The sequence below is a fragment of the Pleurodeles waltl genome, chromosome 11, assembly GCF_031143425.1.
Source record: "Pleurodeles waltl isolate 20211129_DDA chromosome 11, aPleWal1.hap1.20221129, whole genome shotgun sequence".
Lineage (NCBI taxonomy): Eukaryota > Metazoa > Chordata > Amphibia > Caudata > Salamandridae > Pleurodeles > Pleurodeles waltl.
The window spans coordinates 330,169,553-331,322,985 of NC_090450.1; the positions used below are offsets into that span (position 1 = coordinate 330,169,553).

The following is a 1,153,433-nucleotide window of genomic DNA, read 5'->3' on the forward strand; positions in this document are numbered from 1 at the left end:
TGTACAAATCCATGGGGATGGAATCCTGGCCCGGGGCTTTATTACTAGCACTACTCTGGAGTGCATCAATAACCTCCTGGAGCGAAAACCTGATCGCTAGATTGGGAACCACAACACACTCTTTTTCCCAGTTATTTCTTAGGGGGATTCCCTCAAATATTCAACAAAAATAAATTACCCATTCCTCCGGGCAATATTACAGCCCAAGCCCTCAGATGTCTCTGTTGCAAAAGAACCTCTATTCACCACCTTCCAAAACAGACGAGTATCCTTCAGACTGTAGTGCACTCCAACTCTTCCCAGGCTTTTTCTTTAAATTTTATCTTACTCTCCCTCAAAGCCCTTTTATACTTAATTCTTGCTGCTTTCACCGAAGCCCTATCTCTGGGGTATTTCTTAAGGGCCGTTTTCATATTTGCCCTAGCATCGTAAAAGGCCTTATCAAACCACCCACCTCTGAGCTTGTTGGTATGACTGTCCATTGAAGATAAACAGTCTCTAGCTACTATGTTTACTTTAGCTATTGCATCCATAACTTCCTTAGGGCTCGGAGTCTCTCTCAAACGTATATCCATAAACACGGGTAGGTTGCCCCCCACCACCCTCTCTATAACTTGTTGGGCATCTACCTGTTTCCAGCCAAGTCGCCGACCCTGGTCTCTTATCTTCACAGATCAGGGTCCACCCCGTCCTGATTTACTTGGAGCCCCTGGGAGTTTAAAGCACCCTGTAAGGGGGTTATGATCACTTATACATTCCCCAAGCACCTCTCCTCCAATTATCAAATCTTTCAATAGTGGAGACACAAAAATGTAATCAATTGTGGTGCCAGACCCTCTACCCACAAACGTTGGGAGCTAATGAATATCTACTACTTCAGTGTCACGGAAATTCAGAAGGCCCAACTTCCTAAGTTAATTAATCAGAACCATGCCTCTGGAATCCTGAACATCATCCGCCGAGTAATCCACACAGTCATAGTCAAAGGGATTTACCACTGTACTAAGTCGACCCAAGTTGGCATTGAAATCTCCCGACATAATGGCACAGAATTCCAGCCCCACCTACTCCATTCTACACTTCAACACCTGGAGAACGGAGAAGAGGATCCCATTTGACACCCCCCATCCCAGACAGCATTATAAAAATTTACGAACAGAACGTTAAAATTGTTAGAAAAAATTACCTATACAGGCAATATACCCTGGTGGTTACAATTAATTTGAAAAGCAGCCACTATCTTAGAAAAACGGATTAAGGTAACCAGGCCCCCTTTTGAACGACCTCCAAGGGACTGAACAGCTGGGATAGAAAATCTATCATACCCATCCCAAGCAGCCAGCCCATCAGACAAGGTTTCCTGGAGCATAATAATATCATAATTAGCCACACACCTAACCCAAGCCTGATCAGATAACTTGGCATCATACCCCGCAATATTCCAGGAAATAATATGACACTTCGAGCTCACCCCCTCCAGCGCAGTCAAAGTCTTGGGGCACTGTCAATCCACCCCTACCAAGTCAGAGTTTATATTGTTATCTGTTCTCCTGCAAATTTGCCAAGGGCATTCTGGCCTTGGGGGGGGAATCCTGTCAAAATCAGGAGAGGGATCAGCACCCAGTCGCATATGATTGTAGAAAAAACCCAGAGTGGGCATACCAATTGTTTCTGCCCTTAGAAAAGCAGGACTATATGAGGAGAGAAGCCGTTGTGCCAGGCCTGGGTATCTAACATTTATAATAACACAATCCTCATTCCCCTCTTTTTTTCTAGGCCCAACCCAGTCAATTCTTCTAAGAAACAAAACATCCTTGAGATCCTTACATGAAAAATTGCAGATTTTGCTCAGCCAATAGCCAGTTTTATTTTTTAACTGAGCCATAGATTCATTTACCCCAGGGGCCAAAGCAGGGCCATTTGTCATCACCACTACATAAGGGGCACATGCCGGGGGGAGATCCAGACGGACCAACAAAGACTTTTTATTCAACGGTTTCTTGTTAAACTTCCCATCCAGCTGTTGGCAAACCCCCCCAGCCACCACAGATTCATAGTCAGGTTGCCTGCAGTGGCTGGATCCATTCATGGCCCCCCTGCCCATTGATGGGGCGGTAGTTGAAACCAACACGGACTGAGCACAGGTACCTTGGCCCCCAGAATTTGTCGGGTTATCCAGTTGCTGAGGCATGTTCCCCAGGGACCCAGCATCTTCCTCCTGTAAATTCACCTCCTCGCTTGGTTGAGACAGACAGCACAGGGCCTCACATCCCCCATAGATTGGCTCCCTTGGCTTCTTAATTCACATAGCTGAGAAACTGCTTTTTCTATCACCAATAGTTTTGCCATCAAAGTAGACAGAATACCCTCAATCATCTCCTTAAACTTTAACAATAAATTGGTTGCATCACAGCCCATTAACTCGCTGGATTCAGGGCCACCATACAGTTCCTTGGAATTAACCACAAGAGATGCTTTCGTTTTAGGGGGCAATTTTCTTCAGTGTCTTTTTCTTCCTCGGCGGAGGACTGCACTTATCCATATGGCAGGCCGGAGGAGAAGACAGCAAGAGCCTTTTACTTCTTCTTCTCGAAGGCCCTGGGTCGCCGGAATCCCCTAATTTCTCAGCATGGTCACGCTCTGAATCAACACGTTGATCTCCCCCAGGATGGGCCGCCACCTCCTCCTCCTCCAAGCCCACTGAGGGATCACTAACTATTGGGACATGACGCCAATCCTCCATCTCCATAGATAGCCTCCTCTCCACCAGATCAATTTCCTTAGTCACAACCCCAACAGCCCTAGTGAGAAAGGAGTCCAATGTGGTATTTACGCTACCCTCCCTGCCACCACCACCACTCATAGCTCCAGATAGCTGGTAATTTTTCCGCCCCATTATGCAAGCGGTGGCCCCTCACTAAACGGGGCAACAGGAGTCACAGTTTAAAACACAGTCTCTCAGGGCAAAAGGGTCTCAAGTCTCTTTAAAAACACATAGGAAACACAAAACTCACCATCCACGGCAAGATGAAAGGGGGGTGGCCCAGCCAAGCCTCTGACGTGTGCAATGTTCTAATTAACCAACAGCGCTTTTATGAAATAATGCATTTACCAACAATTACTATGACTTCCACTTGTTTTTCATTTAAGATTTATATTCATCCTATGTGTATTTACCTGAAGGTGAAAGGCCAACTAAATAGCTACACAATATGTTGCTCTTTTTCATAAACTCTGGCTCTGCCCTATTGCACTCATGATGGCAGTTCTAGTACTTTTTTACGGATGTCAACCATTCCATGACCTGCCAAATTCTTTGTACAATGCTGTTGCTAGAGATTTCAATAAAAAATAAATTACATTTGATTATTAACCAGTATATGTGAACTGTAGAATTAACTAAATGCTGTATTTTAAACATGCATTTCCCTTACTGAATCCTTCCTTGACTTGCCCTTTCTTGCTCAATTTGCTAACTTTAACAAATTCCAAACTATTTTAGCTCTGCAGAAATGTTTCTATCATGACTTTTGCATGGCTTCACATAACACAAATGTCCTATGCAAACAAAGAAAGTTACATTTGTATATTCTTTTTAACCATTTGACATGCAATGGAATCTCAAAGCTTGCTAAACTAATGTTAAATGAACTTCTTTATGAATAGGCTTCAAGTGTGAAGATGTGTGTGAAAGGAGATGATGTAATGTGGCCATACATGAAACTTACACACCTGTCCTTTCTTTCATAAACACAAGTGTATAAGAAGATCACTGACTGTTGCAAAGTAGTTAAAGTTTCTACAAAATGTATCTTGTATTTAGAATTCTCTTTGTTTACACTTGCCTTCTCATTGGAAACCGTTCCTGTGTCGTGATATTCTTGTTTCCTCACTGGGTATCTGCACAACTTCTCTAAAACATTTCTTATACTATTGTATCATTGTATTTCATATAAAAAAATGTCCCAGGGAAAGAACAGTGGGGAACCCTTAGAGATAAGAGCTTTGAGAAGCCTCAGATCGCTCTCTATCTCTCTCTCTCTCCAGAGACTGATATCTCTACTGGCGAGACTGACTCTCAGACACTTGTTCCTTTTTGCTATTTTACATGACATTGCTTGATATTTCCTGACTCAGATGATTTTTTATTTCTGAGCCCTGAATGCTCTTCTATTAGAAACTCTCAGGAGTTACTCAATTTCAATGTGCTTTTCTGACATAGAACTATAGAATAGGGATCAGATTTATGGCACATGCTTTATGCTATTTTCTGTAACGTATGCTTGATAAATAAATACAACGATCTAAGAACTAATGGTTAATAAAACGTTAAAAATGTGACTACAACTCTCATTATTGACTCCAGAGAACGTATGAATATGTAATAATGTTTGAATTTCAGTTTCCTATTTTCCCTACTTGTTTCAAAGATGCCCTACTCTGTATTCTAAGAGTGACGGAGATTTGAATACAATTTGGGAAACCCCTCGCTCCCAAAGTCATTGAGGCCCAATATACAGTGCAACCCAGCACAGCCCCAGAAAATAAATGTGTGTGCCCTGGAAGCTGAAGCAGTCTGAGTTAGACACAAAAAGGATAGGACTAAAGCTTTTTTAGCACAATGGGCGCTGCACACCTGTGCAGGTGCCTTCCGTTGCAAGAGATGTGCGCACAGGAAACAGTAGCCATGCTCCAAAACATAGGCTGAAACACGGGGTGCAAGGAATAGCTCACCAAGCTCGCAACCGCCTGTTGCATGGCATGAAGCATAAGTAGAGTCTAGGCAGTGGTAGGTAGCAGATATGTTTTAAGGCATGGGCAAAGTGGTCTATTGCCTTACAAGTGGCCCTGGGAAAGTGATTTTTCTCCCTGTTTTAGGTCGATCTATCCTATCTGAACTGTGATTACATGGTCCCCATCCTGATGAAACTTGACTGTCTCCCCTTGCTGGCCTGAACCATCTTAAAAACCAGCTGAATCATTTGAAAAGTCGTCATGACCAACATTCCTCTTATCTTGAAGTCAAGCTCATCAACTTTGGTGTCTTTCAGCATACCCACACCAACTGGTGACTATGAAGTGTAGAAAAGAAAAAGCAAGGCAACAGGCCTTTTGCAACTATGCACCAAGGATCACATTATTTGGGACTGCCCTAACATTCCTCCAATGTAGAAAAGAGAAGAAGACACACCTCTTGAAAGAACACATCAAAATGCTTTAACAGTACACAGCTGTTCGCAGCTACCTCTTCTCTCATTTGTTGACTGTAGACATTCCTTTGCCCCTGCAAAATGTTCCACTGCCTTTTGGCTAGGTTTGCTCTATACAAATACCACATACATGCATAGGTACAACTGTTTATTTTTTTCTCTACAGTTAATCGCACCTTTAATTCAACGAGCAGAGCTCAGGTTAGATAACATAATGGATCTGACAAGACTCACGATGCACCAACTTAAGGTATCCAACAGCACTCAGGTTGCACCAACTTCATGGAATCCAAGGAACTCTGGCTGAACCAACTTAGCATACTACGGGGCATATTTATACTCCGTTTGCGCCGAATGTGCGTCAAAAAATTTTGACGCACATTCAGCGCAAATGTTGTCCCATATTTAAACCCTGACGCCCGAGCCGGCGCAAAAGGAAAATGGCGCTATGTGCGTCATTTTCTGGAAGCGGCACCCCGCCCTGCGTTAATGACATGCAGGTTAGGCGTTCCCGTCCAAAAAACGACGCACACAGCGGTGCGTCGTATTTATGCTTCCGGGCAAAAATGACTCCCGCGCGGTAGGCGGCGCAAAAAAATTACGCAAAGCACGAATAACGTGAAATTTTAACGCCTGGGTCAGGGCAGGCGTTAAAATGGGGCAAACACACCTGTACTTAATCAGAACACACAGAACAAACAACAGAGCAGCAGAGCAGCAGAGCAGCAACAGGGAGACATGGAGGTGCTTTTTCTTCAGCGTGCACGTAGACGCAGAGCCCTGCAGCAACAACAGCAGCCACAACAACAACAGCAGGGACCCCAAAGACAGCGCAGAAGGCAGGAGAGGATATTCCGCCCAAGAACAACCCTGCATGGCCTCAGGGAACGGGACATCATCCAGAGGTACCGGTTGAACTGGCAGGCCATTCAGCAGCTGCTGAGAAATATTGAACAGCAGTTGGCCCCCACTTTAGTGACTCCCCGCACTATCCCAACAGAAACAAAGCTGCTTGCCGTACTTCACCTGCTGGCAAGTGGCTGGTTTCAGACAACTGGTGCCCTGGTTGGTGGAATATCCCAACCATCATTCTCTGCATTCCTGCCAAAAGTACTGGATGCCATCATTCGCCTGACACCCCTCCACATCTGCTTCCCTAACACACTGCAGAAGCAGCAGGAAACAAAACAGGGGTTCTACGCCATCAGTGGCTTCCCGCACGTCCTTGGTGCAATCGACTGCACACACGTACGCCTTGTGCCACCTGCTGCGAGTGAACACCTCTACCGCAACAGGAAGCACACACATTCAATCAACGTGCAGGCCATAGTCAATCACCAAGGATTGATTAGCAACATTGTGGCTAAATATCCTGGGAGTGTACATGACGCATTCATCTTCCGTCACTGCACCATCAACCAACACTTCTAGGATGGACGGTATGGCAATGGACTACTTGTTGGTAAGTACAAAAACCCAACTTAAATACACACTGCACAGCAACCCTCTAGGACAAACAACACATACACCACAATAGCAACACCTAGCCAGGAACACACTGAGGTACTCACATCACTAGCCATGTTTCTGAAGTCACCATTGAACCTGTCACACATTGGAATTTACTCTACAGCTTAATGTGAAGACATTAATGACTGTGGTTGCATAAATGTCACCTTGCTAATTGGAAGTCTCACAATAACCTGCACACCAATACAATGCATAAGTTTAAAGGTATGGGATGGCCTGGGTATGTACATATGAACGTTTCAACTACACTTTCATGTTTCAACTCTGCATGGAACTATCATCACACCCCCAGTGAGGACACACGGACACCTGTATCACAAGTCACAATGCTAGGGAGGACACACTGTACTGGAAAAACCAATACATCCTGCTGACAACCAGTTAGGCAACAAACACTTGCTCAGCCAAGGAAAAAAACTAAATGCAAAAGTTTTCACCAACAACCATAGGTTGTCACATTAGTACACAAAAGAGTCACAGACAACACAAGACAACTACTGCCATCAAAGATCCGTACAACAGTGCCTCCTACATCTAATTGATCCCATTCTGTGTTTCTCTTTCAGCTGATCAGGGGTATGGCATCCAGCCTTGGATAATGACACCATTTGGGAACCCAAATACTGCTGCAGAGTGGGCATACAATGACGCCCACAAGAGGACACGCAGCATTGTGGAGCGGACCTTTGGGATCCTAAAGTCAAGGTTCCGCTGCCTTGACATAACTGGCGGTAGCCTATTCTATTCCCCAGAGATGGTCTGTAAGATCATACTCACTTGTGCCATATTGCACAATATATGTGTAAAAAGGAATATTCCCCTCCTTGAGCTGGACCCAGACATGCCTGAGGATGACGAAGAGGAGGATGCTGGCCTGCAACAGGAGGGGGAACAACCTAACACGGCAGCAGGAGTGCGTAGGCGCCAACAGCTTGTCAACAATTTATTTTCTTAATGTATCTTAATAACTTGTATAGCACAATTGTAAATAAAAACAGATAACAAACACCACATCATGCTTTGGCCTATGCATTTCTGACCACCTTTAGTTTGAAATTGCTGAAGAAGAATGTCGTCTCATTGAGCAATAATGCTATAACAATCAACACAACCAAAATTAACATCACAAATGTATGCACAGAGAGTAGGATGTGACATGATACATTACCATACACAGAGGCCAACAGGAGTACAAATGTGGCAATTACACATGCCGGATCCAAACACCTGAGACAGTCTCTCACCCAGCCCATAAATTTAGATCATTTGAAAGTCACATCACACGTGTTCAGAGACAGGGTGGGACCATCCATGTGTACGTGACCATGTCATCAATGGCTTCTCTCAAGTGTGTGAGATGAGCAATACACAATTGGAACAACATTAGCTGCCACTAACTCAGGAGGAGACCTTGAAGTCACAGTGACAACATACACCCAGACAGGTGATAGTGGATCCACATTCCAACACACATGTACACATATGTCATACAATCAACCTAATATTTGAAAGTAGACCATCACAGTTGTGTCCCAGTTTGAACCGAGCAGGAAGAATGTAACATGCCACTAAACTAGTTAATGCAGAAAGGGACACAGACAACAACTAAATATTTTTCATCAGCACATCAGGAACGCTGAGAGTCTTACAAACATAGTCATTGGAAAATGTTATGCAAGTTTGCTCAAAATCATCATTACTGCAAACGTCAAATGGGCTAATGAGATGAATGAATGGTCAACAATCATTCATACCATATGGCCTTACATTAGCCTGCTGCTGCAGGTTTGCCATAATATAATAAATAAAACCCATGGATACAGTAGCTATTCTGGATGGTCAAATCCTAGGGTGCTGGGGGCCTAAGTCCACCTCTACCGCCCCCCAAACATACAAGAATCTTGTACTTGTGAACTAAACACATGCATAAGGCACATGTGTGGGCTACATGTCAAAAGTCCAACACAAATCAGAAACACAAAATCATAATGGGACATGGTTAGCCCCATAAAAACTGTAAGTGACTATTGCACTCCCTGTTAGGACTACAGATAAAAGCATCACCATCATAATTGTGCACAAATTTTGGAGAAGGAATACATCATGGTATCCCATCCATCATTTCAAAATAGCCATCAGCAATTACCAAAAATATGTTGACAAATATGGTCAATACATTTTTTAACGTATCCTAAACATTACAGTGTGAATGCCCTCTATACATACAACAACGGACATGTGTCATATCCAACCACAAATGTGTATCACATAGCACCGTTTGACCATGACAAATCACCTTCCCCAAGTGAAAAACATGAAGACATAATAAAAAAATGTGCTCAAAATTCTACGCATACAGCATGGGCGTCATAATTTGTTCATGTACATGAGTGCACAGAATGCAGAGTCAATTATAAATGTATCCAAAAGTTTCACATATTTAGCCATCAAAGTATAATTTCCATCATATATTTTTTTGACTCATCACCATGTGCATTACTGTACGTGGAAAAAATATGACGCCCATGATGTATGCGTGGTAAAATTGACGCAACATGGACAATATGTTGGTCATCTCGTACATTAAAAAATTATTAATATTCATATCATATTTTTTGACTCAGCATCATGTGCACTACTGTACGTGGAAAAAAATGACGCCCATGATGTATGCGTGGTAAAATTGACGCAACATGGACAATATGTTGGTCATCTCATTTACATTAAAAAATTATTAATATTCATATCATATTTTTTGACTCAGCATCATGTGCACTACTGTACGTGGAAACAAATTACGCCCATGATGTATGCGTGGTAAAATTGACGCAACATGGACAATATGTTGGTCATCTCATTTACATTAAAAAATTATTAATATTCATATCATATTTTTTGACTCAGCATCATGTGCACTACTGTACGTGGAAAAAAATGACGCCCATGATGTATGCGTGGTAAAATTGACGCAACATGGACAATATGTTGGTCATCTCATTTACATTAAAAAATTATTAATATTCATATCATATTTTTTGACTCAGCATCATGTGCACTACTCTACGTGGTAAAAAATGACGCCCATGATGTATGCGTGGTAAAATTGACGCAACATGGACAATATGTTGGTCATCTCATTTACATTAAAAAATTATTAATATTCATATCATATTTTTTGACTCAGCATCATGTGCAATGTTATGCGTCAAAAAAAAATGACGCACAATTGTGTATGCGTGAAAATATGACGCATAACGGGAAAATAAAAACGGCGGCCATTTTCTGCAGGAAGTGATGTAATAGGATATCCTGTTTACAAAATCTGTACTGGGAGTTAACTTTCACTTTCACTTTGCAGTCTCAGATTTATCTAGACTGTGTGGTTGTGTGAAAGGTGTTGTCCTGTGTTTTACTGCTTTTGTGTCCTGTGTCCCTTGTATTTTGTCTTTTTGTGAATCTATTCTTGTTGCATAACATTGTCTCAGTCTGTTTAGTCTAGTTTTGTCTATTCCTGTGATTGTTTGTATTGTCTGTGGGAGTCTGTTGTAGGTAGCATAGTTTTTGGGGTTAGTTGGGCTATTTTTCTCCTTTTTCCTTTTCCTTCACACCTCTACCTTTCCCCATTTCCCACTTTTACTTTCTAATTTCATTTGGCAATTACTCTTGCTGTCAGTATGTCAGGTAGGCCTCGCCTGTCCAGGATGGGTGAAGATGAATTGGGGGGATTCATATGGCTAGTTAGCCATTTCCTCCCACTGATGCTGGAGGCTGGGGGCCGTGTGATACAGGGGTATCACACGGAGGCAAGGAAAATCCGGTGGGAGAAGGTGCGCCATCACCTGGTCCGGGTCTACGGGAGCATGCGCAATGTCCATCAATTGAAGCACCGCTGGGCAGATCTGATAACCAGGGAACAGGACCTGCTGGACCACCTGGGAATCAGGATTGGTGGCCATGTTGGTGAGTACAAATCAATTACATGGGAATAATAGAAATCTGTGTGGGAACATGTGATGATTGTTACCCAATCTGCTAGATAAGTAGCTGACTGTGTGTAATGCTAGGGAAACCTAGGCCCATGTTTATAATCATATATCCCCATTTTTGCAACACATTTTCACGCAATAACAGCAGCAAATTGCAACATATATCTGTATTTTGCTATTTTGGCCCCTCTCTGCGTGACAAAATGATGCAAATGCTGCGCTACAAAGGTATACATATGTGCCCTAATGTGTATTTGTTGCAGAATGTGTATGAAGACCAATGCTAGCAGTCAGATGGCTCATTTTTGCAACACATACCAGATGCCTGTAGCTGTATGTAATGTAGTGTTGCATTTGTGTCAGACAAGCAACACGTTAATGGCTCTATTTGTACTCTACAGGTCATAATGGCCAGTAAGTCATGTAGAAACAACATACCTACATATGTAGACGCCATAGCTAGACAGAAAATTAGAAACCCATGATGATGCTATACATGTGTGTTGCCTTCACGTCACATGAAGTTAGATATGTTGTCCACACATATGTCACATGTGTGTGTGGTTGCTGTGGGTTGAACATGTCCACCTAGCCTGTTTGATTGTGAGTGGTCATGCAGTCCTCATGGAACCAGTTTTGGGATGTCTCTCTGGGATGCACATGCTGAGATGTATGGATAACATTATTGTTGGGGCATACTAATGGAGGGTTAACTTGGACGACACATGACTGTCCTGGCCACTGCATGTGTGTAGTAGGGTGTGTAACTGTAGCAGGAGACTCATCCAATGTTAATGTTGAATACAAAGTCAGCCATGCAGTATGAGCATGTGGGAAAGTGTATCATTACCATGTCATATTCACACAGTGTCATTGTAACTGAAATTATTTGTCAGTTCACCCAGTCTGAGTATATTCTTCCTTTCATGCTTTACAGGTTGACCTGCCCCGTACACCGTGGGAGAGGTGGCACATTTTGACGACCCCGATACCTACAGTGAGTGTCGCCTGAGTGCTATTTTCATTTTTTGGTAATGAAGCATGATGGATTACTGTGTGTTCAAGAGAATTCATGATTTGATGGGCTGGCCGTTCATTGACATTGTTGTTTTAGTGTGATATCAAATCGGACTTATGTTTCTGTAAAGCAATACCTAGCCATCTCTCAGATTGAGGGGCTGTAGGTCATTCCAGTTGGGCCGCAATGGGGAATGGGATGACTCATTAGGAATACACTGGTCAATGTAAGACTTGGTCAGGGACTTGGCATGAACTGAGTCTGCATATCAGACTGACAGTCTCCCAGATAGCTTAGGCACATGGCTTTGATGACAAGTGCTTCTTCCTAGTTGAGGATGGACTGTGTACACTGTAGGTTGGATCTTCCGGGGGCATGTACTTCCACAAGGTGAACTAGAAGTGTGTGTGACTTGAGTGCAATGGCCTAGGTGTTCTGTCAAATCATAAGAATGGGTGTTCTACCTCCTCTGTGTGTGTTGTAAAACATGCCTCACTGATAGTATGTCATGTTGGCCTAAGTCATATCATTTTGACATGTGTGGACCTGGGATGTGACTATGTTTGGCTGACTACAACGTGTTGCTAGCCATTCATAGGTGTTGTGTGTGAAGGCACATACTTGTTGAACTTTCTATACACTCCTGGGTGTGCATTGAACATGGGATTGTTGGTTGTTCTTCCCACACCACCCTCAAAGACTGGGATGTTACTGTGAAACAGGGTACCTAGGACTGTAGCAACCAGTATGTTACACGTACTTGACACCTTTTGTGACTTGAGTTAGTACCTAGGGCCAGATGTAGCAAACTGTTTACAAGTTGGAAATGTCATAAATTTCTGTTTGTGAGTTGCAAACGTCTGTTTCCTATTCCGAAATGTATTTGGTGATTATGAACATATCTGCAAAATGCTTTTCCAAATGCAAAATATGAAGGGGTTTTCCAGACCTACTTGCAACTCACAGTGGTAGGCAATTCCATTTGCAACCGAGTACGTGGTTGCAAAGTGAGTCGCAGTTATCATCCACTTGAAGTGGATGGTAACCCACTTGCTAACTGGAAGGGGTCCCCATTGTAACCCTTCACCTTTGTGAGTGGACCTAAATAATCCTGTACAAAACAGCCAGTGGTCTAAGGAACCACTAACTACCGTGAAATTATCCAAGATTGAAGTTGTTGTAATTTATTACTAAGTGCAGCTCATTTTCCTTTCAGGTAAACGGCCTACACTTGGGGAAAAATAACCTGCTTTATTTAAAAGCAGTCACGTCCATGGAGGTCTGCTGTTCCCAGCAGGCCTCCATCCCCGTGAGTGCCCATAGTCGCTAAGGTGGCGCAACTTGGAACCCACATCATTGATGTTCATGAGGTGGGTCTTAGCGACCCCATAGCGACTTGCAGACGGTGTCAGAGACACCGTTCTGCATTGCAAATTGCTAGTTGCATTTTCCAAATTCCTACATCTGGCCCCTAGTGTTGACATTTGGTTATGGCCCATGGGTTCAATCTTAGCACACAACTAATTCCAAATGGCATTGAGTGAGGAGTGTGATTGTTATCACATAGAGTGACATATGTAGTGAAGTCAGTATGCGGAAGAGGTGCTGCCATGATGTCAAATGCCTTAGGTATGATTTGGATGAGTAGTTTAGGGTGATGTCATCCATCATGTAGAGACATGGATATGCTAGGTGTGATATGCCCTTATGTATGCATGTTTCACATGTACTTCCTCTGAGCCTTTCCGTGAACTATGTTGTGACAATTGCTGCAACCAATACATTTCTAGTAATGGACAAATAACCCATTGTGCTATTCCACCCAATGCAAATCCAAAGGTAAATATTTGCCTTTTCTCTTCACAGCTGCAAACCTGAGTGCCGCAGATCGCAACCATTTTGAGCGCCGTGCGATGAGATACAGGCACATCCTGCAGGTGCAGTGTGGGTATCGGAGGATGGGCCGCAAGTATCATTCTGATCGGGCCTCTGGGGCGTGGTGGGCCACACCACAGGCTCCCCCTACAGTGCCACCACCAACCACCAACACCACATCCACCAGGTCTGCCCAAGTGGACCCAGCAACGTCTGCAGCAATGGACCCTGCATCTTCCTCCAGACCTGGACCCAGCCGTGTGGTGGTAGCAGGACTGTCCCGTGGCCAAACAACTCCTGCCACAACATCAACCTCCACCGGCACGCAAACCAGCACAGACCCTCCTGTGGACCCAGCTGCCTTCCTGGCATTGTCCCGAAAATTGGACAAGTTGGTGAAAAAGGTGGACAACCTGAGGGAGGACATGAGTTACGTCAAAAAGAGGGTCCGCTCCATCAGGCGCACACTACGGAGGGCAAATCCGTAGTACTTTTGCCCTCTTGAACTTTTACCCCTCCCCTCTCACCTCTTTCCTATTTTATACTGTTAGTTGGGTTTTGGGGATTAGTTATAGGATAAGTATAGGTAATTAGCTTAGTTAGTGTTAGGGAAGAGGGTGGGGGGTCCTTATTCTTTCTATCTTGTATTTTTGTGTGGGTGGGTGGGTGGGGGGCAATGTTGGGATTCCTGTTTAAAAAAAAAAAAAGAAAAAATATCAGAAAATTACAAAAAAATATATGTTTGTTTAGGATAGTATAGTATGTGTGAGGGTTAGTAAGTGTTGTCCTGCATGTGTCTTGTCTCATAATGGTGGGTGGGGGGTTGATGTTTAGATCGTTTCGTTACATGTGTAGAGTAAGTTTAGCTTAGGTTAGTTAGGGACAGTTGTGGGTTAGTAGTAGTCAGGTTAGATTAGTGTAGGTTTACCTTTCCCTTAGTTGCCTCTTTTATTACTTCATTGAAATAAAAAATTTAGTTAACCCTTTACATGATGCGTTAGGTGCTACATTATCATGGCCTTGACATCAGTGTAGCAGAATGTTTTAGTATGACATTTGTGTCCTATGCTCGCCATCCCCAGGAAATTGAGGTTTAACATGCCAGCTACCCGTGTGCTAACTTGGTAAGTATCCACCATGTGGGAGACCCACCATTGGTAGTGTGCATTGATCACCAAGGGTTTGTTTCGGTATGTATCCTACTTCACAAAGAGTGCTTCCAGACTTGTTATTGTGGGTAAATTGATAGGTCGGACAGCAGTGTGAAGTTCAGGGAGATCTTTGTAGATGAGGAATTGTTCACACTCTTGTCTTGTTGCTTTCATTGCTGACCTACATCATGTGTGTACTGATTCAGCATGACTTTCCTTGATGGAAGTATACTCCGTAAGGGTGATTGATGCAGTGTAATTTGTTAATGATTCCTTACATTTTGCGGCATTATTTCTTATTTAAGTATTGCATGGTGCCCACATTTCTCAGCCACCATTAGTTGTCTAGAATAGCTATAGATGGTGCATCATTCTGTCCAACACAGCATGATTGTGTGTGCTTAGTCCCTTCATCAGTTATTTTCCTCAGTATGGTAAGGCTATGATGCAATCCTGGCCACTGCACAGATGTTTCAGTATACATGAAATCAGGACAGTAGTATAGAGAATCAACATGGTTGCCACACAGCCACTTTGGAGTTATGTACTGCACAGTTGAAGTGTGAAATAACACAGAGACACAATAGGTGTGCAAGTGATATTTATTTATAGGTGGTGTAGTGCAAAATGTCCATTCACCATGTTTGCTGAGTCCGTTCTGGTGCATTCTTACATGGTGATCCTACAGAAGGGGTGTGGATGATGCTCCTGACATGCTGGGGTGATGTCACAGACAGTGCAGAGGAACAGGAATTTGCAAATAGTTGGAGAGAGACATTCACTGGCAATGGGGACAAGTCATACAGTGGATTGCCAAACAGTCATTGGGTGTAGTTGTAGTGAGACTGGCCTTTTACAAAACGTAGGACCTTGGTCAGAGTAGGCCATGGTGCAGGGACTAGGGCTTCCGGGTACTCTTGCGTGTGAATGTTATCTGTTCCATGTCTTCTTCTTCTGATGTGTGTGTTGCCTGGTGTGTCCTTGTTGTTGTTGGTTGTGAAGGGGCAACACACACCTCAGTGTTAGAAGACATGGAGGCAGACATCCCGGCGGCTGATCCCTGTGGAGTAATGAAGGGCAGTACTGCAGCAAGGAGGGCCTGCAGGTTTTTCAGAATGGCAGCCACATCACGATGGTAGGCAGCCAGGTTGGCCCTGAGGGGTTCTATGTTAGATTTGTGCACACGTTGACTGGCTTGCAGTTGTAGTTGTTGTGTCAACTGGATGACAGCTGTGCAGATTTCCTTCTGTGTTTTTAAAAGTTCCTGCAAGAGCGATGTTCGGGCTTGCATTGCAGCTTCCTGATCAGCAGTAGACATCATGCACGAACGCACCCCCTCAAGGCTGACTGCCATAGTTTGCATCCCCACCCGCACCTCCTTGGCCAGCTCCCGCTGGACCCCAACGACGGTTCTTTCGAAGCTGGTGCCAGTGTCGTCAGAGTCCTCAGCTGTGTTGGAGCTGGCAGGTCTTACAATTGGGGTGGCGGGTGGTTCTCCTGTGGTGGCTGCTTCTTCTGTGCTCCTCCTTGTGACTGAAGGTGGGGTTTGGAGGCTTTCAAGGACCATTTGAATGGTCTCTTGTGGGATGTTTATGGGCTCGTCATCCATGTCATCAGGGAACTCAGGGACAGGCATATCGGCAGGAGATCCGTGTTCCTCTGCAATGAAACAGGGTACAATTAGTGTGTCTGTGTTGTGACAATTTTGCACTAAGATACAAGCCTTTGGATGCCTTAACTTTGTGCTCTGTGTTTGTCTTGGTATCTGCTGTCCGTCATAGGGCATTGTTATAGGCCTATGGCCCACCTGTGTGTCACATGTATGATATGGAGCTATCAGACATGTCTGCCTGATCGCCTCTAGGTGTTGCTTTGTAATTATTTAGGAATGTGCGTGTTTTTGTCCTACTCCTCCCTCGGTGTTTAAGTATTGTTATGGAGGGACATTTTGTTGGGTGGGCTCTCATTATCCTACATGTGATTACTGGCTTTCTAGGCAGCAGGATAGCTAATGGTGTGGGGGACTAAGTCTGACCCACTTGTAAATAACTCTGTCACCCTGATATTTCATTTTGCTCAGACTAACTAGCAGTGCCTCTGGTCTCCCACATCAAAGGAATGTTTAGACATCCGAGCGCATGACATCTTTGGAACTTCTCAGGGAAGTCGTGGTCACTCAGATCCTACACAATTATGTCTTTTCCGGTATGTTCCCATACACAAATGAGAAAGACAGTATTTGTTTAATATGAGGTTTCATTGTACAACTGACTTGTTGAAATTTAGGTGTGAGCCACAATAACCCAAACAATACACACTGTTAGAATTGAAATAGTCCGCAGGAGAGTAATACATTAGTACACAGCTATCATGGTGCCTCACAGTTTGTACTGTCCCTCTGCTTGTTCTATGTATAGCACAGCATGTTACGTTTGGAGCTTGCCTGTCGGAATCACTGGGGAGACATCATCCCTCATATCAGAGGAATGGCCTGTGATCTGGTTGTGCATCAGCAGCAAGGCAGGCAGCATCTAGTTGTGTTTTTCTGTTTGGAAACTCCCTCTTGCATATCTTGGGACAAGGAAGTGATTTTATAAGTCATATGTCATCGTGATGACAAAGTTTCCCTACGCAGGAATGCCAAACCTTAACCCCTACCACATCTATCAGCAACGTACCAGACTGTATCCTTGACTGGGGCACAGAGTGAATATGTTCTGGCAAACTCCAGTGCAGAAGTAGGCAAAACAGTGTGATTTGACTAATTAACAACACCTTAGGCCTGGCTATTTGCTAAATTAACTGATAGGAAGGCAATGAGAAGCATTTAGTGCAAAGTTCTCTGAGGCTCTTAGATGTGAGCAAATGAGTATAAGTACATTCAGGGTAAGATGCACAAAGGCCTCCATCCTGAGGCTAATGCGCAAAGTATACGTTACACTTGCCACAATACACTTTGACTGACTGTGGGTGTTGTGACTGCCCTGCCAGCACACTTGCCTCTCAGGACCTGCCCCATACACTTTTTATTCACATTGCATGAACTGTACATGTTACGTGGCATTACCTATGCATATCAATGTTAGGATGTGGTATGGATGTAAACATTGTTGATGTTTGAAGATGATGTTGGGTCATGTGTGTTTAATTGGATTGGCCTGTTTATCGTATGAATGTCCTATTTGGTTGTCAGACTTTGCAGGTGTGTTTCAGTGACCAGTTGCCTGTGTCCCCTCCTCAGGTGTTGTCTGAGCAGTATGACATTAGTGATGTAGCCTTGTTAGCCAGGCACGTGAGGGACCCCGACGTATGCAGCATGTGTGTGTCGTTAGTGCTGTGTGGCTCCTATTGCTGTTTAGTTTGGCTTATGTATGTGTCACGTATGGACATTCGGCATTTGAGTGTACTGGTGCCTTTGTCTTATTTCTATGAATAGTTGCGGATGTCATCCTCATCCCCTAATTTGGGTATGTATGTTCCATGGGGAGGTTCCTGCCATTTGGTACTATAGCTGCACAGAGATGAGAGGTATTATTGTCAACTGTTGTGGCAGTTACATTGCAGTTGTTGTTTTGGCTACTGCATTACTGATGGGGACCTAGTTGATGTAGGATAGATTTTGCAATACAAGTGCCTGGATGTGAGTTTGACGTAGTGGCCTTCCCACCTGTCGCTGCTTTCCCTTGGCTCTATTGTTGTAATTACAGGATGGCCCCATGGGACTGTTGTTGGTGCTGTATTTTGTCGTGCCCCAGATTCAGTCTGTGCTGGCCATGCCCCCCTGCCGTGCCCCTTTACCCTTGCCACTTCATATATGTGCTGACTTACATGCATTGTGTAGTAGGTATCCCCCCCCTGCTTACATTCCCCATTATTGCAATTTAATTCCCCATGCGACTTACCCTGCATGTGCGTTGTGTCGTGGTAGTCTGCGCTGTCCTGTCCTTGAATCCCTGTGACGATCTCCTCCGGGATGACGGCTGTGACCATCTCCTCCATGTGGTCCAGGGCCTCCTGTTGTGCTGGACTCCCCCCTCCAGTCTGCATTGCTGCCTTCCTGTTCCTGGCCATTTTCTCTTTTGTCCTACGTTTGCAGTCATGCCAGCGTTTCTTACACTCAGTGACTGTGCGGCATTCTTCAGCCACACTGTTGATCTTGTCCACTATTTGTTTCCATATGGCCTCTCTCCTACTGAGTGGCAATTTAGAGGAGATGAAAAGTTGGTGCTGGTGTTCCGTCACCTCTTTCACCAGGATTTCCTGCTCCTCTTCACTGAAGCAACACTTTCTTTTTTTTCTAAAAATTTCCTGGTTCCTGTATGGATCCTCCTGGCTGGTTCCTGGTCTGCTCTCATCCTCCTGGGGTCTGTACTGGCATCTGGGATCCATTTTGGCTCTCCTCTGCTGAGAGGGCAGTTTTCGCGCAAAATGTTTACGCAATAGCGTGAAAAAAACCAGCGCTTTCTGGATTGCGCTGTCGTAAATCGACCCACAGTGATGTGCGTCGCCTTTACGTTGGTTTCCTTTACGACGGAACGCCGCTGTGTGCGTCACGAAATAATGACTCCCACCTGTTGGTTGCGCCGCCGTACGTCAAAGTATAAATTTGGCGCCCGCACGGCGCTTCAAAATGGCGTTAGACGGCGCTAATTTTTTTGACGCAAAACTGCGTTAGCGCACTTTTGCGTCAAAAAGTATAAATATGGCCCTACATTATTCTACATATTAAACTGAATACATGTCTCCTAGCAGTGCTAAAATGGTAGTGCAACCAAACTTTGTTGGACTGCAATTTTCTAATTGAGAGTTGTGCATCCATGTACTCCTGCAAAGAATTGAAGTTGCCACAGTTTCATGCTGTCCAATAAATTGCTCTGGGTCCTTGCATCTCCACAGGCTGATCACACTCCATGAACTGCTGAATTTACCGTAAATATCCCTGTGAAAAGTTCTAGGTATTTTCATTTCTGTTGAGAGCTCAAGGTCTGTGAATTCAATCACAAAATATTACACCATATATTAATGACAAGTTGAATCTTGCTCACTTTCTATCTAAAGAAAGCGATGCTCTACTTTCTCTTCTTAAACGTTTACTTTTACTTACAAGTAAACTGTCAACTCTGAAGTCTTTGTTCTCAATTCCGATCTCCTTACTACAGTCATAATCCTAACCTTTCTCTCTGCCCTTCTGGCAACATCCTGACTCATACTTCCATTCCTCATTTGAGTGTGCACTGTTTTCAGCCCCACCTGAATATGCTGCTGCCTCCAAGGAACAAGCAGTGACGTGGACACGTAGGGCCGAACCGATCCCATCAAAAGCAGCAGCTCCCAGAAATGACCAGACAGCGTTAGGAGAAGCCCCTAGACTAGCAAGGCCAGGGAAGGCACTCAACGAGCTGCCGCAATTAGTCGCTGTGGTTGCACTACTCTTTCTCGAGCATTACTAAATTAAGCCAGTTTAGGGCCATGCAGATGAGATAGTCTCCTTTGCCCTGAGAAGTGAGTCACCAGCTCACTCGTTTGGTAGCTACAGGTGCTCTCTGCTCCAGTGATGCCACCCAGTCTCCAGGTTAGATGTGTGTACGTTAGGTGTGTGGCGGCCTGTGGTAATATAACAACTTTCTTTGCTTTGTTTTGGAGGCTTCCATCCCTAAGAGCCGATTTATACACTACCTGAATCAACGTAACTGCTAAATACTTGAAGAGGTAAAGCTGCATTTGCCATTTCTGACAGCTGGAACTCCCAACGTCTACAAAGTTATAGCTTCTAATGGGGGGTAGTCCTGGTGCTCTTTCTTTGGCCAGTAAGGCAGCCTAGGCCCTATCATTGCTAGCTGGCACTGGCCCATTCATAAATTAACCCATTACCTTGCCGACTTTTAATAAGCATGCATCAAAGTTTTTCCAACTCAATAAGGAAGATCTTCCTGGAGTCATTCTGAAGTCATCCGATGACTTCAGCTGGGCTGTTCTTGTAATTAACTGATGAAGTCATCACAGGCCATCCTGAAGTATGCCTATAGGGTGAAATATTTAAGTGAGATGACTCTAGAGTCATCAGAAAAACTACAGTAGGATGGTGTTGTGATGACTTCAAGGTGATGATCATTTACTACTGTAGGATGGCCTTCTGATTACTTCAGAGGAAAGCCTTTGATGATATTTTACTATTCCAGGATGATTCCCTAATGACTTCAGGGTAAGCTAGTATTGCTTCAGAATTATAATAGGATGATCTCAGCATGACTTCAGGATGGAGTGTTACTACACCAGGATTGCTCCCTGATGACTTCAGGATGAGGTTTTATTACTCTAGAATGATAGCATGATGATTTCGGGAGGAGGCTGTTACTACTTCAGGGTGGTGCCCTCTTAACTCCTCTATGTAGTTGTTTTACTCCACGATGGTCCCATACTGATTTCAAGATGGGGGTGCTATGCCAGGATGATCTCAGAGTATTACTGGGTGAACACTTTTGCGAAAATTACAAAACCTGTTTTTGTGCGAAAAGCGTGGATCATGGTCACAGAAACACCAGAACTGCTTTGCAGGCAAAGTAGAAAAAGAGGTAAAGTCCCTTATTTCCAAATATGGGAAAACACATGTCAAGCTGCCTGCATTACCTTGTGCTGCAAAATGATCGAAGAAGTCACTGGCTACCCACTGTTATTCTGAAAGTTTTTCCAGTGGCTAATCATAACTATCTAGCAACAGACTGACTGGTTGATGGGAACCAACTTGATGTGTATAAACAGCAAGCAGTGCAGTTGTTACACCCTTGTAATTAGCTTCTCAGAACCCATACTAGCCCTGTTCCTGCCTGCTCATTCCATCATGTAAACAATCTTGCAGCAACTCATTTTTCACTAGAGGATATAATTGGTCATTGGCGCCTTTTCTGTGCATCGTAATTGGAGGAGGAGGCGACAGAAAATAGCAGGTTCCCACTTACCATGTAATCTTCATCCAGACCCTCTCATGAGTGCTGTAGGATATGTACTGGTACTTCAGAATGATTTGACAATTGCTAAGATACATGACTACCACTCATCCTATTACAACGTAAACGCAAAGAAGTATGGTTAAGCTAATACACAGCAACAACCACAAACCCACCTGACAATGTGGAGAAGTGTGGCATAATGGTTAGAGAGGCAGACCCTGATGCAGAGATCTGGCCCGGGACCAGGGTTCCATTCCCACCTCAGTGGGTCTTGGGCTCAATTCCCTTGGACCAGATAATTCTTGCCTCGGTGCCTAATCTAATTAATGGGTCCCACTCTGTAACTCTGGGCAATAGCTTGCTTAATCTCCACAACGGCCCTCACAGCGCTTGGATGCTTGGCTTCACCCAGGGGCTGCCCAGGAGTGGGTACCTCACAGGGAAAAGCCAGGAGGGGTTCCACAGCGGTATGCGTACAGTGCCTTGAGACCCTAACGGGTGAGTAGTGCACTATACAAGTGCAAAGTTTACAGGTTTACAGGTTCACTTCTCCACTCCTTGTAGTCCTGCCTCCATATTGTTCTGTGACTCTTGGTAGTAGTGGAAAGGCAGGAGAAAGTGAGTGATTGTAAGTGCCTGCGATAATGCAACAGGTGGAGAATTTGTGTGAAGAGAGTCAAGGTGTCTAGGTATGTGTGACTGTGTGATCGGGATTTTGTGACAAACAGTGGTTGAGGCTTGTAACTGAGATTCAATGTAATATTGGGTACAGCAGAGCAGGATACTGCAATTCAATGGAGTTGGGTTTGAAGATAGTGTAAAAGATTAATGTCAGTGGGTTTTGATTGGTGCTGTGGTGGTGAGTAGGTGGCAGTACCTGATGAAAAGTGGCTTGATCAGATGATTTCTGTGGCTCGCAATCCTACAAGTGAGGAAAGAAGTGTTGGTGTGACTCAAAGGTATTTAGAGTGGTTTCAAAAACATGGTGTCAGGGAACTTTCATACATAACTAAGTAATTGGTTGAATGGCTGAATGCTGTGAGTGCAGAATGCTGTGAGAACGGAGTGAGCCTCTGAGTATCTTCGGATGAGTAGCTGTTGGCAGAGAGATGAACAGGTAGTGTTGTATGAAATGATGGGCATGCTATAAGTGGATGATAAAGTGAGGTATAAATGACTATAGTCTGATTTAGAGTTTTGCCATCTGATTACTCAGTCACAAACGTGACGGATGTCCCGTCCACCATATTATGATTTCCATAAACTATAATGGAATCATAAAACAGCGGATGGGATATCCGTCACATTTGTGACGGAGTAACCTCATCCTCCAAACTCCAAATCAGGACCTAAGTATGATTACATGGAGCATATGAGTAAAGGCAAGGCAAGTAATGTTTTGAGTGGATGCTGTGAGTAACTGAGCATGTATCTAACGCAACAGTGTTGTTTTGTGAATCTGGATGAATGGTGTGGGTAATATAGAGAGCAGTGAGTGATACAAGTAACACTCAGTAGTAGGAGAGGGGTTTGAGTTTATACGGTCCAAGGCGGCCCTTTCTCACTCCCCCAACCAGAACTACAGGGGACAGAGTTCCTGCAAGGACTTCCTCATTACACCAATATAAATTAGAAATCAAGTTGGACTGCAACCTATACACAACCCACTGAGCAATGGAAGTGTTACTGGTAACGATAAGCCCCACAAGATAGGTTCAGCGACACAGTGGAAATCCAAACCCCCTTGCGTAAACATATAACACACTCACAAAAGCACAAAGAAACAATACATGTATTTTAAAATGTTTATTTTAAAATCCAACCCAGTGCATAAAATATGAATGGTAAACACACAGGACGCAAAAAAGTAATGCAACTAACCATGTCACGATCAGAAAAACCAATACAAAAGTCTCTTACATGGATGTTTAGTTCTTTTCATCCTAATATCCTAAGGCTCTTTGCAGCTTGTTTGGAGCTTTGGTATAAACAGCGACTGGCCCACAGCATGTTTTCCAGTGTTGCTTCAAATTGAGGCTGGTTGGTGCTGCAAACCGGTGTGACCTCTGATGTGATATTGCTGTAGGAAGTCCCTCTCCAACTATGATCCATTACCTGGGTTTCTGTAGCATCTGAGCCCCTATTTTATCTTATTTTGTGAAGATAAATGCAATGCTTGCAGACAGTAAAGCATCTAGAAGGCTAACAATCATGGCAACAAATTTGTCAAATTGATTCACATATGAATTAGATGCATTTAGAACTAAAATGCACGTGAGGGTACACAATAAGAGGGCATGATGTTATGTGAGCCTAAATGGACACAATGTCAACATTTCTATGCATGTCTTAACAACTTTGCACATTCTAGAATAAAGATAAAAGTGTCTGAAACAAACAAAGAGCTGCTACAGTGATCACAAAAGAGTGTGTTGTGAATGGTTGCAGACATGTTGTGAAGGATGGGTATGGCAACTGGCTATGGGAAATGTTACATGAGGTTAAGCAGATATATGAGAAGGGTGTTACTGAATATGTGTTGTTAAATGCTGGAGATAAGTGGCTGCTGCTGTACAAAGTGATGTGTTGAATGAGTAGTGCAAGTAGCTGAGGCAAATGTTCTGATCGATTATAGGTTTGCAGTATCAGATGTGAGCAGTAGGTTTTGCTGTGCAAGGCTGAAAGGGTATGCATCTGACTGTGGGTGAGAACTAACTGGTATGAGTGACTGGTTATGTTAATGAGTGGTGTTTAAAATGGTTGAGAGTGAGTAAAAGGTGTGAGAAAGTGGGTGAGGGTGAATGTCTGCACATGACTGCTTGCAAAAATGAAGACTATGATTTAAAGAGTGTGGTTTGTGGGTGATAGTATTACTGGTGTAGCAGAATAGCTGTGGGTGTATGTCAAAGTGGCTGAAGGTGAGTAGCTTGATGAAATGGTGTTTGGGTTGTGCTAGAATGTAGCTGACGTGCTGTGAGTATTGGGGTAGTGAATAAGTACTCTAAGTGCTAAAGAGGAGTGGTGTTGCAAGTGACTAGGAATGAGAGGTGTGGTGAAAGTGATTCTGTGAACAGACAAATTATGAGAATGGCAGGGCAATCTAATCACTGTCCAAGATATTTGAGGAATAGTGATCTGTTGTAGAGTGGGCAAGATATATTGTGCCTGTGTGATAGTGTGAGTGATTGGTGTTAAAAGTAAGTTCTGCTAACCATCTGAGTGCGAGTGATCAGTGGTGTGACACTGAGCGCAAGCTGCATATTGGTTTTCTCAATGGATCACCGGTGTTACATGTGGCTGAATGTGTGCTGTGTTGTGAGGTTGAGAGTGATTGGTGATGGCATGGATGAGCGATATTGCATCTGGTACGCGTTCTTAGTGTTGCAACTGAGTGGTATATGTGAATGATGGTAAGTGAATGGTATAAGCAGATAAGTGTTGTGGGCTCTATTACTAGTTTAAAGTGGTGCCACTTAGTAATGTTGCAGGTGGCAGTTCGGTATTGTGAGAGGCCAACTGGTATGATTAGAGTCCAGTGGTGTACCAAATTAATGACTGTTTGCAGGGGTGAGTTACTATATGAATCAGTGAGACAAGTGATTAATGTTGTGAGATATACAAATGTTGCAGAGGCTGGAGGCAAATGAAGGGTGGTGTGAGTAGTGTAAGCAGCTGAAAGTTATTATATGGTGTAAAAGGCAGCAGATAACCATGTGTGGTAAGAGATCAGGGGTATTTTGAACAGGTGGTGTAAGTGGCTGTGTACGAGTTTAAGAGGGGCATTATAATATGTCAATGTGTGTAGTTCAATGTCATAGTGAGTGGCAGGCTTTGACTGCGTGCCATGCTCCAATATTGTTGTAAGTAACTAGAAAACACAAAATATTTGGAGATGAATCATACTGTGAGTGAGAGATATTATAACAAGCTGTGTGGAGAGACAGTGGGCATGAATACTTGCAAGAGATCCTGAGTGCAGGCTGTGACAGGAACAAGCCAAGTAGCACTTACCCTCCTCTATGTTGACATGAGGCACTGGTCATGTGCTGTGGCCACTTACGTTATCCAAGGTATCGCAGTCCCTGCTCTCTTGAGGCACACAGCCCTGCTCTCTGTCTTTGAATGTTGCTTTGAAAAGGCTCCTTTGATTTTGAAATGTAGTTTCAGCTTTGTATACACATGTGCTGGGAGAGGAAAAATACTTTAGATGGTTACAGAAGTACATTATAGGTTTTCTACAAATTAGCATTATGTACACCACATCTTGTCACGATTACTCCCCTGATTACACACACCATCCTGTCAAACCTCCCTTTCATCTCCCTCCAACCCAGCCGCCTCCTTTTTGCAGCTCCCTTCTACCACCCATCCCATCATCAATTGCTGTCCTTTGGTGCCCTACATGCAGCCCAGATCAGATTGCTCACTCCCCTCATGCCTTAACCTGTCCACTCCGGGTACTCAACCTCTTTTCCCTCTGGTCATGCCACCAAACCACCATGCCCTTATATCATACTTATCTCCTCCAGTCCTTCTATTCCCCCTTTCTGTGTCACCAAACACCTGCCCTGACCAGTCGTCCATTCCCTCCTTTCTCTTGCTCCGCCTTTCAAACCCCCGTTAGACATTCCAGGTTGATTCCTATTATCTATATTGTGTCCCTTTAAATAACCGTTCCATCCTATCTGATTATCTCCTTTCCACTGTCGCCCATCAACTTTCACAGTTTGTCCCTTGCGCCCTGCCACCTTGCTACCTCCTCGAAGCTGTGATTCATTCCGTGTATGTCCCTCATGATATGCCATTCATTCACAGCCCTGTCCTACCTCATATGCACCTGCTCCCACCAAGTCACCCCAACACCCATTCCCTCCCTCAACTATAATTTTCTTCTACTGTCACCTATCCCAGATACACTGTGTTACCTATTGTCCCAATTTCTACAGTGTCACACACCTTCTCACTTGACATTGGAAAGATGATTCAATGAGGGAATGTTTGTCGCCGAGTTCTGGTAGTCTTCAGGACATAAGTCTGGATCCCCACAGTGCCAGCTTAGTCGTCCATCCTTCTAAGATCAGTAAAATGAATGCCATGCTAGAGTTAAAAAGTAAGCTGTTATTTACAGCACTTGGAAATTAACACAACTACCTCTGCCATCTATCACCAGACATAGTTATCAAATGTTAATTAAGTTATATTGTATGATGATATCTGGGTCAGAAACCGCACTATAATTTCTTCTGATCAGAATTCCATGTTATTTGGTATTTTTGGCCCAAGGCTGACGCAGTGGGGTTCTAGTTATTTTAACAGAATGCTATATATTGGTATTGAAATCAGACAAACCCTCAGAAAACAATTGCTAGTATGTTTATGTAAGCTTCATAGAAGCGGATTACACATCTGTCTCTTGCAAAGTTAGTAACAGTCCCTTAATGTAAGAGGGGAGAACCATGAAAGACGGGTGAGAGAAGGATATGGAGGGAGGTGGTCAAGTGGGAGGTGGATTTGACAGAGAAGGGATGGTGAGGGAGGAAGAGAAAACTGAGGAAATTAAATTGAAATGAACATTGGGGTGGAGAAGGGACGGAAAATACAGACAGGTGGGAAAGGAAAATAAGAGGACAAGGGAGTTAAAGAGGACACAGTAAACCGAGAAATATGCATACATGTGAAATGGGAAAGAGTAAATCATTGGTGGAATAGCACAAAAGGAGAGTGGAGGGAAGGGAATGGGGGAGCAAAACAGGAGAGTGAAGAGGAAAAGCAGACTGACAGAATCTTTGGCTCTGGGGCTAGAGGTGTGTGTGTGTGTGAGAGACCAAGTTTGGGACTTTGCTGGGTCTGCAAGTCTAACAGTGTGTATGTGCTACATCTTCATGTCAGACAGAACGGTAAGTCAAGGGCAGCTTTTCACAATAGCTTTGCCTGTGGCAGGTATGGCAGCACTATCCCACAATTCTCAGACGCCAGAGAGACCCTTGCATTTGCCATAGAACACGTTTGTGAAATATATAGGTGGCAGTGATTGTCATAAACCTGTTCTTTTTACTGTCCAAATTCGGTAGTGATACAAATGTACATCATACCTGCAGGTTCTATCAGGTAGTACGCTTCTCTCTTCCTGCTGCACACTAACATATACAGAAGAACACTACCATATACAGAAGAATGAAAAACGGAAATGCATTACTTAAATGTTGAATGCACAATAATTACAAGTTTACTGTTACTGTGGAGTGTCTAGAAATCGAGAACACAACTACAGGTGATGGGGACACACAAGCTGTACAGAAATGAAATGCATTCATTTTTAAAGGATTAACTTTGCAGATGCCTAGATTTGGGTAGATTTGTGTGCACTCCTCCACAGCCAAGCCGTGCGCTCAACTTCAGTTGCAACATGAAATGAAAGCCCTGTTAGATTTCTTCACATAAACCAAAACAACGGAGGCTGCTGCAGAAAGTTGCAGAGTTTAAAACAGACTCTGCTCACCATAGCAAAGTAACACACCCCACAATTATCATCCTACACGCATTTCGAACAAAGATCCGACCGGGCTGATTGTTGCTGTCTTTTGCATAACTTCCTTGGAGCAACAAGTGCTGGTGCAACTTGATTTTGAGGCAAACAGAAGAGAGTCAAAAGTGCTTGAAAACACGCCATAATTCATCTCCATAAAACATCTCCTGTCGTAAACCCCCTTACCCTCGAGGTGATTTTCTTACACGGTGACGTGACGCAGTGAGTGACGAACTTTCGTCGCCACCGGATGTGCGTACCAAAGCGGAGGCTTTCTTTGAAGCCAGTGACAGCAGGCTTTTTATCATTTTATGAGTTACTTGTTTAGAGGTTCCTTGAAATAAAACCCTTTTAAACTTGTGTATGGTATTTTGGTGCACAAACATGCGCTTTAGAAACCGCAAAGATCATTGGTGAGAAGTATGCAAAATAGTAAGTTGTGTACTGTGATATTTGCAGAGGTTGTTTTAGGTGAGGGTACATAAATAAATGTGTAGGGCAATTAAGGTGTGCTCCAGCAGTCACAAACAGGATCAAATTAAACTGCTTTTTTTTTTGCTCAAAAACACATTTCATTGTGGGACTTGTATTTTCATTATTTGCATTCTTTCTTGGATTAATAATAACAGAATGCAAAGCAACACATAGGAGCATCCTGTCCATTAAAATGTTTTTGACCTCAAGTAAATGATCACCCAGTGTCTAAATATGTTTCTGCCTCCCCCAACCTTATTTGTATGAATAAGTACTTGCTTTGCTTCATTTTCTTTGTAACATGCCCACCATGCCAGTTGCCAGGGCACAAGCCCTATATTCTGTAGGTCACAGGAAATTAAATCTGTCAACCCCCCCTTTGTAAGCGCTACAAGCCCTGGGAAGTTTCCCAGGCCCATGCATGAAGTGCTGCTCTACTCTAGGATTTTTATTGAAATTCTGGCACTTGTAGTTTTGTTTATCACACTATAAAACACGACTTCAAGTTCCAGAATTCAGAGGGGAAAACCTGGACTGGAGTAGCACATCATGCATGGAGCTGGGAAACTTGGCAGCTATATGCTACCTATTTCAAGCTTTGCATTATGACTTCTCATACCTGGTTATTCACTGCTGCTAAATACAGCATTCAGTTGCCCACTGCTGCTAGATCCATTGGAGGCAGAGTAACTGAGACTGAGAATTACGTGCAGTAAGCAGAGAGAGTGGCTAATGCTCAGCATGAGTTGGACAGAGCCTGACTGGGTCTGAGGATGAAAAAGACTGGCTGAAAGAGCTTGAGGCTGAAAGAGACTGAGAATGACAGACTCGGAGCGACTAAGATGAGGATAAATGGAACCAAGGTTTGCACAGTGTCTGGGACTGAGAGTGACAGATTGAGAGCATATGGGAATTGAGAGGCTGGGAGTGACAAAGTGAGAATAACTTGGAGGATGCCTGAGTCTTAGGACCAGATTTAAGCGGGCCTAGCACCTCCTTGCCCCACATTAGCATCATTTCTTTTGACGTTAATGTGGCGCAACAAGGCCAAAATTGCCGCACCAGATTTACAAAGTGGTGCAATGCATGCATTGCACCACTTTGTAACCCCTTGCACCACATTATGCCTGGGCTAGGCATAATGTATGCAAGGGGGGCATTCCCCCGTTAGGGGGCTGAAATAATGGCGCAAAGAAATCTAAAAGATTTCTTTGTGCCATTTTTTTCAGCATTTTTTAACGCCTGCTCAGAGCAGGCGTTAAAAGGGGGGACACCATTATTTATAATGGGCTCCAATGTACTGTTCATGTTTAGCACCAACATTTTGGCCATTTTGGCCCAAAAAGTACATCAAGAGCATCAAAGGTTCTACTAGTGCCCCCTTCGCTGTGCCATGGTGCGCTGTATTTTAAGTACAGCGCACATATGGTGGTGGAAGGGGGCGCTAAGGGGTGCAAGAAAAGTGACGCTGCACTGGGTGCAACACCACTTTTTTTAAATCTGCCCCTTAGATTAAGAGCCTGACTAAGAACAAAATAGATTAAGCATGAGACTGAAAGAGATTCAGAGTGAGAGTTACTGAGGCTAAGAGTGCCTGGGACTGATAATAGTATCAGAGACATCTTAAGGATTTGGGGGGCTGTGAGAAAGTAGCCTCTTTCTAGCATGGTTACCCCCACTTTTGGCCTGTTTGTGAGAGTGTGTGTCAGTGTGTTTTTACTGTCTTACTGGGATCCTGCTAGCCAGAACCCCAGTGTTCATTGTTTGTGGCCTATGTGTGTGTTGTCAGTAGTGCTCAACGTGTCACTGAAGGTCTGCTAACCAGAACTTCAGTGCTTATGCTCCATCTGCCACCAAGTTAGTCACTATAATTTAGTGACTTCATATACAAATTCCAATTTGCACACTGTCTCCCCCCCTTAGAAGTCCCTAGTATATGGTACGTAGGTACCCAGGGCATTGGGGTTCCAGGAGATCCTTAGGGGCTGCAGCATTTCTTTTTCCACCCATAAGGAGCTCAGACAAACCCTTTCACAGGACTGCCACTGCAGCCTGCGTGAAATAGTGCACACACTATTTCACAGCCGTTTTCACTGCACTTAAGTAACTTATAAGTCACCTATATGTCTAACCGTCATTTACTGAAGGGTAGGTGCAAAGTTACTGAGTGTGATAGCACCCTTGCACTAGCAAAGGTGCCCTCACGCTGTCCAGGGCCAAATCCCCAGACTTTGTGAGTGCGGAGATGCCATTACACGTGTGCACTACATATAGGTCAATATCTATAGGTAGTATCACAATGGTAACTCAGCATATGGCCGTGCAAGGAGTCTAAGATCATGGAAATGTCCCCCCCATTTCAAATCCGGTATTGGGGGGCAATCCCATGCATGCTGGGGGCTCCACCGTGGACTCCCAGGATTGCCAAACCAGCTTTCTGAGGCTTACGCTGCAGCTACAGTTGCTGCCACCTCACAGACAGGGTTCTGCCCTCCTGTGGTCTGGGCAGCTCAGTCCCAGGAAAGCAGAACAAAGCATTTCCTTTGGGAGGATGGTGTTACACCCTCTCCCTTTGGAAATAGGTGTTACAGGCTTGGGAGGGGTAGCCTCCCACAGTCTCTGGAAATGCTTTGAAGGGCACAAATGGTGCCCTCCTTGCATAAGCCAGTCTACACCAGTTTAGGGACCCGCAGTCCCTGCTCTGGCGTGAAACTAGACAAAGGAAAGGGGGGTGACCATTTCCCTGTCCATCACCACTCCAGTGCCCAGGGCTCCTCCAGTGTGTCCCTGGTATTAGCCATCTTGTTTTCCAAGGTGTGGGGACATTCTGGAGATCTCTGAGTGGCCAGTGCCAGAAGGTGATGTCAGAGAGTCCTCCTGATAGGTGCATACCTGGTTAGGTAGCCAAGCCCCCTCTCAGGGCTAATTAGGGTCTCTCCTGTGGGTTCCTCTTCAGATTCAACTTGCAGGTTTCCTCCAAGAATCCTCTGCAACTTCTGCTTCAGCCGCAGACTGCTACAGGAACCGCTGTAACTGCAGCAAAGTATCCAGAAAGGCTACTGTGACCCTCAACTTCAGCTCCAGCCAGCAACTGCAACAGTTTCCAAGGTGTGCACACTCTGATGACTCCCTGCCTTCATCCTGCACCAAAAGAACTGAAGGAATCTCCTGTGGAGTGACAGAGTCACTTCCCTGCTCCAGCAGGCACCTTCTATGATGACGACCGGTTCTCTAGGATTCCTCTCCTGCCGACGAGAGTGCTCACTGGAACACAGGTGGTGAACCCCTAAGGTCCAGCTGTCCAAATTTGGCAGAGGTAAGAGCTTGCCTTCCCGGTTTGTGACAGTACTCCTGTGAACTGCGTTATCTGTAGCTCCTGACGCCTCTGTGCATTATTTGCAAACATCCGTTGTGCTCAGCGTGGCCCAGGTCTCCAGCACTCCATCCTGTGACGCACAACTCGATGAGTTGTTCTCCGGCGGCATGATGCCTTCTTTTGTAGTGCTGCAGCAACCGCAATTTGCACCTTCTTTATCCCCGTACTCCTGTGGGTGCTGTCTGGTCATCTGTGGGTTCCCTCCAGTGTTGAGAGCCCCCTCTCCCCCAGGTCCCTCCTGGGTCCAGGCAGTGCCATTTTGACGCAAACCGCAACATTGGTTGAACCAAGGCTTGTTGGACGAATCCAGCGCTGCAACTTGCCTGCAACCAACATCTCGACATGGGCCATCTCCTGCACCATGCATGAACCCACAGCCATCTTCTTTGATGGTCTTCTGCAGACTTCCTCTAACTGGAAAATCCTCTTTTGCACCATCTTCTAGGTTGGCAGGGGTTCCTGTCCTTCCTGGAATCTTCCGTGACTTCTGGACTTGGTCTCCTCTCTTCACAGGTCTTCAGGTCCAGGAATTCACCATTTGTTGCTTGCAGTCTTGCTTGGTTCTTGCAATAACTCTTATCACAACTTGTAGTGTGACCTGAGGAAACTTGCAGTACTTTACTCCTACTTCCTGGGCACTGGGGTGGGGTATTTTACTCACCTTTGTGGTTTTCTTAACTCCCAGCGCCCCTCTACACACTACACTTGCCCAGGAGGGAATTTGTGATTTGCATTCCAATTTCTTAGTATATGGTTTGTGTTGCCCCTAGACCTATTGCTTCCTATTGCATCCTATTGTATTTTCTACTGTTTGCACTATTCTGTGACTATTTACTTACCCGATTTTGGTCTCTAGTGTATATATTGTGTATAATACTTACCTCCGGAAGGAATATTGCCTCTAAGATATTTTTCACCTTGTGTCCCTAAAATAAAGTAACTCTGGGTATTGTCTTTTATTGTGTATAAGTACTGTGTAACTAAGTGATATTTCAGGAGCTTCACATGTCTCCTAGTTCAGCCTAAGCTGCTCTGCTACAGTTACCTCTAGACAGCCTAAGCTGCTTAACACTGACTACATTTCACTAATAAGGGATAACTGGACCTGGTGTAAGTACGTAGGGTACCCACTTCAAACCAGAGCAGCCTACTACAGGGGCCTTGAGCCAAAGGTATTTTGGAGACCCCTTTTTGGAACAGCTTTGAATTTATGATCCAGTTTCAGCTTTCATTACATATTTGGCCAGGTCACTGACAGTGCACAGACATACTCATCCAAATTCAAAATATTTCTACATCTACTATTCAGGGATAGAGACATGTTTTCAGTATTGTAACAGCAGCAGCTCACTAATAACACTGCAAATGATCTCTGTGACACCTTCCCTTTTCTCATATATCATGTCATGTTTTGATCTAAAAAAATAAAAAAAAATATGGATGTTGCATAAAACATAATCACAACATTTCTCTGCAAAATGTCTGTAAAAGACTCACACATCACCCACATTAAAAATAAATGAAATAAATTAAAGGAAAACAATATTTAATATATTCTGTTTAAGTATTATTCAAGGGCATCATGGCATGACTCTCTGCAGAACAGAGCTGACTCTATCAGGGGGCCCTCTGAAAGGTTGGGGCCCTGGGCCAGAGCCCACTTTGCTCATGCTTTAAAGCATGTAGGTTTCTTTTCTGATGAATGCAACTCAATGTATGTTGCTAGAAGATCCCTTTCGCCAGTGGATCCCCCAGGGTCCATTCTTGTTCATAGGGTCATTTTAACCTCCTTAAGTAGTCCCTTGACCATGCCACAAATCAACATCATCGAAATTCCCCAGCAGGACGATGACCCACAGTCATCCTGTGCTCTAGCCATCCAACACCTCAAACACTGTCTTTAATTCTTCAAGATATGGATGTCGAACATATATCTGATGCTCAACCACACCAAGACAGAACTCCCACTATTTGTCAAGAACAACAAGCAACAACTAGTGGAAATCTGGCACAGTGACATGAGCATGGACGTATTTGAACCCCAATATTTGCTTGAGTCATTCAGATTTACTATGGACACCGACTTCACTCTAAATTAACTGATCGCTAAAAAAACCAAGATGGCCAGGTCCATCTATCCATACTGAAGGAAGTGAAACCATTCTTAAGAGAAAGTGACTTCAGAAATGCTATCCGAGTTTTTGTCCTCTTACATCCAGATGGTTGTAATATCATTGTGGTGGGGTGAGCGGCGGTACAAAGGACTCTGGGCCGTATGTTAGTGAGAGAGTTTATTTTTAGGATGTTGAAAACAATAGGTAACGGAAATCAATGAGGTAACAAAAGTTTGATAGCTGGACTCCAACGGATTTCTTCTTTAACGCCTCTGTTCTTTGTCTTTATAGGTTTCTGATGGACGGCGCCGGATCACGTGAACTCCCAGTTGGAACCGAAAAAAGGAAAAAAAACAGGAGCGAAAACAAAGGTAAGTGGGTTGTGGGGATACTGGAGTAGTTTTAGAATTTAGACATGCAGGGAGAGGGAAAAACCCTTGAGATAGAGGTAGAGAGGGTATATAGAGATAGACCCGGCTGTGAGTGGGTGAGAGGATTGATGCACTTGTGGTAAAAGCAACTCTCTCCGTGCTCTCCCCAAGTGTTCTACTAGATCTAGACACACTCTCTCCAGTGTCCCCGTTCTCAAATACCCTCCTCAGTCCCCTCCCCTCTTCTCTCAGCCCCCTCTCCCCTGTGCCCCAGTATTGAAACGGGTTTGCGGTGTCCTTGCAACAAGGTCCGTACCTTGTAAACCCCCAACCCTCCGGGGTCGTTGCGAAAGTGCTCTTCTCCGGGACTCTGGTCTTCTCTGGATGTTCCCTGCTGGTTCCTGGAATCTCGTCAGGTTCGATCTCCTCGTCTTCCGTACGCAGCGCCTTGCGGTCTTCCTCTGTCAGTGTAGTTCTCGGAGAGAACTCCTCCTCCTCGTCCCTGGAGTCAGTCTTTTCTTTTAATTCTGGAACCCGGAAATCCAGGTTCCAAGCGTCAGTAGTCATTCCCATGTCTCCATGGGAACGTGAGATTCCTCCGGCTGAGGCGCGCGAAAGGCGCCAGTCAGAGGAGCTGGAAGGCGAGGTCGAGGAGACCCGTCTACACTCCCCATCCCATGATCAGGACTGGTAGAGGACCGAAGAGTCGGGAAGCCGGGACAGAAAATCGGCAGGACCCTGCTGGGTACCCGGAATGTGGCAGACCTGGAAAGTTAAAGGTTGAAGCTCCAGAAACCAACGTAATACCCTAGTATTCGTGTCTTTATGTGAGGCTAACCAGGTCAACTGGGCATGGTCGGTATATAGGATGAAAGGTCTGCCCAGTAGATAATACTGTAAATTCTCCACGGCCCACTTAATAGCCAGACACTCCTTCTCAATAACGGGGTAGTGGCACTCTCTGGGAAGTAGTTTTCTACTGATAAATACTATGGGATGTTTGTGACCCTCACTGTCGGGTTGAGTGAGGACAGCACCTAGACCGACGTTGGAAGCGTCCGTATATAAGTGAAAGGACTTGGAAAAGTCTGGACACCTAAGAACGGGCTCGGTCGTGAGGGACCGTTTGAGCCGGTTAAAGGTGATGAGTTGAGAGTCGGTGAATGTTGGTAATTTGGTGGGGTAGTATTTTTTTAGGAGATCAGTGAGAGGGGTGGCAATCGTGGAGTACTGGGGAATGAACCTGCGATAGTATCCCACCAGACCTAAAAAGGATCGAAGTTCTTTCTTGGTTTTGGGCATGGGCACTTGCAATATAGCCTCAATCTTGTCTTTCTGTGGCCGTAGAATCCCGTTACCAATAAAGTAACTGAGATAGGCGATTTGTGTGTTTCCTAGGACACATTTTTTTGGGTTGGCCGTAAGGCCAGCCTCATTTAAGGTGCAGAACACTTTCTCGAGATGTTGTAGATGCTCAGTCCAGGTGTTGCTGAAGACTACAATATCATCTAAGTAAGCCACTGCAAACGCTTGGAATGGTTTTAAGAGCCGATCCATTAAGCGTTGAAATGTAGCTGGAGCCCCGTGAAGGCCAAAGGGAAGGACAGTAAAATGATAAAGGCCTGACTGGGTTGCAAAGGCTGTCTTCTCTTTGTCGGAAGAGGCGAGTGGGATTTGCCAGTAACCTTTTGTTAGGTCCAGGGCGGACATATATCGGGCATTTCTCAATTTCTCCAGTAAATCATCCACTCGTGGAATGGGATATGTGTCAAAGAGAGATATGTCATTTAACTTATGGAAGTCGATACAAAACCGAATAGATCCATACGGTTTAGGAACTAGAACCACCGGGGAGCACCAGGGGCTTGTGGATGGTTCGATAACCTTTAAGGCTAGCATTTTCTTTACTTCTTCTTCAATAAGATGCTTTCGTGCTTCGGGGATCCGGTATGGCCGTAGGCGAATGGTTTGGCCCTCCGGTGTTCTAATACGGTGTTGGATTAATGTAGTTCTACCTGGTGTACCAGAAAAAAACTGTGAATGATTATGTAACAGGGTTGATAGTTGGGTTTTTTCTGCTTCGGTAAGAGAGCTGTTTATACGTGGACCTTCCCGCTGTTCTTCGCTATTGGTGGGATAGAGGTCCATATCTAAAGCAGTGGTTGGGGTTATTAAGAACCCGGTAGCAGAGGGGTTGGGAGTGTCTTCTGGTTCCTCCCACTTCTTCAGTAAATTGACATCGTATATTTGGGTCCTTTTTGGGTGCTGATTTAATTTGATTAGATATGTGACGGGGAAACCGCTTTTATCACTTTGTAGGGCCCTTGCCATCTAGCTAACAGCTTGTTTTCGGAGGTGGGTCGCATTATCAGGACTTGGTCATTAGGGTGGAAGGACTGTAGCTTGGTCCCCTGATCATAATAAGTCTTTTGGTTCGCCTGTGCCTTCTCTAGATGTTTCCGTACATCTTCCCATACTAACTGTAAGTGTGATTTCAATTTACTGACATACTCTAATAGGGGTTTTTCTTCATCTCCTTCTTCTTCCCACATTTCTGCGGCCATATCAAGTAAATTATGGGGTTGCCTCCCAAACACTAGTTCGAAGGGACTATGTCCCGTGGAGGATTGTTCATGAGTCCGGATGGCATAGAGAACCAGCGATAGTTTCTGGTCCCAGTCCTTTCCGGAGTCTTCAACTGTTTTCCTCAGCAGAGTTTTGATGGTGCGGTTATAGCGTTCCACTAAACCGTCAGTTTGGGGGTGGTATACTGAGGTTTTTATCTGTGTGATCCCTAGTATTTTACAGATCTGTTTCATAAGGGCCGACATAAAAGGAGTACCTTGGTCTGTTAGTATCCCCTTGGGAAATCCTACCCTAGAGAAGAAGGTTATCATGGCTTGGGCTACTGATTTCGTGGTCATACTAGGTAAGGGAATTGCTTCCGGATATCTGGTAGCGTAGTCTACCAAGACTAGTATATAAGTGTGACCCTTTGATGATGGCAAGAGTGGTCCGACTAGATCCATACCAACACGACAAAATGGAATCTCAATAATGGGAAGGGGTTGTAAAGGGGCTTTCCTCAGGGCTCCTGGGTCTATTAACTGACACCTAGGACACTGTGTGCAGTATTTTCTGATTTGAGCATAAACCCCTGGCCAATAGAATCGCCTTAACAGATATTCCTCAGTCTTTTCCCGACCGCAATGTCCATCCCCTGGCTGGTTATGGGCTAAGAATAGGACCTGATTCCGATAGGGTTCGGGTACCACCAGTTGTTTCTTCTCTCCGTTTGTGGACATGGTGATTCTATAGAGAAGGTTCCTATGTATTGAAAAATAAGGACCCACCTCCTTTGTAGATCCCGTTTTGGCATTTTTCCATGCGTGACATAGAGTGGGATCCTCTCGCTGGCTAGCTCGGAAAGAGATAGTGGTGTTGTCTGTACTGGCTACTAGTTTCTCCGGGTTTTGTCCGGACCTTGAGATTCGATATTTTTGCTTCTCTTGTCTTTTCTCCCTTCTAGTCAGTTTTATGCGAACTGGGGACCCCTCAATATGACTGTTAGAAAACGGTGCTTCCGACCACCAATTAGGAGATGGCACAGGGAACCTTGTTTTATCCAAGAGATCAGTGAACCTGATATAGTCTGTACCTATGACACAGCCTTCTACCAATCGGTCCATAATTCCTACTGGAAGAAAATCGTGATGCTTTCCCCACTCTATTCTGACCAGCCCCAGTGGATAGTTCTCTTTATCCCCATGAATACAACAGATAGTAACCCACTGGTTCGGGGTCCGGTCCGCTTGGCTTAACAGGTCTCTGCGTATTACTGACTGACTACAGCCCGAGTCGATCAGCGCTTCTATTGGGGTTCCGTTTACTTTTATAGTCTGTTTGAACTTACGGTTTCCTCTACCAGTACACAATACCCCTGGTGACCCCAATTTCCATGGGTTCTACCTGGTCGCCTTTTCTTGGGCACATCCTTGCAATGTGTCCCCACTCCCCGCGGCTAAAACATTGGGGTTGTTGCATGGGGTTTGCCTCTCCGGGTCTATGAGTCCCTGGTTCTTCTGGTGGTCGTCGTGGAGAATATTTGAGGGGTCCCACGGGAGGCTTGACATTGTTCCTGGGGCCTAGAGTCTTAACGTCAATAGACCTGTGATAGGCGCAGGCCAGGTCTACAGCCAGTTCCGTATCTATCTTGGGGTGCTGTCTTATCCAGCTCCTTGTACTGCCTGGGAGGGAATCTAGGTACTGTTCTAGAATAACAGCTTTAATTACATCTTCTCTGTCTGTTCCTAACGGCCCCAGACATTTCAGCCCCAAATCCTTAACCCTGAAATAGAAGGTACGGGGATCCTCGCTCTGTCCCCATTTCACCTTCCTGAACTTCATCCTATAGTACTCTGAGTCATGTCCCACCCTTTCTAGGATACTTCACTTAATATCCTTGTAAGGGGTAGTACCCCCGGGATTAGCAGCCTGGTATGCTGTTTGGAGGATGCCCGTTAGGAGGGGAGCGATATATTGTCCCCAGCGTTCTTCCGGCCATTGGGCCGAGGATGCCACACGTTCGAAATTTGTGAAGAAGGAGTCAGGGTCTTCACCTTCTTGGAACCTTTGTAGGACAGAGCTCGGGACATTAGGAAGTACTTTGCTGGCTGCGATGGTATCAGTTAATTTCTGGAGCGCAGTCTCATGCACCAGCTGATTATTGGCCATGATGGTGGCTTGGCTTTTTAATGCCGTTTGTAGGGCCTCTCGGTCTTCTTTTGCTTCCCTTTGATGAGCCTCCCACACCAGTTGAAGGTGTTGCTGACCTTCCGCCAATTGCTTAATCATATCCTCCAGCGTGCGTTTCTCCCTCATCCTGTTTGCCTCTTTGTACCGCCTATGGACTCTATCTCACTTCTGACACCACTGGGGTGAGCGGCGGTACAGAGGACTCTGGCCCGTATGTTAGTGAGAGAGTTTATTTTTAGGATGTTGAAAACAATAGGTAACGGAAATCAATGAGGTAACAAAAGTTTGATAGCTGGACTCCAGCGGATTTCTTCTTTAATGCCTCTGTTCTTTGTCTTTATAGGTTTCTGATGGACGGCGCCGGATCGCGTGACCTCCCAGATGGAACCGAAAAAAGGAAAAAAAACAGGAGCGAAAACAAAGGTAAGTGTGTTGTGGGGATACTGGTGTAGTTTTAGAATTTAGACATGCAGGGAGAGGGAAAAACCCTTGAGATAGAGGTAGAGAGGGTATATAGAGATAGACCCGGCTGTGAGTGGGTGAGAGGATTGATGCACTTGTGGAAAAAGCAACTCTCTCCGTGCTCTCCCCAAGTGTTCTACTAGATCTAGACACACTCTCTCCGGTGTTCCCGTTCTCAAATACCCTCCTCAGTCCCCTCCCCTCTTCTCTCAGCCCCCTCTCCCCTGTGCCCCAGTATTGAAACTGGTTTGCGGTGTCCTTGCAACAAGGACCGTATCTTGTAAAGCCACGACCCTCCGGGGTCGTGGCGGAAAGTGCTCTTCTCCAGGACTCTGGTCTTCTCTGGATGTTCCCTGCTGGTTCCTGGAATCTCGTCAGGTTCAATCTCCTCGTCTTCCGTATGCGGCGCCTTGCGGTCTTCCTCCATCAGTGTAGTTCTCGGAGAGAACTCCTCCTCCTCGTTCCTGGAGTCCGTCTTTTCTTTTAATGCCGGAACCCGGAAATCTAGGTTCCAAGCGTCAGTAGGCGTTCCCATGTCTCCATGGGAACGCGAGATTCCTCCGGCTGAGGCGGGCGAAAGGCGCCAGTCAGAGGAGCTGGAAGGCGAGGTCGAGGAGACCCGTTTACAATCCTATTCAACACCCCCCAGATATCATACTGCCCCCAGCAACCCCCTGCTGTGCATCCTGTATGCTCTAGCATTCCTCATTGAGGCCTCAAAAAATATGACAACATCACCTTCTACCCTGATGGAATTCTATTGGTTCCCCCTTGCCAGCTTGTACCATCCTCAAAGTCAGCTGGCCAACATGCTCACCACCTCCAATGACTCTCAGCACACATGTAGTCAGGACACCATCAGGATGGAGGTAATGTAGTTAAAAAAGAAAAAAACAATGCCGCAGGCCTGCTACATTTGTCCACTCAGTATCTAGAATGACATCCCTAGCGCCATCAGGGCTACCCCAACCATGCTTCACAGCTGAAGACACACCTCTTTAAAAAACACTACATCATGACAATAACAGTCCACCTCTACTGCCACAAGCCAGCTTTTCCTCCACTACAGTCTTTTGACTGTATTCTTGCCTTTGCTCCTGTACAGTGCTCCTCTATCTTTTGGCCAGGTTTGTGCTATATAAGCTTCATATATATATACTAGGCCTGCGAGAAATTTGTATTACAGCGACATCATTCACCTAATTTGGGGAATTATGTGTTATGCTTGCAACACGAAATTGCACCTACAATTGATAAATTATAACATTTTGAACATTTTATCACAATATACATTGTTAATAGCAGCTATTAGAAATAGAAATTATGTAAATTGTGTTAAAGGAAATAAAATAAAAAACTATTTACCTATGACTTCTCTCATATAGTCTTATTAACACACTGTATTTCAGTTAATATTTAAAGAAAACTGATGTAATACCTATATAGTGCTCACTAAGTAGTAATCATCAAAAAAAACTAAAATCATAGAGAAAGTTGGACCTTTCTGCCAAAAAATGAAACAAACCAGTGGGCATACTCTCGGGGTAATCAGCAAATCTGTCTCAAAACATCAGGGGCAGTTTCATCAAGTTAAGAATAAATTATGCTTGTGGAATCATCAGATGTTTATTTGCAAATTACCCCCAAATCATCAAGAACAATTGGATCTGATGAAGTGATCAGATACTCAGTTTTAAATCCTCCTAAAATCAGTGGGAATAGTCACACCTTGTGAAGTAGTCAGATACTCTTTTTTAAATCATTCTGAAGTCATCAGGAATAGTCACACCTTGTGAAGTAATCAGATACTCATTCTTAAATCACCCTGAAGCCATCAGGAATAGTCACCCCTTGTGAAGTAATTGGATACTCGTCTTTAAATCATCCTGAAGTCATCAGGTATAGTACCACCTTGTGAAGTCATCAGATACTCATTTTCAAGTCATCCACAAATCATCCAGCACAAGTTTCTAAACTTTGCTGATGACTTCCAGAGCTTGATGATGTCTGATGATGTGAAAATGACTTCTACAGTAGTTAGATGATCATCTGATGACTCTGGGATGGCTTCTAAAGTAATCCTGTTTGCCATTTTGTTGGCTTATTGTCTTTCTTCGTTATGCATGCATCGTCATCGTTAATGGCCATAGGTAAGTCTGTGAGATATTGGCGCTCTGCTCAGAAAGGGCATTCATCTTGGGGATCTCTTGTCAAAGCGCTGGCTGTTTCTGAGAACAGACAGGTCCTGGCAGTCTCTCTTTAAGACCGTGGCCTGTATAAGTGGCCTAAGTCGTGGGCAGTTGGGTGTGGGTTGCGATCTTCAAGGACACATGGGAAACGTGATGTCAGGGAGGAAGGGGCACTTGTAGATACCTCAGTGCCTCCACTCTTCATCAGATCCTGGGGTGCATCCAGGTGACAGCTGCTTGCTGCACAAAGCAGTCGGCTCACTTCATGTTTCACTTTAGCATGTTTGGTTAGGGATTACTAGTGTTTGAACAAGGGTTAGGCTTGTTTGAGTCCACAAAAATCAACGTGACACACCCCTGGTGATTCAGTGCACAGATGGGAAGCGCTGTGCACATGGTAGCAAGCTCGCTCGCGCCAGGAATATCCTACCCCTTTCTTGGCAGCAGCGAAGAGGAAAGCAGCAGTGGCGGAGTGAGGCTGTAGCCTGGGACCTGAGGGACGAGGTAAAACTCGCGCATTCTCTAAATTGTTATTTTATCTGCCTTTATATGTAACGGACGCTTTATCTGTTCGTCCACTTCGTGTCGTCTCTCTCGTTCTACTTTTTTGATCATGTTATTTTCTCATTCTGATGGGTATCGTTGCACCTCAACGTGAAGCTTGACTGTGATAGAACACAAGCTATCACACTCAAGCTTCCCGACTCTAATGTATATGGCAAGTGTCTTTATCAGCCACACAAAACACTTGATTATCCGTAACTACCCGCCGCTCTCATACACCATTGATCACTGCCTCTAACATACATACACTCCCTTTCTCCGTTTCTCACGCGTACGTTCACTTGTTGCCTGACAGACACCCACTGGACGCACTCCTCCCTCTGTCTTCACACATATGAAAAATAAACATACGTGGTTGTTTCACACACTCACACTTCCTACTCGTGTTTACTCTGCTGCCTTTTTCTCATGCTTGCTGCTTTTACAGCTATACTCAACACACATTCTTCCTGGCTCTCTCACGCATGCACACACTTACATGGGAAGTTACTTACCTGATGACCCGCTGCAAACATGTTTCCAGCGATTCATTCACCGGATTCACCAGAGTAGGTTTCAACTAATTCCACTCCATTACTATCCCCATACCAAGGACACCTTGAGCCCAATTTTTGTTCGACGATACAGAATTACAACTTGACCCAACCTGGACCCTTATTTAATCAAGTCCGCCCTTTATCTGTGCCTCGTTGGCCCATGCCTCTGCTCTCCCCAATTAATGATCCCCGTACACCATTCCTCTGATCTAGTTACATTTCCGTTGTTCCCACATACACCCCTATCTCAACACCAAAACATAGACTTGCTGGCCTCGTCACTATGCTCCCCTAGAGGGAATGGGTAAAGGATCAAATCCCTCTGTTCTCGTCTCTCGCATGTACCTTCGCTCTCCTCCACACGATGAACCTTGACTACAAATCTCAGATCTCCAACACCAGCCAACAGCTCTCAAACCTGTTGCACTGCTTTTGCCACACACCATGGGCCCTTGAAACTGCCAAATGGTCTATTCCACACAATGGACAAATGCATGATCTAATTGCTCCGCTATCCTTCTTTCACCAAGAACGCCTGACCACATTCTTCTACTTCCCCAGCTCACCCTAAACAAAGGCTTCTTACCTCGGTTTTTCAAAGTACCATGGACCCCTGATCGCATCTCTGCTCACCCGAACACTGCACATTTCTTGCCCCGTCTCTTTGCATCCTGCCACTCCTGGTACTTACTGCACCCTCATTCTGCACATCCCTTTCTGGAATGGAGTGCTGGGTGACTAATTGAATTTCAAAGATTAGGACTGCTTCTTTGTCCGTGCTGCAGTCGGTATTTATGCTGGATGATGACAATGTTTTCTGGAGATGAGAGTTAGTTTCAATTGATTTTTTAAATCTACTCCAAGCGTCATTTGTCTTACAGTTATCAATTTAGTCTGTATGGCTTCAATTAAGTTATTGATTGTTTAGTTTATCAATAGATTGCTCGGATATTTGGTCTATCACTGATTAGGTTAGATTTCTACTTATTTGTTTTGTAGCATCAATCATAAATCTCATTATGAATGTATGAGTAATCTCGTCAGCCAACATAAAATACATCATTTGTGCAGCAAAATTAGGCGATCAATTTAATAAATGCCAAGCATTGACACAACTGTTCCAGTTTTCATGGTTGTCACATATATTGTTACAAGTCTGAGATTGGTAGGCTTCTGGGTAGAAGGTAACCTAGAAACATGGAGGCTCAGATTTTCAAAAGTTAGGGATTTTTGTCTTGAGCAGCTTCCATTTTTTGCAAGTAGCGTTTTGTTGGTGCTGCAGTCGACTCCTGGTCAGCTTCTGCAGTTTTCATTGTCATGGTCTCTGTTGGGGATACCTGCTTTGTTTGTTTTTATAGTTCTGAGGATATGATTCAGATTTGGGAGACGGTGGAAACTAGGATGCTGCTACATGATTCTGGCTTGGCCTGCTAGACATGTGTCTCCCTCAGGGTAGAGGAGTCACAACTCTAGCATTGGAGTTGAGGAGGAATGTTGGTTTTACTGGGAGGGCAGGGAACAGCACAGTATCCTGCATAACACTCATCTGGGACTGGACAAAGCTGATCCTGTTGTGTGAAGGACACAGAGCAACTGAGCCGAACTAGCAACCAAAATCTGTCCTGGAAAAAGTGTTCAAACCAGCCCCACACTATAGGAGGCCATGATTAGAAACATATTACAGAAACATGACTGAGTCTGCATCCTATGAGGCAAATTTCAGAGCGGGACAATGCCCAATGCCCTGCCAAGTTGGGCAGGACATTGATCAACTCTAACCTGCCACTTTTTTGTTTGCGTTATTTTCTTCTTGTTATGGAAATCTCATTCAACATCTGCATACCCTCGAATTTTCAGAGTCAGAGAAAGGGTAATGATAATGGAAACCAGGCAAGTGGCAGGCTAAGCAGATGAAAATCTCTGGTTTGTGCTGCCTGCATCATGCAGTTTTTGGTGCTGAACTCCATCATTGTAGATTCCTGGCTTCAACAGCTCATCTTGTCTTTGGTTCTGTAGGAGGATGGCCTGGTTTGTAGTGGGTACCAAAGGTACCTACACCTTATACCAGGTCCAGTTATCCCTTATCAGTGAAATGTAGTCAGTGTCTAGAAGCCAGGCTGTCTAGAGGTAGCTGTATGCAGAGCAGCCAAGGCTGAACTAGGGGACATGCAAAGCTCTTTCAATACCTCTGTAGTCACACAGTACTCACACACATGAAAGACAATACTCAGTGTTACAAAAATAAAGGTACTTTATTTTAGTGACACAATGCCAAAAATACCTTAGAGACTATACTCCCTTAGGAGGTAAGTAATATATACAATAAGTACACAAGTAACCAAAAACACGTAAGTACACAGTGCAAATAGTAAAAATCACAATAGGTTACAATGGGCCTAGGGGGAATACAAACCATATACTAAAATAGTGGAATGCGAAGGTCGATTTCCCTCCTAGGCAAGTGTAGTGTGTAGAGGGGCGCTGGGATTGTAAGAAAACACCAAAGGTAAGTAATAGAATTCACCTCAGAGCCCAGGAAAGCAGGAGTAAATCACAATAAGTTTCCTGAAACACACAAGAAGTAATGATAGAAGATTATGCAAGTGCAGGGGTGCCCTCACACACAGGTACTTTGCACCCAGCCTTCAGGGCTGGAAGACCTGACATATAGGTGACTTATAAGTGACCTGGTGCAGTGAAAATGGCTGTGAAATAGTGTATGAACTATTTCACACAGGCTGCAAAGGCAGCTCTGTAGGAGCCTTTACATGGGCTCCCTGTGGGTGGCAAAAGTAATGCTGTAGCCAATAGGGATCCCCTGGAACCCCAATGCCCTGGGTACCGAGGTACCATACTGAGTTACCAGTATGTAAGTTCAAATTTGGAAACAGAGAGAGCACGAGCACTGGGGTCCTGGTTAGCAGGACTCCAGTGACAATTTAGAAAACTGTGAAATATACTGACAGGCAGGCAATAAACCATAAGCACTGAGGTCCTAACTAGCAGGATCCCAGTGACACAGTCAAAAACACACTGACCTCACACAGAAATTGTGGGTAACATGCCAAAAAGAGGATACTTTCCTACAGGTTCTAGTTGTGGTACCACATGCTACAGGAGAGAGGCTTTTTTGCTTGTTCCACTAGGGTAATGCTCTCTCAGGCTGGGAATTCATTGTGGAGATTCCTGAGCCATGCCCATTTATAGTTTGAACTGCATGAAGGGAGCGGATGCAGGTGCACAGACACCAGAGCCAAGTGATTGAAATTTCTAGCATTGTGTTGGTTGGCATAGCCATCTACGTATTAACAGACATCCCACTGAGCCTGCATGCTCCCAGGGTTAGCTGTTAAACTTGTCAGCTTTTGAAAGATTCATGTGTGGGTGTATTCCACTCAGTATACACCCACTGATTACCCACAACAAGACAAACATTCTTTTTCCCACACTTCCCCGGGGCAGCTGAGATAGAGTTGACTCAGTGTCCTTTGGCATCTTGGAAGAACACAGACTCTAACATCAATTACCGATTGTACTCACTTGAGTGTTGTAAAAAACTGGGTTACTGGCTGAAAGGGATGGAAGCCCCGCTCAGGCAACAACCACAATCCTTGTGAAGGTAAACCCAGTGACATAACAAAGGCCTCTGCAGCCCCGAGGTGCAGAGGTTCGAGCCTCAGGGGGCCCCTCAGCACACTACACTGTGTATGAGTGACAGGCCTCTGCCTGGGTCCAAGGGTAGGGGGCCCCCTCCAGTTTCGTTACACCACTGGGTAAACCACAAAAGTCACTAAATTAACCCGTGCTTTACTCTCTGATAGCTTGGCACAAAAACAGTCAAGCTTAATTTAGAGACCCTGTGCAAAATATTTATGCATCACACTTACATTAATAAAGTGAAAACACAACAAAATAAAAATATCAAACCAATTTAGAAAAGTAGAGAAAATGTAAGGAATAAAATGCTACCAAAATAAATTAAATCCAATCAGTAGAACACAAGTCATGATTTTTTAACGTTTTTAGTGCAAAATAGCTCATAAAAGATAAAAGGGCCCGATGTTCGATGCCTTTTTGCAGTCACAAAAGGCAAAAATTGCCGTTTGCGACTGCAAAATGACCAGGTACGATGTATCATCCCTATTTTGGAAATCACAGTGGTATGTATGATTGTTTTGTGACTGTGAATGCGGTTGCAAAACATTTGCAGTTAACACCAATTTCAAATTGGTTTTAATCCAATTCTCAGATGGGAAGTGGTCCTCATGAAACCCCTTTAACCTTTGTGAATGCATGCAAAAATATTCCCATGGACCACTGCCTACTTGGAAAAAGCGAAAAGAAAACTTTTTCATTTTTCTTTTCAAAATACAGTCCTTAAAGGAAGACGGGCCGCGTTATTGAAAAGCAGTCACAGACATGGGGGTCTGCTGAGCCCAGCAGGCCACCATCTCTGTGAGTGTGGCCATTCCCAAATGGGTCGCAAATTGCAATCTGCCTCAGAAATATTAATGAGGCAGGTCCCTTGAGACCCATTTGGGAATCACTTGTTTTGAGACACGCAATTTGCGATTCTCAATTTTATCACAAATTGCGAGTCTCAAAGCAAAAGGTTGTACATCGGGCCCAAAGTGGCAACTTCAGGTATCTGGTCGCACGCGACTAAAGAAAAATCAAAAGTTAAGGCCTACTGAGATGGAGCACGTGTTAGATGCACACGTTGGAGTGGATCCAATCTCGGCTTGCCTTCAGACTTAAAAGAAATTTTAAAGAAAAGTTTGTGAGAAGTTCAGGGGGCAAGACAGCAGGCGATGCCCAAGCAGAAAGCATTGTCTTGATGGAGTCGCGGGACGAAGTCCCAGTGAAGATATCTACCTTTAGACTTATGGCCTCATTGCAAGTCTAGTGGTCTTAAGACTGCCAGACTCACAGTGGCGGTGGGACGGCCGCACTCCTGGCAGTCCGACTGTCAGATTAGGACCCTGGCGGTCAGACTTGCCCCACCACCAGGAACATGGTTCCAGTGGGGTGGTGGTGGTCGAAGTCATGGTCAGGCACAGCAACGTCGAGTTCAGTGCTTCCATCTTGATCATGAGTCCTCTTTCCGCCAGTCTTTTCATGGCCGGGTCCCCGCCATAGAAAGGCTGGCGGAAAGCCAGTGCTGGTGGCTACAGGGGGGCCCCTGCACTAGCCATGACCATGTCGTGGGCAATGCAGGGGCCCCTCTGCCCAGCGTCCTCAGAATGCACACTGTCTGCTACGGCATATTTTCCGATTTCAGAGGTTTGCGCTAGTCAGCCCAGTGATAATCTTGTGATGGGGCTGTGGAGGAGCCCACCAGGCTTGTAATGAGGCCCTTGAAACATTTTTGGAAGTGAAAAATCTCCAGTTAAAATAAGCTGCAGACTGTAACCATTGAGGGCTCCATGGGGCCAAATACCTTCGCTGAAAGATCCCACTGAGCAGAATTTGTTACTGCAGAAAATAATGCAGTGGGATCTAACTCAAAGTCAAGCAATCTATTATTTGTATTTTACCAAGTACTGTGTGTTAATTTGTTTAGCTCATAGTAAAATGCATTTGTGCTTTCCTAATTGTTGATTTCCTTTTAAATATGTGTGTATTTCCTTCACAACTATTTAAATGTTGTTGTGTGTCATAAAAAATGACATACTACAACCTTGTCTTTTACACCTCCTGTACCCCAGCAATATTGCCACCTATGTCACTTTCACAAAATCCTCTCACTTTGCAGTAACAGAAATAAAAGTAAATACCAGTTTCTGAATTAGCAGCAGTTTGTCGGAAGACATAGCCTGGCATTTGACCTTTGTCTTGGAACATGCAGCAAATGTGACAAGATAAATGCAGATGTAAAGGCATCTTTAGTGCTCATTTACCTTCTGACCACCAGATTGGGTATTTGTGGGGGTGCTGCAGCACCACCAACACTCCTGATTCCATCGCCTATGTCTTCTGTCGGTTCTCAAGAAACCTTTTGGAAAAAACATTTCTAAGTTCCAGGTCCTTGGAGGAGCACCACCCACATCACCTCCAAGGGTCCAGGACCTGGGGGCATCACTTGGGGGGGCAGGACTCACTCCGGCAGAGGCCAGGTGCGGGGTGCAAGGCCCCTGGATCTTGTTAGGTCCCTTTAGCTCACACAGGAGGCCAGTCAACTAGCCCTTGGAGTCACTTCTGCTAGTCCTGGGTTTAAGTAGATGGTCCAGTTCTCCTTCAAGCAGCAAGGCAGGCGTTCAAGCACTAGAGCAGTCCTGAGTATTTAAGGCAGTCCTTTTGAAGTCTTTCACAGGTCCAAGTGTAAGTTGTGTAGGTCCAATATGTATACCTGCTGCCAGCCTTGGAAGTAGGGGAACATCCTGGGCTATCCCTACATCTGGTTCTGAAATATTCTTCCCTTCCGCTGCAAAGGCACCAAGAAGTCTGGGGTGACAAAACACTGGTGTTAGGTTCCCTTGTATGTGCTGAAGGCAAGCATTTTGAAGTATAAGTGGGGTAGGAAACTGCTCCGCCCCAACCATCCTCCTACCCCTTGCTTATTTTGTCTCACTGTCTGGCAAGAATACAGAAACCCCAACAGCGAAGCCATTCGTAGTCATATGACCCAGAACTCTGGCAGCAGGAACCAAACGGTTAGGGTAAGAAAAAAACAACTTTCCAAATGCGGCATTTGTAGAATTGTGACTTAAAATCTGACTTTGTCTTTAAAGTGGATTTTAAATTACAATTCGTTTAAGTCCAAATATGCTCTCAATCAAGCACTCCCACATAATGAATGTAATAAGGTAATCCAATGTTATCCAATGGGAGAGACAGGCCTGACAGTAATGAAATACAAATTTAGGAATTTTTCATTACCAGGGCATGCAAAACCTAAACCCACATGTCCTTCCTAAATACAATGCACTCTACTGAATGGGCCTTTAGGGCCAACCCTAGGAGTCATCTATATGTAGTAAAAAGGAATGTTTAGGTCTGGCAAAGGCTTTATTTTGTCAAGTTTAAAATTGGACTACAGCATGCTATGGTAGGCCTGAAACATGTTTTAAAATGCTACTTCAGTTGGTGGCAAAAAGAGTGCTGCAGACCCACTAGTAGCATTTATTTTACATACCTTGGGTACATGTAGATGTACACTTTCGTATGGACTTACAAGTAAATTAAATGTGCCAATCAGATGTACGCCAGTTTTACCATGTTTTAGGGAGAGAGCATAAGCACTGTAGCATTGGTTATCAGTGGTAAAGTGCCAGGAGTCCTAGTAGCAATAACAATTAATTCAGAAAACAGGAGGGCTAAAGGCGTAACATTTGGGGGTGAGGATAGAAGTGCCTGAAAGAGTTCCTGCTTTGTAAGGAGGACTTTAAAGTCTTAGCTGTACATCTGTACTAAAATAGAATAAAATAATAGATTGGTTGCTAGAACTGTCATTACTGGTACAAGACTCTGACTGGCATGTGAGCAATTGTCAGACATGACTGCAGAACTTGTATAGTGCTGTGCTTGTATATGCAAGTGTGCGGCTACAGTGGGGAGACGATTAGTGCATACTGCTCAAGACGATAAAACGGGCAGTGTTCATGGTTAACAGTGCATAGCATCTGCCTACTCTTGCCCACCCAGCTTCTGTTACCTTGACAGCACAAATGGTGGTTCTGCCTTCTCTTGTGATGTGGGGTTTCTGCTTGTAAGCTAGGAGAATAATTGATTGGATGCCTGGTAGTGCAAGGCCAAGCACCAAGAGCCTTTGCTAAGAAAATATTGTCTCCATGCACTCCTTATCATGTCTACGGGTACATGACAATATGTCTGTCTCTGAATCTGCTCCGTGCAGTACAGCAACTAAAAGCTGTCTTCAAATTCATGATAGGGCTATTCACTTAGTCATTATAATACATTGGAGCTAGCAATCACTAGATGAAAGCCTGTCTCCTACTTTCATATTATGGGTGACATGTGACGCACCTAGTCGCCTGTAATAAAGAAATGACATAGATGCTTAAAAGTAATAACTTATTAAGTTGAGTTCTGACTTCACAATGCCTTCTGCCAGCAGCCAGAAGAAAGGCAGAACATAATAACAGCTGAAATTTCAAAAACATAAACCAAACTGGCTTTTCCTTCATCTGCTCAGTTCTCCTAGATGAGCAGGATAAGCACAAAGGAGATTTAAGGCAACATGTTTATTTTTCTGCTTTTGGTAATTATAGGAAAGATAGAATCTCTCTGCATGTGTCTACACATTTTGAGCTATAGCATTTTTTTTTTAAACTAACTTTGATTAACCTGATTCTAATGTTATTCTGCAATTACTATCTAACTGCTTTTTGGTGTGCTTAGCATTAGAAATTCTATTTGTTTCTACACATTTACAAACGTCCTATCTCACATGAAAAGACCAAGGATTCAAGTAATTTTGGTGTGGCCGTATATTATAAGGAATAAAGTACTCTCTGCTGTACATTATAAGGCTACTGCAAGTCTCCTCAGAGTTTCATGACTTCCACTTAATGGTCATGCAACTCCTCGGTCACTTGCAATGTCCTTCTAATGTATCACAGTGGTTACTCTAGCCCATATTTAGCAACTACTGAGGTTAATATTGGGAAAAGTAAAAAGTAAAATACCAGTTATGAAAGAAAAAGGTTTCATTTGAAAAAAGTATCTGTCTTAAGTACACATGTCTTGTGTCCATACTTTGGTATGTGGCGTGTGGTATTTAAAGATTTATACTGTTTGCCTCTAGTTGATAATTTCAATTGCTGATAATGAGGGATGCATGTAATACTTGAAAACTCATTTATTGAAGACCAATCATTTATTGAGCCACTTCAGAAAAAAAGGAAAGTCCTTGAAAGCTGGTCCATTCAGCTGCCCTGGACTGTTGCTACAAAAGAGAATACATGAAACAGTCCCTTAAAGTGTGAGTCTTTTTTCACGATCCACTTGATAAATGTTTAGAACATACTGAGTTTTCTGTACAGGACAATCAGGGTTTCAGTGGTGTTATTAGACTCTTGAAAGACCACTATGTTTTCTATAGTTCCTAGTGAAGTTTAATTCACAGTCTAATATTTCCAAGATTGCAATTTTTTTAATTCTAATAATTCACAGCAATATAATTGTTACACATTTATCTGAAACTGCTTGCTAGACCTAACATTCTCTAATGGTAGTCCCACAAACTTTTTTTCCTTCACCCCTTCTGTTTTGCTGAATTCGTTTTTGTTGTCTTTAGGACTCTGTACAGTATACCACTACTAACCAGTGCTAAAGAGCTTGTGGGCATTCCTTTAAACGTGATAACATTGGCTTACACCCAATTGGCCCATTTAATTTACTTGTAAGTCCCTAGTAAAGTGGTACTACACATACCCAGGGCCTGTAAATTGAATGCTACTAGTGGGCCTGTAGCAATCATTGTGCCGCCCACTTATGTAGCCTCTTTAAACATGTCTTTGGCCTGCCATTGCAACACGTATGAAGTTTTAAACTGCCATTTTGTCTTGGCAAAAAACTCTATTGCCAGACCTAAACCTTCCTTTTTAATACATATAAGTCACCCCTTATGTAGGCCCTGGAGAGCCCATAGGGCAGGGTGTTTGGACAAAATATGTAGATCCAGAAATATCAAGTTTCAAATATTGTGATACAAAAATATTGTGATGCAGAAATATCATTGACAAGAATATTGATTTTTTTAGGTTAAGTAGTATCGTTTTCAAGAATATCTTTGTCGTTAATGTTGTTTCCTATAACACAGTTGCATATCTATTGTTTTTCAATTATCTTTATGTGCTTTAGTTCATGTATTAATTTTATATGTTAAATATTGTTTGTATAATTATTGACAACATTTTAAACAGTTTGTAATTTTCAGTGATTGATCATTTTTAATTTAATTGTTGATAGTAATTTATAGTGTCCTAGTGGGTTGTGAGGTTTGTAGGGCTAAATAAAGGGAAGTTAATTACAGGTAATTAATTAACATTTAATCATTAATAATAATTATTAATTCATTGTTAATTATTTATTTGCTTATTATGGAAATTGCGTAGTTATATTTTTAGTTACGTATTAGGTGTGGGCTGCTGGCTTTTTAGGAGCGTAGAGTGGGAAGTTAATTACATGATAATATTTATTGTTTTATTATTCATTGTTTGTTGATTATGTAAATTGTGTAATAATTATATTAAGTTATATAAGCTGGTACTAGGTATAAATAGAAGACTCACATCAAGAAGAATTATTCAGTAGTACTGCTGGTGTAAGGAAGTCTGGATGCCTCCTTGAACCCAGAACCTCCAGAGCTGGTCCAAGGGCTAGCTGACTGACCTTCTGTTCTAAGCTACAGGGACATAACAAGCTCCAGAGACCTGCCATGTATCTGCCCCACTGCCCCATACTCAACTGGACTTGCCTATGCCCATCTGTCCAGTTTCCCAGCTGCTCAGACTCTACTAGACTTGCCTATGCCCTGCTACTGGCCTCTACAGGAGTGAGACCTGATCTCTCTGAACTGATGTAGTGCAACGCAACTTGACACAATACGATGCAGGACCTCACATCACACCACCTCTCAGCTCCTGATTGGCAGAAATGGCACACCTTAATGCAGGACCTTGCGTCTCAGTCCAAGTAACCAGGTACACTGTCCAGTGGCCAAACTCAGTCTTGTACTCAACCCTCTTTTTATCCCAGTTGGTTTGAATTTGTGACTTTGTCCCAGTCTGGCGTGAACAGATAATCCCATTTGGCGTTTTGTGCTTTTCAGTGCTATACTTACTTAAACCTTTGAAACGGCATATCTTCGGTTTCACTGATTGGATTTGTTATTTTAGTGTATGATTATTTATTCAAATGTACTCTATTTTTTAAATTGACATGGGATTATTCCTGTTTTGTGTTTTCACTTTGTTATTGATTGTCTGCTTTATAAATATTTTCAACATTGCCTTTGAGTTAAGCTTGATTGTTTTTGTACCAAACTACCAGAGGGTTAAGCACAGGTTGATTTAGTAACCTTTGTGGTTCACTCTGACAAGGATTGCAGCTGTTGCTTGAGAAGGGCTCACACTAACCCTCAACCAACAACCCAGTTTTTCACATTGCTAACAAGCACTGGCAAAGCCAATAGGGCTGACTTGTTTCTGTGTATGCCTGTTACTGTGTGCTATTTCTTGATGCAATAACAGAACGTTCACAGAGAGGCATCAAAATGCTGGTCGAGTGGCACACTATGAAAAGCATAGAATTTTACTATACATGTTTTAAGCCATGCACTTATTTACTTAGGCCACGCCTCCTGGAAAGGCTTACTGGTTTTGCATTGTCCTATTGAAAGCTTTGATCATATGGAACTGATAACGCGTCCCTTTATGTCAGTTTTATACACACTAGGACTCGTTTTAGGCCAATGAATCTTTGGACCCAGTGGTGAGACACCGCAGGACAAGATAACTGATCAGTATGTCAAGCAATATATCAATGACGTCATCAATATTTATCACCACAATATATTTTACTTTGGAATAAGACAATAATCAAGTTGTTGACGCGACCATGACCTTTCAGCCATGAATAACCACACCTTTGTTAGAATTTCTATGAGTTTTATTCCCTATTGATTACAATCTACCAATAGAAGTGTCAATCTCAAAACCAAGAAGCAAAAGAGCATAGCCATAATATGGCAACTGTGATAAGATTTCATTAATGCAAAGATCACAAACATAAGGGCATAATATTGAGTAAACATAGATCAGAATACATAGAATATCATATAAGTCTCAGTTCAGCATAGCACAATGTCAGGCTCGTCTATTTGTGTCAGTCAGGGTGATCACCTAGCCTAACCACTAATTAGCATCAGCATGTTGGACTTCATGCAAAATAATTTCAAACATTAATTTAGAAAACATCTAACTATGGTCTCTATTAAAAAATACAGCAGTTGGTACCTAGAAAGGAAAAGCAAACAGACAAATTACAGTAGCATTGTCATAATTACCCTCCAAGGATTAAGTCAGCACACAGGATCAGTCTTCGACTTCAGGACATCAGTTAGATCGCCGTCAATATACTTCGACTAAAGGCAGGGGACACATCCCTCTTAAGGAGGAGAAGTGTAAGGGCAGTCTAAGGATGAGATGGTTATTTAAGCCTCAAATCACCAAACAGAGTGACAGAGTTTCTGGATGAAATCGATAGCATTCCCTACCTAATTCCTTACGTCCCTTTGTGACATGAGTTTTTATCCCCTTTTCGTAATCCCTTCCCCCGAATTTCCATTGGAAATTCACTATACCCCACTATCTTTGACCTATCAAATTATACATTAGGTAATCCCAATTGTCACCCCACGATAAGTTATAACACTTTGATTGGTCTTCATAATTGACGTCTTCGTAGGTGGCACATCCGGGTGTTTCATCACCGTCTTGGCACGTTTCTCGGGTCATGAGCCTCTTTGTTCACGGTTAAATGTCCTTGTACATTCTTTTGTATACTTTTGTTTCAAAATCTGTATAAAATGTATACTAAGGCAACTAGCATGCGGATGAGAACAGGATGAAATTGGCTACATGAAACAAAGGAAAAGAACAAATGCAGGGTCATGGCCTTTACGAATCAGCACACTGAAAAACAGAGAAAAATGCTTTAACATGAGAGCTAGGCAGCTAAATCCGCAGCTCACGCTAACTTAAGGCCTATGGGTTTAATGCAATATTGTAAACGCTAATATAAGCTTGATTAATTATAATGCAATCAATCATTTTTATAACTAACATTATTTTGTGCACACAATGGTATTTTCACGTTTAATTTGCATAATTCAAATACACGTTAAGCAACTACTATTTATTGTCGTTTTCTATGCAGCATTGTTAGGCATTTATATAGCATTTCATGTTTAGCATATGTAATATTTAAACTACGCTCTCTCAGTCCCTCCTCTGATGACGCTCGTCATCACACAAACCTTTCACCTTGCGCATAATACGCATTTCAACATCTTGCCCTTTATGTGAACTTTCCCAAATTTCGTTGAACATTTTCTCTCTTTCACTTTCTTCGTTTCTCCTGGTTCTTTTAGTCCAATTTCTCTTTATTTTGCCATTAATTTTGCATGCCCCCCATAATCCTAATAGACAAACCAGAACAATTAATAGACTCATCAAAATTTTTGCAAGTACCCCATTCCAAATATTGGTAAACCAGCTCCCAACCCTGGCAATTCCCTCCCAAACACCAAGTTCTTTCAAATCCTTCAAATCTGTACTATCTCTAGTAAGGTTAGTAAGCATACTTCTAATCTTTTTACTGTTATCTGGAATGAATGAACAACAATGACGCTTGTTGAGCATCTTGCAGACCCCCCACTCTTTGCTAAAAGAATGTCTAAAGCAAGTCGATTTTGAAGAGTCATAGCTCTTTCGGCAGCAAGTTCAGTATCCATTAGGAGTATAGCCCCTGTAAAATTAGTCAACATGTTATCCACAATAGCAGACAACTTCTGTATCTTCATAGAATTTAGGATAACCCCTACTGAAGGGATTATAGCTCTAAATATGTCACCAATGACAGCCGCCACTGATTCTCGTTTTTGTCTAGGATGTTGTAATTCAGACGTCTTAGGTATCTGTTTTAAGTCATCAATCTGGTAAATCTTTGGGAATACTATTCCCAAATAACATGTCCCATACCATCCCTTAGTTAGACGGTAATAAGCATTTAGCCCACAGATGTAATAGATCCCATAGATCGCTGGATCCTGTCCATTCAGCATAAAGGTCCATTTACTCTGAAACAAAAACACATGCCTGCACTCACTCGTTCCCACAAACTCGTTCGGATTTTGGCCTATATATACAAAGCCTACCTACGTGTAATGCACCTATAGCTAATTTTCCTTGTGTCTTGATTGCGGTGTAAGCATAATCATTTGCGTATGTGCGTTTCCCTAACCCTTTTTCTAATCTTTCTTTCAATGCTTTGCGTCTATCATCAGTGTGGTCTAAAAAGCTTTTCTCAACAGGTGATAATAAGCAAGTCAAGTTATTGCGATGTGCATAGGCTATCCCAAATGTAAGCGTTGGCTCAAAGAATCCTCTAACTATTTTTATATCATGTTCTTTAGCTAATCTATTTAAAAATTCAAGCACAGGCACAAAAGAAAGCACAACGTCTAAGTTTGAATAAAAGTATTGCACATGCTCTTGATTGTAAAACCTTGTTAGTAGCAAGCTGCAGCTAATTCCGTAAGTAAGAGGGAGACTATGGTATGTACTCCCTCCTGTACAGATGAAGGAATTTTAGTACACACATAACAATCTTTCGCATCCATAGTTTCCACATACTCATTTAGTAAGCGATAGAAGACATTAGTAGAAAGTTCCCCTTTTGCATTAGTTCCTTCATGCATGTGTCTTGCATCCTGCTCAAATCTTTCCCACGGTGTTAGTGTGGTAGTTTCAGGTTTTAAAGTAGCATTAATGGTTTCTTTCTCTATCCATGGCATTCCTACAATCACTCCCACAATTATCACTGCACACACAACATCTATTATAAGTCCTAGCCAACCACACACTTTACTTCCCTTGCTACTACTTCTATTGTAAGCCATTCTGTATAGAATCAGATAGCAGAATAATAGTCAACTAGAGTATGATTTAAACTCTTTTTTTTTTTTGTGTATTTACAGCGTTTTCACTCGCAGCAGGATCCCTTTTGTCAAATCAGGTTAGCAGTTTGTCGTAATCGGGTTTCTCAATAGTCAAATCCGGTTCTAGTGTCACTTTAGGTAACTTATAAAGTCTCTCTTTTCTTTCAATTTTCAGTTTCAGATTTTAACCAAGATTTCCTCAAATTCGTTCAGGTACCGTAGTATTGGCCTGGTACTTCTCGATCAAAACAGAATGCCAGGAATTCTTGTTGCCATTCAGATGTTGTAGCATATGCCCATTCAGGACCTGTATATCTCCTGTTTGCAATTCTTTATCTTTTCAACTTTCGTTCACCTTGTTGTTCTCCTTCACTTAAGTCTTCTACTCGAGATGTATCACTTTCCTCTATTACTGTGTCTCTTGGTACACCTCTTATTTTAGAAAGCGGTTAGTTTGGTCTGTCATCACCCTTATGCATCTGATGTGTCTTTTCAGGACTTTGGACAGCATCCTCCTCTTGTAGTATGGTGTTTTCGCTTGATGGACCTGCAATTGGCTCAGGAGATTTCGACTCACTCTGACTTCTATCTGCTATTTCTCCTTCCTCTTCTTCTTCTTCTTCTGGGTCTGAACCAGGTTCAAGTTCTAGCCCGTATCTGTCTATTTCTGGGAGAACTTCTTCTTGATCTTGTCCTCTTGTCGTTTCTACTGAGATAGGCTCTCTGTCACCTCTCTCAAACTCATTGACTGTTTGGGGGACAATGCTGTTCTCAGCGAGTTCTCCAGCAGTCTCAGTTCTTTCTTGACTGTTTTTTAGACCTGAGACTTCTCCTTCTGAAACAGGCGTGCCGGTAACTCTTAACTCTTCTTCATCTGGACACGTTACCCTTTTGGTGTGGCTGGCATGTATCCAGTTTGGAATTCCGGCACACTTTACAGCAGTGGTAGTTGTCAAGATCACTTGATAGGGCCCTTTCCAGCGTGGCTCCAGACACAACTTTCTCACATGCTTTTTGACAACCACTCAGTCACCAGCTTGCAGAGAGTGGCCTGGATCCCCAATCGGTGGCAAAGTGTTAGCTTCCACCTGGTGAGAGAAAGAGTGAATCACATCAGCCAAACTTTTGCAGTAATCCAACACCATATCATCTGTAATATTCACTAGAGCATTTGCAGGTACTGCTGGTAACCTCATAGCTCTACCCATGAGGATTTCATGGGGGGACAATCCCGTTTTCTTATCTGGGGTGTTTCTCATTGACATCAGCACTAGAGGTAATGCATCTGGCCACTTCATATTGGTAGCTGCACACATTTTTGCCATTCTCGATTTCAGGGTACCGTTCATCTGTTCTACTAGTCCTGATGCTTCAGGGCGATAGCTACAATGCAGCTTCTGTTCGATGTTAAGTGCAGCACACAGAAGTTTGATCACCTCATTGTCGAAGTGTCTGCCCCTATCTGACTCTATAGAGACCGGAAACCCGAATCTTGGTATTAGTTCCCTGAGTAGTAATTTTGCAACTGTGAGACTGTCATTTCTTGGTGTAGGGTATGCTTCAGTCCAGTGACTGAAAACACACACAATCACCAACACATATTTCAATCCTCCGCAAACAGGCATCTCAATGAAATCCATTTGCATCTTCCTAAATGGACCTCCAGCTCTCCCAATGTGGCTCAAAGTTACCACTGTCCCTTATCCCGCATTCATCTGTTGACAGATGATGCACCTGTGACAAATTACCTCAGCCGCATGTCTGAATTTTGGATTGAACCAATCAATTTTAAATTACCTGATCATTGTGTCCCTCCCAAGGTGAGCCTGTCCATGGTACAATCGAGCAAATTGTGATAAAAGGCTATTTGGTAGAACTAATTTTCCTTCCTCTGAAACCCATATATCATCAGCTCTCTGGGTACATTGCAGTTTTTGCCAAGAACGTTTTTCTTCTTTACTTGCACAACTCTGTAATGTTTTTAACTCATCTAAGGTATCAACTACTCTTAATGCAAGATTCAAACATGTGTCATTTTCAGTCAGTGGTAATAGTTCCCATTGCTCCTTAAACGATATACAGTTCAATGCACAAAACCTTGCGACTTGATCTGCATAACCGTTTCCCATGGACACAAAGTCTTGTGATCTGGAATGAGCACTGCATTTCATCACGGCAATTTCAAGAGGTAACTGAATTGCATGTAACAAATCTTTTATGTGTTCACCATTTTTCACAGGTGAACCAGATGAGGTCATGAAACCTCTCTGGGACCAAAGATGGCCAAAATCATGCACGATTCCAAATCCGTATCTGCTGTCGGTATAGATAGTAACTTTCAAATTTACAGCTGCGTGGCATGCCTTAGTAAAGGGAATTAGTTCTGCCACTTGTGCGGAAAACACTCTTTCGAGCCAGGAAGCTTCAACAATGCCGGTTATAGTACATACCGCGTAACCAGCTCTCAGCGTTCCTGCAGAATCTCTTAAACAGGACCCATCAACAAACATGATGCAGTCATTTTCTTTCAATTTAGTATCCTGAATATCTGGATGAGGTTTGGTACACAGTTCAGTTACTTCAAGACAATCATGTTCGAATTCTTCTTCATTTTTAATCTCAGTGTTTTCAACAGGAAGTAAAGTTGCCGGGTTCAATACACTGCACCGTTTCAAAGAAACGTTGGGTGACCCCAATATGATCGTCTCATACCTAGTGAGTCGTGCATTTGTCACATGTTGAGTTTTAGTTCGAGTCAACAGAATTTCAACTGAATGTGGAACCATTACTGTTAGGGGATATCCCATAACTATGCCTTCACATTGTGTGAGGCTATAACCAACTGTTGCAACTGCACGCAGACAACCCGGTAAGGCTGCTGCGACATGGTCCAAGGTAGCTGAAAAATATGCTACAGGGCGATTCGCATCTCCATGGACCTGTGTTGAGACAGACAAAGAACAAGCATCACGTTCATGACAAAACAACAGAAAAGGTTTCTCATAGTCTGGCATTCTTAACGCTGGTGTCCTGCACATACATTCTCTTAGCTCCATAAAAGGACTCAAGTTCTTCCTTAGACAAAGTTATAGTATATGGCTCATCCTTGATCTCTTTGCCTGTTAGCTTTATCAATGGTTTTAAAATGATCGAGAAGTTGGGTATCCACTGGCGACAGTAGCCCACCGTTCCCAAAAACATCCTGACATCTCTTTTTGTTGTTGGAGGGTTCATTTGCAAAACAGCTGATATTCTTTCCTTTGATATTCTCCTGGAACCCTTTTCAATCAAATGTCCTAAGTATTTCACCTCCTTTTGACAGTATTGTAGCTTTCTGGGTGACACCTTTATGCCCATTCTTTCCCAGATGATTCAGTAATGCAATGGTATCGTATTTACAACTGTCTCTGGTTTTAGATGCAATGAGCAAATCATCAATGTACTGCACAAGAGTTGAATTAAAAGGCAGCAGCAGTGGCTCCAAATCCTTCTTCAATATCTGATTGAAGATAGACAGTGACTCAGAGAACCCTTGAGGAATTCTGCACTAACTGTACACCTTATCCAGGAATTTGAAACTGAACAAAAATTGGCTGTCCTCATGAAGAGGTATCGAAAAGAAGGCTTGTGTTAGGTCTACTACAGTAAACCATTCAGCATCACAGGGGACCTGAAACATTATTACTGCTGAGTTGGGTACCACAGGGCAACATTTTATCACAATTTCATTTATTTTTCTCAAATCCTGCACAATTCGAACCTTTCCACAGGGCTTCTTCAAACCCATTATTGGAGAGTTACATGGACTGCTCATAACCTCCTTCAAAACCCCTTGTCTGAGAAAATCTGCAATTATTTGTGATACTTCGATGAGAACGTCTTGAGTCATGTGGTATTGTGGCACTTGAGGGAACACTGCATCCGGTTTTATCTGGACTTTAACTGGTTCTACCCCTTTTATTAGTCCTACTTCTTTCCCAGTCAGGTCCCACACCTTCTCCGTTACCGTTCCCTGAAGTTCAACAGGCAAATCAATCAAGGTATGCATCGGGAATAAAGTAATCAGAGGGTAGTCTTCATTTGTTCTTGTCTCTTCCTCTAAAAACTGACTTTCATCTCCCTCATCATCACTATTTGTCTGTACTTCAATTCCGTCATTGGAACAGGTAATTGAACATTTTGTTTTACACAGTAAGTCTCTTCCCAGGAGGGATACTGGGCTCGAGTCACAGACTGCAAACCTATGTAGCCCCTGGAAGTTGCCAATCTCAACCTGCACTGGATCTGTAATCGGGTTAGTCAGAAACTGATTTGCTACACCAACCACTCTTATGGTATGCCCTGAGAGAGGCAATCTTGGAACCTCTGCCCTTCTAACTGTGGAACGTGTGGCTCCTGTGTCGACCAGGAATGAAACCTTGTAACCCATCACCTTTCCTTCTACATATGGGCCTCTTTGATCCACCTCTCAGGATGCTGCAAGCCTGCACTCCTCACTTTCTGAGCTTTCATCTGACCAATCCTCATTCATGCCATTTTCACCTCGTAATGGGAACTGTTGTACATTGTTATTTTGACTTGTTACCTGGCCTGTGACCTGCTGAGGAAGCATCACCTGTTGCTGTCCCATCGGAGCCATTGGTAATTGCATTTGCTGTCTAGGCACCATAGGAATCTTATGCTGTACTGGTTGCATTTGTTTTGACTGAAAACGCTGAATTTGCATCTGCTGCATGGGCTGTACCCCTTGCATTTGTATCAGATTGTTCTGAAAATTAGGGTTTTTTTGTCTCATTTTCGGACCTCGTGAATTTTGTAATGTACCGACACTTGTACCCTGCTGAACAGCACCATCCTGCACCATATTCGGGCACTCCCGTTTCCAGTGCCCCACGCCCCCGCACGTGTGACATGGTGACATCTTTTTCACCCCTTGAACATCATTTTGAATTACAACAGTATTCATGTTTGAACCACGGTTCACAAACCCTCGACCTCGACCCCTCGGTTGGATCTGAAACACTCCGTTCATTTGCGGTTGCTGCTGTATCATCTGTTGAACTCCATTTCCCTGTATTCCTGCCTGTGCAGCCCTTATCTGCATCACCATCACCTTTTCTTTCAACTTTTTCTGTTTCAACTCAATCTCGTCACTACAGTACTTTGCATACTGCAACACCTCGTCAATTGGCTTTGCTTGCCAACAAATCAAATGGTTCTTAATCATCGGACTGACTTCTGGTCTCAGCCCTTCGACGAACCTAAATACAAGATGATTCATATCCTTTGGTTCAATTGTCTCAGTACCACTATAGTGTTTGAATGCCTTTAACAATCTTTCGTAATATGCATGTATTGACTCTTTAACCTCTTGAGAGGTCCGGTCGATTTTCTGCCAATCAGTCACTTTCGGCGACACCTTTTGTTTCAAAAACTCAATCACCTTATGATAATACTTCATCACCTCTTCAGAGGGTGCCCCGGTCACCTTGTCTCTTGCCGGCTCCTTCGTCGGCCAATCTACCCCTCTCTTGCACTCGAGCCACAAATCAGGCGGAACAATGATCTCAAATAAGGTATTCAAGTCTTCCCAAAGGCACTTCGCAAGTTTCACAAATCTATCTGTTTGCTGGTATCACTCGATCGGTTTCTCTCTCAATCTGGGGTAATCATTAGTAAAGGATAGAATATCTCCTCTGGTCCATGGCACATGAACTAGGACACCACCAGCTGTTTCTCTCATAGGTGATATTTTTACCGATTCCAAATCAGGTGAAGCCTTAGCTTGATTAGACCCTGGACTGTCTCCTTTTCCCTTGTCTCTTTTCTTTGCCCATCTGCCTTCCCATTTTTCCAGTGCCCCCCAAATTTGTGCGCTTTGCAACAATTCTCTCAAATTTGCCTTCATTCCCGCAGACCTCATGTGTTCAAAATCTTTTGAATCAAAGTCTAATCTGTTACTTCTTTTCAAATGTTTAGTGTTTCCAATATCAATATTGTATTTATCTGCCAGATTTGCTAATCTCTGATGCACCTTGCCCACTTCTTTTGTAATCTTAGGGCATAGGTATCTCAGTTCTGCCTCCGTGTATGACTCCAATCTATTTACTCCTATTGTACCTTCCACTAGCTCAGCAGCTTCTGCCCCTAGTCTTACAAAGTTCAGGTATTTGTCTTGTTATTCTTTTTCTGGCTCGACTGTAACTACTGCAGTCTTCTGTGAAGTATAAGTCTTTTCTAACCATTCGTTTAACTGTTGGACTGTAAAACCCTGCAACAAAATGTTCCCTGCATGCATCATTGGGGTATGTGAGGTATTCGTACTCATTGTTTGCAGAGTTAAAACTCCCAACCCTGCTTGACGCATGGCTTCGACGGGTGCTCCCACCGGACTAAGGTCCATCAAGGGCCTCAGCTGTTCAACTGTTTGTTCTCCTGAAGCCATAATCTGTGGAGTTCCCATAGACCCTCCTCTTATCACATCTTGAGTCATCACTCCCTGATCACACATGCCTGTTTTGCCCTGTGCATACAATGGTACCGGTGGACCAACAGAAATTGGTAACGATATGGCGGCAGGTGTTTGACCCGGACCCAGACTCCGTGGAGCAGAAACTCCATAGGTCTGTTCTAAGGTACCCGGAATTGGTACTAATGGCGGACCAGCTACAGGGTTGTACCCTGGTATCAGCTGTGGCTGTGGTTGGGTTAGCAATTTCGGAGCTGATTCAATCTGTATTAGCTTTGGCTTTGTGTATATCAGGTCTGGGGGCACTATCAGATTTGTAGTCGTCTCAAGTACTGGAACATCTGGGTAGATTCTCTGTATCTGCGGTGGAGACTGCAACTGTATCGGTATGTCTGGTGCAGTGGGTACACTGACACCATTCTGTATCGAAGCAGTATCACTAGTCTGCTCCGTATCAGTAACTCCCTTTTCCTGCGTCTGGTTCCCAGGATCCATGCTAGTACTCGGAGCACTTTCGCTCACTGCATAAGGTGGCGGACGATCATGTAATAATCTGTCCATAAATTCCTCATCGTCTGAATCGTCTTCCTCCTCCCAAGATCTTTTATTCTCTTTAGATTTGTTTGAGTCTTTATCTGTTTTACAAGAAGCTTTCTTTCCTTGCGTCTCTTCTCCCTGCGCTATTGCTGGAAACAATTTGAATCCGTCTACAATTCCCCATCTCCACATTTTGTTCTCGTTATCCCACCTAGCCTCTGCATAAGATTTTTCTGCCCTTCGCAATCTTCTCTGAAACTTTTCTTGTCTATGTTTAAGTGCCATCAAGTCCCAGATTGCTAACGCCTCATACTGAGCTGGTCTCGGAGGTGGTTTCTGTGTACTTAACATCCACCTCAAATTCTCTAGTACCTTTGGATTGAATGTCCCATGTTCTGGGAATGCTAGACATCCTTCTTTCTCTGTTAATTTGCGCCACTGTTTCAGCCATAAACAAGGTGCAACACCTTTCTCTTCCATGACTATATAAGCTGGAGTCTCCTCAGGTGGTGTAGGCTACCCATCAGTTGCAACAATATACACATCTCCTTTTAGAGCACTTTTGAATGCTTTAACAAAATTCATTTTTGCGATTCTCTGTTAGTTTTGTATTTAATCAGAAGTGACTTAGTTCCCAGGATTCTCTTCACCCGCCTTTCTCAACCTATTGCTTCTCACGGACGGCAGCCTATCTGTGCGCAACCCCTCTCGACAACTGACCTATCTCAGCGCAGCACTACTGACGTCACACTCACATACACACTGCAGCTGACAAAGTCTTGCGGCTTGTCCGATCCTCACTGAACCCATACAAACCCACACAAACTAATGCAAATTATTGCGAGCTCCTTAAATGACAACACAAATCTGGAGGTTTACTACAGGAAGGGTAACACATTCGCTTCAGAATTTTACAGAGATTTCACTTGAACCCTCGGCCGCTACTTTCTCCTTATCAGTTCCCGCATACGCAAGCAGAATTCGACCCGCAAATCCTACTCTCGACTTGTCAATGACTCCTTCTAGTGCACTTTAGAATTTGTCAAATCTCCATCGAAGGTTTCATACACACATTACAACTCAAACTTGACTTGTCAACCACCCCCGATTGACCTATTAAACCTCACATATTACAACATAAACCATACTTGTCTTCATACTCCGGAGTCTTAGACCTCAACAGGTCCGTACATAACAACCAACCACGTGGATAATTTTGAGCATTTAAGCGCCACACTTACATGAAGTACACCGACTTCCCTACTCTCATACGGTGGAGGACGCCAACTCCTAATAAACAACACTTAATTTGGCCTAAATACACACGAATCTTCACAATCACCTGCAAAAAGGCATAAGCTAAGCAAGCGCAAACCACATACATTATGGCACCGAGAACATTCCCAACTCACTTAGGCAGGCTCCGAGATCCCGGGAAAGTCATGGTGAACTTAGAAACCCATCATAGCTCCAATTTGCATTATCAAAGAAAAACAATTTAAACAATAATTCTCTGTCCTGGGGCCCCCAAGGGCCAAACCGTGGCTCTGCTACCAGAACTGATAACGCGTCCCTTTATGTCAGTTTTATACACATTAGGACTCGTTTTAGGCCAATGAATCTTTGGACTCAGTAGTGAGACACCGCAGGACAAGATAACTGATCAGTATGTCAAGCAATATATCAATGACGTCATCAATATTTATCACCACAATATATTTTACTTTGGAATAATACATTAATCAAGTTGTTGACGTGACCATGATCTTTCAGCCATGAATAACCACACCTTTGTTAGAATTTTTATGAGTTTTATTCCCTATTGATTACAATCTACTAATAGAAGTGTCAATCTCAAAACCAAGAAGCAAAAGAGCATAGTCATAATATGGCAACTGTGATAAGATTTCATTAATGCAAAGATCACAAACATAAGGGCATTACATTGAGTAAACATAGATCAGAATACATAGAATATCATATAAGTCTCAGTTCAGCATAGCACAATGTCAGTCTCGTCTATTTGTGTCAGTCAGGGTGATCACCTAGCCTAACCACTAATTAGCATCAGCATGTTGGACTTCATGCAAAATAATTTCAAACATTAATTTAGAAAACATCTAACTATGGTCTCTATTCAAAAATACAGCAGTTGGTACCTAGAAAGGAAAAGCAAACAGACAAATTACAGTAGCATTGTCATAATTACCATCCAAGGATTAAGTCAGCACACAGGATCAGTCTTCGTCTTCAGGACATCAGTTAGATCGCCGTCAATATACTTCGACTAAGGGCAGGGGACACATCCCTCTTAAGGAGGAGAAGTGTAAGGGCAGTCTAAGGATAAGATGGTTTATATAAGCCTCAAATCACCAAACAGAGTGACAGAGTTCCTGGATAAAACCGATAGCATTCCCTACCTAATTCCTTCCATCCCTTTGTGACATGAGCTTTTATCCCCTTTTCGTAATCCCTTCCCCCGAATTTCCATTATATATTCACTATACCCCACTATCTTTGACCTATCAAATTATACATTAGGTAATCCCAAATGTCACCCCACGATAAGTTATAACACCTTGATTGGTCTTCATAATTGACGTCTTCATAGATGGCACATCCGGGGGTTTTATCACCGTCTTGGCACATTTCTCAGGTCATGAGCTTCTTTGTCCCCGGTTAAATGTCCTTGTACATTCTTTTGTATACTTTCGTTTCAAAATCTGTATAAAACTTATACTAAGGCAACTAGCATGCGGATGAGAACAGGATGAAATTGGCTACATGAAACGAAGGAAAAGAACACATGCAGGGTCATGGCCCTTTACGAATCAGCACACTGAAGAACAGAGAAAAATGCTTTGATATGAGAGTTAGGCAGCTAAATCCACAGCTCACGCTAATTTAAGGCCTATGGGTTTAATGCAATATTGTAAACGCCACTATAAGCTTGATTAATTTTAATGCAAGCAATCATTTTTATAACTAACATTAGTTTGTGTACACAATGGTATTTTCACGTTTCATTTGCATAATTCAAATACACGTTAAGCAACTACTATCTATTGTCGTTTTCTATGCAGCATTGTTAGGCATTTATATAGCATTTCACGTTTAGCATATGTAATATTTAGACTACGCTCTCTCAGTGCCTTATATCATGTAGGCTTTACCACTCAGATAAGAACCATGCATTCTACTATTAGATATGTTACAATGCGGGACTTTACCACACACTTGTTTATGTGTGTATACAAATACATATGCATGTATAATAATGCCCTTATTACGAGTCTGGTGTTACTGGGGCTGCCAGACTCGCATTGGCGGTGAGACCGCTGCCAAAGCAGCGGTCCAGCCTCCATGTTATGACTGAGGCACAGCCGCCACGGTCCAACCATCAGCAATGCCAGGTTGCCGTCGAATGATAACGTGGCGGTGCTGGCGATCGTAATCCCTGGGGATTATGATGCCCTTCTCCACCAGCTTTTGCATGACGGTTCCACCGCCATACAAAGGCTGGCGGAGACAGGGTGCCGGGGGCCCTATTGGGGACCCTGTACAGCCCATGCACTTGGCAGGGGCAGTGCATGGGACCCGATGGACAGCCCGTCCTGTTTTTCACTGCCTGAATTACAGGCAGTGAAAAGCGTGATGGGTGCTGTCGCACCTGAGCCACCGCAACATTGCCGGCAGCTCAGCTACGAGCCGGCATCAATGTTGTGGCCTGTTTCCTGCTGGGGCCAGCGGGTGGAAAACCGGAGGGGTGGTTTTCCATCCTAAAGAGTTTGGCAACCCCTCTCGACAACTGACCTATCTCAGCGCAGCACTACTGACGTCACACTCACATACACACTGCAGCTGACAAAGTCTTGCGGCTTGTCCGATCCTCACTGAACCCATACAAACCCACACAAACTAATGCAAATTATTGCGAGCTCCTTAAATGACAACACAAATCTGGAGGTTTACTACAGGAAGGGTAACACATTCGCTTCAGAATTTTACAGAGATTTCACTTGAACCCTCGGCCGCTACTTTCTCCTTATCAGTTCCCGCATACGCAAGCAGAATTCGACCCGCAAATCCTACTCTCGACTTGTCAATGACTCCTTCTAGTGCACTTTAGAATTTGTCAAATCTCCATCGAAGGTTTCATACACACATTACAACTCAAACTTGACTTGTCAACCACCCCCGATTGACCTATTAAACCTCACATATTACAACATAAACCATACTTGTCTTCATACTCCGGAGTCTTAGACCTCAACAGGTCCGTACATAACAACCAACCACGTGGATAATTTTGAGCATTTAAGCGCCACACTTACATGAAGTACACCGACTTCCCTACTCTCATACGGTGGAGGACGCCAACTCCTAATAAACAACACTTAATTTGGCCTAAATACACACGAATCTTCACAATCACCTGCAAAAAGGCATAAGCTAAGCAAGCGCAAACCACATACATTATGGCACCGAGAACATTCCCAACTCACTTAGGCAGGCTCCGAGATCCCGGGAAAGTCATGGTGAACTTAGAAACCCATCATAGCTCCAATTTGCATTATCAAAGAAAAACAATTTAAACAATAATTCTCTGTCCTGGGGCCCCCAAGGGCCAAACCGTGGCTCTGCTACCAGAACTGATAACGCGTCCCTTTATGTCAGTTTTATACACATTAGGACTCGTTTTAGGCCAATGAATCTTTGGACTCAGTAGTGAGACACCGCAGGACAAGATAACTGATCAGTATGTCAAGCAATATATCAATGACGTCATCAATATTTATCACCACAATATATTTTACTTTGGAATAATACATTAATCAAGTTGTTGACGTGACCATGATCTTTCAGCCATGAATAACCACACCTTTGTTAGAATTTTTATGAGTTTTATTCCCTATTGATTACAATCTACTAATAGAAGTGTCAATCTCAAAACCAAGAAGCAAAAGAGCATAGTCATAATATGGCAACTGTGATAAGATTTCATTAATGCAAAGATCACAAACATAAGGGCATTACATTGAGTAAACATAGATCAGAATACATAGAATATCATATAAGTCTCAGTTCAGCATAGCACAATGTCAGTCTCGTCTATTTGTGTCAGTCAGGGTGATCACCTAGCCTAACCACTAATTAGCATCAGCATGTTGGACTTCATGCAAAATAATTTCAAACATTAATTTAGAAAACATCTAACTATGGTCTCTATTCAAAAATACAGCAGTTGGTACCTAGAAAGGAAAAGCAAACAGACAAATTACAGTAGCATTGTCATAATTACCATCCAAGGATTAAGTCAGCACACAGGATCAGTCTTCGTCTTCAGGACATCAGTTAGATCGCCGTCAATATACTTCGACTAAGGGCAGGGGACACATCCCTCTTAAGGAGGAGAAGTGTAAGGGCAGTCTAAGGATAAGATGGTTTATATAAGCCTCAAATCACCAAACAGAGTGACAGAGTTCCTGGATAAAACCGATAGCATTCCCTACCTAATTCCTTCCATCCCTTTGTGACATGAGCTTTTATCCCCTTTTCGTAATCCCTTCCCCCGAATTTCCATTATATATTCACTATACCCCACTATCTTTGACCTATCAAATTATACATTAGGTAATCCCAAATGTCACCCCACGATAAGTTATAACACCTTGATTGGTCTTCATAATTGACGTCTTCATAGATGGCACATCCGGGGGTTTTATCACCGTCTTGGCACATTTCTCAGGTCATGAGCTTCTTTGTCCCCGGTTAAATGTCCTTGTACATTCTTTTGTATACTTTCGTTTCAAAATCTGTATAAAACTTATACTAAGGCAACTAGCATGCGGATGAGAACAGGATGAAATTGGCTACATGAAACGAAGGAAAAGAACAAATGCAGGGTCATGGCCCTTTACGAATCAGCACACTGAAGAACAGAGAAAAATGCTTTGATATGAGAGTTAGGCAGCTAAATCCACAGCTCACGCTAATTTAAGGCCTATGGGTTTAATGCAATATTGTAAACGCCACTATAAGCTTGATTAATTTTAATGCAAGCAATCATTTTTATAACTAACATTAGTTTGTGTACACAATGGTATTTTCACGTTTCATTTGCATAATTCAAATACACGTTAAGCAACTACTATCTATTGTCGTTTTCTATGCAGCATTGTTAGGCATTTATATAGCATTTCACGTTTAGCATATGTAATATTTAGACTACGCTCTCTCAGTGCCTTATATCATGTAGGCTTTACCACTCAGATAAGAACCATGCATTCTACTATTAGATATGTTACAATGCGGGACTTTACCACACACTTGTTTATGTGTGTATACAAATACATATGCATGTATAATAATGCCCTTATTACGAGTCTGGTGTTACTGGGGCTGCCAGACTCGCATTGGCGGTGAGACCGCTGCCAAAGCAGCGGTCCAGCCTCCATGTTATGACTGAGGCACAGCCGCCACGGTCCAACCATCAGCAATGCCAGGTTGCCGTCGAATGATAACGTGGCGGTGCTGGCGATCGTAATCCCTGGGGATTATGATGCCCTTCTCCACCAGCTTTTGCATGACGGTTCCACCGCCATACAAAGGCTGGCGGAGACAGGGTGCCGGGGGCCCTATTGGGGACCCTGTACAGCCCATGCACTTGGCAGGGGCAGTGCATGGGACCCGATGGACAGCCCGTCCTGTTTTTCACTGCCTGAATTACAGGCAGTGAAAAGCGTGATGGGTGCTGTCGCACCTGAGCCACCGCAACATTGCCGGCAGCTCAGCTACGAGCCGGCATCAATGTTGTGGCCTGTTTCCTGCTGGGGCCAGCGGGTGGAAAACCGGAGGGGTGGTTTTCCATCCTAAAGAGTTTGGAAGGCGGCCTCCGCCGCCCACCAAACTCCAAATGACGGCCTAAGTATATACATATATATATATATATATATATATATTTACAGGCGGATCGTGGACCGCTGGCATTTGTGTTGTGTTGTGGTATACACACACACACAAATATGTAAAATACTTATGTCACATAAAAAATAGGAGTTTATAGATTTCATGGTTAGAAGGGGTAAGAAATAAGGTTTTTTTTTTTTATTGTACTGTGAGGGAAGAGTTAAGGGACTTTTACAGTTCGGGGATAGATAAGGAGAAGTAAAGTATTTTAGGATAGGTAGGAGAAGGGGTAGTAAGGAGTCTTTAGAGTTTAGGGATGGGGAAGGGATAGTATTAATGGGGAAGAAGTGAGGTATAGTTAATTTAGTCTGGAAGGCGAGTTGACAACACTCTTTATGGAAGTTAATGAGTTATAGTATGATTTGGGCAGGGGTCATATTATAACTTTAAATTATAACTATGACTTTAGATTTCTAAGGTTTGTGTAGTTTCATTTGGTTTTGTATAGAAATAATATATTACGTTTTCCTAGCTATATCTCATATTAAAACTTGGTGGCATATTTACAAGAAAGTGGGGCATCAGTCCCGATGTACAATTTACTTGTGTCACCCCTGCCCCACCTAACAACACCATGGTTGCGCCAAATTTACAATAGGGTTTGATGACGCTGAAATGAAGGTTTTACATTTATTAGCGCATAAATGTAGTGTAGCAATAATCAAGTGTGACTTTAATCGAACTAAATAAGATTGTACGGGGACAAATGTGCCCTCAGAGTAGTTTGCCAACATTTATAAGCGTGCTTCATATAACGTGATGTATTAGAATCGTACTAGTTTGACATAATCGTAAACGTGTGCCATGATTTGCTTGTTAGCAATGCTTTAGCTTAGCATAACTTTAGTGGAGGCTTTGGCCTAGCTGCCTTGTCTCACGGTTTAGATGCCCGTATTTTTCCAATGTGCTAATAAACGTGTATTCTTGCCTGAAGCTGTACTTTTCCAGTGAGATCGGTTCACATGCTTATCTTTAAGGTTTCGTGCCAGCCTGGCATCTTTTTCTTAGCTCCAAGGTCAATCTGCAGGTGCAGACAATGGACGCTCTGAAAGTGAGTTAATTGGTAAAATATGTTGCAACTTACGTTCCCGACTCCAAGGATAATGTATGCCTAGGTAGAAGCTTGAGAACTGTTGTTTTTGATTGGACAATTTGAAGCCAACCTATGAACCCTCCAATGGAGACCCTACTGGATTTGAACTGTTGTCTATTTAAACCAGGTGCACAAGGAGAAAGTAGCCATAGCAGCCATTACCCATCGGACATTATTGCCTATCTTCTACGATGCCAATTGATGTTCGACGCCATTTTGAGAGACTTTGATGCTTTCTCTAATCGAGAGAAAGAGACTTTAAGTAATTCTCGCCCTAGAGACTTTAACTTTGATTCGTCCCTTTGCATGAAGTAATAGTTGTCCTTTTATCTTGCCGCTGTGAGGCAACTGCCCCGTCCACCCTGCCCCTTTGCCCCGTCCCATGCTGATCGAAACCGGTACCTGTGAGACGAAGACTTCCTTGAATGCTGATTGAATTTGGTAAATATGAAAGGAAAATTGTACAATTGCATTGTGTTTCTTTTTAGGTAACCAACTGCTGATTTTTGATAAGAGCCCTAGTTAGGAGTTTTTCTAAATTAATGTTGCTAAATCGTTTTTGCATGAAGTCCCACATGCCGATGCTAATTTGAGGTTAGATGAGGATTCATTTGATGCACGATGCAATTTGAGACCTTGTTATACTGACTAAATGTATGCAATTAGCCCATTACAGATTGTAGTTTTAGTGGTTTGCGTTGCCATCATAGAAGGCATTGTTATTCAAATGCTGCATAGATTGCATCTTTTTCGTCGTTATGGACAGCTATTAATGTTCATTTACATATATCATTTGGTGTTGAGACACATTTATATTGTGCTAGCTTTGTTAATATAGGGAAATAAATGCACTAAATTTGAATAAACTGGTGTGGTTATTCATGACCGAAAGGTCATGGTTTCGCCGAAATGTATTCTGGATTAATTGTGAAGTGTTATGTTGATCAGGGCATCGCTTATGTTCGTTATTGATTATTGATTGTTGATTTTGATTGATTACGCTCGGGTGAGGAGAGTCCCACTTGGTCAAAAGATTCATCGACCTAAGAGCGTCCAAACACAGGTAAATTATTAGCCTGGAACGCTCTATCAGTAGATGGTAGCAGAGGATGGTTCCGCCCTTTTGGGACCCCTCACTCTTAAAGTACATGGTGTTGAATTAACGGTTATGCCCTTTGAGACCCCACTCGAGAAGTTGAATTAGATTTTTCTTGGGTAAAACAGATTGAGAGAATGATGATGGGCTAAGTCCCCCGCGACTTTCCCGGGATCTCGGAGCTTGCGAATGGAGAGAATGGAGGTGTGGAATCGGCGTTGGTGGTACTAGTGACGGTATGAGTGAAGTTAGGGTTTTGCGCTTGCACAGCTTATTGCCTCAGATTGTGTGAAAAGGTTGCGAGGATTTTAGAGAATAGCGGAGGTGCGACTCCGAGTGTAGAAGTAGAGAAGTCGTCGAACTTCATAGAGAATAGCGGAGGTGCGACTCCGAGTGTGAGAGTAGGGAAGTCGTCGAACTTCATGTGCGTGTGGCGCTTTGTGCAGAAAAAGGTTCACGTGGTTGTTGTTGTTGAGACGGGCCCTGCGAGGTCAAGAGACTCCGGAGTATGTTGAAAAGTGTATGAGACACTTGTTCTATGTTGTGGTCTGGTCGGTTTAATAGGTTGATCGGGCGTGGTCAACGAGTCGGTACGTGTATTAAGGGAGTGAAAGAAAACTTCGACTTCGGGCTTTGACAAATTCTAAGTGCACTAGAATAGATCACTGACAAGTTGAGAGCAGAGTCTGCGGGTCAGATTTGCTTGCGAAAGTGGGGACCGAGAAAGATGGAATAACTGCCGAGGCTAGTGAAAAATCCCTAAGGTCCTGAAGCGATTGTGTTACCCTTCCTGTAGTAAACCGACAGATCTGTTTTATTATTATTTGGTTGCTCGCGATACATGCTAGAAGTTGTTACGAGAGGAGCTGAGTGAAGGAGGACAAGCCGCGAGGCTTTGTCAGCCGCAGAGTGTGTGAGTGTGACGTCACTAGGAGCCGCGCTGGGATAGGTTGGTTGCAGAGAAGGGTCGCGCACGGATTGGACGCAGTCCGTGGGGCTCGATTGGAAGGGGAAAGGCAAGCGAAGAGTATTCCGGGAATTAAAGTCACCTATTGATTACAAACTTTGTGAAATAAAAGACGAGAAAATGAAATTTTTTAAAGCATTAAAGAGTGCGATGAAGGGAGAGTCTTATATTAAAGCGAGCGTAGGAGAGGAGACTCCACCCGAAGGTACACCAGCTTACATTGTAATGGAGGAAAAGGGGGTAGCTCCGTGTCTTTGGCTAAAGCAATGGCACAAGCTGACAGAGAAACATGGGAGCGTAGCGTTCCCGATCCATGGGACATTCAATATAAGGATCCTAGAGAATTTGAGATTTGCGATGTATGACATGAAGGTACCTCCAAGACCAGCACAGTTTGAGGCTCTAGCGATTTGGGAACTAATGGCTAGACAGCAACAGCAAAAGAAGTTTGAGACCAGGATAAGAAAGGTAGAAAAGACACTAGCGGACGCTAGGTGGGATAATTCACAGAAGGTGTGGAGGTCAGATATATTGCAGGGGATAAAATTGTTTCCCGCAATTACTAAGGAAGAAGAGGCGACAGGCAAGAAAGCTACCTGTAAGACAAACGGGAGGTGTTCAAAAGATAGAGAAGATGAGTCAGATGATGAGGAGTTCATCATGCAATTGCTGAACGACCGTCCACCGCCTTATGCAGAGAGTGGACAAGGTCCAAGTACCAGTTCTGCACCTCCGGCACCAGTACAGAGTAATGAAACTCCAGATTCAGAAACGCCATCGGGATATAAGGACCCGAGTTTACTGTTCACCCTGCAGATACCGCAGGTTAGGAGAATATACCCAGATGTGCCTATGTTGAAACCAGCAGAAAACTATCAGCCGCAGGTCCCAAGGTACTACAGCAGTGACAACAGTACGGGAATGATTCTAGATCCAACCGTAATGGGAGTACAGAATGGTCACAACCCAACATTGGCACAAGCTGAATCAACCCAGTTTTTGATGCCTCAAAAGCAGATGCAGGGAGGAACAGCACATGCTCAGATGACGGGGAGTCAGACGGGCATGCCGGCAATGATGACCCATAGTGTGGGAATGAACATGCCTCAGAACATGGGGAATGGACAGAACCCAGATGCGATATCCCTACCCATTACTGTAGGTCCTCCGGTACCTTTGTACAGTCAGCCTAACTCAGGTATGAGCGGTCAGGGATTAATGGTGCAGAATGGGACGGAAAGGAGGTGCATAGAAAACACTCCAGAGATAAAAACCGATAGCGGCTCAGCCAACTGGATCTGGGTCCTTGATGGAGTTTAGTCCCATATGTGCTCAGTCAACAGTGGTGAGGTCGAGTCCCCCACTGATAATACCGCTATCATCGAACACTGAAAAGTTGCCGCAACCATCAATGGCAGTCGATGTGAATGCTACACTGATGGGGTTGAATGCACAACAGCTAACACAGTGGTTCAACAGTCTGAATTCCACACAAAGCTCAACAAGTGGGAAGGGGGAAGACTACCTGAATAGGGTAAGGTTGAGCATGGAAGCAGAAGAGTTGGTGGAAGGGACTATGGGTGTGAATAGGCTAGAGTCCTACTCGGAAGAAGAGCTGAGGTATCTATGTCCCAGGATTACGAGAGAAGTGAATAAGGTACACAGAAGGTTGCAAGAAATAGCTGACAAAAACGGGGTTGAGATAGACAAGACAAAACACTTGAGCAGGAGCTATATACTGGATTTTGGGACCACAGACTTTGAACACATGAGGTCAGCAGGCATGAAGACGCACCTTAGAGAATTGCTGCAGAGTGCACAAGTGTGGAGGTGCTTAGACAAATGGGAAAGTAGGTGGGCAAAGAAAAAGGAAAAGAAGAAAGACAGTGTCCCAGAGCACAAGGAGAAAAGACCACAGAGTAGTGATGCAATAGCTATGTTACCAATGAGGGAGACAGCAGGGGGAAAATTAATACATGTACCGTGGCACAGAAGCGACATTCAGTCTTTTACGGATGATTTTCCCAAACTGAGAGAGAAACCGATTGAATGGTATCAACAGACTGATAGGTTTGTGAAGCTCGCAAAATGTCTTTGGGAAGACCTGAACACCCTCTTTGAGATTGTGGTTCCGGCAGATTTGTGGGAAGAATGCAAAAGGGCTGTAGGTTGGCCGACAAGTGAACCAGAGAGAGACAGGGATACGGGTGCACCGTCACCTATGGTGATGAGCTTGTACTATAAGGTGATTGAGCATTTGAAGACGAAGGTTGCCGCGAAAAATGTGGATTGGCAAAGGATTGATCGAACTGCCCAAGAGGCTAAAGAGTCGATTCATGGTTACTATGAGAGGTTGTTGAAGGCGTTCAAGAACTACAGTGGCACGGAAACAATAGAGGCGAAGGACATGCTTCATTTTGTGTTCAGATTTGTGGAAGGGCTGAGGCCAGAGATAAGTCAGATGATAAAGACGCATTTGATTTGTTGGCAATCGAAACCGATTGATGAGGTGTTGAATTATGCGAAATACTGTAGTGACGAGATTGAAGTGAAACAGAAAAGGTTGAAAGAGAAAGTGATGATGATGCAACTTAAAGCAGCTCAGACAGGTTTGCAAGGGTTGCAAGGGTTCCAACAGCAGATACCGCAGCCGCAGCCGCAGGGAAATATGGTGTTTCAGCCACAGGCGAGAGGCAGAGGCAGAGGAGGTTTCGGGAGTAATGGTCCGGATTTGAACACTGTTGTGACTCCGAATGGTATGCAGGCAATGAAAAGGGTGATGCCTTGTCACGCGTGCGGAATCGTCGGACATTGGAAACGCGAGTGCCCGATGATGGTGCAGGAAGGTGCAGGTGTTGGTCAGCAAAACAATGATGTCAATGCATTCCAGACAATGAGGGGACCGAAAATGAGAGGTCCAAATCCAAATTTTCAGACCATAAACCAGCTGCAGGGATTACAGCCATGCAACCGCAGCAGATGCAGATGCCTCGTATGCAGATGACGCAAATGCAGCCAATGCAACAGCAGTTACCCATGGTACCTAATCAGCAAATGCAAATACCTTTGGCACCAATAAATCAGCAGTAAGTGATGGTTCCTCCACAGGTCTCGAGTCAGGTGATGAGTACAAACGGCACAGTACAACAGTTCCCATTACACAGTGAGAATGGAATAAACGATGTATGGGAGAGTGAAAGTTCAGATGAGGAGGGAAATTGTGTGCTTGCAGCATCCTTGGAAGTTGATCAAAAGGGTCCATATGTGGAGGGAAAAGTTATGGGTCATCGTGTTTCATTCTTGGTAGACACAGGAGCCACACGTTCAACTGTTAGGAGCATTGAAGTACCAAATTTGCCCCTCTCAGGGAGAACAGTTCAAGTGGTGGGAGTAGCAAACAGGTACCTGACGAACCCAATCACAGACCCAGTACCAATCAGCATTGGTAACTACCAAGGGTTACATAATTTTGTGGTATGTGACTCAAGCCCGATAGCACTGTTAGGGAGAGACCTATCGTGCAAATTGGGATGTTCGATTATGTGTTCGTACGATGGAATTAGAATTCAGACGAGCAGTGATGGGGAAGAAGAGGACAGTGTAGAAGGGGACGAGATGGAAGTTGTCGATGAAAAATATCCTCTGATTAACCTTCTTCCGATGTTAACTGAAGAGGATATTCCAGCTGAATTACGAGAAACAGTCGGAAAAGAAGTGTGGGATATGACAGGAAAGGAGGTGGGATTGGTGAAAGGAGTGGAACCAGTGAAAGTGACAGTAAAACCCAATGTAACCTTTCCCCAGACCCCACAATACCACATGGCACAAGACACCCTCATGAAAGTCGCCCAACTAATTGACGAGTTCGTAAAACAGGGAGTACTGAAAGAAGCGTTGAGCAGTCCATGTAATTCACCAATCATGGGACTAATAAAGCCGAGTGGAAAGGTCCGAATAGTGCAGGACTTGAGGAAAATAAATGACATCATAGTCAAATGCTGCCCTGTAGTACCAAATCCAGCTGTGATAATGTTTCAAGTCCCTTGCGATGCCGAGTGGTTCTCAGACATCGACTTGTCACAAGCATTCTTTTCAGTGCCTCTTCATGAGGACAGCCAATTTCTCTTTTGTTTCAAATTCTTGGACAGAGTTTACAGTTGGTGTCGAATTCCTCAAGGGTTTTCTGAGTCACCGTCAATTTTCAATCAGATTCTAAAGAAAGACTTGGAAGCGTTAGAATTGCCATTCGTGTCAGTCCTAGTACAGTACATTGATGACTTACTGATTGCATCTAAGACAGAAAGTGGCTGCACAGCCGACACCATTGCCCTACTGAACCATTTGGGAAGGAATGGACACAAGGTGTCTCCTTCAAAATTGCAGTTCTGTCAGAAGAAAGTGAAATATTTGGGTCACCAAATACAGAAAGGGTCACGGAGAATAATGAAGGAAAGAATAACAAGTGTACTTCAAATGAGTCCACCAAAGACGAGGAGGGAGGTGAGGAAGTTTTTGGGGATGGTGAGCTACTGTCGCCAGTGGATTCCCAACTTCTCGACTCTGGCAAAGCCTTTACTGAAACTGACCCAGAAGGATACATTGGATGAAATTGAGCTGAAAGGAGATGAGATGGATGCTTTTATTGAATTAAAGGAATGCATGTGCAGGGCTCTAGCTTTAGGTATGCCTGATTACACAAAGCCTTTCACATTGTTTTGTCATGAACGTGATGCATGTTCTTTGTCTGTCTTGACCCAAGCCCATGGTGGCATAAACAGACCAGTAGCGTATTTTTCAGCTACTTTGGATCCGGTCGCAGCAGCACTGCCTGGGTGTTTGCGCGCCGTAGCAGCAGTTGGTATCAGCCTCACTCAGAGTGAAGGAATAGTGATGGGACACCCATTAACAGTCATGGTCCCTCACTCAGTTGAGATACTTTTGACCCGCTCCCGAACGCAACACATGACTGGAGCAAGACTCACAAGGTATGAAACAATAATTCTGGGCTCACCGAATGTGCAGCTGAAAAGGTGCACTACGTTGAATCCAGCAACCTTGCTTCCCGGTGAAAATGCTGAAATTGAGAACGCTGAAGACGTCGAGCATGACTGCCTTCAGGTGACTGAATTTTGCACAAAACCCCGACCTGACATTAAGGATACCAAGCTTGATGAAAATGACCAAATTGTTTTTGTTGATGGGTCATGTTTAAGAGATGCATTGGGAATATTGAAAGCAGGATATGCTGTGTGTACTGTAACAGGTGTCTTGGAAGCGTCCTGGCTCCAAGGAGTCTATTCTGCACAAGTGGCAGAGCTTGTAGCTCTTACAAGAGCATGTCAACTGTCTGCATTGATGAAGGTTACCATTTACACTGATAGTCAGTACGGGTTTGGAATCGTGCACGACTTTGGGCAACTATGGTCACAGAGAGGTTTCCTGACATCTTCAGGGTCGCCAGTGAAAAACGGGGAGAGAATAAGGGAATTGTTACACGCCATTCAAATGCCAGCCGAAATTGCAGTGGTAAAGTGTAGTGCTCATACAAAAGGACAGGACTATGTTTCCCTGGGAAATGCGTATGCGGATCAAGACGCAAGATTTTGTGCCTTGAACTGTATATTGCTCAGGGATGAATGGAATTCGATAAGTGAGCCAGAGCTTGAACCAGCTGAAGCATTTGCCTTGAAGGTCGTGGATACAATGGATGAACTAAAAGCATTACAGAATAGCGTCAGGGAGGATGAAAGAGCTTCCTGGATTAAGTCACAGTGTACACAGAGACCAGATGAGTTATGGGTTTCAAATGAGGGAAAATTTGTTTTACCAAATTGTCTCTTATCGCAGCTAGCGCGGTTCTATCATGGGCAGGCTCACCTAGGGAGAGATGCCATGATAAGATTGTTCAAAACTGACTGGTTTAACCCCAGATTTCGTCAAGTTGCAGAAGCAATTTGCCATCGATGTGTCGTTTGTCAGCAGATGAACCCAGGAAAGGGAACGGTTGTGAACGGGAGCCACATTGGCAGGGCCGGTGGCCCGTTCAGCAGAATGCAGATGGACTTTATTGAGATGCCTGTGCATGGAGGTCTGAAGTATGTGTTGGTGATTGTGTGCATTTTTAGTCACTGGATTGAAGCATACCCCACACGTAGAAATGACAGCCTTACAGTTGCAAAACTATTGTTGAGGGAGTTAATACCACGTTTCGGATTCCCGATCTCTTTAGAATCAGATAGGGGAAGTCACTTCAATAACGAGGTGATAAAGTTACTTTGCGAAGCGCTGAACATTGAGCAAAAACTGCATTGTAGCTATCGCCCTGAAGCCTCAGGACTGGTGGAGCAAATGAATGGTACACTGAAATCAAGAATGGCGAAAATATGTGCATCAACAAATTTGAAATGGCCTGACGCATTGCCTTTGGTGTTAATGTCAATGAGAAACACCCCTGACAGAAAGACTGGATTGTCCCCGCACGAAATCCTCATGGGCAGGGCCATGAGACTTCCTGCAGTTCCTGCAAACGCGCTTTTGAATATTACAGATGATATGGTGTTAGACTACTGCAAAGGTCTGGCTGACGTGGTTCGCTCTTTCTCTCACCAGGTGGAAGCAACCACCTTGCCACCGATCCAAGGTCCAGGACACACACTGAAAGCACTGGGTCGTGGTAAAGAAGCACGTGAGGAAGTCGTGTCTGGAACCCCGTTGGAAAGGCCCTTTCCAAGTGATCCTGACAACAACTACCTCTGTGAAGTGTGCGGGGGTACCCAACTGGATTCACGCCAGTCACACAAAGAAAGTGTTGTGTCCCACCGATCAGGAAGTTGAAGCGCTGAAACTGCCAGTTCCTGATACAAAGTGCCGAGCGCTGAGACAGAGCAAAACAGAACTAGAAGCGAACAGGCAGAAATAGAGGAGAGAGAAATATTCTCTGAGGACGAAGAAACTGATTCACTTGGGGAAGACCAAGGAGAAACCTCAGACAGCGACGAAGCAGCTGAGGGTGACAAAGAGCCTGAAGCAGCTGAGGGTGACAAAGAGCCTGAAGCAGCTGAGGGTGACAAAGAGCCTGAAGCAGCTGAAGGTAACAAAGAGCCTGAAGCAGCTGAAAGTGACACAGAGCCTGAAGAAAGTAACAGTGACAAAGGGCTCGAAAGAAGTGAAGAAGCAGGAGAGCCTGATCAGAGGAGGGCTTTCCCAGAAGCAGACGGTACAGAAAAAGAAAAGCAAAACTTGATTGACTCCCCAGAAGGAGGGGACAAGGCACAACAGAACGAAACTGTTCAAACTTCTTCAGAAGAAATCGCAGGTCCATCAAGTGGACACAGTGCAAAGAAAAGACCAAGTACATCACCAGTAAAAGTAAGAACTAGAGAAAAGTTGAACGACAGTGAAGGGCCAAGAGTGAAAGAGAAAAGAAAGGAAGTGTCTGTCGTGACACCAACATCAAGTGAAGGAAAAGACTTGGCCAAAGAGGAAAGTACCAGTGAGGCAGAGTCAAAGAGAGATGCAAAATTGAAAAGGAAAAGGATACCGAACAGGAGATATTCCGGTCCTGAATGGGCATATGTAGTCCATGACGATTGGACTGACGAATTTGTATCTCTTAGCCTCGAGAACGAAGAAGAAGAGATACCAATAGAAAAGAAAAGTTTTATGGACACTGTTGATTGAAAAGCTGGTAAATGACATTGCTTGCTATAATCTAACGTGATACAACCAGCTGAGACATTGCTAAACCGGATGAGACATTTGCTAACCTGATAAGACTTTTGAAAACCTGATTGACTCTTAAACACGATTTGAGACAACGTGCCAACTGAAAAAAAAAAAAAAAAAAAGAGAGTGAGTTATTGAACTTTGAAAAAAAAAAAAAAAAAAAGAGACTGAGTTATTGCCGAATTGAGACTGAGTTATTGCCGAATTGAGACAAATGCTGCTAACCGAAAAGTGACTTGGCTCCTGAAGAAAACTGTGTGAACATTGCGCTCGTTCAGCTTTGTAACTGATTGCTAAATCATTTCTTTTTACAGGTGCTTCTAGCTCTCTGATTCTATACAGATCATGACTAGGTACGCTACACAAAACAGTAGAATGAAATATTGTAAATATGCGTGTATAGGCTTGGTAATTGCATGTGTACTAATAATAATGGCAATAGTGCTTGGAATGCATGGTAAGGGTGAGAATGAGAAAATTGATGCTTCTACTTTTGCTCCTGTTACTGTCACTGAACTAACCGCACTGAAAAGACTAGAATTAGATGAGAGACACTTGCATGATAAGAAGGAGCTTTCGTATAATGTTTTCTATCGCTTGCTAACAGAATATGTTGAGACTATTGATGCGAAGGATTGTTATGTGTGTACACAGATACCGACATCGGTAACGGAAGGGGTGACATATCATCACATGCCTCTTACATATGGGATTACATGTAGTATAGTAACTTCTAGATTTTATGGTCAAACCAACATACAGTATTTTTACTCAAATTATGATGTTACCTTTGCATATGTTCCTATAATCACGCAGCTTAGCCAGATTGCTAAAGATTGGGATGCTAAAATAATGAGGGAATTTTTCGAGCCAATGCAACCTTTTGAAACAGCTCACGCTCATAGGGAGAATCTTACCTGCTCCCTCTCTGCAGTAGAAATAAGCTTTTTAGATCGCACAGATGATAGAAGGGCACACATGAATGCGAAATTAGAAAAGGAACTGCATAAGAGGACTTCAGTAGATAATTATCCTTTTGCCGCAATAAGAACACAAGGGAGAATAGCTTTAGATGCTTGGCATGTAGGGAAATTTTGTATATATCGAGGTGAATCTTATTATGACAACATTTTTGTGGGTGCGAGTGAGTGTAAACATACGTTTATCTTTAAGGCCAAATGGACATTCATGCTGAACGGACTTGACCCTGTCATACCAGGTGTATATTACATTTGTGGGCATAATGCCTATTATCGTCTTCCAAAAGGATGGTGGGGGAGATGTTATTTGGGTATAGTGTTCCCAAAGGTTTATCAACTGGATGACCTATCGATGATTACAAAGACATCTGGATCCCATCGTATCCAGAAAAGAGAGACCGCAGCTGCTGTGGTAGGAGATATATTTGGAGCCATGATTCCTTCATTGGGAGTTGTGCTGAATTCCATCAAAATAAGAAAGTTGTCTACTATAGTGGATAACATGTTGACAAAGTTTTCAGGTGCTATAATCCTGATGGATGCTGAACTTGCAGCGGAAAGAGCTATGACTCTTCAAAACAGGCTTGCCCTAGACATTCTTTTAGCAAAGGATGGCGGCGTTTGCAAAATGCTTGGTGCACGACACTGTTGCACGTATATACCAGACAATAGTGTGAAGATTAAAACAATGCTTGCTAATCTAACAAAAGAAAGTGCAGACTTGAAGGAATTGAAAGAACCAGGAGTTTGGGAGAAGGTTGGAAAGGGAATTGCGTCAGTGGGAAATTGGCTTGGTGGCATTTGGAATGGAATACTACTAAAAATAATACAGGGAATTTTAATAGTTCTAATTTGCATATTTGGAATTTGGGGAATAAAAAGGGGAATAATAATGATCATGGAAAGAATTAAAAGAAGGAAGGAAGAGAAAATGATGAAAAGAATGGCAGAAGAATACAAAGCAAAAACAAGGGGAACTAAAAGGCAGAGGGAACTGACAGAATTTTAATGGAATAAAATTTGTGGGATTAGTTTGTGTGATGACAAGTAGTCATCAGAGGAGGGATTGATGACGCTGAAATGAAGGTTTTACATTTATTAGCGCATAAACGTAGTGTAGCAATAATCAAGTGTGACTTTAATCGAACTAAATAAGATTGTACGGGGACAAATGTGCCCTCAGAGTAGTTTGCCAACATTTATAAGCGTGCTTCATATAACGTGATGTATTAGAATCGTACTAGTTTGACATAATCGTAAACGTGTGCCATGATTTGCTTGTTAGCAATGCTTTAGCTTAGCATAACTTTAGTGGAGGCTTTGGCCTAGCTGCCTTGTCTCACGGTTTAGATGCCCGTATTTTTCCAATGTGCTAATAAACGTGTATTCTTGCTTGAAGCTGTACTTTTCCAGTGAGATCGGTTCACATGCTTATCTTTAAGGTTTCGTGCCAGCCTGGCATCTTTTTCTTAGCTCCAAGGTCAATCTGCAGGTGCAGACAATGGACGCTCTGAAAGTGAGTTAATTGGTAAAATATGTTGCAACTTACGTTCCCGACTCCAAGGATAATGTATGCCTAGGTAGAAGCTTGAGAACTGTTGTTTTTGATTGGACAATTTGAAGCCAACCTATGAACCCTCCAATGGAGATCCTACTGGATTTGAACTGTTGTCTATTTAAACCAGGTGCACAAGGAGAAAGTAGCCATAGCAGCCATTACCCATCGGACATTATTGCCTATCTTCTACGATGCCAATTGATGTTCGACGCCATTTTGAGAGACTTTGATGCTTTCTCTAATCGAGAGAAAGAGACTTTAAGTAATTCTCGCCTTAGAGACTTTAACTTTGATTCGTCCGTTTGCATGAAGTAATAGTTGTCCTTTTATCTTGCCGCTGTGAGGCAACTGCCCCGTCCACCCTGCCCCTTTGCCCCGTCCCATGCTGATCGAAACCAGTACCTGTGAGACGAAGACTTCCTTGAATGCTGATTGAATTTGGTAAATATGAAAGGAAAATTGTACAATTGCATTGTGTTTCTTTTTAGGTAACCAAATGCTGATTTTTGATAAGAGCCCTAGTTAGGAGTTTTTCTAAATTAATGTTGCTAAATCGTTTTTGCATGAAGTCCCACATGCCGATGCTAATTTGAGGTTAGATGAGGATTCATTTGATGCACGATGCAATTTGAGACCTTGTTATGCTGACTAAATGTATGCAATTAGCCCATTACAGATTGTAGTTTTAGTGGTTTGCGTTGCCATCATAGAAGGCATTGTTATTCAAATGCTGCATAGATTGCATCTTTTTCGTCGTTATGGACAGCTATTAATGTTCATTTACATATATCATTTGGTGTTGAGACACATTTATATTGTGCTAGCTTTGTTAATATAGGGAAATAAATGCACTAAATTTGAATAAACTGGTGTGGTTATTCATGACCGAAAGGTCATGGTTTCGCCGAAATGTATTCTGGATTAATTGTGAAGTGTTATGTTGATCAGGGCATCGCTTATGTTCGTTATTGATTATTGATTGTTGATTTTGATTGATTACGCTCGGGTGAGGAGAGTCCCACTTGGTCAAAAGATTCATCGACCTAAGAGCGTCCAAACACAGGTAAATTATTAGCCTGGAACGCTCTATCAGGTGCACCAAGGCAGTCGTTAGAGCAATAGCATCAGCATTTTTTATGCTATTGTGGCATTTGCTGCATTAGCGTCAAAGATTTTTGACTCTAGTTCAGCAAAGTACGGGGAGGCCCATTAAATAAAATGGGTGCGTCATTTTAGCACTTGCTCTGAGCAAGCATTGAAAATGACAGAAAAAATGGCTCAGTGAAATGTTGCAAAGTTCACTGCGCCATTTTTTTGGGCCTGCCTGCATGTGAACGCCCCCGTTGTATACATTATGCCTGGTGCAGGCATAATGTGATCCAAGGTTTACAAAGTGGCTCAATGCAAGCATTGCGCCACTTTGTAAATATGGCGCAGGTGAAAGGCCCCCTTAACACAGCTTTAGTGTAAAAAAGAATTACGCTACGATGGTGCAAGGTGGAGCTAGGGACTTGTAAATATGCCCCTTCGTTTTTTTCATTGATTTTTGTATAATTTGTTTCTAATGGTATATTGTTGTTTAATATGGTATTAATTATTTTACATTTATTTTGGTACTCAGTACTTTTGAGAAAGGTCAAACTTCAACATGATCATTAGCGTCGTCTGCATGATGGTTTTGCTTTCACTAGCGGATCCTGTGTAGTACTGTGGGAACCCCCACAAACGTTTTAAATATATATGTACACCAAACAATTCTTTTAATTTACAATATGGATTGAAGGTTTTATGGCTAGCTATGTTTATAATGGTATATGTGTTAGCATTGTAACAGTAGTTGTGTTTGTGAACTATGAGTACAGCGATAGTGATGCAGCAGTATTGAGATACGACTGAGGCACTTCTGCTTTTCTAAACCAGCATTTCAATGGCTTAGAACTCATTCAGCAGTCGGAGGCAGGAAGTGTATACCCCTTATCCTCAGTTAATTTGATATCTTCAAAGAAGAAAGCTGTGCTCTTTGGAAGAGGGAACATCTTTTGTTCAAAGCCACCTTGGAAGTTTTGAACAACTGCAATAGCTGAAGAAGATGATCTTGCGCTGTTGTAACATGAGCAAGACGAAGTGGTGCGCGAGGAAGAAATTAAAAGACTCCCTAGTATGAGAACTTTTTTCTTTGCCACCTGAAGGGAAAAATGTTAATTCTGAACTTGTTACATGCAATCCACGTAGAAAACTTATTATCCATTAGAACATGAAACAACACTCTTTCGGTACCACAGGAATGAGAAAACCCCTGCAGGCAATCCTTTCCACCAAGTTGAGCATATGTAAATGAAGCATCAAAAGGAGATAGAAGAGCCTTAAGTGGGAAGATTAGCAGGGGCCACTTCTTCGGTTACTGCAACACCTTTGAATTCTTCTGCCTAATCAGTACCTCTACCATCTGCTGCATCTGTCCATCAAATAGCACCTTCTACTTCTTCTGCTCCATCAGCACCTCTTCCAACAGCCATTGCACCTGTCCTTCCCGCAGTACCTGATCCTTATATCCTAGTGCCAATAGATCTTTTGAGTCAGAATCATAATATAGTAGAGTAATCAGCAGTACAGCTAACTGTATCCTACACCATACTGGCATTATTGTGGGAGAGAGAGACATGACCCTCCATTGTGGACTTATCAAAGATCACTAGTGTCCTCCCCAAAAGCCTTTGTGTTATTTACTTTTTTGTCCTCCTGTTTCCTGTTGAGAATATTTTAGTGGGTTGTGTTGAACTAGTTAAAATAATTCCAGAAAAAAACCCAAACAAAAAAGCAAATCTCAAAGGGAACGACAGGTGGAACAATTTTTTATTAAACATACCTGTTCCTGTCACCACCGCCTGCCACATTGCTCCTCAAGCTTAGCATGAGAGCAGCACCAGGATTGGTTTGAGAGGCTTGTTCTGCCACTCACAAACTGTGTGGAAGCCTCTGCAGTTTCTCCAGCCCGGCTGTGCTACACAGCCGGTATGGAGCAACCTGAGTGCGCATGTGTGTTTGGCCGGCCTGAGATAGACTGATTAACACACATGTGCAGATTCCACTCCCCCCTTCCGTGGCCCAGCCCCGCCCCTCCCTGCACCTGCTGATGTCTGAGCCAGCAGCTGAAAGATAAAACGATAATGAAATAAATATGTCACAAAGTCAATATATCATTGTTTTCCTTTTTATGTGTTTCCAGACATAACTACCATTTCTGTTACACTACTATGTCATCATTTAGAACATTTACAGTTCAGGATGATCACACAGCAGTAGCCATCAGGGGGGATAAACAAATCAATTGGATTGTGCAAAAACCCCATAAATGCTGTGCAGGTCCACTTTCAATATATCTAAGTAAGTAATAATTTGATATGTGAAAGCATAGAAAACAACAAGACTCAGAGCAGATTTATGAAAACATCATCACCCATGCCAGGCCTCATTATGACATATATCCTAAATTAACTAACTACAACTCATAAGTACCATTTCTCAGAACAGCCATACAGATCCATACAGAAATGTACATGTTTTATGTAGAAATAAACAGATGGAGCTGACGAGGTATGGTTTTCAATTTCTCTGGTATTTGTGTGAAGAAGAAATAGAGCTTAATTGCTTTTTAACAGGAAGCAGAGTCTCTATAGTTGCTGGTGGCATGTGGTAATATTGGGCTGCATTATGAATCCAGGTTTCCAAGTTTATTGACAGATTGAACATAATATTTAATTCTCAGAACAAACAACAAGCATATACAATTCATCAACAGTAATACAGTAAAACAAATAAATAAAAATATAAGAAAAAACAGCAGTTTCAATAATTAAAAACTGAACACCTAAAACATTAACAAATAGACTACAAATTGCACTAAGAAAAGTGCATAAACAGTTCCCGAGTAGGTGTTGATCTAAGATAGAAAACAACAAAGCGAGAGAGTGAGAATAGAAAAAAGCTTGCCCCCCCTTATCAAGTACAACAATCAGTGAAAGCAAGCTTGCTGCCAATGTTCAAAACATCATCTGAGGCTCCTCACTTGCATGAGTAGAGAAACCCTTTAGGTTTTGAAAAGAACCCTAACCCCACTAACAGTAGTAAGTGGCATGCTTCATCATAGGGTTCCCACCCGATACGCTTTGTGCATCTGGATTGCTGCAACACCTGAAATGCAGCGGAGCGGGCCTCTATTGAGGATCAGTGAATTACAATTACTTCAAGGTTGTCCACCACTCAAGGCAATTTTAATAATGGAAACCTTGGGTAAGATTAATAACAATAGTGGATGTGATGCAAGATACTGATCATCCCCCACATCCAAGCTCTACATTTCCAAGCCATTACTTTTAATGCCCACTGGGACAATATAGCTTTCTTCAGGACTGAGTCGGTAGTTTGTCATTCTTAACTGGTGGTCACATGCACGCTAAGGTGCTGGTGTATCAATTTGTGACATGATTTTTTCACTACTCTGCGCAATTGTCTGTGGTGGATAAAATGAGAAAGACATCAGTCGAGTTAAAAGAGTAGCACATATTGAAGATAGAATGCGAGCATAGCTATGGCAGTGCGCCTATGTCATTCACTCTGATCCAAACATGCTGGAACATATGTATCTTCACTCAAATATTAATAGTGACTAGTTTGTGAACTCACCTCATTGGTCTTCATACAGTAAGTTTTTTGCCTACAAAGGGAGCATGGGCATCTCCCTGAGTAGCGTGAGCCTACTAGTGTTCAATCTCAGTCAGGGTGATACAAGTGATCATGGTTTATGGCAAGGCTTTAAGAGAACATAAACAATTATTTAAAGACATGGTGGTTTTCATGTATTGCTGTTGTAAAAAGAAGATATCTTCCACCTACTTATATTCCGGTGTTCTCTTTCGGCATTGATACGCTGAGGGGGGTGGACCCTGTAGTCACATGAGTTTTGTCAAGTAATTCCCCTGAATGTCTTGGAGCATAGTAGCAAAAACACCCTCCCCCGACTTACTTCATCAAGGTGTCTTGCCCACATACTACTTCTGTCATCCTCATGAGATCCATTTGTTGCTCTACCCCATTTTGCTCGGACTAAACAGTGTAGCTAGCATCTCGTGGGGGGAGGCACTTCCATGTTTGCACGTCACATGCACATGGGAGCGTCTATACTAAACATGTTGCCCGATGTCCACAAGCAGAGACTCCTGGCTGTGGTGGCCTCTGTGCAAGCCTCTTTTCACCCCCCCAAAAGGTGTGATGTCTCCAACCTTCCTTCCATTCAGTGTGGCTCCATTCTAGCACGTTGGTTCATGTTGACATAAACTAATCGGCAAAGCAGAATTGTTTTTTAAAAATGTAAGTGCTCATTGGTGATTAGTACAGTGCATGGGTTTTACAATTATTGTGCTGGCTCACAAAACTGATGGGAAACATCAAGCATACTATGGTATGTGACCGATTGTCCAGTTACTCAGTTGTAGCCCTGGCCTTCAAAAGTTGTTAAATGGGCATAAACGTTCATACCCAATGTGGATTAATTTGCCCTAAATTCCAATGACCTGTATATCTGGTGACTTAGGGCCTCATTATGAGTTTGGCAGTCCATCGACTGCCATGGCAGTGGTCCAACTGCCGTCAGGATGGTAATCCGAATGCCGTATTATGAGTCATGCTGGGCTATAGAGCAAAGACCACCACAGTTCTGCCCACACTGCCAGTCAACACAGACCTCTGCAGTGATGAGGCAGCACAAACAGACCTGCGGTCCCTGTGTTTCCTGCGGGCACATTACGACGTTGCACACCGCCAATGGGACCATGGTGGCCTAACTACCACATCTCCACAGTTGGAAACCAAGAGTATAAAGGGAGACACTCACCTGCAGGCAGCCCTACACATCCGGTGCCACCATGGAGCCCATCACACACATTCTGCTGCTGTTGTTGATCATCAGTGGAGCACAACATCCACACGGCCCAGGGCGCAACCAACCATAAGTATACACACCTACTTGTGTTATTAACCGTAACAACAGATTGTTGTGCCATCGTCAACATCATATGAGGGTCACGCAATGGGCACCAAGTACACGTCGCATAATGTACACAGACCAACTCATACATAAAGATGGACACATTCACAATCACAATACACTCCCTTTGGGCGGGTCACTCATGCTGCACAGCAAAACTACACAAAAACACATATCCACACATCTCAGGCACTGGGATAATGAAGGCTACACAACATTGTCTCACACATCACCAACATCACATATAAAAATGTAACTCACTCATATTCCTCACAGGCCATAGACTGTCATCACACACAACAGGCATATGTATGGATGTGGCATGGAACACAAATGCCACACCCTGTAAACAGCCCTGCAATGGACACATACACTACCCACACCACAGCACAATGGAAGGACAAAGGCATGCACAATAGGCAGAGAGACAAATAGACAATGAGTACTATGCTAACAATGCCTGCACACTTGGAATGGGGGCATCAGGAGCACTCACGGAAGGAGGCTGCACTGGGACACCTATCACTTTGCACACACCCCTAAACCAACATGTGCACAGGATATGGCCCCACATGTGTCACAGGGACAAACAGTACTAGACCCAAATGACAAGCCTTTCTACACAATGCGGAAGTGCAAGTCAACAAAGCACATACACCTCCAACTGCATGGGACATACGTCTACATGAAGTAGCTGCAAGGTACACACAGCTAAATGGGCACATGCACAGTCAAATGCAAACAAAGGTGGCCCAATTGAACACACCCCATGTCTGCACAAACAAAACTGAAGCTGACACACATTAGATGAATCCATAATCCCTATGAGGGGGACAAGTCTAACACCATATATGTTCACTTTGGACAACACAAGATGAAATAGATACCATAACAAACAGTGCATAATGCTATGACACCACCATTGCATTTTACACCCACATATCCACACATCCATACACTCAACATATACATTTGTTTTGGGAAACACCAGCACTGCCCACAAAGTCAGACATGCAAACAACACCAAATGGATCAGCAAGCAGGCTGAAACAGACACAACTGTAGACACACAACATAAGCTACTAAGGAAAAACATCCAGTTTGAAAAGGAACAACTCTGTGGGTTTATGATATAGTGGAGCTGAAGAGTCCAAGGCCATTGGCCAGTCCATTCAAATCACAACAATAGCACAGTATTGTGCCAACACTTGACTCCCAAATGCCAGGGAACCTCCACATGAAGGGGCATCTAGGGGGCTGGCAGGCACCTTAGGGATCATCCTTGGGAAAGGAGGGGTCAGATTTGGGAGGGGGTTTGGATTTGGCAGGGTGGTCTTCTTTTGGGAGGGGTGGGCTTCTTCCTGGGGGAGAGGTATAGGTGCTTGCAGGGAGGGCAGTGGAGGACCTTGAGGTGGATAGGAGGAGCTGGGAGGTGGTTGGGGCCTCCTGGGTTTGGGGCGGGGGATAGAGGAAACAGGGGAAGGTTAAAGTCAAACAAAAAAACTTTCTTAGGGACACGGGGACGGTCATCAAAAGGGGGGGTGCGATTTGAAGGTCGAGGGAGTGGTTGTCTGCTGTGTTGCTGTGGATGTGTGTAATTTCTTTATGGGTGTGTGCTTCAGGGAGATATGCGTGTGTTTGGTGAGTGTCTGTTGGGTGGGTGAGTGAGTGCGTTTGTGTGTCTTGGGGATCTGGGAGGTGGAGGTGCTGGGGATGGAGTGGTGGATGTGTGGTGGCTGCTGGTATGCTGGATGTGGTGTATGTCTGTACTTGTGGTGTCTGCAAGTGTAGTGCTTATGTTGGATGTCTGGGGGTCTGCTGCTGTGGTCTGCGAGTATGATGGATGTGGTGGGTGTATCACTGACTGTTGGTGTGGTGCCCGTGGGCATTCTAGATATTGTGTGTATGTGATGCTGGGGTTATCAAGGGAGGTTGTGACTGTTGTTGGGCCTGTGTCTGTGGGTGGCTGTTGTTTGCTTGCCTGCTGGTGTGTTTTATGGTGTTTGTGTGTGCTCTTCTTGTGTGTTGATGTGGATGCATGCAGATCTGTCTGTGTGCTTTGGCTAGAGAGGGGAAGAGGGTTTGGGGTGGGAAGAGGGAGGTGGAGGGAAGGAGGGGGTGACAGGCTGCTGTCAGTGTGGAGGCCAGAGCCTGAAAAGATCTCCGTAGGCCAGACATTGCACCATGTATGCCTTCCAGGAATGCATTTGTCTGTTGCAGCTGACTTGCCAATCCCTGGATGGCATTCACAATGGCTGGCTGACCCACAGAGATACTTCTCAGGAGGTCAATAGCCACCTCACTGAGGGCAGCAAGGGTAACAGGGGCTGGGGCAGAGGTGTCTGTGGCAAAGGAAACGCCCACCCTCTTGGGTGAGTGGGCACGGCCAGCCGGGTGAGGAGCAACAGAGAGGTTGGTGATAGAATAGGGGGTGGCAGATATGATTGGTACAGGGAGATGCCCCAGTGGGTCTGCAACCACTAGGGAGTGTCCACTGGAAGAAGAATCCGATGATGTTGCGTCTCCCCCGTGGCACTCCCCTCACCCTCCCGGCCACTGGGTTCCTCTGTGTTGGTGGTGTCTTACCTGAGGTCCTGTGGCCAGATGATTCCCCACTCGGCTGTGCCCCATCTTCTTTGCTTGCCGGAGTTGATGCTGCAAATACAAAGAGAAATATGGTCACCACCTGTCCATTATCACACTTGAAAACCAGCTCAGATTAGCATACAGTACCATGATGTCAAGTAGGCCCCAGCAACAAACTCCACCTAAGTGGGCCATACATGTGCTATAACATATGCATGCATGCCATCTGAACTGTCAACAGTTGCCCACAGAAAATCATCATCTCAGACAACTACAATTACAGGGCTGAAGTTGTGTAATCACAATGACCATAGAACAAGTAGGAGACATCATCGTCCTCAAAGCCTTGTCCCCCGGAGCAGACCACAGTCACCTGTTGGCATACAATAGTAGACCAATTCAAAATGCATTTCCACAGATCCCACACAAGGTCATGTACACATCTATTTGTCACGTACATGATGACCCCACAATGAGAAATGATGATACAAAGTCAAGCTATGTTGATGATAATAATACAATATCCTGGAGACGGTGACATGGAAATGCCCATTTCACAAAGGAAACATATTGACAATGTACACTCCATTAAAGTGAAATTTGTCCCAATAGAGTCATGGAGGTAGTATTAATGTTGCTCAGATAGGCCACACATGTGGCATGGAAATAGACACTGTAGACATCATGTGCAACATGTCAGGGAGAGATGTCTTCAAATTTCACAACACAATGAATCACAAGCCCCAGGGTAATCACCACTAATGTCTGGTACCTCTTACTATGACATACTATGAGTGCATCAGCAGAAGCCAGTAGTCCCTTGAATGTTGGAGTGGCCCTTAGACTTGAAAATACCTGTTGAATACCTTCAACATGTTGCCCAGTCGGAAGCCACATCACTCTCCACATTTTTGTCATGCAAACCCAGATGTCTGTCTGTGGATAAATGCCTGTATCCAAATAAATATATTTTCTAAATAACTGTAAGTGACTCTATTATGCGTGCCAACAGCCAGGGCACAAATCTTAGCCATTACACATGTGCAGTGCACTTTTCCATCTGATGCCACACCAAGGGGCCAAATAGCATGCTATGACGGATGAGGGTATGTGCCAGCATATGAACAATGGTGACACACTCCTGTATGTGGCACAACATGAAATGTATCCCCATTGTAAATGTCCTATTGCAAAAACAGTATGCCATGCACATATATGTGAGGAAATACAGACATCATCCCATCAACATAGGTAGACCATGCATGAAACTGTAGCTCACAAATGTTTCCTAAAGAGAAAGGGCCACAGCTGACATGTAGGCACAAAGAATGTTGGCAACAGAGATTACACAGAAATCATGTCAATGGGCATTCCCCACTTACCAAGGGAAATTAGTGATCCAAAGAACAATGTAAGCCCTGTCACATGGATGTTGGACATCTTCACATTACAGACTGCAGTGAGGCACCAGCACCCATCATATGCTGAAGACAGCTAGCTCCTCGGTGGCAGATGTCTATATACACATTTGCCCAGACTCATGGCAGAGGACAGTGATCCATCACCTACTTACTTTTGGCCTGGAACTTTTGGGAGTAGTGGCCTGTTGCATAGATATTACACACACTACAACATGTACTTGATTGATCAATGTACCCAGCCATGTGTCGCCCCTGGAGATCGAGTGGTTTGAGGATTCCACCCAGTTTTGTCCTAGGTCCCTGGGACAATAGGCAAGGCGCATCAGTGTACAACACATGACATGAATACACAAACAATCACTCATTTAATGTGTGACACGTGGCAGAACCCTAATTGTCAGGGGGATCTGTCAGAACCAACACAATCACTTGACAATGGGACAGGCAGGAATATGCCCTGTACTCACCCCCTTGCGGCTGTTGTGCTGTCCTCAAATACCCATCAAGCTCCCAATAGGCCAGCACCAGAATGTGGGCCATTAGGTGGTTAAGGTTCGACCAGCACTCCACCCGCTCTGGGAGGACCGCCCCAGCTGGGCCTCCGTGATTTCATAGGCCCAGCATGTCAGGTCCTCCCACCTTTTTCTGCAGTGGGCACTGCGCCAGCTGTGGCCCCCGAGGGTCCGCACCTTTTGGTGATGGCTCTCCATATTCTCTTCTTTTGATGCGCGTTGATCTGCATGGATGCAAAAGACAAATCAAGAGATCATGTTTACAAGTCTCATCACAAATGGTTGAGTCGCATACATGCCAGTAACATCAAGCTTGAACTTTCCAATTTGTCAATACAATAAGTGTGACACATACAAGCCAATAAGTACAGGAACATGACTACAGACATACATTTCTAAATCTGCAGACCAATCCAGCACCCTGCTCAGGCCCTACAATGATTAAGCAAGCTTACTAACATCATGTGGGCCGTGGTCTAGCAACCTGACTTAGATGGGAGCCTCTATGAGATACATCACACCTCTTTGGCTTCTGAATGGTAAACACCTTAGGCATGAATGGACCAACACACTCATACTACGTGAGGATGACTCTACATGCAGTCCCCACAGCCAACTGCCAGAGTACAAACTCAAACATTACACATCAGTAACAATGAAGGGTTCTGGCATGGTAGATACAGAAAGTGTCTACCCTGTCCATGTGTGGACATGTGGCCTAACAAATACAGATTTATGCCACTTCACGTGTTGGGGTTCTGTGTTATGTACCTGTCTCACAGAACATGCTTTTGGACATATGTGTCCATCCTACACAGATGACATCCAGCAAACAAACGCATGCAATGTCCAGTTTCTGATATGTGGCCAAGCTACTGAATCACATATCATGGGCTCACAGGAATCAACACACTGGGGGTTATTCTAACTTTGGAGGAGTGTTAATCCGTCCCAAAAGTGACGGTAAAGTGACGGATATACCACCAGCCGTATTACGAGTTCCATAGGATATAATGGACTCGTAATACGGCTGGTGGTAAATCCGTCACTTTTCCGTCACTTTTGGGACGGATTAACACCTCCTCCAAAGTTAGAATAACCCCCTCTGTCTGCACTGCCATTTATGCAATAAGCCTGCACAGGACAAATATGACCTGTGTGAAGGTGACAACAGGGCTGTGGAAGTGAAGGACCTGTCATGAGTCAAAGACACACATTGACAATTATGCTAAGTACACATGTGAACTAGATTAGTAACCTACCTATGGGCTTATTCAAAATCGAATCAAAGGATTGAGGGATTCTGGGTAGGACTTTACACAAGAGCCTCATATTGCCTGCATGACAGGATCTGCTGGGTTACAAAGAGTGGGCACAGTGTCACAGTTGTAAAGCCAGAGTGACTCCACCCCAGCCTAAACTAGGACCCATACTGGGAGATACCTGTGAGAGCCGCTGGTTTCTGCAGGCTGAGGAGACAGAAACACTCCATTTCCATCACTTCCATGCATGTCAGTACATCATGTAGCCAACAGCAAATTGGCATGTGGTGTGTGTGGCCACCTAAAAGGCAGAGAGAGTCATGACATGTCTTCTAAACAATACTTTAGCAAGGGCAGGTGTGTGAAGAAATCTCTGTGGCACCATACACATTTCTCACACTACTCACAACTGAATCATATAACATGCATACTCAGCTCATGCTGCCATGCGCATACATGTTGTCTGACATACAACAATCATAAGGGAAGAGACGTCAGTGGATGGCAGTAAAGTATCCTCTCCTATTTATGGACATCGAACACAAGGAGGATCTAGGTACCCAAAAACCCACACAACACAATATAAATGTATTTAACATATTACTGGCCACCAATACCTGCACCTTGTCCCTTCCATTGATGCAACACAGAGTGCACCTACAGGCACATGAGTAGTCAACCTGCCTGACATGGCCAAATTCTAGCCTATAAGGAGGGCTAAAGATGGTGAAGTACAGAGAAAACTGTGCCCCTGAGCAGGAGATGCGTTGGGAGGAAGGTGTATGAGGAGTCTGTAAGTTTTGTGATGATTGAATTCAAAGTCATTGCATCTTTGCCGCATAGAGCCTCACTTCCATAAGATATGTTTAGGAATAATTTTGCTTCCATTACCTTTCAAAGTTGTGTAAAGCTTGGGCCATCCAAAGATCTCTGTTATGTTCTAAATGTCAGGGTTAGAGCACTACCCTTCCTTTGTAGCTCCTGTCTATGTTGGTGAAAAGACATTTAACAATGAATAAGACATCAAGGTATCTGTAGGTGTTCACCAATTCCAGCTGGTGGCCTTGTAAATACCATTGGTACCTTTTTCTGTATTCTAGTACTCAGAACCATGATGTTTGCTTTCTTTTGGTTTATTGTCATGCAGTTGCTTACTGAGTAATTGAATAATTTGTTGATGAGCCGTTGTAGGCCGCCTTTCGTTTGACTAAGAAGAATCACATCATCTACGTACAGAAGGTTAGAAATGTGAAAGCTCCCAGCCTTAGGGCATGGGCATTTACCTCATCAAGTCCCCGGGACAGGTCTGCCAGAAATATATTGAATAAGTATAGCATCAACACGCAAACATCTTTTAGAACGTGATAGGCGTATAATTTCCTGGATAAAAAGAAGCCGCCTCCAGGCGTCATGATGATGTTTTTTTCCTTATGGCCAAAGAATTAGCTCTGTTAATAGAAGGCCTGCAGTGTGCTTTACCTCAGTGCCTAGGAGGGTAATGAGGTGATAATTTTCAGGTTATTGCCTTTTCCCTCCTTTGAATACCTGATTGATGATTGATGATTACTGATTGCTCCTTTCCATGAGTTAGGGGTACTTTCTAGTTGCACAGTACAGTTAAAGACCTCAGTCAGTCTATTTGCTCAGAGGGCAGGTTTAGTTTTGTACAACGCCTGCAGAATACCAGTTAGGTCGGAGGCTCCATTGCGTCTGGACTTCTGGATGGACGTGCATTCTTGGTCTTCAGAGAAACTGAGCACATGCTCATCTAGAATTTAATTAATTATTGGGGTTATTGGGATTATTATTTTTGGCACATTCGAAGATGGTTGTAGTTTCATATGAAGAGTGATTGAAATATTGAATAAAAACTTGGCCCATCTTGTTTCAGCGAGGTTTGAATTATTTATGCATTTGGGCCCTCTTTAGGCTTTTCGCTATCCTCCAAAAGTCTCTTGAATTTTTCTTCCTGCTGAGGTACAGGGTTTTTGCCCAAAATGTCTGTCTTGCTGTGATTTTTTCCTCCCCGACCATCTTCCTATAAAACTTTTTTATGCACTTCAACTTGGTGTGAACCAGTGGCTTACTAGGCTGCTGCTCCACCATTCTCCGTGTTCTATTGAAATACCTCTTTATATTTGACATAAAGCCGATGTCTGGTTCCTTTTTAGACCTTGAGAGTCCTTCGTAACTTGGTATGTGATTGAGCGGTTCTTGGGTGTGATTGAGCCGTTCTTGGGTATGTATTTGCTTAATATATTTTTTGTAAAGAGTTCCCAATTGGACATTATAGTTAGATCTTTGTTATTAGAGCAAAGTCCAAAGAGGTCTGCTGCCAGGAGCGGCTTGAGGAGCGTAGAAGGGGCTGGCGGCGCGCCTGGGGGGGAGAATAAACATTAAAATAAATGAAATTTAAAAAACAACAGTTACCTTGCTTCTCGCCGCGCCGCTCCTTTCTTCCATCTCACTGCAGGCACAGCCTCCCAGCCTGCCAATCCTGCGTCAGGATTGGCCGGGAGCGCCCAGCCAGGGTGCTCCCAGGCAGATTGGGAGCCTGTGCAGGCTCTCTTCCTGGGCTGGCGAGAGCACACTGCGCCTGTATGTTTGGCCAGCCCGAGAGGTTCATCCGCAGTGAGGGGGAGTGCTGTGGACTCCCCCTCACTGCTCGTCACCCACGTGGCCCTCCCCCTTTAAAAGAAAAGGATTATAAACAAAGTTTATTATCCTTTTCTTTTAAAGGTTTTGCAGCTGCGACTGCCAGCGTGGGGCAACGCTCCTCCGCCCTAATTGAGGAGCCAATCCTGTCTGCTGCTACTTTCCTAATGTCACCTATAGTTACTTCAATCCACCTTATCTTCTTATAGTTTACAGTTCCATTTCCCCCAGCAGGAATACTTGCCTGCTGATGAAGGAGGCATTTGACTTTATGCTCTATAATTTGTAGGCCATGATTGTTTTTGGCCCTTTTGGCCGCCATCAAGTAAGGAGGTGGAGGGGAGGAGAGGACAGTTGGGAGGAGGGAGCAAAAAAACAGAGTGAAAAAGGCGGGCCGTGGGGGCAGCAGCGGCAAGAGAGAGAGAGAGAGAGGGTGGAGAGCGAAGTGAGAGAGCGGAGTGAGAGAAAAACAGGGAAGAGTGAATGCAAAGCAAAAGGAGCACAACAAGGAACAGACACAGAAGTGAAAGCAGAACGGAGTGCAAAGTAGAAAATAGTAGGAGAGAGGCAGAGGACAAAAGGAGCACAACAAGGGACAGATACAGAAGTGTAAGCTGAATGTAGGGCAAGGCTGAAAATAGGAGGAGAGAGGCAGAGGGCAAAAGGAGCACAACAAGGGACAGACACAGAAGTGAAAGCAGAGCGGAGGGCAAAAGAGAAAATAGGGGGAGAGAGGCAGAGGGCAAAAGGAGCAAAACAAGGGACCAGACGTGAAAGCAGAACTGAGGGCAAAGCAGAAAAAAGGAGGAGAGAGGCAGAGGGCAGCCTAGTAGGAAAGTAGAGCTCTCCCACTAGACACCAGGGATGAGGCGCAGGTAGAAGCCTGCGGTTGGAGGAGGGCCTCAAACTCCTGACAGGCGTCAGGAGTTCAGAGCAGTGAGGGATGAGTGCTCTATTTACCAGGTGGAGCCACAGGAGACAGAGCAGTGCACTGATCTGGTCAGTGATATTGCTCCCTCTGTTGCTTTTGATTCCTTTGGCTTGATTAGGAACAAGCCAGAGATGATCCTGCTGTGCGATGTAGTCATCAGGAGGAAAGGGCAACAGTAGGTTCATATTAAAATCCACTGTTGCTATGATATCTGGAAAAAAGTTGGTCATGTAAGCTGTTTAAAAGAATGTTTGATATTTTAAGTGATAGGGCTGTCCTTGATCCTGCATCCAGGTGAATATATAGGTTAAATAATAAGAGGTATCCGTCGAGTTTTGAGTGCCACTTTCCGAGCTTAACCATTAGGATATTTTCATCACCCAATTCCACCAGTTCCCTCTCTATCTTAAGTGAGGTGGCCACAAAGGTTGCCAGGTGGCCACAAAGGTTGCCAGGTTCCCCTTTGTATGGCCAAACCTCCTGATTTTGTACACTGGGCTGAGCTTGCGTGCCTTAAATCCCTTTATGGGGAAATGTCAGTGTTGTTCATGTTTCTTGCAGCAGAATGATTTGCAAGTTCCTCAATTAGTATATCAAGTGCTTATTTCCATTTTTATCATGAAAGTTGTTTATATTCCAGGAGCAAAGTTTCATTAGATCAGGTGATTTATCTGTCATGCAGCTTTGGGTGTCAATGTGTCAAAACTGTGTTGGTGCACTTTTAGCAGATATCATCTGCATGGCTCATTGGTCATCGGATTCTGTGTTTAAGGCATTCTATTATAAACCTGTAAGTAATCATTTTTTTACTTGTTAATAAGCTTTAAACTTTACATAAACTGAATCCTCTGGTCCTGTCAAAGAATCGAAAGTTTCATAGCATACATGAAGAAGAATTTTCAATTCTATTAAGGGCACCCTCTTTTAATACTGTAAATTGTTAATTTGTTTATTACTATAAAGTCAACCTGATTCTTTACCCTCCCTATTATTTAAGCAATTCAATGATCACGGTTACTTAGCACTTTAATATCCTTTGGGCCTTTAGTTTCAGACCACAAGTAAGAATACCACAGGGGCTCCTTCCCAATGGTGGAGGAGCGTTACACCACTGTCTAAGAGACAGCAGCAGAAAAATAAAACAATACTTGAATATCGTTTTTATTTTTCTGCTGCTGGCTCAGCCAGCATGTGATGGGAGGGGCGGAACAGGGCCACAGGAGGTGGGGGGGTGAGGAGAGAGTGCACTAAGTGTGCTTGTGTGTTTGGCCAGCCTAAAACGGCCATCTAAACACACATGCACACTTAGGTTTCTCTGTGTTGAACAGCCGGGCTGGAGAAACTGCACAGGCCCCAGGGTTGTGTCTGAGCGGCAGTCACTGCTGCTCAGACCAATCCTGATGGTGCTTACATACTATGTTTAAGCAAACAAACAGAAATGATGGACGGAATGCGGAACTAATCATACATACACCCCTAGTCACAGATCTGGGTTTAATCCATCAATTCTTTTGCTCACCATGCCATACTATGTTGAGCATGTAATCAGCACCTGGATTGCTTGGGATCCTGTTCTTGTGTCCCAGCAAATGCTGGGACACCAGAACAGACAAGGAGGACGAGCACGGCTGCAGGAGAGGACAGCTGCGGCAAAGACAAACGGTAAGTCATTTTTTGTATTCATCTGTCCCCTTCCCCATCGTCCCCCCACCCCTCCCCTTGGTGTTTGCCGCAGCTGCCACTAAAGAGTACCTCTCAAGGTTACAGCTTCCAGATGACATTACAACTTCGCAGCAAGACGATGCAGATTTATATTGGACATGATTATTTACATGGACAGCTGAATGTTAATTGGTTATACTACTTGCCATTCTTAGACATGTAGTTTCTCTTTATTCATGGGTATTGTAGTTTTTCCATGAATACAGTAAATGTATGTATTTTTACACGATTGATGAGAGTAAAAAGTGGAGAGGAATCTGCTTAATCTTTACCTCTGTGTTGCATAATATAATTGAAAATTCTTATTCGTGTATGCTATACACTTTTCGATTACTCATACAGCATGTAACAAGCCCTGGGGTTGGTGCTGCAAAAGACTGCAGTGGAAAGAGTGTCTGGGTGCTTTAAAGAAAAGGTGATCACATCGTTCCTAACATATTGGAAATCACCTCAGCATATCTAGGAGACCGCACACTGCCAGCATAGATCACTGGGATATATTTACAGTGCCAGCATATGGAGTTAGAAAGACCACCTCTGATACGAAGATTGGCTGATTCACTGCCAACGCCAGAAGGGCTCATTCCCGTAATGGTCGCTTTGGTAATGAACCCTCATCTGCAGGGAGTTTAAGATGTGGCAGATTTCCCAATGTCAGTGTGGTGAAGTAGCGAAATCTGTGGCAAACGCTTTGGATTGCCTGACTAAATGAGCAGTGGGATGGCATGAATGGGCTGCATTTCTGCTCTGTCTCAGGAAATACCAGCAATTCTCTCGTGCCACTGCTATACAAAGAATCGAATAAAGGTTTTGGTTCATATTTCCGAACTCTTGCGAAATGTCCAAAACACCTTATTGTCAGTGAAACTAGAGCTGAGGGGTGGCGACGGCCGACAGACTGAGGTATTTCAGAGAGGTTATGCTGTAGGCTGAGGCTCAAGAATACATTTCACTTCACCTGCAAGAGAGATTGAGCTCGCTCAAGAAGGCCATGGGATTGACTCAACTTGCACTCGTGCTGCCAGATTTATCTTTCCTTGGTAAGTCTTTAGGGTTGCTAGAGCTTGTTGTGAGTTGAGTGGAGAGGAGGCAACGGTCAGAGGAGAGTTCACCTAGATGACGCTAGTGCAATTCTGCGGCAGCTTTTCCATATTACATTATGTTACATAAATTGGATTGGTGGAAGCTACATCTAGGAACCAACATTTGCAATCTAGACAAGGCAAAAAGGACCTTTGCACTAATCAGAGTAAAAACGACATTTTACACTAATCAACGCAAAGGCCGGTAAAATGTCCTTCTCGAATAATGCAAGCTGTGGAATCTGGTAATGGTGCAAAAATGCATCTGAACGAGTGCTTTATAGGTAGTTCGCACAAAACAAGGTAGGACGTGTACAACAAAGTTTACTCATGATTTCCCTTTAATGCAAAGTGTTTTGAAAGCTTTACCACACGCCACCTCACTGCCACTTGAGAGCACAGTTATTGGGGTAATTGTTCGTTGATGACTTTAGGTGAGCAATGTATTGTATGGTGTTCGTCGTGACCACTGGCATTAGCAGGAGACGACGAAATTAACTTGTAAGATTTGCTAAATAATACGGCAAGAAAAGGCACATTATGTAAGGGAGTTAGGCACATTATTTGATCGTTTTACCTCATTAGTTTGTCGTTTTTTTCACATGTAAACACTATCTGGGCAAATGTTTCAGCTCATTGCTTCCAGCCTGGCATCCAAACTTGTCAATAAGCAACAGAAAGATGAGCAGTCAACCTGTGCAACGGGTCTTCCACACGTTGCTGCGTTTTTCCTAATTTTTTATTTGCTTCTTTTGTTAAAATCTGCAGATTATGCAGCAGATGATAGGTTACGCGTCACATTCTCTAAATGTACTTGGCCCTGCTGTTATTGGGAAAACATCAGCAACAGTGCTGCCATTTCAGAATCCCTGCAAGCGTCTTCTTTCTATGCGCCACTTCTATTGCTTTTCACGATTGCCTACACGTTATCCCATATTGGAAGTTCCATAGTGGCTAGACAATATAACGATTTATTTTGTTGAAAGGTAAAAACATAATATCTAATTACCCCATGTTGATGCAACCACCTCCGCACGCGGCCAAAGGCGGGGGTGGCTGCAGGGCCTGTGGCCAACCCTCCCCACATGCACCCAACCCCTAGCCGCACAAGACCTTTGGGTTTTTTCTTTCAGTGTATTTGGATCCACAAATGCTTTGCATGTTTACACGGGGCTACGCTGAGTGCCTGGGAGGAACAACGGATCCACAGTTCATCCAATAAAAAATGGGCAATTTTCCCCCAGGAGGGGTCCCTCAGAGACCACTCCATCTCTCCTATGTGATCAGGATACCTGTATCCTGAGCTCTTCTGTCAGTTTTTTTGTGTTTTTATCTCGCCCGGCCCGATTTCAGAAATAAAACTGCAGCCGCAACTTTCCTCTCAGGTTGCAGCCAAACAATCAGGGATTTGCTTTCCCCCGGGATCCACAGATCCTTCGTGAGTGTTTCCTGAAAGATCCACATTCCTAGAAATCTATATTTCTTTTACCTTTAATAACTGCAAAACTACTGAATGGATTTACACAAAATAACAAAGAGGGCTCTTTCTGGTCCAAGAGCTAGCTTTCTGCCCCCTTTTTCTCAGTCCCTGCTAGAGCTGGAGAGAGAGAAATATGTCGTGTCGACACAGATACCCACATCAGATCCAGGGCTGACGGAGATACAGAGATGTGTAGCACACCTATGCAAAGAAATGTGCTAGTGATGATAGTAGAGGAGGAGGTGGCACGTGGATAACAGGTAACATTCTGCCCATGTGTTAGACCTGACAGCCTTAGGGTAGTCACCCCTAACTTTTTGCCTGCCTCCCTCCACTTTGTGGATACTGTTTTTGCTGGTTTTTAGACTCTGCGCACTTTACCACTGCTAACCAGTGCTAAAGTGCATATGCTCTCTCTCTGTAAACATGGTAACCTTGAATCATACCTGATTGAACTATTTAATCTACTTATAAGTCCCCAGTAATGTGCACTCAAGGTGCCTAGGGCCTATAGATTAAATGCTACTAGTGGACCTGCAGCACGGATTGTGCCACCCACTTAAGTAGCCCCTTTTCCTTGTCTCAGGCCTACCATTGCTAGGCCTGTGTGGGCAGTTTCACTGCCACCTCGACTTGGCATTTAAAAGTACCTGCCAAGCATAGAGCTCCCCTTTTTCTACATGTAAGTCACCCTTAATGTGTGCCCTGGGTATCCCCTAGAGCAGGGTGCTGTGTAGGTAAAAGGCAGGACATGTACCTGTGTAGTTATATGTCCTGGTAGTGTAAAAAACCCTCAATTCGTTTTTGCACTACTGTGAGACCTGCTCCCTTCATAGGCTAACATTGGGGCTGCCCTCATACACTGTTGAAGTGGCAGCTGCTGATCTGAAAGGAGCAGGGAGGTCATATTTAGTATGGCCAGAATGGTAATACAAAATCCTACTGACTGGTGAAGTCGGATTTAATATTACTATTCTAGAAATGCCACTTTTAGAAAGTGAGCATTTCTTTGCACTTAAATCCTTCTGTGCCTTACAATCCACGTCTGGCTAGGTTTAGTTGACAGCTCCTTGTGCATTCACTCAGACACACCCCAAACACAGGGTACTCAGCCTCACTTGCATACATCTGCATTTTGAATGGGTCTTCCTGGGCTGGGAGGGTGGAGAGCCTACCCTCACACAAAGGACTGCCACACCCCCTACTGGGACCCTGGCAGACAGGATTGAACTGAAAGGGAACCTGGTGCACTTCTTAGCCACTCTTTGAAGTCTCCCCCACTTCAAAGGCACATTTGGGTATAAAACAGGGCCTCTGCCCTACCTCATCAGACACTTGCTGGAGAAGAAACCGGAACCAGAAACTACATCCTGCCAAGAAGAACTGCCTGGCTGCTCAAAGGACTCACCTGTCTGCTTTCTACAAAGGACTGCTGCCTTGCTGTTGCCCTGCTGCCTTGCTGAACTCTTGTCTGGCTGTGAAAGTGCTCTCCAAGGGCTTGGATAGAGCTTGCCTCCTGTTCCTTGAAGTCTCAGGACCAAAAAGACTTCTTCCTTTCACTTGGACGCTCCGTGCGCCGAAAATTTCGACGCACAGCTTGTTTCGCGGCGAGAAAAACGCCGCACACCGACGCTGATCGACGCGACGCCCTCGGGACGATCGAGACTTCGACGCACAACCTCGCAAGGACAAAGCCGCCCGACTTTCCAGGAGAAATCGACGCGACGCCTACCGTGAGTGCGAAACTTTGACGCACGGCCTCGCAAGGACAACGCCGCCCGACTTCCAAGGAGAAATCGACGCGACGCCTGCCGTGAGACCAAACTTTCGACGCACGGCCTCGCAAGGACAACGCCGCCCGACTTCCAAGGAGAAATCGACGCGACGCCTACCGTGAGATCGAAACTTCGACGCGCAGCCCCGCAGAACGACGCGCAGCCGGAAAACAAGCAGGAGAATCCACGCACAGACCCGGGACATCTGGTAATCCCCGCGATCCACAAAAAGAGACTGTCTGCGCGCCGGAAAACGACGCCCGACTTCCCCGCGTGGAAAGGACCGACGCAAGTCTTTGTGTGCTGAGAAGAAATCGACGCACACACCCTTTTTCCACGCATCCACTTTCCTGTGGCCCTCTGAGGAGATTTTCCACCAGAAACCAGGTACTTTGTGCTTGAAAGACACTGTATTGCATTCTAAAGACTTAAGACACTTTATATCACTTTCCTGTGATAGTTCTACAATTTTCCATTGCATCTTTATTCTTTTTGACCTACAAATATCCTGATAAATATTATATATTTTTCTAAACACTGTGTGGTGTATTTTTGTGGTGTTATATGGTGGTATTGTATGACTTATTGCACAAATACTTTACACATTGCCTTCTAAGTTAAGCCTGACTGCTCGTGCCAAGCTACCAGAGGGTGGGCACAGGATAATCTTGGATAGTGTGTGACTTACCCTGACTAGAGTGAGGGCTTTTGCTTGGACAGAGGGTAACCTGACTGCCAACCAAAAACCCCATTTCTAACACCATGTGTTTCTGTCCATGTGGAGGAGGAGCAATGCTGGAAATGGAAATTAAAATGTAGTCTGGAAATCCATAAATTAGGGGCCTGGTGTGGCACGGGAGAGGGGGGTAGTCATGAGAGGCGAAGTCATGAAAAGAAGAGTCTAACAGAGAACTTATACATTTACTTAAAAACAAAAATCTGCTACAAAGTAATATTCTAAAATGAAAACAAATCTTTGTGTGCCCAGCAATTTTCAGTAGATAATAACAATAAGATAACTGTGGTGATTAACACACTTGCTGGAGAGACCTGTGCTTTCTATAGTCACAGTCTCGACTAATAAATATCAAAAAGGATAAATGTGCTTACTGCAAAACACATTATGTAATATGCTAGTGACACATTTGTATTTTATGTAGATAATTTGGTGTGTCAGTGTTTTTGTCACAGAAATCCTTTTGTTACTTGAAATTCATAAGTTGCAATGCTTCTAGAATAGCATAAAGAAGTATGAACCAGCAGCAAGGGGTTGCATGTAAATTGCAAATCATGAGTTTAGTCCCTTATTATTTTTTCTCACTCATTCGTTAATCTGAGGTTGCTGAAAGGGGTTCCTGTTGGTAGTAATAAAGTCTTAATAGTTACAGACTTTAGAGACATCCCCAAACACTGTGATTTTGTAAATCCTGACTTCTGGTCTATCGACCATGTACCTTTAACAATAATGCCTACCAATATGGCTGACATATGGCTCCTGCCCTTTGTAACCTTTAGTTTCTTATGAAACATAACCTGTACATTGATTTATACACTTGTATGATTTATTGTTTTTGTAATGCATGTGGGTTATGTAAAGCGCTCTGACACCCTACATTAGGATGCGTAGTACTGGAAAAGAAATTATATACACAAATAAATTAGTAGATTGTTATTAGTATAATTACTCATACAGACAGAATCATCTGACCTTCTTACAGTACATGGATACCTCTTGCTTACAGAGGTTCAACAAAGTAAAATACCTGCATCTGAATCACATTTTCTCCTACTTGTGAAGTGATAACAAGGTGATTGTGTGCCTTTGTTTTCCTCTGTTGCACTGACATCTAGACATTAGGTTCTAAATAGCTCTCACCCCTCATAATGCTCGAACAATAAAAGTGCTGATGGCTCTATAAAAACTATTGTGTTAGACCCAAGCTTGAAGTGAAAATAAGAAAGGACCCTCAAGGCCTCCAGGTTGCTGCTCCTTATGAAAGCAGGCAATGTGCAGGTGTTGCTGATGGTGTTTTGGGTTGGCAAATGACACCAGGACACATTCAGCAAATTTAACTAGGTATAGGGAATCCCAGATTTGGTTGGTAAATGCTGCCAGGTTGATTTCTCCCACCACCACATTTCTTGCACTGATGAGAAATGGCAGGCAATATTCTGCTGTATTTTGCATGAGTCTGAGAGGAGGAGTGTGCATCATGAGTATGGAGGAGATACGTGTGGGCAGTGAGGACAGGTGTGGTTAAGGGGGAACCTGTAAGCGCTGAGAGATGGATGGTGTGTGGCTAGCGGGGACTTCTGAGGCTGTAAAATGGGTGGTGAAGGACTAGTAGGGCTCTGTGAGGGGACTCATGGGGCCCACTACATAGGCAGTGAGGGTCTAGTGAGGGTCTGCGAGATGACTCACAGAAATTGGGGCCTTAAAGTAGGCTTTTGAAGGGGTTTGAGAGTGGACAGTCTGATTGTTTGGGAGGAAGGAGTACGAGGATCTTGCCTGGGGGTATAGTAGTGTCATTGAGGGAACTCATTGGGGATGTGAGTGGGGTCATTGGACATTTGGAAACCTACGAAGGTGCTCTTTATGGCCCACAAATATGATTCAGAAGGTCTATGTAGAGGGATCTTGAGAGGTTGGTGAAGGAGGTAGCAAGGGACTGTCAGAGGAATTGTTTGTTTTTGTGTTTGTGAGCTCTGACATGAGGTTTGTGGAATCTGAATGGACGTGGGTGTGTATTTGTGTATTAGAGAGAGGACAGAGAGCAGGTGTTATTTGGTAGGTGTGTGAGGTGTGGGTCCTGTAGGGGTTTGAGGTAGCATTGGAGGGCTGTGAGGGATGGGCTTTGCTTTGTGAAAGTCTAGGATGAGAAAGTCAGTGACCAAGAGTAAAGAATGTAAAGGTGGTCGATTAGGGGCATATGCAGGACCGTGAATAGAATTGTATAGAACTCTGGAGTTGTTGTTGTCTGTGAGGAGGTCTGTGGAACAGCGTATGGAACTTAGGGTGTATTAAAGGATGTGTTTGTGGGAGGATTGTGGTGGCTCCTAAATATCCTATGATAGCCTGTGAAAAGATAATGAGATTTCTTCTGAGACAGCGGTTAGGGGCAGACAAAAGACAGCAATGGCAGATAAACTTTCTTGCACTGATAGCAAAATTGAAGACCCACTTTCACCCCTACCATCATACAACTAGCAGTGTTCAGAAAGAAGTAATCATCACCCTGTTGTTAAAAAGGTTCATGGATCTGCTAAAAGTAACTCTTTCTTCATCCTACTCAATTTATTGCCTGGGTCTCCACCCTTGAGCCACAAGAATGCAGGCAATACAATTGTCCTTTAGAGAGAAGCTATCCTCACCCATATCTTCTGCCATGCCACAACCAGGGATATCCAAAATGGATTTCACTTTGTTTTCGCCATTAAAACTGAGAGCCAATCTATAAGGGTGAACATCAGCAGGCATCTGCTTCAGCATTTGCAGAATCTCCTTTTTGATGATTGCATTATTTACCTCATATGCTGTTTTATGTTGCAATGACCATGAGGTTTCAGCATTTGATTGTGGTCTACACCTGTCTATATTTCCTTAGATATGTACCCAGCCATTATTTATACTTCCAGCCCTAAAGGTGATCAGCTGCTCTTGCTAAAGCAGTTGTCTAGCTGTAGCCTTTTAGGCGATAGGCAGTTTGCCTGGCTAGAGCTTATCAAAAGTACATGCTAATTGCATGTGCCATATTTTGATTTTAGGAACGTTTGATAAGCACTATAATTGTGCCCCAGCCAAGGAGGCCTGGCCTAACACAGAGGCGAGTGGGAGGACAAGTGAGGCCTAGCCCTGCCCGTTGCTCCGGTCATCGGAGCAGGACCCTGCCGAGGTGTGGAGTGAACCTCTGTCACATGAAAGTGGGATCGGGGGTCCACCTGGCCACAGACCGGTCAGTGAAAGAGCCTGGGGGTGCTGGACCCACTTGGACAACCAGCTCGACCAATGACTGTTCTCATCGGAGGAAGAAGTGCTGCCCAGCAGAGAGGCGAATGGGAGGAGAACTAAGGCCTGGCCCTGCCCCCTGCTCCGGTCATCGATGCTGGATGATGCCGAGGTGTGGAGTGGCCATCCCTACTCAGGGGGAGTAGCCAGGGTTCTATCGAGGGGGGCGGCAGCGAGACTCACAACAAGGAGGTGAGGAGCGCAGAAAGGAGTGCAAGGCAAGTGGATGGGCTCTCTTGAGTCAACGCAGGGGACCCTAACTCTTTGGAGGCTACCGGTGAGGACCCAGCAAGGGCCGTGAGGAGAGGTCCCTGTAGGGTTTGGAGCAGGATGGCCTGATCGGGGGAGGTGCTGGATGGATGAACCCCCCGTTGTAGAAGGCAAGCACATGGGGACAAGCGCTGCTGTGGATGGGCTTGAGCTTCGACCACAGCACCGCTTACGGCCTGGCGAGAGAGCAATGATTGGCCCCCCTTGGTCCAGTGAGTTGAGACTGAGGTCCACAACAGGAGGAGGGCCCTGCAAGAGGACCCAACAGCCAGCGCTGCTTTGGGGGTGTGGTACACCCTGGGCTCCCTGACGACGGTCGGCCCTCCTGTGCCTGAGCTGTGTCTGCAGAATATTGGGTCACTGACACCCACAGAGTTACTGGTCTGCAAGAGGCACTCAGAGCAGACGGAGGAGTGGAGCACCCCTGGAGACCTACCGGGCCCTCTGTGGGGAGACATGGGGGTACCAGGGTTGCATGTGCATGGGGGCTGGTGTGCTCACAGGACTAGCCCCTCCTGAGGGGGTTATTTTTGGGGCTCTTTTGCTGTGCTGGAGGCAAAAGGGGCACGCAGGACGGAGAGCTGCTGGAGGCCTGTGCTGTGAAGTTAGCCCAAGCAACTGAATTCTAGAGGTGGGCGTGATAGCTCTGGGTTCCACCTGTTAACTGACACATGCTGAATATGGGGAAACCCAGACCCAAGTCACAAGGGGCGCACTTACCAGCCCCAGACCCAATCGCCCGCCGATAGACAGAGAAGCCAGGAAGAACTTGGCGCCCTCCAATATGCAAATCACCCGAAACAGAATACTAGGGGCAATTGAGGATACTAAATTGACTCTGAACCCAGAGATAGGCAAGGTGTCTGCTGAACTGAGCCACCTTCATACTGACCCCCTCAAGCTGCACGACAGGGGAAAGACACAGAGGCGGCCTTGGAGGAACTACATACTGCCTGCCAAGCAATTAGGTCCCAAATTGCCCACCTCACGGAATGGATCCAAAAAATTGAGCATCACGCTAAGGATGCAGAGGGCCGCAGCCGGCACAATAATGTGCGTATTGTGGGGATTTCAGAAGGACTGGAAGGGCCTGACGCGGTGAACTACCTGGAATTCTGGCTGCGATCACTCATGGGCAGAACACCCTCATGCTGTTTTTTTGCACTGGAAAGAGTGCATCGAGTCCCGGCTCATAGGCCAGAGCCGGGGAGACCGCCTAAACCAATTGTAGCAAAACTCCAACACTATATAGCGACTGCGACTTTCTGCTGCAGAGGTCCCGTGAAGCGGGCCCATTTGAGATTGTGGGTGGCTGTCCCACCCTATTTCCGGACTTCACAATGGCAGTCCAGTCCAAACGAGCTACCTCCATGGAGGTGAAATGGGCTTTACGGGAGGAGGGAATCAGCTACTCCTTGATGTTCCCCTCTAAACTGAAGCTCATGCTAGAGGACACCACTCACTTCTTCTGAGAACCAGATGAAGTATGTGCCTGGCTCGAGACGCACTGCACAGGTCCAGATGAAGCCAAGAGCACGGAACACAGACTGCCCCGGTGCCGTGGCAAGAGAAGGCACACACAGGATTCTGTGAAAAATAAGCAGGTGACAAAGCCCGCACAGCAACAGGCACACCAAGGGAAGAGGGCTGCAGTCCAGGCGGCGGCCTCCCTGGCAGAGGTCAGAAACTCAAACAAGGAGCTCGGGTCTGGGCCGGACCACTTAGACATAGGAGAATCCACTGACAAAGTTAGTGCAATGGAGGGACTCCCCACGTAACACCCCAGACATTGGACGACATTGCTTGAGAGTGCAGGGCCCTACCTTCACTTATGGCCTGCTATTAAATTTAGGATGTGGGTCAACCTGGTCCCTGGTGGATCCCTCTAATATTCCTGTTGTCTTCCCCTGATCACTCACCTGACATTCCAGTTGGATGATCACAATACACATTTACACATTGGTTTCTATGGTTTGGGTGTCCAGCAGTTGCTTGACTGCTCTTGGGAAGGGGATTTGGGGTTTGTTTGCTTTGCCTGTCCTAGCCTGTGGTCACTTCAGGGAGCACAACACATTGTTGATGTGCCCTCTGGGGAGCCATGGGGGAGGCAAGGACTATTTTACCTGACGTTTTCATTAGATGGAATGGCTGTCACACATCTCTCCTTTAAAATGTCTTGGAACATCCGGGGCATGGTCTCAATGGCGAGACGCCATAAAATGTTCTCATACATGAAACACAGGGGGATACATATTGCCATGCTGCAGCAATCACACCTCACCCAGGTAAAGGCAGACCGCCTCTGCAGGCATTGGCGTAGACAACTGTTTGCAACTACATATTCAGCCTTTGCAACGGGGTGGCAAAAGGGGTGGTAAAAGTGGGGGTACCCTTTGACGCCTCCACAGGAGCAGTGGACAAAGATGGTCACTAAGTATTGGTAGAGCGCCGCCTCCACAGCAAACCACTAGTACTAGGAAGTGTTTATGCCCCGAACCAAGACCAGATCCAATTTCTGCACTCCCTGTCTGCCCAACTTGCGCGATTTACTGACGTTCCATTCCTTAATGGAGGGGACTTTAACTGAGTCTTAGACTTCCTTCTAGACGGATCAACCCCGCCGCTACGAGGTGTGGCAACAGTTATAGTGGCAACAGGTATGCCGACATGGATATCCCAATGGGATATGGTGGACGTCTGGTGACTTCAGAACCCACTTGGTAGGGACTACTCATATTGCTCACACCTTTACCGAGTGCACACCAGACTAGACCGGATCCTCTGCACTGCCTCCCTTACAGCAATGATGACGCAAGCGGACTACTTAGGCCGGACCATATCTGACCACAGCCCCCTAGTGATCTATTTAAAAGTGACAGAGACTCGCCAGTCTGTCTCGACATGGCGGTTGCACTCCTCTGCATTGAAGGATGATGCCTATTGGGAGGCGTTGATCAATAGGATGACTGAATACTTGGAAATGAATCCTGGTCTGGCATCTAGTCGGTGTATCTAGTAGGAGGCCCTAAAAGTGGTAATACAGGGGCATTGCCTAGGGCAAAATGTGGGTATTAGGCAAGACCTCGAGCAGGACATGAGGCGACTAGAGGACAGTCTGCACCAGCACGACAACGGCCTTGACGATACCCCAGAAGCACAGGCAAAGCTGCTGGAGACCCGAGAACAATATAATCTAGCACTGTAACGCCTTTGATGTCATGACTAGAAGAAGTCAGGGAGGTTACTGTTCCGGCTAGTTCATCCAGGGACCGTGTGGACGCCGATTACCCGACCCACTACCATGGAGGGTGCTATACTATACTCGCCCAACCAGATAAAAAATGAATTCATGACCTACTACACATATCTGTACAGTCCATTGGAGGTGGACAAGTCTGACAAAAGGGGGTGCTTCTTGGCTATACTACCCTGGAGCACTCTCTCTGACACAGACAGGGACACACTGCGGGTGCCTCTGTCAGTGGAAGAAATCAAAGCGGCAAGAAACGGGTAATACTCCGGGCACTGACGGCTTGCCACCAGAGTTCTATAAACTTGGCTGTGAAGTTCTGGAACCGCAGCTAGTAGAGATGTATGCTGAAGCCTATGAAACCATAACATTACCAGCCATGATCCGGGAAGCCATGGTGATCCCACTATCCAAATCCATGCAGGGTGACAGGAAGGTTACCGACTTTCGGCCATTGTCTATGCTTAACATTGATTTCAAGATCCTCAGCAAAGCCCTGGCCACTAGATTGCTGCCTCGTATGAGTAACCTCATACATGAAGATCAGAATAGGTTTATTCCCACCCGTAGCACATCTAATAACCTCCGTAGACTATACTCCCTGCTCCCCAACAACCTCCACGCTCCAGATCCAACAGCAATGATTGTGTCGAGAAGGCCTTTGACACTGTGAGCTGGGACTTCCTAAGGGCCACCATGTTGAGGATGGGGCTGGGGAGTGCTTGGGGCGCCTGGGTCAGATGACTTTACACGCACCCAACCGCATGTGTTAAGACAGGACAGACAATCTCTCACAGCTATAACATATATAGAGGCATCCGACAGGGGTGTCCGCTGTCGCTGTTGTTTTCCGCTATTGCCATAGAACCCTTGGCAGCAAAATTCAGGGAAATGGGCCAAGAATGAGGTATATACCGACACGGGTAGTTTCACATAGGGCCTGATTGCAACTTTGGCAGAGGGGGTTGATCCGTCCCACATGTGACAGATATCCCGCCTGCCGTATTACAAGTCCATTATATCCTATGGAACTCGTAATTTGGTGGGCAGGATATCTGTCACATTTGGGACGGATTAACCCCCTCTGCCAAAGTTGTAATCAGGCCCATAGTCTCCCTATAGATGGATGACCTTATTTATCTCAAGAATGGGCTGGCAATGTTGCCACAGGTGTTTACACTATTAGAGGACTTTGGTGACTGCTCAGGCCTTTGTTTAAACCGTAGGAAGACATATGTCTTCCCTATGGTCCATGGGGTGGCCCACCCAGACTCTTGCCCGGAAGATATTACATGGGCGCCTCTCTCATTCCACTACCTGGGTATTCAGGTCTACCATGAGCTGCAAGATATCCGGGAAGGCAATCTGGGGAAAGTGATTCGAGCACTGCGGTCCACAGTCACTTTTTGGCGTTCCTTTTGCCTGCCTACTATGGTACGGGTCTTCCTCATTAAGAAGGTGATGCTCCCCAGGTTGCTTATTACCTTACCAAGGTCCCCATTGCACTCCAAGCCTCCTGGTTTCACTCACTAGATGGACTCCTTAGGGAATTGCTGTGGAATGCCAGGCGTCATTGGGTGGCCTTGGCCACTCTCCGCCTAACTCCGGAGGCAGGGGGCTAGGAGTCCCTGATTTTGACCTCTATTTCTTGGTGGCCCAGCTCCAATGGCCTTCGCGTTGGCTCGGTGAGGTGGGGCTTTTAAAGCGGATGGCCCATGAGGTAGACCCAAACCAAAATAGACTCTGAGCCAGGATGCTTAAATGTAAACTGCGGGGCCCCAAGCTGGGTATATTACTATCAACGGCCATAAACAATTGGCGGAGAGTACTCAGGAAAAAAATTAAGGCCCCCTACTCACCAGCTACCTCCATGGTGGGGATCCCTCATAGAGATCCGTCTTCATGTTTTACAAAAAGACAGCTTTATCACTGGATGGCTGTAGGAATGCATACTCTAGGTGAGATATATTGCCAGGAAATGCTGATCCTGTTCGACGACCTCATGGCCCAGACCGGACTACCCCAAGGGCAATTTCTGACTTATGAGGCAGTGGTGGGAGCTATTCAGGACCTTTGGAGCAATGCGACCAGGTGGGAGACAGAACTAAACGAGACCCTTATGGACACAGACTGGAGCAAGATTCTAGCATACGCACCCTCAGTCTCCCGAAACACACGACAAAAGTACATACAGTAAAACTATACTAACAGGACTTATCTTACCCCAAACCGGCTTAGGCTCATATATGGAGGCAAGGAGATAGGCTGCCCCCGCTGCCTCCTGCCCGAAGTAGGATTTGGCTATATGACATGGGGATGCCCAAAGCTGCAAGAATTCTCCGATGGGGCCATACAAAAAAATAATCATGTGCTGAATAGGCAACTTGAGAACACAATAGCGACTTGCTTGTTGGGATTTTTTAACAGACCACGCCCCCCAAAAAATGGTAAAAGATTTGTGGACTTGGCCTTAGTGCTGGCTAAGTGCAGGGTGTCGACGGCTTGGAAACACAACAGGGGACCCAGCTTGGCTGTATGGATAATGGATGTGACAAGATGGACCAGAGCAGAGGAGAGGGCCCTGAGGAGAGAAGAGAGTAGGGGGATAAGGCACAGACTGATTGCCCCACTGTGGACAGAGGTGATTGATAGGGTTGGCCTTGTGAATAGGGTGATTCCATAGAGGTCAAAAGGTCCCGGTCAGGTGATACCTCCCCGCCCTCCCTTGTGGGACTACCCCCACAGAGCATCTGGGCGACACCACATAGAAGGTGCAACATAATTTTAGTGCTGTCACTTTGGTCATTCAAAATATATACCACAGGCAAATTACCAGTTACTAGTTTTAAAGTTGATTAGTTTCACACAGGTGGCATGTGCTGACCAGATGTAATGGAAAAGTTGTAATGTGACTTGATTACTTACTCTGAAATGCCAATAAAATAAAAGTGTTAAAAAAAAATCAGAGGTAGTAAGCGCCATATAAATGCAGTTACAATATGACACCTGGGCCATAGTACTAATACCATACACTCAGCATTTGGGCAGTCATATAGACTTCATCATAGTTCTCTTATACTACTTGCCACTCTAACAATCAAGACAAAACTGCCATAGGTCATATCCGTCACCCAGTATTGTACCAGTCCCAAGCAACAATTCATTCATCAACTGAACCGGCGTGGAATAACTGATGGTGTCTGCCACATGCTGCTGATCAACAGAGGACTTAGTTTAGTCCATCACTATAATTCCAAACAAGCTACATACTATGACCATTTCTTGTCATCTCACAATGGCACCCAGATATGAGAGAATACTAACAAAGGGTGTCCCAGCACTACTCTACATCATTTCTTTTTCCAACCTATGCCTGCTTAGACCCTCAAACTTTACACAAAAGATCACAAAGTGGACATCTCTGTGAAGTAACCAGCAAGTTGAACTATGATAAGGAGAATGCCATAAAGGGACCTTCAGAGCTGTCCACAGCTGTCAGTTTACTGAAAACCATAAACTGCATGCATCTCTGTCACACTTCTTCATCCATGTCTTTCAGCCGTCACACTACTAAGCACTACGTTTCATAACATGTTAACCGCAGCGCGATGTAATCACTCATGACATGGAAACACATAGGATCAAAATAAACACAGTATACATCCAACCACGCATTCCACACAGTGTACCATGCTACCCATGTAACATAAGACCAAACAACACAAATCCAATAAGGGGAACCAGAGATGTGATTTTCCTAAAATGTAAATGAAATTAGTTCCAAAAAGCATGAAGTACCAATAATACCCTGTGGAAGTAATAGACTGGAACCTAAGCTCAATTTGAGGCACACTACAGCAGAGCCTGTGTCAGGTACAAAAAGTGGATTTGTCCCTGTGAAAGTCTGGAAGTCAAATAGTTTGAAAATGTTCCTAACTCAGCAAGGGGCTGTCACTTTTTAAGGAGAAAAATAATCCTTGAGTGGGCAGCTGCTGATATTGTAGCAGCAACCGTGGAACTGAAGTCTAGATTCTTGAAGCAGGTTGTTCCCTCTAGAACCCTGGAACTTTTGACATTTCTCACTGAAATGTTTCTAAATCTCAATGCAGAACAGAACTTAAGTGTTTTTTTCACAGGTGCAGGAAGACTTGACAGGGACAAAACTGCAGTTCAATCTAAAACCGTAGAACTGTTGGTCATATAATTTCTTCTGCAGGCGCCCCTGAAGGTCTGGAGGAAAAGTTTTTCAAAGTTGCATAAACAATCACACAAGTGCACTTCAAAATCCACAGGTCCTCTGGGGAGGGTACTTAAAGTCACTCAGGGTGTCAGGCAGAGGCAAACAGGAAAGTACAATCCAGGTCCAGTTGCCACCGGTCAGTTAGCCATTCGAGAAAATGCCTTTTGCAGCTTGTTGTGTCCATGCAGCCACACAGGAGGTCAATCAATGGACCGTTGGAGTATACTTGTTTGTCATTGGTATAAGAGAGGGCAGTTTCAGTCCTTCAAGGCTTCTCTCAGGTCACAGACAGGCCCAGTCCTCTTTTGATCTTTCACAGGGCCAAAATTGTAGTAAAGAAGGATCTTATGGGTGCCTCATTTATACCTAGTACAAGTTAGTGGGTGAAGATGACTCTTGGACATTCCCTAATCTGTTGGGTAAATGTTCCCAGGTATGACACTACTCACCTTTGCAATAATTCCTGTTTGCCTTTCTGCGTACGGTCCTGAAGTACAAAGCACAAGGGTTATTTCAAGATGATGAAGGTCTTCAGGGACAATATTCTTGGGCTCTGAGGGTTGTGGGTGTGTAGGGGAGTGCACTATGGTAATTGCAAGTGACCTTCCACATCTAAAACTAAAATCCAATTTGAAGAAGGCCCTGTAACCACAACAAACCAGGAAGCAGAAGTTGAGTAAGACAAAATCAGTGTCCTGCAACAACCAGACAGGGGATACACAAGAATTGTCCTGGCATTCTGTTCACGTCCTTTCAATGTGCCAAAGTTTAACACGTAGCTCAGAAAGGCATGCCAGGATGTTAGCCCCACTTCTCTGCTGAACTCAGAAGGGCCATCCCTACCTGTCAAACACAGTAACCTATTGTGTAGTTCTTGAGAGGAATATCACATCTCATTAAAGGCTCAGGACCGGCTAAGAATTGGAAAAGACTAACGTCCCAAAAGTTACATTTCAAATACATTTAATAAAACTCTTACATTACCATTACATTGGTTTTTATTAATTTTAAAATAATTATTTGAATAGAGTTTTTAACTAGTGCAGGGCAAACGTTAGAAATTAAAATATATAATCTACACTTCGACTTTTCCTCTGTACCATTTTACAGCCTCACCAGTGACAATGTTGTTTTGGGTGTAGTCCCTAGAGGGAAATGCAATTTCTAGTGTCACACATGCCCCCTCTTCAATATTATGTGATTTTGACAGGTCTGGGCAGCAAGGTTCAGGCTGTGGTCAGGCTGCACAAGGTCAGCCTGAAGCTATGTTTTTCACTGCCACTATAGTGGATGGAACAATATATACTATAGTCCACAAATAGCATTTATGCCTAGGGTTTGTATTTCTGCACCAGATTATCTGGCCTTATAGGAAAGGTAAATGTACCAATCAGGTTTTAGGGCACTTTCAAAATGTTTTAGGGTCAGAGCACATACATGGGGCATTGGATAGCATTGACCAAATGTTAACGTTCAAGATTAACTGGGGGTGACTATCCAAAATGCCATCGCTTTGCAACATATATACAAATCCATCCTAGGTGGTTAGTTATAATTGGGACCATGTTGCCAGAAAAAAATACATTTTGTGGTTTGCCAATATATTTGGTACTGGTTCATGACTCTGCATGAAACTCTCCCAGAAAAAGTTCACCCAATTCAGCTCCTTCCTGGAATGTTTTGGAGGTGATCTGTCAAGTCTGGGCTGAGAAAAATGGGAGGAGGGTCCCAAAACATGTTTTTCATCTGTGAAAGCCTTTGTTATGGTTAAGAACTGCCAGGGATAGAGACCTAACTTTCACAAATCAATAATGCATGGAAGAGGATGCTCCTAACAAGGTTCCGGCTGGGCTCCATTAGGTGTAATCTTTGTTTCCCATTGGGGCTGTTTGACTCAAAATGTATTTCTGTGTGCCCTTGTGATGATATCTCCCCTCAGACACTGTTGCACTTTCCCCTGTTTTGCAAATTTGGTGAAACGTTTAGACGTAGATTTGTATTACCTAGTGTAAAAAGGCAGGGGTTTTAACAATACGGCCCTGCTTTTTATTTTCTGTGCATTGCAGCAAATGTTACTATGTGTCTTGAGGTGGGAGCTTTGCTTAAAAATGCAATATGCTGGCTTAACTCTGTGAATTTTATATGTATTTTTATTGATGTTTTAGCCTATTTATCATCATCTGATTGTACATTATATGTGATGTGTATTCTGTTATGAGTATTTGTAATAGTTGAATAAAAAGATTTGACTGACTGGCTGACTGTTTTCTCCATATATTTTTCAATAGGAAAGTTGAACAATGATACCACAAAAACTACTCAATGAAATTACACCACGTTTTGCCTGCAGTTAGATCATGGCCCAGGACTCTGGGACCCAGTCCTCTGTCCTAAAAAAAAGTATAACTACCATATAGGTGGTGAGGCGAGGGATACACTGTCCCCCTAAGCCTGGTGGGGAGGTCCCAGAGGGACAACCCAGTGGCCCAGGACTATAGCTTTTTTTGTATGTGTGGAAGATCCATTGTGGATCCGCGGATCTGTGGTCTCAATAAAAAAAAAATGGGAGGCTTTCTCCCTTCATAAATGTGAGCCACCTCCCCCCCATGAGGTGGGTCAGGGAAGGGGGTCAGTGGTATTTATCTTTTGAGGAGAGATCTTGCAGGTCCCCTCCTTCCTGAGCTTTGCAGATGCCCCATTGACCCAATCCCCCAGGAGGAATTAATAGATTATGGGGCACAGGTGTGTGGCCCCAGTCCTCCAGCCTTGCGAGGACCCTAGGATGCCATCTACCAGGCCGATTTATAGATTTAGGCTTCTTGAGGCCGTAGGGACCTCATCCCCTAGGAAAGTGGTATTAAGTTTGGGAAAGGGACATGCAGCCCACCTCTCTGAGCATTTGATCAGCCTAGTGGTTGCCATTCTCTGAGGTCTGATAGAGATGAGGTGCCCCCAAAACAATAATCATTGTTGAGTGATTGATTTGGGGGATGGAAGATTATAATCATGTTTGGCATATCGATTCACACTAGATTTTGGATTCAGAAACACTGTGCAGGCCCATCAGTAAAAGTATACAATGAGATGGGTGAAGTACCTGTTTCAGCAGGCACTGTACATTAACAATGATTATATCTCCATAAAAGCACAGCCCTGCCAAGTACCACACATTAGGCATTTGACTAAAACATTTCAGTGTGAGGGTCCGCAACACCGCACTGAAATGCAGTGTCATGCATTATAGCGTCTCCTCAGTCATCAAGCTAGAGCACTGCTATAATATTGCACCATACAAGCTGCAGTGGCAGCCTGCGTTGCACGCTGCTTCCGGCAGACTTGGGGGCTTTGGTTCAGCTGCTAGAGCTGTTCAGTGCCACAATGCAACACTAAGGACACTCGACAATGCGCAGTATTAGCATTCACACTGATTCTCAAGATGGTCAGAGTCAGTGTCCAATGGCTACCAAGATAAGACAGTGTGAGTTGAGACACATGACTACTTTATAGGTAAGCCACTCCTCCCTCCTGAGCTGTGAGCAGGTGGACCGCAGCAGTTCTCATAAAGTTTTGGCTGAGCCAGAAACAGCGTTGCGGCGGGAGTCAGTCAGTCCACTGCACAAGTCGTAGCCGCCAGAGGCAAATTGCGGCAGCAAAGTAAGTGTGCCTGAGTCAGTGAGCCAGTATATCTAGTAGTTACAATGTTATGGCTGCTCTAATAAATATATTTTGCTTTATTCTGAGCTGCCTGCCCCTGTACTGAGAACGGTCTAGTCTGCTCAGTTTTCAGCTGCGTTAGCGCACTTACTTTAACTCATTGAGTCGTTTTGGGTTGGGCTGGTGCGACTAGCCACTGTGCAGTTCATCTGGTTATAGCCCCGCAGGGGGCGTGCTGGAAACAACAATCTCCTCAGCACCTGGTGGCAAAGCTGCTGCACCACCATTTAGCTTTGTGTGTTTGTAAAAACTACAACACATGATTCTAAAGTCCTGAGCATGAAGTCAGAATTTCTGAATCACAGTTTCAGGAAGGGGCGAGAGTGATTTCTCAACCATAGACCCAGTGGTGGCTGGCTTATATTTATGGTGGGGAGGTGGGGTACAATAACAATATTTTTTTTAAAAAGGGCACTTACCTGACAGCGTTCTCCTCACTGTGTCCTCGGCTCTCCTGGAAGCTCCAAAGCATGTGGGACCCAGGAGACAACAAGTAACTAACAAATCCTGGTGTTGCTTTCATGCTGGTAATAGCAGGAAAGCAATGTGAGAATTGGAGGGAGCAACCTCTCTTAGCGCTCACAAGAGCACTGGAGGCCTGTGAGCTCTCTAACCTAGCTGTCTTAAGATAGCTGGGTTAGAGAAGTTTAAAGTGCGCATGTGTTGGAGTGTAGTTTTATAATCAAAATTAACATGAAATGTTTACGAATTAATGCATAATGATGCTGCATAGAAAATGTATCAATGTGCTTTTACTAAACATGTGTTTGAAATGTGCCCACGGGGAGTGGCCACCAACGTATATGATGATTAATGAAATTGACTAATAATTAATTATTAATGTACTAATGTATGATTTTGTATTAGTATTAGAAGTTATGTGTTAAGGTTTTGCTAATTAATCACTAGGCCTTAGTTAGCATGAGTCGGGCCTAGCTGTCCGGTTTCATATTAAAGGTGTTTTTCTAACGTGCAATGTGCTGACTTGCTGAAGGACATGTAGCCGTACTTTTCCAGAAGCTAGAAGATGTGTGTAACCGTAGTAAATTTTCTCATGAGAACCCGCCTTACTTAAGGAGACATTCTTGTGGAGCGCAACAGTGTAATTCTCAACAGGTACAAGGTCACTTAGACTAGGGAAGACAATGGGACTACTGACTTGAGTAACAAATGTCACTTATTCCTCACCTGACATTCTACCCGTTGGAGGCGTCAAACCCAGGAACCAATGGGCTGCGTGAGAACTGTCGAAAGTGGAAAGCTCTAATGGGGTGACCGTTGGACTATTGGATGGAGATAATGATGCACCAAATATTGCCCAAATGGAAATTAGGGGACTGTACAACAAGATCGATATAATTCTTGGACACAAGGGGAAATCAGCCATTATATGCCATTCCAAGCCATTTTCTATACCCAATATATGCCATTCCTTTGCCATAGCCATTACGTGCCTTTACTATTGCCTAGACACTTTGCCATTCTGTCTTAAAGACTTTGCGGTTAAATTCTTCGAACCATCCTTATTCTGCCTTGCCCGATTCATACTTTTCCTCCTTATGAGGGAAGGGTCTCTTATTACCCGTCTTGCTGAACTTTGCTGTGTTTCCCGGCTGATGGTGAATCAACTGATGTCCTGAGGACGAAGACTGACTCTGTATGCTGACCCATTATGGAGGGTAACTATATAATGATAAAATTGTAATTGTCTGTTTGCCTTTTCTTTCTAGGTACCAACTGCTTCTTTTGATTGAGACCATAGTTAGATGTTTTCTAAATTTGTGTTGTTAAATTGTTTTGTATGAAACCCAACAAGCTAATGCTGATACAAGGTTAGTTAAGGAGTTCACTAAACGGACGCAAATAGACAAATGACTGAATCTATGCTTTGTTGAATAATGCACTATTGAAACTCGGCTAAGATTAACCCAGGTTGACGTTGTGCTTTGTTCTAATGTTTATGATTTTGCTTTGATGAAATCCTACTCGAGCTGTCATATTATAACCGTGTTGATGTGTTTTCTGGTATTGAGACTAATAAACTTGCTAGTAGAGTGTTATCAATAGGGAATAAATATCATAAATCTTACAAAACATTGTGTGGTTTTTCATGACTGAAAGGTCTTGGTGTGATTTGATTCTTACTTATGCCATTATATAAAGTGGAGACCTAGGCACACGTGAAACATTAAAGTCTATAGAAATCACTATAAAAGTTTATACAGAGTACACATAAATCAATAATTATAAATCTTCATGTTTGAGTGACGAATCCATCTTTAATATGACACAAAAACAGCCAACACGTGTTTCGTCATGGGAGTGGATACTCCCCGTGACTTTCTCAAGGCTGAAAGAAATATCAAACACGAGATATTTACGTATCTCAACCAAAATTTACAAATATAAAATACAAAGCTAACATGACTAATATAAGTTAACATATCCAAAATAATAATTAGCAATACTAACTTGTTAAGCTCACATAGTCAATATCAAAATGAATGACTAATCATTAATTATGTTATAACCATTAAAATTATTTACATCATGTTCATCATGTTTATCCTAAACCAGTGTGAAAGGTGAGACAGGGAAACCAAGGCACAAACCCAGAGCAAGCCAGAATACTAATATTAGAAACTCAATGAAACGTGCAGCAAATAATAATGCCACGCGTGTAAGAAACCGTGAAGTAAAGAAGAACCAGACTCACGTGGTGAACCATAACCCAAAACGGTGAACATCACATGATCTATCTATTGGGTGACAAAATCCGCACGATATCTCTATACACTAATCCTAAAGTAAACTATATCATACCTCAATCGGGTACAGTACAAACACTAACAGTAATTCCACGATGCTTGAACATTAAGTGAAATCCAATCTGTAAATGAACAGTAAACAAGCGTATAAGAGAACCAAAAGAAAGAAAACTATATATAACCATGTGCTCCACATACTTCAACAAGGGGCACCTACCCGTTTCTGGCCATCTAAAAATGGCCACATGTAGAAACGAAAAAGTATCCTCGACACCTAGAATACCAAATATGTCATCGTAAATCAGAACATTATAACAATATAATCATGAAAACAACTGCTATTAACTAAGGCCCTAACGTGTGTGGCCATAATCCTATGTCACTCACCTACTTCCGAAGTGCATGAACGCATGAATTTTTATATAACACTGTAAGACCAGATATTAAATGAGACTTTTGTGGCCTTCTTCATCTGTATATGTTCGGTATAGTTACTGTTGTTGTATAGATGGTGATCAGTGTTTTATGTATTTTTGTCTGATTAGTTTGGTACTACCATTGTTAACTGGTGAGGTGGGGGCTGAGGCACAAACGTTTGTTGTCATTGTTTTTAGATGTAGGTTGTGGTATCTGTATGGGGTATATACCATGGTCAGTTATGTAGGGCTATGGAATATGGTTGCTTATGGCAGGTCTCTGTTGCATGTGAAACACAGTGACGGTAGTCGCCGTTTTTTGTTTCTTTTTGTTTTTTTTCGTTGGTTTCTTTGTGATGTTCGTAGTTTACTATATATTTTTTATGCTGGACTGCCTTTTTCTACAACTTCGTGATGTAAATGAGTGGCCGTGATATTTTATAATTATGGGTTACTGTGATATAACGCCTGTTATATTTATTAATCAGCTTCTCTTCCACAAAGATGGCGCCCGCTTTCTGCCATCCGTAATATGTGACTCATACGATGCGGTCGCGCGTCTATTTGTTACGCGCGCCGGATGCGGTCACGCGTTCATTGGTTACGCGCGCCGGATACGAATAATAGGCAGCCTAGGGAAATATTTGTTTGATTTTCAAACTCTTGTATCGGTAGCTTTGGCTCCGCTATGCGTGCGTTCATGCACTTCGGAAGTAGGTGAGTGACATAGGATTATGGCCACACACGTTAGGGCCTTAGTTAATAGCAGTTGTTTTCATGAATATATTGTTATAATGTTCTGATTTACAATGACATATTTGGTATTCTAGGTGTCGAGGATATTTTTTCGTTTCTACATGTGGCCATTTTTAGATGGCCAGGAACGGGTAAGGTGCCCCTTGTTGAAGTATGTGGAGCACATGGTTATATATAGTTTTCTTTCTTTTGGTTCTCTTATACGCTTGTTTACTGTTCATTTACAGATTGGATTTCACTTAATGTTCAAGCATCGTGGAATTACTGTTAGTGTTTGTACTGTACCCGATTGAGGTATGATATAGTTTACTTTAGGATTAGTGTATAGAGATATCGTGCGGATTTTGTCATCCAATAGATAGATCATGTGATGTTTATCGTTTTGGGTTACGGTTCACCACGTGAGTCTGGTTCTTCTTTACTTCACGGTTTCTTACACGCGTGGCATTATTATTTGCTGCACGTTTCATTGAGTTTCTAATATTAGTATTCTGGCTTGCTCTGGGTTTGTGCCTTGGTTTCCCTGTCTCACCTTTCACACTGGTTTAGGATAAACACAATGAACATGATGTAAATAATTTTAATGGTTATAACATAATTAATGATTAGTCATTCATTTTGATATTGACTATGTGAGCTTAACAAGTTAGTATTGCTAATTATTATTTTGGATATGTTAACTTATATTAGTCATGTTAGCTTTGTATTTTATATTTGTAAATTTTGGTTGAGATAAGTAAATATCTCGTGTTTGATATTTCTTTCAGCCTTGAGAAAGTCACGGGGAGTATCCACTCCCATGACGAAACATGTGTTGGCTGTTTTTGTGTCATATTAAAGATGGATTGGTCACTCAAACATGAAGATTTATAATTATTGATTTATGTGTACTCTGTATAAACTTTTATAGTGATTTCTATAGACTTTAATGTTTCACGTGTGCCTAGGTCTCCACTTTATACTTTGTATATTTGTGTTTACACAGTGTTGGGGGTAGGGGAGATTCCTCAGAGGCCGGGAGCACCATGTCTATCAATTTGTTATTATTCTTTTGTACACCTATAGGGGACTGTTGGGAGCGCTGTGCTTCCTCTAATATTTCTTCCTTACTTATGCCATTATACAAATTGAGTCAATTTGTTATAGTGAATATTGATGATGTTATTGATCTATTGATTGCTATGATGATTAATTGTCTCGTCCTGAGGTGTCTTTAATCAGGGTCAAAAGATTCATTGGCCTAAAACGAGTCCCAGACTAATTAATTATTTAAGACGGACGCGTTATCAGTTCTGGTAGCAGAGAACAGTTTAGGCCCTTTGGGGCCCTAGGACGAGGGACCATTGTTTTAGAAGTATTTTTTAAATAATGCAAATTGGAGGTATGATGTGCCCCTAAGTACCAAATGACTTTCCCGGAATCTCAGAGCTTGCCTAAGTGGGTTGGGTATATTCTTGGCATTCTAGTGATAGTATGTGTGACGTAGAATTTGCACTTGCTCAGCTTATGCATATCGCAGGTGAATGTGAGGTTTGTGAGAATTTAGGCCAGGTAATGTTTTAGTAGGACTGGGCGTACTCTGCAGTATGGGAGTAGGGAAGTCGGCGAACTTCATGTGAGTGTGACGCTTTGTGCTCAAAAATTGTCCACGTGGTTGTTGGTGATGAACGGACCCGGCGTGGTCTAAGACTCCGGAGTATATTGATAAGTGTATGAGACACTTGGTTTATGTTGTAATTTGCATGGTTTAATTGGTCAATCGGGCATGGTTGACGAGTCGAGTTTGAGTCAAATTGTGTGAGTGAAACCTTCGATGGAGATTTGGCAAGTTTTAAAGTGCACTAGAACGAACCATTGACAAATCAAGAGTAGAAATTGTGGGTCAAATTCTGCTTGCGAGTGCGGGATTTGAGAAGGAGGGAATAGCGGCCGAGGCTTCAAGTGAAATCTCTGTAAAGTTCTGAAGCAATTGTTTTCACCTTCCTGTAGTAAGCCAGCAAATTTGGGTTTTGTTGTTAAAGTGCTCGCAATATATTGCATTCGTTTTTGTGTGATTAGAGAATGAGGAAGACAAGCCGCAAGACTTTGTCAGCCGCAGTGTGTGTGGGTGTGACATCATTGGAGCCGTGCTGGAATAGGTTAGTTGACGAGAGGGGTCGCGCACCGATTGGCAGCCGTCCGTGAGAGGCAATTGGTTGAGAAGGTAGGCGAAGAGTGTTCTGGGAGTTAAAGTCACTTCCTGATTAGATTCTAAACAAAATAAAAGACGGGAAAAAATGAAGTTTTTCAAGGCTTGAAAGAGTGCTTTGAGAGGAGATGCGTACATTACAGCGAGTGTGGAGGAGCCCTCACCGCCAGAGGACACTCCGGCTTATGCCGTAATGGAGGAAAAGGGAGTCGCGCCATGCCTTTGGCTAAAGCATTGGTGCAAATTAACAGAGAAAGATGGGTGTTTGGCGTTTCCAGAGAATGGAACATTTAACGTAGGGGTTCTAGAAAAGTTGCGAAAATCGCTAAATGAACATAAGCCGCCTCCGAGACCAGCTCAGTTTGAGGCATTAGCAATTTGGGAATTAATGGCCGTACGACAGAGGCAACAGAAATTCGAGCGGAGAATGAGGAAAGCAGAAAAGACCTTAGCAGAAGCTAGTTGGGATAGTGAGACCAGGATGTGGAGAAGAGAAATAATAGACAGAGTTAGGATGTTTCCGGCAATAACTCAAGAAGCCGAAACACAGGGAAGAAAGGCCACTTGCAAAATAGACAAAGGCTCTAGCAAGCAGAAGGAGACTCAGAAGTCTTGGGTAGATGCATACGATTCTGATGATGATGAGTTTCTCAATCATTTGTTACATGATCGACCGCCACCATATGACATGAATGACAATAGACCGAGTACTAGTGCAGGTCCTGTAAATTCGACACAAAGTCAGGGGAACACAAATACAGCACAGGCAACTAATGTTATCACATCAGCTCCGATACAGAATGGTGCTAGTGTATCCACTGCACCCGAGACGCAGATACAGTTACAGCCACCACCAGTTCAGAGGCTCTACCTTGATGTCCCAGTATTAGAGATACCTACGAGTTTGATGGTGCCGCAGTGTACACGAGATCAAAATTAGTGCAGATTGAGCCAACTCCACAATTGCTGCCCCAGCCGCAGCAACAGGTGGTCCCAAATCATACTTCGGTCACAGGATCGCAGTCAGTTACAGCACCTATGATGAATCAAGCCATGGGAGTTAACGCTCCACCGGGATTGGGAAACAGACAGGCACTAGCCACTATATCATTACCGATTACTGTTGGTCCGCCAGTACCGCTATATGCGCAAGCAAAGCCTAGTGTTACCAAGGGGTAATGACCCAAGGGGTGATAAGAGGAGGGTTCACGGGAAGTTCCCAAGGGACGACACCAGGAGAACAGACGTTCGAGAGATCTAGATCTTTGCTGGACTTCAGTCCGATTGGGGTTCCTTTAGAGACCATGAGACAAGCAGGTTTGGGTCTATTGACTCCACAGGTAATGAGTGCAAACACGTCGCAAACCCTGATGGTGCAGGCTGGAAATATCTTGTTGCAGGGCTTGACAGCGCAACAACTGAATGAATGGTTAGACAAGCTTAACACTCCACAGACTACTCCTGCGACAGCAGAGCGGTCAGAGAGAGAGGAATACCTGAATTTTGTGAGGTTGGGTGTGGAAGCAGCGGAGCTAGTTGAAGGGACTATGGGAGTGAACAGGTTAGAAACATACACTGAGGCAGAACTGAGGTACCTGTGCCTGAAAATAACCATAGAAGTGAGTAAGGTCCACCAGAGGTTAGCGAACGTAGCAGATAAATACGGTATAGACTTAGACAATACTAAGCATCTGAAAAGGAGTTGTAGGTTAGACTTCGGCCTAAAGACTTTGATCACATGAGGTCTACTGGGATGAAGGCACACCTTAAGGAAATACTGCAGAGCGCTCAAGTTTGGGGAGTGTTAGAGAAGTGGGAAGGCAGATGGGCAAAGAAGAGAGATAAGAGGAAAAGTGACTGCCTGGAACCGCAGCAGGCGAAAGCTGCACCAGACACAGGAACAATAAAGATGTTACCAATGAGGGAGACAGCTGGAGGGGTTCTAGTCCATGTACCGTAGTCTAGAGGTGACATTTTGTCATTCACAAATGATTATCCCAGATTGAGGGAAAAGCCAATAGAGTAGTATCAGCAGACAGATAGGTTTTTGAAGCTTGCAAAGTGTCTCTAGGAAGACTTGAATACCCTATTTGAGATTATAGTTCCAGCTGACTTATGGCCTGAGTGCAAGAGGAGTGTGGATTGGCCGACAGAGGAACCGACAAGGGACAAGATTACTGGAGCACCGTCTCCTGAGGTGATGAGGTATTACTATAAGGTGATTGAGTTTCTAAAACAAAAGGTGTCGCCAAAAGTCACTGATTGGCAGAAAATTGATCGAACGGCACAAGAAGTCAAAGAATCGATACATGCTTACTATGAGAGGTTGTTAAAGGCATTCAAACACTATAGTGGCACGGAGGTCATAGAACCGAAAGATATGAATCCCCTTGTGTTCAGGTTCGTTGAAGGTCTGAGGCCAGAGATCAGCCAGATGATTAAGAATCATTTGATCTGTTGGCAAGCGAAACCGATTGATGAAGTGTTGCGGTATGCGAAATACTGTAGCGAGGAGATTGAATTGAAACAGAGAAAGCTGAAAGAGAAGGTGATGGTGATGCACATTAAGGCAGCTCAGGCAGGGATGCAGGGAAATGGAGTACAGCAGATGGTACAGCAACAGCCTCAAGGGAACGGAATGTTCCTACCGCAAACAAGAGGCAGAGGTCGGGGAGGTTTTGTGAACCGTGGTCCAGACTTGAATACTGTTGTGGTTCAAAATGACGTGCAAGGAATGAAAAAGATGCCGCCATGCATGCATGGGCGTGGGACACTGGAAGCGGGTGATGGTGCAGGATGGTGTTGTTCAACAAAGCAATGATGTCGGTACATTTCAAAATGTGAGGGGTCCAAGAATGAGGGGTCCAAATGCGAACTTCCTGAATAATATGGTTCAGATGCAGGGTCTCCAACCTATGCAACAAATGCAAATGCCACGAGTTCAACCAGCACAGTTGCAGCAAATAAAACAGCAGATTCCCATGGTACCTAGACAGCAAATGCAGTTGCCTTTAGCACCGAGGGGACAGCAACAGGTGATGCTTCCTCAACAGGTCACAGGCCAAACAATGAGTCACAATAATACAGTACAACAGTTCCCATTGCGTGGTGAGAATGGAATAAACGATGAATGGTCGGATGATTGTTCAGGTAGTGAGGAGTGCAGGCTTGCAGCGTCCCTAGAAGTAGATCAGAGGGGACCTTATGTGCAGGGAAAGGTGATGGGTCACAAGGTTTCATTCCTAGTTGACAGAGGAGCTACCCGCTCCACATTTAGAAGTGCAGAGGTTCCGAAATTGCCGCTTTCAGGGCGTACTATAAAGGTGGTAGGAGTAGCAAATCAGCTCATGACAAATCCGATTACAGATCCGGTCCAAGTTGAGATTGGTACCTTCCAGGGATTACACAGGTTTGTAGTCTGTGATTCAAGTCCTGTATCCCTACTGGGAAGAGACTTACTGTGTAAAACGAGGTGTTCAATCACCTGTTCCAATGAGGGAATTGAGGTGCAGACAAACAGTGATGATGAAGGGGACGATGGTCAGATCTCAGAGACGGAGACCACAGATGAGGAGTACCCTTTTATAAGCTTCTTCCTGATGTTCACAGTGACCGATTTGCCAACAGAATTACAGGGAACAGTGACAGAGAAGGTATGGGACTTGACAGGAAAGGAAGTGGGACTGATCAAAGGAGTAGAACAAGTCAAAGTAGATGTGAAGCCAGATGCTGTGTTTCCCCAGGTGCCACAGTACCACATGGCACAAGATGTTCTCAAACAAGTGACGCAGATAATTGCGGACTTTGTGAAGCAAGGGGTGACCAGCCCATGTAATTCACCAATAATGGGACTGAGAGAGCCTTGTGGGAAAGTTCGAATTGTCTAAGACCTGAGGAAAATTAATGAGATAGTGGTAAAATGTTGCCCCATAGTGCCAAATCCAGCCGTGATCATGTTTCAGGTCCCATGTGATGCCGAATGGTTCATGGTTGTGGACTTGTCTCAAGCATTCTTTTCAGTGCCTCTTCATGAGGATAGCCAATTTCTATTCAGTTTTAAATTCGTGGACAAGGTTTACAGTTGGTGTCGAATTCCTCAAGGGTTTTCAGAATCACCTTCCATCTTCAATCAGATATTGAAGAAGGATTTGGAATCATTGGAACTTCCTTTTAATTCGACTCTAGTACAGTACATTGATGATTTGCTGATTGCATCCAGAACACAAGATGACTCCAGGTATGATACTATTGCCCTACTGAACTATTTGGGAAAGAACGGACACAAAGTGTCCCCAAAGAAGCTACAGTACTGTCAGAAAGAGGTGAAGTACTTAGGCCACCTGATTGAAAAGGGGTCAAGGAGAATATCCAAAGAAAGAGTGACAGCCATATTACAGATGAGTCCCCCGACATCCAAAAGAGACATGAAGATGTTTTTGGGAATGGTGGGCTACTGTCACCAGTGGATTCCCAACTTCTAAATTATCTCTAAGCCGTTGGTGAGGTTGACTGTCAAGGAGGTTAAGGATGGCCCGGATACCCTAACTGTGTCCGAGAAAGAGATTAGGGCATTCATTGAACTGAGAGAGTGCATGTGCAGGGCTCCAGCTTTAGGTATGCCTGATCACACAAAGCCTTTTGTACTGTTTTGCCATGAACATGATGCTTGTTTTTTATCTGTCCTGACACAGGTCCATGGAGGTGCAAACCGGCCAGTAGCATATTTTTCAACTACTTTGGACCCAGTCGTAGCAGCCTTACCGGGTTGTCTGCGTGCAGTTGCAGCAGTTGGTCAAAGCCTCACTCAATGTGAAGGTATTGTGATGGGACATCCCTTAACAGTAATGGTTCCACACTCAGTTGAAATACTACTCACCCGAACCAAGATGCAGCACATGACAAATGCCCGCCTGACAAAATATGAAACGATTATATTGGGGTCACCTAATGTATCGCTGAAACGCTGCACTGTGTTAAACCCGGCAACTTTGCTTCCTAATGAAAATACAAATGTTGATGATGCTGAGGAAGTTTAACATGATTGTCTTGAGGTAACAGAACTGTGTACCAAACCAAGACCTGACATTAAAGATACTCAACTGGGAGAAAATGATTACATTATCTTTGTTGATGGTTCATGCCTGAGGGACTCAGTGGGAGTACTAAGAGCCGGATACGCTGTGTGTACAATCACCGGTATCCTAGAAGCATCTTGGCCTGAGAGAGTGTATTCTGCTCAAGTGGCTGAATTAGTTGCTCTTACTAGGGCATGCCATGCCACTGACAAGTTGAAGGTCACTATCTATACTGATAGCAGATACGGATTTGGAATTGTCCATGATTTTGGCCAGTTGTGGTCACAGAGGGGTATTATGACTTCTTCTGGTTCTCCAGTGAAAAAAGGTAAAAATTAAGGAGTTGTTGCACGCGATTCAGTTACCTCTTGAAATTGCCGTGGTGAAATCACAAGACTTTGGCCCTCATTCTGACCCTGGCGGTCTTTGACCGCCAGGGCGGAGGACCGCGGGAGCACCGCCGACAAGCCGGCGGTGCTCCAATGGGGATTCCGACCGCGGCGGTAAAGCCGCGGTCGGACCGGCACCACTGGCGGGGTCCCGCCAGTGTACCGCGGCCCCATTGAATCCTCCGCGGCGGCGCAGCTTGCTGCACCGCCGCGGGGATTCTGACCCCCCCTACCGCCATCCAGATCCCGGCGGTCGGACCGCCGAGATCCGGATGGCGGTAGGGGGGGTCGCGGGGCCCCTGGGGGCCCCTGCAGTGCCCATGCCACTGGCATGGGCATTGCAGGGGCCCCCGTAAGAGGGCCCCTACATGTATTTCACTGTCTGCTGCGCAGACAGTGAAATACGCGACGGGTGCAACTGCACCCGTCGCACAGCTTCCACTCCGCCGGCTCGATTCCGAGCCGGCTTCATCGTGGAAGCCTCTTTCCCGCTGGGCTGGCTGGCGGTCTGAAGGAGACCGCCCGCCAGCCCAGCGGGAAAGTCAGAATTACCGCCGCGGTCTTTCGACCGCGGAACGGTAACCTGACGGCGGGACTTTGGCGGGCGGCCTCCGCCGCCCGCCAAGGTCAGAATGAGGGCCCTTGTGTCAATGAGAAACGGATGTGCAGATCAAGTCGCAAGGTTTTGTGCATTGAACTGTATATCATTCAAGGATCAGTGGGAATTGTTACCGGAAACTGAAAATGAGACATGCACAGGTTATGCATTGAGGGTAGGTGACACAATGGAAGAGTTAAGATTGTTGCAGGGACGTGCCAGCAGAGAGGAGAAACGCTCTTTGCTCAAAATGCAATGTGTACAAAGACCTGATGATTTGTGGGTTTCAGATGAGGGGAAAATGATTTTGCCAAACAGTCTTTTGTCACAATTTTCAAGGTTTTACCCTGGTCAAGCACATATTGGGAGAGACGCCATGATCAGGTTGTTCAAAATTGATTGGTTCAATCCAAAATTCAGACAAGCTGCAGAAGTAATCTGTCACAGGTGCATCATCTGTCAGCAGATGAATGCAGGGAAAGGGACCGTGGTGAATTTGAGCCACATTGGGAGAGCAGTAGGTCCATTTAGCAGGTGGATTTTATTGAGATGCCTGTGTGTGGAGGTCTGAGGTGCGTGTTGGTGATTGTGTGCATCTTTAGTCACTGGATTGAAGCTTACCCTACACATAGGAATGACAGTCTCACAGTAGCGAAGTTGCTGCTTAGGGCGTTGATACCGCATTTTGGGTTTCTGATCTCTTTAGAACCAGATAGAGGAAGTCACTTCAACAACGAGGTGGTTAAGCTCTTGGGTGCCTCACTGAACATTGAACAGAAGTTGCATTGTAGCTACCGTCCCGAAGCCTCAGGACTAGTGGAACAGATGAATGGTACCTTAAAGTTGAGAATGGCAAAAAAGTGTGCAGCTACCAATTTGAAATGGCCAGATGCATTGCCCTTAGTGCTAATGTCAATGAGAAATACACCCAACAAGAAAACAGGACTGTCTCGTCATGAAATTCTCATGGGCCGAGCCATGAGATTGCCCGCAATGCCTGCAAATGCTCTTGTGAATATCACGGATGATATGGTGTTGCACTACTGCAAAGGTCTGGCTGACGTGGTCCGCTCTTTCTCTCACCAGGTGGAAGCCACAACACTGCCACTGATAAATGATTCAGGTCACAACCTGAAAGCCGGTGACTGGGTTGTTGTCAAGAAACATGTGAGGAAGTCGTGTTTGGAGCCACGTTGGAAGGGGCCGTATCAAGTGATACTGACAACTACAACTGCTGTGAAATGTGTGGGAATTCCAAACTGGATCCATGCCAGTCACACAAAGAAGGTGACGTGCCCAACTGATGAGGAAATTGAACTGTCAAAAATTACAACTACAGAAAAGGAAGTCTCAGGGCCGGAGAGTAATCAAAGGGGAACTGAGACAGAAGGAGAGCCCATTGAGGATGGCTTGGTCACTCCAGCAAGAGCTGAGACCCGGAGGGGTGACAGTGAGCCTATCTCAACTGAGGCGCCAGGAGAACCGACGCAAAGAGAGGTTCTCCCAGAAGCAGACGGATACAGGTTTGAAGTTGAACCCCTGACAGACCCAGAAGGCGAAGGAGTTGAGGCGGAAGGTAATCAAAGTGTTCAGACACCTCCTGAGCCACCTGCAGATCCATCAAGAGAAAACACCATTGCACAAGAGGAGGGCATTGAACAGCACCCTGAAAAGCCAAACCGCAAAACAATACTGAACGGAGATAAGTGGCCAGAATCACAAGTAACCAAAGGAAAGGTGGTTGTTAACAAAAGTAAAGAAGAGGAAGTCGATACGACCAGGAAAGATGGTCTTAGTGATGGAGTGCAGGGCGAACAAAAGCTGAAAAGAAAGAGGATAGCCAACAGAAGGTACGCAGGTCCTGAGTGGGCGTATGCAACTTCAGCTGAGTGGCAACAAGAATTCTTGGCATTCTGTTTTGATCGAGAGGTTCCAGGTCAATACTACGGCACCTGAACTTTACCATAGAGAAGAGAAAGATTGTGTTAAATTTGAAGTAAAGCTGAAAAGCTGAGAGAAAAAAAAGAGACTGATAAATTACCAGATGTGACACTGTTAACCTGAATTGACTTGAAAAACGATTTTGACAAGCTGCTAACCTGATATGACAAGGATCCTGGGAGTGAGTGAAACGCTATAAATACTTGCTAAAGAAAGACTTTGCTTGAGAGAAGAGAAAAAAAAAGAGAGCTTTAGACCTTCCTCGGTTGATTGTTTGCCTTTATATTGCTCTGCTTTTTCGATTCTTTACAGACCATGATTAACACTAGAGATAATTTTAAGGGGAGTAGGATTTGTAGATGGTTGGGTATTATTTTGGGAGTTGTGTGTGCGATAGTAATCATAGCTGTGATTGTGGGAATGCCATTGTTGGATAAGAGTGAGACTAACAATGCTACAATTCCTGAGACTGCTACACTAACACCATGGGAGAGATTTGAGCAGGATACAAAATATTTGCATGGGGGAACTAACACAAAAGGGGAACTATCTACTATGTTTTCTATCGCTTGTTGACTGAGTATGTTGAAACAATGGATGCGAAGAATTGTTATGCACAAAAATTCCTTCGTCAGTACAAGAAGGGGTTACCTATCATAGTTTGCCGTTAACCTGCGGGATAAGTTGTAGTTTGTTATTAACAAGGTTTTATGATCAAGAATATATTCAGTACTTCTATTCTAATCTAGATGTAGTGTTTTCTTTTGTGCCTATAAATGAATATTTGAGTAAGGTAGGTAGAGATCATAATATAAAAATAGTTAGGGGTTTCTTTGAGCCCACACTGACATTTGGTACAGCTTATGAGCATCGCAATAATCTAACCTGCTTATTAACGCCTGTAGAGAAGAGCTTTTTAGATCACACTGATGATAGAAGAAAGGCGTTAAAAGAAAAGCTAGAAAAGGGATTACAGAAACAAACGTTTGCAAATGATTATGCTTATAGTGCAATAAAGACACAAGGCAAATTAGCTTTAGATGCATTACACATAGGAAAGCTTTGTATATATAGGCCAAAATCGTACCATGACACTTTATTTGTGGGAACGAGTGAGTACAGACATGTGTTTTTGTTTCAGAGTAGGTGGACGTTCATGTTAAATGGACAGGATCCCGCTATCCCAGGGATCTATTACATATGTGGACTTAATGCTTATTACCGTCTTCCAAAGGGATGGTATGGAACATGTTATTTGGGAATAGCTTTTCTAAAGATTTACCAATTTGATGACTTAAGGAAGTTTCCTAAAGTGTCTGAATTTCATTATACTAGACAGAAAAGAGCGATAGCTGCTGCTGTCGTGGGTGATATATTTGGAGCAATAATTCCTTCAGTGGGAGTTATCTTGAACTCCATAAAGATTCAAAAGTTGTCTACTATTGTGGATAACATGCTGACAAACTTCACAGTAGCTATACTCCTGATGGATACTGAACTTGCTGCGGAGAGGGCTATGACTTGAAACAGGCTTGCTTTAGACATTCTTTTAGCGAAAAGTGGCAGAGTCTGTAAGATGCTTAATTAGAGGCATTGTTGTGCCTATATACCCAACAATAGTAATAAGATTAGAAGTATGCTTACTAACCTAACAAGAGATAGTATAGATTTGAAGGAGCTAAAAGAACCTGGAGTTTTGGAAAAGGTTGGAAAGGGACTTGCTAAAGTGGAAAGTTAGTAATATTTGGCATGGGATATTTGCAAAAATAATAGAGGGAATATTGATTGTTTTAGCTTGTTTATTCGGACTATGGTTATCATGTAAAATTAGTGAAAGAATTAGAGACAAATTGGCAAAACGCAACATGAGGAGAGAAGACAAGAAAAGGGAGAAAATATTCAAAGCAAAATACGAAAAGTCAAAAATGGGGGAACAAATTGAAATGAAGGAACTAAGAAAGTGAAATATTGTGAAGGGAAAGGATTTGTGTGATGACAAGTGTCATCAGAGGAGGGATTGTTGGAGTGTAGTTTTATAATCAAAATTAACATGAAATGTTTACGAATTAATGTATAATGATGCCGCGTAGAAAATGTATTAATGTGCTTTTACTAAATGTGTGTTTGAAATGTGCCCACGGGGAGTGGCCACCAACGTTTCCGATGATTTATGAAATTGACTAATTTTGAATTATTAATGTACTAATGTATGATTTTGTATTAGTATTAGGAGTTATGTGTTAAGGTTTTGCTAATTAATCACTAGGCCTTAGTTAGCATGAGTCGGGGTCTAGCTGTCCGGTTTCATATTAAATGTGTTTTTCTAATGTGCAGTGTGCTGACTTGCTGAAGGACATGTAGCCGTACTTTTCCAGAAGCTAGAAGATGTGTGTAACTGTAGTAAATTTTCTCATGAGAACCCGACATGCTCAAGGAGACATTCTTGTGGAGCGCAACAGTATAATTCACAACAGGGACAAGGTCATTTAGACTAGGGAAGACAATGGGACAACTGACTTGAGTAACAAATGTCACTTATTCCTCACCTGACATTCTACCCGTTGGTGGCGTCAAACCCAGGAACCAATGAGCTGCGTGAGAACTGTCAAAAGTGGAAAGCTCTAATGGGGTGACCGTTGGACTATTGGATGGAGATAATGATGCACCAAATATTCCCCAATTGGAAATTAGGGGACTGTGCAACAAGATCGATTTAATTCTTGGACACAAGGGGAAATCAGCCATTATATTCTGAGCCATTTTCTATAGCCAATATATGCCATTCCTTTGCCATAGCCATTACGTTCCTTTACTATTGTAAGGAAATGCCTCCTTGGCATGGTTACCCCCTGACATTTTCTGCCTTTGCTTATGCTAAGTTTTGATTTGAAAGTGTGCTGAGGCCTGCTAACCAGGCCCCAGCACCAGTGTTCTTTCCCTAACCTGTACTTTTGTTTCCACAATTGGCACACCCTGGCATCCAGGTAAGTCCCTTGTAACTGGTACCCCTTGTACCAAGGGCCCTGATGCCAGGGAAGGTCTCTAAGGGCTGCAGCATATCTTATGCCACCCTGGGGACCTCTCACTCAGCACAGACACACTGCTTGCCAGCTTGTGTGTGCTAGTGGGAATAAAAAGACTAAGTCGACATGGCACTCCCTCAGGGTGCCATGCCAACCTCACACTGCCTACAGGTATAGATAAGTCACCCCTCTAGCAGGCCTTACAGCCCTAAGGCAGGGTGCACTATACCATAGGTGAGGGCATAAGTGCATGAGCACTATGCCCCTACAGTGTCTAAGCAAAACCTTAGACATTGTAAGTGCAGGGTAGCCATAAGAGTATATGGTCTGGGAGTCTGTCAGGCACTAACTCCACAGCACCATAATGGCTACACTGAAAACTGTGAAGTTTGGTATCAAACTTCTCAGCACAATAACTGCACAGTGATGCCAGTGTACATTTTATTGTAACATACACCCCAGAGGGAACCTTAGAGGTGCCCCCTGAAACCTTAACTGACTATCTGTGTAGGCTGACTAGTTTTAGCAGCCTGCCACACACCAGACATGTTGCTGGCCAGATGGGGAGAGTGCCTTTGTCACTCTGTGGCTAGTAACAAAGCCTGTACTGGGTGGAGATGCTTATCACCTCCCCCTGCAGGAACTGTAACACCTGGCGGTGAGCCTCAAAGGCTCACCCCCTTTGTTACAGCACCCCAGGGCATTCCAGCTATTGGAGTTGCCCGCCCCCTCCGGCCACTGCCCCACTTTTGGCGGCAATGCCGGAGGAGATAATGAGAAAAACAAGGAGGAGTCACTGTCCAGTCAGGACAGCCCCTAAGGCATCCTGAGATGAGGTGACCCTGACTTTTAGAAATCCTCCATCTTGCAGATGGAGGATTCCCCCAATAGAGATAGGAATGTGCCCCCATCCCCTCGGGAGGAGGCACAAAGAGGGTGTAGCCACCCTCAGGGCTAGTAGCCATTGGCTACTAACCCCCCAGACCTAAACACACCCTTAAATTTAGTATTTAAGGGCTCCCCAGAACCTAGGAACTCAGATTCCTGCAACCTAAGAAGAAGAGGACTGCTGAGCTGAAAAACCCTGCAGAGAAGACAGAGACACCAACTGCTTTGGCCCCAGCTCTACCGGCCTGTCTCCCCACTTCTAAAGACACTGCTCCAGCGACGCTTTCCACAGGGACCAGCGACCTCTGAAGCCTCAGAGGACTGCCCTACATCTAGAAGGACCAAGAACTACAGAGGACAGCGGCTCTGTTCACCAAAGACTGCAACTTTGCAACAAAGAAGCAACTTTGAAACAACACGCGTTTCCCGCCGGAAGCGTGAGACTTGGCACTCTGCACCGATGCCCCCGGCTCGACTTTTTGGAGAACAATTACTTCAGGGAGGACCCCCCGGCGACTGCGAGACCGTGAGTAGCCAGAGTTGACCCCCCTGAGCCCCCACAGCGACGCCTGCAGAGGGAATCCCGAGGGTCCCCCTGACCGCGACTGCTGCTTCAAAGACCCTCCACCTGGTAGAGGCACTGCATCCGCAGCCCCCAGGACCTGAAGGATCCGACCTCCAGTGCAGGAGCGACCCCCAGGTGGCCCTCTTCCTTGCCCCTTATTCGAGTTGTCATATTATAACCGTGTTGATGTGTTTTCTGGTATTGAGACTAATAAACTTGCTAGTAAAGTGTAATCAATAGGGAATAAATATGATTCATCTTACAAAATATTGTGTGGTTTTTCATGCCTGAAAGGTCTTGGTGTGATTTGATACTTACTTATGCCATTATACAAATTGAGTCAATTTGTTATAGTGAGTATTGCTGATGTTATTGATTGCTATGTTGATGAATTGTCTCGTCCTAAAGTGTCTTCAATCAGGGTCAAAAGATTCATTGGCCTAAAACGAGTCCCAGAATAATTAATTAATTAAGACGGGACGCGTTATCACATGTCAGGTGGCCATTGCAAACTGGCCGGCCAAAGGGACATGCACACTTTAAACGAAAGTGCACACTGCCACTCAGCAGGAATTGTCCCGCCCAGTCCTGACACTCAATTCAGGACTGGGTGCTGAAAAATAAAATGGCCAGGCCGCTCAACTATTTTTATGAGCTTATTTCTTTTTAAATACAGCCTGCCTGGTTGTGACCTACGAGAGCCAGAGAAAGACTTGTTTTAATGTTTAATATCATGGTTACACATTTTGTTTAACAGTGCGATCAGGTTGCAAGGGCACTAGTTTAGTGTCATTTCATTTCTGGTGCTTTACAGCAGTTTTAAATTTCTCCTTGCTTAAATGGGTGTAATTTATTATATTTACATGTTTCCCCCATCTTTACTGCTTGATTTTGCTTCCGAGAATGTTAAACTCATAGTCGTTAAAATGTCACTCATAATTATGCTGACATTATGACAATGTCACACATAGCAGTCTGAAACCTTGGCAGCTATGGAAGCAAAGGAGGTAAACAAGATGATGAACTTTGATGAACTTGGCTGCTGAAGGTCAAGGAACCTTTGTGAAAAGCTTTTAATTAGTGGTGCATTAGGAGGCTGCACAGACTGTTTGAAAGAGCTGTTTTGATTTTTAAAAGTTGTCCATAGGCACGTTGGATCCGACTCTGTATCACACGAGGATTGCTTGGAAGCACGGAATTACAACGAACAGGTGTGCCCCTAGGGTTGTACTCTATTTCATGACAAAACTCAGGTTTTCAAATGTTGACCAGTGCACATTTCATGATTTCGAGATATTAAGCATGTATAGGGCACGAATTGTTATCTGACATATTGGTTTTATAAGATAAGACTCAGGTTTGTAGAGTGCCCATGCGCACTCCATGATATTTTGTTATTCAGCAAAACGGCATTGATTACGTTTATATACCCTATTCGGTTTAATGTACATGCGCCATTGATATATTGGTCTCAGTCAGCGTCTGAAAATGTTAAAAAGAGATTTTTTTTTAAACTTGTTCTCATTAATTGAGTGACCCTGATTTGATAATACGTCATTTCGAGTGTGGTGATTGATATGTATATAAACCTTGCTGCTAATATGACCCTGACAGTATTTCCTTTATGTTTATCCGAAAGAGGAGTATATAAGTTGTTAACAAAATGGCGCTCATTAGGTGACAAAGGCTGTTTAACAGCTGAAGTATGTCCAGGCCGGAGTGGCCTGATAAAATAACAGGACTGACGTTCCTCTGTCTCAAAGTGCTGCCTTCCTTCTCAACTAGGGGAGGTCTCCTGTGACATTTTGAAAGCGCTTACAACGTGCACCACCAGTGATTATGTGCAGGCTGCACAACCACAACTTGGTGAATATATATATAAATGTATATAGGAAGATGCAGGATCACAAGAAAACAACAGCCAGCCAGGGCAAAAATCTGGATCCCAAAGGATACAAAGAGTGTGTCAGCTGTGTAGCCACTGAGCAAACCATCTTGTACTACCTGAGGAAGGCGGAAGCTGAAACGTTGTAGTAGAAATATATTTTTGTTCTTTAATGAGATCATCTGTTTGAGTCACTTCTTTCTTGGATATAAATGTATATATATATATAATTTTTTGACTTGCCTATATCTTTGCTCGCTTGGCAAATCTTCCTGAAATGTCCCCAAAACAGTGTGCTGGTGATTCTTGTTGCGCATGGCAAGTTTTGGGGTGATCTGTCAAGCGGAGGCTGAGAAACGGCCAGGCCGCAAAAAACGTGCGTTTCCCATGTTAATTCCCAGAGGAGTTTTGAACATGACTACAGCCCGAAAAGCTGGACGGAATCACACCAAATTTGGCAAAAAAGCTAGCTTTCAGTACACAGATTATGCTTTTAGCTATTTAGTGTACATCTGTTCAGTAGTTATACAGAAATTTAAAGAAATCCAAATTTGTATCTGCAGGGAAATGCGGAGCTCTGATTGGCTGCCAGCACTTCAACCAGGAAGTGTTGGCAGACATCTTGTGGCTCAGCTTCAGCCCAGTCCCTAAATAAAAGTGAAAAAAAAGAAAAGGAGCCAGGGTAGGGACACACTGACATCTTAGCTATGGTTCTGGGGTACCAGCGGGACCCAGTCAGGGCAAAAAAGCACTTAAAAAAAATGTAGCACAAATTTGAGATGATGCAGCAAATTTGTGGTACAGATTTTAAAAAAACAAGTGCGGTCTCCCACACTTGTTTGATTGAAACCCCTGGGTGGGAAAGGTCCCGGGGGCATGGTTAAAATGAGGAAGGGGGTGCATGGGGCTACCCTCCTAGGCTTATTCCTGCCCTAGGGACCGCCTCCTCCCTGGGGTCTTTTTTCATAATATGCGGGGGACAGCATGCCCCCGGTGTGCTGGGGACCACCACCTCCCTAGGTCAAAATGTATTAATTGTACAGGAGGGGTCCTGTGGACCCCCCAAGCCACACAACCTCCATCTCCCCGGGACTAACATAGAATTATGCAGAGGGGCTGCATACCACCCCCCGCCCGGGGCAATTTATTTATGAGAAGGGGGTAGGGGCGTGCTCCCCATGCACCTACCTGGGGCTGATTTCAAAACTAATGAAGGGGTCATTTGGGGGCCCCCAACATCAGGGACCACCACCCCCCTGGGGCTATCTTAACATTGGAGAGGGGCCACACAGCCCTCCTCGTGGAGGCTATGATGGCCCTATGCACCGCAACTCCATAGGTCCGGCTCCTGCAATGTCCTGGGGTGCCCACCCCCGGACATAGCTGTTTGCTGTGCCTTGGCAGGAACTTTGACAGTTCCGGCCAAGTCACAGTAAACACTGTGATCTCCTCAAGTGAGAGCTGTCAAACAGCTCTCACTTCCTGTGAGTGGAGATTTCCTCTCTTTCCCTGCCCACGGGCACAGAAACAGAGGAAACAATTGCTTTTGCAGAAAGGGAGCTACATCTTTAGCAGCTCCCTGTGAGCGAAAGCAATGCTGGCTCCTGCAGGAGGCGGGGAGCTGGCTGGGGCCACTGGGGCCTTCAGACTCCCCCCGTGGTCCCCAGCACATACTGGGTGCCCTGCAGTGCACCCAGGATTGATGGCCGTCCCCGGGGCCGAAATCGGGCAGGGGAGTGCGGCCGCGTGGCACCCCCTCCACCAAAAGAAAAATGTCAATGGTAGGGCCAAGCCCAAGAGGATGGGGTCCCCGGTGCCAAAATCAGCCAGGGGAGGGTGCCTCTTGACCCTCCCAAAAAAAAAAAAAAGAAGACCTTCCCAATCTGGTCATGATCCTCATTTCACAGAAATTGAACCTCAACAAGAAGCACTTACAAAACTTACAAATGTAAATGTAGCAGGTGTCCCAGTTAAAGCTTCACTTCTGGAAAGGACAAATGATCCTAACTCCTGGGCTTGCTGAAGGCAAACCAAGTGTGTTTACTCTACAATTCTATATTAAAAACGATCTGAAATCCTTTGTGGAGGTGAATGGACATTTCGTCTCTCCCACCTACTCTCACACCCAGACAGACACTCTCACAGCCACTCTCACACCCAGAACTATGTATTCTCACACCCAGAGAAACAGGATGTGTGCAGCATGGGGTTGAGTGGTTGGGGGGGTTGGCTGTAGGGTCTGGCCATCCCCCACCATGAACAGCCAAAGGCCGTGTGTGGCTCGGAGTTGGGGGTTTTTAGGTACATGGCCAGAGGCAGTGCGCGACGGTGGTTGGATTAACGTATAGTAATGAAAATTCCTTTACGTTAAAAATACATAGAAAATCACTGAAAAAAACAAAGGTTACAGGGATGGTAGAGTTAGGAAGTAGAATTTAAAAAGCCATAGAAATTCACTTAAAAAAACATAGGCTACAAGGGCGCTGATAATTACCCCAGATATTACAGCACTCATAATATCTTGTGAGATGCTCGTGAGAATAGGACACAGTCCCCTGCGTGGACTCTCAGGGGACTGTACTTCATGTTAGGCTCTTGAGAACCACTCGCAAGATTGTATTTTTCGAAGAAAGTTATTAACATCGCTTTTTTTTTGTAATTCTGAACAAAGTAAAAGATTAGAGATGTTGATTACCTAAGAAAAAGGTATATTGTATTGTTCCTTTCAAGATAAAGAGCACTTTTATGATGGTCTCATGAGATGCTCGTGAGACACTAGTGAGAGGTAACACATCCCAAGGAAGGATTGTGATTGGTTCATATGGATGTCTTTAGCAAAAGAAGATTCCATCCCTTTTGATTTATGTCCCTGTTGGGTGTAGACTTCTTGTCTTGCTCTCTTTCCTTGTTTGTCTTTGTTAGAAATGGGGTCTTTGGTTGACAGTCAGGTTACCCCCTGTTCAAGCAAGGACCCTCACTCTAGTCAGGGTAAAAGAGAATCACCCTCTCGTCCCCCCCTCAGGGGCAACTCTGTCCACCAGGACAGCAAGCCACGGTGGTCCCGGACAACTGTCAGGGATAAGAGCCCGACCTCAGGCCTCTCCAACCACTGTGACTGCTGAGAGTGGGGGGCGGTAGCCCCAGGTGCCTGGCACTCTTTGACCACTCTCTCTTCCACCAGGTCAGGGACGACAACCTGACCCTGGTCCTCCCCTCTGGGGCTCTGTACCCTCCCTCCGGGAGCGGCACCCCCGGAGTCAAAAATTGTCAGGGTGCTTCTAGAAGCAGTCCTGCACAATTCTTCCACCAGTGCAGGGCTGTTAACCTGCAACTGGTCCTCCCCCCTGGGGTCTGTACCTTCAGGTTGGACTAGGGCCAGGGGTGAGGCTTCCCTCCACCTGCCCTCCCTTCTGGGGTCCTGCGCCCCCCAACTAGGAGTGGCCCCCCGAGAAGACAACATGGTAGGGGCACTGTTAGCAGTAGCCTCTTCCTCCAGGTCAGTGGGGACACCCTGAACCTGGCCTTCCAATCCAGGGTCTGTACCCTTAGATTGCACTGGGGCCAGGGGTGAGGCTCTTTCTCCCCTGCCCCTACTCTCAGGGTTCTGCACCCCCCCCTCTGGAAGAGTACCCCTTGAAATCACACCAGGGGGGGTGATTAGGCAAACCGCCCACCCCTTCAGGTCAGGGTTTACCCCCTGCACCTGATCCTCCAGTCCAGGGGCTGTACCCACAGACTGGACCACCGCCTGGCAACCCAGGACTTTCTGGGAGGCATACCTACCCCCCACTAGGTCAGAGTTTACCCTCTGAACCTGGTCTTCCAACCCAGTGTCACCACCCTGCGGTTGAACCACTGCCTGGTGCACCAGGACTTTCTTGGGAGCACTCCTACCCCCATAAAGGTCAGAGTTTACCCCCTGAACCTGATCATTCAACCCAGAGTCACCACCCTGCGGTTGAACCATTGCCTGGCACACAGGGACTTCCAGGGGGGCACACTTACCACCCTTAAGGGACACACCGTCCCCAAGGGCCACACAAGAGTCTGGCTGGCGCAAGTCTCCTGACCTCTGCCCATCTGACAGAGTCTGGATTCCCCCCAACCCAGAAATGGTTTCACCAAGGTCATTCCTGGGGGGCTCTGCTCTCAGAGCTGACCCCTGACCCTCCAGGTTCTCCACTGGGGTCCGCAACCCCCTCTCAACCCTCTGTCTGGACTTCTGCACCCCCTCACTACGAGTGGTACTGCCAGACACCTGAACTGGTGGGACGCTGGCTACAGCCGCCCCACCAAGTTCTCCTGACACTGTGGGGTCTCCCTCAACAGATGGCCCTATGGTACAGGCTAGGCTCCCCTCCTGGTGTTCCCTCGTGGAATCTTCCAGGACCTGGGACCGGATCTCGGGCACCTTGGGCCTCAACCCATCCCCATTCCCTCTCCTCTGAGACTGGACATGGGGTCCCTCACCCATCCCACTACACTGGGACCTACCTGGGACACTACAATCCTTCCCTACCTCACCTGGTTGGGAACTACCTAGACCACTCCTCTCAGGAGCACCCTCAAATGCCTCTTCAGACTCTCTGGTACTCACCCAGAAGTCTGCCTCCATTGTAAGCTCCCTGGGGTCAGAGAACTCACACTCAACCTGGTGCTGGCATAACTCTGGAAAATAAGGACTAGACATATGCTTTCCAGCAATTACATCACTCAGCCCTTCACATGAATTAACCAAAGTACCCTTCACCCAACCATCCAGTGACTCTGCTTTGAAAAAGCACCCCACATCACCCTCCTGAGACTGATGAGACAGTACCTGACTGTCCCTGACACTCAACCCACACTCTTCTGGGATGTCTTCACACTCCATAACCAGGACGTCTACCTGGGGGGAACCCCTCTCCCTGTCACTCTCACCTAGAGTCAGTAGAGTGTCCCTCCCACCAGTAGGAATATGACTGTCCATGCCAGTTCCCCAATCCACCTCAGGGACCCTGTGCATCACTGGAGCTACCTCATACCCCTGAACCTCCTGGCATGTGCTAACTCCCTCCCTCAAGTAGGGCACCACATCTCTGGGCATGTGCACTTTTTCAGCAGCACTGGATATAAAATTGTTGCTGCCACCATTCCAGCTGGACTCAGCCCTTATGACTTCCAGCTCCTTCATTTTGAGCTCATAAGCCCAAATCCTCTTTTTTATCTCTAAGTCCCTCCTCCTTTCTTCCAACTCCTTCTCCCTTTGCATCCTCAACTCCTTGAACTTCAATCGGCGAGCCCTCTCTGCCTGTCTGTCCTGTAACTCTTCAGGAGTCAGACGCTTGGATGACACCCTGCTACCCCTCCAGGGCACCCTCCCCCCAGGCGTAACAGGTACCTCCACTACACCACCGTGTATCCTCTGCACTTCCCCACCCACATTCTCCTCCTCAGTGTGCCCTCCAGCCTCCTTGACTGTCTCCCAGGCCCTCTGTGCCTTTTGCAGCTCCCCCTCCCTGGTGGAGCTCTCAGTGGGACAGTCAAGATGTTTAAGGAACTGTTTCAATTGAGCAACTGAGTACTCCTTCAGTTTCTCTATTTCAAACACAGCTCCAGCTGTTGCATCTCCAGATTGAGACATGATGGTCACAAGTGCAAAGTTCCAAAGGCAGGAAATAAGTTCCCAAGGAAGTAAAAGGAATCCGTCAAGGGATCAGCAAAATCATGGAAGTAGAACAAAAAGGAGTCCTTAAGAGAAAAATCAAAAGATCACCAACCAAGTAGTATGTGGTCACGTAGTGGTCTGCACTCAAAATAGTAGTGTACACTTAATCACTGTATGTCAAGTACAAATACAAGTCCAAATCCCAACCGCTGATCACCAATGTTAGAAATGGGGTCTTTGGTTGACAGTCAAGTTACCCCCTGTTCAAGCAAGGACCCTCACTCTAGTCAGGGTAAGAGAGAATCACCCTCAGGTAACCCCTGCTTACCCCCTTGGTAGCTTGGCAGAGCAGTAGGCTTAACTTCAGAGCGCTAGGTGTAAAGTATTTGTACCAACACACACAGTAAATTAATGAAAACACTACAAAATGACACAACACCAGTTTAGAAAAATAGGAAATATTTATCTAAACAAAACAAGACCAAAACGACAAAAATCCGACATACACAAGTCAAGTTATGAGTTTTTAGAGATTAAACTAAAAAATAGCGCTTAGAAACAAAAATGCTTCGATGAGATGTTAACACAGCGTCGTGACGGAGTCGTTCCCAACAAGCCGACACCAGTGGCGCCGGACACGGAGTCGTGTAGACCCCCAAGTACAGTACCTTTGGTGAAGAGTGACAACAAGCCGATGCGCGAAGTCGGGGATCGCGGCGTCTGTGCGAAACGTTGAATCCACGCGCTTCGAGCGGCGTCGGTCGCGATGGGGTGCAGCGACTTCCATGGAGCTGCGGACTTCAGTGGGGCTGCAGCGGCGTCGGGCCTGCGAAGAGCGTCGCGTTCCAGCAAAAGTCATGGCGTCAGGTGCAGGCGGCGTTACCGGATTCAGCAGCGGCTTCGGTCCGGAGTCGTCCGAAGTCGATTTTCTTGGATTTACACCAGCTTTCCTTTCACGGGCCCAGGGACTGGAAAGGGCACCACTTGGCAGAGCAGGAGTCTCTCCAGAGACTCCAGGTGCTGGCAGAGAGAAGTCTTTGCTGTCCCTGAGACTTCAAACAACAGGAGGCAAGTTCTAAATCAAGATTGGAGATTTCTTCACAAGATGGAAGGCACACAAAGTCCATTCTTTGCCCTCTTACTCTGGCAGAAGCAGCACTGCAGGAAAGCTCCACACAGCACAGTCACAGGCAGGGCAGCACTTCTTCCTCAGCTATCAGCTCTTCTCCAGGCACAGGTTCCTCTTGGTCCCAGAAGTGTTTCTAAGGTCTGTAGATTTGTGTGCCCTTCTTATACCCATTTTAGTCTTTGAAGTCACCTTTCTTCAAAGGGGACTCACACCTACTTGTGAAATCCTGCCTTGCCCAGGCAAGGCCTCAGACACACAGCAGGGGGTTGGAGCTGGCATTGTCAGAGGTAGGCACAGTCCTTTCAGATGAGAGTGACCACTCCAGCCCTCCCTCCTAGCAGAGATGGCTAATCAGGAAATGCAGGTTACACCCCAGCCCCCTTTGTGTCACTGTCTAGTGCGAGGTGAAAAACAGCCCAACTGTCAAACTGACCCAGACATGGAATCCACAAACAAGGCAGAGTCACAGAATGGTTTAAGCAAGAAAATGCTCACTTTCTAAAAGTGGCATTTTCAAACGCACAATCTTAAAATCAACTTTACTAAAAGATGTATTTTTAAATTGTGAGTTCAGGGACCCCAAACTCCACATGTTCATCTACTCTCTAGAGGAATCTACACTTTAATCATATTTAAAGGTAGCCCCCATGTTATCATATGAGAGAGACAGGCCTTGCAACAGTGAAAAATGAACTTGGCAGTATTTCACTGTCAGGACATATAAACCACATTACTATATGTCCTACCTTATCCATACACTGCACCCTGCCCTTGGGGCTACCTGGGGCCTACCTTAGGGGTGCCTTACATGTAAGAAAAGGGAAGGTTTAGGCCTGGCAAGTGGATGCACTTGCCAAGTCGAATTTACAGTGTAAAACTGCACACACAGACACTGCAGTGGCAGGTCTGAGACATGATTACAGAGCTACTTATGTGGGTGGCACAACCAGTGCTGCAGGCCCACTTGTAACATTTGATTTACAGGCCCTGGCACCTCTAGTGTGCTTTACTTGGGACTTACTAGTAAATCAAATATGCCAATCACGGAAAAACCAATCACATACACATTTTACAGAGAGAGCATATGCACTTTAGCACTGGTTAGCAGTGGTAAAGTGCTCAGAGTTCAAAAGCCAACAGCAACAGGTCAGAAAAAATAGGAGGCAGGAGGCAAAAATATTGAGGATGACCCTGCATAAGCAAAAAAGTCTAACAGTCTTCTAGTACAAAGATGTCTTCATCAGATTCTGATGAGCAGCCAGGTGCAGTTGCACCAGCTCAGCCACCTCCGCCTGCCAAGTAATCCTTGGTGTGGCAGCTTTTTGATATGGTGGCAAAACGTTTCTGCAAGGTATGTGATCTGCAAACTTTGCAAGAAGGAGTACAGCCTGAGGAGTAGAAACAAGCAGCACAAGCATGTGGAGGTATATTAAATCTATGAATCCACAAAGACATGCTCGGACAGAGTTAGCTCGTGCTGCAGAGCTAGATCCCTCTTCAGGGGCTTCCACATCATTTGAACCTGGAAATACTGTGCCGTAGCAAGTACTGACTGCTGAAGCAGACAACAACCCTGCTTACCTTAATAAAGTACTTTCTTGCTGCTTATGTAAGCAGATACATTTTTCATCACAGACAAACAGGTCAAGGACAAGCTTGTTTAAGATCGCAAATTCCCCCATGACAGTACTTTTATTTTATTTGAACAGTTATTTTTTCCAGATTTTTCTCCATTTTATTTTTAAGGAGATGTTGCTGTTCCCACAAAGTTGTATGTTTCAGTTATCCTCTATTATAAAATAAATACAAAACGTTAGAAAACACAAAAACAATTTAAACTTGTTGGACAACTTTAGCTAATAGAGGCTCTTTTTAGAGCTACCCTATAACTTTATTATCTATGTTGTTTGTGGTATGTTTCACTTTTTTCTTACTTATAAATTCTCGCAAGACTCCTGCCATGAGAAAAAGTGAGGCAATCCATTGCACGCTGTCCAAGGTGGCAGTGTTTCCTTGTTTGCTCTTGCTGGCCAATAGTGAAACTGTAGCTTTTTTTTAAATGCAGTTTGCATTTTTCACTGAACACATCCCAATGTAATGTGTATAATTTACATACACCAGAACACTAACAGTGTGTTTAGTTTAATGAAATGCAATCCATTATATATTTGTGGGGAAAAATAAATCAACCAGATTTATGAAAAACCCACAGTTTCATGTGCATGAGACCAACATAGGTACGTAGCACACATTGATGCTCATGTATTTGTTTTAAGTTCATTGAATAATATTAGAAAAAGTTCAATCATTATATAGTAATTTTTCTTGGGAGGGCATATAACAAAATGAATATGAACTTTAATGCTTTTTCTCCATTTATATTTACAGAGACGTTTGTAAATATGATTTGGTTGTAGAAATATAAGATAGGATTTTAGAAGTTTTCCAGGTTAACCCATTGTTAGAAAAGGGGTTTCTGGTTGGCTAAGGTATTCACCTCAGCTAGGCATTCTAGTCAGGATGAGTAAGTAAAACACCAAAGATAACCTGTGCTCGCCCCCAGTAACTTGGCACAGCGCAGTCAGTCTTACCTCCAGACTTGCCTCCGTTCGTTTTTAGGTTTTTGGAACTCATTGTGGATTCTTCACTTACTTTTAAACCTTTTAAAGATCTGAAATCTCAGAACATTTTCACTTTCTTTAACTTGGATGCTTGTGAACAATGGGATGTAAGCTGATATGAGACCATAGAGCTCCCACAAATTATCGTATTCTATCACACAAGATGAGTCAGCATTGACTTTTCTCTCATTAAAATCAAGAATGTGCACCCCTAACAATTTCGGCACCAGCGATAAAGCAACATAAGACATTTTTTCTTTAAAGACTGCGTGATCTATATCTATCTCTGCTGTATCCAAACTTAGGGCCTGATTTAGATCTCAGCAGAGGGGTTACTCTGTTGCAACAGTGATGGCTATTTCATCTGCTGAAATCTAAATACCATGGAAAACAATGGTATTTAGATTTCGGCAGATGGGATGTCCATCACTCTTGCAATGAAGTAATCCCTCTGCTGAGATATAAATCAGGCCATTATTCCTTGAGGCTTGTGAGTGGTCACTGCATAGTCAAAATACAGAGGAAACATACAGATCATTCACCAGGAGAAATCTGGAAGTGCACCTTCCACATTTCTTCTCCTTCCTCAATATGATCAAATGTAATCAAAATATATTCAGAGTCTGCTCTTTTGGGATATATAATGAAGTACTTCACATTCCCCATTGCACCATTCACTAATCACCCCTTGATGTTAAGAATTTGTCATGAAATTATTCTGCAATTTTTACAGAGTGTTAGAACCTTTTCTAAACTAGCAGTATGTGACATTGTTTTCTCTAATGAACCTAGTTGATTACCACTGATAGATAGTGGTAAGTTTAAACCATGATTTTCCATTTTATCTTTACTAGTAAGAGTTACTATCGCCTGTTCCTCCAAAGGAAGTTGCCATTAAGCACACAATCTGTTTCTGAGTTTTCATAAGGTGATTCATTATATTTTGGCAGTAGGCACACAAGCTTTTTCTGAGTTTTCACAAGGTGTTTCTAATGACTTCTTGAATGGGTATAGAGATCTACCAATGTGTAAATAACAGCTTTCTTAGCTTCTTTGCTAATTATTCCTATTCTTAAGTCCTTTACCATATTCCCATACTTTATATCTGCTGTCTGTTTCATATTTTCTGTCAAGACAGCGTATTGACAAAGTAACGCATATTAACATTTCCAATACTTCCTAATAACTTTTTTGTTTCTTCATTAAGAACTTTTTTTAAAAACATGGTTGATCTTTGACAAGAGTTAACTGTAGAAGGTCACCCAAATCTATGACATGTTTACCACCAAACAGAAGGTCATGGTCAGTTGTTAGGACCTTTTGCATCTTCAGATGAATGAAAGCTAGCTGGTTTGATATTATGCTGATCTCATCAATAATAAGACTCCTCAATTTTTTGAGAACTATAGAAACTTCATGACAAGCATCACCAGATCACTTTAGGTACTCTAGTTTATTGCCATGTACCACAGGCAACATAAGTAGACTGTGTTATGTGATTCTTTCAATGTTGTGAGCAGATAGTCCAGTACGAGCAGTCACAATACATGTTAAATCAAAGCTAGTTTTTCTGTGAACAAATGCATTCAGCACTTTATCAGAAAACGTTTTCCTGTACTTGCCTGACTACTAACATAGAAAAGTGTCAGCTTGAATGTTTTACAACTACATTCAGACTTAAAATGAAGCAGTCTATGCTATACAAATGTTTTTATTTGCGCACAAATCTTTAGCTGTTCTTTATTTAGTTGAGAGATCAAACTTGTTAAAACAATGCTCTCACTGCTCCGTGACCAACATTTTTTTACCTCATCCATAGCTATGAACACCTAATTTTCAATGATAGAGTGTCCAAAGGGATCTTGACTATTAGGCCCTGAGCTGTGGCTATCTTGTAAACTGTGCTTTGTAACTTCTAAGACAATTGTTTCCTTCTGTTGGATTTCATTATTTAACATTTTCTGATATGTGGGAAACTCTTCACATTGAATTGTATCTTTTATGGCATTGAAAGCTTGTTCCTAACAGTAATAGTCACCTACAGTTCCGTTTCTGAACACCAAGGTTTAAAAACTTGCAAAAGAGCCAGGTAAAATACTTTTCTCACTTGTTTGCAGCTTCATTTACAACGATTAATGAGACTGGTTTTGAATGTAGCAACACAAAAAGGATGCTCCCTGTGCCACTTGATTCAAGCTAGTCTGGCTCATGAGGGGGGATACCCTAAAACGGGTCCCAGGATGCTTGTTTGTGGTCTAGGGAGGACCTGGCTGGCAGTTTGGACTAAACTTTTCCCATGGGGAGCAGGGTCAAGACTGATTTGCATATGGCTGGGTCCAGACTGGGGTGGCATGGTGAGCAAAATAATGGTGGTTTCAACCCAGATCTGCTACTAGGGGTGAGTGAAACATTTCAGCACCCCGTCCATCATCTTCTTGTGTTGCTTAGTTTTGAATGTCTTACTAAACATTCATTACATCCCATCGCCCCAAACTTTCCTTGGTCAATGTTCTCATCTATATTATTGCTGTATGTATATTATTGCAGTACATCATACAAACAGAGGTTTTCTAGATGGACACTTAGATTTGGGTAATAAGTGTCCATCATATTTGGTTTTAGCAGTTAATTGCTTTCTGGATCAAACTGACCAAGATATGCGGTTTCAAGAAACAGCCTCAAAGCAATGTTTTGTGTTTTTGCCAGGCCTAAACTAGGCTAACTTACTGTTTTGGACTTCCCGTATAAGCTTGAAGAACTGAGTTTGTCATAAGTTTTATAAGATCCAATTTCACTGTGCAGGAACATCTTTAAACTGAAACTGTAAAGCTTCTTAATTAAAGACTTCTATGCGGCTATCTGTTCCCACGCAGCCTTAATTTCTGTCTTTTCTGACTTTGTTAGATATGAAGTGACATACTGAGTTACAGCAATAGAATTGACTCCTACAAACTGAATATCCCTGTGGCACATCACAAGGAGAGGATTACTGGATTGTAATCATTGATACGTTTTAAAGCCTCATTTCTTTTCAGGTTACATGTATTTTAGGAGCTTTCCCAGTAACAGTGTGTCTGACTGCAAGCACAAAACTGTTCACTCTTCCTTTGGAGATTACAGGCCTAGGGAATCCAAAACAGGAGGACACCATTACACATACAATCTAACCTGTCACACATATGGCCCACCAATCCGTCACCATTGGCACACACATCGGCCAGCGCACACCATATACACCACCAAAAGACATTCCCCCATGACACAATGCTTGCACACACATCTCTATGCATCCTTCCCACATGCATCGTGCCCAAGGTGTACTCACCTGTTGGTCTGGTGACCTATACAGCAGTCCGTACTGGGGTAGGACCCCATCCATCAGTCGCTCCAACTCCTCCGAAGTGAAGGAAGGGGTGCTTTGCCCGGTCACCCGGGCCATGGTAGGTTCCAGACACAGGTCACAGCAGCACACGCAGTGTAGGTGTTCTCCTGTTGAAGGTCAGGAAACAAGTGAGGAATCAGATAGAAAATGGCGGTCACGTCCGAGGCAGTGTACACCGTTACTATCATTGCGGATCCCCATTGGCCACTGTACTCCATAGAGCCCTATATTATCCAATGAGGAATTGCATGGCGGTGCAAGATGGCCTTCTGCCACAATGCCCAATGTCAGCGGAGTTACCTCACTTCCACCTGTCCCTACGTACAGGACAGGTGGTCGCCGTTTCATGGTGGCAGACAAGGGTCATATCAACCTTAACTGCGTCATAGTCTAGATTAGCACATACCTCGCCATTCCCACTGTCCCTCACAGAAATGCCCTATGTACACTCAGGATGGGGTTCCATTGTTCAAATTGTGACAGCCTACTCACTCTTGTGTCCCTTAGATACCTACCATTGTGCATAAATAGGAGGAGGAGACATACCCACGTGTACAGACCCCTTGTGGATTTGGCTACACTGGAGGACAGGCACATTAAACTCACCTATAGACTGGACAGGGCCACAATCACAAATCTGTATGCCCAAGTGGAGCCTGAGCTGATATCTATTATGTGTCATCCGACTGGGATACCCCCTCTTGTGCAAGTGCGTTCAGTACTCCATTTCCTGGCCACTAGTTCTTTCCAAGTGACAGTGGCTTGGCAGCAGGAATGTCACAGCTAATGTTCTTAATCATGCTGGCAACTGTTTTGTCTGCCCTGGCGAAACACATGTGCAGCTACATAGCTTTCCCTCAGGTGGAAGATATGGACACTGTGAAGACCGGATTCTATGCAATGGGACATATCCCCAATATTGTTGGGGCCTTTGACAGGACACATATATTACATTAGTCCCCCCCGCCAGAATGAACAGGTGTTCCGGAATTGGAAGAGTTTCCACTCACTGAATGTGCAAATGGTGTGCCTGGTGGACCAGTACATCTCCCACGTCAATGCTAAGTATCCTGGGTCAGTGCATGACGCCTTTGTTCTGAGGAATAGCAGCATCCCAAATGTGATGGCCCAACTAGATGCACAGGGTGTGGCTAATAGGTGAGCCATGGTCCCCGCCCACTGTATGTTAGTGTATGTCTTCAGGTGTCATCCCCAAATCATTGTGTGAGGCTAAATGTTGTCCTACAATACTTGCAGGTGACTCTGGATACCCAAACCTATCGTGGCTGCTGACCCCTGTGAGGAATGCCAGGACAGGGGCTGAGGCATCCACAGTGGATTGGCGGCCCATCAGAGATCGATTCAGGCTTTGGTTTCCTCTCTGATGGAAGCCATTGTGCGTGTTTCTACCGTCCCCCCCTCCAGCTACCACTTCCCTGTCCCAGGCTCCTCAACCCCAACCCATCCCATGCACACATACAGATGAGCATGCACACAAGACAATACACAAGAGCGGCACAGTCAAACACAGGCAACACACTTCATCCCACAAGCATTCACGCAAACATCAGACATTTGCAGACAGAACCACATCACAGTTCAGCCCTTACCTCCAGCAAAGGCTGCCCAGGAGGCACCTTCACCTGCTGACACTGTGCAGCCCTGACTTCCCCACCTGAGAGGCTGTGACCTTGCACTCCCCAGCAAAGAGAAAAGGGCATGGAGCCCCCTCCAGAACCAGTGGGAAAGTCACCCACTCCAGAGACTGTGGCTTTGCACTCCCCAGCAAAGAGAAATGGGCATGGAGCCCCCTCCAGAACCAGTGGGCTTGTTCCCGTATTTGTCTGAGGTGCCCCCCATCCCCCTGAGGTGCCTGCCCACTTGCAAACTGATGCCCCTGCAGAGTTCTATACAGATGAAGTCAGGATTGGAGATAGGCCTTGGACTGTGCCCTGTGGCCACGAGGGCCCTTAGTAATTTGGACTGGGCATAGGCATTGGTGTACATTTGTACATATCTGTACATGTAATTTGGTAGATGTTTATATCAATATATTCTCATTACTACATTCTTGCTGTACTTGAATTATTCTGCTGTGTATCATGTGCCATTGTTTTTCGTCTGCAGCTGGTTGTGTGTATGGTGTGTGTGTGTTGGGTGTGTGTCGTGCGTGTGTGTGTCACTCTTGTCTTCCTCCCTCCCTCACTTGTGTGCAAGGCAGCTGTACTCACCGTCGTCGTCTTTGCCGGCATTGGTGTTCCAGGTGGAGCATGACATAGATGAGCATCAGCAAGACTTGCAGTTCCGGTTCCATGGCGGGGTTGTTCTTCCCTGTGTGTCCGATGGTGAGTCTTTGTTCTTCTGTGGCTTTTGATGGTGTTGGTACCACCCCAGAATTCCTGGTGGATTGCAGGGTCAAAATATGGTGGGCGGTACTTTGTCTTCCGCCCGGCTGTTGTTGGCTACCGCCGTGGTCAGTGGTTTTAACGCACTGGCGGTTGGTGTAGTACATTGGCTGTCTATGGGTGTTTTCTCTGCCATGGTCATAATTTGACAGTAATTATCACCGGCCTGTTGGCTGAATTACCGCCACTTTATCACTCACCGCCAGGGACATAATGAGGGCCTTGGTGTAGTATTTCCCTTTTGCTCTACATCTCCGTCAACAGTATTTGCCACATTTCTGGGACTGGAATCGCAAGACTTGTTGCTTAAGGGTACTGCTCTGAGACACTTCTGGAATGGCACAAGTTACATATTGCTCAATGAATGACAACACCGAGTAATTAGTATCTTGACCAAACATGGCGCATATTTCGCCCACAATAAAATATGTATATGGGGTGCTCTTCTAGCTTGTTATTTTTCTTCTCCAGAAGAAATCCAGAACCTTACCTAGTGGGGGATTCTTTTTGTTGCTGATAAAATGAAGTACGGCTTCAAATCTGTGCCTGAAGTATTTACAAACATTTGTAGGATCAGTGATCACAGTTCACACGTAGACTTAAAATCAATCACTGGAACGTTTGCATTAGATTGCCTGAGAAAGTCATGAAGATCATCCCACACTTGCTCTGCACACCTCAAAGTAACAAACCAGGTAGGTACACCTAGATTACATACACTTTAGCTCAGAGTGAGGACAAACCCAATACTCCTCAGTACCACGTTAGTAAGCCATAACATTAATCAAATTACTTTGTACTACCTCATCTTCACTATATACATCTTCCACAACATCTCTCTCAGTGATGTGGTTAAACTGTGTCCCTGTCCTGATAACATGGCCCTACACATAAAATAGGACTGATAGATCACTCTCAAACATAAGTTTGAAATGAATTGTATACTTTGCCAAAAGCAGGAATCTTCAGAATACAATCTACTAGATCTATAATCTGATGCAGGAATCTGTAGTGGAAGTTGATCATAACAACCATCTTTACCTGCAGGAGACAGTATTGGAATACACTGTGCTTCTAAGCTCTTTTTCCTCACACCTATTGGTTCTCTTTTTGCTTGCTTCATTTGGTACAATTCTAAAGCATCACCCATCATATCTCCAGAATGTAGATGGTGAATACTGCAATATTCATATATTTCATCTACTTTATCTAAGGAGCAGATATGGAACTGCCTATTCTAAGACAGGTAACATATTCCTTTACATCAATACCTTTGTAAAACAGATTTTGTAATTTAAGATATTGCAAGCTTTTTTAACCCTATCAATGCTCACAAGTTCCTGTCAAATTGTTTTCTCTTCGGTGGCTACACCATTTACTAGAACCACTAATGGTTGTTCTTCTTCTCAATCTAACCCTATAGCTTCAATATATCTCCGTCGTATTCAAAGGCAAACACACAACCTTAATTTTCAGAACTTTTAGTAGTTCAGAAGGAGATAACTTCTCATTTTGAGTCATCATGCTAGCAATGGCCTAGAAGAGATGTACTGTTTGTATAATTATAGTCTCATACATATTCAGGTTTTGAATATCAGTAGGAATTGGCAAAACCTCCACTTTGTTATGAATTCCTCTAGCAGGCATATTATCGTCCCGTTTGTCAATATAATATTGTTAGACCTGACCCTATCTGCAGGGTTATCCCTAAACACTTTGCCTTCCTCCTTCCCTTTTTGCTGAATTTGTTTTTGTTGGTTTTGGACCTCTGGCTACTTCACCACTGCTACCCAGTGCTAAACTGCAAGTGCTCTCTGCTTAAAATATGGTGACATTTGCTTATCCACAACTTGCATATTTAATTTACTTATAAGTCCCTAGTAAAGTGTACTACATGTGCCCATGGCCTGTAAATTAAATGCTACTGGTGGGCCTGAAGTATTGATTGTGCCACCCGCTTCATTAGTGCTTTAAACATGACTCAGGCTTGCCATTGCAAAGCTTGTGTGTACAATTTTAAACTGCCATGTTGACCTGGCAAAATAACCCTCTTGCCAGGCTTAAACCACCCATAAGTGCAGTGTATTTTAAAACATGTACATGGACATGTACTCCTAAATCCGTTTTTTACTACTGCAAGGCCTGACTCTCTTAGAAGTTAAAGTAAGGGTTAGTTTATAACATTTTATAATTGTAACTTCCAATTGGGAAGAGATGGGACCCCCACATTGCGTGTCTCTGGAATAACAATTTGAAATCACAAATTATGGTATAGTCAGATTTTAAATTGTAGTACAGAAAATGCCACTTTTATAAAGTTGATTTTTTCTCACTTTAAATCATCTAGTGCCTTCTGCCTGTCTCTGAATACACTTCTGGGTGGGTGATAGCTGCACTCTTGTGCATTCCTTTCAGACAGATAGGGAACTTAGATGTGACTGAGTGGCCATCTGCATGTTGATGGCCCATCCTGGGCAGGATGGGAGGGAGGAGCTGACACACCTGAATGGGCTGTGGCCTGAGCCCTCACAAAAAGCAGCATAACCCTCTGTAGAGTGTCTGGAGCCAGGGCAGCAAGGACAGGGACTTTGTGCACTTCAAATGCACCTCTTTGAAATCTCTCCCACTTTAAAGGCACCACGAAGTATAAGAATTGGACTTCTGACCCCACCAAATTAGTAATCTGGTCCTGAGGACATTCTGCCAGGAAGAAGGTCTGCTGTGCTGTTGGACGGACTGTCTCTCTGTTGGACTCTGCTGGACTTTGCTGGACTCGTGCTTTGCTGCGCCTGCCCCTTTGCCTGCTGCCACCATTAAGACAATAGACACAGTAATCTGGGGGATCTCTGTTTCCCATGACTCCTGTTGAGGACTCAGACTACATGCTGGCTCGCCCCACCAGGGAGTGTTGCCTCGGGTGGGGAGACAGGACATGGCATAAAAGAGTGGGCTGAGTTTAGTACACTACAACACAGAGGCAATGATTGGCCTCAGTGCCATGATTCCTGTGAGGGTCACTCAGTTTACACACTGTTGCGCCCTACCAGGAAGTCCTGACTCAGGCAAGTAGGTTTGACGCTCTAGAATAGCACGCCTTGCTGACTGTGCAACTACACTGTGGGTGTTGATTGACCTCAGCACTGACCTTCACATGAACAATATGCACACAGCTCTGCCAGGTTATAACAATTGGTAAGGGGGAGTAGCCAGCCAATAGGATATATATATAAAGCAGCAGCACCAAGACTCCCTTCTTCATTGGGAGAAGCAGCCAACATGAATAGGTTTATGGAGAGGAATGCACCTTGACGAAGTAAAGGGTTAATGTGGGGGCAGAATCCTCATTTTACCCTCTTGATGATGTGATGAAAGTGCCTGGAAATGGGGTCTGACATACATTTAATTGATCCTTTCCATATGTTTAGTGTGTGACTACAGGGGTTCCATAACCCTTTCTGCATAGAATGCAGATGACCCAAAGTGGGGGTAAGATATTGTGAGCTGGTCTCACAGTATATTTATGGTCTATATATAATACACTAGTGCAGTGTCACTGTCACTTTGCATGTGAGTGCTGCATGCTTATGGGTTGCCTTCCCTTGTAGGTCAGCCTATATTGAATCAAAAAGCATGCATGTATTATTATTGTATTTTCAGGTACTTATTGATAGAGGCATAAACTAGGGGGTGTGCTACACAGAGCTACACAGAGATACCATGTTTCTGTCCTGCAGAATTCCACGGTTCGTATGATCCAACAGGCAGAAACATTTTGACTGTGTGATTGGTGATGGGGTACTAGTTCCCCTTATATCCATGTTGGTTTTTATTACCAAGTGGTATTCCATGTTATATAAAGCTCAGTTTGAAATCTCACATTGTTTATTAATTAAACTATGTCACACGTCCACACATAGTTAGATGTGCCTCCCTGAGTTCAGGTGCAGGCCCGTTCTTCATCAGACTGGGTTTTTGAAGAGTGTGGGGAGTCCTATGATGAAGCATGACACTTGGTGGTGTGTAAGGACAACCCATCACATTTCTGTGCATGCCCAAAGGTAGGCTGATGGAAGGTGTACCAGTGGTATGTAAAGTTACTCAGGTGGCTTTGTTGTGCTTAAAAATAACTTTCTTGCCAGGCTTAAACCTTCCCTTTTAATATATATAAGTCACCCCTAAGTTAGGCCCTACACAGCCCCAAGGACATGGTACAGTGTATTTTAAAAGTTGGACATGTACTCCTAAATTTGTTTTTCACTATTGCAAGGCTTATCTCTCCCATGGGTTAAAATTAGGATTACGTTATTACATTTTATAAGTGTAATTTCCAACTGGGAATAGATGGGACCCCCAAGTGTGGTGTTTCTGGAATCACAATTTAAAATCACAACTTAGGGTGAAGTCAGATTTTAAATTGTAGTACTAAAAATGCCACTTTTAGAAAGTTGGTGTTTTCTAACTTTAAATCATCTGGGACAGATGTAGCAAAGGCTTTTACCCATTCTGTGTCTATGGGAAAAAGTGTTCGTACATATGGCCCCTGGTGCCTTCTGCCTGTCTCTGAATACACATCTGGGTGGGTGACAGCTGGGCTCTTGTGCATTCTCTTCAGACAGCCACACACAAAGGGAACTTAGGTGTGATTGATCTGTCATCTGCATGCTGATGGCCCATCTTGGGCAGGATGGGAGGGAGGAGCTGACACATCTGAATGGGCTGTGTTCTGAGCTCTCACAAAGGGCTACATAACCCCTAGTAGTGTGTCTGGAGACAGGGCAGGAAGGGCAGGGACGCTGTGCACTTCAAAGACCTCTCTTTGTCTTTGAAGTCTCTCCCACTTTTAAGATATCAGTGGGTATAAGAACTGGACTTCTGACCCGACCAAATTGGTACACTTCTGGACCTGAGGACATTCTGCCAGAAAGAAGGACTGCTTTGTTGCTTAAAGGACTGCCACTCTGCTGGACTCTGCTGGAGTTTGCTGGACTCCTGCTTTGCTGAGCCTGCTCTTCTGCCTGCTGCCCTCCATGCCTGTGAGTGGAAAGGACTGGATCTGCATCTCTACATCTCCAGAACCAAAGTGACTCCAAAGGCTTGCCTCTTGTTCTGAAGTTTCAGGGACATCAAAGACTTCAATCTACCCTGTTAAAGCCTCTGGACTCTGCAAACTGTGTGTCCTGCCTTCCCAACAGCTATTATCTGTAAACATCCACACATTGTGCCAATCAGAACCAACGCATTCCCTTTGATGCCACCGCAGGAGAAATTGCATGGCCAGCTACATATCTTGACAATGACACATCACCTACATCCAAGGGGTTCGACATTGATACAACTCCTATTGCAAGGCTTGGAACTGCCACATTGCCTACACTGCCTGGATCAACGACGGCACACCAACACCGCTGCTCCTTGCATCGCTCCTCGCATTACTCCTTGACGTCAACACAATCCCAAACTTAGGTACTGAGTTTAGCGGGACAATATTGGTACCTGTGTCTGGCCCACTCTCCTTCTCGTTAGGCCTGACTTTTCAGACTTCACCTGGTTGAGCACAACGAGATAGCCCCGGTTGGCGCTTTATTCTTCTAAGCACTATATTTGCTGATACTATTTAAAAAATCATATCTCAGCTGCTACCTACTGCATTTTTGTTGTTTAGGTCTTGTCTTGTTCATTCAATTAAGCTCTGTTTTTCCAATCTGGTATAGATCATTTTTGTGTGGCATTTTTGCTGTTTTACTGTTTTCACTGGTTTCACTGTTGCACAAATACTTTACACATTGCCTCCTAAAGGAAGCCTGCCTGCTCCATGCTAAGCTACCAGAGGGTGAGCACAGGTTAATTTACGGTGTGTATCTGACTTACTCAGCCTACAATTGTGGTTCAAGCTTGGACAGTGTGCATACCTCTGCCAACCCAAAACCCAATTTCTTACAAATATTTACAGACAATCTGGCTTATGCACAAGTCAAGCCCATCTTCAGTGATCAAATAAAAAGCAAGTTTAAACCACTGCACAGTCTTTTCTGTTTTTTCACAAAAATCATTTTTTTACATGTGGCTTACAGTGAGTTTGTCTGCAACAAACACACACTTTGGGGGTCATTACAACATTGGCGGTATAAGGCGCTTACGGCCGTGCAGAAGACCGCCAATACACCGCCACGACCGCGGTAGACCGCCACAGCTATTATGACACACATCACGGAATCTGCCGAAATTCAGACACCCACACAACGCCGCGACACCAAAGGTCAGCGATAAACAGGCGGAAACACATCCTCCACCTCCACGCCAACAGAAACACGCCCATGCTATTACAACCCACGAATCCACGGTATTCCATTGGCGGTACACACCGCTGCGCTCAAAATACACACACATATACAAAACACCGCCACATTGGACAATTCCAAATACACGCACCTGATACACATACACACACCACTCCCACACACCCAATACTATATAAAACACACACCCACATCACCCACAAACCCCTACGACCACAATTCACGAACGAAGGCCAGAGAGATAGCACAGAACAGACAACCCCATCATACAGAGGCACACAACACCATCACCCACGCAACATCCAAGCACAAAAAAACCACATACCACTACACTCACCACACTCATCAACACATACACCACCCCACACATCACACACACCACCCCATGTCACGCCAAAGACACCCCCGCTTCTCCGAGGAGGAGCTCAGGGTCCTGGTGGAGGAAATCATCCGGGTAGAGCCACAGCTATTTGGCTCACAGGTACAGCACACATCCATAGCCAGGAAGATGGAGGTATGCAAAGAATAGTGGACAGGGTCAACGCTGTGGGACAGCACCCAAGAAATAGGGAGGACATCAGGAAGAGGTGGAACGACCTACGGGGGAAGGTGCGTTCCACGGTATCCAGGAACCATATCGCGGTACAGCGGACTGGCGGCGGAACCCCACCTCCTCCCCCTCAACTAAAAACATGGGAGGAGCAAGTCTTGTCCATCTTGCATCCTGAGGGCCTCGGAGGAGTTGTTGGAGGAACGGACACTGGTAAGTCTAATCTTAACCATCATAACCCCCACCCCACCTGCATGATATCACACACCCCCACCATCACACCCTCCCCTATCACCCCAAATCCTCACCTATCTACCCATGACACCAACCACCCATCCCAACCCCAAGACCTGCATGACATAACTAAGCATGGACACCCATCACCAAAGCATGCCCACTGCACAGACCCACAACACCCCCCAACCATCAGCACACAAGCCCCCACACAGGAATGCCTGCACTGGGGTTCACGAACACCCAACCATTGCACACCATAAAACACACACATGCAATAATCATGTACTTATACCCCCGCAGGAACCCGAAGGAACGTCACCACACCAGAGGGTCCAGACAACACCACTCCACCCCCAGAAGAGGCCCACAGTGACGACAGCAGCTCTGCCCCACTGGATCTTGATGACCAGCCCGGACCATCGTGGGCCTCAGGACAGTCGGTTCCCCTTGCCCAGCCACAGCCCAACACCGAGCTTCCACCCTCTGGTAACACCAGCACAGCACCCAGCCAGCGGGCCCAAACCTCCCTACCCAGGACAGGTCAATCAGCAGTGTGTACACCACTACAGGGCACCCAGGCTAACCCACCACCCCAACAACAACAGGGACCTGGGGGCAGTGGTAGTGGGCACACAGTCCAGGGGACGGAGGCACAGGAACACAGGGGAACTGGGAGGGCTGCTGTGCGACAGAGGGAGGACAGGCCAAGGGAACCAACTCTCAACGAGGCCCTCTCCTCCATCATGGGAGCATACCACCACTCCCAGGAGACGATGGCCATGGTCCTGGACAAGTTGCAGGAGACCCTGCGTCTGCAGGAGGAACAATATTTGGGGTTCAGGGAGGAGCTCAGGACCATCGGCTCCGCCCTGGGCACCATCGTAGGGGTGCTGAAGGACATACAGCAGACCTTGAGGGACACCGTGGCACTCCAAGAGGCCCCTGACACTAGCCACGACGATGAAATGCCCACCACCTCCGCCGGCGCTAGTGGACAGGACGCCCCGCCACAGGACCACCACACCAGCCCCCCATCCCCTGCAGACGGACAACCACCACGCAACCGGGCCCTGAGATCCAGGAACAGGACAGAGCAAGATGGCAAGACCCCCGCCAGGAAATAAGACCACCCTGTTTGTCCCCACACTGTCCCACTTTGTTACCCTGCCCAAATCGGAACTGACCTAGCTCCACTTCCAATGCCCAGATGTTCAATGTACCCGTGAGACTAATAGACTGGACTCTGCCATGGACATTCCTCCACCATCACCCATCACCATTTTACAACCCCCCTTCATTTTTTGAGCCCTTACATAAACACCCTTGAAACACTAAAAACAAATGGAGATTTGTAAATCTGTATTATCAATTACAGTTTCATAATGGGTTACCCATTGGAAGGCTAACATACCTATGTCACACATCACAAGCCCTTCAAGGATGCAAACAGTTGACACGTAGGTTACCACATTTGTGAAACTGAAATGGAAGGGGACAACTCAGTTAACAAACAGTGAGTGAAATGTCGGTACAGGATAGAGGTAGATGTGTGAAAGTTAATGTAATTGTAAAAATGAAAATTTTCTCACCTGTGTCTCACTGGAAATATTGCTGTATGACTGACTCCCTGTTGTTGTTTTCGTCTTCCTCAGCTTCATCCTCATCACTGTCCACAGGCTCCACAGGCTCCACAGCTGCCACAACACCGTCATCTGGATCATCCTCCTGCAGTAAAGGCACCTGGCGTCGCAATGCCAAGTTATGGAGCATGGAGCAGGTGATGATGATGTCGCACACCTTCTTTGGTGAGTAGAATAGGGATCCACCTGTCATATGGAGGCACCTGAACCTGGCCTTCAGGAGGCCGAAGGTGCGCTCGATAACCTTCCTAGTCCGCCCATGGGCCTCATTGTAGCGTTCCTCTGCCCTGGTCCTGGGATTCCTCACTGGGGTCAATAGCCAGGAAAGGTTGGGGTAACCAGAGTCCCCCAATAGCCATACACGGTGCCTCTGGAGTTGACCCATCATATCAGGGATGCTGCTATTCTGCAGGATGTAGGCGTCATGCACAGAGCCAGGGAAAATAGCATTTACCTGCGAGATGTACTGGTCTGCCAAACAGACCATCTGGACATTCATTGAATGATAACTCTTCCTGTTCCTGTACACCTGTTCACTCCTGCGGGGGGACCAGAGCTACATGGGTCCCATCAATGGCACCTATGACGTTGGGGATATGTCCAAGGGCATAGAAGTCACCTTTCACTGTAGGCAAATCCTCCACCTCAGGGAAAATGATGTATCTCCTTACATGTTTCAGCAGGGCAGACAACACTCTGGACAACACGTTGGAAAACATAGGCTGGGACATCCCTGATGCCACAGCCACTGTTGTTTGAAAAGACCCACTTGCAAGGAAATGGAGCACTGACAGCACCTGCACGTCAGGGGGGATTCCAGTCGGATGGCGGATTGGTGACATCAGCTCTGGCTCCAACTGGGTACAGAGTTCCTGGATTGTAGCACGGTCAAACCGGTAGGTCACGATTAAATGTCTCTCTTCCATTGTCAACAGGTCCACCAGCGGTCAGTACACTGGAGGATTCTGCCATCTTCTCATATGTCCCAGCTGACGGTGCCTGCGAAGGACAACAGCGAAGAAACAGTCACTATTCCTCCAGGTATGTACCCACAGTTACACACAAGACTACACCAGACACAAAACCCTTCCTGTATGTGTGTTGAGTGTAGGCCTCAGTATGTGTGACGCAGTTGAAAATGAATCCATGTGGGCCCCTGAAATGGCGGCTGCCTGACCTCTAAACTGGGACAATGGGATTGTGGGGTAACAGCGCTGGCGTTGCACACCGTCGCGGTAGGCGGTCGTAGAGCGCGGCGCAATGCTGCATTGGTTAACATTGGACCCTATGGGTCCCAGGAGCCAATGAACAGGTGCGCCGGCGGTGATGATGCGCCCCGCCGCGGACGTCAACGCCGCGGACGTCAGCACCATTTTCTATCTGTTCAATCACTAGATACCTGACCTTCGACAGGAGAGGACCTACACCGCTAGTGCTGCTGTGACCTCGGTTTGGAAGCGACGATGGCTGCTGCGTCTGGGGAAAGGGCCCCTGCCTTCACTACACAGGAGTTGGAGAAACTTGTGGATGGGGTCCTCCCCCAGTACATGCTACTCTACGGTCCTCCAGACCAACAGGTTAGTACACAGGGAGCACGTTGTAGGGGCTAGGCCTGGGTGGACAGGGCTGGGTGGAAGAGGGAAGGGGGCAGAAGTCATACTACAGTAAAGCATGGGAATAAATGGGCCACATGGTCAGAGTATGGAGGGGGACACACACATTGATGGTGCAATTGGTAATGGCTGTTACTCTTCCCTTGTGCATATCATGTAGGTCAGCGCCCACCAGAAGAGGGACATTTGGCGTGCCATCGCCAAGGAGGTCCGGACCCTGGGGGCCCACCAGGGACGGGGCACCCACTGCCAGAAGAGATGGGAGGACATTCGCGCTGCAGCAAGAAGACGGCGGAGGCTCAGCTGAGGATGGCCTCCCAACGTGGGAGGGGTGCCCGTTATACCATGACCCCTTTCCGGATCCTGGCGGTAGCCTACCCGGAGTTGGATGGGTGCTTAAGGACATCACAGCAGACACAAGGGGGTGAGTACAACCTCATTCTGCGGACTTTGCGTGCAGTGGAGGTGTCTGGGTGGGGGAGGTGGGCTGTGGGTGTCCCTAGGCCAGGGCGAGTTAGGTAGGCAAGGCCCCTCCGTAATGTAGGCCATGTGGCACTCTACCCCACCTCAGCAGAGTGCCAAGTCGAGGTATAGTTGCCCCTGTGGCATCCATGTGCGCAGATGTCCACCATTGCCATATAGGCCATATCCCAGAAATTGCATGTGCAGAGGGCAGGAGCGCGGCGTAATGCAGGGGGCAGCTGCGTTTGTCTTGTCCGCCAACGGTAGCTGTATGCCATGCACTAAAACCCTCTTTCTTCTGTCTCCCCCCTTTTTCTGCTCTCCCTGTCCTTTTGTACATCAGCATCAACAGGCGGAGGTACAGTGGCACCGGAGCACGAGGGAGCTGCATCCCACATGGCCATGGAAGGCCACACCACAGACTCTGAATACACCAGTGGGACGGAGGGCGAGGGGAGCTTCACGTCGGCCACCGGAACACCAACCAGCGACTCGTCTGCCGATGTGAGCTCCCCTGTGGTGACGGCACCATCTGTGCGCTCCACTTCTACAGGTACAGCCACAACCCCCCCTACCAGCACCGCCCTCCCAGCAGCCCCTCAGCGTTCGCCCCGTGCCCGCTCACCCAGGAGGGTGGGCATCACCTTCGCCCCAGGCACCTCAGGCCCTGCCCCAGTCACCCCTGCTGCCCTCAGTGAGGAGGCCATTGACCTCCTCAGGTCACTCACTGTTGGGCAGTCTACCATTGTGAATGCCATCCAGGGTGTAGAAAGGGCGTTGCAACACTGTAATGCATTCCTGGAGGGCATTCATTCTGGTCAGGCTGTCCTTCAGCGAACCCTGCAATCTCTGGCCTCAGCACTGATGGCAGCAATTGTCCCTGTGTCCAGCCTTCCCCCTCCAACTTCCTCCATCCAGACCCAATCCCCTGTACCCCAGCCCATCCCAAGCACACCTACAGACCAGCATGCACACAAGTCAACACACAAAAGTAGCTCAGGCAAACACAGGCACCACACATCCCACAGGCACTCACACAAGCATCACACCCATACAGACACAACAACATCCACTGTCTCCACTGTGTCCCCCTCCTCCTCTTCTCCCTCCTCCCTCCCAGTGTCGTCTACACACACACCTGCATGCACCACATCTATAGGCACTAGGACTCGCACCAGGACACCCAGCACCACAAGCCGCTCACCAGCACTCACCACCTCCACTGCCATTTACACGTCCCCTTTGTCCTCTCCCAGTGTGTCTGTGACGCCCCCTCCCAAAGTACCCAAATGCCGGCAATCACTCACCCAACATCCATCCACCTCACAACAGCCTCCAGTACCTGCACCCAAAACAGCTAAGGTGACACCTCGTACAACCACGTCCTCTTCCTCCACTCCCAGACCCCCTCTAGCTACCCATCCCAGTGTTCGTCAGAAACTGTCCCTCTGTCAAATTGCCCCCACCCCACCCCCTCCAATTCATCAGTCCCGTCGTAGCGCCTCAGCCAAAAAGCCTCCAGTACCAGTGGTGCGTGTTCCAGGTTTTTGGAGTGCACCGTCCACCAGGGCAGGCAGTAGGACCCGGAGCCAAGGCAATGGCAGCCCACCCCCTGTAAAGGCTCCAAAATTGGAGAGTGGACGACGGGACCGTGTCAAGACTCCTGGTGGGACAACAAGGGAAATGGGATCGAAGGTGATTGGTGAGTCAGCTGTAACTCCAAAAAAGGTGGGGAAGGTCCAGAGGAAGTCTGCCCAGCCTGTTGTGAGTGTCATGGCGGAGAAGTGCGCCATCATTTCCGGCGGTCCAGACACAACCGCCAGCACCGTCGTCACTGGTCCAGAGACCAGAGTCAGTGCCCAGGAGGGCCCAAGTGTTGTCACTGGTCCTGAGACCACCGCACAAGACACAGCCCGGAGGGCCCAAGTATCGTCACTGGTCCAGAGACCACCGCCGCAGTCACAGCCCAGGTGGGGCCCGGATGCCACAGCCCCGCTGGGCAATGATGGAACGTCACGCCACACACCAATGTCCAGTATGGAGATCGTCATGCCACACACCAATGTCCAGTGTGGAAATCGTCATGCCACACACCAATGTCCAGTGTGGAAATCGTCATGCCACACACCAAAGTCCAGTGTGGAAATCGTCATGCCACACATCAATGTCCAGTATGGAGATCGTCATGCCACACACCAATGTCCAGTGTGGAGATCGTCATGCCACACACCAATGTCCAGTATGGAAATCGTCATGCCACACACCAATGTCCAGTGTGGAAATCGTCATACCACACACCAATGTCCAGTGTGGAAATCGTCATGCCACACACCAATGTCCAGTATGGAGATCGTCATGCCACACACCAATGTCCAGTGTGGAAATCGTCATGCCACACACCAATGTCCGTATCAGAACCGCCATGTCAAAGCACCGCTGAACAGGGCAAAGACCGCCATGTCAAAGCACCGCTGAACAGGGCAAAGACCGCCATGGCAAAGCACCGCTGAACAGTCCAGAACCGCCATGGTAAAGCACCGCTGAACAGGGCAAAGACCGCCATGTCAAAGCACCGCTGAACAGGGCAAAAACCGCCATGGAAAAGCACCGCTGAACAGGGCAAAGACCGCAATGTCAAAGCACCGCTGAACAGGGCAAAGACCGCCATGGCAAAGCACCGGTGAACAGGGCAAAGACCGCCATGTCAAAGCACCGCCGAACAGGGCAAAGACTGCCATGTCAAAGCACTGCTGAACAGGGCAAAGACCGCCATGGCAAAGCACTGCTGAACAGTCCAGAACCGACATGTAAAAGCACCGCTGAACAGGGCAAAGACCGCCATGGCAAAGCACCGCTGAACAGGGCAAAGACCTCCATGTCAAAGCACCGCTGAACAGGGCAAAGACCGACATGGCAAAGCACCGCTGAACAGTCCAGAACCGCCATGTCGAAGCACCGCTGAACAGTCCAGAACCGCCATGTCAAAGCACAGCTGAACAGGGCAAAGACCGCCATGTCAAAGCTTGTAAAACCTTATTGTTGTGGGAGCTGCCAGGCCCTCACCTTGGTAACAAACATTGGCAAAAAGCAAAACAATCTCCAAAAGCGCACATTGTCACAGTAGTTCCAGGCACTGAACAAAACTACTTTATGTGCGAATATGCCTATTGTAAAAGAGAAGAATGCTACGACTCATAGTAAAGCCAGCTGATAGATGATTGAGAGAGAAATAGAATTTTAATAAAAACAAAAAGCCTAGGTTAACGCCCAACCTAATTAGGAGTCCAATTCTTAAAGAAAGTCACAAAAGTATTCCCATGGTATGGATCTTTGCATTGTTGCAGAATTATGGTGTTCATAAATTCACAAGAATTTACAGAAGTGGACCAGGGAAGTGTACTCCTTGAAAATATTTGTGCACGAGTAAATATGCAGGTGTAGATTTGCTCATGTGAAATTCTATTGAGTGTTCACAAGTTCGCTTTCCCTCCAACCACTTTTTCTCAATCCCGGAAGAACACCTAATTTGAGCCTTTTCAGGGGTAAACCTTTCTCAGTATGGGAAAAGATTTAAGAATAGCTTGTGAAATCAAAGCATTTCAACCCTGTAACTATTGCTTACTGCTTCCTCCAGCAGCAGTATGTAGCTCAGCAAAAAGGTGGCAGCGTACGAAAATTGCTAGGATTCAAACCTGCTATAGAATTAGCCCTGGCATCAGAGAGGCTATTATTAGAGCTTTTATATGAGACTGTTGCCATAAATTGTCACTGCTCAACATGGCCCTAATGGGACCAATACATTATTTTGCAGGACAATTAGATTTATGAAGTACCGTGACCCATGGACAAGTAGATGTTTTATTAAATTCCACAACCCTGAGAGGGTAAAGGTTGATGTAAAAGTGTTTAGTGAGTAAGTTATACCTCCACAAAGGCATCTCTTCTGACAAAATATGGTGTATGAATGAATGAATGGGTTTCCAGAAAGCAAAGTCTCTAGTGACACCTCTGAAGAAAGTAAAGGGTTAGTGTAGAAAGTTTTGGGCAAACACTAGGCATTCTTCTATCAAATTTAAACATGGTACAGTTTGCTTGTAATACTGTTTCATGAACTATTTCTTCTACAAGTCCATACAAAGCATGCAAAGTGACTGGTTGAGTTATATAAGAGCATACCATATTTCCCGACACTCCTCTACAGTACAAGTCAAAGACATTACTAACAAAATGGCCTCTCTACCAAGACCTCTGCACATGTTAAATTGTAGCTGTAAAAGATTGTGTAAGAAAGCCATCCCTCTGCAAAGTCTTTTTCTTTCAGTGAACCACATGTATACTTACTTTATAAAACACAACCCTACATATTTACAGCACATAACAGAACATATGTTAACAGTGTACACATTAAATTAAGTGCAATTTGACAAACCGTTGAGAGAACATCATACAACTTTATAGACCATGAATGCTCCACTTTAATTTCAACATGCACTCTCTGCAAAACACCTTTGTGAAGGGTGAAACCTCAGTGTTAAACAGTTTAGTACTGAATTAATTTGTTATACAAACATATTTTCTCTGAGTGAGCTGTTTCTATGATTCAATTCACTTGAATGCACACTCTTTAGTGCAAAAACACTGTAGTATATAGTTAGCTGCATTTACTACACCCACTGTCCGATAATATATTTATATATATATATATATATATATATATATATATATATATATATATATATATATATATATATATATATATATATATATATATACATCAACCATGCTTGAGAAACACTTATATCATACAACAAAACTTAGCCATTGCCACCTATTAACTCAAGAATATATAAAAGGTGCAATCAGCTAACATTTAATAGCAACCACTTTGAATTTCTATTTAGCATTTTAAATACTCAAATAATTAGTACTGGCATTGTAAACAAATATTATTGAAAGTTTTTCAAAATATATTATTTATGTGACTATTTCGTCAGAGACTTTACAATTAAATTACAGTACATTTTTAATTTCTGGAGGGGAAAGTCAACTATTGGTTGACTCTAAGATAACCTAAGTCTTGAATTCCACACAGAAGAAATGTATGTTTATAGTACATTTACTACATTTACCATAATCCTCTTTAAGGATTTTTGTAAGCTTTCATTTTAGCTTAATTATTAACATTGACTAACTGTGGTTTACCTCTATTGCTTCATGGTTGTTTTAACCAGTTAATGACACTTCTACTGTGGAAATACATGTTCTGTTCTCTCCCTGCACAATCTGATTCACAAGACTCCTGCAAAATTGAAAAAAGACCTTGTGGCAGGATCACCCGGTCAAGTGTCATGCTTCTCTCATGAGAGTTTTGCAGGATTGTGTGAGGCCCCCAGCTCAAGTTTTACCCATAGAAGGTTGTAAATTACTCTGGCGATACTTTCTAGTGGCTTATTTATACAACTCTTACAAGACTGACGAGAGCTCCAAAATTCAACCTATATTTCGTGCATGATAGCTTTGTTTTGCAGGCAGTGTGTTTTAGACCGTACAAACACACAAGGCTCTGCACTTAAAATTTCTCTCTTGGGAAAGATTTTCTCTACCTCCCTACTTTTTTATGATCCCACAAGAGTCTTTTGAGAGCATAAAACTGTTAGGGGGTGAATGTACACTTTTCTTCATTACAGTACTTATAATTTTAATCCCCACTAGTAGGGTATGGGGGAGCTTTTCACAGTATGGCATGAGTGTATAATAGAGTGTGAGGAGAGTCTGAGTTCTTCACTAACGCCTCTCCCCAGGGTAACAAGTGGGTATAGCAGGGTGTAGGGAGAGACAGACTTTCCAATACCTTGCATCAAGGTGACCAGTGTGTAGAGTAGGGAGTAAAGAAAGACTACCATTTCACTTACACCAGGCTAAGCAGTATGCATAATAACATGTGGGCAGTACTAACCTCACAGATGAGACTTCTCTATTGTAAAGCAAGTATAAGAAGTATTGGCTTCTTCACTAATACCTATCCCCAGGGTAACAACCATGCATATTAGGGTGTGGGAATAGATGTGTCTGTCCAATGACACCTCTCCCCAGGATGACAGACATATGCAGTAGTGTGTAGGGAAATATTGTCCTCTCCGCTAAGATCTATGTCTAGACCAACATAGATGTGCAGAGCGGTGTAGGCAAAGAGTTGTCTCCTTGCTAACACTGTTCCCTAGAGCAACAGGGATGCACAGTAGTGTCCCCTGGGGGACAGTTGTCTGTGGTATGCTATGGGGAAAACTGATCTCTCTGCTCTTAACCATGTTGACAGGTATACGTAGTAGACTGTGGGGAGGATCTGCGTAGTCAAATGTGGGGAGAGAGTAGCCACTCTCCTGTGACCGGTATCTTGGATAATTGGTGTGCAAATTAGGGTGTGAAAAGGTGCTTACCTCTCTGGTCACATCTCTCCCCAGGATGACAAATGTATAAGTAAGGTGTGGAGATGAAATTACCTCTGTACTGAAAAGTTTGTCTTGCAACTTTACAGACTAGGGTTTGGAAACACACTGCTCTGTTTGCTCAGAAAACTCCCGAGAGTGAAATATATGCAAATTAGGCTGTGGATAGAGGCTGCTATCTCTGCTCTCTGTTCATACATCTCTCCATAGTCATGAATGTCCATAGTAGAGTATAAAATGGAGTATCCTCTCTGTTGACAACTGTGTCTTGAAAAACTGGAGTCCATATTTCAGTGTGGGGACCTACTCACTTCTTTCAGATGTCTCCCAATGGGGACAACCATGTGTAGTAAGGTCTGTACTTGGACATACCTCTCATCTTAAACCTCTTTTCAGAATCACATGCATGTATGCCTGTGCAAAACAACTGCCCTCTCCACAACCACATCTCTACCAGCTGTAGTAGAGTATGAAGATGTACTGACCTCTGTGGCAAAACCTCTCTCTTGTATCAGAGGTTCCTATACTACATTGTGGACATGGACTGATCTCCCTACTGACATGTATAGGAAAACAAATCAATAGTAACTTTAAACTTTTTAACTACAATAAAACAATGTACCAACAATGCACAACTACAACAGCCATTTTAACAAACTATACCAACAACTGTAAGACAAACAAAATAACCAACTTTAATAACTTATTAAAAAAAATTGCTCCATTTGCCATTTGCCTACTGCATTGTGATGTTGGTTGACCTTCTTTTCTTCCTCTCTTTCATCTACCCTGGCCTGACAAAGAACTTTCAGTGTGGTTCTTTTTACATAGCAGGCTAAGTGGCAAAATAGTCTCCCCAGCAAAGTATCACATCTGAAAACTTTGTAAAAAGAAGTTCAGCTGAGAAAGTAGAAAGAAACAGTATACTATATCCAGTATAGGAATGCGGAAGCATTTCAAATCCAGGCATTTGTATAGGCTAGCTCAGACAAACTTAGCTTGTGCAGCCAAACTATATTTTTATATTAGGTGCCTCCATGTTCTTTTAAGTGGCAGATACCATAATATCTCTCCCCATGTACTTACTGCTCAAGCAGACCATAGCCCACCTTACCTAAATAAAGCTCTTTTTGCTATTTAAGTAACCAGATCATGTTCTTGTCAGAAACAAGTAGACCTGCACAGAACAAGCTTATGAAAGACCATAATATCCCCTAAGTAAAATCAAAACCAGTTCACCAATTAAGCTTTTTTCCTGACTTTCCACGCCTTTATTGTTTCCTGTTTCTTCCAAAGTGAACAAGATTTATCTCCTCCATTTATCTGCTGACATCTACTTCTCTTTCTCACAACCTCTATTTTCCATTTTCCTTCTAAACAACCAAAATAAGCAAAAACATAAAAGTTACATACTGATCAATAATTGCTACCAGTGATACATCACTAGACTCTCTAAGCTTTTCTAAATTTTTCACCCACAATCACATATTTATATCTAGTATACCAGTAACTTGTTATTCCTTTCTCCTGAAAGATTCCATACCATCAACACTTCCTCCCTTACATACAACCACCTACAGATTGAAAACTTCATTTCTATTACACCATTCAATACTAGCTCTTCAGATCTGGCATCTTTAGCGTAGTTTCCCCTAACATTTTTGCCTTCTGACATCTTGTTTGGCTTACCTAGTTTTGCTGGCTTTAGGACTCAGGGCACTTTACCACTGCTAACCACTGCTAAAGTGCATGTGTTCTTAACTTGAAACATGGTAACATTGGCTTATCCACAACTGGCATATTAAATGCTACTGGTGGGCCTGCAGCACTGATTGTGCCACCCACTTAAGTAGACCTTTAAACATGACTCAGGCCTGCCATTGCAGAGCCTGTGTGTGCAATTTTAAACAGTCAACACAACCTAGGAAGGTTACTGTTTTGCCAGGCCCAAACCTTCCTTTTTAATACATATGTCACTCCTAATGTTCCCTAGATAGCCCCCAAGGGAAAGTTGCAGTATATTAAAAAAGTTGGACACATACTTTTAAGTTTTACATGTCCAGGTAGTGAAAAACTCTTTTAATTTGTTTTTCAGTACTGCAAGATAAGTTTCTCCCATAGGATAACATTGGGATTTCTTTATTACATGATATAAGTGTAAACCCAATTGGGAAGAGATGGGACTCCCAAGTTTGGTGTTTCTGGAATCACAATTTAAAATCACAACTTAGTGTGAAATCAGATCTTAAAGTGTAATTTTGAAAATACCATGTTTAAAATGTTGCCATTCTCTTACATTGGCCATCTTGTGCTTACTGGCTGTCTCTGAATACACGTCTGGATGGGTGACAGCTGTGCTCTTGTGCACTTCCTCGAGACAGCCACACACAAAAGGAACTTAGGTGTGATCGATGGACCATCAAACTCCTGATGCCCCATCCTGTGTAGGATAGGAAGGAGGAACTGGCACAGCTGGATGGGCTGTTTCCTGAGCCCTCTCAAAGGGCTGCATAACCCCCATGTAGTGTGTCTGGAGCCAAGGCAGGAAGGGCAGAGACTTTGTATACTTCAAAGGCCTCTCTTTGAAGTCTCTCTCACTTCCCTTGCACCACCAGGTATAGGAACAGGACTTCATACCCCACCAAATCAGTACACTTCTGGACATGAGGACATTCTGCTATGAAGAAGGACTCCAATGCTCCTGAAAGGACTGTTACTCTGCTGGACTCTGCTGAACTTTGTTGGACTCCTGCTTTGCTGTGCCTGTCCTTCTGTTTGCTGCCCTCCTTGCATGGAAGTGAGGAGGACTGAATCTGCATCTCTACATCCCCAGAACCAACGTAACTGCAAAGGCTTTCTGGCTTGCCTTCTCTTCTGAAGTCTCAGTGACATCAAAGAATTCACTCAGCCCTACAACAGCTTCTGAACTCTGCCATCTGTGAGTCCTGCCTTGCCAAGTTGTGCCAATCTATTCCTGGGCCCTTGGAGTGCATGCTATATGATGCCCCAGGAGACATTGCATCGCCAGCTGCGCAGCTTGACAAAGATGTATCACCTGCATCAAAGGAATTCAACATCAATGCATCTTCATTTGCATGGTTTGGAACTGACACACCACCAGGGTCAACGATGATGCATCAACACCGCTGCTCCTTGCGTCACTCCTCGCATTGCTCCTCAACATTGATGCAACCAGAAACCAAGGTACTGATTTTAGCTGGACAAGGTTGATCCCTGTATCCCATCTACTCTCTATCGCAGTATGTGAATGTGCTCTGCCTTGATCCCAAACAAAGGGCTGCTTTACCCACTGTAGTGAATCTGGAGCCAGGGCAGGAAGGGCAAAGTCTCTCCCACTCCAAAGGCACCAGTGGGCCTCAGACACACCAACTCAGTACACTTCTGGACCTGTGAAATTATTTGCCAGGAAGAAGCACTGCTGTGTTGCTGAAAGGACTGTCACTCTGCTGGATTCTGCTGAACTGTACTGGACTCCTGCTCTGCTGTGCTGACCTACAGCCTAAGTTGCACTAAGGTAACTATAACCTGAGCCCCCTCCATGCACAGTTTTTCATCAAAAATTGTACTGCAAATATTATGTTGATATTATCAAAGATGTCATGAGTACCGTAAGTTGTGGGTAATTAGCAGTACATGGCGAGGGGGCTAGTTATAGTTACCGTAGGACACGAGTTATAGTTACTTGCAGTAATTCTAACTATACCTAGAAAATTTCTATGGTTTTGTGCATTTAAAATGTGAGTGGAACTATAACGTCTTTGTAACCTTTGGTTCTTTAAGTGAATTTCTACATGTAAAGAAAATTCTATTTCCTAACTATAACTTCCCTATAACCTTTGTTTTTGGCTGAGAGAGTGTGCTTTTTGTGACTTTGGGTAAACTTGTACAGTAGTTTTTTAGAAATGAAGTTGCAAAAGTATCCCAAAAATATATGTTTTGGGCTCATTGGATGAAGTCTCTGAGGCTAAAAGTAGCTTGGTTATGGCAAGGGGTTGCTTGCCTGCGATTTAGCATTTTGAATTCTGTCTCACTGCATAGATCATCCCAATTTACAAGAAGGGCCAACAAGGTGTTCCGAACAATGTCTGACTGATAAGCCTACATGATGCTTAACAGAAGATCTTCTGTAAGCACATTTTAGCACATCTCTTAGATTGGATTGAGGAGATTAAAGTATTACCAGAATTCCAGGCGGAGTTAGGAAGTGGTACCAGCACGATTGATCAGATTTTTTGCTTTCATTTTATTTTTTGGAAGGCTGTAGCAGTCAACAGGGACTGATTTTCTGTTGCATTTGCATGGCACTTATGATTATTGATCAGCTGGTTTTAGCATGTTTTGTAGTTGTACTTTTATGATCCTTGGTGATCAAAATTAAGTTTTTTGATGATGATGGAAAAAACACAGAAATTCACCAGTTATATTTAAGCATTTGCGATGTCATCAGTGATGTTATAATTTATGTCATAGATCATATCAAGAGTAATGAAATATGTGAGTTCCTAAGCGGTGCATACTGAGGGAGCAAACTATAGCTAGATCAGCAAAATATACATGGTGCATTTCTCTGAGTTTTTTTTTGTTTTAAATGTTCATGTTGTCACTGACAAATGTACCTAACTGTAATGTTACTTTTAGTTTTGTTTTTTCAGTAAATTACTATGTTTTATTTAAACTAAAATTTATCTTTTTTATCACAGCTAACTATAATGTTACTTTTCCTGGTCTTTTTTTATCATGCCTAACTACTATGTTACTTTAATCTTTGTTTTTTTAGTGAATTTATAGGGTTTGTCTTAATGTAAGTTGATTTTTTTATTACTGTATGTAAAGCGAACACCCTACGGCCTGGCCCTGCAGCTACCCCTCGCAGAAAGCCAACCCCATGCTTTGCACAGCTTTTTGCCAGGCGAGGCCAACCCGCGCATGCCACCAACTCCATGCTGCACATGGCCTTTCATGGTGCACTGCGTGGGGTTGGCCCTGGGCCTTGCTTGCAGCCAGGCCCTACATCCAACTCTCTGAAAGACAGCCACCAGGAACAACGTAGCCAACCCCATGTCACATATGACCTTTGGTCATGCATGGCGTAGGGATCGCTGCAGGGCCTAGCTTCAGCCAGGGCCCTTATACAAAAATCTACAGGCAGCCATCCCCACCCTGCACATGGGTTTTGGCCTTGTACAGCAGGAGTTTGGCCACAGAACTTGGCCTGCTGCCAAGGCCTAAACCCCCAGCAGGCAGCCAATCCCAAGCTGCGCACATTCTTTGGTGACTGTGGTATAAGGTTGGCCTTCAGACCTCAGGGACCATATCTTCTGGGACCTAAATATTGAAATTATGGGGAGGAAGTTCACTCTGTCCGAGCTGCGTTAGGCCTTTGGACTCCATCCGCAGAGCCATATATCAAATCTAAAAGGGGATGGGGGACCATGAGGCCCCCTTATCTGACTTCTTGGATCCCCAGGAACCCATTCTTTGGGGTCAGAGGTGGGTTCGTTGGTGCCCACCCCAGCCACCCACATGCCATGTGTTGGAGGCTGTAGGGTAGCTCCTGGACATTGTTCCCACCCAGAGGAAGCAGCTATTTATGATTGCTCCATCCGAGAGGGAGCGATATGTGTTCTGTGTCCTTGCCTGCATCTGTGCGGGCAGAGAAACAGAACACAAGTCTGACCCCAGCCAGTGGGTGCATCTTTAAATCCCCCTTCGGCTGGGAGCAGACTTTCAGGATTGCTCCCGTTTGGCAGGAAATTTAAAAATGCTCCCACTAGACGGGAGCAAACATGTTTCCCTGCCCGCACCTGTGTGGGCAGAAAAACTGCTGTGTCCTGGGGTTGGGTTCCCTGGAACACAGTCACTGAGCTGTTTGTGCGGGATTAAGTCCCTGGGGCCTTTATAGCCTTAGGGAGGGATCAACCTGGTTGCTCCCTCCCTTTAAACATTATTTTGGATGCAGGGGATGGATTCCCAGGGCCACATAGGCTTAGGAAGCGGGTTATGCTGTACCCCCTTTCATTTTGATTTTGGCCCGAGGGATTGGATCCCATCGGCCTACAAAGGCTCAGGGAGGTGGTGGCGTCCCCCCCCCAATTATTACATTAGACTCCGTGGGATCACCGAAAGAAACATTGATTGTTTTTTTCTGTTTTGTCCCAGAGGAGAGATCCCTTTGGGTCACCCCCACAAAGCCTGGGGTGGAGGTTATCCATACCCTGCCCCCATATATTATTAGTTTTTGGAATTTCACTAAGACCCGAGCCCTGTAATGGCTGCCAGCAACATTTTTCTCATGAGCGCTTGCTCCAGCAGAAGTATGACTCCCCTAGGAGTGAATTGGCCCAACAGCAAAGCTCCCTGGGCCAATCAGAATGCTTGACTTTTGAATTGGCGCTTCTGTGAGACTCTTGGGGGGAGGCTCTCAGACCAAATCGTTCAGATATATAAATATTTTCAAAGCTTAATGTTTAAAAAAATGGCAAGCAGATTTACAAATTTGGTGTAACTCCACACAGCGGTAGTGATACTCAAAGAAGTCAATAGAAAATGCTTGGGGAAATTTACTTTTTGGACCCCACTTTTTCCTTGGCCCAGACTTGGCGAATCTCCCCGAAACTTTCCAGAAAGGAGCTGAGGTAGATTAACTTTTTTTTTAAAGGTTTATGAAGATTCATTAAACAGTGCCAAAGTTATTAGCAAACCAAAAAGTGCTCCATCTATGGAAAAGCTATATATATATATATATATATATATATATATATATATATATATACACAAAACAATATGATGAGATGTTTTTGGGTGGCGCACTCCACTGCCGGTGCCAGGTGAAGGACGAGACCACTCTCGTAAGTATTGTTAACCAAAAGATTCACCGCAATCATTAAAGACCAAAATTAGCGTGTACTGTTCACAAGAGTCCTTGAGAGTTGAAACGCGTTGGTGGTTGTTGCTTTGAAATAAATACATGCTAATTTTGGACTTTATGGAGTGCGGTGAATCTTTTGGTTTACAATATATATATATATACATATGTTGAGATATAGGCCTTCATTACAACCTCGCCAGTCTTTTAAAAAGAAGCCAGCAGCAGCAGTATCCTAGAAGGGGACTCGATGTCCCACAACCTCTTCACATGCCCAGGGGGCGGGCCTGAACTACCGAGCACTCATATCGCTACCGGATACCTGCGTCGTGGGACACGCGCAGGCCACGCCCGGGCAAAGCCCGGGCCAGGAGCGGGCCCATCCCACGCCCGTCAGCGAGCAGATGACACCGGGCTGGGCCACCCCCCTGAAAAGTGCTACTTGAGGAGGAGAGCAATAAGTAACATGATAGGAGAAAATAGTTTTTGCTAAGATAGATATAAGCTGCCTCCACACTCTGTGATGACAGTCCCTTTTATTCTGGTTATTCTGGTTAGGCTCTGGGTGACCTCCATTTCCCCCTTTACATAGGGATAGGAGACAGTGTCCAGTGTATAGTGATATTACACTGGATACTTAAGGGGTGCAAATTACGGATTGCAATGGGCAAGAGGAAGATAAGTTCACAAAAGGGTGAGGGTGCCCAGGGTCCTTTGATACAGCCATCAATTCCCAGCTACTTGTCATCCTTCATTGTGGCCATTGAAACTGAATTAGTGCAGGTCGAAGAACAAACTGGGGCTGTTCATAAAACAATTCAGAATTTACCTCCTACTATTTCAATTAAGTCTACTCATGGGACCCCACTGACAGCCCCTATAACTAATGCACTACAACCTGGTACAGGAGCTCTTTTTATGCAAGCCCCAAGTGCCCCCAATGAGCCTATCATTGCTTGTTCCCCCACCCAAAAACAGGAAAGCGGGTGGCCGCTCTAAAACCACCAAACGTGACGTAGGGGCTAAGAGGAAATCTACACCACGTTCAGAACATTCTGCTTGTCAGCAGGCGGCTCCCGATATAAACTTGGATAATTCCACATTCGATAAAAGAGAGAAGGGAGCAAGGAGAGACAGACTTATATATATAGTTGATGTATACTTAAATCATTTTGTGATTCGGTGGCTCTCTTACCTACAATCCACTTTCCGGATTTTAGGCTTGGAGAATATGTTTACTCATCCAGAGTCGTTGCCTTTGAACACTAAGGATCTGGTTAAAACTCAATATTCTGAATATATTTCAAACAAGAGATTACATGGGGCCTTGCATTTGAAAACCTTTGGGGGCATATTTATACTCCGTTTGCGCCGAATTTGCGTCATTTTTTTTGACGCAAATTCGACGCAAAACTAACTCCATATTTATACTTTGGCGTTAGACGCGTCTAGCGCCAAAGTTCATGGAGTTAGCGTCATTTTTTGGCGTGAACACCTTCCTTGCGTTAATGAGATGCAAGGTAGGCGTTCCCATCTAAAAAAATGACTCCCAGGCATGTGCGTGGTATTTATACTCCCGGGCAAAAATGACGCCCGGGAGTGGGCGGGGCAAAAAACCCTGCATTTGCGCCTGAATTTAACGCCTGGGTCAGGGCAGGCGTTAAGGGACCTGTGGGCTCAGAATGAGCCCAGAGGTGCCCTCCCCTGCCCCCAGGGACACCCCCTGCCACCCTTGCCCACCCCAGGAGGACACCCAAGGATGGAGGGACCCACCCCAGGGACATTAAGGTAAGTTCAGGTAAGTATTTGTTTTTTTTTTTTTGTGGCATAGGGGGGCCTGATTTGTGCCCCCCTACATGCCACTATGCCCAATGACCATGCCCAGGGGACATAAGTCCCCTGGGCATGGCCATTGGGCAAGGGGGCATGACTCCTGTCTTTGCTAAGACAGGAGTCATGTTAATGGGGGATGGGCGTCGTAAAAGAATGGCGCAAATCAGGTTGAGGCGATTTTTTTGACTCAACCTGACTTGCCCGATTTTGAGACGCCCATACGCCATTTTCCCCTACGCCGGCGCTGCCTGGTGTACGTGTTTTTTTTTCACGCACACCAGGCAGCGCTGGTCGGCTAACGCCGGCTAACGCCATTCTATAGATACGGCGCCCGCATGGCGCTTCAGAATGGCGTTAGCCGGCGCTAATTTTTTTGACGCTAAACTGCGTTAGCGCAGTTTAGCGTCAAAAAGTATAAATACGGGCCCTGATCCCTATGTCCAGACTTCAACAATGACTTGGATGGAACCTTATCTAACTTGGTTTTCGAACTTCCCAGATTACTCTTATCTTGTTTTATTCAGATTACATTTGATACATTTTAGAGTGGCTTTTCCTAAGCAAAGTTCTTGGCAAAAAGTGCTTCTGAATTGTCCTTGTGACACTGTTTCCAAACAATGCACATGTCACTTTCTTTTATTTTGTTCACTATATTCTGCTCCCAGACATATATTTTTATTGCCACTTTTATGGAAATTACAAATTACATCCTATAATGATGCTTTGTTGTATGTACAACAATTGAACTCTATTGATATTTGTTATGCTATTTTAAACTTTTTAAAGGTAGCTATTGCAATTAGAAAACATTATGAATTGGAGGAGGCAGTTGTACAATAACCTAGAGTGATAGTGTATAAGAACTGATTATGATCAGGATTACACTATTGCTTTTAGCGTTTTATGAGAATATGGAATTTATGAATTTGAAGTTAGTTTGTACTCTATACAGTTGAGGCATTTTATTATTATCGCTGTTTTTATACCTGCATGAATCATGTCTTAAAATAATATTATGTATAATGAATTTTGTGCTTTTATGGTAATTTGCCAAATAAAGAATTTTGACTGACTGACTGACCGCCGAGGCTGCGAGAGCCAGAATACCGCCAGTGCCGGCGGTATTCCTGGCTCCCTGTTATGACTTTACCGCTGGGCCAGCGGACGGTAACAGAGTTACCGTCCGATGGCCCAGCGGAAAAGTCACATCAACATTGCTGCTGGCTCGTAATAGAGCCGGCAGAAGTGCTGATGTGCAGCAGGTGCAGCGCGATTGAACTATGCCTGGGGGCCTCTGTGCTGGCCATGCCACGTGCATGGGAAGTGCAGGGGTCCCAAGGGGCACCTCAAGTCCCCCTTACCGCCAGCCTTTCCATGGCGGTGTTTAACGCTGTGGCCAGGCTGGCGGTCGGAGACTGCACTGCTGCCCTCGGGATTATGACTGCCAGGCGGAAGCCTGACGTTATGTTGGAGGGGCCGGCGGTATGGCCGTGGCTATTGCGCCACAATCATAATAGCTGGTGGAACACCGCCAGCCTGTTGGCAGTGTTACCACCAGCTTATCACTGGCCGCCAGGGTCGTAATGAAGCCCATAGTAGGGTAAGAATACACTGAACCCACGGCATGGTGGTGGGGTCCAAAAGGCACCCCTCCTGGGGCCAAACTTTTAATGTTGCTGCAAATTCGCATGAGATCCACAAATCTGCAGCAACAGTTTTTAAAAAGTGGGGTCTCTCTTTTTTAATCCATCCGGATGGTCCAGTTCCTGAGGGGGAACATTTTTATAATTTAGGAGAGGGGGCATGTGTGGCCTCCCTACCCAGTCTGATTTTGGCCTGGAGACCACATGTAGCCCCCATCCCTAGGGCCAGACTGAATATAAAAAGGTTGCATTGCTCTTTTCCTTGAGCAATTAATGTCCCTGGGAACCCACACTTCCAGGGCTGGCGCATGCAATTGCCCTTCTTGCACTGGCACAGGTACAGAAGCCCATGGTTGCTCCTGCTTGGCAGGAGAAATTAAATCTCCCACCAAACGGGAGCAAACGCTAAGTCTGCTCCCAGCGGGTGGGAGCTTGAAAAATGGGAGCTGGGAGCAGACTTTAGTTCTGTGTCCTTGCCTTCAGTGATGTAGGCAAGGGCACAAATCCCATGTTTGCTACCACCCGCAGGGAGCAGCATGTTTAAACTGCTCTTTGCTGGTGGGACCAATATTGGCTCCTGCTGGATGCGGGGAGCTGGCTGGCACCGAAGGGACCTTAGGGCTCCCCCATGGCCCCTAATGATCATGCACCCACCCTTTGTTGACAGGGTCCTGGGGGATGAGGCCCCTGGGGCTGAAATTGGCCTGGGTAGGGAGGTCACATGCTCCCACCCCCTTCACATGCTGCTGGGCGAGGGGGTGAAAGTCCCTGGGCCAAAAGGAATCTCGGAAATAGACCACATGCTCACCTCCCCATAAAAATCTCTGCGGGCCCCAGGGAATGGGATACCTATGGCCGAATCCAGCACAGGAAGGGGGGGCAGAGTGCCACTCCCCTCTATTTTAATTAGTGGCCCTGGGCGATGGAGTCTCCAGGGCATTTCAAAGCTTTGGGATGGGGTTGGTGCGGCCCTCTCCTCTTTAAAAAAAAGCAGGCCTTGTGGATTAGCCATGTGCGGTGTGGAGTTGGCTGCCTTTGGGAGGTTGGCCACTGGACCTGACAGAAGGCCAAGCCTCATGGCCAATCCCCCTCTGTGCACAGCCAAAGGCCATGTGCAGGGTGGGGTTGGTTACATGTGGGGGTGAGCCACAGGCCAGTTCTAGTGACCAACCCCTCAAACGCCTCGTGCAGCTTGGGGTTGGTTGCATGCGGGGGCCAAGCTCAGCGGTTGTTGAATTAAAGTATGGAAATTAAAAATGATTTTACCTTAAACAAAAACTAGAAATTCACTGAAAAAATGGTTACAGGGACATTCTATTCAGGAAACAACATTAAAAACATAGAAATTCATTGAAACAAAACAAAGGTTACAGGGACAAATAGCTAGGGAATTGAATTTTTAGAAAACTTAGAAATTAACTAAAAAAACAAAGGTTACAGGGATGTTATAGTTTGGTTCAAATATTACACACACAAAACCATAAAAATTCAGCAGTTATAGTTATCTCAAGTAACTATAATGCGAGCCCTAAGGTAGCTCTCTTGCCATGCGCTGCTAATTACCCCACATATGACATCATGACATCTTCTATTACATCATTGATAATAGCAACGCAACATTTGCAGTGCAATTATTGATGAGAAAACTGTGCATGGCCTGGGCATGAGTTATAGTTACTTGAAATAACTAGAACTACAACTACTGAATTTCTATGGTCTAGCGAATATATATATACATATATATATATATATATATATATATATATATATATATATATATATATATATATATATATATATATATATATATATATATATATATATATATATAAATATATCTACACTGTTCAATCCTCAAATAACGATTCCTCCCACAGGATCGATACAGACATAGGATATTGCTCTTAATCTCATTTATTGCCATAACATTTGCCATATTGCGTTTTGGATGCAACTGACGGCCTTGATCACACAACCTATGCGCAAACAGAGAAAACATATTGCGTCACCATGCACCATGTAACACTTCGCTTAAATAAAGAGTGCTCAATCTTGAATTCCCATCCTTCATTACTCATGATTCCAAGCAATCGTGTGTACGGTGGCATTATTCCATGGTAATATCTAGCCAGCGTCATTGAATATCTTGTGCACAGATTAAGCATTTCAACTCCCTTCTAAAATAGTGATAACTCCTAATAAATTCAAATCATGGTTCTACTTATGCCCAAGCAGACGGTTACCTGATTAATTAAGGCTGCATGAAATATATTGTGCATTAACAAAAATATTAAGAGCTCATGAATGAAATTATATTTACATATCATCAAAGTTGAACTTCACAATTGGGCTAAGTGGACAAATTAAGTGTTGCCAAGTTTCTACTACTACTTGGGATGTAATGCAAACTTGGCTGATTTATATTGCTGCCACATTTTACATTTCCATGATTACTCGTTAATGTAGCATAACAAGCTACCACAAAATAAATGTGCATACTCAACCAAACCAAAACAATCCTGTTAAACTAATTGGACAAAATGTGCACCTACAGGGCCAATTCCCAAGTTATAAACAAGTAAACAGTTCCTCATTGATATTAAGCCCATGAGGGGACTTCGAATCTAGGTTAAGGATGTGCTTAGTCTTGAGCTGCTTTTGTGCTTTAGCATGGTTTCACTTCGTATGTTAGTAGGAATTGCATCTATCACAAAATACCTCATCAGCATCACATTACTGTCATTAAACTCAGCACGGTACATAGTCACTGGGTATGTCTGATCTACGATGGTGATTGTGCGCATGTGCACTGCAGTGTACGGTTATGGAACTGTAGCACTGTGCTGCCTACATTCGCAAATATGCAACTGCACATCAGTACATATACAGCATACTCAGTCTTGCAGTTGAATGTGCCCATGAGTTGTATCATGGAAGGGGGTTTGATATTTTGAACAATTTATATCTATCATACATACTTTGCACCTTTGAAAGATCCTTTCTTCAAAGTGAGACAACTCTTTCACTTACTTACTTCAGGGCTACTCCTTACCAGGGCATCCCTCATTGAATAAGCTCTACAATATGAGATCACAGGATTTTTAGGTACAATTGAACCTATAACTTGATCTAATTGAACAATATGCCTCTTTTTCTGACTCAATTATCTTAATGCTTTATCCTGATTGCTGTAAGGCATAATCAATGTGATTTCTCCTTAGCCCTGTTTGTTGGCTTTCCTGGCAAAAAGTAAAGTGTCCCTTTTATGTTTGTTCACAACCTCCTCTTTTTGTCTTAACAGCCCCAAACTGTATTCCCTTTGCCTACATTTACAAATCATACCATTGTGATATGCAGTGGTGTCAGCGCTCATAATGCATTTGTGCTTAGCTCGAATCATTTTGCCATAAAAGATACTCGCCTTAAGGTGCGGGAGTGAAAACTTCAAGCATGCAATATTGTGTTGCCTGTAATCTTTTTTCTGTACAATTTAGTCTCAATTTTGTCATTGCAATGAAAACCCCCAAATCCAGAATATTAACTCTTGATCTGCTAATTTGACTGGTGAAGTGCAGATTCAGGTTATTGACATTCAGTTCCTCAACAAACCTCACAACACTTTCTTCAGAACCTTTCAATACCGCAAATAAGTAATCAAAAAAGCATAACCAAATTCTCGCATGTTCTTCCAATGCTATTTTATGGTCACTGCGGAGCACCTGCTACTCCCACAGCCATTGTGGGGACATGCATAGCTGGGGGCGAAACAAGTCCCCAATTGAGGTGCTCCGCATTTGGTGGAACAATTGGTTGTCAAATAAAAAATAGTTATTTTAAGACACCAACGTATCATTGCTAGTAACATATGAGTATTCTGTACAGTTTTTAATGGATGACTTTTGAAGAAATGCTGAACCTCCCTCAACACATCCTGGTGGAGAATACTTGTGTATAATGCTGTTACATCAAGAGACATGAGCAAGTAATCGTCATCCCCTGGAATGTCATAGATTTTTTTTTTTAAGTCCAAAGTGTTTTTATGAACAAAGGTAAGTTTAGAACATAATCCTGTGAAAGCAATCAATCTATTGACGTGTTTTTAAACAAACTGCCTGCTGCAGATATTATTGGCCTGCCCGGAGGCATCACCAGGTCTTTGTGAACCTTGGAAAATAAATACATGACAGGTATCCTGGGGTGATGATTTCGTAAGAACATGTACTCCTCCTGACTAAGTAGGCCATTGTTTCAGTACTCAATTAGTTCAGACTTGAACTGCACCTTCACTTGGAGCATGTCCCTATGATTACATTTGAAGTAACACTTCACAATGTTCACTTGATTGTATGGCTCTTTCTTATATGTATCTACAGACCAAAGAACAATGTTGTTCCCTTTGTCAGAATTTCTTATTTCTTCATTATCGTGTGCTTGCAGCTTCTTAATTAAGGCTTGATACCTCCTCTGATGTACATTTCGAGAAGGCACTTTGTTATTGACAGCCTTGTATAATTCCTTGACCCCTCCAATCATTAACTCATGGAAAACCTCCAACTTACCATTTGGGGCTGTAGGTGTAAATGTGGAGGTGGGGCTAAAAGGTGATTCAGCCTCACCCCAAACTTCCAGCTGATGCATGTCAATTAAAGGTTGTTCAGACTCTGTTCTATATTACCCAGGCATTCATTCTCAAGCTCCTTAACCCCCTGGGTGCTGGGGGCGAGCTGGTCTCGTCCTGGCACACAGATCCTGTGTGCCTGGGACAAGACCAGCTCGTCTTGCACCCGGCCCACAGGGGGAGCGCTAGTGCTCCCCCGTGGACCTCCCTCCCACACCTCCCAGTCGGAGATGGAAGGGGAACCGCTTCCCCTTCCACCACCAACCCCATCCCCCAGTGATGTCTGATGACGTCAGCGCGCAAATCGCGTCACCTCTGATCACGCTGGAAGCATGCTTCCAGCGCTATCCCGGAAGAGAAATGCAAAAGCATTCCTCTTCCGACCAGGAGGTGGGGTAGGAGGGACATGAAAGGAAAGGAAAGACCTTTGCTTTGCGATCGGGCAGCAGAAATGCCCACTAGACACCAGGGATTTTTTTTTAATGTATTTCAATAAAAGGAGCGGCCCCTTGGGCAAGGGTCGCTTCCTAGGGGGAAATATTCTTTTTAGGCCATCTCTGCCCCCCCGTGGGCAGAAAACCCCTAGACACTAGGGATAGTTTATATATTTATTTTTTATTTTATTTTTTATGTGTGGCGAGCGACGCCTTTGGCAAGGGTCGCTCCCAGGGGGGCAAATTATTTTTAGGCCATTTGTGCCCCACCTGGGGGCAGAAACCACTAGACACCAGGGTTTTTTTTTCATCAATACTTACGCATAAGGGGAGTGGCCCCTTGGGCAAGGGCTGCTCCCCAGGGGGCCAAATTATTTTTAGCCTATTTCTGCCCCCGGGGGGGCAGAAAACCCCTAGACACCAGGGATAATTTTTGTTTGTTTAGTTTTTTTTTATACGTGGAGAGCGACCCCTTAGGCAAGGGTCAATTCGCGGGGGTCCAATTATTTTTAGGCCATTTATGCCCCACCAGGGGGCAGAAACCACTAGACACCAGGGAATTGTCATTGTTTTTATACTTATGCATAAGGGGAGTGGTACCTTGGGCATGGGCTGGTCCTCTAGGGTCCAAATTATTTTTAGTCCCTTTCTGCCCCCAGGGGGGGGGAAAAAAAACCTAGATACCAGGTATATATATATTTTTTAATATGTGGGGAGTGACTCCTTAGGCAAGGGTCGCTCCACAGGGGCAAATTGTATTTAGGCCACGTTTGCCCCCCTTGGGGGCAGATCAGCCTATTTTTGTTTGGCCAATCTGCCCCCAAGGGGGGCAGAAACCACTCGACACCAGGGAATTTGTATTTTTTTTATACTTAAGCACAAGGGGAGCGGTCCCTTGGGCAAGGGCCACTCCCCGGTGGGGGGCAAAATATCTTCAGGCCATTTTGGGCTGATGAAATTAGGCCGATATGCCCCCTGGGGGGCAAAAAAAAAACCTAGACACCAGGGATACATTTTTTTTTTAATATGTGGGAAGCAACCCCTTAGGCAAGGGTTGCTCCCCGGGGGCCAAATTATTTTTAGGTCATTTCTTCCCCTCCTGGGGCCTATAATTAGGCTGATCTGCCCCAGGGGGGCAGAAACCACTAGGCACCAGGGATTTTTTTTTATCATACTTATGCCTAAGTGGAGCGGCTCTTTGGGCAAGAGACACTCCCCGGTGGGGCAAAATATTTTTTGGCCTTTTCTGCCCTCCCCCGGAGGCACAGCGGCCTAATATAATTAGGCTGATCTGCCCCCTAGGGTGGGCAGTAACCTCTAGACACCAGGGATATATATATTTTGTAATTTTTTTTTATGTATGGGGAGCGACCCCTTAGGCAAGATTCGCTCATCTGGGGTGCAAATTGTATTTAGGCCATTTCTGCCCCTCTTGGGGGCAGATCGGCCTATTTTTGATAGGCCAATTTGCCCCCAAGGGGGGGCTGAAACCACTAGACACCAAGAATTGGTGTATGTGTGTCTTTTGTTTGGGGGCAGCCCCTTGGGCAAGGGTCGCTTCCCATGGGGGCACATTACTGTTGGCCATATTCAGCCTATTTCGGGAAGGCCCATCTGCCCCCAGAGGGCAGAAAGCCCACCAGAGGCCAGGGAAGATTTGTATTTTCAAAATCAGAAGGTTAGGGTATGGAAATACCCCCACCCCAAATAAATGCGGCCAAAGTTGTTCTGCCCACCAGTGGGAAGATTGGGCAGTTACCGATCCACAACCCGGGGCGGCGGAACGTCTATTAATTGCCAGGGAATCAACAAAAAAAAAATGTGGGGTGGTGGCCACCAACCAGTATGGGCCTGGTTATGCCCCCACCCCAACTGAAGGGGTAACAGTCTTTCAGCTCTCCCCCGCACACCAAAACAACTTATCCATGGCGAGCAAGGTGACAATTGATTATTTTGGGTTTTATTTTTACATTTGGGCCATGAGAGCTTGGTAACTCTCACAATTGTCCCACTTGGAATGATGAGGGCTGCACTTTTTTGACTTTGGGAAGCTGCTATGTGAAAAAAATCCACAAGGCCTAGACAAATATGAAAGCTAAACATCTGGTTGATTCCAGGATGGTGTGCTTCAAATGCACCGCACCATTTTCTTACCCACAGTGCCCTGCAAACCTCCAACTTTGCTAGAAATCACAAAATGTTCCCACATTTTTGTGATGGAACCTTCCGGAAACTGCAGGAATCCACAAAATTCCTACCACCCAACATTGTCTCATCTATACCAATAAAAATTCTGCTGCACTTTAAAACCTACAATTTTTTTCTTCAAACTGCCCTTTTGGACCCCCTTTGGTTCCCCCTCCATTTCGATAAGTTTTGGGCTCTTCCCTGTCACAGGCACTTAGCCCACCTACACAAGTGAGGTATCATTTTTACCGGGAGACTGAGGGGAACGTCGGCTGGTAGGAAATTTGTCCCAGTGTTGTGATCCCACTCAGAAATGTGGGAAAAATTTGATTTTTTTAGCTAAATTTGAGGTTTGCTGAGGATTCTGGGTAAGAAAACATTGGGGGATCCACACAAGTCACACCTTCCTGGACTCCCTCGGTGTCTAGTTTTTAGAAATGCGTGGGTTTGGTAGTTTTGTATTTGATAATTTTGATGTGTCCAGATAGTGTTTTGGGGCATTTCCTGCCCCAAGCACTAGGACTACGCACACAAGTGAGGTATCATTTTTATTGGGGGACTTGGGGGAATGCTGGGTGGAAGGAAATTTGTGGCTCCTCTCAGATTCCAGAACTTTCTGTCACCGAAATGTGGGGTAAAAGTCTTTTTTTGGCCAAATTTTGAGGTTTGCAAAAGATTCTGGGTACAGAACCTGGTGAGAGCCCCACAAGTCAACCCAATTTCGATTCCCCTAGGTGTTATTTTTCAAAAATGCTCAGGTTTGCTAGGTTTCCCTAGGTGCCGGCAGAGCAAGAGGCCAAAACCCACAGCTAGGCACTTTGCAAAAAACAGCTCTGTTTCCTTTGGGAAAATGTGATCTTTCCACTTTGTGTTTTGGGGCATTTCCTGTCACGGGCACTAGGCCTACCCACAAAAGTGAGGTACTGTTTTTATCGGGAGACTTGGGGGAACGCTGGGTGGAAGGAAACTTGTGGCTCCTCTCAGATTCCAGAACTTTCTGTCACTGAAATGAGAGGAAAAAGTATTTTTTGGGCCACGTTTTGAGGTTTGCAAAGGATTCTTGGTAACAGAACCTGGTGAGAGCCCCACAAGTCACCCCATCTTGGATTCCCCTCGGTGTCTATATTTCAAAAATGCTCAGGTTTGCTAGGTTTCCCTAGGTGCCGGCTGAGCTAGAGGCCAAAATCCACAGCTAGGCACTTTGCAAAAAACAGCTCTGTTTCCTTTGGGAAAATGTGATCTCTCCACTAGTTTAAAAAAATGTGCAGGTTTGGTAGGTTTCCTGTAGGAAAGTACCATCTTGCCTGGCATGTTTCCACCATTTTTACTTGTGTGTCAGTTTGTTTTTGCCCGTGTCACTCAGATCCTGCTAGCCAGGACCCCAGTGCTCATAGTTTGTGGCCTATATGTGTTCCCTATGTGGTGCCTAACTGTGTCACTGAGGCTCTGCTAACCAGAAGCTCAGTGCTTATGCTCTCTCTGCTTTAAAAATTGTCAATGCAGGCTAGTGACCATTTTCACCAATTCAGATTGGCACACTGGAAAACCCTTTAAATACCCTAGTATATGGTACCTAAGTACCCAGGGTATTGGGGTTCCAGGAGATCCCTATGGGCTGCAGCATTTCTTTTGCCACCCAAAGGAAGCTCAGACAATTCTTACACAGGACTGCCACTGCAGCCTGAGTGAAATAACATCCACACTATTTCACAGCCATTTTACACTGCACTTAAGTAACTTATAAGTCACCTATATGTCTAACCCTCACTTAGTGAAGGTTAGGTGGAAAGTTACTAAGTGTGAGAGCACCCTGGCACTAGCCAAGGTGCTCCCACATTGTTCAGGGCAATTTCCCCGGACTTTATGAATGCGGGGACACCATTACACGCGTGCACTACATATAGGTCAATACCTATATGTAGCTTCACAATGGTAACTCCGAATAAGGCCATGTAACATGTCTAAGATCATGGAATTGTCCCCCCATGCCAAATCTGGTACTGGGGTGTCAATCCCATGCATCCGCTGGGCTCCACCGTAGATCCCGGGCACTGCCAAACTAGCTCTCTGGGGTTTTCACTGCAGCTACCGCTGCTGCCAACCCACAGACAGGCTTCTGCCCTCCTGGGGTCTGGAAAGCCCAGTGCCAGGAAGGCAGAACAAAGGATTTCCTCTGAGAGACGGTGTTACACCCTCTCCCTTTGGAAATAGGTGTTATGGGCTGGGGAGGAGTAGCTTCCCCCAGCCTCTGGAAATGCTTTGAAGGGCACAGATGGTGCCCTCCTTGCATAAGCCAGTCTACACCGGTTTAGAGATCCCCCAGCCCCTGCTCTGGCGTGATACTGGACAAAGGAAAGGGGAGTGACCTCTCCCCTGACCATCACCACCGCAGGGGTGGTGCCCAGAGCTCCTCCAGTGTGTTCCAGACCTCTGCCATCTTGAATGTAGAGGTGTGAGGGCACAATGGAGGCCTCTGAGTGGCCAGTGTCAGCAGGTGAAATCAGAGACCCCTCCTGATAGGTGCTTACCTGGTTAGGTGGCCAATCCTCCTCTGAGGGCTATTTAGGGTCTCTCCTGTGGGTTTCTCTTCAGATAACGAATGCAAGAGCTAACCAGAGTTCCTCTGCATCTCTCTCTTTGACTTCTGCCAAGGATCGACCTCTGACTGCTCCAGGACGCCTGCAAAACTGCAACAAAGTAGCAAGAAGACTACCAGCAACATTGTAGCGCCTAATCCTGCCGGTTTTCTTGACTGTTTCCTGGTGGTGCATGCTCTGAGGGCTGTCTGGCTTCACCCTGCATTGGAAGCCAAGAAGAAATCTCCTGTGGGTCGACAGAATCTTCCCCCTGCTAACGCAGGCACCAAACTTCTGCTTCACTGACCTCTGGGTCCCCTCCCATCTCGACGAGCGTGGTCCTTGGAACACAGGAGCTGGATCCCAGTGACCCCAACACTTCAGTGATCCTTCTGTCCAAATTTTCTTGAGGTAAGTCCTTGCCTTCCCACACCAGACAGTAATCCTGTGTACTGCGTGATCTGCAGCTGCTAGGCCTTCTGTGCACTTTTGCAAGGAATCCTTCATGCACCGCATAGCCCAGGTCCCCAGCACTCTGTTCTGCATCGCTCAGCTCACTGAGTTGACCACCGACTTCGTGGGACCCTCCTTTGTAGTGCTGAGATGACCGCTGTGCTAAGATTCCGTGAATGCCTGTTCAAGTGCTTCTGCAGGTGCTGCCTGCTTCTGCGTGGGCTCTCTGTGCTGCTGAGCACCTACTTTGTCTCCTCCTCCAAGGGGTGATCTCCTGGTCCTTCCTGGGCCCAGGCAGCACCCATTTTCTTCAACCGCGACCTTTGCAGCTAGCAAGGCTTGTTTGTGGTCGTTCTACATGGAAACAACTCTGCATCCTCCAGCACACCGTGGGACATCTTCTGTGCAAAGGAGAAGTTCCTGGCATCTTCAGTTCTTGCAGAATCTTCAGCTTCTTCCCCCCAGAGGCAGCCCTTTTGCACCTTCATCCGGGGCTTAGTGGGCTCCTGCCCCCTGGACACTTTCATGACTCTTGGACTTGGTCCCCTTCCTTTACAGATCCTCAGGTCCAGGAATCAGTCTACAGTGCTTTGCAGTCAGTTGTTGCCTTTGCTGGATCTCCTATCACGACTTTAGTGTGTTTCTGGGGATGTTGAGTCACTTTACTCCTACTTTTCAGGGTCTTAGGGTGGGGTATCTTGGACACCCTTAGTGTTTTCTTAAGCTCCCAGCGACCCTCTACACACTACACTAGGCCTGGGGTCCATTTGTGGTTCGCATTCCACTTTTAGAGTATATGGTTTGTGTTGCCCCTAGGCCTATTGCATTCTACAGTGTTTGCACTACTTTTCTAACTGCTTACTTACCTGATTTTGGTTTGTGTGTATATTTTGTGTATTTGAATTACCTCCTAAGGCATTATATCCTCTGAGATATTTTTGGCACATTGTCACTAAAATAAAGTACCTTTATTTATAGTAACTCTGAGTATTGTGTTTCTTATGATATAGTGCTATATGATATAAGTGGTGTAGTAGGAGCTTTGCATGTCTCCTAGTTCAGCCTAAGCTGCTATGCTATAGCTACTTCTATCAGCCTAAAATGCTAGAACACTACTAATCTACTAATAAGGGATAACTGGACCTGGCACAAGGTGTAAGTACCATCTGGTACCCACTATAAGCCAGGCCAGCCTCCTACATTTCCCTAGGTGCCGGCTGAGCTAGAGGCCAAAATCTACAACTGGGCGCTTTGCAAAAAAACACATCAGATTTCAATGTAAAAATGTGATGTGTCCATGTTGTGTTTCCTGCCGCAAGCATTAGGCCTACCCACTCAAGTGAAGTACCATTTTTATCGGGAGGGTTGGGGGAACACAGAATAGCAAAACAAGTGTTATTGCCCCTTGTCTTTCTCTACAGTTTGTCCTTCCAAATCTAAGACAGTGTGTAAAAAAGATGTCTATTTGAGAAATGCCCTGTAATTCACATGATAGTATGGGCACCCTGGAATTCAGAGATGTGAAAATAACTACTGCTTCTCAACACCTTATCTTTTGCCCATTTTGGAAATGCCAAGGTTTTCTTGATACCTATTTTCTACTCTTTATATTTCCGCAAATGAATTCCTGTATGCCAGTTATAAAATGAAAACCCATTGCAAGGTGCAGTTCATTTATTGGCTCTGGGTACCTAGGGTTTTTAATGAACCTACAAGCCCTATATATCCCCGCAACTGGAATAGTCCAGCAGACGTAACAGAATATTGCATTTAAAAATCTGACATCGTAGGCAAAAGTTACAGAGTAAAATGTGGAGAAAAAAGGCTGTTTTTTTCCCCTCAATTTCAATATTTTTTGTTTCAGTTGTTATTTTCTGTAGGAAACCCTTGTAAGATCAACACAAATTACCCCTGCTGAATTCAGAATTTTGTCTACTTTTCTGAAATGGTTAGCTTTCCAGGATCCAGCATTGGTATCACACCCATTTCTGTCGCTAACTGGAAGGAGGCTGAAAGCACATAAAATAGTAAAAATGGGCTATGTCCCAGTAAAATGCCAAAATTGTGTTGAAAAATTGGGTTTTCTGATTCAAGTCTGCCTGTTCCTGAAAGCTGGGAAAATGGTGATTTTAGCACCGGAAACCCTTTGTTGATGCCATTTTCAGGGGAAAAAACGCAAGCCTTCTTCTGCAGCCCTTTTTTGAAAACAAAAATCACTGTATTTTGGCTAATTTCTTGGTCTCCTTCAGGGAAACCCACAAACTCTGGGTACCTCTAGCATCCCTAGGATGTTGGATAAAAGGACGCAATTTTGGTGTGGGTAGTTTTGATAACGCGTCCCAATCTAGATAATTTATTCACTCTGGGACTCGTTTTAGGCCGATGAATCTTTTGACCCTGATTGAAGTCTTCGTCCTCACGACATCAGTTGATTCGCCATCAGCCAGGAAACACAGCAAAGTTCAGCAAGACGAGTAATAAGGGACGCTTTCCTCATAAGGAGGAAAAGTAGGAATCAGGTAAGGAATGAGCTGAGGATGGTTAAAGTATCAGAAGAATAAAACGGCAAAGTCTCAAAGAATAATGGCAAAGTGTAGCTTAAGACAGAGTAATGGCTAATAATCGCTCGGTGGAATGGTGAAGAATGGTGAAGAATGGCGAAGAATGGCTGATTTCTCCTGGGTCCTGCGGTTATATTAAAATTGTCGAACAAGTCACTAATTTCCAATTGGTCAATATTTGGTGCATCATTATCTCCATCCAGTAGTCCAGCGGTCACCCCATTAGAGCTTTCCACTTTTGACAGTTCTCATGCAGCTCATTGGTTCCTGGGTTTGACGCCTCCAATGGGTAGAATGTCAGGTGAGAAATAAGTGACATTTGTTACTCAAGTCAGTAGTCCCATTGTCTTCCCTAGTCTAAATGAAATTGTACCTGTTGCAAATTACACTGTTGCACTCCACAAGAATGTCTCCTTGAGCAAGTCAGGTTCTCATGAGAAAATTTACTATGGTTACACACACATCTCTAACTCCTGGAAAAGTACGGCTTCATGTCCTTCAGCAAGTCAGCACATTGCACGTTAGAAAAACACATTTAATATGAAACCAGGAAGCTAGGCCCGACTCATGCTAACTAAGGCCTAGTGATTAATTAGCAAACCCTTAACATATAACTCTTAATACTAATACAAAATCATACATTAGTACATTAATATTTAATTATTAGTCAATTTCATTAATCATCATATACATTGGTGGCCACTCCCCGTGGGCACATTTCAAACACACGTTTAGTAAAAACACATTAATACATTTTCTATGCGGCATCATTATGCATTAATTCATAAACATTTTTATGTTAATTTTGATTATAAAACCACACTCCAACAGTTTATGTGGACAAAAAGTTATGAGGGCCTAAGCGTGAACTGCCTCAAATAGCCCAAAAACAGGTCTGGCACCTGAAGGGGAAAAGCCCTGGCAGCAATGTTCACCATTGAAGGGGTGCTGGCAGACTTACCCAACACCATGGGGGAGGCAGTGGCACACCAACGGGCCCCTGACATTAGCCACACCGATGAACCGCCCTCCACCTCCGCTGATGCTAGTGGACAGGAGGCACTGCCACAGGATCAACAGGCCTCCAGTACCCCTCCCCCTGCAGAAGGAGAAACACCCCGCAAACGGTCCCTGCAATCCAGGCAGAAGCCAGAGAACATTGCCAAGACCCCTGCCAGGAAAGAAAACTCTCCTGATTGTCACCGTGTGTCTACTCTGTCACACTGTCCACCTTGAACTGCCATTGCTCCACTTCCTATGCCCCCTTGGACAATGCACCTGGGATACAATTAGAATGGACTCTATCCTGGACTCTCCTCCACTATCACCCAAGCCCACTGCACATCCCCATTAACTTTTTAGCAATTAAAAAAACACCCTTTGAAAGTAGTATGTCAAATGATTTAAGTATGTATTCCTTTCACAATCTGTAGACTTTGCAATTAGACTGTATAGTTATGTATTCATAGGTATGACCTGATTTGTGCTGCAGTCAATACACCATGAGCCAGAGTAGGGCACAGATATCTGTGAAAAGACATGTCATAGGGTACAGTACCAGCCATAGTAGTGGGAACAACAGCCTGCCAGTGGAAATTTACAACACAAAACTGCAATGGAAGGTGAAGTTACAGTGTCTTACCTGTGTGTCACTGAAAGTACTGTTGAATGATAGATGTTCTGTTGTCCACATCCTCATCCTGTGCCTCCTCTTCGACACTGTCCACAGGCTCCTCCGCTGCCACATGCCCATCTCCAGCCTCATCCTCCTGCAGAAAAGGCACCTGGCACCTCAGGGCAAGGTTATGCAGCATGCAACATGCCACGATGATCTGACACACCTTCTTGGGTGAGTAGCACAGGGATGCACCTGTTGGATGGAGGCACCGAAACCTGGCCTTCAGGGGGCCAAAGGTTTGCTCTATAATTCTTCTTGTTCGCCCATGTGCCTCATTGTAAAGTTCCTCTGCCCTTGTCCTGGGATTCCTCACTGGGGTCAGTAGCCATGAGAGGTTGGGGTCACCAGCTGTGTGTGAAGGCCTCGTGTAAGGGGGGTGGTTGAGGGGTCCTGGGCAGCGTGCTGCATGTATGGTGGGTAATGTATGTGCGTAAGGGGATGGGACGGATATGGTGGGCAATGAGTGCAACAGACCGGACGATATGACTGATACCATTTTCTATTTGTATTTTCAGCAGGTCAGTGCCCATCAGAAAAAGGATATATGGGGTGCCATTGCCAAGGATGTGTGAACCCTGGGGGTCTACAGCAGACGGACCACCCACTGTCACAAACAGTGGGAGGACCTGAGATGCTGGGCAAGGAAGACGGTGGAGGCCCAGCAGGGGATGGCCTCCCAGCGAGGAAGGGGTGCCCGTCAAACCCTGACCCCCCTGATGTTCCGCATTCTGGCGGTTGCCTATAAGGAAAACGGGTTGCACTTTGAAAAAAAAAAAAATGCTTTATTTAAAAGCAGTCACGGACATGGAGGTCTGCTGTTCCCAGCAGGCCTCCATGTCTGTGAGTGCCCTGAATCGCTATAGGGTCGCAAATTGCGACCCACCTCATTAATATTGATGAGGTGGGTCTTTGCGACCCCATAGCGACTCGCAGAAGGTGTCTGAGACACCTTTCTGCATCCCAAATTGCGACTTGCAATTTGCAAGTCGCAGGGACTCGCAAATTGCAAGTCGCAATTTGGGACTTTGCTACATCTGGCCCTAAGTATATACTCCTTAAGATGCCGGGGTAACTAATAATGTCCTCTGGGTGTACCCAGAGAACCCCCTCTGTGTGCCGAAGACCCTTCAGAGTGTGTTTCAAGGGATTTTGCTGGCCTGGTCAAATTTCATACAATCTTTGATAATTAAACTGGTAAAGTGTGTCTCTATATTGGACCAAACAGAGTGCCATAATAAGAGAGGTTTGGTTTCAAAAGTGTCTGATATGAATCCATCTCATTGTGAATGATAGTGTCTGGAATTGATTGGGATACCCTAGAAGTCTTTTAAGGAACTTCTGTTCCTGTTTTTGTATAGTTCTGTTACTCCTAGACCCCGCATTCCAGCTGATATGTTGCAGTTGAGATTGATTTAGCATTTTATAAGATTAGCAACTCTCTAGTTGGTTTAGAACCAAGCTTGGATGCAAACCTAAATAGGCCTATATTATTTCTGGTCATAATTGATACATATATTTCACTATGGTGCTTCCAGTCCACTTTTCAGGAGAACTATATTTCTAGGTAATTAAAATTTTGTGTGCTTTGTATTTTTCTCCCCTTAATATAAAATGTGTTAGACATTTCCCTTGTTTGGCCACAACTCCTGGGAAAAGTTTTTGCTATGTTAACTTTCAGATCTTTCCCTTCCATATAGTCAATAAAGGAATTTATCAAGTTGTTCAGGCTTTATGGGGTTAACACCAGGATGGCCGCACAATCATCATATAGGAGTATGAGTATTTGCTGCCTCACATCTCTGGAGTATTTGCACCTACCACCTGGAGTTTGTTGTCTTCCCCATTTACATATAGGGAGATGAGGAAGGGAACCTACACACATCCTCACCGGACAGGAACCTTGCTTACATTTCGTTGGCCAAAGTGGTTTGGTTTGGATTTGTAAAATCTTCCATAAACTCTATACAACATTGACCATCCTGCCCATAGCTTCAATCCAAATTGACATTTATCCATGAAATGCTGCTCTATAATAATTTTGTCATTTTAAAAGAATTATTATTTTTCTTTATTATTATTATTATTATTATTATTATTATTATTATTATTATTATTATTAAGTTTTGTAGAGTGCAAAGCTACCCCAGTAGGGTTTCCCAGTGCTAGGCAAGCAACAAGGCAAGAAACAGGGTTTAAAAGAGCCAGGTTTTTTCAAAGTTTATGAAAACCACAGAAAGATTTGCATGCTCTCAGACTGACAGGTAGAGTATTCCATAATTTGGGACCCAGAAAGGAGAAGGACTTCCCACCCTGTCTGGCCCTCCTGAATTGGGAACTGTAGAAAAATTCAGGTTGCTAGAACTGAGGGGTCATCTGGGGCAGTAAGGAGACACAAAGGATCTGATGTAGAATGGGCCCTCATTTGACATAGCCTTATTTATTAAGCACATGGCTTTAAATTGGGCTAAGTTCTCAATGGGGAACCAGCGGAGGTCATGTAGGAAATTAGAGTCTAGAGAGTGCTGAGGAAGATGAAACAGCAGCTGGGCCACCGCATTCTGGGCTACTTGAAGGTGTTTAGGAGAAGCCTTAGAGGGCCCTAAGTAGAAAATATTCCCATAGTCCAGCCTGACTATGCGGTCTGAATTATCGTCCTTTGAGTAGAGACCGGGAGCATCTAAAGTATTTTTTTAGCCACTTAAGAACACAAAAGCAGGTGGTGGCTGCCTTGGTGTTAGGTGATTCATTCGAAGTTTGTCACCAAAAGCCCAAGTTCTTAACTATTGAGATGGGAGAGGGGGCAGTTGCCAGCGCATCATGGCAATAATGGGACATGCAGAGATGAGGCTCATTACCCACCAGCAGGATTTCAGATGTATTTCCATTAAGCTTGGGAGAGTTATTGTTCATCCAGATTGCCACCTTCGTGAGGCAGGAATTAAGGGTATCAGCATTGCAGTCATCAGTGACAAAAAAAGAGAAACAATGATCAGCGTATTATCAGCGTAGGAAAACAGAGTGTGACCACAGCTTTCCAATAAATTAGTCAAGGGACGCACATACATGTTAAACAGGGCCAGACTGAACATTGATCCTTTTGGCACCCTAGAGGACAATGGAAAGGAGTTTAAGGTACGCACTTTGGGGAAGACCTGGAAAGAGCAGTTTTCTAGGAACAATCCCAACCAGGCCAGGGACAGGTCAGGCTTCTCTCTCTCAAAGGTAGTTGCAATTTATTCTTTCTGATCTTAATGTTCTTTCTCTCTCTGTCCAAAGTCAGCATATCATGTTGTTTAAAGACATTATTCTAAAATTAACCATGAACATTAAAATTATAAACATCTTTATAGACTCTATTCTACCACATCTATTCTACCTCAAAATCTCAGAGGTATTTCTTTCTATAATTTGTTCTAATGTGTTCTTTCATTGACAGTAAATGCGTTAGAACATTTCCTCAAGTTCTTTTGACTTCATATTCTCAGATTTAACTCACTCTCTTTTTCGTCATACCAATTCCTTATGAATAAACACTGCTACTAAGATATTTTCCAATCCCCATTAATTTTGGCGGGTGTCAGCTTGTCAGCCTGTTTGTTTTTTGGCCTGAGCATGAGAGGCTTCTCAATTTGCCCCACAGTCTGGGGGGGGCACAGACCGCAACTGGGTTGGGACTACATCTCCCAGCATTCTCTTGGCCAGAGGTGGGGCAGCCAATGCCATAAAATCTTCCACCCAGCACCCAACTTCCAACCCAACATCTCCTGTATTACAATATTTTTGGCATAGCCCAATGATGAAAGAAGGGAATTATAGGCAGAGCAGAGACCATTTCTCAGCCAATGGTCAAGTTGGTTAAAAAGAAATAAAGGAAAAAAGATCAATATTCATTGTTGAGGGGACTTTCTAAACCATCCAGTATTCTTCAGTTTGACCCAGCTTCTAGCCAGAACTCAATCAATAAAGAGAATTCATATATTTCAGGTGGCCCTAATCCTCTTATGGAAAGTCCATCTGAATGACATAGTGACTCTAATGCAGTGGGGAGCTGCCAGCAGAGAAGTGTGCACATTCCTACTTAGCATCCACGTCTGCCCTCCATGCAAGTCAATTTGTTCAGTCCAGAGGCACTAATTACTGAGCTTCATTCTCTCAAGGTTGAAATATGTGAGTTAAAATCTCTGGAAATGTCATTAGTGGGGATCATTAAGGTTGCCAAATCAGATCTACCAGGGCCAAGTTCCTCCTTACCTGTCACAGTCCACAGTACTAACATTGCTGCTACTCTCAATAGGCTGAATCACCAACTAGCGTTTGCACTGCAGAAAAAGACTAAGGCCCATATTTATACTTTTTTAGCGCTGCATTTGCACCGCTTTTTGACACAAAAGCGGCGCGAACGTACTTACGCTTGTGTGTCAAAAAATGATGCAAATGCGGTGCTAAAAAAGTATAAATATGGGCCTTATTGTGGGACATCTTCTAGCAATGGCATGGAGGAGTTAGTTCAAAGATCAACCATACAACCTTCAGGCAGATCAGGATCAACATTACCTCCATTTACTGTGAGTGCGGCTATAGTGGTTGGCAATAGCCTGGGGCGCTAACAATGGAATATCACATACTCCCTGCAATATATCTGGACCTCCCCCCTGAAGCTACTCCTTTTGTTTTAGTGGCTAAGAACATACCTAAGCCTACCAGGCTTGAGTCATACAAATGGCTTGAAAAATAAAAGCGTTAATTGGCTTGGGCACTACATTATGTCTATAACTACCCTTAGCAATGAAGTTATTATGGCAACTCGTCTAGCTTGGATTGGTCGCTCAATGAAAGACTGCCAAGGGGATGGTGTGAATATACATTTTTGTTCACTGTATTTTATGTATCATATTCTAAAATCTTACTATGCTAAAGCACCCGAGTCGAAAGGTCGCTAACTTGTGCCACTTGGCTAATTCTATAAACCCTAACATGACAACAAACCAGTTCCCGTGCACCCTGTGCCTGGAGGGGACCCTACAAGCTTACCATTAACTAACCATTTCCAAAAACTATCTACCTATGCAATGACAGATTGACTTGTGCCAGCCATCTCGGGGTGTGTAATACAAAGGGGGAGTGGGGATTCACAGGCTCCTTCACTTCTCTATGGTCAAAAAAAAGCGTTTGACTCCCTTAATTCGGTCCATACTGATAAGAGTAGTAATGTCTTGTCATTAACAAAGACCAATGGATACTGGGGGTTTTAACACTTCTGCTCCGCTACCTAATTTTAAGGAGTATATTAGTTTTGTTCCCCCTGGGGTAGATCTGCAAGCGCAGTGTGTAACCCCCTTAACCAGTTACATTCAGGAAAGAGTATTGTTGGCTCTGTTCACATTCTAGTGTCAGAAACCTAAAGGGATAGTAACACCACTTCCTCACTACCCGAACAAATAGAGGATAGTGGCTTAGCTATCTCCCTAGCAAAATGAACTGGCCCACTGTATTGATAATAGAGATATTACCACCAAGCTAGTATTGTGCAATTTAGCAGGATTACCCTCAGTTCATTGATAAGTATCATATCTGTCACTTTCAGGACACATGGTCATTGATGTCCCATTTTGTACAGGCTGTGTTAACTTTAGTCAGGCTGCTAAATATTCAGGGAGGGGTAGGCCATCAGGAGGGCAAAATATCTCAGTGAAAACCTCTTTATCTGGTGTGATTAAAGAGACTAAGGGCCTGATTTAGATCTTGATGGTGTTACTGTCAAGCCACGTCGGCGGCAGACCCAGAAAGACTGCTAAGTGAACGGTGTTCCACCCGCCGTATTTAGGTGTTCCAGCTCCGCAAGCATTGTACTGGTGACAGATTGCTTACGGAAGGCGATGATGACTGGGCCAAATGGACTTCGTCCAATGGCAGGGTGTAGGAGGCTGGACTGGCTTGTAGTGAGTACCAAGGGGTACTTGCACCTTGCACCAGGCCCAGTTATCCCTTATTAGTGTATAGGGTGTCTAGCAGCATAGGCTGATAGATAATGGTAGCTTAGCAGAGCAGCTTAGGCTGAACTAGGAGACGTGTGAAGCTACTACAGTACCACTTAGTGTCATATGCACAATATCATAAGAAAACACAATACACAGTTATACTAAAAATAAAGGTACTTTATTTTTATGACAATATGCCAAAGTATCTTAGAGTGTACCCTCAGTGAGAGGATAGGAAATATACACAAGATATATGTACACAATACCAAAAATATGCAGTATAGTCTTAGAAAACAGTGCAAACAATGTATAGTTACAATAGGATGCAATGGGGACACATAGGGATAGGGGCAACACAAACCATATACTCCAAAAGTGGAATGCGAACCACGAATGGACCCCAAACCTATGTGACCTTGTAGAGGGTCGCTGGGACTATTAGAAAATAGTGAGAGTTAGAAAAATAACCCTCCCCAAGACCCTGAAAAGTGAGTGCAAAGTGCACTAAAGTTCCCCCAAGGACATAGAAGTCGTGATAGAGGAATAATGCAGGAAAGACACAAACCAACAATGCAACAACGATGGATTTCCAATCTTGGGTACCTGTGGAACAGGGGGACCAAGTCCAAAAGTCACAAGCAAGTCGGAGATGGGCAGATGCCCAGGAAATGCCAGCTGTGGGTGCAAAGAAGCTTCTACTGGACAGAAGAAGCTGAGGTTTCTGCAGGAACGAAAAGGGCTAGAGACTTTCCCTTTGGTGGACAGATCCCTCTTGCTGTGGAGAGTCGTGGAGAAGTGTTTTCCCGCCGAAAGAACACCAACAAGCCTTGCTAGCTGCAAATCGTGTGGTTAGTGTTTTTGGATGCTGCTGTGGCCCAGGAGGGACCAGGAGGTCGCAAATTGGACCAGGAGGTAGAGGGGACGTCAAGCAAGACAAAGAGCCCTCTTAGCAGCAGGTAGCACCCGGAGAAGTGCCAGAAACAGGCACTACAAGGATGCATGAAACGGTGCTCACCCAAAGTTACACAAAGGAGTCCCACGTCGCCGGAGACCAACTTAGGAAGTCGTGCAATGCAGGTTAGTGTGCCGTGGACCCAGGCTTGGCTGTGCACAAAGGATTTCCGCTGGAAGTGCACAGGGGCCGGAGTAGCTGCAAAAGTCGCGGTTCCCAGCAATGCAGTCTAGCGAGGTGAGGCAAGGACTTACCTCCACCAAACTTGGACTGAAGAGTCACTGGACTGTGGGAGTCACTTGGACAGAGTTGCTGGATTCGAGGGACCTCGCTCGTCATGCTGAGAGGAGACCCAAGGGACCGGTAATGCAGCTTTTTGGTGCCTGCGGTTGCAGGGGGAAGATTCCGTCGACCCACGGGAGATTTCTTCGGAGCTTCTAGTGCAGAGAGGAGGCAGACTACCCCCACAGCATGCACCACCAGGAAAACAGTCGAGAAGGCGGCAGGATCAGCGTTACAGAGTTGCAGTAGTCGTCTTTGCTACTATGTTGCAGGTTTGCAGGCTTCCAGCGTGGTCAGCAGTCGATTCCTTGGCAGAAGGTGAAGAGAGAGATGCAGAGGAACTCAGCTGAGCTCTTGCATTCGTTATCTAAAGTTTCCCCAGAGACAGAGACCCTAAATAGCCAGAAAAGAGGGTTTGGCTACCTAGGAGAGAGGTTAGGCTAGCAACACCTGAAGGAGCCTATCAGAAGGAGTCTCTGACGTCACCTGGTGGCACTGGCCACTCAGAGCAGTCCAGTGTGCCAGCAGCACCTCTGTTTCCAAGATGGCAGGGGTCTGGAGCACACTGGAGGAGCTATGGACACCTCCCAGGGGAGGTGCAGGTCAGGGGAGTGGTCACTCCCCTTTCCTTTGTCCAGTTTCGCGCCAGAGCAGGGCTAAGGGGTCCCCTGAACCGGTGTAGACTGGCTTATGCAGAATTGGGCACATCTGTGCCCAAGAAAGCATTTCCAGAGGCTGGGGAGGCTACTCCTCCCCTGCCTTCACACCATTTTCCAAAGGGAGAGGGTGTAACACCCTCTCTCAGAGGAAGTCCTTTGTTCTGCCATCCTGGGCCAGGCCTGGCTGGACCCCAGGAGGGCAGATGCCTGTCTGAGGGGTTGGCAGCAGCTGCAGTGAAACCCCAGGAAGGGCAGTTTGGCAGTACCAGGGTCTGTGCTACAGACCACTGGGATCATGGGATTGTGCCAACTATGCCAGGATGGCATAGAGGGGGCAATTCCATGATCATAGACATGTTACATGGCCATATTCGGAGTTACCATTGTGGAGCTACATATAGGTAGTGACCTATATGTAGTGCACGCGTGTAATGGTGTCCCCGCACTCACAAAGTCCGGGGAATTGGCCCTGAACAATGTGGGGGCACCTTGGCTAGGGCCAGGGTGCCCTCACACTAAGTAACTTTGCACCTAACCTTTACCAGGTAAAGGTTAGACATATAGGTGACTTATAAGTTACTTAAGGGCAGTGTAAAATGGCTGTGAAATAACGTGGACGTTATTTCACTCAGGCTGCAGTGGCAGGCCTGTGTAAGAATTGTCAGAGCTCCCTATGGGTGGCAAAAGAAATGCTGCAGCCCATAGGGATCTCCTGGAACCCCAATACCCTGGGTACCTCAGTACCATATACTAGGGAATTATAAGGGTGTTCCAGTAAGCCAATGTAAATTGGTAAAATTTGTCACTAGCCTGTTAGTGACAATTTGAAAGAAATGAGAGAGCATAACCACTGAGGTTCTGGTTAGCAGAGCCTCAGTGAGACAGTTAGGCACCACACAGGGAACACATACATATAGGCCACAAACTTATGAGCACTGGGGTCCTGGCTAGCAGGGTCCCAGTGACACATAACAAACATACTGAAACCATAGGGTTTTCACTATGAGCACTGGGCCCTGGCTAGCAGGATCCCAGTGAGACAGTGAAAACACCCTGACATACACTCACAAACAGGCCAAAAGTGGGGGTAACAAGGCTAGAAAGAGGCTACTTTCTCACACAGGGGATATGGATTAGAGGTAGGTGACACACACACAGACACTGTCCTTTGGCCTTATGTGTCCCCCTGTACTAAATACTACACAACACACAACATACACAGCATCATCAGCCCAACACAACACAACATGTACATGCCGAAAACAGACATTGACATACATCATGACACAACATACACACACCATTGACACTGCACCCACACACGACACAACAACCTACACAACTACACACCCATGTACACAAACTCAAACACAAGTACAACTACACACATCACGACAATGTCCACCGCACAACAACACTCACCTGAATGTGTCGCACAACATACAAAACATCAATCTCACATGCAAGTGACACACATACAAACACATCTACCCCATTCACTCCAGCTCCCTCTACCTCAGCCAGCCAATCCACACACACACACACAAACACACACAAAGACATACATGTACTGACTCACATACACAACAGATAGCACAAACCTACCAGTAAGCCTGCTTTGCAATGCACACACATGGACACCGTCGACAAGTGTGAATGTACGTCATTGTGGTTCTAGCAGTCATTTGGCAATAAATAACACCAAAATTATGTGTTTATGCATGCGATATGCATGTTGTGCGAGTGTATCTCCAGAAATGTGTGACACAAATGTCTCGCAGACATTTGCATGGCACAGTGATTTAAATAAAATACCTGTGACATGTATATGCCTGAAGTGGCCCAACCTCCCGTGCAGTGCCCACCTAATGTACCCTGGGAATGTGGCATCCTATCTTCGCAACAGGGCAGAGGGTTGTGTTTTCTTTGTGGGTCGGTGGCAACAGCGACAACAGGTGTTGCCCAGTTGGGTTTAGTCAAAAACAGAAGTGGAATTGGAAAAAAAAGGTGAGTTTTCACCCTCTCCCCCTCACAATCTGCCCACTCAGAAGTGGAGGTCGGACCGCCACTTTTTTCTTGGCAGTAAGGCACATCCAAATCTGCACAGAGGAAAGGGTAGCTGGGGTTCCACCAGCATCCAAATTTCCCTCTCCCACCATAAGCGCAGGCAGTATTTCTTGGCAGAGACAGCAGTTCAAATGCAGGCGTTTATCTATTTGACCCGCAACACCTAAATACGGCGGACAGACCATCACGGCTGATGGGTTTTCAGTTGAAAACTCAACAACGGGAGTACAGCCAACACCCACATCAAGCCCTAAATTTGGATTCCCCAGACCTAATGTATATTAATGTGACCTACAACATATGTAATGTGTATTGTAGATCAGTGGGCCACAATTCTGAGTTCCGGGTTGTAGATCTTCTGAACTCACATCTAGCAGCCTTACCTGTTGGTGTATTTAAAATGATGGCGGGACCTCAACTGTCAGTACGAAATGTTGAACTCCAGTGGTGAGGACCTTACAAGTAAGGAGGATAATGTTTGCTCAATTAAGGGTTTTACAATTCCTCCTATTAGGAAATGGTCCGCTTTGTTGGTCCAAATAAATGCACTTGCCCTTAATCAGGGCTTACAAGCCTGTAATGACAAGACAGATAGAAATCACATATTCTACTGCATGCATAACTCTAGCCTTATTGATTATATATTGCTAGATGTAAGGTTGTGGCCAACCTGGTTGATATACTTGCACTTCCACACCAAGATAGTGACCAAAACGTTCTTGTCCTTACTCTTAGGCCACTGGGTTTAACCATCTCTAAAAAATGTACGGAGCCATTCAATGGAAGGTGTAGAATAGCAAACAATTGGTGCAGAATTTAATGGAGTGTTATGGAGCAGCCACCGGATTCAGACTGGGAGGTTTATAAGACGGTAGCTAACAGCATTGGAGGCTTGGTCTTGTTGGATTTGTCACTGGTACATCAGGATTCCATGGGTAGAGTTAGCGCCATCCATAATGAGATGTGCCAGACTTTACAGAATCATTTACATGTGGAGATCAAGCAGGCAGTAGGGATAAAAAGACCCTCCTTCTTGGTATCATAATCATTTTATTGGTACCTGTGTAGCTCTCTCAGAAGCCATAAAACAGCAGAACAGACCCCAGGTCCAAAATGATAGAGGGGTTTACAAATCGACTTTAATCATGGGCAAAAGAAAATGGAAGGAAGGGAGATAGAAAGGCTTGCTAAGTGCAGTTCGGGCAAAGGACCACTGCTCCTTCTAGAATATATTGGCTACTGGAAATAGTGAGGGTCATTGACCTATTGAAAACAATATCTCAGCAGTGAGCTGGATGTTTATTTTTCAAGTCTGTATTTTCGCCGACTGAGTTGGCAGACCTTCAAAGTGAATCAGCAGGGCTTATGGTGCAAAGGGTGTGTCCAAGTGGTGGACTGGTAAGGTGGTCAACCAAAAGGCAGGACAAGACGAGCAGAGTCAACACCTAGATATCATTTACCTGCCTCCTACCAAAATAACCAGAGCAATTCAGAAAACTATTCCTAACAAAGCACCAGGACTAGGCAAAAGTCTTGGGAACTTATTTTTACATGACATAGATGTCTGGAGCCCCTATTTTTCACTCCTCTTTAATACCATCTCAAAAGGGGCACCCATTCCCCCAACTTGGGCTGAGGGAGAAATTATTCCGATACTTAAAAAGGGCTCTAAAGCTCACCCGTCTTACTACAGACCTATGAGTATAATAATAGATAGTTCTCAAAACTATTTAGCAGGGTTATGCTGGATAGGCTACATGAATGACTAACATCTGTTCCTCTGCAGGCTGGCTTTAGGGAATGTACTGGTACCATCAAACCTGGTGTTTTGACTCCAGTTACTCCCCTGGAAAGCTGTCACACTGGGTGGTGGTCATGTTTATGTGGTATTTGTAGACCTTCGGTCTGCGACTGATTTAATACCAAGATCTACTTTATGACAGGTGCTAGCTGGAATGGGTGTCCCAAAGTACTTACTGGACAAACTTTTAGCATCTTTGCACAAGTTAGGTGTGGTCAATTGAGAACTGACAGATCCAATTCCTGTAATTAGAGGAGTTTGACAGGGATGTGTCCTTGCTCCCACATTATTTACTCTGTTTATTAATTACTTGGTAGCTTACGTGGAACAATGTGAGGAGTAATGCACCAAGGATAGCCAACATCAGAGTCCCGTCCCTTTTGTTTGCAGATGATATGCTACTGTTTTCTAAATCACCTATGCAAAAACTACTAGATCGTTTTGAGTGCTTCTGTAAAATGAGTTTGGCGATAAACATTGGGAAAATAAAGTACATGGTCTTCAATCCCTGTCACTCTACCAGAACTAATCCCATGCTGAAAGGGGTACCACTAGAGTGGGTACATACCTTTGACTGTCTGGGCCTCACCCTGAGTACTTTAATTAGCACACCCATTTAGCCCATTGTTGGCTAAAACTGGAACAACTAACTGAAGGAATAGTTAAGATGCAACGAGGTTCTCAATTTGGACCCATCTCACCAGCCATTCAAATCTATAATCTCCAAGCTTTGAGTGCTGTCCTCTATGGCACAGAGCTGTGGAGCTTAAGGGGTGTGCCAGCCCTGGTGGCAGTAGAAAATCGATTTATGAGCTCATTGACTGATTTCCCTATTAGTACTCCATTGGTTAACCTTACACTAGATCGAGGGCTAAGATCGATTTCGGAAAAATGGAATTGAGGCCTATGTTGTACAGGAGAAGGATGTGGGCTACCCCTGAGCTGTCCTCCTACCACCAGGGTCTAGGGGAAATACTAGGCATTCCAGGGTGACTTAACTTAGCCTCGATCAGGTATATAAAATGTGCCTCAGCCAGATTGGGAACGAGACCTTGTGGACAGACCCGGGGGAGCCACGTGTGATATTGAAATCATCCATTAGATCCAATTACAGGCAATATATACGTTGTAAGCTCTACTTGGCCAGTCCAATCCAGGGGCCAGATTTAGGAAGCCTTTTGTATGTCGCAAACTGCGAAAAACGCAGTTTGCTTAATGCAAAAGGCCGAACGCGATGCTCATCCTCAAATTGCGAGTCGGTACCGACTCGCAATTTGAGGATGCGACTCGCAAATAGGAAGGGGTGTTCCCTTCCTATTTGCGACCGCATCGCCATGCTGAGTTGCTTTGTGACCACGAATGCGGTCGCAAACCAACTCGCAGTTACCACCAGTGTCACACTGGTGATAACTCATTTGCAAAAGGGAAGGGGTCCCCATGGGACCCCTTCCCCTTTGTGAATGCCGAATAAAATATTTTTTCAGAGCAGGCAGTGGACCTATGGCGCACCGCCTACTCTGAAAAAAACAAAATCAAATGGTTTCGGAAGGTTTTTCTTTTTTTGCAACTCGTTTTCCTTTAAGGAAAACGGGCTGCTAAAAGAAAGAAAAAAACTGCTTTATTGAAAAAGCAGTCACAGACATGGAGGTCTGCTGACTACAGCAGGCCACCATCCCTGTGAGTGCAGGGACTCGCTATGGGGTCGCAAACTCCGACCCACCGCATTAATATTAATGAGGTGGGTCTTTGCAACCCCATAGCGAGTCGCAAAAGGTGTCTGAGACACCTTTCTGCATCCCATTTTGCGAGTTGCAATTTGCGAGTCGTCAGACTTGCAATTTGCAAGTCGCAAAATTTTCCTTTCCTACATCTGGCCCTTAGTTCCTTAACCGCTTTCTTTCTTGAACAGTAGGATGATTTCATAGAGGAATCTTTTTGGATGAGATTAAACCTGCAGAAGCTAAAATAATCTAATTGAAATTTCGGTGAAGAACACTGCTCATCCAATCTTCTACTGCCAAATGGCTACCAGATCCCACGGAGACTGATTGGCAATGTCCCTTCTGTATTAATTCCTAAGAAACGGTTGATCACGTGTTACTCTTCTGCCAGGGGTATGCAGCCACTAGAGTGAAATGGATTCCCCAGCTGTGTCGAAATCTGGGTATTAGGGATCACAGAGAGGCAGGCAATCAGAATGTTGAAATCCGATACAAGACAGACTATTGTTTTTTGCAGTTTCCCTTTTTCTGATTCAATCTGGAGAGCAAGACAGAAATTGAGTACTCACCCAACAGGCCAAGGCTGTGATATGTAGCTAATATTGCACTTTCCACTACATTAATGTGTATGATTTTAACTCGTTAGTAGGTGAATATTTACTAAGCGAAGTACTTAGGACCTGTTTATTGGATTCTATAATTACTGGACAGTTTAAATATTTTTTAATCAAATGGTTATGTTAAAAGGTTAACTCGATGAGTTTTATCGTATTTGTACTTATTGTAAATTTTTATGGATGTGTTGTTCATATGTGTGCTTTCGTGGCTATATAGCAGAATAAATATATTTTGATTGATATTACCAATACATATATATATATATTTTTTATTATATTTCAGGAATAAACATTTTGGCTCTGGAAAAATTTGGATGCCTGAAACTTTGCTATTAAGGTAAATTCTTCTAATATCCTGATTCTGCCATACGCATTCACTCACAGAGTCTAAGAACAAGACATGATTCACTTGCCAAATAGGGTTTTGTGATCAATTAACATAAAGCAAAACTAAAATAATGTTAAATGAAATCCTGAAAAAGCCAGTCCACTAAAACTGTCTCATGATCTCCATTTAAAAATGTTTCTCTCTATCTATGAAGGGTGCACGTCGATGGCCTCTGCTAAAAACATCCTCCATCTAAATCCAGCCCAATCCCAAAGATAGCAGAAGCCTAATATTTGTTGTTGGTCAGAGATGTAAAATCTCAGGCCATGTTTATAAGTATAAATTTCCAGATTAGCATCACTACACAACACTCATATGTACAGTTTGTAATATTTTGTTAGACATCAATCCACCTACAACCCAATACCTCAAAGTGCATAAAAAAACATTTTGTGAACTCATGGTTTGCACTGGTTCCCTCTGGAAAATATGACTGTCAAAAGGCCCCCTAAGAGCCCTCCTCAGAGCATGAACTGGGTAATCGCTCTTTGCGAATCCTTGGAGCCACTCACACCAGACCAAACCTACCTGGAGCACCTTCCACATCCACTGGAGAGCTAGTGGACAAGTTGCTGGACAACTGGGCCATGTTTTAGTCCCTTGTCACAGACCACATTCCCCAACAACCCTCAAAGGGCCAATTTTCAGTAGTCTCAACTGCACATTCGTGAGAGGTGGGGAAAGGATGTGAAAGTGTCAGACCCAACCTCCCCGCCCAAATTGGAAACTGTTTAATAATTGCTGCATACACCACCTTGAGGCCCAGGTAACACTGGTGTTCTGTGTGCCTACCTTCATGTGAGATGCTAAGTGACCTGAAGTGTTCCCACCAACCCTGTCTCACTTCGCCTAAATATAACAAAAGGCACAAAATAACAATATAACTCAACATAAAGTGCATCTACCCGCAACTAAAAAGAATTGGAGGCAGCTGCTGCTCGCAATACCATTTTATTTTGACAGAAAAACATGACATAAAATAACTCAACGCACCTATGCCAGAACCAAGCTACTAACTACAGGGATAGGTGGGTGGGAAAAATAAGATCACCCACCTAACTGGTGTCTGGGTGGTGCGGGTCTCATGGTGGCTTGTTGTGACAGTCTTCATGGCGAGGAAGGCAGGAACAAAGAGTCCGTGCCCTGCCTCGCTGGACCTTTTGACCAGGGTTCACCCTGTCTCTAATTCTTTCATTACACTCTTAAACCATGAAAATAAAGATTACAGTACATCATTAACGAGATGCATATGTTTTTACTTTCAAAATGTTGTCACTCTTTGAAACGCATTTGATGTATGATTTCTCATATTATTGACGTGATAAATCCGTTTGTTCAACAGAATTCGTAGAGAAAGTACCCCAAAATTCTCATTTTGATATAATATAACTGTCACAATTTCACAGGGAAGGCATCAAAGCCACATATTTTCCCCTTTACTCGTATTCTTCATCAAACTGTCAATGCCATTGTCACTTACTTTTATATCAAGAAACTGAGCATCATACTTTGATATTTGGAGTAAGCCTGACAGAAAATTATCAACATCTACTTCATTCACCGACACATGGTTTATAAAGGGAGTTTTAATGTTTAGAAAACAGCTAATTTATTTTCGTTGTTAAAAACAAAATATTATTGGTGTTTGTTAAGCAAACTGGCACTTTGTTTTAGGATTCAATCCACCACATTACCAGTGGATAAAGACATAGGCCCTCATTACAACACTGGTGGTTGGTGATAAAACAGCGGTAATACCGCCAACAGCCCAGCGGAAAAAAAATGGAATCATGACCATGGCGGAAACCGCCAACATAGACAGCCACTTTAACACTCCGACCGCCATGGCGGTAGAAACAAACACTGCAGCGGTAACTGCCAATAGACAGGCGGAGGACAAAGTACCGCCCACATTATTACAAGTGGCCTATCCGCCACCTTTTCCGGGATGGTGCCAACGCTATCAAAATCACGGCGGAAACAGTACACAGAAGGGAAACCACTCACCTCTCGACACCCAACGAGGAACCAGGACGCCCTGGAGCCCGAACTACAGGTCCTGCCCATGCTGGTCTTCCTCCTCCTGTAGCAGACTGCTACATCCTGGGGAGTGCAAAGCCACAGTCTCTCCAGTCTTTCCAGTGGGTGGTTTGCCCACTGCTCTATCCTGGGGAGTGTAAAGCCACAGTCTCTCAAGTCTTTCCAGTGGGTGGTTTGCCCACTGCTCTATCCTGGGGAGTGCAAAGCCACAGTCTCTCAAGTCTTTCCAGTGGGTGGTTTGCCCATTGCTCTATCCTAGGGAGTGCAAAGACACAGTCTCACACATCTTTCCAGTGGGTGGTTTGCCCACTGCTCTACCCTGGGGAGTGCAAAGCCACAGTCTCACAAGTGGATGTGATTCTCCACTGGTTCTGAAGGGGGCTTTGTGCCCAGAGTGCTTCATTCTGCCAAGGACTGAGGTAGTGGCTGTGGATGTGATTCTCCACTGGTTCTGGACGGGGCTTTGTGCCCAGAGTGCTTCATCCTGCCAAGGACTGAGGTAGTGGATGTGATTCTCCACTAGTTCTGGAGGGGGTTTGGTGCCCAGAGTGCTTCACATGCAGTGTGGTAGGTCCCATTCCCTCACATGGGTGTGTGTGCCACAAGATTGCTTGGGAACAGGTAGCATGATATGGCATGGAGGCAGAGACACACTCCACTCTGCTGCGACTTCTTCTGCCAACTGCAGGTACAAACAGAGCTGAGAGTCATGCCTCATGGACGCTGGGCAGAGTCCAGGACGTCTCCTGCAGCCTCGGACGGCTGCCTAGTGGGGATGATTGCCATGTCAGCTGTGGTGGCACTGTCTGAGCACGTTGCGGGGCTGGTGGCGGTGCTTGCGGCTATGTCTGTGGCGGAGGTGCTGGCGGTGGTGCATGTGTCTGCACCTGTTGAGGGACACAGCAGGACGTCTCCTGCAGCCTCGGATGTGTGCCCACTGGTGATGATGCTGGGGACTGTTGCTGAGGCAACAGACGTGCAGGTGGTGGTGCTGGTGGCGGTGTCTACCGCCATACAGGTTGGTGTAGTGGTCGACAGAAGGGGTGACTCTGGTCCTTCAGTCGGAGCCACTGTGCCCTGTCCTGACCTGCTCTTCGGCTTGTGTCCCTTCCCCACCTTTGATGTTGCTGCTGGTTTCTTGCCACTGTCCCCTTTTGGGTTGGAGGAGCCCTTGCTTGCTGGTAGGTGTGGCTTCTCCCTCCGGCATGTGGACACCTTCTTCTCCTTGGCAGGTGGTGAAATGGCCTGCTCCTTGGCCTCGCTAGGTGGCACACTGGCAGCCCAGATGGGTGGCGCCCGCGATGAGACCGGAGTTGCTGAGACCACTGTGCTTGGGGATTTGCTGGCTGAGGTGCTGTGCTGGGACCTGGACAGCCTGGCCCTAGGGGAAGGACGGGGGGGAGGTGTAGGGAAGAGGTCAATGTTAGCCAGGAAATGTTTCTTAGACAAACTGGGATGGGAAGATTGAGGGGGTTTGGGAGTGGAGAAAGAGGTAGTGGTTGTAGAAGGTGTACGTTTGATGAATTTGGGTGAAGGCGCATGGGCCATAGGGTGTTGTGAGTTGGATGGCTGTTGGGTGGGTGTGTGCCTGCGTTTGTGTACTTTGGGAGGAGGGATCACAGACACACTGGGAGAGGACACCGGGGATGTGTGAATGGTAGTGGGGGTGGTGATTGCACGTGAGCGGTGTGTGGTGATGGGCGTGCTGGTGATGGAGGTAGTGGCTGAGGATGTAGTGCATGCAGGTGTGAGTGGAGACGAGACAGGGAGGGAGGAGGAGGACGTGGAGGCAGTGGATGTTGTTGTGTCTGCATGGGCATGGTGCTTGTGTGAGTGCCTGTGGGATGTGTGGTGCTTATGTTTGCCATGTCCACTCTTGTGTGTTGAGGAGTGTGCGCGCTGCTCTGATGGTGTGCTTGGGATAGGCTGAGGTACAGGGGAGTGGGTCTGGGTGGAGGAAGTTGGGATGGGGAGGCTGGACACAGGTACAATGGCTGCCATCAGTGCTCAGGCCAGAGCCTGAAATGCTCTCTTTTGGGCTGCCTGCCCAGAATGAATGCCCTCCAGGTATGCATTTGTTTGCTGCAAATGTCTCTCAACACCCTGGACGGCATTCAAAATGGTAGACTGCCCAACAGTGAGGGATCTCAGGAGGTCAATAGCCTCCTCTCTGAGGGCAGCAGGGCTGACTGGGGCAGGGCCTGAGGTGCCTAGGGTGAAGGAGATGCCCACCCTCCTGGGTGAGCGGGCACGGGACACACACTGAGGGGCTGCTGGGAGGGTGGTGCTGGTAGGGGGGTGGCAGCTGTACCTGTTGATGTGCTGGGCACAGAGGTGCCCGCCACCGCAAGTGAGCTCCCATCAGAGGAGGAGTCGCTGTTGCTGGTGTATGCTCCTGTCCCCCTCGTGGAGCTTCCCTCGCCCTCCGTCCAACTGGTGCCTTCAGACTCCGTTACTTCACCCTCCAGGGCCATGTGGGATGCAGCTCCCTCCTGCTCCGGTGCCACTGCTCCGCAGCCAGAAGATGCTAATGCACGCAAGAACAGGGTGACAAAACAAAAAGGGGGGGGAAGACAGAAGAGACACATGGTCAGTACATGCAACACCACTACCGTTGGTGGACACAACACACAGGGAGCAGCCCTATGCACTAAGCCATGCACTAACAGTGCATGGGAAAAGCACATGCCCAAGGGGGACTCTGTCTAGACCTATTTCATGCACAGCTGGCACCCATGGGAGCCTGACTAGGTGTAGAGGACAAATACCACCTTTGGGGTTGGACTGGGAATGAGGCTGCAAAACAACGGATCTACCTTTGCAGGTATGCCCTTGCCTAGGGGAACCCACAGGCCACTACCCCCACCCAGACACTTCACAAACGCGCAGAGTCAGCTGAATGAGAGTGTACTCACCCCCTTGTGGCTGCTGTGATGCCCTCAAGCGCCCATCGAACTCTGGATATGCCACCGCCAGGATCAGGTACATCAGGGGGGTCATGGTGCGACGGGCACCCCTTCCACGTTGGGAGGCCATCCCCAGCTGGGCCTCTGCCGTCTTCTTGCTCCAGCGGCACAGGTCATCCCATCTTTTCCAGCAGTGGGTGCTCTGTCTATGGTAGACCCCCAGGGTCCACACTTCCTTGGCAATGGCACGCCAAATACCCTTCTTCTGGTGGGCGCTGACCTAGAGGAAAAGTGAAGTAAGAATGGATGTTACTATCCCGTACAGTTCTTCTCAAGCGTTGCCTACAAACCTCCCACCCTGGCCCAGACATACATACACACACACTACCCTCACATGCTGGCCTGTCCCCCTCCCCTCCCTCTTCCATCCACGACACTCCATACAATCATGTGCCATCCAACATGCTCACAGTGTACTCACCTGTTTGTCTGGAGGACCGTACAGTTGCGTGTACTGGGGGAGGGCCCCATCCACTAGTTTCTCCAACTCCTCCAAAGCGAAGGCAAGGGCCCTTTCCCCAGACACTGTAGTCATCGTTGGTTTCAGACACAGGTCACAGCAGCGCATGCAGTGTAGGTCCTCTCCTGTTGAAGGTCAGGTATCAAGTGAGTGAACAGTTAGAAAAAGACGGCAACATCCGTGGCGGTGCGTATCGTCACCACCGGTGTACATCATCATTGGCTCCTGGAACCCATAGGGCCCAATGTTAACCAATACTGAATTGCGCCGCGGTCTTTGACCGCCTACCGCAACGGTGTACAACACCAGCGCAGTTACCTAATTTCCCCTAGTCCCACCTTACAGGTCAGGCAGCCGCCATTTCAGGGGGCCACATGGCAGGCCAAATAACTAGATCACACCTATTTAGGCCAGGAATCCAGTCAGACAAAGGCACATGGAGAAATTGTAACATTTTTGCAAAAAAACATTGTGATACCTAAGTCTTGTATGACCCTCTGCTCACCGTTCTCCTCCATAGGGCACGTCCCCTGGGGCAGGTGATGAGATGGCGGCATCCTCCGGTGTACAGACCCCTGGTGCTGGTGGACCTGTTGACAATGAAAGAGAGACACATAATTATCACTTACAGACTTGATTGTGCAACAATCCAGGAACTGTGTGCCCAGTTGGAGCCAGACCGGATGTCAGCTATCCGCCATCCCACAGGAATCCCCACTCTAGTGCAGGTCCTGTCAGTACTCCATTTCCTGGAAAGTGGGTCCTTTCGAGCAACAGTGGCCATGGCGTCAGGGATGTCACAGCCAATGTTCTCTAACGTGTTGTCCAGAGTGTTGTCTGCCCTGCTGAAACACATGCGCAGCTACATAGTATTCCCCCAGGTGAAGGATTTGCCCAAAGTGAAAGGTGACTTCTATGCCATGGGACATATCCCCAACATCATTGGTGCCATTGATGGTACACATGTGGCATTTGTCCCCCCGCAGAAATGAACTGCAAAAGCTACCATTTAATGAATGTGCAGATGGTGTATTTGGCAGACCAGTACATCTCCCATGTGAATGCCAAGTATCCTGGCTCAGTGCATGATGCTTACATTTTGAGGAATAGCAGCATCTCTTATGTGATGGGCCAACTCCAGGGTGTGGCTTATAGGTGAGCCCAAGGTCCCAACACAGAATACATAGGTGTCTGGCTATGGTAGAGTCCCTAATGGTTGGTGTATGTCTCACAGTTGTCCCTCAATATTTGCAGGTGACTCTGGTTACCCCAACCTGTCATGGCTACTGACCCCAGTGAGGAATCCCAGGACAAGGGCAGAGGAACGCTACAATGAGGCACATGGGCGAACTAGGAGGATAATAGAGCGCACCTTCGGCCTCCTGAAGGCCAGATTCCGGTGCCTCCATCTGACAGGTGGATCCCTATACTACTCACCGAAGAAGGTGTGCCAGATCATCATGGCCTGCTGTATCTTGCACAACCTGGCTTTGCGACGCCAGGTGCCTTTTCTGCAGGAGGATGGGCCTGATGTTGTTCTTGTGGCAGCTGTGGAGCCCGTGGACAGTGAAGAAGAGGAGGCAGAAGAAGATGTTGACAACCGAAACAACATCATCATGCAATACTTCCAGTGAGACACAGATAAGAAGATGGAACTGCTTCCTGCATCTCATACTATTGTAGGAGCTAGCATGAGTCTGCCTTTTTTGCACTCTGTGTATGGACCCTGACTTGTCTCTTTGGCTTTCCATTTCACAGATCTGGGTCCCAATTTCTGCCCTCTGCTATGTTTACTCCTGGCCTACAGCTGTGTAATATTGGTATGTGAACAAGTATATTGACATTGCTATATTCCCGAGATTTTGAAATTACACATTTGTGAAAGCACAGACTGACTCAAGATTGTTTTGTTATTCAAGGGTGTTTATTCCTGGGCAAATAAGTGGAGGGGGGTGTGAAATGGGCTGATGTGATGGTGGATGAATGTCCATGGCAGAGTCCAGTCTCTTGGTCTCACAGGTGCATTGTCCAATGGGGCAATGGAGCATAGGAAGGGGAGCTATGGCAGTTTAAGGTGGACAGGGTGACAAAGTGGGACAGAAGGGTAACATTCAGGTGGGTCTTATTTCCTGGCGGGGGTCTTGGCAATGTTCTCTGTCTTGTTTCCTGGATCTCAGGGACCGTTTGTATGGTAGTTCTCCTTCTGCAGGGGGTGGGGTGCTGGTGGCCTGTTGGTCCTGTGGCGGTGCCTCCTGTCCACTAGCGCCGGCGGAAGTGGAGGGCTGTTCATCGTCCAGGCTAGTGTCAGGAGCCCGTTTGTGTGTCACTGTGTCCCTCATGGTGTTGACAAGGTCTGCCAACACCCCTGCAATGATGACCAGGGTGGTGTTAATGGACTTCAAGTCCTCCCTGATCCCAAGGTATTGTTCCTCCTGCAGCCTCCTGAAACTTGGCCAGTACTGTGTCCATGGTCTCCTGGGAATGGTGGTATGCTCCCATGATGTTGGAGAGTGCCTCGTGGAGAGTGGGTTCCCTGGGCCTGTCCTCCCCCTGTCACACAGCAGTCCTCCCAGCTTCCCTGTTATCCTGTGCCTCTGTCCCCTGAACCGTGTGCCCACTGCCACTGACCCCAGGTCCCTGATTGTCTTGGGTTGGTGGGTTTGCCTGGGGTCCCTGTAGTGGTGGACACACTGCTGATAGACGTGTCCTGGGGACAGAGGGATGGACCCGCTGGGTGGGTGGTGTGCTGGTGTTTCCTGAGGGGTGAGGCTCTGTGGTGGTTTGGGACTGTGTCAGGGGAACCGACTGTCCAGAGGTCCCTGATGGGCCGGGCTGGTCCTCTTGATCCAGGAATGCAGAGCTGCTGTCATCACTGTGGGCCTCTTCTGTGGGGGGACTGGATATGTCTGGCACCTCCTGTGTCTGTGACGTTGGGTATGGGTCTCGCTGGGGTGTAAATGCATAATTTTAGTATCTGTGTGTGCCATCTTGTGCATTGGGTGAGGTACCGTCTACTCCTGTGCTTGTGTCATTGTGTTAGCCCTTTTGTGATAGTTGGTTTGGGGTCTGTGTGGGTTTCTGTACTGGACATGCTTTGGTGACAGTGGTCCATGCATATGTGTTAAATGCAGGGCCTTGGTATTGAGATGTTTGGGTTGTGATTGTGAGACACATGGAGTTGATTGTGTGATGAGGGTGAGGGTAAGAGTGGGGGTATGTGATGGCATGCAGGTGGGGTTTGGGGGATATAGTAGTAAAGATTTGCATTACCAGAGTCCAGTCCTCCTGCTACTCCTGCGAGGCCCTCAGGATGCATTATTGCCAAGACTTGCTCCTCCCATGTTGGTAGTTGTGGGGGAGGAGGTAGGGGTCCACCACCAGTCCTCTGTACAGGAATCTGGAGTCTGGATACCACGGAACGCACCTTCCCCCATAGGTCATTCCACCGCTTCCTGATGTCATCCTGTGTTCTTGGATGCTGTCCCACTGCATTGACCCTGTCGACAATTCTCCGCCATAGCTCCATCTTCCTTGCAATGGATGTCTGCTGCACCTCTGATCCGAATAGCTGTGGCTCTACCCGGATGATTTCCTCCACAATGACCCTGCACTCCTCCTCAGAAAACCTGGGGTGTCTTTGAGGTGCCATGATGTGGTGTGGATGATGTGTGAGGTGCTGTCTGTTGTGATGTGTGAGGGGATGTGTTGGTGTGTTGTTTGAGGTGTGTGGATGTGGTATAAGTGATGGTGTTGTGTGTCTGTGGATGCTGGTGTTGTGTTAGCTAATCTCTCTCTCTGGCCTTCTTTCAAATTTTTGGTTGTAATGGTTTATGGGTAATGTGGGTGTGTGCTTTATATTGGATTGGGTGTGTGGGTGTGGTGTGTGTATGTGTATCAGGTGTGTGCATTTGAATTGTCCAATGTAGTTGTGTTTTGTAAGTATGTGTGTATTTTGAGCGTAGCGGTGTGTACCGCCAATGGATTACCGCGGTTGAAAGACCGCCACGTTGATTCATGGGTCGTGATAGTGTGGGCGTATTCTTTTTGGACTGACGATGTGGGTTTTGCTATCTCCAGTTTATCACTGACCTTTGGTGTGGCGGACTTGAGTGGGTGTTTGTATTGTGGCGGATTCCAAGCTGTGGGTCGTAATACCTGTAGCGGATTTCCGCTGCCGCAGCGGTATGTTTACAGTCTTCAGCATGGGGGAAAGCGGGATTTACCACCAGGGTTGTAATGAGGGCCATAATGCGCCTGTAATAAGATAGAAATGACATGTCATGTTTCTGATGGAGTATCTGACTGTAAATTAGGCCGTAGAATCTCCGGTTAAGCTTGTTTAATTCTTCAGATTAATTTTCTCATCTAAGAATAACATTGCGACTCTATTATCCTTGCCCCTTGCTGCCTTGTTTAACAGAATGTTTGAGACCTGCTCACATATGACCTGAACAAACTGGTATACCTTCTCACAATTGTCAGTTTCCTTAATATTACTTTGACTCATGTTACTGTAATTCTTATATCTTTATTTTCAATCCCAAATAAAAAATAAAGTACTCTTAAAAATGTAGTCAATACAGGAAAAGCTAGAATGGAATAATGTAAAGAATGTTAAAATTCTATATTTGGGGTTCTGGGCTGTCCATAAATCTGCAAATCATGGCTCAGTTTTATTTATTCTCGCCCCCTACTAATGTTCCTACAGCCCAGCTGCCTATCAGTAATCTATCTAACGTATCATCTAGGTCAAAGGGAAAATAGCTTCTAACGGCTTCATTACCTGACACTAAATTTAATATACTTTAGTGGATTGTGCGACTGATATTCTGTTGTTTCATACCATCATTTGGTTTTGAGGGTCCACAGGTCAAAATAGTTGGTTTGTATAGGCAATCCAGAAAACTAGATTGACTACCACTGTTGGGACAGAAATGTCTCTTGAATAGTGAGGCATGTGACTCCCTGCCCTGAGTGCCCCATGTATAATGATATCTGGATCCCCAATACTGGAATTTGTTATCATGGGCAAACATGGATCATGCAAGTACACCATGACACAGATGCAGTCTTTTTAGACCGGGAAGGGTACCAAAAATACTACCTTCGTAGTGGTGAAAGACTACTGCATTTACCAGGAATTAAGAAGCACAGCAGCATACCGTGTAGTGATCAGTAGGAGAGAACAGGTCCTTTTTACATGTGTCACTGGAGGGAGGACTATACACTCACTCATTTAAAGTTCAACTGTTGCGTGCTTAACCCACCTTTGGCCTACATTGGTTTGGTGTGGAGTGCAGTGCAGTGCAATGCTGTGTGTATAGGTGCTTGTGAGTGGTACAATACAAGGATAACACAGTGGTGTGGAGTGTGTATATTATACGCATGTTCTGGGTGTATGTGTATCTGTGAATGGTACAATACATGAAGCATGTAGTGCTGTGTAGTGTATGTATACCATATGCATGTGCTGGGTGCATATGTGCCTGTGAATGGAAGACTCTGGGCTCCATTTTGAGATGCCCAAGGTCAACTGGAGGAACATGGGGAGAGGAAGTATAAGAACATCACCCTCAACAGATTTGTGGATTGCTGCATTCTTATAGGCTGGGTGGGACACACTGGAGGAAGGGAGACAGACTCACCAGTGTACTTCAAAATTTGCTCTTTGATCCAGTGAGAGGTCATTGGGAAGGGTCCTGGGCACATCTCATGAAGGAAATGGGAATGATAAGAGAATCGTAAAGAATAGGGGTGAAGTTCTAGGATAACCTTTTAATGCACATATCACTGTGGCTGACATCCAGGTGTGACCCTCTAGTCACTCCTATAGCTTGTGTTGTGGGCTGAAATTGCCACTGCTGTGACAGACTGATTTCTAGAGGAAGGGGAGGGCAGAGAAAAGGGCATTTCAAAGGGAACTAGACCCTCAACATAAACCTCAAACACTCAGACTGTAAACATTTAGGGGGTCATTACGACCCTGGCGGCCGGTGGTAAGGTGGCGGTAACACCGCCAACAGGCTGGCGGTGTTCCGCAAGCAATTATGATCATGGCGGAATTGCCACGGCCATACCGTCGGCCCCTCCAATATCCTGCCAGGATTCCACCTGGCGGTGCACCGCTGCCCTGGGGATTATGAGTCCCCGACCGCCAGCCTGTCCGTGGCGGTAGACACGGCCATTGAATGGCTGGCAGTAAGGGGACTTGGGGTGCCCCTGGGGGCTCCTGCACTGCCCATGCACTTGGCATGGGCAGTGCAGGGGCCCCCAGGCATAGCCCGTCGCGCATTTCACTGCCCGAATTTCGAGCAATGAAATGCGCGACGGGTGCTACTGCACCCGCTGCACATCAGCATTGCCACCGGCTCTATTACGAGCCGGCAGCAATGTTGATGTGACATTTCTGCTGGGCCAGCGGAAATGTCATAATAGGGAGCCAGGAATACCGCTGGCAATGGTGGTATTCTGTCTCCCGCGGCCTCGGCATTCTTTTTACAAGACCGCCGAGGTCGTAATGACTCCCTTAGTGTCTGGAAATGGACTATAAGAAAGGGAGCGCAAGGCACCCAAAACTGTTAACTGGCAAGCAGTCAGGCTGGGCAAGGAAGAGAAGCTCTGCAAGATTCTTTCCTGTGACTAGGACTGGGGACCCAGCGCTACACTCTCCCAGCTTTGGTGAGAGGACATCACCCAGGACATTCCAAGACCACCTGCCTCTGGAGCCTGGAGCAGCGCAGTCTGTCTGCTTGCCAAGACCACTGTGCCCTTTGATGTAGAAGAGAGCGTTGGAGGGAGCAAGGTCCATTGGGGGATCCTGGTAAATAGATCCCAGTAGCAATGTGTGAAGAGTCGGCTGCTGCAGCAATTGGGTTGTTACTTGTGCTTAGGGGAAAGTCAGCGACCACTGCATGTTAGAGAATAGCCACCATGAAGTGAGCTGTTAACGTTGCTGCACTGAACTGATCATTGCCCATATGCAGGTTCTAAGTTGGTAACCCCATATGCCAGGTGGGGCCATAGTAAATAGTGCTGCTGTGCTGTTCAGGCCATAGCCTGTGTGAGAAGCTAATTCGGCAAACCCACGTTCCAGGTGGGGCCGCTGTGAAGAGTGCTGTTGTGCTGATCGGGTTGTAGCCCAAGTGCGTAGCTAAGTCGGTGGTCCCGTATGCTAGGCGGGGATGCTGTGAATATTGCTGTTGTGCCTATTGGGTCGTAGTCCATGTACAGAGGAAGAATGTTTTCCCTATATGCTGGTGGGGGGCATCAGTACAAGGCAAGGAGCTTGGACTGGTCAAAATTATTGTTAGAGGAAGGAGGTCACCTTGGTGACCTGAGCAGGCCCAGGCCACGACTGTGGATCAGCACCAGGAGCATAGCACCTCTCCCATGCCTGTGGAGAGGATTGCAAGGAACTTACCAGAATCTGAGGATCATTTAGAACCCCTTGGCCAACTCAAAACTGTGTGAGAGGTGCTCAAGGACCCTGACCGCAGCCCTCCTGGGCCATGTGTAAAAGATTAATTTGAGGCTGATGTTGCAGCTCCCGCGAAGTGGGCACACTCAGATACTCCTGTCGCTCAAATCCTGCTGGTGTGGGTAAGACAGATTTAGTAGTTAGATGCCCCCAGGGGAACTTGCCTGCTAGATAGTGCTTTGGCACAGGAACACTTTTGACTTTAAGAAAGAGTCAGAGTGGGGCGCCTGACAGTTGGACTACTAGTGGTGCTTATCCTGGATGTCACCTATAGTGAATGGGGATTAATCACTACCACTAGAGAGAGCAGATTTGGACTCAAGGCCCCATCTATGAAATACTAGTGCCCTAACCTTAGTGGACTGTATGTATTGTTTGTGAATGTTGTATTTGTCTTGGTGTTTGTATAGAAATACTTTTTTTTTCTTAAAAACAAGTATTTGACTGGACAATCATTAATTGCCTCTGCTGAGCGTATTTTGAGTTGCAGGCCTGTGTTCACCCCTTGGGTCTACCTTTCCTTCAAGATGCCTTGGACTGCTCAACCTGCTCTACCACTGAGAGTCAAATGCTGAAGGGATACTTGGCCCAGTTGCTCAGGATCCATAGTAAGTCAGGCCCAACAATGTCAGGAGTAAAAGACATCAACCCCAACGGTTGCCAATTAGCGGCAAGCGGGGGCGAATAATATTTAGGAGAATTAGATACAGGTGTGGCACGGGCCATTTCCAAGATACACCAATAGTACAAGAAGTCTACTTTTTCGCACAAAGTTGACATGCATACACAATGGAAAACACAGGGTTGAGAATAGACCTCAGCACCAGGTCCATATATCAGCTGAAGGATTTATATGGGGACAGAGGTTGGAGAGTTCCCAAGAGTAGGTACAGAGAGGTTCTTACTGACTTCATTAGGGACCAGTTTGGCACACTAAGCAAAAGAGAGAGCTATGGGCTATGACTCCAGGATCTCCTTCAGACAGGTCTAACCCAGACACCTACAGAGTGTGTCCCCTAAAGCATTTTGTAGAGTTTCACAAAGACACTCACCACCATTAGTTTCTAGAATGTCCCATATGTGTACAGCATCTCAAATTTCTAGGGTACCAGTGTCACCAATTCTAGAAGTAAATCCCTTGGGTAGATTGAGTCTAGCAGAGACCCTGGCCTTGCAGCTGGTGCTTTATAAAGCTAAGGTTGAGGGAGTAGAGAAGGCCAGGCAGTTGGAGAGGGATGAGCTAATACTAGCTCACTGTGAACAAAAGGAAAGGGGGTGGGAGTTGCAGAAGAAACAGGCCCGGGAAGAGAAATCGCGAGAGAGGGAAGAGAAAGGAAGAAGAAACAGATAGAGCGGGAGGAGAAACAGGAAGAAAAGAAAGAGAGCTGGAGAGGCAAATGATAGCCTTTGAAAGAGAGAAAAACTAAGGATGCCAGCAATGATAACTTCTTCTGGGATAAGTGACTTTACAACCAGTTCAGGCCAGGTTGTGCCCAAGATTCCAAAGATCTTGTGTGTGTGTGTGTGCAGAACGTCAGGACATCTTGGAACAGTTTGTAAACTTTGAAGTCACTTGTAATGTGCAGACCTTGAATGAGCTGTTTAAGTCTGCCTTAGTGGGGAGCATGTCGTTGGAAGGGACAGATGTAATTGAAAGGATGCCCGTAGCAAACCAAATGGTCTACAAGCGAATGAAGGAGGTTCTGATTAGATGGTTTGGGCTGAAGCCAGCTCAATACCTTCAGAGACTTTGGGAATTCAAGAGAGCAGATGGTGTTCCGTTTATTATTTAGAATCATGAAGTATTGTATGGTTGCAAAAAGTAGGAGAGAGGTATGGAGGCCAAGGACTTTGAGTTCCTTAACCAGTTGACGATGACAGAGCGACTCAAGGTAGAGTGCTGTACCCCACTTAGCTAATAACTGTCTGATATGACAGAGCGAGACCTGGAGAAGCTTACAAGTGGTTAGCACACAGGGTTCACAAATGGCTAGAAAGGCACATTTCTAAGCCAGAGGGGAAGAGGAACTCTCCACAGACTGGTCCCAAACCCAAGGGAAAGGGGTGGGGTAATTCCCATGGGACTCAAAGGGGGTCATGTCAAAATTGGAATGGTAATGGTGTGTCCAGGAAGGAGCATCATGAGGAGGGAGGACTGGGACGTTCTTAAAAGTCCAAGATCCAAGTTAGTGACTTGCTATATGTGGCATAAGGGAGGACACTTCATGAAGTATTGTCAGGTGAAAAACCTGGACCCAGAAAGAACTGTGATAGCAAGCATGATACATGTGGATGAAGGGACCCATGACAGCCTGGTTGCACTCAACCTAGTAGCTATGGAGAGCTGGGAGTGGAACCCAGATGCTCTAAAACACATTCAGCCTAACATGATGGAGTTTGTGCAGGAAGTTAGTATCAATGGGAGGAAAGTGTCTGCCCTGAGGGATACCAGGGCCTTCCACACTGTGTTTGATAAAAAGTACATTATGCCTGTGGTACTCCCTGATACCAATGATACTGGTATGGTAGCCAGTGGTGAGGGCATGGAATACCACATGCAAAGGTTGAGATTGAATTGAATGACAAGGCAGCCATGGTTGATGCGGGAGTAAGGTGCTGTCTGTCTCTTGGGCAATGATGTGATTGTCCCTGGCCTGGTGCCAGGACCGGAAACCTTTATGTCTTGGACAAGGTCAGCTGTGTTTACCAAAGTACAGGCTGTAGATCAGTCTCAGGTTGGAACTGGGATCATTCCTGATTTGCATGGACAAGGACAAGATAGTAGGAAAGGGCAGACTTTGGAAAGGCAATGGCCATGAAAGACATTGCTTCTGCTCCAAAGGGAGGGGAAAATGAGGCTCCTGAAGCAGACCAGGAGCTGTAGTCAGGGTCGATTCCAGCACTGCATGGTTTGGTAGTTACTGGAGGGCCTACCTATTAAGATTTCTGCAAGACACATGTGGGATGCTCTACGTTTGTGGGTTTTTGGCAGGAAACCCAGGAACAGGTCAGTAAAGGAGTGGTAAGGAAACACTATGTTGACTGAGGGGATGGCCTATTTTATAGTGAGCCAATGAATTCTAAGCCAGGGATTAGCAAGAGGCTAGTGGTTCCATTAGTGCACAGCAATTTCCTATTGTCAATGGCCCATGAAAGGCCCTTATCAGAACATGTAGGGATTAGAAGGACCCAGGATAGGTTGGACTCTCTTTTCTATTGACCAGGGATTCTCAGAGACACAGAGAGGTCTGTAGAACCATCCTTCTTGCAGCTGAGTTGTAAGACAGAAGGGACGACTAAGGCACCATTAGTGCTACTACCATTTGTTGGTGTTTGTTTTGAGCAGGTAGGAATAGATATCATTGGTCCATCTGAGCTCCTCACAGTCAGGCAACAAGTATATCTTGGTTATGGTGGATCATGCCACCACTTACCAGAAGCTACATCTCTGAGAAGCACGACTGCACAGGTAGTAGCAAGAGCTCTCCCAGGGATCTTTTCTAGATTTGGGTTCCCAAGGATGATAATTGCTAACTACGGAACTAGCTCCATCTCCTCTTACTTAAGAGAGAAATGGGAGCAACCTGGTGTGACATATCACTCTGCAATGGTTTGCATCCACAAACCATTGGTTAGGTGGATCGGTTTAACAAGACACAAAGAGCATGACGGGAACACTGACAGAAAACTTCGGAAGGAAGTGGAGTTTTCCCCTGTCATGTCTGTTGTTTGCCTGCCAAGAGATTCTGCTGAAAGGGGTAGAGTTCAGTCCCTTTGACCTTCTGAATTGACACCCAGTGTGGGGTTTATTCACCTTATTCAGAAAAGGGAGGGAAGAAACCTCGGAGGATCCACAGAAGGATGTGGTGGACTGTGTGCAATACATGGGTCAAAAGAAAACCTTCAGGCCAGCCAAGCGCTGATGAAGTGGTGTGACCAAAAAGCTATGCTCATTGGGTATCAGGAAGGTCAGGAGGTGTTGTTTCTAAGCCTATTTGTCCCAGGGCTTTGAAGGACAAATAGTGTTGCATACAAGGTAGTTCAGAAGATTTTTGAGGTTAACCACTTGGTGGACACAGGTGCTACAAGGGTAACCAAGAGTGTGTTCCAAGTGAACAGGCTGACACTTTACTTCTGATAAGATTACATAGTGGATATGTGGCTATGGCACAGGAACTTAAGGTAACAGCAATCCACTTCCTTCCTTGCTACATAGGGACATGAGGGATGGCAATGTGGAAGGGGTTTGGCTAGCTCCTGAGTTAATGCTTTTGAAGGAGAGTAAATGTAGAGAGGTGCTGAGATGGTTTGCCAATCTCTTCTTGCTTGACTCCAGGGTCGACGTCAGAGTGTGTGCTTGACATAGGCACAGAAGACAGTCTGCCAATAAAGGACAGGATATACAGAATGTATGACTGGGCTCAGGGATGCATTAAAACTGAAGTTGCCGAAAAGTTGGACCTGGGTGTCACTGAGATCTCTTGTGGTCCGTAGTCTAGTCATGTGGTGCTAGTGCTCTACATACTTGGGGTGCAGTGTGGACTACCAAGCCCTCAATGAGGTAACCAAAACTGATGCTCATCCAACCACAAGAGCAGATGAGCTTGTGGATCAGTTACATGCTGCAATGTATTTGAACACCTTGGACTGACCAGTGGGTACTGGGAGATTGCTTTTGCATCAGATGCAACGGTAAAGTCCGCGTTTGCTATGCCAGAGGGGCTATATCAGTTTATGGAGCTGCCCTTTGGATTGAAGAATAATGCTCCTGCCACTTTTCACCACCTGGTGAACCATGTTATTGTAGAGCTGGAAGAGTTCTTTGTGGGTCACCTAAATGATATAGCGGTGTTCAGAAATTCATGGGAGGTCTGTCTGGGACACCTAAACAGATGCTGACCTGGACATGGAGGCGAAAGTGACCAAGGCAACCATGTGTCAGGTGGGACAGTCCTCTGTCATCTGCCTTGGGCTTTAGGAAGGGAACTGAAAGATTTGCCCATTAGATGCCACGATCAAGTCTATGAAGGGGTGGGAGTTGCCTACTACCTAGACTTTTTAGGACTTAACAGGTAATACAGGAACTTTGTGGCTAATTAAGAAAGGATAGTTGCCCCTTCTTTGACCTCAAAGCCAGCCCAGGAAAATGATATGGACTGAGGAGTGTGAGAAAGCATTTCAGGAACTGAAGACAGTACTACGTACTCCACCTGCACTGAAAGCACCTAAGTGTAGTCTGCCTTTTGTTGTACAGAAAGATGCCTCTGGCAAAGAAGTAGGAGCAGTGTTACCTCAACTGCATGACAAAGGTAGAGGGCATCTGATAGCATTTATTAGTTGGAGGTTACTACCCAGAGAGCAGAACTGGGCAAAGAGTGATTTGCCAGAACTTTAATAAATTCTGACCTTAAGTGTTTGACACTAAGGGCCTGATTTACATCCCCATTGTGACGGAGCAACCCCTCCACCAAGATTTAAATCAGGCCCTAAGTTTGTAGTGCAAAGGGATCATAAGCCACTGAAATGATTGATAGTTGTGAAGAGAGAGAATCCCAAGTTGTTGAGATGGGTCTTCAAGAAGAGTGCTGTCTTGCTGATCAAGCCATAGCCCATGCACAGAGCTAAGTCTGTGACCCCCATATGCTTGTTGGTGCCACCATGAAGATTGCTACTGTGCCAATCAGGCCTTAGCCCATGCACACAGGAAGGAACTGTGACACTATATGCCAGGGTGTGCCACAAGAACAAGGTAAGGAACGTTGTCTGGTTGAGAGCATCGGAGGAGAAAGGAGACCACCATGGTGACCGAGTGAGTCCAAGCCAAGACTGTGGACCAGCACTAGGGGCGTTACACCTCCCTGTTACATGTGGAGTATCCCAAGGAACTTAGCAGCATCAGAGGCGCATTGGGAACCCCCTCGGGCACTGCCACTGCAGGACCACGTGTGAGGAACTAGAGAACACACAACAGCACCCTTCCTGAGTCACATGTGAAAGACTTACCGGAGGCAGCAGATGCAGCTTCAGCACCCACAAAGTGGGCGAGCTCAGGGACTCTGGTTGCTCGGATCCTGCTGATGCGAGTAAAACTGATTTACTGGTCAGTTGGCCCATAGGGACGTTACCTGCTAGGTAATGCTTTGGCGAAGGAACACTTTTGACTTTTATTAAGAGTCACAGAGGCCCATCGGAGACTCAGGGGGCTATTGAGACTTAACCTGAATGTTGTGCTTAATAAATGGGAAATAACCATTACCGCTAGAGAGAGGGGAGTGGGACCCATCAACCTGCCTATGAAACCCAGTTACAGTTGGGCCCAGTATCATATGCTTGCCCTATGCTATTCTGACGACCACTTAAAAAATCTAAATCTAGTTGCTTACTAGAGAGAAACAATTTGATATTATGAAGCAATTTGTTTTTCCTCTACTTTCATTTCAGTGTATGAGATTATAGGGTAATGTGATTGTGTGGTGTGTTTGGTTCCTGCTAATTTTAAGGGAAGTGCTGGCATATGTTTAACATGGAATATAAGTGGTATAGCAACCAGGAGCCTATTTAACAAGGTATTGTCACCTTGAATCTGTAATGACTGTAAAGTGTATGAGAGGGCTCAGCGTTATAGATTAGTGTAGGCTAGTAGTAGGTAATTGAATCATGCTTTAACTGCATTTTTGTAAGACAGTACCGTGCATACTACTCATTTCTATTTTTGCTGGTATCTACCAAATCTGTTTTTTGTAAATTGTTTTTTTTTTCAGTTTCTGACCAAAAACCATCAATTCTAAATGAATGAGATGTGGAAATTGATGACTATTGCCCATTCACTGCTGTTCAGCAAACCTAACTAAATTCGAAATTGTAAGTATATTAAAATTCTACGGTGACATTTTTGACATTTTAATGTACTGGATCGTTCTATGTATTCTAGACTAAAATCGGATTTGCAAGAATATATTTTCTAAAATCCTTTCTCTTGAATGAATCTCGTCAAATCTAAGAAAGTAAATTGCATTTCTCGTTCAGTTGTAGCCACCACTGCACTGCCTTTCTGCTGTTTTTTCTGTTGTTTAAAATAGTTGTAATCGCTCCTCCTTATGTAGATGCCCTGCAATAATGGTGTTGATTGTATAGCGTGCTGATGCATTCCGATCTGTAAACTAAATAAATATGTAATAAATATTACATACATGTAGGAAAATCCAGAAGAGGAGGAAGCAACATTAAACTAGAATGAGATACTGGCTCTGGAGGACATGCTACCTATGGCAAACTCTGCAATACGCGGGAAAACATGGCCAAATCAAAAGGAGTCTCTCCTTCAAACCAAACTCTACAACCATTTGATGCACTGCAGGACGGGACAAGTGCCAAATGGCCATTGGCCTATTGGAAGGTCGCATTTGAGACAGGTCAAGTCAAATGCCAAATTATATCTGTCTATTGCTAGGTATAACAATGATTGTTTTGCTCCAGAGAACCAAACCAGTTCCATCCAAATAGTATGGCCTGGCTATTCCCTGGGCTGAATGTGGTTTGCAGCCCAGAAACCGAAGACAGTGAAAAAGGCAACAACATCTCCAAGGCACAGACCCTAGGGTCTGCTCCTGGGACTAGAAACCACAAACTGGCATGAACCCTTATGCAGGGAGCATCCAACATATACCACATGTGACATGTATTCAAAGAAAAGCACATTCACACAGCACATGTTTTTGAAACAACCACAAATAACAGCCACACAAAACTTACTCAGGGGAAATAAAGGATCCACGTTTTTGGGGACTAAACTGATCTTCATAGAAAGAAGCAGTAGACCTTTCGGCCAGAGATACGGGTAAAAGACTTATATCTGTAAAAATAAATCAGCTGCCTCCATCAGTTTCCCTAACGTTTGGGTTGGGGAAGCAGCAGCATCCACTGCAGATCTCAAGGGGAGGGGTGGTTGGGGGACAGAGACGGGGGGGGAATAATAAAACAAAATCTAATGAACTTACCTTTACCACGATGCTGCTGTCTCCTGCTGCCTCGCTTGTCGCTCCTCTTTCTCAATGTGGTGTCCCAGCATTCACTGGGACACCAGCACAGGCTGTCCGGTAATCCTGGAACTGTGTTTATGCTAAACCTAGCATGATAGCAGCATCAGGAGTGGTCTGAGCTGCTTGGACAGCTGCTCAGACACAGCCGGCCAAACACACATGTGCACTTAGGAGCACCCGTTCTTCTCCCCACTCCCCCACCTCCCGTAGCCCAACCCCGCCCCTCCCTTCACCTGCTGGCTGAGCCAGCAGCAGAAAACTAAAACAATAGTGAACTATCAATTTATTTCTTTGCTTCTGGCTCAGCCAGGGGGACGATGCTCCTTCAACATTGTGAAGGAGCCGCCTCTGTGGTACAGTAGCCAGAGTCCACTTGGTGTTTGGAGCACGATTCAGATGCATCCTCCATTCAGCAGTTCTTTGTGGTATTAAGGTCTTGCTCAGTCAGAGACTGATACCATACTTTAGCAGACCCTGCATCATAAAGCTATCTTGGCAGGCAGGGTGAATTCTGGGAAGATTGGATCCATATCCTGAATAAATGTGGTATTTCCTCTTTGTGCAGTGCCTTCCAAATTCCAAACACATTAATAGCCTTCAGTTAAAATACCAAATATGATTACTCTGAGAGAGCAGTAAATGGATGACTTCATGTAATCATCTTGAATCTTGTTTGACTTGAATTCTAATCCAGTTGACTGGCAGTTGCTAGTCAATTAATCAATAATTGACAATCATTCCTTGTTGTAGAATACAAATATATCTGGCCCTACTACCCATTTATGTGGCTTAGATGACCTGTGAAAAAAGCATAGGTTCCTCTAAGAACTCACCCGAATGTCAGGATCATGCTGATTAACAGTGCATTTCTCTTTTGCCTTCACTAACTCCAGTTGTAAAGAATTGTACATCATTTTGTCTTTTGACATGTTGTCCCAAATGGTATACAGAACATGTCCATGAGCTCTGAGTCTGGTCACGCACAAGTGCAATTGCACACAAATCGCTCTCTTGCTAAAATCTCCAGTTCGCACTACCTTGAGTACGTGAAATGGGGCTGCATAATCTGTTTAGCGTCTACAGTTCTTATTTTATTGAAAATTCCCCTCTCAAAAATTTTGCTGCCCCTGTTTATGTCAATCCCGTAGCAGTGCCTAATATGAGCTGGTGGTTTCAGGTGTGTGGGGGGGGGGGGGGGGCAGCAGCACTTATTTTGCAGCATCAGGCATTTACTGCGAGCAAAAAACACATATGGGAAAAGCGGAGCAAGAGAAAGACGGAAAAATGCACTAAGGGAGAAAGCAGAAAGCTGCAAGAGTGAGCTGAAAGATATGGAGTGGCTGTAAATGGCTTAAAGAGGCCCGAGATGGCTATAGGATTACGATGCCTCAGTATTCTGTGCTGACACATTTAATTACAGCAGCTGCATGCTTCAGAGGAGAGCTTTGGGCACCAGTACATTTTAAATTACAAATTAAGGTGCAAATTTATACTCCATTTGTGCAGAATTTGCGTCATTTTTTTAAAGCAAATTCTGCGCAAAACTAACTTCACATTTAGATTTTGCTGTGAGACACATCTAGCATCAAAATATTGGAGTATGCACCATTTTTTAGATGCGTGAACCTACCGTCTGTTGATGAGATGCAAGGTAGGCGTTCACATCTAAAAAATTGTGCTATCCCCATAGCCCCATATTTATCCCCTGCGCTAAAATGACACACAGGTGGGCGAAGAAGCTAAATAATGGTGCAAAGATTGTTTTGCACCATTATTTAATGCCTGGTTCAGACCAGCCGTTAGGGGACCTGTGGACCCATTTCCATGGTTGAACACCATGGAATGGGTCCACAGGGTCCCTCCCCAAGGCCCAGCTACACCCCCACCAGAGGTACACCGGAGGATGGGGGACCTCATCCCAGCTGTGTAGGGTAAGTATAGGTAAGTATTTTTTAATTTTCTTTGAAAGTGCCACTGGGGGCCCTATCTTGAGGCCCCCTGCATGCCTGCATGACACAGGGTGCAATGGCCATGCCCAGGGGACACTTGTCTCTTGTGCTGGGCATTGGAGTGGTGGGCATAACTCCTGTATTTTATAAGACAGGAGTCATGTGTTTGGTTGTTGTACGTCAGGAATTGGCGCTAGTCTGGTTAGAGGCAATTTCTTTGCCTCAAACCGGGCTAGCGCCATATTCTAGTGCACAGTCCCCTCCTTCCCTACCGCCACCCTCACTTGACTAGCATCTTCTTCTAAGACGCTAGCCCAATTGTACTGCCTGCTTGTGCCATTCCATAAATATGGCTCCCGGCTGGCACTGTGGAATGGCGCAAGACGGTGCTATATTTTTTGCCACAAAACTGTGTTTGCGCAGTTTTGTGGCAAAAAGTATAAATATGGGCCTAAGTGCTGTCCCGCAGTAAATTAGAGTCATCAGCATAAAGATGTTGCACAGACTGGTCTGCATAAACACACACTGGTATTACCCATGATCGACGGGCCATATCATTTCCAATCATTCAAGTAGTAAAAGCAGCCTTCCAAAATCTTTGAAACCAAACTTCTCTTTATCTCATATGAGGGTTATGTTCATCTTTAATTATTCACAGGGTCCCTACCACATTCAATTTAGCTATTGTTAAACAAAAAATGTAGGAAGTTCCAGGTTCATGCCTAAACCATTATTCACTGTAAGGGAAGGGAAAGGATTGCATATTCTAATGAAACCCATGAATACCCACATTATTTGTCCTAACCCATATTGTTCCTTCATACTGGTTACCCGGTGCACATTCTCTTACTTTAAATAGATGAATTTGTTAATCTCATTTAACTTTCAGTGCATGCGTCATAAAATCAATCACACAATCAAACAAATTGTATTACATTTTGCCAAAACAAATCATAAAAGCAAAGATTCACATATACATCGTATAAGAACATAAAATGATCTTCAGGATGAGGCCACAAATAAATGTACAGTTAGATCTGCCTTTGGATTTTAAAATACCAGATAAAAACCAGAACAGCAAAAAACATGCATTGGGAGTAGATAAAAGTTGTAAAAACAGTAATGCTGATCTCACTTGTTTAAAATTCATACATAACTTAAAAGGATGATGGACGGAGTGCTCAAACTTTTCAAACAGACCCCCACTCACAGATCTGGGTTTAATCCATTGTTCCTTTGCTCACTATGCCATGCCAGTTTGGACCCAGCCATATGCAAATCAGTCTTGACCCTGTTCCCCATGGAAACAGTCCAGCCCAAACTGCTAGGCCAGGTCCTCCCTGGACGGGCAACAAGCATTCTGGGACCGGTTTCAGGGCATCACCCTCATCAGCCAGCCTAGCTTGAATCCAGTGGCACAATGAGCATGCAGGAACTGGACCAAGGTCACTGAAGCCCAGCTCACCTCCACTCTCCCCCACTCCCCACCACCAGACAACACAGACACCAACGCTTTGGCCCATAACCTCCAACAATGGATCACTGACTGTACCAACATCCTAGATCACCCTAAGGAAACCAACCAGCAATCAACATCATAGGAGACCCAGCAGGATCTCCTCTGACCTCCAAGAATCCAAGAGCACATGCGGACAACTTGTGAAAAAGTGGAGAAGCAGTAAAAGCCCAACAGACCACAAAGCATTCAAAGACACCATCACAACACAAAACTGTCTCATCAGATCAGCTAGAAAATCAGCCATTCAGGAATGAATCAACACCAACACACACAACAGCTAGGAACTTTTCACCATATTCAAAGAATTCACAAAATCTGGCATGGGCACAACAGACATTCTGCACTCACAAGACCTCTGCGACAAACTTGCTACCTTCTTCCACCAAAATATTCAGGACATCTATGAAGTGTTCACAAGCAAATGTCCGCCCCCCACCCGCCAGCACCACCACAGACTCCAAACACCAGCCAATCATGAACCACTGGACCCTCCTCACCCTGGAAAACAATCTGATGCTCATGAATACCATCCACTCTGGGTCACCCTCGGACCCATTCCCCCATCACATCTTCAATCAAGCTAGCGCCACCATTGCACCCAAACTATGCCGGATTATCAACCACTCCATAGAGACTGCCACCTTCCAGATGCCTGGAAACACCCGCAGATAAACCCCCTATTGAAGAAGCCATTTGCAGACCCAACGGAACTGAAAAACTACAGACCGACCTCACCGCTCCCTTTTCCACCCAAGGTAATTGAAATAGCGATCAACGCACAGCTCACCCACTTCATTGAGACCAGCCACATCCTCGACCCCTCCCAGTCCAGATTCAGGAGCAACCACAGCACCAAAACCACACTCCTTGCAGCCACGGATGACATCCGCACTCTACTAGACCATGGCAAAATAGCAGCCCTCTTCCTCCTCGACCTCTCCGCCACCTTCAACACCATCTCCCACACCATTTTGTGCACCAGACTCCAGAATGCTGGCTTCTGTGTCAGAGCCTTGGAGTGGATCTGCTCTTTCCTCACCGGCCGAACCCAGAGAGTCAGGCTCCCACCTTCACCTTGAAGCCAACAGAAACCAGATGTGGAGGTCCCCAAGGCTCCTCTCTGAGCCCAACCCTCTTCAATAGCAACATGACCCCACTCGCCAAGATCATCAGACACATTAGCCCTCATCACAACCCTGGCGGTCGGTGATAAAGCGGCGGTAATACCGCCAACAGGCCAGTGGTAACAAAAATGGAATTATGACCACGGTGGAAACCGCTCAGACAGACAGCCACTTTAACACACCGACTGCCACGGTGGTAGCAACAAGCACCACGGCGGTAACTGCCAACAGCCAGGCGGAAGACAATGTACCACACACTGCATTATGATCAGCCTATCTGCCAGCTTTTCCGGGGCAGTACCAACAAAATCAAAAGCATGACGGAAGCAGAACACAGAAATCAAAGGACTCACCTCAGCCCGAGTTGTACATATTTCCCATGCTCGTCTACCTTTTCTTACATTATGAATACCAACACCGGTGAAGATGACCACGGTGAGTACTACCGCCTAGCACACAAGGGAGAAGGGAGGAAAAAGAGAGTGACACCCCCACGCAACACGCAACACCCCCACCCCAAACACCATACACATAACCAGATGCAGTAGCATTACATATCCACCAGGTACCTCTCAGGAATAATGCAAGGACAAAATGAGTGGAAGAAAGTGAGTGTAATACGATTGAATAACGCGAATAAGTGCATTCAATTTCAAATGTATATACATATTTACAAATGGAGGGCCACAACACATAGGCCAACGCCCCACCTCACTCCTGCAACAACACGGAGAGAACACTGCAGGGGCATCAGGTCAAAAATACACAGGCACCTCAGGGGGACAGAGAATGGGAGGGCACCTCAGCCGGATGATGGTACAACACCACTGGTCCTGGAGGGGGCTACATGCCCTGTGCGATGTCCTAGGGAGTGCAGAGCCACAGTCTCTCAAGTGTGTGGTTTGCCCACTGCTTGGTCCTGGGGAGTGCAAGGCCACAGTCTGTCAAGTGGGTGGTTTGCCCACTGCTTGGTCCCGGGGAGTGCAAAGCCACAGTCTCTCAAGTGGGTGTTTTGACCACTGCTTGGTCCTGTGGAGTGCAAAGCCACAGTCTCCTAAGTGGGTGGTGTAGGACAGTACCATCTTCCTTGGCATGTTACCCCAATTTTTACCTGTATGTCAGTATGTTTTTGCCTGTCTCACTGGGATCCTGCTGGTCAGGACCCCAGTGCTCATAGTGTATGGCCTAATGTGTGTGTCTGTGTAGTGCTAAACTGTGTCATTAAGGCTCTGCTAATCAGAACCTCAGTACTTACGCTCTCTCTGCTTTCAAATTTGTCACTGTAGGCTAGTGACTTCATCTACCAATTTCAATTGGCATACTGGACCCCCCCCCCCCTTATAAGTCCCTAGTATATGGTGCCTAGGTACCCAGGGCATTGGGGTTCCAGGAGATCCATATGGGCTGCAGCATTTATTTAGCCACCCATAGGGAGCGCGGACAAACCCTTGCACAGGCCTGCGATTGCAGACTGCATGAAATAATGCACAGATTATTTCACAGCCATTTTCACTGCACTTAAGTAACTTATAAGTCACTTATATGTCTAACCTTCACTTGTTGAAGGTTAGGAGCAAAGTTACTAAGTGTCAGGGCACACTTGCACTAGCAGATGTGCCCCCACATAGTTTAGGGCCATTTCCCCAGACTTTATAAGTGCGGGGACACCATTACACGCGTGCACTACATATAGGTCAATACCTATATGTAGCTTCCCAATGGTAACTCCGAATATGGCCTTGTAACATGTCTAAGATCATGGAACTGTCCCCGAATTCCAAATCTGGTATTGGGGAGCCAATTCCATGCATCGTGGGGGCTCCACCAGGGACCCCCAGTACTGCCAAACCAGATCTCTGAGGCTTGCACTGCAGCTTCAGCAACCTCAGCTCCAAGTCAGCAACTGCAACAGTTTCCACAGTGTGCATGCTCTGAGGACTCCTTGTCTTCATCCTGCACCTGAAGGACCAAAGAAATCTCTCGTGGGGTGATGGAGTCACTCCCCTGCTTCAGCAGGCACCTTCCAAGATGATGACGGGTACCCTTGGACTCCTCTCACAGTAATGAGCATGCTCGTAAGGACACAAAGGGTGGACATCATCGACATAGACCCTCCTGAGGTCCTGCTGATGCGATTTGGAGGAGGTAAGACCTTGCCTTCCCAGAGAGCGACAGTACCCCTGTGTACTGCATCTTCTTCACCTCCTGAGGCACTATTTCTAAAATTCCTTCATGCACAGCTTAGCCCTAGTCCCCAGAACTCCATCATATGATGCTCTAATTGCTTAGTTGTTCTCCAGTGGTGTGGGACCTTCCTTTGTTGTGCTGCATCAACCGTATTCTGCACCCCCTTTGTCCCCATGTCCTGGGACCTACAGGGGTGCTGTCTGGCATCCTGAGGGCTCTCTAAAGTGCTGAGAGCCACCTCTTCCTCCTCACACAGAGTTCAGGCCCCCAGGTCCCTCCTAGGTCCATCCAGCACCATTTTGACGCAAAATGCACTTTTGTCGTACCCGAGGCTTGTTGGTGACTTCCAACACGAAATCACATCTGAAACAATCTTCACGTCGTGGGACATCCGTTGCATCATGCAGGAACCTGCTGGCATCTTCCTAGGGTGCCTTTCTGCAGTCTTCGACTAACCGTGGACTCTTATTTTGTACCCTCTTCTGGGTTGGCAGGGGCTCCTGCCCTTCCTGGAACTTCTTTTGACTTCTGGACTTGGTCCCCTTCCTTTACTGGTCTCCATGTCCAGGAATCCAGCAGTTGTTCTTTGCAGACTTGATTGGCTGCTGCAAAAATCCCAATCACGAGGTGTAGTGTGTCCTAAGGAAACTTGCAGTACTTTACTCCTGCTTTTCTGGACTCTGTGGTGGGGTAATTTACTTACCTTTACTGTATTCTTACTCTCCCAGCGATTCTGCATACACTACACTTGTCTAGGAGAGAATTTGTGATTGGCATTCCACTTTCTTAGTATATGGTTTGTGTTGCCCTCAGACCTATTTTCTCCCATTGGAAACTATAGCATTTACTATTGCTTACATTGTTCAATGACTATTTACTTCTCTAATGTTGGTGTCTAGTGTATATATTGTGTATAATACTTACCTCCAGAAGGAGTATTGTCTCTAAGAAATTTTTAGTACTGTGTCACCCAAATAAATACCTTTATTTTTGGTAACACTGAGTATTGTCTTTACTTGTGTATAAGGACTGTATAACTATAAGTGGTATTGCAGGAGCTTTGCATGTCTCCTAGTTCAGCCTAAGCTGCTCTGCTATAGCTACCTCTATCAGCCTAAGCTGCTAGAACCCTACTATGTTTCACTAATAAGGGATAACTGGGCATGGTATAAAGTGTAAGTACCCAAGATACCCACTACAAATTAGGCCAGCATCGTACAGGTGGTTTGCCCACTGCTTGGTCCTGGGGAGTGCAAGGCCACAGTCTCCCAAGTAGGTGGTTTGCCTCCTGCTTGGTCCTGGGAGTGCAAAGCCACAGTCTCTTAAGTGGGTGGTTTGCCCACTGCTAGGTCCTGGGGAGTGCAAGGCCACAGCCTCTCAGGTGGGTGGTTTCCCACTGCTTGGTCCTGGGGAGTGCAAAGCCCCAGTGTCTCAAGTGGGTGGTTTGCACACTGCTTGGTCCTGGGGGGTGCAAAGCACAATCTCTCTAGTGGGTGGTTTGCCCACTGCTTGGTCCTGGGGAGTGCAAAGCCACAGTCTCTCTAGTGGATGGTTTCTCCACTGGTTCTGGAGGGGGCATTGTGCCCAGTGTGCTTCATCCTGGAAAGGATGCAGTGAGTGGATGGCTTCTTCTACTGGTTCTGGAGGGGGCATTGTGCCCTGTGATGCAGATATTGGGGAGTGCAAGGTCACAGTCTCTCACCTGGGTGTCAGACCCACTGGATTTGCAGGGGCCAAGACGCACAACAATCCATGGAGGCAGGACTACACACTGTCTGCCGGCGGTGACGGCTGCTCAGTGGTGGCAGTGGCGGGGCTGGTGGCGGTTCTGGAAGTGGTGGGAGAGGCTGCAGCCCATCCCCTGCAGCCTCAAACAGCTGTCCACTAGGCCTGCTGCTGCTGGCAGTGGTGCTGGTGGCATTGCTGGTGGCGGTATTGGCAGTGGTGGGGGGAGGCTCCAGCCCATCCCCTGCAGCCTCGGACGGCTGCCCACTGGGGCTGCTGCTGTCAGTGGTGCTGGTGGCAGTGCTGGTGGCGGTCTTGGTGGCAGTGCTGGCAGTGGTGGGGGGAGGCTGCAGCCCATCCCCTGCAGCCTCGGACGGATGCCCACTGGGGCCGTTGCTGCTGGCAGCGGTGCTGGTGGCGGTGCTGGTGGTGGTGCTGGCAGTGGTGGGGAGAGGCTCCAGCCCATCCCCTGCAGCCTCAGATGGCTGAACCACCATGGTTGGTGGTGGGAGCTCCGAATGAGTTGCAGCACCTGGTGCAGGCACCCTGTCAGTGTTGCTGCCTGGTGCCCGGGATCCTCTCCCACCTGCAGTAGCTGTCGACACTACTGTGCCCCTGGACTTGGTGGGTGAGGTGCTTGCTGGGTTTTCTTCACCCTGGCCTGACGTGAAGGACGGGGGGAGGAGGGGTAGGAAAAAGGTCAATGCTGGAGAGGAAAAGCTTCTTAGGGACATTGGGGTGGGAAGAGAATGAAGGTTTGGAAGTGGAGGAAGAGGAAGTGGCTGTAGAAGGTGTCTGTCTGCTGTGTTTGGGTGCAGGTGTATGGGTTGGATACTGTTGTGAGGTGGATGGCTGTAGGTGTCTGAGTGCTTGCATTTGGGTACCTTGGGAGGAGAGGGCACAGACACAGTGCGAGAGGACACAGGGGACGTGTGCATGGAAGTGGGGGTGGTGACTGCCAGTGAGGGGTGTGTAGTGGTAGGCGTGATGGTGTTAGTGTATGAGGATGTAGTGCATGCAAGTGTGAGTGTAGACGCTACTGGGAGGGAGGTGGACGAGGAGGAGGAGGGGGACACAGTGGAGGCAGTGGATGTTGGTATGTCTGCATCTGGATGGTTTTATGTGAGTGCCTGTGTGATGATGTGTGTTGCTTGCGTTTGCCTGAACAACTCCTGTGGGATGTCCTGGGTGCATGCAGGTCTGTTTGTGTGCTTGGGATAGGTTGGAGTTGAGGGGAATGGGATTGGGATTGGGCAGAGGAGGTTGGAGGGGGGAGGCTAGAAACAGGAGCAATGGCTGCCATCAGTGTGGAGGCCAGAGCCTGGATTGATCTTTGTTGGGCCGCCATGCTAGAGTAAATGCCCTCCAGGAATGCATTTATTTGTTGCAAATGGGCTCCCAGCCCCTGGATGGCATTCACAATGGTTGACTGCCCAACAGAGATGGATCGCAGGAGGTCAATAGCCTCCTCACTCAGGGCAGCAGGGCTAACTGGGGTAGGGCCTGAGGTGCCTGGGACTAAGGAGATGCCCACCCTCCTGGGTGAGCGGGCATGGGAAACACGCTGAGGGGCTGCTGGGAGGGCAGTGCTGGTATAGGGGTGGCGGCTGTACCTGTAGTTGGAGTGGGCACAGAGGTGTCCACCACCACCAGGGAGCTTCCATCGGAGGAGGTGTCTGTGCCCTCCAGTCTCCGCTGTGGTGCTCCCCTCGCCCTCCGTCCCACTGGTGCCCTCAGCGTCAGTAGACTCTGCCTCCTGGGTCCTGTGGGATGCAGCTCCCTTCGTCGCCGGTGCCTTTGCTCCTCCGCCAGTTGATGCTAATGCACATAAGGATAGGATCACAAAACAAAAGTGGGGGAGAGACAAAGGATACACTTAGTCAACGGCTGCACCAACACCACCAGGGAGCTTCCATAGGAAGATGTATCACTGTCAGAACTGTCCCCTCCAGTCTCCGCCGTGGTGCTCTCCTCACCCGCGTCCCACTGGTGCCCTCACCATTGGTGAATTCGGCCTCCTGGGCCCTGTGGGATGCAGCTCTCCCTGTCGCTGGTGCCTCTGCTCCTCCGCTAGATGATGCTAATGCTCATGAGGACAGGGTGACAACACAAAAAGAGGGGGGGACAAGACAAAGGATACCTTTGGTCAATGGCAGCAACAACACCACAGTTGGTGTCAACAACACACTCACGCACAGGGAACAGCCCTACGCACTAGGTCACAATGCTAGTCACCAGCCCATGGACAGGGATACCTAACGCCAATTGCACCCTACCTGAGACCCACAGACCCCTGCCCAGTAGTGGAGGCCTACTAGCTTGTTTGGAGGAGGGTAACTTCAGATCTTGCCGAACATGGGCCCTACTCTGCACTGGCCTGCCGGGCCTAGGGGCCCCCACAGGCCCACATCCCCACCCGGATGCCACCCCACCATGCGCAAGTAGTATATTGGGGCACTGTACTCACCCACTTGTGGCTGCTGTGATGCACCCAAGCGCCCATCCATCTCCAGATAGGCCACCGCCAGTATGCGGGACATCAGGGGGCCAGGGTTTAACAGGCAACGCTTCTTCATTGAGAGGCCATCCCCAGCTGGGCCTCCCCCGTCTTTCGTGTCCAACATCTCAGGTCCTCCCACCATTTGTGACAGTGGGTGATCTGCCTGCCGTAGACCCCCAGGGTCCCCACATCCTTGGGGATAGCATGCCATATACCTTTTTTTTTTATGGGCGCTGACCTCCAGAGAAATACACATGGGAAAAGTTATCAGTCAGACCGTCCTGCCTGTTACACTCATGGCCCACCATAGCCCTCACATCCCCTTATGCACAGACATTGCCCACCATACATGCAGCACACTGCCCAGGGCTCTTACCGCAACCCCCCCTACACGAAGCCCTCACACACAGCACTACATGCATTTATGCCCCATTCATCGTGCTCACAGTGTACTCACCTGTTGGTCTCGAGGCCCAGACCTCGTTCGGTACTGGGGTAGGATCCCATCCACCAATCTCTCTAACTCCACAGCAGTGAAGGCACGGGCCCTTTCCCCACTGACACGACCCATGGTCAGTTCCAGACACAGGTCACAGCAGCACTTGCAGTGTAGGTCCTCTCCTGCTGAAGGTCATGTAGCAAGTGGGTGAATGGATAGAAAATGGCGATCACGTCTGCGACGGTGTGTACCTTCACCTCCGGCGTACATCTCCATTGCCCACTATAACCCTTTAACAGTTGTCCCTCAATATTTTCAAATGACTCTGGTTACCCCAACCTCTCATAGCTACTGACCCCTGTGAGGAATCCCAAGACCAGAGCAGAGGAACGTTACAATGAGGCACATGGGCGAACAAGAAGAATAATAGAAAGGACATTCGGCCTCCTGAAGGCCAGGTTTCGTTGCCTCCATCTAACAGATGGATCCTTGTACTACTCACCCAAGAAGGTGTGCCAGGTCATTGTGGCATGCTGTATGTTGCCCAACCTTGCCTTTCGTTGCCAGGTGCCATTTCTACAGGAGGATGAGGCTGGAGATGGGCGTGTGGCAGCAGTGGACCCTGTGGACAGTGAAGATGAGGAGGCAGAGGATGAGGATGAGGACAACAGAAGTGCAATAATACGACAGTACTTCCATTGACACATAGGTAAGACACTGTAATTACACTTTACATTGACAGTTTTGTATTTGAAATTGTCACTGGCAGGCTGATTTTCCCACTTCTATGGCCACTTACTGTACCCTTTAGCATCTCTATTTTCAGATATTTGTGCCCCACTATCGTCCCTGGTGTGTTGACTGCAGCCAACTACAGGTCATTCCTATGTATACATTACTGTACAGTTATATTGCAGTGTTTAAAGCTTGTTAAACTAATACATGATTAAATGATTTGACAGACTCCATACTTGTATTTATTTAAATGGTGTTTATTTAAGTGCTAATGATTAGAGGGGGATGTGCAATGGGTTGGGGTGATGATGGAGGAAAGTCCAGCAGAGTCCAGTCTATTTGTATCACATGTGCATTGTCCAAGGGGGCATAGGAAGGGGAGCAATGGCAGTTCAAGATGGACAGGGTGACAGAGTGGGACACAAGGGGGACATTCAGGAGAGTCTTATTTCCTGGCGGGTGTCTTTGCAATGTTCTTTGGCTTCTGCCTCGATCGCAGGGACCATTTGCGGGGTGGTTCTTCTTCTGCAGGGGGTGGGGTGCTGGTGGCCTGTTGTTCCTGTGGCGGGGCCTCCTGTCCACTAGCAGCAGCGGAGGTGGAAGGTTGTTCATCGGTTTGGCTAGTGTCAGGAGGCCTGATGGTGTGCCACTGCTACCCTCATGGTGTTGCCAATGTCTGCCAGCACCCCTGCAATGGAGACCAGGGTGGTGTTGATGTCCTTCAATTCCTTCCTGATCCCCAGGTACTGTCCCTCCTGCAGCCCCTGGGTCTCCAGCAACTTGTCCAGTATCTAGCCCATCTTCTCCTGGTAATGGTGGTATGCTCCCAGGATGTTGGTCAGTGCCTCTGGGAGGGTCGGTTCCCTGGGCCTGTCCTCCCCCTGTCCCACAGCAGTCCTCCAAGCTTCCCTGTTGTCCTGTGCCTCTGTCCCCTGAACCAGGTGCCCACTGACACTGACCCCAGGTCCCTGATCGTCCTGTGTTTGTGGGGTAGCCTGGGGTCCCTGTAGTGGTGGACACACTTGTGATTTACATGTCCAGGGGACAGAGGTATGGGCCAGCCGGGTGGGTACTGTGCTGGGGTTTCCTGAGGGGGAGGCTCTGTGGTTGTATGGGACTGTGCCTGAGTTACCGACTGTCCGCAGATCCCTGATGGGCCAGGTTGGTCATCCAGATCCAGGCATCCAGAGCTCCTGTCATCACTGTGGGCCTCTTCTGGGGTGGACTGGAAGTTGATGGCACCTCCTCTCTGGTGACGTTGTGTGGGGGACCTGTGGGGATGTAAATGCAGTGGTATTGTTTCTGTGTGTGTCATCTTGTGCATGGATGTGTTGCCCTGTATGGTTGTTATGTTCCTGGCAGCTTTGCCTTGTGTGAATAGTGATTTTGTGGGCTAGGTGATTCTCTCTAATGGGCATGCTTTAGTGATGGGTGTCCATGCAGGTCTGTGAAGGGTGTCCTTGCATTGGTTTTGCATGCAGGGCTTGGTAGTGGGATGAGTGGGTTGTGATGGTGTGGTATGTGGGAGGTGGTGAAGTGATGGGAGTGAGGGTAAGGGTGGGGGTTTGTGATGGCATGCAGGTAGGGGGGTAATAGAGAATTGACTTACCAGAGTCCAATCCTCCTCCTACTTCTGCCAGGCCCTCAGGATGCATGATTGCCAAGACTTGCTCCTTCCATGTTGCTAGTTGTTCAGGAGGAGGTGGGGGTCCACCGCCAGTCCTCTGTACAGATATTTGGTGTCGTGCTGTTGTGGAACGTACCTTCCCCCGTAGGTCGTTCCACCGCTTCCTGATGTCATCCCTTGTTCTGTGGTGCTGTCCTACAGTGTTGACCCTGTCCACAATTCTCCGCCACAGCTCCATCTTCCTAGCAATAGACATCTGCTGCACCTGTGATCCGAATAGCTGTGGCTCTACCCGGATGATTTCCTCCACCATGACCCTTAGCTCCTCCTCAGAGAACCTTCAGTGTTGTTGCAGTGCCATGGGTGTATTGTGAGTGGTGTGGGTGAGGGTGTGAGGGGTGCTGTGTTGGGGTGTGTGATGTAGGGTGCGTGGATGGTGTATAGGTGATGGTGGTGTGTGTAGGTGGTCTTGTCTGTGGTCTTGCTATCTCTCTTGTGGCACTTGTTTGTATTGGTAAAGGGTTGTGGTAATGTGGGTGGGTGTTTTATAGTGGTGTGTATGTGTGGGTGTGGTGTGTGTATGTGTGTCAGGTGTGTGTAGTTTGAATAGTCCAATGTGGTGTAGTTTTGTTAGGTTGTGTGTATTTTGAGCGCGGTGGTATGTACCGCCAATGGTTTAGCGCCATTGAATGCCTACTGTGGTGATTCGTGGATCATAATGCTGTGGGCATAGTTCTGATGGCGTAACGAGGTGGGTTTTGCTACAACCAGTTTATCAGTGACCTTTGGTCTGGCTGACTCATGTGTGTGGTGGTATAGTGACGGATTGCTATGTGTGGGTCATAATATGGGTGGCGGTAATCCGCTGCGGCGGCGGTATGTTGGCGACAGTCAGCATGGCGGTAAGCGTACTTACCGCCAATGTCATAATGAGGGCCCTTGTCTTCTAGGCCAGTGACACGCAGCTCATTCTCTTTTCAAAATGGAGTGAAGGCAGTCGCTGACTGGATGAGCAACAGCTGCCTCAAGCACAACTAGGACAAGATTAAAATCATCATCCTGGGCCCCACTACTACTGCCTGGGATGATTCCTGGTGGCCTAGTGCCTTCAGAACTTCCCCAGCTCCTACTGACCAAACTTTCAAACTCTGCATCATTCTCGACTCGTCCATGGCCTGCCAAGTCAACACTGTCTCATCCTCATGCTCCCACACTCTCCACCTGCTCCTGAAGATCTTCAAGAGGATACCCATAGGCGCAAGAAGGAGAGTCACCCATGCACTTGTCAGCAGTAAACTCGACTATGGCAATGCACTCTATGCGGGAATCAACAAGAACCTCCAAAATAGACTTCAGAGAATGCAGAGAATGCTGCAGACAGATAGATCCTGGACATTTCTGCCACAGCCGCATCTTCGCCTACCTGAGAGACCTACACTAACTCCCCTTCAACAAACGCATCACTTTCAAGCTCCTGACATACGCGTACAAGCCCCTTCACAACATCAGAACCTACTACCTTAACCATGGCCTGTCCTTCTACACACCCTCCAGACAACCTAGCTCTGCTCAAATAGACCTCACCACCATCCCCAGGATCCAGAAGGATATGGCTGGAGGAAGATCCTTCTCCTATGTCATCGGGCATACCTGGAACACAATGCTTCTCCACCTCAGGCAGTCCCCCTCGCTGGCTCAGTTCAGGAACGACCTCAAGACCCGACTCTTCGACCCACCCACGTCCCCCAGCTAGTGCCTTGAGACGCCCTGGGTGATAAGTTGTGCTTTATAAATGCTGATTGATTGACGTACGTCTGGGCATTCCCGGCCATTGAGCTTCAGCTACACAAAAGGATGATGGACGGAGTGCTGAAACTTTTCAAACACTCACCCCCAATCACAGATTGGGGGTCCTGTGCTCACTACACCACTGGTTTCAAGCTAGCCTGGTTGATGAGGGGTAATACCCTGAAAGTGGTCCTAAGATATTTGTGTTCCAGTCCAGATAAGACCTGGCCTTGGTAGTTAGGGTTGGACTGTTCCCATGGGGAACAGGGACAAGGATGATTTTCATATGGCTGGACCCAAACGGGAATGGCACAACAAGCAAAATAACAATGGTTCAAATCCAGATCTGCGATTTGGGATGAATATTTGACAATGTTCAGCATTCTGCCCATCCTGTTTTTGTGTTGCATTTTCACCCTAAGTGAGAAGTGTATGTTCAGACATGGGTCCTGTGCTCACTGGGCCACTGGTTTCAAGCTAGCCTGGCCGATGAGAGGTGATACCCTGAAACAATTCCCAGGATACTTGTATTCAGTCCAGGGAGGACCTGGCCTGGCAGTTCAGACTGGACTGTCCCTTTGGGTAACAGGGTCAAGGTTGATTTGTAGATGGCTGGCTCTAAACTGGAATGGTGTGGCAAGCAAAATAACAATGGATTAAACCCTGATCTGGTACTCGGGGTGAATGTTTGACAATGTTCAGCTTTCTGTCCACCGTATTTTTGTGTTAGAATTTGTGAGTAACAGAAGGGGGCTGAATAAATCTGGAGTGCTGAACCTGGGACAAATAAGAACACTAAGTAGATAGATACATTATCACAGGTACATGCAGGTAATTTAGATTCTTGAAGTCAGCCATAATTTGCAAACAAATGTTGAGGGATCAGATTCAATCTGAAGTAGGTCAGCAACCTTCTGTGGTAGCTAGACATATCAAGGGTCAAATACGGTTCCAAGCCACTCACATATTTAACTAAAGTAAGGTGGCTCATAGAACGCTTCATCACAGTAAAGGCCTCAATCTCCGCTACCACATTGGAGATAAAGGTCCTCTTGAGTCAGTCAATATCCGCTTTAACAACACAATCATGGTTAAAAAAAAGGACTGTTCTGCAGAGGCCTCTAAAGTTATTCATAATATAGTACGATCAAGGGATGTGCAGCATATGATCCAAACCCATACAGTCCTGTGCAATTAATTTGCTCAGCTTAAGCTCCTCTTTCAGCCAAATTGAAAGCCAGAATAGAAAAGGACGGTGTATAAATCCAAAATATATCCCAGACCCACTTCTTTGTGAACAGTCTCAGAGAGAATATTTTGTGGGAGCTTTAAAAGACCCCTCAAAATTGTTTTCCGCAGTCTGGATGGAAGTAATACTCGCATACCCCCAGATCTCACAGCTGAAACTGTCTATAGGGATACATTTGGCCTTGAAAATATAATTAACACTCTTCATATATGTATGTCCCTACCGCTGTGAGACGTCACCAATACTATGTGTGACCCCATAGAAGGACATTACATTTTTCTTAATCAACAATTGCCAATTTAGGTAAGAATCCAGCAAGGTACCCAAATAGCGAAAATTATCTATCCTACCAATGTGATGTCCCTTGTTCAGAAAATTCCTGGACTTGATGCTGATGCCTTTAGGGCCAATGATCATAGTGTAAGATTTTGCAACGTTGGTGGTCAGATCCAGCCTGTTCATAAAACTTATAAAAAGATCAAGAAGTCACTGCAGGTCCCTAACGGTACATGCATTCAAAACTGTATCATTGTCATTTAACAAGGCAGGTTCTAAGCGACATCCTGATACTGTTCACTTAAAAAATATTCTAATTGATTAATACAAAGAATAACAAGAAAGGAACCAGGATACAACCCTGGCAAACCCCTCTCTTCAAATTAAAGTGCAGACTACATTCCCCTTTAGGGCCATATCTAACATAGGCTGAGAGCCCATTGTGCAAAGTGCACAGAAAAGTGACAAGTGCAGACTCAAGCTCAATGGACTTCAGCAAGGCCCAGAGCTTGACTATTAACTCTTTCCATCGCCGAGTAAAGGTCCATGAAGGTCAGATGGATGCCACCCCCCTTTGCTCTAGTATATTTGTTTATGAGCAAGTGTAAGTTCGGATTCTGTTCAGTAGTTTCCCAGCCTGACCTGAACCTGTATTGCAAATCCAACAGAATTTTGTGCTAATTTGCCCAGGATGATAAGTGATCGAGCAATACCCGACCAGTAATTTTCACCTCTGAATCCACCAAGGAGATTGGTCTACAGTAGGCTGGGTCTGCTTTATTCCCATTTTAAATACTGGTACCATCACCATCTTTTGCCAAGATGACTGGATAGGGCCTCACACTGCAGCGTTTAAGTCCAAAGTCAGAATAGGGAATAGGGGCCCAAAGATCAACAAATTATTTGTACACATCTACAGTGACCCCGTCAGGGGCTGGGGCTTTACCTGCGGGAAGGGTTAAAATAGCTTATTTCACCTCCTTTCACTGAAAAGTCAGACTGTTATCCCCCCAAGTGCATGGGGAAGGGGAATTTGGGCCACCATTATTATAAATAGCCTCAAAGTGGGCGTTCCAAGCTAATGTGGTTGCAGTCAGTACCTGGTTGGACAGATGCTACGAACCAAACAGAGGGTGGCTCACCCCTCTCCAAAAGGTAGCACTGTCCCGCAAGGTACTAGCAGCAAGTAGGTTCTCCCAGGCCTCTCTCTTAAGTTCACTTTTTCGCTCTTTACATGCCAAACTATATGACGCCGTAGCCATCCTCACCTCTTCCTGGATGAGCAGCATTTTATGTGAGGCCACTATCAAGAGCCCTGGAACACTTCTTGTCAAACAACTTACTGTAAGTTTCCTATTTTCCTCTCTTTTTAGGTCTTAATTTATTAACATACCCGTCTTTTGTGGTAGCAACCTGTGTGGCCGGGTCTCTCTTCCCTTCCGTATCTGCATTCGTGGAGTGAAGGTTGCATTGTCTTCCCTTTGTGGTTTCACCACCCTCACATTGTTTTTACCTGCTCTGTGTTTTTTCTGTAGTGTTAATGTTTCCTGCTATATTAAATTTTGTGTGTTTTCTTCTTCATTTCCTCTTCTTTTTACTATTTTTTCCTCCTTTCCGCTTCCTATTTCTATTTTCTCATGTTCATAGTTCTATTCTTCTCTTTCTGTATGTCAAATTATTTCTTTTGGTTCAATTTCTCCATAATAATAGTTGATTTATATGCATTAATTTATGGTTATCTTACTTATTCTTCATATTAAATGACAATTAGATTTATTTCATGGAATGTTGAAGGTTTTTGATCCTCAATAAAGCGTCAAAGAGTTTTAACCCCTTCGGCGCCATGGACGTAATGGTTACGTCCATGGCTGCGCCCGTGTGGCGCCATGGACGTAACCATTTACGTCCATCTACTGGCCTTCGGGGGAAGCGCTAGCGCTCCCCCGAGGGCCTTCCCCCACCTCCTTTCCTTTAATTTCTCTGCAAGCATTAAGCTGCCCGATTGCATCACGATCGGGAAGCAGAAATGCCCACTAGACACCAGGGATTTATGTTTTTGGGATAATGAACATAAGCGGAGCGACCCCTTGGACAAGGGCCGCTCACCAGGGGGGCAAATCATTTTTAGTCCATTACTGCCCACTAATATAATTAGGCCGATCTGCCCCAGGGGGGGGGGGGGGGGGGCGGAATACCCCCTAGTCACCAGGGATTTTTTTTTTCTTTTTTCTTTCTTTTATGTTTAGGGTGCGACCCCTTCAGCAAGGATCGCTCCCTTGGGGCGCAAATTGTTTCTAGGCCATTTCTGCCCCCGGGGGGCAGAAACCACTAGACACCAGGGATCTTTTTTTTTTTTTATGACCATAAGGGGAGCGGTCCCTTGGGCAAGGCCCAGTCCCCGGGGGCAAATAATTTTTAGCCCATTTCTGACCCCCTGGGGGCAGATCAGCCTAATATAATTAGGCCGATCTGACCCCGGGGGGCAGAAAACCCCCAGACACCAGGGATCATTTCATTTTTTATTTTATGTTTAGGGAGCGACTCTTTTGTCAAGGGTCGCTCTCTGGGGGGCCAAATTGTTGGAAGGCCATTTCTGCCCCCCCCCCCGGCGGGGGGACAGTAACCACTAGACACCAGGGATTGGTGTGTGTGTGTGTATGTGTGTGTTTTGTTTGGGGGGACTGCCCCTTGGGCAAATAAATGGGGCCCAAGTTGTTCTGTCCACCAGTGGGCAGATGGAGCTATTATCCCCTTTCCACACCCCGGGGGGGGGGGGCTGAATGTCTACTAGATGGCATGCAATTAAAAAAAAAAAAAAAATAGTGGGTTGGTGGCTACCAACCAGTATGGGCCTGGTTATTCCCCCACCCCAACTCAAGGGGGTAACAGTCTATCAGTTCTCCCCCGCACAATAAAACATTTTATCCCACAGCAAGCAAGAAGACATTTGATTATTTTGGGTTTTGGTTTTACATTTGGGCCATGAGAGCTTGGTAACTCTCAAAATCGTCCAACTTGGAATGGTGAGGGCTGTACTTTTTTGATTTTGGGATGCTGCCATGTAGAAAAATTCACAAGGCCAAAACACATCTGAAAACTAAACATCTGGTTGATTCCAGGATGGTGTGCTTCGCATGCACCCTGCACCATTTTCTTACCCACAATGCCCTGCAAACCTCTAACTTTGCTGAAAATCACATATTTTTCCCACATTTTTGTGATGGAACCTTCCGGAATCTGCAGGAATCCACAAAAATTCCTACCACCCAACATTGTTCCATCTATACTGATGAAAATTCTGCTGCACTTTTCAGCCTAATTTTTTTTTTTACAAACTGCCCTTTTGGACCCGCTTTGGTTCCCCCTCAATTTCGACAGGTTTTTGGCTCTTCCCTGTCACAGGCACTTGATCCACCTACACAAGTGAGGTATAATTTTTACTAGGAGACTGAGGGGAATGTTGGGTGGTAGGAAATTTGTCCCGGGTCAGTGTCCCACACAGAAATGTGGGAAAAAAGTGATTTTTTAGCTAAATTTGAGGTTTGTCGACGATTCTGGGTAAGAAATCATTGGGGGATCCACGCAAGTCACACCTCCCTTGACTCCCTCAGGTGTCTAGTTTTCAGAAATGTCTGGGTTTGGTAGGTTTCCCTAGATTGCTGCTGAGCCCAGGACCAAAAACGCAGGTTGCCCCCCCACCCCCAAAAAACAGGTAGTTTTGTATTTGATAGTTTTGATGTGTCCAGATAGTGTTTTGGGGCATTTCCTGTCGTGGGCACTAGGCCTACCCACACAAGTGAGGCGTCATTTTTATCTGGAGACTTAGGGGAACACTGGGTGGAAAGAAATTTGTGGCTCCTCTGAGATTCCAGAACTTTCTGTCACTGAAATGTGAGGAGAAAGTGTTTTTTTAGCCATATTTTGAGGTTTGCAAAGGATTCTGGGTAACAAAACCTGGTGAGAGCCCCACAAGTCACCCCATCTTGGATTCCCCTAGGTGTCTAGTTTAAAAAAATGCACAGGTTTGCTAGGTTTCCTTAGGTGCCAACTGAGCTAGAGGCCAAAATCCACAGGTAGGCACTTTGCAAAAAACACCTCTGTTTTCCTTGGGAAAATGTGATGTGTCCACGTTGTGTTTTGGGGCATTTCCTGTCGCGGGCGCTAGGCCTACCCACACAAGTGAGGTATCATTTTTATCGTGAGACTGGGGGAACACTGGGTGGAAGGAAATTTGTTGCTCCTCTCAGATTCCAGAACTTTCTGTCACAGAAATGTGAGGAGAAAGTGTTTTTTAGCCAAATTCTGAGGTTTGCAAAGGATTATGGGTAACAAAACCTGGTGAGAGCCCCACAAGTCACCCCATCTTGGATTCCCCTAGGTGTTTAGTTTAAAAAAATGCACAGGTTTGCTAGGTTTCCTTAGGTGCCAGCTGAGCTAGAGGCCAAAATCTACATCTAGGCACTTTGCAAAAAACAAATCAGATTTCAATGTAAAATTGGGATGTGTCCCTGTTGCGTTTCCTGTCGCGAGCACCAGGCCTACCCACACAAGTGAGGTACCATTTTTATCGGGAGACTTGGGGGAACACAGAATAGCATAGCAAAACAAGTGTTATTGCCCCTTGTCTTTCTCTTCATTTTTTCCTTCCAAATGTAAGACAGTGTGTACAAAAGACGTGTAATTCAGAAATGCCCTGTAATTCACATGCTAGTATTGGCACCCCGGAATTCAGAGATGTGCAAATAACCACTGCTTCTCAATGCCTTATCTTGTGCACATTTTGGAAATACAAAGGTTTTCTTGATACCTATTTTTCACTCTTCATGTTTTAGCAAATGAATTGCTGTATACCCAGTATAGAATGAAAACCCATTGCAAGGTGCAGCTCATTTATTGGCTCTGGGTACCAAAGGTTCTTGATGAACCTACAAGCCCTATATATCCATACAACCAGAAGAGTCCAACAGACATAACGGTATATTGCTTTAAAAAATCTGATATTGCAGGAAAAAGTTACAGAGTAAAACGTAGAGAAAAATGGCTGGTTTTTTCACCTCAATTTCAATATTGTTTCATTTCAGTTGTTATTTTCTGTAGGAAACCTTTGTAGGATCTACACAAATTACCCATTGCTGAATTCAGAATTTTGTCTACTTTTCTGAAATGTTTAGGTTTCTGAGCTCCAGCATTGGTTTCACACCCATTTCTGTCACTGACTGGAAGGAGGTGGAAAGCACAAAAAATCGTAAAAATGGGGTATGTCCCAATAAAATGCCAAAATTGGGTTGAAAAATTGGGTTTTCTGATTTAAGTCTGCCTATCCCTGAAAGCTGGGAAGCTGGTGATTTTAGCACTGCAAACCCTTTGTTGATGTCCTTTTCAGAAAAATAACCACAAGCCTTCTTCTGCAGTCCTATTTCCCATTTTTTTTTTTAAACAAATGACATTTTCACTGTATTGTGGCTGATTTCTTGGTCTCCTTCAGGGGAACCCACAAAGTCTGGGATGTTGGAAAAAAAGGACGCAAATTTGGTGTAGGTAGCTTATGTGGACAAAACGTTATGAGGTCCTAAGAGCGAACTGCCCCAAATAGCCAAAAAAAGGCTTGCCACCTGAGGGGGAAAGGCCTGGCAGTGAAGGGGTTAACATATATTTTTAAATTGAGAGATGATATTGCCCTATTGCAAGACTCATACAACAGGTGATGAGGTACCCACACTTAAAAGACAATGGATAGGTCATGTTTTTTGCGTCTCTGGGTACGGGGAAGAAAAATAGAGTTAGTATAGAGTGTCATAAAGCTTTGACCATTTCTGATATTTTTCAAGAATTCAATGAGATGGGTAGGTAGGATATAGTTTCAATGAATATTGATAAAGTACCTTTAACTATATTTTATGTTTATGCTCCAACCCAACCTGATAAATGTTTCTGGAACAAAATATTAGCTAAGTTAATGACTCTTTCAGACAAATATTTAATTTTTGGAGGAGATTGTAATATAGTTGTGGATCCTTTTATTGATCGTAAATCCAATTCTAGATTCGTACCATCCACCATATTTTCACAGTTTACCTCTATGATTAAACAAAGAGCATTAATGGATGTTTGGAGACTGTGTAACCTCACATTTTCAGGAATCTTCCTTTTTTCCCCCCTTACATTCTTCACAGTTAAGGATTGATTATTTATTTGTCTCACAGCATCTAGTACAAAATGTTTTGAGTTTGGAAATTGGCTCCATATTAATTTTGGATCATGCTCCAGTGAGTATGAATCTTGATCTATTGTACATAATCAGCCAAGTAATAGATGGAGATTTAATAATTCATTACTGCTTGATACTAATTTTACCCAGCTTTTTGAGAAGTTTGCAACACAATTCTTTGTTGAAAACGATACCCCTCAGCTATCTGTTCAGGTCATTTGGGACGCTTTCAAGGCGGCCTCTAGGGATTTAGGGCCAGATGTAGGAAGCAGTTTGCACGTCGCAAACAGCGAATTTCGCTGTTTGGGACACGCAAAATGCACTTTGCAATGCACAAAACCCGTTTTGCGATTCGGCAACCTGGTTACCGAATCGCAAAACGGGTTTGCGAGCCGCAATTAGGAAGGAGTGTCCCCTTCCTAATTGCGAGTCGCAGTGCAATGCAGGATTGCTTTGTGACCATGAACACAGTTGCAAACCAATCGCAGTTTGCACCCTTTTGAAATGGGTGCTAACCCATTCGCAAAAGGGAAAGAGGTCCCCGTGGGACCCCTTCCCCGTTGTGAATGGCACTGCAAACATTTTCCAGAGCAGGCAGTGGTCCTATGGACCACTGCCTGCTCTGAAAAAATGAAACAAAAACGTTTCATTTTTCAGTTTTGTAATGCATCTCGTTCTCCTTTAAAGAAAACGGTCTGCGTTACAAAAAATAACTGTTTTATTAAAAAGCAGTCACAGAGAGCAGGTCACCATCTCTGTGAATGCCACCACTCGCAAGGGGGTCGCAAATTGCAACCCACCTCATGAATATTCATGAGGTGGGCCTCTGCGACCACCATCCAACATTCCGAATTGCGACTCACAAATTGCGAGGTGCTACGACTTGCAAATTTGAGGGTCGCAATTTGGAATATTGCTACATCTGGCCCCTAATTATTTCTTATGTTGCCAATAATGGGAAAACGGCTAATAAAAAATTACTTAATTTAATGGATCATATCAAACAATTAGAAAACCTATATTACTCTTCCAAGTCTACAAGTTGTCTTAATGAATTACTTCAAGCTAAATTTACTTTCAATAAAAACTTGACTGTTATTGCTAATTCTTATCTTCTTAAATCCAGTGCTAAGTATTAAGGGGGCCAAAATAAATCAGGAAAACATCTAGCAAATTATCTTAAAATTAACAAAGATGGAACAAAGATAGAATCTATTTATAACTCTATCAATTTTTTATTACATAAGATTGAAGACATGTTGGATGAATTTGTTCATTTCTTCACACAGTTATATACTCCTGAATCCTTTCCCATGAAGGATCTTATTGATCAATATTTGTCTACCATTAATCCACCTGTACTTCTTTCTTCTGGATTTTCTGCACTTGATAATTATATTTCCATTAAAGATATTCTCAATGCACTAAATCTAATTAAGAAAGGTAAAGCTCCAGGCCCAGCTGGCTTAACTATTGAATTTTCTTTATGTTTTTCGAAATTCTTAGTTCCACGATAATTTAAACTTTTTATCTATGTTGCTAACGAAAAATCCTCTGGAGGATCTTTTCAAGAGGCTTTAATAGTTCTTATACCAAAAGATAACAAAGATCCAAAGTTTTGTAAGGATTATAGTCCTATATCTCCAGTAAAGTTGGACTATAATATTTTTGCTAAAATTATTGCTATGCATTTAGAATTAGTTCTCCTTAAATTAATTGGTAAAGAGCAGTCTGGCTCTTATTACACTTATTATCTGACAACACACAATTATTTTTTAATATTTTTATTTTGTATAAAGACTCTCTATCTGCAATTGCTCTAAATGCTGAAAAAGCTTTTGATCGTGTTAATTGGGTCTTTATTTTTTCAACGCTTTCATGGTTTCGCTTTGGAACATAATTAATAAATCTGATCTTATTATTGTATTCTTCTCCTAAGGCTGCTATTTTTCTAAATGGTCTCATCTCTCCCTCGTTCTAACTTCATAGAGGAGTTTGTCAGGGATGTCCGTTGTCACCACTTTTATTTGTTTTTGCCTTGGAACCCTTTTATTGAAACTGAGAGCGAATCCAAATTTACATGGTTTCCGGTATGGGGAAAGACAGATACAATTTTTGGCTTATGCTGATGATATCTTACTTTTGATCTCAAATCCAAAATCTTCACTTCCTTCTTTTCTATTCGAAGTACATAATTCTATTTCAGGGTATAAATTAAATAAAGATAAGTGTGAAATACTTTTTTAAAATAAATTCTGCCTTCCTGAAGATTTTAACTGTTCAAGTGAAATACTTAGGTCTTTTGTTTAAACCTTCTTTCAAAACTACAATTTCTTGTAATGCAATTCTTTCCTATTCTTGATTCTCTTATCTAAATGGAAACCTTTATTTTTATCCTGGTCGGGTAGATTAGATTCTTTTAAGATGATGTTACTTCCTGTAATTCTCTTTTACTTATGAAACATTTCAATTAATATCCCAAATATATATTTCAAGAGGCTGAACTCTATTCTAACCAAATTCTTATGGAATAATAAGAGACCCAGAATGTCCCTCCTAAAATTGATGAGACCTAAAATCTGCGGAGGGGTTAATTTTCCGAATCTTCGCTCTTATCATATGGCTTTTTCTCTTAAACAAGTTTCTTGTTTATTGAATGAAGATGATTCTGCTATTTTACCATTATGGGTTGAAGTTGAAAAGTAATTTGTTGTCCCCTTTACCTTTCCGGAGGTATTAACTCTGTCAACTAAACCAACATCTATATCTCTTCCGATTTTGAAAAATTCATGCAGAATTATGAAGCCTATTTTTGCTTCATGCAATGGAGATAGATACAGTTTCTAAATTCATCAATTTGGTATAATAAGCACATCAAGTTGAATAATAGACCCATCTACTGGAAATCGTGGCATTCAAAGGGGTTAAGATGGGTGCATCAACTATTTGAAAATGTATCCCCTCTTTCTTTTGAACAGGCACAGCTTCTTTTTTCGTTTCCATCCTCTTTTAGTAGAAAATATGATGCTTTAATACATGTTGTAAATAGTTCATATCAATCTTTTCCAGTTCAGTAAGCACCTTCTGTCTGTCCTTCTCCAATTAAGATTAAGAATATGCTATTACAGTCTGCATCAGCTTCTTGTATTTATCAAACAATTACAGCTCTTCCTGATGATAGACCTAAATCAGCAATAGAAAACAATGGGAAAAAGATTTGGATGTTTCATTTTCACTTTCTTTATGGAATAAAGTGTGGATTAAAATACGAAAATCCTCAAGAGCAGCTAATGCAATTCAAACTTTATTTTGTATATATAATAGGTTATTAATTGCACCTTCATCTTTACATATAATGAATTATAACCTTTCATCCTCTTGTTGGTCCTGTAATAAGCCAGTCTCAGATCTTAACCCCTTCGCTGCCAGGCCTTTTCCCCCTCCTGTGCCAGGCCTTTTTTTGCCTATTTGGGGCAGTTCGCGCTTAGGCCCTCATAACTTTTTGTCCACATAAGCTAACCAAGCCAAATTTGCGTCCTTTTTTTCCAACCTCCTAGGGAGTCTAGAGGTACCCAGACTTTGTGGGTTCCCTTGAAGGAGGCCAAGAAATTGGCCAAAATACAGTGAACATTTCGTTTTTTTCAAACAAATTGGAAAAAGTGGCTGCAGAAGAAGGCTTGTGGATTTCCCCCTGAAAATGGCATCAACAAAGGGTTTGCAATGCTAAACTCAGCAGCTTCCTAGCTTTCAGGAACAGGCAGACTTGAATCAGAAAACCCAATTTTTCAACACAATTTTGGCATTTTACTGGGGCATACCCCATTTTTGCAATTTTTTGTGCTTTCAGCCTCCTTCCAGTCAGTGACAGGAATGGGCATGAAACCAATGCTGGATCCCAGAAACCTAACCATTTCTGAAAAGTAGAAAAAATTCTGAATTCAGCAAGGGGTCATTTGTGTAGATCCTACAAGGGTTTCCTACAGAAAATAACAGCTGAAAAAGAAAAATATTGAAATTGAGGTGAAAAAAACATAAATTTTTCTCTACGTTTTACTCTGTAACTTTTCCCTGCAATGTCAGATTATGGAAAGCAATATACTGTTACGTCTGCTGGACTCCTCTGGTTGCGGGGATATATAGGGCTTGTAGGTTCATCCAGAACCCGAGGAACCCAGAGCCAATAAATGAGCTGCACCCTGCAGTGCGTTTTCATTCTATACCGGGTATACAGCAATTCATTTGCTGAAATATAAAGAGTAAAAAATTGCTATCAAGAAAACCTTTGCATTTCCAAAAAGGGCACAAGATAAGGTGCTGAGGAGCAGTGGTTATTTGCACATCTCTGAATTCCGGGGTGACCATACTAGCATGTGAATTATAGGGAATTTCTCAAATAGATGTCTTTTTTACACACTCTCCTATATTTGGAAGGAAAAAATGTAGAGAAAGACAAGGGGCAATAGCACTTGTTTTGCTAATCTATGTTCCCCCAAGTCTCCCGATAAAAATGATACCTCACTTGTGTGGGTTGGCCTAGTGCCCGCGACAGGAAACGCCCCAAAACGCAACGTGGACACATCCCATTTTTTTTAAAGATAGCAGAGGTGTTTTTTGCGAAGTGTCTACCTGTAGATTTTGGCCTCTAGCTCAGCCGGCACCTAGGGAAACCTACCAAACCTGTGCATTTCTGAAAACTAGAGACCTAGGGGAATCCAAGATGGGGTGACTTGCGGGGCTCGGACCAGGTTCTGTTACCCAGAATCCTTTGCAAACCTCAAAATTTGGCTAAAAAAACACATGTTCCTCACATTTCTGTGGCAGAAAGTTCTGGAATCTGGGAGGAGCTACAAATTTCCTGCCACCCAGCGTTCCCCCAAGTCTCCCGATAAAAATGATACCTCACTTGCGTGGGTAGGCCTAGCGCCCGCGACAGGAAACACCCCAAAGCGCAACGTGGACACATCAAAAATTTTGGAAGAAAACAGAGGTGTTTTTTGCGAAGTGCCTACCTGTAGATTTTGGCCTCTAGCTCAGCCGGCACCTAGGGAAACCTACCAAACCTGTGCATTTCTGAAAACTAGAGACCTAGGGGAATCCAAGGAGGGGTGACTTGCGGGGCTCGGACCAGGTTCTGTTACCCAGAATCCTTTGCAAACCTCAAAATTTGGCTAAAAAAACACATGTTCCTCACATTTCTGTGGCAGAAAGTTCTGGAATCTGAGAGGAGCCACAAATTTCCTTCCACCCAGCGTTCCCCCAAGTCTCCCGATAAAAATGATACCTCACTTGTGTGGGTAGGCCTAGCGCCCGCGACAGGAAACACCCCAAAGCGCAACGTGGACACATCAAAAATTTTGGAAGAAAACAGAGGTGTTTTTTGCGAAGTGCCTACCTGTAGATTTTGGCCTCTAGCTCAGCCGGCACCTAGGAAAACCTACCAAACCTGTGCATTTCTGAAAACTAGAGACCTAGGGGAATCCAAGGAGGGGTGACTTGCGGGGCTCGGACCAGGTTCTGTTACCCAGAATCCTTTGCAAACCTCAAAATTTGGCTAAAAAAGCACATGTTCCTCACATTTCTGTGGCAGAAAGTTCTGGAATCTGAGAGGAGCCACAAATTTCCTTCCACTCAGCGGTCCCCCAAGTCTCCCGATAAAAATGATACCTCACTTGCGTGGGTAGGCCTATCGCCCGCGACAGGAAACACCCCAAAGCGCAACGTGGACACATCCAAAATTTTGGAAGAAAACAGAGGTGTTTTTTGCGAAGTGCCTACCTGTAGATTTTGGCCTCTAGCTCAGTCGGCACCTAGGGAAACCTACCAAACCTGTGCATTTCTGAAAACTAGAGACCTAGGGGAATCCAAGATGGGGTGACTTGTGGGGCTCGGACCAGGTTCTGTTACCCAGAATCCTTTGCAAACCTCAAAATTTGGCTAAAAAAACACACATGTTCCTCACATTTCTGTGGCAGAAAGTTCTGGAATCTGAGAGGAGCCACAAATTTCCTTCCACCCAGCGTTCCCCCAAGTCTCCCGATAAAAATGATACCTCACTTGCGTGGGTAGGCCTAGCGCCCGCGACACGAAACACCCCAAAGCGCAACATGGACACATCAAAAGTTTTGGAAGAAAACAGAGGTGTTTTTTGCGAAGTGCCTACCTGTAGATTTTGGCCTCTAGCTCAGCCGGCACCTAGGGAAACCTACCAAACCTGTGCATTTCTGAAAACTAGAGACCTAGGGGACTCCAAGGAGGGGTGACTTGCGGGGCTCGGACCAGGTTCTGTTACCCAGAATCCTTTGCAAACCTCAAAATTTGGCTAAAAAAACACATGTTCCTCACATTTCTGTGGCAGAAAGTTCTGGAATCTGAGAGGAGCCACAAATTTCCTTCCACCCAGCGTTCCCCCAAGTCTCCCGATAAAAATGATACCTCACTTGTGTGGGTAGGCCTAGCGCCGGCGACAGGAAACACCCCAAATCGCAACGTGGACACATCAAAAATTTTGGAAGCAAACAGAGGTGTTTTTTGCGAAGTGCCTACCTGTAGGTTTTGGCCTCTAGCTCAGCCGGCACCTAGGTAAACCTACCAAACCTGTGCATTTCTGAAAACTAGAGACCTAGGGGAATCCAAGATGGGGTGACTTGTGGGGCTCGGACCAGGTTCTGTTACCCAGAATCCTTTGCAAACCTCAAAATTTGGCTAAAAAAACACATGTTCCTCACATTTCTGTGGCATAAAGTTCTGGAATCTGAGAGGAGCTACGAATTTCCTGCCACCCAGCGTTCCCCCAAGTCTCCCGATAAAAATGATACCTCACTTGCGTGGGTAGGCCTAGCGCCCGCGACAGGAAACACCCCAAAGCGCAACGTGGACACATCCAAAATTTTGGAAGAAAACAGAGGTGTTTTTTGCGAAGTGCCTACCTGTAGATTTTGGCCTCTAGCTCAGCTGGCACCTAGGGAAACCTACCAAACCTGTGCATTTCTGAAAACTAGAGACCTAGGGGAATCCAAGGAGGGGTGACTTGCGGGGCTCGGACCAGGTTCTGTTACCCAGAATCCTTTGCAAACCTCAAAATTTGGCTAAAAAAACACATGTTCCTCACATTTCTGTGGCAGAAAGTTCTGGAATCTGAAAGGAGCCACAAATTTCCTTCCACCCAGCGTTCCCCCAAGTCTCCCGATAAAAATGATACCTCACTTGTGTGGGTAGGCCTAGCGCCCGCGACAGGAAACACCCCAAAGCGCAACGTGGACACATCAAAAATTTTGGAAGAAAACAGAGGTGTTTTTTGCGAAGTGCCTACCTGTAGATTTTGGCCTCTAGCTCAGCCGGCACCTAGGGAAACCTACCAAACCTGTGCATTTCTGAAAACTAGAGACCTAGGGGAATCCAAGATGGGGTGACTTGCGGGGCTCGGACCAGGTTCTGTTACCCAGAATCCTTTGCAAACCTCAAAATTTGGCTAAAAAAACACATGTTCCTCACATTTCTGTGGCAGAAAGTTCTGGAATCTGAGAGGAGCCACAAATTTCCTTCCACCCAGCATTCCCCTAAGTCTCTCGATAAAAATGGTACCTCACTTCTGTGGGTAGGCCTAGCGCCCACGAAAGAAAATGGCCCAAAACACAACGTGGACAGAACATATTTTTTCACAGAAAACAGAGGTGTTTTTTGCAAAGTGCCTACCTGTGGAGTTTGGCCTCTAGCTCAGCCGGCCCCGGGGGGGGGGGGGGCAGAAATGCCCTAAAATAAATTTGACCCCCCAAGCCCCCCCTGCCCCTGCCCGGGAACAACCCCTGCCTACGGGGTCGCTCCCCCTGCATGACATTGGCGCCAAAAAACAAATCCCAGGTGCCTAGTGGTTTCTAAAATCGGCCAATCTGCCCCCAAGGGGGGCAGAAATGGCCTAAATACAATTTGCCCCCCAGGGGAGCGACCCTTGCCTGATGGGTCGCTCCCCAGCTCTAAAAAAAGAAAACAAACAAAAAAAAAAAACACAAAAAGAAAATTGCCCTGGCGCCTACAGGGTTCTGCCCCCCCGGGGGCAGTTCGGCCTAATAATAGGCCGATGTGCCCCCGGGGGGGGCAGAAATGGCCTAAAATAAATTTGCCCCCCCAACTCCCCCCCACACCCCCGGGAGCGACCCTTGCCTACAGGGTCGCTTCCCCTGCGTGACACTGGCGCCAAAAAACAAATCCCTGGTGACTAGTGGTTTCTGCCCCCTTGGGGGCAGATTGACCTAAAATCGGCCAATCTGCCCCCAGGGGGGAAGAAATGGCCTAAATACAATTTGCCCCCCAGGGGAGCGACCCTTGCCTGATGGGTCGCTCCCCATCTCGAAAAAAACAAACAAACAAAAAAAAAAACACAACAAAAAAATTTGCCCTGGTGCCCTGAGGGTTCTGCCCCCCCCTGGGGGCAGTTCGGCCTAATAATAGGCCGAACTGCCCCCAGGGGGGGCAGAAATGGCCTAAAATAAATTTGCCCCCACCCCCACCCCCGGGAGCGACCCTTGCCTACGGGGTCGCTCCCCCTGCGTGACATTGGCGCCAAAAAACAAATCCCTGGTGCCTAGTGGTTTCTGCCCCCTTGGGGGCAGATTTACCTAAATTGGCCAATCTGCCCCCAGGGGGGCAGAAATGGTCTAAATACAATTTGCCCCCCAGGGGAGCGACCCTTGCCTGATGGGTCGCTCCCCATCTCTAAAAAAAGAAACAACAAAAAAAAAAAAACACAAAAAAAAATTGCCCTTGCGCCTAGAGGGTTCTGCCCCCCCCCGGGGGCAGAAATGGCCTAAAATAAATTGCCCTCCCCCCCAGGGAGCGACCCTTGCCTAAGGGGTCACTCCCTTTGCGTGAAATTCACGCAAAGAAAAAACTCCCTGGTGTCTAGTGGTTTCTACCCCCCTTGGGGGCAGATTGGCCTCATCAAAATAGGCCAATCTGCCCCCAACGGGGGCAGAAATGGCCAAAATATAATTTTCCCCCAAGGGGAGCGACCCTTGCCTAAGGGGTCGCTCCCCACCAAAAAAAAAAAATAATTAAAGACAACAAAAAAAAAAAAAAAATGGTCCCTGGTGCTTAGAGGTTTCTGCCCCCCCTGGGGGCAGATCGGCCTAATAGTAGGCCGATCTGCCCCCAGGGGGGGCAGAAAAGGCCTTCCCGAAAATATGTCCCCCCTGGGAGCGACCCTTGCCCAAGGGGTCGCTCCTTTTTGTCAATAACAATAAATAAATAAAAAATCCCTGGTGTCTAGTGGTTTCTACCCCCCTTGGGGGCAGATTGGCCTCATCAAAATAGGCCAATCTGCCCCCAAGGGGGGCAGAAATGTCCAAAATATAATTTTCCCCCAAGGGGAGCGACCCTTGCCTAAGGGGTCGCTCCCCACCAAAAAAAAAAGAAATGAAACATAAAAATAAAAAAAATGGTCCCTGGTGCCTAGAGGTTTCTGCCCCCCCTGGGGGCAGAAAAGGCCTTCTCAAAAAAATGCCCCCCCTGGGAGCGACCCTTGCCCAAGGGGTCGCTCCCTTTTGTCAGTTTCAATAAAAAAAAACAAAATCCCTGGTGTCTAGTGGGGTTTCAAAAGCCGGATTGCAAGCAATCCAGCTTTTGAAACCCTCGGAGGGACTTCAAAGGGAAGGAAATACTTTTCCTTCCCTTTGAAGCCCCTCCGGGCCTCCCAAGTGATTGAAAAAGAAATGCTTTTGCATTTCTTTTTCAATCGCGCTGGAAGCAGAGCTTCCAGCGCGACTAGGGAGGCCCCTGTGACAAATCAGCGCGCGCTCGCGCGCTGACATCACAGGGGGTTGTGGGGGATTTCGGGGGTGGAAGGGGAAGGTCTTCCCCTTCCATCCCGACTTGGAGGGGGGAAGGGGGGTGCACGGGGGGCGCGCTAGCGCGCCCCCAAGTTCCCCTGTGCCATGGACGAGATGATCTCGTCCAAGGCACAGGGGAACTGTAGCCTTGGACGAGATCATCTCGTCCAAGGCACAGAACCGGTTAAACATGTGCTTTTTGAATGTCCATATACATCTCAATTTTGGGTAAAGTATGGAGTCAAATTAATTCTATTTTTAAAGCTCAAGTCACCTTAAGCTTTACAAATATATTTTTAGGCAGCCTTGCAGACATCTGGCCCGTCTTCCAAAAAGTTCTATCTTAATCTCAGATTTATTATTGGCTGTTGCTTTTAACAAATTACAAAAACGCAGAAGGACTCTTCTAAATTATCCTTTCAAGCTTGGTGGTATGGTGTATGTTATAATCATAGGCTGGATAGAGCTTATGTTTCCCCCATATGCCTTGATATTAAAAGAGATAGTTTATGGTTACCTATTACTAATTACCTAAACTCTTTAGCTTATTCTTTGTGTAATCATTCTCCTAGAAATGAATGAAGAGGTTTCTAAACCACCATGAATTGTTTTTCTTTACCTTTTATTGTACTTACTTACATTGTTTATAACTTCCTATTCTAATATATTTAATGTATGCATATATTATTATGTTTTAAAGTAGTAACATATCTATTATGTTCCTTCATAAGCACTTTTCATGAAATTTAACTGTTATTGTATTATTTCACTCCTGTCATCAAATGTATTTATAGCTGTTAATTGTTGTATTAATTATCCATACATTTTCTCTTTAAACTTAAAAAGAGAGAGAGAGATGAGCTAGCACTCAGTTATAATATAACTGTCAATAGCCTTAAGCAGAGTGAAATGGGCATCTGCACAGGGAAGGAGCCGTCTACAGTGGTTATTGTGGGAAATGGTATGTAAAGGAACCTGGGGTAGCCTTCCATTTTAGGAAGTACATCTCATTAGCACTGTGGCTTTTCATCTGATGTATGAATGTCAGACCGGAATACGGCTAGCATTCTGCACTTCCTAGTATTAAATAAACCAGAGTTTTGAACCTCACCCAAAACATGCTTTCTGATCTTCAACCTGATCAAAACATTCCAGGTGCCTCGTATCCTTTCATCAATGCAAAACATACTGTTTTCTGCCTTGTTAATTTAAAACATAACATGTGCTCCTTCCCTCTCATCACATCAGAAACACTGCTATTTGTATCCACCCTCAAACTTTATTCTATCCATCTACTAGTCATTCCAAAACATACCTCATTGTCTTTCTTGACAGGAATGGTGGAATTTAACAAGTCGTGCCTTTACTTAGAAATAATACTAAGGCATGCAACACAGAGTACTGATCACAATATGTCACAACTTAAAATTCATATTGTAGTTGTAACAGTTGCAATAAGGGGTTGTAAGAGTGTGGCTTTATCTATAGCTTGCAGAAAGACTCTTGAAGTAACATACTTATATCTGACAAGTTCCAAATGTTCTTCCTGTCAGTCTGGAGAACTTCAACCTATCAAATATAACTACGCGAAGGACAATTTTCTTTTACGAATGTGGTGTGGCATTGCATGACTACTAGAAAACATTTGGTGTTGAACAAAAAGATAACAAGCTTGCAAGAAAATATAGTATGTCACTGAGTATGACTGTTTGAACACTCTTGATATATTTGGGCGACCCTTCTAGTTTATTTGTCTCGTTACTTCTCAATGGCTGCCTTGTGTCTTTTTTGGGGGGAACTGTGTTAGCCAGGATGCTAAATGGCAACATTTTCATTTTTTGCTGCAGATAGAGGAATAAGGTAAATGGAAGTGCTTTAGTTATGTGCAGGGCCACTGGGATTATGTGGCAGGAAAGGACCAAATTGTGAACCAGGATTTAACAATTTATGTGTCAAAAAAAGTCCAATTAGGTATTTACAATGGCAGTAGCGCTAACTCTCACAATTGTGAGGCGTATTCCATTGCAAATGCTTGTTATTATTTTATGATTTAGTGCAATGTTGGTTTTTTTCAATGTAACATTTGTTTTATGTCTGTTTTGCCTTGTTGGCAAAAATATTCAACACTGAATAATACCAATGCATAGTAAAACAATGATTTTTTTAAACCTTATTTGGAATTTTTTTATTTAAATTTCAGAGTTTAGAGGTTCAATGCACAAATTATTTTAATAGTGAAGTAGCACATTTTCTTTCTTACACATTGAAAATAAATATATATATATACAATATTCAAATTAAAAAATATTTTTACTATTTTTGTTCTGAGTTGAATCCACTTTTTTTTACTTTTCTCTATACTTTGCCACAGATAGACTCTGCAGTTGAGGCAGAGATTCCCCTATGATAAAGGATAGGGAACAGTTAGTTAATTAAAAGTTGTGATGGACTATTAAAATATTTTATGTTATGTTTAATAATGTAAGTTTATTTTATATATTTATTTTGAATGTAGAGCAACATTTCAAAAAGCCTTTACTATGCAGACATCTGTAATTTTAAATGAGCTGATATCTCCAGTCTTGTTACTAACACATAAGGGAAGAGTCCCATAAGATTACACTCACATTCTTTCTTCAGTTCAAAACTTTGAGATCTCTTGTTCTTCTGCATCCAAGGCAAGTGCCTTGTCATTTTGAAAGTTTTCTAGGTGTATTAATCAATCAATCAAACTAGATTTGTATAGTGCGGCAAATCACCCATGAGGGTATCCAGACGCTGAGGGTACTGCTGCAGGTGGTCTCATTTGAACAGCCAGGTATTGAGTCCTTTTCTCAATTCCAGCAGAGAGGGTGAGGTCCACAGGTGAAGTGTGAGGTCGTACCAGGAATTTGCAGTGAGGTAGGAAAAGGAGCGTCCTCCACTGTTGCTGCACTGGATGGGAAAGGCAGAGGGACGCAAAGTGCAGGAGTCTAGAACAAACGTGGAACTTCATTCGGTGGTTGATGTTGGATGGTCCCTGGCTGTGGAGGGCTTTGAAGGTATGGATCAAAATCTTGAATTGGCATCTCTTCTGAATGGGTAGCCAGTGGAGCTCCTTGTGGTGAGGGGTGATGTGTGACCCTCAAGGGAGGTCTAGAATGAGTCTGGCCACTGAATTCTGTATTGTTTGCTGTCTCTAGAGGAGGTGTGAGTTAATTCTTATGTAGAGTGCATTGCCGTAGTCCAGTCAGCTGGAGACAAGGGCTTTTGTGATGGTCCATCTAGAGTTAATGGGGAGCCAAATGAAGATCTTGCAGAGCATGTGATGGGTGAGGAAGCAGGCAAATTAGACTGCTTTGATCTGCCTTTCCATGGTGAGCTTACTGTCCAGAATGATGCTAAGGTTGCAGGTGTGGTCAGTTGTAGTGGTTGAGGGACCTATTTCAGGAGGTCACCAGGCTTCTTTCCAGGGGGAGCTGTTGTTCCCGAAGATCAGCTCTTCTGTCTTGTCTGTGTTGAGTTTTAGGCACTTATTTCTCATTTAGTTGGCGATGCTCGTCATTTGTCCACAGAAGTTGGTCAGTGTAGGGGCGGGGTCTTCTGACAGTGAGAGGATGAGCTGGGTAACTTTGGCATAGGACATGATGTTCAGTCCATGCGATCTGACAACGTTAGCCAAGGGAGTCATATAGGTGTTGAACAGGGGAGGGATCAGGGACGAACCTTGAGAGATGCCGCAGATGGTGATCTTGGGTTCTGAGGTGAAGGGGGGCAAGGTGGATTTACTGGGTACTTGCAGTGAGGAAAAAGGCAATCCACTTGAGGGCGTTGCCTTGGATTCCAGTGTTATAAAGCCTTTTGATCAGGGTGTGGTGTAGGAGTAGGCAGCAAACTCTGCTCCTCTAGCGGAGTTCACAGAGTTTTTGGCACTTCACACTCCGCTTGGAGAGCGACATTTTGCAAAACTCTGTCATACACTGTGTAGCAAAGTTTACTGGTGTCCAGAGCCCTTTAACTGTGACTAAAGAGGAATCAGATGTTTTTTTAAGACTACATTTGTAAGACTGCTGGAGGCGGTGTGCCATGCATGTGAGAGCGGCTGGCATTCACAATCCTAGAATCCCCGGAAGAAGGGCTTGAATTATTATAATGACTTCCCCTGCCTGCTGCTCCAGCTTTTACTCGCTACTGAAGATGTGTGACCCACTGCTGTATCATCTGATTGGGGAACAGCCCGGCCTCGGCCAATACTCCTGAGTACTGAAGTTGCCTCTGTCTGTGGTAACCATGGCGGTGGTACTGGCACGTAGTCTAAGGGTGGGTGACATAAAGGACCCTGTGGCACTCTTCAAAGCTTACAGCACAGAGAAGATCCATGGGTTAGAACGACGTGTGCATGACGAGATGGAACAGAAAAAGAAAGAGTTGAGGCAGATGGTTGGGGAGCGCTACCGAAAACTCATGCAGGTGGCAGATACCATCGGAGACATGAAGCTTTAGCGCAGCAAGTGGTGGCTCCATGCAGGACATGCAAAAATAATGCACTTGTTTGTGTGTCGTGCAGCATCAGGACCGTGGGCTCCTGCATGCACCCCAGGTAAAGTAGTTCTCTCTTCAGGTTACATTTATGGCACTAGAAAGAATGGCATGATGCTGACTGGGCTGTGACTGGAGACTGAAGGGGGAATCCTGGAAAATGGCAGAGTTGCAGTTGCTGGTCTACAAAGAGCTCTGCCATCAAGCAAGTGCTGATTGAGAGCTATTTTGTATCAAAAATGGCTACCTAGGGTGGCTGACTACTGCTACATGAAGGTAAAAGAGGATCGTTTAGATTTTGAATGTAAACCCGACGGAGTGGCACAGGATTAATTATAGCCCATGAGCAATTCATTGTAGTTTGGAATGGAATTGTGGAATGTTCTAAAAGAATGTCAGATCAGTTTTATTGCGTTGGTGTGATTGCACCCAGCTAAATCTCATAGCCCCGAAGCCATCAATGAGCTCCAACAGGCCTACTTCCTGCGAGAAACCAACAGTGAGCGCCAGATCAGTCAGAAGATGATTGGTCTCATTGTTGTTGCAAGGCAGAATGCAGAAGGTAATGGAGATAAAAGTAAATCACCCTGTCTGGCTCATGTGCACCGCCATGAAATCAAATGGACATAACTAATTGGGGCAGAACTCCACAGAATCCCTCTGAGTTTTTTTGTAACTGTGGAATTCTGCAGAATGCAACTCTGCGAGTTTTGTATCCTCTAGAGTGGTGTGATACCATGTTGATCTCTACTGAGAGGTCGAGCAGTATCAGGACGGTCATTTTTACTAGGTCGAGGAGGGATCTGATGTCATCTGTGGCTGCAACCATGGCAGTTTCAGTTCTGTGGCTGGTTTAGAATTCAGATTTGAAAGTGTCCAGAAGATTGTTGTTCTCTACATGTGTTGTGAGTTGGCAATTGATGGCCTTCTCAAGAACTTTGGTGAAAAAGGGGAGCAGAGAAATGAGGCAGCAGTTCTTGAGTTTGTTGGGGTCGGCAGATGGTTTCTTGAGTAGGGGGCTTGGCTTCTGCATGTTTCCATTCTTCTGGGAAGGTGGCCATGGAAATAGATGGATTGTGGATGGCGGTGATCTCTCTGCTGGTCGTCTTACTCCAGAGGTTGTAAATGTGGTGAGGCAGGGGTCTGTGGGTGCTACTGAGTGGACGGAGTTCATGATGGCTGTGATGTCTTGCGTGGTGAGCTGGTCCGCAGTGGTAAGCAGGTGGTTGTGTTCCTCGTTCGTGAGGGTCAGAAGTCAAAGGGTGTCAGTGGGTTGTGGTATGAAGTTTTTGTACATGGTAGAAATCTTGCTGGGGAAGAAGTCTGCCAGGGAATTGCACAGCTCCTGGTAAAGAGTGATGACATTTTCCATGGCGGAGGAACTGGAGAGCTCTCTGATGATGTTGAAAAGTTTGTTGCTGTGTTTTGAGCTTGCCTCAATACAGTCGGCCAGGACACTTGTTTTAATCTTTTCAGGAGTTGGTGGGATTGGTTGAGGGCAGCTTTGAAAGTGGTTCAGTCTGTATGCTTGAAGCCATTTCCTTTCGAGTCATTTGCAGGTCCGTTTCATGGTTTTTAGTTCTGTGGTGTACCAACTGGCTTGCTTGGAGGACCGATTGTGCTTGGTGGGTGTCCCGGGGTGGCTCTATCAGCACAGTCTGTGAGCCAGGTGGAGAAGTTAATGAACACCTGTTCTGGGTTGGTTGTGGTATGAGGGTGGAAGGTGTTGAGGGCATTGGCCCATTGGCTCTCTGAGACCTTGTTCCAGCTGTGGTGTGAAGTGCTGGGCAGCTTGGTGTTGGTGGTGGGGGATCTTGAAAAGGTGAAGTGGATGATTGTGTGGTCCAGTCCAGTTTGAGCTTGGTGACATGCCTGTACTTGGCTCTGTCTCTGTTTGTAAAGAAGGGGTTGAGTGTGTGTACTGCGATGTGAGTGGGGTTGGTGACAAGTTGGGTGAGGCCGAAGTTGCTCGTGCTTTTGAGGAGATTGGCGGTGTTGGTACCTTTGGGGTCATTGAGGTGAAAATATAGGTCGCTGAAGAAAATGTTGTTTTCGGAGTCGATGGTCAGCAGAGTGATGAAATCAGGAATGGTGTTTCAGAACCTTGGGCGAGGTCCTGGAGGTATGTAGGCGAGGGTGCCTCTGAATTTGGTTTTGCTGTTGGTTTGGAAGTTGATTTTATTATATTGTTAATGGGGCTGTTCTGTGTTTCTGCTCTTCTATGGTGACTTTTATCTCTCATTTCTCCAGGATAGGTGTGAAACTGGTATGCTACTGCAATGCTTGGTGTATGTTTCTGTGCAGAGAGCGGGTTGTGGTGTCAAAGCAAATAATTTTGTTGCACCACCTGGGTTTACAAAGCAGCACCATATTCAGAGCATCTCATCTATTGTAGCCCAGCTTTTTAGTAAATATTGGGTGCAATTGCAACAATTTAAATGTAACGTAACATGCCTCTGCATATTTTTCACAACATTTTCGCCAGAGTTGAGTTTGTAGGTGTGAGGATTTCCAAAGTCAGAAGTTGACACTATTTATCTCTAAAAAGGTTCGAAGGAAAACAAAAGAATATAAACAATGATAATATTACAATTTTAAGTATTGCCACACTCTCACTTTCTCTCTACTTCACTTTCTCTTTGTTTCTCTTGCACTTGCTCCCCCCTTGTTACACTCCTTGCCACCTTTCGCATCTTCTCCTGTTTCCTTCACCTCTTCTCTGTAGCCTGTCCCCATCTTTCTCTCACCCTTCACTCTCATCCCTTCTCATATTCCTTTCTCTTATTCCCTATTCATCCTTTACTTACCTCTTCACAGCTTTTAGCTTGTTCTCTCACCATCAAAATGGTGCCTGGATTTCTCAGTTACTCACACAAATCTGTTCTTTTGGTCTCAAAACAACTCCTTTCCTTTATCTTTCTCCCACTAACTTTCTGGTTGTTTCTCTCTCTCTTTAAAATAAACTGCCTCTCTCTTCATCTTCCCCTTCGCCCTCTCCTTATTCCTCACTAATCATGTAACACTTACCACTTTTTCTCCCATGGTGTTTCCTTTCACCTTTCTTGTACTTTTATTTTGTTATTCACCATGCTTTTTTCTTCTTCACTCACTCCCTGTCACTCGCTCTCTCACAGTTGTGGATACCCCATTTGAGTCGTGGTTTCCCATCATTTTATCGCGGCCACCTATGCACATAGTAAACTAGCTAAGGGTCTGCCTCTGAAATGCATACTGCATGTAGATGGAAGGGATTGGAGCAATAGCCATGCTTCCGTGTGCAGGGACCTATAAACAACGGCCCACTTCATTACCTGCCTGAAAGATGGTGTATTCTTCCTTATACTGCAGCCTATGCACAAGTACCTCACCTAGGCTACATTCTCCTCTGCTGATTAGCTGACACTGCATATCATTTTCAGCTGTAAGGTAGGGTGCAGGTCAGGTCGAAGATGTTAATCTGAGTGTTCTGGAAATCTCTGTGGCTTTATCTGACAGATTGGTGGCCCAGGCATAATATTTCTTTCTTTGACATTCTCTGGCCACTATAAACATATTTATGGCATTCCCTCAGCACAACAGTGCCCAAAGCATAATGGCATCTTATTGACAAATTGTGGGCACATTTAAATATTTGTAGTTGCCCCTGCCATAACTGTGACCATGATTAAAGGTGATCTTGAAATGTTAGTGCACTCTTGATATATTTCTGGCTTTTGTTGGTATAATGTTGGTCCTGGCCTAAATGGTACCTATCATTGACATTTTGTGAGCATTCTCGAATAGTTGGGCCAATCCCTGCCACACTGGTGCACCTAACTTAAAAGTGGCCATCTTAGCATATTGGCACATTTTGTGGCATGATGCTGGATATCTCTGCAATAATAGTTGTGGAAATATCTGCCATTTGACGGATATCTCTGGTTCTGATAATGATGATAAATGGGGTTAAAAGAAAGAATATGTCTCTGGGGCAGTGGTACATACAAGTAATTAATAAAAGTGGCAGGTGGTTGTTTTGGGTCCAAATATGCATCTACTAATTAGAATAAAGTCAATTTATACAAAATTCAAAGTCTGCATTTGAAAACAAAATGTGTGTGTTTTCATACACTGAAAGATACTGTTTGGGAACATAATCGTTGTACTTGTGAAATGTTTTAAAATCTAATGTTTGCAAGATATTTCGTGCTGAGATTGGAAAGTTTAGTGGTGATAATGAGTCCTTGGTACCGGAGGTCACTCACTGCTTTGGATATTATTCCATGGCTTGTTTTTCATCATCTAGATTAAAAAAGCTTTCCGTGTTACCATTACTGCTGACTGAAGCCCGAAGCCTGAACATGAAAAATTGTTGAAACACATCTGGTCTCTAATCAGGCAAGGCATTGTAAACTGAGTTCTAGAAATGCTACAAGAGCCTAAAAGATGTTTCCATTTCTGATATCTGTAGCGTATGATTGTGAGGTGTGCGTGTATTTTGAGTTTTCCACGGTGCCCCTTCTAAGTAAATTGTCAGGCTCATAAGAGAATCTGATTGAAGTGGGCAAGATGGATAGGTGACTTGAATTGGGATGTAGAAGTGAATAAAGCTGCCTTTTGTAAAATGATCGCAAATGTGAACGTTGCCGAGATCTGTTTAACTCCCCTGAAATAAACATGTCTCTTTAGCGAATTGTTTGTATGCTGAAAAAGTACTCTTTTGGCACCAGTTTTCTTATTGTGGTAATGGGGCACTATAGGAATAGTGGTATATTTGATGGGTGCCCCTTCAGGGCCACAGGATGGATTTTTCATCAATGTATATGGAAATTGTGTTGTTAAAAAAACTCCTCAGAGGAAGTCAGACTTACCTGTTTCACTCGCTGGCTTGGTGCATCAAAGATAGATATTCACACCCAACCACTTTGACGTTTTCCCAGTTGCCCTTACTTTATTTTTCTCTTTTCCTTTCTGCCCCCGCCCCCAATATCTTTATCATAACTCTTAAGGTTATACCTCTTAACTTTTTTTTAATTATAACCTCTTATAATCTATATTATTATAATTATAATTATTTTAATTATAATAAATATAACCGTAACTCTTTTTTCATTATAACTCTTAAGACTATCAGATCATAACTCTTAATATTATTTTTTCCTCCGTCTCAAGTCACCTTTCTTTCTAACTTTTACTCTTGTTCCTTCTTTCTTTCTCATATGGGCTTGATCTGAAGATGCTCTGTTTTAGCATATTTCACTCTTTGTCATTTGCTCTATGGCAGCTGTAAGAGAGATGGAATTTCTCTATCTCCATTCCATACGGAGATGAAGCAATATGGATGTGTTTCTCTCACTTATGCAACTGCAGGGTGCTGAAACCAGTTTGCATTGTCTGCTTGATGTCAATGGTTCATCGCGGCTCAGTTGGTGGAGACCTGAAGCAGCATGAGAATCTTTCGCAGAAAGCCAAGGTAAGGGGAAGCAAAGTATAATGTTAATGTCAATCTCCATTACTGACACCAGTTCGCTTGTCACTGTGTATATCTTAGTGTAAATTGTGTATAGGAGAGTAGATAAGGTCTTGCAGTGTGATGATACTGCTGAGTCTGCAGTTATCGGAGTTACAATGTTCCCCCTCTACTGATCATGTGGAGGCGTTTTATTAACTCATCCCCGCCAGAAGAACAAGATTAAAATTGTAACTTGACTATTTTGTATTTTAAGATATGCTGATCAAAGGTCCTGGGATGAACGGAGGAAAATTATGAAGGGGAGGATGCATCCTTTTGCCCCCTAAGTTGGAGCAAACTCTTATTAGGAGTAATACGTTTTCCAAATAATTAATCTTTAGACATCTCTTCTTATGGCTATTTTGTCTGCAAGCTAATTAGCCACTTGCTTTTACATAATGAAAACTTTAAGCCACACTAATGAGTTTCCCTGTTGGAATTATTTCGAGGTTGGTGAACAAATACTGAACATTGTAATTACAATCAGAATTCTTCATTACCTGAACATTTGAGACTGCTGCTTCAGAAATCTCTCACTTATATATTCAGAATGTGCTTATTAGCACAGCAAAACACGTGTATTATGGTCTAGCAAAGCCATATAAGGGTTATTGTGACTGTTTTAAACTTCTCCGCCTTTGGCCTTATGTGTATTTATGTGTGTGTATGCATGTGGAAACATATTTACATAGAGTTGGAGCAGTGCGGTGCTCCGCCAGAACTGGCAGTGCCACGCTGCATCAGTTCTGAAATGCAGGAATGTGGCATATTTACACCCCTGTGTTTCCCCTAGCGCTGACGCTACATTTAGCTTCCAGCGCAGGCATCCTTGCACCATAGTGCAATGGTATCTGCGTTGAAGGGAATGATTGTTTATGTGCGGGAAGGTGTCCCTAAACAATCTACATTGGCGATTTGGCACTTCTATGTGTGCTGCAGCACACATAGAAGTAGCAAATCGTCAGTATTAAATGTTATTGTTTATGTAGAGGAAGGAACACCTTCCTGCACATAAACTATCATCATTGGCCTTTTGCTCTTTCTATTTGTGCTGCAGAATGCAGCACACATTAAAAAAGCAAAAATTAGGAGAAATAAAAGCATTTCTCCTTGTTGCGCCATGTTAACGCCACCCCTGGGCAATCCACCACAACACTCATTGCTTTTGACCCTGTCCCAGATTTATAGAGAAACGTAAATCTGAGGCAGCGCCAAAAGCTAACGCCACCAGGTGTGGGGGACAAAAGGGGATCCTCATGCCCAGCACCCCTGAAATGTGCACTGCCTGCAGTGTGCATTTCAAGGGTGCTGGTGCCCCCTGCGAGCTGCAACATTATCACCAGCTCTCTTATGAGCCAGCAGCAATGCTGCTGCACTTTTCCCACTAGGCTGACCGGAGGAAACCCAGTGGGAAACTTGTAATGCGTCCAGCAGGGAGGACGGACGGATGTTTCCATCCCCCAAACTCGTAATCAGCCCCTTAAGAATCAAATAAATAATTAATATTAATTTTAAAATATGTTAATTAGATGTACTTAATTAACTTCCCACAATGTGCACCTACAAACCTCACAACCCCACCACAATATAAATTACTATTTTACCATTACATTAAAAATATGAATAACTTTAAGTACAAACTATATTTAAAAACATTACCAACAATTATAAAAACAATATAACACATAGACAATAAAAAAAATATTTACCCATATAAAGAAACTTAAAAAACAATATTTCTTACCTTCAAACATTGATATTTTTGTCAACAATATTTTTGCATGCAATATTTCTGTGTCACGGTATAAAAAAATTGATATTTCTGCAACTCGATATTTTTAAGTCAATATTTTTTCCGAACACCTTAGTAGACAACTTTACTATAGACCTATAAGTAAATTAAATATGCAAATCAGTTATAAACCATTTTTACCATGTTTTGGTGAGTGAGCACAAGCACTTTGGGGTAGCCTGGCAAAGAAAGCCAAGTCCAACAAGCTTTAACGGCATTCTTGTCACGTACAGTCAGTGTGACTAAGAATTAGGGATACAATATGGTGCCCTCACAACAACATTCAGTATCCTTTTTACTTAGACATCAAGGAGCATGTTTACAGGCCACATGTGCTGCCATAGCATCATTTTCTCACGCTAAGTAGGTGTTAAAGAGACCCCCACAGTGCACCATATTTATAAAGTGGCACAATACATGCATTGTGCCACTTTGTAACTCCTTGTGCCACATTATACCTGCACCAGGTATTTTGTATGCAAGGGGGGGCGTTCCCATTGAGGGAGGCCAAAAAATGGTGCAGTAAAATTGACAAGATTTTACTGCGCCATTTTTTCTGTCATTTTTAATGCCTGCTCAGGGCAGGCATTAAGGTGACACTCCCTTAATAAGCTATGGGCTTCCCTGTACTTTGCTGGACTAGCGCCATAATTTATGGTGCTAATCCAGCAAAGCACCACAATAGCGTCATAAATTATGAATTTATAGTGCTAATGTGCGCCATGGTGCACTGTATAGTAAATGCAGCGCTACCATGGTGACTTTAGGGGAGTGCAGGGTGACTCAAGAAAATATTCCCCTAAGAATCACATTCTAAGTTTGTCAACAATCAGGTGTGAATTTCAAGAATAAAACAGAGATCATTAATGTGGTTTTCTCGTTTGATTATAATTGTTTGTGCTGTGGTAGACAAATAATTGTCGAAATCACAGTTTCAGCACCAATTTTAGCAGTATCCTCCCTCGAATTTTCAACATTCACATTTTGCCATTTTTTCAGTGTAGGCCCTCGTTTTAACTGCAACGGGAATTCTAATGCAGTAAAATCATTACCAATACAACACGGAGCAGTAATTTAAAAATGCAACATCAGTTTTGTATTCCGAGCTGTTCCCTAAAGATTGGTGATTACTCGTGAAATGGTTGTTACTGCACCGATTTCAGTACCTAATCACTATTCTAGGGCTGCTTTCTAGGTGCAAATTTCCCAACGTTGGATCTGGCTAATATGTCCCTGAAAACCTCAGTGGAGCAGTGAATCGGCATGCTGTAAGACTCCGTCCCTCGATTTCCTAATTCGACTGGTAACCACCGTCAGCGAGTGAATTTGCATTTTGCCTCAATTTAGAATGATGGCCGAAGCCTGTTTGTCAGAAAACTTGAAGATGCATGCATTCCTGCTGAAATGAGAATCCTGGTTTGGCCATAATTACAGGTATAGAGTTAAATTAGAATGAGCATAATCCTCTAACCCTATACCACTTAGGTTTTTATATTTATATTGCCGTATTTCCTGTGATAAAGCACTGTCTTTTTCACTTTCAGTACTCACAGTGGTCTGGTGGTAGGATGCGCTCATACTGCACTTGGGAGCTTTCGGAAATGAGAACAAAATGTTTTAGGACATGATAAGCATTGCTGACCATTAGTTCTGATCAACCTTTAACCCAGTGCCTCAATTACATGATCTTTATTTACTTGTAGTATAACGCCTGGATGTTAGGGGTCCTAAGCAGATAGTTTGATGCCTAAATTACTACCTATTTTCAACTAATTGAGGCCCTCACAATGCCAAAGAGTTTCGAATTGTAAGATAAACTCTAGGAATGGGGCACACAAAAACAGCCACAAGTTCTGTTTGGCCATTAACTGCCAGTCAAGTGGTACCAGCAGATAACTGAAACAGGAATTATTAAGACCATTTATTTTCATATTTAGATCAAATTTTTTGTCTAAGCTTGGTTCTTGACGGGGACAGACAGGAAAACAACAGACATTGCACCATCCACCCTAATGAAGATGGCAGTGAAACACTGCCTACTCTGATGAGTCATTGGAGGAAGTATTAAGATCCACCTGTTTCTAAAAGAGGTGGGCGGATTGAGGTTTTGGCAGCAAGGATAATCAGGCAAGTTTGCAACAGAGTTGCCTGTCTGCCAAACTCTAAATAAGGCCCTTAGGGTACATATTTACAAGCCCCTAGGGCCATCTTGCGCCACCAGAGTGTGTTTTTTTTTTTAACGCTAAGGCGGCGCTAAGGTTCCTCCCCCCCACGCAGTATTTACCAAGTGCCACAATGCTTGCATTGTTCCACTTTGCAACCCCTTGCCCCACATTATGCTTGTGTCAGGCATTATGCATGCAAGGGGAGCTTTCCAACATAGGAAGGCCAGAAAAAATGGCGCAGTGAAATTTACAAAAGTTCACTGCGCCATTTATTTCTGTCATTTTTAACGCCTGCTCAGAGCAGGTGTTAAAATGACACATCATTTTTAATCAATGGGCCTCCCTGTGCTTTGCTGCACTAGCGTCACATTTTTTGACGCTAGTGCAGCAAATTGTCACAATAGCATCAAAAATGTTGCCATTATTGTCCAAACGACAGCCATGGTGCACCGTACTGTAAATACGGTGCAACCATGGTGTCATTAGGTGGGGAAGGGAGCGACACAAGAAAAGTGTCCCATCGGGATCAATGCGCTACTTTCATGTGAATATGCCCCTAAGTGTGCCAATTAGCTATATACAATCAAACAGTAAAATCACCTCAAAAGATTATTATTATAGCACTGCAAGTTTACATCTGCAGCTATTCACTCAATTCAATGGAGAATTTCATTCTGTTTTTCATCTCTCTGTGCTGACAATTTGCACTGTTGTTCGCCTGGCAATGATGAAAGATCGCATGAAGACATCAAGACCTTATATCTTTTTTTTTTTTAATAATAATTACGAACGGAGAAACGCAATGATTTTTGTCTTTATATGTAAACACGGAAACTTGCGAGCGTTCGTTATAAAGAAGGGTTTAAGATAATGCTGGAGGGTTTTTCATGTTCAGTCTTCCTCCAAGTGCGCGAATGCATAGTATTCCTATTGCCAACGGGGAAGCATCCTCCAGTCCGCCTGGTGCTGCCAACTGAGTCGCCAAACTCTTGAGGTCTGTTACCATACCTTACCTCACACTCCCTAGGTGATACAATCTCCTTGGCTAAAGACTAGTAGGTACTACCACACACATACACGTGCCTCCTTATTTTCCTTGTCATTGCTATATATGATTCATGCATTGAATGGTATCGCCAGTAACTTAAGGGAGCAAAGACCGCAGGGTGCACTGAGATTTACATTCTTGGGACACGGAGAAAAATCATTCCAGATTCACCTGGATATAGGTACACTAGCCCTGTATAACCACGTCTTACACCTACAATGACCTAAGTCTAGCTCTAGGTCATTCAGTAAAGAACGAATAATAACAATAAATATATTTTTCTATGGCACCACTGACATGCACAGGAAACACATGAAACTTATTTCCAAGGACCCTGCCTCAAGTGATTATAGAAGAGAGCAAGTAAGAAAATGAGGTGGTATTCCAGCTACTAAGCTTTTGCTTCACAATTTTGCAGTCTTGTGAATTAAGCACTGTCATTCAGTCTGGGTTCTGTCGCTGCTGTTCTCAAGTCACAAGTGTTTTGCCTTTTGCTTCTTCAAATGTTAATGATAAACTGCGAAGTTCTCCTCGCCCACATGTAAGGCATGTTTTTTCTTAGTAATGGCGCATGGTGCCAGCCATCGAAATAAATGTACATTTTTTGCACTCTGCTGTTTATCTTTAGGAGGAGGTTAAAACGTATCAGCTGGAAACGAACAACACTTGTCTCCGCTTATGAAACTGCAGCACCCTGCCAGTTAGTGAAGTCACTAAAGCAGACCCAACCACGTGGATAGAGTCAGTTTGCCAACTTTGGGGCAGATTTACTAATTGTTAAAGCAACGCAGTGTAGCATCCTAAATTGCTGCATTGTGTTGCATGAGCGAGAGACAGCAGGATAGTGGCATAGCTTCTAAACTATGGTGATGCTGCTCTCTTCCAAAGAGATGGTGCACTTTCAGGCTGCCTACTGCTATTCGCTGTGCACATACCTTTGCACCCAAAAAGTTTTTACACTGGGAAGTAAATAGTTTATCAACACGTTGGGGGTCATTATGAGTTTGGCGGTACCAGGACCATCATGTTGGTGGAGGCCGCAGCACCGCCAATGGGCCGGGGGAGGAGACTGGCGAATTATGACTATGGTGGTCTTCCCAACAGAAGACAGACAAACCGCCGCCTGTACTGCCAGTGCGGACATGCTGCCACAGACAACAGTATCCACCTTCAGGCCAACGGACACCATGTTCCCAACAAACATAGTACAAGGCTGAACACCGCCAAGGTTTCCGCCTCAGACACACCACCAAGAAAACCCTTGCAGAAACCAACTCTATAAAAGGAGGCACTCATCCTTTGGGACACATACCTGTCTGGAGCTGTAGGAGACTGGACAGGCTTGTAGTGAGTACCAAGGGGTACTTGCACCTTGCACCAGGCCCAGTTATCCCTTATTAGTGTATAGGGTGTCTAGCAGCTTAGGCTGATAGATAATGGTAGCTTAGCAAAGCAGCTCAGGCTGAACTAGGAGACGTGTGAAGCTACTACTGTACCACGTAGTGTCATATGCACAATATCATAAGAAAACACAATACACAGTTATACTAAAAATAAAGGTACTTTATTTTTATGACAATTTGCCAAAGTATCTTAGAGTGTACCCTCAGTGAGAGGATAGGAAATATACACAAGATATATATACACAATAGCAAAAATATGCAGTATAGTCTTAGAAAACAGTGCAAACAATGTATAGTTACAATAGGATGCAATGGGGAAACATAGGGATAGGGGCAACACAAACCATATACTCCAGAAGTGGAATGCGAACCACGAATGGACCCCAAACCTATGTGACCTTGTAGAGGGTCGCTGGGACTATTAGAAAATAGTGAGAGTTAGAAAAATAACCCTCCCCAAGACCCTGAAAAGTGAGTGCAAAGTGCACCAAAGTTCCCCTAAGGACAAAATAGTCGTGTTAGAGGGAAAATGCAAGGAAAACACAAATCAGCAATGCAACAACGATGGATTCCTGACTGAGGGTACCTGTGGAACAAGGGGACCAAGTCCAAAAGTTACAAGCAGCTCGGAGATGGGCAGATGCCCAAGAAATGCCAGCGGTTGGTGCAAAGAAGCTCTTACTAGGCTGAAGAACTGTGAATACTGCAGGAACGACAAGGGCTAGAGACTTCCCCTTTGGAGGATGGATCCCCCACGCCTTGGAGAGTCGTGCAGAAGTGTTTTCCCGCCGGATGGACGCCAACAAGCCTTGCTACACGCAAATCGTGCGTTTGGCGTTTTTGGACGCTGCTGGGGCCCAGGAGGGACCAGGAGGTCGCAAATTGGACCTGCAGAGAGAGGGGACGTCGAGCAAGACAAAGAGCCCTCACTGAAGCAGGTAGCACCCGGAGAAGTGCCAGAAACAGGCACTACGAGGATGCGTGAAACGGTGCTCGCCGAAGTTGCACAAAGGAGTCCCACGTCGCCGGAGACCAACTTAGAAAGTCGTGCAATGCAGGTTAGAGTGCCGTGGACCCAGGCTTGGCTGTGCACGAAGGATTTCCGCCGGAAGTGCACAGGGGCCGGAGAAGCTTGCAAAGTCGCGGTTCCCAGCAATGCAGCCCAGCGAGGTGAGGCAAGGACTTACCTCCACCAAACTTGGGCTGAAGAGTCACTGGACTGTGGGGGTCACTTGGACGGTGTCGCTGGATTCGAGGGACCTCGCTCGTCGTGCTGAGAGGAGACCCAAGGGACCGGAAATGCAGCTTTTTGGTGCCTGCGGTTGCAGGGGGAAGATTCCGTCGACCCACGGGAGATTTCTTCGGAGCTTCTGGTGCAGAGAGGAGGCAGACTACCCCCACAGCATGCACAAGCAGGAAAACAGTCGAGAAGGCGGCAGGATCAGCGTTACAGAGTTGCAGTAGTCGTCTTTGCTACTATGTTGCAGGTTTGCAGGCTTCCAGCGCGGTCAGCGGTCGATTCCTTATCAGAAGGTGAAGAGGGAGATGCAGAGGAACTCGGCTGAGCTCATGCATTCGTTATCTGAAGTTTCCCCAGAGACAGAGACCCTAAATAGCCAGAAAAGAGGGTTTGGCTACCTAGGAGAGAGGAAAGGCTACTAACACCTGAAGGAGCCTATCACAAGGAGTCTCTGACGTCACCTGGTGGCACTGGCCACTCAGAGCAGTCCAGTGTGCCAGCAGCACCTCTGTTTCCAAGATGGCAGAGGTCTGGAGCACACTGGAGGAGCTCTGGACACCTCCCAGGGGAGGTGCAGGTCAGGGGAGTGGTCACTCCCCTTTCCTTTGTCCAGTTTCGCGCCAGAGCAGGGGCTAAGGGGTCCCTGAACCGGTGTAGACTGGCTTATGCAGAATTGGGCACATCTGTGCCCAACAAAGCATTTCCAGAGGCTGGGGGAGGCTACTCCTCCCCTGCCTTCACACCATTTTCCAAAGGGAGAGGGTGTCACACCCTCTCTCAGAGGAAGTTCTTTGTTCTGCCATCCTGGGCCAGGCCTGGCTGGACCCCAGGAGGGCAGCTGCCTGTCTGAGGGGTTGGCAGCAGCTGCAGTGAAACCCCAGGAAGGGCAGTCTGGCAGTACCAGGGTCTGTGCTACAGACCACTGGGATCATGGAATTGTACCAACAATGCCAGGATGGCATAGAGGGGGCAATTCCATGATCATAGACATGTTACATGGCCATATTCGGAGTTACCATGGTGAAGCTACATATAGGTAGTGACCTATATGTAGTGCACGCGTGTAATGGTGTCCCCGCACTCACAAAGTTCAGTGAATTGGCTCTGAACAATGTGGGGGCACCTTGGCTAGTGCCAGGGTGCCCTCACACTAAGTAACTTTGCACCTAACCTTTACCAGGTAAAGGTTAGACATATAGGTGACTTATAAGTTACTTAAGTGCAGTGTAAAATGGCTGTGAAATAACGTGGACGTTATTTCACTCAGGCTGCAGTGGCAGGCCTGTGTAAGAATTGTCAGAGCTCCCTATGGGTGGCAAAAGAAATGCTGCAGCCCATAGGGATCTCCTGGAACCCCAATACCCTGGGTACCTCAGTACCATATACTAGGGAATTATAAGGGTGTTCCAGTAAGCCAATGTAAATTGGTAAAATTGGTCACTAGCCTGTTAGTGACAATTTGAAAGTAATGAGAGAGCATAACCACTGAGGTTCTGGTTAGCAGAGCCTCAGTGAGACAGTTAGGCACCACACAGGGAACATATACATGCACACCTATGAGCACTGGGGCCCTGTGTGACAGGGTCCCAGTGACACATACATATAGGCCACAAACCTATGAGCACTGGGGTCCTGACCAGCAGGATCCCAGTGACACATAACAACCATACTGAAAACATGGTGTTTTCACTATGAGCACTGAGGCCTGGCTATCAGGATCCCAGTGAGACAGTGAAAACAGTGACAAACACCCTGACATACACTCACAAACAGGCCAAAAGTGGGGGTAACAAGGCTAGAAAGAGGCTACCTTCTCACACAACCCCCCCCCAAACGAAGGACAATAAGGCTAACCTTGGCCAGTTGAGACTTTATTGTCTAAGTGGTGATAAGTAGAGAGTAGCTCTGCAATAGACTGGTTACTCCCTTTATCATCCACTATATGGTTACTTCCCTGTGGGGATGTAAACCACCCTGTTTGAAGTTTTTTAGCTAAGCAACAATGTGAAGATGTATTTTCAGAGTTTCTATCAGTAAGTTTTAGTTTAGAGCAGTGGGAATTGTCCACTGAACCTATTTGTAGTGATGGAAATGCCAGACAGGGATGCTGTCTCAGAAAAGCCATGGCTGGGCAAAAACTTTGTCCATTTGGCTGGAAGAGAGAACAGGGATGCTGTTTCTCTTGAGTTGGAGCAGGGCAGGGATGCTGTCCTATGAGCTCCACACTAGGGCAGGGATGCTGTCCTAAGTGTTGTGAGGCAGTACAGGGTTTCTGCACTAAAGTTTCTCTGGGAGGGTTGGAGGGATGCTCATTGTTAACTAAAATGGTGCTCTTTTTGTCACCAATGTTAGTTATCCCACAGAGAGGTACTTCTACCTCAGGGAGTCCAGCTATGCCAGCTGATGATTCCCTTGGAACAGGTGCCACCCGAGGAGAGGTTTCTCCCACCACAGGAATGGTATCCTGAATGGTAGGGTGGTTAGGGGATACTGTGATACCCTTTTTACCTGTTGATGGAGAAGGATCCTGAGTTTTCAGGCCTTCTCTCCTTTGCTTTTTCATTTCAGTAGAAATGAGAGGGAACAATTCCTCAGGGATGCCCAGCATGGCTGCATGGGCATAAAACTCTACATCAGCCCAACCTGAGGCCTCTAGGTCATTACCTAAGAGACAGTCTACAGGTAAGCTAGGTGATACCACCACCTGCTTAGGGCCAGTAACTCCACCCCAACTAAACTGAATTATAGCTAAGGGAAGAAACTTAGTGGAGTTATGGACATCAATAATCTTATACTGTTGTCCAATGATGTGTTGTTCAGGAGGCACTAGGTTTTCAGTCACCAAAGTGAAACTGGCACCTGTGTCCCTGTAGGCCAAGGCCTCAACACCATTTATTGAAACTGTCTGCCTGTACTTATCCATTGTAAGGGGACAAGCAGCCAGTGTGGCAAGGCCAATGCCACTAGGTGTGACAGAAACTGTCTTGGGACTGATTACATCAGTTTCCACTATGGACCCATAAGTGAACCCAACTACACCCTTTGCTTGACTGTTGCCAGCAGTCCCACCACTAGTACCACTACTGCTAGGGGCACTAGAGCTTGATGTATTAGTGGTGGTAGGCTCAGGGGGTTTACCTGGACAGGACTTATCCCCTGGCCTATGGCCTCTGTTTTTACACACAAAGCACCAAGGCTTTTTAATGTGTGCAGGTTGGGAAGAAGAGGAAGAATTTGTTTTATCCCCACCCTCTGAAGAGTGTTTAAGATTTGAAGTGGGATTTTTGGTTTTATCCTTATCGCCATGCTTATCTTGAGATTTTTCACCATCTTTCTTCTTATTGCCATCTTTGTCACCCCCTGTATGAACTTTTCTGTTCACCCTTGTTCTGACCCATTTGTCTGCCTTCTTTCCCAATTCTTGGGGAGAGGTCAGATCAGAGTCTACCAGGTACTGGTGCAACAAATCAGACACACAATTATTAAGTATATGCTCTCTCAGGATTGTGTTATACAGGCTTTCATAATCAGTAACTTTACTGCCATGTAACCACCCCTCCAAGGCCTTCACTGAATGGTCAATGAAATCAACCCAGTCTTGTGAAGACTCCTTTTTGGTCTCTCTGAACTTTATCCTGTACTGTTCAGTGGTTAAGCCATAACCATCCAGGAGTGCATTCTTAAGAACTGTAAAATTATTGGCATCACTTTCTTTCACAGTAAGGAGTCTATCCCTACCCTTTCCACTAAATGATAGCCATAGGATAGCAGCCCACTGCCTTTGAGGGACATCCTGTACAACACAGGCCCTCTCAAGTGCAGCAAACCACTTGTTAATGTCATCCCCCTCCTTATAAGGGGGAACTATCTTATGCAGATTCCTGGAATCATGCTCTTTTGCAGGATGACTATGGGGAATACTGCTGCTGCCACCATGGGTTTCTAAACCCAACTTCTGTCTTTCCCTCTCTATTTCTAAAGACTGTCTATCCAAATCCAGCTGTTGCTTCTTGAGCTTCAGTCTGGTTTGCTCCACTCTCAATATATTGAGCTCCCTTTCTAACAATCTGTCATCAGGGTGGGTGGGAGGGACATTTCTAGATACAGAGGTATGATGGGAATGAACAGAAGGAGACCTGTCCCTTACAGAGGGCACCCTAACAGCTTGGCTACCAGCATAATGTGAGAGCACATCATCAGTATGATGTGATTCAACCTCTGTACCAACTATGCTAGACTGTCTAGTAATGGGCAGGCTGAGAAGTTTCTTTCCTGAACCTTTTCCTGGGGGAGTCCCTGGATCAGATTGAGAACCATTAGCTACTTTTTCTACAGATTGGGCACTTATGGCCTTATCCTGTACTCTAAGCATATTAATTAACAGTTCTAAGGAAGGATTCTTCCCTACACTCAAACCTCTCTCTATGCAGAGACTCCTTGCTCCTTTCCAGCTAAGGTGATCATATGCAAGTTTGGACAGTTCAACTTTTTGGCCTGTGCCAGACATTTTTTAGAGAGAGTTAAAGTGATAGACAAAGAGAAAAAAGTTTTCAGAACTTTTTGGAAAGACAGAAAAAACTTTTTAAACTTTTAAGAACTTTTTGAAAGTTTAGAAGTACTTTTCAGCACTTAGAAAAGAGTGAAAAGAGGAAATGCAAAACTTTTTGGCTATGTGTATATACACTGACCTTGTTTTGTATATTTTTCTCTTATGAAAAGTACAATGACAAGAGTGGTAAGTAGTCTCAAAGCACTTATCCCACCACTGCACAACCAATGTAGGAGACTGGACAGGCTTGTAGTGAGTACCAAGGGGTACTTGCACCTTGCACCAGGCCCAGTTATCCCTTATTAGTGTATAGGGTGTCTAGCAGCTTAGGCTGATAGATAATGGTAGCTTAGCAAAGCAGCTCAGGCTGAACTAGGAGACGTGTGAAGCTACTACTGTACCACGTAGTGTCATATGCACAATATCATAAGAAAACACAATACACAGTTATACTAAAAATAAAGGTACTTTATTTTTATGACAATTTGCCAAAGTATCTTAGAGTGTACCCTCAGTGAGAGGATAGGAAATATACACAAGATATATATACACAATAGCAAAAATATGCAGTATAGTCTTAGAAAACAGTGCAAACAATGTATAGTTACAATAGGATGCAATGGGGAAACATAGGGATAGGGGCAACACAAACCATATACTCCAGAAGTGGAATGCGAACCACGAATGGACCCCAAACCTATGTGACCTTGTAGAGGGTCGCTGGGACTATTAGAAAATAGTGAGAGTTAGAAAAATAACCCTCCCCAAGACCCTGAAAAGTGAGTGCAAAGTGCACCAAAGTTCCCCTAAGGACAAAATAGTCGTGTTAGAGGGAAAATGCAAGGAAAACACAAATCAGCAATGCAACAACGATGGATTCCTGACTGAGGGTACCTGTGGAACAAGGGGACCAAGTCCAAAAGTTACAAGCAGCTCGGAGATGGGCAGATGCCCAAGAAATGCCAGCGGTTGGTGCAAAGAAGCTCTTACTAGGCTGAAGAACTGTGAATACTGCAGGAACGACAAGGGCTAGAGACTTCCCCTTTGGAGGATGGATCCCCCACGCCTTGGAGAGTCGTGCAGAAGTGTTTTCCCGCCGGATGGACGCCAACAAGCCTTGCTACACGCAAATCGTGCGTTTGGCGTTTTTGGACGCTGCTGGGGCCCAGGAGGGACCAGGAGGTCGCAAATTGGACCTGCAGAGAGAGGGGACGTCGAGCAAGACAAAGAGCCCTCACTGAAGCAGGTAGCACCCGGAGAAGTGCCAGAAACAGGCACTACGAGGATGCGTGAAACGGTGCTCGCCGAAGTTGCACAAAGGAGTCCCACGTCGCCGGAGACCAACTTAGAAAGTCGTGCAATGCAGGTTAGAGTGCCGTGGACCCAGGCTTGGCTGTGCACGAAGGATTTCCGCCGGAAGTGCACAGGGGCCGGAGAAGCTTGCAAAGTCGCGGTTCCCAGCAATGCAGCCCAGCGAGGTGAGGCAAGGACTTACCTCCACCAAACTTGGGCTGAAGAGTCACTGGACTGTGGGGGTCACTTGGACGGTGTCGCTGGATTCGAGGGACCTCGCTCGTCGTGCTGAGAGGAGACCCAAGGGACCGGAAATGCAGCTTTTTGGTGCCTGCGGTTGCAGGGGGAAGATTCCGTCGACCCACGGGAGATTTCTTCGGAGCTTCTGGTGCAGAGAGGAGGCAGACTACCCCCACAGCATGCACAAGCAGGAAAACAGTCGAGAAGGCGGCAGGATCAGCGTTACAGAGTTGCAGTAGTCGTCTTTGCTACTATGTTGCAGGTTTGCAGGCTTCCAGCGCGGTCAGCGGTCGATTCCTTATCAGAAGGTGAAGAGGGAGATGCAGAGGAACTCGGCTGAGCTCATGCATTCGTTATCTGAAGTTTCCCCAGAGACAGAGACCCTAAATAGCCAGAAAAGAGGGTTTGGCTACCTAGGAGAGAGGAAAGGCTACTAACACCTGAAGGAGCCTATCACAAGGAGTCTCTGACGTCACCTGGTGGCACTGGCCACTCAGAGCAGTCCAGTGTGCCAGCAGCACCTCTGTTTCCAAGATGGCAGAGGTCTGGAGCACACTGGAGGAGCTCTGGACACCTCCCAGGGGAGGTGCAGGTCAGGGGAGTGGTCACTCCCCTTTCCTTTGTCCAGTTTCGCGCCAGAGCAGGGGCTAAGGGGTCCCTGAACCGGTGTAGACTGGCTTATGCAGAATTGGGCACATCTGTGCCCAACAAAGCATTTCCAGAGGCTGGGGGAGGCTACTCCTCCCCTGCCTTCACACCATTTTCCAAAGGGAGAGGGTGTCACACCCTCTCTCAGAGGAAGTTCTTTGTTCTGCCATCCTGGGCCAGGCCTGGCTGGACCCCAGGAGGGCAGCTGCCTGTCTGAGGGGTTGGCAGCAGCAGCAGCTGCAGTGAAACCCCAGGAAGGGCAGTCTGGCAGTACCAGGGTCTGTGCTACAGACCACTGGGATCATGGAATTGTACCAACAATGCCAGGATGGCATAGAGGGGGCAATTCCATGATCATAGACATGTTACATGGCCATATTCGGAGTTACCATGGTGAAGCTACATATAGGTAGTGACCTATATGTAGTGCACGCGTGTAATGGTGTCCCCGCACTCACAAAGTTCAGTGAATTGGCTCTGAACAATGTGGGGGCACCTTGGCTAGTGCCAGGGTGCCCTCACACTAAGTAACTTTGCACCTAACCTTTACCAGGTAAAGGTTAGACATATAGGTGACTTATAAGTTACTTAAGTGCAGTGTAAAATGGCTGTGAAATAACGTGGACGTTATTTCACTCAGGCTGCAGTGGCAGGCCTGTGTAAGAATTGTCAGAGCTCCCTATGGGTGGCAAAAGAAATGCTGCAGCCCATAGGGATCTCCTGGAACCCCAATACCCTGGGTACCTCAGTACCATATACTAGGGAATTATAAGGGTGTTCCAGTAAGCCAATGTAAATTGGTAAAATTGGTCACTAGCCTGTTAGTGACAATTTGAAAGTAATGAGAGAGCATAACCACTGAGGTTCTGGTTAGCAGAGCCTCAGTGAGACAGTTAGGCACCACACAGGGAACATATACATGCACACCTATGAGCACTGGGGCCCTGTGTGACAGGGTCCCAGTGACACATACATATAGGCCACAAACCTATGAGCACTGGGGTCCTGACCAGCAGGATCCCAGTGACACATAACAACCATACTGAAAACATGGTGTTTTCACTATGAGCACTGAGGCCTGGCTATCAGGATCCCAGTGAGACAGTGAAAACAGTGACAAACACCCTGACATACACTCACAAACAGGCCAAAAGTGGGGGTAACAAGGCTAGAAAGAGGCTACCTTCTCACAGGAGCCGCCATGGAATCTGAACTGCACGTCCTCCCACTGCTCCTGCTCGCACAACGACTCCGGAACCAGCAACGACATCAACCTTGAGTTCACACATCTACCTGACACTGTAGGGAAAACCCAAAGTACACACACACACACACACATCATACACATCCGGGATGGCAGACAATGGTGACACACACATACGTAACCACGCACCCATACACGCACATATACACACGCACACCTTTGTACACCCACCACTGCCAACAGACACGTACAATACACACACCACCCCGCACACACACAGCACACGCACAGTTCAACAAAATAATACACAACACCACTGATTCACACAACTACACCATAACTGCAACAACACAAATGCTACAGCAAGCTAACACATTAGACACCTCCACATGACACTACATACATACAACAACAAGTTACAACACCTGACCACCAATATACACAATCACACAGGCATAAAACAAGGCATAAGTCATACCATGCTAACACAACACACAAATACCCATCACCACACACACAGACGCAGAAAGACCACACAAGGGCAAACAACACCACCATTACACATGTCAACACAAACAATACACAAATAATCAACACACATGCATGTTGGAAACACAAACATATCCTACGCACAACACACAGCCATAACAGCGGGGCACATGGCAGGGCCACACCCACACATGCTCCCCAAGCACAACAACCAGCACAACCAACACACACACACATGTCACTCACACACAAACCAAAGCAGGCAAGACCATGTGGAAAGAAAGGCAGAACAAGTATGTTACCATCGAACCAACAACTGGTTAGCCCTGATATAATAAATGTAAATATATATATATATATATATGTCAATAAATAAATAAATATGAACAAACAGAAGGCCATTGGCCAGTCCAAAGTGCATGAGGCACAAATGGTACTTCTCTGTGCCCCCACATGACTCCTGACTGCTAGATGACCTCCACAGGGTAGGGGCATCAAGGGGTCAGACAGACACCTCAGGGTTGGGGGGTGGAGGTGGTCAGCTTGAGTTTGAGAGGGGATTCTTTGAGCTTGGGCTTGGGAGGGGGGACTTTGAGCTTGGGAGGGGACAACGTCTTGACAGGGGAGGGGCATGGGTACTAGCAGGGGGGTGGGGGGTGACTTGTTGATGGAAGGGCTGGACCTGGGGAGGGACACAGACCATTTGTGGGTATCACAGGGTGGGAGAGTAGTGGGGAACAGGGAAAACTCAGAGATGAACACCTTCTTAGACACACCGGGGTGGTCATGGCAAAAAGGTTTGGGAGCAAAGGTAGAGGGAATGGTTGTAGGAGGTGTCTTGGTGGATGTCTTGGGTGCATGTGTGTGTGAGGAATGCTTGTGGGGGCTGGGAGTCTGTTGGGTGGGTGAGTGCACATGTTTATGTGTCTTGGGAGGAGGGGGAAGAGGTGCTGGGAGATGCCATGCTTGATGGTCCTGTCAGTGCTGCACTTTCTCGCCTCAGCCTCCTTTCAGAACACAGTGGGCTTGACAGCAGGGATATCACAGCCCATGTTCAGTCTTGTGTTGAAGGATGTACTGTGTGCATTGATGAAACACCTGGACAGCTACATCAGGTTCGCCCAACTTCTGGATTTGGCGTCTGTGAAGGCAGACTTTTATCACATGGAACACAACCCTCATGTGATAAGGACCACTGATGCGAATGAACAGGTATATAGGTACAGGAAGAACTATCACTCCATAAATGTTCAGGTGGTGTGTCTGGCAGAGCAGTACATCTCACAGGTCACAGCCAAGTTGCCTGGATCTGTGCATGACTCCTACATTTTGAGGAACAGCAAAATATCACACATGATGGCATGACTACAAAGAGGGCATGACTCCTTGGTATGTATGCATATGGAGGTGTTTCATTGTTGTGGCACCTGTCTTCACAATCGTACCTGTCGCTGTTCCTGTATTTTCATTGATCCGACATTTTTTCAACACAGGTGACTCTGGATACCCTAACCTTCCCTGGCTGTTGAAAACAGTGCGGTACCCTGCCATGGATGGGGAACTCTGTTTCAATGAGGCCCACGGGAGGACGAGGCATGTAATCAAAAGAACATTTGGCCTCCTGAAGGCTAGATTCACATTCCTGGACCTATCTGGAGGTGCCCTCCTCTACTCACCCCAAAAGGTATGCCAGATAATAGTAACCTGCTGCAGACTCCACAATCTAGCCCTGAGACACCAGACACCATCGCTAGCTGATGAGGGTGAGGCAGCTGGACCAGTGAATGGTAATGCTGACATCACAAGTGATGAGGAGGCAGAGGAGGCAGATGCAGCGGACTCTAGGACTGAGCTCACCAATCAGTACTTCCAGTGACATACAGGTATGGTGAGTGTGGGTCTACAAGTGTTGTATATCCACATGAATTGCTGACCATAGTCCTCCTGAGTTGCCTCATCAGTGGGGGTGTAATGTGATCCTATCCCTATGTGTGTGTTGGGGGAGCTGACTGATTGAATGTAAGGTGCACAGTAAAAGTATCTCAACTGTTGCAAGTGTACTTACTGCAGTTTTCTACATTCACATCTTCACTGTACAGCCGACTATTGAGTTATGTTTGCTGCATTCTCCTGTTCTCATCTCATTCCATCCACTGACTGTGGTATTAAAATATGTGCCTCTGCTACCTGGCTGGAGGCATTCATAGTCATTAGCCATAGCCAAATGATTTGAGAATTGAGGGTTGTACATGTCAGATGGCAGCTAAAGTGATTTGTGATAAATATTCTGTGACTGGGGATGAATAGGTAATCTTTGGAGGGCCCTGCTTAGGAGGTATTCCATATTGAGTACAACATCTATGAGCTGCATTTGTGCTTTGTATGGCTCCATGCCTTCCATCCAGATGGTGCAATCTGTCATTATCTTTTAGCAGGTTGGAATACTGAGTTTACTCTTGTGTGGCCCTGGATTTTTGTCTCACTGCACAACTAAATATTTATGAGGTGGGTCTTTGCGACCCCATAGCGAGTCTCAGAAGGTGTATGAGACACCTTTCAGCATTTCCTTTTGTGAGGTACAAATTGCGAGTCGCTGGGACTTGCAATTTGCACCTCACAAAAGGAAACCTACCTACATCTGGCCCTTAGTTGGCTATGATTGACCTTCTACATTCTTATGATTGAGGTGTGGAGATGATGAGATCACTCTATAGGTCATAACCACTTTCGTTATGAGCCTGTCTCCTTATGGAATAGGTGGTCGGACATGGCATAGGTCTGGGAGCAGACTGAAGTAGGTGCTCAAACATGATGCACCCTTTGACAAATGTGTGACTACAAGGGGCATTGTCCCTGCCCCAGACTAGAAGCCTGAATCCCTATAATTTAGGGTATCCATAATCTATTGCTGCCACTCAGGTAGGTCTTGAGTGTATGGATTTAAAATACTCCTTTCCAATAGTGGGATATTACAGTAGTCAACTCACTGATGCATGGTTAAGGATCCTTGGCACTGAAGGATACCCCAGACCAGGTCAGGCTCGTTGTGAGGCCAGAAACATGATGGCTTTGTCTTAAGATAGGGTGATCCATTGCACTCACACAAACCGTTGACTTATCGTTTTAACCTTACAAACGGACACCACTATTAAAGGTGTACTAACACTGGTTGTCTGCTAGGTATTTTTAATTCAACTGAATCCCATTATTATCCACAAAACCTTATATAAGAACTCCCTCAGGGTTAGTTCTCCATAAGATTGAGTCTGCCCTGGTGACACTGTCCTCCTAGGGTGGTGATAGGTGGTCTGTGATAAAGCACAACAATATTAAGTGTGTCAGACCATCCATTCCATAAAGAGGAATCCTCTGCATAGGTTCCAACAAAACAATCCACAGTAGAGACCCAAAACATTAACAGGATCACAACCAAAGTGGTTATGACCTATAGAGTGATCTTATCTCTTCCACACCTTTTGTGTATGCTGTTCTCATGTTGGGAGGATGTGTGGAGGTTTTACCCCTCATCCTTTTTGTGTAAGGTAAAGTATTTGTGCAATTCTTCAAGCAGCAACACAGTTAAAACACACTAAATAAGGAGCCCACAGCAGAGTTAGGAAAATGGAGTAATGTGTAATAAATAAAACAAGACAAAAACAACAAACATCCAATCAGTAGAATCAGAGATATCCAAATTTAAAATGTTTAGGGAAAAATAGTGTCAAAAGGCAAAAAGCATCAACTGTGGATATCTGATCATGCTGGAACAAGACTAAGGGGGTTATTCCAACTTTGGAGGAGGTGGTAATCCGTCCCAAATGTGACGGATTTACCACCAGCCGTATTACGAGTTCCATAGGATATAATGGACTCGTAATACGGCTGGTGGTATATCCGTCACTTTACCGTCACTTTTGGGACGGATTACCACTTCCTCCAAAGTTGGAATAACCCCCTAAGTCACAAATTCAGGCTTATGCAGTGGAGGATGGGCCTGCTACAGGGGCCTAGTTAGGCCCACTGAACAGAGTACCTAAAATCCAGGTTTGCACAGAGTTGCGAGGATCTGCATCGAAAATGCATTGTGCAGCCTAAGTGATATATTGGTTCCCAGATGGGGTAAGGCTGCGGTGTGAGGTCCAGCTGCGTCATCATTGAGGATCCAGTTGGTGAGGACTTGTGATCAAAATTAGGAGTTGAGGATGTGTCATGCAGTTAGTGCATTTACCGGTTCCAAGGAGCTGCAGGGCTGCGATGCGGAGTCCAATGTAGTCATGCCATCAATGAGGAATCTGAGGATGCATCCTGCAGCAGAGGTTCCGATGTGGTGACAGGCTGCGATGTGATGAGGGTCTTTGTGGTGGTTCCAATCCATGCAGTAGAGGCGATGCGTTGGTTCTGCACAGGACTGCGCCTCACAGCAGGGGAGTTGCATCAGTTCAGCTGCATCCACAGAGGCTGGCTGAGCACCTTAGGCTTGCTTACAAGAGTTCAGGACTGGGGTGGCCCCACATGGCAGGGTAGACTCACAGGTGACAGAGTCCAGGTGCAGGCGCCAGGTTGTTTGAAGCATGTTATGTTATTTATGCTTCAGATCAGGAGACTAGCCAACTGTCTCATGGAGTTTCTCTGGGTTCTGGGTTCAAGAGGTGCAGATCTAGTCCTTCTCACACAGGCAAGAGGGTGGCAGACAGCAGGTCAGCACAGCAAGGCAGCAGCATAGCAAGGCATTAGCCCAGCAGGGCAGCAGTCTAGCAGAGTAGCAGTCCTTCAAAAGCTCAGCAGTCCTTCCTGGCAGAGTTTCCACAGGTCCAGAATTGTATTGAACTGATGATGTCTGAGGTCCAGAATTTATACCCAGTTGTCCCTTTGCAGTAGGGAAGAACCTTCTAGAGGTTTTCCTTTGACGTCCCCAGGCCTCCTGCTTTTCTTGTCCTGGACCTAGACTAAATTCGGGGGGTACGTAGCCCTTGGTGTGGAGGCAGGACTCAGCCTATTCAGGTGTAAATCAGTCTGCGCCCAGCTCCTCCCTCCCATCCTGCCAATAATGGTCCATTTTGGAACACATAAGCTCCTGATTGGGTGTGGCAGATTAGAAGAAATGCAAAGTCAATTTCTCTGCTTCATCCAGTCATGTGACCAGAAACAGGCTATGGGCACTAACTGGCTAAGGCAGGAAAATGCCAACTTTCTAAAAGTGGCATTTTCAAAACTGTAATATTAAATCTGACTTTATCATAAATTAGGATTTTAAATTAGGGTTCCAGAGTAGGGGGTGGGAGGAATTTGCAGAGTTTTACTCCACAGAATTCCATAGAGGTACATTAAAATTCTGTTAGGTTCTGCGGAATTCTTCTCACCCCTAGTTGTCAAGGATTCAACACTCCCCAAAATATTCAATACATAGTGTCCCTCCCTGGTGTTACTCCATAACAGAAAGTACAAACAAGAAATGTGCTTCTCAAATGCATCAAACTTTCTGCTGCAAGAAGAAGTTTGTACTTTTGCACGTATCTACCAATAGTAGTGGCAACTGGTGAAAGTGTTTACCAAAAAGTTACGAGGGAGGGATGGGCATCGTGAATCTCAAACTAGATATCCCATGCCAAGTTATTGAACAATTTCTGTGATGCATCCTAACTGTAAACATGGCCTGCGTGGGAAGTGGGAAATGGTATGATTCAATTGTTACCACAACAAGTTTGCTCTTGATGCAGGGCTCTAACGTGCTGGCCCCTCCCATTGCTGGTCACATGTAGAAGCAGAAAGAAGTCTTGTGACTGGTGATCAGAGAGAATGAGGATCCTGTTCCATTAGGTCTACATTTAAGCAGACCCCTGCTGGATAGCAATGTGCACCATATGGTACTCGATCTGTTACCTCTACCCATACACAGTGCAGTGAAGCACGAGCCACTACACATAGTTAGAAGTCGACACTTTTTCTAAAACGTGCCAGGGCACAATTACCCACCTCAATATGGTGCAACACATTTGTTACGTAAAGCAGATCATAAAAACACACACAGTTGCAGCCTTTCCCAGCAACAATTCAAGGATTGATGATTAAATGTATGCTACACTCTGGTTTGTTTTTTATGACTTGGGGAGCTTACTAATGGGGACACACATGATTTTCTTGTGCTAGTGCAACAGAAATATAATTTGAATCCTTCCATGATGCTACAATCCCCATAGCGCAATTAAGTTTTGGTACAACGACCATGCATTTCCCAATCTGGTGTGATGTTTTCCGATGGCCCTATAAAATAGAGGGCATCTTTGCAGTTTGCACATTTCTCCCTTATGCATCCATACAAGCTGAAGCCGTTGAGTGTAGCACTTACTGTGAAAGTAACCCAAAATACTGATATAGATGGTAAACATTCTTTCACTAATTCATTCTTAAGCAATTGGCCATTAAGTCATCTGTATCCATCAAAGTAAATAGATTGAAGAACCTAGAGGTGTGTGGTTACGTGGGGTTCACTCTCCGATTGTTAATATTCATTCATCTGTGCTTTAATTCATGGAAAAGCATTAATTCCTCCCGCCACCAGCCAACAACTGTGGCATCTTGAAATGGTAAGATGTTTGACAAGCACACTATAAAATTGAATAGTCATGCAGATCACCATTTACAAATTCACTGTGTGGGCCTCCACTCACCTGTACCAGCTAAAGCCCTTGTTATATTTTCTGTTGATGAAGTGGTGATCGGCCCCCACCGCTCATATGTCAGGTAACACTTGCAGCAACTCCCACAGAGTGCATGTTCCCTCCTTTTTCACCCCAATGAAGTGGGCCTGGGGGAACTTCTGGCTGCCTACCCCATTGTAGAAACTAGAGATGGACCAAGGCTCTCAGGGCCTTGGAGTAGTCCATCTTGCCAGTTGGCATTGGAGATGGGGTCTGATGCGGAATCATGTCCAGTGGAGTTCATATCAGCAGGAGCCTAGTGAGCAGCCCTCTCTGGCCCTTTTGGTCCTCGGGCTTCTGCACCAGCACCCCTGGGTGCAGGGAGAAACAGTTAATTCCAGTGGAATGGCATCTGCGCAGGTTCAGTCAGACCTGCTACAGCGCAGAGCACACCTCCTCAATCTCGAGCAGGAGTCAACAGAGTTAGGCTGAGAGTGCGTGCCTGTGTTCTCACAGGTGAACACGCAAATTGGGTGGAAAAACAAGGTAAAAACAAGCCTAACCCACAATGACATGAGCCTGGTAAAGTCAGGAGCAGTTGAGTGTAGCTGCAGTACAACAGATATTAACCTTACTACCAGGATGAGCGCTGGTAAACTTCACCACGCCGCGGTTGGTGGATTTTTTGCCCAATTCTGAGCTCCAAGTGGAGTGCAAAGTGGCAAAACTCTGCAAACTTTCCCGGCGGAGTGGAGTTTACCACCCACCCCTATTCTACAGACACCAAACATGACCTAGTTATCTATTCCCATTTGGAAATTACACTTACAATAAAGTAATCCCAATATTATCATATGGGACAGGTAGGCCTTGCCATAGTGAAAAACTAAATTATGAGTTTTTCACTACCAGGACATGTAAAACTTTAAGGTACATGCCTCACTTTTTATATACACTGCAACCTGTCATCTGAGCTGTTCAGGGCCTACCCTAGGGGTGACATATGTATTAAAAAGGAATGTTTGCCTGGTGGAAGTGGCAGTTACATATTGCACACACATGCTCTGCAATGGCAGGCGAGAGATATGTTTAAAGTGCTATTTAAGTGGGTGGCACAATAAGTACTACTGGCCCACTAGTAGCAATTAATTGGCAGGCCCTCTGCACATTTAGTGCCACTTTACTAGGGGCTTACAGCTAAATTAAAAATGACAATTAGGGGTTAGGCAATGTTACCATGTTTTAAGCAGAGAGCACAAGCATGTTAACAAACACGAGGTCAGAAATACGAAGAGGAAGGCAGAAAGTTTGGGGATGACCCTGCAGAAAAGGACATTTTCCAACAAGGAGCTTTTAAATTAAGAGATGAGTAGGGTATAGGAGTAGAAAGACCATTAAGGGTTCAGGAATGGGTGGAATTTAGAGGTCAGAGATGAGTTTAGGTGTGGTCAGGGGTTTTTAAGGTTCAGGAATGGGTGGAGTTTAGGGTTAGAAAGGGCTTTTAAGGTTCAGTGATCTGTGAAATTTGGGGTCGGGATGGGTGTAGTTTATGTGTAGGCAGCCAATTTTAGGGGACAGAAATAGATGGTGTTTAGGGGTGGTGAACATTCAGCGAATTAAAGAGCAATTGACAATGTAAAATATACAAATCCGAACTAATGTACTCTGATATAAAGGACTGAAATAAATACATTCAACAACAATGTTTCTTAAAGTAAGGCCTGCAACCATTTCATTTACACCTTAAAAAACAGGTATTCAGTAGCTAATTTAAAATACAAAAAGACATTCTATGAATTGGTTCTGAAACAATAAATAGCATTCATGTTAAAAAAAGTCTGTTAAACTATTTAGAATAATTGGTTTTTCATTAATTGTATTGCATTAAATTGTTTTTCTATGAAACCACATACAACCTTGGTAATTGCCATGAGCAACCAAATTAGGATTTCCGCTTAATTGAGAATGATGGTGAAAGTGTCAGTGCCAGGAAACTTGAAGGTGCAAGTATTCTTACTGAAATGAGAACCCTGATTTTGCCACAATCATGCATCTGCACAAGTATACGGTTAATGAAAGGCCAGTTGTATATTTGTGATAAGGGGGTACGGGAGGATGTGTTGGCAAGGTTAAGAAAGGAAAAATGAATGAAGAAAGAAACTCCTTTGTGCTTATGGGATGAAAATTTGATGGGAGGTGCAAATTCCAAACTGTGCACGGAGGATGGAAAATATTGGCAATGGTGATGTGGACTCTTCAAGGTTCTGCAAGCTTTGACGTGGTATTCAGTTAGTTAAGTGAGTCAGACCCTTTTTACCCTTTGACTATAGCAGATCCCTAGAGATGTAGAGTTATATAGCTCTTTCTACTTTACTTTGGCTGAAGTGGGTTTCTGCTGCGCACATCTCTCTCTTGCAGAACTTCTAGTGAGGTTTCTATTAGCTGACACTTTTTTTATATTTCTATTCCCTACAGTTACAGACAAAACTTTAGGTTTTCTCTTAGTTAATTAGAATTGGTAGAAATAATTTGCTTACATGTATGTTTCTGAGAACCATTGACATACTTATGGGTTCGAATTTGTAATAAAGATCTTGAACTAGACTTCCGCCCACTGAAATTCAAGGTGTGACCAAATGGCTTACACTGTTTAGTGATTGAAGGTGTTGATGTGTCTCTCCTTACCTCTCAAAACTCCTAAAACCATCCATCAGAACGAGAAAAACTAGAAAATGGGCCAGATGCATCAATATAATTCACAAGGGTTTTGCAAGTCCAGTCTCGCTCCAAGAGCATGGTCTATACGTAGGCCCTCATTACAACATTGGCGGTATAGACCACCTACCCCCACGGCGACGGCAGCCAACATATCATTGCCGTGGCTACCAGCCGCCCACCCGCATTGTGACCGGTAGGTGGACTTCCACCAGAAGGCTGGTGGAATACAGTCGACGGTCATGGCGGTGGACGGCGGTAAAGTGGCGCTGCTGTCAGCAGCAGCACCACGCCAGCAATACACAAGCTTGGCGGTGTTTTGCTGGGGGACACTGCTGCTGCCAGTAGCGCCGCATCCCGTTTCCTGACAGAGGACCCCCTGCAAGCAGGTAAGTCAGGTTCTCTGACAGGAGAGCGGGATGGGGGTGGTGTGTGTGTAGGGGGGTGTTTTGTGTGTGTGTGTGGGTGGGTGAATGTCTGTTTTTGTATGCGTGCTTGCAGGTTTGAGTCGCATTGAATGAGTGCGTGAATGACTGTGAGTGTACGTGTATGTTGTGTGTTGTGAATGCGTGTGTGCGACAATGTATGTTGGTGTGTGTTGCGGTGTGTGGGTATGTATGTGTGCATGTGTGGGTGGATGTGGTATGCATGTGTGTATGAGTGTGTATGTGTGCGCGTTTAGGTATGTAAATGTGTGGGGGGCAGGAGATGGAGGGGGACTCTGGGGAGGGGTGCAGTGGAAGCCCTATCAGTGACTGGGAAAGACTTCCCAGTCACCTAATAGTGCCTACCACCATGGTTTTCGTGGCAGTACGCTTGCCACAAAAACCATGGTGGTAGGTGGGGTCATAATCCCGAGGGGGGGATTGTGACGGCTGCCTGGCTGGAGACCGAAGTCTCCAGCCCAGCGGCCGCTACCACCCTGGCTGCCAGAGTTGTACATTGGTGGTTTGGCTTGAGCCAAACCGCCGATGTCATAATTTGGGAAAAGGTACCGCCAGCCTGTTGGCAGTACCTTTCTCCAAATTACCGCCGACCGACAGGGTCATAATGAGGGCCATAATGTTCTTAAGGCCAATGAGGAAGGAACCGCCACTTGTTCCAGTGGGATTCATCATCATATCAGCCTGGAGTTGCCTACAGAATCAACAGACCCCTGAAACACACTCTGTTATCATACTGTAAACTCTCACTCCAAAGGCGGCACAGTCTGTTATATATCAGTCAGATAGTCACAGTTAGTGGTAGCACTAGTGATGCAAGGCAGCAAGAACAGCAGCATGCAGTGGTATATACTTTCCTTAGACGTAGAGAAAAATCACTCCACATTCTATCGGATCAAGGTCTTTCAACCCTAGTTAGCCACTCCCTACACTTAGAATGACCCTTGTCTAGTACAAGATCATGATGTCGGGAATGAACAAGAATAATATACTTATCTTGATCTGGCACCACTGACATGCACAGGAAACACACAAAACTCATTTCAGAGGCCTTTGCCTCAAGTCGTCATGGAAGAGACATAATGGAGAAAGGGAGGTGGCATTTCACCTACTTGTTTAGCAGGTTTTGTTTCACAGGCTTCCAGAACTATGTAAGCTAAGCTCTGTTATTCAGCCATATCCTTTGTGCTTGCTATTCTCATGTTACGCAGGACTCTAGCAGGCTATGCCTTAGCCTGCTTCAAATATCGATGATAAATTGCCTGAGTTTTCACTCTTTTAAGATTAAGAGGATAAGTATTTACATTTTAACTTCAAAAGGCTCAGGGTGAACAGGTATATACTAATGAAGACCATACACACAGGTATCTTAAGCTATAAACATCCATATTTCTTAAAGGAAGTGTTTTGATTTTAACAGATAGCTAGTTGTCTCCATATATATGTTTGCTAGCGGTTACTCCAATTCATAGGCAATAGTTATGTCCCTACACCATTCATCATGAGTGGATGCTTTTATGAATTTCCCTTTTTGGCAATAATCAATCTGGCAATTGTGAATACATAAAATATGCAATCTTCTTCTTTTCTTCCCAACAAGACTGTATTAGGTGATTGTACGATTTCAATTCTGAGAGATAGAAACCCATAAATCTTTAACTTTAAAGAAGTTACTAAACAATGAATAGTATCCACTGAGATGCACAAGCTGCAGTGGCAAAAGTGTGTTAAGTTGTACCACTTAATAAGTTTAGATTGGGTGACATAGGAATTGTAAATAGAGAAATATAATTAACCTCTTATTCATGTTGAGGTTAGAGTCTGCAATTACACGACAGGGTACTAGGAGTACTCTTAGATGTTACTACATCTCCCAACACTTGGAACCACTTATTAGACCAATGTTGTGAGTCATTGAGTTTATATCTCATCAAACAAGTGAAAATTGAGGATTTATTTGCATTAAACATCATCTTAGCAAAGTTATCTTGGATTACATGTAGTATCACTCTATTATTTTTATTTAAGATGTGGGACCTAATTTGTAAGTATTGAAAGAATTCAATATGATGGAAATCAAATTCAGTTTGTAATTCCGAGAACGATTTTAGCATATGATTATCAAATAAGTCCTCTATGTAGGTGATTCCTAATTGGTATCATTGGATAAGTGGAAAGTTGTGAAGTATTCAGGCATTTTGGTATTTTTTTGTAATGGAGTTTATGCATTTATATCTGAAATCTTTGAGTATTGTTTGATTCAATGCCACGTCTTGCTCACATTGGGCCCGATTCGCAAAGGTAAACTTAGACATTTTATCTTAACTTGGACCAAACATCTAAGTTTATGTCTTTGGAAATTCACAAAAGGCATTTATGAGTAGTATCTTTAGGTCCACAATCAGGGCTTCCTGGATCTTTTGATTCAAATCAAGAATGCGCTTTTACAAACCCAGGTGTACTACAAGCCCACAGACAGGAACAATCTCTTAAGATTTGAGAGCTTCCACCTATGAGCCTTGAGAGAAAATCTACCGGTAGGCCAGTTCTTGCGGTTAAAACATAATTGTTAAAAAATGAAGGATTATACCATACACGCAAATAAACTTTCAAATAAATTAGCAGCAAAGAACTACCCTGCCCATCCGGTACGTGGAGTTCACAAAAGAGCCTTGAATACCAGCAGTGATCAACTGCAGGAGTCCTTTAAAAAAACATCAGGGAAGAATCTTATCGGTGTATCCCCTTTAACCCCCCCAACCAGTTGCAGAAGATCATCAAAAATCAATGGAGAGTCCTGGTCTCAGGTGGTCTGCCTTTTGAACAACCAGTGCATTCTTTCAAGAAAGCCTAAAGTATCCCAACATGATCGTACACACACATCCTAAAAGCAGGGCTACTACTGACAGACAACAAACTCTGTGGAACCTTCCACCTCCATCCGCAGACACAAGTTTGAGAGCACAGGGGTGCAATTCACTGCAAACAGGATTCTACTAGATTGACTAATCACTTTATCTAAAAAAATCACAGCACAGAAGACATCGAGTGGTGTGTTAATGAGAAACTTACACAAACAAGAAAGGACATGACCCAACTGCTGTTATGGTTGTAACAAAGGTGGGTGTAAAGGCTCCACACAGACAGAAGAGGGCTGAATGATGAGGTTATTTGTTCCACAATAAGAAAATAATAATATTTGATCCTGCACTCATTGACGTAATACCTACCTGCCAACTGTCAAGGATGATGAACAGTGACACTCTAATATACAACAAAGACGTCAGCGTCATTTCTGCTAACTCTGCTAGCTCAACAGCAGCTTGCAATAAAATATATCTGTTTCCTAGATCCTGTACCCTTCTTTAGGGATCTTTGGAACTTCACACCCATTTACTGTCAACAACTACCCCTCAACAACACACAAAAAATAACATCAGTCCCTGAGTTATTTACTGTACCTTTAATATGTATTTGTTCTGTGGGCTACAAAAACAAAACGATTGGTTTTTAAAACGTCCCCAGCACTTCTCAAACTCTGTGCCAAGAAGACATCACCCGGGCAAAAACTACCACTCCCATGTGCTGCCTGTGACGCTTTTCCATGCGTCTGACGATGACATCCCTTGCGATGTTGCCCCATTATCGCGGGGGCCTTGAAATAGCCACAGCAGCCTCCCTGCGGTTGGGAGCAGCAATTATCAGGTACATCGACATGATGATCCTTTTGACAAAGTGCCAGGTTGGGGGTTTTTGGGCTTGCATCCATCACTTCCCTGCCAGCACAAGCTGCTTGTGTTTCAAGGGTGCTGGTGCCCCGTGCATGCGGCAGCATTGTTGCCGGCTCTATAATGAGCTTATTCCACCTTTCCCACTAGGATGAGTGGCAGAAACCAAGCCCAGTTGGGAAGTTGTAATGGGGCTGGCAGGGATGGCGAATGGATGTTCCCGTCAGCCAAACTCGTAATCAGCCCCTTAATAATCAAATAAATAATTAATGTGAATTAAAAATACATAAATGACATATGCTTAATTAACTTCCCACCATGTACCCCTACAAACCTCACAACCCACTACCACAATATAAATTACTATTTTACAATTAAATTAAAAATATAAATTACTTAAAATTAAAAAACATTAACAACAATTGTACAAATAATATAAAGCATGATCAATTAAAATATTATTTAAACACATAAAGAAACTTAAAAAACTATATTTCTTACCTTAAAACATTGATATTTTCGTCAACAATATTTTTGCATGTGGTATTTCTGTGTCACAATATTAAAAACTCAGTATTTCTGCAGCTCGATATTTTTTAATTTGTATTTTTTCCAAACACCTTGGTATACATCTTTACAAGAGACTTATAAGTAAATTAAATATGCAAATCAGGAATAAACCTTTTTTACCATGTTTTAGTGAGTGAGCACAAGCACTTCGGGGTGACCTTGCAGAGAAAGCCTAGTCCAACAAGCTTCAACAGCCTTCTTGTCACGTGAAGTCAGTGTGATCTAAGAATTATGGAGATGAAATGGTGCCATCACAACAGCATTCAGTATCCTTTTTATTTAGAATCTGAGAATCATACTTAGAAGCCCCTTGAATCGCCCTAGCATAATTTTTTTTACGCTAAGAAGGCCCCCACCGTGCGTCATATTTACAAAGTCACGGAATGCATGCATTGCGCCACTTTGTATCCCCTTGCACCACATTATACCTGCACCACAATATACCTGCACTAGTTATAATGTATGCAAAGGGTGGCGTTCTCACACAGGGAGGCCCTAAAAAATTACACTGTGAAATTTACAAGATTTCCCGGCTCCTGGTGTTAAAGTGACACTCTCATAATAAGGTATGGGCCTCTGTGTACTTTGCTGGATTAGCGCTATCATTTATGGCGCTAATCCAGCAAAGCACCACAATTCCGTCATAAATTATGACACTGTTGTGCTACTGTGTGCCATGGTTTGCAGTATAGTAAATACAGCGCAACCATGGTGACTTCAGGGGGGCACAGGGCGACATAAGAAAAGTAGTGCATCAGAGCTGATGCGCCACTTTCTTGTAAATATGCCCCTAAGAACCTCATTCTAAGTTTGCCAGCAATCAGGTGTGAATCCCAGGAATAAAACAGAGACCTTTAATGTGGTCTTCCCTTTTGATTATAATTTCTTGTGGTGCGGTAGGGGAATAATTATAGAAACTGCAGTTTCTGCACCAATTTTAGCAGTATCCTTCCTCGAATTTTCAACATTCACATTTTACTATTTTATTCAGGGTAGGACCTCATTTTAACTGCATCGGAAATTCTAATGCAGTAAAATCATGCCTGAAATTACCAATACAGCATGGAGCAGTAATTTCAGAATACCAAGTCATCTTTGTTTTCTGAGTTGTTCCCTACAGAATGATAATTACTGGTGAAATGGTTGTTACACCGATTTCAGTGCATAAATCACTATCCTAGGGGCACTCTCTAGGGGCAAATTTCTCAATGTTGGATCTGGCTAATAGGTTCCTGAAAAATGTCAGTGGATCAGTGCACCTGCATGCTGTAATACTCCTTCACTCGATTTCCTAATTCGACTGGTAACCACCGTCAGCGAGTGAATTAGCACTTTACCTCACTTTAGAATGATGGCAGAAACCTGTTTGTCAGAAAACTTGAAGATGCATGAATTCCTGCTGAAATAAGAATCCTGGTTTGGCCATAATTACAGGTTTAGGGTTAAATTAGGATTAGCATAATCCCCTGCACCCCATACCACTTTAGTTTTTATATTTATTTTGCCTTAATTCCTGTGATAAAGCACTGTATTTTTCACTTCAGTACTCACAATGGTATGGTGATAGGATGTGCTCATACAGCACTTGGATGCTTTCGGAAATAAGAACGAAAAGTTTTAGGACATGATAAGCATTGCTGACCATTAGTTCTGATCAACCTTCAACCCAATGCCTCAATTCCATGAGCATTATTTACGTGTAGTATAATGCCTGAAGCAGTGTCAGCTTCAGGATGCTAGAGGTCTGTTACCGTGTCAGACCTTAATAAGTAAACTTAAAAGGGAAGGCGAATAGGTCAATGAACCTTTTGACTCGCAATTAAGAAGTTCTTACCATAGCTCCAGTACATATTCAATAATCAATACACAATAATCAACAATTATTAGTTAATCGATAAAATCAATAATCAATGGAGTCAGTAAATGTCACGCACCACGACTTTTCAGCCATGAATAACCACACCTTTAATACAAGTTTTGTAAGTTTATTTCCCTATATTAACAATGCTAAGGTCATGTAGATTAATCTCAAAATCAAATGAAATAAATACAAAACAGCACTGGTTAGTCCGAAGCGGCAGAAGAAACACAATCTAATCAAAGCTCTAACCACAACACATTCTAGAGTTACAGTGCAAGTCAATAGCAGAGTCAGCTGTGACAAAGATATAGCATACATGCAATTCAGCAATTTAATTCATCATTCATTAGTCCCTGTAATCGTCAGTCATTTGTGAGGGCCCTTACCTAACCTCAGATTAGCATCAGCATGTTGGGCTTCCTGCAAAGCAATTTAGAAACCAGAATTTAGAAAAACATCTAACTATGGATCTAACAAAAGTAGGGCAGTTGGTACCTAGAAAGAAAAGGCATAATATGCATAACAGTCACATTTCAATGTATACCTATTCTCGGTATGAGTCAGCAAAGCAGAATTAGTCTTCGTCCTCAGGTCATCAGTCGATCAGCAAAGCCTCAGGCTCTCAGTCACAGAATATGAGCCCAATATAGGAATGAATCTCAAATCTCTCCTAGAGTTCTTCTCTCAAGTCTTCCTCTCTCTAATCGGAATAGGTCTGAAGTCTTTTCCCTCTGCGGCGTTGTTATATCAGCGTCACCTAAACTATCCCCCAATTCCCTATTTGTCAGTTAATCGTATGTTCATATTTTACCCAATAATATTTCTATACCAAATCTATGAATTCTAATATTTTACTATTCACATGCAGTTGATAGGTCCACTGTTTGATGTTCTCATCATCCGTCTTGTCAGGTAACAATATTGTTGCATCTTCAGCTCCAGTCAGTATCTTCATTGTTCTCGTCCTGGGAAAGTACGTCTTACAAACATTACACATACAATGTTACACTAGCGGGGACATCATCTCCTTGCAGTTGGTTCTCATAAAAAGCTTCTTTTAAGTACATTTAACAAGACAATTGACATTTCACAGTTTAATTCACTTGGTCAGCATTTTATTAACCACTAAGAAATACAGCTTCTGCATGAGGCCTGGCAAAATAAGCCAGGACACTCTCTAAGTTAAGGCCTACAATTAATAAAGCTAAAACATACTTCATAACCCTTAAAATGACATATTACTGCATTAATCTAGTGCATATTCAATATTTCATAAGTATTAATCATTAATTAGTACATTTCATGAACACTGGCGGCCATTCTTCAAGGTTACATTTTCAAATGCGAGCATCATTTTTCTACTTTATTTCATTTTCTACATAAACTCATTATTCAAAATACAAAAACACTCATTAATAATTTCTAATTAAAACACCTGCACAAGCAATCCCTCTTGTGATGACTAAATGTGTCATCACACTAACTACCACCTACAAACTTTTACAATTCAGTTTCTTCATAATTCTGTCTTCTCATTGAATTTTCCCTGTAAATTTCTCCCTTTTCTTTTCTTACCTCCTCTGATTATTCTTTGACTTTTTCAATTGAATCCTTTTACATAATTTGCATAATCCCTATGTCCCCAATAGACAAACCACAACAATGAATATTCCCTGTAAATTCTTCAATGGTACCCCATTCCAAATGTTGCTGAGCCAATTTCCCACTGAAGCAAACCCTTTGCCAACCTTCTCCCAAACACCTGGTTCTTTCAATTCCTTCAAATCAGCACTTGCATTAGTCAGATTAGTAAATAAGTCTCTTATCTCTTTACTATTATCAGGTATGTACGAACAACAATGCCTAGAATTAATCATTCTACAGACTCTGCCATCCTTCACTAAAAGAATGTCTAAAGCAAGAAGATTTTGAAGAGTCATAGCTCTGTCCGCATCTAATTCAGTATCTATCAGGAGTATGGGCCTTGAAAAATGTGTCAGCATGTTTTCCACAACTTTCAAATCTTAATCGAATTCAGGATGACTCCCACTGAAGGATTCACTGCACCAAATATATCTCCCACTATAGCAGAAGAGGACTCCCTCCTTTGTCTTTTATGATGTAATTCAGTCACTTTTGGAAACTTTTTCAAATCCTTCATCTGATAAATCTTTGGGCAAACTATCCCCAAATAACATCCTCTTGGAAGACGGTAATAAGCATTAAGGGCCAGATGTATGAAAAGTTTTTGCACTCGCAAACAGTGTGAATCGCAAAAATCGGCCGTTTGCGAGTGAAAAAACGTGGTCTGCGATTCATGAAAGGCATTCGAAGACCAAAAACCAGAAATCGCAAAAAAATCGATTTTTTACGTTGCGACCTGGTTTTGCGAGTCGCATTTTGTGATTCGGTATTTCCAGTAGGAAATTGCGAGGAGCAAAATGCGAATTGCAAAATCCGATTCGCAAAGAGATGCATCAAAAAATCGCAATTAGCGATTTTTCGCAGAATGGGATTTTGCACATGCAAAATACCACTAAGTGAAAGCAGGTGGTAACCAGGTGCAACCTATATAAAGAGGCCCAGAATGCCTCAGACTCCCTACCAAAATGGCTGCACTCTACGTCATGGCGAGGAGGATGAGGATCCTGGCAGGTTTGAGGAGAGGGAGGAGGAGACAGGAGCGCATTTTCAGAGTGCGCATTACACTTTTTGACCTGACAGAGGAGGAAATATATGAGAGGTATAGGCTGAACTCAGCCATGATTCTTGATCTGATAGCTGAGCTACAACCCATACTGCAGCGCAGAACACTAAGGAGCCATAGCATTCCCACCCATGTGCAGGTATTATGCTCCTTACACCTACTCGCCTCAGGGAGCTATCAAGGGGTTATAGCAGCGGCTGGGGGGTCACACAGAGCACCCTCTCCAGATTTTTCAATGCATTTATCAACGCCATGCTAAGCAAACTCCAACAGTACATCAGATTCCCCCACACCCCACAGGAAATATAGCAGAAAAAAATTGACTTTTATCAGATAGCACAGTTCCCCCACGTCCTAGGTGCCATAGATGGTACACTTTTGGTAATATGTCCACCATCAGTCACAGAGTATGTGTACCGAAACCGTAAACACCAACATTCCATGAATATACAGGTGATATGCAATGCCACCTACATCATAACTGATCTCGTGGCCAGGTACCCAGGGAGTACACATGATTCATACATCTTTCGTCACAGCGGCATTCACACAAGACTGCTAGCTGGGGAGTTTGGTGAAGGATATCTACTAGGTAATGTCACTCTTTACACTGGTGCATAGGAAACAAACCCATATCAGATGGCTGAGGTACCCAACAAACCTTCTGTTCCTTTCAGGAGGCAGTGCCTATGCAGTGCGCACCCACATAATGACGCCCTACCTCAATCCCACCACACCGACAGAATGGAGATACAATGCAGCACACAGGGCAACCCGCAACGTGGTGAAGGGCACATTTGGCCTCCTGAAGAGTCGCTTCCGTTGCCTCCACAAGAGTGGAGGGGCACTACAGTACAGTCCAGAAACCACATGTAGAATAGTGGCTACTTGTGCAATCTTGCACAATATAGCTACAACCAGGGGCATACCTATAGAAATCAGTGACACTGAATCAGATGAGGATGACGATCCCATACCACCTCTACAGCCAGCAGACAGGACCAGTGCAGCAGAGGGACGGCAAAGGCGTGCTGACATCACACACAACCATTTCAGACGTGAGTATGTACAATCAAACTCGACTGACTACTGTAGCTATAGTGAGAAACAAATATTTATTCCTTTACGGCAGGTTATGAATTGTGATGAATAAAGTAAAAGGGGGATTGGTAAAACGAAAATAAACAAATTAACTGAGTCCCACACTATTACTTCATAGTGGGGACACCAGAGTCAATGAGGCAAGAGTCACTTTCTCCTCCCTCGCACACCACTGGGGTGCCCAGTTGAATCACTGGCACCCTGAATGTCAGGCTCTGTGGCAGTGCTGTGCCTGGCACTGCGCCGTCTGTGGTCTGGAGCTGGTACGTGCACACTACTGAGGCTCGAGGTGTCCTCCGTGTCCCCCAAGGCAACCTCACCCGGAGTGGCCGACCTCTGTCCCATTACTTGTTCGATCACAGTGGTGATCTAGACAAGGGCCTGGACCACATCCCTACTGGTGTGTGCAGCCTCTACCTGGGCCGCAACAGCACGATGGGCGATGAGGGCGGTGGAGTTGGCCATACGATTGGAGGACCTGCAGTAGGTCGCAAACATAGTGCGAAAACGGTGCTCATGTCTGCGTCTACTCAGTCTTTCTTGTCTCAGCTCCTCGCACAGGTCACGCACTGCAGTGGTCAGCTCCCTAGTGTCCTGGGAGGCCTGTACCTGTCCCTCACGCAGCTGGTTGATGTTATCATTCAGGGTGTCCAGTCTCCGATGCAGTCCAACTGTATTTCTATTGTGGACTCTAAGGCTCCTGTCCAAACTTTGTATCCTTCTATTTTGCAGGCGCTGTTGCTGCAACATAGCAGCCTCAAGTCCACCAAACAGGGATGTACCCTCAGCTGCCTCCTGCAGTTGCTGTTGTGACCCTGGGGCACTTGGACGACGCACTGCAGGACCCCTGTCCTCCGGTACCTGGCTGCGCATCCTGGATGCAGATGGTGTGCCTGAACTCTCCTGCTGCACATCAGAGTCACCACTGAGGTCTGGTAGTGGCAATGGCCTAGGCCTGCGGCGCACAGTTCGGAGATTGCTGGACCCACTGGTGGTGTTGTCAGAGGACAGCTGTGTGTCCGTGTCCGCTACACCCGTCATTGGTGTGGCTGCTGTGCCAGGCCCACCTGCAACAACAATATGCAGCATATCAGTTCTGTATGTTACATTATCTGTCCAGAAATGGCAATAAAACTATAGATACTGCTGTACATGGTGTAGTGTGTGTTGTGTTACCTTGGGTGTCACTATGCTTGCTTACATTATCATGCCACTGTCTGTACTAGTTTGTGGACCACGACTCCCATAATGCATTTTTTGATGCTACTGAGATGTGGAGTGGACTACTTCACACACTACTTCACATTACATGCTAATTCCTAAGGGGCTTTTATGCATGCACATACAGTGTTCACACAACATTTGCACTTACCTTGGCTGGTACTTGGTTGAGCCGAGGTGTCTATGTCTGTGACCCCTGTCACTGCTTCGGGTAGGAGGGTTGATTCCACCAGGTCCTCCAGTGGTGTGGCAGGTGGCTCGGTTGGTGGTCCACCTCCTGTGCTCCTGGCCTCTGCAAGTCGCCTTGCCACCCTCTCCTTTGCCCGGGACCGCAGGTCATACCAACGCTTCTTGATTTCATCAATGGAGCACTGGGCCACTCCAATTGCACAAATCTTGCTTTGGATCTCCAGCCAGAGTCTCATCTTCTCACTCTCTGGCACCTGGAGGGATGATTTGCCAAACAGGCGGTCATGGCTCCTCACCACCTCCTCTGTTAAGATCTCCAGCTCCTGCTCACTGAACTTCAGTTCGCGCTTCATCTCCTGCTTCTCAGATCCTGGACCTTGGGGCTCCATTGTGGCTCAGATGATGCTGCTCCTTCACAGTGCTCCTCACAGTGGCTGGGCTGCTCTCACTCTGGATGCTGGCTTGGGTGTGGCTCTTGTACCTGCCTGGGATGACTCATTTCCTGCTGATGAGTCATCAGGCTCCTCCAGGTGTGCATTCTCAAACTTTCTCACATTTTGCGATTTTTTACTGAATCGCAAAAAAATCGCAAATTGCGAGAATGCAAATTGCGATTCGTAAAATGGACCTCGCAAACCACAAATAGCGATTTTTAAGAAATCGCTAATTACGAATCGCAATTTTGTTACATGGCCAATTGCGACTCGGAAATTGCGATTTCTTAAAAATCGCATTTTGCGATTCGCAGACCCCAGTTTTCATACATCTGGCCCTAAGTCCACAAATATAGTATATCCCTGGAATTGCAGGCACCTACCCATTCAACATGAAAGTCCATTTATTCTGAAACAAATGCACATGCCTACATTCACTTGAACCCACAAATAAAGTGTCAGTGCACGATTTAGGCCTATATATACAAAGCTTCCCTAAGTGTGGTGCATCTAAAGCTAATTTCCCTTGCATTTTAATTGCACTATTAGCATAATCATTCTTATAAGTCTTTTTTTCTAAACCTTTTTCTAATTTCTCCTTTAACGCCTTTCTCCTGTCATCTGTGTGATCTAAAAAGCTTTTCTCTAAAGGTAGAAGCAAGCATGTAAGATTATTGCGATGCAAATAAGTTGTGCCAAACATTAATGTAGGTTCAAAGGATCCTCTAACTAATACAATGTCACTATCCTTAGCTACTTTACTCAAATACCTAGTTATAGGAACAAACAAAAACACCATATCTTGATTTGAGTAGAAGTATTGAAAATACTCCTACTTATAAAATCTTGATAGTAACAGACTACAACTTATCCCATAGGTTAGGGGCAGACAATGATAGGTGACTCCTTCCTCACTGATGAAGGAATCTGTGTACACACAAAACAGTTCTTCGCATCCATCATCTCAACAATCGATAGAAAATGTTAGAAGAAAGTTCTCCCTGCTCAGTAGTATAGGTATGCAAATATTTCTCATCTAACTTAAACTTCCCCAATGCCGTTAGTGCAGTAGTCATCTCAAAAACAGAAGTATGGTTAGCTCCTCTCGTATCCATAACAGGCATACCCACAATCAACACCACAAACAATATCCCACACATAATTGCCAAATCAATGCTCATATATTTACAGCGCCTAGCATCTCTACGTTGTTGACCAAAGTCAGCCATGATCTGTAAAGAATCAGAAAGCAGAAAAAATTTAGAAAACTTGCAGCAAAAATCAAAAATAGACAATTCTTCTTTCAGCAATTCAGTTTCACTTCCAGGAACCCTATTCCTTGTCAAAATCAGTTAGCAGATTTGTCAATGTCTTTTCCAGTTACTTTCAATAGTCTCTTTATCAAAAGAATTCTCTCAGATTGTTTCAGCAGTTCAGCTCATTAATCTTTTTCACGTCACCTCAAAATATTGACCTGGAAATTCTCTATCAAAATAAAAACACATAAACTCTTGCTGTCATTCGTTAGTAGTTGCATACTCTCATTCAGGACCTGCGTATCTTCGACTTGCTATTCTCTTTCTTTTCAATTTCCAGTCACCATTCAGTTCTCCTTCACTTGGATCTTCCTTCCTTGAGATATCTTCTTCTTCCTCTGTTGTTGGTTCGACAACCACCTCTTTCTCTTTCTCCACTTGCGATTCCGGTTACTTATCTACTTTCAGTGGACCCTTTGTCAGTATTCTCTTCAAGATTGAACTTTAACCCTGTTCTTGCTCTGTGGTGTTTTCTCTTGATGGACCTGAAACCGGTTCAGGAGGAGTCAGATCACCTTGACTTTGATCCACCTCCACTCCTTCCCCTTCTGGGTCTGTCAATCGCTCTGTTTGTCTCTCAGAATCGTCTGCTTCTGGGAAGGCCTTCCTCTGACTAGCGTAACCTGCTGCGCCAGTTGAAATAGGTTCTGCGATACTCTCCTTGACGTCTCCTCCCTCGTCTCGCACAGGAGTGACTAAACTCTCCTTCTGGCCCTGAGACTTGTCTCACAGTTGTTGGTACTCTCAACAATGCTTCTTCATGATACAGTAAACATGCCCCTTTCTTCGTGTGACTGGCATGAATCCAGTTCATGATCCCAGAACACTTCACTGCTGTAGTTGTGGTCAGGGCCACATGGTATGGTCCCTTCCAACGAGGCTCCAAACACGTCCTTCTCACATGCTTACAGATGACAACCCAGTCCCCAGCTGTCAGGGTGTGCCCTGAGTCATGGATCAGTGGCAGTGTGGTGGCCTCCACCTGCTGAGAAAAAGAGCGGACTACATCTGCCAGACCCGTGCAGTAATCCAACACCACATCATCTGTAATGTTGACAAGTGCATTTGCTGGCACCGCTGGTAACCTCATTGCTCTGCCCATGAGAATCTCTTGGGGTGACAGTCCTGTCTTCCTGTCAGGAGTGTTTCTCATTGACATCAGCACTAAAGGCAATGCATCAGGCCATTTCAAATTCATAACTATACACATCTCTGCAATTCTTGACTTCAAGGTACCATTCATCTGCTCTACTAGTCCTGATGCTTCAGGGCGGTAACTGCAATGCAACTTCTGCTCAATGTTCAATGCTGCACACAGTAATTTAGGGCCAGATGTAGCAAAGGTTTTTCCCCATTCTGTGTCTATGGGAAAAAGTGTTCGTACATAAGGCCCTTAATCACTTAATTATTGAAGTGACTTCCCCTGTCTGATTATAAAGAGATCAGAAACCCAAAACGCGGTATCAGTTCCGTAAGCAGCAGTTTCGCTACTGTGAGACTATCATTTCTTCATGTAGAGTATGCTTCAATCCAGTGACTAAAGATGCAAACAATCGCCAAAACATATCTCAAACCTCCACACACAGGCATCTTAATAATATCCATTTGCATTCTGCTGCATGGACCTCCTGCTCTTCCAATGTGCCTCAAATTTACCACTGTCCCTTTCCCCGCATTTAACTGTTGGCAAATGACACAACTCTAGTAAGGGCGACCAGTTCCGCTACCTGGGCAGAATACACTCCTCAAAGCCAGGAAGCTTCCAAGGTACCTGTAATCGTGCACACAGCATATCTTGCTCTCAGACAAGAACCAGCAACAAAAAAAATTTGGTCATTTTCTTGCAATCTGGTAAATCTATTATCAGGTCACGGTTTTGTGTACAACTCAGTTACTTTGAGAAAGTCATGTTCAACATCTTCCTCTTTTTCAATTTCAACATTTTCACTTGGGAGTAAGGTTGCCGGGTTCAGCATTGTACATCTTTTCAGTGTCACGTTTGGTGACTCCAAAATACTTGTTTTGTACCTAGTTAACCTAGCACCAGTCAAGTATTGGGTTTTCGTCCTTGTCAGTAAAATCTCAATAGAGTGATTGACCATTACAGTCAGGGGATATCCCATCATCAAGCCTTCACACTGTGAAAGACTTTGACCAACTGCGGCAACTGCACGCAAACAACCCGGTAAGGCTGCTGAAACTGGGTCCAAAGTAGCCGATAAGTATGCTACTAGGCGATGTGCACCTCCATGGACCAGTGTCAAGACAGACAATGAACATGCATCACGCTCACGACAAAATAATGTGAAAGGCTTCGTATAGTCAGGCATGCACAACCCTGGAACTCTGTACAAACTCTCTCTCAGTTCAGTGAACGCTTTCATCTCATCCTGGTCTAGCACTATGGGATCGGTGGCTTCCTTATGAGTCAATTTCTGCAATGGTCTTGAAATGACTGAATAATTTGGGATCTATTGGCGACAATAACCCACCATTCCCAGAAACATCCTGACATCTCTGTGTGGTTGGGGGACTTGTCTGCAATATCATTGTTATCCTTTCTCTGGATATCTTTCTCAACCCTTTCTTAATTTGGTGACTCAAATACTTCACTACCTTCTGACAGTACTGCAGTTTCAGTGGAGACATTTTATGACCATTCGTTCCCAAATGGTCCAACAGGGCAATCGTATCATACATGCACTCGTCCCTTGTTTTGGACGCAATCAATAAGTCATCAATGTACTGCACCAAAGTAGATTGGAATAGCAATTCCAACTACTCCAAATTCTTTTTGAAGTTCTGGTTGAATAAGGAAGGTGACGCTGTATACCCTTGAGGTATTCTGCACCAGCAATAGACATGATCCAGGAATTTGAAACAAAAGAGAAATTGGCTGTCCTCATGAAGAGGTACAGAAAAGAATGCTTGTGATAAATCAATGACCGTGAACCACTCTGCATCACATGGAATTTGGAATAATATTATAGCTGGATTGGGCACTACGGGACAACATTTGACCACAATGTCATTTATTTTTCTCAAATCCTGAACAATCCGAACTTTCCCACAGGGCTTCTTCAAACACATCATCGGTGAGTTACACGGTCTTCTCAACACTTCTTTCACAACTCCCTGCTTCACAAAATCCGCAATTATCTGAGCCACTTTCATCAGGACATCTTGTGGCATGTTGTACTGTGGAAGTTAGGGGAAAACTGCATTCGGTTTTATGGTAAATTTGACTGGCTCCACTCCCTTAATCAATCCTACTTCCTTTCCTGTCAAATCCCATACGTTCTCATGTACTGTTCCCTGCAAATCAGGATGAAGCTCTGTCACTGTGAACATTGGGAAAAACTCAATCAAAGGGTACTCCTCGCTTGAATTGTCATACTCTATTTCTGGGGCTTGGTCTTCCTCATCATCACTATTTGTCTGAATCTCAATTCCGTCATTTGTGCAAGTAATAAAACACTTTGGGGGTCATTCTGACTCTGGCGGGCGGCGGAGGCCGCCTGCCAAAGTACCGCCGTCAGAATACCGCTGCGCGGTCAAAAGACCGCTGCGGTAATTCTGAGTTTCCCGCTGGGCGGGCGACCGTCAGAAGGCCGCCCGCCCGCCCAGCGGGAAACCCCCTTCCACGAGGATGCCGGCTCCGAATGGAGCCGGCGGAGTGGAAAGGGTGCGACGGGTGCAGTTGCACCCGTCGCGATTTTCAGTGTCTGCAATGCAGACACTGAAAATCTTGGTGGGGCCCTGTTAGGGGGCCCCTGCAGTGCCCATGCCATTGGCATGGGCACTGTAGGGGCCCCCAGGGGCCCCACGACACCCGTTACCGCCAACCAGGTTCTGGCGGTCAAAACCGCCAGAACCAGGCTGGCGGTAAGGGGGTCGGAATCCCCATGGCGGCGCTGCCTGCAGCGCCGCCATGGAGGATTCCTCAGGCCAGGGGAAAACCGGCGGGAAACAGCCGGTTTCCCTTTTCTGACCGCGGCTTTACCGCCGCGGTCAGAATTGGCCTGGATGCACCACCAGCCTGTTGGCAATGCATCCGCGGTCCCCGGCCCTGGCGGTCCATGACCGCCAGGGTCGGAATGACCCCCTTTGTCTTACACAGCAAGTCTCTTCCCAGTAGGGTTACCGGACTTGAATTGCAGACCACAAATTTATGCAATCCCTGAAAATTGCGAATCTCAACTTGAACTGGGTCGGTGATCGGGTTGTCAAATACTGGTTTGCTTCCCCCACAACCTGTACTGTTCTACTTTAAAGGGGCAAATTTGGAACCTCCACTCTTCTCACTGTAGAGCGTGTAGCTCCTGTGTCTACCAAGAATGAAACTCTGTGACCCATGACCTTGCCTCTCACATAGGGTCCTCTATGATCGACCTCTAAAGAAGTCGCAAGCACACATAGCTCCTTATTTGAACTGTCACTCGTCCATTCACCATTTATTCCATCCTCACTGTGTAACGGGAATTGATGCACTGTGTTACTATTTCTGTTTTGTCTCTGACCTGTGACCTGTTGAGAAAGCTTCATCTGTTGCTGCTCCATCGGAGCTTGTGGTATTAGCATTTGCTGTCTAGGTACCATGGGAACCTGCTGCTGCATGGGCTGCAAATGCGACACTTGTGCATGGGGCATTTGAACTCTGTACATGGGCTGAAAATGTTGCATTTGAGTCACATTATTCTGGAAATTTGGATTAGGACCCCTCAGGCTTGGTCCTCTCGCATTCTGGAATGATGCAATGAACAGATGTCAATACTCTGCTGAACAACACCTTCCTGCACCATCATTGGACACTCCTGTTTCCAATGTCCCACGGCTTCGCAAATGTGACACAGTAATAGCTTCTTCATTCCCTGCACATCATTCTGAACCACTACAGTATTCAAATCCGGACCACGATTCATAGTGCTTCCACGACCTCTACCTCTCATCTATGACTGAAACATGACATTTCCCTGCTGCTGCAGCATCTGCTAAGAAAAATTCCATTGCACTCCGGTTTAAGCTGCTTTAATCTGCATCACCATCGCTTTCTCTTTCAACTTTTTCTGCTTCAATTCAATCTCATCACTACAGCATTTCGCAGGCTGCAACACCTCATCAACTGGCTTCGCTTGCCAGCAGATCAAATGACTCTAAATCATCTGACCAATTTCAGGTCTCAATACTTCCACAAATCTGAACACACAAATGTAGCATGTCTTTCTCCTCAATTGTTTCTGTACCACTATAATGCTTGAATGGCTGAAACAATCTCTCATAACACACATGTATTGACTCCTTTGCTTCCATAGCTGTCCTGTCAACCCTCTTCTAATCAATATTTTTGGGTGGAAGTCTCGATTTCAGAAACTCAATCACCTTATAGTAATACTTTATTAACTCAGGAGATGGCTCACCTGTATTCTTGTCTCTCTCTGGTTAATTTGTTGGCCAGTCTACACTCCTCTTGCACTCAACCAATAGGTCAGCTGGAACTACTATCTCTATTAAGGTGTTCAGGTTCTCCCACAAACACTCCACAAGTTTCAAAAACCTGTCTGTTTGCTGATACCACTCTACTGGCTTTTCTCTCAATTTTGGATAATCATTTGTAAATGATAGAATGTCACCTCTGCTCCAAGGGACATGAACAAGATTTCCCCCTGGAATCTCCCTCATTGGTATAATTTTTACTGGATATTTATCAGGCTGCTCATTCTCAGTCAGCTTTAGAGAATCTCTTTTTTTCTTATCTATCTCTTTTCTTTACCCATCTGCCTTCCCATTTGTCTAATGCTCCCCATATCTGAGCACTCTGTAATAATTCTTTAAGGTGTGCCTTCGTTCCGGCTGACCTCATGTGTTCAAAATCTTTTGCCTCGAAATCAAATCTGTAACTCCTCTTCGGATGCTTAGTTTTCTCAATTTCTATGCCATACTTCTCTGCCAAATCTGCTAGTCTTTGATGTACTCTGCTCACCTCTCTTGTAATCTTTGGGCACAAATATCTCACTTATGCCTCTGTGTAGGATTCTAACCTGTTCACCCCCATTGTTCCCTCAATGAGTTCACCCGATTCCATGCCTAGTCTGACACAATTCAAATACTCCTCCCTTTTAGGGGCATTCTGTGGGAAGTTCAGCTTGTCTAACCATTCAGTTAACTGCACCTGCTTTGCAACTGCATTCAGAGTCTGTGGTGTCAATAATTTCAGGCTCTGGCTTACATTTGGTCCTGTCACAGCATCTGGAAGTGCAACAAGTGGACTAAAATCTAACAATGATCTTGATCCATCAAAAGTCTGACCCACGGGAAAGACTACTTGAACTTGTTCATTATGTCCTCCCCTCATTAGGCTCTGGGCCATTGCTCCCTGTTCACTCACAGTTGGTTCCGTTTGTGCAAATAATGGTACCGCGGGACCAACAGTAATCAGTAGCGATATAGCATCTGGGGCTGCTCTGGCACCTACACTCTGTGGGAGAGTAACTCCCATATTCTGATTCATCATCGGGGTCAAGTCTGACTGTGTCCCTGTTACTGGTGTAAATCTCGGCATTACCTGTGGCTGCACTTGGGGCAACAGAATTGGAGTCGGCTCAGTCTAGACCATTATTGGTCTTGGTACCACCTGCTCCGTGGGCACCACTAAGTTCAAAGCCGTCTCTAAAATGGGCACACCAGGATACATTTCTGTATCTGTGGTGGCTGCATCTGTGTCTGCATTACAGGAGTAGTTGGAACATTAGAACTACTTTGCACCACATTCTGTATCAGGTTAGCATTAACCTGCACCGGACTCACTGTCCCAGTCAGCTGTGTCGGGGCTGTCGGTTCAGCACTAGACCACTCTTGCGTACTGTATATGGTGGTGGTCGATCTCTCAATAACTGTGTAAGGAACTCATCATTATCTGATTCCTCCCCTACTATTGAAGACTTTCTATCTCCCTTCATTCCGGACGGACTTCAATTAGTCTTTTCTTCCTTCCTTCTCATCCTCCTGTGTAATCGCCGGAAACAACTCAACTCCCTGCAAAGTCTCCATCCTCCATACCTTCTGCTTCCAATCCCAATTAGCCTCCGCTAAAGTCCTTTCTGCCTTCCTCATCCTTCTCTCAAATTTAAATTGCTGTTGCTGTCTAGCTACCAGCTCTCAAACTGCTAATGCCTCAAACTGTGCTGGTCTTGGAAGGGGCTTCGATTCATACAGCGTCATCCGCAATTGCTCCAGAATCCTCAAATTGACCGTCCCATTTATAGGAAATGCTAAATTCCAATTTTTCTCTGTTAACTTGCACCATTGCTTTAGCCAAAGACATGGCGCAACACACCTCTCTTCCATTACAATGTAAGCTGTTGAACCTTCCGGCGGTGTAGGCTCTCCTACACTTGCTGTAATATACGTATCTCCCCTTAGGGCACTTCTTAATGCTTTGAAAAACGTCATCTTTTCTATTTTTGTTCACTCAAAAATCAAATCAGGAAATTACTTTTAATTCCAAAATTCCTTTCACCTACATTCTCAACTAATTGCCTCTCGCAGATGGCTGCCAATCCCTGCGCGACCCTGCTCACTAACCGACCTATCCCAGCGCGGCTCCAATGATGTCACACTCAGAGGTACTGCGGCTGACAAAGTCATGCGGTTCGTCCTCCTATATTTCAATCTACACAAAACTAATGCAGAATATTGCGAGCACTAATCAAAAACTAAAACCCAAAACAAATCTGCTGGTTTACTACTGGAAAGGTAACACAATCGCTTCAGAAACCTTACGGATTTTCACTGATGGCTCTTTTCATGCATGCAGTTATTTCTCTTTCTCAGTCTCCCAGATTTGCAAGCAAAATTCGACCTGCAAATTTTACTCTCAGCTGATCAATGAGTCTGTCCTGGTGCAAATAGGACTTGCTAAATCTCAGTCAAAATTTCCTCTCACTCACTTTAATTCACCCACTGACTTGTTGACTACGCCAGATCAACCTGCTAAACCAGACAAATTACAACATATAACCAAGTGTCTCGGAGTCTTGGACCACGCAGGGTCTGTACATCAACAACCACTTGGACAATTTTTTAGCACAAAGCGACACATACATATGAAGTTCGACGACATCCCTACTCTCACACTGCTGAGTACGCACACTCCTACTAAAACTTAATTTGGAGAACGCAAACTCCCTAAATCCCTCACAAACCTTACAATTCACCTGCAATTTGCATAAGCTGTGCAAGCGCAACCTATTTCACTCACTCTATCACTACAATGCAGAGAACATCCTCAAACAACCATTTAGCAGGATCCAGGATCCGTGAAAGCCATTTATGGGCTTAAGGGAACATCATTTTCTCTCCAATTATCATTATTGAAAAACAAAATCCAAATCTCAATAATAATGATTCTTGACAAGGATCAGCTTCAAACTGCTACCATCCCTGGCAATACCTGTCACTGTGTACTGCACGTCTCTGGAAGGCTCCTAAGGAGATGAACCATCGGTCTCTTACCGTCTCTGTTATTACTCTGTACCGGACACCTATGGCAAGCTCTTAAGGAGACTAGCCATCAGTCTGCTACCTTAACTTTAGCGCTTCAGACCTTAATAAGTAAACTTACAAGGGGATGCGAATAGGTCGATGAACCTTTTGACTCGCAATTAAGAAGTTCTTACCATGGCTCCAATACATAATCAATAATCAATACACAATGATCAACAATTATTAGGTAATCAATAAAATTAATAATCAATGGAGTCAGTGAATGTCACGCACCATGACTTTTCAGCCATGAATAACCACATCTTTAATAAAAGTTTAGTATGTTTATTTCCCTATATTAGCAGCATTGGTTGTCCGAAGCAGCGGAAGAAACGCAATCGAATCAAAGCTCTAACTACGACACATTCTAGAGTTACAGTGCAAATCAATAGCAGAGTCAGCTGCGACAAAGATATAGCATACATGGAATTCAGCAAATTAATTCATGAATCATTAGTCCCTGTAATCGTCAGTCATTTGTGATGGCCCTTAACTAACATCAGATTAGCATCAGCATGTTGGGCTTCATGCAAAACAATTTAGAAACACAAATTTAGAAAAACATCTAACTATGTATCTAACAAAAATAGCGCAGTTGGTACCTAGAAAGAAAAGGCATAATATGCATAAAAGTCACATTTCAATGTATACCTATCCTCAGTATGGGCCAGCAAAGCAGAATCAGTCTTCGTCCTCAGGTCATCAGTCAATCAGCAAGGCATTAGGCTCTCACTCAGAGAATATGAGCCCAATATAGGAATGAATCTCAACTCTCTCCTAGAGTTGTTCTCTCAAGTCTCAAGTTTTTCTCTCTCTAATCAAAATAGGTCTGAAGTCTCTCTGCAGCGTTGTTATATCAAAGTCACCTAAACTATCCCCTAATTCCCTATTGGTCAGTTAATCATATGTTCATATTTTGCCCAATAATATTTCAATACCACATCTATGAATTCTAATATTTCACTATTCACATGCAGTTGATTGTTCCACTTTAAGATGTTCTCATCATCCGGCTTGTCAGGTAACAATATTGTTGCATCTTCAGCTCCAGTCAGCATTTTCATTGTTCTCATCCTGGGAAAGTACGTCTTACACACATATATATAAAATGTTACACTAGCGGGAACATCATCTCCTTGCAGTCGGTTCTCCCGAAAAGCTTCTGTTAAGCACATTTAACAAGACAATGGACGTTTCACAGTTTAATTCACTTGGTCAGCATTTTATTAACCGCTAAGAAATACAGCTTCTGCATGAGGCCTGGCAAAATAGGCCAAGACACTTGCTAAGTTACAGCTAACAATTAATAAAGCTAAAACATACTTCATAACCCTTAAAGTGACATATTACTGCATTAATCTAGTGCATATTCTATATTTCATAAGTATTAATCATTAATTAGTACATTTCGTTAACATCAGTGACCAGTCTTCGAGGTCACATTTTCAAATGCGTGCATTATTTTTCTATGTTATTTCATTTTCTATATAAACTTAATATTCAAATACATAAACACTTATTAATAATTTCTAATTAAAACACATGCGCTAAGCACGCATTAGTTTCATTACTGAATTACCATTTATTTTCAACTAATTCAGGCCCTCACAATGCCAAAGATTTTCAAATTGTACATTAAACTCTAGGAATGGGGCACTCAAAAACAGCCACAAGATCTGTATGGCCATTGTCTGCCAATCAAGTCGAACCAGCAGATAACTGAAACAGGAATTATTAAAACCATTTATTTTCATACTTCAATCACATTTTTTGTCTAATTTTGGTTCCTGTTGGTGGGGGACAGACAGGAAAACAACAGACATTGCACCATTCGCCCTGAATAAGGCGGGCAGTAAAACACTGCCTACTCTGATGAGACATTGGAGGTATTAAAATTCATGTGTTTCTAAATGAGGTGGGCGGATTGAGGGTTTGGCAGGAAGGGTAATGCGGCAAGTTTGTAACAGAGTTCCCTGTCTGCCAAACTCTAAGTAAGGCCCTTATGGGCATATTTACAAACCCCTACGCCACCTTGCGCCGCCATAGTGTCATTTCTTTTACAATAAGTCGGCGCTAAGGTGGCTTTTCCCCTGAGTTATATTTACAAAGTGGCACAATGCTTGCATTGCGTCACTTTGCAACACCTTGTGCCACATTATGCCTGCGACAGACATAATGTATGCAAGGGGAGCATTCCAACGCCCATGGCCCAAGTGTGCTAAACAGGTATAGGCAATCAAACAGTAAAATCACCTCAAATCATTAGTATTATAGTACTACAAATGTACATATGCAGCTATTCACTCAAATTAATTGGAAATTTCATTCTGTTTTTCATCTCTCTGTGCTGTAATTTTGCACTGTTGTTGGCCTGGCAGTAATGAAAGACTGTATGTAGAGATTAAAACCTAATTTCTTTTGTTTCCTTTTTTAAATAATCACAAACTGAGAAGTACATTGATTTTTGCCTATATATGTAAAAACTGAAAATTGTGACCATTCGTTATAAAGAAGGATTTAAGACAATAATGAATGAATGTTTTTTCATGTCCAGTCTTCCTCAATTTGCATGAATGTATAGTATTCCTATTGGCAATGGGGAAGGAACTGTTACTCATTCTGGGGGGGGATTCATTCTCCCATCTGCCTGGTGCTGCTAACTGAGTCACCACACCCTTGAGGTCGGTTACCATACCTTACCTCATACTCCCTAGGTGATACAATCTCCTTGGCTAAAGACTAGTACGTACTACCACACACATACATGTGCCTCCTTGTTTTCCTTGTCCTTGCTATACATGATTTATGCATTGACATTTGAGAATGGTATCGCCAGTAGCTCAAGGGAGCAAAGACTGTAGGGTACACGAACAATAACAATAAATATATATTTTGATGAAACCTCTGACATGCACAGGAAACACATGAAATTCATTTCCAAGGACCCTGCCTCCAGCCATTATAGAAGAGAGCAAGGAAGGAAAAGAAGTGGGGCCCAGTTAGGCCCACTGAACAGAGTACCTTAAATCCAGATTTGCAGGGCGTTGGAGGGATCTGCATAAAAAATGCATTGCATAGCTGAAGTGATATATCGGTTCCCAGATGAGGCAAGGCTGTGGTGTGAGGTCCTACTGTGTCGTCATTGAGGATCCTGTTGATGAGGACTTGTGAAGCAAAATTTGGAGTTGGGGATGTGTCACACATGCGGTTCCGAGGAGCAGCGAGGCTGCGATGCAGAGTGCAGCGCCTTCGTCCCATAAATGAGGGATCTGAGGATGCACCCCGCATCAGAGGTTCCGATGTGGTGACGGGCTCCGATATTATGGGGGACTTTGTGGTGGTTCCGATCAATGCAGTAACGGCTATGCGTTGGTTCTGTTCTGGGCTGCGCCTCACAGCAGGGGAGTTGCATCAGTTCTACTGCATCCATGGAGGCTGACAAAGCACCTTAAGCTGCTTGCAAAGGTTCAGGACTGGGGTGGCACCACATAGCATAGGTGACAGAGTCCAGGTAAAGGCGCAAGGTTTTTGGAAGCCTGTTATGTGCCTTAGGCTTCAGATCAGGAAGCTAGCCAACTAGCCCTTGGAGTTACTCTGGCTTCTGCGTTCAAGAGGTGCAGATCTAGTCCTTCTCACCCAGGCAAGATGGCGGTAGGCAACAGGTCAGCACAGCAAGGCAGCAGCATAGCAAGGCATTGGCCCAGCAGGACAGCAGTCTAGCAGAGTGGCAGGCCTTCAAAAGCTCAGCAGTCCTTCTTTCTTGCAGAGTTTCCACAGGTCAAGAAATATACTGAACTGAAGGTGTCTGAAGTCCAGTATTTCTACCCAGTTGTGCCTTTGCAGCAGGGAAGGCCTCCTGCTTTTCTTGTCCTGGATCTAGACTAAATTCAGGGGGTATGTAGCCCTTTGTGTGGAGGCAGGACACAGCCTATTCAGGTGTAAGTCGGGCTGTGCCCAGCTCCTCCCTCCCATCCTGCCAATAATGGCCCATCCAGGAACACATAAGCTCACAATTGTGTATGGTGGTTTAGAAGAAATTCACAAACCCCAGTTCTCAGCTACATCCAGTCATGTGACCAGAAACAGGTTATGGGCACTAAGGCAGGAAAATACCAACTTCCTAAAAGTGGCATTTTCAAAACTGTAATTTTAAATATGACTTCACCATGAATTAGGATTTTAAATTAGTGTTCCAGAGTACGGATGAGAGGAATTTGCAGAGATTTACTCCACAAATTCCATAGAGTTACATAAAAACTCTGGGAATTCCATCCACCCCTAGTTGCCAAGGATCCAACACCCCCCTACATATTCAATATATGGTGTTCCTTCCTGGTGTTATTCCATAACAGAAAATACAAACAAGGAATGTGCTTCTCACATGCACAGAACTTTCTGTTGCAAGAACAAGTTTATACTTTTGCACGTATCTACCTATAGTAGTGGAAACCGGCAGAAGTATTTCCTGAAAAATTATGAGGGAAGGAGGGGCACCATTAATCTCAAGCTAGAGATGCCACGCCAAGTTGTTGAACGATTTTGGTGAGGCCTACCGACTGTAACCTTGGCCTGCGTAGGAAGTGGGAAAAGGTATAGTTTAATTTTTACCACAACAAGTTTGTTCTTTATGCAGGGCTCTAACATGCTGGCCCCTCCCATTGCTGGTCACATGTAGAAGCAAAAAATGTTTTGTTACCGGTGATCAGAGAGAATGAGGGTCTTGTTTCATTAGGTCTACGTTTAAGCAGACATGCCCTGGATAGCAGTGTGCACCATATGGTACTTGATCTGTCACATCTACCCCTACAAAGGCACTACACATAGATAGAAGTTGACTCCCCTTCTAAAACGAGCCATGGCACAATTCCCCGCCACAATATGCTGCAACAAACTTGTTACATAAAGCAGATCATAAAAACACACATGTTTGCAGCCTTTCCCAGCAAAAATGCAAGGATTGATGATTAAGGCCCTCATTATGACATTGGCGGTAGAAACAGTGATGGCCACCAAATCACAGTTGCCGCGGCTACCAGCCATCCGCCGTATTTTGACCACAGCCAGATTTCTGCCAGAAGAATGGCGGAAATCTGGCTGTGGCCATGCCCTCGGATTGCTGTAAGGTGGCACTGCTTCCAGCAGCAGTGCCACACCAGTAGACCGCCGCCAGCCGTACAATGACAAATAATACAGCCTGGCGGTGTTCTGCTGGCGGACGCTGCTGCTGGCAGTAGCACCCTGTCCCGTCTCCTGCCGGAGGACCCCCTGGATCCAGGTGAGTCGGGTCTCTGACAGGGGAGGAGGGTGGGGGGTGTTGTGTGTGTGTGTGTGGGGGGGGGTGAATGTTTGTGTGTGCATGAATGCGGGTGTGTGTTACGTGTTGGAATGTGTGTGTGCATGTATGGAGGTGTAAATGTGTATATGTTGTGTGATGTGAATGCATGTCTGGCCGTATGTTTGAAATGTGTGCAGATGTGTGTGTGAATGGATGAATGCATGCGTGGATGCATGTGGGAATGCATGTGTATATGCATGTGTGTGTCTGTGAAGGGGGCGTGAATGTTGTGAGGGTGGGGGGCCTGTGGAGAGGTAGGTGGGGGAGGCTAACTGGAGGGGGAGGGGAGGTGGAAGACCCCGATCAGTGAAAGGAACGTAATTCCCTGTCACTGATAGTGTCTACCGCCATGGTTTTCGTGGTGTTAAGGAAGCCATGTAAACCATGACGGTAGGCGGGGTCATAATCCCGCAGGTCGAACAGTGACGGCCACCGAGCTGGAGATGGATATCTCCAGCCCGGCAGCTGTTGCTGCCATGGTGGTCAGAGTGCTTCAGCCAACCCGCCAATATCATAATATGGCGGTAAGTAACGCCAGCCTGTTGGCAGTACTTACCACCATATTATCACCGACCGCCAGGGTCATAATGAGGGCCTAAATGTATGCTGTACTCTGGTTTGTATTTCATGACTTGGGGAGCTTACCAAGGGGACACAATTTTTTTTGTTTTTTTTGCGCTAGTGCAACAGAAATATAATTGGAATTCTTCCATGATACTACAATCCTTACAAGGAAGTTTTGGTACCATCGACTATGGATTTCCCAATCTTAGTGTGATGTTCTATGATGGCACTATAAAATAGAGGGCACTTTTGCAGTTTGTACATTTCTCCCTGGCACATCCATACCAGCTGAAGACATTTGAGTGTAGCACTTACAGTGAAAGTAACCCAAAAGACTGATCTAGATGGTAAACATTCATTCACTAATTTATTCTTAAGGCATTGCACATTAAGTCATCTGTATCCATCAAAGCCCATTGATGGAAGAACCTAGAGGTGTGTGGTTACATGAGGTGCACCCTCTGAGTGTCAATATTCATTTATGTGTGCTTTAATCCATGGAAAAGCATTTATTCCTCTCCCAGCCAGCAACTGTAGCATCTTGAGATGGTAAGATTTTTGGCAAGCACACTATAAGATTGAATAGTCATGCAGACAGTCATTTACCCATTCATTGTCTGGGCTTCCACTCACCTGTGCCAGCTAAAGTCCTTCTCATATTTTCTGTTGAAGAAGTGGGGCTTGATCCCCACAATTCATATGCCGGATAACGTTTGCAGCAACTCCAGCTGGGCGCATGTTCCCCCTTCTTTACCCCGATGATGAGGGCGTGGGGGGACTTCCGGTGCCTGCCCCATTGTAGAAGCTGGAGATGGGTCCAGGATCTGTAGTCCATCTTGCCATGGGGGGTTCGGAGATGGGATCTAATCCGGAAGCATGTCACTGGAGGTCATAGCAGCAGGATCCTAGCGAGCAGACCTGTCTGGCCCTTTGCATCCTTTGTCTCCTGCACCAGCACCCCTGGGTGTAGAGACATGCAGGAGCCTGCACAAACTGTCAATTCCAGTGGAATGGCACCTGAGCAGGGTCAGTCAGACCTGCCATAGCGCTGAGCACACCTCCTCGACCTTGAGAAGAAGTCAACGGAGTTAGGCTGAGCATGTGTGCATGCGTTCCCACAGGCGAACAAGCAAATCAGGCAGAGAAACGAGGGGAAAACAAGTCCAACCCACAATGACTTGGTCCAGGTAAAGTCAAGTCCAGTTGAGTGTAGCTGCAGTACAACAAATATTAACTTACTACCAGGATGAGTGCTGGTAAACTCCACCGCACGGCGGTTGGTGGAATTATTGCCCAACTCTGAGCTCTAATTGGAGTGCAGGGTGGCAAAACTACAAACTGCGCCGGCGGAGCAGAGTTTACCACCCACCACTATTCCAGAGACACCAAACATAAGCTAATTATCTATTCCCATTTGGAAATTAAACTTATAAATTGCAAAAAGGTAACTCCAGTGTTATCCTATGGGACAGGTAGGCCTTGCAGTACTGAAAAACAAAATTAGTAGTTTTTTACTACGGGGACATGTCACACTTTTCAAATACACTGCAACCTGTCCTCTGAGCTGTTCAGGGCCCATACTAGGGGTGACATATGTATTAAAAAGGAAAGTTTACCAAGTCGAAGTGGCAGTTTAAAACTGTACACACAGGCTCTGCAGTGGCAGGCAGGAGACATGTTTAAAGTGCTACTTAAGTGGGTGGCACAATAAGTGCTGTAGGCCCACTAGTAGCAATCAATTGACAGGCCCTCTGCACATTTAGTGCCGCTTTACTAGGGGCTTACAGGTAAATTAAATATGATAATTAGTGGTTAGCCAATGTTACTATGTTTTAAGCAGAGAGCACAAACATGTTAACATTGTTAAGCTGTGTTAAAGTGCAGAGTCCTAGCGCTAAAAAAAATGAGATATAAAAATAGGAGGAGGAAGGCAGTAGTTTGGGTATGACGCTGCAGAACGGGCCATTTTCCAACAAGGGTGTTTTTGATTAAGAGATTAATGGACTTTAGGAGTAGAAAGACCATTAAGAGTTCAGAGATGGGTGGTATTTAGGGGTCAGAGATGGGCGGAGTTTAGGTGTGGTGAGGGGTTTTTAAGTTTCAGGAATGGGTGGAGTTTAGGGTCAAGAAGGGCTTTTAAGGTTCAGTGATAGGTGGAATTTTAGGGTTAGGGATGGGGGTAATTTATGTGTAGGGAGCCAATTTTAGGGAGCAGAAATTAATGGTGTTTAGGGGTGATGAGCATTCAGCAAATTAAACCACCCAAAGTAATTGACAATGTAAAATATACATACATAAATATACATATATGTAGCCAAGTTAACTGAAAAAAAGGCATTCTATCAATTGGTTGTTATGAAAAAGTAAATCACATGCACCCTAAAAATTTCCAGTAAACTATTTAGAATAATTGGCTTTGTAATAATGGTATTCCATTAAATAGTTTTCCTATGAAACCACATACAGCCTTGGTCATTTCTATAAGCGACCAAATTAGGATTTCCTCTCAATTAGGAATGATGGCTAAAGTGTCAGTGCCAGGAAACTAGAAGGTGCATGTATTCCTCCTGAAACGGGAACCCTGATTTGGCCACAATCATGGGTTTACAGTTGAATTTGGAATAGCATATTCCTTTACATTCAACTCCATAATGATAAAGCACCACCTTTTTCACTTTCAATAATCCCAATGGTGTAGTGGTAGGATGAGTTAAAGCAGCACTTGGGAGCTTTTTGAGGTGAGACAAAAAAGGTTTAGAATACAACATGCATGGATGACGTTTGTGTCTGCTCAAGATTCAACCCCATGCTTCAGTTTCACGGGGTCAAAATGTTTGTGTTGTGACACCAACAGCAGTGTCAACTTGAGGTTTTTGGGAGCCTTAACCATGAAATAGTTACACAACTGTGTTTGGATTTGCTGCCCATGTTCAACTAATTCAAGCCCTCACAATCTCAAAGAATTTTGAATTATAGATCAACATTAGAAACGAGGGCACTCAAAAGCAAAAAAGTTAAATCTGCCCATTGTCTGCTAGGCATGTAGTATCAACAGATAGCTTGCAACAACACATATTTTATATAGAATTCAGTGTATAATAAGCCTGGTCTTATAATTGCAGAAAAGATTCAGTATGGATTACTTGGAGGGTGTGGAGTGGACTACTGAATAATAAAAACCCATTGCTTGAATTGAGACTGGGAGGTGAAAGAGAAACCGAACAGTGAGGTACAGAGAGAGGAGTGCGAAAAGAGCCATGAAGTCATCAGAAAGGGGTGGTTGAAAGCAATAAGGTAGATGGAGTTGAGATAGAGAAAGAAACCATAGGTTTCCAGAAATGCTTTGATAGGTGGAGTGAGAAAGCTTAAGACAGTTTGGGGTGAGGCAGAGTCCGTGAGTTGAAGAAAAGAGAGAGATTAGAGAAAAGAGACAGGTGGGAGAGCGAAAGAGAGGTAGATGATTGCAGAGAAAGGTGACAAAATCAAAGAGAAGGGTAGACAGAGAATTGAGATAGAGAGAAGGACTAGGATTTACTGATTAGTGAGGTGGAAATAAGGTATAACAAGATAGAGCAATAGATTAGAGAGGTGAGGTACAGAAAGTTTATGTAGAAGAGGAGGGGGAAGAAAACGAGAAAGGTGAGGCAGACAGAGTGTGTTGAATTAAAGAATGCTATATTTCACTACTGCATCAAGAAACATGGCTAGAATCAAGCTATCCAGCCAGAACTTTCTTTTACGGGAAATTCCAACTCTGAATGGCATAAAACAGGGCTGCATTTTAGCACCACTCTTTTTCTCCCTGTACATTTCAGATCTCTCTGCACACCTCATTGCAATTTAGGGGATGCTCCAAAAACTGGGGAAGCAACTGATCACTAATTTGGCTCATGTAGATGTCTTGATAATATTTTTAATGTTGTCTAAAGGCCTACAACAGCAACTAACAAGATTATAGAACTACAGTCGACAGAATGGCCTCACACTTAATTGTTCAAAAGCTCAAGTAATGTGCTTTTGAAAGCGTTGTAGACAAAATACATAGATGATCTGGACATGATACCGAATTTTCAGGGCAAAAGTTTATATGCAAGGTTTCGGTTCGGCTCTTTGCCCCTGATGTCATTGATTTCTTAGTTGGGGGCCGATCAGCCTCCCTGATATATGCCCTGCCTGTGGCGGTACTTTTAAAACCATCGAACAGTTTATGTTTTTCTGCCCAGCTTATGCGATTCCGCGATTAAAATGGATTCGCAATACTTGTAGGGCTATGGGATTTAAAAACTGTTCCTTGGCTTTACGGGTGTTAAAAAGTCATAATTCATTTGATGTCATTCTTGCAGTAAGCAAGTACTTAATGGCAGCATGGCGCATACGTTGCCATTTCCAAAAAGCAATATAAGGTTCCATGTAATTGATTTAGATAAGTTCTTAGAGTTTTATGTGTAATTTGATCTTACCATTTGTTTTCAATGATTTTAAACTAATTCATAGATGTGCAGATGTTTTACTATTTACTATTTTTTGTTTTTTTTTGTTGCTTTTATGGTCAATTGATCGAATAAAGCTGATGATGATGATGATGACATAGATGATTGGAACCAAGTAATTGTAAAGGTAACCAATTATGAGAATCTGGGAGTAAATAATGATAAATGCCCAACTTGGTCTCACCATATCACTTCAAAGGGGACAAAAGAGGTTATGGTCACTAAAGCTGTCACACGGTTTGCTACGATCTTGGAGGAAGTGCGATAATCCAACCATTAAATGTTTTAAACATCAAAAGAATCTCCTCACTTCTGTCTGCATCATCAGTCTTTAGGGAAAGATCATTTCAGAACTGAACTCAAATTGCATGCACAATACTTGTTCTCTGCTCAATCTATGAGGGTCAGTCCCTCAATCCAAAATGCGCTTGGAACTTAGTTTTAAGTCACTATTAACCTAAGGCCTGAAATGTCTATCAATGTTTAACCTTCAGCCTGGAGTTTTGCTTGCATTGCAGTTTTTTTCATTTGCAGGTGCATCTGCACAAGTCTATGGTTAATGAAAGGCCAATTGTATGTGCTCCCCAGCACAAAGGAGGCACCCAAGGTCGTCCTGATGTTTGGTTCTTGAAATGAAAGTTTGATGGGAGTTGCAAATTCGAAACTGTGCACAGAAGATGGAAAATACTGGCAATGGTGATGTGGACTCTTGAAGGTTCTGCAAGCTCTGAAGTGGTATTCAGTTAGTTAAGTGGGGCAGACCCTTTTTACCCTTTGATTAGAGCAGATCCCTAGAGATGTAGAAGGGTACAGATCTCTCTACTTTGGCTGGAGTGGCTTTATGCTGCGCACATCTCTCTCTTGCAGAACTTCGACTGAGGTTTTTGTTAGCTGACACTTTTTATTATATTTCTATTCTCTACAGTTCTGGAGAAAATATTCGGTTTTCTCTTGATTTATTAGAATTGGTAAAATTAATTAGCTTTCAAATAGTTAGACAGGGAGATCGCAATTTGGATTCTGAACACCAAGTGGTGTTTCTTATCTTTGTTTTGCTGCTATTGAGATTCTTGTATGTCTTATGCTAGTATGAGGACTCTTCTAGGCTATGCCTCAAATTGATTCAAATACCAATCATAAATTGCCCAAGTTTTCACTTTTTTTAAGAATAAGAGGCTAAGTATATACATTTTAACATCAAAAAGTTGAGGTTCAGGGTGAACTGGTATATACTATTAAGACCATACACACATGCATCTTAAACTATAAACATTCATATTTCTTAAGGGAAATGTTTTGATTTTAATAGATAGCTAGTTGTCTCCATATATATTTTTGCTAGCTGATCCTCCAATTCATAAGCAATAGTTATGTCCCTACACCATTCATGACGAGTGGATGTTTTTATGAATCTCCCATTTTTAGCTCTTCCTTTCTTCCCAATGAGATGTACAAAGTGTCCACTGATGCAACACAAAAGGATGATGGATGGAGTGCTGAACAATGCACACACCCCAATCACAGATCTGGGTTTAATCCATCGTTCTTTTGCTCACCATGCCACCCCAGTTTGGACCCAGCCATAAGCAAATCAGTCTTGACCCTGTTCCTCATTGGAACAGTCCAGCCCGAACTGCCAAGCCAGGTCTTCCCTGGACCAGAACCAAGCATCCTGGGACCTGTTTCAGGGTATCACCCTTCACCAGCTAGGCTAGCTTGAATCCAGTGGCACAGTGAGCAAGGGACCCATGTCTGGACATACCTTTCCCATTTAGGGCAACTTTAGCAACACAAAAGAATGATGGATGGAGTGCTGAACAATGCAAAGACTCATCCCCAGTCACAGAGCTGGGTTTAATTCATCAGTATTTTGCTCACCATTCCACCACAATTTCCCTAGGAGCCAATTGTGTCATGCACTCGGCTTCCCAATCGTCCCTGCTCTTGGGTGGAGATGAAGCACTGCTAGTTAGGTGGAGCAAAATTGTCACCTGTAGTGGGTTCAGACTCAGTCCCCTACAGTGCAAGTGATTCTGCCGCCAAAATCCAGTAGTCTCATTAGGATAATGAAAGCCTACGCGACATGGCGACCCTGTTGAGGAACACAGGGCCATCTTGGACTCCATCAATAATAGGTTGCACAAGGAACTAGGCATATGAACAACTTGCTTATTTGGTGGATTGTCCCCCTCTTTTTTCACACCTACTTTTTGGACTGATTCAATTTGGATATAGTTGACACAGATGTCACATTGTGACAAACGAAGCATGTGACATACCCTGCCAATGTCTGTTTCTCCCTTTTCTCCCGCAGTGTGTGACAATAAAGGACATCCTCCTAGCCATAGAACAGAAGCCTGTAGCCCTAAAGCTTAGGGTAAGGATGTCTAACAGCGACAAGTGGAGGCTCTCACATTGCAACATGACAATGAGTTTACGAAGATGGCCTTGAGCCAGCCTATATTTGTCATTATCTAAATGCGGCCCCTTTTTAAGTATTTACAAGACGCATGTTGTATTTGATTAACACTAAATAGGCACTAGTGTTTGCAGTGTTTTGCAGTGTTTTTCCACTCTGCATGTTCACGATGTGTGTGCACTAGTATTTTAAAGGTTTTGTGAGCTAAGGGGTATTAGACCCTCAAAATCATGATTTGTTACCTTTTTACAATAGGTGGATAGGTGAGTACTTTCCACTCAAGTAGGACTTTGGTGTGCTTATTACCTATTCATAAAGTAGGGCAGGTGATAGTTTACCTCTCACAAACAGGGATCCTAAGCCTCAGAACAGGCTCATAGTAAGGGCATAAACAAGTCGGCTCTTTGAAGAGGGGATAGTCATTATACAAATTTTTACCGTCAATACATTTTTAACCATACCCGCGGACACCATTGTTAAAAGTAAAATCTACCAATAGTCTGTTAAGTATTTTTAATTGATCTGGATCCCACAATTGTCCAGTAGCTTTAATCTAAGAACTCCCTCCAGTGTAGGCCTACCTAGATGTTGAGTCCACCCTGGTGGCGGTATCCTGCCAAGGTGGGAGAGATGGTCTATGATGAAGCATGATACAATTGAATGTGTGAGACTACCTCTTCCATAAGGAAGAACCCCCAGCTAGCTAAACTAACACAGCATGCTTTGAATGAATATTATGGCTCTTTGGGTTACAATCAAGTTGTTAATGCCAGATAATAAAACCTCTCCCTCCAGATCTTTGTGTTTAGTATTCTCTATTTCGGGAGGAAGTGTGTCTCTCTTTTTGTGTAGAGTGCCATAGTCTTCAAAAACAGGTAAAACCTCCAGGTGTCCTTACAGCAACCATACTAGCAGGTCATGCTTGACGAGGCCAAACAATCCTGGTAGACGGCCCAAAGTCACATTTATCATTGGGAGACAAATCTAGTAGAATGCTCCATAGTCTATTTCAGAGTGTCCCTCACTCCTATCCTGTTCGCCTTATTCGGGACTCATCCAGCACCTTGCTCACAGATCCTCAGAAGATAGCAGTCAGCTAGGCCATTCATTTTGAAGGTGTCTACGCTAGTAGGGAGTTCCTGTCCCCGGGGCAGATTGTAGATTTTGTGCAGGCCGTTCTCCTTAAGGTTCTTTCTCCGTCTGAATGTGAGTTGCTAGACAGTGCTCTTACTGGGGAAGCGTTCTCATCAGACCTGGGGGGATTGAATGATGGAGAGGCTTTGTGTGCCCAATGGGTTCCCGTGAGAGATTTACAAACATTATATGCCCAAACTGCGGGACCATGCGCTGGGGTTGGATCACTCTGCAGCTCGCACTGCCATCCTACTACCTGATTGGCGTCATGCGGAGATAGTAGTTTTCACCAAGCCTGGCCGGCTGGTCAACAGACTAGCATTCCTCATACTACCCAATTTCCCTGTTAAACCTCACGGTAAATATTGTGGTGAATGCACTCGCTAACAGGCTGGTGTGCTTGTTCCTGGATTTGGTTCACCCAGAGCAGGTGGGGATTTATGCCTTATTGAGCCACTTGTCACAATATTTGACGCCTGTACAACTTGCCAGTTCTTGGCAACAGGCTGAGGGGTCCAGCGGCAATTCTTTGAGGCGATATCGGCAAGGTCTTCAACTCTGTGAGTTGGGATTGTCTAGTTGTTCTCCTTCAATGTCTTAATTCTGGCCCTGATTTTTTTCTTATCTTGAATGACCATATACTGATTTAACAGCATCGGTTTGAGTGGCAGGTGCCCAGTCGGATTCATTCCAGGTGCAGGCGGACACAGCAGGGCTATCCCCTGTCTCACCCGCTGTTTGCTCTAGCCATGGAGCCTTTGGCAGTGTGAGTGAGAATGGATGCCCAAGTGCAGGGCTTTGATTGGGTAGAGGGATTGTCAGATAGAATAGCATTATATGTGGATGATGTTCCTTACTTCCTCACCTCTTGCGCATGAAACAGATACAGCCATTTAACTGAGAACTGATTGTCTAGCCAAAATATGACTACTTTTCTTTATTCGTTATTTGGTAAATTACCTTGTTTGTGATAAGGAGAGGAAGGTAATTTCCTTTAACTTTACTGTATAGATGAAATAGGAATCCTATTAAAAGCCCTGAAGAATACCCAGGACCTGGTTGGGCTAAATAAGGGGAGAAACATGGCAACACAGAGGTGCATAAGGGCCATAATATCCAGCGATGTCCTCTGACTTTAGTTTTGTAGTATTTTTATACTTATGGAGGGTTCTACTGAATAAGAAATACCCTTGTGGTTTATCCTAAGGTATTTTTCGCTAGTATAACTGGATCTCAGATAAGTATCCAGATTAACAATTTCAAAGAACTTCCATCAAGATAGTCCCACTTCGGGTTGAGTCTTCCCTGAGAGTATTAGCTTATCAGGGTGGGATGTGATGGCAGATGATGAAACATGTCACATTACGTGAGGAGGCCCACCTCATCCAATTCTTGGAATTGCCTGGAATTGTAATAAAAAAGTAGTACATGTGGACAGGAAGTTTGGATCTGGTACCAATTAATATAGAGGTACCTATTCAATTGGTTACCACATCTAAGTATGATGTGAAATGTTACTAGAGGCACACATGGTATCCACATCAGCCTCACTTTTTCTCTCACAGTGGATCCGGATCACAAAGTTGCACAGATCTATCAAACACTTATCTCCAGTCAACGACACATTTTGTGCTCTCAGGGCTGCGTGGGACGCAGGTGTTGGAGTTCTTGAGAATGAGGATTTTAACAGAGGAATTGGAGGTGCCTCAAATGGTTTCAATAATGGCCCAGCTCAGGCTGATCCAGTTTAAGTATCTCCACATGGTGTATTTTTCATGACATAGACTCTGGAGTATGGGTTTGATCACCTCTCTGACCTGTCTTTGGTGTGGCACTGTAGGAAAGTACCATCTTTCTTGGCATGTAAACCCCAAATTCTGCATGATTGTCAGTGTGTTCTGACTGTGTCACTGGGATCCTACTAGTCAGGACCCCAGTGCTTATGGTTTGTTGCCTGCTTGCCAGTGTATTTGCACTGTTTTCTAAATTGTCACTGGAGTCCTGCTAATCAGAACTCAAATGCTCATGCTCTCTCTGTTTCTAAATTGGTCACCATAGTCTAATGAGTCCATATTTCACTCCAAATTGGCATACTGGACCCCACCTTATAAGTCCCTAGTACATGGTACCTACGTATCCAGGGCATTGGGGTTCCAGGAGATATTTATGGGCTGCAGCATTTCTTTTGCCACCCATGAGGAGGTAATACAAACACGTCTTCAGGACTGCCATTGCAGCCTGGGTGAAATAGTGTAAGTGCTATTTCACAGCCACATTTACTGCACCAGGTCACTTATCAGTCACCTACATGTCTAACCTTCAGACCCTGAAGGCTAGGTGCATAGTGCCTGTGTATCAATCAATCAAACACATTTCTTAAGTGCACTACTCACCCGGTAGGGTCTCAAGGCGCTGGAGGATGGTTACTGTTCGAAAAGCCATGTTTTGCAGTGCTTTCTGAAGGTTAGGAGGTCCTGGGTCTTGCATAGGTTGGTGGGGAGGGAGTTCCAGGTTTTGGTGGTGAGGTGGGAGAAGGATCCGCCACCAGAGGTGGTGCGTTGGATGCGAGGGACTCTAGCGAGGGCAGCGGAGCGGAGCTGTCGAGTTGGTTTGTGGAATTTGATTAGTTTGTTGAGATACTGTGGTCCGGTGTCGTGGGGGGCTTTGTGAGCGTGGACCAGGATTTTGAAGATGATCCTTTTGTTGGTGGGCAAAGAGTGTAGGGATCCGAGGTGGGCGGAGATGTGTTTGTGGCGTGGGAGGTTGAGGATTAGACGTGCGGCTGCGTTCTGGATTCGCTAGAGTTTTCTCTGAAGCATGGCTGTGGTCCCTGCGTAGAGGGCTTTGCCGTAGTCCAGTCTGTAGCTTATGAGGGCATGAGTGACTGTTCTTCTTGTTTCTAAAGGAACCCATTTGAAAGTCTTGCGTAGCATGCAAAGGGTGTTGAAGCAGGAGGGTGATATGGCATTGATTTGCTGAGTCATGGAGAGAGATGAGTCCAGTATGATGCCAAGATTGTTTGTGTGGGTGGTAGGCGTTGGGGGTGGTCCAAGGGTGGTGGGCCACCAAGAGTCATTCCATGCTGTCTTGTTGGGGTCGAAGATGATGATCTCGGTTTTATCTGAGTTCAATTTGAGGTGGCTTGCTATCATCCAGTTGGCGAGGGCAAGGAGTCCAGCGTGTAGGTTATTCTTGGCGGTAGATGGGTTCCGCGTGAGGGAGATGATGAGCTGGTTTCGTCAGCGTATGAAATGATGGTGAGGCCATGGGGGCGGATAATGTTGGTGAGAGGAGCCATGTAGATATTGAAAAGGGTGGGGCTCAGGGAGGTTCCTTGGAGGACCCCACAGATGGTATTGGTGGCTGCAGACCTGAAAGGGCACCCCTGCACTAGCAGAGGTGCCTCCACATCATCCAGGCCCATTTTCCCAGACTTCGTGAGTGGGGGGACGCCTGTATAAGTGTGCACTCGATATAGGTCAATACATATATGTAGCTTCATGTGGGTCTTTCATGTGGGTGTTTCCTCATATTCAGATTGCAAGACTCCAGCAGGACTCCTCTGCATCCCCTTCTACTGCTGCATCTACCGCAGAACTGCTCCAGGAACTCTACAACTTGCAACAAAGTATCCAAGGCGGCTACTGCAACTCTGTAACTCCAGCTCCTGCCAGCAACTGCAACAGTTTCCAGGTTGTGCATGCTCCAAGGACTGCCTGTCTTCCTCCTGCACCAGAAGAACTGGAGGAATCTCCTGTGGAGGGGCGGAGTCACTTCCCTGTTTCAGCAGGCACCTCTCTGCAGTGATGACCGGTACCCTGGGTCTTCTCTCCTGACAATGAGTGTAGATCCTGGAACACAAGTGGTGGACCAAAGCAACCATGATTGTCCAAAGGTCCAGCTGTCCAAATTTGGTGGAGGTAAGAGCTTGCCTTCCCATGCCAGACAGTACCCCTGTGCACTGCATATCTTGCAGCTCCTAGGGCTACTGTGTGCTTCTCCAATACATCCTTTGTCCACAGCCTAGTGCAGGTCCCCAGCACTCTATCCTACGATGCTCAGCTCCCTGAGTTGTTCTCCGGCGTCGTGGGATCCATTTGCGTAGTGCTGCAATGACTGCCATTTGCAACTCCTTTGTCCCTGTGTTCTTGGACTCCTGTGGGTGCTGCCTGGTCCTCTGAGAACTCTCCAAAGTGTTAAGAGCTCTCTCTGTCTCCTCATCCTGAGTTGAGACCCCCAGGTCCCTCATGGGCCCGGGCAGCACCCTTTCCAACCAAACGTGTCTCTTGTGTTGTTGTGAAGCCATTTTAGTTGTAGCTTCATGCACGTTATTTTAACATACTAGGCCTGCCGCTGTGCACTTCAACCTAGATATATTTTATTTGGCTTTGCTTATTATTGTTACAGTAGGCACTTTTACGGTCTTGTTTTATTTTCTGTCTATCTCACTGTTTTTGCCTAGGCTAGCACTCTGTTCTTAAACAAGACATTATTGCTCACTCTGTGCTCCTTCCAAGGCTGCAGTAAGACAGGTTGCCAGTGAAAGTGGTATAAGTTTAGTCTCCAGCATTCATTGAAAATACACATTCTTTCGTAGGGACATTTTCTTAGAACACCAGCTGTTTTATTCTAAAAACACTTCCCTGACCCTTACATGTTAGCGGGAGATTAGAGCCAGAGAACCACGACTGTATGCTGACTGCCGAATGCTTCGCTACAGCTGTATTACAGACTTCAGGCCTTTGCTCAGATATGGGAGATGATGTCTTTCCAGGGGAACCTGAAGGGCAGACTTAGAGCTTAGCACGCTGTGCTCCATCATAGCCTAGGTAGGAATTAATCTATTGACTCTAGTGACAATATAGTAGCATTATTTTTATGTTTTACTCTCCTTGTCACAATTTTAATCTTGTCATGCTGTATCGTCCTGGTTATTGCAGTCCACGCTTTGCTATCTAAGATGCAGTCGCTTAATTAAAGCATTATTGAAGTATATACTGCCTCTGTTTGTCATTGTATAAGTGAGACTAAGGTAACCGAGAAAAACAGATGAGACCTGAGTGACCACGGCTTCCCTGACAAACCAGTTATGTCATGCGCTCGGCTGCCCTGTCCTCCAGGCCTTGGGTAGAGATGAGGCACTGCTAGTTAGCCGGAGCTGAACCCGGATTGGAGTGACAGGTGTCACCTGTAGTGGGTCAGACTCAGTCCCCCACACCGCAGGCAATTCTGCCACTCGAAATCCAGTAGTCTCATTCGAATAATGAGAGCCTATACAACAGTGTGAGCCAAGGCTTGTTGGTGGAATACGGCGATGAAAACCAGCCTGCATCCATCTATTCGACGTGGGACATCTCCTGCACCAAGCAGGAACCCTCAGCTATCTTCTTTGATGCATTTATGACTTTTTCTTTAACCAGTTTCACTTTTGCACCTTCATCCCAGTTAGCAGGGGCTCCTGTTCTCCCTGGACTCTTCAGCAGTTCTTAGACTTGGTCTCCTCTTTCCACAGGTCTTCATGTCCAGGAATCCATCATTGGTGTCTTGAAGTCTTGTTTGTTTTTTGTATTATTCTTTATCGCGACTTCTAGTGTGTTCTGAGGAAACGTGATGTACTTTACTCCGTTTTCCTGGGCTCTTTGTGTTTTCTTACACTGCCAGCACCCCTCTACACACTACTCTTGCCTAGGTGGGACACCGACATTCGCATTCCACTATTTTAGTATATGGTTGTGTTCCCCCATGCCCATTGTAACCTATGGTGATTTTCACTATTTGCACTGTTTTATGACTGTTTACTTACCTGATTTTGGTTACTAGTGTATATTTTATTTATAATACGTACCTTCTAAGATATATTTGGCATTATGGGGTCATTCCGACACCGGTGGGCGGCGGGGCGGCGCCCGCCGTGCGGAGACCGCCCAAACACCGCACTGCGGTCAAATGACCGCGGCGGTGATCACAACTTTCCCGCTGGGCCGGCGGGCGATCTCAAGCAGATCGCCCGCCGGCCCAGCGGGAAGCCCCAGCAAAGATGAAGCCGGCTCCGAATGGAGCCGGCGGATTTGCTGGGGTGCGACGGGTGCAGTGGCACCCATCGCGATTTTCAGTGTCTGCTTTGCAGACACTGAAAATCTTAATGGGGCCCTGTTAGGGGGCCCCTGCAGTGCCCATGCCAGTGGCATGGGCACTGCAGGGGCCCCCAGGGGCCCCACGACACCCGTTTCCGCCAGCCTCTTCCTTGTGGTGTAAACCGCCAGGAACAGGCTGGCGGGAAGGGGGTCGGAATCCCCGCCATGGAGGATTCCCTGGGGCAGGGGAAAACCGGCGGGAAACCGCCGGTTCCCCTTTTCTGACCGCGGCTTTACCGCCACGGTCAGAATTGCCCCGGAAGCACCGCCAGCCTGTTGGCGGTGCTTCCTCTGCCCTCTGCCCTGGCAGTTACAAACCACCAGGGTCAGAATGAGGGCCTATGTCACTAAAATAAAGTACCTTTATTTCTGGTAACACTGAGTATTGTCATGTGTGTGAGTACTGTGTGACTACAGTGGAATATCAAGAGCTTTGCATGTCTCCTAGTTCAGCCTTAGCGGCTCTGCTTACAGCTACCTCTAGACAGCCTGGCTTCTAGACACTGACTACATTTCACTAATAAGGGATAACTGGACTTGGTATAAGGTGTAAGTACCTTAGATTCCCACTACAAACCAGGCCAACCTCCTACAGGCACCAGGGATGTTCATATGATGTGGAGCTGCCCTGATCTGCAGAGATTCTGGTGTGGGTGACAGCCTGTTTGAGTGGAGTTGTCTTTCGGTCGATCCAAATGAACCCAAAACTCCACCTTCTACATCTTGCTGCAGATTTGGTTTGTAATAGGTACCGATTATCCCTCTTGTATTTGAGCCTGACTTTGGAGAGCAGGACATGGCATGGGAGTGGAAGGCTAAGACTTCCCCATTCTTGGTAGTTTGGAATAAAGGAATAGACTATTGTATGGGCTTGGAAATGTCAGTATATAAAGCAAGAGGTTGCCCCCTGAAGCACTCCAAGATATGGCAGGTGTGGGCGTATTACTGGGGCATAGAATTAGAACCTGTACATCCAAGATTGTTGATGAAATCTGGTCATTTATGGGATGAAGGTGGTCAGGGTGGGTGGTAGGTACTGACTGTTGCGCATAGATTTCGATTATGTTTTATCTATGGATGATGAGTAGGGGGAAGGGAGATATTTAAGTGCCAGCATTTGAATTTCTCTTTGTAATTTTATTTGTAATTTTTCTGATATGTTTTGGCCTCATAGGCCAGGTTTTCTGTTTAAAATGCATAATCAATAAAATGTGTTTTAAAAAATCTCCAGGTAATGGTGTTTAATGTGTCCTGTTTCATCATTAATTTTAGTTATGGTTTAAGTGTTTTTTGTTACACTTGATTGACGTATGAGAGTAATTTTCCAGATTTCTCTGCTGTTTCACATACTCTGAGTTGAGATTTAAAGGTTTTTATTGGTTTTTGCAACTAAAACTGCCACAATCCATCCTCATTGTTAGACCTGACAGGCTTAGGGTGGTCACCCCTAACTTTTTGCCTGCCTCCCTCCTCTTTTTTAGATACTGTTTTTGCTGGTTTTAAGACTCTGCGCACTTTACCACTGCTAACCAGTGCTAAAGTGCATATGCTCTCTCCCTTTAAATGTGGTAAACTTGGATCATACCAAATTGGACTATTTAATTTACTTATAAGTCCCTAGTAGAGTGCACTATCTGTGCCCAGGGCCTGTAGATTAAATGCTACTAGTGGGCCTGCAGCACTGATTGTGCCACCCACTTAAGTAACCCCTTAACCTTGTCTCAGGCCTGCCTTTGCAAGGCCTGTGCATGTAGTTTCACTGCCAATTAGACATGGCATTTATAAGTACTTGCCAGGCCTAAAACTCCTCTTTTTCTACATATAAGACACCCATAGGGTATGCCCTAGGTAACCCATAGGGCAGGGTGCTGTGTAGGCAAAAGGCAGGACATGTACTTATATAGTTTACATGTCCTGGTAGTGCAAAACTCCTAAATTCGTTTTTACACTGCTGGGAGGCCTGCTCCCTTCATAGGCTAGCATTGGGGCTGCCCTCATACATTGTTTGAGTATTAGCTGCTGATCTGAAAGGAGTAGGAAGGTCACATTTAGTATGGCCAGAATGGTGATATAAAATCCTGCTGACTGGTGAAGTTGGATTTAATATTACTATTTTAGAAATGCCACTTTCAGAAAGTGAGCATTTCTTTGCACTTAAATCTTTCTGCGCCTTACAATCCACGTCTGGCTGGTTTTAGTTGACAGCTCCTTGTGCATTCACTCAGACACTCCCCAAACACAAGATACTCAGCCTCAATTGCATACATATGCATTTTGAAAGGGTCTTCCTGGGCTGAGAGAGTGGAGGGCCTACTCTCACACAAAGGACTGCCACACCCCCTGCTGGGACCCTGGCAGACAGGACTGAACTGAAAGGGGACCTGGAGCACTTCTAAGCCACTCTTTGAAGTCCCCCCCACTTCAAAGGCACATTTAGGTATTGTAGGAAAGTACCATCTTGCCTGGCATGTTACCCCCATTTTTACTTGTGTGTGTTTGTTTTTGCCTGTATCACTGGGATCCTGCTAGCCAGGACCCCAGTGCTCATAGCGTGTGGCCTGAATGTGTTCCCTGTGTGGTGCCTAACTGTGTCAATGAGGCTCTTCTAACCAGAACCTCAGTGCTTATGCTCTCTCTGCTTTTAAAATTGTCACTGCAGGCTAGTGGCACACTGGAACACCCTTATAATTCCCTAGTATATGTTACCTAGGTACCCAGGGTATTGGGGTTCCAGGAGATCCCTATGGGCTGCAGCATTTCTTTTGCCACCCATAGGGAGCTCAAACAATTCTTACACAGGACTGCCACTGCAGACTGAGTGAAATAACGTCCACATTATTTCACAGCCATTTTACACTGCCCTTAAGTAACTTATAAGTCACCTATATGTCTAACCCTCACTTAGTGAAGGTAAGGTGCAAAGTTACTAAGTGTGAGGGCACCCTAGCACTAGCCAAGGTACCCCCCTTATAGTTCTGGGCAATTTCCCCGGACTTTGTGACTGCGGGGACACCATTACACATGTGCACTACATATAGGTCAATAACTATATGTACCTTCACAATGGTAACTTCGAATATGGCCATGTAACATGTCTAAGATCATGGAATTGTCCCCCCATGCCAAATCTGGTATTGGGGTACCAGTCCCATGCATCCCCGGGGCTCCAGCATGGACTGGAGTTAGTAGAGTGCCAAACTAACTCTCTGGGGTTTTCACTGCAGCTACCTCTGCTGCCAACCCACAGATAGGCTTCTGCCCTCCTGGGGTCTGGGCAGCCCAGTCCCAGGAAGGCAGAACAAAGGATTTCCTCTGAGAGAGGGTGTTACGCCCTCTCCCTTTGGAAATAGGTGTTAAGGGCTGGGGAGGAGTAGCCTCCCCCAGCCTCTGGAACTGCTTTGAAGGGCACAGATGGCGCCTTCCTTACATGAGCCAGCAAAACGGATGTAGCAAGAAGATTACCAGCGACATTGTAGCGCCTAATCCTGCCAGCTTTCTCAACTGTTTCCTGGTGGTGCATGCTCTGGGGGCTGTCTGCCTTCACCCTGCACTGGAAGCCAAGAAGAAATCTCCCGTGGGTCAACAGAATCTTCCCCCTGGTAATGCAGGCACCAAACCTCTGCTTCATCGGTCCTCTGGGTCCCCTCTCATCTTGACAAGCGTGGTCCCTGGAATGCAGGAGCTGAATCAAAGTGACCCTGACAGTCCAGTGGTCCATTTGTCCAAATTTGGTAGAGGTAAGTCCTTCCCTCCCCACGCTAGACAGTAATCCTGTGTACTGCATGAACTGCAGCTGCTAGGACTTCTGTGTACTTTTGCAAGGAATCCTTTGTGCACAGCACAGCCCAGGTTCCCAGCACTCTGTCCTGCATTGCTCAACTTGCTGAGTTGACCACCAGCTTCCTGGGACCCTCTTCTGTAGTGTTGAGATGACTACCATGCTCAGTTTTCTTGAACCCATGTTTAAGTGCTTCTGTGGGTGCTGCCTGCTTCTGCGTGGGCTCTCTGTGTTGCTGAGCGCCCCCTCTGTCTCCTCCTCCAGGGAGCGGCCTTCTGGTCCCTCCTGGGTCCAGGCAGCACCCATTTTCTATAACCATGACCTTTGCAGCTAGCAAGGCTTGTTTGCGGTCTTTCTGCGTGGAAACAACTCTGCATCCCCCAGTGCGCTGTGGGACATCCTCTGTGCAAAGGAGAAGTTCCTGGCATCTTCCATTGTTGCAGAATCTTCAGCTTCTTCCACCCACAGGCAGCCGTTTTGTACCTTCATCCGGGTTTAGTGGGCTCCTGCCCCCCCCCCCGGACACTTTCATGACTCTTGGACTTGGTCCCCTTCCTTTGCAGGTCCTCAGGTCCAGAAATCTGTCTTCAGTGCTTTGCAGTCAGTTGTGGTCTTTGCAGAATCTTCTATCACAACTTGTGTGTTTCTGGGGAAGTAGGGTAACTTTACTCCTACTTTTCAGGGTCTTGGGGTGGGGTATCTTGGACACCCTTAGTGTTTTCTTACACTCCCAGCGACCCTCTACACACTACACTAGGCCTGGAGTCCCTAAGTGGTTCACATGCCACTTTCTTAGTATATGGTTTGTGTTGCCCCTAGGCCAATTGCATCCTATTGTATTCTATAGTGTTTACACTACTTTTCTAACTGTTTACTTACCTGATTTTGGTTTGTGTGTATATTTTGTGTAGTTTACTTACCTCCTAAGGGAGTATATCCTCTGAGATATTTTGGCACATTGTCACTAAAATAAAGTACCTTTATTTTTAGAAACTCTGAGTATTGTGATTCTTATGATATAGTGCTATATGACATAAGTGGTATAGTAGGAGCTTTGCATGTCTCCTAGTTCAGCCTAAGCTGTCCTGCTATAGCTACATCTATCAGCATAAGCTGCTAGAACACTACTAATCTACTAATAAGGGATAACTGGACCTGGCACAAGGTGTAAGTACCATCAGGTACCCACTATAAGCCAAGCCAGCCTCCCACAGGTATATAAAGAGGGCCTCTCCCCCTTCCAACTCAGACACTTTCCGGAGAAGATACCTGTAACCAGAACCTGCATCCTCCCAAGAAGAACTGCATGGCTGCCCAGAGGACTCCGCTGACTGCTTTCTGTGAAGGACTGCTGCCTTGGTGTTGTCCTGCTGCCTTGCTGCTCTCTGGCTGAGGTGAAGAAGTGCTCTTCGAGGGATTGGATAGATTTTGCCTCCTGTTCCCTGAAGTCTTAGGGCCAAAAAGACTTCATCTCTTCAAGAAGGACTCCTTGTGTGGCGAAAGTCGATGCACAGCCTGACAGAAACGACGCACAGCCTTCACTGCAGTGAAAATTTCACCGCACGCTGAAGCAGAGTGACGCAGCCCGACTTTGCAATGAGAAGATCGACGCAGCTACAGCATAGTGACCGGAACTTCGACACACATGGCCCCTTGGATCGACGCACAGCCGACCCGGAAGGACACAGTCCGACTTCCAGAGAGGAATCAACGCAGCGCTTACCGTGCAGTAGAAAATTTGACGCAAAGCCCACCGGATCGACGCAGCTCCTGTGACTTCGTCCTGCCAGCGCAGGAAATCCAAGCACCGTCCCCCGGGCGTCTGAAAATCCCGCAACCTGAAGAGGATCCACGACTGAGCGCCGGAAACTCCATCGACAGCCATCCCTGTGTGAAAACTAAATGATGCATCACTGTGTACGGCCCGAGAAATCGGCGCACACCCCTTTTGTTTCCACGCTTCTCCTCTGCGGTTCTTTGCAGAGATTTTTCACGTGAACCAGGTACTTTGTGCTTGAAAGAGACCTTGTTTGCTTTTAAACAACTTAGGACACTTTGGCACTCATTACAACATTGGTGGTAAAAGCTGCTTACCGCCGTGCAGAAGACCGCCAACACACCGTTGCGGCTGCGGAATTCCACCACAGCCATTACGACCCACAGCTCGGAAACCTCCAAAATTCAGACACCCACACAAGTCCGCCACACCAAAGGTCAGTGATAAACTGGCGAAAACAAAACCTCTACCGTCACGCCTACAGATATACACTCACACTATTACGACCCACGAATCCACGCGGCGGTCTTTCAACCGCAGTATTCCATTAGCGATACACACCGCCGGGCTCAAAATACACACACATTTACAAAACACTGCCACATTGGACAATTCCAAATACACACACCTGATACACATACACACACCACTCCCACACACCCAAGACAATATAAAACACACACCCACATCACCCACAAACCCCTACGACCAAAATACCGAAAGAAGGCCAGAGAGAGACACTACAAACTACTACCAAGCATCCACAGGCACACAATACCATCACCCACAAAACTTCCACGCACCTCACACAACACAACACTAAATATCACCCCACTTATCACTACACACACCACCCCACACATCACCCACACCACCCCACGGCAAAGACACCCCAGGTTCTCTGAGGAGGAGCTCAGGGTCATGTTGGAGGAAATCGTCCGGGTAGAGCCACAGCTATTCGGATCACAGGTGCAGCACAACTCCATAGCTAGGAAGATGGAGCTATGGCGAAGAATAGTGGACAGGGTCAATGCAGTGGGACAGCACCCAAGAAATAGGGATGACATCAGGAAGAGGTGGAATGACCTACGGGGAAAGGTGCGTTCTGTGGTCTCAAGACACCACATCACGGCTCAGCGGACTGGCGGCGGACCCCCACCTCCTCCCCTGCAACTAACAACATGGGAGGAGAAGGTCTTGGCGATTCTGCATCCTGAGGGCCTTGCAGGAGTAGATGGATGAATGGACTCTGGTAAGTCAAATCTTAACTATTACATCCCCCACCCTACCTGCATGCCATCACATACCCACACCCTCGCCCTCACCCCCATCACTCTAACTTCTCACAAATGTCCCAATATCATAAACCACCCATCCCAACATCAAACCCTGTATGCAACAACAAAGCATGGACACCCATCACCAAAGCATGCCCACTGCACATACCCATACACCCCCGAAACCACCATCACACAAGGTCCCACACAGGAATGCAAGCACTGGGGTACACGGTCACCCACCCATTGCACACCATGGCACACACAGATGTAATAAACATCCTTTTATACCCCTGCAGGACCCCTACCCAACGTCACCGGACAGGAGGGTCCACACATGTCCACACCATCAACAGAAGAGGCCCACAGTGATGACAGCAGCTCTGTCCAACTGGATCTAGATGACCAGCCCGGCCCATCTGGGACCTCGGGACAGTCAATTCCCCTCACACAGTCACAGGCCACCACAGAGCTTCCCCCCCTCTGGGAACACCAGAACAGCACCCACCCAGCGGGCCCATACCTCTGTCCCCAGGACACGTCAATCACCAGTGTGTCCACCACTACAGGGAACCCAGGCTAACCCACCACCCCAACAACAACAGGGACCTGGGGGCAGTGGCAGTGGGCACACGATCCAGGGGACAGAGGCCCAGGAACACAGGGGAACTGGGAGGGCTGCTGTGCGACAGGGGGAGGACAGGCCCATGGATCATCATGGGAGCATACCACCATTACCAGGAGACAATGGCAACGGTACTGGCCAAGTTTCAGGTGACCCAGCGGCTGCAGGAGGAACAGTATTTGGGCTTCAGGGAGGAACTCAGATACATCAATTCCACCCTGGGCACCATCGTAGGGGTGCTGAAGGAAGTCCTCAACACCAGGAGGGACACTGTGGCACAACAAGGGGCCCCTGACACTAGCCTGGACGATGAACTGCCCACCACTTCCGCCGGCGCTAGTGGACAGGAGGCACCGCCACAGGACTACCACACCAGCACCCCACCCCCTGCAGAGGGAGAACCACCCCGCAAACGGTCCCTGAGATCCAGGACAAAGACAGAGAACGATGCCAAGACCCCCGCCAAGAAATGAGACCGCCCTGATTGTCATCCTTCTGTCCCACCTTGTCACCCTGTCCATCCTCAAACTGCCCCAACTCCACTTCCTATGCCCATTTGGGCAATGCACCTGTGAGACTAATAGACTGGACTCTGTCATGGACATTCCTCCACCATCACCCCTCACCATTTTACAGCACCCTCCAATATTGAGTACTTAAATAAACACCCTTAAAGCACAAAACAATCTGGAGTCTGTCTGTGATTTCGAAATAGTGTATTAGCAATTACAGTGACAAAATGCATTCAATTGTAATGTCAATATACCTATGTCACACAGCTCTAGTCCATGAGGAAACAAAGCAGATGTCACACAGTGGGACCCACATCTGTGAAATCGTAAGGGAAAGTGAAAACTCAGTGACCATACACTGGGTGTAAACGACAGACGGTAGAGAGGTAGTGGTGTCAAAGTACATGTAGTAGGCAGGTTTGTATTCTTACCTGTGTCTCACTGGAAGTATTGCAGGATCACCGAGTTCCGGTTGTCGATGTCCTCTTCTTCTGTTTCCTCGTCTTCACTGTCCACAGACTCCACAGCTGCCACAACACCTCCATCTGGACCATCCTCCTGCAGAAAAGGCACCTGTCATTGCAAAGCTAAGTTGTGAAGCATATAGCAGGCCACGATCATCTGGCACACCTTCTTTAGTGAGTAGAATATGGATCCACCTGTCATATGGAGGCACCTGAACCCGGCCTTCAGGAGGCCGAAGGTCCGCTATATAATCCTCAGAGTTCGCCAATGGGCCTCATTGTAGCGTTCCTCTGCCCTTGTCCTGGGATTCCTCACTGGGGTCAGTAGCCATGACAGGTTGGGGTAACTAGAGTCACCTGCAAATGGCAAGGGACAACTGTTAGACACACACTAACCTGTAGGGATATCCCCAGACCCAGACAACCATTCCCACTGACTTGCTTCCAGGTGCTCACCTAATAGCCACACACAGTGCCTCTGGAGTTGCCCCATCACATAAGGGATGCTGCTATTCCTCAAAATGTAAGCGCCATGCACTGAGACAGGGAATTTGGCATTAACATGGGAGATGTACTGGTCGGCCAAACACACCACCTGCACATTAATCGAATGATAACTCTTCCAGTTTCTGTACACCTGTTCTCTGCTGCGGGGGGTACCAAGGCCACATGTGTCCCATCAATGGCACCTATGATACTGAGGGTATGTCCCAGGGCATAGAAATCACCTTTCACTGTAGGCAAATCCTCCACCTGAGGGAAAACGATGTAGCTCCGCATGTGTTTCAGCAGGGCAGACAACACTCTGGACAACACGTTGGAAACATAGGCTGGGACATCCTTGATGCTATGGCCACTGTTGTTTGAAATGACCCACTTGCAAGGAAATGGAGTACTGACAGCACCTGCACTTGAGGGGGGATTCCTGTGGGATGGCGGATAGCTGACATCAGGTCTGGCTCCAACTGGGCACACAGTTCCAGGATTGTGGCACGATCAAGCCTGTAGGCGATGATCACATGTCTTTCCTCCATTGTCGACAGGTCCACCAGCAGTCTGTACACAGGAGGATGCCGCCATCTCCTCACATGTCCCAACGGACGGTGCCTATGAAGGACAACAGTGAGCACAGAGTCAACCAACTCAGAGGGACGTGGCCACACCTTACACAGTACACGATTCATAATCCGAAATAAGCATATATGAGTGTTGAGGCAAAGCCTAGGTATGTGTGACGCAGTAAAAAATTAAGCCATGTGGGCCCCTGAAATGGCGGCTGTCTGACCTGTAAAGTGGGACAATGGGATGTGAGGTAACTGCGCTGGCGTTGTACACCGTCGTGGTAGGCGGTCGAAGACCGCGGCGCAATTCTGCTTTGGTTAACATTGGACTCTATTGGTCCCAGGAACCAATGACGATGTACGCCGGCAGTGACGGTACAAACCGCCGTGGACGTGACCGCCTTTTCTATCTGTTCAATCACTCGATGCCTGATCTTCGACAGGAGAGGACCTACACTGCAAGTGCTGCTGTGACCTCAGTCTGGAAGAGACAATGGCTCGTGCATCTGGGGAAAGGACCCCTGCCTTTACATCGGAGGAGTTGGGGAAACTCGTGGATGGGGTCCTCCCCCAGTACACGCTATTCTACGGTCCTCCAGACATACAGGTAAGTAGACTGGGAGCATGCTGTATGGGCTATGCCTGTGTGGAGTGGGGTGGATGAAAGATGGGGGGGATTGAGGCGTGCATGTAATGACCGTGAGTGCATGTGCCACATGGCAAGGGTAGGGATGGGGGCCAATGACTGTGACGGTGCAGTTGGTAATAACTTTTATTTTTTCCCTGTACAATTCATGTAGGTCAGCGCCCACCAGAAAAAGGACATTTGGCATGCCATCGCCAAGGACATCAGGACCCTGGGGGTCTATCACAGACGGAGCACCCACTGCCGTAAGAGATGGGAGGACATTCGCCGCTGGAGCAAGAAGATGGCGGAGGCCCAGCTGGGGATGGCCTCCCAACGTGGGAGGGGTGCCCATCGCACCATGACCCCCCTGATGTATAGGATCCTGGCGGTGGCATACCCGGAGTTGGATGGGCACTTGAAGGCATCACAGCAGCCGCTAGGGGGTGAGTACACTCTCATTCAGCTGATTCAGCACGCAGTGGAGGTGTCAGGGTGGGGGAGGTGGGCTGTGGGTTTGCCTAGGCCAGAGCGAGTGTGCTAGTGAGGTCCCCTTCTTCTGGCAGACCCTGTGGCACCCCACCCCACCTGTGAACAGTGCTAACTACACCTAGTCAGGCTCCTGTGACATCCATGTGTGCAGATGTCGGCCATAGCCTTGTAGACCATGTCCCAGGGATTGAATAGTGGACCCCAAGTGCGTGGCGTAGTGCAGGGGGCTTCTGTGTCTGTCGTGTCCGCCAATGGTAGCGGTAATGCATGTACTCAACATGTCTGTCTTCTGTCGTCCTGCCCGTTTTTGTGGTCTCCCTGTTCTTGTGTGCATTAGCATCATCAGGCGGAGGAGCAGTGGCACCGGAGCAGGAGGGAGCTGCATCCCACATGGCCCTGGAGGGCAAGACAACAGACTCGGAATTCACCAGTGGGAGAGAGGGGGAGGGGAGCTCCACGGCAGGGACAGGAGCTGAGACCAGTATATACGGACTCGTCCTCTGATGGGAGCTCCCTTGTGGTGGCGGCCACATCTGTGCCCCCCGCATCTACAGGTACAGCCGCCACCCCCCCTACCAGCACTGCCCCCCCAGCAGCCCCTCAGCCTTTGCCCCTTGCCCGCTCACCCAGAAGGGTGGGCATCACCTTCGCCCCAGGCACCTCAGGCCCTGCCCCAGTCACCCCTGCTGCCCTCAGTGAGGAGGCCATTGACCTCCTCAAGTCCCTCACTGTTGGGCAGTCTACCATTTTGAATGCCATCCAGGGTCTAGAGCGGCACTTGCAACAAAAAAATGCATTCCTGGAGGGCATTCATTCTGGTCAGGCCGCCCTTCAGTGAGCTTTTCAGACTCTGGCCTCAGCACTGATGGCAGCTATTGTCCCTGTGTTTAGCCTCCCCGCTCCAACTACCTCCACCCAGACCCACTCCCCTGTACCTCAGCCTATCCCAAGCACACCATCAGACCAGCATGCACACACGTCAACACACAAGGGAAGCTCTGTCAAACATAAGCACCACACATCCCACAGGCACTCACGCAAGCATCACACACATGCAAACACACCAACATCCACTGCCTCCACTGTGTCTCCCTTCTCCTCGTCTCCCTCCTCCCTCCCAGTCTCGTCTCCACTCACACCTGCATGCACTACATCTACAGCCACTACCTCCATCAGCAGCACACAGAACACCACATCCCGCTCACGTGCAGTCACCACCCCCACTACCATTCACAAATCTCCTGTGTCCTCTCCCAGTGTGTCTGTGACGCCACCTCCCAAGATACACAAACACAGGCACACACCCACCCAACAGCCATCCACCTCACGGCAGCCTCCAGCGCATGCCCCTTCACCCAAACTCACCAAACGTACACCTCCTACAACCACAACCTCTTCCTCCACTCCCAAACCCCCTCCAGCTACCCGTCCCAGTGTTCCCAAGAAACTTTTCCTGTCCACCCTTGACCTCTTTCCCTCACCTCCCCCACCACGTCAGTCTCCTAGGACCCGACTCTCCAGGTCCCAACCTAGCACCTCAGCCACAACATCTCCGGGACCAGTGGTGCCAGTAGTCATCGGATCCTGGAGTGCACCAGGCAGCAGGGCAGGCAGTGTGGCAAGGAGACACAGCACGGACAGTCCCCCACCTGTCAAGCATCAAAAGTTGGCCAGTGCCCGGCAAGAGAGGGGGAAGACTCCACCCACCAAAGCCGCTCCCAGGGGTACAGGTGGGAGTGTGGAGTCAGCTGCGACACCTTCCAAGGTGGGGAAGGGGCACAAGAAACTCAGCAAGTTTGGGAAGGGCAGCATGGCGGAGAAGACCGCCATCATCCCCGCTGCCCAGGAGGCCACCGCCATCATCCCCGCTGCCCAGGTGGCCACCGCCATCCTGCCCACTGCCCAGGAGGCCACCGCCATCATCCCCGCTGCCCAGGAGGCCACTGCCATCAGCCCCGCTGGGCCAAACAGGACCGCCAGCACCAGCTCTGCTGGGCCAGAAAGGACCACCAGCACCAGCCCCGCTGGGCCAGACAGGACCGCCAGCACCAGCCCCGCTGGGCCAGAAAGGACCGCCAGCACCAGCCCCGCTGGGCCAGAAAGGAACGCCAGCCCCGCTGGGCCAGAAAGGACCGGACCACCAGCAACTGTGTCGCTGGGCCAGAAAGGACCGCCAGCAGCTAAGTCACTGGGCCAGACAGGAACGCCAGCAGCTGAGTCGCTGGGCCAGACAGGACCGCCAGCAGCTGATTCACTGGGCCAGACAGGACTGCTAGAAGCTGAGTCGCTGGGCCAGACAGGACCGCGAGCAGCTGAGTCGCTGCCAAGGACCCCGCCACAACAAGCACCGCTGAACAGGACACCGCCACCACAAGCACCGCTGAACAGGACACCACCGCTACAAGCACCGCTGAACAGGACACCGCCGCCACAAGCACCGCTGAACAGGACACCGCCGCCACAAGCACTGCTGGCCCATGAGCGCCAATAGCACTGACGCTACTGTGTCCGCCACGAGCAGGATGAAGCACTCTGGGCACAAAGCCCCCTCCAGAACAAGTGGAGAGATACATCCACTCACACAGTCCTTAGCAGGATGAAGCACTCTGGGCACAAAGCCCCCTCCAGAACCAGTGGAGAAAGGCATCCACTACCTCTGTCCTTAGCAGGATGAAGCACTCTGGGCACAAAGCCCCCTCCAGAACCAGTGGAGACTGTTATCCACTTGAGAGACTGTGGCTTTGCACTCCCCAGGATTGAACAGTGGGCAGCCCACCCACTGTAGAGACTTGAGAGACTGTGGTTTCCCCAGGATTGAACAGTGGGCAACCCACCCACTGTAGAGACTTGAGACACTCTGGCTTTGCACTCCCCAGGATATGTCAGTGGACAACCCACCCACTGTAGAGACTTGATAGACTGTGGCTTTGCACTCCCCAGAATATGGCAGTGGGCAACCCACCCACTGTAGAGACTTGAGAGACTGTGGCTTTGCACTCCCCAGGATTGAACAGTGGGCATGTGGCCTCCTCGTGGATTTGGCGTTGTGCACTCAACTGGTTGAGGTGCCCCCCCTTTCCCTTCCCCCTGAGGTGCCTGTTTTTTGCTATCTGATGCCCCTGCAGTGTACTCTCCATCATGTTCGGGTATTGAGTGTGGGCCTCGCCCATGCCGTGTGGGGCCAGTGTTCCACGGACTTCAATGGAGCAATACCTGGACTACTATTCTTGGTGTATATATTTGTGAATAGTGTATATATATTTTTGCGTACTGGATTTTAATATATTACAATGGTTACACTCATTTGGTTTTGTCTTTGCATTCTTCTGGGGGGTTTAGGGGTGTAACTGTAATGTATCATGCTGTATTAGTGTGTGTGTTGTAGTGGGTGAGGGTGGGGGTGTTGCGTGTTGCGTGTGTGTGTCCCTGTTTTTTCCCTCCCCCTCCCCTGTGTCGTAGGTGCAGTACTCACTGTGGTCTTCGCCCGCCGGCGTTCGTGCTCCTGGTAGTGGAGCAAGAAGATAAGGGCAGGGAGAATGTGCAGCTCTAGTTCCATGGCATCCTGGTTCCTCGTGGGGTGTGTAGAGGTAAGCGTTTTCCCTTCGAATTTCAATGGTTTTTAATTGCTATTTCCTAACTATAATGCCCTTGTAGCCATATATATATATATATTCACTGAAAAAAACAAAGGTTACGGGAACATTGTAGTTCGGTTGATGTTTTACCCATACAGAATCATAGAAATTCAGCAGTTATAGATAAATAATCACAGTTATACTTATGTTACGAAACTATAACTCGTTGCCCAAAGTTACTTTCCAGAATGAGGTATAGTTTATTCAGATAAGTATAAACTGTAAGCATAACTAATATTGCTGAATTTCTATGGATTTGTATGGGTAAAGCATCAACCTAACTATAACGTCGCTGTAACCTTTGGGTTTTTCAGTGAATTTATATGTTTTTTTTAATGCACGTTACTATTTCTGTCAGGTTGCGGCCAGCCTTTCAGGGCCTTGTTTTTCCTCAGGATCCGAGGAGGATCCGAAGACAGTCTGAGGAACATCGTTGAATCCGTGGATCGGTTAAAAAAAAGGGAATTTTTTTGCTCACTAGAGGTCACTAAGGGATCCCCCAATACCTGTATCCTGACCCCTTGTATGTTTTACACTGTTTTCTTCCCAAACTCCAGACAATGCGAGAAACAAATTGGCAGCCGCAACTTTTCTGTCATATTGCAGCCATCCAATCAGAGTCTTTCTTTTCTCCGAATATGAGGAGGATCCAAGGAGGATCTGCATCCCGATATATACAAATTTGTTTTTCATTTAATAACCAGAAAATACTGAATGGATTTACACCAAATCACAAAACGGGCATTTTCTTAAACAAGAGCTACTTTTCTGTCCAATGGTTTGGATACTGTTGCTGTTCAAAATCCCTACTCAAAAATGCATGGGAAAAGCGATTTGGGTCCCCCCTCTATCTCAGCCCCCACTTGAGCGATCAGCCCAAAACTTTCCAAACAGACACTGCAGTGTGCGTCGTATGTTCTTGGGACATTTTGTGAAGATTCATCAAATGGCACCAAAGTTATTAGCAAAACACAAAATTATTTTTCTATAGAAACTAGGTTCTATCTATAACTACCTACTGGCGACCAATAGGTAATATATGTCTATCCACATATATATGTATGTATATATCTATATATATCTATATATATATATATATATATATATATATATCTACATCTATATAGATATGTTGCCAAGAAATGATCCTGGGATTGCCCAGCTTCTTCCACCTCTCAGGGCCGGTGCAGATCACGGCCACCAGTAGCCGTTATTCCATTATTTAATAATAAAGAAAATGCCACTCCTCACAGGCGTTAAAGAGATCGCATTTCAAAGTTTCAGATGCAGATAAAGTTTAATGGCGGCGCATTTCGATCAACTGATCTGCATCATAGCCTATACTTCCCATAGTGCTCCTGGCCATTTAAAGAAACATATAACACCCACAAATAAACATGGTAAAAATACTATGGCCCTCATTATGATATTGCCGCCAACATACCGTGACCGTGGCAGTATACTGCTACCCATATTATGACCCACACATAGAAATCAGTCACTATACAGACACATACACAAGTCTGTCAGCCCAAAAGTCAGTGATAAACTGGTTGTAGCAAAACTCACACGGTTACGCTAACAGAACTACGCCCACAGTATTATGACCCATGAATCACTGCGGCAGACATTCGCGGTAAATCATTGGAGGGACATACCGCTGCTCTCAAAATACACACACACATACAAAACAACACCACATTGGACAATTTAAACTACACACACCTGACACCCATACACACACCACACCTACAAACCCACAACACTATAAAACACTCACCCACATTACCCACTACCCTTTACGACTCAATTTATTTTACAACTGAGCGAGAGAGACACCAAGAGCACCCACAACCAGAGCCACAGAACACCATCACCCATACACCATTCACGCAACTCACAGCACACACCACAACACATCACCCCATACACCCTCACGCACACCACTCACACTATACCCATGGCACCACAAAGACACCGCAGGTTCTCTGAGGAGGAGCTAAGGGTCATGGTGGAGGAAATCATCCGGGTGGAGCCACATCTATTTGGATCACAGGTGCAGCAGACATCCTTTGCAAGGAAGATGGAGCTATGGCGGAGGATCGTGGACAGGGTCAATGCCTTGGGACAGGACCCAAGAACAAGGGATGACATCAGGAAGAGGTAGAACGACCTACGGGGGAAGGTGCATTCTGTGGTTGCAAGACACCAGATAGCTGTACAGAGGAATGCCAGTGGACCTCACCTTCTCTCCCACAACTGACAACATGAAAGGAGTCTTGACAATAATGCATCCTGAGGGCCTGGCAGGAGTAGCTGGAGGACTGGACTCTGGTAAGTCAAATCATTACTACTTTCATCCCACCTACCTGCATGCCATTACAAACCCCCACCCTCACTCCCATCACTCTACCACTACCCACACACCCCACCACCACAACCCACTCATCCCAATGCTAAGCCCTGCATGATATAGCAATGCATGGACACCACTTACAGACCTGCATGGACAACCATCACCACAGCATGCACACTAGACACAATCACTTGGCCCACCAAAAACCAACTCTCACTAAGGCCAATCTGCCATGGCAATATCAACCATAGAGGGCAACATACCCATGCACAAGATGACACACGCTGAAACTATAACACTGCATTTACATCCCCACAGGTCTCCCACACAACATCACCAGAGAGGAGGTGCTATCAACATCCAGTTCCCCCACAGAAGAGTCCCACAGTGATGACAGCACCTCTGCACGCCTGGATGAGGATGACCTATCTGACCCATCAGGGACCTCCGGACAGTCGTTACCCAGCCACATTCCCATACCACCACAGAGCCTCTCCCCTCAGGAAACAGCAGCACAGTGCCCACCCAGCGGGTCCATATCCCTGTCCCCAGGGCACGTCAATCAGCAGTGTGTCCACCGCTACAGGGACCCCAGGACAACCCACAAACACAGAACGATCAGGGACCTGGGGTCAGTGGCAGTGGACATACGGTTCAGGGGACAGACGCACAGGACAACAGGGAAGATGGGAGGACTGCGGTGTGACAGAGGGAGCACAGGCCCAGGGAAATGACCCTCCACAATGTATTCACCAACATCCTGGGAGCATACCACCATTCCAAGGATACAATGGGCCAGATACTGGCCAAGTTGCATGAGACCCAGCGGCTGTGGGAGGGACAGTACCTGGGGATCAGGGAGGACCTGAGGGACATCCACACCACCATGGTCACCATTGCAGGGGTGCTGGCTGACATGGCCAACACCATGAGGGAGGCAGAGGCACACCAACGGGCCCCTGACACTAGCCACAATGATGAACAGCCCTCCACCTCCGCCAGCGCTAGTGGACAGGAGTCCCCGCCACAGGGGCAACAGGCCACCAGTACCCCACCCACTGCAGAAGGAGAACCACCATGCAAACAGTCCCTGCGATCCAGGCAGAAGCCAGAGAACATTACCAGGACCCCCGCCAGGAAATAAGACTCTCCTGATTGTCACCCTTGTGTCCCACTCTGTTACCCTGTCCACCTTCAACTGCCATTGCTCCACTTCCTATGCCCCCTTGGACAATGCACTCGTGATACAAACATACTGAACTCTATTGTAGACTTTCCTCCATCATCACCCCAGCCCATTGCACATCCCCATTTACTTCTCAGCACTGAAATAAGAACCCTCTTAAAAAATACAAGTATGGAGTCTGTCAAAAGAATTAAGGATGTATTTGTTTAACAATCTGTAGACATTACAATTAGACTGTACAGTTATGTATACATAAGTATGACTTGTAATGTGCTGCAGTCAATACACCAGGAGCCAGAGTAGGGCAAAAAGATCTGTGAATAGACATGTCAAGGGGTACAGTAAGTGGCCATAGTATTGGGAACAGCAGCCTGCCTAGAGAAAATTAACAGTATATTACCTGTGTGCCACTGGAAGTACTGCTGAATGATAGTTGTTCTGTTATCCACATCCTCATCCTCTGCCTCCTCTTCATCACTGTCCACAGGCTCCAAAGCTGCCACTCCCATCTCCAGCCCCATCCTCCTGCAGAAAAGGCACCTGGCGTCTCAAGGCTAGGTTGTGCAACATGCAAAATGCCACAGTGATCTGGCACACCTTCCTGGGTGAGTAGCACAGGGATCCATCTGTCTTATGGAGGCACCTGAACCTGGCCTTCAGGTGGCCAAAGGTGCGCTCAATAATTCTTTGTGTATGCCCATGCGCCTCATTGTAACTTTCCTTTGCCCTTGTCCTAGTTTTCCACACTGGGGTAAGTAGCCATGAGATGTTGGGGTAACTAGAGTCACCTGCAAATATTGATGGGTACCCGTTAGCCAGACACTCACCCTTAGGGCCAAGCCCACACCCATATACCTACATCAACTTGGTGGGGACAAGGGCTCACCTATTAGCCATACCCTGTGCCTCTGGAGTTGAGCCATCACATATGGGATGCTGCTATTCCTCAGGATAAAGGCATCATGCACACACCCAGGATACTTTGCATTCACATGGGAGTGTACTGGTCTGCCAGGCACACCATCTGCACATTCATAGAATGAAAGCTCTTTCAATTTTTAAACACCTGTTCATTTCTACGGGGGGGACAAATGCAATATGTTTTCCATCAATTGCCCCAATGATGTTGGTGATATGTCCCATTGCATAGAAGCAAGCCTTCACTGTGGCCAAATCCTCCACCTGGGGGAGAACAATGTAGCTACGCATGAGTTTCATCAGGGCAGACAACACTCTGGTCAGCATGTTTGAGAACATTGGTTGAGACATCCCTGCTGCCATGGCCACTGTCGCTTGGAAGGAGCCACTTGCCAAGAAATGTAGCATTAATAGGACTTGCACAAGAGGGGGGATCCCAATGGCTGACGGATAGCTGAGATCAGGTCTGGCTGCAATTGGGCACACTGCTCTTGGATTGGCCCTATCAAGTCTGTAGGTGAGGATAATCTGCCTATCCTCCATTGTTGCCAAGTCCACCAAGGGCCTATATATGGGAGGATGTCTCCACCTCCTATTCATCCACAGCGGTTGCAATCTATGGGGTAAAATAGTGAGCAGCTGGTCACTTTTCAACATTTCGTCATTGTACAATGCGTTGCATGTTGTGACAGAAACAGTATGTTTATATTTACTCCCAAAATGTACTTATGCCGGCTGTGACACAGTTAGGTGCCATGGCCTGCCCTCCCCGAAATGGTGGACACCTGTCCTGTGTGGAGGGACAGGTGGAAATGAGGTAAATCCACTGATGTTGTGCGCCGTTGCGGGAGGCGGTCGAGAAACGGCGTGCAACTCTTCATTTGTTATCATTGGGTCCTACGGGTTCCAGTAGCCAATGGTGATGTACGCCGGCGGTGACGGTACGCCCCGCCGCGGACGTGACCGCCATTTTCTCTCTGTTCACTAACTTCCTACCTGACCTTCAACAGGAGAGGACCTACACTGCAAGTGCTGCTGTGACCTGTATCTGGAAGCGACCATGGCTCGAATCTCTGGGGAAAGGGCCCCAGCCTTCACTTCGGAGGAGTTGGAGAGACTGGTGGATGGGACCCTACCCCAGTACCGATTGCTATGTGGGCCTCCAGACCCACAGGTGAGTACACTGTGTGCAAGGTGCATGGGGCATGAATGCATGGAGTGCTGTGGGCGAAGTCTCATGTTGGGGGGGCTAGTTGAGGGCTCCTGGGCAGAGTGCTGCATGTATGGTGGGCAATGTATGTGTGTGTAAGGGAATGGGAGGGGTATGGTGGGGCATGAATGTAACAGGTCGGACGGTATGACTGATAGCATTATTCTATGTTTATTTCCCTGCAGGTCAGCGCCCATCAGAAAAAGGGTATATGGTGTGCCATTGCCAAGGATATGTATGCCCTGGGGGGTCTACGACAGGCAGAGCACCCACTGTTGCAAACGGTGGGAGGACCTGAGAGGCTGGGCAAGGAAGATGGTGGAGGCCCAGCTGGGAATGGCCTCCCGATGAGGAAGGGGTGCCCGTCGAACCCTGACCCCCCTGATGTTCCGCATACTGGCGGTGGCCTTTCCGGAGCTGGATGGGCGCTTGAAGGCATCACAGAAGCCACAAGGTGGTGAGTAAAGTTTCCAATTCTGCAAATTGTGCGTGGTGAGGTATTCTCTGGGTGGGGGATATGGGCCTGTGGGTGCCCCTAGGCCAGGTCGAATATTGCAGGGTAGGGTCCATGTTGGGCAGGGTCTGTTGCACTTCACCCCCAAACATGCTAGTGAGCATCCTCTATTGGGCAGGGTTCTGTGAGTCTCAGGTATGCTGCTATTGGTGTTATGCATTATTCTCCATGGCCTGGTGACTAGCATTGTGACTGGTAGTGCATCGCCCAGTGCATAGGGCTGTCTCCTGTGTGTTGTGTACGCCAACGGTGGTGTTGTTGCTGGCATTGACCAAGTGTATCCTCTTTCTCTTCCCCCCTTTTTGTTTTGTCACCCTGACCTTCTGTGCATTAGCATCATCTGGCAGAGGAGCAGAGGAGCAGAGGCACCGGCGACGGAGGGAGCTGCATCCCACATGGGCCTGGAGGCCGAATCCACCAACTGTGAGGGCTCCAGTGGGACTGAGGGCAAGGGGAGCACCACAGCGGAGTCTGGAGGAGACAATTCGGACAGTGATACCTCCTCCAATGGTAGCTCCCTGCTGGTGGCGGACACCTCTGTGCCCACCCCAACTACATGTACAGCCACCACCCCCATACCAGCCCTGCTCACCCAGCAGCCTCTCAGCGTGTTTCCCGTGCCTGCTCACCCAGGAGGGTGGACATCTCCTTCATCCAAGGCACCTCAGACCCTGCCCCAGTCAGCCCTGCTGCCCTGAGTAAGCAGTCTATTGACCTCCTGAGAGCCATCTCTGTTAGGCAGTCAACCATTGAGAATGCCATCCAAGGGCTAGCAGGGCATTTGCAACAAACAAATGCAGTCCTGGAGGGCATTCACTCTGGCGTGGCGGACCAACAGAGATCATTCCAGGCTCTGGCCTCCTCCCTGATAGCAGTCATTGTCCCTGTCTCTAGCCTTCCCCCTCCAACTTCCTCTACCCATTCCTATTCTCCTCAACCCCAGCCTATCCCAAGCACACCATCAGACCAGCAATCACCCAAGACAACACACAGTAGTGGCTCAGGCAAACACAACCACCACACATCATCCCACAGGTACTCACACAAACACCATCCAGATGCAGACATAACAACATCCACTGCCTCCACTGTATCCCCCTCCTCCCCCTCCTCCACCACCCTCCCAGTAGCATCTACACTCACACCTGCATGCACTGGATCCTCATCCAAAACCCCCATCACCATCACGCTTATCATTACATGCCCGTCACTGGCAGTCATCACCCCCATATCCATGCACACATCCCCAGTGTCCTCTCCCACTGTGTCTGTGACCCCTCCTCCCAAAGTACACAAACGCAAGCACTCAGACACCCAACAGCCATCCACCTCACAACAGCATCCAGCCCATGCACCTGCACCCAAACACAGCAGACAGACACCTCCTACTACCACTTCCTCTTCCTCCACTCCCAAACCTTCACCCTCTTCCCGCCGCAGTGTCCCTAAAAAGCTTTTGCTCTCCACTCTTGACCTCTTCCCTGCCCCTCCCCAATCCTTCACTTCGGGCCAGGGTAGGCAGAGCCCAGGCCAGCACCTCAGCCACCCAGTCCACGGCCACTGTAGTTTCGGCAGCTACTGCAGGTTCGAGAGGCTCCAGGGAGACACCCATCAGCACTGGCAGTGTGCCTGCACCAGCTGGCAAGGAGGCACTACGAAGGGCAAGGAGGTACCACCAGCTGGCAAGGGCAAGGAGGCACCACCAGATACCAAGGGCAAGGAGGCACCACAATCTGGCAAGGGCAAGAAGGCACCACCAGCTGGCAAAGGCAAGCAGGGACCACCAGCTACCAAGGGCAAGGAGGCACAGCAGCCATCCAAGACTGCAGGGGAAGGGCTGGAGCCCCCCCCACACTGCCGGCACTGCCACCAGCCCCGCCACCAGCACCGCCAGCTGCACCGCCACCTTCAGCGCCACCTGCACCACTGCCAGCAGCAGTATCCCCAGTGGGTGGCCGTCCGAGGCTGCAGGGGAAGGGCTGGAGCCTCCCCCCACCACTGCCAGCACCGCCACCTGCACCGTCACTACCACCACTGTGCAGCCGTAGCCGCCAGCGGATGGACTGAAGTCCTGCCTCGATGGAGTGTCATGCATCCTGCCCACTGCAGATCTCGTGGGTCTGACACGCAGGTGAGGGACTGTGATCTGGCACTCCCCAAGTGCTGCATCACTGGGCACAAAGCCCCCTCCAGAACCAGTGGAAGAAGGCATCCACTCACCGCATCCTTGCCAGGATGAAGCACACTGGGCACTAAGCCCCCTCCAGAACCAGTGTAAGAAGGCATCCACTCACCCCTTCCTTGCTAGGATGATGCACACTGGGCACAAGGTCCAGTCCAGAACCAGTAGAAGAAGGCATCCACTCACCCCCTCCTTGCCAGGATGAAGCACACTGGGCACTAAGCCCCTTCCAGAACCTGTGGAAGAAGGCGTCCACTCACCGCATCCTTGCCAGGATGAAGCACACTGGGCACTAAGCCCCCTCCAGAACCAGTAGAAGAAGGCATCCACTCACTGCATCCTTGCCAGGATGAAGCACACTGGGCACAACGCCCCTTCCAGAACCAGTGGAAGAAGGCATCCACTCACCGCATCCTTGCCAGGATGAACCACACTGGGCACAATGCCCCTCCAGAACCAGTGGAAGAAGCCATCCACTCACCCCCTCCCTGCCAGAATGAAGCACACTGGGTACAAGACCCCCTCCAGAACCAGTGGAAGAAGGCATCCAATCACCCCCTCCTTGCCAGGATGAAACACACTGGACACTAAGGGGGTTATTACAACTTTGGAGGAGGTGTTAATCCGTCCCAAAAGTGACGGTAAAGTGAGGGATATACCACCAGCCCTATTACGAGTCCATTATATCCTATGGAACTCGTAATACGGCTGGTGGTATATCCGACACTTTACCATCACTTTTGGGACGGATTAACACCTCCTCCAAAGTTGTAATAACCCCCTAAGCCCCCTCCAGAACCAGTGGAAGAAGGCATCCACTTTACACATCCTTGCCAGGATTAAGCACACTGGGCATTAAGCACCCTCCAGAAACAGTGGAAGACGGCATCCACTCACAGCATCCTTGCCAGGATGAGGCTCACTGGGCACAAGGCCCCCTCCAGAGCAAGTGGAAGAAGCCATCCACTCACCCCATCCTTACCAGGATGAAGCACACTGGGCACAAGGCCCCATCCAGAACCAGTGGAGAAGCCATCCACTACAGAGACTGTGGTCTTGCTTTCCCCAGGGCAAAGCAGTGGGCCAACCACCCTCTTGATAGACTGTGACCTTACACTCCCCAGAAGCAAGCAGTGGGAAAATCACCCACTTGAGAGACTGTGGCCTTGCACTCCGCAGAACCAAGCAGTGGGCAAACCACCCACTTGAGAGACTGTGGCCTTGCACTCCCCAGGACCAAGCAGTGGGCAAACCACCCACTAGAGAGACTGTGGCCTTGCACTCCCCAGGACCAAGCAGTGGGTAAACCACCCACTTGAGAGACTGTGGCCTTGCACTCCCCAGGACAAAGCAGAGGGCATATTGCCCCCTCCAGGACCAGTGTCATTGTACCATCTTCCGGCTGAGGTGCCCCCCTTTTCCGCCCCCCCTGAGGTGCCTGTGTATTTTTGACCTGATGGCCCTGCAGTGTTCTCTCCATATTGAGGCAGGAGTCAAGTGGGACCTTGGCCTATGTGATATGGCCCTGTGTCCCACGGACATTATGGACTGGGCAGTGTCCCTCCATTTTTATATATGTATATACTGTTTTGATTTTAAATCACAAATTTCTAGTATTGTATCTTATTATAGGGGTTATTACAACTTTGGAGGAAGTGTTAATCCGTCCCAAAAGTGACGGTAAAGTGACGGATATACCACCAGCCGTATTATGAGTCCATTATATCCTATGGACTCGTAATACGGCTGGTGGTATATCCGTCACTTTACCGTCACTTTTGGGACGGATTAACACCTCCTCCAAAGTTGTAATAACCCCCTATATTCACTTTAATCAATTCTTTTTGTCCTTGCATTATTCCTGAGGGGCACGGGTGGATATTTAATGTTATTGCATCTGTTTGTGTGTATGGTGTTGAGGGTGGGGGTAGGGGTGTTGCGTGTTGCGTATTGCGTGTGTGTGTGTGTGTGTCACTCCCTTTTTCTTCCCCATCTCCTGTGTGCTAGGTGCGGTACTCACCGTGGTCATCTTCACCGGTGTTGGTATTCCTGGTGTAGGAGGAGGTAGTCCAGCATGGGTAACACCTCTAGTTCAGGCTCCATGGCGTAGTGGTTGTTCCCTGATTGTCCAGAGGTGAGCCGTTTCCCTTCTGTGTACTGTTTCCGCCATACTTTTGATGGTGTTGGTACCCTTGTTGTAATAGGGTGGGTGGTACATTGTCTTCTGCCTGGCTGATGGTGGTTGCCACAGCGGTGCTTGTTGCTACCGCCGTGGTAGTCGGTGTGTTAAAGTGTCTGTCTGTGTTGGCAGTTTCTACCGTGGTAATAATTCCATTTTTTTATTGCCAGCCTGTTGGTGGTATTACCGCCACTTTATCACCGACCACCAGGTTGTAATGAGGGCCTGTATATGCCTACGTTTGATCATGTATTATCCATAAAAATTCAGGTGAGAAAAACAAGAGGCATCCTGGAAAAATCTATGTACACCATAATTTTAACAAAAAATCCAACCTTCAAAAATCACTTGTGTCATATTTAACAAAAGAATCACCATGTTACATAACAAATGTCCACACAACTTCATCAAATTACTTCCCATTCCTACTTTTTGTTAAAGATGTTTGGTATAAATACAAAATATATTTTAAACAGGATGAATCCAAAAATATTTTCTCATAGCTTCTTTTACATTTTTGAATTATCCAAAGTTGGTCAAGTGGCCACTATAATTTTCTTAGAAGAAATCAAACCAAAGATGTTTTACATTTTTAATGAACACATTTCATATACAAATAATTATGTGTTAACACATCTATTTTTAGATTTTTTATGCAGCAATCATAATCTTCCAAAATATTTTTATGTCATAAATATAGGAAACCCCAAATAGAAAGTACATATAGAGAAATTATTTAAAATGTAAGACTCAACCCACATGTACATAAAGCTCTTCACCCCCATTCAACCCCATCGGGGTCTTACTGTTAAGATGGATAATGTATTCTGATTCCATAATACGTAACCTCTTCTCCCTGTCACCACCTCTTGCGGAAAACAGAACCCTATCAATGCCACAAAATGAAAGTATGTCAGGGTTTTGGGAATGCTTTTCTTTCCAATGTCTTGCTACAGGGTAATTCTGATCAAAATTCCTTATTGCCCTCAAATGTTCAAGAACTCGCTTTTTTACCGGAAAGATAGCGCTTCTCACATATATTAAACCACATGGTCGCGTGAGAACATACTTACAAAAGTCACTATTACATGTAATTAATTTCTCAATTCTCTTGTTCTGTCCATTTGGTAATATAAAAGTTTTTACGTTTTTGCTACCTCTGCATGCTTTACATTTTCCACATTTAAAGAAATCTTTCTGTTCTGATAGCCAACCTTCCTGTTAAGTTTTCATACCTAAGTTACTCTGCACTAATATATCTCTCAATGACTTAGATTTACGATAGGTAATCAGTGGATGTTGTGAGATTTTCTTCCCAGCAACACGATCAGACTTGACCAAATGCCAATGCTTCATGAGCATCCCCTTGATTCTATTTGACTCTGAGTAGTGATTAATCTCACTGCTTGTTCACCCTCTTTTGCATTGTTTCTCTGAGTGAAAAGATCTTGCCTACTTTGGGTTTTAGTTCGCTCTGTGCAGCCTTTAATATATGCCCAGGATAGCCTCTAACTTTGAAATTGTCTAGCATAGTTTTTTCTTCCTTCACATATGCCTCTACAGTGCTGCAGTTGCGTTTGGCTCTAATGAGTTCCCCATAGGGGATACTCCAACTGAGATTGGTAGGATGATGGCTATTCACATGTAATAAACTATTACCTGCTGTTTTCATCTGGAAAAGAGAAGTGCAAGCCTTGTCACCTTTTATCCCAACATGCACATCCAAAAAATCAATTTCAGTACTGTGTATCTGATTTGTGAATGCCACGTTTAACTCATTATGTGAAATATGCTCCAGGAATCCTAGCAACTGACTCTTTGGACCATCCCATATTACAAAAAGCTCATCGATATACCTGGCCCAAAGTAATATATTTTTAGTCCATCTGATGTTCTCCTCTGTCCACACATGTTGCTCCTCCCACCATCCCATAAAAATACTTGCAAAACTTGTAGCAAAGCAACTGCCCATCGCAGTACCGGTGACCTGTCTATACCACTGAACATTGAATAAGAAAAAAGTGTTCTCCAGGCAAAACTTTATCATATCCAAAAGCATCATTGTATGATTATATAAGAAAGTGGCCTTGCCACGAAAGATAAACCGTGACTGCCAGGGTATATTCTCAATTTTTGTGATGAAGTCAGCACTGCCTCTGCAAAAAGAAAATAAGTTCAGAACATACAGTAACAAATAAAAACCTAAATACATAGAAGTAGGTTCCAGAAGGCTACCATTTGCTGAAATGATAGGCCTGCCTGGAGGATTAGCCTTGTTCTTATGAATTTTGGGAAGCATATAAAAGCAAGGTCCCACAGGTTTCTGGACATATAAGAATTGAAATTCTTCAGTACTTAAGAGGCCTCTCCCTCTCCATTCACTCAACAAATTATGATATTGTGCAGTAGATTGTTTATAATCTTGATACCTTGATATTTCTTAGTCTTTACCTTACTTAGTTGCCTATTTGCTTTCTGTATGTATCTTTGAACATCCCATAGAACTACATTGCCCCCTTTATCAGAGAGCTTGATTACAATAGTGGAGTCCTGTGTTAATGTTTTTAAGGCTAATTTCTGAGGTCTGCTCAAATTTCTCGCATAATGATTTTCACTTTCTTTCCATATTTTTAAAAGATCTCTAACTACAACCTCATGGAAGGTATCAATATTATCATGTGGTTTGTTGGAAATGTATTTTGATTTAGGTCTAAAAGAATTGGAAACTGTCCTATCCAATTCAAATCCATAGAGACCAAAAAATCCCTCTCTGTATCATAATCCAACACCCGTCCCTCTAAGTCACTTAAAGTCATGAGTCCTTCAATATAACTAAGACACAAACTATCAAAGGTATGATCAACCAATAGGGGGTCAGATTGTAACATTTTTCATTTAATATCTTGTTGGGAAAAAGTCTTCAATAATTTCAGTTTCCGAATAAACAGAAACATATCTATACGTGTTCTACAAAAATCCATATTGGGCAGAAAGACAAGCCTAATTCCAGGAGTCATTGTTCACCATTAGTTAGCTCGTGTGTAGACAAATGTATAACAGTTAAACGGTCCTCACCCTTCATTTCTGTCTTGTCTGCCGTATGGCCCTCCCATTTCGTCTCCCTTCTCCTCTCCTCCTGACTTTTCTCCTTTTGCATTGTTTGTGCCTCTTCCTAAACTGGTTTTCTTTTGTGAGCCTCGGCTGTGCTGTATAAAATGGTACTCCTCTAATGTAGTGAATGGTGGTTCCTCCCTTCTGGAACCATGTGGTTGCTCTTCCAAATCTATCTGAGATCCTGATTCTGATGTCACAACCTATTGACGTCTGAGTACACCCCCTTGTTTGAATTTTCTTGCTGCATTATCATATTTCCTGTCAAAAGTCAAAATGCGTCCAGTAGCATAATCTTGTTTGTTTTGTAAAAATGTTCTCCTCTTTTTGTTTTGAATTTCTTGTTCATATTTTTTCAACCTTGTTCTGGATGTTGATCAAGAATAATTTTCAACTCAGAAATCTCTTCACATACTTGTTCCAATTCCACTTTTGCATATTTCCCAGTCCCAACATGTCTTTGCACGTAGATGCCAAAAGCGATGACCACTCCTCCAGTAATTTCGGATTAGGACCCTGATAGGTAGGAGTAATCAGTAGACCACATGGTACCCTGCCAACTTCAATACAGGGAGTGCAGAATTATTAGGCAAATGAGTATTTTGACCACATCATCCTCTTTATGCATGTTGTCTTACTCCAAGCTGTATAGGCTCGAAAGCCTACTACCAATTAAGCATATTAGGTGATGTGCATCTCTGTAATGAGAAGGGGTGTGGTCTAATGACATCAACACCCTATATCAGGTGTGCATAATTATTAGGCAACTTCCTTTCCTTTGGCAAAATGGGTCAAAAGAAGGACTTGACAGGCTCAGAAAAGTCAAAAATAGTGAGATATCTTGCAGAGGGATGCAGCACTCTTAAAATTGCAAAGCTTCTGAAGCGTGATCATCGAACAATCAAGCGTTTCATTCAAAATAGTCAACAGGGTCACAAGAAGCGTGTGGAAAAACCAAGGTGCAAAATAACTGCCCATGAACTGAGAAAAGTCAAGCGTGCAGCTGCCACGATGCCACTTGCCACCAGTTTGGCCATATTTCAGAGCTGCAACATCACTGGAGTGCCCAAAAGCACAAGGTGTGCAATACTCAGAGACATGGCCAAGGTAAGAAAGGCTGAAAGACGACCACCACTGAACAAGACACACAAGCTGAAACGTCAAGACTGGGCCAAGAAATATCTCAAGACTGATTTTTCTAAGGTTTTATGGACTGATGAAATGAGAGTGAGTCTTGATGGGCCAGATGGATGGGCCCGTGGCTGGATTGGTAAAGGGCAGAGAGCTCCAGTCCGACTCAGACGCCAGCAAGGTGGAGGTGGAGTACTGGTTTGGGCTGGTATCATCAAAGATGAGCTTGTGGGGCCTTTTCGGGTTGAGGATGGAGTCAAGCTCAACTCCCAGTCCTACTGCCAGTTCCTGGAAGACACCTTCTTCAAGCAGTGGTACAGGAAGAAGTCTGCATCCTTCAAGAAAAACATGATTTTCATGCAGGACAATGCTCCATCACACGCGTCCAAGTACTCCACAGCGTGGCTGGCAAGAAAGGGTATAAAAGAAGGAAATCTAATGACATGGCCTCCTTGTTCACCTGATCTGAACCCCATTGAGAACCTGTGGTCCATCATCAAATGTGAGATGTACAAGGAGGGAAAACAGTACACCTCTCTGAACAGTGTCTGGGAGGCTGTGGTTGCTGCTGCACGCAATGTTGATGGTGAACAGATCAAAACACTGACAGAATCCATGGATGGCAGGCTTTTGAGTGTCCTTGCAAAGAAAGGTGGCTATATTGGTCACTGATTTGTTTTTGTTTTGTTTTTGAATGTCAGAAATGTATATTTGTGAATGTTGAGATGTTATATTGGTTTCACTGGTAATAATAAATAATTGAAATGGGTATATATTTGTTTTTTGTTAAGTTGCCTAATAATTATGCACAGTAATAGTGACCTGCACACACAGATATCCCCCTAACATAGCTAAAACTAAAAACAAACTAAAAACTACTTCCAAAAATATTCAGCTTTGATATTAATGAGTTTTTTGGGTTCATTGAGAACATGGTTGTTGTTCAATAATTAAATTAATCCTCAAAAATACAACTTGCCTAATAATTCTGCACTCCCTGTATAATTATCCAAAGAGGTAGTCCCTACCAAAGATTTATCTTCTTTTTCAAAAGTTTTTCATACAGAAAAAGATTCTGTTTTAAAGCTTTCACTTTGCCATTGTTACCACTCAGTGATCCCTCAAAATCATATACCTCTTTATCCTTTTCATCAAGAGGTTTCGTGCTGCCTTTGCACGTATTGATCTTAATTCTTCCATGATCCTATATTTGTCAAAAAAGTAACCTGGTACTGTGTTTCAGTAACAATGTTGCCAGATTTACAAAAGCTTCCACACCATTGTAACAAAATATACTAAATATGCCCAAAATAAATCTAGAATGATTTCTTGCCCAGATTCTCGTATCTGGTAATACAGACGCTTTTATGTAAAACGCACAACAATAATATTATTTATGTGCTGTCGTGACCAGTGTTGTGTCTTATTTGAAAACACATCATGTAAACTTGCATCAAGTCTTTCCGCTTTAAAGGCAAGCTCTGAAAAGAAATCGCCTTGCGTGCAGAGTTCACAGTGTTAGATCAATTTAAGTAATTCCTTGTCCAGATACTCATATCAGGTAATGCAGAAACACACCAAGATAATATTATTTATGTGCTGCTGTGACCAGTGTTGTTACTTATCTGAAAACACATGATGTAGAATAACATCAAGTCTTATCGTTTTAAAAGCGAGCTCTGAAAAGAATCCGCCCTTGAGTTCACAGTGTTAGATCAATTCAAGTAATAACAAACGCTCCAAGACAAACCTCCTAGCTCCAAACGCTGAATGCCGTGCGAAACGTCAACATCTGGATCACATAATCTCAGAAACAAAGAGCTCCGGTAAATATTTAAAATTTGCCGTCCATTATAGATAAAATGCACAGGGAGAGAAACTTCTCATTTCAGTGCTCCCCAAAGTTAAGAGGTTATTATTCCTGCTTCATACATCTGTTTCCGCATTCAACTATTGCCGCTCGTTATTTCAATTGTCAAGTGGAACCCCTGCCATTAGAAAGTAACAGAACATTGAAACAAATGTATCAATGTTTTCAACACAGTTCATTCCGCGACTTCCTTGCTGCAGACACTGTGAGCTGCTTTATGGCTCACAGATGTTTTAGAAATGCTCTCAAATGGCGGCGGGAGCCGGGGAAATAAGCTGCCAAGAATACCTGCTATTTGCCCAGCTTCTTCCACCTCTCGGGGTTGGTGCAGATCACGGCCACTGGAAGCCGTTATTTAGTAATAAAGAAAATGCCATATAATAATATTTTTACCATGTTTATTTGTGGGTGTTGCATGTCTCTTTAAATGAGTAGGAGCCCTATGGGAAGTATAGGCTACGATGAAGATCTGTTGATTGATACACGTTGCCATTAAACTTAATTTGCACCTGAAACCTTGGAGTGCGATCTCTTTAATGCCTGTGAGCAGTGACATTATATATATATATATATAGATATAGATATTAGAAAAAGCAGTCTGCTACAATCATTCATTGCAAGGGCTATTGTTGGTGCTAATAAACAACTCTTAGAGCCTGATTTAGATTTCAGCAGATGGATCACTATTACTCTGTCACAACGGTGATGGTTATCCCGTCCATCAAAATATAAATCCCACTATTTCCTATTCTGTTGTGACAGAGTAGCCTTCCTACCTAAATCTAAATTTTAATCAGGCACTGAATTTCCTTCTGAGTGTGTGTACTTCTTGAGAGGCAAATTAAGATATCTATATAACCATGAAAAATAGCAGTTATAGTTATACTTATAGTGATACTTATGTTAAGAAACTATAACTCATTGCCCAAAGTTACTTTCCGGCATGAGTTATAGTTTCTTCAGATAAGTATAACTTTAAGTATTGTTGCAAGGTTACTTTAGCAATTATACCAGCACATTATTGTAGCGTAGGCCTGCAGCTTGTGCTATTTCATTCCGATACATTACATTTTTATTCTTATTATGATTTTAGCAAAAGCTTTATTTTAGTGGAGATGTTTGTATTAGTTTATCAGTTGTTCTTGCATGTTCTTGCATGCAGAAATCTGTTGTTCATTTCTCTGCACAACATTTTCACTCTGTGCTTCCCTCAATACTGAATGTGAAAGGTTTACAAGTTATTGCCTGCATAAACCATTCATCATGTCCTCAACTCTTATACGCAGAAATATACGTGTTGTTACATCAGGGCAGTAAAACACCTCTCTGTCCCCTACACCATACAGGGGAATTCCAGCCAGTTGCCATTGCATGTTGCATGTCGTCCTTACAGTTTCCGATACTTTCTCTGCCTCCACGTGGGAGGACTCTCAGTAGACCAATAGACCTCTTCTTTACCTACAAACACAGGTATGGGGGATGAGTTCCTTCTGGGGGTGCTGATGGGCAGATTAGGGCTTACATTGCCATGATCCTGTATAGAATATTAATACAGCAGGTAGAGATTCTAGAACCATTATTGTGACAGTGTGGTAGGACTTTGTCTATGCTTCACTTTCCATGCCACTGCTTTGCTTTTATTATGTTTTAGCGTCCTTATAATCGCAATACATGCTTTTTGTCATTGAATGTAGTTGATTCAATGAAACTTATTGAAGCAAGTCCTTCTTCCGTTTGTCTTTGTATGTGGGAGACAAATGTGACTGAGAGAAAGGGGTAAGATCTGTTTCACTACGGTTTCCCTCGGAAATCTAGATGTCATGTAAAAGGTTGCCACAAATCATCTTTACTCTTGGGTGTTGATGAGATGCTGCTAGCTGGCCAGAAGGGTTAGGCCGACAGCTGTGACACTGCGCAGGATCAGGCTCAGTCCCCCGCTCTCAGTGGTGCTGCTGCCCAAATCTAGCAGTCTTGTTTCTATAAAGAGAGTCTCTATGACAGTATAACTATGACTGCTGAATTTCTATGGTTTTGTATGGGTAAAACGGAAACCTAACTATGACCTGTAATCTTTTTTTTTTTCTGTGAATTTCTATGGGGTTTTTTAGGTGCACGTTAATATTTCAGTCAGATTGCAGGCAGCCAGTCAGGACCCTGTTTTTTCTCCAGATTTGAGGAGGATCTGGGGAGGATTTGAGGATCCCCTGATCAGCCAGAAAGAAAAGGAATGTTTTTGCCCTATAGGGGTCCCTAACGGACCCCCTTCATGTGTCCTATGGGGTCAGGATACCTGTATCCCTACCCCTTTGTGATTTTTATACATCCCCCCGAGCCAATCTGAGAAATACAAAGACGGACGCAAGGCTTTTGGCAGGTTGCTGTCAGCCAGTCGGGGCCTTGTTTTTCCTCAGGATTCGAGGAGGATCCAATCCTCTAGATATACAAATTTATTTTTCCTTTAATACCTCTGAAAATACTCAATGGATTTACCCCAAATAACAAGAAATGTGATCTCCAGACCAAACGCTACCTTTCTGCCCAATTAAGTGTAATTCCATCCAGTGGTTCGGGCTGTATATGTGTTCAAAATCCTTAAGGGAATTAAAATGGGAAACACACTTTTTTGACCCCCTCTGTTTCTCAGTCCCCACATGATTGATCACCCCAAAACTTTCCATATACAACGAGACCCTTGGGCACACTTTGTTTCTGGAACAATTCATAAAAATTCATCAAATGGAGCCAAAGATGTAACCAAGTCAAAAAATGCATGAGCCAGCAGCGAGCTGCTGAATATATTAAACACCACTTATAAGTGTACATTAAGGATTCAACAAAAGATGGCAAATTAAAAGCAAGAGGCGTAAAGAGATGCTATCCTGTTGTCTAATAAGCATACTTAAACTTTGAAGAAAACAATATATATTGTGTAATATAGGGTAATGGAAATATGCCACACACTGGTGCATGGATGTGACGGTGGAACATAGGTAGATGTGTTTTGTGTGGGTTACTCTGCTGGTAGATGTTTAGATGCTTCTTCCAACAATCTTTTAAGCACACAACATGTTGTACCTTCTGAGTGAGATTGATGCAGTGAAATCACATTAAAACTGCACTGTAAGCTCCAGAACACGTCTGAAAAAACATAGCTGACTTCGATGCCTGGAAGACACACTCAAAACTATCCTGAAGAGCTGCAAGCTGCTGTGGAGGCAACAGATGCTAAGAGACCAGCGCTGTGTTTGTCTAAGGAGCATACAATAAAGCTCTGTGCAGTCTGTGTTTAAAACAGCATGATGCTTGACAGAAAGCAGCATTTTTTAGAAACGCTGGTGGATTAAATATTTTTTCTGAAAGCATGAAATGCACATATATGTAGATTTAGGAAGAAGCAGCATGTGTAATCGGCTGAGTCTGAGTCCCAAGATGACTTGCAACAAAGTGTTGTTGTGACGCATCAGTGGTGGTATCACCGCACCATATTTACAAGAAGGCGTTAAGTCACTTTTTGTGGTTTAACGCCTCCTTGTAAATATAGGCCCCTTCGACGCAGTTTTATACGTCAGAGAGGCATGCAATGGGTGTTGCTGTGGGTGTTCCGCAACACCCATAGCTTTTGACTCTGCCCCAGATGTACGAGAAATAGTAAATCTGTGTAGCACCAAAAACTAATGCCACCCTAGGAGTGGCGTTAGAGTGGCACAATGAGAAGGAATGCTTTTATTCCTCCTCATTTTTGCTTTTTCTATGCGTGCTGCATTCTGCAAATGGCCATGAATGATTGAAGTGCCAAATCACCATTGTAGATTGTTTATGTGCAGGAAGAGACACCTTCCTGCACATCAACAATCAATTCCCTCAACACAGACATCCTTGTACTATGGTGCAAGGATACCTGAGTTGGCAGCTAAATTTAGCACCGGCGCAAGGGGAAACACAGGGGCGCGCTGTATTTTCATAAATACGGCGCATCCCTGCATTACAAAAGTGGCGCAGCGCGGCACTGCAAATTGTGTTGCAGAGCTCTGCAACTTTTTTTGTGCATCTGGGCCTCAGTACTCAACAGACACACAACAGTGCAATAACATGATTGTCCAGTCCACAGCTTATCCTTTAAAAAGAAAAGTACTCTGAAAGAGAGTAAAACTCAGTACTATACACTGCTGACGCGCCTGGTCCTTCATGAGTAAACTTAGAATGGGACGCGCATAGGTCGATGGACCTTTTGATTCCCATGGAGTAGCCTAGTTATGATGTGACCAATGTTTCTCAATAATCACTACACAAAATTCAATAACCATTAATCTAGTCATTAATCAGCAATTAATAATTCATCGCGCCATGACCTTTCAGCCATGGATAACCACAACTCGGTATATGTTTTAGTTATTTTATTTCCCTATTAGTTACAAGTCATGAAATTAGTTTGAAACTTTATTCAATTCAACAATTACGTATTAATCATAAGACACCAAAAACATAACCTAATCAAAACTTGCATCAGAATACATTCTAAAGCATAAGCATAAGTCATCAAATGAATGAAAGGCGATTAAGTCAACATATGTCACAGAGTTTAGCAAATCAGTTGTCAATCATTTGTCTCTGATCTGCCAACTGTCATAGAGTAGGAACCCTCACCTAACCCAGATTAACATCAGCATGTGGGACTACATGCAAAACAAATTTTGAACAAGAATTTGAAAACATCTAGCTAAGAAAAACTATTTAGACAGCACAGTTGGTACCTAGAAAGAAAAGGCACAAAAGGTAATTCAGTCACATTGTCATATCTACCTTTCCTCGGTATGGCTCAGCAACAAAGTCAGTCTTCGTCTTCAGGTCATCAGTCGATCAGCATCACATATGGCTCTCCGAGAGAGAGTATGAGCCCAATGACAGAATCTCGATTCACCTCTATGATCTCACAGTCTCGATCCCCTCACATCTGCACCTAACATCTATCTCCATCTGAACTTTTCTCCCTTTCTCACATCGGTATATCAAAGTCACCCAGACTATCTCCCAATTCCTAATCGGTTAATTAAACATACAATTTTTCTCTACGCAATAATTTTCATAACTCAAATCTATGAATTCTAATATTACCCAGCTCTCATGTTTTTGATTGGTTCACTTTACGATGTCCTCATGATCCAGCTCGTCGGCTATCGAAAATGTTGCATCTTCTTCTCCAGTCAGTCTCCTGATTGTTCAAGTCGTGGGAAAGTACACTCAGTGGGCTTTACACATTAGTTGTTACATTTCTAGTTCCATCATCTCCCATCCGTGGGTTCATGTAACGGCTTCAGCTAAGCAAATTTTATTAAACAATGAGCAGTTCACGGTTAGTTCGGCTTGTCAGCATTTTCCATTTTTTAAGAACACAGCTTCTGCATGAGACCTGACAAGACTAGGCCAAGACCCTAGCTAAGTTAAGCCCTACGATTCAATGCAAAGCATAGGTTATATCTCTCAATATGACACATTACTACATTGATCTAATACATTTTCAATATTTCATATATATTAGTTGCACTTTTAATATAATTCGTGAAATCTGATGGACACTCTCCGAGGGCACAATTTCAAATGTGCACATTATTATTTTTCTACGTTAATCATTTTCTACATAGTTCATTTATTCAGAATACATAAACATTCATTATTAATCTCTAATAAAAATATTTGTGCTAACACACTATCACAAAAAGTGTGAGATACCTGAGATACCGCTGCCAGGTTATTACTTTCCCAACTCCTGGTCATTACTTTCCCAACTCCTTCCACCTCTTCTACTCTTCTACTCTAAGTTCGCTTGATGTCGCTCCAAGTGTGCGCTTCCCCCAATGGGTTAATTGTCTTAAGCAATATTTTAAAGCACTCAGCCTCTCACCCTTTGTTTAGTTATGTGGTGGGTCTCATATTGGCCTCATCCACTTCTGTAGGAAGTTCTACCTTTGATTGAGGTGAAGGTGTGCAATTGTGCTCCTGCAGGCAATTGCTCTGCCTTCCATGATATGGTGCTAACATTCTTTAATACTAACCATTATCTTTGTTTACAACCAAGGACATGCAATAACACCAGTCAAAAATTTTTGGGGATCCAGCCCCACAGTCTCTGTCACAAGTTTGGCCTGACTGGTGTCTTAAGTACTTGAACAGCTGGAGCATCATAATCTTACCACTGTAGATAGTGGTAAATTGTCGCTGGTGGAATGAACTATCAAGGCTTATGCTGTTTTGGTCTGGAAATGTAGCAACTTTTGTTGACATATCTAAAGTAAACAAGTGAACATAATGGAACAGCAAACACAAAGCAACATAGCAAAATGACACATTACTACATTGATCTAATACATTTTCAATATTTCATATATATTAGTTGCACTTTTAATATAATTCGTGAAATCTGATGGACACTCTCCGAGGGCACAATTTCAAATGTGCACATTATTATTTTTCTACGTTAATCATTTTCTACATAGTTCATTTATTCAGAATACATAAACATTCATTATTAATCTCTAATAAAAATATTTGTGCTAACACACTATCACAAAAAGTGTGAGATACCTGAGATACCGCAGCCAGGTTATTACTTTCCCAACTCCTGGTCATTACTTTCCCAACTCCTTCCACCTCTTCTACTCTTCTACTCTAAGTTCGCTTGATGTCGCTCCAAGTGTGCGCTTCCCCCAATGGGTTAATTGTCTTAAGCGATATTTTCAAGCACTCAGCCTCTCACCCTTTGTTTAGTTATGTGGTGGGTCTTATATTGGCCTCATCCACTTCTGTAGGAAGTTCTACCTTTGATTGAGGTGAAGGTGTGCAATTGTGATCCTGCAGGCAATTGCTCTGCCTTCCATGATGTGGTGCTAAAATTCTTTAATACTAACCATTATCTTAGTTTACAACCGAGGACATGCAATAACACCAGTCAAAAATATTTGGGGATCCAGCCCCACAGTCTCTGTCACAAGTTTGGGCTGACTGGTGTCTTAAGTACTTGAACAGCTGGAGATTCACAATCTTACCACTGTAGATAGTGGTAAATTGTCGCTGGTGGAATGAACTATCAAGGCTTATGCTGTTTTGGTCTGGAAATGTAGCAACTTTTGTTGACATATCTAAAGTAAACAAGTGAACATAATGGAACAGCAAACACAAAGCAACATAGCAAAATAATTCGAATAAAACAGGATACAATCTAAACAGAAGGCAACACAACAACGGCAGTACAACACAATAAAATCACATTGCAATAATAGAACACAAAAACACAGCTCCACAGAAAGCACAACACATCACATCACCACCACAACAAAATGACACACTAGAAATGTGCACAAATATGATTGTCGCACATTACGACCTCTGCAGTCCCTCTTCCAAAATATGTGGTAGAAGAAGTTTGGAGCAATCGCTGCCTTAATTTACCACCAATGACATGAAATAGTCCCAGTTTTTTTTTTTTTATCCAACCACATGTCTTAAATTACACCGTGCAGTGCTCCCTTTATGTGATATAGACCCGCAGGTCCCCGTCCGTATCAGTGGCGGCCGGCAGCTTTGGAAGGGGGGCGGGCGGGGCACACACACACACAAACACACAGGCTCATTCTTTCACACACAGACACGCACGCACCCACGCTCATCCATTAACAACACTCATTCCATTCAAACATACACGCATGCACCAAACGTTCATTTTACAAGATCACACACATTCATTCTTTCACTCACACACGCACTCACATCCATTAACAACACTCATAACACTCAAACATGCACGCGCGCACCAAACATTCAATGCAAAACATAACACACATACATATATATATATATACACACACACACGCACTCTTTACCTGTAGCCTCCGGGTCCCAGGAGGGTTGGGACTGCTGCCTTCCCTCACTGGCTGACCTGAGGTCAGCCAATGAGGGAAGGCAGCAGTCCCAGCCTCGTCACAGAGTGGGATGGGGTCAGTGAGACTTCTGACCCCACCCCACTCTGTGACGAAGTGTCACTGATTGACACTCGCCCTGGGCACTTCAGGGCTTAAATCTGAAGCGCCCAGGGAGAGTGTCAATGGGTGACGCTTTCCTCGTCACCCAGGGGAGGGCCTCGAGGCACCTTTGCTGGGCCGAGGAGGTCACGCCCATAAGGGTCGTGATCTCCTCAGCCCAGCAAAGTTCAGCTCAGGCAGCCAGGAGTCTGCGCAAATCGCGCATGTCTGCTCCTGGCTGCCTGACCTGAACATGAAGACTGTCTGTCAGGCTGACCTTTGTTCACCCTGACAGACACTCTTCATGGGGTGGGGGGGCGTGGCCCCTCCGCCCTAAAGGACGGGCCGCCACTGGTCCGTATGCTTATACAATGTGAGCCCCTGTAAAGGGGCACGCCTAGCAGCCAGACGGCTAGTCTGTTTCGCCCTGACGGCTTCGCCCGAAGTCCTCTTGTAGGGGAGAAAAATGGTTATAAACAGAACATCCCTAGGCACACTATCCACTAGGAAGGGGGTACTGGCAGGGGAGTTCTGCATTGGACCGCAGACCCTAACCTCCGTGGCCCATATCACAGAGGGTGCTGTTTCAGGACGTGTAAAATGATTACCACCGCCTAAGTGGTAGGCTCTCTTTATGTATCCTACTATCTCTGCTTGTTTAAGTGCATGTGCGGAAACACAATAAAGCTTACGTTCAATGTTTAATTGCTTATCTGCCATCGCAATTTTGATATTTTTCGCATTACATTAGGAGCACTGAGGCACCCTCTAATACTAATCTGAGCTCTCTTGAGTACAGAGGGCCCATAAACCTGTTTAAACAGGCGGTGCATGCCATATAATACAGCCCAGAGAAACTCGTAAAACACTTGAGATAGTATCCCTAGCAGCCTCTCACAGTGCTGGCATTAAAACCAATGCATTAGAAGATGAGTACACCTGCTTTTAGTTCAAAATCAGTCTGAAAAGCGCCCCTGGGAGTCTCGGACACAGATTATGCTAGCGACTGATTGTCACCGACAATCGCCTTAGAAGACACATCTGTCTCGTCTCCGTTTCTATGATTTGTTTGTCTTTCATTGTAGCACAAACTATTCAGCAAAGTACTAACGTATGTTTGCTGTGTATTTCCACTTCACCCTCAATCTCTACATAAAATATGTAGGAGGATTGATATTTGTGGTCCGATTACGTACTGGTACTCCTCATTGTACCCAGTACTTTACTTCTTGCCACATTGTCCTTGTGTGGGTTACACCAGTACCCGAGAACAGGCAGCATTATCCTTAATATTAACATGTTGCGCTCTGGGCCAGCCATTCAGCTAGGCTCTCCTTCCTCCTTTCAGCCTGTCAGGGAAATGAACATCATGCCTTTTTGTCCAACACCAATCAGAAAGTCTACTTATGTGCCACCATGTGCTGGATCATCAGTCAAATTCTGCTTAGTGCCTTCCACATTTTTCAACTGCAGGAAAAACAAGACTTCCTAAACTAAAGTAATACTACTAACAAAATCTCTGCCATGGGAATTACAAGTGTTTGGGGAGAGAGGCCTTGGAACATCTGCTGGGCCAAGAAACCCTCAGCCCATTCCTCACCACATGATGTTGGAAAGGTCTCATGAGCAGAGTTGTTGCACAACTCTGCCTGTTGAGGCAAAACAATTTAGAGTCAGACCACCCCACCCCCCAAATGTGATGTACGCTTTCCTGAAAAGCACCCTGGAATTCGACACATTCCCACGAAGGATGAAAATCCTGATTCGGCTGATCCACTGTTCATTTTTCAACACCCGATATAGCTACCCGGTTAATCCCCTGGGAGTTTATGACAGTCTTCAGATCCTCTCTGCTAAGGATAGCAATTACGTAGTCTTTGTGTCTCCTAGACGATTGATGTATGGTTTTAAAAGCATATTACCTGTGTAGATTACTCTTGCCTGATTCTTTATGTGGCCTATAAAAGTTATTAGCACCTGTCAAATTGCATCTAGTTCCTTTTACCTTTTTTTATGGAATCCTCATACAAAGACATGAATGTGCCCCCTACATTTCCAAAGACAGGTTTTCCCATGTTTCATAAGCCTGGGATTTCAAGATGTAAATAATAGACCTGTCTCACCTGGAACTCTTCGAGGTCTGTGCTGTTTTTGAAAAGATAATGTCAAGGGGTCGTTCTGCATCACTGCGCCCCCAGTGATGTTAGTATATAAGAAAGACGATACTGAGTCCAATGCATTCATTAGCTGCACCCCATGCAGTGAATATGACTGGTATATGCAGTCTCTTCCGCCATCCAAGGATTTGGAAGGGATTATTCATTCCTAGCACTCAATCTCTCCCATATTTCTTGATAATGTTGTTGTTCCACGTTATTACAGAATAGCCACGACCAACTACCTCCAAGTCTTATTTCAATTATATAATTAAAAAAACTCGATGGATCACTATTGTGAGCTTAAGCACCGTTGTTACAACCATTTTCAGAGTATGTGAAGATAGCGGTTCTCCCTAAGGGGTAGTATTCATACAGAAACATATTGGTAATAATCTGCATCCAGATTTGTGTTCAGTTTGTTGCTGATGAATCAAAAGGTATCATGCATCAGCTCATCAAGACAGGGCCGTGTAACAAACAAGTCAGATGACCAACGTCAATGAAGTACATCTTGGACATGTATTAATGTTCATATGGCTATCGCGTTCAACTTGCCATGGGTGAAATGAGAGTGATGAGTCGTGAAAAATGCTCTTTATAGTTGTTCTTCCTGAATGGCAGTATTCAGACAGAACAATATTGGTTATCATCTGAATCCAGATTTGTGTTCAGTTTGTTTCTGATGAAACAAAAGGTACCATGCCTCAGCTCATCAAGACATGAGCGTGTAATAAACAAGTTAGATGAGCAGAATCATCTAAAGTACATCAGGGACTTTTGTTATTGGTCCATCTAGATATCACGTTCAACTTGTCCTGGGTGAAACGAGAGTGATGAGTTGTAAAAAAAAAAGTTCCTTATATTTAACAGAGGCTTGTGCGGTGAAATGTAATGCCAACAGCTTAGCCTAAGGAATATAACGAATACAAGCAACTTCAACACTTTCACCCTCTCACATAATGCAGACATAATTATTTAAATCAGAATGGCAAGAACAGCTTGTTCGCAGTCATTTCTCATAAAATTAAGAAATTACTTTTGTAGATTATTCATGAGCATAAATTATTCGGATCAAAGGAGTTTGAGCTTTCTGCAGTTCACTCTAGATTGATTCTACCCAAAATAAAACCTTGATTTAGCAGTATGGCAGAAAAGTAATTTGCATATCTGTAATTCAAGTTTATACCTGAAATGGTTTAAGGGCCCATTTAGAAGATCTTTTACACCATGGCCAGCATTACTAAGCACACCCATATCCATAATGGGGGAAATAGTGGATTTGCCCACATACAGGAATATAAATTAATCAGTGGGAATTTTACATAGCTGTGTATATCTCACAAGATGTGTGGAATGTCCCTTATTGATTTCAGTATTTCTTTCCCAAATAATTTTGATTTATTAAATTATGTTAAGAATCCTGCTGGGGACAAAGGAGAAATCAACTCTTCCCAATGTTCGATAATGAGAGTTTTGACATCTCTCTGGTGCTTAGAGAAATTGGATCAAATGTAATTTACACACCCTGTAATGCAAATGAGAGCTGGGCATGCTAAACCTGGTTGCAGTAGACCTTACAGATTTTTTTCTGAAAATCCACTGTTGCCTTTTAGCCCATTTAAAGGAGTATAATCTGGACCCTAAATATGAAAATAGGATCCTGGGACATATACCACAACCCTGGTAAAATTAGCATTGTTTCATACCTTACCAAGCCTATCATTTACAACTGGAGATTTTGCCTCAAATCTAGTAATATTTTGGCATTGGACTATTCGGAGTGGTAGGTTGATTTTACTAAATCTTTCAAATTACTTACTGTTAGACCTGACAGGCTTAGGGTGGTCACCCCTAACTTTTTGCCTGCCTCCCTCCACTTTGTGGACACTGTTTTGCTGGTTTTTAGACTCTGCACACTTTACAACTGCTAACCCGTGCTAAAGTGCATATGCTCTCTCCTTAAAACATGGTAACATTGGATCATACCCAATTGGACTATTTAATTTACTTATAAGTCCCTAGTAGTGTGCACTATATGTGCCCAGGGCCTGTAGATTAAATGCTACTAGTGGGCCTGCAGCACTGGTTGTGCCACCCACTTAAGTAGCCCCTTCACCTTGTCCCAGACCTGCCATTGCAAGGCCTGTGTGTGCAGTTTCACTGCCAATTCGACTTGGCATTTAAGAGTACTGGCCAAGCCTAATACTCCCCTTTTTCTACATATAAGACACCCCTAAGGTATGCCCTAGGTAACCCATAGGGCAGGGTGCTGTGTAGGCAAAAGGCAGGACATGTACCGATGTCGTTTACATGTCCTGGTAGTATAAAACTCCTAAATTCATTTTTACACTGCTGTGAGGCCTGCTCCCTTCATAGGCTAACATTGGGGCTGCCCTCATACATTGTTTGAGTGGTAGCTGCTGATCTGAAAGGAGTAGGAAGGTCATATTTAGTATGGCCAGAATGGTGATATAAAATCCTGCTGACTGGTGAAGTTGGATTTAATATTACTATTTTAGAAATGCCACTTTTAGAAAGTGAGCCTTTCTATGCACTTGAATCTTTCTGTACCTTACAATCCACGTCTGGCTGGGTTTAGTTGACAGCTTCTTGTGCATTCACTCACACACACCCCAAACACAGGATACTCAGCCTCACTTGCATACATCTGCATTTTGAATGGGTCTTCCTGGGCTGGGAGTGTGGAGGACCTGCTCTCACACAAAGGACTGTCACACTCCCTACTGGGACCCTGGCAGACAGGATTGCACTGAAAGGGGGCCTGGTGCACTTCTAAGCCACTCTTTGAAGTCTCCCCCACTTCAAAGGCGCATTTGATTATATAAACAGGGCCTCTGCCCCTTCCAACTCAGACACTTCCTGGAGAAGATAACTGGAACCAGAACCTGCATCCTGCCAAGAAGATCTGCCTGGCTGCCAAAAGGACTCACCTGACAGCTTTCTGTGAAGGACTGCCGCCTTGCTGTTGGCCTGCTGCCTTGCTGTTCTCTGGCTGTGATGAAGAAGTGCTCTCCAAGGGCTTGGATAGAGCTTGCCTCCTGTCCCCTAAAGTCTCAGGACCAAAAAGACTTATCTCTTGTAACTGGACTCCTTGGGAGGCGAAAATTTGATGCACAGCTTGTTAAAACTGAGGCACAGCCTGACCCACGGTGAGAAGTTCACCACATGCCGAACCAGAACGACGCAGCGTGACTTTGCAAGGAGAAGATCGATGCGGTGCCTGTGTTGCTACTGGAACTTCGATGCACGGCCCACCGGATCGATGCACAGCCAACCTGGGACGACGCAGCCCGACTTCCAGAGGGGAATTCTACGCAGCACCTGCCTTGTGGAAGAAACGTCCACTCAACCCGCACCGGAATGAAACAGCGTTTGTGACTTTGCTCTGCAAGCCCAGGATTCCACGCACAGACCCCAGGGCATCTGAAAACCCCACAACCCGAAGAGGATCCACGACCGTGCCCCGGAAATCGACGCACAGTCGTCCCTGTGAGGAAACTAAATGATGCATCACCGTGTGCGGCCCGAAAAATCAACGCACACCCCTTTGTTTCCACACCTCTCCTCCTCTGCGGCCCTTTGTGGAGATTTTTCATGCAAACCAGGTACTTTGTGTTTGAAAGAGACTTTGTTTGCTTTGAAAAGACTTAAGACACTTTATATCACTTTTCAGTGATGTCTCTACATTTTCTTATTGCATCTTTGATCATTTTTGACCTGCAAATATCCAGGTACATATTATATATGTTTCTAAACACTGCGTGGTATATTTTTGTGGTGCTATATGGTGTTATTATATGATTTATTGCACAAATACTTTACACATTGCCTTCTTAGTTAAGCCTGACTGCTCAGTGCCAAGCTACCAGAGGGTGGGCACAGGGTAATTTGGATTGTGTGTGACTTACCCTGATTAGAGTGAGGGTCCTTGCTTGGACAGGGGGTAACCTGACTGCCAACCAAAGCCCCTATTTCTAACACTTACCAACATTATCCCAATATCTCTCACTTGCAACTTTTCTCCATTGTACCAGGAGTATGCCCAGTGATCTGCTTGCCAAACCATGATCCGAGTTGCTCACTCATTTATTATATACTCAGAAAATGATCTAAATTCTAAAATACCCTTCATATGTGATGGCAAGCTGACACACTGCTTGATGAAATAACGGATCATCATCATGGAGCTGAATTCTCAATGCTGCCACCACTTTATTGGCATCCCAGACCACAAAGTTGTGGGTGGTGTCTAAATTGTTACAAAAATATTCACTTGCTTGCACATATATGTTTAGAATAAAGCCTTCTTCGATGAGTAGTAAATGGTCAACCTACCAGTCTGAAAAGTGGGTGTTTTCCCAATGGAACTTCCTCACCAGAAAACCTTAACACTAAGCGATCTGTAAGGTGTTTGAGTTCTCTTAGTACCTCCATATCCTGATAGTCAGTGTCTATTAAAAACTGAAAGCAGCCTGAGAAGAATGCAAATCCCGGATCAGCCTTATATTTAGTTCACCATAAATCTGCTCAGCTTAGATTCTTCTTAACTTCCTGAATAGCTGCTAGAGATCTGTTTTTTTAATTCATAGATGTAATGTATTTGTTGTATTAAGTTTCCAGTACTTGCATTAGAAGAAGAGGGCAGTAGGTCAGCCAGGCTAATGTTGATGTGTGTGAAGCTTGAGGGATCCTCTGAGTTGGGGGGGTCATTGTCTATTTACCTAATTCAAATTGCTGCCACCCAAACGCCTGCATTGTCTATCAAGGTTTCTGATACTCGTATCTTTGTTGAGTTTCAATAATATAGCCGTAACAGTGTTTGTTGTCTCTAACATTTATTACCCCTCTTTCTTCACTTAACTGTTTATTGTTGACTGCTGTTAAGATTGAATATCCTAATTCTCAACTGTATCATAATTTCTTTAGCATTACAAAAGTATGGTGCTTGTAGGGGACCTGTCAAACTGAAGTAATCGATATTTGAGGAAATAATCTGTCTGCTTCCACACTAGAGAATACAAATCTGGCTGTATCCTTTACTAAACCTCTCAGCCTAGATGAATGTTGTAAAAAACAACTATCTTCTGCCTTATACTTATCAATGTATTATATGAGCTTCCTTCTTTGCAGGTGTTAACATATCCTGTCAAATTAAGATCTGTTTCTATCTAACTCGTTTGGGGGTGCAGGGGGCTTGGGGCAAGCAGAGGTTACTTGTCCTTGACTGCGGGGTTCATGTAATTCACCACACTAATTTAAAGGGCTTGAAATTAGTCTAGCCACTGGCAGTTACTAAGGGTAGTATTTGTATGTGGCTGGGCTAATCAGAGGTAGAATGGTGGGCAAAAAATGATAGGTTGAAATTCTACCCAGAGCAGTTGCCAGTGGTTAGACTATTTGTAAGTATTTGATCCATTACCTTTTGTGTTGTTGATGCCATTTGCCATAGGAGGTCACTGGGTCTATCCATATTTTCCAATGGCCCCACGCTTCTTTTAACTTATAAGAAGCATGGGTGAATATAATAATCCTTCAGGAGGCTAGTAAACCCACATCAAGCATGTCCCTAATGGAATCCAACTGGTCCACTTTGGTGGTTTTGTCGTGAGGACCTCTTGGACCTGTATTGGTTCCCCCTGTTTTAGTTTCATTTAGATTAATTTTAGATTTCATATTTATTCATATTACTAAGGCTGCATTTTAACAATGATTTTTACACATTTTATCAGCTAAGTTTTATACTAGGAAATATAGAGAACATGCTGCTTGTTTAGTTAGCCTTTGTACGACATGTAATCAGTACTTTCTGTCCAAGACTAAAGAACACTGTACACAATATGCTAGTTTGTGTTTCCCATTCAGGCGACAGCTTCTAACATCTAGACACAGCACTACGTCAGAACTGTCCTTCCAATACAGTTTGATTTTATTATATAAGTGTTGTACTTAACAGGGAGAAACATGGGCATTCAGGTCACAACCATCCTGGTACGAATGCTGTTTGACATGCTGTTCAGCTCACTCTAATCTACCAGCTCCCAAAATGATGCCATCTCTACTGCAGGGTGACCCCTGACACCACCTTTGGGTATGGGGCAGGTGCTAATCACTTAGATCCGGCCAGGCAGAAGGGTACACCTGCAATGCTCTCAAGTATAGTTTTAGGGTTAGGTAGGAACTTCTAGAACCTACAAAACATCTAGAAATTCATTCACCATGATTGTATTGTTCATCTCCTTTACCATGTTTATAATGCTGCTTACTTTGCTATGTTTTATCTGCTTAATTATAACAGCTCATTTGCTTTTTGCTAGATTGCAATTGTTTCAATAAATGCATTGAAAACGAATCTCACATTTCTTTGGTCTCGCCTTGGCATGCATGCATGAGTAATACAACAAAGGGTAAGATCTGTTTCCATGACTTTCCTAGGGAGTCAGAATGTCATATTCAGGTTGCCACAATCACCTTCCATCCCATTTTGTTGTCAGTCTAAGCGAGGCTCTGTGAGCTATCCAGGACTTAGGAGAACAGTTTCTGACGGTGCGGACAGACTCAATGACCCACACTCTGAAATGCTATTGTCCTAATACGCAGTCCTATTATCATAGTAGGAACCATAAAACATGGTGCCACCAACATACTAAGGTCAGGTACTTATTTAACTACTTCCTGAGTAGTTTTCATCCGTGTGCCCCATGTATCCTATTCACCATTAAACTAAGGTGTCTGTGATGTTAGGAAAAAATCCTCCTCAGCAGTATAGGATGTACCTATATTTGTCAGTAGGTTGGTCAGTGTTAAATACTTAAAAGTATACCCCACATAGTATTTTCTACCTGAATTCCGTGTTTTAAAAAAATGATAAATTCAGTGTTTATTCCAGTAAATTGTAGATATGCTGTCACACAACATTTACTTCAAAATGGGCTACTTAATAAGGATGGAGATGTTACATGTGTGGTAGAAGCACACAATGTGTACCAAATAGAAACATTTTATTCATGGTTCAACCTTTCTGCAGTTGGTTCCAATACAAATACATTCCATACACTGTCTCATCTTCCTGCTTCAACATCCTCCGCATGCTCCGCAAGATCTTCAGGTGGATCCCCACCTAAACCATAAGGACAGTCACCCAGGCCCTTGTCAGCAACAGAATGGACTACAGCAATGCTCTCTATGCAGAAACTACGGCCAAGCTCCAGAAAAAACTGCAACGTACACAGAACACCTCTGCATGCCTCATTCTCCACATCACACGGCGCAACAACATCTCAGCCCACCTGAGAGATCTACACAGGCTCCCCGTCAACAAAAGGATCACCTGTAAACTCCTCATCCATGCTCACAAAGCACTCCACAATGCCGGCCCTGCCTATCTCAACGAACGACTCACCTTCTACACTCCAAACTGTCAACTCCGCTCCACCAACCTCACCCTCACCACCGTTCCCCACATCCATTGAACTACAACCAGCGGCAGATCATTCTCCCACCTCACCGTCAAGACCTGGAACTCCCTCCCTGCCCACCTACGACAGACCCAGGACCTGCTGACCTTCAGGAAACGCCTCAAGACCTGTCAGTACGAGCAGTAGCACCTTCCCCACTCCCCCTCAGCACCTTGAGACCCTAGCGGGTGAGTAGCACGCTCTACAAATGACTGATTGATTGATTGATTGATACATTCACAGTAGCAAAAGCTCCACAACATTACAGAGAATGCTACTTTTCACAAATACCATTAACCTTCCAGGAACATCAAAATTGAAGGCAGCCTACCACATGTTGTTGAACACATTAGATTAGATCCTCTAAGAAATGACTGGGCCACATGGACAATTTTACCATCCTATACACCATATTCAAACACAAAAAATTAGCAGGAGTGTATCTGTGCACATTATATAATAATCTAGGCAGATTATATAGACATTTAATGCAACTTGTTAAGCGAACATGGAATACTACCCCAGCAAGGGCTGCTCAAGCTGTTCAACCACATTTGGCTGTGCCTGGGATCAACCCAGTAACTATAAATGTAATTATGGGTAAGGTATCCACCAGATGGGAGGAAACTTCGTTCTGGATTACTGAAAAAACAAATCAGCTTGAACCAGTGTTTACCCACACAGGACCCCAAAACAACCATAGAATTCTCACAATCTGCTTGCCACTTGTAATGGTACCCTCTATTGATGACTTTGTTACTCAGGGCACACTTTTTACTGCAATATATTTAAAAAACCTATGGTACACCATCTCTCATGGTGTTACCACACATATTGAAACAGATACAGAATGAATACAGGACTGCCCCTACCCTGGATGAAGTAAATTGGCAGCTTTGCCATGGTATCCTTAATTATTTTAGGAAACAAAAAAGCGGAAGCAGCAGCACTGGCAGTTCACCAACATCTGGCATAATTTCCTTTAATTGATTGGGAGTGCTAGTTACCAATAATTATTGCAGAGACCTATAGATGCATAGGTCACAATAACTTATGGTCCAGACCAAATGAGCAACAGTTTAAAAGTGATTCTGAAAAGGACAATACTAAGGGTTGGCAGAACTCATGGAGTTTTACACTGCGGAATTCCGCGGAGTTAGAAAAAAACTCCAAGAGATTTGGCGGAGTTCCACCTGCCCTTAAAATAGCATGAATTGTAATAATTACCTCACAGTCAGTGAAATTTAGCATGATCACATTGTAAATACTGATCTCTAGCTAGACTGGTGTTATTTTTTTTACAAGAATTTGGTGATGCGGGGTCATCTCTTTGAAGTACTGAAACATATTTATTGTGTAGTAATTCAAAGTATTACCTTACTGCAACATGCACAACTTCATCAGAGTTCAAACAGTTCTCTGAACATAACACTCAGGGGACAAACAGCTAATGAGCCGTTACCTATTTTCGTCATCAGAGGCAATGTTTCCAAATCTTAAAGATTTCTGAGTTTCTAGCTGGTATCTTGCGGGCTGTAAACAATTCTCAAAACACCGTCTTTGCGGGGTGGATTTGGGCTGCGGAGAATTCATTTTTGTGCCTCCGATTTGCCAAATAGAAATGGTCACATATGCTAGAAATATCAGCACACTCTACATGTCAGGACGTTAGCAGGATTACATATCAGAGATCTGTTTGGCTCTCCATGAATGACTGCATTATGATCACAGGTACCTCAGTGTAATGTATGGTAAGGGACAATTAGCTCTTTGTGGGCAGTGATTATTTGCTTTGAATGAAACCAGTGGTTTATCTCCATTTAACTGAAAAGCCTTGTAAATTCCCAGTGCTGTATTTTTTTCTCAGTAGAGAATGAGTCAAGCGAAAGTGACAACTAGGTTGGTGTGGTGAGGTGTGCACTGCGTCGCTGAGTTATATTTAACTAGTATACCTGCTATGAGAAACACCCACTCACAGCACCACTTTAATAAGAGTGAAAGAAACATTAGCATCCAATAAGGCTGCCACGTTTAGTGTGATCTTCCACGAGGCCAGCCCCAAATATTGTTTTATACTGGAGTACACAGCCCAAAAAAATGATACCTGCTTCACTATTTAGCATTAGTGCAGTGCACAGTTTTAATTCTTATATTGACACCGATGGGTATACCCCACTGTGGATGCGTGTGGCTGTTGCTATGCTGCATAAGACTGCACAAGGGGTTGGGTGCACATCAAATTGCATTCCTTAGAATGTGTATATTTTTATGCAGGTGGGTAATTTACACCCCACGATCGCCTCCCAGTCATTCCTTGGGTCAAATCGCAGAGAAGAACAATGGCACCACAAATTCAGAAATGGGAAATTTCATATACTTTTCTTTCATTAATCCCCTCATTTTTAAAACAGAAAGTCCTTGGGAGGTGACAGTCAACAGGGCAGGGGGGCCGCGGCCCTCCTGCATAAATAAAAAGTAAAGCCCTGGGGAGGTGGCAGTCCCCAGAGCAGTGGCGGTGCTGCAAGCCCCCATGCGTATTTTAAAATGAAAGCCCTGGGGAGGTGGCGGCCCCCAGGGCAGCAGGAGGACCGCAGTCCCCCCCCCACATACATGAAAAGGAAAGCCCTGGGGAGGTGGGGATTCCCAGGGCAGCAGGGGGGGTTGTGGGCACCTGCATATTTATTAAGGAAAGGCCTGGGGAGGTGGTGGTCTTAATATTTTAAAATAAAAGCCATGGGTTAATGGTGTCCCCAGGGCAGCGGGGGCACCACAGGCTCCCCTGCATATTTTGTAATGAAATCCCTGGAGAACTAGCTGTCCCCAGGACAGCGGGGGGGCCACAGGCCCTCCCGCATATAAAAAAATGAAAGCCAGGAGGCCCCGCACACTAAGGCCCTCATTACAACATTGGCGGTAGCTGCCGCTTATCGCCATGCTGACTGCCGCCAACATACCGTGACCGAAGCGGTATACCACTACGGGTATTATGACCCACACATAGAAATCCGCCACTATACAGACACACACACAAGTCCGCCAGCCCAAGGGTCAGTGATAAAATGGCGGTACCAAAACCCACACCGTTACGCCAACAGAAATACTCCCACAGCATCATGACCCATGAATCACTGCAGCGGATATTCAACCACGGTAAATTATTGGCGGTACATTGCGCTGCGCTCAAAATACACACACACTAACAAAATAGCACCACATTGGACAATTCAAACTACACACACCTGACACACATACACACACCACACCCACATACCACTATAAAACACACACACACATTACCCACATCCCTTTACGACCCAAACATTTTGTCAAGTGAGAGAGAGACAAGCCAGGAGCACCCACTGTATCTGAGCCACAAAACACCATCACCCATACACCATCCAGGCACCTCACAGCACACACCCCAAAACATCACCCACACATCCTCACACATACCACTCACACTACACCCACAGCACCACAAAGACACCCCAGGTTCTCTGAGGAGGAGCTAAGAGTCATGGTGGAGGAAATCATTCAGATAGAGCCACAGCTATTCGGATCAGAGGTGCAGCAGACATCTATTGTAAGGAAGATGGAGCTATGGTGGAGAGTTGTGGACAGGGTCATTGCCGTGGGACAGCACCCAAGAACAAGGGCTGACATCAGGAAGAGGTGGAACAACCTACGGGGGAAGGTGTGTTCCATGGTTGCAAGACACCAGCTAGCTGTACAGAGGACTGGAGGTGGACCCCCACCTCATCCCCCGCAACTAACAACATGGGAGGAGCAAGTCTTGGCGATCATGCATCCTGAGGGCCTGGCAGGAGTAGCAGGAGGACTGGACCCTGGTAAGTCAAATCTTTACTACTTTATTCCCCACCCTGCATGCTATCATAAACAACAACCCCTACCTTCACCCCCATCACCCCAGCACCTCACATATACCCCACCATCGCAACCCACCCATCCTAATAGCAAGCCCTGCATGGAACAACAATGCATGGACCCCCATCACAGACCTGCATGGACACCCATCACCACAGCATGCACACTAGTGACAAACACTTAGCCAAACCAAGCACAATTCACACAATCCAAAAGCTGCCTTTGCTAATAACCACCATAGAGGGAAACATATGCATGCACGAGATGGCACACACAGATACAATAACATTGCATTTACATCCCCACAGGACCCCCAGTCAAAGTCACCAGAGAGGAGGTGCCAGCCATATCCAGTCCCCCCCCCGAATAGGCCCACAGTGATGACAGCAACTCTGCACGCCTGGATCATGATGACCAACCTGGCCCATCAGGTACCTCTGGACAGTCGGTGACCCAGCCACAGTCCCAACCCACCACAGAGCCTCCCCCCTAAGGAAACACCAGCACAGCACCCACCAGCGGACCCATACCTCTGCCCCCATGAAACGTCAATCAGCAGTGTGTCCACCACTACAGGGACCCCAAGCAACCCCGCAAACACAGGACGATCAGGGATCTGGGGTCAGTGGCAGTGGGCACATGGTTCAGGGGACAGAGGCACAGGACAACAAGGAAGCTGGGAGGACTGCTGTGCAACGGGGGGAGGACAGGCCCAGGGAACCGACTCTCCACGAGGCACTCACCAACATCCTTGGAGCATACCACCATTCCCAGGAGACCATGGGCCAGATACTGGCCAAGTTGCAGGAGACCCAGTGGTTGCAGGAGGACGACCATGGGCCAGATACTGGCCAAGTTGCAGGAGACCCTGTGGTTGCAGGAGGATAGTACCTGGGGATCAGGGAGGACCTGAGGGACATCCACACCACCCTGGTCACCATTGCAGGGGTGCTGGCAGACATGGCCAACACCATGAGGGAGGGAGTGGCACACCAACGGGCCCCTGACACTGGCCAAACCGCTGAACAGCCCTCCACCGCCGCTGGCACTAGTGGACAGGAGTCCCCGCCACAGGACCAGCAGGCCACCAGCACCCCACCCCCTGCAGAAGGAGAACCACCCCGCAAACGGTCCCTGTGATCCTGACAGAGAACATTGCCAAGACCCCGCCAGGAAATAAGACTCTCCTGATTGTCACCCTTGTGCCCCACTCTGGCACCCTGTCCACCTTGAACTGCCATTGCTCCCCTTCCTATGCCCACTTGGACAATGCACCTGTGATACAAATCGACTGGACTCTACCCTGGACTTTCCTCCATCAGCAACCTAGCCCACTGTAATACCCCCTCTACTTTTTAGCACATAAATAAACACCTTTGGAACAAATTCAAGTATGGAGTCTGTCAATTGTTTGACATATGTGGTAGTTTAACAAACTGCAAACATTGCAATTGAAATGTACTGTAATATTTACATAGGTATGACCTGTAATGGGCAGCAGTAAACACACCAGGAGCCAGAGTGGGGCACAGAGATCTGAAAATAGAGATGCCAAAGGGTACAGTAAGTGGCCATGGAAATAGGGAAATCAAGCTGCCATGTTCAATGTCAAACACAAAACTGCAATGGAAGGTGAAGTTACAGTGTCTTACCTGTTTGTCACTGGAAGTACTGTTGAATTTGTGTACTTCTGTTGTCCACATCATCGTCCTCTGCCTCCTCTTTGTCACTGTCCACAGGCTCCACCACTGCCACATGATCATCCCCAGGCTCATCCTCCTGCAGAAAAGGCACCTGTGTAGTGAATCCTAGTTTGTTTTAATGGGATAGCAGGAGTTAGCTTAGCCATTGGCTTGCAGACGCGTGCCCCCATCACCTAGTGACTTTTAACCTACTTAGCTTGCTCTGTCTTAGCCCATTTAATTATTTAATTCTTCTAAGATGGATGCCTTGTTTATAGTTAGGCCACTTGTTATGATTTGCATTATCAGTGCCACTGCGTTAAGGCGTCAAGATCAAGTGACAAAGACAAACAAACAGTAGGCGTTCACACTTTATGACTTTCCCTCTCCATGCTTTCGAAGGAATTGTTTATATTAATTGCTGCCCCAAGCATGCCTGTTATCTATTGTTTGGGAATATACCTACGTCAGGGGTCCAAGTAGATCTGTATAAATACATCACACTTTAGACAGATAATCAGTGGGATTCTGACCAGAGTGCATTGCCACCATTGTTGATATCGATGCTGCACGTCGTCTTGACATTGACCCAGTCTTCGTGTCCCTACGGAGTCTGAGATAGAGACCTCATTCCAAGGTAACAAGCGTTGGGGGCTCCTCTCATGGACATGCCACTGGCAGATTAGTTTTAACATACCCAGCTCTCCTTTAGGTAGGAGGTTAGGCCTATCATGATAGGGTATAAGGACATATTACACACCTTATGTTTTTTCATGTTATTGCAAGATGGTGGGGGTCTTTGTAGTAATGACTCTTGTCTTCACAATCCTGTTTCTTGCACTGTTCAGTATCCTAATCATTGCAGCCCATGCAACTTATCACAGATCGCAGTTGTGTTAAATAAAAAACGTTGAAACTTTACTGCATCTTCGTTATTGCCTGTGTTTGAATGAGACATGATGTATCTGTGAGAAAGGGGTAATCTCTGTTTAACCACAACACTCCCTGAGATGTCATACTCTTGTGTCCATGCGTAAAGGCTGCCACAAATCACCATTTACTGTTCGGGTTTTTGGTGAGGTGCTGCTAGTGAGCCGGAAGGGTTGGGACGACAGCTGCGACTTGTTGTAGGATAGGCATAGTCGCCTATAAACATAAGTACTGTCATTCTTAAACCAGCAGTCTTGCCCAGAGCAAGAGTCCAAACTACGACACCTGACGTCTCAAGGCCAGGTTGTGCAACATGCAATAATGATCTGGCACACCTTCTTGGGTGAGTAGTACAGGGATCCACCTGTCAGATGGAGGCACCGGAATCTGGCTTTCAGGAGGCCAAAGGTTCTCTCAATGATCCTCCTTGTTTGCCCATGTGCCTCTTTGTAACGTTCCTCTGCCCTTGTCCTGGCATTCCTCACTGGGGTCTGTAGCCATGAGAGGTTGGGGTAACCAGAGTCACCTGCAAATATTCAAGGGATACCTGTTAGCCACACACTCATCCTTAGGGCCAAACCCACACCCATATACCTACATCAACTGGGTGGGAACCATGGGCTCACCTATTAGCCACACCCTGTGCCTCTGGAGTTGAGACATCACATAAGGAATGCTGCTATTCCTCAAGATAAAGGCATCATGCACCGAGCCAGGATACTTGGTATTGACATGGGAGATGTACTGGTCCGCAAACACACCATCTGCACATTCAGAAAGTGAAAGCTTTTCCTGTTTCTGAACACTTGTTCATTTCTCCTGGGGGGGACAAATGCAATATGTGTTCCATCAATGATACCAATGATGTTGGGGATATGTCCCAGTGCATAAAAGTCAGCCTTCACTGTGGCCAAATCCTCCACCTGGGGGAATACGATGTAGCTGCGCATGTTTTTAAGCAGGGCAGACAATACTCTGGTCAGCACGTTTGAGAACATTGGCTGAGACATCCCTGATGCCATAGCCATTGTCGCTTGGAAAGAAACACTTGCCAGGAAATGGAGCACTGACAGGACCTGCACAAGAGGGGGGATGCCTGTGGGGTGGCGGATAGATGAAATCAGGTCCGCCTCCAATTGGGCACCCAGTTCTTGGATTGTGGCCCGATCAAGTCTGTAGGCCAGGATAATGTGCCTGTCCTCCATTGTCGCCAGGTCCACCAGTGGTCTGTACACGGGGGGATGTCTCCATCTCCTATTCATCCTCAGCGGTTGAACTCTAGGGTGAAAAATGGTGAGCAGACGGCCATATTCACACATATGTCAATTTTAATATGCATTTCTTCCTTTACAGAAACAGTATGTGAACTCATGACTCAGTTGATGTGCCAATGTCTGCTGTGATGCAGTTAGGTGCCATGGCCTGCGCCCCCCTGAGATGGCGGCTGCCTGACCTGTGAGGAGAGACAAGTGGAAATGAGGTGATTCCGTTGGTATTGTGCGCCATGCAAGATCACATTGGTTTTCATTGGGCCCTATGGGTTCCATGAGCCAATGGCGATGTACGCCGGTGGTGATGGTACGGACCGCCGCGGACGTGACCGCCATTTTCTATCTGTGCACTCACTTGCTACCTGACCTTCAACAAGAGAGGACCTACACTGCAAGTGCAGCTGTGACCTGTGTCTGGAAGCGACTATGGCTCGAGTGTCTGGGGAAAGGGCCCCTGCCTTCACTTCAGAGGAGTTGGAGAGACTTGTGGATGGGGTCCTGCCCCAGAACACTTTACTCTATGGTCCTCCAGACAAACTGTTTAGTACACTGTGTGCATGATGCGTGGGACATGAATGTATGGATTGCTGTGTGTGTCAGCCCCATGTAGGGTGGGGTCTGAGGGGTCCTGGGCAGAGTGCTGCATGTATGGTGGTCAATGTATGGGTGTAAGGGGATGGGACGGATATGGTGGGCAATGAGTATGACAGTCCGGACGGTATGACTAATCCCTTTTCTGCTGTATTTTTTCTGCAGGTTAGCGCCCATCAGAAAAAGGTTATTTGGCATGCCATCACCAAGAAGGTGCGGACCCTGAGGTCTTTGACAGGCGGAGCACCCACTGCCACAAACGGTGGGAGGACCTGAGCCTCTGGGAAAGGAAGACAGCGGAGGCACAGCTGGGGCTGGCCTCCCAATGAGGAAGGGGTGCCCATCGTACCCTGACCCCCCTGATGTTCCGCATCCTGGCGGTGGCCTATCCGGAGTTGGATGGGCGCTTGAAGGCATCACAGCAGCCACAATGGGATGAGTAAAGAATCAGAATCATGACTTTCGCGGGTTAAGGTTTTACCTGGGTGGGGATGTGGGCTGTGGGTGCCCCTAGGCCAGGGCGAACATGGCAGGGTGGGTTCAATGATGGGCAAGCTCAGATGCTCTCCAACCCTAATAGTGTTAGTTGGCATCTACTACTGGGCAGGGTCCTGTGGGTTTCAGGTGTGCAGCTAATGGTGTTAGAAATTGTACCCTATGGGCTGGTGACTAAGATCCCTCTCTGTTGGTCAGTCAACCATACTGAATGCCATCCAGGGTGTAGCAGGGCATTTGCAACAAACAATTGCATACCTGGAGGGTATTCGCTCTGGTGTGGGGGCCCTACAGAGAGCATTTCAGGCTCTGGGCTCTGCACTGATGGAAGCCATTGTCCCTGTCTCCACCCTCCCCCCTCCAACTTCCTCTACCCAGTCCCAATCCCCTCAACCCCAGCCTATCCCAAGCTCACCTTCAGACCAGCAATCACCTAAATCAACACACAGAAGTCGCTTAGGCAAACACAAGCACCACACTTCATCTCACAGGCACTCACACAAGCACCATCCCCATGCAGACACACCAACATCTACAGCCTCTACTGAGTCCCCCTCCTCCTCGTCATCCACCTCCCTCCCAGTAGCGTCTCCACTCACACCCGCATGCACTACATCCTCATCCACTACCTCCATCCCCCTCACACCTATCACTACACGCCCCTCACTGGCAGTCACCACCACCACATCCATGCACACATCCCCTGTGTCCTCTCCCATTGTGTCTGTGAGCCCTCCTCCCAAAGTACACAAACGCAAGCACACACACAACCAACAACCATCCACCTCACAACAGCATCCAGCCCATGCACCTGCACCCAAACACAGCAAACTGACACCTCCCACAACCACTCCCTCTTCCTCCACTCCCAAACCTTCACCCTCTTCCCCCCCCAGTGTCCCTAAGAAACATTTCCTTGCCAACACTGACCTCTTCCCTACCCCCCATCCTTCACCTCGGGCCCGGATGGCCAGAACCCAACCCAGCACCTCAGCCACCCAATCCATGGCCACTGTGTTTTCTGAAGCTGTGAGAGGCTCCAAGGAGGCACCCGTCAGCCCAGCCAGTGTGCCAGCACCACTTGCCATGGCCAAAAAGGGTCCGCCACCTGGCAAGGGCAAGAAGGGGACAGCATCCAGCAAAGGGAAGGAGGCACAACCAGCCAGCAAGGGCAAGACAAAGACTCCAGCTGGCAGAAGCAAGGAGGCGCCACCATCTGCTAAGGGCAGGAAGGGGAACACAACACCAGCCATGACACTTCAGCCGTCTGAGGCTGCAGGTGAAGGCCTGGAGGCTACCACCACCGCGGCCAGCACCGCCACCTGAATCGCGGCCAGCACCGCGGCCAGCACCGCCACATGCCCCGCCACCAGCAGCACCACTGCTAGCAGCAGCAGCCCCAGTGGGCAGCTGTCTGAGGCTGCAGGTGATGACGTGGAGGCTACCACCACCACTGCCTGCACCGCCACCTGCAGCACAACTGGAATCCACAGGAGGAGCGATCACCACCGGAGAGCAGTGTGTATGGTGACTACAAGGGCTGCAGTGTATCCTGGACCCTGCAACACCTGTCAGTGTGACACACAGGTGAGAGACTGTGACCTTGCACCATCCAGGGTGAAGCACACTAGGCACCATGCCCCCTCCAGAACCAGTGGAAAAAGCCATCCACTCAGCCCCTCCTTGGCAGAATGAAGCACACTGGTCACAAAGCCCCCTCCAGAACCATTGGAAGAAGGCATCCACTCACACCCTCCATGGCAGGATGAAGCACACTGGGCACAAAGCCCCCTCCAGAACCTGTGGAAAACTGGCACCCACTTGAGTGACTGTGGCCTTGCACTCCCAAGGAACAAGCAGTGGGCAAACCACCCACTTGAGAGACTGTGGCTTTGCACTCCCCAGGACCAAGCAGTGGGCAAACCACCCACTTGAGAGACTGTGGTCTATCACTCCCCAGGACCAAGCAGTGGGCAAACCACCCACTTGAGAGACTGTGACCTTGCACTCCCCAGGACCAAGCAGTGGGCATGGAACCCCCTCCAGGCCAGTGGCGTTACTCCATCTTCCGGCTGAGGTGCCTCCCCATTCCCAATCCCCATCAGGTGCCCGTGTGTTTTCGACCTGATGCCCCTGCAGTGTTCTCTCCGAATTGAGGCAGGATTCAAGTGTGCCCTTGGCCTATGTGTTTTGGGCCAGTGGGCCACAGACATTTTTGAGTGAGCATTGTCCCTCCTTTTGTATATATTGTATATATTATACATACTGTTTATTTGTTTATGAACGTATTTCTAAAAATTTCTAATATTACACTCATTTTACTCCATTCCTTTTGTCCTTACGTTATTCCTAAGGGTTACGGGGTGTATATGTAATGTTGTTGCATGTGTTGGTGTGTATGGTGTTGGGGGTGAGGGTGGGGGTAGGGTTGTTGCGTGTTGCATATGTGTTTGTCACTCTCTTTTTCCTCCCTCCCTCCCCTGTGTACTAGATGCAGTACTCACCATGGTCGTCTTCGCCGGCATTCTTAATCCTGGTGTATGAGAAGATACATCAGCATGGAGAACACCTGCAGTTTGGGTTCCATAGCGTCCTGATTCTTTCTTATGTGCCGAGAGGTGAGTTGTTTCACTTCTGTGCTCTGTTTCCGCCACGCTTTTGATGGCGTTGGTACAGTCCCGGAAAAGCTGGCGGATGGGCGTGTTCTAATGCAGTGGGAGGTCCATTGTCTTCTGCCTGGCTGTTGGCGGTTACCGCCGCGGTGTTTGTTGCTACTCCCGTGGCAGTCAGAGTGTTAAAGTGGCTGTATGTGTTGGCAGTTTCCACCGTGGTCATGATTCCAATTTTTTTTTCCGCCTGCCTGTTGGCGGTATTACCGCCGCTTTATTACCGACTGCTAGGGTTGTAATGTAGGCCTACGTTTTTAATGCTCGTGGGACTTGGCTCAACTGGAGGCCTATGAAAAAATAAAAGCATGATACCATGTTTTTTTGCCACAAATTCATTAATATTGTGAACTCGTGGTAAAAAAATTATTTATAAAAAAAATTTTTTTGATCTAGAGGTGTCCCTCTGGGCCCCTCCCCTAGTGCTAACAGGTCAGGGTGTCTCTACCCAAGCTCCTTTTATTTTGTTTTTGCTTTTTTTCTGGACTCTGCTCAAGCCGAGTCCCAAGATGGCTGCCAACACTTCCTGGTTTAAAGTGTTGGCAGTCAATCAGAGCTGTGCATTTCCCGGCACAAGCTTGTCTTTATTCGCGAATACTTGGTGGCCAGGGATATACAAATTTGAATTTCCCTAAACTTGTCAAGAATTACTAAATGGATTTACTCTAAATAAGCAAAAGCGTAATCTGTGTACCAACAGCTAGCTTTCTGCCAAATTTGGTGTAATTACATCCAGTGGTTTATGATGTAGACGTGTCTGAAGAAACCTATGGGAATTAACATGGGAAACGCAATGTTATTTGACCCTCCTTTTTTTCAGCCCTCACTTGATGGATCACCCCAAAACTTTCTGTGCGTAGCACGAATCACTGCAACACTTTTTTGGGGAAAATTTTGTGACGATTCATAAAAAAAAAATACACATATATATATATATATATATATATACATGTGCGTAGATATTTTTTTTTAACATTCAGTGCTGTGTCTTTATTTCTTATGCCCAAACAAAGCCTGCTAGAAGGGTATCATCAGGAGAAGTGAAAACCTTGATGTATGCGGTGCTTGGTTACCCTAGGCCCTGCCCTGAGTTGGCACTTTGGCTCTTCGGAGTCAGCCCATCATTGGGCTTACAATAATGTCCTGTAGGCGAGGATACCATGCAGCCAGGGTTTTAATCGGCCTCTCTATAATTTAGCAACTAGCCTATGCATTAACAAACCCACACTAAGCTGTTGTGAAGACTGTATTAACTGGGCCTTCAATCAGACAGTTGGAGTGGCCTGGCGAGCACTGCGCCACTTTGCATTTGGAACAAGAAGCTTTCTAATAATTCTGACCTGTGGACTCTTTGTTGCGGACTGCCCCCCTTCTGTTATCTGTGGGGGCAGGTACCTAGCAACCTCAGCATCAGCTAAATAGGATCTGCTGAAAGTTAGGCCCAACCCAGTTCAACCTTAACGTACGTACTACTTCTACTTACCTTCCGCGGGGAGTACAGGGCGCTACTCCTCCTGAACTGCACCATGGCCTTCAACACCGTGCAGCTGATGAATTGAACATCCCGCACTGCAGACACTCGTCATCAGGGTGGGCTTTCCTGAGACCAGGGATCAACAGTGACACATCTGTCCAGAGTTTCTGTTGTGTTTTGCTGTTTATTGCTAAATGGAGTACAGAGTGTGTGAGTATTTTTTCTGCCAGTTGAGCTGCAGAATTCATTAGTAATTCTGTGTTTCAAGAGTAACGCAGAATTACTATATTCCTCCAATTCAACTGGCAGAATTAAACATTTGGCCCACCCTAACCAAACGAGCACAAGAGGCTTCCAAAAAACTCTGGGCTAAACAAAAATAAAATAAAAAACAAAGTGAAATCACGAGGAGAATCTCCACAGCCTGAGAGCTCTGAAAAACGTAATTTATGTGACTGTGATTATTAGAACAAGCCTGACAGGCATCAGTATACTGATGCATGCCTGATCCGAGTGAGCAGAGCAGGAGCAGGGCAGACAAGAGAGATTTGTGAAACTGAAAAAGGACTCCTAACATTTGTTTGATCATTATAAAAATGAAAGAGAAACTTCCTCAACAAAAACCCCAATTAAAAAAATAAGAAGGTTGTGGGAATTTCAGCAAAACATTCCACAGATATTGAAAAAATTTCTGCGCAACAGGACGTAGGTAGTGACTCTGCTAGACAGCGTGGCAGAGGTCACAATAGTTCGCCAGAATCTTCAAGAGTTTCTGAATGTGAGACCAACTAACGACTACATAGAAGTCAAAACCCAAGACAGACGAGTCCCCCATCTAGACTGGTTCTATAAATTGAACATACAAATTGAGGGGGGCATAATTCATACAATTGAAAGTAATATTCTGGGAAACACTGACACTTAGCAATAATATTCTCTAGACTGAAAATGATTGACCTCCAGAGTTTGTCAGGGCTCTCCCACAAGGGGAAGATGTGATTTTGTTGTCTTTCTCAATCTTCTTTCCTGAGCAAGTAAAGCAAGCCCAAGCTGTAGATTGGGCTCATGCTCAAGTCCCAGCACTATACCACATCCATGAGGTCTAGGATAGGAATTCTCCCTCTCACATAATAGCCATAAAGTCCAGCCTGCAAGGGCAACCACAACATCCCATAAAACCTGAAGCTTAAACCCCTGTGAGGGAGATTCTCTCACAACTCAAGTACATGGGAATAATAAAGCCCATCCCCAGTGAACAACCCCTTGTTCCCAGGAGCTAAGCTGGATCATTCCTATAGAATAGTCTTAGATTACAGACATTTAAATAGTCACACATGCACATTTGCAATACAAACTTCACACAGTACAAAAACCTACAAAACAAAGTTGGATATTTCCAGCGGGTTTTCTGCCAAAATATAGTGCCTGCAAGCAGGGATCTAACCGCTCTTGCCGTGCTCGGCTCCCAATGCCATTTTTGCCAGCTCCCCCATGGGTAGAAGAACAGTCTAGGACTGGTCTCTACCCACCTAACATCAATTTTACATGATATTGATCCAGAAGCATTGTCTTATGTTGATTACCTACCAGATTATGCACAGCACATAAAACCATTGTATGATTAAATTCGTCCAGATGTTTCCAGCAAACATTGGACGCCAGAACACACAGAAATACTCAGATCATTACAGACAGACATGCTAGAAGCAAAGCTCCTGTGTACAGCTGTAAGCAAAACAAATTTGGTCATCCGAATAATTCCAGGTGCCATTGGCTTTACTTATGTCACATTCAATGAGGGAGGCACAGTGCTGATTGCATATAAATCACATTTATTTTCCAATGCTGAAATGTGTTTTGCATTTACTGAACGAATACTGACTGTAGTTCAGATGGCTGTCATTGAGGAAAGACCACTGGCTGAAGGAAAACACATCACTGTTATCACCCTAGTACAAACCTTAGAGGCTGTCACAAAGGCTAGTGTTCCAAATGCAAAATCCTTACATCCTATATCAGCAGTTCCCAATCTGTGTCTCGAGTACCCCCAGGGTCCGTGACACAAATCCAAGGGGTCAGCAGGCCACTTCTTCAGTTGGGCCTCTCGACAGAAACAGATGGGTGTTTTTATATGTGTTACTTCATTTGTGCAGCAGTTTTAAAAGCACTGGAAAGTTCCTTGTACATCCAGCAGCTTTCAGCCAAAAATAAAAGCATCAAGATAACTCTTGTGATTAATGTACCTGTTGGAGAGCGATGGGAGTTTTGTCTAGTGACAGTTTTCACTCATCGAAGGTAGCACAGGTGGTTGATATACCTGCAGGCAGAAAACAGTATCTTAAATGCAAAATAATTATATATTTAGGAATTTGAGCATTTGTTTGGTGTGTACTTGTTTGTGTATTCTTTTTTTAGTTACTGTTTTAATGTTTGAATTTAAATTGCACACATTGCTTGGGAGTCCCTAGCTTCCAGTAGTGATTCAGTGGGGGTACTCATGGTTCAGACGATTGAAAGCCACTGTCCTAGATGTAAACAATGGGCCCCTTTCTTGACTGCAACTGATGTAGATTATGTGTTTCACCCTAAATTGCTAACTTAAGAATTTCAGCAGTATGAACTGCAATACCCCATGCCTACTAACGTTTTGCTTCTTGATCCGGATAAATCTGTTAATTACACTGATGGTTCAGCTCAACCAGCTGTAGGCACCAAACATCAATACTCTTCAGCTTTTGCTGCTGTTTCTGGAGTAATGAGGGATGGAGAAATCCATCCCCAACAAACTTTCACGCAGTCTTTTGGGGATTGCACAGCACAGCTAGCTTAATTAAAAGTCTTAATTCTGGCACTGAAACATATGGATCATGAGTTTTCCACACTTATAGTATGTGATTCGTATTATTGTGTCAAGTCTTTTAATGAAAACTACTACCGGCGCCTAAATGGATTCAGAGACTTTAAGAAGAAATACTATCAAGCGTAAAAAGTGCATTGGGGAAAGGTGACAGAGCTCAAAGACAGACTGCAATGGGCCCATGTAATACATATATTTGGTCATCAATGTGTTGGAATGCTACTTTGCAGGGGAGACTGACCTCTAGTGCTCCTAAGGACCCCTGCGACTCAAGATTCCCTCTCGCAACGTGCCAGGAGGCACGTTGCTGCCCGTGTCTCATCTAAGGGGGCAGGGTCTTTAACACTGACACGCTCAAAAGGACCTTTGACATCTCGCAGCACAGGACATTATGCTACTTTGCAGTGGTAGTGACTCCTAGTGCACCTAAGGACCCCTGCGGACTCAAGATTACGTCCTGCAATGCGCCAGGAGGTGTGGTTGTGTGTCATCTGAGGGGTTGGGGCCTTGTGCAGCAGTTTTAATAGCACTGAAAAGCTCCTTGTACATCCAGCAGCTTTCAGCCTTAAATTAAAAGCATCAAGATAACTCTGGTGATTAATGTACCTGTTGGAGAGAGATGGGAGTTTTGTCTAGTGACAGTTTTGACTCAAAGGTAGCACAGATGGTTAATATGCCTGCAGGTAAAAACTGCATTTTATGTGCGTCACAAAGGTTTTTTTATCACTGTGCAGTTCCTAAGTTACAATCATAATCAAGCACAGTGAGCTATGAACTGCCATCAAAGAGCTGCATGCAAGCTGCATGGTACAAATTAGAAATATATGCTTTTGTCCCAGTCTTTCATTATCCTTTGCTGCTGAAAAAGGTTTCCTTGCTTAGAAATATTAGCAAAGCCAGCGCTCGTTTGTGCTTCTCCAGACCAAGCACTTTAAAAATGACATGTGAATTCTACACCATGTATTCCCCTGTAAAGTTCTCTGTCACCCTGTACTGATATGAGAGGTGCTATAAAACAATTGAATTATATTTGGCAGAGAGGCTATGGAAAGTAGAGAGGCCCTTATGGTACTTCCTTTCCCCACCACATATTTATGTGAAAAAGCTCTCTCAGCTCTTATATACCTAGAAATCAAAACAGAAATCACTTGGGAAATGTAGAACCTGACCTGAGGATTCAGCTTTCCTAAATAAAACCAAACATTAGTTAGTCGCTGAGATGCAGCGCCTACCTCCCCATTAAAATGTTTTGATTTTATGCATATTTTCAAATGTATAATAATGATATATATAGTAATTTGAGAATTTGTTTGGTGTGTACTTGTTTGTGTATTTTTTGTGAGTTACTGTTTTAATGTTTGAATTTAATTCTTACAATTTGGGTCCCTGGCTTTCAGTAGTGATTTAGTGGGGGTCCTCAGGGTTCAAAAGATTAGGAACCGCTGTCCTAGATGGAAACAATGTGCCGCTTCCTTAACTGCAACTGATGTAAATTATGTGTTTGACCCTAAATTGCAAACTCAAGAATTTCACCAATGTGAACTGCAATACCGCAAGTCCACTAACATTTTGCTTCTTGATCAGTATAAATACATTATTTACATGGATGATTCAGCTCAACCAGCTGTAGGTGCTAAACATCATTATCTGCGGCTTTTGCATCTGTTTATCGAGTATTGAGGGATGGAGAAATCCACCCTCAACAAACTTTAACACAGTATTTTGGGGATGCACAGCTAGCTGAATTAAAAGTCTTGATTCTGGCACTAAAACATATGGATCCTGAATTCTCCACACTTATAGTATGTGATTTGTATTTGTTTTGGAGGCAGTGTGCCAGGATGTTTGTATCAGGGAGGGAGAGATTTGTTTGAATCCTCTTCGATGGAGACGCAGAGACGCAACTGATGTTGCAGGATGTCACAGACGCAGAAGGGTTCGCGCTTGGAACTCGGGGCGCGAGGAGACAGGTCTTGTGACTTCGGTCAGACAGCCAAGAACTTTCGCCACGGTGCTCGCCCCCTTCCGCAAATGCAAAGGCATAGCGCGGGAGGAGGAGGAGAAGTCTCAGATGAAAACCCGGGCTGGTCCCGGCGGACCCCCGGAAGCCGCCAGCATTGCCTCGTCTGGCCAAGCTGTCTTGTAATACACCCCTACATCCAGTACTAATTCCACCTCAAGGCCAGTAGAGATTTTGTAGAATTTGGTACGATTCTTGTGGGGGTCAGAAGGGGGCTGGCAGTGGCAGCGGCGGAAAAGCAAAGCAGGGCACTGAGATTTGAAGACTGAATTGAATTCAACAAGGGGATGATCTTGGGGATGAGAAAGTAAAACCTTAGAGCTGGGGATCCCTGAGGTGGAGCGGAAGCATCTGGCATACGGCCAGTGCGGCCTGTTGTTCTCGGGGGCCTCCCTTCTTAGTCTTCTTTTAACGTTCACTGGCCCCGTGTTTTGAGTGCTTGTTCCACAGGAAAAGGAAAAAGAAAAATTGCTTTTTCAACACATTTATATAAATTATATCAATTTGTTGGCTAATTCTTTTAAAGAAGTCCTCCTCTTGACTATGATGGCCAAACATCTCCGAATGGGTAGAGCTTTTCTAAATCTGGCATGCACAAAAAAAGACTAAGTCGAATCACCTAAGAAACAAGGGAATTTCTCACTTGAATGAAAAAAGCTCATACACCATTCTCCCCTTTTTTCAAAAGGAGCTACCTGATGAACAAGCTTCCAAGGAGGAAGTTGAGTCAATTACCAGTATTCCGGATAGCTCTGTAAAGGATGTGGACTCAAAACCTCTGATCAGTAAGCCGTCCTCTGTTGGGGGGAACTCAGAGAATAATAATCTTCCCTCTACCAATGTGGGATCCACTCCTGGAGTGGTGGATGTCACCCTGCATGATTTTGAGGTGAATGGCATGAAAGGTGTAAGGAGCCTTCGCTCCTGTTGTGTGACCTCACCTTTGGATGGTAGAGATAAAACTTCTGGTCTAAGGCTCTTTAGTAGTACTCCTTCCGATCAAACTTTGTCTCCACTATTTTCTTCATTGACCTCTGTATTTGTGCTCCCTGAGAACTCTCATAATGATCCTCTGGATCAACACACAGTAATCTCAGAGCCCATTAAATGCTTAGAGAGAATATTATCATCTATTCTAGCGCTTTTAGAAAAATCAATAAATAGTTTAGATGATACTCAAGATTCTCCTGGTTATACTGAAAGCTTTGATCGACCAAACGAAGGAGGGGCCAATCCTGGATGAGAAAGTCTTGACGGCCACCAAGAAAGTTCACAATCAATTGGGGGTGTTGAGGCTCTAGTATACCGTTGTGTGCCCTGAACACAAACTTTTCTAAACATCCTGATCACATAAATAAGAGACCCAGGCAGGTAAACCCAAGGGTTCTTTAAATTGTTGAACTTCAAGGTGCCCTCCATCAAGATAGTGTTGCTTAGTCTCTGGAAATTTTATTTTCAAGTCCCCTCCTTCATTCGAATACTTTGGTTCCTGCAAACTCGGAAAAAAAGTCAACTTCCCCAGTGGCCCTTTTCCCTATTTTTTGACCACTTTTTAAAATACGCACTAACTCTTTCATTGCTGAGTACAACGGGAATGCAATCACTAAGCAAGTAGATAAAGAGAGGAAAACGGGAAAGACAAACAAAAGGGAAAAAGACAGGAAGAAAGGGTAAATGGGGAATTAAAAAAAAAAAAAGTCAAGTTCATTGACTTGGAACCTGCAGGAACTCCCTTTTCCAAGTAAGAACATGAACAGGACCCAAGGAAGGATAGGTTTAAAGACTTGGAAGATGTAGGATCCTCCTCGCCTCAGGAAGAATTCGATCTGGTCCCCCTGCGGGGTCCTCCACTGGACAATCAGGCTAACCCACCTATTGTAAAGAGGATTTTGTCTCCCTTAAATCCATGCGCTGATTCATTTTGTAATGTGAAATCAAATTCAGTGACTCCGAATTTAAGATCTGACACTTTAAGTGGTGGGGATGCCAATTGTAAGGTTGAGGATATTTCTCGGTATACTGAGACAACTGTATGCTTTGAGTTTTCGGCTTTATTTGATTTGAACTTAATTCTGAACTGCTCTCTTTTAATTTCCTGCTTTAGAGATAGAGATGAGTTAAAATTAATTGAAAGTAGTGATATCTCTTGTGTGTACCTAGAGCAAGATCTAGGAACATTAAAGACAAAAGCTTGGTTTTATTCCTAAGCGATTGTAAAATTGATTTTAGTTAACTTTGAGCAACTGCAGTATTGAGGCATAGACGTTGTTCCAGTTTGGGGTAATGACTCCCATTTGTTTAGACAGCAGTCCCCCTCTGTTCCATATCTGAAAAGAAGTAATCTTCTCCACGTGCGAGATCCTAGTTCTTCCTCCCTGGAAAATGTTAATGTTTCTCTCTTCCATTTAGAAAGAGTGGTGAAGTTTGTGGAAGATGTCCCTTTTCAACTTTTGGGTCCTAAGCAGGATAATTGAAGTTATTTGGCAGTGGCCCTAAACAGCACTCGGGTAAAGAGGAAGTTACTGCAACCAGGCCTTTATCCGTAAATTTCATGTGGTCTTGTGGAATGCTGCGGGAAAAAAGAATCATATCAGAAAATTAGAGTCAATCCAACAATGGAGAATGGTAGGAGAACGCCTATGTTAATAGTAAATGCTTATATTCTCCCTGATAAAGAGCATGATAAAATGTTAATATGCATGTTTAATTGTATTTCCTCCATTTGTTCAAACTCACATGAAAGCGTACATGAAGTGCTGTTATCAGGGGACTTAAATTGAAAAACTCTAATCTCTTTCTTTCCATTTTTTTCGACATAGAGAGGGAATCTGTGCTCAATATTCCTCCTGTTTCATTTCCCCCAAGAATTAGGATGGATAAAAGAGGGCACATTGTATTAAAAGGTTTGAGGGAACTTGGTTGCATAATTTTAAATGGTCGATTTCACTCAGACTCCCCAGTAGCCTTTACCCATAAATCTCATCAGAGTCGCTCCATTATTGATTATTTTTTTGTGGCTTATACCATAGCCCAACTAATGAAGGACATGATAATTGTTGATACCCCCTTTAATGGCAATAAGATCCTTAGGGGCATATAGAAACAATTGTGATGCACTTATTGATAATCACCTATAATTAAATCACATGTAGCTGTCTAAATGTAATCTCATAGGTAACACTGCCGTAGATCCAAAAGTCATCACAAATACAGTCCATTAATGGTATCCAGTCCTTTGAAGTTTATTCGTGAATACTCCTGATTCCACTGGGCAATACAATTTCCTCTGTGGTGTGTATACAAACGAACGGCTCAATGCGTTTTCAGTACTCCGCTGTTAAGGTTAGTAGATGTGCAATCGTCGATATGATTAAATAGATAGACAGCTAACATGTGTTTCACCTTCGGGCGTTGACCCAAACAACTTCTTCAGGGCTGAAATTCCATCAGAACAGAGCACTTGAAACAAATATGAGGATTTGCTATATACAAAAGATGTACCACCATGCCTCCTTAAAATTAAGCCCATGAAATAGAAAGAAAGTGCAGTGCCAGAAAAAATCAACAAAATGAAAAAAAACAGCATGCCACAAGTAAATAAAAAAGAGAACTAGACACCAAGCTGTGAAAAAAATCCCAACGAAATAAGCTATCTCTACGGAACTCCGCAAAAACATGAGCAATCATAATTGCATCGTGGCAACTCCAGTGAAAAAAACTGTGCAATAACAGTGTGCAAAAGTTCCACTCACAAATCACCTTGTCAACATACTACAATATCATACCAGAAAACCTAATAACATGTCACCGTGTTGAAATGACTTCCAACCACACGTGTTGTCTACTGACAAAAAACGGTGGGAATAAAAATAAAAATAAAACCTTGAATCCAGTGGGGAACAACATGTAAATAATAGTCCTCTAACAGAAAACGCAAAATAAGATAATGTCTGAATTCAAGAGAAGTCCAAAACTGTAGGTATGAAAAAGATACATCATCAAGTTTGATAATCTAGTGAAGTATATGACTTATGAGACTGAATAGTCAATCGTCAAATAACCAAAGCCCTGTGACGTACTTACCAGGTTATTAAAAAATATCTCGACTTCATATAGACCGCGAGTACGCTAATATCACAATAATGTGGGAGTGCCCAGATGAGCTTTGCGCTACTGTTACGTTAAGATGCAAGTACCTAAATAGAATAGCTGACATAAATGACGGACTACAACGGGTTCAATGTAACGAAATAAAGAACAAACCATATCCCACATTTCGCACGCAACTGCGCTACCGTCACGTAAATACGGAAGTATCTGATTAGAATACTGCCATCAATGATGGACTAAAACGGGTTTGAAGTAAAGAAACAAAGAACAGACTATATTCCACAATTCACACGCAACTGACAGGTACCTGAGTATCAAAACAGTACACACCCCTTACATGTAAATAAAAGTGCCTAAATAGGTTGCACAACAATAATAACCGAATACTATGTTTCTAATTTTAAAAAAGGAATAACGGCCTACATCCTATAATTAACCTCAATCCAACGGGCACCTTAGTATTCCAAACTGTAATAAATAGACCAAATAAAAAACAAAACTCGAACTATCTGTAACCCAGCGATCATCTTATTCTACCAAAATGTTGAAGAGGGTACTGATTACTACCCCTCAAGTATTAAAGCAAATAACAGTCAATAAACACAACCTCGACAAAAAAACACTCATATTTCAATATTCTTAACTACAATCGACATAGAAAATCTAAAACATGTGTCATCAATAACAATAAATGAATTGCAACCACAAAACAAAGGATGAGAAAAATAAAATGAATACTACCCCAAAACAAAAGGTATTATTAAATATCTAAATACCACACCAATTTCTTATATTAAATATCTCAAGTGCACTGTGATGAAAAATCGTCCCTTATTAGTTATGAACAGGAACTCAAACGCCAGTCACCATCAAAAAACAATTATTTAAATGACAGAATGCCATACTTAAGTCCATGTGAAACAATTGCAATTGATGTGATAATGAAACAATAGCAAAAAAAGTTTCTACTTTGACATTAAATCGGTAAGAGCAATAGCAATATCAAAACAAATGCATTACATATATTGTGAATAATGCACATATTAAACAACGTTCAAACTTTAATTCTCCCAAAAAATATTCAAGCTCTCTATCAAGATTAAGGCCTAATTCAACCGCTTTTAGTCTCATTATCCATGTTGCTACCTTCTTAGGGGCATATGTATACTCTGTTTGTACTGAATTAGCGTCATTTTTTTAACTCTATTTCGGTGCAAAACTAACTCCACTTTTATACTTTGGCACTAGACACATCTAGCACCAAATTTATGGAGTGTATGTCATTTTTTGGACGTGGAAACCTACCTTAATGAGATGCAAGATAGACGTTCCCGTGCAAAAAATGACTCTATGGCCTTAACGCTATATTTATACTCCTGTGCAAAAATCGTGCACGGGAGGGAAGAGGGGTCAAAAAATGGTGCAAAGCTTGCTTTGCCCCATTTTTTTAATGCCTGGGTCAGGGCAGGAATTTATGGGACCTGTGGGCCTATTTCCATGGTGGCCCCAGGGACACCCTCACCCACACCAGAGGGACAGCAGAGGATGGGGGACGCCATCCCAGGTAAGTACAGGTAAGTATTTTATTTTATTTTTTTAAGTGCGATATGGGGCCCTGAAATGGGCCCCCATACATGCACAGGGTGCAACGGCCATGCCCAGGGGACCCTGGTCCTCTGGTCTGGCCATTGGGTGGTGGGTATGACTCCTGTCTTTTATATGACAGGAGTCATGTGGTATGGATGGATTTGCGTCAGAAAATGACTCTAGGCAGGTCAGAGTCCTTTTCTTTTACTCTAACCTGCCTAATGTCATTTTTTGGTGAAAAACTCCCTTTTTCCATACCACCAGCCCCACCCGACTAACGTAATTTTTTTTTTTACACTAGCCTACCCTTTGCACCGGCTTGCACCATTCCATAAATATGGTGCCCGGCTGGTGCACAGAAATGGTGCAAGGCGGTGCTAAACGTTTTGGTGCAAAATTGCATTAGTGCAGTTTTGCCCCAAAAAGTATAAATCAGGGCCTCAGTCTTACGCTAAGACTCCATCTGTCCTCAAAAGAGACATGGAATTTTAAGGGCCAGGATATAAACGTTAATGGGAAAACAGGTAAAATCCATTAGTCACCTTTGAAAATGTTATCTGTGAAAGAAAGGCTAGAAATGAGCGTGAGACATAATGATGTCTGGAATGGAGATGAGCTAAACTGTTTTTCTGTATTTATGGGAAATATCATTCAGAGAGGTGAGGTAAAGCACATTAAACCTTCACAAAAGAAATTAAGGCTTTCCGTTCTATTGTTGAAAAGGGAAATCAATAGATTGGTAGGGTGACAGTACGTGTGGGAATCTGAGGAGAAGAGTAGAAGAATTTCCCTACTTAAGAGGAGAAGAGTGCGGATGAATATCGGAATAAGGAAGGAGGCGGAACAGAGATGTTTAGCCCTGAGGGAAGCCACCGTAACTAAATTACTCGTAAATTTTGGTCACTCACCTCTGAAAGGTGTGGGTCACGTAAATCTCCTTCAGCCCCTCCGATAGCCAAGATAGAAAGGAGGGAGTACATACTTTCCCTGTATGCGGAAAACCGGGAAATCGAGTCATGTGAAATTGACTATAAGATAGGTAGTAGGGTTAAGCCCGATGATTATGGCCCCCCTCAGTGATTGAGATTCAGGGGTTTATAAGGTCAATGCAGGCTTCTGGAGCAGTGGGCCTAGACGATTTCCTTATGGCAATAATTAAACAAGAGTCCTTGCTCTAGGCAAGGATTCTTAATCCAGTATTCTACCTCTCATACTCAAAAGGTATAGTTCCGGCATCTTGGACTGGGAGTATTACAGTCCCCTTGTATAAAAAGGACAATAGAGCTTTACCCATAAACAGCAAATAGCACTGTTGGACACTGGAGGTAAGATCTTTGCTGATACTTGACAATTTAACATCTTGGGTTGAGGAAAATTCAATCCTCCCTTCGGAACAATCTGGCTTTAGGAAGGAGCATAACACTTTAGATAACATCCTACTAATGCAAATTATAAATGAAAAGTATGTGCTGGTTAGGGGCGGGGTGGTATATGCCGCTTTTATAGACTTCTCAACAGCTTTTGACAGTGAATCCTAAGACTCTATGGAAGAAATTATTTAAATTGGGTGTTCCTGTAAATTTGTTACAACATTGGTGGTAAATCTCGCTTACCGCCATGCAGAAGACCACCAACATACCGCCGCGGCCGCGTAATTCCGTCACAGCCATTACGACCCACAGCTCGGAATCCGCCAAAACCTAGACACCCACACAAGTCCGCCACACCAAAGGTGAGTGATAAACTGGCGATAACAAAACCTCCACCGTCACACCAACAGGAATGCGCCCACACTATCACGACACACGAATCCACGCGGCGGTCTTTCAACAGCAGTGTTACATTGGCGGTACACACCGCTGCGCTCAAAAAACACACAAATTTACAAAACACAACCACATTGGACAATTCAAAATATGCACACCTGATACACATACACACACCACTGCCACACACCCAATACAATATAAAACACACACCCAGATTACCCACGAACATTTACAACCAAAAATTTGGAAGAAGCAGAGAGCCAGAAAAGCAAAGACCACTCCAGCATACAGAGGCACACAACACCATTACTCATACACATCCACGCACAAAACACCACACACCTCTAAACATCACCCCACACATCACAACACACACCACTTCACATATCACCCACACCACCCCATAGCACCGCAAAAACACCCCAGGTTTTCTGAGGAGGAGCTCAGGGTCATGGTGGAGGAAATCATCCAGGTAGAGCCACAACTATTCGGATCACAGGTGCAGAACACGTCCATAGCTAGGAAGATGAGCTGTGGCACAGAATCGTGGACAGGGTCAACGCAGTGGGACAGCACCCAAGAACACGGAATGACATCAGGAAGAGGTGGAACGACCTACGGGGGAAGGTGCGTTTTGTGGTCTCAAGACACCACATTGCAGTTCAGCGGACTGGCGCCAGACCCCCAGCTCCTCCCCCACAACTAACAACATGGGAGGAGCAAGTCTTGGCTATACTGCATCCTGAGGGCCTCGCAGGAGTAGCTGGAGGAATGGACTCTGGTAAGTCTAATCTTTAACTACCATATCCCCCACCCTACCTGCATGCCATCACATACCCCCACCCTCACCCTCACCCCCATCACTCCAATTCCTCACATATGTACCACTATCACAAACCGCCCATCCCAACACAAAGCCCTGCATGCAACAACAGAGCATGGTCACCCATCACCAATGCATGTCCACTACACATACTCACACAGATCCCCAAACCAAATATCACACAATGTCCTACACAAGAATGTAAGCACTGGGGTACAGGGTCACCCACCCATTGCACACCATGGCACACACAGATGCAATTATCATGCCTTAATACCCATGCAGGACCCCTAACCAACGTCACAGGACAGGAGGTTCCAGACATGTCCACTCCCCCCACAGAAGAGGCCCACAGTGATGAAATCAGCTCTGTCCAACTGGATCTAGATGACCAGCCCGGCACATCTGGGACCTCGGGACAGTCGGTTCCCCTGACACAGTCCCAGGCCACCACAGAGCCTCCCCCCTCAGGAAACACTAGCACAGCACCCACCCAGCGGGCCCATACCTCTGTCCCCAGGACACGTCAAGCAGCAGTGTGTCCACCACTACAGGGAACCCAGGCAAACCCACTACCCCAAGAACAGCAGGGACCTGGGGGCAGTGGCAGTGGGCACACAGTTCAGGGGACAGAGGAACAGGAAAACAGGGGAACTGGGAGGTCTGCTGTGCGACAGGGGGAGGACAGGCCTAGGAAACCCACTCTCCACAAGGCCCTCTCCAACATCATGGGAGCGTACATCATTCCCAGGAGACGATGGCAACGGTACTGGCCAAATTTCAGGAGACCCAGCGGCTGCAGGAGGAACAGTATTTGGGGTTCAGGGAGGAACTCAAATCCATCAATACCACCCTGGGCACCATTGTAGGGGTGCTGAAGGACGTTGTGAACACCTGGAGTGACACTGTGGCACAACAAGGGGCCCCTGATACTAGCCTGGATGATGAACTCCCCACCACCTCCGCCGGCGCTAGTGGACAGGAGGCACTGCCACAGGACCACGACACCAGCACCCCACCCCCTGCAGATGGAGAACCACCCTGCAAGCAGTCCCTGAGATCCAGGACAAAGACAGAGAACAATGCCAAGACCCCGCCAAGAAATTAGACCACCCTGATTGTCATCCTTCTGTCCCCTTTTGTCACCCTGTCCATCCTTAAACTGCCCTAGCTCCACTTCCTATGCCCCTTTGGACAATGCACCTGTGAGACAAATAGAATGGACTCTGCCATGGACATTCGTCCACCATCACCTCTGACCACTTTAATACCACCTCCATCATTTTGCACTTAAATAAACACCCTTGAATCACAAAACAATCTGGAGTCAGTCTGTGCTTTCACAAATGTGTATTTGCAATAACTGAGGAAAATACCAATGTCCATTCAATTTGTCTACATACCTATGTCACACAGCTCTAGTCCATGAGGTAACATATCAGAGGTCACACAGTGGGACCCACATCTGTGAAATGGAAAGGCAAAGTGACAAGTCAGGGCCCATACACTGGGTGAAAGTGACAGACAGATGATAGGTCTTATTATTTTATCAGATGTAGGAGGCAGTGATGTTTTTTTACCTGTGTCTCACTGGAAGTATTGTTGGATCACGGTGTTTCTGTTGTCTATGTCCTCCTCTTCTGCCTCCTCTTCTTCACTGTCCACAGGCTCCAGAGCTGCCACAAGACCCCCTTCTGGACCATCCTCCTGCAGAAAAGGCACCTGTCATCGCTAAGCCAAGTTGTGCAGCATACTGCAGGCCACGATGATCTGGCACACCTTCTTTGGTGAGTAGTAGAGGGACCCACCTGTGATATGGAGGCACAGGAACCTGGCCTTCAGGAGGCCGAAGGTCCTCTCTATGACTCTCTTAGTTCGCCCATGTGCCTCATTGTACCGTTCCTCTGCCCTTGTCCTGGGATTTCTCACTGGGATCAGTAGCCATGACAGGTTGGGCTACCCAGAGTCATCTGCAAATGTTGAGGGACAACTGTTAGACACACACTAACCCTTAGGTACAACCCCAGACAACTATTCACACGGTGTAGGGTCCTTGTCCTCACCTATTAGCCACACACAGTGCCTCTGGAGTTGCACTGAGCCAGGAAACTTGGCCTTCACATGGAAGATGGACTGGTCGGCCAAACACACCATCTGCACATTCATCGAATGATAGCTTTTCTGGTTTCTGTACACCTGTTCACTCCTGCAGGGGTACCAAGGCCACATGTGTCCCATCAATGGCACCTTTGATGTTGGAGATATGTCCCAGGGCAAGGAAGTCACCTTTCACTGTAGGCAAATCCTCCACCGGAGGGAAAACGATGTAGCTGCACATGTGTTTAAGCAGGGCAGACTACACTCTGGACAACACATTTGAGAACATTGGCTGAGACATCCCTGATGCTATTGCCACTGTAGTTTGAAAAGACCCACTTGCCAGGAAATGGAGTACTGACAGGACCTGCACTAGAGGGGGATTCCTGTGGGATGGCGTATTGCTGACATCAGGTCTGGCTCCAACTGGGCACACAGTTCCTGGATTGTGGCACAATCTAGTCTGTAGGTGACTATTACAAGTCGCTCTTCCATTGTCGACAGGTCCACCAGCGGTCTGTATAGCGGAGGATGCCATCTCCTTACATGCCCCAGCGGACGTGCCCTATGGATGAGAACAGCGAGCACAGAGTCAGCCAACACTGAGGAAAAAAACAATAGTATTGCACACATTTGTCAATACGCTATGTGCCTGTCTCTTTTTATATGCAAGGCCTATGTATGTTTGATGCATTAAAAAATAATGCCATGTGGCCACCAGAAATGGCAGCTGCCTGGCCTGTAATGTGGGACAAGGGGATATGAGGTAACTGCGCTGGCGTTGTACACCATCACCATAGGCAGTCAAAGACCACAGCGCAATCCTTCATTGGTTAACATTGGGCCCTATGGGTCCCAGGAGCCAATGACGATGTACGCCGGCAGTGACGGTACGCACCGCCATGGACGTGACCGCCAATTTCCTCTCTTTTCACTCACTTGATACCTGATCTTCGACAGTAGAGGACCTACACTGCAAGTGCTGCTGTGACTTGTGTCTGGAAGCGACGATGGCTCATGTGTCTGGGGAAAGGGCCCCTGCCTTCACATCGGAGGAGTTGGACAAACTAGTGGATGGGGACCTCCCCCAGTACATGCTACTCTACGGTCCTCCAGACAAACAGGTAAGTACACTGTGAGCATGCTGTATGGGCTATGCCTGTTTGGAGTGGTGTGGATGGAAGATACGGGGGTCGTTGAGGCCTGCATGATCGGATGGTGAGTGTATGTGCGTCAGGGCAAGGGTGGGAACTGGTGGGCAATGAGTATGACGGTTCGGACGGTAAAAGTGTTAAAGTTTCCCCTGTACAATTCCTCTAGGTCAGCGCCCACCAGAAGAAGGATATTTGGCGTGCCATCGCCAAGGTCGTCCGGACTCTGGGGGTCCACCACAGATGGAGCACCCACTGCCGTAAAAGATGGGGGGACCTTCGCCGCTGGAGCAAGAAGACAGCGGAGGCCCAGCTGGGGATGGCCTCCCAACGTGGGAGAGGTGCCTGCCGCACCATGACCCCCCTGATGTTCCGGATCCTGGCGGTGGCGTATCCGGAGTTGGATAGGCGCTTGAGGGCATCACAGCAGCCACAAGGGGGTGGGTACACTCACATTCAGCTGACTGCACGCATTGGAGGTGTCTGGGTGGGGGAGGTGGGCAGTGGGTTCCCCTAGGCTAGGGCGAGCTTTGTAGGCAAGGACCCTTTCTGAGGCAGGCTAAGTGGCACCCCATCCCACCAGTGATAAGAGCCATCTACACCTAGTCAGGCTCCTGTGACTTCCACGTGTGCAGCAATCGGGCATAGGTCATGTACCCCATGTCCCTGTGATTAATTAAGGAACTCCAAGTGCACAACGTAGTGCAGAGGGCTGGTGTGTCTGTAGTGTCCGCCAACGGTAGCGGTATTGTATGGACTGAACATGTCTTTCTTCTTTCTCCCCCCCACTTTTTGCGGTCTCCCTGTTCTTGTGTGCATTAGCATCATCAGGCGGAGAAGCTGTTCCACCGGAGCAGGAGGGACTTGCATCCCACATGGCCCTGGAGGGCCAGACAATGGAGTCTGAATTCACCAGTGGGATGGAGGGCGAGGGGAGCTCCACAGCGGGGACAGGAGCTGAAACCAGCAACACAGACTCTTCATCTGGTGGGAGCTCCCTTGTGGTGGTGGGCCCCTCTGTGCCCACCGCATCTACAGGTACAGCCGCCATCCCCCCTACCAGCACCGACCTCCCAGCAGCCCCTCAGCGTGTGTTCCGTGGCCGCTCACCCAGGAGGGTGGGCATCTCCTTCGCCCCAGGTACCTCAGGCCCTGCCCCAGACAGCCCTGCTGCCCTCAGTGAGGAGGCTATTGACCTCCTGAGATCCCTCACTGTTGGGCAGTCTACCATTCTGAATGCCATCCACGGTGTAGAGGGGCAATTGCAACAGACAAATGCATACCTGGAGGGCATTCATTCTGGGCAGGCAGCCCAACAGAGAGCATTTCAGACTCTTGCCTCTGCACTGATGGCAGCCATTGTCCCTGTGTCCAGCCTCCCCCCTCCAACTTTCTCAACCCAGACCCAATCCCCAGTACCTCAGCCTATCCCAAGCACACCATCAGACCAGCATGCACACACCTCAACACACAAGGGTGGCTCTGGCAAACATAAGCACCACACATCCCACAAGCACTCACACAAGCATCATACCCATGCACACATACCAATATCCACTGCGTCCCCCTCCTCCACGTCTCCCTCCTCCCTCCCTGTCACGTCTCTACTCACACCTGCATGCACTACATCTTCAGCCACTACCACCATCACCAGCACGCCCATCACCACACACCGCTCACATGCACACACCACCCCCACTACCACACACATCCCCTGTGTCCTCTACCAGTGTGTCTGTGAGCCCTCTTCCCAAACTACACAAACGCAGTCACACACCCACCCAACAGCCAAACACCTCACGAAAGCCTCCAGCCCATGCACCTTCACCCAAAGTCAGCAAACAAACACCTCCTACAACCACTACCTCTTCCTCCACTCCCAAACCCCCTCCATCTACCCGCCCCAGTGTGTCAAAACAACTTTTCATCTTAAATGTTGACCTCTTCCCTACACACCCCCATCCGTCCCCTAGCGCCCGCCTTTCCAGGTCCCAAACCAGCACCTCAGCCACCACATCACCGGGCACAGTGGTGCCAGCAATACCCGGTTTTTGGAGTGCGCCAAGCAACAGGGCTGCCAGTGTCCCATAGAGCGAGGCTGCCACCAAGGGCTCATCCAAGAGAAGTGTGGGGAGTGGCAAGACAGCTGCGCCAGCATCCAAGGTAGGGAAGGGCCTGAAGCAGAAAGGCAAGTCACATCGCCGCCAACCTGCACAGCGGCAAGACCGCCACTGGCACCGCCACATGCACCGCCGCCAAGGACACCTCTCCCAGCAGCCCAGATCCAGAGCCCTTCAGCAGCACCACGGTCAGTGAGACAGCCACCAGCACCACCATTACAAACACCGCTGCCAGCACTGCGGTCAGTGAGCCAGCCAGCAGCACCGCCATTACAGACACCGCCGCCAGCACTGCAGTCAGTGAGCCAGCCACCAGCACCGCCATTACAGACACCGCCGCCAGCACCGCGGTCAGTAAGCCAGCCACCAGCACAGCAGTCAGTGAGCCAGCCACCAGCACGGCAGTCAGTGAGCCAGCCACCAGCACTGCCACCACAATGACCGCCGCAAGCACTGCCGCCACAAGGACTGCCGCTAATGTCACCGCCGCCAGCCCCGCCAGCGGCCCCGCGACAACCTGAGCCAGTGGCACCACCGCAGACATGGCTGCCATCCCCAGTGGTCATCCGTACATGGCTGGTGGTCAGTTCCAGGGGCCTGGGCAGCTTCCATGGTGCCCCACTGTCAGTGGAGTATCACATCCACTACCTCAGTCCTTGGCAGGATGAAGCACTCTGGGCACAAAGCCCCCTCCAGAACCTGTGGAGAGATACATCCACTATCTCTGTCCTTGGAAGGATGAAGCACTCTGGGCACAAAGCCCCCTCCAGAACCAGTGGGGAAAGGCATCCACTACCTCTGTCCTTGGCAGGGTAAAGCACTCTGGGCACAAAGCCCCCTCCAGAACCAGTGGAGAAAGGCATACACTACCTCTCTCCTTGGCAGGATGAAGCACTCTGGGCACAAAAGCCCCCTCCAGAAACAGTGGAGAGATACATCAACTACCTCTGTCCTAGGCAGGATGAAGCACTCTGGGCACAAAGCCCTCTCCAGAACCAGTGGAGAGAAACATCCACTACCTCTGTCCTGGGCAGGATGAAGCACTCTGGGCACTAAGCCCCCTCCAGAACCAGTGGAGAAAGGCATCCACTACCTCAGTCCTTGGCAGGATGAAGCACTCTGAACACAAAGCCCCCTCCAGAACCAGTGGAGAGATATATCCACTACCTCAGTCCTTGGCAGGATGAAGCACTCTGGGCACAAAGCCCCCTCCAGAACCAGTGGAGAGATACTTCCACTACCTCTGTCCTTGGCAGGATGAAGCACTCTGGGCACAAAGCCCCCTCCCGAACCAGTGGAGAAAGGCATCCAGTACCTCTGTCCTTGCAGGATGAAGCACGGTGAGCACAAAGCCCCCTCCAGAACTAGTGGTGAGATACATCCACTACCTCTGTCCTTGGCAGGATGAAGCATTCTGGGCACAAAGCCCCCTCCAGAACCAGTGGAGACTGTAATCCACTTGAGAGACTGTGGCTTTGCACTCCCCAGGATAAAGAAGTGGGCAAACCACCCACTGGAGAGACTTGAGAGACTGTGGCTTTGCACTCCCCAGGATACATCAATGGGCATGGAGCCCCCTCGTGGAGCTGGCGTCGGGCACTCATCCGGCTGAGGTGCCCCCCCTTCCCTTCCCCCTGAGGTGCCTGTTTTATTTCGATCTGATGCCCCTGCAGTATTCTCTCCGTTTCGATCGGGTATCTTTTGTGGGCCTCGCCCATGCATTTTGGGCCCAGTGGTCCACGGACTATGTTGGTGCAGTACCTGGACTTGAATTCTTGGTGTACATATTTGTTTATAGTGTATATACATTTTGGGCTAATGGATGTTTATTGATTACAATGGTTACAATAATTTCCTTTTGTCCTTGCGTTCTTCCAGGTGGGGTTGGGGGGTGTAAATGTAATGTTTCAGCATTTATTGGTGTGTGTGTTGTTGTAGGTGAGGGTGCGGGTGGGGGTGGGGGTGTTGCGTGTGTGTGTCACTCTCTTTTCCCACCCCCCTCCCCTGAGTCGTAGGTGCAGTACTCACCGTGGTCGTCGCTGCTGTCGGTCGTGCTCCTGGTAGAGGAGCAGGAAGACAATTGCAGGGAGTATTTGGAGTTCAGGCTCCATGGCGTCCTGGTTCCTCGTGGAATGTGTAGAGATGAGTGTTTTCCCTTCCAAGTCCTGTTTCCGCTGTGTTTTTGTTCGCGTTGAATCCACCCCGGAAAAGGTGGCGTATTGGCCTGTCATAATAGTGTGGGCAGTACATTGTCTTCCGCCTGTCTGTTGGCGGTGACCGCCATGCTGTTTGTTTGTACCGCTGTGGCGGTCGGAGTGTTAAAGTGGCTGTCTATGTTGACGGTTTCCTCCACAGTCGTAATTCAATTTTTTTACCGCCGCTTTACCACTGACCGCCAGGGTTGTAATAAGGGCCTTAGTTATAGCCTTGCACTCTTCCACCTGGTGTAAGGTTCTCTTAGGGGTCTGTCTGCTGAATTCTCTACAAAAAATGGATTAAAGCACGGTTGTCTGCTGGTGCTTCTCCTTTTTTCTTTATATATCTATTTTCTGCCTTCCACTTTAGGGAATACTCAAGTCGTCGCACCCAAAATTGGAGGTTGTTCAATCCCCTGCCTTCTTCATGCTGATGACTTAGTGGTGCTTGATCTCACTGCAAAAGGTCTAAATAAGCATCTAGCTGCCCTAAATGATTACACCAAGCAGCATAAATCTCGTAAATAAAATTATTTCTCCTGGTCCATGGGTCAACAGAGGCTGGAGCAGGTAAAATCCTATTACTTCCTGGGAAAAACCTTATCCTGTTCACTCAGTGACCGAGATCATATACTTAATAATGTCAGTAGGGCTCTTTCTCAGGCACATGGTCTGTTGGCGTTTTATAATGCAGTTGGCCTGCGGCATTTCATTAAATATTAATTATTTATCAAGCAAAGATTCCGGCCACCCTTTGTATGCCATAGAAGGTATTGAAATTTCTAAATGGGAGTTTTTAAATAAGATAGAAGGGCTGATCTTAAGCCGCCTAGTCTCCTGTAATAACTCTTCATCCGTGGCAGCCTTAGGGCTTGAATTCGGTATTAAGAGTGCTTCTGCACAGGACCTAATGGCGGTAGTCCGGAGAGCCATTTGTCTAGCACATAGTGAAGAATCTACCCTAAGACATTTAGCATACAAAGAAATCTTTGGTACGCTAAGAGAAAAATTCCAGTTTTTTTAGAAATGATAACCTCGCTGAGCAACTGCTTGAGTTTGATTCTGATCCTATCTTATCTGAACCACCCCTTTTATTTAAAAAGAGCCTAAAAGAGGCAATAAGGGGTCAAAGTTTCCTGTCTGATATTGAGTCCTGTTGCCAAAAGTGGAGGCTTACGCCTTTAACCAATTTGGTGATCTTTAAATATCCCTAACCATATTTACCTTGGAATTTACCACATGGGGTATGGCGCTTTTTTATTTTGTTGAGCTTAGATAGATTTCCCCTCAAAGAATTAACCTCCAAGTGGGATGGATCTTCGAACATTTGTGATCTTTGTATGTCAGGGGTGCAGAACTTTAAGCATGTGCTATTTGTTTGTCCCTCTTTAGCTTTATTAAGAAAAAAAAGTCTGAAACCGCTTTATTAAAATTTTAATATTCACTCACCAGGAGAGGTTTTGGAATTTATGTACAAGCCACCGAATTAAATATTCTGCATTAGGACTTTTACGTTTTTTAAGTCTTTTTTAAATCTTTATTGATTTTATCATTCATTGGTGGTTGTAATAAGAATGTATTCTTTTAATGAATTATCTTTTAGCATATTACACTTTACAGGAATATAAATTGCAGAATAAGCCAGTGGGGCACCGGTGCATAAGCATTTTTAGAAGCTATTATTTTAGGATTAATGCACTTTATATACAGCAGATTGGTATGGTATTGTTATTTTATCACAAATCTGCTGGGCAATAATCCAGATGTGTTGAATTTTACAGATTACTCATTTTAATATTCACTTAGTAGGCGAGGCTTTGGATTCTTTGTACAGTCTATGGAAGGATATACTTTGATTTAGGACTTTTAGATTTGAAGACATTTTAAATATGTATTGGCCTTATTATTAATTGGGGATTTAATGCGATCATATTTTTTAATTGTTTTATCCTTTTATATATTATAACGTTTTGTATAGGATCGCTACTGTTAAATAGACTTGAGGGGTTGAGAATCAATGTCATCTTACAGAAGTTTTCTTTTATGATTGTCGTTTTATACATTTAAGTATTGAACATTATTCTAAGACAAGATTGTTGGGTACCGATCTGGCTGTACTGAATTTTATAGATAATCGTGTTCTCATATCTTTCATTGATTTTACTTCCACTTTATGTATTGTATTTGATGATTATTGTACATGTGGATCTCTTCGGAGTTCCAAATCATGAAATAAAATACATTGAATTGATATGTGATTTGTATTATTGTGCCAGTCTTTTAATGAAAACTACTACTGGTGCCTAAATGGATTCAGAGATTTTAAGAGAAATACTATCAAGCATAAAGTGCATTCGGGAATGATGACAGAGCTCAAAGCCAGACTGCCATGGGCCCATGTAATACATATATTTGATCATTAATGTGTTGGAATGCTACTTCGCATGAGGGATTGACCCCTTGTGCTTCTAAGGACCACTGCGGACTCAAGATTCCTTCCAGCAACGTGTCAGGAGGCGTGGTTGCTGTCTGTGTTTTAACTAAGGGGGCCGGGCCTTTAACACTGACACACTCAAAAGAAAAGCTCCCCTGATATCCCACAGCATGGGACATTATACTACTTTGCAGGGGGAGTGACTCCTAGTGCACCTAAGGATCCATGCGGACTCAAGATTCCATCCCGCAATGCGCCAGGAGGTGAGGTTGCTGCCAGTGTGTCATCTGAGGAGGCGTGATTATAGCCTTTTAATCCTGCATAATAGTTGGCTGGCCGAAAACTTGATTAACGTTGAATTATATGCCCGCAACCGTGATAATACGTAAAAGACTAATATCAAGCTGAAACTATCTCCTCCTGTTGTGAAATTGTTGTTGGCCCTTCCTGAGAAATCCTACAATCAATGCCAACACAATCTAGTTGATACTGATGTACCAGAGAAGTCTAAATTGGATACTAATGATTGACTGTTGCACCAAGTCGTCCTTGCTCCACAGGGAGATTGCTGTGCTTTGAAAGTTCCTCTATCGTCCCTTCCCATAACCACTGTAGTAACATCAATCATAACAACCCTAACGCTGCTACCAAAACTTGCGACTCCAGGAATAAAGAAGGGGGTCAGTAGCGATTGCTCACTTGTTGGCGATTGGGTTGCTAAAATACTTTCATCCCTAGCCGAGTGCTCCAGCAGTGGTTGTGCTGCCAGAACTGTCCTTTCCTGGAATATGGCTGGTATTATGTCTAAATTGGGTGACACTTATTGGATGATCTATATTAATGATTCTAATTGAATATGCCAAAGACCTAGGCTACTACCGAAGCGTGTGTAGATGGTTATGTATCCTATGGTGTAGAAGCCCAGCAACCCAGCAAATTTGGAAGGGCTGTTTGAGGGATGTTGATTTTGGTTAAAAATGATCTTTTATATGTTCAGTTTGTTTTGCTGTTTGGCTCACCTGACATTATGGGAGTTATACTCAAACTCTCCTCTGAATTGAATATGGCAGCAATCAATGCACGATCAGCTTTGGCTGGCAATGAACACCCTGTCCTTTTTCTTCTTGATAATCTAATAGAATGAATCTTGCCAGTGTGATGCTTAGATAATTGTCGCAGTTGTTTTTAATACCTCTTTTGAGCCCTTGCTACACATCAATGAGTTGACTGAAGCCAAAGATGATCGATGGGAAATCCCTTGTTTAATTGGGAAGTATTAATGTAATCTCTCGGCCACCGCTTTGAAATTAGCTTCTATTTCTATAAGCCTTGGGCTAAGAGCATGCAATGGTCATACTTTCTCTGACAAGAACAGGGTGGCTACTTTTAAAAGAGGCTCCTACTCTAGCATTATAGACTAAACCTTTCTAGATATAAGACTTTGGCCGCTTTCAGTGGATAGAATTCCAACAGGCTGCCAGACCATAGTACATGAACCATATACTGCCAAAACCGCAGATGTCTCCTGGCCGCATGTCTCCGCGAGCAAGAAATTGTACACCAAAATATTTGTTTTTGGGATTCTTGTTACAATACGGAAATCTCCACTGCTGTGAGATCCCCATTTTATTTATGCATAACCAGTTTTTCTTCGACTGCAAGGTTTTTTTTATGGGGAAGTTACCTTCAAGAATACAGGAAATGGGTGGGGTGCCAAATGGTACACCTCTGATTGTAGGCAAAGTAAATTGTCATTAAGGAGGACAATTATGAGCTGTAAAAGGACTGAGATTATAGAGGCAAGAAGGAATTATAATGCTGCATTTAAGCGTGGAAAGTTTATTTTTTTAAGTTTTAAGAAATACATTTTACAGAAATATATATTAAATCGATAAAACAGTAGTAACATTCTACAATGTTTGCTGGTGAAACTGAATAAAATGTAATAATAAGAAATATATTTTATGAAAAGCAAAAGAAGAGAGGAGGGGAAAGAAAAGAGGAGGGAAGAAAGAAAAGGGAAGAAAAAGAGAAAATATAATATGCATTTTATATAACAATATTGTAAAATCTATATTTAAACTTTGACACTGATATAGAACACTTGCAACATATTAGAATTCATATGAGATTATGAAAGTATGAGATAAGTCAAGGTGGTTCAGAAACCTCTTCAGTAACCCGGTGATGAGTAGTAGCTTTTAAGGTAGATGAATGTAAAAAGGTAGTAACAGGTGTCCAAAGAATTCCTCTCTTAATAGCTAGAGATATAGGAGTGAAATTATTTCTATCCAGTCTATAAGTATAACAAATACAATACCACCATGCTTGAAAAGAGAGTATATAAGTCAGTATCTCACAGTAGTTCTAATGATGATGTGTGCTTGGGTTGAGGAAGAGAAGTTTGTTGAGTGTACAACTGAGCCGCAAAGGGAAAAGTTGGCAATAATGTGTCGAGAGATGAAAGTGGGGATGCTGAAGATATATTGACACATATGGATTTATATGTGGTGGAGATGGCAGGAACTAAAAGTTGGTATTTGAGTTTATATGCATTAGGCAATTTAAATAAGGTTTGAGCATAAGAGAATGTGAGTAGGGAATCACTATGATGTTGATTGATGAGTCCACAGTAAACCCCATCTCGTCAAGATTTCCAAAATATTGTCCTATTATTAATTTTAATTGATTTATCATACCAAATAGAAAATTGAAGAAATTGATCCATTTTCATCAATGGTTTAATGTTGACTTATATTTCCTTACATAGAGAGGTTAGGCTGGGTTGTTCTTTTCCTCCAATTCTTTTTATTCTTGTACTCAAGCCTTTTTTTGTCTCGCATCTGCCACAATACCAATATTCAGGGTTTTATGTATGGAGATAAACACATAAAATGCTCAGTTTATGCTGCTGACATTCTTCTATACAGTATACATAACCTCCTGATTCATCATTACAACCTTTCCTTGACACAGCCTCTTAATAAGCAGCACTTTCAGGTTATAAACTTAACGCTTACAAATGTGAAATTCTCTGACTTAATAATTGGTTTTTAAACACCATTTTTCATCCTCACACTTTCTCTGGGGTCCAACAAAGATAAAGTACTTGGGTTTATGGTTTGCAACTTCTGTTAGACACTATGGCCCTCATTATGACATTGGCTGTCTTTTCCGAAGACCACAGTGGTGACGTCTGCTAACAATCCGCCGCCAGATAATGACACACAAACACAAAACCAACAGAAACCAGCGACAACAACAATTCCTCCCAACCTAACAGATGCGAAAAACTGGCGGACCACAAATCACCATAGCGGACATTCAATGGTGGTCAGCCATTGGTGGTGCAAACTGCCGCAGTAGAATTGGGCACCAAACACCACACCTGACACATATATACACACACAGTACACACCCACTGACAGCACAATAAAACACACCCCACACAACCCACAATCCTTTGTAAATGCCAAAATCTAGTTACATTTTGCCTGGCCAAACATTTACAGAACTGCACACACAAACCACAACCACCTATACACCCGGCACGCATTACAAACTGCACATCATACCTCAACACCTAACACCCTCTTCACAACATACACACTACACCCACCACACAATAGGCATGTCCCCACAGAAGAATCCCCGTTTCACAGATGAGGAGTTGCAGGTGATGGTGGAAGTAATCATCAGGGTAGAGCCACAGTTGTTTGGTGCACAGGTCCAGCAGATATCCATTGCCAGGAAGATGGAGCTATGGTGGAGGATCGTGGACAGGGTGAACACCGTGGGACAATATCCACGCACAAGGGATGACATTCTAAAGAGGTGGAATGACCTATGGGGGAAGTTCGTTCCATTGCATCTAGGCACCAGGTCGCCATCATGAGGACTGGCAGTGGACACCCACCTCCTTTCCCACAGTTGACAGCATGGGGGGATCAAGTCTTGGCAATCTTTAGGGCTTCACTGGAGTCACTGGAGGGTTGGACACTGGTAAGTCACCATTACTATCCTACCTTCACCGATACCTGCATGGCATGTAACCTACTCACCGTGACTCCCTACACCCCACTCCATCCCATACTGTGCACCACCCCAATAACCACCCTCAATTGTGTACCTCTGCATGTCCTACCCACTGCAAGCAGCCCCCTCCCAGCTCTGCATGCACACCCAACGGCAATGCATGGGCAGCATGTAGCACTACCAATCCCACAATCCATCACCATACACTAACCAAAGATGGGAGGACAACTCCAAACAAATAGGGAAAGCCAGAAATGCAGAATATCTGACAGACAATGACTGTAACAAATCACTTACATGTTCACAGGTGCACCAGCCAATGTCAGCAGTGAGCATGTGCCACGGTAACCCAGTTCTACACAAGAAGATGCCCTCAGTGATGACAGCAACTCTGGTTGTCCCGATCTAGATGAACTCCCTGGCCCATCTGGGACCACTGGTCAGTCAGCTTCAACATCCCACACCCAGTCCACCACAGGGTCCCCCACTTTGACTCCAACACCACAGCAGCCAGTCAAGGTCCCCAAACCTCTGCTCCCAGGACACGTTGATCAATAGTGTGCCCACTTGTACAGGGACCTGAGTCGACACCACACAGGCAAGATGGTGAAGGTCCTGGTGTAAGTGGGAGTTGGGACACCATTCAGGGGACAGACGCGCAGGGGGCCAGGGACAGTGGGAGGCCAGTTGTGTGCCAGGTGGAGGCTAGACCGAACTGACTGCCCAGGTGGATACTCACACATGTCCTGGGGGCATACCAACAACCCCAGGACAGGATGGGCCAGGTGATAATCATCATGCAGTAGAGCCAGCATCTGAAGGGGGTGCACCACCAGTAGGTCATGCAGCAGTTGCAGGGCCTAATGCCAACGTGGCCTCCACTGCAGGGGGTGGTGGGTGACATGGCCAACACAATGCGGGGGAATAGAGCACACCAGTGGCCCACTTCCACTAGCCAGTCCACTCACCAGCCATCAACATCTGCTGCAGCTGGTGGACAGGAGGGCCTGCAACACCACTCACAGGCCACCAACGCCCCTCCCCCTGTAGAAGGTGAACCACCCTGCAAATGTTCCTGCAACCCAGACAGACACCAGAAACAGTTGCCAAGACCAAGAGCACCACCAGGAAATGAGCCCCTCCAGGTAGTCCCACTTGTCTGCCACTGAGTCACCTTGTTCACTTTGGACTGCCATTATTCCTTATCCTATGGCCCCATGGATAATGGACCTGTGCTACAAACCAACTGGGCCACTACACTAAAGCCTTCGTCCACCATCACCCCACTCTATTGCACTATCCCTTCCTTTTTGTCACTTAAATAAACACCATTGGACACAACTGGAGTATTTGTGTTTATCATACAACAATTTACAGTGTATTGAACTTGCTTATCCTGTGCAAATGTCCTGTAATGTGTGAATCCATCCAACAAATGTGTTTAAGCAGTCTGTAGTCATCACATCAGTACAGTTGTGACCACACCAACATCTACAAAAAGGGAAAGCATAAGTGACCATCAATTGAAAAGTAAATTTGTTGCTTGGCACAACACAGCAGGCACACAGCACTTAACTGTAATGGAGGCATGAACAGAAGTACCATCTGACCTGAAAATCATTGGACGTACTGCTGTATCATATGTGTCCTGTTGTCCACATCCTCCTCCTCACTGTCAACAGTGTCCTCTGCTGCCACAGGTGCATTGCCTCCCCCCTCCTCCTGCAGGTAGGGCACATGCCATCTTAGGACCAAATTGTGCAGCATGCAGCAAGCCACCACTATCTGGCAGACCTTCTTTGAGCATAGCACAGGGATCCACCTGTTAAATGGAGGCACCGGAACCTGGCTTTCAGTAGACCTTATGTGTGTTCAACAACCCTCCTGGTACGGCCATGTGCCTCATTATACCAATTTTCTGCCCGGTCCTCGGATTCTCACTGGGGTCAACAACCAGGACATGTTTGGATAGCCGGAGTCAACCTGAAGTAGAGAGGGACACACATTACTCATGTACAATGGCACAGAGTACAACTTCAGTTGGCATACAGTGACAAACATTGTGTGAAGACTCATGCTTACCTATGAGCCAAACTCCCTGCCTCTGTAGCCGTGCAGTCACCTGTGGGACGCCGCTATTACTGAACACCTAGGCATCATACACAGATCCAGGAAACTTGGGAGATGTAGTGATCAGTAAGACACACCATCTGACATTTAGAGAGTGGTAACTCTTCCAATTCCTGTAGACCTGCTCATTTGCTCTGGGAGGGACCAAGGCAATATGGGTTCCGTCAATAGCCTCAATCACATGTGGTCTGTGTCCTATGGTGTAGAATGCAGCCTTCACAGTGGGAAAATCTTCACTCTGGGAGAATGGGATGTAGCTGCTCATGTGTTTGAGCCAGGCAGCCAAAACCCTTCCAAACACAATCAAAAACATTGGATGAGACATTCCTGTAGCCAAGCCAACTGTCACCTGGAAAGAACCACTTGCCTGGAAGTGGAGCACTGACAGTAACTGTACTGCATGGGGTATTTGTTATAGTGTTATGGATAGCAGAAATCAGATCTGGCTACAATTGTTGACACAGCTCAGTAATTGTGGCACTGTCCAGACGATGGGTGAATATGATGTGCCATTCCTCCAGTGTAGCCAAGTCCACTAGGGGTCTGTACACAGGTGCTTGCCTCCTCCTCCTCCGCAGTGGTAGGTATCTATGTAAACCAAACATCAGATGTGTGTGACTACAGGAAGTATGGAAATACAATATCACAGTACACAGAGCATGTATCTATGTATCAGACTGGAATTATCTTGGTGTGTACCACCGATAACTATGGTGCACATTACATTGACAACTGCCTGTCCTGTATGCAGGGACAGGAGGAAGTGACCTCACTCCGCCGGTGTTTGGTGTCATGGAGAAAGGCAGTGTGCACCGCTGTGCAACTCCTCATTGGCTAACACGGAGAACCAATGATGATCAACGCCGGTGTGACGGTGTTCACCGCCGCGGACATGACCACCATTTTCTGTGTACCACTTCACTTGATTCCTGACTCTCCACAGCTCAACACATCCACTGCGTGTGCTGCTGTATCCTGTGTCTGGAACCCACTATGGCCCGTCCTACATGGGAAAGGGCCCTAGCCTTCTCATCAGAGGAGTTGGAGAAGCATGTGGATGGGGTCCTACACTTGTATGGGCAGTTGTATGGGCCTCCAGACCAACAGGCGAGTACATCATGGGTACATTGGATGCGACATGGCTGCATGAAGATGCATGTGTGTGCTGGCAGTGTGTCATTTGGGGAGGTGTTTTGGTTGCATGCAACGTGTATGCAGAGGTACGGCTCATGGGTGTGCTTAATGTGGGATCTATGCAGTATGTAAGACATTTCTGTAACAGATTGGAGTGTTGAGTTCATGGTGTCCATTCGTCTGTGTTCCCTATGCAGGACAGCGCCCATTAGAAGAAAGGGTTGTGGCGTGCCATTGCCAAGAAAGTGCGGACCCTGGGGGTCCATAGCCGGTGGAGCACCCGCAGAACACAGTGGGAGGACCTGAGACGCTCGGCGCAGAAGAACGCTGAGGCCCAGCTGGTGGTGGCCTCCCAACGAGGGAGGGGTGCCCATCGGACCCTGACCCCACTAATGGCCCGGATACTGGAGGTGGCCAACCCTGAGTTGGATGGGAGCTTGAGGGCAGCACAGCAGCCACAAGGGGGTGAGTACAGACTGTGTGGTATTTATTTTTGTTGCCTGCCATGGGTTTGGGTGCAAGGTTCTAGTCAGTGGATGCCCCAATATGCCGGTGTAGCTGTTCTTGTGGGGCCCTGCTTAGCAATGTAGGATGGTATGTATATTTGGAATAGATAAGTAACTAGCATACCATAGCAGGGATGGGTTAGTGAGTTCCAGTAGGTGTGCAGATGGTAGTGTTTGGGTTCTTTTCTGCTATTGTTCCCAGGTAATGGTTTGTCATTGTAGGTTCATACTGCACAGTGTTAGTCCCAGTGACTGATTGTGATGTGTATTCCATGTGTGCTGTTGTTGCTATGATTGACCCTGTGCTCCCTTTCTTTCTCCCCTACCTCTCCCCTGTCCTTGTGTGCATTAGCATCTTCTGGAGAAGGAGCAGGGGCACCGACGAGTGGGGGAGCTGCAGCCCACGGGACCCAGGAGGCAGAGTCCACTGACGCCGAGGGGACCAGTGGGTTGGAGGGTGGAGCACCACGGGTGAGACTGGAGCAACAATTACTGACTCTGATTCCTCCTCCGATGGAAGCTCCCTGGTGTTGGCGGACCCCTCTGGGACCACCCCAGCTACTATATCTTCTGCCGTTCCCTGTACCAGCACTGCCCTCCCAGTATCCACCCACCCAGTTGCCCGTGCCACCTCACCCAGGAGGGTGGGAGTCTCCTTTGCCCCAGCCACCTCAGACCCTGCCCCAGTCAGCCCTGCTGCCCTCACTGAGGAGGCTATTGAGCTACTGAAATCCATCTCTGTAAGGTAGTCAACCATAGTAAATGCCATTCAGGGGCTGGCATCCCAGATGCAGCAATGCAATGCCTACCTGGAGGGCATTCATGTGGCTTGGCTGCCCTATAGAGATCGTTTCAGGCTCTGGCCTCCTCTTTGACGGCAGCCAGTGTCCCTGGTTCTTCCGTACCCCCTCCAAGTACCTGTTCCCATTCCCAAAGCCCTCTCCCCCAACCCATCCCACGTATACAATCAGAAAAGCATGCACCCAAGACAACAGACAGGACTCGTACAGACAAGCAAAGGCACCACACTTCACTACACAGACACACACAGCCAGCACAGAGAAGCACATACTACAACAGCCACTGCCTCCACTTTTTTCCCCTCTTCCTCCTCCCTCACAGTCACATCAACAGATGCACCTGCATGCACTGCATCATCAGTCTCAGATCCTGCCACCTGTACGGCCTTGCCCACAGTCATCACAACAACAGACATGCAGACTAGCACCTCATGCATCAGATGCGCAGTAACCACTATCACACCCTCATGCAGCACACCCACCTCACTTGCAGACAGAACAACATACATACACATGTCCTGTTTGTCCTCTCCCACCCTGTCTGCCCACCCACCTCCAAAAACACAAAAACGCTCCCACTCAGATACTCAACAGCCATCCACCTCACACATGCACACTGTCCATGCAACTGCAACCAATTCCAGCACACCTACTCCTCCTAGAACCACTCCCTCTACCTCCACTCCCAAACCTCCTGCCATAACCTGCCCCATTGGACCAAGGAAACTTTTCCTTTCCCACCTTGACCTCTTCCCTCCACCCCCCATCCTGCCCGTAAAAGGAAGATCCCTCTCCCCCAGTCGTGGTCAGTGGACGGACCGCAATGGTGGTTCTTGTGGTCCATTGGCTGTCTATGGGAGGGATCACCGCCATGGTAATAATTTGGCGGTTTTCACCTCCAGCCTGGCGACAGAACTACCGCCATTGCCGGCATGGCAGTCAGCTCACTGCCAATGTCATAATGGAGGCCCTTTATCTCTTAATATCAGCACTCTTCTTTCCAATCTAAAGACTCATACATCAGGATGGAATGCCTTGTTTCTTTCATGGTGGGCTAGACTAGACTCCATTAAAATTATATTAGTACCGATTATACTTTTCTATCTTTCTGCAATACCAATTAATATTACTTCCTCAGCTTTTGAAAAAAAATATTCTATTCTCATAACTTTCTTATGGAATAACTAACGACCTTGCATGTCTCTTATCAAACTTCAATGTAACAAACAACAAGGAGGGGTTAATTTCCCAAATTTTCAGTCTTATCATACTGCTTTCGTTTTTAGACAATCAGCTTATTACTATAATACTCTTTCTTTACAAGAACACCCATTATAGACAGAACTGGAATTAACATTTATTCAACCATTTTCTTTCTCAGAATTGTTGTCTTTCACTCGTCATTCCCTTTCCCCATGTCTCCCTTTTCTCAAAAACGCTCGTAGATTAGTACATCCCATCTATATATCTTGTCTCTCTAATGCTAAGGCTATTTGGAAAGATAAATATGGCAGGAATTGCTCCATGCGGCTAGAACAAATGATAACAGGTCTTTCTTATGCCTAGTGTCAGACAGTAATAGTGAGACTTCAAGATCTTTAAATTACCATACAGCCTGATAGTTGGGTCTCACAGCTTTCTTCTTCCTATTCTAATTAGTGTTCTGCTGAACCTCCTCTGTCCCATGATTTGCAGATATCCACTTGTGCATCTGGAGGAAACCACATTGAGATTGATGATCCTGTAAAGCTTATTCTTGAGGACACTATGAAAGCCATTGGCTACTTAAAACCAGCAAAAGCCTCTGGCCCAGATAAAATTCCCGGTGACTTGTACAAAGCTGAGCTCCAAGTATGGGCATGGTACATTAACTTTATGATCAATGCAATCTCTGCTGGGGGAGGAAATTCCTGATTCATGGATGTAGGTGGATATAATTCCCATTTACAAAAATAGTAATGCCTGTTTTCCATCTAACTGCAGGCCAATAAGCCTCATTGACATTTTACAGAAAATAATTGCTAAACAGGTTTTCAACAAACTTTTACAATGGGTAGAGGAAAAGCAAATTTTGTCCCCCTTCCAATCAGGGTTTCGCCCCAGGGTCATTACTACCGACCAGGTCCTTATGTTCTCCATCTTAAACTAGAAGTTTGTTTTATTGTTAAACCAGAGATTATTTGTGGCCTTTGTCAGCCTGAGAGCTGCATTTGATCTGGTCCCATGAGAGAAATTTTGGAGGGTCCTGGCTGATATGGGTATCCCTGGGAACTTGCCCAACTCATTGAAAGACTGCATGATAAAAATTGTGCCCAAGTACAGTGGGGCAGAAATGGAGAGTTTCCCAATATTGAGAGGAGTTTGCCAGGGAAGTGTCCTTGCCCCAACTTTGTTTACTTTATATATTAACAATGTGGCAAAAGCCCTTTTGGATTGTAGGAATGACTCACCCGCGTTAAGTGGTAGTAAGGTGCCAGTTCTGCTTTTTGAAGATGACTCCCTCCTCATATCCAAAACTTCTATGGGGCTCCAGATATTTGATAAATAGATTTGTGGGGTTTTGTAGCTGTAGAGGGCTAGACTTAAATGCTAAGAAAACTAAGCATATGATTCTGAGGATTAGCCCTGTGAAGAATGTTATAGTAAAAGTAGGGAACAAATTGCTGTAAAGAGTTGACAGTTTGGATTACCTGGGGGTAAGGATCTCTGATAAATGTAAATGGGGACCCCAACTCACTAAAAGTATGCTGTTAGTTCAGCATTGGTCAAATGCCATCCTGCACCTCTATAGGATAACACAATCTAGTTCACTTACTCCTGCTATAGATGTTTAACATGCGAAAGCACAGAGAGCTGCCCTTTACTGTGCAGAAGGATGGTCCTGTACTGATACCGACAAGCTTGCCATTGCAGAGAACATTTTTGCTAGAGCACTAGTTTCAGCACCCTGGCTAGCACTCCTCTAATCCAACTCTTTTTCAATTTGGGCCTGCGTAGGATCTCCAATTCTGCTTCTTTTAAACCGCTAGTCTACTGGGCCTTTCTCTGGTGTATACATGAGATAAAAATCTATGGAGACTCGCTTGGTGAATTAATGAGAATGAATCATGCTAAATCTGTCTCTTAGTTAAAGTTTGGTTTTCATTGGTTCAAAAGACTGGGGCTATTAAGACTTTGGGACAAATGTGCATCTCTTTATAAAGCTGAAATCTTTTAGAAAGTTTGCATTTTTTTTTCCTTTTACCATCCTGTGCCTTAGCCTGCCTCCAATCCACGCCTAGTGTCCGTAAGGTAAAGTGAGCGCTACCTTTGTGCATTCCATCCAGGCATCCATAAATACAGGGCACTCAACTGCCCCTGCATTCCAGCTGCATACCAATGAGTATTTCTGTTCAGGAAGGGTGGAGGCACTGTCAAACTTCAAAGGGTAGTGACCTGACCCCACACAAAGGACATGCAACCCCCCACAGACCTCCTGGCAGACAGGACTGGGCTGAAAGGGAAAGGGAACTGGGGGATTTCAAAACAACTCTTTGAAGTCCCCCCCCACTTCAAAGGCACATTTGGGTATAAGTACTGGTCCTCTGATGCCATATACTCAGAACACTTCTGGACTGAGGACACTCTACCAGGAAGAAGGACCGCAGGCTGTCAGTAGGGACTGCCACTTTACTGCTTGCTCTGATTCATTGTCCTGCTACTTCTTGCCTAGGGGTGAGAAGACGGGATATAACTCTCTACACCCTGCAATCTGAAGTTTCTCCAAGGGCCTGACTGAGCTTGCCTTCTGTTTATGAAGTCTCAGGGATATCAAAGACGTCACCTGCATCTTGCTACTAGCACCTGGGCCTCTCTGCTGTGAGTCCTGCTCTGTCAAGCGGTGCTAAATCAGTCCTGGGCCCTTGGAGGTGAGTGTGGTGCTGCAACACAAGAACTGACACAAAGGCAACGGCGCGTCACTTTGCACCGATGCATCCAGCTGCAGAAACGCGTCTTTGCTGCGGCCTGCATCAAAGCTATGTACACCGCTCACTGACTGCATGACACAACCATCCCAGCATACAACACAGACCTAGCTTGGCCTACACAGCATTCAAGCATTGGAATCAGTACTCATCGCTTCTGGACATCAACGCTTCAATGACATTTCCTGATCAAGAATCAACACTAAACTAAAGAATTGAGTTCACCCAGTATACATTTGATTGCAAAATGTAACTTTTGCCAACCTTTAGTAAATTACACAGTTCATTGGTATGTTCAGTTCCATAATTTCAGTTCCCAATGGGTGGTTATTGTGGCCAGTGTACACAAATGGTTGTCATGTGCATTTATAAACTCTACAGAGGGTTTTAAAGCAAGCAGACTGGACCCTCACTTTATCAAGACCCAACATGCAGGAATTGTCACTACTTACAGTGTTGGGAAGTTATATCATCAATGGATGCAATATTCCACTTTGACTGCTGCAAACAAGCACATCTCTCTTCTCTCTGATGATATGGATTTGCAAGATTTCTTGTTAGATCCTAGATTGCCATGCCTCAAAAGATTCGTGAATGCAATTTACAATGAAATATGGAAGCTTTCGCTAATGGAGGCTGCTGCTCATTTAAGATAAATAGATCAGGCAAATTTGAGAAAGGGATTGGCTATAGTTGATAATGGAATGAATGTCCTTTTTACAGCATAGACAAAATCAGCTTGGATCCATAATGCAGTTGTGCTGGACATTACAGGTTCTTTAGTCGAACCACGTTCCCCAGAAGAACGTCAGCTCGAACAAGTTCTTCTTGCTGTTTAACTTGACCCAGAAAAAGCAGACAATAGTAAAGAAGTATTCAACATACACAATGCTTAATTAGGAAAAGTTGCATTTCACAGTGGCTGAAACACTGTAAGCAGTGTGCTTAATTCACAGATTGATATCTCTGCCAATTTCAATGTTCCATGCCAATGTCATGTTTCAATTTACAGTGTGTTTGAAACACTTTGTGATAGGCAGGTTTGAGGCTATAGGGGAGAGTTTTATACACAAAGTATGGGAATTACCTTTGAATTACAAATGTATGAGCAAGGAAAAGGAAGTCTTTCTCAGCGGTAGTGAGTGTGAAACGTCTGTGAGCCACTTAATGATTTGTGAACTGGTGACATTGCACGTTTGGCATGTTACTTGAAGGAAGTTCTTGTCTCTTTGATTCACCCAGTGTTTCAGTTACTTTCAAATGGAAGTTGCTTAATGCCGAGTGATCAAGGTTGTTGTGCGATGAGAGCAGGTGTTGAATTTGTGATTTCTGTTTCCCAAATAGTGACCTGCTGTGATAACATACTATTCCCTCTTATGCATGAGATTAGGGTAGCAGGTTTGTGGCCTTCCATCCCTACCTGTAATGTTAACTTCGACAATCTGAGCAGAGTGAAAGCACTATTGTTCCAAAAACACATGGAGCTTACATCAGCCTGAAAAAAACATTTGAATTAAAAGTGGCAAGATCATCCGCCGAGATACAGTCGTTTGTGAATGCTAATTTTCCAAGGAACTTCAGTGGATTTGTGAGCCATGTATTTTAATTCTTCCAACACCGCAGGAGTTGTGCACTTTTTCAAAGCGATTAGGTCTGTTTTTGTCAACACTTTCCGGACTCTTTGGAGCTATTCTATCTTTTATTCACTCACTGTTTTCAACAGTTTTTGGCGGCACAGCACTTGTACTGTTCTTAATTGGTAGTATCTTGTCACTATTAGTTCTTCTCCGCAATGGATGGCCTATTTCAAAGCTGAAGGGTGATAGAACTACTACTCATCCAGCTGTGTCATGAATGCATGATACAGTATTTTGAAGTACCTTTGTTGGAGGAACTAAACAACAACTCATCTTTGTTTTTCCAACCAGTATGCTTCTACTGCATGCAGCTTGTGTTTTGCTGTTGTGGGTGCCCTTTCAAGCGTGCACTGGATGTGTGCTTTGCAATGCTGTTGGTGCTATCTACAGACATGGATCTTGTGATGTTTCCATTGAGGGTTAATTTCTGGTATTGTCCTATGAGACTGCGCTTGTTTCAAGATGCCTTTTATGAGCCACCCTACATGAATATGGACAACACTGCTCCAAGTATGTTTTCTTCTGGCTTGACAATTGTGGGCATTGCGTGGGTTGCTACCTCATTAGCGACAGCTGAAGTTCGTAGACATGTCTGTTCTTTTGCCACAGTCACTGAGGCTTTGATGGTTCTGTCATCTGCAGATGCGGGATCCCTCTTGCATTCACTGATGTTTTGGGTAACATCATGGCTGCCTCTGATGACTTAAAACTCAGCCTTCTGTTTTTAAGAGTTTTGATGTTTTAATTGGCTATTTCTATTTTGTTTGCTCTGCTTGTTGGCATGAACATTTTAATGCTTTAGTATTTTTTAAGATTTGCTTAGAATCAGTCTTTCCTGACTGGCAAGGGGAGGGTGCCGTGAGGACCTCTTGAACTCATGTTAGTTCTCCCTATTTCAGTTTCCTTTTGCTTAGTTTTATATTTCATATTTTATTTGTTTTACTAAGGCTGTATTTTATGGACCACTGCCTGCTCTGAAAAAATGAAACAAAAACGTTTCATTTTTTAGTTTTGTAATGCATCTCATTTTCCTTTAAGGAAAACGGGCTGCATTACAAAAAAAAAAAAACTGCTTTATATAAAAGCAGTCACAGATGTGGTGGTCTGCTGTCTCCAGCAGGCCACCATCCCTGTGAGTGCCGCGAGTCGCAAGGGGGTCGCAAATTGCAACCCACGTCATTAATATTAACGAGGTGGGCCTTTGCAACCCCCTTGCGAATCGCAGATGGTGTAAGGGACACCATCCTACATTCCAATTTGCGACTCGTAAATTGCGAGTTGCTCTGACTCGCAATTTGCAACTCGCAAATTGGAATATACCTATATCTGGCCCTTTATCAGCTAAGTTTTACTCTCAAAAACAACCTGCTTGTTTAGTTAGGCTTTGTATGACATGCAATCAATACCTTCTGTCCAAAGGTAAAGAACACTGTACATGATATGCTAGTTTGTGTTGCCGGTTCAGGTGACAGCTTCTAACATCTAGACACACCATTACATCAGGACTGTGCTTCCAACACAGAATGATTTTGTTTTATAAGTGATGTGCTGACCTGGGAGTAACAGAGGGCATTCCGATCATGACTGCTCTGGGATGAATGCTTTTTGACATACTGTTAAGGTGGTGCTAATCTACCAGCACACGAAAGGATTGCCATCTCTACCGCAGGCTGACTCCTAACACTATCTCCAGGTATAGGGCTGTGGCTACCTCCCTAGATCGGGCCAGGCAGAAGGGTACACATGCTATGCTCTCTGAGTATAGTTTCAGGGTTTGCAAGGAGCTTCTAGAACTTATAGAACATTTAGAACTACATTCTCTATGGTCGGATTGTTCAACCTCTTTACCATATTTATAATGCTGATTACTTTGCTATGTTTCATTATCACATCTCATTTGTTTTATGTTAGATCAAAATTGTTTCAATAAATGTATTGAAAACATATGTCACACCTCTTCTGTCTCACCTTGGCATGCATGAGTAATACAACAATAGGGTAAGATATGTGTCCACAACTTTCATTGGGAGTCAAAGTGTAATGTCCAGGTTGCCACAATCACCTTCCACCCCTGTTCATTTGGGGTCCATCTGAGTCACTGTCAGCTAGCCATGAATCGGGCCAACAGTTTCTGACTGTGTAGATTGGCTCAGTCTCCCACACTGTGAAACTCTGTTGTCATAACATGCGTTCCTATTATCATAGTAGGAACTGGTTAACAGTTTCTGCACATGGTTATCATGAGCCAAGTGAAAGTGTCACAAGGGAGACAGAAGGCAAGGCCTCACTTTAAATGTTCTCCTCTACCTGACACATCAGAATCTGCAGTCCCACCATTTACCACTATCACATACCAAATGGTAGTTTAAGAAGATTAACCAGCAGCTCCCTGCTCAGTAAGAGGCATAATTGAATCTTTAAGTGGCCTTGTCTCCTCTTACCTCACATCATCATCTAGGCCTCTTTCTTCCAGCCTGAGAATGTCAGCAATACACTTCTACTGCCTGGAAAAACAGCCTCACCTCCTTCTTGGGCAGAAGGTCACCTAAAGGGTATTCAAAATGGGTCTCACAAGCCTGCATTACTGTGGCTTACTCACACTCACCGTGCATGCACCACACAGACTACATTCACAAATATGCATAACATACACTTACAACCCCTTCATCACTTGACACTCAGTGGTAGTTCTGATGGACAGTCAGTTAAGTTCCAGCATTAGTGCATGTTTGGTAATTTGTCACACAAACAAGATGAAGAGAAAGCTAAGAGGAACATCTCTAATTCCCTACCTTGTTCTGAATGGCTCTACTATTTTCAATTACCTGCCAGACAGTGACAACTAGTGGCAGCCAGCTCCATTGGTCCAAACGCCATAAGAGTACTCTTGACACCGGGGCAAGCCTGCATAAGCACCTGAGAAGAGGAACTGTTACCCGACCAGGTGTGAGAGTGTTCCAGTGCTATGTAGCAGCTGCTGGTAAGAGTATTGGGGCCAAAGAAGATGGGGCGGTTTAACACTTTCTGACCATAGTGTTGTAGTGCATGGGTGGCAAAATACATCCAATACCTTCTCACTGCACTGCTCACTACAGACTAGTAAGTGCCACTAGTACCTCCTCTAATCCTTATTTAATTTACTTTTAGCCTGTCATGATAATGGGCCTAAGTAAACTGGGCACTAGATTAGTGTCCTTCCATAGCTGGTGCTTTGCAGCAGTTTTAAGATCTTCTTAAAGATTCTCATTGCTGAAATGGGTGTAATTTCTGATATGCATATGTTTCCCTTGTCTTCATTGCTTGATTTTGCTCTAGAGAAAGTGTCACTCATAGCCGTTGAATGTCGCTCATAATGACACTAAAATTGTGAAAATGTCACATACAAGTAATCTAAAACCTTGGCAGCTATGCAGTCACAGGTTTCTCATGGAGGTAGTGTGGGGTGCTTGAGCTCAGTGCTCACCAAATGCACACCAGTGCAATAACTCATTGTGTAACCCACTATTTTACATTGAAGAAAGAAAGGTTATTTAATGACCACTTGAACAGAATACTACACACACAATATGCGTTAGGTACAATATAGTATCCTGCTTGCTGAGGTCAGGCTTCACCTTAATCTACTATATACTGCTTTTTTGGAGGTGTATTGCAATTTGAATGTGCTTCAGAATAAAGGATGGATCACATACACTTACATAAATTGCAAGAGCAACAAACCAAGGTTGGGTCAAAACTACATCAAATGGGATCATTTCTTCAGGGTGAGAGTAAAAATGTGACAAATGTCGGTACAGTGGGTCTTCTAGAATGTGGATCTCGGCTACTTTGTGTCTAAGATTGTAGCTATGTGAAATAATGCAACAAAGCACGCATCGCAGTTTGAACTCATCTACTCAAGAATTATCCACCTTCTGGATTTCTTATGACCATTCTCTTTTCCAATGTGAACTACAAATTCCTCTTTGGTCTACTACATTAGATATAAAAGTTATTAGCATAACTTAGTTTCCAAAACAAATTGTGACAGTGCTCACAATATTATCTTGTATCTAATTCTTTATGAAAGGGGGCTCATCTACCATGGAAACTTTGTCTAACAAATTGAGAATAGTGATGAAAACGAAAGGTTTGGTGCCATACAAGTCAATTGTCAAAGTGTCTGCGATAATTGAGCACTGTTGTGCAGGTCATGGAAGTTGGAACTGCAGGTCTTTACAGATTTCTTTGGAGGATTGCACATGTCAAAGTAAATCTGAGATTGCTCTTGATTCCTTGATCAACCATCATGTAATTTACTAAAGTCCAGGGTGCTATACTTACTAAGATATAGTCAATGTGACTAAGGGCCATATAAAGGAAGCCTTTTGTGCGTCGCAAACTGCGAAAAACGAAGTTTGCGACGTGCAAAAGGCCAAACACAATGCACAACCGCAAATTGCGAGTCGGTACCGACTCGCAATTTGATGCTGCAACTCGCAAATAGGAAGGGGTGTTCCCTTCCTATTTGCGACCGCATCGCCATGCTGAGTTGCTTTGTGACCGCGAATGCGGTCTCAAACCAACTCGCAGTTACCATCCACTTGAAGTGGATGGTAACTCATTTGGAAAAGGGAAGGGGTCCCCATGGGACCCCTTCCCCTTTGTGAATGCCAAAAAAAATGTTTTTTCAAAGCAGGCAGTGGTCCTATGGACCACTGCTTACTCTGAAAAAAACGAAACCAAATGGTTTCGGAAGTTTTACTTTTTGCAGCTCGTTTTCCGGGCTGCAAAAAGAAAAAGAAAATAATTATTAAAAAAGCTGTCACAGACATGGTGGTCTGCTGTCTCCAGCAGGCCACCATCCCTGTGAGTGCATGGACTCGCTATGGGGTCGCAAACTGCGACCCACCTCATTAATATTCATGAGGTGGGTCTTTGCGACCCCATAGCGAGTCGCAGAAGGTGTCTGAGACACCTTTCTGCATTTTGTTTTGCGAGTTGCAATTTGCAAGTCGCTATGACTCGCAAATTGCAAGTCGCAATTTTATACCTTCTTACATCTGGCCCTAAGTCCTTATTCTTAGGAGGTTGGACTAAGTGGATTGTCGGAGAGGGTTCTCACCTTAAGGACTCATAGGCACTTCACATACATGAACAAATTAATTTAGACATGACAAGGTCGACTTCTTGTTAACCCTATGCTCAGTGGTTTGCAAATCAAGTCAAACAGCTTCTTCATCAACAGATAATGTCCTAAAGTTGTCTAAAGGCTCATACTGGGCATTCAGATACAGTGGTTTAAGTACGGTGCAGCTAGAATTTCTATGTTCCATGAATTTACTCGTAGTCATGTGCTTATCCAAACATTCTAGGATATTTGACTCAGAGTTTTCACGCCCTTCTCTACTACACATATTTATATCCAAACCGCCCTCAAACAGGTTTTCACTTAAGTCTTTTTAGATGGTTCCAATGTATGTTTTGGCAGCACTATTTAAATATTAGGATAATTGCAGAGGTATCCTGGAATGTACATAGGTCAGCAGTCACAGTGGGAGGAAATGTTACCTAACGGTTAGAGTTGCTGACCTTGAAATTGAATATTCCCGTTCAAATCCTGGCCACAGTCACAATCTTGTGATTTCGGGAAAATCACTTAGGGGGTGATTACGAGATTGACTATCGGAAAAACCTGACTGCCAAACACCGATGAGGAGACCGCCATGGTGCTGGTGGTCTCCCTACTGTCCCCATTATGACTTTTCCACTGGGATGACCAGCTGAAACCAAGGTTTCTGCCTGTCAGCCCGGTGGAAAACATGCGGCGGCATTGGACTTGGGTCCACATGGAGTCGAGTCCATTATCGTTGCAGTGAGGGCCTCCCTAGCACCCTTGGAATGCGCACTGTTTGCTCAGCAGACAGGCATTCTGACGGTGTTGGGGAGGGGGGCACTTGCACTGCCCATGCCATGGGCAGTGCAGGGGCCCCCCTGTAGTTCCCTCCACTTGTTCTCTGCCAGCCTTTTCATTGCAGTTAAACCGCCATGAAAAGGCTGGTGGAGAACATGGTTGTAATCAGCACAGCAGCGGTGACTTCAGTGCTGGTGTGGCTTTTTACATCCACGACTGCTGTCATCCCATCAGGATCAAAGATCCTGGTGGAGACAGCAGTCTTTTGGCAGTCCGACTTCCAGGGTCGTAATGTGCAGGTCGAAACACCACAGCTGCAGTGGTCCAACTGCCACCGCAAGTCTGGCGGTTATTTGACTGCCAGACTCATGATAGGGCCCAAAATCCCCCTAAGCCTAAAAGAATGTGTAACTTCTGATTCCCATGTAAAGCTCACTAATACCCTTGGGCAAAGTTTGTGTCACAAAAAGTAGCAAAAAAGTTAAAAATAGAGTTGCAGTGCCAGCCAGCCCTATTCAGTTTCTCTGTTAAGCCTTCTAAAGGCCAGGGGATATATTCAATGAGGATTGAACAGTTCACTGTTTTGATGAGCTAGAAGCAGTATTCATGCTACACTTTCTCTGGGTGGCCAGTCGAGACTATTCAGGCTTGCGGTATTGAGCTGGCACCCTCTCATTGGGAAGCCAATCACACAGTGAAAGAGAAGATTCGATTAATTTTTTTAATGGACAATGTAGGATTTTCCCATGTCTCTCTTGGGAAAGAGGTGATCATTTGATCTGAATACTGGTTGTAGTTGATGAAATGCACAGTAAACTATTTTTACATTGCCACCAGCCAACATTTATCAAGGTGATCCTTAATAATCACAAGAGATATGAGAAGGCCTAACAATGCCCATGCATGTGGGAGCACGCCCATGCTGATGCGATTATGGCTGTGTTTTTGATGATTTTGGCTGGTCACTTGAGGGTGGGTCTGGGCATGTGCTTGGTGTTGCAGGGCATAAGATGGTGCCACACTGTTGTATGGACACTGGCATTTGGTGCTGGGCGTGGGGAGTTTATGGCTCTGCCTAACATTTACATTGTTTCTGGGATTTTAATGCTGGAATTCAGTTTATGAAGTTGTACTTTGGCCAATGAGGGGATTCCAAAGGTAGACGATGACCCCCACCCCTGCCTCAGCATGGAAGAAGTTTCCAGTGTACTGATGGTAACTAATCTAGATTTTGTTTGATCAGTACAGGTTTTGCTCCTTTATCAGTCTTGCTCATATTGTGGGATTTGATGTCTTCATTGATGTCCGTTGTGTGGTCAGTAGGTTCTAAGGGCACATGACACTAGGGGTTAGTGGTTACAAAAGGAGAATTTTGCCTTTTGAGACCGCAAAATGGCATTTTCCAATGCACCATCCCTATTTTGCGAGCCAGCATGCAAATACCGTCTTGAAAAATAGGGATTGCAACTCAGAACTAGGAAGGGGAATTCCAAGTGCATCCCTTCCTAATTGCGAGTCACAGTGGCATGTATGATTGTTTAGTGAACACAATTGCGGTTGCAAAACAACCACCAATTTAAATTGGTGGTAACCCATTCGCAAACAGGAGGGGGTCCCACGGACCACTGCCTACTCTGAAAAAATGAAAAGAAAGCTTTTCATTTTTTTGTTTGAAGTACATCCCATTTTCCATTAAGAAAAACGGACTGCATTTAAAAAAAAAAATGCTTTATTTAAAAAGCAGTCACAGATATGGTGGTCTGCTGTCCCCAGCAGGCCACCATCCGTGTGAGTTTGGCCATTCCCGATGGGGTTGCAAGTTGTGAGCTACCTCATGAATATTGATGAGGAGGGTCCTTTACGACCCCGTTGGGAATCATAGTGTGGTTGACACTGTTGTACATTCCTGATTGCCACTGGCAATTTGCCACTCACAAAGAAAATGCAAATTGTGAGTCTCAATCAGGAATGGTTTTAGATTGGGCACTAGGTTTTGTAATTGTCATTGTAGATATGCAACTTCTGTTTCCCCAGGCACTTTGATGAGTTGAATGCCATGAGTGTATAACATAATCGCTGGGAAAATGACTAACCTAAAATTGGACCCAACTGGGCTCACTCCTGCTCATAGTGAGATAGTATTCTATTTTTTCTTTCTTTTCAGTTGACATGCAATAAATGAACTGTCTGGAAATTATCGGGGAGACAGGCCAGCCTTGTTCACCCTAGTAGCTGCAGATAGGTGTTCTTGCCTTTAAAATGTAGGTACAATTCCCTCAAAGTGGTACCTGCCATTCTACACTTTGTACAAAGGTAACTCAAATATTGATGTGCAGTGTAAGGTGTAATTGCACAATCCAAGGTGGCTTCTGTGCCATACATTTATCATTTTGTATGTTCTGCGAACAGGTCAGACTACGGGTGATTGATTCATAATGTAAAATCTATAGATTATTACGTGTTGATATACCATGTCTATGACATTTGATTGCAATACAGTGAATAAATAAAATATTTAAGAGATTTAATAAAGATGAAGGTAAAAGCAGGTTCACTGGGAACCTACACAAATAATAGGTTTACTAATTTTATTTCTGGTTAGGACGACATTGGTTCCTTTCAGATGTTTTAGTTAATAAAACATAAGGGGCACCCCAGATGGCAAATAGAATGTTTTGATCTTTGCTTTTTCATTGTTTTTGGTGAGGAATGCAGGACCAACCTGATGGCAGTCCTCCAACTGGTCAAAGCTCTTTTGGATCTGGCTGTAGTGCCTAGAGACTCCAGCCATGCTCCCCTATCTCTTCATCTCTCTCTCTCTCTCTCTCTCTCTCTCTCTCTCTCTCTCTCTCTCTCTCTCTCTCTCTCTCTCTCTCTCTCTCTCTCTCTCTCTCTCTCTCTCCTCACTGCATCTTTCACACCTATGCCATTCTCTTCTCTCCTTTGCTTTCTGTTGTCTTTCATCATCAGTGCTCTGAATCATTTACTCATATCTCTTGCGTTGTTTATGTACAATTTTTGCCTTACTCTTGTCTTTGTGTCAGCATTTCTCATAGTTTTTTACCCGTTTTGTTCTTTGACTTGTTCCTCATTTTGTGCTCTTATGCTGACTACCCTCATTTTGAACAAGTGTTTTTTATTGCTTTTCACCCATTTATCTTTGCCTTGTTGCCCCGTTCTGTACCCTTTTCCCATCCTTTCTGCACCTCTTACTCTCCCTCATCAAAGCCCCTTAACTACTCACCACCATGCACCTTTTTCACTCTCTCCTGCCTCCCTGTTCCCCTCTCAGCCCCGCACACCACCTCTTGTGCACATCTCCTTTCCCAGGACCCGCTTAATGGCAATTGTGGCATGACACCAAACGGGCCTAATGCTGGTGCACTAACTGCATGCCAAAGGAAAGCCCGTCTACACTCATCCATGCCTGGACTACACCTAGCATCAGAAACCCTGGTTTCCCCTGAACCCCTGCTTCCCCTCCATGCTCCTCCACTCCCTCAACCTTGGTTGCTGCTCTCCATCCTACTGCTGTGCCACTACAAGAAAAAGAGCTGTCATTGACACCTCCCAATGTTTCACCTGCACCACCACACCCGCTACTCCTACACCTACAACAGCAACACCATCAGCATCTAACTCCTCACACACTCAAGCACTCACAAACCAACACCCACCCGCACAGTAATGCTTGATATCATGCATGCTGCTCAGCACCTACTTATTCAGCAACCACTCCATGGAGGTCCAAGACCTTCAGGACAATGCTGCCCCGGACCTTCTATTTCTCACCACAAACATGGCTAACTGCAGCATCAACACCAGACATTGCTGCGGTCATTCCTATTATTTACAAAATAGTCAAGCAAGACCGCCAAAACACAGAGCAGGAGAAGGAATCACCATAGTATTCAAGGGCTTCAATACATGCACCACTAACCCAGATTCTGCAACCTGTGACATGAATCACCTCAACTTTAAATTGCAAATCACAGGCAACTTTACCCTCGACAGACCCCTAGTCTATTGACCCTGAGCAAACTTCACTAGCAAATTCTTGGAATTCATCGCTCCACCCCCAATCATTGATGAACCAATTACATCCTCTTAGGAGACCTCAATTTGTACCTAGAAGACCTGACTGACCACAGTTTAATCCTCGAAAGCCTCAGAAACCTCAGACTCATCCAACATGTCTGAGACCTCACCCAGTTACAGCACCCCATTTTCACCTCATTTAGTGGTATCATGATCAACACACCCACTTCAGTCACCTGGCTGACCACACCATTGTGAGTTTCTTAATAAGCATTCCCCACCACAGAAGAACCACAGTGACATGCCCAGACCGCTGACACTAGAGCAACAAATCTGAGGTGGAATGGGTTTCTGCTGGCCACAAAAAATAACCTCATGTCACAGGTTAATTATCCAGTGACATCAACAACCTCAACACCTGGATCACAGCTTGCACCAACCCCTAGCTAGTCATAAAAGAAGCCAAGCACCAAGAACGCAAATGCAAGCCAGTTGGTACACAGTGGAACTCAAGATGACCAAACAGCACTGTAAGCACCTGGAACGGAGGGGTAGAGCAAGCCAAGAAGAACTGGACCAGGAAGTATTCAAATCCATCTGAAGATGTTACCACCAGCAAATCCAGGAGACCAAAAAGAAGACCCTAACTGAATGCATCAATAGTAACTCCAAGACCAGCAAAGACACTTTCGTTATTGTCAAAGACTTCACCACAACAACAGAAAGCATTAGCAAAATCACCCCAAACTTAGAACTGTTCAATGTCCTCTCAGACTTCTGCCAAAATAAAATAGCAGACATCTGCACCAACTTCGACCTGAAATGGCAAATCATCAGCCTTGCAATAAGTGTTCAGTATTGGACACAGGCAACACCCAGACAACATTGAACCCAATCACCACAGAGAAAACCACATCAAGCATCAAGACCGTCCCCCCCGGTTCCCCATTTGACCGTTGCCATTGACAAAGGTTCTACCCCAATCAGCAAAGCCCTCACTTCCATCCTCCACACCTTCATCTACCACAGACACTTTCCTGAATCATGGAAGCACACAGCCCTCACCGCCATCCTGAAGGAGCCCCCAGCAGATACAGCCAAACTACAGACATATCTCCCTCTTAGAAGGTCTGAGAAATATCTATCGGTAGATGCCTCTCTGACCACCTTGTCAACCACCAGCTCCTTGACACCACACAACCAGGCTTCAGACCAAACTCCAGCACTGAGACAGCCCTCATTGCAGCAATAGACAATATCTGGATTATCCTCGACAGAGGAGAATCAGCAGCACTCATCCTACTCAACATCACTAAAGCATTTTACAGTCTCCCACCTCATTCTGATAAGATGACTTCACAAGGATGGCACCCAAGGAACAGTCCCCCATTGGATCTGCACTTTCTGACTGGAAGGAAACAAACCGTCAACTTGCCACCATACTCCTCAGAAACCAGAAAACCCCTTTGTAGAGTCCTGCAGGCATCTTGCTCAGCCTGTTTGTAAACGTCTACAGGACTCTGCAAGTAGATGTTGTTTGCGCACATAACATCAACATACTCACCTACACCGAAGACACATAACTTAAAACTTCAACTTTTGCATGAAAAAAGTGGCCAGCTGGATGAAGTCCAGCTGCCTCAAACCTAAAATAGAGAAGAGCAAAGTGGTGATCTTTGGAAAAGAGGCCTTGTTGTGGGACTCTGTCTGGTTGACTCTGAACCTTGGACCCACCCCCAGTACTCATTTAAGAAACCTCAGGATAATTTTCAACAGCAAGCGCAACATATCTGCCCCAGTAAACACCATTGACATGGACGGATTCCAAACCACAAGGATGGTAAAAAATGTATTCCAGTGGCTACCCATCAACACCAGGAAAGCAGTTACTCAAGCCCTACTGACTAGCAGATTGCACTATAGGGACACTGTCTACACTGGAATCACCAACCAACTCCAAATACGACTCCTGAATGTCCAGAATGCAGCAGCTAGACTGGTCCTCAACATCTTCAACCCGTCTGATGTCATACTACACCTAACGGAACTACACTGGCTTCAAATACACAAGTGTGTGCAGTTCAAGGTCCTTATCCACACGTACAAGCACTACACAACACAGGTGGTGCAGCTTACCTGAACATAGGCATCAAGTTCCATAAAACTACCAGGCACCACCGCTCATCCAAACACTCACAAGCACATTTGCCACACATATGCAAAAGCAGATCATGAGTTTGTGCCTTCTCATATATCACTCCCAAAAGCTTGGAACAACCTCCCCCCACCACATTAGAGCCTCCCCATTGCTTCTTGAATTCTGCAAGAAGTTGAAAACCTGTCTTTTTATGGAAATCCCCCAAGAACTGCCCATACACTTGCAAATTGCCAGGATACCCTCAGAGGTGATCTGACGATACACAAATCTGCATAGCATAACAGAACATGATATGACTTAACAGAACACCCGTTCTGGTGTTCATTTGTGTGGAGGATTTCCACTTGCTCTTATTAGGACACTAAAAAATATTACTATGCCTTAAATCTTTCTAACGGAACATGCTAGACATATTTAACTTTCTATTTTAAAATTTTTCCAGGGTTCCCGGATTTCTCTACATATTCTGCATCTTGCTGGGATTCACACTGAGAGAGCAAGTCATTTTACTGAATGCAGCTTATCAGAGACATATGAGGTGAAGTTTTTTCATGTATATTTTCAAAACAGATGGACCTTCTAAAGGCAACTACCAGAAAGCTAAGTTTAAAGACCGGTTTAGATCTCAAGGAGATATATGTTTGTCACTGTCTTGCTTCACCCTTCAGAGGCAAGGAGTTGGTTCTAAAGACATTTCATGGTATAGTCTCTGTTTTAGTTGTTTATTTCCTTGTGGTTTCCAACCTACGGAATAGCGCCAAGCCACATAATCTCATTTATATGACATGATCAAAAGTTGTTAACCTACTCAGGGGCAAGTCTGTGAAACTGATGTACATTTTTGGTAAAGTATGTTACCAGAATAGGCCAAAGTATGGAAATATCAGTGCTTGTGCTAAGACACTGGAATGCTTCCACCAACTGTCCTGATGCATTATACTGTGTAATGAAGTCTCCTTTAAAGTATCTGCTTTTAATTAACAGACAGACTAAGAGCTGATGAAACAAGGCTAATACTATTGCTGTATTTTTGAAAAAGCATTGGTAAAGCACTGGCAAATTAGATCTGCTTATTTTAGTGTTTCTCCATTGATTGGTGAGCTAATGTGAGTGATTTTGTGGAAGGGTGAGTGGGTGCATTTGATAATAAGTCAATGGTTTGCTGCATATATGACTGAGTTCTTGGTTAAGCATAGGGTGAGTGAGTTCATCAAAGGATGCATGGCTGAGGTAAGCGTATTGATGGGTGGCTGGGTAAATTAGTGAGTGCATGAATGGATGCGGACAGGTTGCACCAATCGTACAGGTTGAGTTTTCAAAAGTAGCGGTAATAGTGTTCAAAAGTGCCAAGGATCACCAATATTACTGCAGGCAAGAACTTCACTAAGGCTGGACCCAGTTCTACCACAAGTGCAGACCATATATGTATACGAATGATCAACAACATTAAGCGAAAGCAAGCATTATATTAAGGGTAGGCACCATTGTTCCATGAGTGCCTCCAATATTTCAACAATTAATGCTATCATGACAGTATTGGAACTACACAAGAATGAACACAATCAAGCCAAAAATAACCACCATGTGTCAGAAACTACCAGCATTATTTATTTTATTACGTAGCTCATCTCTCAGCAATCCTTAATGCATACTCCAAAAATGCAATGTTATTAATTAAACCTCATTCCCTGTTTAGATTTTCCCCATTAATCGGTAATCCCTAGAACTGGTTTGAATTTGCAATATCACTCAATAGCCCTTAGGACCCTCAGAGGATGTCACTTGAGGTCCCTCTGAAGACAGCCCAAAGAGGTCAGTACTTTATGCTATTACTATAGATTCCTCTCAAGTCGGCAGAAAGAGCACAGTACCACAGGCCATCCCTAGTGGTTACTCTGAGGTCAGTACAAAGGGTGCAGTACCTCAGGTAATGTTTATGGGATCTGCACCCTTGTTGCAGGGGTTTCGTAGTTAGGATGACAAGTAAGTTTTCCAACCATCATCAAACGAGGAACTTGTTTGCTGTCTTTTCCTTCGATTCACTTGCACATTGTGAGGGTATACTGGCAGAATATACAGCCAAAATATGACCCTACAAAATAGAATGTTCAGAATATTGAGTGCCAGAATATTGTGAAGATAAAAATAGGTATACAATACCTACCTCTAACTGTATAATAAACATATATCAACATATATTTATTAAAAAAAGATGCATATATCAATACATATATATATATTTCTTAACTACACAAATATCTTCAACTATGTGGATGTGAATTTAAGAATAGTAAACCAATACTTACCTATATATAACTACCATCACTATATTTTGGTTCTTGATATTTAGTTTGCAATATGTTTGTGGGACAAATTTTCTGTCCTCTATATTCTGACACACAGCCCTTTGTGTGGCAGTTATGAAGAGGTTAAGAATTATTGGGTGGTGTCAATCCACCTTCAAGAAGATAAAGTTGTATTCTTTCTTTTCCATGTGTTTTTTTGCACCATACATTGGTTCATCAAAAAACCATAAAACCTTGGCACATAAAGCATCTGTTAGAACATTATGGCCCTCATTACGACCCTGGCTGTCGGTGATAAAGTGGCGGTAAATTATGGCCGCCAAATTATGACTATGGCAGAAAGATCTCCGAAAGACAGCCAATGTACCACACTGACTGGCAGGGCGGAAACAATAGGCACCACGGTGGTAGCCGCCTACAGGCAGGCAGAAGCCTACTTTCTGCCAACCATATTATGAACAGACAATGCGCCACCTTTTCTGGGGCGGTACAAACGACATCAAAAGCCTGGCGGAAACACTGCACAGAAGTGAAAGGACTTACCATTCGAAACACAGGGAAGAACCACGCTGCCATGAAACCAGAACTGCAAGTATTTCCGATGATATTCTACGTTCTGCTCTACTGCGAACACCAGTGCCGGTGAAGACGACGACGGTGAGTACAGCCACCTAGCTCACAAGGGAGGGAGGAAAACAAGAGTGACACACACACACCAAACACACCCCACACACAGACACCATACACACAACCAGCTGCACAAAAAAACAAGTTAATCCCCCTAAATCGGCTGAATAATGCAAGGACAATAGGAATGTACCAAAGTGATTGTAATAAGATCAACACGGTATAAATAACATTTCAGCCAATGCTACAGATATTTACATATGTACAGAAAAAGGGACACTGCACAGTCCTCAGTTCGCGTGGGCCACATGGCCACAGGGAAAAGTCCAAGGCCCCACTTGTCACCTGCATCAATACGGAGAGAACACTGCAGGGGCATCAGTTTGCATATAGGCAGGCACCTGGGGGGGGCATCTCAGCTGGAAGCGGAAACAAGACCACTGGTTCTGGAGGGAGCAACATGCCCTGTGCTTGTCCTGGGAAGTGATAGGCCACAGTCTCTCAAGTGGGTGTCTTCCCCACTAGTTCTGGAGGGGACAACATTCCCTGTGCTTGGTCCTGGGGAGTGCAAGGCCACAGTCTCTCAAGTGGGTGTCTTCCCACTGGTTCTGGAGGGGCAACATGTCCTGTGCTTGGTCCTGGGAAGTGATAGGCCACAGTCTCTCAAGTGGGTGTCTTCCCCACTGGTTCTGGAGGGGCAACATGCCCTGTGACTGGTCCTGGGGAGTGCAAGGCCACAGTATCTCAAGTGCGTGTCTTCCCCACTGGTTCTGGTGGGTACAACATGCCCTGTGCTTGGTCCTGGGGAGTGCAAGGCCACAGTCTCTCAAGTGAGTGTCTTCCCCACTGGTTCTGGAGGGGTCAACATGCCCTGTGCTTGGTCCTGGGGAGTTACAGGCCACAGTCTCTTGAGTGGGTGAATACCCCACTGGTTCTGAAGGGGACAGGCCGCACAGCAGCCCATGGAGGCTGGATCACATTGCGTCTGCCGGCGGTGATGGCTGCACTGTGGTGGTGCTGATAGTGGTGGTGGGAGGCTCCTGCACAGCCCCGGCACCCTCAAATGGCTGCACTGTGGTGGTGGTGGTGGGAGGCTCCTGCACATCCCATGCACCCTTGGGTGGCTGCACTGTGGTGGTGGTGTTGGTGGTGGTGGTGGTGGTGGGAGGCTCCTGCACAACCCCTGGACCCTGCGATGGCTGCACAATTAGGGTTGGTGGTGGGGCTCCGTGACAGCTGGTGGTGTAGGCTCTTTCCCCTTCTTGACTGCCGATGCAGGCTCCTTCCCCTTCTTGACTGCTGTTGCAGGCTCCTTCCCCTTTCGGGTGGCAGGTGTGGGCTCCTTGCCCATCTTGCCTGGTGGTGCAGGCTCCTTCCCCTTTCAGGTGGCAGGTCCAGGCTCCTTCCCCTTTTAGCCTGCTGGTGCAGGCTCCTTCCCCTTTCGGATGGCAGGTGTAGGCTCCTTCCCCTTTCCGCTGGCTTGTGCAGACTCCTTTCCTTTCAGTATATGTGGCCTGGAATCCTTTCCACCGCGAGTAGGTGCGGATGGAACTGGGCCCATGGACTGTGTGGCTGAGGTGCTTGGCTGGGTTCGTGATACACTAGCCATGCCTGCAGGATGGAGGGAGGCTTAGGGAAGAGGTCAATGGTGGAAAGGAAAAGCTTTTTAGAGACATTGGGGCGGGAAGAGGGAGAAGTAATGGGATTGGAGGATGAGGGAGTGGTTGTTGGAGGTGTCTGTCTGCTGGATTTGGGTGCAGGTGCATGGGCTGTATGCTGATGTGAGGTGGATGGCTGTTGGGTGTCTGAGTGCTTGCGTTTGTGTACTTTAGGAGGGGGGACAGACACAATGGGAGAGGACACAGGGGACGTGTGCATGGATGTTGTGGAGGTTTCTGCCAGTGAGGTGTGTGTTCTGCTTGGTGTGGTGATGATGCAGGTGGTGGATGATGATGTAGTGCATGCAGATGTGACTGTAGACGTAACTGGGTGGGAGGTGGAGGAGGAGGAATAGGGGAAGACAGTGGAAATAGTGGATGTTGTTGTGTCTTCAACTGGATGGTGTTTTGGTGAGTGTCTGTGGGATTAAGTGTGGTGCTTGTGTTTGCCTGTGACACTCTTGGGTGTTTTCTTGTGTGCATGCTCGTCTGGCAGGGCTTGGCATTGGGATACGTGAGATGTGATGGTGGAGTATGTGGAATGTAGTGGAGTGATGGGAGTGAGGGTTCCGGTATGTGATGGCATGCCGATAGGGGGGTGATCATTGTTGAAAGTTGACTTACCAGAGTCCAGTCCACCTCCTCCGACTTCAGCCAGGCCCGCAGGATGAAGTATTGCCAAGACTTGCTCCTCCCATGCTGTGAGTTGTGGGGGAGGAGGTGGAGGTCCACCACTAGTCCTCTGGATAGTGAGCTGGTGTCTTGTTTCTATGGAACATAGCATCCCCCGTAGGTCCTTCCACCTCTTTCTGATGTGATCCTTAGTTCTGGGGTGCTGTCCCATGGTGTTGACCCTGTCAACGACCCTTTGCCATAGATCAATCTTCCTGGCTGTTGATAGCTGCTGCACCTGTGTTCCAAATAGCTGTGGCTCTACCCTGACAATCTCCTCCACCATGACTCTTAGCTTCTCGTCCTTGAAACGGGTGTGTCTTTGTGGTGCCATGGGTGTTATGTGAGGTGTGTTGGTGAGGGTGTGTTGAGTAATGTATTGGGGTGTGTGAAGTGCAGTGTGGGATGTGGAGTGCATGAGTGGTATATAGGTGTTAGTAGTGTGTGGCTCTAGTTGTCTCAGTGGTCTTGGTCTCTCTCTGGTGGCAATGAATTGTAATCGTAAAGGGTTGTGGGTAATGTGAGTGTGTGTTTTATAGTGGTGTGGGTATGGGTGTGGTGTGTGTGTGGGTGTCAGGTGTGTGTTGTTTGATTTGTCCAATGTGGTGTTGTTTTGCCTGTGGGTGTCCATTGTGAGTGCGGCGGTATGTACAGCCAATCGTTTACCATCATTGAATGTCCGCCGTGATAATTTGTGGGTCATAATGTGATGGGTGTTGTTATGTTGGCGTAACGTTGTGGGTTTTGATACCGCCAATTTATCACTGACCTTTGGGCTGGTGGATTTGTGTATGTGGCTGAATTCTGTCGGATTGGTGTGTGTGTGTCATAAAATGGTGAATGGATATCAGACGCCCTGTTGTAAGTTGGCAGCCGTCAGCGTGGCAGTAAGCGGCATTTACCGCCAATGTCATAATGAGGGCCCACCATGTGTACACAAACAAAAATCCATAGAGCATAAACAGAAACAATTCAATATATCATCATAAACCTTTTACAAACACATAGGCCCTCATTATGAGTTTGGCGGTCTCAGGACCACCAGACTCGCGATAGCGGACCCACTCCAGCATGATCGTGGTGCAGCCGCCATGGTCGGACCACCGACACTGCCAGGCTGCCACCAACCGGCAATCTTGTTTTAATCCACCGGGGTAGCACTGCTTGCAGCGCCGTCCTGGGGATTACGAGTCCCCATTCCACCAGCCTTTCCATGGTGGTTTACACTGCCATGGAAAGGCTGATGGAATGGGGACATAGGGGGCCCCTGGAGGCCCATGCACTCTCCATGCACTTGGCATGGGCAGTGCAGGGGCCCCCATGCACAGCCCTGCCGTGCATTCCACTGCCCGAAATGCGGGCAGTGGAATGCGTGATGGGTGCTGCCACACCCGCTGCACCGCCACATTGGCACCGGCTCCATTAGGAGCTGGCATGAATGTTCATGCCCTGCTGTGAACTCCTAATAGGGCTGATGGGGTTCAGGCCACACAGGTGGCTTGAAGGTGGAAAGAGTTTGACCGGTGGCCTCCGCCACTAGCCAAACTCGTACTGAGGGCCAAGATCAATATAAAGAGCAGAATTCTATCATAATACTCCTTGAATCTCAGAAAAATTAATTCATCTTGCATTGACATGCTCTTTCTAATGCTAACAAACATAATCAAGAATCTTCCTAAATTGAAGGTAATCACAGGTGGTAGCACTAAAAGGAGATACAGAAAAGGCAAACAAAAATAAATGCTGTGCTTCTCCGTTAAGTTATGAATAGTATTTTGTCTGTAAATGCCTAAGTCATAGTGACAACGTGCATAGCCAGACTAGAAAAGTTGTTAAATGGGCACAGTTCTTCGCTGGCTTTAACACACTGCTTTTGAGAAGATGACCTTAAATGACATACAATCCCAGATCTAAATCTGATCAAAACACTCCATCCCTCTTAAACATTCTAGCAGGAAGTATGCTCTGATGGAGCTTTTCTGGAACTCAATGCAGTCTCTTGCCACTGATTTAATCTAAGAAAGACTATAAAACCATGTTTCTAAGCTTTCACAATGTTTTAGGATTTATTGGAGACTTTCTCAATACACAGAATTCCAAAATCCTTGTAAAAGGAAAGGAGTAATTGTTGAGAAATATGCAGATAAAGATTTGTTTTTTTGCTTAAAACAGTTGTCTTGAAAGCAGTACCTTTTATGTTCTCAGAAATTCATAATAAAAGTTGCATTTTATAATGCATATTGCCCCTTCAGGATTTAAAAACAATATTGACATTTTACTGGACTTGACACTTTTTGTGTTGGGGACTTCAGAACAGAATTTTTAAGACGTATATTTCTGTTTGTTAGAGTGACCCCTTCACAAGATTCTCCTAATATGCCACACTTTCAATATGTTCTAGAGCTTGCAGAAATACTTGCATTCTTTGCTTGATAAAACACCATTTATTGCAAAGCTACTTCAAGACAATACCTTTATACCATTTCTTATGTCCTAGCGACTTCCTGCATGGACCTAACTGAGTCATATCAAATGAGAACTCCTCAATGTGGCTTGATAAAATTTGTAAGACTTAGGATAGTGCAGATTGCAGTTGTCTATATTGCCAACTGATTAACCCTCACTTCTTCAATCAGAAAAGGAATGGTAGATGCATTAAGAATCAAACTTGTGATTTGCTAGTTGTGCATCCCAAAATTAGCTGCATTAACCCACTAAGCTCAATATTCTGGGGCCTGCACATGCTTACAGCCTCAAACAAGTATATGTTGCGATGTCCTCATGATGTGGCTGAAAACTTGCCTCTAGCCAACAGTCAGGCATGAGCTTCTTTTTGAAGATGGAATTAAACATATTTCACATGCTCACTGTCATTTAAGAAACTGGCAAAACTGGTTGTCATCACGAAGCAGCTTTGTGAAAATTGTTTCTAAAGTGCTTTGTATTGAAATCTGTAGAGGTTGCTTTTAGTTATGCTGTTAGTTCATCCATTCCCCTTTTTAAAGATCTCTGTCAGTAGCCTATAAATATTGTCAAATCCACAAAAACATATTTGTTATATTTACATCAGGTTTGGCCAGTGTGTTTAAAAAGCAAAATGTATCACTCTGATTTCTTGTATCTGCTTTAAGGATAGCTTTGAAGTCTTAACCCTGCCTCCGTTGCTGACCTGTTCGCCCCTTCCCCAAAGTATTGGTCTAATTGTGCCCCTGCTGATACAGGGGGAATGGGTAATTCCATCACCCTTTCATGTTCTTTCCCTAATGGAGAGATTGTTTTTTTTAAATAGCTAGTGAGAAGACACCGCCATACATCATTCCTGAACAGAAATCTGCCCTCAGTCTACAGTGCAATAAAATAAAGAATGAGAGAAGTCAAATGATTTAAAGAATGACTTGGGCATTCCTTTCCTGGAACACCAGGCCATAAGACCCAAATCATACCCAAAACAATTGGCAATCGTTCAACTCCAAGCGCATATCACAATGGAGCGTATCTCTTCACTGTCTAGTGCTTTGAGACCAGCAAGTGGCGTAACCCATGTACAACTCAGAGGTAAGGCATCCACTCTTTCTGTCCACATTTGAAAATGCCCATAATATGTCCTTGAGTTGGACTTGTCTACTCAAGGGTGAACTAAAATATCCACTTTACATACATACATTGCAAAGTATGAAAATATTAACAGTCCAAAATATTAAACTGTTAAGTATATAATTTAGTTGCAACCAATATTATTGTACCATAGAATAAAAGTTAAATTATTTTAATACATTTTAAAAATGTAACCAAAAAGGTAAAATTTAATTTTACATTACAATACAATTAATTTACAAATAAACATGATTTAGAAAAAGATAATGCTAGTGATTCATATAAAATAGTAAACAAAATTGTAAACAGATATAATTATAAATAATTGAAAAAAACAAATATAACACAATGCATTATTTTGAAATACTAAAATACATTACAAAATATAAAATAATTAAAAGAACGCAGAACAAAAATAATAAAATAAATAAAATGTAAACTTGTATACTTTTATATTCAATATACTCTAAACATACTTCAAACATCCTAAAATAAATTTCAGTGACATGTAACCTAACTCCAATCTGTAAACTTTAAAAATAAACTAATAAAAAAAAATTCAAATGCACAAGCATTAGGAATAATGCACATATTGTATTACGGGAGCGGTCAGATTTTTCTATTCTAGCTCCAACCTAGCAAGCAATGGGAAATGTGGATACGTGCAGGTTGGGTGTCAAGTTTACCCTCTTAGTCCAGTCTGTCAAACATTGGGGAAATCATATACAGTACACTGGCAGGAGGGTAGGCAGAGTCAAATTTACTATTCTGATTCTAGTCTAACAAACATTGGGAAAAGTGTTTACATAGGAGAGTCAGATATAATGCTCTATCTTACATCTAACAAAAGCTGGGGAAAATATGTACATGATTGGAGGGGACAGATTTATTATTTTTACTCCACACTAACAAAATATTGGGCAAAGTGCATACGTCGTGGGGGCAGAATTACTATTCTAGCAAACATTGGAGAAAGTGAATACCTTTCCAACTTTATTATTCAGTCTCTATGCTAACAACTGTAAGGAAAAGTGCAATCATGGAGAGGTAGAACAGATTTCATAATATAAACTCTATCTAACAACCATTGGGGAAAGTGTTTAACTCCAATTTAATCAACATTGGCGAAAGTGTTTACATTGGGAGTGGGCTGACTTACTGATCTAACTCCAACCTGAGAAAGTTTTGGGAAGGTGATTGCATACAGGGAATAAGGGTGGTGGTGGAGTTAAGGGCCTGATTTAGGTCTTGGCGGAGGGAATACTAAGTCACAAACGTTACGCTGCTGTATTAAGATCCCATAAGAGATAATAGGATCATTATACAGCAGACAGGATATCTGTCACATTTGTGACAGAGTATTTCCCTCCGCCAAGACCTAAATCAGGTTCTAAGGGTTCTACCCCAGTCTAATTACGATTGGTCAACTTAGATACATGGGGGCAGCTTTATGATTCAGACATCAATCTAATAAACTTCGGGGAAAGTGCACACATTGGAGTGGGCAGATTTACTCTACTAACTCCGTCTAACAAACACAGGGCAAAATGCATGTACTGTAGGCAAATTTATTATTCTAACTCCAAAGTAACAAACATTCAGGAAAGAGTTTACATTGGGATAGGCAGATTTAATGTTAGAAATCTAGTCTAATAGACACTGAGGAAAGTGCCTATAATGTGGGTCAGATGTACTATTCTAGCTCCAGTACAATAAACATTGGGAAAACAATTGCAATGTGAGGTGTGGGTGTCAGATTTATGATTCACACTCCAGTCTAACCAACATTGGCATATGTGGGGGACAGATTTGCTATTCAAATGCCAATCCAAAAAAAATGGAGATGGTGCTTTCTTTGGGAGGGGAGGACTTACCATTCAAACTCCTGTATAACAAACACTGGGGAAATTTCACACATAGGGAGGAGAGGTTTGTTATACTAACTGTAATATTACAAACACTTTGGAAAGTGTTTACATTGGGGTGGGGGTCGGAGTAGATTTACTATTCTAACTCAAGTCTAAGAGGAAAGTGCATACGTTGGGGTTGCAGAGGTGCGGTCGTACTTACTAATCTAAATCCAATCCAACAACACTGAGGAAAGTGCATCAGTTGGCGGGGGTAAGATTTAATATTCTAATAATCTAACAAACATTGGGGCCAGTGCATACTATTGGTGGTGGGGCATATTTGCTAGTCTGACTTCAGTCTAAGAAACAGTATTATAAGTTTATATTTAAGTGGAATACCTTGCAGAGAGTCAATCAGGGAGCACAGTACCACAGGACTGCATATTCAGCAGAAGTGATAACCCTTTAATTCAAGGACAGTCAAGACTTAGTAGTCACATAGCAACTCTAGTTAATAATTTGGCTTTATTCACTACACATGCAGGCAATTATGGTTAATAATTACGTTTCCTGTAATTATGAGCCTGAGCTGCAGGCAAGTGCTTTTATAGAAGAGAAGGGTCATTAAAAGCAGTTATTGTCCTGTAGCTATGTGCTATGAGGTAATAAGGATATTAGTATATTTCACCCCCGACATGTTGCTATTATGTGCTACTCCTCCCCTTCCTTGTCAACAGGGAAATGTAAGCCCTAATATCCCAGAGCTATAAAAAAAATGTGTTGCACAGTGTCTTTTATCATACATATTTTTTTTTTTAGATTTCAGTAGGCACCACAGTACTTTCTAGATAATTTCATGGAAGTACCACAGTACTCTGTAAATGTTTTAACAAAATATAACTCAGTGAAAATACTGTTCTCTAACTCTACAGACTTTCTTAAACTGCCTCATTTCTTCCTACATATTGCACAAACAGTAGTAAGCTATATTTCATGTAAAAACACAGGACCAATAGTGTGTGAATTTTAGCTCTAGGCCATCAACAGCTATAGCTGACTAATAGGCAAGAACTGTTGTTTCCAATATACGTAGAGCAGGATTTGGATCAGCTGCATCTTTAAGACTGCATGGAATTGTTGTGTATCTCAGCTGTCTGCCCTTGATTGTATGACTTTTACCCCTATTCCTTTGTTTATCGCACCCTGAAACATTTGGTCTCATGGCATTTTAATTGGATGAGTTGAATCCTTCCACTGCATAAGTAGGGACTCGCTTTATTTATATCTGAGCACTTAATGGTACTGCATGCTTTCGACCCTTTCCCTCCTTGTAATGTGTTGCCCGCACATGAACCACAAGCCTCCCCTATACTATCACTCCATGACATTTCTTGCCCCACACCCCATCTTGCTCCCATCTCCGCAGCCTGTGGTTTTCTGGTGCATCGCATACTTTTTTCCACTATTCACCAGCTTCGTATTCTGTTTTTCACCACTTTAATTTACCATTCAAACAACTCCATCTGCAATGTTAAAATGGTAAATTGAAAATGGCCAAATGCATCATGACACAACTTCACACATGTCATGAAGCATGTACATGTCATGACACATTCGTGTGCACTTGTTACGACTCATGCTTATATCACGTGATACATATATCTCATTGTGGCTATCTTGCAATGGGTTTTCTTCAATGAGAAACCAATTCCAGGGTTCCTGGTCATATATGTGTGGGTGTATTCACACATGTATTTGCATGCTGGTACACGTACAGACAAGACCTGTTTGTTTGGTACAAGAAAACTAGACTTCAACATACTTTTTCTGAAAAGTTGACCAACACTCAGAAAGCAAGATAAATACAAGGGAAATAAAAATATTTTATTACAAACTATACATTTTTTTGTTATTATACAAAATTATGAGCAGAGTGTGAAAGAGTTAGAAAATACATGCATACAATTATGTATGGGGAATTTATAAGCACTTAAAGGCAACTGGTTATCTGATATCACTTGCTCTTCAATTATCAAGCCTCATAGTCAATTGTTATTACAAATTTCAATTCAGCTTTATTTCAGCAGATGATACCATAAAAGCATACTAACAAAATTAATACCTCTCTAAAAGAAATCGAGCATCTTAAAATCAACAAAATCGGACCCATAATAAAAATCACATCCTAATTACTCCAAAGAGCATATCATTTTAAGGTTATAATATAAAGTTGTCAATATAAATATTAAAAGGTCAACTTGTCAATAAAATATTATAGTATACATAAAGCTAGTCATCAATAGATTTTCTCAAGTCCATGAAGTGCAAGTTGGCAAGATGTCAACATATTTAAAATTTGAAAGTTGTCAATAAAAAAGTTTAAAAAAAAATACTCAATACTAATCACTTTAAAATCTTCCGATGCAACTGTAATTATAGATCTTAATGCAAACACCAGTCCGAATTGAATCTCTCTAGTAATAGCGATGACTACGTGAATGCGCTAATAAGTGACCATTATAAATATTGGGTTTATGCTTTTCCAGGAAGAAATTTATCTCTAACATACCAGACTGCTTCTAAAAACCTTGCCATTGTACATACCACCGTCACATGCAAACTTGTATTACATATTCTAAGAGCCAAATGGCAATCCCTAACGCCCAATGATTTACATAATGGTTTTATCCAGTAAGGCCTCTGTTTCTTATACCCCTGACAGAAGAATAGAGCATGTGCAAAACTCTCTTGGGCCATCAATTGGATTTCCGTTTGTTTCCATCTTGATGTAAAAGCCCGAATGGGTAAGGATCCATGTCTGAATCTAATATAAAGTGCGCGTGCTAAGGGGGAGGTTATTAAATCTAGAAAATGCTCGTACTCATAAAGGCACTTTGTTAATAGGAAGTCCTCTGTCAAACTGGGTGATGGAACTAATGCCATCTCACTTAATTGCCGGCTCGACCAATAGACATTTTTCAGAACCTGGTTGGCATTCTTTGAGAGATGAGTGGGAACAGACCAGTACTGGTCTAGGCTTAGCTTATGGAAAATAGTTTTTACATGGTTGCACCACGCAATTTTCTCTATGTTGAGGGCTGCTAACACTGCTCTAAGCCAAAGTCTATATGGGTCTAAGATATCTGTTGACCGTAAGCTAATCCAATATTGAAATGGCCTTAGGGCAGCTAACTTTACTATACAATAGAGATTTAAATCCATTCGTTTGGGGAGAGTAGGAGAACTCAAAGGCACTTTTAACAGAGTTTTTATGTACAAATTTTCCGCTCTCTCCAGTTCTTGCAAATTGCAGTATCCCCATACCTCAGCACCGTAGATAACTCCTCCTCTGACCTGACTTTTATAAATTTCCATTGCCGGAATAATGGAATATTTAGGTGATCTGGCAGCAAATCTCAATATACCACCTGCTTTTTTGTTTCAAACACATAGTACATTCTAGCAGATGAGCTGACCATTTGTGTGAATCCTCCATCTTGATCCCTAAATAATCAAAATCCATTACTGTCTCTAAGATTTTCTCATCAAAGATTATTGCTTTCCTCATCCTGCATTTTGGACCCCTGAACCCCATATATTTGGTCTTCAATGCATTGATTTGGAGGCTATAATCTCTACAAAACAACAAAAAAATGTCATGCAACCTATTTAAACCTGCAGCAGTTTGTGAAAGCAGTAGCGTGTCATCTGCAAACAAGAGGTGTGGTGTTTTGACTCCGTACAGTTTTGGGGAATCGTTTCCACCATCAAGCAAGTATGGTACGCATGCGTTTATGAAAAGCAAGAAGAGTGTGGTGGCTAATTCACAACCCTGTTTCACACCTTTCTGTATGGGAAATTCCTCTGTAAATTCAACATCTGTTCCCCATCTTATTCTAGCATAACTTCCAGTATAATTATTGGATTAATTTTAAAAGGGATCTTGGAACTCCAATTTTACCCATGATTTCCAATAGTTTATCTCAGGGAACCAGAACGAAATAGTAAGTCTACAAAAGCAACAAAAAGTCTCCCTGGCTCCAGGTCAACAGTTTTCCATTTTATGATTGTGATGTGAAAAAACTCATCTGTTGTGCTTGTTTTCTGCCTGAATCCTGCCTGCAGGTGGCTTATGGTACCATTTTCCTTTATCCAAACCCTAAGCCTACCCAAAACTAGGAGAAGATCTTTTGTAGGTTGTCTAAGAGGCTTTTAAGTCTGCAGTTGCCTGGGATTGACCTGCTCCCTTTCTTATGGATTGGGACTATAATCACGCCTCTCCATGTTCGGGGAATTTGAGACCCCACCAGAATAGAATTTGAGATGGCGTTAATGTAAGGACACCAAAGTTTGGGGTCTGATTTGAACACATTACACGGGATTCCATCTAAATCTGGAGCTTTTCCCTCAAGGTGAAAGGTAGGAGCATGCCTTTATCCAATAAAACTTTTGCAATAAAAATCTCATTATTTGCATGTGCAGTTTTTTCTTGTTTGTAAGGATCTGTAAAATATTGCAGCCAGTTCTCAGCAGAGACATGACAATCAGGTCGTGGGTCATTGTGCTCTCTAGTGGCAATCAAAAACCAAAATCGATTGGAAGTTTTGTACTTTGCTGCTTATAGCAGTTCTTGCCAGGTCTCCTCCTCCCATTTGGACTAACAGATCTTTTTTGTATGGGCATAATCATGTCGTGCTAAGGTTAAGTTCTCTCTGTTATTTGCCTCCAAGAGTCTACTATTGGCCTGTCTACACTCTTTATTATACCATCTACAGTTACCTGCCCCTCGGCTGTTTTTTCCCCTTACAAGTTCTAAGGAATAAATCCCTCAAAGAGGAAAAAAACATCAAATGCCTGTCCATAAGGTGTGTAGATGACCTTGTAGGCGATGGGCCTGCGGTACTATAATTGAGAATTAATTCATGCAGTTTGCCCATTGCAACACTGGATTTGGCAAAAGTCTCCCATCTAATTGAATGTTTTTTGTGTGTTACTAAAATAGGGAGCATGCTTTCGATTCACGCTGCACATTGGCGTTTGTCGTGAGCCACCTCTCACACTGTACTAAAATGGGAGAATGATAGCTGCTGCATTGTTCCCCCATCTTAAGGTCTCTAAATTTGTGCCAAATCCTAACATCAATAAAAACAAAATCAATGTGGCTATTATAAGTCCCTCTAAAAAAAGTCTGTTTAGCAGGTATGTCAGAGGGAAACCGCCCATTTCCCGGACAGAGCAAAAGATCAATCACCTGAAGAGCCCTGGTGCTAGATTTGTGCTGATTCCTTGTCGAGGAGTAATGGAGAATTCCCCATGAGGGATCCTCAAGTTGAATTAAATCAGAAAAGAGAGAATTTGGCTCCAGGGACACATTCAGGTCTCCTGCTATAAGAATGTAGTGGGTAGTAATTAATTGCAAAACCGGTGAACTCAACATACTAATAGTTACAGTGGTTTGGTTAGGGGGGCCTGGTCTGTTATATACATTGACACATAGATGCTTGGGGCCCTGGGTTAATTATACAGAAATTGCCAATATGTCACATGAATCAATATATATTTCCCTCATTTCCCCTGCAAGGAGAATGTTTATCCAAGTGATAAGTCCTACCGCTGCCCGCCCAGACCCCGATGGTCTACCCCTGTCTAAAGATAGTCCAGTTAGACCAGGACTCCTGAAAAAGACAAATATTGAAAGTATCAAGTAACTGCCCCTACCCAGGATTTATAATCTTACTACAAATACCAGCTATATTCCATGAAATTAATTCTGAGTCGAAGGATCCTGGCCTCACAAAAGAACTCATTGTACAATCTGAAGTAGGTTTAAGTTTTGACTGCGCATTTATAGCTACCACTTTATGGGCTCAACCTGATCCATACTTCTAGCCGATGGTTGATCAAATGATAATTGGATGCCTGGCCCTGGTATTGTATGGGTAGATGAGGATAGACATAGTCAATCAATATCAGAAAGATTATTGTGTTGCGGTGGAACTTGGATCACAGGGCGGTGCTTACTCTTAGTGCCACTCGCCTTCATGTGTGCCAGCGAAAAAACAAGGAGGTGTTCGCAATCTCTGTTCCATTTGGGCCTTCTTGCCGATCACTGCTGTTTCTTAATGAATCATGCAATTTTAAGCCTTTTCCTAAGGTTGTAGGTATCTACCTTTCGTATTCCACAGCAGATAGATTACCCTTGTTATCCAAAACAATGTCAGAAACAGGAAAATTCACCAGAGCATCTGGTCGGTACACGGGCGGGAAGGACTAAGAACAAAGTTCGAACCATTCCTGAGGGGGTTTCATAACTCTAGAGAAAACAGGCCATCCACTAGTTTGGGAGACATAAGTGTTAATTCTATTGTATCCCAACACCCTGATATTTCTGTATGATGCGTGGCAGAAATAATGTCCAAATGTACTATAGATCCGCACTGCCTGACGTGTCTAATCCAGTGGATGTCTTTGTTCTTTAAGGACGAGCTACGTTTGTGTGCTAAAGGTGACACTTGGTACATTGCACGTAAGGATTTGTTGGGCCCTATCATGTATCTTAGTAGGTGGAACTATGTGAGAGTGATTGCGAGAGCTATTTGCTTGAGACATGATCACTAGCTTGGGTCCCTTTTGCACTCTTAATCGAGAATCTGATACAATGGTCGGGGAAGTACTTACTACAGCAGCCAAGCTTATAAAATGGTCAGTCAATAGAGACCTCTCGGTTTCAAGATTGGGCAAGGTGGGGCCAGGCAATCACTTTGGATAATTTGGTTTCTTGTGCCCCTATCCGGTAGGCGTAAGAGATTCAGCTCGTCCTCCATCATTAGTCTGAGATCTCTAATTTCTACTCTTAAATTTAAAATGATGGAATTTGGGCATATGTTTGGCAAGCTATTTGCACATCTTGGTTCAACATGTCAGTGTCTAGAAAATCCTCAGAAGAAGGGATCTCGTAAATGGTTGAGCTACATTGGGGAGCATCCCCCAAGCTCCCTTGAAGATAATTGTTGGGCCCACTAACAAAAGTAGGATTGTCACACACCCCTGGGGTGGGCTCCACAGATGCCATTATTACTTTAGAAGCCAATTCTCCCTTATTCTTTGGCTTGGTTTTGAAGAAGGAGGAAAGAGGGGCACTTTTCCTCCTATCGTGCACATGCTGATCTTTCCCACTTAACATAGATTCAACTTCTTCAATGAAGATATCAATCTGGTTGGTAAGACAATTTTGAGCATTACGAAAAGTGGTATGGATTTTTAGGACTTTTGGCAAAGCTGCGCCCATTGCAGGGTTCCCTTTAGCCTTGCACTTACCCATACCCAATTAAGCAACAAATGTCATGAAGGATTTAATGTGTTAATGCACCCTGGGAGGAACGCCAGGGGTGCCTTCCTGCCGCAAGGATGTCTGGGGGATGGAGTCCTGTGTCCTCCAGGCCTCCGCTTTGTTCGGCCTGCGCAGTGGGGCAGACAACCACTATTAAGCACCTCCGGGTGCAAGAGGAACGGCAGGGGTGGCTTCCTGCCACAAGGATGTCTGGGGGATTGAGTCCTGTGTCCCCCGAGACTCTGCTCTGTTCGTCCCGCGCAGCGGAGCAGACAACCACTATTAAGAGCCTCCGGGCGCAAGAGGAATGGCAGGTGCAAGGTCCTGCTGCAAGGATGTCTGGGGGATGGGGTCCTGTGTCCTCCGGGCCTTTGATTTGTTCGTCCTGCACAGCAGGGCAGACAATCACTATTAAGCGCTTCTGGGCGCAGGAGGAACAACAGGGGTGACTTCCTGCTGCAAGGATGTCTGGGGGATGGAGTCCTGTGTCCCCCAGGCCTCCGCTCTGTTTGTCCCACGGGGCAGACAACCACTATTAAGCGCCTCCGGGCACAAGAGGACCGCTCTGTTCGTATTACAAATTAAATTATACTGTCTCTGAAAAATTCTTTTGATTTGATTCTTGCTGCTCTGAAAGCTAGAAACCATCCTCTAGTCAGAAAACTGTTACGCTTTCTTTCCTAGGGCAGTCATTACAGAAAATAAAAAATATTTCATATATATATATAATGAAATACATGCTGGTTGCATATTAACAAAGGCAGCAGCTGTAGACACTAGGCCACCCCTTCTCCCCTGTTTGCAATCTCCCCTCACAAACATCTCATCCATTACTGTATTGTCTCAGATCCCCAGATGGCCTTTGCAACTATAGAATGTGTGGCATAAATTATAAAATATTTTTTCCTTTTCCATAAATTTAAGGAGTTAAAGGCTAAGGGCCTGATTAGATCTTGGCAGTAATGGTCCTGCTGTCAAGTTTCTGTCTGAAAACCAGTCCGCCACCATGATGGTCGGCCCACCTTATTTAGATGTTAGCAGGAGCATAGGAGAAAGACCGCTGATGGTCCGCTAACACCACCAAGAATTACTACCTGTGTCAATGGTGTCATAGGCAAAAGCAACTGGTGGTGGGACTCTAGCCCCTTTTCCTGCTAAGCCAATCATGAATTGCATTCCCGCAGATGTAACTGTGGTGGCTAAACCTCCACACTTGAGTTGGAGGATTGGGAGGCATGAAAGTACAAAACTCACCTTTTTTGAGTTTCCACATTTCCTGCCACCATGAACCCAGTCATACAAGTCCTGCCATTGCTGCTCCTCCTTGACCAAGAAGAAAATCAACCCCATCATCACCGAAACAGGAGGTAAGTCACTGTCATCCCTGCCATCCTCAGAACTGTTGCTGTACAGTAGCATTGGACTTGCGCATGGGTAAAAACATTTTGCAAACAACACCATAACGATGCACAAGGCCTATGTGTATAATATTGTACTTGGAAAGTATCTTAACACACCTCGAGATATTAGTAGCATGCACCAGTCTGGTACAAAGTGCCTTCATGTCAATGGACACCTACACAAAAAGTCATAGCAACCACAAATAGAAATGTGTCCACACAGATGGTGCAATAGTTTCCAAATACATTTGACTGAAACAGTATACCCAAATAAAACTACCCAATCCCATGATAATATAGTGATTAAACTACAACATGGTTCAAGTGGGTGTGCACAGAATGTACTACCAATTTAACCTCTAAACTGCAAACATGACATAGATGCATGAAGGACATGCCTCATTGGTGTGTGCAATATGTGACAAACATTAGATGTTATTTAACTGTAAAGTGCCAGGATCCTTGTGTAATGCACATCATGTCAAAATAAACATACATGTATTCTCCAGGCACGCTATAAGAAACATATATCATTTTGGTATGAGTGTCCAGTAACAAGATGAATGCTTGCACCAAAATAAGCACGTCCATCACAAATGTATGCATTACAAAAAACTAAACTAAGATCTACAACCTGTGCTTGTCACTGTCACAAATGAGAGTAAGTGTATGGCACAGACGTTAGCAGAAATAACATTATTAGCAAACAATTAGTAACAATCAGTAAATAAGGCCAGGACAAAGGTATTCTCAAAATACAAATGTTTTATAGAAATGGGATATCTCTCGGAAGTCAATTCAATTAAACTGCACAAAAAAAACAAAGGCACTAGGCCAGTCGTACATTGTGTGGGTGCTTGTCCACAACATGCCTCCTAATGTCACTGTTAAAATAAACCCCTTCTAGAATGGGCATCTATGGAGCAGAGAGCACGCACCGCAATTATGTTACTGGGGGGTGGGTCTTTGGGTTTGGGAGGGGTGGTATGGGGTTTGGGAGGGGTGGGTTTGTGTTTTGGAAGAGTGTATTTGATTGGAAAGGGGGGTGTTTGAATGTGGAAGGGGTGGGCTTGGGTCTGGAAGGGGTGATAAGATGTTTGGGAGAGGTGGATCTACATTTGTGAGGGGTGGGTTGGGATGTTGAAGGTATGGAAAGACGTTTGGGTAGGGTGGTTTGGGATGTGTAGGGGCTCAGAGCCAGTGAATAAAGAAGGTCTTCTTTGGCAAAATGGGTAGGGTGTATGGGAAGGAATTTGGGTTGGGAGCTAGAGGTAGTGGAAGTGTTTGATGTGCATGTGTCTGTTGAACGTGTGGGTATGTGAGGGTCTGGTGTATCTGCTGTGTGTTTTACTTTTTGTTTCTTACTGGGTGTCTGTTGCCTGGGTGAGTGTGTGCAGTATGTGTATGTGTGGATGTATCTGTTGTAGAGGAGGTGCGTGTCGTAGTGTCTATGGGTGTGAAGGTGCATGTGTGTTGTGATGGGTGTGCTGACTGCGGGTGTGGTGGTGTGTGTGGGTGTAGCAGTGGGTGTAGTGTCTGCGGGTGTGCTAGTGGTGAGGGTGGATGTCTGTGTCATCTGGGTGTGGTGTCTGCAGACATGCTGGTTGTGGGTATGTGTGTTTGTGTCGTGATAGGTGTGCTGACTGTGGGTATGCTTGTGGTAGTGGTCTGTGTTTTGCCATGTTGGTGTGAGGATGTGCTGCTTTTACATGTTGTAGTGTGAGTGTTCAAAAGTATGAGTGTACTTCGGATAGGGCTGGGTGGAGGGATTTTGGATTGGAAAGAGATGGGAGTCTGGGCACAAGGTTTCTGTGCTGAAAGAGGAGGACAGACCCTGAATGACTACTGGAGGCCTGACAGGGCACCGTGAATGCTATCCAGGTAAGCCACCATTTGGATATTCTGGCCGGCCAGACCATGGATGGAATTCAGTATTGTAGTCTGACCTACAGATAGTCCTTAAAAGATCTACAGCCTCCTGATTGAGCACAGCCTGGGACACTGGGGAAGGGCGGTTGCCTCAACACAGTTGTCACCATCCCTTTTAGGGGGGCCAGCTACGGCCAACTGGGGGGTAAAGAGGAAGGGTAGAGATTGGAACATGGGTGGTGAGAAATGACGCACTTGTAACAGTCCCTAACCGGTCCGCCACCACTAGGGGCTGGTCTTTGAAGAAGATGTTAAGTCACTTGTGGCCTTCGTGGCAGTCTCCTTACCCTCTTTTCCACTGTGTCCCTCAGTGTCTGTGGCGTCCACACCTGAGCCACAGTGGCCAGCTTCCTCCCTGATGACTTGCCAGCTGACACCTTCACCTTACACAGATCATGCTGAAAAGACAGATACAACATTTTGAGTGTAACTGTGCAAATACATTTAGACATGAATTTGATCACACAACATTTGCTCAAAGTGTAGAAATTCCCCATGCTAGCTTCTATATCAGATATGCCTTTGTCTCTTATCCACTTGCTGTTCCCTCCATGACAAAGGGCTTCAGCAGCATGAGTAAGTGCATAGGCCTTGAGACATTACTAACCCACTGAAGTACAGAAGTAGAATATATTCACATTTCTAAAAGAACCAGGTGTTGGGCTTGAAAATTATTTCCAAAGATGGGATATTGCAACATCTATGTGATGTAACCTTCTATCTGCAAATGTCCCTTTAAGTATCACATTTCTCTCCATCATTGATTTCTCTACTTGACAGAACTAAGGACACCAAAACTGCTGTTTGGGAGATGTGTAACTCTCTCAGCAATGTGGGCATTCCTGCCAGTTGCAATCAATACAGTTTTGCATTGTTTGACACAGACTAGCTTACATGCACATTTGTGAAGGATTAAAGTGTCAGGTCAACCTGCTACTGTCTGCATGAACTGACTAGAACCTTTCTGTATAAACAGGTTCAGACATGTTTCAGATAAGGAATGATTCCACTGTGCATGTTTCCAGTCCTTTTGGAGCAGGCGCTCATTATCACATTGCTATGGCACCAACTTACCAATGTCAAGTTTGATATATCAACTGCATCATAATAAGGCCTACATTACCTACTCATATTTGGAATGGAGCATCCCACGTGACCCAATCATAAAATGGGGCATTTTTGGTCCAATTGTCCCTCATGACATTGAGAAAATGCAGGTAACCCGTTGTTTACATGCAGCCTTGTGTATGCTCAAAACAGTTTTTGGCTTGTGATGAAGAATCTAGTGACAACCTTCAACGCAAAGCAATACACCAGACACACATCAGATTCCGTCTGGTTAACTTACACCTCCAGAAATCCTCATGTGCGTTGGATGTGTTTCAACCATCATGTTGATGCCAAACAGCATTGCTAGAAATTAAAAAGGTTAAACATCAAAAATATCTACAGGCTATAAATGGCCCTCAACTGCCCATCAAGCAGGCAATTAGGGGAATCAGGGTGCAGCACACCAGCATGGATCATTGGTAGGGCTGCCTCAGCTGTCCTTCCGCAGACCTATGTATTATGTGTCAGAGGTTCCCCCAATGCAGGCTGCGCCGCTTATGGACCCCCAGGGCCCGCATCCTCTTAATGATGGCCTTCCAGATTTCCTGCTTTTGATGGGTGTTGACCTATATAGATGATAGAAAAGAGCAAGAAAATAAGTTTTGAGTGCTCTGGTAGTACTGTGACACAATTTTGTGCATCACTCATGTGCATTCACCAAACAGTAACTTCATCTTTTCCTACAACTCTTAGATGTTCCCAGGAAATACTGATTTACAGTGATCGTTTGAGCACCATCAACACTTTCTATTCCCTCATGTAACCAATTGAGGCCCAAAACATCATCTAGACCAGCGCTATAAAATATTTCCTGTTGTGAGACTCACTCCTGATTACTCACAATCATGGTAAGTTACTAAAGGCTAAATAACCTGTACAATCCTTGCACATAACCCCAGTCACAGCTACACTGGCTTCATGCCTAAACTCCTAAGAATCAGAACCCGTGGTTTGCATCACATACAGTGACTAAGGGCAGTATGGAAGGGCAGCAATGTGTCAGCGAGAGCAGGGATTTGGGGGATGTATAAACAAGTGTGTGTGTCTGTAGGAATGGGACATACTTGTATGGATGATTGAGAGCCTGTGGCATTTGAACTTGCAGTACAGGAAATGACGTTCCCCATATGTGGCACCATTAAATGTCTAAAACCATACAGAGAATCTTATTCCACAATACAGAATGGAATCTCACTTGACAGGCAGCATCAGACAATTCCATAACTTTAAAACATGTTCATCCACTTAAATCACTGTAATATTGACATTGACTGTAGGTTGTCACTCATACTACTGGTACACTATCTACTGGTTCTGGTAATAAGGGGCCTGTAGCTTGTCAGATGAAACTGGAATTGTAAGTTACATAAATAGATATTACAGCTTACCATTTCAGGTGACTTTACATTTCCATCCACAGACATTTCTAACAGTGGAAAACAACATTTTATCCCCAGCTAAATAATTCAGCTCACTACACTCCAATCACAATACTTCACCCATAAACAAAAAGGGATAAATTAGCCTGTGGACAAAAATACAAACCAGTTACTTAGTCAAACATTTCCCAAACAGACATATACCCGTTCCTCTGGAGTCCCATAGAGTTGGCTGCACAGGGACAGGACTTCCCTGGCAAGGAGCTCCAGCTCCTCCGTGCTGAAGGCAAGGGCACAACACCTGCTTTGCTGGCATCCTGGCTCCCAGAGGTCGGTAACAGCAGCAAAAAAGTAGGAGGTCTTTTTGGCTGTAGTGTTAGGAGGCAAGTGAGCTTTTTTTCAATATGACATGTACAAGTACATGGCGGGCACAACCTGTGATGGAGTCAGACACAGCCATTGGCTTTTGTGTGTAGCCATCACACATGTTAGCCTATGGCAAAGTCCGTTGTGGAGTGTTCCACCTACTATGTAGTCAACTTCTGCCGACGCATGTGGGCTAGCCAATGTCATGATGGCAAGGTCAGGCAGCCGCCATGGAAGGTGTGAAGCTGAGTATTTTTAAATTGGTAGTGCATCATTAGCACTCAAAATGGAGGCTGGTGTTTATACAAATGTCAGATTTGTACGACACAGTTTTTGGCAAAATATAACACAATAAAAACTGAATTGTGACTGTGTTTAACATTGATAGTGCTGTGGGACAAGTAATACCTATAATGACGGTATTTTTTTAAAGTAATGTAAAAAAAAATGAAGTGCAAATAATACATTTCAAATGTATTATTTGCACATATTTTTAAACAAGAACATGAAAACATTAGTTTTGAAGTTCAAAAAATGTGATAGCATTGTGTATAAATGTATTATACAATGACATTCCTAATGTTACCAAAACTTAAGATAGGTGTTGATCACCAATGTATGGTGTGACCATTTCAGCTGATATTTTCTTTTCACTTCATGCAGACCTTTGAAACCATGAATGGGTAGGAGACAATGGCCTCTGGTTTTCTGGCCATTTCCAGACTTTGCCACCAAGAAGGAAAGGGATGTTATAAAAATGTTTTGGTAAATAGGCAAACTATCCTGAACTTGTGTCACCAGCTGGAGTCTGATCTCCTGCCTCACAATAGGAATACAAGAGCAATAACACCAATAGTGAAACTCATGGCAGTACTTCAATTAGTGGCCACTGGCTCTTTTCAATACACTGTGGCAAAATCTGGGGGCATGTCCCAATTAACTTTCAGTGTTGTTCTACAAGATGTCCTTACTTTGTTAATGAGACACATCAACAGCTACATCCAGTTCCCCTGACAACAGGATTTGGCGTGAAGGGAGAATTTCATGCTTTGGGTGGACTACCACATGTGGTTGGAGCAATAGATGCCATGCTTATTACGTTTATTGCCACCACACACATGTGAACAGGTCTACTGCAATCGTAAGAATTTCCATTCTATCAATGTGCAAGTTGTCTGCTTACCATATTTGTACATCTTAAGTGTGTGTAACCACTTTCCTGGGTCAACATATGATTCATTTGTACTACAGAACAGCACCATACCCCTGCAGATGTTACAACTTGGACCAGAAACTACAATATGACTTGAGGGTAATTAACTTGAATCCTAGTTTAGGAAGGTACAATGGCCTGATATGATATTCATCTATTGATATGCTGCTTCCATGTAGGAGGCTCAGCTTATCCTAAAAGATCATGGTTGTTAGCACGGCTGGAGATCCAACAACGCCAGGAGAAGTCTGCTTCAATGAGGCCCATGGAGGAACACAGAGGTCAGTGGAGTGGACTGCTGGGGTCCTCAAGGCCAGGGTTATGAGTCTGGGCAAGACCAGTGTAGCCTTCCTCTACTCACCCGATAAGGTGTGCCAAATAACGGTTGCCTGTTGCATGTTCCACAATATTGCCCTACGACTAAACATCCCAATAATCGTAGAGAAGGGAGACAGTGAAGAGCCACCAAGTGAGGATGTTGAAATGATCAATGAAGATGATAGTGGTGAAGAAGAAGAAATTGGCCTACGTCATGATGGGCCTACGTCATGATGTTACTGACCACTTTTTCACCTGAGTTTGCCTTTACATACTGTATCCTTCAATGTCAGAACAACGTGTGTCATAGGGAACATTTCAGTCTACAATAGTAATTTGGTAAGAATGGTCAGTTCCGGAAAGTCAAAAGCAAAGATAGTAGTGGATCAGAGTTTCTCTGCATTGACTACTGTGGTTATTAACATAGATTAACTTTGCTTGTGCTGAGTATATGTGTCCTCCTAACTTGTCATTTGAGTCAAATTTAATATGTGAAATTATTAGTTATCCCTTGTTATTCTGCTTCAGGGTCCTTTACCATGTCATCAACTTTTGAACATTTCAACGTTGTGACATTTGCAGTGATACATTGCTGTTGGAAAGTACAAAGTGAACATGTGTTGATCCTGGGACAGACAGGAACTTTGGATTGACAGATCAAGTTCAGAGACAACTGTGATTGAATGGAAGTTAAGGAGATTATATCAGACCTGTCTTCTGTGTGATGTTGTCATCAAGGCAATATCTGCCTCTTAACTTGCTTAAACCATGTATGTATGTATGTCAATCCATAGCATATGGTTCTTCCTTCACATTGGCTAAATCTTCAATTTTTGCTTAGTTGAGGTAGTTGAGCTGTTGATGTGTATCCTCACAGTTGGTAGACATTTTTAGCACACTGAATCATGGCTGTGTCATTGAACCAGTGACTGCCAGTGTCCTGTTATGGTCACATGGCCTCAAGCTGTGTTACTGCCTTGATGTAATCTATCGGTGTTACTGATGTAGGATTTCTATTGTGAGGGCAGATTCTATGGCTCTAACTGAGGTCATGCATCAATGATAGTTTGCCTATTTAATTTGATCCCATGCAATAATCCCTATTTACATGGTGTCAAGGTTTTGGAGCATCCACCCCTAAATGGCAGAGATCATTGGGGTTATGCATGGTTTGTGAAACTCGGCTCTGATTTAGTCTAAGACATATTACCTACATATGTATGTTAACAAAACATTGGGATTTTGATTAGTTTTGTTTTAATGAAATGGGCAATACGTTCCGTCCTTGCAATTTTTAATTTTCCTTTGCAAGTAATTGTTTAAGGGCCAGATGTACGAAGCAGTTTTCAAGTCGCAAACGGCGAATCAGCCCGTTTGCAACTTGAAAAATGCTGTTTGGGATGTACAAAGCCCAAACTGCGATTCTGTAACTTGTTACCGAATCGCAGTTTGGGTTTTGCGATTCAGTATTAGGCATGGGCATGACAAGGGCGTCCCTTCCTAATACCGAATCCAGATGGTTTTTTTACCACGAATGCAGTCGCAAAACAATTGCAGTTAGCACCAGTTTCAAACTGGTGCTAACCCATTCGCAAACGGGAAGGGGTTCCCATGGCTCCCATGGGAGCCCTTCCCTTTGTGAAAGGGTGAAAATATGTTTTCAGAGAAGGCAGTGGTCCCACGGACCACTGCCTGCTGTGAAAAATGAAAAGGAAACTTTTCATTTTTGATTTTGGAATGCATCTCGTTTTCCTTTAAAAAACTGCATAATTATAAAGCAGTAACAGACATGGTGGTCTGCTGTCTCCAGCAGGTCACCATCCCTATGAGGGCAGCCATTCACAATGGGGTCGCAAATTGCGACCTACCCCATGAATATTCATGGGGTAGGTCATTTGCGACCCCATTGGGAATCGCAAACAGCGAGTCGGAAAACCTGATTTTTGTACATGTGGCCCCTAAAAGAGTTGACAAAATGAAGGTGGAAGACAGACATGAAAAATTAAATGCCACAAAGAAATGCAAAAAAGTCTTGTAGTTTGTATCCAAAACATTTATCTTCATGACACAAATGAACAGAAAGGTGTTTCAAATAATAATAAAAGTGAACTACAAAATAAAAGTCTATCTTGGTGGATGAAATTATAGCAGTAGAGTCAAAAACAGTTTGGAGTCCAATGTACATAATACAACTGTCCTCAGAAAAGGTAAATGTGTCCCTGAAATAGTCCACAGAGTGAATTCTAGACAAACAGTAGAGGAAATTAGGATCTGCGTCTCTTGGAGGTAGTGGTGGCCCAGATGACTGCCCCGTTCGGGGAGGAGTGTGGGGGCACAGGTGCAGGGACTGGGGTGAGAGGAGCAGGCTTATTCTGTGGCAGGGCCTCCCTGTCTGTGGCTGGCAGAGGTGCACTTGATCCAGATGTGGAAGGACTACAGACAGGGGCAGATGGTATGGGAAAAGCCCTGCACATGTGGAAGTAGATGTAAAAAAGCGCCCCAGCCAGGGAGATCATTTTGTCATTCTGGTAGCATATTTCCAACATGAGCTCACTCTGCACCTCTTCAAACTCCCTGAGCTCAGTAACAACCTTGATCATCACATCTTTGGACTCTTGTACTGCATCCAAGACTCGGTCTATGGTGGTCTGGCTGATGAAGACACCAGTGGCTTCACTTTCCTGGTTCATTGATTTCCTCGCACAGTGCCTACCCCAACTACCCTATGCCCTGGAGGCAGTGTGCCCCATCCCACTGGGCCCTGGAACAACTGGAGGCAGTGTTAGTGATGTCTTAACAGGAGCCAGGTTTGGGTTGCACAAGACTGGGGTGATGTTCCTTTGGACACAGGAAGTGAAGGAATCCTGAGGCTGAGGTGTTGTTGCAGCTGGGGTGGGAGGGGTAGGTGTGGACAGAGTGACTCACTGGAGCTGCCTGACCAGGCAAAAAAGATTGACCAGGAAGCTCCCAATCATCCAGACTTGCAGGAATGGAGTCCTCACTGAAAGCTTGATCTTGGTCTGGAGTGAAGGTGTCTTGAGTGGCAGAGTGTGGTACCCAGGCCTGGGGGTTGAATCTGAGGAGAAAGCATACAATATGAAATTATAACCTGGTTTGTAGCTCATATTTGTCATTAGCTACAAATGGGGCAACCTAAAACAGTTAAATCAGACTGATAGACCTTTGCATGATTTCCTTGCATTACACATGCAGGATGTTTTACGCAGATGCAAACTCAAGTGATGTTGTAGAGATGTCTCCTCCAAAGGTGGTGAAGGGCCAGAAGAAGTGTGCACAGTCTGGGAAGAGCAGCACGGCGGAGAAGGGGGCCATCCTCCCCGGCGGCCGGGACGCCGCCGCCAGCACTGTCGTCACTGATCCGGAGACCACCGCCAGAGTCAATGCCCAGGAGGGCAGCAAAATTGTCACTGGTCAGGAGACCACCGCCAGAGTCAGTGCCCAGGAGGGCAGCACAATTGTCACTGATCAGGAGACCACCGCCAGAGTTATTGCCCAGTAGGGCAGCACAATTGTCACTGGTCAGGAGACCACCGCCAGAGTCAGTGCCCTGGAGGGCAGCACTGTAGTCACTGGTCCGGAGAGCACTGCCAGCGTCAGTGCCCTGGAGGGCCCCGGCAGCCACAGCCCCGCTGGGCAATGAGGGACCGTCATGCCACACACCAATGCACAGGTCAGACAGCAAAGGCAAGCACTGCTGAACAGGTCAGAGACCCCCATGGTGAAGACCGCTGAACAGGGCAAAGCACTGCTGAACAGGTCAGAAACTGCAAAGTCAAGCACCGCTGAACAGGGCACAGACCGCCATGGCAAAGCACCGCTAAACAGGGAAAAGACCGCCATGGTGAAGACCGCTGAACAGGGCAAAGCACCGCTGAACAGGGCAAAGACCGACATGGCAATGCACCGTTGAACAGGGAAAAGACCGCCATGGTGAAGACCGATGAACAGGGCAAAGCACCGCTGAACAGGGCAAAGACCGACATGGCAAAGCACCGCTGGACAGGGAAAAGACCGCCAAATCAAGCATTGTTAGCCCATGTGCAGCTGGGACAGTGACGGAACAGGAACCGTCACGGGGAGCCTGATGCAGTCTGGGCACCAGTCCCCCTCCAGAACCAGTGGAGACTGTTATCTACTTGAGAGACTGTGGCTTTGCACTCCCCAGGATGGTACAGTGGGCAACCCACCCACTGTAGAGACTTGAGAGACTGTGGCTTTGCACTCCCCAGGATGGAACAGTGGGCATCCCACCCACTGTAGAGACTTGAGAGACTGTGGCTTTGCACTCCCCAGGATGGTACAGTGGGCAACCCACCCACTGTAGAGACTTAAGAGACTGTGGCTTTGCACTCCCCAGGATGGTACAGTGGGCAACCCACCCAGTGTAGAGACTTGAGAGACTGTGGCTTTGCACTCCCCAGGATCATGCAGTGGGCAACCCACCCACTGTAGAGACTTGAGAGACTGTGGCTTTGCACTCCCCAGGATGGTACAGTGGGCAACCCACCCACTGTAGAGACTTGAGAGACTGTGGCTTTGCACTCCCGAGGATGGTACAATGGGCAACCCACCCACTATAGAGACTTGAGAGACTGTGGCTTTGCACTTCCCAGGATGGTACAGTGGGCAACCCACCCACTATAGAGACTTGAGAGACTGTGGCTTTGCACTCCCCAGGATGGAACAGTGGGCAACCCACCCACTGTAGAGACTTGAGATACTGTGGCTTTGCACTCCCCAGGATACATCAATGGGCAAGGAGCCCCGTCGTGGATCTGGTGTGGTGCTGTAATCCGGCTGAGGTGTCCCCCCCTTCCCTTCCCCCTGAGGTGCCTGTTGTATTTCTATCTGATGCCCCTGCAGTGTTCTCTCCGTTTGTGGACAGGTATCTAGTGTGGGCCTTGCCCATGCATTTTGGGCCCAGTGGTGCACGGACATTGATATGTGCATACGTGCACTACTAATCGTAATGTATCAATTCTGGAATGTGTATATATATCTGTATATATTAGCTTACTGTATTTTGATACATTACAATGTTTGAACTGATTTCCTTTTGTCTTTGCATTCTTCCGGGGGGGGGGGGTTGTTACTGTGCTGTTTGGACATGCATTGGTGTGTGTGTTGTAGTGGGTGAGGGTCGGGTTGGGGGTTCGGGTGTTGCATGTGTGTCCCCCTGACTTTTGCCTCCCCCCTCCCCTATGTCATCGGTGCAGTACTCACCGTTGTCTTCGGCACCTACGTAGATGGTGATCGTAGAGGAGCAGAAAGACAAGCACAGGGAGTATTTGTAGTTCGGGCTCCATGGTGGCCTCCTTCCTCGTGGAGTGTGTTAAGGTGAGCGTTTTCCCATTGCAAAAGCTGTTTCCGACATGTTTTTATCCACAGAGAATCCGCCCCGGAAAAGGTGACGGATTGGCCGGTTGTGATACTGTGGGCGGTACATTGTCTTCTGCCTGTCTGTTGGCGGTGATCGCCGTGCTGCTTGTCTGTACCACCGTGGCGGTCGGAGTGTTAAAGTTGCTGTCTATGTTGGCGGTTTCCGCCACGGTCATAATTCCCTTTTTTTTCCCACCGGCCTGTTTGCGGTGTTACCGCAGCTTTAACACCGTCCGCCAGGGTTGTAATGACCACCTATTTGTTGTCTTTCCCGACATGCAGCTCCTACACAAATCTATGATAGTTTTTAGAGATTTGTATTGCAGTGTTTTGTATGTGAACTAGGAATATGGGAATAAAAGAAGGCCCTCTTAACTCATGGCTTAACCAAGAATGCAGTAGTGCCATAAAGCCCTTAATAAGGCTAACAACTGGATTCCATGTATCCCCATGGATATTAAGGCTAACAGAGAGAATTACAAATGCACCCTCAAATTAAGGAAACAAGAAGTTAGAAATAAAGCTTCAGATAGTTTGAAGGGCGCAGCTCAGATGAGGGACAATAGAGTATTTAAGGAGATCATAAATCATCCCTTTTTTTCAGATCGTCCAGCCACAGGTATTGAGTGCCATATACCAGAGGGTGTCTGGATTGCCTATTTTTCATAAATTTTTAATCAGAGTTCCTTGGAAGAAAATCATCCTTTCCCATCAGGTGAAGTGAATCCCCCAGTAATTAATGATAAATAGCTTGAGGAGTCAATTGTCATAGCTGATGTGTTGAACGCTATTTTGAGAGCTGAACTGGGGAAGGCAATGGGCCCTGATGGAGTGCCATTTGATTTATTCAAGCAAAACCTAGCTTTGTGGCCCCTTTGTTAACTAATGTAGTGAGAGCAGTGTTTAAGTCAGGTACCCCCGGTTTCCTGGAGAGAAATAATCATAGTGGCTGTATACAAGAAATGGAATAGGAACCTTCCTGTTAATTACAGTCCTAAACCGCTATTAGATTCCTCTGCAAAAATTCTAGTGTGTGTAATCTTGGGTAAACTGGAACCATTTTTTTCCAAAGTCCAGTATGGGCTCCAGCCTGGTTTGGGCACTGTTGAACATGCATCAAACGTGTCCTTAATTCTTGGGAAGCATGTCAAGGCCAGGAGAGGTACCATACATATGGCTTTATGGACATCTCCTTTGACTTTTGACTCAGTGGACCGAGCGAAATTATGGGAGTTAATGGCCCAAGCTGGCATTGATCCCCATTTTTTAGATCTCCTAAAGCACCTTTGTTGGATACATTCACCAAAGTCCGTTATATGTGTGATGGTCAGTATATCCAGTCTAATAAGGTCACAAGGGGGGTAAAACAGGGATGTATTTTGGCACCTTTTTTATTTTAATTTTATATTAATGCTCATGAGTCTGCCCTAGCATCTCATGTTAAAGATGTCCCTGAGATAGGACCACGCTCAAACCCTGTACTCTTATATGCAGATGATGCAGTTTAAATTGCACTTACAGCCAAAGGTATGCAGGCCCTCGTAGATGTTTTTAATGGTTTTATGGGGGGTCTATAACTGAAGATTAACCACCAAAAACATTTTATCTTTCCCTGCGGCCCAAACAAAATTAGGTCCAAGAGCTTCATTATTAGGAGTACTCCTATTGCCAAAGTGCCCAGCTTTAACTATCTAGGTATTATATTCAATGCAAACCTGAGTTGGGACAGTCTCACTGTTTTAAGCACACAGAAGTTTGTGGCTTCATGTGAATCCATTTGCATATTTGCAATAAAGTTAGGTCATAAGCCTCTCAGAGAAATAGTTACACTTTATAAGAGTAAAGGTTTTACATCAGGCACATACGGAGCTGATGAATGGGGGTATACCGGTTTGGGTAATCTAAAGTGGAGCTGAAAACAACTTTTTGTGTAGACTGCTGGCTATCTCACCCCAGGAACTTGACATGGTCTCAATTATCAGTATGTGTGATTTCTATCTCTACAGGGATTGAGATGGGTTGAAAACACTGAGCATAAATCTTATCGGTCAAGACTCCACCTTAATAGCCACTGTTTAGTTGCGTTTCCCAGGTCAGGCTCTTGGTTCATTTCACTTCAGCATTGTCCATGTGATGCTGTCTCTTCCCAATCCTCTATGCACTTTATACTTTTTTATACACTTTATCACACTTTAAGAGCCGTTTTTTATATCCTAATCTGAGAAATAAGATCCCTATGACCAATAAAGAGGGTTTGTTCCTGTTACAAATTTTGCTCTCTCCAGCAATCTGTTTTTCAGTTTTAAATTGTATACTTGTATTATAGAATTTTGTAAGGTATTCTTTTACCTGATGATTGATGTATTGTGTATTTTATTTTGTGCTTTTATAGTCAGTTTCTGACGGAATGAAGGCCATTCCATCTGATTCAATATTGTGTAAAGCTGAGAAAATTGATGCCCCTTTTTGTTTTTTTAGCCTCTTGAGCTTGGATTAGGAAATTTGAATCAGATGCTTATTCCATAAGAACCTGGATTGTAAACAGTCAATGGATTTGACTAAGATCTGTGGTAGCTGGAGAGGAAGTATCGCTCGATAAAAATTTATAATGGGCAGCAACGTTATTTTAATTGTATCTAATCTGCCCCACCATGAGAGGTATAAAGGGACTCATAAGGCATATAGAGTAGAAATCTTGTGTTTTAGGCCTTCTATAATAGCCTTAATAGTGTCTCTGATAAAGGGGTGTAAATAATGCCTAATCATTTGATCTTATAGGGATTCTACAAAACATCTGTGTCTTTGAACATGTCTTTGAGGCATAATTTGCTAAAAGGCATTACTTCAGATTTATTTATGTTTAGTTTATAGTGGGAGACTGAAGAGTAGTGAGATAACAGTTGGAGAAACTCAGGGGCTGAGGTTTGAGGATTAGATACATAAAGTAAAATGCTGTCAGCTCAAGCAGTAATTTTAGTATCCAAGTGTCTGTGTTTAAAATCAGTAAAAGTCTGGGATCTCTGTATACTGTCCAAGAAGGGTTCAAGTGATAAGGGGCATCCCTGGTGTGCCACATGTAATGAGTAATTAATGAGACTAAAGGCCAATAGTGAAAACCAAAGTGGAGAAATAAAGACTTTGACATACTGCAAACATCTATGACCAAAAACATGCCAAATACGGGCTTTGAACATGAATTCCCAGTTGATGAGATCAAAAGCTGTTTTGCCGTCTAAAGTAACAGAAACTAATAGGGTATTACTTCTAGAGACACCATAAATAATGTTTGGGAATTGTCTGCTATATTTCACCCTTTGACAAAACCTGATTATTCAGTACCGGCCAGGGCCGGAATTAGTTCAATAGTATGGAGAACCAAAATCTTAGCAAAACTTTTGCAGTCCATATTGATAAGAGAGATTAGTCTGTGACATGTGCATTCTGACAAATCTTTATGCTTTTTTAGCATTAGACATATCATAGCCTTCAAAGAGGAACCAACCCTATTATCAGAGGCAAGATGGTGTTGAATTAGTAATAAAATCTTGGCCACCAGATATTTAGAACATTTAGAATAGAATTCAACCATAAAACCATCAGGGCCTTGTGCCTTGTAGTTTGGGAGTTTAGAGTTGACTGTATTACTTTCAGCACAAGAGATATCGGCCTCCAATTGATAAAAGTCAATCTGTGGAACTTATAGTTTCTGATTTGTACAAAAAAAGAACCTAAGGAATTGTGAGTGGATGATGAGACTTCTGAGTATAACTTGGAGTAGAATTCAGAAAAATTAATCATAATCTCCTGGTCTTTAAGTAATTTTTCACTAGTGGCAGTGTGAATGACTTCTATTTTTGACTTTCGTTTTTTGACTTTTAGCTAATTAACTAACAACTTACCAGCCTTGTTGGAATTGCCGTTGGTGTTAATTTTTAAACGAGCACTGCTAGCATTATTGATGGATGTTTTCTTAAATCAAAGTTTGCCCTGGATAACTTGTTCCAGAACATCTTTGTGAGAAGAGGAATAATATTAATGTTCCAGCCCTCGTTTTCATTTGGGATACATAATTAATCATATATCCTTGTGCTGTTGCCTTAAAAGAATACCAAACATGGTAGAACTTGAAGTCAGAAGTAATGTTAATGTCAGAAAATGTGGTGATAAATTGGTCAAATTGTGTGACAAACTTTTGATACTGTAGTAAACCATTATTGAAACACTATTTACTCATATGCATAGTGGAATGGACCGATGTCTGGTCAGTTGTCACTGAGGCCTGATCAAAGGGTAGGATAGTACATAGTTCAGCATGAGTAACATTTTGTGTGAGATCTTTATCTAAAAAAGTAGTCTATTCTAGAAGAGGAATGGTGAATAGGGGAGTAGAAAGAGTATTCTAAAAGGATTCTAGAGTGCCATGCATCAACTAAACCCTTATGGGAGACTGTTAGTTGAAAAGCCTTTTGCATGTTGTTGGGATTATATTTAAATGCAGATTTTCTATCTAAAATGGGATATAACATTTGGTTACAATCGGTGCCCACCACGAGTTCGACATCCAAAACTGACAGTAGTCTTGTTGAGAGTAAATCCCAAAAGTGAGTATCCATTAGGACTATAGACATTAAAAAAGGAGAATAGGTAACCATTAATCATTGTATCTGGTACAGCCATCTACCATCCACATCAGTTTCTTGCTTTAAAATATTAAAAGATAAACTTTTATGAAATAAAATATTCACACCATTTTATGGTGCGCAAGAGGTGAACAATAAACAGAACCAACCCAACTTTTCTTTAAGAAGTGAATGTCTTTTTCAAAGAGATAAGTTTCTTGTAGTAATGAAAATATACAAGTGAGTTTAGAGAGATGAGTGAGTACTCTTTGTTGTTTGATAGGGCTCTGAAGGCCTTTGACACTTCAATATACAATTCTGAATCTATTCATGAGAATATTAGTAAAAAGATATAAAACAGTAACCTCTTTGAGTTTCGAGTAAACATTACAAAATAGAAGTATAAAAGCAAATCTATTGGAATGAAACAAGGGAAGAATGCTTAGTAGAAAAGGTAGAAGAAAGACAGAGGAGGAAGATTAAAATGTGACAGTGAAAGGGTCCAAAGAAGACCCAACATAAGTAAAAAAGAGGAGTATGGTGAAGAGTCAGAAAGACCTGAACCATAGAAAAAAAAATCAAGAGATAGGAAAAATGGAAGGTGGTGCACAGAGAAGCACCACAGAGGATGTTCAGGTCAGAGCACTTGGCCCAATATGCATAAAATTAGAAAAGAGAATGACTGAAAATAAGACCTGAACAGTTACAGAAAAATGTGGACAGGAACTGAATATAGCAATATGAAACTTGCATAGACAAATAAAAGAGGACTTATTCATAGAGGGAGACGCGGGATGGGCATTTAGAGGAGAGGGCACTAAACAAGAGCTGAACATTGAACATAATCATGGACCTCATTAGCAACAAGAAAATGGTCCTGGGTGAGAGGTGGAAAAATCTTTAATGAGAGAGAAGCATGAGTGCAATAATATCAGTTCAATGAGAAATATAAATCACAAACATAGTGATGTACTAAAGGACATTCAATTTCCGCTGATGTACATTTATTTTTTGAAGATAAATGAATTGTCTAAGTTGAGCTGGAGACTCAAAGGAAGTAGTCTTATCCTTGTAGGTGGCTTTGATGATACATGAGTGGATAAGGCTGAATCTTGCATTCATAGCACTTATTGAAAGATGCATGTCCTGAAACTCCTTATGTCGAGAAGCTGTGCCAATGGAAACATCTTGAGAAAAAAAGATCTTTTGCCAAGACCAAATCATTTGTTTCCATTGTTCGGAAGGAGAAAGAACTTGCATTAATATAATTCATTTGGGTTTACAGATGAAATTTGAACTGGAGGCTTTGTGCCCAAGACTATGGGCTCTGTGGCTATTAAGGGGAACATTGTCAGTCAGACCCACAATATTTGGTAAGTTAGAGTGTAGAAAAGTGATTGTATCTCCCTGCTCGGCTCTCTCTGGTATACTGTGAACAAAGAGATTGTTATGCCTGTTGCAATTTCATAAACTTTCAGTTTGTGTTTAAAGGGCATCAATCTCCTTAGCCATAACAGCAACTTTTGAAGCTATCTCGTGAGTCTCTTCGATGTTAAGCTCTATTTTTGAAACCCTTCACTCAAGAGAAGACAGTTTATCTTCCAGTCATTGAAGATGATGCTGATTTCCCTAATGAAGGGTCTCAGAGAAGCAGTTATCAATAGAATGGAGAAAATTATCTTCTTGATTCTAGTTTTCCATCAAAAGCTTCAGGAGCAAGGGCAAGTGCATTTATTAAGACACTAGGAAAGATGCTGATTAGTGCAAAGTTCCTCATTAAAGTGATTGGCAGTGCAAAATCTCAGGTGGTGAAATGAACACAGCGTGAAAGTTTTGGTCATTGCCGAAGAAAGAAAGATTGAAATGAGGGAGAGATGTCAATAAAGAGAGAATGAAGTATTTATAATCCTGTCAGCGAAGAAATGGCAGGAAACACTGGGCATGGCTTACTGGCAGTGGTAGCCAAGAAAACGAAAAACAGTCAGACAATGGCTCGAAGTGCCAAAATCCACTCACCGTCGAAATCCCCAGGCTGCCTCCTACGACCATGAGAAATGTCCGAGACTGTCTCTGGTCGGTCGTACAAGCTCGAATGCGGACCAGGAGTGTTATCATCTGGTGTCAATCTTGCGGGTGCCCGAACCACGCTCCTTAACTAAGTATTTTGATGTGAAAAGCACAGTTTGCTCTTTTCAGTAATAATTAATTCATAAGCTTTATATTGGTTTTACCTGAAAAACATAATATAATCCACTTAATATATCCAACAACTTTGATTAAAAAAAATAACACAGATCACATATTTATAGCTCCATTGACAAAACGAGCAATATGAAAACTAGCACATTTATTTGGAAGCATTTGTAGATAGGTCAGTGCCTACCTGACCTCAGTGAAGTTCATTGCTTTCATTAAGGGTAAAATGCTCTTCTTACACAAATTCTCATAACCCCCCAAAAAAAGATAGAATTCATGGCGTTTTGATCAGAAAATGAGTTGCATTTGTACAGGCCATTTTTTTTACAAGTGTCAAATCCTGGGACTAGCCAAGAGAGTATCAGGTTTAAACTAAATCTGGCTAACAAATTATAGTAATCCATGTTTGTAAACAGAGTTAGCATGGTTTGATATGGAAGGAAGTTCTCAGTAAGTCATGAGTATCCGCAGGTGTTATATGTAATTCCCTTATTTCTCTTCACTCCCATGCATAAAGCAAACATTCCTTTTGTATCCAGTTAAACCAGCATTGACAGTAGAGTAAGGGGTGACAAATCAGGACAATCCATAATGTTAAATGCGGATTTTATATACCTTATCCAGGGAACCTCAGACCACCATTTAGGCTCATACAGTCCCACAAGATCAGTACATATCTGTCTCCTTCTTAACATAGAATGAGAGCCATCGCAGGAAGGGGGTGATAAGTGAGTGTCTGTGGTATATCCCACGCCAAGTTCTTCAAAAGAAGATGCACTCTAGGCTATGGATTAAAATCACCTCAAAAATGTATTTTCCACCACTTGTAATTTGGGGGTATCTACATACCTCCAAAAGATCACTCCCATAAGAAATTGTCGAGACACATTTAGCATAGTAGATTTTAATAAGGGCACTTATAGACTTGTTCCTCAGCCTAGAGGTGAAGTCAAAACTGCAGAAAAAGACCTCAACATCAAGTTGTTTTTGACTACTAAGAGTAGGGGCCAGAAGCCATTGAGATCGAAAGAGACTCCTCCCTCAACCCTAGCAATCTCACATCCATGTATGCAGGGTCAGACTGGAACAGAAAATAGGTCTGGGTACCAGCATAAAAGTGGCCATTGCCAGTGAACTAGATAGCTAAAAAAGTGGCCAATGTTTGCAAATTGGGGATTTTTTGTCTTGTAAAGAAATACTGTTTAAATGTTTAGAAAAGTATAGAAGACTGCATGGATTTGAGCTTGAAGTAGGGATTTTTCAATATCAGGGTAATCAGCTGTAAAAACTAATGCAGCAGATCATAAAACAGGCCCACAATCAGCGACAAAACCAGCCCACACACTGACCTGCCTGACGTCTGGAACTGCCCGTAGGTGAGTCCAACCTCAATCAAAGTTTATGATCCTTGCAGTCTCTTTGACGTCAGTTGTGTGACCCCCATTGTGGGTGGTCAAAGCATGCTTTATTACACTGCCCCCACCTTCTCCAATAAGGCATTCAAGAGATGATGGTCCTTGCAGTCCCTTTCACAGCAGTCATATACTCATATTTCTAAGCAATATAATGTTGAGGGGTTTGCAGAATATTTAACATGCTAGGTCGATGTAAATATGTCCAATTGTTTAGCGTTTTTGAAGGAAATGTCAGAAGATACTAGACCCTAAGTCAAAAGGCTAGATATTGGCCAAAACGATGCATAACGGTTTATGCCCATCCAATTCTATTATATTGTACAAGTCTCCTTGACGTGTTAAAGGAGCAACAACACTTGGGACTGTAGAAATGTGAATCTAAATGTAACAGCATAATTAATTGATTGTGTACATAACAAGTACTTTCCTGCACACCTGGTGAACTCTGCCTACTCTGAAAAACAGAATGTGTCTGATGCACAAAGGCATTTATATTTATGAGTATGTGAATTAGTACTACAGGAATGCAACTTTACATACTCATAAATGGCTTTGTGGATTAGCCTATGTTAGAAATTGTTTATCTAGTTGGCAGAGATATAAATCCTTGTGCAAGTAGGTACCACAATCCTAGTCAGGATAAGTCAGTACACAAACTAAATTATCCTGCGCTCGCCCTCTGGTAGCTTGGCACAGAGCAGGCAGGCTTAACTTAGAAGGCAATGTGTAAAGTATTTGTGCAATAATTCATGCAGCAACACAGTAAAACACCAAAGTACTCCACACCAGTTTAGTAATATAGATAATATTTATCTGAATAAAATAAGACCAAACTGACAAAAATCCAATATACACTAGTCAAGATATTGTTTTTCAAAGGTTTAAATGAGTCTTAATTCTTATGTGTGAGAAAACAGGACTGATTGCAGAGGCACCCTAACCTTTTGCCCCCATTTTTCACTTTTTGCTGCTGTTTTCCTGACTCTGATCGTGCCCTGGGTACTGCTAACCAGTCCCAGGGCCTGTGCTCTGGATAAAATTAGTATGCAAATTAGGCTAATTATAATTGCCTATCTCAACCTACCTATACGTCCCTAGTACAGTATATGGTAGGGCATGTAGGTTTAGGGACCCCAGCATAGGTAGTGCACCCATTAAAGTTAAATGCAAATTCAACTTTGGAATTAAAAGTACTTCCAAAGTCTCAAACTACCTTATTTTTACATATAAGCCACCCCTAAGATGTGCACTATGTGCCCTCAGGGTTGGGTGCCAAGTAACTATAAGCAGGGGCCTTATAAAAATAGTTGTATAAGCCCTGATGAGGTAAAACAGGCAAATTAGTTTTTCACTCATTGTAGTGAATATTGAAACTTTATTTTAATTTATAAAGTCCGCTTATGTGTCAGATACCTCAAGTTTGGTGTCAAACTAATTATTATAATAGATCCCACAACTTACAATTGTTGGATTTAATATAACTTGTTCAGGTGAAGAGTTTTAAACTCTACCTACAAAGCTGCCAACTTCAGCCCTGTAGTGCTCTGCTCTGATTGGCCAGCCTCTGGCAGCCTGGCCAGGTTGCTTTGATGAGGTGTGAAGTAGCTTGGGCTGAACACAAAGGAATGTGCCCGTGGGAGGAGTACTCCCCTCGGCATATGGAGAAGCAGGAAGGGAGGAGGGCTGCCAAACTTGTCTTCAAAGGCAAGGAAGGACATTTGGAGTAGCCCAGCAACTCCCTCACATCCTGCAACCCCAGATAATTAGGTGCCCTCTTGATTAGACTAGGAGAGGGCAGGAGGGGTGTGTTTAGGATTTTTAGCCACACCAGTGGTTGGGCTGAGCCAGATGTAACCTCAAAAAATCAGTTTCAGACATGATGGATTTTTGAAGAATGTTGCTCCCTGTGATTCCCAGGAAGTGGTCATCACAGGGGGAGGGACCCTGCATCTGATTGGAGAACCAGGACCCCTGATAAATATGGCAGACCTGCACCCACACCTTAGATCCCTAACAGATCCCTACAAGGAAGAACTACAGGAGAAGAAGAACTGCTCTGCTGGACCCCTGACCGGCACCTGGACACTGCACTCTGGAGGACTGCACCAGCTCCACACTTGGGCTCCACCACAAGAAGGGCTTTTCCTGGCTTCAATTGGTTCAAGGAGGGACTTCCTGTTTGCTATAGGTGAAAAAATTGCTAACCAGAGTCCCCTGCACCAACTCCTGAAGGAACTTACCAGGTGACCACTGTCCAGTGGCCAATTTGAAGTTTGCACCAGGTGCCTTCTGGGAGTTGTAGTCCGCACCCCTCAAGGATCAACTCAGAGCTTCTAGAAACATAGGGTGAGCTGTGGACACCAAAAGAACCATAAAAGAGCATCTGGAAGAAGATCCAGAAGTTTGGAGAACTGTTGGAAAAAAGCTCCATACAGGGACTGACCCATCACGGCAACTCTAGCCGGCTTGCCTCAACCGTGACCCGGCCTGATTTTCAGGTTTGTCCCAGTGAAGAAAATCTCAGAAAAAGTGACTAAGTCTGAATGTAGAAAGTTGACCTGGACCTCCCAGGCAGTGTATCCGAAGAGGGCTCCAAGGACATTGGATCAAGATTCAGATTTGCCCAGGTGGAAGGATTTTCATCTTGAAAAAGTGACTAAGTCTGAACTTAGAAATCTCCACTGGGGGCTCCCACAACGCGTATCCAAGGACCAGTTCCAGGAGGTCAGATTGGACTAGCGACTTGGTCCTGCTGAAGAAAATCTTTAAGAAAACGACTAAGTCCCAAGGTAAACTTTTGACCGAGTACTCCCGCTTGCTGTAACCGAGCAGGGCTCCATCGCGGTTGGTCTCAAACTTTGACTTTGCCCCGGTTGAGGTGCTACCAGATGACCAGATTGGCTCTTTTAATTTCTATGTGCTATAAAACAGTAATTCTTTAAAAATTCATAGCTCCGGTTCCCCTTATCTGATTTTATTTGTTTTGGTGTCATTTTAAAGCAAAATTATAATCTATTGTTATAAAGTGGTGTTGGATTGTTATTGTGGATTACTTAGGTACTTTTTTATGATTTTTAAATGCTTTACACATTTGTCTCCTATTTTAAGCTTTGTCACTCGTTGCCAAACTACCAAGGGTTGAGCTGGGTTTAATTTATTGAGACCTAACTGGACCTAAGTGAAGGTTAGTGGCCTATTGCTAAGTGTACGTACTTACCTGCCCTTACCAATAATCAATTTTCCAACATTATGAATCAGTGGTTGTATCCTTATAACACATAGTAACTGGGATGTGTCAAAAATATCGACTCACTGGGATCGCAGAGGAGGAAATGCAATGAAAAATAAGGTGCTGCGTAGGATTTTCTGGTGTAGCACAGATGATGTATTGTTTTTTTCTGCGCTGCAAGGTGATGTGTCGATTTCCAGGAGCGCAGCCTTGGTTCCTCGCTTCAATGTGGGGATAGTTTGATGCCTAGGGATGATGTGCTGAAAATCCTTGATGCGCAGGAGAGAAGGAGCAGAAGCTGCGTGAATCTGGTAGGCAATGTAATTTTTCAGCAGCGAGGCAGGTGCTGCATCGATTTCTGCAGGAGTTGTGTCAATGCATCGGGATTTTCTTCTTTTTGGTGAAGCCTTTGTGGCCCTGAGACTTCAAAACAGGAGGCAAGCTCAATCCAAGCCCTTGGAGAGCAGTTCTGGGGAGGCAGAGTCATTCCAGCAGGTTCAGGGGCCAGCAGGCAGCAGGGCATAAAGCAGGGCAGCAGTCCTTCCAGCAAAGCAGTCCAGATGAGTCATTTGGGCAGCCTGGTACTCCCTCTGACAGAGCCCAGTTGTAGATCCAGAAGTGTCTAATTTGTTGGGGTCAGAAACCCAGTATATTCACCCAAATGTGTCTTTGAAGTGGAAGAAACTTCAAAGAGTGGTTTTGAAGTGCATAAGCTCCCCTTTCAACCCAGCCCTGTCTGCCAGGATCCCTGTAGGGGATTATCAGACCTTTGGGTAAGGCAGGCCTTAAAAGTGTGAGAGCCCATCCACTCTTCCTGCCCCAGTAAACCCATCAGTATGCAGATGAATGCAAATGCAGCAGAGTGTCCAGTGTTTATGGCTGTCTGGGTGGAATGCGCAAGGGGAGCTGTCAACCAGCACACACCAGACATTGATTAAAAACAGGCTGTAAGGCACAGATCGCAGTAAGTGCAGGGAAATGCATATTTTCTAAAAGTAGCATTTGTGAAATAGCAATGTAAAGCACTTTAGCATTGGTTAGCAGTGGTAAAGTATGCAGAGTCCTAAAAACAGCACAAATTAGATCAGAAAAATTGAGGGAGGCAGGCACAAATTCTGGGGAAGACCACCCTAAGGCTGTCAGGTCTAACAGCCGTGATCCATCTAGGTTATTTGTATAAAGAGGGAATGAGGGGCTTGAGAATTATATCTTTCCCATATACCATTCTTAACTAAGTCACTTATTTATTACATTTCTCATGAGGTGATTCCTCTGACTGTCACAGCAATTTTGAGAAGACCACTGATAATACTGGTCCCTGCCTTAATACCACTGATTTATGGCTTTGAATACTTTAGACATAGATACATTTCCTGTGGGATCATGATGCCAGAGAAAACAGATTTTGTGCCATTCTAACGAATACTTAGTGACAGCACCCTTGAAATGCTTTATGTCTTCAAAAGAAACTACAAAGCGGTCACTGACAGAAACATCATAGGGCCAGAAGGTCTGATTCTGATGAAAGCAGAAGAGCCAAACTTTTCCTTGTGCTGCTCATGCCACTCAGTAATGTCTCCTTGTTTCAGATTCACTTCTAGACTCTGGGATCGGAAGTAGGTTCTAATTGTCTGGAGTTGTCTTCACAAGGAGCTAGTACCAGTACCCAGGTCTCCCCATCCTACACCATTTACCAATGCAGCTTTTTATTAAATCTTCTGCAATTGTTCAGTGTGAAAGGCAACAGTTCACTAGTGCAGTGCACGAAGGCTGATACTGTACATCTTTAGAAACTGTAAGTTATGGACCATGTGCCATCCATCTTAATTTCCCTGGCAAATTCCTACTTTTTGGAAGGGTCTTGTTACACAGTGTTGACGTTCTGTGCAAGCATCATGGTGTAAAAAAATCCACCTCCTTACTCATGCTGGATCTCTTTTTTTCAGAATTGTGCCTACTGAGAACACAATCAAGACAAGTCTGAAGAACTGCCATCCAGTGACGAATGTGATGTTCCTCAAAACCCACAAAACGGCTAGCAGCACTGTCATGAATATTATGTACAGGTTTACAGAGAAACACAACCTCTCCATAGCACTTCCTGTTGATCATTTGGGTATCTTTCACTATCCCCAGAAGTTCCAGGCCAAGTTTGTAGAAGGATTCCTTACAAAGAAATCAGGGGAGCACTATAACATCATGTGCAACCACTTAAAGTTCAACCTTCATGAGGTAAGTTTTCGAAGACAATCAGCTTATTTCAAATTCTTTGAGGCAGGCTATGATTTTCTTTGTTCCAGGTCCTCATGAAAATCCTAATAGCTGAAGGTGAGTTGAGTGAGCTTTCTGACCTTGCTATCTGTTCGGGCACTAAGGGATGCAGTTTCCCACTAAAGCTGTCATGTAGAAGAAAGACAACACATTTTCAATTTCTCAACCACCTCCTTGAGAAGTCAGACAAGCTGAATAAGATTTTGTGACCTGACTATATTGAACCATTTAATCTGTAGATACTGGTGAGGCTCATAAGTAATTTTTATGTAATTTTATTTAGCAGCAGGTGCTCTGGACAATGGCTCCAAAAGGAAGATGCTCACTCGTAGAAGAATGAAAGACACAACTTTTATTTGTTACATTAGTGTTGCCACTTGACAAAGCCAGAATGGCCATGGAAGCTCAGATGACTCCCTGGCATTAACAATAGTTCCAGGTGTCCCTCGTAAATGTAGAGTGCAACAGGGTGTTGCGTAGGTTCTCATTATCCTAATGAGACTACTGGATTTGGGCGGCAGAATCACTTGTATTGCGGGGGACTGAGTCTGATCCCACACCAAGTGACACCTGTCGGCCTAATCCAGGTTTTGTTCTGGCTAACTAGCAGTGCCTCATCTCCACCCAAAAGCAGAGATGATTGGGCAACGAGGCGCATGACACAAATGACTCCTCAGGGAAATTGTGGTCACTCAGATCTCATCTGTTTCTTTCAGTTACATTAGTCTCACATATGCAAGGACAATTAGAGGCAGAGTATAGTTCAATAAATTTTTATTGAAGCAACTGTATCTTAGATAATAAAGCATGTATTTCAATAACTAGGACGATGAAGCATGGCAGGATTAAAATTGTGACAAGAAGAGTAAAACACAAAAATAATGCTAGAATGTTGTCATTACAGTTTTTAAGAATAGTTCCTACCTAGACTATGTTAGAGCACAGCATGTTAAGCTCTAATTCTGCCTTTCAGGTTCACCTGGGGAGACATCATCCCTCATACCTGAGCAAGAGGCCTGTAGTATACATAAGCAGCTGCAGCGAAGCACTCCACAATCATCATACAGTTGTGGTCATGTGGCTGGAATCTCCCTCTAATATACATGGGTCAAAGTGGTGTTTTTATAATAAAACAGCTGACATTTCAAGAAAGGATCCCCACGTAAGAGTGTGTATGTTTCTGTGAACATTGGAGACAGAGTGTACCACTTTTGCCAGAAACCTATCTTATTGCAGCTTTGAGAAAAGCACAGAGTGAAAGAAATGTCTTGTTTAAGAACGCAGTGCTGACCTAGGCGAAGAACAGCTAGATAGAGAAAATAAAACAAGATCGCAAATGTGGCCATTGTTAAAATAATGTAAAAAAGCTATAAACATATCTAGGTTAAAGTGCACAGCAGCAGGCCTAGTTTGCTAAAATAACGTGTATAAAGCTATAGCTAAAATGGCTACAGAACAAGCGCATTGCTTGTTGTGGTCCATTGTGTATTAGGACATCCGGGTTTGCATGAAACAGATGGTTGTTCTTAAGCAGATGGTCACTTTTGTGGATGGCACCTGTGAGTATGTGTTATTGATATATTGGTGATAGCTTGGCTAGAAGGACCCTAGGAGTCTCCATAAATCAAATGAAATCACAGTGTATAGGCTGGAGCCCTAGTACACATCACGCCACAGGGGACTGTAACCTAGATGATTAACTGCAGTAAAAGCAGTATCTGTCAGGAAAAAAAAACTGTTGGAAACCAGTTTTTCACCTTGGTCCATATGCACCTAATATAAGAGATGGTTGAAAACCCTTCTCATTGATAAATGGTAATAAAGACTGCTACATGTTTGAGGAGAACGAGGAGGCAAGTGTCTCTTTTGTCCTTTGGAGTATCTTCTTGACTACGTGAAAAGTGGTAGTTTTTGTGCCTGTGGATGAATCATAAATCTGATTGGTGGGTTATACCATATTGTGGCATCCCACGTGCACTGTAGTTGAGAAGTGACTGCCCCTTCTTGTATTTTTCCAGGTAATGAGAGGGTGCTGGGGTGATGGTAGTTTATTTCATTTGTGGTCTGTCTCTCATTTTCAGGAGGGGTGGAATTTGTTGGGTTTTGGTTAAGGTGCCTTGGCTGATGGAAAAGTTGATGATGTCATGGATGGGGTAAAGGGCATCATAACTGGGATATTCATTAGCTTAAGATCATCCATCTCACTCATATCATCCAGATGTCAACTTTCCTTCCTAAGTACAACCCCATCAAAAGAAAATATGCGATTCTGATCAAATGTAGCACAATCTCAGAATACAACTAGAACTGAGAAGTAGTAGTAACCGTGCATCAAATTTACATTGTCTCAATGTCAAAAATACCCCATGTCTGTAAAATTGAATCCTATCTCTGGCACCAGCTTATAAACACACGACCAGCTTCATAACATATGATACACGCTTTCATACAGTCTCCCGTAGACCGAGTTAACACCCTACTACCAGATCTAACAGAAATCTATTCCTCACTCCTCAAAGCATTGTCTGATGAAGGTTCGACTGCCTAACCCTCGTCTTCTTGATCGAGCTTCACAGTTTTCCGCTTAAAATGTGCATCATGCTCAAACAAGACCTATCATTTAAGAAATACGAAAGTAAAAAGGGTTCGGCAGGAGTTAATTATATGTTTTGTTTCATTTTATCTAATTACTTATCAGGGTACCTTGCTGCAGCAAAGCCTACATTTCTAACCAGAGGATAGATAGTTCGTGCTTTAACACAGCGATCTTTTTCATTGTGTATTTAAAGCATGGATACTAATCAATAGAGGTACTACATGTATCACGGAAGTGACGTTGTGGTGCACAAGTAACTAAGAAGTGTGAGAGGCATACATTAGGGTAAAGAGTTTTGGCTTCAAAGTCCATCGTTAGTCAGAAGAAAGGATTGATGTTTTCATTTATTGTAGATTTCTGCAAACAACATTAGTTGTCACAGCACGTTGCAAATCTGTCAAGAGTAGGAGAAGTTTATATCCTTTGGGAGCTCTTAATGGGTTTTTAATCAAAACAAGGAGCTTGGGACAATTGCTGCTAGGTGCCCTCTGCGTATAATTTGTGAGGTAACAAGTGTACTTTGGGAAACTGTGATGAACTCTTGCAAATGTTAAACAGAAAAAACATTGGTCCTGCATTAACTTCAGCATACGTTTGGTGAAAAAAATCATCCACAACTGGTCGAAGTTAAATTAAACTCTGGTCAGAAGACTGTCAGTTCAGTCAAGCCATACAAGAAGTATCATAAAGTTGAATCCTACTGAACCCTATTTTCCTCTCTGTTTTACTTTCTCAGGTTTCCTGGCACACTCAGCAACCTCATTACATGAAATAAATGAGCTAAAAAAAACATCACTTATCGTCCCAAGAAACTGACACTCTCCGGGAAAGCTGCAACAGCTTGAGCCAATTCATGTCCAGGCTTGAATCTCATAACTTCCAATGCAAACACCAAACAGATATATGGCAAATTTCCACCTTACATGCGGGCTTACCCCATTCATGACTGTAATCGACAAACAATTCAAATAATTTTAAACCTTCTACTTCATGCAGTATTTATCACTTCGGGATTGTAAGCCTAAACTTGCTGCCAAGACGAATGCGAGCACTGAGCAAATCACACCTTTGAGCTCTATTAACAAAGGTAGTTGTAAATGACCATCAACCCCAAAGCTCAAGCTTCCAGAATCCATGCATAGGTAATTTATCCAGCACAGAGTTTAGCACTGCATTCTGCTACCTGTCCTGAAATCATAATCATAGGGATGTGATGGGATAACGAGCAGACAAGGAGAGAACAAGGAACGCCATGTGTTTCAATGAAATGCTGAAACACTAATTGAATGAAAACTTCCACATAAAAATAGCTCCCTGCAACTAGTAGTGGAGATAAAGAGGCACCCAATCAATCAAGAAGTAGGTTGAACCCTAAATGCTCCAGGAGCTGTACGAACAAAAGAATAGACATGAAAGCTGTTGTATAAGTAGTAGGATATTGAAGAAATCAACAAAGCGGTCCAATCATCAGAGAGGGGCACATGGGCTGTTCTCTGCAATGACAGAGCAACGTTGCCCCCCCGGCTAAGATTCAACAACAGAAAAATAAAAAGATACTTCAATATTGTTTCATTTTTCTGCTGCTAGCTCAGCCAGCCATGGGAGGTGGGGGGGAATGGAGTTCACTATGTGCAAGTGTTTTTAGCCGGCTGTCTTGGGCCAGCCAAACACACATGCGCACTTAGGTTTCTCTGGGACACCAGAATAGGAAAGGAGCAACAAGTGAGGCAGCAGGAGGCTGCGCCAGCGGGAACGGTAAGTCTTTTGAAAAAATATTATTTGCCACTCTCCACATCCCCCTATCCTTGCCGCCCGTCACCCTTCCCGTTGATATTTGCAGTGATCACCGCTGGAGCAGCAGCCTCAAAATCTCGTCTAAGTTTATATTAAAGTATTCGTTACAATGCTGTCTTCTTCAGGCAGCTAATAGCAAGACCTCAAATAACCCCAGAAACCAATTGTTTCTACCAATGCAGTGCAAAATGGTGCACAATAGCAAAACAGTTTGATGGCAGTACCTTCAATGGAAAGAAATATTATTCAAAAGCTAAAAACATGCATCTTTAAAATAATTAAATAGCCTATTTATGTTGGGATTTTTAGCTCAAATCAAATGTAGGATCGTGTGGCACAACAGATCTCAAATGCCTTCTTGAATGTACAAATACTACATATTTAATAAGGGCACTAGCTAATTTCTACTAAGTACCGTGTACAAATAAATGGCAATAAAAGACAAATGAGTGATTGTTTTAGTACACTGATCATCTTTAATACATATCTGGAGCTAAAACAACCTTTTTTCATATAAGAGCACAAACTACTGTTTAGCCCCCCAAAAAATGTCGATGCACTGAGTTCGATTCACGAATTCTACCTTACATGGTTATAGATTAGCAATTTTTAAGAAGTCTAAAAAAACGTTTCCAGTTTACACCAACTGAAGCTTTCTAGGCCTAATTTCCCTACATAATCCTGAAAATGCTTAGAGCATTACATTTTCTCATTTTCCTGTTCCCTTCCAGCCCTCTGCAGGAGTTAATCTCTGTCGGTTTTCAGGGCTCTGAAGAGGAAAGATCTTAGAGGAGTTTATGAATACTCACAAATGTGTACGTTTGTGAGGTGTGTGGGCGTTCAAAAACCTCCAGTACATTCCTGCCCTGGAACTGTCACTCTCCTCCCACAGAAGGAGATCTACTTACAGGTCAATTTCAGTCTGATTAAATCTGTTTAATGATTTCAAAAATAACTTTTGTGAATTGCAAACATCCTTTTGCATTTGTAATATAAGCTATTTATGCTTTGTTGATCAAAATTCAACGCTTAACAAGGGTTTTGAATCATGTTCATTGTCTCGATAAATACTTATTTGACCTTGATTTTTTTTAAAGTAGGTAATTGCTGTTGTTCTGCCACTGGCACAGCCTACAATTTTTCAATCAGCCCGTTCCTAATTTATGGCTTCGTTCTCAAAAGCAGTGCAAGTGCCGTTCATTAGATCCGCCCAAAAATCTTACAACATCTTGTGGAACAAAGCACCCTTTTTGACCAAAATCTTATCCATAACAAGAACTGTCAACCCAATAGATCTTTTTTTACTTACAGAGGTTGTTGATGGGAGGCGTTTGCACGTGAGCTTGAATGGATAGGTGAGTTACTGAATGCAGAGTTTATGTGACTGGGTGATGTGAGTGATTACAGATGAATGAATGGGAGAGTGATGACACAAGGATGATTCAATGGTTGAGGGGTTAACAGAGGCTGAAGTGAAGCATAGCCTCCTGCCACCCATAGGCCTGTGCCCATTGTCTTAACCATTCATTAAGCACCCACTTTCAATTCGTTCATCTATAAAGTCATCTGTTCATTCATACTTTGAAAATGTATTCACTCAATCTTATTCATGTATATACTCACCTATTCATATGTACACTCTTCTCCACCCACTCGCTCATTCAAAACAGTTATACTTTCAAGAGAACAATCAACATGTAGTCTGTCTCTTTTAGGGTTAGTGTCTTGAATCTCAAAGAGTCATCATTTTGGTGACGAGTCATTAGGAACCTACGTGGAAATGCAGCAGTTAAGGCAGTAGTGAGCCATGTCAAGGCATGAGACCTGTTTTGAGAGGGAAGATAGCCCTGTGATCATGAACGACTATTTGTGATCTACCCACCGTCAAATCCACCTGCAAGTGGTATGCGTTTAGGCTGCAGTGTAGGAGAAGTCTAGTGAAAAGATAGGCAACGTCTGGCAAGGACACAGAGCAATTGGAGGCAATGTGTCCCAGTGTATATCCCTAAGCTTAAGGATAAAGCAATGAACTGCACTGTGGAGACAGTGATGTGGAGACAGTGGGAGAGGCAGATATCCTGTACAGTGAGCATAACTCTGAAATGACCTTTGGAGCCTCAGACAGTAATACATTTAACACTGACAGAAGAAGCAGTGTTGGTGAGTGTGCAGTATGATGTCTCAATGTGGCACAGGGTACTCTGAACAAAAGAGAGTGAAAAGAGAAAGGAAAGTCTGTGGCCCTTCCTTCACTTCCTACAACCATCAAAAAGAACAGGCTTGATACCATGCCATTCAAATGTCACTTATGTCAGTTAGCTTCCATCTCAATGAAATTTAAAACTACCTCCAGGATATCTGCCCTTGAGGGATACATTTTAATGATGGGTTCTCGGGGTAGGGTTAAAACAAATGGTGATGGACGTGATGTGAGAAATTAGTGATTGCTCACTTCCTGGTTGTTAGAAATGGGGTCCTTGGTTGGCAGTCATTTTACCCCCTGTCCAAGCAAGGACCCTCACTCTAGTCAGGGTAAGTCACATACAATCCAAATTATCCTGCGCCCACCCATCGGTAGCTTGGCATTGAGCAGTCAGGCTTAACTTAGAAGGCAATGTGTAAAGTATTTGTACAATAAATCATACAATCCCACCATATAGCACCACAAAAATACACCACACAGTGTTAGCCAAATATATACTATTTATCTGATAAGATGCAGGTAAAAACGATTAAAAATGCAATAAGTAAATGTTGAAATATCACTGTAAGAGTGATATAAAGTGTCTTGAGTCTTTGAAAAACAAATAAATGCCTCTTAAAAACAATAAAGGTCTCTAGCAAGCACAAAATACCTGGTTTGCATTCAAAATCTCCGCAAGGGACCACAGAGGAGGCGTTGCGTGGAAAACGGGGAGGTGTGCGTTGGTTTTGTCCCTTCGCATACCGACTTCTGTTATTATTTTCCATGCAGGTACAGGGGAAGACTTTGTGTCAGTTTCCGGCGCGCGGACTTGGTTCCTCTTCGGGTTGCGGGGTTTTCTGGTGCCCTGGGGACGGTGCATGGAATCCTGGGCTTGCGGAGCTAAGTCACAAGTGCTGAGTCGATCCAGTGAGAGGAAATTTCTCCTGCACAGCAGGCGCTGCTTAGATTTCTCTCTGAAAGTCAGGCAGCATCGTTCTGGGTTTGCTGTGCTTCGATCCAGTGGGCCGTGCGTCAATGTTCCAGTCGCTACGCTGGCGCTGCATCGATCTTCTCCTTGCAAAGTTGGGCTGCGTTGTTACAGTTCAGCGTGCAGTGAATTTCTTACCGCGAGGCAGGCTGTGTGTCGTTTTTAGCAGGCTGTGCATCAAGTTTTTGCCGCACAAGGAGTCCAGTTGCAGGTGTGAGACTTCAGGGAACAGGAGGCAAGCTCTATACCAGCCCTTGGAAAGCACTTCTCAGCACAGCTAGAGAGCAGCAAGGCAGCAGGGCAACAGCAAGGCAGCAGTCCTTCTCAGAAAAGCAGTCCCAGTGAGTCCTTTGGGCAGCAAGGCAGTTCGTCTTGGCAGGTCTGGGTCAGGGATTCTTCACCAGCAGGCTTCTTGTTCAGAAGTGTCTGTGAGGTAGGGTGTCCACCCCAATAAGTGTCTAAAGTCTGTGGTTTTGAGTCCCCTTCTTATACGCATTTTGGCCTTTGAAGTAGGCTTACTTCACAGGAAAATCTCACTTGTTTGTGAAATCCTGCCTTGCCCAGGCAAGGCCTCAGACACACACCAGGGGGTTGGAGACAGCCCTGTGTGAGGGCAGGACAGCCCTTTCAGGTGCGAGTGACCACTCCTTCCTTCCCTCCTAGCACAGATGGCTCATCAGGTTATGCAGGCTACACCCCAGCCCCTTTGTGTCATTGTCTGGAGAGAAGTGCAAACAGCCCAACTATCAAATTAACCCAGACAGGGAATCCATAAACAGGCAGAGTCACAAAAATGGTTTAAGCAAGAAAATGCCCACTTTGTAAAAGTGGTGTTTTCAAACACACAATCTCAAAACCCACTTTACTAAAAGATGTATTTTTAAATTGTGAGTTCAGAGATCCCAAACTCCATATGTCAATCTGCTCCCAAAGGGAATCTACACTTTAATCATGTTTAAAAGCAGCCCCCAGGTTAACCTATGAGAGAGATAGGCCTTGCAACAGTGAAAAACGAATTTGGCAGTATTTCACTGTCAGATGATATAAAACACATTAGTATATGTCCTACCTTAAACATACACTGCACCCTGCCCATGGGGCTACCTAGGGGCTACCTCAGGGGTGTCTTATATGTAGGCCAAGGTAAGGATTAGGCCTGGCAAGTGGGGGCACTTGCCAAGTTGAATTTACAGTTTAAAACTGCACACACAGACACTGCAGTGGCAGGTCTGAGATATGATTACAGGGCTACTTATGTGGGTGGCACAACCAGTGCTGCAGGCCCACTAGTAGCATTTGATGTACAGGCCCTGGGCACCTCTAGTGCACTTTACTAGGTACTGTCCAGTAAATCAAATATTCCAATTATGGATAAACCAATCAACAGTACAATTTACACAGAGAGCATATGCACTTTAGCACTGGTTAGCAGTAGTAAAGTGCTCAGAGTTCTAAAACCAACAAAAACAAGTCAGGAAAGATAGGAGGAAAGAGGCAAAAAGTTTGGGGATGACCCTGCAAAAAGGGCCAGGTCCAACACTGGTGTATGTCTTAAATTTCACTAAACTTCACAGCTATTGATTTGTCGACCTGAGATATGGGTAGCTTCTTGTCTTGGCCCACAGAGTTTTCATGACTGCTTTTTGTTGCCTGTGTGTTTGCATAGGTATTGGGGAGTGTTGTAAATCACCACTTCAGATGTGATTAAAACACACTTTATTCCAACTGTGATCACAAGATATGACAGTCAAGCAGGTCCCAGCCACCCTCCCCAACTGGACACCGTCCATCCTCCCCCACATTCCATTTTACCTCACAACCTTCCATATTCCATTCCAGCAACACCACACATCCTTCCCCTTTGTGAACATTACAATTTACGTAAACATAACATTTCATTAAATGCTATAAATTAATCTAATGAATTATACATCAAATTAAATATAACAATAAATATAACCATATCAATATGCATTTGTAAATCTTAACATTTTTAATCCTACTTATCTCAATTAATAATAATGTCACTTTAATACAAAGCCTTTAATTTAACTGGTGTGTGTATTTTCCTTCCCAATCTTCACTTTCTTCCTTCACACACGTCATTCTCTTCTAATGGCAAATCGTCCATTTCTTCATTTCCACTCCCTGCTTCCCTTTGATCCATACTATCTTCCATTTCCCACAACCTATCATCCCCCATCCAAACTTTCAGTTCATTATCATTTCCTTTGCCTTCACATCTTCCTAAGCGACTAATATGCCACACCCTATTATCACTTAATCTAGCTGCATTTTTCAGGCATTCTACAACGTTCATGGGCTCATGGGCTCAGAGTACACACTCTCACTTTTAGGTACTTTTTCTGCTTTTCTGACTTCCACTCATCCACCCACTTTTAAGTGCTTATCTTTAGGACCTTTCTTAGAGTCAAAATACTTTTTATACAGACTCTGAGCCTTCAAAATATTATCCCATACTGTCTTTGGTGACCACTCAACCTTCCAAGCACTGTCCATCCATCCAAGATTATCTTTAGTATAAGGTTCTCTTCTATGCATCAACACAAATCGGCTAAAACCTGTTAGAGAATGCATTGCTCTATATGCCGATAGCATCTTTTTCACCTCCACCTCCTCTTTTTTTCCATTGCTAGTAGCAATTTGAATTGTGGACTTAATCACCCGATTAAAACGCTCAACAGCACCATTTCCAGATGGATGATAAACTGAAGTCACAACATTTCACCACATTCCTTTGAAGAAACTCTTCAACCACCATGGACTTGCACTGCAGAACATTATCAGTCAACAATCTTTTTGGTAATCCTTCCCTCATTAATACCACATCTAAAAATCTGATCAATGTTTCCTAATCTGCCTTCTTCAGGACTTCTAGTTCCACCCATTTGCTGAAAAGATCAACCAACACACTGATATATTTGCTGTTCCCTACCTTATGACTCACAGGTCTCACAAAGTCAATTCCTACCATTTCCCAAACCATCTTGGGGCATTCCATTGGGCACAATGTCGGTCTTAAGGTCTTTAAACTCGTATCTGAATTCGAACATTGTACACTCTATTACGATTCTCTCTATTTCAATATACATTCCAGGCCACCAATACATAGACTTCATTCTTTTTTTTGTTCTGACTATACCAAAATGTTCTTCATGACATAATTCCAACACTCTTTTCTTGAAGCTCTGAGGAGGAATCATCCTTCTAATTCGCATTACAAAGCCACACTCAACTGCCAGCTCATTCCTGACTTCTCAGAATGCCTTTAACTCAAATCAACATTTTTTCTTGTCTTCCCATCCTTCCTGAATACTCTGTTTAACTTTGCACAAAATTTTGTTCTCACTGTATGTCTCCATCCAATCCTCCTTAGCAGTAGAATCTATGCTATCTTTATTAATATACGCAACTTGGAAGTCATCCCATTCATTCTGTGGAACCTCCTTTATGGGTAATGGCATACGGATTAAACAATCAGCAACTTTATTCTGTACTCTAGACATACTTTATTTGATAATTGTAGTCTTGTAACCTCATTGATAATCTTGCTATTCTTGCTGAAGCTATCAGGTTCCTTCTGTAGTCAACACATTTACTAATGGTTTATGATCCGTTCCTACTTCAAACTCCTTGCCCCAGGCAAATGATATAAAACGTTCCACACTTCATACAGATGCTAAAGTTTCTCTCTCAATAATTGAGTATACATCTTCTGCTGGTGTTAAACTTCTTGTGGCAAACCCAATCACCCTTTATTCTCCACACTCATTCCTTTGTGTAAGTACTGCACCCAATCCTTTCCTATTTGCATCTACCATTATTATACTATGCAAGCATCAAATCCATGAATTGGAGTTGCAGAACTCAACTAATTTTTTGTATATTGAAACTGCATTTCACACTCATCATTTCACAAACACTAGTTTTTATCCTTTAGTAGGTACCTCAAGCAATATGTTTTTTTCTGCAAAGTTTTTCCCTAAAAACGAACACAGTTCATCCTTATTACTTGGTGCAGTAGCTTCCTTAATTGCTCTAACTAATTCATTTTTTGGTAAAATATAATTTCCTCAAATGACATGTCCCAAATATGTAACTTTTTTTTAACTGAATTAGCACTTTATATATTCTGCCTTTAACCTATTGTATCGCAACTTTCTCAGTACACTCCTTAACGTCGGTTCTTTCCCATGATCAGAACATTATCTTCAATATACAAGACTTCATCAATTCCTGTAAAAATGTCACTCATCAGTCTGTGAAAAACTGATACAGCTGATGCTAGCCCAAAAGGCATCCGGATGAACTGAAAACATCCATAAGGTGTAAAAAAAAAAGCTGTAATCCTGTTCTTTTCATGTAAAGGCACTTGGTGGTATGCCAACGCAAAATCCACAGTTGAAAACCATTTCATTCATTTCTTTTTTGCTAATAATTTGTCACTCTTTGGTAACAGATACTTATCCACAGGATTTGTTTATTTACACTGCACAAACATATTTTGCCATTATATTTTCAAGCAACGACCATTGAAGACATCCATTCTGGAGATTTAATGCGTTCAATGATGCCTTCCTTTTCCATTCTCAACAGTTGTTTTTCTATTTCACTCCTGACTGTTATTGGCACACTTCTAACTTTGCAATTCACAGGTTCTGTTTTTAAAAAAAGTACAATAAGGTGTTTAAAACCTTTCAATGTGCCCACTTTTCCAGAAAAAACTTCTGGAAATTATTTTTGCATCTCTCATCCTACATTGTCACTGCCATTCAATATTACCATGTGTTCTTTTCCATTAGGGATGAGAATGATATCCAAACTCCTTTGATTTCTCCACCGCAACATACAAGGACCATGTTTAACCACATACAATTTACCCATGGCATGAACACCTTTAAAATTAAATGACACTTCTCTACATCCTGCAATAGGTATAGACTCATCAGTGAAACTTTCTGGACAAATATCAGAATCCGTTAAATTTTTTCCATTAGCATTTTCAAATTTACTTTTCCACATTTCCAGGTTAATAATAGTGAAAGGTGAATCAGACTCTCCTACCAAAATCACCGGAATACCTGCCACCTTCACTTCACATTTTGGTTTATTCCTGGACTCTCAAATCACATCCAAAACTACATCATCAACAATTAAGATACAATCACTTTCAGATTGCTGATTCCTCTTCTTCAGACATTGACCCCCTTTGAGAATCAGAAATGCACTGCACCTTTCCTCTCTTGTCTCTACGTCTACATGTCCTTTCAAAATGACCAATTAAGCCACACATGGAGCACTTTTGATATCTTGCTTTGCACTTTTTACTATTCATTATATGCACTTGACTGCCTCATCTGTATCATGTCAAAGTACCTTAAAATTATTCCCCACTTATACTACCTCCCCATGAATTTCTTCTTTTTTATTCCTTCTTTCCCTCCTCACTCCTACTTTCAAAATGTTATTTCTTTGTTACACTACTTTTTTTCCAGCTACTGCACAAACATCTTTATTAACTTTATTGTCTTATAATGCTGCTTTAGCACCTCTGTTAGAAATGTCTGCTTTCCTTACAATTGCTTACACATCCTTCAAAGTAGCATCTGACTTGCCCACAATCTTTTTTGCACTTCTTTATTGTTGACATGCATTATAATCTGGTCCCTAAGTAACTCCTTCTGTATTTGTCCAACATTTAAATGAAATGGCTAACTTTTTTAATGCAGATACATAATCATCAATTGTCTCCCTCTCTCGTTGCTTATGGTAGAAACATTTATATTTATAAATTGCTATGCATATCGTAGGTGAATAATACTTTTCTAAATCTTCTAGTGCAGTTTTAGAAACATCATCTTCATCAACACTTCTCTGTTTCTTCTCCATTTCATTGTACTGTCTAATACCACCTGGACCCAAAGAATGCAACAAAATACCCTTTTTTGTTTCTGGTGTTAATGTTTCATCAGCACTTATAGCCATATAGTTTGTAAAGTAATCTCTCCATTCTTGCCATTTCATGCAAGATTCACCAGGTTCCGGCAAAAATGGTATAGGTGGAGTTAAAGCAAATTTTTGTGTCACAAACATTGTTCAAAATATTACACTAGCTATATTCAAATGTAATGGTCTTAATGGTCTTAATGGTGTGGGTTTCACTGATGTGAATACACAGCTACAGTGCTATTGTGCGTGTCACTGTTGACTATAAAGTTAATAAAAGTGATAGACTTGTGTGTATCACTTTAAGTTGAATTCCATTCTGGTGTGCGTGTCACTGACATGAACGCACTGTTTAAATACTATTCGGTGTGCGTATCCTCATTATTTGTAAAGTTAATACTATTAATTGGTGTTCATATCACTGATGTGAATGCACAGCATCGTATTCCATATACTAATTTAGTGGTTACTGGTGTGCGTATCACTGTTACTCACTCAAGGAGTGAGTGTGTGATCAGCAACTCACTCTGTGACATCTTTACATACATAACATATGCTAAGATGCCTTCACTTTGCTCACCGTGGCCTCCTCGTAGTGTTTCTTCTCTGCCGGACATGCTTATACAAAGAGTCACAAGTACACTTGCTGCACTGAGGTAAGCGACACGTGCGTTATCGGTTAAAATCTTCCCTATCAAAATCAATTGCAGAAATACAGAAATAACTTTCCTTCAGTTCCGTACATTTTCTTTAATGCTGCGCTTGACCCAATTCACGCTCTGCTCCTCCACATAATGTCACCTGTCCGCACAACACGAACATCTAGTAAACTTAATTTCCTTTACACGTGAAGGACTTCACAGAGTTGCGCTTTTCTCCATTCTGTAGTAGATCACCACTTCAGATGTGATTCAATCACACTTTATTCGAATTCTGTGATCAAAAGATATGACAGCCAAGCAGTTCCCAGCCGCCCTGTCCAACCGTCATCCTAAACCCTCCCCCACATTCAAAATTACTGCACAACCTTCCATGTTTTGTTTCGGCAACACCACAGGGAGTTTACTAGGTTGTTGTTGGGTGAATGTGCAAGCTAGAAATATTGAAGATTAAGTGATTGGTAATAATTGCTCATGTACTTTATATGGAGGAGAACTGCTGTAATTTGTACATTGTAAGAGAGGTGGTATCTAATATCCTGGGTGTCCCTATTCCCTGTAGGTCTTAGCTGGAAAGATGATAAGCCACTACTCTAGCATAAAGCTCTTCCTTCCAATCTAACCTGGCAATCTTGGCTAGCGGTATCACTTCTTTGATTGTTCTATTCAACCTCTCCATACCCTTGATCATTTACAGGTGATGCACAGTGCACTTCTTGTGAGCTATATCACTTATCTAAAAAAAGCCTCCATTCCTCTGAAACACAAATGTGCTCCATTATCAGTTAACAATGTCATTGGAAATTCTTAACTGTTAAAGACAGCTTTCAAAAATCTTATTACATTTCCTCTGCTGATAAACCCTGCTTTTTGAATTGCAGCCTGCCTTGAGTACAGATCTACTGAGATAAACAAATAAGAAGTAGCAACCTCCCTTTGCAAATGACCTGCAATATTAAAGGCCACCTCTTGTCATAGACAATCCCACCGATGGCTCATACACATAAAAGGCATGCAGGTCTTTAACACCTTGTCACTAAAAGCACAATTATAGCTGTGACTTATTAATGCAGAACATCTCCTCTATTCTTTCATAACATCCCAGGGGAGCCAAAAATGTGCTGGGCTACATGGAAGAAGGTTTTTGACAACTATGCTAAGGTGTGTGTCTGTGCCTAACATGAGTGTAGGTAGAAAACGTGCTTTAATAATGCATAGTCTGGTGGTGAACGATCAAGAGGTGCTAGAGAACCTTCCAATATTCCAACATTAGCTACCTCGTGTTTTAACCATAGCAGAGAAGTATAATTTCGGCAAGGGCGAGCAAAATGGAAATGAGACAGTGGAGGAATACGTAACTGAACTGAGAAAGTTTGCTTCCACATGTAAATTGTGGCCAGCTCCATGGTGAAAGAATAAGAGATCAATTTGTCTTGAATTTCACTTCAGAGAAAGTGTGAAAGAAGCTGTGGCTCAAAGATGAGGTACCGCTGAGCAAGGTCATATCTGCAGCTAAGAGGGTAGAGCACATGGTGTTTACATGCCTGAGCTAAAGCAAGAAGAGAGCAAGATAGTGTTTTAATGCCACACATACTGGGAAAGTTGGCAACCCGAGGAAATGGAGGATAAAAGGGGTAGGTTCAAAGGTCTATGTTTCAGGTGTGGTTTACTAGGATCCATGATTTGTTATCTGATAAATATATGTTGAGAGACATAAATGTTGTCTCAAAAAAATTGCTAGCCATCATATTGTGATCCTAGAATGATAATGAAAACTTCCTATATATATGGTGTCCAAAATATCATAAAAATTAAATATTGCCAAAAACATGCAAGAATAATTTGTTTTAGTAAAGAAAATCCTTGATGTGACATATACTTAAGTATCCAAATAACTGCTACTTCAGCAGCTCAGCATTCCTTTTTCCTGGTGGAATATTGACAGGTCCAGATGTGTACTGAGTTGGTGGTGTCAGAGGTCCAGTACTTATACCCAGCTGGGCCTTTGAAGTGGGGGAGACTTCAATGACAGGCCTTTAAAGTGCACAGAGTTCCTGCCCTTCCTGAACAGGTCCCAGGCTCAATACAGGGGGGTTAAGTAGCCCTTTGTGTGAGGACAGGACACAGTCTATTCAGGTGTAATTAAGGCTGTGCTCAGCTCCTCTGTCCCTTCCTTCAAGACTAGCCCATAAATGCCTATTGAGTCACACCTAAGCTCTCATTGTGTGTGGCTGTCTAGGGGGAATACACAAAGCCCAGCTGTCGCTCAACCCAGACAGGTGATCAGAGGTAGGTAGCAGGCACCAAATGCCTAAAGTAAGAAAATGCCAACTTTCTAAAAGTGGCATTTTCAGAATTGAAATTGAAATTCCAACTTCACCATAAGCTGTGATTTTAAAGAGTGATCCCAAAGACACCAAACTTGAAATGTTTATCTTTTCCAGATAGTGAATGACACTTAAAGAATTTATTAAGGCAATACCAGTGTTATCCTATGGGAGGGATAGATCTTGCTGTAGTGAAAAACAACTTTGGGAGTTTTTCACTACCAGGACATGTAACACTTACAAGTACCTATCATGCCTTTTAAATACATTGCACTGTACCCTTTGAGTTGTCCAGGGCCTACCTTCGGGAAGACTAATATGTTTAATTAAGGGGATGGGGGCCACGCAGCCCCATTCCCTGAGCCGTTATCACCTTGGAGATCCCATCCACATGGGCCCGCATTCCTGAAAGCTGGGTGCACTAGTTCCCACCCACAGCACCCACTATATACTCAATGCTCCTACCTAGAGGAAGCAGCTACTAATGCTGCTCCTTCTTGGCAGGAGGAACATTTTGATTTATTTCCCTTCCCCCTCCCCTTAAAAGTACTGCGGACTCTGGGGGCTGGGGTCCCTGTGGCTGATGTTGGCCCAGGTAGGGGTGCCGCCTGCTCCTCTCCCTCTAAAGATTATATTGGGCCGTGGGGATATGGTCCCCGGGGCTAAAATAGGCCTGGGGATGGGGGCCACAAATGCCCCTTCCCCCTAAAAATAAATGCCTTCCCTCCGCAGTTCCTGGCTCTCCCGGAGGGGGGGGTTAAAAAAACAAGTGTAGGAGCTCACATTTGTTTTTTTGTTTATTTTTTCTCTGGATTCATGGTTCCTCTGGAAGATTTGCTGCACAACTTTAAAAAAAAATGTTTTCAACCACAGGCAGTGTCTGGGACCCCATCATCAAGCCTAGGAGGTGAGCGTATCCCTACCCTTTTTAAAGTTTTTTTTAGGACTCTGGACTGAAAGATGTCTGGAACCACTTTCTGTTTGAGGTGGAGGCAGCCAATGAGATCTCAGCCTGAGTTCTGTCAGTATCCAAGGAGGCTCTGTGCCCCTAGATAACAAAATTTTGAGCATTGATTGCTCAAATATTACTAAACAGATTTAAACAATGAGGAGGCTTTCTGCACTAAGAACTAGCTTGTTGTCAAATTTGGTGTAAGTCTGATCAGCAGTTCAGGCTGTAGCTGTGTCTGAAGTTCCTATAGCCCAATAAATGTGGGAAAATGCGTTTTGAGACTCCCTTTTTTTCCCCTCTGCTTGACGTGTCACTGCAAAACGTTCCATGTGCAAACTACTCAGACAGTGGCACTTTAAAAAAAAAGGTTTCATGAAGATTCGTCAAACGGCTCCAAAGGTATTAGAACCTAAATATACCTATTCAGAGGTGACTGCCAAAGAAACAACTATCAAACTACTTTTAAAATTATTTTTAGAATATTACCAGTAAGTTACATTTATAATTATTATAAAAATCCTTAAGAGGCACCTATGATTGAAAATCATCCAGAATCAATTCCATATTCTCAAAATGCATTTTATTAGTTACAATATATGAATCTCATTATTAGCTAACAAATGTTTGTCTAATTATCAAAATATAAAAATATTTTAATACATTCATCCTTATTGTTTGAGTACAATCGTACAATTACCAAAGCAATGTTTCTCTAATCATCAACATATTATATTACATATACTGTATATATATATACATATGTATATATATATATATATATATATATATATATATATATATGTCTGTGTGTGTGTGTGTGTGTGTGTGTGGGGTCACTTCCACCTGTCGGAGACTGGTCTGAGAGGTGGTAGCGGGAGACCTGAATCAATTATGAAAGTAATGTTAACCCGTCCTTGATACCAAAAAGAGTCTTGCACTCCCTGATGCATATTCCTGAAAAAGTTTTTTTCTGCTACGCGTTTCAACCACAAGATCATCGTCACGGCCACAGCGGCATGATATATATCATTTATATATATATCTATATCTATTTATATAGATATAGAGATGTAGATTTATAGATAGATAGATATTTCAATCCCATGTATCATTATGGTCAATTATATGCCCTACTTAAGTCTTAAAAAGGTTTCCCAGCAACAAATTATCAGCACTGGACTTAGTGATTATCGAGCTCTACCAATCAAATATCATACACACATCATTTTCATGAGAAACATTATGCTCTGTATCTCCATTTATGGGTAGTCATATATCTAGAGCAGATATACCTCATCCACAGAACAAACATTCAATTTCTACCAAAGTGATCAATTGACCAAAAATATTTTTTTAAACAACTATAGTTGTACCAAACTTTATCTGCATTCCAACAACAGCTTCAGTATATTTGCAAGCTCATGATATGGTCAGGAGAATGACTGGCTGGACATCCTGCAAGAAACAGCAAATTTAACATTACTAAACATATACACAACATACAAAAAAGATTACCTAATTTAATTATAATCAGAAAGATATAAAAACAACTTTAACATTTTAAATAAATATACATTATATTGTAAACAGTGTATTTGCAATTAATTAAAACATTCCATCCATCACTTTTTATACTTCACTGTGATGCCCTAAGTGGAAGTGGGACTGGTATGCCCAGACTCAGGTCTTGTGCACAGGAATCAAGCTATACCAGACTGATGAGCCCTAATAGGGGTGAAACCAAGCTTGGGTCGCTTGTGTTTTGGTTCATGAATGACATGGCTTAGTATTTCGGCTGAAATGTTCTCATTGGAGCAGGGTGAAGACAGATTTGCATATGGCTGGGTCCAAACTTAAGTGGCATGGTGTGCAAAATAACAATGGACTGGGATAAGGCCCAGAGGAACTACTAGTGGCTGAGATCAACTCAAGCATTCTAGCCACCACTTTTTTGTATACTTCAGATTTACTATTACTACTCCATTCTAAGCAATAGTAGGGATAGTGTTCGACTTCAAAATGGATTACATTTACAGTAATTAGGGAAAGTGTTGGACTTGGTAGAAACTGCATATAATACTCCACCTCCTAATCATTTCCTACAAACACTTAAGTAGCTAAGATCAGCAAACTATTAAAAGTATTAAATGATTTTCTATATTGAAAATACTTACTATATATTTAAAAAACATACTAAATATTTTACAAAATACCAAATAAAATGTAAGAAATAAGAAACTGTAAGTCACGTATAATAAAATTCACTTCAAAACCTAAATAGACGTCCAAGAAACCAAGAGAGGCTTGAAAAAATATGCAATTATAGCTAGATTTTGGGGATAAATAGGAAAAAGGTGTTTGCCAATAAAGGCACTCATTACAACATTGGTGGTAAATGCCGTCTACCAGCGTGCTGACAGCCGCCAACATACCATGACCGCAGCGGTATACTGCTACAGGTATTATGACCCACACAGAGAAATCTGCCAGTATACAGACACCAACACAAGTCAGCCAGATCAAAGGTCAGTGATAAACTGGCGGTACCAAAGCCACAGTTATGCCAACAGAAATAGGCCCACAGCATCATGACCCACGAATCCCCCCGGCAGACATTCAACTGCGGGAAACCACTGGCGGTACAGACTGCTGCGCTCAAAATAAACACACTCTAACAAAACACCACCACATTGGACAATTCAAAATACACACACCTGGTACACATACACACACCACACCCACACACCCAATCCAATATAAAATACACACCCGCAATACCCACAACTCCTTACAACGAAAAAAATATTGCCAACTGAGAGAGAGACAAGCTAGGAGCACCCACTGAATCTGAGCCACATAACACCATCACCTATGCACCATCCACGCATCTCACAGCATACCCCCAACACATCACCCCACACATCCTCACACAGACCACTAACACTACACCCATGGCACCACAAAGACACCCCAGGTTCTGTGAGGAGGAGCTAAGGGTCATGGTGGAGGAAATCATCCAGGTAGAGCCACATCTATTCGGATCACAGGTGCAGCAGACGTCTATTTCTAGGAAGATGGAGCTATGGCAGAGAGTCGTGGACAGGGTCAACGCCGTGGGCCAGCACCCCAGAACAAGGGATGACATAAGGAAGAGGTGGAAACACCTACAGGGGAAGGTGCATTCTGTTGTTGCAAGACACCAGGTAGCTGTACAGATGACTGACAGTGGACCCCCACCTCCCCCCCACAACTAACAACATGGGAGGAGCAAGTCTTGGCAATCATGAATCCTGAGGGCCCCGCAGGAGTAGCAGGAGGACTAGACTTTGGTAAGTCAAATCTTTACTATGTCCCCACCCTACCTGCATGCCATCACAAACTCCTACTCCTACCCTCACCCCCATCACTCCACCACCTCACACATACCCCACTATCACAACCCACCCATCCCAAAACCAAGCCCTACATGCCACACCAATGCAGTGACACCCATCACAGACCTGCCTGGACACCCATCACCACAGCATCCACACTAGTGACAATCACTTGGCCAAACCAAGCACAACTCACACAAGCCAAAGCTTCCTTGCTAATAACAACCATAGAGGGAAACATACCCATGCACAAGATGGCACACACAGATACAATAACACTGCATTTACATCCCCACAGTCCCCCCCCCGAAGAGGTCCACAGTAATGACAGCAGCTCTGCATGCCTGGATCACGATGACCATCCTGGCCCATCAGGGACCTCTGGACAGTCAGTTACCCTGCCGCAGTCCCAACCCACCACACAGCCTCGCCCCTCTGGAAACAACAGCACAGCACCCACCCAGCGGGCCAATACCTCTGTCCCCAGGACACGTCAATCAACAGAGTGTACACCACTACAGAACCCCAGGCAACCCCACAAACCCAAGACAATCAGAGACCTGGGGTCAGTGGCAGTAGGCACACTATTCAGGGGACAGAGGCACAGGACAACAGGGAAGCTGGGAGGACTGCTGTGCGACAGGAGGAGGACAGGCCCAGGGAACCCACTGTCCACGAGGCACTTGCAGGGATTCTGGAAGCATACCACCATTCCCAGGAGCCCATGGGCCAGATACTGTACAAGCTGCAGAAGACCCAGCGGCAGCAGGAGGGACAGTACCTGGGGATGAGGGAAGACCTGAAAGACATCCACACCACCCTGGTCACCATTGCAGGGGTGAAACAATAGAACCACCGCACTCAACCAATGTATTGCTCAGATAAGTACATGGAATCATTTAAGCATGGTAGCCTCATAAGACAAAACATTCCAGGTCATTCTTGTGTTCCAGTAGATCTTTATTTCTGATTGTTTAGTCCATAGTGTGTTCATACAAGGCACAGCCAACACGTGTTTCATGACACCTGTGACTTTCTCAAGGCTGTAAAAATACATACAGTAATGAGTTGTTGTAAGATGAAAAAGTACACTGGAGTAAAAGTCGTGGAGAAAGAGGTGACAAAGTGCAATGTGAAAAAGACATGGCAAACTCCAGACGTGTTTGTAAGTGACAAATTAAATCAATGTTCTTAATTACTTCAGAGCAAGTCATGGTTTAAATGTCAAACATAGAATGTGGAGACCAAAATTCAATAGCCCCGGAAGTGGAAAGTACAAGCGTCCAAACCAAAACATGCTTATAAATATCTGTTCTTGCATGAGCTAAAAAAGTGATTGAGTACTCCAGTGCATGTAAGTGTATGGAGATGATAAAAACGCCTACCTATAGAGGTAACGAATGAAGTAGTAACTCCCAGGATGACATATGAGTAGTACCTGGGGAATACTAGAAAGGTAAGAAGAGAGAGAAACAGTAAAAACAGAGTGGGATAATTAACAGGACGGGCATGGGAATGGGAGGAAATGAGAAAGAGAGAGGTAGGCAAAGAAATATACCTGTAATGTACAGTAGTCAGGTGTACACTCGAGTCTTCTGTGAAACCAGAGGTGTAGTGATAAAAAGACCCTGGTAGTAAACACAGGGAGAAGGTTGTGTGTAAACCCCAATAAAAGGGGAAACGTGGACCTTGGTAGGCCCTAAGGGAGGGAAGTAAAGGTAAGTATAAAGATGTAATCATGTAAAACAGGTAATGTTCACATAAGAGTGGAAAGAAGTCCAAGCGTGGGTGGCAGTAACATAAAATGATAGTAAGTGTGAGAGGACAACAAAGTGAACTGAACGTGGTAAGGTAAGTGTGCATTAGGTATGGTGGTGAAATGCAAAGTAGAGAGAAAGTGCATACGCATATACGTGGAGCAATAATACACAGGTAATGGTTGGGCATATAACCTATTATGCCTGGATAGATTATAAATTAGAATTGCAGGAGTGCTAGCAGACATGGCCAACACCATGAGGGAGGCAGTGGCACACCAACGGGCCCCTGACACTAGCCACACCGAAGAGCAGCCCTCCACCTCCGCCGTCGCTAGTGGACAGGAGACCCCACCACAGGACCAACAGGCCACCAGCACCCCAGCCCCTGCAGAAGGAGAACCACCCCGCAAACGGTCCTTGTGATCCAGGCAGAAGCCAGAGAACATTGCCAAGACCCCCACCAGTAAATAAGACTCTCCTGATTGTCACCCATCTGTCCCACTCTAGCACCCTGTCCACCTAGAACTGCCATTGCTCCCCTTCCTATGGCCCCTTGGAAAAGGCACCTGGGATACAAATAGACTGGACTCTATCCTAAACATTCCTCCACCATCACCCCAGCCCATTGCAATACCCCATCCACTTATTAGCACATAAATGAACACCCTTGGAACAAATACAAGTATGGAGTCTTTCAATTGATTGAAATATGTATTTGTTTAACAAGCTGTAAACATTCCATTTCTAATCTACTGTAATATTAACATAGGTATAACCTGTAGTGGGCAGCAGTAAACAGACCAGGAGCCAGAGTGGGGCACAGAGATCTGAAAATAGAGATGCCAAAGGGTACAGTAAGTGACCATAGACATAGGGGAATCAGGCTACCATGTTCAATGTCAAACACAAAACTGCAATGGAAGGTGAAGTTATAGTGTCTTACATGTGTGTCATTGGAAGTACTGTTGAATAACTGTACGTCTGTTGTCCACATCTTCTTCCTTTGCCTCCTCTTCATCACTGTCCACAGGCTGCACCGCTGCCACAAGACCATCTCCAGGCTCATCCTCCTGCAGAAAAGGCACCTGGTGTCTCAAGGCAAGGTTGTGCAACATGCAACGATGATCTGGCCCACCTTCTTGGGTGAGTAGTACAGAGATCCACCTGTCAGATTGAGGCACCGGAATCTGGCCTTCAGGAGGCCAAAGGTTCTCTCAATTATCTTCCTTGTTCGCCCATGTGCCTCATTGTAACGTTCCTCTACACTGGTCCTGACATTCCGCACTCGGGTCAGTAGCCATGAGAGGTTGGGGTAACCAGTGTCACCTGTAAATATTGAGGGATACCTGTTAGCCACACACTCACCCTTAGGGCTAAACCCACACCCATATACCTACATCAACTGGGTGGGGACCATGGGTTCACATATTAGCCACAACCGGTGCCTCTGGCGTTGAGACATCACATATGGAATGCTGATATTCCTCAAGACATAGGCATCATGCGCAGAGCCAGGATACTTGGTATTGACATGGGAGATGTACTTGTCCGCCAAACACACCATCTGCACATTCAGAGAGTGAAAGCTTTTTCTATTCCTGAACACTTGTTCACTTCTCTGGGGGGTGTGTGGGCAAATGCTATATGTGTACAATCAATGGTACCAATGATGTTGGGGATATGTCCCAGGGCATAAAAGTCTGCCTTCACTGTGGCCAAATCCTCCACCTGGGGTAGTACGATGTAGCTGCACATGTGTTTCAGTAGGGCAGACAACACTCTGGTCAGCACGTTGGAGAACATTGGCTGAGACATCCCTGATGCCACGGCCACTGTTGCTTGGAAGGAACCATTTGCCAGGAAATGGAGCACTGACAGGACCTGCACTAGAGGAGGGGCTACCAGTTGGGGTGGCAGAAATCAGGTCTGGCTCCAATTGGGCACACATGGGAGGATGTCTCCATCTCCTATTCATTCTAAGCGGTTGAACTCTAGGCTGAAAAACGGTGAGCAGATGGTCATATTCACACATATGTGCAGGGTATTTGGCGTGCCATTGCCAAGGAAGTGCGGAACCTGGAGGTCTTTCACAGGCAGAGCACCCACTGACACAAATGGTGGGAGGACCTGTACCACTGGGCAAGAAAGACAGGGAGGCACAGCTGGGGCTGGCCTCCCAACGAGGAAGGGGTGCCCGTCGTAACCTGACCCCACTGATGTTCTGCATCCTGGAGGTGGCCTATCCGGAGTTGGATGGGCACTTGAAGGCATCACAGAAACCACAAGGGGGTGAGTACAGATTCAGATTCATTGATTTGCGCGCATTAAGGTTTCACGTGGGTGGGGGATGTGGGCTGTGGGTGACCCTAGGCCAGGGCGAACTGGCAGTGTAGGTCCAATGCTGGGCAGGCTCTGAATCACTCCAACCTCAACAGTGTTAGTGGGCATCTACTACTGGGCAGGGTCCTGTCAGTTTCAAGTGTGCAGCTAGTGGCATTAGGCAATGTACCCCATGGGCTGGTAACTAGCATTGTAACTGGTCTAGTGAAAAGGGCTGATCCCCGTGTGTTTTGTATGCCAACAGTAGTGTTGTTGCTGGCATTGACCAAGTGTATTCTCTGTCTCTCCCCCCCTTTTTGTTTTGTCACCCTGTCCTTGTGTGCATTAGCATCATCTGGCAGAGGAGCAGAGGCACCAGCGACAGAGGGAGCTGCATCCCACATGGGCCTGGAGGCCGAATCCACCGAAGGTGAGGGCACCAGTAGGGCGGAAGGCGAGGGGAGCACCATGACAGAGACTGGAGGGGACACAACCAACAGCTACTCCTCCTCTGATGGAAGCTCCCTGGCGGTGGCAGACACCTCTGTGTAGGTACATCCGCCACCCCGTACCAGCACTGCCCTCCCAGCAGCTCCTCAGTGGGTTTGCCGTGCCTGCTCACCCAGGAGGGTGGGCATCTCATTCGTCCCAGGCACCTCAGGCCCTGCCACAGTCAACCCTTCTGCCCTCAGTGAGGAGGCTATTGACCTCCTGAGATCCCTCACTGTTGGGCAGTCAACCATACTGAATGCCATCCAGGGTGTCGAAAGGCATTTGCAACAAACAAATGCATACCTGGAGGGCATTCACCCTGGCATGGCGGCCCAACAGAGAGCATTCTAGGCTCTGGTCTCGGCACTGATGGCAGCCATTGTCCCTGTCTCCAGCTTCCCCCCACCCCCCTCCAACTTCTTCTACCCAGTCCCAATCCCCTCAACCCCAACCCATCCCAAGCACACCTTCAGACCAGCATGCACCCAAATCAACACACAGAAGTGGATCAGACAAACACAAGCACCACACTTCATCTCACAGGCACTCACACAAGCACTAACCCCATGCACAGACACCAACATCCACTGCCTCCACTGTGTCCCCTCCTCCCCATTGTCCACCTCCCTCCCAGTAGCGTCTCCACTCACAGCTGCATGCACTACATCCTCATCCACTACCTCCATCAGCAGCACGCCTATCACTACACGCCCCTCACCAGCAGTCACAACCCCCACATCCAGGCACACTTCCCCTGTGTCCTCCCCCACTGTGCCTGTGACCCCTCCTCCCAAAGTACACAAACACAAGCACACACCCACCCAACAGCCTTCCACCTTACAACAGCATCCAGCCCATGCACCTGCACCCAAACACAGCAGACTGACACCTCCTACAACCACTCCCTCTTCCTCCACTCCCAAACTTTCACCCTCTTCCAACCCCAGTGCCCCTAAGAAGCTTTTCCTCGCCAACATTGACCTCTTCCCTATCCTCCCCCTGTCCTTCACCTCGGGCCAGGGTGACCAGAACCAAGCCCAGCACCTCAGCCACCCAGTCCACATCCGCTGTGGTTTCTGCAGCTGCGAGAGGCTCCAAGGAGGCATCCGTCAGCCCAGCCAGTGTGCCACCAATACCTGCTAAGGCCAAGAAGGTTCAGCCACCTGGCAAAGGCAAAAAGGGGACAGCATCCAGCAAGGGGAAGGAGGCACAACCAGCCAGCAAGGCCAGTCAAAGACTCCAGCTGGCAGAAGCAAGGAGGCACCACCATCTGCCAAGGGCAGGAAGGGGCACAGAACACCAGCCATGGCACTTCAGCCGTCCGAGGCTGCAGGTGAAGGCCTGGAGGCTACCACCACAACCAACGGTATCGCCACCTGCACTGTGGCCAGCACCGCCACCTTTACTGCGGCCAGCACCGCCACCTGCACCACTGCAAGCAGCACCACTGCCGGCAGCAGCAGCCCCAGTGGGCAGCCGTCCGAGGCTGCAGGTGAAGGCCTGGATGCTACCACCACAACCATCAGTATCACCACCTGCACTGCGGCCAGCACCGACACCTGCACCGCTGCCAGCACCACCACCTGCACCGCTGCAAGCAGCACCACTGCCAGCAGCAGCAGTCCAGTGTGCAGCCGCCCGAGGCTGCAGGTAAAGGCCTGGAGGCTACCACCACCACTACCAGCACCGCCACCTGCAGCGCAACTGTGATTCACTGAGCAGCCGTCACCACCTGAGATCAGTGTGTAGTGGTGACTACATGGGCTGCAGTGCTCAAGCTGTCGTTGTGACACCCAGGTGAGAGACTGTGACCTTGCACTCCAATACATCTGCTTCACAGGGCACAATGCCCCCTTCAGAACCAGTGGAAGAAGGCATCCACTCAGCCCCTTCTTCCCAGGATGAAGCAAGGACAGTTTTTGAGTGGGCATTGTCCCGTCTTTTGCATATAATGTATATATTGTGCATACTGTTTTTGCTTTCTAAACGTATTTCTAAGTATTACTAATATTACACTCACTTGACTCCATTCCTTTTGTCCTTGCATTATTCCTGAGGGTTACGGGGTGTATATGTAATGTTGTTGCATGTGTTTATGTGTATGGTGTTGTGAATGAGGGTGTGGGTGGGGGTGTTGCTGGTGGCATGTGTGTGTCACTCTCTTTTTCCTCCCCCCTCCCTTGTGTGCTACGTGCAGTACTCACTGTGGTCGTTGTCGCCTGGCGTTCATGCTCCTGGTGTATGGGAATATACACCAGCATGGGGAAAACCTGCAGCTCGGGCTCCATGGCGTCCTGGTTCTTCCTTGAGTGTCGAGAGGTGAATCGTTTCCCTTCAGAAGTACTGTTTCCGTCATGCTTTTAATGGAGTTGGTACCACCCCGGAAAAGCTGGCGGATGAGTGGTTTGTAATGCTGTGGGCGGTACATTGTCTTCCGCCTGGCTGTTGGCGGTTTCCGCCGCGGTGTTTGTTGGTACCACTGTGGCAGTCGGAGTGTTAAAGTGGCTGTATGTGTTGGCGGTTTCCGCCATGGTTATAATTCCATTTTTTTACCGCCGGCCTGTTGGCGCTGTTACCTCCTCTTTAACACCGACCGTCAGGGTTGTAATGAGGGCCAAAGTTTCTGTTTTCCCCCTAAAAATGGCATCAATGAATTGTTTGCTTTGCTAAAGTCACCAATTTCCCAGATTTCAGAACAGTTCAGAGTTGATTCAAAAACCCTTGTGTTCACCACAGTTGTGGCATTTTTTCAAAGAAAGAGCCATATTTTTCCTGGGTTTTTTTGTGCTTTCAACCTACTTCCGTTTGTGGTGGAAATCGGTGTGAATGATCCACAAATGATATACATATCTGAAAGGTAGACAACATTTTGAATTCGTCAAGGAATCTTATGTGTAGGTCCCTCAGCCAACCACTGAACTGCCCCTTACATGGCTTTTCTTTGTTTACCAAGTATAGACCAATTCATATGATGAAATATATAGAGTGAAAAATGGGTATCAAAGAAGCGTGCTTTCCTTGAATGGTCATCAGATATGGAGTTTAGAAGCAGTGGTTGTTTGTACGTCTCTCAATTTGTGGGTACCCATACTACTATTTGGTTCAAAGGGCACTTTTTTAAATCTCTTCTTTTGTACACACCAGCTTATATTTAGAAGGCACAAATGCAGCAAAATCCAACTGGTAATAGCAAATGTTCTACTATTCTATGTTTTGAAATGTCATCTGATGAAAATGGTACCTCTCTTGTGTTTATAGACGACAAAAAATGGCCCAAAACACAACACGGTCGCATTACATTTTTCTACTGGAACCTCACCTTTTGTTGCAATGTTGTTAGCTGTGGATTTTCAGTTGTAGATCAGCCAGCTTCTAGGGAATCCTAGCAAACCCTTTACATCTATGACAAGTAGACATCTAGAGAATTCCAGGATGGGGTTACTTGCATGGCTCTCACCGGCCTTTTTTACCCAGAAGCCCTTTCAATCCTCTAACAGTGACTAAAAACACATTTTCCTCACATTTTTGTGACAAAAGCTTCTGGAATCCATGGGGAGCCACAAATGTCCTACCACCTAGAATTTCCCCAAGTATTCCAGTAAAAATGGTACCTCATTTGTGTGGGCAGGCCTAGTGCCCGCAACAGGAACTGCCCAAGATGTTACATGGACACCTCACATTTTTCCACTAAAGCATGAGCTTTTCTTTGAAATGTCAGTAGCTGTGGATTTTTGGGCCCTAACTCAGCAGGCTCCTAAGGAAACCTAACAGCCCTGTACATTTTTGAAAACTAGACACCAAGGGAATTCTAGGGTGGGGTGATGTGTGTGGCTCTTAGTAGCTTTTCTCACCCAGAAACCCCAGCAAATCTTAAACTTTGACTAAAAACACATTTTCCTCACATTTCTGTGAGGAAACTTCTAGAATCTCTGGGGAGTCTTACCACCCATCAACTCCCAAGTCTCTCAATAAAAATGGCCCTTCACTTGTGTGGGTAGGTCACGTGCCTGCAACATGAAACAGCCCAAAACGCAAAATTGACACAGCACATTTTCACACTGAAAGATTACTCTTTTTTATAATGTTGGTAGCTGTGGATTTTGGGTCCTAGCTCAGCGGGAAGCCTATCAAATCAGGTATCATTTTGTTAACCTGAAACCTAGGGGAATCACAGTGTGGTAAAATGTGTGGTTCTCACTAGGTCATTTTACCCAGAAGTCCTTGCTTACTTCAGACTTTGGCAAAAACATACATGTTCTTCACATTTCTGTGAGGGAACCTTCTTTCATCTGCAGGAGCCTCACATTTCCCACCACCCAGCATTCCCAGTCTCCAGATGAAAAAGGTACCTTCCTGTTGCTAGTAGGTCTAGTGGCCACCACGTGAAAAGGCCTAAAATACAACATATACACATCACATTGAAAACTGACCATTTTTGGAGTGTTGGTAGCTATGGAGTTTTGGGTGCTTAGCTCAGCGGACACCCAGGGAAATCTAACATACCTGCACATTTTTGATATCTAGACACCTAGGAAAATCCAATGTCGGGTGATGTGCATGGATTCCCCCAGGTAATTCTACCCAGAAGTCCATACACACTTTAAACTTTGTCAAAAACTCACATTTTCCTCAGATTTCTGTGGCAGAAGGTTCTGGAATATGTGAGGGGACACAACTTTCCTACCACCCTGAGTTCCTGATATGAACAGTAACCCACTTGTGTGGGAAGGCCATGAGACCATGACACAAATGTCCCAAATGCCCTACTTTGAGAAATTAACAATAAGATTAGCTGCATTATTTGTGGGACCGTACTTTGGTGCCACTAATGCAAACCTACCCACCATAGGCATTTTTTTAAACTAAACAACCAGGAGATTCCAGGGAGGTGTGCCTTGTATGGATGCCACAAGACTGTCTTACCTAGAATGCCCTGCACACGTCAAACTTTGCCTAAAATCATATATTTTCTTTACATTTCTGTGGTGGAAACTTCCAGTTTCAGCAGGAATCCACAAAATTATTCTCACCCAGCAGTATCCCACTTGTGCCAATAAAAACACTGCCCCACTTGTGTGAACGGGGCTACTGTCCATGATAGAAAGAGATCAAACCAAGGTTGGTGGAACTCTCATTGCAACAATATTAATAAAACTAATATTATATCAAAAAGATCTGGTATTCTCTTATTCCATATTCTATTACATGCTATGTTGGTAGTCACAATATTTTTGACATACAATTTCTGTCACACAATATTTTGGAATTAATAATTTATCTAAACACCCTCATGACAGACAGTAAGAAGAGCTTAGTGCATAAATTCACATACTAAAATTGTGGCAAGAAGGGCCATTATGCTAGATGCTGTACAAGCATGTGTGGCCAAACAAAAAGAGCACTGGAGGTGAAAGAATGTGTGAAGAGATAATATTACAAATAGGAGAAATAAATTATGTTAATCCTATGGAAAGGGTGGTTGTTCATGAAAAGAAAATATGTATGATGTTACTAAATTGATAAACATTTCACAAAAGATGTTGATAGAATTGTTTGCGGATAAAGCAAAGGTGAAAGGTATGGATTGTCATGCCACGGTAAAATACCCTGTTAAATGAATATGTGGGGGAATGTAGTACACTGTGGTGTTGCAAATCTTTGTTGTGCTGTGTAGTTTAGTAATGTGAGGTGGATGTCTGGAGACATTGAGTATGCTAAACTTTCTGTTTTTGTTTTGATTGTGCCTTTTACGTGTAGAAATAAGGATGGTAGGGAAACTCTTTGCAGAAGGGAACTTATGCGTCTGGGCAGTCATATGATTGGGACACATGTCCTGTGTTCATAAATGTTGCATTGTATCATTGTGAGTGTGCAGATGTGGTGGCAAGTCCTGATGTTTGAGGAAGTCACAAGGCAGCTCTGCAGTGATAGTTGTTGTCGCGTTGCTTTGCTTGACATGTGCTGTGGAAAGCCTCATGTCTTGACCCTTAACAGAGCTCTTGACTGCTATTTATTGTCTTTGTGCGTTTGCATGGGTAGTGGAGAATTTAATAGTTTGTTATTGAATAAATGTGTTAGTTAGACATGTTGTAAATTGAGCGATTGTGCATTATTGTCCCTGTACTTAATATACAAGGGAACAGCCATTGTTTGTTTTGATGCCTGTAAGAAAGGAGCGTATGCAGTATCCTATGTGTTCCCCTTTCTTGTATCTCTGAGTTGGTATCTGAAACGCTTAGACTGGAATGATAAGAGACAGTTATGTAATACAATGTTGTTGTATGATCCACAGTAGAAGCTACAAGACAAGAGCCTTTGGAGGGAAATCGGGATCCTGGCAGTTTTTTCATTGTTTTTTGTCTTATTATGTGATTAGGCTGTATTTAACTACCAGACTCAGCCTTATAAATAGGCACAAGTACAAACAGTTGCACAAATACTTCATATACAGGCCAGATAAGATATATAATTTGATGAGTCTCGATGTAGTGATAATAGGGGCAGTAGAGCAGTATCCCCCAGAATCAAACTAGCCATTTTCCTACAGTCATTGTTAGTGTGGCGGTCAAGGATCCCAAATTATCAAGTATATATCCACAACTGCAGTCTGTGTTTTTTAAAGATGGGACCAAAATCTATTTGCCAATTGTCATTGGTTTCCACTGATGATACAAAATGTTGTATCTTTTTTTTAATTAGCTGTTCAAAGCTGAATGCCCTCCCTTAGTCCATGTCAGGGTCTTCTGATGTCCAATGAAAAAGTGACTGTTTCTAGAAGCCACAGTGTCACTGCAGGAAAGTACTCTTGAAAAGCTGCTGCCTTCTCAGGAGGAAAAAGTCAAAGGCGTAAAGAATCTCTGTGCTGGATGAGGACTTCAAAGAGTTGAAGATAATCAGGAATCAAAAGTCCAACAGGAATTCTTCTGAAGTGAAGACTAATGACCAGCAATTAGAGGGCTCGAGGAAACAATAGAAGGAACATGGCCATGCTCCAACACACCCCACATCAGACTGAATCCCCTAAATAGCAAAGGAACAGAAAATGTAAATTCTATCAATCATCAGGTGACAGGCACAATAATGGATTGGAAAAAGCAGAAAGAAACAAAGCAAGGTATAGCCATAAGGAGAAGGGAAACAAAAGAAAATGAAAACCTGACCTGGACTAGCTGCAGACTCACAGACAAGTAATCATAAGTTTGGAGATAAAGGGGCATGTAGAAGCAACCAGGAGAGCAGGGGCATGAGGGAAAGAAGCCCTAGATGAGTGAGACCCATAGTTTGCAACTGTAAGTGTCTTGTGAGGTTTGTTGAGGCCTGGGCACCACACAAGATAATGTGGGTCTCAGGTGGCTGAGATGCTGTACGTACAACTCCAGCATCCAGTTTGGCATATTAGTAATGTAAGATATCCACAGTGGGGTCACATGTCTAGTACATTACTTTCATTAGGCCAAAAAAATATTAGTGCAGGTGGAGTTTTTTGGAAGATTTGCCCTCCATTCAGCTTGTCACAGTTCTCACGTCTTGAATACATGCTGTAACTAAGCTTGAGAAAAGACTATAGAAGTCTATAGACGAACAGAAGCTGGGTGGATTTTCCCCATGAGAAGAATCTGAAGAAAGCTGGAAGATAAACTGTTACCACCAGGTGTTGCTTTTTAAGCATCAGACGAAAATCAACTTCTGGTACAAAAGAAAATTGACATTGAGGCTCTGGTGTATTTAAAATTCCAAGTGATTTTTAGAGGTAGTCTTCACTCTTATTGACCTTGAACACTAGTTCAAACACAAGGTGTTTGCACATTACCATTAGTTGTTAACATGCAAGTACCAGAAGAGACAACTGAGGAAGTCTTTTACAATGGAACTGGAGAAGCTATGTTGATCAATTCTGTTTCCTTCTGTAAACACACATTGACTGTACTAGAGGCTTTTTCACATATTTTTCCTATATAGTCCTCCACATGTATTCTGGCTCAGTTTAGATGATGATTAATTCACCATTTTATGAGGAGCGCCCTTTATTTTTTAAAATGTTTTCATTTTTTAGACGAAAGAGTGAACTCAACAGCTTCAGCTACAGTAAATATAGGAACCTTCTTTCTGCCCTTCAGCCATCCACTGTTTTGTTGCTTCCGCAGCAAAGTTATTCTCTAATACCTATAGCCAGTCTGAGAGCTCGAACCCCATTGTGTGTCACACCATTCCTCTAGACCGTTTCTGCTCATTTAAAGAACATAGTAAGTCCTGGTGTGAGTCTACAAAGATGGTCTGGCAAGCAGTCAGTGGCTCGAAGGTTTAAGTGCACAATGCAAAGTTATTTAAAAAACAAAGAGAAGATGTGTTGTAGCTCCACCTTCTACACTCTTCTCTTATGGTTGCTGTTTGCCAATCTGAAGTCTCAATGCACACTAGGCCCCATGCTCTTCAAGTTTCTGGCGATTCCAGGCACTGGCACAAAGAGCAGGTTAAGTTGGTTGACTGCCCACATGAGGGATTTAATAGACAACAGATGGTTCAAAAGTTAAAGTACACAGACCAAACTTATTTAAAAAAAGAAAAGAATTGTCCAGTAAAAATGAAATGTTAGGTGTATAAGAGGAGAGAAAGGGAAGGACAGAGGATAAGCAAGATCAATGACAGATCAAAGACAGATCAAAGCTGACAGGCAAAGAACTCTCACAGCCTCGTGTTGGTGTGCAAGCATGTTCGCTTCATAAATTGTTTCATGATCATGTAATGAACAGCTGAGACTAGGGTTGCTACCTTTTCAAAAGAAAAATACAAGTAATTTATTCATATTTTAAGACTCTTCATAGGTTCCGAGGCGATACTAAAAATATACTTCAGATAAAATAATATGTATTCATTTGTAGCATGATGTTTCTCTTTTTGGATCCATAACTCCTTGACTACTAAGGTGGTTCCACCCCAGTGCTAAGCCCTTTTTTAGCTATTTGGAATAAATTGTGCTCAGGCTTCCATAACTTTTTTCCACATAAGGTGCCCACGCCAGATTTGCAACCTTTTGTTGTTTGACGGGGATTCTAAAGGTATCCAGAGTTTATGTATTCTCCTGGAAGGAGCGGAAAACAATGCATGTAGCTAAGTTTGGTATTTTTTTTGGGGGGGGAAAGTGCTCCTCAGAAAAAGTGTATTTTTTCCCTAAAAATGGCATCAATCAAAGGTTTGCTGTGCTAAAATCACTGTGTTCCCAGCTTTGAGGAATGTGCAGAGCTGTATAAAATACATTTTTACCACAATTGTTTTGAGATGTTTCTAAATGGTAGCCCATTTTTCCGCATTAAACCTACTTTTAGTTTGTTGTGAAAACAGGTGTGAAACTATAAATTTATCAAAAGCAGTCAAGATTTGCAATTTAGCAAGAGATCATATCTGTAGATCACCAAAGGGCTTTCCCTAGCAACTTAACTGTTGGAAAGGAAAATTTGTGGCAATGTTTTTATCCATAACTTCTTGTCATGATAGCCTATTCACAAAAAAAAAACTATACACTGGTCCATCCTTTAAACTCTTCTGGTCACAGAGGTTATATGGGGTTTGTAGGTTGTCCAAGAGCATGGGTCCTGAGGTCCAGTAACTGAGATGCACTTTAGAATTATTCTTCACTGGGTACAGAGTATAGAGCAATTCATATGGTAAATTATAAAGAGAGAAAAATAGGTATGAAGGAAGTCTATGTATTTCTGAGACGTACACCACATTCTGAGTGTAGGAGCAGTGGAAACATACACCACATACTGAGTTTAGGAGCAGTGGTTATTTTTGCATTTCCAAGTTTGTGGGTACCCATAATATAGGGATTCAGAGGGTATTTTGCAAATTGTCACTTTTCTTACACATTGGCTTACATTTGGAAGGTACAGATGCAAAGAGGTACAACTGGTAATAGCAACTGTTTTTCTAATCTGTTTCTCCATTCATCTCCTAATGAAAACTGTACCCATTTTGTGTGGCTGGACTTTGCACCTGCAATCCAGTGTGCTCCACATTCAATTTGGAGGCATCATATTTTATCAACCAGAATCTATGCTTTTTTTTACAATGTGCATAGCTGCAGATTTTAGGTTCTAGATGCTGCCCAGGAAAACCTCCCATACCCAGGTATTGCTGAAAACTAGACACTCGTGGATGTCTAGGGTGGTGTGACTTTAGTGATTCTAATGAGATGTTTTTACCTGGAAATCCTGTTAATCCACAAGCTGTACATAAAAACACACATTTTCCTCATATTTCTGTGAGCCAACGTTCTGGAATCTGCAGAGATCCATAAATTTCCTTCCAACCGGCATTCTACCACATCTCCCAATAAAAGTGGCACATCTCCTGTCTGAGTAGGCTTTGCACCTGCGACAAAACAAAGCCAAAACACAATTTGGTCACATCAACGTTTTCCACTGAAAACCCACCTTTTTTTGCATTTTGAGTTTCTGTGAGTTTTGGCCCCTAGCTCAAGTGGCACCTCTTGAACACTTTCAAACCTGAACATTTCTGAAAACTAGACACCCATGAGAATCCAGGTTGGTGTGACTTGCATGGCCCTCACCAGGGTATTTGACCCAGAAACCTTTTGGCTAAAGACACATTTTCTTCACATTTGTTTGATAGAAAGATGTGGCCTCTGTTCATCAGAACGGTTGGAGGTATTTTCTCCAATAGCCAAATTATAGTCAGGCAGCCAGTCTAAGGTTTTCCACAAGCAGAGCCAGTGGAGGCTTCATCAAATGAATGTGGTCATTCACCAACTCAAAGTAGAGTGGGGTGCCGCAAGTTTAGTCACCACAGCATTTGTGGTAGAGTTTTCCTGCCAAACTCTGAATTAGGCCCTTAGCCACAACACTTTTCAGTGACTCATAAAACATTTGGAAATCACTACCTCTGGTACTCCTCCCCTCCATAATCTCTTTCGACCTTTCCACCTTTGAAAACAAAATGGGTGTAATACTCTTTCAAAAGAACCACTATGACATTTTGTGAAGCTCTAGTCAATGTTTAAGCCTTCCACTAAACCGCATTTCTCTTCTCAGACCTTTACCCTTGGTAAAAGCCATTAAAGTATTGCTCAAGATGTATCATCCATAGCTATATTCTAGGAGAAACTCTGTCTCGGTCTTTAACCCTGAAAGTCAAGGCCCCTTACACTCCTATTGAATCTTTGCCCTCTCTGAAATGTAATACTAACCTGAGTACCTCTGTGATGCATGTCAGCAGCCAAACCTGTGTCTCATTTACTTTCCAAATGCACTCCAACTTGTCAGATTGTGATCAGTGGGCTCCCTCGCTGACGTTGGTGCTCCCCGATTGACTAGGCTCAACTTTGATGAATCTCACACATTAGGATAAAACTGCAAACATTCACTATAAGAATGACAAACAAGAGCTAAAGTTTAAAAAGTTTACTCGAAGTACATAAGTACAGAAATACATACGCTGGACCATCAATCAATTAAGTACTTAGGCATGTAATTCATTAAGCAAAAGAAGATCTCAATATAGCTCTACAGATAATCCAGAATAGATATGTTTTCTAAGAAAAAGACAAGATGAGAGTGTCTACATACAGAAAAAGCAGGTATGTTTTAGAACTTTAGACAAAGGATTTCATGCATTCACTACATGATTCTCAGGGTAAGCACCAATGGGACACAAGCAAGAAAAAACATTTTACTACAGAATACATTTGAAGATTCTCTCACAATCTACTACATTTGATCAAGATGTTCCCAGAATCTATTCAGGTGACATGACTTGTTACATAGTATGTTATTCAGTCTGGGACTGTGAAGTTGTCTTTGATTAGGTACACTGTCTTCAAAGTGACGGTGAAAGTCTCAGTCTTTCAGTGTACACCTGCAATTCATTATTACAGCAGAAAAACAACAGCAACAGTGATCACATGATATGTTACAATGTCACATCTGAAATGGAAGAAAGCACAAATTTGTCTTAAGTTAGCATGAGCTTGACTTCTCATGTGATAAACACAAAGATAAAATACATTCCCACAATCCCTCCCTGTTGCTTTCTAAACTATCACATTTGTGCATTTATTACAATGCAGTTGTCATCATCATAGAATTTTGCTGCTTAGATCCTTCCAATTGCTTTACGGAATCATATATTTAACTCTGCATCTTTTCAACTTTTAAATCAAAACTTTCTTTTTCTGCCACTCCTTGCTGACAGCTTCTTTATCCCACATTTTAACCCACTATTTGGTCCTTTTATGACATTTTAGGAAGAGAAGCACACATGCCATGCAAATTAGTATGAAAAAAAGAGGGGTCACAAGCAATTTTACTATCCCTCCACCTACACATCCTAACCATCCGCCTAGATTGGCAAATTATTTTCCAGTAGACACAAATACTGAAACTATTTCTTCTAAAGCCACCTGCTCCTTGAACATCAGCTAATTCCTAAATAATTGTACTAATGTTGATATCATAACTATTAAGCTAATTGTTTTTCTTAAGAATGTAAGCACAACATTCTCCAGCATAATTGACCCTGCAGACTCCGCCTTCCTTAGTGAGAAGCATGTCCAGAGCAAGCCAATATTGTATTATCATGGCTCTAACTGTTAGGGCATCTGCTGTGTTAATAGCCAGGCTTTCTACTAAAGGTGACAATTTTCGAATCTTGACATAATTTAACACTACTCACACTGAGGGTATTAATGTTTCAAAACTATCACTGGGATCTATAGCAATAGTATGATGGATTCTTGGACAGACGAAAGCTGCGTAGCAACTACTTACCGAATTGGGGGGCAACTGGAATTAAGCCGACTTATTACACACATAAAATATACCTTTAATATTTACCTTAAATTCAGCAAAACGCTTCCCCTGGCTACATAGCTACACTCGCATTCATTCAAGCTACTATCTCAACAGTCTCAGTCCCTTTTTGTCTTCTTACCCTATACAAAGTTCCTCTCTTGGCAACACTTAAACTTTGTGGTGGATAATGTAAATCCCCTTCACCCTTTCCAGTAGTGTGTTTGGATTAACACTTTTACTCCCCTTCTTTTCATCTAGCTGTATTCTTTTGTTTATTTCATTTACAAATATTGTTTCATCCTAGCTAATTTTGCAAGTTAAGTCATGCATGCTTGTAGTACCCGCACTAGTCACAGGGGTAAAGAATGTCATCATATACTCCTGCTGATCCCTTTGTTTGAAAGCCTTGAAAAGACAATAAGCATTTTTTGTAGACCACAAATACAAATTAATTCTCTTCACAACTGGCATATTTTCAAGAGACTTTTCCTAATTAGTGTAAAAGAATTTAATAGGGGGCTGCATTTTTAGAAAAGTGCTGAAGGAAAGGGGATAGGATAAGGGCAAATTGAAGTATGCAGAGCCCTCAGCTGCCAAGGATGGTAGATAGGAACATACAGAGCAGTCCTCTATCTCCATGGTTCTAATGTATTTGGCTAGCATTTGAAAATAGACATTACAACTATAAATACCTTCAGAATGAGGGGCATGTACAATTCTACGTTCCTGCATTTGTTTATTAGTTTGATTCTTTAATGCATCAGAAACATTACCCTACAGCAGGTGTGCATCTAACATCTACCCAACAACAAAAACAGCAACTACCAAAACAACAAGCACGATTTTGAAGTGTGGCTACACCATGCTAGTTTCTATAAGTTCAAATCACAAATCTGGTTCTTCGGCTAAAGAGATTTGTCGTTCTATGACTACTCCAAAGTCACTAGTCTATCTCAAAATTTATGGTGATTCTTTTTATGCATTGACTGGATGTTTAAGGCCTAGTAGTCCTCTTACCATTACCTGGCTGTCTTTCTGTCCTTTTCTACTTTGTGAACACTTTGCATAAATTGAAGTTTTTACTGCCTTTGACTCATGTCAGTTTGTCAATGTCAGTCAGACATTCGTCAGATGCAGTATGTCTAATCTGGTCCTGACTATTTGCAATTGACCTTTCCCTCCCTTCTGGACCTTTTAGGAATTACCAAGTCTAGACACTCTTCATCTGTATCTTCTCATTCTGAATGTTCATGTTCCTCTCCTCTATCTTCTTTTACAGTTTCTGGTGTCTTAGTAGTTGTCAGAAGTCTCTTTCATCTGGCCCTTGTCAACTTCCTCTATTGGTGCCTGATTCTCAAAGGTACTTGTGATTTCTGGCTCAGATGAATTTGATTTGCTTTTAGAGGGTGAACTTTCTCTGTCAATACCACTTGCTGATCCTGATGCACTTGTTTCAGACAGATTTGATACTGCTTTCCACAAGTTCTTGCTATCTCAGTGAATGTGCACTCTCAGTCTACACTCTGCAGTGTTGGTCAACTGGAAGTGTGGTACTGTCATCTGCTTTGACCCCTGCTGGTGTTCTTCTCAGAACAGCTGAGAATTTCCAGGCAGGCCTTCCTCTTCCTCTTTGGATGCATCAGAAACCTCAACCCTAGGTGGACTTAAAGTATTAGTGGATGCTGGCTCCACTTATTTCTCAGTTCTTCTCACCCTCTTACTATGGAAGGCAAGCATCCAGTTTGGCAGTCCGGCACTCTTTGCAGCAGTGTTGGAAACCAAGATCGCTTGTTATGGGCCACTCCAACGTTCCTCCAGGCATGACATGAGAAAGTGCTTCTTCAAATGAACTCAATCACTAGATCTCATGTCATAATATGGAATTTCTTATCCAGCTGGAGTGGCGACTTCAACCTGATGAGAAATGGAATGTTCCACATCAGCCAACTCATTGTAGTATTTGAGGACCAGATCATTTGTGATATTCACAGGTGCACCAGCTGGAGCAGAAGAATTCTCATGGCTCTCTCCATCAACACCTTGTGAGTGGATAGTCCTGTTCTCTTGCACAGCATGCTTCAAATGCTCATCAGTACCAAGGGAAGTCCGTCCGGCCATTTGAGAGATGTTGATGCACAAGTTTTGGCCAATTTTGCTTTAATTGTCCCATTTAGTCTTTCGACTATGCCTGAGAATTTTGCTCAATAGCTACAATTAAATCTTTTACCCCTAACAACATCATACAGAGCAACTGCATCACCTTGTTCTTGAAGTGGCTTTCTTGATCTTAGTGAAGATGAGCTGGCATTCAAAATTTGGAATAATCTCCTGCAGTAGCATTTTGGCAACTGTCAGGTTGTCACATCTCCTGGTGGAATATGCTTTCTTTCAATGAGAGAACTTAAATAGAGTTACTAAGATATACCTCAACTGGTTACATCGGGGCACCTCCATAAAGTCAATCTCAAGACCTTCAGATTGCTCTCCCATCAGACGTCCCTATGAGGCTCATGGTCACTACAACCTTCTTGCCCACATTTTGCTTCTGGCAAATCCTATAGTGCTGGCAAAGGATTTCTGGCATTTCCGGAAAGTGTTGATTATGCCAGCATTGCTTAATTTTCATTGTCATCCCATCTCAACCCACAAGCCTTGACCCATGCATGTGTCTCACAATAGCTGTTAATATTGAACCCGGAAGTATAGGCTTTCCTTTAATAGATACCCAGATGTCACTAGCATCCTTCACACACCCTACTCTTTCCCACTTGCACTTTTCGATCTCAGAAGCAGTAGGCTGCAATTCTCTCAACTCATTGTAAGTTTGTACAGTGTTTAACATCATGTTTGAAACTAGTTCTCCCTCAGGACTGCATGGCTCATCCATGTGGAATGTGCTGGACTCAAGAGCACAATATCGAGGAATCTCATCTGCATAGTAGTTGCCTCAGTGAGAAAGTCATTACCACTCTTGTGTGCAGCACACTTAACCACAGCAGTTTCTTTCAGTAACTAAATGGTCTTCAAATAGATTTGAGACGTGATAAAAACGCATTCTTGATGGGGATCCAGCAGAGATCATAAGGCCTCTCTGCAGCCACAATTGACCAACATTGTGCACAATGCTGAATATGGACTGTCTTTCAGTGTAAATGGTGACTCCTGAGCCTTCTGAGGTGCAACAGACTCTGAAAAGGGCAAACAGTTCTGCTACATGTCCAGAGGTTACATGGCACAGGTAGGATGCTTCCACAAACTCACTCAGGGTACAAACAGCATATGCAGTTCTTAAAATCCTTCAAACAAGAGCCATCAACAAATATGTTGTGGTCAGATTCAAGGAGGGGGACATCCAATATGTCTGGTCTTGGCTTTGTGCATAAATCGGTGACACTTATGCAGTCATGTTCAAACTCACTTTCCTCTCCGAGGTCTGGTGTTGGCAATTAAGAAGAAAGGTTTAATGTAATACACCTGAAGAAACATAGACCAAAATAAACATTGTCTGCCCAAAATAGTTCTCTCATGGTAGGTTAGGCGGCTATTGGTCAAATGCTGAGTGTGAATGCTTGTCATTAGAATCTAGAGGGATACCATAACAATGATTAGGTGTCCCATCATGATTACATCCATTTGCTAAATGCTTAGATTGACAACAGTGACTGCTTTGAGACAAATAGGCAATGTTGCAGCTACTGGATCAAGTAGACCCCTTGCCATTTGGCAAAAGAGTATGAACTCCATGGTGTAGTCTGGCATTCCTTCAGCGGGTACAACAAAGTAGGTTTTTAGGCTTCTGGGTGGCTTCCATGCGCTCGTCATGACTTGGTACTGGGTCATTGACATCAGTGTGCATTAGCCTCTGTAAAGGCTTTGCTATAAGTTAAAAGTTTGGGATCCACTGTTGACAATAGGCAACCATGCCCAAGAACATTTGCACTTCTATCTGTGTGGTTAGAAATTTCATTTTAAGAACAGTCTTGATGTGCTCATGGGGCACTCTTCTGATTCCATTCTCGGTTTGATGTACAAGATACTTAACTCCCTTCTAACAATACTGCAACTTTTTGAGGGAAACCATTATGCTCATTCTTAGCAAGATGGTTGAGTATGTATTGACCTAGGATTTAAATGCATAGTGACCTTAAGGTCTTTAAATTCTTCTATAATATGAAGGGCTTTCTCTATGCCAAGGAGGATCACAACTCCAATCAAGAGTTTTCTGGTGGAGTTGAGAATCGAAGAGTAACTGGCTCTCTCTGTGAAGGACGACAGAAAAGAATGCCTCACATAGGTCATTGACCATGAACCATTCACCTTCTGGGGGAATTTGGAATAGGATTACAGCAGGATTTGGCACCACAGGATAGCATGGCATTACTATTTGGTTTATTGTTTTCAATCCTGAATAATCCTCCACTTCTTATTTTCTTTTTTCAAGGTCATAATCAAGTGTTACATGGAAACTCAATGTACTCCTTTTGGATGCCCTGCTCTATCACACTTTCAATGACAGCATTTATTCCGGCAGTGGCTTCTGTGGTCAATTTGTAAAGATGAGTCTGAGGAAATACTGCATCAGACCAAAGGATTTGTTTTAGGGGTTTAGCACCCTCAAACGACCCAATCTCCTTTCCTGTAAAATCCTCTAAATCTTCTCTGACCAATTATTTTTGATCTGAACAGAAGTCTTCCATGGTAAGGACTGGGTATAATCTGACTACAGATTCTAGTGCCTTCAATTTGAACATGGAATCAGCTGCTTGAGTTTCCAACCCTACTTTGTCTGGTGTAAAGTCTATATAACTATGTTTCTAGAGTATGCCTCCCCCAACAAATTTATGGGACTCCGATGACACATGACGAACTGGTGGTGGTCCTTGATAGTCCCACCTTTCACTGGGACTGGGATCTGATTTCTACAATGTTGATTTGTAGGGCCAACCAGTAGGACTGTTTTTCCAAAGAGGATAGGCTAACAGTTGAACGAGTGGCTCCTGTGTTTATAAGAAGGCGACACAGGATGATATTTAGCATTTTATTCGGTATGAAAATTTTCAAACATACAAATAAATTAGCAACACAATACATAACACTCCCAAGGGTCATTTTCAAAAATACATTCCTACACCTATCTTATCCAATAAATACCTAAAGCAAAAATTTGAATTAAGTATAAAACCAATATAATATCCTACTAGCCACTTTACACATATAAACATTACATTCCAAAATTCATTTGGATATACTAAATAAGATAGATAAAACTACAATAAAATTACAGATGTTTACACATTTAAAGAGCCTCTGTATTATTCCTCCAAGTTGTGGTTCCCTTTAAAAATGACCCCACCCCTCGCTACACCAGCGCATCCGAGGGCATACGTAGCCACAGGGATGCTGGGCGGTATTGTATGAAACCCTTAGACTTCAGTATGGGGAGTAAATAGTAACGCCTAAAGGGGGCATAGAAGCCACAAAACAAAGTAAAATGGATTAGGGTCTGCAAAGACACTCCATCACAATGACATAGTTTTATAGGTTTTTCATCAAACCGACCTAACGGAAAACACAAATTGCTTCTAATAACCCCGAAGCGGAATCGCGAGATAAGAGTCCTTTCCCTCACATTTCTTATCTCCAAGAGATAGGCCTCAGGACCCACCCTCATCTTTAAAATGATAAAATCCCTTACTGATTTTTTTCTTAGATCCTCCACCTCCCTCTTAACCCCCAAAATTTTGGAGACGTTTTCCTTAGCCCACCGTTTATCAGAGCTGGTTAAACTCTCTGGAGCCTCGTATATATCCGGCCGCCCCAGTTCATAGGCTACCTTTCTAATATACAACAGCCAGGGAATATCCTTTGCACGCTCACTTGCCATACAATCCCGCAAAATCTTTCTATTGAAGGTTTCAAACTCGTTAGTCCAAATAGAGAGCCATAACATAAGGGGAGCAATCTTAATACCATCTTCTATAAAGTCTAGGGCCAATTCAGCATGCAAACAGAAGCTGCAAATATTTTGGCCAACTCCTAGTAACCTCCTGCAGAAGCGATTTTCCTCTATGGCCGGGACCCTATTTTCTGTATGCCCCACAGTGGAGCCCCATACAGTAAGACTGGGAGACACTTTCTTCTATATGTTACGAGCAGGGCCTTAACAGGTTTACTACCCACCCCGGCAGCAAACTCGAAAGTGGAACCCTTATCATCGAAATTAACCCCTAAATAGGGGAATTCCCGAACCTTGCTGATAACTTGCTCGTTAATCTTCAGCCCCCCCACCCTGCTGAGTGGTTGTCCAAACACCATAAAGTGTGATTTTTTAAAATTTATTTCTAAATCAAGAGCTGACATGAACATTTCATAGGCTCTAACTGTCTCTCGTAGACCATTCATAGTGTTGGCCATAAGCACTGTGTCATCCGCATAGATCAGTACGGGGACATTCTTACAATTAATTTTAGGGGCATCCTTACAGTGTTCCACCCAAAAAAATCAAACAGCCCATTTGTGTACAGACGAAAGAGGGTAGGAGCCAATACACATCTCTGCGCACACCCCTGCCAAACTCAAAAGCATCCAAGCATTCCCCATTTATCCCAACCCTCACGTTTGCATACGTTCCTAAGTGGAGGTACCGAAGCAGCTCCACAATTAAGGGGTCCCTTCCCAGCCGGGTAAGTTTTTCCCACAGCTTGGACCGATTGACCTTATCGAAGGCACAGCTAAGATCCATAAATGCAAGATATAGAGTGTCTTTCCTAGCTTGAGTGTATTTCCCAATCACCATCAACAGATTTAGGCACTGTTCCTGGGTACCAAGCCCTTTCCTGAAACCATATTGTACCTGGCTCTAAATTGCATCTTCGGACATCCAAGCCTCAATACGCCTAAGAATAATCTGGCCCATAATTTTGGCTGAGGAATCAAGAAGAGAGATTGGGCGATACGATTTAGGGTAATTCCGATCCCCCTTTTTGTACACAGGAACAATACATGCCGCTCTCCAGGTATCTGGCATACCCACACTAACTGCGGCATTCAAGACATTTAGCAAAATGGAGGCCCATAACTGAGGGCAAGATTTATAAAGATCCAATGGGATTGTATCTGGGCCAGGAGCTTTATTGCAAGCGCTATCATGCAACGCCTCCTTAACCTCCTGGAGTGTAAACCTGATAGCTAAATTAGGATGATCTTCATATTTTATCCCCCCATTAGCTCCTAAGGAGCTCACCTGAAAGATACTATAAAAATGTCTGACCCAAGCCTCGGGCGATATTACAGCCAAGGCCCTAAGATATTTTTGATTCAATAAAGCCCCTATTAACAACCTTCCAGAACAGGCCAGGGTTCCTACAATCTGCTGCACATTCCAGTCTCTCCCAGGCTAGCTCCTTAAGCTTTAGCTTCCTTAACCTCAGGGCAGATTTATACTGAGTCCTCGCTACTCTAACCTGGACATTATCCCTAGGGTGTTCTTTTAAGGCTTTCCTCAAGGATTTCTTAGCCTCATAACAGGGCTTAGTATACCAGCCTCCCTTGTGCTTGCTGGAAGACTGAGCATCTGCATTCAAACAGTCTTTAAATGCTTTATTTACTCAAAACATAGCATCCATAATTTCCACTGGGCTGGGAATTTCTCCCAAAAGTGTGCCCGTGATCATATTTAGGTTGTCTCCCACCACCCTTTGAACTACTTGCTGGAGATTTACCTGTCTCCAGCCTAGTCTCCTACCTATTCCTTTTTCTTCACCACCACTGGTCCTCCCCTTCCTTGTTTGTATAAATTCCCTGGGAAGTTAAAATGGACCGTGAGTGGATTATGGTTGCTAAAGAGCTTTTCATGCACCTCCCCATACCTAACCAAATTAAAGATGGGGAAATGAAGATATAGTTAATTGTTGTACGTACCCCTCTACCTACAAAAGTTGTGAACTGATAAGTACCCACAGCTTCGATATCACAAAAAATCATAAGACCCATGCTGCGTAGGCCTTTAATCAAATTTCTGCCCCTAGGGTCCTGTGAGCCATCAGCTATATATACCTCCTGATCCACCTCAAAAGGAATCACCGATGTGCTAGGCGGACCTATCTTAGCATTAAAATCTCCTGCCACAACAGCACAGAATTCCACACCAACCTCCTCCATTCTGCACTTCAATGTCTGAAGAACTGTAAAAAGGACCCTGATTTGACACCCAGAGTCCCAAACAGCATTGTAAAAATTTACCAGCAAGACATAAACATTTTTGGGAAAAATTACCCACACAATCAGTATACCTTGATGGTTGTAATTGATTTGATATACACTCGCTATTCTAGAAAATTGGATTAAAGTAACTAAACCCCCTTTGGGGTGACCCCCTTAAGGCTGAGTGGCCGGGACTGCAAACCTATGATAATCATCCCAGGCAGCTTGCCCATCCGACCAAGCTTCTTGGAGTAAAATAAAATCATACTGAGACACCTCTTGATAACTCAAATAAGGCAATCGAGGCCGGAGCAGCCTCCACAGAAATACCATGGCCCCCAGAATTTACAAAATTTGCAGTTTGTCCTGTGGCTTCGTCCAGTTTCCTGGAATGGCTCTCACATGAAAACGCCCACTCATGTGATTGGCTTTAGTGACTAGGGTCCGGGCCTCCCTCAGTTGTAACTGGACTAGGCTTCTCCTGCCCACACATCCGCGAAACTGCTTACTCAAGCACCATCACCTTTTCTAGAACCGGGGCCAGGCTAGCCTCTACCATCTCCTTGAACTTCAACAGTAGACTGTTTGCATCCCAACCCGGGGTCTGGCTGGGAGCCGTGCCTACCATCAAGCCCACAGGATTCAAAATTGCTGATGGAGGCGGTTTTAATTTCCTCCCAGCTTGCTTCGGTGCCTTTTTCTTTTTCGGGGGGGGGGCTGCTGTTCTCCAAGGGGGAAGTCAGAGGGGACACCATCAAGAGCCTCTTACTTTTCCTTGGGGTCCCAGCTACAGTCACACCATTTGCCCCCGACTCTACAGGCAGCAAATTTCCAGATACAGCCTCTTTCACTTTCCATGAGAGACTAGCCTGATCATCCGAATGCCCCATAGCCTCACGTTCAGTAGCAATTTGGCACCAGTCACTCATTTCCAGGGAAAGCCTCCTTTCCGCCAAGTAAGTTAATCTCTTTGGTAACTACCCTGACAGTTCTGGCAAGAAAAGAGTCCAGAGTTGTATTTGTCAATCAATCAGTCATTTGAAGAGCACGCTACTCACCCACTAGGGTCTCAAGGTGCTGAGGAGGTGGGGTGGGGGAGGTGCTACTGCTCAAACAGCCAGGACTTGAGGCATTTTTCTGAAGGTCAGCAGGTCCTGGGTCTGTTGTAGGTGGACAGGAGAGAGTCCAGGTCTTGGCGGCGAGGTGGGAGAATGATCAACAGCCGGCGGTAGTTCGGTGGATGCGAGGAACGGTGGCGAGGGCGAGGTTGGCAGAGCAAAATTGACAGTTGGGAGTGTAGAGGGTGAGAATGTGTTGACGGGGAGCCAGTGTAGATCTTTTAGGTGGGCTGAGATGTGGTTGCGTAATGGGATTTTGAGGATGAGGCGTGCGGAGGCGTTCTGTATATGTTGCAGTTTTTTCTGAAGCTTGTCCGTGGTTGCGGCGTAGAGAGTGTTGCTGTAGTCCAGTTTGCTGCTGACGAGGGCCTGGGTGGCCATCTTTCTGGTTTCAGTGGGGATCCACCTGAAGATCTTGTGGAACATGCGGTCGGTGTTATAGCAGAAAGATGAGACGGTGTTGACTTCCTGGGTCATGGTGAGCGATGAGTCTAGGATGAATCCTAAGTTGCGTGTGTGGTTGGTGGGCGTTGGTGCGGTTCCTATGGTGGCCGGCCACCAGGAGACGTCCCATGCGGAGCGGTTGGAGCCAAGGATGAGGATCTTGTCTGAGTTCAGGTTCAGGCAGCTGCTCTCCATCCAGTTGGCGATGGCCTCTATTCCATCGTGGAGGTTGGTTTTGGCGGTGGCGGGGTCCTTGGTGAGTGAGAGGATTAGCTGGGTGTCATCTGAGTAGGAGATGATGTTGAGGGTGTGGAATCGGACGATGTTGGTGAGCGGTGCCATGTAGATGTTAAAAAGGGTCGGGCTCAGTGAGAATCCTTGGGGAACACCGCAGATGGTCCTGGTGGCTTCAGAAAGGAAGGGAGTGAGGCAGACTCTTTGGGTTCTGCCAGAAAGGAAGGATGTGATCCAGTCCAGGGCTTTGTGGCGGATCCCTGCGTCGTGGAGGCATGAGCGAAGGGTGTGGTGGCAGACAGTGTCGAAGGCAGCCGAGAGGTCTAGGAGGATAATGGCTGCTGTTTCGCCTTTGTCGAGCATGGTCCTGATGTCATCGGTTGCGGTGATGAGGGCGGTCTCGGTGCTGTGGTTGCTATGGAACTGGATTGGGAAGTGTCCAGCGTGTTGTTGTCTTCAAGGAAGCAAGTCAGTTGGCCGTTGACGATCTTCTCGATGACCTTCGCCGGGAAGGGGAGGAGGGAGATGGGCCGGTAGTTATTGACATATCTTGGGTCTGCTTTGGGTTTCTTTAGCAGGACGATGACTTCAGTGTGATTCCAGCTTTCCGGAAAGGTGGCGGTCTCGAAGGAGCTGTTGACGATCATACAGAGTTGGGGGGCAATGATGGAGATTGCTTTGTTGAAGACATGGTGGGAGCAGGGGTCAGAGGGTGAGCTGAAGGGGATGGTGCGCATGGTTTTGTTGGTATCCTCGTCGTTGATATGGGTCTAGAAGAGTGAAAGGTTTGTGTCGCTGGTGTGGAAGGGAAGGGAAGTCCCTGCTACCAAAGTTTCTCCTTGTGCGTCCCGCGTGGCGAAGCAGTGAGCCGCACTAAAAGCGCCATCAAATGAGGCTCCGCCCCGCCTCCTCCACCCCTCCTGGGACTGGAAGTCCCTGCCTCCTAAGTTTCTTGGTCCATTGACCTCTCCATCAACATATGGGCCAGTCTGATCCACTTCTACTGTTGCACCAAGTACTAGTCCACCCCCAGGGAAAGTCTGGGGTGTGAATGAGCTATGCCATGCTTGATTACTGGATTGGAAATGGGGATTTCCTCTTTGCATATATATGGGCACAAAAGGATTTTGCAGTAAATCTGCTTTTTGAATTTTTGAGGTTGCCACAGGCGGTTTTGTTAATGGGGAAGTTCTCTCTGCATAATTTGAGGCTTGACCAGCAATCATTGCTCGGTCAGGATATCAGTGACATTTCTACTTCCAGTGGCCAACTTTGCTGCAAATGTGTAAAGCGGTAACCTTCTTTCAGGCACTTATATTGGTTCCAGGCATACTTCCCTGACCCCTTTCCATTTCTTGAGTATTTCCTCCATAAGTTACGGAGACCCCCTGCATGTTTTGTAGTTTAGTCCTACACTGGGATTAAGGTCTAGCCCTGGACTAGGCATTTTTAACTCTCTCCCGCCTCCATTCTGTGCTAACTGGGTTTAGACTACCATGTCCTTTCAGCCCTCTTCGTTTGGCATCTAGCATGTCCCTGCAATACTTCCCATACTGCAATATTTTGTCTACAGGCTTGCTTTGCCAGCATAGGACATCTTGTACGGTCTGATTGCTGATCTTGAGTCATAGTCCATGCGCAAATGAAGCAAGAATCCCTCCCATTCTGTCTCCATTTGGGGACTTCAAACCATTGTAGTCTCTATATACCTACGTTAAAATCTCTAAGTATGCATGTACAGATTCTTTGGGCTCTTGGAATGTTAAGAAAATCATGAACCAATTCATTTCCTTTTGCAGAACTTTAGGGCCAGATGTATCAAGCCTTTTTGCATTCGCAAACGGTGCGAGTGCCCGTTTGTGAATGCAAAAGTGCCTTTCAGTATATATGAAAGGCATTGGCAATGAAATTTTGAGGAATCTCTATAATAGCGATTCCTTAAAATTGCGAGCCCGTTTAGAGAATCGCAAATTGCAGTTCTCTAAATAAGAAAGCGCAAATAAGGAATCCTTATTTGCGATTTCTTAAGCACATGTATGAAGCTTTTCCTTAATGCGAATTGGGCATTAAGGAATCGCAATTACCACCAAGTAAAACTTGGTGGTAACCATGTGCAAATTTAAAAAATGCATTAAAAATGCATTTTTATAATTGACATGTAAAGCACACATGCCCCTTTGGCATGTGTGCATCTTACATGTCCTAAAATATTTTTTTGGGGTGCAGCAGAGGGTGCCTTAGGCCCCAGCCCCTTGGGGTTTTGCATTTCCGAAATTGTGCATTCCAGTTAGGAATTTGCAATTTGGGAAATGCAAAACATTTGCAAATATGGGCCTAAAGGTCCATAGGTGCGAATGGGGTCTGTATCACAATTTGCGATTTGGTAATAGCATTTGCGATTTTTAAGAAATCGCTGTTACCGAATACCATTGATACATACCATTTTGCGACTCAGAAATTACCGAATCGCAAAAAGGTTACATCTCTTATCTCTTTTGCATTCTGCCCACAATTCCATTGGGACTGCTACTCTAGTCCATCCAAATCCTCCCACAAGTACTTTGAAATAATCACTATCTGCTCCATGTGAGTGCATCCCTGATTGGAATTTTCCCTCAATCTACAGGGCAAATTTGTGAAATGGAAAAGGTCTGTCCAGGACCAGGGGACATGTACGTATGTTCATCCCTGGACCTCTCCCAAAGATATTCTTTTACTTGTCTTTCAGTGACTTCTCCCTCATTATCCCCTGCAGATTCTTTCTTCTGTTTTACCCTTGACATTTCGTTCTTTGATCACAACTCATTGCATTTCTCCACATCACTCCAACCCTTGATTCTCTCGATCAGTTCCTTCCTGTGCATCTTCAATAAATTCAGCTTTAACAATCTGAATTCCATGTCATCCATCATCCTCCTGACTTTCTTTTGCAATTTCTTCTGTTATGTCAAATCAAATCTGCATTCGCCTGTCACCTTCTCATTCTCAGATACGCCTCTCCACCACTCTTGCATCCTTTATACACAGGTGATGCAACTAATTCCCATGATGAGGCCCAAAGGAATTAAACTCGGAGTTGCTCATTATGATCTCTTCAGGCTTGGTCTTCCTTGAACAAAATCAAAGCCCTCGTTACGGCTTCGGCGGTCTTTTTTCAAAACCGCCGAAGCCGCGGCAGCCAGCATACAGCCAGCGCTGGCGGTATGCTGGCCACCCTATTAGGAGTTTTCCGCCGGGCCAGTGGGCAAAAACAGTGTTTCCACCTGCTGGCCCAGTGGAAAACTCACCATAACATTGATTCTGAGCCGGCGGCAATGTTGTGGTGCTTCGGGTGTGACAGCCATAATTCAGGCAGTGAAATGCTCAACGGGCTGTTCATGAGGCCCCTGCACTGCCCATGCCAGGTGCATGGGCAGTGCAGGGGTCCCCATGGGGCTCCCGATACACCCTTTCTGCCAGCCTTTACATGGCAGTGAGACCGCCATGCAAAGGCAGGCAGAAAGGGAACTCACAATCCCCAGGGCAGCTCTGCTTTCAGCGCTGCCCTGGTGGATTTCAACCGCCATGACCACCAGGCTTCTGACAGGTGGCAACCTGGCAGTGCCAGTGGTCATACTGTGGCACATCTGGCATGGTCATAATAGGGCGGTCAGACAGCCCTGTCTGCGACAGTCCAACCGGAATTGCAAGTGTGGCGGTCTTGAGACCCCGACACTCGTAATGAGGGCCTAAGTAACTGAGGGGTCTGTTCTTTGAGTTGCAGGGTAGTGTGTGGAGTCCCAATGTTATGACATCTCCGGTACCAGGATTTCCCATGGAAATTCTTTGCAGAGTGCCTACATCTAATGTGCTGGATATATCTACTGATTTCAGAGGGATACGCGGAAGGATGTAATTGTGGTGTGCCAGGGATTGTTGTACTGGGTGAGATATTTGGGTTATCTGATGATTGAGTTTCATCCAGTGTAACAGGTTTCAAGGTTTGGACAGCCTGCAGGTGTGGTTGTTTCTGAAATGGTCATGGTGGCCACACCATTCTTAGCAGCTGTCTGAGGTGTAGCACCTGATGCTGGGCTGTATTATAGGTGGTTGGTCTCATTCTGAGGAGTTCACCTACGAAAGCATCCTCCTCCTCACTTTATACTTCTGTCTCATCCCTAGGTTTCTATTTGTCAATAGGTTTTTCCGTCTCAGTGTCCTCACTCTCTATCAGAGGATAAGCTCCCATTGTTTCAATTCCCTCCTCCCTCCATTTCTTCTCGCTGTGATAGTCCAGTACGCTTAGCCACAAATAAGCCTTTTCACATCCTTTAATGCAAACATCTTTCTCTTTCAGGGTCCAAAATCGTGTGCTCTAGGTTTGGACCTTAAGTCATACATTCTCCTTCTCAAGTTTCTTTCTATTCTTGGTATGTGTAAAGTGCCACTCAGTGAAAACTGTAATTTTCCATCTTTTGCTGTGTATTCATGCCATTGGCTGACTCAATTGCACATTTGTAACACTTTCTTTGCTGCCATTTCCCTAGCTGGTGTGCCTTTGGACAGAAATATCTCTTCATTAATTGCATCTTTCTCTTTTTTCAAAAAAGCAATTTCCCATTCTGATAATATTCTGTCACTCCTTGTTACAATCGCATGCACTCTCTACACCACTGAATTCACGATTTTTCTGCCAATACTAGCACATCTGAGTCAAATGTCACCCAGTTGCAACACAGCTTTGATGTTCCTCAGTTAATCCCTGCATAGCACCTTCTGACGTAATCACCCATATAATGCCAGCTTCTCCTGAACTATTGGTACTTTTCTCACTGTTAGTGTTTGTCTGCTTCTTCTAAACAGAAAATTCTGCAACACAGAGCATACTATTTACTCTTACAGTAGTAAACTCTTAACCTGGAGGGAGTCTACCGTACCCATTAAGCTCATTACTATATATGAGGAATGAACAACCACTGAGTCTATTTAGTACATTCGCCCAATAGAGATATTATGACCCATTTCTGATGTGACTGATGGATCCTCACAGTATACATCACTTTAGCAAACAGTTTCAACAACTCAACAAATCTGAGGTGCCTCTCTAGGACGTTATGCTTTACATGTAGCCAATCATACACAGTCATTTTTAAATAGTGAAAAACATACTTCAAAATAAAATAACTGCCATCCCCACCAGTCCAAAAATTAATGCCATGTGATACTTAAACTCAAAGTCTGTCCACCAGCATTTCAAACTACAATCCCAACATGCACTGCTTTGCCTCGCTTCTCATTCAGATTCTGCACACATACAAATCCCTATTGATGCTTGTGTAGTGTTTTCCGGTTACCAAAACAACCTCTTTGTCTTCCCATGACATTCAGGAACCAGGATCGGGTCAGTGAGGGTCAATTTGAATCTTAAAATCAAAACTGCCTGAACCATGAAGGTGCAGTAATCTGTTCTATGGTCAACGCACCTTACCTGACTAGGTCAATTAGTACCAGATGGATCCACTCAAAACCATCATGTCTGCTACTACATCTGTTGTTAGCAAAACCTGTGTCTTATTTACTTGCCCAACCCAGGTTGACTGGTTAGGTAGTGAACGGTGTAGTTCCACACAGATTTTGGTGCTCAGTGATGGACACATCCCTACTTTGCTAAATCTCACACATTGGTATGAAGCTGTAAGTATTTTAAATAATAATGATTGACAAGGGCTAGAGTTTAAACGTTTACTCACAGCATGTATGATTACAGGAATACGTAGCCTGGATGATCAATTGATTAAGCAGATAGGCATATAAATCATAAAGTACAAGAATAACTTTGTAACGTTTTACAGAAAATCCAGCATAGATTTGCAAGAAAGGGAAAAGGTGAGAGTCTCTGCAACCAGAAAAAGCAGGTACTTCTATAAGACTTTAGAGAAAGGATTTCATAATTCACTACACCAATACATGATTCTCTGGGTGTGCACCAATGGGAAACGAGCTAGAAGCAGCATTTTATTAAAGAATACATTTAAAGATTCTCTCACAATTTTACTATTCTAGATTCAGATGTTAACAGAGTCTATTCCAGTGACATGCCTTAATACAGAGTATGTTATTCGGTCTGGGTCAGTTAGGTTGTCCTTTATTGAGTACATCAGTCTTTCCGTGTAAGCACTTATTTCTTCAAAACAACAGCAACAGTGATTATGTGATATGTTACAATCTCACATCTGAAATGGAAGAACGCACAGATTTGTCTTAAGTTAGCGTGGACTTGATTTCTCATGTGTAAGCACTACAATAAAAGGAGATCCCACACCTTTGACTTGTCTGACAGATCATGCTTGGCAGACAATTTCCATGAACAGTATGCCTCCTAACATACTGAATCCACTATGCAACAGAATTTCTTTTACTATAATTTGATATTGAAATTCTGCTCTCAAAACCTCTTGCACAACTAACATTAAAGAGCAAGGACTCGTAAAATATTATGCTGTGAAAACATCTAAAAAGCAGTTTAGTTTTATAGTTTTCAATAACCAAAATCAAAAAGCAAATTTATAAACATAAGGTACTTGGAGTACACCTTTAAGAACGACTGTTCCTACAGCAATTTTTATTTGCAATCAATTTCTCACGCAATAGAAAACCAAGTGTTTTACAATACATTACCTGTGATGAGGTAATATACAATTTATGGTTTAAGTGAGTTGGTTTGGCCCTGCATCAACCTCAACAACTCCTTCCAATATGTATTATCATTTGCAGTTTTAGGGCTTGTTTCAATGTTTAATATATGGACCTTCTCTGAAACTCTCTATTCCTCCACATTGCCATGAATTGGGTGTACTCAGTAAATGTTCACCCTCGTTCAAGTCAGCAGCATAGATTTGTTTCTCTTTCCCATTCTGTGGACATGGGGCAGACCACAGAGGACATTTTTAAAATTCAACTGTACCATATTACCCACCACAGGGCCAATTTTGTGGGTAACTTGCCAGACCATGTGGATATAGTAATGTATTGATTTCACGCCTGGAAATGCTTTCACTCTTCTTGCCATAGTAGGCTTTTCCTGCTCTTAGCATGCACTGCAGAGATTGACCTTTATGTGATACCATAAGTGAGAGATAGCTCATAGGGATGGAATGGTTTGAAAGCTTGTATGTAACAGCTAGACAGCCCCTGTGTTGGAAAATGGGTTATTGGTAGGGCAGGTAGGTACCTACACCTAGCAACAAGCCACTAACCTCCACAAAGGTACAGTTAGGTCTCAGTAAATTAATCCCAGCTCAACCCTTGGTAGCTTGGCAACGAGCGTCAAGGCTTAACTTAGGAGACAAAGTGTAAAGCATTCAAATATCACAAAACAGTAATTTAATAAAACACAGGAAACAGTTTAAAAATCCAAAACCAATTTATAAAAATAGTTTATATTTTTATCTTTAAAATGACACAAAAACGATTAAAATCAGTTCAGGGGAACCGGAGATATGAATTTTTTAAGAATTATTACTTTTCTAGCGCTTAGAAACAAAAAGCGCCAATCGGGTCATCTGGTTGCACCTCGACCGGGGCAAAGTCAAACTTTCAGGCCGACCGCGATGGAGCCCTGCTCGGCTACAGGTCGCAGGAGGCCTCTGTTAAAAAGTTACCTTCTGACTTAGTCTTTATTTTGAAGTTTTTCTTCACCGGGACGAACCTGCCAGTTGAATCCGACCTCCTGGAGCCCTTGTCCGGATACGCGATGTGGGTTTCCTCGGTGGAGACTTTTACCTTTGGACTTAGTCGTTTTTTCGAGATGAAAATCCTTCGACCGGGGTAAACCTGGATCTTGATCCGACGTCCATGGAGCCCTTCTCGGATACGATGGCTGGGAGGTCCCGGTCAACTTTTTACGTTCGGACTTAGTCTCTTTTTTGGATGTTTTTCTTTACCGGGACGAACCACGAAGTCAGGCCGGGTCGCGGTTGAGGCAAGCCGGCTAGAATTTCCGCGGCGGGTCGGTCCCTCTCTGGAGCTTTTTTCCAAAAATTCTCAAATCTTTTCCAAACTTCTGGGGCTTCACCCAGATGTTCTTTTAAGGTTCTTTTGGGGTCCACAGCTCACCCAAGGGTCCAGAAGTTCTGTGATGGTCCTTGGGGGGTGCGGACTTCAACTCCCAGAATGCACCTGGCGCAAACTCCTTTTTGGCCACTGGACAGTGGTCAGCTGGTCGCTTTCTTCAGGAGTTGGTGCAGGGGACTCTGGTTAGCAATTTTTCACCTGTAGCAAACAGGGAGTCCCTCCTTGAACCAGTTGAAGCCAGGCAAAGTCCTTCTTGTGGTGAAGCCCAAGTGTGCAGCTGGTGCAGTCCTTCTGAGTGCAGGGTCCAGGTGCAGGCCAGGGGTCCAGCAGGGCAGTCCTTCTTCTTCTTTAGTTCCTTTCTTGTTGAATTCTGGAGGGGATCTGAGGTGTGGGGGCAGGTCTGCCAGTTTTATCCTTGCTCCTGGGTGAAAAGCAGGGGGGCCCTGGTTCTCCAATCAGGGACAGGGTCGTCCCCCTGTGATGACCACTTCCTGGGAAGTGTGGCAAAAATCCATCCCAGAAGGCAACAGTCTCTAAAAATCCAACATGGATGAATCTGATTTTTGGAGGTTACATCTGGCTGAGCCCACCCACTGGTGTGGCTAAAAATCATAAACACACCCCTCTCCTGCCCTTTCCTAATCTAATCAAGGGGGCACCTAGCTGTCTGGGGTTGCAGGATGTGGGGGTGTTGCTGGGTGCTGCAAATGTCCTTCTCTGCCTTTGAAGACCAGTTTGGCAGCCCTCCCCCTTCCTGCCTCACCATCTGCTGAGGGGAGATTCTCTCCCCCAAGCACATTCCTTTGTGTGAAGCCAGGCCACTTCACACCTAATCAATGCAGCCTGGCAGAAGCTGCTGCAGGCTGGCCAATCAGAGCACAGCAGCAAAAACAATGCAGAGCTGAAATTGGCAACTTTTTAGGTAAAGTCTAAACTTTTTACCTGGACAAGTTATATTAAATCCAACAACTGGAAGTTGTGGGATTTATTACAACAATCAATTTGATACCAAATTCTTGGTATGTAACATTTAAGGAGACTTTAAAATTTAAAATAAAGTCTGCCCATTCTAGCCTATGAAGGCCATTTACTTCAATGAGGGAAAAACGAATTTGGCTGTTTTTACCTCACCAGGGCTTATAAATCTATTTTTATAAAGTCCCTGCTTATAGTTACATGGCACCCAGCCCTAGGGGCACATAGGGCACACCTTAGGGGTGACTTATATGTAAAAATAAGGTAGTTTAAGACTTTGGAAGTACCTTTAATTCCAAAGTCGAATTTGCATATAACTTTAATTTAAAAGCAGCCAGCAAGGCAGGCTTGCTTTTAAAATGACACTGGGCACCTCAGCAGTGCACCTAGGTGTGCACCACCTATGCTGTGGTCCCTAAACCTACATGCCCTACCATATACTAGGGACTTATAGGTAGTTTGACTTAGCCAATTATAATTAGCCTAATTTGCATATCCATTTTACACAGAGCACAGGCCCTGGGACTGGTTAGCAGTACCCAGGGCACCTTTAAAGTCAGGAAAACACCAGCAAAAAGTGGAAAATGGGGGCAAAAAGTTATGGGGCCTCTGCAATCAGCCCTGTTTTCTCACACCCTGGAATTGATCACCATCTTGCACACCATTTTCACACAGACATGAGCATGATGATAGGGTTAACCAAACAATAAGTGCATAGAATATGATCATGATCACATTCTCCATCTTACAAATTCCTAATTTCGCACTTTTTAGAGTCATCAGAATCACACACAGTTCAACAACATTGCCATCTAATTAAACACAACACAAAGGGATCTATGGCAGTGGACTTCACTTACATGGGGTAAGGAGACCTTACTTTAAACCCTAGAATCATTGCTACCTGACAGGACATATGGGAAACGGTCATTGGTGGCCTAGATGCTTGAGGTTAGGGAGGGACTGGTGAAAACAGTTTAAATATGTACTTTTGTGGGTCCTTAGGATTAGGGGCCCCTCAAACTTTAAAATAGAGTTCAACTCTAGTGACAAAATTCAAACAGTGGTGATGCCACAGCTAATGCAGCTAGCTGGCAGGGGCATAGCTTCGCTGGGAGTATATGGTGTGTTCAAACCCCAAATAAATGCATTCTTGGCATGGTAGTTGGGTCTTGGATCCTTGAATCTGTGTTGCTATGTCTGTGTTGGTTTTTCTCATCATGCAACAAGAATAATAGATAAAACGGTAACCTTTGAAGTAAAATTGGGGGGAAAGAGTCAAAGAAAGGCTAAGCTACCCATCTGGTGGCTGAATTTCAAAATGTGAAACCAAATAAACTGGAATTAGTACCGGCTTCCCTGCTTGTCTAAATTATGTTATTCTAGACAAATGTTTTATTTCATAGAGCATCCTTTTCTTCATTGTTAAATATGAGAGCACTTTTGCAGGATGTGTTCTGTACCAGCACCTATGTCTGATTTAATAGACTGTACTGTTGCTCCATCTATAATAGGAGGTTTGGCCACATTTAAGGCTTACTTGTCTACTGACTTGAATCATAGTTCACTAATGACATTGTTGTAGAGGGGTGTGTGCATCATTATTGTTTCTAAGTTTGTATTTAAAAAGTATTACTTTTAATAAATGTATGCCTTCACAGTGATGTAATATGATGTGGCATTGTTGCACCTTCAAGAAGCTAGTATGGGTGAGTAATTTGGATCTGAACCAGAGTACTAAGCTGGTGCTATTTGGTATACCTATGCCTTACTACCAAAGACTCAAACTGAAAGCTGTGACAGCTTCACTATGCAAGCAAAATGCCATGATACTGAGGCACACAAACAGTGAGTTGAAAATTGTTACAAGTCCTAAGAAATAAGGGTACGTAAAAAGTACATCGAAATCCAGTTCTTATATGTAGAGGCATCATTTCTTCACAGGACATCTAATATGACATCAACATGTGACACGTGTTTCGTCACATGCTTTACTTTTTCAAGGATATAAAGTACATGAGATACAATGAAATATGTTGAAATCAAATACAGGGATGAAAGCAAAAAATAACTGTATATGGTAAGTGTGTCAAATCATTTAATCTGTTCACCACAGTGAGATATATATTGTCTAACGTGTGGGAGAACCCAACCAGAATATCTGTGTCTCATGCATGAAAACCACAGAAGTGCCACCAGTGTAAGAAAGTAGCAGCTGATAGGAAATAAAGATGGTATTTAGTGCTGCCCATGCTACAGACCACCAGTGACCAGTAGGAAAAATCAAAGAAAAAGAAAAAGGGGTTAAGATGCTGGTCAATTCCAACCTAAAAGTATGGCTCCAAAGTAAACACTTCTAAAGGTTGTAGTAGAACCGCAAAGCTGTAAACTGCAAATATAGTCGAAGGAGAGACAAAACAATGAAAATGAATATAAATTAAACTCAGAGCCCCTAGTAGGTATACTTCATATAAGCAAGAATCAAGTATACCTGTGATAATATTATAGTGCCAATCTTGAAGTAGCCAAAGAAAGGCCTGCGATTAGCTTAACCCAGAATAATCACACAAAAATGTAGTGCCTTACATACTTCCAGACTGATCTCCATGTTCTTCCTCTACTGGTGTAAGCTGGTCCTGAGGAGATCAAGGATTCACAACTAGGGAAGGAGGTTTACTGACTTACGGGTACAAGGTACCCACCACCTTGAGCGGCTATAATTATTGGACCTGCTCACAAAAAACATCCTGTACAAAGCAACTCTTTTATAGCCTATTACATGTACAACCTATCTTCCCCTGCTAGCCACTTCTGCAGCTATTCTACAACTTTTAGGAGTGCTGACTTTGGATCCATACTTTTAGGTTGATGGTCACCATTATCTGAACCCCTTTTTCTTCATTTTCTTCTTCTTTGTTTTTTTCCCACTGTGCACTTAGTGGTCTCTAGTAGGGTTCATGCTATGTACTATTTTTATTTCCTAATAGCTGCTACTTTCTTGCACTGGTGGCCCTGTGGTTTTCAAGCATGAGGCGCAGATGTTCTGGTTGGTATCTCGCACACAATAGACCTTATAATTCACGCTGGTGAACCAATTAAAATGATTTGGCACACCTACCATATCCTGTTATAATTTGCTTTTATCCCTGTCTTTGATTTTGGCTTACATTCCATTGTATCTCATGTACTTCACAACCTTGAAAAAGTCACACATGTGACAAAACATGTGTTAGCTGTTGATGTCATAATAGATGCTCTGTGAAGATGGAGGCATCTCCATATCAATATAATATGATGTGGTAAGGTGAAATGATTCTACATTTTAAAGAAATATATATATTTTTAATTTTAATGAGACTGTACCATATTTTTACATTATGTTTGTTGAATGATATGCATTGCAGAAGCTTTCATGGTTTGGCTCATGCATGGACTCTTGTAGCCAAGACAGATCATTGGTTCTGGTATGCCTCTGCTCTCTTTATTAAGTTGCTGGCGCACCCACCTCTGATTCAAACTTGGACTGTAGTGCCCGTCCTTGAGGGTGGAAAGGCCCTGTACCCCCACCTTTTTTGCAACCGTGAAGAGTGTCTGTCATGCTGAGCAAAAGCATTCTGACACTCTTCATGTTCAGGTCAGGGGCCAGGCACTGTACATGCTCCAAATGCACTGGTGCCTGGCTACCTGAGCTGAACATTGCCATCCTGAAGATTTCATAGCCCTGTGGGCATGCCCAAGCCCTGATATGCTTGGTCAAAGAGTGGGATGGAGTCAGCAGTCTTACTGACCCCATTCCACTCTGTGTCTAGTAAGGGATTGCCAGTGGCGGCTGGACCACTCTTCCAGGAATCGTAGAGGCTGCTCTCCCACTACCCAAAATCACCACTGCGGCCTGGTACGTTTAAAAAAAAATGTTTGGTGCATGTATGTATGTATGAATGCATGTGTATTTGTATGTGAATGAATAGGTATATGTGTGCATGCTTGTGAATGGATGATATGAGTGTGTGGGCAGGTAGGTGGGTGAGTGTGATTATGGGCGTGCATGTGTGGGATGAGCAGGGGTGTGGCTTCGAGGGGTTGGGGTGTGACAGTCCCCTAATACATTCTTGGCTTAATAGTTGGGTCTGGAGTCCCTGAATCAGGTTAGATATATCTATGCAATTTTTTCTCATTATGTTTGTTTCGCTAAGAGCTTTTGACTTGCCTATTTTTTAAGTGGAAAGCTAATTATATATAGTGACTTGTTTGCAAAAAACAGTTAATCTGCATCCTTAGAGGTACTCCTTGAAAGTGTGCAAATATACTACTTTTGGAAATTGACAAACTTTGGCAGCTGTAGGCTTAGAAAGCAGGGCCAGACTCAGGGATTCTAGGATACTAATGGAAAGCAAATGCCCTATAGGTGATGGGTTGAATGCTTGAAAATAGTCTAACCAGTGGCAATCGCTCCGAGTAGCATGCTACCCTTTTTTCATACATGTGACACACTAAACATAGGCTCATCTAATGCAAAACAGTACTCACCTTATTCCTCATGGAAACAGTCCATCCCTACCCCTTTTTTCACACACTGTGCCACTCTAAACCTAGGCTCATCTAATGCAAAACTGTACTCACCATATTCCTCAAGGAAACAGTCCAGCACACCTGCACCCTGCGGCCCACTGATTTTTTAGTTGAGAAATTTGAGGTTCACTCCTTCGCTCCCCCAAATCTCACTGACTAATCTATGCTGGTGGAGACTTTCATTCGTACATGGGTGCCATAAATGATTGCATATCTTTTTCATAAAGTGATACTTTGTTAGCCTGAAAAAGCTCAGTTTTATTTCTGAAACCACCACAGTGTTAATCCAGCCAAGTGTGTGCACATGTAAATAGAACACATTTAAAAACAAACTTCCAACCATTTATAATATAACATTTGTATTTTTTGTCAAAACAGGTTCAGAAAGTGATGCAGAACAACACTGTTTACGTGTCCATCTTGAGGAATCCAATATCTTTATTGGAGTCTTCCTACTCCTATTTCCGGTTTCTGCCATCTTTTAATAAGAGCAAGACCCTCAGTGAATTTCTAGCATCTCCTGGGAGCTTCTACAACCCCACAGAGTCTTATCATATGCTTGTAAAGAACACCATGTGGTATGACTTTGGTTATGACAGCAATGCTGAGGACACTGACCCTTATGTGCAGTCAGTTCTGAAAGAGATAGAGCAGAGGTTCCAGCTGGTGCTCATTGCAGAATACTTTGATGAGTCAATGGTGCTCCTGAAGAATATGCTGTGTTGGGAGATTGAGGATGTGGTAAATTTCAAGCTGAACTCAAGAAGCAAAGACAGTATTCAGCATCTGACCGAAAAGAGTAAGGATAGGGCAAAGGAGTGGTGCTCACTAGATTGGAAGCTTTACCAACATTTTAATAGGACCTTCTGGAAAAGAATCCATGAGACCATCGGACCTGAGAAGATGCAGGAGGAGCTGAAGCAACTGCATTCCAAGCAAGATGAGCTGAAGGATGTTTGTCTCCAGGAAGGAGAGGCAATAGGAAAAGCACAGATTAAGGACTCCAAACTCCAACCTGCCCAGGCAGGGGTGGCAAATATTCTTGGTTACAATATCAAGCCAGGGCTGGGAAGTGAGCACCAAAACCTATGCCACAAGATGGTTATTCCAGAACATCAGTACATTGTTCGTATGCGCAAATATCAGAATCCACGTAGCAAGGTAACATAATGCTTTACACCTCCCAATCTGAGTTTAACAGACTGTGCAGAGTATACTGTGTTTCATTCAAAAGCCCAGGCTCAAGTCAATAAAGAATTATGATTACTTGACTGCAGCTCTCCATAAAATGTTGTCTTATTGATCAGTCTTTCCAACAAGGCATTGTATGTCAGAATATCATGTTTCAAATATTGTTCTACAACAATATATTAGCCAAAGTATCGACTAGCACATTACCTTGAAGGTAAGTTTATGTAAGTAGGTATAGATTTCCTATTCTTCACTCCTCATCTATGTGCCTCAGAGAGATGTATCATCAACGAACATGCAAGTAGACTAAGACTAGTTAATGTAAACTTAGCCACTTATACTTTCCTTCATGATATTATGTTAGGTGATATTCTTGCTGCAATATTTTAGGATTATATTTGAAATGCTATATTCTGGTAGAATACCAAACAATTGCATGCATAAACCAAGTTTTTTTATGCACCTGTCAACACTTCTGACTCTCTATGGTCTTCCTTTGTCATATGTACATAGATCATGTATGTCACCATCCAAAAAACAAACGTAAGATAGACTACATAGAATTGTACAAGCTGAGCTCAATTTAAACAAAGAATGAGTTTGTTGCAATAAAAAAGGAGTGGGCTACAATGGGGTTATCCAGAATTGTTCGGTAGGCTGATTCAGTCTATAATTCCAGTAACTGCAGGTAAATGACCTATCAAGTTTTCTGTAATAGTATATATTTTCTTTCAAAAAGTATACACATTAATAAGGCTTTCAGAATTTAGTGAGATATAGAGTTTTTTATTGTCTTCCTCATAGGGACACAGTTGGGACTTCCAAAATTACATGGATAACTATGAGGATATTCAGTAAAGGACTCCCATGTTTATATTTTAAACTGTGCCTTCATTGCAGTGCATGTCTTTGCATTATCTGTCAACAAAACAAGCGTTCATGTAGCAGGGCACCTAGGGGGATGTAAAAATAGCTGCCTTTTTGTATAACTCTGGTTCCATTTTTCATTTCATATTGTTTGGAATATAGGTACATGGGACTCTCCCTCTCTCTTGACATACAAATATATCATTAATAAACTTTGCAACATCTACATACCAGTAACCTGCAAGAGTTATTGACTATCAGTGAGCATACACTGCTTCGTAAAATATGTTCGCCTTATTTACCAACTTTCTTTTTTCAGTAAAATGAGTGACACTACTGGAGCATTTTCATTCTTTGCAGGAATCAATGCTCAACGATAAGAACAGATCTTTGGACCATGTATAGGATGTTGTGGAACCAAACAACACATTTTCAATACAAACCAATTAAATTACACAGTATGAACAGTGTGGTCAAACAAGGAAAACTCCTAAAGCTAAAGGGTTTGTTGCAAACTTAAACTCAAATTAATGTAAACAATTCACAAGACAACGTTATAAAGATACAGAATCACCAATCACCAAGGGCTGTCCTAAACAACAAAATAAGTTCAGGCGGACATCACATTAAGAGAACTAGACATTCAACAAAGACAATACAGATCATCAGTAAGATAACTTGATGAATGGAAAAGAAGCACTGTTCAGTTTTAATATAGCCTTAGAACCCGCCGTAGTGGGCTCTACCGGCTATTAAAGGCCCGCTCCCGCGTTAAATGCCCGAGCCGAAGGCAAGGCAATTCAAAGGGACAATGGGCAGAGAGAAATATACCTCTACATGGGGCTCAGCATTTAGGATACAGGTTGAAACAATTTGTCTCGGAGCTCTAGGGATTCTAATCAAAATCCACCTGATCATCAAATCTTTAAAGTTTATAAGGTAAGTTGATTTGTCAATGGAACAGTTCATTTGACATTGAAGGGGCAACCTCCAGTAGAAATCGATCATACCACTCCGACTTGTAATATCTACTTGCTTTCCCAGATTTGTCTTGAGAAGCGCATCCATCCATATACTTCCATGCAAGGTGGAAACAAGTGTTTAAATTGTCAGTCCATAGTCTATGATGTTCAGCATCTGAGGTCAGTTCCTCACAGCTCTCTATGTGTAAAACATTAGACATCAATTACCAAACTCATTGTCTTATGGACACAAAGTTTGATAGAAAGGTACATGTTAGCAAAATGACTTGACATTTTCTGCACAGTTACAAATACAGGGTCTAGAAGGCCTCACTTATGCTACTGCTAACACATTAAAACAGCACATTAATACATTTCAAATGAAACATATTTTAATATGTAAACTATAATTTCTGCATTAATAAAATCTTCACTGGGATCGTGTTACAATACCTTTAAAAAAAAATCTCTGTTAATGCATTTCAGTCAGTGTGACGCACAACTACATTTCTCTATTGTTGCACACATATTTAAAACATTTATTATAAACAATTCAATATTGTTTCAATATGAACTATTAGCTTAGATTCAAACATGTAATTTAACCCCAATACCATCTATATGTCAATAAGTAGTCTAAGACAAATGCTCACTAATAGAGCTTTCTAGTGGATCATACTACATTCAAACTATTATTACTTTGATTAACATAATGCATAAAATGTTACACATAGATGATCTCTTTGACATGAGGGACAGTACTAAAGTTTCTGTTACATCAACACCTTCCCTCCTTTCTTCATTTTCCTGCCATAAAGTGATTATAGAAATCTTGCTTGTTACTATGTTATTTTGGTACAATGGCTGGGATGTGGCCATAGTCTGTCTGTTGTTGTTGGACTTTTTCCACTGAAGCTGGACCAACATGACTAGTTCCTGTCTCATGTGGTTTGGTGGGCACAAACAGATTGGCTGGGATCTGGCCAGACTAATTACCAGTGGCTGAGATTTAAGAATTCCACCTATCACTTTTTATTTTCCTTAGCTTCACACTTTAAGTTGGATGGGTATGCCAATATGTGGATCCATGTTCAGTGTGCTATGGGATGGGAGATAAACATCACTGATGAGGTCTAACAATGCTAAACTGGTATGGTGTTTTGCCTGTATTCCCGAGCAGAGAGATCCTGGCCTGACAATTCTAACAGATTGTTGTCTGGAACACCCATTTGTTTATGGCTGGTTGCTGTCTGAGGTGGCAATGTGGGCAAACTAGACATTATGGAATGCTGCCTCAAGTAATTACCAGTGGCTGATATTAGTTCAAGCATTCCAACTATCACTTTTTCTTTCCCTCAGTGTGAACCGCCAATTGTGATATGCCCAGACGTGAGCTCTGTGCTCACTGTGCCACAGGACTCAAGCTATACCTCACTGAAGAGGCCTACCTGTCTGAAACTGGTGATGGGTTGCTTGTATTCTCATTCAGAGAAGAACTAGGGCCACATGTACAAAGCTCCGTTTTTGCTCCTTGCAAAATGCGAGTCACAAAACCAGATGTACAACAGTGTCAATGACACTGTTTGCGATTCACAATGGGGTTGCAAATCACCTACCTCATGAATATTCATGAGGTAGGTCGCAATTTGTGACCGCAATGGGAATGGCTGCCCTCACAGGGAAGGTGGCCTGCTGGAGACAGCAGACCACCATATCTGTGACTGCTTTTAAATAAAGCAGTTATTTTTTTTAAAAATGCAGGCCGTTTTCCTTAAAGGAAACAAGATGCATTTCAAAAACAAAAATGAAAAGTTTTCTTTTCATTTTTTCAGAGCAGGCAGTGGTCCGTGGGACCACTGCCTGCTCGGAAAAATATTTTCTCTGCCATTCACAAAGGGGAAGGAGTCCCGTGGGGACCCCTTCCCGTTTGCGAATGGGTTAGCTCCAGTTTGAAACTGGTGCTAACTGCGATTGTTTTGTGATTGCATTCACGGTCACAAAACAATGCTACATCACCCTGTGACTCGCAGTTAGGAAGGAAACGCCCCTTCCTTTGTGCGACTCGCAAACCTATTTTGTGATTTGGTAAACAGATTACCGAATCGCAAAATAGGGACTGTACATACAAAAAAAATTTCCTGTTGCAAACGGTCCGATTCTGCGAGTTGGGACGTTTGCAACCGGAAAAATGGTACATACATGTGCCCCTTAGTCTGTCTGTTGGCGCTGGACTGTTCCTATTAAAGCAGGACCCTGATCACTAGTTCTTGTATCAAGTGCCTTGTTGGACAAAAACAGGTGGACTCGGGCCAGCATAATTACCAGTGGCTGAGATTAATTCAAACATTCCACCCATCACTTTTTGATTTACTCATTTTTTTCAGTAAGAGTTACTATGTAGTGCTGGGTGATTGTCCAAAAACATTTAGCCATTGTCTCCTAATGTATATACCATGCCCAGAACATAAATGTACAAAACAATAAGACCATGTCCATAAACAATCAATTGTATAGTGCCATGTTATGTATTTACCCGAGTGTTTGCACAGGATTGCATCATACTAAATCCATCACCATAATAACCTGATTTTACTGCCCAGAAAATCTTTGTGGTAAAATAACTTTGGTAATGAGCTGCATTTGAGCTTGTATCAGTTTAGCAGCCTGTTTACAGCCCCACCCAACCCTCAGCAGAGGCTCGTGGGAGCATGAATTGCTCCCTTGTACAAGGAGCCGACCTCCTCGTCCCCCCTCACCTCTGCTCAGCCCATGTGGTGAATGTTTGAATTTTAACCTCTTAGAAATAGGGAATTCCATGTGAAATTCCACCTGGTAATTCCAAACCCTAATTGTATTCCCTTTTCTGAGCAGCTTAACTCGTAATTAGGGGAATCATGTATAGATTCCATCCGGTATCAGAAATTCCAGTCACCTAAAATGTCCACATGCAACTCCGTACATGTCATAAATGAGGCCTACATGTATTCAGGTAATTTTTTCTGCTTGTATCTTTGCCATATGATATTTTATTCAGGAGGCAACCACCCACTGCAAGTTGGCTTATTTGCTCTGCTCTTATATACAATTCAGCACATTCAAGCTCCATTCCAGATATACAGCAAATCAGTTAATCCAGCTCCATGTAATTTACAGCTCTGAGTTTCACTCAACAACTTTCATCTGTTCCCCAGTAGCAGAATCCTAAAATTATAGTTCTCCTATTCATAGCTGACTGGGGGACAGTGAATGAATGTGGCAGCACTTTTTTGTGCAAACCCACCAGTCGCTGTGATAGGAGTATTTATGGGTCACGGCATCTGCTGGATCACCAGAACCTTATTATTGATATATCTTTCCAATGCTGACCCAGTTACATATGAGAGATATAGAGATGTGTGTGTTTGTGTCTGTTGTGTATCTTTGTGCGTGCCATCTTGGATGGTCCCTGTTTACACAAGTCCAGCAAAAATAACCCTTTCACCAAAGCAGAACCAACAAAACAATTATTTACATATCTAAACTTACATCCTAGAGGACACTTTAGTATTTAAATTACTTTTCCAAACTTCTTCTGCCACTACAAGAACCACTTTCCCTTTTTTAACAAGTAATTGTTCGTTGCCACTCACATACATTACTGGTAACTCTACCCATCACCTATATCCACATACAACCATCCACTAATTTATATTCTGTTAGTTTCAGTTCTTACATTTTACAAAAGTTAAGAGAAAGGATCAAACATTTTTCTTTAGTAGCCTGCAGCAGGCACTGCTAAATGCCGAAACTGACTCACCTAGTTGTGACTCATCTTTGTTCCTCTTTCTTCCACCCCCCCCACATGTCATGTCTCTTTGTTTCATTATTGCAGATTTATTTTCATCCCTGGGTTCTCGCTTTGTCACTTTTTCTTTTATTTCTTTTCCTTCTTTATCACTTTTCAGCCTTTTAATCTCTTGCTTCATGCCAAAGTTTGACGATTAAATTGAAGACTTAGGGCCTGATTAGGACTTCAACGGAGAGGGTTAATCCGTCCCAAGGGTGACGGATATCCCGCCCGCCAAATTACGAGTCCATTATATCCTATGGAGCTCGTAATAGAGCGGGCGGGATATCCGTCACATTTGGGACAGATTAACCCACTACGCCGAAATCGTAATCAGGCCCTTAGTCCTGAAAAATGAGTGGCCAACACATGCAACCATCTGCACAGTGTATGCCCTACTCTAAACCCACTTATTTGTTCCTCGCAACATCATTCTTTTTTTTCGGTTATATACTAGCAAATTTGGTTCCAGCTACATCAGTCCTCTCATTCCTGAAATTGAGAAATCACCTATTCCACCACCGCATATTTCTAATTGAGTTAAACCTTTACACAGAGCAACATCACCTTTTATCTTCATTTGCTATCATGCATTCACTTACAGACTACCAATGGCCTTTGAAAATATGCCCTTTGGTAGGAATACTTTGCGTTGAGCTTCCATTCTCACCTCTTGGTCTGGCTTGACCAAAGAAATATGAATAGTCCTCTTGTCATCAAAGTGCTCCAAGTACTGAATATGTGCCCCTCTATTTCATCCTCTGCAGATGGAACATTATTTGTCTAACCCCTCCAGCCTAGCAGAGCCCTTATTGCCTCATAAGATCAAAATTAAAATGTCTATAATATTTCTGGTCATGATTCTGTATACGGAACATTTCTCTTCTCTGCTGGCACGTCCATGCAACAATTATAACTCTTCCATTGTGTCAACCACCCTCAATGCATAACCTGTGCATGTCTCATTTTCAGTTTCAGGTAAAAATTCCCACTGATCTTTGAACGATATACAGTTCAACGCACAAAACCTTGCGACTTGATCTGCATATCCGTTTCCCATTGACACAAAGCCTTGTGATTTCACGTGAGCGCTGCATTTCACCACGGCAATTTCAAGAGGTAACTGAATCGCGTGCAACAACTCCTTGATTCTTTCACAATTTTTCACTGGAGAACCAGAAGAGGTCATGAAACCCCTCTGCGACCATAGCTGGCCAAAATCAAGAACAATTCCAAATCTGTATCTGCTGTCAGTATAGACGGTGACTTTCAATTTGTCAGCAGCATGGCATGCCCTAGTAAGAGCAACCAATTCAGACACTTGAGCAGAGTATACTCTTTCGAGCCAAGATGCTTCCAGGATACCAGTTATTGTACATACAGCGTATCTGGCTCTCAGTACTCCTACTGAATCTCTCAGGCATGAACCATCAACAAAGATAATGTAATCATTTTCCTCCAATTGAGTATCTTTAATGTCAGGTCTTGGTTTGGTGCACAGTTCTGTTACCTCAAGACAATCAAGTTCTATCTCTTCAGCATCATCAACATCTGTGTTTTCATTAGGAAGCGAAGTTGCTGGGTTTAACACAGTACAGCGCTTCAATTACACATTAGGTGACCCCAGTATAATCATTTCATATTTTGTTAGACAAGCATTTGTCATGTGCTGGGTCTTGGTTCGGGTGAGTAGTATTTCGATTGAGTGTGGGACCATTACTGTTAAGGGATGTCCCATCACTATACCTTCACATTGAGTAAGGCTTTGACCAACTGCTGCAACTGCACGCAGACAACCCGGTAAGGCAGCTGCGACTGGGTCCAAAGTAGCTGACAAATATGCTACTGGGCGGTTTGCACCTCCATGGACCTGTGTCAGGACAGGCAAAGAACAAGCATCACGTTGATGACAAAACAGGACAAAAGGCTTTGTGTAGTCAGGCATACCTAAAGCTGGAGCCCTGCACCTACATTCCCTCAGCTCAATGAAAGCCCTCATCTCTTTCTCAGACATAGTTAGGGTATCTGGGCCATCCTTAACCTCCTTGACGGTCAACCTCACCAAAGGCTTAGAGATGATTGAGAAGTTTGGAATCCACTGGCGACAATAGCCCACCATTCCCAAAAACATCCTAACGTCTCTCTTGGATGCCGGGGGAGTCATCTGTAATATGGCTGTCACTCTTTCTTTGGATTTTCTCCTTGACCCCTTCTCAATCAGGTGGCCTAAGTACTTCACCTCTTTCTGACAGTACTGTAACTTCTATGGAGATACTTTATGTCAGTTTTTCCCCAAGTGATTCAGTAAGGCAATAGTATCGTACCTGCAGTCATCTTTTGTTTTGGATGCAATCAACAAATCGTCAATGTACTGTACTAGAGTCAAATTAAAAGACAGTTCCAATGATTCCAAATCCTTCTTCAATATCTGATTGAAGATGGAAGGCGATTCTGAAAACCCTTGAGGAATTCAACACCAACTGTAAACCTTGTCCAAGAATTTGAAACTGAAGAGAAATTGGCTATCTTCATGAAGAGGTACAGAAAAGAATGCTTGAGACAGGTCCACGACTGTGAACCACTGCATCACATGGAACCTGGAACATGATCACGGCTGGATTTGGCACTATTGGACAGCACTTTACCACTATCTCATTAATTTTCTTCAGATCTTGGAGAATTCAAACTTTCCCACAAGGCTTTCTCAATCCCATGATTGGTGAATTACATGGACTGCTCATCACTTCTTTTAGGACCCCTTGCTTCACAAAGTCTGCAATTATCTGTGTCACCTGTATAAGGACATCTTGTGCCATGTGGTACTGCGGTACCTTGGGGAAACACGGCATTCGGCTTCACATCTACTTTGACTGGTTCTACGCCTTTTATCAATCCCACTTCCTTTCCTGTCAAGTCCCACACCTTCGCTGTGACTGTTCCCTGTAATTCGGTTGGCGAATCGGTCACTGTGAACATCGGGAAAAAGCTTATTAAAGGGTACTCCTCATCTGTGGTCTCCGTCTCAGGGTCTGAGATCTGACTGTCGTCCCCTTCATCATCACTGTTTGTCTGCACCTCAATTCCCTCATTGGAATAGGTGATTGAACACCTCGTCTCACACAGCAAGTCTCTTCCTAGTAAGGACACGGGACTTGAATCACAGACTACAAATCTATGTAATCCCTGGAAGGTACCAATCTCAACCTGGACCGGATCTGTAATTGGATTAGTCAGGAGATGATTTGCTACTCCTACCACCTTTATAGTATGCCCTGAAAGCGGCAGTTTCAGAACCTCTGCACTTCTGACTGTAGAGCGTGTAGCTCCTGTGTCAACCAGGAATGAAACCTTGTGACCCCTCACCTTTCCTTGCACGTAAGGTCCTCTCTGATCTACTTCTAGGGACACTGCAGGCCTGCACTCCTCACTATCTGAACAATCATCCGACCATTCATCGTTTATTCCATTTTAACCACGCAATGGGAACTGCTGTACTGCATTATTTTGACTCATTGTTTGACCTGTGACCTGTTGAGGAAGCATCACCTGTTGCTGTCCCATCGGAGCTAAAGACAACTGCATTTGTTGTCTGGGTACCACGGGAATCTGCTGTTGCACTTGCTGCACCTGCACTGGTTGTACAAGTGGCATTTGCATCTGTTGCATAGGCTGAAGACTCTGCATCTGAACTATGTTGTTCTGAAAGTTCGGATTTGGACCCCTGTGCAGTATTAGGGAAAGATGCGAAAGACATTGTAACGCGAAGGGTTAATTAGCTTGAGCAGTGTAGATGAGTGTAATGCCTGTTGAAACCCCCTCCCAAACATCGTGGAAAAGTTCATGATATTATTTTCAAGCTTGTTTGTGTAGAAGACTCCGTCTCAACCTTGAGAACGAGAGTACAGGGAGAAGATAGAATGAAAACAAAGGCTGGAGAAAGGCAGAGCAGCCAAGTACTGATAACATAGGTAGAAAATGCCAGAATGAGATAGAATCCAAGCTTCGAGTTATTTAAGCACTGAACTGTATGTGAGGGATTTGGAAGCTCGCAGATGGAATTGTGGAAGCTGCCATGGCCCAGTGCTGCCTCCCTGTTTGCTCGTAGTGCTTGAGGGGGAGAGAGGTCCAAGCAGGCGGTAGAGAGCTCCCCAGCATGTTGTGGATTAAGTTAAGTTTCCACACAGAGATAAAATACCTTTGTTTCTCTGCTCTATTATTATGACTGATTATTTATGCCTGCACTGTGTTTATAACCTGAAGTATTCAGCTCGTTTATATTTTGCTTTCTAAACCTATTAGTGTGAACTGCTACCATAACTGAAACATGCATTTTGGTGCACAGTAAATCAAAGCTTAAATGAAGTATTCAGTTTGTTTATATTTTGCTTCCTGAACATCGTAGTGAGAGCCTGCTGCAGTAATTGAAACATGCATTTTAGTATACAGTTAATCAAAACTTAAATCTGTCAATTAATTCTTTGCTTATATATATATATATATAAATATATATATATATATATATATATATATATAAATAGATGCTTTTTATTGCTATTCTTATTCTACTATTGTTAATGTTCTAAATGCCTACATTTTACCTGCAATTCTAGTAAAGCTATATTGTATTTATAATTGGCGTGTGGTCCTTCATTGAGCGTCCTTATTGACTTATACAGAACAGGTGTCAACCAGTCACCTGGATAAGACATTTGGTACCAGGAGTGGGGTATAAGTCAATAATGCCTCTTTGGGGACGTAAGAAAAGTGAGGCAGAGAGCGGAAGGCAGCATGGGGCAGAAGCCAGATCAACTCCCGGGTGGTCAGCAACTGACCCGTTCTCTGGTGTGGCAGGACTCCTGAACCGGTGGGCAGCGCCGGTGGTATGGGAGGCATTAGATGAGAAAGTGACTCCTCTCTTAGTGGAAGATGCGGTTGAGAGTGTGAAGCTAAGAGGGGCGAAGCTGGAGCTGAAAGCAGCAGGGCAAGTGGGATGGTTTTTCCTGTCTGCGCTCCGTACGGTATACAGGAATACATTAACACAAGATGCAGAGATAATAAAACTGCGGGATGAGGTTGCAGCCTTGCAGGAAAGGCAGTTACTTATTAAAGAGACCATAGAAAGTGCAGTGACTCAGGGTGATCAAATCGAGGCAAGGTGCACCGCATTAGCAGTACGAGTAGCAAAACAGAAGAGTAGGCAGAAGCCTAAAATGCCCTCAACTGTGCAAGTGAGGGCACTGATACGCAAACAGAAGAGTAGGCAGAAGCCTAAAATGCTATCAACTGTGCAAGTGAGGGCATTGATACGCAAACAGAAGAGTAGGCAGAAGCCTAAAATGCCCTTAACTGTGCAAGTGAGGGCATTGGTACGCAAAGAAAATTGGGATCCACATACTTGGGAGGATGAGGTGGAAGTACGTGTAACTGAACTAGGTGGAATTGAAAGTAGAGAAGGACGTGTAGGTGAAATTGAAGGTGAAAAGGGAGCAAATGGCGGGCAAATACAGAATTGTTGTTTGGTAAGAGATTATACGCAGAGTGAGTTGTTGCAGAGAACCCGTATGTTTAGGCAGATGCCTGCAGAGCCTTTGTTTAAATGGTTGGTGAGGTTGTGAGACACTGGAGCAAATGATGCACTACAGAATCCTTTTACGTTAGGTCCCATCATAGAAGGAGACCCGTTTGAGCTGGAAGTGATAGTACAGGATGATGTAGATGATGTAGTGATGTGGAGCCTATGGCAGAGGCAGGAAAAAAAGAGGGTACCACAAGATTGGGCCTTAGTGGAAATAGAACGCATAACTGATGATCGGCCGGTCACTTTAAAAACATGGGCCCCCTTACTAGGTTGGACAAGAGACGGAGGGGATGGCAATAAAGTAGGCAGAGCGCAGGAGTTTGCCATCGTGAAGTGGAAATGGTATCTGCAGCAGAGGGCAAAACCAGGACCAGCAGGAGTGTCGAAGTTACAAGAAGATAAACTAGGCGCAATGGACTTGCAGGCAATGGCCCCTGCACTAGAGCCCTCTGAAGTGGAATCCTCACCATTTAAGACAGCCCCGCCTTTTGAACAACTCACTGAAGAAGAACGGCAAAATGCATGGTTCACAGATGGTACCGCCCGGTACTATCAAGGAAAAAGACAAAGGCAAACAGTCGCATTCCAGCCTGCTACAGAAATGATGTTGCTGCGAGAAGGGGATAATGAATCAAGCCAGCTTGCAGAACGGCAGGGGGTAGCAGCAGTAATCGAACAAGCCCCCATCAGAGAGAAAACATTTGTGTACACTGACAGTCGGGCCACTTACCAAGGACTAGCAAGCTGGGCCCCGACTTGGCGCAAGGATGGATGGAAAATTAAAGGCACCCCCATTTCGGGAGGCAAACAGCTATGGGAAGAGATGTGGGAGAAAGGGCACAAATGTCAAATCTATGTGGGACATGTGGATGTCCATTTCCCATTGGACACCTCACTTGCATCTCTATTCGACAACACCGTAGATCAGATGGCCAAAACGCGAACGGTGGTCATCAAGGAGGAAGCTGAAGCCGCTTTAGCAAACAGGGCCCATGCAACATCCGGACATCCAGGAGAGAATGGCACTTATGCATGGGCACAGCTATGACAAATTCCAGCCACTAAAGAACAAGTGCAAAAAGCAGTAAAGGAGTGCCCCACATGCAACCGGATTAGACAAATGCCCTTGCAAAAGAAGCCTAGCTGCCATATCAGAAGAGGAACTGCAGCTACTACAGTGTGGCAATTGGACTATATCGGGCCGCTACCAAAGGATTGAAGAAAAAGCTATGTATTGACCATGGTGGACACCTACTCTGGCCTTATGTTCGGTATGCCCTGTAAGTCTGCAGACCAAAAGTCCACTTTGCGAGGGCTAAACTACCTGATAAAACATTATGGGGCACATGATGAGATCCAAACAGATAGGGGCACACACTTTTCAGGGAAAACAGTGCAGGGCTGGGCGCAGGAACAAGGAATTTGGTGGATTGTGCACCTTAGTTATTATCTACAAGCTGTAGCCTTGATTGAGAGATATAACGGATTGTTGAAAGAACAGCAAAAAAAGTTATCAGCACATGATAGACTTGCACAAGTGATTTGTGAACAAGCGTACACCCCTCACATTGAAGAAAGATCTGCCCCCCCGATAACACCCAGAGAGGTGAGGGAGGATTTGGAAGCACAGGAAGAAAAGTATGGGTGAACCATCCAGGAAAAAAGCCAGAGGCAGGAGAGCTATTGAGTCAAGGGGTGGGGAGTACGTATATTATACTTTTAAAGAAATCAAATGTACCTGTATTTGTACTTGCAGTGAGACTTACCCCACGGTCGTAAATGATGACATCTGCATCGATGACGTGGTTCATGATTATAACCAGAAAAAGTGTATGAGTCCGAAGGAATGTAGTCCGTCATGTCACTTGTGCACCTCAAGCAGCTAACATAACTGATGACCGTGGAGGTACCTGGAGGCAAGTGGATGGCTGCCAAAGCTGTGACCTGGAAGGTAACTGGACAGCAAATCCGACATGCCAACGGACTGAACAAGGTGGAGAGGACGCCAGCAACAGTACAGGCTTTGAGTTACATACTAAACATGATATGTAAATATTGTGATATCAGGACACATGGTGGTTGTTACAATGAGCAATAAAATACCAGCCTTCATGTTTTACATAACCGAAAGACGCATGGTTAACAACTTAAGCAACGTTTCTATAATGCGATATAGAATAGGATGTAAGCAAGTTCTGCATGCAAGCATAATTAATCGTATTGTGTTACAGATACATTTTGTCAAGGGGAATGTCTCAAAGTATGATCTATTATGTGCACCATGGACACCACAGTTATGGCCCTGCCAAAGCTACGCAATAGGAGAGATCTAAGGTCCTTGATAGCTTGATAGCTGGGGCCACCGGAATCGGGATAGGGGCCCTGAATTCTTTTGATGTTGAAGCCATTAGGAATAAGCTATCTTCTACAGGATATAGTACAGGAGAGGCCATAAAAGTAATTTCTCAATGGGGGCCTACACACTCACAAGAAGTATGGAAAGTCCTGCGTGGGTTGTATCGTGATTGGCAATGGCATAATTTCACTTATGAACAATTTGGAAAAAGCTTTCAAAGCACCCAAACAATGTCCAAAGGAATTCAGTGCATACTATGGCAAAGTATTGTTAATCAACAGTATGTAGACTTCAAAGCGGAATGGGGACAGCTTCAAGGTGAATATTGGAGACAACAATTGCATTTGCCTGAGGAAATATGGGTAAAGCCTATACAATTCCATTGTGAGGGAGAGATGTGTTATGCTCATTTTGATATAGCTAGAAGTAATCTTCCTCCTGAAATATGGTGCCCCTTTATATTGCTCCCTGTAGTAATAGGTGAAGAATGGTGGATACCTCACACTGACAAAAAATTGATTGATCAAACAAATCACACCGTAGATCCCACTAGATGTGCAGATTGGTCTAAGGGGTGGGTATGTACCCACACTGGACGGGCGCTAGACCTATGCCTTCACCCAATACCAGGAGAATGTGAATGGTTACCTTATACTATTAATGGCACAGACTTATATCTGATAGGAACAGAGAGCATATGTTACGTTACCAATCTTCCCTTACTTATTAACGGATTTATACAAACCACCAGAGAGCAAGTAATGTGTACGCGCAATATTACCAGCATTATTGACATAAGCACTCACATCTTGTACCAACCAAGTTCACCATAACCACATTACAGACGCAAATGCGTGCGCAGTTAGAGTGGAACATTTCGCTTGTTGTTAAGCTACCCAGATAAGAGGCAGTCAGGCACTACGCATAAGTTACCTTTGCTAAATTTGATATGGCAGCTAAATACACCAAGGATACAGCCATACTGATGACCATAAACATTAAACAGCTTATGCACGCTGCTTCATGCATCCAGCAAATAACTGAGCATCATTGGTATGACATCTTCTTAGGCTGGGCACTAGGAGATATAAAGACGCTAACTATAGTGTTACAACAGCTAATTTGGTTATGGATTGTTTGTGTTACGCTAATGACTACACTATGTAGACTATATGTATGTACAAAGCAGTTTTCATACTAAAGATGCAAGCGCTTAGAATAATGTTGACCAGTATTAGTAGCAACCTATCTAGCGGAATGTCAAAGTAAATGATATCTGTTTCAACATGCATCACGCTCATCTAAGGGGTGGAGTGTGCAGTATTAGGGAAAGATGCGGAAGACATTGTAACGCGAAGGGTTAATTAGCTTGAGCAGTGTAGATGAGTGTAATGCCTGTTGAAACCCCCTCCCAAACATCGTGGAAAAGTTCATGATATTATTTTCAAGCTTGTTTGTGTAGAAGACTCCGTCTCAACCTTGAGAACGAGAGTACAGGGAGAAGATGGAATGAAAACAAAGGCTGGAGAAAGGCAGAGCAGCCAAGTACTGATAACATAGGTAGAAAATGCCAGAATGAGATAGAATCCAAGCTTCGAGTTATTTAAGCACTGAACTGTGTGTGAGGGATTTGGAAGCTCGCAGATGGAATTGTGGAAGCTGCCATGGCCCAGCGCTGCCTCCCTGTTTGCTCGTGGTGCTTGAGGGGGGAAGAGGTCCAAGCAGGCGGTAGAGAGCTCCCCAGCATGTCCTGGATTAAGTTAAGTTTCCACACAGGGATAAAATACCTTTGTTTCTCTGCTCTATTATTATGACTGATTATTTATGCCTGCACTGTGTTTATAACCTGAAGTATTCAGCTCGTTTATATTTTGCTTTCTAAACCTATTAGTGTGAACTGCTACCATAACTGAAACATGCATTTTGGTGCACAGTAAATCAAAGCTTAAATGAAGTATTCAGTTTGTTTATATTTTGCTTCCTGAACATCGTAGTGAGAGCCTGCTGCAGTAATTGAAACATGCATTTTAGTATACAGTTAATCAAAACTTATATCTGTCAATTAATTCTTTGCTTATATATATATATATATATATATATATATATGAATAGATGCTTTTTATTGCTATTCTTATTCTACTATTGTTAATGTGCTAAATGCCTACATTTTACCTGCAATTCTAGTAAAGCTAGATTGGATTTATAATTGGCGTGTGGTCCTTCATTGAGCGTCCTTATTGACTTATACCGAACAGGTGTCAACCAGTCACCTGGATAAGACAACCCCTCATCCTTAGACCCCTTACATTTTGAAATGCACCGAAATCCTTGCTTTGTTGAACAACACCATCCTGCACCATCATCCGGCATTCCCACTTCCAGTGTCCCACGCCCTCGCATGCATGGCATGGTGAAATCTTTTTCATCCCTTGCACATCAGTCTGAACCACCACAGTATTCAAGTCTGGACCACGATTCACAAAACCTCACCGACCTCTGCCTCTCATTTGAGGCTGAAAAATCCCGTTTCCTTGAGGTTTCTGCTGTACCATTTGCTGTACTTCATTTCCCTGCATCCCTGCCAAGCTGCCTTAATTTGCATCACCATCACCTTCTCTTTCAGCTTCCTTTGCTTCAACTTAATCTCATCACTACAGTATTTCGCGCACTGCAACACCTCATCAATCGGCTTCGCTTGCCAACAGACCAAATGATTCTTAATCATCTGGCTAATCTCTGGTCTTAAGCCTTCGACGAATCTGAACACAAGATGATTCATGTCTTTCGGTTCTATGACCTCTGTGCCACTGTAGTGTTTGAACACCTTCAACAACCTCTCATAGTAAGCATGTATCGATTATTTGCCTTCTTGTGCTGTTCAATCAATTTTCTGCCAATCAGTAACTTTTGGTGACACCTTCTGCTTTAAAAACTCAATCACTTTATAGTAGTGCTTCATCACCTCAGGAGACAGTGCTCCTGTAGTCCTGTCCCTTGGCAGTTCCGCTGTCGGCCAAGCCACACTCCTCTTGCACTCAAGCCACAAATCAGCTGGACCTATAATCTCATACAGTGTATTCAAGTCTTCCCAAAGGCACTTACCAAGCTTCACAAACCTATCCGTTTGCTGATACCACTCGATCAGCTTTTCCCTCAACCTGTGGTAGTCATTTGTGAATGACAAAATGTCACCTCTAGACCCTGGTACATGAACTAGAACCCCTCCAGCTGTCTCTCTCATCGGTAACATCTTTATTGTTCCAGTGTCTGGCGCAACTTTCACCTGCTGCTGTTCCAGGCAGTCACTTTTACTCTTATCTCTATTCTTCGCCCATCTGCCTTCCCACTTCTCTAAAGCTCCCCAAATTTGAGCACTCTGTAGTAGCTCTTTAAGGTGTGCCTTCATCCAGGTAGACCTCATATGATCAAAATCCTTAGGTTCGAAGTCTAACCTGTAACTCCTCTTCAGATGCTTAGTATTATCTAAGTCTATGCCGTATTTGTCTGCCAAGTTTGCTAACCTCTGATGCACACTTCGTACTTCTTTGGTTATTTTCGGGCACAAATATTTCAATTCCGCTTCAGTGTATGATTCTAACCTGTTCACTCCCATGCTACCTTCGACTAATTCAGCTGCTTCCACCCCCATCCTCACAAAATTCAGGTATTCCTCTCTTTCTGACACCTCTGCTGTCGCAGGAGTGGTCTGTGGAGTGTTAAGCTTATCTAACCATTCATTCAACTGTTGCGCCATTAAACCTTGCAACGAAATATTTCCGGCTGGCACCATCGGAGTTTGTGATGTATTTGCACTCATTACGTATGGAGTCAGTAGACCCAAACCTGCTTGTCTCATGGTTACTAAAGGAACCCCCATCGGACTGAAGTCCAACAAGGATCTAGACCTCTCCGCTGTCTGTTCTCCCGATGTCATCCCTTGGGAGCTTCCTGTGTACCCTCCTCTTATCACCTCTTGAGTCATTACTCCTTGGTCACACACGCTAGGCTTCGCCTGCGCATACAGCGGTACTGGCGGACCAACGGTTATTGGCAAAGATATAGCAGCTGGTCCCTGTCTATTTCCCAATCCTGGTGGAGCATTAACTCACATAGCTTGATTCATTACAGGTGCTGTAACTGACTGCGGTCCTGTGACCGAAGTGTAATTCGGAACCACCTGATGCTGCGGTTGGGGTAGCAATTGTGGAGTTGGCTCAATCTGCACTAACCTTGATCTCGTGTATACCGGATCAGGCGGCACCATAATATTCGTAGTTGTCTCTAATACTGGGACATCAGGGTAGAGCCTTTGAATTGGTGGTGGCTGTAACTGTATCTGCATCTCGGGGTGGTAACATTATTTCCTGTGCCGTATTCGTAGTCCCCTGATTCTGTGCCGAACTTACAGAACCTGCGCTAGTACTCGGTCTGTTGTCATTTATGGCATATGGTGGTGGTCGATCATGTAACAACTGATTAAGAAACTCATCATCATCTGAATCATCTGTATCTGCTCAAGACTTCTGAGTCTCCTTTTGCTTGTTAGAGCCCTTGTCCGTTTTACAAGTGGCCTTTCTTCCCTGTCTTTCGGCTTCTTGAGTTATTGCCGGAAACATCCTGACTACGCCTATTATTTCCCTTCTCCACATCCTAGTCTCACTATCCCATCTAGCCTCCGCTAGAGTCTTTTCTGCCTTTCTCATTCTCCTTTCAAATTTCTGTTGCCTTTGTCGCATGGCCATTAAATCCCAAATTGCTAACTTTGCTGGTCTGGGAGGCGGCTTTTGCTCATTTAACGCTTTCCGCAAATTCTCTATAACCCCGATGTTAAAGGTTCCATTCTCTGGAAATGCCAAACACCCATCCTTTTCTGTCAATTTGCACCATTGCTTTAGCCAAAGACATGGCGCGACTCCCTTCTCCTCCATTACAGCATAAGCCGGAGTATCCTCTGGCGGTGTAGGCTCCCCCACACTCGCTGTAATGTATGCATCTCCCCTCAAAGCGCTCTTTAAAGCCTTGAACAACTTCATTTTTGTGTCTTTTATTTTGTTTAGAGTTGAATCAGGAAGTGACTTTGATTCCCAGAACACTCTTCGCCTACCTTCTCAACCACTTGCCTCTCACGGACGGCTGCCAATCCGTGCACGACCCTTCTTCCTAGCTGACCTATCCCAGCACGGCTCCAATGACATCACTCACACACCCTGCGGCTGACAAAGTCTTGCGGCTTGTCTTCCTCACTCTAGATCCACACAAACTTAATGCAATATATTGCGAGCACCTTAACAACAAACTCAAATTTGCTGGTTTACTACAGGAAGGGTAACACAATCGCTTCAGAACTTTACAGAGATTTCACTTGAAGCCTCGGCCGCTACTCTCTCTTTCTCAGATCCCGCACTCGCAAGCAGAATTCGACCCGCAAATTCTACTCTCGACTTGTCAATGGCTCGTCCTAGTGCACTTTAGAACTTACCAAATCTCCATCAAAGGTTTCACTCATACACTTTGACTCAAAGTCGACTCGTCAACCACGCCAGATTGACCTATTAAACCGCGCAAATTACAACATAAACCAAGTGTCTCGTACACTTATCATTATACTCCGGAGTCTTAGACCACGCCGGGTCTGTACATCACCAACCACCATGTGGACAATTTTTTAGCACAAAGCGCCACACTCACATGAAGTTCGCCGACTTCCCTACTCTCGTACTGCAGAGTACGCCCACTCCTACTAAAACATTACCTGGCCTAAATTCACACAAACCATCACAATTCACCTGCGATATGCATAAGCTGTTGCAAGCACAAATTCTACTTCACTCATACCATCACTAGAACGCCGAGAACATACCCAACTCACTTCGACAAGCTCCGAGATTCCGGGAAATTCATTTGGGACTTAGGGGCACATCATCTTTCCAATTTGCATTATTTCAAAAACACTTCTAAAACAATGGTCCCTCGTCCTAGGGCCCCAAAGGGCCTAAACCATCCTCTGCTACCAAAACTGATAACGTGTCCCGTCTTAGATAATTTAATTTGTCTGGGACTAGTTTTAGGCCAATGAGTCTTTTGACCCTGACTGGAGGCACCTTAAGATGAGATAACTACTCAACATGTCAATCAATAGATTGATAACCTCATCAATATTCACAATAACAAATTATTCAAATTGGTTAATGGCATTATTAAGAATCGGAACACACCATGACCTTGCAGCCATGAATAACCACTCAGAATTTAGTAAGATTTATGAAATTTATTCCCTATTGATTACATTCTACCAGCAAGTTTATTAGTCTCAAAACCATGAAACACATCAGTAATGTTATAATGTGGCAACTCGAATAAGATTTGAGCAAAGCAAAGATCATAAACATTAGAACAAAGCACGATGTCAACATGGATTAACTTTAGCAGAGTATCATTAGCGCATTATTCAACAAAGCATTGATTCAGTCACTTGTCTATTTGCGTCCACTTTAGTGAACTCATTAACTAACCTCGAATTAGCATTAGCATGTTGGGCTTCATGCAAAACAATTTAGCAACAAAAATTTAGAAAACATCTAACTATGGTCTCTATCAAAGAAGCAGTTGGTACCTAGAAAGGAAAGGCAATCAGACAATTACAATTTCATTATCATATAGATACCCTCCGTTATGGGTCAGCATACAGAGTCAGTCTTCATCCTCAGGACATCAGTTGCTCCGCCATCAGCCAGGAAACACAGCAAAGTCAGCAAGACAGGCAATATGGGACACTTCCCTCATAAGGAGGAAAAGTATGAATTGGCAGGACACAGATAAGGATGGCTCGAAGAATCAAAACAGCAATGTCAGAGTGACAAAGTGGCTAGGGGATAGCAAAAGGCACGTAGTGGCTGATTTCTCCTTGTATCACAGAGTTATATCAATCTTGTTGTCCAGTCCCCTAATTTTCAATTGGGTAACTTTTTGTGCATTATTATCTCCATCCAATAATCAGGTAGTCACCTCATTAGTATTGTCACTTTAGAACAGTCCTCACATAGTTTATTGGCTCCTGTAATTGACGTCTCCAACAGGTAGAATGTCAGGTACAAGTTTTTATTTTCGCAGGCTCAGTATGTAGTCCCATTGTCTTTACCAGTTCAGGCGACCTTGTACCTGTTGCGAGTTTACACTGTTGCATTCAGCAAGAATGTCTTCTTGAGCAAGTCGAGTCTCATGAGAAAGAATTTACTACGGTTACACACATCTTCTAGCTTCTGGAAAAGTACGGCTACATGTCCTTCAGCAAGTCAGCACATTGCACGTTAGAAAAACAAATTTAATATGAAACCGGGCAGCTAGGCCCTGACTCATACTAACTAAGGCCTAATAATTAATTCAGCAAAACCTTAACATGTAACTCTAAATGCTAATACAGAATCATACATTAGTACATTAATAATTCATTATTAATCAACTTCGTTAATCATCGTATCCATTGGTGGCCACTCCCCGTGGGCATATTTCGCACGCATGTTAAAAGCGCATAAATACATTTTCTATGCGCCATTATTATACATTAATTTGCAAACATTTTTATATTCATTTTGATTATAAAAGCTATCCTCCAACAATACGTAAATCCGATTTTCATGAGCATTTCATCTATAATTCCCCAGAAGCTAAATCAATTTTCTAACAGAAAATTTAGTTTTTAATAACTCCCAACAGAAACATTGACTTCAGAATATTTGAATACTGTTATGTTGTGAAGGTTTGTTTCTATCAGCTAGCATAGAAATACTGTTTTTAATTCCACATCTTCGCACCTTCAATATATAGATAAAAATCTTCATGATGCGTAGACTTAGAGTTAAGCACTGCAGTGCTCATGAGGTCACCTTCAATGTTACATATCGCATTACCCTTAGCACAGTGAAAGAGATGACCATGAATGTAGATCATTTATTGTGTTGAGTATGTGTTGGTATTTAATTATATTATGCTTTTAGATTGTGTTACTAATTGGTATAAATATTATAAGGTAATTAGAATTGTATTTGATGTGCTAGGCATGTTTTGTATGGCTGTTGTGTGAGCTATATGGAACTAAATATAACTTGCAAATGTCAGCGGCTTTCCATTTTATTTTGTAATAATGTATGTTAAGCCTGTTTTTGTGAACTTTGTTGATTTTTGTAAACATACGTTAAGGTGTTGTAACCAAAAGTCATCATAACTTTACTTTAACCTTTTTTTTCAGTGTTTTTTTTAATCATATACTACACGCAACAAGTACAGCCAACCCCAGTTGTGCAGTGCCTTAGGGCATGGTCAGCAGGAGTTGGCTAGCCACTGACTCTCTTGTGGGGTTTATGAGCCCTCGCAAACTTTTTGTCACTTGTTGGACCTCCAGTGGAGTTTAAGTAAGTAGAGAGTGAAACAAAGGTCCAAGACTACTTGCAATGGGTTTGCGGATCCTTAACCAAAGTTTGCAGACCTTAGGCCTATGGAAGCAGGAATCCCAGTCCTGGGGCCGTGAATCTCATAGAAAAACCTGGCAAATCTGTCGCCCCCATCAAAGGAAGGAGGAAAGGGGATGTATCTCTGAGTCCTTTGATGGTGGCCAAAACATTTTTTTCTCCACACTGATCCCAGCCAATCAGATTGTACCTGATGCACAGACACTGTTTTGGGTCCAAGAAGAAGACAACAAGAGAAAAAGGTTCCATTTTCAATGAGGTAATATTATTTTTTTAAATATGGGTCTTGGGGTGTGGCCAACATGGCATTGGGTTGAGATGGGTTTTAGTCTTTCTACCACCCGGTTCTATCAAAGCAACATTCAGTGGTATCCTGAGCCCTAAGAGCCCCAATCCCACCCCATACGCATGTCTGTCGAACAATGCTGAAATCGTGGGGGGGGGGGAGCGCTGCTGCTTTCACTACGGCACACTCGGAAACCACAAGGCGAGCTGACAGATCGGATCTCAATTGAAATAGAAGCCACCCGGGACTACAGGCACGCATCCGTGTGCCCACTGAATCGTGCTCCACCACCAGAGAACCGGTGACTCCCCCGACTGCTCAAATGTTGAATATTGTTGTTCTTGTTGATTGTCCCCTCCACACAGAGATCTCACTCCAGCCCTCCTGCACACCACTGACCACATGACACTGTGACTGCACTAGCAGTGCCCCACCACCCAATGGGGCTGCAATGCTCAACAGTGTTTAGTAATCCATTACCCACTGGAAACTTAAAATCTTGAGCTTCAATGGACAGGGCTTCAACAACCCTACCAAGTGGGCCACTGTACTATCACTTATCGAGCACTCTGTGAGTCACTTTATTCTCCTACAGGAGACTCATCTCGTCCCTAAAGATATCCCCCGGATGCACTCCACATGGTTCCCGCAGCAACATTGGCGCTCTACACAGATAACACAGATAAAGAAGGGAGTGATGGCTATCCTTGTGTCTACAGCCTTCCCAGGAGAGATGCGACACAGCAACTTCCTCTTTACAATTGCCTCCATTTACATCCCTAATATAAAACAATTCATTATAGAAGCCTTGACCCCGATCCTAAGCACCCCCGATGCGGCAATCCTCATTGGGGCGATTTGAACCTGGTTATAGACAACGACCTGGACAGACTGGGACAATGATCGGACCAGACCGGAGCCTTCTCCCATGCTGGGCTCCAATAGCTTAAGGACTGTGGGCTCATAGACACATGGTGAGCTGCACACCCACACACCTGTGACTGCACTCTTTATTCTGTGGCAAAGAAACCTTATGTACATATTAGCCATTTCCTGGCTTCCCTTGCCCTCGACAACTGCTCCCAAAACCCCACGATCGAACCCAGGTCCCTCTTGGTCCATGCCCCCTTAACACTCATGGTACACCTAGAAGAATCACTCTACCAGTCCACTGGCTGGAGAATAAGGGACACACTACTTCAAACCCCTAGCACAGTTGGGGCGGTGCGCCAGGTCATCACAGACTACCTAAGCAACAATGATAATGAGCTAACATTTCTCTCTTCCCTTTGTGAAGCCCTTAAACTTGTAGTACAAGAGGAACTGGTCTCCATCTCCGCTGCAGAGAATGGGGCTCGCAAGGAGAAGAGACGCCAACTAGAATGTACAATGATGGCATGGGAGGAGATTTGCAGATGCACAGAGGCCCTCGGAGAATGGAGAGAATTGGAGAGGGCTCACCTACGGCTAAAATACATGGATCTTGACCAGGCTAAATACGCCATAGCTCTGTTGAAACACAAGTTCCACTTGGGGGTCTTAGAAATTGGTTTTCTGGTTGGCAGAGTTGTACACCCTTTTCCAAGTAGGGACCACAATCCTAGTCATGATAAGGCACAACACATTCCAAGTTATCCTGTGCTCACCCTCTGGTAGCTTGGCACACAGCAGGCTGACTTAACTTAGAAGGTAATGTGTAAAGTATTTGTGTCATACAGGAACACAGTGAAAACAACACACAAAGTACCCCCACACCAGTCTAGGAAAGTAGTTAATATTTATCTGAATAAAATAAGATCAAAGTGACAAAAATCCAATATGCACAAGTAAAGATATCACTTTTCAAAGGTTAAAATGAGTCTCAATCCTGAAGAATCAGTGGTTGTATCTTTTTAACACAGAGTACCTGGGATGCATAAAAAATAATGGCGCACAAGGTTGCAGAGAAGCAGATGTGTCGAAAAATAAGGTGTTGCGTCGGATTTCCCAACAAGGCACAGATGGTTTGTCATTTCTTTCCACGCTACTAGGTGATGTATCGATTTACAGGAATACAGCCTTCGTTCCTCACTCCAATGCAGGGATATTTTGATGCCCAGGGACAATGCATTGAAAATCCTTGACACACAATGGAAAGAAGGAGCAGGTGCTACATCCACCTGGTGAGTCCTCAGTGATTTCTTCAGCTGCAAGGGAGGCGCTGCATTGATTTGTGCAGGCGTTGCATTGATTTTCCGAAGCACAGGGATTTTCTTCTGTTTGGTCAAGTCTCTTTGACCCTGAGACTTCAGTACAGGAGGCAAGCTTAACCCAAGCCCTTGGTGAGCACTTGTGGTGAAGGCAGCATTCTTCCATCAGAGGCAGGGGCCAGCAGGCCCTGGGCACCTCTAGTGCACTTTACTAGGTATTTCCAGGAAAATTAAATATGCCAATTGGGTATAAGCCAATGCTACAATGTTTGAGGAATAGAGAACATGCACTTTAGCTTTGGTGAGCAGTGATATAGTGCCCAGAGTCCTAAAGCCAACAAAAATGATGTAAAAAAAAAGAAGAGGAGAAAGGAGAAACTTTTGGGGTCATTTTAGCCCTCTCCGATCCACTGCTGTCACTCCCTGCCCTATTCGACAAACCAAACAACTTTGGCCTGATATCAGGCCTATGGGTAAACATGCAGAAGTTCCAAATCTTAAATCTCACAGTTCTACCTGCACAAGAAGCAACCCTTCACTCTCAATTCCCATTCCTTTGGTCATCCCACCACCTTCAATACCTGGGGATCATACTCGCCCTCACTGCCTCGCAAACTGCCCACGTAAACTACCTCCCTTATAAAACTTATGCTGGCTGATATGGAGGTTTGGCAGAGAATGGAAGAGTCAGCTGGTGGTTTCAGTGATGCCATCCATGACATTACCAATGTTGTCATTTGTGATGGCAATGATTTAATCAATTGGCATTTAACATGTCATCAGTATTAGGCTGTAGGCAGTGCATGATGTGCCACAATTTATGGTTCATTTACTGAGCCATAACTGGCGAAGTGCTAGTGTTTTTTCAGTTTTATTTTGTAACCATACATGCACTCTAACTGTATTTTAATCAATAAATCTATATATAATACATATAATACACTCTGCTAACCTGCCTATATGGTGTATAACGTGTTATTAGACCACAGTTATATGTACTGCCTTTGCATAGACACCCTCACACACCAGACACGCACACATACACAATAAAAAAGAGAGAGCATGAATAGTTTACATTGAGTTTTAATTGCTTGCACTTGAAATGGTATCATTTTTGGACAATTAAAAAAGAATGCGATACCATGCTCCCTGGCACAATGAATCCTTCAATTTTACCTCTACCTACATCAGCTCCTCAGCTCCCTCAGGGAAACAGATCAGGAGTGTTCCTCTAAATTTGCCCTTCTAAGGAGGTCTCAGATATATGGTTTATTTGTTTACAAATATCCAGGCAGGTGTTTTCCTATTCTTTGTGGCCGACTTTCAGAGTGTAGATCTTCTCTTGTCAGTAACTTCACCTTATTTTTAATGCAACTTTCACGAACCTGTGTGCTGTGACATGTTTTGCCTCCTCTTTGTGCCAGTTTTTCATATATAATACATCCAGCTTCCCATGTGCACTCATTGTTTAAATGCACAGCCGCTGCTGATTCAATAAAAAGCCATAGAAGTATGGAATGTGTTCAGCCAGACTTTACCATGGGACTTGTCCAAAGAAATCTTTTTTATTAAGAGCAAAGGCTATTCTTAAATACCTTAAAAAATGTCTGTGTGTTTTTCTCCATACATGACAACAAAAACATGATGGGTGGATTGCTTGAATTAGTCAAAGTCAGACCATCGGTAATTACTGTGGGCCACAATCTAGCTCATCCTTTTTTACCCAGCATGCCACCTCACACAGAAACCAGCCATATGTAAATCTGCCTTGGTTTTTCTCTCATAGGAATGATGTCAGTCCAGGTCATGTCTGACCTAGAACACAAGTTAAAAATCATAGCTATTTCACATTCTTACAACGGGTGGCTTTAGATTATTTGAGCTGTATCAGTATGGTACAGTGAGCATGGGATCCACATCTGTAAATAGCATCACACCTAGAGCGTCACATTGAGGAGAACAAAAACTGATGGATGAATTGCTTGAATAAATCTAGGTGACTTGACATTCTTCTGGGACACAAACCAGTCCATTGCATTTGTGGGCACTGTGCCACCTTAGACCAGAATCTGACATAAGCAAATTAGCTTTGGTCCTGATTCAACAGGAACGCTTTCTGCTCAAACCTCCAGACCAAGCCCCAGCTGAACGAGAACACAAGCAACTTCTGATTGGTCCCACTCTATTTAAGCCTTGTCAGAAGGATGCAGCTTGAATGATATGTGTAAATGAACATGTAACCCACACCCTGGCATGCCCTTTGCACTTTGAGCATCACACTGACGATGACAAAAAGTGATGAGTGAATTGCTTGAATTAATCTAAGCAAGTGGTAATTACTCTGAGCCATAATCCAGTCCAACATGTATTTTCCCACACTGTCACCACAGACAGGAGCAATCAATCTGCAAATCAGCCTTAGTCCTGCTCCAATGACAATAGTCCTGCCCAATTTGCCCTGGGGAAATGCAAGCAACCCCAGAACCCATTTCGACTTAGTGGGGCTTTGTCAGGGGCACCTTGAAAGAATGTTGCTGAGTCAGAGCCACCAGGTTAGTTGCTCAATAACTCGGATCCTTCTAAAGTATCTTTAGCACTTTAACACTGCTTCAACTAAAATACATCTTCAGCCATCTTACTTGTAGTTTCACTGAAAAAAATACATTTATTTTATGTATAAATATTTTGTTAAAGAAAAATTATAATCAGCTGCACACAATTTTCTTTTTTACAGGGTTTGGTGAAACTTCAGGGCATATTTATAATCTCCTAGTGCCACATTGCACCAAATTAGCATCATTATTTTCTACGTTAATGTGGCCCAACGAGGCTGAAATCCCTGTGCTGTATTTACACACTGGTGCAATGCATGCAGTGTGCCACTCTGTAACCCTTTGCGCTATAGTTTTCAATGTCTACACACCACACCGACCCCACATAGGAAAAAACATAAGAGGCATAGAAAGAGGCTTTCAAACAAAGAGCTGGTTGTGGTAATACATGAAGTATCCATACAAGATTAGCTTTTTAGCAAGATATCAAACACATTTCAAGGTTAAACATAGAATTATGCTTGGGATATTGTCCAAGATGGTATAAATTCGGATGGAAGCTAAAAATATGATATTGAAGAGTTGTGGAAAAGGTGATATGACGTTTGTAACAAGGATGAGTTATCTGCAGATATGTCTGAGGTGTCTATCAATTCCGAAACCAAAATCAGAAATGGGGCAAGACGCTCTGGTGCCAGGTACACGATGAAGGCCATCTGCCAACCACAGTACAAAAGGTGATGCAAATGCAGGTCCAGCAACTTGTAAGTCAACAGTAATTTGAAAGGCATCGACATGTTGAATATTAGTCTACACACAGCACCACTGCTTTAAAGTCATTAATAATTATCATACAGAAGCATGTTCAACTACACATGTAACTGTTATATTTGTAAGCCATTTAACTTACTGGTGGGGTCGTCAAAAGTGGCATAGTTATTAATTAAAAGTTAACTAACTGTTTTTAAAATCTTTATCATTATTACCATGACAATATGTAAATATTTATTTGAACGCAGGTGATGTCCGTTTTCCACGTGCCAGATCAGGAAGGGCCTGACTCTATGACTACTGGCAAAATAACGCATGCAGAAATAACATTAGCATCAATGTGACACATCCACCATCACCACCTCAGACACATCCCAGCAGAGGATGCTCTGTGCACAGGTGATAGGTACTAAACATTGTAATGAGAACTAGTCTGAGAGGTAGTCTTCTATCCACAACTCACATACGGAGGCATACTGATGTTTTCAGAAGAATATCATTTACATTAGTCATTAATATTAATACTTACTGTGTTTGTGCCTTTTGTTCTTCAAATGTAATCTTCATACTGAGATTGTTTCATTGAAAGTATCTTGTAAACCCTGTCTGCATTCCCAGCCTTAGAATAGTGCCAGAGTAGGGAGCCTTCACTGTGCAAAAAAAACGGTCACTAGTGGAAGCTACTTTGCTAATTAAGACGGTAGGGTATTGCAAATCTATTGCACCTCATTTATAAACTCATTTAAAAATAATAATGCAGTTGTTTTGTATTGCATCGTATGTATAGTGCTTCATGATTTACATAAAGGCATATACTATGGCGTGCTTTATAACAGTAATGTTTAGCCACATACACACCATAGGTTATGCTTACACAGCGCAGACTTCAATGGGGTGTGACCTGGCAAAATGAAGAATTGGTTCATCCATATCTTCAAACACAGATTATACAGAAACCTTTGTAGATAATTCTGTAGCTTTGATTGTGGCAATATTGTGTTTAGTCAAAGCAAAGCAAGCTTTAGTCCGGTTTTTGAATAAATCAAAAAAGTACATATTAAAATCTAAAAAACAATTGCAAAGTTACAATCTTTTACATATAAATTGTCTAAAATTTGGAACCACATTGTAAAAACACTAAAAGCAGCAAATTGTGCACACAAAGACATACTAATTTGAATGGTGCAAGATCAGATCAGAATACAATTCAAATCTAAAACGCAACAAATTTAAAAATCATAGCTCTTTTACAGTCTCACAACGGCTTTCAAAAAGCTATATTCAGAATAATGTCACCAGGGAGCAATTTGTAGGTACTTGAGAGCAGGTCGAACTTGTATAAAATGTGCCCGCTTAAGTAGGGAAATAATAAAAGACTTTCTGGGGACCACACAAAAACTACAAAACATGGTAACATGTAAGGTGTCCTGCGGAGATACATTGTCGCAGCCGCAGGGCCCCAAGCGTGGCACCAAGAACACCTTCATGGAAATGCTATCTGTTACACTTTTCATCCTTGGTGTGGTCTCCCTTAACTTTTTGCCTCTGTTTCCCAGGTTGTTGATGTGTGCTGGACTCTGTTTTTGTTACTATGGGCACTTTACCACTGCTGACCAGTGTTAAAGTGCAAGTGCTCCTATACAAAATGTGTATGTAATTGGTTCATCTATGATTGGCATATTTGATATACTGGTCCTTAGTACAGTGCATTAGAGGTGCCCAGGGCCTGTAATGCTACTAGTGGGCCTGCAGCACTGGTTGTGCCACCCACAATAGTAGCTCTGTAAACATGGCTCAGACCTGCCACTGCAGTGTCTGTGTGTGCAGTTGTAAACTGCCAATTAGACTTGGCAAGTGTACCCACTTGTCAGGCCTAAACCTTCCCTTTTCCTACATGTAAGACACCCCTAAAGTAGACCCTAGGTAGCCCCATGGGCAGGGTGCAATGTATGTTTAAGGTAGAACCCATTTTAACATATGAGAGGGATAGGCCTTGTAACAGTAAAAAACGATTTTAACAGTATTTCACTGTCAGGACATATAAAACACATTAGTATATAATCTAAAGCACTTTGCCTCAAACACTGAACTTTAAGTCTTATCCGGTCTGCCTTGATTATACTCTCAGGAATACTGATATGCTCCACCCTACCTAGGTACTGCAATGTATCCTTGTTGGAAAATGGGTTATTGGTAAGGGCAGGTAGGTACATACACCTAGCAACAAGCCACTAACCTCCTCCTAGGTACAGTTAGGTCTCAGTAAATTAATCCCAGGTCAACCCTTGGTAGCTTGGCAACGAGCGTCAAGGCTTAACTTAGGAGACAGTGTGTAAAGCATTCAAATATCACAAAACAGTAATCAAATAAAACACAGGAAACAGTTTAAAAATCCAAAACCAATTTATAAAAATAGTTTATATTTCTATCTTTAAAATGACACAAAAACGAATAAAATCGGATAAAGGGAACCGGAGATATGAATTTTTAAAGAATTATTATTTTTCTAGCGCTTAGAAACAAAAAGCGCCAATCGGGTCATCTGGTTGCACCTCGACCGGGGCAAAGTCAAAGTTTCAGGCCGACCGCGATGGAGCCCTGCTCGGCTACAAGTCGCGGGAGGCCTCGGTTAAAAAGTTACCTTCTGACTTAGTCTTTATTTTGAAGTTTTTCTTCACCGGGACGAACCTGCCAGTTGAATCCGACTTCCTGGAGCCCTTGTCCGGATACGCGATGTGGGTTTCCTCGGTGGAGTCTTTTACCTTCGGACTTAGTTGTTTTTTCGAGATGAAAATCCTTCGACCGGGGTAAACCTGGATCTTGATCCGACGTCCGTGGAGCCCTTCTTGGATACGATGGCTGGGAGGTCCCGGTCAACTTTTTACCTTCGGACTTAGTCTCTTTTTCGGATGTTTTTCTTTACCGGGACGAACCACGAAGTCAGGCCGGGTCGCGGTTGAGGCAAGCCGGCTAGAATTTCCGCGGCGGGTCGGTCCCTCTCTGGAGCTTTTTTACAACATTTTCCAAATCTTCTCCAAACGTCTGGGGCTTCACCCAGATGTTCTTTTAAGGTTCTTTTGGGGTCCACAGCTCACCCCAAGGGTCAAGAAGTTCTGTGATGGTCGTTGGGGGGTGCGGACTTCAACTCCCAGAATGCACCTGGCTCAAACTCCTTTTTGGCCACTGGACAGTGGTCAGCTGGTCACTTTTTCAGGAGTTGGGGCAGGGGACTCTGGATAGCAATTTTTCACCTGTAGCAAACAGGGAGTCCCTCCTTGAACCAGTTGAAGCCAGGCAAAGTCCTTCTTGTGGTGAAGCCCAAGTGTGCAGCTGGTGCAGTCCTTCTGAGTGCAGGTTCCAGGTGCAGGCCAGGGGTCCAGCAGGGCAGTCCTTCTTCTCCTTTAGTTCCTTCTTCTTGAAATTTGGTGGGGATCTGAGGTGTGGGTGCAGGTCTGCCAGTTTTATCCTTGCTCCTGGGTGAAAAGCAGGGGGGCCCTGGTTCTCCAATCAGGGACAGGGTCGTCCCCCTGTGATGACCACTTCCTGGGAAGTGTGGCAAAAATCCATCCCAGAAGGCAACAGTCTCTAAAAATCCAACATGGATGAATCTGATTTTTGGAGGTTACATCTGGCTGAGCCCACCCACTGGTGTGGCTAAAAATCATAAACACACCCCTCTCCTGCCCTCTCCTAATCTAATCAAGGGGGCACCTAATTGTCTGGGGTTGCAGGATGTGGGGGTGTTGCTGGGTGCTGCAAATGTCCTTCTCTGCCTTTGAAGACCAGTTTGGCAGCCCTCCCCCTTCCTGCCTCACCATCTGCTGAGGGGAGATTCTCTCCCCCAAGCACATTCCTTTGTGTGAAGCCAGGCCACTTCACACCTCATCAAGGCAGCCTGGCAGAAGCTGCTGCAGGCTGGCCAATCAGAGCACAGCAGCAAAAACAATGCAGAGCTGAAATTGGCAACTTTTTAGGTAAAGTCTAAACTTTTTACCTGAACAAGTTATATTAAATCCAACAACTGGAAGTTGTGGGATTTATTACAACAATTAATTTGATACCAAATTCTTGGTATGTAACATTTAAGGAGACTTTAAAATTTAAAATAAAGTCTGACCATTCTAGCCTATGAAGGCCATTTACTTCAATGAGGGAAAAACGAATTTGGCTGTTTTTACCTCACCAGGGCTTATAAATCTATTTTTATAAAGTCCCTGCTTATAGTTACATGGCACCCAGCCCTAGGGGCACATAGGGCACACCTTAGGGGTGACTTATATGTAAAAATAAGGAAGTTTAAGACTTTGGAAGTACCTTTAATTCCAAAGTCGAATTTGCATATAACTTTAATTTAAAAGCAGCCAGCAAGGCAGGCTTGCTTTTAAAATGACACTGGGCACCTCAGCAGTGCACCTAGGTGTGCACCACCTATGCTGTGGTCCCTAAACCTACATGCCCTACCATATACTAGGGACTTATAGGTAGGTTAACTTAGCCAATTATAATTAGCCTAATTTGCATATCCATGTTACACAGAGCACAGGCCCTGGGACTGGTTAGCAGTACCCAGGGCACAGCCAAGAGTCAGTAACCACCAGTACCTATCCAAAAAGAGTGGGGGTGATCAGGCAAAAAAGGAGGACTTTCCTACACTGCCGCCCCCCCCAGATGAAAGGTGATGGGTACTAACCTACACCCTGGTAGTCATCATCAGCTAAGTGGAAAAACCTGGAAAGGCCATCTGCATTGGCATGGGCAGTCCCAGGTCAGTGCTCCACTGTGAAGTCCATCCCCTGTAGGGAAATGGACCACCTTAACAGTTTTGGGTTTTGCCCCCTCATCTGCATCAACCATCTGAGAGGTCTGTGGTCAGTTTGTACACGGAAGTGAGTGCCAAACAAGTAAGGCCTCAACTTCTTCAGGGACCAGACCACAGCAAAGGCCTCCCTCTCAATGGCACTCCATTTTGTCTCTCTAGGGAGTAGTCGCCTGCTGATGAAGGCAACTGGGTGATCATGGCCCTCTTCATTAACTTGTGCTAACACTGCCCCAATCCCTTCCTCTGAAGAATCTGTTTGTACTACAAACTCCTTGCTATAGTCAGGGGCCAGTAACACTGGTGCTGAACACATAGCCTGTTTTAGGGTGTCAAAAGCTTTCTGACACTCTGGGGTCCAAATGACCTTCTTGGGCTGTTTCTTGGAGGTAAGCTCAGTCAGAGGGGCCACTATGGTCCCAAAATTCTGAACAAACCTCCTGTAGTACCCAGTCAGGCCAAGAAAGGCCCTGACCTGAGTCTGGGTTTTTGGAGCCTCCCAATCCAGGATAGTCTGGATCTTGGGCTGGAGAGGTTGTACATGGCCTCCACCAACAAGGGGGCCCAGGTACACAACAGAGCTTTGCCCTATCTGGCACTTGCTTGCCTTGATAGTCAGGCCTGCTTGAAGCAGGGCCTGAAGCACTTCCTTCAGGTGGACCAGGTGGTCCTTCCAGGTGGAACTAAATACAGCTATATCATCCAGATAAGCTGCACTGAAAGATTCCAACCCAGATAGGACTCTGTTCACCAACCGTTGGAAGGTGGCAGGAGCATTTTTCATGCCAAAGGGCATCACCTTGAACTGAAAGTGGCCCTCTGGTGTGGAAAATGCTGACCTCTCCTTAGGTCTTGGACTTAAGGCAATCTGCCAATATCCTGAGGTCAGATCAAATGTGCTCAGGAATTTGGCAGCCCCCAACCTGTCAATGAGCTCATCAGCTCTAGGTATGGGGTGAGCATCAGTCCTAGTGACTGCGTTTAGACCTCTGTAGTCCACACAGAATCTCAATTCTTTCTTCCCACCTTGGGGATTAGCTTTGGGCACCAGTACCACTGGACTGGACCAAGGACTATCAGAGGGCTCAATTACCTTGAGGTCCAACATCTTAGCCACTTCAGCTTTGATGTTGGCATTGACCTGGTCAGACAGCCTGTACAGCTTGTTCTTGACAGGTAAGCTGTCACCAGTGTCAACATCATGGACACACCAATTGGTGAGTCCAGGGGTCAGGGAGAACAGACTAGCAAACTGTCCCAAAACTTGCTTACAGTCTTTTTGTTGCTGATCTGTCAATTTGGGAGAGAGTACCACTCCCTCTACTGACCCATCTTTTGCCTTTGAGGACAGGAGGTCTGGCAGAGGTTCACCCTCCTCCTCCTTCCCTTCATCAGTGACCATTAGCATGGTCATGTCTGCCCTGTCCTGGTGGGGTTTCATCCTGTTTACATGCAGGATCCTGTGAGGATTCCTGGGGGTGCCAAGGTCCACCAAGTAGGTGACCTCACCTTTTTTCTCCAGAATTGGATAGGGCCCAGTCCATTTGGCCTGAAGTGCCCTAGGAGCCATAGGCTCCAAAACCCACACCAGCTGTCCTGGGTGATACTCAGGCATGGTAGCCTTTTGATCATGCCAGAGCTTCATGAGCTCCTGGCTGGCCTCCAGGTTTCTGCTTGCCTTCTTCATATACTCAGCCATACGTGACCGCAGGCCCAGTACATAATCTAGCACATTCTCCTTGGATTCTTTGAGAGGCTTTTCCCAAGACTCTCTCACCAAGCACAATGGGCCTCTTACAGGGTGCCCAAACAGTAACTCAAAGGGGCTGAATCCAACCCCCTTCTGTGGCACCTCTCTGTAGGCAAACAGCAGGCATGGGAGAAGGACATACCATCTCCTCCTGAGTTTGTCAGACAAACCCATGATCATGCCCTTCAGGGTCTTATTAAATCTTTCCACGAGACCATTGGTCTGTGGGTGGTAGGGGGTGGTGAACTTATAAGTAACACCACACTCATCCCACATGGCTTTCAGATAGGCTGACATAAAGTTTGTACCCCTATCTGAGACCACCTCCTTTGGGAATCCCACTCTGGTGAACACACCAAGTAGGGCCCTAGCCACTGTGGGAGCAGTGACTGTCCGGAGGGGTATTGCCTCAGGGTACCTGGTGGCATGGTCCACTACCACCACAATGTACCTGTTACCTGAAGCAGTTGGTGGGTCTAGGGGGCCAACAATGTCAATCCCCACCCGCTCAAAGGGAGTCCCAACCACTGGCAGTGGTATCAGGGGAGCCTTTGGTTTGCCTCCTGTCTTGCCACTGGCTTGACAGGTGACACAGGAGCTGCAAAACTCCCTGACTTTTTCTGACATTTGGGGCCAATAAAAATGGTTGACCAGCCTGTTCCAGGTCTTGGTCTGTCCCAAATGTCCAGCTAAGGGGATATCATGGCTTAAGGTAAGGAGGAATTCTCAATACTTCTGGGGGACCACTACTCTCCTAGTAGCCCCTGGTTTGAGGGCCCTTGCCTCAGTGTAGAGAACTCCATCCTCCCAGTAAACCTTGTGGGACCCACTGGTATCCCCTTGTTCTTGCCTGGCAGCAGTCTGCCTCAGGCCCTCAAGAGTGGGACACTCTCTTTGTCCCTGGCACAAATCTTCTCTGGTGGGCCCACCTGCCCCTTGCAGTTCTGCCAAGTCAGGCATAGTTTGCAGGGAAAGTGTCCCTCCCTCAGAGTTCAGATCCTCCCCCTCAGGGTTGGATTCTTCCTGACCCTCTGTACTTGTTGGGGCTGGCAATCCAGACCCAGTGCCCTTTCTCTTTTTCTTGGAGGCTTGGCCCATTGTTCCAGGGTCCAAGTGTCCATTATTTCCTTGTTGTGCTGCCTGTGACCTGGTCACAGCACACACCCATTCAGGGAGGTCCAGCATCTGTGCATGGACCCTTCTCTCCACTTCTGACCATTCAGATGCTTCAAGATCATTTCCCAGCAGACACTCTACTGGGAGGGCAGGAGCTACAGCTACCTTTTTAGGGCCAGTCACACCTCCCCATTCCAGACTCACCATAGCCATGGGATGGAGTTTGGTTCTGCTATCTGCATAAGTCACCTGGTGGAAGACACCAGGTAAGACCTGCTCTGGAGAAACCAGCTTTTCTGTGACCATTGTCACACTTGCTCCTGTATCTCTCAGAGCTTCCACTTCAGTCCCATTGACTTTAGGCCTCTGCCTATACCTCTCCATGATGGGAGGTAAGGTGGCCATAGTTGCAATGTCCACCCCACCCACGGATACTAAGGTGACCTCAGTATACCCTGATTCCACCCCTGGGCCAACTTCCACCCCCAACCCTACACTAGCAATCCCCTGGGATTGCCCACCAGTGGGGGGCTTCTTGGAGCAGATAGCATCTCCTCTTTTATGTCCAGGTTGATGACAATCAAAACACTTGCCGGCCTTAGCAAGCTCCTGAAACCTTCCTGCTTTAGCAGGATCATAATTCTTTCCCTGATACCCTTTCCCTTTAAAAGTGAATTGGCTCGGGGCTCCCCCTCCCTGAGAAGTTTTTGGGGACTCTTGTGAGGACTCTTTGGGCTTTTTATCATCTTTCCCCTGGTTCTTCCCCTGAGAAGAACCATGTCCTCCCTTTTTCTGATCACCCCCTGGGGGTTTCTGGTTAACCCTAGTTCTTAACCAGTCATCTGCTGCCTCCCCCAGCTCTCTGGGGTTGGTCAACCTAGAGTCTACTAGATACTGGCAGAGCCTTTCTTGGACACAATTAGTTAGAAGGTGCTCCCTCATAATCAAATTGTACAGCCCCTCAAAGGTACTTACCCTGTTGCCCAGTATCCAGCCCTCCAGTGCCTTTACTGAGATGTCCACAAAGTCCACCCAGGACTGGGTGCTTGTCTTTTGGGTGTCCCTAAACTTAAGCCTATACTGCTCTGGGGTCAGACCAAACTTTTTAGTCAAGCAACTCTTCATACTGGGGTATGAGTCTGCATCCTCCCCACTCATGGTTAGGAGCCTATCCCTCCCAGAGTTGGGAACTAACTCCCAAAGAAGTGAACCCCAGTACTGAGGCTTGACTTTCCTCATCTGGAGGGCCCTCTCAAAGGCCCCCAGCCACTTATCTATGTCATCCCCCTATACATAGGCAGGAACCACCCCTTTGGGTAATCTGGGGGCAAAACCCCCACCCAGGGACACCTCAGCCTCTTTATCGCTGCCACCATCTCTTTTCTCTTTGCTTGCCCACTTTTTCTTTTCTAGGGCCAGCTTCTCTGCTTCCAACGCTATGTATGCTAGCTGGGCCTCCAGCTCTCTTTCTCTGATGGATGGGTTCTCTCCTCCTGAAGGGACCCTCTTCCTACCACTAGCTTTGGGTCTGCCCCTAGTGACTGTATCTACTGAGGACCGTTCTTCCTCATCCTCACTTAGGCTCAGATGCCTTCCCTCCCCTGAGTGGTTAGAGCTAGCATCCTCCCTTCTTTCTCCCTCCTCTGGAGCTTCTTCTGACTCTACCTCTTGGGCCTCAGCCCATGCTGTCAGGGATTTGATCAGGATTTGCTTCCTGAGATCAGTGGTTGCAGGCAACCCTCTTTCAATACACAACCCCCTAAGCTGGACTACTGTCAGTGTGGGTAGGCTAGCCAGATCAAGCTCCATGGTTCCCTAGTTTTGTGTCAACAAAAACTTTTTGCAAAAATTGGAAACAAGAATTTAGAAAAATTACAAAAATTCAATAATTGAAATTAATCCAAATTAATAATTAATAAAAAAAAAAAAAAAAATTGCACTAAGACAATTTAAAGGATTTTTAATTTGTTTTACTTAAAACTGTAACGTGATACTGAACACAAGTACAGGATCCCACCGCTGCCACCAAAAATGTTGGAAAATGGGTTATTGGTAAGGGCAGGTAGGTACCTACACCTAGCAACAAGCCACTAACCTCCACCTAGGTACAGTTAGGTCTCAGTAAATTAATCCCAGCTCAACCCTTGGTAGCTTGGCAACGAGCGTCAAGGCTTAACTTAGGAGACAGTGTGTAAAGCATTCAAATATCACAAAACAGTAATCAAATAAAACACAGGAAACAGTTTAAAAATCCAAAACCAATTTATAAAAATAGTTTATATTTTTATCTTTAAAATGACACAAAAACGAATAAAATCGGATAAAGGGAACCGGAGATATGAATTTTTAAAGAATTATTATTTTTCTAGCGCTTAGAAACAAAAAGCGCCAATCGGGTCATCTGGTTGCACCTCGACCGGGGCAAAGTCAAAGTTTCAGGCCGACCGCGATGGAGCCCTGCTCGGCTACAAGTCGCGGGAGGCCTCGGTTAAAAAGTTACCTTCTGACTTAGTCTTTATTTTGAAGTTTTTCTTCACCGGGACGAACCTGCCAGTTGAATCCGACCTCCTGGAGCCCTTGTCCGGATACGCGATGTGGGTTTCCTCGGTGGAGTCTTTTACCTTCGGACTTAGTCGTTTTTTCGAGATGAAAATCCTTCGACCGGGGTAAACCTGGATCTTGATCCGACGTCCGTGGAGCCCTTCTTGGATACGATGGCTGGGAGGTCCCGGTCAACTTTTTACCTTCGGACCTAGTCTCTTTTTCGGATGTTTTTCTTTACCGGGACGAACCACGAAGTCAGGCCGGGTCGCGGTTAAGGCAAGCCGGCTAGAATTTCCGCTGCGGGTCGGTCCCTCTCTGGAGCTTTTTTACAAAATTTTCCAAATCTTCTCCAAACTTCTGGGGCTTCACCCAGATGTTCTTTTAAGGTTCTTTTGGGGTCCACAGCTCACCCCAAGGGTCAAGAAGTTCTGTGATGGTCCTTGGGGGGTGCGGACTTCAACTCCCAGAATGCACCTGGTGCAAACTCCTTTTTGGCCACTGAACAGTGGTCAGCTGGTCACTTTTTCAGGAGTTGGTGCAGGGGACTCTGGATAGCAATTTTTCACCTGTAGCAAACAGGGAGTCCCTCCTTGAACCAGTTGAAGCCAGGCAAAGCCCTTCTTGTGGTGAAGCCCAAGTGTGCAGCTGGTGCAGTCCTTCTGAGTGCAGGTTCCAGGTGCAGGCCAGGGGTCCAGCAGGGCAGTCCTTCTTCTCCTTTAGTTCCTTCTTCTTGAAATTTGGTGGGGATCTGAGGTGTGGGTGCAGGTCTGCCAGTTTTATCCTTGCTCCTGGGTGAAAAGCAGGGGGGCCCTGGTGCTCCAATCAGGGACAGGGTCGGCCCCCTGTGATGACCACTTCCTGGGAAGTGTGGCAAAAATCCATCCCAGAAGGCAACAGTCTCTAAAAATCCAACATGGATGAATCTGATTTTTGGAGGTTACATCTGGCTGAGCCCACCCACTGGTGTGGCTAAAAATCATAAACACACCCCTCTCCTGCCCTCTCCTAATCTAATCAAGGGGGCACCTAATTGTCTGGGGTTGCAGGATGTGGGGGTGTTGCTGGGTGCTGCAAATGTCCTTCTCTGCCTTTGAAGACCAGTTTGGCAGCCCTCCCCCTTCCTGCCTCACCATCTGCTGAGGGGAGATTCTCTCCCCCAAGCACATTCCTTTGTGTGAAGCCAGGCCACTTCACACCTCATCAAGGCAGCCTGGCAGAAGCTGCTGCAGGCTGGCCAATCAGAGCACAGCAGCAAAAACAATGCAGAGCTGAAATTGGCAACTTTTTAGGTAAAGTCTAAACTTTTTACCTGAACAAGTTATATTAAATCCAACAACTGGAAGTTGTGGGATTTATTACAACAATTAATTTGATACCAAATTCTTGGTATGTAACATTTAAGGAGACTTTAAAATTTAAAATAAAGTCTGCCCATTCTAGCCTATGAAGGCCATTTACTTCAATGAGGGAAAAACGAATGTAGCTGTTTTTACCTCACCAGGGCTTATAAATCTATTTTTATAAAGTCCCTGCTTATAGTTACATGGCACACAGCCCTAGGGGCACATAGGGCACACCTTAGGGGTGACTTATATGTAAAAATAAGGTAGTTTAAGACTTTGGAAGTACCTTTAATTCCAAAGTCGAATTTGCATATAACTTTAATTTAAAAGCAGCCAGCAAGGCAGGCTTGCTTTTAAAATGACACTGGGCACCTCAGCAGTGCCCCTAGGTGTGCACCACCTATGCTGTGGTCCCTAAACCTACATGCCCTACCATATACTAGGGACTTATAGGTAGGTTAACTTAGCCAATTATAATTAGCCTAATTTGCATATCCATTTTACACAGAGCACAGGCCCTGGGACTGGTTAGCAGTACCCAGGGCACAGCCAAGAGTCAGTAACCACCAGTACCTATCCAAAAAGAGTGGGGGTGATCAGGCAAAAAAGGAGGACTTTCCTACACTGCCCCCCCCCCCCAGATGAAAGGTGATGGGTACTAACCTACACCCTGGTAGTCCTCATCAGCTAAGTGGAAAAACCTGGAAAGGCCATCTGCATTGGCATGGGCAGTCCCAGGTCTGTGCTCCACTGTGAAGTCCATCCCCTGTAGGGAAATGGACCACCTTAACAGTTTTGGGTTTTGCCCCCTCATCTGCATCAACCATCTGAGAGGTCTGTGGTCAGTTTGTACACGGAAGTGAGTGCCAAACAAGTAAGGCCTCAACTTCTTCAGGGACCAGACCACAGCAAAGGCCTCCCTTCAATGGCACTTCATTTTTTCTCTCTAGGGAGTAGTCGCCTGCTGATGAAGGCAACTGGGTGATCATGGCCCTCTTCATTAACTTGTGCTAACACTGCCCCAATCCCTTCCTCTGAAGCATCTGTTTGTACTACAAACTCCTTGCTATAGTCAGGGGCCAGTAACACTGGTGCTGAACACATAGCCTGTTTTAGGGTGTCAAAAGCTTTCTGACACTCTGGGGTCCAAATGACCTTCTTGGGCTGTTTCTTGGAGGTAAGCTCAGTCAGAGGGGCCACTATGGTCCCAAAATGTTGAACAAACCTCCTGTAGTACCCAGTCAGGCCAAGAAAGGCCCTGACCTGAGTCTAGGTTTTTGGAGCCTCCCAATCCAGGATAGTCTGGATCTTGGGCTGGAGAAGTTGTACATGGCCTCCACCAACAAGGTGGCCCAGGTACACAACAGAGCTTTGCCCTATCTGGCACTTGCTTGCCTTGATAGTCAGGCCTGCTTGAAGCAGGGCCTGAAGCACTTCCTTCAGGTGGACCAGGTGGTCCTTCCAGATGGAACTAAATACAGCTATATCATCCAGATATGCTGCACTGAAAGATTCCAACCCAGATAGGACTCTGTTCACCAACCGTTGGAAGGTGGCAGGAGCATTTTTCATGCCAAAGGGCATCACCTTGAACTGAAAGTGGCCCTCTGGTGTGGAAAATGCTGACCTCTCCTTAGCTCTTGGACTTAAGGCAATCTGCCAATATCCTGAGGTCAGATCAAATGTGCTCAGGAATTTGGCAGCCCCCAACCTGTCAATGAGCTCATCAGCTCTAGGTATGGGGTGAGCATCAGTCCTAGTGACTGCGTTTAGACCTCTGTAGTCCACACAGAATCTCAATTCTTTCTTCCCACCTTGGGGATTAGCTTTGGGCACCAGTACCACTGGACTGGACCAAGGACTATCAGAGGGCTCAATTACCTTGAGGTCCAACATCTTAGCCACTTCAGCTTTGATGTTGGCCTTGACCTGGTCAGACAGCCTGTACAGCTTGTTCTTGACAGGTAAGCTGTCACCAGTGTCAACATCATGGACACACCAATTGGTGAGTCCAGGGGTCAGGGAGAACAGACTAGCAAACTGTCCCAAAACATGCTTACAGTCTTTTTGTTGCTGATCTGTCAATTTGGGAGAGAGTACCACTCCCTCTACTGACCCATCTTTTGCCTTTGAGGACAGGAGGTCTGGCAGAGGTTCACCCTCCTCCTCCTTCCCTTCATCAGTGACCATTAGCATGGTCATGTCTGCCCTGTCCAGGTGGGGTTTCATCCTGTTTACATGCAGGATCCTGTGAGGATTCCTGGGGGTGCCAAGGTCCACCAAGTAGGTGACCTCACCTTTTTTCTCCAGAATTGGATAGGGCCCAGTCCATTTGGCCTGAAGTGCCCTAGGAGCCATAGGCTCCAAAACCCACACCAGCTGTCCTGGGTGATACTCAGGCATGGTAGCCTTTTGATCATGCCAGAGCTTCATGAGCTCCTAGCTGGCCTCCAGGTTTCTGCTTACCTTCTTCATATACTCAGCCATACGTGACCGCAGGCCCAGTACATAATCTAGCACATTCTCCTTGGATTCTTTGAGAGGCTTTTCCCAAGACTCTCTCACCAAGCACAATGGGCCTCTTACAGGGTGCCCAAACAGTAACTCAAAGGGGCTGAATCCAACCCCCTTCTGTGGCACCTCTCTGTAGGCAAACAGCAGGCATGGGAGGAGGACATCCCATCTCCTCCTGAGTTTGTCAGACAAACCCATGATCATGCCCTTCAGGGTCTTATTAAATCTTTCCACGAGACCATTGGTCTGTGGGTGGTAGGGGGTGGTGAACTTATAAGTAACACCACACTCATCCCACATGGCTTTCAGATAGGCTGACATAAAGTTTGTGCCCCTATCTGAGACCACCTCCTTTGGGAATCCCACTCTGGTGAACACACCAAGTAGGGCCCTAGCCACTGAGGGAGCAGTGACTGTCCGGAGGGGTATTGCCTCAGGTACCTGGTGGCATGGTCCACTACCACCACAATGTACCTGTTACCTGAAGCAGTTGGTGGGTCTAGGGGGCCAACAATGTCAATCCCCACCCGCTCAAAGGGAGTCCCAACCACTGGCAGTGGTATCAGGGGAGCCTTTGGTTTGCCTCCTGTCTTGCCACTACTTGACAGGTGACACAGGAGCTGCAAAACTCCCTGACTTTTTCTGACATTTGGGGCCAATAAAAATGGTTGACCAGCCTGTTCCAGGTCTTGGTCTGTCCCAAATGTCCAGCTAAGGGGATATCATGGCTTAAGGTAAGGAGGAATTCTCAATACTTCTGGGGGACCACTACTCTCCTAGTAGCCCCTGGTTTGAGGGCCCTTGCCTCAGTGTAGAGAACTCCATCCTCCCAGTAAACCTTGTGGGACCCACTGGTATCCCCTTGTTCTTGCCTGGCAGCAGTCTGCCTCAGGCCCTCAAGAGTGGGACACTCTCTTTGTCCCTGGCACAAATCTTCTCTGGTGGGCCCACCTGCCCCTTGCAGTTCTGCCAAGTCAGGCATAGTTTGCAGGGAAAGTGTCCCTCCCTCAGAGTTCAGATCCTCCCCCTCAGGGTTGGATTCTTCCTGACCCTCTATACTTGTTGGGGCTGGCAATCCAGACCCAGTGCCCTTTCTCTTTTTCTTGGAGGCTTGGCCCATTGTTCCAGGGTCCAAGTGTCCAGCATTTCCCTGTTGTGCTGCCTGTGACCTGGTCACAGCACACACCCATTCAGGGAGGTCCAGCATCTGTGCATGGACCCTTCTCTCCACTTCTGACCATTCAGATGCTTCAAGATCATTTCCCAGCAGACACTCTACTGGGAGGGCAGGAGCTACAGCTACCTTTTTAGGGCCAGTCACACCTCCCCATTCCAGACTCACCATAGCCATGGGATGGAGTTTGGTTCTGCTATCTGCATAAGTCACCTGGTGGAAGACACCAGGTAAGACCTGCTCTGGAGAAACCAGCTTTTCTGTGACCATTGTCACACTGGCTCCTGTATCTCTCAGAGCTTCCACTTCAGTCCCATTGACTTTAGGCCTCTGCCTATACCTCTCCATGATGGGAGGTAAGGTGGCCATAGTTGCAATGTCCACCCCACCCACAGATACTAAGGTGACCTCAGTACACCCTGATTCCACCCCTGGGCCAACTTCCACCCCCAACCCTACACTAGCAATCCCCTGGGATTGCCCACCAGTGGGGGGCTTCTTGGAGCAGATAGCATCTCCTCTTTAATGTCCAGGTTGATGACAATCAAAACACTTGCCGGCCTTAGCAAGCTCCTGAAACCTTCCTGCTTTAGCAGGATCATAATTCTTTCCCTGATACCCTTTCCCTTTAAAAGTGAATTGGCTCGGGGCTGCCCCTCCCTGTGAAGTTTTTGGGGACTCTTGTGAGGACTCTTTGGGCTTTTATCATCTTTCCCCTGGTTCTTCCCCTGAGAAGAACCATGTCCTCCCTTTTTCTGATCACCCCCTGGGGGTTTCTGGTTAACCCTAGTTCTTAACCAGTCATCTGCTGCCTCCCCCAGCTCTCTGGGGTTGGTCAACCTAGAGTCTACTAGATACTGGCAGAGCCTTTCTTGGACACAATTAGTTAGAAGGTGCTCCCTCATAATCAAATTGTACAGCCCCTCAAAGGTACTTACCCTGTTGCCCAGTATCCAGCCCTCCAGTGCCTTTACTGAGATGTCCACAAAGTCCACCCAGGACTGGGTGCTTGTCTTTTGGTTGTCCCTAAACTTAAGCCTATACTGCTCTGGGGTCAGACCAAACTTTTTAGTCAAGCAACTCTTCATACTGGGGTATGAGTCTGCATCCTCCCCACTCATGGTTAGGAGCCTATCCCTCCCAGAGTTGGGAACTAACTCCCAAAGAAGTGAACCCCAGTACTGAGGCTTGACTTTCCTCATCTGGAGGGCCCTCTCAAAGGCCCCCAGCCACTTATCTATGTCATCCCCCTATACATAGGCAGGAACCACCCCTTTGGGTAATCTGGGGGCAAAACCCCCACCCAGGGACACCTCAGCCTCTTTATCGCTGCCACCATCTCTTTTCTCTTTGCTTGCCCACTTTTTCTTTTCTAGGGCCAGCTTCTCTGCTTCCAACGCTATGTATGCTAGCTGGGCCTCCAGCTCTCTTTCTCTGATGGATGGGTTCTCTCCTCCTGAAGGGACCCTCTTCCTACCACTAGCTTTGGGTCTGCCCCTAGTGACTGTATCTACTGAGGACCGTTCTTCCTCATCCTCACTTAGGCTCAGATGCCTTCCCTCCCCTGAGTGGTTAGAGCTAGCATCCTCCCTTCTTTCTCCCTCCTCTGGAGCTTCTTCTGACTCTACCTCTTGGGCCTCAGCCCATGCTGTCAGGGATTTGATCAGGATTTGCTTCCTGAGATCAGTGGTTGCAGGCAACCCTCTTTCAATACACAACCCCCTAAGCTGGACTACTGTCAGTGTGGGTAGGCTAGCCAGATCAAGCTCCATGGTTCCCTAGTTTTGTGTCAACAAAAACTTTTTGCAAAAATTGGAAACAAGAATTTAGAAAAATTACAAAAATTCAATAATTGAAATTAATCCAAATTAATAATTAATAAAAAAAAAAAAAAAAAAAATAAAAAAAAAAAAAAATTGCACTAAGACAATTTAAAGGATTTTTAATTTGTTTTACTTAAAACTGTAACGTGATACTGAACACAAGTACAGGATCCCACCGCTGCCACCAAAAATGTTGGAAAATGGGTTATTGGTAAGGGCAGGTAGGTACCTACACCTAGCAACAAGCCACTAACCTTCACCTAGGTACAGTTAGGTCTCAGTAAATTAATCCCAGCTCAACCCTTGGTAGCTTGGCAACGAGCGTCAAGGCTTAACTTAGGAGACAGTGTGTAAAGCATTCAAATATCACAAAACAGTAATCAAATAAAACACAGGAAACAGTTTAAAAATCCAAAACCAATTTATAAAAATAGTTTATATTTTTATCTTTAAAATGACACAAAAACGAATAAAATCGGATAAAGGGAACCGGAGATATGAATTTTTAAAGAATTATTATTTTTCTAGCGCTTAGAAACAAAAAGCGCCAATCGGGTCATCTGGTTGCACCTCGACCGGGGCAAAGTCAAAGTTTCAGGCCGACCGCGATGGAGCCCTGCTCGGCTACAAGTCGCGGGAGGCCTCGGTTAAAAAGTTACCTTCTGACTTAGTCTTTATTTTGAAGTTTTTCTTCACCGGGACGAACCTGCCAGTTGAATCCGACCTCCTGGAGCCCTTGTCCGGATACGCGATGTGGGTTTCCTCGGTGGAGTCTTTTACCTTCGGACTTAGTCGTTTTTTCGAGATGAAAATCCTTCGACCGGGGTAAACCTGGATCTTGATCCGACGTCCGTGGAGCCTTCTCGGATACGATGGCTGGGAGGTCCCGGTCAACTTTTTACCTTCGGACCTAGTCTCTTTTTCGGATGTTTTTCTTTACCGGGACGAACCACGAAGTCAGGCCGGGTCGCGGTTAAGGCAAGCCGGCTAGAATTTCCGCTGCGGGTCGGTCCCTCTCTGGAGCTTTTTTACAAAATTTTCCAAATCTTCTCCAAACTTCTGGGGCTTCACCCAGATGTTCTTTTAAGGTTCTTTTGGGGTCCACAGCTCACCCCAAGGGTCGAGAAGTTCTGTGATGGTCCTTGGGGGGTGCGGACTTAAACTCCCAGAATGCACCTGGTGCAAACTCCTTTTTGGCCACTGAACAGTGGTCAGCTGGTCACTTTTTCAGGAGTTGGTGCAGGGGACTCTGGATAGCAATTTTTCACCTGTAGCAAACAGGGAGTCCCTCCTTGAACCAGTTGAAGCCAGGCAAAGTCCTTCTTGTGGTGAAGCCCAAGTGTGCAGCTGGTGCAGTCCTTCTGAGTGCAGGTTCCAGGTGCAGGCCAGGGGTCCAGCAGGGCAGTCCTTCTTCTCCTTTAGTTCCTTCTTCTTGAAATTTGGTGGGGATCTGAGGTGTGGGTGCAGGTCTGCCAGTTTTATCCTTGCTCCTGGGTGAAAAGCAGGGGGGCCCTGGTGCTCCAATCAGGGACAGGGTCGGCCCCCTGTGATGACCACTTCCTGGGAAGTGTGGCAAAAATCCATCCCAGAAGGCAACAGTCTCTAAAAATCCAACATGGATGAATCTGATTTTTGGAGGTTACATCTGGCTGAGCCCACCCACTGGTGTGGCTAAAAATCATAAACACACCCCTCTCCTGCCCTCTCCTAATCTAATCAAGGGGGCACCTAATTGTCTGGGGTTGCAGGATGTGGGGGTGTTGCTGGGTGCTGCAAATGTCCTTCTCTGCCTTTGAAGACCAGTTTGGCAGCCCTCCCCCTTCCTGCCTCACCATCTGCTGAGGGGAGATTCTCTCCCCCAAGCACATTCCTTTGTGTGAAGCCAGGCCACTTCACACCTCATCAAGGCAGCCTGGCAGAAGCTGCTGCAGGCTGGCCAATCAGAGCACAGCAGCAAAAACAATGCAGAGCTGAAATTGGCAACTTTTTAGGTAAAGTCTAAACTTTTTACCTGAACAAGTTATATTAAATCCAACAACTGGAAGTTGTGGGATTTATTACAACAATTAATTTGATACCAAATTCTTGGTATGTAACATTTAAGGAGACTTTAAAATTTAAAATAAAGTCTGCCCATTCTAGCCTATGAAGGCCATTTACTTCAATGAGGGAAAAACGAATGTAGCTGTTTTTACCTCACCAGGGCTTATAAATCTATTTTTATAAAGTCCCTGCTTATAGTTACATGGCACACAGCCCTAGGGGCACATAGGGCACACCTTAGGGGTGACTTATATGTAAAAATAAGGTAGTTTAAGACTTTGGAAGTACCTTTAATTCCAAAGTCGAATTTGCATATAACTTTAATTTAAAAGCAGCCAGCAAGGCAGGCTTGCTTTTAAAATGACACTGGGCACCTCAGCAGTGCCCCTAGGTGTGCACCACCTATGCTGTGGTCCCTAAACCTACATGCCCTACCATATACTAGGGACTTATAGGTAGGTTAACTTAGCCAATTATAATTAGCCTAATTTGCATATCCATTTTACACAGAGCACAGGCCCTGGGACTGGTTAGCAGTACCCAGGGCACAGCCAAGAGTCAGTAACCACCAGTACCTATCCAAAAAGAGTGGGGGTGATCAGGCAAAAAAGGAGGACTTTCCTACACTGCCCCCCCCCCCCAGATGAAAGGTGATGGGTACTAACCTACACCCTGGTAGTCCTCATCAGCTAAGTGGAAAAACCTGGAAAGGCCATCTGCATTGGCATGGGCAGTCCCAGGTCTGTGCTCCACTGTGAAGTCCATCCCCTGTAGGGAAATGGACCACCTTAACAGTTTTGGGTTTTGCCCCCTCATCTGCATCAACCATCTGAGAGGTCTGTGGTCAGTTTGTACACGGAAGTGAGTGCCAAACAAGTAAGGCCTCAACTTCTTCAGGGACCAGACCACAGCAAAGGCCTCCCTCTCAATGGCACTTCATTTTTTCTCTCTAGGGAGTAGTCGCCTGCTGATGAAGGCAACTGGGTGATCATGGCCCTCTTCATTAACTTGTGCTAACACTGCCCCAATCCCTTCCTCTGAAGCATCTGTTTGTACTACAAACTCCTTGCTATAGTCAGGGGCCAGTAACACTGGTGCTGAACACATAGCCTGTTTTAGGGTGTCAAAAGCTTTCTGACACTCTGGGGTCCAAATGACCTTCTTGGGCTGTTTCTTGGAGGTAAGCTCAGTCAGAGGGGCCACTATGGTCCCAAAATGTTGAACAAACCTCCTGTAGTACCCAGTCAGGCCAAGAAAGGCCCTGACCTGAGTCTGGGATTTTGGAGCCTCCCAATCCAGGATAGTCTGGATCTTGGGCTGGAGAAGTTGTACATGGCCTCCACCAACAAGGTGGCCCAGGTACACAACAGAGCTTTGCCCTATCTGGCACTTGCTTGCCTTGATAGTCAGGCCTGCTTGAAGGAGGGCCTAAAGCACTTCCTTCAGGTGGACCAGGTGGTCCTTCCAGGTGGAACTAAATACAGCTATATCATCCAGATATGCTGCACTGAAAGATTCCAACCCAGATAGGACTCTGTTCACCAACCGTTGGAAGGTGGCAGGAGCATTTTTCATGCCAAAGGGCATCACCTTGAACTGAAAGTGGCCCTCTGGTGTGGAAAATGCTGACCTCTCCTTAGCTCTTGGACTTAAGGCAATCTGCCAATATCCTGAGGTCAGATCAAATGTGCTCAGGAATTTGGCAGCCCCCAACCTGTCAATGAGCTCATCAGCTCTAGGTATGGGGTGAGCATCAGTCCTAGTGACTGCGTTTAGACCTCTGTAGTCCACACAGAATCTCAATTCTTTCTTCCCACCTTGGGGATTAGCTTTGGGCACCAGTACCACTGGACTGGAACAAGGACTATCAGAGGGCTCAATTACCTTGAGGTCCAACATCTTAGCCACTTCAGCTTTGATGTTGGCCTTGACCTGGTCAGACAGCCTGTACAGCTTGTTCTTGACAGGTAAGCTGTCACCAGTGTCAACATCATGGACACACCAATTGGTGAGTCCAGGGGTCAGGGAGAACAGACTAGCAAACTGTCCCAAAACATGCTTACAGTCTTTTTGTTGCTGATCTGTCAATTTGGGAGAGTACCACTCCCTCTACTGACCCATCTTTTGCCTTTGAGGACAGGAGGTCTGGCAGAGGTTCACCCTCCTCCTCCTTCCCTTCATCAGTGACCATTAGCATGGTCATGTCTGCCCTGTCCAGGTGGGGTTTCATCCTGTTTACATGCAGGATCCTGTGAGGATTCCTGGGGGTGCCAAGGTCCACCAAGTAGGTGACCTCACCTTTTTTCTCCAGAATTGGATAGGGCCCAGTCCATTTGGCCTGAAGTGCCCTAGGAGCCATAGGCTCCAAAACCCACACCAGCTGTCCTGGGTGATATTCAGGCATGGTAGCCTTTTGATCATGCCAGAGCTTCATGAGCTCCTGGCTGGCCTCCAGGTTTCTGCTTGCCTTCTTCATATACTCAGCCATACGTGACCGCAGGCCCAGTACATAATCTAGCACATTCTCCTTGGATTCTTTGAGAGGCTTTTCCCAAGACTCTCTCACCAAGCACAATGGGCCTCTTACAGGGTGCCCAAACAGTAACTCAAAGGGGCTGAATCCAACCCCCTTCTGTGGCACCTCTCTGTAGGCAAACAGCAGGCATGGGAGGAGGACATCCCATCTCCTCCTGAGTTTGTCAGACAAACCCATGATCATGCCCTTCAGGGTCTTATTAAATCTTTCCACGAGACCATTGGTCTGTGGGTGGTAGGGGGTGGTGAACTTATAAGTAACACCACACTCATCCCACATGGCTTTCAGATAGGCTGACATAAAGTTTGTGCCCCTATCTGAGACCACCTCCTTTGGGAATCCCACTCTGGTGAACACACCAAGTAGGGCCCTAGCCACTGAGGGAGCAGTGACTGTCCGGAGGGGTATTGCCTCAGGGTACCTGGTGGCATGGTCCACTACCACCACAATGTACCTGTTACCTGAAGCAGTTGGTGGGTCTAGGGGGCCAACAATGTCAATCCCCACCCGCTCAAAGGGAGTCCCAACCACTGGCAGTGGTATCAGGGGAGCCTTTGGTTTGCCTCCTGTCTTGCCACTACTTGACAGGTGACACAGGAGCTGCAAAACTCCCTGACTTTTTCTGACATTTGGGGCCAATAAAAATGGTTGACCAGCCTGTTCCAGGTCTTGGTCTGTCCCAAATGTCCAGCTAAGGGGATATCATGGCTTAAGGTAAGGAGGAATTCTCAATACTTCTGGGGGACCACTACTCTCCTAGTAGCCCCTGGTTTGAGGGCCCTTGCCTCAGTGTAGAGAACTCCATCCTCCCAGTAAACCTTGTGGGACCCACTGGTATCCCCTTGTTCTTGCCTGGCAGCAGTCTGCCTCAGGCCCTCAAGAGTGGGACACTCTCTTTGTCCCTGGCACAAATCTTCTCTGGTGGGCCCACCTGCCCCTTGCAGTTCTGCCAAGTCAGGCATAGTTTGCAGGGAAAGTGTCCCTCCCTCAGAATTCAGATCCTCCCCCTCAGGGTTGGATTCTTCCTGACCCTCTATACTTGTTGGGGCTGGCAATCCAGACCCAGTGCCCTTTCTCTTTTTCTTGGAGGCTTGGCCCATTGTTCCAGGGTCCAAGTGTCCAGCATTTCCTTGTTGTGCTGCCTGTGACCTGGTCACAGCACACACCCATTCAGGGAGGTCCAGCATCTGTGCATGGACCCTTCTCTCCACTTCTGACCATTCAGATGCTTCAAGATCATTTCCCAGCAGACACTCTACTGGGAGGGCAGGAGCTACAGCTACCTTTTTAGGGCCAGTCACACCTCCCCATTCCAGACTCACCATAGCCATGGGATGGAGTTTGGTTCTGCTATCTGCATAAGTCACCTGGTGGAAGACACCAGGTAAGACCTGCTCTGGAGAAACCAGCTTTTCTGTGACCATTGTCACACTGGCTCCTGTATCTCTCAGAGCTTCCACTTCAGTCCCATTGACTTTAGGCCTCTGCCTATACCTTTCCATGATGGGAGGTAAGGTGGCCATAGTTGCAATGTCCACCCCACCCACGGATACTAAGGTGACCTCAGTACACCCTGATTCCACCCCTGGGCCAACTTCCACCCCCAACCCTACACTAGCAATCCCCTGGGATTGCCCACCAGTGGGGGGCTTCTTGGAGCAGATAGCATCTCCTCTTTAATGTCCAGGTTGATGACAATCAAAACACTTGCCGGCCTTAGCAAGCTCCTGAAACCTTCCTGCTTTAGCAGGATCATAATTCTTTCCCTGATACCCTTTCCCTTTAAAAGTGAATTGGCTCGGGGCTGCCCCTCCCTGAGAAGTTTTTGGGGACTCTTGTGAGGACTCTTTGGGCTTTTTATCATCTTTCCCCTGGTTCTTCCCCTGAGAAGAACCATGTCCTCCCTTTTTCTGATCACCCCCTGGGGGTTTCTGGTTAACCCTAGTTCTTAACCAGTCATCTGCTGCCTCCCCCAGCTCTCTGGGGTTGGTCAACCTAGAGTCTACTAGATACTGGCAGAGCCTTTCTTGGACACAATTAGTTAGAAGGTGCTCCCTCATAATCAAATTGTACAGCCCCTCAAAGGTACTTACCCTGTTGCCCAGTATCCAGCCCTCCAGTGCCTTTACTGAGATGTCCACAAAGTCCACCCAGGACTGGGTGCTTGTCTTTTGGGTGTCCCTAAACTTAAGCCTATACTGCTCTGGGGTCAGACCAAACTTTTTAGTCAAGCAACTCTTCATACTGGGGTATGAGTCTGCATCCTCCCCACTCATGGTTAGGAGCCTATCCCTCCCAGAGTTGGGAACTAACTCCCAAAGAAGTGAACCCCAGTACTGAGGCTTGACTTTCCTCATCTGGAGGGCCCTCTCAAAGGCCCCCAGCCACTTATCTATGTCATCCCCCTATACATAGGCAGGAACCACCCCTTTGGGTAATCTGGGGGCAAAACCCCCACCCAGGGACACCTCAGCCTCTTTATCGCTGCCACCATCTCTTTTCTCTTTGCTTGCCCACTTTTTCTTTTCTAGGGCCAGCTTCTCTGCTTCCAACGCTATGTATGCTAGCTGGGCCTCCAGCTCTCTTTCTCTGATGGATGGGTTCTCTCCTCCTGAAGGGACCCTCTTCCTACCACTAGCTTTGGGTCTGCCCCTAGTGACTGTATCTACTGAGGACCGTTCTTCCTCATCCTCACTTAGGCTCAGATGCCTTCCCTCCCCTGAGTGGTTAGAGCTAGCATCCTCCCTTCTTTCTCCCTCCTCTGGAGCTTCTTCTGACTCTACCTCTTGGGCCTCAGCCCATGTTGTCAGGGATTTGATCAGGATTTGCTTCCTGAGATCAGTGGTTGCAGGCAACCCTCTTTCAATACACAACCCCCTAAGCTGGACTACTGTCAGTGTGGGTAGGCTAGCCAGATCAAGCTCCATGGTTCCCTAGTTTTGTGTCAACAAAAACTTTTTGCAAAAATTTGAAACAAGAATTTAGAAAAATTACAAAAATTCAATAATTGAAATTAATCCAAATTAATAATTAATAAAAAAAAAAAAAAAAAAAATTAAAAAAAAAAAAAAAAATTGCACTAAGACAATTTAAAGGATTTTTAATTTGTTTTACTTAAAACTGTAACGTGATACTGAACACAAGTACAGGATCCCACCGCTGCCACCAAAAATGTTGGAAAATGGGTTATTGGTAAGGGCAGGTAGGTACCTACACCTAGCAACAAGCCACTAACCTCCACCTAGGTACAGTTAGGTCTCAGTAAATTAATCCCAGCTCAACCCTTGGTAGCTTGGCAACGAGCGTCAAGGCTTAACTTAGGAGACAGTGTGTAAAGCATTCAAATATCAAAAAACAGTAATCAAATAAAACACAGGAAACAGTTTAAAAATCCAAAACCAATTTATAAAAATAGTTTATATTTTTATCTTTAAAATGACACAAAAACGAATAAAATCGGATAAAGGGAACCGGAGATATGAATTTTTAAAGAATTATTATTTTTCTAGCGCTTAGAAATAAAAAAGCGCCAATCGGGTCATCTGGTTGCACCTCGACCGGGGCAAAGTCAAAGTTTCAGGCCGACCGCGATGGAGCCCTGCTCGGCTACAAGTCGCGGGAGGCCTCGGTTAAAAAGTTACCTTCTGACTTAGCCTTTATTTTGAAGTTTTTCTTCACCGGGACGAACCTGCCAGTTGAATCCGACCTCCTGGAGCCCTTGTCCGGATACGCGATGTGGGTTTCCTCGGTGGAGTCTTTTACCTTCGGACTTAGTCGTTTTTTCGAGATGAAAATCCTTCGACCGGGGTAAACCTGGATCTTGATCCGACGTCCGTGGAGCCCTTCTCGGATACGATGGCTGGGAGGTCCCGGTCAACTTTTTACCTTCGGACCTAGTCTCTTTTTCGGATGTTTTTCTTTACCGGGACGAACCACGAAGTCAGGCCGGGTCGCGGTTAAGGCAAGCCGGCTAGAATTTCCGCTGCGGGTCGGTCCCTCTCTGGAGCTTTTTTACAAAATTTTCCAAATCTTCTCCAAACTTCTGGGGCTTCACCCAGATGTTCTTTTAAGGTTCTTTTGGGGTCCACAGCTCACCCCAAGGGTCAAGAAGTTCTGTGATGGTCCTTGGGGGGTGCGGACTTCAACTCCCAGAATGCACCTGGCGCAAACTCCTTTTTGGCCACTGAACAGTGGTCAGCTGGTCACTTTTTCAGGAGTTGGTGCAGGGGACTCTGGATAGCAATTTTTCACCTGTAGCAAACAGGGAGTCCCTCCTTGAACCAGTTGAAGCCAGGCAAAGTCCTTCTTGTGGTGAAGCCCAAGTGTGCAGCTGGTGCAGTCCTTCTGAGTGCAGGTTCCAGGTGCAGGCCAGGGGTCCAGCAGGGCAGTCCTTCTTCTCCTTTAGTTCCTTCTTCTTGAAATTTGGTGGGGATCTGAGGTGTGGGTGCAGGTCTGCCAGTTTTATCCTTGCTCCTGGGTGAAAAGCAGGGGGGCCCTGGTGCTCCAATCAGGGACAGGGTCGGCCCCCTGTGATGACCACTTCCTGGGAAGTGTGGCAAAAATCCATCCCAGAAGGCAACAGTCTCTAAAAATCCAACATGGATGAATCTGATTTTTGGAGGTTACATCTGGCTGAGCCCACCCACTGGTGTGGCTAAAAATCATAAACACACCCCTCTCCTGCCCTCTCCTAATCTAATCAAGGGGGCACCTAATTGTCTGGGGTTGCAGGATGTGGGGGTGTTGCTGGGTGCTGCAAATGTCCTTCTCTGCCTTTGAAGACCAGTTTGGCAGCCCTCCCCCTTCCTGCCTCACCATCTGCTGAGGGGAGATTCTCTCCCCCAAGCACATTCCTTTGTGTGAAGCCAGGCCACTTCACACCTCATCAAGGCAGCCTGGCAGAAGCTGCTGCAGGCTGGCCAATCAGAGCACAGCAGCAAAAACAATGCAGAGCTGAAATTGGCAACTTTTTAGGTAAAGTCTAAACTTTTTACCTGAACAAGTTATATTAAATCCAACAACTGGAAGTTGTGGGATTTATTACAACAATTAATTTGATACCAAATTCTTGGTATGTAACATTTAAGGAGACTTTAAAATTTAAAATAAAGTCTGCCCATTCTAGCCTATGAAGGCCATTTACTTCAATGAGGGAAAAACGAATGTGGCTGTTTTTACCTCACCAGGGCTTATAAATCTATTTTTATAAAGTCCCTGCTTATAGTTACTTGGCACACAGCCCTAGGGGCACATAGGGCACACCTTAGGGGTGACTTATATGTAAAAATAAGGTAGTTTAAGACTTTGGAAGTACCTTTAATTCCAAAGTCGAATTTGCATATAACTTTAATTTAAAAGCAGCCAGCAAGGCAGGCTTGCTTTTAAAATGACACTGGGCACCTCAGCAGTGCACCTAGGTGTGCACCACCTATGCTGTGGTCCCTAAACCTACATGCCCTACCATATACTAGGGACTTATAGGTAGGTTAACTTAGCCAATTATAATTAGCCTAATTTGCATATCCATTTTACACAGAGCACAGGCCCTGGGACTGGTTAGCAGTACCCAGGGCACAGCCAAGAGTCAGTAACCACCAGTACCTATCCAAAAAGAGTGGGGGTGATCAGGCAAAAAAGGAGGACTTTCCTACACTGCCCCCCCCCCCAGATGAAAGGTGATGGGTACTAACCTACACCCTGGTAGTCCTCATCAGCTAAGTGGAAAAACCTGGAAAGGCCATCTGCATTGGCATGGGCAGTCCCAGGTCTGTGCTCCACTGTGAAGTCCATCCCCTGTAGGGAAATGGACCACCTTAACAGTTTTGGGTTTTGCCCCCTCATCTGCATCAATCATCTGAGAGGTCTGTGGTCAGTTTGTACACGGAAGTGAGTGCCAAACAAGTAAGGCCTCAACTTCTTCAGGGACCAGACCACAGCAAAGGCCTCCCTCTCAATGGCACTCCATTTTTTCTCTCTAGGGAGTAGTCGCCTGCTGATGAAGGCAACTGGGTGATCATGGCCCTCTTAATTAACTTGTGCTAACACTGCCCCAATCCCTTCCTCTGAAGCATCTGTTTTTACTACAAACTCCTTGCTATAGTCAGGGGCCAGTAACACTGGTGCTGAACACATAGCCTGTTTTAGGGTGTCAAAAGCTTTCTGACACTCTGGGGTCCAAATGACCTTCTTGGGCTGTTTCTTGGAGGTAAGCTCAGTCAGAGGGGCCACTATGGTCCCAAAATTCTGAACAAACCTCCTGTACTACCCAGTCAGGCCAAGAAAGGCCCTGACCTGAGTCTGGGTTTTTGGAGCCTCCCAATCCAGGATAGTCTGGATCTTGGGCTGGAGAGGTTGTACATGGCCTCCACCAACAAGGTGGCCCAGGTACACAACAGAGCTTTGCCCTATCTGGCACTTGCTTGCCTTGATTGTCAGGCCTGCTTGAAGCAGGGCCTGAAGCACTTCCTTCAGGTGGACCAGGTGGTACTTCCAGGTGGAACTAAATACAGCTATATCATCCAGATAAGCTGCACTGAAAGATTCCAACCCAGATAGGACTCTGTTCACCAACCGTTGGAAGGTGGCAGGAGCATTTTTCATGCCAAAGGGCATCACCTTGAACTGAAAGTGGCCCTCTGGTGTGGAAAATGCTGACCTCTCCTTAGGTCTTGGACTTAAGGCAATCTGCCAATATCCTGAGGTCAGATCAAATGTGCTCAGGAATTTGGCAGCCCCCAACCTGTCAATGAGCTCATCAGCTCTAGGTATGGGGTGAGCATCAGTCCTAGTGACTGCGTTTAGACCTCTGTAGTCCACACAGAATCTCAATTCTTTCTTCCCACCTTGGGGATTAGCTTTGGGCACCAGTACCACTGGACTGGACCAAGGACTATCAGAGGGCTCAATTACCTTGAGGTCCAACATCTTAGCCACTTCAGCTTTGATGTTGGCCTTGACGTGGTCAGACAGCCTGTACAGCTTGTTCTTGACAGGTAAGCTGTCACCAGTGTCAACATCATGGACACACCAATTGGTGAGTCCAGGGGTCAGGGAGAACAGACTAGCAAACTGTCCCAAAACTTGCTTACAGTCTTTTTGTTGCTGATCTGTCAATTTGGGAGAGAGTACCACTCCCTCTACTGACCCATCTTTTGCCTTTGAGGACAGGAGGTCTGGCAGAGGTTCACCCTCCTCCTCCTTCCCTTCATCAGTGACCATTAGCATGGTCATGTCTGCCATGTCCTGGTGGGGTTTCATCCTGTTTACATGCAGGATCCTGTGAGGATTCCTGGGGGTGCCAAGGTCCACCAGGTAGGTGACCTCACCTTTTTTCTCCAGAATTGGATAGGGCCCAGTCCATTTGGCCTGAAGTGCCCTAGGAGCCATAGGCTCCAAAACCCACACCAGCTGTCCTGGGTGATACTCAGGCATGGTAGCCTTTTGATCATGCCAGAGCTTCATGAGCTCCTGGCTGGCCTCCAGGTTTCTGCTTGCCTTCTTCATATACTCAGCCATACGTGACCGCAGGCCCAGTACATAATCTAGCACATTCTCCTTGGATTCTTTGAGAGGCTTTTCCCAAGACTCTCTCACCAAGCACAATGGGCCTCTTACAGGGTGCCCAAACAGTAACTCAAAGGGGCTGAATCCAACTCCCTTCTGTGGCACCTCTCTGTAGGCAAACAGCAGGCATGGGAGGAGGACATCCCATCTCCTCCTGAGTTTGTCAGACAAACCCATGATCATGCCCTTCAGGGTCTTATTAAATCTTTCCACGAGACCATTGGTCTGTGGGTGGTAGGGGGTGGTGAACTTATAAGTAACACCACACTCATCCCACATGGCTTTCAGATAGGCTGACATAAAGTTTGTGCCCCTATCTGAGACCACCTCCTTTGGGAATCCCACTCTGGTGAACACACCAAGTAGGGCCCTAGCCACTGTGGGAGCAGTGACTGTCCGGAGGGGTATTGCCTCAGGGTACCTGGTGGCATGGTCCACTACCACCACAATGTACCTGTTACCTGAAGCAGTTGGTGGGTCTAGGGGGCCAACAATGTCAATCCCCACCCGCTCAAAGGGAGTCCCAACCACTGGCAGTGGTATCAGGGGAGCCTTTGGTTTGCCTCCTGTCTTGCCACTGGCTTGACAGGTGACACAGGAGCTGCAAAACTCCCTGACTTTTTCTGACATTTGGGGCCAATAAAAATGGTTGACCAGCCTGTTCCAGGTCTTGGTCTGTCCCAAATGTCCAGCTAAGGGGATATCATGGCTTAAGGTAAGGAGGAATTCTCAATACTTCTGGGGGACCACTACTCTCCTAGTAGCCCCTGGTTTGAGGGCCCTTGCCTCAGTGTAGAGAACTCCATCCTCCCAGAAAACCTTGTGGGACCCACTGGTATCCCCTTGTTCTTGACTGGCAGCAGTCTGCCACAGGCCCTCAAGAGTGGGACACTCTCTTTGTCCCTGGCACAAATCTTCTCTGGTGGGCCCACCTGCCCCTTGCAGTTCTGCCAAGTCAGGCATAGTTTGCAGGGAAAGTGTCCCTCCCTCACAGTTCAGATCCTCCCCCTCAGGGTTGGATTCTTCCTGACCCTCTGTACTTGTTGGGGCTGGCAATCCAGACCCAGTGCCCTTTCTCTTTTTCTTGGAGGCTTGGCCCATTGTTCCAGGGTCCAAGTGTCCAGTATTTCCCTGTTGTGCTGCCTGTGACCTGGTCACAGCACACACCCATTCAGGGAGGTCCAGCATCTGTGCATGGAGCCTTCTCTCCACTTCTGACCATTCAGATGCTTCAAGATCATTTCCCAGCAGACACTCTACTGGGAGGGCAGGAGCTACAGCTACCTTTTTAGGGCCAGTCACACCTCCCCATTCCAGACTCACCATAGCCATGGGATGGACTTTGGTTCTGCTATCTGCATAAGTCACCTGGTGGAAGACACCAGGTAAGACCTGCTCTGGAGAAACCAGCTTTTCTGTGACCATTGTCACACTGGCTCCTGTATCTCTCAGAGCTTCCACTTCAGTCCCATTGACTTTAGGCCTCTGCCTATACCTCTCCATGATGGGAGGTAAGGTGGCCATAGTTACAATGTCCACCCCACCCACGGATACTAAGGTGACCTCAGTATACCCTGATTCCACCCCTGGGCCAACTTCCACCCCCAACCCTACACTAGCAATCCCCTGGGATTGCCCACCAGTGGGGGGCTTCTTGGAGCAGATAGCATCTCCTCTTTTATGTCCAGGTTGATGACAATCAAAACACTTGCCGGCCTTAGCAAGCTCCTGAAACCTTCCTGCTTTAGCAGGATCATAATTCTTTCCCTGATACCCTTTCCCTTTAAAAGTGAATTGGCTCGGGCTCCCCCTCCCTGAGAAGTTTTTGGGGACTCTTGTGAGGACTCTTTGGGCTTTTTATCATCTTTCCCCTGGTTCTTCCCCTGAGAAGAACCATGTCCTCCCTTTTTCTGATCACCCCCTGGGGGTTTCTGGTTAACCCTAGTTCTTAACCAGTCATCTGCTGCCTCCCCCAGCTCTCTGGGGTTGGTCAACCTAGAGTCTACTAGATACTGGCGGAGCCTTTCTTGGACACAATTAGTTAGAAGGTGCTCCCTCATAATCAAATTGTACAGCCCCTCAAAGGTACTTACCCTGTTGCCCAGTATACAGCCCTCCAGTGCCTTTACTGAGATGTCCACAAAGTCCACCCAGGACTGGGTGCTTGTCTTTTGGGTGTCCCTAAACTTAAGCCTATACTGCTCTGGGGTCAGACCAAACTTTTTAGTCAAGCAACTCTTCATACTGGGGTATGAGTCTGCATCCTCCCCACTCATGGTTAGGAGCCTATCCCTCCCAGAGTTGGGAACTAACTCCCAAAGAAGTGAACCCCAGTACTGAGGCTTGACTTTCCTCATCTGGAGGGCCCTCTCAAAGGCCCCCAGCCACTTATCTATGTCATCCCCCTCTACATAGGCAGGAACCACCCCTTTGGGTAATCTGGGGGCAAAACCCCCACCCAGGGACACCTCAGCCTCTTTATCGCTGCCACCATCTCTTTTCTCTTTGCTTGCCCACTTTTTCTTTTCTAGGGCCAGCTTCTCTGCTTCCAACGCTATGTATGCTAGCTGGGCCTCCAGCTCTCTTTCTCTGATGGATGGGTTCTCTCCTCCTGAAGGGACCCTCTTCCTACCACTAGCTTTGGGTCTGCCCCTAGTGACTGTATCTACTGAGGACCGTTCTTCCTCATCCTCACTTAGGCTCAGATGCCTTCCCTCCCCTGAGTGGTTAGAGCTAGCATCCTCCCTTCTTTCTCCCTCCTCTGGAGCTTCTTCTGACTCTACCTCTTGGGCCTCAGCCCATGCTGTCAGGGATTTGATCAGGATTTGCTTCCTGAGATCAGTGGTTGCAGGCAACCCTCTTTCAATACACAACCCCCTAAGCTGGACTACTGTCAGTGTGGGAGGCTAGCCAGATCAAGCTCCATAGTTCCCTAGTTTTGTGTCAACAAAAACTTTTTGCAAAAATTGGAAACAAGAATTTAGAAAAATTACAAAAATTCAATAATTGAAATCAATCCAAATTAATAATTAATAAAAAAAAAAAAATGAAAAATTAAAAAAAAATTTTTTTTTTGCACTAAGACAATTTAAAGGATTTTTAATTTGTTTTACTTAAAACTGTAACGTGATACTGAACACAAGTACAGGATCCCACCGCTGCCACCAAAAATGTTGGAAAATGGGTTATTGGTAAGGGCAGGTAGGTACCTACACCTAGCAACAAGCCACTAACCTCCACCTAGGTACAGTTAGGTCTCAGTAAATTAATCCCAGCTCAACCCTTGGTAGCTTGGCAACGAGCGTCAAGGCTTAACTTAGGAGACAGTGTGTAAAGCATTCAAATATCACAAAACAGTAATCAAATAAAACACAGGAAACAGTTTAAAAATCCAAAACCAATTTATAAAAATAGTTTATATTTTTATCTTTAAAATGACACAAAAACGAATAAAATCGGATAAAGGGAACCGGAGATATGAATTTTTAAAGAATTATTATTTTTCTAGCGCTTAGAAACAAAAAGCACCAATCGGGTCATCTGGTTGCACCTCGACCGGGGCAAAGTCAAAGTTTCAGGCCGACCGCGATGGAGCCCTGCTCGGCTACAAGTCGCGGGAGGCCTCGGTTAAAAAGTTACCTTCTGACTTAGTCTTTATTTTGAAGTTTTTCTTCACCGGGACGAACCTGCCAGTTGAATCCGACCTCCTGGAGCCCTTGTCCGGATACGCGATGTGGGTTTCCTCGGTGGAGTCTTTTACCTTCGGACTTAGTCGTTTTTTCGAGATGAAAATCCTTCGACCGGGGTAAACCTGGATCTTGATCCGACGTCCGTGGAGCCGTTCTCGGATACGATGGCTGGGAGGTCCCGGTCAACTTTTTACCTTCGGACTTAGTCTCTTTTTCGGATGTTTTTCTTTACCGGGACGAACCACGAAGTCAGGCCGGGTCGCGGTTAAGGCAAGCCGGCTAGAATTTCCGCTGCGGGTCGGTCCCTCTCTGGAGCTTTTTTACAAAATTTTCCAAATCTTCTCCAAACTTCTGGGGCTTCACCCAGATGTTCTTTTAAGGTTCTTTTGGGGTCCACAGCTCACCCCAAGGGTCCAGAAGTTCTGTGATGGTCGTTGGGGGGTGCGGACTTCAACTCCCAGAATGCACCTGGCGCAAACTCCTTTTTGGCCACTGGACAGTGGTCAGCTGGTCACTTTTTCAGGAGTTGGTGCAGGGGACTCTGGATAGCAATTTTTCACCTGTAGCAAACAGGGAGTCCCTCCTTGAACCAGTTGAAGCCAGGCAAAGTCCTTCTTGTGGTGAAGCCCAAGTGTGCAGCTGGTGCAGTCCTTCTGAGTGCAGGTTCCAGGTGCAGGCCAGGGGTCCAGCAGGGCAGTCCTTCTTCTCCTTTAGTTCCTTCTTCTTGAAATTTGGTGGGGATCTGAGGTGTGGGTGCAGGTCTGCCAGTTTTATCCTTGCTCCTGGGTGAAAAGCAGGGGGGCCCTGGTGCTCCAATCAGGGACAGGGTCGGCCCCCTGTGATGACCACTTCCTGGGAAGTGTGGCAAAAATCCATCTCAGAAGGCAACAGTCTCTAAAAATCCAACATGGATGAATCTGATTTTTGGAGGTTACATCTGGCTGAGCCCACCCACTGGTGTGGCTAAAAATCATAAACACACCCCTCTCCTGCCCTCTCCTAATCTAATCAAGGGGGCACCTAATTGTCTGGGGTTGCAGGATGTGGGGGTGTTGCTGGGTGCTGCAAATGTCCTTCTCTGCCTTTGAAGACCAGTTTGGCAGCCCTCCCCCTTCCTGCCTCACCATCTGCTGAGGGGAGATTCTCTCCCCCAAGCACATTCCTTTGTGTGAAGCCAGGCCACTTCACACCTCATCAAGGCAGCCTGGCAGAAGCTGCTGCAGGCTGGCCAATCAGAGCACAGCAGCAAAAACAATGCAGAGCTGAAATTGGCAACTTTTTAGGTAAAGTCTAAACTTTTTACCTGAACAAGTTATATTAAATCCAACAACTGGAAGTTGTGGGATTTATTACAACAATTAATTTGATACCAAATTCTTGGTATGTAACATTTAAGGAGACTTTAAAATTTAAAATAAAGTCTGCCCATTCTAGCCTATGAAGGCCATTTACTTCAATGAGGGAAAAACGAATTTGGCTGTTTTTACCTCACCAGGGCTTATAAATCTATTTTTATAAAGTCCCTGATTATAGTTACATGGCACCCAGCCCTAGGGGCACATAGGGCACACCTTAGGGGTGACTTATATGTAAAAATAAGGTAGATTAAGACTTTGGAAGTGCCTTTAATTCCAAAGTCGAATTTGCATATAACTTTAATTTAAAAGCAGCCAGCAAGGCAGGCTTGCTTTTAAAATGACACTGGGCACCTCAGCAGTGCACCTAGGTGTGCACCACCTATGCTGTGGTCCCTAAACCTACATGCCCTACCATATACTAGGGACTTATAGGTAGGTTAACTTAGCCAATTATAATTAGCCTAATTTGCATATCCATTTTACACAGAGCACAGGCCCTGGGACTGGTTAGCAGTACCCAGGGCACAGCCAAGAGTCAGTAACCACCAGTACCTATCCAAAAAGAGTGGGGGTGATCAGGCAAAAAAGGAGGACTTTCCTACAATCCTTGATATATTTATGTCAGGGTATGTGAAGAGCATGGTTAAGGGACAGTCAGTCTTTAATGATCTCTATATTAAACTTTGTCTGAGGTTTGGAACAAATATCTAACCAGAGTGAGGCAGTACGACAGCCCACAATGTCTTCGATAATACCAACTCCCAATTCTTCTTGTACTGAGAAGGTAGGAGCACACTGGGGGACACAGATGAGGCATCGCAGAAAGGTGTTTTCCACTGTCTGCAGTGCACACTGCTTGGCATAACCCCATACCTCACTTCCGTACACTACCTTGGAAACACATTTGACTCTGTAAACCTGTTACAATGCCCTAATCGGTTGTTTACTTAGTTAAGTGGCAAAGTTGAAAATCGCTGTGATGGCTCGTTCAAATTCCTCTTTTTTCCTACAAATCAGGGAACACAACCACAGAGAGAAATCAAACAAAATACCCAAATATGAGAAAACTCCAGCCTTTTGCAGGACACTGTCACCTAAATGAAACATTTTAGTTTTGGTAATGCGAGGACCCACCACCAGAACAAAAGATTTTTTAACGTTAATTGATAGGTCCAGTTCCTCCACAAAGGTGGAAAAAGATTTGAGCAGAGACTGGAGACCCAACGCCGTCTTAGCCATAATGACTGCACCATAGGTGTTCTGTCGGCATTTAGTTGCTGACGTCATCATCGTTCTGGTCACACTTCACAGGCGGTTAAAGGGTGGATCCAGGTTGACCCTTTTGGAGTCAACAGCTGGATTACTGCCTCCTAAGACACCAGTACACTCTGATTGCAAGTTGAAGAATTCCACCAGTAGTTATCTCTTCTGATGGAATACCATGACCTGTAATGAAGGCCTTAAGGATTTATTATATTTGGAATGTTTTCGGTACAATAAATAGAGCCTATGACAAATTGTTTCCCTTTAATTAGGGATACATGCAGATTTCCATATGTCCCAGTAATTGAATTACTTAGCTTTTTTCCGTGTTAAAGCCTAACAGGTTTAACCTACTGAAAATTAACAAGAAAGTGTAGACATATCACTCCTAATTAGGGTGCACGAAAAAATGATAGCACTCATGACTTTATACCCTGTGGCAACAGGTGCTTGAACAGGAATCTCAATTTACTGGATCACTTGTAATTAGGCTATAGGAGTGTATTTCACTAAACAGAATAGTCATTTGTAATGGAGGTTCTGAAGAAATTAGGTGCAACTCTTAAATTCAGAGCACTTGGCCAGTGTTCAGTCTCACACCAAGGTGTCTAGTTGTTTCACCAGCCATGCAGCATGAGTCTAGGGTGCCCAATAACCATTCTTGTGTTTGCAGAGACCAATACAATCTCTAGTGTGCCTGCTACATTAGCTGTATTTAATTAGGGGAGTGCCTTTTACATACAAACTACATTGGAGAGCGTGTATGCACATGCCACGGTATACTATGCCAAGAACCACACTGAGAACCCACAACCCATAGTTTAAGCAATAAGAGCACATTGGAGGTATTCAGTACTAGCAATCAGAAGAAACAAATCACAACTCATTCCCATAACAGGCTCTACAAATGTGTTAGAACTCAAATGGTGTGTTGATACTATTAAATATTTGAGCATTGTGATCAGCTGGATATAAATACACTAATTACAAATAATTAAATTAAAGCGGTTGAGGGACTCGAGCATCTGACGGTAACGTGATCCAAGCAGTCTCTTTCTATTGTTTTTTAAAGTTCCCCTCTGAAACTGACCGATCAGTATCCTATTTTTTTCAGATATCTATGGGAGGCCTTCCCAACTGGTTAAACAGTCTGAGACCGACTTGCATCATGATGATATGGGTTGGAGAACAACCCAGACTTAGTTGCAAGGTATCAGTACATCTTTAGGAGGGTGTTGGACTAGCTAAAAGCAGATATTTAAGCAGTATAATACTGCCCCAAGGGAGAGCAAACTCCCAAGTAGCTATTGACTGTGGTAGAGTAAGAAAACCGAAGGTGAAGCTAAGGGCCCATACTATACCCTGGTCAATAACTACCATGGAAAATCCTTAAAATGTCAATAGGACCTTTACAATCGGAGGTACAATCCACAGAACTGTTTTATCAGATAGTCATTTTCGCAGTACTATTTAGGTGCAAAGGGCCAGATGTATCAAGGTTTTTTCCATTCGCAAGCGGTGCGAATGCCCCTTTTGCGAATGCAAAAAAACAGTTCAGAATGTATGAAAGACATTCTGAACGCAATTTTAAGGAATCGCAAAAATAGCGATTCCTTAAAATTGCGACCCTGTTAAGAAAGTCACAAATTGCGACTCTCTAAGTAAGAAATCGCAAATAAGGATTCCTTATTTGCGATTTCTTAGCACATGTATGAAGCCATTCCTAAATGCGATTTGGGCAGTTAGGAATCGCTATTTCCACCAGGTTGAACCTGGTGGTAACCATGTGCAAAATTTAAAAATGCATTTAAAATGCATTTTTAAAATGTACATGTAAAGCACACATGCCCTTTTGGCATGTGTGCACCTTACATGTCCTCCCAAATTGTTTTGGGGTGCAGCAGAGGGGGCCTTAGGCCCCCAGCACCCTGGGGTTTTGCATTTCCAAAATTGCGATTTCTGGTTAAGAAATCGCAATTTTGGAAATGCAAAAAATTTGCAGATATGGGCCCATAGGTGCGAATGGGGTCAGATTCTCTATTTGCGATTCGGTAATAGCATTTGCGGCTTTTAAGAAATCGCGATAAAAATCATACATACCTTTCTGCATTTCTGAAATAGCGATTTCTTAAAAATCGCAATTTGAGACTCGCAAATCGGTTGTATGATACATCTGGCCCAAAGTTCCGAGAAACATTCTTGTTAGATTTTTTCTTTGATATAATACCACTGTTTTATACTATTGAAATGCATTGTTGTGAACGCCTGGTTTTGAGGGTTAAGAAAGGGTGCATATAGAAAGGGTGAGGATATTTACTATATAAAACATTTATTGGGGTTCTAATGTTAGGAGTTGTGATGAGTTCTAAGGTTATTTCAACCTCTGAAAATGTGAAATCTCTACTGGCATTTGATGAATCAACTTTGTGAGAAAACTGTTTTCCCTTAAGATTTTCTCATGGTAATTATCATCAGTGCACCGGAAGCTTAAATGAGATCACTCTGTCTACAAATTCACAGACTAATGAATGTATCAGTATGTCAGGATTGTGTGACAACTGGACCAAATCCTGCTTTTACCTCCTAGAGGTCATAGCCCACCACGCAGTGGATCCCCTACCCAATTTTGCACTAACATTGCAGCCTGGATCCCTAAAAATATTTACTGATAGTGTAACTCACTTGTGGGAAGACAACCCTGAACAAAATATTGATAATGAACTGAAGGATACGTCAATTTCTCTGTATCTGGGCATAACTCAACTCGTCATTGATAGGTCATGTTGATAAAATGGTAATACTCCCCAGGTATTGGTACGCACTTTTAAAGAAATGTTTTGCTTGCTACCCAGATCAATATTTCAGAGACTTGATGGTATGCTGACCACTTTAATATAGGCCAGAGCTTGCCCCAGCGGTAGGCTAAAAACACTCTGACTCCCAAATAAGCTTGGGGGTCTAATCCTCTCGGATTTCAAATGTTATTAACTAGCATCTGAGCTACAAAACCCTCCAGGATCGTTGGAGGAGTTGCCTAACCAAGAGCAGTCTCTGCTCGCAGGATGCTGCCCTGAAATCAAACTGAGCTCCTCATACCTTGAGACAAAACAGGCGACGCGAGGGGCTCCACAATCTGTGTCATTGTTGTATTTTCAATGGGACCAGGTAGCACAGAAATTTCGTGAATGATACCCTTTAGGAAGGACCTTAGATCTAAAGTCAACAAGCTCAGTGCCTGATTTAAGGAAAGTGGTGCTGCACCCAGTGCAGCACCACTTTCCTTGTGCACCTTAGCAACCCCCCTAATGCCACCATGTGTGTGCTGTATCTAAGATAGGGTGCACCATGGAGGTAGTTAAGGAAACTAATATCAACATTTTTGTTCTCTGATATGTAGCCAACTCTATAGTTCTCAAGAGCTATATAGCCCAAGGTACACAGTGGGAGAGAGAGGAGTCTCCTAAGAAAATACGTCTTCACTATTTCCAGTGTATGAGGGCCTATGTAGCCCTATATGTCACATTCATAAGTAGCAGCTGAGATGCATTTAGCTTGTTAAATCTTAAGCATAGTAGGGAGTGCTTTAGTATCCACCATAGATGCAAAATCATAAACTGCTGAAAATGGACTTAATCAACAAGGGCTTTTTGATGGATAAAGTGGTAGACCAGGATCCTTTCACATTAACTGGACCCCAGATCGGGGAACACAGGCAACATCGTGATTTCACTGCCCGAAATATAGTGCCAACAAGATTTTGTGGATTTGGGGCCTGCTATCATGATAAGGGATTTGTTAGAATTTATGGTAAGATCCAAGGAGGTCATAAATTCTTCGAAGAATTGCAATAGACCTTTTAAACCAAGAGATGTGTGGGCTAGCTGGTCTCTGTCTCCAACATATATCAACTCTGGGATGGGCCTACTGCCCACTATGGGCAGGTTCATAGAGTCCTGGAGGAAAACCATTTCAAGTTAGTTGATAAATATAGCATGAACAGAAAATGAGCAAGAATACACCCCTGTCTGACCCCTCTTTCCACCCCAAAGCTCAAAGTGCATTGACTATCTATATTGTATCTTACGGAGGACATGTCCTTATGCAAGTTTCTTAGAGAAAAGACAATATCAACATCCACCAGTATTGATACCAAAAGTGACCAAAGCTTGTCCAGGTTGACTCAATAAATGCAGATGTGAGGTACATGAAGGCTATATACAGACTTCTTCACTTAGCAACCACATATTTATTTTATGTTGGTACAGGTTCAACCATTGATCCAAGGTGCTTCATCCGGGCCTAAAACCATATTGCAGCTCTGAAATAATACCTATTGTCTTCCGCCCAGGAGAGCCTAGTCAAAACCACAAGGTCAACCACTTAACTGCTGAATCAATTAGTGAATTAGGGCTATAACGTCGCTGATTGCCCCTATCAACCTTTTTAAAAATGGGCACTATGATGGACTGAGATGAAGAGCTGGGAAGGCCCTATCTAACTGTGGCATTAAAGAGCTTAGTAAGTAACGGAGCACATATAATGTTCTAATAGATGCAGGTCAGCCATCACACATCCAGGCTGGGAGCCTTATTACCTCGCTAACCAGACAAGGGCTACAGCAACCTCCTGTAAACAAAATATAATATGCGAAACCCCCTCTGGTGGTCCGTGTGCCAACTTGGGGGCATTGGTACAACCACAACTATTAGACAACTATTAGACCCATTTAAAATGATTGACCCAACTGTCAGGCAAGATGTTGTAACATACAGTGCACCTTGCATCATGTGTGAACAAAGATCAATTATCAATTTCACAAAAAATAATACTCTGTGTAGAAGCTTCATGGAGATGGCCCCATGCTTTCTTTTTCAAAACTGTTTTCATATCCTTAACAGCCCTTTGATAGACCTGTCAACCAATGGTGATATGACTTCCATCCCTAGAATGCATACTTAAAGCTTTCTCTAAATCTCTATGGCCCTTGAGTACCTGTTATCAAAACCAGTGTGAGTGGGGGGAGGAGTGTGAGACTTTTCTCATTAATTCAGAAATCAATGTACAACAACTAGTTCTGTATGGGGTTAAAATGTCGTCATCTCTAGACCCTTCATAAAGACACTTCAAAATCTGTGATACAAGAGGCAATTAGAATGCTACGAAAAGTGCCCAGGGTTATTTTAGACTACTTCAGCCTACATCCCTGATACGAGGGAGTTAAGAGTACATCCATCAGAAGGGAAAAAGATGAACCTATATCCCTAGCCTGTGATGAACACTTGGCCAACTTAGTGAAAGAGGTAAGGGATTGTGGTTGCTCTAGGACCTTAAAGTGGATTATAAGTGGAACTGAAGAAGAAGAGGTAAAATATAATTGATTGTTGTAAGTAGACATCGTCTGATAAAGGTAGGGCATTGTAAAAAGAAACAATCTTCATGGCTCTTTCTGGCAGTGAACTTCAAATTAAAATCATTCAAAATTAAATTAGGGAATTCACCTTCGATGGAGTGATCCATATGTGGGGTATCCACCGTGGCCCCATCAGTCCCCGAATTAAAAGAGCAATCCATCACTTCATTAAAATCACCAACTAAAACCACAAGGGTGAATTTGTGTCTACAACTGTAGAAAAGCCATTAATGCTACAAAGGGGGTCATTACGACCTTGGCGGGCGGCATCAGCCGCCTGCCAAGATCTGACCGGAATGCGGCCGCCAATGCGGCTGCACCCCCGCAGCGGCCATTTGGAGATCCCCGCTGGGCCGGCGGGCGGAAACCTGGATTCCGCCCGCCGGCCCAGCTAGGATCACGGCCGCAACATAGGAGCCGGCTCCAAATGGACAGTGAAAAGCTGCATGGGGCCCTGAAAGAGGCCCCACTACTCCCCGTTCCGCCAGACTTTTCCTGGCAGTGCAAACCGCCAGAAAAAGGCTGGTGGTCGAGGAATCGTGATCCCCTGGGCAGCGCTGCAAGCAGTGCTGCCCAGGCGGATTAACACCGCTGGGGCAAAAGTGGTGGAATACCCCCGGCCCTGGTGGTGCGACCGCGGCGCTTCCACCGCGGTCGTAATACACCTGGAAGCACCGCCAGCCTGTTGGCAGTGCTTCCGTTTTTTTAGCCCTGGCAGTCCCATACCGCCAGGGTCAAAATGACCCCCAAAGCGTTCAGTCTTGTTGCCACAGGAGGGGGAATTATAAAAAGCTATAATCAGTAGTCTGTTGGATTTCGAAAACCACAGTAAGAAAGCTAAGATGTGAGGTGAGCCCGTGTTCACTAGCTTTGTTTACAGCCTTCTTTCAAGGAAATCAGAAAGATTAAGGCCCCTTAAGCATGCCCATATGTAGCAGGGGAGGTTTAAACAAAGAAGGAACAGAAGCCATTAAAATAAAAAGATTTATTGACAGTCCAAGTTCTTTTAATGTAACTGATGATAAACTTTTCAATAAGATTAAATCAAGAGGAGTCATGCTTCTTAGAATTTAGGTCTGCTATGTTCCAACAAAGGATGTCAGTCCCTTACTAGAGTCCCTAGTAATAGAGGTTGTGGAAGGCTGAGCAGAGGGTAAAGAGAGGGAGTGGGCAGGATGTCAATCCTGACTATACATTGAGGTTAGTGGCTCAAACTGGTTAGATGTAGAAATATGAACAAATATCAGAGTGTGATCATAGTCAGGAGTGGATAGATAAAACAGGCACAGTACAGGGGGATAAAAAAAAACTCAGTAGGTGGACTTGTATAAGTGACTGATGATTGCAAGAACCATAGAAACGTTTAAGTAATAGGCCAACTAACTCTATTTGATCTAAAGTAATGACCACACAATCCACATTAAAATCCTTCTGGCCTTCACCAAACAACGTGCCTCTCCAACTTTACGTGGGTAAACAGAGAAGAAGGGTAACCCCCCCAACGATTTACCCATTTTACCAATGGACGACTTCATTGAGAAACTACTGTGTGAATTCATACACTCCTTCCTTTAGCTGTGGAACATTAAACAATACTAGTAGTAGTACAAACCTTTATTCGACTTTCAAACAAGTCATGAAAGTAACTGATAAAACACATCTATGTATAAGAGCACAATAAATACAATAAAATAATAAAAGAATAAATAGCAAAAATAAAATTAATATCATTAATTTGATTCTGCTTCCCATTGCTGTTCTTCTCAATGCTTCAATGTCAAGGGCCTCAATTCCTTGCTAGTCATTTTTTCCAGTAGTTCTGGATTTGTATAATATTCTTTACTGCCCATGTTTTCAAAAAAGATCATAATATACCTCAGCCAAGGGTCTCTTAGAGAATATGTTGACACCATACAATCAGATAAAATTGCCTTATTTCATCCAGTATGCTCAGAGGGCCAAACTTTCTGCCATAATAATAATGTCTGTATCTTTATTAAGTCAGCTAAAAAGGAAAACCCTAGTTCCGCATGACTAATATACGACGATGTGCCAGTTGGTACCATTAACAAGTATCTCAGTAAGTCATTTTCCACTGTCTGGACTGAATTATTGTTGGTTCTACCCCTATGCTACTTAAAATGTCCCATAACTTCCCATGTATTACGCAGTCAAATGCTGAAGATAGATCTATAAAGGCCAAGTACAAATTACCCTCCCTAATCCTTGTATACTTCCCAATTATAATGCTTAGATTCAGGCCCTCTTCCACCGTACCTATTTATGTGCGGAAACCGTACTGGAGATAAAATGCCATTTTCTTCCACCCATGTTTGAAGTCTATTCAAAATAATTCTCCCCGCTAATTTAGCTGATGTATCACGTAGGGAGATTGGCCTACAATACTATCATATAAGGTGTTGTATGGAGGGCAGTGATTATCTAAAAAGATTGTCTATGTGATTCTGTACACTCTCTAAAAGTGCTGAGCAACCCTTCAGGGCCTCACTATTGCTGTAAAGTGATGAAGTAGACTGAGGTAATAATCCTTGACCCTGGGGGTAAGAACTACAAGACTTTAAAATGAAGGTGGGCCTACTCACATGGGTTCAAGATGGCCCTCCCTGGTGCTGGAACACCATATGAACCTTCTAGAGCAATAACACCCGATCCAGTGCTCTTCATCACTAAAAGGGGGATAGGGACAATTACATTACTGGGTTAACCTTTGAAGCAAGTGCTGAGTTCTTAAAAGTCAATATAGTCCTTAACACCTCATACTGCTTCATCAATGGTGGAGAGTCATTGATGAATAGGCTTCAAGTGTCCATGCAATAAAGATTTGATTTTTGCATAAATGTCCAGTGTCCAAAATGAGGAAAGTGAAACACTTTGTGCCCCAGCAGATTCTTGGTCCAGGGTCTCTGTATCCGTGCAGCCTCCACATTGGCCTTTAATGCTGGTTTTCTGTTCTCAAGGCCCTTTTAAGTTATGGGCCCTCTATTTTTTTTATTAGAGACTGAAGAGGTTAACTCAGGGATGGGTTCCACTGAAGGATGGTGGACCTCTACTGATAGAGGTGGGCAGTTAAAACCCTTGTGCAGGTTGGTTGGGGGGATTATGATGGTTGAAAATAGTAGATACAGCAGACGAATTACCTCTGACTGATAATGATGATGTTTTATTGCCTGGTCTGGCAACTGCCACTAATCCCTAGTTCCTCCTCAACAGAGGAAATGTCATCCATTATCACCCCTAGAAAAGAGATAAGGAAAGACATGATAGATAAGTCTTTTCACTTTCTTGGATTAGCATTGTCAATCACCAGAGGCGTCTTAAGGTTAGGGCTCAAGGTGGAAAGACTAGGGAGAAAGAGACGGGCCCAGACCAACCTGGTCCAGACATAAATGGGCAAAGAATTTCCAGTGTTTACAGGGCATCCATTATTAGTATGAGTCAAATAAAGCAAGTTAAAATATTTACCATTATCGTCTATAAAATGTTTCTCTGCATACCTTATAAATCACAGCATTTAAAGATAATTCACTTAAATATATTTTAATATAAGTAATTTTGTAAATCAGGCAGAACAAGAAAGAAACTATTTTAAAACAGTGAAAACTGTTATGGACTACACACTTTTTACACACTAGGAACACTTTCAATTTATAATACAATTACATAGGAAGGTATGTTTTCAGGAGTTCAATTTAGCAGCAAACATTGTCGCGTGGGCTCTCATTATCCTAAATGAGACTACTGGATTTCTAGGCAGAAGGATCGATAACAGTGTGGGGGACTGAGTCTGACCCACGTGTAAGGAACTCTGTCACCCTAAATCCGGTTTTTGTTCTGGCTAACTAGCAGTGCCTCATTTCTCCCACGGGGAAGAGATGATTGGGCAGCCGAGCGCATGACATCTTTGGAACTTCTCAGGGAAGTCGTGGTCACTCAGATCCAAACCAAATCTCACATTTACAGTATGATCTCATATACAAATGACAAAGGCAGTATAAGTTTTATATAATGTTTTAATAAAACGACTGCATTTTAGATAATAAGGCGTGAGCCGCAATAATCAGAACCATACAACACAGTAGGATTGAAATAGTCACCAGGAGAGTAAAACATAAGAACAAAGCTATCATCGTGTCTATTAGTTCCTACTCTCCCTCTGCTTGATCTATTTCGAGCACAGCATAATAAGCTTCTAGCTTGCCTTTCTGAATCACTGGGGAGACATCAGCCCTCATACCCGAGCAAAGGCCTGTGCTCTTGGTTCAGCATCTGCAACGAGGCAGTCAGCGTCTAGTTGTGGTTCCCTGGTCGGAATCTCCCTCTTGCGTGTATTGGGTCAAGGAAGTGATTTTATAACTAACATGTCAGTGTGATCACAAAATGTCCCTACGCAGGAATGCCAAAGACTAAAATCCTACCACGTCTATCGGCAATGTACCAGACCTTATCCTTGACTGAAGCACAGAGTGAACAGGAATGTGTTATGGAGAACTCCAGTGCTGAAGTAGACTAAACAGTGTGATATGAATAAAAAAACAAGACCGTAGAACTGGCTATTTAAAAAATAACAGTACGAAGCCTAATAAAAAGCATTTAGAGCAAAGGGCACAGAGGCTCTAAGCTGCGAGCAAAGGAATAAAATACATCCAGGGCAAAGTGCACAAAGGCCTAAAGCCTGAAGCTAACACGCAAAGGATATATAAAACTAACCACACTACAACATGAGATTCAGTCTTGGGTATTTTCAGCCTTCTATACTGAAAAGTGTCTAAAGCTGTCTTCTCCAGCAGCATATCTCCAAATACTGGCGCCTTCTGTGAGCTCAGTGAATTCCATTAGGATGAGGACCATGACCATGTTTGTATGGGAGGAGGTTTCTTTACCAGGGATATCAGCTATCTTTCACCCAGAAATATGGTAATTATAATAAGATACTAGCATAATTGTTAGTAATTGTGGAAAGAGCCAAGATTTGGGCATATAATGTGCCCTAAAAAGTATTGTGATGTGTTTACAGTCAAAGTCTTCTATTTTCTTTACTTCCCTAAAATCCACCAATAGATAGAAGCATGATTTTCACACATCATTCTATTATAAGCTCTTCTACGGGTCTATAAATGTTGCTCAAATTTCTGTTCGTAAGGTACTGCATAATTGCAGACACCAAACGTGTGATTTCCTCCTCCAGCTATTTAGGTTGACCAATATTAAAGCCTCTCCATGATCAAGATATTGTCACTGTGATGATTTGGGTGTAGGCTGGGAGGCACTACCTTGCAGTACACTCACAAATACCATCTTGGGCCCAGTCAGGTAAGTTTACTTAACCTAAAGCTCAATCCTGGGTAACTGTTGCTGCAAGCAGTATGGCTTTGCAAAAGAACATTGTGTAAAGCATTTAACAGCACCAAACAACAGAATAAGGAAGCCACACAACACAAAAGAAACAAGACACCAATTTATAAAAATAGTTTCAATGTTTATACATTTTACAGACCTTAAGCAGACAAATTCACCAGAGGTGTTCCAGAGATACAGATTTTAAGAGTAATAATAAATAACTTTTTTAGCAATTGCAAACAAGCATTGCCCCAAAAAAGTTTGGAAACTTTTGAAAAATGTTAAAAGTTAGTTTGACAACGCCAGCCCAAGTTGGGTGACCAAGTCCAGTAGGACAGATGCCTAGAGGTCCAGAAAGGATACTTTGGACAGTTACCTGTCTACCAGAGCATTTCTAGGGCGAGATCGAAACTTCACAGGAGGACCACCATAGACATCAATAGAGTGGTCCTGCTGCTGAGTGATGCAGGCAAAAAATGCTCACAGAATGCTCTAGTTGTGGTCAGTCGATGTGGCTGCCTTTGTGATGATTCCTTCATCCATGGGTGATGTGGGACGAACTAGGGCACGGAGATTGGGGTCCTTCGAAGTCCTCTTTGTAGCAGTACATGGCCAGCAATGCTGGGTTTCTGGTCAGTCTGCACCACGGTTCAGTAAAATGTATTGGTGGAGGCTGCTGTCCCTTAGGTTTGACAAATCTGGTCCTGGACAGCACTCCCAGGGTCAGCAGACACTAGAGGTGTGGCTACCTGAGGGCTACACACCCAGGGTAAAACCAGTTTGAAGGTGAGTTTTCCCTCTCTAGCCTTGTCGCCATGCTGTCTACAGGAACAAAAGGCACAATTACTTGCAATCATGCAAAATGCATCGCACAGTCAGCCAGTAAACAAGCTTTATTCAATCAGCATATGATCATAAAAGAGTCATAAAACCATTAAAACACATAAAACATTCATAGTAAAATGTAAGATAAAATAGAACGCATGGCAGTGCAACAGATGCCCTGTAGTAGTTGAGGAGCAAATCCTCACTGTTGCCAGAGACTGCAGAAAGACTGAGGCAGCCCTACTGTATCTAATTATCTGTTTTTAAAAAGGTAAAATATACTGCGTCCTCATGGATACATAGGCCCTCACTGTGACTATGGAGGTGATAACTCCCATAGACAGCCAATGTATGACACCAACCGCCAGGGTGGAAACAACACGCACCACGGCGGAAGCCAACAACAGCCAGGTGGAAGACAAAGTACCGCCTACCATATTTTGACCCTGCAGTCTGCCACCTTTTCCGGGGCGGTACCAGTGCCATAAAAATCCTGGCAGAAGCGCATCACAGAAGAGAAAGGACTCATCATCGGAGACACAGGGAAGAACAACGCTGCTATGGAACCCGATCAGCAAGTTTTCCCAATGATCTTCTATGTTATGTTCCACCTGGAACACCAACGCCAACGAAGACAACAATGGTGAGTACAGTCACCTAGCACTCAAAGGGAGGGAGGGAGGCAAACGAGATTGACACACACATGCACGACACACACCCGACACACACACACACCATACACACAAAAAACAATTTGTCCCCAAAACACGTCAGAATAATGCAAGGACAACAGGAATGGGTGAAAATGATTGTAATCAAATCAACAGCTAAATAACTTAATCGATTTGTCAATGAAACAGATATGTACAGATGTACACAAAGGGACACTGCCCAGTCCAATGTTCAAATGGCCCACATGGCCACAGGGCACAGTCTAAGGCCCAACTGGAATCCTGACTTTATCCGGATAGTACTCTACAGGGGCATCAGTTTGCAAATTGGGGGGCACCTCAAGGGGAGGGGGGCACCACAGCTGGATGCGGGAAAAAGCTCACTGGTTCTGGATGGGGCTCCATTCCCATTGCTCTGCCCTGGGGAGTGCAAGGCCACAGTCTCTGGAGTGGGTGACTTCCCCACTGGTTCTGGATGGGGCAACTTGCCCATTGATCTGTCCTGGGGAGTGCAAGGCCACAGTCTCTCAGGTGGATGACTTTCGCACTGGTTCTGGATGTGGCTCCATCCCCATTTCTATGTCTTAAAGAGTGCAAGGCCACAGTCTCTCAAGTGAGGGACTTTCCCACTGGTTCAGGAGGGGGCACCTTGCCCATTGCTCTGTCCTGGGGAGTGCAAGGCCACAGTCTCTTAAGTGGGTGACTTTCCCACTGGTTCAGGAGGGGACCACTTGCCCATTGCTTTGTCCTGGGGAGTGCAAGGCCACAGTATCTCAGGTGGGTGACTTTCCCACTGGTTCTTGCTAGGGCAACTTGCCCATTGATCTGTCCTGGGGAGTGCAAGACCACAGTCTTTGGAGTGGGTGACTTCCCCACTGGTTCTGGATGGGGCAACTTGCCCATTGCTCTGTCCTGGAGAGCGTAAGGCCACAGTCTCTCAGGTGGGTGACTTTCCCACTGGTTCTCGATGTGGCTCCATCCCCATTTCTATGTCTTGAAGAGTGCAAGGCCACAGTCCCTGAAGTAGGTGACTTTCCCACTGGTTCAGGAGGGGGCAACTTGCCCATTGCTCTGTCCTGGGGAGTGCAAGGCCACAGTCATTCAAGTGGATGACTTTCCCACTGGTTCAGGAGGGGACAAACTTGCCCATTGTTCTGTCCTGGGGAGTGCAAGGCCACAGTATCTCAGGTGGGTGACTTTCCCACTGGTTCTAGATGGGGCTCCATGCCCATTGCTCTGTCCTGGGGAGTGCAAGGCCACAGTCTCTCAAGTGGGTGACTTTCCCACTGGTTCTGGAGGGGACAAATTGCCCATTGCTCTGTCCTGGGGAGTGCAAGGCCACAGTCTTTGAGATCGGTGACTTTCCCACTGGTTCTGGAGGGGGCAACTCATACAGCAGCCCCTGGAGGGTGGCCTACATGATGTCCGCTGGCTGTGATGGCTGCAATGTGTTGGTGGATGGAGGTGTCTCATGGGCAGCCTCTAAAGGTGGTGATGGCTGCAGTGTCGTGGTGGATGGAGGAGCCTCCTGGGCAGCCTCTGCAGTTGCTGATGGCTGCAATTCATTAGCTGGCGGTGGGGGCACCATGACAGCTCGTGGTGGTGTCACCCTGACAGCTTCCACTGGAGTAGAGGGCTTCGTCCCCTCCATTACATGGGGCGTGGATCCCTTACCCTTGCTGGCAGGGGTAGATGACCTCTTCCCCTTCCTGGATGGAGGTGCAGGCTCCTTCCTCTTCTTGTCTGGTGGTGCAGGATACTTCCCCTTCTTGCCTGTAGGTGCAGCCTCCTTCCCCTTCTTTGATGGAGGTGTGGTATCCATTCCACCATGAGTAGGTGGTGCTACTAATGTCCCTGTGGACTGTTTGGCTGAAGTGCTGGGCTGGGTCTTTGGTACCCTGCTTATATGGACAGGACGGAGAGGGAGGAGGGGGAGCGAAGAGGTCAAATTGGGAAAGGAAAAGCTTTTTAGGGACGCTGGGGCAGGAGGATGGAAGAGTGATAGGAGTGAAGGTTGAGGGAGTGGTTGTAGGAGGTGTATGTCTGCAGGATGTGGGTGCAGGCGCATGGGCTGTATGCTGATGTGAGGTGGATGGCTGTTGGGTGTGTGAGTGCTTGCGTTTGTGTCCTTTTGGGAGGGACAGACAGGGTGGGAGAGGACAGAGGGGACGCATGCATGGCTGTTGTAGAGGTGTCTGCCAGTGAGGTGTGTATTCTGCTTGGTGTGGTAATGCTGGTGGTGGATGTTGATGTAGTGCATGCAGGTGTGAGTGTGGATGTGACTGGCAGGGAGGTGGAGGAGGGGGAGACAGTGGAGGCAGTGGATGTTGTTGTGTCTGCAACTAGATGGTGTTTGTGGGAGTGCTTGCGGGATGAAGTGTGGTGCTTGTGTTTGCCTGTGACACTCTTGGGTGTTGTCTTGTGTGCATACTGGTCTGTATGTGTGCCTGGGATGGGTTGGGGTTAAGGAGAACGGGACTGGGAAGTAGAAGTTGGAGGGGGGAATGTAGAAACAGGGAAAATGGCTGTCATCAGAGAGGAGGCCAGAGCCTGAATCGTTCTCTGTTGGGCTGCCAATCCACTGTGAATGCCCTCCAGGAATCCAGATTGCTGCATCTGGGATGCCACCCTCTGGATGGCATTCACAATGGTTGATTGCCCTACAGAGATGGATCGCAGGTGGTCAATAGCCTCCTCATTCAGGGCAGCAGGGCTCACTGGGGCAGGGCTTGAGGTGCCTGGGGCGAAGGAGATGCCCACTCTCCTGGGTGAGCGGGCACGGACAACCTACTGAGGAGCTGCTAGGAGAGTGGTGCTGGTACGGGAGTAGGGGCTGTACCTGCAGCTGGGGTGGTCACAGAGGTGTCCGCCACCACCAGGGTGCTCCCATTGGAAGAGGTATCTGAGTCTGTGTTGTCTCCTCCTGCCTCTGCCGTGGTGCTCACCTTACCCTCCGTCCCACTGGTTCCCTCAGCATCGGTGTACTCTGACTTCTGGGTCCTGTGGGATGCAGCTCCCACTGTCCCCGGTGCCCCTGCTCCTCCACCAGATGACGCTAATGCACACAAGGACAGGGTGTCAAAACAAGAAGGGGGGGAAGACAAAGGATACACTGGGTCAATGACTGCACCAACACCACTATTGGCATACACATCACCGTCACACACAGGGAACAGGCTTAAGCACTATGCATTGCACTACCAGTGATATGGATAGTCACTAAGGCAAGATGAGGAGCACACACCGCCAACTGCAGCACTCCTGGGACCATGCCCTGGCTGAAATGGACTAGTGCTCCATTTCCAGGCAACAGGTTCTTTCCAAGTGACAGTGGGCTTGGCAGCAGGAATGTCAGAGACAAAGTTCTCAAATGTGCTGGCAAAACTGTTGTCTGCCCTGATAAAATACATGTGCAGCTACATTGCTTTCCCTCAGGTGGAAGATTTGGCCACTGTGAAGGCCGGATTCTATGCAATGGGACATATTCCCAATATTATTGGGGCGATTGATGGTACACATTTTGCGTTTGTCCCCCCTCGCCAGAATGAACAGGTGTTCAGGAATCGTAAGAGTTTCCACTCACTGAATGTGCAGATGGTGTGCCTAGCGGACCAGTACATCTCCCACGTCAATGCTAAGTATCTTGGGTCGGTGCATGATGCCTTTGTCTTGATGAATAGCAGCATCCCAAATGTGATGGCCCACCTACAGAGGCACAGGGTGTGGCTAATAGGTGAGCCTTGGTCCCTACCCACTGCATGCTAGTGTGAGGAATGCCAGGACAAGGGCTGATGAACGTTATAATGAGGCACATGGGCGAGCCAGACGGATCATCGAGAGGACCTTTGGCCTCCTGATGGCCAAGTTCAGGTGCCTCCATCTGATAGGTGGATTCCTGTGCTACTCACCCAAGAAGGTATGCCAGATACTAGTGGCATGCTGCATGTTGCACAACCTGGCGCTCAGTCGCCATGTATACTTTCTGCAGAAGGAGGAGACAGGAGATGCCCTTGTGGCAGCAGTAGACCCTGATGACAGTGAGAATGACGAGGCTGAGGATGAGGATGAGGACAACAGTATATCAGTTATCAGTCAGTACTTCCAATGACACACAGGTGAGATAGTGCAACTGCACATTTCTATGACTATTGGTGTAGTCTGTGTGGCTGTGGCATGACAGCATTAACTTCCTTTTACCTCTACTTACTGTCACCTATGGGTTGTCATTTTACAGATGTTGGTGATATAACAACTGTGTACTGATATGCTGACTACAGTCAGCTACAGGTCAATATTTCTCTGCTCTCACAATGTACAGTTCATTTGCAATGGATGTAACTGTTTCCATAAATACAAATTTTCAACACTCGACATACAAATAGTCAAGTTGTGTTCAAGGGTGTTTATTGCAGTGCTAAGAAATGTAGGGAAAGGTGCAATGGGATGGGGTGATGATGGAGGAAAGTCCAGGGTATTGTTCCAGTCTGTTTGTAGCACAGGTCCAGTGTCCAAGGGCCCATAGGAAAGGGAACAACGGTAGTTCAAAGTGGACAAGGTGAATGAGTGGGACACAAGGGGGACAATCAGGAGTGTCTCATTTCCTGGCGGGGTCTTGGCAAGTTTTTCTGGCTTCTGTCTGGGTCTCAGGGAATGTTTGCGGGGATGTTTCACCTTCTGCGGGGGGAGGGATGCTGGCGCCCTGTGGGTCCTGTGGCCTGGCCTCCTGCCCACTAGCGGCAGCGGACGTGGAGAGCTGGTCAATGGACTGGTTAGTGGTAGGGGCCTGCTGCTCTGCTGTTGCCTCCTTCATGATATTGGCCATGTCTGCCAGCACCCCTGCTATGGAGATAAGGGTGGTGTTTATGGCCTGCAATTCCTCCCTGATACTCTCCCTCCTGCAGTCGCCTGTTCTTCTGCACATTGTCAAGAATCTGGCCCATCGTGTCCTGGGAATGTTGGTAGGCTCCCAGGATCGCAGAGAGTGCCTCCTGGAGAGTCAGTTCCCTTGTCCTGTCCTCCCCGTGGCGCACAGCAGTCCTCCCAGAGTCCCTGTTGGCCTGTGCCTCTGTCCCCTGAACGGTGTGCCCACTGCCACTGACCCCAGGTCCCTGATTGTCTTGGGGCAAGTGTGGCCTGGGGTCCCTGTACAGGTGGGCACACTGCTGATTGACGTCTCCTGGGGACAAAGGTGTGGGTACGATGGGTGGGTGCTGTGTGTGGTGTTGTTTCCTGATGGGGGAGGGTCTGTGGTGGTCTCTGAGTGGGCTAGGGTGACTGACTGTTCAGTGGTCCCTGATGGGCCAGGTTGTTGGTCCAGATCCTAAAGTCCAGAGTTACTGTCATCACTGGGGGCATCTTATGCTGGGGGAATAGATAGTCGTGGCACCTCATCTCCACTGACAATGGCTGGGGCACCTGTGAGTATGTAAGAGATGTATTATGCATCATGCCTGTGACATATTGTACATCCCTATCCTCCCTTCTATGGTTGCTTTTGCCTTGCCACCTTTGATTGTGTATTGTGATGTATTGTGGGATTGTTAGTTCCCCTATGCTGTGCATGCTTTGGTGATGGGTGTCCATGCAGGGCTGCGAGGGCTGTCCATGCATTGGTATGGCATGCAGGGCTTGGCATTGGGGTTAGTCATCTGCATTGGTACAGTGTGTGGGATAGAGTGAAGTGATGGGACAGAGTGTGAGAGGGTGACATGGCATGCAGGTATGGGGGGTGATAAGTGGTAACTAATGCTTTACCAGTATCCAGTCTTGCGGCTACTCCAATGAGTCCCTCAGGATGCAGTATTGCCAAGGCTTGCTCCTCCCATGCTGTCAGCTGTGGGGGAGGAGGTGGGGGTCCACCACCAGTTCTTTGTATGGTGAGCTGGTGCCTTGCTGCTATGGAACATACCGTCCCCCATAGGTCATTCCACCTTCCTTGTAATGGATATTTGCTGTAACTGTGCTCCAGACAGCTGTGGCTCTACCCTAACAATTTCCTCCACCATGACCCTTAACTCCTCCTCAGTGAAATGGGGGTGCCTTTGTGGGGGCATGGGTGTTGTGTGGTGTGTGTTGGTGAGAGTGTGTTGAGTAATGTGTTGGGGTGTGTAATGTGGGGTATGTGAGGGATGTATGGGTGCAGGTGGTGTGTGTCTAGTTGTGTAAGTGGTATTGGTGTCAGTCTGGTAGCAATGATTTGTAATCGTAAAGGGTTGTGGATAATGTGGGTGTGTGTTTTATAGTACTGTGGGTGGGTGGGTGTGGTGTGTGTATGAGTGTCAGGTGTGTGTTTTTCGTATTGGCCAATGTAGCGTTGTTTTGTATGTGGGTGTCCATTCTAAGCGCAGCGGTGTGTACGGCCAATGGTTTACTACCATTGAATGTCCAGCGTGGGATTCGTGGGTCATAATGTGGTGGGCGTTGTTCTGTTGACATAACGGTATAGGTGTTGGTACTGCCACTTTATCACTGAACTTTGGGCTGGCGGATTTGTATATGTGGCTGTATTCTGTCAGATTGGTGTGTGTGTGTCATAATATGATGAACGGATATTCGCCAGCGCGGCAGGAATATTGGTGGCCGTCATAGTGGCGGTAGGCACCATTTACCGCCAATGCCATAATGAGGGCCATAGTATTTACAAAAAAAAACAAAGTGCAACGCACAGTCAAAAAATTCACCTGAACGGTCCATTTGGGTCAAAAAATCACCTCAAAATTTAATTTTGAGTTGATTTCCGGTCAGTCGTTTTTAAAGCTCAGCTGCTCACGTTCAGAAGTGTAGTTTCAGGCCCAAAAAGTACCAAAATAGTCTGCGCGGGTAAAAACAAATCCCACCTGAACGATTTCTTGACCGCCCACGTAAAATGAGCAATAGCTCATGTTCAAGGCACTACCACTCAAATCTGGCTTTGTGGTTTCAAACTTAAAAATGACCTGAACAGTGCGCTTAGATTAAAAAAACTACCTCAACTATATATTGATTGCTCCCTTTAAAGGAACTGCCACTTATGTTCAAAACTCTAGCCACTCATACTCACACAATTACCCAAATGGTACACCTCGAGTTATAGTTTCTCCCCAAAAGCAAGCCTCATTACACATACAGGTGCAATGTCACAATCTCAGTAATTTTGCATGAACTTTTTAAATACAAATTTCACTCAGTCATACTGTTAACTTGTAGTAATATGAACAATAGGCCCTGGGAAATACCTTCAGGACTACTGCTTAAAAAAATCCATCACTTCCTGGTGACTTACAGCTCTGCGCTGTCAGCCGTGTCATCGCAGATTGTCCATGGCCACATGAACTGAGCAGCTGAATTGCTTACCTGCAATGTGCATCTTCTTGGTTTTTTAGTAGAATATGCATTTCCCCAGCTGTCTGATGGTTGGAGAAGAAGCCTAGTGTGGGATCTCTAATGACTTTCTGAAGATAGAATATGGGGAGCTAATTCTGTGTTGCCTGACAATGAAGGTTGTCAATGACAATTATGAGCCAGATAAAATTAGGGATTACGCTTTCCTAATTGAGATTCTTACCGAATCGCAATTAGGAAAGCCCAGTGCTAATGTACAGAATAAGAATAAAAAAATAGGTATTCCTAATGAGTTCGCAAATCAAACTACCTCTTGAATATTGATGAGTAAGCCGAAATTTGTGACCCATTAGGAATCGCAGCCCTCACAGAGATGGTGGCTTGCTGAGGTTAGCAGGCCACCATGTCTGTGATTGCTTTTTAATAAAGCAAACTTTTTCTTTTTTGAAATGCAACTTGTTTTCCCTAATGAAAAATGAGATGCATTAAAAAAAAAAAAATGAAACTTTGAAGTTCCATTTTTTAACAGTAGGCTGTGGTTGGAGGGACTACTTCCTTCTGTTAAAAAATATTTTTTCCCTTTGCAAAGGGGAAGGGGTCCCATGAGACCCCTTTCCATTTACAAAGGGGTTACTATCACAATGAGTAGGTAGACCCGATTGTGAGCTGCTCGTTATACTCCGACTCTTGCCTAAACTCCTATTTACAAACAGGTCGAAATTATAAGTTAAAAGGTAGTTAACTCATACAATAACCACCAGATTTAACAGGGGAAACACGTACAGTGGTTACAATACCATGCAGATTTTGGTGTGTTACACAGAAACATCTGCACGTTATTCCCCAATAACTTGTAATAGGTGCTATGTATTGCACCGATGAATAACAAACCCCGGGGTTTGATATACAAGTTGGAATAAATAGCACATTTACTTGCAAGCAGGTCCAGTATAGCATTAATGCTTTGTGACCGGAATCTGGTCGCAAAACATTAAAACATCCAATTCAAATTTGGTATTTGGACAGATGCCCAAAACATGCCCCTTCCAAATACTAAATTCAAAACACAAATTGCGGTTCAGTAATATGTTACCAAATCGCACTATCTGCATTGAATCTATGTAAAAGCATTTTTGCACCCTGAAATGACCCAATCGAGACATTTCCCACCACAAAAAATGCTTTGTACATAAGGTCCTAAGTGAGCTATCAGAAAAGAGTGCAAAAACTTTGCTTATTTTTCTTTGTCAATTCTAGCACATGTGCAGCAAATACCTAAGGTATTTGTCATTTTTAGATCTCGCCTATCACAGCTTTTAGCAGTCAATAGGAGAAAGGCTGTTCTGGACCATACCAAACCGAAGTAGCAGTTGCCGTGTGCCTGGGACGAGACCAGCCTGTCCTGCACCCGGCCCACGGGGGTAGCGTTAGTGCTCCCCGTGGGCCTCCCTCCCATACCCTCCAGTTGGGGATAGAAGGGGAATTGCTTCCCCTTCCAACCCCAACACCCCCCAGTGACATCTGATGAGGTCAGAGCGCGATTAGCCTCAGATCGCGCTAGTTCCCAGAAGATAAATGCTTTTGCATTTCTCTTCCAACCGGGAGGTGGGGCAGGAGAGACAAGAAAGGAAAAGAAAGTCATTTCCTTGCCTTTCTTGTCTCTCACAGCATTTCTGCTGCCCGATCTCGATGCGATCGGGCAGCAGAAATGCCCACTAGACACCAGGGAATTTTTTTGTTTTAGTTATTTTCAAATAAAGGGAGCGGCCCCTTGGACAAGGGTCGCTCCCTAGGGGGACATATTATTTTTAGGCCATTTCTGCCCCCTCTGGGGGCAGAAAACACTAGATACCAGGGAATTTTCTTTTTCATCATGCTGACACATAGGGGGAGCAGCCCCTTGGGCAAGGGTCGCTCCCTAGGGGCCCATATTATTTTTAGGCCATTTAAGATTGGCCTAGTATAATTAGGCCGATCTGCCCCCTGGGGGGCAGAAACCACTTGACATCAGGGAATTTTTATTGTTTTTATACTTATGCATAAGGGGATCAGCCACCTTGGGCAAAGGCCGCTCCCCAGGGGGGGGCAAAATATTTTTAGGCCCTTTCTGCCCCCCGGGGGCAGATCGGCCTAATATAATTAGGCAGACCTGCCCCCAGGGGGTGCAGAAAACCTCTAGACATCAAGGATAAAACAATTTTTGTTTATTTTTTCTTTTTTTAATATGTGGGGAGCAACCCCTTAGGCAAGGGTTGCTTCCTGGGGGGGCAAATTATTTTTAGGACATTTCTGCCCCCCCCAGGGGCATAATATAATTAGGCTGATCTGCCTCCAGGGGAGGCAGAAAACACTAGACACCAGGGACTTTTTATTGTTTTTATACTTACGCAGAAGGGGAGCGGCCCCTTGGGCTAGGGCCACTCCCCAGGGGGGCAAAATATTTTTAGGCCATTTCTGCCCCCCCTGGGGGCAGATCCGCCTAATATAATTAGGCTGTTCTGCCCCCAGAGGGGGCAGAAACCTCTAGACACAAGGGATATATATTTTTTTTATTTACTTTATGTTTTTATGTATAGGGAGCCACCCCCTTAGGCAAGGGTCGCTACCCTGGGGGTAAATTGTATTTAGGCCATTTCTGCCCCCCTTGGGGCAGATCGGCCTATTTATGTTAGGCCAATCTGCCCCCAAGGTGGGCAGAAACCACTAGACACCAGGGATTGGTGCGTGTGAATGTGTGTGTTTTGTTTGGGGGGCAGCCCCATGGGCAAGGGTCGCTCCCCATGGGGATAAATTACTTTTGGCTATATCTGCCCCCCATTGGGGCAGATCAGCCTATTTTTGGAAGGCCCGTCTTCCCCTAGGGGGGCAGAAAGGCCACCAGGGACCAGGGAAGATGTTTTTCAAAATAAGAGGGTGGGGGTATGGTCATACCCCCACCCAAATAAATGGGGCCACAGTTGTTCTGCCCACCAGTGGGCAGATGGGGCAATTACCCCCGATCCACACCCCAAGGGGGCAGAAAGACTACTAGATGCTAGAGAATTAAAAAAAAATAGTGGGGTGGTGGCTACCAACCAGTATGAGTCTGGCAATGCCCCCACCCCAACTGAAGGGGGTAACAGTCTTTCAGCCCTTACCCCCGCACACTAATCCCATGGCAAGCAAGAGGGTATTTGGGGCCAGATGTAGCAAAGGGTTTTTCCCATTCTGTGTCAATGGGAAAATGTGTTCGTACATATAGCCCTTGATTATTTGGGTATACAGTATGGTTTTACATTTGGGCCATGAGAGCTTGGCTAACTCTCAAAATCGTCCCATTTAGAATGGTGAGGGCTGCACCTTATGGACTTTGGGACGCTGCCATATAGAAAAATCCACAAGATCTAGACACATCGAAAAGTAAACATCTGGGTGATTCCAGGGTGGTGTGCTTCACATGCACCCCACACCATTTTCTTACCCACAATGCCCTGCAAACCTCCAACTTTGCAGGAAATCACACATTTTTCCCACATTTCTGTGATGGAACCTTACGGAATCTGCAGGAATCCACAAAATTCCTACCACCCAGCATTTTCTCATCTATACCGATAAAAATTCTGCTGCACTTGTCAGCCTAAAATTTTTTTTTTTTCAAACTGCCCTTTTGGACCCGCTTTGGTTCCCCCTCAATATCGACAAGTATTTGGCTCTTTCCTGTCACAGGCACTTGGCCCACCCACACAAGTGAGGTAGCACTTTTACCAGGAGATTAAGGGGAACATTGGGTGGTAGGAAATTTGTCCCGGTGCGGTGATCCCACACAGAAATGTGGGAACAATTTGATTTTTTTAGCTAAATTTGAGGTTTGGTGAGGATTCTGGGTAAGAAAACATTGGGGGATCCACACAAGTCACACCTCCCTAGTCTCCCTCGGGTGTCTAGTTTTCAGAAATGTCTGGGTTTGGTAGGTTTCCCTAGATGGCTGCTGAGCCCAGGACCAAAAACGCAGGTGCCCCCCCACCCACAAAAACAGGTCATTTTATATTTGATAATTTTGATGTGTCCAGACATAGGGGGTCATTCCAACCCTGGCGGTCGTTGATAAAGCGGCGGCCAACCCGCCAACAGGCAGGCGGTAAAAAAAATGGAATTCTGACCCTGGCGGGAACCGCCAACACAGCCCGCCACTTTAACACTCCGACCGCCACGGCGGGACAAACAAACAGCGTGGCGGTCACCGCCAACAGGCAGGCGGCAGACAATGTACCGCCCACCCTATCACAACTCACCAATCCGCCACCTTTTCCGGGGCGGGAGCCCCGCCGATAAAAACACGGCGGAAACAGACTACGAATGGGAAAACGCTCACCTCTATACACTCCACGAGGAATCAGGACAGCATGGAACCGGAATTAAACATCCTACCAGCTATTGTCTACCTGCTCCTCTACCAGGAGCATGAACGCCGGCGCAGACGACAACGGTGAGTACTGCACCTACGACACAGGGGAGGGGGGAGGAGGAAAGGTTACGGGCACACACATACGCAAAACAACCACCCCCCCCCAGGCCCCCCCCCAAATACCTACACACCAATGCAGAGCAACAAGTCAGAGTGACACCCCCCAAACCCCCCGGAAGAATGCAAAGACAAAATAAAATGATCATTAAAATTGAAGTATATTATAGCACATTTGAAGTAATGTGAAATATGAAACATATAAATAAAATAAATAACATCATGAACAATATATACATAGGCCAAAAGTCCGGCACATTTTGGCAACCTTCCATTGTTCGTGGGCCAATGTGCATAAACACATGGGCAAAGCCCACACACGAGACCCGATTCCATTGAAGAGAACACTGCTGGGGCATCAGATAATAAAACTACAGGCACCTCAGGGGGAAGGGAAGGGGGGCACCTCAGCCACATGAGTCCACGACGCCAGATCCACGAGGGGCCTCCATGCCCACTGTACCATCCTGGCGAGTGCAAAGCCACAGTCTCTCAAGTCTCACAAGTGGGTAGGTTGCCCACTGCTGCATCCTGGGGAGTGCAAAGCCACAGTCTCTCAAGTCTCTACAGTGGGTGGGTTGCCCACTGTACCATCCTGGGGAGTGCAAAGCCACAGTCTCTCAAGTCTAAACAGTGGGTGGATTGCCCACTGTTACATCCTGGGAAGTGCAAAGCCACAGTCCATCAGGTGGATTACAGACTCCACTGGTTATGGAGGAGGCATGGTGGCCAGAGTGCTTCGTGAAGCCCTGCCCAACACAGATCCGGCCCTGCCAATGGGCCAGCGGTGCTTGAGATGAAGGGCCCAGGGAGCGGTGCTTGAGATGAAGGGCCCAGCGGAGCGGTGCTTGACAGGAAGGGCCCAGCAGAGCAGTTCAGAGACGGCGGTGCCCAGCGGAGCGGTGCTTGAGAGGAAGGGCCCACCGGAGCGGTGCTTGACAGGAAGGGCCAAGCGGAGCGGTGCTTGAGATGAAGGGCCCAGCGGAGCGGTGCTTGACAGGAAGGGCCCAGCGGAGCGGTGCTTGAGATGAAGGGCCCAGCGGAGCGGTGCTTGAGATGAAGGGCCCAGCAGAGCAGTTCAGAGACGGCGGTGCCCAGCGGAGCGGTGCTTGAGATGAAGGGCCCAGCAGAGCGGTGCTTGACAGCAAGGGCCCAGCGGAGCGGTGCTTGTCTTGCCGGGACCCTGTTCAGCGGTGCTTGTCTTGCCGGGGCCCTGTTCAGCGGTGCGTCTCACGGCGGGCCCTGTTCTGCGGTGCTTCTCACGGCGGGCCCTGTTCAGCGGTGCTTGTCTTGGCGGGGCCCTGTTCAGCGGTGCTTCTCACGGCGGGCCCTGTTCAACGGTGCTTCTCACGGCGGGCCCTGTTCAGCGGTGCTTGTCTTGGCGTGGCCCTGTTCAGCGGTGCTTCTCACGGTGGGCCCTGTTCAGCGGTGCTTGTCACGGCGGGCCCTGTTCAGCGGTGCTTCTCACGGCGGGCCCTGTTCAGCGGTGCTTGTCTTGGCGGGGCCCTGTTCAGCGGTGCTTCTCACGGCGGGCCCTGTTCAGCGGTGCTTGTCACGGCGGGCCCTGTTCAGCGGTGCTTGTCTTGCCGGGGCCCTGTTCAGCGGTGCTTGTCTTGCCGGGGCCCTGTTCAGCGGTGCTTCTCACGGCGGGCCCTGTTCAGCGGTGCTTCTCACAGCGGGCCCTGTTCAGCGGTGCTTGTCTTGCCGGGGACCTGTTCAGCGGTGCTTCTCACGGCGGGCCCTGTTCAGCGGTGCTTCTCACGGCGGGCCCTGTTCAGCGGTGCTTCTCACGGCGGGCCCTGTTCAGCGGTGCTTCTCACGGCGGGGCCCTGTTCAGCGGTGCTTGTCTTGTGTTCCTAGGGAACCAGATCTAGCCAATATTTCCCGCTCAGTCGCCATCCGACCTTTCGCTTGCTGGGCCCTCCTGTGCTGGAGTCCTGGGCCCGTGGGTGTCCTCCGTCACACCCCAAATGGGGCTGGTGGGCCCCTCCTGGGCAGCTCGCGTGCTGCTGGACTTGTCCGCCCTGCTGCCCTTGCCCTCCTTCGCAGAATCTCTGGGGCCCTTGCCTCCCTTTGTGGATGTGCTAGGTGACGGGGCAAGGCTAGTGTCCTTGGGGGCAGCCGTCTCAGGCCTGTCGCGCCGGCCCTTCACTTTTTTGGTTCTCTTCCCAGGGGGTGGGCTGGCTGTCCCCTTGCTGCTGGCCGATGTTCCTGCCCTAGGAGCTGGTGGACTCCAATAGCCCTGAACTATGGTCCTAGTAGATGCAGGGCTTGTGGTGTCTGAGGTGCTGATTGGAGTCTTATGAGATGGAGGAGGTGGGTCAGTTGTTGGAAAGAGATCAATGTTGGAAAGGAAAATCAATTTAGAAAGACAGGGACGGGTAGTTGTAGTGGGTATGGGAGTGGAGGAAGAGGATGTGGTTGTAGGAGAGTCAAGTGTGCTGTCTTTGGGTGCAGGTGCTTGTGACGGAGGCTGTCGTGAGGTGGATGGCTGTTGGGTGGGTGGCTGCCTGCGTTTGTGTGGTTTGGAAGAGGGGGTGACAGACACAGTGGGAGAGGACACAGGGGACGTGTGAATGGCAGTGGGGGTTGTGACTGCACGTGTGCGGAGTGTTCTGGAGGGTGTGCTGGTGATGGAAGTACTGGCTGATGGTGGTGTGCATGCAGGTGTGAGTGGAGACGTCACAGGGAGGGAGGAGGGAGACGAGGAGGAGGGGGACACAGAGGAGGCAGTGGCTGTTGGCATGTCTACATGTGGATGTTGCTTGGGTGAATGCTTGTGTGATCTGTGGTGCTTATGTCTGGATGAGCTGCCCTTGGGTGTTGAGGTGTGTGCAGGCTGGTCTGTAGGTGTGGCTGGGATAGGCAGAGGAACAGGGGAGTGGGACTGGGTGGAGGGAGTTGGAGGAGGGAGGCTGGAGACAGGGACAATAACTGCCGTCAGTGCTGAGGCCAGAGCATTGAACGATCGCTGATGGGCAGCCTGACCCAAATGAATGCCCTCCAGGTATGCATTGCTCCGATGCACCTCCCTTTCTACACCCTGGATGGCATTCAAAAGGGTAGACTGCCCAACAATGAGCGTCTGGAGGAGGTAAATGATCTCCGCACTGAGGGCAGCAGGGGTAACTGGGGCAGGGCCTGAGGTGCCTGGGGCGAAGGAGATGGCCGGCTTCCTGGCCGAGTGGGCATGGGGCGAACGCTGAGGGGCTGCTGGGAGGGCGGAGCTGGTGCGCTGGGTGGCGGCTGTACCTGTTGTAGCGGTGGGCACGGATGTTGCCGCCACCACAAGGGAGCTCCCTTCCGAGGACGTGTCGGTGTCGCTGACGTCTCCACGGGTCCCCGTTGTGGAGCTCCCCTCGCCCTCCGTCTCACTGGTGAACTCGGAGTCGGTTGCATGGCCCTTCGGGGCCATGTGAGATGCAGCTCCGTCGTGCGCCGATGCCACTTCTCCTCCGCCTGATGATGCTAATGCACACATGAACAGGAAGATCAAAAAAAAGGGGGGGAGAAGAAATAAAGACATGTTGAGTGCATGCATTGGCGACACCGTTGGCGGAGAGGACAGACACAGGAGCCCACTGCACTACGCCGCGCACTTGGGGTACACTACTCAATCACTGGGACATGGCCTACAAGCCTATGGACGACAACTGCACACATAGATGACACAGGGCCATGAATAGCTGTACTAGGCACCCTACAGAGGTGGGGGGCGGGGGCACAGGGCCATGCCTCACGGAGGGGCCTAGCCTACAGAAATCGCCCTGGCCTAGGGATACCCACAGCCCTCCTCCCCCTCCCAGGCACCTCCACTGCGCGCAAAGATAGCAGAATGTGCTGGTACTCACCCCCTTGTGTCTGCTGTGATGTCCTCACGCGCCCATCCAAATCGGGGTAGGCCACTGCCAGGATCCGGGACATCAGGGGGGTCAAAGTCCGACTGGCACCCCTCCTACGTTGGGAGGCCATCCCCAGCAGAGCCTCGGCGGTCTTTCTGCTCCCGCGGCGGAGGTCCTCCCACCTCTTGCGGCAGTGGGTGCCCCGTCTGTTGTGGACCCCCAGGGCCCGGACGTCCTTGGCGATGGCACGCCAAATGTCTATCTTCTGATGGGCGCTGACCTATGTGACATGTACAGGGTGGGAAAAGAAACATCATCACTTTTCTGCATGGTCGATGTGAGTGGCCCCCCCTCCCCAACCTTGCCATGTGGCACATGCTCTCATCTGTCATGCGATGCATTCCTCATTCGCTCCCCTCACCACCATCGTTCATTCACCCCACTCAACCCAGGCATTGCCCACTAAGCATGGTCCCAGTGTATTCACCTGTTGGTCTGGAGGACCGTAGAGTAGCGCATACTGGGGGAGGACCCCATCCACGAGTGTCTCCAACTCTTCTGAAGTGAAGGCAGGGGCCCTTTCCTGAGTCGCAGCAGCCATTGTCACTTCCAGACCGAGGTCACAGCAGCACTTGCAGTATAGGTCCTCTCCTGTGGATGATCAGGTCTCGAGTGATTAAGCAGATAGAAAATGGCGGTTACGGCCGCGGCGGTGCGTACCGCGGCGGTGCGTACCGCGACCGCCGGCGCACATCCTCATTGGCTCCTGAAACCCATAGGGTTCAATGTTAACCAATGCGGCTTTGCACCGCGGTCTTCGACCGCCTACTGCCACGGTGTGCCACGCCAGCGCAATGAGCTCACATCACATTGTCACACTTCACAGGTCAGGCAGCCGCCATTTCAAAGGCCCACATGGCTTAATTTCTATTGCGTCACACAGGCCTAGGCCTTGCATTGCCACTCATACATGCCATTCAATGCATAGAGAATCGTGTACAGTGCAAGCTGTGTGAACGTACCTGTGGGTTGATTGACTCTGTGCTCCATGTTGTCCTTCCTAGGCACCGTCCACAGGGACTTGTGAGGAGATGGAGGGCTGTTCCCGTATACAGACCGCTGGTGGACCTGTCGACAATGGAAGAACGACATGTCATACTCACCTACAAACTTGACCGTGCCACTATACAGGAACTGTGTGCCCAGCTGGAGCCAGACCTGATGTCACCCATCCGCCAACCCACAGGGATTCCCCCTCTAGTGCAGGTTCTGTCAGTACTCCATTTTTTGGCTAGTGGATCATTCCAAACAACAGTGGCCATTTCATCTGGGATGTCTCAGCCTATGTTTTCTAAGGTTTTATCCAGAGTGTTGTCTGCCCTGATGAAATACATGTGGAGCTACATTGTTTTCCCTGAGGTGGAGGATTTGGCTACAGTGAAGGGTGATTTCTATACCCTTGGACATATTCCCAACGTCATTGGTGCCATTGATGGGACCCATGTGGCTTTGGTACCCCCCAGAGGAAGTGAACAGGTGTACAGGAACAGAAAAAGTTATCATTCGATGAATGTTCAGGTGGTCTGTTTGGCTGACCAGTACATCTCCCATGTAAATGCCAAGTTCCCTGGGTCAGTGCAGGACGCGTATATCATGCGAAATAGCAGCATCCCTTATGTGATGGGGCAGCTACAGAGACACCGTGTGTGGCTAATTGGTGACTCTGGTTACCCCAACCTGTCGTGGCTACTGACCCCAGTGAGGAATCCCAGGACCAGGGCAGAGGAACGGTACAATGAGGCCCATGGGCGTACTAGGAGGGTGATTGAGCGGACCTTCGGCCTCCTGAAGGCCAGGTTTAGGTGCCTGCATATGACAGGTGGATCCCTAATGTACTCACCAAAGAAGGTGTGTCATATCATCGTGGCCTGCTGTATGCTTTACAACCTGGCTTTGCGACGCCAGGTGCCTTTCCTGCAGGAGGATGGTCCAGATGGTGGTGTTATGGCAGCGGTGGAACCTGTGGAGAGTGAAGAGGAGGAAGACGACGGGGACGACACAGACAACAGGGACACAGTGATACTACAGTATTTTCAATGACACACTGGTAAGAAGCAACACCGGTATTTTACAGTTACTTACAGTCTCCTGCCTCTCTACTGTCTGACCTATTCCCCCAGTGTATGTTAACTGAGTTGTGACTTTCCCTTCCAATTTCAGAGATGTGGCCCCCACTGCGTGACCTCTGCTTTGTTTCCCCATGGACTACAGCTGTACGACAGTGGTATGTTTTCATCACTGTGTAACTGGACATTTTGGCAGCATTATGTTCAATACATTTGTTCACAATACAGGCAGACTCCAGATTGTTTTTGTGCAATAAGTGTTTTTATTAAAATGCTGAATTTAGGGACATGGTGGGAAATCGGTGATGGGTGATGGTGGAGGAATGTCCATGGCAGAGTCCAGCTTTTCAGTCTCACAGGTGCATTGTCCATATGCCTGTGGAAGTTGGAGCAGGGGCAGTTAAAGGTTGGACAGGGAGACAATGTGGGACAGTGGGATGACATCAGGGGGTATCCTTTGCTGGCGGGGGTCTTGACATCCTACTCTGTCTTCTTACGAGATCTCAGGCCCCGCTTGCGGGGTGGTTCTTCTTCTGCTGGAGGTGGGGTTCTGGTGGCCTGTTGTTGTGTGGGGGCCTCCTGTCCACTAGCGCCGGCGGAGGTGGTTGCCTGTTCTTGGTCCATGCTAGTGACAGGGGCCCTTTGTGGTGCCACATGGTCCCGCAATGTGGTGACAATCTGGTTGAGTGCCCCTACGATGGTGCCCATTGCGGAACTGATGGTTCTAAGTTCTTCCCTGAACCCCATGTACTGTTGCTCCTGCATGACCTGGATCTCCTGGAACCTGACCAGTACCGTCGCCATCGTCTCCTGGGAGTGGTGGTATGCTCCCATGATGGAGGAGAGGGCCTTGTGGAGAGTGGGTTCCCTTGGCCTGTCCCCCCCCTGTCGCACAGCAGCCCTCCCAGTTCCCCTGTTTCCCTGGACCTCTGTCCCCTGGACCGTGTGCCCACTACCACTGCCCCCAGGTCCCTGTTGTTGTTGGGGTGGTGGGTTAACCTGGGTGCCCTGTAGTGGTGGACACACCGCTGATTGACGTGTCCTGGAGACAGAGGCATGGACCCGCTGGGTGTGAGCTGTGCCGGTGTTCCCAGAGGGGGTTGGGTCTGCTGTGGCCTGTGGCTGTGTGAGGGGAACCGACTGTCCAGAGGTCCCCGATGGTCCGGGCTGGTCATCTGGGTCCAGGGAGACAGAGCTGCTGTCATCACTGGTGGCCTCTTCTGGGGGTGGGATGGACATTTCTGGACCCTCCTGGGCGGTGTGGTGGCATTCGGGTCCTGCAGGGGTATAGAGGTATGGTTATTGCTTCAGTGTGTGCATATCGGTCAATGGGTGGGTGCCCGTGTACCCCAGGGCTGGCATTCCTGTGTGTGGGCGTTTGTGAAGGTGGCTTGTGGGGGAGATGTGTATGTGCAGTGGGCATGCTTTGGTGATGGGTGTCCATGCTTTGTGGACGCATGCAGGTCTTGGTGTTGGGATGGGTGGGTTGTGATGGTGAGCCATTTGCAGGGAGTAGGTGTGATGGGGGTGGGGGTGAGGGTGGGGGTATGTGCTGGCATGCAGGTGGGGTGGGGGTGGGAAGAAGTAGTTCAGATTTGACTTACCAGAGTCCTTTCCTCCAGATACTCCTGCGAGGCCCTCAGGATGCAGGATGTGCAAGACTTCCTCCTCCCATGCTGTAAATTCTGGGGGAGTAGGTGGGGGTCCGCCGCCAGTCTTCTGCACCGCAATGTTGTGCCTTGATACCATGGAACGCACCTTCCCCCGTAGGTCGTTCCAGCGCTTCCTGATGTCATCCCGATTTCGTGGATGCTGTCCCACAGCGTTGACCCTGTCGACTATCCTTTGCCATAGCTCCATCTTCCTGGCAATGGTGGTGTGCTGCACCTGTGTCCCGAAGAGCTGGGGCTCTACCCGAACTATTTCCTCCACCATGACCCGGAGTTTGGCGTCTGAGAGCCGGGGGTGTCTTTGGGGTGCCATAGGGTGATGTGGATGAGGAGTGGGGTGGTGTATGTGTTGATGAGTGTGGTGAGTGTGGTGATGTGTGGTGTTTTGTGCGTGGATATTGTGTGGGTGATGGTGTGGTTTGCCTCTGTGTGATGGTGTTGTCTAAGCAGTGCTGGCTATCTCTGGCTTTCTGTCGTTTTTTTTTTCCGAAGGGGTTTGTGGGTGATGTGGGTGTGTGTTTTATATTGTATTGGGTGTGTGGGAGTGTTGTTTGTATGTGTATCAGGTGTGTGTGTTTCAAATTGTCCAATGTGGTTGTGTTTTGTAAGGGTGTGTGTATTTTGAGCACGGCGGTGTGTACCGCCAATGGAATACCGCGGTTGAAAGACTGCCGCGTGGATTTGTGGGTCGTAATGGCATGGGCGTTTTTCTGTTGCCGTGATGGTCGAGGTTTGGTCATCACCAGTTTTTCGCTGACCTTTGGTGTGGCGGACTTTTGTGGATGTCGGGTTTTTGGCGGTTTGCCAGTTGCGGGTCAGAATGACCGTGGCGGTTTACCGCGGCGGTGTTATGGCGGTCTTCTGACCGGCGGTAAGCGCCTTTTACCGCCGAGGTCAGAATGAACCCCATAGTTTTGGGGCATTTCTGTGGCGAACACTAGGCCTACCCACACAAGTGAAGTACCATTTTTATTAGGAGACTTGGGGGAACACTGGGTGGAAGGAAATGTATGGCTCGTCTGAGATTCCAGAACTTTATGTCACTGAAATGAGAGGAAAAAGTGTTTTTTTGGCCAAATTTAGAGGTTTACAAAGGATTCTGGGTAACAGATCCTGGTGAGAGCCCCACAAGTCACCCCATTTTGGATTCCCCTAGGTGTCTAGTTTTCACAAATCCACAGATTTGCTAGGTTTCTCTAGATGCTGGCTGAGCTAGAGGCCAAAATCCACAGCTAGGCACTTTGCAAAAAAACAGCTCTGTTTTCTTTGGGAAAATGTGATGTGTCCATGTTGTGTTTTTGGGCATTTCCATTTGCGGGCGCTAGGTCTACCCACACAAGTGAGGTACCATTTTTATTAGGAGACTTGGGGGAATGCTGGGTGAAAGGAAATTTGTGGCTCCTCTCAGATTCCAGAACTTTATGTCACTGAAATGAGAGGAAAAAGCGCCTTTTACCGCCGAGGTCAGAATGACCCCCATAGTTTTGGGGCATTTCTGTGGCGAACACTAGGCCTACCCACACAAGTGAAGTACCATTTTTATTAGGAGACTTGGGGGAACACTGGGTGGAAGGAAATGTATGGCTCCTCTGAGATTCCAGAACTTTATGTCACTGAAATGAGAGGAAAAAGTGTTTTTTTGGCCAAATTTAGAGGTTTACAAAGGATTCTGGGTAAAAGAACCTGGTGAGAGCCCTACAAGTCACCCTATCTTGGATTCCCCTAGATGTCTAGTTTTTAAAAATGTTCAGGTTTGGTAGGTTTCCCTAGGTGCCGGCTGAGCTAGAGGCCAAAATCCACAGCTAGGCACTTTGCAAAAAACAGCTCTGTTTTCTTTGGGAGAATGTGATGTGTCCACGTTGTGTTTTGGGGCATTTTCTGTCGAGGGCGCTAGGCCTACCCACACAAGTGAGGTACCATTATTATCGGGAGACTGGGGGGAATGCTGGGTGGAAGGACATTTGCGTCTCCTCTCAGATTGCAGAACTTTCTGTCACCGAAATGAGAGGAAAAAGTGTTTTTTGGGCCAAATTTTGAGGTTTGCAAAGGATTCTGGGTAACAGAACCTGGTGAGAGCCCCCTGAAGTCACCCCATCTTGGATTTCCCTAAGTGTCTAGTTTTCAAAAATGCACAGGTTTGGTAGGTTTCCCAAGGTGCTGGCTGAGCTAGAGGCCAAAATCTACAGCTAGGCACTTTGCAAAAAACACGTCAGATTTCAATGTGAAAATGTGACGTGTCCATGTTGCATTTCCTGTTGCGAGCATTAGGATTACCCACACAAGTGAGGTACCATTTTTATCGGGAGACTTGGGGGAACACATAATAGTAAAACAAGTGTTATTGCCCCTTGTCTTTCTCTACATTTTTTCCTTCCAGATGTAAGACAGTGTGTAAAAAAGACATCTATTGGAGAAATGCCCTGTAATTCACATGCTAGTATGGGCACCCCGGAATTCAGAGATGTGCAAAAATAACCACTGCTTCTCAACACCTTATCTTGTGCCCATTTTGGAAATACAAAGGTTTTCTTGATACCTATTTTTCACTCTTGATATTTCAGCAAATGAATTGCTGTATACCCGGTATAGAATGAAAACCCATAGCAAGGTGCAGCTCTTTTATTGGCTCTGAGTACCTAGAGTTCTTGAAACCTACAAGCCCTATATATCCCCGCAACCAGAAGAGTCCAGCAGACATAACGGTATATTGCTTTAAAAAATCAGACATTGCAGGAAAAGGTTACAGAGTAAAACGTGAAGAAAAATGGCTGGTTTTTTTACCTCAATTTCAATATTTTTTCATTTCAGTTGTTATTTTCTGTAGGAAACCCTTGTGGGATCTACACAAATTACCCCTTGATGAATTCAGAATTTTGTCTACATTTCAGAAATGTTTCGCTTTCCGGGATCCAGCATTGGTTTCATACCCATTTCTGTCACTACTTGAAGGAGACTGAAAGCACAATAAATAGTAAAAATGGGGTATGTCCCAGTAAAATGCCAAAATTGTGTTGAAAAATTGAGTTTTCTGATTCAAGTCTGCCTGTTCCTGAAAGCTGGGAAGATTGTGATTTTAGCACCGCAAACCCTTTGTTGGTGCCATTTTCAGGAAAAAAATCCACAAGCTTTCTTCTGCAGCCCTTGTTTCCCTTTTTTTTTTTAATGAAATTTTCGCTGTATTTTGGCTCATTTCTTGGTCTCTTTTAGAGGAACCCACAAACTCTGGGTACCTCTAGAATCCCTTGGATGTTGGTAAAAAAGGATGCAAATTTAGCGAGGGCAGCTTATGTGGACAAAAAGTTATGAAGGCCTAAGCGCAAACCGCCCCAAATAGCCAAAAAAGGCCTGGCACCTGAGGGGGAAAAGGCCTGGCAGCGAAGGGGTTAAGATAGGAAGTGTCTAATGAAGACTTTTCCAAATTTATTCAGACTGTCATTGTCACCCATGACTTGTCCTTCTTGTCATAAGGGACCCAGCATGAGGTGAAAACGCGCTTTATAAAAGCCGCACAGCCGGCTATTCACAATGAGCACCCCACTCTAGTGTGTAGTTCACATGCTGGACTGCAGGCGCAGCGGTGCTTTTTTATTATTAACATTCGCGCTCTGCCGTGACCTCAGAAGCACCTCTGCACAACCGGGTCGCGACAGACCACAACAAACACTAGACAAGTGTTCGTTCACTACAGTCCTATGTAACTGTGTTTGCAGGGCTTTGCAATGCCTTATTTTATAGCGTTTCATCATTATAAATCGGCATAAGGCCCATTTAGAACCAGTTGCATGATTCATAAAGCACTATTGGTAATTTTAAATAAAAAAGATATAGCAGTTTTTTTTCAAGGGGCTGCAATTGTGTACACTCAGCCTGCTCTGCACTGGTACAGCCGATGAACAATTGTAATATCAGGTGCCCTAAGGTTTTATCCCATCCTTTCATCCACCATCTTCTGCTCTGTCACTTCAATTTTTACCAAAACAACCAACTCAGGCAGGAGACTGCTGTTTTGCAAAGCCAAAAATCTCATCCACTGCAATGCAATGGGGAAAATGAATTGTCCAATATATTTTTTTTAATCTCCCTCCTTTCACATGTTGACATGTATACACCCAAGTCTTTTGTGAGTGCACCGTGGGTGGTGGCCATCCAAGCAATAAAAATGTACAAGGGCTTCCCAACTTCTTTAAAGGAGCCTTGACTGGTTCTGCCCAGTACAACAGTTGTTCCATGTGTATGAAAGAAGCTTGTAATAGTGCTGCCTACTTCTCCACTTGCTACGGCCTTGAAGTCAACTTGCTTTGCTGCTGTCCAGTTCTCAGTCTATGTGAGCTTAGTAATACTTCGACTGCCTATTACTTTCCCTGATGGATGTGACACCTACACACACACACACAGGTGTTGAAATGGAAGAAGGTGTTCCACGTTTGTGTACTACCCTCAAAATAATACAACAATGTCTTGTATATGTTGATTAGATGGCTTAATGTTCTTCCAGAGGTGTAATTATACCCAGGTGTGTGGCAATAATAATGACCTGTTTGTGACCTACTCAAGTCGCTCCTGAGAGCTGCAATACTAAGGGCCTGAATAAGGGTTTCGTGGGGGGTTACTCAGTCACAAACGATATCCCATCTGCCATTTTACGATCTCATTAAAGCCTATGGAGATCTTAATACAGCAGATGTGATTTCTGTCACGTTTGTGACGGAGTAACCGGTCCACCAAACCCTAAAGGCCTGATTTATACTTTTTTACTGCTAAATTTGCATCATTTTTTTACGCAAAAAGTGGCGCAAACTTACAAAATTCAATTATATTTTGTACGTTTGCGCTGCTTTTGTGACAAAAAAATGACACAAATTCAGCACTAAAAAAGAATAAATCGGGCTCTAAGTGTTACTACAACCTAGCCCAACAGTAGTACAGTAGTACATTGGAAGCCCTCAAAAAGTTTGAAGGATGTGTCTGTTGTGGGTTTAGAACATGGACCTTTTGTTGTGGTGGTGTTTACACATAATATCAGAAACAAAAATGTTGTGGGACAAAATAGTGTGTCAAGAATATCGAGGACAACAATATTGTGAAGGTAAGTTTCTATAGGTAAGCAAAGTTTTACTATATATAACTCCACATCAATGTACCTTGAAAATATACCTATCTTCAAGGTATGTAAATATACATTAAGAATAGTTAATCCATATTTACCTAGTTGCCCTTACCTTCTCGATATTTCCATTATTTTGCCATGATATTCCTTCCACACAATGGGGGTCATTTTGACCTCGGCGGTCTTTTTGAAAGACCGCTGAGGGACCGCCATGCGGAAGACCGCCAGTGGTGGCGGTTTGCTGCTCAGCCTATTATGACCGTTGGCAGCTCTCCGTCCTTTTACGGACGGAGAGCCGCCAACAGCCATACTGGCGGGAGGCGGGGAAGTGGAGGTTGCTCCACCTCCACCGCCACGCCAACAGAACACCGCCCAGCGAATCATATCCTGGAACCAGGACCAGGTAAGTCGATCGTCCGTGAGGGGAGGGGGGTGGCGGGGTGTTGTGTGTTGTGTGGGTGCATGGGGGTGTGTGTATGTAGAGGGGGTGTGTGAGTGTGTGTATGCTTGCGGGGGTGTTGTGTGTATGGGAATGAGTGCGTGTATGTCTGTGGGTATGTCTGTATGGATGTGTGCGTGTATGTTTGAATGTGGGTGTGCGTGTCTGACTGTGTGTGTGGATGTAGGCATGTATGTCGGCGTGTGTGCTTGTAAGTGTGTAGGTGGTGCCTGCGTTCGTGTATTGTGGGTATGGGTGATGTGATGTTGGGGTTCGGGGTGGGAGGGGGACCCTGCCACCTTTGGGGGGTGGCAAGGGTGGTGGGGGGGCAGGGGAGGGAGTCAGGATGGGGGTGGGGGAGACCCCTATCAGTGCCAGGGAAAGAATTCCCTGGCACTGATAGTGCTTACCACCTTGGATTTCATGGCGGTTCATACCGCTGGAAATCCATGGTGGTAAGCCGGGACCGAATACCGCCGGCGGTCTAGTGACGGCTGGCGGGCTGGAGACCCAGGTCTCCAGCCCAGCGGGCAGAACGGAGAACCTACCGCCATGGGTCAGAATTCCACAAAGTAAGACCGCCAGCCTGTTGGCGGTCTTACCGCTGGTTCTCCGCCTTCCGCCAGGGTTGTAATGACCCCCAATATTTTTGTTTCTTCTTTCTGTCAGTGATCCCTGAACTTATGAATTGTCAGTTTATAGGTACATAGGGCCTGATTCTAACTTTGGAGGACGGTGTTAAACCGTCCCAAAAGTGGCGGATATACCACCTACCGTATTACGAGTCCATTATATCCTATGGAACTCGTAATACGGTAGGTGGTATATCCGCCACTTTTGGGACGGTTTAACACCGTCCTCCAAAGTTAGAATCAGGCCCATAGTGTCTTCAATTTCTCTAAAAAATTTGCTTCACTCTCCATCTGAAATCAATAATGATTTTGCAGTTCTGGAGTTAAGACTTGATTGCATAGCAATGTCATTTTGCTAATTGTTTGTTCCAACATGCTTTTTCTTTATATTACAGAGTGAATATTACTATGCTAAAAAGATGTTCTGGTTCCCCATCTTCATCTCTCTTCAAAAGTTTATGACTTTGACTTCCAGACCTGTGGTGCAGGCATGGGAAATCAAAGGGATATGTGGATAACAGTGATGGATGATGAGGTTGCAGGGGTGTGTGTGCACATTATGTCAATGTAAGTTAATCAGTGGTATCACAGTTGAAAGATTCAGGTATGAGCCAAGGGGGCCTAATTATTTTCCTTGCATCAGGGCCTATTAAATCCTTGCTACATCATTGACCTATCACTATTTACCATGCTTCATCCTGACTTGCTTGCATAGCTTTCAACTGTTACAACTCACAATTAATGCTTGCAATATCTGCCACTGTCAACCCTCCCAAATATGCTTTCAAGGCCTAGCATGTTGAGTTCTACATCATTCTGAAGGAAGAGTGATGTCTGTAGTTTGATAGATACCGTATGCGGACAAAGCACCTTGTAAAAATCAGGCTATTCACATGCAGGATCCTGATTGCCTGAAACAGAAAAAAACAGGGGAGAGGCCAGAGAAAACAGGTTGATGCATTTGTTGATGGATGTCAGTGATTCTAAGTTTTGGGCAAATTAAATAAATCAATTTGGGAATACATTTTTAAGAGTATCAAAAAGTGTATTCTATGCTTGCATAACTGGCCAGGTACTGGTGTTAATTGGGCTGATCCAATGATTTGACAATATTGAAAACTCTATCTAATGCAGCCTGCATTCTACCCTGATGATGGCATCTGAAACCATAACTTACAGCGTGTAAGATAAAGTCAAGGGTGCCTGACACAAATGTAGTTAGCTCCCACTATTAGACGGTCTTAGCAAAACAAGGAGATCTGGAATCATCAGGATTAAATCAATACAAACAACCATAAACTTGATGCAAAGCTTTCAATGACAAGCCGGGGACTCATCAACTTTCTCTGGATATGTGACTCCATTTTCAAAAACTTCAGCCAAAATAATAAAGTGTGGATTAAGAACTGGAGCCAAGGTGGTTCCTGTATTTCCCGCATAAGTACAGATTTACTGCAGTTGCCAAGTAATCCTCACCTGCTGTATAGGATAATATCTGGTGGTTAGGTTTACTGTTCAGACTATTGACATTCTAGGTCACAATTGTTAATCTAGAGTACTTAAAAGATAAACACAACAGAATAAGAACTCTTCCCATCGCAACAAAGATTTAATTACCAGTTCATCCACTTCTACTTTCCAACTGAGCTGCTCCATCCTACAATTCATTGCCCACCCACTGGCAATCACCCATTTCCCCAGCTGTGCCAGAAAGCTAATTGAGTTATCAGTACATTGGTGTGCCATGATACACACAGTCTACCATAGTTTGTTAACATCACAATACTTATGTCTTATATATTGTACTGTTCAGCCTTCTATCATTAAGTAGCTTATCCATACCACAGGTGTGAACCCCAAAGCATGGTGCAATTATGTCTTCTTTATGCGGCCCTATTTAGGATGTATGGTTGAGAAGTCAAAGTGTTCTGTTTGCGGTGGAGGAGGCTGCGAGAGGCAAGGACAGTATCACAAGAGGGTCATTAATGTAGTACAAAGAGCAGGGTGGGTGGTGTGGACTGTCGCCACTGTAGAATATAGAGCTGGTCAGGCGGTGAGGAAGGGTGTTGTTGCAGTTTTGCGCTGGCAGTCACTGCAGGCTACCACTGCTATAACGTAAAGTGCAGATATCATATTGCCGGTCAACACTAGGGGGTCGCTGTAGTAGAAAGAGTCGGGTTCACCTGAGCTTCATGTTGTTGGTAGTCACAGGGGGCAGAGTCTTGCCGCAAATGGACCTGTTCGCTATTGTGAACAGACCAACACTTCAGCATTTCACTTTTCTTCACAAGAGGAGCTCAACTGATGCCTATCATGGGTCCAGAACCTAAGGAGGTACCTCTTAGGTATCGGCAACTCACACCAACAGGGCTCAAGCAAGTACAAATGCAGAGACAGACAGGTCCAGTGCTGCTGGTCAGCTGGGCATTTGTACGGAGGTCTTTGGAGTTTTTTGTGTTCCTGTAGCTCAGACAGGAGGTCAGCTGATTGGCCCTTAAATTCACTCAGGTGAGACTGGGATGAAGGGAGCAGGTCCAGTCTTTCTTCTTAGAGTGCAAGGCGGTCTCCGAGCAGCAGGGCAGTCCTCTGGGGGAAAGGGAGTCCTCTTGTAATGTCCACACGTCAAGCAGTGTACTAAATGGTTCTTTTGGCGGTCCAATATTTATATCTAATTCCAGACATTTTGTGTGCGCTAAGCCCCTGTCCTATCCCCACATCTGGTACTTTAAAGTTCTTTCCTTCACCTTTCATGGCTCCATGAAATCTGGAGCGATTAAAGAAGGGTGTCATGTTCCTTTGTGTGTGTTGGATGTAAGTCGCTTTGAAGTGCAAGTGAGACAGGGAACAGCTCCACTGCCAGCCATGCTGGTAGGATGGCCCATCGGGTCCACACCTAATCCCCTTTGTGTCACTGTCTGGAAATAATATACAAACCCCAACACTGACACTATTCACAGTCATGTGACCCTAGACACTGGCAGAAGGCACAAATGGTTAGGACAAAAAAGCCAACTTTGTAAAAGTGGCTGTTTCAGAACTGTAACTTAAAATCTGACATTGCCATTAAAGAGGTTTTTAAAATACAATTCACTTGAGTCTAAAAAACATGTATCTGTCTTCTCCCAATCCAAGTTAACACATATTGAATAAAATAAGTTAAGCCAGTGTTATCCTATGGGAGGTATAGATCTTACAGGAGTGAAAAAGGAATTTAGGAGTTTTTAGCTACCAGAACTTGTATAACTTAAACACACATGACCTATGTTTTACCTACAATGCACCCTGCCTATAAGTCTTTAAAGAGTCTTTTTAGAAATTGGGTTGTTGGTTGACTGGGCACAAACAGACCCCAAATTAACCTGTGCTCAACTCTCTGATAGCTTGGCACAGAGTAGTATGGCTCAACTGAGAGGCAATGTGTAAGTATTTGTGCAACACTTCAAACAGTAAAACATTGAAAAAAAACCACACAAAAAGAACCCACACCAAGTTAGAAATAAAGAGCTTAATTTAATAAATAAAACAAGACCAAAACAGCGGCAATCCAACAAGCAGAACCAGAGTTATAATTTTTTAAAGAAGAAATGTGAAATAGCACTTAAAATCAGAAAGCACCAACCCTGGCTATCTGATCATGCTTGATGGGGTCAAAAGTTAAGGTTCACTGAGATGAAACAAAGGTTGGATACAGTCCAAGAAAAGTTGCCCTGAGGTGTTACCTTCTCAAGTTTTGTGGCAAGAGTCCAATTCACATTGGAGAGGGTCCTACTTTTATACCATGGTGCCCTGGTTCAGGAAGGTGGGAAAAGCCTCTAAACAGTGGCTTTGAAGTTCATGGAATATTCTGCTTCCTCAGCCCCGGCTCCAAGCTGGCTGAAGTGACAATGCAGAGTCATGAGCCCTTTGTGTGAAGGCAGAGCACAGGGTACTCAGTTCTAAGTGGTGCTGTGTCCCACTCATCATGCCAGTAGATGGCCCAGTCAAGCACATTTAGGCCCATATTTATACTTTTTTAGCGCTGCATTTGTGTTATTTTTTTACGCAAAATCGACACAAATTTACAAAATACAGTTGTATTTTGTAAGTTTGCGCCGATTTTGCGTCAAAAAGCGGCGCAAATGTGGTTCTAAAAAAGCATAAATATGGGCCTTAATCCCTTTATTGTGTGACTGTATAGGAGGGATTCACAAAGTCTTATCAGCTACACCCAGACATGTGACCCAAGGCAGACTACAAGCACAAAATGGCTAAGGACAGGAAATATGCTACTTTCTGAAAGTTGTAATAAAACAAATGTGTAATAAAAAATCATACCTTACTATTAAAGAGGGTTTATAATTACAATGCCTTACATACCAATCATGATATAGCCAGCAACTCCCAATTGTAAATCACAGCTTATTAAATATAATAAGGAATCCCCAAAGTTATCCTATTTGAGGGATAGGTCTCAGAGTAGAGAGAAACTAATCTAGGAGTTTTTCACTACCAGGACATGTAAAACTTAACAGTAAATGTCTAACCTCTCAATTACACTGCACCCTGCCCTATGGGCTACCTAGGGCCTACTTTAGTGGCAACATGTGTAATAAAAAGGAAGTTGAACTTTAAGGCTTGGTAATGGGGTTTAGATGCAAAGTCAACATGGTAGTTTATCACTGCATTCAGGTGCATGTTTTAAAGGGCTACTTAAGAGGGTGGCTCAATAGGAACTGCAGGCCCACTACTACCATTTCAAGGCCTGGCCCTGAGCATATGTATTACCTCTTTGCTAGGGACTTACAAGTAAATTAAATATGCCAATTGGGTGTAAACACATGTTACCTTGTTTAGAAGAGAGAGCACAAGCACTCTGCACTGGTTAGCAGAGTTAAAGTGCACTGAGTTCTAAGGCAACAAAAATACATTCAGCAAAAAATAGGAGGAAGGCAAAAAGTTTGGGAGTGATCCTGCAGAGAGGGCAAGGTCCAACATGCCTACCTTGGTGGGGACACGCTAAAGACTCGAGAGGGACTACATATCCCAAGCTGCTTTAAGGCCCCAGAGGTGGCCATTTTCACCTGCACCCACTTGACACCAACAAGCGCTATAAAGCGCGTGGGGGCACTTCGCTGCACGGGAAGCGCTAAAGACTCGAGAGGGGCTACATATCCCAAGCTGCTTTGAGGCCCCAGGAGGCGGCAATTTTTACCTGCACCTGGCGCTATAAAGCGTGTGGGGGCACTTCGCTGCACGGGATGCGCACAGGCCGCTCCCGGGCAAAGCACGGGCCAAGGGCGGGCCCGTCCACGCCCTTCGGAGCCTGGAAGAGGCTGGGCTGGGTCACCCCCCTAACATTTGACCATTCAAGTAGGCGTCATTGATCTTAGCTCTATGCGCTATTGCCAACACTGTGCCATCCCTGTAGGTTGCTTCATTATACTGATACTCTGTAGAACATTTTATCACCAATAATCGTCCCAGATGGGTAAAAGGAAAGCAATAGAGGCTGGGGCAGAGGCTGTGCTAAAAGCTAAGCGAAAAAGACAAGCATGCAGCTAGTAACTGTGTTATGGGCAGAATTTACTCTCTTTTGGGTGAATGCAAGGGAATTTTAACTACTCCTCAGGGAAATAATTCTAACGGCACTGTGGGGGAGCACTCCCCAACCAATAGGAGGGCTGGCCCAAAGAAAATTGCTGAGATTTTTGTGAAATGTGGGCAACAAGACACAGCCATTACAGGGAAGGGAGAGGGCAGGAATATTATCACCCACACTGCTCCATCTCTAGTGTAGAAGCCACCACTGGGCTCTAATGATTTCATCCAGTGCAGCAACCGCTTTAATCCGTTAATTAACACCCAAGAATCACATGATGATATCGACCCAGGTATCGGGGTGGATGGGCTAGCAGCCGCAAGCACACACTCTACCCACGTAAAACCACAGCACACTCAATGCATACAAGATTTTAAAAAGGAAGTACTAGAACTTAAGCTCATGGTTAACTCCTTAATTGCAATGGTAAAACAGTTAACTCTTGCAGATGGCACGGCCACCATGAACCTTACCCAAAGCCCAACCCTACCAGGCACCATGACGAATCTGCCCATTCTTTCAGCACCCAGCTGTGATGGCCTCCTCCCAGTCGGTGCTAAGACCAAGAACTTACTCCACCCTCCTTCGCACAACAGTTTAGGTGCAGGGAAAACACTAGATGACCATCACAAAATCCCCAAACTCATGAGCAATACTGCCCCGAGATACTCTGCACAGCCTGCCATTGATTGGTCTCAATCAGGTAATGTAGTTCTAATGGTCAACGTTCCCAAGTTAAACACATCGACACATAAGGAAGGGGAAGACTCTATTAAAAACAAGGCAATCCATTGGATTCGCCATGTAAGAGGCTGTCGCTCTGTAATACGTGAGGACATAATCAATGTAGTAAGATGGCCAGACCCGGGAACACACTTTGACATTTTAAAACTGACACTCAAGGACGGGACCATGGTGGACAATTTGGTGGCCCTAGATGCTAGAACAAGCCCACCAGCACATTCGCGCATCCAGTTCAAATACCCTAGGCCACCTACGCACTACGGGGATTGCCCGATCTACTGCCCAGCAAAAAATGTATCTACCCTTGGCGAGAACGATTGACTTAAAGCTTCATCTAAAATCTACGCTGATAAACCACGCAACCAACTAATATCAATCACCCCCAGGCCTGCTGCAATCCCTAACACTGCCAGTGCAAGTATTCTCTGTTCCATTCATGACATATTCCCCAAGACCTTTGACAGTTTACTGTGCAAATATGACAATACTGCCCCTTTCATCTTGCAGGAATATTGCCCACCACATCAAGAACCGATAGCCAAGCCTGCAAGCACTTCCCTCACCAGGGCCAGGTCAGCTCCACTAGAGGAACATCACCACTCACCCCAGGTCTCACCGATCAACATTGGCATTGATCTACTTCTTCCCACTCAACCATACCTGCCAAATTAATCTCTGGCAGCTAATCATGTAAATACCAGGCAACTAGACAGGATAGTTCACCCACTCACTGGGGTGTGACTTGTCTCATGGAACGTGGCAGATTTGAAATCTATTCTCCCTCTTCCATCCTTCACCTCTTTTATTGATGAACATGACATGTCTTCTTCAAGAGACATGGTCAACCAATCCACTTTTTCGAACAGGCTATTCAAACTTCTACATCCCTGCCGTGCCCAGAACTAGAGGCAGGCCATCAGGGGGCTTGACTATTTGGATCAGAACAACCCCTAACTGTCATATATTACAGCTACCCACCGATTCTCCCGACCTGTTAGGTCTTCGTCTATCATTCGGGCCTGACACTGTTGTGAACATTTTCAATACCTATACCTGAGGGGTCAGGGGGGGTCAAGTCTCCAAAACCCTTTGTGTCCTGGCAGCCCTTTTGCAAAACTGTCCCCTCCATCATAAAACCATTGTGGCAGGTGACCTCAATGTCACGTTCGAACCTCTAGACTGGGATGATCTCGGGTCCACAGACAAGGAGGATCGAGCTTGGTCTATCCCCGCCCTGTCCATTCCACCCATTAAAAGATAGACGCAGGTCGCAGTCCAAGTTAAGTCACTGACTATAGAATTCGGGCTCAGGGCGTTAAATGGCAGAACCAAATCAGACGCAAAAGGCCATCACACATTCAACAAAACCAACCACACCAGCAGAATCGACTACTGTCTATTTGACATAAGATTATGGCCTCTAGTCATCAATATGACGATCACTGAAAGAACTGAAAGTGATCATAATCCTCTCTATGTTCACACGTTAGCCTTGGGCAACCTCTTGCCCACGATTAACTCCTCAGTAGCAGCACCAGAGGGTATTTGCCTGGTTAACGACAAACAACACTTAAAATGGGACAAGGTTGCGGCTCGGCCCGCACTCATAAACGCAGCCAATAACACCCTAAAGTCTATATTAATGAACCTAGAGGTGGGTCCCGCAATCCCCTATGAGGAAATAAGCTTAATACACACCTCATGCTTCAGGGATATCGCAGCCCACTTCTCAGTATCCACAGCCCATGATGGCAAGAGCCCCATAGGTAGGCACCGCTGGTTCAATAAAATGTGTTGGTCCCTAAATAAGCGCTTAATCCAAGCTATTAAATCTAAGGATGTCGCCGTCATCCGCCTAGCTAGAAAGTCCTACAAGTCAGCCATACGCAAAGCCAAGTGTGACCAAGACGATAAGTGGTGGACAGCACTTAGTGACGCTGTGCGCGAGAGGAACTGTAGTCTGTTCTGATCCCTGGCAGCGCGAGGCCCAGAAAGCAGTGGATTGGACATTACAGCCAACATCACCCCGAAAGACTGGGTAGATCATTTTAGCAGGCTGTACTCCCATGACCATGACAGCCCCACTCCTCTCTGCATGGACACCTGCCTAAACACTTCTTTAGCACCCACAACTGAAGTACCCTAGCTGTTCTCTCATAGTGACATAACTTATTCCCTAGGCACCAGAAAACGCGGCTGGGCCCCTGGCTCGGATGGTGTCCCAGCAGACCTGTTCCCAACCGACATAGCATCCTGGTCAAGATACCTCACCATCATAGCGAAAGGAGCAGCATCTGGGGCGCCTATCCCTGAGTCCTGGAAAGGGGCTATTGTTATCACAATCTTTAAAAAGGGCGACAGATCACTCCCCTGCAACTACAGACCAATTAGTCTAATTGACTGTGTGCAAAACGTTTTCTGCCACTGCCTCTTGGGAAAGATTGAAGACTGGATGACTGAACATGATATCCTTAGTCCCCTCCAAGCCGGTTTCCGGAAGAAAATATCGACCACTGATCAAGCCCTCAGGTTCCTATTTTTATACTGGAAAACAGAGCTCATTGGTAAAGGGAGCCTTTACGTTGCTTTTGTGGATCTAAAGTCTGCTTTTGACCTTGTACCTCGCAGCAAAGTATGGGACACTCTCTCCCGAATGGGAATCCCGGAGCATATCCTAGCAATATTGATACGGCTCCAAGAGGACAACTACGAACGAGTTAGGTGGGACAACAACGGGCAACTAACTGATAGAATCCATGTATAAAGGGGTGTGCGGCAAGGGTGTGTCCTTACCCCGACCCTCTTCTCTCTGTATATCAATTAAATCGTCCCTTCCCTGCTTAGAGTGGAGGCTGACGCACCATCACTTGGCACACAAAAAATCCCTGTCTTCCTCTTTGCAGATGATACTCTCCTGATATCCAAGACCCCTAGTGGACTAAGGAAACTCCTCACGTGCTTTGAGAAATTCTTCTCAATGCGGGGACTTGAAATCAATGCCTCTAAAACAAAACTAATGACCCTTAATCCCCATAGATCCTTTAGAGGGAAGTTTACACTAGAGGGCACCACACTTGAAAAGGTGGGCATTTTCTGCTACCTGGGTATAACATTGACTGACAACATGTCTTGGAAATCACACATAGGAAAGCAAGCTTTAAAACTAAAGCAAACAACAGGGGCACTATCAAAAAAATTCCACCTCTCATACACAAGACCAATTCGCCCAGCAATACACTTATACGAAGCCCAGGCTGTGACCTCAGCACCTTACGGGGCTGAACTATGGGGTTATGCCAAAATCCAAGACATAACCATCACTGAGAACAACTTCCTGAGAAACCTTGTGTCCCTTCCGCCAGGCACCCCACTGTTCCCCTTTTTAAAGATCTTGGCATAAAACGCATTGGCCATAAAACCCGCCTACGCCCTCTGCTGTATTGGTGGCGTCTCTGGACTACCCCAGAGCTTGAAACCTTTACTGAAGCCCTGCAGGTTATTTTAAAGCTGATCATCTTCACAGAATCCCCTGGCTACGATACATCAAGGGGTCACTTTACTCAGTGAAGGGTGATACCCCGAATCCGGTCCTAGGATGCTTGTTTCCGGTCCAGGGAGGACCTGGCTTGGCATTTCGTGCTGGACTGTTCCCATGAGGAACAGGGTCAAGACTGATTTGCATATGGCTTGGTCCAAACTGGGGTGGCATGGTGAGCAAAAGAACAATGGATTTACTCTCCCTCTGGGCCTCCATATGCTCCTTCTGGTAGTAGTACCCCAGAAACATGAGCTTTCAGGGTATTGTGGGTGGCTGTCCCTTCCAACACTTCTAATACCGGTGGTTGCTCATTTCCCAGAATACAGTAAATGAAAATCTGGGGACTAACTATGACACTCCCTGGGATACTTTCCCACCCCATTCCATGGATTCAAGAGCCATATGGCAGACAAAATCTGTCCCAAGGCTCTGGCTCACCCTACACACCTGTCCTGGGAGGTACTGATCTAGAAAAAACTGTTTTTGCACTAATGTGGTCTGGCTGCAATGGGTATCTCTCATAGCAAGTTTGGGATACCTCTCACTGTCATCTGGTGGAAGTAATGACTCCTACCCTCACAGATCACAAGACTACTGTCTGAGTCTTATCTTCAAATAAGGAAAATGAGGGCATGTTCTACTCTCACCTCCTGGGGTCTGCGTCCTCCTAAGGCCACTTTGGACAACCCTGTAGAGATCTCACAGGTGGGTGGTTGCTTATGAAAGGCATAGTTCCCCTGCTCGTGTCCCATCTGAGAACAATCAAAGCACCAGGGTGGGAAATGGGGTGCCCTGGGTCACCGTCCAGAACATCCCCACTGTTTCTCAGAAGATAACCCTTTCCCTCCTACATTTTTCTGGGAACTGTGTATGTCACCTTGGACCTCCCTGTCACCCTGCTGAGTAGGACCTGAACCACTCTTTTTGGAGCCACTCCCAGGTACCTTCTGGTGAACTCTGGTGTTGATCCAGAGGTCCGCTTCCTTTGCAAACTCACTGTCAACAGTGAGTTTAGAATCAAACAGATGTTGTTGCAGCTCTGCATAACAATGACTGGACATCTGCTCTCTGAAAATAAGATTGAACAGCTCACCATAATTACTCACATTACCACTCTTCACCCAACCATACAATGCCTTCTTTGAGAAATCCATGAAATCCCCCAGGATTGGCTTGACACCTTCTAACTGTTACTAAACTTAAATCTGTACTTTTCAGGGGTACAACCATACTTGACAAGAGTTTTCTTCATGCCAGTTACTTCATCCCATCACCCTTTCCTAGGGCTAGTAGTGATGTATATGCCTCTAGAGGCTGGCTATCCATACCTCCCCAAGGTCTTTGTGCATCTCTAGAGCACTTCCTGTGCCTAAACACACATGTCTATGTCATTCCTCATAACAAAGTTAGGCCCCAGACCCTTAGGGGTGTGGACCCTCCTGATTCCACTGGTCACTCGATTATCACTGCCACCATTACTGCTGGATTCAGTGCAATTTCTTGTTTTCAGATCCAGCCCCTTCAGACTCACTTCATGAGCCAGCAGAAGTTTCCTTTTTCCAAGGCCCTGTTTGCAGCAGATTCTTCTGAAGCCCTCTTGCCAGCAGCCCCCTCTTTTGGCTGCTTCAATTTTTAGTTTGGCTAGCTGCAGTTTAAATGTCCTCTCATATCTGCTGTGTTCCTGTCCTAGAGTTCCTCAGGGGAAAAGTTGTGGGATAAAGATGCTGCTGCCTGCTCAAAACCTGGCAGAGGACCTTTCTCTTGTAAGTCTTCATCTTCTAAGGCCATAACCAGGAGGTTTTCTCCCTCATCCTTAATCCCCCCTCCTCCTCCATCTCCTCCATCTCCTAATCTTCCTCATGCCCCGGAGCTGTGGTTGTGGCTGTAGAAACCACAATCCTCATCAAGGTAAGGCAGAAGCAAACCCCAAATTAGCCTGTGCTTTAACCGTTTGGTAGCTTGGCACAAATAATTCAGGCTTAAATTAGAGGCAAAGTGCAAAGTATTTATGGAGCACACAAACAGTAATAAAGTGAAAACACAGCACAAGAAGAATCCCAAACCAATAAAGACAAAAGAGAGTAAAGTTCAATAAATAAAATGATTATAGAATGACAAAAACTCCAATCAGTAGACCTTTTAAAGTTTTATGCAGATATAGAGCCGAAAAAGCACAAAGCACTGCTTGTGTTCATCTCGCTGTGTGGGACCAGGGGGAAGTCACAAGCGCAGGCCAACCGTTATGGAGTGCAGGGTGGATACAGGGAACAGGAAAAGCCTCCTGCAAAAGTTACCCCCTTAAAGTCTGCCACAAAGAGTTCTATTCACGGTGGAGTATGGCACAAGGAGCAGGCAGAGTGTTGCAGATAGTCATTGCTGTAGCACGAAGAGCAGGCCAGGAAGCATGGGCTAACATGGAAAGCCAGGCAGTCACTGTGGGGTGTTGTTGCTTTGTCTCGAAGTGTAGATCTTGTGTAGCTGGTCGTTGCAGTCATTACAGCTTGAAGATTTGGGTTCCCTGGAGCTTTATGTTAACGGTCGTTATGTGCACCAGAGTCTAGGCAGTTAGGCTGGGCTGTTGCAGGGACGCATCTGGAGCTTGTTGTGTTCCTGTAGCTCAGAAATACGGTCAGCCACTTGACCCTTGAATTCACTCAGGTTAGGCTGGGATGAAGGGAGCAGATCCGCACTTCCTTCTGAGAAAGCAAGACAGTCCTGAAGCAGCAGGGCAGTCCTACAGCAGCAACACGGCAGTCATCTGGAGGGCAAGGCATTCCCTCTTCTGTAATTTCACAGGTTCAGACGTGTACTGAAGAATTGTTCTGATTGTACAATATTTATACCTGGTGCCAGTCTTTCTGTGTGGGGGAAAACCGTGTTCAGGAAGGTTCTGGGGTGACAAAACACTGGTGTCAAGTTCCTTAGTGTGTCCTGGTGGTAAGCCCCTGTGAAGTGCAAATGGGTCCGGGAACTGCTCTGTCCACAGCCATCCTGGCTGGATGGCTCGTCCTTCCCACACATAATTCTCTTTGTGCCACTTTCTATAACAAATACAAAAATCCCAACAGCAGAGCCATTCACAGTCACATGACCCAGGACACTGACAGAAGGCACAAATGATGGAGACACAAACATTACAACTTTCTAAAAGTAGGATTTTCAGAGTTGTGACTTAAACTCCAACTTGAGCTACAGGCTGACAGACAGCAATGGCAGGCCTAGGACATTTAAAAGTGCTCCTTCAGTAGGTTGGCATTGAAGAGTGCTGCAGGCCTACAAATAGCATTTAAGTTACAGATCATGGGTACATAAAGGCCCTCATTACAACCCTGGCGGTCAGTGATAAAGCGGCGGTAATACCGCCAACAGGCTGGTAGTAACAAAAATGGAATCATGACCACGGCGGAAACTGCTCAGACAGACCGCCACTTTAACACAGCAACCGCCAGGGCGGAATCAACAAGCACCACGCTGGTAACCGCCAACAGCCAAGTGGAAGACAATGTACTGCCCACTCTACTATGACCGCCTATCCGTCACCTTTTCGGGGGCGGTACCAACAACATCAAAAGACTGGCGGAAACAGAACTCAGAAGTCAAAGGACTCACCTGTGGAGACTCAGGGAACAACCACGACGCCATGGAGCCCAAGTTGCAAATTTTATCCATGCTCATCTACCTTCTGCTACATTATGAACACCAACGCCGGCGAAGACGACCACGGTGAGTACTTCTGCCTAGCACACTAGGGAGGGGGGAGGAAAAACAGAGTGACACACACATGCAACACACACCCCCGTCCCCGCCAACACCATACACACAACCAGAAGCAGCAACATAACACATCTACCCCGTACCCCTCAGGAATAATGCAAGGACAAAATGATTTGAAGAAAGTGAGCGTAATATGATAAAATACTATGAGTAAGTGCGTCAAAATCCAAATGTATATACATATTTACAAAAGTAGGGACACTGCCCAGTCTTCAATGTCCATGGCCACAGAGCCACAACACATAGGCAAAGGCCCCACCTCACTCCTGCAAAAACATGGAGAGAACACTGCAGGGGCATCAGGTCGAAAATACACAGGCACCTCAGCGGGGTGGGGAATGGGGGGGCACCTCAGCCAGAAGATTGTACAACACAACTGGTGCTGGAGGGGCAACATGCTCTGTGCGCTGTCCTGGGGAGTGCAAGGCCACAGTCTCTCAAGTGTGTGGTTTGCCCACTGCTTGGTCCTGGGGAGTGCAAGGCCGCAGTCTCTCAAATGGGTGGCTTGCCCCCTGCTTGGTCCTGGGAAGTGCAAGGCTACAGTTTCTCAAGTGGGTGGTTTGCCCACTGCTTGGTCCTGGGAGTGCAAGGCCACAGTCTCTCAAGTGGGTGGTTTGCCCAGTGCTTTGTCCTGGGGAGTGCAAGGCCACAGTCTCTCTGGTGGATGGCTACTTCCACTGGTTCTGGAGGGGGCATTGTGCCCAGTGAGCTTCATCCTGTGGAGTATGGGGTGAGTGGATGGCTTCTCCACTGGTTCTGGAGGGGGCATTGTGCCCAGTGAGCTTCATCCTGTGGAGTATGGGGTGAGTGGATGGCTTCTCCACTGGTTCTGGAGGGGCATTGTGCCCAGCGAGCTTCATCCTGTGAAGGATGGGGTGAGTGGATGGCTTCTCCACTGGTTCTGGAGGAGTCATTGTGCCCTGTGATGCAGATCTTGGGGAGTGCAAGGTCGCAGTCTCTCACCTAGGTGTCAGACCCACAGGATTTGCAGGGGCCAGGCCGCAAAACAGCCCATGGATGCAGGACTACACACTGTCCGCAGCGGTGACGGCTGCTCAGTGTGGCAGTGGTGCTGGTGGTGCCACTGGTGGGGGGAGGCTCCAGCCCTTCCTCTGCAGCCTCTGACGGCTGCCCACTGGGGCTGCTGCTGTTGGCAGTGGTGCTAGTGGCGGTTGTGGCAGTGGTGCTGGTGGTGGTGCTGCCGGTGAAGGAGGGAGGCACCAGCCCTTCCCCTGCAGCCTCGGACGGCTGCCCATTGGAGCTGCTGCTGCTGGCAGTGTTGCTGGTGGTGGTGCTGCCAGTGGTGGGTGGGGGCTCCAGCCCTTCTCCAGCAGCCTCGGACTGCTGAACCACTATGGTTGGTGGTGGGGCTCCGAATGAGTCTCAACACCGGACCTCCTGTCCTTCATGCCTGCTGGTAAAGGGCACCTTCCCCTTCCTGTCAGCAACCGGGGATTGCTCCTTGCCCTTCCCTGTAGCAGCTGGGGGTGCCTCCTTGCCCTTCCCTGTAGAAGCTGGGGTTGCCTCCTTGACCTTCCCTGTAGCAGCTGGGGGAGCCCCCTTGCCCTTCCTTGAAGCTGCTGGGGGTGCCTCCTTGCCCTTCCTTGACGAAACTGGTGGTTCCTCCTTAGCCTTCCTTGCAGCACCGGGTGCAGGCATCCTTTCAGTGTGGCTGCCTGATGCCCGGTATCCTCTCCCACCTGGTGTAGCTGTCAACACTACTGTGGCCGTGGATTGGGTGGCTGAGGTTCTCACCTGGGTTCTGACCACCCTGGCCCGATGTGAAGGACGGGGGGCAGTGGTAGGGAAGAGGTCAACGGTGGAGAGGAAAAGCTTCTTAGGGACATTGGGGCAGGAAGAGGGTGAATGTTTGGGAGTGGAGGAAGAGGAAGTGGTTGTAGGAGGTCTCTGTCTGCTGATTATGGGTGCAGGCGCATGGGCTGGATGCTGTTGTGAGGTGGATGGCTGTTGGGTGTCTGAGTGTTTGCGTTTGTGTACTTTGGGAGGAGGGGGCACAGACACAGGGGGAGAGGACACAGGGGACGTGTGCAACGATGTGGGGGTGGTGACTGCCGGTGAGGGGCGTGTACTGATAGGCATGATGGTGATGGTGGGAGTGGATGAGGATGTAGCACATGCAGATGTGAGTGTAGACGCAACTGGGAGGGAGGTAGAGGAGGGGGAGGAGGAGGAGGAGGACACAGTGGATGCAGCGGATGTTGGTATGTCTGCATCTGGATGGTGTTTGTGCAAGTGCCTGTGGAATGATGTGTGGTGCTTGTGTTTGCCTGAACCACTCCTGTGTGTTGTCTTGTGTGCATGCTGGTCCACCTGTGTGCTTGGGATAGGTTGGGGTTGAGGGGAATGGTATTGGGTAGAGGAAGTTGGAGGGGGGAGGCTAGAAACAGGGACAATGGCTGCCAGTAGAGAGGAGGCCAGAGACTGGATTGATCTCTGTTTGGCCGCCATGTCAGTGTGAATGCCTTCCAGGAATTCATTGGTCTGTTGCATTTGGGCTGCCAGCCCCTAGATGGCATTCACAATGGTTGACTGCAACAGAGATGGATTGCAGGAGGTCAATAGCCTCCTCACTCAGGGCAGCAGGGCTCACTGGGTCAAGGCCTGAGGTGCCTCGGGCGAAGGAGATGCACACCCTCCTAGGTGAGCGGGCACGGGAAACTTGCTGAGGGGCTGCTTGGAGGGTGGTGCTGGTACAGGGGTGGTGGCTGTTCCTGTAGTTGGGGTGGGCACAGAGGTGTCCACCACCACCAGGGGGCTTCCATCGGAGGAGGTATCACTGCCCAAACTGTCCTCTCCAGTGTCTGCCATGGTGCTTCCCTCGCCCTCCGTCCCACTGGTGCCCTCACCGTCAGTGGATTTAGCCTCCTGGGCCCTGTGGGATGCAGCTCCCTCCGTCACCAGTGCCTCTGCTCCTCCGCCAGATGATGCTAATGCACATAAGGACAGGGTGACAAAACAAAAAAGGGGGGAGAGACAATGGCCCCAGCAACACCACCGTTGGCATACATGACACACACACAAAGGAAGCAGTCCTATGCACTAGGCAGTGCACTACCAGTCACAATGCTAGTCATCAGCCCATGGACATGGACAACTAACACCAATTGTAGCATACCTGAGACCCACAGACCCCTGCCCAGTAGTGGATGGATACTAGCTTGGTTGGAGGAAGTTTACATCAGACCCTGCCCAACATGGGACCTACCCTGCAATGTCCGGCCTGGCCTACGTGCACCCACAGGCCCACATCCCCAACCCAGTTACCACCCCACCAGGCACAAATAGTATATTGGGGCAGTGTACTCACCCCCTTGTGGCTGCTGTGATGCCCCCAAGCGCCCATTTAGCTCCGGATAGGCCACCGCCATTATGTGGTCCATCTGGGGAGTCAGGGTTCGATGGGCACCTATTCCTCGCTGGGAGGCCATCCCCAGCTGGGCCTCTACTGTCTTCCATGCCCAGCGTCTCAAGTCCTCCCACCGTTTCCGACAGTGGGTGCTACACCTGCCATAGACCCCCAGGGTCCGCACATCTTTGGCGATAGCATGCCATATACCCTTATTCTGATGGGCATGACCTGCAGGGAAATGGACACAGGGAAAGATATTAATCCGACTGTCCTGCCTATTACACTCATGGCCCTCTATAGCCCTTCACATCCCCTTATGCACAGATGTGGCCACACATACATGCAGCACGCTGCCCAGGGCCCTTCTACCAACCCCCACTACACAAGGTCTTCACACACACCACGCCATGCATTCATGCCCCATGTATCATGCTCACAGTGTACTCACCTGTTGGTCAGGAGGCCCATACAGTATTTGGTACTGGAGTATGACCCCATCCACGAGTCTCTCCAACTCCGCCGCGGTGAAGGCAGGGGCCCTTTCCCCAGTGACACAAGCCATGGTCGATTCCAGACACAGGTCACAGCAGCACATGCAGAGTAGGTCCTCTCCTGTTGAAGGTCAGGTAGCAAGTGAGTGAACAGATAGAAAATGGCTGTCACGTCCGCTGTGGAGCGTACCGTCACCGCCCGCTTACATCACCAATGGCTACTGTAACCCATAGGGCCCAATGATAACCAATGAGCAGTTGCACGGCGGTTCTCGACCGCCTCCTGCAACGGCGCACAACGTCAGCGGAATTACCTCATTCCCACATGTCCCTACATACAGGACAGGCGGATGCCATTTTTGGGGGGGCAGGCCATCCCCCCTCTTGTGCAAGTGCTATCAGTGCTCCATTTCCTGGCAACTGGCTCCTTCAAAGTGACAGTGGGCTTGGCAGCAGGAATGTCACAGCCAATGTTCTCAATAGTGCTGACCAGCGTGTTGTCTGTCCTGATTAAACACATGCGCAGCTATATGGTTTTCCCCCAGGTGGAGGATTTGGCCACAGGGAAATCTGATTTCTATGCAATGGGACATATCCCCAACATTATTGGGGCAATTGATGGTACACATGTTGCATTTGCCCCCCACCCCCCCTGGAGAAATGAACAGGTGTTCAGAAATAAAAAGAGTTTTCACTCCGTGAATGTGCAGATAGTACGCCTGGCTAACCAATATATCTCCCATGTCAATGCAAAGTATCCTGGGTCTGTGCATGATGCCTTTATCCTGAGGAATAGCAGCATCCCATATGTGATGGTTCAACTCCAGAGGCACCTCGTGTGGCTAATAGGTGACCCCTAGTTCCCAGCCAGTGGATGTTGGTGTATGGGTATGGTGTGGGCCCTAAGGGTTAGTGTGTGTCTAACAGGTGTCCCTTGATATTTGCAGGTGACTCCGGTTACCCCAACTTCTCATGGCTCCTGACCCCTGTGAGGAATCCCAGGCCAAGGGCAGAGGAACGAGACAATGAGGCACATGGGCGAACAAGAAGAATTATAGAGAGGACATTCAGCCTCCTGAAGGCTAGGTTTTGTTGCCTCCATCTCACAGGTGGTTCCCTGTGCTACTCACCCAAGAGGGTCTGCCCAATCATCTTGGCATGCTGTATGTTGAACAACCTTGCCTTACGTTGCAGGTGCCTTTTCTGCAGGTGGAAGATGCTGGAGGTGAGCGAATAGCAGCAGTGGACCCTGTGGACAGTGAAGATGAAGAGGCAGAGGATGAGGATGAGGACAACAGAAGTGCAATAAGTCGTCAATACTTCCAATGAAACCCAGGTAAGACAGTGTAATTTCACTTTTAATTGACAGTTTTGTGTTTGACATTGTCACTGGCAGGCTGATTTTCCCACTGCTATGGCCACTCACTGTACCCTTTGGCATCTCTATTTGCAGATATTAGTGCCCCACTATTGCCCCTGGTGTGTTGACTGCAGCCAACTACAGATCATTCCTATGTATACATTACTGTACAGTTGTATTGCAGTGTTTATACCTTGTTTAACAAATACATAGTTAAATCATTTGACACACTCCATATATGTATTTTTTTCAAAGGGTGTTTATTTAAGTGCTAATAAGTAGAGGGGGATGTGCAGTGGGCTGGGTTGATGGTGGAGGAAAGTCCAGGACAGAGTCCAGTCTATGTGGATCACAGGTTCATTGTCAAAGGGGGCATAGGAAGGGGAGCAATGGCAGTTCAAGGTGGACAGGGTGACAGGGTGTGACACAAGGGTGACATTCAGGAGAGTCTTATTTGCTGGCGGGGGTCTTGGCAATAGTCTCTGGCTTTTGCCTGGGTCGCAGGGAACGTTTGTGGGGTGGTTCTCCTTCTGCAGGGGTAGGGGTGCTGGTGGCCTGTTGGTCCTGTGGCGGGGCCTCCTGTCCACTAGCGGCAGCGGAGGTGGAGGGCTGTTCATCGGTTTGGCTAGTGGTAGGGGCCCGGTGGTATGCCACTGACTCCCTCATAGTGTTGGCCATGTCTGCCAGCACCCCTGTAATGGAGACCAGGGTGGTATTTATGTCCTTCAAGTCCTCCCTAATCCCCAGGTTCTGTCCCTCCTGCAGCCACTGGTTCTCCTGCATTTTGTCCAGTACCAGTTGTTATTTGGTGGGCTAGCTGTTTCCCTCTAGTGTGCATGCTTTAGTGATAGGTGTCCATGTAGGTCTATGATGGGTGTCCATGCATTGGTATTGCATGCAGGGCTTGGCATTGGGATTGGTGGATTGTGATGGTGGGGTGTGTGGGAGGTGGTGAAGTGATGGTAGTGTGGGTAAGGGTGGGGGGTTTGTGATGGCATGCAGGTGGGGGGGGTGATAGTAATAGAGATTTGACTTACCAGAGTCCAGTCCTCCTCCTACTCCTGCCAGGCCCTCACGATGCATGATTGCCAAGACTTGATCCGCCCATATTGTTAGTTGTGGAGGAGGAAGTGGGGGTCCACCGCCAGTCCTCTGTACATCTTTTTGGTGTCTTGCTGCCATGGAGCACTCCTTCCCCCGTAGGTCGTTCCAGCTCATCCTGATGTCATCCCTTGTTCTGGGGTGCTGTCCCACGGCATTGACCTTGTCCACGATTCTCCGCCATAGCTCCATCTTCCTTGCAATGGATGTCTGCTGCACCTGTGACCCGAATAGCTGTGGCTCTGCCCGGATGATTTCCTCCACCATGACCCTTAGCTCCTCCTCTGACCAGGGGTGTCGTTGTGTTGCCATGGGTGTAGTGTGAATGTTGTGGGTGAGGGTGTGTGGGGTGATGTGTCGGGTGTGTGATGTAAGGTGCGTGGATGGTATATAGGTGATGGTGGTGTGTGGCTGTGGTCTTGTCTGTGATCTTGCTATCTCTCTTATGGAACTTGTTTGTATTCATAAAGGGTTGTGGGTAATGTGGGTGTGCATTTTATAGTGGTGTGGGTATGTGGGTGTGGTGTGTGAATGGGTGTCAGGTGGGTGTGGTTTGAATTGTCCAATGTGGTGTTGCTTTGTATGTATGTGTGTATTTTGAGTGTGGCAGCATGTACCGCCAATGGTTTACCACCATTGAAAGTCCGCTGTGGTGATTCGTGGGTTATCATGTTGTTGGAGTAGTTCTGTCAGCTTAACGGTGTGGGTTTTGCTACCGCCAGTTTATCACCGACCTTTGGGCTGGCGGACTTGTGTGTGTGGCTTTATGGTGATGGATTGTTATATGTGTGTCATAATATGGGTAGCGGTGATCTTCGGTGGCGGTGGTATGTTGGTGGCAGTCAGCATGGTGGCAAGCAGTACTTACCGCCAATGTCATAATGAGGGCCATAGTACCATATACCAGGTGCTCACAAGTAAATTAAATGTGCTAATCAGGAGTAGGCTAATTTTGCCATGTTTTGGGAGAGGACTGAAGCACTTTAGCGCCGGTTAGCCGTGCTAAAGTGCAAAGATAGTATAGGGCGTGGCTTACGCTGGCAACCAAGATGGCCGCTCAACCTTAGAATTCCGACGGATCTGTTGATGCAGATTGCGCCTGTGTTTAAGGCCTGATACAGAGTGTGGCTGGGCGGGCCTTGGGGCTTTGGCAGCCTTCTTGGAATCGGCCTGGTGTGGCATATGCCCCCCGATGGACTACCAGGCACTGGAGTTATCTTCTTGCTGCATCATCGGTTGCCATTGTGGCTCTGCAGATTTACACCCTAAAGTCACCGTTTGTGCAGGGTAAAATAATTGGTTCTGAGACAGCGAGCCTCGTGGGCAGGCACTATGCTCTATCTCCTTATGATAAGGTGCTGACACTGGAGCATTAGCCCTTGCCATTGGTGACCCCTCTGCTGTCTCAGGCTCTGGGACCACTCATCACTTAGTGGATGGTGGGTACAGGAGATCTTAAGCAGCAAAAGCTTTAATTTGACAAGCAGAAACAAACACCTCAACAAAGTGAACCCACAATGTCTGGGGAGGAGGCCTGCAGGTTTGAGGACTCGGATATATCCATCAACGCCACTACTATAATGATGGAGCTCCGTGCTGGTTTCAAGGCCTTCGATGCCGGATTGGACACAATAGCTAGCCATCTTGACTGGATGGGGAAGTGCCTTGACTGACATGATACGCTATTGGCACAAGCTGAGGATTGAATATCAAAGACGAAGGATGCTGCCACCAAAATGGCCAAGAGGTTAGAGATACTGGAAACCCTGCTGTGCACTATCACCATTAAAAACAAAGACCTTGAGGCTTGGGGCAGACGTAACAATATTCGTACTCTTGTATTGGCAGGGGGAGGGGTGCTGGTGGCCTGTGAGTCCTGTGGCAGGGCGTCCAGGCCACTAGCGGCAGCAAAAGTGGAAGGCTGTTCAGATGTCTGGCTAGTGGCAAGGGACCGCTGGTGTGAGACTGTCTCCCTCATAATGTTGGCCATGTCTGCCAGCACCCCTGCTAGGGAGATCACGGTGTTGTTGATGGCTTGCGAGTGCTCCCTGATCCGCTGGTACTGTCCCTCCTGCAGCCACCTGTTCTCTTGCACGTTGTCCAGGATCTGGCCCATTGTGTCCTGGGAATGTTCATAGGCTCCCAGGATCTCAGAGAGTGCTTCCTGGAGAGTTTGTTCCCTGGGCCTGTACCCCCCCTGGTGCACAGAACTCCTCCCAGTTTCCCTGTTGGTCTGTGCCTCTGTCCTCTGAACGGTGTGCCCACTGCCACTGACCCAAGGTCCCTGACTGTCTTGGGTATGAGGTGTGGCCTGGGGTACCTGTAGAGGTGGGCACACTGATGATTGATGTGTCCTGGGGACAGAGGTTTGGGTACGCTGGGTGGGTGCTGTGGTGTTGTTTCCTGATGGGGAGGCTCTGCGGTGGTCTATGACTGGGCTTGGGTAAACGGCTGTCCAGTGGTCCCTGATGGGCCAGGTAGATTGTCCAGATCCTGAAGACCAGAGTTACTGTCATCACTGTGGGCCTCTTCTGTTGGGGGACTATATAGTGCTGGCACCTCCTCTCTGGTGACATTGGCTGGGGTACCTGTGGGGATGTAAATGATGTGTTATGGTTGATGTGTAAGACAAATTGTACATCCGTGGCTTCTCCTCTATGGTTGCTTTTGCCCTGCCAGATTTCACTTTTGTATATTGGTGTATGGTGGGATTGTTAGTTCTCTATGCTGTGCATGCTTTTGTGATGGGTGTCCATGCAGGACTGTGAGGGATGTCCATGCATTGGTACAGCATGCAGGGCTTGGCATTGGGATGAGTGAGATGTGATGGTGGAGTGTGTGGGATGTAGTGGAGTGATGGGAGTAAGGGTGAGAGTGTGGTGGTAGGGGGGTGATAATAGTAGAGAGTTGACTTACCTGAGTCCAGTCCTCCTCCAACTCCGGCCAGGCCCTCAGAATGCAGTATTGCCAAGACTTGCTTCTCCCATGCTGTGAGTTGTGAGAGAGGAGGTGGGGGTCCACTGCCAGTCCTCTGGATAGCAAGCTATGGAATGTACCTTCCCCGTGGGCTGTTCCCCCTCTTCCTGATGTCGTCCTTTGTTCTGGGGTGCTGCCCCATGGCATTGACCCTGTCCACGATTCTCCGCCATAGCTCCATCTTCCTTGTAATGGATATTTGTTGCACCTGTGCTCCAAATAGCTGGGGCTGTACCCTGACAATTTCCTCCACTATGACCCTTAGCTCCTCCTCTGTGAAACGGGGTGTCTTTGTGGTGCCATGGGCGTTGTGTGAGGTGTATTGGTGAGGGTGTGTGGGGTAATGTGTTGGGGTGTGTGATGCGGAGTGCGTGAGTGGTGTATGGGTGTGAGTAGTGTGTGGCTCCAGTTGTCTCAGTGGTCTTGGTGTCTCTCTGGTGGCAATGATTTGTAATTGAAAAGGGTTGTGGGTAATGTGTGTGTGTTTTTATAGTGGTGTGGGTATGCAGTGTATTGGTGTCAGGTGTGTGTTGTTTAATTGTCCAATGTGGAGTTGTTTTATCTGTGGGTGTCCATTGTGAGTACGGCAGTATGTACCACCAATGGTTTACCACTGTTGAATGTCTGCCGTGGTGATTCCTGGGTCATAATGTGGAGGGCGTTGTTCTGTTGGCGTAACGGTGTGGGTTTTGATAGTGCCTCTTTATCACTGACCTTTGGGCTGACAGATTTGTATCTGTGTCTGTGTTCTGTTGGATTGGTGTGTGTGTGTCATAATATGGTGAACTGATATCCACCGTTGTGGCGGTAAGTTGGCGGCCGTCAGTGTGGTGGTAAGCGGAATTTACCGCCAATGTCATAATGAGGGCCTGTATGTTGTAATGGGGTTGTTTTGTTTGTGTTCTGATAAGAGAACCACCTGGCGCTCTTCGATGGGGTTTTTTGGGATAGTTGGAACACAGGCAGTCCTGATATTGTTAGTTTATTTTTGTTTTGTTTTTTGTGCACTCATAGGAGATGCAATGGCACCCTTTCACCCCTAGTCGATGACTGTTACACAGACCACATGGCGACCGGCTCTAAATGTTACATTTATGGCCCGAAACATTAGAGGCTTAAACAACCCGCGCAAGGGGAAACAAGTCTTACAATATTTAAACAGATATGGTGCACTGGTTGTGTTCCTGCAGAGGACTCATTTATCACCTACTTCTAACTGTATGTTTGCTAAACAATGGAGCCCTCATCGATATTACTCAAACTCAAACTACAGCTCATACTCCTAAGGGTCTGCATTTTGATCCATAAAACTTTACCTTTTCACCAATAGCACACTATCGCAGATACACACGGCAGATTCCTCCTGGTATGAGGCATATTAGCGGGCCATAGAATCGCACTACGTCTATATAACCCAATGTTGACACCTCAGATTTCTGTGACACGCTCCAAATGCACATAGACAGAGAACCCGCAGATCATTTGATAATTGGGGAAAACTTCAATCTTCTCCAAGATATATTCTTGAACACTACATCCTTACATCCCACTAATAAAACCCAATCCCTGAAAGTTTTACATGATATATGCTATACCCTCTCGTTGCGAGACCTCTGATGGCTGTCTCCCACTACTGCGCTGATCTACACATTCTATTTTGCCCCTCATGATACCTGGTCTCGCATAAATTTCCTGCTCATGTTGCCACTGACTTAACCTTGGGTCCGTTTTGTTTCCTACCTCCAGCGGATCCTCTCTGATCACTCTCCAGTTTGACTCAATCTATGCATTCCCTGCAGGGACTACATGGAGCGTCAATGGTCCTGCACAATGAGGTATTTGGTTCTGACCTCTGTTCCGCTATTATACAATACTTTACCATCAACATGGCTTCAATTACATCCAAAGCAACACTGTGGGAAACTTTCAATTCCTACATTAGAGGGATCACTATAGCTAAACACTTGGGTGTCCTGCGAACTATTTGCCGGGATATTGGCCACGTTCAAGCTGTGCTAGTTGACATGGACAATGGAGCCAGCTCACAATCAGCAGAAGCACACTTACATTCCTGAGCCAAATTGCTGGATGAATTTAGGAAGCTGGCGGAGCGTGAGGCTAAGTTCCTCGGTAAATGCGCCAGGGTGTGTCGGTATGGTGAGGGTGATGGGCCTGGCCATACCTTGTAATCCTTTATATGGCCTCCCAGGTTGATTTCCTATATCCCTGAACTAGAAAGACCCAACGGCTCGATGACCTTAACAACTTCAGAGGCAGAGAGGGGTGTGGCCAGACTACCTTTTTATGAGGCTCCCGCCAGTAATCCCTCACCCCGTTACATCCTGACTCCCACATGGCTTCCAGCCCCCACGGCAAGTAGCCAGAGGTGCAGGGGCCCGTACCAGTTGCTGGGTGAAAGACACACTCAGTGCCCTTGGTTCAGGGCAGGTCGGGCGGAGTGGCCGGAGACCGCTTGGACCGCAAGATAGCGGCCTCATCCAGGAGAGGGGAGCTTGTTGTCCCAGCGGCAGTTGGTGTGGCCTGAAATGACCCGGCTCCCCATGGACTACCACAGAGAACACGAGGGGTGAGTCGGGGAACGGTGGCTGACCCGGACGAGCGAGGGGGTCAGCTGCGTGTGGAGAGCCGGTAGAACGGGCGAGCAGATATGCATGGCGGGGACCAAGGCCTGAGGGCAGTGGAGTCCCAGAGAGGCGGCAATCGGCCCTCCGGGGAGACAGAAAGGGCACCGACATGACAAAAACAGACATCTAGAAAGGCTGAAAGGTGAGAGGGCCCCTATACCCGAGCGCTGCAGAGCGGGCCTCCCTGGAAAAGATGGCAGGCAGACTGTAGCACAGCAATCACATAGAGGCGATAGGCGGCTCACCCAATGCGCCAGCTCGGTGAGTACTGCTGAAGGTCCAAGAGGGTGACCAGCACCCCGGAGAGAGGATCGCAGGGGATCTGACCCAGAAGGGGCCCAATAAAGGGGGCCCTGCACAGAAGGAGGAGACAAACCATAACCTCTACTAAAGCAGAACAAGGAGGCAATTCGTAAGGGAGAGAAGGCGGCACAGGAAGTACCCCCACAATATGGGGGCTTCCAGATACAGACTACACCTTGAAACCCCAAGTGACAAGGACTTCCAGCGGTAACATGGACCGGCTGGGGCACGGCCCTGGAAAGTCCGTGACGGGCACGAGGCAGACCGGCCTCCACTATACCCAGGTGGACGATTCTGCAAATCACACAATAGCAGGTGGGATGACCGGATATCTTCTGCGAGCAGGAGAGGAAGAAGGCTAGGAGAGACACTAGCAAGGAGAGGGACTGCGGTATCTACCTTCTAATCTTGTAGAACAGAGCACCAGGGACCCAGAAATGGGGAAAGTTGGTCGCAGGAAGGATACAGAGCAGAAGGAAGAAACTACCACGGAAGCGATGGCAGACCTGCGGGGAACTAAGAGTACCCACCCTGTGGAGAAGACTGGAGACCCCACTCTTTAGGACGTACTTCAAGTCATAACAGCATTTCGTGGAGCCTTGAAGGGGAAAACTGATGCCCTGGCCACCGATCTAACCATACTCGGAGACAATCATCGCTGCCTGGCTGAAAAAGTATCCACCACAGAAAAACAAGTGAAGGAACTCCTACCTAAGAATAGAGACACGACCAAGATCACACAAATGATGGAGAAGTGAATCCGTAACTTAGAACTACGCGCAGAGGATGCCGAAAATCATTCCCAGCAAAATAATATCTGGGTGATTGGCTTACCAGAACGCATTGAAAAGAATAACATGGTGGAGTTTCTGGAACGCTGGCTTAAGGAGGAAGTGGCAGAAGACGGACTCTCTCCCTTTTTGTCGCTTGAGAGGGCACAGAGGATCTCGGTGCGTCCTCCGCCACTGGGGGCTCCTCAAAGGCCAGTTGTAGCTCAGTTGCTGCATTACAGGGACAGAGACTATTTGCTGAATCAAAGCAGGAAGAATGGGGACCACATGATAGACAACTACACGGTCCGTATCTTCCCTGACTTTTCACGGGAAGTACAGAAAAAGAGGGCCACTTTTTGAGATGCTAAACAGAAATTGCACCAATTAGGGATTCAATATGGGATGCTGTTCCCTGCAAGACTTAGAGTGGTGGCCAAGGGGGGCACACAGTTCTTTACCACAGCTGATGAAGTGAGGCAGTGGATTGACTCTCAAGCTTCAATGCCAGAAAAGGACTGTCTGGCTGAGATCCCTCATCCGCGACCCCAAAGGGGAATCAGGCATAGAAGGAATTGCAAATTGGGGAGTCCCTCCAGTAAAGAGATGCAAAAAGAACGTCAGAAATAAATAGAAGCAGTGACATCGCTAAGCGGATCGGACTTTGGCTCTCACCCAAGGACGGATGAGTAATTAGAACATTCGGGATTGGATCTGGACTCAGAAGGGTCACACGCATCGAATGAGTCAGGACCAGAAGTGATTCCTGGTACGTCCGACTGCATCATCTGACCTGCTCGGCCCTTGACTCATTTAGAGGACCTTGCGCGGACATTTAATGGCTGCCAAGAATTCTCTCCCCCGCAGAGGCTGACAACATGGCTGTAAAAGACCAAATCTGCAGGAGGGGGACTGGACCCATAAAAAACCCTTAGGCTTTGTAGACGGTGGGGACAGGCAAGGTAGTATATTCTTCTCTAAGAACTTGAGGACCGCCCCTAGCTATGATAGACAAGCTGAAGTAACTGTTTTAGTTTGGAAGAGAGTAGTTCAAGTTTTTGTCCTGGGGATGGGGTGTTGGGTAGCTTATTGTTGGGTTAAGATTATTGGGGGATGCGAGTCACAGGGATTGGTAGCAATGGAACCGGAGAAACAGTGCGGGTGGATATGGTTTTTGCTGATTATGGTACTGAGTGGAGCAGGAACATTTACGGACGCTACAAGGTTATGGCTACATTAGATTCTTATTAATTCCTTTCGTAGTATGTCCTGGGCATGCATAGGATGGTCAAGAGGTATAAGGTTTTTTCATACTTAAAGAGGAGGGGGATCCCGGTAGCAATGCTCCAGGAAACGCACTTAACACACGCAGAGGGGAAAGCCCTACAGAAACGGTGGAGGGGCGAAGTATATTATACTACATATTCTGCTTTTGCTAGAGGGACCTTGATATGGATACGGGCTGGGGTCCCATTTCAGTTACTAAATAGCCTTACTGATCTGGAGGGGTGATTTGTGGCTATTCGGGGGAGGCTGGAGGGCAGGGAGTTAGCTATGATTAATGTTTATGCACCTAACTCGGAATAGGGCGCATTCTTTACACGCCTATCAGGCCTCTTGGCCACATACCTGCAACATCGCTTGGTTGTGGGGGGGGGGACTTTAACTGTGTGGCAAACCCCGCCAAAGACAGGTCACACCCAAAGACAGGTCACACCCTCCTTTTCGTGATTCTCCACTATCCAGGGTGGCACGACAGTTTACATCATGGCAGTCACATTTGGGCTTGGTAGATGCATGGCGGAGGTTACACCCAGACAACAGGGACTACTCGTGTTTCTCTTATTTACATGATTTACATGTCAAGCTAGATGCATTCTTGTGCACACCAGATGTATTCCCACATATACAGAATGCTGAATACCTAGCTTGCACTATCTCAGATCATAATCCACTCTTGTTGTCACTGAGGTGGGGCCTGACCCTCCCCTGCATCTGCACATGGAAACTGAAACCAGAATCATTGGAGGATGTACTATATCAAGAAGAGATGAAACAGCACAGTACAATTTTTTTTTCAGATAATGAGGACACAGTCAGCAATCCTTTGATAGAATGGGATGCTTTTAAAGTGGTGATGAGAGGAAGGTGCATAGTGGGAGACGTGGGGGTACGAAGAACACTACTTAGAGACACCGTGGAGGCAAAGCGTAAATTGAGAGAAGTGGAAAAGAGTAGGCCGGATGACCCAAATCTACACCATACCATACTGGAACTTAAAGAAACAGTGGCGGAGTGTGTGGAACTTCTACGCTGCTTTGGCTATAGGAATTATATCGCTAGAGCCCATGGGGAGAGAGATGAAGCAGGTCGGATGTTGGCATGGGTGGTATTGCTGTCCCAGAGAAGCTTAACCATACTAGAAATGAAAACAGACAGGGGGGATAGCATATATGGACTGGAACAAATAAACGTTAATTTCCTCACCTACTATGAGCGATTATACTGAAGTACCCTCCAATGCGAAAGGGAGCTCATAGAGGCCTACTTGGCCCAGACGCAGTTCACTCCGCTGACACCTGACTCAGCAGGGCAGTTGGGAAAGGCCATTGCCCAGCAGGAAATAAGGGGGCCATTAAGGAGTTAGCTCTGGGGAAGACACCGGGGACGGATGGTTTCTTAGTGGAGTTTTATGCCACAAATGCAGACCTGCTCGCCCCAAGGCTGGACATCCTCTACAAGGCCGCTAAGGAGCGGGGAATTCTGACGGCAACGGCTCGAGAGGTGATAGTGGTGCTGCTGCTAAAACCTGGTAAAAACCCTACGGAGTGCGGCGCTTAAAGACCTTTATCTATGTTAAATTTGGACTACAAGTTACTTAGTAAAATTTTGGCAAGAAGGCTCCTCCCACATATGACAAAATTGTTCCACCCAGATCAGGCAGGCTTTGTCCCAGGGCGAAATACAGCTAATAATATACACCGGCTGTTAGCAGTACTGAGGGACCTTGCTCAGGATGATAAGACGGTTGGGGTGCTCGCTGTAGATATCGAGAAGGCTTTTGACAGCCTGCAATGGGAGTTCCTATATGCTGTGATGGCCAGACTGGGTCTGGGTCCTGAATATATTGCGTGGGTGTGGTTACTATATACCAAACCAACAGCCAGAGTGTGCACCAGATGGATAATTTCAGAGAGCTGTGCTGTGGAAAGAGGTACTAGACAGGGCTGTCCTCTGTCTCTGTTACTCTTTGCTTTGGCGATGGAGCCGCTAGCAGCTGCGGCACGAGCTGGGGAGGAGGCCAGGGTGTAAGAGCGGGAGGGGGGAGACAACAAATTGCCTTATATGCGACGACCTTTTGATTTTTTGGGGGGATATGCAAAGAGACCTGCCTCGAGCACAGTTACTGCTTTCTCAGTTCGGGGCACATTTGGGACTGATAGTAAACTGGGACAAAACCAGGTTTTTCCCGTTGAGGCCTGTGGCCGCACCCACTGATGAGCTGGGAATGGTCCACTGGGAACCGCTATGCCTCTCTCACTTAGGAGTTAAGGTGTACCATGACCCGCAGGATATCCTGGAGGGGAATGTAGGGTAAACATTGCAATCCGTCAGGGCTCATATGGCATTTTGGCAAACATTGCCATTGTCTGCAGCGGGTAGGGTAGCACTTCTAAGAATGATTGTCCTGCCTAGGCTACTATATCACTTTACAGTCTTCCCGGTGTGGATCCCCAGGGTGACCTTTAGAGAATTGGAGGCAATGGTTGTAGCATTCCTGTGGGGTAATGGCCCGAGGAGAGTGACACTGGCCAAACTTCAGAGACAGTCCATGGATGGTGGGCTTACACAGTGGATAGCAAGCAGAACGGACCCAGAGGTAATAGTGAAACCATTTACCCCTCCGTGGGCAAGGTTAATGGGGGTGTTGTTGGGGACCCGAAGTAACAAGATGGGGGACTCCCCTGAATTTAAAGTCTTGATCCAATGCTGGACCAGCTGTCTACGTAAAATTAATATATAGACCCCTTACCCCCCGGAGCTGCCTCTGTTGTCCTTGCTAGCATTGCCCCATAGGGGTGGCTGGGATGGGCACCAGACCTGGGTGACGGCGGGGATTCAGCCAGTGGGAGCAATGTTTGCCGATGGGGCAATGACAACATTTGAAGCCCTTAGAGTGGGGTTTGATTTACCGAGGGGTCATTTTCTACTCTACGGCTTACTAACTGCTAGCATTTGACGGCAGTGGTGTTAGGGATTGACAGAGCCCCCAATGCAGACAACTTGCACTTACCTGGCAACCTCCGCTAGAAGGCTCAAAGCAGTGACTAATTAATGTGGCAGGATACGGGCAGATAAGACCCTTCCATTGACCCAACTTAGGCCCTCATTATGAACATGGCGGTCCGTTCCGCTCCGCCGGCTGTGGCGGTAGAAACCCCCAACAGAGGAGCGGGATGGACCGCCAAATAATGATCCAAACATGCATCCCAAGCACCACACACCGCCAGGAAAGGAGTCCCACTGATGACGGCAGAGTCCGCCCACAGGCCGTCGGAAGAGCCCAACCTGCCCATCAAATTATGAACCACCATTCCGCCACCTGTTCCGGGGCGGAAACCCCCACCACACAAAGCCAGGTGGAAATGAAACAAATAGAAGGAAAGACTCACCAGAGTTCCACAAAATGTGCAGCGGCAGCCATGGACAGAGAGCTGCTGATCATGCCAGCCTTGCTCCTTGCCATATACCTACACGACTGAGACCGCTGACGAAGATGACGACGGTAAGTACAGCAACCTACGACACAAGGGAGGAAAGGGCACAGTTACATACCCACCCACTCCACCCACTCTGCAACACCCCCCCAACCCTTCCCAGCAGCACAAGTCATACACCCCACACCAAGAGGTATGTACCAGGCCGAAGGCCACTGCAACTTGACCATAGTACTTACAATAGCTCCACACCCATAAAAAATTAAAACAAACACCAGGGTGGAACTGCGTGCAGCCCAAACACAGGCCACACAGAAACTTTAATTAGTAGCTCACTGAGCTAAACAGTGCCAACAGGGCCAATGGCCAGTCCATAAAATTCACATTATGCTTGGCCACAACTGGCCACACCTGACTCCCACAAGTGCTGGGTACTCCACAGAACGGGGCACCACATGGGGATCCAGGCACCTCACGGAAGGGGGGTAGGGGGGTGGGGATTTTCGACGGGGGTGGGACTTTGACTTGCGTGAGGAGGTTGGAGGGGGGTGGGCTTTTCCTTTGAAGGGGGTGGGGGCTGTTTGGCTCGGGTGGAGCTGGATGGCCTAGGCTCTGAGCGGGCCTTCTTCTTCACCGGGGAATGGGCACGGGAATGGGAAGGCTGGACCGGGGTGGGCTGTGATGTGGTAGGAGCAAAAGAGGGCAAGGAGGTGGGCACGTTTGGGGACAAGATGGGGTGGGCCAGTGGGTTGGAACAGGTCTGCACGGGAAAGGAAAAGTTTCTTGGGAGCAATTGTGGTGGGCGTGGATGAGGGCATGGGAGTGGAGGCAGAGTGAGTTGATGTATGGGGTGTAGGTGTGCGTGTAGTGGGTGCAGGGGACTGCTCAGTATGCTGTGGTGGATGTCTGATGGGTGGGTGTCTTGGTGCATTTGTGTGTTTTGGGAGGTGGGGGGTGGACACAGTGGGAGAAGACAGACAGCTAGTGTGGGTGTATGTTGGGTGGGTGTCTGCAAGTCTGGTGAGTGTGCTGCATGTGTCAACTACAGTAGAGGTGGTGAGTGCAGGTGTGGTGTATGGGGTGCATGTATGGCTGTCTGCTATCGTGGTGAGTGCAGGAAGAGGAGCAGTAACAGTGAGTGAAGGTGCAGTGCATGAGGGTGTGGATATAGAGGGCACAGACAGGGTGGTGGAAGAGGTGGGCACACAGGGAGAAGTGGACGTCGTTGTGTGTGCAGTTGTCTGTTGTCTGCGTGAACGCTTGTGGTAGGAGGTGTGGTGCTTTTGTTTTGAAGTGTGCTTCTTGTGTGTTGATGTGCCTGTAAGATTGTGTGCTTTGGACGGGTGAAGGGAGTGGGGTGCTGGAAGGGGTAGAGGAGGTTTGAGGGGGAACGGAATGGCCAGGGAAACTGGCTGCCATCCAAGAGGAGGCCAGAGGCTGAAAAGATCTCTGTAGGGCAGACACAGCACCGTGAATGCCATCCAGATAGGCATTGGTCTGCTGCACCTCTGATGCCAGACCCTGGATGGCATTGACGATGGTTGTCTGCCCTACTGAGATGGTTCTCAGGAGGTCAATAGCCTCCTCTGTGAGGGCAGCAGGGCTGACTTGACAAGGGGAGGAGGTGCCAGTGGCGAAGGAGACGCCCACCTTTCTGGGTGGGCGGGCACGGGCAACTCAGTGGGGAGCAGAAGGGAGGGGGGTGATGGTATGGGTGGTGGCGGAAGATCTCATGATAGTGGTGTGTAAACTAGGGTCCGCCACCGCCGGAGAACCCCCATCGGAGGAGGTCTCAGAGTTACTAACTCCTGTGGTAGTAGCCTCCCCTGTGGAAGTCCCCTCGCCCTCCAACCCACTGGTCCCCTGGGTGTCCATTGTCTCTGCCTCGGAGGATCCGTGGGCTGCTGCCTCCCCACTTGCCGGTGCCTCAGCTCCCTCACCTGATGCTGATGCTGTACCAAACCAACACAAGAGAACAGGGATGGGGAGACACAACAGGAGAGACACTTGTAAATAGCTGAATGCTGATACACAATGGCCAGACATACACCCACCCAGCAGACACACCCAACAGGCAGCACCGTGCACTATGCCCACTACTGAGCAGAATACTGACCTACACCCATCCCCTGAAATAGTATTGGAGCTGAGGTAGGGGAAACCTGACAGGGAGACCCCTACACTCTTTGGGAAACATACAGTAGATGGACACCATTCAAATTCCCTGCTCTAAGCAGCATGAGCCCTATCGCACACACACTCATCCTTCCAGACTGAAGTATGGTCTGTGAGTACTTACCCCCTTGTGACTGCTGTACAGCCTTCAAGTGAACATCCAGATCTGGGTATGCCACTGCCAGGATCCGACGCATGAGGGGGATCAGTGCCCGATAGGCACCCCTTCCACTTTGGGAGGACTTCCCCAGCTGGGCCTCAGTGATCTTTCGCGCCCAGCGCCACAGGTCCTCCCACCTCTTTCGACAGTGAGTGCTCCGCTGGTTGTAGACCCGCAGGGTCCTTACCTCCTTGGCGATGGCATGCCAATGTGCCCTCTTCTGGTGGGTGCTGGCCTAGTAGGGTGACACAGAAATGGAAAACAGAGGACAGGCACTTGCACGAAGGGAACAGCTGGCAGATTGTCGAACAGAGGACTGACAGTACTCTCAGACATGCAGGACAGTGGCACGCAGCATTCCATGCACCATGGCCCATACTGGCTCACAGGAGCACACATATGTGCAATCCACTCCATCCATAACTCACACAGTGCCCCCCAAACCCGGACTCACCTGTACCTCTGGCCGTCCGTAGAGTCTGTCGTACAGGGGCAGGACCCCTTCCACTAGCTTCTCCAGTTCTTCCTGGGTAAAGGCCGGTGCCCTTTCCCCTGCACCACGTGGAACATCCATAGCCAGAGGCAGGCGACAGCAGTACACAGAGTGGAGTACCTGTCCGACAAGATCAGGGAGTCAAGCGATCAAACAATGGCGAATGCTTGTACGTTCCACGGTGGTATGCACCATCACCGCTGGCGGCTATCATGATATGCCAGGATTCCCCATTGGCATCCATGTTAGCCAATGAGGGTGCGAACAGGGTCAACACCGCCGTACGCTGTGACGTCAACTGCTAGGGGCAGAACTACAGTGGGCAGACATTTTTCCATCACCTACACATCTTCAAATTCATACTACTCACAATGCAGGGCCTACTAGCCACATGAAGCACCTAGGCCTCTATCCATTGCGTATAGTAGCACACATGACTTACTCTGTACCCTCCCAGTGATGTACATGTACATCTGTCAGGTTGCAGTTATTGTACAGACACTACTATCAACAATGCACTACATGTATTTACCAAATATGCCAATATAGGTGTGCACATCACTCCGTTTTTTTGTAACCCCTCATAGGTACTGACCCTTGTGAGGAGGAAGGGCACCATCGGTGTACAGACCACTTGTGGATATGGGGACCATGGTGGAGCGTCAAATCATTATCACTTACAGACTCACACGTGCAACTATTCAGGCTCTATGTGCATTACTGGATCCTGCACTGACTCCTGGAAATCGTAATCAGCATGCCATTCCAACTGAGGTGCAGGTGCTCTCCGCACTCCCTTTTCTGGCCACAGGCTCATTTCAAGTGACAGTGTGCATGGGTGCTGGTTTCTCACAGCCAATGTTGAGCCAGGTACTGACAAGATTTCTGAATGCATTTGTACAACATCTGCAATCCTATGTGCGATTCCCCAAAAGTGCTGACCTCCCTGCAAACAAGTCTGACTTCTATGCCTTTGCAAACATTCCCCATGTCATAGGGTCCATTGATGGCATCCACATAGCTATCATCCCCCAAGAGTGAATGAACAGGTGTACAGAAACAGGAAGAACTTTCGCTCCATGAACATCCAATTGGTATGCACTGCAGGCCAGTACATTTCCCATGTGAATGCCATGTTTCCGGGTTCAGTCCATGATTCATTTGTTTTGAGGAAGAGTAGTGTGCCACAGAAGATGGAACAACTACGAGAGGACAGAGGGTGGATCATAGGTAAGTCACTAACTGACACATTGCAGAAAACCTGCCTGTCTGACTAAGGGACATTACAATGACAACTCTGTATTGACCCTTTTTCTAGGTGATTCTGGCTATCCAAATGTGCGTTGGCTCCTGACACCAGGGAGGTATCCCAGGACGGATGCAGAGAGGAAATACAATGAGGCCCATGGACGTGCTAGGATGGTGATAGAGCGTACTATAGGTCTCCTGAAGGCTAGATTCCGGTGTCTACATATGTCGGGGGGTTCCCTGGCCTATGGGCCTGATAAGGTGTGTAGAATAGTGGTGGGCTGCTGCATGCTGCACAACGTGGCTGTGAGACATTCTATCCCCCTTTTGGAGGTGGAGGGTGCTGTAGGTCCTGATCAGTTACCTCAGAGAGGTGAGGAGAGTGATGGTGAGGATGAGGAAGGGGAAGATGTCAATTCAAATAACCAACTGATACAACTCTACTTCCAATAACTGTCTGGGACTTAAGCCTGTAATTGTGGTTAGTGACTGATACTGTCAGTGTGCCATGTCATATAGGGGGGATTGGTCATGATTGGTGAGACATGGACCTCTTCTGCATGGTACTGACAGACAATATATGCATTCCCTCCTTGCCTAATTTGAAACACACATCACCCCCTCCAAGCACAAATTGACAATAAAGTTGTTCTCTGCCAGTTGCATCCATACTCCACATTGTTCAACATTGAAAACAGGGGAAAGTGTTACAGGAGAAAAATGTGTTTTATTGGTTGAATACAGTGAATTGTGCTATATACAGTGATGGAAGTCGTAAGGGTTCGGTGTCCTCAAAACCGACTCGGGGGCAGCCCTGTTGGATGTCATAGGTGGGTCCTATTTGTAGTATAGTACTTCAATTTGCCCTCAGCTAAGTGTTGTTGGTGAATGGGTGGGATGGTTGTTTTGCAGTAGTAGCAGTGTCAATTGTTGGAGTGGGCCTTGTTCTTAGCTGGGTTTCCAGTGCCAGATCTTGGCCTGAGGCTACGTTTGGGCGCCTGCTGTGGAGCTTCTTGGGGTGGCATGGTTGGCCCTTGTGATTCCTGGGAGGGTATTTCCTGTGCTGTTTCTGCTGCTTGGGTCATCTGTTGCTTGTTGTCCAGGGCTGTTGTGGGGGCCTCATGTCCGGTGTGGGCGTCTGACTGTTATAAGGTACACTGTTACAAAATAGACTGTCGTCCTAGGAGCAAGAGCCCTCAAGCATTGCAATGGATGGCTAGCATCATCATCGGAAAATGCTCCTCACCAGGCCGTCACTGTAATGCCTGGCGGGCACCCCAGGAGGGGGGCTCTAGACCGTACTAATCTAATCGTGACTGGTAAGATCTACTATGTAGTCAAAGATGCTTACATTCAGGCACCAGTACACAAAGGAGAGGTAAAAAAATAGTTAAAATTGGCTATTCATATCACAATCAACATTATAATTTAATCAGTATAATGAGGATGAAGACCAAGATTAAAACCAAAAAATTGAAAGTCACACGTAGAGTATTATGCTCAAATACTTTCAAAAATCAATTCAATCTCAGAGGACTCCAGATATTATAGGACCTCTAAGTTCAGGTCAACATGTTTCGCGTCTAGCGGTCCAGCCGGATCCGTTGACGCTTCATCAGGACCAAACACTTACAGAAATTAAATCACCTCTTCATAAGAAAAAAAGAAGAAACAACTTCAAATTAGGGTAGAAACACCTGTCACTTACATTTAAGTAAACTGGCTAAGTCAGGTCGCCGTAGAAAACAAACACATAGAAAATACACACACCAGAAGTACCCAAGATGTGGTTAAAAGGTGGTCAAATGAATATACAAGTGATGGGTCATTAAAAAAGTATAATTGAAACGAGCTTACCATCCCCAAGTCGAGAACAGGTCCCTTGGGAAGCACGTTCCAAGGACTCAGATTGACACTGTGCACGGTCAATAAGAACAACATCAGACTGTGCACCACTATCCATATATGAGGTAATTCTGTCACTTGTGCAGTTTTTTTTTTTAAACGGGGAAGAAATAAAGAAAAAAGAGTTTGCTCAGCATTAATAGAGGATACACTCAAAACTGCTGGGTCTCATTGGTAGCAAGCAAAATATAGCCCAGGGCTAAATTGTCTTGAAATGTCGTTGTATCAACAGGGCTGGAGCCCAAGTTAATCTCTTTTAATAATAATGGCAACAAAATGTGCCAACCTATCAAAAATTCAAGCAGCCTGTGCGTGCCACAAGAGTTGGAGATACTTACAATTAAGTCGCTGGTCCACTACTATGGACCTACCCTCTGAAACGGCGTCCTGAAAAACACCTGAATCGGGCGCCGTCAGAGTTATAAGAAAGACGCTACGAATCCGGAAGTGCTAGATCTCCAGGTCCGTGCGCGTCTGAATGGTAAAAATAGAAGAGGGACTAGCGCAATGTAGTCCCTTGGTGAAAATCAATCAAAATAAAGGAAGGACTACCTTTCTAATGAAACCGGAGGACCGGGAGGCTACATAGAGGTTAGCAGTAACGAAGGAGAAGGAGGAGGCAGGCAAACCCCAATCTTATTAAAAATAAAATGTGCCTATAACCAAAAGGAACTGATATTATGCTGATTTCACATATAGGAATCACATAGTAGGGCAGCAATGGAGTGTACAGTCTTTCTAACCTATTCACATCAATTATGAAAGGTAGTAGGTTAAATGCAAGAGAGACTAAGTGTATATATAGATCCTCAGCATTAGGATGAGAATGAAGTCCAGGGGATGTCATTGTTTAACCCCTGTAGGTTAGTCCCCAATTTAAACACCCATCTTTGTTCAATCCTGAACAATGCCCCAAGGTCATCAGGTCGAATTCTTGGTGCTTCTATTACCACCCACCAAAGGTCATCGGGGGAGTGTGAAGAATCCAAAAAATGTGCACTTAGTTTGGTTGTAATTCTGTTACATCTGATGTTGCTTCTGTGTTCGTTAATACGTATCTTTACAGGTCTAGATGTCATGCCAATGTAACGTAACTCACAAGGGCATGTTATCATGTAAATACAGTTCCTCATGTTGCAGCTAGTGTGTTTTTTAAGACGCCAGGCACCCACAGGATCCAGATTCAGTGTCAAAAGATGCCGAGTGAGAGAGCACACATTACAGTTACCACAAGGATGGTGACCCTCCACAGGGGGGAGACCCCATAAAGTCTTTTGGGTGGGAGTATCACGTGGGACTTGTGGGCGGGTGTGGACCACAATATTCTTAATGTTAGCAGTGCGTTTGAAAGCAAAGAGAGGTCTTAACATTTCACAACCCCCACTCCTAAGAATTGACCATCTTTTGCTGATCAATTTCTTAATTGAATTCGATAAAGGAGTATAGGTAGAAACGCACGTTAGTCTGGTTTGGGGCTCCTTGCCAATGGTTGCTAACAAGGGGTCCCTGTTGGTATTCCTGGCTCTTTTACGCACCTGGTTGACAATTCTTGGAGGGTGATGACGTTCAAAAAGTTTTGTTTGAAGAGAATTAGCCTGCTGATCGAATTCTTGAAATGAGCTATAATTTTGTCTCAGCCGTAAAAACTGGCCAACGGGTAAATTATCCCATAAAGATTTCGGATGATGACTTTCATAAAGTAGGAGTGAGTTACGATCTGTGGGCTTATGGTAAACGCTAGTAAGCAATTTACCGTTGTCAATGGTAATCATCAGATCTAGAAAGGGTAGATGTGAGGCCGATACAGTAGCAGTGAATTTCAAAAAGGGGTCAAGGGTAGTAATCCAGGCTGTAAAGTTATCTGGCATAGTCAATGATCCCTGCCATATGATTAGGATGTCATCGATATAACAACGCCATAATTTTATATGCTTATGGTAAGGGTTGACTGGCGGTAAGATATGTATTTTTTCAAAATCGTACATATAGAGGCAGGCCAAACTTGGAGCGAACGTGCTGCCCATTGATGTTCCTCGAATCTGATGATAGAATTGATCCTCGAAAAGGAAAAAGTTTTCTGTCAAAGCCAGTCTGGCACATTGCATAATAAAGCACTGTATTCATTTCATTTCACTTTGTGCTTTCCTCAAGCCTGCAGTCAGTTAGGGTTGCCGGCAAAAGTGATATGCTGTGTCTCCAACATTCACAGAAACATACACAACCTTATGTGGGGACATTTTCCTAGAACATCAGTTCATTTATCAGAAAACACTTCTCTGTCCCACACACATTAGAGGGAGATTCCAGCCAGAGGACCACAACTGCATGCTGATTGTTGAACTTCCTCGCTACAAATGCTAGCTTAGACTGCTGAATTCTTGGCCTACATGGGGACGGTGTCTTTTTAGACAACAGGCTTCCTTACTCGGGTATGGGGAATGTTGTCTTCCCAGGGGGCAAACCTAAAGGGCCGGGTGACAGTATGGTGGGACTGTTTTTGTGTTTCACTCTCCTTGTCACAATTGTGCTTCTAGTGTGTTTTATCATCCTAGTTATTGCAATACATGTAATTTTATCTCAGATGCAGTTATTTCAATAAACCGTATTGAAACATACTCTGCTTCTGTTTGTCTTTGCATTTGTGAGACTAATGTAACTGAGAGAAAGAGATGAGATCTGATCGACCATGATTCACCTGAGGAGTCCTCTCTGTCATGCGCCAAGTTGCCACAACTATCCCCACTCTTGGGTGGAAATGAGGCACTGCTAGTTGGCCGGAAAAACCTTGATTAGGCCGACAGGTGTCACATGGTGTGGGATTATACTCAGTACCCCACAATTCAGGTGATTCCGCCACCCAAATCCAGTAATCTCATTAAGATAATGAGAACCTACGCGACAAGAGAGGGCATTGGCCATTTACAGCCCTAATGACCTGTGTGTGCTTCTCAGTAGTCAATAGAAAGAACTCTTTTTGCTGGGCAGGCCAAATATTTGTGGTTTTGCACTGCTTTGTAAAGATTTTTGTACTTGGAAAAGTGGTTGAAGAACTGACTTTCCTAGCTCTGACGATGCAAGCCAAGTACATTCGCAAAGTAAAATTTTGAATCTTGGACTGTGCTTACCTGCACAACGTATCTTGTTTTCACCCATACCTCAGATCCTGTGCTCCACATCTACAAGTCTCCACTTACAATTTCAACACATATTGTCCTCTTCCATGACCACTAATCTTGAGTCCAAGGACCTTCAGTAATGCAAAAGACTACAAGGAAATAGACATGATGGGGACCAATAGGTTTTATTAAGTGACAAGATACAGTCTCTGGTATTCCTCATGTTTTTACAGTATAACCCAGGTATCCTAGACCATCAAATGTAGCTTGGAGTTTCATCTCCCGTCCAACAGTCACATGGTCAACATTTTGAAGTTTTCACTATGTATCGAAGACAAAGGTGGTCATTAAAACCCTGGCGGACGGTGTTAAAGCGGCGGTAAGACCGCAAACAGGCCGGCGAGAAAAAAAAAGGGAATTATGACCGTGGCGGAAACCGCCAACAAAGACAGCCACTTTAACACTCAGACCGCCACTGCAGTACAGACAAGAAGCGCGGCGGTCACCGCCAACAGACAGGTGCGAGACAAAGTACCGCCCACAATATCACAACCTTCCAATCCGCCACCTTTTCAGGGGCGGATTCACCATGGATAAAAACACGGCAGAAACAGCCATTTCAAAGGGAAAACGCTCACCTCAAACACTCCACGAGGAAGGAGGGCACCATGGAGCCGTAACTCCAAATACTCCCTGCAATAGTCTTCCTGCCCCAGTACGATCATCAGCAATGCTGAGTACTGCACCTACGACATAGGGGAGGGGGGAGGCAAAAGTCAGGGACACACACACGTAACACCCCCACCCCCACCCCCACCCCCACCCCGACCCTCACCCACTACAACACACACACCAATGCATATCCAAACATCACAGTAACAACCCCCAACCCCCCGGAAGAATGCAAAGACAAAAGGAAATGAGTGCAACCACTGTAATGTATAAAAATACAGTAAGCTAATATATACAGATATATATACACATTCAACAAAATATACATCACGATTAGTAGTGCAGGTATGCACCATTCAATGTCCGTGGACCACTGGCCCCAAAATGCATGGGTGAGGCCCACATCAGATACCTGAGCAAAACAGAGAGAACACTGCTGGGGCATCAGATCGAAATACAACAGGCACCTCAGGGGGAAGGGAAGGGGGGCACCTCAGCTGGATGACAGCACCACGCCAGATCCACGAGGGGGCTCCATGCCCATTGATGTATCCTGGGGAGTGCAAAGCCACAGTCTCACAAGTCTCTATAGTGGGTGGGTTGCCCACTGCTTTATCCTGGGGAATGCAAAGCCACAGTCTCATAAGTCCTTTCAGTGGGTGGTTTGCCCACTGCTTTATCCTGGGGAGTTCAAAGCCACAGTCTCACAAGTCCTTACAGTGGGTGGATTGCCCACTGTACCATCCTGGGGAGTGCAAAGCCACAGTCTCACAAGTCCTTACAGTGGGTGGTTTGCCCACTGTACCATCCTGGGGAGTGCAAAGCCACAGTCTCACAAGTCCTTTCAGTGGGTGGTTTGCCCACTGTACCATCCTGGGGAGTGCAAAGCCACAGTCTCACAAGTCCTTTCAGTGGGTGGTTTGCCCACTGCTTTATCCTGGGGAGTGCAAAGCCACAGTCTCTCAAGTGGATGACAGTCTCCACTGGATCTGGAGGGGGACAGGTGCCCAGAGTGCTTCATCCTGTTAAGGACTGAGGTAGTGGATGCTGTTCTCCACTGGTTCTGGAGGGGAACAGGTGCCCAGAGTGCATCATTCTCCCCATGACGGTCCCAGTTCCGTCACTGCCCCTGCCGCACATGGGCTACCGGTGCTTGACTTTGCAGTTTCGGACCTGTTCAGCGGTGCTTGCCATGGCGGTCTTTGCCCTGTTAAGCGGTGCTTGCCATGGTGGTCTTTGCCCTGTTCAGCAGTGCTTGCCCTGTTCAGCGGTGCTTGTCTTTGCAGTTTGTGACCTGTTCAGTGGTGCTTGCCATGGTGGCCTTTGCCCTGTTCAGCGGTGCTTGCCATGGCGGTCTTTGCCCTGTTCAGCGGTGCTTGCCTTTGCAGTTTCTGACCTGTTCAGCGGTGCTTGCCATGGCGGTCTTTGCCCTGTTCAGCGGTGCTTGCCTTTGCAGTTTCTGACCTGTTCAGCGGTGCTTGCCCTGTTCAGCGGTGCTTGTCTTTGCAGTTTGTGACCTGTTCAGCGGTGCTTGCCATGGTGGCCTTTGCCCTGTTCAGCGGTGCTTGCCCTGTTCAGCGGTGCTTGCCATGGCGGTCTTTGCCCTGTTCAGCGGTGCTTGCCTTTGCAGTTTCTGACCTGTTCAGCGGTGCTTGCCATGGCGGTCTTTGCTCTGTTCAGCGGTGTTTGCCTTTGCAGTTTCTGACCTGTTCAGTGGTGCTTGCCATGGCGGTCTTTGCCCTGTTCAGCGGTGCTTGACTTTGCAGTTTCTGACCTGTTCAGCGGTGCTTGTCATGGCGGTCTTTGCCCTGTTCAGCAGTGCTTGCCCTGTTCAGCGGTGCTTGACTTTGCTGTCTCTGAGCTGTGCAGCGGTGTTTGCCATGGCGGTCTCTCATTGCCCAGTGGGGCTGTGGCTGCCGGGGCCCTCCTGGGCACTGACTCTGGCGGTGGTCTCCTGACCAGTGACGATGGGACTGCCCTCCTAGGCACTGACTCTGGTGGTGGTCTCCTGACCAGTGACGATGGGACTGCCTTCCTGGGCACTGACTCTGGGGTTGGCCTCCTGACCAGTGACGATCGGGCTGGCAGAGGCCTCCTGGGCAGCGGGGATGATGGCGGCCTTCTCCGCCGTGCTGCTCTTCCCAGACTTTGCCGCTTTCTTCTGTCCCTTCCCCACCTTGGGAGGCGTCACAGCTGAGTCGACACTCCCCCCGGGACCCTTGTGAGCGGCTTTGCCGTCTGGAGTCTTCCCCCTATCCCATCGGGCACTGTCCAACTTCTGGTGCTTCACAGGGGGGGGACTGACTGTGCTTTGGCTCTGTGTCACACTGGCTGCCCTGATGCCCGGTGCACTCCACATACCTCTAACAGGCACCACTGGTACCGGAGATATTCTGGCTGAGGTGCTAGTACGGGACCTATGAATTAGAGGGCGGGTGGTGGGAAAGAGGTCAACGTTGCTCAGGAAAAGTTTCTGACGAACACTGGGACGGGTAGCTGGAGGGGGTCTGGGAGTGGAGGAAGAGGAGGTGGTTGTAGGAGATGTAACTTTTGATGATTTGGGTGCAGGTGTATGTTCTGGAGGCTGTCGTGTGGTGGATGGATGTTGGGTGTGTGTGTGCCCGCATTTGTGTACTTTGGGAGGGGGCGTCACAGACACACTGGGAGAGGACACAGGGGACGTGTAAATGGTAGTGGGGGTGGTGGGTACAGGTGAGCGGAGTGTGGTGGTGGGTGTGCTGGTGCGAGTCCTAGTGGCTGTAGTGGTAGTGCATGCAGGTGAGAGTGTAGATGACACTGGGAGGGAGGAGGGAAACGATGAGAAGGGGGACACAGTGGAGGCAATGGATGTTGTTGTGTCTGTATGTCGGTGATGCTTGTGTGAGTGCCTGTGGGATGTGTGGTGCCTATGTTTGCCTGAGCTTCCCTTGTGTGTTGACGTGTGTGCAGGCTGGTCTGATGGTGTACTTGGGATAGGCAGAGGTACAGGGGATTGGGCCTGGGTGGAGGAAGTTGGAGGGAGTAGGCTAGACACAGGGACAATGGCTGCCATCAGTGCTGAGGCCAGAGATTGCAGGGTTCGATGATGGGCAGCCTGACCAGAATGAATGCCCTCCAGGAATGCATTAGTGTGTTGCAACTCCCTTTCTACACCCTGGATGGCATTCACAATGGTAGACTGCCCAACAGAGAGTGACCTGAGGAGGTCAATGACCTCCTCACTGAGGGCAGCAGAGGTGACAGGGGCAGGGGCTGAGGTGTCTGGGGCGAAGGTGATGCCCACCCTCCTGGGTGAGCGGGCACGGGGCGAAGGCTGAGGGGCTGCTGGGAGGGCATTTCTGCTAGGGGGGTGGCGGCTGTACCTGTAGAAGTGGGGGGCCCAGATGTTGCCGCCACCACAAGGGAGCTCCCATCGGCGGACGAGTCCGTGTCGCTGGTTGCTGATCCGGTGACCGCCATGAAGCTCCCTTCGCCCTCCGTCCCACTGGTGTATTCAGAGTCCGTGGTGTGGCCCTCCATAGCCATGTGGGATGCAGCCCCCTCGTGCTCCGGTGCCACTGTACCTCCGCCTGATGATGTTGATGCACAAAAGAACAGGGAGGGCACAAAAGGGGGGGGGGAACGACAGTCCGTTGGCGGACAATACAGACACAGCAGCCCCCTGCACTACGCCGCGCTGTTGGGCTCTACAGATGCAGTTCCTGGGATATGGCCTACATGGCTTTTGTGGACATCTGCACTCATAGATGACACAGGGGCATGTATACCTGTACTTGGCATTCTACAGAGGTGGGGTGGAGTGGCACATGGCCTGCATTACGGAGGGGCCTAGCCTACAGGACTCGCCCTGGCCTAGGGAAACCCACAGCCCTCCTCCCCCACCCAGACCCCTCAATTGCATGTAAAGTCAGCTGAATGATAGTGTACTCACCCCCTTGTGTCTGCTGTGATGCCCTCAAGCACCCATCCAACTCAGGGTAGGCCACCGCCAGGATCCGGAACATCAGGGGGGGTCATGGTGCGACGGGCACCCCTCCCACGTTGGGAGGCCATCCCCAGCTGAGCCTCCACGTCTTCTTGCTCCAGCGGCGAATGTCCTCCCATTTTTTACGGCAGTGGGTGCTCCGTCTCTGGTGGACCCCCAGGGTCTGGACGTCCTTGGCGATGGCACACCAAATATCCTTCTTCTGGTGGGCGCTGACCTACATGACATGTACAGGGGAAGAAGAGAAGTTATTACCAACTGCACCGTCGAAGTGAGTGGCCAACAACACTACCCTTGGCATGTGGCACATGCATTCACAGTCCTTCATGCTCGCAGAACTGTGCCCCCTTCCTTCTTACAACCAGCCCTATCTACCCAGGCATAGCCCATACAACTTGCACCCTATGTACTCACCTGTTGGTCTGGAGGACAGTAGAGTAGCGTGTACTGGGGGAGGACCCCGTCCACGAGCTTCTCCAACTCCTGTGCAGTGAAGGCAGGGGCCCTTTCCCCAGACGCATGTGCCACTGTCTCTTCCAGACCGAGGTCACAGCAGCACTTGCAGTATAGGTCCTCTCCTGTCGAAGATCAGGTATCGAGTGATTCAACAGATAGAAAATGGTGGTCACGTCTGCAGCGGTGACGTCCGCGGTGGTGCGTATCATCACCGCCGGCGCACTTCGTCATTGGATCCTGGGACCCATAGGGTCCAATGTTAACCAATACAGCATTGTGCAGCGGTCTTCGACCGCCTACCGCAACGGTGTACAACGCCAGCGCAGTTACCTCACATCCAATTGTCCCAGTTTAGAGGTCAGGCAGACGCCATTTCAGGGGCCCACATGGCTTCATTTTCAACTGCGTTACACATACCTAGGCCTGGACTCAACACTCTTACAGACCACTTTTCGGATTATGTTTCGTGTTCTGTGTAGCTGTGGGTACATACCTCTGAGTTGCTTGACTCTGTGGTCGCTTTTGTCCTTCCTAGGCACCGTCAGCTGGGACATGCGAGGAGATGGCGGAATCCTCTGGTGTACCGACCGCTGGTGGACCTGTTGACAATGGAGGAGCAACATTTAATCATCACCTACAGGTTTGACCGTGCCACAATCTAGGAACTGTGTACCCAGTTGGAGCCAGACCTGATGTCAGCAATCCGCCATCCCACAGGAATCCCCCCTCAAGTGCAGGTGCTATCAGTGCTCCATTTCCTTGCAAGTGGGTCATTTCAAACAACAGTGGCCATGGCATCAGAGATGTCCCAGCCTATGTTTTCCAGTGTGTTGTCCAGAGTGTTGTCTGCCCTGCTGAAACACATGAGGAGCTACATCGTTTTCCCCTCAGGTGGAGGATTTGGCTACTGTTAAAGGTGACTTCTATGCCCTTAGACATATCCCTAACATCATTGGTGCCATTGATGAGACCCATGTGGCTTTGGTCCCACCCCACAGGAGTGAACAGGTGTACAGGAACCGGAAGAGTTATCATTCGATGAATGTACAGATGGTATGTTAGGCAGACCATTACATCTCCCAGGTAAATGCTATGTTCCCTGGCTCTGTGCATGACGCCTTAATCCTGCGGAATAACAGCATCCCTTATGTGATGGGGCAACTCCAGAGGCACCGGGTGTGGCTATTAGGGGACTCTGGTTACCCCAACCTGTCATGGCTTTTGACCCCAGTGAGGAATCCCGGGACAAGGGTAGAGGAACGCTACAATGAGGCCCATGGGCGGACTAGGAGGGTGATCGAACGCACCTTCGGCCTCCTGAAGGCCAGGTTCAGGTGCCTCCACATGACAGGTGGTTCCCTATTCTACTCACCAAGGAAGGTGTTCCTGATCATCATCGCCTGCTGTATGCTTCACAATCTTGCTTTGCGACGCCAGGTGCCTTTTCTGCAGGAAGATGGTCCAGATGACGATGTTGTGGCAGCTGTGGAGCCTGTGGGCAGTGATGAGGAGGAAGCAGCGGAAGAAGACATTGACAACAACTCAGTCATACAGCAATATTTCCTGTGACACACAGGTGAGAACACTTTCTTCACTACTACAAGTACTTTCACACTTCTACCTCTATCCTGTCTGTCAATTTCAACCAGTATTTCGTAACTGAGTTGTACATTTCCATTACGGTTTCACAGATGTGGTTACCAACGTGTGTCATCTGCTTGCATCCTTCATGGACTTGTGATGTGTGACATAGGTATGTTGACATTACTATTGAGAACGGATTCACTGTCATAGCTAATACTCATTTTCAAAATCACAGACTGACTCCAGATTGTCTAGTGGTTCAAGGGTGTTTATTGAAGTGCTAATTATTGGAGGGGGTGGTAAAATGGTGAGGGTTGATGTTGGAGGAATGTCCATGGCAGAGTCCAGCCTATTAGTCTCACAGGTGCACTGCCCATATGGGCATAGGAAATGGAGCTGGGGCAGTTCCAATATGGACAGGGTTACAAAGTGGGACAGTGGGATGACAATCAGGGTGGTCTCATTTCTTGGCGGGGGTCTTGCTATCGTGCTCTGTCCTGTTCCTAGATCTCAGGGACCGCTTGCGGGGTGGTTCTCCGTCTGCAGGGGGTGGGGTGCTGGTGTGGTGGTCCTGTGGTGGGGCGTCCTGTCCACTAGCGCCAGCAGAGGAGGTGGGCAGTTCATCGTCCATGCTAGTGTCAGGGGCCCCTTGGAGTGCCACGGTGTCCCTCATGGTGTTCTGTATGTCCTTCAGCACCCCTATGATGGTGCCCAGGGCGGAGCTGATGGTTCTGAGTTCCTCCCTGAAGCCCAAATACCGTTCCTCCTGCAGGCGCTGGGTCTCCTGAAACTTGTCCAGGACCGTAGCCATTGTCTCCTGGGAGTGGTGGTATGCTCCCATGATGGAGGAGAGGGCCTTGTGGAGAGTGGGTTCACTTGGCCTGTCCTCCCCCTGTCACACGGCAGCCCTCCCAGTTCCCCTGTGTTCCTGGGCCTCCGTCCCCTGGACCGTGTGCCCAATACCACTGTCCCCAGGTCCCTGTTGTTGTTGGGGTGGTGGGTTATCCTGGGTTCCCTGTAGTGGTGGACACACAGCTGATTGACAGGTACTGGGTACGGAGGTATGGGCCCACTGGGTGGGTGTTGTGCTGGTGTTTCCAGAGGGTGGAAGGTCTGTGTTGGGCTGTGCCTGTGCAAGGGGAACCAACTGGCCCAAGGCCCACGATGGTCCGGGCTGGTCATCTGGATCCAGTTGGCCAGAGCTGCTGTCATCACTGTGGGCCTCTTCTGTGTGGTGAGGTCAGAGATGTCTGGTCCCTACTGTCTGGTGACGTTAGGTAGTGGTCCTGCAGGTGTGTAAAAGTATGATTATTGCATGTATGTGTGTCATGGTGTGCAATGGGTGGGTGAGCGTGTACCCCAGTGCTAGCATTCCTGTGTGGGGGCTTGTGTGATGATGGTTGGGGGAGTGTTATGGGTATGTGCAGTGGGCATGCTTTAGTGATGGGTGTCCATGCTTTGTTGTGTCATGCAGGGCTTGGTGTTGGGATGGGTGGTTTGTGTTATTAGAACATTAGTGAGGAGTTGGAGTGATAGGGGAGGGGGTGAGGGTGGGGGTGTGTGATAGCATGCAGGTAGGGTGGGGGAATATGATAGTTAAGATTTGACTTACCAGTGTCCATTCCTCCACCGACTCCTCCGAGGCCCTCAGGATGCATAATGGTCAAGACCTGCTCCTCCCATGTTGTTAGTTGTGGGGGAGAAGGTAGGGGTCCGCCACCAGTCCGCTGTACCACGATGTTGTCCCTGGAGACCACAGAACGCACCTTCCCCCGTAGGTCGTTCCACCTCTTCCTGATGTCGTCCCGATTTCTTGGGTGCTGTCCCACTGCGTTGACCCTGTCGACTATTTTTCGCCATAGCTCCATCTTCCTAGCTATGGAGGTGTGCTGCACCTGTGATCCAAATAGCTGTGGCTCTACCTGTACGATTTCCTCCACCATGACCCTGAGCTCTTCCTCGGAGAACCTGGGGTGTCTTTGCCGTGCCATGGGGTGGTGTAGGTGATGTGTGGGGTGGTGTATGTGGTGATGAGTGTGGTGATGTGTAGTGGTGTGTGGTGTTTTGTGTGTGGATGTTGTGTGGGTGATGGTGTTGTGTGCCTCTGTGTGGTGGGGTTGTCTATTCTGTGCTCTCTCTCTGGCCTTCGTCAATCAGTTTTGTACGTAGGGGTTTGTGGGTGATGTGGGTGTGTGTTTTATATTGTGTTGGGTGTGTGAGAGTGGTGTTTGTATGTGTATCAGGTGTGTGTAATTCGAATTGTCCAATGTGGCGGTGTTTTGGAGATGTGTGTGTATTTTGAGCGCGGCGGTGTGTACCGCCAATGGAATACCGCGGTTGAAAGACCGCCGCGTGGATTTGTGGGTCGTGACAGCATGGGCATGTTTCTGTTGGCGTGACGGTGGAGGTTTTGTTTTCGCCAGTTTATCACTGACCTTTGGTGTGGCGGACTTGTGTGGGTGTCTGAATTTCACCGGATTCCGAGATGTGGGTCATAATAGCTGTGGTGGATTTCCGCGGCCGCGGTGGTGTATTGGAGGTCTTCTGCATGGCGGTAAGCGGCTTTTACCGCCAATGTTGTAATGACCCCCAAAGTCTTATTCCTGGGGAAAAAATAAGGTGGATGCCACAATTCTTCTAATGCCTCCAGGCCTCACTCCTTCCAATAATGCCATCCCTTCACTCACCTTTCAAGATGGTTCAGAGCCAACCAAGTTATTGGTCACTTACCTGGGTAAAAGTAAAGGTATCAAGGTCCCCCTCACTTCATTTCTAATGCCCACAAGCTTATATTGGGAAAGCTGAGGGATACTTCTCAGGATTAGCCAATCCATTGTGGCCTTTTGGGCAAAACTATGATAGCCTGTGCGTCATTGGCCAACTGATAACGAACTTCCCCTATCCTACCTTCAGCGGTAAGGAGTAAAGTATTTGTGCAAAACTTCAAACAGTAACACAGTAAAAATATATCCCAAAAGGAGCCCACAACAGAGTTAGAAAAGTAGAGTCATTTGTACTAAATAAAAAAAGACCAAAACAACAAATATCCAATCAGAAGAACAGGGGATCTTCAATTTTGAAGATTTTAGTAAAAATATGGCCTTAGGCTCAAGTCAGAAGGCCGTCACCAAGTCCTATGAGTCACTCCGTGGTTCTGGGTTCAAGAGGTGTTGGTTCAGTCCTTCTCACCCATGCAAGAGACAGCAGGTCAGCACAGGAAGGTAGCAGTCCAGGAAGGGGGTAGCCCAGGAGGGCAGCAGTCCAGCAGAATGGCAGTCCTTCAGCAGCACATCAGTCCTTCTTCCTGGCAGTAAATCCACAGGTACAGAAGGGTACTGAAGAGTTGCTGTCTGAGGTCCAGTATTTATACCCAGCTGTGCCTTTGTAGTGAGCAAGAAGCTTCTAGATGTTTCCTCTTGAAATCCCCAAGCATTCTGCCTTCTCTGTTCTTGCTCCAGGCTAGCTACAGGGCATATGCATCCCTTTGTGTGGAGGCAGGACACAGCCTATTCAAGAGTAAGTGAAGCTGTGTCCAGCTCTTCTCTCTCAGCCTCCTTGTGATGACCCATGCAGGCACACCTGAGCTCCCTATTTTGTCTCGCTGTGTAGCAGTAATACACAAAGCTCAACTGTCAGCTATACCCAGTCATAAGACCCCGTACAGGCTACAGGTGCTAAATGACTAAGACAGGAAAATGTCAGCTTTCTAAAGTGGTATTTTCAAAACTGTAATGTAAAATCAGACTTCAACATAAGTTAGGATACTTCATTACAATTCCAAAGACACAAAATATGAACTTGCTAATTGAATGTCATAAGGTAACTCCAATGTTTGTCTATGGATGAGGTAGGCCTTACAGTAGTGAAAAATGAGCTGAAGAGTTTTTCACTAGCGGGGCATTTCAAACTTAAAAGCACATGTCCTACCTTTTAAAAACACTGCATCTTGGGATCCGAGTTGTCCAGGACCTACCCTAGGGATGACTTATATGTATAAAAAGGGAAGGTTTAGGCATGGCAAAAGGTTTATTTTGCCAAGTCGAAAAGTGGCAGTTAAAATTGCACACACAGGCTGCAATGGCAAGCCTGAGACATGTTTAAAGAAAGAGATTCTTAAGTGAGTGGCACAATCAGTGCTACAGGCACTTTAGTAGTTTTACATTTTCAGTCCCAGGGCACATGTACTTCCACTTTACTTGAAACTTACAGGTAAATTAAATATGACAATTGGCGGTAAGCCAATGTTACCATGCTTTAAGGAAAGAGTTCATGCTCTTTAGCACTGGTTAGCAGTGGTAAAGTGTGCACAGTACTAAGGCCAGCAAAAAAGACATCAGCAAAAAGGATGGAGATAGACAAGAAGTTTGAAGGAAAACCACCCTAAGGCTGACAGGTTGAACAGTAACCAATAGCTTAGTATAAAATACAGCGTCCAACTTTTTGTGATTAATGGTATGAAAGTCTCACAAGTGAGCACGTCTTTCCACTCAGCGAATTACTCTTGAGAATACTGTCACATGCATGTGAAAGTAAATAATTAACAGACCAACAGAACTAATATACAATAAAGTACTAAGGAAATTATTCTTATTATTATTAAAAACATAGGGGGTCATTCTGACCCTGGCGGCCAACGACTGCGGAAGCACAGCCAACAGGCTGGCGGTGCTTCCCTGGGCATTCTGACCACGGCGGTACCGCCGCGGTCAGAGACGGGAAACCGGCGGTGTCCCGCCGGTTTCCCGCTGCCCCAGGGAATCCTCCACGGCGGCGCTGCTTGCAGCGCCGCCATGGGGATTCCGACCCCCTTACCGTCATCCTGTTCCTGGCGGTTTTCACCGCCAGGAACAGGATGGCGGTAAAGGGTGTCGTGGGGCCCCTGGGGGCCCCTGCAGTGCCCATGCCAATGGCATGGGCACTGCAGGGGCCCCCTAACAGGGCCCCACTTTCATTTTCAGTGTCTGCCAAGCAGACACTGAAAATCGCGACGGGTGCAACAGCACCAGTCGCACCCCTTCCACTCCGCCGGCTCCATTCGGAGCCGGCATCCTCATGGAAGGGGGTTTCCCGCTGGGCTGGCGGGCGGCCTTCTGGCGGTTGCCCGCCAGCGCAGCGGGAAACTCAGAATGACCGCCGCGGTCTTTTGACCTCGGTACGGTCTTCTGGCGGCTCCCGCCGGGCGTGCGGTTACCGCCGCCGGCGGGAGTCGGAATGACCCCCATATTGATTTGTTTTCAAGTCTTGAAATTATCAAAGTGACTCTGTTAATTGGAGCACGTAAATCTTTTGTCATATAATCTGCAAAATGCTTACTCGCAAGACAAAGTACCCTCTATATTATAATTACACATGAAAATCACAGTTTTAATTAATGTAGTAATAGGTGTTTAAGACATTTGCAACAAAAAAAGAAACATTTCTTCACAAAATTACAAACATGTATTTCTGAAGAGAAAGTATGAACCAGAGAAAAAAACACAAGCCGGGTAAATATCTTTTTCAAAATAATGCATACATTTTAAGATTCATTAATAACATATCTTCCTTCTTTAGAGGTGACAAGACAAAAAATAACTATAACTTTTATCCTCAAACATCGCTAACTTAAAAAAAAAATCTGATTTCAGGGAAAGATAATATTTTGAATAAATGAGGTAACAAATATTGAAATACTTTTCTTTTTTCCCTATTTTCTACTAGAAAATCTTACGGACACACATTCAACAAATTAACACAAAAAAATTAAGAGGTAAATATAAACATGTTTGTCTAAATACCCAAATAAGTTAAATAACACATAACAATGCCTATAGCTAAAACAATTATCCACGGCTATGGCATAAAAAAAAAATGAAATATAATGTTTATATAAAAGTAATACAAAAATAATAAAAGCAATAAAAGTAATAATATCAATTCTAAAGTATTAATACATTCCCCACCCAAATCCCCATAAGCCAAGTATCTCACTCCGAAAATGTATAATATTATTTCATACATAGAAATATTTGATTTTATAATCAAATAATACGTTTACATTTTAAAATCAGTACTTAGTAATACTTCACATTTAGTTTTTAACACAAGCTTTATTCGGCCATAAACCGTCAAAGCAAAAAGAGAAAACACATAATTCATATAAATACATATACAATAAAATCCATTAAAAAATAAGTAGCAGCAGTAAAAATATCATTCATTATTAACAATAAGAACCAATAAAAGCTATCAGTGCATTACCCAGAACATACCTAAATATAAACTACATATATATATATACTATAAAAAAATGAGTTTGTATATACCATGCAGCCTCAAGAAACTTGCTAACTGTATGGATCAGAGTAACAGACGTATCGTTCTTTAAAATCCTGAGAGCTGTGACAAATTGCCTAAAACCCAACATCTGAGAAGCTGGGCGAATCCACTTGCGACGGGGAAGGGTTCACGCTGGACAGAAGACCATAAAATGTTCAACTGTTTCCAGGACAGTTTAACAACATGGGCATAATCTAGTTTACAGCGATGGCCTCCGGCTGTTAACAAAAGCCAATAGCGGTAAGCACCCATAATGGAAACAAACCAACAAACTCTTCCCCAAAATATTGGGGATGAGATCTAAAAAGGGCTCAAACTCAGGGTACCATTTAAAACCAAGAAAAGTGTTGGTCAATTGTCCATGCAATAAACCAAGAAGGTAATTATTTCTGACATGAGACCAGTATGTTTTTTTCAAGGACAATTTATGAGCCTTCTCTAAATCCTGTGAGTTCTCCCAGTAATTCCCAAGGTCCAGGGTACAAAACTGTTAGAAATGGGGTCTTTGGTTGACAGTCAGGTTACCCCCTGTTCAAGCAAGGACCCTCACTCTAGTTAGGATAAAAGAGAATCACCCTCAGCTAACCCCTGCTTACCCCCTTGGTAGCTTGGCAGAGCAGTAGGCTTAACCTCAGAGTGCTGGGCGTAAAGTATTTGTACCAACACACACAGTAACTTAATGAAAACACTACAAAATGACACAACACCAGTTTAGAAAAATAGGAAATATTTATCTAAACAAAACAAGACCAAAACGACAAAAATCCAACATACACAAGTCAAGTTATGATTTTTTTAAAGGTTTAAAATAAAAAGAGTCTTTAGGTAGTTGTAACAACACACTAGCGCTGCTAGCGTGTAAATGTACCTGGTTTGCGTCAAAAATAACCCCGCACGGGCTGTGCGCGTCGAAAATAACCCTGCACGGTTATATGCGTCGAAAACAACTCGGCACGGCGATGCGCGTCGAAACAGCCAGCCACGCGACGGTCCGAAAGTCCCGCGGCGCAGGTTGCGATCTCTCAGCCTTCGTCAGCGATGCTGCGCGTCGTTTCTCCTGCTCCGGGCGTCGATTCTCCGGTCGCGTTTCCTGCGGCGTCGTTTCTCAGCTGCGGAGCCGGCGTCGCGTCGTTTTCTCAGCCGCGATCGGATTCGCGTCGATCTTTTCTCCGCACGGCGCTCGGTGCGTGTATTTTTGTCCTTAGGCTGCCAGCCTCTCCTTTCAGGGTCCCAGGAACTGGAAGGGCACCACAGAGCAGAGTAGGGGTCCCTCCAGAGACTCCAGGTGCTGGCAGGAAGAAGTCTTTGCTATCCCTGAGACTTCAACAACAGGAGGCAAGCTCTACATCAAGCCCTTGGAGATTTCTTCTTCAAGATGGAAGGCACACAAAGTCCAGTCTTTGCCCTCTTACTCTGGCAGAAGCAGCACTGCAGGAAAGCTCCACAAAGCACAGTCACAGGCAGGGCAGCACTTGTTCCTCAGCGATCAGCTCTTCTCCAGGCAGAGGTTCCCCTTGATTCCAGAAGTGTTTCTAAAGTTTGTAAGTTTGGGTGCCCTTCTTATACCCATTTTAGTCTTTGAAGTCACCTTCCTTCAAAGGGGACTCACACCTTCTTGTGAAATCCTGCCTTGCCCAGGCAAGGCCTCAGACACACACCAGGGGGTTGGAGACAGCATTGTCAGAGGCAGGCACAGTCCTTTCAGATGAGAGTGACCACTCCACCCCTCCCTCCTAGCAGAGATGGCTAATCAGGAAATGCAGATTACACCCCAGCTCCCTTTGTGTCACTGTCTGGTGTGAGGTGAAAAACAACCCAACTGTCAAACTGACCCAGACAGGGAATCCACAAACAAGGCAGAGTCACAGAATGGTTTAAGCAAGAAAATGCTCACTTTCTAAAAGTGGCATTTCCAAACTCACAATCTCAAAATCAACTTTACTAAAAGATGCATTTTTAAATTGTGAGTTCAGGGATCCCAAACTCCACCTGTCCATCTCTTCTCTAGGGGAATCTACACTTTAATCATATTTAAAGGTAGCCCCCATATTATCCTATGAGAGAGAGACAGACCTTGCAACAGTGAAAACGAAATTGGCAGTATTTCACTGTCAGGACATATAAACCACATTACTATATGTCCTACCTTATCCATACACTGCACCCTGCCCTTGGGGCTACCTAGGGCATACCTTAGGGGTGCCTTACATGTAAGGAAAGGGAAGGTTTAGGCCTGGCAAGTGGGTACACTTGCCAAGTCGAATTTACAGTGTAAAAATACACATACAGACACTGCAGTGGCAGGTCTGAGACATGATTACAGAGCTACTTATGTGGGTGGCACAACCAGTGCTGCAGGCCCACTAGTAGCATTTGATTTACAGGCCCTGGCACCTCTAGTGCACCTTACTAGGGACTTACTAGTAAATCAAATATGCCAATCATGGATAAACCACTTACATACAATTTAAACAGGAGAGCATATGCACTTTAGCACTGGTTAGCAGTGGTAAAGTGCTCAGAGTTGAAAAGCCAACAGCAACATGTCAGAAAAATATAGGAGGCAGGAGGCAAAAAAGTCTGGGGATGACCCTGCAAAAGCAAAAGTCCAACACGACCCCCTACCAGCCTAAAGCCAGGGGAGAACAATCAATACCTTGATGTACTTCCCTGATTGGGGCGATAGAACAGGGACCCAGGCCCACAACAGCAGGGGCATGTTCCAGTTCTACGCCTTCCTGACTCCAGTTGGATCCCTCTGTCCATACTCTCAGGGCCCACTAAGCTAACCCATGGGGAACCCTTCTCCACATCTACAGACACCATCTGTGCAACACCTAACTTTACTTTGCTCACAGATGTATTGCAATGGGCAGATAGTACCACCAGGGCCAACACAGTGGTGTTGCCCACTCCACCCCCGGGGTGTGACTCTCGTCCTCCCCCCCCCAGGGGCAACTCTGTCCACCAGGACAGCAAGCCACAGTGGCCCCAGACAACTGTCAGGGATGAGAGCCCGACCTCAGGCCTCTCTAACCACTGTGACCGTGGAGAGTGGGGGGTGGTAGCCCCAGGTGCCTGGCACCCTTTGACCACTCTCTCTTCCACCAGGTCAGGGATGACAACCTGACCCTGGTCCTCCCCTCTGGGGCTCTGTAACCTCCCTACAGAAGCGGCACCCCCAGAGTCAAAAACTGTCAGGGTGCTTGTAGAAGCAGTCCTGCACAATTCTTCCATCAGTGCAGGGATGTTAACCTGCAACTGATCCTCCAACCTGGGGTCTGTACCTTCAGGTTGGACCAGGGCCAGGGGTGAGGCTTCCCTCCCCCTGCCCTCTCCTCTGGGGTCCTGAATCACCCAACTAGGAGTGGCCCCCCCAGAAGACAACATGGTAGGGGCACTGTTAGCAGTAGCCCCTTCCTCCAGGTCAGGGGGGACACCCTTAACCTGGCCTCCCAATCCAGGGTCTGTACCCACAGACTGGATCACTGCCTGGCAAACCAGGACTTCCTGGGGGGCATACCTACCCCCTACCAGGTCAGAGTTTACCCTCTGAACCTGGTCATCCAACCCAGGGTCACCACCCTGCGGTTGAACCACTGCCTGGCACACCAGGACTTCCTTGGGAGCACACTTACCCCCCATCAGGTCAGAGTTTACCCCCTGAACCTGATCATTCAACCCAGAGTCACCACCCTGCGGTTGAACCATTGCCTGGCACACCAGGACTTCCTGGGGGGCACACCTACCCCCCACAAGGGAAACACTTTCCCCAAGGGCCATACAAGAGTCTGGCTGGCGCAGGTCTCCTGACCTCTGCCCATCTGACAGAGTCTGGATTCCCCCCAGCCCAGAAATGGTCTCACCAAGGTCATTCCTGGGGGGCTCTGCACTCAGAGCTGACCCCTGACCCTCCAGGTTCTCCACTGGGGTCCGCAACCCCCTCTCAACCCTCTGTCTGGACTTCTGCACCCCCTCACTAGGAGTGGTACTGCCAGACACCAGAACTGGTGGGACGCTGGCTACAGCCGCCCCCCCAAGTTCTCCTGACACTGTGGGGTCTCCCTCAACAGATGGCCCTATGGTACAGGCTAGGCTCCCCTCCTGGGGTTCCCGCAGGGAACCCTCCAGGACCTGGGACCGGATCTCGGGCACCTTGGGCCTCAACCCATCCCCATTCCCTCTCCTCTGAGACTGGACATGGGGTCCCTCACCCATCCCACTACACTGGGACCTACCTGGGACACTACAATCCTTCCCTACCTCACCTGGTTGGGAACTACCTAGACCACTCCTCTCAGGAGCACCCCCAAATGCCTCTTCAGACTCTCTGGTACTCACCCAGAAGTCTGCCTCCATTGTAAGCTCCCTGGGGTCAGAGAACTCACACTCCACCTGGTGTTGGCATAGCTCTGGAAAATAAGGACTAGACATATGCTCTCCAGCAATTACATCACTCAGCCCCTCACATGAATTAACCAAAGTACCCTTCACCCAACCATCCAGTGACTCTGCTTTGACAAAGCACCCCACATCACCCTCCTGAGACTGGTGAGACAGTACCTGACTGTCCCTGACACTCAACCCACACTCTTCTGGGATGTCTTCACACTCCATAACCAGGACTTCTACTTGGGGGGAACCCCTCTCCCTGTCACTCTCACCTAGAGTCAGTAGAGTGTCCCTCCCACCAGTAGGAATATGACTCCCCATGCCAGTTCCCCAATCTACCTCAGAGACCCTGTGCATCACTGGAGCTACCTCATACCCCTGAACCTCCTGGCGTGTGTTAACTCCCTCCTTCAAGTAGGGCACCACCTCTCTGGGCATGTGCACTTCTGCAGCATCACTGGATATACAATTGTTGCTGCCACCATTCCAGCTGGACTCAGCCCTCATGACTTCCAGCTCTTTCAATTTAAGCTCGTAAGCATAAATAATTTTTTTAATCTCTAAGTCCCTCCTCCTTTCTGCCAGGACTAAGGCTCTCTTCTCCTCGGCCCTCTTAAGCTCTTCCAGCCTCCGGATTCGAGCTAGGAGCCTATCATCTCTTTCTGTTCCCTCCTCAGGGCCACTGCCCTCCTCTTTGGAGTAGTCCTCCTCCTCAGAGTAGTTATCCTCCTCAGACTCATTTGGTGGTGTTGCCTGACAACGTTTCAATTCATCCTGAAACAGGGCTGACTCAAGATCCTCCCTTCTGGATTCCTTGTTCACAGCCAGTCCCCTTTCCATGCAGAATGCTTTAAGCTGCCACTTTTTATACATAGATAGGTGCCAGAAATTGACTTCCATTTCTGCAAAGGCTTCACAACCAAAAACCAAAGTCCAAAAATATTAGCAATACTTCCAGGAGGACATCAGAGAACAAAAAGCAGAATCACAAGACAAGTAGTATGTGGTCACGTAGTGGTCTGAGATCAAAAACCGTAGTGTACACTCAATTACTGTATGTCAAGTACAAATACAAGTCCAAATCCCGACCGCTGGTCACCAATGTTAGAAATGGGGTCTTTGGTTGACAGTCAGGTTACCCCCTGTTCAAGCAAGGACCCTCACTCTAGTTAGGATAAAAGAGAATCTCCCTCAGCTAACCCCTGCTTACCCCCTTGGTAGCTTGGCAGAGCAGTAGGCTTAACCTCAGAGTGCTGGGCGTAAAGTATTTGTACCAACACACACAGTAACTTAATGAAAACACTACAAAATGACACAACACCAGTTTAGAAAAATAGGAAATATTTATCTAAACAAAACAAGACCAAAACGACAAAAATCCAACATACACAAGTCAAGTTATGATTTTTTTAAAGGTTTAAAATAAAAAGAGTCTTTAGGTAGTTGTAACAACACACTAGCGCTGCTAGCGTGTAAATGTACCTGGTTTGCGTCAAAAATAACCCCGCACGGGCTGTGCGCGTCGAAAATAACCCTGCACGGTTATATGCGTCGAAAACAACTCGGCACGGCGATGCGCGTCGAAACAGCCAGCCACGCGACGGTCCGAAAGTCCTGCGGCGCAGGTTGCGATCTCTCAGCCTTCGTCAGCGATGCTGCGCGTCGTTTCTCCTGCTCCGGGCGTCGATTCTCCGGTCGCGTTTCCTGCGGCGTCGTTTCTCAGCTGCGGAGCCGGCGTCGCGTCGTTTTCTCAGCCGCGATCGGATTCGCGTCGATCTTTTCTCCGCACGGCGCTCGGTGCGTGTATTTTTGTCCTTAGGCTGCCAGCCTCTCCTTTCAGGGTCCCAGGAACTGGAAGGGCACCACAGAGCAGAGTAGGGGTCCCTCCAGAGACTCCAGGTGCTGGCAGGAAGAAGTCTTTGCTATCCCTGAGACTTCAACAACAGGAGGCAAGCTCTACATCAAGCCCTTGGAGATTTCTTCTTCAAGATGGAAGGCACACAAAGTCCAGTCTTTGCCCTCTTACTCTGGCAGAAGCAGCACTGCAGGAAAGCTCCACAAAGCACAGTCACAGGCAGGGCAGCACTTGTTCCTCAGCGATCAGCTCTTCTCCAGGCAGAGGTTCCCCTTGATTCCAGAAGTGTTTCTAAAGTTTGTAAGTTTGGGTGCCCTTCTTATACCCATTTTAGTCTTTGAAGTCACCTTCCTTCAAAGGGGACTCACACCTTCTTGTGAAATCCTGCCTTGCCCAGGCAAGGCCTCAGACACACACCAGGGGGTTGGAGACAGCATTGTCAGAGGCAGGCACAGTCCTTTCAGATGAGAGTGACCACTCCACCCCTCCCTCCTAGCAGAGATGGCTAATCAGGAAATGCAGATTACACCCCAGCTCCCTTTGTGTCACTGTCTGGTGTGAGGTGAAAAACAACCCAACTGTCAAACTGACCCAGACAGGGAATCCACAAACAAGGCAGAGTCACAGAATGGTTTAAGCAAGAAAATGCTCACTTTCTAAAAGTGGCATTTCCAAACTCACAATCTCAAAATCAACTTTACTAAAAGATGCATTTTTAAATTGTGAGTTCAGGGATCCCAAACTCCACCTGTCCATCTCTTCTCTAGGGGAATCTACACTTTAATCATATTTAAAGGTAGCCCCCATATTATCCTATGAGAGAGAGACAGACCTTGCAACAGTGAAAACGAAATTGGCAGTATTTCACTGTCAGGACATATAAACCACATTACTATATGTCCTACCTTATCCATACACTGCACCCTGCCCTTGGGGCTACCTAGGGCATACCTTAGGGGTGCCTTACATGTAAGGAAAGGGAAGGTTTAGGCCTGGCAAGTGGGTACACTTGCCAAGTCGAATTTACAGTGTAAAAATACACATACAGACACTGCAGTGGCAGGTCTGAGACATGATTACAGAGCTACTTATGTGGGTGGCACAACCAGTGCTGCAGGCCCACTAGTAGCATTTGATTTACAGGCCCTGGCACCTCTAGTGCACCTTACTAGGGACTTACTAGTAAATCAAATATGCCAATCATGGATAAACCACTTACATACAATTTAAACAGGAGAGCATATGCACTTTAGCACTGGTTAGCAGTGGTAAAGTGCTCAGAGTTGAAAAGCCAACAGCAACATGTCAGAAAAATATAGGAGGCAGGAGGCAAAAAAGTCTGGGGATGACCCTGCAAAAGCAAAAGTCCAACAAAAACCATTCAAAAACATGCTTGAACCATGGAATTGATATCACATTGGGTCTTTTTAAAAGAGCAAAAAGAGAATCTCTATAGCTAACAAGCTGGGGAGTCGTCCAAATTCTTACTCAGAAGAGTAATGGTTTCAAAGCTATCACGTCGGAGATGTGATTGAAACCAAGATCCAAAAAAATGGGTATCAAGGGGGTTCTACCTGGGCACGCAAGTAATGCTCTAGCAAAATTGTTCTCACCCACTGCTAAGTTAAAAGCCTTACAAGAGCCCCACACTTCAGCACCATGAGTAGCAGCGTTCTGTGCTTTGGCTATATAAATCTTAATGGCTGGAGAAACCGCTTTTGTAGTTATGCTCTTGTAAAAGCGCAGGATGGCCCCAGATCTATGTTGATGAAGGGACACATTCTTGTTAATCTGATCTTCCCAAAGCAGTTTGTTAGAGATCCTCACACCCAGGTAGTCTATTTAATTTACTTCCCCCAAAGGAGCCCCAGCTAGAGTGATAGTACATCTCTTAGCTGAATGAGATCTAAGTACCATTAATTTGGTCTTACCAGCATTTAGTTCCAGCCCATAGTCATTGCAAAAGGTCGTAAACGTGTCCACAAAGATCTGGAGACCCATTGGGGTCTTAGAAATAAGTAGAGAGTCATCTGCAAAAGGCAGTATAGGAATTGTCTGATTATTCAAGGATGGAGCATCGTTTTGGCAGAAAGACACAGCTTGTACCACCTCATTTATAAATAAGGTGAATAAGGTGGGTGCCAAAACACATCCTTGGCGAACCCTCAGTTGAATAGCAATGTGGTCTGTCAATTCACCCTGATTGCCCCACCTCACCTTAGCGTATGTGCCCTCATGTAATCTTTGTAAGAGGTGGATTATGTTTGTTGGAGTGCCAAATTTGTATAAAACATCCCATAATTTCTTTCTAGGGACCATGTCAAACGCAGACCGTAGGTTCACAAAGGCAACATACAATTTTTGTTTGGCAAGCGTTACATATTTCCACTATAAATGTGCCAACCTAAAAACCTGACCCATAGTCATAGTTTTGGGGCAAAAGCCTGCCTGAAGTGGGGACATCTCGTAACAGGAATCAACCCAATCTAAGAGCCTTCCCAAAATTTGTTTGGCAACATTTTTTTGAAGATTATCAATAAGGCTAATAGGCCTATAGTTACCAGGGGAACTCACCACTCCCTTTTTATAGATAGGAACTATTTCGGCCCCTTTCCACGTACTGGGCATTAAGCCCCCTGCTGCTATTGCGTTGCAAATCATGTTTATATAACTAGACCAAATCACTGACTCAGACTTATATAGGTCCCCTGGTATCTTATCTGGGCCTGGGGCTTTGGAGGATTTCAAAGAGTTAATTGCAGCTAATGTTTCCTCTAACGTAAAAACTATGTAGTCATCTTGTTTATACGCGTCCATCCCCAGATCGCCAAATGGTGAATTCACTACAGCAAGCTGTTGGGAGTGGAAATGACAGGGGGAAGGATCAAATGGCATAGCATAGAGTTTATCAAAATGGTTGACCCAGCTCTCAGGTTGAATGTGGGCGCAAATTATATTCTTGCCCCCTCTCGGCCTATCAGATAGTGCTTTCCAAAAGGACATGTTATTGTTCAATCTGGCAGCTTTCAACAAGTTCTGCCAAGTTAATTCATGCTGACATTTTTTGGCCTGTGCTATAGCTTTATAATAAGCTAATCTGGCTGTTCTAATCGCCCCCTGAGAGCGGGACACAATAGCTTGTTTCAATAGGTATTTGGCCTTTGAGCAATCTTTGTTAAACCATTCTTTATTCTTTAATGTGTGACCAAATTACTTGGTGGAGGTTCGTTTGTAAAAGGAATTTTGTAGCTTATGTATCAATACCTCATGGATGGTGAGGATTGGAATATCAACAACCTTATGTCCCTCATGATCTGCCATAACACCAATGAACAATTTATAAATCTCCCTGTTCGTATATGGGTTGGACAGCACTTTTGGCTAACTAACACGGGTAAGATTACTGTTCAGTTGTGGCTCAGGGACACCAGTATGATGGGTATTCAGAAACCTCCTAAAGTCAACACTATAGAGGGTAAGAAGCAGAGGATTATGATCACTATCATGGCGGAATTCCACTTTCATATCCTCTAACATTGGCCATAACCTGACATCCAGTAGAAAATGATCAATAACACTGGACGATTCACCTCGTATAAAGGTAAATTCAATATCTGGATGTTCGACCATTACAGGCTCTTAGCCCATACTTAAGACACAATGAAGTCAACTGTAGAGCCACACAAGAGAGACTACAAAATTGCTCATTAACCAAACGAGGAATACCCCATTGCTCGTCCTCTTCATCAGCTAGGTCACCACTTAAATATGAGGGTTCGAATGTGCAGTTCATATCTCCTGCTACTACTACCATAGTATTAGGTGGCAGGGTGTCTAGCTATTCAAATAACTGGGTTATAGTCTGAGATTCCTGTTCCCGCGGCACAGACCTTGCGTAAACGTTAATTATCACAATCTTAAGACCTCTGTTAAGTGCCAACTGCACACCTAACAGATCGGGGCATCAATTTTCAATAGCGAATGGCTGCACTGTAACCTCTTATTACGAAGTACCAATAAACCTCCTTTAGCACGACCAGTATTTCCATCCACAGGTAGGGCCATCACTTGTTAAGAAAGGAACCCATCTAGGCAAACCAGGTCCATAGCCCATGTTTCCTGGAATAAACATATATTCTGTTTATTTATATAATTGGCCCAATCAGGATCCAACAGTTTCCTACCCAGCCCAGCCAGATTTCAAGACATAATAAAAAGTTCAGCTTTGGTTCCCGTATCACTATGCTCAAGGCGTTGAACTTCTCCATAGTCATCAGACTCAATACTCAATATACCTCAGACCAACCCACCAAACCCCTACTAGAAGCTACCAAGTCGGAGCCAGGACACTGGGCTTCCCCATGGCCGACAGAGTTACTGGATACCCCCAGCCCACCCACCGAGCTCCAAGTAGATGTTATTATCTTGGTATCAGTGGATAGTCAGTAAGTACCCAAAATTGAATTCAAGTTATTTCCTGTCGGAGTCACATCACGTCTACGACTAATGTTAGCCTTCCTGCCATTTGCATCTTCATAATTTGTGAGTGGACCTACGGAGGGTGGAGAGGATTTGAGTCTAATGCCAACTTCACTGGACTCTCTTAGATGACAAGTACTCAGTTCAAAGTCAATAAGATTATTTATTAACAACCTGTCCACAAAACTAATAGAAATAAAATCAAATTTGGATCCGGTCTACCTCCACAATATCTGCACGGATAACAGAAAGGCATTTCCGCTGGACTCTCAACCAGTATATCACCTCATTAAATATGGAATCCTGAGTTTCCACAACACCTTGAGACAGTTTGGGTACTTCAACCAGAAACAATGTGCCTCCTTGGTTCCTAGAAGCTTGGACCTGCTTTTTAGGTGCAGTCCATCTCATTCCAACCGACTGTAAAGCATCATCAAGTAACTCTGAACGATGAGTTCTTGAAGTGGCTGCTCCACTCAGAACCTGTGGGCCAGTTTCCCCTAATTGGTCCTTATTGTGATCAATGGATGTAATTTTACCAGATCTGCCATGTCTTCTAAAACCCTGATCTTTAACATTGGTCACACGTTTATGCTAAATGACCTCGGGATAAGCCTGTTGTCCTTCAAAATGTGGAGCTGGTGGAATAAAGGTGGGGATAAAACTTGGTTGTAGAGATTGGTTGTCTGCTTGGAACCGAGGGTTACATTCAGCTGCAATAGTGGATGTGCCTCTCTTGATGAAATAGGGTGCATCCAATCTTGATCGAGGACAGTTACAACCACATGCCAACCTGGGGTCCCTCATCAATAATTTAGTCAGTGACAGCAACAAATTCTTCACTTCGTCTAATTTATGGTGGACAGAGGACAAGTCAAGGTTGTCATGCGGTCTCAGCGAACTATCCAAGACCAGGGGTGGATTAATGTCAACACTGCCTTCCGTGCATGACCCGGTATATTTATGTGTAATAACATTACAGAGTCCTTCATCATTCCAAAGGGCCCAAACTGTGTAAAGATGGAATCATAGGTATTACCACAACCTCAGGGCTCAAGGGCAGACGGGGGGCTCGTCCCCTACTAGAAGGCCACCTGTAATGTTCACCACTGTGTCCGACCCACTACAGGGTATTAGGGGTGATTTCAGCCCAGTTGTTTCAATAGTCCTTTTTAGTACAATATCCTTGGAAGAGTTAGGTTGCCGTTGTTTTTTCTTAAATTTTGTCTGGTATTTTTGTAACGGGGGACCGTTTGTAAAGGCAAAGAGTTTGAGTTATCTCTTAAAATAGCCTCCACTTATTCTATTAGGATATCTATATCTTCTAGGAATGGCTTCCTTGGTTAGGTATGATACTTGTTTTATTTGTAAGCCATTTCCTAGATTTCTTTGGCCCACTGGCATATGTAGGAATATCCACAGCATTCCGCTTCAGCATCTCAACGTTGCACAATAACAAACAACCAAATATATAACCAAACTAATCAGTCTCAGAATGCAAAGTTCCCAACTCACTTCTTAGATGATAATGACACCCAGCTCAGCCTCTGTCAGTCGATGACGGGTGCAAACGGGCCCGTCTTGGCCCGGTCTTCGCCTGGCACATGCCCCGGCTCGTCCCGCGCGCATCCCACACTGCGTGAAGGAAGCAGCGCTTAATAGCACGAGTTCAACCGCAGGTGTACCTGGGGGATGTAGTTCCACCCCAGGTCAGGTCTCCAGGGCCCTCAAGATGCCAGCACCAGCGCGTCCCGCGCTGCGTGAAGGAAGCAGCACTTAATAGCGCAAGTTCAACCGCAGGTGTACCTAGGGGACGTAGTCCCACCCCAGGTCAGGTCTCCAGGGCCCCCAAGATGCCAGCACCAGCGCCTCCCCCTTCACATTTAAAAATGTATATTATTAAAATGATTACCCTAGTACTAATACTCCAGACATAAGACATCTTTATTAAAATGCAATTAAAAAAAATAATAATTCTTACATCAATGTTTATGGGGAACCTCACTAGCCCCCGTTTTTTTAGCAATTAACAAATGTATGCTAAGCTACTGTTATATGGGGGTGGTTACTACCCCATCCCCTTCATCCTTTATTAATTCAAATGAAATCAAACTTACCTATACTTATTCTTACCATTGCATGGTAAAGACATCTGCCTGGTAAAAGCTTACATGGTAAAGGCATATGTTGTAAAGGCAGCTGCATGGTAAAAGCTGCCTGGTAAAGGCATTGTGTGGTAACGACTACATGGAACCCTATAATCACAATACTTCCACCTATACGAAATGCAATAAAACAAAGAAGGCAGTGTGATTAACTATAAATCCGATCTATCGGATTTGTCAGGTTGTCACTGCATTTAAAATAGCAGGGGACATGTTATACTTCACCACTGCAAAACCATTGGAAACTATGGGGACTGGTACAATATGCAATATATGTTATAATTCACCACTAAAGTCAATGGGTGGAGGCGCCTTAAGAGATTTCATACCGTGGGCGCCGGCGGTAATCTCACACTTATGACGCATTCTCTTTTTGCAAGTTAGCCTACATGGACGGCACTTGCTGGATTATTTCCATAAGGATAACTCCGCAGTAGTTACAGACTCTTTTGCAAGCCACAGGAAAAAACGAGGAAAGTGATTGAAGAGGGACATTGTCCATAAAGGGATACATTATGGATGAGTGCTTATGAGGAGACACATGTTTGGATGATTTACTATGGACTCCTCTCCATATATCTAGGAGCAAAGTTTCAATAGCCTCGTTGGAAAGCAGGAAGTGTGTAGCCGGTACACTTATGACGCTTTCTCTTTTTGCAAGTTAGCCTACATGGACGGCACTTGCTGGATTATTTCCATAAAGATAACTCCGCAGTAGTTACAGACTCTTTTGCAAGCCACAGGAAAAAACGAGGAAAGTGATTGAAGAGGGACATTGTCCATAAAGCGATACATTATGGATGAGTGCTTATGAGGAGACACATGTTTGGATGATTTACTATGGACTCCTCTCCATATATCTAGGAGCAAAGTTTCAATAGCCTCGTTGGAAAGCAGGAAGTGTTAGCCGGTACAAACCTGAAGGTTGTTTATTATTCTCCTGGGAAAAATCTTATTAATGTGAAATCTCTGTGCCCTTAGGAAGGTGGGTGACCATTGTTTGGGTCACGTTTCACCGAAACGCATGTCGGCATGTCTTGACCAGGACCAAGACACTATCATGTTTGGACAAGTTGGAAACATTGGATGCCATGGTCTTTTTCGCTAGCTACCCTTTTGCAATAGGGTTCAGACTGCCATAACTCTTTGAGGGAAGAAGAAATTTACTTTATTAGACATTATTTAATAAATTAGGATTATAGAGATATTATCACAATACATTATGTGGACATCATTTGGCGGAAATTCATTGCTATTTTGCTACATCATAGTTTGTTTGTATAGGGAGTGGCTTGTTATTCAGGTCTATTAGCCCTGATTATGTTCCTTGTCTTTGCTTTGTACACTTATCTGGGTTATATACATCTTTTTTTATTGTGTGATTGTTGGGTGTGAGTGTTCTATGTTTTTTTAGCGTCTTGTTTCCCAGGATTTGCATTTATAATTTTCACATAATTTCCATAGATTGTATTGTGTATTTATATAATTGCATTTTGAAATAAATATGTAAGTGTATATATCATTGGGTGGTGCCTTTGGGATTGGTGTTTGTTGGCTGACTGTTCATTCTTTCTTGTTTTTCTTGTTTTTTCTCATTCTGTGTTTTTTGTCTTCCTGTTCTGTAACTATCTTTGCTGATTCATCATTCGTTTCTTTCTGCTCTTTATTTCTCTTCTTTTTATTTTATGTGTATTGTTGGGATTCCTCATGTTAGGAACCTATTTTCTGAAGTAGGATTTAATTTCAGTATTACCTGGTCAATGGGGAGAGTGCCAATGTCTAATAGAATTAATTACACTATAAAACATTGCATTGTTCACCATCAAAATTGTCAATAAAGTTTTGTATTGAATAACAGTGACCCCAGATTCTACTTTTACATTGCTGCTACTACAGCTTTAGACCCAACCAACATGGTCCCTGCAGTCCAAAGCTTGTGAGCAAAACGTATCTGCCCCAGGAATGCTTGAAGCTATGAAAAGCCCCTCCTGGGCTCCGGGATTCAATCATTTGGAAGAGAAAGGGTAAATATTTGAGCAACATTCTTTGTGGGGGCTCTTGAAGCCCCCCTCATTCGGCAAAACTGTAGGTGGTGCTACTGCTAACTTTGGGAGCACCACAAAAGAAATGCTCTGGAGTTTTCTGAACACCCCCAGAGGATTCTGAGGTGCCCCTTTGGCTGAAAGCATTTATTTATGTTTTCTTTTTTTGGGATTTTGGGAGCCTCGGTCCCACCATGGAGTTTTCCTCAGTTTTGGAATACAGGGGGTTCTGAAAATGATAGCTGAGAGGTATGTGCTTTGTTCTCTGCTTAAATGCCCCTGAGGGAATCAGGCTTTCAATGGTGATTTCTTCAGGCCACTAGTCCTCAAAAGTGGAGCAATCCCACTGACCTGGTCAGTGAACTGTCCTGCCTCCCGTAGCTCTATCTGTAAGAAGAGCCGTCGTTCCTCTGAACGTCTGGCCCCTGTCAGGAGTTTGAGGCAGTCCTCCACCTGCAGGCTTCTGTCTGCACCTCATCGCTGGTGTCTAGTGGGAGAGCTCTGCTTTCTTACTGCCGCTCTCCTCCTTTTCTCTGCCTCGCTCTCTCTGTACTCTGTCTTCCATGTCTGCCCTCTTGTGCCCCTTTTGCCATTCGTTCCCCACAGTGCTCCCTTTGACTTTTGCTTTCTCACTCTCTCTTGGCTTTTCCTCCACTCCGCTCTCTCGCTGTCCCCCCTCTCTCTCCCCAGTTGCTGCTGCACCTGCAGCCCTGTCCCCCTCCTTTCTCTCACTCTGCACTCCCCCCGCTGCTACCCCGTGACCCACCCCCTTTTTTCATGCCGTTTTCGCCGCCGCTCCCACCTTCCAGCTGTCCTCTCTGCCCCCCTCCCTGATTAATGGCAGTCGTTGGCGTGCCAAAGACACACCAAAGGCAAGCCCATTGGCGCCCGTCCGTGCCTGCACCGCGCCCCGGCACCAGAATCCCTGGTTCGCGCACCCCCACACCCGCTACACCCGTCTTCGCAATGACACCACCACCCTCCATGCCTTCAACACCGGCTGCTCACCCTCCTGCCATCAAGCCAGTTCACCTGCGGTCCATTCTCCTGCCGGAACTGCACCTTCACCAGCCTACATGCCGACGACCCACCCACCAAGGCAGGATGCAACCATCTCAGATGCACCCTACTCAATACCCGCTCCATCCACAAACACGCTGTCGAACTTTTGAATCTATTCGACTCAGCGTTCCCAGACTTCCCCTTCCTGACCAAGACCTGGATGAACCCCTCCTCAGTGCCCAACATCGACATAGCCATCCTGAACGGCTACAAGATCACCCGCAGGGAACACATCAACAAACCAGGAGGAGGCATCGCCATCGTCCACAGGAACACCCTCAGAATCACGAGCAGCACTGAAGACACCCTCAGCACCGCTGAACACCTGCACTTCCAGATTCACGCCGACCCAAACACCACCCTCAGAAGGACTCTTCTATACAGATCCCCCTGGCCCCAGACAGCAGTTCAGTGACTCCATGACCAACGTCATCAGCACGCATGTTCTCGCATCCACAGATTACATACTCCTTGGGGACTTGAACTTCCACCTCGAGAACACCAATGACAACAACTCTACCACCCTGCTTGACAACCTTGCCAACCTTGGCCTCAAGCAGCTCGTCATGACACCCACCCACACCGCAGGACACACGCTTGACCCCATTTTCTCCACCAGCAAACACATCTCCTGCAGCCACACCACGAACTCCACTGGACGGACCACCGCTGCATCCACGTCTCCTTCTAGAAACAAACAACACACCATCACCCGCAACAGATCCCCCACTACAGATGGAACAAGGTCACCGAAGACTAACTGTTCACTACCCTCTCCTGGAACCCACCTATTGACACCACCGACACTGACACAGCAGCCTGCAACCTGAGGCAATGGATCAACGACTGTGCCAACCCTCTCTACCGATCAAGAATCCTTCCAACAGACGCACTGACAGAAAGGCATTCTGGTTCACCACCGACCTCCAAGAATCTAAGCCAACATGCCGAAGACTCGAAAAGAAGTGGTGCCAAGATCAGACACTGGACAACCACACAGCCTTCAAGAATGCCATCCGTAGACACCACCAACTCATCCAAACCGCCAAGAGAACGCCTTCAAAGAACACATCGACAAAAACGCACACAGCCACAAGGAGCTCTTCAACATCATGAAGGAGCTCTCCAACCCCGGCTCTAATGTAAAGACATCCCACCATCACAAGACCTCTGCGACTCTCTAGCCACCTTCTTCTACCGCAAGATCGCAGTCATCCATGACAGCTTCAGTACTCAGATCCCCGTCAACCACCAACACCACAGACTCACCGCCCACCAGCCTTCTGCTCTCCTGGACCCACGTCAACATCAAAAACACAATCAAAATCATGAACACCATCCACTCCAACTCACCATCCGACCCCTGCCCTCACCACATCTTCAACAAGGCAAGCTCTGTCATAGCACCCCAACTCGAAAGATCATCAATAGTTCCTTCGAGACCACCTCATTCCTGGAGAGCTGGAAAAACGCAGAGATCAACACCCTCCTCAAGAAACCCAAGGCGGATCCAAAGGACCTCAAGACCTTCTGGCCCATCTCCCTCCTCCCCTTCCCAGCAAAAGTTATAGAGAAAATTGTCAACAAACAACTGACCCGTTTCCTTGAGGAGAACAATACTCTGGATCCATCCCAATTCAGATTCCTCAGCAACCACAGCACCGAAACAGCTCTCATTGCCGCCACCAATGACATCAGGACCATACTGGACAGCGGCGAGGCCACACCCCTCATCCTTCTGGACCTCTGAGCCACGTTTGACATGGTGTGCCACCAAAACCTATGCACATACCTCAACGACGCAGGAATTTGTGACAGAGCCCTGGACTGGATCACTTCCTTCCTCACGGCAAGACCCAGAGAGTCTGCCTCTCTCCATTCTGCTCTGAAGCCACCAAAATCATCTGCGGCGTACTCCAGGGTTCATCCCTCAGCCCGACCCTCTTCAACGTCTACATGGCTCAGCTCGCTAACATCGTCTGATCTCACAACCTCAACATCATCTCATATGCCAATGACATCCAGATGATCCTCTCCCTCACCAAGGATCCTGCCACCGCTAAGACCAACCTCCACAAAGGAACAAAGGTCATCGCCGAATGGATGAAGAGCAGCTGCCTGAAACTGAATTTCAACAAGACTGAGGTCCTCATCTTCGGCTCCACCCCTTTGCATGGGATGTCTCTTGGTGGCCTGCCACACTGAGAACCGCACCAACATCCACAGACCACGCTCGCAACCTGGGATTCTTCATGGACTCTTCACTATCTATGATCCAGCAACTCAATGCCATTTTCTCCTCATGCTTAAACACACTCTGCATGCTTCAGAAGATCTACAAATGGATCCCCACTGAAACAGGAAGAACAGTCACCCAAGTCCTCGTAAGCACCAAACTGGACTACGGCAATGCCCTCTATACAGGAACCAAGGCCAAACTCCAGAAAAGATTGCAACTCATCCAGAACGCCTCTGCACGCCTCATCCTGGACATCCCCTGCCACTGCCACATCACAGCCCACCTGGGAGACCTACACTAAATCAATCAATTAATCAGTCATTTGCAGAGCGCGCTACTCACCTGCTAGGGTCTCAAGGAGCTGAGGGGGCAAGCAAGGGGGGGTACTACTGCTCAAACAGCCAGGTCTTGAGGCGAAGGTCAGCAGGTCCTGGGTCTGAAGTAGGTGGACAGGAAGGGAATTCCAGGTCTTGGCAGCGAGGTGGGAGAACGATCTGCCGCCGGCTGTAGTTCGGTGGATGCGAGGGACCGTGGCGAGGGTGAGGTTGGCAGAGCGGAGTTGACGGTTGGGAGTGTTGAGGGTGAGTCGCTTGTTGAGGTAGGCAGCGGCTCCCTGTCAACAAGAGAATCATGTTCAAACTCCTCACCCACCCTCACAAGGCCCTGCACAACACCGGTCTAGAAAACCTCAACAAGCGGCTCTCCTATTACACCCCGACGCAACAGCTTCGCTCCACCGACCTGGCTCTTGCCACCATCCCATGCATCGCTGGTAAGACGTTGAACACTTTTCTGACCCACCTACATCAGACTAAGGACCTTCTTACCTTCAGGAGACTTTGCAAGACATGGCTGCTTGAGCAGCCCCCCAACCTCAGTGTGTTTAGACCCTCACCGGTGAGTAGTGCGATTTACGAATTCTATGATTGATTGATTGATTGATTGAAAAGGGTACTTTGGTTGGGTGACATTGGCCCTGGAGAAAGCCATTCAAGTCCTTGGGAACAGTTGAAGTCAAAGTCCCAAACTCCATCTTTGCAGGACCATTAGGTAGCTTCTCCTTCCAACTGGGTATTTTCACACCGTAGTTGCTTCCAGGTCCAGTGCTTCATGAAAAAGCATCATTGGTCAAGAAACTATGACCAAGATCTTACCAAAAGGTACAACACCGCCACACAAAATAAAGTAATACAATATACAGAGAGTTAATGCTTAAAGCAGATTTAACCATGTTTACAGTTAAGGACAATTAGCAGAAGGCAGATCAACAAGGTGTAAGACAAGAAAAACTTAAGTACTAAAAGAATAAATTAAAGGACTTGCGAAGCCCGCTAAAGAGAGTTGTGGCATCACAGCCGACATTAGGCCCAAGAAGAAGCACAGGAATTTTGCTAATGGAGCGGTCCATCCTAACATCAGCCAGAGACTTGGTAGATGGCTGGTCTGCTGATGGAACCCATCAATGACAATGCCATTGCAGGGCCATGGTGGGGGCATGAATGGAACAGACCCTGATTTCCAGACAGAGAGGCCAGGAAAAGCATTACTGTCAATATCAGTAAGTTCCACACTGGTCTACAATGTTGCTGCCTTACTCAAACCACCACCACCATGCAACTCTGCCAAAAAGCAAAATATTAGCAATATATGGACTGCCTGGATGGAGTCATTTGAGGAGCTCATTGATGCATTTGAAGATACTGATAACAGAAGATTATCAAACACCCACAAAATCTTGCTGGTTGTTTTGTGAAAGAGGTCATAAAGAAAATGCCAAGGACTGATGAAGAAGTCATATACCATCAAATTAAGAATGTGTTAAGTCTCAAATTTAATCCAGTACCAAACGTTGATTACAAACAATATGTTTTCAGTCAAGAACATCAAAGAGTTTGTAAAATAATCAATGAATTTATGGAAAGACTCTACACATTCATCAAACATTGTGAACTCAATGAATTTAATTGTGAGGAAGTTTTGTGGCTTAGAGTGATAGATGGATGCTTGTCCGATTCATTCAGATGAATGCTTAGAGAAATGCTTAGTCTGGAGCAAGTGCTGGTTCCCAGAGCTGAGGAACATAATGAAAGACAAGCTGCCAACATGGAGGCCAGAGTTGCCCAGAGTGAGTCAGTTATGGGTGTGAAAAGTAATTCGAAACAAAAGACTGAAGGACACAAAGTAATGTCTAAATGCAAAAAAAGCAGATGTGGATTTGCGTTTCCACCCAAAGGAAAGCTTCCTGCCACTGGTTATATGTGCAAAGGCTGCGGTTAAGAGAACCATTTTGTGACGTTGTGTAAAGGAAAAATAAGTGTTTCACGGCGTGAAGACAAAATGGCTGACTAAACCATTCAAGAAGCAACGTTTGTTGCACGCCCACAAGGCCAAATGGTGACATCATTTGAGGCAAATAGATATTAAACAAAGTCGATGGTCATCTAAATCTTTGTCAAACCGTTCTTCAGCCTCAATAATAAGTGAAGGCGAAGAACGTGATCGTGTCATGTCAATGCTTTACTCAGACAAATGCGCACATGTCAGACTGGTTGCTTGTGAGGAGAAAAGTCAGTCAAAAAAAAATGCTTCTATAAATATAATGCCTGAAGAAAAGTAAAATGAACTGAGATGGTCATTAGGACCCCAGTGGTCCTGGACTGCACTTCCGGCGGTGACGGTAGTACCGCCAACATGCTGGCAGTGGGAACTGCAGTATTATGACTGTGGGACATCTGCCACAGTCATATCGCCGGTACCGCCAGGCTGCTGACAGCTGGCAGCCTGGTGGTCGTAATCCTCCAGGGCAGCGCTGCCCTGGGGGTTATGAGTCCCCACCAGCCAGCATGTCTGAAAGGCTGGTGGTAAGGGGGTCTTGGGGTGCCCCTGGGGGCCCCTGCACTGCCCATGAACTTGGCATGGGCAGTGCTGGGGCCCCCATGCACATCCCCATCGCGCAGTTTGCTGCCCGAATTACGGGCAGTGAAATGCGCGAAGGGTGCTGCTGCACTTGCTGCACCCCAACATTGCCGCCAGCTCGATTACAAGCCGGCTTCAATATTGTTCTGACTTTTCTGCTGGGCCATCAGGCGGAAATGCTGTTTCCGTCCGCTGGCCCAGCGGAAATTTCCTAATAGGGCGCCAAGCATACCGCCAGCAGCGCCCGCGCCCACTGCTTCGGCGGACTTTAGAAAAGACCGCCGAAGTAGTAATGACCACCTGAGTCTGTTACTACGGCTCACACTGCCAAAGACCACAGTATATACTTTAGCTGCATTGACACCAATAAAGAGTAAAGTTTCATTTGTAGTGACAGTGAAACATAAGAAAACAAAAGTACAATCACCAATCCATGTACTTCAAGGTATAGCTGCAAGTGACTGTTTGCTCAGTTTCAACACGGTTGCTGACATGCGGCTGATTTCAGTGAATTAAAATATGAATGCCCATCACAAAATAGCAAGTCAATCCCCTTCATTGGTTCAAGGTTTAGGAAAGTTAAAGTCTATGTAAGTAAAACTTCAAATAAGTGAGGATATTGGTCCTGTTGCTCAGATATATAGATCACTTGCTTTTCATTTACAAGAAGATGTTGAAAAAGAACTTAAATCATTACTTAAGCATGACATTATTGAACGTTCCACTGGTCCAACGCCATGGTTTTCTCCCATAGTAGTAGGGTCTAAATAGGACCACGGAGGACCAAGGGAACAAAGCAATTGAAAAGTGACATCCAAGGCTGCACATTGCTGACATGATCACACAATTGAATGGTGCCAAAATCTTCTCCCGACTTAATTTGAATTAAGGTTATCATCAGTTAGAACTAGACAAAAGCTGCAGACATATTACTACTTTTGCTACAAGTGTTGGTTTGTTTAGACACAAGAGACATAGGCCTTCATTATGACCCTGGCGGTGAGTGATAAAGTGGTGGTAATACTGCCAACAGGCTGGTGGTAAGTACCGCCAAATTATGACCATGGTGGTGATAACTGCCATAGACAGCCAATGTACCACACCAACCGCCACGGCGGAAACAACAGTCACCACGGCTGCAACCAACAACAGCCAGACAGGAGACAAAGTACCGCCCACCATATTAAGACACACAAAACCGCCACCTTTTCCGGGGCGGTACCAATGCCAACAAAAGCCTGCCAGAAACAGCGTTCAGAAGTGAAAGTACTCACCACTGGAGACACAGGGAAGAACCACGCCACCATGGAACCCGAACTGCAAGTTTCCCTATGATCTTCTATGTCATGCTCCACCTGGAACACCAATGCTGATGAAGACAAAGACAGTGAGTACAGCCGTGTAGCACACAAGGGAGCGTAGGAGGAAAACGAGAGTGACACACACATGCACAAAACACACCCAACACTCACACACCATACACACAACCAGCTGCACACGTAAACCAATGGCACACAACACACAACATAATAAAACACGAACCACAATGCTGGAGTAACGACAATGTATTAACATAGAAAGACCCACCACACAAACCAAATATATACAAATGTCCATAAGGGGCCAATGCCCAGTCTAAAGTCATGAGGGCATACAAGGCCACAGGGCATAGTCCAAGGCTCAACCTGTATCTTGACATGGCCGGAGAGAACACTGCAGGGGCATCAGTTTGCAAGTGGGAATGTACCTCAGGGGAATGAGTGGCACCTCAGCTGAATACGGGAACTTCCCCACTGGTTCTGTATGGGGCTCCATGCTCATTGCTTTGTCCTGGGGAGTACAAGTCCACAGTCTTTCAAGTGGGTGACTTGCCCACTGGTTCTGGAGGGGGCAACATGCCCATTGCTTTGTCCTGGGGAGTGCAAGGCCACAGTCTCTCAAATGGGTGACTTGCCCACTGGTTCTGGAGGGGGCAGCCCGCACAGCAGCCCTGGATGGTGGCCTACATGGTGGACGCTGGCTGTGATGGCTGCACTGTGGTGGTGTTTGGAGGAGCCCCATGGGCAGCCTTTGCACTGTCCGATGGCTGCATTGTGGTGGTGGTTGGAGCAGCCTCCTGGGCAGCCTCTGCACTGTCCGATGGCTGCATTGTGGTGGTGTTTGGAGGAGCCTCCTAGGCAGCCCCTGCAATTCCTGATGGCTGCATTGTGGTGGTGGTTTGAGGAGCCTCCTGGGCAGCCTCTGCACTGTCCAATGGCTGCACTTCCACAGCTAGTGATTGGGGCCCCATGACAGCTGGTGGTGGTGGTGATGTTAGCCTGACAGCTTCCGCTGGCATACAATGCCTTGTCTCCTCCTGTCCATGGGTCCCTTACCCTTCCTGACAGGGGTCACCTCTTCCCCTCTCTGCCTGGCCGTGCAGGCTCCTTCTTCACAGCTCGTTCAGGCTCATTCCTCGTCTTCACCGCTGGTGCAGGACCCTTACCCTTCCTCACAAGTGGTGCAGGCCCCTTCACACTCTTCCCTTGTGATGCAGGACTCTTCAAACTCTTCTCTGGTGGTGCAGGACTCTTCACACTCCTCCCTGGTGGTGCAGGCCCCTGCTCCTTCTTCCCTGGTGGTGCTGGCTCCTTCCCCTTCTGTGTTGGAGGTCTGGTATCCTTGCCACCATGAGTAGGTGGTGCTACAACTGCCCCCTGGACTATTTGGCTGAGCTGCTGGGCTGTGTCCTTGGTACCCTGCCCATACGTGCAGGACATGGGGAGGGGTAGGGAAGAGGTCAAATTGGGAAAGGAAAAGCTTCTTAGGGATGGTGGTGGCGGAAGGAGGGAGGAGTAATGGGAGTGAAGGATGAGGGAGTGGTTGTTGGAGGTGTATGTCTGCGGGACTTGGGTGCAGTTGCATGGGCTGTATGCTGATGTGAGGTGGGTGGCTGTTGGGTGTGCAAATGCTAGCGTTTGTGCCCCTTAGGAGGAGAGGACAGACATGGTGGGAGAGGACACAGGGGACGTGTGCATGGTTGTTTTGGAGGTGTCTGCCAGTGAGGTGTGTGTTCTCCTTGGTGTGGTGATGCTGATAGTGTATGTAGATTTAGTGCATGCAGGTGTGAGTGTGGACGTGACTGGGAGAGAGGTGGAGGAGGAGGAGGAGGAGGGGGAGACAGTGGAGGCAGTGGATGTTGTTGTGCCTGCAACTGTATGGTGTTTGTGTGAGTGCCTATGGGATGAAGTGTGGTGCTTTTGTGTGCCTGTGCCACTCTTGTGCATTGCCTTGTGTGCATGCTCGTCTGTATGTGTACATAGGATGGATTGGGGTTGAGGGGAGTGGGACTGGGAAGTGGTAGTTGGAGGGGGTATGGTAGAAACAGGGACAATGGCTGCCATCACAGAGGAGGATAGAGCCTGAATCAGTCTCTTTTGGGCCACCAATCCAGTGTGAATGCCCTTCAGGAATGCATTGCATTGCTGGATCTGGGATGCCAGCCCCTGGATGGCATTCACAATGGTTGACTACCCTACAGAGATGGATCTCAGGAGGTCAATAGCCTCCTCACTCAAGGCAGCAGGGCTCACTGGGGCAGGGCCTGAGGTGCCTGGAGCGAAGGAGATGCCCACCCTCCTGGGTGAGCGGGCACGGGCAACTCGCTGAGGGGTTACCGGGAGGGCAGTGCTGGTACAGGGATGGCAGCTGTATCTGCAGCTGTGGTGGTCACAGAGGTGTCCACTACCACCAGGGAGCTCCCATCATAGGAGGTATCTGAGTCGGTGTCGTCTCCTCCTCTCTCCGCCATGGTGCTCCCCTCACCCTCCATCCCACTGGTTCCCTCTGCATGCATGGACTCTGCCTCCAGGGTCCTGTGGGTTGCAGCTCCCTCTGTCCCTCTGAAAAGGAAGCACTGGGTCAATTAATGCACCAACACCATTGTTGGCGTACAAAGCACCCTCACACACAGGGACAGGCCTAAGCAATATGCACTGCACTAACAGTGATATGGCTACTCACCAAGGCATGATGAGGAGCACACACCACCAACTGCAGCACACCTGGGACCCACGAAGCCCTGCCTGAAAGTGACTACTAACAAGCTAGGTTATGCAACCATTACCCTTCAAAGGACCCACGCCGCAATGTCTGGCCCGGCCTTAGGGGCACCCACTAACACACAACCACCACCCGGATACCACCCACCAGCCAAAATATGTAATGATACCTACTGTACTCACCCCCTTGTGGCTGCTGTGATTCCCTCAAGCACCCATCCAGCCCAGGTTATGCCACCGCCAGTATGCAGGCCATCAGGATGGTCGGGGTCCGACGGGCACCCCTTCCTTGTTGGGAGGCCGTCCCTAGCTAGGCCTCTGTGGTCTTCCGTGCCTAGCGTCTCAGGTCCTCCCACCGTTTCTGACAGTGGGTGCTCCGCCTGCCATAGACCCCAGGGTCCGCACCTCCTTGGCGATGGCACGCCATGTTCCCTTCTTTTGATGGGTGCTGACCTGCATAGGCAATACAGACAGGAGAACACCATTAAACTAACAGTCCCGCCTGTCACATTCATGGCCCACCGTACCCGTTTCCATCACCATTGGCACACACATTGCCCAGCGAACAATATATACAACGGCAACAGATAATCCCCCCTTACATAATGCCTTCACACACATCTCCATGCATCCATGCCACATGCATCGTGCCCACACTGTACTCACCTGTCGGTCTTGAGGCCTATACAGCAGTCTGTACTGGGGTAGGACCCCATCCACCAGTCGCTCCAGCTCCTCCGAAGTGAAGGCTGGGGCTCTTTCCCCGGTCACATATGCCATGGTAGGTTCTAGACACAGGTCACAGCAGCACATGCAGTGTAGGTCTCCTCCTGTTGAAGGTCAGGAAACAAGTGAGGAATGATTTAGAAAACGGTGGTCAAGTCCACAGCAGTGTACACCATCACCGCCGGCATACATCCCCATTGGCCACTGTACTCCATAGGGCCCAATATTATCCAATGAGGAATTGCACGGCGGTTCACAACCACCTACTGCCACTACACCCAACGTTGGCGTAATTACCTCACTTCCACCTGGACAGGTGGTCGCCATTTCAGGGGAGGGTGCCCAGGCCTATCGATAATTGCTGAGTCATAGTAAAACATAGGCACATACTTAGAGATATACACTGTTCCAATACTTAATTGCACAATGTGGACTGCTGTTGTGGTTTAGTTGTTCAAATTGTGACAGCCTACTCACTCTTGTGTCCCTTAGATACTTACCACTGCGGATGAATAGGAGATGGAGACATACCCCTGTGTGCAGACCCCTGGTGGACAGGCACATTACACTCACCTATAGACTGGACAGGGCCACAATCACAGAGCTGTGTGCCCAGTTGGAGCCTGACCTGATATCAGCTATCCCTCATCCCACTGGGATCCCCCCTCTTGTGCAAGTTCTATCAGTGCTCCATTTCCTGGCAACTGGTTCTTTCCAAGTGACAGTGGGCTTGGCAGCCGAAATGTCACAGCCAATGTTCTCAATCGTGCGGCAAGAGTGTTGTCTGCCCTGGTAAAACACATGTGCAGATACATAGCTTACCAGCAGGTGGGAGATCTGGCCACTGTGAAGGCAGGACTCTATGCCATGGGACATGTCCCCAATTTTATTGGTGCAATTGACGGAACACATATTTGGTTTGTCCCCCCGCCAGAATGAACAGGTGTACAGGAATCGTAAATGTTTCCACTCCACAAATTTGCAGATGGTGTGCCTGGCGGACCAGTACATCTTCCACGTCAATGCTAAGTATCCTGGGTTGGTGCATGATGCTTTTGTCCTGAGGAATAGCAGCATCCCAAATGTGATGGCCCAACTACAGGGGCACAGGGTGTGGCTTATAAGTGAGATGTGGTCTCCACCCAGTGTATGTTAGTTTAAGCCTCTGATGTTAACCTAATAGGATAGTGTGTGGCTAAATGTTGTCCCTCAATACCTGCAGGTGACTCTGGCAACCCAAACCTATCTTGGCTGCTGACCCCAGTGAGGAATGCCAGGACAAGGGCTGGAGAACATTATAATGAGGCACATGGGTGAACCAGAAGGATCACTGAGAGGACCTTCTGCCTCCTGAAGGCCAGGGTCAGGTGCCTCCATCTGACTGATGGATCCTTGTGCTACTCACCCGAGAAGGTCTGTCAGATAGTTGTGGCATGCTGCATGTTGCACAACCTGGCCCTCAGATGCCATGTACCTTTTCTCCAGGAGGAGGAGACTGGAGATGCCCCTGTGGCAGCAGTAGACCCTGAGGACAGTGAGGATGAGGAGGCAGAGGATGAGGATATGGACAACAGAACATCAGTTATCCGTCACTACTTCCAATGACACACAGGTAAGACGGTGCAACTTCACATTTCATTGACTATTGGTGTATTCTGTGTGGATGTGGCATGATGGCATTACCCACTTTTTACCTCTACTTAATGTCAACAATGGATTATCATTTTACAGATGTTGATGATATGACAACAATGTTCTGATGTGATCACTACAGCCAACTACAGGCCATTATTTCTATGCTCTCATGATGTACAGTTCATTGGCAATGGATGTAGCTGTTTCCATCAATACAAATTTACAATACATGAAATGCTAGTAGTCGAGTTTTGTCCACTGATGTTTATTGTAGTGCTAGAAAAGTGAGGGGAAAATGCAATGGAATGGGGTGATGATAGAGGAATGTCCAGGGTATTGTTCCAGTCTGTTTGTAGCACAGGTGCAGTGTCCAAGGGAACATAGGAAGGGGAGCAATGGCATTTGAAGGTGGACTAGGTGACTGAGTGGGACATAAGGGGGACAATCAGGAGAGTCTCATTTCCTGGCAGTGTTCTTGGCAAGTGTCTCTGGTTTCTGTCTGGTTTGCAGGGAACATTTGCAGGGTGGTTCACCTTCTGCAGGGGGAGGGGTGCTGGTGGCCTGTGGGTCCTGTGGCTGGGCCTCCTGGCCACTAGCTGCAGGAGAAGTGGAGGGCTATTCAGTTGACTGCCTATTGGTAGCGGCCCGCTGGTGTGCTGTTGCCTCCCTCATGATGTTGCCCATGTCTGCCAGCACCCCTGCTATGGAGATCAGGGTGTTGTGAATGGCCTGCAAGTCCTCACTAATCCCCTGATACTGTCCCTTCTATAGCCGCCTGTTCTCCTGCACGCTGTCTAGGATCTGGCCCATTATCTCCTGGGAATGTTGGTAGTCCCCCAAGATCTCAGAGAGTGCCTCCTGGAGAGTCGGTTCCCTGGTCCTGTCCTCCCCCTGGCACACAAGAGTCCTCCCAATGTCCCTTATGGCCTGTGCCTCTGTCCCCTAAACGGTGTGCCCACTGCCACTGACCTCAGGTCCCTGATTGTCTTGGGGTAGAGGTATGGCCTGGGGTCCCTGTAAAGGTGGGCACCCTGCTGATTGACATGTCCTGGGGACAGAGGTTTGGGTACGCTGGGTGGGGGCTGTGGTGTTGGATCCTGATAGGGGATGCTCTGTGGTGGTCTAAGATTGTGCTTGGGTGACCGGCTGCCCAGTGGTCCCTGATGGGCCAGGTAGGTCCTCCAGATCCTGAAGTCCAGAGTTACTGTCATCACTGGGGGCCTCTTCTGTGACATATTGTACCTTCCTGGCTTCCTCTCTATCATTGGTGTTGCCCTGCCAGCTTTTGCTTGTGTATCGTGATGTATTGTGGGATTGTTAGTTTCCCTATGTTGTGCATGCTTTAGTCATGGGTGTACATGCAGGGCAGAGAGGGGTGCATTGGTATGGCATGTAGGGCTTGGCATGGGGGTTAGTGAGATGTGTAGGTGCAGTGTGTGGGATGGATTGGAGTGATGGGAGTGAGGGTGAGGGGGTGTGATGGCATGTAGGTATGGGGTGTGATAAGTGGTAAATGTTGACGTACCAGTATCCAATCCTTCGGCTACTCCAGTGAGCCCCTCAGGATGCAGTAATGCCAGTCCCTGCTACTCCCATGCTGTGAACTGTGGGGGAGGAGGTGGGGGTCCACTGCCAGTCCTCTGTAGGCGAACTGGTGCCTTGCTGTTATGGAACGTACCTTCCCCTGTAGGTCATTCCATCTCTTCCTGATGTCATCCCTTGTTCTTGGGTGCTGTCCCACAGCATTGACCCTGTTCACGTTTCTATGCCATAGCTCCACCTTCCTTGCTATGTATATTTGCTGTACCTGTGCTCCAAAGAGCTTTGACTCTACCCTGACAATTTCCTCCACCCTGACCGTTAACTCCTCCTCAGTGCAACGGGGGTGACTTTGCGGTGCCATGGATGTTGTGTGATGTGTGTTGATGAGGGTGTGTTGGGTGATGTGGTGTGCGTGAGGGGTGTATGGGTGTAAGTGGGGTGTGTGTATAGTTGTCTCTGTACTCTTCTTCTCAGTCCCCTGCTGGCACTTGGTAAGGGGTTGTGGGTAATCTGGGTCTGTGTTTTATAGTGGTGTGGATGTGGTGTGTGTATAGGTGTCAGGTGTGTGTTTTTCGTATTGGCCAATGTGGTGTTGTTTTGTATGTGGGTGTCCATTCTGAGCGGGGCGGTATGTACAGCCAATGGCTAATCACCGTTGAATGTCCGCTGTGGTGATTCGTGGGTCATATTGTGATAGACGTTGTGTTGTTGGTGTAACGGTATGGGTTTTGGGAATGCCACTTTAGCACTGACCTTTGGTCTGGCGGATTTGTGTATGTGGCTGTTTTCTGTTGGATTGGTGTGTGTGTGTCATAATATGGTGAACAGATATCTGCTAATGCGGCAGTAGGTTGGCGGACGTCAGGATGGCGGTAAGCGGGAATTACCACCAATGTCATAGTGAGGGCCATCATTTTGGTGTGTCATCGGCTGCAGAACTTTTCCAAGGCGTCATATGACGCATGATACAAACCTGTTGTGAATGCATTTAACTATAGCAATGACATACTGGTTTTTGGAGCTAAACAGAAGGAGCACAATAGAGCCCTCATACAATTATGTTAACTACCCAAGCATGCAGGTTTGTCTTCAAGCACTGACAAGTGTGAAGTTAATCAGACAAAACTGAAATTCTTTGGGCATATTTTTTCTGACAGAGCAAGATACCTGATCCTGCAAAAATACAAGCTTTGACAAATGCTAAACCACTCAAGATGTTCAATGGTACTTTCTTTTCTTGGAATGGCCAGCTACTGTTCACATTATATAAAGGACTTTGCCTCTATTAGTGCTTCATTGTGAGAGTTAACCAAGAAAAATGTTTCTTTCAAATAGTCACGAGAATGTGAAAAGAGTTTTAAGAGAATCAAACATGCCATAGAAAATGCTACAGAAATGGCGTAGTCCAATCTAAAGCTCTATATAGAGATTATAGTTGACGCTAGCCCCATTGGGTTAGGTGCTATACTTGCACAGCATAGTGCACACCCAAATGCAAGACCACATATTGTGGCCTTTGCTAGTAAAAGTTTATCTCTCATAGAACATTCTCACTCACAGCCTGAAAATGAAAGTTTGGCTGTAGTATGGGCTTGTGAGCATTTACATGTATTCCTGTATGGAAAGCCTTTACACTGGTGACTGGTCATCAAGCCTTGCTGATCATCTTCGGCAATCCAAAAGCCATGTTCCTCCTCAAATTGAGTGATGGGGACTACAATTGAAAGAGTACGATTATACAATTGTGCATCCTCCAATAAATGATCAAAATCCTGCTGACTACTTTTCGAGAGTGCCTATTCAAGGTCATGGAACGCAATCCAAGGCAGCTGAAGTCAACATCAATTTCATTGTCAAGTCAAATACACCAGCTGCTCTATCGTTAGCCCATATTGTCACTGCAACAAGGTATGATAGTGACCTGTTCAAGTTAAAAGACATAATTAGACATCAGGTGTGGAACAAACACATTTACCTTTCAGTAATGATGGTGAATATCAAAAGTACAAGAATGTCAAAGATGAATTGTCCATAACTCTGGAAACAGTTATTCTGAAAAGATTTTGGATCCTGATTCTGGAGAGCTCGTGACAAAAGGTGATAGAAGTGGTTCATAAAGGACATTGTGGTATTGTTGCTACAAAGAGAGCTCTCTGAGACCAAGTTTGGTTTCCATACCTAGATGAAGGAGATGAAAAGATACTCAAGGCTTGTCGCTTTTGCAATTGCCTGTCAACTGAAGTTACTCAACATACCCTGAACATGTCAGAACACCCTAAACATGACTGGGAGAGAACAGACATTGATTTCTTTTGTCCACTTAATAATGGACATAATTTAATTGTGATAATAGATTAATATTCAAATTTTCCTTTGGTTGAAGATCTCTAATCCATGACATGTGAGCAAGCAATCAGCATACTTGATGGCATATTTGCAACATATGTTTTGTCTACCATTGTGAAGTCTGAGAGTGGCCCACACTTCAAAACCAAAGAATTTAAAGACTTTCTGGAGCATCTGAAGACAAAGCACCAAAAGAACACATCCTTGTGGCCACAGGCTAATGGACTTGTTGAGCGTTTTATGTGTATGCTAAAGAATGCAGAGCAGAATGCAACTTTTGAGAAGCTCAGTCTAAACACAGTGCTGAAATCTATTTTACAAGCTTATCGTTCAACAACCCCCTGGACCACAGGTGAAAGTCCTGAGACTTTGATGTTCAGAAGAGCAATGACAACCAAGATACCCCAATGCACCACAGAAAGAAATAGTAATTAAAGTCTAATTCATACAAGGGATTTGGTTCACAAACAGAAAAGGAAAGTTAATGCAAACAAGAGGCGACATGTGAAAGACCTCTCATTCCAAAATGGAGTTTTGGTGATCACTCAACAACTACAAAAAAGAAAATCTGATGCTCCTCATGGTGCTGAAACTTTTCAAGTAGTGTCTACCAAAGGGCACATGGTGACTGCCCAATGACCAGGGAAGTCCCTTACCAGAGACTCTTCTCACTTTAGGCCTGTTTTCATTGGTCTTCAAGTCGAGATGGTGAAAGAAAGACTGATTGTAAAAACTCAGTGACTGTTGTGATTCCTTCCTATCACTGGCAGTTTCGGACATTAAAGGCAACTATTTACAGCTTCCAGTAACAAGATTGGGACAAAAGATCGAAGTACCAAGAAGCTTAATCAAAGAGATAGGTTGTATATGTTTCTGTTTGTGTGTATGGAGAAATTTGTATCTGTGATATTTTATCAATTTTTCATTTAACAGAGGGGTAGATTTATGGCCTGATTTAAGGAAATTGGTGCATCCCTAGTGTAGCGCCACTTTCCTTGCGCCCCTTAATGCCCCCTAAAGCCATCATGTATGCGCCGTATCTAAGATACGGCACACCATGGTGGTAGTTAGGGAACTAGCATCACATTTTTTTACGCTAGTTCGGGGCTTTGCAGGATTAGCATCACAAATCCTGCAAAGCGTTAAAAGTGCTGAAAAAATGACATAAAGAAATCTATTGGAATTATTTGCACCATTGTTTCTGCCCCCTTTGCATACATTATGCCTGGTGCAGGTATAATGTAGCGCAAAAGATTACAAAGTGGTGCAATGAATGCATTGCGCTACTTTGTAAATATGGCGCTGTGATTTTGGCCTCATTGGACTACATTAGCATCCAAAAATGACGCCAATGTGGTGCAAAGAGGTGCTAGGAGGTCTTAAATGTGCCCCATACTGTCTTGCAAAACTTAGGACAGAACCTTTATGGATGCCTGAGGAATCTGTATCAGTGTATGGTGTAACCACTATAATAGAATGTATGAAAGTTTGCTTTAGAATGTTGAAGTTCACAGGTACACACATAGGACTTAAGATGTGTGATTTACAGCTTCATATGTGGCCTGGTCATTCAGCTGATACCAGGCTGGGGAAGACTCTACAGGGTGCCATATAAACAACTGCATCCAGATCCAGATCCTCCTACACATCATTCTGGGATTTTTAAACATGGTGATTTTAAGTGATCTATGAAAAGATCTTCCCTGGGAACCTCTGCTCTGCCTCCAGCTGACACAGTTGCCTCGCCCCTTCCCACCAAAACATCAAAGAGGAGCCCTTCCTGTGTTTAGGTCCAGAGATCTAGCCTTCCTCCTTTGTTTCAGCCTGCTTGGGCTTTCCGAGCCCAGGTGAAGTGTAAAAAGTTAATTAACAGATGCTGATTTCCTTCCTTTCCCAGGGACTGGATCAAGCACTTTTAATGGCTCTTTTGCATGAAGAGGCCTTTGATCTTCCTGCTGCCTAGCAGAGTGATTAGCTTGGCCCAGTAAAGAGGTAAAGGCCTGGAATCTGGTTATGGTTAAGCCAGGAAAATATGATAATCTTTAAAGTGCCATAAGGTCTGGTGATATGATGGTCCCAATTCACAAAAGTAAATTAGATCTGAAGTCTAAGTTTACCTTTGTAAATTGGCCCTTAGACTTCAGGTCTAAAATTGGCTTTCAGGTCTAAGTTTACCTTTGTGAATTGGGCCTGATGAAAGGGACAGAGGATCTACACTCAGAATGAATGTTTACATTAGATATACAGATACGTCACTGGACCATGTAGGCCTAAGTGGGGCAAAACTATACTTTGTTGCATATTTCACCTATGATGCATTATTCAGGTAAGCACCAAACTTTCATTAAGCACTACACACCTACACTATGAAGGCCCACCCACCTTATAAGACCTACCACACCTCAGCACCAATCCTTAACAGAGTCCTTCTGCAATAGGCTACCTGTGTGTAGATAACAGGCTGTACAAGATGGTAGTCTCACATGTGCAATCTGCATATGTGTACACATGTGTGCAGGTGTGGACCAACCCTAGAGCGACTTACAATAGCTGTGCAGTAGTCTTATCTTAAAAGGCAGACACTGGCAGTTGGCACTCTCACTTCGTTTACATAGACGTTACCATGAGTGAAAATGTGTTGGCAAGAATGGCTCACAGTAAAAGTCATAAACCAAATAACCCAAATGCAAAAAAACATAGCACTAAATGGTCGGAATTGATTTGCTTCACAATTGTGTATTAATGCTGCAATACCTTTGCAATGCTCTTTCTATTTTCCAGTTTTGTATGTGTCTATTCTCTCGTATGGATTGTGTTGAATGTACTATTGGGGCTACTTAAATTGCGAGGTTTTTTAATATGTAGCAATGTGATATCAACAGAAAAATTACAAAAGGGAGTTCCCTACCACTGATGTAACAAGTGTTACATGTTCTTTTGACATAGGCCTTACATCTGAGCTGAGCCTAACGGAACATCAGGCGCGTCATGTCCTTTGATTGAAAGTTAAATGAAAAGAACTGAAATAAACTGCAAAGATCATCCGAAGACCACTGAGACTACTCGCTTCTGCCTAAACCTGGTTGGGTCGTAATTCACAGAAGCTTCGTGAATCCGTGCCTGACGTAGAAGTTCCGGTGCCAGGGAGGTTGTACAGCAAATAATGTTGCTGTATGTGTGAGCATAAGTACACAGATTTGGGTGAGAGGCCCTAGAGTGCAAGAGTAGGTCGCCTCATAATATCAAGTTGCAGGAGGAGAAACTGCATTCCTCCTGAAATTCAATTGCGTTCTTTGCCTGATGAACAGTAGTAACCGACACTCTATGAGCCTCCAAGGGCTGCATACAGATGACATGAGAAATCTATTGTGTATCCCAATGCTCAACTGCCGTCTTTGTTAAAAACAAAAAAAACATTTTTTCAGCTACTTTTTCTGCATGCAAAGCTGTGCGAAGTTGCAAAACTCAGAAACTCTGTAAAGTTAAGTTTGCCTAGTAGTACGACAGAATATGAAGAACAAAAATATTTTCTGACATCAATAACGTGTCAAAAGTACCATAAAAAAAAATACAGATTTTACATGCACATTGTCTTTGTAGTCGGTCTCTGCTCGACCAAGCAGAGGTGGTGCGTGCATCAGGGACACGAGAAATTCTATCACCATGTGAAAAACGTCCTGTATTCTTAAGTCAACAGACTGCTACACTTCAAGCACTTAAAATGCTGGAAATTTGAAGTTTATTCATGACACTGCGTACATCATGTAAGCATTTCTTTATTTTTAAGGTTCTTTGTAAAAGCAAAGAAGCCATTCCTTTTCTTCACACAATCCACATTTGACATGGGACAGAAAGACAGTCCCAAAAAAAGTGATATTTGGCATCACTAAATTGTCTTATGGAGAGGTTCATCACTATTTTTTTTATCGTTCTTTATTATTCCTTCATGTTTCGTTTGTCCCCTTCTTAGTCTTTCTATCGTCGTGGTGTTCTTTTTCATATTTGTTTTTTAACTCTGCATCCTCTGCATTAATTGATAAACTGTGGCCCTGGGAAGGGGGCAGTCCCCAGGGCACGGGAGGCGCACGGGAACCCCACACATACTTAATTAGCAGTAGCCTGGGGAGGTGTCAGTCCCTGGGGCTGCGGAGGGGCCACAAAGGCCTGTTGCATTTATGCATAAACCCTAGGAAGAGAGCCCCATGCACCCCCTCCTATTTTTCTGACAATGCACCCAAGACCTGCCACACCCAGGGGCAAAATGAAAATTAAGTGCGGGTACTGCGCTTGATTTTTTATTTTTTTTAATTGTTGTGAAATTTGGAAATATGCACTATTTTCGAGATTATTTGTTTTAGCTGTGAGGTGGGTGTCTGGGGGACCCCTGCACCAAGGCAATGGGGTAGGATAACGGTACCCTTCCCCCTTTTCTTTTTTTTAAACTTTTTTTTTAGACTTGGCTGAAGACGAGTCTCAAAATGGCTGCCAATACTTTTTGGTTGAAATGTTGATAGCCAGTTGGATCTTTGCACAAGATCATCGGTATTCATGAAGTCGTTGCAAGTTTATATATATAAATTTGGATTTCCTTTAACTCCTCCTAAACTACTTAATGGATTTACACCAAATAGGAAAAAGGCTTATCTATGGACCAACAGCTACCTTTCTGCCAAATTTGGTGTAATTCCGTCTATTAATTTGGGCTGCATGTTTGTCTAAGGAGTCTATGGGAATTAACATGGGATACACACTTTTTTGACTCCCTCTTTTCATCAGCCCCCACTTGATGAATCACCCCAAAACTTTCCATGCACAACAAAACCCTTGAGCACACTGTTTTTGGAAAACTTCGTGAAGATTTGTTAAGTAGTGCCAAAGATATAGGCAAGTCAATAAACATTTTTTCTATTCAAAGTATGTCCTAACTATACCTAACTACTGGCGACTGCCAGCAGGTAATATTTATGTATATATATATATATTTATATATATAACAATTACTCCAATTTTAGCAGTCTGTACTTTTTTGCCAAAAAGAAGAGAAAAAGTCTCAGTCACAAGTATGTTTCTGAAGTGAATATATTTAATGGCACACAACCCAATGCAAGGATGTAAATGATGAAGCCAATCAAAAATACCAATTGGAAGAATGGAAACATAGGGGATTGTTAGAATGGGATGAGTATCAGATTTTGAAGAAAGAGTTCCCTAAATTACCAGCCTTGTATTGTCTTCCCAAACTACAAATACAATCATACAAATCCCCCAGGTAGACCAATTGTCTTCTCAAAGGCAAGTTTGTTAGAGAATACATCTAAATATCTTGACTTCTTCTTGGACCCCTCTGTAGAAGCACTTCCATTTTACGTTAGAGACACCACTGACTTCCTACGGCTGATTAATGATATCCCTTGGGAAGATGACTTTTTATTCATGTGTTTAAGTTTTATTAGTCTCTATACATGTATTTCTCATGATTTGGTATCCAAGCTACCAGACATTTTCTGAGAGCTAGATCTTTATGTTATTTGTTACACACAGAGGTGATTTTAGATATGATTTCAGTCTGTCTTTTTTAAGAAAGTGATTTACAGACAGACACAGGGGACTGTGATGGGTACCTGTTTCGCCCCAGCTACACAGTTCTTTTCCTGGGCTGGTGGGAGGAACAGGTAGTCAGGAATATTGATCTTTTTGACATGCAAGTAGTCCTCTGGGTGAGAGATAGACAATATCTTCTGTATCTGGAGAGGGAATATTGAGTCAGCTTATGGTTTTGTGAATATTTTGAATGACAACTATTTTAATTAAAAGATTTCGAGCAGCATTGACTCAGAGTCTATTGAATTTTTTGATGTGATAATTTGTAAGGAGAATGGTAAATTAACAAGTACCCTTCACAGAAAAGAAACAGCAGGTAATAGTTTGCTTCATGCCAGCAGCAGTCATCCGAAAAACGTGATACAAAGTTTCCCTTATGGAGATTTATTACGTACTCGACTTAACTGTAGCTCAGACAAAGCTTTTTTCCAAGAAGTTGAGACAAGGACCAAGAGATTTCTTCAGAGAGGCTATCAAGAAAGTTTTTCAGGTCAATAAACAAGATTTGTTACTTGTGAAAAACAAACAACATATCAGGTTTATCACAACTTACCTTGATAGCATTAGTGAACTGAGGAATATTTTCAACATGTATTGGCCGGTTTTAACAACTGATGATACATATGCAAAATATCTAGATGATCATCCACATTTTACACTTAGGAGAAGTACCTCTCTTAAAGATTCTTTAAGCAGATGTCTTGTACCACAAGTTCAAACCAATAATCCAGTTGAAGGGTTTTACATTTGTTGCAAATGTAAAGGCAATACTAAAATGGTGAATTTTCCCACAGTTCCAACACCATTTATCATTAAAAAACATCTATACTGTGTTTCAGACCATTGTGTATACACATTAATTTGTCCTTGTAACACATTTTAAATTGGTAGCACTGTCCACATGGCAAAGAAATGTATGTTGGAGCATGTTAGGCCTAATGCGCATCATGATAAAATATATCTAGTAGCCAGACATTTCAAGCAGTTTCATGGCCAAAAGATCAATTTGTTCAAATGTGTACTTCTGGATAGAATTGCAATTGACGAAAGAGGAGGAAACAGAGTCTTACGACTAAGAAGACTGAAATCTAAACTCACTATTAGTTTTAACACACGTCACCCTACAGGTCTCAATATGGATCAGGAGATGAAAAGACATGTTGGTGATTAAGACATTTTAGTCCCGTTCCATATAGATTTTCTTTTCTCCCGTTCCACATAGATATAATTTTCAGTAATATGATGCATGCTATTTGCCTGCAGTAAGATTTTTGTTAGAGTATTGTTTTTATATGTCTTAATATTTTTGATTTATTTCACAGTTACAGTGGTGGTGAGACATTGAAGGACACACTAGCTGGATCATAGTTGAAATTATTTTTAATCAATGACATACAAAAGAGCTACTGTATCCTTTAAAATAGATCCCTTTTGAGCTAAGTTTGAAGTAGGACACTCAGGACCATTTATGATTATTTAAAATTGTATATATAAGCTATACTTAAGGGTGTGTGATATTATGCTTTCTAGTAAAATTTCAGAATATTTCAATTTAAATTGCATTTAATGTCCTTTTAGGAACTCTGCCCAGTTGGGCTTGATTGTAATTAGTGATGTAAATGTAATTGATTATTAGCCTCTTTCTTTCACATAAGATCGGTATAACACGCTTAACATCGTAATTGATAATCTTTTTTAGATATTTTTCCCACTTGGGCTAAATAAGTTGAGAATAATGACGGTCACGAAGTCGCTATAAAAAGCCATTCAATGATGGCTGATACAGTTTTGTTAAATATGATAATTTTTTAAGCCTTTCTTTAATATATTTGTGTTGTTAGCATTGCGTTATAAACTGATGTAATATTCATTATCCATTGTTGTAGTATTTTGCCCACTTAGGCTAGATTGGAATGGGGAGGAATGATGATTATATGTCACTTGTGTAAGGAAGCTCCCACAAATAGCTACTCAAAGATGGCAAAAATTGTTCTGTACAATATCATACTGCTTTGGAGTTCTTTTTCATTGTCGATGGAGTGTTGGCACTGAATGATAAAAACAGAAATTGTCATAAAGTATGTCACCCGTGACCAAGGAAACTTGGTTTCCGAAACGTTTTGGGGTGTGTGCCATTTATTATATTCATTGCAGCAACATATTTGTAACTGAGACCTTCTTTTTGGCGAAAAAGTACAGACTGCTAAAATTGGAGGAATTGTTTCTTCTATATGAAGGGGATCGATAACCCGTCTCGGTGTGTTGCGTTACAGTAAAATGACTCAGCGAACCTTTGTTATTTTTATATATATATATATATATATATATATATATATATGTGTGTTTATTGACGGAAAATACCAAAAGTTACAGGGACATTAAAGTTGGGTTCTGAATTGAATTTACTCATAGAAAACCATAGAAATTTAGCACTTATTGTTAGAGTTTGAGTTCTTTCAAGTAACTAAAACTTGCGCCGTTAGGTAACTATAACTCCTGCCCTTGCTGTGCACAGTTGTCTCATTAGTAATTTTATTGCAAATGTTGCAGTGAGAATTTGAAAGATGGCATAGAATATGTAATCAATGATATAATATGTGGAGTAATTAGCTGTCATGGCAAAAGCGTGAGTTATATTTACCTTAGGGCGTAAATTTTAGTTACTTGAAAGAACTCCAACTATACCTGCTGAATTTCTATGGTTTTGAAGAAGTAAATTCAGAACCTAGCTATAAGGTCCCTGTAACCTTTGGTTTTTTTCAGTAAATTTGTATGTTTTTTTTAAGGTATAGTAACATTCATTGCTATATGTGAAACCAAACACCACCAAGCACGGCCAAGCAGTTGCCCAAAGGGCCAGGCCTGTGGCCATGCCCTGAGGCCGACCCCCTAAAAGCACCCAACCTTGCACTGTGGATGGCCTTCTCCTGTGTGCAGTAGGGTTTGCCCACCAGGGCTGGCCTGTTGTCAGTCACTGCAGCCAACCCCCCTTACCACCCAACCTGATGCTGTGCGCGGCCATTCACATGCACAGCAAAAGTTGTCTGCGGCCTCTGTGGGTGTGAGAATAGGTGTGAGAGGCTCTATCAGGGTTAAGCGTGGTTGTCAGGGTGTCTGGGTGTGAGAGTGCATATATCAGTGTTTTAGTTGGCGCTTCAGTATGTGTGCAAGTCTGTGGGTGGGTGCATCAGGGTGTTCGTGGGTCTGTGAGTGGGTGTGTGACGTCCGAATGGGTGCGTAACTTTTGAAGTGGATCTGAGTGGGTGCTTGAGGGTCTAACTGGGGCTATTAGTGAGTACATGAAGGCCTGAGTGGGTCTGTGAGTGGGTGCGTGAGTGTCTGAGTGGGTCTGTGAGTGAGTACATGAGTGTCTGAGTGGGTCTGTGAGTGGGTGCATAAGTGTCTGAATGGGTGTATGAGTGGGAGAATAGATTGAAAGAGAGACAGAGAGAGTGAAAGAAAGTGAGAGGGAGTGAGAGAGTTTTTTAGTCTTTAATGTCTGATATATTTAGAATGAGTTATTTGTTTCCAATTTAAAATACATATATGTATTTTTTAATAATAATTTTTTTTAAATTGAAATGAGTCCAGCTGGACTCAAACCCCCAAAACACAGAGTGAGGGTCTGCAAACTTCACGCTGAGCTACAGGGTTTTTATTTTATTTTGGTTTTTTTGTTAGCCCTTTATGGGCTACCTGGGACCGCGAGGGAGCCCTCAAGGGCTCCCCATGGTCCCTATATATTTTTAATTTTTTTCATTTTTAAATAAAATGCCCTTTATAGGCTACCTGGCACTGCGGGGGAGCCTTAAGTCTTTCCCAGCAGTGCCATTGCTTCAGCAAGCAGGGAGCTGCTTTGACAGCTCCCTGCTTGCTGAAGTATTTAATCTGAAATGAAACTTCAGATTTTGACAGCAGGACCTGCTTTATAGGTCCCGCTATCAAAACCAGAGCTGCAGCCAAGCCACACCAAACAGCTATGCCCCGGGATTGGCACCCAAGGGCATAGCAGGAGCCGGCCCGGGAGGTGACGATCCCCAGGGCTATCAGTGACTCTTCGATTGGGGAAGCGCACCCCCCTCCAACTAGGACATAGCCCCAGGGGTGGTGGTCTCCAGGGTTTGGGAGTCCCTTTGGGAGGTGGTGGTCCCAGGACAGCGGGGGCCATGGGCCCCCAGCATATTTTAAAAGGTAAGCCCTGGGGAGGTGGCAGTCCCCAGGGCAGCAGGGGCCACGGGTCCCCCGCATTTCCATAAATGAAATCCCTGGGGAGGTGGTTGTCGCCAGGCCAGCAGGGGCCATGGGCCCCCCGCATATCCATAAAAGAAAACCCTGGGGAGATGGCTGTTGCAGGCCCCTAGAATAGTTTAAAAGAAAAGCAGGATCCTGCGCTTGTTTTTTAAATTTGTTTACCGAACATTTGCGAATGTAGCAAACTTGTGGCCCCACTTTTTATTTTAAATATATATATAAACCAAAGGTTACAGGCACGTTATAGTTAGGTTGTGAATTCACTCACAAAACCATAGAAATTCAGCAGTTAGAGTTATTTCAAGTAACTATAACTCCTGGTCTAAGGTAACTATAACTAGTGCCCCCTCCGTGCACAGTTTTTTCTTCAATAATTTGACTACTAAAGATTAATTTATATTTTTAATGCTTTTTAGAAGTAGTCATGAGTGCTGCAATGTGTGGGGTAAGTAGCAGTGCATGGTGAGCGCAACAGTTATAGTCACCTTAGGCCCCGATTCATAGTTACTTGAGTTAACCACAACTATAACTGCTGAATTTCTATGATTTCGTGCAAGCAAATTCAGAACCTAACTATAACGTCCCTGTAACCTTAGGTTTTTTTCAGTGAATTTCAATAGTTTTTTTAACCTAATTTTAATTGCTATATGGTAATCCAACCACGGCTGCACACAGCCTTTGGCCGTGCGTGGCAGGTATTGACCACAGGAGCTGGCCTGTGGGCAATCCCTGGCGCCATCCCCCTATAATCACTCAAACCCATGTCATTGTATTGAGAGACCATTGAAATAACAAACTCTCTCTCTCTTCCATCCCATAGTGGGATGGAAGAGAGAAAGAAAGAAAGAGAGAGAGTGAGAGAGAGGAGGGGGGATTTTTAGGCTTTGATGAATGGTATACTTAAAATTAGATCAATCCTTACAAATTGAAAAGAAAGGTTCATTTGTCAAGTAAAAAGAGTTTGATTATCTTTTGTTATGTACCCGAAATATGTGAAGTTGAAAAGAAAGTAAAGCAGGGAAATGACCACTCAACATTCAGTGTGAGAGTTGGAGTCCTTAGCCTCTAGGCCACAAATAACTGCATGTGGTAGAGTGTCCAGACATAACTATGGCATGTAAACCAAAGATATTGATGGGAAAAAGATCTCAATGTTCCATCACTAGGAATGTTCAGTATTCAAAACATGAGAAAATAAACAGACATACTACCATGAGATACCAGGATTTCAACCTTCAAACTTTTTTTATATTTGGGGGACTGTGGGGGGGAGCCCCAAGGCCCCTGTATTCCCACCCGGCTCCCGACTCCTGAGGAAGCCTGAATTGCTCCAGCAAGCAGGGAGCTGTGAGAAATGTTTTCATTTTTTTCCCTGTACCCAGATTTGTGTGGAGTTATGTCCGCTTTCCCTCGGTGGGAGTTGTTGCTCCCAGGAAGAAAAAGCAAACAGCTATCTCCTGAGGGTGGGCATCTCAGGAGTAAGCAGGAGCCGACCCTGAACAGTGGTCGTTCCCATGCCCATCTATGGCTCCAAAAGAAGGGCTGTGCAGCCCCCCTCCATCATAGCACTTTGCCTCAGGGAGGTGCTGGTGGTCCCCGGGGGTTCACAATGGAGCCCCTACATTACTTTATTTCAGTCCCAGGGAGGTGGCAGTCCCCGGAGCTGTGGAGACTGTGAAGGCCCCACATTAATTTTATGTGTAGCCCTGGGACAGTGGAGGTCCCCGGGGCTGTGGAGGTACATGCCCTCTGCAATAGAAAGTAAATCAGGGAGGTGGTGCCCCAGGGAGGTGGTGGTCCTGGGGCTGTGGGTGGGATGTGTGGGCCTCCCAACATTCATTTTCTGTTTGACCCCATGAAGGTGGCATTCCCTGGGACTGCAGGCAGTGGAGGCCATATGGCCCCCCACTGTAATAGCAAATGTTTTGCCTTGGGAGGTGGCAGCCCTTGTGGCTGTGGGGGGCCATGCAGGCCCCCCGCATTTTTAGAGATTTGCCCTGGGGAGGTGGCAATCCCTGGGGCGCAGGGGTGCTGCACAAGCACCCCTCACATACATTAAAAGCAGTGCCCTAGGGAGGTGCCAGTCCCTGGGGAATTAGTAAGCCCTAGGAGGATGTCCTAGTGCACCCTCCTCCTATTTTGTGATGGCATGCCCAGAGACCTGCCCACATGGGGAAAAAAGAAGGAAGCATGGGATACCACGATTGGTAAAAAACAAATCACAGTGAAATTTGCCGATTTGTCATGATTTTCACTGTGATTTAAAACAAAAAATACTTTAAAGCCTTTGGGTGGTCCCTGGGAGACCCCTGTACCAAAGCTAGAGGGGTACGATAACAGTACCCTGACTCATTTTTATTTGTTTTGTGTGGTTTTTTGAGCCTCAGCTAAAGTTTAGCATCAAAATGGCTGCTAAAACGTCCTGGTTGAAGTGTTGGCAGTCAATCAGATCTCTGGGCAAAATCATGAGTATTCACAAAGTGTGTGTGACTCCAGATATAGAAATTTGTTTTCTTTTAATATTCTTTGAATATTTCAAAAACTACTGAACTGATTTACACCAAATAACAAAAAGCACTCTTTCTGGACCAGGAGCTACCTTTCTACCAAATTTGGTGTAATTCCGTCCAGCAGTTCAGGCTGTAGTTGTGTATAAAATCCCTGTTTTTTGACTCCCTCTTTTTCTATGTGGATCCCTATGAACCTTCTCATGCACAACAAGATTCTCTGGCATGCTTTTTTTAAAAAAAATCTTGTGAAAATTCATCAAACAGCACCAAAGATATAGGCAAGTCAAAAAATACATTTTCTATGGAAACTAGGTTCTAACTATAACTACCTACTGACAACTCCCAGTAGGTAATTATATATTAACTACTGGCGGTCACCAGTAGGTAGTTATAGTTAGAACCATGTTTCCATTGGAAACCATTTTTGACTTGCCTTTATATTTGGCATAGTTTGACAAATCTTCACTAAATTTATCTTTCCCCAAAACTGTACTATATTTGGCACTTCAATCACCAGTGTAAGCCCCTAGTAAATGCTACCCATGGTCACCCAGACCGCCATGCCCACTAGCACTGCATGCAGTATAGGCATGTCACCCCTCTGGCAGAACTCATAGCCCTAAGGCAGGGTGCAGTATAATGCATGTGAGGACATATATGTGCAAGAGCAAATATGCCCCTACTGTGTCTTTGCTAAACCTTAAGACATAGTAAGTATACAGGGGAGCCCTAAAAATGCATGTGCTGGACACTGGTCATTAAGTGTTTCCCAGCTACATGATGGCCTCTCTGAACCCTGGGTTGTTTGGTATCAGACAACTCAGGAAAATAAATTCAAACTGATGCCAGTGTTGAATTTATTATAAAATGTACCCAGAGGACACCATAGAGGTGCCCGCCACAAAACCTAACAGTCCTGATATGGTTCCTGACTGGTCCTAACCACCCTGGCACCACCAGACACGATTCTGGACTCCTGGGGTGAGAGCATTTTGCTCTCAGTAACCAGAACACACAGCCCTTCCTAGGTGGAGTTGTTACACCTCCTTCCCCAGGTAGGTACTCTGCACCATCTTGGATGACAGGAAAATAGCCAATCAGGGTTACGGATGTGACCCATTCCCACAGGGAGTGGTCTCTTAGCGGGTGTAGCTACCCTAAGGTAAGTGGCCCATTGGCCACTACCCGGCACTCGCACAATGTCCCCTAAATACTGTATTTAGTGGGTGTCCCTAGACCAACAAATTAGATTTGATAGACACAAAAAGACTAGGAACAAGGAAGACCCAAGGCAAGATAACTGAAACCCTGCTACACCAAGAAAAAGGTGCTAAACCCTGCCTGCTGCTCCATGCCCTCGATCGTTACCATTGAGATGTCACCTGGAGACCTGAATGACTCTACAAACCCCCAGAGGACCTCCAATCTTCTAAAAATTGCTAAGAACCTCACTCTGAGTGAAGGTATCACTCCCTGCATCCAGCTGGCAAGGAACTCCACAAGTTTTGTGAAGTGAGCAGCTGCTGACCAATGAACCAGACCCAGCAGCCCAACCAAGCTTCACATCCCAGCCCCTAATGACAATGCCTGCCACCCTACCAAGTTTAGTGACACTGCATCTCTCCAGGGCTGTGGTGGACCAATACCCGGGATACCAAACCCCCAACATTGGACATTCAGAGGCAAAGTCCACTCTGGGCCCTCAAAAGCCCAGATGCAAGCAGAAGTCAAGGGTCTTCAGGACACCCAAGAACCACCACCAGAGTGTCCCTGTTGACCTGCAAACTACCCATAAAGCTGCCTGCTCCTGACTCCAAGGACTCCAAGAAGCACAACCCTTGGCTGACCTATCCGTGTTTCTCCTGGCCTCCCTGGCTCCTGCATTGACCAACCAGCTATGCTCTAGGGGTCCCTAACCCATTGCAACCTTCACCTTTCAAGGGGACCCCCAGGACTTACCTTTAAGTCCACCTGTGCAGTCTGTTTCCAAGTGGTCTCCTTCTCCTCTGGCCGGCAGCTCCAAGACTTTAAACAACTGCTTCTGCATCAACCAAGAACTGCCCGACTTTCTTCGGCTGGCCCATTGGACACTTTGACAACCTTAACCTAAAAATGGAAGGTGGTATGTGCAAGAGCAATTTTATGTGCATTTTTAAAGTTTTCCTGTTAATTTCTATGGTTCTTGATTACGCACAAAAACTGAACATTTATTGATACTGTGAGTACAAAAAAAGCTTAGCTTGGCTCCCGGATTAGCCTAACTGCTCGGCCACACTACCACAAAAATAGAGCATTAGGTGGTCTGCTTTTTTACCTCTGGATACCATGGTGGGGATGCTTGGACTTTTTGCCTAGTGCAAGTCATTTTCATACATCATATTGAGAGTGAGCCTCCTACAGAGATGATGTGCATAGTTTTATGTAAAAAATGTCTTATATATATAGTTATGAATTTTGAATGTGCTGATGTCCACGGAATGCCTGCTTTTGTTTTGCATAGTCGCGACTATATCGCAAAGATCGCTACGGTGTCAGAAATATATTTTTTTTAATTAAAAATATACTTTTAATGAAGAAAATGTATAAACATTTTTGGCAGTAGGATTACCCTGAGGAGAGTCTTGTCATGATTTGCCTTTGGCGCACCATCCAGACAAGAGGGAGATGGCGTGTGGCCTTGGTTCTGCAAGTCCGGCTCTGGCTGGAGTAGGGGCGACCCCTTCCGGTAGCCACAGTGCTGCTGACAGTATTACGCCACCACAGTCCGTGCCCTCCAGAAGGAGTCCCAGAGGAAAACCCCCGTAGGGAAAAAACCTCCAGACAGAAATTCCCTGGAACAAAAGAAGGACACAAGAAAAATCAGAACTTCAATGTCAGGAATAACACAGGAAGGACGGAGGAAAAAACGAGCAAAAACTGGATTCCAAATAGAAGACGAGCCTGAGCATGACCACCACAGGAGAAGCGTTGCAACACAAAGAGAAGAAAAATCAATCCCCTTATATACCCCTTCACAGGAAATGTCAAACATGAAGATGAAAACGGCCCTCTTGGATTGGGAAGGGGCTATAGAACCAGATAGGGAAGGCACCATAGTAAGAAGGGAATCAGATGCATGCAGGGAACAAGAAAAGAGAAAGGTATGCAGGGAGAGAGAGAAATATGGCTTCACCAGAAAGAAAGAGGAAAAAGGAGAAAGTCCTCGAAATGGCACCAGGTAAGTGGAAGGGCCGAAGGGGGGTCGCGGGCACCCCACAACAACAACACCCGCGCCCATTAGGCGGCGAGGACTGAAGCCCAATCCTGGGCCCCCGACGCCACCGCGGCAGAGAGTACAGCGCGCGGTCGGAAAAACGGGCCACGGCAAAAGCGCCAGGCACCAACGGGCCCCTGCCGCATGACAAGTCTTTGTGTTCATTGTGAGTATGTGACAGCTACATGTAAAAATGGAAGCATAGTTGCAGGCTGGAAAGAAACACCATGTTGCCTTCTTCTGTGAAGTCCACACCCTCACTTCTATAGATACCATCCATGTGAAAATCTCAGGTTGTTGTTGAAGATACAGCCCGAATTATGGTCTCTGAGGAATGTCGAAAAAGTTTTAGTAACATTTTTCCTGGCTTTGTCAATCTGTGGACAGAGTTGATTTCACCACTTCCATTTCTGCCTTTGGCATACGTTGTAGTACATCAAGACAGTGTGGGAGAAAAGTGATGTCAGTTGTGCAAAGGTACCTTTCATTAGGATTTCCAGTCCTACCCCAGTAATTGTGCCTAGGTCATTTCCACCAGAGTGCACAGTGATGAGTTCAGGCAGTTGGTCTGTCCATAATTCTTTGAACCAAAGGTACCAATTGATGCCACTTTAATTGTATGACACAGAGAGGGTTAATATCCACATTAGCAAAGCCAAAGTCTCTATTAATATAACTCTTTTTAGCAGCCTCCCTAGTCCAAAAGACATAGATGTGGCACACAAGCCACACTCTAACCATCTTGAAGTGAAGCAGCAGCATACACGAAAAGGCTGGAGTAAATGAGGTAGTTTTGAAGATGGAAGGCAGTTAAAATGGAGGTGTGCTTCAGGTTTAAAAAATCATATTTCATTGCATGCTGCGAATGTGCTAGTGAATAAAACTAGGTAGTGTCTTGAAAGGATTAGGAAGTTGATCTATGAATGGGTCTGGTAAAAATAAAAATTATTAATACTGTCTTGGATATGCTTTTCAAACTGTACAGTAAACCACACCTGCTACAGATCATTAGCCCCTTCTAGAATGTTCTGTGAACTTGAGACCTACTGGATGTTGTGTGTTGTAATGGAGACTGTGCTAAGAGTGTGGTGGGGGAAGGGTGTTAAAGAGGAAGTTCTGTCTTTTTAAAAATAAATGTTTGTACTCATTATTGATTAATAAGGGTTTAATTTCCTAATGAGGGTTTTCTAATAAATAGTACTGTAGAGGTAAAGTCATAAAAAAAAATCAAGCTATATCTGTTTTGGACACGTTTTTTCCGCAAATACACTGCAATAATCATGATTAAGATGTGAATGTGGACAAAAGTCTACAGTGTTGGGCTTCTTTGATGAAGTGCTTGAAAGGGTTAACACATACTAACCATTCAGAGGTGAACTTACAAAAGTAAAATATGTAAGTATGGGCCAGATGTAGGAAACTGTTTGCGACTCGCAAACGGCAAAATTTGCAATTTGCGAGTCGCAAAACGCAGTTTCCTATGCAGAAATGCATTTTGCGAGTCGGAACCGACTCGCAAAATGCATTTCCGGCTCGCAAATAGGAAGGGGTGTTCCCTTCCTATTTGCGACTCGCAGTGGGATGCAATTCCATTTGCGACCGCGTGAGTCGCAGTTACCATCCACTTCAAGTGGATGGTAACCCACTCGCAAATTGGAAGGGGTCCCCATGGGACCCCTTCCACTTTGTGAATGGACCCAAAAATATTTTTTCAGGGCAGGGAGTGGTCCAAGGGACCACTCCCTGCCCTGAAAAAATACCGAAACTAAAGGTTTCGGTTTTTTTTTTAGTGCAGCTCGTTTTCCTTTAAGAAAAACTGGCTACACTTAAAAAAAAAAAATGCTTTATTGAAAGCAGTCACGAACATGGAGGTCTGCTGACGACAGCAGGCCTCCATGTTTGCGAGTGCCTATACTTGCTATGGGGCAGCAATTTGCGACCCACCTCATGAATATTCATGAGGTGGGTCATTGCGACCCCATAGCGAGTCGCAGTCGGTGTCTGAGACACCGTACTGCATTCCAAATTGTGAGTTGCAATTTGCGAGTCGCTGGGACTCGCAAATTGCAAGTCGCAATTTGGAAGTTTGCTACATCTGGCCCTATGTTTTGCTGACTTCCACAGTTTCAGACAGTGCAATGTTGAAAAGGTTGCTATTTATGGTTCCTTTGCATGAGAGTGGTGTGTCATTCTTATGCTTGGTTTTCACAATTACTGAGACTTTTGAATCTATTTAATAAGAGGGGAAAAAACTGTTTCACCAACAAACTCAGTCTTCAGGTATGTGATTTCCATTTAATTCTGTGGGAAGAAAATTATTCAAATGCATATGTCTATATGACATTGCTAAAAGAGAGAACAAAATATATTGAAACTTATTGAAAATAGCTGAGATGATCTATGAGTGGTAGTGTGAGTGGTTTCATATACTTATTAATAGGGGACTAACAAGAAATTTCTCTGAGGTGCAGTATAGGTGTTTGAGAGGTTGGTTCACAAAATGTTGCTATGAAACTGCATGTAATACATGTGCTGCTTTACTGTATGGTGTTAGTGGTAGAAAAACTGCACGCTAACGGTTAATGTTTTACTTAACAATGTATTACTAGATGTGAAATTTTTGTACATGTCTGTACATGATGTGCTATACAGAAAAATGTTTTTCTTTGAATTTTGAGACTCATAGTCTTGTTTATTGCATTTTATAAGAAGATTACAAGACTCAAAATTGAAAGGGAAAAGCACGCACTGTGGGTGTTTATGAACCATGAACCTGTTGAAGTTGAGAGCAATATATTTGATACTTATTAGGGTAGGTGTTGGCAAATTATACGGCAGGTTTGTATATGCTTAGATGCTAATGTTTGATCTTTAAACTAATACTGATTCAGATGTGTTGTACAAGACTGGTAAGCATACTTAAACATGCAGTGTTTAAATATGGGTGAGCCCTAGTAGTGCAGACCCTGTCTATGGTGTCACACAGGCAGCTTCTCATGGCATGTACAAGTTTATCTTAGCTGTGGAACCCAAGTTTAGTTACCCATTAGTCATTTCTGAAATATGCTGTTGGTATGTCATAATCTATGATGCTTTGTGTTTAAAACAAGAGAGATTTGTTTTTTAAATTAATAAGTTACTCATACACTTGCAGGCCCCTACGTCAAATACTACATAGAGTGTAGCACCCATAAAGGAATAAGTAACTCATGCACTTGCAGGACCCTGTATCAAGTACTACATACTGTATACCACCCATAAAGCAAGTGACATATATATTCACAAATGCATAGATCCTCTATCACACTCAGTGAGATGCTACAGAAGGAGTACTACATTCAAGAACATACTTAGAAACTACTTATGATTGCAGCAGTATCAAAGGCAGTTCAAGACACACCCACAAACCCATCTATTCCCTAACATAGGTACTAAGGCATTTGTTTAGTCACTTACAACCCCATTTAGAAAGCTATAGAGGTACTAAAACAGAGAGTCATATACCAGCACAATTACTGTAACAACTCATAGCACTTCTGTAGGTGCTCTCCTACATTAAGTAAGGAATATAGGCAAGTAGTGACATAATCTTGTTATGTATGCAGAAGAGTACTGCTTTAGTCATGGGTGAGGCCTACTACTGCAGAGCCTGAGTGTTCACTCTCACTGCCCACTCAAATTGTTCTTTAAAAGCCCTTTGTGAAGTCTTAAATTCACATGTTAGTAGAAATATCTGATATTTAAGATATGCTGGAGGTGTAACATCAAGCATGGCGGTTTTTACTTCAGTGATTGAGAGATGCATTTTTAGTTTTATAAACTTGCTCATGCACTTACAGAACCTTTACGCAAGCACTACTTAGAGAATACCAGTCATAAAAGAAGGAACTAACATACATGTTTCCAAAGCTTTAATGTTCTGTCTCACCCACTGAGAGAATGACACACAGACTTCAACTTTCACTCACATACTCTGAAACTACTTATGTAGGCAGCACTATCAAAGGCAATTTAAGACATGCCCACATACAGATCATTTAGACTTTACTCAGGGGACCCAAGATTTTGCCACTGTATTCCCTAAATATTCCATCTACTAATTGAGAATGACTTATCTGGCTTATCTTATGCAGGTAATCACATTCTAAAAACAGGGGTGAGTATTCAGAATCTCTCAGGAAGAGAGTTTGTTGAAAAGGTTAATGGACAAGATGAAAATCTGAAAACTGATTGATTTGATTGGCATTTCAACGTGGTACGAGCAAGTATTAGTATCATAGTCATTATGAGCTCAAATGCATGTTCAGAAACCTAGGAACACCTACCTGTTTTTTAACACTCAGTTGTGCTGAGTATGTGTGGGATGACCTCTGTGATTACTTATGAGAAGCAAATTCAAACATAAAAAACACCAATTTGAAGACACCAGGAGAACTCTGTTCTTTGGGCCCAACAAACGTTTGCAGATATTTTAACCACAGAATTCAAGCAACAATGACTTTAATCTGCGACAAAAGTACCCTAGACAGGTACAATGCTGTTTGGTCAGCCACACATATATCCATTTAGAAAACCATATGCATACTAAAACAGATAGTCACATACCGGCACATTTACTGTAACATCTCATGGCACTTCTGTAGGTGGTCTCCTACATTCAGTTACAAATATGGGGAAGTAGCGCCATAATCTTGTATGTAAAGTATGCAGACAAGTACTCCTTTATGGGTGAGGCCTACTACTGCAGAGTCATTGAGTGCACATAGTAACACAGATATTTCTACATTCACTCACATACTCAGAAAGCACTTCTCTATGCAGCAGTATCAAATGTAATTGGGGAGACAGCTAAAAACCCTTCCATTCTCTAACAAAGGAAGTGAAGTGTTCGTTCAGCTACTAACATACCCACTTAGGAAGCCACAGAGGTACTAAAACAGAGAGTCACATATGGGCACATTTAGTAAAAAAATCGCATGGCACTTCTATAAGTGGACTTCGATATTCAGTGAGAAATATAAACAAGTACTGACATAATCTTGTGATATATGCAGACAAATACTGCTTTAATCATGGGTGAGGCCTACTACTACAGAGCCTGTGTGTGCCCTTTCACTGCCCATTCAAGTTGGTTTCTAAAGACTCTTTGACACGTCTAAAACCCACAAATTTAGAGAAATAACTGTGGCAACTGTTTATATGTTTTTATTGCGAGTTAACTAATTGCAATATTTAATGTGAAACTATATAATTAAAACATAAATCTACCTTTTTTGTTACTTTTCAGATATAACCTTCTATTTAACTGTACAGACTTACAATGCCATCAACAAAATGAGCAAAGAAAGAAAGAGACAACAATACTATCTCATCACGAATAAGAAACAAAAGGGGTAAAATGCAGAAAAAGTACTAAAGGAAAAAAGACCTGCTGGTAAGAGAACAAAGACATTTCCTAAAATAGTATGTGCTCAATTTGAAAGACAGCAAAATGAAGTAAATAAAAAAAATGCGTGAGATCAACTAAGGGCTGAGTGAAGGAATGTGATATAAGAAGTAAATAAAATCCTACAAAGAAGGACAGGGTTTAGCCAGAAGGCAGTGCCAGTTCAAGGTAATCAGAGGTATAATGTTTCATAGCAGAGTAATTCAGAACCTAACGAGACATGTGAAGAAGTATAAAAGAATGAGAGAAACTGTCATACAAAGGAACCTGTTGTGAGTGTGGCTGATATATACCATATCAGCCACACTCACAACAGGTTCCTTGAAAAGGAAGCTATTTATTTTTATTGTAAACAGAATGAAGTCACTAGATAAAATAGTTATGAGTATGAGGAGAAAAAGTCAAAAGACTCGTCATTAGAATTAACTTTTGCAAAGTTTTCTGTGGTGACTGGAGACATACTTTTAGTACTGAGCCTTTCTTTCATGAAGAGAGCAACTTGCAGGAGAACACATTAGTGCATGCAGTTGATGAATCTGGACAATGTTTAGAGATGAAAGATGGTTCTCCTATTGAAAAAGAGGTAGTGGTACCTAGAGATGTAGAGAAAGTCATAACTCAAGAGGTACAGGGAAGACGTACACAGGCCCCTGTATATAAGTGGAACAGTACCAGTATTTGTAGTGTTCTGCAGCAATCAATTGACATAGTGAGAAATTTCCTAGGTATCTTTAAATGCAAAAGTCTCAAGCAGAAATTTTCAATTTTGCAAGGATAACATCCATGCAAAGTAAGAAAATATACAAACCATGGACATTAACTAGCATGTCTATCAAAGAAAGTGTGCTAACACACCTTTCATCATTTTAGAATGTTAGAAGTATACCACTCTCAAATGGGAACTTTAGTTAGGAGGCGTTACGATGTGAAGACTCCTCACTATGTTTAGAACAAATGAATAGAGCACTTTTGCATGATACAGTGGCAGAGGTAGTAAATGTTTGTGATGATGCACAATTTTGTTTCTTTGTTCCTCAAGAGGAGTGTAGGAAAAATGAAGAATTGATATCTGCAGGTGTAGAAGAACAAGAGACAAGGATTACTAGTTATAACTTTCATGAAGAGATTACAAAGTTTAAAACAGTCTATTCAGAGAAACCAGACTGTGTTTGCATACATTGTTGACCCACTCAATAGAAAATTCAAACTTATGTTATTGTGTCTTCAAAAACTGAAGAAGAGAATAGAGATAAGTGGCAAGATTTGCAGCTTACTTATTTGCAGAGGAACGCAGTGATTGGTTCACACATCAAACTATGGACCTCATTATGACATTGGCGGTAAATGCCGCTTACCGGCATGGTGACGACCACCAACATATCGCCATAGTGGCGAATATCCATTCACCATATTATGACACACACACCAATCCGACAGAATACAGCTACCTACACAAATCCACCAGCCCAAAGGTCAGGGCAAAAGTGGCGGACCCAACACCCATAACGTTACGCCTACAAAACAACGCCCATCACATTATGACCCATGAATCACCACAGCGAACATTCAACGGCGGTAAACCATTGGTGGTTCATACCGGCACTCCCAGAATGGACACACATATACAAAACAACACTACATTGGCCAATATGAAAAATACACACCTGACACTCATACATACACCACACCCACACACCCACACCAATATAAAACACACACCCACATTACCTACAACCCTTTACGAATACAAATCATTGCTACCAGAACTGATACCAAGACCACTGTGACAAATAGACATACACCACTTACACCCATACATCCCTCACACACCCCACATCACACACCCCACAACATTACTCAATACACTCTCACCAAAACACACCACGCAACACCCATGTCCCCACAAAGGCACCCCTGTTTCACTGATGAGCAATTAAGGGTCATGGTGGAGAAAATAGTCAGGGTAGAGCCACAGCTGTTTGGAGCACAGGTACAGCAGATATCCATTGAAAGGAAGATGGAGCTATGGCGGAGAATCGTGGACAGGGTGAACGCCATGGGACAGCACCCAAGAACAAGGGACGACATCAGGAAGAGGTGGAACAACCTACGGGGGAAGGTACGTTCCATAGCAGCAAGACACCAGCTCACCATACAGAGGACTGGCGCTGGACCCCCATCTCCTTCCCCACAGCTCACAGCATGGGAGGAGCAAGTCTTGGCAATACTGCATCCTGAGGGACTCACAGGAGTAGCCAGAGGACTGGATACTGGTAAGTCAACAATTACCATTTATCACCCCCCATATTGCATGCCATCTCACACCCTCACTCTCACTCCCATCACTCCACCCCATCCCACATACTGCACGTACACATATGACCAATCCCAATGCCAAGCCCTGCATGCTATACAACGCATGGACAGCCCTCCCAGCCCTGCATGGACACCCATCACAAAAGCATGCACAGCATAGGGTGACTAACAAGCCCACAATACATCACCATCCACAAGCAAAAGGTGGCGGGGCAACACCAACGATAGAGGGGAAGCCAGGGATGTACAATATGTCACACACATGAAGCATAATACATCACTTACATCCCCACAGGTACCCCAGCCAATGTCAGCGGAGAGGAGGTGCCAGACTGTCCAGTCCCCCAACAGAAGATGCCCCCAGTGATGACAGTAACTCTCCACTTCAGGATCTGGATGACCTACCTGGCTCATCAGGGACCACTGGACAGCCGGTCACCCAAGTCCACTCACAGACCACCAGAGAGCATCCCCTTTAGTATCCAACACCACAGCACCCACCCAGCGTACCCACACCTCTGTCCCCAGGACACGTCAATCAGCAGTGTGCTCACCTATACAGGGACCCCAGGCCACACCTCACCCCCAAGACAATCAGGCACCTGGGGTCAGTGGCAGTGGGCACACCATTCAGGGGACAGAGGCATAGGCCAACATGGACACTGGGAGGACTGCTGTGCATAATGGGGAGGACAGGACCAGGGAACTGACTCTCCAGGCGGCACTCTCCGAGATCCTGGGAGCCTACCAACATTCCCAGGACACGATGGGTCAGATCCTTGACAATATGCAGGAGAACAGATGGCTATAGGAGGGACAGTATCAGGGGATCAGTGAGGACTTGCAGGCCATTAACACCACCCTGATATCCATAGCAGGGGTGCTGGCAGACATGGCCAACATCATGAGGGAAGCAACAGCACAGCAACGGGCCCCTACCACTAGCCAGTCCATTGACCAGCCCTCTACTTCCCCTGCAGCTAGTGGGCAGGAAACCCAGCCACAGGACACACAGGACTCCAGCATCTCTCCCCTTGCAGGAGGAGAACCACCCCACAAATGTTCCCTGCGACCCAGACAGAAGCCAGAGACACTTCCCACGACGCCCGCCAGGAAATTAGACTCTCCTGATTGTCCCCCTTGTGTCCCACTCAGTCACCTTGTCCACTTTGAACTGCCGTTGCTCCCCTTCCAATGGCCACCTGGACACTGCATCTGTGCTACAAACAGACTGGAACAATACCCTGGACTTTCCTCCACCATCACCCCATTCCATTGCACTTTACCCTCAATTTCTTAGCACTACAATAAACACCCTTGAACATAACTTGACTACTAGTATTTTATGTTTTTAAAATGTGTATTTATAGAAACAGTCACATCCATTGTAATTGAGCTGTGCACTGTGAGAGCATAGAGATAATTACCTGTAGCTGGCTGTAGTCAGCACGTCAGTACACAGTTGTTATATCACCAACATCTGTAAAATGTCAAACCATAGGTGACAGTAAGTTGAGATAAAAAGGAAGTCAATGCCATCATGCTACAGCCACACAGAATACTCCAATAGTCATAGAAATGTGCAGTTGTACTGTCTCACCCGTGTGTCATTGGAAGTACTGATGGATCACTAATGTTCTGTTGTCCACATCCTCATCCTCTGCCTCTTCATCCTCACTGTCCTCAGGGTCCACTGCTGCCACAGGGGCAACTCCAGTCTCCTCTTCCTGCAGAAAAGGTACATGGTGTCTGAGGGCCAGTTTGTGCAACATGCAGCATGCCACTACTATCCAGCAGACCTTCCCGGGTGAGTAGCACAGGGATCCAACAGTCAGATGGAGGCACCTGAACCTGGCCTTCAGGAGGCCGAAGGCTCTCTCAATTATCCTTCTGGTTCGCCCATGTACCTCATTATAATGTTCTTCAGCCCTTGTTCTGGCATTCCTCACAGGGGTCAGCAGCCACGATAGGTTTGGGTAACCAGAGTCACCTGCAAATATTGAGGGACAACATTTAGAGACACACTATCCTATTTGGCCAACAGCATAGGCATACACCAACATACACTTGGTGGGAACAATGGCTCACCTATAAGCCACACCCTGTGCCTCTGTAGTTGGGCCATCACATTTGGGATGCTGCTATTCCTCAGGACAAAGGCATCATGCACTGACCCAGGATACTTAGCATTGATGTGGGAGATGTACTAGTCCGCCAGGCACACCATCTGCACATTCATGGAGTGGAAACTCTTAAGATTCATGTATACCTGTTAATTTTGCCAGGAGGGAAACAAATGCAATATGTGTACCGTCAATTGCCCCAATAATATTGGGGATATGTCCCATTGCATAGAATCCAGCCTTCAAAGTGGCCAAATGTTCCACCTGGGAAAAAGCAATGTAGCTGCACATGTGTTTTATCAGGGCGGACAAAACTCTTGCCAGCACTATTGAGAACATTGGCTCTAACATTCCTGCTACCAAGCCCACTGACACTTGGAAAGAACCTGTTTCCACAAAATGGTGCACTGATAGAACTTATACAAGATGGGGGATCCCAGTGAGATGACGGATAGCTGATATCTGGTCAGGCTCCACCTGGGCACACAGCTCTGTGATTGTGGCCCTGTCCAGTCTATAGGTGAGGATAATGTGCCTGGTCTCCTGTGTAGCTAAGTCCACCAGGGGTCTGTACACGGGGTTTGTCTCCATCTCCTATTTATCCGCAGCGGTAGTATCTAAGGGACACAAGAGTGAGTAGGCTGTCACAGTCTTAACAACCACACCACAACAGCAGTCCACATTGTGCAATCATGTTTTGGGACAGTGTACTGTAAAAGTATGTGCTTTTTATCCTGTGACACAGTAATTATTGATAGGCCTGTTCCCCCCTGAAATGGCAACCGCTGTGTGGAGGGACTGGTGGAAGTGAGGTAAATCTGCCGATGTTGTGTGCTGTGGCGGTAGGCGGTCGTGAACCGCCGTGTAATTCTTCATTGGATAATATTTGGCCCTATGGGTAACAGTGGCCATTGTTTTATGTACACCGGCAGTGATGGTATACATCGCCACAGACGTGACCACCATTTTATATCTCATGCCTCACTTGTTTCCTGACCTTCCACAGGAGAAGACCTACATTGCATGTGCTGCTGTGACCTGTGTCTGGAACCTACCATGGCCAGTGTGACCGGGGAAAGGGCCCCAACCTTCACTTCTGAGGAGTTGGAGCGACTGTTGGATGGGGTCCTATCCCAGTACTGACTACTGTATGGGCCTCCAGACCAACAAGAGAGTACATTGTGGGCATGATGCATGTGGCATGGATGCATGGAGATGTGTGTGAAGGCATTGTGTAAGGGTGGGTGGGGGGTGAGGGGATTTTCTCTTGGCGGTGTTCATGTTGTGAGCTGGCCTATGTGTTTTGCAATGTTGATTGGATTGAGTATGGTGGGCCGTGTGTGTGACAGGCTGGACTGTTTGTTTAATGGAGTTCTCCTGTATGTATTACCTCTGCAGGTCAGCGCCCATCAAAAGAAGGGATTATGGCATGCCATCACCAATGATGTGCGGACCACGGGGTCTATGGCAGGCGGAGCACCCACTGTCGGAAATGGTGGGAGGACCAGAGATGCTGGGCACGGAAGACCGCAGAGACCCAGCTGGGGATGGGCTTCCAACAAGGAAAGGGAGCCCGTCGGACTCTGACCCCCCTAATGGCCCACATACTGTCAGTGGCTTACCCAGAGCTGGACGGGCACTTGAGGGCATCACAGCAGCCACAAAGGGGTGAGTATAGTGGGTATAGGTCCACTTTATGGATGGTGGGGTGATAACCGGGTGGTGGTTGTGTTTTAGTAGGTACCCCTAAGGCCAGACCAGACATAGTAGCATATGTCCTCTGAAGGGAAAGGGTTGCATGGCAAATACAGGTTACCTAGCTTGTTATCATTCACTTCTAGACAGGGCTGCGTGGGTCAAAGGTGTGCTGCAGTTGGCGATGTGTGTTCCTCCTCATGGCTTGGTGGCTAGCCATATCACTGGTAGTGCAATGGACAGTGCATAGGCCTGTTCCCTGTGTGTGTGAGGGTGCTGTGTTCGCCATCGGTGGTGTTGGTGCAGTCATTGACCCAGTGTATCCTTTGTCTCTCTCTCCCCACCTTTCTTGTTTTGTCATCCTGTCCTTGTGTGCATTAGCGTAATCTGGCAGAGGAGCAGAGGCACCGGTGACAGATGGAGCTGCATCCACAGGACCCTGGAGGCATAGTCCACCGATGCTGAGGGAACCAGTGGGACAGAGGGTGAGGGGAGCACCACGGAGAAGACTGGAGGGGACAACACAGACTCTGATGCCTCCTCCAATGGGAGCTCCATGGTGGAGGCGAACACCTCTGTGACCACCCCAGCTGCAGGTACAGCCGCCACCCCCGTACCAGCACAGCCCTCCCAGTAGCCCCTCAGCGAGTTGCCCGTGCCGCTCACCCAGTAGGGTGGGCATCTCCTTCACCCCAGGCACCTCAGGCCCTGCCCCATTGAGCCCTTCTGCCCTGAGTGAGGAGGCTATCGACCTCCTGAGACCCATCTATGTAGGGCAGTCAACCATTGTGAATGCCATCCAGAGGCTGGCAGCCCAGATGCAGCAATCTAATGCATTCCTGGGGGGCATTCATGGTGGTTTGGTGGGCCAACAGAGATCAATTGAGGCACTGGACTTCTCTCTGATGGCAGCCATTGTCCATGTTTAAACTGTTCCCCCTCCAACTCCCACTTCCCAGTCCCATTCTCCTCAACCCCAACCCATCCCAAGCACACAAACAGACGAGCATGCACACAAGGCAACACACAAGAGTGGCACAGGCAAACACCAGCATCACACTTCATCCCACAGGCACTCACACAAACATACCATGCAGACACGACAACATCCACAGCCTCCACTGTCTCCCCCTCCTCCTCGTCTTCCACCCCCTCCCAGTTACGTCCCCACTCACACCTGCATGCACTACATCAACATCCACTACCAGGTTCACGACACCAAACAGAACACACACCTCACTGGCAGACACCTCCACAACATTCATGCACGTGTCCCTGTTTCCTCTCCCACTGTGTCTGTCCCCTTCTCTTAAAGGACACAAAACACAAGCACTCAGACACCTAACAGCCATCCACCTTACATCAGCATACAGCCCATGCACCTGCACCCAAATCCAGCAGACATACACCTCTGACAACCACTCCCTCATCCTCCACTCCCATTACTCCTACCTCCTCCAGCCCCAACATCCCTAAAAGGCTTTTACTTGCCCAACTTGACCTCTTCCCTACCCCTACCCTCCATCCTGCATGTATGGGCAGGGTACCAAGGACACAGCCCAGCACCTCAGCCAAACATTCCACGGGGACAGTGGTAGCACCACCTACTTGTGGTGGTAGGGATACCAGACTTACGATACCGAAGGGGAAGGAGCCAGCACCACCAGGGATGAAAGGGATGAATCCTGCACCAGCAGTGAGGAAGGGGTAGGGGCCTGCACCACCATGCAGAGAGGGGAAGAGCCCATTCACCCTTGCCAGGAAGGGAAAGGGATCCCCAAACCATGAACAGGAGGAGAAGAGGCACTCTATGCCAGAGGAAGCTGTCAGGCTAACACCACCACCAGCTGTCACGGGGACCTACCGCTAGCTGTGGATGTGCAGCCATCAGTGAGTGCAGGGGCTGCCCTGGAGTCTCCCCCAAACAACACCACCATGCAGTCATCGCTGAGTGCAGGGGCTGTCTAGGAGCCTCCCCCAACCACCACCACCATGCAGCCATCACCGCAGGCAGACGCCATGTAGTCCACCCTCCAGGGGCTATTGTGCAGGCTGCCCCCTCCCAAAGCAGTGGCCAAGTCACCCACTTGAGAGACTTTGGCCTTGCACTCCCCAGGACAAAACAATGAGCATGTTGCCCCCTCCAGAACCAGTGGGGAAGACACCCACTCTAGAGACTGTGGCCTTGCACTCCCCGGACAAAGCAATGGGCATGTTACCCCTCTAGAACCAGTGGTGAAGACACCCACTCCAGAGACTGTGGCCTTCCACTCGCCAGAACAAAGCAATGGGCGTGTTGCCCCCTCCAGAACCAGTGGGAAGACACCCACTCCAGAGACTGTGGCCTTGCACTCCCCGGAACAAAGAAATGGGCATTTTGCCCCATCCAGAACCAGTGGGCTTGTTCCCGTATCCAGCTGAGGTGTTCCCTGTCCTCCTGAGGTACCTGCCTATTTGCAAACTGATACCGCTGCAGTGTTCTATCCGGATGTGCTCAGGATTCGAGTTGGACCTTAGACTGTGCCCTGTGGCCATGTGGGCCCTTTGAACTTTGGACTGGGCAGTGTCCCTTTTTGGTCCATGTGTACATATCTGTTTCATTGTCGAATCGAAATATAAATTTTTGTGTTGATCTGATTACAATCACTTTAGTCAATTCATGTTGTCCTTGCATTATTCTGCTGATTTTCGAGGACAAATTGTTTTTCTTGTGCAGCTGGTTGTGTGTATTGTGTGTGTGTGCCGGGTGTGTGTGGTGCATGTGTGTGTCACTGTCGTTTTCCTCCCTCCCTTCCTTGTGTGCTATGTGGCTGTACTCACTGTCGTCGTCTTCGTTGGAGTTGGTGTTCAAGGTGGAACATAACGTAGAAGATCATCAGGAACACTTGCAGTTCGGGTTCCATGGCGGCCTGGTTCTTCCCTGTGTCTCCAATGGTGAGTCCTTTCACTTTTGACCTCTGTTTCAGCCAGGCTTTTGTTTGCGTCAGTACCGCCCTGGAAAAGGTGGCGGTTTCCTGTGTCAAAATATGGTAGATGGTACTTTGTATTCTACCTGGCTGTTGGCGGCTACCACTGTGGAGGCTGTTGTTTCCGCCCTGGCGAATGGTGCGGTACATTGGCTGTCTATTGGGGGTATCACTGCCATGGTCATAATTTGGCGGTAATTACCACCAGCCTGTTGGAGGTATTATCGCCACTTTATCACCCACCGCCAGGGTCATAATGAGGGCCTATGACTGTTAGGAAGAATCATTCAACGCTGAAAAAGACAGTATTCAGTGTTCTGTGTTTCCAATATACTTGCAGATGTTGAAAGATGAGATTGACCAGGAAGGAACCAATATTACTATACGTTAGTGGACAAGCTGGTACTGGCAAAAGCTTTCTAATTAAAGTCCTCACTGGTTATCTGCAGAAGACAACAGATTCAAATTTGTCAGTAGTAACAGCACCAACAGGATTAGCCGCACATAACATTGAAGGAATTACTCTACATTGACTACTAATGATACTTGTTGAGCATAAATTGGAATATCAGAAATTATCTGGTGACACTTGTCATAAGGTATCAAGAGTATTGAAAAGATTTGAGCTCCAAATCATTGATGAGATCACCATGGTATCAAGCATAATGCTTGCATTCATACACCTAAGGACGCAGCAGATTTTAAGAGCAAACTATGATCTACAGTTTGGAGGAAAACATTTAATTGTGTTTGGTGACCTAATCTAACTTACCCTTGTAAAAGAACAACCTATTTTACAACACTTTTACATAATGAAACAAGAAATTCCTTTTGAAGTATTGGCAATGTGAATATCCAAAGAATTAGTGAACATCTGACCTGGAATATGGAAATATACTCAAAGACATTAGAGTGAAAGTGCTCACAAAAGACTGAAAATATGCTTTGCAAAGCCGCCTCATAAAGAGTGTATTCCCATCTAACATTACACCACCAGAATTAATTTAGAATTTCATTAAAGAAGCTAAATCTATAGTTTGTTTAATGCCAATACCTCAAGAGTGGTCCACTTTTAATGAAAAATTAGTACAACTGGAGAAACAAAAGATTTTGGAAATTATAGCTATTGATAAAATTGAACTTCAGGGAGTCACAATACTACCGACAGATAAACTGCAATCAAAATTGGATTCTTTAGAGAAATTGGCATCCGAGACAGCAGGATTAGAAAAACGTTTATGTGTCTGTAAAAATTGGCGAGTTATTTAGTGACACAATTTAAATGTTGAGGAAGGCTTAGTAAATGGTGCAATGGGTAAAGTTATTGATTTCATCAATTTTTCACCTAGCGATGAGGTAGATTATTTGGTTATAAAATTTGATCAAATAGAAAATGTAAAAAAAAGATTGGTCGATGTATTGTATGGTTTTTGCTAGTAAAAGACTCATATCTGGTAGCAACAGTTCCCAGCCTCTCTAGTATATGCTGTAACCATCCATAAATCCCAAGGTTTAAGTGTAGATGAGGCTTCAGTTAAACTTGGAAGTTCTGTATTCAAAGAAGGTTGCCATATGTAGCATTGTCACAAATTAGAACATTGTCCAGTTTGCTTTTGATTGACTTTGATGAGCCAAAAGTTAGTGCTTATGTAAGCTGTGCAAGAGAATACAATCAATTAAGAAATCTATGCGCTCCACATGTAGCCAGTAACCGGTTTCTGAGAAATGGATAATCTGTCCAAAGCAGAAGATTACAAAACACTTTACAGATGATCAAGAAAAGAAAATACAGAAGCAAACACAGATGGTGCTAAAAAGAGAAAATTGGAAAATGACAGTGAAATTGTAGGTTACCTCTTGGAAAACAGTTCAGATGTCAACTGGTATGAGAATGTTGTTCTCAATGTGGCGTTCCATTTACCATATGTAGTAAATCAAATTGAACAAAATTCAGATAAGAGACTGTGGGCCAGATGTAACAAGCGTTTTGCATGGCGCAAACTGCAAAAATCGCAGTTTGCGCCATGCAAAACGCGCATCGCGTTGCACAATCCCATTTTGAGAGTCGGTTCCGACTCACAAAATGGGAATGCGACTCACAAATCGGAAGGGGTGTTCCCTTCCTATATGCGACTCGCACCGCGATGCAGAATTGCTTTGTGACCGCGAAAGCGGTCGCAAAAGCAATTCGCAGTTAGCACCCACGTAAAGTGGGTGCGAACTAATTCGCAAAATGGGACCCCTTCCCCTTTGTGAATGTCACAAAAAAAAAAAGATTCAGAGCAGGCAGTGGTCCAATGGACCACTGCCTACTCTGAAAAAACTAAACCAAATGGTTTCATTTTTTATTTTGTATTGTAACTCATTTTCCTTTAAGGAAAATTGCTGCAATACAAAAAAAAACTGCTTTATTGAAAAAGCAGTCACAGACATGGAGGTCTGCTGTCTCCAGCAGGCCACCATCCCTGTGAGTGCAGGGAATCGCAAGGGGGTCGCAAATTGCGACCAACCTCATTAATATTAATGAGGTGGGTCTTTACGACCCCCTTGCGTTTCGCAGAAGGTGTCTGAGACACCATTCTGCATATGATTTTGCAAATTGGAAATTGCGAGTCGCACCGACTCGCAATTTCCGATTCGCAAAATCCTTTCTTGCTACATCTGGCCCTGTGTTCTGCACTATATAATTTTTTGAAACTTTTAATGGGTGTCAGATGTGTAATACATTCTGCTTCAGGAATCCAACATATTTTGAATACATGTACCGTATCAATAACATTTACTCTCAACACTCAACAAAATGTATAAGAATTTATTATGGTCATTTTTGGAGTCTCAGATTACAAACTTCAAAGCTGGAAAAATCTCTCTTTCAGGAAGAACTTTTACTACTTTGACTATCATCTTTCATGAAGGAGTTAATACAACCTCCAGACACTACACTGTCTATTTAAGGAGTTAAAAAGGATGGACAGAATGCAATGGCATCAACCTAAAATACAAACCAAAACTTCCATTCATGTTATCAAACTCATATCTTTTCTTTCTTCAACTGAAGTTCTCAGGAAGAATTCTGGTTAAAGAAGTGAAGTAACTTTTTTTCATCTACATGGTTCACTTCTTTTTTATTTTTAGACATTATTCGGCCTATTAAGGATAATATTTTAAAAGCAGCATAGCCTTTTTCAAATCATGTGTCACAAAGGCCACCCTCAATACGGCCCGCTTAGAATTGTAGTTTATGTAGACTTAGGATATTTAATCTTTATTTTTAAATCTTCATTTAGCAGTTAAATACTGATCAATGTGATGAGTTTTGAGAAACCAAATAAAAAGTAGAGGATAGTTCAGGACGTGAGAAAGGTGAGTCAAATTGTTGTCCCATGTTGTCTTATGGTACTAAATTCTGCTGTGATACTGGTCCAAATTCCATGTGAATACCATGTAATGCTGAGTGGTTATCTATCATTGATCTGTATCAAGCGTTCTTTTCCATTTCTCTACATAAGGATAGTTAGTTCCTTTCCCACATACCGATTTTTAGGGAAATCTCTGGCATGGTGCTGAGTCCCACAAGGAGTATACAGAAAACCCCTCAATAGTAATCAGATACTGTAGACGAATCTGGAGACTCTACAGTTGCCATGTAACTCAGTTCTGGTCCAGTATATTAATGACCTATTGATGATGTCAGTAACCCAAAATGCATGCAAGCAAGGTTCAATGGATTTACTGAATCATAGTTGAATAGGGATACAAGGTGCCCCCCCTACAAAATTACAGTACTGTCAGAGGGAGATTCTGTATTTGGGATCTCACATTGTTAAAGGAGCTAGGGCAGAATGCCAAGAATGAATCTCTACAATCTTGAGAATGACCCCCCACAACACAGAGAGAAGTCAAAATGTTCCTAGGAATGGTGGGCACATTTTATCAGTGGATTCTGAACATTTTCCTCGTGACAAAGCCTCTCAAGAGACTTACACACTGTGATGGTTCTGATCTGCTACCCTTGGATAAGGAACGCATGAGCACTTGCCTAGGGCTCACAGAAAATGTTATCATGCACCAACCCTTGAATGCCCAATTATGAGAAGGATTTAGTGTTATACTATCAGGAGTGTGACAGGCATGCATTATCTGTTTCACAGACCAAACTTGAAGCAAAACAGCTAGTGACTTATTTCTCTGCTACAATTAATACAGTAGCAGTGTAGCTGCCTGAATGCCTAAAGGTGATGACTAAGGTGAGTTGCATGCTCCAATAGTGCATAGGCATTGTTATAGTCAACTCCTCTCTTTTTTGTAAAGGTTCCACATTCAGTTGAAGGCTTGTTGACCCCTACTTGAACACAGCACGACAAACAGCACATTTACTAAATGAGAACAAGTGATTTTATCAGAAGAGAATGTTTCTATAAAACAATGCAATGTAATGATCCCAGCTACACTTCTGCCACTTCCAGAAAATTCAAATGTTTCAGATTCAGATGATGATGGAGTCAACCTTGACTGTCTATCTGTTACTGAACTGTATACCAAACCATGACCTGAAATTCAATATGTCCCCTAGAAAGAGCCTGATTTTACCATATTTTCTGTCACCTCTTGCCTAAGAGATGGAAGAGGTGTTAAGAGAGCGGCTTCTGCTGTGTGCTTCTTCGAAGTTTCTGCAGAATCCTCCTATTTGTGAAATGTAAATTGGGTTTTGTGCAAAATCACCCAGCTTGTTTGTGGCTGCGTATGGCTCCTGATGCACTGGTGTGGCTAGGGCTGGGGTCTTTTCTGAAGGGTGGCATTACCTGGCGGAATAATTTAGAGTATTTTTTAAAGTATTTAAAATTTTTAACTTGATTGTTCTATTTTTTTTTTACAAATTCTGGATCAAAATCTTTCTTTTTGGGTTTATGTACATTCTGTTCAGTAGGACATTGTGGTATTTATATATTGGTTTAATGAAATTAGGTTTTATGTATTGTATTGCTTATTTATCTTTATGGTTGATTATTTTCATACCGAATAAAGTGTTTTGATGATGAAATGTAAATACCACACAAGTGGCTGAATGGATTGATCATACCAGAGCATGTTGCAGTCTGAGTTTCACTATTTACACTGATAGTATGGGTTTGGCATTGTTCATGATTTTGGACAGTTGTTGTCACAGAGGCATTTTTGGTCCTCAATTAGAAATACGAAATATATCATCTATGTGATGGATGCACTGCAATTGCCTAATGAAGTAGCTGGTCAGGTCAGGAGATATAAAGAATCAGGATGAGGTCTGGGGTTTGATAGATGGAAGACCTATTTTGACAGAAGCGATGTCGTCCCCCATGGCAAGGCATTTCCACAGTCCCACTCACATAGAGAGAGATGCTATGATCTGCCTCTTCAAATCTCACTGGTACAAACCTCATTTCCATGTCATTGCAGAAACCTTGTGTCACAGGTGCAATACTTGCCAACAGTTAAATACAATCAGGAGAACATACGTGACCATGTAAGGAGATCACATGGTCCCTTAAACTGCATGTAATTAGATTTTGTGGAAATGCTTATCTATAGTGGAATTTGTTATTTCTTGATGGTAGTCTGTCTATTTTTCTCATTGGCCAAGTTATTGTTGACGGAATTTATTGCCAGGTCGGGCATACCGGTTTCTCTGGAGTCAAATAGCAGTAGTCATTCCAATAACAAAGAAATCAAACTTCTGTGTGCAGCACTCCAGATACATAATAAATTTAACTGTAACTACAAGCCAGATGTGTCTGGAATGGTGGAATGAGTCAATGGGACACTAAAATCTTGAGTACCAAAAGTATGTGTATATACTTCCCTAAATGGCCATGTGGCCTTCCCCTGGTTCTTATGATCCTACAAAGCACTCCTGATCATAGGAATGGACTCTTCCCCACAAAATTATGATGGAGAAACCAATGAGACTTCCTGTGGTGCCTGCAACTTCACTTGTGAATATGAGACATTTTCTGACTACTAAAACAGATTAGCTGACATGGGCCCTCATTCTGACCTTGGCGGGCGGCGGAGGCCGCCCGCCAAAGTCCCGCCGTCAGGTTACCGTTCCGCGGTCGAAAGACCGCGGCGGTAATTCTGACTTTCCCGCTGGGCTGGCGGTCGGTCGCCTTCAGACCGCCAGCCAGCCCAGCGGGAAAGAGGCTTCCACGATGAAGCCGGCTCGGAATCGAGCCGGCGGAGTGGAAGCTGTGCGACGGGTGCAGTTGCACCCGTCGCGTATTTCACTGTCTGCGCAGCAGACAGTAAAATACATGTAGGGGCCCTCTTACGGGGGCCCCTGCAAAGCCCATGCCAGTGGCATGGGCACTGCAGGGGCCCCCAGGGGCCCCGCGACCCCCCCTACCGCCATCCGGATCTCGGCGGTCCGACCGCCGGGATCTGGATGGCGGTAGGGGGGGTCGGAATCCCCGCAGCGGTGCAGCAAGCTGCGCCGCCGCGGAGGATTCAATGGGGCCGCGGTACACTGGCGGGACCCCGCCAGTGGTGCCGGTCCGACCGCGGCTTTACCGCCGCGGTCGGAATCCCCATTGGAGCACCGCCGGCCTGTCGGTGGTGCTCCCGCGGTCCTCCGCCCTGGCGGTCAAAGACCGCCAGGGTCAGAATGACCCCCATGGTGTGCTCTGCCTCTCACCAGATTAATTTGGTGACATTACTTCCTAGACAAGAACAGTGCCACGGTCTAAGTGCAGGAGACTGGAAAGTGGTGAAGAAACAAGTCAGGAAGACTTATCTCGAGACACACTGGCGAGGACCATTCCAGGTCTTCCTTGTGACGAACACTGCTGTGAAGTGTGGGGCTCTGCTGAATTGGCCCATGCCTCCCAGACCCATATAGTTGGAAAAGCCGGTGAAGAAATGGTGATGACAACCACTGATTCTCAGAGTAAACTCAAGTACATTCTGAACGTTCAGAGGGAGAAGAGGATTGCACACAAGAGTCTCAAAGCCAGGTCAAGACAAGTGCACAGTCTGTGATGAATACACTAAAAGTAGCTGCAGTGAACGAAGCATGTGAACCCGAGAGTGTTCAACCAGTGTTGGATGAAGATTCAAGTACTTCAGCCATAGGGGAGAGAGAGAGGGAGAGAGATAGCTGAAAACTGATACAAGATTGAGAGCTGTTGTCTCAGAGGAATGGATCCAAGAAACTGAGAAGAAAGAGAGCTGATAAAACAAAGTGACAGTGACATTCAGCAGCCAGAGGTTAGAAGATCAAAGAGAGAAATAGTGCCTAATCAAAGGTACTCAGCGCCTGAGTGGACCTACTTTGCTAAGAGTGAGTCTTATGTGAGAACACATGGGACTGAAAATCATAAAAGTGTTTTAAGAGTGATTGACATTTTTGATTGACTGAATTCACATGATATATTTCCGGTCCCTGGAGTTTCATGTTTGTATCCTGAATATTTCCTGAAGGTACTAGGTCCATAGGTTCCAGTAGAAGAGTAAGATTGTTGCCCCTTTAGAGTATTCACCTGTAGATTATAAGGTTCTAGTCTTGAAGTTTACTGAACTAGCAGACTTACATTGAAATCAAACTGAAAGTATTGCTTGTTTGGACAGTAGAAGCAACAAGTAGATTTTTTTTTTTTTTTGGTTTTCCTTTTTTTTATCTGACTTGAAAGAAACCATGGAGTTAACTACATTGAAAAGTTGTAGAGTGCTAATAATGTAGTGTCCTCCACAGCCTGGGATCATGCAAGTGAATACCCCACATAAGAAGCTCTATAACTGACGTCTTTATTCTTCAACATGCTTTCACGTTCTGCTTACATTGCGTCATAACTTCCATAACCAGACCTTAACACCTCCCATCAGATTATCTAATTCCAGTCTAGAGTTCACCCAGGACCTTGGGGTCCTAGCACAGATGATATTAAAGACACCGCGTCTCCCCCCTTGTTAAATAAGAAGTACAAGCTACATTAGCATCAAGTTTCCTCAATGAGTCACCAACACACTTGCACTGTTCTGACACTGTTCTGGTGTGCGGTAGTTGAGATACACCATCATTATGCATCAATTACATAGGCTCAGGCGGGCTTTCTAGTCATTCAGGCAGGGTTGCCTCACTTGTGAGGTAGGTGTTTAAAGTGTGATGAGTCCCATGTGATGCATTTTCCGGTACATTCTACCATCTGCCCTTTGTTTTGATGACCCTAAAAGGGTCAACGGCAAACAGAGAGTCTATTTTCTACTTCCATTTCTGCTTGACCAGTACCAAGTCCCCGTTTTCAAAGACTGTTTCCTGGGCACGTCTGCGCTGGTCAGCATCTAATTTTGCACTTTTGAAACGTATTTGTGACACAAACCTTATCGGCATTCATCTATGAGTCTCATGACCTAATTGTAGTTTGGTTCTGATGGTTCTCCCAGTTTATTGATAGACGCGAAGAGCTGTGCACAGAGCATGGTTTAAATTGATTCCCTCCATCAACACTTCCTGAATTACACTCTAAGGGTGCCCATAAATCATTCAACAACTCAATTGGCTTGTGACCAGAGAAGTGTACTCCGCTTGAAACTGAGTCGTAACTCATTGACTATTGTCAGGTTTGAGAATAGAAGGGATGCCCCACACTGCAAAGATGTCATCGTCGCTTGAGAACTTTATTGTGGGTTGCTGATTATAAGGTCTTCCTACAGATGAAAAGATGAGTGTTCATCCATTACTACCATGGGAAGATGTCCATTTTCTGGATGCCCAAAGAAATCAACTGCAACTCTCTCCCAGGCATGCTCAGCAGGGTCAGAAATTGTCAATGGATGTTGTGTCACCTTTGGGGATAAACAGCTGCAAAGGTGGCATGCTTTTAACTCTCTCTTAACTCATTATTCTAGGTGAGGGAATCACACTAGAGAGCTCAATACTGCTTTGGCGTTCTGAGCAGAAGACCGCCATTTGTATGTGGGCCAAAAGACTGCCAGTGTCGGCGGTCGCAAACTACATACCAAAATCCAACACCGTCGGCCTGACCGAGAGCGGGAGAGAGGCAGTTCCACCACCATCACCACCACCACACCAGCAACATCCCTCCCTCCAAATTCCGACCCACAAATCAGCACAGCGGTCTTTGCACAGCAGTAATCCATTGGCAGTCCGAACCGTCGCGGTCAAAAAAAAAACTCCACCAAAACACACCACCACATTGGAGAGTACAAATACCCTGCACCTGACACTCATACACACACCACATATGCCTGATCACTGCATTATAAAACACACCCCCACACATACCCACAACCCCCTGCATCCTCCATTTGTCATAGAGAAACAGGAGAAATTACAAATAGAGGACACTGCACCTGGATACCATAGGCACCAACACACCTAACAAGCAGCACACACTACACAACTGCACCTCTGCACACAACAAACACGTCACCACTGCACACAACCACCACATAATACAAGCACATCTGCACATTACACACCCCACCACCCACAATACATCCATCATATCATGATATGAACACCCACGATTCACAGACGAGGAATTGTGTGTCATGGTAGACAAAATCATTAGAGTGGAGCCACAACTGTTTGGAGCACAGGTCCAGCATGCATCCATAGCCAGGAAAACTGAGTTATGGCAGAGGATCGTCGACAGGGTGAACTCAGTGGGAAACCATCCACGTTTAAGGGAGGACCTCAGCAAGAGGTGGAACGACCTAAGGGGAAGGTCTGGTCCATGGCGGCAAGATACCAGATATCAATCAACAAGACTGGTGGTGGACCCCCACCTCCACCCCCTGAGTTAACATTGTGAGAGAAGAAGGTCTTGGCCACCCGGCACCCAGAGGGTATGAATAGAATATCAGGAGGACTAGACTCTGGTAAGTCAACAACTCTCCCCGGGCACCATGTACCCCTGCACAGCATGTACCCCCACCAACCTTATACCCCCTCACAGCACCCTTATGTTCACCAATCCACCCTGAACCCAATACCTTCCCTTGCATGCCGCAACTCCCCACTACCACTAATCCAACACAGGCCCACCAAGTGCACAGATATCTCCCACTATAGAAAGCCCTACAACTACCACAGGGCAACACTCCCCACCTTTGTACAACTTTTAATTCCACTCCACATTAGGAGACCTGCACGTATAACCATGTGACACCCTTTACCTACAGGATACTTGTACTGCTCACTAGTACATGGTAATGACAGCTTTGATGACCAGAACCTGCTATACTACAAGCACACAACAACATTGCCAGTGGTCAAGCAGCTGTCATTGCAACGACTGGAAGGCATGTCAAGGCTATGATTGCAAACAACCATGTGAAGAACAAGTACATTTCAACAATGTAACACACTTCCTTTCCATCCACAGGTATCCCTACAACTGCCACACAGCAGAGGATGCCAGAGATAGACAGTCAGCCCTTGGAAGTAGGCCCAATTGAGGACTACATATCTGGATGCCTGGAAGGGGATGACTCACCTGGCCCATTCGGGATGACTGGTCAGTCCCCCTTCACCAGCCTCACCCTGCCCACATCTGAGCCCCCCACCTCTGTGGCCATTACAGCACACTTTACCAGGGTCACAGGCACAGGGGGCAAGGGGCAGTGGGATGGCAACTGTTGGTCAAGGGATGAGGTACCAACAGGACACGACTGGCCAGGAGGCCATCTCCAGAGTCCTGGGAGCATACCAGCAATCCCAGGACAGGATGGGTCAAATACGGACAACCTTGCAAGAGAACTGTAGGCTGCAGAGGGAATACCACTAGGAGGCCATGCAGCAATTGCAGGCACACAATGCAACCATGGACTCCATTTGTGGGGTGCTCACTGAACTTACCAGCATCCTGCATGCATCCCCTTGACCCACCAGCAGGCCCCTACCAGTAGCCAATCAACACCTGTGCCATTTACATCTGCCACAGCTACTGAAATAGAGGCCCAGCCAGAGGACTCAAGGCTATGAGCACCCCTGCAGGTGAGGATCCCCCATGAAAACTAGGTCCTCCATCCATGCATCCTGCAGGACCTGAGGCCAAGACCAAAAACACTGCCAGGAAGTGATCCATCTCCTGAACATTCTCCCTGGTGTGCCACTGAGACAGCCAGTTGATTGTCACTGCCAAAACTCCATTTCCCCTTGGCCCTTGGAGACTGGACCTGTGAAACCAACAGCTGGGCCACCTAGGCCGATGCTTTCAAACCACATGACCCCACACCACAGCAAATGCACTTAGAATCACAATAAACACTTTTCAGTACAGCCATGGCTTACGTGTCATCATTGTCACCAGTACCATTTAAGGTGAAAGATATAAATTGAAATGAACATATAGGTGTCAATAAGTCTGACAGATGGACAGATGTGGCAGGAATATCCAGCAGATTGGTCATGACATCCTTCCTGTATTGTAATGCTATGCCAAGGGTGCCAACAGTCATGTCAGAAAGCAGAGTGTAACCACATATCTGACCTGGAGATAGAACACAATAGGGTAAAGCTTCAATGATGTCTCCCAGGTTGCCCATCCAATACAAATACAGGACATAATGCAATACACAGGAATCATGTTGCAGTGGGGAGATCATCACATATCTACAAGCTAGGACTGTAGGTCACACACATGCAGAGTAAAAGTACCATTCCTCATAGCTAACATCACCAACAGAAAGCCTATCTTGCAATGTCATCAGCTTTGGGAACAGTGTGGATGGGTAGATGGACTGTCATGTGATAGGATTAGGCCACACCATACACATCCAAACTGCAGTCTTGAAACCATGAAAACTTGGGGAACCCTATGCTGAAGTCATGCCATGCCAACAGCAAGTACCATATGGCTATGGCAGTATAGCAGTTACACCTCCCCTGATGGTAAGTCAACACTTCCCCGATGGTAAGTCAGCATCCCATCAAAATGCTCAACACAGATGGATGGATGTAGTGAACTCATATCCCCTTATTCTAAACACAAGGAGGGACAATGTCACTAGGCAGACAGGGTTAGAGCTCCCAATAACTTTAGACCACACATACCTGACACTCAGTGAAAGAATTGCTGAATCAACTCCTAGAGTCAGCTGCATCCTCATCTGCCTCCTTATCAGTTTCAGAGTCACAGCCTGAGCCACTGGTCTAGTTGCCATGTCCTCCTCATCCAACAGTGGAATGTGTCTTCGCAGGCCAAGATTATGTAGCATGCAACATGAGTCAATGATTTGGCAGACTTTCTGTGGTCTGTACTGTAGGGCACCACCGGACACATGTAAGCATCTGAATCTTGCTTTCAGTAGCCCAAATGTCTTCTTGATTACATGTCTCGTTTGGCCGTTAGCCTCATTGTAACTGTCCTCCCCATCCGTTGTAGGGTACCTCACTAGTGTCAGGAGGCAGGGAAGGTTAGGGTAGCCGGAGTCATCTGTGTGCACAAAGGTACAAATCATTAGGGAACTATGAGAGGCATAGAGCTGACTGTGAAGGGAAGTAGCATTGAAGTTAGACCTAGATAGTGGTACACTTACCAATGAGCCAGGCCCTCTCTCTCTGTAGTCATGACAACATTTGTGGGACATTGCTGTTCCTCAAGATGTAAGAATCATGTACAAGTCCAGGAAACTTTGCTGTCACATGGGATATGTATTGGTCTGCAAGACACACCACCGGCACATTGATCGAAAAGTGATTCTTCCTGTTCCTGTAGATTTGCTCATTGGCCCTGGGAGGAACTAAAGCGATGTGGGTGCCATCAATGGCCCCATTACACATGGAACGTGTGCAATATCATAAAAGGCTGACTTCACAGTGTACAGATCAGCATGCTGTGAGAACCTGATGTAGCTATTCAAGTGCTTGAGGAAGGCATCCAGTACATCCTGTAACACAAAAATGAACATCGGCTGTGACATTCCTGCAGCCAATCCCACTGACCCCTGAAAAGATGCAATGGCGAGGCAATGCAGGACAGATAACACCTGTAATGTTGGTGGGATGGCATGTAGATTACGAATGGCTGGCAGGACATCCAGCTCCAACTGGGTACGCAGTTCCCTGATGGTCTGATGGTTCAGATGATACGTTTATATAATGTGTCTTTTTTCCATGGTAACAAGGTCAACTAGGGGCCGGTAGACCAGTCATTTCTCAATCTCCCAGATTGAACAGTATCTAGGCATAGGGCAGAACACATTGTAGCACATCTGTTACACTGTTGTTACTAAAGTACACCATAGAATTGGTAAACAGGACAAGTCACGTAAGGTATTTGAAACCTGACACAGGGAAACAGTTATTCACAAACTACACATCTGCGACATCCTGCCTGCCAGTTCCATTGCTATACTTGTCACAAGGGGTCTGTATAGAGATGGAAGTCAGACATAGTAAACTTGTCCCTAAGTCGGATACAGTTATCAAACGTCCACACATTGAAAATATTATACATCAGACATTTTGGCAGGTGATACTCACTTCACTAGTCAGTTCACATGAGTTCACATCGTACATCAAACAACTAGTGATTAACTTCTTGCTCTGATGCACTAGGATTACATAGAAATCTTAAAAATATATAAAATGGCATCCGCCTGTCCTACATGCAGAGGACAGACAGAATTGACCTCATTCTGCTGGCATTAGTCGTGATGGTGGGAAGCAATCGGAACCACTGTGCAACTCCTCATTGGTCAACATTGATATCTATGGGAAACTTGGGCCAATGATGATCACCGCCGGCGGTGACGGTCATGACTGCGGTGGCCATGAATGCCATTTTCAATAGCCCAGCTTACTTGACTCCTGCCACTTGAGCAAGCAAGACCTGCACTGCATGCGCTGCTGTGTTCTGTATCTGCAGGAGATAGGGCCCAGCCTTCACCCTGGAGGAACTGAAGAAACTGGTGGAACGGGTCTTACCCCTGTATGGACAGTTGTATGGGGCTCCAGATAAACAGGTCAGTACAGTGTGGTATGCTTATCAGCTAGGGTGTTGTTTGATAGCAAAAGTGTGTGAATATAGACAGGGCATGATTGACTGCTGGGGTTGTGTTGTATGAATCATAATGGCTTATTGTGGACTCTGTATGAGCATGTGCTGTGCATGCTGTGTGTAGGCCACTGCTATAGGTGTACTGTAACTCTACATGAATATCTCCTTTTGTCTGTGTCTCCCATGCAGGTCAGTGCCCATCAGAAAAAGGGGTTATGGAGAGCCATTGCAGAGCAAGTGCGGACCCTGGGGGTCCATAGCCAGCAGAGCACCCACTGCAGAAAGGACCTGAGACGCTGCGCCCTGAAGATTGCAGAGGCCCCGGTGGGGACATCCTCCCAATGAGGGAGCGGTGCTCGTCTTGCCCTGACCCCCCTCCATGGCCCGCATATTGTCAGCAGCCTACCTGGAGATAGATGGGCACTCGAGGGCAGCCACAAGGGTGTGAGTACAGATTGTTTAATATCAGTTGTATTTGCTTCTATTTTATCAGTTGGATTACGTAGGTACTAAGGAGGTGTGTGTACATTAGGTAAGATCATAGTCCTGGCTATTACTTCCACTATTTAGAAGTGGTGTGAGTTTGCTTTCAAACACCATGCAAGCAGTAACATGTTGGTGCTATACCTCCTTGTCCAGTTACGTTTAGACACACTACTATGTTGAGTGATTTCCAAACCTTATTCCTTATCTCTGAGTCTGCTTTAGATAGTCAATGTCATCTAGTTAGGGTTGATATTGGGTAATAAGTCCTGTGAGTAGGTAACTTCTATTGTGAAATCATTGCATTCAATGGACTTCTGTACATCATGAGTCCTTTACCAACCTGTCCAATATATTGTGTGCAATGTACCTACCCAGGACATATGAAAAACAATGTGTCAAAATTGTCAGATTGGTAAGTATATGTGGGTAGTTGGTAGTTTTTATCATTGTATAACAACTTATGACAAACTGCAGCATGTCTAAACTAGTAATTTAGTTGGAATTAGGAGGTAACAGCTTGCATATTTTGTTATGTCTTCATGACCAATATTTGGGGACAAAGTTTCATAGCCATTCCTTGCCACGCCAGAGGAGGAGTAGATTACTTGTTGGTATGTGCACTAGATGAGTACATACCTATTGACCCTTTCCTCCCTTTCTTTCTCTCCCACCCTGTCTCCCTGTCCTCTCATTTCCTTGTGTGCATCAGCATCCTTAGGCAAAGGAGAAGGTGCACCGGTGAGTGGGGAATCTGCAGCCCACAGGACCTAGGAGGCAGAATCCACCCACACCAAAGGGACCAGTGGGACAGAGGGCGACGGGATCACCATGGTACAACAACATAGGGGGTGATTCTGACCCCGGCGGTCCTTGACCGCCGGGGCCAGGGTCGGCGGGAGCACCGCCAACAGGCTGGCGGTGCCCCGCAGGGCATTCTGACCGCGGCGGTTTGGCCGCGGTCAGAACAGGAAAACCGGCGGTCTCCCGCCGGTTTTCCGCTGCCCTGCTGAATCCTCCATGGCGGCGCAGCTTGCTGCGCCGCCATGGGGATTCAGACACCCCATATCGCCATCCTGTTCCTGGCGGTTCGCCCGTCAGGAACAGGATGGCGGTATGGGGTGTCATGGGGCCACTGGGGGCCCCTGCAGTGGCCATGCCAATGGCATGGGCACTGCAGGGGCCCCCGTAAGAGGGCCCCACAAAGAATTTCAGTGTCTGCTTAGCAGACACTGAAATTCGCGACGGGTGCAACTGCACCCGTCGCACCTTCCCACTCCGCCGGCTCCATTCGGAGCCGGCTTCCTCGTGGGAAGGGGGTTTCCCGCTGGGCTGGCAGGCGGCCTTCTGGCAGTCGCCCGCCAGCCCAGCGGGAAACACAGAATAACCGCAGTGGTCTACTGACCGCGGTGCGGTATTCTGGAGGGGGGAATTCTGGCGGGCGGCCTCCGCCGCCCGCCAGAGTTAGAATGACCCCCATAATCTTTGGATTCCTCCTTAGATGGAAGCTCCCTGGCAGTGGCGGAACCATAAGGGTCCATCCCAGCACCATCCTTGTCTGCCACCCCCCCCTTACCAGCACTGCCCTCCCTGTAGCTCCTCACCCAGTTTCAGTGCCCACTGCCCTTGTCCCCGTCTCCCGGCTGCCCTCAATGAGGAGGCTATTGACCTCCTGAGGTCCATCTCTGCGGGGTAGTCAACCATTGTGAATGCCATCCAGGAACTAGCATCCCAGATGCAACAAAGTAATGCCTAACTGGCAGGCATTTGTGGTGCCTTGGCTGGCCTGCAGAGCTCGTTTCATGCTCTGGCCTCCTTTTTGATGGTAGCCAGTATCCCTTCATCTTCCGTCCCACCTCCAGCTACCTGTGTCCAATCCAACACCTCTCTCCTCTCAACCATCCAGAGCACACATCTGGACCAGCATTCACCCCCTACAACAGACTAGTAGCAGAAATACAAACACAGGCACCACTGGAGACACCACAAGCATACACACGGTCAACACACACCTGCAGACACTACAACAGCCACTCCCTACACTGTCTCCCCATCACCTCTTGCATCACAGTCACATCACCACTCACACCTGCCATCACTGCACCGACATTCCATGATCCTGCCACCAGTCCTGTCATACCCACAGACATCACAAGAGCAGACATGCAGACATCCACCCCACACACCACGACAACCATCACAGCCCCATGCAGTACATCCACCTTAGTTGCAGCCACCACTCCAACACACACTCATACATCTTGCATATCATCTCCTTGTATCTCTTCCCCCACCAAAAAAAACACACCCTCACTCACTCACCCAACATACACCACCCCACACAAACACACATTGCACACACCTGCATCCACATCCAGCACACCAACACCTCCTACAACTACTCCCTCTACCTCCAATCATAAAACCTGTTACCCATGACTGCCCCGTGTACCTAAAAATATTTTCCTTGCCAGTCTTGACCTGTTCCCTGCTCCTGTCCAACCCCATGATGCCCCTAGGCGCCATGTCTCCCTGCCTCAACCCAGACCTCCCAGTCTGCCCATTCTCTTCCCCCTGCAAAGAAACCACCCCCTACAAAGACTAAGGTCCCTACTCCTACCCCAAGATATAACCCCCCCCCACAATCAAATTCTAAGGCTAACCTCCCCTCCCAAACCTAAACCCAAGGACCTTCCTTCCAAGCCCAGACCCCCCGATCAACCCCCCTCCTCACCTCTGAGGTGTCTGCCTGCTCCATTGATGCCCTTGCCATGTGTAGGTCAATTTGCAGCCAGGAGTCAAGTTGGGGCATGTGACTGTGCCCAATGTGCCTGGGGCATTTCAAACATTTGGACTGGCCAGTAGGCCCCACCTGTGCATATTTTTAGATATTTATTTGGATTTGAAATACATCTGTCTACATAGCTGTGGATGTTGGGTTTGAGAAATTGTCCTGGATTTCGTTCAACATGGTTTTGTTATATCTGAATATTTTGATGTGTGTGTTATATGTGTATGGGATGTATCTATGTTGCTGGATGCTCTGGGTTGATGACTTGTGCCATGTGCTTGTTGTAATGTGTTGTTAGGGTTGGGTGTGGCATTGTTTGGTAGTGGTGTGTATGTCTGTGTGTATAGTGATGCATCTGTGATGTCCACTGTATGTTGGTTGGACGTGGCGTGTCACCTGAGGCCTTGTTTGGATGTCTGTACTGTTTAGATGATTGTGTATTGTTGCTACGTATTGTTGCCAGTATGCGTTGTTGGTGGAGTTGTTTGATGTGCCTTTCTGACATTGCGTTTGTGTGTTTGTGATGTTGTTCTTGTTGCGTGATTGTGGGGTGTTGTGTATAGCTGTAGGATATGGGTGTGGCCGTCACTGTCCATGCCGGGTGTGTGTGTTGTGTGTGGGTGTGTAATAATGCCCTTTCCTCCAGTGTGTGCTAGGTGGGGGTACTCACGGTTGTTGTTTTTGTCATTTTCACTGGTCTATGTGCTGTATGATGAGATACAGCAGTGGGTAGACTTCCAGTTCGGGTTCCATGGCAGCTGCGGATACATCTGTGTACCTGGAGGTGAGTGTTCCCTTTTAAAGGGAGATGGTTACTCTTTTCTTTTCTTTCTCGAATCACAAGCACTTGCTTCATTTTCACTTCGTTCTGTCCTTTTTTTCTTTTTGTTATGATGGGGATTGCATATAATGTGTACATATATGAGGAAAGGATATATTTTGTTTAAATAATAAAGGATATTCTCCTAAATGCTGCATATGTTGTTATGAAAGGTTGGATTATTGGTTGGATTATTCCTGGTTATAAATGGTCCCTAAGGAATCTTTGTTGTTTTGTAATAAATTCTACCCAGATCCCTTGAGGCTTGTTGGGTTACCCTCTGTGGTTAGCAAAATCTCCTTTTATACTGCCAGTTTTCACCAGGCTTTTCGTGGCAGTCACACATCAGCAGAAATCCTGGCGGTCAGCTGACTCGTAATATAGTGGGCAGTAAATTGGTCCCCGCCGGCCTGTGAGATGGCTATCGCCGTCTGCAGAGGTCTGACCACACTGGCGGTACCAGCGGTGACTTGGCTGTGTTGCGGTTGGATCACCACCGTGGTCATAATATGGCAGTCTGACCGCCAACCTGGCGGTGGTGCGACCGCCACCACTGGCGTGGCGATCCAGTTACTGCCAAACACGTATTGAGGGCCTAGGTCTATTACGCCTCTTTTGGTGGCTACAATGCCACAATGCCCTTTATGGGCTAACTCAATGACTTGCTGTCTCAGACTATCAGGTATGAAGATTCTAGAGCTTCTCAATATGATACCCTCTCCTGTTATGGATAGCTCATCCTGCACATTTTAGAATTTTTGGAATTCAACATCATTAGCAAAAGGTTGAATACTTGTCTTCAAACATTGTGTTGTAATGAGGTCTTTGAGGATGAGCATGCCTTTATCTGCTTTGGTAGCAGCAATAATCTGTTCAATGGATAGAACTGCTGGTGTATTGGACCTCACAATGAAAATGATATACTCTTCAGCCTCTTTGGATGTCAAACTGTGATGATGTAGCAGTACTTGTGAAAAGTAATCTACAGCATTTTTATCTTTTCCTAGCTTGTGTACAATCACAAAGCCATACAGTCACAACCCACACCTCTCGATGTGAGGAGGCATCTTAGCTTTCGGGTTACCAAAGATGTTGAGCTCCGTCTGGTGGTCTGTGATGATAGTGAAACATTTCCCAAATTAAAAAACATGAAAATATTCTCAGGCCCAAACTACGATCAGACTCTCCTTCTCTGGCTAAGGGCAGCCACGTTGTGTTTCAGACAGGTTTCTACTGGCATAGGCCACAATGTGTCTCTGGGCGTTCAGAGGGCCAATGTGCTGAGGATGGATTGCCTCCAGCACGACCGGGCTCTCATCTACTGTGATCTCAGTATGCAACTTGAGACCAAAATAAGCCAGTTAATTTGCATTCTCAATTGCTTGTTTTATCTCTTTGAAAATATGATCACATCCATACCACTGAAAACTGACATTCTACTTTGTTTCTCAATGCGGCATTCACTGTGGCAAAGTCATGAATGTACTTTGAGCAATAACTGGCCATGCCTAAGAAGTATCGTAGCATGGTTACGTCTTGTGGGTGGCAGGTAGATGACAATTCTTGCGCCCTATCTGGATCATGAGTCATTTCCTCATCAGAGAATGTATGCCCAAAGAATTTGGTTGGTTTTGTGAAACTCACACTTTACTGCTTTCTGAATGAGACCTGCACTAGCAAGTATTTGGCACACTTGCGTAAGAGCCTTATCAAGCTCCTTTTGTGTTGCCCCAAATTCTAGTATGTCATCACTGTACTTGAAAGCATGCATAACAGGTTGAATAGTTCAATGAACAACATCCTGAAATATCTTCACAGTCGAAGATACTGCAAAACTCAGGGCCAGATTTGATAAATGTGGCGCTCCAACAAGTGCAGCACCACTTTTCTTACGCCCCTGAGCGCCCCCATAATGCCACCATGTGTGTGCCATATCTAAGATACGGTGCACCATGGCGGTAGTTAGGGAACTAGCGTCAACATTTTTTTACGCTAGTTTGGAGCTTTGCAGGATTAGCGTCAACATTTTTTACACTAATCCTGCAAAGTCCATTGAGGCCCATTGTAAACAATGGTATGCCTTTTTTTAATCCCTGCTCTGAGCAGGCATTCTAAAATGCTCCAAAAAATGAGGCAAAAAAATCTCTCCACCCTAATGTGGGAATGCCCCCTTTGCAAACATTGTGCCTGGCACAAGCATAATGTAGCACAAAGGGTTACAAAGTGGTGGTATTGTGGCACAAGGAGGATATAGTGGCTCGTAAATCTGACCCTCACTCTTTTGTATCTGAACAAACCAACATGAGTCGAAAAAGAAGAAAGCTGCATGATCATGTCCACTATATGGGGCCCAGAATGTCTTTCTCTCGTGTTTGCTTTATTGGCTTGGTGCACATCCACTGTCCTTATTTGGCACCACACCTATGGGGAAAATCTATGGCGTAGGATTGGTGAAGCATTCAATGATATCGTGCTTCAACAGTGTTTCTAGTTCTTTCTCAACAGCTGCTTGTATGTGAAAAGCAACTCTCTTGTGCCGTTGGGCAACAGAGTGAATATCCTTATCAATATGAAGTTACATCTTCATCATCTTGAGTCTTCCTAAGCCATGAAACAATTATGAGAACTGACTCACAATTTCAGCCTGAACATGGGTGTTGTAGTTGAGAGATATCAGTCCCATATCAGCAGCAGTGGCAAATTTAAGTTGGCTTGCAGTAGATAAAGTTCCTTGAAGACCATGAATTGGCACTTGCACTGACATCATTTTAAGTTGTAAGGCTACAGTAAATGCCCCTTGACTCTGTAATGGTTTAGAAGCAGTCCACATCTATACCTTTGTGTTTGACGGACAAAGATGTGGCAAAGGAGATAGGCTATTGAACTTTTCTATTGGAATGATGTTAATCAACACACTACTGCCTATAATGAAGGTTATGGGGTGACCGTTGACCTGTAATTTTAGGACAGCGTCCAAATGAATTTTCTCACTTCATTTGGTTATTCTTTTTTAACTTTTGATCTTCTTTGCAAGTAGATAAATTACTTGCTGCTCCTGCTCACAGATCAGCAGCATGTTGATCTGCTCTTTCTTCTGCCTTTGCAGCCATAAGCATTTTCTCTAAACTGAGTGGCTCTCTCAACATGCGTCTCCTGAAGGAATCTGAGGGGCATGGCTTCTTCATCATTAAAGTCACAGAACTTACAGTGTTTGAGAAGTGCATCAAGTTTCTCAACAAAGGTTGAAGATGTTCCTCTCATAGTCAACATTTATCATCGGATTGACTTTGGCATCCAACTCTTCTTTTATCTTTTGGTATGATGTTCCATCAGCTTGTGAGACTTACTTTAAACACTTCTTTCACTCCATCACTGGCAAGGTTTTTCAGATATTTTATGAATTTCTTGTTGTCTTTTTCTCCTAATACATCTATGAAGTCATCAAATGTTTCGATCCATGCAGTCCACCAGGTGCCAATGTTCTGTTTCTTTGCTGCATCAAACAATGGTGGTGACTTTAGGAATTTTAGCTGCATCATACTTTGCACTTCCTTCCATCATCATTGAGAGCACATGCTGTTCAGGCAGCATTCTTCTCTCAAAGCAGGATCAGCAACCTTTTCACATAACACCCTGCTGTTTAGGTCTGTTTGTCTCATCCGATTCAAGGTCGTATGACACTTTAGTTGCCTGTGCCAGTAAGTAAGTTTCTGTTTGTATACTGGGTCATCATTGCCTTTAGCATTTGCTTTGTATTGATGATGGCTCTGTGTTATGGCACAACGCAGAGCCATCTTTCAGCCTTGCCAGGGGGTTTTGGCAGGCATTTCAAATGTGCTCCTCTGTGGGGCCTTCAACGTCTTCAATTCTTTTGTATGGGTTGAAGTAGCTCTTTGACTCCACATACACCAACCACAGACCGCTTTGCATTGATTTGAGGTGCATGTGGCACACACAAGCAGTTTACTGCACTTTTGCAAACTCTCAGAGACAGCAACTTTGTTTCTTCAGGGAACGGATCTCACCTTTGTCACCAGTTGTAGCATCCTCCCCAGCCCGGCAGCATCAAAGTGAACACGCCACACACAGAGCTCTATAACAGATGCCTTTATTCTTCAACATACTTTCACGTTCCGCTCACATTGCATCATAACTTTCACAACTACACCTTAACACCTATCATCAGATTACATAACTCCTGTTGAGCATCCACTAAGGGCCGCGAGAGTCCTAGCATGCATGATATCAAAGACACTACAAATAATGGTGGTGGTATTTGCCATAGTCATACCAATAACTGGTTTACTAGTGAATCTTAACTCTTTTATCAAGCAGAATTTAATCAAATCTATGGCTGTTTTGTTCTACTTAAAGGACCAACATAGATTTAACAGAAAGATTTTGCATAACTATGGTTCTGAGGGACATTTCTCAAAACAATTACTTTTTTAGTTTGATACACAAATTTTCCAAAGTTCTGGGAGCCAGAGATTGCTTCATACTCACATATTTACCTGCTTCTACTGTAGCTGGAGTGATGTACCTCCATCTGCCTTTAACAACCATGTGCAGATACTGAAAATGTTAGAATTGTGTGATTTGAACTAATGCAGGGCAGACCATTTCCGGAGTGCGGAAAGACATGATTTCATCCACTTCCAGATAACTTAGAGCAGAGTAGGATGTTCTCCATGTAGGGGGGCTGATTTTATTAGACCTTTCTCGTTCAGACAACTTTACAGTGATTTGTCTTTCATTTATATTTCATTGATCAATTTGAACTTCATATTTATTAAAAGCATTAATTTACTTTTTACTCACTGATACTAATTTGAGGGTATCGAATTTCAAACCTTTACATACATACAAAACAAGCTTTATTCGGTCAAATAACCATCAAAGCGCCATAATACAATTTAAATTCAAAATTTAAAACCTATACAAAATACAAAAGCATAAAACGAATAAATACAATCTTGAACTTCATAGCTCTAAAATAATTGTATACCTAATGTTCCATCAGGAAGAGTTATTTAAAAAGCAACTTCGTATATATGTCATGCGACCACAAGAAACTTACTAACTGCGAGAATTAAATAATTGGAAATATCGCTTTTTAAAACCCTTATAGCTGTACAACATTGATTCAGACCCAATTCTCGACACATCTGCAGATCCATTGTGACCGAGGAATGGAAGAAGCAGGACAAAAAAACATAAAATGTTCAACAGTTTATGAGCTACCACAGCATGCTGGGCATAAATCAGAGAAGGGAGTTAATCCCCAGGTACTTGTTAAAGACATCAACGGTAAGCTCCCAAAACGGAAGCGAGCATATAGGCCCTTACCCAATAAATATGGTTCATACTGGGGATACCACTTAAAATCAATAAATAGATTGGTCAACCGACCATATGATTTGCAACAGATTTAAAATACGTCTTTCGTAAGACCAAAAGTCTGTTTTCAGGATAATTTTATGAGAATTTCCCAAATTTTGTGGGCTCTCCCATAAACTTCCCAGACCCAGAATATGAAACCAATTAGATGCATGTCTAAACCAATGGATGATAACCACATTCGGTCTCTTTAATAAATCAAGAAGGGAGTCCCTGTATATGGCAAGTTTCGGGAACAGTCCAAGAGTAAAGGTCTTAGAGCTATCAGATCAGCTATACGATTGAACCCTAAATCCAGAAACATTGGGGTCAAGGGTGTGCTACAAGGGCACACAATTAAAGCCCTGGCAAAATTATTTTCACCCACAGTTAATCTTTTACTGTTAGAGAACCCCTATATCTCAGCACCATAGATGGCCGCTCCCTGCGCCTTTGCCAAATAGATTTTAAGAGCCGGAGATACAGCTTTGGATACAGAGCTTTTGTAAAAGCGCAGGATAGCGGCCACTCTATGCTGGAGGAGCCCCGCGCTTTTGCTGATCTGATCCTCCCAGTGTAATTTACTTGGTATCCTCACACCCAAGTAATCTATTGAACTGACCTTACTTAAGGGAGTCCCATCCAAGTTGATAGTGCATCTCCTACAAGGTCCAGGACCGAACACAATTAACTTAGTTTTACTGACGTTCAACTCCAACCCATAGTCCATAAAAAAATATTTGAATCTATCAACAAGGATTTGAAGACCCACAGGGGTCTTGGAAATGAGAAGAGAATCGTCAGCAAAGAGTAAAATGGGGATATTCTGCTCATTCAGTGTGGGAACGTCATTCTGACAGGAGATCAAAACTTGCAGCACCTCATTGATAAATAAGGTGAATAAAATCGGGGCCAGGACACAACCCTGATGAACTCCCCTCTGAATAGAAACATTTTCAGTCAACTCGCCCTGATTACCCCATCGCACATGCTCATATGTATTTTCATGTAACCGCTGAATTATATTATTTGAAGTACGCAATCTATGTAATACTTCCCAAAGTTTTTCTCTTGGGACCAGGTCAAAAGCAGATCGTAGGTCCACAAAAACAACATATAAACGTTGCTTAGCAAGGACTACATATTTCCAGTATAAAAGCACCAGCCTAAAAACCTGGTCTATCGTACTGGTTTTTGGGTGAATGCCTGCCTGTAACGAGGAGAGGGCGTGATGATCTTGAACCCAACCTATTAGCCTCCCCACGAGTTATTTAGCAAAACATTTCTGTAAATTATCAATGAGGCTAATAGGTCTATAATTAACTGGAAGATTTACATTAGCCTTTTTATAAATAGAGATAATTTAAGCCTCTTTCCAAGTACTCGGGATTGCATTGCCTGCAGCAATTTTATTTGCGATCAAATTTATATACCAGGACCATATAATTGGCTCTGATTTATATGGATCTCCCGGTAACTTATCCGGACCTGGTGCTTTGCCTGATTAAAAGGAATTGATTGCAGCTATAGTTTCCTCTAAGGAAAAGATGATACAGTCCTCAGAGATATAAATACCCGACCCAGATGAGTCAAGGCTAGTGTTCAAACTGGCCAGTCATAGGGAAACAGAATCACAAATTTGGGGATTGCAAGTTGAAGAGTTACAGGAAGTAACATAGAGTTCGGTGAAATGATCCACCCAACTCTCGGGTTGTATATGATTCCTATTATTACTCCTGCCCCCTCTTTGTCTTTTAGACAAGAATTTTCAAAACATCATATTGTTATTAGATTTTGATGCATCAAGCAGTTCCCCCCAAATAGAATCTTCACATGTCTTTTTTGCTTACAGTATAGCCTCCTTATATGTACGTCTGGCTAATTGAATCTCCCCCAGGGAGCCAGTCATAATTGCAGTTTTTAGTGCAGCCTTAGAACAAACTTCATTAAACCATCCATTACTATTCATGTTAGCATCACAAGGCTTAAGACAAGAGTTTTTATAAAAGAATATTTGTAATTTCTTCAACATATTATCATGAATATTAAGAATAGGAATATTATTGGCTTCATGCTCCTCATAAACTGCTATTTCATCGACAAACAATTTGTAAATCCCACCTTTCACATAGGGTTTAGACATCACCTTTGGCCAACAAACCTGTGTATGATTATTGTTCAAGAGTGGAGATGGAATCACTGTATGTTGATTGTTCTCTGTCCTCCTAAATACATCCCCATGCAGGGTAAGAAGCAAGGGATTATGGTCACTCTCACACCGGGGTTCCACCTTCATCTCCTTTAATAAAGACCACAACCTGACGTCTACTAGAAAAAATCAATAACACTGGTAGACATGCCTCGTCTGAATGTGGGGATTGGTTAACTGTGGAATTCCCCAAAGTCCATCTTCTTCAGCCGTTAATTCACTAATCAAGATAGAAGGTTCAAAAGTACAGTTCAAATCACCTGCTATTATTAAAATGGTCGAGGGGTGCAAGGTGTCCAAAAATTCAGACAATAAAACTCAAGTCTGGGACTCCGAGCCCCTTTCAATTTTTTCATGAACCTTAACGGTTTTAAAACTAAGGGCCTAATTTGGAGTTTGGCGTACCAGTTAATCCACCCAAAATGTGAAGGGTATCTGGTTCGTCTTTATACAAGTGTGCTATATCCCATGGCTCTTGTAATAAGGTAGACAAGATATCTGTTATGTGTGTGCCGGAGTACCCTGTCCTCCAACCTCTACTTCAGGTCCAAAATTACTCTCTGTGTTCCCTGTAGAGCCTAATGTGCTTCTCATTATTTAAATGTATTGATTTGATGACTAGTCTCAGCTGTAGATCTCAGATCATGAGGTAGCACTTTCTGGGCCCCAGTTTTACAGAAAGAAAGTGCCTCAACTGAAATACTTTCACTAAAATGATCCCCACAACACTGGTGGGCATCTCTCAATTGAAATGGTGGTCATTAGTTGGGTGTCAATAGTGGTCATTGACATACCTGTGGGTTGTCTACCCATCTATCAATGACTAAATGACTGTTGCTGGGAAAATTAACCATTAGGATCACTTTGAAAGATTTAGGTGAAAGTCTGACAGAGGTTCTTCTTGAGTTGAGAAGGGTTCATTAGATCTTCTCCAGTGAAAGCTCGATTTCTAAAACATATAGACATATAGGCTCTCATTATGAGTCTGGCTGTCCTAGACCACAAGACTTGTGGTGAAATTCGGACCGCTGTGGTTGTGGCGGTCTGACCACCACATTACGACTGTAGCAAAGCCGCCACAGTCCAACTGCCGACACTGCCAGGTTGCCACCAGTTGACAGCCTGGCAGTCTCGGGCAGTTGTAATCCGTGAGGTTGGTGCTGCATGCAGGGCCGCCATGGGGATTACGACTCCCAATCCTTTTTATGGCTGTTGGACCTCCATGGAAAGGTTGGCAGAATGGGGGTGTCGAGGGCCCCCTGCACTGGCCATGCACTTGGAATGGGCAGTGCAGGGGCCCCCATGGACAGCCCCGTTGCACTTTCCACTGCCCCCGAACCTGCGGCACCGCCACAATGTTAAGGCCCTGCTTCCCTCTGGGCTGGAGAGCGGAAACACTGTTTCTGCCCCTGGCACAGCAGGAAACTTGTATTAGGGCCAGCGGTGTTCTGGCCGCACTGGAGGTCAGATGGCAACTCGTAATGAGGGCCATAATGTTAGGACCAAATTCAATGAAGATTGTTTCATTTCAATGCGATGTACTCTTCTCTGGAGTTCGGCTACCAGAAAGATGTTGAGTGGTAGGTCAAGGAGAGATAATTTTAATGGAGGAGGTATTTATTACACCTGGGGTGACAGTTGCAACAATGTCAAGGCTCTGTTGTTGTTTTTTTAACTATTAGTGTACCCTTTTAAGAGAAATAGATACAACAATAGTGAGTTTATGAAAACCCTCATGCAGAAACAGTATAGCGAAAAAAGCTTAGGAGATTAATGAAGTGTATGCAATATCTGAAAGTGATACTGCATGTGACATAAAAATCAAACAAGCACTTATTATGTTACACAGTGGGCATGTTGTCCAGTAGTATTTTTAAAACGTTCTCAAATATTGAAAAAAATCTTGCTTATCTATATGTGAGAGGCAGAAATGCTCTTCTCGTGGTGTTCAATTAGGCCAAAGGAAGTATCATTGTTCTTAATATAATAATTGTTCCACAATCCAATGGATATAATGACCTTATAGGTGATGCTGTGAAAATGTTCACTTTAATTTAGAAAACTCTTTTTCTCTGCTATATATATTGGGACAGTGCTGTCTGTAGAGACGCTCTGCCAGAGAATTGCTCCCAATAATCATCTTGCTTTTCTTGTAATTCATAAAGTTAAAAAAATGAAGACCGTAAGAGCCCACAAAAGTGTATTTAGGGTCCCACGGTTCAAAAAACTTCTCCCAGCTGTGTGGTGGTATGGGATAGAATCTATGGGGATGCAGATAGGAGAAGTTGTAGAACTTGGAATCTCCTCCACCCGAATCCATCTTGGGGAGCTGTCCCAACCTTTGAAGTACTCTTGTCACCAGCTGTGGCCCTTGATAACCCCATTGTTGACCCTTATAGTTCACAGCAAATTCCTTCATACAGTCCCACAGAAAAGGTTGAAACTGATTGAAGCCAAATATTCCATTACTGGTGTGAGTCATTGTGTAGGCACAGACAAGAAATTCTTCCTCTGGGATGGGCCTGATGGAAATGACATCTGTGTCAAAGTAGATTCCGCCATACTTCCAGACTAGAGCCAACCTGCTGGCATCTGAACTGACATGGGTCCAGAATTTTTCAGTGGCTGGATTCACCTGCAAAGGAGAGGTAATAACCATCAGTATCAAATTAATTTTGTTCTCCTTCTTCCCCCCTACAATGGATCCTGAACCATACTTATTCATGTTTAACAATGTAGCACAATGTATTTTCTGTGCAAACAGGATGCTTGAGAAGGGTTTGCTCTAAAACCAAGCCACAGTTAACATGCTGAAGCAGTAGGGAATGGTGACAATCTCTACATAAGCAATGAAGGAGGTAACATACTTTCCATAAATACTATGACCCTGGTTAAATGATGACCCCTATACAAGGCAGAGCATGTTCAGTGATGTGAGTTCTGAATTTCCTGCTAATTGTCACTCCTTACTCTATACCCTGTGTCAGTTTTGGGTGGTCAAACATGCAAAAATGTATCTTGGACCTGGAAAAAGGTCAAACACTTGAAATTTTCGGCACGTGTACATAGGTTTCACTTTGCGAGTTGTTAATAATGAATCTTTGTGATTATTAGGAAATTGCAAAAAGCTATGTACTAATGTGACTTTGACAAATGTAGCAATTGCCAATGGGGGTTCAATTGACTTACTTCATTGATATTCATGAAATAGGTCTCAATTTGCGACCCATTAGTAACCGCTAAAAACACAGTGATGGTGGTATGCTGGGGACAGCAGACCACCATGTCTGTGTTTGCTTTTAAATAAAGCAACACTTTTTTTTATTAAATGCAGCCCATTTTCCTTAAAGGAAAACAGGATGCATTTCAAAAAGAAAAATTAAACTTTCCAGTTTCATTTTCCTTAAAAAACGTTTTTTCATGCATTCACAAAGGGGACGAGGTCCCTTGGGGGCTCTTCCCTTTAGCCAATGAATTACCACCTTCTCTACAGAGTCGGTAAATTATGACTGTATTCCGGTCGCAAAACATTCATACATACCAGTGTGATTCAGTATTAGGAAGGGATGCCCTAAACACGCCCCTTCCTAATACCAAATCGCAAAATGCGATTTAGTAACAATCATGACCAGAAAAATGCTTGGTACATCTGGCACTTGGGGCCATAAGTATGAAAAAATGGCCTTGCGAATCGCAAATAGCGATTTTTAAGAAATCGCTATTTCCAAGTCACAATTGGCCGTGTAACAAAATTGCAATTTGGTAAAAAATCGCAAATTGCGAGAAATTTCGAGAAAGCACACCTGGAGGAGCCTGATGACATCACAAGCAGGAAATTAGTCATCCCAGGCAGTGTCAGGTGCCACACCCAAACCAGCATCCTGAGAGAGAGCAGCCCAACCACACAGAGCAGCACTCAGAAGGAGCCAGCACACCTGAGCAAGGATGGACACCCCAGGCCAAGCACAAGAGAAGGGAGAAAGAAAGCGCAAGCTAAAATTCAGCGAGCAGGAGCGTGAGGTGCTGACTGAGGAGGTGGTCAGGAGCCATGACCGCCTTTTTGGAAAAAGCTCACTCCAGGTGCCTGAGAGTGAGAAAATGAGACTATGGGCGGATATACAATAAAAAATCTGCCGCAATTGAAGTGGCACAGAGCTCCGTTGAAGAAATCAAGAAGAGGTGGTATGACCTGCGGTCCTGTGCGAAGGAGAGGGTGGCAAGGAGACTGCAGGAGTCCAGGGGCACAGGAGGCGGTCCCCCCACAGAGGCACCATGCGCAACATTGGAGGACCTAGTCGAGTCAACACTCCTCCCTGAAGCTGTGACAGGGGTCACAGAGATCGACACCTCCGGCACACCAAGTACCAGCCAAGGTAAGTGCAATATTGATTTGTAACCCCATATGTGTATGCACAAAAGCCCCTTAGGAATTAGCAAGTAATGTAAAACATTGTGAGAAGTAGTCCAGTCCACATCTTAGAAGGAGCACAACAATGCATTATGGGAGTGGCAGTCCACAACCCAGAGCCAAAAGTAGCACATACAATGTATTTAAGTAGAGTGACACCCAGAGGAACACAACACACACAACACAGTGTAGAGAAGTACCTGTACCTTTATTACCATTGTCTGACCGTAAATGTAACATACATAACCAACATGCTGAATATTGTCGTTGCAGGTGGGCCAGGCCCAGCAGCCACAGCATCAGCATGGGTAGGCGAGACTGACACCCATCTGGCCTCCGATTTAAACACCAGTGGGTCCCTCAACATTGCGACTGTTCGATGCAGGCCAGGGCACTGCCAGAGCTCACCAACGACTCAGATGAGCAGCAGGAAGGGACAATTTCCTCATCAGCAACAGGCAGGCGCAGCCAGATGCAGGAGGTCAGGTGTCAGCAGACCACAGCACCACGCAGGATGGCAACAGATTCCGGGGCACAGCAGCATGAGGGAGGTGAGGGTCCCTTCTTCTTCGGTGGGCTGGAAGCTGCTATGTTGCAACAGCAGCGCCTACAAAATAAGAGGATCCTCGGATTAGAAAAGAACTTGCGCAAACATAACCGCAACATGGTGGGCCTGCATCGCCAGCTTGACTCCCTCAATAACAACATAGTACAGCTGTGGTAGGGACAGGTGCAGGCATCACAGGACACCAGAGACCTCACAAGTGCTGTCCATGAACTCTGCCAGGAGCTGCGCCATGGGAGGGTGAGCCAGCGCAGACAGAAGCGCAGATTTAGGAACATGTTTGGCAGCTTCTGTCGTTCGTCTAACAGGGTGGCAAATTCAACTGCACTGATTGCCCATCGTGCAGTGGCTACACAAGTGGAGGCAGCACACAGCAGCAGGGATGTTGTGAATGGACTGATGCAGATCACCAATGTGATCGAACACATTATGGGACCAAGGTCAGCCACTCCGAGTGAGCTTGCACTGGGGGACACTGAGGACAGTCCAGCCTCAGCAGTGTAGCTGTACCAGCATTGGACACTAGAGAGCGCAGTGCCAGGCACAGCACTGCCACTGAGGCTGACAATAGAGGTGCCAGTGATGTAACTGGGCATCCGAGTGGTGTGCGTGGCCACAAAAAATGACTCTAGCTGCCAGTGGACTAATGTTTTCACTAGAAGTAATAGTGCATTACTCAGGTCCTTCATTGTTTTGAGTTTCTCACTTAATCCTTTTTTATTATTCCTCACACGAACATTAACTGACTTAAGGTAATAAATATATTTCACTACAGGTACAGTTGTCAGAGGATTTGTGTCATTTATACTCACGTCTGAAATGGTTGTGTGTGATGTCGGCACGCCTTTGCCTTCCCTCTGCTGCACTGGTCCTGTCTGCTGGATGTAGGGGTGATATATTGATATAAGATAGCACAAGTAGCCACTATTCTACATGTCGTCTCTGGACTGCACTGTAGTGCCCCTCCACTTTTGTGGAGGCACCGGAAGCAACTCTCCAGCAATCCAAATGTGCGCTCCAACACATTGCTGGTTGCCCTGTGTGCTGCATTGTATCTCCGTTCAGCTGGTGTTGCAGGATTGAGGTAGGACGTCATCATGTAGGTGCGCACTGCGTAAGCACTGTCTCCTGGAAGGGACAGAGGGTATGATGAGTAACTGTGCCATCTGACATTAGCACGCCATCAATGCGCCATTGTATAGAGGCACAATACCTAGTAGACATCCTTCACCAAACTCCCCAGCTAGCAGTCGTGTGTGAATCCCGCTGTGGCGAAAGATGTACGAATCATGTGAGCTCCCTGGGTACCTGGCCACGAGATCAGTAATGATGTAGGAGGCATTGCATATCACCTGTATATTCATTGAATGTTGGTATTTCCTGTTGCGGTACACATACTCTATGGCGGATGGTGGACAGATTGCCACATGTGTCCCATCTATGGTACCTAGGACGTGGGGGAACTGTGCTATCTGGTAAAATTCAATTTTTGTCTGCTGTATTTCCTGTTGGGTGTGGGGGAATCTGATGTACTGGTGTAGTTTGCTCAGCATGGCGTTGAGAAATGTATTGAAAAATCTGGAGAGGTTACTCTGTGAGACCCCTCCAGCTGCTGCTATGACCCCTTGATAGCTCTCTGAGGCGAGTAGGTGGAGGGAGCATAATACCTGCACATGGGTGGGTATGCTGTGAGTCCTTAGTGTTCTGCGCTGCAGTATGGGTTGTAGCTCAGCTATCAGATCATGTATCATGGCGGACTTCAACCTATACCTCTCACATATTTCCTCCTCTGTCAGGTTAAAAAGTGTAATGCGCACTCTGAAAATGCACACCTGTCTCCTCCTCCCTCTCCTCAAACCTGCTAAGATCCTCATCCTCCTCACCATGACGTAGAGTGCAGCCATTGTTGAAAAGAGTCTGAGGCATTCTGGGCCTCTTTATATAGGTTGCACCTGGTTACCACCTGGTTTCAGTTAGTGGTATTTTGCATGTGCAAAATGCCATTATGCGAAAAATCGCGATTTGCGATTTTTTGATGCATTTCTTTGCGACTTGGATTTTGCGAGTCGCAATTTGCTCCTCGCAATTTCCTACTGGAAATACCGAATCGCAAATTGCGACTCGCAAAACTAGGTTGCAACGCATCAAAAATCGGAATTTTTGCGATTTCTTATTTTTGGTCTGTGAATGCCTTTCATGCATCGCAGACCACTTTTTTGCACTCGCAGACGGACGAATTTTGCGATTCGCACTGTTTGCAAGTGCAAAAAAGTTTCATACATCTGGCCCTTGGTGCTGTAAATAACGATTCTTCATGTTATTTACCATTTCCAAATAAAAAACCTGGACTAAGATATATTTTCCAAATCTGGAAGACCCCTTACCAGGGTGGTAAACAACTTAACCCAATTTGGTCCGATTGTAATCAATACCTATGTAAACTTAACTCAAGAAGACATAAAAGGTAGTAAAATGTTTTGAAGGTTGCACATTTTATGAATGTAGCTTTTAGTCTACAGAATACAGTCTGTATATGTTCTGAAAAAAACTGCTGACGTTTCAAGCTTAACACAGCTGTGTGTTGTAAAGGTGTGCTGTTGAGATACCTATTCAAAGGGGCCTCAAGAGAAAACTGCAAGTGCTCGTAGTGATTAGTATTAGCAGCAGTGATTTTGTTTCATTGTGGTATTAAAATCAAAAAGATATAAAAAAAAGGTGATGGATGTACCTCATTAATGTAGCAGAGGACCATGTATCTCACAATGGTGACTATGGCCTTATAGATCTTAGGGGTCTGTTGGCTCATCCAGCCCTAGTTTAGTTGGTAGCTCCCTCAACTGGGGCCAAGTGTCCCATATGTATGAGGTATCAAGTTGTGTTCATTAATATTACCCGGTCTTGTACAAAGTGCTAGTGCAGTTTTAGTGCAATTTGCTCCATTAGACTTAAAGAGAGGGTGGAGCCACCTACGCCTTTTCACTTCAAATTTCTTACAAAACAGGGTGAAGTGGACCACATTGTCTACCTCGCAGGAGTGCAGTCACAGTACTCGAGTCCTGCCGACAGCCTACACATACGTACCAAGTAACCTCTTAGAGGCAACACACCAGTCTATATTTAATGCAAAGAAACCACTTCAATTCAAGATACTACAGATCCAAATAAGCTGGAGGGGCTGGCTTATAGACATTGATAAAGTAATAACTTGTGATTGAATCGGGCCTATGTTCCTGACATAACCTCCTCTTGTTAAATTCCCCATATTGCTCTTTTACCTTAACCGCAGTGTCCTTGTTAACTCCACCCGGATCCTCCTAGAGAGCCTCTAACCAGAGCTTACACAGGGTTCTTTTGACATGAGTTCCCCATGAGCGCCCTCCTAGTCAACCACTCGCAATGACCTCTTGATGGGTATCTAAATACACTGCTGCCACAGGATTGCAAACTAACCTCACCCAATATATATTATTGGCCTGAAAGCTGCTAACTCTGACATCGGCATCAAATGTAGCTCTGCAAAGAGGGCCTTCAGGGGAGTACCCGTCCCTAGCCCCAGTAGAGATCCCAAAAAGTTATTTTTGGCTATCTCTAGCACACTTATATCAGTGTATCCCCAGAGTTCTGCTCCATAGAGTGCTGCAGCCACTGCTTTCTGGGCATATGTTTCCAGAATTATGCTAATATTTCCTCTCTCCAACTTTGTTCTTAAACTTCAATATTGCCCCTGCTGCTTGCTTAAGGACTATGGCTGCCTTCTGAACTTGGCGGTCGCAGCTCAAGTTCTCTGAAAAACGCACACCTAGGTAATCAAAGTGCTTAGTAGCCTCAATTGGCATGTGGTTGATGGATAGATTCCGCCTGAGACTGGGGGAGTGTTGCAGGGTCATCCCCATGGTCTTCTTGCAATTAATAGTTATTGATTTTTCCTCACAGTGTTTAACAAAACGGGCAAGTAGCGTATGGGCCGAGTTCTCAGTGTGTGCCATAAGTCCTGCATCGTCTGCAAGGAGTAACATTGGAACCCTCCTACCAGCAGCAACAGGGACATCTAGCTGATCCACAAAGAGATAGTCAACCACATCGTTCAAGAAAAGGCTGAAAAGTAGGGGGGCCAGGACACAGCCTTGCCGAACACCCTTTTGTACTTGAAAAGGGTCTGTGCCCTTCCCCGCCCATCCCATATCTCACTCTGGCCTTATTATCTGTGTGCAGTGCTGCTATGGGTTTCACTAGGGGGGCATCGACCCCTAGGTCCATCAATGACCTCCACAATTTGCCCCTATCCACTGAATCAAAAGAGGTTTTCAGCTTTATATAGACCAAATACAGAGAGGACCTACTGACTACTGTAAATTTATATGAAATCCAATAGAGGCAGATGATTTTGTCAATAGTTCCAACTTGAGGTCGGAAGCCAGCTTGAGCTTTTGTTATCACAGCCTAGGCATCAGCCCACCCCTGTATGGGGGTTAAGTAGGACTTTCCCTAGAGCCTTCCCGGCTCCATCTAGTAGGGAGATTGGCCGATAATTAGTGGGACAGCCTCGATCGCCCTTCTTATAAATTGGAACAATAATAGCAGAGCGCCAGGACTGAGGAACTGTACTACCCTCAAGGGTAGCATTAAATACCTTGGTAAGTATTTTAGCCCAGTAATAGTGTGGCTCATGATAAAGATCCACGGGAACCAGATCTGGGCCCGGGGCCTTATTCCTCTTCATTGCTCCCACTGCTCTAATCACTTCTGGGATTAAAATTCCTATTTCACTAGTGGTGGCAAAAAGAGTGCCTTGCCACTGTCTAGGGGCCAAGGGATCATCCACATGAGTACTATATAATGTACTGAAGTTGTGAATCAGGGAGCTGGGCCAATATGGGTTTCTACAACATTGGCTGTCCCCTTCCCTACTCTAGCTGCTAGTTCCCAGAATTTATTGGTGTTATGGTCAGCTATGGTTGCTCTGAGTTCAGCCCACATTACACTTTGGTACAGCCATTTCTTAGTTGCTAGCAGCCACTTATAGTCTCTTCAATATTCTTTACATTTCATTTCACTAATTAAGCTAACATGGCACTGTGTTAAGGCAAGCAAGACTTCTCTTTTTGCTTTGCACACTCCTTATCAAACCATCCGTCATGTCCTATCTGCCCTTTTCTGATAATACCATCTGATTTAATCCATGCTGGTTTAGACCACAGAGCCCCCAGTTCCCTTGTCAGTAAGTCATAAGCAGCCAGTATCAGAGGGCTGTTGTTAGACGGGGCGACTATGATAGACTGTCCATAGTTGGCTATTATGGGTTCTAGCTGCAGGAGTCCCTGTCAATACGTCTCACCATCCCATCATATTCTTCTTCTGCAGTTGGACATAACAATTTCCTTCTTGTGCAGCCCCGGGGCCTTTCCTGCTGTTATCCCTAGCCCCAGAGCGTCCGTCCTCATACCGAGGACAAGTGGATTGTGATCACTTTCCACTCTGCTAACCACGGCCATTTCTAAAATAGATGACCATGCTTTCACATTGATGATAACATAATCAATGATCGAGGAGGACTTACCATTATTGAAAGTTGCATTAGCAGCGCCATCTGACTTTGAACGCCCATTAACAAAGCAGAGACCGTTATTCAAGAAAAGATCAGTAAGGGCCTCAGCTTTTTGTAGACCTAAAGCGACTCATAGCTGTCTCAGGGATCCCCATACTACGATCTTCCAGCAAGATTTTGTGGCTGTTAATAGTGTCACAAACCGATGATTTAAAGTCACCACAAACCAGCATCACACTCCTGCCTCCTTCACACCCCAGTGTAGTTTTACCATCTACCTTGACCTTTTCGATATATGTGGAGCACTCTCTCCAGAGTGCCTGAACCCCCGAAGACCACCCTGACTGAATGTATACATTCAAGATATCAATTACCACCCCTTTATCATTTCCTGACCTAAGTCTCACATGCTGGAAGTTGGTAGAAGCCATTACGAGTGGTACATCAACGTGCTGTACTTTACACTCTAACTTGGATGACAACCATATCGAGATACCCCCTGAAGGGTGACCCTTCCCTGGCCAGGTGGCCAGCATATCAAAGCCCAAGAACCCATTAATGCATAATCCTTCAACAGCCCATGTTTCTTAGAAACAAGAAATATCTTGAAAACTGACATATTGTGTCCAGTCATTGTCTTCCAGTTTGCTGGACAAGTCTGCTATGCTCCAGGACACTATTCTCAAACAACCCCCCTCCAAGTTATTACTGGCAAAAGGTATGGGGTGGAGCGTACAGGAGGAATGACTGGTTAGAGAGAAGGTTCCTTTACTAATCAGACAGTTCTTGGTCGAGGGGATGCTCCTGATTCACCAGCAAATACAGCTGCTACCCATGACCAGTTCTCACATTTGGACCCTTTTTCATCACATCAGGGCTGGGGATTCAGATTTGCCTGCTGTTTTTGTAGGTGGCTATTTCAGTGATTCTTGCACTCTACTGCCCTCAGCTATAGAACTCTTCTTATTTCGCCATGGTACAGGCCGTGCCTAGTAGTACTGCCTTCCCTTAGCGTATCTGTGCTGCTCCCACCCCCTTCGTCCCCGTTAATTATCTCCTGATTGGAGGTAGGACAGGGCAGCACGTTGACTCCCATTATATGGAAACAATCCGCATGAATAAGGATTAATCTAGCTATACCTGGTTGGGCAAATTCAACCAGGGCTGAGGGGCAGGAGATAGCAAGATAACCTTGGGGATTGCTAGAATCAGTGCACCTCCTGCCATTATCAAGCCACTTTTGCTTAGTCCCCAGCTTGACTAATTTAACATCACTGGAAGAGAGAACTCTCAGCTCAGGTGCAGCATAGAAAAGGCTTAGTAATCTAGCCCTATTTAGGGGTTGTCTTCAACCAATGTCAGTGAAGAGATTGACAAATTCCAGGCATTGTCTGCTGTATCTTCTTCCTGGCACAGTGTCACTGGAGCCATCAAGTCTGTTGCAATGTGAGTCACAGTCATCCAGGCTGCCTCTGTGTCTAAATCCGGAAAGTGCCACAAATGGCAAGGCATCCGGGTTCAATCCAGGGCGCACACTCAGTTCTCTGAGAGTGCATAATACGTCCTGTTCAGCTTGTTGGCTGCTACCGTCTCATGGGGACAAGGCAGGGAGCTGCCAGTCTTAGCTACATTCCTTGAGCCCTTCCTTATCGCCCTTCTTTTTTTCTTTATGGAGCTTTTCTTCTTATTCCTAGGCTTCCTCGCCTTTGCTTGGCTTTCTTGGCAAGCTCCTCCTTCCGCTACACCCCCCCACTATGATTATCCTTGCAGGATTGGAGCTGGGTGGATCATGAGAGTTCAGCTGAATTTCTGATGCCCATGTTTTCCTCACTTAGTGTAGCCTTGTAGCTGGCAACTGGAGCTGGCCCCCTGTCTATGCTGTTCTTATTGTTGGAGAATAACCGTTAAAGGGAGTGAACTGGGAATGGTGTAGCCCACTTCCCCTTTTCTTTTGCACTTCCCTTCTTCTTATTACCCCGGCTCATGGTTGCCCCTATATCAACAAGGGCTTCATTCTGGGATCCAAGGGCTCTCCTTTTACATTCCACTGTGCTAACTAGTAGCTCCTTTGGTTCAATGGTTGCGTTTTTTTTTTCTGGGACTAGCCTTGTGCTCATCTACAGGAAGGCTACCCCTCTCTGTCGCAGTGGGTCCAGCACCCTGTCCATGGACATAGGTGCCTACTCCATGGGGGTTAGCCATGCTTGTATTAATCTGTAATATACTCCCAGTTTGAGCGGGGATGGAATCTGCAGTTTGCATCAGTGTAGTACTCCTTATAGGATTTGAGAAATTAAACTGGCTATGACTATCATACCAGGGGGTCTGTGGAGGTGGAGCCTGATTTGACCCAATTGTTTCTTCAGGCGGGACTAGGACCTGCAGTATCATAGTTAGTAGTGATTCAATGTGCTCAGTCCCCCCAAGAAATTGCTCCAGTAGTACAAGGATTGAGACTAAATCATTGGGGGTCATTACAACATTGGCAGTAAAAGCCGCTTTCTGCCGTGCAGAAGACCGCCAATACACCGCCGCGGCCGTGGAAATCCGCCACAGCTATTATGACCAACATCTCGGAATCCGCCGAAATTCAGACACCCACACAAGTCCGCCACACCAAAGGTCAGTGATAAACTGGCGAAAACAAAACCTCCACCGTCACGGCAACAGAAACACGTCCATGATATCACGATCCACGAATCCATGCGGCGGTCTTTCAACCGCGGTATTCCATTGGCGGTACACACCGCCGCGCTCAAAATACACACACATCTCCAAAACACCGCCGCATTGGACAATTCGAAATACACACACCTGATACACATACAAACACCACTCCCACACAATCAATACTAGATAAAACACACACCCACATCACCCACAAACCCCTACGACCAAAAATGTTGACGAAGGCCAGAGAGACTGCACAGAATAGACAACCCCACCACACAGAGGCACACAACATCATCACCCAAACAACATCCACGCACAAAACACCACACACCACTACACATCACCACACTCATCACCACATACACCACCCCACACATCACCTACACCACCCCATGGCACGGCAAAGACATCCCAGGTTCTCGGAGGAGGAGCTCAGGGTCATGGTGGAGGAACTCGTACAGGTAGAGCCACAGCTATTTGGATCACAGGTGCAGCACACCTCCATAGCTAGGAAGATGGAGCTATGGCGAAGAATAGTCGACAGGGTGAACGCAGTGGGACAACACCCAAGAAATCGGGAGGACATCAGGAAGAGGTGGAACGACCTACGGGGAAGATGCGTTCCGTGGTCTCCAGGCACAACATCGCGGTACAGCGGACTGGCGGCGGACCCCCACCTCCTCCCCCACAACTAACAACATGGGAGGAGCAGGTCTTGACCATTATGCATCCTGAGTGCCTCAGAGGAGTCGGTGGAGGAATGGACTCTGGTAAGTCAAATCTTAACTATCATATCCCCCACCCCACCTGCATGCTATCACAGACCCCCACCCTCACCCCCTCCCCTATCACTCCAACTCCTCACTATTGTTCTAATAACACAAACCACCCATCCCAACACCAAGCCCTGCATGACACAACAAAGCATAGAAACCCCTCACTAAAGCATGCCTGCTGCACATACCCATAACACCCCCCCAACCATCATCACACAAGCCCCCACACAGAAATGCTAGCACCGGGGTACACGCTCACCCGCCCATTGCACACCATGACACACACACATGCAATAATCATGCTTTTACACCCCTGCAGGACCACTACCCAACGTCACCAGACAGGAGGGTCCAGACATCTCTACCCCACCCACAGAAGAGGCCCACAGTGATGACAGCAGCTCTGGCCAACTGGATCTAGATGACCAGCCCGGACTATCGTGGGCCTCGGGACAGTCGGTTCCCCTCGCACAGGCACAGCCCACCACAGACCTTCCACCCTCTGGTAACACCAGCACAGCACCCACCCAGCGGGCCCATACCTCCGTCCCCAGGACACGTCAATCAGCTGTGTGTCCACCACTACAGGGAACCCAGGATAACCCACCACCCCAACAACAACAGGGACCTGGGGGCAGTGGTAGTGGGCACACAGTCCAGGGGACGGAGGCCCAGGAACACAGGGGAACTGGGAGGGCTGCTGTGCGACAGGGGAGGACAGGCCAAGGGAACCCACTCTCCACGAGGCCCTCTCCTCCATCATGGGAGCCTACCACCACTCCCAGGAGACGATGGCTACGGTCCTGGCCAAGTTTCAGGAGACCCAGCGCCTGCAGGAGGAACAGTATTTGGGCTTCAGGGAGGAACTCAGAACCATCAGCTCCGCCCTGGGCACCATCGTAGGGGTGCTGAAGGTAATACTGAACACCAGGACGGACACCCTGGCACTCCAAGGGGCCCCTGACACTAGCATGGACTATGAGCTGCCCACCACCTCCGCCGGCGCTAGTGGACAGGAGGCACCGCCACAGGACCACCACACCAGCACCCTGTCCCCTGCAGACGGAGAACCACCCCGCAAGCGGTCCCTGAGATCCAGGAACAGGACAGAGCACAACGGCAAGACCCCCGCCAAGAAATGAGACCACCCTGATTGTCATCCCACTGTCCCACTTTGTAACCCTGTCCATATTGGAACTGCCCCAGCTCCACTTCCTATGCCCATATGGGCAGTGCACCTGTGAGACTAATAGACTGGACTCTGCCATGGACATTCCTCCACCATCACCCCTCACCATTTTACCACCCCCCTCCAATATTTAGCACTTCAATAAACACCCTTGAACCACAAAACAATCTGGAGTCAGTCTGTGATTTAGAAAATGTGTATTAGCAATGACAGTGACAAAATCCGTTCTCAAATGTAATGTCAACATACCTATGTCACACATCACAAGTCCATGAGGAATGTAAGCAGATGACACACGTTGGTAACCACACCTGTGAAACCGTAATGGAAATGTACAACTCAGTTACCATATACTGGTTGAAATTGACAGACAGGATAGAGTTAGAAGTGTGAAAGTACTTGTAGTAGGCAGAAATGTGTTCTCACCTGTGTGTCACTGGAAATATTGCTGGATAACTGAGTCCCTGTTGTCAACGTCTTCTTCCTCTGCTTCCTCCTCATCACTGTCCACAGGCTCCACAGCTGCCACAACACCGTCATCTGGACCATCCTCCTGCAGAAAAGGCACCTGGCGTCGCAAAGCCAGATTGTGAAGCATACAGCAGGCGATGATGATCTGGCACACCAACCTTGGTGAGTAGAATAGTGAACCACCTGTGATATGGAGGCACCTGAACCTGGCCTTCAGGAGGCCGAAGTGCGTTCGATCACCCTCCTAGTCCGCCCATGGGCCTCATTGTAGTGTTCCTCTGTCCTGGTCCTGGGATTCCTCACTGGGGTCAGTAGCCATGACAGATTGGGGTAACCAGAGTCCCCTAATAGCCACACACGGTGCCTCTGGAGTTGACCCATCACATAAGGGATGCTGCTATTCCGCAGGATGTAGGCGTCATGCACTGAGCCAGGGAACATAGCATTTACCTGGGAGATGTACTGGTCTGCCAAACATACCATCTGTACATTCATCGAATGATAACTCTTCCGGTTCCTGTACACCTGTTCACTCCTGTGGGGGGACCAGAGCTACATGGGTCCCATCAATGGCACCTATGATGTTGGGGATATGTCCGAGGGCATAGAAGTCACCTTTAACTGTAGCCAAATCCTCCACCTGAGGGAAAACGATGTAGCTCCTCATGTGTTTCAGCAGGGCAGACAACACTCTGGACAACATGTTGGGAAACATAGGCTGGGACATCCCTGATGCCATGACCACTGTTGTTTGAAAATACCCACTTGCAAGGAAATGGAGCACTGATAGCACCTGCACTTGAGGAGGGGATCCCTGTGGGATGGCGGATAGCTGACTTAAGATCAGGCTCCAACTGGGTACACAGTTCCTGGATTGTGGCACGGTCAAACCTGTAGGTGATGATTAAATGTCGCTCCTCCATTGTCAACAGGTCCACCAGCGGTCGGTACACCGGAAGATTCCGCCATCTCCTCACATGTCCCAGCAGACGGTGCCTAGGAAGGACAACAGCGACCACAGAGTCAAACAACTCAGAGGTATGTACACACAGTCTACACAGAACATGAAACATAATCCAAAAAGTTGTCAGTATGTGTGTTGAGTCCAGGCCTAGGTATGTGTGACGCAGTTGAAAATGAAGCCATGTGGGCCCCTGAAATGGCGGCTGCCTGACCTCTAAACTGGGACAATGGGATGTGAGGTAACTGCGCTGGCGTTGTACACCATCGCGGTAGGCTGCCGAAAACCGCGGCGCAATGCTGCATTGGTTAACATTGGACCCCATGGGTCCCAGGAGCCAATGACGAAGTGTGCCGCGGTTATGATACGCACCGCCGCGGACGTCACCGCCGCGGACGTGACCACCATTTTCTATCTGTTGAATCACTTGATACCTGATCTTCGACAGGAGAGGAACTACACTGCAAGTGCTGCTGTGACCTCAGTCTGGAAGAGACAATGGCTCGTGCGTCTGGGGAAAGGGCCCCTACCTTCACTGCACAGGAGTTGGAGAAGCTCGTGGACGGGGTCCTCCCCCAGTACACGCTACTCTACGGTCCTCCAGACCAACAGGTGAGTACACAGGGAGCAAGTTGTATGGGCTATGCCTGTGTGGAGAGGGTTGGTTGTAAGAAGGAAGGGGGCAGAGTTCTGCGTGCATAAAGGACTGTGAATGCATGTGCCACATGGCAAGGGTAGGGATGTGGGCCACTCACTTTGACGATGCAGTTGGTAATGACTTCTCTTCTTCCCCTGTACATGTCATGTAGGTCAGCGCCCACCAGAAGAAGGGTATTTGCCGTGCCATCGCCAAGGACGTCTGGACCCTGGGGGTCCACCAGAGATGGACCACCCACTGCCGTAAAAGATGGGAGGACATTCGCCGCTGGAGCAAGAAGACGGCGAGGCTCAGCTGGGGATAGCCTCCCAACGTGGGAGGGGTGCCCGTCGCACCATGACCCCCTGATGTTCCGGGTCCTGCCGGTGGCCTACCCTGAGTTGGATGGGCGCTTGAGGGCATCACAGCAGACACAAGGGGATGAGTACAACATCATTCTGCGGACTTTGCGCGCAGTGAAGGTGTCTGGGTGGGGGAGGAGGGCTGTGAGTTTCCCTAGGCCAGGGCAAGTTCCGTAGGCTAGGCCCGCCGTAATGCAGGCCATGTGGCACGCCACCCCACCTCTGTAGAGTGCCAAATACAGGTATACATGCCCCTGTGTCATCTATGTGTGCTGATGTCCACCATAGCCATGTAGGCCATATCCCAGGAACTGCATCTGTAGAGCTCAACAGCGCGGCGTAGTGCAGGGGGCTGCTGTGTCTGTATTGTCCGCCAACGGTAGCGGTAAGCCATGCCCTCAACCTGTCTTTCTTCTGTCGTCCCCCACCCCTTTTTGTGCTCTTCCTGTTCTTGTGTGCATCAGCATCATCAGGAGGAGGTACAGTGGCACCGGAGCACGAGGGAGCTGCATCCCACATGGCCATGGAGGGCCACATCACGGACTCTGAATACACCAGTGGGACGGAGGGTGAGGGGAGCTTCACGGCGGTCACAGGATCAGCAACCAGCGACACGGACTCGTCCTCCGATGGGAGCTCCCTTGTGGTGGCGGCAAAATCTGTGCCCCCCACTTCTACAGGTACAGCCGCCACCCCCCCTACCAGCACCGCCCTCCCAGCAGCCCCTCAGCCTTCGCCCCGTGCCCGCTCACCCAGGAGGGTGGGCATCCCCTTTGCCCCAGGCACCTCAGCCCCTGCCCCTGTCACCTCTGCTGCCCTCAGTGAGGAGGCCATTGACCTCCTCAGGTCACTCACTGTTGGGCAGTCTACCATTTTGAATGCCATCCAGGGTGTAGAAAGGGAATAGCAACACACAAATGCATTCCTGGAGGGCATTAATTCTGGTCAGGCTGCCCTTCATCGAACCCTGCAATCTCTGGCCTCCGCACTGATGGCAGCCATTGTCCCTGTCTCTAGCCTCCCCCTCCAACTTCCTCCACCCAGACCCAATCCCCTGTACCCCAGCCTATCCCAAGCAAACCATTAGACCAGCCTGCACACACATCAACACACAAGGGAAGCTCAGGCAAACATAAGCACCACACATCCCACAGGCACTCACGCAAGCATCACACACATACAGACACAGCAACATCCACTGCCTCCACTGCGACCCCCTCCTCGTCGTCTCCCTCCTCCCTCCCAGTGTCATCTACACTCTCACCTGCATGCACTACCACTACAGCCACTAGGTCCCGCACCAGCACAACCACCATCACACCCCGCTCACCTGTACTCACCACCCCCACTACCATTTACACGTCCCCTGTGTCCTCTCCCAGTGTGTCTGTGACGCCCGCTCCCAAAGTACACAAACGCAGGCACACACCCACCCAACAGCCATCCACCTCACGACAGCCTCCAGCGCATGCACCTGCACCCAAAGCCACAAAAGTTACAGCTCCTACAACCACCTCCTCTTCCTCCACTCCCAGACCCCCTCCAGCTACCCATCCCAGGGTTCCTAAGAAACTTTTCCTCAGCAAGCTTGACCTCTTTCCCACCCCCCCTCCAATTCATAGGTCCCGTACTAGCACCTCAGCCAAAAAAATCACCTGTACCAGTGGTGCCTGTTAGAGATATGTGGAGTGCACCAGGCACCAGGGCAGCCAGTGTGACACGGAGCCACAGCACAGCCAATCCCCCCCCTGTGAAGCACCAGAAGTTGGACAGTGCCCAACGGGAGAAGGGGAAGACTCCAGCCAGCAAAGCCGCTCACAAGGGTCCCGGGGGGAGTGTCGACTCAGCTGTGACTCCTCCCAAGGTGGGGAAGGGGCAGAAAAAATCGCCAAAGTCTGGGAAGAGCAGCACGGCAGAGAAGACCGCCATCATCCCCGCTGCCCAGGAGGCCACCGCCAGCCCCATCGTCACTGGCCAGGAGGCCACCACCAGAGTCAGTGCCCAGGAGGGCAGCACCATCGTCACTGGCCAGGAGGCCACCACCAGAGTCAGTGCCCAGGAGGGCAGCCCCATCGTCACTGGCCAGGAAGCCACCGCCAGAGTCAGTGCCCAGGAGGGCCCCGGCAGCCACAGCCCCGCTGGGCAATCAAGGATCGCCATGGCAAGCAACGCTGAACAGGGCAAGCACCGCTGAACAGGGCAAAGACCGCCATGGCAAGCACCGCTGAACAGGGCACAGACCGCCATGGCAAGCACCGCTGAACAGGTCAGAAACTGCAAAGTCAAGCACCGCTAAACAGGGCAAGCACCGCTGAACAGGGCACAGACCGCCATGGCAAGCACTGCTGAACAGGTCAGAAACTGCAAAGTCAAGCACCGCTGAACAGGGCAAGCACCGCTGAACAGGGCACAGACCGCCATGGCAAGCACCGCTGAACAGGTCAGAAACTGCAAAGTCAAGCACCGCCGAACAGGGCAAGCACCGCTGAACAGGGCACAGACCGCCATGGCAAGCACCGCTGAACAGGGCAAGCACCACTGAACAGGGCAAGGACCGCCATGGCAAGCGCCGCTGAACAGGGCACGGACCGCCATGGCAAGCACTGCTGAACAGGTCAGGAACTGCAAAGTCAAGCACCGCTGAACAGGGCACAGACCGCCATGGCAAGAACTGCTGAACAGGGCAACCACCGATGAACAGGGCAAAGACCGCCATGGCAAGCACCGCTGAACAGGGCACAGACCACCATGGCAAGCACCGCTGAACAGGTCAGAAACTGCAAAGTCAAGCACCGCTGAACAGGGCAAGCACCGCCAACTCAAGCACCGCTAGGCCATGTGCAGCAGGGGCAGTGACGGAACTGGGACCGTCACATGGAGAGTGATGCACTGTGGGCACCAGCCCCCCTCCAGAACCAGTGGAGAACAGCATCCACTCCGTCTGTCCTTACCAGGATGAAGCACTCTGGGCACCAGTCCCCCTCCAGAACCAGTGGAGAACAGCATCCACTCCGTCTGTCCTTAACAGGAATGAAGCACTCTGGGCACCAGTCCCCCTCCAGAACCAGTGGAGAACAGCATCCACTCCGTCTGTCCTTACCAGGATGAAGCACTCTGGGCACCAGTCCCCCTTCAGAACCAGTGGAGACTGTTATCCACTTGAGAGACTGTGGCTTTGCACTCCCCAGGATTTAACAGTGGGCAAAACACCCACTGTAGAGACTTGAGAGACTGTGGCTTTGCACTCCCCAGGATGGTACAGTGGGAAACCCACCCACTGTATAGACTTGAGAGACTGTGGCTTTGCACTCTCCAGGATGGTACAGTGGGCAAACCACCCACTGTAGAGACTTGAGAGACTGTGGCTTTGCACTCCCCAGGATGGTACAGTGGGCAACCCACCCACTGTAGAGACTTGAGAGACTGTGGCTTCGCACTCCCCAGGATACATCAATGGGCATGGAGCCCCCTCGTGGATTTGGCGTGGTGCAGTCATCCGGCTGAGGTGCCCCCTCTTCCCTTCCCCCTGAGGTGCCTGTTGTATTTCTATCTGATGCCCCAGCAGTGTTCTCTCCGTTTTGATAAAGGTAAATGATGTGGGCCTCACCCATGCAGTTTGGGCCCAGTGGTCCACGGACATTGAATGGTGCATTACCTGCACTACTAATCGTGATGTATATTTTGTTGAATGTGTATATTTATCTGTATATATTTGGTTACTGTATTTTGATATATTACAATGGTTGCACTCATTTCCTTTTGTCTTTGCATTCTTCCGGGAGGTTTGGGGGTTGTTACTGTAATGTTTGGATATGCATTGGTGTGTGTGTTGTAGTGGGTGAGGGTCGGGGTGGGGGTGGGGGTGTTGCGTGTGTGTGCCCCTGACTTTTGCCTCCCCCTATGTCGTAGGTGCAGTACTCACCGTTGTCTTCGGCGCCGGCATTGATGATGGTCGTACAGGAGCAGGAAGACTATCGCAGGGAGTATTTGGAGTTCCGATTCCATGGTGTCCTCCTTCCTCGTGGAGTGTGTAGAGGTGAGTGTTTTCCCTATGAAATGGCTGTTTCCGCCGTGTTTTTATCCACAGTGAATCCGCCCCGGAAAAGGTGGCGGATTGGTAGGTTGTGATACTGTGGGCGGTACTTTTCCTTCCGCCTGTCTTTTGGCGGTGACCGCTGCGCTGTTTGTCTGTACCGCCGTGGCAGTCGGAGTGTTAAAGTGGCTGTCTTTGTTGGCGGTTTCCGCCACGGTCCTAATTCCCATTTTTTTACCGCCAGCCTGTTTGCGGTCTTACCGCCGCTTTAACACCATCCACCAGGGTTGTAATGACCCCCATTGTCTAATGCAGTCTTAGCCTCGGAAATTATAAAACCTCGTGGGGTCTCTGCAGATACAGGATTATTCTTTGAGGACTGACAGGCAGAAGCTGGTATATAGAGTCAGTCAAACAAAACCCCCCACTAGGGGACGATCTGTTGATTGCAGGTTTGAAGCTGAACGTAGTCTTTGCCGAGGCCGCAGAACTATCTTCAGCTGCTGGCAAAACCTTAGATGGCCCACAAGGTCCGGGTTTAGCTATTGGGCTGCAAGGTACATCTGGCAGCGTATAATCCAGAAACATCAGGGAGCTATCATTAAGATAGTTACTTATCGTCTGTGGGATACCACTGTCTGGAACCCCTATGTCCCCCAGTTCATTGCTTGCTGTCAGAAGTGCACCACTGGGCCTCCTGTGGTGTGAAGATTCCTGCAAAGGCTCTTGGCCTTTCCTTCTCTGCTCTCCATCCTCGGGTTCTCCTGTGTACTTTATTGTCCCTTCGATGTATGGCAGGATGTCCTATAAGAATGCTCGTCTGCCAGCACTGTCGTTGATGACCCAGCCAAGTCAATTTTAACACTCTCAGCAGCTCTTATCTAGCTGTCTCTCTCTGAGCATCTGCAATAAGATTCTCCACCACCATCCTCCATCACCAGGGCTGCCAGGACTGGCTCCTGCTCCTCGTCCTGATCCAGAGCAACACCCTGCGCCTCTAGCTGCATCTCTAATTCTGTTTGCTCATTGATCTGCTCAGTGATCTGCTGTAGGGGAGATGCCTTGTCCACCTTCTGGTAGAAACTGGTTATCAGCCTATTGGGAAGACTGGAGTCAGCCTCTCTAGAGTCGCCAGCTAACAGGGGTGTGGCAGCAGCGGAATCAGGTCTTTTAGGCATTGATCTATGAGGGACAGCAGTAGTCTTATATTCCTTCCATCCAGATCATTTTACTTTAGGTTGTGCCATGATCAGTCTACTATATACTCTCATTGAGCACCTCTGTACTGTTTGCCTAGCACTGGTGGTTCGTCTATTTTTCAGTGTCATTTCCCTGTTACTTTCTGTCCACACCGATGTCCAACAGGGACCAATAGCCAATTGATTTGTCAACCACAGTCGAGCAGTGTGTGATAGTCCACTTTTAGTGGCATGGCCCAACAATGTGTCTAGGTCCAGGTGGCGGAGGAGCACATGGAGTGGGGCAAGCCGCACCAGAACCTAGTCTGGTTGCTTCCGCGCCACTCCGGCTCAACCCGAGGGCCCTGGCTCTAACACCTCAGCCACGCATACCACACCAAGCAGCACCAGACCATGCCTGGTCTGCTGCACTGACCGCCTTAAATCTCAACGTCTCGACGTCTCAAAGTCTCAGAACTGCAATAGCTCTATAAATCCTCATTACACAGTCCTGATAAGGCAGTTGCTGCAGTTGGCGGAATGCTCTGTCGCTGGTAACAGGACTCAGGGCAGAGTGGTTAAGCAGATAATGCAGGGGTGTTATCCCTTTTACGGCCTTTTTACAGCCTTGTTTGCCCTTATACCCTTCTGTTCCTTTTCTTTCCTTTCCTTTTCTTTCTATCCTTATGTACCCCTTTAATTGCCCCTTTATTAAAACACAAGGGTGCAGGGATGCAGGGATGCAGGGATGCAGGGGGGGGCACAGGCAGCAAAGTACAGATTTTGTGCAGAGAGAACAATAGTATTATGCAGGTAATGGCAGGTTTGAGAGGTTTAGGCAGCAGTTTTCCTCCCCCCTCCTCTTCCCCTGGCCTCCTGGCCTTCTTCCACCTTTCACCTGATAGCCATTGGTGGGGGGGGAATGCTGCAACCCCTTCACAGCTGAGGTAGCTGTAGATGTTGCACCTCTCCTAGGTGTTCTGGGCCTCTTCTGGCTGCTCCTGGCTGCTCTGAACCTGGGCCACCTTCTGGCCTCTATGGGCCTCACAAGTCACTGAGGGGTGGGGATTTAGCGTCGTCCTGCTCCCCTGCTCCTCTGCTCTGCCTGCTCTGTCTACTCTCACCTGGCTCTCCTGGCTCTTGTGGCCTTCGCCTGTCTGCGGTCTCTGCACAGCGTTGCCACATCCCTGCTCCCCGCTGTAAACTGTAAACTTCGCACTTGTATAGCACACTACTCACCCGTTAGGGTCTCAAGGCGCTGTACGCATAACACTGTGGAACCCCTCCTGGCTTTTCCCTGTGAGGTGCCAACTCCTGGACAGCCCAGGGTGAAGCCAGGCATCCAAGCGCTGTGAGGGCCGTTGTGGAGATTAAGCAAGCTATTGCCCAGAGTTACAGAGTGGGACCCATTAATTAGATTAGGCACCGAGGTGAGAATTATCTGGTCCAAGGGAATTGAGCCAAAGACCCACTGCGGTGGGAATTGAACCCTGGTCCCAGTCACGCTGCACTCGTGGTTCGTGGCTCGCACTCACAATGCGCGTCAGCACGCCTCTTTATCAGTGTCAGCCATACGCAAACCCAAATATTTATTTTTTAATCATGCTTTACTATATCTGCTGCACAAATTTGGAGATAGGAACAGCTTGGCAAACCCTGCTTCTTCTAATGTTAAATTGACATATGCAAGCCAGGGAATCTCAAGTGCACGTGAGAGGTTCAGGCAATCATTGATAATCAGGAGGTTCAATGGAGCAGTCTCCCTCGCCCATATATCCCTCCATAACAAAAGGGGGGCCATTTTGATCATATCTTCAATGTAAGGCATAGAGAGCTCAACATGACACATCATAGTTGAGCACCCTGAGGAACAGCTAAAAGATTCCTAAAAAATACATTTTACACCCTCTGAATCCCACCAGTGTCCACATACTCCATAAACCTGACCCGTAAATAGCTTTAGAGACCAACTTGACTGCATAAACAAGAAGAACCTCTTTCACAGGTTTGGCCCTCAAGTTTTGACAGAATTTGTGAATTCCAACAATTGAATTCTCTATAAGGGACACTCTATTAGCCACAGTAGGCTTCTGGATATAGTAAGATTGGGGGGGGAACGAGAGCCCACAAAAGGAGTATATCTAGGCCTAGCCTTAAGAGACAATTCAATCTTGTTAGTGTACAAAGAAAAAGGAAATGGGGCAAGGACACAGCCTTGCCTAACACCACACCTCATTCCAAAAGAATTGGTATGTTGCCTCTCTCTACCATTGCAGTCAGACACTTGAGCTTCACAATAGAGCTGTCTGATAAACGTGATGATGAAATTGTGAATCCCCATCTCCTGCGTGAGTACTCATAGTCTGGAGTGTGTGACACAGTCAAAAGTAGCTCACAAGTCCAGAAATGCCATAAAGACAGACCATTGTTAGGCAACAGCATATTTAGAAATCAGCAATCTCAAAATTAATATTTAGTGAATAGTGCCCATGTCTTTCTTAAACCCATATTGGGTATCTGCCAAGACATTATTACTGTCTGCCCACTCCTCCAATCTTTGGAGCAAAATGCACCCCATTATTTTAGCTGTGGAGTCGAGCAAGGAAATAGACCTATAGTTCAAAGGCAAGGACCTGTCCCCCTTTTTGTAAATGGGGATAATAAGGGGTGTTTTCCATGAAGGTGGGGGACCCACCTTTGCAACAGCGTTAAATACATTAGTCAGTAACGGCGCCCAGAGGTCCTGGCAATCTAAAAAAGCATCCGCTGGCACTTCGTCTGGGTCAGGGGGTTTCCCTCTAGGGCAACCTCTAAGGGTCATCTCAACCTCTTCGAAGTCAAACTTCAAGTCTACTGGGGGAAAATGGTAAGATAGGTCACCCTCTAAATCACCCACTGACTTTTGAAACAAATTATAGTACAGATGAACTGCTGGGAACATGGCGGCCAGTTAACGTGGGTCAGGACGCCAGCTCAGGAAAGCCCACCGTGAGGTAATGAGTGCCACTAGCTTCACTTGGCAAGCGGTATGGTAGCGAGGGCTTCCCCTCTTCTTCCCTCTACTTGGGGTGGGTTATTATCCTTGGTTGCCCAGGAGATTTTTGCCTGTTATTCGGCTGCAAGCGCGCTTTGGGGGCAGCACGTTACAAGGTGGAGACCTTGCCGAGAGCAACAGGGGCAGAGTCAGCACAAGAAGGAAGTGCCGATTTACAGTGGAGTTAAACTTGGTAATGAAGGAAAATGCCAAAAGCAGTGGGATGAGGCAGATGAAGGGGGCAGGTTGTTCCACTGGTCAATGGAGAATGCAGGACAAAGTTTAGGAGGTGAGTTGGCTCAATGGGCAGGGAGAGACTGCAGTATTCAATGCATTAAACTTATGAAGCAGGGCAGTACTACAAGATACTCTTTGAGGTCGATTAGACCTCGTAATGGCAGGAGAGTAGCAATAATTATAATACGGATTTTGAACAGATGAAAGCAAGAGCATTGGCAAGAACAGATAAATACCGCTTCAAGAACTCCTTAATTAAGTCCCCCTCCCCAAAAACTGTTTCTAAAACTTCCTCAATGAGAGCAGTAGCAGAAAAAATTCTATCTGAGGACACGAGTCTGTTAGATAGGAACCCCGAGAGAATTATTCCTTCTCTAAAGATCTATTTTAAAATCAGGACTGATGCAAGTGACTGTCCCATAGTGGATAAGAGGAAACATTTAGCTTCATTTGAACAAAATCACAAAGCAAGAGGGATGGACAATCAAGGAATGGTTTCTACAGAATTATCTACTATTGGCACCCCTTCCACCTTAGTAGTGTGAGCTACTTATAATAGTTCAGCAGGTTCGGGGACGGTTGCTCCTGATGTCATTGATAGGGAGACGTATGGAAGGGGAAGCGGAGAGCAGCCAGGACCCCAAGAGGCCAGAGAATTAGAGAAGTTGGGTACGTAGGATTGTGAACCCAGGGGCTAAGATGTGGTGAGGTCGACCTTGGCCCAATTGTCCCAAGAGATTAAAGAATGCTTTGCGATTTCGGAGGCTAATCAGACTGGGATTCAGACCACCTGTTCTAGCCTAAAAGCTAAAGTTGAGAACGTAGACCAATGCACACAGGATTTACAGGAGGGATTTCAGGAGCTGCAAGTTATGGTGCAGGAAAATGTCCAAGAGGTATCACGTCTTAAGCCCAAACTTGAAAGACTTGAAAACAACACCAGACTGAATAACATTAGGATCCTAGGGGTGAAAGAAAACTTAGAAGGGTCGGATATTAAAACATTTGTGGTCAATCAACTGAGAAATTATTTTCCGCAGGACAGTTGGACGGATAATTTAGAAGGAGAAATTCAGCAAGTGCATAGAGACCCGTTCAAACAACATTCTGGGCATAAGAGTCCCCGCAAGATCTTGGTTAATTTTCTCTCATACTCTGTGAAGGAGAAGCTTCTGTGGTTAGCCTTAAAATCTTGGTCACTACAAGCATTAAGGGCCTCATTAGATTAGATCTGATATCTCTAAGGAGACCGCTGAAAGGCAGTGAGAATTGGGGAAAAGGCTGGAGGAGCTAAGGAACCTGGGTGCTACGGCTCAACTGAGGTTTCCTACCATTAAGAAGGTCATGTGGCGAAACAAGGTTCATACCTTCATGGACCCAGCGGATTTGGATGTTTTTATCTCTCAGATAATGAAGGAGGGGCATCCTGGCAGTAGTTAGCATATTGAAGCAGTGTTGGCTTCCTCATGGGAATGGGTGGAGAGGGTTCCCAGGGAAGGGGCACTTGTGGTGGGGAGCAGTGGGGAAAAAAAGAAAAAAAAAATGTAAGGTCCTCAATCATAGTCAAGTGGTCTGTTAGAATAACCAGTAGAGTGATTAGGAGATGGAAGAAAACACTAACTAGCTCAGCTGGGTTAGGGCGTAGTAGAAATCAGTCCAGAGTAGATGGGTCTAGGTGAGGGCGAGGGCGAGGGAAATACAATGAAGTCTTGGTCAATTCTTTGTTGGAATGTAAATGGTCTTCGAATTGTCAAAAGGCGAAGGGTGGTTTTGCAATATTTAAAGGATAGCAAAGCTCAGGCATTGATGCTGCAGGAGACTCACTTATTGAGACAGGAATATAAGGATCTCTTTTCCAAGGAAAGGTTGGTGAAAACTATACTATCAACGGATCAACAATTTTGTTCAAAGGAGTGGCTCTGGTTCTAAAAGCAAACTAAGGGGTAAGCCGTGTACGATATACGGCTGATACGGAAGGGTGCTGGATAATCGCAGAAATAAAGGTTTTTGATGTGGTATATACGCTGGAAAGCTTTCATGGGTCAAATGTGGATGATATTTCCACAGTATCTCAGCTTTTTGATAATTTGCTTGCTTTTAAAGCCCCAATTTTTTTAGGAGAGGACTTTAATGCTTTGCTAGATAATGCCTTGGATAGATCATCTCAAAAAGTACAAATTAACTCCCCAAAAATGAGAGCTTATGTGACGTTTTGTGAAAATTGAGAGGGAATAGTGTATAGTACTCTTTTTACAGCAAGAAGAATGGTCACTATTCCAGGTTAGATTACTTCCTTATTGAGAGTAAACAGATAGTTACCGAACTAGAGAACATGCTCATCCATTTATCAGATCACGCAGCTTTAATTTAAAAAAAATTCAGAAAAAGCAGGTATAGGAACAAAGGAGGTGGACAATTGACAGAAGGATGTTGGGGCAGCCAGAGTTTGTTGACAGGATATTACAACTGTCCAAAGAATCTTTTTCCCCAGAATCATGCATCTGCGCCAATATACGTGATATGGGATTCATATAAGGCTTGGTTAAGGCAGGAGATAAGTAGCTTAAATGTTCACTGGGTGACGCATGAGAAATTGCAACAGGTTGAATTGGAGGGGGAGATTGCGAGAGTAGAAAAGAAGTTAAAAGCAAATATATATATAGTGAGGCAGGAAGGGGGGCAGCGTTGGAATATCTACAAGAGTTGCAGGCGAGATACCAGTAATGATGGAGGGAAAGATTGCACAGCAGTGGGAAGCCAGTAAGATGCCCAATATTATACATGGGGAATACTGTGGTAAGCTGCTGGCCTGGAAAACTAGATTGGAAGCGCGGCAGAATAATATCAAGAAGATTATGAATGGTAGCACAGGTCTGGTAGTTGAAGACAACTCCAGGATAATAGTAGTTTTTAAATCCTTTTTCAGGAATTATATAAAGATGATCTAAACCCGGATCACGGGGCAATTGAAGAGTGGCTTGGACAGACGTATTTGCCAAGACTATCAAGTGCACAAGATCAGTTTCTTTGTCATGAAATATCTGGCAGTGAGATTTTAGGTGCTATTAAGAAAGCAAAAAAAGGGAAAGCTGGAGGCCCCGATGGGATCCCGAGTGAGCTTTATGCGGTACTGGAGGAGGCTATTATCCCAGTTTGGGTGCATTTGCTTAATTCTATATTGCTGAAGGGCTCTCCTATTCTGAACTCTTGGAACAAAACAGTAGTCTCTTTAATATTGAAGCCCTGTAAGAACCCCTTAAACTGTCAATCTTATCGTCCAATTTTGTTACTTAATTGTGACTGTAAGGTGTCTACTAGTATTATAGCAGATTGACTGAATAAAGTTGCTGGCCAGATCAGTAGGGATTCCTGCCGGGCAGGAATACGAGAGACCTTAATCATGCCTTAATCTGTTCTATTCACCAGGCCACAACTTTAGATATCCCTCTGGCGGGCATAACGATAGTTGCCGCTAATGCATTTGATCATGTGAATTGGAAATACCTCATGGTGGTTTTGGCTCACTTCGGATTGGGTAAACCCTTTATTGATGTGTTGGCAAAGATTTATAGTGCACCCTTTGACCATTTGTCGTTGGGGACTTTTGTAGGAAAATTGCTCTACATACCGACAATTTAATGCTATATACCTCTGACGTCTCGTCTACTGTTTCAAACCTTATAAAAGAAGTCGCTTTTTTTTCAAAATTACCCGGTTATGAGGTGAATTATGAAAAAATGTAGATCATGGCATGGAATCAAAACTGTGAAGATCCTAGAAAGGTTGCAGAGTTGAGATATCTGGGTATAAGGAGAACGCACAACATGGGTAAGTTAGCTAATAGGAATTTAGAAAAGGTGACCGACGAGATTGTGACAATCTTGAAAAAGTGGGGGAACCTGCCACTTACTATGTATGGGTGAGTTAATTTGGTTGAGATGCCAATTTTACCAAAAATCACTTTCCGATTTGAAAATATTCTGTCACATTTTGATTAAAAAAAAGCTATTTTAAACCTGCAGGCGCAGATCACTCCTTTTATTTGGGACAGTAAAGGTATTCGCTTATCATGGAAAAAAATTGAGGTGGTGGTTGGGAGTTGGAGGTTTGGCTCTTCCTGATCTGCAGCTTTATTGTTGGTCATATCAACTAAAAAATAACAGAATGCTGCTATTGACTCCAGATGACTCAGTAATGGGTAACATGTTTAGGGCAATGCTGATAGGCTACCCCTTGGGTGGATTTTCTTTCAAATTTGGCCCCCCAAAATTCTTTAAAAAGTTTAGGTTGAAGTACCTAGCTACTAGTTGGTATGCAATTAGATCCTTCCTAGGTTTTGGCTACGTTGAAACAAAGTGGTGTTAATAGATGGGGTCAGCTGGTTGATGAGGGACAAAGGCTGTCATGGGAGTTCTGGAACAATAGGACAGGAGGAACTATATCCAGATTTAAGATCGTTCAGGTAAATGGGTGGCTTAAGAGTTAGGGGGTTCCAGACTCTGAATCAGTGCAAATGGAATTGGACCTACAGACGATCGGGGATACAAAGAAAGAAGTTTCTCGATGTTATCAGCACCTCTTTCAAGAGCAGAGAATGTGATGCAACCTCCACATAGGAATTGGAGTGGATACTTGCCGGAGGAGGAGATGGTGCAGCTCTGGCAAGCCCTAAGAAGGAACCATCTTTTTACCCTTCATAGAATATACTGGACTTCCTCGAAATTGGCAAAGATAAGAAGCACCTCAATACCTTTGTGTAAAAGGTGCAGCTGTCCAGAAGCAGATGATGTCCATATGTTCGCCACTTGTTCAAAACTTGAGGGATTCTGGTCGGCGGTGGGTAGGACTGTCTCTGACTCTCTGGGTTTCTCATTGGAGGTGAGCCCCTGTTTCATCATATTCGGGATACTACCTTCGGATACTGTCTCTCCTACTCCTAATGTATATCAGAGAGGGTTGGTGTTTTATCTGGTGCTACTTGCAAGAAGGGAAATTTGTAGACCTCCTGTCCTAATTGGCAAGAAAAAAACAAAAAAAACAATAAATCACCCACTGACTGTTCATCTCCATACAGTTTGGAAAAATGTATCAGCTACTGCCTCTCATGTACATGCACCTCAGTCGAGAGATTAAATCGCTCTTTCTAGTAAGAGGTGTTCATCACCTTCCAAAAGGCTGCACTAACTTTAAGTAGGCTTCCTACACCTCTTTCCTTATTTCCGTGGCTCTCTCTTCTCTGGATTTCTGATACCTGGTCATGGCGGTCTTAATCAGGCCATTATCCCTTGGTACAAAAGCTAGGGATGCGTGAAGATTAGCTAGAGCTTTGGAGCATGTCTTATTAAACCAGCCACTACTTTTGGTGGGCTTCCTGTCCTGCGGGAGCATAAGTACTCCACTAATAGAGTTTGCACTATGATTAAAGGCATGGTTTATTTAATCACAACCAGCATCAGAGTCAAGACACACTGCGAAAGCCCCCTGATTTCCACGTTAGTTACCGCCATTTGGGCCATGTCCTGAATTGCAGGGATTTGACTTGAAGGATTAATCTTCCTTTCCCTAATTTCAGGATCTAAATCCTGATGGTTATCCGATGTAATAGCCCCTTTACCCTCCCCCCATTATCCTATTAAAAGTTAACTGCTTATCCCGCAAATTAATTAAGGCAAGGGTGCCATGCTGTTCCATCAAAGCAGACAGCTTAGCCTCAATGCCTTCAAGGGGAACCAATATTGGTGTGACAAGAAGTCTTACTCTGGATTCTACTTTTTCATAAGGATTGTCAATATGGTGAAAATCGGCAGAAGCCAAATGAGCAGGCACATTCTCCTTGGGAATTGGAACAGTTCTTGTACAACTGACTCCCCCTTCTTTTTTACCGGTGGCTCGCTTAAGGATTGCAAGTCAGAGTGGATCAGTCCTAAATCTGGTGGGTGGATAACAAGATGCAGAGAATTTGCAGCCACAGGGTGAGCTTCAGCCTACCCATGCAGTGGCTTCAGGTAGGGGGAATTCGCTGCTTACTTCCCAAGACAAGCGATGCTCAGACATCTCAATCGCCTTTGAGAAAACACCCTCAGCTCTCACCAGGAAGGAGTGCAATGTTGTTATAATGTCCCCACCGCCTTACCTGCTGTTGTTTTCCTTTTCCCCATAGTTCATCAACTTTGTGACCAGAGCACACCATTTCAAGATGGAGTGTAAACTGCTGAGGGGAGGGCCTAGAGAGCTGGCCTTGTCAAGCCTTGTTCAGCCGCAGATGAGAGCAGACAGGCCAACTCTTTGCCCATGGCAAGCACCCGGGCGCGTCCTACACTGTGGGACTCAGCAGTGTCTAATGTATCGGCTCTAGCTGGCCTTCTGCCTGCACAGAATCCTGAGGCTGAAAGTCCTGCCTCAGCCAAGAGAGACAGTGCACATTCCGAGGGTGCTGACAGGGGGCCCCTGCATTGCCTACGACATGGTTGTGGGCAGTGCAGGGGCCCCCCTCTGGCCCCCAGCACTGCCTTTTCACCAGCCTTTTCATGAAGGGGATCCCACCATGAAAAGGCTGGCAGAATGGGAAGTTGTGATCAGCACGGTGGTGCCGTATTTGGCACCATCGTGGCTGACCAGGACATTGATGGCTGTTAACCCATCAGGATCCCTGATCCCGGCGGAGGGGAAGGTCTCCTGGTAGTCCAACTGCTAGGATTATAAACTGGCCGTTGGACCACCAGGTGTGCAGTGCTCTGACCAACACTGCAAGTTTGGCAGTCTCAAGTCCACCAAACTCAGAATTAGGCCCTAAGACGCTAGATTAGGTAGACTACTGTGAAGATTGCAGAGTTTGCAGACCCAAGCAAGCTCTATTTCTTGTTCATGCTCAAATGACAAGAGAGTGGCTATGGTTATGGTGACCCCGCACTAACGCTGTTATATGTATTATTATTCAGTGTCACAACAGTTTTGATGGGAGTGCAGCATGGCAGGAAAGTAGTATGAGGATGGTCCCATTGGATTTGCAAAACAAAACCATATGTTCTTCAATTACCAATTTATTTTACCCCTTCATTGTGCTTCAAATGACTCACAGTCATCATCATAACTCTGCTCCTCTATTACGGTTGGCTTGACTACTGGCTTTTCTAACATTGTCAATCAGCAAAATGCCCAAAGTAATATTTTAGATGAGAGAGGAAATTCTGCGAACTGAACTGTAGTCATGTGTTGCGGTTGTATTTAAAAAAAAAAAAAAAATGGGGCAGGTGTATCTGGCTTCTAAAGTGTGTAATGTTTTTTCTAGCCGCACAGACCACCAGGTGCCGAGGCTGCACCAGTGCACCAGATGACTCAGCAGCACCTGAAGGAGTCGTCTCTGCTGCAGCAGGGACAGGCAATGGTAAGTCACATTGCATGGTTATTGACAATTATTAGTATACCCACTGTATTTGTTAAGTGAGGCAGACTCCACCCATCATCATCCATTACCTCCTTGCCCTTGGCACTTTGTGAGTCACGACCCATGGGCTGTGACCCCATCCAACTGCAGCATGGTTCAATTTGGTACAGCAGTGCTGGCTGTGCAATGTGCATCTCCTTCTGTTAATATACCATTTACAAAGCTTTCTCTGGATTGCAAACCAAAATGAAAACAAGGTGTATTTCCCTTCTCTCTCAGTGCCCACTCAGTCACCTCTTAGTACCACACTCCTTTATTTGTTACTACCTTCTGTCCACATTGGAAAAAACTTCAGTTTCAATAACAGTGACTGACTAAGACTAAACTACATCATCAGTGAACCACCCCCCCCCCACACTATTCTATAGCAGAACCTCTAATGTACCTACCCAGCTTTTCACTGTACCTTACCCTGCAGCAGCAGGTTAAGAGACTGATTCACAGTTTGGCAGAGGGGTGTCACTCTGTCACAAACATGACGGATATCCTGTCAAACGTATTACAAATCGTAATGTGGCAGACAGGATATGTGTTACGTTTGTGATGGAGAAACCCTTCCACCAAACTCTAGTCTATTTCAGTCCCTAAGTCAAGTTTGCTTTCCTTACTGCCAAGTGAATGTATTTGATTTAAATCATTTGTGTATGATGGGGAGGCCAGGAAATAAAGTGGAGTAAAGTATCTGTGATTTTGTGTTTTGCAGATAGGATACTCTGTGACGAACATGCCCAATAAAATCTATATATCCCATTCCTTTCCCTGTACTGCAGTGCATAGTTTTCCCCACTGTCTACTTATGGCAGGCAAGATATCTATTATCCTCATGTTACACATGCCATGTGTGACATATTAATCATCATGTGTCTCGTTGGAGTCAAGGAAGAAATTGAAAGGCATTGGGAGAAAAGCAAAGCAGTTGGAATCAAAGATCATTTTTTTGCTCATTGCAGCTGTCCCAGCTGCAGACTGCTTTCTCCTTTCCTTTGTGCAGAAAAGGAGAAGGGCTGCAGATTGTCAAACGGGCCTGTATTGTAGAATCAAGGAGAAGAACAGAAGGAAGATAAGTTTAATGAGGGGTGCACCAAGAAGACCCAGAGGAAGAGCAAAAAACAAGAGAACTCAGAGTTTCACTTTTGACACCAGTGCAACACACACACAAATTAATACACATGTCTCCATTCCACATAGCAGAGTCATGGTTTCCCTTTGAAGTCAATAACTTCCTTCTCCTAGCTGTTGTTGATGAGGGAGTCCCACCCTGAATCCTTCCATCATCCTCATGAGTCCAAGTAATTCCGTCCCACTCCCAATCCAAGCAAGATAGACCTATAGTGCACTGCTGTTGAAGAACAAGTAGAGAAACAGAATTGCAGTATTTTGCATAGAATGTGTTTGTTAACTAAAGTGACTGGTCTGGTCTCTGAAGAACCAGAGAAAAGGAGTGTACTGTACAGGTACATTTTCACTAAGTACATTTGTAAAGGCCAATCGCTTTCAAGAAAAATTATCACCTATCAGCTGCTAAATTTTGCAATCAAAATCAAGTTTACTAATACTTGAACACCCTCACTCACTGTCTGTCACCACATAAATCATAAATCATCACTTCCAATCACTCACTCATTGCCACAATGGTTGTAGTTACCTCTTCCAATCCAGGCACGGGTAAGTTAGGTACATAATTTTATCCCTGACACAGGTAATACATTGGAATGTGGCACTGGCACTCCAGTAAATCAATGATCTTCTGGGGCAGCCCTGCTAAGTGATGCAAAAATGGATAGGCATGTGAGGGAGGCAAGCACTGTCTCCAATGTCATGAAATGATTTTTGTGGGGGCTTCTTCACTGCAAACTGATCCAACTCCAATCTGGCCAATATATGAGACTAAAAATTGGTGGGACACCATGCATCTGCCACAAACATAATGTTCCATTAGCTCCTTTTTTGTGCAAAGAAAGAAGTTCAATGAGAAATAATTAAAAAGTTCTATGGTGGCACTAGCACTGATATACTCAGTCCAAGAAGAAGAGCTCGTCCTCAAACTCAGGTGGTTGCCCAGAGGTACTGGTAGCATCGTGGTACATGCCATTGTTGTCAGGAGTGTTCTTCGAAGAAGTATGTCCTGTTGGGCAGGGAGAGGGGACCGGGAACTACCCAAGGGACCTCTGGGTCTACTGTGCAGGATCAGCCACATAATGAAGTTTGATATTGTCAATCGAGACAAACCTGTTTGCTTTGGAACCAGGCAGCGGTGGTAGGATGATATTTCTGGCACCTTGTACTTCCAGGACTTGGACCGGTACTCTGTAGGATGGGCCGATTCCTTGTTCACAGCGATCTTCTCACAAACCACATCCCTAACTTTAGGAATCCAGCCAGTAGAAGTTGTTGGCAAATCTCTTATTCCTCAGGTGGCAGCACTGGCGGATTATTCATCATCATGAAATTGCTGAAGCTCGTATAAGACAGTGAGACGTTCATTGATGTCAAAAGGTGTACCTGTCATGGTATGAACAATGCTTCTCACCTTTGATGGAAGGGTTTGAAAGAGCACCCGGTCTTCTGCTGGTTCTGGACAGTCCAAGATAGGGGCAACCCTTTCTAGTAGCCATGATGCTGCCTGACAGAGAAACGCCAAGGCAGACCGTGCCCTCCAGGAGTCCCAGAGGAAAAAAAACGAAAAACAGGAAAAAACTCTAAAACAAGAACTCCTGAAACAGAGGGAAAAAAGGAATGAATGTTGGAAAAATAAGAAAAATTCGCAATCAGAGGAGCAGGAACTGGAAAACAAACGGCGAACAGGAGCGAAGATTACCACCAAGAGGAAGTGTTTGCAACGCAAAGCAGATCAGGAGTGAATGACTTATATACAGGAAGACAGGAAGTGACAACACAGGAAAAGGAAACAACACCATCTTGGATTGGAAAAGGCCCTCAGAAAAGAATGGGAAAAAGTAGCAGTATAAGAGAAAAAAGCATGCTGGGAGAAAGGAACAGAACAAGACAACATGGTTCCCTGCAAGAAGACAGCATGGAGACCAAAAAGAAGAAAAAGACAAGAGCACAGAAAAGACAGAAGAAAAGAAGAAAAAGAAAAAAGAAAGAGGTCCCCCACCAACAGGAAAGAAAAATATTATAAGGACAGGTAAGAACGACGCGACCGGGAACATAAAAAATGCTTTCTGGCACGCATCGCAAAAGCAGGACAAAAACGGGGAGGACGGCGCTCCGATAATCGGAAGCGCTATCCAACCGTGGTAGTAAACAGAGATGCTGCGGTTTAGCGCGGCGTCACAGTAGGTCCCCTCACCGAGGCCCCAGGCTTGTCAGGGTGGCAGGAATAAAAAAGGCGAAACAATCAAGGGGCATGAACAGAGGAGGCATCGTCCCAAGAGCAGTCACTGAGGGGATAAACCTTCCAGTGGATCAAAATATCGAGAATCACAGAATTCCTGTACTTCATATTCAGGTAGGCCATCCACAGAAAGAGGAGGAGGTCATTGAAAATGTCGGTCATATGGATCAGAAACGAAAGGTTTTAACTGGGATACGTGAAAAACAGGATGAACTCTCCAGGTATGAGGTAACTGTAGTCGAACAGCGACTGGATACAATACTTGTAGGATCCGAAAGGGTCAATAAAAACTAGGTTTGAATTTGTTTAGGGAAAACCGAGAGGGCAAAAATCTGGAGGAAAGCCACACCTTGTGTCCTACTTGATAAGAGGGTTCCTTCTGACGTTGGCGATCCACCTTTCTTTTTATTGCTTGTTTAGAGGCCCAAACAGTGGTATGGATCAGGTCATGGAGTTGGCGGCATCGCCGTGCAAAAAGAATGACTGCAGGAACAAGCAAAGTTTTACTAGGAATAACGGACATGGCCCTAGGATGGAATCCATTGGTGCAATAAAAAGGTGTTGCTCCAGTTACACTATGAACTGTATTGTTATAGGAGAATTCCGCAAGGGTAAGAAAATCCGACCAATTGCTTTGAAAGGCATTACAGTAACATCTCAGGTATTGTTGGAGTTCCTGATTCACACGTTTAGTCTGACCATTGGTTTGTGGATGAAAACCAGAAGACAAGGACACGTCAATGTTTAACAAGGCACAAAAGGCTCTCCAAAATTGTGACACCTACTGAGGTTCTCTATCAGAAATGACTTCTTGTGGAAGACCATGGGGATGAAAAATGTCTTGCATGAATATGCGACTCATTTCATGGGCCATTGGTAATTTCTTTAGTGCTGTAAAATGCACCATCTAGGTAAAAGAATCAACAGTTACCATGATGACATGGTTACCAGAAGAAGAAGGTAGGGAACAAACAAAATCTGTGGAAAGGGTAATCCAAGGAGCTGAGGGAACAGGTAAAGGCATCAATAAACCTGTTGGTTTTGTTCTGAGTATCTTGGTCTGGGCGCATACAGGGCATGCTGAGACATTGGTTTCCATATTGTGCTTAAGGGAAGGCCACCAAAAAGATTGTTGAAGCAGTTCCTGGGTCTTCTTGATTCCGCGATGCCCAGCCACTGGAGAATCATGACACTTTTGCAATTCCTCATTCTGTACCTTTTTAGTAGGTAAGAAAAGGTTTTGTTGATGATAGAAATAATCCTTTTCTTTTCGTGAAAGAGGTGTCACTTTATTCCACTCTTCAAGTGAAAGGAGCTAGTATTCCGATTAGACATGATCCAAAAAAGATTGAGTAACCCCAATGAATCTACTGTACTCAATGATTTGTGGAGAGGAGGTATTTGCGATGTCAGGGTATCGATGGGATAATGCATCTGCCAAGAGATTCTCGGAACCCAGGTCTATAAGTTATCACAAAATCATATTGGCTAAAAAAGAAAGTCCATCTTGCTTGCCGACTATTATGGCACTGGAAGCTTTGAAGACATTGTAAATTGCGGTGGTCAGTCCTGGCTTCAAAAGGCTCTCTAGTGCCCATCAAGAAATGTCTCCATTCTTTACATGCTACTTTGAGAGCAAGTAATTCCAGTTCCAGTACTGAGTAATTGCGTTCAGCTTCTGACAAAATGTGAGAGAGATAGAAGATAGGGTGTTCTAATCCATCATCATCTTGTTTTTGAAGTAGGACCGTTCCAATAGCTCTTTCAGATGCACCAGTCTCTACTATAAATCTTTTTGTAGTATCAGGATGGCGCACAATAGGTGCTTGAGTAAAGGCCCTCTCAGCATCTTTGGTCCAGACAAACCCCTTCTTCAGATTTTCTTTTTTATTAGTCTGGGTTATGAAGCTTTGTTGGTGGGCAAAATCCTGAATAAATTGTTGGTCGAAGTTTGAAAGCCCTAGAAAACATTGAGTTTCCTTTATAGAAGAGGGAGAAGGCCAGTCAAGGATGGCTCTTACTTTGTCTGGGTCCATATATATTCCTGTTTGGTTAATACTGAACCCCAAATACTTTACTTCGGTCTTGTGGAATTCACATTTCTCTGGTTTGCAATATAATTGGTTCTTTTAGAGTCTTTCTAAAACCTGCAGTACATGTTCAGTATGTTGCTCAGGATTACGGGAGTATATCAATATGTCATCCAGATAGATTACAACATTGTGGTTTAAAAAGTCAGAAAATCCAGAATCCATGAATCGTTGGAAAACAGAAGATGCATTGGTTAACCCAAAAGGCATAACACGATATTCATAGTGTCCAAATGGAGTACGGAAGGCTGTTTTCCATTCATCTCCTGGGTATGTGGATGTGGGTATGCGTGTGTGTATGAGTGCTTTTGTGTGCATGTGTGGGTGTGTGGATGTTGGGGGGTTGGGAGGGGGAGGGTGTGGGAAGACTCTGGGGAGGGGGAAGGGGGCAGGGGAGACCCCTATCAGTGCCATGGAAGGAATTCCCTGCCACTGATAGTGCCTACCGCCATGGTTTTCTTGGCAGTGTGATTGCCATGAAAACCATTGCGGCAGGTGGGGTCATAACCCCGATGGTGGGTCTCCAGCCCAGCGGCTGTTACCACGCTGGCGTACAGAGTGGTACATTGGCGGTTTGGCTTGAGCCAAACTGCCAATATCATAATTTGGGAAAAGGTACCGCCAGCCTGTTGGCAGTGCCTTCCCCAAATTACCGCTGTCCGCCAGCGTCATAATGAGGGCCATAGTGTTGTGGTCAAGAGGCATGTACTTGGAGGAGGGTAGTAATCACAGAGTGGCACTACTGTTATGAAAGTACAACTATGTTACATTTCAATCATATCAAAATGAGATTAATTGATTATATATTGAAAACTTAAGGTACTGGTTGAAAGTGAATTGCAAACCTTTTGTATACACCCCAGGGTTTACACCATTAACTCATTATGTTGTCCATACTTCATATATGTATGAAGGCACTGGGTGACTGGTTGAAATTGAATTGCAGAAAAAGGGTTGATACCATTAATCCATTATGTTGCCTTCACCTTGCATACTTATGGATGTCTGATATATTTTTTCATCTTGATGTGTTTTTTACTCTTGTTCAATCACTGTATAAACTTTGTCTACCATAATATAATAAAACTATGATGTAACTTTAGTAAAGTTAGGCTTTTGGTTTAAGTTTAGACTTTTGGTCTAAGTTTAGACCACAATTCTAAAGTCATACCAAATGTCTAACTTTACCACGAGTAAAATTAGACTTTAGGTTTAAACTTAGACTTTTGGTCTAAGTTTATCTTTGTGAATCCGGACCAAGGTATCCACACCAAATTTGCCTCCTTTTTTCAAACATCCTGGGGATTCTAAAGGTACCCAGGGTTTGTGTATTCCCTGGAGTGCACTGAGAAAATAGTGAAGATATAGCTAAATTTAGAGTTTTTGTGAAAAGAGGAAAACAGCGCTCTGGATAAAGGTGTTTGTTTTTTTCTTAAAAATTGTATCAACAAATGGTTCACTGTGGTAAAGTGATCATTTTTCCAGCTTTTAGGAACTTGCAGAGCTGAATAAAAAAAAAAACTTTTTAACATAGTTTTGACATTTTTCAAAGCGCTAGCACATTTTTCCTATTTTTTGTGTTTTCAACCTACTTCCATTTTGTGGTGGAAACCAGTATGAAACCCAGGGGTATTCCCGGAAAGCTGAATATTTCAGAAAAGTAGACAAAAATCTGAATTCGGAAAAGGGTCATAGGAATAGTTCTCTCAAGGTTTTTCCAAATAAACTAATTGTTGAAATAAAGAAATATTGAAAATGAGTAGGAAAAAATAGCCATTTGTAACAGTGTTTTTATCTGTAACTTTTTTAATTGCAAGACTGATTTACAAAAACAATGTACCATTACCTTTGCTAGACCCTTTTGGTTGTGGGTATATATAGGGTTTGTAGGTTCTTCAAGAACCTGAGGTACCCAGAGCCAACAACTGAGCTGCACTGTACAATGTTTTTTCTTATAGATTATATACAATATTTATAAAGGTCTAGATCAATTCATATTGTGAAATCTGTAAAGTGAAACATAGGAAATCTATGTATTTCTGAAATGGGCACAAGATATGGAGTTTAAGAGCATTGGTTATTTGTATATATTTGAATTTGTAGGTACCAGAACGAGCATATGATTTGAAAGGTATTTTTTTAAATGCCTTCTTTCTTACACAATGGCTTACATTTGGAGGGGAGAAATGCAGCAAAATCTAATTTGTAATAGCAAATTTTCTAATTTTCTATGCTCCCACTTTTCTTCTGGTAAAACTGGTACCTTACTTGTGTGGGTACACCTAGTGCCTGCGACAAGAAACGGCCAGAAAACACCATGGATACATCACATCTTTTGCAAAGAAGATAGCTGTGGATTTTGGGCCATAGCTCAGCCGATACCTAAGGAAACCTAGCAAATCTGTACATCTTTAAAAACAAGACATCAGCTAGGGTGATCCAGGATGGGATGACCTGTGTAGTTCTCCCCAGGCTGTTTTACCCAGAGTCCAATGCAAACCTCAAACTATGACTAACAAACACAATTTCTCCACATTTCTGTGATGAAAAGTTCTGGAATCTGCCAGAAACAGCAAACTTCCTTCACCAAGGAATTCCCCTAAGTCTTCCAATAAAAATGGAACCTCACCTGTGTGAGTAGGCCTAGTGTCTGTGACAGGAAACAGCTCAAATGCAAAATAAATATATCACATTTTCCACAGAAAACTGAGTGATTTTTTGCAAAGTGGGTATATGTGGACTTTAGGTCCTAACTCAGATGGCGCCTGCAGAAACCAAGCAAGCATGCACATTTTTGAAAACTAGATACCTGGGGGAATCCAGAATCCCTTGCACACCTCAAACGTTGATAACAAATTTCTGTGATGGAAAGTTCTGGAATCTGTGGGGAGCCACAACATTTCTTGCACCCAGTCTTGTGCTAAAAATGGTACCTCTCTTTTGTGGGTAAGCCTAGTGACCGGGACAGGAAACAGCCCAAAACGCAACATGGACACATCACATTTTTTTACTGAAAACTGACCATTTTCTTCCAATGTGGGTCGCTGTGGATGTTGGGCCCTAACTGAGATGACACCTAGGGAAAAGCTAACCTGCACATTTTTGAAAACTAGACACTGAGGGGAGTCCAGGGTGGTGCGCCTTGCATGGACCCCACAAGGGGGAATCCCAATGATCATGGTTTCATCCATTCCTATTGCATGCAGTAGGCCCAACCACACAAGTAGCACAGCAATTTTACCAGCACAAGTGGGGCAATGCTGGGTGGTAGAGATGTTGTGGGTTCCTGCAGCTTCCAGAAGTTTCCTTTCACAGAAATGTAAGGAAAATGCATAAAAATGTGTGATTTCAGCCAATATTTGAGGCTTGCAGGGCACTGTGAGTAAGAAAATATCATGGCATTCACGCAAGGCATACCACCTTAGAATCCCCTGGTTGTCTAGTTTATAAAAATGTCTGTGTTTGGTAGGTTTCCATTCGTGGAAGCTGAGCACTGCCCCAAATCCTGATGCTACCCCTATTGCTGATCCCTCTACATAGCAGTTTAGGGCCTTTTGTGCCAAGCTCTCTTGGCCCACCCACACAGTGTAGTACCATTTTTATCAGGGGGCATGGGGGAATGCTGTGTGGTAAAATAATTGTGACTCCCTATAAATTCCAGATGTTTTACTAATAGAAATATAAGGAAAAGGTATGTTTTTAACCAAAGTTAAAGTTTGAAGTGCACTGTGGGCAAGAAAATGAACTTTCCATGATGTCTAGTATTCAGAACTGTCTGGGTCTGGTAGGTTTCTCCAGGTTGCAAGTGGGATGTGATTGGGGGTTAGCCACACTCTGCTGGCCCATATGTAAAAGCAACGACCAAAAGAATCAAATGTCCTCTAACTGCTCCAGGTAGGGCAGAAAGGCTGCTGACCATTTAGTTCGGGTGGGGACTTAGCCATTCCCATCATAGGCAGCTTTCACCCTTATATTTGAAAAAAAAAAATATTTCAAAATGTCTGTGCGTCTAGTTGTCTTTCTGACCCTGTGGGTCAGATCAGGGGTAATTATCCCAATCTTCCCCCCGAGGGGGGCAGAAAGACTGTTGCCCTATTTAGGGAGGTAGGGGCATGGCCATGCCCATGATGAGCAGCCCTCACCCCAACATTTAAAAAGCAAATCTCTGGCATCTGAAGAGGGGGCAGATTGGGAGTAATTACCCAATCTGTCCACCTGTGGGGGGCAGAGAGCCTGTTGCCCAATTTAGTTGGGGTAGGGGTTATATCCATGCTCAAGTGCTCAAGATGGGCAAACCCACCCCTATATTTTTTTAAAAATAAACATTTCCTGGCATCTGATGAGCTTTCTGCCCCACTGGACAGACCAGGGATAATTACTCACATTCCACCCCTGGGGTAAGAAAGACTATTGCCTAATTCGCTGTGGGGCTGGCCATGCCCATGCTTTGCGACCTTCACAACTACATTAAAAAAATCTCTGAAATCTAATGGGCTTTCTGCCCCCTCAGGAAGGCAGATCAGGCTAATTACCCATTCTGTTCCCCTGGGGGGCAGAAAAACTGTTGCCTAATTTAGCTGGGGAGCGGCATAGCCAAACCCATGGTTGGCAGCCCCCAAACCTATATTGTTTTTAAAATAAACTTTCCCTGGCTCCTAGTTGACTTTCTGCCCCCATCCACCCAGAGGGCAGATGGGGTTATTACCCCCATCTGGCCTCCAGTTGTAACAGAAAGACTGTTGCCCCCATTTACTAAATGTGGGGCATGGCCATTCAATTTCTTTGATAATAAAATTCCCCTGGTGGGTAGTGAGCTTTTGGCTCCCCCTGGGGTCGTAAAGACTGTTGCCCCATTTACTAGGGACGGGGCATGGCCATTCCCATGCTAGGCAGCCCTCACCACACCCCTATATTTTTTTTAAGTAAACATTTCCTGGCTTCTAATGGGCTTTCTCCCCCCTCCCCAGACAGATCAGGGATAATTACTCGCATTCCACCCGGGGTGCAGAAAAACTATTGTCTAATTTGCTGGGGGTGGGGGGTGCTTTGCAGCCCTCACGCCTATATTAAAAAAATTCTCTGTAATCTAATAGGCTTTCTGCCCCCTAAGGAAGGCAGATCAGGGTAATTACCCAATCTGTTACTCTGAGTAGCAGAAAAACGGTTGCCTAATTTAGCTGCGGGAGGGGCATAGCCAAACCCATGGTGGGCAACCTCCCACCCTATATGTTTTTAAAAATAAACTTTCCCTGGCTCCTAATGGACTCTCTGCCCCCTCACCCAGGGCAGATGGGGTTATTACCCCCATCTGACCCCCAGGTGGAGCAGAAAGACTGTTGCCCCATTTACTAAAGGTGGGGCATGACCATGCAATTGGATAACAGCCCCCACCCCTAGATTTCTTTTAAAATAAACTCCCCCTGGTGGGGAGTGAGCTTTCTGCTCCCCCTGGGGTCTGAAAGACTGTTGCCCCATTTACTAGGGATGGGGCATGGCCATTCCCATGCTAGTCAGCCCTCACCACCATATGTTCATTTAAAAAAAAAACAGGTGTCCAGTGAACTTTCTACCCCCCCGGGGGGACAGATTGGGGATAACTGCCTGAAATATACAAATATCCCTGGAGAGCAGACGCCTTTGCCCAGGGGACTGGCCCCCTAATCCCAGTGGCTAGTGGGTGGATCCCTGCTTGGAGATTGTGCTCCTGTGGTGATACCCAAGCAGGGATCCAGTGGGCAGAGGTATCATTGGAAAGGGGAGCTTTTCCCCTTTTCAACAATCCCGCTGCCAGGAGAATCAGTGCTCGGGGCTGAGATATACCATCTAGCCCTGATTCACTGAAAGTAAAACAAGCCCATCGTCTCATTTAACTTTCACATTAACTGCAATGACGGCGCATTGATCGTCATTGCAGTGAATTTTAATAAAATAATCAGGCTGCTTGGGAAGCTCTTCCCGAGCAGATTGATGAAAATAAAATAAAGGGCTCCCTCTGGTGCAGGGCACCAGAGGGCCTTAATAACCCCCCCCCCCAGTGTTGGCAAATGGCCGACAGACACACTGGGGAGGTAGTGCTGCACTTAAGAGGTTAAAGGTAAAACTGTTAACAAGTAACAGGTAAATGCAGCTCTCATTGAGAATGTGCAATACCATGGCACACTTTTTTAAATACTTAGGTGAATCATTTTCCCAAGGATGTTTAAAAGTTTCCCTAGTTAAGATGTAGGTGATGGGAGCATTCTTAAAAAAAAAAAAGGAACAATGGTTCGTGGTCCTGATGGGCCCTGATTTTAACAAGAAGCACCGGGCAACATATTGGCAGCCTGCAAGACCTGTGTCAGTTCATAAACCAGCAGATACAACAAACCGGGGCGGAGCTTGCCCGGCCGCAAGATGGCTGCGCTGTAAAAGAGCTCCATCAGCCACTTTATAATCCGATCAATATCCTCAGCTACACACAAACTTAAAAACCCTGAAAGGCTCTGCCGCTGCTGGCGATGGCGATCCGGAGGAGCGGATCTGGGCGGCAGCTGCAGAGGAACTCTCTAGCTGAAGCAAATCGGACCACAGCCTAGATGGGCCTAGAATTTGTCACGCCTGGGAGCGAGGCCTGACTGGGTGACTCCTCCTCCAAGCAGCACTGGAGGCTCTGCGGTGGCGTACTGGGGTTGTGGTGGTGAGCAGCGGCGTTCGAGACCCTGGCATCGGCCAGGAAAGGAGGCCTGGACTTGGGTCGCTTTAAATGCGGCAACGAGCGGAGCAGGTGCCGGAGGCCCATGTGCAACACAGTGCTGAGTGGGTGAGTCGCTGGAGCGGAGGGCCGGGTGAACGAGTGGCCCACTGAAAAAAGGCCCGGCCGAACACGTTGCACAGCTCTGGAGGGCGGCGGCTGAACTTCCCGCTTGGGGGATTGGTTCCAGGCCCCCTTGTGATCTGGCTGTCTGAGGTGGGCAACTCCAGAGCTGCACACCAACTGCCCTACAGACTATGGTACATGGCCATTTGTTATACCCCCCCGGGTGGATGCGATCTAGAACATCTGTGTGGACCAGGCCGGATACCAAAACGGAACACCGTAATAAGATGGGGGTGGGGCAGTGTGAGCAAGTAAGTGAGGCTGCCCTCCGAGACACAGTGTGGGGTCGCGCATCTCAGATTCTGGTGGTAGTGACTACGGAAAAGTGACATTGCGGTGGGGCAGAGGGACTCAGTGAGAATGGTATGTCCCCAAGAGTGCGTACAATGGGCAAGTCAGACAAGAACCAGGAAAGCTGCAGTTCGACTTGTGTAAGTCAAGCGGCCCCCACGAGCGATGATATGGGGTCAGGCCTGACAGGGGGATCTGGTATGCCCATGGGTGAGGAGCAAGACTTGAGACAAATCTTGGTGGCGATGCAGCACAGCTTGACCCAGATTGATGGTAAGATAGACTCCCTTGCCTACCGCATGGACCGAATGACCGAACGCTTGGACAAGCATGCAGAGAGGCTTGACCAGTCGGAAAGGCGGGTATCTGAGGTAGAGGATGATCAGGTGGAACTGACCACTGGTCATGCTAAACTGAGCAAAGACTTAAGCTATTTACAGAGTAAAGTGGACGACTTGGAGGCCAGGTCCCGGAGAAACAACTTGCGTATAGGTGAATTCCACCGCAATAGACAATATGGAGGGCTTTATTGAACGCTTGCTAGTCCAGCTGCTGGGACGAACCACCTTCTCTGAACTTTTAGTGGTTAAGAGAGCCCATTGCTCCTTGGTGGCCCTTCCGCCTCCGGGTGCCCCTCCGTGCCCCATTATAGCGAGGCCAACTACAGGGACCAAGAAGCAGCTCTTCGCCGGGCCAGGGAACTAAAGACGCTACAGTATGAGGGCATGGTGGTCTCACTCAATCCCGACTTCACACTGCAAGTGCAGGAGGGGAGGCTGCAGTATGTCGCTGGGAAAAAACAACTCAGAGAACTATACCTGGAATACCGCATGCTTTACCCAGCTAAACTACGTGTGGAGATGGACTGGAAGCCATTTTTTACTGACCACAAAAAGCTTGCTCAATTCGTCAAACGTAGAGTAGCAGGTAGTGGAGATCGCGGGAGTGAGGACACTGACTCCTAGGCAGTTGATGTTTGAATTGTGCATATATGTTGGATATTCTGAGGGGGACATTTACATTACCACTGTGGTATAACCCACGCTGCCGAGCTCTATATGATTGACTGAATAATGATGGTGGGTTATGGGATTAATACTCTACCGGTCAGTATCAATGCTGTTGGTGATTCGGCAAAATATGGCAATAATAGAGTGGTTTTCTTGACATGAATCATTCTAATGCCTGATAGTTTGTTTGTCATAATTGTAGGTGGCTGACATATAGGTGCAGTACGATGCGGCTTGGTAACATCCACCTAAGCGCGTACAACACTTATAGATGAAAGAAGGGGTAGTTTTACTTAAGAACAGGTGGGAGGGTAGTTGGGAGTTAGATGTCAGCAAGGCGTGTTGGGGCAATGCCTGCTGTGGGTGGGGAGTGGTAGTTAAGGGGAATTTTGAGCTTTCGCTGTTGATATTATGCTGTATGTATCCAACTAAGCGATTGCAGATTAATGGACAAGATGGGACAGACACAGTGTTATGTTCATAACGTAATCAATAACACATAATTATTTGCATCCAGACCACAAAGGGAGCCTTGGCCAATTCCGACTAGTCACGTGGAATGTAAGAGGCTTGAACTATGCTCGAAAAGTACGTAAGGTTGTGGCCTACTTGCACAGACACAAAGTGGATCTCCCTATTTTGCAAGAGACGCATTTGGTGCCGGGCAGCCCCATGCTCACCCCTAGAAGGTTACAAGGGCAAGTTGTAACGGCAGGCTTCATTTCTCATGTACGGGGTGTATTGATCTGGGCTTCGCAGTCCTCTGGTGTTAGCCTCAGTGAGGTCATGGCAGATCCAGGTGGAAGATATATAGTGGTGCAGTGTGGTGGGAGTGCTGCTCCATTCTTACTGGTGGGGATATACGGTCCAAATTTTTATAATCCTCAATTTTATTAGGACTCGGCTGCCAAGGCGGGCTCCTTGGGGGGGTTGCCACAGATCTGGGGGGGAGACTTTAACTGCACAATGAATCACACACTTGATAGGTCGGGCAGAGGCGACCGTAGGCCGGCAGCCGCAGCTAGAGCAGTGACGGAAGTGGCATCTGAGCTGGGGTTGGTAGATTTACGGTAAGATAGACACCCAGACAGGGGTGGATACATGAATTACTCGGCTGCACACAACTTGTATATGCATATAGATCTGTGGCTGGTTGCCAGGAGTCTATTGGGCAGTTTACAATCGGAGGCTCCATGTCCAAGGACATATTCCGATCATTTCCCGGTCCCATCGACAATGACTATAGGTATGTGAGGGACTCCCCTGTTTTTGTGACTCCCTATTTGCTATTAGATTCAGTCTTCTGGAAAGAGCTGGCCACGGCGATCAAATACTTTTTTCAAATTAATAAGGGCTCAGTGGCCAGTGTGGGCAATGTGTGGGAGACATTTAAGGTGTATATCGAAGGGGTCACAATTTCCAAGCATGCTGGAGCTCTGCGGTCGATTAGGGGGTATCTATGCTCGCTGAAACTTGAGCTGGTGCAACTAGAGCAGGAACAAATGCACGGTATCGACAGCCTGACCCTAGGTCGCATCCACGCCAAATTGATTGAGTTTCAGGACACAGCTCTTGCTGAGATTCAGCACTGGAGGAAATATGCCACAGCTCGTGCAGGGGGAGAGACCGGGAGTCTCTTATGGATCATTTGACCTTAGAAGAAATGGACAGGGAGATATAGGGCATGGCAGAAGGAAACGCCCCGGGCCCTGATGGGCTCATTGTGCGGTTCTATAAAGCCTATAAAGACCTATTGTTCCCACACCTGAAGGAGGTTTATGAGGAGATGGTAGAGGGCAGGCTTATGACCCCTTCAATGCATGATGTGATGCTGATCACACTGCTTAAGCCAGGTAAGCCCTTGACGCAGTGCTCATCTTATAGTCCGTTGTCATTCTTAAATGTGGATGTTAAAATCTATGCTAAGATTCTAGCAGATCGGTTGGCCAAACTGCTGCTGAGGATGGTTCAGCCGGAGCAATTGGATTTTGTACCAGGCCGCAGTCTCCCTATGATTCTCCGAACCCTGTTTGGCACCATACAGAATATAAACTCAGAGCTGAGGGCAGTAGCTGTCTTTTTAGATACCGAAAAGGCGTTTGAATCGGCAGAATGGTGCTTCATGAGGGCAGTTCTACAACGATTTGGAGTGGGAGATATTCTCCTGCGTCTGGTGTCAACACTGTATGGGGAACCATCGGCCAACCTCAGAACCAATGAGATAGTTGCTGACACTTTTTCTATCACTAGAGGCACCAGACAGGGGTGCCCGTTGTCCCCTCTCTTGTATGCACTCATGGCTAAGCCCCTGGCATGTGCCTTGTGAGAATATCACGGACATCGGGCCTCCGTTTTAAAAAATATACCCTTCTACTCTTGGCTTATGTGGATGACACACTATTATATATCAAGGACCCGCAGCGTAATGTTGCTCCGGTTCTCCAGGAGATCGCGTGGTATAGCACATTCTCTGGACTTATGGTGAACTGGAGTAAATCCATCATGTTCCCTCTGACACCGGTGACGGTACAAGTAGATGTGGGGTTCCCCCTCAAGTGGGAGGCAGGCTCGGTCTAATACCTAGGCATTAGAGTCCATACGGATCCCAAAGTGCTGGCAACTGAAAATTATGAGGCTGCTCTTGGGGCACTGGCAGGCGAGGTGGAGAGGTGGATTAGGCTCCCGCTCTCATTGATGAGCCGCATAGCTCTTATGAAAATGGTAGTGCTTCCTCGGTTTCTGTTCCTATTTCAGAATATCCCTATGTTATTACCGAAGGTTAACATGAAATGTTTATGAACTAATGTATAATAATGCCGCATAGAAAATGTATTAATATGTTTTTGCTAAATGTGCGCTTGGAATGTGCCCACGGGGAGTGGCCGTCAATAATATGGGGACTAATAAAACTGACTAATAATGATGAAATGTTATGTTAAAGTAGCATTTTGCACTAATATGAAAGGTTATATGTTAAAGTTCTGCTAATAAATCATTAGGCCTTAGTTAGCATGAGTCGAGGCCTAGCTGCCTGGTTTCATATTAAATGTTTTTTTCTAACGTACAGTGTGCTGACTTGCTGAAGGACATTAACTCATATTTTTCCAAAGCTAGAAGATGAATGTAACTGTAGTAGATCCGTTCTCATGAAATTCGACTTGCTCAGTGAAACATTCTTGCTGATTGCAACAGTGTAGACTACTCGCAGGTACAAGGTCGCCTGAACCGTTACAGACAATGGAACCACTGACTGAAGATGCAAAGAGGACCACGAGAGTATGAAATCATACCAGACCTTCCACCCGCTGGAGACGTCAATCATAAGGACCAATAAACTACGTGAGAACTGTTATGGGGTGACAATTTTAATGAAGTCATTGAAACCCTATTGGAGGGAGATAGTGGGGTGCCAACCCCAACCAATCAAATTTTAGGGGATTGTACAACAGATTAAGGGATAAAAACCTATGACACGGGGAGCCAAGATTAGAGAAGAGAGGAGAGGTGATGCCGTTACAAACTTTTGCTATGACCCAGACACTTTGTCACTCTGCATAGAGACTTTGCTGTTTGGTTCTTCAAACCATTCTTGTCCTTACCTTGCCCGTTAATACTTTACCTCCTTATGAGGGAAGTACCCTTTGCCCTGCCCTACCGAACTTTGCTGTATTCCTGGCTGATGGCGAATTAACTGATGTCCTGAGGACGAAGACTGAATCTGTATGCTGACCCAATATGGAGGGTAACCATATGACAATGAAATTGTAATTGTCTGTTTGCTTTTCCTTTCTAGGTACCAACTGCTTCTTTTGACAGAGACCATAGTTAGATGTTTTCTAAACTGGTGTTGCTAAATTATTTTGCATGAAGCCCAACATGCCAATGCTAATTCGAGGTTAGATGAGAGGTTCACTAAACAGACGCAAATAGACAAATGACTGAATCTATGCTTTGTTGAATAATGCGATAATGACACTCTGCTAAGGATAACCTATGTTGACGTTGTGCTATGTTCTAATATTTGTGATTCTTGCTTTGATGAAATCTTATCAGAGTTGCCATATTGTGACTATGCTAATGTGTTTCTTGGTTTTGTAATTATTAAACTTACTAGTAAAATTGTAATCAATAGGGAATAAATATCACAGACTCGTCCACCCTCCCAACCTATATTTCAACACCACAAACAGGACAAGAAACTGCAGTGGATCTCCCTATCACAGCAGAGTAGACTGTACCACACATTAGGCATAGCTCAGCTATTAAAAATTGCCCTCACCCACTGTTCGTGTCATGCTTCATCATAGGGCTTTTGCTTCCACATCCCTGTGCTAACCAACGTCAGGGATGGAGCAATAGGAAAGGGGAAACAGTACAGTACAAAACAAAGCAAACGGCTATCAATCATACAGAATACCACCAACAGCTATTAAAACTACAGGGTCAAGACTGATTTGCATATGGCTGGGTCCAACTTGGAATGGCATGGCAAGCAAAAAGACTGATGGTTTAAACCCAGGTCTGTGAATGGGGGTGAATGTGTGATTTACTCTGCATTCCGTCCATCATCTGTTGTTTTTGGATTTATCACCCCAAGTGTGAACAGTATGCCCAGACGTGGGTCCTGTGTTTGCTATGCCACCAGATTCAAGCTAGCCTGGCTGATGAAGGGTGATACCCTGAAACCGGTCCCAGGATGCTTGTTTCTGATTCAGGGAGGACCTGGCCTGGCAGTTTGGGCTGGACTGTTCCCATGAGTAACAGGGTCAAGACTGATTTGCATCTGGTTGGGTCCAAACTGGAATGGCATGGCAAGCAAAAAAACTGATGGATTCAACCCAGATCTGTGACTGGGGGTGAATGTTTGATTTGCTCTGCATTCCATCCATCATATGTTGTTTTTGCATGAAAAAGAATCAGGCAAAGAGAGTGGCAGGAAAGCCAAACCATGGCAAGCAATGGGCGAGCTTCCAACCTCTGCATGTTCTTGGTAAGCCATAATATGTTTTCAAACACTGTCCAGTAGGCTCTAGCTAGAAAGAGAGAAATGGTTGCTAATAGCTGCCGAACTGATGTACAAGAGTGTAGAAACCCCTGTGCAAATAGACATTTGGAAAACAGGCATTGAAATCATAGACAGGAGATGTACACTTAGAATTCTGAAAACTAAATTCTCATGCATTTTCTTTAAATCCCTGGACCTGTTGTCTTATAATGTGCTTATTTGCAACAAATTCTCATAAATCACAAAAAAACTAAATGCATTCTGTTCTTTGATATCTAAGCATATGGTGCTTTCTTCCAAAATCAGGATGGCACAGTGTGTCAAATGCTCACTGTTGAGTCATGCAGTGAGCTGCAGATGTCAGGTGTGAATTCTGACAATGATGAATCAGGCTTCTACAATTCTGAGGTCAGTAAATTAAGGCCCAGATTTAAGAAAAGTTAGGGTCGCCTTTGCGCCATTTTCTTCAAAGCAAACGCAGCGCTAACTCAACAGCATATTTATATTTTGTCGGTAGAGCAGTCTAGCATCAACATTTTTGACTCAGCATCATTTTTTGAGAGCACTACCTTGCCTTGTATCGTTTAACAACAATCATGGGCAAGGTAGGCATTCCCTTCTAAGACATGACACAAGGCTGCTATCCCCACATTTGGAACCTGGCAGAAAAACAATGCACGCAAGGATCAGTTCCAAAAAATGATGCTAAGTTTGATAAGCATCAACATTTTAGTGCCTGGTCAGACCAGGCGTTAAAATGAGGCCCACACACTGCTACATAGGGGAAACACACAGAAAGAGCATTGGAAAGCAACCAGACAACATGGACCCGTTACTCCTACAGCTCAGAACCCGTAGAAGATGACAGTGATGACGTCAAGTGCCACTAGCACCACCACAGCAACCGCAAACACCACCACAGGCGCCATAAACACAGTGTAGAAGGTGGGAGAGGATCTTTCACCAGCCTGCGACCATCCTGGCCCTCAGGGAAGAAGAGGTGATCTGAATCTACTCTGAGGCAGGAGTCCATTATACAACTGCTCCACCACATTGCCTCAGCCATCACAGCAAGAGTGCGGCACAAATGGGTGGACTCTCCAAACCTTCCTTACAGAAGTCCTGGACACCATCATTAGACTCACACCCCACCACATTTGGTTCCCTAACACCCATGATCTGCAGCAGGAGACCAAGCAAGGTTTCTACCAAATTGCTGGCTTCCCGCATGTGCTGGGTGCATCGGACTGCACCCATGTCCATCTTGCCCCTCCTGCAGCAACCAAACACCTCTATAGGAACCACAAACATACCCACTCCATCAATGTGCAGGCCATCGTGGACCACAGTGGAATTATCTCAAACATCCTTGCAAAATATCCCAAAGAGTCCATGATCCTTACATCTTCAGGCACTCCACTATAAACCAACAATTCTAGGATGGTCAATATGGCTATGGCCTACTTGTGGGTAAGATGCCATACAAATCATAACATACACAGCACACCAAACTTGTAGTACAAACATTACAAACACCACACCAAACACACATGGACAGGGAAACACAGATATATAGGCCACAACACATATGCCACATGCCACTATACACTGCATGCAATGCACATCACCCTCACATACACCCATTTCTACAAGTCCCTGGCATCACCTGACTGACACATCACTGGACAGACAGATGGAACAATGTCCCCTATGAATACAAAAGCTGGACTCGAACAACTACATTTTTCCACAGGTTGACAACAAAACACAGATCCTTCACAAATAACACTTACCAAGGATTTGCTCTGTGGTGTGAATTGCATTGGCCACTCAAACATCAAACAACTCACATACTGGCATTATCCCACATTTACTATGCTGTAGAAATCTCAGGCAGCACCGATATCAATTGCCACTCGAGTAGTCCCATGACCATCTAAAAATAAGCAGAACATAATAGATATACTCATTGTGTTCAACTTTCCCTTGTGTGGTGCATAGTACAGCACACACTGAAATGCAACATCACCATCAATGAACGATCATGTGCATGAATGGACACCTCACAACACACTAACAAAGATACCTGTAAATACCACATTTCCATACCATGATACAAGGGTACCAACAATGGACAGCAGCAGATGAATAACTCATAATGTAGAGGGAGAGACCAGAAACGCATATGACTGAGGAAACATGGAACTTAGCAGGGCTGGACTACTGATGCAGGTCAGTGCTGAAAAGCACAGCATGCCCTGCTGTGTAGCTGTCTGAAAAACATCGCATACATCACAATAAATCCTATCTAACTGTCCCACATTGGGCATGTGAACCTCATGCACATACGCATGCCAGCCAGCAATTGGCAACAACAACACTTTGTGCAAGGGAGGTATTTCAAGGGCAAGGGGTGGGATTCACATGCAACACACAGGGCCATACACCTGTTTGATGGAGTGCAAAACACAAAATAGGTACACATGTCTACTACATCACTCTTCTCTAGGTCTAAAGTGAAGGCACAAAGGGCTACATGTCAGAAATGTTGGGTAGCATCTAAAGCAGTGCTACTTTGCTTGCGCACCTTAGCACCCCCCTTACCTCCAATAAGTGTATGCCATACTCCTAATATAGCGCACCACGGTGCAGAATAGGTGCAATAGTGTCAAAATGGTGGATGCCATAGATGGACTGTGTACGATTATTGCCAAATTTATGGAGCAAATCCTTCACAGTACATAGGGGCACATTTAAAGCAATGGTGTGCCCCATACTTACGCCTGTCCTATGAAGGCGTCAAAAGTACCAGATAAAAATGACACATTGGAATCTCTTATATTCCTCTGTACCATTATTGGTTTTGCTTAATGCTTTGCTCAGGTGTAATGTGGTGCAAAGGGTCAATAAGTGTTGCACTGCACCACTTTGTAAACCTGGCACTTTGTTTTTTGCCTTGCTGCCCCATAAAAGTGTTTATAAAAATGAGGCTAATGTGGTGCAAGGAGGTGCTAGGGCCTTGTAAATTTGGGCTCCGGGCACAAATATAGACAACACCGCACATATTTGGCATAGGTGAACTGTCAGACAAAAATTTCAGTTACATTCACCATATACCTAAAGCACAAGCCATGATAAGTAAATTCCCCACCACAGACCCATGCAACCATCCATTAAAACAAGAACACACACAATACTACATGGAAGTCTGATTCACCACTCCACTCATAACAAATACGGGCCATGGCACCTAGCAATTAACTAATATGCATGATTGACACATGTATTCACAATATTGTGCAACTGACCAAGGTTTTGGCATCCAGCCATGGGTCATGACACATTTTGGAAATCCTGCAATGGATGCAGAGCAGGCATACAATGAAGGCCACATAAGGACCAAAATAATATTGGAGCAGACATTTGTCCTCCTTATATCAAGGTTAAGGTGCCTACATTTCACAGGAGGAGGTCAGTTACGTGCACCATCCTTTGTCTACAAAATGATCCTTGTGTGTGCCAATTTGCATAACATTTGTCTACGCACACACTTCCCTTGGGATGAACAAGAATATGTCCCCAATGAGAAGGATGATAACAAAGGTGTCTAACTGGAGGAGGGGGAACAACAAAACCCTGCTGCTGGAGTATGCAGAGGAGAACTAATTGTGGAAAACGTTTTCACATAGAACTGATTAAAGAGGGCCTAGTGCATCCCTGTTCAACATTAGCTTCAAACATCTCACGCTAATGTGGCCAAACAATGCCAAAATCTAAGCAGCAGAAACTCATAGTGACACAATGCATTGTGCCACCTTCGAACACCATGTGCCACAAAATGCCTGCGACAGGCATCAAGTATGCAAGGGGAATGCACAGTCGGTAGGGGGGGGGGGCAAAATGCTGCAGTGGAATATAGCAAAAACAACTGACATATATTGCTGCTACTTTTTACACCTGCTCAGAGCAGCTGTTTAAAAGGGACACACCAGCGGAAAAAATGGGACCCCAAGTAGTGTTCAGGGTTACGGCCAAAATGATGGCTCAAACCCTGAACAGTACAACAATTGCATCAAATACCTCACACTATTGTCCCCTATCCTGTGCCATGCTGCTCAGTCTTCAAAATACAAAGCACACATGGTGGCAGGAGGGGGATCCTAAGGGGGGAAGAAAAGTGGCCCTGCACTGGTTGATGTGCCACTTTACTTTAATCTGCCCCATTGTCAGGACCAAAAAACATTTAAAAATAATTCACTACCACATGAATGTGTTGGTGAAATGTAGGCATTGTCTGTAGCAAATACATTTGACATTGTTACTTATATCACACAAGTGTGTTGGCTTGACATATTCCTGCAGCGAACCTTAAAATAAACATGAAAACTGCTGTACTGATGTATGGGCTAGGTAGGAAATGGCTAGCAAGTACCTACAATGGTGAGTGTGTCTCTGCTAGGTAGCCTAGCAAAATCAGAATGACAATATTACACATGAGTACTAATAACATACTTCTCAGTGCCACTCACATGTGTTAGCAAGAAAGTGACATACAGGGACCAATACACATAAATGTCTAGGTGTATCACACCCAATCATTTAGAAATGTGCATGGAAGTCAAGCAATGTACTAACAAGTCACAGACCCTTGGCAAATTGTTTGTGTGAAGAATGACATAGAAAAGTTAATTGTATCATTCCCTCATAGCTGACATGAGTAATCACAGTACCAAAATGCACTCATTGGGAAAGTGACATAGGTTGTGGAATGCAAATGTGCGTATGTGGCCATGTTCAACAAATTATGTGATGGAACAGTAGAACAGCTGTGAGAGAAGTTGGAAGACTTGGAGGGCTGGTCGTGCAGAAATACTGTATGGATACTAGTACCTCTAAATACCAAGGGTCCGGCCATGGACCTGGTTGTGAAGGATCTTATCCTGAAACAGCTGCAAATACGTGGACTTTCCAAAATCTTTTAGGTGGAGGGAGCCCTCTGCATCCCAGGTGCATCATGAAAACCTGGAACACATCCATCATAGCAAGAATCATAAACGTCCGATACTGGGACATGATTCTCAAAGCAGCTCGTAGTGCCCCTCCATTGCATATAAGTAACGCTAGGGTTACCTTCTTCCCCAAGTTCAATCTTTGGGTCCAGAAGCTGCGCTGCAGCTTCCTCTAGGTGAAGAAGGCTCTGAGGGAACTGGACAACAAATATTCAATGACTTATACAGGCAGCTTTGATTAGTCACAGCATGCAAAACCCACTTTTTATCAAGCCCAGAAGCTGGTCATGATTGGCTGGATCGAATGGCAGGTGGCAGGAGGGTCAAGACATTGCAATCGCCCTAAGAGGTGCCGGGGGTGGCGGCATGGCAAAGAGGAATTGTGATACACTTGTAGTGGAAGTGTGGGTCACAATAAATTACACCTAGCCTGGGGCATTGTCCTGATCACCAGAACGGATCTTGGGACCCATGAGAAGATGAGAGGGGCTTGTGGGATTGTTAATGTGGCACTGGAGATGCACCCGGAGCGTCCTGTGGGTGGGCTGGGAGCAGCCCATGACGGTCCTAAATCAGTGATTGGGGACAAGATTGAGATTAAAGATATGAGACACCAATTTAGTAAAGACATTCCAGTAAGGGGATGGGTGGGGGCCAGAAGGTGGTAGTGACACTTCCTAGCAGTATGTTTGGTTTGGGCAACAGGCGCTATGCACAGTTGGGGAGGGTGGCAGTTTGGATTCTGCAGCACAGTACAGCAGGGAGGGGGGATTCATGATTGAAGAGGGCTTATTGGATAATTGTTGTAATTGATGTTCGGGCAAGATACATATGGCTAGTCAACATACCTGAAGCACACATGATATTCACTCTCACAGTCAGAGCCCTACCCCGCTTTGCCCCGGCACCTCCTGGAGGTGGTCCATTAACCATACAGTGGGATGTCCAAAGTTAGTATGTCAACCCTAAGGATATTATCCTAGAATGTCAATGGCCTAGGCGACAATGTCAAACAGGGAGTGGTGCTCCTGTACATCATACCAGACTCCCCTGATATAGTTCTCCTACAAGAGACTCACCTCCTAGGTAATAGATGTCATGCCCTTGACAATTGGGGAAATAGAAAGGCTTCTAATGTGGGCCATACCTCCTCCTCTAGAGGAGTAGTAATCTTGGTGAGGAGAACGCTGCCCCCGGTCATTTGGCAAATATAGCCCAATCGACTGTGTCCCTGTGGGGTGCTCTCTGAAACCTGGGAGGGGGGCATCTTAACCATACTTTCTGTAGAGATCACTATATGACTTCACAACTATCAGCCCTGACCACTCTGCTACACAGTCTTCCAAATAGGGGAGTGATCAAGTGAGGGTACTGTAACGCAACTCCGAGTGATAGCATTCACTGACATCCTCCCAGGCCTCAGGACTCATTTAGACAACCATTTGTAGACTTCCTCACTGTCCAGGGACTGGCTGATGTATTGTATACCCTTACCCTAGCAACCCAGCACTTCATCCTTTTACTTTGGGGTGCATAACAATCTCTCCTGATTTGATCACTTTCTCATGCTGACTCCCCAGCTGTTAAAAGTCAGCAAGACTACTAATTTAACCATGGGAATTTCTGACTATTCTTTCCTGTGGCTGGTGTATGGTCAGGGCGAGAGGCCAAACATTAGCCACATCATATTGAGCCCTTTGTACCTTAAAGTGACAAGAATTAGAGAAGGGAAGTTAGCCGCAAAAGACCATTATTTTCAGGGAAACAGCACTTCAGCTGAGTCGCCCCTCAAGTTGTGGGCGGCCTATGTGACATTAGTTAAGGGGGTGGGTTTCCCCATGATTGCGCAAGGGAAGTAACTAAAAAGGGCTAAATTAAAGGCTCTTGAATGTGAGTTTTTGTCCCTTGAGGCCGGCTTACCAGATGAGGAGGGTTCAGAGGGAGCCTACATCCTAGACCTTAATCAAAAAGAATACTGAGACGTGGCCCGGGAATTTGCTGAAATGCATCATAGGGGAACACAGCACCACATCAATGTAAAGGGGGATAAAATAGGAGAAATAGTGGCCTGGCTGGACAGGTAGGAGGCAGAGGATAGATGGGTTTCTGGGATCCAGAAGGAGTCAGGGGAACTTTCTAGTAGTCGACAAACCATAGCCCAAAAGTTTGCCCACTACAATGGGAAAATTGACTATGCAAGGTGTTTCGCCACAAAAGCAAAGCGGCAAGCTCCTGGGTGGCATCTCCCTCCTAAGTCTCACAACAAAGGATAGAGAAGCCTTAGAAGACACGCATTTCCTTGAGGAAATTGTAAGACCCATCAGGGATGTGAAGCCCAGCATAGCACCAGGGCCCAACGGGGTACCAATACAACCCTATAAGTAGAGAGCCACTAAGCTTGCCTCACATTTGAAACAGATGGATGAGGAGAGCCGGAAGGAGGGAATACTCCTGTTAGACCAGCGCAAGACTCACATAGTGGTCATCCACAAAGAAGGGAAGCCCAGGGAGGATAGTATCTGTACTCTGAGTCTACAGACAAGACCCAGTTCCAAAATCGATCAATGACCTAACCAGGCATCCTAGGAACAACCTCACCTATGTATGGCAAATAATGTACAACCATGAAAATTTATGATTTATGTCCTATACAAAAAACTGCCAGCCCCCAGTATATGATAGGGCAAGCCTGACATCAAGAGCCTCAAAGTTAGCAAAACATACCTGGCCATGAGATCACAAATGTGCAGGTGTATGTCTGCAGGGGAATGTTCATTGCAGTGCTGATGATCCATCATGAGGATGGCAGATCACAACCCAAAGTTCCCCAACCCCCTGAGGAGGCTACATTGACCCTTGACACAGTCAGGGACCTGCTGATTGTGCACAGTGAACAGAGCTGAAGTGACCACAGTCAACTGATGTTGGTACATGTAACAATGGCTCTGTGGGGCCATTCAAAGTGCCACAGGAGCACTTGTGACTAGGGTACCATCACTCCAATGGAGCACCCTTCCACACAGATTCTATTCAATTTTATTAATCTGCCAATAACAATAAAGTTTAAGTCATTGAACATTGGAAATGTATGTTGTTAACACATAGGAGGTCATTATGACCCCGATGGTCCCGGACCGCACCGCCAGCGGTGCTGGTAGTATCGCAAACAGGCTGGCGGTGCGAACTGCAGCATTATGACTGTGGCGCATCCGCCACAATCATACTGCCGGTACCACCAGGCTACCGACAGCTGCCAGCCTGTTAGTCATAATCCTCAAGGGCAGCGCTGCATGCAGCGCTGCCCTGGGGATTATGAGTCCCCATCTGCCAGCCTGTCCATGGCGGAAAACATTGCCATGGAAAGGTTGGCGGTAAGGGGGACTCAGGGTGCCCCTGGGGGCCCCTGCACTGCCCAAGCTCTTGGCACGGGCAGTGCAGGGGCCCCCAGGCACAGCCCCATCGTGCTTTTCACTGTCCGAATTACGGGCAGTGAAATGTGCAACAGGTGCTGATGCACCAGCTGCACCTCAACATTGCCGCCGTATCGATTATGAGCCAGCTTCAATGTTGTTGTGACTTCTCCGCTGGGCCAACGGGCCGAAACACTGTTTCTGTCCACTGGCCCAGCGGAAATGTCATAATCAGGTGACAAACAAACCGCCAGCACTGGTGGTATTTTGGCACCCGTGGCATCCGTGGACTTTTCCAAAGACCGCCAATGTCATAATGACCCCCATAATACCTAAATGTTTCCACACATGTACCAGCTAGGTGAAACAGGCTGGTGCTCTTTATTTGTGGATGTACAAATGAGAACAATTTACATAATAAAATGTGTATGTGTCACATGATAACTTACAACTTAGCATGACCAGTACAGATGTCCCCCCATTGTGAAACATATTTTACACAGATATGAGTACACAGCTTTGAGACAATGGCCTACATATAAGACTGCTGGAATTGAGATTTGACAAGTGTCTAATCCCTAAACACACCACTACATCATGCAGCACTTATCAGACATGATACATATATTTTCACACAAAAACATGTCACATATACACCTGCAATGACACACATCAGCACACCATCTCCAACATTTTGCATGCGTGGGAAACCATACGTTACATGTGTTGTTGTGCATCATTAGGTCTGCTCCTTACAACACACTAGAGTGTGCACATATATGCAATCATATTGAAATGGCTTACAGGATCTTATCCCAGCCTTAGTCAACAGCATCCTTTGTTAAAGAATTGTTAAGGGTATCATATGCCTGAACATGTATTGCACATGGCTATTCTTATCTTATCTTGTGTATTGTAACGTACAGTCGGAATTCTGACATGACAATGTGGTAGACCCACAACATGAGTAGCATCACACATATCCATACACATGTGTAAACATGTATGTGGCAAAGAGTCTTCATACACAGGCACATTTGCAAACAGTATCAGTCCTCTCGAGCATCACACCATGAAATGCACATGCACACACATGTAGCCATACCATACAACCTACAAATATGCATAGCCCCTGTAAGAAGAAATGTGAATGTGGGTGCCCTGTGAGTCTTTCCACCAAAATCCACGCATGGCCGTTATGCGTCAAACCCTGTCTCAGCCTTCCCTCCAAAATTCACACATGCCCAGTATGAGTAAAAAATGATGATGCATACCATTGTCCTACAAACATCGCACATGCCAAAAATGACTCCTGGTCCCTGTGCGTAAATTGCAAGTTGACAGGCCTTGTCATCCTTCAAGGAAAAAATCTGCGCATGGCCGTCATGTGTCAAAAGAAATGATGCATACCTAGAAAACATGACGAATACTCCCAGGAATTGATGTTACAGGACATCCTTGCTGCACACATGGTAAAGTGAATTTACTTTCACTTTCACTTTTACTTTACAGTCTTTTAGGGCCTCATTATGACCCTTGCGGCCGGCGGCAAGCTGGTAGTAACACCGCCAACAGGCTGGCGCTGTTCCGTCAGCTATTATGGCCGTCGCTCAATAGCCACGGCCATACCGCCAGCCCCTCCACTATACCGCCACGCTTTCGTCTGGCGGTCATAATCCCCAGGGCCCTGGGGATTATGAGTCCCCGATCGCCAGCCTGGCCACGGTGGTAAACACCGCCATGGAAAGGCTGCCGGTAAGGGGGATGTGGGGTGCCCCTGGGGGCCCCTGCACTGCCCATGCACTTGGCAGAGGCAGTGCAGGGGACCCCAGGCATAGACCATTGCGCATTTCATTGCCCGAATGCGCGACGGGTGCAACTGCACCCGCTGCACATCAGCATTGCCTCCGGCTCTATTACGAACCAGCAGCAATGTTGATGTGACTTTTCCGCTGGGCCAGCGGACCGTAACACTGTTACCGTCTGCTGGGCCTGCGGAAAAGTCATAATAGGGAGCCAGAAATACCGCACTGGCGGTATTCTGTCTCCCGCAGCCTCTCGATCTTTTTAAAAGACCGCCGAGGTTGTAATGAGGATCTTAGGGGGTGATTCTGACCTCGGCGGTAAAAGGCCCTTACCGCCGGTCAGAAGACCGCCATTCTACCGCCGCGGTAAACCGCCACGGTCATTCTGACCACCAACTGTCAACCCGCCAAAAACCCGCCATCCACGGAAGGCCGCCACAGCAGCGGGCAGCGATACAAACATGCCCATGCCATTCTGACCCACAAATCCACGCGGCGGTCTTTCAACCGCGGAATTCCATTGGCGGTACACACCGCTGCGCTCAAAATACACACACACTTACAAAACACAGCCACATTGGACAATTTGAATTACACACACCTGAAACACATACAAACAACACTCCCACACACCCATTACAATATAAAACAAACACCCACGTCACCCACAAACCCTTATGACCACAATTACTGAGAGAAGGCCAGAGAGACTGAGAGAGAGCACAGGGAACGCTAAGCACAACACACACAGGAACCCAACATCATCACCCACACCACATCTACGCACACATCACCACACATCACCACGCACATCACCACAAACACCACCCCACACCTCATCCACACCACCCCATGGCACCCCAAAGACACCCCAGGTTCTCGGACCAAGAACTCAGGGTCATGGTGGAGGAAATAATCAGGGTAGAGCCCCAGCTCTTCGGCACACAGGTGCAGCACACCACTATAGCAAGGAAGGCTGAGCTATTGCAAAGGATTGTAGACAGGGTCAACGCTGTGGGACAGAATCCCAGAAATCGGGACGACATCAGAAAGCGATGGAACGACCTACGGGGGAAGGTGCGCTCCATGGTGTCGCGACACAACATCGCTGTGCAGAAGACTGGCGGCGGACCCCCACCCACTCCACCCCAATTTACTGAATGGGAGCAAGAGGTAGTAAACACCCTGCATCCTGACGGCCTCGCTGGAGTACACGGAGGAATGGACTCTGGTAAGTCGAATCTCAACTACTTAACCCCCCCCCAATCACCAGCATGCCAACCCACAACCCCACCCTCACCCCCAATCTCAAACCCCCCAGCACACATCCTCCCTGCCATTGTCCCACCAGCACAACCCACCCTAAACAACACCAAACCCTGAATGCCAACACAAACCATACACACCCATCACCAATGCATGACCACTGCACATACCCATCCCCCCCCCCCAACCACCCTCACAACCCCTCCCACAAGGGAATGCCAGCACTGGGGGACAAGGGCACACACAAAATGCACGCCATGGCACACACAAAACTATAACAATACTCTGTTACCCCTGCAGGGCCCGAACGCCAACACACCGCCACGGAGGGTCCAGATCTGTCCATCCCACCCCCAGAACAGCCCCCCAGTGAGGACACCAGCTCTGTCGACCTCGACCCTGACGACCAGCCCGGCCCATCGGGGACCTCTGGAGAGTGGGTTCCCCACACACAGACACAGGCCACACCAGACCCAACCCTCTCTGGGAATACCAGCACATCTCCCACCCAGCGGGCCAATGCCTCTGTCTCCAGTACGCGTCAATCAGCGGTGTGTCCGCCACTACAGGGCACCCAGGCTGACCCAACAGCCCAACAACAACAGGGACCTTGGGGCAGTGGTAGTGGGCACACCGTCCAGGGGACAGAGGCCCAGGAACACAGGGGAACTGGGAGGGCTGCTGTGCGACGGGGGGGGAGGAGAGGCCCAGGGAACCCACCCTCCAAGAGGCCCTCACCACCATCATGGGAGCATACCACCACTCCCAAGAGACGATGGCGACGGTACTGGCCAGGTTCACTGAGATCCAGGCACAGCAGGAGAAACGGTACATGGGGTTCAGCAATGAACTCACGACCATCGGTACCGCTATGGGGAGCATAGTCCAGGTCTTAAACCGGATAGAAACCACATTGCAGGACCATGTGGCACCCCAAAGGGCCCCTGTCACTAGCCAGGACCAGGAACAGCCCACCACCTCCGCCGGCGCTAGTGGACAGGAGGCCCCACCACAACATCAGGCCACCAGAACCCCACCTCCTGCTGAAGATCAACCACCCCGCAAGCGGAACCTGAGATCTCACAGGAAGACACAGTAGGATGCCAAGACCCCCGCCAGCAAAGGATACCCCCTGATGTCATCCCACTGTCCCACATTGTCACCCTGTCCAACCTTGAACTGCCCCTGCTCCATCCTTCCACAGGCCTATGGACAAGGCACCTGTGAAACTGAGAACTGGACTCTGCCATGGACATTACTCCACCCCCACCCATCACCGTATTAATATCATGCACCAAAATCTAGCACTACAAATAAACACTCATTGCACTTAAAATATTCAGGAGTCAGCCTGTATTATTTACAAATGTTTTACACAATACTGTACAATGATGGTCAGACAATTTGTGATGACAACATACCAATGTCAATACGCTTTTGTCCATGGGCTAAACAATCAGAAGTCACGCAGTGGGTCAAACAACACTGAAAAGGGAAGGGAAAAGCAAAAATAAGTTAAAAAAGAACTGGGGGTAAATGCAGAAAGTAGAGATGCAGGAGACTTTAAGGAAATGTTAAATTGAGCGGGTGATTCTTACCTGTCTGCTACTGAAAATACTGTTGGATGACTGTGTCCCTGTTGTCTGTGTCGTCCCCGTCGTCTTCCTCCTCTTCACTCTCCACAGGCTCCACAGCTGCTACAACACCACCATCTGGACCATCCTCCTGCAGGAAAGGCACCTGCTGTCGCAAAGCCAGGTTGTGAAGCATGCAGCAGGCCACGATGATCTGGCACACCTCCTTTGGTGAGTACATCAGGGATCCCCCTGTCATATGCAGGCACCTAAACCTGGCCTTCAGGACCCCGAAAGTCCTTTCAATTATCCTCCTTGTTCGCCCATGGGCCTCGTTGTACCTTTCCTCAGCCCTGGTCCGGGGATTCCTCACTGGGGTCAATAGCCAAGGCAGGTTGGGGTAACCAGAGTCACCTATTAGCCACACACGGTGTCTCTGTAGCAGTTCCATCACATAGGGGATGCTGCTATTACGCATCACATACGCGTCATGCACTGACCCTGGGAACTTTGCATTTACATGGGAGATGTACTGGTCAGCCAAACAGACCACTTGCACATTCATAGAATGGTAATTTTTCCTGTTTCTGTACACCTGCTCATCGTCTTTTGGGGGTACTAAAGCCACATGGGTCCCATCAATGGCACCAATGATGTTGGGGATATGTCCAAGGGCATAGAAATCAACCTTCACAGTGGCCAAATCACCCTCCTCAGGGAAAACAATGTAGCTCCGCATGTATTTCATCAGGGCAGACAACACTCTGGACAAAATCTTTGAAAACATAGGCTGAGACATTCCAGATGACATAGCCACTGTTGTCTGGAATGAGCCACTTGCCAAAAAATGGAGGACTGACAGAACCTGCACTAGAGGGGGGATCCCTGTGGGTTGGCGGATGGGGGACATCAGGGCTGGCTCCAGCTGGGCACACAGTTCATGTATAGTGGCACGGTCAAGTCTGTAGCGTAGTATTATATGGCGTTCTTCCATTGTCGACAGGTCCACCAGCGGTCGGTACACGCGAGGATTCATCCTTCTCCCTGCAAGTCCCAGCGGACGGTGCCTAGGAAGGACAACATGGAGCACAGAGTCAAGCAACCCACAGGTACGTAACCACAGCTTGCACAGTAATTAAATCGAAATGCAGTGAAAGGCTTGTATGAGTGGCAATGCAAGGCCTAGGCCTGTGTGACGCAGTTGAAATTAAGCCATGTGGGCCCTTGAAATGGCGGCTGCCTGACCTGTGAAGTGGGACAATGGGATGTGAGGTCAATGCGCTGGCGTGGCACACCGTGGCGGTAGGCGGTCGAAGACCGCTGTACGAAGCCGCATTGGTTAACATAGAAGCCTATGGGTTTCAGGAGCCAATGACGAGGTGCGCCGGCGGTCGCGGTACGCACCGCGGCGGTACGCTCCGCCGCGGGATTGACCGCCATTTTCTATCTGCTTAATCACTCGAGACCTGACCATCCACAGGAGAGGACCTATACTGCAAGTGCTGCTGTGACCTCGGTCTGGAAGTGACAATGGCTGCTGCGACTGGGGAAAGGGCCCCTGCCTTCACGTCTGAAGAGTTGGAGAAACAAGTGGATGGGGTCCTCCCCCAGTATGCGTTACTCTACGGTCCTCCAGACCAACAGGTAAGTACACTGGGTGCACATTGAATGGGCTATGCCTGTGTGGAGTGGGGTGGATGTAAGTTGGTGGGGTGGGGGGCGAATGAGGAGTGCAACGCACGACAGATGAGAGCATGTGCCATATGGCAAGGTTGGGGAGAGGGGGCCAATCACATCTAACATGCAGAAAATTGATGACATTTTCCTTCCCACCCTGTACATGTCAAATAGGTCAGCGCCCATCAGAAAGTGGACATTTGGCGTGCCATCGCCAAGGAAGTCCGGGCCCTGGGGGTCCACATCAGACGGGGCACCCACTGCCGCAAGAGGTGGGAGGACATCCGCCGCGGAACCAGGAAGACCGCTGAGTCACTGCTGGGGATGGCCTCCCAAACTAGGAGGGGTGCCAGTCGTACCCTGACCCCCCTGATGTCCCGGATCCTGGCGGTGGCCTACCCTGATTTGGATGGGCGCTTGAGGACATCACAGCAGACACAAGGGGGTGAGTATCAGCACATTCTGCTATCTTTACGCGCAGTGGAGGCGTCTGGGTGGGGGTGGAGGGCTGTGGGTGACATTAGGCCAGGGCGCTTTCTGTAGTGTAGTCCTCTCCTTTAGGCATGGCCCTGTGCCCCCGCCCCCCACCTCTGTAGGCTGCCAAGTACAGCTATCGATGGTCCAGCATCACACATGTGCGCGTTTGTTGTCTCTAGACCTGTTGTCCTAGTCAGAATTACTGAGTAGTGTACCCCGATTGCGCGGCTTAGTGCATGAGGCTCCTGTGTCTGTCCTCTCCGCCAACGGTGTTGACAATGCATGCACTCAACCTGTTCTTTGTTTTTCTCCCTCCACCCTTGTTCTTTATCTTCTTGTGCTTGTGTGCATTAGCATCATCAGGCGGAGGAGAATTGGCATCGGAGCACGAGGGAGCTGCAGGTCACAAGGCCCCGGTGGGCTCAGGAACAGACACCGAGGGCACCAGTGATCCGGAGGGCGAGGGGAGCACCACAACGGGGACCGGTGGTGACACCAGCGACACCGACACGTCCTCGGATGGGAGCTCCCTAGCGGTGGCGGCAACATCCGGGCCCCCCGCCTCTACAGGTACAGCCGCCACCCAGCGCACCAGCTCCGCCCTCCCAGCAGCCCCTCAGCCTTCGCTCCGTGCCCGCTCGCCCAAGAAGGCGGGCATCTCCTTCGCCCCAGGCACCTCAGCCCCTGCCCCTGTCACCCCTGCTGCCCTCAGTGCGGAGATCATTGACCTCCTTCAGACCATCATTGTTGGGCAGACTACCCTTTTGAATGCCATCCAGGGGGTGGAAAGGGAGGTGCATCGGAGCAATGCCTACCTGGAGGGCATTCATTCGGGTCAGGCTGCCCATCAACGATCGTTCAATGCTCTGGCCTCAGCACTGACGGCAGCCATTGTCCCTGTTTCCAGCCTCCCTCTTCTTACTGCCTCCAGCCTGTCTCTGTCTCCTGTTCCTCAGCCTATCCCATCCACACCATCAGACCAGCCTGCACACACCTCAACACCCAAGGCCAGCTCATCCAGACACAAGCACCACAGAACCCACAAACACTCACCCAAGCAACACCCAGATGCAGACATACCAACAGTCACTACCACCTCTGTGTCCCCCTCATCCTCGTCTCCCTCCTCCCTCCCTGTGACGTCTATACTCACACCTGCATGCACACCACCATCAGCCAGTGCTTCCATCACCAGCACACCCTCCAGTACAGTCCGCACACGTGCAGTCACCACCCCCACTGCCATTTACACGTCCCCTGTGTCTTCTCCCACTGTGTCTGTCACCCCCTCTTCCAAGACACACAAACGCAGGCAGACACCCACCCAACAGCCATCCACCTCACGACAGCCTCCAGAACAGGCACCTGCACCCAAAGACAGCACACCTGACTCTCCTACAACCACATCCTCTTCCTCCACTCCCATCACCACTACTCCTACCCTTTACCTTGGACCTAAAAAAGTGTTCCTCTCTACTCTTAACCTCTTTCCCTCCCCTGACCCACCCCCTCCATCTGCAAAGAGTCCCAAGAGCACCTCAGCCACCACCAGCCCAGCTTCGAGTGTCACTGTGGTGCATGGGTTCTGGAGTCCACCCTTTGCCAGCAGTGACACTTCGATCAGCAGCCAGGGGACAGCCAGCCCCCCCCCAGGCAAGAGGACCAGAAAAGTAAAGGGCCGCCGTGAGAGGACTGACACGGCTGCCCCCAAGGAGGAAACTTCGCCCACTTCACCAGCCACATCATCTAGGGGAGGCAAGGGCCCGAGAGCCCCATCTAAGGAGCGAAAGGCCAGCAGGGCGGAGAAGACAGCCAGCAGGAGCGCGGAGCAGGAGGGCCCCACAAGCCCCATCCCGGGGGTTCGGGAGGACACCAAAGGGCCCAGGACTCCGTCACCGAAGGGTCCAGCGACAGCACGGTCGGAGGGCGACTGAACAGGGAGTCCAGGCCAGGTCTGGCTCCCTCGACTTACTGGACAAGCACCGCTGAAGAGGGCCCCGCCGTGCAGAAGAGCACCGCTGAAGAGGGCCCCGCCGTGCAGAAGAGCACCGCTGAACAGGGCCCCGCCGTGCAGAAGAGCACCGCTGAAGAGGGCCCCGCCGTGCAGAAGAGCACCGCTGAACAGGGCCCCGCCGTGCAGAAGAGCACCGCTGAACAGGGCCCAGCCGTGAAGACAGGCACCGCTGAAGAGGGCCCCGCCGTGCAGAAGAGCACCGCCGAACAGGGCCCCGCCGTGAAGACAGGCACCGCTGAAGTGGGCCGCGCCGTGCAGAAGAGCACCTCTGAACAGGGCCCCGCCATGCAGAAGAGCACCGCTGAACAGGGCCCCGCCGTGAAGACAGGCACCGCTGAAGAGGGCCCCGCCGTGCAGAAGAGCACCGCTGAAGAGGGCCCCGCCGTGCAGAAGAGCACCGCTGAAGAGGGCCCCGCCTTGCAGAAGAGCACCGCTGAACAGGGCCCCGCCGTGAAGACAGGCACCGCTGAAGAGTGCCCCGCCGTGCAGAAGAGCACCGCTGAACAGGGCCCCGCCGTGAAGACAGGCACCGCTGAAGAGGGCCCCGCCGTGCAGAAGAGCACCGCTGAACAGGGCCCCGCCGTGAAGACAGGCACCGCTGAAGAGGGCCCCGCCGTGCAGAAGAGCACCGCTGAACAGGGCCCCGCCGTGAAGACAGGCACCGCTCCGCTGGGCACCGCCGTCTCAAGCACCGCTCCGCTGGGCCCATCCTGTCAAGCACCGCTCCGCTGGGCACCACCATCTCAAGCACCGCTCCGCTGGGCCCCGCCGTCTCAAGCACCGATCCGCTGGGCCCTTCATCTCAAGCACCGCTCCGCTGGGCCCATCCTGTCAAGCACCGCTCCGCTGGGCCCCGCCGTCTCAAGCACCGCTCCGCTGGGCCCATCCTGTCAAGCACCGCTCTGCTGGGCACCGCCGTCTCAAGCACCGCTCCGCTGGGCCCCGCCGTCTCAAGCACCGCTCCGCTGGGCCCTTCATCTCAAGCACCGCTCCGCTGGGCCCATCCTGTCAAGCACCGCTCCGCTGGGCCCCGCCGTCTCAAGCACCGCTCTGCTGGGCCCATCCTGTCAAGCACCGCTCCGCTGGGCACCGCCGTCTCAAGCACCGCTCCGCTGGGCCCCGCCGTCTCAAGCACCGCTCCGCTGGGCCCATCCTGTCAAGCACCGCTGGGCCCCGCCGTCTCAAGCACCGCTCCGCTGGGCCCATCCTGTCAAGCACTGTTAACGATTCACTGTGACCACCATGCCTCCTCCTTGACCAGTGGAGACAGTGATCCACCTGATGGACTGTGGCTTTGCACTCCCCAGGATGGCACAGTGGGCAAGCCACCCACTGTAGAGACTTTGAGAGACTGTGGCTTTGCACTCCCCAGGATGGCACAGTGGGCAAGCCACCCACTCTAGAGACTTTGAGAGACTGTGGCTTTGCACTCCCCAGGATGGCACAGTGGGCAAGCCACCCACTGTAGAGACTTTGAGAGACTGTGGCTTTGCACTCCCCAGGATGGCACAGTGGGCAAGCCACCCACTGTAGAGACATTGAGAGACTGTGGCTTTGCACTCCCCAGGATGGCACAGTGGGCATGGTGGCCCCTTCGTGGATCTGGCGTCGTGGACTCATGTGGCTGTGGTGCCCCCCCTTCCCTTCCCCCTGAGGTGCCTGTAGTTTTGTCATCAGATGCCCCTGCAGTGTTCTCTCCAAAGGACTCAGGTCTCCTGTGTGGGCTTTGCCCTTGTGTTGTTACACTTTGGCCCACGGACACTTCGTTTTTCTTTTGTTGTGCAGGACTAATTGCCTCGGTTATCCCTTGCAATGTATATAGTTTTTATTTTTTATATTTTTTTGGCTAGTTAACCAATACTTTTCTGAGTCTATTTTTTACATAAATTTTGTTTCTCTATTTAATGATGTCTTTGCATTTTTCTGGGGGGTTTGGGTGGTGTCACTGTGACTTGTTGCTCTGCATTGGTGTGTACATGGTTTGGGGGGGTGGGGGTCGCATATGTGTGTGCCGTAACCTTTCGTCCTCCCCCCTCCCGTGTGTCGTAGGTGCAGTACTCACCGTTGTCGTCTGCGCCGGCGTTCGTACTCGTGGTAGATGAGCAGGTAGACCAGAGCAGGTAGGATGTTTAATTCGGGTTCCATGCTGTCCTCCTTCCTCGTGGAGTGTGTTTCGGTGAGCGTTTTCCCCTTCGTAGTCTGTTTCCGCCGTGTTTTTATCGGCGGGGCTCCCGCCCCGGAAAAGGTGGCGGATTGGTGAGTCGTGATAGTGTGGGCGGTACATTGTCTGCCACCTGCCTGTTGGCGGTGACCGCCAACCTGTTTGTCTGTCCCGCCGTGGCGGTCGGAGTGTTAAAGTGGCGGTCTCTGTTGGCGGTTCCCGCCAGGGTCAGAATTTCTTTTTTTGGACCGCCAGGCTGTTGGCGGGTTAGCCGCCGCTTTAACACCGACCGCCAGGGTTAGAATCACCCCCTTAGTCTGTGGTTGTGAGAGGTTGTGTGGAGCTGGTGCTGGTTGAGGCGTGGTGTTGTTTGAGAGTGTTGTGCTGTGTCCTGTTGCTGTCTAGTCCAATTTGTTAGATTTGTAAGTTATGTACAGAGTTTTTGTCCTATTATTGTTTTTGTATTTTTGGGTGTTCGTCTTGGGGTAGTGTAGTTTGTTGGAGTACTTGGGCTTAGGTGGGGTAGTGTTTTCTTATTTTTGGGGTAATAATTTTTGCAGTGGTGGGAAACTGCAAAATGTTGGGGAAGGGGAGAGCCCATTGAATGAGTTTAGATGAACTGGGAGGGGTCATCTGGTTGGTGTGCCACTACCTCCCCAACATGGCGGCTATGGGTGGCAGTGTCATCTAGAGCTATCCAAGTGAGGCAAGGAAGTTGCAATGGAGAAAGGTGCTTTACCAGCTATGAAGGTTCTTTACTGTGGAGCGAACGGACCACCAGCGCAAACACTAGTGGGCAGATCTCAATGCCTGCAAATGACATCTCCTGGATCACAGGGTATTTCGGGTTGACGGACTTCTTGGTAAGTACCCTTTTTGCATTGCAATATCCTCATTTGCATGAGCATGACAGTAGGACCTAAGGATAACTGCTGCATGTTAATGCAAAGGTCAGGCCAGGAAGATTTGTGTCTAAACCAACCGGCATTTATGAGAACTCAGGAATGCACTGGTTGCAGACAAATTGCACATTCCTCTCTGTGTACTTTGTGTATTACATATACATAATAAAGAGCCAACTATCGGACACACGTGTGCAATGGTTCAAGAGTATATGTTTCCCAGGCACATATGTACATGTCCATCATGGTATTTTCTACTGTGTAAATATACTAGGTAATGTTTAAGTGATGAGAAACATGACACAGGTGTATTGTTAGTCATGGGTGTGTGTGCCTTGAGTCATGTATGTGCAAAGGGACATGACAAGAACACAAATGTAAGAAGGAGTGATTACCTCACTATGCAACATCTGTGTTTATGTTTTTGAAGGTAATGTTGCAATTGGAGGCAATTACAACCTAACCATATGTAAAAATTTGGCATGTGCAATCATTGTGGCAGTTTGAAAGCCTGGTGCCTCATGATGGCAGCGCCAGGCCAGAAGAATGCAAGGTGTGTATTCCTGCCGTAGGTGGCACATGAAATAAATAGCCTTTAAATCAACTTGGTTACACTGTTACTTTTTTGGAGTCAACTTGTATTTGTGACCAAGGCAGGCTGGTTACATGACTATTCCATTGTCATCAAAATGCCAGTTTTCACTTTGCACATATAGCACCTGCATGTATGGTACTAAACATGCTAAGAGTAACCATAATTACTTAGTTTCCAACGTCAGTGTCCTGACATCTGCCATGGTAGCCATATGTCACATATGGCACACACATGATGGAGTTATGTAGTGGGGCTACGGGTTTTAAAACAGTCAAGCATATGAATGGTTGCTGCTTTTTCACATAGATTAACTACAGGAATCAAAGCTTCTGCCAATGGACAGTATCCTGTCCACCAAAAATGTGAAACGTATGTATCTGAAACCTGTACATATGTCTGCCACACAAATCTGTACATACTTTTGTAGGCTAACTATGGGCCAGACATGAAAGAAACAGGCACAGCGCAGCGCTGTGCCAACACCAGCAGCACCACAATGACTCCAGCAGAGAAGCGTGCTTTTGAGAAGAGGGTAAAGCATTTTTGCTACGTTTTGGAAGTACAAACAGATTACCGCTAGATGGCCAAGAAATATCGTAAGGAAAAGTCATCAGGGTCTTGGCAGGCATTCCCACATGAGGGACCACTTAAACAGGCCGCAACCACCACAAAATTCTAGCTCCACAGCAAGGGTCAGGGGTGTTGCAGCAGGTCCCACCCCTTCCATGTCTACAGAACAAACTTCAACACAGCCCAGTACCAGCCACCACCAGCTGCCACAGTCTCCAGCTTTGAGATGGACATGAGTAGGAACATGGCTGATATAAAGGCCCAGCTGGCCAAACTGGAGCAGGACAGTGCTCAAAATTACAAACTATTGAAATACTGTAAGAAAAAGCTCAAAAAGCTATGAATAACAAAATGTAATACTTCCTAGTTCCTTCCCTTCCCCTATATTATACTATAAATACATATTTTTAGTGGGTTTCAGGTGGGTAGTTATAGGCTAGGTAGCATAGATTAGGTTAGTTGTAGAACATAGTTAGCATAGTTGGGGTGGGTTTTAGTTTTAGCTTTTGTTTTGGGGGTTTTGGGTGGGGAGTTATGTATGGGGCTCTAGGTGAAAAAATATATATAAAATTAAAACATACAAAAAATATATATTTGTTTAGGCTATAGGTTAAGTGAGTCTATGTGAAGCTTTAGTTCATGTTGTCCTAAAAGTATACTGTCTCTTAAGGAGGGTGGGTGTACAATGTTTATTGTGTGGTATTACATGTATAAGATAATCTTAGATTAGGATAGATAGCTGTAGGGTAAGTTAAGATAAGTTAGTATAGGTTAGCTTAGTTTAGGTTAGTGTTTAATTTAAGTTTTTGATAGGTTGTATTTTTGAGAATCAATAAATCCTGTTAGTTTTAGACAATTAGGTGTCCATGATGATTGACTGTCTGGGTGTACTCATGCCTGCACTGGCCACGTTACAGAAATCCCTTAGGGTATATATTCAGTATTGATTTATATGTATGACTATGTACATCCCCATGACCAAGGAGCAGTCTGTTTGGCTGTGGTATGACATTGGCTTCAGAAGACAGTTTTCAGCGCAGTTCCTGACACTCAGATTATGTATGGATAAAAAATCTTTGACAGGTAATAATACAACATCAATTCTCATCACTAAGGGGGTCATTCTGACCTCGGCGGTAAAAGGCCCTTACCGCCGGTCAGAAGTCCGCCATTCTACCGCCGCGGCCGCGGTAAACCGCCACGGTCATTCTGACCACCAACTGTGAAACCGCCAAAAACCCGACATCCAAGGAAGGCCGCCTCATCAGCGGGCCGCGGAAAACTGGAGATGACCAAACCTCCACCGTCACGCCAACACAAACACGCCCATGCCATTCTGACCCACGAATCTACGCGGCGGTCTTTCAACCACGGTATTCCATTGGCGGTACACACCGCCGCGCTCAAAATACACACACAGCTCCAAAACACTGCCACATTGGACAATTTGAAATACACACACCTGACACACATACAAACAACACTCCCACACATCCAATCAACTATAAAACACACACCCACATCACCCACAAACCCCCACTAGTTGGAAATTGGAGAGAAGGCGATAGAGATAGAGATAGAGAGAGCGAGCACAGCAATCGAATACCCCAACACACACAGGAACCCAACTTCATCACCCACACCACATTTACGCACACATCACCACATATCACCACGCACATCACCACAAACACCACCCCACACCTCATCTACACCACCCCATGGCACCCCAAAGACACCCCATGTTCTCGGACCAAGAACTCAGGGTCATGGTGGAGGAAATTATAAGGGTTGAGCCCCAGGTCTTCGGCACACAGGTGCAGCACACCACTATAGCAAGGAAGGCTGAGCTATGGCAAAGGATCGTAGACAGGGTCAACGCTGTGGGACAGCATCCCAGAAACCGGGAAGATATCAGAAAGCGATGGAACGACCTACGGGGGAAGGTGCGCTCGATGGTGTCGCGACACAACATCGCTGTGCAGAAGACTGGCGGCGGACCCCCACCCACTCCACCCCAATTCACAGCATGGGAGCAAGAGGTAGTAAACATCATGCATCCTGATGGCCTCGCTGGAGTACACGGAGGAATGGACTCTGGTAAGTCGAATCTCAACTACTTCACCCCCCCCAACCACCAGCATGCCAACCCCCCCCCCCACCCCTAATCTCAACCCCCCAGCACACTCCCTGCCAATGTCTCACCAGCACAACCCACCCTAAACCACACCAACCCCTGAATGCCAACACAAACCATAGACAGCCACCACCAAAGCATGACCATTGCACATACCCATACACCCCCCCCCCCACAACACCTCCCACAAGGGAATGCCAGCACTGGGGGACAAGGGCACTCAAAATGCACGCCATGGCACACACAGAAATAATAACCATACTCCTTTACCCCTGCAGGGCCCGAACGCCAACACACCGCCACGGTGGGTCCAGATTTGTCCATCCCACCCCCAGAACAGGCCCCCAGCGAGGACAGCAGCTCTGTCGACCTAGAACCTGATGACCAGCCCGGACCATCGGGGACCTCTGGACAGTCGGTTCCCCACACACAGACACAGGCCACAGCAGACCCAACCCCCTCTGGGAACACCAGCACAGCTCCCACCCAGCGGGCCCATGCCTCTGTCTCCAGGACGCGTCAATCAGCGGTGTGTCCGCCACTACAGGGCACCCAGGCTGACCCAACACCCCAACAACAACAGGGACCTGGGGGCAGTGGTAGTGGGCACACCGTCCAGGGGACAGAGGCCCGGGGAAACAGGGCAACTGGGAGGGCTGCTGTGCGACGGGGGGGGAGGACAGGCCCAGGGAACCCACTCTCCAAGAGGCCCTCACCACCATCATGGGAGCATACCATCACTCCCAGGAGACGATGGCGACGGTACTGGCCAGGTTCACCGAGATCCAGGCACAGCAGGAGGAACGGTACATGGGGTTCAGCAATGAACTCAGGAACATCGCTACCGCTATGGGGACCATAGTCCAGGCCCTCAACCGGATAGAAAACACATGGCGGGACCATGTGGCACCACAAAGGGCCCCTGTCACTAGCCAGGAACAGCCTACCACCTCTGCCGGCGCAAGTGGTCAGGAGGCCCCCACAGAACGACGGGCCACCAGAACCCCACCTCCTGCTGAAGAACAACCACCCCGCAAGAGGAACCTGAGATCTCACAGGAAGACAGAGTAGGATGCCAACACCCCCGCCAGCATAAGATACCCCCTGATGTCATCCCACTGTCCCACAGTGTCACCCTGTCCAACCTTGAACTGCCCCTGCTCCATCCTTCCACAGGCATATGGAAAATGCACCTGTGAAACTGAGAACTGGACTCTGCCATGGACATAACTCCACCCTCACCCATCACCGTTTTAATATCATGTACCAATATCTAGCACTAAAAATAAATCACTCATTGCACTGAAATCATTCAGGAGTCAGCCTGTATTATTTACAAATGTATAACACATTACTGATCAATAATGTTCTGTTATTTTTGTGATGACAACATACCGATGTCAATAAGCATTAGTCCATGGGCTAACCAAGCAGAAGTCACGCAGTGGGTCATACAGCACTGAAAAGGGAAGGGAAAATCAAACATCAGTTTAAAAGAACTGTGGGGAAATACACAAAGTAAAGATGCAGGGGGCTTTCAGGAAATGTTAAATGGTGTGGGTGATTCTTACCTGTGTGCTACTGAAAATACTGTTGGATAACTCTGTCCCTGTTGTCTGTGTCGTCCTCTTCGTCTTCCTCCTCTTCACTCTCCGCAGGCTCCACAGCTGCTTCAACACCACCATCTGGACCATCGTCCTGCAGGAAAGGCACCTGACGTCGCAATGCCAGATTGTGAAGCATACAGCAGGCCACGATGATCTGGCACACCTTCTTTGGTGAGTACATCAGGGATCCCCCTGTCATATGCAGGCACCTAAACCTGGCCTTCAGGAGCCCAGAGGTTCTTTCTATGACCCTCCTAGTTCGCCCATGGGCCTCATTGTACCGTTCCTCTGCCCTGGTCCGGGGATTCCTCACTGGGGTCAATAGCCAAGGCAGGTTGGGGTAACCAGAGTCACCAATTAGCCACACACGTTGTCTCTGTAGCTGTTCCATCACATAAGGGATGCTGCTATTACGCATCACATACGTGTCATGCACTGACCCAGGGAACTTGGCATTCACATGGGAGATGTACTGGTCAGCCAAACAGACCACCTGAACGTTCATAGAATGGTAACTTTTCCTGTTTCTGAACACCTGCTCATCGTCTTTTGGGGGTACTAAAGCCACATGGGTCCCATCAATGGCACCAATTATGTTGGGGATATGTCCAAGGGCATAAAAATCACCCTTCACAGTGGCCAAATCAACCTCCTCAGGGAATACAATGTAGCTCCGCATGTGTTTCGTCAGGGCAGACAATACTCTAGACAAAATTTTTGAAAACATAGGCTGAGACATTCCAGATGACATGGCCACTGTTGTCTGGAATGAGCCACTTGCCAAAAAATGGAGGACTGACAGAACCTGCACTAGAGGTGGAATTCCTGTGGGTTGGCGGATGGGGGACATCAGGGCTGGCTCCAGCTGGGCACATAGTTCATGGATAGTGGCTCGGTCAAGTCGGTATCGTAGTATGATATGGCGTTCTTCCATTGTCGACAGGTCCACCAGCGGTCGGTACACACAAGGATTCATCCTTCTCCTCGCAAGTCCCAGCAGACGGTGCCTAGGAAGGACAACATGGAGCACAGAGTCAAGCAAATCACAGGTACGTTCACCACAGCATGCCTAGCACACGATTATCTATGTATTGAAAGGTGTGTATGTGTGGCAATGCAAGGCCTAGGCCTGTGTGACGCAGTACAAATTATGCCATGTGGGCCCTTGAAATGGCGGCTGCCTGACCTGTGAAGTGGGACAATGGGATGTGAGGTCAATGCGCTGGCGTGGCACACCGTGGCGGTAGGCGGTCGAAGACCGCTATACGAAGCCGCATTGGTTAACATTGAAGCCTATGGGTTTCAGGAGCCAATGACGAGGTGCGCCGGCGGTCGCGGTACGCACCGCCGCGGGCGTGACCGCCATTTTCTATCTGCTTAATCACTCGAGACCTGATCATCCACAGGAGAGGACCTATACTGCAAGTGCTGCTGTGACCTCGGTCTGGAAGTGACAATGGCTGCTGCGACTGGGGAAAGGGCCCCTGCCTTCACGTCTGAGGAGTTGGAGAAACTTGTGGATGGGGTCCTCCCCCAGTATGCGTTACTCTACGGTCCTCCAGACCAACAGGTAAGTACACTGGGTGCACATTGAATGGGCTATGCCTGTGTGGAGTGAGGTGGATGTAAGTTGGTGGGGTGGGGGGCGAATGAGGAGTGCAACGCACGACAGATGAGAGCATGTGCCATATGGCAAGGTTGGGGAGGGGGGGCCAATCACATCTAACATGCAGAAAATTGATGAATTTTTCCTTCCCACCCTGTACATGTCAAATAGGTCAGCGCCCATCAGAAAGTGGACATTTGGCGTGCCATCGCCAAGGAAGTCCGGGCCCTGGGGGTCCACGTCAGACGGGGCACCCACTGCCGCAAGAGGTGGGAGGACATCCGCCGCGGAACCAGGAAGACTGCCGAGTCACTGCTGGGGATGGCCTCCCAACCTAGGAGGGGTGCCAGTCGTACCCTGACCCCCCTGATGTCCCGGATCCTGGCGGTGGCCTACCCTGATTTGGATGGGCGCTTGAGGACATCACAGCAGACACAAGGGGGTGAGTATCAGCACATTCTGCTATCTTTCTGCGCAGTGGAGGCATCTGGGTGGGGGAGGAGGGTTGTGGGTGACATTAGGCCAGGGCGCTTTCTGTAGTGTAGTCCTCTCCTTTAGGCATGGCCCTGTGCTCCCGGACCCCACCTCTGTAGGGTGACAAGAACAGCTATCGATGGTCCAGCATCACACATGTGCGCGTTTGTCGTCTCTAGACCTGTTGTCCTAGTCAGAAGTACTGAGTAGTGTACCCCGAATGCGCGGCTTAGTGCATGAGGCTCCTGTGTCTGTCCTCTCTGCCAACGGTGTTGACATTGCATGCACTCAACCTGGTCTTTGTTTTTCTCCCCCCACCCTTCTTCTTCATCTTCTTGTTCATGTGTGCATTAGCATCATCAGGCGGAGGAGAATTGGCATCGGAGCACGAGGGAGCTGCAAGTCACAAGGCCCCGGTGGGCCCAGGAACAGACACCGAGGGCACCAGTGATCCGGAGGGCGAGGGGAGCACCACAACGGGGACCGGTGGTGACACCAGCGACACCGACACGTCCTCGGATGGGAGCTCCCTAGCGGTGGCGGCAACATCCGGGCCCCCCGCCTCTACAGGTACAGCCGCCACCCAGCGCATCAGCTCCGCCCTCCCAGCAGCCCCTCAGCCTACGCTCCGTGCCCGCTCGCCCAGGAAGGCGGACGTCTCCTTCGCCCCAGGCACCTCAGCCCCTGCCCCTGTCACCCCTGCTGCCCTCAGTGAGGAGGTCATTGACCTCCTTCAGACCATCATTGTTGGGCAGACTACCCTTTTGAATGCCATCCAGGGGGTAGAAAGGGAGGTGCATCGGAGCAATGCCTACCTGGAGGGCATTCATTCGGGTCAGGCTGCCCATCAACGATCGTTCAATGCTCTGGCCTCAGCACTGACGGCAGCCATTGTCCCTGTTTCCAGACTCCCTCTTCTAACTGCCTCCACCCTGTCTCTGTCTCCTGTTCCTCAGCCTATCCCATCCACACCATCAGACCAGCCTGCACACACCTCAACACCCAAGGGCAGCTCATCCAGACACAAGCACCACAGAACCCACAAGCATTCACCCAAGCAACATCCAGATGCAGACATTCCAACAGTCACTACCACCTCTGTGTCCCCCTCCTCCTCGTCTCCCTCCCTGTGACGTCTACACTCACACCTGCATGCACACCACCATCAGCCAGTGCTTCCATCACCACCACACCCTCCAGTACAGTCCGCACACGTGCAGTCACCACCCCCACTACCATTTACACGTCCCCTGTGTCCTCTCCCACCGTGTCTGTCACCCCCTCATCCAAGACACACAAACGCAGGCAGACACCCACCCAACAGCCATCCACCTCACGACAGCCTCCAGCACAATCACCTGCACCCAAAGACAGCACACCTGACTCTCCTACAACCACATCCTCTTCCTCCACTCCCATCACCACTTCTCCTACCATTTACCTTGGTCCTAAAAAACTTTTCCTCGCTAATCTTAACCTCTTTCCCTCCCATGACCCACCCCCTCCATCTGCAAAGAGTCCCAAGAGCACCTCAGCCACCACCAGCCCAGCTTCGAGTGTCACTGTGGTGAATGGGTTCTGGAGTCCACCCTTTGCCAGCAGTGACACTTCAATCAGCAGCCAGGGGACAGCCAGCCCCCCCCCAGGCAAGAGGACCAGGAAACTAAAGGGCCGCCGTGAGAGGACTGACACGGCTGCCCCCAAGGAGCAAAGTTCGCCCACTTCACCAGCCACAACATCTAGGGGAGGCAAGGGCCCGAGAGCCCCATCTAAGGAGCGAAAGGGCAGCAGGGCGGAGAAGTCAGCCAGCAGGAGCGCAGAGCAGGAGGGCCCCACAAGCCCCATCCCGGGTGTTAGGGAGGACACCAAAGGGCCCAGGACTCCGTCACCGAAGGGTCCAGCAACAGCACGGTCGGAGGGCGACTGAGCAGGGAGTCCAGGCCAGGTCTGGCTCCCTTGACTTACTGGACGAGCACCGCTGAAGAGGGCCCCGCCGTGCAGAAGAGCACCGCTGAAGAGGGCCCCGCCGTGCAGAAGAGCACCGCTGAACAGGGCCCCGCCGTGCAGAAGAGCACCGCTGAAGAGGGCCCCGCCGTGCAGAAGAGCACCGCTGAACAGGGCCCCGCCGTGCAGAAGAGCACCGCTGAACAGGGCCCCGCCGTGCAGAAGAGCACCGCTGAACAGGGCCCCGCCGTGCAGAAGAGCACCGCTGAACAGGGCCCCGCCGTGCAGAAGAGCATCGCTGAACAGGGCCCCGCCGTGCAGAAGAGCACCGCTGAACAGGGCCCTTCCTGTCAAGCACCGCTCCGCTGGGCCCCGCCGTCTCAAGCACCACTGAACAGGGCCCTTCCTGTCAAGCACCGCTCCGCTGGGCCCCGCCGTCTCGAGCACCGCTCCGCTGGGCACCGCCGTCTCAAGCACCGCTCCGCTGGGCACCGCCGTCTCAAGCACCGCTCCGCTGGGCACCGCCGTCTCAAGCACTGCTCCGCTGGGCACCGCCGTCTCAAGCACCGCTCCGCTGGGCCCTTCCTGTCAAGCACCGCTCCGCTGGGCCCCACCGTCTCAAGCACCGCTCCGCTGGGCACCGCCGTCTCAAGCACCGCTCCGCTGGGCCCTTCCTGTCAAGCACCGCTCCGCTGGGCCCCGCCGTCTCAAGCACCGCTCCGCTGGGCACCGCCGTCTCAAGCACCGCTCCGCTGGGCCCTTCCTGTCAAGCACCGCTCCGCTGGGCCCCGCCGTCTCAAGCACCGCTCCGCTGGGCCCCGCCGTCTCAAGCACCGCTCCGCTGGGCCCTTCCTGTCAAGCACCGCTCCGCTGGGCCCCGCCGTCTCAAGCACCGCTCCGCTGGGCACCGCCGTCTCAAGCACTGCACCGCTGGGCCCTTCCTGTCAAGCACCGCTCCGCTGGGCACCGCCGTCTCAAGCACCGCTCCGCTGGGCACCGCCGTCTCAAGCACCGCTCCGCTGGGCCCTTCCTGTCAAGCACCGCTCCGCTGGGCCCCGCCGTCTCAAGCACCGCTCCGCTGGGCCCCGCCGTCTCAAGCACCGCTCCGCTGGGCACCGCTGTCTCAAGTACCACTCCGCTGGGCCCTTCCTGCATGCACTGTTAACGGTTCACTGTGCCCACCATGCCTCCTCCTTGACCAGGGGAGACTGTAATCCACCTGATGGACTGTGGCTTTGCACTCCCCAGGATGGTACAGTGGGCAACCCACCCACTGTAGAGACTTGAGAGACTGTGGCTTTGCACTCCACAGGATGTTACAGTGGGCAACCCACCCACTGTAGAGACTTGAGAGACTGTGGCTTTGCACTCCCCAGGATGGTACAGTGGGCAACCCACCCACTGTAGAGACTTGAGAGACTGTGGCTTTGCACTCCCCAGGATGGCACAGTGGGCAAGCCACCCACTGTAGAGACTTGAGAGAATGTGGCTTTGAACTCCCCAGGATATGGCAGTGGGCAAGCCACCCACTGTAGAGACTTGAGAGACTGTGGCTTTGCACTCCCCAGGATGGTACAGTGGGCAACCCACCCACTGTAGAGACTTGAGAGACTGTGGCTTTGCACTCCCCAGGATGGTAGAGTGGGCAAGCCACCCACTGTAGAGACTTGGGAGACTGTGGCTTTGCACTCCCCAGGATTGAACAGTGGCCATGGAGGCCCTCGTGGATATGGCGTTGTGGACTCATCTGGTTGAGGTGCCCCCCCTTCCCTTCCCCCTGAGGTGCCTGTAGTTTTGTCATCAGATGCCCCTGCAGTGTTCTCTCCAAAGGACTCAGGTCTCCTGTGTGGGCTTTGCCCTTGTGTTGTTACACTTTGGCCCACGGACACTTCGATTTTCTTTTGATGTGCAGGACGAATTGCCTCGGTTATCCATTGCACTGTATATAGAATTATTTTGATATTGATTTTTTGGCAAGTTGACCAATACTTTTCAGAGCCTATTTTGTACATAAATTTTTATTCACAATTTAATTATGTCTTTGCATTTTTCAGGGGGGTTTGGGTGGTGTCATTGTGACTTGTTGCTCTGCATTGGTGTGTACATTTTGGGGGGGTGGGAGTGTATCGCGTATGTGTGTGCCCGTAAGCTTTCCTCCTCCCCCCTCCTGTGTGTCGTAGGTGAAGTACTAGCCGTTGTCGTCTGCGCCGGCGTTCGTACTCGTGGTAGATGAGCAGGTAGACGAGAGTAGGTAGGATGTTTGATTCGGGTTCCATGATGTCCTCCTTCCTCGTGGAGTGCGTAGAGGTGCGCGTTTTCCCGTTCGTAGTCTGTTTCCGCCGTGTTTTTATCGGCGGTGCTCCCGCCCCGGAAAAGGTGGCGGATTGGTGAGTTATGATACTGTGGGCGGTACATTGTCTGCCGCCTGTCTGTTGGCGGTGACCGCCCCGCTGTTTGTCTGTACCGCCGTGGCGGGCGGAGTGTTAATGTGGCGGTCTGTGTTGGCGGTTCCCGCCAGGGTCAGAATTCCATTTTTTGGACCGCCAGCCTGTTGGCGGGTTGGCCGCCGCTTTATCACCGACCGCCAGGGTTAGAATCACCCCCTAAGTTCTGTCACAATCATTCTTGAAAGGTTTAGCACATTAAACTCTACCTTATTTGGGGAATAGATACTGACACACTAACAGCTGCCAGTTACAGTCTTAAATATGCCTCTTCTGTTTGTCACATATTTGATTTACTGGTAAAATCATCAGGGAAATTTCCAGACACTTGAGCTCTGAATCATACATGCCAAATGTCAACGTGCATGGATATCTGTTCAGTACATGCTGTTAAGGGTCAAAAAGTTGGTTGTAGTCCACAATACTACTGGTCACCTTTATCATGTTTGAGTCCTAGTATGTGCCTTTCTGTCTGACAGTAAGCCACACATGTCATTTGGTTCTGTACTCATTGACATAACTTCACACAATGCATACATTTATAGGAATTGATTGCATACTGAAAATAGAGCATGATACATGTGAATATGGTGATTTATTTACATGTGCAAGTCTTAATTCCAGTGCTGTACAATGTACTGTTCACTGACCACATGAAAGATCATGAGCCATTGAAGAGTCCAAGGGTGAGGGACATGTCATGAGACATGTTTAGGAGAAGTGTGCATTGGAGAGGAGGTGTCCAAATTGAAAATAGGTAGAAATTGAGACAATGACAGTTCATACAAGGTAAGTCAACAATGGTAGAGGGAAGAGGGCACATTGCCAGCTGTAACAAACAACACTGGCATGTTCTTAAGCACAGAACTAAAGTGATACTGTCCATGTGACAAAGACTGGAGCTACCAGAATTTTTTTTGTGTGTATGTTGTTCCTTCTGCCTCGTTATCATCAGATGTGTGTAGTGCCGCCTGTGCCATGGGTGGTGCTGTTGTTGAAGTTGAGAGGGGCACACACACATCGGGGGATAGAGATGTGGAATAAAAGGTCCCGCCAGCTGCCATTTGTGCGAATACATAAGACATCAATGCAGCAAGGTGAAACTCCAGATTTAGCAAAACCACTGCTACATCACGGTGGTAGGCAGCCATGTGTTCCCTGAGGGAGACTGCTTCCCACTGTATGGACTCCAGGGCATTTTGTAGAGCCCCAGCCTGTTATCAATCATGCTGCTGCTACTTTGGGAGGCAATTGGTCAAGCCTCTGCCTCATGACAGCAGCTATGTCGGCCAGGGACTGCTAGAGTCCACGTAGCAGGGAGTGGGTGCCTCTAATGGCAGCTGAGTTGTCCTTATTCGGACTGAGGCACATCTGCACTCCCTCTAGGCTGCCTGCCAAAGTCTCCATCCCTACCTACACCTGCTGTGCCAGCTCCCACTGGACTCCTACCACTGTCCTCTGAAAGGTAATGGCAAGGTCCTCAGAGTCCAGGGCTCTGGCAGGACTGATTGGTGCTGTGTGTTGGTAGTTGGGTGGTACATGTGGAGATCCTGCAACACTGTGTGTCCTCCCTGCAACTGGAGGTGGTGTTTGGAAGGAACACAGGACATCCTGGAGAGTCTCATCATTGATGGTAGGCAGCTGATCACTCATATCACCTGTAAAATCCACAACAGGCAGGTCAGCAGGAGGTAAGGCATCATCCTCTGCAATGGGATAGGGAAAATTAATCTTTGACTGTAGTGGCTGTTGACATGTTTCATCATTTACTTGCTACAAGTGGGGGTACAGACCCCCACATCAAGGGACACATTTGTGGACCCCTATTGGCACACTATGCCACCTGAACATCATTTGTGTGTAGTCACCATTTGCAGTCTGCCAGTCCACAGTTCGCAGTGTGTTACACCCACCTTGATTTTTTAATCATGGACTTCGACATATGTACCCCTTTCAGTGACTTGACAGTGTAAACTTTGCAAGACATGGACGTTGTTCAAGATTTGTGTTCACTCCGCAAGTGGAGATATTCAGATATACTTGGAATTTGTGTTTACATATATTTTAGTCATTAACTGACTCATCTGCCACCCTACGTGTGTTGTTGGAGTGACGGTAGGGAGTGAGCTGCCACATGCATCCTCCTAGACACTTTGAGTGATGTGTCAAGCATCCTGCACCACCCATTGTGAGGTTCAACCATATTGAGCATATGTGAGCAAACATGATTGTCTCGCTTCCTGCAGGACAACATTCATCCCTTTTTATTCCTCCTTGTTGTTTTCTTTTTTCATGTGTGCAGCATTCTACAGCACACACAGGAGAAGCACAAACCTTGATACCTTGGAATGAGGTCTCTAGGTCAGACTCTTTGAAGACAAAAAGGCAGAGTTCTGCAGCAAGGTGACATGCAGCATAGATGGCATTAGGAAGGAACCCCTCTAATAACTTTGTGTGAAGTGTATTTATACTGATCATGTAGGATCCCATATGCAGGTATGTACCTAAACAACTGATAATGTGGCAGACTTCTGTCATCAATTGCATAAGCAATCCCTAACAAGTGCACATGATGTTCCTCTCACATGTAAGTGAGAAAGGGACGTGATGACAATAGTTACGTGTATCACTGATAGGTCCGTTGATAATGATGTCATCTCAGAATCGCACTGATAATGAAAATCAAAACATTTCAGATAAAATATTAGCAATGGCAGAAAGTTAAAAGAACTAATAAAACAAATGGAATAAAATAGATCATACTAAGTGGGCAAAAGGTCAAGGTGACGGGGGCAACAGGCCTGCAAGTCAAAGGCTAAGTGAACTCCTGTGTCCCAGTTGGAAATTAAAATGGATTCACCTCAGTCTCAGAGGCATTCTGTAAAGTAATTGAATAAACATACACTGTAGCACAGTGAAAACACCACAAAGTGACTCCACACCAGTTTAGACAAGTAGCCAATACTTATCTAAATCCAAACAAGACCCAAACAACAAAAATACAACATACACAAGTAAAGATATTGGGGTTCATTATGACCCCGGTGGTCGGTGATAATATGGCGGTAAGTACCGCCAACAGGCTGACGGTACTTACCGCCAGATTATGACATTGGAAGGTTGGCTGAAGCCAACCCGCCAATGTACCACTCCGACCGCCACGGCAGTAATAGCTGCCGGGCTTGAGATATCTATCTCCAGCCCGGCAGCCTTCACTGTTCCGCCCGCGGGATTATGACCCGTCTACAAAAACCATGGTGGTGGGCACCATTAGTGACAGGGAATTCCTTCCCTGTCACTGATAGGGGTCTCCCCCACTCACCCTCCCTCTCCAGTTACCCCCCCACCCCTGCCTCTCCAAAGTCCCCCCACCCCCTACATTCACGCCCCTTCACATACACACATACACGCACACACTTTCCCACAAACATCCACGCATGCATTCCTCCACTCACACACATCCGCACACACATTCAAACATACATGCAGGCACAAAACACAACACACAAGCACTCACACCTTCATACATGCACACTCGTATCCAACACGCAACACACACCTGCATCTACAAACACACAAACATACACACACCCCCCCCACACACACAACACCCCCTCTCCTGTCAGAGACCCGACTTACCTGTAGTCAGGGGGTCCTCCGCCAGGAGACAGGACGGGGCGCTGCTGCCACCCACAGCGTCCGCAAAAAAAACACCACCAGGCCATATTATGGGTTATAATCTGGCAGGCGGCGGTCTACTGGTGTGGTGCTGCTGCCGGCACAGCCACAGCTGGATTTCAGCCATCCTTTTGGCAGAAATCCGGCAGTGGTCATAATACGGCAGATGGCTGGTAGCCGCGGCAACTGTCTTTTGGCAGCCGTCGCTGCAGCAGTAGCCTATTTTTAGTGACATTGTCTTAATGAGGATCATAAAAAAGAGTCTTAATCCATAAGAATAAATGGATGCGCTGTTTTAGCACAAAGTACCTGGTATGCGTCAAAAAGAAAACCACAGGGGTGAGGGTGTGTCAGAAAAGCAAGTGATGTGTTGATTTTTTACTCACAAGTGAGGCCGTGCGTCAATTCTTTCGCCGCCGGGTAGGCGATACATCAATTCTTTCCTCGCAGTGAAGGGATGCGTTGATTTCCAGATAAGCAGTATCGGGTCTGTGTGGTGATATTTAAGATTTGATGCCCTGGGACAATGCATGAATAAACCAGATGCACACATCGTCCCTGGGCATCAAATCTTAAATATCATCACACAGACCCGAGACTGCTTGTCCGGACCATCCTCCCAAGTGCTTATGATCTGCACATTTCAGCAGCTGCTTCAGTCAGAGAGAGCATGCATGCTCCACAAGCATCATGTCGATACAACAAATACAATGGGTACTTGCCACAAATGGATTAACTGCAATTTAACTTTGTACAAGGTCTATGCTTACTGTTGCACTAAACTGTTGAAGGTAGATGTTAACGTACAACCAGTAACATTGTATGTTTCACATCAACAGGTCGAGCTGCCACTGGGCACACTGAGGCCACAGAAGAGACTGCACACAACCCCTCAGGATGAACCCCTCAATGAAGAAGACACTCCTGGGTGTCTGGAAGTGGAGAACAGTTCTGGCCCACCTGTGCAACCTGGTCAGACACCAACAGTGAGTCTCACTGTGCCCACATCAACACCTTCCAGCCCCGATGCCTCAACACCACAGGTGGCCGTTCGCTCCCAAACCTGGGTTCAAAGCACAGTGTCTACCATCTTGTGCTCCCCAGTCCTGGACCCTGAGTTGCAATGCAACACTTCAGACAATGAGGGTCCAGGAACAAGTTGGATAGGGTACCCTGTGACAAGGGCATAGGCCCACAGGGGTAGGGTGTGTGGGAGGGATACTGTGGGCCAGCAGGGTGAGGCCACTGGGGCTAATCTTGGACAGGATACCATCAGCCACATCTTAGGGGTCTATCAGGAGTCCCAAGGCATGATGGCTTAGGTCTTGACACAACTCTGTGAAATCAAGCAGTTACAGAGGGACATCCATAGTTACAGACGAAAACAGATGGTGGCCAACAGTACAAATATGGTCTCCCTAATAGCGTTAGAGACATTCACACAGCCCTGAGCAGGGTTTCTCAAATCCCATCTACCCCTTCCTTTGACTTATCAACAGCAGGCCCATCAACATCAGTGCCAGCCACTGGAAGAGAGGACCTGCCAGAGGAACAACCAGACACCCCTGCCTCTGTAGAGCAGATCCCCCCTCTACGCATGCAGAGACATCCAGCAAAGAATACAGGAGGTGCAGATGGCAATACACCCACCACTACCAGCAAGTGACCTCTTCCTAAAGGACCTTCTTTGTGTGCCACACATTCCATCTGTTAACTGATCCTCAACCACCTACCAGTTCCAATGGGAGGAGTACTTTGAACTTTGAACTTCTAATAGAGTGGCATCTACTCCAATGATTTCATTCACTATGACCGATCCCTTCACTTTACATTGTTGTTTCTTGTGATCCCGAATTTGTTTTCGGCATTAGCACTGTAATAAATTGACCCATCACAAATTATTTGTCTGTTTGCTTGATTTTCACAATTTTACTATTTAGAGATATATGACAATGTAAACCATATGATGAAGATGCAAGCTACTTGTGCAGGTAAGGATATGTTACAGGCATACATTGTCCTGAGCAGGATTACAACCATTACACAACAACACATTAGTACAAGTGTCTGGTCACACAGAAAAATGTATTCCAGTGTACAGCACACAGGCTGTATCTATGTCTAGACTTTTAGAAACACTAATGTGTTACTCATACTGTGTAGAATAGAAAAACATTGAAGTGGATGATGTCACCAGCTTGGGCCTTATATACCACTCCAAAATAATCCAACATTACATAATTCAAGATACAGACAGATGGGAGTACAACAATCCCGGATCACAGGCCCATCATATTCCAATACCATGCATCTGGTGGTATGACACAAATATATGTCAGTATTGTGGCACAGCACTGTAGCCTGCAATGTTGAAACATATCTACAGCTACACACTGGTCATACAAAGAGTGTTTAGCTAATGTGAAGGTTAAATGACTTTTTTGCAGTCTATGATTACATATTGTTTCCCACATGATGAAACACATGTTGCAATCGGCCCACTACAGCACACAACACAATCCAATGGGAACTTCAGAACTTCCACCCAAACACTGTGCAAGCTGTCTTGGCACAAGTCTCACACACCCAGACACAGCAACCTACATTACCTGGAAGAATCCATGTTCACCTCATATGGCAGAACAGCATTAGATACCTGCCAATGTCACAACTCTGAAATGACCACATAAGGATGTTATGGTAAAGGTACCTTGTACAAAGGCAAAACAAGGAGTATAGGTTTGAAAACATACCTATTGCACAAATTACATACAGGCATCTGGAAAAGAAATTACATTGCAGCTCAATGACTAGCACATTCGATATACATATTATCCACGATTTGCAATATCCCTTTATGGGTGAATTTTGAATAGCTTTTACTGAAAACTACTACACCCATGGCCATTTATTATACCAAAAATCAAAAATTTGTGAATTCCGAGTCTGTGGTGTGGCCCTCCATGGCCATGTGGGATGCAGCTCCCTCATGCTCCGGTGCCACTGTGCCTCCGCCTATTGATGCTGATGTACAGAAGGACAGGGAGAGCAGAAAAAGGGGGGAGACAGAAGAAAGAGAGTTTCAGTGCATGGCATACCGCGACCGTTGGCGGACAAGACAAACGCAGCAGCCCCCTGCATTACGCCGTGCTCCTGCCCTCTGCACATGTAATTTCTGGGATATGGCCTACATGGCAGTGGTAGAAATCTGCCCACATGGATGGCAAAGGGGCAACTATACATCAATTTGGTTTTTTTTTTGAGCTGGGGAGGAGTGCCACATGGCCTACATAATGGAGGGGCCTTGCCTATCTAACTCGCCCTGGCCTAGGGACACCCACAGCCCACCGCCCCCTCCCAGTCATCTCCACTGCACGCAAAGTCCATAGGATGAGGTTGTACTCACCCCCTTGTGTCTGCTGTGATGTCCTTAAGCGCCCATCCAACTCCGGGTAGGCCACCGCCAGGATCTGGAACATCAGGGGGTCATGGTGCGACGGGCACCCCTCCCACGTTGGGAGGCCATCCCCAGCTGAGCCTCCGCCGTCTTCTTGCTGCAGCGGCGAATGTCCTCCCATCTCTTCCGGCAGTGGGTGCCCCGTCTCTGGTGGGCCCCCAGGGTCCGGACTTCCTTGGCGATGGCACGCCAAATTTCCCTCTTCTGGTGGGCGCTGACCTACATGACATGCACAAGGAAAGAGGAACAGTCATTACCTACTGCACCGTCGTTGTAATTGGCCCCCTCCCAACTCTATTCTTGTGGCCCATTCATCCCCATGCATGACTGTTCTATGTACTCTGCCCCCTTCCCTTATCCACCCAGCCCTCTCCACCCAGGCCTAGGGACCGCTTTCGTGGTGGTTGTCCGTCTGCAGGGGTTGGGGTGCTGGTGTGGTGGTCCTGTGGCAGGGCGTCCTGTCCACTAGCGCCGGCGGAGGTGGTGGGCATTTCATCGTCGTGGCTAGTGTCAGGGGCCCCTTGGAGTGCCACGGTGTCCCTCAAGGTCTTTTGAATGTCCGTCAGCACCCCTACGATGGTGCCCAAGGCGGAGCCGATGGTCCTGAGCTCCTCCCTGAACCCCAAATACTGTTCCTCCTGCAGATGCAGGGTCTCCTGCAACTTGTCCAGGACCGTTGCCATTGTCTCCTGGGAGTGGTGGTATGCTCCCATGATGGAGGAGAGGGCCTCGTTGAGAGTTGGTTCCCTTGGCCTGTCCTCCCTCTGTCGCACAGCAGCCCTCCCAGTTCCTCTGTGTTCCTGTGCCTCCGTCCCCAGGACCGTGTGCCCACTACCACTGCCCCCAGGTCCCTGTTGTTGTTGGGGTGTTGGGTTAGCCTGGGTGCCCTGTAGTGGTGGACACACCTCTGATTGACCTGTCCTGGGTAGGGAGGTATGGGCCCGCTGGGTGGGTGCTGTGCTGGTGTTACCAGAGGGTGGAAGGTCGGTGTTGGGCTGTGGCTGGGCAAGGGGAACCGACTGTCCTGAGGCCCACGATGGTCCGGGCTGGTCATCAAGATCCAGTAGGGCAGAGCTGCTGTCGTCACTGTGGGCCTCTTCTGGGGGTGGAGTTGTGTTGTCTGGACCCTCTGGTGTGGTGACGTTCCTTCGGGTTCCTGCGGGGGTATAAGTACATGATTATTGCATGTGTGTGTTTCATGGTGTGCAATGGCTGGGTGTGCGTGAACCCCAGTGCAGGCATTCCTGTGTGGGGGCTTGTGTGGTGATGGTTGGGGGGTGTTCTGGGTCTGTGCATTGGGCATGCTTTAGTGATGGGTGTCCATGCTTCGTTGTGTCATGCAGGTCTTGGGGTTGGGATGGGTGGTTGGTGTTATGGGTAGATTAGTGAGGAGTTAGGGTATTAGGAGAGGGTGTGAGGGTGGGGGGGTGTGATATCATGCAGGTAGGGTGGGGGTATGATGGTTAAGGTTAGACTTACCAGTGTCCGTTCCTCCAACGACTCCTCCGAGGCCCTCAGGATGCAAGATGGACAAGACTTGCTCCTCCCATGTTGTTAGTTGTGGGGGAGGAGGTGGGGGTCCGCCGCCAGTCCGCTGTACTGCGATGTTGTGCCTGGATACTGTGGAACACACCTTCCCCCGTAGGTCGTTCCACCTCTTCCTGATGTCCCCCCTATTTCTTGGATGCTGTCCCACAGCATTGACCCTGTCGACTATTCTTTGCCATAGCTCCATCCTCCTGGCTATGGATGTGTACTGTACCTGTGAGCCCAATAGCTGTGGCTCTACCCTGATGATTTCCTCCACCATGACCCTGAGCTCCTCCTCGGAGAAGCGGGGGTGTCTTTGGCGTGCCATGGGGTGGTGTGTGTGATGTGTGAGGTGGTGTATGTGTTGATGAGTGTGGTGAGTGTAGTGGTATGTGGTGTTTTGTGCATGGATGTTGTGTGGGTGATGGTGTAGTGTGCCTCTGTGTGATGGTGTTCTCTATTCTGTGCTGTCTCTCTCTGGCCTTCGTGTCTAATTTCTGGTCGTAGGGGTTTGTGGATGATGTGGGTGTGTGTTTTATATTGTGTTGGATGTGTGGGAGTGATGTGTGTATGTGTATCAGGTGTGTGTATTTGTAATTGTCCAATGTGGCAGTGTTTTGGAGCTGTGTGTGTATTTTGAGCGCGGCGGTATGTACCGCCAATGGAATACCGCGGTTGAAAGACCGCCGCGTGGATTCGTGGGTCATAATAGCATGGGCGTGTTTCTGTTGGCGTGGAGGTGGAGGATTTGTTTCCGCGTGTTTATCGCTGACCTTTGGTGTGGCGGTATTGTGTGGGTGTCTGAATTTCGGCAGATTCCAAGATGTGTGTCATAATAGCTGTGGCGGTCTCCCGCCGCTGCGGCGGTGTGTTGGCGGTCTTCTGCACGGCGGTAAGCGGCTTTTACCGCCAATGTTGTAATGACCCTCTTAATCATTGGCATTGGTCACCCACCAAACTTCATTCTGTAAAACTTAGTACTAATTCCAACTGTTGGAGATGTCAGCAAATCTATTGCGATACTGGTCATGTCTTATGGGAATACCCCGAGATTCATCCTTTCTCGACACAATAGTAAGCTATTTAAGGACATTATTACCTGATATTGGTTCTCTTTCACCCCGCTTGCCCCTAGTACATGACACCTCTAATTTAAATGACTTCTCCACAGGTGTTCAGATGGTTATCTACAACTCTTAGTCTGGCTAAAGTTAACATATTACGTTTTTGGAAATCTAATGTTTTACCAATGACTCAATCTTGGTTGAAAGATATGTTTGAAATAATGCAATTTGAATGAATGGTATACAAATTGAAGGATAATTTAACTCAAATTTATGCTATTTTGGGTTATGCTCTTTGGGGTTCAAGCAGAAACAAGGATATGGCTTGGTCCAAACTGGGGTGGCATGGGGATCAAAGCAACGGTGGATTAAAGCCAGATCTGTGACTGGGGGCAAGTGTTTGCATTGTTCAGTACTCCATTCATCATCCTTTTGTGTTGCCAAAGTTGCCCTAAGTGGGAAGGGTATGCCCAGATTTGTGTTCCGTGCTTGCTGTGCCACTGGATTCAAGTTAGCCTTGCTGATGAAGGGTGATACCCTAAAACCGGTTCCAGGATGCTTGTTTCCGGTCCAGGGAAGACCTGCCCTGGCAGTTTGGGCTGGACTGTTCCCATGAGGAACAGAGTCAGGACTGATTTGCATATGATTGGGTCCAAACTGGGGTGGCATGGTGAGCAAATGAATAATGGATTAAACCCAGATCTGTGACTGGGGGGTGAGTGTTTGCATTGTCCATCATCCTTTTGTGTTGCTAGAGGAGGGTTCCACCAGTCCGATCAAGACACCAAAATCTGGCCTTAGGTGCCCAAAAGCCCGCTCCACTACCTGCTGTGTTCTTACATGGGCCTCATTGAAGCACACTTCCCCTGGCATACTTCAATTCTTTAGTAACATCAACAACCAAGGACGGTTTGATAATGAGGAATCTCCTGTTAAGTAATGGGACATTTGTGCAACAATGAGTCACTGACTTCATGGTTATAGCACCCAACATTGCACACCGACAATCAGGACAGATTTGACTTACCAACCAGCCAGGCTATCTCTGGGTACAGTTGTGACATCAGTGGGGTATGGTGCTGTTCTGCATTATGAAGGAATCATGGGCTGGACCCCCGATAACGAGCACAGACATGTGAAATGTAGCGATCAACCAAATAGACAGCTTGTACGTTGATGGAATGGAAGTTCTTTCTGTTCATATAAACTTGTTCATTGGTCTGCGGAGGCACCAAACCAATATGAGTGCCATCAATGGCCCCCCACCAAATGTAGGAGGTAGGCAAAACCATAAAAGTCTGCCTTCACATTGGCCAAATCCTAACTTCAGGGAAAACGGCTATAGCTGTCAAGGTGTTTCAACATTGCTGAGAGGACATTTTTAAGACCAGACTGAACATAGGTTGGGACATACCAGCAGATAGGGCCACTGTATGTTGGAAGGACCCTGTGGCTAGGAAATGCAATACTGATATGACTTGTACAATGGGTTGTATGATGTTTAGATAAGTAATTTCAGATCTGGCTTCACCTTACAACATAAGTCCACTATTGTTTGTCTATCCAGGAAGCCCACAATCCACTGCCAGACCTTGGGACAATGGAGCAAAGCAACATTATCATGTACTACAAGGTAGGATGCCAAACACCTCAAAAAACACAATGTGACTGAACTTAACATATGGCCCTGGCCACCGATACCTGCATATCGTACATCCCATTGATGACACACAGACTGCAGCAACAGGCACAAAAGAAGTCTAACTGGCACACAGGGGCACATTTAGCGTGTGAAGAGAAAAAGGATGGTGATGTAAAGAGAAATGTGCTCCTGTGTTTGGCGTCCTACCTTGTGTTGGATGCACATAACTAGGTAGGAGACATTACTGCCATCCAGAGACGTATCTTCTACATGATTGTTGTAAATGTTGGACAACATCTATGTGCATGACAGCATGAGCTGCGTATGCCTCTTGTATGATTTGTTTGCAAATCATGTGAGCAATGTGTATAGTGCCACAGATCTTTGAACCCACATCTGTTCTTGCAAAACTGTTGTGTGGAAGGCATATCATGACTCACTCTCCCCTTCAGGTTGACACCCAAACCACATTCCAAATTGCTAATGGGAACATGAAGTACTGTGATGTATGGAAATGTTGGGAATGGAGTGTCATGTAGGATCTGTTTGCTCAGCCTACAGAGACCAGGACCTGTCAATTGTATCTCCCAGTATGGGACCTAGTCCTGGCTGTGGGAGAGTCACTATGGCTGTGCAACTGTAGCACTGTGCCCACTTCCTATACACCAAAAGCACCAGCAGATCCTGGCATGTAGACAATTTAATGCTCTAGTGTCAAAGCATGCCTTGAATGCCTCAGTCATTTGACTATACTGGGAATGGGGATGGAGGTAAATCATTAAACCAATCCATATGTGCATTTAGCATCATTGTCAATGCGTGTCAGTGACTCATGACAGATCCTGTACTCCCACAGCTCTGTTGTCACCTTTACACAGGTCATATTTGTCCTGTACAGGCTTAGTGCACCCATGACAGCCCCACAGTGTAGACAGTGTGCAGATTCCTAGGAGGTCATGATATGTGAGTCAATAGCTTGGTCACATAGCAGAAACTGTACAATGCATATCTTTGGATGTTGGATGTCATTTCTGTAGGCTAGACACATATGTCCTTAGGATTGTGTTGCGGTACATCACAGAACCCACCCCCTGAAGTGGCATGAATTTGCATTTAGTAGGCCATATGTTCAAACATGGACAAGGAAGACACTTTCTGTACCCACCATGCCAGCCCCCTGATTGTCTTTCAATTGCAATGATGATTTTTGTACTATGGCATTTGCCTTTGGGGACTGTATTCAGAGAGTCAATCTCACAGAGTGTGAATGTGTTTGTTCATTCAGACCTAAGGACTTTACCCTTCAGGAGCCACATAGGTGTGAGGTGTTTCATTGTGGCTCACATCACAGTATATGTTGCTGGAGCATGGGCTACTTGATGTCAGTAAGCTTGCTTAGACATTGTAGGCCCTGAGCATGGTAGTGCGTTAGTCTGCAGGTTGAAATATATATGTCTGTAGTGATGTCCCTGTACTTATTGGCTTGTGTGTGTCACATTTGTAGAGTGTTGATAAATTTAATAGTCCTAGCTTGGTGTTCCTGACACGTATTTGACGCAACCATTTGTGCCAAAACTTGTGATTGTAATCTCTTGATTTGTCTTTTGCAACCATGCAGTTTAATGCCCATCAGAAGAAGGCGCTGTGGAGAGCCATCGCTCAGAAGGTGCGGACTCTGGAGGTTCACAGCCAGATCACCGACTATTGGAGGAGGTGGAAGTGCCTGAGACACTGGGCCCGGAAGATTGCTGAGGTCCAGCTGGGGCTGTCCTCCCAACAAGAATGGGCCACACGTCGGACCATGACACCCCTAATGAACCGCATTCTGGCAGTGGCTTACTCAGACCTTGATGGGCGTTTGAGGACAGCACAGCAGCCACAAGGGGGTGGGTACAGGGCATATTCCTGCCTGTCACATTGCCAAGTGAATGTGTTAGGTTCTGGCATCTCTCCCTGGCGGTTAGGGATGAGCCATCTGTAACACAGTAGATGAGTGATTAATTGTATGTGTAGACATGTCATTTGGTGCATAGTGACGTGCCTTGCCTATTGGCTCAGGGACCTAGGACACAACTGTGTACAAACCACAAACATTTTGCTTTCCAGGGACAACATATGACTGTGTAGACTGATCAATCAAGTATAGTTTGTTGTTGTTGTGGGTGTGAATTCTATGCAACAGACCACTAGTCCTCTGTGTTACAGGCCACAAGAGAAGTAGTGATGGATCATGTGTCTGGTGAAATGAGTACATTGTCATTTGCCACCGAGAGGCTACTTTTCTTCAGCGTATGACAGTGCTGGCACTTAAGTCTGCAATGTGAAGATGGCCATCATACATGTGACAGTGCATACATGTTTTGGGTATGCAGCTATAGATCGAAACTTTAAGTGGGGAATGTCCATTGTCAAGGTTTATGTGTCATCACTGTTGCCAACATTCCTTGTGCCTACATGTCAGGATGTGTCCCTTTCTCTGTTAAAAAATATTTGTAATCTGCTGTGTTATGCAGGGTCTGCCTGTGTTGATAGGGTGATTTCTGTATTCCCTCATATATATGTGCATACGAACCAGTGTGTAGAATAGGACATTTACAGTGGGGGTACATTTCATGTGGTGCCACAGACAGAAGTGTGTCACTATTGATTATTGGCTGACACATACCCTCACCCATCATAGCATGTCATTTGACATGTACAAATGCAGTAGCAATGAGGGATGTGGCAGGTAGGTCTGGAGTTTTTACCCACAATGTGCATTTCCATGCCATTGGTGTAGTTTCATGTAGCAAAGTGCTTTGCACATGTGAAATGGGGAATGTATGTAACCTGACTGTTGGCATGCATCATGGAGTGGCTTGCAGTTCTGTTGGAATCACATGTGGTTGTGCACTACCATTCATCCACAGACATCTGAGTTTGCATTACCAAAATGGAGACAATGATGAAGCTTCCCATTGTGCAACATATTGAGGGTCTTCTACAAGTACTTGCAAATCTCTGGGCCTCTCCAGCATCCCAAGGACTAATGGCATCTACTGATGTCCTCAGAGTATGTCATTGTGAGGGGTGCCAGACATTAGTGGTGATTTCCTTTGGACTTTCTGATTCATTGTGTTGTGGATTTTTAGAGACATATCTCTAACATGTTGCACATTTTATTTACAGTGTGTATTCCCTTGCTAAATATGTTGCATATCTGAGTAGCATTGGTACTGCCTCCATGACTCCATTGCAACATATTTCACTCGGTGAAGGGTACATTGTTGATATGTTTCCAGTGTGACATAAGTATTTACATGTCACCTGTAGGAAGTTGGCTCTGTATGCACCATTTCAAAGTAAGAAATAGCATGCACAGAGACCAAGGGTTCCCCTTAGAGGTAAGATAGTGGCAAAAAGAGATAATTCTAATGCTCTATTTTGTGGTAGTGTGGTCGAGCAGTAGGCTTGTCAGAGGATAGTGTTAAGCATTTGCTGTACACACACAAGCAATAAATGAGGAACACACACTCAAAGACAATTCCAGGCCAATAGGTTTTTAAATAGAAAAATATATTTTCTTAGTTTATTTTAAGAACCACATGTTCAAGATTTACAAAAAATACTTTAAATGAAAGGTATTTCACTCAGGTATCTTAGGAACTTTGAATCATCACAATAGCATGTACAGTTTTGGCAAAAATGGCAATAAGCTATTTTAAAATTGGACACTGCAAAATTCAACAGTTCCTGGGGGAGGTAAGTATTTGTTAGTTTTTAAGGTAGTTAAAGCACTTACAGGGTTCAAAGTTGGGTCCAGGGTAGCCCACCGTTGGGGGTTCAGGGCAACCCCAAAGTTACCACGCCAGCAGCTGAGGGCCGGTCAGGTGCAGAGGTCGAAGTGGTGCCCAAAACGCATAGGCTTCAATGGAGAAGGGGTTGCCCCGGTTCCAGTCTGCCAGCAGGTAAGTACCTGCGACTTCGGAGGGCAGACCAGGGGGGTTTTGTAGGGCACCAGGGGGGACACAAGTCAGCACAAAAATTGCACCCTCAGCGGTACGGGGGCGGCCGGGTGCAAAGTGCAAACAGGCGTTGGGTTTGCAATAGGTTTCAATGGGAGACCCAGGGGTCTCTTCAGCGATGCAGGCAGGCAAGGGGGGGGGGGCTCCTCAGGGTAGCCACCACCTGGGCTAGGGAGAGGGCCACTTGGGGGTCGCTCCTGCACTGGAGGTAGGATCCTTCAGGTCCTGGGGGCTGCGGGTGCAGTGGGTTTCCCAGGCATCGGGTTCTTTGAAGCAGGCATTCGCGGTCAGGGAGAGCCTCTGGATTCCCTCTGCAGGCGCCGCTGGGGGGGCTCAGGGGGGTCAACTCTGGCTACTCACAGGGTCGCAGTCGCCGGGGAGTCCTCCCTGTAGTGTTGGTTCTCCGCAGGTCGAGCCGGGGCGTCGGGTGCAGAGTGGAAATTCTCACGATTCCGGTGGGAAACGTGTGGTGTTTAAAAGTTGCTTCGTTGTTGCAACGTTGCAGTTTCTTTGAAACAGGCCCGCTGTCCTCATGAGTTCTTGGTCCTTTTAGATGCAGGGTAGTCCTCTGAGGCTTCAGAGGTCGCTGGACCCTGGGGGACGCGTCGCTGTTGCAGTTTTTCTTGAAGTGGGGAGACAGGCCGGTAGGGCTGAGGCCAAAGCATTTAGTGTCACCGTCTTCTCTGCAGGGCTTCAGGTCAGCAGTCCTTCTTCATCTTTAGGTTGCAGGAATCTATCTTGCTTGGTTCTGGGGGCCCCTAAATACTCAATTTAGGGGTGCGTTTAGGTCTGGGAGGTTAGTAGCCAATGGCTACTAGCTCTGAGGGTGGCTACACCCTCTTTGTGCCTCCTCCCTGAGGGGTGGGGGGCACATCCCTAATCCTATTGGGGGAATCCTCCATCTGCAAGATGGAAGATTTCTAAAAGTCATAGTCACCTCAGCTCAGGACACCTTAGGGGTTGTCCTGACTGGCCAGTGACTCCTCCTTGTTTTTCTCATTGCCGTGGCCGGAGGTGGTGGGCATCTCCACCAGCTGGGATGCCCTGTGGCGCTGTAACAAAGGTGGTGAGCTTTTGAGGCTCACCACAGGTGTTACAGTTCCTGCAGGGGGAGGTGAGAAGCACCTCCACCCAGTACAGGCCTTGTTCCTGGCCACAAAGTGACAAAGGCATTCTCCCCATGTGGCCAGCAACATGTCTGGTGTGTGGCAGGCTGGTAAAACTAGTCAGCCCACACTGGAAGTCGGGTTTGTTTTCAGGGGGCATCTCTAAGATGCCCTCTGGGTGTATTTCACAATAAAATGTACACTGGCATCAGTGTGCATTTATTGTAATGAGAAGTTTGATACCAAACTTCCCAGTTTTCAGTTTAGCAATTATGGTGCTGTGGAGTTCGTGTTTGACAGACTCCCAGACCATATACTCTTATGGCCACCCTGCACTTACAATGTCTAAGGTTTTGCTTAGACACTGTAGGGGCATAGTACTCATGCACCTATGCCCTCACCTATGGTATAGTGCACCCTGCCTTAGGGCTGTAAGGCCTGCTAGAGGGGTGACTTATCTATGCCATAGGCAGTGTGAGGTTGGCATGGCACCCTGAGGGGAGTGCCATGTCGACTTAGTCATTTTCTCCCCACCAGCACACACAAGCTGGCAAGCAGTGTGTCTGTGCTGAGTGAGGGGTCCCCAGGGTGGCATGACATGCTGCAGCCCTTAGAGACCTTCCCTGGCATCAGGGCCCTTGGTACCAGGGGTACCAGTTACAAGGGACTTACCTGGATGCCAGGGTGTGCCAATTGTGGAGACAAAGGTACAGTTTTCGGGAAAGAACACTGGTGCTGGGTCCTGGTTAGCAGGCCTCAGCACACTTTCAAATCATAACTTGGCATCAGCAAAGGCAAAAAGTCAGGGGGTAACCATGCCAAGGAGGCATTTCCTTACACAACCCCCCAAAACGAAAGAGGATGAGACTAACCTTTCCCAAGAGAGTCTTCATTTTCTAAGTGGAAGAACCTGGAAAGGCCATTTGCATTGGCATGGACAATCCCAGGTCTGTGTTCCACTATAAAGTCCATTCCCTGTAGGGAGATGGACCACCTCAACAGTTTTGGATTTTCACCTTTCATTTGAATTAGCCATCTGAGAGGTCTGTGGTCAGTTTGAACTACAACACGAGTACCAAAGAGGTATGGTCTCAGCTTCTTCAGGGACCAAATCACAGCAAAGGCCTCCCTCTCAATGGCACTCCAACGCTGCTCCCTGGGGAGTAACCTCCTCTTAATGAAAGTAACAGGCTGGTCAAGGCCATCATCATTTGTTTGGGACAAAACTGCCCCTATCCCATGTTCAGAGGCATCAGTCTGCATAATGAAATGCTTGGAGTAATCTGGAGCTTTTAGAACTGGTGCTGTGCACATAGCTTGTTTCATGGTGTCAAAGACCTGTTGGCATTCTATAGTCCAGTTTTCCTTCTTAGGCATTTTCTTGGAGGTAAGTTCTGTGAGGGGTGTCACTATTGATCCATATCCCTTCACAAACCTCCTGTAGTAGCCAGTCAAGCCAAGGAATGCCCTGACTTGAGTCTGGGTTTTTGGAGCTACCCAATCCAGAATAATCTGGATTTTGGGTTGGAGTGGCTGAACTTGGCCTCCACCTACACAGTGTCCCAAGTAAACCACAGTTCCCTGCCCTAATCTGACATTTGGATGCCTTGATAGAGAGGCCTGCTGCTTGTAGGGCCTTCAAAACCTTCTTCAGGTGGACCAGGTGATCCTGCCAGCTGGAGCTAAAGACAGCAACATTGTGAAGATAAGCTGCACTAAAGGACTCTAAGGACTTGATTCACCAACCTTTGGAAGGTGACAGGGGCATTCCTTAAGCCAAAGGGCATTACAGTAAACTGATAATGCCCTTCAGGTATGGAGAATGATGTCTTTTCTTTTGCTCCTGGTGCCATTTTGATTTGCCAGTACCCTACTGTCAAGTCAAAGGTACTTAAGTATCTGGCAGCACCTAGTTTGTCAATTAACTCATCTGCCCTTGGAATGGGATGGGCATCTGTCTTGGTGACAGAATTAAGTCCTCTGTAGTCCACACAAAACCTCATCTCTCTCTTACCATCCTTGGTGTGAGGTTTGGGGTCTAAGACCACTGGGCTAGCCCAGGGGCTGTCAGAGGTCTCAATGACTCCCAATTCCAGCATCTTGTGGACTTCCACTTTGATGCTTTCCTTAACTTGGTCAGAATGTCTGAAAATTTTGTTTTTGACAGGCATGCTGTCTCCTGTGTCCACATCATGGGTACACAGGTGTGTCTGACCAGGGGTTAGGGAAAAGATCTCAGCAAACTGTTGTAAGACTTTCCTGCAGTCAGATTGCTGTTGGCCAGAGAGAGTGTCTGAATAGATCACTCCACCTACTGAGCCATCTTTAGGGTCAGTGGAGAGGAGATCAGGGAGAGGTTCACTCTCAGCTTCCTGGTCCTCATCTGTCACCATCAACAGATTCACATCTGCCCTGTCATGAAAGAGTTTGAGGCGGTTCACATGGATCACCCTTTTGGGGGTCCTGCTAGTGCCTAGGTCTACCAGGTAGGTGATCTGACTCTTTCTCTCTAGCACTGGGTAAGGGCCACTCCATCTGTCCTGAAGTGCCCTGGGAGCCACAGGCTCCAGAACCCAGACTTTCTGCCCTGGCTGAAACTCAACCATAGCAGCCTTTTGGTCATACCACAACTTCTGGAGTTGTTGGCTGGCCTCAAGGTTTTTACTTGCCTTTTCTATGTTCTCTGCCATCCTGGAACATAGGCCTAGTACATAGTCCACTATCTCTTGTTTAGGCTCATGAAGAGGTCTCTCCCAGCCTTCTTTTACAAGAGCTAGTGGTCCCCTTACAGGATGGCCAAACAGAAGTTCAAAGGGGGAAAACCCTACTCCCTTTTGAGGGACCTCTCTGTAGGTGAAAAGCAGACATGGCAAGAGGACATCCCATCTCCTTTTGAGCTTTTCAGGGAGCCCCATGATCATGCCTTTCAATGTCTTGTTAAATCTTTCTATAAGACCATTAGTTTGTGGATGGTATGGTGTGGTGAATTTGTAAGTCGCCCCAAACTCATTCCACATGTGTTTCAGGTATGCTGACATGAAGTTGGTACCCCTTTAGCTACTGCAGGGGCAGTAGTGGACCTAAGGGGAATTGCTTCAGGGTACATAGTGGTATGATCCACTACCACTAGGATATACTGGTTCCCTGAGGCTTTGGGAGGTTCAAGTGGACCCACTATGTCCACACCCACTCTTTCAAAGGGGACCCCGACCACTGGAAGTAGAATGAGGGGGGCCTTTGGGTGTCCACCTGTCTTACCACTGGCTTGACAGGTGGCACAGGAGACACAAAACTCCTTTACTTTCTGGGACATGTTGGGCCAATAGAAATGGTTGACTAACCTCTCCGAAGTCTTGGTTTGTCTCAAATGCCCAGCAAGTGGAATATCATGAGGTGAGGTCAGAATGAACTTCCTAAACTCCTGAGGCACTACCACTCTCCTAGTGGCACCAGGTTTGGGATCTCTTGCCTGAGTGTAGTGGAGTCCATCTTCCCAATAGACTCTATGTGTTCCAGTGATTTTTCCTTTGGTCTCTTCAGTAACTTGCTGCCTAAGGCCTTCAAGCGAGGGACATGTTTCTTGCCCCTTACACAACTGTTCCCTTGTGGGTCCCCCTGGGATAGGAGCTCAACCTGATAAGGTTCTAACTCCATCGGCTCAGTTCCCTCAGAGGGCAGAACTTCTTCCTGGGAAGAGAGGTTCCCTTTCTTTTGTTGTGTTGAAGCTGGTTCCCCAGTCTTCTTTCCTTTTCTCTTGGAGGGTTAGGCAATTATTCCAGGCTCCAACACCACTTTTTCACCCCTAGCTTTGCACTGTGCCCTTGTCTTGACACACACCAGTTCAGGGATACCCAGCATGGATGCATGGGTTTTGAGTTCTACCTCAGCCCACGCTGAGGACTCCAGGTCATTTCCAATCAAACAGTCTACAGGGATATTTGAGGAGACTACTACCTGTTTCAGGCCATTGACCCCTCCCCATTCTAAAGTTACCATAGCAATGGAATGTACTTTAGTCTGATTGTCAGTGTTGGTGACTGGATAAGTTTGTCCAGTCAGGTATCGTCCTGGGGAAACCAGTTTCTCTGTCGCCATGGTGACACTGGCACCTGTATCCCTCAGGCCTTCTGAACTAGTCCCATTAATTTAAGAGCTGCTGCCTGTATTTTTGCATATTAGGGGACCAGGCAGCCAGTGTGGCTAAGTCCACCCCACCCTCAGAAACTAATGTAGCTTCAGTGTGAACCCTGATTTGCTCTGGGCACACTGTTGATCCCACCTGGAGACTGGCTATTCCAGTGCTAACTGGAGTAGAGTTTGAAGTGGAACCTTTCTTGGGACAGGCCTTGTCTCCAGTTTGGTGTCCCTGTTGATTACAGCTACGACACGAGGCCTTCTTGGGATCAAAGTTTTTACCCTTGTACCCAAAATTGGATTGTGAAGAGGCTTTGGACCCTCCCTCCTGAGCAGGTTTTTGGGGCCCTGTAGAAGACTCTTTACTTTTACCCTTGGATGTCTCAACACTCTTCCCCTGGGGAGTCTTTGTGACCCCTTTCTTTTGGTCACCCCCTGTGGAAGTCTTGGTCACCCTAGTCTTGACCCAATGGTCCACCTTCTTTCCCAATTCTTGGGGAGAAATTGGTCCTAGGTCTACCAGATGCTGATGCAGGTTATCATTGAAACAATTACTTAAAAGGTGTTCTTTTCATAAACAGATTGTACAGCCCATCATAATCATTTACACTACTGCCATTAATCCAACCATCCAGTGTTTTGACTGAGAAGTCAACAAAATCAACCCAGGTCTGGCTCGAGGATTTTTTAGCCCCCTGAACCTAATCCTGTACTCCTCAGTTGAGAATGCAAAGCCCTCAATCAGGGTAGCCTTCACGAGGTCATAGGATTCTGCATCTTTTCCAGAGAGTCTGAGGAGTCTATCCCTACACTTTCCAGTGAACATTTCCCAAACGAGAGCACCCCAGTGAGATCTGTTTACTTTTCTGGTTGCACAAGCCCTCTCAAAAGCTGTGAACCATTTGGTGATGTCATCACCATCTTCATATTTAGTTACAATCCCTTTGGGGATTTTTAGCATGTCAGGAGAATCTCTGACCCTATTAAAATTGCTGCCACCATTGATGGGACCTAAGCCCATCTCTTGTCTTTCCCTTTCTATGGCTAGGATATGTCTTTCCAAAGCCAATCTTTTGGCCATCCTGGCTAACAGGAGGTCATCTTCATTGAGGCTGCCCTCAATGCTTCCAGAGTTGCTGGACTCTCCTGTGAGAGAAGCAGCCTCTCTGACTATCACTTGTGGAGTCAGGATTAGAGAAACCCTGGTCTCCCTATCTAGGACTGGAGGTGGGAGTTCCTCCAAATCACTAGTGTCCCCCTCTGTGAGGCCATCGTCAGAGGGGTTGTTTTTAGCAAACTCTGCCAAGAGCTCCTGGAGCTGTACTTTGGTAGGGTTTGAACCAGTTTTTATCTTTTTGATTCTGCAGAGAGACCTTAACTCTGACATGAGGCTAAGTTCCATCACTATCTCTTCTGTAGTAGACATTTTGTTTCTAAAAGTTGGAATACTTTTTAAGAACCTAAAACTATCTCTAGAACTTAATCCAAACTTACAAAATATTTTTAAACTCTAAAAGAAATGCTAACAGGGACTAACACAAGGCCCTAGCAGGACTTTGAAAAATTTAGAAAAATTGCTCAAATTTCACAAATCAGTTTCTAATGACAATTTTTAGGGAAAGGCAAAAAGTCAGGGGGTAACCATGCCAAGGAGGCATTTCCTTACATCACCTTCTCCAGGATATTGTACTGTTGTCAGCAACATAGCAGGTTCTAGGAGCATCAGTTTTTATTGTTGTGTTATAGTGTATGTGACAAATAGATGTGTGCAGGACCTTGTGTGGAATCTGTGGTAATGGAGTTGCCCTTGGCCCAGTACAGGTAAGTGATGTATGTTCCAAGATGCAAAGCATTGAAGGTGATGTGTGTAGGAGGCTTGACTGGCTTGTAGTGAGTACCAAGGGGTACTTACACCTTGCACCAGGCCCAGGTATCCCTTATTAGTGTATAGGGTGTCTAGCAGCTTAGGCTGATAGATAATGGTAGCTTAGCAGAGCAGCTTAGTCTGAACTAGGATACGAGTGAAGCTCCTACAGTACCACTAGTGTCACTTGCACAATATCATAAGAAAACACAATACACAGATATACTAAAAATAAAGGTACTTTATTTTTATGACAATATGCCAAAGTTTCTCAGAGTGTACCCTCAGTGTGAGGATACCAAATATAAACAAGATATATGTACACAATACCAAAAATATGCAGTATAGTCTTAGAAAACAGTGCAAACAATGTATAGTTACAATAGGATGAAATGGGGACACATTGGGATAGGGGCAACACAAACCATATACTCCAAAAGTGGAATGCGAACCACAAATGGACCCCAAACCTATGTGACTTTGTAGAGGGTCGCTGGGACTGTAAGAAAACAGTGAGGGTTATAAAAATAGCCCACCCCAAGACCCTGAAAAGTGAGTGCAAAGTGCACTAAAGTTCCCCAAAGGACATAGAAGTCGTGATAGGGGAATTCTGCAGGAAAGACACAAACCAGCAATGCAACAACTATGGATTTCCAGTCGAGGGTACCTGTGGAACAAGGGGACCAAGTCCAAAAGTCACAAGCAAGTCGGAGATGGGCAGATGCCCAGGAAATGCCAGCTGTGGGTGCAAAGAAGCTGCTACTGGACAGTAGAAGCTGAGGATTCTGCAGGAACGACAAGGGCTAGAGACTTCCCCTTTGGAGGATGGATCCCCCACGCCGTGGAGAGTTGTGCAGAAGTGTTTTCCCGCCGAAAGACCGCCAACAAGCCTTGCTAGCTGCAAATCATGTGATTAGGGTTTTTGGATGCTGCTGTGGCCCAGGAGGGACCAGAATGTCGCCAATTGCGTCTGGGGACAGAAGGGGCATCGAGCAAGACAAGGAGCCCTCTCAGAAGCAGGCAGCACCCACAGAAGTGCCAGAACAGGCACTACAAAGAAGAGTGAAACAGTGCTCACCCAAAGTTGCACAAAGGAGTCCCACGCCGCCGGAGGACAACTTAGAAAGTCGTGCGATGCTGGTTAGAGTGCCATGGACCCAGGCTTGGCTGTGCACATAGGATTTCCGCCGGAAGTGCACAGAGGCCGGAGTAGCTGCAAAAGACGCGGTTCCCAGCAATGCAGTCTGGCGTGGGGAGGCAAGGACTTACCTCCACCAAACTTGGACTGAAGAGTCACTGGACTGTGGGGGTCACTTAGACAGAGTTGCTGGATTCAAGGGGCCTCGCTCGTTGTGCTGAGAGGAGACCCAGGGTACCGGTAATGCAGTTCTTTGGTGCCTGCGGTTGCAGGGGGACGATTCCGTCGGCCCACGGGAGATTTCTTCAGAGCTTCTAGTGCAGAGAGGAGGCATACTACCCCCACAGCATGCACCACCAGGAAAACAGTCGAGAAAGCGGCAGGATCAGCGTTACAGAGTTGCAGTAGTCGTCTTCGCTACTTTGTTGCAGTTTTGCAGGCTTCCAGCGCGGTCAGCAGTCGATTCCTTGGCAGAAGGTGATGAGAGAGATGCAGAGGAACTCTGATGAGCTCTTGCATTCGTTATCTAAGGAATTCCCCAAAGCAGAGACCCTAAATAGCCAGAAAAGAGGGTTTGGCTACTTAGGAGAGAGGATAGGCTAGCAACACCTGAAGGAGCCTATCAGAAGGAGTCTCTGACGTCACCTGCTGGCCCTGGCCACTCAGAGCAGTCCAGTGTGCCAGCAGCACCTCTGTTTCCAAAATGGCAGAGGTCTGGAGCACACTGGAGGAGCTCTGGGCACCTCCCAGGGGAGGTGCAGGTCAGGGGAGTGGTCACTTTCCTTTCATTTGTCCAGTTTCGCGACAGAGCAGGGCTGAGGGGTCCCTGAACCGGTGTAGACTGGCTTATGCAGAAATGGCCACCATCTGTGCCCATGAAAGCATTTCCAGAGGCTGGGGGAGGCTACTCCTCCCCTGCCTTAACACCTTTTTCCAAAGGGAGAGGGTGTAACACCCTCTCTCTGAGGAAGTCCTTTGTTCTGCCATCCTGGGCCAAGCCTGGCTGGACCCCAGGAGGGCAGAAACCTGTCCGAGGGGTTGGCAGCAGCAGCAGCAGCAGCTGCTGTGAAACCCCGGAAAAGGCAGTTTGGCAGTACCAGGGTCTGTGCTACAGACCAGTGGGATCATGGGATTGTGCCAACTACGCCAGGATGGCATAGAGGGGGCAATTCCATGATCATAGACATGTTACATGGCCATATTCGGAGTTACCATTGCGGGTGTCCCCGCACTCACAAAGTCTGGGGAATTTGCCCTGAACAATGTGGGGCACCTTGGCTAGTGCCAGGGTGCCCACACACTAAGTAACTTTGCACCTAACCTTTACCAGGTAAAGGTTAGACATATAGGTGACTTATAAGTTACTTAAGTGCAGTGGTAAATGGCTGTGAAATAACGTGGACGTTATTTCACTCAGGCTGCAGTGGCAGGCCTGTGTAAGAATTGTCAGAGCTCCCTATGGGTGGCAAAAGAAATGCTGCAGCCCATAGGGATCTCCTGGAACCCCAATACCCTGGGTACCTCAGTACCATATACTAGGGAATTATAAGGGTGTTCCAGTATGCCAATGTGAATTGGTGAAATTGGTCACTAGCCTGTTAGTGACAATTTGGAAAGAAATGAGAGAGCATAACCACTGAGGTTCTGGATAGCAGAGCCTCAGTGAGACAGTTAGTCATAACACAGGTAACACTTTCAGGCACACTTATGAGCACTGGGGCCCTGGCTGGCAGGGTCCCAGTGACACATACAACTAAAACAACATATATACAGTGAAAAATGGGGGTAACATGCCAGGCAAGGTGGTACTTTCCTACACAACCCCCCCCAAACGAAGGACAATAAGACTAGTTATTACCTGATGGGTCTTCATTGTCTAAGTGGAAATATCTGGAGAGTCCATCTGCATTGGAGTGGGTACTCCCAGGTCTATGTTCCACTGTATAGTCCATTCCCTGTAGGGATATGGACCACCTCAACAATTTAGGATTTTCACCTTTCATTTGTTTTAGCCAAAGTAGAGGTTTGTGGTCTGTCTGAACAATGAAGTGAGTGCCAAACAGGTATGGCCTCAACTTCTTCAGTGCCCAGACCACAGCAAAGGCCTCTCTCTCAATGGCAGACCAACACTTTTCTCTATGGGTTAACCTCCTACTAATAAAAGCAACAGGTTGATTCTGGCCCTCAGAATTAAGTTGTGATAGGACTGCCCCTACTCCTAATTCAGATGCATTCAGATGCATCAGTTTGGACATAGAATTTTTTAGAGTAACAAGGGCTTTTCAGGACAGGTGCAGAGCACATGGCCTGCTTCAGCTCTTCAAAAGCTTTCTGACAGTTTGCTGTCCATAATACCTTTTTAGGCATTTTCTTGGATGTGAGGTCATTAAGAGGGGCTGCTATAGAGCCATAGTTCTTTATGAACCTCCTATAGTACCCAGTGAGGCCTAAAAAGGCTCTCACCTGAGTCTGAGTAGTGGGGGAACCCAATCTATAATTGTTTGGATTTTCCCCTGAAGTGGTGCAATCTGTTCTCCACCAACCAGGTGTCCCAGATAAACCACCTTCCCCTGCCCTATCTGGCAATTTGAAGCCTTGATAGTGAGGCCTGCCTTTTGCAGGGCATCCAAAACTTTCCATAGGTGGACCAGGTGATCATCCCAGCTGGAGCTAAAGACAGCTATATCGTCCAGATATGCTGCACTAAAAGCTTCCAGCCCTTGCAGGACTGTGTTCGCCAACCTCTGAAAAGTGGCAGGTGCATTTTTCAATCCAAAAGGCATTACTGTGAATTGGTAATGTCCTCCAATGGTTGAAAATGCAGTTTTAGCTTTAGCATCTTCTGATAATTTGATCTGCCAATACCCTGCAGTCAAATCAAAAGTGCTTAGATACTTGGCAGATGCCAGTGTGTCTATGAGCTCATCTGCCCTGGGTATAGGGTGAGCGACAGTTTTGGTTACCTGGTTGAGACCTCTGTAGTCTACACAAAACCACATTTCCTTCTGTTACATGTTACATGGCCATATTCGGAGTTACCATCGTGAAGCTACACATAGGTAGTCACCTATGTGTAGTGCACGCGTGTAATGGTGTCCCCGCACTCACAAAGTCCGGGGAATTTGCCCTGAACAATGTGGGGGCACCTTGGCTAGTGCCAGGGTGCCCACACACTAAGTAACTTTGCACCTAACCTTTACCAGGTAAAGGTTAGACATATAGGTGACTTATAAGTTACTTAAGTGCAGTGGTAAATGGCTGTGAAATAACGTGGACGTTATTTCACTCAGGCTGCAGTGGCAGGCCTGTGTAAGAATTGTCAGAGCTCCCTATGGGTGGCAAAAGAAATGCTGCAGCCCATAGGGATCTCCTGGAACCCCAATACCCTGGGTACCTCAGTACCATATACTAGGGAATTATAAGGGTGTTGCAGTTTGCCAATGTGAATTGGTGAAATTGGTCATTAGCCTGTTAGTGACAATTTGGAAAGAAATGAGAGAGCATAACCACTGAGGTTCTGGATAGCAGAGCCTCAGCGAGACAGTTAGTCATAACACAGGTAACACTTTCAGGCACACTTATGAGCACTGGGGCCCTGGCTGGCAGGGTCCCAGTGACACATACAACTAAAACAACATATATACAGTGAAAAATGGGGGTAACATGCCAGGCAAGATGGTACTTACCTACAATGTGGTTTCCTACTTCTTCAATAGTTACTGTGATTGCATGACTTCAGCCATGCAATTGTAGTTATCTGCAATCCTGATTTTCCTGTGGACAACTGTTGAGAGTTCATTTGGCATGCATGCATACGGTAAGGTACATTTAGGGGCCACTTAGGTGTTATGTATGTTTTCTAATCAGAGCTGTTCAAGTGTGATCATGGACATGTGATGACCCTATTTCTCCTTATCTTTGCAGAACATCTCATGGAAGCAAATGAGATAGGGCACAGCCGAATGGTAAAGCATCTGGTCGCAGGACCTAGGGCCAAAACACCACTGGCACAGAGGGACCCAGTGGCCCGGAGGGCAAAGGGAATTCCACAGGAGGACCCGATCTACATTCTTGTCATCTGATTCCTACTCCAGTGGCCACTCCCTAGTGGTGACAGACACCCACCAAGTTGGCTTTGCCCGCTCACCCAAGAGGGTGAGCATCTCCTTTGCCACAGGCACCTCACCCCCCAGCCCCAGTTACGCCTGATGCCCTGAGTGAGGAGGCTATTGACCTCTTGAAGAGTATCTCTGTGGGGCAGGCTGCCATTATGAATGCCATCCAGGGATTGTCCACCCAACTACAGCAGACAAATGCATTCCTCGATCGCATTTATAGTGCAATCTCTGGCCTGCAGAGATCTTTTCAGTCTCTGGCCTTCTCACTGATGCAGCCATTCACCCCCAACCTTTCATCTCCCTCCACCTCCCTCTTCCCAATCCAAATCCCCCATTGCCCAACCTATCCTAGGCACACAGACAGATCCGCATGCACCCACCTCAACAAGCATAAGCAGCACACGTAAACACAAACATCACTAGACACACCGGCACACAAACACTCAACATACGCCCACACACATCAGTCACCTCTCCCCCACACAACACCACCATCCCCACCAGCCCACACACCACATAAAGCATAGCCACAGGCACCATCACAACAGGCATTGACACACCCACCATACCCACAGACACCACCCCAACAGACACACAGACATCCACTACACCCACCACACCCACTGACGCCACCTCAACAGACACGCAGACATCCTTCACATCTACCATACCTGCAGACACCACACCACGAGACACACAGACATCTACCACTATAAATATATCCACAGACACCACCCCAACAGACACACACACATATCCACCACTCCATCACCCAGCACCTCCACCTCCTAGCCCCAACACACAAATACCCACACTCACACATGCAACAGACACTACCCACACATGAGCATACCTCACACACGCACACACCCAAGACATCCACACTGACATAGCAAACACCCTCCAAATACCCACCCACTTCTGCAGACTGTCCCCGTCTTTCAAACAAATGTTTTTTAACCTTACCCTTTCCCCTGTTCCCTCCACCTCAAGAGTCCATGACCCACACACAACCTACCCCTTCCACCTCCAAGACCTCCTCTGTCACACCTGCCCCTCTTGCAAACACCTATCCTCTTCCTCCCCCAAGAAGAAGCCCACCCCTCCAAAGAAGCAGTCCACCCCTCCCAAACCCAAACCCAAACCCAAACCCAAACCCAAGTCCAAACTCACTCATCCAAAATCCAAACCCCCCCCAAGGTTGATCTCTGAGGTGCCTGCCTGCCCACATGATGCCCTTTCCTGTGGAGATTCTCTGGCAGCTAGGAGGCAAGTGTTGGCACAGTACTGTGCACTTTTAAAACTGAGTGACTGGCCAACGGACTGGCCAACGGCCTTGGACATTTCCAATTTTCCATATAATAAAACCAAACAATTTTTGTTGGGGGGGTAAGCCTTTGTCCTGCAATTCCTCTTATACCTTTATGTTGTTCCCGAGTATTTGGTTGTCTGCCTACAGTTGTGTGTGTTTCAGCCTGCTTGCCGATCCATTTGCTGTTATTTGCACTATCTGACTTTGTGGGCAGTACTGGTGTTCCCAAGACAAAAGTATGTGTTAACTGTATGGATATGTGTTTGTAAATGTAATTGTGTTGTCATGGCATTGTGTTCTGTTTCGTATGGTGAGTATTTCATCTTGTGATGTCCAACGTGATCATGCATTGTGTCAGACTTGTCCCCCTGATATGGATTGTAGATTCATCTAATGTGTGGCAGCGAGAATTTTGTTTGTGCAGACAAGGAGTGTGTTCAATTGTGCTACCTTTGTTTGCATTTAACTTTGGATGTGTCCATTTAACGTTTGTACCTTGCAGTTATTTCATGTAGATGCATTGTGTGAGGGTAGGCACAGCCCTTTCAGGTGTAAGTGACCACTCCTCCCCTCCCTCCTAGCACAGATGGCTCATCAGGATATGCAGGCTACACCCCAGCTCCCTTTTTGTCACTGTCTAGAGTGAGGTGCAACCAGCCCAACTGTCAAACTGACCCAGACAGGAATCCACAAAAAAGTAGAGTCACAGAAATGGTATAAACAAAAAAATGCTCACTTTCTAAAAGTGGCATTTTCAAACACACAGGGGGTTATTCTAACTTTGGAGGAGTGTTAATCCGTCCCAAAAGTGACGGTAAAGTGACGGATATACCACCAGCCGTATTACGAGTTCCATAGGATATAATGGACTCGTAATACGCCTGGTGGTAAATCCGTCACTTTTCCGTCACTTTTGGGACGGATTAACACCTCCTCCAAAGTTAGAATAACCCCCACAATCTTAAAATCAACTATACTAAAATATGTATTTTTTAAATTGTGAGCTTAGAGACCACAAACTCCACATGTCCATCGGCTCCCAAAGGGAATCTAAACTTTAATCAGAATTAAAGATAGCCCCCATGTTAACCTATAAGAAGGCCTTGCAACAGTGAAAAATGAATTTAGCAATATTTCACTGTCAGGGAATATAAAACACATTACTATGAGGGTCATTCTGACCCTGGCGGCTGGTGGCCGCCAGGGCCACCGACCACGGGAGCACCGCCAACAGGCTGGCGGTGCTCCAACGAGCATTCTGACCGCGGTGGTTCAGCCGCGGTCAGAAGCGGAAAGTCAGCGGTCTCCCGCTGACTTTCCGCTGCTCGTGTGAATCCTCCATGGCGGCGGAGCGCGCTCCGCAGCCATGAGGATTCCGACTCCCCCTACCGCCATCCTGTTCATGGCGGGAAAGCCGCCATGAACAGGATGGCGGTAAGGGGGGACGCGGGGCCCCCGTAAGAGGGCCCCGCAAAGTATTTCAGTGTCTGACTTGCAGACACTGAAATACGCGACGGGTGCCACTGCACCCGTCGCACCTTCCCACTCCGCCGGCTCGATTACGAGCCGGCATCCTCGTGGGAAGGTCGTTTTCCCCTGGGCTGGCGGGCGGTTTTTCAGCAACCGCCCGCCAGCCCAGGGGAAAACTTGTAATACCCGCCGCGGTCTTTTGACCGCGGCGCGGTATTTTGGAGGGCGGCATCCTGGCGGGCGGCCTCCGCCGCCCGCCAGGGTCATAATGAGGCCCAATATGTCCTACCTTAACCATATACTGCACCCTGCCCTTGGGGCTACCTAGGCCCTACCTTAGGAGTGTCTTACATGTAAGAAAAGGGAAGGTTTAGGCCTGGCAAGTAGGTACACTTGCCAAGTCGAATTAACAGTTAAAACTACACACACAGACATTGCAGTGGCAGGTCCGAGACATGATTACAGAGCTACTTATGTGGATGGCACAACCAGTGCTGCAGACCCACTAGTAGCATTTGATTTACAGGCCCTGGCACCTCTAGTGCACTTTACTAGGGACTTACTAGTAAATCAATTATGCCAATCATGGAAAAAACAATTACATACACAATTGGGTAAAGGAGCACTTGCACTTTAGCAATGGTTAGCAGTGGTAAAGTGCCCAGAGTAACAAAAACAGCAAAATCAGAGTCCAGCACACATCAACAACCTGGGGAACAGAGGCAAAAAGTTAAGGGAGACCACGCCAAGGATGAAAAAGTCTAACAGTTATCATTTATACGCTCCAATTTGGAATAATTCTGCAATTACTTACAAGGGTAAAGAGCTTAACTGGTGTGTTTGGAGTAATCATAAAAAACATCATATCAGACTTATATACACAAAATAATTCCCTGAAATCATTCTCGCAACTGCAGGAGACATATGGTCTTCCAAACTCACACTTTAATAACTTTATTTTATTATTGTCCATTTTAAACTCTATAATAGACTCTTGTATAGACCTTATTATGCAATCATATATTGCTTATTATATTCATACATGGAAAATTTTAAAGGACTGTATCTGGTATATATTCCATATTCATTGATAGATCCTTCTCAATTGATATGTCCGATCACTTGAAAACTTGGTGGTCCTCACGAATGAATACTACCTTTTCAGACAAAGACTGGACTAAACTTTTAGAAAATTATAATAAAGGCCTTCGAGATACGTGATTGAAATTTAAGTACTTTAAAATACTTATTCATTGGCATTGGTCACCCGCCAAACTTCATTCTGTGAAACTTAGCACTAATTCCAACTGTTGGAGATGTAAGCAAATCTATTGTGATACTGGTCATGTCTTATGGGAATGCCCCGAGATTCATCCTTTCTCAACACAAATAGTAAGCTATTTAAGGACATTATTACCTGATATTGGTTCTCTTTCACCACCCCGATTGTCCCTAATACATGACACCTCTAATTTTAAAAAGACTTATCCACCGGTGTTCAGATGGTTATCTACAACTCTTAGTCTGGTTAAAGTTAACATTTTACGGTTTTGGAAATCTAATGTTTTACCAATGATTCAATCTAGGTGTGAGAGAACAGGGCTGATTGCAGAGGCCCCCTAACATTTTGCCTCCATTTTCCACTTTTTGCTGGTGTTTTCCTGATTCTGATGGTGCCCTGGGTACTGCTAACCAGTCCCAGGGCCTGTGCTCTGTGTAAAATCAGTATGCAAATTAGGCTAATTACAATTGGCTAAGTCAACCTACCTATAAGTCCCTAGTATATGATAGGGCATGTAGGTTTAGGGGCCCTAGCATAGGTAGTGCACCCATAGATGCACTGATGAGATGCCTAGTGTCATTTTAAAGGCAGGCCTGCCTTGCTGGCTGCTTTTAAATTAAAGTTACATTCAAATTCGACTTTGGAATTAAAAGTAGTTCCAAAGTCTTAAGCTAACTTATTTTTACATAGAAGTCACCCCTTACGTGTGCCCTATGTGCCCCTAAGGCTGGGTGCCATGTAACTATAAGCAGGGACCTTCTAAAAATAGTTTTATAAGCCCTGGTGAGGTAAAACAGCCAAAGTCGTTTTCCCTCATAGTAATGTATGGCCTTCATAGGCTAGAATGGGGAGACTTTATTTTAATTTTAAAAATCCCCTTAAGTAACAGACACCAGAAATTTGGTATCAAATTAATTGTTATAATAAATCCCACAACTTCCAGTTGTTGGATTTAATATAACTTCTTCAGGTAAAGAGTTTTAAACTTTACCTGAAAAGTTCTCAACTTCAGCCCTGCACTGTTTTTGCTGCTGTGCTCTGATTGGCCAGCCTCTGGCAGCCTGGCCAGGCAGCCTTGATGAGGTGTGAAGTGGCCTGGCTCCACACAAAGAGATGTGCCTGGGGGAGGAGATCTCCCCTCAGCAGATGGGGAAGCAGGAAGGGGGAGGGCGGCCAAACTCGTCTTCAAAGGCGGAGAGGGACATTTGGAGCAACCCAGCAACACCCTCACATCCTGCCCACCCAGACAATTAGGTGCCCCTTCAATTAGATTAGGAGTGGGCAAGAGATGGATGTGTTTAGGATTTTTAGCCACACCAGTGGGTGGGCTCAGCCAGATGCAACTTCCAAAAATCACTTTCAGCCATGATGGATTTTTGAGGAATGTTGCTCCCTGGGATTGATTTTTGCCACACTTCCCAGGAAGTGGTCATCACAGGGGAAAGGACCCTGCCCCTGATTGGAGAACCAAGACCCCCCTGTTTTTCAAACAGCAGCAAGGATAAAACTGGCCGACCTGCACCCACACCTCAGATCCATATCAGAATCCAACAAGGAAGAACTACAGGAGAAGAAGGACTGCCCTGCTGGACCCCTGACCTGCACCTGGACACTGCACTCTGGAGGACTGCACCAGCTGCACACTTGGGCTTTACCACTAAAAGGACTTTACCTGTCTTCTACCGCTTCAAGGAGGGACTCCCTGTTTGCTACAGGTATAAAGGAGCTGCCCAGAGTCCCCTGCATCAAGTCCTGCAAGCAGAGCCCAGCTGACCAGCGTCCAGTGGCCATTTGAGGATTCTGACCAGGTGCATTCTGTGAATTGTAGTCCCAACACCCAAGGAGCAACTCAGAGCTTCTGGAACCTTGGATCACGTTGTGGACACTTCAAGGACAAAAAAAGGACCTCTGGAAGAAGATCCAGAAGTTTGGAGACGTTTGGAGCAACTCTATAAGTTGAAGAGGTGCATTGTGGGAGTTGTAGTCCCAGACCCCAAGAGGCCCACTAGAGCCTCTGAACCCTTGGCTGGTGCTGTGGACCACTTTCCTGAATCAAACACTTCTGAAAGTAAGTGTGACAGTGTTACCTCGTGGGTGGCCTGAACTCTGGACTTTGTTCCTTTCCAATGTGACCTTTTTTAACCCTTTGAGTGCTAGTTGCTTCTATGCGCTAGAAAGCAGTAATTCTTTAAAAAAATCATATCTCTGGTTCCCCTTATCAGATTTTATTAGTTTTGGTGTTGTTGTAAAGATAAAAATATAATCTATTTTTATAAATTGATCTTGGATTTTTAAACTGTTTACTGTGTTTCATTTAATTAATGATTTGTGATATTTGAATGCTTTACGCTTTGTCTCCTAAGTTAAGCCTGGTCGCTCGTTGCCAAGCTAGCAAGGGTTGAGCTAGGTTTAATTTACTGAGACCTAACTGGACCTAAGTGGAGGTTAGTGGCCTATTGCTAATTGCAGGTACTTACCTGCCCTTACCAATAACCCATTTCCCAACACTTGGTTGAAAGATATGTTTGAAATATTGCAATTTGAAAGGATGGTATACAAACTGAAGGATAATGTAACTCAAATGTATGCTATTTGGGGTTATGCTACTTGGAGTTCAAAGCAGAAACAAGCATATGGCTGGGTCCAAACTGGGGTGGCATGGGGAGCAAAGCAATGGTGGATTAAAGCCAGATCTGTGACTAGGGGTGAGTATTTGCATTGTTCAGTACTCCATTCATCATCCTTTTGTGTTGCTAAAGTTGCCCTAAGTGGGAAGGGTATACCCAGATGTGTGTTCCGTGCTTACTGTGCCACTGGATTCAAGCTAGCCTTGCTGATGAAGGGTGATACCCTGAAACCGGTTCCAGGATGCTTGTTTCCGGTCCCGGGAAGACCTGCCCTGGCAGTTTGTGCTGGACTGTTCCCATGAGGAACAGAGGCAAGACTGATTTGTGGATGGTTGGGTCCAAACTGGGGTAGCATAGTGAGCAAAAGAATAACGGATTAAACCCAGATCTGTGACCTGGGGGGTGAGTGCTTGCATTGGTCAGCACTCTGTCCATCCTCCATTTGTATTGCTAGAGGAGGGCTCCACCAATCCGATCAAGACACCAAAATCTGGCCTTCAGGAGCCTAAAAGCCCGCTCCACTACCTGCTGTGTTCTTACATGGGCCTCATTGAAGCAGACTTCCCCTGGTATACTTCAATTCTTTAGTAACGTCAACAACCAAGGACGGTTTGATAATGAGGAATCTTCTGTTAAGTAATGGGACATTTGTGCAACAATGAGTCGCTGACTTCATGGTTATAGCACCCGACATTGCACACCGACAATCAGGACAGATTTTACTTACCAACCAGCCAGGCTATCTCTGGGTACAGTAGTGACATCAGTGGGGTATGGTGTTGTCCTGCATTATGAAGGAATCATGGGCTGGACCCCGGATAACAAGCACAGACATGTGAAATGTAGCGATCCACCAAATATACAGCTTGTACGTTGATGGAATGGAAGTTCTTTCTGTTCATATAAACTTGTTCATTGGTCTGCGGAGGCACCAAACCAATATGAGTGCCATCAATGGCCCCCCACCAAATGCAGGAGGTAGGCAAAACCATAAAAGTCTGCCTTCACATTGGCTAAATCCTTACTTCAGGGAAACCGGCGATAGCTGTCAAGGTGTTTCAACATTGCTGAGAGGACATTTTTTAGGACCAGACTGAACATAGGTTGGGACATACCAGCAGAAAGGGCCACTGTATGTTGGAAGGACCCTATGGCTAGGAAATGTAATACTGATATGACTGGTACAATGGATTGTATGATGGTTAGATAAGTAATTTCAGATCTGGCTCCACCTCACAACATAAGTCCACTATTGTTTGTCTATCCAGCAAGTCCACAATCCACTGCCAGACCTTGGGACAATGGAGCAAAGCAACATTATCATGTACTACAAGGTAGGATGCCAAACACCTCACAAAACACAATGTGACTGAACTTAACATATGGCCCTGGCCACCAATACCTGCACATTGTACATCCCATTGATGACACACACACTGCAGCAACAGGCACACAAGAAGTCTAACTGGCACGCAGGGGCACATTTAGCCTGTGAAGAGAAAAAGGATGGTGATGTAAAGAGAAATGTGTCCCTGTGTTTGGCGTCCTACCTTGTGTTGGATGCACATAAGTAGGGAGGAGACATTACTGCCATCCAGAGACGTATCTTCTACATGATTGTTGTAAATGTTGGACAACATCTATGTGCATGAGAGCATGAGCTGTGTATACATCTTGTATGATTTGTTTGCAAATCATGTGAGCAATATGTATAGTGCCACAGATCTTTGAACCCACATCTGTTCTTGCAAAACTGTTGTGTGGAAGGCATATCATGACTCACTCTCCCCTTCAGGTTGACACCCAAACCACATTCCAAATTGCTAATGGGAACATAAAGTACTGTGATGTATAGAAATGTTGGGAATGGAGTGTCATGTAGGTTCTGTTTGCTCAGCCTGCAGAGACCAGGGCCTGTCAATTGTATCTCCCAGTATGGGACCTAGTCCTGGCTGTGGGAGAGCCACTATGGCTGTGCAACTGTAGCACTGTGCCCACTTCCTGTACACCAGAAGCACCAGCAGATCCTGGCATGTAGACAATATGATGCTCTAGTGTCAAAGCATGCCTTGAATACCTCAGTCATTTGACTATACTGGGAATGGGTATGGAGGTAAATCATTAAACCAGTCCATATGTGCATTTAGCATCATTGTCAATGCGTGTCAGTGACTCATGACAGATCCTGTACTCCCACAGCTCTGTTGTCACCTTTACACAGGTCATATTTGTCCTGTACAGGCTTAGTGCACCCATGACAGCCCCACAGTGCAGACAGTGTGCAGATTCCTAGGAGGTCATGATATGTGAGTCAATAGCTTGGTCACATATCAGAACTGTTCAATGCATACCTTTGGATGTTGGATGTCATTTCTGTAGGCTAGACACATATGTCCTTAGGACTGTGTTGCAGTACAGGTACACACCACAGAACCCATCCCCTGAAGTTGCATTTGGTAGGCCATATGTTCACACATGGACAAGGAAGACACTTTCTGTACCCACCATGCCAGCCCCCTGATTGTCTTTCAATTGCTATGATGAATTTTGTACTATGGCATTTGCCTGTAGGGACTGTATTCAGAGAGTCAATCTCACAGAGTGTGAATGTGTTTGTTCATTCAGACCTAAGGACTTTACCCTTCAGAAGCCACATAGGTGTAAGGTGTTTCATTGTGGCTCACATCACAGTATATGTAGCTGGAGCATGGGCTACTTGATGTCAGTAAGCTTGCTTAGACATTGTAGGCCCTGAGCATGGTAGTGCGTTAGTCTGCAGGTTGAAATATATATGTCTGTAGTGATGTCCCTATACTTATTGGCTTGTGTGTGTCACACTTGTAGAGTGTTGATACATTCAATAGTCCTAGCTTGGTGTTCCTGACACGTATTTGACTCAACCATTTGTGCCAAAACTTGTGATTGGAATCTCTTGATTTGTCTTTTGCAACCATGCAGGTTAACGCCCATCAGAAGAAGGTGCTGTTGAGAGCCATCGCTCCGAAGGTGCGGACTCTGGAGGTTCACAGCCAGAGCACCGACTATTGGAGGAGGTGGAAGTGCCTGAGACACTGGGCCCGGAAGATTGCTAAGGTCCGGCTGGGGCTGTCCTCCCAACAAGGATGGGTCACACGTTGGACCATGACCCCCCTAATGGCCCGCATTCTGGCAGTGGCCTACTCAGACATTGATGGGCGCTTGAGGACAGCACAGCAGCCACAAGGGGGTGAGTACAGGGCATATTCCTGCCTGTCACATTGCCAAGTGAATGTGTTAGGTTCTGGCATCTCTCCCTGGCGGTTAGGGATGAGCCATGTGTAACACAGTGGCTGAGTGATTGTATGTGTAGACATGCCATTTGGTGCATAGTGACATGCCTTGCCTATTGGCTCAGGGACCTAGGACACAACTGTGTACAAACCACAAACATTTTGCTCTCCAGGGACAACATATGACTGTGTAGACAGATCAATCAAGTATAGTTTGTTGTTATTGTGGGTGTGAATTCTATGCAACAGACAACTACTCCTCTGTGTTACAGGCCAAAAGAGAGGTAGTGATGGATCATGTGTCTGGTGAATGAGTATATTGTCATTTGGCACCCAGAGGCTACTTGTCTTCCGCGTGTGACAGTGCTGGCACTTAGGTCTGCAATGTGAAGATGGCCATCATACATGTGACAGTGCATACATGATTTGGGGATGCAGCTATAGATCGAAACTTTAAGTGGGGAATGTCCATTGTCATGGTTTACGTGCCATCACTGTTGCCAACATTCCTTGTGCCTACATGTCAGGATGTGTCTCTTTCTCTGTTAAAAATTATTTGTAATCTGCTGTTTTATGAAGGGTCTGCCTGTGTTGATAGGATGATTTCTGTATTCCCTCATGTATATGTGCATGCCAACTAGTGTGTAGAATAAGACCTTTACAGTGGGGGTACATTTAATATGGTGCCACAGACAGAAGTGTGTCACTATTGATTATTGGCTGACACATACCCTCACCCACCATAGCATGTCATTTGGCATGTACAAATGCAGTAGCAATGAGGGATGTGGCAGGTAGGTTTGGAGTTTTTACCCACAATGTGCATTTCCATGCCATTGGTGTAGTTTCATGTAGCAAAGTACTTTGCACATGTGAAATGGGGAAGGCATGTAACCTGGCTATTGGCATGCATCATGGAGTGGCTTGCAGTTCTGTTGGAATCACATGTGATTGTGCACTACCATTCATCCACAGACATCTGAGTTTGCATTACCAAAATGGAGACAGTGATGTAGCTTCCTATTGTGCAACATGTTGAGGGCCTTCTACAAGGACTTGCAAATCTCTGGGCCTCTCCAACATCCCAAGGACTAATGGCATCTACTGATGCCCTCAGAGTATGTCATTGTGAGGGGTGCCTGATATTAGTGGTGATTTCCTTGGGACTTGCTGATTCATTGTGTTGTGGATTTTTAGAGACATATCTCTAACATGTTGCACATTTTATTTACAGTGTACATTCCCTTGCTAAATATGTGGCATATCTGAGTAACTTTGATACTGCCTCCATGTCTCCATTGCAACATATTTCACTTGGTGAAGTGTATATTGCTGATATGTTTCCAGTGTGCCATGAGTATTTCCATGTCACCTTCTCCAAGATATTGCACTGTTGTCAGCAACATAGCAGGTTCTAGGAGCATCAGTTTTTATTGTTGTGTTATAGTGTATGTGAAAAATAGAAGTGTACAGGACTTTGTGTGGAATCTGTGGTAATGGATTTGGCGTTGGCCCAGTACAGGTAAGTGATGTATGTTCCATGATGCAAAGCATTGAAGGTGATGTGGTTTCGTACTTGTTCAATAGTCACTGTGATTGCACGATTTCAGCCATGCAATTGTAGTTATCTGCAATCATGATTTTCCTGTGGGCAACTGTTGACAGTTCATTTGGCATTCATGCATACGGTAAGGTATATTTAGGGGCCACTTAGGTGGAGTTTGTTGCTGGTGCCGACTTATTATCATGGTAATGTTTTCTAATCAGAGCTGTTGTGCAAATGTGATCATGGGCACGTGATGACCCTATTTCTCTTTGTCTTTGCAGCATCATCCCAGGAAAGCAAATGAGATAGGGCACAGCCAAATGGTAAAACTTCTGGTCACAGGACCTAGGGCCAAGACATCACAGACACAGAGTGACCCAGTGGCCCGGAGGGTGAAGGGAATGCCACGGGGGAGACCCGATCTACATTCTCATCATCATCTCATTCCTCCTCCAGTGGCCACTCCCTAGTGGTGACAGACACCCACCAAGTTGGCTTTGTCCGCTCACTCAAGAGAGGGAGCATCTCCTTTGCCACAGGCACCTCACCCCCAAGCCCCAGTTACGCCTCCTGCCCTGAGTGAGGAGACTATTGACCTCTTGAAGAGTATCTCTGTGGGGCAGGCTGCCATTATGAATGCCATCCTGGGATTGTCCACCCAACTGCGGCAGACAAATGCATTTCTGGATTGCATTTATAGTGCAATCTCTGGCCTACAGAGATCTTTTAAGTCTCTGGCCTTCTCACTGATGCAGCCAGTCACCCCCAACCTTTCATCCCCTTTCACCTCTCTTTTCCCAATCCAAATCCCCCATTGCCCAACCTATCCCAGGCACACAGGCAGATCCGCACGCACCCATCTCAACACACAGAAGCAGCACACGTAAACACAAACACCACTAGACACACCGGCACACATACACCCACACACACACATCAGTCACCTCTCTCCCACACAACGCCACCATCCCCACCAGCCCACACACCACATAAAGCATACCCACAGGCACCACCACAACAGGTACTGACACACCCACCATATCTACAGACACCACCCCAACCGACACACAGACATCCACTACAACTACCACACCCACTGACACCACCTCAACAGACACACAGACATCTACCACTATAAACATACCCACAGACATCACCCCAACAGACACACACACACATCCACCACTCCATCACCCAGCACCTCCACCTCCTAGCCCCCAACACACAAACCCCCACACTAACACATGCAACAGACACTACCCAAACGTAAGCATACCTCACACATGCACACACCCAAGACATCCACACAGACATAGCAAACAACATCCAAATACCCACCCACTTCTGCAGACTGTCCCCATCTTCCAAAGGAAAGCTTTTTTTACCTTGCCCTTTCCCCTGTTCCCTCCACCCTGCCTCAAACCCAAGAGTCCATGACCCACATCCCAACCTCTCCCTTCCACCTACAAGACCTCCTCTGTCACACCTGCCCCTCTTGCAAGCACCTATCCTCTTCCTCCTCCAAGAAGAAGCCCACCCCTCCAAAGAAGCAGTCCACCCCTCCCAAACCCAAAACCAAGCCCAAACCAACTCATCCCAAATCCAAGCCCCCCCAAGGTTGATCTCTGAGGTGCCCGCCTGCCCACATGATGCCCTTTCCTGTGGAGATTCTCTGGCAGTTAGGAGTCAAGTGTTGGCACAGTACTGTGCACTTTAAAAACTGATGGACTGGCCAACGGCCTTGGACATTTCCAATGTTCCATATAATAAAACCAAACAGTTTTTTTGGGTGGTAAGCCTTTGTCCTGCAATTCCTCTTATACCTTTATGTTGTTCCTAAGTAACTTGTTGTCCGCCTACAATTGTCTGTGTTTCAGCCTGCTTGCTGATTCATTTGCTGTTATTTGCACTATCTGACTTTGTGGGCAGTACTGGTGTCCCCAAGACATATGTATGTGTTAACTGTATGGATATGTGTTTGTAAATGCAATTGTGTTGTCATGGCATTGTGTTCTGTTTCGTATGGTGAGTATTTCATCTTGTGATGTCCAATGTGAGCATGCATTGTGTTAGACTTGTCCCCCTGATATGGATTGTAGATTCATTCAATGTGTGGCAGCCTGAATTTTGTTTGTACAGACGAGGAGTGTGTTCAATTGTGCTACCTTTGTTTACATTTGACTTTGGATGTGTCCATTTAGCGTTAGTACCTTGCAGTTATTTCACGTAGATATATGTCCCATGCAGTTTAAGTTGTATTTGCTTTGTTAACTTGCACTTCCACATTATGCAGATAGACAGGTCACTTGACTCTAGTATCATTTGTCCCTGAGATACCTGAAGGGTCTGTTCCTGTTCAAATGTTATTTAAGAGGCATGTGCAAAGTGATATGTGTCCCACTGAGGCATTCTTCTCTTAATGTCCCGGATACCCCCATCTCTATTGTGTAGGTATTGTTTGCATAGTGAGCTTTGGGTATTTGTCTCTCTGCCACATGTGCATCCCATTGTCCTTCCGTTGTGTTGTAGTGTGGGTGATGTGTGTTTCCATTGCAGGGCTGTTTAATGGGAGTGGTGTTTGTGTTCCATGACACATCCGTACATATGTGAGTTGTATGTGAAAGCAGTCCATGGCATGTGAGAGATGTAGATGTGATGCTGCTGTGTTGTTAGTGCTGTGTGTACACTTCACTGTCCCTATGCCTGAGATGAGCAGACATGTGCTAATTTGTGTAGTATTGCGGTGTAGTGTGAGTGACCTGCCCAAAGGGGGGTTTTGTAACTGTGAATGTGTCCTTCTTTGGAAATGCCTCTGATCAGGACCCAATGAGACATGTAGCTGGTGCCCACACGGTGACCCTCATATCATGTGGATGATGGTGCGACAATCAGTTGTTGAGCTGGATGACACAGGTAGGTGTGTGTACTTACGGTCGGTTGCGTCCACAGTGGCATGGATTTGGGACTCCATCAAGGAGCAGCGCCAAGACTTGTGTGATGGGCTCCATTGTAGCACCGGACGTGTAAGTCTGCCTGCAGGTGATTGTCTCCCTTAATACTTCCCATTACAGCTTGCTGAGACATGGTGGTTGGACTGTCACAGTCACTTTGGTGGCATGCAACCTCATAATGTGTCCGGTGGAAACACTGTCTCCGACAGCCAGTTTGTTGTGCCTCGTAACCGCAGCACTCTTTGCTGTGGGACCGCAGTAGTCTTTTCTAGATAGGCCCACATAACTCTTAATATGGCCGTCCGACCTCCAAAGCGAAGGCCATCAGACGGTCAACGCCACCATGGCCGTCCATGGGCCGCCAAACTCGTAATAAGGTCCTAAGTCTGAAGTCAAGACCTAAAAATCAATTCATAGGGTTGGGAAGCATTTACATATGGTATCCTCCTATAGATTAAAATCACTACCAAAATTCAGCAAAAGTATTCTACCTCAATAGGTAAGGCTTTCAAATCAATTTTGTTACTATATGTAAATGATTTTGAGGTGCTGCACTGGCAAAATACCGTGGTAGTTTTTGTAAATAATTGCTGGTGATGTCAAGGAGCATTATGTTACATTATTTAATATTTTAGCTATATAATTAGTAGATGATGAAGCTGCATTTAGAAAAAGAAAATGGTGTCTTCCCATGTTAATCACATTTCGTGGTGATTAAACTCAAGAGTTGTCATCTTCTCTCCAGTCCCCAAGCACAGCCCAGAAGAAGGGAAGTCTGACGTGATGAGGTGCATATGCCCCCTTATTTTTTAACTAAAACTGAGTAATTTATTTAACATGCTTTTAAACTATACTTTAATATTGTTATATTTTTTAGGTCTGGCGAGTCTTTTGATTATATTGAATTATGTATAATAAACCTACATAGAGGGGCTTTCAGCCACCTCAGTTCATCCATTGGTCTGTTGCATCATTCACATTTTGCTTTCGCTCACTTCAGAATGCAGCATGGGGCAATAGGTCAGCCTATTTAAGCCACTGGTTGACTTCACTTTGAGTCACTGCATTTAGTTCTGTGAAGGAGGACACCCACACATATTCTAGTTCTCTTCAGTGCCAGTCATTTTTGTTTTTACTTTATTATGACTTTGAGGGTGACATTTGTGTAAAGAGTCTGATTAGATAGCAGGAAAATTCTGATGCACATTCCATCTTTATCAGATCTTATCTCACACCAATGCTGTTTTAAATTTCTTTTGGAGTGTTCTGCTTTTCTGACTGCTGCCATTTCACAGCATACCAGACAGTGTCCATTTGAAACTGTTCTGTATTATATTGTCCTCTTTTTACCTTTATTTCTTTTTCTTTCTTTCTTTCTTTCTTTCTTTCTTTCTTTCTTTCTTTCTTTCTTTCTTTCTTTCTTTCTTCTTCTTTCATTATTTTGGGCCTCATTATGAGTGTGGCTGTCCAAGGACTACCACACTTGGGGTGACGGTCAGACCGCCGCACTCCAGGCCGTCTGACCCCAACATTACAAGTCTGGTGGGAGGACCCGCCAGAGGACCACCATCACCACTAGGAACTTTGTTCCCGATGGGCTGATGGCAGTCTGAGTTGTACTCATGATGTAGTCGTGCTGATTACAACTCAGCTTTCTGCCAGCCTTTCCATGGTGGTCAGCCTACTGTGGAAAGGCTGGCAGAATGGCATGGGCAGTGTAGGCCCCCCGGCCCAGCACCATCTAATGCGCCCTGTCTGCTGTGCAGACAGTGAGCATTCCAGTAATGCTGGTGTCCTATGGCATTGCCCTCAACTCCCTTAAGGGAGAAAAAACCAATACTGTTCCCGCTGATCAGCCCGGTTGGAGTGGTGTAATACAATGTTCCTGCCGGTCAGCCCAGTGACAACATTGTAATAAGCTTGGGAGGGACGCCACCACCAAGGAGGTGGCATCCTCCCAGCGAGTTTGGTGGTCGGCACATCCGACTGCCAAATTAGTAATGAGACCCTTTGTCTTTCTCTCTTTTTTCCCTTCTCTCTTTCCTTTTCTTTCTTTCTTACTTTCTCCATCTTTCATTATTGCCTTCTATCATTCCTTCTTTCATTCTTTCTTTCTCTTTCCTTCTCTATTTCTTACTCTTTCCTTCACCCTTTCCTTTACTTTCTCTATTTCTTTTTCTCTTTTCTTCATTTTATTTCTTTCTTTCTCTCCTTCTCTCATTTGTTCCTTCTCTGGTCTTCTTTCTTTCCTTCTCTCCTCCCTGCTCTGTTTTCTTATGTATTTTCTCCTTTCTTTTGTTCCTTCTTACATTTATTCTTTCTTTCTCTCTTTTCTTCCCTTTCCTTCATTCTTTCCTCTGTCTTTCTCCCTTTCCTTCTTTCTTTTCTCCCCTCCTTCTTTCTTTCTTTCTCCTTCCTTCATTCTTGCCTTTTTTCTCGCCATCTTTCTTTCTTTCCACATTTCTTTCTTTCTTTCTTTCTTTCTTTCTTTCTTTCTTTCTTTCTTTCTTTCTTTCTTAGTTTCTCAAAGGCAAGAGGCTTTCAGCCAAGACCTGACTTTTTTTTAGGCCTGTGTTAGCTAAGACCTTTTAATTTTACAAAAAAATATGTGTATAGCACAGGTACATGCAGGCCTTTCAGCCAGACTTCATCCATTGATCTATGGTTGGTGTCATTCACATTTTTCTTCCACTCGCTCCAGCGTGCAGTGATGGGTAATGTATTAACCCATTTCATCCATTAGCTGATTTCATTACGAGTTATGGCATGCTGCCCTTTCACAAGGAACACATCCACTCACAAAGTAGATCCCATCTGTGTCAGGGAGTACTATAGTCAGGTGTTTTTTAAACCAAAAAATGTTTTTTATGTCTCTAGCTAATTATTTTTGTTTAGATTGATGAGGGTCTGGCCTATTCTCAAAAAAACTCAAGTTTTGCAAAAACCATGACAAATCAAAACATTATTACCAATAACCTGACAGCCAACACGAGACCTACTGACTTTGCCAATGTTTTTTTTTATTCCAATAAGTATGTTTTTGTGTTTAACTGTGTTAAGTATTTTCTTCCTTGATATTTAATTGTTTTTTTAAAGTAACAAATCGGATATAATTATTGTTAATATATGTATTGAGTTTAATTAAAGCTTTTTTTTTAACAGGTATATTTTCACATTGGGATTGTTCATTTAATTATATAATAAAAACTGTAATTAAAAAAAGTTTTTTTTTAATTGAAATGTCATTATTTTTTAAATAACTACATTTATTAAATTGAACATTATAATAAACACATGTTATTTTTCAATTTGATTTAGTAGTACTCTCAATTTACTTTATAATACTGTGTGTTTTAATTTTGGGATAATTAAAAGGGAGTTATGTAATGTATTTTAGTTTGCTGCTATGTCAACTATTATTTTATGGAAGTAGTTAATTTTGAAATCTGAAAGTAAGCACTTTTGCTCTTGTTTTTAAGTTGGGACTAGCTATAGTGCATTTGACCTCCTCCTCTCCAAAATACAACTCTTTCCCCAATGAAGTTAAATATGGAGTTGGAATAGTAAATCTGAACCCTTCAAACTCCAACAGTTTACCACAGTGGTTATGTTTGGATTTGGAATGGTACATCTGAACCCACCAAAGTCCATTGCTTGCCATAATATGGTTAAGTTTGGAGTTGGAATAGTAAATTTGACACCCCCACAAAGTCCAACACTTTCACCAATGTGGTTAAGTTTGGACTTGGAATAGTCATCTGAACCCCCGGTGTGGCTAACCTTTGATTATGAATAGTAAATGTCATGCCATAAATGGTTACATTTGTTTGTATTCTATTTATATATTTTGTGCATTGGAAATGTATAGTCATTTTTAGTATAAATTGTTTTGTTTATTATTATAGCTTTTATAGACTATGGGGGTTATTCCAACTTTGGAGGAGGTGGTAATCCGTCCCAAATGTGACGGATTTACCACCAGCCGTATTACGAGTTCCATAGGATATAATGGACTCGTAATACGGCTGGTGGTATATCCGTCACTTTACCGTCACTTTTGGGACGGATTACCACTTCCTCCAAAGTTGGAATAACCCCCTATATTTTTAACATTTTATTGTCATGTTCATTTTTAGATATCTCTTTTAATATATACCATTTCTACTGTGCATTATATTTCAAGTTTTATTGATTTTATTGATAATTTATTTCCATAAAAACGTGGTTTTAATTTAGAGTAATTATAATTACACGTATGACCTAGTTGTAGTGTGCACACATTTTTTTTTGAAATTATACAATTGTATACCATGTTGCGCAGTAATTTTTAACAAATGAAATATTTTTACATTCTGTACAACTTTTAACTTTTATAATACATAAAGTATTGACAAATATACATTTATAAACACAACATTTTTTAAAAACTTTTTTAAGCACAAATTTAATTACGCACGCTTTACATATTGATTTCTTTGGTATGCAATTCTTTTTTTATTTTCATTTTCCCCTTAGCTTTTTCCAGTTTCCTTGATTTTGTAGTATTTTGTCATTTTGGGCTATTCCTGGAGTTTGCAGTTGAGATCTCCTTTTGCTGGTCTCCAGTCCAGGTAGGACTAATTTATATATATATTGCTATGTGTTTAGTAGTTGGGAGGTGTTTAGACATCTGGCCTAGCTGCAAGTCTGGCAGTCTCATGACCGCCATGCTCATAGTGGCAGTCGGACCACCACACGCCAGGCAATCGGACCGCCTAACTATGACTCTGGCAGTGAGACCGCCAGGGGACTGCCATCCCTATCAGGGATGTGGGACCCGACAGGGTGATGGGGGTCGGAGTCGTGCTCAGCCAAGGTACTGCTTAAAGCAACACCGCTGTGCTGATTACAACTCCACTTTCTGTCAGCCTTTCCATTGCAAGAAACCCGCCATGAAAAGGCTGGTAGAAAAGTTGTGCTGGGGGCCACAGGGCGCCCGCACTTCCCATGACCATGTCATGGTTATGGGCCCGCTGCCAAGCAGCCTTGGAATGCGCATTGTTGTTGCGACAGCATTGGCCTCGGCTCCATATAGAGCCAAGGCCTATGCTGCTGCACTGTTTCCGCTGGGCTGACCAGTGGAATCCTCCAAATAGGGATGTTTCCGGCCGCCAGCCCAGCTGAAACATCATCATGCGGCCGGGGGAAGACCCCAGCTCCGTGATGGTCTTTTCTCCAAGGGGCTGGTGGACTGGCAGCCGGCCCACCAGCCTTGTGATGAGCTCCATAGTTAGACTACTTTTGATAACTGAATAGTTTTTAGTGTATTTTTTACCAAGTGTAGTTAGTATATGTTAGATTATGATATTGCTGTGACCCTTATTGTGAAATGTAATATTTAATGTTATTTCTTAAGTATGCTCTATCTGGTTTTCACTCTGTTTTGTTTTGAACTGGGGTTGTAAGTGTTTTTTGGTGGTTAAGATGTTTTTGTGCTTACAAGTTTTTATTTTAAGAATTCAAACAATATTTTTAAGTAGGATGCTTTTTATTTTTTTTTAAGGAAACTGTGTTATTTACTTTTTAACCAAATTTTCTTTTTACTTTTTCATATACTTTTAGGTTTTCTCAGAGTGTTTGTTTACTGGTTTCCTATTTTTTAGGTTTTGGATGGATTTCTTGGATTACTGGGCTTGTACTGGATATACCATTTTTCTGTGGTTTATTGTGGTTTTTGGGGGACTTTTTATCAATAGTCTTTTGGGATTGTATTTTTTTGATCGTCATTTTACTCACCAGGACTTCAGATACAAAATTGTAAGTGTTATCTTATTTTATTTATTCGTGTTATTGGGTGAGCAATGTTAATGTTTCTGATCTTTATATATTTTCTGTATATGAGTTTCTGAACTCCCCCCAAAGTACAACTCTTTCCCCAGAGTGGTTAAGTTTGAAGTTGGAATAGTAAATCTGAACCCCTAAAAGCCCAACACTTTCCCCAGTGTGGTTAATTTGGATGTTTTAATAGTAAAACTGAACCCACACTAAAATTCCAAAACGTTCTCCATTGTATTGAAGCTTTAAATCAGAACTAGTAAATCTGATCTTAAAGACCCAAAAGGCCAATATTTGCTGCAGTCTGGTAAAGGTTGGAGTGTGATTAGTAAATTTAACTTCCTCCCCTTCCAAAGGACAACACTTTCCCAAATATGGTAATACTTAGAGTTGGAATAGTAAATCCAAACCCCACAAATTCCAACACTTTCCGCAATGTGATTAGGTTTGGAGTTGGAATTGTGAATTAGACCACCAAAGTCCATACTTGATACTTGGGTTGGAATCTTTTGACGGAACAGTGTAGGCAACCAACCCCAGTATCCTCAAAAGAATTCATTACTGGGGCTAGTTTTGTTTCCCGTGTTTGGTAATAGAGAAAACATTTTCAGCATACCACAGTGCTTTGTGACTTCTGTTGTAGGGGCACACACTAATCTTATTGTTTTTTTTTTTACTTCATGTGGTAATGCTAGATTAGTTGCATATTCTATACTCAATGTTAATTCTTTAAGGTGCCTCCATATTCTCTCCTTAAAGTGATAATAGCTCCCCAGAACTGCAATGTGAAAACAGATTTTAAGAATTTCTAAATCATTGCCTCTTCATAATCTATGATGATGTTTTTGTGGATTACAGTTGTGAGCTTTGTGTTTTATAAGCATTAGCATTTCACTGTAATCTTACTTTGCTTTTTAGGTAATAGATCATACACTGTTTGGGATGTTTGTATTTGATATTGACCATGTGTTGTGTATATTTGACTGAATGGTTGAAGGCATGGCTTAAACATGCCATCCATCATCCACTTTTCATATTGCATTAACGTTAGCAAATTGCTATTGGTCGCCTCAATATTTATTCTTTAATTGGTATTGACGCTGTCATGTGATAAAAAGGTGTTTTTTATGTGTGATTAGTAAGTGTTGGGGTATGTCTATATTTTCATATTTTCTAGGTGCTATAGATGTTTCCTGGATGTTTTACATCTTCTGTCAATTTATTTCCTTGAGGTTGGTATGCCAGGGATTAGACCTCTGGTTTGTACAGGTTGGGTATAATATTTTTTTAAGATTTGTTCCTGATGCTCCTTTTTACCGCATACTGGGCTCTTTTAGATATTGTAAAATATTTCTGACTTGTAATTGAATAATTTTGGTGGGATTGTTATGTTCCCTAATGCTTCCAACTATTAAACCTTCTGTGTTAGCTTTGCTATAACATATGATCAAATAATATTTGGTACTCTTTTATCTCATTGGTGGTGCTCCCCTTAGTATAAGTATAACATCTATAATTGAGGCTTCACTTTTTAGTATTTGATGTATTTTGCTGTTTTGGGCATTTTACTTGTGGGTTTTGGAGAACAGAAAATACATATAGTTTAAAAAAGATATGTAATGGAATATTTATTTCAAAATGTTTATGTTTCGGGTGCACATTTTAGCTTATGCTCTGAATGTTGTCTTTACTTCATTTTAGTTTTCGATTTTGCATTGGAGGTTTGGTGTTATATTTGCCTCAGTTTTCTTTTTTTACAGTCTGTGAAGGATTAACATTTGTTAGACGTGTTGAGTTATTTTTCCAATGTAAAATTAAGTGGTGGTTTTCTTTTTATTCTGGTAAGTCGGTGTCCATACTTTATTTTATTTTCCTGTTGGCATGTTTTCTCTCTTGCAGAGGATGTACCTGTTTTTTAAAAAATCCACATGTAGCATAGTTATACCTATTTGTTATTTTAACCTTTTTTTTTAGCTATATATTCATTTTGTTACCTCTTATTTATAATAATAGGTAATTTGTTTGCAGTATTTAGTAGTTCGTTGAAATGTTGCAGTCTTCTTTTGTAGGTTTGCAATCTGGCATAGTGATTCCCTCCTGCGGCAATTGTTTTTAGGAAGAATTTTGATGTGAAGTTTTGTAGTCTTTTTATAATGTTTGTTAATTGCTATTGCTTTTCTATTTGTTAACTGTTTTTAAGTTTAATTTGATGAGTTGGCAAGAGATTAGTTTGAATTTTCTTTCACCATTTTTAGGTTGAGCCAGAGAGAGCATGCGCTAGCGCATGCATTCTCGCTTTGTGAGAGTCTTGTAGTTAATAAGGGGATTGGAACCTGCCCATAGTTTACAATTCAGTGGCATTATTGTTGTTCTTTTTTGCTGCTTTCTTATTGGGCAGCGCTTGACATAGATCAGTTCCGGTACTAGACCTGGCGCATGGACAAGTACAGAATAATTGCATTTTGATTAGTGACCCTTCGCTGGCCATCTGCTGCTCACACTGGAGTTCAAGTACAAATACAATTTCTGAGTTATGACCAGTCAGTGCTAGCCTCGTAGTAGCTTTTCTTTTATAAACTGATCTCCACACCCTCACTATTTTTTCTGCCCTCCCTCACATCCCTGTTTCTTCTCACCCTTCCAGTCTTTTTTATTTAACTTATCCCGATACTTTGACAAGTATTAAACAAGATCTCTATGCTAAACTAAAAATAAAAAATAGTTTCACATAATTAGGAGCGAAGGGTCATCTTTTGTTATCATTGACCACTACCTGCAAGCCCTTAAGTTTAATATTTCCAGTTTGCACAACAGCCAATCCCAGGGCTATATATATTCCAAGAGTCTTTTTTGGGGAGTGTGCGGAAGGCATAAAAGGAAAGCTCTATGACAGAAAATTATGCTTTGCTGTAATTCTTATACACTTGCACTGTTTGTCCAGAATCAAAAACTGCTTCTGTTCTTTGAAAGCAAAGGTGTAATCGTCTTTCAGGTGCTACACATCACTTGTATGTAAATGGTAAAATAACACTGAATTAGTGAAGAAAACTGAACATATGGGAACAACTATTTTGGAGCAAAATGGGTGTAGCTTTATTGGTGACAGACAGATGGGCTGAGGCAATTGTATTTATTTATACTTCTCTTAGGAAAGAACGAGGTATGTTGAAGCAGTCTACACTTGTACTTATATTAGCGAGTGAGCGATAGTTGCTACTTTACTGTTTTTTGTCTTGAGCTTCTGTTAGGCAAAGGGGCCAGGACTGCCATAGGGACACATTTGTGTACTTTACTGGTGCCACCCCTTGCTTAGCAGTCCCTGGTCCTTTTCTGAGGACTTCCCACATTGTGCATAACCCATGCAGTGAAAACACCACACTGGCCATCACTCAGGATGCTAGCTTAGGGTTTGCTGCTTCGGTGATGGCTGGTTGCCGCTCGTCATTTTTCTTAGTGGCTACAGGAATGGTAACCCTTATAAGTGTGTCACTTTTATGGAAAAGCAAAGAAATTGTTACCTTCCTAGCTCAAGAGCATCATCAAAATAATTTTTTGGAAAGCAAAAAGAGGATGGCAAATGTGTTGCTTAGTCTCCCAATAATGTGCTTATTCGTAAAGCAGATCAAACATGGGGAGCACACATTCTTTCTTCATCAGCACAAGGTGTCTATGAGACTTCTAACAGCTACAGTACATTACACAGTGACACAGTGAGTGTGAGACAAGCATTTTCAATGCAATAGGCTTTGCGTTTGCTGAAGTTAGAGCTATTGGCGATGTAAATTCAGAACTGGACTTTTCTTGCCACATAAATTGGTCAACCCTGCCTCATAATTTGGTCTTTTCCTGCCACATAATTCCAGTGGCCCTGCATATAATTAAAGCACTTCCATTTACCTTCTCCCTCTATTTGCAGCAAAAAATGAAAATGTTGCTATTTAGCATCCTAATTTAAATCTGCCATGCTACTTCGTAAAAGTTCCAACAGAATGATAATCTTCCAGCATTTAATTTTAAACATAAAGGGAATTATACTTTTGTGTATTTGATATTTAACACTAAAGCAGCAGCCAACTTCCAGTAAGATGACTAAAGAAGGATGAAAAAAATATCAAAATATTTTAAAAAATTGTTTCATAGTAAACCATGCGTTGGCAGTGGAAAGAACATCTTGACAGTTGGGCATATGTTCTTTGGGAAGCCCCTCACACGGGGGCCATAATCTGAAGAGATGTTGAGGGCAGCAGCTTGTAGCTGCCTGGAATGCGAACGTTAGCAGGCCTGTCACTGAATTTACTTAACACTCATTTGTTTCAATCTGTTTCAGAGCAGAAATGCAGGTGCTGAAGACGTACTCGGTCTATGACAACAGAGGTTTGCAAAGAGATGAAGATTGTACTTAGGAGATTCCTATGTGTTACAGCACACAGACTCTCATGCCATCTCTCATTTGACCTAGAAAGACACATGAAGGCCTGTTTTTTATTCACAACAAACCTGGTGCAATTTCAAACAGAAATATCTTCCTCAAACTGTGGTGTCTTTAAGATCACATGTTTAGAATTACATGGATTTATTTCAGTAGTTATATCTATTAATACACCAAATTGCATGGTTCTTGATTGATGAAACACTTAAAAAGTGGAACCTGCGATTGTCTGTGTAGTTTTGTGCAAGCATCTGTGGTGGTCACATGACATGGAACACTCACGAGTGGCAAGTCCTGGTTCCCTACCGTTAAACAATAACAGATTTGAACAAGTAATTGAATAAAAAATGGAGGAAGTAAAGATAAAGCGCTGTGTGCCGCACTGTCACTATGAAAGGAACTGAAATGCTGAATGCACAAAAGTGGTAGGACACGGAGAAGCTGTTGCACAATTACTAGAGCTGCCGACCTTGGAACTGAAGACCCGGGGTTGAGTCAATGCATTGGCTCAACATCATTTAATCTTGCCGTGCCTACAAAAAATAAATATGTCCTTGTGTAATGTAGCAAGTACTTATGTAAAGCCTCCAATACCTTTGGGTGGAGTTTGGGCTACTTAGCAAACAAGTAATTAAATGAACACCCCAGGCAGGCACACTCAGTAAATAGAATCCAAACCAAGGAAGGGTTGTAGCCAGGCAGCTGAGAGAGAGCAGCGAAAAACGGCGCAGAGTGAGGACGAGCAAATGTGACCAAGATAACACCCTGATTTACAGCCTTGTTTACAGTGAAGTTAAGCTGAAACAATAATGCTCTGCAAATCAAAAGGGAAGCTTCACCAAACAGGAGCAAGAAACAAAGAGAAAAAAGTCCCCCAAAGAACAGATAAACATGACAAAGCGCAATTATACAGTAGGTGGTCCCTGCTCCTAAAGAGAAAAAGGAGGGACAAATAGGCATGATCGACCACTAGTAAGCCAGGATTTTTAAATGACCCAGACATGAACAAATGAAGTGCCTTTTAGACCACAGTATAAGTATACTTAAAAGTATACAAGTGGCCGTACGCTTACTCTTGAACCAAAAAAGGCTGAGGTTTCCAGCAGCCGCTGGTTGTTTCCTCCGATGACAAGTGAACACCAAACTTTGGCAGGATTTCCAAAACTATTTTCAACTAGCAACTCATATATGACTTCCTGTTCACAAATCTCACATTCTCTTCACCTCCCTAATATTTCTGGCATAAATGGAGTCCATGCACAGGCCTTGCCTCAATAAAAGCACTTAAAACATTAATAGGGATTGCAAGTGCTAACTCTGAAGAGCGCCTAGCCCACAGGATAACTGTTTGTTGTGCCTGTGACTACATTATATGTGATGGTTTCTTCGGAGATACTTAAAGCTTTATTTTGTCTTTCATTGATAACTTAGTTGTAAAGTGCTGATATGGAATGGAGACTGCTTCAGAGCACTCATCACAAAGTACATACAATCTTTTGAGGCAGATTAGTTCTACATAAAGACTATACAAAAAAATAGAACATTTTTCAAAACATTGAACAAAGCATGCAATACCAATAGAAGGAAGCAAATCACAGGAGTATGAAAGGGTAGGTGTCCCTATTGTGCACACATGCAAATGTACAACTGATTTAACATAGGATTGGGCCTATGGGAGATCATCTCCCCTAGACTACAACCAAAACATGACAAGCAAGCCAAAAGGCAGTGGATTTAGCCCCTGCTCATTAATTACCACTAGTTGGCTTTATTGCCACTCATTGCATTGCCTCTTCTTTTCTGACCTTTACAAACAAGTTTTGACAAAGCCAATGTCTTGGCTCTCTTTTCATAAAGGTGAGACCTATTGGCTTTGCCAATGCTTGTTTGGTATGTATTTAACGCACATCAATTTGATGCAAGTCACCAAGGAGTTCCACAACGCATAGAGGAACGAGGTCGAACATGTATGATAGGGGCTACTCTATCCCTTATAATACCACCTTTTTCACAATATCACCTTTCCGACAAGCCAGTTAAAATCTTGGTGAGTAGTTTTTTAGATGAAAGAGTGAGCATGTTTGTAATCTGGAAGAATAGAAATAAAACCTCTATTGCAAAATCAAACACATCAAAAACCTTCTGGATATTAGTTGCAAAGTGATATTAGAAACACTACAATACAAGTCAGATTAAAAACAAAAGAAGCTGCAGAAAGATTCTAGCTTTTCTCTATCTGAGAAGTGCAAAAAATAAACAGATTCTCTTTGCTTGCCTTTGTAAGCTATTAAAATAGAGGAAAAGCAAGAAAAGCAAAACCTAAAATCTGCTGCTCTGGATGGACTCCTTGCAGCTAAATAGGCAACAATAAATTACTGTCACACCTTCGCTTGCTTGGGAGAGGTGTGAAAAGGTATGAATAGACACACATATGAGAATATCTTAGTAAAATCGACACCCTCAGCTTTAACTCTCTTTTTGGTTATACCACTAAATAAAAACAGTCAATAAAAGAGAGTATTAGCCTGGGTTCATATAAATTATTGAAGCCAGGACTCTTCCCAGGTTTTCAATTTTCACTGCAATTCAGCCACCAACTGGGCATGTTTTTTCACATCAAAGGGTAACGTTTTGTCCTGAAAGACGAGATGATACCTTAGGTGACAGGCTGAATTAATTTCCTTTTTGATGGACATTCAATCGCTACCTAGGGCTGCACGCTGAGTATGCTGGGGCGGGTGAAAAGTGGGGACCCTTATCTACATTGGTCCAACTCTGGACATGTGACAATTCAATGGAAGAAGCACTGGCCTAATCTATTTGGAAACAAATCATTGGTAGCGCTATGTATGATTGATGGACCTGTTATGGAGGCATGACACGAGCAGTTTCTGACACATGCCTAATGATAAGGGGGGAGTTGCCCCGAATTTTGAAAAGTTCACACACAACCAGGACTAAATCCAGCTCAATCACTCACCTGCCAGTGGTTAACCGTTCAAATAGGAAAATCGTCATCCATTTTACAGGAAATTGCCCAATCTGGCAACACTGAACCCAGACATGAAATTATTGTGTGATATCATCTGTTCACTGGGATACCATGTGAACTGAGCAGATATTGTGTGAGCCTCTGTGACACCATGTGAGTTGGCTGGTATGTTATAATTAGGACCATGTTTTCACAGAAAAAGCATTGTTTGATTTGCATATATCTTTATCACAGTTTGACTAATATTCACGAAATGGTCCCAAAAATGTACCCTCATGATTCTTTTTGCGCAGGGGGAGTTTCAGGGTGATCAGTCAACCATGTTAATTCCCATAGGAGTTTTGAACATGGCTATAACCCGAATCACTGGACAGAATTACACCAAATTTGGCAGAAATTTATCTGTCTGTACACAGATTACACTTTCAGTTATTTGGTGATTTTGAGATATTAAAGGAAATCCAAATGTGTATATCACTGGCCGCGATCACTCCACAAGTAATGATGAGCTCATGCAGGGAAATGCATAGTTTGGATTGGCTTGCAACAATTTAATCAGGAAGTGTGGGCAGCCATCTTGGGACTCGGCTTCAGTCCAGTCCCAGACAAAAAGAATGAAAAATAAGGCAAGGGCCAGGGTAGAATCACCCTGACCCCTTAGCTCTTGTGCTGTGGTATCAGAGGCCCCCCACAGGGCTAAAAATGTTTGCTGCAATTGTGCAACAACACTGCAAATTCGCCAGAAAAAAAAAAACAAGCGTGGGCTGCGGTGCTTGTTTTTAAGAAGCCCCAGGGTGGGCCAGGTCCTGGGAGCATTAACATTTTGAATGCGGGGGGTGACTCACCCCTCTCCAGCAGTTTCAGGGACCACCACCTCCCCGAGGCTTTAAACAAATATAGTGCGGGGGCCACTTGACCTCCCGCAGACCCGGGGACCGCCACCTTCTGGAGGATTTAAAGAAATACAATGTGTGGGTGGTGCAGCCACCAGCAGCCCTGGGTACCGCCACCTCCTGGGGCTTTAAACAAATATAATGCGGGGACTGCACGGTCCCCTGCAGCCCCAGGGACCACAACCTCCCTGGGACTTTCAAGAAATACCAGGTGGCCCCGGAGACCACCTCCTCCCTGAGGCTTTAAACAAATATAATGTGGGGGTGCCAGCTGGTAGCAAAATGTAAAGAAAGTGCAGGAGACCTGGGTGGTCCCTGGGCGAACCCCTGGACCAAGGCTAGGGGGTTAGGGTAACGTTTAACTGTTCCCTTTTCTTTTGTTTTTTTTAATTTATTTTCTTACACTCGGTTGAAGTGTTGGTAGCCAAACAGATCTCTGCACGAGATCGCCAGTATTCGCAAATTTGTTGCAACGCTATGTATACAATTGTGGATTTCCTTCTGTTTCTCCTAAACTACTGAATGGATTTACACTAAAAAAAAAAGGAAACTAAAAGCTACTTTTCTGCCAATTATGGTGTAATTCCATCTAGGGGTTTGGGCTGCAGGCATGTCTAAAGAGCCTATTGAAATTAACATTTGATATGCACTTGTTTGAACCCATACCCCATTTCCTCAACCCCCACTTGACGGATCATCCTGAAACTTTCCATTAGCAAAATTACCTTAGAGAGCACTTTTTTTGGAAAATTTTGTGAAGATTTGTCAAATTGTGCTAAAGATATAGGCAAGTCAAAAAACACTTTTACTATGGAAACTAGGGCCAATATTTATACTTTTTGATGCAAACCAGAATAGGGGAAAATGGGGGTTGTGCATCAAAAAAGGGTGCAAGTCAGGTTTGAGTCAAAAATCATGGCTCAAACCGGACTTGCGCCATATTATGACGCAGAACCCCCACTGAAATGACTCCTGTCTTAGCAAAGACAGGCGTCATGCCCCCTTGCCCAATGGCCATGCCCAGGGGACTTCTGTCATGGTCATTGGGCACAGTGGCATGTAGGGGGGGCCAAATTAACCCCCCATGCCACTTAAAAATTTTTTAAAAAATTGTACTTACCTGTACCTACCTGGGATGGGTCCCCCCATCCATGGGTGTCCTCCAGGGGTGGGTGGGAGTGGCAGGGGGTGTCCCTGGGGGCAAGGAAGGGCACCTCTGGACTGCTTTCATGGTCAGAGACCATAGAAGTGAGCCCACAGATCCCTTAACGCCTACCCTCACCCAGTCGTTAAAAAACGGCGCACATTAGGCTGTGCGCCGTTTTTTAAGGACTGCCCCCTCCTGTGCGTCAAAATGACGCAGGACTATAAATAAGGCGCACAGGCCTTAAAGTCATTTTTTGGACGGGAACGCCTACCTTGCATGTCATTAACGCAAGGCAGTTTCCTGCATCCAAAAAATTACTCACACAGAGGATTTTTGACATCCGCGGGGTCGGGCGTCAAAGTATAAATATGGGGCAAGGTGTGCGCTGAAGGTGCATCAACATTTTTGATGCACATTCGGCGCAAACAGAGTATAAATATGCCCCTAGGTCCTAACTATTACTACCTACTCGCAACCAACAGTAGGTAATATATATATTTATATATAATATTTATGTTACATTATGTGTTTTATTTTATTTTATTTACCATTATGTTGATTTTCCTGTTTTAATATTCCCTTTGTTGCTATGTAATGTTTTCTTAGGCTTCTGGTGTAGGCGATGTTTGTTATTTATTTATTTTTGTATTCTAGATAATTCTTACGCAATCTGTTTGTCAATGATATTTGTGTGTTTACTGTTGAAGTGTAGTGTTGTGATATTTATGTTTTCAATATGTTTGCAGAGATAGTTGTATATGTTGATAATATTTTTGTCATTTTCCACTTTCCCTACCAATTTCTACTGAATTTACTAAAGGTATCGTCATTAAACATACTCCCTTTAACCTCTTGAGTGCCCTGGACGTAACGGTTACGTCCTGGGCAGCACTGCTCATGTGTCCAGGACATAACCATTACATCCAGCTAGGAGCCCACGGGGGAAGCGCTAACGCTCCTCCCAGGGGCATGGCATCCCCCTCCCCTGGGCAGGGATGGAAGGGGAAGCAACCCCCACCCCCCGAACCCCCAGTGGCGTCTGATGACATCAGCACACGATCGCACGCTGACCTCATCATAGGCTGCCCCCAAACTCCTCCAATCATGTGGAGGGGGCGAGAGAGCCATGAAAGGAGCAAAAAGACCTTCCTCTCCTTTCATGTCTCTCTCTGCGATCGGGCAGCACAAATGCCACGAGACACCAGGGAACTTATTTTTTGTTTATATCATAAGGGGAGCGCCCCCTGGGGCAAGGGCCACTCCAGAGGGGAGGGCAATTTGTTTTTAGGCCATTTCTGCCCCCCTGGGGGCAGATCAGCCTATTATAATTAGGCTGATCTGCCCCCGGGGGGGGGGGCAGAAACCACTAGACAACAGGGATCTTTTTTTTTTTGTTTTATGTATGTGGGGAGCGACCTCATAGGCAAGGGTCGCTCCCTTAAGGGCAAATTTACTTTTAGGCCATTTCTGCCCCCTATTTTCATTAGGCCAATCTGCCCCCAAGGGGGGCAGAAACCACTAGACACCAGGGAGTTTTGCTTTTTATTTATGTTTATACATAGGGGAAGCGGCCCCTTGGGCAAGGGCCAGTCCCCAGAGAGGCAAAATATTTTTAGGCCTTTTCTGTCCCCAGGCCTATTATAATTAGGCCGATCTTCCCCTGGGGGGGGGGGGGCAGAAACCCCTAGTCACCAGGAATTTATATTTTTATGTTTACTTATTTTTTTATATATAGGGAGCGACCCCTTAGGCAAGGGTCTCTCCCCTGGGGGGGAAATTGTATTTAGGCCATTTGTGCCCCCCTTGGGGGCAGATTTGGCCTATTTTTATTAGGCCAAACACCAGGGATTTTTTTTTTGTCAGTTTAATGTGAGGGGAGCGACCCCTTAGGCAAGGGTCGCTCCCCTGGGGGGGCAAATTTGTTGTATGCCATTTCGGCCTATATTTGTTAGACCAATCTGCAATTTCACGTAAGAGGAGCGACCCCTTAGGCAAGGGTCGCTCCCCTGGGGGGTGGGGCAAATTTATTTCAGGCCATTTCTGCATTTCTGGGGGCAGATTGGCCTATTTCTATAATTTCTATTACGGGGGGCAGAAACAACTTAGGCACCAGGGATTGGTGTGTGTGTGAATGTGTGTGTTTTGTTTGGGGGGCAGCCCCTTGGGTCATTACTGTTGGCCATATCTGCCCCCCCGGTGGCACATTGGCCTATTTTTGGAAGGTCCATGTGCCCCCAAACGGGGCAGAAAGCCCACCTGGGACCAGGGAAGATTTTTTTTTCTAAAATAAGAGGGTGGGGGTATGGCCATTCCCCGACCCCAAATAAATGGGGCCAAAGTTGTTCTGCCCACCTGTGGGCTGATGGTGCAATTACCCCGGATCCACTCCCTGGGGGGGCAGAAAGCATACTAGATGCCAGGGAATTAAAAAAAATATAAAATAGTGGGGTGATGGCTACCAAACAGTATAGGCCTGGTTATGCCCCCACCCCAACTGAAGGGGGTAACAGCCTTTCAGCTCTCCCCGCACACTAAAACATCTTATCCCACAGCAAGCAAGAGGACATTTGATTATTTGGGTTTTGGTTTTACATTTGAGCCATGAGAGCTTGGCTAACTCTCACAATCGTCCCCTTAGGAAGGTGTGAGGGCTGCAATTTTGGGACTTTGGGATGCTGCCATGTAGAAAACTCCACAAGACCTAGACACATCTGAAAACTAAACATCTGGGCGATTCCAGGGTGGTGTGCTTCACATGAACCCCACACCATTTTCTTACCCACAATGCCCTGCAAACCTCCAACTTTGCTGGAAATCACACATTTTTCCAAAATTTCTGTGATGGAACCTTCCAGAATCTGCAGAAATTCACAAAATTCCTTCCACCCTGCACTGTCTCATCTATTCTGATAAAAAGTTCTGCTGCACTTGTCAGCCTAAAAATGTATTTTTTTTTCAAACTGCCCTTTTGGACTTGCTTTGGTTCCCCCTTAAGTTGGACATGTTTTTGGCTCTTCGTTGTCACAGGCACTTGGCCCACCTACACAAGTGAGGTATCATTTTTACTGGGAGACTGAGGGGAACGTTGGGTGGTAGGAAATTTGTCCCGGTGAGGTGATCCCACACAGAAATGTGGGAAAGGTTTTATTTTTTTTAGCAAAATTTTAGGTTTGCTGAGGATTCTGGGTAAGAAAACATTAGTGGATCCAAGCAAGTCACACCTCCCTGGCCTCCCTTTGGTCTCCCGTTTTCAGAAATGTCTGGGTTTGGTAGGTTTCCCTAGATGGCTGCTGAGCCCAGGACCAAAAACAGGTAGTTTTGTATTTGATAATTTTGATAATAGTGTTTTGGGGCATTTCTTTTTGTGGGTGCTAGGCCTACCCACACAAGTGAGGTACCATTTTTATCTGGAGACTTGGGGGATCACTGGGGGGAAGGAAATTTGTGGCTCCTCCCAGATTCCAGAACTTTGTGTGCGAAATGTTAGGAAAAAGTGTTTTTGAAGCCACATTTTAAGGGTTGCAAAAGATTCTGGGTAACAGAACCTGGTGAGAGCCACACAAGTCACCCCATCTTGGATGCCCCTAGGTATCTAGTTTTCAAATATGCACAGGATTGGTAGGTTTCCCTAGGTGCCGGCTGAGCTAGAGGCCAAAACCCACAGCTAGGCACTTTGCAAAAAACAGCTCTGATTGTGTCCACATTGTGTTTTGGGGCATTTCCTTACACGGGCGTTAGGCCTACCCACACAAGTGAGGTACCATTTTTATTGGGAGACTTGAGGGAACGCTAGGTGGATGGAAATGTGTGGCTCCTCTCAGATTCCAGAACTTTCTGTCACTGAAATGTGAGGAAAAGGTGCTTTTTTGGCCAGATTTTGAGGTTTGGAAAGGATTCTAGGTAACAGAACCTGGTGAGAGCCCCACAAGTCACCCCATCTTGGATTCCCCTAGGTATCTAGTTTTCAAAAATGTGCATGTTTGGTAGGTTTCCCTAGGTGCTGGCTGAGCTAGAGGCCAAAATCTACAGCTAAGCACTTCACAAAAAACACGTCAGAGTAAAAATGTGATCTGTCCATGTTGTTTTTCCTCTCGCGAGCATTAGGCCTACCCATGCAAGTGAGGTACCATTTTTTATCAGGAGACTTGGGGGAACACAGAATAGCAAAACAAGTGTTATTGCCCCTTGTCTTTCTCTACATTTATTTCCTTCCAAATGTAAGACATTGTGTAAAAAAATAAGTCTATTATATATTAATTGCTGTATACCGGTATAGAATGAAAACCCATTGCAAGGTGCAGCTCATTTATTGGCTCTGGTTACCTACGGTTCTTGATGAACCTACAAGCCCTATATATCCCCGCAACCAGAAGAGTCCAGCAGATGTAACTGTATATTGCTTTAAAAAATCTGACATTGCAGAAAAGAGTTACAGAATAAAACGTTGAGCAAAATAGCTGTTTTTTTACCTCAATATAAATATTTTTTTATTTCAGCTGTTATTTTCTGTAGGAAAACCTTATAGGATCTACATAGATTATCCCTGCTGAATTCAGAATTTTGTCTACTTTTTAGAAATGTTTAGCTTTCTGGGATCCGGCATTGGTTTCACACCCATTTCAGTCACAAACTGGAAGGAGGCTGAAAGCAAAAACAATAGTAAAAAAGGGGGTGCGTCCCAGTAAAATGCCAACATTCTGTTGAAAAATTAAGTTTTCTGATTCAAGTCTTCCTGTTCCTGAAAGCTAGGAAACTGGTGATTTTAGCACGGCAAACCCTTTGTTGATGCAATTTTCAGGGAAAAAAAACACAAGCCTTCTTCTGCAGCCCCTTTTTCCGAGTTGTTTTTAAAAAAACAAAATTTTCACTGTATTTTAGCTAATTTCTTGTTCTCCTTCAGGGGAAACCCAAAAAGTCTAGGTACCTCTAGAATTCCTAGGATGTTGGGAAAAAGGGATGCAAATTTGGCGTGGGTAGCTTATATGGACAAAACGTTATGAGGGCCTAAGCAGGAACTACCCCAAATAGCAAAAAAAAAAGAGCCTGGCACCTGAGGGGAAAAGACCTGGCAGTGAAGGGGTTAAAACAAAATATCTTCTTATTGGTGCCCTTAACTTAAGATGATCAAAACATTTTTCATTGTTATTGGGTCAAATGAAAATGCTACATAATGATATCTAAAATGTTGGTTGTTAATAAATGCTAATATTTTGTGCTCACAATCTTGTTTACCATCGCCAAAGTTACTTCATTTTTTGATGGATCTTTGGACATATGAAGCTTCTCTCTTGAAACTTATCACCAGGCAAATTCTGCCTGTAGACTGCAACACATTCTATATGTCATTCAACTGTTTTAATGATGAAGCGTCAATCCTGGAAATTAATTTTCACGTACCTCTTTGGGAAACAATTGGGTAAGAACTAACCTTTAGGTACCAAGGCAGGAGTGGTGAATCCTTCAATATCTCTTCCAGGTCAAATGGTTGAATGTAGACATTAGCTAAGCTGGTCAGCACTTGAAGATCATGGGAGATATGCTTCTCTTGAGGATTGTTCCACTTCCTTAAGCCTCCCATGTAGAAAAAGATAGGTCTGTCTGGATAAATGCGTGCCGCAGACTCGACTGCACAAAGTGTTAGTGAAGTTGGCTCCAAAGTGTCTGTGGTTTCAACCAGAAAAATGCCCTTATTAGGAGGGAATTGTGCAGGGGTGACCAAATCCGCTTTGATCACAGTTCTTCTGTAGATATGGATTAGAATCAAGGAAAATATAAAAACAGTGATAAGCAGGTGCCTGGCACGGGCCTTCATATCTGATGGATTTCCGAGTCTACGATTTAAAAAAAGAAAACACAAATTATCACTTGTAAATTCTAATATCAAGCCTCCTTAAAAATTTCCCAGTATCCTGTGTCATGTACAACATCAAAGATGACAAGATGCACATCACAAATAAGGTTGTTTAGGACAATTAAATAATACATTTTTAACACCCAATACCCTAACTGATCTTCAAATGACCCTTGATTTCCAGTACCATTATTCTTTGGGCATGTACCATGATTTTAAAATTCATATTTTCATTTTCACCTCCACCACCTGCGCTGGGAAGCCATTAAATTAATTTACTATCTGTATACCTGTACTACATTTCCCTTATGCATTCTTATGTTAAGAGACTTTTTTTCTGTGTACTCTTTTATTGAGAATGATTATCTCTTCACTTTTAATCTCGTTCAGGAGTTCCACTATCTCCATGACATACATACATTCCATGTACAACTCTGGTCATAATAGGTTCCATGTTATCATCTCGTTCCATCCTAATATTTATTATCTGAGTATTCCACTCTTGATAGTTAATGTTTGCCTAGTGAATGAGGCACTCGTAATCAGTCATCTAAGTTTACTTCTCTTTCCTGAGAGTGAAAATGTTAGCTATGATATCACAAGCTCTGTAATGTTCTCATCGGTATCCTTTCTGTTTACATATAGGATAAAGTACTCCCTACCAAAAATTATAAGGATATTGTACGTCACTAAGGCTTTCTGTGACCATATATAGAAAGGAGGCCGAAGGGCGAGTTTATTTCTCAGGTCATGGAACTCCAGGTTGATTTGCAAAATCCATGCATTGTACTGCAGAGGGTACTTTAATCCTTATTATACATGGTCACACTTTCAATCTTCTTACAAAAGACTTAGGCCCTCATTCCTGAAGACTGCCAGACTTGTGGTGGCTGTCAGACCGCTGCATGCCAGGTGGTCCGATTGCCTAATTACGACCCTGGCGGTTGAATCACCAGAGGACCGCCGTCACTGCCAGAAATGTAGTTCTGATGGGGTGACGGCAGTCAGAGTCGTTGTCAGCCACGGCAGTGCTTAGTTTGGCACCGCCGTGCTGATTACCACTCCACTTTCTGCCAGCCTTTTCATGACAGGATCCCCTCCCATGAAAAGGCTATCAGTAAGTCAGTGCTGAGGGCCACATGGGGCCCCCTGCACTGCCCGTGACCATGTTGTGTGCAGTGCAGGGGCCCCCTTACCCAGCACCCTCAGAATGCACACTGTCTGCTGCGGAAGACAACATGTATTTTGAGGGTGCTGGGAGCACCCTCTGTGCGATAGCATTGGCCTCAGCTTTCACTGTTTCAACTGGGCTGATCAGCTGAAACCTCATCCATCCTCCCAGATGGCTTTACTTGATAGAATGGCAATTCCTAGCAAAAACAATATAAATCGTAAACTTATATGTCTTAAGTATAGTCATTCATTACAACAAATATTGACCTTTATTCTATATTTTAAACAGCACAAATTAACAAGGATTTCATAACCTCTGCTCTGATTAAGACCTTTTCTATGAAGACACAAGCAGTGAACACTGGTCCATATCCTACAGAGGAAGAGATAGACGTAATCAAAATAACTTAACACTCAGCTTGAACAAGAGAGCAATCCCTCACAGTGGCCTGGAAAGAGATCTGATAATCAGACAATGGATTTACTTTACCAACTCTTTCGGAAAGTTCAAGAGTTTAAAGATACACAGTCAGCTGCATTAACATCACTTCATGAAAAAATAAACTGAATGCTCAAATGGAAAACAAATTCTCACTCGTAGATACCTTAGAAACCAGACTCTCAACACTCACTTAGCTGAAGAGTTCGATCTAACACAATTAAAAATACAAAATGCTTAAAATCAATTGCATAGGTCTAACTTTTTGGACCTGACATTTTTTGCATGGTTCCACAGATTTTTGCCTTCTGTGGTTAAACCTGGTTTTGTTTGCATTAAGGCTTTGTTCCCTGCTAACTAGTGGTGACTCTGTACACTTTTTTCCTGCTAACTAGTGGTGGTGCTCTGTCCCTAAAATATGGTGAAATCGGCCTACACTTGAATGGCACATTTAATTTATTTGTAAGTCCCTAGTATGTGATACAATATGTACCCAGTGCCAGTAATTGAAATGCTACTAGTGGGCCTGCAGCACCCCTTGGGCCACCCGCTAAAGAAGCACTTTTAAAAGTGTTTCAGAACTGCCATTTCAGCCTGTGGTGCACTTTTAAAATGCTATTTTGACCTAAACCTTCTTTTTTAATACTTATAAGCCCCCCCTTAAGTTAGGCCTTAGAGGCCCATAGGGTGCATTGTATTTGAAAACTAGGACATGCATATTTCTGGAGCGGTTCCCATCACTTTGATGGGCCGGGCAGCGGGGGGGGGGATTAATGAAAAAAAAACACTTACCTTTCTCGGCGCCGCTACCACTACGCCCCTTCTCTGCTGCCACTGCAGGCACATACTCCCAGCCTGCCCTACGGCCAATCCAAATGTTGCTATCATGCTGCTGGCACTGCCCAGCCAGGGTGCTCCAAGGCAGAGTGAAAGTCTCTGCCTGCTCTGTCCAACCTGGCAACACAGTGGCGGGTTGGAGAGAGCCCAGCATGCATGTGTGTTTGGCCGGCCCGAGACGGCCGGCCAAACATACCTGTGCACGGAGGGGGTGTGCTGTCCCCATCATAGCCCAAGGCCCTGCCCCTTTTACTATAAACCAATACTAAACATTGTTTATTATTGTTTTATGGTAAAAGGTTTGCAACTGCTGCTGCTGGCGGGGAGGCGACACTCCTCCCCCTGAGCAGAGGAGCCACGCCTTGTGTATTTAAGTTTTAATGTCCTGGCAGTGAAAAAACCCCTACAGTCATCATCATCAATTATACTTTATTCGGTTTTTAACAACCATCAAAGTGCAATAATCACTTTATTAAATACATAGTAATACAAAACACACTGTCATCAGAAATAATTAAATATCATCATCAATAAATCAATAAAACAATCCTAAAATTCAGTAATAAAAATCTAAAGCAGACAGTAATAAAAGCCTTTGCCATTTGAACCAAACACTCAGTAAAAATCTCCTTATGTAAATACAATAAGTGAAGAGGTGTCAATTTTCAAGATTCCCAAGGCTGATAAATATCTTGATACCACTAAGTTCAAACAAATTGGGTGGACCCATTTTCTACATGGGCCCTGGTACTCTGGCCAAAAAATAAATGCATGGGCCTAGGTCTCCACATCCAATCGGCATGCAGAACACTCACTAACACCTGCATCCTCCCCCAACTGCTAGTAAAGGACTTCAGCTGTAATGAGCCAACCATAAGATTAATATATAAACTAAGAGTTAGTGGGGGGATGACAGCAGCAAGAAATGTCTCAAAACATGAATGGGGTTTAAATTCCAGAAACTCATTTGTTCAGTGTCTATTATTTCCATTCAATATATGCTGGTCTCGGATATTTTCTGAGTAACGGGTCTTCAAAACTCCGAGATCAGCTTTACATAGGTTATCTGGGTCCGCCCAAAATCTCTACAAACCCAACGTGAATAACCAGTCATGTATGAATTTCACCCATGGGATGCTTTTTACCATTCGGAATATTTAACAGGTCTCTCAGTGAATCTCTATAATGACTTAGCTCATTGGTAGACCAGAGATGGGCCCAATACAACATTGGCTTTGAATAAGCAATATCAATTAGTCTCCTTAGGTCCAAGTCAAGAAAAAGAGGATCAAAGGGCGAGCTCCCTGGTAACAAGAGCAACTTCCTGACAAATTTATTTTTGACGAAAGCTAAGCTGTTTAACTTGTTGTATCCCCAGATCTTGGCTTCAAACAGTGCAGCATTCTGTACTTAAGCCCAATATACTTCTATGGCAGGAGAAACCACATGGCTGCTAGTTTTCTCATAAAACCTAATTATGGCATGGGATCTGTGTTCAACAATTAAGGTAGACCTAGTAAGCTGCGGCAACCATTTAAAATCATGGGTTAGTTTAACCCCTAAATAGTCAAAGCTATTGACCCGCTCCAGAGGTTCGCTACCTGCCTGTATTGTGACATTCATTGGAGTGCTCTTGCCAAAGACCATAAATAATGCTTTCCCAGCATTTAGAACTAATCCACTAGTGGAACAATAACTTTTTCATTGATCAACAAGGAGCTGTAGCCCCATCAGAGTTCTAGAAATTAATAGTGAATCATCTGTGAATAAGAGGATAGAAATCTTTTCATTGTTAATGCTAGGAGAGTCATTTTTACAGTTGAGGAAAAATCCCACCATGTCATTCACAAAAAGAGTGAATAGTGTTAGTGCAAGCACACACCATTGGAGCACACCGGTGCCCAATCGAGCTGCAGAATACAACCTTATCATCAAATTTAGCAAATTTCTCAGCAAACCCATATTCAACAACACTTGCCATAATGTATTTCAGGGGATGATATCAAATGCCTGCTTAAGATCCACAAATGCTAGATACAGCCATTCTTTAGATAAAAATCCAAATTTCCAATAAAGTACAGCTAATCGGAAGACCTGATCCGAAATACTGGTCTGGGGGCGGAAGCCAGCCTGGATCGATGACAGGACTTCCCCCCCTTCCACCCAGGCAAGTAATTTATCTAGGATTTGCTTGGCAAAGATCTTTTGAAGGTTGTCAATGAGACTTATTGGCCTATAATTTGAGAGGTCACTAGCAGCACCTTTCTTGTGAATTGGGATTATCACTGTGCTTCTCCAGGATCTAGAAATCACTCCATCCTCCGAAACAGCATTCGGCAGCAAATTTATATAACTGTTCAAGATCAAAGGCTTGGTTTTACATAAATCGCCTGGAATTTTGTCAGGACCAGGTGCTTTAGCGCATCTAAAGCTTCAATTGCCTTGGATGTATCATCTAAGCTAAAGATGACTACATCCTCAGCATGAACATCTCTAATGTCAGGTGGTGTGTCTTTAGCAATCACCTCAGCCACATTCATGGGGGACGCAGAGTCTTCAGGGGTGTGTAACTTGGTGAAATGTGAAACCCAGCTATTGAGATTTATATGATACTTATATGCGTTCTTATTTTCAGGTTCAAATTGCGTAGCTAAATGCCAAAATGACCGGTTATCCTTCTTTTTGGTAGTGAAAAAGCCTCTCCTGCCAAATTAATTCATCCCATTGTTTTCTGGCTCTTTTTTTTAGGGCAGGGCTGCCATTCGCCTAGCGAGCACTATTCCTTCTCTGTTATGCTGTCTAACTGCATTCCTCAGATTAATCTTGGCTGCTTTACAGCTGGAATCAAACCATTTAGTAGTGCAACCCTTCCCAGACTTCTTACATCCTTCTTTATAACATATTTTTTTTAAATTATTAAGTGGCTGATTATGAATGTCAAGAATTGGAATATTTGAAAGTGGATGGCCAACATACTTTTATAGATTAAGCACAAAAAGACTGTACATTTTGAAATATCACTTTTGGTTAGACACCAGTGTAGGCCATGAGCTAAAACAGTGATTGTTCCTTAAAATAGGTTCTGCAACTAAGGTAACAGAGCAGTTTTTCCCCATCACCAACAGGGTCAGAATCAGGGAGTTATGATCGCTATCAAAACGGGTATCTACTTTAATATCCCCTAGGGGAGGCCATAGTCTAACAACTAACAATCTATAATCAATGACACTATGATATGAGCCTTGTTTAAACGTAGGGGCCCTCATAATGCGTAGCACATGGCGACCTTGGTTATAAATCATTGGGTTAGTCCATGCTGCTTCTCTTACAAACCTGCCAGCCATGTTTCTTTACTAATGAATGATAGTGAGCATATTCACCTCTACAAAACGATTGGGAAGGCCATCACAACAAGCCAGTCAATTTACCTTATCAAGACTGGACACCCCATTCTGCTTACGATCCAAAGGCTTTGTCAGGCAGCCACCCAGGGAACTCCCTGCACAGTGCCCAGTTGAGTTAACTATTGGAGCAGACAGTCGGAGTCTAATATTATTCTTTTGCCCTTCAGTGAGATGGCAGGTGCACAATTTAAAATGTATAAGATTCTCAACCACTTCATTGGAGGACAGTAATACAGAAATGTAAGTGAGGGGTTCCTGGTCAGTTGTAAGTCTTTTCGCATGGATGATGTCGGAACTAATCACAGAGAGACAGTTGCATTTCACTCTGAACCAAAGTGTAATCTTGTTATTCAAGGTATCTCCGTCTTCATAAGCTCCCTCTTTTAACTTTGGCACTTGTGTCAGAAATATTGTCCTGGGGACGTCCCCAACAGCCTGTAGCTAGGAGTAAAACTGGAAAGGTGGCCCCACACCTCAGTTGATATAATTAGCCATAAAAGAAGGTATATTTTTTGGGCCAGCAGGGGGAACCCTAGCAGTCAAATAATGACTGCTCCAATTGGAATTCACAGAAGCAAAAAGATGGCTGGAGAAACTAGATGCAGTAATATCCTGCCGATCACTGTGAATCGGCTCTCTGGATGGCATTAAAGTGCTAACCATTGTCATATGCTGCCACTCTGGTTCTGTGAAATCCTTATTCTGGGCCTCAAATTTCTGTTCCTGTACCAAACACCTATCCCCAACCTATGAGTGGTTAAAGAAGTAGGAACTAAATCCTTGCTTGGCACATTATGCATTATGCATTTTGTGTAGAACCGTACCATCTGCAATAAACCTGCACTTGCATTGACTCAACTACAGCTCAAGATCTTTGACTTTACTACTCAGGGCAATTCTTAAACTAAAAAGCTCATCCTACCTATGGTGAACAGCCACGATCCCTGGGTCATCTACCTTTGTCAGAACATTGTTATTGGTTTGAGTACTAGTAAAATAAAGTGCAGAAGTAGAAGTGGAGGATGTTACAGGAGTTGATGTCACAGCTAAGGGGGCAGACCTCTTTGTACCAGGTATACCTTCTTTAATAAGAATTGTAGGTGATAAAGGATGTCTGGGTACAATCACTGGATCATTGGGGGTCAAAGTCTGCTGGTCTGGGGGTACTCCTTCCTCTTCACATGGCAACGGGACATTACCTGAGGTCTTAACGTGTGAGGAATGGGATTGGTGTTCCCTTAGTGTAAAGCAAGGACTCTACTTCACTGATAAGATTGTCTCCTGGCCAATCAAGAAGATTGCTTTCCACAAACTCAAATCCAGTAATCTTTCATAAACATTACCTCACTTAATATGATTACTGAGCTGTAAAAGGATAGGGTTCAGGAAATCATGAGAACAGTAAAATCTGGATCTCCTTTAGTTCCAGCTCCTCCACAGATCATAGAGAAAGGTGCTCATATACTTCTTACAAGCATCACAAAACTTTTCAACAGATCTTTGGAGTTGGGAACAGTACCAGCAGATGGAAACATGTCATCATCAGGCCATTGTTGAAAGAATTTCATTTAGATCCTTTAGACACAAACAACTAATGCCCTATATCACTTCTACCAGCCATGGCCAATATTTTGGACAAACATGTCAATAAGACTTTATCCAGCCATCTGGAAGACAATCAACTTATGCATTCTTCACAGATGGGTTTCAGAGCCCAGCATAGTACAGAATCAGCATTGCTGGTGGTCACAGAAGAACTAAAAGGGATTTTGGATCAAGGAGGAGCAGCTGCTAATATTTTACTGGACCTAAGTGTGACATTTGATGTGGTGGACCATAAGATTATGATCCAGAGACTAGAAGAGATAGGGATAAAAGATAATGGCTCTCTTTCTGACATTGGCGGTAAGTCCCGCTTACCGCCATGCTGACTGCCGCCAACATATTGCGACCGCGGCGGTATACCGCTACGCGCAATATGACCCACACATAGAAATCTGCCACTACACAGACACACACACAAGACCGCCACACCACAGGTTAGTGATAAACTGGCAGTAGCAAAACCCACACCGTTACGCCAACAGAACTACGCCCACAGCATTATGACCCACGAATCACAGAGGCGGACATTCAACCGCAGTAAACCATACTGCCGCGCTCAAAATACACACACACTAACAAAACAACACCACATTGGTCAGTTTGAATAACACACACCTGGCACACATTCACAGACCACACCACACACCCACACCACTATAAAACACACACCCACATTACATACACCCCTTTACACAACAAACAATTTACAACAGAGAGAGAGAGACATGCCAGGAGCAACCACAGAACCAGAGCCACAGAACACCATCACCCATACACCATCCACGCACCTCACAGCCCACACCGCAACACATCACCCCACACACACTCACAGTCACCACACACACTACACCCATGGCACCACAAAGACACCCCAGATTCTAAGAGGAGGAGCTAAGGGTCATGGTGGAGGAAATCATCCGGGTAGATCCACAGCTATTCAGATCACAGGTGCAGGAGGCATCCATTGCAAGGAAGATGGAGCTATGGTGGAGAGTCGTGGACAGGGTCAACGCCGTTGGACAGCACCCAAGAACCAGTGATGACATCAGGAAGAGGTGCAACAACCTATGGAGGAAGGTACATTCTGTGATTGCAAGACACCAGATAGCAGTACAGAGGACTGGTGGTGCACCCCCACCTCCTCCCCCACAACTAACAACATGGGAGGAGCAAGTCTTGCCAAGCATGCATCCTGAGGGCCTGGCAGGAGTAGCAGGAGGACTGGACTATGGTAAGTCAAATCTTTACTACTTTCACCTCCTACCTGCATGCCATCACATACTCCCACCCTCACCCTCACTCCAATCACTCCACCACCTCCCACACACCCCACCATCACAACCCACCCCTCCCACAACCAAGCCCTGCATGCAACACCAATGCATGGACATCCATCACAGACCTGCATGGACACCCATCACCACAGAATGCACAGTAGTGACAATCACTTAGCCAACCAAATTACAACTCACACAAGCCAAAGCTGCCTTGGTAATAACAACCATAGAGGGAAACACACCAATGCACCATATGTCACACGCAGAAACAATAACACTGCGTTTACATAACCACAGGACCCCCACACAATGTCACCGGAGAGGAGGTGCCAGAAGAGGCCCACAGTGATGACAGCAGCTCTGCACACCTGGATATAGACGACCAACCTGCCCCATCTGGGATCTCTGGACAGTCGCTTACCCAGCCACTGTCCCATACCACCACAGAGCCTCCCCCTCAGGAAACACCACCACAGCACCCACCCAGTGGGCCCATACCACTGTCCCCAGGACATGTAAATCAGCAGTGTGTCCACCACTACATGAACCCCAGGCAACTCCACAAACACAGCATGATCAGGGACTTGGGGTCAGCGGCAGTGGGCACACAGTTCAGCGGACAGAGGCAAAGGACAACAGGGTAGCTAGGAGGACTGCTGTGCAACAGGAGGAGGACAGGCCAAGGGAACTGACCATCCACGAGGCACTTGTAGGGATCCTGGGAGCATACCACCATTCCCAGGAGACCATGGGCCAGATACTGGCCAAGTTGCAGGAGACCCAGCGGCTGCAGGAGGGACAGTACCGGGGGATCAGGGAGGATCTGAAGGACATCAACACCACCCTGATCACCATTGCAGAGGTGCTGGCAGACATGGCCAACACCATGAGGGCGGCAGTGGCACACCAATGGGCCCCTGACACTAGCCACACCGATGAACCACCTTCCACCCCCACCAACGCTAGTGGACAGGAGGCCCCGCCATAGGAACAATAGGCCACCAGCACCCCACCCTCTGCAGAAGGAGAACCACACCGCAAACGGTCCCTGCGATCCAGGCAGAAGTCAGAGAACCTTGCCAAGACACCCCCCAGGAAATAAGAGTCTGCTGATTGTCACCCTTCTGTCCCACCCTGTCACCCTGTCCACCTTGAACTGCCATTGCTCCACTTCCTATGTCCACTTGGACAATGCACCTGTGATACCAATAGACTGTACCATATCCTGGACTCTCCTCCATCATCACCCAACCTCATTTACTTCTCAGCGCTGAAATAAATACCCTTGGAAAAAACACGTATGGAGTATGTGAAATGATTTAAGGATGTAGTTGTTTAACAATCCGTAGACATTGCAAATAGACAGTACAGTGATGTAAAGATACTTATGACCTGCAATGTGCTGCAGCCAATACACCAGGAGCCATTGGAGGGCACAAATATCTGCAAATAGACATGTTAAAGGGTACAATAAGTGAGCTGTGTGGTGGGAACAGCAGCCAACCAGAAAAAATTCACTTCACAAAACAGCAGTGGAAGGTGAGGTTACAGTGTCTTACCTGTGTGTCATTGGAAGTACTGTTGTATCATAGTTGTTCTGTTGTCCACATCCTCTTCCTCTGCCTTCTCTTCATCACTGTCCATAGGCTCCACCGCTGCCACACGAGCCTCATCCTCCTGCAGAAAAGGCACCTGGTGTCTCAGGGCCAGGTTGTGCAACATGCAATGATGATCTGGCAGACCTTCTTTGGGGGGTAGCACAGTAATCCACCTGTCAGATGGAGGCACCTGAACCTGGCCTTCAGGAGGCCAAAGGTGCACTAAATGATCCTCCTTGTTCGCCCATGTGCCTCACTGTAACATTCCTTTGCCCTTGTACTGGCATTCCTCACTGGGGTCAGTAGCCATGAGAGGTTGGGGTAACCAGAGTCACCTGCAAATACTGAGGGAGACCAGTTAGTCAGACACTCACCGTTAGGGCCAACCCCACACCCATATACCAACATCCACTCGGTGAGGACCATGGGCTCACCTATTAGCCACACCGTGACCCTGGAGTTGAGCTATCACATATGGGATACTGCTATAACTCAGGATATAGGCATCATGCACAGACCCAGGATGCTTTGCATTCACATGGGAGATGTACTGGTCCGCCAGGCACACTATCTGCACATTCATTGAGTGAAAGCTCTTTCAATTTCTGAACACCTGTTCATTTCTCCAGGGGGGACAAAGGCAATATGTGTACCATCAATAGCACCAATAATGTTCTGAATATGTCCAAGTGCATAAAAGTCAGCCTTCACTGTGGCCAAATCCTCCACCTGGGGGAATAAGATGTAGCTGCGCATGTGTTTCATCAGGGCAGACAGCACTCTGGTCAGCACATTTGAGAACAAAGGCTGTGACATCCCTGCTGCCTTGCCCAGTATCGCTTGGAAGGAGCCACTTGCCAAGAAATGGAGCACTAATGGGACTTGCACAAGAGGAGGGAAACCCAGTGGGGTGACGGATAGGTGAGATCAAGTCTGGCTCCAATTGGGCACACAGCTGTGGATTGTGGCCCTATCAAGTCTGTAGGTGAGGATAATGTGCCTGTCCTCCATTGTTGACAGGTCCACCAGGGGTCTGTACACGGGGTATGTCTCCATATTCTATTCATCTGCAGCGGTTGAACTCTAGGGTGAAAAACGGTGAGCAGATGGTCATATTCAAACATATTGTAGGAAAGTACCATCTTCCTTGGCATGTTATCCCATTTTTCACATGTATGTCAGTATGTTTTTGCCTGTCACACTGGGATCCTGCTGGTCAGGACCCCAGTGCTCATAGTATGTGGCCTAATGTGTATGCCTATGTAGTGCCTAACTGTCACTGAGGCTCTGCTAACCAGAACCTCAGTTCATATGGGCTGCATCATTTCTTTTGCCACCCATAGAGAGTTCAGACAAACCCTTACACAAGACTGTCACTGCAGCCTGCGTGAAATAGTGCACATACTAATTCACAGCCATTTTCACTGCACTTAAGTAACTTATAAGTCACCTATATGTCTAACCTTCACTTGCTGAAGGTTAGGTGCAAAGTTACTAAGTGTGAGGGCACCCTCGCACTAGCAAAAGTGTCCCCACATAGTTTAGGGCCATTTCCCCAGACTTTGTGATTGCAGAGACGCCATTACACGTGTGCACTACATATAGGTCAATACCTATATGTAGCTTCACAATGGTAACTCCGAATGTGGCCATGTAACATGTCTAAGAGCATGGAATTGTCCCCCCATCCCAAATCTAATATTGGGGAGCCAATTCCATGCATCCTGGGGGCTCCACCATGGACCCCCAGTACTGCCAAACCAGCTCTCTAAGGCATGCACTGCAGCTACAGCTGCTGTCACCTCAGAGACAGGGCTCTGCCCTCCTGGAGTCTGGGCAGCCCACTCCCAGGAAGGCAGAACAAAGCATTTCCTCTGAGAGCAGGGTGTTACACCATCTCCCTTTGGAAATCGGTGTTCCAGGCTGGGGAGGGGTAGCCTCCCCCAGCCTCTGGAAATGATTGAAGGGCACAGTTGGTGCCCTCCTTGCATAAACCAGTCTACACCAGTTCAGGGACCCTTTCTCTCCTGCTCTGGCAGGAAACAGGACAAAGAAAAGGGGAGTGACCACTCCCTTGTCCATCACCACCCCAGGGGTGTACCCAGAGCTCCTCCAGTGTGTCCCTGACTTCAGCCATCTTGCTTTGCAAGGTGTGGGGGTATTCTGGAAGGCTCTCAGTGGCCAGTGCCAGCAGGTGATGTCAGAGACCCCTCCTGATAGGTCCATACCTGACAAGGTAGCCAATCCCCCTCTCAGGGCTATTTAGGGTCTCTCCTGTGGGTTCTCTTCACATTCTGCTTGCAAGTTTCCTTCAGGAATCCTCTGCAACAACTTCAACAAAAGACACTTTTCTTCAGCAACCTCAGCTCCAAGTCAGCAACTGCAACAGTTTCCACCGTGTGCACGCTCTGGGGACTCTCTATCTTCATCCTGCACCAGAAGAACCAAAGAAATCTCCTGTGGAGTGACAGAATCACTCCACTGCTTCAAGCAGGCACCCTCCAAGGTGACGACCGGTACCTGGGACTCCTCTCACAGCAACAAGCGTGCTCCTAAGGACACAGAGGGTGGACATCATCGACATAGACTGTCCTGAGGTCCTGCTGACGCAATTTGGAGGAGGTAAGGCCTTGCCTTCCCAAAAACGACGGTACACCTGTGTTTTGTGTCTTCTTCGCCTCTTGAGGCCTCTGTGCACTCTTTGCAAAATTCCTTCATGCACAGCCTGGCCCAGGTTCCCAGGACTCTACCTTGTGACGCTCAACTCGATGAGTTCTTCTTCGGCGGCGTGGGATCTTCTTTTGTTGTGCTGCATCAACCGCGTTTTGCACCTCCTTTGAACCCGTATCCTGCAGCTTCTGGGGGTGCTGGCTGGCATCCTGAGGGCTCCCTAAAGTGCTGACAGCCCCCTCTTCCTCCTCACACAGAGTTGAGGCCCCCAGGTCCCTCCTGGGTCCATCCAGCGCCATTTTGATGAAAAATTCACTTTTGCCATAGCCAAGGATTGTTGGTGCCTTCCAACACGAAATCTCATCTGAAACGATCTTCATGCCGTGGGACATCTTTTGCATCATGCAGGAACCCGCTGCCATCTTCTAAAGTGCATTTCGGCAGTCTTCTACTAAGCGTGGACTCTTCTTTTGCACCCTCTTCTGGGTTGGCAGGGGCTCCTGTCCTTCCTGGAACTTCTTTCGACTTATGGACTTGTTACCCTTTCTTTGCAGGTCTTCAGGTCCAATAATCCAGCAGTTGTTCTTTGCAGACTTGGTTGGCTGCTGCAAAATCCCCAAAACGAGGTGTAGTGTGTCCTAAGGAAACTTGCAGTACTTTACTCCTGCTTTTCTGGGCTCTGGGGTGGGGTAATTTACTTACCTTTACTGTATTCTTAATCTCCCAGCGATTCTGCACACACTACACTTGGGGGGAATTTGTGATTCACATTCCACTTTTTTGGTATATGGTTTGTGTTGCCCCTAGACCTATTTTCTCCCATTGCATTCTATAGGATTGCCTACTGTTTGCATTGTTCTATGACTATTTACTTGTCTAATGTTGGTGTCTAGTGTATATATTGTGTATAATACTTACCTCCAGAAGGAGTATTGTCTCTAAGATATTTTTGGCACTGTGTCACCCAAATACATTCCTTTATTTTTGGTAACACTGAGTATTGTCTTTACTTGTGTATAAGTACTGTGTACCTGTAAGTGGTATTGCATGAGCTTTGCATGTCTCCTAATTCAGCCTACGCTGCTCTGCTATAGCTACCTCTATCAGCCTAAGATGCTAGAACACTACTACATTCACTAACAAGGGATAATTGGACCTGGTGTAAGGTGTAAGGTGTAAGTACCCAAGGTACCCACTACAAACCAGGCCTGCCTCCTACACATATCCTCAGAGTAAAATGCCTTGCATGTTGTGACAGAAACAGTATGTGAACGTGTAAATGTACCTATGTGTGCTGAAATGGCGGCCGCCTGAACTGTGTGGAGGGACAAGTGGAAATGAGGTAATTCCACTGACGGTGTGCGCCAATGCAGGAGGCGGTCGATGACCACCATGCAACACCTCATTGGTTATCATTGGGCCCTATGGGTTCCAGTGGCCAATAGTGATGTATGCCGACGGTGAAGGTACGCACTGCCGCGGAGGTGACCGCCATTTTCTATCTGTTCACTCACTTGCTACCTGACCTTCAACAGGAGAGGACCTACACCTCAAGTGCTGCTGTGACCTGCATCTTGAAGCAACCATGGCTCGAGTATCTGGGGAAAGGGCCCCTGCCTTCACTTTGGAGGTGTTGGAGAGACTGGTGAATGGGGTCCTACCCCAGTACCGTTTACTTTATGGTACTCCAGACCAACAGGTGAGTACACTGTTAGCACGATGGATGGGGCATGAATGCATGGAGTGCTGTGTGTGTAAGCCTCATGTAAGGGGGGTGCAGAGTGCTGCATGTCTGGTGGTCAATGTCTGTGCGTAAGGGGATGGGAGGGATATGGTGGGCCATGAGTGTAACGGGCCAGATGGTATGACTAATACCTTTTTCTATGTATCTTTTTTATGCAGGTGAGTGCCCATCAGAAAAAGGGTATTTGGTGTGCCATCGCCAAGGACGTGCAGACTCTGGGTATCTTTGACAGGCAGAGCACCCACTGTCGCAAACGGTGGGAGGACCTGCACCGCTGGGAAAGGCAAATGGCGGAGGCCCAGCTGGAGATGGCCTTCAAACGAGGAATGGGTGTCCGTCATACCCTGACCCCCCCGATGTTCAACATCCTGGCAGTGGCCTATCCGGAGTTGGATGGGCGCTTGAAGGCATCACAGCAGCCACAAGGGGGTGAGTACAGTTTGAGTTTCAGAAAATTGTGCGTGTTGTGGTATTTTCTGGGTGGGGGATGTGGGTCTGTGGGTGCCCCTAGCCCAGGACGAACATGGCAGGGTAGGTTCCATGATGGGCAGGGTCTGATGCACTCCAACCCCAAATATGCCAGTGGGCATCTCCTACTGGGCAGGGTCCTGTGGGTTTCAGCTGTGCTGCTATTGGCGTTAGGCAGTGTACTCCATGGCCTGGGGACTAGCATTGTAACTGGTAGCGCATGGCCTACTGCATAGGGCTGTTCCCTGTGTGTTGTGTACGTCAACGGTGGCGTTGTTGCTGGCATTGACCAAGTGTATCCCCTGTCTCTCCCCCCTTTTTGTTTTGTCAGCCTGTCCTTCTGTGCACTAGCATCATCTGGCAGAGAAGCAGAGGCACAGGTGATGGACGGAGCTGCATCCCACATGGCCCATGAGGTCGAATCCACTGACAGTGAGGCCACCAGTGGGATGGAGGGTGAGGGGAGCACAACGGCAGATACTGGAGGGGACAGTTCTGACAGCGACACCTCCTCCGATGGAAGCTCCCTGGCAGTGGTGAACACCTCTGTGCCCACCCCAACTATATGTACAGCCGCCACCCCCTGTACCAGCACCGCCCTCCCAGCAGCCCCTCAGTGTGTTTCCTGTGCCCGCTCACCCAGAAGGGTGGGCATCTCCTTCGTCCCAGGCACCTCAGGCCCTGCCCCAGTCAGCCCTGCTGCCCTCAGTGAGGAGTTTATTGACCTCCTGTGATCCTGTTGGGCAGTCAACCATAGTGAATGCCATCCAGGGTCTGGCAGGGCATTTGCAACAAACAAATGCATTCCTGGAGGGCATTCACTCTGGTGTGGCGACCCAACAGAGATCATTCCAGGCTCTGGCCAACTCCCTGATGGCAGCCATTGTCCCTGTCTCTAGCCTCCTGCCTCCAACTTCCTCTACCCAGTTCCATTCCCCTCAACCCCAGCCTATCTCAAGCACACCTTCAGGCTAGCATGCACCCAAATCAACACACAGAAGTGGCTCAGGCAAACACAAGCACCACACTTCATCCCACAGGCACTCACACAAGTATCATCCAGATGCAGACACACCAACATCCACTGCCTCCACTGTGTCCTCCTCCTTCTCGTCGTCCACCTCCCTCCCAGTAGCGTCTCCACTCACACCTGCATGCACTATATCCTTATCCACAACCCCCCTCACCATCATGCCTATCACTACACACCCCTCACTGGCAGTCACCACCCCCACATCCATACACACGTCCCCTGTGTCCACTCCCACTGTGTCTGTGCCCCTTCCTCTCAAGGTACACAAACGCAAGCAGACACCCAACTGCCATCCACCTCACAACAGCATCTACCCCATGCACCCAAACACAGCAGACAGACACCTCCTACCACCACTCCCTCTTCCTCCACTCCCAAACCTTCACCCTCTTCCAGCCCCAGTGTCCCTAAAAATCTTTTCCTCTCTACCCTTGACCTATTCCTAGCCCCTCTGCCCCCCGTCCTTCACTTTGGGCCAGGGAGGTCAGGACCCAGGCTAGCACCTCAGCCACCCAGTCCAAGGCCACTGTTGTTTCTGCAGCCACTGCAGTTGTGAGAGGCACTGTGAAGACCCCTGTCCACACAGCCAGTGTGCCTGCACCAGCTGCCAAGGGCAAAAAGGGAGCACTAGCTGGCAAACGCAAGGAGGCACCACCAGCTGGCAGAAGCAAGCAGGCACCCCCAGCTGTCAGAAGCAAGGAGGCACCACCAGCTGGCAAACACAAGAAGGCACCACCAGCTGGCAGAAGCAAGGAGTCACCACAAGCTGGCAAGGGCAGGAAGGGAACACCAGCTGGCAAGGACAGGAAGGGAACCCCAGCTGCCAAGGACAATGAGAAAGGCACAGACGGCGCAGGCAGGATGGATATGGAGCCTGGTGCTGGAGCAACATCTGGGCACACAACCACAGCCATGGCACTTCAGCCGTCAGAGGCTGCGGAGGAAGGGCTGTAGCCTCCCCCCACCACAGGCAGCACCGCCGCCAGCCCAGCCGCCAGCACCGCCACCAGCACCACTGCCACCACCACTGCCAGCAGCAGCCCCAGTGAGCAGCTGTCTGAGGCTGTGGGAGAAGAGCTGGAGCCTCCCCTATAACAGGCAGCACCGCCACCAGCACCGCCACCAGCACCTCTGCCACCACCACTGCCAGCAGCAGCAGCCCCAGTGGGAAGCCGTCTGAGGCTGCGGGGGAAGGTCTGGAGCCTCCCCCCACCACAGGCAGCACCGCCACCAGTCCCGCCACTGCCACTACTGGACAGCCGTGACCACCGGCGAGCAGTGTGTAGTCGTGCCTCCATGGGCTGTAGATGCGTCCTGGCCCCTGTAACAACTGTAGGTGTGACCGTATTGGCCCCTGCAACAATTGTAGGTGTGAGAGACTGTGACCTTGCACCCTCCGAGATCTGCATCACAGGGCACAAAGCCCCCTCAGGAACCAGTGGAAGAAGACATCCACTCACCCCCTACTTGCCAGGATGAAGCACACTGCGCACAAAGCCCTCTCCAGAACCAGTGGAAGAAGGCATCCACTCACCCCCTCCTTGCCAGGATGAAGCACACTGGGCACAATGTCCCCTCCAGAACCAGTGGAAGAACGCATCCACTCTCCCCCTCCTTGCCAAGCCCCTTCCAGAACCAGTGGAAGAAGGCATCCACTTGAGAGACTGTGGCTTTGCACTCCCCAGGACCAAGCAGTGGGCAAACCTCCCACTTGAGAGTCTGTGGCTTTGCACTCCCCAGGACCAAGCAGTGGGCATTTAGCCTCCTCCAGGAGCAGTGGCGTTATACCATGTTCCGGCTGAGGTGCCCCCCTTTCCCCTTCCCCCTGAGGTGCCTGTGTAATTTTGACCTGATTTCCCAGCAGTGTTCTCTCCGTATTGAGGCAGGAGTCAAGTGGGGCCTTGGCCTATGTGATATGGCCCTGTTTGCCACGGACAATTTGGACTGGGCAGTGTCCCTCCATTTGTATATACTGTAGATACTGTTTTGTGCCTTGAGGACGTATTTCTCATAATTTATACAGTATTATTACACTGACTTTACTCACTTCCTTTTGTTCTTGCTTTATTCCTGAGGGTTCAGGGGTGGGTATGTAGTGTTGTTGCATTTGTTTTTGTGTATGGTGTTGGGGGTGGGGGTGTTGCGTGTTGGGTGTGTGTGTCACTCTCTTTTTCCTCCCCCCTCCCTTATATGCTAGGTGCGGTACTCACCGCAGTTGTCTTCTTTGCTGTTTGTGTTCCTGGTGTAGGAGGAGGTATGCCAGCATGGGTAACACCTGTTGTTCGAGCTCCATGGCTTCGTGGTTCTTCCTTGAGTGTCCAGAGGTGAGTCGTTCCCTTCTGTGTGCTGTTTCTGCCATGCTTTTGATGGCGTTGGTACCGTCCCGGAAACGCTGGTGGACTGGCTTGTTGTAATAGGGTGGGCGGTATATTGTCTTCCGCCTTGCTGTTGGGGGTTACCGCCGCAGTGCTACCGTCAGAGTGTTAAAGTGGCTGTCTGTGTTGGCAGTTTCCACCATGGTCATAATTCCAATGCCTTAAATGGATGCAATCTTTCATTGAAGACCGAACCTTTCAAGTAATGGGAAACTCATGTTTTTCAGACCTTTAGCAAGTATTGTGATCAACCATGGTCTATCTGTTGTATCCTATGCAGATGATACACAACTGGTGGTCTCAATTGCAAAAGGGAAGGAACTGAACAACCTACAGTTAGACCTATGACTGAAAGATGTGTCCAAGTGGGTAGCAAACTTCTGCCTAAAACCTAACAGTGAGACAACCGAAGTGATGTTCTTAGGAAACAATCCGCACGCAAATACTGATTTAGGGTGGCCAGTTTGTCTGGGTAACCCTCCCATTCCCAAACCTCTCATAGAAATCTTTGGCATTTGGTTGGATAATGTCCTCACAATGGACACTCAGGCAACAAAACTGGCCCGTAGCTGCTTTGGGGCACTAAGGATAATCCGAAAAATTATTTGATTACTCCCAGAAAAACCTAATAAGAACAGTTGTACAGGACTTGATACACTCGCGCCTGGCTTATGGTAACTCTCTTCACTTATGTACCCCGAAATATGTCAAAAAAAAGCTGCAAGTAGTACAAATTGCAGCCGCTAGAATGCTAATGAAAATTCCTAAGACACAATCAACAAAGGAGGCATTGAAAACACTACATTGGCTGCCAGTTGAAGCAAAGTTTAAAACCCTAAGTTTAGAGCACAAAATTGATTCACGACAAGAGGCCTGGTGAAATTCAGAGGCTTACTGGTACAGTAACACCCCACTAAACCTCTCAGATCAGCCCAGGGGCATCTTCAGAAGGTTCCAAGAACTAGGAAATCTAAATGGGGTGAGAGATCCTTTACCTATTTAGCCCCAAACCTCTGGAACTCTCTGCCAATAGATATAAGATAGACAAATGAGGAGTCAAGATTAATGAAGCTGATAAAAATATGGCTCTTTCCACAGCTCTCTATTTAAGCTGCAGTTAAATCTTGGTCCGACAGGAGCACATCATAGTTTTTTTATCCCTCACCTAGCGCTGGGGGGCCTTAGGGTAGCCACGTGCTTTATAAATTCACCAACCACAACTACTACAACTATTTCTGTAAGGACTGGTTACCTGGTGAGTCCCCTTTAGGTCTCCTTGCTTTCTTGATACTCCCTGCAGGTTTTATAGGTTTCTAAGCTTTCCATTTACCCATGACTATTGAAAGAAACCAAGGGCCAGATGTAGCAAGCAGTTTTGCCCATTCTCTGTCTATGGGAAAATGTGTTCGTACATATGGCCCCTTGTGTTAGTATATCCTCAAGTACACTGAAATGTGGAAACAAAAGGGGACTTACTTAATTAGCTCAATCAAATGGATCACCTGAGTCCAAATCGAAAAATGATGGGCCCGGCCAGTCCTCTTCCAGAGGTTGATGGGCAACCTGGTCATCAACCAGGTTGAGGCTGGTCGTGGCTGGGCGCATCCCGTGCCATGAGGCAGAAACTTCAGTTTTATTGCTCCTCCCGGTACTCAGCTGGTAGCAGGTGCTCTACACCGCAAGTGTAGATGAGGGTTGGAGTCCCTCTCCCCCCTTCAGTATCTCCCGCAACGCAGGGCATACATCACTTTTATCGAGCCTCCGGGTGCTCAGCTGGTGGCAGGTTGTCTCTGTTGCAAATGTAGATGGGGGTTGGAGTTCCTTTCCCCCCTTCAGTATTTCCTGCGCCGCAGGGTAGAGACTTCACTTTTAGCGCACCTCCAGGAGCTTAGCTGGTGGCAGGCGGTCTCCGCCGCAAGTATGGATGGGGGTTGGAGTCGCTCTCTCTCCTTCAGTATCTCCCCCTACAGTCTTTTTTCACTATTGTAAGGCCTATCTCTCCCAATGACTAATACTGTGCTACCTTATCACATTTAAGAAATAAATGATACTATGTGATAGGGTGCAGATAGAAATATGGTGTTTACCCTCAAATAAATTGTTAATTAAAATTCTCTTTAATGATAAAGTTGGATTTTAAGTCATAATTCTTTTTTTCACGCAGGGCACGCTTTGCGTTGATTTCCGGCGCGTAGCCTGGAATCCTCTTTGGGTTGCGGGGTTTTCGGACACCCTGGGGACGATGCGTTGAAATCCGGCACTTGCAGGATGAAGTCACAGGTGCTGCGTCGATCCGGTGGGTGTTGCTTGGAAATTTCTACTACACGGCAGGCGCTGCGTCGATTCCTCTCAGGAAGTCGGGCTGCGTCGTTCTGGCTCAGCTTTGCATCGATCCAGTGGGCCGTGCATCGAATTTCTGGTTGCTACTCTGGTGCTGCATCGATCTTCTCCTTGCGAAGTTAGGCTGTGTTGTTCCGGTTTGGCATGCAGTGATTTTCTCAGGATTCAGGCTGTGCATCATTCCTTGCAGGCTGTGAGTCGATTTTCGCTGCACAGGGAGTTCACCTTGCAGGAATGAAGTCGTTTTGGTCCTGAGACTTCAGGGAACAGTAGGCAAGCTCTATCCAAGCCCTTGGAGAGTGCTTCTCAGCACAGCCAGAGAGCAGCAAAGCAGCAGGGCAACAGCAAGGCAGAAGTCCTTCTAGGAAAAGCAGTCAGGTGAGTCCTTTGGGCAGCCAGGCAGTTCTTCTTGGCAGGTTGCAGGTTCTCTTCTCCAGGAGGTGTCTTGATGAAGTAGAATGTCTACCTCAGACGTGTCTAAGTTGGTAGGGTCAGAGACCCTGCTTAAATACCCAAATGTGCCTTTGAAGTAGGGGAGACTTCAAAGAGTGGCTTAGAAGTGCACAAGGTCCCCTTTCAGTTCCATCCTGTCTGCAGGGTCCCAGTAGGGGGTGTGGCAGTCATTTGTGTGAGGTCAGGCTACTGTCCTTTGACATGTAGGTGTCAGGCTCTCCACCCTCCCAGCCCAGGAAGACCCATTCAATATGCAGATGTATGCAAGTGTGACTGAGCATCCTGTGTTTGGGGTTGTCTGAGTAAATGCACAAGGGAGCTGTCAACTGAACCTAGCCAGATGTGGATTGTAAGGCACATAAGGATTTAAGTTTAAGTGCAGAAAAATCCTTACTTTCTAAAAGTGGCATTTCTAAAATAGTAATATTAAATCCAACTTCACCAGTCAGCAGGATTTTGTATTGCCATTCTGGACATACTAAATATGACCTTGTTACTCCTTTGAGATCAGGAGCTACCACTCAAACAGCGTATGAGGGTAACCCTAATATTATCCTATGAAAGGAGCAGGCCTCACAGCAGTGTAAAATGAGTGTAGGAGTTTTACACTGTCAGAACATGTAAACTACACAAGTACATTTCCTGCCTTTTGTTTACACAGCACCCTGCCCCATGGGTTACCACGGGCCTACCTTAGGGGGGATTTATATGTAGAAAATGGGGAGTTTTAGGCTTGGCAAGTACTTTTAAATTCCAAGTCAACTTGGCAGTGAAACTGCACACACAGGCCTTGCAATGGCAGACCTGAGACATGGTTAAGGGGTGACTTAACTGAGTGGCACAATCAGTGCTGCAGGCCCACTAGTAGCGTTTAATCTACAGGCCCTGGGCACATATAGAGCACTTTATTAGGGACTTGTACGTAAATTAAATAAGCTAATTGGGTATGATCCAATGTCATCATATTGTAAGGGAGAGAGCATATGCACTTTAGCACTGGTTAGCAGTGGTAAAGTGTGCAGAGTCCTAAAACCAGCACAAACAGTGTCCAAAAGGTGGAGGGAGGCAGGCAAAAAGTTAGGGATGACCACCCCCAGGCTGTCATGTATGACTAATCCTGGCGGTACTGGCGGTCCGACCGTGGCACGACTGCCGCAGTTGTAAATTGGTGCTCGGACCTCCGCATTGGCGGTGGTTCAACTGCCACCACGAACCTGGCAGTCATGAGACTGCCAGGTTCGTAATAAGGGCCATAGTGGCAGACGTACGAACCAATTTTGCAGTAGCACAATGGCCTTGTATAATGTACTATACCTATTTTACAAGCTGGTCTCTAGTTACGACTCGCAAAATAGGGGCTGCAACTCACAGTTAGGAAGGGGCATCCTGAGGGTTCCCCTTCGCAATAGCGACTTGCAGGGGGAGTGTATGATTGTTTTGTGACCGTGAATGTGGTCGCAAAACAATCGCACTTACCACCAATTTCAAATTGGTGTTAACCCATTCGCAAATGGGAAGTGGTCCCCAGGGACCTCTTCCCCTTTGTGAATGGTAATGAAAATGTTTTTTCAGAGCAGTCAGAGGTCCAACAGACCACTGCCTACTCTAAAAAAATGAAAAGAAAACTTTTAATTTTTATCGTTGAAATTCATCCCGAAAACGTGCTGCATTTAAAAAAAACGGATTTATTGAAAATACAGTCACAGACATGGTGGTCTGCTGACCTCAGCAGGCTACCATCCCTGTGAGTGTGGCCATTACCAAATGGGTCGCAAATTGTGACCTGCCCCATGAATATTCATGAGGTAGGTCCCTTGTAACTCATTTGGGAAACGCAAACAGTGTGATCAACATTTTTGTACATTTTGTTTTGGATTCACAGTTTGCGATTCGCAAATGGATTGCAAATTGTGAATCGCACAATAGAATCTCGTACCTCTGGCCCATAATCTCTTAGGTGGAAAATCGGTGCTTAGATGTGAATGAAAATTACCTTAACAATAAATGAAAACAAAGGGCATTAGAAAATTGCATTTTAGTATAAAAGCCTACTTTTATGTTATAAGTATTTGTAGATCGTACTATCACCCAGGAGGGTATCCTAATACTGAGGTAGGTGCTACGTAGCCTACCGCGGGCTGTTGAGCAAGATTATTCAAAGAGATGATTTTCCAGATGGTTTCGAAACTCAAGAAGTGAGGAGGAGGCTCAGATGTGTAAAGGCACGTTGTTCCATGCCTTGGGAGTGATGTGTGAGAAGACCAGCCTGGAATAGATCTGGTTCTGTGTATTTCGTGGGATGTGTGCAAGAAGGAATCTGTCTAAGCAGAGGTGTCTAGTAGGTTTGTGAAATGAGATGGGGCTCTAGGCAAGTTCCGTATTGTGTAGGACCTTGAAGTTGTGTGTAAAGAGTTTGAACTGGGTTCATTTGTCTATTCAAAGCCAGTGGAGCTCTCCGAGGTGTGATCTGCGTGCTGCGTGGGAGGTTGAATGTAAGTTCTGAATATTTTGGAGTCTTCTTTGTTGAGTTATTTGCTAATCACAGGATAGAGGGCATCCCTGTGGTACAGTGTGCTTGTGGCTAGGGCATGAGTGACATTTTTTTGGATGTTTATAGGGAGCCATTGGAAGATTTTCCTAGGCACTTTCCGGGTGCGGAAGCAATCAATGGTGAAGGCATTGACTTGGGCAACAATATTGGGATAGTTGTTGATGACAATTCTGACATTGTTGAAGTGAGTTGCAGGGGTTGGTCCCAATTCAGCTGACAACCAGGTAGAGTCACATGGAAAATCACAGCTTCTGTCTTGCCGATAGCTGGTTTTCATGCAGTCAGCGATCTCGGTTATATAGGTGATGGACTTAATTCAGGTGATGAGAGTCTTGTACAAGAGGGAGAGTATAAGCTGAGTGTCATCGGCGAGGAAACAACGTTGATGTTGTGGGTGTATGTTAGACCTGGCATCCTTGGCTTGGTTTCCCCTGTCTTTTTGCCTCTGCTTCCTGTATTTTTGACTGTGTGCTGGACTTAGTTTTTGCTGGTTTTGGTACTCTGGACACTTTACCACTGCTGACCAGTACTAAATTGCAAGTGCTCTTTGTGTAGACTGTATTTGTATTTGGCTTTTCCTTGCTCAGCATATTTGATTTACTAGTAAGATCCTAGTAAAGTGCACAAGGCATGAAAATCAAATGCTATTAGTGAGCCTGCAGCGCTGGTTGTGCCACCCACATGAATAGCCCTGTAAATATATCTTGGACCTGCATTGCAGTATCAGTCTGTGCAGTCTTGCACTGCCAATTTGACCTGGCAAGTGTGCCCACTTGCCAGACCCGAATCTTCCCTTTTACTACATGTAAGTCACCCCTAAGGTAGGCATTGAGTAGCCCTATGGGCAGGGTGCAGTGTATTTAAAAGGTATGACATGTATTGGTGTGTTTTACTTGTCCCGGTAGTGAAATACAACCAAATTCGGTTTTCACTATTGCAAGGCTTATCTCTCCCGCAGGTTAACATAGGGACTGCCTTTAAACATCTTTTAAGTGCAGATCCCCAATGGGAGCAGATAGAGATAAGGAGTTTGGGGTCTCTGAACTCATAATTTAAAAATACCTCTTTTGGTAAAGTTGTTTTTTAGATTGTCAGTTTGAAAGTGCACTTTTAGAAAGTGGCCATTTTCTTGCTTAACCATTCTGGGCCTCTGCCTGCCTGTGGAATCCACGTCTGGTCAGACTGACAGATGGGCTGTTTGCGAATTCCCTCTAGACAGTGACACAAAGGGAGCTGGGGAGTGTCCTGCATATCCTGATGAGTCTCCTGGGCTACAGTGGGGAGGGAGGAGCTGACACTTACACCTGAAAGTGCTGTGCCTGTCCTGACACAATACAGTCTCCAACTCCCTGGTATGTGTCTGGGGCCAGGCCTGGTCAAGGCAGGATTGTGTGAACAACAGAGACTTTCCTTTGAAGGTTGCCTACTTGAAAGGCAGAAATGAGTATAATTGTGGACCCAAAACCCCAGTCTTTTAAATTACTTCTGGATCAAGAGGAATCTCTGCCAAGGAGAATAGATGGACAGCTGGAGGAGGAGTACTGCCCCTTTGCCTGTGAGTGTGCTTTGCTGGGTTGGCCTGCAGTTGCAGCTTCTACCTTAGAGGGGACAAAGATTGGACTTTGCTGTGGTTTCCTGCTTGTGAAGTGTCCCAAAGGGCTTTAACTGAGCTTGCCCCCTGTTTTGAAGTCTCAGGGCCATCAAAGACTTCCTCTGACAGCACCTGGACTATCTTGCTGAGACTCCTACCCTGCCAAGTGGTGCCTTGTCTAGTCCATGGGCCCTTGAAAGGAGAAGCTGGTGGAACCAAGGCTGAAATCCCTCCACTGGAGCTGTTGTCAAAGCCGGAAAGTCCTCGCCAAAAAGGATCAAGGAGCAAATGTGTTCCGTAGCCCCAGTGTCAACCAAGGCGGCATCCCGTGGAGTGCCCATTGATGAGTTGTCGACAACTTCCTCCAGGAAGGGTAACTCATAATTAGCTTCAGGCAGCAAACGCAACCTCAGTGCGCGTGTCTGGTAATGAACCCTCAGCGAGAACATCAACAGATCAGCATCTACTGCAGGCAAGCGCTGCTGTGAAAGACAGACTTCCAATGCATGTTCGAAAGAGCACCAGAGGCACCGGAACACGGGCTGCACACAATACAAAACAGGTCTGAATGACAAAGACCTGTCACACTCTAATTGCTCCAAAGTACTGCATCATTCGCTCGCGACACAGCTGCGCTGATGGGAGCGCCGTCATTTCTCCTCTTTGCGGTGGGACAGCCATTGCGCATAAACAACAGCAACAGCAAGATGCCAGCTAATAAAGACAAAGTTATCGGAAATTCCCCAAAAATACTACAGAAAATTGAGTGGATAGCTGAAGGTATCAAACCAAATATGGAGGAGAAGGTGTGAACGAAACCAGAACCAACAGCTTTGAAAAAATGTGCGATTCCAGTTGTCCTGGACGCATTAAATATTAGTCCCATGAGTTCACCAAAGTGTCTCGGAAAGTTTGTGTTTAACAGGGACTGTATTTCTGCTGATGACCTTGCAACTTGAAGTGCGGAGGTCTTGCGCGCAGATGTAAGGGCCACATGCTTTTGAAACAATAAAGCCTTGAGTCTACTTAACTTGTCAAAATTCACGTTTGAAGTAGCAATGTAAGGCCAAATATCAGCTACCTCCCTAAATTTAGTGGGGGGAAACAGTATGTTCCTGCAGCATGTAACGACCTTAGAGACCGAAACAACGTAAACTATTCCGGCCCGCATGCCACAACAGCCTTCACTATTGAGAAGGACCTAGCTGCCGTTTGAAAGCACCTGGAACGTAGGTCTAATCAAAGAGACTGGGACTCCCTTCAGATAACAAGCCTAATTTGCAGCTGAGGCGTTACATGACTCATGCAAGGACAGCTGTTTACAAATCATTGAATGGCTGACTGAAGTCTCGCATTCACTATCGCTAAGAAAGACTTCTTTCATTTGTAGAGACCTGGCTACCAATAACGGGCCTGAAAGATCAAAATTGTAGCCGCCACACCGGCATGGGCAGATGCCACCCCCTCATGCGCTGCTTTAATCAATTGTGATCTTATGTCTTTGTTGGGGATGTCTCGTACACCTACGCCTGGAATCTTAACCTCAGCGTTCAGTATACCTCCCATGCAATAGTGATACTTGCTTGTAAATCCTTTAGGATAGGGCGTACCATCAGCCATAGCTGTCACAGCAGCCCAAATGTCTGCGTCCGGTTTTGAACTCAAACGACTTACTGCAGCTACAGCGGCTACAGCCACTGCTGACTTTGCGGCTTCATTAGCCAATGTATTTCCAGCAACATGTATTCCAACACGCTGGTGTCCAAGTGTGTGCACAACATGGACATTCAGTAGCGTCTCTTTTAGGTCAGCTGCTTTACCCCACATTAGTCTGTGTTTAATTGTGTTGCCTTTAGAATCTCTGAACCCATTCTGGCACTCATTGCAGGTATTCATTATAGGACTGGACACCATTATATGAATCACAAACAATCAGCGTCGGCTGTGCAGGATCCGTGAGTTCCACTGCCATCAGCAGAGCTTATAGCTCTGCCAATTGTGCTGTACAATCCCCTAGGGTTTGTTTAAAGGTATGTAGAGACCAAATTTATCGCCCTCCATATAGCCACTTACAACTGCACAAGCAGCAGAATATTGATGTTTAGTTCCAATTGCAGGTTGTGCTGAGCCATCGGTGTACATGACTCTATGATATTGTTCAATAGGCAATGCATTTGCTGGAACTGGGTATTCTATTTCATATTGTAAGAATTCCTGACTTTGTAACTTTGAGTCAAAAATGTAGTCTACATCAGTGGCTGTCAAAGACGTAGCCCACTGTATCTAACGTGGATGTAATGCTTTTGCGCTTGGAACGCTAGCTTTTGTAACAGCCTCTAGGGCTGGGATTGGAGAAATGACAATAATGTGTTTTCCTTGGGCAAGGGGTCTTTCTTTAAAGACAGCCATCTGAACAGCAGTGAGAATTTTCTCAGTGGGAGCAAAGCGTTGTTCTGCCGCTGAGTACAAGTGCGATTTGTATGCAATCGGGACTGTCTCACCTTCATTTAATGTCACATAGGTGAAACCAACAGCCCCAGCTATTACTCTGATGACCAAATGTGTTTTGTTGTCCCTCGTATGTAGGTGTTGGGCTGCAAGCATATCTGTCTGCAAATCTCGAAGAATGCGTGTATGTTCAGTTGTCCAGAATTTGACTTGAAAAATCGTGACGTATTAAGTCATAAAAAGGTTCTATGCAAGTAGCATAATCTGGATTGTAAATTCTGCCAAAATTTAGGAAACCCAATAGTGACTGGAGTTTTTGAATTGTATTCGGTGGTTGCAACTGTGCGCATTTCTCTAAGAATTGTGGCGCTAGGCTCTTCCCTTCACCTGACAATATCCTAGGAACAGGACACTGAGGAAGGCTATTTTTATTTTTTTTAAGTTCAATTTGTAGCCAAATTCAGCAAATCCTACAACAATGCGGGCTACCCGACTTAAATGTTGTAGTAATATATCATCCGTGAGATAGGCATCATCTACATAGGATAATGCTTCAGGGTCAATCTCATGCAAAATAGCAGTGACACAAGCAGCGAACAGTCCTGGGCTGTTCTTATACCCCTGAGGTAAACAACAGAATTTTTTCTGGGAGCCTAGTGCGCTGAAACTTGTTAAGTCTCCACTCTCAGGTGCTATATTCTGGCAGAAAAACCCATTAGAAATGTCTAGTGTTGTTTTGTATTTTTTACGGACTATGTTGCTCATTAGTGCTGTGCTACGCGAGTTTTGGATACCATAGGTACGTGTATGACTGTTTGATTGTCTGTAGTCTAAGGAATAATGTGTTATTCATTGGCGAGACACAGGGTTCAATCACACAGTGGTACTCTAATTGCGTGAGCATTTCTCTCACTGGTGCTTTTGCTTCATGTTTTATAGGATACTGCGGTTGTGGCTGAGGTTCACTTTTAATTGGAATTACATGGTAGGGGGATTCTTTATCCCATCCCACGTGATTTCTGTATAGTGCAGGTGCTTGTGCCAAAGCCCATTCAATGGAATAGGATTCAGCGAGTTCCTCTGGAACAAGGGGCGAGAAAGAAGGCTTCATGACTTCTTCTCGATATGGGCAGGTACGGACAAAGTCAGGTGGTCAATCTTGTTCGCCCAACAAGACATCATATACTTTTACTACGCGATCCCAAAAGATTGCGTCTATCGTGCGTTCAATTTCTCCTTCTAACTGTAACGTTACTTTGTACACCCTATCAGGCATGGAGACACGCATGTCCGCAGTCTCTACTTGTATAAAGTAATCAGTTGCTTTCACCTTCAGATGCTCTAGAAGATTCCAGCGAACTATTGTGACCTCTGCCGCGCTGTCTAGCAATGCAAGAGCCCAATTCTTGTTCTTCAAGAGGACCCTCTTCCTGTGTGGCATATCAGACTGTGACTGCTGCCACCTTTTTCTTTTTAAATTGTTGTTTTTGTTGGGCGGGTGTCTCTTCCTTTTTAACAGAAACCTCCGAAGAGCGTTGTGAGTCCTGTCTTGGCTTCACGTACTCTGTTCTTCGCTCTGATCGCCCACCTCTCTCATTTCTTTTTTCCGATGAGTCCTGAAAGGAACAAAATTGGCGTGTATCAGTATATTGATATCTATCAGGCGTTTTTATATTATCTCTTTTTCTGAGATTATACCTATTCTGTGGGGTCTCCATACGTGGAGATTCTACCCTCTCTTTCTTAGGAGTTTGTTGTTTTTATCCTAGCGTTTCTTATTACCCTCAGGTGCTTGCTTTGGGGGTATCTTTGCTTGATTTACCCTGAAATTGTGTTTTTTGTGGTCTGGCCCCTAAGCTATCTCGACCAATACTAGAATAGGTCTCTGCTATTACTTTAGGCAGCTCTTGTTCCTGATCCTGTTGTGGAACGTCACGAAGCCGCATGCGACCGCTTCCCCTTTTAGGTTACATAAAATGATTGAGGATAGTGTGGCAAAATTGCCCATCAATTGCATCCCCAAGTCTAGGGCATCCCCAAGTCTAGGCAGCCCCGTATTCATCTTGAATTTTTTTCAACATCTTTGGTAAATTGGCAAGTGTTGGTGTACCATGTGCGGTTGTATAGAGCGCAGCAAATACCGTGTCCCAGGTATTACAGTTTTCTACTGTAGGGACCATCCCAAAAGGCAAGCACATTGTTAGTATTCTATGTTTATCCTGAGGCCCCATATGGGGAAATACTGCCTCCAGCATATTAATTTTCTGTGCTAACCAAAACAGAGTCTCCTCTCGTTTGGCTGGTACTTTACCCATAATGGAATGTCCTGTTGCAGGATTTATACCTGACGTTGCTCCATGTGGATGTGCTGAAGCAGCACGTGCTGGGTTTGTATTTAGTGTTTGCATTACGAATTGCACTAATCTTCTATATATCCCTATTAATTCAATGTATAAGTGACAAACCTCAGCTGCTGCTAAATTTGCAATCGCAGGATGTGGTGTATAGGTGGCCAATAAAGGCCAGGTAGGACCGTCATTACTTAGTGGACTTAACCTTACTGGTAATATTGAGTGGGGTAGGGTGCCATCAAGCCAATTATTATGTTCTTGATAAGATAGAGGTATCTCTAAATATGTGTATGCTCTGTATTATCCAGGCACATTTGCAGGTGTATATTGGTGAAATGTATTTGTGTTCCCATCTACTGCTGGAAATGTGACCCAAGAGTAAAAATGTTCTGTTCTTTAAGCTGCATGGGTGTCTACCACAAATGTGACTGGACCCCCCTGGGCCGTTAGGCCATTCGCTAATAAATGTGCGGTTAGAGGTTGTCTCATGTTAACTGTTATTTGTGCCTTTTGTGGATTCGCCATGATAGTAACACTATGAATTCAGAGAAGGCACACCAAAGTAGGATTTTCCTTTTAAAGTTCAAGCTTGAACAACCTCCAGCTGTAGTAGGATCACCTACACAGCTGTGGTGGAAATCCTCAGCACCACGGATGTCTCCGCATACGGCATTGAGGTGTCATTATATATAATGAGACAGAGATACTCCGGAGGACCTGAAAATTTGAGCCTGACCAAACGTTGGTGGCGCCATGTCGCGTAGGCTCTCATTATTCTAATGAGACTACTGGATTTTGAGCAGCAAGATCATCCACGGTGTGGGAGACTAAGTCTGACCCACTGTGGGTGACACCTGTCACTCTAAATCCGGGTTTTGCTCCAGCTAACTAGCAGTGCCTCATCTCTACCAGGGGATAAGGATGATTGGGAAGCCGAGCGCATGACACATTAGGCTTCTCAGGGAAGTCGTGGTCACTCAGGTTGCATCCGGTTCTCTCATTCACAATTCAGTCTCATATATAATTGACAAATGGAAGCAGTATATGTTTCACTGATTGGTTTAATAAAACGACTGCATCTTAGATAGCAAAGCGTGAGCTGCAATAACTAGGATGACACAACATGACAGTATTAAAACGGTGACGAGGAGAGTGAAACATAAGAATAACGCTATCAGATTGTCACTCTGATCAATGGACTATTCCCTGTCTAAGTCATAATCTGAGCACAGCATGTTAAGCTCTAACTCTGCCTTTCAGTTTCCTCCCGGGAAGACATCAACCCTCATACCTGAGCAAAGGCCTGTGGTCTGTGTTAGCATCTGTAGCGAAGCATTCAGCAATCAGCATAGAGTTGTGGTTCCCAGGCTGGAATCTCCCTCTTAACGTATAATGGGACTAGGAAGTGTTTTTATAATAACACAGCTGATGTTCTGAGAAAATGTCCCTATGTAAGGATGTGTATTTTCTACGAATGTTGGAGACTAAACTTCTACCACGTTCACCGGCAATGTACCAAACTGTAGCCTTGAATGAAGCACAGAGTGATCAAAAAATGTCTTGTTTGAGAACACAGTGCTGGGCTAAGCAAAAACAGTTAGATAGATGAAAAATAAAACAAGACCGTAAAAATGGTTATTGTAAAAATAACAATGCAAAGCCGAATAAAATATCTAGGTTAAAGTGCACAGCGGCCTAGTGTGTTAAAATAACGTGCATGGAGCTATAACTAAAATGGCTACACAACAGTTCAAGGCGTATTCCCGCTGTAGTCCCTCAAAGGGCATAAGGGCTTTATCCCTTCAGATGTCCCCCAAATGCTCAATGCATACTAATGCCCATTTGTAGAATCCCTTTAGCCCTCCCACCTCTTGCAGTAGGCCACTGGTCCAGGGTGGGGTGTGCACAGATAGTGACTCCCGCTCACCCAAGTATTTATTAAGGTATCACCATGCCTGTACACTGCCTGTGTGTGTGTGTCTGTAGTGCTTGGACTCCCCACCGGTTGTCTAGCACCCCTTCATGTCCCTTGGTACACACAGCCACTCTATCGACCTTATACGTGGGCTACTACTGCTCCACAATGGCCCATTCATTCACCACTACCAATTCTGACGCCCAATAATGCAAGCGTATGCATGGAATCACCAACCCCCCATCACAGATCCCTTTCTGTAGTTTAACCAGTGCGATACGTGGGCGTCCACTTACCCACAGCAATGTTCAGAGGGATCGTCAATCTTTCGGAAAGCCTCGATTGGGATTGGTACTGGTGTATTTTGAAAGGCATACAGGAGATGGAGCACAGTCATCATTTTATAAAATCCTACTCTGCCCATAAGCATGAGGGGCAGACTCCTCCAGTGATCTACGTCTCTGTTAAGTCGGTCCAAATGTGAGGTCTGGTTGCGGTGAAGGAAGAACTGCGGGTTGCATGTGGTCTATATCCCAAGGTATAGGAAGCCTGTCCCCTCCATAGGTATTTCAAAATGTGGAGTGAGTCTAAGAATTTTCCCCGATAAAGGGTATAACTGGGATTTGTCCCACTTAATTCTGTATTTGGAATGCTCCCTGAATATCCAAAATATCTGCAGGAGTTGATCAATGGGCCGGATCCGTGAAATATTGTAGCACGTCATCCGCATGCAAAGATATGCGTTCCTTGTATCCCTCTATACCTGGTATACCTCGGACCAAGTGGTTTTGGCGCACCCAGGCCGCCACTGTCTCCAGGTCTAGCACAAAGAGCATTGGAGACAGGGGGCACCCCTGCAGCGTGCCACTCTGAAGGGTGATCACCCAGGACACAACCCCATTAACTCTCACTCTCTCCAATGGTTCCTGGTATAATAATAGAACCCAGGTGCAGAAATAACCTTCTGCAGTCTATTCGCTAGTTTCCTAGCGAGTACCTTTACCTCGACATTTAGGAGAGAGATGGGCCTATATGACCTGCACTGATCACTAACTGTGCCATCACCCTAGCTCCTCTCAGAATGACCACAGGGAAACATACCACCAAGAAAGCCAGCTGGTTCACCCCGCACTCCAGGAATCAAAGTGCACCTGCAGGAGGCTGGAGAAGAAATGGCAAAACAGCAAATCCCCGGAAGACATTGCAGCCTTCAAATCCGCCGCAAGATCCCACCATGACCTCACCAGATCCCCCAGAAAAAACAGTCCTGCAGGACTGCATCAACACCACCACACACAGCACAAAAGAACTCTTCAATGTCATCAAAGAATTGCCAAACCACAAGCAGCGACCACTAACACCCCTCTATCTCAGGACCTCTGCCACAGTCTAGCTGCCTTCTTCCATCAGAAAATCAAGAACATCTATGAAAGCTTCAGACCCCAAGACTGTCCAAACTCACCAATAGCCTCACCTCAAAGAGGGTCCACTAAAAACCCATGGCTCCTGTATGCCTGGACACCCGTCACAACGGATGAGACTTACTCATCATGAGCAGCATTCATTCTGGAGCCCCTATCGGCCCCTGTCCCACCTACATCTTCAACAAGACCAGTGCCTCAATCACACCTGAGCTCCGCAAGACCATTAACGGCTCCCTAGAGTCAGCAACCTTCCCCGAGGACTGGAAACATGCAAAGATCCACCTGCTATTGAAGAAACCCACAGCCGACCCACCGGATCTCAAGAACTAGAGCCCCATCTCGCTGCTGCCCTTCCCAGCTAATGTTGCCGAAAAAGCAATCAAGGATCAGCTCAGCCAACACATAGAGGACAACAACATCCTGGACAGATCCCAATCAGAATTCAGAACTAATCACAGAACCAAGACCACCCTGCACCACAGATGACATCCGTTCTCTCTTCAACCACAGCCAAACAGCAGCCCTCATCCTACTAGATCTTTCAGTCGCCTTTGATACAGACTCCCACTGCACCCTCTGCGCCAGACTTCACACAGCCAGCTTACGCGGCAAGGTACGTCGATGGATACACTCCTTGCCTGACAGGCAGAAGACAGAGATTCAGGCTCCCGCCACACCTGTCAGAACCTACAGAAATCAGCTCTGGAGTACCCAAAGGATCCTTGTTGAGCCTCACGTTGTTCAACATCTACGTGACCCCACCTGTCCCAATCGTCAAGAACTATGGTATGAACATCCTCTCATATGCTGATGACACCCAGCTGATCATTTCCCTGACTGAAAACCCCTCCACAGCCAAGAAGAATTTCAAAGACGGGATGGAAGCACTCATCACTTGATGAGGAAGAGCTGCCTAAATCTGAACTCCGACAAGACCGAGATCCTCATCCTGGGACCTTCCTCCTCAGCCTTGGACGACTCCTGGTGGCCCTCAACACACAGCAGGGTCCCACTCCCACAGACCACACATGAATCATCTGCGTTATCCTCGACTCAGCAATCACCATAACCAGATGGATGAACTCCGTCGCATCCACCTGCTTCCACATCCTCCGACTTCTACAGAAGATTTTCAGACGGATACCAAGCGACTGCTGAAAAACCATGACACATGCCTTGATCGCACGCAAACTTGACTATGGCAACACCCTCTATGCCAAAACCACCAAGAAGAACCTAAACAAGCTGCAACAAATCTAGAACGCCGCCGCCAGACTTGTCCTGAACATCCCCCACCCAGAACACATCACAGGACACCTGAGAGACCTCCACTGGCTCCCTGTTGAGAACAGGATCAACTTCAAACTCCTCATACATGCCTACAGAACTCTCCAGAACATTGGAACCAGATACTTCATCCACAGCATCACCTGCACTTCCCTTCCAGACCACCCTGCTCCTCCCAGCAGTTGCTCTCAACCGTACCCCACATAAAGAAATCCTCGGCAGGAGGAAGATTGTGCACCTACCTGACGGCACTAGGTTAGAACACCCTACCTCTCCACTTTAGACAGCTGCCATCGCTACCTCAATTCAGGAAGGTCCTGGCTCTTTGACTAAACCTTGAGGACATTCCCCACAGCACCTTGAGACCATATGGGTGAGTAGCGCACTCTAAAAATAATTGACTGACTGACACTCTACTTCTGGTTCCCCTTGCTTGTGTGTGACTACTGTTGTAGCTGTGCACTGTTCTACAGGGAGTTTATGGTCTGCCAACGCTTCCTTAAGGATTTCAGGCACCTGCGTCACCACTTTGTCCGCAGCTCCTCTATATAGCTCCACTGGGAGCCCATTTGGCCCTGAGGCCTTGCCTAACTGAAGGTCTCTGAGCTCCTGCCCTATTTCTTCTACCGACAGGTCATCTTTAAGAGATGACCTGTCATCATCGAAGAGAGTCTCAACTACGATGTCTTTCAAGAAGTCATCGCAATCTTCATCTGTCATAGGCACTATGGAGGCATATAGGTGCTCATAATACAATGCGAAAGCTTCCGCTATCTCAACACTGGGTCTCCTGGTCTCAACCCTTTCGCCCCTTATCTCCCATACACCTCTTCGGTCCTTGACTCTCCTATCCAACCATGCAAACAACTTGTATGCCTTGTCACCTACATCGTAGAGGTATCTCTGCATGGCCAGGGCGAGTTTGGGGGCACTGTCCTCTGCCAGGTTGCAAAGTTTGCTTGTTTGGCTTGCAGGCTGCGATGCAGCTCCGCTGTATTTCCCTATAAGGCAAGTAGCTAGGGCCCCTGCCTCCCCTTCCAGTGATTCCACTTGCAACTATTTTTCTGTTGGAACTAGTGCCGATGCAATTTCCAAGCACTGCACATTTGGGGCCCGGATATGCTAGAGGTGGCATCTCAGGGCAAATTTGAAGGTGTTCCTGTCTGCATTATCTTGGGTCAATCTCAATCTGTGTTTCAGTTGTTTGCAATGGCACTTTGTCATTCTGAGTTCTTCTGTGGTCTGGATCTTGTTGCTTTACTAGACTTGGGGGAGGAGGGGTGAGCACAGTTGGTGATCCAATTGTTGAAGTTAGTCATAGCATTAGATAGGCTGCTATTGAGTTCATGCTGGTGTTTCTTAAGGGTGATTATCCAGTCTTCCTCTGCAATGCTTTTCCAGTCTCTCCATGATGTCCTGGTGATTTCAGCTCTGTGACAGTATGGGACATGAATGACAAATGTGATAAGGATGTGGTCGGTTCAGGTAAATGTCACAGGCTTGTGTTTTTTTAAAACACATTTTATTTATTTTTTGATACGTACAAAAAATGATGCCAAACAGGCCAACACACAACCATGCAATTGCTGGACCACCTCAACAGTTTTAGGGTTCTCACAGTTCATCTGCATTAAACATCTGAGGTGCCTGTGGTCTGTCTGAACCCAGAAGTGAGTCCCAAACAAGTGGGGTCTTAGCGTCTTCAGTGCCCAGACCATAGCAAAAGCTTCTCTCTCAGTTGCGCTACACTTCTGTTCCCTGGAGAGTAACCTCCTACTAATGTAGTATACCAGCTGGTGAAGGCCCTCTTCATTTAACTGTGCTAGAACTGCCCTCACACCATGCTCTGAAGTGTCAGTCTGCACAATGAATTCCTTGGAGAAGTTGGGTGCCTTCAGCACAGGTGCTGTGTACATGGCTGCCTTCAGAGCATCAAAAGCGGTCTGACAAGCCTCAGTCCAGATCATTTTATTGAACTGCTTCCTGGAGGTTAGCTCTGTCAAGGGAGCAACAATGGTGCCATACCCCCTGACAAGCCTACTGTAGTAACCAATGAGACCTAAGAAGGCTCTCACCTCTGTCTGGGTTTTGGGGGGTTCCCAAGCCAGAATGGCATCAATTTTGGGTTGTGGGGGGGCACCTGGCCACTCCCTACCTGGTATTCCAGGTAAACCACAGATCCCTGCCCTATTTGGCACTTACTAGCGTTAATAGTGAGGCCTGCTTTCTGCAAGGCCTCCAACACATTGCTGAGGTAATGCAGGTGATCCCCCCTGCTGGAGCTGAACACTGCAGTGTAATCCAGGTAGGCCATGCTGAAGTCCTCCAGCCTAGCCAAATCCTGGTTGATCAATCTCTGAAAGGTGGCATGGGCATTTTTCAAGGGCATGACAATTAACTAGTAGTGCCCCTCTGGTGTTGAAAATGCTGACCTGTCTTCGGCCCCATTGGTCAAGGTAAATTGCCAGTTCCCAGACGTTAAGTCTAACGTGCTGAGGAACTTGGCAACTCCTAGCCGATCTATGAGCTCATCAGCTTGGGGGATGGGGTGCACGTCAATCTTAGTTTTGGCATTGAGTCCACAGCAGTCCACTCAGAACCTAAGTTCAGGAGTGGCACCTGGGGCAGTAGCCTTCACAACCAAGAACTTTGGGCTGGACCAAGGACTGCTGGAGAACTCTACCAACCCGAATGCTAGCATCTTGGAAACGTCATCCTTGATACTGGCTCTCACCTTGTCAGTCATCCTGTAGCTCTTATGCTTCACTGGTGGACTGTCCCCCGTGTTCACATCATGGGTACACAAATGAGTGATGCCGGGGGTCCAGGAAAACAGAGGCAAACTGTCCCAGCAACTGGTGACAGTCCCTCTGCTGTTCCAGGGTCAGAGTGGGGGAGAGGCTCACACCCTCCACAAACCCATCTTTGACTTGGGCAGCCAGAAGCTTAGGAAAAGATTCACTCTCCTCCTCCATCCCATCATCTGTTGCCAGGAGCATGGTCAATTCAGACCTCTCAAAATGTGATTTGAGGTGGTTCACATGTGGGATCCTCACAGGGTTTCTAGGAGTCTGCAAGTTCAACAGATAGGTGATAGTCAAAAAGACAGGGGAAATCACGCCAAGGATGCCAGGTTTAATATCAGTAATGTAGGTAGTCATCACACAGCAACGTTGAAGGTACCCACGAAGATGGCTGTGATGCTGCTAATATTCCATTTATGGAGTCTGGAACAATTTCAGTACTGTTCTATGCATAACAACCCTAAAGCTAGAGATCCCAATCAAGTCCCACTTACGGAAATCCTCTAGTGCCACCATCTGGGAAAGAAAGTGACTACTTCACAGTGGCATTCACTCTGTCAGCCTGCCCCACCACCCATTCCGTCAGGGTGAGGAATGTCAGATGTTAAAAAACACCCCCATTCCAGGGGGAGAAGAGCCTCTCTCACTGCCTCCTTATAAGTAGGAAAGAATAGAGGTATCTCCCATCACCTTCTTCTCTGACATGTAGACGGGAATCACCCAAGCCACCATACCACCAATCATTGATTATAAGGAAATAGGCTGCATTGTATTATGATTCGACATTTGCAACAGTAATTCCTCCACAATATATGGACTGAAAACATTTGCTCAGGGCTATATGGGGGGGTCCCATCATACCAAAGAAATGCAGGAAGTATTGAGTTTGATCTAAGAAACCTCTGACGCTGGACCTCTCTGAGGAAGTACTAAAGCTGATAAAGGAACTGGGGTAGTGATAACATTTTGAAAATGGCAGACCGCCCAGTCAAAGATAGAGGCTGGACAGACCAAATGCAAATATCCTTCCTCAGGCAAGCCAGAACTGGTTCCAGATTGGGTGACCACACTAAATTCACGTCAGGGGTCACATGCCCAGATAATTGAATCAAGACTGAACTGCTTGTAGGCCTGACGCCCAATGGAAATCTTGAGGACATGCACTAGCCAAGAATACCGTGGACTTGGATATGTTAATGTGGAGACCTGTAGTCTCCCTGAAATGACCCAGAATCTGTAGCACCCGGGGTCCCAATTCATCTGGCAACATGAGGATAAAGGACATCATCAGCATACAGAGCGCTTCTATCCAACAGCCCTTTTCCCCACTCAAGGCCACGCACCTGGGCGTTTCTCCGCACCCAGACTGCCAAGGCTTCTATGGTGAGAGCAAACAGCAGGGGGGACAGGGGACAACCCTGTTGCATCCCCCAGTGTATCAGAAACGGAGCCGATTGGGCACCAGCCACCCAAACAGTATACAGCAGCTTAAGGTAAGAAAGAAATCTGGGGCCGAAGTTAAGATGCTGAAAAAGGACAAACAAATACTCCCAGCTCACAGCGCAGTGTACAGGAACCGGATATTGTGATGATTGTGCAGGGGGGCATGAACCCCTCCTGGTCCAGATGCACCAAATCTGGCATCAGGCACACCAGTCTGCTCTCATGTGCCTTGGCCAGAATCTTTACTTCAAGGTTCAATAGGGAAATTGGGCGGTATAGAGAGTGTTTGTCTGATGGCTGAATGGGCTTGGGAAAGACTACGAACTTTGCATTATGCCAATCGAGAGTTAGGATGGAGGAATAGATCACAGAGAGAGTGAACCGCCCCTAACATGTGATCTTGAAGTTTGGGCATGTAGGCATTAAAAAACGCACATGGGACCACATTAGGGCCTGTGGGCTTACCGGCGCCCAATACCGTCAGAGCTGGGGAGAGCTCCTCTCTGGTAAGGGCACTATGAAGAGAATCATGCTAGGTCATAGAGAGTGTCCAAAAAGAGAGGCCCTGCACAAAATCTACGATCTGTTCCTCGGACAAGGCTTGGTAAGTGGCAAAACCTTTGGCGATCTCCTGTGGATCAGTGAGGAGTGTACCACAGGAGTTCCAAACTATTGGATGAGGGAAGGAGTAGGAAACACCCTGACATATTCTTTGAGGCATTTTACCTGATTTGTCTCCCTAATGATATACGCAACATTAATCCACCTGCCAGGATAGTTTAACTTTTTTTAGCATGATCTGCTGGCACTGATGTCAAAAAAAGACCTAGTTGTCTATGAGCCACTTGCCCATCAGCGCAATGACTCATTTAACTCTGCCATTTGAGCTTAAAGGTCTACCAAGTAACATGCTCTGTGCTTCTGCTCCCCTGTGCGATAACTAATGTCAACCCCTCGCATTGTGGGTTTCAGGGACTTTCAGAGTGTGACAGGATACACTGCGGGTGATAATTGTGCATAAACTACTCATCAAAGGAGTGCTGGGTTCTGCAGGTTCCAAGCTGAGAGAAGCCAGTAAAATGTTGGGTGTCGACGATCGACACAGAGCCGCATAGCAATCGGGGAGTGATCGTATAGTCCCCTAGCCAGGACCGTAATGTCAGAAATGCTTTACACTTATGATCATGGGACAAAAAAAGAATCCAGTCGGGAGAAGGAGTTATGGGTGGTTGAGAAGAATGTATATTCCCCCTCCGTCATGTGATGGGCCTTCCACACATCAATCTAGCTCAGCCCAGAAATGAAGAAAGACAGAGGTGTCCATCAGACACCTGATGTACCCCACCAGGGTGCCACCAGTCCATGGCAAGGTCCATCACACCATTCCAGTCCCTACCCAGAAGCCCCTCGAGGAGCTCTCCCAACAATCCTGTCACTAACTCTATAAAAGAGGAGCCAAGTGGAGGAGGGGCATATGCACATAGTAATGTAAGGGATTTCCCAAATAATGCCCCTGCAATTGCGGTATATCGCATCCCCTCCAATTATGTCCTAGTGTGATGGAACCAGATGGTGTTTTTAATCAAAATACCCTTACCTCTGGGCCCCCCTCATGAACCCGGAGTGGAACACCTGGGTATAACCAAAGAAATGGGACCTTGGTACAAAGTAGGCGTGTTTTCTGGAAGAGAAACACATCTGCACGGACCCTCCTGGCATGTTTTAAAACCACATCTCTCTTAATCCTGTTGAGTATTCTTTTCAAATTCCATGATACAACCCGCAAGTGGTCCATTGGACTATATGGTGAGGGATTACTCATATTTGAGGTGGGTGTGACTATTGATAGATAAAGTGTGCAAGGGGACGGACATGTGGCAGGTGCATGACATAAAAACAAAACCAGAATAAAGAAAACAAGAAAGTACGATCAGACATTGCATGAACTATGAATCCCGAGCTCCACCCCATACTTTGAGAACAGGAAGTATCTGTCATGAGGCAGGTAATCTCCAGACCCCAACAGTGAGCCCCGTCAGGCCTGACCCAATGGTTCACTATACACAATAGAACAAAACAAAGTAATGAAAGCAAAAAATCACTCCAATTGTCTTACGGTCACTCATTAGCGGAAAACACCTTGGAGTCTGAAGCAGGCACCACCTGGGTAAAAAGAAGACTCAACAATAATACTGCAAAGGCACTAGAGCAAATGCCTGGGAGGATTGGGAACCACCACCAGGTTCCCCCAGGAGGAATGGGATAGATAAGGACGCTTCACTGGAGTCTTTGTAGGTTGGTTGCACCTGTCTCCCTGAGACAAATCAGGGTCCATCTGTGGAGGGGTATGGGGCTTCACGGAGAACTTCTTTTCAGTCCATTGGAAGACCTCTTCGGTGTTTTAAAGAAAATTGTCTGGGATTGAGGACTTTCAATTTTGCCAGCTACAGGAGCATGTAGAATTTGTTGAGTTCTCAAAGGTGTTGCTTAGCTGCATGAAAGGATTGTCGCTGTTGTTGGACCTTGCTTGTGTAATCTGGGAAGGTCAAAATAATATGCGATTGGTACTTAGTTTTGTCTTGGAGTCTGGCATAATTAAGGATAATGTCTCAGTCATAAAATTGAGGAGCTTGGCAATCACATTCCTGGGTCTAGCCCCAGGAGAGGGCGCAGTCGCAGGTTCCTATGGGCCTGCTCGATCACAAAGTAAGAGGATAGGGCCTCCAGTGGCAGCAGTTTGCAGAGCCATTGATCAAAAAAGTATACTATCGAGGGGCCTTAACACCCCTCAAGGAAGCCAACAAACAGAAGATTATTGTGGTCAGCTCTACCCTTGCATCCTTGACTCGGACTGCCAGCAGCCTAGTTGCTGCCATAAGTTTGGTCACCATCTGCTCTAAGGAAGCAATGGAAACCTCCACTCCATGGACTTTAGTCTCAGTGATCTGGTCAACTGCATTTCGTATGTTCTGGTGGAGCAGGCTAACGTCAGTGCCCACCATCCTAGATTTGGCATCCTGCATGTCTTGTGACTGCATGATGGCCATCATGAGGGCAGTGTTGTCTGGTGCAGAATACTTGGGGCCACCTGCCCCAAGGAGCAAGGTGGGACCCCAGGCTGGGTGTATTTATTGAGAGTTCTTTGCTTGGTGCCAAGTGGAGCCATATCCTTAGTAGGGGTGAGCAGAATTTTTAACTTCACCAGAGGAGTTGGGGGAACTTAATGATTCCACATCACTCTTATAACATGGAATTACTAATAAATTCTGCCGTTCTACTCCACTGACATAAATAATCAGCACTGCCTCACTTAAAAGCAGATGCGAAAAAAAGAGATGAATTACCTCTTTCTAAGATGGCTGCTATGTTCTCATCTCATTCGTTGCAGTCACATTCAGTTTCAGTCTCTCTTCTCTTTCATGTCCATTGTAGAAAGTCCTAGCCAGTTCTCTTGCCTGCCTCTTTTACAGCCTGGACCTGGGTGTAAGGACGAGTGAAAACAACACAGAGCAGGGCGCCCAGACCAACATCAAGAGCGCACACAGCCGTACCGGAGCCATTGCCATGAAGAGACGCTAGGTGATGCTGTACGGGGTGGAGGGGGTACATTGTAGCAGTTCTTTCTGGCATACAGAACAGATATCCCTGAATTTTGCAGTACAGAAACACCGCACATTCGCGTTTGCAGAAAAGGTGCGAACTAACAGCATCTGTGCGCATTCTCACACATGCAACAGTCATTGGTTCGGAATGACGTTGAGCTAAGAAAGAGCGCTAGGCCATGAGCCCGCCTTGAACTGACCTAAAGATGAACTGGAAATGAACCCACATACTGTGCTCCTTGTTGGGTGGTCAGTGCATCCTCACAGGTGCAAGAATCACCAGCTCCAAATTACACTGAGCTGAAGCCAGTGCACAGTGGCCAGGAGGAATTCTATGTCAGGACCAGAGGCTCGGATTATGCTTTCTCTTTCTATTACTGAACTTTCACAGCAGCCAATAAAAACACAGTAAAGGAAAAAACTACATTTCCCATAACCATTAGTCACACATCACATGTTCCAATCACGTAGCGTGACCTATTACAATAAGAGCTCGACCCCCAACGTCATATCCTCTTTCTTTGCTGCTTCGCAGCAGACAAGTACCATTTTGTTTTTTCGCAGTGTGTATTTTAATGCATTAACCTTTATTTAGTCGTTATTTGTTAATACTAGCGTCGCGATTTCGCGTGCTTCATTTGTTCAACTGCGCTTTGTTTTGCCCGATTGTTTATTGATTTTCATGTGGAGGGTAGTGGAAACACTGCGCGCGCTGTGCGCAGTCTGTTTTCAGCTTCAATTGAATTTTGGTCTGACGCTCTTGTTTTTACGAGCCGATCCATTCATTAGAGGTTTCCCCTCCGGATCGGCTCGTAAATATAGCGCGCTGGGGCAATTAAGTTTGAAGTCTGTTACAGACTGGTAAAGTGTATCCCTGATGCCCAGGCACTGATCAAACTGCGTTGTAAAATATATTTAGGCTCTGCCTAGAGTGAATTACAGGCAGCTCCCTCCACTCTTTATTTAAGGGCCTGAATTTTCCACCTGTTGCCTGTGAGGGGTTATTTCACTCCCCCTATATATTTAATTCTATTATTATTGATTGCAATGGCGCAGCGGAGTGATCAGGATGCAGGGTTCTACCCTGAAGATAATGACAATTAACTGGAAGTTAATCTAGTTGAGGCACTCAACACTAGAGTGTAAAAGTCAGTTAATGATGCCTTGGTGAGAGCGTTAGGCCCCTTTTCTGGACAATTACTGGAATACGCTCACTCTCAAGGTTGGGTGCCGGATCCAACCCCTTCTACCCCCGAAGGGACTATTCCTCAGGTTGCCTCCAAATCTAAAACTAAAACTAAGAATATTGCAAGTGAAGATCCCTCTGAGGATATACATGCGGAGGTTTTTGCGAAACTGCGCAAGAAGTGTATTGCTGAGCACAATTACAGCACCTTGAATAATTCTTTCTCTTCAGGAGATTCCTCTGATCAGGATTCAGATGACCTGACCACGCCAATCCCTAATAAGAAGGCGAAAAAGCATTCTACTTCTCTTCTGTTAGATTTCGACCCTTCAGATATTGTTCACCCTAGATCCTCTAACTGGCTTCCATCCACAGAAGTGGCACAATACGTTCATGATAACCTTAGAAAAAGTTATGACAAGGAAGTTCATACTCGTCTCAAGACCGAATGCCCCAGGCCTGATTTAGAGAATAACGTAGCTGATACCCCAGAGATAGATCCGACCATGGTTATCTTTTTGAAAAAGTTTTCTAAAGACCCTAAAAAAGGTTTGGATAGGTCATGGCGTTCATGCCAGGATAAGCTGCTAGATATGTCTAGCCCTTTGACTACAATCCTTGATCTAGCCGCAGAGTCAAAATAATCAGGAATACCAGTTGATACAGATGTCTTACTTCGTTGGGCCCACCGGGCAATCTGTCAATTAGGTAACACCAACTGTGCTATTTCAGCGGAGCGCAGAAAATCTATTCGCATGCGCATGGATCAAAAACTGGTGGATCTGGCGAAATCTGAGGCAGGCTCAGCTGGTGAGGGCCTCCTTTTTGGATCTTCTTTTATTAAAGAACAGGCAAAATTTTGTTCCACCTTTTCCACCCACAGTTCTCTTAAAAAGTTTTTTAGACAAGGCCTTTTTCTCAGGTCCGGACGTTATGGTGGACGAATGTCCGGCTGGGGCTCCTTTTCAAGTCCCCAAAATTATTATCCGAGAGGACGAGGTAGCTGGTCAAGTGATCAACCAGATGCCACCTTCTACCCTACTCGGACCAGAGGTGGTTAGATTCCGCAGAGGACATCGTAGAGGACAACAATGAGCGATCCAGGACGCCTCCTACACTGGTAAGACTCATCCTTCCGTCTCAGGTTATTCTTGGGGAAAGAGTGGGACGGTGTGCACACAATTGGAAAAAGGTTTCGGGGGATCCTTGGGTACTTCAGACAGTATCAGGTTTTAATCTGGAGTTTATCAGCACTCCTCACCAATTGACCCCTCCTCTTCAAATGAATTTTTCCCTAGAAAGTCAGAAATTTATAGATACAGAAGTGCAAGCACTGCTAGACAAAGGTGCAGTAACCTTTTCAACTCCTCACCCAACTGGTTTTTGCAACCCCATTTTTGTCATAGACAAAAAAGGCGGAGGTCATCGACTGGTTTTAAACTTGAAAGACTTCAATTCTTGGATTGTATACAGACACTTCAAGATGGAAGGGATTCGCATGCTAAGAGATATCTTAATAGAAGGAGACTTGATGGTAATATTGGATCTGAAGGACGCTTACCTGTCAATTCCAATTTTTCCTGCACACAGGAGGTTCCTTCAATTTCAATGGAAAGCTGACTGTTTGGAGTTCACAGCTCTCCCATTCGGCCTCTCCTCAGCACCATGGTGCTTCACGAAGTTGCTGAGACCGGTAGTGGAATATTTGAGAACCAAAGGGGTTCGCTTGATTATTTATCTGGACGACATCTTATTGATGGCCCAGGAACCAGCGACTCTACAGACCCATTTGAATTGGACAATCACTCTATTGAAGAACTTGGGTTTCCTTATCAATGTGCAGAAGTCATTGTTGAATCCAACTCAAGTAATAGAGTTCTTAGGCTCAAGATCGATTCGATCCAAGCTCTGTTGATTCTTTCCTCATTAAAGATTTGCAATATAAAGAGGGAATTGAGGTCAGCCCTAGCCAGTCTGACTATTTCTTTAAGAAGCATTGCTCGACTAGTGGGCCTGTTGGCTTCATCCATTCAGGCAATCTTCCCAGCCCCACTTCACTATCGGGCTCTGCAAAGATTGAAGATCAAATACCTGAGACAAGGTTGGAGTTACTCGACCTTGATCCCGTTGTCCAGGGAGGTCAGGGAAGAAATTCAGTGGTGGCTTCACCACATGGAAGCCTGGAATGGCAGGGCCCTATTCAGGCCCCATCCAGAGGTGGTGATAGAATCAGACGCCAGTCAATGGGGATGGGGAGCCCGTTGCGGGTCTTTAGTGACCGGGGGCCATTGGTCTTTGACAGAGCAATCTCGACACATCAATTGTTTGGAGCTTCTTGCAGGATTGTTTGCGATAAAGAGCTTATCCCCCCTCAAGACAGATTGCTGCATCCTGTTAAGGATGGACAATATATCAGCAGTGAGGCATGTCAACAAGTTAGGGGGAACGAGATCCAGAGTTCTAGCGGAGATAGCCAAGGAGTTCTGGCACTACTGTTTGAATCACAGGTTAGTAATTGCAGCAGAGTATTTACCGGGAGCTCAGAACGCAGTTGCGGACTGGAACTCCAGGTATCTGACGGATACTAGCGATTGGAGGTTAGATCCGATTATCTTTCAACAGATAATGAGGGAATGGGGACCTTGCGAGGTGGATCTCTTTGCATCTCACCTCAATACCCAGGTTCCGAGGTTCTTCAGCTGGAGACCGGACCCTCTTGCATCAGCGACGGATGCGTTTCTACAGGACTGGTCCCCTTTTTTGGGATATTCCTTTCCTCCGTTTCTATTGATTCCCAGGGTTCTGTCTCAGATTCGGAGACAGAAAGCAGACTTAATCCTGGTGACTCCTGTTTGGAGATCTCAGCCCTGATTCTCTATTGCACTCCAATTAGCGTGTGTGTAGGAAAGTACCATCTTGCCTGGCATGTTACCCCCATTTTTCACTGTATATATGTTGTTTTAGTTGTATGTGTCACTGGGACCCTGCTCTCCAGGGCCCCAGTGCTCATAAGTGTGCCTGAATGTGTTACCTGTGTAGTGACTAACTGTCTCACTGAGGCTCTGCTAATCAGAACCTCAGTGGTTATGCTCTCTCATTTCTTTCAAATTGTCACTGACAGGCTAGTGACCAATTTTACCAATTTACATTGGCTTACTGGAACACCCTTATAATTCCCTTGTATATGGCACTGAGGAACCCAGGGTATTGGGGTTCCAGGAGATCCCTATGGGCTGCAGCATTTCTTTTGCCACCCATAGGGAGCTCTGACAATTCTTACACAGGCCTGCCACTGCAGCCTGAGTGAAATAACGTCCACGTTATTTCACAGCCATTTTACATTGCACTTAAGTAACTTATAAGTCACCTATATGTCTAACCTTTACCTGGTAAAGGTTAGGTGCAAAGTTACTTAGTGTGAGGGCACCCTGGCAATAGCCAAGGTGCCCCCACATTGTTCAGGGCCAATTCCCCGGACTTTGTGAGTGCGGGGACACCATTACACGCGTGCACTACATATAGGTCACTACCTATATGTAGCTTCACAATGGTAACTCCGAATATGGCCATGTAACATGTCTATGATCATGGAATTGCCCCCTCTATGCCATCCTGGCATAGTTGGCACAATCCCATGATCCCAGTGGTCTGTAGCACAGACCCTGGTACTGCCAAACTGCCCTTCCGGGGGTTTCACTGCAGCTGCTGCTGCTGCCAACCCCTCAGACAGGCATCTGCCCTCCTGGGGTCCAGCCAGGCCTGGCCCAGGATGGCAGAACAAAGGACTTCCTCTGAGAGAGGGTGTTACACCCTCTCCCTTTGGAAAATGGTGTGAAGGCAGGGGAGGAGTAGCCTCCCCAAGCCTCTGGAAATGCTTTCTTGGGCACAGATGTGCCCAATTCTGCATAAGCCAGTCTACACCGGTTCAGGGGACCCCTTAGCCCTGCTCTGGCGCGAAACTGGACAAAGGAAAGGGGAGTGACCACTCCCCTGACCTGCATCTCCCCTGGGAGGTGTCCAGAGCTCCTCCAGTGTGCTCCAGACCTCTGCCATCTTGGAAACAGAGGTGCTGCTGGCACACTGGACTGCTCTGAGTGGCCAGTGCCACCAGGTGACGTCAGAGACTCCTTCTGATAGGCTCCTTCAGGTGTTAGTAGCCTATCCTCTCTCCTAGGTAGCCAAACCCTCTTTTCTGGCTATTTAGGGTCTCTGTCTCTGGGGAAACTTTAGATAACGAATGCAAGAGCTCAGCCGAGTTCCTCTGCATCTCTCTCTTCACCTTCTGCCAAGGAATCGACTGCTGACCGCGCTGGAAGCCTGCAAAACTGCAACATAGTAGCAAAGACGACTACTGCAACTCTGTAACGCTGATCCTGCCGCCTTCTCGACTGTTTTCCTGGTGGTGCATGCTGTGGGGGTAGTCTGCCTCCTCTCTGCACTAGAAGCTCCGAAGAAATCTCCTGTGGGTCAACGGAATCTTCCCCCTGCAACCGCAGGCACCAAAAAGCTGCATTACCGGTCCCTTGGGTCTCCTCTCAGCATGACGAGCGAGGTCCCTCGAATCCAGAAACTCTGTCCAAGTGACCCCCACAGTCCAGTGACTCTTCAGTCCAAGTTTGGTGGAGGTAAGTCCTTGCCTCACCTCGCTAGACTGCATTTCTGGGAACCGCGACTTTTGCAGCTACTCCGGCCCCTGTGCACTTCCGGCGGAAATCCTTTGTGCACAGCCAGGCCTGGGTCCACGGCACTCTAACCTGCATTGCACGACTTTCTAAGTTGGTCTCCGGCGACGTGGGACTCCTTTGTGTAACTTTGGGTGAGCACTGTTTCACGCATCCTCGTAGTGCCTGTTTTTGGCACTTCTCCGGGTGCTACCTGCTGCTAAGAGAGCTCCTTGTCTTGCTCGACGTCCCCTCTACCTCCTGGTCCAATTTGCGACCTCCTGGTCCCTCCTGGGCCACAGCAGTGTCCAAAAACGCTAACCGCACGATTTGCAGCTAGCAAGGCTTGTTAGCATTCTTTCGGCGCGAAAACACTTTTGCACGACTCTCCACGGCGAGAGGGATACGTCCACTAAAGGGGAAGTCTCTAGCCCTTTTTGTTCCTGCAGAAACCTCTGCTTCTTCTATCCAGTAGAAGCTTCTTTGCATCCACAGCTGGCATTTCCTGGGCATATGCCCATCTCCGACTTGCTTGTGACTTTTGGACTTGGTCCCCTTGTTCCACAGGTACCCTAGATTAGAAATCCATCGTTGTTGCATTGTTGGTTTGTGTCGTTCCTGCATTATTCCTCTAACACAACTTCTTTGTCCTTAGGGGAACTTTAGTGCACTTTGCACTCACTTTTCAGGGTCTTGGGGAGGGTTATTTTTCGAACTCTCACTATTTTCTAATAGTCCCAGCGACCCTCTACAAGGTCACATAGGTTTGGGGTCCATTCGTGGTTCGCATTCCACTTTTGGAGTATATGGTTTGTGTTGCCCCTATCCCTATGTGTCCCCATTGCATCCTATTGTAACTATACATTGTTTGCACTGTTTTCGAAGACTATACTGCATATTTTTGCTATTGTGTATATATATCTTGTGTATATTTCCTATCCTCTCACTGAGGGTACACTCTAAGATACTTTGGCATATTTTCATAAAAATAAAGTACCTTTATTTTTAGTATAACTGTGTATTGTGTTTTCTTATGATATTGTGCATATGACACTAAGTGGTACTGTAGTAGCTTCACACGTCTCCTAGTTCAGCCTAAGCTGCTCTGCTAAGCTACCATTATCTATCAGCCTAAGCTGCTAGACACCCTATACACTAATAAGGGATAACTGGGCCTGGTGCAAGGTGCAAGTACCCCTTGGTACTCACTACAAGCCAGTCCAGCCTCCTACATTGGTTGTGCAGCGGTGGGATAAGTGCTTTGAGACTACTTACCACTCTTGCCATTGTACTTTTCATAAGAGAAAAATATACAAAACAAGTTCAGTGTATATACACATAGCCAAAAAGTTTTGCATTTCCTCTTTTCACTCTTTTCTAAGTGCTGAAAAGTACTTCTAAACTTTCTAAAAAGTTCTAAAAAGTTTTAAAAGTTTTTTTCTCTGTCTTTCTAAAAGCTCTGACAAACTTTTTTCTCTTTTTCTATCACTTTAACTCTCTCTAAAAATGTCTGGCACAGGCCAAAAGGTTGACCTGTCTAAGATTGCATATGACCACCTTAGCTGGAAAGGAGCAAGGAGTCTCTGTGTAGAGAGAGGTTTGAGTGTAGGGAAGAATCCTTCCTTGGAATTGTTACTTAACATGTTTAGAGAACAAGATAAGGCCAAAGGGGCCACATCTGTTGAAAAAGTAGCTAATGGTTCCCAATCTGATCCAGGGACTCCCCCAGGAAAAGATTCAGGAAAGAAACTCCCTAGCCTGCCCATTACTAGACAGTCTAGCATAGTTGGTAATGATGGAGAGCCACACCATACAAATAGTGTTGTCTCACATCATAGCAAAAGCATTTATTCTCACCACAGTGGTACTGATGTTTCTGTTAGCCAAGCTGTTAGGGTGCCCTCTGTAAGGGACAGGTCTCCTTCTGTCCATTCTCACCATACTTCTGTTTCAAGACATGTCCCTCCCACCCACCCTGATGACAGATTGTTAGAAAGGGAGCTCAATAGATTGAGAGTGGAACAAACCAGACTGAAGCTCAAGAAGCAACAGCTGGATTTGGAAAGACAGACTTTAGAAGTAGAGAAGGAGAGACAGAAACTGGGTTTAGAAACCCATGGTGGCAGCAGCAGTATTCCCCATAGTCATCCTGCAAAAGAGCATGATTCCAGGAATCTGCATAAGATAGTTCCCCCTTATAAGGAGGGGGATGACATTAACAAGTGGTTTGCTGCACTTGAGAGGGCCTGTGTTGTACAGGATGTCCCTCAAAGGCAGTGGGCTGCTATCCTATGGCTATCATTTAGTGGAAAAGGTAGGGATAGGCTCCTTACTGTGAAAGAAAGTGATGCCAATAATTTTACAGTTCTTAAGAATGCACTCCTGGATGGTTATGGCTTAACCACTGAACAGTACAGGATAAAGTTCAGAGAGACCAAAAAGGAGTCTTCACAAGACTGGGTTGATTTCATTGACCATTCAGTGAAGGCCTTGGAGGGGTGGTTACATGGCAGTAAAGTTACTGATTATGACAGCCTGTATAACTTGATCCTGAGAGAGCATATTCTTAATAATTGTGTGTCTGATTTGTTGCACCATTACTTGGTGAACTCTGATCTGACCTCTCCCCAAGAATTGGGAAAGAAGGTAGACAAATGGGTCAGAACAAGGGTGAACAGAAAAGTTCATACAGGGGGTGACAAAGATGGCAACAAAAAGAAGGATGGTAAGTCTTCTGACAAGGGTGGGGACAAATCTAAAAATGAGTCTTCATCAGGCCCACAAAAACACTCTGGTGGGGGTGGTGGGCCCAAATCCTCTTCTAATCAAAACAAGGAAAAGAAACCATGGTGCTATTTATGTAAAATAAAAGGCCATTGGACAACAGATCCCAGTTGTCCAAAGAAAAGCACCAAGCCTCCTACCACTACAACCCCTACTGCTACACCTAGTGTCCCTACTAATAGCAGTGGTGGTGGGAGCAAACCTACTAATAGCCAATCCAAGGGAGTAGCTGGGCTCACTATTGGTAACTTAGTTGGGGTTGGCCTTGTTAGGGAGGCCACAGAGGCTGTGTTAGTCTCTGAGGGGGCTATTGATTTAGCCACCTTAGTTGCTTGTCCCCTTAATATGGATAAGTACAAGCAGCTACCCCTAATAAATGGTGTTGAGGTTCAAGCCTACAGGGACACTGGAGCCAGTGTGACTATGGTCATAGAGAAACTGGTCCACCCTGAACAACACCTACTTGGTCACCAGTACCAAGTAACCGATGCTCACAACAACACACTTAGCCACCCCATGGCTGTTGTTAATCTCAACTGGGGGGGGGGTTACTGGTCCAAAGAAAGTTGTGGTAGCCACAGATTTACCTGTAGACTATCTACTAGGAAATGATTTGGAGACATCAGCTTTGTCAGATGTGGAGTTGGAGGCCCATGCAGCAATGCTGGGCATCCCAGGGCATATTCTTGCTTTAACCAGGGCTCAGGCCAAAAAGCAAAAAGGACAGGGAAGCTTGGATCCTGGAACAATGGACCAAGTGCTCCCTAAAGCTAGGGCTAGTAGAAGCAAACCACTTCCTACTATCCCTCCCTCTACAGTGGATTCAACTTCTGAGGAAGAAGAATTCCCTCCCTGTGCAGAACCTACACCAGAGGAGCTGGAAGCAGACACTGCTGAGCTTTTGGGTGAAGGGGGGCCTGCCAGAGAGGAGCTGAGTGTGGCACAGCAAACCTGTCCCACATTAGAGGGTCTAAGACAGCAAGCTGTCAAACAGGCTAATGGGGATGTCAGTGACTCTCACAGAGTTTACTGGGAGGACAACCTCTTGTACACTGAGCATAGGGATCCTAAACCTGGAGCTGCCAGGAGATTAGTGATTCCTCAGGAGTACAGAAAGTTCCTCCTAACTCTTGCCCACGATATTCCCCTAGCTGGGCATCTAGGACAAATGAAAACTTGGGACAGGCTTGTCCCCTTGTTTCATTGGCCTAGGATGTCTGAGGACACAAAAGAATTTTGTAAGTCCTGTGAAACCTGTCAAGCCAGTGGCAAGACAGGTGGCACCCCAAAGGCACCCCTTATCCCACTGCCTGTGGTTGGGGTTCCCTTTGAAAGGGTCGGGGTTGACATAGTTGGCCCCCTTGACCCTCCTACTGCTTCAGGCAATAGGTTTATCTTGGTGGTAGTGGACCATGCCACAAGATATCCTGAAGCTATTCCTTTAAGGACCACTACAGCACCTGCAGTGGCAAAGGCCCTCCTGGGAATATTTTCAAGGGTGGGCTTCCCAAAGGAAGTAGTATCAGACAGGGGAAACAATTTCATGTCTGCATACTTAAAGGCCATGTGGAAGGAGTGTGGTGTAACTTACAAGTTCACAACACCCTATCATCCACAAACAAATGGACTGGTGGAGAGATTTAATAAAGCTCTCAAAGGCATGATTATGGGTCTCCCTGAAAAACTCCGCAGGAGATGGGATATCCTTCTACCATGCCTCCTTTTTGCCTACAGGGAGGTACCCCAGAAAGGAGTGGGCTTCAGCCCCTTTGAACGTCTTTTTGGACACCCTGTTAGGGGTCCACTCACACTTGTAAAGGAGGGTTGGGAACAACCTTTAAAAGCTCCTAAGCAGGATATTGTGGATTATGTACTTGGCCTCAGATCAAGGATGGCTGAGTACATGAAAAAGGCCAGCAAAAACCTTCAGGTCAGCCAAGAGCTCCAGAAGCAATGACATGATCAGAAGGCTGTTTTGGTTCAGTACCAACCAGGGCAGAAAGTGTGGGTCTTGGAGCCTGAGGCCCCAAGAGCACTCCAAGATAAATGGAGTGGTCCCCACACAATTGTTGAGAAAAAGGGTGAAGTCACCTATTTAGTTGACTTAGACACTGCAAGGAGTCCCCTTAGGGTACTCCATGTAAACCGCCTGAAACCCTACTATGACAGGGCTGATCTCACCCTGCTCATGGCAACTGATGAGGGACAGGAAGAAGACAGTGATCCTCTACCTGATCTCTTCTCTTCCACAGAACAAGATGCTCTTGTGGAAGGTGTAGTTTTGGCTGATTTTCTTACTGCTGAGCAGAAAGACCATTGCATAAATCTCCTGGGTCAGTTTTCTGAACTCTTCTCTACTGTGCCAGGTACCACTTCTTGGTGTGAGCACACTATAGATACTGGAGACAGTTTACCTGTCAAAAGTAAGATCTATAGGCAGCCTGACCATGTCAGGGACTGCATAAAGCAAGAGGTCCAGAAAATGTTAGAACTAGGAGTGGTTGAGCACTCTGAAAGTCCATGGGCTTCTCCTGTGGTACTTGTACCAAAACCCCATTCCAAAGATGGAAAGAAGGAAATGCGGTTTTGTGTAGACGATAGAGGTCTCAACCTGGTAACCAAAACTGATGCTCACCCTATACCCAGGGCAGATGAGCTCATAGATACACTGGCATCTGCCAAGTATCTAAGCACTTTTGATTTGACTGCAGGGTATTGGCAGATCAAATTGTCAGAAGATGCTAAACCAAAAACTGCATTTTCAACCATTGGAGGCCATTACCAGTTTACTGTAATGCCTTTTGTTTTGAAAAATGCACCTGCCACTTTTCAAAGGTTGGTGAACACAGTCCTGCAAGGGCTGGAGGCTTTCAGTGCAGCATATTTGGACGATATAGCTGTCTTTAGCTCCAGCTGGGATGATCACCTGGTCCACCTATGGGAAGTTTTGGAGGCCCTGCAAAAGGCAGGCCTCACTATCAAGGCTTCAAAGTGCCAGATAGGGCAGGGTAAGGTGGTTTATCTGGGACACCTTGTTGGTGGGGAACAGATTGCACCACTTCAGGGGAAAATCCAAACAATTATTGATTGGGTTCCCCCTACTACTCAGACTCAGGTGAAAGCCTTCCTAGGCCTCACTGGGTATTACAGGAGGTTCATTAAGAACTATGGCTCCATTGCAGCCCCTCTTAATGACCTCACATCCAAGAAAATGCCTAAAAAGGTATTATGGACAGCAAACTGTCAGAAAGCTTTTGAGGAGCTGAAGCAGGCCATGTGCTCTGCACCTGTCCTGAAAAGCCCTTGTTACTCTAAAAAATTCTATGTCCAAACTGATGCATCTGAATTAGGAGTAGGGGCAGTCCTATCACAACTTAATTCTGAGGGCCAGGATCAACCTGTTGCTTTTATTAGTAGGAGGTTGACCCCTAGAGAAAAGCGTTGGTCTGCCATAGAGAGGGAGGCCTTTGCTGTGGTCTGGGCTCTGAAGAAGTTGAGGCCATACCTGTTTGGCACTCACTTCATTGTTCAGACAGACCACAAACCTCTACTTTGGCTAAAACAAATGAAAGGTGAAAATCCTAAATTGTTGAGGTGGTCCATATCCCTACAGGGAATGGACTATACAGTAGAACATAGACCTGGGAGTAGCCACTCCAATGCAGATGGACTCTCTAGATATTTCCACTTAGACAATGAAGACTCATCAGGTCATGGCTAGTCTTATTGTCCTTCGTTTGGGGGGGGGGTTGTGTAGGAAAGTACCATCTTTCCTGGCATGTTACCCCCATTTTTCACTGTATATATGTTGTTTTAGTTGTATGTGTCACTGGGACCCTGCTCTCCAGGGCCCCAGTGCTCATAAGTGTGCCTGAATGTGTTACCTGTGTAGTGACTAACTGTCTCACTGAGGCTCTGCTAATCAGAACCTCAGTGGTTATGCTCTCTCATTTCTTTCAAATTGTCACTGACAGGCTAGTGACCAATTTTACCAATTTACATTGGCTTACTGGAACACCCTTATAATTCCCTTGTATATGGTACTGAGGTACCCAGGGTATTGGGGTTCCAGGAGATCCCTATGGGCTGCAGCATTTCTTTTGCCACCCATAGGGAGCTCTGACAATTCTTACACAGGCCTGCCACTGCAGCCTGAGTGAAATAACGTCCACGTTATTTCACAGCCATTTTACACTGCACTTAAGTAACTTATAAGTCACCTATATGTCTAACCTTTACCTGGTAAAGGTTAGGTGCAAAGTTACTTAGTGTGAGGGCACCCTGGCACTAGCCAAGGTGCCCCCACATTGTTCAGGGCCAATTCCCCGGACTTTGTGAGTGCGGGGACACCATTACACGTGTGCACTACATATAGGTCACTACCTATATGTAGCTTCACAATGGTAACTCCGAATATGGCCATGTAACATGTCTATGATCATGGAATTGCCCCCTCTATGCCATCCTGGCATAGTTGGCACAATCCCATGATCCCAGTGGTCTGTAGCACAGACCCTGGTACTGCCAAACTGCCCTTCCTGGGGTTTCACTGCAGCTGCTGCTGCTGCCAACCCCTCAGATAGGCATCTGCCCTCCTGGGGTCCAGCCAGGCCTGGCCCAGGATGGCAGAACAAAGGACTTCCTCTGAGAGAGGGTGTTACACCCTCTCCCTTTGGAAAATGGTGTGAAGGCAGGGGAGGAGTAGCCTCCCCCAGCCTCTGGAAATGCTTTCTTGGGCACAGATGTGCCCAATTCTGCATAAGCCAGTCTACACCGGTTCAGGGGACCCCTTAGCCCTGCTCTGGCGCGAAACTGGACAAAGGAAAGGGGAGTGACCACTCCCCTGACCTGCACCTCCCCTGGGAGGTGTCCAGAGCTCCTCCAGTGTGCTCCAGACCTCTGCCATCTTGGAAACAGAGGTGCTGCTGGCACACTGGACTGCTCTGAGTGGCCAGTGCCACCAGGTGACGTCAGAGACTCCTTCTGATAGGCTCCTTCAGGTGTTAGTAGCCTATCCTCTCTCCTAGGTAGCCAAACCCTCTTTTCTGGCTATTTAGGGTCTCTGTTTCTGGGGAAACTTTAGATAACGAATGCAAGTGCTCAGCCGAGTTCCTCTGCATCTCTCTCTTCACCTTCTGCCAAGGAATCGACTGCTGACCGCGCTGGAAGCCTGCAAAACTGCAACATAGTAGCAAAGACGACTACTGCAACTCTGTAACGCTGATCCTGCCGCCTTCTCGACTGTTTTCCTGGTGGTGCATGCTGTGGGGGTAGTCTGCCTCCTCTCTGCACTAGAAGCTCCGAAGAAATCTCCAGTGGGTCGACGGAATCTTCCCCCTGCAACCGCAGGCACCAAAAAGCTGCATTACCAGTCCCTTGGGTCTCCTCTCAGCACGACGAGCGAGGTCCCTCGAATCCAGCAACTCTGTCCAAGTGACCCCCACAGTCCAGTGACTCTTCAGTCCAAGTTTGGTGGAGGTAAGTCCTTGCCTCACCTCGCTAGACTGCATTGCTGGGAACTGCGACTTTTGCAGCTACTCCGGCCCCTGTGCACTTCCGGCGGCAATCCTTTGTGCACAGCCAAGCCTGGGTCCACGGCACTCTAACCTGAATTGCACGACTTTCTAAGTTGGTCTCCGGCGACGTGGGACTCCTTTGTGTAACTTTGGGTGAGCACTGTTTCACGCATTCTTGTAGTGCCTATTTCTGGCACTTCTCCGGGTGCTACTTGCTGGTAAGAGGGCTCTTTGTCTTGCTCGACGTCCCCTCTACCTCCTGGTCCAATTTGCGACCTCCTGGTCCCTCCTGGACCACAGCAGTGTCCAAAAACACTAACCGCAGGATTTGCAGCTAGCAAGGCTTGTTGGCGTTCTTTCGGCGGGAAAACACTTCTGCACGACTCTCCAAGGCGAGAGGGATTGGTCCACTAAAGGGGAAGTCTCTAGCCCTTTTTGTTCCTGCAGAAACCTCTGCTTCTTCTGTCCAGTAGAAGCTTCTTTGCATCCACAGCTGGCATTTCCTGGGCATATGCCCATCTCTGACTTGCTTGTGACTTTTGGACTTGGTCCCCTTGTTCCACAGGTACCCTAGATTGGAAATCCATCGTTGTTGCATTGTTGGTTTGTGTCGTTCCTACATTATTCCTCTAACACAACTTCTTTGTCCTTAGGGGAACTTTAGTGCACTTTGCACTCACTTTTCAGGGTCTTGGGGAGGGTTATTTTTCTAACTCTCACTATTTTCTAATAGTCCCAGCGACCCTCTACAAGGTCACATAGGTTTGGGGTCCATTCGTGGTTCGCATTCCACTTTTGGAGTATATGGTTTTTGTTGCCCCTATCCCTATGTTTCCCCATTGCATCCTATTGTAACTATACATTGTTTGCACTGTTTTCTAAGACTATACTGCATATTTTTGCTATTGTGTATATATATCTTGTGTATATTTCCTATCCTCTCACTGAGGGTACACTCTAACATACTTTGGCATATTGTCATAAAAATAAAGTACCTTTATTTTTAGTATAACTGTGTATTGTGTTTTCTTATGATATTGTGCATATGACACTAAGTGGTACTGTAGTAGCTTCACACGTCTCCTAGTTCAGCCTAAGCTGCTCTGCTAAGCTACCATTATCTATCAGCCTAAGCTGCTAGACACCCTATACACTAATAAGGGATAACTGGGCCTGGTGCAAGGTGCAAGTACCCCTTGGTACTCACTACAAGCCAGTCCAGCCTCCTACAGTGTGCTCCACCGTTGCTCATTCCTTCTCGTCAGGACCTATTGTTGAGTCCGGAGGGCCTTCAACATCCTCTGATCTCATCGAGGACACTTGCGTTGATGGCATGGATGGTTTCAGGTCAAATTGGAAAACCCCAGGCATTTCGCACCAGTTTAAGAACTTTATCAAACAAGCCTGGGCTTCTAGCACCCACAAAAGATATGCTTCTGCTTGTCGCAGATGGACTGGTTGGTGTAATGGAAGGAATATCAATCCCTTGGAATCAAGTATTGATTTGATAATTAATTTTTTAGCTGAGATAGCCTCCTCAGGTCTAGCCTATAGGACGGTTAATAATTTCAGGTCCTCCATATCGGCCGGACATAATCCGATTGACGGTAAACCAGTGGGTGAACATCCACTGGTTTGTAAGTTATTGAGAGGTATACACTTTTCTAATCCACCTCAAGCCAAATATACTGCTTTATGGGACGTAAACGTGGTATTAAAATGTATTGACTCCTGGCCTAGTAATAAGTTTCTATCACGCAAGCAACTCTCAGCGAAACTGACTATGTTACTATGTTTAGTTTCTTGTAAACGGGTTTCAGATGTCAAGGCCTTGGATTTATCTGGTAGAGTATATTCTCCTGAGGGTGATAATTTCAAAAAGGACCGAAACTAATTGCAGGTCGGTATCCTATCCTTGGTATCCGGATAATTCAAAGTTATGTGTGGTACAATGCTTGAAAGACTATGAGTCGGTCACGGAGGAGTTCAGACAGAACATGAATGAACAATTATTAATTTCTTTACAGAAACCCTTTAAACCAGTCACTTCGGCAACTCTGGCGCCATGGGTTAAATGGCTTATGAGTGAAGCAGGGAATAATATTGATCATTTTGGTGCTCATTCTGTGAGAGGAGCAATGGCTTCCAAATCCTTTGGTTTAGGTTCTAGTTTGCAGGATATTATGAAAACAGCCGATTGGTCTTCGGAAAGTACTTTTCGTAAGTTTTATTTTAAACCTGTGATTGATGTTGCATCTATTGTTATTAATCAGCTTTAAACTAGCATAATCTGAGCCTCCAGTCCTGACATAGAATGAAAAAAATTCTAGTTTATGTGTCAAGAATTTTCAATTCTATTAAGGACACGGAGGCGAGGATTATCCCACCCGTTATTGCTATTGGTGGTTATATTCAAATGTATATTTTATATAAAAGAATTATGCCCTCCCTATAATTTAATCAAAGAAAAGTTAAAGAATTTATTCTGGAAAGATATGTTAAGGGGAAGTATTATTATTATTTATTATTATTTTCTAGGATCGGATCAGAAGAATTCTTGAGATCTTTTCAGAGGTCGGTGAGAAAATCCTTTTGGTTCCTTCTTCATCGTTAGAAGATTGGTTGGCTTGTTGCCGGAGTGGATTGAGTCTCAGTCTCTAGAGCAAGAGAGAAGTTTCAGATTCTTCATATTCGAAGGAAGTTTGTTTCAAAATGGTTGCATAATTATCTGTTGGACAAAGAAAGAGGATATGACTTTGGGGGTCAGAGCTCTTATTGTAATAGGTCACAATACGTGATTGGAACATGTGACATGTGACTAATGGTTATGGGAAATGTAGTTTTTTCCTTTACTGTGTTTTTATTGGCTGCTGTGAAAGTTCAGTAAAAGAAAGGAAAGCATAATCCTCGCCTCCGTGTCCTTAATAGAATTGTAAATTCTTGACGCGTAAGCTAGAAAGTTTTTCATTGGTGCTCACACTGTCTTCCTGCACCATAGTTCTATCTGCATCACCCCGCGTAAATAAACACCTCTCTCCTGCAACGAAGTGCGGACCCCGCCCACTTCCAACAAGCCTCTTCAGTTTTTTATTTAAGTAGATGGTTTTCCAATAAGACTACAAACAATAACACACCGGAGCTCACGTTTTTGAAATTTATCAGAAAGTTCCTACCAAAACTGCTAACTGCTGTTCATCTCAATATTAATGACTGAATTTACTTGTACTGAGCATAGCTGCAGAAAAAGTCACCTCAAGGTGCTTTCAGCTTGGATAAGCAAGTGATCGAGGTGTTTAGAAGAGGCAGTGAGTGTGATTTGTTTTTTTCTGAGCAGGCGTTGGGGTACTTGGTCTTGGAAGGTGTTCACAGTTGCTTGCTCTGAGCTTGTGTGGCATCAGATTTAATAAGAAGGCTATGAATTCTGCTGCAATCCTGTGTTTGTCACTTCTGACTCCCTAAAACCTTCTGACCTCACCGCAACTCTTAATATTATGGGGCATCATAAATCCTTCGTGTGAGAGATCATAGTTTGACCGCCAAAAATACTCAGCTACCAGTAGCGCCATACACCTCCAAGGTGTGTCTTTAAAAACAGAGGAGACCCTGAACCCATGGCACCTTCCCATTCGTGTTCATTATTATAATCCTGATATTTGCACATATGTACTCAGTTTACAGGCTTGATGGAATCGCACTTGTGACATATGGGTTATGGCATAAAGCAAGGGAGGTTACAGTTACACCAGTATACACTATCGGAAAACAGTAATTTTTCCCCAATGTAACCGCAAACAAGTGTATTTTTCTCCATCATAGCGTTTCAAGAGCAAGAGAATCTTCCATATGGACACCCCTATGCCCGAGAAAAGACTCTTCTAGAAATGTATAATCAGAAATGCGATCCGCCCGAGGCTTTGTTTACTGGTAAACTGGAATTTCCATTATTAGAGATATAAACATTATTGTGTTGCCCTAAAACTAGCAATGTATTCAAGGTAGCCATTATTATTATATTTATAAACATTCCCTGCGATTGGGCTGCCTATGCTAATTGCACCTGATTTCAGTGATTGTCTGAGTGCAGTGGGTGTGCTCCCACTTGCATATTGTTCTAATTATACAGGAAAACTCGGCTCAAAAATCACAGGGAAAGTGGGCTAGCTTTTGTTGCAGGGGCGCTCGGGTTACCGGAACTAACAGTATGGGAGAAGCAGGGCTGTGCTGTGTAATTAGAAAGATTTCCTAAATTCCAGCAAATGGACGTTTGACGTGATAAGTCTCGGCACTTAAAATGGGCGCTGAAAGGTCGCAATGATTCGCATTTATGTATCCCATGTCTCAATCTAGTTTTGTAGCCATTTGCGTTGTGAAACTTGGTAGCACACTCAGGTTGCCTATTTATGATTGAGGGTGCACGATGCTGGGCAGGACCAGGTAAGCTCTATCTTTGAAAGTGTTTAGTGTGTACGTGAAAGGCGCTGCACCAGGGTAGGGAACGGCAACAGCCGTCACCCAGATGCATTTAGACACGGCTTATCTCCTCGTTCATTGATGGTCCAAAGCTTGTTACCGCCCATCATCATTATCATGCCATTCACCATCGATCATCTTCAGACAGCCAAATGAGAAGTGGGCGGAACCCTGTGGAATTTCGCAGAGGTTTTATGTAACTCCGCAGAATTCCGTGAAGTAAAACTCCTCGAGTTCCGCCCATCCTTAACCCTTAGCCATGACTGACCCGCTTGATCTCCACATTGGTCATACACGGAGGTGGCACAAGCAGTCAGGATCAGAGGGCCTCAGAGGACGCAGGTTTGTAAGACCTGCCACTACAGCAACAGAGTTGATTGATAGTATCTCTCAAACATCCTCAGGAATGCTGGAGAGTGGTTAGGGAACTACAAGCACAGGGATGTCACCATCTTTATTGAGCAGTCATATTAGTGGGGATCAATGGGTAGCTCACTTTAACAATATTTATCACAACATTTCCAATAGCTATGTTTACACCGTTATCTACACAAGTTGACACAGCAGTGTTGTCAGGCTTGGGTCCACTGTAGAGGAGGTGATTATCACTCTTAACAGTAGCTCCTCCTCTAAAGACCCAAGATGAGATGGTGTACACATTGACATTTTTAGGTTCAGCATTGATCTTTGGGCCCCATTGTTGGTCAATGTTTTTAATAACTGACACTTGAATGCTCTCCCTTCTTCATGGTGTAATTCTAACATAGTTACTCTCTTTAAAAAAGCCAGGTGGGGGTTGGGGGAGGCGTGGCCTGGACAACTAAGATGGGGGTGGACTTTCCTGAGCTCCCACACTGCTGTTCTGTGTTCACCCTTTTCCTGGGTGCTGGCATGCACCGGAGGAATGACGATGCAGGCCTGATTGTCCTGTAACCCTGTGGGCACGGATGGTACCATCGTTGGTGATCCTTGTAGTTTCAGTGGCTGACACGCAATAATGGAGATTTCTTCATGTGCTGCAAGTCTCACCGGGGCGTGGAGTGCCCGCAGCACTGGATGGGCATCCAAAGCTTTAGGATTTTCCTGGTCATGGGCTGCGCTGGTGATTGTCCTGTTACTGGCTTGGCGGCAGCTGGGCAGTGCTCAACATTGGTGGCAAAGGCACTCCAGACCACCAGGTAGGCCGCAGAGACTTGGGCCTGCGTAGACGGCTGGGGGAACCGATCCCGGACCCTGGAGGCATGGGGGGGGAATTGAGTCAAAGTGCATTCCCCTGATCAGCACTGGTGGGGAACTGTGCCCCCCTCTTTGTGTGACGTTTGGCTAGGACCTGGTCCCATGAAATATGTGCTGGATGCCTCCCTCCTCCACTGTCCACCATCTGGGGTGCTTTGGAGTGGGACCCCCGCAGCCTAGCCTGCCAGGCCCTCTGTCATGCCCCCTGGAGCCTAAGCCCTTCTAGTCATCTGCTCATGGTCCCGAGGTGCACCTTTTGGACTGGTTAATGCACACTGCTTGAGATCAAACATGGGCACCCCAGTGCCCAATGGACCCTGAACTAGTTGTTTGTGGTTGGCATGTGCAGTCCCTCACAGTTTATTAAGGTCATAACCCTGTGCCATTCCAGATACAGGGGCCCTCCCCCTCCATGCAGGTGACCCGGGTGAGGTGCACATTGGTCTGCAGCTCTGTGGCATCCTCGCTCACCAATGTAATCCCCCTCTGGACACTGGCTGGATCCTCTCCCCTCTGTATGGTCTTTGCTTGACATGCAAGGTCCCCCTGTGGTGGACTATAGGGCCTCTGCAGAGCTAATTTTAGAGGAATTGGGGACAAAGCTGGGACTCCTGAAGGTTACAGGGAGCTGGCTGCTTGTGCTGCCTGGGGTGAACCAGTCCTCAGGCAGGCTTCTCCCTGTGCAAGCAGGCCGGTGTCCCCCACCTACTGACACAAACATATTATCATCATCACCAGGAGGTCACTGTGTGGCCCGAGAGGAGGGTGCTCCATCCTTGTCAAGATGACCTGGTACTCCCCACATGGCACCATGGGCTGCAACAAGAGTCCAGGGGGCCAGACCAAAATGGACAAGTACACAGCCCTGGTAAGTGTCTGTCAGGGCCTCTGCCAAACAGTGCAGAGGCTCCAAAGCATAGGAACGTATCTCTACCTAGGAAGACACTGTGAAGCACCTCTCTTCAGAGGTATCTTTTTGACCAAAGGTGCAAAGGGCCTTCTGGATTGCGCAGAAGATGCTGAAAATAGGGCCCGATGAAACAACCTTCCCATTTTGGGTTCCTGGAGGGGGCTGTGGGATCCTCCCCTAAGCTATTTCTGGAGCAGTGGCTCTAAACCTGGGTGGATTCATCTCATTTATCCAAATGTTTCATCATAGAGTAAGTCCACCAATCTCTTGCCCAGAAACCTCCACTCGGGGCACCACCTAGGCCTCTTTTAGTGGGATTCCTGAACTACAGGGACAAGGACGCCATTCTGAGGGGCGATCACACCGCCACTGAACTTCTTTACCAATCTGGAGGCATCATGATTTTTCTGGGCTACACCCGCATGATTCAGACTTAACAGAAATATTTCGACCATGTCAAAATGAAACTGAGAGCCATGTGGGTCCCATCTATGCTTCTGTATTCTGTAAAACTGTGTGTGGTTCATGATTCTATAACACTTCTCTTTGAGTCCCCCAGGGAGACTTGGACCTGGCTCACAGAGCAATGGCCACTCACTCCTCATTCATCCCGCCCATGGGGTTCCTTGGACCTCTGCTCTATTCACACTTGCGAGGCTGACTAACCAAAGCACAAGTGCCTACCGAAGATTTCACGCTGATGTCCATTGGGACACCGTGATTTAGACCCAGCATCAGAATCGGAGGGAGAGCAGAGGCACCAGAAGCAGGACCAGAAACAGCAGCCTTCTTCTGACATAGAAGCACTCACCAGTTGTCCATGAAATGCCACTGTGAAATCACACTTTTGACACTAACTGCACACCAGCGCCATGATATACTGACATGGTTGCCGCCATGAGAGTTGGAGTGGCAGGGGATATTTTTGACCCTGCATCTTTCTACCTTCCCCTCTCATTTGATAGTTGGTTCTACTGTATGTTGGGAAAAGGCAACAGATGCTTCTTCAGGGTAGGAAGTATAGGTTTGGGAGAGTTGGAGGATATGGGGTTTATAGGGTGTTATGCTGCGTTGACTTAATTGTGTTCTGTTTCCCCTTGTACAAATCGTCTTGGGAGATCCCAGACCTCTTAGCCCACTGGTTGGGCTTCCACAAATTGACCCTACCACCCTCTTCTGTGCGCTGCCCACCTTGGGGCAGTTGGCAACTAGCATGCTAGGTCTTGCCAGCATCCGATGCTTTCCTACAATGTCACTATGGCCTTTCACTATACGACTCTGACCTGGAACGTTAATGACCAAAGTCACTAGAGACACCCAGGGCAGATACATCCTTCTTAAAGTGGTTATGGATGGTATCCTATACCAGGTCTACAGCATTTACGTCTCCCCGACATTACACCAATCTACTCTGGACACCCTTAGAGATCCTGCAGTTGGTCTCTCAAACGGACTGACAATTCTTGGGCTCTACTTCAATGACATAATGGGGCTAGTTGATGGGTGTGGACCTGCAGGGCACGGCCCGATATGTGATCTATGTCGGGCAGACTGGTCACAGGGGCTGGGCCTTAGCGATGCATGGCTGGTACGCCACTGGAGAGACCCTGGCTTCACTCAGGCATCAGCAACACATGGTTCGTTATCCCATATAGACTACTTGTTCCTTCTGGCCGTGGAGCATCTTCAGAGCACAGGATCCCAGATCCTGTCTTGGGGAATTTCTGATCACTCCTGTTCTACTTCAGTTTGATGCTCCCCCAAGTGACAACCACGCTATGTGGCACCTCAGTGCATGGTTCCTTCAACATGATAAGTCAACAGAGCACTTACAGATCAATTCAAATCCTTCCTGGAGGTAAATAAAGGTATGCTTGATTCCGCTGGGACTCTTTGGGAGGCAGGCAAGGCCTACATGAGGGGAGTGGTTAGATTTGTCATTAGAGGATCTGAATGCAGCAGGCTTCTAACAGACCTTGAGCTCTCAGTCTTGCTCTGGGACCATGAGACAACAGGATCTCTTAACGCTCAGGAGGCCCGGCAGTAAAAATTATACTGTGCAATGCTATGCCAACTACACTTGAATGAGGTCCGCAAGTGCTGGATGGCTTCCACTTGGAGGGTCTATGAATTTGGTGACAAATCTAGTAAGTTTTTACACTGGCTTGCCACACACCAATCTGAATATAGGTTGAATCCCTGTGTCTTGAGGAGCTCAGGTGATTGGGTGGAGGACTCCCCAGGTATTGCACCCACTTTTGTCCAATAGTATGGGGAGCTCTATGCTTTCTCCAAGCACCAGACACAGAACCAATGTCCCCGCTGATGGGGGAGCCCCTCCCTACCTCGAGTGACTTCCCAGGAGAGGAAGGCCCTTGAGTAAGATATTACTGGTAAGGAAGTGGGGAATGTACTGGCGGCAACTAACTCAGGCAAGACGCCTGGTCCAGGTGGCTACCCAATGGAGTTTCATTGTAGACTCTGCCATGATATCATTCCTTCTTTGCTTTGTTTATAAACTGAGGCCGTCACCAGGGGCCAATTTTCCCCGGAGATTGACCAGACTACGATTGTAGTTCGTCCCGAGCCCAGTCGTAATCCATCAACCTGTGCATCTTGCCATCCCATATCTCTTATTAATACCAAACTCAAATTGTATGTTAAGTTCTTGGCAAACTGTCTATTGACGGTTCTCCCCAGATTGGACCACTCCAACCACTGTGGATTCATCCCAGGGCAGAGCACTAGACATTGTATCTGTAGAGTACACATCGCGTTATCCCAGGTCAAGGTCCTGGGTGGCCCAACGGCCCTCATGGTAATTGTCTTTGAAAAACCCTTTAATATGGTTGATTGGTCATAGTTGGCTAATGTGTTTGAGGGGATGGGCCTCGGACCCCGTTTCAGGTCATATGTTAAGGTCCTCTATACAGTCACCCAGACTCGAGTGAGAGTTAACGGAAACATTTTCCTGGTGATTTGGGGTCTCAGAAAGGGCTGCCACTTATACCCCCTTATTTGTGCTTGTTATTGTGCTTCTGGTGGTGTGGATGCACCTTAATAGCAGACTGGACTAGGGAGAGGAATAGTCTTGACCGGTCCTGGTCTAGGGGAGGGTCGTTGGAGCCAGAGGACATTGCCATGGCCATGGACTGCATCAAGTATGGGAAGGGGAATCCTAATTGGACTTTCCCCTACATGTAAGATGGCAGGTTAAGACAAGAAGAGAAAGGGACAAGCACAAGAAGTGGTTAGGATGGAACCAGATCATAACTACAAAATCCCTGAGCTAGAAGCAGACAGCCCTGATCAGAGTGGCTGTGGCCGCAATGGTGCAGAAGGTGGCTGCGCCAATGGGGGTACCACTGCAGAGGTCCAGGGAAGGTGAAGCATGTAATAGCAGGATTCGAGGAAGTCATACAAGAGAGTCCCAAGACCAGGACAGGGACACACCCACTCTTCCAATCCCAGGACCAGACAAGCCACGGGACCAACATGGGTCAGCTTTGCATCTGGTGCACCTGCCTGCTTTCACATGTCCTGTACTGTCAGGAACTTGATGCTCTAAGGAGGAGCCCACAATGACAGTACTAGGGAGCAACATACCCTATCACTTCCTGATGGACACAGGTGTAACTAAATTGTGTCTAAAAGAAGGGATTCTGGCCACATCCAGAGACTCCATGGACATGCAGGGCTTTCAGGGGTTGGTCATGAGGGTCCCCTTCATGAAGTCCCTAGAACTAGACGTGGGAGGCAGCAACGTGAAGGGATGGCTGCTGTATCAACCCTCTTCTTCCTGACTAATCTCCTGGGGAGAGATTTAATGGCCAAACTAAATATGACCATTCATTTCTCTGACAAATGGAACAATGAACTGCTCAATCCCTGGAGTTACTGTCTCCAGACTTATGTCCCTAACTTGACTACCCTGCAGAGACCGGCTGATAAGAACACCATCTGTCAACCTGACAGCCTTTGCCCATGCAGTCCTCACAATAGTTGCTAACACACCAGGGCTGCTAGGCTGTAAGGTGCAGCTACCCGTGAGTTTTTGTTCCGCCAGGAGGGTCACCTTGACACAGCATCCCAAGAGGAAGCGTTGCTTTGCTTGGAGGCCGTTGAAGTGTGGCCTGAGTATGGGGTCCTGTTAGCCATGGGCCAAATAGAGGCCATGTGGGCATGCATCATCTTCCTCACACCCGGACTCAGCATATGGGAGGTAACCGATGAATAGCTGTTCAGAAAATGTCCGAGAGCCTCGGAGATCATCTTCACTGACTCAGTCATGGTCAGGGTTGAGCTGCAGAGTGGAGGGAGTCCTGTCGCCCATGGCCGTTTTAGTAATGGGACAAGAGCAGGAGCAAGACTTGCTGATGGTGCCTCCGCATCTGTGGGTGAAGGGTCCGTATGACATAGGGTTCATCAATACCGCTGAGCCGGTAAAGATCACCCTATGAGAAGGAGCCGTCCTACCCATGGTGTGTCAGTACTATCTCTCCAAAGAGGCCGATGAGGGTATAGCACACACAATACAGGTACTAATTGTAGGAGGCTGGCCTGGCTTGTAGTGGGTAGCAAAGGTACTTACACCTTATACCAGGTCCAGTTTTCCCTTAATAGTGAAAGGTAGTCAGTGTCTAGACGCCAGTCTGTCTAAATGTAGCTGTCAGCAGAGCAGCCAAGGCTGAACTAGGAGACATGCAGAGCTCTTGCACTACCACCATAGTCACACAGTATTCATACACATGAAAGACAATACTCAGTGTTGCAAAAATAAAGGTACTTCATTTTAGTGGCAAAATGCCAAAAATACCTTAGACACTATAGTCCCTTAGGAGGTAAGTAATATACACAATATGAACACTAGTAACCAAAAACAGGTAAGTACACAGTCAGAAAACAGTGCAAATAGTGAAAATCACAATAGCTTGCAATGGGCCTAGGGGGAACACAAACCATATACGAAAATCGTGGAATGTGAAAGTCAGTCTCCCACCTAGCCAAGTGTTGTGTGTAGACGGGCGCTGGGAGTGTAAGAAAACACCAAAGATAAGTAATAGAAAACAGGAGTAAATCACTGTAAGTTTCCTGAAACACACAAGAAGTCATGATAGAAGATTATGCAAGAAGCAGAATAAACTGCAAGACACCAATGATGGATTCCTGGACCTGAAGGCCTGTGGAAGAAAGGGACCAAGTCCAAGAAGCACTGAAGAGTCCAGGGAGAACAGGAGCCCCTGCTAACCCGGATGAAGGTGCAAAAGAAGAACCACTGGTGAGAAGACAAAGTCAGTATTGCACCAAAGAAGATAGATGTGGGTTCCTGGTTGGTGCAGAAGATGTCCCACACTGGACTGATGAATGCAGCCTGGTTTGCGTCGCTGGATTCCGCCAACAAGCCTTGGCACATACAGAGCTTGCATTTAGCAGAAAATGGCGCTGCCCGGGACCAGGAGGGGCCTGTACCCAGGAGGGCGAGACAGATGGGGCTCTCAGCAACTCAGAGAGCCCTCAGAAGACCAGGCAGCACACACAGGAGTCCCACAGCACAGGGACAAAGAAAGTGCAAATGGAGGCCCATGCTGCATGTCACAAAGGGATCCCACGACGCCGGAGAACCACTCAGGAAGCTTTGAGGCACAGGATGGAGTGCTGCGGGCCTAAGCTGTGTTGTGCATGAAGAACTTCTTGGAAGGTTGCACACAAGCCTTGGTAACTGCAAGTCAGACAGTGCATAGGGGTACTGTCTTGCGTGGGGAGGCAAGCTCTTACCTCCACCAAAGTTGGGCAGATGGATGTTGGGACTCCCGGAGTCACTTTAGTCCATGACCTGTGTTGCTGGATCCAGAGGTGCCTGCTGAAGCAGGGAAGTGACTCCACACTCCATGGGAGATTACTTAGGTTCTTCTGGTGCAGGCTGAAGACAGCCTGTCCTCGGAGGATGCACGACCTGGAAAGTGTTGTACTTACTGGCAGGAGCTGAAGATACAATGTTGCAGAAGTCGTCTTTGCTTCTTTGTTGCAGTTTTTTAGAGTCCTGGAGCGGTCCGCGTTTGTTCGGTCAGTAGAAGATGAAGTAAAGGATGCAGAGTATTTGTGCTGGAGTCTTGCAATCCGAATCTGAAGGAACACCCAGAGGAGACACCCTAAATAACCGTGAAGGAGGATTGGTCACCTAACCAGGTAAGCACCTATCAGGAGGGGTCTCTGGCATCACCTCCTGGCATTGGCTACTCAGATGCTCCCAGAGTGCCCCACCACTCTGGAATCCAAGATGGCAAAACCCAGGTACACTCTAGAGATGCTCTGGACACCACCCCTGGGGTGGTGATGGACAGGGGAGTGGTCACTCCCCTTTCCTTTGTCCAGTTTCGTGCAGAGCAGGGACTGGGGGTCCCTGAACCAGTGTAGACTGGATTATGCAAGGAGGGCACCATCTGTGCCCTTTAAAGCATTTCCAGAGGCTCTGGAGGCTACCCTTGCCATGCCTGTAACACCTATTTCCAAAGGGGGGAGGGCGTAACATTCCTCTCCCAAAGGGAATCCTTTGTTCTGCCTTCCTGGGCTTCAGCTGCTCAAGCAAAAGGAGGGCAGAAACCTGTCTGTGAGGTGGCAGCAGCTGGGGCTGCCTGGAAAACCTCAGAAGGTTGGTGTGGCAGTACTAGGGTTCCACTGTGGAGCTCCCAGAATGCATGAGATTGTGCACCCAATACTCGAATCAGTTTTAGGGTACAATTCCTAGTTGTTAGACACCTTACATGCCCATATTCGGGGTTACCATTGTGAAGCTGGACATAGGTATTGACCTATGTCCAGTGCATGCGTAAAATAGCGTCCCCACACTCTCCAAGTTGGGGAAAATGGGCCTGGATGATGTGAGGGCACCACTGCTGGTGCAGGGGTGCCCTCACACACACGGGTACTTTGCACCCAGCCTTCATGGTTGGAAAACCTGATATATAGGTGACTTATAAGTGACCTGGTGCAGTGAAAATGGCGGTGAATTAGTGCATGCTCTATTTCACACAGGCTGGAATGGCAGTCCTATGAAAGTCTTTGCATGAGCTCCCTGTGGGTGGCAAAATAAATGCTGCAGCCCATAGGGATCTCCTGGAACCCCAATGCCCTGGGTACCTAGGTACCATATACTAGGGACTTATAAGGGGGACCAGTATGCCAATTTGGAGTGAAATACTCAGTTACCAGTATGTAAGGGCAAATCTGGAAACAGAGAGAGCAAGAGCACGGGGTCCTGATTAGCAGGACTCTAGGGACAATTTAGAAAACAATGAAACATACTGACAAGCAGGCCATGAACCATAAGCATTGGGGTCCTGACTAGCAGGATCCCAGTGACACAGTCAAAAACACACTGACAGGCAGAAATTGGGGGTAACATGCCAAAAAGAGGGCACTTTCCTACACAACCCCCCCCCCCAAAAAAAATGAGGGACAATAGGGCTAACCTTCCCCAGATGAGTCTTCATTGTCTAAGTTGAAATATCTGGAGAGTCCATCTGCATTGGAGTGGGTACTCCCAGGTCTATGATCCACTGTAAAGTCCATAGTGTATAAGGAAATATACCACGTCAACTATTTAAGGTTTTCATCTTTCATTTGTTTTAACCATAAGAGAGGTTTGTGGTCTGTCTGAACTATGAAGTGAGTCCCAAACAAGTAGGGTCATAGCTTCTTCGGTGCCCAGACCACAGCAAAGGCCTCCCTCTCTATGGCTGATCAATGCTTTTCTCTAGGGGTAAACCTTCTATTAATAAAAGCAACAGGTTAATCCTGGCCCTCTGAGTTTAGCTGTGATAATACTACCCCAACCCCTACCTCAGAAGCATCTGTCTGGACAATAAACTTCTTAGAATAGTTTGGGCTTTTCAGGACAGGTGCAGTACACAAAGCCTGCTTAAGCTCCTCAAAAGCTTTTTGACAGCTGGCTGTCCATAACACCTTCTTCAGCATTTTCTTGGAAGTGAGGTCATTAAGAGGAGCAACAATGGAGCCATAGTTCTTAATGAACCTCCTGTAGTACCCAGAGAGACCAAGAAAGGCTCTTATCTGGGTCTGAGTAGTAGGGGGAGACCAGTCTATAATAGTCTGGATCTTCCCCTGTAGTGGCTCAATCTTTTCCACACCAACTAAGTGTCCCAGATAAACCACCTTCCCCTGCCCTATCTGGCACCTTGAAGCCTTGATAGAGAAGCCTACCTTTTGCAGGGCCTCCAAAATGTTCCACAGGTGGACTAGGTGGTCATCCCAGGTGGAGCTAAATTGTTAGGACTCGCACTCACACGCGCACGCTTCTTGCTGCACCCTCACAATATAAATCAGTATGTATGAAGAACGATGAAACATGTCATGAATGTGTTTACAGCACAGCACTTCCCTGTAACTTGTGATGAAAACTACATTGCATGTTTGTTTCTACTGATAAAAGCAAGTGTTGTTCCATGTGTGAACTGTGTGCCAAGTGGTTTATGGAGACATCAAATTCCTTCATATGAATCATCAAAAGTGTTTGATGACTCATCACCAGCATGTGTATGATGACTCCACCAAAATTCCTTGATATGAATCATCAGAAGTGATTGAAGACTCATCACCAGCATGTGTCTCATGACTCTTCACCAGTCTATAAATAGAACTGCCAGGTGTTTCCTGTTATTGGCTTCGAGTCCTCCTTCGCTCACAGGTGTTCCCGGTTCAGGTGGAGTTTCCGTGATTCTTTCTGGAGTCGTCATTTCAGTGCAAGGCTTCATCGGAGCTTCCCTCTCTGGAGCAGATTACTTTCGCAGCAGCTGAAGGATTTATGAACAGTAATCCATCTGCCTCAAATAATTGAAAACACTCCAGGAGAAGTCAGTTTGTGAGTAATCCCCCCCTCGTTCCCCTGTTTTCAACCTTCTCGAGGCTAGTGATCTTTTGGTACATTATGAAAAACATTTGTCGATGCTGAGAAACCCGTGATACAAGACTATTTTCCAAAGACAGCTTGAGAAGTATTTTTAAAGGCAGCTTTAAAGTTAAGTGTTGTGAACTCCTAAAAGCATCGATTGATATCTATGCAAAATTAGACGTTAATTCTGATTATTTTTGGAGTGAATCCATTGTGTGAAAACAAATAACAAAAGACAAATTCATAAGTTTGATTTTATAACGATTTTGTTGTGAGTTACAAAGCGTGTTTAATAGCTGAGCATTCAAGTGCTAATAATTATTGTGATTTTGCTGAAAGGCTTGTTGATTGCTCAATCGAATTATAATAATTATTGTTATTTTGCTGAAAGACCAAAACCTGAGGCAACTTTCTTAGAACAACAGTGACGCTCCTTTGTGAACCAGTGTTTTTGTTTCTCTTCCCTTCCCAAATCCCTGTTCCCTATCCTTTTCCCCCAGAGACTATGCGCTCATTCCATGTTCAGTTCAGATACAAGAGAATGGTGTTTAGGGGTGAGGGTTTTATTCTCTTCGCTCCAGCGGAACCTGGAATTCAGGTGAGTGGACATGGTCTTGTCAGAAAGCCAAGCCCACGAAAATTAAGTCTGCCCGAGCGAAGATGTCTCAGACAGACGTCAACATGGAGGATCTTGCGCGGGCTATCACGCAGATTCAGGCTGAGGTAGTGCAACTGACGGAGGAAAATTATTCCCTTAGAGAACAACTTGAGAGATACAAGATTAGAGGGGAACCATGGTTAGGTGCAATTCCTAGAACAGACAAACCCATTCTCAAACCACCAACCTTTGCTCCTAATAAACCTACTAAACCTGAAGAAGCAACACCTATGGAACTCACTCTAGTGACCCCTACACCAGTTCCATTGGCTCTGCCAGAATGATTCACTGGCGATGGTAGTAAATTTGATATATTCATGAACCAATGTCACATGCAGTTTTTGTGCAGGCCTGCAGCTTTTCCCGATGATGTGGCAAAAGTTGCTTTTGTCCTTTCGTACCTTGCAAGGAATGCTGCTAATTGGTCTATCCCCTTAGTCCAAAACGATAACCCTCTTTTGTATAATTTCCCAAAATTTCAAGCCCAAATGAAGAAACTTTTTTCTCGACAAACCTTTATGCAATCCAGTGATACTGAGTTATTGAATTTGAAACAAGGGAAAAAAAAACTCTTAATATACATAACCACTTTCAGTAGATTAGTATCAGAAACCCATTGGCCAGAAAGTAACAGAACCTCATTATTTTATCGGGGACTTCGAGATGAGTTGAAAGACGTTTTGTCTCAGATAGTAGAACCGCCTGAAGATTGTGGCAAATTTATCGATTTTGTTGTTAAAATTGAACATCCATTAAATGAAAGAAAAGGCAAAAAAGGTAGAGGTGATAAGACACGTCTTATTGTTGTACAGGCTGAGAAAAAAGAAGAGGCTAAGAATCAGGAAAGTAGTGAACCAATGCAAATAGGGGGTATCCGTTCTCCATTATCCGTACAAGAAAAAGATAGAAGAGACATCCTTTGAAATTATGGCCCTCATTATGAACACGGCGGTCCGTTCCGCGCCGCCGGCGTTGGCGGTACAAACCACCAATGGAGGAGCGGGCCGGATCACCAAATAATGAACCAAAAGAAAGACAGGCATCCTGAAAACCACCCACCGCCAGCAGAGGAGTGCGGACGACGACGGCAGAGCCCGCCCACAGGCCGACGGAAAAGCCCAACCCGCCCATTAAATAATAAACCACCAGTACACCGCCAGTTCCGGGGCGGGAACAAACGGCACGCAAAGCCAGGCGGAAATGAACCAAATATAAGGAAACACTCACAGTAGGCCCACACAACGCGCAGAAGCAGACATGTATAGAGAACTGCAGATCCTTGCCATATACCTCCACGACCGATACCGCTGACGAAGACGACGACCATAAGTACCACAACCTACTAAACAAGAGAGGAAAGGGCACAGTCACATACTCACCCACTCCACCCACCCTGCAACACTCCCCCGTCCCTTCACAGCAGCACAAGTCATACACCCCACAGCAAGAGGTACTTACCTGACACAAGGCAAATCCAACTTGACCATAGTACATAAAAATGCCCCACACCCATAAACAATGAAACGAAAGACCAGGGTTCAACAGTGTCCTGCCAAAACACAGGCCACACAGAAATCGTTAATGAAAGCTCACAGAGCCAAATAGTTCAAACAGGGCCAATGGCCTGTCCGTAGGGCTACAATTGCCATGGGCCACAACGGACCCAACCCGACTCCCACAAGTGCACGGTACTCCAGCTAATGGGGCAACAAAGGGGAATCCAGGCACCTCACGAAATGGGGGCAGGGAATGGTGGGGGTGGGGTTTGCGACGGGGGTGGGCCTTGGACTTTTGTTTGGAAGGTGGAGGGGGGGGTGGGCTTGTCCTTTGAAGGGATGGGTGTTTTGAGCGGGTGGAGCCAGATGGACTAGGCTCAGCCCGGGCCTTTTTTTTCTCTGGGGAAGGGGCATGGGAATGTGAAGGGTGGACAGGGGTGGGCTGTGAAGTGGAAGGAGTGGAAAGGGCAAGTAGGTGAGCATGCTTGGGCACAAGAGGCGGTGGACCAGTGGGTTGGAAGAGGTAAGCATGGGAGAGGAAAGGTTTCTTCTGACCATTTGGGGTGGTCCTGGATGAGAGCGTGGGAGTGGAGGCAGAGGCAACGGATGTATGTGGTGTAGGGGTGCATGTAGTGGATGCAGGTGACTGGACAGTATGCTGTGGTGTGGTAGATGTGTGATGGGTGGGTGTCTTGGTGCATTTGTGTGTTTTTGGAGGGGGTGGACACAGTGGGAGAAGACAGGAAGCTAGTGTGGATGTATGTTGTGTGGGTGTCTGCAAGTCTGGTGAGTGTGCTGCATGTGTCAACTACAGTAGTTGTGGTGAGTGCAGGTGTGATGCATGGGGTGCATGTATGGATGTCTGCTATTGTGGTGAGTGCAGTAAGAGGAGCAGCAACAGTGACTGAAGGTGCAGTGCATGAGGGTGTGAATGTACAGGGGACAGACAGGGAGGCTGAAGAGGTGGGCACACTGGGGGAAGTGGATGTTGTTGTGTGTGCATGTGTCTGTTGGCTGTGTGAATGCTTGTGGTGGGAAGTGTGGTGCTTGTGCTTAGAAGTGTGCTTCTTGTGTGTTGATGTGCTTGACTGCGTGTCTGAATGTGTGCCTTGGACGGGTGAAGGGAGTGGGGTGCTGGAAGGGGTAGAGGAGGTTGGAGGGGAGATGGAATGGCCAGGGAAGCTGGCTGCCATCCAAGAGGAGGCCAGAGCCTGAAAAGATCTCTGTAGGGCAGACACTGCACCGTGAATGCCATCCAGATAGACATTTGTTTTCTGAACCTCTGATGCTAGCCCCTGGATGGCATTGACAATGGTTGTCTGCCCTACAGAGATGGTTCTCAGGAAGTCAATAGCCTCCTCTGTGAGGGCAGCAGGGCTGACTGGGGCAGGGGAGGATGTGCCTGGGGCGAAGGAGACACCCACCTTTCTGGGTGAGCAGGCACGGGCAACTCGGTGGGGAACAGAAGGGAGGGCGGTGTTGGAATGGGGTGGCGGAAGATGTCACTGTAGTGGTGTGGCCACTAGGGTCTGCCACCACTGGGGAGCCCCATCGGAGGAGGTCTCGGAGTCACTACCTCCTGTGGTAGTTGCCTCCCCCGTGGAACTCCCCACGTCCTCCCACCCACTGGTCCCCTGGGCATCGGATGTCTCTGCCTCCGAGGATCTATGGGACGCTGCTTCCCCACTTGCGGGTGCCTCAGCTCCCTCGCCAGATGTTGCTGCTGTACCAAACCAACACAAGAGAACAGGGATGGGGAGACAAAACAGGAGAGACAATTATAAATAGCTGAATGGAGGCACATAATGGCCAGACATACACCCACCCAGAAGACACACCCAACAGGCAGCACTGTTCACTATGCCCATGGCCATGACCCTGACTACTGACCAGAATTCTGCTCTACACCCATCCCCTGGATTACCTAAGGAGGCGATGTGTGGGAGACCTGACAAAGACACCCCTACACCCTTTGGGGACCATAAAGTAGATGGACACCACTCGGAGTCCCTGCCTCTAAGCAGCATGAACCCTAATGCACACACAGACATCCTTCCAGACTGAAATTTGTGAAATGAGTACTCATCCCCTTGTGACTGCTGTGCAGCCTTCAAGCACCCATCCAGGCCTGGGTACGCCACAGCCAGGATACGTCGCATGAGGGGGGGGGTCGGTGCCCGACGGGCACCCCCTCCATGTTGGGAGGACTTCCCCAGCTGGACTTCACAGATCTTACGCGCCCAGCACCGCAGGTCCTCCCACCTCTTACTGCAGTGGGTGCTTTGCCAGTTGTAGACCCCCAGGGTCCGCACCTCCTTGGCGATGGCATGCCAAACTGCCCTTTTATGGTGGGTGCTGACCTAAAAGGGTGACAAAGCTATGGAACACACAGGTCAGGCACTTGCAAAATAGGTACAGATGGCTAATTGTCCACTATAGGACAGACAGTACTCTCAGACTTACAGGCCATACACCATGGCCCATACAAGCTCAGAGGTGCACACATATGTCCATTCAACACCATCCATTACACCCAAACAGTGACGCCCAACACCAGACTCACCTGTACCTCTGGACGTCCGTACAGTATTGTGTACAGGGGAAGGACCCCATCCACTAGCCTCTACAGTTCCTCCTGGGTGAAGGCCAGGGTCCTTTCCCCTGCAACACAAGCCACATCCATTGCCAGAGGCAGGCCACAGCAGTACACACAGTGGAGTACCTGTCCGCACGAGATCAGGGAGTTAAGTGAATAATCGATGACAAGCTTGCGTACGTTCCGCAGCAGTGTGCACCGTCTCCGCCGGCGGCGATCATGATACTCCAGGATTCCCCATTGGCAACCATGTTAACCAATTATGGTGCGAACGGCGGTAAACACGGCCTTACGCTGTGACGTCAACCGCTAGTGGTATGAGGTCACTTCCACAACGAAAGACCTGGATCACAGTGGGCAGACATTTTGGCAGTAACTACACATCTATAAATAAAACTTTGCAAAATGTAGGCCCTACTAGCCACATGAGGCGCCTAAGCATGTGTCCATTCCGTAATATATCATACATGAAATACTCTGTTCACCCATTGTGATGTGATGTAGATGTAAATGTGTCAGGAAGCAGTTAATGTAGAGTCACTACAATGAGCTATGCAGTGCACAAAATCTGAAATGTGTGCCTATGTATGTGTCTTCATCACACCTTTTTGAAATTCCTCGTAGGTACCGACCCTTGTGGCGAGGAAGGGCACCATCGGTGTACAGACTACTTGTGGATATGAGGACCATGGTGGAGCGTCAGATCATAATCAATAACCACCTCACACGTGCAACAATTCAGGAACTTTGTGCTTTACTGGATCCTGCACTAACTCCGGGAAATCATAATCAGCGTGCCATCCCTACAGAAGTGCAGGTGCTCTCTGCACTCCATTTCCTGGCCACGGGCTCATTTCAAGTGACAGTGGGTATGGGTGCTAGATTTTCACAGCCAATGTTCAGCATGGTACTGACAAGATTTCTGAATGCATTTGTACGACACCTGCAGTCCAATGTGAGGTTTCCCCAAAGTACTGACCTCCCTGCCATCAAGTCGGAATTCTATGCCTTTGTCAACATACCCCATGTTTTAGGTGCCATCGATGGCACCAACATACCGATCATCCCCCCAAGAGTGAGTGAACAGGTGTACAGAAACAGAGAGAACTTTCACTCCATGAACATCCAATTGGTATGTACTGCAGACCAGTACATCTCACATGTGAATGCCATGTTCCCAGGTTCAGTCCATGATACCTTTGTGTTGAGGAACAGTAGAGTGCCACACAGGAGGGAACAACTCCAAGAGGACAGAGGGTGGATCATAGGTAAGTGTGCCTGTCACTAACTGACACATAGTAGACAACCGGAATGTCTGACTAAGTGGCATAACAATGATGACTCTGGATTGCACCTTTTTCTAGGTGATTCTGGCTATACAAACTTGCATTACCTCCTGACACCAGTGAGGAATCCCAGGACGGATGCAGAGAGGAATCACAATGAGGCCCATGGACGTACTAGGAGGGTGATAGAGCGAACTAACTATAGGTCTCCTGAAGGCTAGAGTTCATTGTCTACATATCTCTGGGGGTTCACTGGCCCATGGGCCTGAAAAGGTGTGTAGAATAGTGGTGGCCTGCTGCATGCTGCACAATGTGACAGTGAGGCATTCTATCCCCCTCTTGGAGGTGGAGGGTGCTGTATGTCCTGACCAGCTACCTCAGAGAGGTGAGGAGAGTGATGGTGATAATGAGGAAGGGGAAGATGTCAATTCCAGGACCCAACTGATACAACTCTACTTCCAGTAACTGTGTGGGACTTGGGCCTGACATTGGGGTTTGTGACACATACTGTCAATGTGCTCAGTCATACAGGGGCGGTTGGTAATGATAGCTGAAACATGATCCACTGCTGCATGGTACAGATTGAAATTTTATGCATTTACTTATTGCTAACATTTAGGCACACCGGACTCCCTTCATGCACAGATTTGACAATACAGTAGTTATCAGCCAGTTGCATCCATACTTCACTTTGTTTACAATTTAACACAGGGGACTGTGTTACAGGTGTGATGTCTGTTTTATTGGTTGAAGTGAGTGAATAGTGCTATTTACAGTGATGGCAAGTTGTAAGGGGTGGGTGTCCACAAGACCAACATGGTGGCAGCCTTGTTGGTACTAATGATGGGTCCCTCTTTTCTTACATTAGTTCATATCGCCTCTTAGCAATGTGTGGTGGCTGATTGAGTGAGATGGTTGCTGTGCAGATTGATGCTGAGTTACTTCTTGAAGGGGGCCCTGTTTTTTGCTGGTGTTCCAGTGCCATATCTTGGTCTGAGGGTCCGTTTGAGCGCCTGCTGTTGATCTTCAGGGGATGGCATGGTAGGCCCTTGGGTTTCCCATGTGGGTAGTTCCTGGGATGTTTCTGCTGATGGTGTAATCTCTTGATGGGTGTCCGGTGCTGTTGTGGGGGCCTCTTGTCCTGTGTGGGTGTCAGACTGGTTTTGGACCAGCTGCAGCTGTGCTCCTGCTATGGTGGCCATTGTGGCATTGTGCTGTTTCCACTGCTCCATGGTCTTCTGGTGGTGTTCCTGCTGCATCCTCTGACTGTGCTCCAGGGTGGACACAATTTGTGCCAACCTGTCATGGGTATGCTGGTAGGTTCCCAATACCTCAGATATCACGTCCTGGGCTGCTGCATCCATCCTGTGGCCTCCCCCCTGGTCCACTGCCACCCTTGCACTTGCCCTAGCCCCCTGTGCCCATGTCCTCTGCACAGGTCTGGCAGTACCACTTGTACTGGGGCCCTCACCTTCCTGCATGTTGGGAGTGGGAGACTGTGGTCTCTGTACCTGTGTTCCACCAGTCTGTGGCCTGGATATACTGGTGTGGGGATGCTTGCCCTGGGCTGCTGGTCTTGACTGGGTGGTAGGGGTGACAGTGGTTTCCTGGGTGGGGCTGCTGCATGGTGAGAGTCCAGGACTGTGTGAGGGGCCAGCCTGCTCATCAGTGTCCAGGGATCCTACACCAGTGTCCTGTGAGGTGCCTCTGTCTCCCTGGGGGGCAGTGGCACTCCTTGTCCCGTCTGTTAGGGTTGCATGGGTGGTAGTGCCTGTTGGGGGACATAGACATGTCTGTTACAGCTGCATGAACATTTGAGGTGAACAGGCCTGGGCTATTTTGTGCTGGGGTTACTTTAAGTGGCCTTCCAGGGTGCCTTTGTGTGGTTGACACTGCATTTAGCGTCGACTGTGGCGTTGCATTGTGGTGGGGGGTGTTGTTCCATTGTGGGTACTTGCAGGGGTAGGTGACTGTGCACAGGGGGAGGGAGGTGGGCCTGTTAATGGGTTTGTGGTCATGCGGGGTGGATTTAGTGGCTGATGCCTGGGTGGGCTGTTGGTCCTGGTGGGTGTGGGTGGGGTGGGATGGTGCATGCAGTACAGGTATGGTGTATATGGTGTGTATGTTGATGACTTACCCAAGTCCATTCCTCCAGTGAGTCCCGCAGGGTGCACAATGGCCAGTACCTTTTCCTCCCAGTCTGTGTATTCTGCTGGTGTTGGTGGCGGTCCTCCCCCAGTCTTCTGCACTGCAATGTGTTGCCTTGATGCCATGCCCCTGACCTTCCCCCGCAGGTCATTCCATCTCTTGTGGATGTCGTCCCTGGTGCGTGGATGGTGTCCCACTGCATTGACCCTGTTCACAACGGTCTGCCATAGCTCCATCTTCCTTGCGATGTGTGTGTGCTGCCCCTCGTACCCGAATATTTGTGGCTCCACCTTCAGGATCTCCTCCACCATGGTCCTTAACTCCCTTTCGGTGAAGCGTGGATGTTTGGGGGGTGACATGGTGAGTGTGGTGAATGGTGTCAGGGTTGGGAACGCGGTGAGGGTGCTCTTCTGTGGGTTGGTGTGCATCTCCTGTATGCTGCCGTTCAATGGCTGCCTCTGGTGCACTCCGGCTTCTTGGCCTGGTTTCGACGCAAAGGATTGTGGGTTATGTCTGGGGGCGTTTTATGGGGTTATGGATGTGTGTCAGGTGTGTGGGTCACACACTTATACAATGTGTGCACTTCTTGCTGTTAAGTGCACTTGCCGCCCGTGGTAGTCGGAGGTGCCAATTGTCGTTCGGCCTCCACTGTCCGCCAAGGTGATTTGCGCATCATTTTTTGGAGTGCGGTATGTGGGTGTGCTTGACGGTGGCGGGGTGTGGTGGGGAGGTCCGGGATTCCCACTGACTGGGTCATGGCGAGGAGCGGTGATCTGGTGATTTTTTGTGGGGGTTGGGATTTTCGTTCATTATATGGCGGGTTTCCATTCACTGCCAACGGCGGAATTCTGTTCACCGCTGCCACAGTAGTCGGCGTTGTTTCCCACTGTGTTCATAATGACCGCCTATGTCTCTGTTGTTGCAAATCAGGTCATTTTGCACGAGAATGTCCTGTGAGACCCAAGATCAAGGCACCAATACCCAAAAAGACAGTAGCTATAGTGAATCTTTCCAGTGAAAATTCGGAAAAACTAGATAGCCCAAGGAAAAGTGAGGTCTATCCTTTGGGTGAAAGGCAAAAGACCTCAAAGGGTTCCAGATATACTCTTCATAGACCTCCACGTCATTTCCTAATAAGAGTGACCATGATTTTCCAAACCCAATGAAGAAAAGTCCAATCTATTCTTGTTGATTCTGGGGCAACAGGTAATTTTTGGGATATTTCATTAGCCAAAAGATTAGGGATCACTTTTCACCCCAAACAAGAACCTGAGGCCGTTCGGGCAATCCATGGTTCTGCATTATCCTCAGAATTAATAACTTATTATTCCGAACCTGTTACAATAGTCTGTGACAATGGTCACTCTGAATCGATTAGCATTGATTTAATTGACACTCCTACTTTCTTATGAGTACCCTGGCTTCAATGACATAACCCAAGGACAGATTGGGATATCAGGACTGTGACACAATATTTTCCATGTTGTCTTCAGAATTGTTACCAAGAGGCAACATGCTGGGGTTCTCCCTTGTCATGTTCCATCTCTTCATCCACTAGCAACAGTTCGCTTCCAGAACAATATCAGGAGTTTGCAGATGTGTTTGATAAGGTTCAAGCAACCAGTTTACCACCTCATCGTAGTTTCGATTGTAGAATTGATTTGGTTCCAGGTACCACATTACATTGTAGTAGGATATATGCTCTATTGCAGCCAGAAACAAAGTATTTAAAAGACTATCTAGACGAGCTCTTTGCAATTGGCTTCATTCGCCATTCTACTACCTCTGTTTCATCTCCTTTGTTTTTTGTCCCACAGAAGAACGGCAATCTTAGGTTCTGAATTGATTATAGAGCCCTTAATAAGGTCAACATAAAAAACAAGTACCGGCTTCCCTTGATTCCGGTCCTTCTTAACCAACTTTTCAAAGCCACAATCTTTACCAAACTTGACCTTCGCGGAGCTTACCACCTCATCAGAATCCGCGAGGGCCACGAATGGAAAACAGATTTTCGCACAAAATACGGTCTTTTTTAGTATTATGTGATGCCGTTTGGTTTGTGTAATGCCCCCGCAACATTTCAATTCTTTATAAACAATGTTCTTAGTGAATTCTTGGATTGTTTTGTCATAGTCTATATAGATGCTATTTCAATCTACTCACACAATGAAAAAAAACATGAGAGTCATGTTTCCGCTGTGTTCACAAATTATATGAACATAATTTGTATGCCAAATTAGAAAAATGTAAATTTCATGTTCTTCAAGTGGAATTTCTAGTGTTTGTTTTGTCAAAACAGGGGTTCCAAATGGATTAAAAGAAGATTGATGCTATTTTACAATGGCCACAACCCACAAATGTAAAAGAAATCCAGATTATACTTGGCTTTGCTAACTTCTATTGAAGGTTTATCTCCTACTTTTCTGACACTGTGGCCCCACTTACTTGATTGTTACGAAAAATAGTATCTTTTAAGTGGACTCCTTAAGCACAACAAGCTTTTGACTCATTGACAGGGAGTTTTACTATGGAACCCATATTAAGGCAGCCTGACCCCTCTCTACTTTACTAAGTAGAAGCCGATGCTTCACAAGTGGCCGTAGGTGGAATCCTTTCTCAGCGAGATTCTGAAACTGGGGATATGCATCCAATAGCCTTCTTCTCTAAAAGACTTTTACCGGCAGAACAAAACTAGACAGTAGCTGAAAGAGAACTTCCCAAATCTATGTTCAGAGACTATTCACTCGTTCCCTGTTCAGTTCAGATATGAGAGAATAGTTTTTAGCGGTGAGGGTTTTATTCTCTTTGTTTCCCCGGACTCTGTAACTCAGGTGAGTCGGCATGTGTAGGAAAGTAGCCTCTTTCTAGCCTTGTTACCCCCACTTTTGGCCTGTTTGTGAGTATATGTCAGGATGTTTTTACTGTCTCACTGGGATCCTGCTAGCCAGGGCCCAGTGCTCATAGCGAAAACCCTATGTTGTAAGTATGTTTGTTATGTGTCACTGGGATCCTGCTAGCCAGGACCCCAGTGCTCATAGGTTTGTGGCCTATATGTGTTCCCTGTGTGGTGCCTAACTGTCTCACTGAGGCTCTGCTAACCAGAACCTCAGTGATATGCTCTCTCTGCTTTCCAAATTTGTCACTAACAGGCTAGTGACTAAATTTACCAATTCACATTGGCATACTGGTACACCTAAATAATCCCCTAGTATATGGTACTGAGGTACCCAGGGTATTGGGGTTCCAGGAGATCCCTATGGGCTGCAGCATTTATTTTGCCACCCATAGGGAGCTCTGACAATTCTTACACAGGCCTGCCACTGCAGCCTGAGTGAAATAATACACATTATTTCACAGCCATTTACACCTGCACATAAGTAACTTATAAGTCACCTATATGTCTAACCTTCACCTGGTGAAAGTTGGGTGCCAAGTTACTTAGTGTGTGGGCACCCTGGCACTAGCCAAGGTGCCCCCACATTGTTTAGGGTAATTTCCCCGGACTTTGTGAGTGTGGGGACACCATTAAACGCATGCACTATACATAGGTCACTACCTATGTATAGCGTCACAATGGTAACTCCGAACATGGCCATGTAACATGTCTAAGATCATGGAATTGTCACCCCAATACCATTCTGGTGTTGGGGGGACAATTCCATGATCCCCCGGGTCTCTAGCACAGAACCCGAGTACTGCCAAACTGCCTTTTTGGGGTCTCCACTCCAGCTGCTTCTAACCCCTCAGACAGGTTTCTGCCCCCTGGGGTCCAGGCAGCCCTGGCACAGGAAGGCAGAACAAAGGATTTCCTCTGAGAGAGGGTGTTTCACCCTCTCCCTTTGTAAATAGGTGTGAAGGCTGGGGAGGAGTAGCCTCCCCCAGCCTCTGGAAATGCTTTGATGAGCAGAGATGGTGCCCATCTCTGCATAAACCAGTCTACACCGGTTCAGGGATCCCCCAGCCCTGCTCTGGCGCGAAACTGGACAAAGGATAGGGGAGTGACCACTCCTCTGACCTTCAACTCCCAGGGGAGGTGCCCAGAGCTCCTCCAGTGTGTCCCAGACCTCTCCCATCTTGGATTTAGAGGTGATGGGGGCACACTGGACTGCTCTGAGTGGCAAGTGCCAGCAGGGGATGTCAGAGGCCCCTTCTGATAGGCTCTTACATCTCTCGGTAGCCAATCCTCCTTCCTTGGTAGCCAAACCTCCTTTTCTGGCTATTTAGGGTCTCTGCTTTGGGGAATTCTTTAGATAACGAATGCACGAGCAAGACGACTACTAGCAACCTTGTATCGCTTCATCCTGCCGGCTTTCTCAACTGTTTCCAGGTGGTGCATGCTCTGGGGGCAGCCTGCCTTCACCCTGCACCAGGAGCTCTGAAGAAATCTCCTGTGGGTCGACCGAATCTTCCCCCTGCTAACGCAGGCACCAAAAGACTGCAACACTGGTCCTCTGGGTCCCTCTCATCCTGACGAGCATGGTCCCTGGAACTCAGCAACTCTGTCCAAATGACTCCCACAGTCCAGTGACTCTTCAGTCCAAGTTTGGTGGAGGTAAGTCCTTGCCTCCCCACGCTAGACTGCATTGCTGGGTACCACGTGATTTGCAGCTGCTCCGGCTCCTGTGCCCTCTTCCAGGATTTGCTTCATGCACAGCCAAGCCTGGGTCCCTGACACTCTATCCTGCAGTGCACAACCTTCTGAGTTGTCCTCCGGCATCGTGGGACTCCCTTTTGTGACTTCGCGTGGACTCCAGTTCACTTTCCTTCCAAGTGCCTGTTCAAGTACTTTTGCATGTGCTGCCTGCTTCTGTGAAGCCTCCCTAAGTTGTTGGGCGCCCCCTCTGTCCCCTCCTCCAAGTGGCGACATCCTGGTTCCTCCTGGGCCAAATCAGCACCCAAAAACCTCTACCACAACCCTTGCAGCTAGCAAGGCTTGTTTGTGGTCTTTCTACGTGGGAACACCTCTGCAAGATTCATCACAACGTGGGACATCCATCCTCCAAAGGAGAAGTTCCTAGTCCTCTTCTTTCTTGCAGAACTCCAATCTTCTTCCAACCAGTGGCAGCTTCCTTGCACATTCAGCTGGCATTTCCTGGGCTCCTGCCCACTCTCGACACTGTTGCGACTATTGGACTTGGTCCCCTTGTCTTATCGGTACTCAGGTCTGGAAATCCACTGTTCATTTATTGCCTGTGTGTGTACAACAAATGCTTAACACTACCCTCTGATAAGCCTACTGCTCGACCACACTACCACAAAATAGAATATTAGAATTATCTCTTTTTGCCACTATCTTACCTCTAAGGGGAACCCTTGGACTCTGTGCATACTATTCCTTACTTTGAAATAGTGCATACAGAGCCAACTTCCTACATCCTCTAAGAGTACTTCATGTGAACTGCTTGAAACCCTACTATGATAGGACAGACTTGACCCTACTCATGGCAACTGATAAGGAGAAGGAGGAAGAGAGTGACCCTCTCCCTGACCTCTTCTCCAACACTGCAGCTGATGGCTCAGTAGAAGGAGTTGTTCTTGCAGACTGCCTTACAGCAGAGCAAACGAATGACTGCAGGAGCCTCCTAAGTCAATTTTCGGAGCTCTTTTCTCTGACACCTGGTCAGACCACTTGGTGTGAACACACCATAGACACAGGAGACAGTTCACCTGTCAAAACTAATATTTAAAGACAGACTGACCATGTCAGGGACTACATTAAATCTGAAGTTCAGAAGATGTTGGACTTAGGAGCGATTGAGCACTCAGATAGCCCCTGGGCCAGCCCAGTGGTGCTAGTACCAAAGCCTCATTCTGAAAATGGGAAAAAGGAGATGAGGTTTTGTATTGATTATAGTGGGATCAGTACAGCCACCAAGACTAATGCTCACTCTAGAACCAGGGCTGACAGATACACTAGTATCTGCCAAGTATCTGAGCACTTTTGACTTGACTGCAGGGTATTGAAGATCAAGTTATCAGAAGATGCTAAACCTAAAACTGCATTCTCAACCACTGGAGGGCATTACCAATTAACAGTTATGCCTTTTGGCCTGACGAATGCACCTGCCAAAGGCTGGTGAATACAGTGCTCCAAGGTCTGGAAGCTTTCAGTGCAGACTTTCTAGATGATATTGCTGTATTTTTCACAAGACCATGCTGTAGGAGACTGGCCTGGCTTGTAGTGGGTACCAGAGGTACTTACACCTTGTGCCAGGTCCAGTTATCCCTTATTACTGTAGAAAAGGTGTTTCTAGCAGCTTAGGCTGATAGAAGGTAGCTATGGCAAAGCAGCTTAGGCTGAACTAGGACACATGTAAAGCTCCTACTATACCACTGGTGTCATATGCACAATATCATAAGAAAACACAATACACAGAGTTACTAAAAATAAAGGTACTTTATTTTTATGACAATATGCCAAAAGTATCTCAGTGAGTACCCTCAGAGGGTCACTGGGACTGTAAGAAAACAGTGAGGGTTAGAAAAATAGCCCACCCCAAGACCCTGAAAAGTAGGTGTAAAGTGCACCTACTACCCCTAGAGAGCACAAAAGTCGTGATAGGGGGATTCTGCAGGAAGAACAAACACCAGCAATGCAAAAACGGTGGATTTCCGGACCTGAGTACTTGTAAGACAAGGGGACCAAGTCCAGTAGTCACAACAGTGTCAAGAGTGGGCAGGAGCCCAGGAAATGCCAGCTGAAGGTTCAAGGAAGCTGCCACCGGTTGGAAGAAGCTTGGAGTTCTGCAAGAAAGAAGAGGACTAGGAACTTCTCCTTTGGAGGATGGATGTCCCACATCGCGATGAAGCTTGCAGAGGTGTTCCCATGCAGAAAGACTGCAAACAAGCCTTGCTAACTGCAAGGGTCTCAGTAGAGGTTTTTGGGTGCTGCTGTGGCCAGTAGAGGTTTTTGGGTGCTGCTGTGGCCCAGGAGGGACCAGGATGTTGCCACTTGGAGGAGGAGACAGAGGGGGTGCCCAGCAACTCAGGGAGCCCTCATAGAAGCAGGCAGCACCCGCGAAAGTACCTGAACAGGCACTTGGAAGGAAAGTGAACCGGAGTCCACGCAAAATCACAAAAGGGAGTCCCACGATGCCGGAGGACAACTCAGAAGGTTGTGCACTGCAGGAAGGAGTGCCAGGCTTGGCTGTGCAAGAAGGAAATCCTCGAAGAGTGCACAGGAGCCGGAGCAGCTGCAAATCACGCGGTACCCAGCAATGCAGTCTAGCATGGGAGGCAAGGACTTACCTCCACCAAACTTGGTCTGAAGAGTCACTGGACTGTAGAAGTCACTTGGACAGAGTTGCTGAGTTCCAGGGACCATGCTCGTCAGGATGAGAGGGGACCCAGAGGACCAGTGTTGCAGTCTTTTGTTGCCTGCATTAGCAGGGGGAAGATTTCGTCAACCCACTGGAGATTTCTTCAGAGCTCCTGGTGCAGGGTGAAGGCAGGCTACCCCGAGGGCATGCATCACCTGGAAACAGTCGAGAAAGCCAGCAGGATGAGGCGCTACAATGTTGCTGGTAGTCGTCTTGCTACTTTGTTGTGGTTTTGCAGGCATCCTGATCAGTCAGCGGTCGATCCTTTGGTAGAAGGTGAAGAGGGAGATGCAGAGGAACTCTGGTGAGCTCTTGCAATCGTTATCTGAAGAATTCCCCAAAGCAGAGACCCTAAATAGACAGAAAAGGAGGTTTGGCTACCAGGTTAGGATGATTGGCTACCAAGAGAGGTAAGAGCCTATCAGAAGGAGCCTCTGACGTCACCTGCTGGCACTGGCCACTCAGAGCAGTCCAGTGTGCCCCCAACACCTCTGTTTCCAAGATGGCAGAGGTCAGGGACACACTGGAGGAGCTCTGGGCACCTCCCCTGGGAGGTACAGGTCAGGGGAGTAGTCACTCCCCTTTCCTTTGTCCAGTTTCGCGCCAGAGCAGGGCTGAGGGATCCCTGAACCGGTGTAGACTGGCTTATGCAGAGATGGGCACCATCTGTGCCCATCAAAGCATTTCCAGAGGCTGGGGGAGGCTACTCCTCCCCAGCCTTCACACCTATTTCCAAAGGGAGAGGGTGTAACACCCTCTCTCAGAGGAAATCCTTTGTTCTGCCCTCCTGGGCCAGGGCTGCCTGGACCCCAGGAGGGCAGAAACCTGTCTGAGGGGTTGGCAGCAGCAGCAGCTACAGTGGAGACCCCGGAAAGGCAGTTTGGCAGTACCCGTGTCCTGTGCTAGAGACCAGGGGGATCATGAAATTGTCACCCCAATACCAGAATGGTATTGGGGTGACAATTCCATGATCTTAGACATGTTACATGGCCATGTTCGGAGTTACCATTGTGACGCTACATATAGGTAGTGACCTATGTATAGTGCACGCGTGTAATGGTGTCCCCGCACTCACAAAGTCCGGGGAATTTGCCCTGAACGATGTGGGGACACCTTGGCTAGTGCCAGGGTGCCCACACACTAAGTAACTTTGCACCCAACCTTCACTAGGTGAAGGTTAGACATATAGGTGACTTATAAGTTACTTAAGTGCAGTGGTAAATGGCTGTGAAATAACGTGGACGTTATTTCACTCAGGCTGCACTGGCAGGCCTGTATAAGAATTGTCAGAGCTCCCTATGGGTGGCAAAAGAAATGCTGCAGCCCATAGGGGTCTCCTGGAACACCAATACCCTGGGTACCTCAGTACCATATACTAGAGAATTACATGGGTGTACCAGTATGCCAATGTGAATTGGTAATTTTAGTCACTAGCCTGTTAGTGACAAATTTGGAAAGCAGAGAGAGCATAACCACTAAGGTTCTGGTTAGCAGAGCCTCAGTGAGACAGTTAGGCATCACACAGGGAACACATACAGGGCACATACTTATGAGCACTGGGGCCCTGCCTGGCAGGGTCCCAGTGACACATACACTAAAACAACATATATACAGTGAAATATGGGGGTAACATGCCAGGCAAGATGGTACTTTCCTACAAACTCCCTCAAAACTTTAAAGGTTAGGTACTCATAAGAGGTTTTTATGACCCTAGGGGTGGCCTCAGAGGAAGACATAGTGATAGAAAGTTAGAATAAAGTTAAAGGAAGGAGAAAGACCTATTTTACCGAACATTTAGAGTTTTACAAAGCAAATTAAAGGACTAGGTATACTTTTGTATAGCTCCAGGTATAGAGTACACTTTCCTGTGGAAAGCACCGGTGACAGAGTGATAAGGCAATTGCAAGTAGTTATCCCAGTGCTCCACCACAAATGTAGGAGGCTGGCCTGGTTTGTAGTGGGTACCAAAGGTACTTACACTTTATACCAGGTCCAGTTATCCCTTATTAGTGAAATGTAGTCAGTGTCTAGAAGCCAGGCTGTCTAGAGGTAGCTGTAGGCAGAGCAGCCAAGGCTGAACTAGGAGACATGCAAAGCTCTTGCAATACCACTGTAGTCACATAGTACTCACACATACGAAAGACAATACTCAGTGTTACAAAAATAAAGGTACATTTTTTTTAGTGACACAATGCCAAAAATACCTTAGAGACTATACTCCCTTAGGAGGTAAGTGAAATAACAACAATATATACACTAGTAACCAAAAACATTTACGCACACAGTCAGAAAACAGTACAAATAGTGAAAATCACTATAGGTTGCAATGGGCCTAGGGGGAACACAAACAAAATGCTAAAATAATGGAATGGGAACGTCAGTCTCCCACCATGCAAGTGTAGTGTGTAGAGGGGCACCGAGAGTGTAAGAAAAGACCAAAGGTAAGTAATAGACCCCACCCCAGAGCCCAGGACAACAAGAGTAAATCACAGCACATTTCCTGAAACACACAAGAAGTTACAATAGAAGATTATGCAAGAACCAGAAGAGACTGCAAGACACCAACAATGGATTTCTGGACCTGAAGACCTGTGGAAGAAGGTGACCCAGTTCACGGAGCACTGAAGAGTCTAGGGAGAACAGGAGTCCCTGCTAACCCGGATGAAGGTGCAAAAGAAGAACCACTGGTGAGAAGACAAAGTCACTATTGCACCAAAGAAGAAAGATGAAAGTTCCTGGTTGGCGCAGAAGATGTCCCATGCTGGATGGATGAATGCAGTCTGGTTTGCGTTGCTGAATTCTGCCAACAAGCCCTGGCACACGCAAAGTTCACGATTAGCGGAAAATGACGGTGCTCGGGACCAGGAGGGACCTGGTGGTCTCTACTCAGGAGGGGGAGACAGAGGGGCTCTCAGCAACTCAGAGAGCCCTCAGAAGACCAGGCAGCATGCACAGGAGTCCCACAGCACTGGGACAAAGAAGGTGTAAATGGGGGCCTATGCAGCATGACACAAAGGGACCCCACGCCACCAGAGAACCACTCAGAAAGCTGTGCGTCACATGATGGAGTGCTGAAGGCCTACGCTGTGCTGTGCACAAAGAACTTCTTGGAATTTCGCACACAAGCCTTGGCAACTGCAAGTCACGTGGTTAATGGGGGCACTGTCTTGCGTGGGGAGGCAAGCCCTTACCTCTACCAATGTTGGACAGCTGTACATTGGGACTGCCAGAATCACTTTAGTCAACCACCCTTGTTGCTGGATCCACGCCTGTCGTCTGCAGAGGGAACCAAAGCCACCGGTCATTGCTGCAGAGGGGTGCCTGCTGAAGCAGGGAATTACTCTGTCACTCCACGAGAGATTCCTGTGGTTCTCCTGGTGCAGGCTGAAGACACATAGTCCTCGGAGGATGCATGATTTGGAAACTGTTGCTGTTGCTGTTGCTGGCAGGAGCTGAAGATACAATGTTGCAGAAGTCGTCTTTGCTTCTTTGTTGCAGTTTTGTAGAGTTCCTGGAGAGTTCAGCTGCAGTACCATCTGTAGAAGATGAAGTAAAGGATGCAGAAGATTCCTGCTGGAGTCTTGCAATCCAAATCTGAAGTAACACCCAGAGGAGAGACTCTAAACAGTCCTGAAAGGGGGGTTGGTCACCTAACCAGGTAAGTACCTATCAGGAGGGGTCTCTGACGTCACCTACTGGCACTGGCCACTCAGATGCTCCCAGAGTGCCCCACCACCTCGGAATCCAAGATGGCAAAACCCAGGGACACTCTGGAGGAGCTCTGGGCACCACTTCTGGGGTGGTGATGGACAGGGGAGTAGTCACTACCCTTTTCTTCGTCCAGTTTTGCGCCAGAGCAGGGACTGGGGGCCCCTGGAGTATGCAAGGAGGGCACCATCTGTGCCCTTCAAAGAATTTCTAGAGGCTATGGGAGGATACCCCACCCATGCCTGTAACACCTATTTTCAAAGGGAGAGGGGGAAGGAAGTCCTTTGTTCTGCCTTCCTGGTCCTGAGCTGCTCAAGCAACAGGAGAGCAGAAAACTGTTTGTGAGGTGGCAGCAGCTGGGGCTGCCTGGAAAACCTCGGAAGGTTGGTATGGCACTACTGGGGGTCCACTATGGAGCCCCCAGAGTGCATGAGATTGTGCATCCAAGACTGGAATTAGTATTGGGGTGCAATTCCCTGTTGTTAGACACCTTACATGGCCATATTCGGGGTTACCATTGTGAAGCTTGACATAGGTATAGACCTGTGTCCAGTGCACGCATAAAATGGCATCCCCGTACTCACAAAATCTGGGAAAATGGGCCTGGACAATGTGGGGCACCCCTGCTAGTGCAGGGGTGCCCTCAAACACAGGTACTTTGCACCCAGCCTTCAGGGTTGGAAGGCCTGATAGATAGGTGACTTATACGCGACCTGGTGCAGTGAAAATGACTGTGAAATAGTGCATTCACTATTTCACACAGGCTGCAATGTGAATCCTGTAGAAGCCTTTGCACGGGCTCCCTATGGGTGGCAAAAGAAATGCTGCAGCCCATAGGGATCCCCTGGAGCCCCAATGCCCTGGGTACCTAGGTACCATATACTAGGGACTTATGAGGGGGAACCAGTATGCCAATTTGGAGTGAAATACTGAGATACCAGTATGTAAGGACACATTTGAAAACAGTGAGAGCAAGAGCAGTGATGTCCTGATTAGCAGGACTCCAGTGGCAATTTAGAAAACAGTGAAACTTACTGGCAAGCAGGCCATAACCATAAGCACTGGGGTCCTGACTAGAAGGGTCCCAGTGACACAGTCAAAAACACACTGACATCAGGCAGACATTGGGTGTAACAGGCCAAACAGAGGGTACGTTTCTACCCTAATTGACCAGGGGGTCCTCCATGTGAGTGTCTCCCCCTGCAATACACCCAGTCAAGAAGAGCAAGAGACGAACCTGGTGCCTCTTTCAAAACCTGCACCCCCTCAATGTCATTGTGGTTCAGGAATTCCCACTAGTGCCAGAACCCTCCATCATATTGACCAACATTCCCAGCGAGGCTAGCTACTTCTCTCTGGTCAACATCAAAAATGCATTCTTCAGCATTCTGCTGCACCCAGAAAGTCAATATCTGACTGCGTTCACCTTCTGAGGGGTTCAGCTACTATACCAAAGGCTGCAGCATGGGTACTGGCCTCCCCCAGCATCTTTAATAGGATATTGAGGAGAGGCCTTGCCAACTTCCGGTCAGATAGCACGCTAGTACAGTATGCTGATGACATCTTGATATGCAATCCCTCCAAGGACTTATGCCATCATGACACAATAGTCCTCCTGACTGCACTTGAAAAGAGGATACAAGCTAAAGAAAGGGAAGGTGCAGTACACGCAACAGGAGGTTAGCTATCTGGGTCAGTTGATATCAGCTGCTGGTCGATGGATCACACCGGAAAGTGTGGAGTCCATCAAAGCTATACCACCACTCAAGACAAAGAAGAGCACTACAACGTTATTAGGTTTGTGGAACTATGTCTGCCAGTGGGTCTTTGTTTACAGCATGATTGTTGCCCCTTACTCAGGGCCATGAAGAAAGCAAAACATGGCCATAAGGAATTAACCTAGATACCTGAAATGCACGATGCCTTGGGTACACTCAAAATGGAAATCACACATGCCCCTATGTTAGGGACTCCAGATTACAGTAAAGAATTATTTAGTTTAGTCGCAGTGATTGGCAGATAATGTTGGCTACCCTGATGCAAAAATATCCCCTGGGGTACAGGCCCCTCACATTTTATAGGCGTGTTCCAGCAGACTCTTAGACTCCATCACACTGGGACACTTCCCATGCAAGCAGGCGCTAGCAGCCACGGCCTTGCTGTGGACAAAAGCACCTCCATCGTAACGGAGGCCCCACTGATGATATTTGCAGAACACTCAAAGTTTACAGTTTTTCAGAGCAAGAGCACGCTGACTGTGCATCGAGTTTTTGGCTATGAATTGATTCTTTCTAGACCATTGCTGAAGGTAGTACAGTGCGACCTAGTGAACCCAGCCGCCTTCCTAGCCCACGAGGTTTAGGAGCGGGAGGAGATCCAGGACTATGCGACGTACACCCCGAGGGGATCAGCCAGGCAGAGGAGGACCCCATCCCAGATAGCCAGACATTATTCATCAGTGGCTCCTCCAAGATCGATCAAGAGATAGAGTGAGGCATACGGGGGCAGCAATAGTCATGGCCCATAGCCACACACCCTCTGAAAAGCTGCAGGTCATCACGCAGCTAACTTTCCTCCCCACCTTTCAGTGCAGGTAGTAGAACTGACAGTACTAATTGAAACCCTCACCCAAAGCACAGGTAAGACAATAACAATATATTCCGACTCTTTACTTTACTTTACTTTATTTCGGCTCAAAGCCATAAAAGTGAACAGTTAAACACCATATCATAATTGAACAGCATATTAGTTCTAAGGAGACAAAGTAAACGAAATTCCATGTTATACATTTAAAAGAAAAAAAAACCTTAATTAATTTTATAATCACATAGTTTTAAGACAGTGCAATACAAACATTATTCTTAAGATCTTAAAATCCTATAATATTAAGTATAAAAAAGTTAATAACTCATTATCTTACTCCAGTCAAATAACAGATTGTTCTGTTAAATAACCAAAACCAATACGTTAAAACATACAATTATAACAATTCTCTAGTTCTTATAGCCCATGCACTTTGCAGATATCTCACCCCTGAAAAAACTATTTTGTCATTTGTATCAGTTATCATTAAGCGTAATGCTATATTCCATTCCCTTATCCCCATTAACCTACGTAACAGGGCAATCCACTTCTTCCTCAGTGCCAAATATCTAGGGCAAAAGAACATAAAGTGCGCAAGTGACTCTGTAGTTTTTTTGCAAAAATAACAAGATGTTAAATTCCGATCCTCCGCTCTCCATCTCACAGTGAATGACTTGAGCGGGAGGATCCCTAATCTAAACTTAATATAAAGCGTTTTAGTATAGGGAGGATTTACATTGTCCATATAGGCCTCAAATTTGGGACTACATTTATGGTCTAAAAACTGCAGGGTCCGACTACTTTGATTTTTATACCATGTTTGCACCAAAATATTCTCCCAGTAGCACCTATTTATGCGCTCTTTTACTTCCTTGGTCAGATTCTGAGGAGCACTCCACACCTCTTCCATAATAAGGAGTTTACACATATCTCTGATGTGTCTGAACCAAGGAATTTTTAGTGCACAATCATCTAATAGAAACTCATCTAATGCTATATGGAGAATAGACAAATGCTCAGAAGTCCAAAGCCGAACCCAATACTTGAGTGGTCTTAATGCAATTTCATTATGTATCTCATTTAGAGCTAGATCAAATCTGATTGGGGTGAGAGGGGTGCTCATCGGCAGTCGCAAAAAGTTTCTTAAAAAACGGTTTTCTACTGTAGTCAAACACCTAGAATTAGTGTGTCCCCAGAGCTCAGCACCATAGATTGAAGCTGCAACTGCTGCTGCTTTATAAACAGTAATAGCAGGTGATATCTCACCTTCTGAGATATTGGCAATTTTCCTTCCTATCACTGTTGACCTCTGCCTAAGGACTGTCAGACTCTTTCCAATCTGCACCGACCATCCTTGGTCATCACTTAGCCTAATCCCCAAATAGTCAAATTGACTGACTCTCTCAACTAGTTGGCCTGCTATAGTAATTTTCCCCCTAAAAGTTTTATGCAGATTAAAAACCATAAACTTTGATTTGGTTGGGGTTATTTCAAGTCCTTTTTTAGAACAAAAATGATAAAAAGTATCCAGTTCATTTTGCAGGCCCATAGGTGTTCTTGAGATTAATAAAGTATCGTCAGCGAACATTAAAATGGGGACAGAGGATCCAGCTAACTTTGGGGCATCATGGTTACAGTTTAGTAAAAGGTCCGCCGCACCATTAATGTAGAGGTTAAACAATGTTGGGGCCAAAATGCACCCCTGCCTCACCCCCCTATTGACAGGTATAGCTTGTGTTAAGTCGCCACTTTGGGACCAGCGTACTTTAGCATACGTCCCCTCATGTAGGTACCTTATCAATCTTAATAGTTCTCCTTCAAGTTGATAGCTCTCCAACACATTCCACAATAGGTCCCGTGGGACCATATCAAAAGCAGCTTTTAAGTCGATAAAGGCTACATACAAATGACTCTTCTTTAGTGACAAGTATTTCCAATAGACGAGATTGAATCTGAATACCTGATCTATTGTACTCATTCCTTTTCTAAAGCCTGCCTGGAAATCGGAAAAAATATGGGATTCCTCTATCCATACCTGTAATCTATTCAATACTTGCTTGCTAAATATCTTTTGACTAACATCAAGCAGGCTGATAGGCCTATAATTAGTAGGTTCTTCCCTTGGCCCTTTCTTATAGATAGGGTCTATAATTGCTCCTTGCCACGAGGGGGGAAGTCCCCCCCCCCTCAGTATCTCATTGCTGAGCGCATTTAGGTAGAGGGACCAAGTTGTTGGTCGGGACAGAAATAGATCACCAGCGATACCATCCAACCCAGGGGCCTTCCCTTTACGGACTGATTGGAGAGCCAGAGTAGTTTCTTTCAAAGTAAAAAGGTCCAGGGCCAATTTAGGTAATATAGGTCCCCCAAGAGTTGATAAATTAGGGAGAGAATCGTTAGGTTTTAATAAAGAGTTGTTGCACTTCTGGTGTGAGGTTTCCTATATATGTTTTTAAAATGTGTCACCCAAGTTTCTGGCGGGATTTCAGGGTAATTCTCCATACCTTGAGAGCTACCTTTATCTGCCACTAATTTCCAGAATAATTTGGAATCCTTTCCATGGAGTGCATCTACCAACTCATTCCAGTATTTGATTTTCCACTCTTTTTTTGCAATTTTTAGTACAACTTTGTACGCAATCCTGAATTCTCTTATCTCTCTGGAGTTCCCTGCCTTCAGTGCTCCCAATAGCTGTAATTTGGCCTGGCGACAGGAATTGGAAAACCACCTTAACGATCTTGCCCCATTCTGTGTCCGCCTCCTTACTACCTGAAACTGTGATTTTAACTAGTTAGTCAAAGAGCTGTGCAAGTTGATCAAGTCCACCAATATAATGTTTGCATGCTTCAATGGGGACAGTGTTTTTACAACTATTTGTAAATTAATAGTTGAAAATTAAGATCATCCTCCACCCATTCCCATTTCACATTTTTAAGATCATTTGTCTTAGCTAGGACATTGCCTTTGGCCCATGCTGTCATGGTTTTACAGCTGAATAAAGTAGAAAAAAAGGTGGTACTCAGAGCATAATGATCAATGTAATCGCGAGGGAGAACAGCCATATCTATGAGCGACTTCCAGAGAGTGTCATCTACTAATAGATTATCAAGATTACTAGAATATAATCCTCTCCTATATGTGGGGGACGCCGGGGTATCTGACCTGGTGTTCCCATTTACAATTTTTAGCCCCTTTGTTGTCATTAGGTCGTCTAATAAAACTAACGCTCCCCCTTCTTTCTTATTTATAACTTGAACCGGCCCGATCTGTCCCATGTTTCTGCACACTGACTTCCTTTTTGGTGGATATCGTTAATACAATTCAGTTGCATATTAAAGTCTCCTGCAACAATTAGGCCCTGCCCACCAGGTAAACAATTAAGAAGGTCTGTTATTATATTAATCAATGCAGTCTTAGTCCTATGGATGCCAGGCCTGACATATATGTTTGCAATTACTATACTAAAGGACCCTCTAGCGGTACTAAGTTTGACCGCAACAGCTAGTAGATCCCTTGAAGGGGTTACTAGCTCCTTCACTTTTGGGAACAGATCATGTTTTAACCAAATTATCAAAACCCCTGCTGCCCTGCCAGATGGTGAAGGAAGCGCGGTCTTCTGGAAGGTCCAATAGCCTTCTCTATTAATCGCAGATGAAGCCCATGTTTCCTGCAGTAAAATAATATGGTGTTGATCTATAAAACTACACCAGTCAGGATTGACTGGTTTCTGAAGCAGCCCTGCCACATTCCAGGATAAGAGTCTGATCGGTGTATCAAGTCCATCCCCCTTATCTAATTGCTTCTCTCTGTTTTTGTTTAAGCAAGGCATTACTCCATGCACACTCCCCTCTACTAGAGCGCTACAATGTGCTTTTGGGTCTGCTCTCCGAGTGTACAATATCTGATTACTTGCTATAGGAGGGTCTAATCTGGGTATACCATCTCTTCTGCCCTTCATCGTGGGGGCTTTACGTCAATCTATATCAGAGGTCGGCCTGCTCCTTGAATCCCTCTGGTCCCTTCTAGGGGTACATGTATGCAGGGTCGTTGGAATATTATGTCTCTCTAGAGAAAACTGATTTTCCCATGATTGTGGGGATTGTTTGAATAAGTGACACTTGTGACCAGGCGCTGGGTCTCACTCTTAAATCTAAAGTCAGAAGGCCCTTGACTAGGGTCTGGCTCCTCAATTTAAACCCTATAAGGTCTGTTGATGATCCTGGTCTTGAGTATCTTTGTGCAGTGACTATGTCCTCCCTTATAATAGAACTACACTTCTTTGTCCCCCTTATCCAATGGATTACTTTATTTATAAGAGAATCCCCTGGCTCATTATAACCGTTGCTTAACTTAGGAACGTTTGTCATGTATATATCATGTCCTCTATATCTGGTCTGGCTTGGGGGAACATTTCTACAAGGGTCTGATGGCCTTTTATCCAAAAGTTAAAATCTATGCGTCTCACAGTTAACACCTCTATTCCTGGTTGTCTCCCAATTATTGGAAGAGTCCACACCAGGCGGAGCACTTGGGCCCCCATAAGGGTTCTCGATTACCACTTCGGTCCTTTTTCCCCTTTGAGTTCCTGCCGTAGATGGTTCAAGTTGGTGAGTTTTCTTCGCCGGGGAATTAGAATCCGATTTGGGTGTTGATTTCCTTATGTCCCCAACTATAGCAGAAATGCCATCTAACTTCTCATATATCATATGACTAAAGGATGTAAGGTATTCTCTGAGACTCAGTATTTCAGTTCTTATTTGTACTAACTGTTGTTCCACAGGATATTCCCTCTGGATAGGTGCAGATGTTAGCGTCTCCTCATTCTCCCTTAGGATACTCCTTTCTGGGTCACAAGGCGCCAATAAGGCAAGAGGTAAAAAGCGGTTAGTACAATTTAACAGAGGGGATGCAGCACCCAGCTGGGCAGGCGAACACAGATTAGAACTCTCTGTTGGATGATTGGGATTTCCTAACCTTTTAGATTACGTATTAAATCCCTCTGCGATAGGTGACTGTGGTACTCTACCCACAGGGGTAAAGAAAGATTTTATATCCTTAGTAGTAACATTAGCACCTTTTTTATGAGATTTTGAAGGCTTGGTAGCTAACAAGCTTTCCACTTCCTCTATAAGATCGTCAATTTGAGTCAGTGTACAGTTTTCAGCAGAGTGTCGAGGTACTTTCTTTGCCCCTCCCTGCTCAGTGGGATTACCACTAGCTTTCCTCTTCCCCATCCTAGTTAGTAATAAAAATTCCCCCAAATTAGGTGTCGCAAAAAGAAGGCGGGAAAAGGAGGAAAGATACAAACACTACAACAATATATAGAAGTTCGGCCTGGCCTAGTAGTACTAACCAGGTACTGGAAAATAGGACTCTCAACTTAGGAGTTAAATCCAGTCACTAAAGAGAAAAAAAAAGGAGTGAAAAAACGCCAGACAGTACCTCCAGGCAGCCACACTCCCATGTACTGCTTAATCCTGGGGTCTTTTAGGGGGATGTCAGGGGGGAGGCCCTGTCCTGCCTCTTCCTTGCAATGGTGGGCAAGGACGGGCCCGACAGTTTTTAAAGGGCTCCCAACCCTGGTGCAGCCCCTCCTCCACCGGCAACAAAATCAGCTGGTAGCGTGTCCCGCGAGCGAGCGGGAGCGCTGAGACAGTTTTTAAAGGGCTCCAAGCCCTGGTGCAGCCCCTCCTCCACCGGCAACAAAATCAGCTGGTAGCATGTCCCGACTCAGCCCATGTCACCTCCACATTACTCTCGAGCATAGGAAGATGGAGAAGGAGAGGGTTTCTGAAGTCAGATGGCACACATTACACACCAAGACCTTCTATAGTTACTAATCAATGCCCTGACAATGCCTAAACGCATGGCAATGGTGGAATGCGCTGACCATACCAGAAGAAAGGATTTTGTATCCCAGGGAAATGTGCTGGCTGAACAGCTGAAGAAAAAGGAGCCATTGAGGAGGCTCGGTACTCCCCATACAACAGATTTCGGAGTCAGAACCCTTCCCTGATAAGCCTTACACCAAAACAGCAAGCTTGTACCAGAGAGAGCTGCAGGAGTCTGTGATGCCTGAAGAAAGAGAACAATGGGTAGCCAGGCGGTGCACCCAAACAGCACCCAACCTCATACACAGACACCCACCAACTGGGAAAACTCATTATGCCACTGAGCTAGGTCAACATAGCTCTGCACCAATTACACTTGCCTACACATACAGCCAAAATATACATGATGGCAGAACTTCAAAGTGACTGGTTCATTCCCAACCTTACCAAAACAATAACAATGTATTTGAGCTGATGCACCATCTGCCAACTGTATTGCCCCAAACCTACTCTCTAGGTTGTGTTGTTGGCCATCCCTAGGCCCATATGGCCTTTCAGGGTGTTACATATAACTTCATTGATATGATTGATCGATGTGCTAGCTATCGGTACCTGATTGTAGTGACCTGTCCCTACTCTAGGTGGATTCCCTGTGTACACTGTGATGCCAAGGTAGTGGTAATGTTCCTGCGTGGTCAGAGAGGTAATACCAAGGTAGGGGGTGCCAGACATCATCCGGTCGAACAATGGGAGGCTCTTTGTTAACTCCATATTTGACCATATCTGTTCCCTGTATAATTGAATGGCTCAACAGTCTGTTGAAAAGCAAAATAAGTAAAATTAGTGCCAGCCTCAACAAGAAGTGGCTCTCCTACACACCCCTAGCCTTATTTGTGTTTAGGAACACATAAAGCAGCGGTCATCACCTCACCCCGCACCAAATAGTAACTGGTAGGCTGATGAGGACAACTATCCTCAAAACTTGGTTCAAATTGGGTGACAAGGCTAGCTCTTAAGCTCTGTGGATCTTGATGCATGTGTAACTCTCTGGACTAACAAAAATGGCTGGGTTCTTATCCAAACAGGTCACTCATCAGAGTGCCTAGTGCACCACCACCAAGCTACCATACCAAATCCCCCAACCTGGTCAGAAAGTCTGCATTCTGAACTTTGTCAGAAAGTGGAAGCAAGCCAAATCCGAAGGACCCTACTGGGTAATATTTGCCATGCCTAACGTCCTCAAGGTGGAAGGGGGAGATGCATGGGTCCCCCTTTCTGATGTGCGGTTGAACCCTTCCATGGCACAACCACCATGAGCTACACCTCTCAAGTACAGACACGGGGGCCGCGGAGCAACTCTCCAACCTCCTCCATGTGACGACAGTAGAGATCAAAAGGTCGGGAAGCACCCTCAAGAGTTCAACGAAGGAGCCCAAATCTAGCTTGAAGGAAACATTGAGAGGGCATAGTCAAGATACCATGCACCATTTGGGAGGGTCACATAGCATGCCATGTGCTAGGACCACATGGGCGCAGACATGAACTCAGGTCATAAACCAAAAAATAGCTGGCGGAGCACACATATATCACAATTCCTAAACTTCACCAAAATCACACTATCAATGTTGAAGTATGTGTCAATACAGGCATATTATCTAATTACAAAATATTTTATACAAAAAAGTAAAAATGGGTTTCTGGTGAATTATTTCAAATCAATCATTTTATTATACACAAAAAAAAAATGAATATCAAGACAATAATATTATAAATTTCATAAATGATAACCAAATTCTGATATTGTCACGTCTGCGACCATTTCATAAGAGGTCCAACTAAGAGCAGTCTTTGCTGATGTTAACAGGATTCAGCCAATAGTTGAAGTTGAAAGGATTCAGCTGACATGTGTTTCGTCCTGTTAGAGGACTTTTTCAAGGCTGATTAAATACCAACATATGAAAAGGTTATAATTAAAAAAGAGTCAAAATAATCTCAATTGATATTAATCCAACAAAAAATACCAAACCACACAAAGTTCTTATTTTAAACTATCAAGTCACATTTCGTTGTCTAATTAAAACAAACAATATATATACAAATATATGAAATAATCCAACATATATTCCAATCCATAAAAACCACATATCCCTGAAAAACACCCAGTGATTAATTAAAACTATTTCAAACCTACAACAATCACCAAAAGTACTAAAATTGTACTGAAGTCAAAGAAAATAGGACATGACAAGCAACCAAAAAAAAAAAAACAGTAGAGCCCATTGTAACCACATAGTGAGTTAGTCCAAAATTGTGTGAAAAACAAATAATTTGTAAATGGATATTGTCTCCTGTAGTCAAAACTAATAACTTCATTTTATTATATTTCAAAATATACCTCTTAACATGAAATGCAATCCATTTTCTTCTGTAACGTCACTAATACTAGAGGAGAAAAAACCAATGTCAAGGAACCACACATTGTGCTGATATATATTAACCGTGGATAACCAATCCATTACTCACACCAACCTTATAGATTGTTGTTTAGTAAGCGAGTATAGTCCAATTTTTTAGTCAGATTGATCCAAGTACATCATTTCAACAAGGAATTTCCATCTAAGTTTTGGCCACTTCTCATTTTAGAGCAACACATGAATATCCCTCAATGGCTGGAAAGGAAACAAGTAAACATATGACAACCCAAATAAATGCATAGAGATTATAATCCAGCAAATACTCAGACAAAAAACCAACAAAGTTAGTCCAATCGCCCACTCGTATATATATTAAACTTGCTACTAGTGCATTCCCAAACAAAACGACCTATTTACAAAAAACCCGGATGGCTGTATCTAATGCTACTATTACTGGCACTTTTGCAAAATAGTATACTTTTACTGTGATCATTGTTTAAGAGTAATAGCTTCTGATAACAATATTAGCTAAAAGAAAAAGACCTTTTAATAGCCAGAGTTAAAGTTACGATGTCGCTATTAACTTCTCATTTTAAGTTGTAATCGAACAATATATCACTGTCTCAAACCAATTACCTCTATGCTCCACAAGTTTATGCTCAAACCTCCTAAGTACACTGTGTCCTTCGAGACGCCAAACAATCCGAACTGAACGTATTCTGTCCTCAAATAGTGATAGCCACTATAGTTCGGCGCGTCTACTGACGTAATCAGAAACGCGTCACACATCGTTTTGGTCATGACAGTGGCCATGGTTAAATTGCCCGCATTCGCGCTATGCTACATAGAGCACTGCAATACAATTCAAAGAGAAGAATGATATCCTATTTGAAATATTCGGAAGTTGCCAACGTGTTACCTAATAATTGACATGAGACAGCTGCCTGTTAATACGCGACTCCACAACAGCAATATAGTAATTTCCAATTCGACTGCCAATTTAGAATGAATACGGTGAATCACAACACATACGCTGCCAACCGATGTAATCACATTAACCTACATCAATCCAGAGAGAAATGATGGCATTCAACTATCCTTGAAAGAAAACACTGTAACCTAAACAGGTCACAAAATCACATTTACCATATATGCAGTAATTTACAACCTCGATGTAAAAATTACCTTATAAATCCAAATGTTCACAATAAACTCCCAATCCTAAGCATATTCATCACAAATATAGCAGCCATGTTTGAATTAACCCAAATGGAACTATAATAAGCAATATTACAGATAAAGTCATCTCATGTACATTAATTAGGTTCGCTAATGTATCCTTTTTCTAAAATTCTTAAACCACTATGTTAATTAAAAATAATTTTATCTTCATTACAAAATTATCTCTGCCAATCTCCAAAGAAATTTCATAAAACCAATGCAAATTTCAAAAATACGTCCAAATATATAAATCTAATTCAGTAGTATAACCATATCGCTAAGTACAAAACCTGAGGAAGTGTAGAGAAAAAAAAAAGAGAATGACATATAAATATACAGTGTCAATAAAAATTAACCCTATTTACCTCCAAAACCCAATTCCTCATTACAACCCTGGCGGTAAATGCCATCGACCGCCGTGCTGACGGCCGCCAACATACCGTGACTGCGGCGGTATACCGTTACGGGTATTATGACCCACAGAGAGAAATAAGCCACTATGCAGACACCCACACAAGTCCGCCAGCCCAAAGGTCAGTGATAAACTGGCGGTACCAAAACCCACACCCTTACGCCAACAGAAATATGGCCACAGCATCAGGACCCACGAATCACCATGGCGGACATTCAACCGCGGTAAACCACTGGCGGTACACACTGCCGCGCTCAAAATACACACACACTAACAAAACTACACCACATTGGACAATTCAACTTATGCACACCCGACACACATACACACACCACACCCAATCCAATACAAAACACACACCCACATTACCCACAACCCTTTATGACGAAAAAAATATATTGCCAACTGAGAGAGAGAGAGACAAGCCAGGAGCACCCACTTAATCTGAGCCACATAACACTATCACCCATACACCATCCACGCACCTCACAGCACACACCCCAACACATCACCCCACACACCCTCACACATACCACTCATACTACACCCATGGCACCACAAAGACACCCCAGGTTTTCATAGGAGGAGCTAAGGGTCATGGTGGAGGAAATCATCCGGGTAGAGCCACAGCTATTCAGATCACAGGTGCAGCAGATGTCCATTGCAAGGAAGATGGAGCTATGGCGGAGAGTTGTGGACAGGGTCAACGCCGTGGTACAGCACCCCAGAACAAGGGATCACATCAGGAAGAAGTGGAATGACCTACGGGGGAAGGTGTGTTCCGTGGTTGCAAGACACCAGGTAGCCGTACAGAGGCCTGGCAGTGGACCCCCACCTCCTCCCCCACAACTAACAACATGGGAAGAGCAAGTCTTGGTGATCATGGATCCTGAGGGCCTCGCAGGAGTAGCAGGAGGACTGGACTCTGGTAAGTCAAATCTTTACTACTATATCCCCCAGCCTACCTGCATGCCATCACAAACTCCTACCCCTACCCTCACCCCCATCACTCCATCACCTCACATGTACCCCAATATCACAACCCACCCATTCCAATACCAAGCCCTGCATGCAACAACAATGCATGGACACCCATCACAGACCTGCATGGACACCTATCACCACAGCATGCACACTAGTGACAATCACTTAGCCAACCGAATCAGAACTGACGCAAGCCAAAGCTGCCTTGCTAATAACAACCATAGAGGGAAACATACCCATGCACAAGATGGCACACGCAGATACAATAACACTGCATTTCATCCCCACAGGACCCCCACTCAACGTCACTGGAGAGGAGGTGCCACCAACATCCAGTCCCCGCACAGAAGAGGCCCACAATGATGACAGCAGCTCTGCATGCCTGGATCACGATGACCAACCTGCCCCATCAGGGACCTTTGGACAGTTGGTTACCCTGCCACAGTTCCAACCCTCCACAGAGCCTCCCCCCTCAGGAAACACTAGCACAGCACCTACCCTGCAGGCCCATACCTCTCTTCCCAGGACACATCAATCAGCTGCGTGTCCACCACTACAGGGACTCCAGGCAACCCCACAAACCCAAGACAATCAGAGACCTGGGGTCAGTGGCAGTGGGCACATGGTTCAGGGGACAGAGGCACAGGAGAACAGGGAAGCTGGGAGGACTGCTGTGCGACAGGGGGAGGACAGGCCTAGGGAACCCACTCTCCACGAGGCACTTGCAGGGATCCTGGTAACATACCAGCATTCCCAGGAGACCATGGGCCAGATAATGTACAAGTTGTAGGAGAACCAGCGGCTGCAGGAAGGACAGTACCTGGGGATAAGGGAGGACCTTAAAGACATCCACATCACTCTGGTCACCATTGCAGGGGTGCTGGCAGGCATGGACAACACCTGGAGGGAGGCAGTGGCACACCAACGGGCCCCTGACACTAGCAAAACCGAAGAACAGCCCTCCACCTCCGCCGGCGCTAGTGGACAGGAGGCCCCGCCACAGGAAAAACAGGCCACCAGCACCCCACCCCCTGCAGAAGGAGAACCACCACCCAAACGGTCCCTGCGATCCAGGCAGAAGCCAGAGAACATTGCCAAGACCCCGCCAGGAAATAAGACTCTCCTGATTGTCACCCTTCTGTCCCACTCTGTTACCCTGTCCACCTTGAACTGCTATTGCTCCCCTTCCTATGCCCCATTGGACAATGCACCTGTGATACCAATAGACTGGACTCTACCCTGGACTTTCCTCCATCAGCAACCCAGTCCATTGCAATACCCCACCCACTTATTAGCACATAAATAAACACCCTTGGAACAAATACAAGTATGGAGTCTGTCAATTGATTCAAATATGTATTTGTTTAACAAGCTGTAAACATTGCAATTCAACTGTACAGTCATGTATACATAGGTATGACCTGTAGTGGGCAGCAGTAAACACGCCAGGAGCCAGAGTGGGGCACAGAGATCTGAAAATATAGATGCCAAAGGGTACAGTAAGTGGCCATACAATATGGAAAATCAGGCTGCCATGTACAATGTCCAACACAAAACTGCAATGGAAGGTGAAGTTACAGGGCCTTACCTGTGTGTCACTGAAAGTACTGTTGAATGAGTGAACTTCTGTTGTCCACATCTTCTTCCACTGCCTCCTCTTCCTCACTGTCCACAGGCTCCACCGCTGCCACAAGACCTCTCCCAGGCTCATCTTCCTGCAGAAAAGGCACCTGCCGTCTCAAGGCCAAGTTGTGCAACATGCAACATGCAACGATGATCTGGCATACCTTCTTGGGTGGGTAGTACAGGGATCCACCTGTCAGATGGAGGCACTGGAATCTGGCCTTCAGGAAGCCAAAGGTTCTTTCAATAATCCTCCTTGTTTGCCCATGTGCCTCATTGTAACGTTCCTCTGCTCTTGTCCCGGCATTCCTCACTGGGGTCAGTAGCCATGAGAGGTTGGGGTAACCAGAGTCACCTGCAAATATTTGAGGGATACCTGTTAGACAGACACTCACCCTTAGGGACAACCCCACACCCATATACCTACATCAACTGGGTGGGGACCATGGGCTCACCTATTAGCCACACCCGGTGCCTCTGGAGTTGAGACATTACATATGGAATGCTGCTACAGAGCCAGGATACTTGGCATTCACATGGGAGATGTACTGGTCCGCCAAACACACCATCTGCACATTCAGAAAGTGAAAGTTTTTTCTATTTCTGAACACTTATTCATTCCTCCGTGGGGGAGGGTGACAAATGCTATATGTGTACCCTCAATGGCACCAGTGATGTTGGGGATATGTCCCAGGGCGTAAAAGTCAGCCTTCACTGTGGGCAACTCATCCACCTGGGGTAATATGATGTAGCTGCGCATGTGTTTCAGCAGGGCAGACAACACTCTGGTCAACACGTTTGAAAACATAGGCTGTGACATACCTGATGCCATGGGCACTGTCATTTGGAAGGAACTACTTGCCAGTAAATGGAGCACTGACAGGACCTGCACAAGAGGGGAGATACCTGTGGGCTGGCGGATAGCTGAAATCAGGTCTGGCTCCAATTGGGCACACAGTTCTTGGATTGTGGCCCTATCAATTCTGTAAGTCAGGATAATGTGTCTGTCCTCCATTGTCGCCAGGTCCACCAGGGGTCTGTACACGGTGGGATGTCTCCATCTCCTATTCATTCTCAGTGGTTGAAGTCTAGAGAGAAAAATGGTGAGCATAGGGTCACATTCACACATATGTTATAATAAAAATGTATTTTTTCCTTTACAGAAACAGTATGTGAAATTGAGAGTCAGTTGATGTGCCAATGTCTGCTGTGACGCAGTTAGGTGACTTGGCCTGTGCCCCCCTGAAATGGCGGCTGCCTGACTTCTGAGGAGAGACAAGTGGAAATGAGGTAATTCTGCTGGCTTTATGCACCGTTGCGGTTGGCAGTCAATGACTGCGGTGCAACTTCACATTGGTTATCATTGGGCCCTATGGGTTCCAGGATCCAATGGCGATGTACGCCGGCGATGACGGTACGCACTGCCGTGGACGTGACCGCCATTTTCTATCTGTTCACTCACTTGCTACCTGACCTTCAACAGGAGAGGACCTACACTGCAAGTGGTGCTGTGACCTGTGTCTGGAAGCGACAATTGCTCAAGTGTCTGGGGTAAGGGCCCATGCCTTCACTTCCGAGGAGTTGGAGGGACTGGTGGATGGGGTCCTAACCCAGTACACTTTACTCTATGGTCCTCCAGACAAACAGGTGAGTACACTGTGAGCATGATGCGTGGGCCATGAATGTATGGACTGCTGTGTGTGTAAGCCTCATGTGGGGGGGGTGAGGGGTCCTGGGCAGAGTGCTGCATGTATGGGGGTCAATGTATGTGTGTAATGGATGGGAGGGGTATGGTGGGCCATGAGTATGACAGTCCGTACGGTATGACTAATCCCTTTTCTGCAGTTTTTTTCCTGCAGGTCAGTGCCCATCAGAAGTAGGGTATTTGGCGTGCCATCGCCAAGGAGGGGCAGACCCTGGGGGGCTTTGACAGGCGGATCACCCACTTCCGCAAACAGTAGGGAGGACCTGCTGTGCTGGGCAAGGAAGACGAGAGAGGCCCAGTTGGGGCTGGCCTCCAAACGAGGAAGCGGTGCCCGTCATACCCTGCCCCCCCTGATGTTCGGCATCCTGGCGGTGGCCTATCCAGAGTCTGGACCTTCTGTGCGTTAGCATCATCTGGCGGAGAAGCAGAGGCACCAGCGACAGAGGGAGCTGCATCCCACTTGGGCCTGGAGGCCGAATCCACCGACAGAGAGGGCACCAGTGGGACGGAGGGCGAGGTGAGCACCACGACGGAGACAGGAGGGGACACTACAGACAGTGACTCCTCCTTCGATGGAAGCTCAAACACCCAAACAACAGGTACAGCCGCCACCCTCCGTACCAGAACCGCCCTCCCAGCAGCCCCTCAGCGTGTTTCCCATTCCCGCTCACTCAGGAGGGTGGGCATCTCCTTCGCCCCAGGCACCTGAGGCCCTGCCCCAGTCAGCCCTGCTGCCCTCAGTGAGAAGGCTATTAACCTCCTGAGATCCCTCACTGTTGGGCAGTCAACCATACTGAATGCCATCCAGGGTGTCAAAAGGCATTTGCAACAAACAAATGCATACCTGGAGGGCATTCACTCTGGCGTGGGGGCCCAAAAGAGAGCATTTCAGGCTCTGGCCTCCACACTGATGGCAGCCTCCCCCCTCCAGCTTCCTCTACCAAGTCCCAATCCTCTCAACCCCAACCTATCCCAAGCACAGCTTCAGACCAGCATTCACCCAAATGAACACACAGAAGTGGCTCAGGCAAACCCAAGCACAACACTTCATCTCACAGGCACTCACACAAGCACCATCCACATGCAGACACACCAACATCCAATGCCTCTACTGTGTCCCCTTTCTCCTCATCATCCACCTCCCTCCCAGTTGCGCCTCCACTCACACCTGCATGCACTACATCCTCATCCACTACCTCCATCACCAGGACGCCTATCACTACACGCCCCTCACTGGCAGTCACCACCCCCACATCCATGCACACGTCCCCTGAGTCTTCTCGCACTGTGTCTATGACCCCTCCTCCCAAAGTACACAAACACAAGCACACACCCACCCAACAGCCATCCACCTCACAACACCATCCAGCTCATGCACCTGCACCCAAACACTGCAGACTGACACCTCCTACAACCACTCCCTCTTCCTCCACTCCCAAACCTTCACCCTCTTCCCACCCCAATGCCCCTAAGAAGCTTTTTCTAGCCAACATTGACCTCTTCCCTACCCTGCCCCTCATCCTTAACCTCGGGCCCAGATGGCCAGAACCCAGCCCAGCACCTCAGCCGCCAAGTCCACGTCCGCTTTGGTTTCTGCAGCTGTGAGAGGCTCTACGGAGGCACCCGTCAGCCCAGCCATTGTGCCACCAACACCTGCCAAGGCCAAGAAGGTTCTGCCACCTGGCAAGGGCAAGAAGGGGACAGCATCCAGCAAGGAGAAGGAGCCACAACCAGCCAGCAAGGCCAAGTCAAAGACTTCAGCTGTCAGAACCAAGGATGCACCTCCATCTGCCAAGGACAGGAAGGGGGACAGAACACCAGCCAGGGCACTTCAGCCATCCAAGGCTGCAGGTGAATGGCTGGAGCCACCCCCACCACTGGCAGCACAGACACTTGCACCGCGGGCAGCACCGACACCTGCACCGCCGCAAGCACTGCCACCTGCACTGCCACCTGCACCGCTGCAAGTAGCACCACTGCCAGCAGCAGCAGCCCCAGTGGGCAGCCGTCCAAGGCTGCAGGGGAAGGGCTGGAACCTCCCCCCACCACTGGCAGCACCAACACCTGCACCAGCACTGCTACCACTGTACAACCATCCCCACCAGCAGATGGAATCTAGTCCTGCCTCCATGGAGTGTCATGCATCCTGTCCAGAGAAAAACTGTGTGGGTCTGACACCCAGGTGAGTGACTGTGACCTTTCACTCCCCAAGATCTGCATCACAGAGTACAAAGCCCCCTTCAGAACCAGTGGAAGAAGGCATCCACTCACCCCATCCTTGGCAGGATGAAGCACACTAGGTACAAAGCCCCCTCCAGAACCAGTGGAAGAAGGCATCCGCTCACCCTGTTTTTGGCAGAATGAAGCACACTGGGCACAAAGCCCCCTCCAGAACCAGTGGAAGAAGGAAACTGCTCACCGTATCCTTGGCAGGATGAGGCACACTGGGCACAAAGCCCCCTCCAGAACCAGTAGAAGAAGAAAGCATCCACTCACCCTATCCTTGGCAGGATGAAGAACACTGGGCACAAAGCCTCCTCCAGAACCAGTGGAAGAAGGCATCCACTCACCCTATCCTTGGCAGGATGAAGCACACTGGGCACAAAGTCCCCTCCAGAACCAGTGGAATAAAACATCCACTTGATAGACTGTGGCCTTGCACTCCCCACGACCAAAAAGTGGGCAAACCACCCACTTGAGAGAATGTGGCTTTGCACTCCCCATGACCAAGCAGTTGGCAAACCACCCACTTGAGAGACTGTGGCCTTGCACTCCCCATGACCAAGCAGTGGGCAAACCACCCACTTGAGAGACTGTGGCTTTGCACTCCCCAGGACCAAACAGTGGGCAAACCACCCACTTGAGAGACTGTGGCCTTGCACTCCCCAGGATCATTCAGTGGGCAAAATACCCACTTGAGAGACTGTGGCCTTGCACTCCCCAGGACCAGGCAGTGGGCATAAAGCCCCTTCCAGGAGCAGTGGCGTTGTCCCATTGTCCCCCTGAGGTGCCTGTGTGTTTTTGACCTGATGCCCCTGCAGTGTTCTCTCTGTATTGAGGCAGGAGTCAAGTGTGGGATTGGCCTATGTGTTTTGGCCCAGTGGGCCACGGACTATTTTTGAGTGGACATTGTCCCGCCTTTTGTATATATTGTATATATTGCAAATACTGTTTTTGCTTTCTAAACGTATTTCTAAGTAGTTCTAATATTACACTCATTTGACTCCATTCTTTTTGTCCTTGTGTTATTCATGAGGGTTACGAGGTGTATATGTAATGTTGTTGCATATGTTTGTGTGTATGGTGTTGGGGGTGAGGGTGGGAGTGGGGGTGTTGCGTTTTGTGAGTGTGTGTCACTCTCTTTTTCCTCACCCCCTCCCTTGTGTGCTAGATGCAGTGCTCACCATGGTCGTCTTCGCCGGCGTTGGTGCTCCTGGTATATGAGCAGATACACCAGCATGGGGAAGACCTGCAGCTGGGGCTCCATGGCGTCCTGCTTCTTCCTTGAGTGTCGAGAGGTTAGTTGTTTCCCTTCAGAACACTGTTTCCGCCGCGCTTTTGATGGCGTTGGTACCGCCCCGGAAAAGCTGGGGGATGGGCGGGTTGTAATAGAGTGGGTGGTACATAGTCTTCCGCCTCGCTGTTGGCGGTTACTGCTGCGGTGTTTGTTGCTACCGCTGTAGCAGTCGGAGTGTTAAAGTGGCTGTCTGTGTTGGCGTTTTCCGCCGTGGTCATGATTCCATTTTGTTTACTGCCGGCCTGTTGGCGGTTTTACCGCTGCTTTAACACCGGCCACCAGGGTTGTAATGAGGGCCCAAGTATCTTGATCTAGGTCACCCTCTGGTGAAGTATGGGAAATGCAAAAATGCTTAGAGGTTAATTTGGCAACGTACAAAATGCAATGTTCTCTTCTCTTATAACTTCTTGCCCAACAGGTTTAGAGTTGAGCCGCTAAAAGTGCACCAGCTCTACAGTGGACCAACGCCCTTTCAGTGGCCGCACCAGCACCACCAGCAGGATAGAAAACAAAACACTTTTTCACAAGAAAACTCTCACATTGAGGGATACAACACACCGCAAGCGCTTCCCGCATCCAAACCCCCAGGGATCCCATACAATACCTTGCTCCAAAGACTTTTTCAAACTTTCCCCAACCGATTTTCACAAAGAAGACGAGTCGTCTCTTTGCAAAGAAGATCACGGTTGTCTCTTCATTGGAACCACTTTGAAAACCCAAGATTTTCCTAAATTATGTACATTTATGCACTTTTAACTTCTCTATGTGATAAAGATGCTACTGCATCCTTGCATCTCCAAAGAGCAGCAAAGTCTAATGGAGTCTATTCAGAAATTGCCACCACGTTTGCGTAGGGACCTCTTGCAAAAAACCTTTAATTACACCGCCCCCAACACCACTATCCCACATGCACTACACAGTGCACTTTTACACAACATATGGTATCAGCACCTGACTGCCATGGGCTCTAAGACATCAGCCAGGTCATGTTATGTCTGTTCACTGATACCACGTGCAGTAGGCACAAGTAGACTTTACGTATCTCGAGAGGTGGCCCCTGAGAAACCAAAATGCCTCCTCCATCCGTACCTTTGTAGCATTAGGGCCAAGTTGCAATCGAGTAGTGTAGCGTCCCATAGGGTAATGGTGAACATAACCTGCTATGAGACCAATCCTACAGCACTATAGCTTTTTACCAAGCCTAGCGGCGTCCAAGACAGGATGCGCAGGAGGTAAGGTATAGGGGAGGACACTGTTTGGCCAAAGGGCTTTCACAAGAAGAGATTCTTGGAGGTAGCTAAACCACCTAGCCAGTGGTCAGTTCATAAATACTTTCACTTCAACTTCCATCTGTGGTCCTCAGGTGGCCCTTAGTGTGTCTGGGGCTGAATCCAGGAATAAAAAATGGAACCTGGACATGGAGTTTCAGTGAAGGAAACATATAAAGGGATTGGGAGGAATTAAACGGTCCTGTGTACACCCTCCCTAAACTTATGCTACAGGTCAACAGACATCTCAGAAGATCAGGAGCACATATTCTCACTCACCAGTTGATTACATGCTTCATCATAGGGTAGTGCTCCACATCAGGCAGGCTCTGCAATGCCTGACGGGCCCCTAAAGGGCTCTTTGTCGGAGATCTTTTAATCAGAACAGCTGGAATGTGTATGGAGTCAAGAGGACCAGAATAAGTGCAATTAAAATGGACTATTGGCTCGGAGGTAAATAATTTTACTGAGAACAACTATTGGCCTATGTCACGATTAAAATAATGGAGTAAAATATTAGGTAGGTATTTAGGTGTCCAAATGTTCCTCTATAAGGTGAATAAAGAGATAATTCAAAGGAATCCCCAGCTAATAACTCCTAAAGTGGAGGGAACCTAAACCTGTGTGCGACCCGATATCTACACTACTGGGTTAATGGTCAACATGTCTCTCGCCCTATTAGTCCCTATAGATCCGTGGCGATTCTTCAGGATCTAAAGAAACCTAGTCCTCACTAAGAAAGTAGAAGTGGCTAAAGTAAAAAAATTATGTCTGACTAGTAAATTGGAGAGAAGTTACCCCTTAATGGTGTTGACCTAAAGAAATACAAATAAAAAAATTAAAGCATTTTAGAATATTATGGACAAGTATTGTACATTGACAAATAGTGTCTACATGCACACACATTGGTGAAGTGATGAAACCACACCCCTTCCAACAACATCAAGAGAGTGGAAATCACTGAAATAGGGGGTAATGCGGAGTGAATGGCGCTCTATGTCCCACCAATTATCTAATGCTATGTAACGTTGCTGCTAAAAGAGAGCTACCCCCACTAAAGCCCTACACGGTAACTAAAATTATCCACATCAATCAGTCTTAGCAGCCTACGTTAAAAGTCTCAAACCCTAATACCCAACTTATTGTTGAAATTAAATATGAAATCTCTTTGAAATTATACAAATAACATATATTTATTCCTCTTATCACAACCCTCCTACTCGTTCCACATTTTTATATTGTTCCAATTCACATTAAAAAAATCCCCAAATTAAGTTTACTGCAAACTCCAAAATGTGAGCAACAATCTACATTGGGGAATGGTGTTCACTGACATGTACCCCAACAGTTTAATTATGCAAAATGGGATGCACACGCATTCAGACAGTACAAGTGAGTAATGTTAGCAGTTAATACCAATGCAGGCTGGAAATAATAGTAACATCACTGCCACCACAAAAGCATCACTCACACTCGGGGCCCAGGCTGCAGCTAGGGAGTCCAGAGAAGAAGAAGCTTTATTCGGTATAAAAAAAATTCATCCATTACAACACATAATCAACAAAACATTATAAGAATATCAATAAAAACCATGTATAATAAAAGCACCCATCATAAAAACATGTATATATAAATATATATATATATATATATATATATATATATATATATATATATATACATATATATATATATATATAAATGAAAAACAGAAGAAGATAAAAACCTCATTCATAAAAACTGAAGAAAAATAAATGAGATCATTCTAAAAATTCTAAATTTTTGCGCCAAGTAGTAGCTCCCTTCAGGAATGATCCCAGGCCCTTCCATACCAGTACATCTGAGGCCATTTGCAGCCACATGAAAGCAGGACGGTGTTGCACAAAACCCTTGGGCCTAAGGAGCGGTAGTAGGAATCAGGTTCTAAATGGTGCATAAAAGACACAGAACAGTGTAAAATGGATCCAAGTCTGATGGGACACCCCATCACAGGGGCAGGTTCTAATACATTTCTCCCCATACTGACCTAGGGGGAAGCACAAATTACTTCTAATGATCCCCAAGCGAAATCGAGTTATGAGAGACCTTCCCCTCACATCCTTGATTTCAAAGAGATATCGCTCAGGACCCACCCACATCTTTAGCATAGTAAATTCCCTGATCGATTTTTTCCTTAGAGCCTCCCCCTCCCTCTTGGTCTCCTGGATTCTCTGAAAGTTATCCTTAACCCATTTCTTATCGTAGCTAGTCAGGTCCTCGGGATAATCAAACAATTCAGGCTGCCCCAGGTCATGTGCCATCTTCCTTATGTACGACAGCCAGGGAATATGCTTTACATTGTCGCACGCCAAACAATCCCTTAGGATATCCCTATTAAGAGAGGCATGTTTGTTACTCCAAACTGAAATCCATAACAAAAGGGGAGCCAGCTGGGTAGTGTCCTGTACATACTCAAGGTCCAGTTCCAGGTGAAGGCAAAATCCAGGAATATTTTGACCAACACCCAGAAGCCTTCTACTGAAACGATTTTCTTCCACCATAAGGGCTCGGGTATCCCGAAACCCCCAAAGTGCTGAACCATACAGAAGGACAGGTAGGCATTTCCGCCTAAAGATTTCAAGCAGGGGTTTGATCGGTTTGCTACCTACCCTAGCCGCAAAGTCAAAGGTTGCACCAACTGTTGTATGAAAAAGCACAATCCTTCTAGCAATACAGGGTTTCCAAGATCCTTTCTCATCAAAAATGACCCCTAAGTATGGGAACTTGTGGACTCTGCTAATAACTTGATCCTCCACCCTACTCATAGGTTTACCACAAACCATAAAGTGTGACTTCTTAAAATTGACCTCCAGTCCCAAAGCTGACATAAAGACAACATAAGCTCTAACTAATTCTCGGAGACCATTCATCGTGCGGGCCATAAGGACGCGTCATCCGCATACGTCAGCACAGGGATATCAATACCCTTCACCTTCGGGACATCCCTGCAGTGTTCCATCAGAAAATCTGTCAATCCATTTGTGTATAGAAGGAACAAGGTAGGGGCCAAGACACACCCCTGGCGCACACTCCTTGAAAGCTTGAAAGCCTCCGAGCATTCCCCATTTGGGCCCACCCTCACATTTGCTACTGTCCCTGAATGGAGATATCGGAGAAGCTCTACAATAATAGGGTCCAACCCTAACTGAATTAGCCTCTCCCATAATAAAGACCGGTTCACTTTATCAAAAGCACAACTAAGGTCCATAAAAGCAAGATAAAGGGTACCTTTCCTGGCCTGCGTGTATTTGTTGATTATTATCAGTAAATTGAGACACTGTTCTTGCGTGCCGAGGCCTTCCCTGAAGCCATACTGTTCCCGACTTAAAATATCATTTCCTATCATCCAGGCCTCCAGACGCCCTAGGATAATCCGTCCCAGAATCTTCACAGAGGAATCCAGCAGTGAAATAGGGCGATAAGACTTAGGATCATTTCGATCACCCTTTTTAAACACTGAGACTATGCATGCCAATCTCCAAGAGGCAGGGATGCCCACAGTTGCGGCTGCATTGAGAACATTTAGGAGAATGGGTGCCCATAACTGAGGGTTAGCTTTATACAGGTCCATCGGGATCGAATCCGGGCCCGGAGCTTTATTATGCGCACAACTCTGTATCGCATCAATAACCTCCTGTAGTGAGAATCTGATTGCTAGGTTAGGAGCCACATCATGCACACTCTCCCGCATATTTCTTATGGGGGTACCCTCAAATATACTACAGAAATGAGTTACCCAGGCCTCCGGGGCTATATTACATCCAAGGCCCTCAGAGGTTTCTGTTTCAAAGGAACCTCTATTCACCACCTTCCAAAACAGGCCGGGGTCTTTCAAAGCTGTAGCACGCTCTAACTCTTCCCAGGCTTTATCTTTATATTTTAGCTTACTATCCCTCAGGGTCCTTTTATACCTTATTCTCGCTTCTTTTACGAGAACCCAATCTCTAGGGTGGGTCTTGGTAGCCATCTTTAAATTTGCCCTTGCATCATAGCAGGCTTTGTCGTACCAGCCACATTTATGTTTATTAGGATGGTTGCCTACTAAAAAGAGACAGTCTCTGACTGCTGCATATACTACTGTTATCGCATCTATAACAGTCATGGGATTTGGCGCTTCTGTCAGGAGTATTTCCATAAATAGATGTAGGTTATCCCCCACAACCCTTCCCACAACTTTTTGGTGGTCTACTTGCTTCCACCCAAGCCGCCTACCCTGGTCCTTTGTCACCACCGTTACAGGCCTGCCTCGTCCTAGTAAGCGAAACGCCCCAGGGAGTTTAAAGGACAATATAAGGGGGTTATGATCGCTAAAGCATTCGCCTAACACTTTACCCCCAATCACCAAGTCTCTCATAGGAGGGGACACAAAAATATAGTCGATGGAGGATCCAGACCCTCTTCCGACATAGGTTGGAAGTTGGTGAGTGCCTACTACTTCAATATCATAGAAATTCAAGAGGCCCATCTCCCCGAGTTCCTTTAGAAGATCTCTGCCTCTAGAGTCCTGCGGACCCTGCGCTGAATAGACCTCGCAGTCACGGATGAAGGGATTAACCACAGTACTGGACCAGCCCAACTTGGCATTAAAGTCCCCAGAGATGATGGCACGAAATTCCAATCCCACCTTCTCCATTCTATATTTCATAATCTTAAGAATGGAGAACAGGGCCCCAATTTGGCACCCCATATCCCACACAGCATTATAAAAGTTGACCAATAATACATTAAAATGATTGGAGAAGAGTACCCACACCAGCAATATACCTTGATGGTTACAGTTAATTTGGAAAGCCCCCACTATCTTAGAGAGGCGAATTAGAGTAACCAGGCCACCTTTCGAGCGACCACCAAGAGACTGTACAGCTGGAATTGCATATCTGTCATACCCATCCCACACAGCCAGTCCCGCCGACCAAGTTTCCTGAAGCATGATAACATCATAGTTAGCCACACACTCAACCCATGCTTGATCAGATAGCTTAGCGTCATAGCCCGCAATATTCCATGAGATAAGATTACACTGTGGGGGCACCTCTTCTTGTATAGCCAGTGCCTTGGCGCATTGTCAATCCACCCCTTCCAGGGATAGGTTGCTATTGGTTCTTCTACTATGTGCCTGCAGGCTGAATTGTCCCAGAAGGGGGTTCCTACCAGATCCAGAAGAGACCCCAGTACACACTCGCATGTGATCATAGAAATAGCCCAAGGGAACCATACCCATAGAACCTGCACTAGGGACAGGAGAGCGATGGCTAGAGAGAAGCCTTTTAGTCAGGGCGGGATATCTGACATTTATAATAATACAGTCGTTCTTCCCCATCTTATTTTTAGGACCGACCCACCCAATTCTTCTGGCAAACAGGATATCCTTGAAGTCCTTACATGAAAAATCACAATTTTTGCTCAGCCAATGTCCAACCTTATTTATGAGTTGGTTTGTAGACTCAGTTGCCACATAAACAAGAGCAGGCACATTCGTCAGCACTACCACATAGGGGGCACATGCAGGGGGGAGATCCAAACAGGCCGGGGAAGGCCTGGCCGTTGGCTGGTTCAGATTGTCATTTCCAAACAGCAGTTGGCCACCCTCCCAGCTGCCACAGAGTCCGTATCAGGCTGCCTACTGCAGCTAAACATATTGACTGACCTCTCTGATCTCAATGAAGAGGTTTGTGCAGTCGGAGCAGTTTCAGCACAGGCACCCTGACCCTCATTATTTACAGGATTCACCAAAAGGTAAGATGATTTTTCCATGGGCCCCAAGAGTCCTGCGGCTACCTCTGGGAAGGACAACTCCTTACTGGCGCAGGGATGCCTCGTCGAAGCCCCACTTCTACCAACACCCTGGCTTCCTTGACCTCCTTGCGCACAAATCAGGGATACTGTTTTTTCTATGGCAGACAGTTTCGCCACCATGGGAGACAAAAGCTCCTGAATAATCTCACGAAATTTAGTCAGTATATTAGTTGTGTCGTGCCCCAAGTGCTGACAAGTTGAAAAATCACTGCTCGCACCCTTAGGGAGCTCCAGGAGAGGTGTTTTAGTCTTTGGTATCAGTTTTTTTAAGGCTTTTTTTTTCCTCGGGGGAGGGCTACAATTTTCCACAGGACAGGCCGGGGGAGAAGACAATAGAAGTCTTTTCCTTCTTCTAGAGGGGCCATGGCCCCCAGGATCCTCTGTTGACTCTATTGGCTCAGCCTGAACAGGCTCAGCATCAGCCATACCAGCACCTTGCCCCATCCCCAGATAGTCCACCTCCACAGCCGCGGCCTCACAAGGGCCATTTTCTGTTGGGGCCTGGTGCCAATCTTCCAATTTCATGGATAACCTCCTCTCTGCCAAATCAATTTCTTTTGTAACAACCCCAACGGCTCTTGCAAGAAAGGAGTCTAATGTGGTGGCGCCATAACCTGTCTGCTACTGCCACCACCCCCCCCCCTGAGGCCCAAATAGGGCTCCTTTTTTCCTGCCCATATTAACAATTACTGAGAACAATGCAGCAGCGTGGCAACAAACAAGATGGTACTAAATAGGCTTTTAAAAGTCCACTAGAAGCAAAAAGAGACTCCAAATTATGTACCAGGAATTAAAAATGAATTTGAGCAGTCACTCCTTACTGTAAACGAAAGAGGGGTGGCCCAGCCCAGCCTCTTTCGGACGATGGCGGGCGCAGGACGGGCCCGCCCTTGGCGGGGCGGGAGCGCTGCTGAAAGTTTAAAGGGCTCCTGCCCTGAATGAAATTGGTGCCGCCTCCTGCCGCCACAAACAGTGCTTCCCTCGGGGTGGGAGCGCTGCTGAAAGTTTAAAGGGCTCCTGCCCTGAATGAAATTGGTGCCGCCTCCTGCCGCCATGAGCAGTGCTTCCCGCGGGGCGGGAGCGCTGCTGAAAGTTTAAAGGGCTCCTGCCCTGAATGAAATTGGTGCCGCCTCCTGCCGCCACGAACAGTGCTTCCCTCGGGGCGGGAGCGCTGCTGAAAGTTTGAAGGGGTCCTGCCCTGAATGAAATTGGTGGCGCCTCCTGCCGCCACGAACAGTGCTTCCCGCGGGGCGGGAGCGCTGCTGAAAGTTTAAAGGGCTCCTGCCCTGAATTAAATTGGTGCCGCCTCCTGCCGCCACGAACAGTGCTTCCCTCGGGGCGGGAGCGCTGCTGAAAGTTTAAAGGGCTCCTGCCCTGAATGAAATTGGTGCCGCCTCCTGCCGCCACGAACAGTGCTTCCCGTGGGGCGGGAGCGCTGCTGAAAGTTTAAAGAGCTCCTGCCCTGAATGAAATTGGTGCCGCCTCCTGCCGCCACGAACAGTGCTTCCTCGGGGCGGGAGCGCTGCCGTCACGAACAGGGCTTCCCGCGGGGCGGGAGCGCTGCTGAAAGTTTAAAGGGCTCCTGCCCTGAATGAAATTGGTGCCGCCTCCTGGCTCCACGAACAGTGCTTCCCTCGGGGCTGGAGCGCTGCTGAAAGTTTAAAGGGCTCCTGCCCTGACTGAAATTGGTGCCGCCTCCTGCTGCCACGAACAGTGCTTCCCCAGCTAGGGAGTCAAAAAACTAGCGCTATCTAGATGTTAAAAAATGCTAGGCATGACAACCCCCCAGATGCTGGCAACATAGAATCCAACTTGAATTTTACATGCTATAAGTCAGTCAAACCCTAGTCAATATTTCCCCTACCTTCAAGTCATCTATAATGTGGCAACGCCCACAGAAAAAGGCCAAGTGAGTACTCACTGCACCCCTGCAGGGTAGCCGTCGACTAGATCTACCCGTCAGCCATGAACCCGGAAGTATGGGTGTTCCACAGGATAACGTATATAAAGGAAATTTTTAAAGAAAGAGACAACAGACTATGCCGACTGACGCTAGTGAAAAGATTACACAATGGCAGCCATCTTGGAGTAGTGCTAACATGTGAAAACTGAACCTAGAGGTCCAAAAGACAACAGAAAAAATCTATAATGCTAACTAAGAAGATTTAAATTGGGGACATAATATAAACTCCACAATAGGTAAAGCACTGATAGTAAAGTCTCTGATCATGTTTGTGGGACACTATCACACCAAAGAAAACATGAGGCGGTACTAGCCTCTTAGTGATCTTTTTTGCAGCCTATTGTCCAGAGGACCTTGACATATTTGAGGAATACCACAGTGGTCCTTAACTTGATGATACAAGCCAACTCTTCAGGACCGATGGACCTCTTGATTAGTATGGATGTTGAGGCTTTATACACAAATATACCACAAGAAGCTACTCTCACAGTGGTGGAGGAATTCCTCCAATCTGAAGAGTGGAACTCTTAACCTCCCCCTCACTTTGTGACTGAATGCGATAGGCTTGCTCTAAAAGAAAACTACTTTTGTTCAAGGACCAACCATACCAGCAGATCAACTGGAATTCTATGGTCAGTACCTTTGCCCCTTTGTTGGCCTGGTTATACATGTGCAGTTTTGAACTAAAACATGTTTTGGATTTGGGTAATCCCTTTCCTGGTTACATTAAGGAATGGTCTCACTATATTGACAACATCTTGATTTTTTGGCAAGGGGACAGGCCTGAGGTCCCTGCATTTCTGAAATAGGTGAACACATTGGATAGACATTTAAGGTTCACAGACACTGCCTCTGACCAAGAGATCACTTATTTTGGATCTTAGTCTCACCCTGCCACAAGGGTTTATACAGACGTCTATCTTTCAGAAAGTGACTGATAAGAACAGTCTTCTCTTATTTGATAGCCTCCACCCCAGAGCATTACGAGCTAATCTCCCCTTTGGACGATTTCTCTTGTTAAGACGCAATTGCAGCAACATTTCTAATGACCATACACAGGCAAGATCATTATCTGATAGGTTAATATTCCACCACTAGCACAGGGATTTTATCAATAAGGCCAAAAATGGGCTTGGTATGTAGATAGAGAGGCCTTGCTTATGACTCCCCCTAAAGAACAACAGACCAGACTTACATGTGTCACAACATTCACTCCATCCTCCAACAGAGTAAAAAAGTTCATCAACAACAGATGGACTATTTTAAAAAGCACAGGAGTAGATATAGACTCTCATCTCTTTTCCTTCAAGAGGACTAGTAATATCAGGGATCTGATAGTCCATACCAGACCATGTCATCTGAACCGAGAATATCATACAGCTGTCCTAGACACTTGGGCATTACCTGCAGTTAAAGTCCACTACCCATGTGCCTAATGCAGGGTCTGCCCCTTTACTAAGTGAACCAATAAGAACTTCACTAGACACACAAATTGCAACACAAAGAACTGTGTTTACTTGATTAGATGTTCTTGTGGCCTTATGTATATTGGCATGACTAGTAGAATGATCAGAACTAGGATCAATGAGCAACGTAGTTCAATTCGGTGCATGCGACTAGTCACCAAGACGAGCACACACTTCCTAGAGAAACACCATTCCCCAGATGTCCTTGAATGGGTCATTCTGTAATCTACAGCTGATTCATCTATTGTAGCCCAGCGACTATTGTGAGGGAACAGATATGGGTTTTTAGGTTAGGAACCCGTATCCATGGATTGAATGATGAAATACCTTGGGCGGAATTGACCTTAACATGAATTTATCTGCATCCTGATTCTGTGTCTTGACATCTGCCCCCCATCCTCAATTTTTCTTTGGTCCATGGATACGTGCTGGCAGAGAGATGGCTGTGGATTATTTTTTGTAATGTCTTTTAATATTAACTTCTTGAGACCTTGTTTTGTCTCTGTGAACTATGAAAAATGTCTATGAATTCCTCATCACTCAAATCAATTAGGGGAAATTGTTATTCTACTTGATTCACATTTGCATTCACTGTTTGATTTATGTTTTGCTGAGGAACAATCACCTACTGCTGTGTCATTGGGGCTTGTTGTACCTGCATCTCTTGTCCTGGGGACACAGGTACATTTTGAATTCGGGGTCTTTGAACTCTTTGAATTTGAACCTGATTATTACCATGAGTCTGAGCAACTCCAGCATTCTCCACTTGAACATTCAAATTATTATATGGACATTCCCATTGCTAACAACCCAAATTTCCACATGCATGACACCGATTAGCCTTCTTCAAAGGCTGGACATCAACAACACCTCTACTCTGATCTGTCGGAACACCATGTCTTCTACTTCTAGACTGGACAACATTCATCACCTGCTGAGGTACTCCTTGCATTGCACTAGTGTTCAATGTTAGATATGGACCCCAAGTACAGTACCTTGGAAAACAATGAGGACACTCATGCAGTGACGGGACTTCGGAGGCGCTGTGGCTGCATCCAGCCTGCGTTGAGGGCAGCGCTTGCACTCATTGGGGACCATGTAGAGTCAGAAAGCGGTGACAGTTCTGAAGTTGCTGTAGAAGTCAATGAACTAGTTTCTTTCTGGTTGCACCAGACCTCACTTCCCAGGGCCCAGGAACTGGATTTGGACTGGGCATATCAGAACCCTCAGCAAGAGAGCCCAGGCGCTGGCAGGTGAAGTCTTTGATGTCCCTGAGACTTCTTAACAGGAGACAAGCTCAGTCCAAGACCTTGGAGAATCTTTGGAAGCAGGATTTAGGTAGCAGAGTCCAGTTCTTTCACTCCTACAGCAGAAGCAGCAAGCAGCAGGCCAGCACAGCAAAGCAACAGGCAGAGTGGCAGTCCCTCCTACAGCATCCAGCTCTTCTTCCTGGCAGAATGTCCTCAGTCCAGAAGAGTTCTAACTATGTGGGGTCAGAGGTCCAGTACTTGTACCAATTTCTGTCTTTGAAGTAGGCAGACTTCAAAGAGAAGTCTTTGTAGTGCACACAACCCTGCCTTTCCCTGCCCTGGCACCAGACACACTCTAGGGGGTTGGAGATTGCTTTGTGTGAGGACAGTCACAGTCCTATTCAGGTGCAAGTGTCAGGTCATCCCACCACTCTGGCTCAGGAAGACCGATCGGGAAATGCAGGTCATACTTCAGCTCCCTTTGTGTGACTGTCCAAAGTGAGTACACAAACAGCCCAACTGTTGTCATCCTGACCCAGGCGTGTTTTCAGTAGACAGGCAGAGGCACAGACTGGTTAAGCAAGAAAATGCCTACTTTCTAAAAGTGGCATTTTCAAACTTACAATTCAAAAACCAAGTTCACCAAAAGATGTATTTTTAAATTGTCAGTTTAGGGACTCCAAACTCCTCATCTCTATCTGTCCTCAATGGGAAATTACACTTAAGATATTTCAAGACAATCCCTATGTTACCCTATTGGAGAAATAGGCCTTGCAATAGTTAAGAATGAGTTTAGCAGTTTTTCACATTCCTTGGACCTACTTTAGGGGTGACTTACATTAAGTAAAAGCGAAGGTTTGGGTCTGGCAAATGGGTGCCTTGCCAGGTCGAAATTTCAGTTTAAAACTGCACCCAGACACTGCAGTGGCAGGTCTGAGACATGTTTACTAGGCTTCTCATGTGGGTGGCACAATCAGTGCTGCAGGCCCACTAGCAGCATTTGATTTAAGGCAAGGGGCACACATAGTGCACTTTACTAGGGACTTACTAGTAAGTGAAATATGACAATCATGAAGAAACCAATCACCAGTACATTTTAGACGGAGAGCATATGCACTTTAGCACTGGTTCGCAGTGGTAAAGTGCCCAAAGTCCTAAAGCCAACAAAAAACAGCCCACAAAAATAAGAGGAAGAAGGCAAACAGTTTGGCGATAACCCTACAAAAAGAGCCAGGTCCAACATTCACCATCATCTGCGGATTCTGTTTTTCTTTCTGTGCAACTTTCAATTGCAAAACCATTACTTTGTCTTTCATCTTTTTCTGTTTTAACTCTATGTCATCATTACAATACTTTGCATCATTTTGTTTATTCTCTCAACAAATCAGGTGCTGCTGAATCATCTTGCTTATGTCTGGCCTCAATCCATGTACATATCTAAATACAAGGTGACCCATATCCTTAGTTTCTACAGTCTCAGTACCACTTTGATGCTAGGAAGCTTGTAACAATCTCTCATAATAAGCACAAATTGATTATTTTGTCTCCTGGACTGTTCTGTCAATTGTCTACCAAGCAAAATCTATTGTGACACTTTATTTTTCAGGAACTCAATCACATTGTAATACTTTTTCATTACCTCATCAGAAGGTGCACCCATTACTGGATCTCTTTGAGGCTCATGTTCAGGCCAACCAACATGCACCTTACACGTAGTCCACAAATCAGTTGGAACCACAATGTCAAACAACGTATTCAGACCTTTTCACAAGCATGTTGGAAGTTTCACAAATCTCTGTGTCTGCTTGTACCACCCCACAGGCTTTTCTCTCAATCTCAAATATTCATTGGTGAATGACATTATGTCAATCCTACTTCAAGGTACATGAGCACAACCCCCAACTGGTATTTCTCTCACCTCATTTTCACATTGCCCTCAGCTTGACTTACTCCTGCTGGGGGCACATTTGGCTTTGCTTTATTATGATCTCTTTCCTTGGCACATCTGCCTTCCCGCTTATCTAATGCTCATCATGTCTCTATGTGTGTGATCCATTCCATCATGTGCAATTTAATTCCAGGTAATCTCATGTTAGTTATGTCATTTGAACTGAACTCTATTCTGTAACTTCTCTTCAAAGGTTTTGATTTTTCTGAATCCCTCTCATATTTCTCAGCTAATTCAGCTAATCTCTCATAAGCCTGCTCTGCACATTGAGTAACATTCTTACACGTGAACTGCTGTTCATCTTCTGTGTAAGTTTCTGTAGGAGGCTGGCCTGGTTTGTAGTGGGTACCAAAGGTACTTATACCTTATACCAGGTCCAGTAATCCCTTATTAGTAAAATGTAGTCAGTGTCTAGAAGCCAGGCTGTCTAGAGGCAGCTGTAGACAGAGAAGCCAAAGCTGAACTAGGAAATATGCAAAACTCTTGCAATACCACTGTAGTCACACAGTACTCACACACATGAAAGACAATACTCAGTGTTACAAAAATAAAGGTACTTTATTTTAGTGACACAATGCCAAAAGTACCTTAGAGACTATAGGTAGGTTTTGTACACAATATATACACTAGTAACCAAAAACAAGTAAGTACACTGTCATAAAACCGTGCAAATAGTGAAAATCACAATAATTGCAATGGGCCTAGGGGCTAATCGGTTTCCCACCTAGGCAAGCGTAGTGTATAGAGGAGCGCTGGGAGTGTAAGAAAACACCAAAGGTAAGAAATAGACCCCACCCCAGAGTCCAGGAAAACAGGAGAAAAACCACAGTAAATGTCCTAAAAAACACAAGAAGTTGTGATAGAAGATTATGCAAGAATCAGACGAGACTGCACGACACCAATGATGGATTCCTAGACCTGTGGAAGAAGGGGACCAAGTTCAAGAAGCACTGGAGAGTCCAGGGAGGGCAGGAGACCCTGCTAACCCGTATGAAGGTGCAAAAGAAGAACCACCGGTGAGAAGACAAAGTCAGTATTGCATCAAAGAAGACAGATGCAGGTTCCTGGTTTGAGCAGAAGATGTCCCACGCCAGATGGATGAATGCAGTCTGGTTTACATTGCTGGATTCCGCCAAGAATCCATGGCACATGCAAAGCTCCCGGTTAGTGGGAAATGGTGCTGCCCGAGAGCAGGAGGTACCTGGTGGCCTCTCCCCAGGAAAGGGAGACAGAGGGTGGCTCTTAGCAACTCAGAGTGCCCTCAGAAGACCAGGCAGCGTGCACAGGAGTCCCACAGCACTGGGACTAAGAAGGTACAAATGGAGGCACATGCAGCACAACACAAAGGGATGCCATGCCACCTGAGAACCACTCAAGAAGCTGTGCGTCACAGGATGGAGTGCTGGGGGCCTAAGCTGTGTTGTGCACAAAGAACTTCTTGGAAGGTCGCACACAAGCCTTGGCAACTGCAAGTCACGCGGTGTACAGAGATACTGTCCTGCGTGGGGAGGCAAGCTCTTACCTCCACCAAGTTGGATAGCTGGATGTTGGGACTGTCGGAGTCACTCTAGTCCACCACCTGTGTTGCTGGATCCACGCCTGTTATCTGGAGAGGGGACCCCCACCACCAGTCATTGCTGCAGAGAGGTGCCTGCTGAAGCAGGGAAGTGACTCCGTCACTCCTTGGGAGATTCCTTCAATTCTTTTGGTGCAGGCTGTAGATGGGCAGTCCTCGGAGGATGCACGACCTGGAAACATTTTGCAGTTGCTGCCAGGAACTGAAGTTACAATGTTGCAGAAGTCGTCTTTGCTTCTTTGTTGCAGTTTGTAGAGTGTTCCTGGAGGGTTCAGCTGTGGTACCGTCTGTAGAAGAAGAACTAAAGGATGCAGAGGATTCTGTCTGGAAGTCTTGCAATCAGAAGCTGAACAAACACCCAGAAGAGAAACCCTAAATAGCCCTGAAAGGGGGGGTTGGTCACCTAACCAGGTATGCACCTATCAGGGGAGGTCTCTGACATTACCTGCTGGCACTGGCCACTCAGATGCTCCCAGAGTTCCCCACCACCTTGGAATCCAAGATGGCAAAACCCAGGGACACTCTGGGGGAGCTCTGGGCACCACCCCTAGGGTGGTGATGGACAGGGGAGTGGTCACTCCCTTTTCCTTTGTCCAGTTTTGTGCCAGAGCAGGGAATGGGAGTCCCTGAATCAATGTAGACTGGATTATGCAAGGAAGGCACCATATGTGCCCTTTAAATAAAGCATTTCCAGAGGCTCAGGGAGGCTACTCATCCCATGCCTGTAACACCTATTTCGAAAGGGAGAGGGTGTAACACCCATCTTCCAAAGGAAATCCTTTGTTTTGCCTTCCTGGGCTTGAGCTGCTCAAGCAACAGGAGGGCAGAAACCTGTCTGTGAGGTGGCAGCAGCTGGGGCTGCCTGGAAAACCTCAGAAGACTGGGGTGGCAGTACTGGGGGTCTACTGTGGAGCCCCCAGAGCGCATGGGATTGTGCAAACAATACTGGAATCTGTATTGGGGTACAATTCCCAGTTGTTATACACCTTACATGGCCATATTCAGGCTTACCATTGTGAAGCTGAACATAGGTATTGACCTATGTCCAGTGCATGCGTAAAATTGCATCCCCGCACTCACGAAGTCTGGGAAAATGGGCCTGGACGATGTGGGGGCACATCTGGTAGTGCAGGGGTGCCCTCATACACAGGTACTTTGTACCCAGCCTTCAGGGTTGGACCTGATATATAGGTAACTTATAAGTGACTTGGTGCAATGAAAATGGCTGTGAAATAGTGCATGCACTATTTCACACAGGCTGCAATGGCAGTCCTGTAGAATCCTTTGCATGGGCTTCTTATGGGTGACAAAAGAAATGCTGTAGCCCATAAGGATCCCCTGGAACCCCAATGCCCTGGGTACCTAGGTACCATGTACTAGGGACTTACAAGGGGGGTGTCAGTAGGCCAATTTGGAAAAGAAATACTGAGTTACCAGTGTGTAAGGACAAATCTAGAAACAGAGAGATCCTGAGTACTGGGGTCCTGATTAGCAGGACTCCTGGGACAATTTAGAAAACTCTGAAACATACCGCCAAGCCGGATATAAACCATAAGCACTGGGGTCCTGACTAGCAGGATCCCAGTGACACAGTCAAAAACTCATTGACAGCAGGCAGACATTGGTGGTAACATGCCTAAAAGATGGTACTTTCCTACAGGTTCCAATTGAGCTATGTCCAACGTTCCCACAATCAGTTAATTCAATTCTAATTTGAATCTGGGCACATTCACTGATTTGTCTCCCTCTGGTGTCTTTTCTGTTCTAGCATCACCATTTATCAATCATGTTGTGCTGTGTGAACTATTTAACCAATCTGTCAATTGCTTTCTGCATTTGATTCTCATATTTACCTGGCATTCTTTCATTTATGGGCTACAAGCTTCGAAATACTGAGGGCTTCAAATTGTGCGGATTTTGTTGGTAATCTCATCTCATTCATTATTCGCCTCAAATTGTCTAAAATTCTCAAATTAAATGTTCCTTATCAGGCAAAAGGTAATGCACCTTCTTTCCCAGTAATTGTACATCATTGTTCAAGCAAAAGACATGCATGAAAACCTTTAGCGGATAACATAATATAACCTGGAGTTCCTTCAGGTGGTGTTTCTATACTTGAAAAAAATACATCACCCCTTAACACACAACAAGTGCAACAAGTTCCCAAATACTGAGGGCTTCAAATTTTGCCGGTCTTAGAGGCCGTCTCATTTCATACATTCTCCTCAAATTGTCTAAAATTCTCAAATTAAATGTTCTTTGTTGGGGAAAAGCTAATACACCTTCTTTCTTTGTAATTTTACACCATAGTTCAAGCCAATGACATGCATAAAAACCTTTAGCAGACGCACAACATAATCTTGAGTTCCTTCAGGTGGTGTTTCTATATCCTCTCTAACTGGAATAAATACATCTCCCCTTAACTCACTTTTTAATGCTATGAAAAATGAATTTTTTTGTCAAATTCAATAAGTTCCACAACTTGCAATTGAATCAGGCAGTAATTTCAATCCCACAATACTTTGCTGTCACAGTTCTCAACCAATAACATAACAATGTGGGTCTGTCCCCACTACCAGTGCAGATTCACACTACCAATCTATACCAGCATGGCACAAAATGGCATCACACTCACTTCGTTCAACAACTGTAATCGCTTAGCAATTGTCTCTCACACACAATCGCTCACTCACATCTAATGCAAAATATTGCAAGAATAAACAATCTGTATGCACACCACAAGTAGGGATTCAAACACTTCATAGCTATACAGGCTTACACTTCTCCGACTGTGGCTTTTACAATCACGTAACAAGCAATTCTCACTCTGGTTTATAGAGATCCTTCATAGGCTTTGAGGATTCACTAAATACCAACCAACAACTCACACTCACTCAAAGAAAGCTATTGGCACTGGCAACAACATCTCATGGTGAGTACTTCACTGCACACAATAAATTAAGCAAGTGTCTTCTACACTTGTGCATTATTGCTGGATCTTAGGCCGTGACGGACCTGTCAACACCAACAACAACCACAGATATTTTTGAGCAAAAAGTGCCACAATCACTTCAAATACAACTTTGCGAAACACTTCACAATATCACACTTCACTTCAATCTTCGAGCCAAAGCTTTGCAAGTGCAAAACCCTATTTATACTCATGATCCTGTCACTTCTAGGCACAATGCTAGAACCTTCTTCAGTCTTCAGAACAAACCATGTGACAGGATTTGGAGTGGGCAATCTTTCAACTGGGCATTCACATGTGGCCAATCCTAGCTCCCTAACATTAAACAAAATGGTTCGCCCTCCTTATGGGATGAAATCATAACTCTGCTATCAGAACTGTTGTAGCATTTTCATCCTTTGCAGGAATTAATGCTCTATGAGGTGGATAAATCTTTGGACCCAGTAAGTGGTGTGGTACAACCATCAACACAATTTCAATACAACCCCAAACAATTTAAACACCATGAAAAATGTGGCCATGGAAGGAAAACTCCAATCAGGAAATACAATGTATTACAAGCACATGCTCAAAGTCATGTAGACAATGCACAAAATCAAATTATAAAGATACATAATCACCAAGGGTTGCCCAAGGTGTTGAAATAGATTTAGGTGAATTAGCATTAATAGCATTCAAGAAGAAGAATGCATATCATCAACAAGAATATCTGAATTACAGAGATAATACTTTGCTCAAAATTAACAACCATCAGTCAATTCAAATTAGCAGAGTTAGAAATCTTTGGCTGGCCATGGGTCAACACTACAAATAACCAAATCAGGGAAATATATGTGTGGGGAGAAAAAAATGTGGGCAAAAAACAAAACCATAAAAAGGGCAAAAATAATTGGGAAAAGATAATCTCAGACTGCAGCTCACTATCTATGTTAGGCAAAAATATGCAACAAGGGAAAGTGTCAGCATATCAGAAGCTCAGTTAAGAGTCTTCTGAAAGGGAAAATAAAATGATTTCTAAGTCTAAAAGGGCATTTCAAGGGGTATATGGCAGAGCGGAAGATACCTCTCCAAGGGTACAGCATTCAGGGAGTATCCATCAGCAAAGCATTAGGATCAGCAAGCCATATGCAAGCATCAGGAGTTCTCTGTAAGCTGTTAGACAACTGCGTAGACTGCAAGGATCTGTCAGAGACTGCCCAAAGTTCAAATGTTCCATCAATATTTTAGAATTGACAAAGCATTCTGATTTGTCAAAAGTATAAGTTAACGTTTAATTGATCACCAGACTCCAACTTGTAGCAGTCTATTTCTTTCACAGATCTGTCATGGGAATATTTTCAATCTGTTTGACACCATGCACGTTTGAAACAATTGTATACAATACCAGCCTATGTTCCACAGTGTTCTTTTGTGAAGGACACTGTGCTACTTTTTCTCTATACTAAAACAATAGAGCCTATTACAAACTAGCTGCGCTTTTCATGATAACATAACCTAAAAGGAAGTTCACATTAGGAACTGAATCAGCATATCTAGCATTGTCACAAATTACAAGCTTCAACAGGCCTCACTCATGCTAACATAAGGGAAAAAATGCATTTAATTAATATGGTTTAGTAAATCACAAGTAATATGCAAACCTATAGGTTCAGCATTGATAATATTTTAATAATATGAGTAATACATTTTATTTAGCCCCCAGATACATTTCAAACAGGAAAGCTTTGTTACTGTGTTTCATTAGGTACACCAGAGTATTGCATTTCTCCCACTTTTGCACACATTTCAAACCCATTACTCATTTACAAATCCTGATAAATTCTATATTGTTTCTATATGCACTGTTAGTCTATAGTATGAATTACTTTGTAACATCAAATGTATCCCTCTAACTAGTGATTCAATTCAATTACCAAGTAAGTTGTACTCTGCAAGTGCACATTTTAAATGTGTGTCAGTGCAGCTTTCTAGGTTTAACCATTAAAACTTTGATTAACATAAAGCATAAACTGTCACATTCTGATGACCTTTGTGACAGAATGGGCTCTACTAAAGGTCACACTACATCGGATGACTTACACATAATAAAAGGGTAGCATAAGGCTTATCAAAGGCTTTTAAATGCCAAGTCAAAATGGTAGTAAACTGCACACACAGGGCTCCAATGGCAGACCTGAAACATATTTAAAGGGTTACTTAAGTGGTTGGCACAATCAGTGTTGTAGACCCACTAGTAGCATTTAATTTACACACCCTGGGTCCATAATATACCACCCTTGCAAGGGACTCATAAGTAAATTAAATATGCCAGTTGTGTATACACCATAGTTACTATGGGGGTCATTACAATCCAGACGGTAAAAAACGCCTACCTCTGCAGCGACGACCGCCAAACGACTGTTGCCACGGCTACCAGCCATTATCCGGATTTTGACCACAGCCGGATTTCCGTTAGAATGATGGCGGAAATCCGGCTGTGGCCATGCCAATAGATGGCGGTAAGGTGGCGCTGCTGCCAGCATCAGTGCCACGCCAGTAGACTGCCGCAGACCATATCAAGACCCATGATACGGCCTGGCGGTGTTCTGCTGGTGCACTCTGCTGCTGGCAGCAGCACCCCGTCCCGTCTCCTGCCGGAGGATGCCCTGACATCAGGTAAGTCGGGTGCTCTGACAGGGGAGAAAGATAGGGGGTGTTGTGTGTGTGTAGGGGGGTATGTGTGTATGTCTGTGCGTGCGTGTATGCGGGTGTGTGAATGTGTGTTGTCTGTGCGTGCACGTATGGATGTGTGAGTGCGTGGATGTTGTGTTGTGTGAATGCATGTGTGCTTGTATGTATGTCAGAGTTTGTGTGTGTGAATGGATGTATGCATGCATGGATGAATGTGGGTATGAGTGTGTGTATGCGTGTGTTCGTGTGTAAATGAAGGTGCGTGTATGTTGTGGGGAGTTTGGGGAGAAGAGAGGGTGGGGAAATCTGGGAAGGGGGAGGGGGGCGGGGAAGACCCCTATCAGTGACAGGGAAGGGATTCCCTGTCACTGATAGTGCCTACCGCCATGGTTTTTGTGGCAGTAAGATTGCCACGAAAACTATGGCGGTAGGTGGGGTCATTTTCCCGCAGGCGGGCAAGTGACGGCCCTCGGGCTGGAGACCGGCTGTTGCTACTCCCGTGGCAGTCTGTGTGGTACCAAACCACCAATGTCTTAATATGGAGAAAAGTACCGCCAGCCTGTTGGCAGTACTTTCCTCCATATTAATGCCATCTGCACATCACTCACCCTGCAGTCATTCCTTTCACCCTCCTCTTACACCATCACATCACTGACCTTGTACTTACATAGACACTCCTGTCACTCACACAGCTCACACTTCCCTGACATGAGCATAGCACTCACCCTGCACTCACACCATGCAGACAAGCACATCACTCACCCTAGAGCCACACCCCTCACACCGCACTACCTCCTCTCATCTGACAATCACATGGACAAGCCTCTCAGGCTGAACTCATACAGGCACTCTGTTCACCCTGCCTGCGTAAGGGACAATAGTATGCTGGAACTCACAGGAGCACACCATCACCCTCCACTAACATCTCTAACCATGCACTCACCAGTCACTCTCACAGATCATCCTTCACTCTCACCACTCACCCTGCACCACACACAGGCACAGCACTCACCTTGCATTTACACTGCTCACACCACCCTGCACTCACTCCTCTCACTCTGCACTCACTCATCTCACCAAACACTCATATGGGCCCTCCTCTCACATTGCATTCATGCAGCTCACCCAACACTCTGATCTGCACTTTTTTCACCCTATACTCGCACCACTCATGCTGCATTCACTCACTCTAGCGTCCTTCACCCGGCACTTACATGCCCACACCTCTTACTCTGCAACTAAAAATTGTTATTTGCAACAATGGGACTGGTGAAAGAGAGGAGAGTGGACTACGAATGTGGGATGGCACAAGGAGGGGAATAGGGCTGAGGCTTTGGGGTATAGTGCTGGTTTGAAGATCATCTGACACCTTCAGCCAGTCCTGGCTTTCAAGTCAAGACAATTCAATACTCTTTATTTCGGCAATCGCCAGAAAAATGGAATAAATTTGTAACACACTAAAAATCAATATAGGTGCTAAAATGTTATAATCATTCATAATAATTGGTACAGATAAGCATGCAGCCTCAATTTAATTTTAGGAACAATTGATTCAAAATAATAAAACTCTAAACCCCATAACATCACAATAAATCAGGTACATTATCAATAGGTTCTGTAAGGCTCAGCAAGTAATTATAACTGTGTAAAGGTAACCTGATGCTAAAAAGAGGCAACATAACATATAAAGGCAGCTTAATGCCAGGAAAATGGAATGGAAAGATGAGTACCTTGATCATTGTCAAAACGATATACCCAGAGTCATTCATGCTGAATGATTTTAGCTTCACAGTGGCTTAGCCCCAACATCCCTTTAAAAGGCAGGTGGCACAATGTTTTTTCTTCCTTATGCACCTCATTGTAAATAGATACAGTGATACAGAGAATACTATGCATTTGCTGGTATCCTATTATAGAATTCTATACATAAGCTTCCGAATGCTGTGTGGATCTTGCAGATTGGGACCAACCCTTTAGCCCTGGGCTTGCTGTACTCTGGGCAAAAAAAGAGGGCACACACCATAGATTCAGCATTGAGCCACAGGATGGGCAATCCCGCTCTGCTGGGCTATCAGAGCATGCCCATTTGCAAAATAAATGTACGCACAGGCAGAGACCCATATCTAAATTGTACATAGATCTTTCTTGCCAAGTTATGTTCACTTTCATAAAGAAACTGTACAGATTTATAGTAATCTATTACCAGTAGGACAGAGTTTGTCAGCATGCCCAGGGCTAAGCCTGTTGTAAGACTTCAGTTTTTAATCATTGAAGCTTCTTTAAGGATCCGGTGAATAGTGTAGTATTCCCCTGGGGCCTTCCCAGAGCCTTTCTTTCCCCATGCTTATCAAGGTATTTCTTACAAATTGAATCAGGGGGAAATTATCTGCCCCTGGAAGACCTAGTATCTCTACTAGCCTATGACGAGAGGAAAGCAACTCAGGGGGTTGCCCAGACTCTTCTTCAATACAGTATTGGTCATATGGCAGTTCCTTCAGAGATGGCCTAAGCCGGACATCCAGCCTTAAAGGGGTCAGCAGAGACTCAGCTGTCTCAAAACCGATTCTCAACCACTTCTAGGGTACTAGCAACCTTATGTCCGAGCCCCACGCATCATAAAGAGTGGACCCAGTGCTTGGTAAGTATATATTTGTGTTACCAGGGAAACTGGTTTAAAAAAGGAACCCCGATAGACCTTCAGCAGCCCGCCAATGTGTTGCTCGAGTTTGAACCTTCCATTTGAAATATGTGCTGCTCAATCCAACAGCTTATTGAGAGTCATCCCACAGTACACAAAAATGTGTACCAGCTCCAACCACATCACATTCAGGGTGGGATTTCGGTTTTGTTGGATGACACAAGTATAATACCATATATTTTGTTTTTCCTCATTTATTTCCAGGCCCCTCTGTGTGCAAAAATGACTAAATTCATCCAGGATCTTCTGGATACCCATGGGTGACTGAGATAGGAAGAGTGTGTCGTCCACAAACATTAGCACATGCACCCACTGACTAGCTAACCTGTAGACATCATTATCATGTCTGTTCAAGCGGACAAGCAGATCGTTAATATACAGCGTAAAGAGTGTTGGGGCAAGGACAAAGCCCTGCCTTACACCTCTATTAACCAGAAATGGTTCTGTCACTTCTCTCAGTCAACCACAACGAACCTGAGCAAAATTCTGACAGTGGATTTTTTCAATGGCTATGCGTAAATAAGTAGGAACACCCATCTCAGCCAGCACCTGCCACAAGACTTTTCTGGAGAGCAGATTGAACGCAGATCTCAGGTCTACAAAGACCATGTAAAGTCTACCACCTTCAAGAGCAAAATTTGTTCAGTATAATAACTGCAGCCTAAACACTTGGTCTACATTGGACGTGCAGTTACAAAAGACTTCTTGCACAGGATTTAGGATAGCATGAGCCTCCATCCACTGGTAATCTTTCTAGAGTGACCGTACTAAATAGTTTTTGCGGAGTGTCGATGAGGCTAATGGGTCTGGAATTGGTTGGCAGTGATGGAGAACCCTTCTTGTGTATAAGGATTATTCCCCCCACCCAAGATGAAGAAATGGGCAACCACCCATTATAGAATTAAATAGTAGTGCAAAATATGGACCCCAGACCTCAGTCTTAGCCCAAAACAAATCACCAGGAATCTTATCGATGCCTGGTGCTTGTGGGGGAATAATCTTCTTAATGGCCGAAATCGATCTTTACTAGTGATTAATGGGTACTCATCGCTAGTGAGGGCTTCCTCTGAGCATACCATGGGGAGGCTGTTCGCCAGTGCTAGTGGTAGTCTGGATCTCGATATTGGGAAATAAAGATTTGAAAAATGAATGATCCATACATCTGCAGGGATGATAATTTCAATATTAGCAACCCCCTGGGCATTCCCAGTGCCCACTATGTTCCACAATGTGGTTTGGTCATTATCTTTGGTGGCAACCAGTAGGTTCTTTCATCTCTCTTGGTCCCATTCCCTCTGAGTAACTAACAGCCTTTTTGTAGGCCTCTCTCTTACCTTGAATCAAACTTCTCTCCCGAGATTTAATTGAGGTGATTAGTGTGAGTTTGGCAGCTCTACAGTGACTATAGAACCACAAAGGTGGGTTTCTCCTGGCCCCTGCATATTTGGCTTTGACATAGAAAAATAATGTTGAGGCCTTCAAATAAGTAATCATGAACTTCACCAGTCCTCGCAATGGATTCTTCTCCCATAAGGGGGTCTATGTTGCACAAATCTCCTAAACCTTTCTCCACCAATTTATAAATAAACTTGACCAATTCCTGTGAATGTGCTATTGCACTCCACTTAATTCTATCATGTTTGTTGCTAGCTGGAGCCTGACATCTAAAGGTTCTAATTGGGTAGCTAACTGGGAGATCTATGTCGAGAGCAAGGGCATTACAATCACTGTCATGCCTTGCAATAATTTTAACCCAAGTCATCCAACCCCCCGAAGCTCTGCCCTTCCCCCTGGGTATTGCCTCTTTCCTGTAGGAAGCAAATGTTGTGCTTTTGTGGCTAGCCAGGTTTCTTGAAACAGGCAGACGTCGATCTGTTCAATAAAAATACCCCAATCCATACAATCTAGTTTGGGGCCTAAACAGCAACGTTCCAAGAAAGGACCCTCTATGGAAGATTATATTGTGTAGCATTTGGCGACTCCTTGATATCTCCACTTACCGCCTCCCTTATTATCTGTCTTGCAGATTCCTTATTGGGGGCCCTAGTTTTTGACTCTTCATTACTTCTATTAATACAAGGTCTGTTAGTTCTGGCATTCCATTCACCGCAATTACTCATTCCAGGACATGTAGATTTTTTTTACATTGTACGTTGGGTCTGAAAATCCCAAAATGCAGAGTGTTGCAGGATAAAATCCATGGTTGCAGAAGAATTCAAGCATTTTATAAGATAAGTTGGAGGCTGTGGTATTACTTGTTAGAAAGTGGATTAGTTATTTCCAATATGGTAACTGCTTCATCCATATGTGAAACCAAATATAAACCCTGGACATCTATTTTAAGGAAGTGCATTTTCCATTCACACTGTATTTGTAACAATCATTCACAAGGCAATATTTTATTATTTTTAAATAGTAAATAGGGAATATGTAATATTTTTATTAAGCTTCACTAAAAGGCAAGGCAGGAGTAGCAGAAGAAGCAGGGTAATCTTTTCTAACATAATAGAAGCAAATTGACTAATGGGAGTGTGAGTGGCTGTATGTGTGAGTGTGACAGAATACAAATGTATGAAAGAGTGCAAAAGATTAGGAGCCGTATGTATTATTTTTTTTTAAATTGCGATTCCCTGCGAATCGCAATTACTGAATCGCTATTCATATTTATTCATTTTGTGTTTCCTAATGGGTCGCAAAGTGACCTACCTCATTAATATTCATGAGGTTGGTCACAATTTGCGACCAATTAGGAAATACTAAAGTCACAGAGATGGTGGCCTGCTGGGCTCAGCAGACCACCATGTCTGTGATTGGTTTTAAATAAAGCAATCTCTTTTTTTGTAAATGCAGCCTGTTTTCCTCCAAGGAAAATGGAATGCTTTTAAAAAAGAAAAATGAAAACTTTTCTCTTCATTTTTTAAGAGCTCTTAAAAAATGTTTTGCATTCATTCACAAAGGGGAAGGGGTCCCTTGAGGAACCTTTCCCGTTTGCGAATGGGTTACCACCTACTTGAAGTAGGTGGTAAATTGCGAATGTTTTGCGACCGCATTTTGGTCACAAAACATTCCTGCCTACTGCTGTAGTTTGGTATTAGGAAGGGACGCCCTTGAGATGCCCCTTCCTAATACCAAATCAGTAAGTAGTTGTAATTCCAATTTGCAATTCAGTAACAAGTTGCTGAATCTCAAATTGGAATTCATACATATCAAAATGCATTTTTGCCGTCACAAGCGGCCTGATCGGGCGGTTTGCGAATGCAAAAATGCATGATACATCTGCAACATAGTGTGTGAAACTGTGTGTGTGAGAGAATGAGTGTGAGAAAATGAGTGTGTGCCAGCATGAGTTTGTGTGTGCATGCATGTATGCTATGTTTGCAGGTGTGTTGCTGGTCAGTCCAGATTCTAAGCATTTTCTAAATTTGAAAGGACATAGGAATATGTCCAATGGTGATGTGAATGACTTGATTCAAATTGTACTTTTAACATGGCACTGTTTGACTCAAATTGAATAGTCTTGTGGCATTTAAATTATAATGATTGTATGCATAGGTTCTGATCTAGAGCTATAGGCTGTTTGGTGACCAAACCATATTCTAGATATTCTAATTATTCGCCTATTGCAGTAAATACATATAGTGTGGGAATGCTGTACTGAGGAGGTTGTCACAATAGATCCCAGTTCTGTGGAAAAGCACGTCTTGAAATTGAAAATGAGTGCTGACATGGATTTCGATGGCCTTCTTCTGGATCCAAATCTTTCAAGAGAGAAAAGATGCATTGCTATTTTGATTTATGCAGCCAGAAGGTAGAGCTTGTTCAACAAGAGAAGCTGTTGAAATATTGTAGACCACTTTTAAAGAGATGGACAATCGCTTTCAAACTTTATCTAATCACATATTTACCACCTTGTCTATATAACATCTGCATTGAATACACTCAAAAAAGGCTTGAATACCTTGCAGCAGGGACAAGTGCAAATATGTGCCCTTACACACTTTGGTTGTGTATTATATGCCCTTAATTTTCACATAGTTCCTTGAACTCTTTCAAATGTACCACTCTTTCCCTGCCTTTCAATCTCACTGAATGATAGCCAACTATTTCTATAGGGGCTGACAGCCTGCAAGGAGTGGGGCGGAGGTTGTTCTCAGGCACATGCCAGAGACCACCTCTTATGACCAATGTCCCACTGTGCACAGCCTTTGGCCATGCGCAGCGTGGGTTGACCATCGGAGTGGGGGATGGGGAGTGGCACCAGGTGGCCAATGTGCCAGTGCACATGCCCTTGAGGCAGAAGCCAGGCCTGGGGGTGAAATCTAATGGCCCTTTGGCTACAAGTAGTTTGGTCCCCTGTGGTAGGGGTTATGGTTTTGTGCAGCCCTGTGGCAAAATTCCTGCAGAAGCCTGGCTCTGTGATGAAGTCTACAGGACCTTCAGCTTTTTATAGCAGGAGATTGACCTCCAATCATAGGGTTGTGTGCAGACCCTGCGCAAGAATATATAGATATATATATATATATATATATATATATTCACTGAAAAACCCAAAGGTTACATTGATGTTGTAGTTAGGTATGATAAATATCCTAGCTTCCATTTAAAAAACCTCAAAAATTTGGAGGAAGACAATTGTTGTGATATTGAGGACATAGCATGTGTCTATACTGATTTGAGTGTTTGGGCTAACTTGAAACTGAAATCTACATTAATTCCCTCCAGGAAGGCTGACAATGTGATGGATATGTTTAATCAATTGGTTATGCATGATTTTGTCAGACATGTACCATGTGAATATAATTGTTATCTTAATAAAGATGAACTCAAAGCATTGAAATATCTACGTAATGATAAATCTATTATCATTAGGAAAGTGGATAAGGGGGCTAACATAGGTGTTTTGAATCACAGTGATTACATTAAGAACGTTACTAAGTCCTACTGATGCAGTGATATATGACACTGAAGCAAAAGTTGGTGGGAGAGCGAGTGCCCTTCCAAAGGGATCATACAAATGTAACAACTGCATATGTTGTAAGCATGTGTTAGACTGCACTAAGGAGTTCCTAGACTGCTTCATCCTCGCCACTTCAAAGAAGACATCTAGCACCCCATTGGCCTGGCGTTCCATCCTGCCCGGGGTGATGCAAACAGAGCTTGAAGAATCAGCTGTTGCCATGGTAGAGCCCGACGCCATCCTGCCTGGATTGTGCCACCTGGGGCAGCTACTCCCCCTGACCATGAGGCCCTGCAGCATGGTGTCCCCATGGTGTTGAAGGTGGGAGCGGGGCAGCAGTTGACGCTCAGGGATTGAGTGCCTGTGCCGGCTCGATTTCCCTAGCCCACTCCAGACCACTGCCGATGGTCGCATGGGCTGATGGCCGTGGTTGTGTTGTGATTGCTGCCCCCTGCCTGGTGTTGCCTCACCAGGGGTGACCGCGCGCCCGCCCCCTTGGTGCCTGCACCATGGGCTGTCGAGGGGAGGGCATGGGGCCCTCAACGTTGGGGAGAGCCATGCCTCGACCGGGCCACACCGCCAGGTGACCAGCAATCAGCAGCGGGACCAGGGCTGCTCCAGAGATGCTTCGAGCCCCAACTGGGGTTCACTCCGGGGCTGGTGCCTCTCTGACCAGCACCAATACCTGAGGCTGTGGAGAGGCGGACGCATAGGCCCTCACCTAAAAGAGCACCAGGCTTTGCCTGGGCCATGCCTCTGGGCAAACAGCTGACACTGGGGAGACTAGGGCAGCTTAGGGACACATCTGCCCCCGCCTGAAGACCTCACCGGGGCCAGCGCTACTTCGACCAGCTTTCATATCTGCGAGGCCAGGTAGGGGTCACAAGTCAATGTACACATAACTAGAGCACCCTTGGCCTCTCACGGCCCACAAAGCACTAGAGGGGCACGGTCCCTAGCACGCCCAGGTCAGTCAGCCACAAGGTCCTGTCTCCCACCTTTTTGAGAACCGGGGGAGGTTGAGTCGCTCCATCAAGAGGTCTTCCGCTTCAAGGAGGAGCACATTGATCTCCAGGCTCATGTAGTGGTAGACCTGGAAAACCAATCCAGGCAGAACAGTGCCAGAATCAGAGGCATTCCTTCACCTGCAGAGGGAAGGGACCTTAAGGAATACGTGGGAGCACAATTTCACCACATTCTGGGATCCTCGGGTGACAAAGACATCCAGGTGGACCACGTACACAGGGTGGGCTCTGCTAGACTAAATAGCTCCCCTCCCGCCAATACCCTTACATGTGTCCATGACTTCCAAATGAAAGATATTGATTCTCCGCAAGGCCAGGAAAGCCCATTCGTTGCAATTTAGAGGACACTCCCCCGTGCTGTGCCAGGACTTAGCAGCCATAACCCTGCAAAAATAGCAAGAGTTCCACCCCGTCACAGTGCATCTCCGGTAGGCAGGGATCTTCTATCCTGGGGCCATCCCTTTCGCCTCATCTTCCAGCACAATGGCAATCTGATGCAAATTTCCTCCCTCACTGAGGCCTACAGCCTCTTAGGTATTGCCTGAACTGCCCTCAATGGTAACCCTGAACATCCGCTAGATGAGAAGAAAAGTAAACCACCACGCTGGTGATGGGTGGAAGGGACCAAAGCCCGCAAAAAGCTGAATCCTGCAACGATTGCCAGGGAATGTCAATCGGTGCTCCATACCTGGCGGAGGACGCTTAATGGCAGTGGTCCTGGACTGAGGGAGTCCCCCTCCTGTGGCTCGGCTGTGGTCAAGGGCTATTGGGCACAGACTGGGTGGGGATGGAGGGTATCCCACTCCAGAGACGCAATACACCCTTCTCCCGCGGCGTTGAAGAAGCTGATGCCTGCCCTAATGACTTGCCTACACCAGATAGAAACTGTCATTGACGGACATTTCTTAAACTGTTTTTAATGTTTGTTGTTACTCATTTTTCCATGTTTTATGGGCACTACTCCTCCACTATACATGGGGACATTCTTCAATCTCTGGAATTCGAGGGAGATGGGTTAATATGCAGGCCTCGATACCCTAGACAGGTACATTCACAGACTAAGCCCAGGTATGCTTTCACCCCCACCAAAGGGACATGATCTCACACCTAAAAATGCTGAACCTCAATGTTGGAGGCCTCAACAACCTCGTAAAACGATGGGCAGTACTCTCCCTGTTATATTTGCCTTGTCCAGGAGATGCATTTCCCACCCTGGAACACCCCCCGCATGCACTCCCCCTGGTTTCCCAAGTAGCTGTGGTCCTCTGGTCCATCCAAGAAAAGTAGAGTTGCCATGCTTCTCTCCTCCCTCTTTGGGGGAGACATAGGCCCTCATTATGACATTGGCGGTTTGTGTTAAAGTGGTGGTAATACCGCCAAAAGGCTGGCGGTAAATACTGCCAGATTATGACCGTGGTGGTGATCCCTCCCATAGACATGTACCACACCAACCGCCAGGGCGTTAACACCACTGACCACGGTAGTAGCCATCAACATCCAGGCAGAAGACAAGGTACAGTCCACCATATTAAGACATAGCAAACTGCCAGGATTTCCGGGGCGTTACCAATACCATCAAAAGCCTGGTGGAAACACTGCACAGAAGACAAAAAACTCTTTGCTCTTCTACACCATGACCCTCTTGGAACACCAACGCCCACAAGAGACGACGACGGTGAGTACAGCCACGTAGCACACAAGGGAGGGAGGGAGGAAAAGGAGAGTGACACACACACCACGCACAACACACACCGTTCACACACACACCATACACAGAACACAGAACCAGCTGCAGAGTAAAACGAATGTCACAGGACCCACGTCAAACGAAAACAAGGACCACAATGAGAATGAACAAAAACTGTAATGTGATGCCAACAGCCACCATAATGTCTATTCGAAACCAAATGCAGGCGTCAATGTCCAGAATGGGCATATGGCCAGTCCAAAGTACAGAAGGGCCACATGGCCTCAGGGCACAGTCCAAGGCCCAACTTGACTCCTGAAACAATCCGGGTTCCACTGTGCAGGGGCATCATGTTGGAAATGGGTAGGCACCTCAGGGGGAAGGGGAGCCCGGGGGGCACCTCAGCTGAAGTGGGGAACATGGCCACTGGTTCTGGAGGGGGCTCCTTGCCCAATTGTCTCTGGTGGGCAGTCTAAGGCCGCAGTCTCTGAAGTGGGGAACATGCCCACTGGTTCTGGAGAGGGCTCCTTGCTCAACAGTTTCTGGAGTGGGAAGCATGCCCACTGGTCCTGGAGGGGGCTCCTTGCCCAATTGTCCTTGGTAGGGAGTCTAAGGCCACAGTCTCTGACGTGGGGAACATGTCCACTGGTTCTGGAGGCGGCTCCTTGCCCAATTGTCTCTGGTGGGGAGTCTAAGGCCACAGTCTCTCAAGTGGGGAACATGCCCACTGGTTTTGGAGGGGGCTCCTTGCCCAACAGTCTCTGGAGGGTGGGCTACATGCCCTCTGCTGGTGGAGGTGAACCCTGGCTACCTCTGCTGCAGGTGAGGGCTCCTTGTCCACTGCTGGTGGAGTTGTAACCCTGGCTGCCTCTGCTGGAGGTGAGGGCTCCTTGCCCACTGCTAGTGGAGTTATAACCCTGGCTGCCTCTGCAGGAGGGTAGGGCTCCTTGCCCTCTGCTACTCGAGGGGGTCTTTCTTTGGTGGTGGAGTGGGAACCTTCCCTTTCTTTGATGGTGGTGGAGGGGAATCCATGTGTCCCCTTTTGTGACGGGTCCCCTTGGCCTTTGACATGTCACTTGTGTCCTTGCCTCCAGGACTAGGAGGTGCCTCCACTGTCCCGGTCTTCTGTCCCTTGGTTTTCACCACCCTAGTCCTCCCTTTCTGAGGCGGAGGTGTACTCTCAGTAGGAGTGGCAGCCGTCACACTCTGGGGTCCCTTTGAGCCAGCAGCTGATGATTTGATGGGAGTACTGGCAGACTGTTTGGCTGAGGTGCTGTGCTGGGTCATTGGGACCCTGTGCTTACGTACAGAATGGGGGAGGGAAGAGGTCAAGATGTGCAAGGAAAAGCTTCTTAGTGACGTTGGGGTGGGATATGGGGGGAGAGATGGGACTGGAGGATGAGGGAGTGGCTGTCGGAAGTGTATGTCTTCTGGACTTGGGTGCAGGTGCATGGACAGTGTGCTTATGTGAGGTGGATGGCTGTTGGGAGTCTGAGTGCCTGCATTTGTGTCTCTTAGGAGGGGGCAGACAGGGTGGGAGAGGACATAGGGGACACATGGATGGATGTTGTGAAGGTGTCTGCAAGTGAGGTGTGTGTGCTGCTTGATGTGGTGATGGTGGTGGGGGCTGTTGATGCAGTGCGTGCAAGTGTCAGTGCAGATGTGACTGTGAGGGAGGAGGAGGGGGAGACAGTGGAGGCAGTGGATGTTGCTGTGTGTGCAACTGTCTGTTGTTTGTGTGAGCGCTTTTGACCTGAAGTGTGCTGACTGTGTTAGACTGTGCTACTCTTGTGTGATGTTTTGTGTGCATGCTTGTCTGTATGTGTGCATGAGATGGGTTGGGGTTGAGGAGACTGGGACTGGGAAGGGTTAGTTGGAGGGGGGACAGTATGAACAGGAACACTGGCTGCCATCAGAGAGGAGGCCAGAGCCTGAAACGATCTCTGTGGGGCTGCCAACCCACTGTGGATGCCCTACAGGTAGGCATTGCATTGCTGCATCTGAGATGCCAGCTCCTGGATGGCATTCACTATGGTTGACTGCCCTACAGAGTGTGGCGGCTGTACCTGTAGCTGGGGTGGTTCCAGAGGTGTCCGCCCCCACCAGGGAGCTTCCATCGGAAGAGTAATCAGAGTCAGTGTTGTAACCTCCTGTCTCCGCCGCGGTGCTCCATTGCCGTCCGTCCCACTAATCCACTCGGTGTCGGTGGACTCTGCTACCTGGGTCCTGTGGAATGCAGCTCTCTCAGTCACCAGTGCCCCTGCTCCTCCACTAGATGATGCTAATGCACACATGGACAGGATGACAGAAGACAATAGGGGAGAGAAAGGGAACATTGTGTCAAATACAGCACCAACACCAAAGTTGGCATGCACATTACCATCACACACAGGGATAAGAACTGAGCACTATGCATGGCGGTGGCATTCCATTGGCTAGGTACCACAGCAAGATGAGAGCCAACCACAGCCAATTGCACCCCTCCTGGGACCCACTAAGCCCTGTCTGACATGAAATGCCACCAAGCTAGGTTACAAGATTTTGCTATACATCCATTTACCTTGCGCTCGACCACGCAGCAACGTCTGAGCTGGCATTAAGGGGTACCCACTAACTGAAACCCACCACCAGAATCCCATGACAGCCAACAAAAATGGTTGTCAGTCTCACTGGACTCACCCCTTTGTGGCTGCTGTGCTGCCCTCAAGCGCCCATCCAGCTCTGGGTAGGCCACCGCCAATATGCGGGACATCAGGGGGTCAGGTTCCAACAGTCACCCCGCCCTCATTGGGGGGCCTTGCCCAGATGGGCCTCCGTGGTCTTCCGGGCCCAGCGTCTAACGTCCTCCCACCTTTTCCTGCAGTGGGTGCTCCGCCTGCTATAGACCCCCCAGGGTCTGCTCCTCCTTGGCGATGGCACATCACAATTCCTTTTTCTGATGGGCGCTGACCTGCTGAGGTAATACAGACAGGAGGAAACCATTAACCATACAATCCAGCCTGTCACACATATGGCCCACAAAGACCATTTCCATCTCCATTGGCACACACATCACCCGGAGCACTGCATGTACACTGCCACCAGACATACCTCCGACCCAAAGGGCTCACTGCCAGCACACACATCTCCATGCAACCTTGTTGCATGCATCATCCCCATGGTGTAATCACCTGTTGGTCTGGAGGCCTATACAGCTGTCTATACACGGGTAGGACCCCATCCACAAGGCACTCTAACTCCTCCGAAGTGAAGGCAGGGGCCCTTTCCCCTGTCACAAAGACAATGGCTGGATCCAGACCCAGGTCACAGCAGCAAACGCAGTGTAGGTGTTGTCCTGTGGAAAGTCAGGAATCAAGTGAGGTTATAGACAGAAAATGACAGTCACGTCCATGGCGGTGTACACCGTCACCGCTGCCGGTGATCCCCATTTCAAAACTGTACTCCCTAGAATCCCATTTTAGCCACTGAGGAATAGCACAACGGTTGAAGAACGCCTTCCGCCATGATGCCCAACGCCGGCGGAGTTACATCACTTCCACCTACCCATACTTACAGGACAGGCGCTCGCTATTTTACGGTGGTGGACAACAATCAGGAATTGGAAACTGCGTAATTGCTATAAATTGTGCATACCTTGCCATTTACTTTGTCTGATTACATACATGATCTGTTACACTGAAGTGGTGGCTCCATTGTTCAGTTTGTAACACCCTTCTTACTCTTGTGTCCCTTAGATACCTACCACTACGGAGGAATATGAGGAGGGGACAAGGCCTTGTGTACAGGCTCCTTGTGGACTTTGCTACACTGGAGGACAGGCACATACTACTGACCTATAGACTGGACAGGGCCACAATCACAGAGCTGTGTACTCAATTGGAGTCTTATCTAATATCAGCTATCCGTCATCCCACTCAGACCCCCCCTCTCTTGTGCAAGTTCTTTCAGTGCTCCATTTCCTGGCAACTGTTTTTTTCCAAGTGACAGTGGGCTTGGCAGCAGGAATGTCACAGCCAATGTTCTTAAATGTGCTGGGAAGGGTTTTGACTCCCTGCATATGGAGAGAGCTCGAACGCACCCAAGCCCTCCTTAAGCATCTAGACTTGAATAGGGCCTAATGCGCTCTTGTCCGCCTCAAGCACAAGTACTATATGGGTGGCAACCACAGTGGTAAACTGCTAGTCCATCGTCTGCGGACTAAAATTCAGTTGCGGGCCATCCAAGCCATACGACCCACTCCCCAGAGGTTCATTCGGACTCACAGATTGCCAACGCCTTTCAAAACTTTGACCAAGCACTCTATTCCAAAACTCTGACGTGCCGTACGACGCAGCGGACAACTTATCCTCATGCAGAATTACTCCTCTTCTCACACACTGTGCATACTCTATAGACTATCCTGTTCACATTGAAGAAGTCACTTAAGCATTCACTCGCCTTGAGCCTTTTGAAATCCCCAGGCTCAAATGTCTTTCCCCCCTCATTCTATAAGATATTCTGCGAGGAACTGGCCCCAGTCTTCACACGTATATTCAACCTCTTTGCAACCTCCAGAACACTTGCAGACTCCATGCTGGAGGCTTCAATCTCAATCATCCCCAAGACGCTAAGGATCCCACACTTTGTGGATCCTACAGACACATATCTCTACTCAATGTGGACGCTAAAATGTGCACTAGCATCTTGACCCAGCAGCTTAACCCACTCATGTCCAGTTTGATATCACCCGACCAAGTGGGCTTCATACCAGCATGGCAGTGTGGAGATGACACAAGACGTGTTCTCCACCTGATAGACAACATCTAATGGATGAAGGGTGTGCGTTCTTAAAGTCTTGTGGGGAAGTGGAGCTATTCATATTGAACAACTATTGTTAAGATGTTACATAGTGGGAGGTTGGTAGTTTAAAGTAGTTTGGAGAAAAATATGTCGGTGACTTTAAATAATGGGGAATTTTGATTATTTTATATATGATATCAATTGTGAATATTCATGATTGTAGAACTGAGTCTCCTATCCTTAGTATGAAACAGTGCTTATAATTGAATTGAAGATGGAATATGCTAATGTAGTGTTAAATGTAGATTTTCCTAATAAACTATGGTGAAAAGTCTTCATTTTATTAAAGACATGGAGGCGAGTATTGTGCTTCTCTAATCTTGCTTTCATTTAATAGCAGCAGTCAAGACAACTACAATTCCCGTGAGACTGGACCACAAATAGCCAATGGGAATGCAAAACATATCATAAGAAGCACCAATCATAACATAGGTTGTAGTATAATCACCATCCTTGACTTTGGCCAGCCCTCTTTTCTTGATTCGAGAGGCTAGTAAGTATGAGAAAACATGGGAAATATAGCTAAAACAACAGAAACTGCCAACACCAATGAAAAAAGTTGTTGACCAAAGATCAACCACGAATGGCAAGAGGAAGAAATCTGGGAGCAAGTCCAGCTGGAAACTGGATGGATCCACTGAAGAGGAAGATGATGCGGAAAACCCCGTCCGACTCCTAGGAGCAGGGTGGAGGTTGAATCGCTGATGCTGTTAGGGAGAGAAACAAACAACAGCAGTATGAGGATGTATAATACTCGCCTCCATGACTTTAATAACATTAAGACTTTCTGTCATGGTTTACTAGGAAAATCTACATTTTCTGTCAAGACCAAAGGCTGCTATTATGCTTTTTTAAAGCATGTTAATTACCACTGAAGTTGCTGTATGAACTGGTTTGCAATAAAAGGTCCTGAAGACATTATTGTTGGACCAATCAGCCAATCTCAGAATGTCTTCGAATCTGGAATCCACCCAGAGAGCCTTGGAGGCCATGCCCCTCTAGAGGAATGAGCCTCAAAAACTGAAGTGTCAATTCCTGCCAAAGACATAACATAACAAACCCATCTGGCGAGGCTAGCAGAGGCTGGCTTGTGGTTTGCGGAGAGAGATGAGGAGTTGAGAATGGGAGGACATTCTGTGATTGACTGAGCGGTCTTCACAAATCTTAAGGCTTTGTCCTACACAAAGTTTAGGTTGATTAGGAAAATATGGATAAAACACAGTATGTAAATTGTTTATGTACACTTATTGATAGAAAACAATACCCCAGTTGGAGTAAATTGACTTGAGGAAATATCTAAAGTTTTAACATCTGACAACCATTTAATAGAAATAAGGCATAACAACATAGTGAGTTTAGCAGAAAGCATTTTCAAGGACTGATCTGTAGTATCTTGCCAAGATAAAAACAAATTCAAAACAACATTAACATCCCATAATTCTGAGTATTTGGGTAAGGGAGGAATAGAAAATTGTACTCCCTTTAATAGATGGCAAAGAAGAGGATGTTCTGTCAATCTGTAAAGGTTAATTGTTCTGTAAGACTTACTAGCACTGGCTTCAGCAGCTACAAAATTGATAACATATGTTATATTGGCTGAAATGGGATCGAGATTCCTTCTCATACACCAGCTTGACCAAAGAGACCAGGTGGAACTGTACGCTTTTCTGGTACCTGGGACCCACGCTTTGTTAATGAAGTCTGAAGCTTGTGACGAAATAGGGATGGCAGGTTGGCTTGATCCAACACTTTCTAAGCTGAAAGGGTGAAAGATTTGTTGAGTGCTAGGCTGTGTGGCTGACCCAAGGGATCTAGAAGAAGCGAATGAAAAGATGGAAACAGGACTCGGAAGTCGATTGCGAGCTCCAGAAGTGGGTAAACCACATGTATGATTGCCAGAAACTCATATTACCAACGTCACCTTCTGATGTCTGATGTGGGTAAGAGCTCTAGTGATCATAAGAAAGGGAGGGAAAGCATAATTGACCAAGGAAAGCATCCATGGCCAGTGCCAAAGGGTCTGGCCGCCAGCTAGAGAACCAAGTTAATTGGGCGTTCTGGCAGCAAGCAAAGAGGTCTATACCGAAGGGACCCCACTTCTTGAGGAGAGGCTGAAATACCAAGGAATGGAGTTTCCAGCCGCTGAAATCCCTGAGGAAACAGGAGTGCCAATCTGCGGTCTCATTGAGCCTGCCCAGTAGATACTCTGCTGTAAGCGAAATTCTGTTGTGGAAACAAAACTCCCATAGACTTTTTGCAAGATCAGCCAAAAGTTTTGATCTGGTTCCCCCTAAATGGTTTATGTAACGGACAGCCAAAACATTGTCCATGTGGAAGAGGATGGAACACTGAACGTTATCCTTTGCCAGGCTTTTGATAGCAAAGGAGCCCGCAAGCATCTCTAAACAATTGATATGCAATTTGGACTCCTCCACAGACCAAGAACCTCCACTCGATATTGGACCACAACGGGTGCCCCAACCTGTTAGGCTTGCATCTGATTCTAACACAAGATCTGGGGCTGATGCAAAGATAGTTCTGTTGTTCCAAGCGTCCAAATGGTCTGTCCACCATTGAAGCTCTGAATGGGACTCTTGGTCTCGATTGATCACACCTGAATAGACAAGGCCCTCCCTAAAGTGACAAATCTTTAAGCGCTGAAGGCCTCAATAGTGAAGGGGACCAGGAAAAATAGCCTGAATCGAAGAAGAGAGGAGCCTTACAATCCTGGTTAGGGATCTGAGCGAAATCTGAGTACTGCAGAAAGTTCTGAAGATTTCTGCCTCGATTGTTTTTACTTTTTGCTGAGGTAAATGGACAGTAGTGGAAGAGGAATCCACCACGAAACCTAGAAACTCTATTCGTTGAGTAGGAATCATAACAGATTTTTCTTTGTTGACTATGAAACCCAGCTGGGAAAGCAGGGAACACTTACTTTGGAAATGAGAGAGCAGAGAATGATTCTCGTTCATTAGAAGAATATTGTCTATATATATAATTAACCTGATGCCCAGAGATCTGAGATGTGCTACCACTGGTTTCATTATTATTGTGAAGCACCAAGGTGCTGACGAAATACCAAATGGTAGGGAAGAAAACTGGTAAATATTTCCCTGCCACTGAAATTGGAGAAACTTTCTGTGGTCTGAGTGAATAGGAATAGAAAGGTACGCATCCTGCATATCCAAGTGGACCATGAAATCAAATTTGAAGAGAGCGCCTCTTAGATGTACTATTGTTTCCATCTTGAAGTGCTGATAGACTACAAACTGATTGAAAGCTCTGAGATTGATCACCGGTCTAATTTTTCTGTTTTTGTTTTGTACCAGAAAGAGGGAACTTAGAAAACCTGAAGGATCTGGAAGAGTGAGTTCGATGGCATTTTTTGAGAGAAGAGAATTCATCTCCGACGAAATTAAGGTGGGCATTTCTGTCACAAAGTGAGGAAGGGGAGGAAAAAAACCTCTGAAACGGAGTGAAGTAGAATTCTATTAAATAACCCTGTATTGTATTCAGCTCCCATAGGTCTGCTGTTATCGTTTGCCATTTTGCCAAAAACAATTGAAGACGACCCCCTACTGGAGGAAGGCCGGAAACAGGACGTACCTTGCAGATTGTTGTTCCTGAAGTTAGTTGTGTTTTCCTCAACCTTGGTAATCTCTACATCTCTGAGGGTAGAACTGGGACTTGAATGCTTGCGTTCTGTACAGAGAGTTGAAGGCGCCTCTATATCCTTGCGAATGAAATGAACGGCAGGTAAAGTGGCTCCTGCCTCTAACGGCCCTTGCAAAAACACGCTGGTTTAAAGCTTTCATCAGACATTGTTGCACTTTATCAATAGAGGCAAATGTAGAGACGTACTTGCCAAGATCCTTAATGAGAAAGTCTGCAAAAAGGAGTCCGTCCGCTTTGATGTCAGGGTCAAGGGTTACTAAGTTAGCTAGCTTGGGATCTAGCTTCAATAAAAGACCTTTCCTTCTCTCATGTGTGATAGCATCATTCACGTTTCCTAGGAGGCAAAAAGCCCTCTGAATCCATAGAGAAAGATCCAGACGATCAAAGTCTGAATTTTCTATTCTGGCTGACTCAGCCATATCTAAAATATGGGCTAAAGGACCCACCAAGTCCAGCAACTTTTCCTGGCAATTAGACCAGGCCTTGTCTACCCACTTTCAGGGATCCTTTCCAACTTTCAAAAAGAAGGCAAGTAGAGGTCGGTCTATGGAAGGAGTGGAGGTAATGTTGGAAGACAACAAGAGTCTAGGGCATTCAGATCTTAATTTAGCCCTTGTCTGCTTGTTTAACAGAAGTCTTAGCCTGGAAGCTATATAATCACCCACGTGGGAAGAAGGAAACAACTCTGTTGAGTTGGGATGGTGAAGCAGAGAAGGGTCAAACATGGGGGTGCCGTCTGAGTCTAGGACAGTTTTGGCTGCAAAAGGATCAGTAGAAGCATAAGCTAAGCTAGGTTTTTTAGAAGGTGGGTAGGATGGATCATTAGATCCCCAACTACTAGAACCATCATCCATATCCCCTGCATCACCCATATCCTCATCAGTATTGGGAATGTGTGAAATCACAATCTGTTTAGGCGCGCTTAATAAATGTTACGCCTTGGACTTGGATTTGGAATGGGTAGTTACAGAATTACCCTTTTTGGAAGGAGGCCTGGGAGGATTCAGAACCTCAATCTGGGGTGATGAAGCTTCACCAGTCAATGCAGCTCCAGCAGGCGTGACCTTAAGATTGGATTTGAGAGATGGAATAACTTTAAAATTATGTTTTCTGCTATCCCCTGCAGAATGGGCCAGTAAAGATTTTGTCACCGTACTCTTTACATAGGTTTCCAGGTCTTTTGTCATTTTTTTCATACAGGCTGCAATAGCCTGTTTCACATCATTATGAATATCGGCCCTATAAAAAAAAACGTAATCTTCATCATTTCTTGCGTGAACCAGAGGAGAGCTGTCTAATTCCATTTTATTAACAAAGAAGACTACCTTCTTGGGTTATGGAAGAGTTAAATCTGTAGAGAAAAAACTTTGAGGGGGAAAGGCTGTCTAAAGTACATGCCCCACAGGGCGTGAAACTATCCTAACTTAAGCCGGGAGGCAACGGCTTAAGGCGGAGTAACAGGCCACTCCCCCTGTGATGCAACAGGGAGAAGGGCCGAAGGAGAAAAACCAAGCTGAGGAGAAATGCGAAGCAACCGTGAGGAGCAGCGTCTTTCTGCTCAGACGATGCGAACAGCTGGGCAACGGTCTGGGGAAGTTAGGTTATGTAACGAACAGCGACCATTACGCCATTAGTGAAGTGTGTAAGGCACGCGCCCGCTAGCAGAGGAAAAACGCACGGAGGAGCACAATGTTATTAAGCTAAATGTTGCAAAGCAGCCTACAACAACGAAGTAAGCTTTTAAACAAGGGAAATACAATAATATTATTAATCAGGAAAATATGTGAAGAAGTATTTTCTTGACTGTGTGCAGCAAGAAAAGAGGGCTGGTTGCAGTCAAGTATGGTGATTATACTATACCCTATGTTATGATTGGTGCTTCTTATGATACGTTTTCCATTACCGTTGGCTATTTGTTCTCTAGCCTCATGGGAATTGTAGTTTTCTTGACTGCTGCTATTGAATTAAAGAAAGATTAGAAAAGCATAATAGGAACCTCCGGTCATGACATAAAATTCCAATTTGTTTGGGCTAAAGAATTAGTTTTCATCTACGTTTTGTAGGATCCCATAACATGAAGAATCTATGAACAAGGGGCAACTGAGAAGCACAGACATCTATTAACAATGTTTGAAAAGATGAGATGATTAGTTATGTATTTGGGAGGGTGACTTGAGGGACTATTGGAGTGTTGTAAGTAATTTAGCTATTATTTTAATTTCTAAACTGTGATAGTTGTGAAAACTCATCAAGATTGACTTTTTATCATGAAGCTATAGATCGTATTTTTTACATTTGAAGCAAGTGCTTTAGATAAAGTATTGTATACATCTATTATGTGGATTTGTCTATAGGAGCATAACATACTGTGAATTATACTTGCAAGTATTAAATGTGCAGATGTGGACCATTATAATTTGAGAGGTGAAGATTTGTTATAATAGGGATAATTTAATTTCCGTGCAGAATTGTTAGTTTAAGGTAATGTTATAGCATGAGAGTAACAATGAAAATAGAAAAGAGATTAAACCAGGTATGTCCAGCCAAGGGTTACTGATCTGTATGTGGTTCTTGTGATCTCATTGACTTTCCTCTGTCCCCTGGGATAGGGGATGGTAAATAGGTTCTGAAAAGTTTGGGAATATTTGATAAAGTATAAAAAATGTTGGAATTACTTTGTGAGTGATTTTTTAAAATTATGTTGTACTTCCTATCATGAAGTGAAGTTGTCTAATTTACATTATATTTTCATAAATATTGATGCTTAATTTTGCGTTTTAAATAAACAGCACTGACGAAGGACAGTGTGTGTGAAACACATGTTGGCTGAATGTACTGTATAAGGAGAGTCAACTAAAATTACAAAAAAAGTAATTAGGAAGAAGTACAATTGCAATTGTATTCTAGCATACTAAAGCATGTCTAAGTATTGCAAATTGTCATTATATATAAATATATTCAATGAAAAACCCAAAGGTTAAATTGATGTCGTAGTTAGGGATGCTAAGTGAATCCTTGCTTCCATTTAAAAAAAACTCAGAAATTCTGTGGAAAAACAAATCTTAAAGAGGTATTATAGTTTTGCATTGAAGTGAGATAAAAAACTAATGTCTAAAAACAAAATCATGAAAATCACAAGTTATAGCTTACTGACCTGACTGAAACTTACGTCCCAGTCAAATACTGCTTATGACCTCACATACTACATGAATCATGACAGCTCAAATGAAAGTATTGATTACATCACTGATGACACCATCTAGTCAGTGGGACAGCATCCTATATGGTACGCACATACAAATTACCAAGGGACGGAGCACTCATAGGGCCACCAATTCTTTGCAAACAGCTGACACGTTTCAGCAATATGCCTTTTTAAATGTTGTAAATAAGGAAGACACCATATTACCACTCTGATTTAAATGTAGCATAGTAAGCGCCATTTGGAGAATTCACATGTGGCCCTCAAAAAAGGACTACTGCCACCCTGGTTCAAATACCATACTTCAGGCCGTCACATTTGTATAGACAATTCTCATTCATCCCAAATGGCAGTACATGTTTTCTTTCATTCAATGTCCATGAGTCTCAAATGTTCAAAGATAAACCATTGCACCCTAATGGTCTTAAAATTGTCAGGCTACAAGATATAACATTCACCCAAAATAAGGCCAGGTTCATAAAGTTGTCTCACAATATTTCACCCTGTATGGGCAACCACTCAAAACGCAGTTGAAATGTTTTGGTATGTGGAATGATGCTGAACTAATAAATCTTTGAAAAGAACGAGATCCCAGGAGCGTGGTGTCCTTCCTTGTTAAACTATATTAATGGAGACAGGTAACGCTCTGACACAAGCACCAGCAGAAGACTTCACACCATGTCCTGACCGCTTTGATATATATATATATATATATATATATATATATATATATATATATATAGAGAGAGAGAGAGAGAATGAATATATATATATATATATATATATATATATATATATAGTCATTCTATATATATATATGCGTGTGTGTATATATAATGTTATATACATATATATAATATTCTATATATATATATATATTTTTATAGAGTGGCAGTAGCCACACTGTAGTTATAGTTCTGTTCCCAGGTATAGCAATTCCCTTTTTTGAGCGCCAATTACTATGCCCCCATTTGACGAATCTCCATAAAACCTTTCAGACCAATAGCTTTTTCTGCAAGGGGTTGCAAAGATGAAATCCGTGTCCCAAAACACCTTTTTTCCATCATTGCATTTTCCATAGACTTTTGTTTCTGATGTAGTGCAAAAAGAACTGAAGGGATTTACATGACCTTTGGCAGGATCATATGCTTTCTTTTGTGTAGGTGATCCTTTTGGGTAGTTAGGAAAAAAGGATTTATAAGTTTATATATATGTAGAACCACTTTATTAGGGACTTGCAAGTAAATTAAATGAGCCAATTAAGTGTAAGCCAATTTCACCACGTATGAGGGAGAGATAACAAGCACTTTAGCCCTGGTTAGCAGTGGGAAAGTGCAAAGAGTCCTAAGGCTAGCAAAAATGATGTCCGTAAAAACAGAAGGATTGAAGGAAAAAAGTTGGGGGAAACCATGCCAAGGATGTCAGGTCCAACCACACTCACTGTCCTCATGTAGATTACCAATAAGCCCAAGTTGGCAGTTTCACCATTACACCCTAGAACTGAAAGCTTTTGCCCCTAGTTGCCTCTTCTGTTCACTCTCCCCTCTTCCAGCTGTCTCCAACCTCCCACTGTTTCCTGCCACCCAGCTCCCCCCCTTCCTCCAGGATCTACTTAATAGAGGCCGCAGCACAACCGTTCAGTAGACGTGTGCGCCACAAGTGTGCCAAAGGTACGCAAATGCAAGCCTATCTGCACCTGTATGTGCCTGGACTGTGCCCAGCACCAGGTCCCCTGGCCCTCCTGCCATCTGCTACTACACCGCCAAGGAGCTCCTGACCCTGGACCCCCGCCACCAGAGCTGCTGCACTTCCTCTCCACGATCAACCAAGGGACCTTTCACCTACTGCCATTACTGCTTCTCCTGCAACACAGGGCCGCCAGTCTGCACTGGATCCCCAGCCACTACCACCCAGAAGACCACAACAACCTGGAACTGCTCCAATGCATCCTGCTCAATACCAGATCCCTCTGTAGGCATGCCCCAGAAATCTGGGACACCATCACTACCCTTTCCCTGATGTTGCATCATCACCAAAAAATGGCTCAGTCCCACCTTGAACCCCGACATCGCCACTGCAACACCGACGGCTGCAAAATGAAATACTGCGACCACACCAACAAACACCGTGGGGGCATCATCATCATCAAGGAAACCCTCTAATGCATTGAAACAAACGATGATTCAACACCTCTCATGGAACACCTTAACTTCCAGCTACAGACCGACCCCAAGACTATGATAAGAGGCACCCTCGTATATGGACCCTCAGGACACCGGCTGGCTTTCTGTGACATCATCTCCAAACTCATTGCTCCCAGAGCCATCGGCTCCCACCCCTACATCCTACTAGGTGACCTCAATTTTCACGTTGACGACCCCACCTGCACTTCCCTCCTGGAAAACCTGAACAACATCGGCCTCTCCCAACTGGTCACCAAATCCACGCACAAGGCCGGACACACACTCAACTCTATTTTCACCTCCTGCAAAAGAATCACATTTAGCCACGTCACAGAACTCACCTGGACAGACCACACCATTGTACACTTAACCATCCCGGATGCTTAGCAAACCACCCCCAAGCATCACAGCTGCCTCCACTGCTGCTGGGGCAAGGTAACAGGAAGCAGAGGGGACAGAGGCCCTCGACGCCACCCAACCCGAAGCTTCTTTAGACCTCAACCAGGCCTTCCATAACTTCTCTGCATGGATCACCAAATGCACTGACAGTCGCCCTGATGAAACCAGCAAAAAGCAACAACACCTTAAAACAAGCCGGCTGGCACACCCCAGAGCTCAGAATCGCTAAACACAACTGTCACCGACTCAAGAAACAATGGTGCACCACAAGGAACAATTATGACAGAACCGCTTACAAAGCGACCCTCAGCAACTACCACTGGTGCATCAAGCAAGCCAATAGAACAGCAATCACAGCCTACATCGATACAGCAGCCAACCACATGAAAGACCTCTTCAAAACAGTCTTCAAAACAGTCAAGGAATTCTCCAACCCAGCAGTCACAGAGAACACCAGCCACTCTCTCAGAAATCTGTGACACTCCCTCAGACTACTGCCACAACAAGATTGCCACAATCTACAACAACTTTGACCCCCAACCCATGGCTCCCAACCTCAGACCACCATGGTCATCATGTCATGCACTTACTTGGGGACACCCACCAACCCTGTCTTTTCATCCTCAGAACCGACCCTATCAGCACAGAACACATCAGCATCATGAACACCTCCATCACCACAGCAGCTTTCCCGCACAACTTGAAACACAAAGAAGTCCGAAACCTCCTAGAGAACCCTCCACTTACCCCAGCAAACTAAAAAATGATTGACCGATCTCACTGCTCCCCTGCACAGCCAAAGTGCTTGAGAAGGCCATCAACAAATAGCTCACTAAATAGCTGAAACAAAATCACCTACTTGATACCTCCCAGTCAGGATTCCGTGACAAAGACAGCACTGAGGCCACTCTGATCCTGCCAGAGACGACATCAGAACAATCAATCAATCCATTTTTTTAAAGCGCAACTATTCACCCGTGAGGGCCTCAAGGTGCTGGTGGTGGGTCTGGGCCTCATTTGAACAGCCATGTCTTGAGGGTCTTCCTGAAGATGGTGAGTGATGGGCTTTGTCTGAGGTATGTGGGCAGGTTGTTCCAGCTCTTAGCTGCGAGGTAGGTGAAAGATCTTCCTCCGGCTGTGGTTTTCCGAATGTGTAGGATGGTGGCTAGCGCCTGCTGGGGAGAGCAGAGGGGTCTGGCGGGGTTATGGAATGATATGCAATGGTTCAGGTAGGCCAGTCCGATGTTGTGAAGGGCCTTGTAGGTGTGGGTGAATAGTTTGAAGTTGATTTGCTTCTCCATTGGGAGCCAATGGATAATCCTCAGGTTTTGGGAGCTGTTTTCCTGGCGGGGGAGGTTCAGGGCGAGTCTGGCGGCAGCGTTTTGGATGAGTTGTAGTTTCCTGGTATATTTTACTGTGATACCGCTGTATCGTGCATTGCCGTAGTCACACTTGCTTGTGTCTAGGGCATCAGTGATTATCTTGCAATAGTCAACTGGGATCCATTTTGATGATTTTGTGAAGGGTGTGCCAGCATGAAGAAGTGGCTGCATTTACCTGTCAAGTCATTGATAGAGAAAGAGTCAAGGATGATTCCTAGGTTGTGGGCATGGTCAGTCAGAGTAGGCGGTGCTCTGAGCGGTGTGGGCCACCAGGAGTAGCCATAGGCTGAAGTTGAATTTCCAAAGACGATGAGCTCGGCAGTGTCTGAGTTGAGCTTGAGACAGATCCCCCTCATCCAGGCGGCGGCGGCTTTCATTCCAATGTGAAATTTCCTCTTAGCTTTGTCCGGGTCTTCAGTGAGAGATATGATGAGTTGTGTGTCATCTGCGTATGATATAAATGTTCATTCTGTGGTCTCTGGCGATGGCTGCAAGCGGGACCATGTAGATGTTGAAGAGCATTGGGCTCACGGAGAATGCCTGAGGGACTCTGCAGCTGACTTCTGCTCGTTTGGATATGAAGGGTGGGAGCCTGACTCTGCGTTCTTCCGGTGAGGAAGGAGTAAATCCATTGCAAGACTTTTCCATGGATTCCTGCATCGTGGAGTCTGGTGCGTAAGGTCTGTGAGAGACTGTGTTGAAGGCTGCTGAGAGGTCGAGAAGTATGAGTGCTGTGGTGTGGCTGTGGTTGAGGAGTGTGTGGATGTCATCTGTGGCTGCAAGAAGAGCTGTCTCAGTGCTATGGTTGCTGTGGAAGCCAGACTGAGAGGTATCCAGGGAGTTGTTGTCCTCAAGGAATTGTCGCAGCTGTGAGTTTATGGGCCTTTCTGGGACTTTGGCTAGGTAGGGTAGCAGCAAGATGGGCCAGAAATTCTTCAGCTCTGATAGGTCGGTTGTGGGTGTCTTCAGGAAGGGGCGGACCTTGGCGTGCTTCCAATCTTCGGGGAAGGTGACTGTTTTGGTAGAGAAGTTCAGCATCTTCCAGAGTTCGTGGGCGATGGATGCACTGGCTCTGTTATAGATGTGGTGAGAACAGAGGTCTGTGGGAGTTCCAGAGTGAAAGCTGTTCATGATGATTTCAGTCTCTTCTGTGGTGAGAGTGGACCGGCTGGGGACAGTCTGGTGGACTCTGGGGGGGGGGGGGGCTCGGTCATAGGTTCTGATGCTGGGTGGGTTCTGAGGTAGATAGGTGTCACAGATGTCCTTAATCTTGCGGTAGAAAAAAATGACCAATTTGTCACAGAGGTCTTGCGATGGGGGCATGTTGGTGGCTTCGGAGGGAGGATTGCTAAATTTGTTGATTACTATGAAGAGTTATCTCATGTTGTGCAGTGAGGTGCTGATACATTCGCAGAGTGCAGCTTTGTTTGCATTCTTGATGCGTTGGTGATCGGTTGCAGTAGCACCTCTGAAGGAGGTAAGGTCTTTCCTGGGTTTGCTGTTTCTCCATTTCTTCTCTAGGCGCCTGCAGGTGTGTTTGGATTCTTGGAGTTCGGTGGTGAACCAGCTGGCCCTGATCCTCCTTGACCTCTCTGCTGCTATTGACACCATTTCCCACCACACCCTCATCAAAAGACTCTACAACATTGGCCTTCAGCAAAACACACTTACTTGGCTTACCTCCTTCCTGACAGGATGCACAGAAAGCATCCAGCTGCCTCCCTTTACCTCTGAGATCAAGGACATTTTATGCGGCGTTCCCCAAGGATCATCCCTCAGCCCCACCTTGTTCAACACCTACATGACCCCCTTCGCAGACATCATCAGATCCCACGGGCTCAACATAATTTCTTACACAGAAGACACTCAACTCATCCTCTCACTTACCAAGGTCCCCTCAGCCACCAAAATCAACTTGTGCAACGTCATGACAAACATCACCAATGAGAGACAACTGCCTTAAACTCAACTCCGACAAGACACAAGTTTTGATCTTCAGGAAGAACACCTCCTTATGTGAGCACAGCTGGTGGCCAGCATAACTCAGACAAACATCTAATGCACAGAACATGCATGCAATCTAGGCATCATCCTCGACAGTGAACTGACCATGAAACGACAAATCAACACAGATGCCTTCTCCTTCTTCTACGTCCTCGGCTCGCTCGCCAGTAACTTCAGATGGATCCCAGTTAACTCCAGACAGAGAGTCACTCTTGCCCTCATCACCAGCCGCCTCAGCCATGCCATACAGAAAAGATGCCAGTTCAAGATCCTGATGCACGCCACCAAAGCTCTGCATAGTCAAGGACCGGCATTCATGAATCATCGACTAACCTTCCACCGACTTGCAAGACTCTTCCACTCAGTCTCACTAGCCCATTCACACCCCCCCCCACATCCATTGCACCCACAGCTGGGGTCGCTCCTTCTCCTTCATTGCTACGAAAGCCTGGAATGACCTACCCCTCCATCTTCGAAAAGTACCCTACCTGGCAGATTACAGGAAGAAACTCAAAACCTAACTCTTTGGCAGTGATTTTTGCATTGCTCACAGATGCATCCCAATAGGCTTAGAGTAACACCATGGCCAAAAAAGGCCAAAAAAGTGATGTGGCCCATTCCATCCCTTGGGTCAGGCTTCTGTCCTCAGCCCCAGGAAAACTCTACCCATAAGGACAGCAACCAACAGAGACCACTAACAGCTATCAGTGTCAGGAGCCAGGCTGCAGGCCATCCAGTGTCCTCTGATCTCTGAGGTTCCTCAGAGTGGGGGCAACAACCCTGGGTATTAGGCACACTTCTTCCACTCTCTTCCACACCAGTCCAGGAACGGTAGACTGACAATGGCCTCTCATCTTAGGTTCTGCACCTTGAGGCTGAACAGGTGCCTGGCTAGCCAGGACTTCGGGGGGAGGAACCACCTCCTCCCCCAAGAGTGACACACTCTGTGTCAAGCAGGGATATGCTTGGCACGGGTCTCCAGCTCTCTGTATCTGTGACAGCGCGGGGAGCACCCAAGGTCAGACGTGCCCTCACCAGGGTCAGTCTTCGGGTGCTCTGATCTCAGAAATGTCAATCCCTTATCCACAGATCCTCCCACTGTGCACTGTTTCCACCTTCTGCCCCTCCATCTGGGTCTCTGTTCTCCCCCTTTGAGAGTGGTACTCCCAGAAATCTGAACTGTCATGGAGCCCTGGGTGGCTGCCCTTCCCAGCTATCCTGACACCGGGGGGAACTCATTCCCCAGAATGCAGACTATGGGCATCTGTGGACTAACCATGACCCTTCTTGGGGTCACCTCCCCACCCCACTCCAGGGATACCAGGGCCATGGGGTGGAAAATGTCCTGTCATAGGGCTTGAGTCACTCTGCACACCTAACTGGTGTACTGCTCTGGAGAAACCAGCCTTTCCCCTACTATAGTCTGGCTGGCCCGTTGTCCTGCAGATCAGGGATAGGGAGCTAATTAACCTTCTGATGACTCCCACCCTCAGTGATCACACGTCTACTCTCTGTAGCCAACTTTCATCTAAGGGAAACAAGGCCATTGTCTATCACCTGGCCCTAGGGACCAATAACCCTCAAGGCCACACTGGCCACCCGTATGGTGTTTCATTCAATGGGTGGCTTCTTAAGACCGAGTGCTTGTGTTTTATCTGGGAACACTCAAAGCAGGGGGTTGGACTTGGGCATGGAAACCCATTTCCCCCAACCTTCTCTGGGACTTGTCTGTGTCACCTTAGGCCTTTCTCTCTCTCTGCTGGGGAGAACCTAAACCACCCTTCTTGGGGTCACTCCCAGGTACCTTTTTTTGGACACACTAGTGCAGACCCAGACGTCTGCCTCTTATGCAAGCTTCCTGGGATCACTGAGCTTACCATAAATCAGGTGTTGACACAACTCTATAAAGCAAGTACTGAACATGTGCTGTCTCAAAATCAGGTCATACAGCCCATTGAAATCACTTACTTAACCGCTCCTCACCCAACCATTCAGTACTTTACTACAGTGATCAAGAGGTCCACCAAAGACTGGTTTGATAACTTCTAGCTATCCCTGAAACATATGCTGTTTTTCTGGGGTGAGCCCAAATTGATGAGTAGAATAGCTTTCATCTGGGCATACCTCATCTGGTCTCACACCTCTAGTGTAAGAAAAGCCTCCCCAATGTATGCATGTGTTTCCAAAGGCTTGCCCCCCAATCCTCCTGTGCATTCTCAGTACTACCTCGTAGGCAGTAGACCATTAATCAATATAATCTTCCAACATATAGCTAAGTACCAGGTCTTTGGACATGCAGACTCTCTCCTCTCCATTGGACAGTGAATGCATTCTGCTACCATTCCTACTGGACTCAGAGGCATGTCTTGCTTTAAGGTCCAGCTCCTTAAGACTTACTTCATAAGCAAGTACCAGTTTTCTTTCAGCCGAGGCCCTCTCAACACAGCAGATATGTCACACCAATGTAGTACAATTTAATAAATAAATTGATACCAAAATAACGATCATGCATTCAGTAAAATTTGAGATATACAATTTATGGGGTTTAAGTAAAAATGGCACCAAGAAGCAGAAAGTGCTAGCTGTGGGTATCTGGTTGTGCTAGACCGGGATGAAGTCACAAGTTCAGGCTGGCCTCAATGAAGTGCAGGCCGGATATAGGAACCAGGTTAGTCCCCCTAAAAATGTTCCCGTCTCAATGTCGGGTGTGAAGAGTTAAAAATTCAGGATTTTGCAGGAGGAGCTCAACTGAAGCTAGTCAAAGGCCCAGGCCCGGTGGAGGCATCTCTCGGGGATCAGGAACTCACTGCAGCAGAGCCCAGCGGCAGTCAGACATGTGTAGATGCATTTCCCGGCAGAGCCAGTTGCAGCAGGCCAGCTGGGCAATTGCAGGGAGGTCTCTGGAGCTTTTTATGTACCTATAGCTCAGAGCAGGAAGTCAGCCATCTGTCCCTTGCTGTCCCTCAGGTTAGTCTGGGTTGAAGGGAGCAGGTCCAGTCTTCCTTCTTAGAAAGCAAGGCAGGCCTCAAGCAGAAGTGCTGTACTCTGGGAAGCATGTCAGGCCTTAAGCAGCAGGGCAGTTGGGCAGTTGCAGGGAGGCCTCTGAAGCCTTTTATATCCCTGTAGCTCAATGCAGGAAGTCAGTCAACTGACCCTTGCAGTCACTCAGGTTGGCCAAAGATAAAGGGAGAAGGTCCCATGTTCCTTCTAAGAGAGCAGGGCAGGCGTCAGGCAGCAGGCCAGCCCTCTAAAAATCAAGAAAGACCTCAAGCAGCAGGGCTATGCTCTGAAGTACAAGGCGGTCCTTGTGGGGGTCCTCCACAGGTCCATGAGTGAGATGATCAGTCGCTTGGGAGATTAAATATTTATACCTGGTGCCCCTCTTTGAAGTGGGGGAAACATATACTCCACCCCTTCCAGTTCTGGAAAGTTCCTTCCATCCTCCTTATTCCCCTCCCTAGGCTCAAAGAGGTCTACGGCAATGGTACTTCACCTCTGTTCGGGAGACCCCTGAGTGTCCACAAAGCCTTTTCAGGGGTTTTGTGACTGGTTAGAAAATTAAATAATATAAACAGATTAGTAAAGCATATATAAATAAAGAAGTAAAATGTAAAATTGAAAAATGTTAAATGCTTTATAAATGTGAGGGTATTTGAAACTGGAAGCCAAAATATAAGTAGGTATACTCAGATTGATTCATGGAACGGTGGAGGTGCATCAAACATAATATAATATTGATGATGGGCTGCTTGTATGGAATTCAGAAAATCTCTAACCCCCCCTTCAAATTAAAACTATGATATTTTGTATATTTGTTTGTAAATGGAATAAAGTATTTCATTATCTGTGTATTGTTTTGTGGTTCATATCATTGACATTGCTTAGGCAGGGGTCCCTGGCTTTCTTGGGTGACTCCAATAATTATTGAGTAGGGGGTCACCGGGTTCCAGACTGATTAAGTGGGGGTCCACAGAAGTCAAAAGGTTGAGAAGCAGTGGACTGGTCTAGGGAGACAAAAGACTGATGTCAAGTTCCTTCATGAGTGTGCTGGATGCAGTCTTTTGAAATGTAAGTTTTACCCCTCCCATCGTAGGAGGGTGGTCCTCTCCAAACCTACACCCAAGCCCTATTGTTCACTGTCTGGGCCCGAAGTGTCTTCCTGATGGGAGAGCAATAAAGAGGTCCAGGCTGCTGGAAACTACTTGAAGGACTCAGATAGATTAGGAAAATGCCGACTTCCAAAAGTGTATTTTACAAAATTGTAAAAAATATCTGACTATATTATTAAAGAGGATTTTAAATTACAATTCATTTGAGTCCAAACATGACATTTGTACATGTTCCTAATCAAAAGCTAGCCCTTATGAAATATAATAAAGTAACCAAATCTGAGGTGGGCTATACACTAATGAAAAACAAATTTAGGAATTTTTCACAACCAGACATGTATAACTTGAAAGCACATGCCCTACTCTTTAAATACAATGCACCCTGCTCTAAGGACTGTTTAGGGCCTTATTTAGGGTTGTGTATATGTATTTAAAAGAAAGATTTAGACCTGGCAACAAGGTTTAATTTGGCAGTTTAACACTGCACTACAAGCTACAATGGTTGGCCTGGGACATGTGTAAAAGGCTACTATTAGAAATCGGGTTTCTAGTTAGCAGTCAGTTTACACCCTGTCCAAGTAGGGACCCTCGCTCTAGTCAAGGTAAGGGAGATACACAGCTCAGATAACCCCTGCTCACTCCCTTGGTTGCTTGGCAGAAGCAGTCAGGCTTATCTTGGAGGCAACTAGTCTCACCTCCCGCACTCCCACCTTGGTATAGGTTAAGATGCTTTCAGTAGGTTGGGCTGGGGTTTATTTGTATGATGTGCTTGTCACTGGGAGCAATCAGTGAGATGGCTCAAAGAAAGAGACTTGAGTTGGCAGGTTAAGTGAAGAATGGGAGGTGGCATAGTGGGAGCATGAGTTGGGAAGGTGAACCGAGTGTTACGTCTGGTTGTGGTGCGAGCAGTTTAGGCAAGTAATGTGAAGCGTTGATAGAGATGAAGCCTCTATACGGCTGTAAACCCTACAATTGTTTTGAAGTCAGTTTGTTAATAAGAAAGGTGGGTGGCAACTGTAGAGGTGAGAATTGTTTAAAGGGGAGAACAATGATATAGTTCAGGACACATTAGTTTGTATGGATTGTTAGATGGTTGTAGAATGTGAGATCAGCTACCTCCAGGATAAATGTTAAGCCCCAGACTTACTATTATGATCAGCACACAGATTGGCAAGATTGTAGTCGACACTTGCTGAAACATCTGGGGCAGTGCAGAGGTCACTCGTTTTGGCTTCCTAAAAGAAATGAGAAGGTTCATAGCTGTGATGAACTCCATTTAACTTTTGATAGTACCCATGCATAACCAGCTCAGAACACAAATCCGGTGATACGAGGGTATGAGTAAGAAGAGCAACCCACTGACAGGACACTACAAAACATACTGACTATAGGTCAGGACCACAAAGTGATCATGATATGCTATATGTTCATTAGTGCAGACATGATATTGCCATTGGAGGAATTTAAAGCATATGGGAGGAGGATCTAAAGACTAGAAAAAAAGCTAGAGAATATGTGGCAGGCGTGTCAAAAAACACTAATTTCAAATGCATTCAATGTAATTTTCTTCAGCAAACCTATCCAACTCTCAGAAGAATAAACAAAAACTGTACCCGAGCCTACGTGGCAAAAGCCACTTTCAGGGAAAGCGATACTCCCCACAAACATCCTGAGCTGATGGTCAGAAATGAAGCGAAAAGTGGAGGTTGAGATATCAACTTTTCAATTGCCGGCCAAACAAAAGGGAAGAACAGAAATGGCTGGTAGCTGGGTTTCGCTTCTCATGCAACTCTCCGCATCAGTGCACCACAACCTTGACAATTGTAATTTTATTTATATAGCACTTACTACCCCTGACAAGGCATCAAAGTGCTTTTCTGCAAGTAGCACGCTACTCTGGAACCCAAAAGGATTAGTGGTGCATTATTATAGGGAAATATGAGTATTAGCATTAGTATGAGTTGATTTCAGCAGAGGATATGTGAGTTTGTTAGTAGGTTTGAACAGAAAATGGAGGGATAGAGGAGGCAAGAATCCGGAAGTGTTAATTGGGTGTTTATAATATTAGGATGAGACTTGGAATGAGTAAAGGAGAGAAGTTGGAGGGGTGGGGTAAGAGAGATCATAGAAGTAGAAGGGGTTATAGATGAGTCAAAGGTGAGATATGTGAGGGGGCATATAGTAGGGTTGTTTGGGAGATCATAGTAGTAAACTGAGGTTTGGTTGAGCCAGGAGTGGTAGAGTAGGAAAGAGCTTAGGCACGGTTATTTTGGAGATCATATTAGTAGAATGGGTTGGGATGAGTCAGAGAGTGGGGATGGAGGATAGATAGATTGATGGAGGTACAGGGTGATGGGGAGTCAGCATAAAGCTAACAAGAGAGATTTTGTTTGAATACATATATATTTTTCTGGTGTACAGTAGGACTAAAGTAATACGTAAATACATAGTAAGGGAATATATGTATAGGGAATATAATGATGAATATAATATTTTGAGATTTAAAGTTGTGCTATATAAACAGAGAGTTTCAAGATTAGCAATAGTCCTGGTTAATTTATTTGTGTACTTTTCTACCATTATTTTATCTTTCCTCAATTTTCCACAGTGAAATGCTTGCTGATAAAATAGTTAGTATAACTTTTGCTCATTGTGATAGCTAAGATGAAAGCAGGGATCCATAAGTATATAATCTAAAATCTAAGAACTATGCAATGACCTATGAACATGTTAAGCAGAGAATAATATACACATGTATATGTACACACACGTATACACATACATTGTATGCATACTTGTATGTACAAATATACACACACACACATACATATATACATTAAACGGTGAGTAAATATACAATTGTTAAACAGGCTTAAAGAGTATGAACGTAGTTAATTATGAAATAGTAATTATACATATTTCTTAAAGAAATACAAATATCTAGATATATACACATAATGCAAGCATGTGCAGTCCATTGCTGTTTGGATATGGTGGTTATGAAGAAGTAGTCTTCTGAAGACAAGACAGTTATCCAGGGATCTTATAATTGGGGGTAATGAATTCCATAGTTGGGAATTTGAACAGAGAAGGATGTACCACCTATAGTCTTTTTCTTGCATGGTGGTGCTTTCAAGGCAGGTGCCAATCTTGAGTGGAGGTTTCTTTGTTGAATGTATTTGGTGATGTTATTCCTGATAAAAAGCGGTCCTGTTCTATATATTGCTTTGTGGGTGATGCAAAGCAGCCTGAAGGTGGATCTTCAACCGGTAACCAACGTAGTACCTTCAAGGAAGGGGAGATGTGGGCTTATGGCTTTACATGTAATAGTAGTCTAGCAGCCGAGTTCTGAATGTGTTGTAGTTATTTCATAGTAGGTAGAGATGATCCATGGTAGAGCCCATTGACGTAATATAGTTTAGATAGTACAAGGGCGTTAGTAGCCTGAACCATGTGTGGAAATCCGAGGTGGGGGAAGATGCGTTGCAGAGTTTTCAAGGTGATGAAGCTTGATCGTGCTAAGTTGTCCTCTTGGTCATTCATTGTTAACTTTGAGTACATGGTAATTCCAATGTTTTTAACTTCCTTGGATACTCAAGGAGGTGGTCCCAGATCATCAGGCACACAGGGTGTCATAATTTTTCCACTCGCCACATGTGAGTATTTCTGTTTTGGAAGCATTCAGTTTGAGATGGCTTCAAGTCATCCACTGATCAACAACTCTGAGGCAACTGAAGACTTGTACATTTCCAATGTCTTTGTCAGAATAGTACCTTTTTCAGCTTTTTGATGATGTGTATATTCTGTTCAGTTTGTGCAGGTGAAGTTTGTCTTGAATGCTGTTTGGTTTGAGCCATTTTTATTGCAGCCTTCTGATTTTTGTTTTATCTTTTTTACTTCTGTATTTCTCCAAGATGTTGGTCTTATTTTGCCCTGTTTAGTTTTTTGAGTGATGTTAGGATATCAAAAGCTTCCTGTAGCCACTCATAAAGTTTTGGAACATAATTTGTTGTGTCTAGATCTGTGTTTGCTTTTAGTTGTGTTTCCAAGTCTTCAAAATGTAGTTTGTTCCATGGTCTATAGATGTATGTATGTAAGGTGGTCTTGGGTGTGTTGGTTTGTGGTTTTTTTATGTTGGCAAGTTACCAAATGGTGGTCAGACTATGTAACTGGTGTGATGCTTTTAATGGTACCTAGAAATGGGTTTTCAAAAAGGACATCTAGTATGTGTCCAGTGATGTGTGTGGAGTTGTATGCAATCTGATGTAGGTTCAATGTGACTAAGCCAGCGGTTATAGTTTTTAGATTTGGCATGTTGGGTATGTCAAACCAAACGTTAATGTCCCCAAGAATGCAGCGGTTGGAGTATAACGTTATAAGGTTTGAAACTGTGTCTAGAAAAGTTACAGGAGGAAGTTGGTGTTGGGTTGCATCTGGTGATGAGAGCCTCACAACCTTGTATGTAAATGTTTTCTGTTCTGCAGAGATGTAATGCTTGTTTGAATATAATAGCTAGTCCACCTCCTATTTTGCCTGTATAGTTTTGAGTGATGGTTTGATAGCCTGGAGGAATGGCTTCATACTACATTGGGGCCATGTCATTGAGGGCCATGTCATCTCCCAACCATCATTCTGTTATGAACAGTAAGTGAGTGAGTGTCAGTGAGCAGGTCGTAGATGTGGTGCTTATTTTTTTAGAGTGATCGAGCATTTATGAGCAGGCAATTCAGAAAATGTGTTTTGGTGGTGGTGTTGTTTTGTTTTGGAGAAGGGTGAGCAGTATGTTTTAAGCTTGTAGCAGGTGTGTTATTACATGTGATAACTGTATGACTGTCACAATAGTGTTGTTTTTCTATTTTGTGTTGTTTTTCTATATTGTTTTCCTCATCCAGCAGGCTTAGGAGGCATTTTGTTGGGTATGTGGGTATTGATGGTGGGCTTCGTGGCTGAGAGTGACATGATGAGTTTATTTATTTTTGTAGAGTATAATTGTTGTGTAATAGATGGGGTATGCAAAGTTGTTAAGAGTGTTGTGTTGTTTATTTTGTTTCTGTCTGTTTTGAGTGGAAGGAGTACGGGTTGGGTTGGTGGAGGATCATGTGGATCATAGTCTAAGGCTTTTAATTGTGCAGTGGATGAGAAGCGGGTGAATGAATGTTGCTGTGTTGGGGTGTATGTGTTAGAAGTCTATGAAGAGTGAGAATTTTGGAGTCAAGATTGGTCAGGAATTGTATTACTTCTGTAGTCATGAGGGTGGGAGTAGGTATGATAGAAAACATTATGAGAGTTTGTGTTATTTTGATGATGTTATGTGTGTATGGTTTGTTTATTTTTTGTGGAGTAGTGAGAGGAGATATTGCTGTTGTGGTTTCCTTTAGAGTATTTGCATGTGAGTTACAGCTGGTGAGTGTTTTATTAATAGTACAGGGAGTGGTGATGTGTTTTTGAGAAGAGTGTATGTGGTGTGTAGGAGGGTATGGACAAGAGTTAAGAGTGTTTGTGTTAGATTTAATAGCTGGAAGAGTTAATATGGGTGATGGAGGGGAGTGTAAGGATTGTATTGTTATGTGTAATTGGTAAAAAGATGAGGAGGGTGTTGGTGGATGTTGTGATGGAAGGCTGAGTATAGGTGTTGTCATGATAAAAAGAGGTCTGGTAGGAGCAGATATCGGATAGTGCTGGTGTTTTGTATGAACATGGAGTTTGTGTCTGGATGGATGAAAGTTTAGTAGAATGTGGCTTTGTGTTGTGAGGGTGATGCATGGATGCGTTAGTGATAATGGACAATGTTGTAGTTGTGGTGGATATGTATATAGGTGTGGTATGCAAGGTTTGTGGTTGTTGTTGAGACATTCAAATCTGTTTGAGGTTTGTCTGTGGTGCATGAGTTGGATGCCTTTGCTGATGTTATGTTTGGCCATTGGAGGATGTGGACAGATTAAGGTAGTTTTTGAAAAATATAAAATTGGGCAGCATCTCTGACCCTAGTCCTGACCTGGTCCGAACAGGTTGTTGTATAGATTAATTTATTGGCTTAAAAGCTTAAAAGTCTAAAACATGGATAACTATACAATGGTTCATAGAATTAATCTGTTACATGATGTATTTCCTCACAATGTTATTAATTCGTAATATTTTATATTTACCATGCCCTCCTAATATGGATCAATACATTTCCCTAATCCCGCATACATATTTCATTTCCCTGTTGATTTTACAAAATCTATTGTGCATATCCCCTTAACCGGATTATGGGGTCATTCCGACCCTGGCGGTCATGGACCGGGGACGGAGGAAGCAACGCCAACAGGCTGGCGGTGCTTCCGGGGCAATTCTGACCGCAGCGGTAAAGCCGCGGTCAGAAAAGGGAAACCAGCGGTTTCCCGCCGGTTTTCCCCTGCCCCAGGGAATCCTCCACGGCAGCGATGCAAGCAGCGCCGCCATGGGGATTCCGACCCCCTTCCCGCCAGCCTGTTCCTGGTGGTTTACACCACCAGGAAGAGGCTGGTGGGAACAGGTGTCGTGGGGCCCCTGGGGGCCCCTGCAGTGCCCATGCCACTGGCATGGGCACTGCAGGGGCCCCCTAACAGGGCCCCATTAAGATTTTCAGTTTCTGCAAAGCAGACACTGAAAATCGCGACGGGTGCCACTGCACCCGTCGCACACCAGCAACTCCGCCGGCTCCATTCGGAGCCGGCTTCATCGTTGCTGGGGCTTTCCCGCTGGGCGGGCGGGCGGCCTTTTGGCGGTCGCCCGCCCGCCCAGCGGGAAAGTCAGAATGACCGCCGCGGTCATTTGACCGCGGTACGGTCTTTTGCCGGTCTCCGCCCGGCGGGCGGTGCCCGCCGCCCGCCGGGGTCGGAATGACCCCCTATATTTCTAATAAAACCATAGTTCTTATAATTAAACTATGTTGCAACTCTAAAGTGTCAGTGCTTTTACTTAAAACCTACATATTATACAAGACCGATGTCCTACATTACAATCATTCAATATAACTTTAAAAACAATCAATTTATAAACTCTTCATTCAGCTAAACAAATGCCATCTTCTGTTCAAAGCTTCACATACTGCATTTTACGGCGTCCCTGTAAGGCCCGCTAAAACCCCTCGTATTTCAATTTAAAATCAGCCTGGCGCACACGTTACATTCAAAAATCTCATATCTACTAGTAATTTAAGAGCTTGATCCCGATTTATAAAATTATGGGGGTTATTCCAACTTTGGAGGAGGTGTTAATCCGTCCCAAAAGTGACGGTAAAGTGACGGATATACCACCAGCCGTATTACGAGTTCCATTGGATATAATGGACTCGTAATACGGCTGGTGGTAAATCTGTCACTTTTCCGTCACTTTTGGGACGGATTAACACCTCCTCCAAAGTTGGAATAACCCCCTATATTCCTTAAAAATTGGTTCTAAAAACTTCTTACGCACTTCTAAAAACCAAAAACAGTCCAATAAAATATATTGGGCTCTGCATTTTTGTTGTAGGCCACATGTACATAAACCGTGATCATCCTTAAGTATGTTTTTTTGTTTAGGGGACCATATAGCTGGGGTTTAACCTGATTCTAAACTGTAATACTGCATCTCTTAGGGGGTCATTCTGACCCCCGCGGGCGGCGGAAGCCGCCCGCCTGGCGGGAACCGCCAGAAGACGTTACCGCGGACAAAAGACCGCGGTGGTCATTTTGACTTTCCTGCTGGGCTGGCGGGCGACCGCCAAAAGGCCGCCCGCCTGCCCAGCGGGAAAGCCCCAGCAACGATGAATCCGGCTCCGAATGGAGCCGGCGGAGTTGCTGGTGTGCGACGGGTGCAGTTGCACCCGTCGCGATTTTCAGTGTCTGCTTTGCAGACACTGAAAATCTCAATGGGGCCCCCAGGGGCCCCACGACACCCGTTCCCGCCATCCTGTTTCTGGCGGTGAAAACCGCCAGAAACAGGATGGCGGGAAGGGGGTCGGAATCCCCATGACGGCGCTGCTTGCAGCGCCGCCGTGGAGGATTCCCTGGGGCAGGGGAAAACCGGCGGGAAACCGCCGGTTTCCCTTTTCTGACCGCGGCTTTACCAGTTGGCGGTGCTTCCTCCGTCCCCTGCCCTGGCGGTCCATGACCGCCAGGGTAGAAATGACCCCCTTAGTCTTGAGTTGGGTAGGGCCTCTATATAAGAGAAATTTTTGGCATTCCTCCAATCACTTACCATAAACTGGGTGGACATTTTTCTCTCCAGGTACTCTACATCTGCTTCTCTTGCCCTTTTATTTACCATTCTACGCAGCGCCTGCTTAGGAATTTGTTCTCTGCGCCACTGGTTTCCAGGTAAGCCTAAGAGGACACAAATCTTTTCTAAGCGCCCTTTTAATTGTAATGCCCACTGTAACTCACTTTTTTATTTCTGTTTTACCCTTGCCTAGCGTTCTTAGAAATTCCCTCTTCTCTCAGACTCCACCAAAATTTCAACACGGCCTGCATTCCCTGGTAGGTCTATGCTGTCAATGCGTTTTACGCATTTTCTTTCTTCTGCCTCACAACTTAGCTTCCCAGAGAGTGTTAGGACTTCTGCCCCATACTGAAATTGAGGGAGTACCATAGCATTAAAAGCAGACACAACAGGACAGAGGAGAGCCCCCCATAATTCCTGCTAAAATGTTTTAACCTCCATACCGATGTGAAAGCTCTGTTCTTTAGAGCTTCAATATGTTCTTGCTATCTAAATTCAGAATCAAACCACATGCCTAAATATTTATATTTTTTAACCTTTTCTACTTTTTCTCCTGCCAAAAAGTAGGTAAATACACTCTTATTTTTCCCTGTTGCCATTATTTTCATTTTATCCATATTTACTACCATTTATTTGGTTTGACAGTAAGAGTTAAACACATCTAATTTTCTTTGAAGCACCAGTTCCATCATATCAACTATCAACAGGTCATCTGGATATAGTAAATAGGAGATATGAACTCCGTCCATTTTTGGGAACAGGCCTTTAGCCTCTTTTAGCAAGCCTGGTAAGTCTGACAGAAATATAACAAATAATAATGGGGCCAGAACACATCCTTAGCGCAAGCCATCCCTTATAAGGATCTTCTTTAAGAGTGAACCACTCATAACTAAAATTACTTGGGCTCAGTTATGTGAATGCAGACCCTGAGGGAGAAATAATAGGTCCAAATCAACCACTAACCTTTTTAACGTATCCCATAACAGTTTTCTATCCACTAAATCAAACGTGGCACGAAAATCGACAAAACAGCAAAATAGATTTCCTCGCATTTCAACTTACTTTTTTGCTAATGACCAAAGACTGAAACAGTGGTCTGTTGTCGAGTAACCTTCCTTGAAACCGCCTTGCTCTACCGGTATCAAATCATTTATCTCTGGCCAGGATTTAATTTCCCCCAGCAATAACCTTGTGAAAGCATTTTCGCCTACATCTGATAAACTAATTAGGTGATAATGTTTGGGTTGTGTTGGGTCATCCTTTTTATAGATCGGCCTAATAATGGCACCCTTCCAATTCCCAGGGAAACAACCATGATCAAAAAGTTTATGAAACGTAGAGTAAAAGAATTTGGCCCAACAGTCAATATTATTTTTTATTATCATTGCTGGAAGATTGTCTGGGCCCGCAGCTTAAGTTAGTTTAAGTGCTGCAATTTTTCCTTTTATCTTTTGCAGGGTAAAAGCTGATCTTACATCCCTACCTATCTTCATATTAACTCCACATTCTCCCTCTACATGCATTCCTCTATATACGTTGCACAAGTGTTTATTCCAGTCATCTTCGCCAAACAAACGCCGCATAGTTCCTGTAGCTTTTCCCTCCCTTATCAGCTGCCACAATCCCCTAATATTTTGTGTTCTTATCACATCTACCATTACCTCCCAATTCCTACTTATATTTTCCCTTTTCCTCTGCCTTAAAACTTTTTATAACCTTGTTTTGCTAGACAGAGCTTCTGTTCTACTTCTGTAGTGCGTCTTTTCTTAGGTTCCCTTTCTAATTCCCGCACCTTCCGCTTCTGGCTCCTGTAACTCCTTTTTATACCATGTATTTTTATTGGCCCTACATACTTCTCCCTTAGTCTTTTTCTCCTACGTTGTTTTTAGTTTAATTTTAAACAATCAACTATTAACTAAATTCTCCTGTTGTATCCCTTAAAAGCATCATTTAGGTCTTACTCCATACTAATATCTCTATAATATACTGTCAATTCATTAAGCGCTTTTAGACTACTTACTGCAATTCAGGTAGATATCATACATGGCTATTCTACCTCCAATGTCAGCACTTCTTTTCTTTCTCTTTGGGCATTATTTACTGGCCCAATTGTTAGCCGTAGAGGTCAATGATAGCTGCCCTCTAGGTGCTCAATTCCGAAGTCTAATACTGCTCCAAAATGGCAAGTATTTATGAAGGTGTAATCAATAGGGAATTCCTGATTGCCTATTCGAAAGGTTTACTTTGCTGGGTGATCCGTCTTCATACGTCCATTTATGCAGAACAGACCTAGGGATCCTAGGGTTCTTACTAGAGACATGTCCCAGGTGGGACCTTCTACAGTTGGGAAAGTACTATGCAGAATTTCTGTGGCTGCTAGCAGCTCCTTATGCAAGGGGGGTCAAGTTTATGGTTAAAATCTCCCAGCATTAGCATCAAGTGTTCCACTTTATCTTTAAATATTGCTTCCAAATCTTCCTCAAACAATCCCCGCTGGATATCGTAATCATGTATCATCCCTGGTTGTAGATATACATTAATTTTCATGAGCTGTCTGTCCAATATTATTGTAGAGGTTTACTTGTCCCGCCAGTAACCAACAACATTTAGTTTTTACCTCTGTAAGTCTGTTCGCTATTCTTGATGAAGTCAGAGTAATTAGGCCCCCCAAGGGACGGCCTGAACCTTGCCAAGTTGTACCCTAAATAGCCTCATAAAACCATCTACTGATTCAGGTTCTTCACACAACCAGGTTTCGTGGAAACACATTGTATCACACTTTTCCATCTTCCTTTAAATAGATCTTGTTTAAATTGTTTTTATAGCCTAAGTTCCAAGAAAAAATCAAATGGCTGTATGAAGAGCTTAATTCCTAGTCCACATCACTCAGCTCCCTCACTCAGTAATTATCAAGGGGGTTTACAAGGGGCTCAAAGCGGTTCCTCAACTTTGGGTCATTATACTCTGTGGCAATAGTTGCACTTAATCTGCCCTTATTACCATCCACACACGTTCTTTGATTTTTACAATCTGCCAAGTTGTGCTGCACTTGGTTGGGGAGCGGACCTGCATGGCACTATTTCTTTCCTCGAGCTCTGGTTCACTTAATTGAACCAATCTTATACCCTCCTTCCTTAACTCCATCTCTAGTCGCAATACCAATTGTCTGACACATTCAGAGTAAAAAAAGGCCTTTGTCACCTCCGTCCCTTCCGAATTTAAGGTAAACCCTATTTGCTTTGTGTCCTCCGACCCAATCCCGCATAAACTTGGGCATAAGGCCATAACTTCTAGACGGCGGGTGCGATTCAAGGGCTTTAGCTTTCTCCACAGTTTTCTCCCAATCTCCCTTCCCCAGGGTTCTAAATATATCCATCTACTCTTACTTTCTTTTGGATTGTCCATCTTCCTCTTAATTCCAGGGCCCTTCTGTGGTGATAAAATCCTACCCTTCACCTGGCAAACTGAATTATCTACTTCTCCACCTTTTCCCCTTTTTACCAGTCTTCTAATGGTACTCTCTTCCTTTTTTCCCTATTTTTCCTTCTTTCTTTCGTTACAATTCTTTGGGAACACTTCTTACCTTTTACTAGCTGAATGTCCTCTATATGTGGTACACTAGGTGCCTTTTGCGGCGTGCTCCCCCTTTTTGGGGCAACCACTTCCCGCCCTTGTCCTTGAATTCTTCTAAATTTCTTATCCCTCACTGCCTTTCCATCTCTCTCTGTGGGACCTTTGCACCCAATGTTTCTTTGCTTACTTTCCTTACTTCTTTGGGGATTATGATAGGGTCTCTAGGGTCTATATCCTCTCATTCCCCCTCCTCAACTCCTTTTTATCACTAGCATTGGTTGTTTAGAAACATATACTGACAGAAGCTCTGTTAACTTTATTGTGTCTCCTAACTCTCCTTCTCTACTTTCATTTGGGGTACCTGTCTCTTGATCCCTTTTTCCGGTGCAGGCCGTACCAGTACCAGCATGCAGCTGGTAATTTGTTACAATTCCTTAATTACCCCTTGTAATTGATTTTTATGTACTTTACTCAAGCCGTTATTTGCCGTCATTACCGCTAGGATAGCCTGTATGGTTTTCTGCATTAGAAACATTACATCTAGTAAGGATTCAGCAGGTATGGTAGTGGTATCTAAAGCAAGGGCGGACTGCCTAACCGAGGGAGAAGAAGGCAAGAGTGTATCAATTTTACTTGGACCTCTGATGCCCTCTCCAAAACCCTCCTTCTCTTCCTTTCTCTGTAATACAGAACAGAACGGGTATTTTTCCTCTATCGTAATGCTGTTCCTTACTTGGGGTGAGAGGCATGGTGATGAGGACTGCTTGGGTTCCAACAAGAGCCTCCATACAATAATCGCCTCTGCCCCCCAAAGAATAAGGGGGTCATTCAAATGACCGCGGCGGTGATCACAACTTTCCCGCTGGGCCGGCGGGCGATCTCAAGCAGATCGCCCGCCGGCCCAGCGGGAAAGCCCCAGCAAAGATGAAGCTGGCTCCGAATGGAGCCGGCGGATTTGCTGGGGTGCGACGGGTGCAGTGGCACCCGTCGCGATTTTCAGTGTCTGCTTTGCAGACACTGAAAATCTTCATGGGGCCCTGTTAGGGGGCCCCTGCAGTGCCCATGCCAGTGGCATGGGCACTGCAGGGGCCCCCAGGGGCCCCACAACACCTGTTCCCGCCAGCCTCTTCCTGGAGGTGTAAACCGCCAGGAACAGGCTGGCGGGAAGGGGGTCGGAATCCCCATGGCGGTGCTGCATGCAGCGCCGCCATGGAGGATTCCTTGGGGCAGGGGAAAACCAGCGGGAAACCACCGGTTCCCCTTTTCTGACCGCGGCGTCAGAATTGCCCCGGAAGCACCGCCAGCCTGTTGGCGGTGCTTCCTCTGCCCTCTGCCCTGGCGGTTACAAACCGCCAGGGTCAGAATGAGGGCCTAGATCCTCTATTTGCAGCGTGTCCGAGAGTAATTCCTTATGGACTGTTCAATTTCACTTTGATTAGAATCAAAAATGTTTTTCCTCTTCGACTCCTGTAGCACACTGGGGATCTTTTAAAATATTTTCACAAAAATTATTTAATTGATGCTCCCAATGGGGTTACAGCAGATCTTTCTTCATTGTCTGAGCATCCTCTTGTTGCAATGTCTGGAGTATATTCTCTGCTTCTTGGCTGCTAATTGGTACCACCGGAGACTGATTCAGATTCGGGACTTCCTTTATTTTAGAAACTGGCTTTGATTCCTTCTTTGTGCCACACGTACTACGTGACTGAGCTTTGCTTGCCAGCATGCTATATGCTGTATGTTGTATGTCTACCGCCTGCAATGAATACTGCAATGAATACTCCAAGCACCAGACTAAAGGGGATTCCTGGGTAATTACCGGGGAGGGCAGGCCCCCTGAGAAGAGCAAGCCGCCCTGGCCTAATGCCAGCCGCTTCCGCTCCATCTCAGAGACCTGCTGCTCTGAGCCTTACCTTCCCAGGCCCTACTTTAATTCTCCCAGGACTCCTTGACTCCACTTGATCAACACTGGTTGCATATTTTACAGTACTTCAGGCCCCAGGTGAAATTCTCAGGACTCTGGATGGATGGAGCCACTTACGGGGCTAGCACGGGCTTGCGGGACTAACGGAGAGCACAAGGGCTGGACTGAAAGGTCGAGTCCACTAGTTGCCTAATTATAAATGAGCTAGCATTATTTAATTGATTGAGCAGGTGAACCAGGGTAAACCAGGGCTAACCAGGGCAAACCAGGGTGCTCACCCCACCGCTCCTGCCATGCTGCACTGCCGCTGTCTCTCTCCACTTTTGCCACTGCTCCCTCAGCCTTTACTGCCTTACCACTGCCCTGTTATCCACTACCTGCCCCTCCTGGGGATCCACGGAGCGTCAGTTGAGCCCACTAGTTGCTTAATTATAAATGAGCTAGCATTATTTAATTGATTGAGCAGGTGAACCAGGGTGAACCAGGGCAAACCAGGGCACTCACCCGACCGCCCCGCCATGCTGTGCTGCCGCTGTCTCTCTCCACTTCTGCCACTGCTCCCTCAACCTTCACTGCCTTACCACCTCCCTGTTACCCACTACCTGCCCCTCCTGGTGAACCATTGAGTGTCAGTCAGTAGGTAGTGGACACAGGCAGGCGTGAGTCGTGACTGTGAGCCTACTCAATCTCTTCACTTTCTCTCTGCAGCTCTGCAGCTCTGCAGCTATGCTGGGTCCCAACGGGCTCAGGATGCCGCAGTGCCGTTATACAACTCCCTGGCCCTTCGCGGCCTCTCTGCTTGACGGTCTTCCGGGTCTTCTCCTCTTTCGCTGCCGTTTGCAGCTTGGCCAGGGTCAGGATGCCAAACGGCCCCAACGGGCGTGAGCACAGACGCCGCCACGATGCTGCTTCTTGCTCCTCACGGTCCTGCTGGGTCTGGCTTCTCCCCTTCCGCTTCCTCGCTTCCTCGGGTCAGAGATGTAGGGAGGTGGTCTGAACAGGTAACTGCCGTTGTCCTCTCCGCCCTTAGCTTCGACGCCCGGGCTGAGACACCCTGAGACCTAGGTTTAAATAGCTGTATTGGCCAATGGAGGTCTAGCCAATCAGATATCTAACCTTAAACCCTAGAGCCAATGGGAATCCTGGCCATATTAACCAATCACAACCATAGCCCTGACAGCCAATCACAGCAGGAACCCTAGAACCTTTAGACCAATAAGAACACTAGCCTTACTACCAAGCACAACCCCAGCCCTGACTGCCAATCGCAACAGGAGCCCTAGAAGCTTTAGACCTATAGGAACTCTAGCACAGTACCCAGCACAGTCCCAGCTCTGAGAGCCAACCACAACAGGAACCCTAGAAACGTTAGACTGATAAGAAACCAACCTTTAGCACCAATCAGAACATAAACAGTATCCCTTAATCCAATAGAAATACTAACCCCAGCAACCAATCACAGCAACATATGCAACAACTAATATAAACTTTTATAAGGGCCAAGTTTCCGTAAGCCCAAAACCCTGTGGATGGGAGGAGGGAGGTGCTATTCTATTCGGAATCTCATTGGATACAGACAGTCAGAATCCACACTTCCAAACTAGCAGACCCTACGTCGCATGTAAGGGGCAGATCAGAAAGCACTAAAATACTGCTTGTCGCGCACTCAAATATATATGACTTTTTCTAGGCAAAAACAAGTGGTGCATACACTTTCCAAACACAGTTTAAATTACAGAGAAGATTAAGCAGTCTCCTAAACACACTATAGTTAGGAACTGAGGCGTACGTAAAATTGTGGGAAAAAAGGAGGGCAAGCTTGAGGCAGTCTTTGTGAAAAACTAGGAGGGAAATTTCAAACAGTCATGGGTGAAGAAAAACAGTAGTTTAAAACCACCAAGTTTGCTGAAACACAGAGAGCCTAAAATATACAGTCATGAGTAGGGAAAATACACTTTTTAACAAATAACACAAATACAGAGAAAGTCTGGGCTCTTACCAGTCTCTTAAGACTCTGGCTCACTGGGCTGAATTAAGGCTCAGCTAAAGCTGGGCTCACAAAATGGAGGTGGCTTTCTTGGAGTTCCCTCCACAAACTTAAAGGCATACTGTTTGTATGAGGGGAGGACTCAGGTTGCCTGGGAGCAAGGGAGCCAATACTGCAATCCACCTTTTGATTCTTGGATCCCTCACTCAACATGATTCTGCCACATTACACTGTGCTATCAGGCAAGAGTGAAAGGAAAAGAGGGGCGTACTGGAGACAGATATGGGACAACTTCATGTGAGACAAGCAGACACAAACATAAGGAGGAGACAATGGGGGCTAGAACTTGGCTATGTTCATTTAATTGGTTCTGTTTCTTATCATGTTAGGTTTGTGACCTGTGATGGTTTCAGTCATGCAGTGGCCATAGGGTAAAAAGGGCTTTACTCCCCCCCCCCAACAACCCCGGCCACCCCCCAATCCCCACCACCCCCTACAGTTGTGTGTCTCAGCCAGGGCTGCTACAGCTTGAGCTGCTGTAGCATTGGCTTGGCAGTGTCTGGAATCTTATCCCTGACATGCCCGAGTTTTTCACAGGTCTATAAAAGACCATTTACATGCCTCTGTGGACAGGTTAAGGAGGCTTTGTTTGTTTATTTCACAGGACTCAGTACCCCTGGGACACCCTCTGCATTTTTCTTAAATTTGTATTTTACTTTTATTGCCACAGTGGGAGAATTTATTTCATGAAATGGCATATCACCAGCAGGATTGCCCCTTTTCCAAAAGAAATATACGGTCCATTTGTTGTTTAAGACCCTGCAAAGGCCTTGCTCGCCTTGACACTAAACAGGTCTTTAAATAAAATCGCATCTATTCATTTGTAACATGAGTTTTCTGTCTATGTTTCCCTTAATTATTAGTCATGGATCATTAATGCAGTTCTAGGATACATTTAAAAGTGCTTATGTTTGCGATTTTAAGTATGCACAGATAAGTGCTAAAAATACCGTCTTTAGGTGATTCTATTTATTTTTCTATGGCCTGGGACATCAAAATTCTGAGCTGGCAACCTTAATCACGACCCTGAAAGCTTGTTTCAGGATCAGCACATTATTTCTCCCACCCTCTATTCCTGATTGATGCCATTATAGCATCGTTTTACGTATATCTGAAACCATATGCAGCCGTCAATAACATGCTGAGTTACTCCAAGTGTCTGGGAATACATCTTGCATTTAGACAATTCACTCCTCATTCTCACTGCTAACCCTTCACTTTCATGCTCACCCTGCACTCACAGCGATCACACTGCACTCACAGTGCTCATCTTACAAGCATGCTATTCACCCTTCTCCTACCCTGCACTCCAACTTGCACACCGCTCATCCTGCAGGCGCATGGCATTTCATTCACTTGTCACTTTTACCACTCACCCTACACTCATAGTGATGACACTGCACTCACATTCCTCACCATGCACTCATTCTGTTACCCTGCACTCACACCGTTCATCCTCCTCCTACCCTGCACTCACATGAGCACAGTGTTCACCCTGCACTCACAGAGATCACACTGCACTCATGCCATTCTACCTCTACTTACCCTGCAGTCATATAAGCACAATGCTCATCCTGCACTCACAGTGATCACATTACACCCACACCTCTCACCATGCACTTGCGCTGTTCACCCTGTACTCACACTGCAGTCACACGAGCACACTACTCACCCTGCATTGATGTGGCACTTCAGGACAGGATGTGTTGAACGGCCTCAGCTGCCGACTTGGGAGATGGGGGAACCAAGTTCAAGTCTTGGCGTCCACTCTGCACCCTGTGATACTGGGCAGCTCACTTAATCACCCAGTGCCTATAATTCAGCACCTTGTGACCCTCACAAGTGATTGGCTGCACTTTACAAATCCTGAATTTATTTACTTATTCACTCTCACTGCTCACTCTGCAATCTCACTCATAACAAGAACAGCACTAAACATGCATTCATTTGTCCCACTTAGCACTTTCACCCGCACCCACACCCAAACTCATATGGTCACATCACTTACCCTGCAGTCAGTCCTCTCACCCAACTCTTACACTATCACATCACTCACCGTGCACTCACATAGGCACTCCTGTCACTCACACATTTCGCACTTCAGTGCCATGGGCACAGCACTCACCCTGCACACACACCATGCAAACAAGCACATCACCCACCCCAGAGCCACACCCCTTACCCTGCACTCCCTCCTCTCACCTGACACTCATACCGATAAACCTCTCAGCCTGCACTCATAGAGGCCCTCTGTTCACCCTGCCTGCACACAGGGACAATAATCTGCCAAAGCACAGAGGGACATACCATCACCCTGCACTAACTCCTCTCACCATGCACTCACAAGTTACTCTCACAGATCACTCTTTACTCTTGTCACTCACCCTGGACCACACACAGGCATACCACTCACCCTGCATTTACAATGCACACACCACCTTGTGCTACTCTTCCCACTCTGTACACACTCCTCTCAAACCAACACTCACATGGGCCCTCCTCTGACATTACATTCATGGAGCTCACCCGACACTCACATCAGCACATTTTTATCCCACACTTGCACAACTCATGGTGCATTCACCTTTACCCAGCAATTGCATGAGCACACAGCTTACTATGCACATATAAAAATTACACATCTCTCATGAATATACAAATATGTCTACAAAGGCACCCAGAGAATATCTGCTCTTTACGTAGTATTAGATGCCTACTTAATTCTATCTGCCACAATGGGGCTGGTGCAAGAGGGAGGAGTGGCCTGAATATGTGACATGGCACAAGGAGGGAGAATAGGGCAGAGCCTTTGGGGTATAGTGCTGGTTTGAGAATCATGTGAGACCTTAAGCCAGTCCCGGTTTTCCATTCACCACATTACTTCGTTCTGGTACATGTAGATGTTTTTTGTATTGTAAGCTGGGTCTGAAAATCCTAAAATGCAAATGGTTGCAGAAGAATTCAAGCATTTCATAAGATCAGTTGGATGCTGTGATATTACATGTTAGACAGTTGATTGGTTATTTCCAATATTGTAACTGTTTGAGCCACCTGTGAAAGCAAATATAAGCCCTGTGCATCTGTTTTAAGGAAGTGCACTTTCCCTTCACACTGTACTTGTAACAAACATTGACAAGGCAATATATTATTATTTTTGAATAGGGAATATGTTTTTATTAAGCTTCACTAAAAGGCAAGACAGGAATAGCAGAAGCAGCAAAGCGAGATTACCTAACATAATAGCAGCAGACTGACTAATGGGAGTGTGAGAGGCAGTGTGTGTGCAAGTGTGAGAGAATACAGATGTAAGAAAGAGTGCAAGAGATATAGGTGGTCATTACAACCCTGGCGGTCGGTGTTAAAGCGGCGGTAAAACCGCCAACAGGCCGGCGAAAAAAAAAATGGAATCACGACCATGGCGGAAACCGCCAACATAGACAGCCACTTTAACACTCCGACCGCCACGGCCGTACAAACAAACACTGCGGCGGTAACTGCCAACAGACAGGCAGAAGAGAAGGTTCCTCCCACTGTATTACAACAGTCCAATCCGCCACCTTTTCCGGGGCAGATTCACTGCGAAAAAAAACACGGCGGAAACAGCACTTGGAAGGGAAAACGCTCACCTCTACACACCCCACGAGGAACCAGGACGCCATGGAACCTGAGCTCCAGATACTCCCAGCCTTTGTCTTCCTGCTCCTCTACCAGGAACATCAAAGACGTGGCGAAGACCACAGTGAGTATTGCACCTATGACACAGGGGAGGGGGGAGGGAAAAAAGAGTGACACACACATGCAACACGCAACACTCCCACCCTCACCCACTACAACACACACACAAGTACATGTTGATATATTACATTTACAACCCCCCTGGAAGAATGCAAGGACAAAAGGAAATGAGTTGAACGTTTTGTAATCTGTTAAAATACAGTAATCAAAAAAATATATATATTTACACTATAAACAAATATATACACCAAGAATACAAGTCCAAGGTATTCCACCATTAAAGTCCGTGGAACACTGGGCCCAAAATGCATGGGCGAGGCCCACACAAGATACCCAATCGAAACGGAGAGAACACTGCTGGGGCATCAGATAGAAATACAACAGGCACCTCAGGGGGAAGGGAGGAGGGGGGCACCTCAGCCGGATGAGTGCACAACGCCAGATCCACGAGGGGGCTCCATGCCCACTGCTGTATCCTGGGGAGTGCAAAGCCACAGTCTCACACGACTTTACAGTGGGTGGTTTGCCCACTGCTGTATCCTGGGGAGTGCAAAGCCACAGTCTCACAAGTCTCTCAAGTGGGTGGTTTGCCCACTGATGCATTCTGGGGAGTGCAAAGCCACGGTTTCACAAGTCTTTACAGTGGGTGGTTTGCCCACTGCTGCATCCTGGGGAGTGCAAAGCCACAGTCTCACAAGTCTTTACAGTGGGTGGTTTGCCCACTGCTGCATCGTGGGGAGTGCAAAGCCACAGTCTCTCAAGTCTTTGCAGTGGGTGGTTTGCCCACTGCTGTATCCTGGGGAGTGCAAAGCCACAGTCTCACAAGTCTTTACAGTGGGTGGTTTGCCCACTGCTATATCCTGGGGAGTGCAAAGCACAGTCTCACAAGTCTTTACAGTGGGTGGTTTGCCCACTGCTTTATCCTGGGGAGTGCAAAGCCACAGTCTCACAAGTGGATAACAGTCTCCACTGTTTCTGGAGGGGGCTTGGTGCCCAGAGTGATTCATCCTGCTAAGGACTCAGGTAGTGGATGCCTTTCTCCACTGGTTCTGGAGGGGGCTTGGTGCCCAGAGTGCTTCATCCTGCCAAGGACTGAGGTAGTGGATGCCTTTCTCCACTGGTTCTGGAGGGGGCTTGGTGCCCAGAGTGCTTCATCCTGCTCATGGCGGCTTCAGTAGCGTCAGAGCTTTTGCCTCTCATTGGCCTGTGGTGCTGGTGGCTACGGTGTCCTGTTCAGCGGTGCGTGTGGTGGCGGTGTCCTTGGCAGTGATGCTTGTGGCGGCGGTGTCCTGTTCAGCGGTGCTGGTGGCGGCAGTGTCCTGTTCAGCGGTGCTGGTGGCGGTCTTGTCCGCCGTGCAGGTTTTCGGCGACTTGCCTGTTTTTCTGTGCCCCTTCCCCACCTTGGATGGTGGCGCAGCTGTCTTCCTACTCCCAATTGTACTCCTGGGAGAGGCTTTGGTGGTAGATGTTTTGCCTCTCTCCTGACGGGCAGTGGCCAACTTTTTGTGCTTTTGAGGTGGGGGACTGTCTGTAGTCTGGCTCCTTGGCACACTGGCTGCCCTGCTGCTTGGCGCACTCCAGAAGCCGGTTACTACTGGCACCACTGTTCCCGCAGATGTTGTGGCTGAGGTGCTGGGTTGGGACCTGGAAAGGCGTGCCCTAGGGGCCAGAAGGGGTGGGGGAGGTGAGGGGAAGAAGTCAAGGTTGGACAGGAAAAGTTTTTTGGACACACTGGGACAGGTAGATGGAGGGGGTTTGAGAGTGGAGGAAGAGGTAGTGGTTGTAGGAGGTGTACGTTTGCTGACTTTGGGTGAAGGTGCATGGGCTGAAGGCTGTTGTGAGGTGGATGGCTGTTGGGTGGGTGTGTGGCTGCGTTTGTGTACCTTGGGAGGTGGGCTCAGAGACCCACTGGGAGAGGACACAGGGGATGTGTGAATGGTAGTGGGGGTGGTGAGTGCAAATGAGCAGGGTGTGGTGGTGGGTGTGCTGGTGATGGAGGTAGTGGCTGAAGATGTAATGCATGCAGGTGTGAGTGGAGACGAGACTGGGAGGGAGGAGGGAGATGAGGAGGAGGGGGACACAGTGGAGGCAGTGGATGTTGGTATGTCTGTATGTGTATGATGCTTGCATGAGTGCCTGTGGGATGTGTGGTGCTTATGTTTGCCTGAGCTTCACTTGTGTGTTGAGGTGTGTGCATGCTGGTCTGATGGTGTGCTTGGGATAGGCTGAGGTACAGGGGTGTGGGTCTGGGTGGAGGAAGTTGGAGGGGGGAGGCTAGAGACAGGGACAATAGCTGCCATCAGTGCTGAGGCCAGAGTCTGAAAAGCTAGCTGTTGGGCTGCCTGACCAGAATGAATGTCCTCCAGGTATGCATTCGTCTGTTGCAACTGCATCTCTACACCCTGGATGGCATTCAAAATGGTAGACTGCCCAACAGTGACGGACCTGAGGAGGTGAATGGCCTCCTCATTGAGGGCAGCAGGGCTGACAGGGGCAGGGGCTGAGGTGCCTGGGGTGAAGGAGATGCCCACCCTCCTTGGTGAGTGGGCACGGGGCACACGCTGAGAGGCTGATAGGAGAGCGGTGCTGGTAGGGGGGAGTGGCAGCTGTACCTGTAGATGCAGGGGCCCGCCACTGCAAGGGAGCTCCCATCAGAGCAGGAGTCGGTGTCGCTGGTTTCAGCTCCTGTCCCCGCTGTGGAGCTCCCCTCCCCCCTCTGTCCCACTGGTTGCTTCTGACTCTGTTGTGTCACCCTCCAGGGCCATGTGGGATGCAGCTCCCTCCTGCTCCGGGGCCACTGCTCTTCCACCTGATGATGCTAATGCACACAACAACAGCGAGACCACAAAAAGGGGGGGAAGACAGAAGAAAGACATGTTGAGTGCATGCAATACCGCTACCGTTGGCAGACACTACAGACACAGAAGCCCCCTGCACTACGCTGTGCACTTTGAGTTCCCTAATTAATCACAGGGACATGGGGTACAAGGCCTATGCCCGATTGCTGCACACATGGAAGTCACACGAGCCTGACTAGGTGTAGTTGGCTCTGAACACAGGTGGGGTGGGGTGCCACATGGCCTGCCTTAAGAAGGGACCTTGCCTACTAAACTCGCCCTGGCCTAGGGGAACCCACAGCCCACCTCCCCCACCCAGTCACCTCCACTGCGTGCTGAATCAGCAGAATGAGAGTGTACTCACCCCCTTGTGGCTGCTGTGATGCCCTCAAGCGCCCATCCAACTCCAGATACGCCACCACCAGGATCTGGAACATCAGGGGGGTCATGGTGCGACAGGCACCCCTCCCACGTTGGGAGGCCATCCCCAGCTGGGCCTCCGCCGTCTTCTTGCTCCAGCGGTGAATGTCCTCCCATCTTTTCCAGCAGTGGGTGCTCCGTCTGTGGTGGACCCCCAGGGTCCGGACTTCCTTGGCGATGGCACGCCAAATATCCTTCTTCTGGTGGGAGCTGACCTACACGAATAGTACAGGGGAAAAGGAGAAGATATTACCGTCTGAACCGTCAGAGTCATTGGCCCGCATACCTACCCTTGCCATGACGCACATGCACTCATCGTTGTTTCATGCACGCCTCATTCTCCCCCCCCCTATCTTTCATCCACACCACTCCACACAGGCATTGCCCATTCGGCATGCTCACAGTGTACTTACCTGTTTGTCTGGAGGACGGTAGAGTAGCGTGTACTGGGGGAGGACCCGATCCACTAGTTTCTCCAACTCCTTCGTGCTGAAGGCAGGGGCCCTTTCCCCAGACACACGAGCCATTGTCTCTTCCAGACTGAGGTCACAGCAGCACTTGCAATGTAGGTCCTCTCCTGTCTAAGATCAGGTATCCAGTGAGTGAACAGAGAGAAAACGGCGGTGACGTCCGAGGCGGTGCATACTGTCACCGCCGGCGTACATCGTCATTGGCTCCTGGGACCCATACGGTCCAATGTTAACCAATGTGGGATTGCGCTGCGGTCTTCGACCGCCTACCCCGACGGTGTACAACGCCAGCGCAGTTACCTCATATCCCCTTGTCCCACCTTACAGGTCAGGCAGCTGCCATTTCAGGGGCCCACATGGCATTAATTTTGACTGCGTCACACATATCTAAGCCTTGCATAAACACTAATACAGGCATATATCGATTTAAAAAAATTATGGAATAAAGTTGTGTTTACGTACCTCAGAGTTGGTTGACTCTCTGCTTGCTGTTCTCCTCCATAGAGCACGTCCGCTGGGGCAGGTGAGGAGATGGCGCCATCCTCTGGTGTACAGACCGCTGGTGGACCTGTCGACAATGGAGGAGCGACATATAATTGTCACATACTGACTTGATCGTACCACAATCCCGGAACTGTGTGCCCAGTTGGAGCCAGACCTGATGTCAGCTATCCACCATCCCACAGGAATCCCCTCTCTAGTGCAGGTCCTGTCAGTACTTCATTTCCTGGCAAGTGGGCCTTTTCAAACAACAGTGGCCATTGCGTCAGGGATGTCCCAGCCTATGTTCTCCAACGTGTTGTCCAAAGTGTTGTCTGCCCTGCTGAAACACATGCGCAGCTACATCGTGTTCCCTCAGGTGGAGGATTTGCCTACAGTGAAAGGTGACTTCTATGCCCTTGGACCTATCCCCAACATCATAGGTGCCATTGATGGGACACATGTGGCCTTGGCCCCCCTCCGCAGGAGTGAACAGGTGTACAGAAACCGGAAGAGTTACCATTCTATGAATGTGCAGTTGGTGTGTTTGGCCAACCAGTACATCTCCCATGTGAATGCCAAGTTTTCTGGCTCAGTGCATGACACTTACATTCTGCGGAATAGCAGCATCCCTTATGTGATGGGGTAACTCCAAAGGCACCGTGTGTGGCTATTAGGTGGGGACATGGACCCAATACAGTGTGACTAGGTGTCTGGGTCTGGGGATGTCCCTAAGAGTTAGTGTGTGTCTAACAGTTGTCCGTCGACATTTGCAGGTGACTCTGGTTACCCCAACCTGTCATGGCTACTGACCCCAGTGAGGAATCCCAGGACAAGGGCAGAGGAACGCTACAATGAGGCACATGGGCAAACAAGGATCATTATAGAAAGGACCTTCGGCCTCCTGAAGACCAGGTTCAGGTGCCTCCATATGACAGGTGGTTCCCTATTCTACCCACCAAAGAAGGTGTGCCAGATCATTGTGGTCTGCTGTATGCTTCACAACTTGGCTTTACGATGACAGGTGCCTTTTCTGCAGGAGGATGGTCCAGATGGAGGTGTTGTGGCAGCTGTGGAGCCTGTGGACAGTGAAGACAAGGAAGCAGAAGAAGAGGACATAGACAACAGTAACATGGTGATTCATCAATACTTCTAGTGAGACACAGGTAAGAAGACAACACTGCCTGCTACATCTGATTTAATTCTTCTACCTCTCACCTGTCTGTCACTTTCACCCAGTGTATGGATCCTGATTTGTCACTTTCCCTTTCAATTTCACAGATGTGGGCCCCACTGTGTGACATCTGCTTTGTTTCCGCATGGACTAGAGCTGTGTGACATAGGTATGTTGGCAATCCATTGGATATAGCATTTTTCCACAGTTATTGCAAATAAACATTTTCGAAAGCACAGACTGACTCCAGATTGTTTTGTGATTTAAGGGCATTTATTTAAGTGCAAAATAGTGGAGGGGGTTGTAAATTGGTCAGAGGCGATGGTGGAGGAATGTCCATGGCAGAGTCCAGTCTATTAGTCTCACAGGTGCATTGTCCAAAGGGGCATAGGAAGTGGAGCTAGGGCAGTTTAAGTAAGGACAGGGTGACAAAGTGGGACAGAAGGATGACATTCAGGGTGGTCTCATTTCTTGGCGGGGGTCTTGGCATTATTCTCTGTCTTTGTCCTGGATCTCAGGGACCGTTTCCGGGGTGGTTCTCCATCTGCAGGGGGTGGGGTGCTGGTGTTGTGGTCCTGTGGCGGTGCCTACTTTCCACTAGCACCGGCGGAGGTGGTGGGCAGTTCATTGTCCAGGCTAGTGTCAGGGGCCCCTTGTTGTGCCAAGGTGTCCCTCCTGGTGTTCACGAGATCCTTCAGCACCCCTACAATGGTGCCCAGGGTGGTAATAATGGATTTGAGTTCCTCCCTGAAGGCCAAATACCGTTCCTCCTGCAGCCGCTGGGTCTCCTGAAACTTGGCCAGTACCGTTGCCTTAGTCTCCTGGGAATGGTGGTAGGCTCCCATGATGTTGGAGAGGGCCTCGTGGAGAGTGGGTTCCCTTGGCCTGTCTTCCCTCTGTCGCACAGCAGCCCTCCCAGTTCCCCTGTGTTCCTGGGCCTCTGTCCCCTGAATCGTGTGCCCACTACCACTGCCCCCAGGTTCCTGGTGCTGTTGGGGTGGTGGGTTAGCCTGAGTTCCCTGTAGTGGTGGACACACTGCTGCTTGACGTGTCCTGGGGACAGAGGTATGGGCCCGCTGGGTGGGTGCTGTGCTGGTGTTTCCAGAGGGGGGAAGCTCTGTAGTGGCCTGTGACTGTGTGAGAGGAACCGACTGTCCCAAGGTCCCAGTTGGGCCGGGCTGGTCATCTAGATCCAGCTGGACAGAGCTGCTGTCATCACTGTGGGCCTCTTCAGTGGGGGGAGTGGACATGTCTGGACCCTCCTGTCGGGTGGCGTTGGGTAGGGGTCCTGCAGGGGTTTAAAGGCATGATTATTGTATCTGTATGTGCCATGGTGTGCAGTGGGTGGGTGACCCTGTACCCCAGTGCTTGCATTCTTGTGTGGGACCTTATGTGATAATGGTTTAGGGGGTTGTATGGGTATGCGCAGTGGCCATGCCGTGGTGATGGGTGTCCATGCTTTGGTGTTGCATGCAGGGCTTGGGTTTGGGATGTGTGGTTTGTGATAGTGGGACATGCGTGAGGAGTTGGAGTGATGGGGGTGAGGGCGAGGGTGGGGGTATGTGATAGCATGCAGGTAGGGTGGGGGATGAAGTAGTTAAGATTTGACTTACCAGAGTCCATTCCTCCAGCTACTCCTGCGAGGCCCTTTGGATGCAGTATAGCCAAGACTTATTCCTCCCATGTTGTTAGTTGTGGGGGAGGAGGTGGGGGTCCGCTGCTAGTCCACTGAACCACAAGGTGGTGTCTTGAGACCACGGAACGCACCTTCCCCGTAGGTTGTTCCACCTCTTCCTGATGTCATCCCGTGTTCTTGGATGCTGTCCCACTGCGTTGACCCTGTCCACGATTCTGCGCCATAGCTCCATCTTCCTAGCTATGGTGGTGTGCTGCACCTGTGATCCGAATAGCTGTGGCTCTACCCGGATGATTTCCTCCACCATGACCCTGAGCTCCTCCTCAGAAAACCTGGGGTGTCTTTGCGGTGCCATGGGGTGGTGTGGGTGATTTGTGGGGTGGGGTGTTTTGTGCGGTGATATTTACGGGTGTGTTGTGTGAGGTGAGTGGATGTTGTGTGAGTGATGGTGTTGAGTGCCTGTGGATCCTAGTGTTGTTTCTGGTGGTGTCTCTCTCTGGCCTTCTGTCGCAATTTTTGTCGTAGGGGTTTGTGGGTGATGTGGGTGTGTGTTTTATATTGTATTGAGTGTGTGGGAGTGGTGTGTGTATGTGTATCAGGTGTGTGTATTTTGATTCGTCCAATGTGGATGTGTTTTGTAGGAGTGTGTGTATTTTGAGCGCTGCGGTGTGTACCGCCAATGGAATACCGCGGTTGAAAGACCGCTGCGTGAATTCGTGAATCGTGATAGTGTGGGCGTATTCCTGTTTGGCGTGACGGTGTCGGTTTTGTTATCGCCAGTTTATCACTGACATTTGGTGTGGCGGACTTGTGTGGGTGTCTAAATTTTGGCGGATTCCGAGCTGTGGGTCATAATAGCTGTGGCGGAATTCCGCGGCCGTGGTGGTGTGTTGGCGGTCTTCTGCATGGCGGTAAGTGGCTTTTACCACCAATGTTGTAATGACCCCCATAGTGAGAATGAATGTGTGTGTGAAACTGAGTGTGTGAGAGAACGAGTATATGTGTGTTATGCTTGCACATGTGTTGCTGGTCTGACATACTGGAGGTTATTCTAGCCTTATGGACAAGGGCACTAATAGCATATGGACGGGAGATGTTACCTATTGCAAACTGCAGGCTCTGACATGCTTTCATAAATACACCATCATTGCTGTAGAGACAAACTGTCTAGCTGAGAAAGCTGAAACCCAGTCATACCCAGTGGCAGGGACACGGAACATGCAACATCACACCTGGCCAACGGACCTGACATGATTCACCTAATTCTTAGCATATAGGGTGGATCCATAGCAAAATTTTAAAAATGATATTTGAGGTAAATCTTGTCATGAGATTTCCTGTACTAAATTTATAGAGGGTGTCATTGGCAAAAATGCTTACCCTTGTATACCGGAGGGACTTTTTCACAGGTACCCATGACTATGGCTGAAGTATCCATGTAAATTTCTGCCACTATCATATTGTACCCACTCCTTGGTAAAAGAGACTCATCCATGAAAATTCTGACCGTGGTATAGTGGAAGTCATTTCCGACTTATGACATTTGAAAAAATTTAATCTACTGTTAGGAAAGGCCAGGTTTCCCTGGTGACCATGAAAGTACTGGAATATTTCATGAATGCCGCATAATGGTCTGTGGAGTTTTAGCAAATTTGACTGCAAAAGTTTCCAAAAATTCTCAGGGAAGAACCAACTCTCCCTTAAGCCACTTACAAGAAATCTGTCAACTTGTTTTGCATGATGGAATTTGGGGGTACTATCCAAACCCACCATTTACATAGATCTTTAGTCTGTACTAGTGAGCAGACGCTGCAGGGTGTAGAGGTGTCAGTTTAAGACTTGAGTGCACACTGTCTCTGCAGAAAGGACAGGAGCAGATGTTTTGCAATTAAATAAAAGCATTTTCTTATCATAAAATGAACAGAATTGCTTACAATTAAAAAGTGGCTAAACATGTCACTCTCTTAACCTATCTGTAAGTTTTTCCCAGTTTATAGTCAAACGTGGGCCTTGTGATGCAGGCTATCCCAATAACTGTGAATCTGGCTCCCATGGCTTCGGGGAGCAGCATGTGTGCAGGTGGCTGCAGCTGATTGGGCAAACAGAGATAGTGCATTAATGCAGCAGGAAGGATCTGCATAAGGCGTGTTGGGGCTGCAGCAACAGGCACATCCGTTGGAGTACTCGAATGGAAGGGCAGAACCAATTGCTTATTCTTCATAGCACAAGCATAAATGAAGAAGAAAAAACTTCACAGATATCTTTGCAGCATTAATGTGAAAGACACAGCCATTTTGAATGAGGGACCATCCTCAATGAAAACCTCCATTCGTCAATAGGATTAGCCTATCAATAAAAATATGGTCTACAGTTCAGTTAATGCATATAGTTAGCATGTCATGATGCTTTAGGAATATTATTTGCTAATAGTATTACCACAGAGTAAATAAGTCTTCCCATTGCAGATTGCCACCTCATTACATTTTTTAGGTGACTGAGCTCCCCTCAGGATCCAACAGAAGTGCGACAAGCACTGTTTCTCAATGACAGCACATGCCTTTTGCCCAACCAAATATTGAACTCAAGGTAACCAGCATTTGAGCAGGGGGGACAAAGCTGATCTCTTAGGTGTGCTACTTAAAGCTCTTTTTCTGTTGATCACATACGGTCAAGTGACTACTGCGATGTGCATCCAGACCTAAAAAGCAAAACTTTGAATCTCTGATGTTCTGAAACACGTGTTAACAAGGGTGCTTGAAAAACAAAAGTGCATCACAACACTGTACAAGTATCTTTTCCAGATGGATACATTAAGTTATGTCTATGGTTGCAGAGTATTAGTCATCATCCAGAAGCAGTAACGGGGTTTTATTACGCTCTGCTTTGTTCAAAATCACATTACTTTTTAATTATTGCCAATAATCTTGTACAGTTCCTATCTCCTCCCATTCTGCCTTTGATTCATTGAAATCTTAGTAAGTGGATGACTGTGATTACAAGGAGCTAAGTAGTGCACAGTGGTCTTGTCTGAATATATATCCTATCTAGTAGAGCATACTCGTGCAGCATTATATTTTTCACAAATTAATATGGATTCAGTTCTGGTTTGTTCACGCCATATATTGTTTAGTGGTCACCATTAAATGTGTCATTACATGTGTTAGAAATGGGGTCTTTGGTTGACAGTCAGGTTACCCCCTGTTCAAGCAAGGACCCTCACTCTAGTCAGGGTAAAAGAGAATCACCCTCAGCTAACCCCTGCTTACCCCCTTGGTAGCTTGGCAGAGCAGTAGGCTTAACTTCAGAGCGCTAGGTGTAAAGTATTTGTACCAACACACACAGTAACTTAATGAAAACACTACAAAATGACGCAACACCGGTTTAGACAAATAGGAAATTTTTATCTAAACAAAACAAGACCAAAACGACAAAAATCCGACATACACAAGTCAAGTTATGAATTTTTAAAGATTAAACTAAAAAATAGCTCTTAGAAACAAAAATGCTTCGATGAGATGTTAACACGGCGTTGTGACGGAGTTGTTCCCAACAAGCCGACACCAGCGGCACCGGACACGGAGTCGTGTAGACCCCCATGTACAGTACCTTTGGTGAAGAGAGAAAACAAGCCGATGCGCGAAGTCGGGGATCGCGGCGTCTGTGCGAAACGTTGAATCCGTGCACTTCGAGCGGCGTCGGTCACGACGTGGTGCGGCGACTTCCACGGAGTCGCGGACTTCAGCAGGGCTGCTGCGGCGTCGGGCCTGCGAAGAGCGTTGCGTTCCAGTGAAGGTCACGGCGTCAGGTGCAGGCGGCGTTACCGGATTCAGCAGCGGCGTCAGCCCGAAGTTGTCCGAAGTCGATTTCCTTGGATTCCACCAGCTTTCCTTTCAAGGGCCCAGGGACTGGATAGGGCACCACTTGTCAGGGCAGGAGTCTCTCCAGAGACTCCAGGTGCTGGCAGAGAGAAGTCTTTGCTGTCCCGGAGACTTCACACAACAGGAGGCAAGCTCTAAATCAAGCCCTTGGAGATTTCTTCACAAGATGGAAGGCACACAAAGTCCAGTCTTTGCCCTCTTACTCTGGCAGAAGCAGCACTGCAGGAAAGCTCCACAAAGCACAGTCACAGGCAGGGCAGCACTTCTTCCTCAGCTATCAGCTCTTCTCCAGGCAGAGGTTCCTCTTGGTTCCAGAAGTGTTTCTCCAGTCTGTAGATTTGGGTGCCCTTCTTATACCCATTTTAGTCTTTGAAGTCACCTTCCTTAAAAGGGGACTCACACCTACTTTTGAAATCCTGCCTTGCCCAGGCAAGGCATCAGACACACAGCAGGGGGTTGGAGCCGGCATTGTCAGAGGCAGGCACAGTCCTTTCAGATGAGAGTGACCACTCCACCCCTCCCTCCTAGCAGAGATGGCTAATCAGGAAATGCAGGTTACACCCCAGCCCCCTTTGTGTCCCTGTCTAGTGTGAGGTGAAAAACAACCCAACTGTCAAACTGACCCAGACAGGGAATCCACAAACAAGGCAGAGTCACAAAATGGTTTAAGCAAGAAAATGCTCACTTTCTAAAAGTGGCATTTTCAAACGCACAATCTTAAAATCAACTTTACTAAAAGATGTATTTTTAAATTGTGAGTTCAGGGACCCCAAACTCCACATGTCCATCTACTCTCCAGGGGAATCTACACTTTAATCATATTTAAAGGTAGCCCCCATGTTATCCTATGAGAGAGACAGGCCTTGCAACAGTGAAAAACAAAGTTGGTAGTATTTCACTGTCAGGACATATGAACCACATTACTATATGTCCTACCTTATCCACTCACTGCACCCTGCCCTTGGGGCTACCTAGGGCCTACCTTAGGGGTTCCTTACATGTAAGAAAAGGGAAGGTGTAGGCCTGGCAAGTGGGTACACTTGCCAAGTCGAATTTACAGTGTAAAAATACACACACAGACACTGCAGTGGCAGGTCTGAGACATGATTACAGAGCTACTTATGTGGGTGGCACAACCAGTGCTGCAGGCCCACTAGTAGCATTTGATTTACAGGCCCTGGCACCTCTAGTGCACCTTAATAGGGACTCACTAGTAAATCAAATATGCCAATCATGGAGAACCAATTACGTACACATTTTAAACAGGAGCACTTGCACTTTAGCACTGGTTAGCAGTGGTAAAGTGCCCAGAATAGCAAAAACAGTAAAATCAGAGTCCAGCACTCATCAACAACCTGGGGAACAGAGGCAAAAAGTTATGGGAGACCACGCTAAGGATGAAAAGTCTAACACGTGTCCCCCCCAGCTAAAAGTGGGGAGCAACTACCCAACCTCATGGGAGTTCTCATCACTAAGGCGGAAGAACCTGGACAGACCATCAGCATTGGCGTGCTCTGTACCAGGACGATGTTCCACCGTAAAGTCCATCCCCTGTAGGGAAATGGACTACCTCAACAGTTTTGGATTCTCACCCCTCATCTGCATTAACCATCTGAGGGGCCTGTGGTCGGTCTGAACTCGGAAGTGAGTCCCAAACAAGTAGGGTCTTAGCTTCTTCAGTGCCCAGACCACAGCAAACGCATCACGTTCTGTGGCACTCCACCTACGTTCCCTGTGTAGTAACCTCCTGCTAATGAAGGCTACGGGTTGATCTAGGCCCTCTTCATTAAGCTGTGAGAGTACTGCTCCAATACCATTCTCTGAGGCGACTGTTTGCACAACAAACTCCTTGGAGTAGTCCGGTGCCTGCAGCACAGGTGCTGTGCACATGGCAGCCTTCAGGGCATCAAAAGCGTTCTGGCAAGCCTCTGTCCAGATCACATTCTTGGGTTGCTTCTTAGAAGTCAGCTCAGTTAAGGTGGTAACAATGGTACCATATCCCTCAACAAACCTCCGGTAATATCCTGTGAGACCTAAACAGGCTCTCACTTCAGTCTGGGTCTTGGGAGGCTCCCAAGCCAGAATCGTGTCAATCTTAGGCTGTAGGGGTGCCACCTGGCCACTCCCCACCTGGTGTCCTAAGTACACCACAGAACCCTGCCCTATTTGGCACTTGCTCACCTTAATAGTGAGGCCTGCCTTCTGCAGGGCCTCTAACACTCTCCAGAGGTGTTGCAGGTGTTCCTCCCATGTGGAACTAAACACAGCAATGTCATCCAGGTAGGCGGCACTGAACTCATCCAGTCCTGCCAACACCTGTTGACCAACCTCTGAAAGGTGGCAGGGGCGTTCTTCATCCCAAAGGGCATCACATTGAAGTGGAAGTGCCCATCTGGGGTAGAGAATGCTGACCTCTCCTTTGCCCCCTCAGTTAAGGCAATCTGCCAGTACCCAGATGTTAAATCAAACGCACTGAGGTACTTGGCAGCTCCTAACCGATCAATGAGCTCATCAGCTCGGGGGATGGGGTGTGCGTTAGTCTTGCTGACTGCATTGAGACCCCGGTAGTCCACACAGAACCTAAGTTCTGGAGTGGCACCAGGAGCAGCAGCCTTTGGGACCAAGACCACTGGGCTGGCCCAAGGACTGCTGGAGTGCTCAATAACCCCTAGGGTTAACATTTTGGAGACTTCTTCCTTAATCCAAGCCCTGACCCTGTCAGTCACTCTGTAAACCTTATGTTTAACAGGTGTACTGTCCCCAGTGTCCACATCATGTGTGCACAGGTATGTGACTCCTGGGATCAGGGAAAACAGCGAGGCTAACTGTCCCAACACGTGGCGACAGTCCCTCTGCTGTTCCTCAGTCAGGGAGGGGGAGAGGATCACTCCCTCCAAAGACCCATCTTTCTCTCCTGCAGACAGGAGGTCAGGAAGAGGCTCACTCTCTTCATCCACCCGTCATCTGTCGCTAGGAGCATGGACAGCTCAGTTCGCTCAAAGTGTGGTTTAAGGCGGTTGACATGTAGGACCCTCAAAGGGTTCCTGGGGGATTGCAAGTCTACCAGATAGGTGACCTCGCTCTTTCTTTCCACCACCTCAACAGGCCCAGTCCACTTATCTTGGAGAGCCCTAGGCTCCACTGGTGCCATGACCCACACTTTTTGTCCAGGCTGAAACTCAACCAGAGTGGCATTCTGGTTGTACCACCGTTTCATATCCTCCTGGCTTGCTTCCAGGTTCTCCTGAGCGAGACTCCTGAAGCGGGCAGTCTGGTTTCTTAGTGCCAGCATGTAGCTAAATACATCCTGGGGTGGTTTACTAGGAGCTTTCTCCAAAGCCTCCTTCACCAGACTGAGCGGTCCCCTCACAGGGTGGCCATAGATGAGCTCAAAGGGGCTAAAGCCAAGTCCCTTTTGAGGCACCTCCCTGTAAGCGAACAGAAGGCATGGCAAGAGGACGTCCCACTTACGCCTCAAGGGCTCTGACAGGCCCTGAATCATGCCTTTCAAGGTGTGGTTGAATCTCTCAACCAGACCATTACTTTGGGGGTGGTAAGGGGTGGTGAACTTGTAGGTTACCCCACACACCTTCCACAGAGACTTCATATAAGTGGATATGAAGTTTGTACCTCTATCAGATACCACCTCCTTGGGGAACCCCATGAGGGTAAAAACTCCCATCAAGGCACGTCCCACCATGGGGGCAGTGACCGTCCTTAGAGGAATGGCTTCTGGGTACCGTGTGGCATGGACC

General features: G+C 45.9%; 2 protein-coding genes across 4 annotated transcripts in view; one reads left to right on the plus strand and one right to left on the minus strand.

Moving 5' to 3' along the window:
* Positions 1 to 42,402: 42,402 nt before the first annotated feature.
* On the plus strand, positions 42,403 to 566,081 carry LOC138266612 (galactose-3-O-sulfotransferase 2-like). 2 transcript variants are annotated; one of them, XM_069215440.1, is made up of 7 exons: positions 42,403 to 42,488; positions 214,263 to 214,316; positions 234,072 to 234,171; positions 278,364 to 278,466; positions 457,561 to 457,656; positions 501,676 to 501,961; positions 564,195 to 566,081. In XM_069215440.1, exons 4-7 carry the CDS (start codon positions 278,441 to 278,443, stop codon positions 564,984 to 564,986), a joined length of 1,200 nt encoding a protein of 399 aa, XP_069071541.1. In that variant the 5' UTR covers positions 42,403 to 42,488; positions 214,263 to 214,316; positions 234,072 to 234,171; positions 278,364 to 278,440; the 3' UTR covers positions 564,987 to 566,081. The 2 variants fall into 2 exon arrangements, with proteins under 2 accessions (XP_069071541.1, XP_069071542.1); XM_069215441.1 differs by lacking the exon at positions 214,263 to 214,316 and having other exon boundaries at positions 42,438 to 42,488.
* A 237,497-nt stretch (positions 566,082 to 803,578) lies between these two features.
* LOC138265683 (alpha-1,4-N-acetylglucosaminyltransferase-like) overlaps positions 803,579 to 1,153,433 on the minus strand; it is a 410,672-nt gene continuing 60,817 nt past the window's right edge. For both annotated transcript variants that reach the window (XM_069213614.1, XM_069213613.1), the window contains exons 2-4: positions 1,120,426 to 1,120,513; positions 953,745 to 954,147; positions 803,579 to 809,689 (exon numbers count right to left, since the gene is read on the minus strand). In XM_069213614.1, the coding sequence (XP_069069715.1) occupies positions 809,099 to 809,689; positions 953,745 to 954,128 (975 nt within the window). In that variant the 5' untranslated portion in view covers positions 954,129 to 954,147; positions 1,120,426 to 1,120,513 and the 3' untranslated portion in view covers positions 803,579 to 809,098. The remainder of the gene's footprint in view (positions 809,690 to 953,744; positions 954,148 to 1,120,425; positions 1,120,514 to 1,153,433) is intronic.

What these genes read in the sequence shown, in the direction of transcription:
- LOC138266612 (XM_069215440.1), top strand. Translation starts at nt 278,441, where the DNA reads ATGAGAATCTTTCGCAGAAAGCCAAG. An exon ending in GCTTATCAGAGACATATGAG is followed by an intron (nt 457,657 to 501,675) that starts GTGAAGTTTTTT and finishes TCTTTTTTTCAG; the next exon opens with AATTGTGCCTACTGAGAACA. An exon ending in TAAAGTTCAACCTTCATGAG is followed by an intron (nt 501,962 to 564,194) that starts GTAAGTTTTCGA and finishes TTGTCAAAACAG; the next exon opens with GTTCAGAAAGTGATGCAGAA.